This window comes from Vanessa tameamea, chromosome 16, assembly GCF_037043105.1.
Source record: "Vanessa tameamea isolate UH-Manoa-2023 chromosome 16, ilVanTame1 primary haplotype, whole genome shotgun sequence".
In the NCBI taxonomy this organism is placed as follows: Eukaryota; Metazoa; Arthropoda; class Insecta; order Lepidoptera; family Nymphalidae; genus Vanessa; species Vanessa tameamea.
In genome coordinates, this window is record NC_087324.1 from 10,392,511 (window position 1) to 11,502,160 (window position 1,109,650).

The following is a 1,109,650-nucleotide window of genomic DNA, read 5'->3' on the forward strand; positions in this document are numbered from 1 at the left end:
ATTAGTCCTATTAAAAAAATATGTGGGCTCTCCTTGATGTTTTTTCCTTAGATTAGGCAGCATTTTTAATTACATTTAGGTTTTTTTATTCATTTATACTTATAAATAATATTGGATCGTGGTACGCCTAAAGAATGTCGTACTTATATAAAAAAATGTACAATGAAAAGTAAGCTATGCAAAAATATAAAATATGTAAAATTATTGTAAGTTAATTACATGAAAACAATTTTAGTTTTTGAAACTCCTGCCATAATTTATCATTTTTGTTGTGCAATCAAATTTTTGCTTTTAAATAATAACAGGTTTTACCGTTTTACCTCTAAATTAGCTTCAGAAACTTAATAAATTATAACATACCTTAAGTATATGCAATAACTTAAATATACTACTTATTAATAAATATATATTACGTACAAAATATGTCAAAAGATGCGCTCGAAAATAATTCACTTTACTAGTTTAATTTTATCTGTATTCATCTAACATAGTCTGCGCGTAATAACAAGTTTCTGAACGTTTTCCTCGACAGACTGATCGTAAATTAATTTCGTGGGGTTGTTCGCGAACAGTGTTTCGCAATACAAATAATTACAGTAAAACAATAATCATGTTATCCAGCCTCAGGTCTGGAGTTCAAGGTTTGGTATGTGTTTTTGATAATTAGTGTTTTTAGAATGCCCCGTATTGTTAATAATTAAAATTACATAATATCAATGTGACAGTTCTAAAATCAAAAATATTTATCCACTATTTGTGGATTTTCAGTGGCGAGCATCGTCCAGAGCGCTCCAGACAACAGCAAACTTACAACATGATAGCTTATTTGTGCACCGAGACACTCCTGAAGATAATCCAAGTATTCCCTTTGAATTTACACCCGAAAATAAGAAGGTAAATTTGACAGTCTTTTGTTTAGAATATAATTTAAGTTTTCTTCTTAAATTACAAATTTAAATTAGGAACACAATAGAAATGTCTGAAATATTAAGTTTTACCATTCCTCAGACGAGAAAAATGCACATACTTTTAATAAATAAAAAAATTGCTAAATAACAAAAAACATTCTTTCAGCGTGCTGAGGCTCTCTTAGCTATATATCCTGAAGGTCACAAGCGAGGGGCTATGATCCCATTACTAGACTTGGCCCAGCGTCAAAATGGTGGCTGGCTCCCAATATCTGCTATGCATAAGGTAGCTGAACTATTAAACCTTCCTCGGATGAGGGTATATGAAGTGGCTACCTTCTATACCATGTTTATTAGGTGAGTTCTATTATTATCTAGATGACTTAAGGTAAAATTACAAATTGTTTTTAAGAGATATATTTCATGTCATATGCTACCTCTAACAAATTAGTGTATGTTGATATATATTTGATATCTTTCATACACTAGCTGTACCTGCGGCTTTACCTATGAAGATATTTATAAACCATTAATACTATATTAATTTAAAACTATAGCACACAAACCATTACCCTGAATATTGCCCCCGAGATATACTGATATTTCATGCTCGGAGAAGAATATCTGATGAGTGAGTACCTACCCAGATGGGCATGCACAGTCTTTCTCACCATATAAAGTTATAAACTATAAAATCTGCATTTATATCAATAAAATATTGCATTATGTATAGGCTAAAACCTTGGAAAATAGTTAACATTGAATTACTCAAAAAAAAAAAAGTTTCAAATAAAATTTAATTTTTTTTGTGTTTCCAGGAGACCCATTGGCAAGTACCATGTGCAAGTGTGCACAACAACACCTTGCTGGTTACGGGGTTCTGATGCAGTACTTAATGCTATCAAAGAAGCAACGGGCTGCGAAGTTGGGGGAAACAGCCCTTGTGGAAAATTCTCAGTCTCTGAGGTTAGTTAAAAGAAATATTTCATCAGGTCTGAGTATGAAGTTGAGGAGATAAATATCAATGCATACAAATTATTACCATTAGCTTATTTATTTTATTCAAAATATATATCTATATCTCTTATGTATGACAATGTAATACATATATATGTATGGTAAGCGTAAAATAAAAGTCAGATACTATGAATGGAATGATAATCTGACACATTCTTGGAGATTTTAGTGACAGGGTGAATTAAGTGTCTAGGGTATTACAGTGTAAATTCTTCCATATCAGAGTGACAACTGACATATTTTGTCAGTAGTCATTCTAATTCTTCTACACAGTCCTCTTGTTACTGTTAAAATGCTGCCTTGATCAAAATCGGTCTGACCATCATCAAAAGCACGAAATTAAATAAACTGATAATTGATTTTATGATTAACAATGGGCTCTATGTCTTCATCAAACAATGGTGCACCAAGAAAGCAAAGTGTATCTTTATTAGGGATTTTTATGCTAGGTGCAATTTCATTAAATTTTTACGTTACCAAACTAGTATCTTTTGGACATAAATTGTTTGAGAAAAAAAATTCACATTTTGAAAAATTCAATTTAAACCAATTTTATCAAATTTTTTTTTATTAATTTTAATCAAATCATCAATGACGTCATCTACTTTCCCTCCTATAATTCCATCATCTACATACCAAACTTTTAATTTTGATTATAAATTTGAAATGCAGTTATGGATACCCAAGCTAAAAAATGGAGGATCCAGTGGATCTCTTTGCTGAACGCCTACATTAGAATTAATTGTATCTTTGCCAAAATATAATTTCGAAGGTGAACTATAACATTGCCACATGTTAGGGTAAATTTCAGACAGATCAGAGAAGACTGTTCAGCAAGGTTGTGTAACCTGCTGAACAATCTTCTAGATAGTGTTATCTAAGCATTTTTTACATCAACTTTTAGAAGCACCTTGGCCTCATTACCTTTTAGAGGCACACACAAGATCTTTAATAATAAAAATAAAATAAAAAAAATATGATGATAAGATGTCGTGTTGTGATACCATCAATGCCACTAGCAGACCCGCTAGAGAATGACATAAGGGCAGCATAGGTGGTATCTTAGCCTGTAAAAAATAGTTTTGGATAGGCGGAACTGGAAGTACATATGCTGGATTTGGCAAAGGATGCCATGTCGAATTACTATTAGAAAGACATTTTTGAACTACAATGGATAAAGATCTAGCTAGAGATATTCTCACTCCCCTAGGAATTATTTTTATTAATGTAATTTTTTTGGTGTCATTTTGTTAATAGATTTTCAAAATTAATCGAATCTGTGCCACTGTTTGCATTAGTAGGTAAATTAGAAAAATTACCAATTGAATTTCCCAATCGAAGACTATGATAGTGGGTTTTATGAATATTGGCTTCTGAAAAGCCTTTCATTACACATAGGGGACATGTTAAGTGGTTCGACTGGGAAGTAATGATTGTCCTATCATGATTAGAATATAACGTTGTACTGTACAAACTAATAAACATATAACGTCACTGTAATGGCGTTGGAGTAGCACAACGTAACGGTATGCAGCTCGTCGTTGAGAACTGCTTTTTGGCTGGCCTCTGCCTTTGCTTAGCAACGTCTCACTCGCCACGATTATTGAGAACAAAAAGCGTAATCAGTAAATTACGAAATCTATACATTTAATAAAATTGGAGTGTAGGTTTGTAATTTTAAAAACTAACTGCCTTTTACTAAATGCATATGCATGTATACACGGTACATATACCAAAATAACATTTTTTTAAATTTTTGTCTGTCCGTCCGTCCGTCATTTTTGTTTATTCCGGCTAATCTCTGGAATGGCTGGACCGATTTTGACGGGACTATCACTGGCAGATAGCTGATGTAATAAGGAGTACCTTAGGCTACAACAATAACTTTTTTGTTAAATTCAAACGCGCACGAAGTCGCGGTTGAATTCGGTAGTTGCAAATATATTTTTTTTCCGAATAAATTGATAATTTTAATCAATTTGATGTCAATTTAAGAAAGAAAATGGATCCATAAATAATATTTTTTATTACAATAAAATTAAGACAGATTCTTTTTTTGACATTGACATGAAATTTTCTTTTTAATCATATTCTAATTATATTCTATTCAATGATAACTATTTACTCAAACGTTTTCAACAGTTAACTAATATTTAAAGATATATGTTGTTATTACAGGTGGAATGTTTAGGTGCATGTGTTAACGCACCCATGGTACAAGTTAATGACGATTATTATGTAAGTGTCATATTATTTATTTTATATCATTGTACATGTTATTGCAGCTCTGCTCTACCCCCTGTAAGAAGTTAACATACCTACATGTCTTATGTATTTATTATAATCCTTTTAAATTAAGAACGCAAGCAAACCATAAGATAATTTATAATAATTGTATTTGGTTTTAAGAAGAATGATATGCAAATAGTTTTCAATAATAATGATCCTGATATAAGTTATTTGGTATTTGACAGCGCATACAAAGTTGCTGATATAACTTTTTTCTAGTGTAGAATAACAACATATTATTACAGTATTAGAAATTTTCTCTTGTCACAGCCAACTTGCAAATATTATTTATTATTATTAGCTCATGTGTGCTGTTAGATTATTATAAAGAACTTCTTACAATCCTTAATAATTTAATATGGATTTATAAATAAGACATAGGTAATTAATATTTTCGCTATTTTAATTTTAAAATGTAATTTCATAGTAAATATAATTAGGTATGTAGGTATATACTATTGCATGATTGTTACTACAGAGAAAATATCAGTGTCAGTAATCAAAGTAGCATGAATCACTAGTTTCATCAATCAAAGGGTATTTCTCCTAGCTCAGTTATAAGACAGAGTACAAATTAACCTAGGTGTTAATTTTAATATCATTATAATAGGATAGAAATGTACTAACAATAAAACTAGAGTACAGATATATAATATTTTATTATTATATCAATATTGTGTTAAATTACTTAGTAAATAGCATTATATTGATCTTGGATCTTCATACTAATGAGAAAACTTTTTCCAGCAAATTAAGTTTTCATATTAAATTCCTCTAATGCTGTATGCATTATAAGGTTATTAATACATAACAGGTTATAATATATTTTTCTTTTTAGGAAGACTTAAGCGTTGAGGATACTAAAGAAATAATTGAGAAGCTAAAGAGGGATGAAAAGCCAAAACCTGGACCGAGGTAAAAAACACAATGTCTTTTTGTAAATTTGTAAAATCATCAAAAAATAAAGTCCTATAAATAAAATACTTCTCTGCTGAATAGATAACTTCAGTTAAACCTGAACACTTCATATATTTATACATATTTTTAGAATTTAATTGGATTTTGACTTTCTCGTAGTATTATTCTCCACTCAAGTGCAATATATTAGCTAAAATTTACTGTACAATTCTTTCTGAAATAGAAAAGATTGGCAAACTATATGACTCCAATGACAAAATCATACCGGGAAATATTGATATTAAATGTTTTTTCACTAAATTTTTATCTATATTCTTTTTTTATTTAGGAGTGGAAGATATGCAGCGGAACCTCTTGGTGGGCTAACATCATTAAATGAAGAACCAACAGGGCCTGGTTACGGCTTACAAGAAGGCCTGAAAGCTTAAACAACCTGTTGTGTAAAAATTAATTTAATAGGAATATTTAAATAAAATCATGTTAGATCTTTTGATTTTTTTTTTTGCCATTTATTTTTTCATATCCTAAATAATATTTATATATGAGAGCATTTTTCCATTGTATGATGATTAATATAATTATTAATGATTTTACTGATATATTTTTAATCCCTTTATCTTTTGTCGAAATCCAAATTATATCAGTAATGTAAAATAATGACAGTTCGTTAATCAGCTTATTGCGTAATTCGTGACGAGATAAGCGTATCGGCATGTCTCGATAAAGAATAACACGTTTCAGTCATGATTCCCATTTTAATGTAGATGTAAATATTGTATTTAGTCATTTTAAGTTAGTTGAGTATTAAACTGACTTACCTAGGCAGTTAAAATAATTTTATGTTAATTCGTGTCGCACAAAAGCCGTGACACATATACGTGGACTATTACAGAAAATGGTGATAAACAATTGAATGTCAGTTTCGCGGTAAAGCATACATTTACTTAATGCACGCAGATGTTTCGTCGTAATAAAAACGATGGAACTGAATACACAAAACTTCAATTATGGGATACAGATACAAGGCCTACAAAAGTAAGTTGTTTTTTATTGTTTTCGAATAATTAGTCAGTATCATAAATAGATTGCACTTTATATGTAAATAATAATGTGCTATGAGATTAGTAAAGTCTATAAGGAAAAAGAAAAATTATATTACATTGTAATATATAAGCGCCGCTCAATAATAACCTAAAAGGCACTTGACTCTCAAATCAAAGGCCATAGGCTCAACCAAAACAAAGTTTGTTATTGTTTCTGTGCCTGAGCAAAAAGGGTTCCTACTTCCTACTTTCTTTTAGCTGGTATTATTTTACTTTTTAGTAAAAAATGTCTCGTTTTTTAAATTTAGTTTTTTAAACTCATAATTATTTTTTATATATCATAAATAAATTTTAAGTACACAATATAATTTTAAGTCCTGTTAATTATTGCTGTCGCAGAAAGATCAGATTCACTACTGCATGATGCATATTTATCTTACAGATTTGAGATTAAAGACTACGATAAACCAGTGTATATTACCGAACGTTTTGACATTTCTCTTTCTTTCGTTGTCATATGGATACGTCATTTCACGTTTTGTAGTTGTTTCATGCTTGTCAAATTGTCATTAGTGTCTTCGCGATTGTACGAGCTTTGTGTTGTCTTTTTAAGTGAGACAATGTCTTTCGACGCTTAAAGCTCCTAGGCATTTTGTGAAAGATGAAAAGCAGTCCCACGCGTAAATATGAGAATTTCTCTGAACACCAGACTAAAGAAACTGACAAGTATTCACTAGACAGTCAGGATACCGCCAGCCTGGTTAGTGATATTTAGTTGTTAAAATTATTGATTTTGTTTGTGTACCATCCAGATGTTATTGATTCATTAATGCTTAGTATTAGTCACTGCTGGCATATATGAAGGAGCTGTAATTCCATGGTATATAGTAACGATACAATGTTTTATAAATGACTTTAATTCACCGGCCGTATATTGCGGATTAACGTCGTCTACTACGGTTATACCGACCTAGATTTTACTCAACTTAGTGCACTAAAATTTACATAGTACATTGTTACACACTGCATACAAAATACAATTTTTTTCGATGCCTGTTTTAAAATTTTTCATGACATCGTTCTATTCACTTTCACTGCACGTGAGTTACTTTAACGACGATTGCAATGAATAATACAATTTCTACAAGAAAGACAAGTTCATGAATTTCAAATTATTATTTTATTTATCTGTTGATAATTAAATGGTGATGGAATTTCTATAGAAACCTCCAGATATATAATAATTTAAACCAAACAATATACAATAACTGTTCTTAAAATCTGTTATGGATTATTTTACATCCAATACATATTCAGCTTTGTTTTTTTTTTAATGTAATTAATTCTTCCACATGGCAAAGACCCTCCATTTGTGGTAAGATAATAGAGTTAATTTTTTTAATCCATGTTTTAAATTAAACAAAATAGCATAACTGATTAATAAACCCATCATTAATAATTATTCAAATTCAATTTCAAATATCTTTATTCAACAAACAAGAATTAAACTTTCGTAATTATTGTTAAAATTCTACCACCAGTAGGGAAATAAACACCTCAGACCTGCGAAAGAAATTATGAGGTGTTTTTTTGGGAGAAATTTTACTTTGTTTATTACCTTTCATTATAATTTCAGAAATGTCAAATAAAATAAAAACAAAACATTTTGATTTAAAAAAAATGTTTAAGATGATATTTACTTATTATATTAAATAATTATCATATAAATATCAACGAAATTGCAGTACAGTCAAGATAAAAAAAAACTTTATTTCATTTAGGATGGGAAAATTAATAAAGTAAATAAATACAAATGTATAACTTATTTATATATTATCACAACTAAGAGGTCATATGAAGTACCTTCTGTTATTGAAATAGTTGTATTAGTCAGCTAATTATTTCATCTCTGTTCTTAATTTAGGACTCGTCATAGGTGTAAATGGGACACATATATTTAGATCTGTTAGTATCCTCGTTTATATTATAATTGCTTAAAAGTACTTGACAGTATTTTATTATTATAATGATTTCAAATAATGTCAATTTTGTACAGACTTGATTAGATTACTTTGCTTTGTATAATTTTTTTTTAGATTGATTACATTTATTAAAATATTATGCTTACTCTGTTATAACTGAAAAATACTTTTATATTTGATAATGATCAATGCAATTAAAATATATCTAAACCCTATTAAGTCCCTAGAAAAATGTTTTATTTAAACTTGACTTGCAAGATTTGAATTACTAATATGTCAGTTCAATATGGAGATTTTTCGTTATAACATAGATTTATATTTATTTTATAAAGCTGGGCTCAACAAGCTAATCACAAATGTTTAAACAATTTGGCACACTTTGCTGTTATTTTTTTTTATACAATGCACTTTGTCATCTACTCATAACTTGCACTAAAATACTAAATAGGATTATTCCTATTTATAATTTTTAAATATTGTACTAATATCAGAAACAATAGAGTACTTGATTACAAATGACTTGTTTCATAAGAACTTAATAATATTTTACATTTGCTCATCTCTTGTTATAAAACACATTTTAAAAATAAACAACTTGACAAGGCTCCTCGAGACTATACAACATGGAGGCAATTACTTTATGAAATTCATGCTAAAAATATTTGCTAAGGTTTTATGAAATTAGAAAACACATGTAAACATACATTTATTGAATGAAGAATTCCTAAATATTTGAACTGTGCCAAAGTATGATTAGAATAATCTATAAGGCATTTCAGCTAATTATAAATTATCTTTATATTTTCCTCACATTTAGTTTAACTGAATCTGGTGTTCCATATAAAATAACCTTGAGGCTAATAATACTTATTTTACTATGATCTGTGAATCGCGGACTGAAGCTCTAGGTAATTGATTTTAAGTGTAATTCAATGTAGTACAGGTGTAGACGTTTTTTGTTTGTTTTAGCATTCGAATACGGAAGAAGCCGGGCGGCGCGGCGCGGGGGACGTGAGCGCGGGCGCCGGCGATATGTGGATCAGTGCCGTCGAAAGTTCTATCCTAAGTTGGGAGGCGGTAAGTAATCATTTATTTTTCTTACTTCTCTGCGATTTGAAGACTGTTTTATTTCAAAAATAATTTAGCTTTTAGACTTCACTGTTTGCCCTCACTAAAAACAAAGAGCGGTTAATACGTTACCCTAGCGAACTAGCTAAGTAAGATAGCACTTACTATGGACCAATATGTGAGATGACGAAAACGTCATCATATCCTAGAGCTAGAAAACCGGCAGTAGCTCTGAGCAACAGATGAGTGATGCCTCCAATGGTAAGCCGCTCCGCATGACAGCAACACAGAACAGATTTGCTCATAGCTTTAGGGCTGATTGCAAATAAAAGCGGAAAAAAAAGTTGCCTCTCTGGAATGTCTTGGAATGTTGAGTGGTATGTATGTATATTCCACATTGCATATTACTGGTATAATGGAATACATCTAGAATGAAGACGTCAGATATGAAAACTATAGATTTGAAGGATATTGAACTTTTGAAGTTTCAGTATCGTTGAAACCTATCTCCGTTCCGAAACAGCTAAATTATTGTACAAAATTGTTGAGATTAACATTAGACGACGTGTACGTGTGTGATATCTAATGTGCGTAATTTATTTTTTGTAGTGCAATAAAAGGTGGAGCGACAAAGTCGTGTTTGACAAAGCTCTTTAAATAAAGATAAAAAAAACCATGTAAATTAGTGTGTTTGAATGGAGTCAATTTGATTACGTATTTATTTACGCGGGCGGTTGAGACCATTTATCTTTTCAGCTTGTAAATTCGACTGAAATTCCATTGGCTTTAGATCTATTATTTCATTAGGAAAACTAATTTGATGTTAATCGTACACGTTGTTACGTAGCGGGTACATTTATATCTTGCAGTCCTATGAAACGTGCGGGATTTGAAACGAAGCTTTCGTTCACTGTCGACCACGACATAACATAGTACTATTGGTTCAATACAAATCATAGTATTAGTATTACACGATAAAATATATCATAAAATAAACAATATTTGATATTTATTTGTTTTGCATACTTGACTTTCTACGATTAATCAGAACCAGTTCTCGTACATATTTAAATCAATAAATAAAAAATCTATTATATATAATATTTACAACTATAATACAATTACCGGTTTCGTACATATGTATGTACGTGTTTATATTGCCAGTATGTTGCATATTTGTCTATTTGAATTGCTAACTGGATCGTTTGTCTAGGAGCTGGGTTCACACGCTTGGTTGGCCCAGTAAACAGTTATTGAGTTTTCGGTAAAGAAATTCTCATTAACAGTCTCGAATCTGGAAGTTGGTAGTGTACTCTACTGTGTCCCGTAAAGCACTTGATTGACCATTTAACTTATGTGAGTGGTTATCTTGTATGGATTCTAACTCTAACACAAATGGTAGAATTTCATCTGAAACATACAAGTTTCACGATCTGTGCACGGATCTGAACCAGCGATGTAAAGAACTACCGAGAAGGTCAATACTCTTGATATTGTTTGAATTATACAATTTTTATTATAGTTTTCGTCGAATATATTATATTTATTTGGAACAAAATGCTTTAGTATTAATTTCTTATACAAAAACATATTTTATGACTGTTTGTTTTTTTTATAATTAAAATTTTGAAGCAACATCTCAAAAGATTCTGTCGTAAAAAATAAGATCATTGACCGTGACCTCGTCTCTGGAATCCAACGCATATCGGTATTATTGTATTACTATTCTGCAATAATTATACATTCCATTTTATTAACCATGCAAGCCGATACGCATTCGTTTCGCAAAACATAAATTATAAGGCATTAGTTAATTATTTACATTTTATCTATATCTATAATAAAATTGGAGTGTCTGTTTGTAATATTAAAATAACCGCGTTTTACTAAATGCATATGTATGTATACACGGTACATATACCTAAATAACATTTTTTACATTTTTTGTCTGTCTGTCTGTTTGTTCCGGCTAATCTCTGGAACGGCTGGACCGATTTTGACGGGACTTTCACTGGCAGATAGCTGATGTAATAAGGAGTAACTTAGGCTACAACAATAACCATTTTGTTCAATTCAAACGCGCACGAAGTCGCGGGCACCGCTTGTATTATATAAAAAAAACAGTGTGAATCTGACGGAGCTGAATACAGCCACACAGGTCGGGTGGCCCTCAAAGCATTCTCACGGAAGATTTTGGTCGGACAGATGGTTGGTTGTAAATGTCCGCTGAACTCAAATAGGGTTACCATGTTATAAAAATAGCCAGCACCAAATAAATAAGTATTAGAATCAGGATACTTAAGAAAATGGCCAACTGCGGTATGGATTAGTTTCGAAGCCAGCAGCAGTTATGGAGCTCATTGCAATAGTGAAAAATGCCTTAAACACCTTCCTTCATATTTTACCTTCTTACTTAATAAGATCGAAAATTTATTCTTGTTCCACAGTATTAACTTTAATAATAACAATAAAAAAAAAATCAATAAAGGATAATCAAATTCAATTACTACAATACAATGTGATAGAATGTTTTTGCAGGCGGTCCAATCGAGCTTTCGATTTAACAGTTCGACTAAAATCGACCAGTGAGAACGCGGTTTTACAGAAATTCCTCATGTGATTGTCAAGTTCAAACAATCTAGCGGTCGAAAACCTTTTTCAATTGAGGTCATTATTTATGCACTGTTAATTGATGTCAAGTCGTTTTGTTCTGTTATATTCGTGGTACATACACAGAAAACTATAAAGGTACGTCCTTGATTCTGGCTGGTCTTTAATTACGGGCAGAATCTGTTTTCTGGTACAAAAGCGCGTTGGTGTGTTCTTTCACATCGCGATGGATAGACGAGAATTGAATATATTTTATTAACCGGAGAGTGAATAACAGACTACAATTTATCTTAGAAAAATTCAAGGCAGCGAGCGCACATATTCAAAAGCATCTAACCGACACAGCGGTTGGGCTCTAGCTTTCGGGATGCAGTGTGTAAACAATATAAGAAATTGTTATTTTTTTGTAAGTTTTTGTTTAACTTGCAGTGTTGTTTATTAGTTTGTTTAGATCAAAACTTAAAATGGAATTAGTAAATTTTTTGCTCATTTCTTTTATAATTTAGTTTTACATGTTGGTTCAGATCCGATGAAAATTTGTTTCCATGACAAAATTGGCTCCAGACGAAAGAACTCCTTATCGGTCAACAGCAAATGCATGGAATTTTGAAAGAAACCAAGTTTTAATAGCGGACCTTGCAATACTACTTGGGGTGAAACGTCGTTTAACTTCTACTTAGTAAAATTTTCAAATGATTGACTGACATACAATGTACAGCCCAAACTGACTGGGTTTAACGGGATTAAATTTTTTACAGGAATTTCTTATAGAACGCAGGTTTCAATTCATCTCCCAAGAGGGTGAATAAACAATTTGAAAAATGGAAATCGGTGTTTAGGCGTCCGTTTATAAGTAAAAGACCAGACATTGTACACAGCTACTAAATATTAACGTAGTCGAACTAGTCTTAGTATAAAACAACACTCAGTAGCGGGACATAAACGGTCTGATACATACTGCAGTACTAATTGAAACATGTCTAAAGACTCCTGAAAATCGATGCAAACCGCGCATGCCAGATATTATTATTCAGGCAAAATTAATTGATTTTAATCATAAGATAATGTATGGTTATGGTTAATTAAACGAGATAATTTATGACATAATATATAGTTTTGTAATTTTATTTAACATTATCTTAAACTAAGAATTATACAAATGTACAGTTTGTTGTTTTACTATTTAGTACTACATATACACGCACCCATAAAAACAATTATTATAAAATGTCTTAAAAATATATTGTTATACTATTAAAGACTATTAAAATAATATAAACAAGAAACCAAATCCACAGATAACAAGTTCGATTGATTAATAGATCTAACTCATAAAAACAATTCTCTGTGTGAATTTCAATGAGCGACATAATTTATATGGGCACTAACAGGTTATATTGAATCGTTATTTATTTATATAATTTATGAGTGTCCAACAAAAGATACACACTAAATACATCTTCTTAAAATTAAATAATATGTGTGCTCCTTCAATTTTGTAGGAGACAACATCATGCACTCTTAAGCAAAAAATATTTAAATACAATTAAGATAAAAAGTGAAAAAATAATACATATTTATTTTACAATGTGTCTAATCGTAATGTCTAATTCCCGACCCCCTGATTCTGAAAATAATACGCAAGATACTCGTTGACCCGATGACTATATACAATATGCTTTTTCATTGAAATACTCTTCTGTAAAAATATTCCATTTAACAAAAACACGATACGGTTTGGCTTCCGTTACATTAATAAAACGTCTCGTTATTATGACTTGGATAGAAATAAAAGATTAAAATGAGATACTAAATAATTAAAATCTGTCTAAACGTAGAATTCAGATCGTACACAAGACTTTTTTAAACAATAGAAACTCTGACGTCGAGATCTCATTAAATCTTAAAGAAGTACTTTCATGTATATATCTGTTCGCTCACGAAGGTGTGAATGATCGCCGTGCTTTAACAAATATAATCTAATTTGTATTTTTTTTTGCTGTCCTTATTCATATATTAGTCGTCTTACGCACACTAAGAAATCTTGTACTTATTAGCGTTACTCATACTAATGCATGCTGACAAATTAACGTGAAGGCGCGTGCCTTCGTGACCGAACAGATAGATCTCCATGTTATGTATTAGCGTCGGGACTCCGCTAGACAATACCATAAGTCACTTATATTTATTTAATTTATAATTAAGAAAAATATTTCTTAATACATAAATTAAATGATAAAAATAAAATTGATGTCAAGGTTTTGAGTTTTGTATTATAAATAAAGATATGTTAATTACGATCTTTTTTAATTGTATATAATATAGTTGAGCCATAAGTAAATCGCGTGCAATATTTTAATCGTATATTCGTTTATCTTTACTCCTCCTCCGATTGGAATAGGCTCGTGGTGGCCATTCGATTTATATTCCTTTCAGAAATACCAAAAGCTGTAACCTTCGTAGTCTCAGTTATGACTAAGACGTCGGAGCATGATCCAGGACAGGAAAATGGAGAGATCTTAATTCGTTATGTTGTTTTTAGTGTTCAGATAAATTTAACGGAGTTAGGTTTTTATATAGCATGTTTTAAAAACTTGCTATTGGACTTTATATTTTATTATTATTTCCATGGTGTTCATGTGATATATGTAAAATTTGTAGGTTTGGTTAGTTTTTTAATTACTTTTTGGTGGGCTGATGTTGAAATGGGCCATCTGATGGTAAAGTCTATTTAGTGGTAGGTGTGCAAGCCCGTCTGGGAAGGTACCGCCCACTTATAACATATTCTACCGCCATACAGTGATAGTCAGTGTTGTTGTATCCCGGTTTGAAGGGTAGTTGAGCCAATATAACTACAGGTACATAACATCTTAGTTCCCATGGTTTGACATTGATATGTATGTACGAATTTTTGAATTTTTTATAACCGATTCTTCCAGAAATTTTGAAGTATATACTTTTAATACTAGGAACAAGCATAAACTTGTTACTTCAAATACCCGATTACACAGGTTTAGTTACCTACTCATTTGTGGGACAATGTATACTTATTATTATTGCAACATGATCTCAGAAAACGTTCAAATATATTCAATTATTTATTTATTATATTAATTATTTATTATGAAATTACTTAATTACATAATTATATATTATTTAATTATTAATTTAAATTTAAATATCGTTTGTGTGCTAATGGATATTACAAAACTAATGCATTCTTAGTCGATTGCATGACTTGGGAATGAGATGATCGCCTCCAGGCTGTTTCAAATAACGAAAGTATTTAATCTATGAAAACAAAATTTGTAAAAATTGATATTTAAAAAAAAACCCGTATTCTCGTCGGTTCTTCGATTCGAGTTTTTTTGTCTCCGAATGGGTGTTAGATTTTTGTCTATTAATAATCAAGTGTATCATTTCTGTATTTAATTTTGACTTTTTACTTTTGGTGACCACTTACCATCAGGTGGGCAATATCCCGTCCGCCTATCTGTATCATAAAAAAAAACCAATTTCTTTGGTACCTTGTAACTATCCTATATACGCTTTCCCCTTCATTCCGCGCATATTGCACATCTATTATATATGTATCTATCTATTATATATCTATCACTATCTATTATAATAATTACACCAGTTTCACCCTTTTAACTGGATCACAGCTGAGCAGAGATGGTAAATCTATCCCACTTAAATAGCTGGAAGGTTTCTAATAAAATTTAGCATCGAAGTTAATTACACCGTGAAATTCAAATTGCTTATAAAAAACTCTTTAGGTACTAAGATTTAATTTTCGCCTACAAATTCTTCTAGGTACCTATGGTTATCAGTATGATACATAGGTATGTATCATACTGATAACTAGTATTCATTTTATACTTTAGCCGAGTAGGCTCTTGCAAGCACTTTGAATCGTCAATTTACAATACTTTTTTTATTTATTTGCTACCGGTTCGGAATGTAGATTCTACCGAGAAGCACCTGCAACTTGTAACATAAGTATCATAGGTAGTTGTTAATTTAAATATGATTGTTAACATTTAGGTATCACGGTGCCCTTATCCGAGTGTTTTTGAGTGATGCATAAAAATACGTAGCTTTTAATTGGTACTAGGTATGAGTCATAATTTTAATAATTGAATTGTTTGAATTGTTATATACATATAGAAATATAAAAATGCTTATCTTTTAATCGGCCTTAAAGTAATTTTAATTATGGATAATGATTCTCATTTTAATCACGTATAATTATCTAAACTGTATTAAAAGTAAAAAAAAAAAAACCTTATTCAAGTCGATTACAAGCACTCGTGATTTTACATTTATTTAATATAAAGTTACCCACTGGTTACCGAGAAAAATCACCAAGCAGTCAATAGTTACTTTTACTTTAATTAAATTATAAAGGTAAGCTAATTATAATACTTCATGATTTAAGATGTTCCGTGTGAAGGTCCCATACTTATAGTAGTATAATAGACTACGAGATTTTCTTGTTAAGTGCATCTATAAATACTATCGAGCATTAAATCCACCACGCGTATGGTGTTGGGAAACCAACAAATAAAGTAAAAACCATTCAAAAAATCCATGTATTCCAAGTATTCAGTAAGTTAGTAACGTGTTCGTTTATTCTCAAAATCATATAATTCAAGGTTTAGTTTATCTTGTCTGTTGATAAAATATCACTTCGAGCAAGTTGAAGATGGAAGAGGTGATGAGTCCCTTATGATCCATATTTCACAAATCTTTTAGCTTTTACCTAGTATAGTCCTCAAAGGCCGACAACCTATAAGCCACTCAGTGTTGCAGATTTCCTTGGTAGTCATTTTCCGTCAAGTGAGCCTCCTGCTCGTTTGCCAACTATTCCATAAAATGCGGGTTCAAAACAAAGATCATTACTAATTTTCATAACTGTTTAAGCTATCTTTTTAAAGACTTTGCAAATTGGAAAATGTAGTGTAAAAGTTTAATCATGGTATAATATTCCAATAAGATATGCTTTTTGTGTATTGGAATGTTAGTAAAGTACAAAAATATACGAGAAGCGAAACTTGTAAGTGATGTTCTTAATACGACGCCTTGGAACATTCTACGTGTTTTTAACATGCCATTATTTAACTTCATCTGTTGGTGTGTGTCGATCAATTCTTGCAAATGTATTTAAAATTAATTTCACTCAACTGGTTAAGCTGAAAGCACGCCCTTTTTGAGTTGGACGAGAAAATAATCTAGCATACTAAATATATAGTATCGTTCAATATTCAAGTAAAAGTATGTTTTAAAAAAGACTTTTATTCTATTAATTATAAGCAAAGTGAAATTTATTTTCATGTCTGTACAGCAAAATGAAATGAAAAAATTCTACTACTAGAATTTATTTTAACAATAGTATTAAAACGATAATATATTTGCTTCTGATTTAGAATTTCATTCTTACAGTAGAATAGAATAAAATGGAACATTTAGTACACACCAGAATGACTAGCTTCATATCATGTCAAGGTTGTGCTGTGCCTCCAATAATATAAAGTATAGGAAAATATATATGTTCTACTCGTTTTGTTTCGATTTCAAGTCGACAATTTTTATACTTGCAAAGAAGTTATACAACATTGTAACCATTTTCGTAGACAAAAATATGTAATTTACAGAAAGTTTTCTCGTAAACGCACACACACAAAGTTGTGTTAGATTTTCTTTCGTCGACAGCAAATTTTGCCTATAAAGATTTGTTAGGTGACAATAATTATTTCTTAAAATAATATCAAAATTAACGTGTCGGATTGATATTTTGTATCACAAATTTGAATTGACCCAAAATATTTATGACTGGTGCCCGCGACTCCGTCCGCGTTTTAAGCCTCAAAAGTTGGAGTATTACATGGTTGACATATCTGTGTATCTTCGAGTCAGTCGTGGCATTGTAGTTCCCAATAAGTGTCTGTCTAACTGAATAGTGTTTATTATTTATGCTAATTGTATTTTTATCGTGTCAATAATGTCGGCTATGCTACAAAATGCACTCGATCCGAAGCTATCAACTATCTTATCTCACGTCGTAAAGTAGATGAAACTCCACCACGTCATATTGTATGCTTAATCGCTTAACGAGTAACTGGTTGAAAAGCCTTGGATATATCGATCGCGTTATAAATAGATTAAAAATATATATATGTTTTTCTTTGTCATCGATGTTGGAGTAACCAAGCCGTTTGATACATCACTTATCTAATGATACGATGAAAATTATGATTATTTTATAAGGATTCTGGTTTGGGAGACAGGCCACTTGATTGTCAGTGAACTCCATCTCCCAAAAGACATTTATTATTAGCACGTGCAATGCAGCATCGTCCCTTACAGCGTCAATGCGTCTCGGGAATTATGATTTATTTTATGTCATATACGTATAGTCTATTCCAATTGAAGAAGGAATAAAGGTAAACAACCTTTGATTTACGTATGCCACGTGATATGCTAATATCTCAGCTATAATGTGCACTATTAACATTTCTTGAATATTTCACTAAACTACTTATATCCACTTTAATTTTACCTCAATTTTTCAAAAGCTATGTTTTCGCAAATCCATAATTAATATTATAGATTATTCAAGCTCTCGACCAATTATGTCGTGTCTAATCAATGTCAAATGTTATTATTTGGTTTTTCTCCCCTTATGGTCGGTATAACCATAGGTAGGGTAGACTGGGTACGGTTGTGACAGGTTACGGTTGTGACAGTCGCAATATTAGCGAAACCATAAGGAATACGGGGGAGGTGTAAAGGGGAGAGAGGAACGTCGTGCGAGTCTGAACATGTTTCACATTGTTTTATCAGACGACGCGCGACGTTGACGTTAGCAGAGGCCCTCATTACTTTTTAACGGTCAAAAGTAAGTATTTTTATTCGATTTCTTTTAGTGATTGTTGTGATATGTGTACAGATACAGTAATGAATGTTCTTTCTCATTATTAGTTAAACATTAGTGGTTAAATAGCAGTTCTTACTTTATAAGTATGTTATTTAATATTATTATAACTAATCTTCTTTTGTCAAAGAGTACTTTGGGTACGGTTGTGACAATTTTTTAATTTGTTTTTTGCTTTTAGATGCCAAGAAAACGCGTAAGAAAGACGGAAAGAGGGCAATGTGAAATTGTAAAATATGAAGAAGCTTATACCGAAGTGAAACGAGGAACGTCATTACGGAGAGCTGCAGAAATGCACAAAGTTAATCGTATGTCTTTATTACGGTATATTCGAAAACGCGATGAACCCGGCAATGACCACAATAAAGACAGCATCAGCATGGGGTATGTTGCACATAATAAAGTTTTCTCTGAGGAACAAGAACAGCAGCTGTCAAAATATATAACACGTTGTGCTGAAATATATTTTGGTTTGTCTCCGAGAGAAGTACGGAAGTTAGCTTTTGAGCTTACTATTAAATATAATCTAAAGCAACCTGCTGCTTGGCTTCAGAATAAGATGGCTGGTGAGGAATGGTTTCGTTCATTCATGAACAGAAATCCATCACTATCTGTTCGTGTAGCTCAAGCTACTAGCCTCTCAAGAGCAACAAGTTTTAATAAAACAAACGTGGAAGCTTTTTACAACAATTTGCAAATTGTTTTGGACAGACACACTTATGAGTCACAGGATATATATAATGTAGACGAAACAGGCATAACTACCGTCCATAGACCAGATAAAGTTGTCGCAAGACGTGGCATACGCCAAGTGGGAGCTCTGACGTCAGCTGAACGAGGCACATTGGTCACAGTTACATTTGCAGTAAATGCTTTGGGCAATAGTATACCCCCTTTATTTATATTTCCTCGCGTTCGTTATCACGAACATTTTGTGAGAGACGGGCCTATAGGATCGATAGGAACTGCAAATCCTTCAGGCTGGATGCAAGACGTGTCATTCTTAGTTTTTCTTGAACATTTCAAGAAATTTGCAAATGCTTCTCTAACGCATAGAATCTTACTATTGCTAGATAACCATTCTTCTCACATCCATGTTAATACATTGGATTTTTGTAAAGAAAACGGAATCACTTTGCTTTCATTTCCTCCACACTGTTCGCACAAACTGCAGCCACTGGATAGATCCGTCTTCGGACCCTTAAAAAAAGCAATAAATACTGCTTGTGACGGTTGGATGCGAAGTCACCCTGGAAGAACCATGACCATTTACGACATTCCAAGTATTGTGAAAACTGCAATGCCTCTAGCTTTAACACAAGCGAATATTCAGGCTGGATTTTCTAAAACTGGTATTTACCCTTTTAATCGAAATTTATTCGATGAAATAGATTTTGCTCCCTCTTCAGTAACAGATCGACCAAATCCAGACAATCAACTAAACAATCCTGCAACATGCACTTCTGCAATTGATGATCAAACCCCGAACATACCAAACCCTGATATTAGAGAAAACAATCCAGTTCCTAGCAGTGATATGGCACCGGTGTCACCACTATTAGATTTTTCATTAGACGAAAACTATCTTGGCCCTAATGATGAAACACCACCACTTTCACCTTCCGTATTGGACGAATTCTCATTTCAATATTTAAATAGCAATGATCAGCCAACTGCGTCATCCTCAGCTACACCACTTATTTTTTCTCCTGATATTGTTCGACCTTTTCCAAAGGCTCCCCTAAGGAAATCAAGAGGTTCCAGAACCAAAAAGTCAACCATATATACAGACATCCCAGAAAAAGAGGCAGTTCGGCAGGAATATGAAGAAAGAGAAAAACGATTGAAGGCTAAACTGATAAAGAAAAACCTGAACAAAGTAAAAGGAAAAAACAAAGAGAGAAAACGGAAGACATCACCACCGTCATCAGGTGAAGACGAGTATTTTTGTTTAGTGTGCATTGGTGCATATTCCGATAGTAAGCCTGGTGAAAAATGGATAAAGTGCCAAGGAAAATGTGAGCTCTGGTCACATTTAGAGTGCACTGATGGTAGTCGCCATTACATATGTCATAACTGTGATGACTCTGACTGATGATTGATCTCCAATATATTATTTTTACTACAATATATTATTTTGATTAATAAAGAATATTAAATATTATTTTCGTTTGTTATGCTGTATGCTGATACAATATACAAATTGATTTTTTTTTTATTTAGTTAGTATTTTGACGTTTTGTATAATTATAATATTTTAGTTAGGATTTTGTACTGATTGTAATTTAAGACTGATTCATTATAAGCAATCAAATTGCTATATGAGGATTTGTTATAATAGCTATACCTAGATTCTAAAGTGCCTTATAAACACTAAAAGTACCTGTGTTACGTAATGGTAATTACTTAAAAAAAGTACATGTTGTGCAATAAAAGTGATTGATGACCATTCTGGTGTATTTTTGAACCTGTCACTACCGACCCCAAGTACTGTCACAACCGCCCCTGGGATGAGGACGGTTGTGACATTTTCTTTTTTTTTTCTAACTTGCTCATGTGAGTTAACCATAGTACTTAGAAATCCATTTTTTGTATTTATACGTAGGTAAAAGTACTCTTTATAAAAAAAAACCTATTTTGTATAGTTTACTACTACACTAGCAAAATTATTGGTTGTCGAATGAAAATTGTCACAACCGTACCCAGTCTACCCTATACATAAAAAATATTAATAATTCCTGACCATTACTACTGGAATTTTCTCGATTTCTTGGATTTCTACCGGAATCGGTTACCGCGAAGAGGTTCTATATTGGTCGTAATACTGGCAAATATATCTCACGTGTTCTCACTTCCTTCAATTGGAAATATCCAACAAATAATGATAGCAAATCTCAATTCCTGTTAGTGTTTATGTAATAAGACGTTAATATTATTTCGTTAACGTCAGCATCCGCAGCGATTGGTCTATTTAAATACATAGTATCGTTTTAATATTTTATTTTGCGTATTATATTATTTCTCAGGTGGCTGAGCGTTTGCAAGTGGACGTACGACGTGGCTTATCATGGCGGGAAGCGAACGATCGTATGAATTTCGTGGGGCCCAACGAGTTCCAAGTGAAGGAACAGGAGCCGCTGTGGAAGAAGTACATCGAGCAATTTCAGAATCCACTTATTCTGCTATTGCTTGGTAGGTATAGTAATTTTAAGTTCGCGGTTATACTTTACTAATATTGTAAGTGCGAAAATAACTCTGTCTCTTTCACGGCCACACCGCTGAACCGAATTTGAAGAAATTTGCTATGAAGCAAGCTTGAAATATAAGGAGAGACAGAGTTTTTAAGGCGTGACACTTGACGACCAACCCCTAAAACGAGAGCAAAGCCGCGTGCGATAACTATTTTCTTATATTTTTTTGAGCGATATTACTTTTGTAAACGTAACTCTTTTGTCTTAACGTCTTAAAAATATTAATCTTTATTGAACATCGCAATACTGAATCAAGATATGATTTGGTAAGAGGTAAATGGCTGATACGTTTTAGACTAGATTATATTTACTTGTATATTTCTATCGATAAGACTAAAATTATCAATGGTATAATATTTAATTAAATGTTAAATATAGTAAATATATTTTAATAATATTATATAAGCAAGTTGTTGCCAAAGTAGGTACACGAACAAACAGAAAATATTCATATTTCAGAAAACCATAAATTCCAAGTTATGCCAATTTGTTCGCTACCTGTCTATTTGATAAGAAAATAGAGTCGAATCATGTATTTATATATAACATCTGATCTGTGATTCAAATACAGATTACGATGATTGGTCGAATAAGAAACAAATGAAAGTAGATGTAGACAGATTGTTTACTATAAATAACACGTTGTGTAACAGGGAAACACATTAACCAATAATTTGGTTTTAATAAAGAAATATATTAATAGTACAAAATAAATTCCAAATAATGTTGGGCCTAAATTGTTGTACAAAAACGTTTGACGTTTTAAAATGTTGACCAATAAGCAAATATTGTTGGCCTCCAACATTGTAAATCATAATTGCCAACGCTGGTTTTCAGTGAGCGCCTTGAAAAAGAGCAAATCTGCGAACACCTGTAATACCTACTTAAAACTACGCAGTTATGCACATATGTAATATTACTATAAATTGATAACATTAAAGCCCAACATACAACATAAACAGCGTGTTAATTTCCCACTGCTGGACTAAAGCCTCCTCTCGCTGCTCCTATGCGGGTTGGTGGATACACATGTGGCAGAATTTCGTTGAAATTAGACATATGCAGGTTTCCTGTTCCGTACTGAACTGTTTTGTCTGTCGTATTAATATATCGATTAATGTGCAGTTAATTTTTTGTTGTTCTCGTAAAGGAAAGCCCACACACACACATACATGTATTTTAAATAATTTACAAGAAAAAACATTACCAAACTTAAAAATAGGTACATCGAATGCTGACAATTGAGCACTTGGTTGTCCACACTTAAGGGTCGTCCACACAAACGTAAAAAAAAACATATTAAATACGTTATCAAACTCGCTAATTTATAATTGGTGCAACTTAATATTAATAAAGCTATTATATAATATTAATAATGTTACCAACTTTTATGTTTTAAATATTTCTTTTTTGTGTTTTCTAAATGTAATGTTTTGTATTGTTCGATGTGATATAACTTTAAGTTGAACATTTAAAGAAACCAAACTACCAGGAAAAGCATGCCAAAAAAAGACTTGCGTGAAACAGACGTCCATTGCAGTGCTTAAAAAATACCCGATAAAAAACTCAAGTAAACGGGATTAACGAGCAAAACGAATAGTAATAAAGTAAAATAATTTAAATTACGCTCGAGTATTTGTCGTTCTGAATTGTAAAGAAAGATAATTAATGCATTTGGCGTGTCTCGAAATAAGATCGGACTCATGCGTCGAATGTGATAAGAATTTTTCGAGCATTTAATTTCACGCCGAATAGAACGCACAACGCATTATTCATCATTGTGAACGCAGCTTAAGATCTAAGATAGGTATGCCTCGAAACCTGTTCAGTGCGAAGTTTTTTATGTCAAGATACGGTCCAGCAACTGTTACTTGACGCCGATGTGTTTTATGTTCGCCAATTCTCTGAAATAATAAAAAAAAAGTCAAGTGCCAATACATAAGCGTGTACTGGGAGTCGTGTGAATGTAGTTATTTTGTTTTAAACTTTCGTTGAAAATGAACGTACCTTTATAATTGATCTCTTTTCCATGAAATTCAAGACTGGGCCGTTTTATATTGGGAACGGATTCATTTTCTCTCGCTAAAATTTTTCCGGTAAATAGAAATTGCAGGTACTACGAAACGACACCTCATTTTGTTAACGACGTTAAAAAAAGACGTCGAAAGTTTTGTCACTTTTATTATTCACTTATTACACTTTACTGTCGGGAATATGCTTTCTATTTTGATTTGTTTTAGCTTTTGTCGTTTTTCTTTAATATTCCCTCTATCTTACTTTTGTGTTATAATCTGAGTATAGCAAAACGAATTAATAAATTTTACTTATTATACATGCATATATATAAATTGGTCTTAAGCACCAAAAATGTGTGTGCGTAAATTGAACTCAATTGGTGTCCTTCGGTTCAATCGAAATATTTGATGATTCGATAGTTTTTTAAAACAAGGTGTTTAAATTGATATTGATGATAATAAAGAATACCACAAACAGGGGAGGTTACTTCGCTTTTATATAAGCGAAACTATGCACAGACGTTCACAAGAGTAAATTTGCGATAGTTGCTTTACACGACTTTAGCCCGTAGCGAGCTTACTGTCTCCAAATTTAAAAGAATGTTAAGCAGAAAATAAATTGAGTCGACAGTGAACTCAATAGAGCTTCTTTGTTCGTCCCCTTATTGAGGGCAAAGGCAAAGTTCTCGAAATATTTTTGTCTTTGTCTACTACATGCATTGAAGTTGGGGTACAGTGTATATCAAGTTAATTCATTTATGTAACGTATAAATTTATTTTTCAAAATTAAAAAAATGATACCGTTTTCGTTTTAATTAAAATCGGATTCTTGTCTCATTTGAGAATATCCAATCGGAGCTCACTTAAAAAAATCACCTATTTCTTTATAATTACCGATAATATTGACAATCCACGTCATGTAATAATGCTTTTTTTATCTGTGGACAATATTCATTTGTTAAAAGCGTAGTCAATTAATATAATGCATTTGCATTATTAAAGCTTTCATATATACACGCTCTTTGTATCGAGCATGTAACTATCTAATTTGAGAAATTAATCTGAATTATATATAACTTTGAACCAGTAGGTACCGCACATTTATCAGATTCTATCACCAAACGAGAATACTTTGCTAATTTATTGCCGTGTTTCGGTTTCAAGGATGAGGATACGATGACAGCAGAAGGGATGAAATATCGAAAACTGCTTTTTTTTTTAAATAAATTAAAAAAGGTTTTTCAAGTAACTTCAAATAGATTTAATAATTTCTTTCAAAAATTGTTTTTTTTATAAGATTTTTTTTTTCTTAAATATCTTCATTTCAGCAGACTATTAATGTATGTTCATCTGTTTTTGTTCTTAACTATCATAATTTGAGTAATGAGGTATCATTAGAAGCTTCTAGATCATTAGATCTATTCTATCATTAGATCGTTTGTCTCTTTCAATGGTTGTTGTTATATGACCATTATTTGTCTTAACTTTTGGCAGTACAAAGAAACTATCAGACGGGTGCTTCGTTTGCATAACTTTTAGTAGACATTATATTTGTTTATTATTGTTATATACAGAAATTTTACGGTCTCGACTCAATCGCATATTCTCCAATAACTATTAATTATATATATGTAATATGTTGTTTGTAATATGTTGTTTATTGAAACAAAAACTGTAGTTGTTGATCTGTAAAGAGAAATTTATTTTTGAAAGTTTGATACAATTAATATTATATTTGCAAATACAATTTACGACTACTTATATACCTAGTACAAATTAACATTATATTATTTACTAACCTGTAAAGAGAAACAACATTAAAAGCTATTGCTTCAATTTCTATTTTAAACAATCGTTATTCCTTTTCAAAAATCTTAACTTCTAACTTAAAATGTACAAAAAACCAGAGAACCTTTTTCCACAGATTAAATTATATAATGAATACAGAGTAAAAAGTGCTGCCACCATAGATAATAAATTATAGTAAGTAATGAGCAAGTGTAATTATCTATTAAATTAAATGAAGAGTAAAAGAGCTTCATTTACACATATATATATATATATTTATACGTAAATAAATATTGTTTTAAATGGTATTTATATAAATATGGGTGAATATACAAAAATTGGGTAACTCAATGTCATCAGCCAATTTATTCAAAGTCTTATTATATTTTATTAAAATTACAAATTATTTTAAAACAATGAAAACTTATTTATTTGGTCACCCAATTTCACTTCTTCATTTTAAATACAAGTTATTCAAAAAATAAAATTAATACTTAAAACGTCAGTCCTTTGGCATGTCACAATCCCGAAAACCAACAATCAAGTGACTATCCTTTAAATATTATCATTGTTTTAAGAAAACTTACTAATTCACTAGAAATTGTAGTGTACAAAGTATTATATAATACAACTTTCATAAGGTAATGTTCATCATTTAGTAAAAAAAAATAATAAGAAACTTTGTGTTTTATTTTATGTCTCAGTCCGTTGTGTGTTCTTTAAATTTGAAATTCGCGCCAAATATCACCGACGCAAGGTCAATACCGCGCTTGAGTTTTAATGTTGGTACTGAAGTTAGTTGCGGACCGCTCAATTTGACGGCTGCCATAACTGTACCAGTGCTTGGGGTGTGTTTGTCGTCTAAACACGTGCTGAGTCAGTCAAAATTTCAGTCCTGTGGTGAGTCGTTATTTTCTTGTAAATCTGAGATTTACTTTCATTTATACATTGTTAACTATGATTTATTAAAATGTAGTTTGTGGATATTCGAAATTACGAAAAAAAACATTAGTTCTGATTATAACCTCAAATTATGTCTTTTTCGTCAGTCCGTTGGCGTCAGTCCTTTGTCAGGTATCGCGCCAGAAGACTGACGTGTTTCCATAGTACAGATGTTTTTTTTTGTTTTAGGACCGATTTTTCAATGGCCAGATAAAGCTTATCGGAGGAATAAACTATAAGACGGCAAAATGATTAACACTGTATTTGTAAGAGCGAGTGTCAGTAGTAACGTGTCCTTATTTTTGCCGCTTTATTTTTATTACTCGAAAAAAAATTTTATTAGACATTGAAAATCGGTCCTTAGATCACCTTTATCTTAATAACTACCGTGTATAGGCATTTCTATTTTTTATTTCAGTGTAAAACATTATGCAGCACGCTAAAAGCAAATTTACGAGGGATGAAATATTTAAAAAAAGAGAGAAGCCGAAAAGGCTCGCTTGGCCAGAATTAAAAGTGACCCCATTAAATTAGCGGAATACAAAGAAAAACAAAAACTTCAGTACTTAAGGAAAAAAGAGAAAGGAAAAAGAAAAAATGTTGTTGACATGACACCACGAGAGCAACGAATAACTAGAAAAAAATGGAAAAAATAGATAATGTACCACTATCTACATACGTGAAAGATAATGACGATCGCTCTAAATTGGATTGCAATCCATCGGCACCAGGAACTAGCGGTCATACGCACCATCAAAGTCTTCATAGTAGTGGCGATTATGTTTTGGTCAAATATCTTACTAAGAAAACAGAATATCATTATGCAGCGGTCTGCTCTTCGGTTGATGATGAAGACGGTGAAGTAAGAGTAACTTTTTTTAAAATATGTAACCAGAATGGCACTCTGTTTAAATTGGATGAAAAAGATATATCAGATATTCCCGTGGATCAAATAATAAAAAAACTACCCGTACCGAACCTTATTACAAAAGGGAGGAGAGTTTTTTACAAATTCCAGGAAAGAATCGATGTTTTCGAAAAATAATTTTAATGTTTGCATTATTATCATCATTATTATTTTTGCAGAGAAAAAGATCTCATTTTATTTTAATTATTGATATTTCTTTAGATGCTTTTAAGGCATAGTTTATTATATGACTTGATTTATTGGATAAATACGTACTGTTAAGTAAAATTACCTCAAAATATATTAAATAGTTAACTAATACAACATAAAATAATAAAAATGACAAAAGGCTGTTATGAAGACTGAGATTGTTGAGTTTCAAAGTATTATTATATTGTTATTGATTTTAATTTCATTATAATTAGTACTTTTAAGATAAATATTGTTAGATTTTTGTTTCTATTGTTTGTTGATTACTTAGAAATATTAAATAAAACTAAGTCAAAGTAGTAAAAGCTAAGTGAATAACTTTACGTATGACAAAAGGCTGTATTGTAAACTGAAATAGTATTTTTTCCCAGTATTACGTATTAATAATAAATTATTTTTTTATTGTTACTAAGTGATTTTAATACTTAAACGACATCTGCCATTATTAAAACTAAGTCATTTGTACTATTTTAATTAAAATTCATTATAATTCTTTAAAAAATGTGTATTTTATCAGTACTATGTCACCCTAGTCAGTACCCTGGCAGTCAAATTCAGAAAATTTTAAATATCTTACAAACTACATAAAAAAGTGACTGGCCCAAATTGCAACAATATATTCATTAGATTTACCATCATATTCACCCGAATTTGTAATAATTTGATTAAATAACTATAGTAAACAAAATATTCTCAAGAGTTACCCAATTTTTGTATAATCACCCATATATATTTTTAAAATATATCAGCGTTTTACATGTGCCGTGACATCGACATGGTGAAGTAATTTCCAATATCGATTGACTGATTCAAGGGCATGTCCAATGTGTGGACAAGATGTCTCCTGATGTATTACGTTGCAGCCAACTGGTTAAATTAGGCATTCAATGAAACGACTAGCCAATTTTTTTAAACGGCTCCTTTGTTTTTTTTCTGTATTGGGTGAAAATAATGACTCTTTTTAACACTGATGTATTGTCTAACCCCTAGAGTGTTTTATTAGAAATCGGTTATAAACATCCTTATTATATATATTATATATAAGTGATTAAGAATAATCTATGAGTGGAAGATGAATTTGATTATGTCATTGAGTCCGCTGGTTATCCAGTAATTATCAAAATGTCGAAATCACAGTCGAGGTGATAAAATATTAAGTTAAACGTAACTAATCATCTGATCAAAGCCGGGGAAGAACCGCGGAGATTTTTCGTGCGAAATTTTCTTAGAGATAACACCGCAAAGCAAATTGCGTCTAAGATTATTCCTTAAACATTTTTTCTTGTATCTTATTTTTTGTTCTTTATAAAGAATCATCAAAATATCATATATTTTGATGATTCTTTATAAAGAACAAAATAATAATAAAAAATAATAATAAAAATGACTTACTGTACTAGTAATAGTAGGTGTACATTAAGGTAATTTAGTAGCTGAATGTGACCTTGAGATATCTGAATGTTATAGCCGTGACTATACGTAGTATGTACGCCGTAATGCAGGCCAATTAAGACCATATCTACAATATAATACTTAAGTCTTTAAAACGTTTTTTACGTGTTTTTCGAGAAGTGTTTATCATTGGAATGTAATTCAAGTTTTATTGTTTATTGTAAAGCTGCGTCTTTACAAAATAACGTTTGGATAATTTCGTCAACACGTTCGTAAAAAAGAAAGTTTTTTTTATTTACTAGACTCCACAATCAATATTGATAGGTACTTTATTTTTTAAATCCGTGGCGTGGTTTAAATGGCCATTATTAATAATCACTTTTGGTAATAGAAATGTATAACGTATATAGCTTTAGCGTATAGCTGCTTAGCGTTTGTTAATTATTTTTTTTTCAATTTATTTTTCTCATTTTTTTTCAATTGTTTATTTTAACTCAAAAATTAGTTTTGACACTTAAGGCCACAGAATTCTATAATTTAATTTTTGTGACTCCTAGTCGTGTACCTGATGAGATAACTTATCGTAAAGTTGTAAAGTAGGTCATTTATTTATAAACAGAAGCTTAAACACCGATTTTTCTATTTCTAACCTTAAAGTTTTCTTTTACTTTTACAGAAGCCTGAATAAAAAATCCCTAATTTCAAACATTGATGAAAAACAAACTTCGATACGAACTTTCCTTCTCAAATTTTCCTCTTAACTGATGAATTCTCAGAAACGCTTTAACAGATATATTTTACTCATAAATAGAAGCTGCAATACCGAAATCCATGTTTCTAAATGAAAATGATCCCCTTGCAGACTTTCATACTTGGTTTTGTTCTTTTAGGTTATGAATATTTTGCATTCTTCAACTGTTCAACAAAAGCCTAAACACCGATATCCATAATTGTACCATCAGTTGTTGCTAAATTTCCATACAAACTTCCCCCCATTTATGTGATGAATCTTGAAAAAATCTCTCCTAGTACCTACCTACTTTTCTGTGCAAAATTTCATTTTTTAAGCATTATCCCTAGTTAGTACGGTGCCCCAAATAAACCTTTTTCCATTCTTATAAAATGTATTTGTAGTCACATTTGGTGACTTCCTGAAAAATTTAAAGCACTGAAATTGTTCACTAACTTAACGTCATAATGTATTTTTAATAATAGGTATGCAATTTCTAAAATTTTCATAGACTACCCAAAAAATACTGATGATCGAAAACCGTTTATCAACATTGAATGACATTTAATTTTGTTCGAGTTATAAAAACTTTAATTGTAAAGTTATCTAATCTTATTTATTCACCTTGTTTTATTTTTCGTTTAATAAAATGACGTATTAGATAATACTTTAACCGAAACGCTTACGTTATCTTTCGAAATTGATATTTGGTTCATGTTGATAATTTACTAAGTGATTCTGTATGTTTTGATTTTATCAACGATAAATTGAACGATATGCTAATTTCAATTGTTAACATTATATTAATATGATATGCTTTATAGGTATGTCTGGGTAGGTACCACCCGCTCATTCTACCGCCAAACAGCAGTACTCAGTATTGTTGTGTTCCGGTTTCAATGGTGAGTCAGCCAGTGTAATTACAGGCACAAAGGACATAACATCTTAGTTCCCAAGGTTGGTGGCGCAAAGGCGATGTAAGGAATGGTCAATATATCTTATAGTGCCTTTTGTCTAAGGGTGGTGGTGACCGTCCCCCAAACTATGCTATAAAAAGCCCGCTTGGGTAGGAACCGACCACTCATCATATAATCTAATCTACCACCAAATAGTATTATTATTACTACTTGGTATTTTTGTGTTCAGGTTTGAAAAGTGAGAGCCAGTGTGACTACAGGTACAAGGAACATAACGTCTTAGTTCCCAAAGTTGTTAGCGCATTGGTAATGTAGGAAATAATTAAAATTTTACACAGCGCTGATATCTATAGACAGTGGTGGTCATTTATCAGCAGGTGGCCCATTTGACCGTTCGCTTATCGATATCTTTTGGCGTATTTTTCGCAATTTTCCAACATGCTAAACGAATCCGTTTGACATTCAAGATTCACATCAATTTAGTTTATAGTTTCAGTTCGGATATAGATATGTGCGGTACATTGTCACAGCACTGGTGAATTGAACGGTTGATGAATGCTCACATCTCATTGGTTGAAATAACACGGGGTATAATCCTTGTTTGACTCGTACGATGAGTGACAGGCAGCTACTAACTAGCTAGCTATATAAACCAATAGGAGGAGTCTCATTAAAAATATCTATAGTCTGTAGATTTAAAAAAGGAATAAAAAAGATACATTTGAATTTCCTATTTATATATGCAGTTAAGTGTACGACGCTTGTCTTGTTATTATAATAGTATCTCAGTAATTGTGTGCGTTTAACAAACGAAACTATCATTAATTCATTGTGTCCAATCAATGATGATCACAACAATATCTATGCTTTACCATAGTATAATAATATAAACATGCCTACACATTTTTTTTTATTATTTTAATCATTCGTAGTTTTTACTTTTCGTTAACAGACGTCAAATTACATTCAGAATAATAGTTTATTCAGTCTATGAACGTATCGTAAGGTCAGGCTTTTATATTATGTCCCACTGATGGGCTGAAGGCCTTCTCTTCTCTTTAAAGAAATGTTAAGGGCTTGTTCTTTGACTCTGCTTCAATACAGTTTGGTAGGTGTTTGATTTCATCCGCGAGCACAAGATGATTTATAAACAAATAAGGCATATGACCATAGTGCTTATCTGGATTTGAACTATCAATTCTTGCTCTTATAATTGTTCGGATATTTAATATAATCAAAAATAAATACATATTAAGATTTGAATAATAGCTCTGCAAAGGGATTTTTTTATCCGTATAAATCAATTACAGCTTAAAAATAAGTAATTGCCGATATTTACGAGAGATTGGAAATAATCTGATAACATGGTTTGATAAGAAAATCTAACTTGTTTCTCGACGAATCTAAAATCACTTCTAGTTTAAAAACATATCGTGTTAATACCATGCTTGAAATACACACGATAGCAGTAATAAAAACAAAATGTACATATGTACATTTGGTAATATATAGCGTAAGAACTTTGGCTGTGACCTTGGAATGTCACCAATGATCTGTAGAAATGAGGAACTATTTGCAAATTTGGTTATTCCATTTCATGTATAACATAATGAAATAAACATTCTTCAACATTAAAGATTTTTATCTCTTAGATAATGTATTTCCAGAAACGCCATAACAGATATCATATACTTCTAAACAGAAACCAAATCAAATCAAATGTATTTTATTCAAGTAAACTTAACAATAAAGCATTTTTGAATCGTCAATGTTTAAAGTGTAGAGTTTGTCGTTTCGGAAACCAGCCTCCGAAGAGAAGAAACGGCAAGAAACTCGCGTAACTGCTCTTTTCAAAAAAACTAATTTACATTGTTGATATTCACAATTATTGTTCAATCAGTCGTGTTATGGAAGTTGGTACCCGAGCCTAAATCCAAGTGCATTTTTCCAAAAAGTATTCCTAAAAGATTAAGATTTTTTGATTAATTTCGTTTAAATTTGTTATGTGCGTATACCATTATAGCTCAACGGGATACGTGATGCTGAGTGATTTTAATGTTTTGGAATCGATTCTGTAAATATGTACTTTTTGATTATTGTCTCACCTAATAATTGATGTATATTATACATAGATATGTTAACCATATTTCTAAATAGTCGGGTGAAAATCAAGTGCTTGTCAACAGGTTCAGCTGTCGTGAGTATTTGTATGCGACAGTTCGACGACGCGATCTCAATAACCGTGGCCATCATGATTGTGGTGACAGTCGCCTTTGTGCAGGAATATCGATCGGAGAAATCGCTCGAAGAGCTGAATAAACTGGTACCACCTTCCTGCAACTGGTAAGATAATTATTAAATTACTATTTTAGACGTAATCTCGTAACTAGTTTTGTATTTCATATGGGTCACAAAATCTTTCTTTAATTTTAAGAGATCTTTCTAAAAGTTATAAACCCTTCTATAAGTTATACGTGTACAGTATTAATAAGTACTAACCGCTTTTTATTAAATGCATATGTATGTTTACACGGTACATATACCAAAATAACATTTTTTTACAATTTTTGTCTGTCTGTTTGTTCCGCTCTGGAACGGCTAGACCGATTTTGACGGGACTTTCACTGGCAGATAGCTGATGTATTAAGGAGCAACTTATTCAATTCAACTCCGATACGTTCTACATATATTTAAACATTTTCAGTCTTCGAGAAGGCAGCGTTGAACATTTCCTCGCTCGAAACCTCGTGCCCGGCGACATAATACACCTGAATGTAGGCGATAGGGTGCCCGCCGATTTGAGGCTTTACGAATCTACAGATCTCGCGATAGATGAGTCCTCCTTCACGGGCGAGACAGAACCGGCTATTAAAAGCGTGTTGCCGAACAAAGCGACCGCGGGCAGAGTCAATAAGGACAATGTCGCGTTTATGGGTACTCTAGTCAGATGTGGAAATGCAAAGGTAAATTAGTATTAAGATTCTTTAGTATTTCGGAATAACTCATTCAGAATATCAAGTTGTCTTAATCTTTAGTGTTTTTTTTACAATTAAAATTCAACCCGTCTATAGGGTATAGTAGTGAGCACCGGCGAGCGTTCAGAATTCGGGGACATGTTCCGGATGATGCAAGCTGAAGAGTCGCCCAAGACCCCTCTACAGCGATCCATGGATACACTCGGGACTCAACTCTCTATGTACTCGTTCTGCATTATCGGTTTCATAATGGTAGCTGGCTGGCTGCAAGGGAAGGCGATCCAGGAGATGTTCACCATCGGCGTGAGTTTGGCTGTCGCTGCGATACCAGAAGGTGAGCGAGATGTAGATTACGAACTTTATACGTTTAAATTAGTTGATTTTTTGACATTATCATAAACATAACATAATCAGCCTGTAAATTTCCCACTGCTGGGCTAAGGCCTCCTCTCCCGTTGAGGAGAAGGTATGGAGCATATTCCACCACGCTGCTCCAATGCGGGTTGGTGGAATACAAATGTGGCAGAATTTCGTTAAAATTAGACACATGCAGGTTTCCTCACGATGTTTTCCTTCACCGCCGAGCACGAGATGAATTATAAACACAAATTAAGCACATGAAAATTCAGTGGTGGCTGCCTGGGTTTGAACCCGAAATCATCGGTTAAGATGCACGCGTTCTAACCACTGGGCATTGACAACTTTAAATTCATACTGGGCCAATTCTAGGAACAAATTATCTCTTAATCGCTATCGAATTAGTTATCGTTGTTGTTCAGACGTTATCATATCCTACTTAAAATCGAAATCAAAATATTCTTCACTCAAGAAGGCTCATAAGCACTTTTGAATCATCATGAGACAGTATTGAATTAAATATTAAGCTACCCCCGGTTTGCAAAGTATGTTCTACCGAGAAGAACCGGCAAGAAACTCAGTAGCTACTCTTTTCCACCGTTCCAATTTCAGAGTATGACAATAAAATAGAATTAATAGTAAATTTATATATATGTAGTTATATCCTGCTTCATCAACTGAATCAACAAACACCAAGTCCACGATTTTTTATCGTTAATTTAATCTTGTATTGACTAATATGCGTTATTTATAATTTTTTTTTGATATGAGCTTTAATTTTGTACTGACGATCCATGTTCGTCCATACTAGATCGTCAGTTTCGTCAAAGTTAGATCGGAATATAATCGGGATCGTATTGTAACTGAAATAAATAATTAGGAATCGGTCTTCACTATTAAGCTGAGTTTTATTTATTTATTTATTAAAGAACCACCAACAAAATTACATGTGAATATTTTACATAAAATTTATCTATCCTTAGGTTGCAATTATACATATAATTTCACTTAAAGGTAGTTACAGCTAGCATAAAAAATAAAACTATACGAAAACATATAAGGCTAAAATTAAAACTCAAACTGGGACTACCAGTATTTAAGTATATATGAATTTATAAAACATAAATAGGTTAATTTTCGTGAGGAATAGTCGAAGTTGGATCGGAATTGAATCTAAATGACAATGTCAATCGAATATGTTAGTAGAATTGTTCATGTTCATAAAAGTAAATGCTTTGCCAATGCTGTTCATCTTCACGTTAACGTATCTCAGATTGAAGACATAAATTGTTGTCTCTTCGTTATATAAATTACCACAAAATTATATTATAATACAAATTCAGAAATTGAAAAGTTTCTTGCTTCGCGTCTGGATTTGTACTCCGACTCTTTGTTAGCCTTGTATTGAGACCCATGTAATATCTTATATATATATATATATATATTTATTGAAAACGATTAATTATTTAACTTTATTAGTGTTTTAGTAATAATTAATCACTACATTTAGTTACATAAAAAAAATAATTGCTGCAAGTCTTGAAGCTACAAGTTGATTGAGTTCATATTTCTTGGTGTTACGTATATTCAGTGTTGTTCGGTGGTCGTTTAATTCTCTAAATTAATAATGTCGTGCAGGTCTACGATAGCCCCGATAGAACCCTATCCACAATTATAGATCGTTAAAAGATAATTATAGTTAGTCTACAATATATATCCGAAAATAATCGTAAATTCAATGACTTGAGAGTTCAACGGGCGGCCATGTTTGACATTTACGGGAGCGTTCAGAAAGCTGTGCATAAACGATTATTGTTAGTTTTTACCACCTACGTAGAAAATAAAGATAATTTATATTCACAACCTTTATAAAAAAATTTATGAAAAGTAAATGATAAACAGCATTGGTTCAGCTTCATTTATTTCACCCGAGCGAAGTCGGGTTTTCATCTAGTATTGATTAATATGGTCTAGTAACACCTACCCAATCCTCCGGGTAGTTTAAAATAACGTTTATATTCTGGCAGGCCTACCGATCGTCGTAACGGTGACGTTAGCCTTGGGCGTGATGCGTATGGCGAAGAGAAATGCCATAGTGAAGAAGCTACCCACTGTTGAGACGCTCGGCTGTGTCAACGTTATATGCAGTGATAAAACCGGTAAGCTCTTTAATATCATTTTTGTCACAGCGATGACGTCAGAATATGTGACGTAAGTTGCACGTGGCACAGATCGTAATATTAATCCATATTATTATAAATAAATAAATAAAACATAATCAGCCTGTAAATTTCCCACTGCTGGGCTAAGGCCTCCTCTCCCGTTGAGGAGAAGGTATGGAGCATATTCCACCACGCTGCTCCAATGCGGGTTGGTGGAATACACATGTGGCAGAATTTCGTTGAAATTAGACACATGCAGGTTTCCTCACGATGTTTTCCTTCACCGCCGAGCACGAGATGAATTATAAACACAAATTAAGCACATGAAAATTCAGTGGTGCCTGCCTGGGTTTGAACCCGAAATCATCGGTTAAGATGCACGCGTTCTAACCACTGGGCCGTCTCGGCTCATCCATATTATTAACTTATTGTAATTATTTTGCTTACAAATTATCCCTAAGATACAATAATAAATAATGTCATATTAATATAATACTTTGTAAATATTTTTATAATATAATGTTGCTTGAATTGTTTTTTTTTAGAATTAAATATTTACGATCAACGAAATATAAAATGGAGCGATTTTATAGAATGATTGAAAAATCACGTCTTTGTTTAAATAAAAATACTTACATATTGTTTAACTTTAGGCACGTTAACAAAGAACGAAATGACGGTCACAACACTATCGACATCGGGCGGACATATCGCGGAGGTGACGGGGGCGGGGTACGGCGCTAGAGGGGAGATACAGCTCAGAGCTTACAAGGGCAGGGACCTCGACGTGGCTAGGATGGGCGTTACCAGCATGCTTGAGGTAAGAGATTGAAATTGTGTGAGCGGCTGTTGATCTTAAACGACATTATTTATTTGTATGTATTGCATAGTATTGGAACTATCTCAAGCCTATAAGATTTGCTACGAGAAGTACCTAGATGGAATGATGTTGAATGGATTGGATCTCTCTGTATCTGATAGAGTTATTAATTTCCATCCTATTTGCCTAACTTTCAAACTCCCCAGGTTGGAGTTTTATGCAACAACGCGACTATCCGTGACGACGTACTGTACGGCCAACCGACAGAGGGCGCTCTACTGGCCTGCGCCATGAAGAACAACATGCACGACTTCAGGGAACAGTACACTAGACTCAATGAAATACCTTTTAGGTGAGGTTATATTCATTTTATATATTAGTAAATGACTTAGAGTACCACTGCTGGGCCCAAACCTCTCCGCTTGGAGATGGCGTTTGCAGCGTATTCCCGTTATTATGCTGCGGGTTTGTGGTCATAGGTATGTCTGTAATCAGATATACCTATTTCAAAAAAACTTAATTGATTTTTAACTTTGACAAGACGTGGTTTGTCATTGGCAAACTAACTATGAACAGTCTCGTGAACAAGACATTCGTAGATAATGTCGAAATATCGAGCTCCATCAAATAAAAATAAAAAACATGCTAAATATCCCGTTTTAAATACTGTTAGTAACTATGAACATATATATATGAATGTATTTTTTTATTAAATATGTATATGTGTGTGTATAAAATGTATGGGAGTGTGTTCATATAATACATTTGATTATTTATTTAAAAATATACAGTTTAATTTAACCATTAGGAGACGACTTCTTCCAAGATCACTCGTCCATATCAAAACTTCTTTTAAAACAGAAATAAAAAAATATTTATAATCTTAAGCTTTAAATCTAAAATGTTTGTAATATTTAAATAACATTGTAAAATCAAATAAATATATAATTAAAATTAGATATATTAAAAGTAGTATTATTTAACAGTTAGTACCTTTATAGAGGTAATAAATAATAATTTTATGCGTCATATAATTACAAATGTGAAACGTCATATAGAAATCTATTTCCTCAGGTTTTTATAGCATGATTCTTTATATATCTTAGCAGGGTATGCCTAACGTACATCAATTAATGAATTAAATTTCGTTCATTAGTTCAGAGACCAAGATGATGGTAGTGAAATGTGCGCCAAAGTACCACGACGGAAGGGTAGTCGAGGAAGTGTTCGTGAAAGGTGCCATAGAGAAGTTGCTGCCGCTCTGTACCAACTACATCGACAGCGCGGGCAACTGCGTTCCCATCACGAAGGAGAAGCAGGCTGACTTCCTGAACGAGGCCTACAACATCGGGAGGATGGGTGAGATTCATTAATTTGTCTACTGGGAATCTAAATATCTATGATATATTATATGTTTAATTTTACAGCATGTTCTCAAACATGCGCATTCAAATGTCATGCCTTGATTATCAAAATTTCCAACAAACATGGGAAGAAAAAAAAATCAATGAAAACTATAAGGCAAAAGTAAAAGTTTAAAAGAATTGGAATAGTAAAAATGAGAGTGCCAACAAATAGTGATACCTTTTATTAATTTGGTTTCGTTTGAGGGACGAGGGACATAATAACATCATTCCAATATTAGCAGTGCCCTAACGATTACTGGCCTGGTTTATATTTTTAACAGTGTCAACACCGTCAGGTGGCCGTTTTCCTTCCCTACGTATATAACAAAAAAAAAAGTTTTATATAAGACGTACGTATAACGGCCGACGTGCTTTCGTGTTGCCCCCCAGGGCTGCGCATAATCGCGCTGTGCCGCGGGCGCAGCCTGGACGCGCTGACGTACACGGGCGTGTGCGGCGTGTGCGACCCGCCGCGGGAGGCGGCGCGCGACGCCATCGCCGCGCTGCGCCGCGCGCAGGTGCACGTCAAGATGGTCACCGGCGACGCGCGCCCCACCGCGCTCGCCGTCGGTGAGTGGCGCCGACCTCGCGGCTCCCTATTCCTGGCCGATGCGGTTCGGTTGTACTTAAGCTTATCGCGTTCCGACACAAACAGAGCGACGGGAAACTTTACTTTGATGGGGAAAACATTCATAATGCTAAAGAATAAATAAACATTTATATTAAAAAAATTTCAGCTCAAATGGTTGGACTCGACGTGTTACATTCACAATCTCTATCTGGGGACCAGATGGACAGCATGTCTGACGACGAACTGGACGCTATCATTGATTCGGTTGGTAATTTTATCAAAGTAATTTCAATTTATTCATTTCAAGTGACCTAGGACTCATAGATATAGGATAAAATTTCACCAAAAGGAATTGTCTTCAAAAAATCCTTTTGTATTTTTTTAATAGTAAACGAGTACAAGGGAGATCTCCGTACTGTTCGGCTACTCATGCTGGAATGAATCGTGCAACTGTTTTTTTGTTTGCTTGTATTATGCCCTGGTATATATAACTGGCCCTTCTGGCCCTTTACATTGCCACAGGGCTTGGGGGCGAATTCTAGATTCTGCTTTGAAATTTGAGCCCTAAAAGATCGCCTTTGGATGTATTTGGTGGGGTGGAGAGCGCTTTAGTCGGAAGACATCACTAGTGGGGATCTTGTTTGTGCGATATGGTGTAGATGGGTCTGCAGTTTAGGTAGTACTCGAATTTATAGTAAAATCTAAAATCGCTATGTTTTAATGTGGTAAATGATGATGATTTGATTCGATTATTAACATACAGAATATTATATTTCAATTTACTGCGTTGATAATTGTTAGCTAGTATTAGTTATCAACATAGTAATGTTATTGAAAATATATGAAATTATCTTTCTTAAAATACTTTGGATACTGAGACTATGGGTTATCGTCGTCCTCACTCATTTTATTAATTTAATTGAAAGGGAAAATTGGAATATTTGTAACTTCTTAACATCATTTTTGCTCATATTTTTTTATCTATGTAATACTTAATCTAATTTATATTTCGTTTTATACACACAGGTTACAGTATTCTACAGGGTGTCGCCGAAACATAAACTGGCAATTGTCAAGTCGCTACAAAGACTTGGCAATATAGTTGGAATGACAGGTGAGTTGATTAACGTACACTTTCTGTACATTTCCTTCTGAATTGTAATTGGTCTATATCAACCGATGATGCAATAAGGGACCAATGAGCTTTCAGTATTTTGTTGGATTAGTAAATTTGTCTGATGAGAGTTTAAAAAGTTGCAGATTATATTGATACTTTTTTTTATTAAAAGGTGACGGTGTTAACGACGGCGTGGCGTTAAAGAGAGCGGATATCGGAATCGCTATGGGTCGGAACGGCACTGACGTGTGCAAGGAAGCGGCTGACATGATCCTTGTTGACGACGACTTCGCAACCATCATGTAAGTACTTTACTTGTCGGCAAAATTTCTAGACAAGTCACGCAAATGGCAATGGCAATTACAAAATGATATAATTATTTGATTTCATAGAGATACGTGATTAAAGTGGGGCGATGGAATTTGTTTAGAATCGGATTATAGCAGTAGGGGGGCTAATGCAATATGATAAGTGGTTTTCTTGGTCCGGAATTGGCATTTAAAGAAATATTAACCTTTACTCATATTGATATATCAGTCAAGATCGAAGATGCTTAATCACTCGTACCTCCAATTTAATGTAATTTGTAATTCAAATGTTCCCCACAGATCCGCCATCGAGGAGGGCAAGTGTATCTTCTACAACATCCGCAACTTCGTCCGCTTCCAGCTGTCGACGTCCATCGCGGCCCTGTCGCTGGTGGCCCTCGCCACTCTGCTGGGCGTGCCCAACCCGCTCAACGCCATGCAGATACTGTGGATCAATATCATCATGGACGGTCAGAACGCTGGCGATTCTTTGTTTATTTATAATATCATTCTACCAATATAACCATTAAGAAGCACTACGATTGCCTCCTCGATCTAGACGTTAGATCGTAAAGATCGTAAGGTCTAGTACCTAGTGAAGTTGGAAAGTGGCAAGATTATTACTAATCGTGCCTAGAAAAGTACGCAAGTCGGCGGTCTAGCGTTCGATTTCTCCAGTCGCGTACAATATAAACACAAAATGTATACGAAGCTACTCGGTTGGAGTGAATTCGTCAAAACATATTCTATCGCCATAAGGCAGCACCGTCGATATCTGTCAGTACCAACGTCGTTGAGTAGCGTTGACCATCTGCCCCGGAGGCCGGTCACCGGTTCTCGTCGATTGATTAATCGAAGGAAACCGTATGACCCGCAGGCCCGCCGGCGCAGTCGCTGGGCGTGGAGCCCGTGGACCGCTCGGTGCTGCGGCGCCGGCCGCGCGACACGGCGCGCCGCATCATCTCGCGCGCGCTGCTGCTGTCCGTGCTGCTGTCCGCCGCCGTCATCATCGCCGGCACGCTCTGGGTCTTCAACCGCGAGGTGACCGCCCGCCCGTGCCACACTGTGATCGGTGACGCCGACAAACGTCTCCTCCTAGCTTAGGGGGAGTCGACCTGTGCCCCTGCACAGACCGTGCATCTCATCTTGCTGGCTCTATCTTTTATGGGGTTCGTTTGTTTGGGGGGAAAATTTACAAAATAAAACTATAAAAGGCTAAAAATAACGTATAAAAGATAACGAGGAGGAAGAAAAAGAAAACCATGTATTAAAAAAAAAAAAAAATTCATCTCTTGCGAAAACATTGCGTTACATCGTGCAGAACAACCAGCTATTCTTTCTGATATACCATAACTTTAACATTCAACATAACTTAACAACATCAATGAAATTAGGTATAAAATATATTGGGTATAAAATACTTTAGGTATAAAAATAAAATTCTTTTAATTAAAAAAAAATTACCGTCAATTAGACACATGACACCAATTGTTTCTCGAATACGGTCTAACCGGGCATTAATTGTCAACTTTTCAGATGTCAGACAACAAGATAACGCCGCGTGACACGACGATGACCTTCACCTGCTTCGTCCTGTTCGACATGTTCAACGCGTTGTCGTGTCGCTCGCAAACCAAATCGATCTTTCAAATCGGTTTCTTTTCTAACAAGTCAGTATATTTTATTATTTATTGAAGTTAAACTTTGTTATGCTGTTCTAAGGTTCATTTTTTGCTTTAACAATTGATCCCCTAAAAATGAAATTAAAAATACCTATACTTCTTTTTTCAAATGTTTTTTTTTTTATTTAAATAGTCTTTTTACTAGATTTAGTGGAGTGCCTAGAGTGTCTAAATCATACAAACCTAGGACTTTTGTTATAGTGGATGAAAAAATAAATAAAAAAATGGAATATTTAGCTAATAACATAAATAAAAAAGTTTACCTATTGAAAATTTGTGAAATTTAACGAATGGAATAATATAAATATGCCTTATTTGTTATTAAATTTAACGTAAGCTTTAAATTTATTTAATGGTAGCAGAGCAAAGCTGTAATATAATATATTTATATACCAAAACAAGGACGTTTTACAATAAATGTACATTTAATATTTTTAATCAACTAATAAATATATATACGAATTATTTAAAATAATAATAGCTAAATAAAAGCAAATCGTCCGATAAAAATAATAATATAATCATAACCTAACATTTTTTTTCGTACCTTAAATAGATACTAAAAGGTTATATTTAAAAAAAGGTTTAATAATAATTAATTTTATTTATTTCAGTAATCTGCCATAGATTAGACACTTTGTGTTTAAAATATTTTAATATTTATTTCAGAATGTTCTTGATAGCAGTGACTCTAAGTCTAGTGGGACAAATGTTGGTAATCTACTTCCCACCATTACAGAGGGTGTTTCAAACTGAGGCGCTCACTGGACACGGTATGATATTGTTTTCAATTATTTAATAAGTTTTTTTTTTATTTAAACATTACTGTAATATAGTATGGCTAACTATGTTGGCTAAAGGTGGTTCCGAGACGTTCAAGTATGAACATGAAAAAGTGGTATCAGCTACGGGGAGAGGGGGGCTTCTGCTTTGTCGATAGAGATGTACAACTTTACGCTCGTAAAAATAGTTAAGGAAACATTCCATTTGTTGACATCGATTCAAATAATGGAATTACGCTTACATTCAAGGAATATAATTGTAATCACAGAATGATGTAATTCAATAATGAAGATGGCTTGCGTGTAGCGTTCCTAAATTTTTTATAAGATTTTTTTTTATATTATACGTCGTTACAAAACAGTATTATAACAATATGTATCAAATGTTTTTCTCTTTTCAGATCTCATATTCCTAGTCTGCCTAACATCGAGCGTTTTTATCGTAAGCGAAGTCAAGAAACTCATCGAGCGAACGTTGAAGAAGCGATCGTTCGGAAAGTTCTCGACGAAGCCACACGACGCCCTGGATTTTGTATGACACGAGTCCGAGAGGAAGACTCAGTAGGCGCCCGCGGCGGCCCGAGTCGCTGCGGCGCGCCGCCCGCCGGGCCGCCCGCCGGGCCGCGCGCGGGTGACGCCCCGTGCGCGCACGTGGACGCCGACGGTGCCAGTGACGAAGTGCGAGTGTGTTTCTGTGACAAAACGCGGCGCGGTGCGCCCGAAGCGAGTGCGGGCGCGGTCGGCCGGCCCTTCGCGATATCCGACGGCAAAATCGATATTCCTTTTTAACTCTATTAATCCGTGTCGCAGTATTTTTGTTTAGTAGCAAATTTTTTTTGATATACTTTTGTAGTGTAGACTAAGCGGAATCTTGGAATGTAACTTTATTTTTATTAGTTACGCTTACTGATATTGATGTTGTTAGATTAAAGTGGTTAGTTAGGTTACGATTTTGTGAATTATTTATTTCGATTGTGTTATTTCTTTTAGATCTAACAAGGATAGTTCGTAGAGATTAAAAACATTGTGTCTATTTTCATTCAAAGAATGTCTAAGATTTTGTAAGATTCAGTTGTATTGTCAATTTAATAATTAGTACAGATCTTAACGAATAGTGTAATTCAATATTTTTTCTATAACTTTACAACTTTACTTTTTTATTTTTTGTTTATTTATAAAGTACAAGAATTTTTAATTTCTTTTATTTTTTATTTCCAACCGTAGACACTTTTCAATAGTATTTATGTGTTTATTGTTTTTATGTCTGTGTATTTTCATTTTATTAGTTTTAGAAATATGTGGGGATCTTAGTTGTAGGTATTAAAGGTACTCGATCAACTCGTTTTCTACATTAAGGGTCTTTTTTAATAAATGTAAGATTAAATTCTTATTAAAATAAAATAGCCTAAAAGGTTGGAATTAAACTCCATAATTCAATAAAAAATAATCAATGATTGGAATAAATGTTTTTGGAATTTTCCATAGAAAAATTGCATGGAAATTCCATGGAAGTGGTAAACAATGATAAGATTTTAATGCTGTCTATTGAAATAAAAATAATAAAGTTAAATTATTCTAGAAAATATAGTGATTATAAATAAAATATTTTGAATATAAATTTAAATTTAGAATTCAAATTTTCCTAATTCAACGGATGATTAATAAAATCTATTCTGCTGCCTCTAAGAATATATCCGTGATTTATATTAACGTCTGAGGTGAGCTACATTTCCTTACCTATTATATATAGGATTATATAGGATTTCCAAAACTTAAATTAATTACCATTGATATTGTGTAGTGTAGGTATCTTGATACACAATTACACACATAGAAACCTCACGTGGTAATTTTAGTTTCGAAGAACAAGCGTTGGTTATCTTAAATAAAATTTTCTTCGTGAATGTCATATAATGTTTAAAAAATATTAGGAACTTTTTAGTAGGAAATTATTGTTTCTATGATCTAGCCTAACTAGGGTCTAAATTATAGTGAACTTATAAAAAATAAATGAGATCTCTTGATACTTGATGTTGAAAGAATGCAAGACGGAAAACCTAAACTAGGTTTTATACTGGCATTGTAAGGTTGTATCAAGTTGTACGGGCTGTGATAGTAATGTCTTTTGTTTTCAAATAGTTGTGGCGTTTTATTTTGATGAAACAAAACTGATTTAAATTTTCATATTATATTTCCGTCTCGTTAGTGATTTTAGAGATTACATTAAGATTAATTGTTGTATCTCTTCAGTTTGTGTGAATATAAATTTAGATTTATAATATGCAGTATTGTCGTTGCTTCTGGCATAATCTTAAAAAAAAAAAAAAGTTAGTATTTTTTTTGCAATTTCTATATATGTTGATGTCATAATATCATACAATAATTATCTCGTGCACATCAACGTCTGTGCTCTTATTTATCTAGAAAAAAAAAAAAGTATAATCTTTGGTTTTGGTGGCGATTGAAATGTATTATAGGATATGCTTTATTTACCGTTCTAAGTCATAGCGGTATTGTATACCATTAGATAAGTAATCGATATTCAAAAAAAAAAAAACTCCATTCCACGAGTCGAACTAATGGGGATTAAAATACTCGCATCTCATTGGTCAATGAAGGTCACGCGCATTGACCAATGAACGGAAGAGAAATTTCCTTTGTGAGATCGTTTCTTGCGATGGACTTTGAACATTCTGCTTTGTCATATTTGCTCTTGAAATTTATGTACATAAAATATTCAAAAAGGTTTTATTGTTTTGATGTTTTAGATACTTATAGTATTTGCGAGGAAACTAAAGGCGATAATGCATAATGAATTTTCCAACTAGACATGAAAAGTCAAGTTGAAAAATTACTATCCACTAATATATTCAGATTGAGAAATTAATTGTACTAAATATTATATTGTGATCATCCATTACAGTTTGTAAATATCTCACTGCTAGCAAATCTACCAATTCCTCTATTCAAAACAAGCTTTCCTTCTTACACTTACAGTATGGATCTTAATCGCGGGTGTATAGTGTATTATAACTAATATGTATTCGAATATCCCAATAGAAATATTTTCATTAAATATTATAAATATTACTTACTTATTATTTAATATATATCTATATGTTAAAATATAGTATTTATATATGTTACAATAGTAAATATTGTATAGTGGTGAAACTACTTTTGATTGGTAGCATGGTTAAAAGTATTTTTGATGGAGATGTAGATTTGATAATCTATGGTTTTGCACTGTGTTGCTGAATAATGCATTTATGCTTTGAGTGATTCCAAGCCATGCGATGGGAAAGGGTGTGTGGGAGTCTTGACTGAGTGCAATATTACCTGTACGCTCTATGTTACGTCACGCTTTTGCATCCAATAATCCTTACTCATTGCAAGTTAATCACAAATAAAAACCTATGTCTTCACTTAACTGTACTTTGACTAAATTTATCAGTAAACTATAGTTTTGATTAGGAAATACTTTTGACTGTGACATAGTCAATGTTTTAATCTGTATTCAATATGGAAGCATTACACCCGCTTATTGACTTTCAGTAATTAAGCATCAGTTCTGAAAGAAACACTGAGATGTCACTGTCTGAGATGTGATGATGATGATTGTGATGAATTCATATCGTAGAAATAATGAATCACACATCAATGGTATAGAACATGTATTTAATTATAAAGGTAAGGGTGCACCTCTTTGTAAACATGTGTTATGTCAACAGTACACAGTACCGTAGGCACAACTATATATGTATGTATAATGAATTCTTATTTAAGAAATGTTTAGAATTAATAAATGAAAAAATACCCTCAATTAAGTATTAACCACATCAAAACATTCCATAGAATTATTACATTTTTTTTTTTGATAATTCGTCTGCTAATGATGTAATATTTAAAAATAAAGTATTTGAAGATTCATTTCGTAATTCGATATTAAAAATATTGATGATTGACGAGGAAACATCTTTGTTGAAGAAATTTATATTTGATTATTTAAAAACGTCTAAATTATTTCAAAACATGATAAAAGTCTCATATTAAGTTTGGGCCGATTTAATTTGACATTAGCTTTGTTTGACACACGGGCACACCTAAATGAAAAAAAAAAAAAGTTTCATACAGTTATTTCTATAGTTTGTAAGTGTGTAATATAATTATTTATTATATCCACTTCAAAATAACTAAAACTCTTCATTGTTCAATCCTTTTTCGAATATAAAAAATAAGTTTAAAAATTATAGCCTTTACTAAAATACTTTCTGAACAATAACTTCTGAGAATTCTTAAGTATAATATATTTAAAAACTTATGGTACTATTGGTAAGATGTAGCGTTTGACTCTCTATACATTTATATATTATCTGTAATGTAGATTATATTTAACAAATAAAAAAAAAAATGTTCGTGAATTTTACACACGTACTTGGTACGTCTTTTATAATATTTACTAATCATGTAATCATTTCCATCAATTAATCTTGAGTGTAACAAAACGGGTATATTTTCGTGTATGTATAACATATATATATATATTTGTGTATGTATATATGTTTTCTTTCTCGGTGCTTGGGGTTTCTCTGACTTGTCTAACAGGAAGTACTGAGAAGCGCTCGCTGTACAATAAACTGTAATAATCTAAATACAATATTCCTAATATTGGATTATAAATCGTAAATTAATCTATTATAATCGTATAAATTGTAAATCTAATTTAAAAATAAACTTTATTTAAATTTGCTCTTACCAAATTTTTTACCGTGATATTAATTTTCTATTTCTCTTCTCATGCATGACAATTTTGACAGAATAATGTCGTATTATAAATAAGACGCAATGAATAAAGTAAATATCTGATTTGCGATCAATGCTTCTAAGCCCGCGCCACACCCACACACACACACAGCCACACAAACACACACATGCACACACACAGAAACAACAAAGTGATTGTACTACGTCATAAACCTGTACACACATTACATCGATACGAAGTGTCAACAACAGCTGGCTGAAGTATACGCGAACGCATAGAATACCAACAAATCAAGCGTTTGCTTTACATAAGATTTGCTATAAGCAGCGAGTTAGTTGTCTATTATCAATTTTTTTAAATAAAACAGTACGCTTTTTAATTCTACCCACATATTATTTTTCAGTATTAATAATTTTTTTAGAAAATAAAATGAATTAAGTGTTCGATGGAAATTGTTACACGGTACGTAACTCTTTTTAAATCTTCATACAATGTGTTTTCATATCTATTAATTAAGATTCAATAGGGAACACTGCGAGAAAATATACTTGTTAGCTATTTATATCGAAACTTGTTTTATTTAAAGTTTTATTACCCATCGACAACCCTTCTTACTAAGATCACAATTTCGAATATATAAGGTAGCTTGATCTTTTTGACAGATGTAAATTTTTCTGATCGACATAACTTTGCAATGACGAATATATTATTTTCTTAAAGGAATGATTTTAAAAATTGTAAAAATATTTAAAAAAATACATATAATACAAAAGTTCCTAAAGATTCAAGCGTTATCCGAAAATTTTAAGACTTTTTCTATTATATTTTATTGCTTCAAAGTAAAATTTAAATAGAAACACAGAAAATAATAGATGCTTGTACAATGTTACATCGGTCGGACGGTAGGGACGCGAATAACAGGCAGTAACTGCTACAAATATCGATTACAAAAATCCTTATTAAAGATCATTGTTAAGTTATTGTTACGAACGGGGGTCCTTTTGGTTGGGGTCTTTTAAGAAAAATAAGTAAAAAAAAAATTGCATTCTAATTTGAATTACGCATTCCATCGTTCCATCAAATCAAATCAAAATATACTTTATTCAAGTACGCTTTTACAAGCACTTTTGAATCGTCATTTAACAAACTATTTAAAGTAAAGTTACCCTCGGTTCGGAATGTAGATTCTACCGAGAAGAATCGGCAAGAATCTGAGTAGTTACTCTTTTTCAACATCTAAAAATACAGTCATGTTAGTTAATTACAATTATATATGTATGTTGTGTTTCCTGCCTAGAAGTCAACAAGCATTAACTCCGCGCTTTTTTATCATCAATATGATCTTGTATCGAATAATATGGCTTCTTTACCAATGTATTTTTTACAAATGATTTTAATCTATGAAACGGCAAAGTTAAAAATGTCTGCAGAATTTTATTATAGAAGCGGATACCTTGCCCCAAGATTTTCTGTTTCTCATCACTAGCCGCCTGTCAAAAAGATTATTAAATTTTATTTTAATCGGCTTATTGAACTTGGGTGCGACATAAATACCAGACAATCTGACACTCGCTGTCGAAAATATTGCATTTAATGTGACGTCCACCAGCTTTCAATGTCCGCATACCGGAAGCAATAATAATTATTGACTTAGATGTTAGAGGTATAGGTATACGAGATAAAATATTGTCATAATAGATGCGCCAGTGCCCAGAACTCGCTCGAGTCGTATTGCATTGCTATACCATGCTTGTTATGTACATGTAAAAATCAATTTTTTTCGTAGGGAAAAATCACGTAACTTAAAAAAATTCTGTAATATTTTTAAAATGTTTTTAAATAATAATTGAACCGACTTTCTGAGAAGTATGAACATTAATATTTTTGATTTATTGAAATTTGTATTTATATTATTATTTTATTAATTTTAAAAAAATATATCAATTCCAAACATTGTATATTAAAAATAACTGATTCTCTATAAAGCTCGTATACGTTTGATTAGGCGATACATATAAACACAGTGTTGTTATAAATAAGTATTGATATTTTATATCTATTCGCACAGCTATCAAAACAGGTTATTTAATTGCGTTTAATGCTTTATTTTTTATTTTACTGTGTTTAAAGTCGTTTCTTAATTTTATTTTAATTTATTCAATTAATATTTAAATTTTTCATACAATTCCTCTTTAAAGATTAGTAATGGGAACAGACATGGATCCCATTGAACTATGAAGGAAAACCTGCGTTTACGCACAAACTAGTCTACTAGAAAAATCCTGCATTAAGCCGCACCAGTCAGAAAAGAAACATAATAACATTAAATAGGTCAGTGGAGTATAGAGTATCTTTGTATCAATTGTAGTCGTTGAGAAAATGGTCCGTGGAAGTCATGATACAGCCATAAACATATATTATGAATGAATAGTTTGTAAAAGTTATCGATAGCTTTAGACTGATATCGTAATAATCCTTATAGGAATAGAATCACCATCACAAAATATTATAAAATAAAGTCCTCCCGCCGCGATAAACTCAAACACTACCAAAATATTTTTTTTACGGTTTTCACTAATTCGCGTTCATGAGGTCAGGTGTATAAGATGCTGATGTTGAAGTTGTCAGAAAAAATGTCAAGATATATGTGTATCCCCTGAGACTTATTACATACTGGTTACAATTAAGATTTTATATTTAAGATATTTTAGCATATGGTCTTAACTCTTGTACTCAGGCCAAGATAAAGCAAAGTTGAGTAGTGGGGGTAATTCAATGAACGAGTAGTATTTCTCATCTTACACGAGTCACAAGATGACCTCCAAGGTGATCGCGTTCCTGTTCGTCTTCATTCTCAGTGTCCAGGGCGGATTCGACGATTGGAAATATGAAACCCCTACAAGATCAATACAAGCTTTGAAACCTAAAGGTTTACGTGTATTCCTACCAGGTACGAAATTTTGTTCTTTAGATTGAATTTCGTTTATTCTGTAGATAGAGAAAAAAATAAAATATCATTGAATTTTAATACATACGTTCTGTCTGTATGCAGTCATGTATTAGTGTATAAATATTAATCAGTTGATCCGTCGAAGTAAATAAAATCTTTTATATATTATGATTTACAAATGCCAATGCTATTCATATTAAATATTTTAGATAAGCAGACGATTCGTGAGTTCGCTTGTACATGTTTTTGTTATAAACTCGTTTATAATAAATATAAGATTATATCGAGGTTTTCGTGTAATAAACAGGTGACCCGCGAATTAAATTGTTTTTATTTGAGGGATACATTCAAAATGATACACAAAATACATCTGTGTTCCTGAACAAAAGGGATTTTTGGGGTTTTGGGCAGAAACAAAAGAACCGAGACGGGTGGATATTTGAAGATCGCAATATTGCTTTGGAAGTTGGTCAAACCATTGTGCATCGATCCTTCGTCTCTATCGGAAACCCATTTATCAAAACGAATGGTACGAACAAAGACGCCTTGCTTCAACTTGCTGGATATTATTCGCCGATGGGAATTTTTACTGTTGAAGGTTTGTTAATTTCATTTTATTTGGACATTTTTGAGATCCGATGTGTATGCTTATAGTTTTTACAAACAAAACAGAAAATTTAATACGATTGAAGGTTATAGTTGATATTAAATTATCATGATAGAGTACTAGGCTGATTTTTTTTTGGCTGTTTCTGTCGAGGTCTCTTCGCTAAGCGATATTTCTTTTGACATACGCGTTACATATGTGCATACGTAAAAGTTAACCAAATGATGAAATCATATTTTACTTTTAAAATTTTAGTATTAGAAGACCCAGCTGCTCGCGGGGCTCATTGTCCGGAAACCGCCACCAAGGTCAGAGGTGGCTACGCCTGTGCCCAAGAAGTAATTTTCGAAGATAATTTCGACAACTTTCGTGAAGATCTTTGGCAGATTGAACAGTATATACCGTTTAACCATCCTGTTAGTATCCATAGCTTTATTTCTCTAATTTAACGGAGTTTATTTACTTAACGAAGGTCGTGGGTCAAAACTGAACACGCAAGTTCGATTAACATTGAAGGTTCAGAAAAAGACATCGCAAAATCTTCATATAACAAAAAATATTTAATACACTAACTATTCTGCATCCACTGTGGCATCCAGTGTGGCAATATAAAATTTAAATATTCATATTTCCAACACACCACGCTTCAGTTATATTTTCGCAAATAGGAATGTCCTGCGTTCCTTATTTAAAATGAATTTGTCCAAAATAAGATTAAAATTGTACTTCAGTTCAGTAAGGCAATAATAAAAAAATGTAATTGCTATAAATTCTGATTTGATTACGTATAATATATTTTTTGTCGTTATATCTTTTGTCTCGTTGGTCTAGTGGCAAGCCTATATGGCTTCAATAAAAGGTTATTAGGTTTTTTAAGAAATCTTCAGTCGCAGCCCGTTTGGCAGAGGCGGACGAGCACGTAAAGTCGTTGATACTGAACTATCCGGTCGTAATAGATTACTTTCTGTTAAGAATATTTCTAACGTTAAACTCAAAAAGGTTTCTTTAAGATAAAATAATTAATAAGTTTAACCAATTTGATTTAAATTTTAATTTTTGCTTTGTTTACTCTAAGTGATCCCACGCACACACAAGATGGCTTATCTTGTAAACGTCACTCACTGATAGTAATGCACGCCGATAATTTAATCCTTTAACGTGAAGAAAGCCTTATTGTGTGAATAACTCCAAAATTGTTTAAGGAATCATTTTAATGCTTTTGATGAGATGTCAGCGTATATTATACTTTAGGCTTACTGCCTAGTATATATGTATGTCAGTGTACCAGAAAACTACGCATGAGGGTCTATGATGGACAAACTTATAGTATAGTTCGTATATACGCCTGTCATAGTGTATATACACTCGTACACTAAAACATCACCAGCCCATTGGCCCAGTCTTCATTGAGAATGTTCGAGTGGGCGGAATCGGTTACTAAGACATTATAATTTTCTCACCCAATTCAAAGTACGCTATCAGTGTTAGGTACCTTTTCGTTTCCTGGTCACCTCAAAAATAGTTTAAATTTTGACTACAGTCGGCATAAAGTTGGCCATTTAAAACTTTCTTTTTAGTAAAAGCCTGACAAAATAATCTGTTCTATTGATGCTATATTTCTACGATACTTTAGTTTGTTACTGATATTTTAAATTATAATGTAAGAATATTTTTTTCTATCTAAATTTTCATTGCTTTCCCCGTTTATTAATTATTATTAATTATGAAGGCAATCATCTCAAAAGCACAAAATATTGAGCTTGAAATATATATATTACATTTTAATATACACAGGAACATCCGTTTGTGTCTTATCAAAGGCCGCTGTCTTCAGATTCAAATTCCAATATTTTCATTGAAAATGGTTTTTTGAACATTGTACCCAAACTTCAGCAGGACATATTAAAGCAAAAAAACGAGTCTATTCAGACTGGCGCCTTGGATCTGTTAAGCGGGTTCGTTATATTATTTATTAATAAAGAGACACATACATTTATAACATTTTACGTAATTTTAAAGAACATTAATTTCACCAAAACCTCGATGAACGAATTGGTCGAAATCTCTCGTATTTTTATACATTAGTTTTGTTTTTCTTCTCTTTTACTATTTGCTTGTTTTTGCCGACGGACAAACATACTACGTGATGGTAGGTGGTAACCACCGCCCATAGACAATGGCACTGTAAGAAATATTACATTGGCAATGGGCCGCCAACCTTGGGAGCTAAGAGGTTATGTCTATTGTGCCTGACTCACATTTCGAACTTGAAAGCAACAATACGATACTAGAATCAATCAAATACAAAAGTAGAATGTCTGATGATCAGGAGGTACCTGGGTTACTTGCAAGTATTTATTCGTTACTACAGTATTAGTCACTACTGTTACATAAGTTGTTGTTTGTAAGAAAGTTATATACATAAGCACATGTGCTTGTGTCATTTTTTTTCTTCAGATGTACCGGAGATACGTGCGTGATGAAAGCAACTGGTGTGAACGTTCTACCGCCTATAGTTAGTGGACGATTGACGAGTGCCCGGTTTGCTTTTACCTACGGAACTATTTATATTCGTGCCAAGCTGCCCAGGGGTGATTGGATTTATCCAGGTAAATGAAAATAGCACCGTCTTAAGCACAACAAGTGTACATGTATAGGCTTAGTTAGGCTAGCTTTTATGAGACCCCTTAGGTGACCTCAGGTGACCAACATTAGCAAGTCGCCCCTACAATGGCATCCAGCGTTTTGCACACCCTGCACCCTGAATTAAGACGGGCTTGCCACTTCGCTCTTCACCATAAACATTTGAGCTACATGAAATAACGTTGTAGTATGTACATTATATTTGAAACTCTGCAAAAACGTTTAATAAGTTAAAGTTCATGGAAAAATAAATAATGTACCGAGAAAAAATATCAAATGCCTTAGTTAAGTTCTTTGCAATAAACAACAATAGTATAATATAAATACACAATTTAGAGTAACATATTCGTACAATCCACGATACATTGTTGCTACACAAATTGATTCTTGTAATATTTATGATGCGAGGATCCTATTTGATATTATCCGGAAATATATTTATTTCCATTCCGGTATATAATTACTTTCTTATTTAGCTTTTCTTCTCGTGTTTTTGTTGATAATTTCGATCTAATAAGTATACTATAATGTGGTCAAACTTTTAGTTCTATTACGTATTTTGACACTACGATTGGTGTTGATTTTAATGTCACACGATATAAGTTCCCCAACGAGTTGTTCTTCCATATGACGTTTTTCATATTTTTCTCCTGGCATTCTACTATTCGTTCATCACCGATGACTTGTTATGTTACAACGAACATTGAATTTCCCTTGAAAAACTGTTTCAGAAATAATTTTTATTACTAACAATCAAACAATTTCAGAAATACTTCTGGAATCTTCGACGAAAAAATACGGCAGCTTAAACTACGCATCGGGTCTTCTAAAAGTTGTGCTGTCCCGTGGTAATGTAGACACGAACAGCCGACATCATAGTATCCATGTTAGTTATCTCAATTCATTTACTAATTATAATTTAATACATCAATATAAGTGGAATTGTGCACTTTGAATTGATTGACGTTATTCAAATCTCTTTTCAGGAAATTAGCGGAGGTCCGGTAATAAACGCTAAGTGTCGCGATTCCTTAGAGTTTTATTATAAAAAAATGTCTGAAGGATATTGGAGCGATGACTTTCACGAATACGCTCTTCAGTGGACACCAGGTATTCTTTATTTTGGGTCATCTGTTTGTAACCTTTAAACTTATTTTTAGTATGAATGGGTTAAATTTAGACTAGTTACCAACGCAAGATATGCATTTTTCTATGCAAAAGTGTTTGCGCAAACCCAGGTTCACTCTCTATTCCCAAATTGTCCTGAAGTCAAATGGGTAAAGCCATCTAATGGCATGTTGTTGCCACCACCCATAGACTTAGGAACTAAGAGATTATGTATCCAGTGATTATAATTACACTGGCACTCCCTTCAAACTTGAATATTTATTTAGCTCGGTGGGGGTAAATATGATGACATGACGAACGAACCCAGAACTTAAAATCAACCTTTCACTGTTTTCTTATCTCTTCTACATTACGAAGCAAAGATGTCGTCCAAAATTTTGAGTCTTTATTTCTTGTAGTTCAGTCAATATATTGGCTTTTATATTTATTTTACTTTTTACAAATTCCGTGACAATAAATACCCATAGATGTCATAATAATTACTTAACTTTTGTATCAATAGTCTATTCCAGTCGAAAAAGGATTGAATATATACAAACCTTAGATTTACGTATTTCATGCGATTTGTCAACACAGCTATATTGAACGCCACTAACAGTTCTTGATTGTTGATATGTCTTAAAACTATTCCGCTTATGGACATATATTTTGGAATTGGAATATACTATAGTGTACTACTGTCCCTAAAAGTGTTGTGTAATCAAACCACGTGTGTCTTAAGTATTTAAATGTTTCGTTATATTAATCTTAGAAAGGATATCCTTGGACGTGGACGGCGTTAATTTTGCCACGTACCTGCCAGGACCTGCGGGGCTGCGCGCATGGTTGCCTCAGTCCTGTCGTGGGGAGTGGTACCAGTTGTTCCGAAACGCGTCCGCCATGGCACCTTTTGATCATCACGTAAGTCCAAGATGAATTAGCATTTTTTTTTATTTTAAATAATTAGGTGAATTGGCAAATGGGTCACCTGATGGCAAGTAGTCAACTCCGCCCATAGACATTGCCACTAAAATATCCTTTATAGCATGATACCCACCTGAATTAAGATATTATGTCCCTTTAACCGATAGTTATACTGGCTCATTCAACCTTCAAAGTTTTGGAGTTGAATATATCATGAGTGGATGTTAAACCAGATGGGTTTGCACAAAGCCCTAACGTCAGTCATTGATTAAAATAGAATGCAATTAAATTCTTGTCTTTTGCTATGTATGAACTAGTTTTGAGTAAAAGTTTGATTAGTTAATGTACAATTTCATCAATAAAAATCATTTAATATTCAAGGCTTCTTTTCGTCTAACAAAAATATGTTTACTTTATCTAAAACACAGTCGTCCGGCATAGACTAAACTCTGACATGGACTTGTCGTCTAAACTTGGCGTATTGTCAAATATGATAAATAATAATTAAAGACAATAAGACTTAGACATAGACAATTTAACTACTTTTTACTAATTGTTATATTCCTCATAGCTAGCACAAAATTTCTAACTTTAGTATATTTCGTATTTATTATAATTATTTCGTATTTTTCTGACTAGTGCCGCGTGATTGAATATTCTTTTGCAGTTTCAGATAGCTTTAGGTGTCGCTGTTGGTGGCACTATGGAATTTCCGGATGGACTCAAATCAGGTGGTAAGCCGAAACCCTGGAATAATAGGGGACGCAAGGCCACCCTTAGTTTTTGGCAAGATAAAGAAAACTGGTTACCAACTTGGACCCAACCTGGATTGGTTGTCGACTATGTCAAAGTTGTGGCTTTGTAATCAATTCTAAAACTTCTATGACTGAAATATAACTAAATGTTTATCAAATAGTTCACAAATCAAATCAATTTTATTCAAGTAAACTTCACAACGAAGCGTTTTTGAATCGTCGATATTAAAAAAACTACCACCGTTTCGGAAAGCAGCCTCCAGCGAGAAGAAATGGCAAGAAACTCGCATAGTTGCTCTTTTCAAATAAACAGATTTACAATGCTGTTTTTTTTTTACAAAAATTAGTGTCCTGTGATGGAACCCGAGCCTAAATCCAGGCGTTTTTTTCTAAAAAGTACTCATTTAATGAATAATAAGACTTATTTATTATTGTAGTCTTAATAAACTTTTTAAATTTCGTAAATGGTAAATTGGTTACATTTCCCGGTATCTTATTATATATGCGTATACCATTGCCCAAAAACGTTCTCTGTACCGTATGCAAACGGAAAGTAGGGATTACAAGTTTATTCTTATTTCTTGTATTAATTGTATGTTTATCAGCTTTTATGGACTACTTTTGTATATTCTACTGTATAAACATTATATTATCATAAATATATTGTGAAGCAGCCGTTAAAACACCTATTTCTTTAAATTTTTCGCGTAATGATGTCCTAGAGCTAATATTATAAATAGTTCGGATAGCTCTTTTTTGCAGAATAAATACTATTTCAATATCTGCTGCATTACCCCATAACAACATTCCATATGACAAGACTGTGAAAATTACTAAAATAAACTAGTTTAGCAGTACTTATGTCCGTGAGTTTTCTTATTGTTTTTATTGCATAAATGGCACTACTTAGTTTCCCTGATAGGGCATACAAATGGGTGCCCCACTGAAGTTTGGAGTCAAGGGTTGTTCCTAGAAAGGCCGTCGACTCAATAAACTCAAGCCTTTCATTATTCAAAATGGCGGCAGAAGAATTTTATTTGACATTTGGCAGCGAAAACATAATACATTTAGTCTTTTTGGCATTTAGTACCAAATTATTTATGTCAAACCAACCAAGAACCCGCGACAGAGCACTGCTTACAACGTCATAATTGTTTATTTTTCTCTTGAGTTTCAAAATAAGGGATGTATTATCTGCAAACAGTACAATGTCGCAAGTCTTATTTACAAAATAAGGTAAATCATTTATATATATTAAGAACAGGAGAGGTCCTAAAATTTAACCCTGTGGTACACCCATTTGCGCCAGAGCGCCATTTGACTTTGCACCGTTAACAACAACCTTCAAAACTCTTTCATTAAGGTAGGAGGAAATGAATTTCAATGCAGGGCCCTTGATTCCAGAATCAAACTTATTACCTCATTTTATGTAATTTATATTTTAATAAATAAAATGAATTTACAAACTATTATTTTATTTATTCCTTAAGCAATTAAATTTAAACAAAAACACAAAATAATAATATTTTATTTTTCGCCCTATTATGGTATACTACATGCGTTGCCATATTTTCCATAATATTTTCCATAAGGCTAAAGAGAAGAAACGACGAAAGTCATATAAAACCACATTTACATAAATAAAACCTTCTTTAACAAATCGTTAATAAACAAATAAAATTAGTACTGTAAGTAATCCAAAATGAAAATGTTAGCTTTGCTTATAAAGAAAAAGATCACAACACATTTAGACGGATAAAATATTTGATGTTTTGTCTACTATAAGTGACTATTGTATATGTGAGGTAAAGGTCCACCCATTGCCCTAGTTTGAGTGGTGACAGTTAGTATACACTCGTCCATATGTCTTTGTCCGACCGCGTTATGTCCGAACTCTTTGAAAACCTTCAGCCTCCAAGGTTCAGAGTACGCGCCGTCTTCCTTTTGTTTGTAAGCTTGAATTCTTATCTCGTTCAAAACATCAGGTTTAATATAATCTATCTCCAAAGTTGTTGAATCTGGCTCAGCTCTAAATATCCGAGGTTTATTTTCTGGTATGCTTTCTCTGCTGAAATCCTGAAACAAAGGTGAAAAGGAAAGTAGGATGTTTTAAATAATCGCAGGTTGTGGAAGTCATTAATGCTTCAACTTCGAATTAGGCTAGCTTCTAATTATCCACTGGTTTTAACATAATTTTTGTAGATAATGTCGGCTCATCATCTCGATGTTATCCAAATTAAAATATATCTATACCTATTGGCTAATTTTCGACGAAGTTACTCTTTGGTCATTTTTCTGGGTTATTTTTTTTCTGAACTGTAATAGACCATTGCATATAGAGATATGAATTTGAAAATCAATAAATCACATTTAGTGTATCTTCTCTCAGCTTATCGTGTACTAATTATACCGCGCAGATTCACCAGCGTTAAAAGTTACTGCTCTACCCCTTTGAATCGCAGCGTGATGTTCTATAAACTTTCTTTCAAATTCTAAGGCAAAAAGATGTTATAAATCGGCTTAGTCCATCCTACGATATGTGTGTTCAAACAAAATTCAATGAAACTCTTCAGCTATATAATATAGGAGTAACTTTAAAACAAATCATTCCAACCTCACTGGACCGATCTTCTTTGACGAAACCTGGTACTTGATCAGCGTTAATCAGCTTAAACATTCTTTCCGTTTTTTCTTTCACCTCCCAAATTTTAATCTGCGAGAATTAATGTACTTAAGTATGAAGAATATGGATGAGACGATAATGTGAATAATAGGGAGAAGGAAGACTGAAAATAATAGGCTAGGAATGGTGAAGAGTTGTTCCAAAAAAATTACTACAAATAAAGATAAATGAAGAAAAATATACTCACAAAGTTGATCTTAAATGTATGGGATAAAGATAAGCAAATGATTATATGAATATTTATACAAAGAGAAATACTCATAATATTTGAAATGTCAAAAGCGCAATGGCCGCCTAGCCATGTAAAAAGTCGCAGGATCTTGACTCCTATTGTAGTCCCACTCTTGATACAAGCTTTAAAATTGTAGGCGTAAATATGAATATAAAGAATTCCTTATACTGGGGTATTGCTACAATACTTAAAAAAAAATAAAACAATTGTGTGTTGCTCACCATAACAAACGCTAAGTCAGCGTTTATTATACATGTAAAAATAATGTACTAGCAGTTCAGGTTAATTGGTGAAATATAACATTAATAATGTATGCTCTGTAACCTCAATCTTTAATTTACTATAATAACAATAAACATACCATCGTAGTAAACTATAAAGGTAAATTGTTATATTATTTTAATTAATAGCTTACTGTATAGTTTAGAGTAGAGGACAATTATCCAGTGGGGGGGGGTACCAGAATACCTACTAAAAACCAGCGGTACCCTCTCCGTCTTTTCGGTGGGCGCCCCGGGTTCGCTTACGCATGCTACCGAGACGCCCTGACGGTCGACCCGCCTATGCAGGCCTCCAACACTTAGAGGGGGGTTTTTGGGGTAGAGCACAATTATCCAAACTCAACCCTTAAATATCTAATGGATTTTTAATTAACAAATCTATTTAAAACATCGAATATCTGACTCAACTACATAGGTTTCTTTTGAGATATAAATGGCAAATGGTTCACCTGATGGCAAGCGGTCACCACCAGCCATAGACATGGAGTTGTTTTTTTTTTATGTCATTGATTGGCGGACGAGCATATGGGCCACCTGATGGTAAGTGGTCACCACCGCCCATAGACAAAGGCGCTGTAAGAAATATTAACCATTCCTTACATCACCTATGCGCCACCAACTTGAGATCTAAGATGTTATGTCCCTTGTGCCTGTGATTACACTGGCTCACTCACCCTTCTAACCGGAACACAACAATACAGAGTACTGCTGTTTGGCGGTAATATATCTGATGAGTGGGTGGTACCTACCCAGATGGGCTTATACAAAGCCCTACCACCAAGTAAAGTTATTTGATACTTGCCTTGTATCCCAGTATTGGATCAGATACATTATAGTCAATAGATTCCCACACAACATATAACCCTCCTTCTTTCGTCGCAGTGACATCCAAAAGTTTAGGTGCTTCAAGTTCTGGGTAAACACTTGACACTAATAAATAAGTTATTGTGAAAAAACAAATTAACTTATTATTTTTTACAAACATTGTATATTAAGAAATGTTTATTCCTTTAAAACTGAGCTTTGTCAAGACACAGCTATGTAATATTCGGAGTGATCTTAAAATATCTTCTGCTGCAAAGTAAACTGTTACTTAGACTAGCATAAATAAGGATCACAATGTTAAATGCTTAAAGTTATCTGTGTCCGGTTGTTATGTTATTATTTCACGATAACCCCACGTAAAACATCTAGTGTTTGCTAATAAAATGGAGTATATTCTTGTTCACATTACTGTTTAAATAAAAAAAACTACGCTTTTAAAATATGGCCTTCATCGTCAGCCAAACGTTATCCAGTGGAACTACGCCTCTTCTAAGGCAGAGGTAGAGGTCGTTTTGACATATACGTAATCTATACTAAAATTATAAATGCGGAAGTAACTCTGTCTGTCTGTCTGTCTGTCTGTCTGTTGCTCTTTCACGGCCAAACCACTGAACCGAACTTGATGAAATTTGATATGAAGCAAGCTTAGCATGTGACGACCAATCCCTAAAACGCGAAGCCGCTACAGATACTTTGATTTCTTAGTGACATAAAACAAGTAATTACAAAAAATTACAATTCCCCTTCCAACATGGATTTTACAAACAGTCCTCTGTCCAAAGGCATCTCATTCAGCTTTTATTAATCCAATCCATTTCTCTTGACTTCTTGTTACTTAGTTTGCGTCATTATATATAATTATAAAATATATACATATTTTATATTATCACGATAAGATAATTTTAACAGTAAATTCATTGGCAATGCTACTAAGTTTTTTTTGACGAAAACACTAATCACATTTTTTAATTGACCCGACCTGAACTCGGGATTTCCCGATCTGTAGCTTTAGAAGCCGACTTGACTAACGAGTCAAAATAATTTTATTAATAATTTTAACGACATGATGTCAGTGTTATATTAAGTCATGGTTATAAAACTAGAATATAGCTCGTTTCGTTTATTTTTGTAAAATTAAAAAGCAGTACAACTATTAACAATAAAAAAGGGAATCCCCCTTTATCAAGAAACGAGTTCGTTCCGTGTTGCTGACCTTTTGCACAAAGCGATGAGTCGTGTTCTTAAGAAAGAATGGAAGGGAGTTTACCTTTGCGTATCGGTGTTTTTCGTCGAGATGTAATGTAGGTATATTGCTTTGGAATGTTTATTGATTTTTATATGCAACGAAATTATCGCAAGTGATTATACATCGTCTTATGACGTGTCCGATATATTTGTGACGCCATTATAACGTAGCTACGATAAATTATTAATGAGATTGAAACATATTTGTTTCCTTAAAAATTAATTGATTGTTTTAGAATTAGTCAACTTAATATTTAAAAATTATAAATTTTAATAACAAATTGTAATCATGAATATAACGATTAAATATATTTTTTAAAAGCAAATATAAGTTTTCATTGCAAATTAATAAATAAAAAAAAATCCAAAAAAGAAATAAGTAGGTAATTATTTTAAATTTATTATATACATTTATTATTTTAAGAGATAATGTAGATCACCTTAAAAGCAACAGTTTAAAAATACATGAATATTATATGTAATTTATAAATTTAAATAAAGAAATCGAATTAGAGTATGCATCGCCTACAGACATCAAGTTGAACCCGTTATACCGCTTAGAGTAAGAAATAATGTCATGCCATTACTTTAATACTATCAGTAATAAAATGGAACTGTCCAGGTTCGGACGTGTCTTTGTGTATCTGTTGGTGTATATAAACTCAAGAACAGTATGTGGTCAGGAATATTCAATACCAGATGTAACGATACAAGCTTTACAACCAAAAGGAATCAGAATATCAATACCATGTAAGTTATATTTATGTATTTAATAAAAATAAACACAAGATAAAACTATAACGGAATTTCCGTGCGTGTTTTTTTTTTTAATTATCGTGTACATGATTACCAATTTAGAGTCTAAAAATATTTTTAATCAGTTATTGAAATTCCTTTTAGTAATTCTAGACTTGATAATAGGTTTTATAATATAAATTAAAAATACGGGTAAATCAATATTTTAGATAAAATTCGCCGAGATTATACTTTAGATATTTATAAACTAGCAAATTAACCCGATATCATATGTGCAAATTTAATTTTTACCGTCTGATATTTTATTAGTGACTTGAGATCTGAAACAAATATTGTCTATACTAATATACGAAGCTAAAAAGGTTGTTTGTTTAAACGCGCTAATACTAGAATCTAGCAATATTTTTGCATGAGATCCTCTACTTATTGAGGTTACTTGGTATTAATAACATAAAGGTTATTGATACTTATACATCATAAGTTGTAGAACTTAACACTCTCGGTATAGAAATATTGTAAACTTTTCATTCTGGAAAATTAAGAGTCACCGATTGATTTTTAAATGAGTGAATAATTAGATTAATAGGTACAATAAACAAATGGTTTGATTAGGACTGGTAGTGTTAAAAATTATACATTTAACTTTGACAATCTCGTAATCCTATTCACAAGGCTTAAAAATATATATATACATATATTGGCATATTTTTTTAAGTTATAATAAACAAAAACAGAAGACTTTTTATTCCGAATATATAACAATTTTTTCATGCAAATTAAACTTTCCTTTTTGATACCGTTTAAGAATCCAAAATATAAAGATAATAATCATTGTTAAGGGCTATTTCAAAATAATATAAATTGTAATACATTAAGAGCCTGTAAATTTCCCACTGCTGAGCTAAGGCCTCCTCTCCCTTTGGGGAGAAGGTTTGGAGCATATTCAACCACGCCGCTTCAGTGCGGGTTGATGGATACATGTGTATACATGTGGCAGAATTTCGTTGAAATTAGACACATGCAGGTTTCCTCACGATGTTTTCCTTCACCGCCGAGCACGAGATGAATTATAAAAACAAATTAAGCACATGAAAATTCAGTGGTTCTTGCCTGGGTTTGGCCCCGCGATCATCGGTTAAGATGCACGCGTTCTAACTACTGAGCCATCACGATGAATCGTAGACTGCTTTGCTCATAGACATTGATACCGTATGAAGTTTTTACCAATGCGCCACCGACCTTGGGAATTTAGATGTTATGTCTTTTGTGTATTTAGTTACACTGGCTCCCTCATTCTTCGAACCAGAACACAATAATTCCAAGTATGGTTATTTGACGGTAGAATATATGATAAGTGGGTTGTACAAACTCAGAGCTTGCACGAAGCCCTACCACCAAGTAAATCCTAAGATGCGCAAAATATATTATAAATTCTCATTAATTTATATGAATTGCAGCAAACACAAAACTTAGTTTGTTTGTATTCCAAGGGAATATAAATAACAAAATAGGTGAAAATGATGTCGGTACGATTTCTGCTGAAGTAACTAATCCTACTAATGGCAGATGGTCTTACGAAGACCTCAACAAACAGCTTAAAGTTGGAGACATCATTTATTACTACGTGTACGTCGTTTACAATAGAAAAGGCTATATTAAGGACAATTTGTCCTTCACCGTTAAGGGTAAGGGTCTAGTCACTTCAATATTTTATATACTATACTTGTGCGATTAATTTGTTAATTGTGTTAATAAACTGATATTTATATTGAAACCAAATGTCCTACAAAATAGCCTTGAACGAATTCTCATTTGCAGCATTAGAAAATCTTTCAAGTGATTCTGTAGCAGAATGCTCACCAACGTCGACTGTGGTAAAGAATGGAAAAGCGTGTGGTGGTCAGGTCCTGTTTGAAGACAATTTTGATACTCTTCGAGAAGACTTGTGGCAAGTTGAACAATATATACCAGATGAACCAGTAAGTGAGAAATATATAGTTTTATTTTACTAAGAGTTTTATTTCGTCGTAGTAATACGCATTTTGATAATAGGGACCAAAGTTAGCAAGGGATCATTTATTGTTCATGCCAATGTCACAGAAGTAATTAAATATACAATTTTAATAATAATAACAAAATAAAAGAATTTGAATCCGCAGAACACATCGGTGAAATGTCACAAAGCTATATACCGAATGATTCACGCATCAAAATACCGAATGGTTCACGTATCACCGTAGTCGGTTTTCGTCTATTCACGAGTAATATATGAAGTGATTTCTTATAGAAATACTTGTTTTAATGAAATAGTTAGGCGAACGGGCAAATGGGCTACCTGATGGTAGTCACCAACCTTGGAAACAAAGTAATTATGTAGCTTTGACCTTAGTTACACTGACTCACACTTCAAACCGGAACAATACAAGGTCTTGCTGGTTTTCAGTAGAATGTATTATAATGGATGGGTAAGTCCAGACGGGCTTGTACAAAGTCCCACCACCCATATAGCATTAGAAATTATTAGCATTGCCTTTGCTCATTCATTTAACTGACCAAATAGCTTGATGCCGACACCTCTATTATGCCTTACTTGTTAGAACCCTATTAACCAACATTTATCAAAATTGCAACACTGGCTGTTGAAATGAAGCTCCTATTGGCAAGGCTTACTTAAGAATACTTTGCTTCATTTCTTTTATACGTAGACTTTTCACAATTGACGTCATTTTTAATTTCAGGACTACCCCTTCGTTTCCTACCAGCGTCCACCAAATGCAGCGATAGTCTCAACAAATGGGGGGTATTTGTATATTCAGCCAAAGCTTCTACAAGATATGCCAGGGTTTTCTAATTCATCTTTGTTTACTGATACTCTGGATTTGTTTAGTGGGTATGTTTTTGTATATTTTTTATTTAATTTTATTGAGGATATGTGATATACATATATGTTTTCGTTACATTCTTTGCGATCTGTATATATGTCAACAACAGTAAGGCTACTTTAATATATATAAAAAAAAAAAAAAATTACCTTAAACCAGAATTGTTATTTAAAAAACAGAATCTTTGTTAAAATTGCTACAAAACAGTTAATAAAATTCGCCATTTAACAAAATATAAGTGAAGCTACCACCGGTTCAGAATGCAGATTCTATCGAAAAGAACCGGCAAGAAACTCAGTAGTATCATAACGTGTAGTTGATCTCACATACCTCAACTCGTCTACAAAATTGTTATAATGTTGTATTATTTGATTTGTTCCCAGGTGCACAACCACGTCGACAAAGTGTCTCGTTGAAGCTTGGGGTGCTAGTATTTTACCACCGATAGTTAGTGGTCGTCTTACTTCAAAATCATTTTCTTTCACATACGGCGTTGTGGAAGTGAGAGCCAAAGTACCTCAAGGGGATTGGCTTTATCCGGGTGATGATTATTTAATTTTCTTCTAAGTACCGATTCCAATGTTTGTTGTGAATGTGTCCTAAAGATTTAAGACAAGACCCATAATAATAGTGAAAGAGGACAAAATAAGAAAAAGTACAGACTCACATCGAGACAAAAAAATCCATTCATAAGTGTGACATAGTGCTAATTGAAATCGTTTCTTTGAATTATTTAATAAAAAAATCTTTGATACATACATTATTTACATTGTTTGTGTATTTTATAAATGGTTCAACAGTTATAAAAAACAATTTATGTCACATACTATTTTATTTAGTTAAATTTAATTCGTTAGCAGTCCGTAGGGAGTTTATCGTACTCTTCAAATAATTAAATAGGTACACAACAGCTACTGTTGGATATTTTCCATTCCATTTTTAAGATTTTGAATACTAATTTCTATATAATTGACAGACATCTTACTGGAATCGCTGATGAAAAAGTACGGTGTACCGAATTACGCGTCAGGAGTTCTTAGGATAGCTGGTGTACGAGGCAATCCGCAGCTGTCCTTAGTTAATAACGAAATCGGTAATAAGGTAAAAAATATTTAAAATTCTTGTATTTTGATCAACTATACTTGATAGGGCTTTGTGAGTTCCTAGTAGGGCTCTGTACAAGCCTGTCTGCGTAGGTACCACCCACTCATCATATATTCTACCACCGAACAGCAATACCTAGTATTAATATGTTCTGGTTTGAGGATTGAGTGAGCCAACAATGGACACAAGGGACGTAACAACTTAGGTCCCAAACTTGACGCATTGGCATGTAAGGGAAGATTAGTATTTCATACAATGGCTATGGGCCAAATACCATCATTTAGCCACGCCATCCGCCTACCTTATAAAAAGCATTCGTTGATGCGGCATACATAAATGTAATTGTAATTATTAGGTACATGTACATTTTTTTTGTAATTTATGAAATGGAGTAATGGAGGTTTTACTCGGTGAAACTAACATTCCAGACTGGTAGAAGCTTTATATTAAAATAAACCTTGTAAAACGACACTTCATAAGTGCTTGTAAGTGCTTTCTTACATAAAGTATATTTTGATGTTTTTTATTCTTTAGCCGCATACATTGAATCTTTATCTTATGAATGTGGATGTATGTACTTCTACTTGTTGCAGCTCCTCTATGGTGGACCGATGCTGGACACCCAATGTCGCAATAATTTGCTCAGTGAGAAATTTTCAAATAAACCCTGGGGTGATGACTTCCATGTTTATTCAGCGAGATGGGAACCAGGTAAAATAAAATGAAATAAAAAACAGATATGTTAATAAAGTAAAATAATTATTAATATATCGATGTCCATTGACAAAAACACAATAATAATTAATTAATTGTGTTTATTATGTCCATTATTGTTATAACTTATTATCAGTTGGCTCAATTGCTACTTATAAAATAAAATACAATATACATCAAATTATGCATGCTATAAGTAAGCCATACCTAATATTTAACCTTCTCTATGTTGCAGTTCCTGTTCAAGTCCCGAATATGACCAATTAATGTTATTGGGTATTTCTGTATAATATTCTCATTATTTTCCAGAAAGGATTATATTGTCTGTGGACGGCGAAGAGTGGGCAAGGATAGAACCAGCTGCTAGTGGACTTCAAGGCCGTTTCGCTCGTACCTGTGATCTACCACGGACTTTACTCTCAATGGGCACCAATATGGCGCCATTCGATGATCACGTACGTGCTTTCAAATTATAGAAAATTTATGTTAAGATATTTGATTTTCATAAAAAAAAAAAAAAATGTTCCAATTATTATATGAATAAGCTATACTAATATTATAAATGCGAAACTCTGTTACCTCGTGATACTTGAACCGCTGAACCAATTTAGATGAAATTTTGTATGGAGATAGTTTGAGTTCTGCTGAGAACATTGGCTTTTTTAAATTCGACTCTCGAGGGGCTAAAATGGGGGTGACGGTTTGTGTTCTATAGGTAAAGTATAACAAAGCGCGGGTAAAGCCTTAGGTTCAGCTAGTAATATATATATTTATTAGTAGAGATAGTACTGAGTGATCTGAGTTTTCTCAAATATTGAATCAACATTTATTTAGATAAACTGATTTATGATGATTTATTTCACGAAGTTTTTCTGAAGAAAAAGTTATAAGTCTGATTAATAGTCATATTCTAAGAAATTTCTTTTAACCTTTTAACATTTTTCGACAAATTGAATATTAAGGTTTTAATATTATAATGATGTTTCAAATTCTGAGGTATTTTAAATCTTTACAGTTCTTCATAACCCTGGGCGTTGCAGCTGGAGGTATCACTGAATTTAGGGACGATCTCACATCAGCGGGAAGACCAAAACCCTGGCGGAACAGTGGCCGGAAAGCCAGTCTTCGTTTCTGGCAGGATATGTCCTCCTGGTATTCCACGTGGAGACAACCTGCCTTAATCATCGACTACGTTAAAGTTCGAGCTATTTAATTTAGGTAACCCTAATTCTCATTAAAATATGCCAATATATACATATCTATTACAATGTTTTAGTCAGCACATATAACATTAATTTGAAAAGTTATTTTACATATTTGTCTGCAAAGACATTACAAGTCGATTTGTACAAAATGACTATTGTGCCAAAACAACGAACGAAGCCAAATTCTAAGATTAACTTGCTGCTAATGGTACTTAAAAACTTTTTGTTTATAAAACGTATAAAGACTTTCGAATGCTGTAAACATTATTATGAATCATTTGAACGTAGGTATCAATATCATCTAGTCGATCTATAAACTTGCTAATATCAATATCAGTAATAATTTATTAAGTATTAGTTATTAAGCTGTTGTTTAACGTGTTAAGAAATTAGTTTAATAAAGGAATATAAATCAAACTAACTTTTTTTTTTTATAAATGTATACTTTATGTATATAATTCTTCCGTACGTCACTGAACACTATCTAAACTGCTGGACCGATTTAGATTTTTTTGTGTGTGTTTAATTGGGTAGGTTTCGAATGGGGGAATGGTTTAGAATGAACCCGGTGGCACTGTGATTGGGTTCCTGGATATAATTTTTAACAAAAACAAAATCTTATTTCACCCATACGAAGTCGGGACGAACATTGTATATTTCTAAATCTTTACATAGTATTTATATCTCAATAATTCCAACAATACATATTGTAATAAATTACTATTTAAAAGTGAAAACTAAAATAGTTTTAGCAACTAAATTGACTAACAAATCATAACGCTTTGATTTTTACATAATCAATTAACAAAGGTTGGATCCAAGTTGGGTGCCAGTTAGATTCGTCCTTCCAGAAATTCAATGTTGCTTTTCGATGCAGATTAATCCACGGCTTGGGTCTGCCGTCACTTGTTTTCAATGAGTCCGGGAATTCTGTTCCACCGACGGATAAACCGAGACTCAAATAAAACTGCAACAAAATTATATAATTACTTTTCAATTCAAATATTTTAGAACATACGGAAAACATAACCTTTGGTAAAGAAGTAACCTTTGCTAATAATTGTCAAAACAATAAATCAGCTGCCTATGCCTATGCTGGATTAAATTAGTTTGTCATGATATTTACGGAGTCCTTTTTTTATTTTTACTTAAAATAAACTTTTAACATGGGAAAGACTAATATTCATTTCTCTACCTAATCTTGCAATCTTGAAGAATGTTTTCCTGACGTCTTTCCCACGGTCATGACTAGTCATATCGTCACATTATAAGAACACTATGGATTTAGCAATACATTGTTTTCTTAAATTAAACTAACCGTTGAATCTTCGCACGTCTAGAATAAGGGTCAATATAAAACGTATGTACTGAAGGCCAAATTACGTTAGTGTAGACTACTGAATAAAATTTCATCAAAAACACAAAAATGGATAGTAAAAAACTTACGAACATTCATTTTTATTTACATTAAAAAAAAAAATAGACCAAATTTAAGGAGGAATGACTGAAATCGTGATCTAAATAGGTGTAGGTACCATTCAGTTTGCAAAATGGGTTCCAAAACCAAACGCTGATTTTCTTTAATTTCTTTACCACTTTAAAGTAAAATGGTCCATTCGAGCACGGACCTGTTTTGTTTGACATTGTCATATACTTTATTAAAAATACCTTATTTAAGAGCGAGCTGACAGCCAGCAAAAATTCTAATTTCACATTTCTATAGCGTTACGACTAAGAAAAGTAAGATTAATAATGTAAGATTCGGTTATTTTTTACAACCAAGGAAATAATATAGGTACATAAAAATGAAACCCTATTTCCCTTGGTCGCGCCATAACTTTAGAACGACTTTACCGATTTCATTCATCTTTTATTTATTTTAAGTTTTCTAATACTTTGTAAAAGGTTTTTACGGAGAGAAGAGCGAGGAAAAATGCTAAGAAAATCAAAAAAATTCAGTAAATTTAAGAGCATGTATGCCGTATTAGCAGTTCACAGGGGTAAAAGTATTTTGAACCAAATATTTACTGATTCAATAATAATAAATACTTTTTAATATTTATTTCAATTCCAATTGAATATTCACAGTAAGGTAATTCTATTCATCTAAGTCAACGTATCGAATGAAGATATTATAGTTTTAAAAGTACCTACATAATGATCAAAGGGCGCCATCTTGCCACCGCCATTAAGTAGTTTGAGCCATTTATCCCGACAGTAAATTGGCATCCAAGACCGCAGTCCATATTTCCCTGGTCGGACACGACTCCATATTTGTCCATCAACAGATAGTTCTATTGAACCTGTAACATTTATTTCTTATTATAATTTTCTACTTTTATCAATATATCATGTAACCTGTTTATGAATATCTTCGTTGCTTTCTTAAGAATATTTTAGTAAGCACTTATCCATTGTTAATATTTGACGACCTCCGTGGTCGAGTAGTGTGTACACCGGTTTTCATGGGTACGCCACTCCGAGGTCTGGGGTTCGATTCCCGGCCGAGTCGATGTAGAAAAAGTTCATTAGTTTTCTATGTTGTCTTGGGTCTGGGTGTTTGTGGTACCGTCGTTACTTCTGATTTTCCATAACACAAGTGCTTTAGCTACTTACATCGGGGTCAGAGTAATGTATGTGATGTTGTCCAATATTTATTTATTTATAGCTTAAAATCGTTTATATCGTTTATTTCCTTTTTTCGTTTATTTATATGGACATCAAGTAGTTGTTTCATCAAATCTTACATATTAAAATATATACCATTCATTGTTCGAATATTAATCATCACCACTGCCCATAGAAAAAGATTCTGTAAGAAATATTAGCCATTCCTTACAACAAACCAATGCGGCACCAATCTTGGAAACTAAGATGTTATATCCCTTGTACCTGTTATTATACTGGCTCATTCAACCTTAAAAACGAAACACAACAATACTAAGTTTTGATTTTTGGCGGTACTATATGTGATGAGACAGTGGTATAACCAAGTATACGCCCAATTGTCTAGAAAATATGCATAGATATACGTGCCGAGTCTATTAGAGATCGTCAAATTATGTAAAATTTTATTCAAACACATATACACATATATATAAACACATATACCAACGTCCTCTATACATAAAATATATAACTATTGTCTCGTGACCAATTTCAGCAAAGAGGCAATTTCGAAAAGGAGCGCTTACCGTTAGGTGAACAATATAATCAAAAGATACTTACTCGGTGTCCACTTGACAGAGAAAACATGGAAATCATCACTCCAAGTACCGTTAATATATTCTTTGGTATCATCACGAACAGGCTTACAAACAGAATTAGTTAAAGCCATTCCTCTTAGAAACTGGGAAAGAAATAACATATAAATAAAATATTTCCCAATGAGGAGTATTTATATCGTGCTTATGGGCGAAGAAAAGCATGGTGAGCAAACCTGTGTCTGTCAGATAAAAATCTGACACAGTATCCAACAAGCTTCTCCTCAAAAGAAAATAAGGCTGGTCACCACCAATAGCCCAGCAGTGGGATATTTAGTGGATATTCTTTTCTTTTATTTTTGAAGTCATAACTTCTTATGGGAGGGTAAACTGTCGGGCGTCCAGAGAGGGACATTTATTATTTTATTTTTATGGCTTTGGCGTGCGGACAAGCAGTTGGGCCACCAGATGGTAAGTGGTCACCACTGCCCGTAGATATTAGCTCCGTATGAAATTTACACAAATTGTGTACCTAAACATTTTTTGTGAACCGATTTGACTATCAGTGAAAGAATAATGAATCATGTCTTCTCTTTTTAGAGACAGCTGGTTGTACGTATCGAAACAAATACCGACCTGGAAGCATTTTCGAAGTGAAACTCGTATAAAATCATAAAATAAATTATTTAAAATATTAACCAAACTTACTTTATTCGTGTAGAGAGGTTCATTTAGTTGCTTATTCCCAAAAACAGTAGCAATCTTCAAAACGCCAGAGGCATAATTCGTGCTGCCATATTTTTTCGTTAATGATTCCAGGAAGAGTTCTGGAAAATGTTCAACATCAATTAAGGCAAAAATTTATTGATAAACCCCTTACGTTAACTATCAAAAAATTTATCTAATTGAAAGTGGAAGATCAGCGGTCTTCATTGATAAAATTATGGGTGACCTTGATTAGTTTAAATGTCAAAAAGCTGATATTATATTATGGTACAATATGAGTGGCATAACGGTAGATATTATACCGGCAAACAGCAATTTAAAGGGTGAGTGAGCCAGTGTTACTACAGGCACAGGGGCCATAACATCTTAGTTTCCAAGGTTGGTGACGCGTTGGTGATGTAAGGAATTGTTTATATTTCTTGCAGCGGTATTGTCTATGGGCGGGGGTGAGCACTAACCATCATGTGGCCCTTATGCCCGTCCGTAGCATAAAAAATCGCAAAAAAACGATTACTATTGAAGCTACAACATTAATGATACTGCAGGGACAGCAGCAATCGGTATCGCACAATAGAGCATTGCTGACGCCTGACATGCAATGACTTTCCGTGAGGGTTTTGTATTTAATAATTTTAACTTTAATAAATACAGACAGAAATCTGGTTTTTGTTAAATTATCAATCGGTGTTATTATCTCAAGCCTTTAATTAATTATATTTTAAATGAATATAGGCTAGGTTGAGTTTTATTCTTTATACCAAATGTTAGTTTATCATACCTTTTATGGCCTATGCTTGAATAACCATACACTACTGATGCAATCGAGATGGCACGCGTTTGTATAAACAATACCTATTCACTCTTGCCTTAAAATACCCGGAAAAAATGCTCATTAATCGCAGATGTTCGAAAGATTTATAGCACCTTGGCTGTGCGCATCAGGAATGAGAAAGCAAAACGCTTTGTGTGAATGGCGCTTATGGCGGTTACGTAAGGGGCCATAGGCCAGGCAGTTCACTGTACACACTCTCCGAAGAAACGAACGAAAGTTTTACTTGGGGAAGTATTTTTGGTTTGTGATTGTAAGGTAAGTGAAGTGTAAGTAGAAAAAAAATCAACCATAACTAAAAGTAGAAAATTAACCATACTTAACCTACGCGGTAAAAATCTTGCTTACTATAAACCTGGGTAAAGCCAGTCTCCAATTGGCATCTTGGCACGTATTTCAACAATGCCGTAAATGAAGGAGAATTTCGAGCTTAGCCTACCGCTAACGACGGGTGGTAGAATCTCCAGGCCAGACCCTTTTGTAATGCAGACACTGCCGGTACATCTGAAAGTTGATATTATATTACATACATATATAAATATAATTTCGTCATACATTTATAAACTATTTTAAACGTTGTTTTTATCAAACACCACTTTGCCTTGATGGTTTTTTATTAACTAACTAATTCTACAATATCCCCTTGCCGCGCCGCGTCTGTCTCTCTGCTTGAACGTCATAAACTCAAAAACTACCAAACGGATTTTTGTATGGTTTTCACCAATGGACGGAGTGATTCACGAGGAAGGTGCAGGTGTATAATTCTTGAAGATTTATTGTAAATTTGCTGATATAACGTTAAATGGTAAAAAAAAAATAATCTCGAAAATAAGCTTTACTGGAGTACACCGCGAGAGTTACACAAGATGTTAATTAACATTTTACATAGATCTTTGTCCTACCCGTGATAAGCCGAAAAGTTAAATAATTTAAAAAAAATGTTTGACTTTGTTTCATAAATTATAAGGAAATAGTCGTTATAAATTATAAGGATATAGACGATTTTTATTAACAATTATTTACGTATTTTTGTTCATTTATTTACATTTTTAATATAAAATATACTTAATTTATAACTTACTCATCGTGTAGATCCAATACTTTAGAAAACAATGAATTATTTGTGAAACCGGGTAAATCTTGCTGAAGTATTGGTTGAATTTTAAGTGTTCCACTCTCAACTTTTAGTACGGAATCTGAGGGCAGCTTTTGATAAGATATAAATGGATGTTCCTGAAAATAATTCGATAATCTGATAATTACTGTTACAAATGCACTGCACTGCATCCAATATTCGGAAGTAAGATGTTATTTTTCCTTAAACCGGAACACAACAATACTAAGTACCTTTTGGCGGATAGAATAAAAGGTGATGATTTGGTGGTAGAGATGGCTCAGTGGTTAGAAAGCGTACATCTTAACCGATGATTTTAGGTGCAAGCCCTGGCAGGCACCACTAAATTTTCATGTGCTTAATTTGTGTTTATAATTCAGCTCGTGCTCGGCGGTGAAGGAAAACATCGTGAGGAAACCTACATGTGTCTAATTTCAACGAAATTCTACCACATGAGTATTCCAGGAGCAGCGTTGTGGAATATGCTTTAAACCTTCTCCTCAAAGGGAGAGGAGGCCTTAGCCCAGCAGCGGGAAATTTACAGGCTGCTAATGTAATGTAATGTAATGAGTTTGTGGTAACTACATGCACAAAGCCCTACCACCAAGCATATTGGGGCAATATTTCTAGCATCATTGCCTCTATTAACCACACTCATAATTTGTATAGTAATTACATTTATTGCTATATCTAAACATCGACTCTGTGAATATATATTCCATTGGTCCTTTTTTAGTATATGTAAATGTGAAAAAATAATTCTAAAATCTTATTCAAGTCAGAGTACTGGTGGATTTCCGTGTCAAATTGATTTAATATGATCGGTAAAATGGTCCATTTGTGCTGAATATTTTCAAATATGAAACATAAAAAACGACTGCTAACCGGATGGTCTTTTGGAATATATTGATCTATTTGCCACAGGTCTTCTCGAAGAACATCAAAGTCATCTTCAAATATCGTCTGGCCAGCGCAAGCTGCTCCACCATGGATACGAGTAATCGTTGGACGACACTCAATTTGTACGGTTGATGGGGCACTGTAGTCGTCCGGATCTTGTAACTCTACAAATACAGTAAACTAAAGGAAATACATTTAGAAAATTCTCAATAAGGTTCTATTGACATTTCTTCGAGCCAATGTTTTTTTTTTTTTTTAATTTACCTCCAATAAGGTGCAACTATCATAAAATTAACGTACCGGTAATTTTGTGCTGTTTTCCTCCAGTTGCATAGCCGTTAACGGCGTAAGCCAAAAACTGGTTAGAATAATCCGGTTCCCCCCTACGTAAAGCTACAAACACGTAGTACACCACGACGGTTCCGACTTTTAATTGTGACACACGATCTTCATACATCCATCTTCCATTTGTCTCTGTGGTCACAAATTCTCTAACACTACCAACGAATTGTAGAGAATCGTAAAAATTCGCTTCAATATGAAGTAAATTTATTCTTGGATCTGCTGCAAGATTTATTTGAAATAACATTATTTTTATATCAATAAAATTAATTTGGCTCAATTAACGCTTTAATTTTAAGACGGACATTAAGACAGACCTTGGGAGCTTCAGCAATATAAACAAGCCACAAGATGAATGCCACAGTACAGAAAAAAAAGTATACATACATAACCAGTCGAATAATTATTAAATAATTGTAGATAATAAATCCGACAAACACGAAAGACAAATGTTACCATATTAAATTTATGATGACGTCATTACGTCTCTTAGGAAATGTAATGGCAGATCATTTATAACAATTATTAGAGGTTGTTTCAATTTAAAAACAAAAGAATATAGAAAAAATAGATACAAAAAAAAAAACTATATTAATACCTACTTTATATCTTCTCAAATACTTAGATAATATTAAAGTTTATATGAAATAATTTACCTGGTATAAAAGCTCGAAAACCTTTAGGTTTCAATGCTTGTATAGTTATTTCTGGAATCACGTAGTCCGTTACGTTCTGTGTGTATATTTCTTGTAGAATTAAAACAATAAAAACTATTGCCGTACGCACGTTGTTCATTTTAAGTCTTTATTTGTTTATGAGGTTATGAGATGTGTGATAACGTTGATTTGCCTCAAGAGCATCGTGAGCTTATCAAATTATAATAAGATGTTTATGTGTGCGTGAATGTAGAATATATATTTTTGTCTTGTGTATATTTACAAGGAAACTGAGAATTTTATATGTAGTGTTTTTGCTAGGTGTTAGGTATATTAAATTGATTTTTGTTGTCTAAGGAAGTTTAATAATATAATGCTAACGAATTATAGTTTTGCTCGTTTAATTTCTATATGTATATATATATTTTTTTATTATTTAAATTAATATGATTATAATTAACATATTCATAGAGATTTTTCTAAATTGATTATCTCTCGACTTCAACATCAATAATAAAATTTTAAAGTTTAAAAAAGGAAAAAAAATTAAAATACTATTATACATATACGATGTACATTACATTTTTTGACATTACCGGACAAAAAGCCTTTAGGTAAAAAAGATCACATAATACAATTACATGAATATGATAGTAAACTATAAAGAAGTAAAAATGTCTCTAACTAACAAAACAAATGGTGGGTACACATATGTACTCTAAATATACAAACATAAAAAAAAATGAGAATTTAAACGATTAAAAGATAAAAACGTGCCAAATATGTGCATGTTTATATTGTATTTGGTGTCATGGCATTTTATAAGCGAACTGCTTATAAAGAGAAAGGTTCTGTATAAAAGAAAGACTTTGAGGATGTGGTAGAATCTTAGAATTTATTTTTCTTGGTAGTTACTCATCAGATATTCTGCCGCCAAATAGCAATAGTTAGAATTGTTGTGTTCTGATTTGAAAGGTGATTGAGGCAGCGTAACTACAGGAACAAGGGACATAACATCTTAGCTCCCAAGGAATGGTTATTATTTCTGACAGTGCTAATGTCTATGGGCGGTGGTGACCAATTACCATTAGACGGATTATTTGATACCTATTACATAAAAAAACAAAGTTTCAGGAAAAGTGTATTTCTGAAGATTTCATAACAATGCTTAGATTAAAAAATGTCTTGGAAATTATATATAAGAGTCCTGAACAAATGGATAGTCATCGCCATTGTGACGTAACACATTAGGTACTGAAAACAAACATCCAGTTGGAAGTTTCTGGATAACTGCGTGGTATCCGTCTCCTTTAACGATTTTGATCCTTCTGGGCTCAGACATAGGTCCTTCGATATTATCTTTAAACGCTAGAAGTCGAAGTTCATACATAACGTTATATTCTACGTCAGTGATAAGAACCTGCGATTGAAAATTTCCATTGACTATTATCTCTCTCGGGATGCTGCTCAGTGTAGTATTCACCTGGTATTTCTAAAATAAAAAAGGATATATTAATCATGGGGACTTAAAAATAACATTTTAACGGCTTTTGAGTCATCATCAAGCCTATGTGTATTAAAATATTAAAGGTTTGGCAAGCAAAAGCTTCAGACCAAATAAATCCATGTTAACCAGTATTTGACGCAGGTTTGGGTAATATCCTTTGATTAAAATCTCCTTAAAACACCTAAACTTAGTCATCAGATTGGTTCCAATACATATAATATAAGAATATAATATATGATATAAGAAATTTTGATTTGCTTAGCAGTATTTGAATTTGCACATGTAATTTAAATAATGCCACCTAGGATGAAGAAACACGAATTCAATAAGAATTATGCCAAATTTGTCTAAATTATTTTATACTATAGATAATAACCAATACTTTGTTCATTTTTTGTCATTTAAATTGATATTGTATGCGCTGTTAATTTCAGAAATTAAGGTATTGTTTTAGATTAAAAGTGATCTGTACAGTAACAAGGGTATCGAAAATCTCAGCTGCATAAGAGGGAATGACGAACTGGTTTAGGGAGAATTATTTGAAGAAAGCTACAAGACGTATATAAATTAAAATTCCCCTGACCAAGTTCACCCAATTGGGCACACCGCTGTACTTTGAGCACAGATGCCCTTGTGGAACAGAGGTGGACTCTTTTTGTTTACATGGTCTCTCTTGTCCAAGGAGGTCAGGTAGGCTTTTTCGGCACGGCTCTCTTAATGATACAATGAAAAGGGCTCTTGCCACAACCGACGTTCCTGCTCTTACTGAGCCTCGTGGAATTAGTTGTGATGATGGTAAGAGACCTAAGGGACTGACATTGTTTCCCCGAGAACGAGGACGGGCCCTTGTGTGGGACGCTACATGTGTTGACACGTTGGCCCCGTCTCACATCCGAGAAACAATATTAAAAGCCGGTGCCACTGCGGAAAAAGATGAAGCAAAAAAACGATCTAAATATTCGTCTTATGTCAAATTACTTTTTTTGTCCCATTTGCTGTCGAAACACTTGGCCCTTGGAGTAGTGGTGCAAAAATTTTCATTAAAAGTATAACACCTCGCCTTATTGCCTCCACTGATGACAGGAGGGCTGGTTTGTTTTTAGCCCAGAGGATCGGAATTGCGATTCAACGGAGAAATGCTAGCATTCTTGCCACCATTCCACGCGGTCAAGATTTATACAGTAACTATTTTTAATTCATATTTGTATATATTTAAGCACTTAATGTTAATAATTCTTATGTTTATACAAGAATACTTATTTGTCTAGCCAATCTTTACTTATGAGCACTCACTAAAATGTATAAAAGAGCAGAGTGGGACAAAGAGCGACTGAAATTTACTTGATAAGATCGTTTTGGTTGAGAGGCTATCGAATGCAGAAATAAAGAAAAAAAAAACAGAAGGGATGCCTATGTCCAGCATCACTACACTTCGCATTATTGTAGAATAAAAACGTTGATGAAAATGATCATGCCTTCTTTTTTAACTCGTCGAACCGAATATTTGTAATGTAAGAGTTCTGTTTAGATAAATAGATACTCATGGGTCACATGATTGTTTACCAAAATACACCATTATCATTAGAAATGGCACTGTAAGAAATATTAACTATTCCTTTCACTGTTAAAGCGCTAACAACCGTTCGAATCAAAATGTCATGCTTTCGTACCTGTAATTAACGTAAAACATCGTACATTTTTACAGTAGGTTTAAATTCAACATTTTCAGGTTTAAAAGCAGCCCGTGACGCTACGGACTATTTGCTACTGCAAACTCTATATGAAAGTTTATTCAGTTTGTTTGACAAGTTCGTTGAGTATTCGATAAACTGTGGGTTTAACTGTGTTCGTATTTTGCAGAACAAGCTACGTATGAACATTTCGATGTACAAAGTATGGAGGTTTTTTATTACGTATTACTCGATAAAACTTATAATGCTAAAAAAATATGCAGTGCAGTGTGAACCTTCTCTAGTTACTAGTATTAAACTTAGTATACAAAGTTGCACATGAACATAGTGCAATGATTAAATGCTTATTTGAGGAAAACATTTCCTTCAAAGGATCTCTTAATTGTTGTTTTTTGTGATGATATGTTAGAAGAAATCAGCTTACCTCAAGGGTAATATCGTCTTGAATCAAACCAGGGTATTGTTCAGCGTTAACCAAATCGTATTTCTTTTCAGTATTCATTTTGACTGTCCATAACTTGACCTAAATTATCAGAATCATTTCAATACCAGAGTCAGAATTTGGAAATAACTCAATGATTTTAAATAATGGCTAATATTTTGTGATTGATTAAATAGTATTTAGATAAATGTTTCAATACCTTATATCCAGTGACATCATGCTTTGATGAATAATGTATACTAAGCCAGGAAACAAAAATACCCAACGGATCCGTACCCCAAATGTTGGCTATGTTTATTATATCAATACTACCCACGAGCCCAAAACCACAAGATACGAATAAACTCAAAAAGATCATATCGAATAATTTCCAAAACTATTAATTTGTTATTAAATAACTTAGCACCAATAATTATTAGGTTCTGTTATTTTAAATATGGAATCCATTCTTGTTTAGGTACACAGATGACGTGATGATAACCTTAATGTCAAGGATTTTTTATTGTGATAACGATATAGTATTAAAGTTTGTTATATGTTGGTATAAATGTATTTAATATAAAGCGCTATATTTTAAATTAGTTCTTTATAATTCGAACAATATTTAACATATTATATCCTTTATTGCATTTTAGTTTACTAGATTGTCTGAAAGGGCAGAGTATGGAGACAAAATCTATCAGTAGACAAGTAATTACTTACATGTAACAAAATCAACTTCAATTTATATCTTATTTTATTTGTAACAGTATTTATTGTGTGTACTTAGTTTGATGATTTTTTAGTAATTATTTTGTGCAGTTTTCTTGAAAACTCTACGTAATTGCTAATATGGAAGCATACTTGACGACCTCCGTGGTCGAGTAGTGTGTACACCGGTTTTCATGGGTACGCCGCTCCGAGGTCTCGGGTCGATTCCCGGCCGAGTCGATGTAGAAAAAGTTCATTAGTTTTCTACGTTGTCTTGGGTCTGGATGTTTGTGGTGCCGTCGATACTTCTGATTCTCCATAACACAAGTGCTTCAGCTACTTACATTGGGATCAGAGTAATGTATGTGATGTTGTCCAATATTTATTATTATTATTATTATACTTGTCATAGTTTTATTTATCTAACGTAATCTATATAGCTTTTAATAGAAAGTTTTCAAAATAAGCTGTGTGGTCATGTATAGCATATATAGCACCATGATGTATTGTGTTTCATATTATTAATGCGACTTCGATCCCAAAAATTCTGAATTTTTAACTGAATTTTACAAAAGTTATTTCTCAACAGAGAAATAATACATTTATGCGTCTTACGCGCATAAATAAATAAAACGAATAAAATTAAAAATATTTTATTGATAAAATAATATTTTTATTTATCGGATATAAATATTATGATTATATTTATCTCATAATAATAATATGATTACAAATAAGTCGATATAACCTTTATAGCCGTTATTTAATACTTTATGAAACGTTATTACTAACAGAATTGAAAATCCATCAAATTAATTATAAAATTTGAATATGAAATTCGGGTGGCAGCTGTTAGAGCTCTTAGACTGTAGTGTTCGACCAAACTAATTTTAGAAGACCTTTCTGTAAACTTGCTATGGTTATGGGTCTTGGTTATTATCCAAGATATGTCGCTTTTTGAAGACTGAATATGTGTAATATTTAAAAACTATTGTTTTCAATATTATTTATAAGGCATAAACTCTAACGTAGTCGACTTTAAGTGCGATATCGTTTTCGACCCAGGTTGAAATCCACTGAAACCTCTCATTCCAGAAGTTAAGCATGGCTTTCGTAGACTTATTAGTCCAAGGCTTGTTTGATTCATCAGGGAATTCATTTATACCACCCACGGATAGTCCTAATGAAATATAAAACTGAAACAAAAATACAAATTTCGATTATTTCCATTCTTGAATTCTTGAAACAATATTATAATCTGCTCTGCCATCAATTTTTTTTTAAGTTATCTTTTACATCGACTTTCATATATTAGGACAGTTTGATTTCTTTATATTTGCAATTATATTTTTGAGAATAAGATAAGCCTGTTAATCAAATCTTATGAAGGAATTCATAGCAAAATAATATCACATTGGAATTAAGAAAATAATATTAGTGCAAAATTATGACTTTATCAGCTGTTATTCTTAGCTTCGATTTATGATGACTATCAGTAGCATTTTTATAATCAACTATAAATGTTAATCATTGACCAAGTTTATACAAACGATGGATAATAATATAACAAACCATTTCATCGAAAGGAGCCATGATCGTTCCTTTTACCCACTTTGAAGAACTGACTGTTCCGTTTTCTTTTGCATCAGGCGAAAAGCCTTCTTGTGGAGAAATTTCACCGTAGTTTTCTCCATCAACATAAAGAGAGATACCATCTAAAATAATAATAATAGTTATGTCTTTATCAGATGGGTTTTTCGAGGAAAGGTGTGTGTGTCTCATTTTCTGGCTGTTCTTTTAAGTATAATAATAATACGCCTCTGTGATGTTTCCTTGGCAAAGTACAATACAAAATTCAAAACAAATCTCGTAATACAATTATAGAGTGCTTGCCAAGATACCTACACAAATTCCTTACTTAAGTAAGGAGTTATACTGACATCATACGACAAAACGTCATACGTATTTACTGGATGTAGGGCTTTGTGCAAGCCCGTCTGGGTAGGTACCACCCACTCATCAGATATTCTACGACCAAATAACAGTACTCTCTGTTGCTGTATTCCGGTTAGAAGGGTGAGTGAGCCAGTGTAATCACAGGCACAAGGGCCATAACATCTTAGTTCCCAAGGTTGGTGGCGCATAGGTGATGTAAGGAATGGTTATTATTTCTTACAGTGCCTTTGTCTATCGGCGGTAGTGACCACTTACCATCAGGTGGCCCATATGCTCGTCCGCCAACCAATCCCATAAAAAAAAAAATTGCAGTGTTATGTGTCTTGAAAGCTTAATGGTTTACGGGCCGCCTAGCGATGTAAAAGTCACAGGATCGATCCTGACCCCTTGGGCTGTTGTCGTCCCCACTCCTAACACAAGTGATAAGCTTAAAAGGAACGGTAAATAGGAATATTGGTAATATCTTAATTAATTTGGGGCAACGGATATTTGAATATACATTTAAATAAGTTGTTAGTCTATTACATCTTACATGTTACATGTAATATTGTTATAATATACCATTTTAATTATTTACCTCTTCTCCACTCTAAGGTGTAATTATGAAAACTCTTGCTCCATTGTTGAAATCCGATTTTTTCCTTTAAATGCTTAGACCTTAAAAATAACATTGACTTATATAATATTAAATAATAATCGTAGCATTCAGAACATCTGATCCAGTTTTTTTTAATCAAACAAATCTTAAGATAATATATTTTTACGAGTTTCTCTATATATTTTATTATTTTAATTGAGTTTATTTCCAGACAGCATCATAATTCAAGTTTAGTCAATATTCTAAGATTAATTATATTATATGGAAATAAATACAGGGATATAGTACCTGTATGGTTCACTGCCATCTACGATGGGTCCACCGTATAGCTTCTTCGAATATTCAGGATTACCCTTGACGGCTGCAATACGGAGTAAGCCTGAAGCGTAATTATGGAGACCGTAAATATTCTCCTTAGGCTCCAACTGGATTTCTGTAATTTATAGATTATTTCTTTTTATGAACTGTTCCAATAAATCAGTAGTATGATCAATGTTGGTTGCAGTAATCGACCAATAAAAAACTCTAAATAGACATTATGGAAGGCTAAATTAAAATAGTTTATTAAATTGGAAATATATAGCACATAATACGCGATACGCCACAAGTACAAGTTTAATTCGATAAATAGGATAAGTAATAAAATGTTATTTAAAAAAAATATAAAAACCTGGTATAAGCCAGTTGCCCTGGGGCATTTTTGCTCTAACTTCAATGCGCCCGTATTTAAAATTAAAAGATTTCTTCGAAGTTATCTTCCCGGTTATAATAGGAGGAAGGATCTGTGGGCCAAATGCTTCACGTGCACATTCACTTGTCCCAATAATTCCTGTGCATCTGAAAATTGTAAGAGTAGGATGGTAAAAAAGTCGCTGGTAGAACTTTGCATGGTTTGCATCTAGATTGGTGGCACCAGCTCCACCCTCTCAGCAGTTAATGGCCGTACAGCGTATATTTTGCTAATCTCAGTTACGGTTCCTACCAAAAGCGCGATGTTTTCAACCTTTCTCAATAAATGGACTATCTAACACAAAAAGTTTATTCAAATGGGACTGGGAGCTTAAATTCAATCTCTTCAGCTTTATGATATTTGTTCAGATGGCAGAATATAATTATATATAGATAAAAAAATGTGTTTTCTATGTGTTCAAAACTATTGATCAGATTATCATGTAAATTTTTTGGGTTTATCTGTATTAGTTCACAAGGGTTTCTGGCCAAAGAAAATTAGTTTGTCCTCCAATATAGGCGTATTATATGGGTGATCATTCTATTCGTGCGAAGCCGGTACGAACAGTAAGTTTAATATAAATATACCACATGCAAATACGTGACAAACAAAAAAAATCTTCAAACTTAAGGCTTTCCTTTTCAAGGCCATGGAATATAATAAGTACAAGTGACGTTTGATTTTGCAAACATGTGTTACAATATGCATGTGTTACATAATAATAATTACGAAGCTGATTATGAGATGAATTCTCAGTAAAGATAATGAGGACAATAATAAATATCTTCTTAGAAAAATAAGTTTTGAAAATTATGCAAAAAAAATTTAGATAATTATTATTGTATTGTCTACGTCTATATGACCCAAGATTGTTAATGGTGCGATTTTGGTGCGTATGGCATATGACGAACAGAGTTTTCACAAAATATGTCGAACGATTTTTGATAAATTAATTAAATTAAAAAGGAAACAATTTTACAAGCTGGAACCGCAAAGCCATAAGAGCAAGAGCCGTAAAAACGACGCAAGTAGTCGTCATCAATAAATTGAAATTGGAACACTTGCAATATTAAAAGTGATTATAATTTATTATATATTATTACGTAAGTGATTAAAACTTCGATAATAGAGTGATAGTGTATAAAACTACAATAAAATAATTATTAGTATTAAAACATATAACAATTGGTCTTATTTGCACCATCTGGTCTAAAGACAAGGGAGCTAGTTCATTATTGGCACATAATCATAATACATAATCAGCCTGTAAATTTCCCACTGCTGGGCTAAGGCCTCCTCTCCCATTGAGGAGAAGGTATGGAGCATATTCCACCACGCTGCTCCAATGCGGGTTGGTGGAATACACATGTGGCAGAATTTCGTTGAAATTAGACACATGCAGGTTTCCTCACGATGTTTTCCTTCACCGCCGAGCACGAGATGAATTATAAACAAATTAAGCACATGTAAATTCAGTGGTGCCTGCCTGGGTTTGAACCCGAAATTATCGGTTAAGATGCACGCGTTCTAACCACTGGGCCATCTCGGCTTATTGGCACAGAGGATCGATATTTGATTCAACTGGGAGATGTAGCTAGCAATCTTGCCACCATTCTAAGTAGACGTAATTTGCACACATTTAAAAAAAATACTTTTATTTACTTGTTTCAGTTCTTAATCATATTTTTATTCGTATAAAGATAAACTAATAATAATGTTATGAACAGATAAAGATTTAAAAATATGTATATTAATATTTGTTAATATGTATATTAACATGCTAATTAGATATGAACAAGCTATGAATTCACTTTAATGTTTTGACAAATGACGTCAGGGTTTATGACATCACTAATATGTTTTGATTTGGTACGAATGATGAATTGATACATGTCATTGGCAAAATGACTTAGCGTAGAAACTCACTAAGCAAAGTATGGAAATAACAAATGTTTGATCTTGGGGACGAAAAAATTTAACGAGTTGTTAAAACGTAAAGTAACCACTGAAGATCACGTATCTATGTATTTGATTTTTGTTCGCTATAAAATATATTAGCAAGTCTAAATCAAATAATTGATGAATCTAATCAGAGTTACTCGAATAAGCGCAAGTCCGAGATAACGGCGTAATTGTGAAGTCCAAATCAAAGAAAACTCACGCCTAGCAACTTTTGTACTCGTAATAAATATAAATACATAATAATAAACATAATCAGCCTCTAAATTTCCCACTGCTGGGCTAAGGCCTCCTCTCCCGTTGAGGAGAAGGTATGGAGCATATTCCACCACGCTGCTCCAATGCGGGTTGGTGGAATACACATGTGGCAGAATTTCGTTGAAATTAGACACATGCAGGTTTCCTCACGATGTTTTCCTTCACCGCCGAGCACGAGATGAATTATAAACAAATTAAGCACATGTAAATTCAGTGGTGCCTGCCTGGGTTTGAACCCGAAATCATCGGTTAAGATGCACGCGTTCTAACCACTGGGCCATCTCGTAATAAATATGAGCTGTAATTGTTAATTAAATCTTAAATTGTAAAATATAAAGTTTGTACTAATTAGAAATCTTCGTAAGGTACAAAAGTCTCGAACATAATATAAAGGAGGAAGGAGGAAGGAAGGAACATATGATAAAGGAGCCCATACTAGATATCTGCCGAGGTAGACCACTGGTCATAAAATGTGTGCCAAGAAAAAGAATTTGTGTTTGTAATTCTTTTTTGGTGCGGAAGCTGTCTGTGTCGAATGAAAATATGCCAAACGTATCAAATTCCATAAATTTCCACCAAGGTGGGTGGAAACCAAACCTCCTCGAGAAGAACGCTTTAGCCCAGCAGTGAAACCTTTACCGGCTGTACTTTTAGATATATAAAAAAAAATAACATCTTACCCGTAAGTTAGGTCTAAAGACTGTCTCACATGTCCATCTCCAAATTTCGAATCAAGTGTTTTTGGTTTGATGCTCAATATACCTTCACTGACTTCAATATTTTTATCGTTTAAATAAACATTGAATGGATAATCCTATAAGAAAAAATGCATTTTAAAGTTCTATTGCGTATCCTAATTAATTTTACAGATAGACTTCAAAGATAGAATGTAGATAGAAAGCATATTTGTGCACGCTTATCTCTCAAACAGCAATACTTCGTATCTCTGGTTGGAATGGTTAGTGAAGAAGTTAACATACAGGGACAAGGGACTTAACCTCTTAGTTCCCAAATTTATTGAAACATTGGCGAATAGTTAATATTCTTTACATTGTTATTGTCTATGGTTTGTGTCGACCACTTACCATTAGGTTTAATTTCACTGAGGTATTTTAAAAAAAGATTATAAATGTAAACAATAAAGTTATAATTAATATATATATAATTGGTTCTACTTACTGGTTCTCCAGGGAATTTAACTTCAGGTGTCCATATTTTTCCTTTATGGATATCAGAATTGAAATTGTCTTCAAATAACAACTGTCCTTTGCAGACAAAGCCGGGTACAGACACTTTAGATTCTGACAATTCACATGGATATATAATTGAATCTGAAATTCTACCTGGTGTATATTTACCTCCTGAGGTTACAGGTTCGCCAGCTTCGTTGACGTAACCTATAATTTTATAATAATAGTTTTTACAAATATCACTTATAACAAATTATTTACATTCAGGGTCATAGTCATTGTACGTAACATATTCGATATTACGTTGAATATATTTAGTACTCCTATTTTAGTCTATATATTTATAATTCAAACCTGTAACAGTCCATTCGCCGTTGTCCTGTCTATATCCCTTGCCTTCCTTGATGACAAACGTCCAAAAGTAAATTTTATCACCAATTTTCAAGTGCACATCCCTGTCTCTGAAGGTCCATAATCCGTTTTTAGCTTTAGTTATATCTCTTGACCATTCTCCAGCCTCCAACCCCTCCATTTCTTCGTTGAGCTTTCCATGGAAAGCGAAGAGGGTGAATCCATCATCTTAAATGTTTTTACATTAATTAGATAATAAATTTAAAATTTAATTAATTATAAACTTATAATATGTGACTTTAAAGAAAAAAATACATCAATCGAGGGTTCATTTCATTACTTCTACAAAAGATGCAAAAAAAAAAATGGCACAATAACGAAACTAAACTAAAGGTGAACTGTTTTCGTTAAAACTATTTACAGTTTAATTATATGAATAAAATGTCTAGTATTTTTAAATACATAGAATGATTCGAAGTGTCGACAAACAAATAATTAATTAATGGTCTGCATTGTCTTAGTTTTATTAACGACTTTTTGAAGAATACACTCCCTTGATCTGATCTTGATTAATCAAATAGATAGACTATTTTAGAAGTGTATCGTGTGCATCCTAATTTGACAATGAAAAACTATACTGATAAGTATAGGTAAGGCAAGGAGTAAGTAAGGAGTTAGGAATGTGCAAATAAGAGGAAATTTTAAAGTGGCAACGGTAACCGAGAAGCTATGTGAAAGCCGACTGTCATGGTATGCGGATAAATGAGGACGATATTTTGAGGATGGTCTTGAGCATGGACGTGGATGGATATAGAGGTAGGAGGGACGACGAAAGAAACGATGGATGGATTGAGTGAAAGACGATATGGCTGGAAAGAATGTTACTTGTGAGATGACGTCAGACAGAGAAGTATGGAAGAAGAAGATATGACCCCAAATAAAATTTGGATAAGGCAGGAGGATGATTATGAGATATGTATAATGGATATAAAATAATCAATATTATTTGTTTTAATAGTCACTCGGTAATGGACTACGACATAGAATATTCAGCTGCCTTTTCAGTTCACTCTCGTTCCGACCTATCCGCCAGAGCAGACATAATGGAAACATACAGCATAGTACAATACACAAACATTTGATACCAAAATAAGTCTCAAATAAGCAAACGAAGTTTCCACTGTAACATTAAAACGTGGAGTGACTTTGATAAGAACAAGTAATTAACAGATAAAATCAAAGTATATAAAATTAGGTTAATTTTAATTTTAGGTTATGCGGGCTTACTCTGTAGGCATGCTAAAGCTGAATATCCATGGTATTCTAATGATATCACGTGAATTCGATGTCAAAGTTGTTTATTTGTCTTAACCCTTCCTGTGGTTTGAATTACGTTCTGCGGTCTGGGCGCTACACGTATACGTGCATAGCCGAACTTACCGGCTATTTTAGCAGACCGCATCTATTTTGATAGTACGCTGTTTGTTACATGACCAATACAAAAAATACCCAACAGGATAATTTTAACTTTTATTTTGTCTGACCTCGAACGAAACAATGGCCTATGTTCTGTCTTAATTCTAAATTTAAATCATTATGATAAATATTTTAATAAAATACATATTGGATTATTTAGATTTGTTTTTGAATTTTATTATAACCGAAGTCTGTCGTTCGTATAATTTATTTCTTTCAAGGATCAAATTACATAATTTTTTTCGAAAAATATATCTTAATAGAAAATAAATTATAAATAAAATTCCTGCCCATAAAAAATAATCTTCATGTGTATTTTCAAACTTTATATGAACAAAGCGGGCATACCATACCAAATTAAAAAGAATTTTCCAAAACGCTACATAAATGATAGAGTTCTGTTCAGTATCAAACATAAAAAAATAAATGTGCCAGTGCCGGGCAAAGGCCTCTTCTTTAGAGGAGAATGAGCTGAGCCGAACACACCACATGGAAATAGTTTTCAAATTTATATTTTCTACGATTATAAATTAATGTTTAACTTTAAGTATCGTGGGAAAATGCACCGTCTGATGATAAGTAGCCTTTTCATTTAGTAAAGAATCTTCATGTTTAAAAATAGAACGACTTTTTTATATAGTAGTCATAAATGTAGATGTATTACATCTTTATTTCGTAGGGTGCCATTTATTAATAAAGATAATGTTATGATATAAATATAATCTATAACCCCATAGCACTCATAAATAATTTAGCTTTCTACCAGTGAATAACACAATTCTAAAAAAAATATTTTAGAATCGTATTATTAGTTGCGGAGGTTACCTCCAACATACAAACAAAGAAATATTACCTCTTTATAATATTAGTATATATGTTTTTTATTGTTTAAATATTTTGTTTATTTATTTTTAACGACCTTTTTATAAGTAATATTTATTTCTTGGTTTCATTGACAAAATATCTCTTTAGAATATTTCATGAGACATTGTTTTTTTTAATTAGACAAGTGTTTTTTTTAATTAGCGTTTAAGGTACATAAATACCAATTCTATTAGATGGATTTTATCAGAAATACATTATCATACTGAATTATTCATAAAAAATGCTCGATAGTTCCGCATTTCGAGCACGTATAGGCGGATAATACTATATTCAAAATTCATAACATAACTGATATTAATATGACGTATATTTCATATTTTTATGAGTTCTCCATCGTTTAAATATAATACATACTTAATTAATCTATTAGTAATTAATACATTTTAACCGCATTCTATTCAATTAATAATTATCTTTTCTATGTGAAACGTTAAAAGCGCGTTAGGCTCTATCGATATATAATTGACGTAATGAACGTTTAAATAATATTATATTAATTAATGAGAGGAGGTTTCTTTTGTAATAAAATAGCCATTATTCCAATAGCTTTAAAACTTATATTATAAATAAATAAATATTGGACAACATCACATACATTACTCTGATCCCAATGTAAGTAGCTAAAGTACTTGTGTTATGGCAAATCAGAAGTAACGACGGTACCACATACACCCAGACCCAGGACAATATAGAAAATTAATGAACTTTTTCCACATCGACTCGGCCGGGAATCGAACCCGGGACCTCGGAGTGGCGTACCCATGAAAACCGGTGTACACCCTACTCAACTACGGAGGTCATCAAATTACATTTTCATTCAATCATATTACAGCATGCACTGCGTTTCGGAGACGTTTTAGTTCACTTCTTGTGTTTTGATGTTCTTATATGTAAAAATAATATGAATACACAAAATTTCGTCACAGAATTGAACCTTAAGAGGTCTGGGTGTGACTGTTTATTTTAACATATGTTTGTTTAAGAGTAAATTTGAGAGTCATTATTAGTCATTACAAGCAGGCAGCACAGGTCGAATCTACATTCCGAATCGTCGGAACAGGTTTTATTATAATTTTTAAGACAAATTTCAATTATTATTTATTACATTATTAAACTTCAATTTTATCTTTATGGACAGCTAAGTTATTAAACTATACTTGAATATTATCTCTCATGTAAATTGTTTGTTTATATTATAAAGTTTAAGACTTACTCCGGACATGTGTTGTTTAAATAAGTTCTTATAGAGTGTATTTGTATTTAATTGTTCAATTTATTTTGAAGGATTCATTCAGTCATTTCGAAACTTCATTTTTATGTTATTTAAATGAAAAAATGAAATTACTCCAATCCTTTTATTTTTTAAATATGTGAAAATAAGTAACTAGATGGTTATGGTTTTTCATGTGCCTACGAATATTCTTCCAAATCCGTAAAAAAAACTGTAAGTTTGGCCGAATAAAAAGTTAGTAAGTATTAAAAGTTTTGAAGCTCGAACTACCTATTGCAAATTTAGTCAACGTAATCAAATTATCAGCAGCCGAAAAAGTTTAATATACATAAGAAAAACAGACGAATATTATGTCGAATAACTATAATTTACAAGATGGCTAGGCTAATACTCGCTCGTATTGTGTGAGCCCACCGGGGTAGTGGGTAGGTACCATTCTCACTCCTACTCATCAGATATTCGCAAAAATAGCAATGCTATTTAATATAAAATATATAACTGTAAAACAGCAATATTATATTGTGACATAATATTGCTGTTTTGCAGTTGGAAGATCGAGTTTACATCTTAGTTTCATAGTGACAAAACTTGTGAAACATTGCCGATGAAAATAATGGTTAATATTTCTTACTGCGTCAATATCTATGTGTGGTGATCCATCAGTTACCTCAATAGCTTGTCCGCCTATCTGATTTTAAATACGAACCAAATATACCAAGTGAAAATTGCGCCAACTACCGTTTATGACAGATTAAATTTATAACACAATAATATTTTTTGACAAATACTATAATCTGAGTCCATTTCGTTAAGAATAAACCAAAAAAAATAAGTATTTTCATTTGACGTTTTAAATAAGGAAAGATTATGATGAATGCAAAACATAAACAATTACATAATCAAGATCAAGTATATTGAAACCGCTGCACTTTCATTTTATTTCACTTTTTTATAATTAAATAAAAAAAAAAAACGATATTATATTATTACCTGGAATGGATACTCGCAAGCCCTTAGGAAAAATTGCTTCCAATTTTGCCGGTGGCACTTCGTAACACTGCGTTAAATGTACACCGAAACATCCTAACAAACTGACCAAGAAAAATAAAGACATAATAAAAAAAAAACACTTTCTATCCCTGTTCTACACTAGGTTTTCATCGAAGCGTGAAAAGGTAAGACGATTCTTAAGCTAAGAACACTATTCGATGTCTGACGCGGACTCTTAACGATAATAGACTAAAATTCCGATTGCTATACCGCTGTTTATGTACGTTGTTTCTGTAGAACACGTAATTTATATTAAGATCTATTGTTTAATTATAGTTAGACAGGATATGTCAAATTATAGTGAAATATTTCATAGAATATATTTTTTTAATGTATTTCGGGCGTCAATTTAAATAAATCGTTCTGATCTACTATTTGACTTGGATTTATTATGAAACTTATAAATATGATTTAGTGTAAGTTTCACGAAATAATCGTTTACAAACTTGGTTTATGTTCATTATTTTTTTTTTGTTTTTGTCACGCGGTCACATTCTCTGAAATATGAAAGCGATAAAAGTACTGATGGGTGGCGATCTATTCCTAATATTTTATTTGGTATAAAGTTTTTTTACATGAGACATCAAAATAACAAGTTTACCCAATCACTACGGCAGAAAAAATAGCTAAAATAAAATAGAAAAACTGATAGATATTGTGTCGGCTTTTACTGACTTATACTAGCTGAACTTGAAAATTGAACAACAATTCTTATGATTAATTTTATCAATTGTTAGTAGACCTTTGTGCAAGCCCGTATGTCCCAAATAGTTCATTGAGTTCCGGTTTCAATGGTGAGAGAGCTAGTGTAATTACAGGTATAAGGGACATAGCAACTCAAATCCAAAAGTTGGTGGCGCATTGGCAACGTAAGGAATGTTTAAAGGGCCAATATCTATGGGAGATGGAAACAACTTTATTTAAACACCACTTAAAAGTCAAAATTCAATGTTTTTGGTCTTTACATTACATTACATTAACAGCCTGTAAATTTCTCACTGCTGGGCTAAGGCCTCCTCACCCTTTGAGGAGAAGGTTTGGACCATATTCCACCACGCTGCTCCAATGCGGTTTGGTGTATAAGACACAACTTAAGCACATTAAAATTCAGTGGTGCTTGCCTGGGTTTGAACCCCTAATCATTGGTTAAGATGCAGGATGCATTTTGGACTTAAGTTACATCATATTTAGTAACATAATAGTGAAAACATAAGCACCATATTAACTTGTGCTACCCCTGAGTAGCCTTACATTTCTTATCATTATTTAAAAATAATCTCATTGGTCAAGTCTATTATTATGTATTTTTTTTTTTTTTTTATTCTCATTTTAAGAGCTGAGTCACTTGGGTGACTATGTTGCTCTGGTAGGTTACACAAATATTCTTATATTTACATTATTTACGTTATCTATTCACGCTTATTTAAATTATGTTTACCTATATTATACATAATTTTGGCTAGTTCTGAAGTAGGATTAGCAAGATAAATATTACATATGCCCATAGATCTATCTATCAATTGTGATAGAAGAGGCTCGCTACGAACGCACTCCATTAAAATGTGGTATACATCCTCTACAGACCCGCAATCGGGACAATTAGGAGAAGAAACTTTCTTCATTAAATATCCAAACTTATTTAATGGAATGTGTCCGGAACGCAGTCTCAACGCCATTACAATATCTTCACGTTTCAAAACACATTTTTCTACCCAAGAATAATTGGAAGGTTGTGGTTGCATCGTTTTGTACCATATGCCTTTTTCTTTAGACCTCTTATCAAAATATTCTTTCCAAGTTCTTTGAAATCTATCTTTTATAATATAAAAACAATCTGAATAGAAAGGTAAAACATTAATTATTTCTCCGTCAGTGCAGGCCTGTTTGGCAAACTGATCGACCTTCTCGTTACCAATAATTCCAATATGAGAAGGAATCCAATGCAAAACAACAAATTTTTCGAAGGACTTCATTTTTAGAATTAGTTCAATAATGGTATTGGCTATCGGTGTTCCTCGAAAAGTCGAGGTGCAACGAGTCAAATGTTGTAATGAACTTTTTGAGTCCGTGAGGATAATAAATTTTTTAAAATTAATTGTCTCAATATAACTTAACACTTCAGCCAAAGCAATAAGTTCTGCGTACATTATCGAAATTTTGTAATTATTTTTAAATCTTATATTGGTTTCTGCTTGGGGATCATAAAAGGCAATTCCCGTTTCATTCTTATCTATAGATGCATCAGTAAATAATTTATAATGGTTAGGATATTGTAAATTTAAGTAATTTATACATTTTGTTTTAATATCAAAAAGGTTATATGAGCGTTTTGCTTTATTTATGTGAGGTATATCTATCTTAATATGTGGATCTAAGTCAATTTTTGAAGGCCAAATATTGAGATTAAACATTTCTAATTGAACGCTTCTATGAACTGGTATATTTTGAATTTTATTAAATAATATAATTAATAAAGGCTTTTTCCTTCTGTTCCAATATGATTTTTCGAATTGAGGTGCATAGTCATTAAGTAACGAAATGATACTATTGTGTTCTAAGGATTTTGCTTTTAACAAATATTTTCCACCTAGGTAACTTCTACGAATAGTTAAAGGTGATAAACCTAATTCGCTTTCCATCACGTGTATAGGGGTTGTTCTTATAAATCCACCGATCACTCTCATACATTGGTTTTGAATTTTATCTAATTTAGATAAATGTGAGCGGGGGGCGTCATCGAACAGAAAACTTGCATATTCAATTCTACTTCTTAATAAAGAAATATATAGCTTCCTTAAATACCGAGGATGGATTCCCCAACCAGAGCCTGCTAAAACTTTAAATAAATTTAATAACTTGGACACTTTATCTCTTACACTAATTACATGAGTTCCCCATGCTAATTTCCGATTCAACCTCAACCCTAGATACTTTATATTTTCTACAGTTTCTAAAGAAACATTATCTATTCGAAGGTTAATAGATTGGCTATTGTGAGCTCTACTAAACACGCATGTTTTACTTTTAGAAGCAGAAATTCTTAAACCCAATTCATCAAGCATTGCAGTAAAAATGTTCAAAGCTGATTGTAAATCATTGGCGGCGATAGTCAAGTTCTTATGTGATGTATACAAAACAAAATCATCCGCATATTGCGAGATAAAAACATTTTTGATAGATTGGCATATGTGAGTTGTCGCAATATTAAATAGTAAAGGCGATAAAGGATCTCCTTGAGCTAAGCCCTGACTACAACATCTAGTCATCGATACTGTATCTAAATTAATATTTAAAGATCTATAATTAAGGAAATTCCATAAATAATTACAAATCTTTGATCCAATCCCATAATTGTCCATTAAAGTCAAAAGTTTAGAAATATCTATGTTATTATATGCTCCATCAATGTCAATGAAACAACAAGAGGTAGACTTGCCTAGGCCAAATCCGTTTTGTATACATAGAACTAGTTTGCTTAAATTGTCTAGACAAGAGCGAGCTTTTCTGAAACCCGTCGTGTCCTCAGAGAAGATATTTGATCTTTCAAAGTACCATTCAAGTCTTTTGTTTAAGATTGAATGAAAAACCTTACATATACAGGACATTAAAGATATTGGTCTTAAAGATGATATTGAGTGTGGATCACGTCCAGGTTTCAGAAAAGGGATAATAGCAATTTCTCGCCATTGCCTTGGAACTATTCCATATTTGAGAATTACGTTGAAAAGAGTCAAAAGCCAATCTTTACCACATTCAGGTAAGTTTTTTATCATTGAAAATGAAATCATATCTATCCCCGGAGCCGTATCTTTAGATTTGATGGATACTTCTAATTCCTTTCTAGAAATTGATGATTCTAAAAGGTAGTTATTAGATCTAAAAGTAGGACAATTATTTACAACATAATCAGGAGCAAGAGTTTGAAGGAGATCCCTTGCGCTATAACCACCTATACAAGATTGTTTGGAATATCGTCCTCTTATCCATTTCATTTGAAACCACATTTCATTTACTGAAGACACTTCACATATACCATTACAAAACTTTTGCCATGATTTTGATTTCGACTGACGTAATGTTTTTTGAGCTTCACTTATTTTATTTTGTAAAATACCAAGGTTATTTGGCATTGGGTTATCTCTAAATGCTACAAGTGCTAATCGACGTTCAGCTATGGATTTCGAAACAATCATATTCCAAAATGGTTTAGGTTTAAAGGAATTACTAGGGTTTAAGCTAATTTTAATAAAAGGAATAGACTTATCCGCAACACGGTTTATACAATCAAGAAACATATCGTAACCTAATTGCGCAGTAACGGGAAAGGTCATATCACGTAGTGACGAATCAATTTCTGAACGATATGAATCCCATTTGGCTAATTTAAAGTTCCTCTTTTTTATAAAATGATTAGGAGATACGTTATAATTTAAAGTTATTTTAATTATTAGATGATCACTTCCTAGGGACTCGTTTGTAACCGACCATTCACAATTTAAGACAGTATCCGATGACACCAAAGATAGATCAGGAGAGGATTTTTGCAAACTATTATTAACAAATTTAACACGGGTTGATACGCTACTATTATTGAGGATTACATAACTACTATCTACAATTGAATTAAAAATCTGGATTCCTCTTCTATCTGTTCTATTAGACCAGCTATGATGATGACCATTAAAATCACCTAAAATTAACGATTTTTGCGTACTGCTTAAAAAAAGATCATCCCAATTATTTTGCAAGGTTCGTGCGGATGGTGGACAATATATAGCATAAATACTTTCAAGATTAATGCAATTATGAATTTTGACATGTAAAACTTCAATATTTGAGTTTGCTATATTAATTTGGCAAACCTCCGTTCTAACCGAATAATGAGTTATAATAGCGACACCTCCATAACCGTCAGATCTATCAAGACGATATATGTTATAACCAGATATCCTTATATCATCAGTCTCATTCAGCCAAGTTTCACTAATCACTGCAATATGAATTTTTTCATGAATTAATAAAATCTCAAAGTCTCTTAGTTTAGGTTTAAAACTTTGTGCATTCCACTGCATAATATTAAGTTTAATATAGTTTCTAGACGTTAAACTATCCATGTAAAGATTCAAATATATTTTTAAATATTGGTAACTCTAAAACTTTGGTCTTGCATAAAGAAATTAGCCACTCCCATATAATTGTTAAAGCCTCTATAATTTTCTCCTTTAGAGATATTCTTCGTATAAATATAATGTTTTTCAGTTTTTCTACGAGTTGTTTAAAAGGTATATGACTACTACTATTATTTTTCTTTTCCTTTGGACATTTTGGTGTTGCCTCTATATTAGTTTCCGAATCCGAATTTGTTGACATGTCCCAGTCCACAGTGATTTGTGACTGAATGTTCTTTTCTTGCATTATGTTTTTCTTATATATTTTTTTACTTTTCTTTTGACTATCTTCACAATTTAATTTTTTCGCTGACTTTACTATTTCTGAAAAGCTTTGTGTTTCACTCGGGACTATGATTGGCTCTTGATATTTACTAAGTGCAGGGAAGTTCTCATTTATGTCCAGATTATTTTCTTTATCTGGTTGAGGAGATGGGGGAACATACATCATCGTCGCTTTTCTGAAAGTACAGTTAAACTCTGCCATTAACTGTCTAATTCGTTTTTCTTTAAGGAATATCGGACATGTTCGTACTAACGACATATGTTGTCCACCACAGTTAATGCATTTAAATTGGTTTGTTTCGCAATTGCTGTGATTCTTTGTGCACTTGGGGCATATCATAATTTTTGAAGGGCAATATTTATGGGTGTGGCCGAATCTCCAACATTTGGAGCATTGAGTCACCGGAAACACGTATGGTTCAACCTTTACCTTTAAGCCATATATGAAAATATGTGATGGTAAGGAGGAGCCTTTAAAACAAAGGCGAATTGTCTCGCTTTCAGTCCAACCAGCAGTTTCATCATTTCTACGAAATAATCTTTTAACCGATGCTATCTCTAAATCCGCCGCAATGCTCGCGTGTACATCTTTTTCGGACAATTCTAAGTCAATATTTCTGATAATTCCAAAAGAAAATCCAACTTCACTTGTTTTGTAACATTTCCAACCTTTTTCCTGGAGCGCTGTAGAAGTCAACAATTTATCTGCATCGCTTTCTTCATCAAATAAAACAAAAATTTTATAAGGTGTTGCGTATTTAACTCTTGTTATATTTGATATATTTTGTTCTTTTAAGAACCTCGCTAGTTCTATCTGCTTAGGAATTTTTTCTTTACTAGTAATACAAACTTCTATTTTACCGTCTATTTCTTCTGTACTTTTTTCTGATTCAGTTCTACGATACCTTCTTTTGCTATTTCTAGACACTAACGTCCAAATTTCTCCATCATCCTCGTCACGATATCTTTTTTTTTTTGTATGTAGGTTAGTATTTTCTTCGGCCCCGTCCACTAGAAATAATTCTTCATTTTCATTATATTGTTCTACTTCACTCCTATTCTCCATGCCATCTTGCACGGGCGACGTGCTATTTACGATATTATTCATAATAAATATAAATCATAATATTCATTACGCGGTCTATTCACAAGAATGCACGATAGTGCAAAATGCACACGGCTAGCGATCAAACCGGTTTCTTATCTCAACGCTTAGTACAATAAATAATAACTTGCAAAAAACACGACCGTGCCGCAAAGGGTCTTCCTCGCAACTCCCTATTATGTATTTAATGTATCTGATAAATTAATTAATTGAGTGATTACTGAATTTCATTTAGAAAATCGTTGTATGTTATTTATACAATGTGCTATGTGAAGCTAATATGTATGGATATGTATGGTGTACCGCGGACGTAAAACTAGTTTACACGCGGTGACGACAAAATATTTCTTGAAAAATATTTGTAACGCCAGTGCCATTTTATTATTGTTGCCATTAATTATAATTAACAATAATATAGTTATATACTTCAATCGGTTTTTTGTTGGCAGGTCGGTTGAATTTTATGATCTGATACACTATAATTTAATTTTTTTTTCTGGCTTTTATTTGTGCCAAAAAGGCACAGATTATTTCGCCAATGTCACGTGCGATGGAGAGGACACGGTAGTGATTGATCGGTGCGGTCGAGATTACAGGCTCAATTTAATTTTGAAGGCATAATAGTAGTTGACGGAATTAAAAACCCACAACCTAAATAATTTAATTTAATAATATCTTTATATATTTTCCTACGTATGATCGTGACGGACAGTCTTCCTTGAGATAAACCGTCGCGGTCAAAATCGACATTCAGGACATTAACATCATCGTATCTTTGTCAGAAGCCTTGGAGTATTTGAAAATTATTTACATAACATTGCGAAGTAAAGAGAAAATACTTATATTGAAATTATATTTATAAAATGTTGATTCCCATTCGATGACCTTAAAGACTTAAAGCCTTGAGCTTAAACTGTTTTTTCGCACATCTTATAAGAACAATTATATACAGTCAAACAGTAATATTTGGGACTGTTCTGGTCTGAAAGGTGTCCTATGTCTCAATAGTTGGTGGTGACCACTTACCAACAGCCAGTTATTTCCTGGCAACCTGATCCAATTGCCAGTCTGCCTACCTATTTTTAATAAATAATCTAATTATATTATTATATATGAATAAGCATTACAGCTCATAACAGGATAACTTACAAAGCAGAGGAATATTTAGGACGTCACAGTTCAAGACGCAGCGAAGAATCAAAGGTCTTATATGCTTTCGGAGGTTCCGGAATTGAAATTCATTATTTATATAACCCCTAGTAATTCTACTTGATATATTAAGTTCTAAAAGGTATTTGTAACAGATAAATTATTGGACTAAGAAAGAAACCTTTCTATTTTGCCTTGTCCTCTAAAACCAGCAAAATATTAAACAAAATTTAACAGTGCGCTTATTATATCAAAGGCAGCTAATCGAGTTTACAAGAAAATTTTAATGATAAACACTTTTGACCTCTGTTAACTTATTCAACTCAGTAGTAGTTTTGTCTCCACTGTAGTAATTAGTCAAGGAAAATAAACAAAATAATTTTACACAATTTAAACACGTATAATTAAAATTCACAAAGAGTATACACGGACGTAGTCCACGACCAATTCTGGCGAAGTCCAGGTCGAGTGCCACAAGAGTGTAGATTGCCAAAATTTGTACATAGCTTTGCTGTTACTATTCTTCCAGGGCTTGAGTGGGCTATCTGCGAAGTCGTTGATTCCACCGACACGTACTCCGAGTGATATGTAGAACTGATAGAAAAGAAAGAGATTTTTTTCATTATTATATATAGAAACACAGACGGGTTATATGGTCACATAAGGGTATGTAGTATTGTAAGAAATGTTAACTGCTCCATACACCGCCGTTGCCAACTACGGGGACTAAGGTGTTATGTCCCTAGTTTCTATAATATCATTGGCTAACTCAACTTTCGATTTGGCAATAAAATATGTTAATAGGCTATTTGACTGGTTTTTAAAATCCATTTTATATTATTTAGTAGATGTTAAGGAGTACCCAGTAAAAGTTGTGTTTTTTAATTCTAGTACATATTTGCTGAAAAATATCAAATAAAAATTTAATATTTAAATAGCGCACGAAAACGCTACTTTGACAATATGGCGCTTCAATGGGGTCGGTGACGTCACTTGCCTGTATTGTAATCTGTGGCATATATAATCCACCTACAGTAGGTAAACGAGGTTAACAAGCAAGTGACGTCATCATAACTGGACCAATCAGGAGCGTTTTGTGTAACGTGACAAACGTTTAAAAAAATGCATTTTTATTTATGGATTTTTGAATAAATTAATTATTATTTTCAACTTTCGTTACTAAATAACCATTTTTAAACTCATAATATATACTGATTACAATAATTGACACTTAAATTTTTGCATTGTCAAATAGCCTATTGGTTGGTGCCTTCACACCACCTTCCAAGGAATCCTTAGCCCAGCCATGGTACATTTACAGGCAGTAACTTACTACACACGAAGTGTACTATTGAGCAAGCCACGACCAGGTTACCATTGCAGAACAATATATACCTTCTATTGTGTTGCAATTTTATTACACATATCTTATTGAACGGGATATAAAAGATATAGTTTTTTTACATAAAATTATAATATTATGTATTAAAAATATATTTCAACGAAGATTACAACGTAAGGTGAATGGAACATTTACGACGTTATTCGTTGAGTTAGAACGTGATTTGTAATTCAAGCAGCTGTATATTAAGAGCTTACCAATTGATCCAAAGGCGCTATAGGCGTTCCTCTTGCCCAGCTCTCTGATTGCGGCGGCAATTCAGAAATGAGGGATTCATCAAGATCAGTACTTTTAATAAGTGTGCCATAAGGTAAATTATCCACTAATAGTTGAAAACCATCTGTATGATAAATTAGGAAATAATTTATTTTCGATTAAATAACCATAACATATATAAAAACAATTTTGTTATTTAACTAAAGCAAGAGTCAGAACTAAGTAACGAGCATACTCATACGGGTGGTAGAAAATGTGAGGTGGTACCCAGACTGGCTTGGCTTAACACTAATTTAAGCATATATCTTACCAGGCATCCAAATTAATGAGTAAACATGAAAATCATTATTCCAATAACTGACAGAACTGTCGTGTTTTGTCAAAAATATCGATCTCAAAGGCTCCTTATCGAATACAGTTGGTCCCCCATATAGTTCTTTAGAGAATTCCTGGTTTCCTTTAACATAGGCAATTCGCAGTAGCCCTGACGCATAGTGATCTTTTCCGTACTCATGGTTTAATGGTTCCAGATTGATTTCTAAAAATGATTAAGGTAATCAAATCAAATCAAAATATATTTTATTCAAGTAGGCTATTCCAAGCTCTTTTGAATCGTTATTTAACAAACTATTTAAAGTAAAGCTACCACCGGTTCGGAATGTAGATTCTACCGAGAAGAACCGGCAAGAATCTGAGTAGTTACTCTTTTTCAACATCTAAAAATAGTCATGTTAGTTAAATACAATTACATATGTATGTTATGTCTCCTGCCTGGAAGTCAACAAGCATTAACTCCACGCTTTGTTATCATCAATATAATCTTGTATCGAATAATATAATATATATTCTTTACCAATGTATTTTTTACAATTGACTTGAATCTATGAAACGGCAAAGTTAAAAATGTCTGCGGAATTTTATTATAGAAGCGGATACCTTGCCCCAAGAATGACTTATTGACTTTGCGGAGTCGGAAACTTGGCGTTCTAAACTTATCCTTACTTCTTGTGCACATACAATGATTATCACTGATTTTATCAAAGTGATCAATGCTACTGTGAATATACATAATATTGTTGTAAATATATTGTGATGCAACAGTCAGTATTCCTACTTTGTTAAAAACACCCCGAAGAGAGTCTCTAGCTCCAAGATTATAAATAGACCGGACTGCTCTCATTTGTAAAATAAAAACAGATTCAATATCTGCAGCATTACCCCAAAGTAATATGCCATATGACATAATATTGTGAAAATACTAGACGAGCGGTATCAATATCAGTTAGTTGTCTAACTTTTCTAACCGCGTATGCTGCGGAGCTGAGTCTTCCTGTCAGGGACGATAAATGAGGACTCCACTGAAGTTTGGAATCCAATGCTATTCCCAAAAAAACCGTAGTATCGGCTACATCAAGACGGCCACCATTTAAAGATATATTATAATTTTGCTTTCCAAGATTGGGTAGGGTAAAAACTACACATTTTGTTTTTTGAGTATTCAAAACTAAATTATTCACTGTAAACCAATCGTGTATCTGTGATAATGCACCGTTCACATCGTCATAGTCCGTTTTTTTCCTGTCTACCTTAAAAATCAGTGAAGTATCGTCAGCAAACAACACTATATCACAAATACCTTTAATATAGAAAGGAAGATTATTTATATAATCTAGAAATAGAAAGGGACCCAAAATCGATTCTTGTGGAACACCCATTTTTAACGTTGATCCAGAAAACTTTAAACCATTAATGAAATTTAAAATTATAATATTTAATTGTAATAAATATCATTAATATTGTAGTCATTAAATTAGTTAATCTTAGACCTTCGTTGAAAAATATATATATATTGGCTAAATAGAAATAATAACTGGAGCAGTTATAAATAACTATTTATACATCAATCAAAATATTTTACCCGGTATCAACCAATCTCCAACTGGCAGCTTAGCGCGCACATCAATTCGGCCGAATTTAAAACTAAATAGACCTTTTGTGGATATTTTTCCACTTGTAATTGGTGGGAGGATTTGAGCGCCGGACGACGTTTGAATACACTCTCTAGTGCCAAGTTCACCTGTACATCTGAAAATATTTTAATAATATCAATACCATACTCGTGACCTCGTTGGAGAAGCTAGATATGGATGCGGATACGGAGTTCCTGGACTAAAACCCCAGGTCGGTACGATAAAAAGTTATTGGATTTCATTCTGTAGGTTCCCGCACCTCGGAAAACATATGAGGCTATTCCATCGGTTTATGAGAGTGAAGGATTTGATAGTGCACCTGTGTTTGGGCACACACTTATGTACACTATTTCCTGCGTATTTGGCTTGTCTTCCTTGAGATTGGGCGCCGAGGGCGAAATTGGCCACGACGACACCATCAACATCATCACCATACTCTACTCGGCTCTCTTAAATACCAGTGTTTTTCTATAAGAACTCTCTTGTTATTTATAGGTAAAATTTTGTAAACCGATTTACGATCATAAGCTATTTTGATACGCGTATCCTTTAAATGTTATCTACGTTCCGTGTGCCAACACCGCGACAACATTGTACTAATAAGTGGAACAAACAGGAAAGTTCTTAAATAAAAGGATATATACATATTCAATTCAAATTCGAATTTATATAAATAATATTATATTACTATTATTACTGCTGACACATAATCGCGCAAATGCCATTTTAAAGACGATTGCCCCACGCAATGGTAAACCCCACGTTGGCCTAATTCTTGTTTGGATATTTTTTTCATTTTACAAAAAAATAATTTTAAATTATTGTTTCAGCCTGAACAGAATAAACCCTGACCGACATTAACCTTCAAGTCACCGTAATTATGACTAAATCACCAGAGAACTACTAGACACAGTTTTACTGGTGATATGGGTTCTCATCGGTCAAAAACATGATCTAAACTTTGGTAAATAAACGAGCTGAATAGTTTAGTAGTATGGAATATGTCATCGCTTGTATCAATTTGGTGAACGGTTAACATTTGTTTCGATTGTAAAATTTGTTATTATTTTGATAAGGTTGTAAAAATGTTGAAAACTTTAGAGAAACTGAATTATAATAAACAATAAAGATTGTGTTTGCGTTAAGATTAGACAGTATCAGAAATATTTGATAGCTAAGAAAACAGCACTTATTAGAGACGTTAAACCCTGTTCAAGTTAGCTTGATCTTTTTGCTAGTGATGATAAACAGAAAATATAACTTATAGAACAGTCGATGGAACGATGGAATGCGTAATTTAAATTAGAATTTAATTTTATTTAACTTATTTTTCTAAAAAGAGTTATACCAGCTAAAAATACCCTAACCACTAGCCAAAACCCTGTTCGTAACAATAACTTAACAATGATCTTTAATCAGGATTTTTGTAATCGATATTTGTAGCAGTTACTGCCTGTTATTCGCTAAAAATATCAAGGACTAAGAGATAATAGTGAAAAGTGGCGTATCGATCCCGTGGGGCATTCATCACATGCACGATATTTAAAATTAGCTTTAAGACATTTGAAATCACTAGGACTAAATATATTTTAATTAAATAAGCTTGGTTCTCTATCAAACTTATTTTATTAATAAATATTTAATAAAAATGTATTGTTATGTGTACTTACAAACTACCCAGGTCCCATTTACTGTACACGTCATTTTCTGTTCTGCCGTATACAGAAATTTCTGGTTTTATAATTAGTGTTCCATTTTCAACACGTATCGCTTTAGTTTCGTAGGCGTTAAACGGATAGTCCTTTTAAATAAAGAAGTCAATAATTAGAATAATATAAAGATGCAGAAGTGATATAAAGTAGACATTCCACAGCTGGACGAAAGTCCTGAGAATCTTTGAAATCGAGGGACAAACGACTAGATAAACTATATCGTTCCACTTTCGTCATGACTAACAATCTATTCTGAAACTTGTAGGTTTCGCCGCGATGTATTCTTTGATCGTTGATGATGATTACAGTTGAAATAATAAATTAAATTTATAGAAAAACTGTGGCGATCGATTGAGTACAATCACAACTTCAACTCAAGTGTATATCTTTCAATTAATCATCATCAGGTATGAAAACTAAATTGATTTGTGTTACATTCATTGGTATAGGAGATAGTTTTTTGAATATTTTTGTATAAGAATAACAATATATGTATATTAAAGACGTATGGCAACTTAATATTATTATAGCTAAAAATATTATTTGTCACATGAGAAAATTGACAATCTATGTAGGTCATCTCATAGTAATTATAACACACACATTTATTGCACACACAAAATAAAAACGAGAAAAAAATAAGAATTTAAGACTAACAATATTGAGAGAGAAACGAGAGGCGTTCAAAGGGCCTTTATAGCTAGACTCTTGTTGACTTGCTAACATTTTAGATAATCTAAAATCTTGCTAATATTTTGGATAATCTAAATTACTTATCCTAGTGAGTAATAATATTTAGGTTCCGATTAATCTAGATATAGCATCTAATCAACTGGCTAGTAAAATAGATTTTCAAGTCATCACACAAATCAAAGGAAAAATGTCGATGAGGGAAGATTGGTAACAGTATTGATGAAGATAGAAAATAAAAGATCACAGAGAACACTACCCTAAGGAACATCACTACTGAGACTGTAACATGAGGAGAAACGGTCTAATTAAGTTTAATTAATAAGCTGTGCGTATAATAATTTTATTAATAATAAATATCTTATTCTGTAATTAAATATAGGACTTACAGGCTCCTGTGGAAACATGACCTCCTTTTTCCATGTCAACTTATCGTCATTGAATTCGTCGCTGTAGATCAAAGTGTTTTTACAAATTTGATTGGAACATGTCGTACGTGTTTCGGAGATTATACAATTTATATGTTCTGAATCCGGTACCAATTCTACACAAGAAGTTAATAATTAACAGTAATAAACAAGGAAAAATGTAATGGAGCTATTGATAACAGTAAATTAATAAGGAACGTAGTGAATGTTAAGGGAATACTTTACTGATTCTTCAAAGCTCATACAAAATCAGTTTACTGGGGCTTTGTGCAAGCCCGTCGTACATCGTGAGGAAACCATGAAGAGCATGTGTCTAATTTCAACGAAATTCTGCCACATGTGTATTCCACCGACCCGCATTGGAGCGTGGTGGAATATGCGCAACCTTTCTCCTTTAAGGGAGGGGAGGCCTTAGCCCAGCAGTGGGAAATTTACAGGCTGCTAATGTAAAATGTAATGTATGTCTGCGTAGGTGCGCCAAACAATACTTAGTATTGTTGCGATTTGAAGGATAAGTGCACCTGTGTAACTATAGACACAAAGGACATAATATCTTAGTGGCGCATTGGCGATGTAAGATGTGAATTGTTCCAACCCACCAGGGATTTTAAGGTGCAATTTTTTTATGGGCCGTGGTGACCAGTAATCATCAGGTGGTCCATTTGGCCATCATGTACTACCTATTTTATGTAAAAAAGTTGTAAAATCCTTTTTTGTTTCAGTTCAATTTGTAATTTTGATAAAAACTGATATTTTAATTTACAATTATTGGTGTATTATATTTATGACGTAAGAGATTGAGGAAAATTGTGTAAATTATATATACTATACCCTAGGATACTTGCCACGAACAGTCCATATTTTATTTTCTTGGAATTGTATATTTTTTTTGTAAGCTATTATATTGCAATATACAACGTCTCCTAAGTGTAAATCTATATTTCGATCTACAGAAGTCCAATATCCATTTTTCGCCGATGGTATTGTTATTTTCCACTGTGTCGTGTGAAGGCCCCGTCTGAGACTGGCAGTCATCGTAAATAATGAAAAACCATCATCTAAAATTTTAATTGGATTTTAATAAATTGTAACTACTTAACCTAAAAATTTACACATCAGTCGATGACTAAAGCAATTTCAAATATACCGACCTAGCTTATCTATTGGTGTTGTGAAGGCTATCTTTAAGATATTTGTTGAACACATACGATCTAGCATGTAGGTACTCCTAAGGCTTAAGTACAAACTTATGCACCTTATGAACTCGTAAGGCGATGATAACCAAATAAATAAAAGTCTTCGCAATGATCTTTTAATGTTTATATTCAGATGATAAGCCCATGTTAATTAACTCAAATTTATGAATAATGTTATTGAATTTTATTCAAAAAAATTTAGGTTGTTTATTTTCAAATATCTTACAATTGATATTTTTATAGTAAGAGCTTTAATTAAAAAAATATCTCAATTATACCTAATTATTGTAATAATACTAAATATATGTATCTAACTTCGCAATTTTACACGACGTATTTTGTTGATAAGCCGAATATTATTATTCTGTATTTATTTAAGAAAAATGTTAATTAAGTCACATAGATATTACGTACTTCTTTTACGTAGTTTTTCATGTCAAGAAGATTAAACAGGGAATCATTTTTCAATTACGAAAATGAAGACAAGTTTGACAAAAATGTTGCCTACCTGGCATTTTAATTTTTATCCCTCTTGGACTGATTGCTTCAATTGTTAATGGTGGTAGATTGCTCATCACAAATCCGAAGCACAGAGACGTGAAAATAATCAGCAAAAACATTTGCCATCCCATGATGCGTTACGTCTATCTCAAGAGACCCGTTTAGGAGGACTGAGGTTAGGATTGACTTGAGGATAGGATGACCGCCCTATTGTTTCATACTGATAGCAGTTATCATACATAACGAACCGGCAGTGTTTCATTTAATGAAATGAAACAGTCTGAGATCAACTAAATAAATATTCTGATTTTAGGGTTTCCAGTTTTTTTTGATCTGCAAACATGTTATAAAAAATAGATATATATTTATATGTAAGTTTCTTATTTATAGCATTTTTTTTATCTTATTAATAAATTTTGAAGTTTGGGTTATTATAGGATAAACAATTTTGTTATCTCGGCAGCTCTGATAATTATCCTTTGTTATTGTTTGATTTTTTTATAATACTGCTGATTCTGTGATCCTTAGTTCACAATGAAATCATGATAATTTGCATTTACTATTCAATTTACCAAGTTGGAGTTTAAGAGATGTTGGGTACCCTTGAAATAACAATAACTGCGACACAGATGTGCCATCACATTAGTGTGCAGACAGACACTCTAGAATACGCTGTATGTGAAACCTACAAGTATCGACAACTAAATCAACGAAACGTTCAATTTGAAGCCAGTGACCAGAATGTAAACGTTTCTGAGGAACTAAGGTTTTACTCAAGAAAGTATTTATTTAAAACCATTGGCAGCGAAAACAAATAATTTGAGCAGACATTGGCCATTTCCATTAATTGTGTCAGTTTCGTTTAGACGATTGGCCCAGGTTACTTAAACATCTTATTTCGACCGAGATACTAATATTATGTCCCTTATTGAAACGCCGATATCAATTTGAAGTAGATATAGAGAATCATAAATAATTAAACAGTGTATCATAATTAAAGTCTATTATATTTACAAATTACAAAGCAAAAACTTTGACGGAGTCCACCATCATTTCAGGCGAGAACCAAGTTGGGAACCAGGAATCTTTACTCTCCCAGAACTTAAAGAGTGCTTTGCTGTTACGATTCTTCCAGGGTTTGTCAGGACTGTCGGGGAAGTCGTGTATACCCCCAACACGCACGCCAAGTGATATGTAGAACTGAAAAAAATACATGGTATAAATAAACAGTAAGGCGAGTAAAATTCCATTGCAAAATCCTCCCCTCCCATTTGTGGAAATATATACACGTTGAATTATACAGGATTAGTGACACATGAAGGGTTCCACCTGACATTTAACTTCACCCCCTCTATACAGGAAATTAATAATTATTATAAAGACAAATTAAGCAACCACATCTCTAGGACATTGAATGTAGAGTAAAAGATTTGTATTCAACATAACTCATTTGCTTTACTAATCGTCTAGCATATTATCTTAACGGATACGATATTATCTAGAGTTAAGACGATTATATTTGGAATTGTATTTTTTATGTATGTTAATTATAACGCTTACTATTTTTAATAACAATATGTTTGCAGAAGAATAGACTGATTAATCGAATAAAATGATTAATGTGATAAATTTAGGCCATTGATTCTCAGTGTAAACTAAAACTAGACTAGCAGTAGAGTATATAATGTTGCAAAAGACGTGCACTCTTTTCTTATATACTTCACTCTCAAAATCAGAGGGAATTTCAAACCAATGGGTAGGAACTACGACTTCACGTACTTTTCGAGGACTGAGAATGTAATTACTACTAAATTTACGACTACTACGAACTTTGTGACAGAAAAACTCCGCAACATTTTATTGGCTCGATCTGGTATTTGAATCCTGTGCCTCACGGTCTGCAGTCAAAGATTAATTTTACATTTAACCATAAGCCAAAATAATTCAACGAAGTTTTTGGTAATATGCTTATAAACAATTCAGGTAAGCCTTTAGAATAAACAGTAGACATGGAATACGAACAAAGACAGCCTCAAATCGATTTGACTTTTTTTAACAATTAAAGTATACTTGTTGTTGATTTAGAAGTATATAAAATTTACCAATTGATCGAGAGGTGCCATTACGGTCCCTTTAAGCCAAATAGATGCATGTGGTACAGCATGGTCTCTACCACTAGAGTAGAAACCTTCCCCTGGATTCACTTCGCCATATTTTTTACCATCCACAAAAAGTTCGATACCATCTGGAAAATAAAGATACGATTAGCATTACTGGTTTTATTGTGAGGAATATTTGCCTATCGGCTTTTTAAAATTACTTTCAACCGGTCGAATCAATTTATTAATAACAGACAACCTTCAACGGGTTTGTTCAATTTGTTATTAGTTGTCAAATCGCGACGCTGAAATGTTGACGTTTATTTTCAACACCAGCCGGTGCCCGCGACTCCGTCCGCGTGACTTTAAGCCTCTAAAGTAGGGGTATTATATGGTTGACATATTTGTGTATCTTTGCGTTTGTCGTGGCATTGTAGTTCCCAAATGGATGGATTATGAGTTATGATGTATTTGTCTAACTTGTCAATGTATATTACACGATATTACACGCAGTGCCCTCGGGGATTAAAGCATAGATTTTTCGCAGTTGCGAACACGCGACATAGCCACGTAAGGCTAGCCGCGTGCAATGGAAACTGAAATCGCTTAAAAATAAACGCAAAGTTTTTTGGAATGAATGAACCGGGTTATAAACATAAAATCATTTGCCATACCTATTTATATTTATTTTCGAATGCAAAGGGGTGATGTTACATCACTGGAACTCTTTAAAAATGTTTTAGCGGCATCAGCCCTGGTTCCATAACATCCCGATTTTAATAAAACAAACGCTATATGTTATCCCAAGGTTACTACAGTGAAAACCGCATCCAAATCGGTTAAGCCCATTCCGAGATTATTATCTTAAATGTACAGATTTCGATCAATTACGATTTTATTATATGTATAGATAAGATATATATGATGTTGTTTCGTCAGCGTCGAAGAAATTGAAATTTTGAATTAATATATTGTATGTGCGTTAAAATATATGTACATATATCGAGCGGTTTTTTTTAATGTAACACTGACTTCATTGTAAAATTATGAATAAAATGTAATTTTTTTTTAAATAAAATAGTAGAATTGTTCGCAAATTATTTGGAAGTAGTAGTTTTGGTATTTTTCTACAGAAAACCAAACGAATATTTTTTTTATCAGTCCGTGAATGGGTTTGATCCCACGACCTGAATCTGCAGTCTTATCTTTAGCCTATTAATGTAAAATTTAGTATATATTACTTACTTGGTTTCCAGATTAAAGTATAAGTATGAAAGTCTTTGTTCCAGCTGTTAATACCAAGGGCTTCCTTTAAAAGAAACGTTCTGTAAGGCTCGGTGTCTGATAAAATTGGTCCAGCGCTTAACTTCTTGGCAAATGCTGGATTGCCCTTGGCATATGCGACTCTAATAAGACCAGATTCATAGCGTTGATTCCCATACACGTTATCACGTGGCTCCAGGTTCAGTTCTGAAAAGATAATCGCTACATTTGTAGTTACAAATTTGATGATATAACTGAACACCTGAAAACCAATTATCAGAAACGAATTAAAAAATTGAAAGATGATTTGTAAGTTAGAAATTAGTAGAGACGAAATTCAACTCTTGTGTAATTGAAGCGCTCTGACAGAGTACAAGCAGTACATGTTAATTAAAAGATAGATTAAGTGACCTGCATTCCAAACATCACGCAAAGACCAATAAAATGGATCTAATTAGAAAAACAATTAGTTTGTCTGTTTTATTAGGTAATTGTTTTTCTGACACTATAGTATTTTATTTTACTTATCACACGTCCAATGAAGAGGGTTTTGCTAACACTAAGCGACTCTCCTTTTTTCCGGACAAAATTATACTTGACTTAATAACTTTAATTTTAATTCATGTCATCAAAAATCTCTATCTATCAAGAGCCAGACATATGCTTCTGCCAAGGTTCAAAACAAGGTGAAAGGTTCTGGTTGTGCACCTTCCAGATGCAGTCAGGTCCCGGCCAATCTTCAGGTAATCGTTCCACCTGATTCGTGATATACAGAATAGAAGAATATTATTTTTAGCTAATTACCTGGTATTAACCAGCTACCGGCGGGTAATTTGGCGCGAATTTCGATTTTACCAAATTTGAAGTTGAAGTGGTTTCGAGTGTTGATCTTTCCAGTTATAACTGGGGGTAGAATTTGAGCCCCTGAAGCTGTTTGAGAGCATTCCTTTGTGCTTACTTTTCCCGTGCATCTGAAATTTTTTACTCTGCGTATTACGAATATGCCATGACAAGATACGGAAAATGTTGATACTAAGTTTTATAGTTAGGAGTTTTGGTAGAATATGGAATTTTATTAACACGCGTAGTTAAGCCGCTAAATCATAACAGTAACAAAAATATTGTTGTAGACCTAAGTCGATTAAATTTTAGTAACATGTATACAAACGCACACATATAAACACACGGCACACATATGAGAACTCCAAAATTTACAAATTTAAGACCTATTACGCTACATTTTAAATGGATAGTTAAAAGAGTATACTATATTCTGTTAGCCAAGATCTTCCTTGATGACAAGCCTGTAAACTTTTACGTGCATTATATACTTGAAAGCTTTTAAAATTAGTATGTGTAAGTACTTACGTGTTAGTCAAATCCCAGTTTTCGTTCAAGAATCCTTCATGAAACTGCGATTCGGTAAGTACGGGTTTAATATTTAAGCTTCCGTGCTCTAAACTTAAAGTATTGTCACTTACATAAGCGTTAAACGGATAGTCCTGAAATAAAAATAAATAAATATTATTTACAAAATTTTCTGTATCTAAACGTTAAAAGCCAAGGTGACCCAGTGGTTAGAACGCGTGCACAAAAGCCATAATTGCAGGATCAAACCCAAGCAAGCACTACACTCGTGCTCGACGGTGAAGGAAAACATCGTGAGGAAACCTACATGTGTCTAATGTCAATGAAACCATGCTACATATGAATCCGCCAACCGGCATTGGAGCAGGATGGTGGAATAATCTCCAAAACCTCTCCTCCAAGGGAGAAGAGGCCAGCCAAAAAAGTAAAGTAAGTATCAGCTTGGTAAGTCCCACTGACTTACAAAACTGATACTTACTTTTCTTTTTTTTTAAATCAGCAACTTTGTCCCACAAACAACACCACAAGCTTTAAAAAAACTATTTTATTTTTCAATACATTGTATGAAGATGTTCATTAGCAGGTAAACTTTTTAGATCTATTTAGAAAAAAAAACTAGTAATTATATTTTACCCCTATCCACAATGATTTCTAATCATATGGAATTTCACACAACAACCACAAGAGAATTTGAAATTATGACCCAAGGTCAACAAATGTAACGAATTCAATAACTTGTATGATCTTCTGTGTCGACCCTTTACTTATTAAGATAAGGCAAAAGTGATAAGTCAATCAGGAAAGCATTTGCAAGCGTACTTTCCTGATAACATAAGGAAAATAAACAACTCTAATGTTTAATTGCTATTGATATTATAAAAAAATATATATCCCGCTGAGTTTCTTTTGCCGGTTCGTCTCAGGTCCGAGGTGTTAAATTCCGAACCGGTGGTAGATTTTTGACTATCAATAAGCAAGTGTAAACACTTCTATATTGGATAAAGATTTTTGACTTTGACTTTGACTATTATAAAATAGCAATTATGTTTTAGATGTTTAAAAATAGAATAAATCTGTTGGTATATGTTTAAATAAATATACGGTTAAAGCATTTCACTGATTATAACAATACGCGTTGTTGACAACAAACAGTGTTGTTGAGTTCCGTTTTGAAGGGTGACTCGGTGTAACTAGGCAAAAGGGACATAAAATCTTAGTTTCCAAGGTTGTTGGCAAATTTGAGTTGTAGGAAATGGTTGATATTTCTTAAAGTACCAATGTCTCAGGGCCATGGTGACTACTAGCTACCTATTGTGCAAAAAATATTTTTGCTGAATTATTAGCACTGACTTTAGACTTTGTTCCATTTGTTTGCAAATACGTAATAGTGAGGCGATTTCATAGATATTTTCTTAAATATAGAAGTACGTATATGCATGGCACGGAAGATCCAGCACAAGATACGACTAAATCTTTAATGTAATATTGAAAACAGTGATGCGGCGAAGCTAGGGAAGCTGATGAAAAAGGACATAAACATAGCAAATCGATTTTGGACTTCTTATAATGGTGACTCATAACAGACGTGATCCCCAATACGGAGAGTCTGGCCTAATAAAACCCAGAGTACCCCAGGAATCCAGAATTCAACCTAGGATAAATTAAGAACAACACAAGAAAGGCAACTGATATACAGTAGACTAAAACGACCTGAAATTGTGATTGTGTCACTCTCACCCACTGTCTGGAAACAATAACATAACTGGCGTTCCAAACTACCAAAAACAAAATAATAGAAGTCTAAACGCACACGATTACATAACTATACATGTGTGACACAAACAGGCAAGTGTGCGCGTTCACAAAAAAGTTCCTTTTTTGAATATCGAGAATCTCCAGAGGATTTTTTGTACAAATATGTTTTGCCTTTATAATTTGGCAATAAAATAACAATTCTGAAATTCTTTCTAACATGGAAATTAGAAAGTATGTTTTTTCCGTTTTTATGAGTACGACAGAATAGCTGATTTATTATTGGTTATTAGAGATGGTAAAAGGTTACTCATACACGATAGTCACCACCAATATTATAGAATATTAACACTAAAAAAGTTAAACTTGTTTAAGTAGTCTCTTAAGTTTAAGCATTGCAAAACATGTTTTTACTAACCGGTTCTTGAGGGAACATGACCTCTGGATCCCAATTGATTAATTCTTTAATATTTTGTTGGTTAAAATCTTCGGAAAAGAGAAGTGCTCCTTGACAGACTTCTCTAAGGCCTTGCACAACAGTTTCAGAAATGTCACATTTCGGACGACTTGGCCCAGGGGTAGGAGCAGGAATAGGACCAGGACCAGGTCCAGGTCCAGGTCTTGGAGGTGGTGCTGGCGACGAACTCCCATCATCAGTGACAAATTCTGGAAATATTGTTTATATTGGTTAATATATATATATAAATAAATAAATACTACATTATTTAGGTACCAAGTGTATATTGCATACCACATATATTGTCATAACACTTGTGTGTGAAAGAATCATAAAATTCCCTCGTGTCCATAATTTAATACCTATTCGGAGATAATACCTTTAATTACTCAAGACGGATAGTTCAGTGTTCGTCCAAATAATCGGAACAACAGGTGAAATGCTCTCCTACTATTTTACTCCGTCATTATTTCTTATCATATTTATTATAATTTAATTTTATCTGTAGGTATATGTTATGACCCCTATGTTAATTATTTTTATGGTAGTAAATTATTACCAACATATCATATAAATTCAAATTGTATGTAATGATTTGTTTTGTTTTGTTTAACTCTGAATCTTGTATATATCGTTTCGTGAATTCTTATTTTGTTTACTATTTTTTTACTCTCATTAAAACACTGGGTCATACTTGAGTAATTATATAAGTTTCAAATTACATTAGCTTATCTTCAAAACGTTCCTCATGATGTAAACGGGACTTTTTGAGCGCGATAAATCGACATAAATTAAGAAACCACAAAACATTTTTTTATCAACAAAAATAACTGATTTTAATTAATAGCATATTTCATTTTATCATAAATTATAAGGAAATATTGTTTTAATTCTACAATTGCCTCTGTATCATTAAAAAAAACCGAATGTAACAAATGCAAAAGTGGCTCAGTCTGTCTATTTGTCTCCTCAACACGACAAAAGCACTAACGCAAAAGATCGTGATGGATATAGAGGTAACATTAGATCTTGATAAGAATTTAGTTCATACAAACGGAAAGAACAAAAAGTCTCAGATTATTTAAATTATGAATGTTTACTTGAGTTCAATTAATGTTGCCAAAATATTAATTAAGCAGATATATTTATATATCCTTTTTTGGGTCATTATGGGCGTGTACTGCCACAGATTCTGCCATTGAAACCTTTATATATAAGTTATATGTATTGGTCATTGTACAAGTGAACTGTAAGGTTCTTTATAAGTAAGAAAATTATTTAACTTGATTATTATTAAAAATGTACTTAAGCTGGCTACGTAATATTCTAGAGCCAGTGTTTATAATTTGCTAGATATGTACCACCAGCGACATGTGCAGCGTTTGGGAATAAATCCCAAAATTTCTTCAAAGAAGAGAAGAACTAACTCCAGCTGTGGGATTTTTACTAGCTGTTACTATTCACTTACCAGTCACAGTCCATTCTCCGTTATCCTGTCTGTAACCCAGGCCGTTTTTGATCACATAAGTCCAGAAGTAAATCTTGTCTCCGATTTTTAGTTCTGCATTACGATCTCTGAAGATCCATGTTCCATTCTTGGGCTTAGTGATATCACGTGCCCATTGGCCTGCTTCTAACCCTTCCATTTCTTGGTTCAGGTTCCCGTGGAAGGCGAACAGTGAAAAGCCATCATCTGTGAAATATTTTTAGTTGAGATTTAACAAGAATAGAATAGAATAATTCTTTATTTACAAGGAGTCACAACGTCGTGACTTGTTATTTGAATTCATTAAATAACCTAATAGAATTGTGGGTTCAAATCAGGGCAAGAATAACCGAACTTTGCATATTTAATTTTCAAATATAATTCATCAGAAACCTGTCTATATCGTGTGACCAGAAGTTACATCTACACTGCCTGATGGAAAAAAAACACTGGATTATTTGTTTAAACAGTGTGACATTGTAGCTACGGGCTTATGGAAATATACTTGGAGGAACTTATTATTTACTTGGTGGTAGGGCTTAGTTGATACCACCCACTCATCATATATTATAACGCCAAGCAGCAATACTTAGCATTACTATGTTATGGATAGTAAGGTGAGTGAGCCAGTGTAACTGCAGGCTCAAAGGAAATCTTACTCACCTTACATCTTAACTCTAAAGGTTGGTGGCGTAAGGTCTATGGACAGTGGTGACCAACTTCCCAACAGGTGGCCTATGTGCCCGTCCGCATACCAATATCATAAAAAAAAATATACTCAAATACTGAGATCCTGCTATTATTTGAAATATTAAATATATATATATTTTTAGTAACAAATAAGAACGACAAAACTCAAAGCAGCATCCTCATACCACGTCAGCAATCAAGCCAACCAGCCAGTTCATCGCTAATAGTATTCAAAATTGCAATATATCAAAAACAATTTTCAAACCGGGAATTATTCTAAATGATATCATATAATCCGACGATAAAATTAGATAAAATTAACATTTCCTTACAATAATAACTACAGTTCATTGTATATATGACTTAATTGGTTTTGAATAAATTAAATTATGTATCGTGAGGATTTTTTCTCTATATAACTATGTATATTTAGTTTTGTATCCAGCAATTACATATAATAATCATTTCCATGTTTTTATATAAGAACCAGTTTATAAGCAAAGGAACATTAACTCGCGGGTTAATGAACGTGACAGATGATAAAAAAGCTATGTCATCAACCTATGGTTGCTAAGTTACACTATTTCTTTTATAATCTGTGAAATTATAAACCTTTTCGGAGTTCCGTTCTATAGTATGGCAAAAACTCTTATGTGATCTTTTTTTTTTTCGGTCATTATTATTTCCAAAGATAATATTTTGTTTAAAATATATATTACGTAAAATTAATACAGATTTTTCTTGATTTGGGATATCGTTTTAAGTGTATGATTTTAACGAGTATAAATGATATGAATTATTTTATTAGAACAACGGAGATCTTGTCATCTGTACTTGTTTGTAAGTCTTCGTGTAAGCTCGTCTGGGTTACTTCGCATATTTTACAATTAATATTTGTTAATTTTGGGTAATGATGAATATAATTAATTTGTGAGTGAGCTACCGTGTACAGGCACGAAGGACATAATATCTTGGTTTTAAAAGTTGGTGGTGTATTGAAAGAATTGTTAATATGTCTTACAGTCCTTATCTACCTATTATAAATTGATTTTAAAAATTGTATTCCACGTTAATTTTATGAAATATTTACGTAAATTTTTTTTGTCATTCTGTCAAAACGTGTTCAGTAATTTCCATGTAGTGTACCCATTTAGTCACTGATACTCTTTTTAAAATTTACCACTGTACTTAGATCATAATTATCTCAAAAGCTTATTTATATTTTATCGCAAAGGGTTTACGATTATTAATACGTACTTGCTACTGACGTAGCTTAAAATATTACCTTTTTAATTCCTTCCGAAATTTTTATTTTATATGTTATGTTACGCCCTTTGCAACTCAATGTTCAACAATTATATCACGACTAACATCACAATCCTAGAGGTTTGTATTGTGGTGCTAGGAGGAAGCTAGAGCTTATAAAACTAGAACATTATGATTATATAACAAAAAAAAACGCTCAATTTAAGTAGGTTATTTCAGGCAAATTAGTTTCAATGAACAATACTAGATTAGATAATATGGTCCCAACGGTTCGTAACATGGATTTTATTGAAGCTTTTTATATTAACACACACACGGGTGAATTGACGGTCCTTTTTATTAAACAATGCGACTGTTTTTATTTTCTTAAATACAACTGTTGCTAATAAATACGTTTATTAAAAGAATATATATATATTTTAGGTTGCCAACTTCAGTACTAAAGACTATTTATATTCTTCTATAGAAATTGATATGTGTGAAAATATGGGTAAAATTCACCGATTAGTAGGCCAAAGCTTGTAAAATCTAAAACAAAAATCTTCATAGTAATTTCAAGTCTAATTATTTATTTTAAAAAAATCGTTTTCTCTTTAATTTAACCTAAGCTTATCGAGTGTATGAAATAATCAAAATATATTTTATTGAAGTAGACTCTTACAAGCACTGTTGAATCCTTATTTTACAAAGTTAATTTTAATATCAACGAATGATGGAGCAAAGTCAGCAGTTTGACATTGTTAAATACGATTAAATAATTGTATAAAACAAATTGGCAAGAATGCAATATTTCCTGGACATACTGCTTATAGAATGAAGCGCCAATTATATTGTTAAAATAATGTTACCAAAACCTACATGAATTTGCACAATTTTTAAACAAAATAAAAGACGATTTAATAAACTGCCATCCTGATATTAAAAATAGATTGTGTTTAATATGTAAGTTTGATTGAACAACAAAATTATTAAATGGAATTATCTTGATCTTGTTGCTTTAAATTGTCCAGGAACTCAACGAGTATTCGTTGAATACAAAAATGTACACTGCTGTAAAAAAATGGGAGTTCTACAGGGATAAACCCTAAGTCCTATTTTAATTGTGATATATATTTATGAATTACGTTTTATGTTAAAAGTATTTGTGATATTCTATTGTTTCATGTGATTACGTTTTAAAGTTGCCCAGACTTTGTCCATGCTTAAAACTAACAAATGTCATTTTGACTTTATATTTTTTAAATATTTATGTGATATTTAAAACCTATTATATAAATTTATGTATATTTTCTTATAATTCGAGCGATATTTGTTAGATTGTAATGATGCAAATTGTAATGGCAAAGTTCTGTGTTTTGAACAACCAAATGTTTTATAAAAATCTATATTTTAAATATGTCAATAGTCACGTGATTCAATTCATGATTTAATATGTATAGATGGTCAAATATAATCTAAAATACTCATAAAATTATTTTCCTTACTAATTACCATATCACGTGAATTAAACACTTATAAATTAACAATATATCATAGTAATAGCTCACAAATTATTTTAACCGAATAAGTGAAACAAAAACAAAATCATAGTAATAATATGAACATTTTTGGGGTTCACGTAAAACAAATATACATATTTTATCGTGAAGCTGGCAGTGCATTATGTATCTGTAACGGTGGTGATGGTGGTAGCTACCAACAACAGACCCATTTGGACGTTTACACAACCATATTTAATTTAAAAAAAAAAACACTCCAAACTCTACACCGGTTAGAACTACTTTTAACCGGTAACGCGGTTGAAAGTTCTCGTAATTTTGCTCGAGCATAAAATATTTTTTTTACACCCGTTTTACAAGAGCAGACATCTGCCTTAACTGAGAGTATATTATTATGAATCTATATAGTAGGGTTCATTAAAGCCTGTGTGATATAAAAGTCGCAAGTTCGATTTTGACCGTTGAGATGTGGAAAATGAGAATATTTATTTCAAGATATCCTGTTGAAACCAAGATGACCAATTAATGGAATGGCATCAATTATTGCGCGAAGTTGTGAATTCTTTTGAACAGTTGTTGATATATTGATCAGTTGGTTTTCCTCCGTACACGAAAAAACCAACGCACAAAATTATTTGTTTCGGTATAAAATATGATCGAGTCATCAAATGTCATTGATAATGAATTGACAAAATATTAAGCAAGTGTTAATGTATTTGAACACTGTATATAAGTGAAATATTATCCAAAGAGTAGCATATCGTCGTTACGCCTGCAAAAGTAGCTATGTGTTTTTTTTCTTATTTTTAGATTTTTATTTCGTTTTAATCGTAATTTCAATTTATGTCGCTTTCGATGTATGAACGTCACATAGCTAAATCTTAAAACTTTTAAATTATTATTGAAGTTATCACGAAACTGTTTTTACAGTACGTGCGTATTAAATAACGTTATTAAATAACGATTAAAACGGCATAACAATCTAAAAAAAAAAAAACACAGCTACTTTTGCAGGCGCAACGACGATATGTAAGATATATATTTAATAATGGCACCCACTTAGAATGCCAACATTATATAGGCGACTTGACATCAGGTGACACATTTGTCCTGCCTTCCTAATTTTATAAAAACGGGTCTCCCGTGCCTCTAAGAGCACTTTAAGTAGTTGTTTCTGCGCCTAAACTCAAATTTGCTGTTTGGACACGCACTTGTGTATTTAGAAATTTCCTGTGTAGTTGATTAGTTTCCTTTGGCTGTCGTGTGTGGAACTCATCATCATCATAATGAATATAAATGATGAATATTTCTTAGTTGTTATTTTTTTAAGAAAAAAAAATTATGATTGATGTTATCATGAATATATGTAACATATATATATTATATCTCTGTATCTAATATAAAATATTTAATAATGATTGTTGAAATTGTTTTTTTTTTAATTACTTTTTCTTATAAGATATTAAATTGTTTACAGCAATGACGTATAATGGTCATTTTTGCTTCTGGGAAGTTGCTTTAAGCGAAGTAAAAAAAACAGCGTAAGAAACATATTAGCACGTACTATGATATGCTAATATAATATATTTTTATTTGACTATACTTAATAGAAATCATTCTGAAGAAAAGTAGTTCTAACCGGTATAGCAACGTAACTACGTTATAGGATCCAGATGCATTATGGTTCTAATTAATTCAAAATAACCGTAAAGAAAACCAAATATATTAATAGTACTATTCTTTAAGGACTTCTTTCACAATCACAAACGTGAAATGTTGAAAACGTCAAAATATATGTCATTTTCGAATTCTTTTTTTGAATATATATATATTTTTTTATATAAATATTAGTGAAGCCGTTATAACATTATATAGGCAATGATTGCAGAAAATATATATGTATCAAATTCGTTCGTTTTTAATATCTAATTGTATAATACAAACACGTCGAAAAGAAACTAACAAAAAATAATATTTATCAAGACAAATACCGTCAAAACAAGTTTAACAAGAAGTAGTAAATAAAATATTTAAATAATGTGATTTTATTTTACTATAACTGAGTAATATGTATGAATAACATCTTGAAAATATTCATAAAAACAATTACGTAGGTACTCTAGCAATGTTATTGTTTTTAAATTTAAAATAAAATTATTGAATACATACCTGGGACTGAAACTTTGAGTCCTTTAGGATAAATTGCCTCTAGTTTAGCAGGTGGTACTGTATAAGCGCGAGCCTTTATAATGTATAACGCTGACAAAACTACGAATAAAGTAATCTTCGCCATCGCGACGTCCAATCTTCAACGCAGTCCGTCGCAGACTGTACACAATTGAATTGACTCGAGACGCTTGGCCGGCGCGTGGGCATCTGAGGAAAAACATGGCTGTTAATAGATTTAGAAGTGACATTGTATTTCTTTTTTTTTCGTACTTCAATTAATCTGTAATCGAACTTATATTTCAACGGGTTTTTTATTAGTTTTCACATTAGATTATTAATCCGTGCGATATAATTAACTAATTATTTTTTTTAAATAAAACATATTCACTTAACATTATAATGAGAATATGTAAATGTCTGTTCTTTCAATTCTGGTAAGTCGTTTGATTAATAATTGCACGGCTAATTATTATTATTTGAATTGTTTTTTTAATGATACTCTTAAGTCTATGGAAACTTCAGAATGATGTCCGCTGGTTTTACCGGTTGCTGTTTATGATATTATTTTCACACACACAAAGTTGATAGAATGACAAATGTTTTCCTCAACTTTATATGTTTTTTGTTTTTTAATAAAATACATTTAGGATATTAATTGATTTTTATTTTTTAAAATGTAAAGTGTATTGTTCACAAACTATTTATATTAATTCGTATATTAAAAATGGATACTCAAATAAATCTCAAATGAATATCTTATCCGAAGACGGTGAAATTAAACCCGAACAAGATCCTCTAAATTTTCATGTGATCAATTTGTGTTTACAATTCATCACATGCTCAATGACGAAGGAAAAGACAACATAATGAAACCTGCATATTTAAAAGTCACATGTATCCCAAACCCAAATTGGAGTAGTGTGGTGGAATAATCTCGAAACCTGCTGCTCAATAGAGAAAAAGGTAGGCAAGTAGTAGGGTATTAAAATTAAATTTCTTAGCTTATTCCACTGTTGGGTAGACTTCCTCTGACGTACACTATAACCATTGATATACCTGTGGTAGAATCCGGCTAATTTCTTCATGATGTTTTCCTTCACCAACAAGAACAAGATTAATATTTAACACATAAAGTGAACTGAAATCATCGAGTTTGCAACGTTGAAAGTTATGTATGTATGTATCCACTAGGCAATCTCAACAAATAATAATTATATATTTAGAAAATTCCAAAAAATCTACCACGGAACCTTATGTATTATTCGTTTAATTAATAGTGGTTTTATTAATTTGTGGTCCACAGACGGGTTTTGTTTTTAGAAATGATTATGCGTGTTATTTTTAAACGACCGAATCTTTTTACATAGAGGATAAAGTCTAGATCGACCGTGTCAATTATAAATGTTACATACCTAAAAGATATTTGTTAAAAACGATTTAATAGTCGGTGGCAGGTCTTTGTGTTTAGTATTGTTTTGTTTCGATTTAAAGGGTGAGTGAGCCTGTGTAACTACAGATGTTGAACTACAGAATATCGCAAGGATCTATAAGCGGTGACCACACACCGTCCGGTGAACTTTGCCCGTCTGCCTACCAATTTATTCATTATAAGAAAACAATAATAATATATATTGTATAATTAAACAAAAACGATTAACGTTAAAAACGAAAAAAATAATTTTCCTAAAGATCATAGAGATAGTAAATTTGAATTTGGAATAGATTTTAGCAATAGGCTTTGCAGCTGGATTACTGAGATCGAATGATTTGAAACGTCCAAAATGTTGGTTGCAATACAAATTACTGATTGGTGGAATCATAATTGGTGTTTTAGTTACACGCTCGGATACATAGACCGAGTATTACTAATGAATATATTATAAGTTCCTTACTTATGAAATCGCTGGTTTTAGAACTGACATTTGAAGTTTGTGAGTGAATTTTGTAAGCAAACAGTATAAGCAACATATTTACATAAAGTGAATATAATTATTTTGCATTCTTGTGACATTAAAATTCACGACTTTTAACATTATCAGTGGTTTTAATTTATCAAACTATCATCTTTACTCAATCGGGTTGACGAAAAACACTAGACACTTGACCGACGAAACTTTTATATGGTCGTGTCTGCGTTGTGTTTCGTACAAGCCCGCCTGGGTAGCACCCAATCATCCGACATTTTACCACAATACGGTAACAGCCTGTAAAGGTTGGAGCTTATTCCACCACGCTGCTTAGAATTTCGTTGAAATTAGACACGTCCATTCCTCACGATGTTTTTCTTCACCGCCGAGAACGAGATGAATTATAAACACAAATGAAGAACATGAAAATTCAGTGGTGCTTGCATGGGTTTGAACCCGCAATCATCGGTTAAGATGCACGCGTTCTAAGCACTGTACTCTAAGGCCATCTCGGCTCTAAGCTTATATCTAAACTATTCATGTTGAAAAAGAGTAACTACTGAGTTTCTTGCCGGTTGCTAAGCCTACTTGAATAAAATATATTTTGATTTGAGTTGATATCTCGCCGTAAAATAAGCTTATTTAAATATGGATTAAGTTCGTCCGCTATCTTCTTCTATCTATTGTTGAGCCATTCGTTCAAAAATTTGATTTATATAATTATAATAAGGTCTGCAGTATCGATGTGATTTTGAATCGAATATTTACATACTGTATTTATTTAGTGCTTGCCTGGGTTTGAAATCGAAATCATCGGTTAAGATGCACGCTTTCTAACCACTGGGCCATCTCGGCTCTACTGTGTATATTGTGGAATAAATCTGTCTTTGCGCGGGGTCAGATATCGTCTGCCAATTGAAGTATAAAGTTACTCCGCAACTCGATACGCATGCTTCAAATCAAACGAGTATCGAATAATAACAATTGATCCGATAACTCGATTATTATAAACATTCAACGATATATCGAAAAAGTGCAATTGCAATCGAATTGTTCGATTGATTTAGTAAAGAACGGACTTCAGGTGATTTGTTATCTTGAAGTTCCAGATAGTCAGGTGTTTTAACAAAATAGGAGTTGAAGACAGCGTGTCAATAAATTCATATGAATGTTACGTAAATGTAAATTGTAAATATAAACACCAAGTTCGACTCCGATAACTCAATTCATCCTTTATGTTGAGGATCGGGACATATTCGTTTTTATGATTCCGCAGATAAATGAATATTAATTAATTATTAAAAAAAATTGGATCATACTTATATATAATTATTAAAAGTTAATAGTTTAAAGTTTTTCATTACTTTTTATCGGTTCACACTAAAACTATTATTTCTATTATTGAAAATATAGTATTATTATAATACTTGTTTGTTTCAGGACGTCCACAGCCTATTTGATGTGTTTATGTTCAGAGCCGTCTCGAGCTATGCTGGGGCCCTTGGGCACTCATGAATTTGGGGCCCTTTTGGTAGATATTTACTACCATGTACAAATAATTTGCTTATAGCCAGGCTTATGTATAGTTTCAAATAAACGGTGCGGTAATTTTCGTAGTTTCGTGCGGTTTAATGCGTAGGAATCCAATTGGTTGTACAATGTTATGGCTATAGTATATCTTTTTCAATCATGAAGAGCACGTCTATTGCTTTCTACTTTTAATATCGACTATCGTCACTAGCCTTTGATATTTATAGCCTTTAGTTATGTCTTACAAATATGACAATTTTGAAAATATAATGTGTAGCAGTCAACGTGAGCATAAACGTATGAAACAAATTGTTGGTTCTTCGGGGCCCTCTCAAGATGGGGGCCCTGGGCACGTGCCCCGTATGCCCTATGGTAAAGACGGTAATGTTTATGTTAAGTTGAATGTTTTGCGATATACCTATATGTCAATGTAGTCTTAAATAAAACAGTCGACTATGATACTTTAGCTACTATAAGTTTTTTTTTTTATTTAGAGAATGAAAAGGAATTCTATCATACAGCCTTAGTAAATTTTTATATTTAATAATAAGCCCCAAACCTTTTATTGATACCTGTACAATTAAGGCTTTGAATTCAGTAGTAAATGGAATAATCACAAACTCCTTATGAGTCCTCCTAATGACAACCAGTCACCGCCATTCGATCTAACTAAAAAAAAAAATGTCGCAGGAATTTCTTTGAAGCGCTTAAAACGTAAATACGTCAAACGTATCAGAAGAGGCTACTTAAATTTATAAAAAAAAACCATAGCAAGCAAACTAATATCAAATAACCGTTTCTCTATGAATAAAGATAATGTTTTTATATAGTATAGACATTATTTTACGCTTGTAACACTAAATTACTCAAAATTAATCGATAGTGCATCGTTATAGTCATTGTGACTGTCATTGTCACGACTTCTCTGTCAAAATCTCCGGAAGCATCTGAACCTAAAGGGTTCTGAGGCACCAACCCACATCTGAATTGAAAGAAAGATTAAATAAAATCAAATCAAATCCAAATATACTTTATTCAAGTAGGCTTTTATAAGCACTTTTGAATCGTCATTTAACAAACTATATTAAGTGAAGCCACCACCGGAATATAGATTCTACCGAGAAGAACCGGCAAGAAACTCGGTAGTTACTCTTTTTCAACATCTAAAAATACAGTCATGTTAGTTAAATACAATGATATATGTCTGTTACACATCCTGCCTGGAAGTCAACAAGCATTAACTCCACGCTTTTTTATCATCTATATAATCTTGATCCGAATAATATGACTTCTTTACCAATGTATTTTTTACAAATGATTTGAATTTATGAAACGGCAAAGAAACATCTCGTTTTATAGTATAGATTGTACACTAAAAGTATCGCTTTGTAAAAACATATTCGTATTCGGATTTCAGCTGCGATTCGCGTGTCGTGTTTTCGTGATAATGACAGAAGTAACTTTGTCGAAACGTCGGGTTAAATAAAAAAGGAATGGTCGTGGTTATAGCCCCATATAATATTATGACGTATGATATGTTTTATTTTCTACATTAAAGTTAGTAGATATGTACGTATGTATGTATAACAGTTAATGTCCTGAGTATACTGAATTTATGTTAATTATTTTTTTTCTTAATCATATACAATTTTATAGATTAAGTTTTGTGAAATTATTAAATAAAGCAACAACCAAGTGAAAAATTTATATTTATTTTACTAAAAACTTTGGAAGTTTTACGCAAATAATAAAATTCGATTTTGTAAATTTACGACTCATTACAATACGAGTAGAATTACTGCATGAAGTTTGTAATATTACAAGTTACGCTTTTTTATCATCTATATAATCTGTATGTGATCTTCAAAGTCAATAGAAATCAATTAAAGAAGAAAGTCAACGATATCAATATCGTATAGAGGACGAATATACAAAGATGCCCTTCGCATGTATACATCGCAGAATAACTCACCAACGTATTATGAAAAGGAGATGGTTAAGGAACATACAGACAAACATAAAGACACTAATTTTTGTATATAACAAGATTAATATGATGAACTGTTTGTTTACCAGGAAGGATTTTTATTCAATGAATATATTACTAAGCGCCTGCGTATCACTAATAGCAATTGCAAAAAACGATTGACTGCTTATATACATCGTATCTCGATTCAACACCTGTGTTTATTTCCCGAAGAAAGAAAAAATATATGTTTGTTTACTGCCACGGTATAGAATTAAATAAAAAATGAAAATTTGTATTTTGGTTTTCAACGAGACTCTAGACCAGAACTCAACTAGACCTCGGAAATTGTGCAAAATTTAGACTATAGCAGTAGTCGCTCATTGGCCGAAATTTGACCGACATTCGTTAGTAACAAAAGTAAAAGATACATGAATACAAAATGTAGGCTTCAAAGCCTTGTCATTGTAACAATAAACCCCAAATGTCAAAAGAATCTTCATTGATTTTTATCTTTGAAATGACGTATGTCGCCATTAGCAGTGTGAATGTGAATTATTAATGTTTTATATTAAAGATGTATACTTACATGTATGAGTTATGTGAATCAAACGCATGGTAGGGTGTCAAAGTTTTTTGTCCAACTAATGCACGTTCTATAAACATATTGGATAAAGCAAGCATATTTGTAATACTTTTAAATAATAAAGAAAGAAAAACACGGAATTGGAGGAGGTAGGTAAGGGAAACCACTAACAAAAAAAGGAGTGGCGAAAAAAATAGTTTACTACTATAAAAAAAATTGAATATTTGATTTCGTGTGTGGTCACATTTCAAACCTAGCGTAACCTGAATGAATGAAAAAACTTGTAATAAAGTAACAACGTTTGAAACTCTGAAAATGTCGAGAACATTTTTTTTTTTTTTTTGGCTTTTATTTGTGCCGAGAGGGTACAGATTATTTCGCCAATGTCACGCGCGGTGTAGTAGACATTTGAAAACTACGCTGAAATGTTCACAGATGACAGATCATTCCATGGGTCAGACAATGGCGTTTTGTCAATAAAACTCTGTTGAATTGCTTTCTATATGTAGCTTCATATATTTTTAAGTCTAACAACTTTTTTAACACAAAGTTTTAATAAAACTATATTTCCAAAAGAATAATTATTTATATCAACATCATAATTTTAACGATAATTAATTATAGTATAAAATTTAATGCATATTCTGCCTAAATCAAGTCGTTAGAGCAGTGGCGGACTAACAGGGGAGGGGTGGCTCGCCCCGGGCCTCCAGTCTTGGATCATCCGCATTCCCCTGATCAAATCCTACACAAGACTTTAAAAATGTGCTTAGTACCCACATAATTTCATCAATATCAAAACACTACCCAACTGTTCCAGTATTCTTTTAACTTCGCTGAATGCGTCCAATACGCTGGGGGAATCTCCGTCTTTGTAACGGGTACTTCCCCAGGAATCCCATGTATGAATGAAGTGCAAATAATTCACTCTTGTACGCATGTACAATTTTATATACAATACATTGTATTTAGGTCGAAAAATAAACATTGACCTCATTTAAAATTTAATTTAAATTTAAATATCAACGTAATGAAATTTTATTTAAAAGTTTAAGTTTATTTGTATGTACTGATAGATTCGCGAACGTTCACGTGTTCTCGATGTTGTGGTACGAATTGTACATTCGTCGCGTAACTTTACAACCGTTGACCCTCGTATTAAAGCTATTTTTTTTACGCGCATGGAATCGATCTGACAATTAACTCTACCAAATTTTTGTTCGTAACGCTGATCACGAGATGAATTTTAAATACATGAAAACATCAGGCTTGATCTATTCATTTTTTTCTTAAATAGTCTTGTCCGTGTTTTTGTAATATCTTATTTATGTTATTTTAATATTATATGTGCATGTTTTTGGCATGGTTTTGCCTAAAATCACTTGTTCTAGTCACTAGGCCAACTTGGCTAAAACTGAACGTTAATATCATGCATCTACGAGTAAAAAGACTACATTATAAATATCACATGTGTTTAAAAAACATGTATATGTTTAATGGGTCAAATTTTTCAAGTCATCAGAGTCGGTAATTATAATGGCAGCTTCGGGTGAAATTATTTATGGCTGAGGACATCCTGGTGATCCATTAGAATTATAAAAATGAATCTAAAATTACATGAGAATATTTTGAATGATATATATCACACATCCTGTGTTACGATTAGAAATAAACCTAACGACATAATATGTTTAATATAAAATAATATAATAATTATTTATATTTAAGAAAAAATAAAACGATATTACATTTTTATTCTCAAAAAAAATTTAAAAGGTCTACAAAAAAGTGGGTAATTCCAAAAAAAAGTTTATATTATATAATATAAAAAAAACAACTGTAATGTATTAATTCATACCAAAACAAATATCATGTTCATTTTAAAGGTTTTATAAAAATAATATGAAATAAAATTGCAATTAAATAAAATGCATTTTACACTTTCCTATTCAATGTGATCGTTTTAGAAATATTACGAGATACATATATCAAATATATATCTCGTAATATTTCTAAAACGATCATTAACACTAACACGGGACTTGTTGTGAATTGTTGCGGAATTTTATATCAGCGGCGTGGCTTAAATTGCAAATGTTCTTGTATGTTGTATGTTTTGAAGAGAAATTACCTTGTGGGTGCAATCATCTCTCTGAGAGACTTGATGAGACTTCAAGGTCACTATTGAATGCAACGTTCGTTTATCACGTTTCTGACCATTATTTTCTCATTTTTAAGGGAAACTGCTTAAATTTGGTGAGTGTACTTCAAATTCAAATTTGATTACAACTTTTCTATGTAAATGTGAAAATTTTATTTCATCATGTGTCCCAAACTGTTAGTGTTAGAACGTGATTTCGAGGTCAGATTTGTGTGCAGCTTTCCAAGATATAACGTTTTAAAATGAAACGATTCTGAAACAAGGAGATCTCTGTCACGTGTACTGAGTTGCACGTTCTCTTTTTATTTGAAAAGTTTTATGTTACGAAATTTCCTGAAAATTGGTTTTTCTCGGATTCCATGATGAAGGCAAACAAATGAACGCAACTATTAAAAAACATTCATAGCATATTTGAAAAATATTTGGTTTCTTTTTTTCATTCCGGATACGAGTAAAATAAATATATGTAGATACATGTAGGTACAGAACCAATGCATGTGTCGAAAGGTACCCTAAAGTAAGACGGCATAAGAAATCCTTAAAGCTCTTTTGGCACGATATTCACGGATTGTTTGAGTTATATTCTGTCATCACTTGATATGATTGGCAATTTAAAAGACGTTGTAACACTTCGCTTTACATAATACAAGCTTCTTTAAAGAATTCATCATCAGGGCAACTGTTCAAAGTTTTAACTTCATCGGATAAACGAAGACGCAAAGAAAATGAAACGAAATGAAGCTCTTATATTTCTATATTACAGGATACAAAATATTATTGTTGGCGAATGTTTATATCTCATTGGCTAAAAAAAATAATATCCTTTATTTCAACATAGTCGGGCAGCTAGTCTATACGAATGTTATAAATGCGAAAATAACTACTAGTCTTACTCTAGGTTAGTTACTATTACAGGGACAAACCACTGTAACGAATGTGATAAAATTTTGTATGAAGCAGGCTTGAATCCCCATGAGGGCATAGGCTTTGACATAGGCTACTTTATCAAGCCACAAAATGACGACGAGCGACGCTCACGCGTTCATCAGCTCATGTAACTTTAACGTTTGGTAATTCGGTTTATTACTGCGAGAAATACATGTAATTCAGCACTCTATGCTGAATTGGTATATCATAATCAACTTGTAAATTTCCCACTGCTGGGCTAAAGCCTCCTCTCCCGTTGAGGAGAAGGTATGGAGCATATTCCACCACGCTGCTCCAATGCGGGTTGGTGGAATACACATGTGGCAGAATTTCGTTGAAATTAGACACATGCAGGTTTCCTCACGATGTTTTCCTTCACCGCCGAGCACGAGATGAATTATAAACACAAATTAAGCACATGAAAATTCAGTGGTGCCTGCCTGGGTTTGAACCCGAAATCATCGGTTAAGATGCACGCGTTCTAACCACTGGGCCATCTCGGCTCTTTTTTTTGGTATATCATTCAGTTTTATTATAAACTCCACGCGCAATATACGATCCAGTATCTACGAAGAATGTCGAGTATGATCATATGAATTTTCTCAGAACACTTTGCTTTTTAAACCTTTTAGAAAATTTAATCTTGTTTATTTTGTAAATTTATAAATAAATAAAATTTTTAACTGTGTCAACTATCGATCTTTATACTTTCTAATACATGTACCTAAGTACGTCTTTGCATAGTTAAAAGACATTTTATTAAAAAAAAAAACTTAACGCATTTGTCACTGACAGACATAAAAGTTACGATCTGATTGAAACTCATTATCGTACAAATATATTACAATCTTGTCTCGTAACTGCTAATAATTATACATATTCTACAATAGTTCGTTTAGAAATTTGTAGTATATAAACTATTTCAACAACAATGTCGTATAAAATGATGTACGATCGTACAAAAAAAATGATGTACCGATGTATCAACTATATACGCCGAAAGTATAATATATATGTATTTTAGCCACAAAACTTTTTCATTTAATATATTATATTTTGTCGTCAAATAGACTATAAGTATGCTTGAAATTCAAAGTATGTTTGTTTTAGTAATGGCATTAAATGGTTATTTCACAAATAGTTCGGAAGGAATGGTGATTTTCAAACTTTGAAATAGTTCAAAGTACACTCTCGAATCGCCTACCCTGGAATATTAATCAGAGAACGAAATTCTCTGATTCATTCTGATACGAATACAAAGTTTCGTCTTTAGGAACTTACAAAGATTTATTAAAACTATCAATTAATCCTACGGGTATAGCAGAAGTTCCAATAAGTTTCAATAGAAGAAGGTGCTAATTATGTTACAAACAAAAGCAAAAAAAAACTTTTACTAATAAATAAACAACTCAAATATTTCGCAATATGACCACAGACTTCAAATATATAAGATTATTAGTGTCTTAAATAATAATCACGGTCAGGATATAATATTTCACCTAAACGAATTAGGACGTACGTATTGAGTTTAATATAGTATATTAAAGGAACTGCCACAAAAATATACTCATCTCAAATTACACGTATTATAATTTTTAAACTATGTATGAAATCTTATGAAACTCTTAATAAAAAATAACTGAAAACACTTTAAATTGTGTAAATATAATAAATTATTTCATGCAAATAAACGGACGATATAATGTAAGCAATTGTATGAGTTAAACTTCCGCCCGCCCAAAACAAAAGCTAGTTGGAATTAGTGACATTTAAAAGTGCTCTAATCTTATAATCCCGATGCAACAAGTACCGCCCAAGCGGGAGGGGGCCGTGAGCAGTCAGTATCGTCGCGACCATGGCTACGGACGGACGTACGAAGCGTTCGCAATCGATATGCGCGCCCGCCTCCGCGAGTATGGAAGCCCTCGCCGCGCCGATGGAGACGACTCCGGCGCCTCGGCGCAGGCCGGCCACGCGTTCCCAATCTGCCAGGATTACGGGTGGTCGATCTGTGAGACACAGACGGCAACAACAACAGCAACAGTTGGATCGGGAAACGCGAGCTAGATATAGTTCCGAGCCGCGTTTAGCCGAAGCGGAAACTCCTCCTCAAGTCAGAAGGCAGGCGTCCGCTCGTCGACGTCCTCCCGCTGGGCAGCACAGCCAGCCTCGACGCTCGAATGCCTTCCTCGACGTGCCGCGGACCACACATCAGCAGCCCGAAGAGGAGCCCGACGAAGACTCTTATAGACTACGTACCTTCAACATCACACAGAAAGGAGGTCAGTGCTACGACGTTCATTAACCTCTCCTATATTTAAACGTGAGAGTTTTTCAATTCGAAATACAAAACTTGGCAGTCGTCCGCCTCTGATTTAATGTATTCAGTGCTGCCTTCTTGTTTTCATGAAAGAATATTCTGTTATGAAAGAGAATAAAGCAGACGTCTGTATTACCATTCGTGCTAAAAATGATCATTAAAAGTCTTGCTGTCGTGAATCACGCTGGAGCAGCGTTTACGAGGCCACTATAAATCAAGCAATACATGAACACACGTGTTTACTTTTGAGGTAAAAATAACTGGTATATTGGAAACGTAAAACTTTATGATGATGCCTTTAATGCCAGATTCTAAATGCAATTATATAAATGTTTTATCTGCAATTAAATTAACTTTTATATGTAATTGGCGCACATAGTTTCATTAAACATCCAATCTCTATAAATACTTTTCGATTTAAGGGTAACAACTCGTTTATAAGTATATACATATAAACGTATGTGATACATTTAGAAACTAAACAAAACGTTTAAAAGTAGTTCGACGTGTGCAAAACTTTTATCGATAAGGTAATATTTAAAGAATAAAATATGTTCAGATTGAATTCAAATCAAATTATTTTTTATTCAAGTAGACTCATTAAAGCAGTTAAAGATTTTGAAACGACTTGTATAGTATTTAATTAAATGTAACAATACTGGTTCAAAAAGTAGTTTCTACTAAGAAAAACCGGCAACAAACTTAGGAGTACTTTTCCACCACTTTAATTACGGAGTATATGTCTTTCGAAATACACAATCAAGTAAATAAATACCACAAAAACAAGAAATCTTCCGAAGAATCACTGATTATTGGTATAGTGTTTTATGATCAAATTATTTATGCTCAATGTATAAAATGCAATGCTTAAAGTACGATAATGAGGGTAGGTAGGGGAAAGTACTTATTAAAATAACAATTTAAACCGCTCTTTCGTATACAAATAATCTTTAAAGAAGCAAAAATAAATTAAAACAAATCTTCGGGAAAATTGATACAGTAAATATTAATTTGATATTAAAATTTATCGCAATATAATTTCAGTCGTCAATATTTGATGGCCATTCACCTATTCTCCGATTTCGTCGAAATTAAAAATAACATTCTGTTTGTTCAAACAAAAGCAGTACATACAATAGATAAACATATTAAATTTAATTGCGATATATTTTGATTTATAGCTGTTGCTAATTAACTTTTCAATGAATCGAATCTAAATATACTTTATTGAACGCGGCGCTTACGAGTATTTATGAATCGTTTTTGTTTAAGATTATTGTTATATCAGGGCTTTAGAAATATCAAATACGATTTGACATACTTTATCAGTGTCTTAGTTCATAAAGACTTATGTCGTATACAAATTATTCTGTAGTTTGTCATTTTATAAATATCATCAAACGCTTGTCTCTTCCTTGAGAGTCGGCAGAGTTTGTAAACATCATTAAAAATATTAGACAGTATTATAAAACTTGTGTAATGGCAATAATTATGTAAATTAATTAATTTGTAGGCTCTTGTAGATGAGGTAAGTCTTATCTACTCTACCTTAATCGAACATCTTAATTATGAACATTGATATGCTTTTTTTTTATTAAATATCGTATAACACACCATACTTGATCTAGTTATTAAATATTATTATTATTAATAAACATCGTATAGCACAAACAGACTTCCAGAAGGCTACCAGATAGTAAGTATAAACACCTATATAATAAACTATTTATCTACTTATTAAATAGATATTCTCATTTCGTTCTCCACTAATGCACCAACGAATATGTTATGTCCCTTGTGCCTGTAGTTTTACAAGCTAACGAACCCTTCAAACAAGAACGCCAAACAGCAATGCAAGGACCTTTTAGTCAACAATAATTGATTTAGGAGTGCCGATTCATGAATTCCAATAATTTGTAAAAAATGCATTAATAAATAAAGGATATTATTCAATACAAAATTAAATAAATTATAAAACAGCGTGGAGCGTATACTTGTTAACTTTTAGGCTTTTTAAATATATCTCAAGATAGAGAAGAAAAGAGAAAATGAGTTTTATGCCGGTTCTTCTCGGCAGAGTCTACATTTCGAACAGCTTCACTTAAAATAGTTTTGTAAAATGAAGATTCAAAAGTGCTTGTAAAAGCCTATTTAAATAAAGTATATTTTGATTTGATATGATACTTAACTAGATCAGCTTGGACTAAAATCACAGCATAATTAAATAAGCATTTCACAGGTATTCAAATTTAATATCTGTATAAATTTGTCGTGTATAATAAATACCACAAATATTGATATTCAAAAATATTGCCTCACAAAAAATATGGTATTCATTTCAACTTGTCTTTGATCCAAACATTTATCCATAGCAGTAATCAAACATTCAATGAACGCAATCACGAGGGAAAAATAGTTGCCATAAAAAAAAAACAGTTATAAATAAATTCACAATAGCCAAAACGTTTTCCTAGAACCGGTAATAGCGTTTTGTTAAAAAAAGAATCGCCGCTCGTGGAATGAAAAGCCATTTTATCTTTCAGAGTAATGAAAAAGAACGATAAGGCATCCCTGCGGATATTTAAATATTTGAATCGTTTGCTTTATAAATGGTTAAGTAGATAAATAAAGATAAAATACGTTTGACTAGAAAATATATTGACAATTTAAAATATCATTACACGCTACTTACTGGGCCATATTTGATAAATAATAAGGCTGACGGTACTCTTTCATTTGTCCATTGATAAGCATGGTTATTTAAAAAAAAAAAAAATATATTATTGCCAATAATTAGGTCACGTGATACTTGACCGATGATTGCAAGTTCAAACTCAGGAAAGAACGACTGATTATGATTTTCTTGATGGTCTAAGAAATATCAGAGAACTTACATGGGTCGGATAAAAATCACCAGCCCGCTTTAGAGCAGCGTCCACCACGCTTAGCCAATTTAATAATTGAAATTGTCCAATTGGTATTTGTTGCTCATGTAGGATAATCAAATTTTAATTAAAAACTATTTATTCTAGTTAAATCCAAAAATCTCGACGATGCTGCATTAAAATTTCTATTCCGAAACGATTACGAATACTAAAATAAAAAAAATATTCAGTAGGTTTATAATGTAGTACAAAACCGAAGATTTTTCAATATCAAAAATTACAAATATAAATAACGAAATATAATAAAAATGAGTTATTAATGAATAATAAGATTACCAAATAAATGAACGAACCTGGTATATAATGGTGCATAAAAAAGTTCAAACTTCAGGTCGAAGCCGCGACGGTTAGTGCTCAATATTATCACAAATCTTAAGAAAAACTTAGCTAGAGTTAATCTTTTACGACTTCTAAGATCTTAACACTGAAGTTATCGTAAGCTATAACTAATAACTGATCAAATCTTAGTCCCTTGTGTTTTAAATTGAAATATTTACAATAATTTACTCAAAAATAAAATAAAGACCCAGACCAGAGTAAGAAACAAGATAAGCATTTTCTAATTTATTTCCAAAAGTTGATCCAGCCTTACTTTTGTAAGAAAGAGTATTTATATCAAATGAGTAGACGGTTTAGAAAATAGCTCACCTGATGGTATGTGGTCACCATTGCCCATTAACATTGGTACTGTAAGAAATATTACTAATTCCTCATATCACCAATGCGCCACCAACCTTGGAAAATAATATGTTATGTCCCTTGTGACTGTAGTTTCACTGGATCATTCACCTTTCAAATCAGAACACAAGGATTTATACTAAGTATTGCTCAGCAGTAAAATTCGTGATTAGAGGGAGGTATCTACCTAGACGTTGCACAAAGCCCTACCAACATGTGAGACTTAAGCGAAGATTTCAGATTCAAGCCCGGTTAAGTATCGCTCGGTTTTGAAGTGCTTAATTTGTATTAAATTAGTTTTGGTGAAGACAAAAATCGTGACGAAACCTGCATGTGTCAGATGAAGATATTTTTAGGTGTATCAATCCGCATTGGACTAGCGTGTCAGGATAAGCTCCAAGCGTTATTGTTTTATTACTCATCTCCTATGTAAATGTAGTTTTAGCCACAATTTATCTTCTATATATATATATATATATTAGTCGATTTTTGTCCCAGTGATTATAGGACTATAGCTGCACATTTTTTTTTTTTTTTTTTAATGTTAGAGGTTGCAAACGAGCAGGAGGCTCATCTGATGGAAAGTGACTACCACCGCCCATGGACATCTGCAACACCGGGGGGCTTGCAGGTGCGTTGCCGGCCTTTCATAACATAAAAAATTTAAGATCTCCAGCCGTAGATGTGAAAATTAAAGAGGGTTCTTGATTGCAGTTTACTAAATTGGCACAATTTAACAAGTAATTAATTTTAGAGAGCGGAATTAAGTTACTGAGCGGTTAGAGAGCGGTGCAACGGCTGTATAAAAAAAATTAAAAACGTAAACCAAATTAAAATATTTTTTTATCGACAAACTCCAATAACCAATTGTAACTGAAGTAATGTATATTATTTGTCATTAAAAAGATTCATTTAAATAAGGTTACAAATAGAGATGATTGTCAGTTTACAATGAAATAAAATCAAAACAAAATCTGTGATCCAAAAATTCCTATAAAAACTTTTGGATGAATGCGAAGTATCACGGGCGACTCACTAGTTTAATTAAACTATAGTGCCTCTTCAGATGAACGATTAAAGCCTACATTGATATGAAAAAGGTTTTATTGTTATATCTGTTAAAAACATTCCATATTCATAGTTTTAAATGTACAATAAAAACAAAACTGTCGGTTCAGACTACCACTTGATTTTCAATGAACAACAAAATTTGTGTTCGAGTATTTAATTTCGAGAGACTGTTTATTAAACGTTTGAACCTCTTTGTATAAGCCGATTTATTGAGAGTCTAGAAAGAAAAATTTCAAAATCGTGTTATACAGTTATCACGATTTCAAATTGCAAACAGAAAATCGGGGATATAATATGTAATTTTGATTCATTTCACTTGGGTCAAATAAAAAAAAATATCATCCGCGGTTTCGTTCACGTTTTAAAGGCTATTCTTCTTGTGTTAGGCATAAAAAGTACCCTATATTTACCCCCTAGATTTTTCCCTGAAAGAGCAATAGACAGACAAACATATTATTATTAGTATACTATAAATAAACATACAGTCAAATTAATAAAAACGTAGTTTGTTAATGAAATACATATGTTAAATTTATTCTCTTATCTTATTACAATAGCAAATAGCAACGAAGTGATATACACACCCACACACGCTCAAACGCGCACACACACACACGCAAGTGTAGCGTGTGTGTACACACGCATACACACACTGGAGATGAGAGCGTCATGCCGTTTGCTCTCTTCTATTTTCTGTAACCCTTTCCTTATCTATTAGTTTCGGTGTTTCTCATCTTCTATTGGCCCCGCGATTGCAACGTTTTTTTTTTTTTTTATTAGATTAGTTAGCATGTTTAATGGTAGACATAAACATCAACCACACCTTCACCAAGTGAAACGGAAACGGCCGAGATGCGGGATGCTCTGTAAAGTTACAGCCGCACCTGTGCTACTTAGTCACTGTGAAATATCTTATGTAATATATTTGTTACAGTTGTCATTATTAGCAGTCGCTTGGTTAAACATTAATTACCGTAGATTTAAGTATATATGACGACTATCAGATGTTCATTGCAGACCTAATCAATTTCTATATCTATATAATATATTAATTTAATGTATTGGCTTGGTAGTTTTTTTTTAACTAGACAAAAAAGTTTTTTCGTTAATTAATGTAGATTATAAAAAAAAATAATATACTTGTTGATAAAGTATTTTTTTTCCATCATCTAATGAAATAGATTGATCTATTTTTAATCATGATATAATTTATTTTATGGAAATTGTTCTTTGAATTACAACCTTTTTTTAGAGGCAAGGAACAGATGTGGACACTTTTTTTATGATAATGGTAATATGTTAATCAGCCTAAGTAGGCCAAAAAGCTATGAAAATTCTAATTATATATAAAATTTTGTTCAAAAACCGGAATGAGTGGTATAAAATTTTAGATTATTATTTATGAAATTGTCATAGTTTATCTGTTACTTAATTTTTATTCACTCGCTTTATAAATTCTCTTAAATGCCGTTCAGTTGTTTCGATATCTAAAAAAAAATCGTTCAAAAAGTTTTATTTAGGTTTGCGTTTTTTTTTTTACATTAGCAGCCTGTAAATTTCCCACTGCTGGGCTAAGGCCTCCTCTCGCTTTGAGGAGAAGGTTTTGGAGCATATTCCACCACGCTGCTCCAATGCGGGTTGGTGGAATACACATGTGGCAGAATTTCGTTAAAATTAGACACATGCAGGTCTCCTTCACCGCCGAGCACGAGATGAATTATAAACACAAATTAAGCACATGAAAATTCAGTGGTGCCTGCCTGGGTTTGAACCCGAAATCATCGGTTAAGATGCACGTGTTCCAACCAATGGGCCATCTCGGCTTAGATTTGCGTAAGTAATTTAAATAATCTTCTTAATTTATCTATTACAATTAATGTCCCGGTAAATAATTTAATCGGTCTGATTATACTAATATTATGTAAATAGCCAGCGATCGGAACAACACTAATTGTTAAAGCGATAAGGATTAAACTTAAAACTCCTTAATGAGAAAACAAATTCTGTTAATTGTTTGTTTCGTAATATCAAGTGTTTATACGAGTGACGATAGAATTGCTGCGGTTTTGATAGCTCAGAGCCGTAAATTTAATGACCTACTTCTAATAGAAACTTCGTCCCATAAACTTAAGATTTAAATGGATAAATTCTTTTGAAAACTACGATTATAGGATTTTCGTGGAAATTTCGTATAAAATAAACTTCGATGAAATACAAAGAGTTTAATCACCGTCTCAATAAATTTATATTCCCTTGAACTTGGATTTCAAGAGCCACTATGTTCGGCGGTCTAGGATTTAGAATTACAGCAGCTTTTGCAGAAATTCTAAAAGTGAGCGGCTTGGACGGTTTCTCAAAGCCAATACCTAAGCCACCACTGGATAGGATTAATTAAACGTAGCATAAACCCGCATTCGCTGTAGTAAAATACTTACATTCTTTTGACATCTGACAACTTATTTATTTGAGAATCCAATGATCGATTCGTGTTCCTGCAATTTTTTATATTATTTATAAATCCGTAATGGAACAGTTTTATGGAATAAATTCATCACCTTCTTACACAGTTAGATAAACATTTTGATTCTGTATCATTGTACGTCCTTTTATTTTTATATTGTGTATCTGATTTATTTGTCTAAAATATTTTTACCTTGTTATTTGTTGAAAGAGATCATCCCTTTTATTTTTAAGATCGCTTGTTATACGGAGTGGTTTGTACTTTTTCGGAGTACTATATCTATGCGCAATCTTTAATCTCCACAGACTAAACTCCCGTGCCTTTGTATAATTTAATTGCTATAGCTATTTCTTGATCATGATGAAAAAAAAAAGATAAAGTGGCAATCTTCAAATGACACGCTGCTGTCAAATGCGTATTGGTAGATTCACATCCGATAAATGCCGATTTCCTCACGATGTTTCCCTCACCGTCGAGCACGAGATGAATTAATAAATACAAATTAATCACATCAAAAATCAATGATGATTTCCCGAGCTTGAAGTTACTTATATATATATATATATTATATATTATATATTATATATTATAGTTGAATCACCAGTTAAAATTCACGCTATAACCACTTGGCCATCTCGGCTCTTTAACCATTATCTGTAATAAAAAGTATAAACAACGTATGTTGTTCGAAGATCACCTGTGTCGATGCAGTGCCCTTACTCGGGTCTTAACTAGCTTTAAACAATGAAACATATTTGAGGACACTTAGTGGTATTTACGGGTTACAACAAAACGTTCGATCATTCTAAATATATCTATTATTTTTTTTATATAAAAGCATTAAATAATTAAAATCAAAATAAAAAAATACTTTATTCAAGTAGGTTTTTACAAGCACTTTTGAATCGTCATTTAACAAACTATTTAAAGTAAAGCCACCACTGGTTCGGAATGTAGATTCTACCGAGAAGAACCGTCAAGAAACTCAGTGGTTACTCTTTTTCGACGTCTAAAAATACAGTCATGTTAGTTAAATACAATTATATATGTATGTTGTCTCCTGCCTGGAAGGCAATAATATAGGAAATAAACCGGTATTGCAGATTCAACACCGTTTCGCAGCGATTACCTTCAATCTATTTTACGTAAATTCAGTTAACCTTATAAATTTCAATAAGCTAATTGTTTAGATAAAAACCTAAAAATAAGATCAAAAGAATTTTATAAGCGAAATGTTCTGCTAAACGCTCGTTAATGATAACATGATTCATAGATCTTTATAAAAATCGTTTACTTATACCGAAGCATGATCGCTAAATATGGTGGGGCGGTGGAGCGGAATACCGTTCATCCGGGTTCGGATCAGAATCTAATATCTAAGATTGAAGGGAAACGAAATTTGTTAAAGGTCTTACGAAATTTATGGAGACCGATGTGAGCTGATGCGATTTGATGAGTTTGTGACGTAAAAAAAGGGATGAGAAAGATAATCAATGGGATCAAGTCTAATTTACGTTGTTCAGTCGGATACGTCAATTAATTCAGACTCTGTATAAATCTAATTTGTCTCGCGCCAAGTATTTTACTTACTATTTAATATCTTCCACTTAGATACATTAGCTTTTAGCATTCATTTTGTTTCTACTAATCGTACTAAATTAACTGCACTTGATTATAAAAGCGAAAGAGGATAATTCGTACATACGTAAGTATAAATAATTTACAATGACTTTTTACTTATTTTCAAAGATCTGTTTAAACATGAGTGCAATTCGTATCCGTGATGGTAAATTGCTGTCTGAACGATCTAGGTCACAGTGGCCACTCTCGTGGGAGAATAGGCAACTGCCCAGTCCCACTAAACGAACTGTGCACTATAATTCATACTGTCAAAGACGTTCTTACTCTTTATTCTCTCATAATCACCAATAACCAATGGTTTCCGAGGCATAGGAAGGTAATCATAACTAACTTTTACTCTTCGGGCTGCTGCTGAGAATTTGTTAACAGAAAAGCTTTTGTTAATTAACCAACACGGGATTTAAATCCAGAATCTTCCAGAATTTGTCTTATATGTCAGCCAGGTCATCTATATATACAAGTTATCTGTGGCCAGGTCAGGTATCACGGTAGCATGCTCAAGCGATCCCGTGATGCGTGATAAGACAATGTGTACCAATGTTTTTGTAATGGGTTCCGGTGTGCTGGGGCACTTCAGGTGTTCTAGGCACCGGCGAGTACCATCCCCCCATCCCCTTACTTGATGGGGAAAAACGGGTAAGACTTTGATTTATGAGATTTATCCAGCGAGAAAAAAATTATAGTAGCATAGATGAGGGTTGAAAAAAATAAACAGGATACCAAGTTTTGACTTATAGAAATTAAAGAATAGAAATATATTTTTTTAACAACATAGCTTTAGATTTAATAAAGTTTGAAAGGTATCATCATCAGACATTATAATATCTTCAAGTGTAAACAAATGAATGTCGTCTAGTCTCAATCAATGAGACCGAGCTCCGAAACAGCTCAAGCAATTATAAATTTGAACCATTTCAGAGAACAGAATCAAAGGATATTACGGAGTCGTTGATTGAAAACAAGGTTGTGTTATTTATACGAAAACGTAAAACGTGTAAAAGCCATTTGTAAATTCGCGAATATATTTCTGATAAAGAACACCTGACGTTTCCCATTTATAAAGCAATTTGCTTCTTCCGTCTCTTTTGTATTTAATAACGACATATGGGGATCAAACGCACTCGAGACGAAGTCTGCGGTATGTTAGTTAAATATGTTTTTGAAAGAACACAATCAAAATACGTCAATATAATAACATTTTATTATTCTTAACCGCCTTCAAAAAAGGAAGTTCTCAATTGTTTTTTTTTTTGTTATTTCGAAATTCAATTAATGAATTTTGATGATTAATTTTCTTTCTTGTTTGTTGTTGTTGTTGTTGTTGTTGATTCTTGAAAGTTTGTTTTTTTTTTAATTTGATTATATTTTTTAATTTGTTTTGAGCGATTTTGAGTATTGATTCGATATAAAACTAATATAATCAACTATTAACATAACAACTTAGTTCCCAAGGTTCTTGGCGTATTGGCGTATGTTCCTTACATGGTTCATATATTTTACAGCGCCATTGGGTGATGTTGACCACTTACTATCAGGTGGTCCATATGCTCGTCCACCAACCTATATCATAAAAAAAATAGTTATTAACATATATATAAACATCAAATCCAATATTGTACAATTTTTCTGACAGTAACATTTTTAACTTAACACTCTTAGAATAACTAGCATTTTTTTTTTTTTTTTTTGTGAAAATTCAAATCACTACTTTGTAAATACAATATATAATTCAATTCGAGTAATTTACAAAACGCGTAACTTGTAATATTACAAACTTCGTGCAGTAATTCTACTCGTATTCTAATGAGTCGTAAATTTACAAAATCGAATTTTATTATTTGCGTAAAATTTCCAAAGTTTTTAGTAAAATAAATATAAATTTTTCACTTGGTTGTTGCTTTATTTAATAATTTCACAAAACTTAATCTATAAAATTGTATATGATTAAGAAAAAAAATAATGAACATAAATTCAGTATACTCATGACATTAACTGTTATACATACATACGTACATATCTACTAACTTTAATGTAGAAAATTAAAACATCTCATACGTCATAATATTATATGGGGCTATAACCACGACCATACCTTTTTTATTTAACCTGACGTTTCGACAAAGTTACTTCTATCATTATCACGAAAACACGACACGCGAATCGCAGCTGAAATCCGAATACGAATATGTTTTTACAAAGCGATACTTTTTGTGTACAATATATACTATAAAACGAGATGTTTCTTTCCCGTTTCATAAATACAAATCATTTGTAAAAAATACATTGGTAAAGAAGTCATATTATTCGGATCAAGATTATATAGATGATAAAAAAGCGTGGAGTTAATGCTTGTTGACTTCCAGGCAGGAGACATAACATACATATATCATTGTATTTAACTAACATGACTGTATTTTTAGATGTTGAAAAAGAGTAACTACCGAGTTTCTTGCCGGCTCTTCTCGATATAATCTACATTCCGAACCGGTGGTAGCTTTACTTAATATAGTTTGTTAAATGACGATCCAAAAGTGCTTGTAAAAGCCTACTTGAATAAAGTATATTTTGATTTTGATTTTATAATGCCTAATTTAAAGAACTACTAAACCATTAAACTATACATAAAAGTTATATCAAAAGATATTTGAGTACTGGTGAAGGTTTTATTATATAATACTAATAAATAATTAGATGCGCTTCGCAGTATCACTCCCTTTAAATTTAGACTTTTGAAGTGTCAAGCTTGAATTTCATATTCTTGTGTGTCGTACTAGTCGCTCGACCTTTGCTTGCGATTTAGGGGTTGGTCGTCAGGTTTAAGGTATAAGAAATGGCCTATACCTTCCTTGGAGTTCAACCTTGCGTCATACCAAATTTCATCATTCGGCTCAGTGGTTTGGCCCTGAAAGAGGAACAGACAGAGTTACTTTCGCATTATTAAAATTAGTATAGATTCATATACATGTCATAAAATTTAATGGCGTTCAAAATTGGTCTAAATATTTTAATTGAGACTGAATGCATCAGTTATGTTTTTTGAAATAAAAAATTACAAACAGCATTCCTTTACCTGAAAATGCTGAAAGAAACGAAAAAGCCGAATTGAAAATGAAACATCATGAAATTGTACGAGGAAATATTCTCTCAAGTAGCACACGGGAATGGAGAATGGAAAAGTTTCACTTTTAATGTCATAATAAATTCCGGAAATTATTTTACTGAGACTTGGGTTCGAATTTCGGCCAGCATAATATTAAATTAATTTACTTCGGAGCCGATATGGCCCAGCGGTTCAAACGCGTAAGATGCACGTGTCCTAACCGATCATTGCGGGTTCAAATTCAAGCAAGTAGCACAGAGTTTTAATACGCCTAATTCGTGTCTATAATTCATTTCGTGCTCGGTGGAGAAGATAAACATCAAGAGGGAATCGACATGTGTCTAATTTCAATGAAATTCTGCCACATGTGTATCCACAACCTGAATTGGAGCCGCGTAGTGGAATAAGCTCCAAACCTTCTCCTCAAAGGGAGAAGAGGCATTAGCCTCGCTGTGGGTATTTACAGGCTGTAACTAATATTAAAAAAAAAAGCTCTGCTCGAATCTTTATATTTAGCATCTACAATCATTTCAAATGGAAGTATAGTTATGAACAAGAATGGTTGAACTCATTGAATCCATAGTTATAAGAAATGACGCGACGTCCTAACGAGACTTGCTGGAATTGCATTCCTATGCAGACTGTCTGTGTACAGCCAAAGCGAATAATTATATTGGCGAGATATAAAGTTGAGTTTGTATATTAGTACTCTGTGACTGTCTATGTTTGCTCACGTACTTGTTTTAATAGTTCGAAACTTGCTTAAATTTATGCATGTAATAAAATTGATAACGCATTTTTGTCTTTATATGAAATACTAGCAATATGGTATACATACATATTAATATTTATAATAGTATTTATTGTTTCAAGCTTCTCTTTAAACAATACAATCTGTATAACAACACCAATTCCAAAAAGCCCCGAAGGTCTAAATACAAAATGTAAGATATCATACTTAGGGCCGAAAAGTCAGTCAGTAAACTTTAACTTCAAGTGCTAGCTTTTGCCCGCGACTGTATTCTCGTAAAACTTGAAATAATGAAAGTTAATGTCCTATATGCTATAGGAAGACTGTTGTTCAGCCGTTGCAAAATAAAATAGAAAATAAAAAGATTAAAACATGTTTACACTAACAAATATTCACAATTATAAAATAAATACATTATAAGGTTTGCTATATGTATAATATATGCCTATATATATATATATATATAATGCTTACATAGATTGTCTGAAATATGACGAGGATTGTTGAAGACGTCGGGAAAAATCGTGTTGACTGGAAGCTTTATCGGCGTGCTCCTCGTAAACCAATATGAATTACGATACAAAGTGTTGAATGTATACCAGTGATTTCTTTTTTATCGTCTTCAGTTTGAGAGTCACTAACAAATTCATAGATTTTAATTGCTGAAATACTCGTAGGGTTACTAAGGATAGAATTAAAAAGACCAATATAAAACAAATTTAAATTTAGTTCATATTTTAGTGTTTCTCTCAAACTGTGGTTACGGACACATGCCAATAGGTGGTCCACGAGAAAAATAAGTTTGGGAACTACTGATGTAGACTATAGACCATTATTTTATGCGTGCGAAACTGGGTCAGGTTGCCAGCTATATATATAAATAAAAAAAATTGCAACTGTGATCATGAGGATGATATTTCCTGTCTTGTTTGTCTGGGTCTTCAATTTATTACATATCATACCTAAACATATATTTTTATAAATATATTGGACAACATCACATACATTACTCTGATCCCAATGTAAGTAGCTAAAGCACTTTTGTTATGGAAAATCAGAAGTAACGACGGTACCACAAACACCCAGACCCAAGACAACATAGAAAACTAATGAACTTTTTCTACATCGACTCGGCTAGGAATCGAACCTGGGATCTCGGAGCGGCGTACCCATGAAAACCGGTGTACACACTCGTCAAACTACACTATAATACAACTGAATTGATCCTTATTTTTATAAAGAAACGCTCGAGTTCAACTTCGTATAAATATTCACAGAGCTGAAACTTATTGAGTCGTTGCTGTACATAGAATTATTTTTACTAACGGAATTTATAGATTTAAGTGCATTTTCACAACTTAGTGAGCCGTGAATAACTGTTAGTATTTACTAACACTTTTATTCAAATCTCGGCTCGCGTTCTAACCACTGAGCCGAGATGGCCCAGTGGTTAGAACGCGTGCATCTTAACCGATGATTTCGGGTTCAAACCCAGGCAGGCACCACTGAATTTACATGTGCTTAATTTGTTTATAATTCATCTCGTGCTCGGCGGTGAAGAAAAACATCGTGAGGAAACCTGCAAGTGTCTAATTTCAACGAAATTCTGCCACATGTGTATTCCACCAACCCGCATTGGAGCAGCGTGGTGGAATATGCTCCATACCTTCTCCTCAACGGGAGAGAAGGCCTTAGCCCAGCAGTGGGAAACTTACAGGTTGATTATGTTATTCAAATAGTTGAGTTTTAGATTGTTTGGTAATTTTAAAGGATTTTTTTTAAATATATGACATCGGTAGGCGGACGAGCTAAACTTACCTGATGGTAAGTGGTCACCACCACAGACATTGGCGTTGTAAGAAATATTAACCATTCCTTACATCACTAATGCGCCACCAACCTTGGGACCTAAGGTGTTACGTCCCTTGTGCATGCATGTGTGAGTTGGATTTTTTGGCATTCAAGCAGTGTTTACTCTTTTGTATTGTTTACGGATTGTATTAACGCTATATTGTGTGTGTAAGTAAAATGTGTGTGTTTATTATCAATATAGGAAAACACACTTTAAAACTTTTTGACATTTCTTGACAAAATAATTCATCTGATATTTATTAATAGTAAAGTAAGTGACAGCCTATATATGTGCCATTTCTGGACAAAACGACCTCTCCCTTTGAAGAGATGGTTTAGAACTGAGGCCGTAATTCATCGAAATAAGACACGCAAGTTTCCTCACGATGTTTTCTTACATCGCCGAGCATAAAATGAAAGAAAATCACAAATTTGACGACCTCCGTGGTCGAGTAGTGTTTACACCGGTTTTCATGGGTACGCCACTCCCAGGTCCCGAGTTCGATTCCCGGCCGAGTCGATGTCGAAAAAGTTCATTAGTTTTCTATGTTGTCTTGGGTCTGGGTATTTGTGGTACTGCCGTTACTTATGATTTTCCATAACACAAGTGCTTTAGCTACTTACATTGGGATCAGAGTTATGTATGTGATGTTGTCCAATATTTATTTATTTACAAATTAGGCACATATAAATTGTGGTCTTTGCCTGGGTTTGAACTCACAATGTTCTCTAGTTAAACATAATTATTAAACTGTTTTATATATAGTCGCTATTATATTTCTGATGTTCCCAAACTAATAAGTATACGAGCACACAATGCTGTTTGTTTTATAACAAAAGCTTCAACATTCGTTACAAGTAATCACCATAAGTCCGCAAGTAATATTCGAAACATCTGTGCCATAAATTGTGATGCTTTCCATTATGTTCCGAATAAAGATCGGGTAAAATAACAGTTCATATTATATTATGTAATTAACTGTAACATATCCCCAAAATATCTCACTGGTAGGCGAAGTTGTTTCTGATTAGGAGAAGGTTAATTAAAACGTACTCCACCACGCTGCGCCAGTGCAATTAGGTACACATTTGGCAGATTTTCATCCAATTCGTGGAATTTTGTGGTTTGCGTAATCATCACGAAAATCTAATGAAAATATATACGTATATATTTTCAATATTATATTTCTTACTAAACTAGTACTTGTAGTTATATACGTATATAATGTTTGTTTTTTTTTAATGTGAAGCATCTATTAGCGCGCCTTGGGGTAAGATTGACTTGTTTGCGTAACGGGGAGTACTTACCTATGTTACTGTAATTCCTTTTAAATTTCAAGACTAAATTCTAAGATGGAGTCAGTGGAATACTAGAGGAACAGAACAAAATAACGGTTCTAAATACTATGCATACTTTTATTCTTCTTTGCCACTAAAATTTAAAATAAGTTTAGAAAAAAAAACAAATGTCCATTTAAATATGCAAGCAATCATTTTATAAACTATTCTTCGAAGTAATTGAAAATCTCTTACTCTAATTGTATGTTCACGTATTTTGAGTTCGAATTTATTTTGTATTTCGAATTCTTTATTTTGTTCGAATATCAAGTGTTGCCATAGCGGAAACTTTACCGACGTTTTCGATTTCTTGACGATTCCGGGAAGTGACCGAGTGTACGGATGTTGAGCAAAGTGGCAGTTCTACATTAAAATGCTGTTTGTAGATCGAACTAGATATCAAGTGTTGGTGATGTATGTATCCGTTAATATATATATTTATAACATTGGCAAGCAACACGGGCAAAGGTGCCACCTGATAGTTTTTGGTCACCAACGCCCATAGACATTGGCGTTTTAAAAACATTAACCATTCTTAACATCGCCAATGAACAACCTACCTTGGGAACTAAAACGTTTTTTTCCATTGATATAGATAATAGTAATGGTTTTGAGCCAAGATTGGAACTATTGGAACACGTGAACCTTATGTGTTAAAAGCTGTTAAGTATCGCTGACTTTTTATGAAAAAAAAGTTGTGGTTATAATTAGGTCTGTTGATGAAAACATTGTGAGTATCTCGACGATGGATGAAATTTTACCAGCTGTGTAACCAGTAAATCATTAAGGTTTGTTTAGTTTTTTCCAGATTTATTATTTCTACGTCTTAAATATTTAAAACAAAAATCTTTACTTCAAAATATAAGAACGCTGATGAGCTATAAATGGACATAATCTTATAAACCACTCGATCCACTATAATTTAGTATAAAACTTACCATTAGGAAAAAATCGCAACTCGTCTACGAATTCAAAGTCGAAATGTTATAAAATGACAATACATTCAACCAGCATTCTTTACCTGTAACGGACGCTTCATATGTCACGTCCACAAATTCCAATTCGAAATTCGAATTTATTGCAGCATCCTGTCGTTCGAATTTCGTATCGAATAAAAATCGACTGACGTAGCGTTTATCGATAGTTTATTAATAATGATTACGATTAAAATTTTAAATTACAGTTCGTTGTCATAGCTCATACCTATTGACAGTTCTAAATTGTTAATATTACACTATCGAACGTATACTTTCAAGCTTATCAGATAGGGAAGTGAGTGAGAAGGTCGAAGCATGGCTCATTGATTACTGATTTATTACGCTTGACAAAACAAAACTATATTGCGTCTGAACATTATCGACAACTTTAATCTGAAATGCTTTTAGTTGAAAGTAATTGGAAGCGAATATCGAGGGAGTTAACCATTGAACAGAAGTTAATCGATTCTAATAATAACATCGATTAAATGGAATGAATTGGCCAAAATTAATACGAAGTGTGTAACTGTAATCACAATACTGTAAAACTATAGAATTGGGAATAAGGAAAAAAAAAATACAATATATGTATTTTTAAATTGTTTTTTTTTTTTTAATTTCATAGACAATGGTTTTATATCGTTTTTAAAGGTAATTTCGTAAGGGCTGTTAAACATAAATGTATTTAAAAAACTTGCTTTTTTTTATTACTTTAGTGGATCATTGCAATTGCACCACGTTAGACTATCAAAAACTAATAAAAATTGTATAATCGGGGCTCAAACTTAAAGAAGTATGAACTGCATAGAATACATCGAAAAAGTTTAAAGTGTACAAGATATAACTTGAACACTGGAGACAATAAAACAGACATACGTGTGACGAATCTTTGTATGTAATTTATTGTTGTCTCAAAAATTTCTTTAAAAAAGTTTATAACACTGCCTTTAAAATATTATTTGTAACAGTACACAGATCAACACAATAACAATTTTAATAAAAAAATATATATATATTAAATTTCAATAAAGCAAACCCAAGATATGGCAAAATTCCTTAATGGTAGATTACCATCCATTATATAACACCAATATTAAGGATTCTTGAGTTCTGATATGAAGTAATATATAAGTAATGAGTTACCCAGTAATAAGGGATATAACATATTATGTCCCAAGCTTGGTGTTAGATTGACAATATAAGGAATAGTTATTCTATACTAATATTATAAATGCATAATTAACTCTGTCTGTCTAAACTGAATTGATGAAATTTGTTTTGAAACAAACTCGAGCTCCAAAGAAGGATATTGGCTTCTTATGACTAACACCTGACGACTAACCCCTAAAATGCGAGCGAAGCCGCATGCGACCCTATCATATCATACAAAGGCAAAGCAAATGTCTGTGGTATACCTACATAAAACATTATAAAAAATCTATTTTTTTTTTTCGTTGATGTTACGTTATGACTAAGGCTTAGGAAGTGTGGCCAGCATCACTACCAAAAATACCTTAAATTAAATAGGAATTATATCCACATTTAAATCAAAGGAATAATTATGTAATAATTATTTTTATTTAATAAAAGCCAATAATAAGGCAAAATAAAACTGTCATAACAAATTTCCGACATTTTTCAGCAAATACTAACCTGCATATTGGATGACGGCTAATAAATTAAACTGAAACGATGCGAAATGACTTCCAAACAAATACAACAAACGAATTAGATAATAAAATCTAATTGTAACAATTATTTCACTGCACGGATAAAATAAATGTAATTTATTTTATTATTTAAATTCAAAGAAAATGCCAAAATGATGTATTGGGCTAGCAATACCGGTATATGGGAAGTGGGAAATGGGTTAACGGCACGGATTTTAGTGAATTGACACTTTTGTGGCGTTTTATATAGTTTAAAAAAAAGTTAAAATTATAAAAATAATTTTTAATGTGACACATTATAAACATAAACTATAAATGTTTAACTGTATTTGTAACGCATATTATTATAAATAGTAATGGGGTACAGAACTACAGCAACGAATGACGTCACAATATTAAATGACTATTAAAAAGGTGTCTTTCAAAAATAATTATTTTAACCTCAAATTGTAATATTATATTCCCGTTGTGCATGCAGGTTTTTTAAACGTTTCTTAATTAAATTCAAATAGTTTAATTTCAAATATTCTCGCAATAAGTTAACCTATTTCAATATTGGCCGGGCACCAAGTTTTCGTAACGACTGTAGGCTAGATTCTGGCCAAGCTTTTATACCTATTGTTTCTCAATTGTATAAATTTGCGGCTTAGGTATCGGTTACTTCTTACACGTTAAATCATTGAATTGTTTTAATTTGTTGTTATTACTGCATAGAGAAACATTGTATTAACAAAGGCAGAAAAGGCAGAGTTAAAGGGCGGCAACGCACCTGCAACCCCCCTGGTTTTGCAGATGTCCATGGGCGGTGGTAATCACTTTCCATCAGGTGAGCCTCCTGCTTGTTTGCCCCCTATAACATAAAAAAAAATCTTAGTTCCTAGTTTTCTACTCTGCTAAGTCAATACATCCTGCTTGGAGCCTTTCTAGGGATTCCGCAGATATTTTTAACTTTGCCTATTGACGGGTTCCCTATCCAAAAAGCCGACATAAGATAATATACGTAGAGGATAATACATATAAACTTCCAGGAAGGATATATTATATAGATTTAATTATATTTAATTGACTAAACTATGTATTTCAAAATATTTTCTTACAATAATAGGATGAGTTTTAATAAACACGAAGAAACACATATTGATCACTAGTGCTTGTTTGGATTTGAATTGAACCTACAATGTTCGGTTAAGATTAACGTATTCTAACTCTTAGGCCGTTTCAGCTTTTACCTTTGCCTAATTGATAGTATTTAATAAATAAAAAAAAAAGTATGTCATCAGAAAAAGTTTTATCAAGTTATTTGAAATAATTATCAGACAACAACTGTTATTACTGTAAATAAGACGAACCAAAATCGGAAACATAAGTTTTGTTTGACCTACATCTTACATTCAAAGATTGTCGCAAACTTCAGACAATATTACCATACAAAATTATTATTTAGGTAAGACTGGGACTGTCAAACAAAACTATAGATTGATAGGCACGTTTCGGACCCTCGTACAACCTACCCTCTACGTGTCCAATACGTGCTTAGAATATACCACAACCCTGTTCTCTTAAACTGTTGTAGCTTTCGGCTATAGACGAATAAAATGTTGTTCGACGACCCTAATGAACTTGCCTACCTAATATAATTTACTGAAATACTCTTATTACTTAGTTATTCGGAATCCGCAAAATTATAATCCGACTAAAATTAATATTCATATTTCAATACCTTCGTTTGTAGTTGAGCTTTAAGTCTTAGGCACTTTTTAAATACGTAAGATGATGATTTATTTTAACATTGTATTTTATAAATTAATTTAAATATAAATAAAGAGTATATTTGTTCACCAATGTTGGTACACGTTGTGTACAATTTTTAAGCCAACTTGTAATCACCTGTATGATGTAAGTATCTAATAAATGATATTGACTGATTGATTGTTGTTTATTTGGCTACCAGTAATTTATAGGTATTTATAGGATGGCTATTTTAGATAGTCTCCATACGTTTAACTTGTTTTTATAATTTGTCTCGTTCTCGGCGGTGAGGCTACACAACTTTGGATTACCTGTAAATATTGGATAAAATTCTGCCACACCAATCCATCACCAACATTGGAGCAGAATTGAATTGGCTCCAAAGCATCTCCTCGAGAGAAGAGACCTTTATCCAACTCGATGTTTACAGATTGTAAATTATGTTGCACCTGTACTGATAGTAGTCACGATAACTATGATGACGATTCCAGGAGACCGAAGGTTTTATTGGATGAGATAAATTAATATGATATTATATGCTCTATATGGGTAGTTTAAAGTAAATCAATTAAATTGTGAATGATTAACACCTAAATGAATTGTATCAACAGACACAAGGGACATAACATCTTCGCTCCCAAGGTTGGTGGCGCCTTAGTGTAATCTCTATGGGCGGTGGTGACCACTTACCATAAGGTGGTCCATTTACCCGTCCGCAAAAAAAAAGTTAAATCAAAAGATCTGATGAAGCGATTAACACATCTCTGAATAACTCTTGACACCGTTTCTAATTCAAATAAAAACAATGAATTCTTGAATGAGATTATTACTATACGAGAATGTGAAATTCACGCTTGTCAAGTCAATAGTGTATGTTGGACAAAAGTTGATGACTTGTAAAAATTATATTATACACTTAAATATCTCAAACACGCAGCATATTTTGGTATACGTTTTATGTATATTTATTTATAATTTTTGTTTATATTTTAAGATAAACTTAAAAAAACCTTTATTTATTAGGATAGAGTTTAATAATTATGCTTTCGTAGATATAATGATTACAAAAAATCTAAATCGAAATGACGCGATGACTTCCAAAGCTAAATAGTAAATCTACTAAAATTTACTAAAATACACGTCTGCCAGAACCAGCTTAACGCTCAGAATGTTTTTTTTCATTCAGAAAGCCAACAACAACAACAAACACCTTGCGCTCAATATTTGAAATTACGTACTAAACTGAAATCAAAATAAATTGGAATATCTTCATCAGGTAATTTTGATCAAGCAATGACTTAATACACCAGTCATCACCATCATTTGCTTGCGCTTGTCCTATTTAGCGTGTTCAGCTCAGTATAAAATTGCTTAGAAATAATTGTGTAGACATTATGGCCACCTGCCTATACGATAAACGCCCAATCACCCCTGGCCAGGTAGTTATGGCGCTCAGGTGATAATTTACTGCTTATTTGTGTCGGAAAAGATCAATATCGTCTGTTCACTATTTTATTTAAAACGACATTTGTGTATTATGTATGTACATATTAATTACTAAATTATAATTTGGGTTAAACCTCAGATACAATTTAACATAACAATCGAATTAATCGTTAATTAAATAATCGTTACAAAAACCACTCATTAGCTTGCATTTGAACAAATATTAATATCTTTATTAATATAATTCTTGTACATGTAACCGAACGCTTCCTAAATGACTGAAACAATGCTGACAATTTTTTCCGGTGTACTTAAATAAGAGATAAAGTTTAAAGAATTTAAAAAATACGTGTGATTTAAACTAATCGCGGCCGTATGCGTCACTATATCACGGCGTCACTTTGAGTGTTTTTAAGCAATATGATGCTGATATTTGCCCTGGGATAGATATTTCAGACGTATTTATTGTCAAGTTGATTATTCATTTTGTAAATTAGGTAAACGATCTTATATACATCACCGTAGAATTGAAAATATTTTTAGATTGTAATTTATCTCGCGAGATTGTAAACTGCCGATATATTGCTATATAATTATAACTGCTGCCTGAAGAAAAAGAAAGCCTATGGCTTTATCCACGCGAACTTAAAACTATTTTTCCATTTCCCCCCTCGAGGCATTAATTTAAAAAAAGTAGCCCATTTACGTCCCCGGGACTATAGCCAAATCAAATTTCAGATATATCGGTTCAGCGGTTTCAGTGTGAAGATTTTTGCATTTATTAATTTAGTATATAAGTATAATATACGTTTTAATAATTCAAATATAAAATACACGCACACACAACATATATGCAGTCAGGACATAAAAATTCATGTAATGATTAATATTATTTTCTTAGTAATAGTAAGTAGTCACCTTTTGTAATAGATCATAGGAATGGTGGGTATTTGGCACGTCTCTGGAATTGTCAAGTCTGCCAAATTTGCGAGTTCAGATCATAAAACTTGAGGCAAGTGCGATTGGAACTCACATGCCTAACATTTCATACCTATTTCCGACTGTTAAAATATTTTTCTATTATTGTTTGAATATAAAGTTGAAATATAAAATTTAAATAAATATTATATTTTATGATAATCACTGAAAAGTAGCTTTTGCTTTTGCTAATTGATCGAAAATGATATAAAATCAAAATTATTTAAATTTATTCCGGTTTATGTTTTCGTACTTCAAAAAATTTTATTCACATTAAATTTTACTATGGGATTGATAAATGTATTCAAAATTATTAAGTCAATATTCCAAATTAAAAATATGCACAAATTATACATATACGAATACGTATAATTTGTGCATAATCTCCATTTTATTTATGTGAATATATATGTAGTTTTATCGGTTATATAATATAGTTTTAATTAAAAATATAAAAAACTCAAACACCTTTGGTGGCCCAACTCAGGAATCAAACCTGAGGATTAGAAGCATTACAGTCAAGCTACTAGATAAATAAGTATAAGGAATAATTTATATCGCAAATAAAACTAACAGATACAGACAGTGGTACCAGACGGACAAAGGCCCCAGTGCGGCATTGCATTCGGAAAAAAATTGGACAGCTGTTTTACTGCGCATAAAAAAAAAGTTTTTTACGCGTCAGCTATTGAAGATTTTTTACTTTTAAAGTCTAGTTTTTAGTCATTCTTTTGGTACTATTGGTGTTATCTAATGCCGACCTGTTCCGGCTTCATACCGTGTAGTTTATTAATAATGAAAATTTTATGATATAAATATAATTTATACCTTATAGCACTCAGGAATAATGTAGCTTTCTCCCTTTAAAAATATATTTTTAATACGATCATTAGTTCCCGAAATCCCTTACATACAAACAAACATATTTTACTTGTTTGTAATATTAGTATAGATATTCATAGCTTTTACTTTTTGGCTACCTTACCTTAGGAGGCTGGAAGCACTGGAGCATTGGATTACCTTTTTTTTTTTTTTTTTCTCGCTCGAAAAACGCGTTACGCGCTTCCCCCATGTGATGGAAGGTGGGGGGGACTCCCCGGAGCCCTGGACGCCGAGTGCGCCCAGGTACGCCGGGTTTACCCACTAAAAAACCAGCGGTACCCTCTCCGTCTGTCGGCGGTCGCCACGGGATCGCTTGCGCATGCTATCGTGACGACCTGTGCATTGGACTGCCTAGCCAAGTGTAGCTTATCATAGTTACGTTACTAGATAGATAAGGTAAATATGACTATACTTGAGCTCCATCTTCACAGATAAGGCATAATTTATTGTTTAAAAAAAAATGTTACTTGACTGTAAACGCTGTCATTCGCAGCTAAGTGAAGACTAATAGAGACAGGCGCTTGTAATTACATCTAACGAAGCTGTAATTACTATCGCCGTGTCTATTAACTCTTGTTAGTCTGCTTTTAATTAGTTTTAAGATTTCATACCTAATTGAATTCTGAAATCTAAAATCATATCCAAATAGTTTTGCTTGTGTTTGCTTACAGTAAAACCGCATTCTATGAATGTCTCCCTGATGGTTAAAGTCTCTCTTATTTTCTCTTAAGGAAAAGGATTGTAGCTTATTCCACCACGCTTTTACTTAGTGGCAGGACTTTGTTCAAACCTAATGGTAAGTTATCAATACCGCCCATAGACATTAGTGCTGTAAGAAAAATTAAACATACCTTACATCGCTAATGCGACATTAACCTTGGGAACTAAGATGTTATGTCCCTTGTGCTTGGGACATAACATTTTAGTTCCACTGTTTTTCTAACCCTTCAAACCGGAACACAACAATAATAATGATTGCTGTTTGACGATAGAATATTTGTTTAGTGGATGGTACTTACCCAGGCGCAGTTTTAATCCCTACTACCAAGTAAAGTCTTCAAATTGTCTCATTTCACTGACTGACGTCAATATTGTCAAACTTCACTTAAACTTTAATAAACAGCGATCCATATTACATAGGAAACATTCAATACAAACAAACAGACAGCCGACTAGTTGTGTTGTCGATATTCGCATCTCAATAACCGAATACGCGTCAGTTCCAAACGTTGGAGAATGCAAATAGAAACAGAGTCAATTTTTATCAGCGCTTGCCTTAGATGAAACATAAAAAAACTATCTTGATTTTATTTTACTAGGACAATCAACAGTAGACATTAGAATTAAAAAACGAAATTATATTTCGAAATTATCATGGCATATGCTCTACAAATTACATGAATATAGAAATATTTAAAAAAAAAATTACTTCTGGTCATTATTGATCTAGATCAACGGATACTACGCAAGAGATATTTGAAAGCACGAATGTTCGCAAATAGTTGATCACCCATAATCCGATACCCGGAAGGAGTTCAAGTGCGGGAACTCCAGTTTTACTTGAACTTCGGTAAGCGAGAGTGTTAACTTCCAAGTTCGAAACTCCGAGGTACTTTAGAGAATACTTAACAGAGAAACCCAATAACCTTATAGGTTCGATCGCAAGCCTGTAAATTTTTATTCTTGCCATTAAACGAACGAGGCAATTAATCCAATATAAGTAACATTCTCCAAAACTTCGATTCTTACGCAAAAGCCTCGAATCCCATTAACGAGTAATTATGAAGTTTATTCCTATACACCGCTAGTGTGAGATGAGTCATTGAACAGAATTTTCTCTAATTTTTAAGGGTTCACAATATATTACATAAACACTGAGCACAAAACAAAAACATGGCCCATCTCCACAATAGATGTAGTAATATGCATGTATACTCAAGACTATATTTTTGTACATTTTTAAATATAAACTAAACTCATAAATGTAATTTACTCAATAAAAATCTACATAATATTAGTATATCACGGGTATAAAAAGTTGATAAAAGTTCAATCGCTGTTCTTGACGTTTATAATTAAAAAAAAACAAATAAAATGAACAAAATCGAGATGAAAATTGTATGTAAAATTGCAACTCACCTGTCACTTTCTTATACACGATAAATTAACACGCTAAAAAGAGACAGCAGTTTTAAATAAGACACTCTTTCAATTTTTAGCATTACTCAAATAAGATTTTCGTAAATATCTCCAAAAGCGATTGACCTCTGTGCTAATGTTATTGCCACCACAATCAGCACTTCCTGATTCAATCTTGAATTCGTTGTTCCTAAATATAAATCAGAGAATTTATTTTGGAATAGGGTCAAGTATCTTGTGCGATCAAGATGTGTATCCTCAAGTTCTTAGCATACATCGATATATGATTTGAAATATTTTTCTTGGGTTTTTATTAATTTGGATAACAAACTGGAAGGCAGACTAGCGAATAGGCCACTGATTTAAAATGACCTTTTCGTATAGACATTGTCCTAAAATGAAAATTAATTAAAAACACTTGAATATCATTAAATTATGTCATATGATTTTCTAGATCATAGAACATTTAAGGCAAGAATGAATAGACATATACTCGTAGTGCCCAAGAGTAAGTGGGCTCCTTGGTATGGTTATGCATCTTAGGTATAGATATTTAAGCGTTCGTGTACATAAAAAATATCCCTTTATTATTCGTTCGTACATCGTAATAACCAAATGTTTTCTAATGGGATATTCAAATCACACCAATATCCGGAAAAAAACGTATTTTCAGCATTTATGAAGATGACAAATAACTGAAGCATAAAATCGCCTATTCGTTGCAGGCTATGTGATCGTAGCAAGAAGTATGAGCTATCATCCGCAGCTATCCGTGTACACGCTGCATACAAACGTCATCTGTTTTATTTATGACTTACAAATGTAAGGGTAGTAGTAAGTAGAATCCCATCAAAAACATAAATGTAAAAATGAGAGCCAAGTCCAATATATACCTATATATACCTTGGTTGTTGACTTCAACGACAAAAGAAGTGAGATCTAAATGGGTGCCAAGTTCAATGGTCCTTCCTGAAATTCCTGAAATTTATAACTACATAAAATATCATTTCTTCTTATAACTTAGGATAATATATTGTTGCCTAAGGTCTGTCTTGGTTTAAAATTTGACACGTTTATGTCAAATAGTTTTTGAGTTATGAGGAGGTCAAAAGTGGCTCCAAGTGGTTCGTATAATATTACACACGGTGCTGCTCGCCAGTTCTGTTACTTGAACTTGGCTGACACGCTACCGCGTCTCTAGATATATTTTGTGTCTGAGCGGACCTGGGTTTAGATAAGTGGCATAAAATCGGAAGTACTTTAAAGAGGATTATTCCTTTTTAAAATACGTTAATAATTAAGATAGTACTTAATTTATATTTGAATATTTAATCATTCCTTTTTCGATAAATGCGTGACTAGATTTTTATATTATAATAAAAACCAACATTCTTGAACCTTATGCAATATTTAAATATTGCATAAGGTTCAAGATGGCGGTTAACTATTTTGACTCAATATTATAAGCGTATGTCATTTGTTTTTAGTATTAGGATTTTGTGCACGCCTCTTTAGATCATAATATATTCCAAACCGCAATACTTGAGTATCGCTGTGTTCTGGTTTGAAAGGTAAGTGAGCCAATCTAACTACAGGCACAAGGGACATAGCTTTTAGTTCCCAACATTGGTTGCACGTTGGTGATATAAGCGATCGTTAAATTTCTCATAGTGCCAATATATATGTGCAAGTATCAATTGCAAATGCTATACCAATTACCATCAGCTCATTTGCAAGTCAACCATAACTTTGAATAAAATAAAAATGTATTTTTGCGAAATTACTATTCTGTAATATTTTTCGTTTGTTTTCTTTAATGCATAATTCATTTTGCTTTGTCACGTTTACTCAATATACTTAGATAAGGGTACGTACACACAAACGGTTATGAGAGTAATAACCCTTTAGGATGTTCTAGCAACACCCTATTATTCTTTAGAAAAAAAAAATCTCTATTGACAGTTCATTTTATGTAGTGCATATAAATTACCACATCATTATTGATTGCATTCTTATTTATTGCGGATAGACTATTTAAAAATGGAACTATGTTCTTGTTGAATGTGTTTGCGTAATTTGATATATTAAACCAATTCGTTTTTGATTATATTATAAAATATCCTCACTTCGCCTGCATGGAATTCAGTTTCTGACTGTAAAGCCACATACATACGTATGTACTCGTATGTGAGCTCACTTAGATTTATCAGTTCGGTAGTATTTTTTCTTATTTTAAATAACGTACTTTCACATTGAAATCTTATTATAACTGATAAGGCCCATGTTACTCCTTATTAGTAAAATATTAAAATAAAATTGTTAAAATCGATTTAGTTGACAGAGTTTATCGATTACGAACATTTTTTTTTTATAGTATAAACTATATATAGTATGAAAAAAAAATACGCGTCTGTCATATAATCGATCGTAAAAATACTACAATACAAATATTGATTATATTGCAAAGTAATCAATCACCTCCCCAGCTCGTGTAATCATCATTCTTCCAAATAAAGCGATGTGTAATATACGATTAAATATTTTATCTGTAACGCGATCGACATTTTGTGTCTGTGACAGCTATCGGATTGCTGCGTTACCGCCAATAAAGGCTATTACTACGAATGAATGCCGCCATTTTGGGCAGCTGCTTTGTGTATTAAATGCATTTATTAAATGATAGTTTTTTTTTTTTTATTTAGATTTACACCATTCAAATCAGACCAAATGAAAATATTCTTCATTTCAGTATTTTATACAATCGTTTTTGAATCGTCATGATACATCATTAAATTAAATGTATCTCAATTTAAGTGAGAATGTTTTAGTTAAATATAGCATAATCCATAATACGATTAGAAATAAACTATACGACACTTTTAATATAAAATACTATAAAAAATACTATAAAGGTTTGTTTTTAATATACACAATATCGTGAATAGTTCTACGAGTTCATTTTTAAACATTACTATAATAGCAAGCTAATATTTTACCTACCTACATTTGTATCGTAAAGCCACGCTTATTCTATTTTCAATACTGTTGAACTAGCTGCTTCGTGCAGTTTCCCTCGTGTTAAACGTTATTGCTCAGGTCCTGTGAGCCGTGTTGATGAATAGTCTAACTTTCCTTAAGATTTTTTCAAATCATTATATTAGCGCGTTCAAAAAAGAAAAAAAGGATAATCCTTCAACTTAATTTTAGTACGAGTAGGACGGATTTATACGAGAAACGTCAAATTCGGCTTAATCCTTAGACATCTTATGTTCTTACATATTTCAAATCTGACATTAATTTAAAATATTTATTAAAATATAATCTGTTTTTGACATCAAAAAGATGTTAATGTAAAGCCATGTTAAAATAATTATCTTTAAACGATCCTGAAAACAAAACATCATGAATAATGATATTAAATATATTGAATTCAACTATAATATTTATTTAAAAAAATACAGTAAAATAATACTTTATACAAGCATGACATATTTTGGATCCTTTGATCTACTGAATTACGTGAAATGCGATTGAAGGATCGAATTTCATTGAATGAAAGAGAGTTTTATTTCTGTTCGTCTAATTGTTTTACCTCACTGGCCTTTACAGCGTCACCGAGCGGCGAGTGCAGGACTCCACCTTGAAATGTGAGCCGGCTCGGGGTACGAATGACGTCATTTTTAAAATCGCACATAGAACATAGACATAGAACGTAAAACAGATACAATCGCTGTATCTTACATCATATAAATTTAAATATTTAACGGCTCAAGTAGTATAGTTGATATGTGTGTATGTGTAATGTAATTTAATGATAAAAACTAAATATAATTGTAGTATGGCCATATAACTTTTCGTATGATATATTAGTTTCATAGCTTTTGTTTCGTTGATACTTAGCATAGACGTACAACCCTAGGGATTATTTTTAACCTTGACAATTCACTTCACATCTCACTCGTGAAATTATGTGAAGCGACTTACGATGATACGCCATTTTGATACGTGTATTCTATCATTTGTTTTATTATAATATTTAATGTATATATCACGTCCTGAAATTTCACGCTCGTGTTCTTCGGTGAGTTTCGAGTTCCTTATATAATAGATCTACTGTATTCGAATGTATCGTTTCAATTCTCAAAATGATAACCGATTTGAGAGATTTTTTTTGTGTTGGTTAAAAGAACTACATTTTAGATACAATACGTGAAGGAAAAATTAAAAAAAAAACTTTTTAATCTTTAATACAATCTTGCATTGAGTAAAATTCCTCATTAATCAATGTATTTTTGACATGAGTTTTAAATTATTTAATGGGCCCAGTTTAAAATAACCGTGAAATCTTATTATAGAAACGAATACTGTGGCTCAGGAAGCATGTATTAACTTTGTGAAGTCGAAAACGAGGTGTTTCTAGTTTACCTTTCCTCCTCGTGTCTATAAAATGACGTATATTATTATGAATATACAAAATATTGTTGAAAATATATTGTGTTACAACTGTAAGTATACACACTCTATTAGAAAGATCCCGACGACAACGAACGGAAAATGCCTTAAAATATTTACTCTCTTCTGAAACACTACTAAAAGGTACTGATAAAATGTTTATGATATTTAAAAACATCGTCAAACGGTTCCGTGATATAAATAACCTCCAACTTTAGCCAAGTACATTTTGTATACAACATTATTTTACGTTTTTTTAACTCAAATGTTATAATAATTAAAAATAAAATATTTATGACTTTGGATCTGAAGTTTGACAAGCACTTCAAAGTTTATTCAAGCAATGAATGAACTCGTTCTCTGTGGAAAGGGAATCTTGGGATATAAGTTATATTGTATATAAGTTTAGATAAACTTAGATAGATTTATCTAAACTTATATACAATATAACTTTTCATTTTTGAAAAATCAAAAGTCTGATTTCAACGACATTCTGCCACATGTGTATCCAACAACCTGCATTGGAGCAGCGTGGTGGAATATGCTCCAAAACCTTCTCCTTATAGGCAGAGAAGGCCCAGCAGTGGTAAATTTACAGGCTGTTAATGTGTGCTGTTTTGCAATAGAATATCTGATGACTGTGTGGTTGTTACCCAGCTGGGTTTAAAAAGCGAATATATACAATTGAATAGTTAATAATTATGAAAGATAGCAATAATAATAATTATTATTCTTTATGAAAAACACATTATTTAATTGTATTAAGCACTTGTTAAACACAATAATGAGATTAATATTAAAACGATCCAAATTAAAATGTCTAACTACGAACAAAGTTCCAAGTTTTTATGATCGCATGGAGCATCTATTTAAATGAAATACTTGGTGGTAGATCCTCGTCCCTTATTCTACTGCCCCCCAATTACAGCTTCTTTGAGACAACATTTTGTGTGCCAATTTAATTTACCTACGTAACATTCCAGTCCCACAGTTTGAATTGACATTGACTGCCTTAATTTCGCCTGCAACGTATTTTGTGAACAATCTGCGCCTGACATTTCATGTATTCGTATCATACGAGTATATCCGACTTGAATTCAATTGTGTGATTCCCTTCACGCAAATACCACCGACGAATCGAATCTCATCTTTTCTGAACTTTAATATTACAAAAGGTCTTTATCAAAATTGAATTCAAGTTACAAAGATATTTCATAGCTTACTTCAAACTATAATAACATCAGACACAATTCATATTTAAATATCATAAACGTGAAAGTACTTTGTCTGTCCTTTGCGATTTATCAGATGAACCGATGAACAGATTTAGGATGAATTTGATTTAAGCATCAATATCAAAGTATACTTTATTCAAAATTATGAGCCGAGATAACCCAGTGGTTAGAACGCAAGATTTTAATATCCTCGGCGTTGAAGGAAAAAATTGTGATGTAACTTTGTCTGATTTCAATAAAACTCCTAGAACACGTTTATCCACCAAACCGCTTTGAAACAGCATTTTGAAATGAACTTCAAACCTTCTCCTTAAAAGGAGACCTTAGCCCAGCAGTGGGCTTTTTTGTACGTACGATACCGCTTTTTAGTCTACCGATAATAACCGACTGGAAAATTTAAATACATATGATAATTAATTTTTCTTTATTTATATTCTGCCTGAATATCAAAAAATACGAACTCCATGTTATTCTAATGTTTAATATAACCTTATGTTGAGTAATTATTAAAATTTTCTCAATAAGCAAATACCAGTAGTATTATATTACTAACCGTGTGATTTTTACTTTACCGATATTTCCAATGTCAGAAGCTTCAATGGAATTATAAGCTTACATCCCCTATTTAACCCCCTTAGGAGATTTATTATGAAAAAGTCATTTCTGAGTGTTCATCTACGTTCACTTACGCATACCAGTCAGCCATTTTAATTTAAGTAAGTAGGAGTTAATTATAGAGAAATAATTACACGACCGAATGGAGTTCAGATGCAGGACCAACGTATTTTACGTGCTTACCGAGACACGGGAGTGTACATACTTCCAAAATGCAGACTATTAAGACTAAGGCCATTACTAACAATTATTAGATAGAAAAACCCAAAAAAAAATTCGGTCCGACTTGGGGACATCTCCAACACATCTTTACTGAATCCGATGACGCTGAAACGTAAACACTCGTACACGTCGTATATAAAGGAACCAGTCAGAGATCTGCATTTATATTCTGTAAAACGTCGTGAAATATTGAAAACAAACTCATAGTGATGCTCCATTTTGATGCGTGGTCCCATCGAATGTTATAACTATTATTATAGTAAATGTCATTAAATATCACTTTCTGACATTTCACAATCGTGTTCGTAAAGCTTCGAGTTTATTCTTTCCGAATAGCTTTGTTATTGTCTTGATTTTTTGTATAATTTTTAATATCATTATATGTAATGTGCTAAAATAAATGTTATACATAAGGTATTATACGTAACATGTATTTAATTACAGTCTACATTAATTTTGACATGAGAATAATTTAAAATTAGAATACAAACCAAAATTAAAAAAGCAGGTTTATTGTTTGCTAGTTTTCGATGACGTTTTTAACAGTATAGTTAAGGGGTTAATATGTTAAAAAAGTCATACTATACTATGTCATTCAGTGTCAGTCATTCTACATTATAACTGGTTATAATTGAAACATGCTACTTTTAAAAGCAAAAAGAACAAGATGTATGTTCTCTTAAACAAGCTATCCAGTTTTAAATTAATTTAAAAAAAAAATGATCACAAAGAGATCTATTGAATAAAAGTTCAAAGGGAATTTTATCTAAATACGCTCAAGATTAAAACGAAATACGCTTCGAATTCAAAGAACTGTCACAACTACATATAATTTTCACTAGAAATGATAATATTGATAAACAAAACGACGTAAAACGTTCCTGAAACTCTATTTTTACGCCTGTTTTTCAATTGATAACTAGTTCTTTAAACTAGTTCTTAGAAGATATTCTGTATTACTGACGGCGTATCTATTTTACTTTCATAATATTATGACTGAAACCTTCACTTACGTGCCAACAACTGTACAAAGTTTTGACTCCGATCGGACAAACGATCCATGAACACATCAAATACAAACAAACATATTCACGTCTTATATTTGTATGGAAAAAAATGTTTGCTCATTTGTTTGATTAATACACTGTTCCTGATAACACTTCCCAGTTCAAAATTACTAGTACTTGACTAGGTAAAACTCTATTTAAATTTATCATATTTTATAGCATCTATAGACGGATGGGAAAATGAACTACCTGATGGGAGGTAGTCACTACTTCAAGGCATTAGTGCCGTAATTCTTAATCATTCCTCACATCGCTAACGCACCACCAACTTTTGGAACTAAGATGTTAGGTCCCTTGTGCCTGTAGTTGGGTTTAACTACCTACTTATTTCTGAATGGTCAGTGAAAAATAAGACGAAGAAGATGAAACAATAAAACAATAAAATTAAAATGAGTTTAAAATTATTTTGAACATATTTCGTAGCAAAATACATTATATATAGTATATTTGTCATTTTATGAGGGAAATATATTAATTTATAATGAGTAGTTAGTAGCTTTTGATGTACGAAAATACTGCGAAAATTAATATGGAAATTGTAGAAGGTACGTCACCGGTGCCTAATTATTTTAATTAAGGTAGAGAATATGTCAACACGTTTCATGTTACCATTCGAAGAATATTGTCATATTTGTTAATTCCGTTGGTTCATGGTTTCTAATTCAGAAGACTATTTATTAATAACACAGATTTCAATTTAAAAAAAATATAAACATATTATTGTTTTTCGAGTTTTAAGTGTAGTGAGCACATCTCGAACGCAAAATTGCTTTTTTTTGTCTTGCTCGAAAAGTGGTCTCATTTCTCCCATAAAAAGCGGAGGACGTGTAGTACACACCAGTGCCTAGAAGGTCTAGCGCCTGGAATACGCATTAAAAAGCCAGCGACACAAACTCCGTCTCTTCAGAGAGCGTCACGGGTTCCCCTCGGGAGAACCGCCTAGTCTGACATTGTACAGTGGTACTTATACAGCTAAAAACAAAAATCGCTATTTTCTCGCAAAAAAAGAACCCAATCATAGAATATTAATGATGACACTAAACTCTACAAATCTACCGAATTTAAATTCTTCTCGTCCTTTTGTAATTCAGAACCTACCCAGCGCCTGGAAAATAAGCCTTAACTTTATAGAAGTTTATCAATTAGTATAAATGACCATATATTTTTATATTATGGATCTTACTATGTATTCACTTGGCGGTAGGGCTTTGTGCAAGCCCGTCTGGGTAGGTACCACTAATCATTTGTTCTTTCGCCGAGCAGCAATACTTCGTACTGTACTGTTCAAATTTAAAGGGTTTGTGAGCCTGTGTAACTACAGGTACATAATATATTAGCTCCCTAAGTTTGTGGCATATTGACGATATAAGGAATGGTTACATTTTTAAAGCGCCAATGTCAACTTACCTTACCTTACCTTACCTTACCTTCCTATGGCCTATTTTACCGGCCGCCTACGTATGTTTTAAATTAAGTATATATTATATCAGATAAGATATCGAGCCGAGATGGCCCAGTGGTTCGAACGCGTGCATCTTAACCGATGATTTCGGGTTCAAACCCAGGCAGGCACCACTGAATTTACATGTGCTTAATTTGTTTATAATTCATCTCGTGCTCGGCGGTGAAGGAAAACATCGTGAGGAAACCTGCATGTGTCTAATTTCAACGAAATTCTGCCACATGTGTATTCCACCAACCCGCATTGGAGCAGCGTGGTGGAATATGCTCCATACCTTCTCCTCAACGGGAGAGGAGGCCTTAGCCCAGCAGTGGGAAATTTACAGGCTGATTATGTTATGTTTATGTTATATCAGATGTATAACCGAGCTTTGCTTCGTACAGCTTTATTGTTTAAATAAAATTATTTTAATTACCATAAAATGTGCTGACTTGTACTAGACTTACTTAAGTTTATTTAAAATATAGCTGAATGGTTAATCTACTGACAATGCCTGATACTTAAAAAATGTAATACGATCTTAGAAATTCCAAGTTTTACAGAATAAATTATTTATATAAAATTTCATAATATTAAGTTACCTGAAAACCTTAGAGTAGCTATGTAATTAATATCATGACATTGGAATCAGATGTTATATACAGATAAAGAGCCGAGATCGCTCAGTGATTAAAACGCGTACAGTCGTACATCTTAACCGATGATTACTGATTCAGAACCAGGCAAGCACCGCTGAATTTTCATGTGCTTGTTGCATGTAGGATCAGATAATCTTAAAATTGTGCTTAAAAATAATATTCTTTAAAAACATTATTTAGGTAGTTGTAACCACTTGTCATCAGAAAAGCCGTTTGCTTGTCTGCCTTCTTAGAAACAATAAAACACTGCTAATATATTAGACTTTTTTTTTCAAAATTTTTAAGGAATTAAAAGAGAAGGCTTATCGTGGAGAAAGTGGGAATCAATCCACCACATTGCTACAAGGTGGTTTGGCGGAATTTCATCTGATATCTTAATCAATGTATGTATGTTATCTGATTATAACATATAGATATATATACTATACTTATAAGTCATATTATATATATATATATATATATATATTACATTACGTACCCTCAATGTCATAGCCGACAGGGTGGATTTGTTTTGTTTTCCAATTCTTACTAATCTAATGTATACTATTTGACATTAAAAAAATCATTTAAAAAAGGTTTCATCATTTTGACGCCAAATGTAGATGAGTGGCTTGCAGTTTACAATGAAATGAAATAAAAAAAAAAAAACCTGTCATAGATTTCTAAATTCCTAAATAATCTTTTGAATAAACGCGAAGTTTCGCGGGGACCCACTAGTTTCGAATAATGTACTCCAGTCATGTCGTTTTCCTCTCAGGTATGTAATGGTCAATTTTATTGCGGAACGGCAATAAAATAAAGTTGACCAACGTCGTTTACTTGAAAATATAAAATCTTCAAACATTGCTCGCCCTTGATATTATAATAGGATACTTTACAAGAGAACGGTTGGACGGTTTAAATCATATAAGCTTCTGATTCTATCGAAACAAAGATACGTTTTGGCTTATCAGATAATTGGGAAAATCTACATTCGTCTGATAATCTCTGCTTTCTGTTTTAAGAAATAAAAAAATAGCTACATTTGAAAATTTTTAATTAAAGTTTTCAAATGTACCTATACAATTGATTGTATTCGGTACCGAATTTCGAACTCCTTTGCGACAATTTTAATAGCATACGGCAAACGGGTTATCTGATAGTAAAAGGCCATCAGTGCCAATATACCTGAGCGCTCTAAGAAATATTAGCGATTCCAATGCGCCACCACTTGGGAACTGAGATGTTATGTCCCTTGTGGCTGTAGTTTCACTGGCTCACATACATAAACATAATAACATAATCAGCCTGTAAATTTCCCACTGCTGGGCTAAGGCCTCCTCTCCCGTTGAGGAGAAGGTATGGAGCATATTCCACCACGCTGCTCCATGCGGTTTGGTGGCAATACACATGTGGCAGAATTTCGTTGAAATTAGACACATGCAGGTTTCCTCACGATGTTTTCCTTCACCGCCGAGCACGAGATGAATTATAAACAAATTAAGCACATGTAAATTCAGTGGTGCCTGCCTGGGTTAGAACCCGAAATCATCGGTTAAGATGCACGCGTTCTAACCACTGGGCCATCTCGGCTGGCACTGGCTCACACATCCTTCAAAACAAAACACCACAATCTTATTGCTAATTTGGCGATAATACGAGTATATGATGAGTGGATGGTGCCTGCCAAGACAGGCTTGCACAAAGCCCTACCACCATAGTCCAGTGAATAAAGACATTGCACTTAGGAAAAATTAGGGATATTAAATTTTCTTGAAAACGGTTTGTTTCCCGAGAAAATGTGATATAATCTTTTTTATTGGAAATTTTATGAGCTTCAAATTTAATAACTACAATTTTTTTTGCATAATTATGACCGTTTAAGATATAATCGCGAAAAACTGTTTGTCGCGACCTTTGACTCTGGATAACTTTCTTTGCGGCACATGGATCAATGGGGACTTTTGGGATTTTGTTTAGAACCACAAAAGGAACGTTCATCCAAAACTCTAGCTTTCCCCTAATTTTGCCATAGTTCGGTCTTTATTTTGTCTTTATTCACTGGACTACAAGTATAATAATAAAAAACATAATTTGTAAGGAAAGTCCTTAATATTAATAAACTATGTATTTTGTACAATAATTAACGAAAAAATAAATGTACTAAACCAATGTACATAAGATATGCTGCGCAAATCGGAAGTTTTGAGAATATTGTTGATGTGACAAGCTTTAATTCCATGCTGCTATAATTATATTCGTTATTAGTAAATAAACATATTTACATCATGTAAAATATGCCTAACGCATATTTATGCTATGTGAAGCGTCAAACATTAATTAGGCTTGAAAAACTTTATATAATTTTTAGTGCATATAAAATCTTAATTTTTTTTATAAACATTGCCCGTCGTTCGTACTCTTTGTTTCCGGATCCACAACATCGCACTGGGAACCGTTAAGTTTGGCACGTATTTATTACAAATATTTGTATAGTCAGCTTGAACCGGGACAAATATTTGTTTAGACCACACGGAGGGTTGTGGTATTTTCATTTCTATTATATATCTCGGTATTTGTATCGTGAGTGTGTGGATAGTGTACCAGTGAAAATCTTTAAGTGTAACACGTATTTTTCAAGTACTAGTTTTCGACCGCGGTTCTACGCACGTGTTGGGAGAGAAAGGTTCCGTATAAGTTTTTCTGTACCCTTTATTGATGATAGGTTGAGTAGTTAAGCGTAACAAACAAACTCACTTTCATATTATATTATATTAGTTTATTGTATCACTTATCTGAACGTGAACTCGTCAATAGATTATATTGTTCAAATAAAGTCATTTGACATTCTGTTTAAATAAAAGACGATATACATAAACTACTATTAATTTGTTTTTTGAGTTTACTTCTCATTAGTACGGAAATATTGTTTAAGAATGATTGAGAATTTATTTATAATACACGTTTACTGTATTCACTCGAATATGACCGAAATTAGCTTAGTTCGTTTTTTTTTTTACAAAATTATCAAAATCGAAAATACTTTAGATTATTTACATATCGAAAGAAACGAGTTCACTTTATTATCTTGGCGCGCGTTTCAGCTACACTTGACATACATACGTCAAACGTCATATAACCTTACTAATCAAGGGTTTGTGTGTTGGTTCTTCCTGCTTGTCCTAGGCCAAGCGGGGTACGGGCCTCGAGGCATACCTCCTTGCCCGGACATGTCCTCAACGGTAGCGGTGTCAATGTATTTTGACCCGGACGGTCCCTATAGGCCTAGTGTAATCAAGGCTAACAGCTGGCCACTATTTTTTTTCGAAGCGTTCTCAGCTGTGACGTTTAAAGAATGACAGTAATTGTAATAAGTTTTTTTTTAATAATATTATGACGGTAAATGATTTGCGAAAGGCACGTGGGGTGTCACGAAAACTAATTATTTACAAATCAATCAAGATTTTATTATGTAAATTGTGTATTATATATTAAATAAATGCTTTTGTTAGTCAATAATTAAAATCAGCTATAATTTTTATTATATCCTTTTTTAAATCCACAAGGAAAATTGTATTCGCAATTTAAAATACCTAAGCTTTTATATTTCCTGATGTTATCAAAAAAGGTTTTCATTATTTGGAATAATTAAAACCTCTTTGAAAACATCTTCTCGTAAAATTCAATTTATCGATTAATGTTATCAGCAACTCTAACGGATCTGGATTTTGAAGGAGTAATAAGGATTTATTTGAAGGGTTTTAACAGATTCGGCTTTTGTTACCTGTCCGATTCAATATTTTGTTTCTATACTTTGTCGCATTTGTTTGATTTCATTTCAAACGAGGTCATTAACCTCAATACGGAGCTAATGTTAAAAACATCAATTTTCTTCGTTGATTTTAATTTTATGACGATCAAAAAAACCTTTTCATAGCGCTAATGAGTAATTATAAGTTTTCACCGAATGTATGAAAACTATAGAATAAGATTTTATTCAATGAAACTAAGTGATAACATGAACAAAATACACATGTGCTCCAATGCTGGTTGATGGAATACACATGTGACAGAATTTCGTTAAAATTAGACACATGCAGGTTTCCTCACGATGTTTTCCTTCACCGCCGATCACGAGTTGAATTATAAGCACAAATTAAGCACATGAAAATTCAGTGGTGCTTGTCTGGGTTTGAACCCGAAAACATCGGTTAAGATGCACGCGTTCTAACCACTGGGCCTTCTCGGCTCATAACGTGTAAATAAATTTAAAATAAAATTTTTATAATCAGTTATAATATATTAATAATAATCGTTATATTGATTAAATAGACAATTTAGAAAATGATATCTCCGCACGCATCTGTTATATTTTGTATTGATCTGATGCAGTTTGAGGGGTCAGTGAACTAGTGTAATTACGGGCACGAGAAAGCCAGTAGGTATATCATATTTTAGATAATATGGTACCCATACAACGCACCAACGGTATAGAGTGGTGTATTAAGGAACAGGAGTTAATTAAAAATTAAATTTAAGATGAAGTAGCCGATTTGCTCGTTTTATTTCCTAATATTACATAAATCTATCCATATAATAATATTAAAGTAAAACTATAACAAAAATAGAGTGACGTTACGGTATCTGAAGGATCAAAGGACATAACACCTTAACACCCAAGATTGGTGGCATTAATAATAATAATAAATAAATATTGGACAACATCACATACATTACTCTGATCCCAATGTAAGTAGCTAAAGCACTTGTGTTATGGAAAATCAGAAGTAACGACGGTACCACAAATACCCAGACCCAAGACAACATAGAAAACTAATAAACTTTTTCTACATCGACCCGGCTGGGAATCGAACCCGAGACCTCGGTGTGGCGTACCCATGAAAACCGGTGTACACACTACTCGACCACGGTGGTAGTCGGCAGTAGTTTGATGTAAGAAATTATTAATATTTCTTGCAGCGGATTGTCCATGGACCATTACTTATGGACAGTGTTTTCACTGAATACATTATTGCATTTATTAATGCCTCATCCCTATTGATATAATAGGTTAACTTTTATCACGAAAAACTTATCTTATAAAATGGGGTGTCAAGATTATATATATAAAAAAAATTATATTTATATATTATTTTTAATGAGTAATTTTCACTTCTGCCCCGTATGAATATACTCGTATATACAGCAAGGTTGGCATAGCTATTTTGTTATGTTCTTTAGTGCAGTATAATAAGTTTGGACGTGTTATAAATCTCTTTATTGCGGTAAATATCCGGTCACTAGCACTCTCGTCGAATACCTATATAACACTTTACTTGCAGTAATTAATTTGTCGCATGCAGCTAATTGTTTCATGTAACTCGAACGCCAACACGAAATTGCCTTTCGAAGGGTATTTGTAACTGTCAAAATTAAAAATGGTGATCATCTTTCATTAATGTATAGGTATCAATGAATGATTGATTCTATGAAAACCAAATTAATAAATACTTGATTTATTTTAACATGCACAAAGATAAAATTAAATTAAGTTCAGCGAGGTATTAGTATTCAAATAATAAAATATATGTGTGGCTGAAATTAAGTTTCGGTTACGTACATATATAGATACTATTATTTAATATCTGTACCAAATATTATGACATAATTCGGTTGTCGGTTTCGGAAGTTTATCCAAACTTGTTGCTAGGTAAGTATCATGGTTATCGATCTAACTTCTAACAGTTAGAAGTCTATTAATTTTTTTGGATGATTTTATTTTTTTACACTACTGACTAAAACGGTGTAATGTTTTCAAGGTTCATATATGTATGCGAGTTTCTTTTTTCCATCGTAACTTTTAATTGCACAAATTTAAATGTACGGTATCGGTAGAATCCTTACATCATTCCGAGTGACACTGGTCGTAAATTAAATCATTCTTTTTTTCAGGGAATTCATGTATTTCATTTAGATATACCTATATTAGTGAAAAAAAGAAAAACATATCCACGATCTAATTACAGGTTTACTTTATAACGAACATTTAATATAAAAAAGACATTAATTTATTAATTTCTTCGTTCAACATTATAAAATGACACACACATTGAAATATTTACGGGAAGTGTACGTTGAACTCACTAAGTGATGCAAGCTTCTTCCTTGGCTGCAATCACGCTAATTTAACCCTTCGATTTATATTATAAAGACTATTTTAGCATAACTTAATAGGAATGCTTGATCGATATTCCATTCAAGAGCCATCTTCATACATTAAGTCACGTCAGTGTCAGGTTGACCCGGATCACAAATAAATGATTGGCAAATCGATTCCTTTGTGCTAGTATCTACACAAATCCTCAATTTGATTATTTTATCTCCCAAGTTAAGCATCGCCATAACATTTTCGATTTTTAAAATTTCAATTGTGTTTTTTTTTTTTTTTAATTATTTTGCACACATTTATTATAATGACTGAAGTTGGTGATTTTAGAGCTACAACTTTAAATAGCTGTGTCTAATATTATAATATGATTATCTGTATTTATTAAATTGTCCGTCACGATACGTCTGGCAGATATAGCATAAAATTGACGTAAAGAAAACCAATAAATAAGCGTAGAGTAACATAAATAAATACAAAGACGATAGTCCATTACGAAATATATTTTGCAATATGTCAACAATATTAAAACACAGTATCTTTTTATGTACAAAATTGAAATTTGACTAATTTTATCTAACATTATGTACCCCTCTCTCTCTATCCCTCTCTCTCTCTCTATCTCTCCCTCTCTATATCTCTATCTCTCTCTCTCTCTCTCTCTCTCTATCTCTCTCTATCTCTCCCTATCAATCTATAAGCAATTTTATAAAATTGTCTATAAGTAATTTCGGTGTTTATCATATATATCGGTATTACATGACAAATATAGTACTAATTCTTTAATTAATTTTACATTCTTATTATATATTTGTCATTATCAATGTATCGTTTGAATAAATAAAAACGTTGTATTTCACACAAAACAATAATTTATTTGTCAAAAATATCTCAGCACCTCAAAGAGAATTTAGAGATAACTAAAACTTAACGCATTTTATGTTTCATGAAATAATCTTTCGTTCTCATAAAGTAAGTATTCACGGCGGAGGGGAATGAATATTTCCCGAGAAATATAGCAATTTCCATTTGCCTTTAAACAATACGCTTCTTAAATTGTAATTGTACGGCCAAAAAACGTCTGTTCATACTTGGCCTTGGACTTTTTAATAAAAGCTTCAAGTTCTTTTAAGGAATTTATACCGATATGATACGAATTGATATTTATATCTGTATACCTAGGACTTTCACTATTGTTTTTAAAACATTATTTATAGAGAATTAAAGTATGTACACAATTTATTTAATTAGTTATTGAACTTAACGCGGGATTCGCACGGATACAAATTCTAAATTAAAAACATACGAATTGCGCTTCGCAAGAAAATATTAAAGAAAACAACATAAAAATAGTTTTGACAGTAAAATAATATTGTAATTATTTACACAATGAAATTAAGACATTTTTTCCGAAAAATACATTAATTAAAAATTATCCTTAAAATTATTCATCTAATATTTCCTCTTTACAATATTAATGTAGATACATTGTTATACGCCACACAATATAATTATAAAATAATTTCCACGACACAATGCAGCGTTCTCCAAATTTTTTTTACAAGAAATCATTACCACACATAACTTGACAAATGAATCAAAAGTATATTGAAAACTTTGACAGTGACTCTAGAAATTATCTCTCCTGAAAACGTAGCTTTGTAGTTTCGCAGAATGCATGTGTGAAGTGAAATTTATCGCAAGAATTATTTTAATAAATAAATGTAAATTAAATCTGTGACAATTGACTCAGATTTGTATGATGAGCTATTGTATGATATTTGATGATATATATAATTATTATAAATACAACAATGAAATCACATGTTTTATTTGAAGTTTGTCATAAATATTTACAATATCAAATCAAAAAGAAGGCTTTTATTTTTGAATTTTTATTTAACACGACTGTATTAAAAGTAAATCTACCTAGCGAGAAGAACCGACAAGAAACTCAAATAGAAACAATAATATTTTTTGAGATAAATGTTTATTTTTGTATTTGTATAATTATTTAAATACCATATAATAGGTATATATATCTCTGTATAATTGTTGTATCTATAAACAGTAATAGCTTCATTGATAGATCAGAATTCTAAAGACATTGAAATTTTAAGGAGATTGTCTGTTTCCATGCTATGCGGAAAGGATGAATTTAGCGAATATTTGAATTTTTTGGGACGCTGCATTCTTTCAATCTTCAACTTCATTCAAACGACGCATTTATTATTATTTTTAGCACGTACGGTAATTTATATATATGTGATTCTTCAAAAAAACAACGCATGTTATATCTGTAACATATATTAAACGAAAGCGTCGACTTATACTAAAACATGAAAAGTATCGACCTTGAAATAATGGCGTTGTGTAAACTTCATTTTAGCGCAATTTGGCTTCAAACCAAGCGCAAACGCATCGGAAATATCGTTCTATTTATAAACGGACACGCCTCCCGAACTGATTATTATACACTGCGAGGTGGAAATAAAATTTACGAAATGAGATTTTACTATAGGCAGTAATGTTTTTATGTGAAACATTCATCGACGCGAATTGGTACGGGACTGACCGACTCGTATGACGTGACGGCAGACGGCGTGACACTCTTATGCCGTCGTGTCTCGCCGACACAGCCATGTGCACTCTTATGTGTGCGTGATCTTATACCATTCATTTGTTGTAACTCGCTCAATACCGATCAAGCACTCGCCAAGACTATTGACTATTATTGACTATTATACACAGACAGGACGTCTGCTGCGTCTGTAGTCACATATACGTATATACTTCTGTTCTTTTGTTTGTGTGTGGGTAATGTATTAGTTTTATAAAAATATTATTTCAAACGTTCTTTCCAGCAATTCTTAAGGCTGATAAAGAATTTTTAAAGCGTTAAGCATATATTTGTTGTAAAATAGGGTATGATTTAAATAAACAATTCTTGCGTTATTTATAAAAATAAAAACACTTTCTAGGTACATGTTCTGTTGTGTATTAAATAAACACATACTTCACGTAGGAAATTATTCCAACCGTGAATTCTTCTCATCGTCGTTAAACGTTTTATTATAAGAAACATTTTCTTCTCCGACCAATCCTTGATCTATAATCATCATATTATGATGGCCATGACTGAGAAGTGTGAATCTCGTACTTACAAAAATATGTAAATTATTTATCTAGAAAATAAGAATAGTTTTTTTTTTATTAAACAATTTAAATATATTTTTAATTTGTGTTCAAAACACAGACATTCTGTTACGCTTCATTATTTATACAGACATGACAGGCATGATACCCCCTTTGACTTAACATTTGAATTATATGTCTGAATGTTTATAACGTATGTTAAATAGCCGTGTATTGCCTTTGATGATACTGTGAAATACGTTAGGAAATTCAACGTGAAACTTTGAGAAATTATTGAATAATCTATTTAATAATAATATAACTATATTTGATTGTATGCAAAATTACACTCAGAGATAACCTTACAACCACGTAACCTTGAGGTACGAAAAAAGAGGAAGGTAGTAACTATAACATATGATATTCATGATCGATACACGCACTGCTGTACAATAGTGAATACATTACAAAATAGCATATCCAGGATTTTAGTTTGGGAGGGACTTGAGGCCGGTAAGGGTAAGTTTGAGCAAAATGAACGTAACATTTTAATATATTTAAGAGAATTTAATGGCTTGTAAAAGTATAATTACATTTTTAAATATCAAGTACACTTTAAAATTTTGCCATGAAAGAACTCAAAGCTTTTGGTCAGCCTTAAACACACACTCCCACACTGATTATACGTGTATAAATATATTTATATAATGCTTATATAAAAATTAAATAGTATCATACGTTGTAATCTTATTTTAATTGGGTTTAGCTATAGTTATATATATTATATAGCTTTTAGTTCAATTTGATGCAAATGATATATTAAAAGGCTTCATGAGTTTTAAGATAAATTTTTAAGCTTAATAGAATAGCCATCACGTATGTACTTAAAAAACTTGCCGTGTCCACGGGACTTTGTAATCGACCTCATTCATGTGGCTGATGGAATTCTAAATAGCTATAGACGTATGCTCGAACATGTATATAGAGCAAGTCGAGATGGCCCCTTGGTAAAGATGATTAACTTAACCTTAGATTGAGGGTTGAAACCAGGGCATGCAGTACTGAATTTTCATGTATTTAATTTATGTTAAAATACACCTGATTGTTGACTGAAGAAACCTTATGTGCCAGATGAACTTATTTTAAATAGAAAGGCAGACTCTCAATTTGTCCATCTGATGGTAAATGGTCACCACAAGCCATTAACATCGGTACTGTAAGAAATATTAACCATAATATATTTGTGTGTGCATATGTGAATATGTGAGTGCATGGTGCCTAATCAAACGGGCTTGAACAAAGCTCTACCACCAATCTGCCGCATGCGTACCTACCGACCACGTGGTGGGACTAGTTCCAATTCTATTAAGGACGAGCAATATGTAAATTGAGTGAAATATACAAGCTAACAGCCTATATAATGCATATTAGTTATAATCACAACTTGTGAACTTAAACTACCTAACCGACCCAACTTCGTACGGGTTAATACCATAGAACTGTAGTACTCCAATTTTCTCCCTTAAAGTTTAAATATGTATACAATAAAGGTTCACAAAACCCTCTTCTAGTAGACGTCTACGTCACAAAAGGAGTAAATTTCAATTTCAAAATTTCAAACTTTCAGTTCGGAAATCTCGTGATGAGTCCGTTTTTTATCTTACATATATGGAGATAGAACATTCCATTGTGTTTAATTTAGTAGACAATGTTATTTTAACAAAGCAGGAATACTTGCGGTGACGTCATAATATTATCTATGTCCACAATATTGTTAATTATGTTTTGATAGAAATAGTGAATATCGTTGGATAAACACAAGTATTAATATTCTGGTAGACAACCAGTGATCGCACTTTGCCATCGCCAACTGGGTTCGTACTATTGTTGTATTCTGGGTAAGCAATACACGAACGTTGATTGTTTAATTCAATCACAAGTTAATAAAATCTTAGTAACTGTTTATTGTGATGATTTATACGGCAGCTTCTACTTATCGTATTTTATATACTCATTGAAGTTCGTGAGGTACATTTCCTTACGTAAATATATATCGAAGCGGCAATAGTCATTAAAATTTATTAAATGTAATTAAAAATAGGTCGAGCTTGTTCAGTATTACAAACAATATTATATTGATTTTCGACTCAGTCTTAATAAATTGCGCACGGGTTACTTATATTTTGTACAAAAAAATCGTGATGATACATTCTAACAATTTCACATATTTCCAACTGTCAACCGTGTGAAAACTTTTTATTTTGATAAAGGTTTAAGGACCGGGTGTACTTAAACCTTTATCAAAATAAAAAACAGTTCAACAGTTCGGACTTTTTTTCGTGTAACCGTCAGTTTCAGTGTGTTAGAAAAATATGAGATACATACAACACCCTTTTAACGTGTTATGTTAATGTCAAGTGGTTTGCTTAGAATATGACGTTGTCTTATAATCAAAATTTATAATCAGTATAAGCAAGCAAAGTTATAAATGTAATTATGAATTTAAAAAAAAAATAGATTTTCAAAAATAGAATGAGAGAAAGTTGACCGCAACGTTTCGAATTCGTAATATCCGATTTGCCATTAATTGATGAATAATTAAAATATCTTACCGTATTCATTTTTAAGACAAAACCCAGTGATATGTCTACTGATGGTCAGTACAGTCACCACTACCCTCAATTATTGGCGCTGTATGAAGTTATAATTATGACAAAAAATAAGCTGGTGTATGCTGTGTGTGTCCGTAGTATTACTTTTCAAACGGAAACACAACCATACTAAATATTGCTGTTTGACGGTAAAATATGTGGTACTACCATGCAAATAAATGTCATTTTATCATATTCCTCATAATATAGATCTGTTTATATTCCTATGATAAATTAAAATATATTTTAAAACGTTTATTCTCCTAACCTATGGCATGTTATACGTTGAACCTCGTAATCAACACTGGCTACCCGCGTAATTACATAGTGCCTAAACACACCACAGATTATTAAACCAAATACGCATACATAATTAAACCAAATATCATTACTGGGCTAATAACATAGCATAATTAAGGCTAGATACTAATTAGTATACAAAAGGAGATAATCGATTCGTTAAATCCACTTTTATATTTTAATATCGACTTTGATTGAGGAAAATGTTAAATTAAAAACGCAATTTTTTTATATATTTCCATAAAATTGATTTTTTTTTAATGATAATTTTTTATTGGAGCGTCTTAGGGTGGCAAGCGGCTACGGCATGACGCTCTTTTATGCCGCCATGACACTTCTCCAATTACGCTTTTCGTCCTGGGGATAATATACAATATACTATGTAATCTTCGATCGACAATTTTCAATTAACTGCCTAATGAAATATTGAACAGATTTACATACAAAATGCCTTACTAATAATTATTGTCGTATATCGCTTGTAAAGACAGGGTTAACAGAAAACTTCTTTCGAATATCACATTACTGAGATGAAAATAAAAAGATAAAACGATCGCCATATATCTGATAAAAATTGTTTCTTAAACATATTATAATTCTGGGTTCCTTTCGAGTGTAGGTAGAATTTTATAAACAAATATATTTTTACCGCCTAATTCATTAATACCTTGTAGCGGAATACATTAAAAAAAAGAAGAGCGCGCGATCGCCTGTCACAACGGCTTGGGATTACTTTTTGGCGCGAAGTTTGGATGCTTTGGACACACAATTTCAGAGTCATGGATTTTTTTTTCGTTTTAATTGGTTTTTGTTTTTAGTTATTATTCATTTAAAGTAATAAATGTAGTTATTATAAATAGTTATTTGTCTATTATTTTTAAAAAGTAGTTTTCACTTATGTAAGAATCGGTATGGATATACAAAATGATTATAGTATGTTATTAATAAATATCTATTTACATATAATTGGCAAAGGTAAACCACTTTACACGAAAATTACCAACAATATGTATTTTTTATAGAGAAGTTTTTACACTCATATACCAACTTTATTGTTGGTTTAAATTCAAACAATTCATGTTAAGAACCATTGATAAATAAGATATATTACTCAATACAAGATTATATTCATGATAAAAAGCGTGAACTTAGTATTTGTTGATTTCTAGGCAGGATATTTAAATTTAATTGTACTTTATTTACATGCCCTTTATTTAAAACGGTGGAAAGGAACTACTGAGTTTCTTGCCGGTTCTTCTCGGTAGAATCTACTTTCCGAATCGGTGGTAGCATTACATTAAATTCAATACTGTTACATGATGATCTAAAAGTGCTTTTATAGATAAATATGAAATATAAAAATAAAGAATATTTTAATTATATTATTGTCAGCTATAGTTTTCACGACAAAACATTCAGGACAACGTGTGCTTAATTTTAAATATTTAAGATTTGATTTTGACTAATTCTTAATTTATTTATTTTTAATTTCAAATATATTAAAAGATTAATAATTGTTTTTATTGTATATTAAAATATTAATATAATTTATCATGAATTGTTATTCTAACTCGATTCTTTATTGTAATTCAACTTCATATTTAATATTATTCAAAATAACGAATAACTTCCAATTTCTTTATTTATTAATAATACTTTTTTAAACTTAACTTTTAGTCAGTTTGATTAAAGGCGTAGTTTCAATATATCTTAACTATAGCAAATTTTTTTTTTTTGGTGACTTTTTAATTGAACTAGGATAGCTCAGTGTTTAGAAGACGAATACTAAAGACGATACTGAGTTAAAAAGAAAATTAATAAATTAATTTCACGTAGATATTTTCATTAATTCATAAACTGACAAATCTTTAAATGCTTTTGGCTGTTCACTATTTGAACTTTATTAAGTTTTAGTCGTCACGTAGTCACTTCGCCATCGGCTATACTTTACAAATTTCTTCGATAACAGGAAACCCGTACAAAGGAGGTCTAACAAAAAGTTTGTACACATTTTTAATAGAAAATAAAAACTTTTCAAAAGAACCTTTCGAAATATCGGGATCTTTGTCTGTTTACATTCTCGTTGGTTAAATATTTTTTCTTGATTTCAGACAAGAATTACTGAACTAAATTGAAGATGATTTATCGTAAAGAAAAAAAGTTATTATAACGATTGAAAATATGACTATGAATGATAAAATATTGTATGTATGCAATAAAGATTATTATTAATGTAGGTAAACGTATTCATAAGATATATTTAATAATTTGCAATAGAATATTCTAAGTTTATAAGCACCAAATTATATTTTTGCTATTAAATTGTTGAATTGAATAGCGGTTTCTAACGAAGTGCATAGTACAAAAAAACATGTATCTGTGTGCTAACTTTAATTGCAACCGAATAGTTGTTGTTGCTGACAATTATTTGCAAATGTATGAACATGTATTTTTATATATAGAGATGTGCAAATCGTTTATCATGTAACCCTGGTTTTAAGTTTATATCTAAAATTAATGTTTGTATGTATGTCCTCTGTGTGTTTCTAAACCATTCATTGTATTGTGATGAAACTTTATTGGTAAAGTCTGAGACAATCGGTGAGGCGAATGTCTTTTTGGGAGGAAAAACATTTTTTGGGAGGAAAATAATACTACTCGCGCTTGCAAAACGAAGCTGATAGAAAAACAGACATAATCAATTTACACTGTTGAATTAAATTTAAAGCTACCACCGGTTCGGAAAGTAAATACTACAGAGTATAACCGGCAAGAAACTCAGTGGTTTTACCTTTTTAAAATGTTTGTCCTTCATATAAAAATTCTACATAAACCTTTATTCTACCCGTGCGAAACCGGAACGATTATCTAGTAAAAATATTATATAATCTTTGTAAAAGTTCAACAAGTTCAACAATTCTTGTAATGAATTATTCAGTAATTCAACTTGTTTCGGTGACACTAATCAATTTGGTTCTGACGTCGATTAAACTGTTTCAAACAGTTTATATTTTGTTTAAGGTAATTAGAAGATACAAAATTGTTTTGACTAATTGATTAAAATTTATTGACTTATATTTCGGTCAAATTAAACCGAAAAATAGGAGTAAAGTTATATAAATTTACAACAAGCTGAAAATGCTTTCACTTATTAAAAACATAATTAAAAATAATATTCAGAAGTTCCGAATCATTACGGTACCGGGAGGTCAAAGGTCGATAATTCCGAAAAAAATGTTTTTACGCGATTTTCAAGAAAACTGTAAGTTTTACCGCAAAATTACCTCAGACAAAAATTGAATCTTATAAGATTCTATATAAAAAACATTTATACTTTTTTTTCTTAAAGCAACAGTTTCTGAGATATAGCGCGTTAAAAATTGTAAGTAAGGGCTATATAACTAGAAGTAGAAAATTGAAACGTCAAAAATATAAAGTTAAATTATTACAACCTATAAATGTTCTAGAGTTGGACCTGTCTCTCCTGTTTAATAGAAAGTTAGTAGCATAATTCACCATGATCCAATGCGGGTTGGTGGACATACATGTGGGAGCATTTAATTAAACACATTCAAGTCTCCGCGTGATTTATATAAGTGATGTTTTTCACCTTGAAATATAATCGTCGATTAAGATACACGTGCCATAACTCCTTTGTATCGACTCCAGTTTTTTTTTATATATGACAATTCAAACCTTAGATGTCATAAAAATTGAAAAAAGAACGATTTCATGGCATATGTCACCCTAAAATTATAAATACCGTTAGTTAATCTCACTCGATTGTCAGCAGTCGAAAGATTGTGAACGGTGATTCAACTACAATAAAATGTATGTAAATGTTCATAGTTTATAACATTTTCGGTTAAGTTTAGAGGTATATAATTTAACTTGGTGGTAGGGCTTTGTGCAAGCCCGTCTGTGTAGGTACCACCCACTCATCAGATATTCTACTGCCAAATAACAGTACTCTGTATTGTTGTGTTCCGGTTAGAAGGGTGAGTGAGCCAGTTTAATCACAGGCACAAGGGACATAACATATTAGTTCCCAAGGTTGGTGGCACATAGGTGATGTAAGCAATGGTTAATATGGGCGGTGGTGACCACTTATCATCAGGTGGCCTATATGCTCGTCCGCCAACCAATGCCATAAAAATAAAAACTTCACTTCGATAAATTATTATCTACCGAAAAATTACGCGATGCGCGTAACCGTGTCTTCCGGTTCACCTTTCAACAATTTACAATCTCGATGATAAATAATTTAACGACATTCACAATTTTTCGATAACACATACAAGAAGTCGGAAACTCGGAGTCGAAAGAACCGAAACTCGACATTGTAAAATGAGGCTCAACGTCAAGTTAATAAAAGTCATTACCAAAGAGTATCACTTAGGCGTTTTAGCGTTTCTTCCTTTTAAATAACAATGTATTTTGCAATCCTAACTTTATATTATAAATGCTAAAGTGAGTTTGTTTGTTACGCTTTAACCTCGCAACTTCTCAACCGATCGTGAAATTTTGCATACATATCATAATTACCTACGGAAAAGGTCTTAATCTAACACCTTCCCCTGCTACAAGTGGACGAGCCCGTCGCTGAAAAATAGTCAAGCAAAAGCAAATATCTACGTTCATTTTTAAATATTTATATAAAATTTTATTAAAAATACAAAGCGCGTGCCCTCTGGTTTAAATTACGCTGTTCGTATGCCTAGGGGCTACATGATTCTACTTCAAGCGCACAAAAAATATTATTGGTAATTTTGTTTATATTGTTGCCTTTAATTTTATTAACTCCTAGTTCGTACGTAGTGTAATGCTATATAGTTTATATCGCTACAGTGCAAATGTGCTATTTAAATTGCTAGATGTTATTCAGTATATAGCTGACCAAAATTCCAGTCAAAGAATTCGTTTTTGTGTGGTATATTATCAATCATTTATTCATTCATTTGAACTACATCTATCAGGCTTCCTGTGATGGCCTCATTATTTTTTTTAAATCGAACTGAAATTTTCGATGGAAATAATTATATTTAATAAAAACTTATTAATAATCTTCACTGAAGTTATCTTTAGAAATGAAGACGATTTTCATTTTAGTCACAGGTGTTCTCTATGCCGCATGGTTTATTACCCATTTCAGTTTACTTCTCATTCCCATTCCTCTAAAAGCCATTACACCGATCTAATGGATGATTTGACGCACACTAAATTAAGCTTTATGTGTATAGAAGTAAATAATATTCTCCTATAGTTATGATTCGTATACAAATCAGATTCTCCGTACAATAGCGAGTTTCATTGTTCAATGGACCGACAATGCTCTGTTCTGAGTGGACTGAAAAATGTATTTTACGTAGTACGAAACAGTTTTATATACAGCGTTCTTTTTTCAAATAGTATCTGGTCTAATAGGTAAAAGTCCCTTTCAATTATTCTCCAATCAATTTATGATCGCCTGGTACATAAAACTGTGAAATTTGACTTGTATGGTAACGCTATTACGTCATTGTATATTCATTTAACTTTCGATAGTGGTTAATTTTAAATACTGTGATGTATTATGTTCGTTATTATTAAATTAAGTTAAAGATGTATTTTTTCTCAATGTATTACTTTAGGTTTTTTCTTTGTGCCTGTCCGTTCGGGTACCACCTACACGTTACATATTCTACAAACCAAACAACAATACTTTATATTGTTGTGTTCCGATTTGATTGAGCCAGTCTTAAGACAGGCACAGACACAAACAATTAATTTCATAAATTTCCAATATCAATGAGCAGTTGCACCGTTCACCATCAGTTGACTTGTTTTAAATAATAATAATCAATATTGATATTTCATTATATTAAGTTTAATTAATATTTTTTGTATATTTGAATTTAACAAAATAGCTGTTGTTGTAGCCTAAGTTACTCCTTATTACATTAGCTATGCCAGTGAAAGTCTCGTCAAAATCGGTCCAGCCGTTCCAGATATTAGCCGGAACAAACAGATAGACAGACAAAAATCGTAAAAAAAATAATGTTATTTTGGTATAGGTACCATATTTACATACATATGCATTTAGAAAAAAGCGGGTTTTTTAATATTGCAAACAGACAATCCAATTTTATTATATGTATAGATTTCTGTGAAATTGCTTACCTTTGCTTCAATTAGTAATAAAGCTATTCAAAGTGCAACATCCCTTGAAAGCCGTCATCTACAGTGCAAATCTCTCGTTTCGCGTCGAGTGACGTGGCGTTTGATCGTAAACAACAAATACGTTTCGAATGTACCGCGTTGCAGTTGTAGTTCGAATTTGTCATAGAATAATTATATGTATATGTTTTCGTAAAATATGTGAAAACAGAGCCTACATTATAAAAATATGCAAATAAACTTTTAGTAGTGCATCGGAGCGTTAACTTAACTAATTATTTTATTTTAACACACAATGAACTAATAAGGAATTTATTTCATAAATGTTTTGTGAGTCTTTCATTAAACATTTATTAATGCTTTAATTTGCGTTATTTGATCTTTAATTAATTTAATGTATTCATAATTGAAAAAGAGTATATAAAAAGTATAGAATAATTAAATTTGAGGTTATAAATAACACTCTCCTATATTGTTATAAGTATTTAACAGCTTACCGTTAAACCAGAACCCTGCTCCGTTTGTTGGTTAAGTACCACCCACTCACAAATTCTCCCGTCGAATATCAGCACTGTGTGATGTTTATTGGAGAAGGCTAGCACATATCTAAAATGGTGGCCCGTCGTTTACCAGTGTTATTAAAGATAACAAACAACCAACAAACCTGTAAATTTCATAGATATTTTTGGCTATGAAGAGTTTTGTGTTTTTTTCTTTTATTTTTAATAAATCTAGGCGGAAGGCAAATTAAACCACCTGCCACCTTAGGTAAGCAGTCATCACTGTCCATAGACATTGGCGCTGTAATGAATATTAAACTTTCCTTACAAGGTCCAACTTAGATGCTATGTCACTTGGGCCTGAAGTTAACCCAAGTGACACTGGCAAACCAATATATATATATATGTATGTTATACCAGTAGATGTTGCTCGTGTTCAAAAATGTTGTAATATATTACATTATTATAAGCTGTTACGCTTTCTCTCGCTTTAAATTAAGATTCGCTTTATATTAACGTCACAAGTGTAAATTTAATTTTCTTGTATAATATGTACATAAATATATGTATATATTTATGGGTTGCGTGTTCCTATTATTTCTCAACAAAATTAACAAGCGTATAATATGACCTTAGATCGTCCATGCGAACTTTAAACGTCACTTCCATCAAATAACATTAATTAACAACGTATTTAGTTAAAACTCGTTACGAACTTGCAATAACTAAATTCAGAAACAATTAAATTTCATTTTAGTATTTCAGTTCAGCAATTTTGTACAACAAAACCATTATATTCTGATTTATGCAAACTTAATTAATATTGACGTTTAACCGAAGCTGTTTTATATTACGTAGAGCCCTTTAGGCAAAGCGATTCTCGGGAATGCCCCGAGTTCTTAGGTAAGTACATAAGTAGTATAAAAATCGTGTATAAAATTCTACTACTTTCTCTTAAATAAATTAACCAATGTAACTTCAGTTTTATAAAATTACTTATATTTTATAGGAAAAAATGAAAATACCTGGATGTTGCCTACATCTAAACTAATTACATAAACAGGAAAATTTTGTTTGTTCGTATGTATGGAATAATATCGGGAACTAAGAATCCAATCCAAAGTTTTTTTCACTGGTGGAAAGCAACATCATTTCTGAGTTCTATAGGGTATAAAATAAATTATATTTACATCATATCATTTTCTTTGTAATATAGACAGACGGACGGGCAAATTACCACCTTATGGTAAGTGATCACCACCGCCAATAAATATTGGCGCTGTACGAAATATGCTGTACCTGTGACCAACCTTGGAAACTAAGATATTACTTGTGTCTATAGTAACACTGGCTCAATCACCCTTCATACCGGAATACAGTAATACTAAGTACTGCTGCTTAGTGGTAGAATAAAACCAAATAACAAACACACCACCAAGTAATATTACAACAAGCTGTATAGCATACTTACAAATATATACTTACCGTCTTCAATAAAGAATGAATTATTACTTTAAACATTAGTTTAACCCAATTTATCTATAACCCGAATTAATATAATTGATTTAAACTTTAACGACATCGTTCCAAGACCGGAGAGCGAGTTGGGATCCAGACAAGCACAACTAAATTCATCTCGTGCTAAACGGTGAAGAAAGTCAGCGCGAAGAAATCTAAATTTTGTAATGATGTATCGATTTGCATTTGAGTATTGTGTCTGTTTGTAAAAGAATCAATATCGATGAGTATTCAATTCTATATAGTTAGGGAGCTCGCGATCAATATTTCTGTTTGATTTTATGTAATAAATAATAAATAAATATTGGACAACATCACATACATTACTCTGATCCCAATGTAAGTAGCTAAAGCACTTGTGTTATGGAAAATCAGATGTAACGACGGTACCACAAATACCCAGACCCAAGACAACATAGAAAACTAATGAACTTTTTCTACATCGAACCCGGGACCTCGGAGTGGCATACCCATGAGAACCGGTTTACACACTACTCGACCACGGATGTGGTAGACATTTAATAATATAATTTTGCCATAGCAAATATTAAAGCCTATGTCTGGCACAATAGCAGTGCTGCCTTGATCGTTGCCAGAGCTTGAAAAATATTTAATCTGTTTGTCTGCTATATTCTTGACCTTTTCTAGTTATTATTGAAATTGAAAATATAATAGTTTAAAGTTTATAAGCTCAATTTAAAGAGTGAACAAAATACAGTTGTAAATCAGTAAGCAAATATATCAAAAAAATATCGTTATACGGGAAGTCAACATGAATATTAATGACTTCCTGAATACGTATCCACTTGACTAAACCGATTCGTTTTAATCCGAATTTTATGCTATCGATATAAAACATGACCAAATCATGTACTGAAATGTTCGCCAACATCCTATCGATTATGACAAGTCTTTCAAGGGATTAAAAGGGATGAAAAAGTTACATATAGTATATTTTTATGATATATTCTGTATAGCGTACCAAATCTTAAACTTAATATATGAATTATACATGAATACTATTATACATGATAAGGTTTTATCACGGATAAAACAGTGACCTCGTTCAGGCAACCATTGAGCACAGGACTAATTATAAAATAAGTAGAGATTATACAATATTTTAAAATAAACAAATTATATGTTTAACCTACTCGATAAACACATGTAAAAAATAAATAAATACATGCATAACTAGATACATAAAAGTATGTAACACTAGCTGAACCTGCGGCTTTACCTGCGCGAAATTTGTAAAACTACCTATAGCACACAAACCGTCAAACCCCGTTTTACAGAATTAAAAACAGTATCCTATAGCCATTCTCAGGTGTCAAACGATTTATTTTTCTATTATCATCTAAATAGGTTAAGCGGTTTGAGCGTGAAGAGGTAACAGATAGTTATTTTCGAATTTATAATATTAGTATAGATAGATAGATAGATAGATAGATAGATAGATAGATAGATAGATAGATAGATAGATAGGTAGATAGATAGATAGGTAGATAGATAGATAGATAGATAGATAGATATAGATAGATAGATAAAGAATAGATACAAGATAAATATAGGTTATCGAAAAATAAAGTGTTATATAATATGTACCGTTCGTAAGACTCTTTATATTTTATGAAGCAATTACAAAACGATAATTTTAAATTAAGGCTAGCGTTCATTTCTGCTTAAATTCCTGCTTAACCTACCTTCAGATACCTACAAACATCAAACACTAACCATTTTAATATTAGGCTATACATTATAGAACCTCTTAAATTATAGTTAAAACCATAAACCGCTTCACTATAATACTAATAAACTAAAATGGCCTGCATTAAGAGTACTCATTTCGTACGCACTTTGACATTAATTATTATCCATTAGTGTCCCAAATTGGATTAATTAATATCAAATGCTTTTAGTAATAGTCCGAATTTTGGCGATAAAATGTGCATCATCCGAAAGGGAATTCCTTTCAAGTCACATTACAATGTAGGAAGTTAAAAGGCAAGCGGAGGAGTTTCAAAAGGTCAACCAACTCTAGATGACCTAAAAGATATTAGCATTTCACTTATATCGCAGGTCTATGTTCGACACACCTTTTTTTATAATTAAAACAGTAAGTGATCGCGATCACTACTTGTGACGTAAATGTGTTTTTTTTTTAAATTATTATTCTAAAAAACAATACTTCAATATCAAGTTTTATTAGAAGAAACCAACTTCAAAATACCAAAGATTTCGCATATAACCGTACGACTACAATTAAATTGGCGTTTGGTTGTTACATTTTAACTATCAAGTACCTTTGCAGAAGTCGATCAAACAAGCAAGTATTAAAGTATGTCAAAAGTTTTCACGCTCTGCGTATTTATAATACATATAATAAATAAAAAAACATTTACGCGGTTGTATTAATGAAACGGACTTGTACCAAATTAAAAAAATGCTAGATTGTTATTAAGTATTTATTATATTATTAATATCGTATGTTTTCATCATATTTAGTTAAAATATAAATGACAATTTACTTTATATGTTTTGCGTTCACGAAAATGCTACAAGAAATCATGATCAGAATTCTCGCGAACGGTAGCTAGGTGCTAGTGTTGAATGAAGAGATAAATTTACGTCACAAAATAGCTAACATGCATGATATTACGTTAAAGGAACAATATTCCACAGTGGCACAATAACGTGTCATGTCCAATGACATTAAGCCTTTAAAGGTTATTCAGCGTGATAGTTCGTAGCATCGTAGCGCTGGCGTAGTCGCTACGTCTCTCGTAGGCGATAACTTTGTAAGCTACGTCATGTTGAGCGTCAGACAGTCGCTTTTAAATGATAAAATTAGCAACAACACTTCTTTAGTATATTAAATTTTTTTTTATATATAATTAAATATTAAATAAAACTTATTTTTAGTTAGTGTTTATATTTTATAATGCAGTTTATTACATTAGATTAATATAATTAATTATTTGTTATTCTATTCATAACATATATATAATTTAATTATACACATACAACTTCAAATTGACAAAATATGATAAAATAATAACATGGTCCTTTAACTGTAGGCGTTAATATTTCATTAAAATTCCGAGAACAGATCTTCATAATCAACTTAAACAATTTCTAAGCTTTTAAACGCCGACGTAAATTTTATAGTCCCTTAATTAATTTGTTGAGTGTCTTAATGCGGAGGCCATTAAAGTTTTATTTACTTCGATAACTTTGTAGAGAAAAACTTTTAATGTGAGTATCTTATTGAACTTGGTATCTTACAATATTTATCCATAATTAAACATTACACACAACAAAACTTTGCGTGATCTTATTCTTGTTAAATCTTACCTCTATCTATTATATTTTTAAAATTAAATTCGCCAAACTTACTCTTAACATAGAAAGTTTTGCCTCGAAAGTCTACATGTTAAATAAACATAGTCGACAGTTCGTCAACTGTTTTCAGTATTCTATTTTGGCTCAACGTAGTTCTTTTGTCATAATTTTATCTATATAAATCTAGATCTTTTCAAATATAGAATATTCAAATCTGCTTATTGATTGTCAAAGTTTAAATAACCACCAGGTCGAAAAAATACATGAATATCATTTTATCGAATTATTACACTGAACTATATACTTTAAAGCCTTAATTATATACAAATAATATACAAGTAACAATTAAAAAATAGTTACTGTTGAAATCACGACCGCGTGGATTGATGGCAAGAATTCCACCAGCGTTTTCCTGTTGGTGCTATTCGTATTCTGTCGGCAAAACTGTCACCAGTGGAGACAATGAGGCGAGGTGAGGTGAGTTTTAATAAAAGGATTCGGACTATTAAGACAGGCATATTTGCATTGTTAGTAAACGCTTAATAATTATTTTACATTAATTCTTGATTTATTATGTAATAGGTTGGGAACTAAGATGGTATGTATGTAGTATGTTCTTTGTGCGTGTAATTACACACACTCACACTTCAAACTCAAACGCAACAATACTTAGTATTATCCAAAATCAAAATATACTTTATTCGAGTAGGCTTTTACAAGCACTTTTGAATCGTCATTTAACAAACTATTTAAAGTAAAGCTACCACCGGTTCGGAATGTAGATACTACCGAGAAGAATCGGCAAGAAACTCAGTAGTTAGTCTTTTTCAACATCTAATGATACAGTCATGTTAGTTAAATACAATTATATATGTATGTTATGTCTCCTGCCTGGAAGTCAACAAGCATTAACTCCACGCTTTTTTTATCATCAATATAATCTTGTATCGAATAATATGCCTTCTTTACCAATTTCTTTACAATTGACTTGAATCTATGAAACGGCAAAGTTAAAAATGTCTGCGGAATTTTTTGTTTGACCCAAACAGGCTTTGTGGAATCCCAAATTCCTAGTATAATCATTTTTACTTCAAGATTGATAGGTGTTAGTATCTTAATCGTGGCATCGAATTTTTATCACGCTAATCCGTCGCGATTATGCCTCCTTAGCTAAATTTTCCTGATAATAATCTCACGAAATACCCTCATATATAATATTATGAGAATTTCTTAAAGGAGTATAACTTGAGTGATCAACAAGTGTTTGTTCATTTCACTTAGGGCTGCTTTCTACTAAAAACGAAATACATAAAAAGTACACCGGTTTTAGCAGAAATAAACCTTCAAATTCCCTTACCTAATAATCTACGTACTTTTTTTACTACGTACGTTTTGGAACGTTTTTTTTTTCAGTTTTTATCTTAATTTTATTTAAATGATTATTTAGGGCATGCTGTGGTCTTCTATAATTGAAGAAACACACAACTTGTAACCCTTATATTGTTTAATTTTAAGAATATGTATTTAATGTGTATCTTTTGTTGGAGACTTGAGAAATAAATAAATAAAATAAACTTACGAATTAAGCACGTTAATTAATTAATCCATTAAGTTAATCAGAATTGTTTTGATTGGAATAAATATGTTTAAATTTTATTTTATATCAATAATGAATACTAGAATGGTACTGCGTCCTAGTGCAATGTGTTTTATTTATTCTTTGATATTTTTTCGAAAATTAAAACATAAAAGCCTGTTCGAAATTAAGAGCAATTCAAAGAAAATTTGGTTGAATGGCAACCCTCGCTGCTCTTCACTGAATACGTTGGTGACAGGCTTCACGTTACTAAAATCGATTCATTGAACCGAACACAAAGTGCGGGCTTAATGTCACGAACTCTTTAAATTAGTAAAACCTCTTAAAGTGATAAATTCTATGTAACATCTTTTAGCTTGAACTTAAATTTAAATAAACGTTTTGCGTAGTATTTTTTAAAGATTATTATTAATTATTTTTTATATGAACTAGTCTCAATGATCTTACGCCGTGCAATAAAAAAATTACTAAAAATGCGACAGAGCCGTGTGTGAGCATCACGAAGCAATATGGCTAAGTTTTTATAATTTTTCGTGTACTGATAAGTAGAACATATACGGGAAATACAAACAAACATGAAGGTACATTAAACAAACAAATACACCAAAGGCACTGGCAATATTTAAAAACAGAAGATTTTGCTTTCATTTTATCTCTAGTTAAAGGACAATGGCTCAGGAGAGACTATCCATACACACAGCATTCATTTTGTAGCTAAAATTTGTGCGCAAACAAAATTGTGTTCTCTTTTCCCTCTCTCAAAATCAGATGGATTATCATATCCACGACCAGAATCTTTAGGCGCATGACCAACTTTTTTACCTACTTCCCGAGACACGGGATTGTAAGCATTGCCATCTTCGACTCTGGTCAATTACTGAGATTTTTTGTGACAATAGGAATAAAACTGTCACATATCCTGTGTCCACCCACATTGGGTAAGAATGGTGGAATATGCTACAAACTATCCAAAAGCAGAGCAGGCTGTTATAGATATTTATATATACTAATATTATAAATTCGAAAGCAAATCTGTCTGTCTATTGCTCTTTCATGGCTAAACCACAAAAAACAAATTTGGTATGAAACAAGAGTCAACTCCAAATAAGGATACAAGCTACTCTTAACGATCAACCCATAAAACGCAAGCGAAGCCGCAGGTAACAACTACTTAATAAAATAATACTAAACTTAAAAATACAACTAAACAAATCTAACCCTTCAGTGCCACTGTATCTTTATAAACATTTGACAAAACCTAAACTTCTATGAATCTATGAAATTCATCATTAAACATAAAAACCCTTTTCTATACTCTATGGTCGTTGGATATGAATGTTCCGAACACGTAAGCGGCACCTTGCTCGTTAATTATTCGGCCTAATGAGCCTCGCTCGATTCTGTCGGGAACTGACATCTGTCTACTTTCATCTCGCCGCTCAACGACCGATCTGTATTCAGACTATCACTTGTAGAGCTTTATAGTTATAAAGACCTATTTCAAAGGTTAATCAAAAATGAATAGTTTCATCGTACTGATCTGTTAGAACCGTGTTAAATTATAAAAGTTTTATAGGGGTGTGTCTACATATAAAGTATAGATATTTGCTATAAGCAAACTATAGACTTATACATTTCATACAATTTGCTAATGCCTCTGCTGTATCTTAAAAATACAACACTAGATTTCCAAAGTTTCACTTTTCACTTTCAAAGTTCCGATAACAACACCTTCGACGTTAATAATGCCATTATTTCGCAAATTCTTATCAAAATGATTTTTGAATAGCATATTTAATTATTAATAGGAATGTAACGGAGCAAATATTAATAAATAATTCAAAAGTTAAATTTAAAATTCTGTGTAATTAGAATGTATTTATAATTAATTTTGTAACAAAAAGTTATTTCAAAGGTCAGATCGTTATTTGTTCTTATATAAGCGTCAATAGTGCGGTTTTAGGCCGCTTAGCGATGTAAAAAGTTGCAAGTTCGACCCTGACCCATAGGCTAAGCTTAAGCTTTAAGCTTAATTGGAGGGTAAATAGGAATATCTAACTCCATAAGTTGGGCCATTTCCTTTAAAAAATACTAGTTTAACATACATAATGTTTACACATGGGCAGATGAGAGGCCACGGTCACAGGTTCAATCCTGGCCCATGGGTATGATATAGCATCCACTCTTTAAAAACTTTACCCTCTATTAAAATGAAAAAATAGGTGTATATCTTTAAAAATATTGCTAATTTTATCTGAAAGTTTCCAATTAAATTGGACGACATTTTAAATTTGATATTAATCTTCAATCGTAGACTATTTATATACATATATACATAACATATTATTCAGGTCAATCTTCTTGAAATATCGTAATGAAAAAATCTTGATTCGGCAGTTGAAGCCACATGATCGAGAGGCGGACGGTTAATTAAAACAAGAGTTAATTTACTTGAAGCTCAAGCGTAACAGAAAAAAAAATGACGTACAATACGTTTTTAATGTCGAAGGATTTTATTATAGTTATTTATAGGAGAAAAAAATTCAAGATTCAATTTAAAAGTCGTATTATTGTGCCCGTATGAGGCAGATACGGGAAGCTAGTTTATTATAAACTAATCACGAATATACACGTTTCAATAACCGAACAAAAATATCATCGCTGTAAAAGATAATTATTATACTTCGAAATGATAAGCCATCCTTCTGGTTTGATGTTAACAGAATTTCCTCTGTGTTTCAGAATTACTTAACATTGATGCTTATTCTAAATTATTTTTTAAATTATATAATCAGCATCACTATTCTGTGAGAACTCACTTCATTTCTTAATCGTGAAATGTTGAAATACGACTTACGGTGAAACGCTACTTTGGTTTCTGTATCATTTATGACATTCGCCAATCGTCTTCTGCGGTGAATTTCGAGTTTGTTCTTACGGAATAATTAGACTGATCTTCTGGCGATTGAGATAAAAGGCTGTTAAAGATGTGACGTTCCCAAATATGAGATGAATATGTAAAAAGTTTTGATTCATGATGTTAAATCTACTATATAGATCACTTGTCAATCGCGGTTTCACTCCCGTTTCAGGGATTGGTCGCATATATCCTTCCAGGGAGTTCAAAATTGCTTCATAACAAATTTCATCGAATTCGGTTGAGTAGTTTGGTATACGGTAGAGTTACTTTCGCATTTAAAATATTTGTATAGATAAATTTATATTGAGTAAGTATTCGTTGATCTTAATACAGGTTAACCTATAAAATATTATATAATTTTATTTATTTAACATAACTCTTTGTCGGTATTTCTCGGTAGAATCGACTTCATTCAAAACGAATGGTAATTTATATATACTATAACAATGACGATTCGAAAGTGTTTTATGAACCCACTCGAATAAAGATGACTTCGACTTTATTTTGACAGTTTTATCTTTTTGATTTTGTCAACAATTTGTTTTAAATACATAATATAAAAAGAGTACAGTCTACTGCTGGACTCAGACCATCAACCATTGCGATGTCTAATACGGTAAAGCAGACACGTATGTGCCGGATCTTCTTCCAACGCATGTGTATTGTGTAGTAGAATACACATTTGGTACAATATATCGAATGCATGCAGCCCGCTTACTAAGCACTGGACCGTCGTGGTCATAAATAATATTTTTTGTGTATTCGCACATTTATTTATTAAAAATATCCTGAGAACACAATTAATAAGTCTACGTAAGCTATAAATTGTTATCGGTGTCGAAATATTAAATTTCATATTCATGATCGAACATGCTATGCCGATATAACTCATTTTTCGTTCTACTAATTAACAACACAAGGATATAAGATCTTCTAATAATTAATATCATTCCAAAGTATTGCAAATATTATTACTTAAGTGCTTTCATTTGATCAGCTTTTAACATTGTTCTCGTGTATATATTTAAAATCGATGGCGTGGCTGATTAATTCATCGACGCGATATAAACGTTCACTATTCGAAAAGATAAGCACATTAATTCGATTCACTTCGCACCTCAGAGCTCACGTGTATGAAAACCGCTGTAATCGCGTTATTTTTCCCATCCATTGTTACTGAATCATATATTATGTGATCATGTTGTGGTTTTAATCATTCGAGTTGATAAAAAAAGAGTTTGTTATGGAACACTCGGTTGGAAAAAGATGCTTTCGTTATACAATATCTATTAAATAATAAATAAATATTGGACAACATCACATGCATTACTCTGATCCCAATGTAAGTAGCTAAAGCACTTGTGTTACTTTTCGATGCCATATAAACTATATATATATTTATAACCCTCACCAATTTAGGAAGTCATATATCGCACACAGACCGCTTACATTCCGTTTTGTGACTGATAACGCTCTTAACTGTCGCCTGTGTATCCCCAGTTCATCAGTATAATACATTCTATTAGAGTGATAGGAGTTGAATGTGTGTGAATGAGATAGACATACAAACGCAACAGATTGCTAAGCTTCTGTGGTTGACAGTGTCAATATGCGGAAGTGAAAACTATCATATGGCCTATTTGCGTGTGTTTTCATGTTATAAATATACGAATAAAATCTTATATTATAATATGTTAATTCAAATTATAAATTAATTACAACAAATATGATAAGTTAAATTTTAGTTACTCACACACTTACTTTAAAAAACGTTTAGTGTGATTATTAATTTCTTTGCCAAATTCTTATATACGTGGATCGGTTCCATAATGAATTTATGTATCAATTTTGTCTCATTTTAAGGATTCCGTACATATAAAAGATATATGAACCCTTATAAGATCTCTTCGTCGTTTAACTGTCCGTCCATCAAAATTATTTTTCTCAAGCAGGTATGATGGTATCAAATTCACATTGATATCAAATACTCAATTCTGCAGTCCCTTGGATTAGTGAACGGATGAAATCTTTAAGTCGACGCAATCAAACGATACGGCTATTTGGCGATGTCACCATATCTCTCTCAAAGGCAAGGGAATCAAAATCTATATGGAACTCCCGAATAGGTTCCGGATGGGTGACCTACAATAGTGAATCGTAAATGTCTTATAACATAAGTAAAGTTTTAGTTACATCACAAAAGACTTTGTCTGAGTGAAAATAAATTAAAAATATAACTTTTTTCAACTAATTAATTAAAATTCTAAATTTCACCCGCATCACCTAGATGTCCGAAAATCCACAACAGCGCGATTTTTAAGAAAATTTCTGCCTCGCACAACCACTCTGTGGAACCAGCTTTCGCCGGCGGTTTTTCCGAACTGATACGACTTGGGAACCGTCAAGGTGAGCCTCCTGCTCGTTTGCCCCCTATAACATAAATAAAAAAAAAGCTTAAAATAACCTGGTAAATATCTCAGTATTGTGTGGTGGTACGATACCCTCATTGTACTAGTCTAACTAAAACTTGTCCGGTTTTGTTTTTGTTTAAACATGTTACTTTGAGTTATAAATTACGTCTTGCGAGGGTTGCGATCATAATGTAAACAATATACTGTGACTGTAACAGAAATTACACAATCGAAACACTTTTTTTATTGAATACAATATTAATACATTTACACAAAAAATCACTGACGACATCGGCACTACATAAAAATTAAGTTAGAGGCTAATATTTGCTTCGAGCAGCTTAACGTGCTAGCCTCAAATTTCGTTCATGGACCTTTTTAGGCAACTTTATTTTAACTGTAAAACTGTGAGCACATCGTATTTTCTTACAGACTGAAATAACAAAATGAATGATAAAAGAACGTCTGATTCCACATTTATCGAATGTCCATTCTCGATGGACACTTGCAATTGTGCAGGAAATGTTTTATTCTACGAGAGTTTGTCTTTCACAGTAATGGGTGCGTTAGTGTGAAATTGTCGAATTCCTAACTTTGCTGAGAATTTCTTGGTAAAACTCAAATTACTTGTATTATACTAATTATATAATCGTTTGTTTCAGGTAAGCTGAACTGAATGGTTCGAAGACTGAAGGTAACAGAAGATTATTTAATATATAAAGTGTTATGAATAAAATTTGTTCACTAAAATTGAAGTGCACTACTCTTGTATTAAAAGTTTCAAATACACACATGCAATCGTAAGGATGAAAAAAAAATTGGTACATGCCCAACATCTTGCTGTAGACCAGAATGGTGATAAATCTTGGTGGCGCATTGGCGATGTAAAGAATAATTAATATTTGCCATTGTCTATAGGCAGTAGTGACCACATACCATCAGGTGGAACATTTGCCCATCCACCTACATCCTACAAAAAAACTATTCTTATAGCATTCAATATCCATACTAATCTAACTGCATCTACTTAACCAACTTTTTGACTATTGAAATAACAAGCTTGAATTTAATATCCAAGCAAATTTGACGACAACCCATCGCGAAGCACGAAGAAATTGTAAACACAAGAAACCTTATTGAACTCGAGTTTGAACTTCGATTGATTAAGATTCACGTGTTCCATATATTAAATATTTGGACATTTTATTCATCCAATTACATCATTATATTTAACCTATTTTATTTGCTCTTGAGTAATATGTACAGTGACTCAATATGTATTGTACGATCAGGTTAATTTGTTTGTGTCTCCATTTGTATAGTAGCGACTATTAGATTGTTTAAACAGCTTTGCGGCGGTGAAATGGACAGCCACTGTAATTGGTTCAAAATCCAAATCTAACCAGTAAAAATACAAAAGTAAGTTTGTTTATTTATTACGATTTCACGTCTTAACTACTCAACCGATTTTCATGAAATTTAGCATACATGTTGGTAGGTATACTTACTATTACCTCTAGAAGCTGTAGTATAAGCATTTTTGAAACTCGGTGGTGGGGTTTTGGGAAAGCCCACCTGCGTACCATCTATTTGTAAGATATTATACCAAAAACAGAAATACTTGGTATTGTTGTTAAAGGCTGAATGAGTTAGTTGTACTATAAGCACAAAGGACATAACATCTTAATTCCAGAGATCGGTGGCGTTTGCGATGTAAGGAGTTATTAATATTTCTTACAGCTCCAAAGGTTATGGATGCCACCTTACCATCAGGTAGCCCATTTTCCCGCACCCCTACATCTGTCATAAAAATATTATTTCACAAGATTAAACTTAAATTTACTATTGTTGCGGAATGTAGATTACGTCAAGAAAAATTGAGAAGAATCTCGGTCGTTTGTCATTTCATAAGGAACCGAGATGGCTTAGCGGTTCGAACACGTGAATCTTACGAATGATTGCGAGTTCAAGCTCGGACAAACACCAATGAATTTCCTGCCTAATCAGTGCTTATAACTCGTCTCGAATACAGCGGTATGGCAAAACGTTGCGAAAAATTGCAATTGCAAATTGCAGATACTTATTTAAGCGTTTCTGGATATTCTACCCTAACGTGAAATACCAATATAGTTTACAAAGAGGTCTTAAATTAACGTAATATTTTAAGTTAATCTATAAATATATTCAAGCCACGCGAGCAAAGCCGCGGGCAACTGCAAGTCAATTATATATCGAGAGTAATATTTAATCAATATCACAAATCAGGAAAAGTTAATAAATGTAAGTATTGAACACGATTGTTTACTTTGGAAAAATAAGGACAGAATAAAACAGGCTACGAACGAAACCCGTTGAAAGGAAACGGAAGTTTGTTTTACAAGCACTCTAAGAATTGTATCTATCTATGCAATATACCTATCTGTTAATAACGTTCGCGTGACAGTCCAACCCTACAAAGCCAATGAAACCCATCAATTTTAAGGTTCAACAAACTTGCGCGACCTAATGTTTGTGGTGTTCGTTCGTAAAGATAAGTACAATTTTAAAATGAAATGAAGTTACTATTGAAAATACACATAGCAATTGCATTGCTGCCGCTCTCTTTTTGAGTACGTGGCTTGGAGCATATTCCACCACGCTACTCTAATGCGAATTGGAGAGTTGGATACACGTGTGGTAGATTTTGTGTCATGCAGGTCACCTCACCTCATGATGTTTTCTTTCACCGCCGAGCACGAAATTCATTACAAACATAAATCAAGCTCGTGAAAATTCAGAGGTGCTTGCCCGACTTTGAATTTAAAATGCGCGTGTTCTAACTCCTGGACTTCACGGCTATTTGGCCCTTCTTATATGCAGTCATTATTAAATCTTCAGATCGATACAAGATTATATAGATGATGAAAAAGCGTGGAGTTAATACTTGTTGACTTCCAGGCAGGAGACATAACATACATATTGTTTCTTGCCGGTTCTTCTCGGTAGAATCTACATTCCGAACCGGTGATAGCTTCACTTAAAATAGTTTGTTAAATGACGATTCAAAAGTGCATGTAGAAGCCTACTTGAATAAAGTATATTTTGATTTATTTTTTTTGTTTGAATAGGAATTTATATTTTTACTTACAAGTGCAAGGCCGTATTAAGCGTATCTTACAATTGGTCAGACGTGTCACATTGTCTTTAACCGTAGTAAAAAACAGTTCACCACCACCATTTTTGTGTGTGTGTTGCCACTTTTTAACGAAATATATATATGTATGTGAAAAAAAACATTCATTCAGTTCAAAATCGATCCATATTAAACACATTAACTCTATTAATTTTTTTTGCAAATAGGTTTACGTAGTAAACTTTTACTAATGAACTGAAAAAAAAAGAGAATTAGATGTAGTAGAATTCTTTATATCTTAGAAAAACGAAATTTATTATTTCGCCCAACCACTCTTTGGAAACAGCTTTTGCCGACAGTTTTCCCGGACCGACTTGGGAACATTTAAGAAGAGCCTACACATACCTGAAAGACCTGCAATACAAATGCAAGCCCCCTGGTGTTGGGTCGCATGGCCGTTTGTAGTTACTTACTGATGAGCCTCCAGCTCGTTGCCAACTATTCTAAAATTTATCTTATCTATATAAATAATATTTGATTGATTTTTGACGAAATTAAAATTGGTCTATTTCGAATATCCTTGTCTTAAACGATGTTTCAATAAATTTTTAGATACATCACCATTCCATAAAGTGTGATAACATTATTTTACAATATGACAATAGGAACTGTAACTTTATTGTTGCTAATTTTAACATATTTCGCACGTGACATTGGCAAAATAATCTGTGCCATTTCGGCACAAAGAAAAGCCTTATAAGCCTTAAAAGCGAGTCGTTACATTTATTTAGATTTTATTCTTGAATTTAAGACACCCTATATTTTTAAAATGTATGGTTAAATATATTTATAACTCAAAAGAGAATTTATATTTCACTCATTTGAGCACTGACATAATATAAGATTTTTTTCATAACTTCCAACATTCAACATAACTAATTTACGGCTTTTAAATATTTTTTTCTGACTATTAAAAGAGAGTTGTTACACAGTTCAATTTCAATATAAAGAATCTAGCCTCAAATTAGCGACAATTTATATTGAACTCAAATCAAATTTTATCTTAATAATATTCTATTATTTTATTTTTTTATTAGAAAAAAAAACGTTGTATGACTTTCCATTATTTATTTCATTATCATAGATATGAAAAGATTTAATGCACATTTTTGGTATTTTATTGTTATTGTATACGTAGGCGTTCGTCCAAATGTTACCTGATACTACCCAAATACATTAGATCTGTAAGAAATATTAAGTATTCCTTATACTGCCAAAGCGCCACCAAGCTTGGGAACTAAAATGTTATGTCCCTTGTGCCTGTAGTTACACTGGCTCACTCACTCTTCAAACCGGAACACAACAATACCAAGTATTACAGTTTAGCGGTAGAGTATCCGATGAGTAGGTCTTGCAGAAAATCATCAAGGTTTTGATGCGTTTCCTTCAAATCATTTAATAATTATGTATAATTATTAAGCGTCAATACCGCGATGGTTTTCGAGCCGACTAGCGATGTAAAAAGTCGCAGAATCGATCCTGACTTCTTGAGCTATTGTCGTTCCCACTCCTAACACAAGTGATAGGCTTAAAAAGAGGGGTAAATAGCAATATTAGTAATTCCTTAATTCATTTGGGGCATTGTTAGTATTCTTTGTTAAAATATATATAAATGTCGCTATCTGTGTCTGCCATTTGACGATCAAATTCTTCGATAAGTTTCAAGATTGTTCTTACAGTTTAGCAATACAGTACAGATAGTTCGCTAATCGATTCAAGTGAACCCGCAATCTATCACATCTCTTTCAACTGCCGTATATTATTCAAAATTAAATAAATGGTCATTAGAGGTAACAAGCCGGAAGAAAGAGACCACAAGTGAACCGATAATCTAAATACGGTTGCGGAACCTAATTAAATACGGAAGGCGGAGAACCAGAAGCTTTAAGCCACCCTCAAAGAGCCACATTCATGGGACATAACCTCTTAGTTACCAAAGTTGGTGGTGCATTGGCTGTATAAGGAATACTTAATATTTCTTATAGATCTAATGTATGTTTAGTAGTTGACAGTGATTGCCCAAAGTGTGAAATAAAAATAAAATATAGATATTGAACATACATATGTAAAAACATATTCAAAACATAATTTAACATTCTAACAAATATCGAAATAGTTCAAATATTTGCAAGTTTCATATTTCTAGTTCGTTGGTCAGATCGTAGCCAAATGAAGTGTGAACCCAGTCGTGGATCACACTTGACTGATCACGTGACATGGTTGGGAAGTTCATAAAGAGTCCAAAGGTTTGGCTTAAGCTTTAACCCTTTTTCTACAAATCGATCTTCAATATTATTGATTTCAAATCAGTTTAAATTCGTCGATATATAAATAGTTTCAACGATTTAAAAGTTACGATATATTTATTGATTAATAAGTTTAAATGTTACAAGTTCATACAGCCTTAATAGCAAGTCTAACATCAATTTTGTGGAAAAACTGTTCGTTTCATTTCTATATATATAATTTATTACATATATAAATTGCTAAAGTTACACTTATTTTTTTATTTTTAAATTGTTTAGCAATTAGTTGGTAATTTGTAATTGTCTTGTGTTTTGTAATTTTCATTTTGATATTGTATTATAACAGTAGAAAAAAAGTTATGTAAGGTTAATAGATAAAACTGTCCTTTTCCATGCCGTGATAACTTTTAATTGAAACAACACTCAGCTAAAAATATAATTACCTTTATTTTAAAACCTATAAATGGTGTATGTTTTGTAAATTATCCCTAATGTCCCTAATTATCAAATGCTAGTACATTTTAACAATAACAAGTTGCTACACGAGAAACAATTTGGATTTACAAGGAGTCGCTCGACAACTGCCGCTGGTGTTGAGCTCGTTAAAAATATTTACAAGGGCTGTGAGGAGGCACAGGATGCCTTAGGGATATTTTGTGATTTATCTAAGGCCTTTGATACTGTGCAACACGAAACTTTGGTCAGGAAGCTACGTCATTATGGAATTAGGAAGACTGCACTCAGTCTTCTGATTTCGTATTACTAAGCAATCGGATTCAGAGGGTTGATGTAAATGGAAAGAGATCTCCCGGGTCTCCAGTTACTGTGGGGGTCCCTCAAGGATCAATTCTTGGACCATTTCTCTTCCTTGTTTATATAATTTACCTGCCACATCTCCTAAGTGATAAACTCGAGATAGTATTGTTTTCTGATGATACTTCTTTAATTTTTAAAATAAAAAGACGTCTTTCAATATATGACGATGTGAACAATGCTCTCTTTGAAATAGTAAATTGGTTTAGTGTTAATAATTTAATGTTAAATAGTAAAAAGACAAAATGTATTAAATTCACTACTCCCAATCTAAGATGTGTCAAAACGAGTGTACTTTTAAACGGGGAAGCATTAGATGTTTTAGAATCAACAGAGTTTCTTGGTATGACAATAGACTCTAAGCTCCAATAGGGCCCCCATATAAATAAATTGGCGAATAGACTCAGCTCTGCAGCCTATGCGGTAAAAAAAATTAGACTTTTGACTGATGTGGATACGGCTCGACTTGTGTACTTCAGTTATTTCCACAATAATACACAATAATAATATAATTCCACAATATAATGTCGTATGACATTAATACCCTTTTTTGTACTGCAGAAGAGGGCTATTCGTTCAATTTATAACCTGGGTTCAAAAGATTCGTTAAGAGGTAAATTTAAAGAAATTAAAAAATGACTGTCGCTTCTCAATTTGTTTTTGATAATGTTATGTATGTACGCAAAAACATAAATGATTTTCCCAGAAATTGTGACGTCATTCTATTAACACTAGGAACAAGAATAAACTTGTTACTCCGAGTACCCGATTACACAGGGTTAGTAACTCTTTTTTGGGGCAATGTATACGTTCTTACAACAGGATCCCAGAAAACGTTCAAAATTATTCAATTATAAAATTCAAAAGAATCGTTAAAGAGCGTTTGTGTGCTAAAGGATATTACAAAACTAATAACTTTTTAGTTGGCTGCACACCTTGGGAATGAAATGATCGCCTCCAGGCTGTTTCAAATAGCTAAAATATAATTATTATTGTACATGCAAAATGGAAAAAAAAAATATCCCGCTGAGTTTCTTTCGCCGGTTCTTCCGAGGTGTTAAATTCCGAACCGGTGGTAGATATTTGATTATCAATAAAATAAAATATAAAAATTATATATAGCATATATAATATTTTCTAAATGTTAGATTTCATCACACATAAAGGCGATGCCATTTCTGACTCTATTATGAGATGTAACGTCATTACGTACAACATTTGTTTCACATCAAAGGCGAAACTAAGTGTTTTCCAATTTTAAACCGACCAACCCGAACTGGAGACGCGTCCGAAAATAGCCGAACTGAACCGAAAGGTTCCGAAAATAAACGAACGCACGCTACCGCACCGCCGACGTAATTCTTGACCCTATTTCAAAAATGTCTTAATATCTGTAGTTAGAAAGTGTTGACCACGAATTAATTATATTACAGTTCAAAACATATTTTATTAATTACAGTTTAATGAATCTATATATCGAATAGTATTAAATCAATTATTTATTGCCTGGTCATTTATAGTGATTACGGTTCAATTATTTGCAAAAATTCAAAATTGAATTAATTAAAATAAAAAATTTATTATGAATTTACTGGGAACACTTTGCCCTACAGTTGCGTTGAATTTAAGAAAAATATACAAAATGTTGTGTGGCATAATATTTTTTCCATTTTCAAAAGGAAGGAAAAAAATGCACAACATTTTTTTCTCCGTTTCGCACGTACATCTTGCTAGATGAGCGCAATATAGAATAAATGCGCCAGTGTGACTTGTAAAAGAGATGAGATCCGAGATTAATCAGATTCAAATTAGAAGTGTACCTACATATCGTCTTAACATTTGACAAATGTGTCATGTAATACAAACTTGAGCTGACGTAAATGTTTAAATGTGTATAACGAAAACCAACGCTAATTTAATTTCCAAGCAATATTTGCCGTTTGTTCTTGAGGAAACGAAGTCTGCCATTCGTACTGCCTGTTACCCTCTCATTAATATTAATGATTCGGTTTCGTAACGAGAGAGGTTTTCTGAGGCAATAACTATATGTTATACAAAATGGAACATAATTGCTTGTTAATTATTCAAAAATGTTAGCTTTTATTTTAAATTTATTTCCGGTATATTAAATTAGTAAAATTTTTAAGGTTTTTCGAAGACGTAGCAGCCCCTTAATAAAGCAAAGCAAAATCCTCGCGCCTTTTAAAAAAGTAGCGGCTTGTTCAGCCACGCTGCTTCAGTGGGACTCAGATTATAAAACTTATAATTTATGCACTGGACTTTGTTAGCATACGGTGTCAGGAATGGTTTATTTATCTAAGAGAGCTAATATTTATGGACGAAAGTAACTACTTATTAAAATATGGAAAATAATTTTTAGTCTCTTATTTCAAATGATATATTTGTCCCATTTGCAGTAGAAACACTTGGACCTTGAAGGAATAGTTCAAAAACCTTTATTAAAAGTATAAACTCGTTCTTTTGCCCCCACTGACGACAGAAGCGCTGGTTCAATTGTTGCTCATAGAATTGGAATTGCAATTCAAAGGCATATAAATTATTTTTTCAGTATTTTTTTTCTTGTATACAATTAAGGCCTCTAACTGTACAATTCACGTTAATAATACTGATGTAAATAAATGCTTAAATTATGTCCCTTTCTAAAATTAAAAATAAATAAATAAAAACACGATATTTTTAAATAAAATCCTAAATATAAAAGAAATAATTGTTATCCTACACCATTGGTAAGAGTGACGCGTGTGTGCGCGTGCGCCGCGAAAACGCACAAATATTTCAAAGTAACACCGTGTAGACACACGTCTTATCAAAATAAATCGTTCTAATTTACTGCTGTTTATATGCAATGATTGTAATGACCATTTCGTCTCGAACTATTAAATATATCTTTAAAACTTTACACTTTTTATTTCAACACAATCAACAGTCATTTCCGTTTGGTTCTTGTAATAGTTTATTTTAAAATTTTATTCGTATTAACAATTTAGCATTATCCGCGATGAATGAATACTAATAATATACACATCGTTATATCGATTCGCCTGGCTTGAGACGAAATAACTTTGCTTACAAATAAAGTTTCTTATAGACTTTTCTTTTTTAAATGTATGTAAACAGTATGCGTGCCAACTCTTGCAGTTTTTTTTTAACAACGTCGTCTAAGCTGTAATTTTGCACACACTTTTGTTTCCGAAATACATGGTGTACTTAATTTCATTCGTTTAAATAAAACTTCCTCTATATAAATGTTCCATTTTAACTTATTATTAAAGTATAATTTTAAAGGAACGATAGTTGACAATACATTTAGTGATTCATTAGGTGTTAACATATACTGTAACGGGAACTCACATCGCGTTCTCTATTTTTTTATTTTTTTTTATTTACTTTACAACATCCACGGGCTCACTGTTGCCCGTGCCTTTTTTTACATTTTATTTTTTATAAATTGTGGCGTTATTTTATATTTTCACTGAACATCAGCAGATCTTCGCTGGACTTCGACCTTGTCGTCTTCTTGGAAGACGTGGCCCACACTGACATTTTTTTTTTCTTTTTTCAATTTAAAATAATATATAAATAGTCCATAATAAATAATATATGATAATATATAATATATAAAAATACTGTATATGATGTTTTTTTTTTTAATTTTATTTTTTAATCCTAATTACTGCAATCCAGCGGGCCCTGCTCCGTGCTCGATCAGAGAGAGCGCGTTCTCTATTATTATTTAATTGTAACAATAAATTTAATGTATCATGATTAAAATCGATTCGAGCACTAATCGTCTTATCCATTTCGTACGGGTAAAATTCACACAATGTTCCCACTTTCCCCCCTTGAAACCCTTTCTTAATGAGCGCCTATGTCTCGAAAGTATTAACTATGCTCAAGTCAATCGTACCTATATATATACATATATTTGTATATGTGTTGTGCATACATTACACTGCTTAACAAAACCACTACAGAGATTACCAAAGAGTTTGTATATTTGGACTAAAATTAAATTGCAACGAGCAACGTTACTTTAAAGTCACTAACATATATTCTATGACAGAAATATTAAAAACATATAAAATATTTAATAAACATCTACGTCTGAATCTGTTCAAAACGAGCTATTTTTCTAATTAATATGCAAATTGTTCGCTCCGTCTGTGTTTTCTTTCGCATACATTAACACGACGAGCGAGGATAATCGAGTTTCTCTCGAAGTAAGTTTAATTTATATTGTAATAGATTAAATCCATGTAAAAACGTTATGAATTTTATTTTAAATTCAAGGATTACATTTATCTTCTTCCGCCAAGCGTTCGGTATCGTTTGAGAGTTTTTTTTATGTCTAAGTGCGACCATTTAAATGCTTCGTCGAGCTAGAGACAAGCTTCTAGGCGTGTAGATTCCGAATTCGAATTTCAAATTTGCATGTCTGATTTTGTTTTATATACATATTTTAATTATTATCATACAATGAATACTATTAAAAATTTGTATTACGTAAATATACCTATATATTTTTTGTATTTTAACGTTGATTAATTTTTAATTTTAACTTTATAAACTATAAACTGGTTAATCTATTTTATTAAAATTAAATGAATAATTATGTTACTTTCAATAAGTTAAAATGCAATATTGTTACAATTTTTTTTTTTTAAATATTTTATGATGTAACCTTTGTAAAAAAACTATATTTCATGGAAATAAATGATGATGGGCGATGGTCGCTTCCCATCAGGTGGCCCATTTACAAAGTACAAAGAAATATGAATTAATGGTCTTTACTAACCGACAAAATGTACAATAACATATTATAAATCAATCAAACTAACGTCCGATGTTACAAGACTCACGACAAACATCCGAACGTTCCAATTCCGTTAACACAGTAAATGTAACATTTGTGATTTAATTTATGTCTCTCATTTATTTCCAATGATTAAATTCTGAACAATTCGATTTATCTCAGTGTCCCATGCCGACACATCTGGGTTGGTTAAACTCGTATATCATTCTATAGCCATACGACAGTGCTCAATAGTCTTGTATTATTGAGATAAGAAGTTATATCATACGATTACAGTTGTAAAGGATATCGTAGTCTAGGGATGGACACGCATTATTAAAATTATAATACAGATCATATTATACAATATATATAAATTCAAACCAAACAGTTTTAGGTATTCATACTTAAAATGACTCTTATTTTTATTTAAATTAAGAATTATTAACATTAAGTTATAACTCTGTACCCTTTCTTATGATAACCATTTAAGTATATTTATCAATGTTAATTTGATTAAAACAACCTTCTAATATTTTTTAATAGATTAATCAGTTTATAATAATGTATCCATAATAGTTCATTTGTTAGGTAAACAAATCATTTAAATAATTATATATATCATAATAAAATACAACAAGTAATAATTACATGAACCAAAACTTTCTTTTTATTAATTTTTTTTTTATGAAATAGATAGGGGCAGTAAATGGACCCCACCTGGCTGTAAGAGGTCACCACCGCCAATCATTACTTACATCTCTAACGCGCCACCAACCTTGGCAACTAAGTTATTTCCCTTGTTAGTTATTATGTCCCTTGTGCCTTATACACTGGCTCACAACTACAAAGTATTGCTGCTTGGCAGTAGAACATATGATGAGTGGGTGGTACCTACCCACGCCCAAAACCCTACCACCAAGTAAGTTTCAGCAGAAATATTGTACTGACTAATTAAATCGAATACAAAATAAAAACAAAAAACAGCTACGAAAACAATAATGAAAAATTGAAATTTTAAAACAAAAATTACTTAAATATTTTAATTTGATTTTAAAAATTCTGTAGCGAGTATGAATTATTTTATCAAACCAAAATAACATATTTTAAAATATATATTTACGCTTGTCTATTTTAAATAAGATGTTACATTTTTCACGAAATTTCCTTATTTCTCATGTAAAATTTTTGCCTTAAATATGAAATGAAACTTTTGACTGCAAAGCGACGACATTTTATATTGTCATATACGATGAAAGCCAGTCTAATTTCGTCGAGTTTCCGTGTGAAGAATGAGTCATAAGAGACATTACACCTTTTCTCTTGTTATATATTTCCACTTTGAGAAATTTACCTTGGGATCAGAATTCATTCATGTAACTTCAATTACATACAAGTATGAAATTTCTCGTGTACTATGGAACAATGGACGGAAGGACTGGTTCATTTTTGCCCAGATGAACGGAACTGCGATTCCACAGTCATGATTTCTAATTCTTATGTAAATAAAAAAATTAAGAGACCTTAGGATCAAATTATGTATACGATAGCCGTTTGTTCGAATTTCAAATCTGTTCTGCGCTCTCCTCGAAACTTTTTCTTAAGGTTTGAATACAAGTGAAATGGCTTCATTTGAGTAACATTGATTCCTTTTTTCTCAGTAATCGTTACTAGTAAATATTTTTAAATATGAACATAATAATCTTCATCAAATACATTTTCAAAACGCAAAAAAAAAAAAAAAATTATTTAGCTTAGCTTAGCTTTTATGTCCTAAGCTATTTATCATAAGTTTTATTTTTATACACTGGAATATTAAGTAACACAGTACTAAGGGAACCTTCGGCTTATTTTTTGAGGATATATATTTAATGACTTGTTTTAATGTAATCGATACGCGCTTATCGTAATGCTACTCCTCTGTTGCCTAATAAATATCAAATCTATATTTAAAGAGCTCTTAATTAAGAAGGTAGTTAACCTTCACCGAAACGCTGAATCTTCTAGTATATTGTTATTTATTAATTTAAATTGGTTTAATCGTTTTCTTATTGGTAATAATATTAAATCAACAATTAAACTTTTTTTTTTGTTACACAATTTATTTAATAAGATAAAAAAGGAAATGGAGAATAATCTTTAATTTGTTACTAAAATTATTGTCAAAAAATCTTATAGTGTAATGAACATTGATAATTTAAACTCGACGTGATACGTGATCGATGCGCTTCATCGGGAGATTGATTAATTTAAAATATTCTTATATTCTTTTAAGTTAAAATATAAATCATGAAGATTATATTAATAAACTCGTAAAGGCAGAGAAAAAATTTCACTTTTAAAACAAAAGTTTGTAGAACAAACAAAATTACTTATACGCGTGTTGAGGACACACTTTTTTATCTGAATATTTAATATATAATCTGAATAAGTAGTGGCTTTGTCGTCGCCGCCATGTTGATAACAAAAGTGTTTTACAGCCAGGCTTTCTTCTCGACGTCTACTAAACATAAGGTTGATAGACATAATCCTTTCAAGCTTATAATAAAGACAATATTTACTAGATTTAGCTGAGGAAGTACCTCACTTGTTTCTTTTTTATTTTAAAATTAGTAGACTGTCAAATGGTGTCATACCGAATGGTCAGTGATCATTATCGCCTATAGACGTTATGATAAGTATCAACCACTCCTTATATTTCCAATTCCAATGAGCCAACATACTTAAGAACTAATATATTATTAATGTCCCTTGTACAAGAAGCTACAAGGACACGCCGTGATATGTTCTAATTTATAATATTATTTTATAAAAGTTGTAAAATTAGACAGGAAATAAAAGATGTCACATAAATGTCCACCTAGATGTCCGAAAATCCACAACAGCGCGATTTTTAAGACATTCTCTGCCTCGCACAACTACTCTGTGGAACCAGCTTTCGCCGGCGGTTTTTCCGAACCGATACGACTTGGGAACTTTCAAGAAAAGAGCGTACTCTTTCCTGAAAGGCAGGCAACGCATCTGCAAGCCCCCCGGTGTTGCAGATGTCCATGGGTGGTGGTAGTCACTTTCCATCAGGTGAGCCTCCTGCTCGTTTGCCAACTATAACATAAAAAAAAAAGATGTAAAAAAATATAACGACATATAGTGTCTACTAATTTACATTAATTAGTCAGGAGTTAAATCTATACAGCATATCACATTTCTCTTGACGTCATATAGCACATTATATTAGGAAATTTCTACTACTGTTATTATACCTAATCTCCGGTATTTATAGTAATTGGTTAATGTTTACGTTTTTCAAAATTAAACCTCGTTTCAAATTTAGATGCTGTCATATATTTTATGATACTCAGGACATTTATTATATTCCATAAATCGTTTACCATAAATACGAACATACGCAAATAGTTAAGGAGTTTAAATGTTAAGTGTCCAGCATATTAAATTTCTGTTAATGTCATATAAGTAATATATTATTTGTCGTAATCCGTTGAGATGTTTATATGTGCTCTGTGACGGCCATTTATAATGACGTTTATATGGTTATAATATGTTAGAACTCTAGAAACTCAGGTAATAAATGGATCACAATTTCTTTTTATTATTATTATTCGGTGTGAACATTACGTAAGCCCAGTTTAATTTAGAGAATACTTGCAGTTTTGCATGAAATTCAGAGTTAGAGTTGGAGTGCGGCCAAAGCTATGAATTTGTGTCTAAGCTTCATTTCAAGAACATTATTTAAAACCTACTTGATATATACTTAAGACGATGTCGTAAATATGTTATTAAATGAATACAGTAAGCAATCTATTCGCCATTAAATCAATGACTTTAATATCAAATGGTACATTAATTGCAAAAGCTAAAAACATAATTATTTTGATATCTGCGACTTTTCTCTTACGACAAAAAGGGGATGGGGGTTTTAAGTTGTGTGTTAAGTAAAAAAAAACAAACTCACTTTCACATCTATACTAATATTTTTTATGCGAAAGTAACTCTGTCTGTCCGTCTGTCATTAACGCGTTTATAGCTGAACCAACTAAGCCGATTTTACCCCAAGAATGGACGTAGGTAACTTTTTCACCCTCTGAGGGGGTTTATACTAAGTATAAAGAGTTGTATACAAGTTCTTGAAGCATTTTCATCACAAACTGAATTTGAAGCAGCCGGAAGCAAAGCCACGGATTTGGAAAATATTGATTTGGTTTTGTTTTGCTCCTTTTCTATGCTTTATTGTATCGTTCATCCGATTGAGTTAAAACTTTGAACAGTTGTTGTTGGCGTGCAAATTTATGGTATAGTTCCATCAACGTACAATGAGTCGCATATGAATTGTATTGTCAAATGTTTAAAGAAGCTAGTATTATATAAAACGAAGTTTTACAGTGTATTTTAAATTGCAAATCATATCGAGTGATGACAGAATATGGCTCAAACAATCCGTGGTTATCGTGCCAAAAGTGGTTTAACGAATTCTTATGTCGTTGCTATAATGTTTACGCTCTCTTTCGTCACATGTATTGTGTCTGTATGTATACGTATCTATAAAGATTTCTTTAATTAGTATCCGGAATGAAGAAATGAAACCGAATTTGTTAGGGATGCTTGAATAATTGATAAGTGGATGAGAATTCAAAGTAAAATTTTAAGGACGCGCATTTTTCATTAGTTACCCAGTTTTGTAAACAAAATCGTTGTATTTTGAAAAATATGAAAATCCCGCGAAGGCAATTTCAAAGAAATTCCGTATAACACAAAACTCAACGCAACGTACGCAACTCGGTACACGTGGCAGAAATCTCTTTGCTTCGGAATTGTTTCATTTTAAAATGTTATGTGTTGAAAAGTTGCACTCAAATCTGACTTTGAAATTTTAGTCTCATCACGCACAAAAACGTCTTCCTTCAAAAATGAGATCTTACAATTTAGAATACGTGATGAAATAAAATTATTAGAAACACTTCCGAAATCTGATTTCACCAAGTTGACGTAACGTGGGTTTTGTGTAAGACTATCTGGGTAACCTACCCATACATCCTCATCGTATATTCTACCGCCAAACAGCAATACTTCGTATTATTGTGATACAGTTTAAAGAGTAAGGTGAACGCCAGTGTAACTTCAGGCATATGGAACAAAACGTCTTTGTACCCAAGGCTGTTGACACATTTGCGATTTAAGGGATGGTTAATATTTCTTACAGTGCCACTGTCTATAGTCTATTATAGACTGCGGTGACCACTTACCATCAGATGATGATGATGATGATGATGGCTGGAGATGGATACAAAAGTAGTTAAAAATGAATCATTTCAAACAACAACACGTAACAGATATAAGTCTCAAAAACGTTTCATTTAAATTGGAACTAAATATTTTGCTATCGTCGCACAGAAACAAGTTTTACTTCTGACTTATAAATTATATTACAGTATTGATATTCAAACATCATTAGGTACTCGTATCACAATTGACATCGGTTCGTCAAAATGTCTGTCCGTCGCTCGTATTGTGTTTATACTTTATATACCTTAGCGACAACATGATAACTAATACTTTGACGTGTTGAATCGATGTTGAACTATCTAGGTTTTGATGTCAGAAAAATCAGTGGCAGTTTTGTAAGCAATTGTATCATATTGTGAATATTATAAAATGTCTATTATTCCAAGTATAAACACATTGCTCTATCATTATTATTAATTAAATTTCTTGGATATTAATATTTTCTATTTTCTTTAATGTACTATTGTAATACAGAGTCTTGACATGAAGATTAATTGACAACTAGACGACTAGGCCTCTAACTACGACGCCAGCGAGCTATCCCAACAGGGTGGAAGTATCCAACGGAAATCGTACTTAGAAGAGTGATATTCCTTGGTAGCTTTCAAAATAATGTCCCAAAAAGGTGGAAGCAGTATTTAAGCCACTATCAAGGTCCCTAGGGCTCGACGCAATGCAATTTTATTCTCGGATATTTATGCAATTTACATTGTTACAACGTTAGCGTGATTTAAAATACAACTAACGCCATCTATTGGCATATATAGTGAACTAATGTAAAATGTGATGTGAAATGTTTGGAGTAGGAACATGTTGCTGTTACACTATAGTTTTTTTTTTAGTTTTTTTACCAATGATTCGCTTTTCTACCTATAAATTTACATAACAATATTTGTTTTTATCAAATAACTAACTTCCATAAAAAATAATAAAATTTCAACCGCAGACCAGGATAACCCTTGACTGAAATGGGTCCCTTGTGTCTGTTTATACACACTGGTTCACTCACTCTTCAAACCCACAACAAGAATAAGCATTGCTGTTTGGTGATCGAATATCTAATGACTCGGGAAGTATCTGACCAGACCAGCTTACATAAAACTCTAGCACGAAGTACTTTCTATAACGCAATCAAATGACTAAAAAACTTATTCGGTGGCAAAATCGGGACCGATTACTGGTCTATAATAAATTAATATCTCTATACTTCCTGTTAATAAGGCTTTTATCAGTAATGAAAAAAAGGTAGGCATCATTTGTGATTTCAAGTGTTGATAATTACGTACAGAATATTGAATCACATACTACTATATATACAGGGTTATTGGTAATTCGACGTATTCCCGTTAGGAGATGATAGGGGTGATTATTTGCGATAATTTTAACCCCCATATGCATAGTGCAAAAGTGAACTATTTTTGAGTTATCACGTTTTTTAGATTTTTTCAATCTAAGTCAAAATTGCAACTTCAAAAATTTATTAAAAAAAAGTATCAATTAAAATCTATTTTTTTCTTCTGATTTATAAAAACGATTAAACATTGGATATTTTTCAATATTTAAACAATAATTGTCGGTCCAAATTTAAAAATGCGAGACTTTTCTGTCTCGCCTTTTTATTTCAATATATTTTTTATTTTTTTCCCTCAAATATGCCTGAAAAACAAAAAAAATCATTAAGAAACTTATTCTGCAGATTATTTTAAAAACATAATCGTTTACTTAGCTTTTCGGAAATGTATAAAAACTAGGAATTTATTTCAAAGCAACCGAAATAAAATGATCAGAAAGGACGCTGGTGGAGATTCGTATTCGAACATGACCGAATTCGTACTAACGGTCGCTTTTTAAAATTCCCACAAAATTGATTTAAAATAATATCCAATGTAAAAAACTTACTTATTTACTTAACTTACTTACTTAATACAAATTTAAAATAAAATTTAGATACATAAACAGTTCAGTAGCTAAGTTACAATTAAGATATTTTTTTATCATACGATAATCAAGCTATCGATTTGTTGTATTATTTGTGAATATGTATGACGAAGACCCCGAACCAAACAATACTGCCGGCTCACCGTCATATATATATCCATATTTATTCTAGTGTTTTCATCCTTATTAAGTTTGGAGTATTTATATATATAACAGACCGATATAGCTTTCATGAAATAGACTGATATGGCTATTCATTCACTGCGTAGGGTCGTAGCGTGAATCTTTGTAACATACTAGCTACCCTTCAATATTTTAATCCGTGCATTTTTTTATAAACAGTCTTACGACGTACAATATTTTTTGATTCACGCGTTCATTCAAATATCTCGAATTTCTTATAAAATTATAGCAAACAGTAAAATTTTTATTTAATTCAACACTACTAATTTTATGCTTAAGACTAAGTAGAATTAATATTATCTTTGATGAGATTTGATAATCAACATGATTAAACTATAGAATAGTTCTTATGTCCATTTTTATATGATATACTGTTGCGGAAATTTCTGATTCCATTTTAAACTGACACAAACCTCTGATACAATGTTTTTGTGTATCGGTTACGGTTTTGGCGTTTTAAGCGAACCCTTCGAAAGTGTTTGAACCGAGAACTTCCTTTTCAACTACATCCGTATACAGCTAGTATTATAAAAAATATGCAACTTGCTACATATACAGCCTAGGTCCCATCTCAAACTACAATCTTATACAGTATGACATTTTTATGTATATGAGATTTGTAGTTTTAGGCAAAAAACAAATAAACAATACTTACTTCTTTATTATACGAGTATGACGAGCTTCAAATGGACAATCTAATATAAAAACAAAATCAAATCAGCATAGTCGCTTAGAATAGATTCTCCGTGTAATATACAAACTCCTTAAGAATTTTAATATAAATTATTTTTAATTCTATCAACTCCTTTAAGCGCTAACATTAAAAAATAACGTTCTGCTTTCAAAATTGGATAGATAACACTAAAACTCTTCAATAACTACCAAACAAAAAAGAAAATAGTTGGACAAACAAAGAAACTTTTTGAAGAGAAAAAGGTTCTGAACTGTTTAACCTTTGCCTATATATTTACATAGATATTACAACGAAACTTTTTAATGTTATAGCAACGTATATAAATATAATTCTAAAACAGTGGCAGTGTATCTTATCACGTGCAAACCGCTCACGATGTTTTCCTTCACAGCTCAACACGAATTATAACCACAGAATAAATGCAAAAAACTCACATTTCGCAGATTAATTCGGTTCAGACGACGAGTTTATCCACTAGGGTATTAGGATTGAGAAGAGGTTTATGTAAAACGTCAATAATAAATTCTTATGAAGTGATATTCAAGATTGCTACTCAATAAAATTCGGGTCCTGGCTTAAGGGCGGTCCCTCACCGGGAGCATTTGTATACGACAGGTCAGACTCGAGCATTACATAAGTTAGTCCGCATTACGGGTGCAACCCGTAATGACACACAATAATAATAATACTTTATTAATGTCAGAGCGATTGAAAATTGTTAAGGTTACAAAAGTAGTTTTGTACAATTTTATTTGAATTAGTTGAGTGAATTGCTGAACTATTTAACTATTCCTGTCTAGTTTTAAAAAATCTGTATTAAGGAGTAGCAGTCATGTTCCGCTTTTTACATGCTATAAAAATATGTATATTATAATCGACCATTCACTTAAACATTTAAAATAAATATCGACGGACTCTGATTATCAAAGTTTCAGTTAAATATCAACAAAATATTATGAAATTCATCAAGAATGCAACTGACAGTTAGAAACTTGTAACCACTATGACAACCCAAGATGGATGCCCGTTTCTCTTAGTACGCCTCAAAGGTGACGTCACTTGCTTGACCACGTCATTCGGTTTTCGTTCTACAATAATATATATATTCTAAATAAAAAAATTAAACTGTATACGAATGCTCGTCTAAACTCTTTCGCGGTCTGAGGGGAAGGTAAAACGAATCTTAGATTGTGTGATGACCAGTGCTAGTAAGGATACCACACTAAGACTAAATATTTTATTGTCTTTATTTAAAGTTATTTTCAATATTGTAATAACGTTTACGAATGATTAATAATTAAACTAAACGAATAATTAAACAAAAGCACTCACACATATAAATGCACACCAATAATAATATAACGTAAAGGAGGCGCGCCTTCGTGAGAATATATATACAAATTGTTTTGTAAATTGTTCTTAAACAGGACAATCAAAATCGTAATAAAATGTACTTGATTCTAAATAAGTTACATTTCATTCGCGAAATGGAAAAATAAGTCTTTTACAATACGTAACTTGTCAACGTTTACCGAACGAACCCTGACCCGAGCTCTTATTAAGTTAGTACATTTATTATACCCTTCGTTCTCCTTCCGACAGTAGGCTGATGTTTTGTTATCGCTATTTTGGGAGACTATTTTGTTACCGGACTAATATCGTATATTATACTTTTGAAAGTAAAAAAAGGAAGCTGTTATAAATTTTCCAACTGTTTTGGTGTTTTTTTTTTAGGGATTTCATTAGCTTCCATTAATTCATGCAACTATTTTACTGCCAAGTATAATTTGTTAGTTTATCAGATAGATTACAATGAAATTTAACCAACGGAAAGAACGGTTTGCGGGAAGCCTGAGGAACCACTGAGTTTTCAAGTGCTTAATTACTGTTTATAAATTCGTAATTGAAAATCTCGGGCTTGGTGATAAAGAAAATCATCGTAAGGAAATATTCATTGGAGCATCGTGGTGGAGGTGAATCTTAATCAATGACTCTAAGTTCAAACCCGGGCAAAGATCACTGAATTTTCATATGCTTGATTTGTATTTGCAACGTGGTGGAGTATGTCTAAAATGTTCTCCTCAAAAGGGAGAGGAGGCTTTTGCCCAGCAGTGGGGCATTTGCAGGCTATTACTTTACTTGACAGCCCGCATTGGAGCAGCGTGTTGGAATATGCTTCAAACCTCAAAGGAAGAGGAGGCCTTAGCCCAGCAGTGGAAAATTTACAGGCTGCTAATGTAAAAAATGTACTTGACTCATATGTTGGGATCAGCTCCAACTCTTCCCCGCGAAGGAAGAAAACGGCTGTTGCCTCTTATAAATTTTAATTACCCTAAAATTATTATTCAGATTATATAACTAAATTATTTCAATGCCTGCTGCTGAACTTCGCCAATTTTATATCTTCAAGTCCGTTTTATTTTTCATGAACTTTTACGAAACTTTCCAGTCAACTCGTAGGATAGCTAGTTAAGTGGAGCTCTCTGGGAACAGAGCGCTACAGCGAAACAACCGCCTTTGTTTGATGAAACTTGTTTTGTTTATTCAATGTTTTAATATGACAAGTCTTATATGAAATTTCTCTTAATTTTATCGCACTTGAATTTTAGTTTTCTAGTATTTATACGTATTTATATGTAGTTAAAAAACAAACGAACAATACTTACTTCTTTATTATATTAGTATGATAAGGTTTTAACGGACCGTCTGATATAAAAAAAATATTCAAATCAGCCTGGTAGTTATAGTGTAGCACGTTTTACGTGTGTTATATAAACTCTTTAGCATTTTAATGTGAATTAGTTTTACTATTATATTTATTTTTTATGTAATAGGTGGACTGGCAAATGGGTCACGTGATGGTAAGTCGTCACCACTGCCACCAGACTATGGCAATGTAAGTTATATTAACCATTCCTCACATCACACCGATGCGCCACCTACCTAAGATGTTATCTCCCTTGTGCCTACATTTACACTGGTTCACTCACCCTTCAAACTGGAACACAACATTATTATGTTTGGCGATAGAATATATTATGACGAGTAGGACTACCTACATAAAGCAATACTAGTTACAACCAAGTAAATCATTATATCTATCAAATTTAAGATGTATAATAATTGATATAACCGTATCACGACAGAGATAAACTATGCTATAATATGACAAAATTTATATGTAGCGTCAACAAATTAAAAAAACAAAAACAGTCGTCAATTTTGCAAATGTATTTTGTTATATGACATTACAAATTATTACGTTTGCGTAAAGATCATTTTCGCATAAGGAATAAATAAAGATTGTTGATTTTGAAGCCACTTAATTCGGATGTGATCGGTTTTACGAATTTTGACGACGCTACATCTGAGTTGTGTCGTACTATACCAAATTAAAAACACACTTAACTCTTTAAATACTAGCAAATGAATATCATGGAATACATGAAGTCATAATTAGGTACCACCCACTCATCAGATATTCTACCGCCAAACAGCAGTACTCAGTATTGTTGTGTTCCGGTTTGAAGGGTGAGTCAGTGTAACTACAGGCACAAGGGACGTAACATCTTAGTTCCTCAGGTTGGTGGCGAATAGGTGATGTAAAGAATAGTTAATATTTCTTACAGCGCCTTTGTCTATGGGCGGTAGTGACCACTTATCATCAGGTGGCCTATATGCTCGTCCACCAACCATTGCCATACATTTTTTTTTTTTTTAAATCGTATTTGTGAATACATTGAGATCTTTTAAGTACAAATATTATACGAGCTAATTGTAACTATTGGCTAGTCTCACCTGTCCTAGTGTATGTAATCAATAATAGTAAGATAAATTTCAAGTAGTTCCGGACGCCACGAAATTGCGATTAATTATTTCCATAGTATCGCCTTATCGATATATGGATATCAAATTAAAAAGTTTAATGAACAGAGTGCGATAAGAACAAAGTCGAGTGTCTTCATATTAACACACATAAACGTTATTTATATATAAACTAGTTTTATTGTACTAAAAATAATTACAGAATTAACAATACATTAATTTTGATTAGAATGAGCGTATTACATTTGAAACTTTTCTTCGATGTTTTATTTTTCATTTATAGGTTTCTTTAAGTTAGGTAGATACACAGCAACCCGCTGTGGATGAGTGTGTTGACCATTCACTCTACACAACAAATACCAATAAATATCTTATCGGTTGCAGGGGTTAGACATATTTTTGCGAGTTTATAAGTAACCTGTTCGCTACTCGTATTCCAGACAATGTATCTCTTTGCCAATTTTCATTCAAATTCATTCAGTCATTCGTTCTGACTGAGTGACAAATTACTAACAGTATTTAAAACGGGATATTTACCATGTTTTTTATTTTTATTTGGTGGAGCTCGATATTTCGACATGGTAAATATCCCGTTTTAAATACTGTTAGTAATAAAAATAACCATGTTAATTTAAAATCTTATATGAGTGACAAATATTTATCCACCCATAGAAACTTTCTTATCACAGTTTCTTTTTTTGTTTTTAGTATTGTTTATACAAAAAACTTTAAAATTACTCGCGTCGAGTTACTTTACATCCGAGATAAGGACGCTTAGTAAATGGAACGAGGCGGGAAACGTCAATCGCTATCGGAAGTAGATCAAAGGTGTTGAGCGTAGGACTGCAGGCTTTGTTTTCATCGGGAACAGACATTATCTATAAATCGAAATGGCAGTAAGAAAATTCGTTATACTGTTATTATTATAAATATATAATTAGTTTTAGAATTTAGTGGAATTATCGATATGTCGACAAGAGTTTAAAAATATATATATTGTGAAATGGATTTGACCAAACGTTTGAAACTACTATATATATCAAGCAATTATTTTCCATATAGCAGTATTTTTAACCGACTTCAAGTAACTTGTACCGCTTCTTCTTCATTCTCACGACAGAACACACAACTTACTTTTTCTACTCATCAATAAGTAGGTACGATCTATGAGTTTACAACGCGAGAAGATAGGTTACCTATCAACTTTAAATCTAACTCAACACATACCTCTGAATAACAAACAATGATCAAAATATTTTTTAGAGTTCTCCTAAGTAAAATTAAATGAAAAATATTAGAATACTTAAAAGTCGACTTACGATAATATAATGTAGTTACAATTATTGTTAGATTGATAACCTCCGTCTTTTTGAAGTCGGTTAAAAATATAATATAATGAAAAAAAAGAAACATAACAAATACCTACCTAAAAATATTCCCGATAATATGACAATAAAAATGTCGTAAATGGTCAGAATAAGGGTTAAATAGGTCACTCGTATCCTTAGAATTTAATAATCCATATACGGGATACGTTAACGAATTTTTACGTTACCGTTACCCTCTATAATTTCTCCTACATCGCTTAACGCTAACTTGAGCGTTTACGTTATTCATTCAAGCACTCTAGGGATCACTAAGGCAGGTTACAATATTGCCTTAAACGTTTCACTAAAGCATGTTAACAACTATACATTCTTGCTAGCTTAAGATGTAACTTACGAGCACAAGGTACATTTCCCTGAGGGATGTTGACTAGTTTTAAGCGTCAAGTATTTAGATAAATGAGCGGAAATTTCGAGTGTAGTCTTTGAAATTTTTGTTCCCAACCAACGCTAACAATTTAATCTTGTTTATTTTTTGTACGATGTACTTTTACGCGGTGCACAGTAGAGTGAACTGGCAGAAATAGTCGCGTAAGAAAAAGCTATATATAAATATATAGGTATATTAAGATTTTTTTTTTATATTGTGTCAATAAACAAGGCGTTTTAATAAGAGTTTTATTTATTTATTGTTATTTAATTATTCTCAATTTATTTAGTCGTCGAGTCGAGTTATGCAGTCGTGAGTTGTATTTAAAAAAAAAAAGACTCTTTGTAATTTATTATTATTATTTTTATGAACACCATAACATAAAGGAATAAGTATTATATTAGTAAAAAAAAAATGCTATGTTATGCTTTGCAATGTTTTACAATATTTTGCAAGTGCAAAATAATACTAACCTCACCTAGTAAAACATCAAAGTGCCACCAATTATTAATACTAAGACATTATACCCGCTGTGCTCGTAATTACCAGTCTCACCTCTAGTCCGAACCACTGATCAAAGTCAAACTAATTCGATTTAAACCTGAATGATCAATGTATAGATGACCAATGAGCGTTCAGATTTAAGCCAAATTGGTTAATTAAACTAAAGTTTTAGAATATGGAAGTCAATTGCTATTCATTTGAAATACTGTTTACCAAATGATTGATTATTTCTTGTTTAGAAATGAAATGACTGATAAGTAGGAGGTACTAACACACACAGGGTTTTTATTTATATATTTTATTAAATAAAGTAAAACTGCAGAAAGTTGACTGCATTTTCTACTAGTTAACTTGGTAACCAAAACGTACACAAAAGGTTGTAAAATATAAAAATACACAAATTAAAAAATAAACATATATATACATATATGTTTATTTGTATATATATGTCTTGATCCAGGGTGCAAGCATTGCAAAAAACCACGATGTTGGTCCGATGCTCTATTTTTTTCGGAAGGGGGAGGAAATATCACCTGAACACTGCATGCCCGGGAGCTCGTTGTGCTTCTTAAGACAAGACTACACACATAGAGACTTTTTTTTCAAAAGAAGGTTTTCATATAACATCCACTTATTAGTAACTCTTCACTGGTTTTCGTGCAGGATAAATACTAAATTTAATGAGTTTACCTATTTTAATAGGTGGAAAAAAGAAACTACGGAGTTTCTTGCTGATAGTTCTCGGTAGAATCTAGATACCGAACCGGTAGTGGCTGTACAATGAATTCCATGCTGTAACATGATGAATATCTTAAGTGCATTGTTTGAGCATGATTTAAATTAAGATTGTTTTGATTTTGATGATGTAGCACATAAACTTCTATACCATTGAAATCAACATGACAATTGGGATATGTACGTCTGTTGTGTCTTGCAATAGAAATAAATAAGCAAGTTTTAAGGTCATTTGGATATTAGAGACAATACATGACCTACCGCAATCGTTAACAATGGGAAATGGTCTGGACTATTGGAAGTTACCCAAGATTTAAACGACCAAATTCAAGAGGCGTGACGATACCATTGCATAGAAGGAAAATAATCGTACTTTTTATTAACGCCTATGTTCTTTGTCGAATATAATGATCACTTTAAATAGTGGTGTATATTAAAACTTAGTGGACCAAACACAAAAATCATCAGACCTTAAAAGGAAAAAGATTTATTATATGGTTAATTATTTATTGTTAATCAAGAGTAGATAGGTAACTAGTAATGAGTTTTAGAGTACTTGTAAGTAGTTGAAAAGGTTCTTCAAGTGCCTTTGGAAAAACAAAATCTAAAAGTATCTAACAAAAAATGTGTAACAATTATCAGAAGCGCTTTACCGTGGCCCAGGTCATAGACTAAATCCGATTGCTGGCTTTAAAGTAACAAAAATGAAAAACATTTTTTTTTAACATCTGTTTAAATTTGACATCTTATCCAGAGTGGTAGGTTAATCAAAGTAAGTCTAGTAAAATTATAAAAAACTCCATTTAAAATATTAATATTTGAACATCACGGAACATGCGTTCGTGACTCGTAATCAATTTCCTCATTTTCTTTACCCGTCGCTTGCCAAAACATTATACCTGAATTTAAATTTAATTTTAAGGGGATAAATTTAAAAATCCACAAACGATCGAGACCAGACGAACAATTTTATTGGTAGTTGTACAACGTTCCAGCATCCTTAACGTAGTCTTAATTATTGAGGCATTTAATGTTATACCTGATGTCAGTACAGAGTCTGTACCAAATACTAATGGTACTTAATAATATATAAGCACACGTTGATAGGATATTTGATTAATTTTTAATTGAAGTATATTCGCTTGCCTATATTGTCACCAGTATCGTAGATAATCGTAATATCTTAATACTCCTTAATCAAGTAGAATTAGTTGCTTTTAATATAACACTACGATCAATTCCAAATGAAGTTTCTTATGAGAAGAAGTTATTGATCTGTTCACTTATGAAGGCGGACCCTTCACGTCAAATTACTGGCGTTGATTAACAAATATAATCTAATTAGTTTTCTGCTGTCTTTTTTTTACATCAGTCATCTCACGCATCCTAAGACATCCTGTAATCACGTGTGTCATTCATACCAATGCATGTCAATAATTTGGAATGAAGGGCGAACTTTAGTGAATGAATAAATCCATGATCAGTAGTTTCTCCGTTTTATAAATCATATTCATATAATATGATCATATTATATGTCAGCATATCTGTAGCAGTTGGGTTAAGATCTTCTCTCCTCTAATTGAAAGCTTCAAGCTTTTTCCACCAAGCTACACCAATAAGGGTCAGTAGATACACACGTGGGAGTAATGATATGTATCTCGTGGCTGTCATTAAATTGCCTCACTCATTCTGAAATATAAACTGCAATACAAAACTGCTATTTCGCAATCAAATAGCTGATAAATCGATGGTATCTCTCTAAAACGAACTTGCACGAAATCCAATCAGAAATATGAATATTGTAAAATACTAACTAAACTCGGCGGACGTTGAAACAAAACTATCATGGTGATCAGTTGAACAGAACAGAAGTTGATTGGCTACTGCGGCACTTAATTACACACAATAGTTTAGTGGTAAGTATAAAAAACCGTCTCCATAAAATATATACAATATGTTCCAATTTTCATGATTATCTGTCAAATTATGTCGTACATAATATCGTGTCGTAATCTTATATATATATCCGATAGAGAACACATACCAAATATCCATTTTTATATACATACGTATTAGATAAAGTCAAAGTTAAGTCAAATATTCTTTAAGAAAATTTGCTATAATTAATTATAAGCATTAATATGGACATTTTCACAACCACAAAACGACCAGTATATAATACCACCAATTCAGAGAGTCATTTGTTGTTTGAAGTAATTAAACATTTAACCTAAATCAAACGTGATACTGAAATTACTGAAGCGATAACATTTTGTTCGCATTGAAATACGAATGTGTTCTGTAACCGATTATTTAGACGAAAATACAGTAGCCAGCTTGATTTATTAGTAATATTTTTATGTGATTTATATTATTCTGCGTCTTAACCATCAGATATATCGCTCATGGCCGCTACGTCAGAGTAATAAAACACTCGCGTAACGTATACGTTTTAAATTTATTTATACATTACCTGTGCGAAGTTGTGACGTTATCTAGGAAAAATTTTACTATAATAATTTCTATCAAAACTAATATCACTGTTAGGTGAAATAAATATTATTTTATCGCTGGTACTTTTTTAAACTAGTCCTAAAAAGGGTTTCTATGAAGTTATCTCAAAATTTGTGAAGTTATCAAACTGATCTGCTGCCAAGAAATAAAATATATAACAAAAACCGTCGTCCTAACCGATTTCGTCGGCCAATCTTAAAGAAGACCAACACACACAAGTTGCACAAGTGTGTGTGCAAAGACACAGGTCCTCCCACATAATAAAATGAGAGGGCAAATCTCTCTGGAAAGAGTCCAGGCGCAAGTCCAACGGTTTTACGTGCTTGCGTTAAAAAAAATCTCTAGAAAAACCTAATACATAACTTTGAAATCGGCAATCTTCTAGCCGCTAGACCAACGGGGCCATCAAAAATATTGCAAATCCAAATAATGAAAAAAATACACCAAACACGAAAACGGTGAAGACGAGGACAACACGTTTAATTCCTTGGGAATAAGATAATTTTGTATTCGAAATAATTGACAAGCTATTCAAGATAATTTTACATTAACTTAAAAATACATATCTGTTCAAGATTAATTTAACGATAAAAATATTGATGTTTATATCCGTTTATTTTCGTAAAAAATATATTTAATAAAAAAGTTTATGATTATTACATTACATTATATTATATTATGATTTATAAAAAAGTGTAAGTGCGAAATTTTCTTGTCGGTTCTTCTAATCAGAATCTATGATAGAGACCGACTTGAATCTAATTTATCTTGAATTTATTATGATGATTTGAAACTGCTGTTACTTACTTACTTGAATAGAGTATAAAATGTTTGATTTTGGTTTTGAACCTATTTTGATTGCCTGTCCATTTCACTGCCGCAGAGCTAATATTGTTTCAACAATCTAATATTCACTGCTACACAAATGGAGACACAAACACGCAATGTTGTACGTGTAACGGCCAAACGCACAACAGACAAACAAACCTGATTGCACATTAGATTCATGTTTATTCACTGTACATATTGCTCAATTTAAACGGTTGAAAAAACTGTTAAACAAGAATATGAATACAATGATGAAACTGGATGAAACAAAATGTCCAAATATTTATTATTTTATTCAAGGTTGGGACACGTGATTCTAACTCATTACACGTTCAAACATGGAGTTATTTTGTGCATAATTTGTATATAAGATGCAGTAGCAAAGGAAAACATCATGAAGGAAATGTACAGATATTAGTTGAATAATCTGCAAGATTCTAAAATGAATATGCAAAGATCTGCAGGAGAACGTATGGAGTCCATACGTTCTCCTGCAGATGAAAGGAGGCCTAAGCCCAGCATTAAGGGGGTTTTCAAAGGCTGTCACTTTAATTTATTCTAGTTACTTATAAATAGTCCAGGAAGATCTTGTTCATCCATATAATTCTTTCGAATAAGCAAACTCTAAGATCTGAAAAGAGCCATCTAACAAAATTCTGAATTTTGTCAACTTTGATAACTTTTTACAACTTTTAATATAAGAATTTGCCTCGAGACAGATATTTTATTTCCAAGGAAACATATCTTCATTTATAATCTAATTAAACATTTGCAAACAAACATCTCTTTATTTTATTTTTTTCATTTTATCCAATAAGTCGTGCTTTCAGAGAAAATCTTGAATTTTCTTGGTATGTTATTACTTCCATTAAAAAAAGAATCACCGCTTAAAAATCTTTCAATGTTCACCCGCATTGCAGGTGTTTGGTACGTGTCTAGAATATGCCAACACATCAAGTTCATTTTACATTATATATCAGAAAAAGTTTAAATTTGCCAAGAAACTTCTCCCGCCACTTTGCGACGGTACCTGAAACGGTGACGGTTTGGTTTCAACCAAACTGTCAGTATTTTGTCTACATTATATTTTAACGTAATTAATAATTACGTTACATAAGGATCTTGTAATATTTACAGATATAAAGTTAACATAGCATATATATTTGAATATAATATTACTTACATGGATGTAATGAAAAAATAAAAAATGTTATGACTTTGATTCATACAGATTACTTAAAGTAAAAACAATACTCTCTACCTTATGCTGAGCTTATAGTCCGGTCTTTCCGTTAAAATACTTATAAGCTGTATATTTTAATTAATTAGAAAATGAAGAATATATTTTATTTATATAATACCTTATTTTTTATACATTTATTTTAGAAAGGCGTATGAACAATTGGCTTCCTGAAGTGTGTGGTGATCTCTGCTCTTATACAGTGGAAACATAAGGATAAACTTTCTCTTCCACTGCCAATGTGCCACTAACCATAAGATCTAAGATCTTATGTCCTAAGGCTGTATGAAATATATTACTGCTCGGCAGTAAAAGAACTAGTGAAGTGCCATTAATGCGAAAATAAATTTCCTTTGTTGGTGGATCAAATTCTTTTTCTTGGATAATAGTTTCGAATTTATTTTACTACGACAATCCACTGATCCAGTGATCCATATCAAGTATGCTTTGGTTAATTTTAACACTGCGGGTTTGTCTTGGCTGGTTTTCTTCCAATGGTTCCATTAAAAATTCAGTGATGGTTGCCTGATTTCGACGTGGTGGCCTTCTAAAACCTTCTGATCCAAACTGTCTTTCTACTAGGTAATAATCTCGTTAAAAATTGCAAATACGAAATTGAAAAACAAGATTTAAATTTTCTTACAGGAATTAGTCGATCTAGCCAATTTAACTCGATTAATTAAGGCGGAAAGTTTAATCCAATGTTTAAAGCCACAGTAAACTTAATTGAATAAATATTTGTCTATTGTCCCTTTTTAATTTACCCGAAAGCTTGCGATAGAGCGATAGTAAAACGTTTACAAAGCAATTTATTTTTAACAAAGCAATTAAATTCTAATTTAATTTAATAATCATTAAAAGAGGAAAAAAATGTCAACAATAATAAAAGTATGACGTCATAAGAATACTATTAACGATTTTAGTCACGGCTACTGCATTGGACATATTGTTCTCAAATGCGTGTGCAAGTAAAACCTGTACCTGTAGGTACAGGTTTTACTTGGTAGTAGGTTTGAGCAATCTCCTCTAGGTACCTCCAACTGATCGCATATTCTACCACCAAGCGCAATACTCAGTATTTATGTATTCCAGTTTAAATGGTGAGTGAGCCAGTATAAGTTCAGCCACAAAGAACATAACATTTTAGTTTCTAAGGTGGGTCTCATATTGGCGATGCAAGGTATGGTTAATTTGTGTTACAGCGCTTGTGTCCATGGCCAGTGTTGACCATTTACCATCATGGGACTAGAATCTAATACCGCCGTAGAGATTTCTGGTGTAGGACCATCTATTTAACGTGTTTTCAGATAAGAGTGTTAATGCTCTTGCACAGTTCAAGTCACTATGGAGAATTTCTGAACAAAAAAATCCATAAACCTTTTATTGGTTCGACCCCGGGCATAAATCTACAGTGTTTTCTGTTAACCACTAGATCAACAAAGCAGAGAGAAGTATATTTAAATCCAAAGGCATCAGACACACCTCTGAAATCGCACTTGCTCGTGAAACACTTGTAAATCTCCATTAAAAGTATGACGTCAATTCCTCGGACTTGCTTGTTTTAGCCTTTGGTTTGTGTTTGTGCTATATTCGATCCCATCAGGCCAAACAGTCTGCTACACATTTGTGTGTAAGCAAACGGTTTGCAATTATAATTGTTACATTATTGTTCAGTGTTTTGTTAAGCCTACATTGTAAGAAACACAATTAGGTTGTAAGTCATTTTGTAGTTAATTCCTTCGTAACCAATGTTCGAGGAATAGCAATGGAATATTGTGAATAATTATTTCCTCTTGAACTTGAAGAATAATTCATTACACATGTTTTGTTTTGAATGAAATTTATTTGCAATAAAATTATTGTGAACCTTTGTAGTTTTGTTGATGTAGAATTTTCGGTTCAAATTAACAATTTTTTTTTAAAATAATATTATATGAAACCGCGTACTGTTGATATATGAAATACCCCTTTCTATGAAAGACACAAAGAGAATAGGAATGATACGGAATGGTCGCCTGGACGCATAACGCTTTACTTACGTGACTATTTCTGCCACATCTCTCTAATATAAACCGTGTAAAAGAACCTCGTTCCAAAAAATGATATTAATCCATCGTTTGTATATTTCCCCTAATCTCAGCAATATCTATCTGGATTATCGTTCCATTTTCGCAAATAGATAGGCTGATTCATGAGTATTAAAGGTACATAGTTCATGAATGCTTTGAGCAAATTAACTAATGGTATGATTTATAGATTAAGTCGAAAAAATAACGTGATTCCTGAGAGCATTCATGGCGTTCGTTATGTAAATCGATGTTCTCTCAATTTATTGCTACAACTGGTATAATGATATGATTGAAATCAGTTTAATTATAACTCAACCTTATAACCTTCACTCCAATCTGACTTCATCTAAAAATATAGGCACATTTTAAATATTTCATTCGTAAAATACAATTCTGGAAATGACTTTGTAAAACATAATCACGCTGTTATTATGTTTCATAACGCTTAGCTTTGTATTTTTTTATACATACGTATTTTTATATTTATAATTGTAAATTTGGTAAATATCTCAATACGGAATCCATTCGTGCGTTACGTCAATCGATTCTCATGATATCCTCTCGCGTCTGTTTCTTTAAATAGTTAAATGATGGAGTGTCTGGAGAATTCGTATTCGTATTGCTTTCTGTGTAAGATTGCTTTGCTTTGTGCCATACAAAGCAAAGCAATGTTATATTTTTTTTTATTTAGAGGATCTGTTAAGAGTGTCTGGGAACTGCAATGGTACCAAAACACTGGTTAACCTACCACAACAATACAAATTAATGCTGTTTTGCGGTAGGATATATGATGAGTGGGTGATACCCAGACGGGCTTGTACAACGCCCTACCACCAAGTACTAATAATCTTATTTGTCTGATGTATTTTTTTTACATGCGGGTGGTAGACTATCGTCAATCAATAAACGATATATATATTGAATATTGATAAGATAATCAAAATACTGTAATGTAAAAGTAATTTTAAGTAAAACTTTAAGTAAGTTAAGTCAGCCCGTAAATATCCTACGATTAACTAAACATTTACTTTAGAATTTCATTCGACACATGTAGGTTTTCATACGATGTTTTTCTCCCAAAACTTTAGTAAATGTAGGATATTTCAGTGGGACATTAAAATGCTGTTTCTTTACTTTACTTTATAATCCAAAATACAAAAGATCTTTTTAAAATCTTGGAACTAGACTCCTTTCGGGATGTTTTGATCAAAATAGGAATAATTACAGTTGCGTCACAATAAATTGTTATACATACATAATAATAAACATAATCAGCCTGTAAATTTCCCACTGCTGGGCTAAGGCCTCCTCTCCCGTTGAGGAGAAGGTATGGAGCATATTCCACCACGCTGCTCCAATGCGGGTTGGTGGAATACACATGTGGCAGAATTTCGTTGAAATTAGACACATGCAGGTTTCCTCACGATGTTTTCCTTCACCGCTGAGCACGAGATGAATTATAAACAAATTAAGCACATGTAAATTCAGTGGTGCCTGCCTGGGTTTGAACCCGAAATCATCGGTTAAGATGCACGCGTTCTAACCACTCGGCCATCTCGGCTCAAATTTTTATGCATGTATGTATATTCACAATAATATGGGACACACTACTGATTTTCTTACCATCCGGTAGAATCTACATTCCGAACCGATGGTGTGATACGCAGGTAAAAAGTATATTTTGATTAAGTAGTAGTAGTTTTAGTGCCTTAATTGAGCCCTTATCAAAACAAGTATCTACCAATAGAATCTATTCATTAGTACATACTTATATAAATTTATTTTTGATACAGACTCATAGTATGGCGTCTCATGTATGACGTCATATGTAACTCAGTATGCGGAAACTATTATTTACTCATCGAGACAAATTTATAATGTGCGCAAATCACAGAAAATCTCTTACGAATATAAATATTAAAATGCGTGTTATTTGTAACTTGTTTTAGTCAATTTTATTTTAAATTTTCGTAAAGCAAAGTCCCTGGAATTAAGGTAACATTATCCCATAATGATCGAAGATGTCACTTCGACACCGATAGACAATCGAATATATTCCCGTGCCTCGGAAAGTACGTAACGCTATTGGTTATGTACCTGACTTCTTTCGTGGTGTGTTGCCGGATTGTAATTATAAATCGGTCTCCAAAATCACATATATTTAATTTAACTCACTTGGCCAGTATGAAAATACCAATACAATATTTACCATCGGCATTTTCTTTGAACATTATCTTTAAACGTAGCTCACATTAAAATCTTGCTATTACGTAGTAGGTATACTGTACACTAAAACTAATTATAATTAAAATATTTTATGTTTAAAATTCGAATGCAACGAATATAAACATGAGTAACGGACGCGTGAAAGTTTGTATACTCAAACTGCGCGTGCGCAATCGTTTGGGATTGACGTCATCAACATTTCACAACAATGAATCTGACATCACATGTCGAAACTGTTCGTTTCAGATACTGTGGTTACATTAAAATATAGTACTGATTTGTGACTTCTATTTGAATTTTTAAACTAATAAATATTACAATTTACTCTGAAATTTTTTTTTTTTTTAGAAATATATATAAGCTATAAATAAATTATAAGCTCGTCTGGGTACATCCCGCTCATCAGGTATTCTGCCGCCAACAATAATAATAATTATTGTTGTGTTACGGCTTAAGACTTGTGTCCTAGTATCAAGGTTGGTAGCGCATTGGCGATACAAGGAATGGTTAATATTTCTGACAGCGCTATCTATGAGCGGAGGTGACCACTTAACATCAGGTGGCCATCTTGCCGGTCCACGTACCTATTACATAAATATATATAATATATATTTATTTTATGGTTCTCATATACTATTGATACCTGTTCTACAAATGTGTTAAATCAACTAACATATAAATATTTGACGCTGAATATTTATATTTTATATAAGTAATCTCCCTGATTACTCGTTTCACTTTTTACACAAGTGGAGCCTTGGACACTTGCATCACATGAATAGCATAATTAGCGACATAATCCCCGTCGTAAGGCGTAATATGACTTGAAAGATATAAGCGACTAGATAAAGAGTTTAAGCTTCAGTTTCTGAAACGCTGATCACTATAAAATTCGCTTATACGGATTCAATATGAACGCTAATTGATTGCAGTCCGCAGATTTTTTTAACATTGCCGATTCATAATATAAAATCAATTTAAAAAAATACATTGGTAAAGAAGGCATATTGTTCATATATTATCAATACAAGATCATAAAGATGATAAAAAGCGTGGGGTTTATACTTTTTGACTTCCAGGCAGGGTATATTATATACATATATGATTGTATTTAACAAACATAACTTTGTATTTTAAATGTTGAAAAAGAGTAACTACTGAGTTTCTTGTCGGTACTTCTCATTAGAATTTGCATTCCGAACCGGTGGTAGCTTCACTTAATATAGTTTGTTAAATGCCGATTCAAAAGTGCTTGTAAAAGCCTACTTGAATAAAGTATATTTTGATTTTGATAGGCGACCCGTGAGCGTTCACATAAAATCCAAATCAGTTAATCTAACTATGAGTTTTATCAAGAGCTATGTCCAACTTAAATCAATAAAGTTGAGCAATTATATTTGAATAAATTTAAGGATCCTTTTACAAGCACTTTTTAGTGAATTAACAAGATATAATTAATGTAAAGTTACCACCGGTTTTGGTATGTAGATTTAAGCGAGAAAATTCTACGAGAATCTCAATTGTTGCGCTTTATTACAACATACAAATTTATATTTATACGTAGGTATACATAATATGTATGTGTACATTATATATATTTTTAATAACTTAATACTGTTTTTTATTTAATAAAACCTATAGATTAAGTGAAAATAATATCTAAAAGAAATCAAAAAAATCAATAATTGCCATACCAGAATTTCTCATAACTGCATATAAAATATTAAAACTTGTATCGTTTTTCCATCAGGCATAGTGAACCGAGGTGATTCGTTCCGACGACGCCGATCACGCTCCGGCAGCCTTGCACCATCATCACCCGCGCAATCCGCACCAGAGTCCCAAGAACGCCGTCCAGTGGCATGCCATCGTGTTGCGATGGTCGGCGCTCCTGGAGTTGGCAAAACTGCGCTCATCAGCCAGTTTCAGACGAGCGAATGTATAAACGCTTACGACAGGCAAAGAGGTAATATATCACTTTAATTATTCCGCTTAATATAAGAAAAAAGTTTATTTATATAATAACATATCTACTTTTGATAATACGTAATAATTTACGGGACAGACATACTAGACAAAACATATAATGGTTATTAATTAGTTTTCCTGAATATGTTTATTATGTTGAATAAATATATTTAATTTAAAAAAAAAGATTTATTCAGAATGGACAAACGTGCTTTCGGAGACGAGGGAAACATTGTCACTTTCCAAAGCGGACTGCTACTTAAAATTACTTATCAAGTAATTTTACTCAGGGTCTTCGTATTCACAGCCTCAAAAACTAGCCACTAGTCCAAACGGCAGTTAACTTATAACACTGTCATGAGTTTAGTTAGTAATTAACGTTTCTCGATATTAATCCACAAAGCGTAAACACCTTGTTTCCGAGTGATGCATTATGTCTCGTATTCCATCACTTAAGAAATTATAATCTACCGTAATGGTGTGTGATCACATTATAAAATGGAAGTGAGTTAGTGACGTCAGAAAAAGTGTTATTTCTTATGATTATTTAACCTTCCTATCGACATTTAAAATCAACTTCTCGTCCATTTCGGTACAAATACTATTTTTCATAGTGAGCAATTCGGTTTTACAAGAGGTCGCTCGACAGCTGATGTGGGAATAGCACTTCTTAAACATATTTACGATGCTTGGGAAAAAACACCGAATGCTATTGGAGTATTCTGTGATTTATCTAAAGCATTCGATTGTGTTAAACACGAGAGGCTTCTGTATAAGCTCAAATACTACGGTATTAAATCTCTTTGCTTCATATTTAAGTCAAAGAGTCCAGCAAGTTTTCATCAATGGCATAAAATCTGCAAATATCAATATACAAAGTTAGTATTACATATACAAAGTTAGTATAATTGTATTTAACTAAAATGACTGTATTTTTAGATATTGAAAAAGAGTAACTAATGAGTTTCTTGCCGGTTCTTCTCGGTAGAATCTACATTCCGAACCGGTGGTAGCTTTACTTTAAATAGTTTATTAAATGACGATTCAAAAGTGCTTGTAAAAGTCTACTTGAATAAAGTATATTTTGATTTGATTGGATTTACAAAAATGCACTAACAAAAACTAAAACTCTTTATTCAATATAGAACCATATTGACTGTCAAAAATCTACCACCAGTTCGGAAATAAGCACCCCATCCAAGAAAAACCAACGAAAGAAACACATACATATATTTTTTATATCTAATATAACATTTATGTATTTTACATACATATAAATTTTTTTAACGGCCATTACAAAGTAGTCACTTGAACAAAGTGAAATAAATTAACGCAATAGTAATTTATAAGTACGTTAGAAAATATTTTCTCAATTAAAAAACTTAAAGGTAAAGCAGAAATAATGTAACATACGATCTAAATATTCTCTAATTACAATAATCACAGAGGAAAAAGAGCAAGGCATTTTATATCACCTTATTGGATAACTTTTATATTGAAACGTACTTCTATTAAACATGGACATCTAAAGCGAACATTCAAATATTTCTTACTTTTGAATAAAGGATATATTTGAATGAAAAAGCTTATACTGGGTAACATCTTCTATCTCGCTTTCTTGCAATCCATGGGTGATTTCGTGAAAAGAGACGGAAATAATAATAATAAATAAATATTGGACAACATCACATGCATTACTCTGATCCTAATGTAAGCAGCCAAAGCACTTGTGTTATGGAAATCAGAAGTAACGACGGTACCACAAACACCCAGACCACAGACAACATAGAAAACTAATGAACTTTTTCCGGGATCTCGGAATGGCGTACCCATGAAAACCGGTGCACACACCACTCGACCACGGAGGTCGTCAATGAGTAACAGGAAGACGGGAAAGCGCGCGCTGTTTGATTTGACCAATGAGCGATTCTAGAGTTAGTCGATGACGTTGCTTATTACTAAGGTGAGATTTCAAATGTCTGATCATATGCGACTACTGTAGGACTCAAAATATTTTTAGATTATTTGTATCATAAAACGCTTTATTCAGAAAGTGTTGTACTATTGTGTGGGAGTAAGTCAAGGAATATGAAAAAATCTAACCAATATAGGTATGTTAAGTTCTTCAAAGTACATTCGCATTATAATTTAAAAAAAAAAAATAATTGTAAATCTAATGTAATCATTGAAATGTAGATTCCACAGAAAATGAGCTACAAACTCAGATAAATTCTACAAAATTATTCTTTTTCCTTAATTATATTCCAGTTCGCTTCGCTGGCCATTAAATACAAAGGGGTAATGATCAAAGGAATTCAAAAAATTAACAGCCAATTTACTCACAAAGTCGCGCCTCTTCACGTTAAATTATTGAAAAAATAGATCTAGAACCATCTACGGACGATTCAAAATCGATTGACCATAGTCTCATAGGTTTATATACGATATTTCTCATTATATATATAAAATATATATAATAAAAACGTTTGTATAAGCATATATAACTAGATACGCTTATAAAAGAACTTTGATATATTTTTTGGCACTATACGATACGACCAATGCATTCTGTAATTGTCAAGGAATACATTTAAAAAAAAAAACAAATGTCAATAAAGAACTTTTAAAAATCAACACGTCATTGCGAATAACAGAGATTACCAGGACAAGAACGTATGTAACGCAACCAACCATAATAACGCTAGTTTTAAGATAAAGAAATACCTCGAAGCAATCACAAAGCGTAATCAATGTCGAATTGGACACTATCCATAAATCAGTGTTTAAATAAATCTTTACAATAAAAATGTTATTTGAAAATTTACTTGAAATCGTTTATCGCAGACGATCGTGAATTAAATTAATAAAATAGAATATATATATTTTAATTTCTATATCACAAATAATAAATTAAAATCACACGTTAAGAGATAGAACATTATAGAGATAATAAAAAAGATAATAAAAAGTGTAGAAATTAATATTTATTAAATTTCATGCAGGATAAATATTAATTGAATTGTATTTAATTACATATGTAACTTGATTTTCGTAATGAATAAATACTGATTCTTTTGTAGGTTATTCTTGGTAGTATCTTTCTACTTGAAAATAGTATATATTTTAAACAATTAAAATATAAATCATTATTTAACAAATTCAAATAAGACTTCTATGTCTGAACTAGATACACAAATATGTGTATGTTAATTTTTTTTTTCTTTAAATGAATTATGTCATCTAAACAAACAATCAAAATAAGATAAAATTACAATAATTAAATAATTAAGCCTCAAATTTATAAATAACCATAAATACGGATGAAATTTGCAATCAATCAAAATGAAACATATTTAAGATCAAAGATCGAAAACTTAATCCGGATAAGCAATTAAGGCCAAAATCAATCGATGGATTTACGCAACATTTTTATACAAAAATATGTTTACACGTCGGTTCTTAGCCTAATCTCTAAAGATTACTTACTGTATCTAAATCTATATCTAAACAGCTTCTAATACGTGTCAACAACCAATCTGTCAAGTTTGACGTTTCTTCTTTAATCCTAAAAAAAAAACAATATTTAAGGGTTAATACTTATTTACCAATTTCTTATTAGTTATATTATATAACTGTAATATTTCAATAAGGTCAAAAAAGGTTATATATCATAAAAAAATATATACTCGAATGATTCATATTAACAAGCACTAAAACAAACCTTCGATATTAGATCGATCAACCAATCAATCATACAGGATAAGTGGCCATTGAATCGCCTGAGATGCGGCTCATCCACTTTTAATTACTCTTGATAACAAAGGGCAACTAATTAATATCGCAGATTGAGTTCTCGAATTCTTCGAAAGCTCTCCGACTCGACTACGATTCTTATTTGAAACACACCTTCAAATTTATTGCTAATTAATTTAAAGAATACAAAAAATGGGCTTAATACCTTCAATTTTAAACATTTAGTAAACTGCTTTCTGCCTACGGCTTCACTCGCTTGTATGGCCGTTGTGTACCCCTGACAACTAGCGTTAAGGCAGAAAAACGTAATGAACTAATTAATAATCAAAGTCACATTCGTATTTATAATAGTTTTTGTTAATCAACAGCATTTAAAATTATATGTTCAGAATTATGATTAACTAGCGACCCGCCCCGGCTTCGCACGGATGCAATGCTAATACTAAATATAGTACAGAATATCTTTATATCACAGCTTTTTGTCATTAGACAATACAAACCGCTATGTCCCTGTGTTTTAAATCTGTAATATCTTCGAAAATATTCATTTAAATTACAGGCTGTAAAGGGCCATATTGATCTATATTAAATGCACAATCTATTTAAGGGACTTTATTGAATAAGGATTAATCCTTTATTGCTTATAATCGCTTTGTAGATATGCCATTATTTCTCGTAAAAAGTAAATGATAAAAAATGGTTATTATGGGTTGTATAAGAAGATAGACCAAACCCTAAGAGATAGACATATAACATCTATGACATTTTTGTAGACCTTGTTAAGGTGTACAATGCTGTAGTACATTATTTTGATCTATCTCGTAGGCTTCACAGGAAGTATTTCCAACGTAAGCGAAAAAAAATGTGTTTATTTACGACATTGCATTAGAAACCTCGAAAATAATAGAGAGCGTTTAAGGGTTACAAGACATTTTTATTACGATGCATGTTTATTTGTTTTTTTTTTAATAAGGTTCAGATTCGCATAGTATTCGTTATAAGCTCGTAAGGATAGTGAAAAATTAACCTGAAATAATATTTATCAAAACTGTACAAAAATTTACTGTATTTTATAAGTTTCAAAAAAACTTCCAAACGGAAATACATTTTAGTATTCGAATCGAGTCGCTTTTTTTATGTTTATTTATGACTAGCGAGCTGGGTTATGCTAGACGTCCTCCTGTCTGTATAATAAATATTTAAATACACCTTTTAATGACATTATTTCAATTTAATATTGGACTGTAATATATAGAAATATATACGTCGTTTTTCGATTTAGCTATATAACTTTTCTAAAGAATTAATCATTCATAATATATATTTTAGTGTTCAGGCAGCGTTAATTAGAAACGAAATTGTTCGACGATTTTTTCATCGACTTACGTTCCAAAATTGGCTCTTACGACAAACCCTTTAATTTTAATTGAAACCTTTAATATTGAGTCTATATCCATCATAATAGTGATTCTAAAATTGATGCAATCGTTTTGGAAATCATCTTAGGAACTTCGACGATAACCTCCTTAATTTAAACTCACAAACATCATACATTTATAATACAGACGAAGATACGATCATACGATAAAAATATATACAAAATCGATTTTCGTCCTTTTGCGTCCTTTAAATGGTTAAATCTGGATAAAACTTCGACCACGTACCCCACTCTGTTTGCATTAACATGTAGAGAACAACCAGGCGTGTTTAAGTAAAATATTAAGCAGTGTTGCGAGTGCTATGGCAAATAAAACACAAACATAAATAAATAAAAATCTCTTGAACAACTAGTAACCTCATGCCAAAGTGAACTCTAAAGTAGTTCGATATTTCAAAAATGGAACCGTAATTTTTTTAAATGATTTTTTTTCTTATTTTTATGACTCATGTCGAATGAAATTTTGGAAGTGTTCCACAATAGTGTTTTGCCTTTTCCTACCATGTATAGCTAAAAATTAAGTTTAAAATATCAAAAGGTTGTATATAACTGCATATTTGTATATATAAATACATTTATTTAGACATGAAGTTAATACTTATTAATAAAAACATCAAGAAATTGTTAACTTTATTCTTTAGTAATGTTCACATACGGTATTTACATAAACACAATAGGAGCTGATAATACTAACCAATGAAATAATTTCGAAATTGTTTTGACAGAACTTCAATTATTGCTATCTCATTCTCACGCATGGGATAAACAAGGAAAGGAATACTTCTAGTATTGTTGAATGAATTTAGTTTGGGTGTTAAACAAAAGCGCTTTTAATGTAACGGTAAGGTTTGTATATTACTAGCAACCCGCCCGGCTTCGTACGGGTGCACTACTTATTGTAAATATACTACGAAATGTAATTATATACAAAGTTCATAGCTCTTTGTCATTAGACAATACAAACCGCTGTGTCCCTGCATTTTAAATATCTATTATCTTCGAAAATATTCATTGAAATTACATGCTGTAAAGGGCCATATTGATTTATATGAAATGCACAATGTATTTAAGTTACTATATTTCAATAAGGATTAAAGCTGTTTTACTTAACATTGCTTCGTAAAAAGTAAAAGATAAAAAATGGTTATTGGAGGCTGTCCCTAAGAGACAGGCATATACTTTTTTTTTTTTAAATTTAATTTACAACATCCACGGGCTCACAGTCGCCCGTGCTTTTTTTTACATTTTATTTTTATAAATTTTGGCGTTATTTTATATTTTTACTGCAGATCAGATAGACAGCAGATCTTCGCTGGACTTCAAGCTTGTCGTCTTCTTGGAAGACGTTCCACACTGACACTTTTTTTTTCCAATATAAAATAATATATAAATAATCCATAATAAATAATATATAATATATAAAAATACTGTATATAGTAGTTGTTTTTTTTTTTATCCTAATTAGTGCAATCCAGCGGGCCCTGCTCCGTCGATCAGAGAGAGCACAGCCTCGGCGACTCTGATGTCGCGTTTATGTATAGATGCCTTGAGGCTGTGCTCTAGGATGGTCTTTTCTGAAACACCCGCCGCTCGGCCGATGAATCTGCCGATAGCGTCGCTGCCATCGTCCGTGTAATACACACAGGCACATACCATCACATACATTTTATAGACTTTTTAAGGTGTACAATATTGTAGTACATTATTTTGATGTATCTCGTTGGGTTTAGCCAGCGTTTGCAATGTAAGTTTAATAAATGTGTTTATTTGCATCACTTTAGAAACCTCTAAAATGTTCCGTGTTTCTCTACTATATTGTGCATGTACTATATATATATAAACATACCTCTTGAACCACTCTATCTATTAAACAAAACCGCATCAAAATCCGACGTATAATTTTAAAGATCTAGGCATACACAGGGACAGACAGATAGCGGTAAGCGACTTTGTTTTATACTATATAATGACGTCTTATTTTTCCAATAAAATAATAATAATAAAACCATATTATTTCAAAACGTTGCTTTATTTTTTTTATCTCTGTATTATTTACTAGATAATATTTGTTAATGTGGTGGATTCTCGAAAATAAAGGACTAACCACATACAGCCGAGATATTCTACGGTCAAACCACAATGGTATGTTTTGTTCAGATCAGTAATGGATAACATAGCTGATGTCTTCATAGGCAATATTATAGAGCAAAATAATATTCATTTATGTAAATATTTTTATAAATATAAATAATCTTACGAGATTTTCAATTAACATGGTTATTTTTCTCTCTCAACAAGAAGAAGTTAGAAGTCTCGTGAACAAGACATTCGTAGATAATGTCGAAATATCGAGCTCCACCAAATAAAAATAAAAAACATGGTAAATATCCCGTTTTAAATACTGTTAGTAATCTTACGAGATATTTTAATTTGTTACAATTTATCACAGTATACCTAATAATAATCATTACCAGATTTATATATATATTTGTATCAGTAGCTGTATTTATTGATTGATTTATAATATCACGCTACGACCCACGGGAACAGAACAGTTTAACGTACACAGAACGTAACGTAACAGCTGTTCCGTCAGTTCTGCTTTAAGTCAACTGTTATCGCTTTAATATATAGCTATATAAAGCCGGTATCAAATAAATTTAAAAGATGAAATCTTACAAGACATACATCGAAACTTCGAAAAGGTCACCATAGATTATTTTCATGTTTTAAAAAAAAAACATTATACTTCTTAAAAAAATTGAATTCGAATTAAATATAAAAACTTATTCAGCAAAGTCGCGGAATAAGGTTAGTTGTAATAGAAAGTGACTTCGTTACAATAATTAACTTTCATCAAAGTAAACTGCATTTTCACGGTAGAGTTTATAAGTCTTTGGTAAACACGGGTATCATTTCACAAGAAAACAAATTAGATTGATAAAGGTTACATGCGAAGCGGAAATAAAATAACCGCAAAAGATTTTCCAACCCTATTATTAGTCTTATTTATTTCCACTAAGGTAAAAGTAATTTGTATTATTTCGCTTTATACATCGAATTTATGTTAAACTAGCGACCCGCCCTGGCTTCGCACGGGTAATAAAAATAAAAACGTTTATGCGCACAACATTTGTGTTTTCACTAAGGAATAATGTAGATTTTTTTTAGTATTGGATTATTAGTTCCTGAGATTACAGTATAATAATAACACATTTTTTTTTTCATTCTTGATTTATTAAAAGATACTAACTTTTATGTACTAGTATTATTCGCACGCGGCTTTGCTCTCGTTTTAAGAGCATATTGTCAAGTGGTATAAATGTATACTATGTCCTCCTTAGAGTTCAAGTTTTCATCATACTAAATTTGATTAAATTCGGTTTAGCCGTTTGATCATAAAAGAGCAACAGACAGACGGACGGACAGACAAAGTTATAATATTAGTATTGATAAATGTAACGTAGCTTTCTACTACTGATTTTTTTTTTAGAATTGTATATGTGGAATTCATTTCTTCTGGAGATTATCTCGTAGATACAAACAAACAAATTTTTCTTCTTTATGATATTATAGTTAAAGGGATCTTAGGTCGTTGAACTTTTGACTTTTGATTGAGTTCGTCAGTTGAATTAAACACCGTAATTACTTTCACTAATTGTAATATATTAATACACTTTGGAGCTGTGTACTCAATGGTCGCTCAAGCCAGAGTGCACTGGGTTAGAACGCGTGCATCTTAACCGATAGTTGCGGGTTCAAACCCAGGCAAGCACCACTGAATTTTCATGTGCTTAATTTGTGTTTATAATTCAACAAACATCGTGAGGAAACCTGCATGTGTCTAATTTCAAAGAAATTCTGCCACGTGTGTATCCACCAACCCGCATTGGAGCAGCGTGGTGGAATATGCTCCAAACCTTCTCCTCAAAAAAGGAGAGGAGGCCCAGCAGTTGGAAATTTACAGGCTGTTAATGCAAAATCGAAACATTAGTTGATCGGGTAAAAATCAACTTAATTTATTAATAAACATTTTAAAACAACTTAAATAATCCGCAACGTTTTACATGTTATGCGGAACACTAAGCAATTTTAACAAATACATCTATTAAAACCTTACAAGAAAACTTACATCTTGATTTATTAAAAGATACAATTATGTAAAACTAGCTGTCGGTCGCGGATTCACTCGCCTTTTATTTAGTCATCAGGTGTAATGATAAACAGGTATTACGTATGGCCCCATCTTAGAGTTCAATCTTGCTTCATACCAAATTTCATCAAATTCTGTTCAGTAGTTCGGCCGTGAAAAAGTACCAGACAGGGCTACTATTGCATTCATAATATTTGTATAGAAGTCTAGTTTATCCACAATATTTAGGGTGTAAATGTGCCCAGATATTCTGTATGAAACATATTTGACACACTAATACATTAACAGTCTATTCCAAACACAGGCGGAGTTACGACAAATAAACAATTCTTGGTAAGGGCATGTTATGCGGAGGAATGAGGACCATGTTGTGAGAAAGGTTTTGAAAATGGATGTGGATGGATATAGAGGCAGGGGACGACCAAAGAAACGATGGATGGATTGTGTGAAAGACGATATGGTTAGAAAGAATGTTACTAGTGAGATGACGTCCGACAGAGAGGTATAGACATGCTGCGCCGACCCCAAGTAAAATTGGGATAAGGACTGGAGGATGATGATTAAATTGTTGAGATATCTGTCAAGATCTTGATTAATTAGTAATTATTTGTGAAAATATGGTGTTTTGAATATCGGCGATTTTTTTAATCGATACTTTTGAAGTTTCATTAGAATAAAAATATATAAGATAAACAAACCTTTCTAAAGTTTGTTTATCTATAGCACTTTGATTGAAAAGGCTGCATTATTGGCTTAGTTTGATAACGGCTATCTAACCCAAAATCAGCCGTGAGGTCGTCAATATCATGAGTAGGATTTTTAAGCATAACACAAATGTAACAAGTCTTATAAATTAATTTAAGTAAACCGAATAAATTTTTGTCTAAATCATACATCATAATAGCCACTGACTTACAAATGACACAAATATACTTGCTTGTATCACTAACAATTCAAAAAGTTTTATCAATGACAGTATATAAAAGACCACGATACAAGTATAATAAACTCGATTAGACCTCATCATAAGGCTGTCTCGGGAGATTTAGATCGTCGGGAAAATGTCACTGAACGTAAAAGAAGTTGATCCAATTTTGGCAACCTCTATAAACGAGTATCAATCCTTATTGTGTTACCGTTAAGGTTTATAATAGGTTGTGTTTAGTTCTATTGAAAAGAGTCAATTTTGTCTATTCATTTCTGTAGTTTAAGGCTCGAATTATATAGATAATTCTGTGGCTTCATATTTCATAGAAAGAACAAATTTCTTTTTTGAAAATTTTTGGTTCTATTGAAATTTGTATTTAACTGCTACGAACTGTCTTTGAATTTTAAAAATTCTTGCTTAATTTATAAAAACGGAATTAAAATTTCGAAGAGAATTTAGAATTTGATATATTAGGTACTTAAAAATAAATTCCACTTCGGGGATTAATTTTGGTATAAATATTCTAAGCGATAAATTTCAATATTTCCGTTGCTGCGGGGATGGTCATGAGCTTCATTTATTTATAATTTATTTTAATAACACTAAGTCTGTAATTTTGATTATGATATATGAGGGTCTTTTGATGTATGTACATCAAAAGACCCTTTTTGGCAAAGGTCAGTATGTCATATATTTAAATACTAAAAGCATCAAAAACAACACCGCGATAAATACTGGCAGTGTTTATGAACTATTTTAATGTTTAAAATTGCAACGCTTTGGGAGACCTTCACAAGGAGAATAAGACTATTTAAAAAAAAATAGCAACATCTAAATTATTATTAAATATTTCAAAAAAAGAACGTAGAATTTCAATTGAGTATAAAAAAAACATGAAAGTCAATGTCTTTCTTTACTAGAAATGATTTGAAGCAAGAAAAGATAAATCATTAATCTATTTTACTAAAGTCGTCCAAGGCAATTTACCAGACAGGACAGTTCCCAAGGGACGGAACCGACTTATTAATTAAGGCAAGATTTTCTCTATATTTTTATTATTCTATTAAATTTGTAACGAAAACTGAGCGTGCTTACATGTCATTCAATAAAATAATGCTAATGTATAAATATATCCATCCATTTTATTTATTATTTTTATATAATATCACCATGATATCGTTAAGTACTGTAGAAAATACTATAGAAACAATATCAATTGTAAATATTGATTATTTTGTGTTTGAAAAATAAAGTTGCCAGTTAGAAAAAAACGTATTCTATAACTAAACTTCTTTTGACGTTATTTGTTTGACTTTCTCTTTAAAAAGTTAAAGCGTTTACTGTTATTATCTTTAACAATACATGCATATGTTTATTTTATAAAATTTTAAGACTTTCAAATCTGTCACATAAAAAAATATCTGTCTGTCTGTAGTTTTCAGCGCGATCGGTTCTAATGAACTTGGATCGCCAGTTCTTTCCTACTAAGTACTATGTCCAACCAGAAACTACAAACGAATCATATCAGAATTGCACATCAATAAGAAAAATATTCTTTGGGTGAAATCCGACTAAACAAATAAACAAAACTTTGTAATATATGTTTTAGTATATATTAAGTCAATTGTATAGGTAAGGACATAGCCAGTGTAACAGTCAAGGTGTCAGTGTGTGTGTTTTCTTTACTGTATATATTTATTAACTTCTTAATGTTATAGCATTATATTTTGTAGCATTCCTCTCCAAACAATATTGATAATAGCCCATTTATTTAATATTTCTTCATCAAAACAATCAACTGACACTCACTTATCAGTTTGAATGCCTTTTAAATTGACGTCTCATCACTGTTATACATAAAAGGTGATAAAACATCGATGAAGTAATATACTTATTTTTACATATAAAATTCCGACGTGTGTGTAAGTATGGTTTGTGTATTAATAATTCATTTATATATCATCGCGCCGTCGTCTATGTCTATTTTTTTTTTTAAATATTCATTTAATCCTGAGCCAGCTTCCCAGCACCATTCGATATTTAAAAATTATTTTATTTATTCATGGCTGGCATGGAGATAAAAACTTTATAATTTTACTCGTAAGAACTCGGAACGGACAGCTGAAATATAAAAACGCAATCACAATATTCATTCAAGAATTGACACGAACCAAATATTCTTATTTAAAAAAGGAATACGGAATATTCGGCCAAGAAATTTTTAGGCGCGGTATTCTGTCCCATGATTGGAAAATCTTTAAACCAGTTTTTTCATTATTTTGTAACACAATTCTTTAATTATTTGCAACTAATATTGCTACGATAATTATTTTGTCAATTAAGATAGCATTCAATATTATTACGATTACAATTCTAAATTACTTTCACAGTATAAAAAAATCATTTTAAAATTATTGATGATAGAAAACTTTTTTAAAAGTATAACAAATGCCTTTACACGAATTGAACACAATTTCTTGATTATTAATAAAGGATTCAACTACTCTAACATATCGGTTCTAAAATATCTTGAACCAAATAGTCGATGCAAAGATTTCAAAGCACAAGTTTATGTTAATCCTCTTTATAAACACGATAAAAAAATTATCACCATAATCGAGAAATCGTAGTAGGAGTTTACTTGTGGGCTTCGTGCAAGCCCGTCTGGGTAGGTACCACCCACTCATCAGATATTCTAACGCCAAGCAACAGTACTCAGTATTGTTGTGTTGCGGTTTGAAGGGTGAGTGAGCCAGTGTAACTACAGGCACAAGGGACATAATATCTTAGTTCCCAATATTGGTGGCGCATTGGCGATGTAAGAAATGGTCAATATTTCTTATAGCGCCATTGTCTATGGGCGTTGGTGACCACATACCACCAGGTGGCCCATATGCTCGTCCGCCAACCTATACCATAAAAAAGTAGTGCTTACAACTTAACTATTACTAAGTCTAGTAGTACTTAGTGTTTATTTTACTTAATCTGTAATTGCCTTTGCGTATCTCAACAACGAAAATATGAAAATTGATCAATACAATATTCTTTAAATGCATCTTTCTTCTATCCCCATTAAACAATTAATAGTATGTACATCAAACTCTTTGCTTCAATAGATAAAATGTCTATAAAAATCTAGATATATATGTATATAATTATACCCGTGAAATTGTAAATACCGTCAAATCTATCTCGCAAGATTGTTAGTTCTCGTAAGATTGAGAACAGTAAATCAACCAACAATAAAACGTACAAAATTTCGATAGTTGGTAATCTGTTGTTAGGTTAGTGCTTGTAATATAACTGAAATTCACTTCGATAGAATCTACGTAGTAATTTACCCAAAAATAAAGCGTTAAATTTTAAGGAGTATGTTTACAATTTTACGATGTCATATATACACAGGCGTATCTACATATAGATACATATGTCATAGGGATTAATATTAATATTCAAAGGGACAAATTGAATTAACCCAATCAGAAGAGGTTGGGGAAATTACATGAGTATTCGTTACCCAACACACGTGCTCATTACGACGTATTCAAATAGAATTTAATAAGGGCAACATTATAATTCGTAAGTTAAACTTCTGTGAATATCTTTCGACTTTTGAATAAAGTCAAATACGAATATACAAAGTGCTTTAAGTTAATTTTTTTTTTATTAATGTCATGTCGTGTCATGTAATGAAAAAGTTTCTTTGAATTTTAATTGGTAGATGTCAAATCAAGTGAAATCAAATGTTAATAAAGTTGGCTCTTACGAGCATTTTTGAATCGTCATCAAATAATAATTACCTGTAGAACTGCCACCGGTTTGGAATGTAAATAATCAGTGTATCTGTTTTATTCCTAGCCATTCTTTATCTTTCTTCCTTATCGTTCTACTTCATAATTGTATCGTATTTGCTTCTAGTGAAACTCAGCACTTAGTAACTAACAATCTCGACGACCTCCGTGGTCGAGTAGTGTGTACACCGGTTTTCATGGGTACGCCACTCCGAGGTCCCGGATTCGATTCCCGGCCGAGTCGATGTAGAAAAAGTTCATTGGTTTTCTATGTTGCCTTGGGTCTGGGTGTTTGTGGTACCGTCGTTACTTCTGATTTACCATAACACAAGTGCTTTAGCTACTTACATTGGGATTAGAGTAATGTATGTGATGTTGCCCAATATTTATTTATTATTATTATATGGATAGATTTATAAATTTATTCAATAGGGTGGCTAGTGATCACTACCGAACATAGACAGTCGCTCTGTAAGAAATATTAACATTCCCTATTTCGCAAATGGGCCGCTAACTTTAGGTGCTAAAATGTTATGTCCCTCTCACTCGGCTTCAAACTGGAACACAACACTAACCATAGAAGTCATACGAGCTTATGTTGTGATGAACTGATTTAATTTCAAATATCATTATATATACATACTCGTATATGTTGAAGTCGGCGAAGATGGCGCAGTAGAGTGTGTGCTCAATAAAAAAAAGGAAACACGATGTGTTGAATAAACGAGGAGCAGCGTGGTGGAATCAGCCCCAAAACTCTTCTAAAGCAGACCTTAGCCCCAAAACATTTACAGTCTTTACTGGGTATCTTACTGAGAGGTCACGAAGTCACTAAGATCACGTTGTTCAATTAGAAACATTCCTTTTATCTTTTTCTTGTACGTAAAGAAATGAGTAAATAATATTTTGAATTTAGAAGTCGGTAGATTGCCTTTGTAGGCAGCCTTATAAGTTATATTGCGTACATATATTCTTGTTTGTTTTATATCGTCTTTTTTCCATACAAATGTATTGGATTATTATCAGATTTATAAGTTTGTTACCAAATATGTACAAAAAGAAACAAAGTAAAAAAATCCTGCATAAATACAAATTATGATCGAGGGGAATTTTGGCAAAAATGCTAATAACATTTCCTCGTTAAATCGCAATTCCGATAGTCTAGTCGAAAATTGTCCCTGATATCAGTGGATGAATAAAACACAGAACATTTGTTTTAAAAAAAAAAGTGCTATTACAATGTCCAAGAGTTTTAACTGTGTACGGCACAATTTATAATTTCAAATATTATTGATAATACTAAACTTGTTTTTGAATTTGGAAGATAATTTTGTTTTTTTTAAGTCGCACTTGACAGCGTAACTTCTTTTGGTAAGAACAATATCATTAAATTATTTAAGAAGGCGTAAAAGGTAAATTGCTTTTCGTTGTACGGTTTGAATGTTTAAGATTTAAGGTAATCATTTTCATGTACGTACCGACGTTTTATTTGTTACAAATCTCAATAGCTCTTGATAAAATTCGCCCAAGAGTTATTTCACGAATAATACGTGGTCAGTGTGTAAATAATTGTTAATATTTTATACATATTCGTTTTCGATATTAATAATCCAAGTCATAATCAAATGTTTATTTTTAATATAGTATATAATATAGCGCAACATCTACCTAACAACCTCAAACTTCATGTCTTGGTTGCGTAACCACACCAGCAAAATCAGTACCCAGTGATTTGTATCAAAAAAATTACATAATGAAACTTCATCAAAAAAATTTAAAATAATTAGTAAAATTATAGCACTAGTGGACATAATTACATTTACTTTAAACCTTAGTGTTGATTAATTAGAAGTCACGCCAACATTTTGATTAATCGCTGATCGATATACGAGTGACTAATTGAGGGAAAACCTGTTATTAGGTATGAAGATTAACGGACGGTTTTTTTCATCAAATACTATCGATATATAATGGTTAATTTACATTTTGTCATATATGGGTTTTATTAGTTAATCGTAATCGTATTTGTAGGTGTAATTTTAATATAAACCAAATGAGAAATAATTCAGAAACTGGACCACTCGGTTGTTCGTGAGCTCGAATGACTTTATGAACGACATAAAGTATAATATAATTAGGTATATATCTTGCAGCAAAATACCTACTTTATCTCACCCTGTGGGTGTCATAAATACAGATTATTTATTTTTGATAAGCGCATCGTAAACCCTTATGGGGAATCATTAGCAAAATATTTTCAAGGAGTTTTGTTTTGGAGACCGGCCGCAGAAGGATGTTTTTTTTTTTAAATAAAAGCGGTAGCGAAATAGGTCAAAGGACCGACGGATATCCGTGCTTTCCGAGTCACGGGAGTGTTAACACTAAAAAACCCCAATAACTTTGTCCTAGCCACTAGAAAAACGATACTGAAATAACTTCTTTTTGTAAAGACTCTTGGTTGGTTCGAAATAATATTTAGAATTATATCACATTTCCATTTGCATATGTAAATTAATGATTTTATTCAACTACTGGTATAAATCCTAGAACCAAAAAATAGGTAGGGTTTTGTGCTAGTCTTTCTGGGTAGGTACGCGTCGAATAATTTTACCATCAAACAGCAGTTCCCAGCACTGTTGTGTACCAGTTTCAAGGGTGTGTGAGTCACTGTAACTACAGGCACAAGGGGCATAACATCTTAGATCCCAAGGTTGATGGCGCATAGGCCATATAAAGAATGTTTAATATTTCTTACAGCGCCAGGGAGGTGGTTACCACTTACCACCAGGTGGCCCGTTTGCTCATCCGCCCACCTATATAAAAAAAATATTATTTATGCTCTAATGAATTCCTAGTATATTTTTAGAGATATTTTATTCGTAGTTTATTATTATAGATATCTTTTTTTTGTTTTAATAATTCATAACAACCGCACGTCCGCAGCTCGGTATCTTCTTCCAAGCGGAAATAAAAAACGCCGCGCCACTCGCCCCTCGCCGCGTCACGCGTCTTGTAATGCATAATATAAAAATAAATAAGAAGGATTTCTAGACCGAAATATTATCAAAAAGTTATATAACAATATATAATTATTAATAAAATAATTGATATAATTATATAATATATAATTGATAATATTTCGATACCAATAACATTTCGTTAATTCACTGTCTGGTTTTCTTTTGTTATCTCGTGGTTGGAATAGACTACATGCTACTTTCTTGCTAATTATTTTCGGTGGAAGCTGCTTTCCGGAATGGAGGTGAAACAATTAATAGTATTAACAATTCTGAAAATGCTTTATTGTAAATTTTACACACACTGCCAGCACCAGATACATTGGCGGCGTTCGAAATATTAATTATACTGTATTCCAACCATAACAGGAAAAAAACGTTTTGAACTTCGACGAAACTATTATCGGAATTTCGAAAGTAAAATTAAATTGGAAATAAGTAGTTAGGTGTAATAATGTTGTTTTATAAATAAAGATATATTAATCATAAACTTTTAGTAATGCACAATACAGCTGAGTTGTTAGCAAATCGCATGAAATATATAAATCTAAGGCTATATGTTTATCTTTTTTCCTTTCATTGGAATATTTTGTGTACACTATATCAAACTGAAGCACAAACATATTAAGTGTATAGGTAGACTAACTATAACCTACCAATAAGTATACTTCATATGTCTAAACAATAAATAAGTTCGTTGTTCATCCATTCTTATTTAAAGACCGACAAAATCAATTATTACAACTCCACGGGTAATCAAAAGTCCCATTTGATGCTGTCAAACTTCTTGCCGCCTTTTCCAACCTAAGAAACTAAACTACTAACGCCATCTATCGGTGACAAGCACCACTTGAAGTTATTTATAACGATTATCTACGATAAGTCGCTTGTTTATGACAATGTATGTAATACCTTTCCTTCTTATTCCTTAATGAAATAATTTGTTCGTTTTAATATATGTACATCAAACAAAATTAAATAGTTTACATGATTCCCTCCAAGAATTCAAACTTGTGTCTTGTATTAATACAACTTTATTTTTTACAGATATCGACAGTTCAGAACAGAAAGTATCAATAATGCTGAATGGTGAAGAATCAGAACTCTACTTCGTGAATTGCACGAGCACTAAGGTAACCAAAATGAATATAATATTATAATATTTAAAAAAAAAAACCTCCTACTGCGTCTGTATGCCATAAACTCAGAAACTACCAAATTGAAACTGAATACTCACTAATGGACGGAGTAATTCACGAGGAAGATTTAGGTGTATTTTTTTAAATTAGCTGGATTTATACCGGCCCCCAGACATGTATTTTATATAAACCGCAACGCTACTTCAAAGTTGTTATAAATGTCGTAAAATTTCACCCTGGACATGTTAAGTTCATCAAGTTGTTCTCTTCACCGCCGAGCTCAAGTTGAATTATAATCAAAAGTAAAATAAGATGAAAACACAGTGTTACTTGCCGAGTTTGAACTGAAATCTTCAATTAAGATTGATAATTATAGCCAGCAACTTAACTGATAGCAATACTTTTATATCACTACAAAGTATAAAACAAAGTCGCTTCCCGCTGTCTGTCTGTCCCTATTGTTTATTGTTTATTGTTTCATTTGGCAATCCAACAGTGTTACAATATCTTATAAAATTGAACAATATAATGCAAAAATTATGACCAAAAAGGATTACACTATTATAACATGAATTCGAAAAGCAGTTACAATATGAAGATTTTATACTAGTTATTTATAAAAGTTAAACAATTTGTGATAGGTAAAGGTACTGTTCATAAACTGTATGTTTGTGAAATTGTGTGTGTGTGTGTTGTGTGTGTGTGTCATTATTGAGTAAGCTAGCCTAACATTTGCTTTTTATTGCTTTTTTAAACGCTCCTTTAGGTAAATTAAATAAATCTATGTCAGCATAAAATTTATTGTATGTTTTAACCAAACGATTTAAAACTGAGTGTTGTGCATAGTTCGTATTAACTTTAGGGGTTTCAAATAGATCTGTATGTCTTGTCCGCCGTTGTGGTGCTCGAAGAAATAAGTGATTTAAGAGTTCACAGCAATCGATATGTCCGTTCCAAATGGCGTGCAAGAGCATAACATCGTATTGACGACGCCTGACTTCTAGATTTTCTATGTGGTAGAATTTGGATGCATCTGTGTATGAGTTAAAATGTCTATGATCTTTAAAACTTAGGAATTTTAAGAATTGCTTTTGTATAGACTCTATGCTGTTCACGTATGTCACGTATCCCGGACACCATATGCTGCAAGCATATTCGACTAAACTACGTACATAGGAAAAGTAAAGCATTTTGATACAATCTATATTGGTGAAATCTTTACAAACACGCTTAATGTAGCCCAGCTGTTTATAAGCTGCATTTTTAACATGTTCTATTTGATCTGTCATTAACAATTTAGAGTCTAAATAAACACCTAGATCTTTAACTTTATTGACTTTTTGTAAAGGTATATTATTGAAATTATACGAGTAGTTTATAGTTTTTGTCTTACGTGTAAATGTTATTTGTCGGCATTTTGATATATTTAAGGTTATTTTATTAAGTTTATAATATTTAACTAGGTTATCTAAATCACTTTGTAGTTTATTACAATCATCAATATTTGTAATAGATAAAAATATTTTTTTATCATCTGCAAACATGAGAAATTTCGCGGATTTGAAACAGTATGAAATGTCATATAGGTAGGCGTTATATAGTAGTGGTCCTAAAATAGAACCTTGAGGTACGCCAGATGTGATTTCTATGTAATTACTTCTCGCACCACCTAACACGACAGCTTGCATTCTTTTAGTTATATACGAATAAAACCATCTATGTAAGTCTCCTCTAATACCCAGTGCTTGTAGTTTTTGCAATAGGATAATGTGATCTACTCGGTCAAATGCCTTTTCAAAATCTGTGTATACCACGTCAACCTGTTGTTTTTGATCCATAGACATACTTACGTAATTGGTGAATGTTGATAAATTACTTATAGTTGATCTGTTATTAACAAACCCATGTTGCTGTGGGGGTATTGACTTGTAAATTAGTGGCGCAATATTTTTATGAATAACTTTTTCAAATACTTTGCTGATTGTATTAATTATTGATATTGGCCGGTAATGTTCTATTTTATTTCTGGGACCGGTTTTGTGTAAAGGTATTATTAATGCTTCTTTCCATTTAGCTGGATAAGTAGCAAAGCCATTTAACGATTTGTTAAATATTATGGAGAGGGGCTTAGAAAGATTTTTCGCACATTTATTATAAAATATTGCAGGAATATTATCACTACCAGCTCCCTTGCTTATATCTAATTTATTTAGTATATCATATACGTCTTTTTCACTAATGATTAATTTGTTTATGTTTTCATCTGATTCTGGTAGATTTAAACTGACATTATTATTAATATTATTTTGTTTCATAAAAACGCTTTCAAAAAATGTGCTGAATCCAGAACAAATTTCGTCAATTGTATTGAAACTTTGGTCACCTAATGTTAGACTACTGGGATATCTAGTGTTCTTACTACGCAATGATTTTTGGTACCACCATAGCAGTTTAGGGAATTTTTTGAGTAATATTTGGATATTAAGTTTAAATCGAGTATAGCATTTTTCCTGAATATTTTTTTGTCTTTTCCGTAATAATGAAAATTCATCATAATCTCTTGGGTTTTTGTATATTTTCCAACGTGAATGTGCTTTTATTTTATCCTTAATTATGTGTATTAATGACTTACTGTACCATATTGGATATTGTGATGAATTTTTGTTATTTGTAGTAAAACGTGGGACATTTCTTTCAATAATTTCATTTATAATACTATAAAATCTATCAACTATACAGTCTATTGTATTCCCTTGTAGCACAGCGGTCCAATCGATTAGCGTTAGGTTCATATTTATAATATCATAGTCGGCTCTATTAAATTTTAACTTAGCAACAGGTGGGACTTTAAGATCTTTTAATAAAATATCTGACGCATCTATTTCAAGTGTAGGGTGATATTTGTCTTCGGAAACAAGGCATTCTTTTGATTTATGTACATTCAATAATATATTACTAAAAATTAAATCTAAGATGTTTCCATTTGAATTCGGGATTAAATTGTATTGTGTTAAATGTAATGAACTAGTTGCGTAGATTAGATTTGCAGATGTGCTCTGCGCTATCAATGTCCCACAGCTATAACTCTGCGAGTTAGTATCAGACCAATCAATATTTGGTAAATTGAAGTCACCTGAAATTATGAAATAATCATTAGATTTGTTTGTAAGTGTGGTAGAAAAGAAATAACACATATCTTCTAATCGCTTGGCTTGAGCGTTATCAGGCGGGATATATATAACTCCAATGTGGAGGTCACGATCGTTGTAGTGTGAATGAGCTGGTATGGTAATCCAGATATTTTCAACTCCTGGGCAGCTCCAATCCGTTCTTTCTTGCGGATGGAGACTATGTTTACAACAGATCATAACTCCACCCCCAATACTTTTATTAGATGTAGTTCTATTCCCATCATAACGAAAAATTTCATACCTGTTATCGCACAGTTCTCCAGAGTAAAATCCGTCAGCTAGCCATGTTTCACTAATAAGAACTATGTCATAGTCGTTCGATAGTACATTAAGTCTTAGTTGTTCAGTTTTTGTTCGCAGTCCACGGACATTTTGATAAATTATTTTTAATGATCTAGTCATGACGCAGATTTATGCAATGTACCAAAATGTATTTTAATTATTATTTTATATGAATATTTAATAAATAGTATTGAACGAATTATATTAGCAGTATATTTGACTATAATAAGTTTATTTTTATTTTTATATGTAATTTTTTTATTTACTGTATGTTTTTTTATATTTTTTAGCGGTAGGTGTGTTATTGTGTTAAATGTGGTTAGTGTGATTATGAAGTTGTCATGTTTTAGTGAACAGTATCCTATATACAATTTTGAATTAAAATTATAATAAACTGTAGTATCAAAAAGCGGTAGAAATATGTTATTTACTATCGTATAGTTATAAAATGTTATTTTATTTTGTTCAAGTCGTTTTCGGAACTTATTGTTAAGGCCGGTGATTCTTCGTTTCTTCTTAAAAAAATTGAACAATTTCTGACCCAGATGAACTTGTAAGATTTATCAGAAGCGATAGATTTTGCCTTATTAAACAACTGCTTGTTCTTTGGGGTTAAATGTTCGTTGACGTAGAATCTGCGACGATCCCCTCCTATCCCTATATCTGTTGTACTAATGCCTCTAACTTTTCTTAAGCCGGATAAAATTACATCCTTAAGCTCACGATTTTTTAATTTTGCAACAAGTGTTTTCGGTCTACCTGGCTTACTTTGCATTGGCTGTACTCGTGAGGCAAATTCAATCTGTTCATGTTTGAGGGTGACCCCTGCATGCTTTGCTATTTCGATGACTAAATTAATTGGTGATTCTTTGGGTAATTCAGGCAATCCTACTATTTCTAAGTTCGACATTCTTGCCCATTGTTGTTGGTTATTAATTTGTTTTTGTAGTTCTGAAACTTCTGTATCTGTATGTGTTATTCTTGCTTCTAACTTCTTACATTTTTCATCCAAGTTCTCATATTCAATACGTAACTGTGCATTTTCTTCCTCCAGTCTTTTAATTTCTTTGGCCATTTCCTTCCTTATTTCCGCGATAAGAGATACCTTTAGTTCATTAAATATGGATTCCACCATAGGCTTTACTTTGTTATCAAAGATGGATTCAAATTGCTCTAAAATTTCCGGAGAATTAAATAAAGTACCCTCCAAGTTTTCATTTTTATGTTTCGTTATTAGATCTTGGTTTAAGTTCGGCGTGCTAGTAGTTGAAGAAGAAGTAGAATATTTATCAGATTCACTTTCTGTTGGGGTTTGTGATTTGTGTGCTTTCTTCTTCTTGTCTACCTCCGAAGTGGCCAATTTACTGTTTTTAATTTTGCAATTATGACATTTCCACTGGGCTCTTATACCAACTGAATCTTTACCGATTTTAACACATTCGGTATGGTAGTATAAAAGGCAGTGACTGCACTTAATTCGCTTCTGTGTTACTGCAATATTATCAGTACAAATTTTGCAAGTAAAGACCATATTGTTTTACTTTTCACAGTAATTTCTCCACGGTAGAATGTGTAACAAATAAGCAAAAATAATTCACAGGAATAAAAAAGGAACAAAAAAAAAACAAAAAATTAAAGTTCGGGATCGATCGTTGATTCTTCGATGAATTGCGAGTTCTCGCACCAATACACCACAACACTGTTAACGGGCGCGTCGAATGTTCTTTACAGTTGCATCGCGAAGTGCTGATCGTAATTTATTTTATTAATGTTAGGTAGGAAGACAAAACGATTTGCACTGTTTATTATAATATGTGTATTTCAATCACTTCAATTTTAATTATTGCGGTAATTTACTTGTATTTACAATGTTCGTTCTATAAAAAACTTTTAGTTCTTTAGATTACTAACAAAAGCACAGTCAAGTTTACACTTTTATAACTGTTTTCGAATTTTTTATACGGAGCACAGTAAAGACAACTAGCACTCTCAGTTGTTGATGTAAGGATTCTATGCTTAGATCTTTAAAACTACGCATCGGATTTTGTTACGTTTTTTTCTTTAACAGAGAGATTCAAGAGAAAAGTTTATATATATATTTGTATATTACATGCATAATATAGTAGAGAAACACTTTCGAAGATATTACAGATTTAAAATGCAGGGATATAGTATCATTGTCATGGAAAACATTCTGTAGTATTAGTATCAGTATTTAGTATCAGTATTGCACCCGTGCAAAGACGGAGCGGGTCGCTAGTTGTCAATATAATTTAAACAAAATATTCCTATATCATTTAAAACTATTTTAATTCATATATCGAAGTCATTTAACAGAATATGCAAATCAGTACATCTACATTTTTAGATATATTTTTTATGTTCACTTTATATACATATTTTGTACTATAAAGTTCAACAAATATGCTTGTTATTTAAATTGTTATAAACTCCAGTAACGCCGAGATTTGTTAAGCCACACTCCTTTGTCTTATATGAGATACTTCTTTGAAACTCACATCCTACAACTTTTAACACATCTTGTTACTTACTTTCAACACATAGCTATTATCTTTATTTTATTTATTTCGTCATTATTTTAAAAGTTTATTTTGGTTGTATCCAAAGTGTATTTTGTAATCAAACAAAATAAATTGAGCTGTTTCCAGTAAGTGACGAAAATATTTGATCAGCAAGTAACGTAATATTGGGTCGCCTTAATAAAATAATATTTTTTGCAGTATTAAATTATAAAAATGTTTAAATCGAATAGGTACTATGTACTCTAATTAAATATCGGATACAGATCCCCCCCCCCCGCAAAATATACCTCAATTGTTTCTAACTTATTTTTCTAATAAGAGTTATACCAGCTAAAGAGACCCCAACCAAAAGAACCGATAATAGGAAATTTTAAAATTTTCGGATAACGCTTGAATCTTTAGGAACTTTTGTATTATATGTATTTTTTTTAATATTTTTACAATTGTTAAAATCATTAAATTAAGAAAATAATATGTTCGTCATTGCAAAGTTATGTCGATCAGAAAAATTTACATCTGTCAAAAAGATTAAGCTATTTTGTCCAGGGTATATATTATATTTGTTAATCAAAGCTAAATCGTTAAATTTTAACGTGAAGGGCCCGCCAAAATAGTGAACAGATCTGTAACATATTCTTCTCAGAAGAAACTACATGTGGAATTGGTGGAAGCTTAACAATGAAAACCTTGTAAAATGACGATGTATAAATGCTTGTACAATCTACTTGATGAAGAAGTATCTTGATATTATGATTTTATCTATGATACTGGTGACAACATTGGCAAGCGAATATACTTTATGCTATCAATGTATATTGACTTGCATATTATTAAGTACCATTGGTATTTGGTATAGACTCTGTACTGACATCAGGTATAACATGAAATTCCTCAATAATGAAGACTACGTTAACGATGCTGGAACGTTGTACAACTACCAATAAAATTGTTCGTCTGGTCTCGATCGTTTGATGAATTTTAAATTTATTTGTTTTAAAATTAAATTTTGATTCAGGTCTCATTTTTTTGGCAAGCGGGAAAAGAAAATGATTACGAGTCACGTACGCATGTTCCGTGATGTTGAAATATTAATATTTTAAATTGCGCTTTTTATAATCTGACTAGACTTACTTTCGCAAATTTCCGCCCACGTATAAAAAACTGGGTACCTATCACTATTAGATATATCATTAAAATAACTGTGTGGTAAAAAAACGAAGTGCTTTTCAAAATCGATATCCATTTTTACTCATCATCAAAATCAATTTTGATTTGACTTTTCCAAACTTGAAGAACCTTTTTCCGCAAATTTTAGAGAAGGATATTTTGTGCCCGGGACGCTAAGTTTTAACATACACCACTATTTAAAGTGATTATTATATTCGACAAAAAAACATAGTGGTTAATAAAATGTACGATTATTTTCCTTCTATGCAATGGTATCGTCACGCCTCTTGAATTTGGTCGTTTAAATCTTGGGTAACTTCCAATAGTCCAGACCATTTCCCATTGGTAACGATTGCGGTAGGTCATGTATTGTCTCATATTAATATCCAAATGACCTTAAAACTTGCTTATTTATTTCTATTGCAAGACAAGGCGGACGTACCTATCCCAATTGTCATGGTGTTTTCAACGGTAAAGAAGTTTATGTGCTACATTGTCATCAAAATCAAAACAAAACAATTTAAATCGATTTTTTTCGCATAAATGCACTTTAGATATTCCTCGTGTTACAGTATTGAATTAAATGGAAATGATTCTACCTAAGTGAGAACAAAGACAGCAAAAAAAATACAAATTAGATTTTATTTGTTACTGCACGCCCTTAACGAACAGGGGTGCGCCTTCATTAGTGAACAGATTTATAACCTATAAGTGATAAATGAATCGTTAAACAATACTATCTTCTTCTTTCGAATGTCAAATCAACTACGTCGGAAAGAGAGATCAGAGTTAACTAAGCACCTGCTAAACACCTATTATAAAGAAGTCCGTATACGTATATTCACATTAGCAAACGTTTTGAGACTATCAGTTTAAATAAGTACATTAACACACAAACGACCATACACTCACTTCAGTACATAAATGAATTATTTTGTATTATTCTACGTTTCCTTTCCGAATGTACTTGCACTTCAAAACTGTGGAAAATAATCAAAGCAATACAAAGCATCGTCGATTCAATCAAAACAGCTGAGGAATGACCAATAAAAACAAAGCTATTTGAAATGATATTGAAACGTCTGTATTTAATTCATTTCCAGTTGTGTGGGTCAAAATGACAATAGGATGAAGATTTATTTATTTATAAATTGTATATCAACAGTAAATACATTATTTAAGTAATCGTAATATGGTATTATTGTGTAAGAGCGCGACGGGTGAGCGCCATATATGCTTGCCTGTTCTCGCGCGATATACACGAAATGCAGTGTATAGTTTGACTTACTCGGAGCGCGTCTCTGAACGTCGACGGTCGTGTGTAATTATAATGCAAATCTTAAACATCCATCCTCACAACTCTCACACTTGTATTGCAAAAAAATTAAATGTATCCACAAAATTAGCGATTATTGTTAACACAAAATAATAGCAACTTATTTAAACTGATATGTTAAATAGTACAAAAAACTAATTTAACTTATACTCAAAATAATAATAAAACAGGCGGACCAGCAAATGGGCCACTTGGTGGTAAGAGGTGGTGACTACCACCCGTAGACATTGGCAATGTAAGAAACGTTAACCATTCCTAACACGTAATGAACTAATATGTTATCTTCCTTGTGCATATAGTTACACTGGCTAAGTATTGCTGTTTGGTAGTAATATATGTGATTACTTGTGTGTGTGTACCGGCTTGATGCGGGCTTACACACAAACCTACCCTCTAGTAAATACTCTTAATATAAAATGTTGAAAAAAAATATTTAAAACAGGATTATCTTAATAACATTATAAGAGCTAACGTGTATATTTCAATGTTTGTTAACCAATCTTATAATAATATAAAAAAGCGTGGAGCTAATACTTGTTGATTTCCAGGCAGGATATATTACATATAACATATACATATACCTAACACGGCTTTGTATTTTTAAATGTCGAAGAAGAGTAACTACTGATTTTCTTGCCGGTTCTTCTCGGTGGATTCTGTATTCCGAACTGGTGGTATCTTCACTTAATATAGTTTGTTAAATGATTGAAAAGTGCTTGTAAAAGCCAACTTGATAAAGATATTTTGATTTTGATTTTGTGCGGAGCTGATTGTAATACATTTTACCAGACATGCCGATTATGACCCGGCAATCCTACTAAATTATAAGGGTACATTTCAAATTCTATTCCGTACTAATTTCGATCGAACCGCAACTGGATCCTTGTGTTAGTAGAATTGGATAACAGCTAAACACCGATTTACGTTTTGAGGGTCGATTAAACGACAAAGTGACAACTTTTTGGTAGAATCATCCCACTGGAATATGCAATAAGCTATTATTTTTCAATATTTTTTTGACTGATTAATACAGTATTTATGAGAAGCGAAGTGGTCAACGTCTAGTTAATAAATATTGGTACACGGACAAATACGAATTATAATTACAATTTTCCAATCGGTCGTTTCAAATAGTCGAATTGTGCGTTTGTTAAAATTGTATAGAGTATTTTATTATAATAGTATCTGCGCCTAGCAATTTCATCCGCGTTAATATCTGGATTATACGAATAGCCTTTTTTATGTGGTTGGCGATATTTGTATACGTTTACGGTTAATGCTCCTGAATATGTAAAGTTATAAATCATATATGTGATAAAATAAATAGTGAATCCAATTTATAATTAAACATAATGTTTTTTTTTAAATAATAGCAATTAATTACATTTATTTCTTAAACACTTATCATAATTAAATCGATATAAAATTATGTACATAAATTAGAATATTTTATATAATATATATTTATGTACCAATAAGCGTTGTAACAATTTTGTCACTAGTTTTTTTTCCTAATGTTAAATAAGGATTGAAAATTTGTATTGAAGTCCGTTATATTTTAAGTTAGAAACACGAAACTGTATTTTTAGAATAACGTATTTAAGCATTTCTGCATATTCTACCACTAGGGGTGGTTATTTCTTATGTAGGTTAGTCTGGAAATCCGTCATTTTTGAAATTATAAGCATTAATCTTTATTTTTGGGCTACTGATAAGAAATGAGTAGATATGTATTTTAGCGTTTCTGGATATTCTGCACCTAATGGTTGATGATGATTTCGGGTTCAAACCCAGGCAGGCACCACTGAATTTTCATGTGCTTAATTTGTGTTTATAATTCATCTCGTGCTCGGCGGTGAAGGAAAACATCGTGAGGAAACCTGCATGTGTCTAATTTCAACGAAATTCTGCCACATGTGTATTCCACCAACCCGCATTGGAGCAGCGTGGTGGAATATGCTCCATACCTTCTCCTCAAACGGGAGAGGAGGCCTTAGCCCAGCAGTGGGAAATTTACAGGCTGATTATGTTATTTTATTATGTTATTGGTAGTTTGCTATTCAACACTGAAACTCTTCCGATCTCTTGTCATATATCAGAGCCTTGTTATTTGAGCACTATATAACTATGTCATAACATCAGAATTTAGTATTAAAATATTATTAAATATTATCTCCCTCGTATAACCTGCTTAAAAAAATAAACTAGCTCACGCAGAAGCTAGAACAGAATGAAGACATCCACGGAATGTTTGTTCGATCAAATTGTTTATCCACAGACAAATGTCAATTAATATTTATTTATATTTAATAGAGTTGGGATTGTTGTAGAACTTACTTTTTTAATTGTATTTAAATGGAAAAGACTTAACTTTTGACACTAGTTAGAGATTAGAATAAAAAACTTTTGTTACTATTTTTAATTTTAACGGGACACTATAAAAGTAAGGCAGGAATTTCTTCTTTTATAAATCTCATACCTAAATTTTCCTTGGGAATCAGTTCATCTATTAGTGAAAACGTTCAATCCGAACCTTAAAGACAGGCGCACATACGCTCTTTTTTTTAATGTATTTATTTTTTTACTAGATTCAATTTCAGATAAAGCAGCCGCTGGTTCCGGGAGAACCTGTAAAATTTAGTTATTATTATATAGTTATACTTTTTCATCATAAACACGAAATAATTCATATACAATTAAATTTATGTAACTTGTATGAAAATCAACAAATACGATCTCCAATTATCGACATTATATAGAACCAATCTCTTACAGTATAAAATCCCTTTTTATTAATCGTTTATTTAACAAAATATTATATAAAAATTCTCTTTTATATAAATTAAACCTAAAGCCTTGTGTTAAAGAAGTGCATAATTGTTTGTGTCAATTTCCACAGCAGAGAAACCTTTAAATATCTAAAGACTGCATTTTCCAGAAGGGTCAAGGTAAATTGGTTTTCATTAGCACAGTATTTCATGCGGATACGCGAGCGAAGGATAGTAATTAACGAAGCAAATTTTCACTCGAGTGAAAATGAGAACTCTAAGTGAGTAAAGAAAATTAAAAGAACATTAGAGTAAAAAAATCAAAACGAACCGTTACTGTTTTTAATTTCTTTTAAACGGTAAGGTTTCCTAATTAAATAAACTTAGGAAACAAATCTTTCGTTGCGTCGATATTGCGTATCAAATTCTGACATTTGACGATCGTGTTCTTTGAAGTCGTTTCGTCTTCTTTTTATTCATACAAAAGTTTCAAACATAGTCCTCTATCGTATTCATTTCATTTCAAAATACAATTTAAATGTTTACAGAACAGTTATATTCTATGGGATTTTCGGTATAAATATTTCTTTACATTTAGTTAAATTCGGCGCACGACTTTAGAGAAGTTCGTTACACTACACTGAATTTATAAGATTAATTTATTTTCAAAGCGAACTACGAGTTGGACGAGCGAAGCGAACAGAAAACCAATTAGTTTTATATATATAAGATCGGACTCTATTATATTAGATAAAAGTATATAAAAAAATATTATGTCAATAAAAATGAGTTATTCGTTTAAAATCCTTGCAACTTATCGAGAGCAATAATAAGATATCACTAGAAAAATCGGAGAGAGATGAGTCTCGTTTTGAACTAAATTATTTACAATACTGGATGAAAACCCAGCTTCGCTCGGGTGAAATGAATAAAGCTAAAGAAATACGGCTCATCATTTACTTTACTTATAAATTTTTTAAAACTTTATGATTATAAAACTTCTATTTTTTCTATTTCGGTAGTGAAAACTAACAATAATCATTCATTACACAGCTTTCTGAACGTACCTGTAAACGTCAAACATGGCCGCCCGTTGAACTGTCATTTCATTGAATTCCATGTATATTAGCTAAGAACAATTATATTTTAACGATCTATAATTGTAGATAGGTTTCGATCGGGTCTATCGGAGACATTAAACGTGCATGAAAATCAACTGATCCTTAACTTTTTATCAAATAGCATGCCTCATTTATTAATGTTTTAATATGTTACGAGTCTTAATTATTATGTAGTAAATTTAACAATGTTTAGTCAGGCCCAAAAGTAAACACACGCACGTACCGTACAAATTATCAATATTCCCTGAATAAATATTTCCGTGACCCTAATAAACATCATTTTCACATCAACATACGGTTTATACGTCACTTTTTTGTTATTTGTAAAAGTCTAAATCATTTTCCACTTTAAGCCCACGCACTTGCTTACTGGTCATATGAGTCATTGCTTTTACAGCATGTCAGAGTAAATTTCCACAGCAGTCGCATTCTGTAAGAGCTCAGGTCATATCTCACTTGTGATATGCTGTAAATCGACTTACGGTAATACGCTATAATCGTTGCGTCGATATTGCGTATCAAATTCTGACATTTGACGATCGTATTCTTAAATTAGTTTCTAATTTAATCTTGGATGGCGAAAAATTGTCTTAAGATGTAAATTTTTTTCCTCCTTTTTTGTAGGAAGAAATCGATCGTTCAGAGCCACCAGATGCATTCGTGGTTATCTACTCAGTGGTGGACAAGGCATCGTTCCAGAAAGCAGAACAGGAACTGGCGCGACTTATTGATTTTGACATGCTGAGAGCCCGACCGGCGCTTCTCGTTGGCAACAAAATTGACCTGGCGAGGAGTAGAGCTGTTTCCACTCAAGGTATTATTCAGAACTATTATTTTCTTTTTTTTTATTGATGTGTGCATGTTTAATGTTGAAGTATGAAGTAAACTATAGGTAATGGAGACAACTTCACAGGAGATATTATAGTGCACAAGTATGATCACAACTATATACAGATGCACTGGAGTGCATCTCTCACTTTCATAATCCGAAGAGACAGCAGTCTAGACTATCACCTAGAACTTCTTAGTAGAAAATTTTTACTAGCCTGACTTGGAACTAAAACCCAATACGCCAGAGTTCCGCAGCCTTATAAGCTCACTCATTTATTAAACCACCAAGACAATAAGGAATAGAGTGATTGAGACATCAAAATATCTTACTAGAAGAAAGAATTTCTTTGGCGCACCTTGCGCCAAAGAGTTGAGCAAACTTTTTAATTTTACGCTAAATGAAATTGTATGTATCCTATTATGAGAAACGATAAAGATCTTAAAAAATATATTTTAAATGCTTGCAAAAAAGAACTCTTCAATATAGTAAATAGTGAATTAAATAAGGAAGCCGTCAATGGGCGTGATGTTTCTTAAAATAACATTACAAATCCACTCTCTACGAAAACTGTAATTGACAATCTTGCCCAAAAATATTTCCAACTTTATATAACATATAAAAAAAGCCCTTAAGGAATTCTCTAGATCGAATCGGAACTTTGTTATCCCTATTATTATGTCAATTGATTTGACGACATCTTGACCTCGAAATCGTTCCCAATCTCCTAACAACGTTACTTTAGAAAACTGCCTTTTTTAGTTGACGTCGTAACGCGTCTAATGTTTATTTAATATGTTTTATTTATTAATATCAGACTTATCTACACTTTATAGCTAAAATAAGTTTATATAATTCTATGTCCTCCACCAATTGAGAAAAAGCCAAAATACCGTTATATTTTTCTATCTCATCTAAATCGATTCCTTTTTCAAATTTCACCAGCGACCTTCATTACGGATACACTGCACTATGACGTGATAAGCATCTTGGACTTACAATCAAATCAAATCAAAACAAAAATCAAAGACAGAGTACAATCGGCGTCAGTTTTGCCCATAAAAAATTATGTAATAAAATATGTTTGGTTTGAAGTCTCAAAGAAAGAACAAATAATTAAAAAAAAAAAAACCGATCAATCATTAATTATTTTCGGTATAAAAAAAATCTATTTATAGTATTTATTCCTTTTATATTCTATATCACACTGACTTTATCGATAATTTTCACGTAATTCATGCTTAAATCCGAACATCAGTAACAGTGATATAATACAGAACATCAATCGTTAACGTCATATTTGACAGTTCGCCAATTATTGTGAAAAAGTTTATAATGGGCCTTGTAAAAGATTTCTTTTCTACGTAATATAAGTGAAAAAAAAATGTTTAATTTGGCATAGTACATACAGATAAGACTGTTTTCTGAAGGTTTTTGTAAAATTAGTTTGATTGTTGTACATACAACTTGGATCTTTAGTTAAGTACCTACATAGGTAGTCTCCGTAACTAAAGATCCAATTCTAAAACTGATAAAAAGGTACATTATTCCTGAGTGCTATATGATATAAATTATATTTATATCAAATTATCATCTTTATTAATCGCACCAGAGCGAAGTCAGGTCTACTACAGGGTTAATAGCGAGTAATCAATAAAAACTTCGAAGTTTAGAACCGAGAAATCTCCAACAGGACGGTTCCTCCATAAATTGTTTCATTGGCAGAAGAGTCTGTGCTCTTTTTATACTCACGAAAAAAAATCACTTAAAGTATTTGCTTATTCTTTATAATTATTTTTCTATATTTAAATGTTTTAAAATCTTGCCATGGATACTTACGTCACGTTATTTTTACCTTTTTAAATATTACATTTATGTTGCTTACTTATAATGATTCCACAAAAAAAAAGATACTAGTTTATTTTTAGAAAATCTTGTGTACCTTAATGACGAAGCTCACATTCCGATTTCACTGAACTTTAAGGTTCAACAATTAAAGTTTTAGCTAATACGTTATTCTTTACTTTAAAAAAAATAAGATTTCATCGTTGTAATAGAGTAATATTTATCAAACTAAAAATGTATTTAATTAAAACTTCTAAAAATATATGCACTGAAAATTTATAGAATTTAATTTAATACAAACTAGTTTTCTATGAAAATAACTTCTAAAAGTTAATAATGGTCGTATAACATGCAGAAATTTACTATTTAACGTTGACAACATTTATTCCCAGTGGTTCGAAGTATTTTCGATGGCATTTTTGTTCATTTGATTTATTTGTTCACAGACGGCAAGTGTCTCGCGTGCACGTATAAAGCGAAGTTTATAGAAGTGTCTGTTGGGATTAACCACAACGTCGACGAGTTACTCGTGGGTATTCTAAATCAAATACGACTGAAGAGGCAGCAATACTCGGCTGACGGAGGCAGGGAGTCATCCCCTGCACACTGGTACAAATCGAGGGGTGTCGTACGAGCGAGTATGAAAGCCAGGCAGATGTTAACATGGATTTTCGGTAAAGAAGATTCGAAATTCAAAAACTGTGAGAATTTACACGTCCTGTGAGTGGAAAGTGAAGGGCCCGTGTTTGTGTAACGGACAATTGACCGCGGGCTTACATGTAATTGATTATTATGTAATCTTAGGTTAGTTTTGGTGCTGTGTTGTTTAATATGTATAAGATCAGATAGCAGAGACAACGTTTTATTAGATCCAAAACAAAATACAGCTCATAATCTGTTACCCACAGCGAGTTTACAAAAAACAACAGTTGTTACGTAAATAAAACGACATGGCGCCCGATTTATATCGTATTTTAATGCCAAATAATACTTTTTAATATTAGATGTATGTGCCAAGTTTTTGGAGGAAATTTAATCGTATTCGTCTTATATAAGATATATATATATATATGTAAGTGAAAATAGTATTTTCCCCAACTGTCTGTAATTAAATATATATGTTTGAAATCGTTTTACAACAATCAGCAATACTATGTAACATATATTAATCATTTGAGTAACTATATAATGGTATATATTTTACAAAAAACATGTAAAAATATTATTGGACCATTAATATGTATTTATTTAAGATTATAATCTGTAATTAACAAGAAAACCAAAAGTGTATAACTTCAAAGCAACTTTAATTTATTTCTTAAAAAGTTATTAATGAGATTAAAGAATGTTACCTTGTACACTTATCTTTAAAAAAAAAACCATTAGTCCCCTTTACATCGTCCAATATAAATAAAGAATTATAATAAATAACAACAATGAATCTTTCGATATCGTAAGTAGTGTCTTAAGTCTTGACGATTTAAAAGAACTACTCTTTCAAGCATATTGAATACAGTTACAATATTTATTCAATTTCGACACGACATCGTGTCGGACGTTGTAAAAACAGTTTGATCTTTCATTGAAATTATATAACCTAATAAAAATTAAGAATTCATAAAACCACCACAGATACAAAATAAAAATGTAAAAATAATTCGATCGTAATAATATAAATTCGATAATATATTCTTTAATAAATTATATTAAGTAAGAAAATTATTTAATTTAGTATTATAAATTAAAGTGATATCAACTATTTGATATTAATATAAATATATGTAATTATACGATGCATACGCACTTAAGGATTTGATTAAATAACTCTAATTACGTAATCGATGTGTAGTAGTCATGTCCTGATAGTTAATTGTAATATATTTAATTATAATCCATTTACAATCGTTTCGCAGTGAAAACATTGTAATTGCATAGAATAATCTCTCAAATTATAGGACATAAGCTCTTTCGGATGAACAATATAAGGATTTACAGAGTTATTTTAATGAAAGACTATAAAGGTATAAAGTCGAGTTGCTGTAACAAAGGCTTGATTGTTCGAGAAGGTTAGGTGCTGATTCTACAAGCCGCATGAAATCGGGTTAGTACATACTTATAGAATTTAATACCAACGCGTGCAGGTTTCCTCGGGATGTTCACCGAACTAGATATGTATTATAAACAGAAATTAAGCATACAAAAATTCGAAGAATGTTGAACGCAATCTTTGATTAAAATATCATATCTTTATTCAAGTAGGCTTTTACAAGCACTTTTGAATCGTTACTTTACAAAAATATATTAAGTGAAACTATCAACGATTCGGAATGTAGATTCTACCGAGGAGAACCGGCAAGAAACTCAGTAGTTACTCTTTTTCAACATTTAAAATACATTGTTACGTATATAATTGGTTGAGGTATAGTCTAATAGTTGCTAAACCATCTTGGCTCTGATCTCCAAGATCCTTTTAATATTAAATGAACATCAGTAACGTTGTACAAAGTTCTCATTACTATTAATAGCATTAAACATATATCTTCCGTTTCATTTGTCCAATAATTCAATATAAAAAGCAATTATTTTTCGCTTTACGGAGTTTTCACTGCAACGATATAATTTACTTGTTACTTATACGTAGCTAAACTCGATTAAATCGAATTAATTGAAACACCAATTCCGTGATAGTTTTCAGTGTGAAAATTCCGAAAAAAATTGAACCAGTCAGCGCAGACGTTTAATATTAAGAATATTATATAATAATCCAATTTTTTTTATATACTTGTCTATTCTATATATTGTAACCTTTTTACTCGTATATTTATTTAAATTAAATTTTAATAAACGAAAAAAAATTAACGGAAATCATTACAGTTTGATCTCTTGTGTCATTATTAAATAACACCAGTAATATATATCCAATTGGAACATTATCAGTCTGTCTGTCTGCGCTAGCTTAATTATAATAATTATTCAGAACTCCAGTAATAATCATTGTAATTAAATTTTTAAAAACAGTGCCTTTTATTGTTAAAATTAATATATTATAAACCTACACGAATGCTTCGATATATTCACTTGTGTAATATATTTAAGCTTAAGGGTTCCCACAGACTAAAGACTTTTGGGAGATTGGATTTATTTTTGTAGTTAATTACAACAAATTCATATTACGGTTGCGTATAAACTATATTTGTAAAACTATATCATCTCGTGCACATATGACTGCCTTATTAGATTCCTTCACACTTTTTGATGCTCTTAAATTTCCATACGTCGCGTGGTTATTTGTGTGCAAATCTAAAGCGGAGAGCAGTACGTATATTCTCCATTGTTAACGCAGTTTTAGTAACGCGGAACATATTTGGTGAGCAAATTAAGCCGTGATACACCTTAATGTAACAAGCCCAATGATTTCAAGTCGGTTGGTCTGTTTATTATGTCAAATGAGAATTAAATCGACATATATTCAAGTATTTAGTCTGTGGAAGTTCTAAATGTGTTCTTGTTTAAGTAAATTAAATGAATTAATGACCATATAAATATAACCTTGATACTTTTGTTATAGAACCTTTACCTTTATACATTTTCTTTAGAATATATTATAGATTTAAGAGTCATATAACTAAATTAATTTAAGAGTATATATTACTTATAATCATTGATTTAAAATACATTTAAATTTTTATATACACTATTGTGTATCAAAGTGAATTATGGTATCGTGTAAAATACGCTACGGTCTACGAGTCTACGAATTTACGCGTAGATAGAGCTACGCGTTTTACACAGTGGACATTATAATTTACAAATATATTATTTTTTCGATCCTGTATGCTATTTTTAGTAGAAACTTATTTCCTGATCTAGAATATAGGTAACATTTTAATTAAAAACTATTATTACTGAAAATTATAATTTAAAGAGATTACGAAGAGAATTATTATTAGGCTTTGTTACAACTTGGTCTCAAGCAAGGATTGAATTAACGTAGATCAAACGTTACCTATTATTAAAGTAGGGATCCAAAAAGTTTGTCATAGTAAAAATGTTTTAAATTAATTTAAATTTACACATTTTGTGGTTTAGTCTTTATATTTTCATCAAATATAATTTAACTAGTTTTTGCCCGCGGTATCGCTCGCGTTTAAGAGCTTGGTTTTTCAAGTATTACTTACATAATATATTTATAAATTATAGCATATATGTTATTATGATGTACAAGCTACATTATTGTTAAGTTTCATTAAAATTCATTGAATAGTTTTTGCGTGAAATAGTAACAAACATCCATACATACAAACTTTCGCCTTTATAATATTAGTAAGAATTTAGCTATGGATTTAATAATTGTAAATAGTATTTATAATCAATGATTATACAGCTTTTCATTGTATAATAATATGTATCGCTTTGTAGATATAATTTGTATAACATAAATATACATATATATAGAAATATACATACATACTTGTATAAGTAAACATTTACGCATTTACACTATATATTAAAGTGTAAACAAAATCATATCTTAAATATTTTGGTAAATAATGAAGACCAAATAATACATACATAGCTAATAAATAAATGTGTATAGGTAGTACACGTTAAATAAAAGTCCACGTCACGATAGAAAGTTCAAATATAAAAAAAAAAAAAAATCTAATTGAAATCGTTTTATTAATAAATCGAATTAAAGGGAAATTAATGTTATTTGATTTGTCGCAATTTTTTTTTCTATATTATATCTATATATCTAGAAAATGTGTCGCGTTACAAAAGGACTAGAACAACCGAATCAACTTTATTATCTTGGTTTGCGTTACAGTTACATTTGACACAGCTATGCGTTTGTGTGGGTAACTGTCATTTCTTTCGACGCATTCTCAGTTTTGAAAATCTATCTAGTTATATATGAGTAACTATAAATAAATCGATATATTTTAATTGTATGCGTCTTTAAAATAATAAAGGATAATTTGTAAGTTTTTTAACAATTGAATTTAATAAATAAACTAGTTTATGAACATTGTATGTAACTCTAAAATAATAGCATTGTATAGCTTCGTCGATAGAATACGACAAAACGTGATATAATGAAGGATCACGAGGGATTACAAATTGTGAATATTTTAATTTACTTTACACTCCTCGCTAACTTTAACATCCTACTCTTGTTACCGTTGAAATACGCTGTCATTGATACATGTAGCTAGTGTTTATTGTAAATAAACAGATTGACAATAAAATTTGATTACTGTATATGAGTTGTGGTTATTACTATACCAGACTGCAGAGAGTATATTATTTACCCGTAAGTATATTCATCTGTTACCGCATAACTTGTAAACTACTTATTATATTCGAATAAGGTATTCCTAGTAGTTTCTTGTTTATGTATACACGAAGAAACAGGTAATTAAATTATATGTCCATTTTTTGTAAAAAAAATAACCAAGAACTTTAGCACAACATCCAACTAGGATGTTATGACCTCGTGCCAAAGTTACACTGACCGACAACCGAAACTCAATAATACTACGTATTGCTGTTTGACGGTAGAAAAAGTAAAATGTGGGTAGTACCTACCCAGAGTGGTTGCACAAAGACCACCAAATAAGCGTCGCCGCTGCTGAAATATAATTATCAATGTTCTGGTAATCTTTCAATGAGAATCTAAAATATCCCTTTTGCCTAAAATCACGTTTGCTCACTAACCCGTAAAATGTGCAGACGGTATTACACAATTAGTGAGTTCTTATTTACAGCACATCTTTGGAATAAAACGAATGCCATCTGACTAGTTCTTGATTATATTAGAAATTATATATTATTATAATATTTGATAAGTACGCCGCGCCGATGTGTTTCTTTCGCCAGGTCATCTTAGGTCGTTCATTGCCTCGCAAATTGAAGAAACTAATTCGAATTTGAAATACAGTATCAGTATGTTTTTTATATGATATATGTATTATTATTTTTAAATATAATTTGTTAAATTGACGACCATTCTCGTGATCATTGTTTATTTTTTGGCTCTAGAAAACAATACTAAGCTTAAAATAAATTTAGTCTGTCTGTGTCAAAAACGCCATTTATAATTGTGTTTTTATTCGACAATATAAAGCTGGAAGTGTTGTTGCACACTTACTGGTACAAACCAGTTTAAACAGTGAAAAGCTATTATAATACGTGATGTATTTAAATTACAAAGCAACTCGGTGTACACAAGAAATACTTAGTAGTAGAAAACTAAGTATTTTTTTATGGTAGAGTTAGGTGGACGAGCAAATAGGCCACTTAACGATAAGTGATCACATCGCCCTTAGTCATTGGCGCTGCAAGAAATATTAACTATTTCTTGCAGCGCCAATGCGCCAATGAACGGAATGATTAATATCTCTTAAAGTACCCAAATGGCAGTGGGGACAAATCTCTTAGGCGGTCCATTTCTCAGTCTATCTACCTATATTACATAATAAAAACTAATAGAAGTGAATAGTTTTTTACGTAGATCATAGTATCGTATGTACGATGGTCAGTACTAATAAACATAAACATAATAAATAAACAGTACTAATGCATCTTGAGAAAACGGCCCTGCTTAGTTGTTAACCGGCTTATAATCCTTACGAAAACATAAGTGTAAATAAAGAGTCGAGATTTCTCTCAGGAGTTATTTTTTACATTAGTGAACAGTACGAAGAAACCTACGTAACTGTTATACCATAATCTATTTTCCTTCGTTTTTCATACATAATTTAATAAAAAATTATTAAGCTTCTTGCCGATTCTTCCCAGCAGAGCCTACGCTTCGATAAAGGTAAAAAATAAAAGTCGAAAATAATAGCTCATAAATATCCCACTGCTGGGCTAAGGCCTCTCTCTTTGACGAGAAGGTTTGGAATTTTTCTCTAATGCGAGTTGGTACAGTCAGAGTAAGAAAACCTTCGTCAGTTTTCAAATTTATTCCTTTATCAAGTCGTAAACTCTTAGTACCTTTTGAATCTAAAGCACTAAACAGACAACTGCATATAAAATTAAACTAACATAGTATGATAACTTGGTTCAAAATAATGTAACATCTTTGGTCTACGTCTAGTGTCATATCAACATAAAAACTTTTTTATGGCCTAATTAGTCATTACAAGATTTAAATTAGATATGATATCTTCTACTGAATTGTCAAAGTCTGTCATTGTTATATATTTTCTTGCAATATCTGTAATCTTAGAATAAAAACGCTTGTAATAATATTCGGCCGTTATTTTAAGTGACGTTTAATGTAATGACGTGACGTGTGATGAGTGGTTCCATTGGCACTAGGAAGTGGTGGTGATTACGTGGCCTGCAAATGCGGCGGATATACCCTATCGAAAATCTATGGGGTTTGATGGTGCAGCGGTGGATAAATAATAACGATAGAACCAAAACAGCTGTCGTAGAACATTACCGAAGTGTCTGGGAGGGCTTCAGAGGAACCGACATATGCTCTCGCCTTGTTGGATCAATGCGACAACGACTACAGTCTACAAACTGTGATTGATACGAATGGCGGATATACTATCTTTTTAATAAAATAAATAAGATTTGTTTGATTGAATAAATTTTACCATAATTACTATTGATTTTTACTATTTTATTTACTACTTTCGTCCTGCGGTTTACCCGGCATTAAAAGTATCCAATATGTTGTTCCAGTAAATATTCTATCTGTGTGCAAAATTTTATCCAAATCCGTTTAGTAAATTTTATATGAAAGAGTAACAAACATCCATTCGTACCTCAGAGAAATCAGCCAGATCCATACACACAAACTTTCGCGTTTATAATATTAGTAGGAAGTAGGATTACTACTATGCCCTCTTTTTTTATAAGAGACAAGACAATGTCCTAATCTCCGATGTCACACGAGCATTCACGAAGAAGTATGAGGTTTCGTGAAAAGTTGTTAATGATCATACCGATTGACGGCTTCTTCTTATTATTATTATGACTTTTAAACGCTAATATACTCTTCGCTAGATGCGACTTATAATGACATTGCGACGCAATATGTCATACTCCATCGGTAAAGCAGGTTATCGCTCATACTGAGCACACGAAAATAGATCTTAAGGTGACGAACCTTTTTTTACCCCGACTGTACATATAAAAGTGGCAGGTTTCCTCGTGATGTTTTCCTTCACCGGCGAGCACGAGATGATTTATTAATAAAAAATAAGGTTAGTTACTAATAGTCTGTAGATATTTAATTTGCTGGACTTAGACCTCCCCTCCTTCTGAGAAGATTTAGACTTTGTTCTACCACGTTGTCTCAGTGTTGTTTAGGAGAAATACATTTAACAGATTATTATTCCGACACATGAAACTACATGAGTCGAATAGTAAAGTACTATTTACGATGTTTTCCATCATCTCCACGGACGAGATGAATTATAAACATAAATTAAGCACATGAAAATTGTACGATGCTTGTCTGAACTGGTGGTAGCTTTACTTAATATAGTTCTGTAAAACGACGAAAAGTGCTTGTAAAAGCCTACTGAATAAAGAATACTTTGAATTTGTCTGTATAATCCGGATAAAATAGCTGATTATTTCGAACAACATTTTCAATCTGTCTCATATAAAAACATTTAATTAAATTCGTGTTTGTCAATGTTGAAAATTCATTTCACCGAAATGTTTAAATCACTAAATATTTCACACTAATTCTAACGACGACTTATTCAAACACATTCCATGCAATTCTCGGCGGGCACATAACGTTAAAAAACTTTAAGGATTTAGAAAATTTGATAGAGCTCGGCTCGGTTGTAATACTTCTGTAGTAGTGTTGTATTTGTTTTAAACTAACATAAAAAAGTACAAATGCATAAATTAAATGATTTAAAACTGAAAATCGGAATCCCCCGCGCCAATCGCCAATACGCTACCAACCTGGGGAACTAAGATGTTACATTCCTAGTGCCTTTACACTGTCTCCTTTACCTTTTAAAACGGAAAACATCTATTCAAAATATTGCTATTACCTGATGAGTAAGTAGTACCTAGACGGGCTTGCACTAAGAAGTTCATTGATCGCGTAAATTCAGATTGGTTTTTGCAGTCATTTCATTTTTTTACAACCGACTTAAAAGAACATATAAACATAAAAATAAGGTAAAATTAAAAAATGAACTTATAAAATAATGAATACATCGAAGTTAAATAAGTATTATTCTAGTGTCAAAAGTAACGAGTTTTCACGCTCACCACGTCGCACGTAACTACATAATTAAAAATCCACTCGTGTAGTTGTTTACAAATTCAACAAAACCTCGCGAATGAGTCATCAAAACCTCTATTACCTGAAACCTCGGTACAACGATACGGGTTGTTTACTCCATTTTAATTAGAACACCCTCGTGACTTCAAATTAAACGATATTCCTAAATTATAACGTATACGCTTTAAGTAACTAAGATATCTTAAATTAATTTGCGGTACTAAAATTGTATCGCTTTTAGTCGAAATTTGATATTTATTTATATGAGATTCCACTGGGTCGTTTGATCATAGGCCTTAGATCAGAATAAATGATCAGATAGCCGGTGCTACTTGTGAGCAATTTACGCTGGTAATGGGGGAAATCCCGAAGCTTACATCCTAAGGCTAATAAGAAAGAGCTCGTTAGACATTTTTCCTTCAAATCCGAGCAAGCACTACGGATTTGGTCTTCCCAATTGTGACGTGTTACAATGTTGAAGCCAAGATAGCGCAGTAGTTAAAACACGTGTGTCTCCGATGATTGCTGGTTTAAGCCCAAGTAACCACCACTCAGTTTTGATGTAAAACATCTATTGCCGCGCTTTGAAGGTAGTACCGCCTCGTATGACGTGACGTGATGCTCTCTAATGCCCCATCTCAAATGTGTGTACGTGACGCGTATTCACTATGCTTCGTTGGTTTATATTAGTTTTTTAATAAGGAAAATATAATTACTTTACAAAAAAAATCTATGTACTACTTTCTATGACCATCAATTTCACAAATACGTGTTAGAGACTAGCCCTAGCCTCCATACGGTGCTACGTCATAGGATATCATAATTAATAATATCACATTATTATTATTATTACATATTATAAATATATACAATTATTATTGTAATTAATTGATCAATAATTTGTACAACTTTAGTTAATATTATTTTATATGAAATAACATTTAATACTGGCATGAAACACTATTTCTTATTTTAAAAATGATTGAACTGTCATAAGGAAAACAATTGGATGATTGTGAGGGATTGTAAAGATATATAGAGAGATTGGAGCATCATTGTAAAACATAATTTTATTTTGCCATCCCGAACTACTGAAATTACATACGCGTGTGACAGATTTTTTTTTTTTAGCTTAAACTATATTCAACAGTATCTAAATACATAATTTTAATTTAAATAAAGAAATGCTTGACAGCATAAAACTTTTTTTATAGACTGATATTTTTTTATCTCGATATTTCACTGTAGCCCATCGAGGAAAATTAGGGGCGCTAGTAACATTAATAAATGTCTCGAAGCACAGTGAAAGGAATGCCATTTATTAAGCGCTAAAAAGGATTGAAAAAGTAACTTGAATAATTGTAGGCGTATTGTATATGATGCAGATTTCGGAAGCCGACATCGTAGGTCATATTATAATGTACGAGTGTGAACAGAAACTCAAATAAACTCGTATTCCTTCACTCTCATTAACATTAAGATGGCAATATCAACACGTTTAGAAGAAGTTCAGACGCTGGACTGGCTTTTCATGTTTTTTGAGGCAAGACACAATGTCAATTACCAAACTCCTTGCTGCTATTGAGAATTTTACACCAATACGCTAAAATTTCAATTGCCTGGCTCTTGAACCTAGAACATCGGGATCCGAAGCGTTATTTGTGCCAGTAGTACAATGCGGCCGTTACAATGGTATACTTGCTTAATCAAAAAACGCATAAAGATTTAGAAAAAGGTATGAAAATTAAAACTATATTAAAATTGTAACAATGTTGAATTCTAAGGATATATTTTTTTTTAATTATTATTTATTTCATTTTAATATCCTCATGCAAATGCCTGCTAAAGGCCGCTTTAACGCCATATAGGAATACACTTCAGTCAACATTAACGCTAAACAATATCGCGCCAAACTAACTCACTAATTTCACCACGTCAACTGAGCAATAAATAAATCTTACTAAAATGTTTAATACTTTCGATGCTCCTCAAAATTACACATTCGAAAAATCAATCTTATAAACGAAATGGACTAACAAACTGTCAAGCTGTTGACAGAATAATTTCATAATCGAAGTTAAATTAAATAAGTTTTTATGGTATATTTTGAGTATTACTCTAATTGTGCTATATACATAAAATAGAAATATTAAAAAAAAATACGAACAACTAAATCATATTACATTAAATATTTTACAAATGACATTAATTAAAAAAATTGACTGTTTTTTTTTTCATATTTTCGTTACAAAAAAAATATATTCTTACTTTATACTTCTAATTTCAAATTCTATCCTCCTTTAATTTTCATCTAGCTTGAGATACTATAGTGAAAAAATGTTTGCAACTCTATTCTCTAATCAGAAAGTAATCCAACGAAAGATATTGATCCCAAGACCAATGGTTTTACGAGATCATTGCTAACTTCTTAAATCCAAACTGCTACTGAGGATTACGGAAAACCTCGATGCTTTTTCTATTAACCCAACTGAATTTCAAAAATCGAATCTTGGATTTCAAAACGTAAACCATTATAAGCTTGCTGCTAGACGAGATAATAAATAATAATAAAAAACCTTTAATAATCCAAGACATAGGTTACAGTTAAAAAAAAAAGTACATTAAGCTAAATATATACTACAAGCTAAATATGTAATGGCCCCTTTCGGGTAGCCTCCTCCAGTTGCCTCCATTTTTTCCTATCGGAAGCTGTTTTCACCCAGTCTCTTTCTGCTACTTCTGGTATGTCGTCGACCCAGCGGGCTGTTGGTCTGCCCTTTTTCCTTTTTGCTCCAGGACCTCCAGGACCCTTCCAATTGGTTGCTCGCTTGACCCATCTGGCTGCAGAGGAGCGGGCGATGTGTCCTGCCCATTTCCATTTTAAACGTAGTGCGTGTTTCAGTGCGTCTATCACTTGGGTCTTTCGTCTTTTTTTCGCTATTTTGTTTATCTAAAATTTTTATACCGAGGATGCTCCTCTCCATAGCCCGTTGACACGCGCGTAGTTTCGACATATTTTTTTTGTTAAAGAATCAGGTTTGGGCACCGTATGTTAAGCAGGCTCGAATCCATCACTTTGTTCTTTAGTTTTTTTGGGAGTTTTGATTTTAATATTTCTTTGTGACTCCAGTATTTTTTCCATGTCATATTAATACCCCTTTCTATTTCGTCTAGGTGTCTTGTGTTTTGGAATGAAATTTATTTTCCGAGATATATATAGCTCTCTACGTATTCCAGTGTTGTTCGGTTTATTATTATGGTATCTTTAGTGCCGTTAGTAGCTCTTTGGCTTTGAGGTGTTTAGTTGTAGCCCATTTATTTTCGTTAGCATCGCTTAGTTCTATCAGCATTTCCTGTTGTTTTGTTGACTTAGCAAAAAGTACTATATCGTCGGCGAATCTCAAGTTACTGAGGTTATTCCCATATATATCCCTTTTGATCCCAGTCTATCCTATCCTTTTTGATCCCAGTCTAGGTCTTTCATTATATTTTGTAGGACAGCAATGAAAATTCTGGGCCTAGTCTGTCCAATTTAACCCGACTTGTGCTTTTTCTATATATATCCTTGATATTAATGCATGTAGATTGAAGGTTCTGATGCTCCAATGCGTCCCACATACTCTTATGCGAGATAGAGTCGAGCGCTTTCGCGTAGTCAACGTATGCTATATAGAGTTTTTTCTGGTATTCTATATATTTTTCAATTATTTGATCTAAGGTATTTATATGGTCGATTGTTGAGTACCCTTGGCAAAAGCCAGCCTGTTCTACCGGTTGGTTCTTTTCTATAGTTGGCTCTATTCTTTTCTCCAGGCACATTGCAAACAACTTATATATAGTAGGCAGTAGACTAATGGGTCGGTAGTTATTTATGTCCTCTGGATCTCCCTTTTTGTATAAAAGAATTATCTGTGATCTTGCCCATTTGTTCGGCATTTATTGTTTTTCAAGTATTTTATTAAAGAGAGTAGTGAGCGGACCTAACAATAGGTGCCTTCCAAGAATTAAAGCTTCATTTGGGATATTATCGGCCCCAGGACTTTTATCTTTTTTCAATTTTTCGATTCTTTTTATTATTTCGGCGCCGCGAAATGGTTGAATTGTCTGATTTCTATCTCCTGTTTTTGAAGATTTTTCGTAGCTTCTATTATCGGCAGATTTGCCATCGTACAGTTCTTCGTAGAAGTTGGAGGCGATTTTTACAAGGTAGTTTGTTGTTCTTTTGTCTTATTTTTTGTCTTCAATGTTAGAATCCATTTTTTCCCTGTATTTAATTGTTTATATGCTTTCTTTTGGCTTCCAGTGGCGCGTAAATGTTTTTCAAATATTTCCATCCGGTGCTTATCGTATTCTTTTTTAAGTAGTTTGTTTGTAATTTTGTATAGTTCAGAAAGTTCTTTTTTCTCTTCTTTTGATTTAGAGGATTTATATTGTCTTTTTATTAGGTTTTTAGTTTCTTCTGATATTATTTCTTTCTTTGTTTTAATAGGATCATTGTACTTTAAACTTTCTTGTATGGATGACTCTATCTTGAAATAATATGACTCTATTTCATCATTGTCTTCCCAGCTGAATCGTTCGACTTTTGTTCTTAGGACATGAAGGAATATTTCTTGTGATTTCTCCTCAGATAAGTTGATTACTGGGATTGAATTAAAGGTAGTTCGGCTATTCTTTTGTGTATTTAGAGTTATTGTTCCTCTCAAGTCTATGATCAGTTGGGAAGGAGAATTTGTTTAGGACTTCTATGTTGGTAAAGAGTTTTGAGTGATTACTCAAAATAAAGTGTATTTGGTTTTTGTTTTGTTTCGTTGTTACAAAGTTCAAGTTCAGCAGACATATTCTTTCGAATATGCCTATGTAATTTTCAATGTTATTTTTGTATTTTTTCTTAATTAAGAATCCGACTCCATGGAGTCCTTTGGACTCCCCAGTGTGACAGAATATATGCTCATCGTCCTCAATGATATTGTTACCATTTCTTCTGATTACTGCTAGTCCAATAATATCATATTTAATGTTCTCTAAAAAAGTATTGTAGCAGTGTCATTCTTTGCGGTGATAATAGGGATTTTACATTGTATGCACAAATGTAAAGGTTTTGTTTGTAAAGATCTGCTTGTTGGCATGTTGGAGGGTTATAGTCTAGAGCTCCCGCGGTGACAAGCCGTGTTGGGAGTTCGAGAGAAGGCGGCGTTAGTTGCTATTTTGAATTTTTGTTAGGAGAGCTTTCTTGGGACTTGCCTGGTAATGTGAGCGTAGGTTCCTTTATGATATAATTGTTTATGTTATTAGTCTTGTTTAACTTAGCAGGTTGTTTTTGATTTTGTTTTTCTATGTTCATGAAGTTTGTTGTGTTTGTTGCCATCTCTGGAGATCCTGATAGGTTCCTTTTTTTATTTTGAGTTTTTTGCCATTCCGGATACTGTTTTTTATTGTTTTTAAGTAAATTTATTTTATCGTATTTTATTATAGCTTTTTTTCCCTTGTTCTTTCAGCATCTCTACTTCTCCATGGAGTTCTTTTCGTTTTTTGAGCACCTCTAATGGGAAGTCTTCTTTTATATAGTAGAAAGTTGTTTCCAAATTCTTTTTGTTTTTAAGTAATTCTATTTTCATCCCCATAGTAAGCAGAGTAATTACAGTAGGCCTGATTTTATTGCTTTTTTTTTCAAATCTTCTCACGGATTCTATGTAGTGTTTTTCACATTTGATGTTCAAAATGTTATTTATGATATCTAAAACTCCGTAAGATGGCGCTTTATGAATTCTTGATCGATGGATGATTTGCGTTTTTGCATTGACAATGAATCATCAACAACCTCTTTTGAGGTTATAATATTAATGTTTCACTAAAAAAAAACATAGTTCTCAAGATATATACAGTTCTTGTAGACACCATATACGCGGAGACCGGTTTTATAACTTTTTTATTTTTTTTATTTATCGTAAATTTGTCACTTTCCACTAGAGTAGTCTGATAGACCGACACTGGCACTTTGTCTTCAAAATCACTGGAATTGTCATTTCTTCACCATATTTTTAATATTGTCCGGGTGAATTAACTCGTAATAAATAAGATTTATCGCTTTTCTACTGTTTTTATGCACTGTTTTATTTTTAAAGTTTATTTCAACACGGATACGAAGTAAACGGTAGCACGGTGGCGCCTCCTCTCGACGAGATCGAGACGAGATAGTAATCGAAAATACAAATGATTCTGGTTTTAAATGAACGAAATGTTTTAGGCACGCGTACGGAATCTTTAATAGTCTAATTAAACTTATTGTTGGAAATGCTTATTTTATAAAATTAAAAGGAAAGAAACGTTTCTTTGTTAAAGGTCGGTATATAATTACGAACTTTATACAAAATAGGAAATGAAAGCATTGCCTCTGGGCTTTTTCATTTCGAAACAAAAACCGTAAAAAACATTTCGCCTAAAAATATGCTTCGTTGTATTTTGTCAGTTTATTTTTATCGCCGTTTTATACTGAAAAATAAAAACTAAAATAAAAATCAAAGTCCAATATTGATAATCACAATCCAGATATATTCGTATTTATACATATAATGAATATCACCGCTAGCACGGTGCTCCATAAAGATATGAAGTGTACAAAAATATAAATCATAAATTATAATTATTTTCATTATATGTGTCCTAATAAATGAGCCATTTTTAACTACGCAATAAACTACGTAAAACTTATAACAGAATCCAGAATCCTTGTTTAAGTTTTACGTGTATTGCTGTATTCGTTTTTTTCAGTCAGGCATTACAAAAACCCAGAATCCCACGAATACTGTATATTATAATAAAACCAGGGGAATTTCCCTCTCTACAAAGACGAAATCCGAGTCAATGAAAAAGTCGTCGTTGTCGAATTCAATGCAAGCTATTAATCAATTTGGAATTCAAAATTTTGATAGTATATGCTGCCTGGCAATAAAATGAAGGCACATTAAATAAACATAATTAAAGTAATATAATATAACAACGGCATGAACAGAACGTCTGTTGAAAAATTATAATAACATATAAAAAAAAAAATACCAGGAGATACAGAACGTTTCGGAGGTTTTCATATACTCGTATAATGTTATTAAAAATTAAACTGCGCTTCGTAGTTTCATCCGCTTTAAACTATTCACGTGACAGCGTGAATCTTATATCATTTTACATTATGTCTTTGCAAAGATTTGTATGTGTGACGTTACGCCACGGATCACCGCAAGCTCATTTGTATTTTGTTAAATTAATAATTTTGTACTCAAACGAGATCTTAACAACCTCCTTATCTGCATCAGAGAACAATATGAGATTGTATGCTCGCGTAAATGTCAATACATTGTATCCGTAAATATATAATTAATTTTGTCGTGCTCCGATTAAAAAGCCATAAATATATGAATATTAAACACAGGTAGTACAATATTGTGGAATAGATTTTAGTAGATTAAATTGAATAATAAAAAAAATATATTTTATAAAAAATAGAAGTTAGTAAAAGAAATAATCTTAAACAGCATTATCACTAAACTCTTTTTTATAATATACCTTAAACGAACCTACTTAGATTTTTTTTTATAAAATATATTTGATAAAAGTCTATGGTTTGAAGTTAGTGATAGTAACGTGAATAAAAATTCACTGAAATGAGGCTGGTGTGGGCAACCCGACGAGATTGTGAAATAAATATAAAGATTACTTCTAATAAAACGTGTAGAAAATAAAGGCAAGTCGAGACGCGTAGTAATCATAAAAAATACAGCACACGACTAAATACACTTGAAGCGAATCGTCGAAAGCGTTTCATTTTAAAACATTACGTTACATATATAAGTATACATAAGTACTAGCTGAACCCGCGGCTTTACCCGCGCACTCCGGCACTCAAACTGTCCCGGTACGAAATTTTATCGAAATTTGTTCAGCATTTTATGAGTGAAGAGATAACAGTCAGAGTTACTTTCGCTTAATGTACGGATTGTTTAAATAATATTCCAGTTGTAACCAGATTTATAGAATAATACGTCATTATGGTTTTAAGAGCGAAGAACATTAGTCTATCTAGATATTGTTTTGTAACGCATAACTATAAAACTACTAGACCGATATAGACAAAACTTGTTTCATTAGCATTCTGTTATTATTATTTTTTTCATTTTCGTTTTTTTATTATGTTTTAGTTAGGCGGGCGGGCAAATTGACCATCTGATGGTAAGTGGTCACCAGCGCCCATAAACATTTTCGCTGTTTAAAATGATAAAATTCCTCACAACACACCAATGCACCACCAACCTTGGGAACTAAAATGCTATGTCCCTTGTGCGTGTTACACTGGCTCAATCAATAATTACTCACGGATATTATTTTAATTGTGACTATATAAGATACTTGAATCTATATTAATATTATAAATGCATAGTGACTAGCTGGGTATTTCGTCATTACGGCTTAACCACTAAACCGAATTTAATGAAATATGGTATGGAGTATGCTTGAACCCCAAGGATATGCTACTTTTCAATTCACCCCTCGAAGGGGTGAATTAGGGGGTGAGGATTAGAGTGCAAGTTCTTCAATTTTTTTTTTTATTTTAAATGTTTAAATGGCTGTGTGGGCGTTTGAGAAATTTTTATTAAATATTAAGATTATAAAGGGTTTTCTGAAATTCCATTTATAGTAGTTGTAGTAATATGGGATTCTATACAATAATGTCTCATACGGTGTTGCCATAGTGTGTCAATATGTGAACACAAATATTTAGATTTGCGGTAAAACAACAAACTGTGATTTCATAGTTTTGCTAACAACATCCCAATGAGAGGGTGATCTATATGTCATTGTTATTATAAAAATTGCTGAACAAGGTTTTTGTCATGAACCGAAATTGGAAATTTAAATGTCCGTTAGACTAACATTAAACGTAGTCCATTTCCAGCACAATGTCAGTGATCACAAAAAAAGACCCACCTGTTCGTCTGTTGCCTGTCATATTAAAAAAAGTAAAGACCCGCTCTCTGAACGGGAACAAAAATTATAGGATTATTATTTTACATAGGAATGCCACGGTTTTTTAATTACTATCGGTGGATTATATTACTTTATTTGTTATTGATAAATAAAAATAAAAAAATAATAATTTAAATTTCGAACGTATTCTAAAAAATATTGCATAAACTAACGTCATGAATATTTCATTACTTCCAATTAATCAACAATAGCCCTGACATCTATGGAAATTACCTAACGTCAATTTGCTGGCAAACAACTGTGAAGCCATATAGCCCGATTGATTTCCGAAATCAGCGCGACGTCACCCCGCCTCCCTGAATAGGGTTGATGACGGCATCTTTTATGTTATAATATACTTATATGAATTGGTATTTGTGCATCATAATAGCCATCATGACATATTACTTATATATTTATAAGTAATATGTCATGATATATTCAGTGATTACGGGATATATTGGGATAGCTTCACGTAGAAAGTTATGGTCTTATTTTGAAGAGCTCCAGTCGTAGATGTGCAGAAAATTAAAGAGGATTTTTGATTATAATTTACTAAATTGTTACGATTTAACAAATAATTATTTTAGAGAGCGGAAACAAGTTACTGGCCGGGTACAGAGTGGCGTTATGCTGTATAAAAAAAAAAAAAAAAACTATTGTAAAACGTGCGGCTAGACGTCGTCAGTTTACAATGAATTAAATCACAACAAAACCTGTCATAGGTTTCGAAATTCCTAAAAATCTGTTTAATAAACGCATAATTCGCGGACGTTTCACTAGTATACGTAAAAGATAATACGATCAAAATGTACTTGTATTATATTGGTATATCTTTTATGCTGTCTTTATTCGTAAAGTAATCTTCTTACACACACTAAGATCTCTTTTCAGATGTTATAAGCACGAGCGTCTCTCTAATGCAGGCCAATAATTTTAAGTGTATAATGGCGCGCCTTCGTGGGTGAATAGATTTAAATCTGTTGTTCTGCAATTTTAAATTGTATAACATTTTTTAAACGAATACCTTTTAGAAATGAAAATATATAAACTATATATTCAAACGGGCTTAGCGGAATATAGAAAGGATAATACAGATAACAAAATTTAAATTGACAAATTAATAATAATACTTTAAAAAAATAACAGGTATTTTAATATAGTCAATTTAGCAATTAGATTACACTGGTTTTTTTTTAACATTTATTTATTAGTAAATATTATATACATTAAACATGAGCTAAATGCCCAGAACGCATTGCAATGTTTCTTTAATCTTTTTTTTTGTAAACAATTATTCGATACAATTCGCGCGTTATCAACAACAGCTGTATAAAGTTTGAACTAAACTCAATATTAACAAAAACAAACATTATTTTTTATCTATATATAGAAATGTAATTTTATCTATGTATATATAAATTGTGTACACGTGTACGTATCTGAACTCCTCCTAAACGGTTAGACCGATTTTGATATTTTAGTTGTGTGTATGTGAATGGGCGACTTAGATTGAACCTTTTTGTTTGTTTAACGAGGAGGAAATGCATTTACGCATGCCGCCCGGTCGGGGGACCGGGACGGGTATGAGGGACTCAACCGGGATCTAATACCCCGTGCCAGGGCACGCTAATGCAAATGCCCTGTCCTACCCAATAAAACAATCCTCGGGTTTCCACCATGCCGCCGAGTGGTGAGGCCACGGGATCGCCAAGGGCATGCAACCGCGACCCCACCAGCGGCAGCTGCCGTAAGGCGGCTGAATATTCATTACATATTGGTAGATATTTTAAACTTAATAAATAATAATGGTATTGTATTTTATTTCCATTTATGTATATTTTGTGGTAAAATATACAAGCCGAGCAAATAGGCAGCCTGATAAAAAGGGGACCCCACCGCCAACAGATTGGCGCTGTAATAAATCTTACCCTCGTTAATTTTATAAAAAATAATTACAGAATATTTTTATTCAAAATAAAAATGTATATTTTGTAATTTGTAATTGTATGAATTATTGGCTGTAACTGCCAGCAAAAGAGTTTGACTATAAATCAACCTCTTTAAAAGATTTACTGCATGCATTTTAACAATTTTGTTAATGCATTTTATCGACAACCCTAATTTATTCCCAATATCACATACTATGTTCTAAGGGTAGGGTAGGGTGTGTGAAACGAACGTAATTAATAAGTACACTAAATATGAATAATCTGACCGCGCCTCGTTGGGGATTTATTACGGGTTTCATTATAAACTTCAGTGCTTTAATATTTTATTATTTTGTAAAACTTTGGGTGTTATCGCACTGGTCAGTGAGCTAGTGTTCGAAATTTAAATTCTAATTTGTTTATTTGCGAAAATTTAGAATATTTTTGTTGTTATAGATCTTAACTCACAAAGGCGCTCCACAACATTATGCATTGACAAATAAAACTTTATTGGTATTATTTTTCTGCAGTCTTGCTTTTTGCATTAGTTATGTCACGCACACTAAGATATCATGTAAGCACGTCACTTATACTAATGCACGCCGATAATTTACCTTAGAGGGACGCACTTCTTGAGTGAACAGATCTTTACAATAATTGTAACTTCTACCAAAATAATCAGAAGATCTTATGCAAATATATTAATTCCATTATTAAAAAAGGCAGTGTATTAATTAATTCTTAAGCTTATATTTAAAACAATTTAATTTCATGTAATTTTAACTCATTAAAAGATTCAGTCTTAAAATAAAAGTTCGAACCAACTAATTTGGGTAAAAAGATAACATACCTTAGATTCAGAGGTTGGGTGAGAATTTAAATAGTTAGAATTGTTTTTATTAGTGAGAAAGAATCTACAGACGATCACTCAGTCTGCGCCATTTCGTGAAGCACAAATGCCAAATATAAGCTAGATTTATCACCATCAACAACAACACAGCGGACCATTTTATTATATTTAATTTTATAATCTCGACGAAATTCCTCTCAAACAATGAAGTAAAGGAACCTAACGTACGGTATTGTTAATTTTTTCAAAAGATGACGCACAGAGCAATTTGCGTTTGAAGGGTTAGTCCGATAACCAAATTGGCTCTCCAGTAAACTACATTCGGACAGAGGCTTGAGACATTTCGAGTTCTGGCAAGGTCTTCCCAGAACTGATAACAATGACATTCCAGTACGACTATGACACGTTCTCATATATCATAAAGAGAGTTTTAGAGCTTGTCTCGTGATAAGTTTTGGATGCGTAATAATTATTGTTTGTTTAATTATTTTGATGTTGACATATATGTATGACAATGTTTTAATATCAAACTATGGCTTTTATCATAAATACTAATTAATCACATAGACAATTACAATTTTTATTAATTAATTGGGCATATCCCTAAGTAATAACGGTTTAATTTTAAATATACATAAATGAAATGCCGCTTAAAACTTATTGTATAATTGATCTGGATGGAAAAACATGAGCCGAATGTTGAACCGTCATTTAAATTAAATATTAGACAAAAGTGCAAAACCCTCCTTATTGAGCCATCCATTGATCCTCCATGAGCCGAATGTTGAACCGTTATTTCAATTAAATATTAGACCAAAGTGCAAAACCCTTCTTATTGAAGACGCTACAGGGTATAAGTCCTTAAATATTTTCAACGTTAAAATAATTTAAATCTCGAATATTTAAAATCAAAGATTTAAATCAAATCTTTCCACCGTCTGCTTGCTTTTGCGTCATTTGCATCATTTCCGAATAGTCTACTTGAACTCCTTGCTTAAAAAAAACTCAGTAATCCATTAGGGATGTATTAATAATCATATATCTTCTTTTGATTTTGATTTTTAAACACAAGTATCTATATTTCTTACTGTATGTCTGTAGGTATGTATGTAATATTAATCTATACTAATATTATAAATACGAAACTAGCTCCGTCTATCTGTTGCTCTCTCACGACTCTACCACTAAAAACAAATTTGATGGAATTTTGCATGAAACAAACTTGAACCCTTTAGAAGGACTAGACTACTTTTTTATACCTAACCCCTGACGACCGACCCCTAAAACGAGAACGATTTTGGGAGATTTCACTAAAGAAACATTTGATGTATGCAAATATGTTTATGTATTTACTGATATCATAAAGGCATAAAATTTATTTATTTGTATATAGGGAACACCGGAACGAATGAATGTGTAAGCTACATAATTCCTGAGTGCTAAGGAGTATAGATTATATTGATATCATGTCATCTTCTTTTTTAATAAATTGCACCAGAGGGGATCGCTAGTCTACACTAAAATTATACAACTAAAGAGTTTGTTAGTGTGTTCAAACGCGCTTATACCAGGATGTGCTAGGCCGATTTGAAAAATATGTTTTCATTAGATAACCACTTTATTGAGAAATTGTTTTGAGCAAATTCTGTAATATGGACGTAACTAAACACTACGACTAACCCGATTGAATTCTCGCAGACAAAGTGTTCATACAGGTAGCGTTTCAATTTAACGAAATTATAAGGGTTAAGTTATACTAAGGAACCTCGAAATTATGCCAGTATAATGAGAGCAGAATATCTAAACATAATTCAATAATTTTTAACGTTTCATGTGCCAAATTTATGTGAATACTCAAAACTTCAATACGTTATAAACAACATTTTGGCACGTATCCGTCGTCACAATGAGCCTCATTAAAGTATGCCTGCGTGCAGCCATCTTGCCTCTGCCAACTGTCGTATCCGCTTCCGTTCCAATTTTAAATTCCAAACAAGTCGCCTGAAAATGGTAGCCATTACTGAAATCTTCATCAGTCAAACGACTGATGTTTTAAATTACTGTGAATTAAATATCGCGTCTTTAATTTTAATGGCGCTTTCAATACAAAGGGGGTCTTGGAAATTGTAGAACGTATCCAAAGTCGTTATCAAGATATATTCAGTTTAATAGAAGAGTATTGAAATTAAGCTATCTTGGCGTACATTTTTGTAAGTGACGTCATTAATGTTCACCATGTGAATGTGTGCGTATATTTTACAAAGTGTGTGTGACTTGCAAATTTATATAATATTTTTTATTTTAATATGGTAATTTAGTTATAACATAAGTTTATATTAAAAATAATGATAATGAGCTCGGCTCATTATAAATAATTGTAATAGATATATTAGCTATACTTCGTCTCGGTATTTTTAGTCTGAATATGAGAACTTAATAAACAAAAAATACATTGTTATCGGAAATGAACTAACACGTAAAAAATTTAATACATAGAATTAGAACTGGTTCTAACACAGCTTCCGAGAGAACTTTACTATTGCAATTTAAATAAAAGTGATCCCAGTGTCAATTTCCATTTAATAGTTCAATACTTTTTGGACAAAGACGCCTGTATTTTCGACTGACGGCTCGGCTTCCAACATAGAACTTAAAAACAATAATAGTGAATCGCATTATAAATCTGGTTATTTATAAGAGCAACTATGCGAGTTACTTGCCGTTTCTTCTCGTTGGAGGCTGCTTTCCGAAGGTACAGTTGAAATATTGACGATACAAAAATGTTTTATAGCATTTGATTTAAGTCAGTTATCAGAGTGAAGAAGTTTTTACATTAATAAAATTTATAATACTTTATACTCTTAAGCTCAATGAGCTAGCGTTTTATAAAACGCAGACACGATTCTGGCCAGAAATGTATTCACATACCTACTTGTATCAGAAGGCTTCAGCGGAGAAAAATATAATAGTAGTAAATTAAAACAGCCTTTGCTGTAGCTTTTAAGAGGAAATAATTTTTATTATCGTATCATAGCGGTCACTATCTAAGACCGTAACAAAAAAGCGTCTCCTTGAATTTTCCCATCAATAAATTAAAACATATCGGCTGTTTCCTGAAAGAGGGAACTGTTGCCTGTTAAAGGGAGATGTAGCTAAATAAACGGTACGCTAAAAAGAGACAGCGTTATTTAATCATTCTTTATATAATACGGTATACTTACCATTAAAACGAATTTTGCTTTATTTTCATTATCGGAGGCACCGAAAGTTTCTTAAATATTTATAATCACTTAACGTGAAAGGTGATTTAGTAAAAATGGTTTATTTTTTAATTAACGCCTAGAATTTAACAGCTCATCTCAGAAGCGATTGTTTTAAGCGAGTCTTCTTTAATGATCCCTTTCCTTTATTATTTGCTATGCAATCTCTGCTGGAGTACGAACACAAACGTCTTGAAAACGTCTAATGCCCAAATTCTATACGAGCATACTCTTACAATATTTGTCACGAACATGGATCGACTTTTCGACTGAAGTGCAGCACTCAGTTGTAACCACTGCTGCTAAGTACCGACATTATGTCATTTTTGATAAAACAGGGAACGATTATGAAATTAACTAAACATATACGAATATTATAATCGTTATGTTTAAAAATTAGTTGCCGGCCACGGCTTCGCTCGCGTTTTGGGATCGGTCGTCTGATTTTTGGCATAAAAAGTATGCTTACATCCTTCTTTAGGATTCAAGTTACTTCGTATTTGAAAGAATAACAAACATACAGACAGACAGAGTTACTTTCGAATTTATAATATGACATTAAATTAGCAGCCTGTAAATTTCCGACTGCTAGGCTAAGAGCCGAGATGGCCCAATGGTTACAACGCGTGCATCTTAAGCGATGATTTCGGGTTCAAATCCAGGCAGGCACCACTGAATTTTCATGTGCTTAATTTGTGTTTATAATTCATCACGTACTCGGCGGTGAAGAAGAACGTCGTTAGGAAACCTACATGTGTCTAATTTCAACGAAACTCTGCCACATGTGTATTCCACCAACCCGCACTGGAGCAGCGTGGTGGAATATGCTCCAACCCTTCTCGTCAAAGGGAGAGGGGGTGTTAGCCTAATATGAGATTACCAAGGAATAATTACAAACGGGTACTGAATTAGTACAGTACGTTTATCGTCCACCCTGTCGTACGTTGACTTTATTGTACTAATACTGGATATAATATGAATATTATATACACTGGGTGTGTCCTTGGTTGTTTGTGTCCGCCTAGGTAGGTAGTGTAGTAGGATACAAACAATATATTATACTATATATTCAATCGCTATACAACAATAATCAGTATTGTTGTGATCTGATATAAAGGATGATTGAGCCAGTATAACTACAGGCAAACAATATAACATCTTAGTTTCCAAAGTGGATGACGTATTTGTATTAAAAATAATACTTAATATTCATTCCAGTGCAATGGAATTATTTTCTATGGTGAATGGTATATGATGGTTTCGCTTTGCGCGCCTGACTACCTATTTAAAATTAAAATAGCATTTAAGCAATAAATAATACTAAATGTGTTATTTATTTTACAATTTAAGACTGCTATTGGCAACCCCCTTTAGACTTAAACTTGTCTAACTGTCAAGCTCATTTGTTAACCTTTACCAACAGAAGGGTAGGTTCATTTTCGCCTCAATAATTTATCGGAAATGCAATTCTGTGGGGAAATACTGTTAGCATTGTTGCCATTGTATAAATAAAAAATTTAATTGTTTATTTAAAAAAATTGTACTTGACTTATTAAACATATTATAATCATTTATATCATGTGTAAACTTACTTAGAGCATATAGATATTCATTTATCGTGTTAAATATATAATACAAGGTCATACAATTCACGCTTGTCACGTTTCCTCCTCCTCTGTCCTTATCCCAATCCTTGTCCTCCTTCTGCCCTTATCCCAATTTTATTTGAGGTCGGCGCAGAATGTCCTCTTATTCCATACTTCTCTGTTTGACGTGATCTCACAAGTAACATTCTTTCTGGCCATGTCGTCTTTCACACAATCCATCCATCGTTTCTCTGGTCGTTGCCTTCCTCTATATCCATCTACGTCCATGCTCAAGACCTTCCTCACCACATGGTCCTCATTCCTCCGCATAACATGCCCATACCGTGGCAGACGGTTTCCAAATAGCTTTTCAGTTACCGGTGCCACTTATAAAATTCCTCTTATGTACTCATTCCTCACTTTCTCATCTTCTCTACATGCAGTTGTCTTTCATTCTTCCGTCACGCCAACGCTTGTCACGTCATTAATCTAGATTAAAGACTAACTCTCCTCTCTCCGAAACTCCAAAACGCAGTTTCCCATAATGTTCATTATGTTATAAGAAGCGACACTATTCATCTTTAGGTTAAAGTTTTAAGATAAATTTATCTTCCTATAAATTTACTTACAAAAAAACATTAATTTTAAAGTGATCGTTTGTGTGCGATACGGCCTCTATTAACACATCACACTTAAGTGAAATCGTAGAACACATCACTAGACGTCTAACCACAGAATATATCTTAAATCTCACTTGAAAATAAACCTTATCTTTATTGTTATAAAGTTTATATTCTTATCACGTATTCGCATTGGGTTTATTCTCTATTTTACTTTAAGGGATAAACGCTGTGGCAATTTAAACTTTAAGATAGATGGTTACAGTTGTTTTTGGACTGGCAAATTAATTATGTTGGATATGGAAAGAAAGTAGTAGTGAATTGTGGAACCATCTCTTCTTTTAGGGTTGTCAATATTTGTTTCATCCAAACTCTTAAGAGAAAACATTGAGTTATTTTTAATTCTATTGAACTTTTACTGAATAGTAAATTTATAAAACAATTATAACAATAAGTCTTAAAATAACCTCGTTAAATATTATTATTATTAATCTGCACTAATATTATAAATGCGAAAATAAGTCTGTCTGTATGTCTTTTAAGCTTTCACAGCTAAGCCACAGAAATGATTCTGATGAAATTCGGTACGGAACACACTTAAGCCCTAAGGATAACCATAAACCTTTTAAAGGGATAATGTCGGGGATGAAATGTTGTTTACAACATCTTTAAGCATTTTTATCACGAACTGAATTCTAAGCAGACGATGCTTCAGCTGGTTAAATATCAATTTAAATTACAATATACAATTTTTAGTATTATTTTTACAAATACAACCAAAATTTCTTACGTTTTCTTCAGATTCCATCTCAAAAGTATAAGGATACTTGAATAAAGAATATCAAGATTTTGATAAGAAATATGCCGATAGAAATCAGCATTGCTGTTGAACGTTTGCTTCTTGGCATTAAAAAATAATATAAAGAATCCAAAAATGGTTTTCGCTGACTAGAAAATACGCTTTAATTTTTCATGATCAAACATATCGTTCATTTTACGCGCGTTCACGCCTCATTTACTAATTTATATAGCCCCACCCTTCGACAAAGTTGCATTGATGTGTAATTTCTGTTAAAATACGAATATAATCGAATATTTTTTATCCCTCTGTCACCGGATCTTCTTACAACTGATGTATTTATTATGAAAGGGTGGTCAGTTGTAGACGAACAATAAGTAAGTATAACGCGTCTATATGAATTAAATATTTTCAATAATAATCAAACAATTATATTTATACACACAAGTGATATATCATAAAAAATACTTAAAATAAGTGACCGTAGACTTCACTACCCAAAATCAAATTATACTCTATTTAAATACGGTCTTACAAGTTTTTTTTAATTGTCATTGAACAGAATTAAACATAATACTGTTACCGGGTTGAATTGTAAAACCAATTCAAACCAAGAACTGTCAATAAATTCAGTAACTACTTATTTTCAGGGATTATACGTGAATTGATTATTCACGAGAATATTTTGTACAAAAATCGTACAAAAAAAAAACATAATATTATATGATTATTCGACACCGTTATTAATAGAAATTGTCAACCCTGACGCAGAATCGTAGTAAATTAGAACATAACGTCTTGTAGTTCTTTGATAGTGAATGCAGTCCATATAGAACCTAACAGTTATACGCTGGATCTTCTAATTTATTATTGGGTTGTCGTATGGAAACACACGATATTACCAAAAGTTACTATCCGACGTGGCCAAATAACAAAATGAACAGGTTCTCGAAGGTTCACTTCATATTGTACTTATGGTATACTAGTTCTAACACTTCGTTTCCGTTTTAGGGGTTGGTCGTCAAGTGCTAGGCATAAAAAAATTGCCTTTGTCCTTTCTCGGGGTCCAAACTTACTCCGTGCCACATTTTCTTTAAATTTGTTTCTGTTGTTTGTCCGTGAAAGAGCAGAAAGACAGACAGAGCTACTTTCACATTTATAATATACGTATATATATGGCAATGTAAGGCATTTTACATACGGTACATCGTTAAATACAAGACAGTGATGTTGATGAAGATGATGCTTTAGATTTCTGGTAGTAGCAAAACTGACATAGTTTAGAACAGAATCTCTTGCATGCCAAAGGTGAAGGACAGCGGAGCCCGAATCAAAATTTTAATCCGAGTGATTAAACACGTTATAACCAGTTGAAACCAGTTTTTTTATTAACTAATGAAAGCTATAAAACGTGTAGTAATGTTCCAAACGCTTTGAGAACTTCAACTCTATGTCCAATTAGAATGCCGCAATTGCAATATGTTACGAAAAAAGGTGTTATCCAAATGAAATACATTTGCCATTAACATCATGTAAATTTTCTGCTATCTCACGCGTCCGTGATAAGACGAGGCAGGGTTGAAAATATATTTAATAATCGCAGCTTTCCGATTTTTTACCTTATTCTGCTTGCGTATAAGATTCATTTTTCAGTGTCGTTTCGTGGTCAGTTATATCACTTGGTAAGTGGTAGAGTTGCACTCAATTCTCCAACCGCGTGTTCGGTTCATGACATCGATCTTTGTTGTAGAAATAAATATGTCGACAATATTACCTTTGTTTCTGACCGATGTTGAATATTAGGGATAAATTGCTAAATTGGCCTATTGGTATTCAATTTGTACCAAATCTAACCGCATTTTCATGAAAAAATCCTTTGACTCTATAAAGTAGCATTTAATCATGCAATTTTTTTTTAATTTGTTTCTATCCTAAATACACAAGATACCAATAATTTGAAAGTGATCGTACCATTGATATGTATATTTTATATTTTAATATGTATAATTTATATTTCAATGAGCCGTGATGTCCCAATGGGTAGAACACATAAATATTAACCGTTGATTGTGGGTTCAAACCCAGGCAAGCACCGTGCTTGTGGTGAAAGAAAACATCGTTAGTGCATTCACTATTAGTTAGCGTGGTGGATTAAGCTCCAAACCTTCTCCTCAACTGGAGAGCAGCCCAACAATGGAAGATTTACAGGCAGTTTCTTTACTTTTTTATCATAGTACGTAGTATACGTACGTACGTACGTATTTTAAAAATGAAATAAACATTTTCATATTACAAAAGAACGCTTGGTTCCATTTAAATTTTATAAAGTATACGAGATGAAGGACTTCAAAAAAGCACGCTATTTTCATTGAACTAAAATTCCTCGTATAAAATTAAAAAATCGTCCTAGAAAGTTTGCTACAAATAAATACCTCTTTAATGGCGTGTAGTAATATTTTTAAAAAGAAAAACATGATAATTATCTTCCTAATATATTTGAATTACATCTTGAATATTATTTCGGACATAGCGTCCATCGAATGAAACCCAAAGTAACATTATTCGTATAATATAATTACTAGTTGTCGACTGCGGCTACGTTCACATTTTAGGGTGTCAGGTTTTGGTTGTCAGTTGTTACATATAAAAATGCCTATGTCCTTGGAGTTCAAGCTTGCTTTATACCAAATTTAACTTAGCCATGAATAAGCAACATACAGATAGAGTTACTTTCGTAAATATAATATTAGTATACAGTAGCTCTGCCCGCGACTTCGTGCGCGTTTGAATTTAAGTTATTTGGACATATTTTTATTTTATATATGATTCTAAAGTAAAAGTAGCCTAATTTACTCCTTATTACATCAGCTATCTGCTAGTGATAGTCCCGTCAAAATCAATCTAGCCGTTCCATAGATTAGCCGGAACAAACAGACAGACAGACAAAAATAGTAAAAATGTTATTTTGGTATATGTACCGTGTATACATACATATGCATTTAGTAAAAAGCGGTTATTTTAATATAACAAACAGACACTCCAATTTTATTATAAATATTCATAGATAAATAATATCCAAATATACCTTATATGTTAAAACAAAATTAAAGTAAATTTATTGGTGTAAACAATTTCTACCCATACATCATCGAGATCAAATTCAGTATCGACGCAGCCATGAATACACGCTCCAATTGTTCCAAGCTACTTCCAGCCTTTGATGTTATTCCAATGGGTATGCTTTAGATTGGAGCATATTTCCGGGATTATTTATATATCGCATTATATCGCACCTTTAGAATAACATATGTGCATTTCATTTACATATATATATGTATATATATTTCTATTTTTTAGTAATTGTATTATATAAATCATTTTTTAATTAATTTAAAATGTCAAATGAGCTAATAGGTAATCTTGGGGAAAGTTATTACTACCAAGGTATATGGATTTTTTACGGTAGAGTATGGTACTCTAAGTAATACAACTTCCTTGCCCTAGCAACGTGCCACCATTACTCGCCCGCTCTCTTTATACACATTAACAGTCTGTGAATTTCCCACTGCTGGGCTAAGGCCTCCTCTCCCTTTGAGGAGAAGGTTTGAAACATATTCCACCACGCTACTCCAATGCGGGTTGGTGGAATACACATGTGGCCGAATTTCATTGAAATTTAGACACGTGAATGTTACGACGTTTCTTTACGATGCTATCCTTCGAAACGAATTATTATAAACACAAGTTAAGCACGTGGAAGTTCAGCGATCCTTGCCTGGTTTTGCATAGGTCGTCATCGGTTTTGATGATGAAGCACGCGTTCCAACCGCGGGCCGTTACGGCTCTGTATCGAATATAAATTCCAAAATAATAATTAGCTATTTTAAAATAAAACCCATATCTAACGATAGTAAGACAAGTCGATATATAGAGTTAAAACGGTCAAGAAATATAGGAAATATCTCCAGAACAATGGCTTATTCAAGTGAAACCCTTATCTAAGGCTTAAGTAAAAAACAAATACACATTTCAATCGTCATACATCAGAGGATCAAACAAAAGCGCCCGCTTCGTATTAAGTCTGAAATTCTCGAGACTGGTATTTCTTAATAAAATAAAACATAGATTTTATACTATATATTATACAAGCTGCCATTCCCGAATATTGCACGTCTAGAATAAGGGTCTATATCTCTATTGGTTGGCATATTTTTTTTCTAAAAACATCAACAATCATCATAATACTCAAGCCAATTAATACAAAACCTTCCTCGTGTTATACTCCGTTCATTAGTGAAAACCGTATGATCCGTTTGGTAGTTTTTGATTTTATCGCATACAGACGCGGCGTGAGAACTTTATTTTATAATATGTAGTGATATTGTTTTTTTTTCTTTTTTAATAAAATCCGTCAAAGAAATCACATAAGATAAAATAAAATAAAATTGACAAATGGTTTTACCTAGGGTTCGTACCAATTAAAAGTCATAAAATATTATAAATAATAAATGATTATAATTTCCTTAAAACAAATATTAAAATACGTATTTTAAAGAAAGCTATTTTTTCTTCAACAGTAAACTGACAAGGGCATATCTCAAACTTCAATAATAATCGAAAAAATTTAATGGTGTTAATTAAAAGTCACATTGCCTTGTAACTTTAAACCGTAATTTTGTATGCATTAGAGTTGTTTATTCTTGTTCATAAAATCTTTATTTGTGGCGTTTCACAAATAAATACGAGTATCGTCAGATTACAAAACGAAACGCAGGTGGAGCGCACGGAACATTACAGGGAAGCAACAAAACAAAATACAAAATCAATGCGTAACGACGCTACTTTTTGTTAAAACGACAAAAATACTGTCAGTTTAATTATAAATTACTAGCTGAATTTATAATTAATAAACCCTCGCGAAATTTCTAATTAATACGAATCTTTACCTCTATAGGTAAAGATTCATTCACACAAACCTTCCCCCATCTTACCTCCTCGAGGGGCTCTTCCCTGTGACTTAAACTATCTCCATAACAAATTTCATCTAAATCGGTTCAGCGGCTTAAGCACGAGGAGGTAACAGACAGAGTTATTTTCGCATTTATAATAAACTCTTTCTGATTAAAAATCTTTTTGAAATTTGTGTTTCAGATTGTAGAAATCTCGAAATCACCTACACCGTCCGGGTCTGATTTTTCGAGAGGATCATATTCAGCGGCATTTTTATAATAAAAAATAATGTTTTTAAAAAAAAAAATTAAAAAAATTGTATGCTCAGTTAACGTAACAGGTAATAGGCTAACGTAATAGGCCCAAAAAGCTGAAACATCATTTTTTAAATTTTTAATGGTCAAAAAAAACGTGAAAATAGGTAAAATTTTCGAGCTCTATACAATAAGCTAAGGGGACAACTATTAACTAATTGTTAATTGCTACACACACTACCAGCAATTGTATAAATTTTTTGCTTCTCTATTATGTACCGGCGTTCCATCCGGCTTTTGAATCTGGGCGAGTACCTATTCAATCAATTCATTTAAAAAAGTTGAGCATGGTATATTACAATGTATCGAACTCTTCATTTTAAATTTAGAATTTGATAATCTTTCTTGCTAAGATCAAGAGTAGACTCAGTTAGAGTTTTCCTTTGACAAGATCCATTTTATTGTTAACTACTGGCAACAGTAGTTAAAGTTAGAAATTTCGTATAAATGAATTAGAAAGTCTTGTTACTACTATTATAAAATTTAAGTCTGAAAATATAATATTATCTTTACATTTTAAGAAAGTGATGACGTCATATGTATAAAGACATCTGATATATAGGATACATATATGGTATACAATGAAGTCTGATAAGATAAGATAATATTGTATTATGACAGTCGTGCAGACGTCTTCATACTTTAAGTGGGTGATGACGTCATAGGTATGAGGATATAGGATGAAAAGGTTGTTAATGTTTTTCTTAAAGCAATATAAATTTTGAATTAAAAACTATTGAATACGCGCAATAAGGCGGTCTAAGCAGTAAATATAGATCAGTTCCAGAAAACCTTATGAATTTGAAACAGTATTATTATCATTGTATATATATCTTGTATACATAAATCTATAACTTCTTTCAAAGTAAAAACTAAATTTATTTATAAATATTCCAAATTCCAAATTCAATTATAAAAATTATTATAATTTCAGGGACAATGTAAAGTAAGACTAAAAAAACGTATTAATTGCCTAGTCGATGCTTATCTGATTAACAAGGCATTCGCATCTGTAATTGAATCGCCATTACAGTGTAAGTACTTATATAAAATACTGCCCACTTTCATTAAATAGCCGAGAGGGGAGAAAACTAAATATTTACTTTATATATCATTATAATTAAAGGGAAATATAGTAAATAAAATACAAAATACAATACCACGTACCCCCAATGCGTTAGACCAGAGTGGCGACATAAGCTCCTGCCTTCTCCTCAAAAAGGTTTTAACCCAGCAGTAAAACATTTATAGGCTGTTACCTTTTGTCCTTTACCTTCGAGGAATACTTCTACTAATAAAAAAATAGGGCCGTCTAAAAATTGAAGTGAACCTCTTTAGTCAATTAATACATGACTATTTAGTAACACCAGTTACATTCAACTTTGTTTATTTTTTGTCAATGTTTCTTATACTCTATTTGTTAAATTTTTATAGTCAAGTTTGTGTCTCAATGGTTGCCAGAAAGAGATCGCTATAGTAACGCCACCTTAGACCGCTTTAAATAATATCGAAAGTGTTAAAGTGATTTTGTTTCTTCATTTACATTTTATTATGATTAACACGACCGCTGATCATGAAATTTTTGATACACGTCAGGGGTCAAAAAAGGACATATGGCACCTTACACCTGCTACACCCCGTGATACGTGGGCGAAACTGCAAGCGGAAAGTAGTAAATAAATAATATTGTCCATATAAGTCCGAGTACATAGATAGGGTAAAAATACAACACAATTTTACAATAGTAGAAACATCAGATCAGTGAGTGTCTTTAGGCTGAGTGCTCGTAGCGCACAACAAAGACAATATCGTTGTATAACAATCGCTGGGAAGCTAACCCGTGATTAAATTCCGCTATCAACTGAACCACGGTCAGTCTGAGCTTTGGAATATGTTTCAAGTGATAAACTTCTCTCTTATAATAAATATAATCGAATTGGATTCGTATTTTTTGGCTTGGATTCTTATCGAGTGTATTTTTTGGTCTTATGGCTGTTTTACGACTTTAAATTCATCACATATTCTATCACAAAACAGCAATATTGTTCCGAGTTCCAATTTGAAATATAATTGAGCCAATGACCCAAAGTTGGTGGCGCGTTGGCGATTGAAGTTATGGTTTATAGTTCTTACTGTACCAATGTGTTTGCTACTTACTGTTGGGTGGTCAATTTGCGCCTCAACCTGTCAACTGTTGAAGGAATAAGAAATATAAATGATCGGTGTCCAGAATTTGAAACCCGATTAGGGTCATCAGTCATGTGTACTAAATATATTTTACATGTATTTATTGATAGTCAAAATTAGGTTAAGTTCATTAAATTGGTGTCAAATCAAAGGTTTAAGCGTCAATAAGGCAGTGGTTTACGAGCCACGTAGCGATGTAGAAGTGCAGGTTCGATCCTGAACCCTAGGACTATTGTCTCCACTTTCAGCCAAGCTATAGGCTTAATTGGGGTTAATAGGTATATTAGTAATTTCTCAAAATGGGGCATTCTTTTTGGTAACTTTATTTCGGTTGGTTTGAAATAAGTTCCTAGTTGTTATACATTTTTGGAGAGCTAAGAAAACGGTAATGTTCTTAAAATAAGGGTAAATTTACTTGGATAGATCCACTTTTAAATTGACTCCACTCAACTCCAGCATGCACTTTCATCATTGTCAAGAGCCTGTCACGTACTGCAATTTCGATCGTGCAATGTCTTATCTCACTTACGGCTGAATTCACTATTTTGACAAACAGCGGTTTTCCATAACCTGTCTTAGTAGTCTATATTTTTGATACAAGTTTGACGCATTGCCGATTTAAATTGTGGTTTATACTTCTTGTATTGCCAGTGTTTATGGATAAAGGTTCTTAGCATCTTGACTTGGCATCGAGAAACCAAATAACCAAGATAGAAGACCATGAATAAGAATAACTCCATGTACCATAATTTCCTCACTTACACCACACACAAACAATCAGGACTAAGCGTAACCACTTCTGCGAGTCACTCTCGCTTGCAGTTTAAATTACGTGACTGACGAACGGACCGACCATTATCAATATTGGCTACTGAGTTTTGTTCTTTCTTGAAAAGCACTTAAAGGTATTTGGAAAAAAAAGCTGAGTAAAATTATTATACTGTTTATTATTAATCAATATTTGTTTAGAGTCAACCAAGATTTACGAGCTTTTAGAAAAGCGGTACGAGGTTTGATCCACACACGGAAGACAAGAGAGAAGGCTGTAGCCCAATATTGGTATTTAATTACCCATTCTGTTCTGCAAAATATCTTCTTAAATATATTTCTCTATCTCTTTCTCGTGCGTGAAGTTCAGAGGGATAGCAAGTCAGATAGCTTAAAAATTGTATATAAAGAATCAAATTATTTATGAACCATTTCATAAAAAGTACACAGACTGACAAAGTTACTTTCATATCAATGATATTAGTATAGATTGCAAATTCAATACAATTCAAATTGTCTATGTTTTAAAATGTATTACTTTTATAAATAAAAAATAAATATATTGAAAAATAAATATCAACTTCACGTGATGTAACTTCGAATCACTCACAGCTGTTTCTGAGTATTACAAATGTTGGGGCAAAGTTGAATTTATTATTTTCATTTTACGTACGTACGCAAACAAAATATGTAACGCACATAAAATTCTCTTTTGACTACCCCACAGTGAACCGTGCCAGTGATATGTATAACCGATACCCTAACAACGAAGAGTTTAAACTGTACGCTTTGTACTTCTTTTTAATTAAAAAAAAATAAAATGGTAATTCCATTTTTAAAATCGAAATGACATAAATCGTAAATTGCAGTTTTAATAAAGAACATGCTATCACAGAACATGTCGTCCAGATCAAAGTCGGTCTCGATAGTATAATTCAAGACCAACGCAGGACATATTATTGTCCATAAGTGTATGTGCAAACACAGGTGCACAGTCTATTCCTTCATATTTCGATGGTACGACAAATCTGCCACGACCGGAAAGAGTTCAGCCGCAGGATCGACGGCTCTACGTTCTTTCCGGGTCACGGTGTACACAATCAACTCCAAAACTCCGAACTGTTCCTGAGAATTTTTCGATAGAAATACCCAATAACTTCTACTAAGCCAACGAGGCAGTCAAATAAAGAATATACAAATACTTCAAAGTAGATGGCTATCATTTTTACCACAGTTGGGCTTTTCGTCCTTTGAGTAAAGTAACTATGTTTATAAGTAGATTTATTATTATAAAATAATGTATAATTATTAAACGTATTTGTTTAGTTTTATTTATTTTGCCCGAGCTAAGCCGGGTCTTCATCTAGTATATAATAAATTTAGTAGCTTTATACAGAGTCCGTCTGGGTTGGTAACACCGATACATCTTATATTCCATCGCCAAACAGCAATATTTAGTATGAGTATACCCGTGGGGTACGCCCAGGCCTATCACGCACTCAATTCTTACTATTAGTCATGCTGCAAAAGGATTTGGCAATTTGTTTACGGCCGACCGCCTGTTTGACGTGTTGATTTACCCGCCATCGCACTAGGGCGTAGGCGCGCTGATTTGCAGAGGTCCCCAAAATCCCTTATTCTTAATCCTTGGTGGTTTCTTGCAAGTGCGTCTTGGTAGGGACCACCCACACATTAACAGCCTGTAAATTTTCCACTGCTGGGCTAAGGGTCCTCTTTTTTTGAGAAGGTTTGGAGCATATATTCACCACGCTGCTCTAATGCGGGTTGGTGTATACATATGTGGTAGAATTTCGTTGAAATTAGACACATGCAGGTTTCTTCACGATGTTTTCCTTCACCACCGAGCACGAGATGAATTATAAACACAAATTAAGTACATGAAAATTCAGTGGTGCTTGCCTGGGTTTGAACCCGCAATCATCGGTTAAGATGCACGCGTTCTAACCACTAGGCCATCTCGGCTCAACCACCCACTCATGTCGTTTTGTAACTACCCAGTGTCAATCTTGAAACCATAACACGATAATACTCAGTATTGGTGACTGGCGGTAGAATATCTGATGAGTAGGTGGTAACTACCCAGACGGGCCTGCACAAAACCTCACACCAAATAAAACAACCTTTCGATTATTCTTTCGTATGATAGATGGCGCTTCATTTTTAACTACAAACCACTGTTTATTTCATACAATATATTATCATATTATATTACGAAATTGATACGATTTCTGTTTACTATTGTTTCCCGAATTTGTTTTTTTTTTTCATTTAAATCTTAATACTCTAGAGTTCTTGAGACATATCTCATAATCATAACATAATCAGCCTGTAAATTTCCCACTGCTGGGCTAAGGCCTCTTCTCCCGTTGAGGAGAAGGTATGAAGCATATTCCACCACGCTGCTCCAATGCGGGTTGGTGGAATACACATGTGGCAGAATTTCATTGAAATTAGACACATGCAGGTTTCCTCACGATGTTTTCCTTCACCGCCGAGCACGAGATGAATTATAAACAAATTAAGCACATGTAAATTCAGTGGTGCCTGCCTGGGTTTGAACCCGAAATCATCGGTTAAGATGCACGCGTTCTAACCACTGGGCCATCTCGGCTCTTTACTCGTTGATATTCATATATGATATATGAATGATATATGATAGACATATCTCGTTGCATAAATTTTAATTTTAGAAACTGGCGGTAGTTGCTGACACTGTAAGCTTTTGCAAATAAGAAACAGATTTAACAATAGTCTATTAATGACAATGTCTTCGAATGTGTTAAATGTAAACATTCGAACGTCAATTGTATTTGTTTGTACCGTTTTTATGATCGAATGAATGGTGTGTCACGTACGAAAGAGAGTACCTGTCGAATTTACGTGAAAAACACTTACAGCCAATATTCAGACAGATGATAGACACATATCCACTGTTACAGTTATTTGGCTGGCGTTTTACGTAGGAAGCCCATTTATAAAGATTTATCATTACATTGTCTATGTGAGAATATATGTTGTTTACTCTGATATTTTTTAACAAATGGGCCACCTAATGGTAAGTGGTCACCACTGCTCATAGACATTAACGCTGTAAAAAAATTATGTGCGTCACCAATCTCGGGAGCAAAGATTTTATGTCCCTTGTGCCTGTAGTTACACTGGCTCACTCGCCCTTTAAACCGAAACACAACAATATTAAATATTGCTGCTTGGTGGCAGAGTATGTAATCAGTAGGTGGTGCCTACCTATCCTATCCTTCTACCTATCTATCGGCAGTCCTATCATTCAATCGTTAATTATGTTAAACTCAAACGAACAGGCAGGTATACCTGTTCATTTGTTTATTAATTTCGTATTTGTTGAAACTACTCATCGTTGGGATAAAATGGTTTTTCCTGAAAAAAATCCTTAAAACCTACAAATTACTAAACTTTCTTGCTTTATATTATTAAAAATAAACAAACATTTTTATTTTAATAAATGTCTCCTTGTTTTACTTTATTTTATTCCAGATTTATTTACTGATTTCCTTTAATTCCCTTAACTCTTCCAATAACTATCTATGATTTAAATCTACCGAACATTTCTGAAATGCCTTATTTTAATACCATTTTAATTATACTAGCTTATTTACTTTTCAAACTAAAAATTACACTCAACAATACAAATGATTGCGTTTAAATAATTATTACGCAGATCGAAATAGACATTAAATTATATCTACCTAGACGAAAAACGTTATAATCTGATTTAAAATAAGTTATAATCTGATTTAAATATAACTTAAGGACGCTTCTGAAATCAATGCTCGATTTCAAGACGGGTCGGTTTTACGTTAACATTGGAACAGAGATGATTTAATTACATGCAGACAAAGCCACAAGAACCGACTATGATAATATCTCTACGAATCTATATTCGCTAAATCCCACTGAAATAACAGAGTATTAATGTCAAAACCCTTTTAGGAATGACCCTTAAAATATAATCTTAATAAACTGTTATTAAATAATACTACTATTACTATATACTATATAAAAAAAACATATTTTTTTAATACCCGCAAGAGACTTAAAACATACCAACAGTAGATACAACATCACATGAAAAAACAAAATTACATTTCAATATTATCTTGGCAAATGCTCTAATATTTAAAGGTAATCTTACGTGTCATTTTACACAATAAATAATAAACTTAAATTAATAACATAATATATTTAAATCTGATCACATTAAAAGTTGACAGAAATATATTTGCTAATAGCATTAAGTATTCAAAATATAAGTTATACTTAAAGAGAGACTTAATTTTTTTTAAACTGTTGTATAATAATTGAAATCAATACACCATTTTTCGTGATCCGCATACTTTTCGGATTCGGAAAAGTCAATAAATCCATGTACGAATCGGTGAATTCAAACGAAGCGAAGTTCTTCGAAGTTCTGCGATGAAATGACTTCATTTAAAATTCTTCTATAAACAAATGCCAGTATAACACATTATGAATACGTAAACTAAATATATCCCATAACTAAACTATTACAAAAATATTTGAAAGTTTTCCAGTTCAAATAATACATTTTCAATAGTCAGTTTCGGATTCCTTGGAATTCAATGAACATTCTTAAAATACTTAAATATCCTAACTATAAAGTTTGGCGACGTTTTATTGTTTAAAGTTAAAGCTAACGAGAATTTTGTGTAGGGTTACCAGCAGTACATTTCTGTAAGAATTCACTACGTATCTCACACTTGAAACGTTGACAATCGACTTAAAGTGATATGCCATTTTGATACTTGTATCCTATAAATAACATTCTGATATTGCATGCTCATTTTCTGCGGTTAGATCCGAGTTTCTTGTAACAGTATAGCCCTACAATTGTCTGATTGTCACTTGAGATCGGTTTTTAATGATTTGACTGGATAAACAATAACTATTAAATAATGAGTCCAGATTTGTCATAAGCCCGAATGAAAATTAAATATACACTAGAAAATGGTTAATCTGTTCGATAATTATTTATTTTTAAGTATTATTAAATTAACAACTACTTCTATCTAATCTTTTAGAACTATAAAAACAGACTGCATACTCAAACTTTATTTCATAAAAAAGGAATCTATACTTCGTTAAATAAACAAAGGTTTTGTAAGCTTGACTTAAAACAATTTTTAATTAATTCGAAAGACTCAGAATGATGTATAGGTTTATACAATCATATGATTACTTAATACAATTTTGGAAGCTCTCATTTAATGTTTATATATATATATATTCAAAACAACCCTTTCATTCCCTTTTGTTATATTTAATAATTTAATATTTAATCTATTTTTCTATAACTAGTGTCCATACACAAACGTACTTTTCTAGCTAGGTAACCCTAGTTTTCACGGCAAATTAATTCCTAAACGATATGAATTTATATTACTCTGCCCTTCGTGTTAAATAATTTAGTCAAAATGTGGCAACATTATGATTACAATCCACAACCAAACATTCTTATTAAATCAAATCAAATCAATTTTATTCAAGTAAACTGCGAAGTTTACTTGAATATTTGAGAAATTGAATTATATATTTGAATGAAATATTTGAGAATTTAAGAAATTGAAACGAAGCGTTTTTGTATCGTATTTATAAACGTGTTAATTATCATTTATTATTATATTATGTATTAATTATTTAACAAAGAAACGTTAACAAATATTTTATCTAATTCATATACCTACATAATATTTTAAAACGAATGTACAACGATGATAATAATCTTATCAATATAAGTTAATGCAATTAAAATACAATATAGGAACAATAATAAGATTACAATCTTTACTATCAATACATAATGATGTATAGTGTAGGTACTCTACATACAGCCTAAATAAATGTATTTAGGCTGTATGTATAGTACCTACACTATAGTTTTATACGATCTTATTTTCTTTTTTTAAATTAGTATACATGTTAAAATTTGTTAATGTCGCGTACATTTATAATTTGATAAAGGACCACATCAGTTTATGTTATGAAGATTTTCTTTTTTAATATTAAATATTTATATTGTTAATGTAATTTTCAATTATTAAATAAATAAATAAGAAATTAGTTTCGTTTGTTGTTATGTGTTTAAATACGTCTAGTCACTAACGTTGGTTCGCCCTTCACGTTAAATTGTTATCCTCGTGCATTACTGTGAGTGTCGCTCGTGCATACAAGATGTATTAGTGTGCGTGAGCTGAATAAGAGTAGAGACAGCAAAAAAATGTATAAATTCATTAAGTTTATTTTATTAAAAAACGCCGATAGTTATACATGGCTTATTCTTTAAGATATTGCTTAATATGCTGCTGCTGTTTAAATGAAAATATAATGGCGACGACAAAAATATATTTAAAAAAAAAACTGTTTTAAAATGTTACTATAATTTTAAAATCACTTAAATTAATATGTACATATTTTTAATAAATAAAACATTTAAAAAAATAAGTGACCATTATTATACACAATCACAATGGGACGTATCTATTTAATTTATAATATGAACATACATTTTAAAATGCAAATTGTTTAATTTTTTTTATATATACAATAGATACAAAGTACATAAGAATCAAAGGCCTTATCAATCCAATACCTTATAAATCATTCAATTGACCGCTGCCCTCAACAGTGAAAGCCATGACGTGTTAAGAAGGGTTCCTTAGCTTAAGCACCTTAGGCCGTGCCGTTACTTCAAAGATTACAAAGACCAGATTTAAGTATATTTTTATATCGTACAGGGTCACCTCTCTCCCATAAGTTTTATTTTCTTTATCAAAACTGAAAATATACTTTATTCAAATACTACAATAAGGGTCTGTATATAACTTTCAAATTTGGAAAATAACATATTTTTTTTTGTTAATTTCCGACTAGGAATGTTGATATTCACGACTTTTTCTTTATATATACATATATTCTGTTTATTGTTGGAAACCGAATTAATTAAAAACAATTTGATTATTTTTTGTTAAGACAATTTATAATACATTTAAAATGTGTTAGATAAAACGTAGGTTTTATTAGTATTTCATTTTCGAATAATATTACACAACTCAACAATTCCAAGATATGTATTTATACGTATTGGAATTATTAATACGCAGGTACATAATTGATATCGATAAGGAACACATTATCGTCATCAGCCTCTTTAGCTCAGTGGCAGAGCACTGGTCTTGTAAACCAGGGGTCGTGAGTTCAATCCTCACAGGAGGCAACGAGATGTGTACTTTATTTTTATTGTTATTCATCGTCGGCCTGACCCATAAAGTAAAAAAACACTATTGTATATATTAATAATAGTAAAATTAAAGTAACAGCTTGTAAATGTTTTAAAAGATGGCTATGATAAGGTGGGTAGTCTCTATTCCACGCGACTCGAATGCAAATGGTAGTTACACACTAGCCAGGATATCATTTGTATACATAAAAGTTTACTTACGACATTTAGATTTCCTGAAAGCACCTGAAAACGATGCTGGATTTCAACTCGTAATCTATGGGTAAATATATTGTTTCCACTGAACCCTTTCGAACACTTTTCGAACCTAATTTATTTTATATTTTGAAAACATACTATATAATTTAATATTAATTTTATAGTAAATTTATGCAAAATGTATGTATGTTCAATATTTTAAACAAAAGTCACTACAATTGACTTACAGAATTTATTTTGTCTAAAAGTGATTTGTTAAATATTTTGAGAAAATAAATGTATGCTAAATGCTATTTGTATTTTGGAAATGGAAAACGATCAGCTTAAGAATAATTTTGCTTGCATCATGAAATTTCATCATAAATATTTTTCCTGTAAATCGATTGCGTTATTTGTCAAACATAGACAGAGTGTCACAGCCCGTCATAGGTACCATAGAAAAAATAGCGTTCGGTTTTGGAACCTAACTTAGAAGCTGAGTAGTACACCTATTTAGGACAAGATCGCTGTCATTGCTTGTCAATTCTCTTTTTTTAATTTTTTTTAAATTTCTGTTGTGTTTTTGGTATACTAAGTAGTATATACGTACTTGGTTGATTTTTTTTTTGTCAGTAGTTTTTGTCCGAAATATTTTTTTCTTTACAAGAATTATAAACAATAATTCAGTTATATTCGATTAACGTACCGATGTAATTTTATTAAAAGAAAAGAGTAAAAATGATTTGCCATTTATTTTTCCGTTAAAATCTACGGAATGTCATCATCGACCGATAAAACTAAATTAGTAGTTCTTGTAAAGAAATAAAGAAAAACTTAATTTGATCTTGTATTACAAGCAACGATTGAAAACCTCTTGTACGAGCCTACTTGAAAAATGTATATTTTGATTTTGAAAAGCTTTAAATATTATGTTACGTTTAGTATTACGATCATGGAAACGAATAATTGAAATACTTGTATCATTTTTTCATGATGGGCAATCGTAACATTTTATTCTGTAATTCGTTCGATACACAAGCTTAACTTAAGTCACAACGTCACAGCCTCTTTAGCTCAGTGGTAGAGCACTGGTCTCGTAAACCAGGGGTCGTGAGTTCAAACCTCACAGGAGGCATATGTGAATATATTTTTTATTAGATTTTCTAATGTATTTCATATATTATATTTAGTTACTTACATGGAAACTATTTTGATTGGTTTTATTTTTACTTTAATTTTTCATGGTGCCATTTGTTGTATGTAATAGAAATAATCTAAAAGCTGAAAGAATAATCATTTTGTCAAGGTCAAGAAGCATTGACCTTCTAAATTATTAGAAACATAACGCTTATCCAAATTTTATCTAAGTGTGAACAATAATCGAGAAGGTCAAAAGTCACTGTGTTTAAATAAAATAACTAAAGAATAAATTCGTTGCCTCGTATTCAAACAATAATTAAAAAATCAAATTAATACCCCGATTCTTTTTTCAAATAAAATATTGGATATGTCGAACGTAAAAAACTAAAGAGCTTACCTTTAGGATCGTAACGTATTCAGTGACTCATAATTAGTATAAATACGAGATTACATTGTTATTAGACAATTATTCTTTGAGCTATCGTGAACCAAGCAACATAATCGGGAGTAAAAAGTGAAATATTTTATATATTTATTTTTATATATATATTATATATATATATATATATATATATATATATAATATATATATATATTATAATTATCCAATATCATGCCATTATAAAGTTCCTTACCAAACAAGGAAATCAGCAATATAATTATACTGCATAAGGTGGGCTTCGACATTTTGAATCACCTACTCTATAGTCCAGACCTGGCTTCGAGTAATTACTACCAATTTCCAAAAATGAAAAAAAGGGCTACGGGATAAAAAATTTACCACCGATGATGAAGTCAATTCAAGAAGCAGTTTCGGCATATTTTGAAGACAAAGACAAAACATTTTTTTTATGAGGGTATGAATATGCTAATTGAAAAAAAGTTTTTTTTATTTCCACCCTATATGCCCCATTCTGCAAACATAAAACGCTCCCTCGTATCTGACATAATACTGTGTTATTCAACTTATGGTAAATGTCAGAAGTGATTCATAAAAGAAAATATGAACAAATTTTCAAGACAGACTATCAAAAATATTAGTTAAATGTTAATCAAAGGATTACTTACGATTTATTAAAACAATCTTAAACAAACGAAACATTCTATATCAAAATATTTTCCTACAAAAAATAACTATAACACACTTGGTTTATTTATAGCATTAACGTTGATATCACGACGATAATTCTCAAGGTAGGCTAGCCAACTGCATAAAATAGTGCACAAGACTCCGAGAGTCCATATTTTTTACGGCTTTTATTTTTGCCAAAGGGGCAAAGATTTTTTTCGCTTATGTATCGTGCGACGGAGATTGAACAGTACGGTCGAGATAACAGACTCAATTTAATTTTGAAAGTATAATTGTAACAATGTTTGCGTACAAAAATGTTCTCTCCCATTGTCAAATAGGACAGGAAAACCAAGACCGGAAACAGCTCAGGCGTAGTACCAACGGATTTGAGTGCTTTAAATTTTTAGCTACATATCATTAATAGAGACTTTGTAGAAGCCCGTCTAGGTACCCACTCATCGTATATTCTACGACCAAACACCAATGTTGGGTATGATTGTGTTTCGTTTTGAAGGGGTTTGAGTCATTGCTACTACTCGCGCAAAGGACATATTTTTTGGGAACAAACATTTTTCTTAGCTCCAACGTTGGAGGTGCATTGGCGATGAGAGGAATGATTAGTATTTATTTCAGCGCCAATTCGACCATTTACCTTCAGAAGGCCCATTCGCCTGTCTTCCAAAAAAGAATAAAAATAAATATATAAAATCGTTTAGTTACCATTTAGTTGAATTGATATTGGTATCCATAGTTATGCGGTGCTTTGAAAGCGGAAATGGTAGTGACTCCTTAACATTATGTAGGCAAATGATACTATTAAAAATATACACTATAGTTCAAATATTGTTGTTTTAAATATTTTTAACATGATTTACAATATTTATCGTAACGTCGTAAGCCTCTTTAGCTCAGTGGCAGAGCACTGGTCTTGTAAACCAGGGGTCGTGAGTTCAATCCTCACAGGAGGCACTAGCGGTATGTTTTGTAAGAACATATTTTTAATATTATCAAGGATAATTTTAAAACAGTAAAAACTTTTCTTACAAAAACATTAATTTTACGTTCAAAGTTCCCATGTCATCACGCATCATAAAAAATTACTCTAATTGTTTCGTAACGCGCCAAAAGAAGTGTAACTTCAAACAAAATCATTTATACTAAAAATATAAATGCGACATTATCTCTGTCTGCCTGTCTGTTTCTCTTGCACGGCCGAACTGAACCGAATTCAATGAAACTTGGTATTAAGCGAGCTTCAAATCCAAGGAAGGATATAGACATTTACGCGTAAAACTTAACGAACAACCCCAAAAAGCGAGTGTAGCATTGGAAGACAACTAATAATATATACATAAAGGCAGATCTCCATCTCTATCAGGATACGCCATTTGTTTATTCTTGTCTTAAGACATTACTATAACACAATATAACAATGAGGAACAAAGGCGAATTCGTCGTAGACGTTGCGCTTGCAGTTGACTACCCCACAATAATGGCGGCGTTCAACATTCCTGCCAACCATCGATACGACGCTTCACCAGACCGACTACCTGTCAAACCTTTTCCTCGTAATTTAAAAGATGTGCGTTAGTGATGCGCTCTCACATATGTATGTATATATATATATATATATATAGAAGATTACTGAGGTTATTTAATAAATAAGTAGATACTGAATAAAGATTTAGACGTAAAATGTGCAACTCAAAAAAAAAACATAAAAGACACGATTTCCGCAACAAAATAAACATATAAATAGAATTAGCTCCTTGAAAAAATATACTATTTGCTCCGAACCCTGACCCGCGACCCTTGTCGAACAAGAATTCCAACACAACACTGTCCTATAATCGTATATTCCTATATATCGGCCCTTCTCCTTTAAAAATTCAAGCTGACTCCATTATAACGCAAAGTCAATATCAGCCTCTTTAGCTCAGTGGTAGAGCACTGGTCTCGTAAACCAGGGGTCGTGAGTTCAAACCTCACAGGAGGCATACATGGAATATTAACTTTCCTCATTTACGTTTTGCCCCTTGAACAATGAACGAGTAAAATAAATAATCTGACGGTTTCTTCGTTTAAAAAAAAGGTTTTCAATAATATACTTTCGTTTATTATATATTAAAATATTAATATAGTTCAATTATGGTGTCCATAACATTGGTACTTAGAAATAAATAACATTTTTATTTGTTTTAAAATATCCACAATTGGTAAACTAATTTGGTAATTATACTTGTGACCAATAAATTAAATAAATTGCAATTTCAAAGAATTTAATAATGCTGGTGATATATATTTTAATACTGAAAAAATACGAAGGAAACAAGGAAAATAAGCAATATAATCATTACGAAGCTTTAAGCAGTCCATTAAATCAGTTATATTCAAGTAAACTTCACAATGAAGCGTTTTTGAATGGTCAATATTTAAATAATACCACCGTTTCGGAAAGCAGCCTCCAGCGAGACGAAACGGCAAGAAATTCGCATATTTATTTTAATCTCTTTTTTGAAATAAACAGATTTACAGAGCTGTTTTTTACAATAATTAGTGTCCTGTGATGGAACCCGAGCCTAGATCCAGGCGTATTTTTCTAAAAAGTATTCTTTTAATAAATAATAAGAAGCTTTGAAGCTTTATCATTATTTTGTTCACTTTCCTTCACGAGGTAAATTTAGCACATAAAATATTATTGGTACAGAGAAATGTTGATCCCGGAGTTTGGAACTGCAAGCGTGTACACTCCCGTGACTCGGAAAGCACGTGAAGACGTTGGTCCTGCGCCTGAACTCTTTCCGGCGGTGTCGGATTTGCCGTCGCATCGAATTATTCGAATGACAATAGAGAGTGCACATGTGTTGGCGCACACACTTGGGCACTATAATATCTCCCGCGTAGTTGGCTGAGTTTGTCCGCTGGTGCCGAAATCGGAAAATACGACAAATTATAACAATACATATAAATCTTATATATTATCTTTAATATTCTACCGCCAAATAACAGTACTCCGTATTGTTGTGTTTCGGTTAGAATGGTGAGTGAGCCAGTGTAATCACAGGCACAAGGGACATAACATCTTTGTTCCCAAGGTTGGTGTGCGTGACAACTGCGCTTGATACTCGACAAACTTTGTACTTACTTTTGTGTGCGTGTGCTTTACTTTTCGTTCTTAGCTTTGACAGACTATCTAGACATATAAATTATAAAAGATATTAATATAATGCTGCTATTCTATAAAGTTAAAAAAAAAAATTAAAAACTGGCTACTTAACGTGACGATTGTTTATTGTCATGGATCGTAATTATAGATACAATGGACATGAATTAAATATAGATACACTATAAGTATTTATAGTACCAGATATCTTGATTTATTAATTTTAAGAAAACTAACGCATAATATTTTACTAAGTTTAACTTAGTTAAATAGAATTAGACGTCAATAAATTTGTAAGTTAGACATTGGCTGTAAGAAATATTAACCATTATTTACAGGGCCGGATCTACCGTATGGCCTTTTGGGCTTTAGCCCAGGGCCCTGTGGATTCAAAGGGCTAGCTAAGTCAAGTCAAAGTCAAATATAGACGATAATGCGAAAGAATCCATAACTTTATTAAATTAGATAAACAGATCGTATGGTTAGCAGCCATTCGAATCCTGCAATTTATCAAACCCATTCAGTTAATTTAATTCAAGTCTACGTTCAGGTGTGTCTCAAGTGGGGCCCCCAAGTAGTATTAGCCCAGGGCCCTCTAAACTCTAGGTCCGGCCCTGATTCTTTACATCACACCAATGCGCCACCAACCTTGGGGACTAAGATGTTATGTCCCTTGTGCCGTAGTTACACCGAATCACTTACCCTTAAAACCGGAACACTGAGATTAAATATTGCTGTTTGGCGGTAGAATATCTGATGAGTGGGTGATACCTTACCAGACGGGCTTGCACAAAGCCCTACTACCAATTAGATATAATAGCATAATGATTATTATAAAGAATATTTACTAGAAAAACTGCAATCCACAAAAGTTCACATTGCATATGGTTTAACGGCACCCCATAATCTTGACAGCAGACAAGCAAAGTAAGTTTAGTGTAACACCACGGTGAGCCATACAGTAACAGTCGCCGCTGCAGACAAACTTCCACTAAACACACGTATTCACCAGTCATTAATGCTCCCATGGACGTCTTCAATGGTTTCACTTATTGTGATAATGATGTGGCATTACAACCTATTAAATATTTCCTCTTTATTGCTCACAATATGCAATATATATATATATATTTGTTTTTTTTATATTAGAGGTGGCAAACGAGCAGGAGGCTCACCTGATGGAAAGTGACTACCACCTCCCATGGACATCTGCAACACCGGGGGGCTTGCAGGTGCGTTGTCGGCCTTTCAGGAAAGAGTACGCTCTTTTCTTGAAGGTTCCCAAGTCGTATCGGTTCGGAAAAACCGCCGGCGAAAACTGGTTCCACAGAGTGGTTGTGCGAAAAGAAAGTTGTGATAAAGCAAACAAGGACTTAATTACTTACATTGATCTATTAATAGAGGTTTCCACATTAAGCCGGAACAAAATCGGACATAGGATGCACTCACAATTAACTTCAATAATACATAACTCAACATAATTATAATTTACTGGGCAAACAGAACCCTGTTTTCAAAACTCAAATGAACCAGCCAAATGAATTTATAAATTTGAATTTGGAATTCTTAAACAAAGAAGAAATATTTCAGATCAAAGTGAAAAAAAAAACGAAAAACCGTTAATTTCATATGTAAAGAATATTATTGCCTAGCAAGAAACATGCGCATGTTAAAAACACTTCCTGTATAACTTCGACTTTAGTATGAGTTCCTCTTGAAATATATATTAGTAAAAATATGAAATGAAACAATGTATTATAGTTTAATACATTGACCAAGAAAATGTGAGAAGGGAGTTCTTACAAATCAGTTAAATCATCGTAAATTTAAAATATTTCTAGGAAAAAAAACGAATTTCTAATGAAAACATATTATAAGGATCATGTATCGACATGACGTACATTTATAGTCTTCTTTGCTTAACTTAATATAATATGACTTAAAATATATAATGTAACGTCGTAGGCCTCTTTAGCTCAGTGGCAGAGCACTGGTCTTGTAAACCAGGGGTCGTGAGTTCAATCCTCACAGGAGGCATCGATTATTTTTGATTAAAAATTTTTAACTATTTGTGTATTTATTTGACTTATATGATTAAACTTACTAGGAAATCTATCTATCTATAATATACCATTGTAATACATATAATTACTTTTGCGTGCGGCTTCCTGCGTTCGATGAAGAGATAAGCGTAGTTATAACTACATATATGTATGTATATGTTACTATGACATCATTATAATTAACGATGCGACTGTAATTGGAGAGAAAATAACCGTTCCAGGCGCTTTAATATTAATGGCAACACTATATGAATATATATTTTTTAGTTTTATATTTTTTAGTTACTTGTTTTGAATTTCTTGGGGTATCTTATTACGATCACTGCAATCCTCGTGCCCAAATTGCCTGTAAATAGAATCATTTTTTTATATTTTTGTATATTAAATTAAATCTTAATTTACTAATTCTTCACAACGGTAAGTGTTATGGATGGAATGTTATTCTAGTAAACATAAAAATATCAAAATACTTAATAAATTTAAAACGTTGTAAACAGACTATTACTGTTTTGGATCTTAAAATATTTATTATTTATACAACAGTAATACGTATCTTTATTTACATACAATAATAATATGTGTATATAAATATATATATTTATTTAAATATTTATATATCTCGTATTGTTAAGTTTTGTTTTACCATTTTACTGAAAAGTTACTATCGTCAGCTATCTATCTATAAGCTAGCTGTTACCTGAACGCTGGGCATAAAATAGAAAACCGGCCAAGTGCGAGTCGGACTAGAGCACGAAGGGTTCCTTGATCTATAAAAACGACAAAAAAAATCATGTCTGGTGTATGGGAGCCCCCTTAAACATTTATTTTATTCTATTATTTTTTTTGTTGTCATAGCGGCAATAGAATTACATCATCTGTGAAAATTGCCTGCCTCTGTGAAAAAGCTTGGTGACAGAAGGACAGACAGACGAACGGACAGCGGAGTCTTAGTAACAAGGTCCCATTTTACCCTTTGGTTACGGAGCCCTAAAAAGTTACTAGTAGAACTTAAATCTATGGACGACTTAGTCGATTAGTTCAATTCGATACGTGCAAACTACTGCACGCGATTGACGCACAAGGAAAAAAAAACATTGTATACGAATATAATAGATAGATTTAGGATCTCTAAAGTTTGTATTGTCAATAGGCGAATGATATATATATATATATATATAATACGATGAATGTTACAATAACCCAATAATATCAGTACAGTACAAGTATGGATATTTTGTTATGTAAACTAGGGTAGTCAAGAAAAATAGATTCAATGACAGAGGTTGTTATGGATATGGTGGATGGTTATCCCAAGAATTTACAACTAAGGAAAGTAAATAAATATACGTACAAAGAGTTAGTAATAATATTTTTTTACGAAGAAACACTAACATACGAGGAAGAAAGAAGGGGGGATGAGTCTTACCCTTACAAATATTAACATCATAATCGCTCCCACAACATGTACAGCCTGTAAATTTTCCACTGCTGGGCTAAGGCCTCCTTTCCTTTTGAAGAGAAGGTAAGAGTATATTTCACCACGCTGCTCCAATGCGGGTTGGTGGATTCACTTGTGGCACAATTTCGTTGAAATTAGACACATGCAGGTTTCCTTACGATGTTCTCCTTCACCGCCAAGCACGAGATGAATTATAAACAAAAATTAGGTACATGAAAATTCAGTGGTGCATTCCTGGGTTTGAATCCGCAATCATCTAACGTACGTGTTCTAACCACTAGGCCATCTCGGCACCCACACTACACTGATAACTAAAAGATGTTGAACTATAATGGTGAATAAAATCCATATCGGGAACTAACTGGTAAAATATAAAAATTAAAAAATGAACCTTTAATTTTAAGGTTATTTAAAGACGAACACATACATTTCGACACGCACATTTATTTGCGTGCGTGAGCATGTTTGAATGAATGGATCAAATAAAAGTAATCTCTTATCGAGTTTGGAGAGGGTTCTCTTCTCACAATGCTCATCCTTACATTACCTTATTTCAGCTTAAGTAATTGTATTTTTATATTCACTTTATTACGAGTTTTTTTAAACGTTTAATTTTTATTTACCTCTTACATAATTTAGAGATTGCTGTTTCAAAATAAAATTAAATAAAAATACGTCATGTGTTAAAAGATGTGCAGCAGAGGCGTTAGTACTTGACTACGACACAGAGATCGCTTGAAGGAATTGATTATATTATGACGTCTTCCTCGCCGATCTTAACTAACTGCGTCGAAAATATTATCGTGCATAGCTTACTGTCATAGCTCTCATATTCTGATGGAGCGGCAAATTGACAAGACTAAAGAAAATTTTGGTGTCCAGACCAACGGTTACAGTCAGTTATACTTCGGGCTGCTGCTGAAAATGTCTTGAAATAAAAACCCAGTTACATTATCCAAGCTCCAATCGAATTTAGTCATGAGCTTACAACTTACATACATAGCGACTTACTACCTATTTGATTATAGGGCTTAGAGCAAGCCCGTCTGGGTAGGTGCCACTTACTCATCAGTTATTCTACCGTCAAACAGCAATACTTAGCATTGTTGTAAAAGTGAATGAGCCAGTGTAACTAGAGCCACGAGGTTCATAACAGGTTAACTACTAAGGTTGGTTGCGCATTGGCGATGTAAGGAATTGATGTTAACCATTCCTATTCATTCTTACTGCGCCAATGTCATTGGTCGCTGGTGACGACTTTCCATGGCCCAAGTGCTCGTCCGTTACTTACTTTACATAAAAACCCGTACGTAGCCGATCGAAGTCATGGCGGGTACTTAATGCAGTGTTAATGCTTTATTACAAAGCCATGAAGAGTCTCGACCGTGACATCATCAGCCTCTTTAGCTCAGTGGTAGAGCACTGGTCTCGTAAACCAGGGGTCGTGAGTTCAAACCTCACAGGAGGCAAAGCTTTGATTACATAAGCAAGATTTTTTAGTATAGGTTTTCAAATTATCCATTTTTTTCATATTTTTTATTTATTTTTATTTGACTTAGATATTATATAAATGGTTAAAATAGATTAATACAGAATCAAATAATTCTATAATATATCTAAATCTATTATGAAGATGTAAAGATTTTTTTTCCCAATATTTTGAACAGGGTTCGCGGATAAATATCAATTGATTTTTATCTTGATATATATCAATAGATTTTTTCCTATCTTCTGAACAACACTCATAGATCTATGCTTAAGGCCTGACTCTGATTACTTTTATGATTAGTCGATTACAAATTAATATTAAAATAAAATTAGTTGATTTATCTCACAAACAAATGAAGATATAATAATAAAAGGTACTCGTTTTTTAAGTGTTCATTAAAAATTTCTTTCTCAAATAGATAGACACTAATTCCTTTGTTACTTTTTTTTAATAAAAAAATGTGGTATTTCGACACTTGTATTATTTTACGAATTCCTTTCACATTTTTAAGTGTTTACAGAATGAAATTCGCTTCGTTTTCTTAGCCTGGATATATATCAGATATGTATCGGATATATAACAAAAATCGAATTTTTGATATTTATTATAAAAATCGGAATTTTTCGAACCCTGATTTTGAAGTTATAAAGTGGTTTAATATACTTAATATAAAAAAATCAACCGTATTAGGTAGTAGTTTATGCGTTACTACAATACATACAACACACAAAAACTTACCTCCATATAATATTAGAATGACTTATCTTTAATATTAAATTCAAATCCTTTCAAATGTTCTATCAAAATAAATTGATTATTATTTAACACGACATTTTAATGCAAGCAAAACAATGGCGGTGGCTCGCACCGCTGGTTACTTACAGCCCATTAGAGCTTCGCCACGCGGAAGCTATGGAGGGCCCAATGTATTATGAATTTTATATAGACCATAATAGAACTTGTGTGAAACAACGAAATTTCTAAGCTAATGTGTTCTCTACTATAATAAACGTTATAAATAATTAATATTTTTTGCCAATAAAGTTCGTTTGTTTCTATTATCACTATTAAAGTTATTGTTTCATTTAAAAATTAATAACAGTATATAGATACTAATTTTATTATTACAGAGTACCCTCGGTTTCAATTTTATACCCTTTTCTTTTCGCAGTGAAACCTTTAGAAAGGTACCCGGACCCCTTGAACCAGGTTGTGTAGGATTCCTAACCACTAAAACAACTACAACGACCGGTCTTCAACGCGGGTCGGAAAGGCTGCGGGGTCGTGTTGATATAACGCATCCACAGTATCACCTGTGCTGTGCTCCGCACGTCGCTCGGTGGAGCTTTCCTCCAGAAACCCATTCCGATTGCCACCTGGAAATAAGACACGCAAGACCCCTACCTCACGCGTCCACGACCCGAGGCCCGATTGCCGTCCCCCTTTACCGTTTCCATCTATACTATAACGGTCTCACAAAAGGAGGCGACCGCTCACTACCTCCACTTCCCTGCGGAGCATCGCAGTGAGAGGTATGGGACCTTATGAACCTAGATTTGCACGTTCCACACAGGGCATGCCTCCATCGCATACCGAGCGGTATCCTGGTCAGACAGCCCTATACCCTACTATACATAGCCTTCTGGCGTACCGTCAAATATTATAGATAAAAACAATGAGATGTAGACATAGAAAAATTTACTACTTTTTAGTAATTGACTACACTAGCGACTCGACTTAGATCCGGTTCCTCTCCGCTAAGTCAATGTGGCGACACAGATTTTATTTCAGTGAATCCGATATTATTTTCCTATAACTTTTTCCACTTACGCAGCTCATAAGCGCTATACCCTTGAGCTTTAGCTAATTTAATCTAACCTCTAACCTTAACTTTGGCCAACAAATTGAGTCTATGGCACAAGCAGCGTCCAAGAAATTATCAATTCTTTCAAAGGTTCATTAACAACGAAAATCTCTTAAATAGCGGACTACACACCCTTGAGCATCGTCGTCGAGTTGCCAGTTTTTTATAGGATACACTTCGGAGAGTGCTCGAAGGCTCTTTTAGAACTGATTGAGCCATCTCCATTCCTTTATCGGACTACTAGGCGCAGGCAAAAATTTCATCCATACGTTGTTGACTTAACCAAAAGTCGAACTAAACGGTTTGACAGATCGTTTTTGGTGAGAGTCGCCAAGATTTGGAACGACCTGCCTGGGTCTATTCTTCCTGAAAAGTTGAACTCTGCAGCCTTTAAGAGTAGAGTGAACAGGTTTCTTTTGGATGGGCGTATACCACCTTCGTCTTCATCTACACTTTCCATCAGGTGAGATGGAAGAGAAACGCCTATTCCATTACAACTATAAAAAAGGTATTAAAAAAAATTTACAAAATATTTATAATTTTTTTACCAAAGCCTCCTTTTAAATCAATCTGTCTATTAGTGAAAATGGAATAAAACTCCACCCACTATTTCCTGACATTAACGCGAACATTACAGACAAACGTGAAGAGGTATTCCATTTATAAAACCCTAATAATAAATTGATCTATAGAATTGAACTACACCCACATAGCCAGCACGATTTTGAGATAATCCTATTGTTAGCGATTGTTTCAGTTCCATGCACCCTCTAAACAATCCGCACTGCATAATACTCGTGTGGTATCGAGACTCCCGATAACGCAAGGGTGTAATGCAGTACGGATTTGATATTGATATACCTATCACTACTGTTAACGCCAGGATCATATTGAAAAAATAAGTTCAGAATAAAAGTATAACAGAATGTACATTAGTTGATAATGACAAAGATTATATGTTAGACAAGCTGGTGCCCGCGACTCCGATCGCATGATTTTAAGCCTCAAAATTGGGAGTATTATATGGTTGACTATCTATATATAATCTTTGTCATTATCGATAGGAAATGAGAGTATAGTCTTCATAAAAAATTAATAATAATAATAATAATAAATAAATATTGGACAACATCACATACATTACTCTGATCCCAATGTAAGTAGCTAAAGCACTTGTGTTATGGAAATCAGAAGTAACGACGGTACCACAAACACCCAGACCCAAGACAACATAGAAAACTAATGAAGTTTTGCTACATCGACTCGGCCGGGAATCGAACCCGGGACCTCGGAGTGGCGTACCCATGAAAACCGGTGTACACACTACTCGACCACGGAGGTCGTCATTTACAATTGTAGTTATAGTTTGATTACAAATTGGAGTTATAGTTTGATATACCGCTTTAAGTAATACATAAATATATGTAAGGTTTTCTGCGGTAAATGCATCTATAGAGGCAATTGCGTCGTTTGATGATACTGTAGAAAAACAACAATTTATAACTACCACCTCTCTTTTTTTATATTAACAGTGTCAGGTCAAAGGCCTCATCTCGGAGGCCAGCAATGGGATATTAAAGGCTATTACTTTTTTATATACTTCCACTAGCTGATACCCGCGGCTTTGCCCGCGTAGAATATGAATATATTTACAAATTAAGTTAAAATGTTACGTTAATGTAATACCTCTTAGTATACCACATTGGTGTGTATTTCAGCCCTTAGGGTAGAATATCCAGAAACGCTTAAATGCGAATCAACTCATTTTTAATCGGTAGCCCAAAAATAAAATTTCGAGCTTCTAACTTCAAAATGATAGACTTCCAGACTAACCTGAATACGAAATGTTAACACCTATTTTTCCCTTTAGGCCTGAAATATCAAGAAACGCTTAAATACGTATCTACTCATTTTTAATCAGTAGCTCAAAAATAAAGTTTCATGCTTCTAACTTCAAAAATGACGGTCTTCCAAACTATCCTATATACGAAATGTCAAACTCTATTTCTCCTCTTTGGCGTAAAATATCCAGAAGCGCTTAAATACGTATCAAATCATTTTTAATCGGTAGCCCAAAAATAAAATTTCATGCTTCTACCTTCAAAATGACGGACTTCCAGACTAACCTGTATACGAAATGTCAAACTCTATTTCTCCCCTTAGGGGTAGAATATCCAAAATTGCCTCCTGAGTGGGTCATGATATGTTAGTTCATAAGTGTACAGCCTAAAATATAAGTTTTATGCTTCTAGTTCTAAAAATTCTAAACATGACAATACTTTCAACAACTTACAACCTTTCATCCCCCTTTTCAACCCTTTACAACCTATGTCCTTTCTCAGACTATTTGTGTACCAAATTTCATTTTAATCGGTTCAGTAGTTTTGGCGTGAAAGCGAGACAGACAGACAGACAGACAGAGTTACTTTCGCATTTATAATATAATAGTATGGAAGTATGATTGTTATTTCCCTCGCTAGAGAGCTCCGATAATAACCGCGTCCGATCGCTGCTAAATTCAAAGTGCTACAGGGAGAACCGCAGCCTCCGATGCGCCTATAGCACGCTCCCGCCGCCCCGGCCGGCCGGTACCACCGCAAACGTTACGTTCCGCAATTTTTAAATCTGTAATATCTTCGAAAATATTAATTTAAATCATATGCTGTAAAGGGCCATATAGATCAATATTAAATCAACAATGTATTTAAGGTATTTCATTGGATAAGGATTAATGCTACATTGCTTAAAATTGCTTCGAAAATAAGCCACTATTTCTCGTAAAAAGTAAACGATAAAAAAATGTTTATTGTGGGTTATCTTTAAGAGATAGACATATACCATTGCGGACTTTTTTGTAGACATTTTTGAGGTGTACAATTCTGTAGTACATTATGTTGATCTATCTAGTAGGGTTCAGCCAGCGTTTACAATGTAAGCGCAAAAAATGTATAAATTTCTGGCATCACATTAGAAACTTTTAAAATTATCAGTGTTACCTAACTATATTGTCTATGTATTATATACAAAAACCTTCCTCTCGAATCACTATCTATTAAAAAAAACCGCATCAAAATGCGTTGCGTAATTTTAATGATTTAAGCATACAAAGGGACATAGGGACAGAGAAAGCGACTTTGTTTTATACTATGTAAAGATATGCAATTTAAATTTTGTTCAACCAAATTTCAATAAAGTGAGTCTCTAGTAAATTCAGGATTCATCTGAAATACCTTTACAACTCTATTCTAGTATAGCAGAGTAGAGGCAACTTATCCATAGTGAGTGACAACACTTGCAGTGTAAAAAAGAATGGATATGGTCTATGCCTCATGATTTCAAGAAAAGAAAAGATATGTACAAACTAAGTTATTTAATTACTAACAAACAACCTATTATAAAATTAAGAAATTAAATTATTATTATTTAAAATTATTTCTTCCATAAAGCCTTTCCTTTTGGCTTAAGCCTGTTGCTAATAATTGCTTCTCGCTCTTCTTCCTTCGCTCTTATTGAATTCTGATGTCTCTGTTTCGCAAAATCAACTTCTGAGCACATTGAGACAATTTGATTTGCATATTCCTGATGTTTGAGCATGCGTTTCTTCTGTTTTTGCTGAAAAATTAAAAAAAAATACATTGAAAATAATTTTAATGATACAATTCAAAATATACTATTTATTTTTCTTTTTTAATTAAGCATACTAGCTTTCCTAATTCTTAAAAGTTATATTATATACAGATGATATTAGAATTTTTTGTATATCTTCTGTCTTTAAATCCCCTTTGTATAGTAAGTGTGATAACAGATACACAAATAAAATAATATCACAAATATTGCAGCACAAGACTGGTGATTATACTTAAAAACTTATTTAATAAGAAAATGAGCTACATTTTAAAAGGTCAAATCAACAGTCAGTCTACAAAATATATGAAACTTAAGTGCAATGTATATTGTAAACTTAAAATATCATTCAACATCATGAGTTTCAAAATACTTAATTTGTTTATAATTTGGCTTGTACTTGGGAGTAGAGACATTGTGACCGAACCGGCCTGAAGAGATGAAATACTATCACTTGAATATCAACCCATCCTTATGGGCTTCTTCTTAACATCTTTTCCCAGCGACAGCTCTCTTACAGACTGTTCTTGACTTTATATAATAACAGTAATGCTTTGTAATTCTCATATATTTAAAAAATTAACCTGATGGCAGATACGAATGCATCTATAACAATGGGTATAAGCTTATTTAATTACCAGTAATGGTGTCGGTCTTCCATCTAAAAAGGTATAATCCTGTCCATCAGTGAGAATACCTTCAGCCGTCCGATTGACCGACAAACCTCGGTTGACTCGCCACTGCTTGATATACAGCGCTGATGTACAACTCAATGAACGAGTGATGGTGTTTACTGAAAATTAATGAAAGTTAACTTTTGCAACTACCAACACAAGCAATTTAATACTTTAAAATATTTACGTTTATTGTATGTTAAGCAACTTATCCCTTTTGTTAATGTATTCATATTTTATAGCTATTCTATAAGTTTTTCAAATAAATCCGTATGTACTCAATTTATTATTTTTAATTATAAATTTAAGGTTACAATTTTTTTTGACATTTGACAACAGATACCACAGAGTATACTTAATACTTATATAATCTTCCAAAAGGTAAGTATTTTTAAATCAATAACTGAAACATTTATTATAAGGTGTTCTATCTCTTTCTACCGACATTTAGACAGAGATAAGAGACAGACCATCTCATTATCCAACAGTATTATCATCTTTGTAAAATCAAAAGTGGTAGAAGATACACTCTTCTTGACGTTTGAGCAAAGTTATATTGAAAGAAAACATCAAGCATTGAGGTTATCCAAGTATATGGGTGGCCAAAAAATGTAGTGAACGTCCATAATTATGTTATAATCCAACAGGTGGTTTTCAAGTGTAGTAATGTAGTAAAATTATTAATAAGTGTTGTATTTATGTATTAAAAAATGCTATTGACTCACTATATTTATAAAACACAGTAGCGCAAATCAGTGGCGTAGAAGAGTTTCACTCTAAACGGCCCTTTCCAGTAAACGCGTATGTAAATGTTACCAGCTTCGTTTTTTTTTATTATTTTTTATTTAAATTAGAACGGTTTTTATATTACAATTTTAACAAAACAATTTTTTTTATACGTTGCATTAAAAGAAAAAGTAAGTTGACATCTTTAGTCGTTGACACAAGTAGACTTTTGAAGTAGGTTAGAAAATATATTTTAAAAATGTTTTTAAAATTATATTTTTATCAACAAATATGTAATACAGTAAAACTTATATTAATATAGTCTATGAAATAAATTGATTGTAGTACTAGCAACACCATTATTATTTGTTGTCATTTTTGTGTGAAAAACGGGGTGATATCATACGCGTAGTCGTTTTCCAAAATTTATATACTATTTATATTTTTGGAAGTGATTGTTTGTAATTCACACTGCTTATACCTCTCCGGATTTTGAGACGAGTAAAAAAGGTTAGTGAAAGTATAATATTAATTAATAGCGACGCTTACAAGGATCGATGAAAAGTTGCGCCATTCATTCGGCAGTCTAGTACTTTCCAGATACATGTTGATAGAAGACTATAATTAAAACAATAATTATTTAAATTTAACACATTATTCAAACTTTTAAAGCTGATGAAGTTGCTTTTATTACTTGTCGATAAAAATTGTCATTGTTTTACTATTAAATTGTGAAAACATTTCATTTTTGCATTATGATAATTTCAGTTATTACGAACCTAAAATTTTAACCTAATTATTGATGTAGGCTTTGAAAATATTGTGTAATTTATACATAATATTCCTCAAATTGGTGTAATAGTAATATAGTTTATTTAAATTGAATTGTTTGTTGCCAAACATGAAATTCTTTCACATTTTAATGATTTACATTACATTTTACAACTTAAATTCCTAGGTAATTAATCATAATCTCTAAATAATGACTTTCTATTATAGTATTGTAAGGACTATTGCATATAGGTAGTCACCTAAAAGACATGCAAATAAAAAAAAATAATGACTCAAAACTGGTAACTTGACTCATTAAGAAATGTTAGGTAAAAAAAAAAATTCCTGTAAATGCCCCATTACTGGGCTAATGACTCCCCTCCCCTGTCATTTAGATAAAACGGATAATAGCTTTTTGACGACACTGCTCATTGTATCCACTGTTAGTGGATACAAGTCTCAATAATAACATTCATAAGTTAGTATTTTAATGATAAATAAGTGTTACGATTTTACATTAAGTATGGATTGGCTCTTCTAAATGCAAGGCTCCAATGAGATAGCATTGTTTTGAAAAACATCTGATGAGTCCCCTATATTCGCAACCTGTAATATCATTATGAACTCGTAGATACACTTTTCATAACATTACGTTAAGTTACTTTTTATAGTGCTTACATAAGCTGAGTTGAGGATAATAAAATTATTAATTAAAAAAAAAAACTAAGTGTGAAACAAATAAAAATCTAACGACCTTGTATTTTTGTTTATTAGATATAGAAATCATTCAACATAAATGAGTAATGAGTGTTTATAATAGGGAAGTACCTTTGACTCAATATACAATAGGTAAATATTTAACTGGAAATGAAATTAAATAATGACAACTCAGTCTCGGTTGTACAAACCCTAACATATGATCGGTAAAGATAGGTAACAGAAGCTTGTTTTTTGAATTTAGAATATGTTATCAAAAACTGGTAAAAATACAATTATTTAAATATATTTTGGATTGTCATTTCATAGAATAATATTAGGAAGAATAATGCAATTAATGTAGGGGTTACTCTAAAATCTCAGTGAGACTTGCCCAATCTCTAACCAATGATCAGCTATTTCTAACCACTATGCTAGCTTGGCTCACAAAGAAACTTCATATTAACTATGTGACAATTTGAGCACAGATATTTGTTCATTATAATTTTCCATGGACCTGATTTATGACAATCATATCATAATCATAGTGATCTGATGATTGCTTGTTCAATTAATTTATATATATTAAAATGTTCTAAATAAGGTTTTATAGTATTATGAAAGTCATAGATTCGAACTTCAATACCAAATACATTACTAATATGATGTTAAATCTTTTTCAGTTTATCAATATCTAAGAGCGTAAGTGCTGCGAAGTTTTATTAAAAATGGCTTCCGAAAAGATAAATACATCTGATCATCTAAATTACAACACTGTGTGTATGTATAAAATTTTATTATAATTATTATTTTTCTTCTTACAGTATATATCTTTGGACAATGTGGCAGAGTCCAGGAGTTTATCCCGGAGGTTTTTAATTTCATTTGTTTTATCTATGTTGTGCACCTGTGCCATTGTCCAAATCATTTATTACTTACATCCTTCAAACGAATAAATCATTTCATTATATAAAAATAAATTTATGTTAATGCTAAGTTCATAGTCGTTGAATTCCTGCATGTTACACTTAGCTTACTGCCTGATAACATACTTGAATGTGATTATGCCATTTTAAATAAGATTTGAAAAGTTTTTATATATAATCTAAAATGATCAAAGTTTAAATTCTATATGTTCGAAAACAATTTAGTATACTGTATGCTAGTACCAAACAAAAAAGCACTTTCGAAACATTATCTACAAGTTATCTAGAAGTAAAACCAGCAACAGTAGTATTTAGTTGTGCAAAACTTTTCATTTAGTTTAATTTAGGCTATATACTGCTCATATGCTCATATGAAGGATTTTTGTGATAAATGATTTATTTTGTTCGTTTACTTTAACATTCATTTACATTTTCTTAGTGATATTTGGCATATCACTAAGGAGATGTTTAATTAATACTAACTATATTCATATATTAATATAGTTTCATATTAATCAATTATAGAAATATAGTTGTGTGAGGTTACTATTGGTTGTGCATGTGGGATGATACAAATCTTATTGAGATGAATTAGTCTCCATTATTAAAGCATGTAACGTTAAAATAGGGTGTGGTGTATTGACGAGTAAAGTGTCAATAAAAAAAATAATTAAATTTCTTTGAAGCAAAAAATTAAAAAAAATCGGTAGACTTGGAAAAGTTTTTAAACTAAACAAATCCTCAAGAGAAAGTGCTCCGGAAGTCAGATAAATTATTTTAACATTACAAATAGATTTACAAAAACAGCAAATCTATGTTCAAAAATATTTTATTCAAAAAAAATGAACAAGTAATTTTCTTATAATATTCTAAATTTAATTGTTAACATAATCGGGCGCCAGGATGTTTACATCCGTTTAAATTAAGCTTAAAAATTTAAAGTTCAACAAAAATATTTGAATACATGTCAAGATTCAACTTCAGGTAAAGTTATTCAAAATTGACAACTAAGTTACTTAAAATAAAGTTACAAACAAGTCAAGTTTATCAACTTGATTAAACCAAATTTCTAAATAATTATAAATTAATTTAAACAGTAAATTCAAATAGTGCAAAAAAAAATTATGTTTGAATAAAGTTTGAAAGTCAAATTTTTCATAAATTTAAATAAATTTCTAATTAAATCTCGCGCGGTTAAATTTCGGCGAAAATATATATGTAAAAATTACATACCAAGATCCAGTAATATAAATTAGTGTGATAAAGTTTTACTTCCTTAAAAGTTTCCAAAAATCCATCTTCACCAAGTAAACTACAAATTATAAGTTTCCCAGAAGTAAACTTCTATTTAAATATTCAAAATATCCAACGAAATGAAGTTGAAATGTTCCTCGAAAAGCGTTGAAAATATCCAATCGAAGATAATGCCAAAGAAAATAATTCCCGAAAATTATTAAAGAATATCATCCCAGTAAATAACTGAAGAGATTAATCCATGAAATAATTGAAGAAAATAAATGACGAAAAATACCGTAAAAAAATAGCTTTGAAAAATTTGTCAAAAATAACTATGAAAAATAATGTTGAAAAATAACTGTAAAAGGAGAAATAATTCTGATTAGAATCTATTACAAATTTCGAAATCCTATACTTTTAACTTTAATATTCCAAACGACTTACCCGGTCAACCCCGGTTATTTTTCACAAATAACAAAATGCATACTGGGAAAAATTCTAAAAATTCCCTGTAAAGAACCACAATCGTTGTTACTACACAGTACAATTCGAATAAATTCAAATTTCGAAGAAAGATTCAAAACTTACCACGAGGCGACAAATATCGGAATTAATTTCGATATACCGACATGGATTTACTTCGAAATCTTCAAAATAGAACTCACTGTCCATTAAAACAAGTATTTTCAACAATATTCAAAGTTTAAAACAAAATAAAAGTTTTAAAAACTTCGAAAATAAATCAGTGTCACATTTCGACTCAAAAAGCGGAAGGAAAGTGAAGCTTTAGAAGCTTTTTAAATATAAAGATAATAAATTACAATTAGTTCGGAAATGCATAATGCATAAAAAGTGCATTTTTATTTTAAATGTCAAAATTAGCGGTAATTTCAAATTATGCGTAAACATAACCTTAAAAATTGTTGTCAAAGTCAATTGATAGATGACATCCAAAATTTTAAGTTAGAAATTCAATACTTTTGTTGAATTTACTTTAAAAGAATGTAAACATGTAACGTGCGCCAAAATTACGTTACAAGCACATGGTTTTTATTGCAATAAAATATCAATTTATTAAACTCAAATTTACCTCGTATATAAATAATATATTTTCTATTTAACATTGCTATAAAAATAGATCAGTTGTTACAGACAATGTATATACATATATTTATAGTACATATACTAAAATATTAATTTCTGCACGAAGCTTCAGTTTCCAAACGTTGATCAAAGTGAGATTTACTTATTTCATTCTGAACGGTCATTGGTCGGTAGCAGCCGGTGACGACCAATGAGCGACCAATAGGCGACCAATGAGCGTTCTGTATTGAGCCAGATTATATGCAACGTTTTGCATGATAGCTTTCTGTTTATAGTATTTGTGTGATTTAGTGTTATTAAATGTGAAGGTCGGTTTACATTGATCTAGCACAGCAATCCAGTGACCCTGAATATGTGACCAATTTAAAAACTTTTGAAACCATCATAAACTCATAACGTATACTTATACATTACTGTCGGATCTGAACGGCGTGGACCCACTGCTGCTGTGAACCAATTTAAACTGACCTTTATGTGCCTATAAGTGTACGTTCTGCTGATATTTTTATGACGTCACAGAAATTTAAATTTATTTATTATGATAAAGTATTCAAATAAATGTAGTTGACATACTCCACAATACCCACAATATTTTGTTGTTAAGTTTACATACACCAGCCTGAGGCACCGACGATATCAATTTGTCGTCTGTTGAATATAGATATTAGATATAAAACGCAATTACTTGCCTGACTATCATAACACTAGAAATTTATTTACACTTGAAATTTGAAGGAGTATTTTGCATAAAATTTTTCCAATGAACAAATTTCAAAGATTATTAATGCCAATGGTCATATAGTGTAGGTAGAGATTATTTGAAGCCATTTTGCGTTGATATTATAAATTTCGTTTTACTACCTTTGAACAGGAATATTTTGATTTGTATTGTAAATATATACAAAGGTTATATATAATTCTTAATAAGACATTAGTGTTCTGTAAGACCTGTATCCACCAACCTGCATTAGAGCAGCGTGGTGGAATATGCTCTAAACCTTCTCCTCAAAGGGAGTAGAGGCCTTAGTCCAGCAGTGGGAAATTTACAGGCCGTTAATGTGTTCTGTAAGAAAGAAATCTTGTATCACCGCAATACACGAATGTAAAATGGCAGAAAGTGATAAGCCATCGCCGTCTGTACGCTCCTTTTTTTTTCAAAATGTTATCCTGATATAAAATAAAAACCTTAGATCTACATCCTATCCGACAGAGCTATACAAACAGTTCTTTAATACATCTCTATTTATAATAAAACACTTAACTACTTATATCCACTTTAATTTTACTTCCAAAGTTTCGATAACAAGTTCGACATTCGAATGGCAATTTTTTTGCGAATCCATATTACATAAACATATGTTATATTACATTACATAAATATATGTTGAATCCATATTGAATATCATATATTATAATTCAAGATTTGTACCAATGATATCGCGTCTATTCAAAGTCGAGGTTGTTTATTTGTTTCTACTATTATTTCTATATGTTTCTGTACAGCATGATAATAAGGTTTATTTAAGATTACTCACGCTTCAATAGTCATAATTAAAGCTAACCACTTAATCGTATTACGATACAGGCGAATATTACTTAGTGACTAAATCGTGATAGCTACTATCACATATGGTAGATACGTTATAATTAAATATATACTAATTACATTGTACTGATAAGAAATCCCTCGAGAAGAACACATGATGTTTCTTCAACTGAGAAGGTTCGGACTGCCTCGTCGGTCTTTTGGTTAGATATAAGGCCGCGGATCTCGAGGTCCTGTATTCAAACCATAGGTCGCATCAATAGGTTTTCTATCGAAAGATTCTCAATAACTGCCGAGAGTCTTGATGTTGGAAGTGTGTAAACAACCGTGCCTCGGTAAGCACGCTGGTCCTGCGTATACTGTCCTGATAATGAGAGTAAGGGAACAGAGAGTGCACCTAAGTTTGCGTAGTTAGCTGGTTTCTCTTGGGATTGGCCGCAATCCCAGGATGCCAATTGAACGTGATTGTCCTATAAGAGTAACTAATGTGATTTTTACTAGTTCTTCTCGGTAGTATCAACATACCTAACTGGTTAATAACATTAATGTAAAAATGCACGCAGATATACTACTGACGAAGTTTCCCCTTCGATATAGGCACCGTTTGCCTAACAATATCATTAAAAAAACAAGTTTAAGTTATTTTTAAATTTATCACTGGGTTGTGTTTGTTGTACAAATATAGCTGTTACCGACTGGCGTAAATGTATACTATTATCTAAAGTGGGCGACTTTGTTTGTTTGATTGGAGGCGCTTATCTCAGAAATCAGTATTTCTAAGTCCGATATGATCGATTTGTCTTAAAATATTTTTGCGTTCAATAGTTTATTTATTTCTTTATATTTAATTCATATAGCTTCATCATAAGATCCATGGGGGCGGTGCAATAACATTTAAACCGCACAGAACTAGTCTAAAAAATAACATGTTTTTTTTAAATATTCTTTATAAATAAACAAACTAAACCATGTTTTAAGCCCCTTTTACTTGATATAAAGAATACCATTTAAATTTAATTTTCATAATCGATAATATATTTAATTTCGCATAACTAAAATTATACCAAATTTCAATGAAATCCGTCGTCAATTCGAGCGTGATTAATTAGCAATTATGTAAACACGTAGTTCCGGTTGACACTTATTACCACTGCGTAATAATTGCAATTAAACACATAGGTCACATAGCAAACATTATATTTTTATCGTCGAGACCCTATATATAATAGAGCGAACCAAACGCTAGCGCGATTCAGACGCCAGCCCTTTTATACAATTACTCAGTACAAACATTTGATACTTCTAAGGTTTAACAGTAACACTAACCATCAGTACATTCCGCGTCAATTTTTTACTAGAAATGTAAAGATGTCATCCCATCCAATTGACATAAAATTTGCCTCATTAAGTGCCTGTGTAATGTTAAACGCTTTATTTAAAATGTTCTACAAAGGCATGTATTATAATGACACGCATTTAAAATTATGTTTTTCTATTAAAATTCAAGTTTTCTTTTTTAGAACGTTTCTCACGATGTTAGAAACCTGTTTAAATTTACATTAGTCTATTTTCAATTCATTAATGACATTCTTATTCAAGTCGATGATCACGGATTAGGCGTTTTATAACGCCTTGTGGATTTTCTGTGGTTTATTAAATTTAAAGGGTTTTTATTAATCTTGTTTATAATAACATACTAACTTAGTAGGTTTGGTTAATTTATTTTCACAAAATATAAACCTTTATGAGAATGTAATTTTAATGGTATACCTTTTTTTTTAAAGATAAATACTAATGACAGAGAAACATTTGTAATATTGAACTGAAAAAACTACTAAACCAATTTCATCTGAGTTCTAAGATGCGTTTCGCATTTTCACCGGCTTCAAGTTACGTATATTGATGAGAAAAGCGTGTTTGATATTCTTATTTAAAATGTATAGATAAGGATTAATTACGTATGGCTTAAAATCCCTTCGTCAATAAACCCATTATATCTCGTCAAAAGTCAAGGATAAAAAATGATTATTGTCGGTTATTCCCAAGAGATAGACATATACCATCGCGGACTTTTTTGTAGACCTTTTCATGGTGGACAATACTGTAGTGCATTATTTTGATCTATCTCGTAAGGTTCAGCCAGCGTTTGCAATGTAAGCGCATAAAAATGTGTTTATTAACATCACATTAGAATCTTCTAAAATTATCAGTGTTTTTCTCCTATATTATGCGTGTATTATGCATATGAATCTTCCTCTTGAATTACTCTATCTATTAAAAAAAACCGCATCAAAATCCGTTGCGTAGTTTTAAAGATCTAAGCAAACATAGACACAGACAAATAGCGGGAACCAGCTTTATTTATGTAGTGATTACAAATTGTTGCTCGGAAACATTGACGAACATTTACTCTTCGTAATCAGTTACCGACATATTCTATGTATGACGAGTTTTTTCTGTCAAGTCATGCTCATTTCCCAGTAGTTAAAATATTAAGTCTGTTTCCCGTGATCTTGCGCCTGAACTGTTAACGGTTGTTTTAGATTCGCCATTATAATAATAGACTGGGGAAACAAAGAGTTTAGTTTAAAACATTGTTTTCGCACATAATTGTGCACTATTATATGTTTTGCGCAGTTGACTAGTCATTAAAATTAGCCACAGCAGTCAAAAATGGGGTCAGGAGTCAGGGTTACTTCAGGCATGAGTCGTTTATCGTATTGTATCTTAATGTGTGATTATATTTTTAAATACCTATTATATTATGTCTGAGAAATGGGGAAGTCCGATGCATAAAAGCGCGGAGGCGTTGAAACTGTGACACATTTATCGTCTGTGACGTCACGTCATATAATGTAAAATCGATATGAACAGTTCATACAACGAATGTAAATAAAGCTAGAACAGTATTAAGTATTGTTCGTATCACGAATATACCTAAGAAGTCACAAGGGTGACTTTGATACCGAAATTAATCTTTGCGTGAAATGCAACATCAGATAAAAAAATAACGTTCTTTATTCAAATAGTCAAATCGAAGCATTTTAGAATATTCGAGATTAAATTTAAGTTACCATCGGTTCGCATTCGAAATCTAAAATTCTACTGAGAAGAACTGACAAGAATCACGTTACATGAGGGTTTTGTTTTTGTTGTATTGTTTATGGTGAGGATATATTTCAATTCTTAGCTTAATGGCTTTTAGTTGTACCAGGCACGGATTATTATTAGTCCAATGTCACGTGTGATGGAGAAGACACGTTGATCGATCGATAGATATTACGGAATAGATTGCATTTTGTAAACATGCTTGATAGTAGAAGTTTATTTATTACACGATTATTTATTAATTCTTCACCTGAAATAATGCAGGCATAAACTAAAACTGTTGTTAGAAACGATTGTTATATATCTCACCATAGTTACTGTAAGAATATGAGTTGATAATAAATGTAGGCAAATTGTTGACTACTTAAAATCACTTTGGATCTCACTCGTGAAATGTTGACAGTCGACTTGGTTGATTCGGGTCCTATAAATTTAAATTTATAATTATTATCATAGACAATGTAGCATATCACATTTGAAATTTCACGCTCGCGTGCGATGAGTTTTGATTTTTTTAAGTACAGAACGGGTATAGTTTTTCTCTTTGTCATCATTGATTTGACATTTCAAAATTAGAAGACACGACGTCACTCTTTAACCCTTCATAATATTTATGATTTAATCCGAATATATTTATTCATAAAAACTAATACGTATTTGCATATAAAAATAATATTAAAATTTATATTTAGCTTGGCAGCTCGTCAAGGATGCAAGTATCGATTTGAGAAACTCGTTTCATGTTTTTAATAAATAATGCGCTGAGTTCATGTCGTTTGACTCTATACAAAGCTATATGATTTTTGAACAAATACAATTACTGTTATATTATATACTGTAATTTGAAATGTTATTGTATTTACTCGGTCGTAGGGCCGACCACTCATATACTTTATCGCTGTATTGTGTTCCGATTTGAAGAGATAGTAAGTCAGTGTAATTACGGGCACAAGTGTAATATCATCTTAATTCCCAAGGTTAATGATGCATTGTCGATATGAAAAAAATATTAATCTTTATTTCATTGCAAACGTATATAGGCAGTGGTTACCACTTACATTAGGTGACCCATTTTCCAGTAACAATACGTCAATACAATATGACTAATCATTTCGATATGTTAATAATATCAGCCTTTATTTAAATCACCTTATTACGAAACCTAGTGAAATAAGTACAGTAATATATAAAAATATAATTCGATTTCAATGTATATGTCGCAGGCAACTAGAATAATTAGCCATCCAATGAAATGCCTAGCCACTTTGCTAAACGGCGCTGTTCAACCAGCGGCCTCGGGGTCAGACCGAGAAGACCAAATAGAGTTAGAGAGACGGGCTTTTATAATTATTTACTCTATTCGCTGGTTTAACGTCGCCTTTGAGGAAAGTGTCTAGACTGGTAATTAAAAGGCTAATTTAACCAGTTAGCTGTGACATAAATATATGTTTGCAGCTGACTTTTAAGTGTCGTCGGACAATATATCTACGTCATATAAATGCATGATACACTTGTTTTTCATTTTAAACCGTCTGACGAGTCATTTTCAACATTATCTAATATTTATCATGTAAACAGATATGCCTAGAAAATGTTGACTTTCATACAAAGGTTTCTCTAGAAAGTTCGAAAGTACCTACTTTGATGTTTACCTAAACATCAAATCGAACAATCAACATAGTCTTTAAACTTGTACAAAAATCGATACGTTTATGTTCTCAACAATTATTTTTACTTTCGTGTTTTTAATATTGCTCTTTTTATAATTTCGTTATGTATATATGATGAAAAAAACTGTGATGTTATCGGGTTTGGTTTTGTGTATATATATTGTATAGTCTATTCCAATCGGAAAAGGAATTAAGATAAACAAACCTTAGATTTACGTTTCGCTAATAGCGCCGCGGTATTGTGCAATATTAACAGTTGAATAATATATCTTTATTTATAATACAAAAGTGTACCACTAAATACTTAAATTTTAGCTCCCAAGGTTCCGACAACAGTTTCATCGACGTTTAATTTTTTCACAAATCCGTAATCATTACCATAGATTTTTCAAGTTGTCGGCCAATGATATCGCGTTAATTCGATGTCAAATTTTGTTTATTTGCCTTTTGTTCTCTTGTGGTTGGAATAGACTATATATAATTATATATGAGTTATTCCACTGTAACTTTTATGTGTCTGAACAGATTAAGGTGTATGAGGTAACCAAATTCTAATTACATAATATGTTCAAAATTTACGATCAGTCACAACCAATTTTGCCCGTAAACCGTTTTTTTTTTTTTACTTAATTTTCAACTTGATGCTTTTGACTGACATGGCGCACTTTTTCGACAATCAAAACGCAAGTCTGACGCTTCTATTTTTAATATAGATTTTACTTAGACTTGACACAGATAACAAATGGCGTGTTTATTGATTTAACACAACCTTATTGTATTATGTCAAAAGTACTAAGATTTTACGCGTCAAAAAAAGTTTTGTGCGGAAGCGAGTACCAGTCGAAACATAGGTATTTCGTTTTTACTGGTTTCTAAGATCAAATATTTAAAATTCGAACTATTGACATCAAAGTTAAATCACGATAATTAAACCCCGTTACAGAATGTTTTATATTTTGTTAGGAGTTTGGACTTCATATTAGAATTATCAAGGTTATCGGAACCATCTTGTATCGCTAAATAAAATAAAGCTCTTTTTAATGGCGTTGGACATCAGGTAGTGCAATTTACGTATCATTCAATGTGACTTATCGAATTAATGATAATAATATAAACGGTATGAAGTCATAATGTCAAAACGTTATGACACTGGTCCTTACTGTATGTCCAGTAAGTGTTTTACAAAATGAATCGTATAACTTCAACAACGCTTTAACGTAAATCGTCAGAGTTAAGAAACAACCAATCAAAATTAACGTTCTCACTTTCGAATGCGAACCGGTGTATTTTTTTATGAAGTGGAATTATTGAATGTGTAGGTCATAGGTATTAATAGGCAAAATATATTAAAGTATGAAATTAAATTATATTTCGTTTATTTCAATCAAAATCTATACGTATTAAGAAAGAACAACTTCATTTTCCTGTATGCATAAAATCTGTAATTTTAGTTTGTTTGGAACACTTCTGTCTTATATACACATTTTGTAATTCACGTTGGAGTTTAATCATTAGCATTAGCAGCCTGTAAATTTCCCACTGCTGGGCTAAAGGCCTCCTCTCCCTTTGAGGAGAAGGGTTTGGAGCATATTTCACCACGCTGCTCCAATGCGGGTTGGCGGAATACACATGTGGCAGAATTTCGTTGAAATCATGGTATCGTTATGATTTCCCTGCATGTGAAACTGTTTATTAAAAAGAACAATCTTGCGTAATACACTAACAGCATTGAGACCATCGTTCAAAGTTGCCACTGTAAATTGTTCATCAGTTCGTCATTTTCTCATCATCAAATCATCTTACGTAGCCGGTGCACAAATCGCAATAGACTTATCTACATCAATGCACTCGTCTGCTTCGGTAGTAATTGTTTACAATACGACTCAGCTGGTTGTTCTACAGATATAATTCTCCAAAAACATTAGCCAAATGTGGTCGTTTAATGCGGTATTTCGTAGTGGCCAATGTCGTACAAAGCAATATTTTTGATACGACAGTTATATAGCATTCAGCCGGGACCTTTGATTTTGGTCAATATAACCGATATGTTGTTCTAAACGATGTCGCCATAAACGATTTTAACTGTATTTACAAAACGGAACGCTTCCAGAAAACTATTTATGTATTTTGAGAACTTTTATCAATATTGTTTTATTTAGATTTGTAACATCTGCCTTCGTTCAGTAAAAAATACTATTTCAGTAAGTATATTCCGTTCTTTATCTAAAACATCAACAAGTCGTTCCGAATTTACGGCTAAGTGTGCATCCTCAGCGATGACGCACCGCGCACGTAACAAATACTCGAAATGCTTGAAACCATTTAGACTGCTAGCGGGCGCGCACACGCTGTCGGATACGCGTGCGCGGTCCGCATTCACTCAGGACGCACACTAGTTTAAATTTAAAGCGGGTGAAACTGTAACGGAAAAATTATACTAAACATGCTGCATCCTCTTATATAAGATTTAATAATATTCGTTTAGTAGTTTTATCAGTTAGACATTACAATAAATTGACCTTGTTTATTTGATTCAATTCGGTGTCATCTGCAGCCTCGGCCCATGTTAGGGGCGGTCGTACCTTTTAGGTATAAAAAAATATATTCTTTCTTTGGCTTCAAGCTTACTTCATACCAAAATTCATCTAATTCGATTCAGTTGTTTAGCCGTGTAAGAGTAACAGACGAACAGATAGACAGAGCAAATTCCGTATTTATAATATTAATTTCGATTTGTCAAAATAAAGCGTAACTTTTTCTACAACAATAATTGTGTAAATTTAAACCAAACCTAACGTAACTTAATAATACACCAAAGACTTAAGCAAAAACCATTATCTCTCACATTGCTAACGTACAATTTAGCACCTAAAGCTATTCAACACAAGGTCCTAATTACCGTGACGGAATAACCTTCACGGTTCGCAAAACTCGGTCATGAAGCTCAGCAATGAGAATTCTTAGTACGCATGTCTTGTTTAGCAGTTTTCATACTAGTATTTGATTTTAGATCTTATTGCGAGAGTCATTAGGACTGTTATATCATAAAGTGAGGTTCTTCAAGATTCATATTCAAGAATTTGCCATTATATGAAGGATTGCGTTGCAGTGTAGTCCTTGTTTTTCCAATTGTAAAGAATATATACATTAAAAATATTATATTAGTTTTTTTATACAAAAAAGTAATTTATACAACAATTATATAATAAGTAGTAATTACTGTTGTTATGTAATCGGTATTGTGTTTTTACATATTAAACATAAATAGTGTGCGTTCAATTTATATATAATGTCAGAAGCTAAAGGTAAATAAGTAATTATTTTTAGTAAAAAAGTATACGATTTAAATAAATTCATTGATAGTAATTAGTCGAAATAATTGACTTTAAAGAAGGTTTTTTACATCAAATATTGAGTTGTTTTTTGATGTTATTAAAATTATTTGAATTCCTATAATTGAATTTTATTGCAATAGATATACGTATATGTATTTTAATAAATATATTATTAATAAATTGATGTAGACAATAATATTGACTGTAAAATATTAAGAGAAAGTTACTATAAATGTTAATACAGTTAAAAATTAAGATTTAACTTGAAAACGGGAAATTAATCTAGATCATATTTCTTTTCTCTTAGTATGTTGTGATCTCCAGCATATAGAATGTAAATATTTATGGCTCGGATACTTTAGTTACAAATTTATCATCATTGGATTTTTGGATAGGAAATTGAAATATTTTTTCGTACTGTAATTTTTCGTACTGTAATTTTCGTAATATGAATATTCTAGAATTCTTAAGAGAAATATATAGTACATAAAAAATTATGTTCTTCATAATATGTATTGAAACAAATTTGTTTTGGGAATGAATTATACAATTAATTAGTCAATATTTAAAATATGTCAGACATTTTGACTTACCTTTTTTTATGGCATAGAATAAAACCTTGAAAATGTATATGAATATATGAACATTTTATATTTAATATAACGTTGATAAAATATTTGACAATCATTATTAGAATAAGACTATTCTAGATGCATTTATACAATTCACTTAAAATGAGTTTAAAAGTAAAAAAAAAAAATTAAACAAAAGTAAGTAGTCGTATGTCGGAGGCATGCATCTCCAGTTACAAAAAAATAGATTGTTATAATATCTCCGCGGTTAATAATCTGTTGCAGTATATTCCTTTCTTTAAATATGACTTCCGGCAATTTATAAATTTAAATCTTACATTAAAAAACCTAATTTTATAAGTATATAATATAAAGTAATAACATTACTTAATCCAAGATTATATAGACGATGAAAACACTGGATTTAGTATTTAGTTACTTTAGCGTATAAATTGAATTTTATTACTATAACTATTTAGGTGGTAGAATAGAGTGACCACTAATAATAATCTGCATTCCTAACCAGTGGTAAACTTACATTTAATATAATGTTAAAAGTGACGCTTCATAAGTGCCTGTGAACATACTTAAACAAAGTATATATTCCATTTTATAATCTAAAGAGAAGAAGGACCAATTTAAATGGACAAAGATCAAGAAAATAATATACAAAGTATATAATAATTATTAATATTTATTTACCTGTTAATTTCAGATCAGTCACAAGGCGGGTACCCCCAGGGTGGTTACCCACAAGGCGCTTATCCTCAGGCAGGCTATCCGCAAGGTGGTTATCCACAAGGCGGCTACCCGCAAGCTGGTTACCCTTCGGGCGGCTATCCTCCACCTCCCCAACCAGGATTCCAGCCAGCCGGATATGGGGCTCAAGGCTATGGTGATGTGAGTCGATATATATATATATATATATCTTCTATATATATAAAATAACAAGTCCTGACTGATTCATCATCGCCGAGCCTAAACTATTAAAGTTAGGGCCTTGAAATTTGATGAGTAGGATCTTTTTATTGAGTAGACACCCACTAAGAAAGGAATTTCGAAAATTCAACCCCTAAGGGGGTGAAATAGGGGTTGAACGTTTGTATGGAAGTCCGTCATTTTTTAAGTTAGGAAAATAAAACTTCATTTTTGAGATACTGATTAAAAATGAGTAGATACATATTTAAGCGTTTCTGGATATTCTACCCCTAAACCCCTTTCAAATAATAATAATCATCATAAATAAATCAGTAATTTTTTAAGTTATAAGCATTAATCTTTATTTTTGGGCTACTGATGAGAAATGAGTAGATATGTATTTAAGAGTTTCTGGATATTCTACCCATAAGGGTTGAAATAGGAGTTGAAAATTCGTATGTAGGTTAGTCTGCAAGTCCGTCATTTTTGAAGTTATAAGCATTAATCTTTATTTTTGGCCTACTGATGAGAAATGAGTAGATATGTACATAAGCGTTTCTGGATATTCTACCCCTAAGGATTGAAATAGGGGTTGAAATTTCATATATAGTCGTATATGGTAGTCTTGAAGCCCGTCATTTTTTAACATAAAAAATTACGCGAGGAGATTGGCGCGCCAATAATGTTACTGATGAATTTAAGACCTCAAAAATTATGTAACGCCACCAGAATAATAGTAAGGGTTCTCTATCGTAATGTCATAGGTTACAGTTATCACCGGATGTACTAAAGGAGAAATAGTGTATATTCCACGAATGTCTTTGATACCATCAGAATACCCCTTTAATTTCAAGAGAGTACAGTTCGTGCTTAAAGTATGCTTAACCATGACAATCCTAAAATGGCCGGAGGAGATATAAGAGAAGACTGTTTCTCGCATAGACAGTTCTAAATAGCCTGTTCGAGAGTGAGCTCTGTAAGCAGTCTGGTGTATCTAGCCCACGAATGTCGAACCACAAATGAGGTCTTAAATTAATGTAATATTTTAAATTATTCTGTAATATAATCAATTTTCACGCGAGCAAAACCGCGGGCAACAGCTAGTATATATATTATTTTTCACTTTGAAGATTAAAAATCTAGTAGGTTTTGTTTAACGTCACATAACATTACTAATATATATTTATTTTGTTTTTATATAAATAAATGTCGAGTTTAGTATGTTATACTTTAAATATAATATGTGCTTCGTGTAATGGATGGAGATTTTATGGCACAAGTGAGTTGACTAAATTAAAACAACCCTTTACTTTTTTTTTTGAACATAATGAGTTCATATCCATAATACTTTTTACTTGAACGAAAATTGTTAATTTTTGAAAGGATCAAGCAGTAAATTAATTAGTGCCAATTATAATATACGAGTCTATTATGTAATTAATAAAAATCCGCTTCAATTATATGTATAACGGTTTAGTAAACTTCAGTCGTCAATACAATAAAATCTCTTGTTCATTCGTGTATATTATTTTTATATCTGTTTAGGCTTTTTTTGAAAAAAACTTCATATGTTAGAAATTGTTAGTCAGGGATACAAAAACGATTTTAACTATGAATATTAAGGGCGACCAAATATGCAAGATGTATTGTTTTGCACAAGTGTGTCGTGCGAACACAGGTGCACTCTCATCCGATGGGACGGCATATCCGACTCAACCGGAAAGAGTTCAGGCTAAGGACCAACGGTTTTACGTGTTATTCGGCCTCCGAACATTTTAATTATAACAATTTAATTTATCAACAGTATAACTCAGTAGCTTTTTATCGACCCGAATTGGAGTGGAGGAACCCAAGACCACGCGATTTGCCACAATATATCTAGCCACTAGGTCACGCAATATACATATATAATGTTAAGTTTGAGTGTTTTTAACAGAACAATAAAACATACCAGCAGTTTTATTAAATGATAACATTTTTATATTGCGAACTTAAAAATTCTAAATGATAGTTTTAATTCTTGTATATGTTACTGTAAAAGCTCCGAACTACGGTAAATCCTAAGATATCCCAATTCTTAATGGTAAATGCTCAAAACGGTTTGCGATTCGAACTTTTGCCACCGTTCACTTAGTAAATCTTAGGGTTTTATATTTAAGGCACGGTAAACGTTGAAAAAAATAATGTCGTAACGTGTTATAAAATAATTTCCGAAATGAAAATAATTTAAATACGTTAGGTTAAGTTAGGTTAGTTATTTATAAAAGTCCGAAAAAGTCGTCCCTCTATAATAAATACTTATATTTACCAAGTCATGTCGGTAAATCTTAGGTTTTACTGAAAAATCTTAAGATTTACCTTAGTTCGAGCTTTTACAGTAACATATATATAAACATAAGTTATATAATGAAATATAGTCGTTAATTTTGCAAAGTATAATCTTATGAATGTTCATAAAATTGTTGTAATATATTTTTTTAGTTATTTTCATAACTTATCAAGTCTCATGATGGTAAGTGGTCAACTCTCATAGACACGGGCAATGTGAGAAGAATAAATCTTCTGTTATATCAATAATATACTGTCAACCACAGGAGGTCATATTGAGTCTCTCGTACCTTTAATTACACTGGATCAATCATCATTTTTACCGGAACGTAGTTTTTTTTTATGGCATTGGTTGGCGGACGAGCATATGGGCCACCTGAAGGTAAGTGGTCACCACCGCTCATAGACAAAGGCGCTGTAAGGAATATTAACCATACCTTACATCACCAATGCGCCACCGACCTTGTGAATTAAAATGTCATCTCCCTTGTGCCTTTCGTTACACTGGCTCACTCACCGTTCAAACAGGAACACAACTATACCAAGTATTGTTCTTTGGTGATAGAATATCTTATGAGTGGACTTGTATAAAGACCTACCACCAAGTAATGACCAAGTAATAATATAAAATAAAAAAATAATAATAACACTTGGCTTTTGAACTGGCCGTTCAGAATCTATAGTTGTGGTTCTTTGTAAATTTTTTTTTATTATATTTAAAAAATATATTAAACGAAATAACTATGTTACAGCCGGCCGGTTACGCGGGCCAAGGCAGCAACTTCGGCGAGGATGCCGACGTCAAAGGCTTTGACTTCAATGAACAGAGCATCCGCAAATCTTTCATTCGAAAGGTAAGAAATGTTTATGTTAATTAAGTATATATCTTAATATTCATGCAAGAAAATAATGCTTTATAAAGAGGATGGCCTGCATCAGAAAAAATATCCATATACTTTATTAACTCATGTTTTTTGAAGGAAACATTTTTAGGCAATTACGACGACATTTAAATTTATGACTAAAGGACAACTCGTCAAGTTGTTTAATGTAACGTTCAACGTCTTGACTGAACGTCATTTAGCATTGTCGAATAGGATATAGCTGACTTTATAATGTTTGGTTAGGTTAGGTTAAAAAATGAACATGAACAATAGGGAAGAAATTAACTATTTTACAATAACCTGACTGTTTTACGTCCGCTCTGTTCAAGGGGGTATGTTACAATCCGCTAGCTAGTTGGACGTTTAGTGACGCTTGTTCAATCGACGTTCGGCCCTAGTCGTTCAATTAAATGTCATTCAATGGACGCGCTAGTCATACAATCAAATAGCGGATTCAACCAGATGGCTGCGACATATATATGTTGACATATTTCTCTCTCGTGAACAAGACATTCGTAGATAATGTCGAAATATCGAGCTCCACCAAATAAAAATAAAAAACATGGTAAATATGCCGTTTTAAATACTGTTAGTAATAAAAATAACCATGTTAATTTAAAATCTTATATTTCTCTATATGTCTAAACGTGATATGACGTATGTATATGTAAGGGTGGCCGCATACGAGCCACCGGCATACATCTTCAACTATTATTATCATCAATCATGAACTGTACATTGTATAATCAACACGTTCGATACCTTACCAGAAGGTTCGTAACTCGGATACGTTAGCGCGGGACGTCAGTGGTGTTTGCAAACATTAATCATATTTGATGGCTAATTAAGAAGCCATTAGTTTTCACATTAATCTTTGTTAAAGCACCACGTTAACGGATACTTGGCATTGCATAAATTGTATATAAAAGTCTATCTCCATAGTGAAGATTCGAAAGCAATTATACGCTCATACAGAAACTTAAATAATGCTCTTGATACTGATATTACAGAGACGCTCCTGTCATTTATATTGGAATATTTATGCAAAACTATGCGTTGGTAAAACGTAATTTTGATGCGACAATTCTATTGGATAAGACCGATTCGATGCCGTGACGTCATCATGTTTTCTTCCCCCTCTCCTCCACCGCTTCTCTGTCTCCCCCGCTCTGATAATTCGAGAATAAAAATAAGAAAATTATATTCATTTTAATAACAAGAACCTGTTATTATTTATCTTGGTTCATATTTATTTATTAGTTCTTTCATTATTAAATTTCCATCCATCGTCCGGTGGACGACACATTTTTTTATTATTCAATCCCCACAGGCTGAACGCCCGTGACCTTTTTTTTTTTTTTATTATCTCTTAAAAATCATAACTCATAAAGATACATGCCATCAATAAACACACTAATTTGTGACTGTGTAGTAAGTAACTATTTATTAGTTTAGTTATCCGTACATTTGGGTGATACGTGACCAGCCTCCCCGCAGTTATACTTACGTTACAGCCATATTTACTGCTCAAAACCCGGGCGTCGTAGCGTGATGTCATAGTCTATGCCAGTCTTATGTATTAAATTGATTATGGGACGATATCCGCACATGAAAAGTCGGTTATGGTCTTGTAGTATCGATACTATAGATAGCTCTGCAACGCTGGCGCACGCTGTAGATCCGCTCAAGTTTTTTGATACGCGACAAGACCCAATATGAAAGAACAATAATCCCGCTCATGCCGCGCTAATAGTTTATGGCGCAAAGGCGAAAATATTTATAGAAATCAGACCGGTAGATATTGAAAATAGCGTGTTCAAAGTTTTCACCTATATAATATAAATGTCCAATATTGTTGTAATTTTTTTTGTGTACTTATTTATAAAGTTATGTAAATTATTTGACGACCTCCGTGGTCGAGTGTGTACGCCGGTTTTAATGGGTAAGCCACTCCGAGGTCCCGGGTTCGATCCCCGGAGTCGATGTAGAAAAAGTTCATTAATTTTCTATGTTGTCTTGGGTCTGGGTGTATGTGGTACCGTCGTTACTTCTGTTTTCCATAACACAAGTGCTTTAGCTACTTACATTGGGATCAGAGTAATGCATGCGATGTTGTCCAATATTTATATTTGAAATGCACTTCGTCATATGTGTGGACAAATTATAACAATTAATTGAATTTCGTGATAAATGTAATTAATTAATAAGTTTGTAGTTTGTTTTAATAAGAATGTTAATATATTTTAAGAGTTATTTCATTTCCTCAGGTTTACGGGATCTTGATGTGTCAGCTGCTCGTGACGTTGTCCTTTATAACGCTCTTCCTGTACCACACGCCGACTAAGCTATGGGTGCAGAGGAATACGTTCATGTTGTAAGTATATCTGTGTGCAGTTCCTCCCCACGGGGCCCGTAGGCCGCGCCATTTTTTTTTATAAATATGGCAAATATGGTATTTGGTGGTGAGTGGTCACCACCGTCTATGGACTTTGGTGCCTTAAAAATTATTAAACATTCTTACTCTTTTCCACCATTTTATGTACAGAGTATTTTTCTCTTAAATATATTCTTGTATAATATGCCTTATTTTTCAATGCTTTTTGACATGAGCTTTAAATTCACAAGGCCAAGTTACATTAGTGTATGTCATTATTTATATCACCCCCCCCCCCCCCTCCCGCAGCTGGATCGCGTTCGCGGTGGTGCTGGTGACGCTGATCGCGATGGCGTGCTGCCACAGCGTGCGGCGCACGGCGCCCATGAACTTCATCTTCCTCGGGATCTTCACGGTGGCCGAGAGCTTCCTGCTCGGCGTCACCAGCAGCATGTACGCCAGCGACGCGGTGGGTGAACCTCTAATACTGATTCGTCTCCGACGTTGCTTTTATGACAAATGAAAGATGTAACAGATGGAGAATACGTTAAAGTGAAGCAACAAAAGCGAATACAAATTCAAAAATAAATATAAATTCAAATAATAAAATACAAATTAACGATTTGTTACTACGTCTCTAATATATAATTAATGCGACATCAATTTCGATGTATTGACAAAAAGATGTCGTCAAAAGATGATCGACGTCGTTTCGTACTGGCAGGAATTTGTGTTTCACGACAGCTGCGTTCCATCTGCCTTTTGTTTTATAATCTGAGGTTCTTGCCTACATAACCTGAAGACTACTAAATCGGAAATTATTATAAAATAAATCGCAGTAAATTATTTCACTGCAAATAATGTGCATGTGGAGTAAATGGCGAGACTGATTGACCGCAGGTGATGATAGCGGTGGGGCTGACGGCGGCGGTGTGCCTGGCGCTCACGCTGTTCGCCTTCCAGACCAAGTGGGACTTCACCGTCATGGGCGGGGCTCTGCTCTGCGCTACCGTCGTGTTGCTGATCTTTGGTGACTACATACACACTTACTTCGAATATTAACCAAACCAAAATTAAGACAGGGCAGTCTGTTTCGACACATACGTCAAACTGATATACAATTTAAAATAATATCGAATATTCAGCCAACTATAGTCGGTCTACCAGTGAGCTCGCAATGCAATAACAATAAGTAAATTTAATTATATATACAGTAACAGCCTGTAAATTAGCCCACTGCTGGGCTAAGACCTCTCCCTCTGAGGAGAAGGTTTGGAGCATACACCACAACGCTGCTCCAATGCGGGTTGGTGGATACACATGTGACAGAATTTCGATGAAATTAGACACATGCAGGTTTCCTCGCGATTTCCTTCACCGCCGAGCACGAGATGAATTATAAACACAAATTAAGCACATGAAAATTCAGGTGCTTGTCTGGGTTCGAACCCGCAATCATCGGTTAAGAAGCACGTGTTCTACCCACTGGGCCATCTCGGCTCTCCATTATATATACATCACTGTAAACTTAACTAAACATTCTCATTAATTAGTTCATATGAAATAAAAAGGATATAGAAATATTTTGTTATAAAGCAAAACTTTTACGTGACCAGGTATCGTCGCCATATTCGTCCCCGGCAAGACGATGACTCTGATATACGCTTCGCTCGGCGCACTGATCTTCTCCCTCTACCTCATCTACGACACTCAGCTGATGATGGGGGGCAAACACAAGTTCACCATCTCCCCGGAGGAGTATGTCTTCGCTGCTTTGAACCTTTACTTAGACATCATAAATATCTTCATTTACATTTTGACGATCATTGGCGCCGTAAGAGATTAGAGCACTTAGACAATTTTGCTTTCTTTGTAAAGTTAAGCGTCTGCCAGACTTGACGTGATGTTGTAACATTTAACAGATCCAAGCTTATATAATATCATATTGTTATATATGGTAGGTAATACGTTTGACATTGTGTGATTATGTGATATTAAAAAATGCGTCCACATCTCATATTTCTTATCATTTCTTATTTATTTTTAATTTATAAGAAATTTCTTCGGTCGTAGATAATGTATTTTAAAATATCAATTAAAATATAATTCTTAAATTCACAGTATTAATATTGAAAACTTTTGAAAAATGGGAGGAACTATTTTAAAAAAAAAGTCACATTCCGTTTTATAGTAAAAATTATAATTAAATAGTAATATGATAAAATTAATTGCACACGTCGAGTGTGGTCGTCGCTTGACACCACAGACAATAAAGTCATTTAATTTAACAGTTTCCAATCTATTGATATTTAATATTTTAAAAAATAACTCTTAATGTTTATAGCCTATTTACATTATTCCGACATCAATTGCAGCTTTGCTTTAAAATTAATGATTAAAAGGCCGGAACGCTATAAACGGATAGGATGTCAAAAAATTATGAATCTAATATATTATACTCTATATGAAACTATTCGAATATTTGAAACGTAAGCGCTTTGAATAAACTTTAAGTAACCGAAGAATTATAATTATATTTATAATGACTAAATGGTTAGACAGAAGTTGGCCCGTATACTGTGTCTACTTAAGTTGGTCATATTAGTCATCTTTTTATAAACAAATGCCGTTATGTCTATCCCTCTCTCTTGTAGAGCATTGTCCCTTTCAAACCAATATTTAATTGTGTGTAATATAAAATGTGATGTTAAAGTCATTCATTACTTTATTTCGTAGGTGTTAGAGTTGCATTTATGTGCAGTTTGGTGTTTAATAATATATTCCAATTAAAGTATATCAGCACTATTAAATGTATTGCTATCGATTATAATCTGTTCCACTTTTTGCCGCTAGATGGAGCTCTAAAATATAAAATTATAAGATATTTTGTGACCAAAACTTCAGCGGACACTCACAAAATAAATGTTTATGTATATTATATTTTTTAATTGTAATCTCAATAATGGTCTTTTTTTATAAAGATATTAAGTTCAAATTTGTTTAAAGTATCCCATATCTGTAAATACATGCATATTTTTACTGATAACTTTCAGACTGTTGTTCGATTCTTTTGTGTCGGAAACAATTATTTTAAAGATCTTTGCAAATTGACATAAACATTACCAAATTAGATTACAACTTAAAATACACTATAACAAGTTTTGAAAGTTAACAGTATTTGTGTGTCTCTATATGATTCTTAGGTATTATTTAATATTGTGTTAATATTTGTTACGTTGAAATTGTAATTTTTAATAAAATTATCGTAACATTAAAGTGTGTTTTTATTTATTAACCTTGAATAGGAACCTGTTTATACAATAGTAGTTATTAACATTCAAGAATAATAATAATAATTTTTCTATTAATTATCTCAAATCCATGTATATGTTTCACTGTCAAAATGTAAGTTTGTATAAATACCTTAAGCTCATGATTTTTGAACTGACAACAAGCTGTCGAGTTGACTTACTGTTATTATTTTGGTGTCGGTAGAGCTTTATGTAAACCAATATGGGTAGGTACCCACAGTAAGTGTAAATGGCAAAGTAGCCACAATACTCAGTACTGTAGTATTCCGGTTTGAAGGGTAAGTAAGCCAAAGTAACTATAAGTGCAAAACAATTTCTGCCAACCTTTGCTGCCACCACTCAAGAATCACGATGCCGGTATAAGGTCTGCCAGCTCAGCTGTGCACCTGGATTGCCAGTTTCCTATACAAGCGTAGCCTTCGCATTTTTGTTGATGTTTGGACTTCAAAATTCTATGTCGTGAACGCTGAGGTCCCCCAGGGTTCTGTGTTCCCACTCTTTCATATATTGATACATGATTCAACGTATATTGCTTTTTCCCACATTTATTTTCAAACCATTCGTCTAGTCCTCATTAACTTTATAAATCGCTAATCAAAGTTAACTCATTTTAATCCGACTTATCATTGGTGTATAGCCGCCAGTGACGTAATAGACGACCAATGAGCTTTCAGAATATAATCAGATTAATAAATCTAATGTTGATCAGGGTTTCGGAAACTGACAATTAGTGACGTTGGTACTGAAAATCCGGTATGAGAATTGACAATGGAAAAAAAAAGGAAAAAACTTTTTCAGATTATCAAGAAGTTATTTAATGTCAATGCGGTCTATTCTATTGTTATTGTGATACCTAACGCTTAACCAACATAAACTTGTATACATACATTTCAAATCTAAATTATTTAATGGACGTAATTTCAATTTGGTCTAACTATGTTTAAATTGGTTTCAAATAACTACTTAAATAATTATACTGCATATGTTATAAAAAATGTTCAAAGTTCATTCAACTTCGCGTTCTCTATAGTATCGTGTTCTGGAAACTACAACAAAATTCTTCTGACTAATTTTATCGACTTTTTTGTTATCCAAATGTTACCTACTTTTTATTGGAATATGTTATCAGTGTACGCGGAGCTCGTATCAGTGATAGTGCGATATACAAGCAAACGCCTTCACCATGGCACAGGTGAGATCTTTGTATTCACATTTTAACCACAAAACCTTTAAACAAAACAAGTTTAGTGTAAGTACATTTTATAATATATGTGACATAGACTGGGTACATTACTTGTATAAAGTCACAATTTTTACAGCAGTAATTTTGTCCAGTTATTAAGTTCAATTAATTTATTTTCAACTTTTGATGTTCAATTAGTTTTTTGGATTTCGATATATATTTAAGTTCAAATTTATGAAATAACCTATCAAAATTATATTTAAAACATATCTGTGTAAAATAAATAATTAAAATATAGCACCATACCACACCCAATTCAATTCATTTTAATTTTATTGTTCTTTTATAATACATACAATATATTTTATCTTATATATATTATATAATAATTTTTATCAATTCGTACGTATATAATAAATCAAAATGATTTTAATTTTATTTTATTTTGTTAAGGAAACAAACAGTACAAAGCAACACATTTAGACAAAATACAAAGACAAAACATTGACAAAATACAGTTTCCAAAAAGAAAGAATATATAATAATGCAAGCAAATGAAAAAATAGTGTAAATTAGAATTCAACTAAAAATTAACAAAATTAGTGTCATATAAGCTACAGTATCAAAGGCGACTAGGAGAATTCATAAAAAAAAAATTAGAGGAAGGACTCTTTAATCTACATTTTATAATACATATTAAATGAAATGTACAACTTCCAGTTCCGAATGTAAGATTGTAGACTGCCGAGAACTACCGATCGCCTAATCCAATAGAAGAAGGAATTAATATTAACGAACCTTAGATTTACGTATTCCGTCCGATTTTCTAATAGCACAGTTAAATTATGTGCTACTAACAGTACTTGATTAATATTTCTTATGTATTCTTATATTTTACTTCCAAAGTTACGATACCAGCTTCGTTGACTCAATTTTTTGGAAATCCATAGTGAATATCATTGATTATCCAAGTTCTCGACCAATGATATCGCAGCAAGTCTATGTCAAATGTTGTTTATTTGACATTTGTCCTCTTGTTGATGGAATAGAACACACTGTTTTCTGCAAACAGATATACATTTATAATAATTAATGAGGCGAAATTGTTAATAATGTACCATATTTCGTTCTTTTAAACTGTTTTCAGCCAGGTTACATGGGTCCAAACAGCTTTGGCGAAGATGCTTACCCAGGCACCTTCGACTTTACTGAACAGAGCATACGAAGAGGTTTTATTAGAAAAGTGAGCACTCTTTGATTTTAATACTTACATATACCTACTAGGTATATTCCAATAGCAGTAAGAGCAAAGACACCTAGATAAGTAGATATATAAGAACATTAGATATACGAATAACAAGTTTTACTTTGGTTTACAAATAGCTCTGCTCTTATAATACAACATTGTTCCGTTTAACAAATGATATCCACTTTAATTTTACATTATAAGTTCCGATAAAAACTTCGACATTCAAAACACTTATATAAATAATTACATTATTATTAACATTTATGATTTTAGATAAATCTAGTAAAATTTGACCAATTCGTGGTCCAAGTTGTTTTTCTATCTTAACTCCTGCTATTGACTGTACCCTATGGGTACACTCATAAGATTAAAATTTACAAATCGGATTTGTAAGTTGTTTATTATTTTCTCTATATTTTACCAGGTATATTCGATTCTGATGTGTCAACTTTTGGTAACGATGGGGGTCATTGCACTTTTCATCTTCCACGAACCCACAAAAGTCTTCGTCAGAAATAATTCGTACCTATTGTAAGAATACCTTTTATATTATTTGGTTAACGTAATTTTATATTTATATCGAGTTCAAGTAACCCTAAAGAATAAGGATGTTTATTTTGTTTTTTTATTTAAATTATTATATTGTTTTTTATAAGTTCTAAGTATTTAAAAAAAAAATAAACAGAAAGAATTAATCGATACAAATCATGACGTCTTGCGTCTTTTTATAAGTTTGATTGTTATTGTTATAAGAAATTTCAAATTTTTATTTTGTGTCCTTATATTGTCATAGTAATTTCTAATGTACCCTTCTGTTAGTATGCTATTCTGCTGCTGTTATAGTATTCAGACGATAATAAGTCTATGCGAGACCAACGAAAATACTTACATTTTCAAATATTTTAAAATCAAACAAAAACATTAAAACAGCGAAATAGCCCAGAAAATGTTAATAACATATTAAATCCATTTTTCTTCTCAGTTGGATAGCGTTCGTCGTTTTATTCGTATGTCTGATTGCCATGGCATGTTGCACGGAGCTGCGGCGGCAGACGCCGGTGAATTTTATATTCTTAGCCATATTTACATGCGCACAAAGCTTCCTACTAGGAGTCACTGCTAGTGTCTACGATGCTTCTGAAGTAAGTTTACCTGCCAAATAAATTAATCATTTATATCGATTCAAATTTATTACTCAATTGAAAAAATGCCCTTCATACATATATAAGTTACCGTAAGAACATAACCTGAACGAATTTTGTCAATACATAACATGTCTAGTCCCAATTTATGTTACTTATAAATTAATTTTGGGAAGACTGGCGAGTGGTCTATATAATGCTTGAACCTTCGCCCATAGACACTGGTAATTTAAACAGCATAAAATACGTTTCACGTCGTGGATACGTTACCATTAATGGATCTAAGATGTTATGTCTCTCGTGCTTGTAATCACACAGACATTCAAACAGGAGTATCAGCAATTAGTAAATACTTGCACGAAGCCGTACAAAACACCAGTAACAAAAACGATAAACAGTCTCTCGTGTTTCGGAAAGCCTCCGAACTCTATTCGCGATTGTCGTCCCGTCAGGCCATGGAATTAAACTATAATATCTCTGAGACTGTTCTCTTATCCAAAATCAGTCAAAAATTTACACACACTGTGCTAAGGCTTTGGTATTTAAAGCCAACTATAATTATTTATATTTCCAACAGGTAATGATAGCAGTTGGAATAACAGCTGCAGTATGTCTCGGATTGACGCTCTTCGCTTTCCAAACCAAATTCGACTTCACGGTAATGGGCGGAGCTCTAGTCGCGGCATCAATGATCCTACTTGTATTTGGTAAGTATTGACTAGAAAACCAGCCCAGATTTAAAAGGGGGCAACCCGGAAAGATTCCGGACTTCAATAAGAAAAGAGTGGCTGCACAATTTTGAAGTATTAAACGACAAAATATATCAGCGACGTATTTACAATTCGATATATTCCGGATTTGCGAGGATATTTCCATAAACTAATCAAGTATTTTAGGTGTAATAAATTAATTAATTTGTCTAAATATTTAAATACTGACTCCGAACTTTATTTTATAAACAACTAGCGACCCGCCCCGGCTTCGCACGGGTGCAATACTGATACAAAAAATACTACAGAATGTCATTATATACAAATTTCATAGCTTTTTGTCATGAGACAATACAAACCGCTATGTCCCTACGTTTTTTGTCGCAAAAAAATGTGTTTATTTACGACATCACATTATAAATGTCTAAAATAATTACTGTTTCTCTACTAAATTATGCACGTATTATACACATAAACCTTCCTCTTGAATCACTCTATCTATTTAAAAAAACCGTATCAAAATCCGACAGACAGCGGTATTGTTTATTGTTATTGACTGTTTATTGTTATTTGTAATCGGCTAATGTTTATTGTCATTGACTGTATCTATTTTTATACACTCCTCTTGGAGATATAATTATCTCTGAGTAAATACTGTCAACATATTGTATTTATCTGGTGAGTCAGCTGCCTTACGAAATGTTTTATTGCATATAATCATAAAATTAATCCAGTAGATTTTGGAGCCAACGAGCCAACTTTTAAACGAACTGTTAATGGCCATATCGCTTATTGTCATCCTTTATAGATTTGTGTATCGAAATTTGGCCATATTGTTGATATAGAATGTTCAATTTCCCATTAAAATATATAATAACTAGACACTTTTTAGACATTTTTTATAAATTTTCTATATTTGTTGTTTGAGGGTTGACTAGTTACGAAATGCATTTTCTTCTTTTGTATTTGTCAGAAAGATATTAATCAGTATTTAACGTGACACTGCTGAACAATGTTAATGAGTGTGCGTCGATAGAGTTAAAGGTTTTTAATTCTAAATATAAATAAAACTGTTACGGATAACCTTCTCCAATAATGAAAAGAATAATGATTTCCGTATTCCATGCATACAATATAGCTGAACAATTAAGCTCAGCTATATTACACAGTGTAACAGTTCTGAATTTAGTTTAGTTTCTGAATTCATCTTTATTTACAATACAACACTATTCACTACTTATATCCTTATTATATAATATATATATTATATACATATAATATATTATATACTGGAACTTAAATGAGTGGATATAAGTTGCGATAGAAGCTTCGTCGACGTTCAACGCACAATTTTTTCACAAATACACAATTAATATAATAGATTATTCCACCTCTCGAACAATAATATCGCTACAATTCCCAGTCAAATATTGTTTATTTGATGTAGTAATTGTCTATGGGATTATCTTAATGCATTTGATTAGATAGAAGATATTAAAGACTTTATAATAATAATACAAAAACATCTATTCATTTGATGAGATATCTTTAAGAATCTGTTTCATCTTGTTATCGTACTAATCAAATAACGGTAAAATCTAAACAAATTATCGTAATTTTTCTAATTTATATTAATTATCTTAAATGGTTTAAGACACTATATTGAACTCGATTCTTAATTAATCAAAAGTAAGTTTCATATGAGCCAATATCCTGCCTCCCGAATTTGTTTTGCTGACCGTATTACTGAATGTAGATGTTTTAAAATCTCTTGTTGATAGACATTGACGATAACATTGACAGAACAATTAAATTTTATAGATATCTTATTTATGAGTAAATAATTAATGCTTAAATCATCCAACATCAAATATAGTGATAATTAAACACGAAGAGACAAATATACGAGATGAATTATAGACACAAATTAAGCACATGAAATTTCAGTGGTTTTCGCCTGGGTTTAACTCGCAATCATCGGTTAAGATGTACGCGTTCTAACGACTGGAACATCTCGGCTCTCTTCCATACCTACCAAATATAAATTCAACAATATTTAAATATTGACAGTTACAATAATATATTTGCAGGTATTTTGGCAATCATATTCAGAAGCAACATAATAAATATGTTATACGCCGCTGCGGGTGCGTTGATCTTCTCTCTCTATCTCGTGTACGACACGCAACTGATGATGGGAGGCAAGCACAAGTACAGCATCTCTCCAGAGGAATACATCTTCGCAGCTCTGAACCTCTACTTGGACATTGTCAACATTTTCCTCTTCATCCTCACAATTATCGGAATGTCGAAATAGAATCTAGTCTTATACGTTAAACTGACTTTATATGTATATCATGATATAAAGAATTTATTTATCAAATAAGTTTTATGTTTAGTCAATTAGGCTTACGCAATAAATATACTCTTAACAATAAATTTATTTTATTAGTTTTATGTTTAGTCAATTACACTTACGCAATAAATATACTCTTAACACTAGATTTATTTTATTTTATCTTTAATAATCATATTTTAAAGAAAAATAATCTATATCTAAAATGAAACTAGGTTTAGTGTTATTTTCGAAGAACTCGCTTGGTATAATAAACGTCAAATGTACCCATTATTTTCGTACGGATAAGAATCCTTTAAATATCATCATTATTAATGTTGTTTACACCTTTAAAGACGTATCACTTTGTATGTTACCCAAGTCAGATATTAATTTTAAGTGCTTAGTGTTAAGTTGATGGTGTAACTTTTCCAATAAATAAAAAATAAATAAAATAAATAAATTATTATAGTAGGGTCGATGTCACACATTACTTTGACATTTCACGATTACGTTCTGAAGGAACTCGAAACACATCGCAAAACAGGAGCGTGAAATATGACTATATCTTCTTATAAGTATATTAATAGCGTAAGGTGATTTGTTTCCCAGTGATTATGTGACGATAGCTACATATAAAAAATCGGAAATGACGTAGATGTGCAGAAAAATAAAGAACATTCTTGATTGCAGTTTAGTAAATTGTTACGATTTAATAAATAATTAATTTCAGAGAGCGAAAATCGTTACTGATCGGTTAAAGAGCGGCACTTAAGCTGTATAAGAAAAAAAAATTTAAAACGTAAACAAAATTAAAGTAAATTGTTTTCGACAAACTCCCATTCTAACTAAACTAATAAAATACCATTAAAAAAAAAAAAAATTTAAAAGAGTGACTTGCAGTTTATATAGTGCCTATAAAGTGACTATAGGTTTCGAAATTCTTAAAAATATTTTGAATAAACGCGAAGTTTCGCGGGAGACCTACTAGTAATAATTAAAGGATTCATTTATAGAATACACGTATCAAAATCAAAAAAGGTGTACGCGCCTTAAAATATACGTTTCGTTATAAATTTATGTTCGTAGTTCCAATTTGATAATGTTTTTTTCTCACTTTTAAGTTGTTGTCTTGTTTAACTACTAATACCTAGAGGCCTCTGGTATAGCCTTCGGACGTACTGTCAAATATATGTACTAATCAAAGACAATGAGAAGAAACACTGAAACGCTAAAAAGTTAAATTTTGGGTGAAGAGGTTAATTGATAAGTTAAAAAAACTTATTTTCCAAAAGTATAATTTTGGCGCTTAAGCTTCGCTTCCAAGTTCGTTTATGGCGCTTTAGCTTTTATTCCATTGTTCTGATGATGCGATGCAAATTACATCAAATATTTTAAGAAAATTTCGAACATATGCAGATGTTATAAGGATACAGTTTGATCTTAAAAGTATTACTCAATCGTTTTACGAAAAGTAAATTCATGCATGTGTGTTCGGCAAAAATTGACCAAGGTGACTCGTAAATAAATATTATAGTATAGGACAGGTAGAGTCGTGCTTGGATAACGATTAAAAAAAACACGATGTACAGTTAAATATGCAAACAAATATTATATAAAGCTGACCATAGAATATAATTTGACATAGAAATGTCATGGCGATGATGTTTATAAATATTTTTTTAGGTTATAATCGTTTCTCTACAGATATGCCGAAAGTGTCATTGTTTATTTCCAGACAACATCAGCATCTAAATCGAATGGCAAATTAATGACAGTTTGCATTGGCATTTTGCATGGAACTCTACTATGAGAGCTTTTTCGTTGACCTGGAATTTGTCTTTGTAGAGTAGTCACCTTTGATGATATTCGTCTTGGTAGGATTTTGGATTTCTCAGCTGGTCTTGATGGTATTTGGTTCGTAATAGATTAAGTGTGCTTAGTAAATTTCTTTAGCATATTTGATCTAAAAGTGTTTGATTAGATCTATAGAAATAAACAATACGCCTTAAGGCTATGCGGGGAAGGGTATATTTCTTACAGTAATAAATACTCATGTTAACAATTCTTTTTAAAATAAAACAAAACGTACATATCACACAGTACATTATTTTTTTTACAAATCACATTTTTACATAAAACAATGAATAATAAAAACAGTACACAGAGCCGGATCTACCATATGGCTTTTTGGGCTTCAGCCCAGCGCCCCGTGAATTCAAAGGGGGCCCAGCTAAGTCAAGTCAAAGACAAAAAAGACGTATGGTTTGCAGCCCTGCGATTCCTACAATTAATCAAACCCATTCAATTAATTAAATTCAAGTCTACGTTCAAATATGTCTTAGGTGGGCCCCTAAATAGTGTTAGCCCAGGGCCCCCTAAACTTACAGTCCGGCCCTGACAGTGCAATAATCTTACTTTTAATCGATTTCGCTGTCAAAGAACCAAACGAACTGAGAAGTGATCTTTTCACTCAGCTAACTACCCACTTTGTTTATTTTCTTGCAATTTAATTAATATAGTCAAATAAAAACCATATTTATGTATAATAGATCTTTCTTATTTTCACAAAGCTTACATAAATACATATGTATATGCGAGATTCGAGGCTTAATACAATTTACATTTTCTTATCTTTTATTTATAAGTCAGTATTTTTTTACCAGGGACCTACCCCGACGTCGAACGGGTGGAATTTGTTAATAAAGAAAACGGTATGATTTCAATATAATTTACACCTTTTAGCGCTCAGGAATAACGAAGCTTTCTACCAGTGAGACAATATTTAGAATTGGATCAATAATTCCATAGATTACACCCTACATATAAACAAACAAATTATACCTCCTTAGCAGCAACGTAGTTGCATATTAAAAATAATATTAATTCAAACGAATTCGTCCGTATCGAACGCCTAACAAAATAATTCGTTGATAAGAAATAACTATAAATCTGACCAAGTATGAATAACGTCAATAAATTCCTTTTATCATTGGGCACAGCGTCACGCACTTATCAGCCGGTGCCTCCTCACTTACTCGTAAAATTAACAATTGCATTACGTTCAACTTAACAAAATGACATGTTGTTTAGTAACTACATTAATCTTTATTGTTCTATTAGTGTTTTTCTTGAGGAAGAAAGATCCTGATGCAATATTAGGTATATACTCTGTGCCCGGCAAATGGTATTATTTAAAATATATAGTGTTTTCATGTCTTTATTACTATAGAAAGGTAAGCTTATGTGACCAATTGCTTTTGTAATGTTTTTTTTTTTATATTTAACCAACCGGCTTTATTAAGAATAATTTAATGACTTTATGCATTTCCGTCTGGGTATCACCCATTTATCAAATATTCTCCCGCCAAACAGCAATACTTGGTATTGTTGTGTACCGGTTTGAGTGAGCCAGTGTAACTACAGGCACAAAGAACATAACATCTTAGTGTCCAAGATTGTTGGTGGTTGCGGATTATTTGGCGGTGACCACTTAGCATCAGATGGGCTGCCAGACCAGACCTATATAATTTTTCATAGCATCTTTATTGACATATAATTCAAGTCCATATTATATTATAGACTACTATTATTTTGTAATTTGAAAGAATTAAGTTTTTTTTTTAATTCCATATCATGGCCCTCTTCAAATTGGAGCCCAACGAATCTGTTTACTAAGACGGTGTTGAAAAAGTTCCTAATTCATTATCAATTAAGTGTTCTCTAAACATGATAAATATAAACTTGTATGATATAGTTCATATGAGTAGTAATATAGTAAATTAAAATATTATAAATTAACTAAGAGTGAATGTTCGTGTTAAGGATTACGTAGTTATCGTAAGTGAACAATTTAACGAAATTCTCAGACATAAAAAACACAAGTAATTTAATTATATGTACTTACTTATTAAGAATTAAATTATATTTTAAAAGCGATTTTAATTCTTCTATAATGACTCCTCTGCATAATGTTAAAATGATGGAGTTATTCTATCACATGTGATATCAATCAACCCACAACGTGGTGGAATTTATCTCAATGCATTCCCAGTAGAACATCTGGTCTGGTAATTTACTAGTTTACACCGGCTTTTCTTTGCGTGAAACAAAAGTATCAGTTTTTCTCCACTTCATATCTATTTTCAAAATATCTTGTCTATTGCATGAATGAAAACCGAGTTAACAATGTATCCTCGCATTGACGTAGAATTGATTAAACCCTACTTAATAACCCTATTCGTTATCTTTCGTTGATTTTAGCTCGGATAACTATGGCGATAACTATTACAAGATAAACACCTGGACGATATGGAGCGGCTATTACGCAAATAGCAAAGTTTTCAATCATTTTATCTCAATATAATCTTATTTAAATTCTATTAAAAAAATTTGTACTTAATACAGGATTACACTGTTATCTATAACAAAAATCGAGAAACAGATGCAATTAATTTTTGTTGCTAATTGTTATATGGAGACGCTACTATATGCGCTGGAACGTATTCTGAGGCTTATAATATATTCAATAGTTTATAAGTACTTTCCTTTTTTATGACATAGATAGGCGGTCAAATGAGCCATCTGACGGTGAGTAGCCACCTCGACCTGTAAGACATTGGCGCCGTATGATATTACAACCTTTTCCTACATAACCTATGCGCCACCAACATTTGGAACTGAGATTTTATGACGATTATCCTTGCAGTTAGAATGGCCCACTCACCCTTCAAATGGAAACACATTATATTGTAGTATTGCTGCTTGATGGTAGAATATATGAGCAGAGCCATCTAAAGCTATGCTGGGGCCCTTGAGCACACATGAATTTGGGGCCCCTTAGCTAGATATTTACTAAAATTAAATATCTATAACAATAAAACAATTTATTTTTAATTAGAAAAATTCGACTACCGTGTAGAAATAATTTGCTTATATGGCATTAAGTTCAGTTTCAAATTAACGGTGCAGTAATTTTCGTAAATTCTTAGGAATCTAATTGGTGGTACAATCTTATGGCACATCTGTAGCTTTCATCTTTTAATATCGAGTATCGGCATTTTGATCAATATGTTAGCAATTTCTTACAAATATGGCAATTTTGAAAATGACTGCTATGTGCTTCAGGATGGCCCTGGGTACGAGCCCCGTGTGTTATGTTAAAGATGGTAAAGTATATGAGGAGTAGATTGTATCTACCTAGACGGGCAAAGCCCTACCACCAAGTAAAGCTTACTAGGTACTTACCAAAAATTCTAATTATACAATCAAAAATCTAAAACATACAAGCCTTACACATTCTTATTGAGTGGCAAAAACCACCGATCGCAAAGAAATGAACCTATATTGTATTTATTTATTTTAATTTATTCTACTCTTCTAGTATTCGAAGAAAAACAATGGAGCTGGTACGGATGGGCAAGCGGGGCAGGGAATGAGAGCCATAGCAAATCCGTCGGAAATGGATAGAGCGCAACCTCTGAGTGAGCACGCTAAGGTAATTACACTTATTTCATGTTCCAGCATACCCAACATAACTGATAGACAACAACCATTAAAAACAGATAGTTTAAACTCAGCATAATTAAAGTATAATTTTATTAAAAATATAACATTAACATAATACATTTGGAAAATAGTAAAAATTTTTAAGAATCAGTAATATGACAACTATAGGCTTTCGTGAGCTATCTTGGTATGTTTTTTTTTTAATGTCATTAAGGTAGGCGGACTAGCAACTGGTCCACCTGAAGACAAGTGATCACCACAGAAATATTAATCATTGGAGATGGAAACATCACCATTGCGCCACCGGTTTTGGGACAAAAATGTTATGTTCCTTGTGCCTGTAGTTATACTAACTCATTCATACTGGAACACAACAATATTAAGTACTGCTATTTGGCAGTAGAATATTGATGAGTGGGTGGTACTTACCCAGAGGACACAAAGCCGCACCACTAAGTAAAAGTAACTTAGTCTGGAATTTAAACTGACGAATTTATCAATTTCATTAGAATTTGTAATACATACAAACAACACAATGTTAAAATAAAGACATTTATCGATCGTTGTGTCGAATCGATGTATCAACTTATAATATCAACTTGCCTGTATAAAACTTTATTCTTAGGCTTTCGACGCAGTATTCTTCATATCGGCGATGAAAGATGAAAAAGAAGATAAGGGCGTGTACATAATATCAGGATGCGAGCGACGACCAATGGGCATGTGCAATGGGCTCTTTTACATCGGGGTAATTATCGATAATATTTATTAAATCCTCACCGATCTCGGTCACAGATCTTTAAGGCGACCGTAAAAAAGGTGCACTCTCTTTTCCCTCATTCTAATTATTCGTTGGGACGGCAAATCCGACACGACCGAAAAAAGTCAGGTGCAGGTCCAACGGCTTACAACTTCCTGTCTCCGAGATGTTACTGAGAATATTTGTTAGAAAAAGCCAATAAGTTTTTATTGGCCCGACCTGGATTTTGAACCCTAGACCAACAAGGCTACTAATAACTAATTCACGGCATTTAAACTAATTGCTTTTTTCCGATACGAATAGCGGACTGGCTGTATTTAATTACTGGCTACAGACAACACTACGTCAACAATGACTGCAAATATTCAACTGAAAAGTAAAAACAAAAACAAGAATACATTTTCAAACAAAAAATATTAATTATAATGAATGAACATTTACGAAGTTACAGATAAAACTTAATTGAAACTCCCTTTTAAAAATAATTAATATATTATCGCTTCCTGTCACGGCGCGGTGCCGCGATCACTCCCAAAGTGTGTGCGCTAACACAGATGCACTCACTAATCTTCTAACTTTTATGGGATGCTTTAACACCATCATTCCAAACCTACTGAAAATGTATTAATAGAAAAACTCGACTTAGAGTCGGGACCTCAGGATATGACATTTGAGCAAACCGACGAGGCAGTTAAAATACATAGTGTTATGAATAGGTCTAATAGGTTAAACAATACGTAAAAACTATATGGGATCATCTTAATATATTTGATAAAAATGTATGACTTGATGAACCTGCGGCTTTACCCGCGCCATATTTATAAAACTTTACCGAGGTGTGAACTAAAAGGAAGCCTGCCTATCCTGTATCCTTCCTATTATCCACGGGACACAAACTATATCCATACCAAATAACATCATAATCGGTTCAACGGCTTAACCATGAAGAGATAACAGACAGTTACTTTTGCATATATTAGTATAGATTTGACTTCTCATATAACGCCATATGAGCTAGGTGTTATATGAGAAGGATATCTACTAATAAAGTTTAAATAATATTATTTAAGAGACGGAGAGAAGGAGAAAGAGACGAGAAGGTCACCTGGAAGGACATAACCATTTTTTCTTACGTGACGATTTCTGCTAATTCTATATACTTTAAGCCGCTTGACAGTAGGTACTTAGTTTAAAAAAATACTTGTACTAGCGTGTGCATCGTAGACGATATCTAGCGTTGGATTACTGTGATTGTTTGACATATTTATGAATTAACGACATTACAATACTTAACACGTGCTTATCAGAGATTGTTAAGCATACCGATTACTAATTATAGTTGTTATGTACTTTTCGTCAATTTTATTGACTGAATAATTTGGACTTAAGCTGTATTCTGAAATCCATCTGCCAGCGTATATACATGTATATATTATACTTTGAATTAGGATTGCTGAGGATTCCTCTTCCGCTTCCTCATAATGCGGAAGTTCCGCAATATTTTGGGTTCCTCAACCGTTAAGCATCCTCATAAATAAAATTTAAAAATCCTCTTCCGCTATCGCTTCCTCAAAATTTAAGAGCAATATATGAAGAATTTTACTGTCAAACGGGCGAGCGAGACCTTCTATGGTGGAAAAGTAATCCGAAATATTCGGAGGTGTACGGCAATACCTTTCTTCTCCTCCATCAAGTATGCCCAGCGAACGACTTTTTAGCAATTCTGGATTAGTATATGATGAGCTAAGAAACCAGTTGTCAGAGGAAACAGCATCCAAATTATATTTTATAAAAATTAACCTCCCTATAATTAATTTTGATTATTAGTATTCAATTCCTTTATTTTGATTAATAACATTCGACTTAAGTAATTAATATAAAATTAAGACTGCATTCTTATTATATACTATATATCATTTCAATTCCTAAAATAAATTGTATCATTCACTCATATTTTTTTGTGTGCTTGTGTTGTGTATGTTACTGAACTCCTCCATAACTGCTGAAACCGTTTTTGATGATTCTTTATTGTGTGTGTTTGAGAAAAGTTTAATTATTTTTTGGGTATGTATGTACCTAGTTACAGGACAACGGCTTTTCAGTTAGGTCCACATTTATAATTTCCTATCATCCTCTTCCTAATCCACTTTCTCTACCGCTTCCTCTTTCTCGAAAAATATCCTCATCCTCATCCCCATCCTCTAAATTTGCGCTTGACAATTTCTCTTCCTCCTCCTCTTCCTCATAATTACTTCCTCAACAACCCTACTTTGAATTAATATAACTATTAATCACCTATTATTTGATGCCTTCAGAACCTTTTCTTATTTTTATTTCAAACACATATTCGCTAAGGTACTTGGTAGGATTATATGAACTCAATAAAAAGTATTATAATTATATACGATAAAATTTCATTATCTTTATATGTATAATAATAGGTTACTATGTCAGTTACGTCTGTAATAATAATTACGTACATAATTAATTAGTAATCAAACAAGACTAAAGACTTCATGGTGATAGTGATCGCTCACCAACTGCTATATATAAATATTTTGTGGTTGTAACCATGTTTTATAGAATACAATTTCCAATTTTTCGATGCACCGATATAATGTAGTTGAAATGATACCTATATTTTAGTTGCCGGGTAAAGGTCTTCTGTGCAGCAAGAAGATACCGGATACAGTGCTATTCGGTGCTCAGATTGGTGAATTTGGAGCGGAAGGTATAATGATTAAACCCGTTGAACCAATGAAGAAGTGGGCCGTGTCTTATAAAGGCCCAATGTGGTAAGTCAAGAGAGTAAAACAAAATGCCTATACTTACTATTTTTTTAGAATATGATATGAAAAAGCTAAGGAAGAAAAAAAACAGCTAAGCAAGAAAGATACTATATTCGGATTAGAATTAACTCTAAAAAGGTTAGAGATTAACACCATTACATAATTTTTAGATCGTCCTTAATGTTTGTGAACGATCTAATGAACCCACTTTTCTGATTTAAACGTAAAAAAAATCCCATAGAAAATAAAATGATAGAAAAAAACGGAATTAATTAAGTAGATTTCATGAAATTATAATTTAGATTCACCTACTTCTACTACTACACGTAAATACACGCACGTTGACCTTAAGAAATTTAGGAGGAATAATCGTGTAAAAATATTTCATCCACAAAGTTCATTATTTTATAATTTTGGGAACGGCAAAAGTATTGCACTATATAGCCTTGATACTTTTTATTGAACTATGAATTCCATATCAATTTAGGTATCAAAATGAGCCAAGCAAGGTGGTAGACGTCGAATTCAATGGCGAATGGAATGCAACGAGCGACTACTTCGATTACGACTGTGATCTACATCCACCCGCTGTCATCCGATCCATCGCTAGAGAAAAATGGAGCAGGAAATACTTTGAGTCACTTAAAACGTAAATATAAATACTCTTTATTAAAAGTAAAGAATCCCTATTCTTTACGTACGCATCAGTACCTGCTCTTTACTTTTTTAATTTTTTTCCTTCAGTGTAATTTAACAAAAAAAAATTACAAAAAAAGTCACTACACACTCTCTCATTTGCTCTCAGACATTCTTCCATTTCTTGGTCTTCTACTCGTCTTCTTTATTCCATCTTTTATTTATTCCCTTCTCTCCCTATGCCATCAGTATCGGTCTGGCGTAAGTTTAATCCGATATTCGAGGTCACTAGATTATGATAGCCAAATACCGTAAGAATCATACAACTTTAAATAAAAGCCTAACTTTACTAAAGCATTGTTTAAATTTCAGTGCTCACCAATCTCACTATGAACAATTCGGCGAGATGAAATGCAAGTTCAAGATTGACAAGGAGACGTTTGAATATACACTGCCGTCATTCAGAGATCACAGTTTTGGTTAGATTTTAATTAATGATTTGATAAAAATCAAAGGAAATTTTAATATTTAATTTTCCAACTTCTCGTGTTGTTGACGCCCTATGGGATATTCAATGGAGTTCATATTCAATAGAATTCATAAACAACAGCCTAAGCACTACCATATTTCAAGCTAAAAATTTTGTGTATTTCAAAGAAAAATAAAGATAACTTCAGAGTTAACCCAGATCTGTTGCCTGTTATAGGGTTTAAAATAAATTACATGTTATGACAACTGTATCAATATCCGTGCCATAAGAAACGTTCTAGGCACATTTGTTACTACAAAGCACAAAGGTATTTTAGTTTTAAATATGGAATCGTAGTTATTATGTTCCTTATGCACTTAATTAATTACAGGCATAAGGAACGTAATAACTACGATTCCATAATTGTGAGCGCATTATCTCTAGTAATCAATTGTTAAGGGCAAAGGGCAAAGGCTGGCTGGCCGACCTCCATCAGGTGACGAAGTAACTTCTGCCTTCTTACGAATAATTAAAAATTGACCTGTTATCTTCATAAAAGTTACATTTATTTTCAATTTATTATTAGAATTATAAGAGCCAGGTCGGTACCACGTGATTCTTGACCGATTATTGCGGGTTCAAATTCGAGAAAAAAATAATTCATCATCGTCATCCATAGCTTTTCTTATCCCACTTTTGGGTATAGACTACTCTCTCTGTAATTCGTCTCCAATGGGTTCACTGCAAATCTAGACTAGTTTCGACTCGTGGTTTTCACAATGACGCACGTCAGACGCCCCGCTCTCTTGACTTGGCCACTACTCCGCCATCGCGTTTCTTCGCCCTTTCTCATTTCGCCAAGAGTCATGGTCGCAAAGATCTTTGGTCCTCCGTCGGATTAGCAGTAATATTTTTTTATTGCTGATTGGAACATGGGTTTGATGCCATGGTTGATGTGCTTATATGTGCTTAATTTGTGTTAATAATTCATCTCATGCTGGGCGGCGAATGGATACAGTTCAAATTGAAAAGTAACTACTGTAAAAATATCGATCATGTGATACGGATTCTTGCATCTTTCAATAATTATAACATTTCACCGTGGAGAAATTCCGTTTCCTAATGTTATCTTTTGTTTAAGGTCAGAGACGAGATTGGACTCTAATGCATAGGTACGCCTTCCATCATATCTTTCTGGAAGATGGTACTAATATCAGCGTGGGAGTTATTTGTCAACCCTCCACAGCCACCAGGTAAAGCTGAGTCCGAGTTTACTAAATGTTCTTTTATCGAATCTTAATCTTTATATATTACTAAATACTCGCCCTACATTCTCACGGTTAGAATAAAATTCTCCATTTAAAACTAAAGACAAATACAAAAAAAAACGTCTGGAACGAAATTGCTTTTGCTGTATATAATGTATTAACTGAAAGACAATGAAACAAATTAACAACATTTGAGAATAATTTAATGATAAGAATATTTGTAAAAAAAATCTCGTGCGAATTAAAACAGTAACAAAACATATGTATAAATAATATTATATAAAACCGTGTATAATAGAAAGAGATAAAGGTCGGCTGGAGTGGTCGCATAACGCTTTTTCCTTACGTGAAGATTTGTACCAATTAACTCTACTGTAAGCAGCATAAAAAAGTTATTTTCACCGTGCCAGGGCCCTCACTGACATAGACAAAACACTTCACCAGATTTCCAACAAGTATTACAATTTGCTTAATTGTGTATTTACGTACTTTTAGTATGGAAGCAGGAACGGTGGGTCTGCCCAATGGTGAGGTTTTACCTATAAAGTGGGTAGACCTGAAACTGTACCAGCACGGGGAGGGCGGCACAGCACCCCGGGATTACGCATTCAGAATACAAGCTGGAGATGAGGAGTACACTATCCAGGTATTATGAATATATCGTAATATGACCCTGATTTTTAATATGTACAACTTTAAAAAGCAGTTAGTTCAATTTTGTTTTTATTTTATTTAGTTTCAATTTACTTTCAAACGTTGTTTGTTTGGCTTTTCTCTTATGGGTGGAATAGAATATTATTTTACGTATTTACTGCATTGTTGAATAATAAAGCTTGTTTTTCATGGAAACATTTTAATTTCCCAGGTTTTGGTGGAGTACGAATCAACCCACTACGTGTCTCAAGAGTGGGACGCGCGAATGGTGGAGCGCTTTTGTAAATTCATCGTCAACGGTGTTCCTGGAAGAGGGGTCTCAGAGTTTCACTACCGTCATAAAGATGGCCGACCAGAGAGCGTGGCTAAAAACGACCCTGATTGGTTTAGGAAAATGTGTCATAAAATATAAATATATTAAAATAAATGTTTGTCTAATAGTTTTATTAAAATTGTAGATTTAAATAGGAAAAATATCGCTATTTTGGTCAATAAGAGAGCGTCGACAACCTTATTAGAATTATATACCATTTTACACCATTGTTTGTAAAAAAGCTAAAAAAATACAAGCGATATTTGGCGAGTAAGAAAGTTACGAGACGCTTAGGGGATATATAGGTTTAACCAATACAAGAGTGGATTGGAGGTTAAGTTAGGGATATACCCACATTTAATTTCGATTAATGATAATTTTTTTACTTCTTTCTTTAAAGATATACATATGTACATACCTACTTAGTAGCATTATGATAAAAAAATCTAAATATTTATGATTCAACTAAGTTCCTAAGCACTTTTGAATTGTCATGCTACAGAATGAAATCAAATGCTAACACAATTATTTATAGCCTTGTATAAAATAAATAAACATTAAATTTTTTGGTAATTCTTCCTTTGTAATGTTATTATTATTGAACAGTCTCCTATTCCAAGTAGTTGGTCAAAAAAAATCGACCGTATTATGTTGATACGATATGAAAGATACGATTATTTAAATAATGTCAATAAATAAAAACGCTGAAAACGACCATGACAAAAGCCTTGGTAACATTTTACATTTGATTCTTCCCGTTTCACAATGATTCCACTGCGCTTTTACAGTGTAAACATTATAAACGGTTCTTGCAACATCGTCGATGGACATTGGTCACTATTTCATCAACTGTGACCTTGATTGGTCGGTCAGGAGCTGTCCTTTCGCTGCTCCAATTATACCGCTAATCGAATTGACTGACTGCGGTCTACGAATGAGATAATTGCACACGCGCATCCCATAATGTACAATGGGTGATGACAATATTCTGTAGAAAATATTAAATATTACTTAATAATATTTATTAATATATAATATTCTATGTTTTATTTTATTGTTAAAAATAAATAGTTCGTTAATTTATAAGTAGGTATGTATTACCTGTGTCAAAATTTTTACGATATATTTTTTTTTAAATATTCTGGACATTAATAATTATATTGTGAAAATAAATTTAAGGTTTTAGTTACAAACGTATAAATTTAAATTATCTTTATTAATTTAGGATCAATGGACGAATTAAAACTAAAACATTGACAGACATTTAATAGAGTGGAGGAATATATTGCCCCTTCGCCGGAAAAACTATGAAAAATACGAACATGTGTTTCCCTAAGCTTGCTTACAATTTCGGGAGGACTTAAATTATCTATACCTTAAGTTCTAATGCTTTGGGGTAATTTTATAGGATTTAACAACATTTTTTTATTAGTGACAGGCTAAGGACAAAACCAACTTGGAAATATGCTTTATACAATCTCTTCGGTGAGCTGATTACAATTTTTAAATTATTTTGGCAAAGGAAAATACTGTCCTTGAAATCAATAAATACAAAATAGGTTTTATATAAGATAAAAAGATACTGAATAATTCAATATAAAACAATAGAAATAATTGTTTTTCATCCGACTGTAGATATAACCGGTAGCCCATTAGGGTCCCAAGTATAGTACGCAGGTTGCTCGTACGTTGTAACAGTCGAACGGCCCATGCAGTGCAATGAAGACCACGTGATTATCAAAAAAGTCAACGAAAAAAAGTTTAAATTATAATAGCACAGATAGAACCATTGGAGAATCGGTAAGCTGTAATACGAGACAGATATTTTTTTCAGAAACAACCTACTTATATACCTAAGTACATTATTTTAAAAAATATATCTAGTTTTATAAATTTAAAATATACCTAAATAAGAAAAAATAAAGATTAATTTTTTTAATCTGTATTGGCAAGACATTATCTTTAAAGAAAATGTTTATACACATATTATTATTTAATAAAAATAATTTAAAACATTTTTAGTGTTTAAATCATGGATTTCGACGCTATTCTTGAAGATGTTGGCACCTTCGGGAAGTATCAAAAACTTGTCATCTATTTCATCCTGTTGCCTGCGGTAATACCGTGTGGCTTCCATGCGTACGCGCAGCTCTTTATGGCAGCTGACGTAAAGCACTGGTGTAGAGTGCCGGAATTGGAACCTCTCGCTGATTTAGAGCTTAGTAAGAACTTAAGGTATAAAGTAAGAACTTAAGGTATAAATTTAAAAAATCAAACTGAAATTTGTTAAATATTTTATTTACCGTTTGAATCGCAGGTATATCTATGTGCCTTGTGCGCGCATGCGCTTATTTGATGCCATTCCATTGGAGACAAAATGATCGATATCTAAACTTCTATTATAAGCGTGATCTGATTTTTCTATTGCTCCCAAAATAATATAGAACTAATTATTTCTGTTCTTTTTGGGGATGATTGATACAATCATGTAAGCGTAGGTATATGCTCGCAGCACACCTTAAAGGGAAACGTAAATTTGTCATCAATGTTGATGCGACAAAGTTATATAGTTAGTTCAACATACTTACGTTTACAAAAGCATACTTCGCTCGCCTCTTCTTCGGGAATTGAGATAATTTTACAACTAAATTTCTTATTCGTCAATATATTTTAAAGTAGAAATATATAAAGTTACTAAAAAAAACTCTATTCCCGAAAGCTGAGCTTCGTGCAATGATATCAAACCGGCTCTATCAATTAACGGTTTTGATAAATAAACTAAGCACTTCTTTCCAGCATACCCCTAGAGCTTAAAAACGGCCAATTAGAGTACTCTCAATGCAGTATGTACAATTTAAACTACAGCGATATTATGATACAGTATCCCGATATAGATGAATCCCGTCATTTAACAGATGTTATACCCTGCAATAATGGATGGAATTTTGAACTCAACACTTACAAGGACACAGTTGTTACTGAGGTATGTAAACCGAAATTGAAACAAAGATAATTTTCAATTATTATAAAATTTATGTATTTCGTCGATTTCATAAATATACATGATTATTATATCTACGAGTATATATATGAGTGTATTTAATTTCAATATTTATTATAATTTATGGAGAAAATTTTGATATCGGCAGTGCGTGCGTATGTAAATAATTTCTTAACGTATATAAACAAAAATTGAGGTACACCTCAATGTATAATATCTATATATAAATACATCGCTTCTATTGATATGTGATACATTAAACACTTGACTACCTCGTTGGTGTAGTGATTAAATACAAGGCTGCAGATCACGAGGTTCAAGGTTCGAACCCCAGCTCGGGCCGATAAAAAAATATTTGGGTTTTCAGTTTTCAGAAAAATAGAATACTATAACTATAATATCCTATCGATATCCTGCGTAGTTGAGATCGGACACCGTGACCTTAACCGGTCAGCACGACATCATCATTAGCATCATCATATCAAATATACAGGATTATTATCATGTCTTTTTTAAGTTCTTTTAAAATTTATTATTTTTTCTTATAAACAATTATTACAAAAAACTAAATTGGTAGTACTGAAACCGAAGATTATATTTTAAATATTTTATCAATTGTATTTAAAAAAAAAGGAAAAATCAATAATATATCTACTATTAACATATTAGCTAACCGCTCCAATGCGAAATGAGTATTTTCCATGCATGATACAACCACAATAAATTTCGACGGTATACCTTCAAGACTAGAGTTATTTTAAAAAAAGATTCATATACTGATCCATGTTCTACTGTTAACAGTAGAACATGGATCAGTATGGGTTGAGACAAACATAAATTAGCTATTTTTAATCATTTAAGTTATTGATTAAAACAAAATGATTTTGTCGTATATTCTATAGTTCCAAAATATTCAATTTTTTCATTTAAGTTCACTAGAATTGGTAACTGCATATATTACAGACGTAATTGATGAAATGATTCCTGCAAAGGAGCATAATAATTATACATCACGAACCACTTGAACTAAGATCAAAATGGAGTTCATTGACCTTAGCGCAAACCAAATATGAACCGGAAATCGTCGTTTTATAGTGATTATAATTCATTAAGTCTTATTGCAGTGGAATCTAGTGTGCAGCAAAGATTTCTATCCAACACTCGGCTTGGTGCTTTTGGCTGTAGGAGGAATAATTGGAAATTATATTTTTGGCTATCTTCAAGATACTATCGGAAGGAAACCTTCCTTCTTTATATACCTGACTATTGAGTGTATATTTGGAGTGGCAACGGCGTTCGCACAAAATTACTATGTCTGGATCGTCTATAGATTTGGCGTTGGCTTCACAGTGCCTGCTATAATGGCTACGCCATACGTTTTGGGTTTGTATATTTATATGAAAGCTAATTGGTTGTCGATCTATTATCTCAAATAGGCATATAATAGAGTATCTCGAGAGCTGATAATTTGCGGGATTTTGAAAAGCTATGTCCGTGATCGTCAAATATTCAAAAACACTTATATTAAATACATAATGGCTTGTCTGCAAATATTAGAGTACAGTTCTGGTTATCCACGAGTTGGCACTTACCTAGCTCAAAGACTGAGTAGTAACAGCGTCAGCATCAATAACCATCATCAAGATACAATGCCACAAGACGTACCAAGACGGGCGGGGTGTATTTATTATAATATACATTTTTTTAATTTTTCTTAATATTTTTTGAAATTGTGCGTAATTAGAAATGTATTAGATGTATTTATTATAAACCTCTCATAATGTATTGTTTGCAGCAATTGAACTTGTAGGACCTAAATGCCGAACGCTCTGCACCATTCTGTCAAATATTGCATATTCCATGGGACTGATTATGTTGGCTGGTGTGGTCTACTTAGTTCGTGATTGGCGCCATTTAGCATTGGCGACCACACTCCCTTTCATCACCTTTTTTCTTTACTTTTGGCCGATGCCTGAAAGTCCCAGATGGCTCTTAGCTAGGGGTCAGTTTGAAAAAGCAGAAATTATTCTAAAACAAATGGCCAGGTTGGTAGTACAAACTTTATTAAAATCTAGATTTTGATCTTTATTCAAAACTATTCTAAAAAAAATGTATTTTATTTCTTACGCGGATTTTTCACAGAATGAACGGAAAATCTTTACCAGCAAATTACATGGTGCATTTAAGAAGAAAATATGAATCGGACAAACTAAAACAGGATTTGGAGAAAGAAAAGTCACGAAAATATGGAATTTTAGACCTATTCAGAACGCCTAATTTACGGAAAAAAACAATCATTATAACTTTTATTTGGTTCACCAACACTAGCGTTTACGTTGGTCTTTCTTATTATGCGCCAGTTTTAGGTGGAGATGAATTTTTGAACTTTTTCTTAGCTGGCGTTGTTGAACTACCCACTTACATGTTTCTGTGGCCTTCGATGGAAAGGTTAGGAAGACGATGGACCCTTTGCATGAGCATGGTAGTCGGAGGAATCGCGTGCTTAACTACCTTTTTAGTCCAACATGGTAAATACATTTTAATGAACTCTAGGTACATGCTATTATCTAGCAATCCGCATTCAGAAGTACAGGAAGCTTTGGCACAGCAGTAAGACATTTACAGGCTGTAATTTTATTTTTTTGGAAATCTTTTGTTGTAGAGATGCCTTTCTTCTTCTGTTGTTATTATTATTTATCTTTCTTACAGAAACCAATGTAACTCTAGCGCTTTACTGTGTTGGTAAAATGGGGATATCTTCAGCGTTTGTCGTACTTCCTTTAATGGCATCGGAATTATATCCAACAGTCGTCAGAGGTCTCGGCATGAGCCTGAGTTCAGTCTTGGGGATGCTTGGCCCTATATTCATACCAATAGTTAACTATTTGGTAAGTCGATGACAAATATAGGACTCATGAACATTTATTCAATGTAGAAAAAATAAAACTAATTACTTAGATAGTCAATTAATAATAGTTTTAACCATACACATTTTGTAGGGTTCAGACATAATGGTTCTTCCGTTAATAATAATGGGCGCATTACTGGTTGCTGGTGGAATAGCAAGCTTACTTTTACCAGAAACTCTTAACCAGCATTTACCTCAGACTCTAGAGGACGGAGAAAGAATGGGTTTAGACACTGAATTCTGTTGCAGTCCTCCAGTAAAGGAGACCAAGCGTCCCACGGAAATAGAAATCCAAGAAAGTCATAATCAAATTAACTGTAAGGATTGTAATGCTTTATGTACTTGCCAAATGGTAAACGTATCTTTGAACGAAGGTGTGACTACTATTATTGACAAAAATAATGATAAAGTTGAATATGTGGTAATAAAATAAAATTTAGAAATTATTTGTTTTATTTTGTTTTCTTTTTTTAAAGCCATTATAAATAGAAACAAATGGTTAATTAACCATTTCAATTATGTATATATTTTCGATACTTAGACACTTCTAGCGCAAAAATATGACATGTGTCAGATCAAATATCACATTCGTTTTAACCTGTAACCTTAAAATGCCAACATGTGGGTGGTTTACTGTAACTCACTAATGACGGTTTTAATTTTTGCCGAAGTAAGAAAAAAATATTAACTTAGTATATTACAACTGACAATCAGTTAACTAACTAAAGTTATCTGTAAAACGTAGTCGTTTACTCATTGTTTATCTGTGGTAAAATTGCAGTTGTCAACATCATATGTTCTTGCGGCGAATACATTGATATTATGAAATAATATATTATATTAATAAATCATCTTTAAATCTAATATGGCTTCATCTTTTTTACGTACTAATGTGATAATCAGAAATTTTAAAAAGCCTTTTTATCAAAATAAACGCAACTCTGGATATGTCGTCCTGTAAGTTATTTTATTTTAATGTCTTTTATTACCGACGCCCTCTATTATCTTTAATCTGTATATATTTCAATATATTCAAAGGTATCAAACACTTTTTATAAACATGTAACATATTATTAAATAAAATATGAGGATATTATGTTTTTGTGTAGGAAAATATTATGTAGGGACAAAAATATACCTATACAATAATTATTCAGGATCATATTACGCTATAACAAAGCACATTGATATTAATGGCATATACACTCAACATTATCGATTTTACCAAATAATGTGTAACTGTATAATAGATATAGAAAATTATGTCTAATTGTACATTAGACAAGACTAGTACAGTATAGCATTTGCTTTATTTTAAACCGAAAATGTAAAAATAAAAATACATATATTATTCGTTATGGGATCATAAAATAATATATTTTCAGAAATAGGTTTATTGAATTTAAAAATCCAATTAAATTGATGCAACTTATACAGAGGTGCGAGGATGGTGAGTTAAATTAGATAGTGCGGAGCAACACTTAATAATGGTAGTACCCATGTCATATTGCGTTTGAATATATGTAAATATAAAAAAAATCAAAAATAATAAAACCCGCTGATTTTCTTTCACCGGTTCTTCTCAGGTCAGGGTATTTTCTTTTCCAAACCGGTGGTAGTGATAATTTGACTATTAATAAGTAAGTGTAATGCTTCTATATTGAATAAAGAAATTTGAGTTTGAGTTTTAATATCAGACAGAATAAAGGACTAATTGATATATATGTTTTAAACAAAGTATTTATTTAAATTTTAATTAATTCATGGTATAAAAAAAACTGTCATTATTTTGTTTACAAAATAGTAGCTCATGTTATTGGTAAATTTTATTCTATTAACAACTTTGTACTACTAGTATTATTTTAAAGAACTTTAATTTAAAATATACATATGTGTTGTGAGAGAAGAAACTAATTGAATTTTATGTCATTTTAATTTTTCATAAAAAAATTATATTAAAGAGCACATTGGCCACAAAGATGCCATGAGCAAATAGTAATACTATGCCTATGTCATGTCATGTCATTTATGTCTATATATGTATGTATTTTTATGGAGTTAAAGTCTTATGACTTTTACATTTAAATATACAAGATGGTTGCATTGTAAAATTTCAAGCAATTTATAACATGCTTACACCATAGGAAACATAATGGTTTATATAATATTCTTTCCATTTGATTTTTAATATTCTATCTCTTTTTACAGAATCCCAGAAATAGGCGAAGATGGAGATAAGAGCACTCTTCTATCAGATAATGGATTGCCAGAATTTAATGATATTACCATTGAGAAATGTATCGCAACTATCAGCAAACAGAGTTTGGAATATGAAAATGGAGTAAGACAAATAGAAGAATCAAGCTTGAATTGCAAAAATGCATTTGTTGAGATTTTTCATCCACTCGAAAAGTTAGATAACGAATTGGAACTAACATGGGGTATGGCGAAAACTTTGTATCTAGGAAATAGTTCTTTAATGCCCACCAAATCATACATTCAAATTCATGAAAGAGCACATAAAGCCAGGTCCTCAAAATTCAATAGCATACCAATTTTTCATGCTGCCGTTAATGAGAAAAATCGACTGAAGAAAATAACTGATGAAGAACAAAGGCTTTTAGATAAGTATATTCTAGAAGGAAAACTAAATGGTCTTGACATTAAAGGTGTGAAACGTGAGAGGCTCAACAATATTCTAACTGATATACAAAAACAGAGAGGCATAGTCAGGGATAAAGTTAATATTGCCACAAAAATTTTTAGTAGTATAATTAATAATGAACAAGTGGCAAAGGAATTTCCAGAAAGCCTTGCTAAATCGATGTCAGTTAATAATGATGCTAACAAAGGCCCATGGAAGCTTACACTACAACCTCACATCTTTGAACCTTTCATGCAATATTGCCCTGATAGAGAGCTAAGGTGGAATGCTTGGCAGGCGCATGTACAACGTTGTTCAGGTTATGGAAACAAAGATTTAGAAACAAGTACCGTTATAGAAAAGTTACGTAGCTTACGGTTGGAGCAAGCAACAATATTAGGATATGATACTTTTGTAGATATGAGCATGGAAACTAAAATGGCAGGTTCAATTGATAATGTGTTAAATGTACTTGATAATCTGCTTGAAAGTGCACGACCAATGCAAGATCTTGAACTTCAATCACTTCAAAATTTCGCAAACGAGAGAGGATTTGACAAAAACCTTGAACTCTGGGACATTCCATACTGGCAAAGGAAACAGAAATGGTCACTTTATAATTTCGATGAAAATAAAATACGAGAGTATTTTCCGCTTCCCAAAGTTGTTAATAGCCTATTCAATTTATGTTGCACATTGTTTAAAATTCAAATCGTTGAAAGGTCAGATGTTCATACATGGCATAAAGATGTTAAATTTTACGATATTTATGATGAAACAAGCAATAGACCGATAGCTGGTTTTTATTTAGACCCGTATGCTAGGGAGGATGAAAAAATTCGAGTTTATGATGATGCTGGATGGCATGTATCGATACGCAACAAAAGTTCCATATCCTCTACCCAGCCTCTTTCTGCCCTAATTTTTAACTTCCAAGCTCCAGTTAATGGCCAACAGTCATTGCTTTCTTTTAAGGAGGTAAATGTTTTGTTCAAACGATTTGGCCACTCACTACGGCATTTACTAACTAAAGCAAATTATTCTGAAGTTGCTGGATTATCAAATGTGGAATGGGACGCGGCAGAAGTTTGCGGCCAAGTAATGACACATTGGCTTTACGACCCGAATACCATTCAAGGAATTAGTGGTCATTACAGAACAGATGAACCATTACCCGATGACATAATCAAAAATATTCAAAATATAAGAAGACATATGTCTGGTTATGATTTATGTAAGGAGCTATATCTCTCTCGTCTCGATTTGGAATTGCACTCAAAGAAGACCTTTTGGAGAGATCTAGTGCAGCAACTGTGGCCGAAGTATAATGCTCTGCCGTTCGATAAATACGATTCTCATCCACTTTCATTCACGAAAATATTCTCTGAAGAGTGGGGTGCAGCGTATTACTGCCATTTATGGTCGAAAATGATCGCAGCTGACATTTACAGTGCTTTTGATGAAGCCAGGACAGGAGACCAAAACATTATAGCCATCGGAAAAAGATATAAAGATACGTTCCTAGCCACTGGTGGCAGTTGTCATCCCAGTGAAGTATTTAGAAGGTTCCGGGGTAGAGATCCGTCGCCGCACGCATTGCTGAACAATCTTGGTCTTACAAAAAATACTGTAGAAGAATAGAATGAACGTTGTTCATATCTGTAGATATATAGTTTTATTTCTACAATTATAATGTTCGTGTTTGACTATTTTTTGCATTAATGTGACATTAATCTCAAACTTTCGGGCCTTTTAATTCAACAGCAGTAAATTATTATGATAAAGCGTTAAAATATCAATAAAAATATAATACATTATTGACAGAGTTTAAATTAAAAATAATCATTCTAATCTTATAATTATTAAACTAATTTTCAATTTTATTGGATCTATGATATGACTTTTATTTAAAATTATTTAATAGTAGCAATCTGTATATTGCCACTATTGGGCTAAAGCCTCCTTCTGTTCGTATGGTTAAAAGCTTATTTCACTAAACTTCTCCATTTTCATTCAACACAAAACAGATTTCCTCATTTTTTTAGATGAAACATGATTTACGCGCGATATCAGCGGCGTTCGGGTTTAAATCCGCAGTCTTCGTTTAAGATTCATGTGTTTTATCCACTGGGCAATCTCGGCTTATCAATTTAAAAATAGAATATAGTGATTGAAATATTTTATCCTGAACCCACGTTTATAAAAAACGTTAAAGCTTACAAAAATTGCGCACTTTTATATACAACTTTTCTAGAATGTAACCCTCCCATTTCCCAATAAAAAAAAATACGCTCAATACCAATAGTAAATTTACGTACAAAGATATTTTACCCTGTTCAAGTTAGCTTGATCTTTTTGACAGACAGGCTAGTGATGAGAAACAGAAAATATAATATATAACAGTCGATTGAACGAAGGAATACGTAATTCAAATTAGAATTCAATTTTTTTTTACCTTATTTTTCTAAAAAGAGTTATACCAGCTAAAGAGACACCACTAGCCAAAAAAAAAACTCCAACCAAACCCGTTCGTAACAATAACTCAACAATGATCTTTAATAATGATTTTTTTGTTATCGATATTTGTAACAGTTACTGTCTGTTATTCGTGTCATTAGAAAGTTATGTCGATCAGAAAAATTTACATCTGTCAAAAAGATCAATCTATCTTGTACAGGGTAAAAGACATTACTTGGAAATATGCTAAATTAGCAGCACTGGATGAAAACTTATTCGAAAAATAAGTATTCTATATAACTTGGACTTAAATAAATATTGGGTGATTGCAAAACTAAAAAAGACAATCCATGAATATTCAGTATTTCGTAAAATTAAAAAAAACTGACCATAAATAAAATTTTAAATGAAAAACAATTAATTGTGATTTTTTTATTCGCAAATAATTCACTAAAAATCTTCATAGTTAAAGGTGTCGTATTTCTTATTTTGACGCTTATGACTCTTTATCACCTTAATAGAATCTAATACATTGCTTGTCTAGATATCTGTTGAGACCACTAAATATCTAAATATTATTAAACTAGTACAAATTATTCAGAATCTGGATCCTGTTCCCAAGCTCGCTCCATATCATAAATGTCTTTTTTAAGATTTTCGTCATCGGGTAACAATTTTGCTGCTGCTCTCATTTCATCGATGGCTTTATTTAGATATCCTAAGCGAGCAAGTGCAGCAGCTCGACGAGCTATACACTTCCCGCGGCTTCGGCGATTTCTTTCGCAAGCTGGTTTCATCAAATCTAGAGCAGTTGAGCAATCATTCGCCTGCAAATCAAAATATGATTACAACAACATATCAAATAATTCTATATTTAACATAATGCTAACTGCTTCAAGTAGAACACATACAATTGCTTAACACTAAAGACAAGTTACTTACCAACGTAACGTTACATGGAATTTGGTGATAAAGTTTCCGATTGGACACACTCGAAACAATACTATTCTTGTAAGGCCATCATTACATCATCATCATCATCATCATAGATACATACCAAAAATGTAACACTTCCTAATTAAGTATATACTTACACATTTATTAAAATTCCCTAAAGAAAAATGTGCAGCAGCTCTATTGGCAAAAAGGCTGGGCAACTTATCAGAAAGGGTAATGCCATGAGTGTAGGCACTTATTGCACCCAAAAAGTTTCCACTGCGAAAAAAATCGTCGCCCTTTTCCTTGCACCATTGCGGGTCTTGTTCTTCTGGACGCAAATCTTCCGAAACAAAACCTAGAAATTGATCACTATTATAATATTACATGTTCAATTTGCCAAATTACCAAAATATTCGAATAACACAGTTTCATTATACGTTAGATGCGATGTACAAGTTAAAATAATGTTAACCTATTATGGCACGTTCTTTATATAACTAAGTATAGTATAGTATAGGCAAACTTAAGTCAAGTTTTAAAAATGTGAAGATTAAAAAAATGTATTTACCCACAATTTAAGTCTGTCACAAAAACTTTCATAAACAATTCTGTGCAATAATGTTATAGTATTATATACATTACCTACTATATATAAAAATATAATTACCAGTTGCTCTTCGAGCTAGTGTAATGTTTTTTAGCCATATATCTTCTTCTCGAGCAGTTGATTCTCTGCTAGGTGTTGGAAAGGACCGAGGCGTATGTGTTATTTCTACTTGTGCCATTTCTCTGAGTTTTGGCAAAACCCTTTTTGCAGTTTCTTCTTTTTTCTTTTCGATATATTCTGATCTGACCTTTAGTTGCATCGGAATTTGTTTAGCACTAGCTATACAAACTTTATTTTGACTATGCTCATCTTCCGAAGATGGTAGTTCGGTTATCTTAACACCAGAACTTTTATTGGTATTATTTTTCCACATTTCCAATTCACCCATTGCCTTTTTGCACTCTTCATCTCTTCTAGAGTCCATTATGATATGTTGTTTATTATCAATGTCCATTGCTTGTTGAACAGTAAACCTAGCCAAATTGCTTTTCATTATTGCTTTATTTTCAGCTTCGTTCTTAGCCTTTTCTTGACATTTTTCAAGGACTTTTTGCCTTATTTCCTTTTTATCTTCTTTGGATAATATTTTTTCTAAATCACTCCAAATGCGGTCTTCTTTCTTAACTAAATCTATAAGAAGACAATTATCGTGTACTATTGTACATTTACTTTTTGTCATATCAACATCATGCATTAAAAATAATTCAAAGAAAAAAGGGTTGAAATTCGCTTTGATATAGCAGTCAGATGAAAATAGATCTACTTTTTCTTTATAAACAGAGGGTATGGGAACCCTCAATTGTATATTTGAGGAGTTTTGATTCCATGTGTAATCTTTTATTACAATAGGCATATTTTGAACGATAAGAAAACTTTTTGCTAAGAACAATATTTCTACAACTTTATTTACTTGTTGTCATGGAAATTTCTTGTACTTAGTCATAATTTATTCTGACAAATATGTACTTATTCTGATAAAATTAAAGGAGGATTTTAAGGGAAGCGCTCATTTATCGGTATAGTGTCACAACGATTATTAAAGTATGTTATATTTTAGGTATATGTGTAAATAGGTTTCATGATATAAATAATGTTAAAATTATAAGAATTAATGCTTTTAAATCAATTGTAATTTATCTTCCTAAAACTACCACTCTATTGACATAATATACAATGCAACAAATATTCATTTAGTGAGGTACTATTGCATAAAACGTTAACCCTAATAACTAATATTGAAATACCTACAACATAATTATTCTCGGGGAATGTCTGGGTGGATTTTAAATTTTATGTTTATCAGTGTTACCAATTTTTGGAAAATTTCTAAAGCTGCGTTAAAGTTCAATTCAATTTAGACGCATTAGGACTATGTACGGATTATAGCATTTTAACATTAATAAATTTATATATAGCTGTAATATCAATGTCTCAAGAGAAACTAGCTATTTATGGGGGACATATCATAGAGCAAAAATGGACGCGCAAACACTGTTCGCTTAGTGTGCACACTTCCCTAAATATCTGATAGGATGGCCGATTCTCACGCTAATAATAATTCTGCTAAGTAAAGATAAACAAATACAAAGAGGGAATAAAATACGTGTGCGTCTTGGGAAGCCTGACAGCAGTGATAACTTGATCCGAAATAAGGCTAGCGCTGTGAGTTAGAGTTAGAGTGGAGGAGCTATCCTACCGCTGCCATATGAGAATAAGAGAAAAGCCGAAGAAGCCAGACAGACTGGCGCCGTAACGCGTTACGTAACGAAGCGGCTTACCCTCCCATAAGTAGCTACCACTTCAAAAACATTTTTCTTACAATTATCTTGTAAAATTAGCACATGGTACCATTTAAGAAAAATATATTTTATAGTTATTAAAATCTATGACGATTTACTGTCATTTTTTCTGAGACGAATTTGATTTGAGTCTGTATAATCCAAAATTTCTGGAATATGAAATTGAAAATTTGTCTTTGGCAACGTTAATTGGGATTCCCCTATTGACTTATTATACTAGTCTTACTTACTCCTACTAGGTATATATAAACCGATGTTTTTATACTCTATTCCAATGGGAATAGGGAAGAACCAAAACAAACCTTACTTTTCAATACCACGAGTGTTTTGTTGATAAGTCCGCTTTATGATTTACTACAGACAGTTCTTTATTAATATATCTTCACTTTTAATATAACAATATTTCACTATTATTATTAACATTCAATAATTCTGGTTTTTTGTCAGATTATTCTACAAGCAATATACTACTTTACCTCTGCGTCACTTTTTTAGTAAAATCAATCGATTTTTTTTAAATCAGATATTCTTATTTTCGAACAAAATGCGTACGCATTGCGTATATAAGTATAGTTATTATTTGTTAAAAGATTTTTTTAGAGGTAACTTTGCGATTTTTTACTATCGTACCAAATTAATTACATCATGTTTTCAAAATAACAAATAACTAGCATGTATCCTCAAGATTATCATATATTTTTTTCATTTGGTTTACTGCATTGGATCATATACTTTTTTGCATTATAAAACTTGCATTTAGCTCATGTAGTCCCCTTAACTACAGTCCACTTTTCTCTCGCGCGTACAGACCTATTAATAAATGTATTATTGTGGTGAGTTGAACTGTAATGAGATATAAAAAACACACCACAATGATATATTCCTTGTGGTATTCTGCTTATCTCTGCCTTTCAGATAACAATTTTATAATTATTGTATTCAGTGCCAACTAATACGACTCAATAATCTCACATACATTTCAATTTATTTTGCCAGAATTTGCCTGAATAATTACAAATCTACACTGCATTTAAAGAAATATGACTTACAAAATACAGACAGGTAAGCAGAGATAGCATAATTTTTTTGTAAATAACAGATTCAGATAAGAACAATTACTTTAATTGATTAATGGTGATGTAGTGTTTTCAAGTCAAGTTAATAAATGTCTTAAGCTTTTTTAAATCTGTTTCTATTTTAAAAATAAAATAATTTCAGACCAATCCCTTATCTAAATTATTGAAATAATGCAACTATCGTATTGTAATTTATTCATAAGTTTACTATGAACTAATAATTATTAATAATTTTCAGTTTTAGGAGATGTGACTCCTGAAAAGTTAGGCATAACTCTCCCTCATGAACACTTGGCTATGAACTTTTCACATTTTTATCGGAAACCTCCTAAGATTCTAGCCAATATATTTGACTTAAATATGACTTTAGAAACTATTGGTTATATAAGACAGTATCCATATAGTTCTCAACACAATTTGTTTCTGAATGATAGAAATGCAAATGATGCTGTTTTGCAAGATGTAGAATTATATAGAAAGTGTGGCGGTGGTAAGATTTTTAACATATACTTACAATATTTAATACTCTCACTATAAACAATCCATGATGATCACATGAATGGAAGTTAATTTTTTTTTAAAGCAATAATCTTAGGGTTTCCCTTCAACATACTATTGTTAACAGTATGTTCTCAATCAATTTAAATTGGTAGCAAACTTCATGATAATTTTATGCCATGTCATAATTTTTTTAAATAGTTCTTTAACCCTTGATCAGCATTTTGTTCACTTTGCATTTTATCGATAGAAATCACAACTGTATAGGTCCATAATGCTAATTTATCCTCTGCAACATTTATCGGTACACAACAAATATTTGATAGCAATAGTTGCTATTACACTGGTAATTATCAAATTTTAATATATAAAACCATTTTATTTTACAAATAATGAAAACTCAAAAAATAAGAAATAGGATTTTATAAAAAAAAAATATTAAGCTAAAATAAAACTGTTTTATTCATAATTTAGGATGCATAGTCGAAAACACCACAGAAGGCTTGGAAAGGGATGTTGAGTTTTATAAAAGGATTTCAAAGAAAACAGGTGTTAAAATTGTAGCTGGAACTGGTTACTATATAGCGGACATGCAAAGTTGTGATTCCCTGCATGCTACTAAAGAAAATTTGTATGACCATATGTTGAAAGAACTAACTGAAGGCTACGAAGACTACCATACTGTAAAGGCGGGTTTTATTGGAGAAATTGCAAGTGTTTGGCCATTGAGAGGTACATATTCTTTTAGTATGAATAATATCATCACTTTACCACTTACTCTTAGATATTAGTATGATGAATAGAAAGAGATAAAACCAATGTCATCAAACTGACATATCCAAGTGCTGTGCACTTCATTTAGTCACGTTGCAGTGAATGTAAGAGTACATCAAATTCCAAAATATTTAAAATATCAAATTGTTTTGATGTTATTTGTACAAAAGGGACAATTACTATAAAAATAAATGTCTTTTCATGTTAATAAGCAATTAAATTACTGTATGTTATTTTTACTTTTGCCGTTTAACTCTCTGATTCACTAATGTCTGCAGAATGTTGATCTAAACTAAGTTTTACGAAATTGAGTTTGTTTGTGTCAATAAAAAGTTATTAGTTTTTTGAGAGTTAAGAAAAGTGTTTCAATATTGGTGTTGTGCTCGATCATTCTCCAGATGTATTATTAAAATTTGGTCAAAAACAATAATAATATTTATGTGATATATTGATAACATTCGTTTTTTACATATAGATTTTGAGCGTAAAGCAATACTGGCAGCAGGTGAAGTTCAGGCTCAGGTTGGTTGCGGAGTTAGTTTTCATCCACATCGGGTACCCGAAGCACCATTTGAGATAATCAGACTTTACCTTGAGGCTGGGGGCAAAGTTCATAAGGCTGTCATGTCACATTTGGATAGTAAATTGTTTTCATTTGTTATTAATAATAACATTTCAATATTTTATTGGATATTTAACCATTTCAAGGATTATAAATTTAAATCCAATATGAATTTTGAAAACTACTTTAAGTAATACATAATTTTCATTGTTCATGAAGTTCTAATATAAATTTATTTATTATTGGGTGCAATATGCTTTTAAAAAATATATTGTTTTGGGGATAGTTAATTAATATTTAATTATTGAAATATTTGTTTAATAAATATAAATATTTTTTTATAATTTAGAACAATTGTAACCAAAGATAGTTTATTTGAAGGTTCATTGTGATAGCAAATTCATTATTACATTAACTTATCTTTTCAGGAACCTTACTAGATTCTGAAAAACTATTGGAGTTTTCTGAATTAGGAACATACTGCCAGTTTGATTTGTTTGGCACTGAAGTCTCTTTCTATCAATTGAATATTGATACAGATATGCCGTCTGATAGTCAGAGATTGGATATGATATGTAAGTTATTGAATGAAGGCAAGGCAGAAAGAATTCTTATGTCCCATGATATTCACACGAAACACAGACTAGTAAGTATCAATCAATATGTTGCAGTTGTTTCACACAATGTTTATCTAAAGAGAGACATAAATAAGAATTTTTAAACTCGCACATGAGACAAAGATGCAATATTTCTAATCCTCATGAATATGTTAATGTATTGTGTAACAGTAAGCACTAATGTCAAACTGTAATCATTTAATTTAACCTTTATTATTGCAGACGTCATATGGTGGTCATGGATACAGTCACATACTGACAAACATTATTCCGAGGATGAAATCTAAGGGAATGTCACAAGAAGTTATAGATAACATAACAATACATAATCCTGCAAAGTGGTTAGAAATGTAGCATAAGTATAATTAATGATAACAACAAAAAAAAAATTTAGATTAAGAACTAAGCAAGGGTCTATTCTGGTATATTAAAAGTAATATAATCTCCTGTGAATTATGAGTTCTGAAGTCCAGATTTTTGTTTATAATATATAAGAGAGATTTATTAACTGTCTTACTAATATTTTATAATGAAGTACAACTCATTTATATGTTTTATTAACCTGATTATGATATTGCTGAGCATAATGAAATATTTTCTAATAACATGTTAAAAAATTATTAATCAATCATTATATGAATAAAATATTCCATTTATATTTAAAAGATTATTACTATAACTTTTGATATTTCGTTGGCAGGATTAATAAAATTATACAAACCTTACTTATTTCACACTATTTATGCTATAAGCTATAGTGTTTAATTCAAACAGCTTTTGATAAATATATGTAGATTTTTTACAATCAACGCTATTTCACTTATTTATACTTTAATTCCATTTTTTTTAAGGTCGTGATTGATGATGTCCTTCAATTCAAAGTCAAAACTGTTTGTTTATCTTTATCTCTTCCTGCCTTTGGAATCAACCGGACATTTATGTTCCATTTAAATGATAAAAGTATCTGCTATATTTACTCTTTATTGTTTAATATGATGCAATGTTAGGTGTACATTATATGCCGAACCATCGATGAAAAATACGCTTCATATTTTAAAATGACCTTAGATGAATCTGTCAATGTTTAAAGATTGACCATTATTTAGAACTAGTCTTCCAAATCCAAATTCTGAAGTTCTTCATCTAAATCTTCATCAAGGAACAGGTTCTCATTGATTGGTACCGCACCAGAGTCGGGAGATGTCTCGTCAGTGTTGCTTTCAGTTGCCTCACCGTTTTCAAGACCCTTTTTGTTTTGATGTAATCTATCCTCTGTGGCTTTCGTTCCTGAATCGTCCACCTGAAAAGAAACATGAAACTCATTATTGCGCCCATATTAAGTTTAAATTGCTATCGCGTATAAATTTAAGTCAACGTAGCTTTCGCTTTCTCAACGTGCTTTGATGAAAAAAATGACTGTTTAATATACATTATGTAGTAGCATATATAACCTATTCTAGTTAGAATACTAATCGAAAGACTAGAAAGTCAATTATTAACCTCAGATATATATATTCCATGCTATTTGCAAATAGCTCTGCAATTATGCACTACAAACAGTCTATCATGTATACTTAACTATTTATATACCTACACATTCATTTTACTTCGAAAACTCCGATTGAATAACTTCACCGACGTTTAAAAATGCAACTTTTTTTAACATCATAGGTTATTTATTCAAGATGTCGAGTAGAGCTTTGCAGAACTATCGATAGTTGACCTCGAAAACTATTAAGGATATCGATAATACTATCGATGGTATCGTTTTGATCAATACTATCGATAGTATCGCTAGCTCTCTGTAAGCAATACTATTAGTAGCAGCGATACTGTGATACTATCGATAGTTTCGGTTAAAAGTAATACTATCGATAGTATTGCTTATGGGGAGCTATCGATACTATCTCTAACACCTTAACTATCGATAGTCTCTCGATAGTGGACTATATATAGGTAAGCAACACTAGTCGAGTATGATAACGCGTCAATTCAATTCCAAGAATCAGGTGGATGTGTGGTATCCACTCAGATGGGCCGTTATAAAGCTCACCACCGGGTAAAGGCTCTATGTGTCGGGCTCCTGGTTACTATGGTAACTATGTTTAAATTGTATGATTGTGAGCATACTTTACGTTTAAACTGTAAGTCAGCTAGCAATGTCAACAAGTCAAAAGTCCATGAAACGATTATTTCAAATTTCTACAGTACTATATGATTTTCATAATATATCTCATGCTGGGATCTGAATAAAAACATAGTGTAAGGAAATCTGCATGTGTGAATGAAAATCAGCCATGTGTGTTTACATCAACTTGAACTAAAATAAGCTCCAAACCTTCTCAAAAGGACAACTTAGTCCACTACATTTAGGCACTTATTTTCTTACTATTCACTTATTAAATGAGTGCATTGGCGATATGACCCGGTGTTTGTAGCATACTATTATTTAAGCACCACTTACTTCGGAGGCCTCCATGTTAATGAGATCCAGCTGAATGTCTCGGTACTCGGTGACATCTTGTTCATCGTCATCTTGATCGTAGTTGCGCAGATCGAAGGTCTCATCATCGTCATCCGCATCGGCTGCCAACGCAGGATCGAACGAGAACATCTCTCGGCCAGACAGCCCAACAGCTCGGCCAGCCTTGAAATCGTTTCTCTTTTGCTCCTCTGCTTTGGTAAGTGCTTCCTGTAATAGTTAATTATTTATAACATTTTAATCCTATACTTATAATATAAAGCTGAATAGTTTGTCATCGCAACTACCAGATTGAAAAAAAAATGCTTTCGATAAGCTTTTCGTTGAGAAAGAGTATAGATTTTGTGATATCACACTGTGAATCACGGGACTACAATAAGATTTAAAGCGGAACATTTATTGTTAATAAGACGTATAGTGGAAGGCAGGAGCCAAGATGGCCCAATGGTTAGAAAGCGTGTATCTTAACCGATGACTGCGTGTTCAAACCCAGGCAGGCACCACTGAATTTTCATGTGCTTAATTTGTGTTTATAATTCATCTCGTGCTCGGCGGTGGAGGAAAACATCGTGAGGAAACTTGCATGTGTGAATTTCAGCGAAATTCTGCCACATGTGTATTCCAGTCAAAATATTGTGACATATAAAATACTGTAAATAGACATTCAAAAAATATATAAATAACTGAGATCTTTATGACGTAAAGTAAATATGAACAATATCTTAAATAACTTCTATCTCTGCCATTCCTCTAATAATATTTGTCATCAAGGCATTATTTATAATTCCTTACAGATGATTTAAATTATCTTATTTATTCACTATCTTAAAAGTAGCTGCCAATTTTTAAAATAGCTGTCCGAACTGCATTATTGAACAAAATTATTAATGCTGTCTAATTATTATATTAGTTGCCTTATTTATAGTAATTGTAAAATAATAAGCCCTTTAAAAATATGTTTAAATACCTGTTTCTCTTTGATCTTCTTCTTCTTCCAGGCAAGGAAGGTTTCTAGAGTAATCTTAGTTTGATTCGGGCCTAAGGCAGCCCTTTCCTTTTCTATTAAATCAACAAGAGATATCTCATTCTTTTTCTCTTCCATTTTCTTTTTATCTCGTTTCAAAACGAAGCCAGCTGGCAGTGCATGCCTGTATATACATTTCGAACCCGAGGGGCACTCCCAGAACCAACCATATTTAGATTTTTCGACAGCTTCCAAGAAATGTTTGCAGATCTGTAAACATGAATTTCAAGATATTTTAGAATAATTTAATTAGATAGAATGTTAATTTCAAGTTTCCATGTACAGCTATGTCCTTGTATGGACACATATTAGTTATCGTGCGTCTTATTTCATACCCCTGATATGGTATGCAATGTCACAAGTAGTTAAAATGTTAAAGTGTAACAAATAAATTCATTTTCACATTGAAAATATTAATTAGGATGGTATGTATAATCTTGATAAGATCGAACAATCTTATATTATCCGTCTAATAATTATAAGGGACAACTTCTTTGGAATTCATTATAATATTGTTGTTTTATTATACTGTTTGTTTTCAGAATAAGAGTATAAAAAATTAAAGTACATGGCATGTTTACATGTAGACTTTTTTAATATATAGTTTTTTACGTCAACATTGTCAGATAGAAACTGTCCATCTGGGCTCTTGCTCGAATCTAATGCACACCGGACAATAACCAATATACAGAAAAACAGCAATCACTGTCGCTTATACTGCATTTATAGATAATTTCCCATCAAATTGCCACATTTAAATTAAGTTTTATTATGCAAGTGTGACTCACAATGTCAGTCGTTGGGCGTTGTTTGTCTTCCGCATGTTTCTTTTCAACAACCTCTTTGAGCTTTTCTTCATCCCAATTGTCCATATTGTCATCATCATCATCATCCCTCATGTCCACATACAAGGACCTCTTCTCAGCCTGTTAGTATTTAATTATAGTTATTTATATGTAACATTCATCTATATTATTTAAAAAAAATGTATTTTGGAAAAGTGTATAAGTAAAGATATTATTTTATTTACTCTGCAGAGTGGTTTTCATCAAGATAAGAGAGCTGTGAAAATCGTTAGAGATGTGAAGCAAATTATGCATCAAGTAATTAAAATCAATTGCCTTATAAATAAAAAAAATGACCATAGAGGACTTACTGTGTTATGTATGTTACAGCACACACAAAAGTTGGATGGTTGGGCATTAAAGTTTACCAAATCTTTATTATGAATTGTTAAAATTATTCTTTAGTGTTTGATACATAAAATATAACTAGTGATCATTTTACAAAATGTCTCAGAAAATATTCAGATGACAAAAATCCTATTCTACAGATATATCATAATTTTATTTTGCAAATCTGCTGTATATTATAGTTTACTTTATAAAAAAAAATATGTTTTAACCAACCAACATGATAAGTGTTAATCAACAAAAGTATGCAGTAATTCTAATTCAAATACAATATCTTATTACATACCTTTCTTTCGATAGTCAGGTCATGGGAAAATTTGCACCTATCACCCTTAGTACATTGCCCTTGCTTGAAGAAAGCACATACCACTGATTTGGGATCAATACCTGTAAAATATAAAAGGATTATTGTATTTCAATATTATTTATTGAATTTCTCCAAAACACTCATCTCTATAAATTAGTAGGGACTGTCCAGTGGTAAGAACGGGTAAATCTCAATAAATGATTACAAGTTTAAACCTTAAGCAATTAAAAGCATCACTGAGCTCTTGTGTATTTAATTTGTGTTTATAGTTATACTCAGTAAAGGAAGAATTGTAATTATGTGTCATATGAAATTCTGCCACATGTAAATTAGCTGTCTGTTTTCCAGAGGAGAACTTCTGAGACAGACTAGCTGTTACTTTACTGGAAAACTGTTTGATTATTTTTAAATTTACTGTTTACCTTTTTCAACCTTCTGTGTTTGCACTGGCTTGAACAACAAAGCTAATTCCTTCTGTTCCTTAAGTTTAGTTTCCTTATCCTTTTTCTTATCTTCCATAGGCTTGGCAGGGTGTATGCCACCACTCTTGACTTGTTTTTCCACTTGCTGAATAAACTTTTGCTGTTTGGCTCCCTTTTTGTTTTTTAATCCAAATGTTTTGTCCTGTGATTATAAATAAGTAAAGTAAAAAACATTGAAAACACTCAAAATTATGTTAAACAAGTCAGGAAATCTAAATTAAATGCACATAAATTACGGGGTAGTGTCCTTCGGGGGAGCATATGAACTGTGCTTGGTACAAGTAACTGGGATGGATAGACTAGCACATGAAGTAGGATATTTCTAAGAAAAAACTATTTCTATTCAACCAATTTGTTTCCCAATCAGTTAGTGGTAAAACTAATATGTGTGATGGAATTACCTCAATGACTTTTTCCTTTTTCTTCTGCTCAGTCTTTTTACTGGCAGAATTGCCAGCTTTTTTCGGAGGCATGGTTATGTTACGCTATGTCCTTATATCAACAGTAACTAAGTTATATCTGTAATTTTATGTCTTAAATAATAAATTTACTTTCGCAGGAGAAGCTGCGGCTTTAAAGGGATGTTTACATCCGATTATAAAGTAAAAATTATCCACTGTGAAAATCGTCGTGGAAGAGTCAAGAAACACGAGTTGACTTAACTTTGACATTGACAAGTCGGACAGAACGGAACTAGGTTGGCGATGAAAATTAAAATTATTGCTTATCGATTTTCAACATTTCACAATTTGTGAATATTTATTAATGAATAGCGAGAAATATAATCGTAAAAAATATTCTGGCAATAAAAAAATCTTTTAACAGTTAATAATAATAATTAAAAACAAAACAGTATTTAAATAAATTAATTGTATAAAAATAATAATAAATAATGTCTTTGTAACGATATAAAAAAGGATTATCTATTTACTTTCTGAACTAAATACTGAACACCAGGATAATGTTTAATTAAAAGGTATGAATTATAATTGTAAATAAAATAAATTATTTGTTACAAAGAACTTGATATCGTAAAATATTTTATATATTAACAGTGTAGTGTATTTTTTCGAATGTGTCAATATAACATATTATCGCTTTATAATCTGTATTGAATGAGAATAGAGTAAAAATATTTGTTAGTAGCATAAAAGTCAGCGACTCAGTAGTTGGAATCGGAAAAAATCAGATTTTAGTTGATATTTTACGTCACAATTGTCACACACGGTCAATCTTAAATTTTATCCCGTGTCGAAATAAACAGTAGCGGAAAGTAGGCCATGGCGAATGTTAGTCTATTTTATTCGTTATTATTTGGTGCAACGTTAAAAAAGTCGTGTTTAAGTCATCAATAAATTAAAATAATGGAAATTGTGGACATAGAGGACGGCCAAGCCGATCCTTCGGCGGTAACAAGAAAGAAAAGTTTATGGGCTAAAATAAACAACAGGACCACATATAGTTATTTATTTAATATTGTTATTTCAATATTATTACTTACGTGTCTAGTTTTAGTGTTATATTTCTTCAAAGAATATCTGAAGAATATTTTATACTGGGTGGACGCGCAGGATCCCAAGATTATATTTTTGTTATTTATGGGACTATTTTTAATTGTAAGTTTCCCAGTGACGATTGGATATTTAGTGCTTATAATAACCAGTGGATATTTATTCGGTATTGTGAAAGGCTTAGGAACTGTAGTGGTAAGTGCGAACTTTGGTGTAGCAGTGGCACATTTTACGTTGAAATTGTTGAGAGGATACTTGCCTCTCGACCGACTGCTGAAGAACGAGACGGCGAGAGCTCTTCTCAAAGTGATATCAGGGCCTCAAGCGTTTAAGATAGTATTTTTTGCCAGACTGACGCCGATACCTTTTGGTCTTCAGAACACAATTTTCGCAGTAAGTTTTATTTTTAAAATTATATTAACATAAGTTAAGTAAAAAGTTTTTAAACTCAATTTTTAAAATTTGTTTATTTATTCAATATTTAATGGTTATTTTTGAACCTCATGTTTTTTTTATTATAAAATTCCTAATTCCTTAAATAATACATCAACAACATACAAATATAGTAAAAATTGTTATATTTCAGATATTTTAATTTTGTTGATAGCCAAATACTCTTTCTCTATTCTATTAGATGAATCTATTTCTGTTCATTTTATTAATTAGTTCCAGAAAGTATTTGTTACTATAATTTAGTCAGAAATATTATTATTTAATTTATATATTTTTGTGTATAAGTACCCAATCTGATAAAGTTCTTAAAATAAAAACAGTTGTAAATAATTGATTATAGTCATTGTTATAATGGTGTCAAAGTAATATTTTATTATTTTAACAAGAAGATAAATGGAATAAAATGATTAATGTTATGAAGTGTGTTAAGCAAAAATAGACCTTAAACACAAAAACTAAAATTAATTTGATTATGAATTCTCCTTGGTGTAGAAATACATTATAAAAGAAAAAAAAAAAAACAATCTTAGATAAAAATGAATCTTTACTAAGTTAAATTATTACATGAAACTAGAATTTATCCATTGAATAAGCTTTTATATAGTGTTCTTCAAAAATCTATTTGAATGGCTTAAAAAATACATTTTTTTGGCACTATTTTTAGCATGGTCTTTGGAATTCACAATCAAGGAACTTACTGGTAACTAACCAAAGAGGCTTTTTTTGTTATGAAAAAATCCCACTGACATAATAATTTGTAAATCATATTTGATTTATTGTTATGGGGCTTCTTATGAAAATGGAAAAAGTTTAGGTCAATTAAATTTGTATTTTTTTCCTAACTAAAACTTTAAATATAAAAAGTGACCCTTCTAAATATCAGATAAAAATTAACCTCTGAGAAAATATTTATTCATATGCCTATTAAATAAAAAACAGAAACTACTTCAATTTGTCAGTAAACAATCAATTCATTCTTGAGTTCCTTATAACTAAGCCAAGCCTTTCTATTTGTATTTACATCAAATCATTGTTCTTGATAGATGTATGTGGCAGGGTTGCTAACTCTGTAAAGTAATAAATCAAAGCAAACCTTATTACTAAATCATTGTATGTGGAGGCTGTATAGTGTAATACTTTTTTAAAAGAATAATACATATCTAGAAAAAATTGTTAAGGATATTATTAAGTAACAACTTTTTTGTTTTACAGTCTCATGATATATTGTCTGTTGGTGACCAATAAAACACTTACTGGGAATATTTAAATATTTATGGTACTAAAATCAAGGTTGAAGATGCACCATTTCAAACATTTTTAATCTTTAACAACATACATCACCGGCAACCCTAAATATAACACATTATATATTCCATGCAACAACCCTTATAAGTGTACAGAAGTAGAAGGTCATAGTAAATACCACATTTACCTTTCTTCATTATTAAACACACATTTCAAGGAAAATTTATGGTTAGTGTTGTTCAATTATTCACTCAAACCTTAACGTGTGAATAGGTCAAAATATATTTTTTTAAATGTTACATGTATTCATTGTACATCTTCAAAGTTATGCAGTTTGCTACTAAAGATGTTGAATATTATATTAGTTTTAGTTATCTATGTTCTTGTATTAGCCCAAAAATGTAAAAACCCTTGACAGTTGCCAAGAAGGATATGTATGTTAATTTGCCACGTGGCAAGTAGGTCATTTTTTTTTTTTTGCATGCTTTAGAATCCCGTCCCACACCGCTAAGCAAGTGACTAGAAGTGTGTGAATCTGATTACTTAAATTCTTGCATTATCCAAAACGAGTACGACATGTTGCTTAGCACTGGGAACAAATTGCCTCACTTTGATCCTTTGATTTTCCACCTTCGTGTCAAAGCTCATTTAGCGTGAGCTCTGATCTCTACCTCCTTAGCTACGAGTCGAGTTGTCCATCCGCATTTCGATACAGAAACAATCGGTACTCTTCGAGTACCTTCACACTAAAGACGAGATCATATTCTGTAAACACAAATTTAATTTGATGCTCGTATCGGTCATATTTTGTACGTATAATATTTCGCTAAAATTTTCAGAGGTAATTTTTATTACTTGATAGGTAATAGCTATACTTATAGAAATCATTTTCGAACGTATATTATTTGCCTAACAATTATTATTAACTTATGATCGAAGTTGCAATAACAAATGCCACTGACGGCTTTATGTCTCAGTAGCAAATATGCAGACCGAAATAAATGTGTTTTCGTTTCAAAATACTTCAGATTGAATTTAGAATTGATACGTCATTAATTTTGTTATGAAAATTTCGAAACCGTGTTCTGTTTTGCATCCGGACGTAGTTATAAAGCGGCGAGATGACTACGCGCCCCCTCTTACTAAAAAGTGCTGTGCCCTAAATACTACAGACGTCTCTTGAGGTGGAAGTAAAAAATTAAAAACTGCAACATACTAAACTTTAAAAGTCATCTGTGTTCCATTTTTAAACCCCCATAAAAATGACTGCCTGACTATATAAATTTATTCCACCGTGTTACGCTTAAAATAAATTATGCACATACGTTATTCACTGTAAAATTTATTTTTCGCTTGTTTTTGTAACATAGCGTAGTTTAAAAGAATACATTGATGATATTTTAATAATAATGTTTCTTTCCTTTTATCAAACTAAGTCTCTAGTTTTGTATATTTATTAACTTTATATATGTGTTTATTACTGACATAGACCCTTACCACACATAACCATCTAGGGTACATATGTATTAAGATGATCGCATAGACAATTACTACTTTTATTATTTAATTATATATATTCCTAACATATTGTACCTTCGTCAAATACTAAATATATAGAGCAACTTGGTTACCATCGCAACAGAATAAATTTTAAACAATCCAAATCGGTCTAACCGTTACCTAGTTATACGTGAACATACATACTCGATGAATGTGTAACCACCTTTTTTTTTTATGTTGTCAAAAAAGTTGACCTTAAACCCAATATCGTACAAACACCAAGCGCAAATGTTTAAAAAAAAAATTTACTTCATAAAATCGACGTAACATTTGTTAGTTTATTGAGATACTTTCTGTATTTTTCCAGCCAGTATCTCAATAGACTAACAAACCAGATTTTTTTATGCTATCAACTAAATAATACGTTTAAGGTATGTCTGGTTAATCACCACAAATCGTTAGTCTTTTTTTATAGTGTGTTAGCGGATGTATCGATGATATGTCGATGAGCAAATGGGCCACCTGATGGTTAGTGTACACCACTGCACATAGATATTGGCGACGTAAGAAATGTTAAACTTCCATCGCCAATCCGCCACCCACCTTGGGAACTAAGATGTTATCTTCTTGTGCCTGTGCACTAGCTCAACCTATCAATCGGATCACAATAATACCAATTAGTTATTGCCGTTTGGTGGTAGAATAGCAGATAAGCCGTTGGCACCTCCAGCCCAAGCTGGTGTAAGTCCCTATTATCAATAACGAACCGCAATGTTTAGAAGATAAAATCGGATGCCTCACAAACAATTCGAAATATTTCAATTAGAAAAAAAAACGAAATCGAGTAAGATCTAATAAAATGAAAATAGGGCAATAATTAATGAGAATTTGACGAAACTAAAGCCAGCTAATGAAAAAAATCGCTAGTTTAGTCAATTAATCCATTACGTGCGTCTATTAGAGGGACAAAAATCGAAACCAGAGTAGCGTATATTTCATGTAATTAAAATTTAACCTCCGTAACAATGGTTATAAAACAATAAAGCGAATCAGCAACACGAGAACGTGACAAATTGTACGTATATGTACGAACAGTAAAACAATCTAAAAATTATCATATTGAAGGAATCCAATACGATGATTTTATCTTTTGGTTATGAAGACCATAATATAAGATACAATGACATATATTTTTTGTTCATTCGTTAAAAACTATATCAGCTACTAACTCTGTCTGGACTGTGGACTTAGGGATAAGGACATAAGATACCTTAAAAAGTATTCTATTACTCGTATCTGAAATAGAAATGACCAGGTCTAGGATCTGATCTTGAATGTATATAACATTCAATTGTATGCCTTAATGTGATAGCTTTAAAGATTAAATTCAGTAATTGTCAAAGTACACATAGCTAAATGTCATATTATAACAGCAGACTAAGGAAAGGGAAGTTCTTGTAATATCTGGTTGTTACCAAAATTTACTTACCATATTATGACGGCAGTGACTAGCAAATGGGAAAATGGTCGTTGTTCAATCTTCACGTGGATGTTTTATAAAATTAAGTGAATCGTTAAATACATAGTAATTCTGACAATTAAACTGTTCATTGAATATAATAGTACCTAACGAAGTTATGATTACTACAGGAGATATTACAAAGCACGAAGTAGGACAGCGTTACCTGGTTTCTGAGGCACGGGAGCATCACCATACCCAACTCTTAGCCCTAGGGCTATTACCGATACTTTCTAGATCTACGAAGGCGTTGAACCAAGGACCTTGCAATCTATATATATTAAATGCTAGCCAACTAGTTCAATGAAGCAGTTAATAAAACTATATTACTGCCAAATGCCGTAAAAATGCCATGAAGGGTATTAAAAATGGCGTCTAATCGTCGCCATATTAAATGTCTGCCGTAATTATAATATTTTTAACACTTACGGATCCTAGATAACAATGGCATGATTATGAAATGTTGAGTATAATAATCTCTTAATAGTGTGAAATATATCGCTTAAATCGCTGATAAGCATCGTTTAAGTGATTGTAGACCACTGATGGAATTAATTAAAATATTACATGTTCCTAATCCATTGATCCAACTTTGATGAAAATTTAGTGGGACCTGTGTGCAAGAGTTTCTAGCCCAATTTTTTTTTTATGTTTGTCCTTTTATATATTATATTTGTTTTATATATATAGCCTTATTCTACCCGTGTAAAACCGGCGTCCTGGTCAGTATGACGCATAATTCAAAAGATATTAAAAAAATATATATGAAAATGAGGCGCTCTAAAAGTTTTTAATGCTCAAATAAGCAAAGAGAGGATTGTGAAACTTGAGACTATTAAATACTGGACATTAATTATTTTCTAATTTTTTTTTGTCAAAATAATATGCGAGGTTCTTGGGACATCCCCGTCTACCACGACCTGAAATAATATATAACATATTTCTATATATGTAGGTAATTATAATGAATACCATAAAGGTATGGTATTTGCTTGGTGGTAGGACTTTGTGCAAGGCCCTATAGACGGGTACCACCCACTGATCAGATATTCTACCGCCAATACTTAGTATTATTTTGTTCCGGCGACTAACTTGGTAACAGGCACAAAGAATATAACATCTTAGATCTTAGAATGGTTAATATTTCTTAGAGTGCTGATGTCTATTCGTGGGGGTGACCACTTACTATTAGGTAGCCCGTTTGCCCGTTCGCCTACCTATTTAAAAAAAGACGTCGATTAATGAATGTATGAAAAAATGAATGAAAATTGTGCTCGCGTGTGGTCGAGTAAAAATAATCTTATGTCATATAGTATTTATATAAAAAATAAGATCATTCTAGCAATAGGTTAAATTAAATAAGATGCCCAATAGTGCGCGTTTATTTAAAAAACTAATATAACATGTCTGCCTATAAAAAAAGTGTTTTCTTTAAATAATTTGCACCAAATATATTATAAACTAGACTAGATGTGCCCGCGACTTTGTTGAGTTTGGATATAACAAAAAAGTTATTGTTGTAACCAAAGTTACTCCTTATTACATCAGCTATCTGCCAGTGAATGTCCCGTCAAAATCGGTCCAGCCGTTCCAGAGATTAGCTGGACCAAACAGACAGACACAAAAATTAGAAAAAAAAAATATTTTGGTATATGTACAGTATATACATATGTATGTACATATCCATTTAGTAAAAAGCGGTTATTTTAATATTACAAACAGACACTTCAATATTATTATATGTATAGGTTTCGATTTTTAAAAAATCTTTTAAGAGAAGTGACGTTACGATAAGATAAATAATAATTAATTAGTTCTGAATACGAGGGTAGGATCACTTGGCATAACGTCATTATATGAATATGATATTATAATTCGATTGATATGTTACTTTCACAGTTTATGTATGTATTTATTCTGTATATAATCATATTATTAATTTCTTGAGATTTTTAATCTTCAATCACCCACGGGATGATTAAAGATTGTTGTAGTAAAATCTGCAACGGCATTAGGCACATCTTTAATAGATAATAAACTGTTATTGTACTGTTTATAAAAAGACGGAAAGTATATGGTGAATTGAGATAGATTTTTAATTTCAACCATTGCAATTTGGACCAATAGATTTATTAAAAGGTATTTGAATAACCGCAAAATGATGTATTCGCTCAGTAGTATAAAATATATTGGCTCAATACTAAGAAAAATGTTTTTAAAATTCTATGTAATTTTCAAAAAATAAATGTTTTATTAAAAAAAATATTTTTTATCCGAACGAAGTCGATTTCGCTCATTGTAGGTGCCTATAACTTACACTGAAAGTTTAAAGTGTGCAATTACAGTGGAACTATCCTATGTGAACAAATTCGAAACTCACCGCGAAACACGATCGTGAAATGTCAGATAGTGATATTATGCGGCATTGACTATAATAATAAAATCATAACATTTAAAGGTAAACGCATACAACACCGTAAGACGGTTTTCAACGTTTCACGAGTGAGTTCTCACAGAACAGCACTGCTGTATTTGTAGTATTATTAAAATGTGACTTGAGAAGTATTTAATGCATAGACATGATTTTGTTAAAATTGTCGTATGTATGACTAACGTGTTTAGTGTTTTCTCTCTTTCTGTCATATTTTTTTTTGACTTTAAAAGAAGGAGACCGCACTATTTAATTAGTGAACACTTAATCGAGATTTATTCGCGAGACCAATTAATTTCAATCGAATATCAACTATGTTACAATATGTTTGTTTATCAAACTCGAAGTGGTCTTTTGTGTTTTTGTTATTGTCAACCCTGATCTATTTTACAATGCGCTTGTGTATTTTTAGCATGTTATAACGTGCAATAAAAACACGTTGCGTCTATGCGATCTATTTATAGATTATCGATCTGTATTCGTGATGAGAGGAAAACTCTGGTTCTGAGAAAATGTCACCGTGTGAGTGTGGTGCGATTCAGTCTGCAATACAGTGTGCCTGTGATGAATTCTTAATTGCTATGGGTCACGGCGTCCTTATTGTGCATATTTCAAAGATGATTTTAATCAACTACAAAGTTATCAAGTAATGTGTTTGTCTCGTTTGTTTTTTGTTTTGCGGACGGTAGTTGTTTTATTATTGTATTGTAATAGAATGTTTTTTGTATTTACTGTTATTAAAGGGTCGTTAGTAATTTTGTTTACTTTAATAATTCAATACTTAAATAGTTAATACATTATTTTTTTGTTGTAAATAATTAAAATTAAAGTTTGAATATATTGTTCTTAAATAAATAGTCAGTGTTAATACTCTTCATCCAAAGTGGACAATTTTATCTTACGACACTGATTCATGATACCTGAGGAAATCATCAAACTCTTGCACGTATAACTAATTTTGTTTTGGAAAAGAGGAGACTTCGGGGTTCATTTCATATTTCATATTACCGGGTAGATACCACACGGTCTTTACGTATTTACGACTAGACAGCAATTCTTTGTATTGTTCTATTCCGGTCTGAACGATGAGTAAGGCAATTTTAATATAGGAACTATACAACATAACATCTTTGTTCCCAAGGTAGGTGATGCATTGGCGATGTACTTCTTACAGCGCCAATGCCCATAGACGATGGTGACGTTTTACCGTCAAGTGACTCTTTTGCCCGTCCAACTATAATATACTAGCTACCCGTCCAGAGTTAGTCCGGGATATTTCTTTCCTTGTGAACCTTCTACAAAGTACTAGAAATCTTAAAAAAACTATGAATGAAATCGGTGAAGTTTTCTCAAGTTGTGGCGTGATCAGAGAAAATAGGTATTCAATTTTATATACCGCAGATCACGAGGTTCCGAATTCATAGGTCCCGGATTTAAAAAAAAACGAAAATTTCTCAATAGCAGCCCGGAGTCTTGAAATTTATATTGTTTACACTTCCTTAAAACGAAATAGACGTTGGGCCTGCTCTTGAATTCGTTTTTGCCATCCAATCGGATTAGGAGAATGAGATAGAGCTGTCTCTAGCTTGCGCACTTGTGCACTATAAAATCTTACGCAGTTGGTTAATCTCTCTATAGAAATCAGGAGAACATCATCATCTTCAACTACGTAAATATTAATTATGAAATTGACTTTAGCAATTAATCATTAATCACATTTAACCATACGCAAGTAGACGCATTACTCTAGATCAGTGATTCCCAAAGTGGTCCAGGTGGACCCCCATGGGTCCACGGGAGACTTGCTGGGGGTCTACGAAGGCGTGAATAAAAAATGGGGGTCCATAAGATGTTAATGGGGGTCCACGAAAATTTATCTGCTTTTGATAGTAAAGAGCAAAAATGTAAGCATAGTTTTTATAAGGGCCTACCTACATTGTTTTAAGTACCTAACTAAGCAGATAATATTTTAATAAGGCAAGCGACTGTTATTTGTCCAAACTTGCGTATTCGATATTACGTACAATTTCGTGTACAGACTTGCAAAGCGCTATCCGCCAGACAATGCTTAATGCTTGTTCAGACATGAACTTGATCACCACTTTAAATACTTGATGCCAAAGGCAAACTCATTTTTTTGTTTCCGGAATTTCGAAAAAAAGGTGTGAGAAAATTAATATATCAGTGTTTGCTAGTGCCGGAGAAAAGTAAGTACCTACCTTTTTTTTGTTATAGTACTTAAGTATTTTGTTTACGTGTACTAGTCGGTTGATCACAACTGCTTGTATACATAGGTACCTTAGTAACTTACAGATATTTTAATTGTCCCCTTTCAATTTGAAGACTTATATTCAATTGTTTTTTCACGAGAGAAGCACTACCTCTCTAAAAAGGCCGAATAAGCAATATTGCAGAACAATTAATTTTGTAATTTCTCTTACAAATTTTTGCCAGAACTTCGGAGACTGACACTAAATGCGAATCAATATTTAATGTCCTGAGTATTTTTTTTTACGGAAAAATCTATTTCTTTTGCAAACATTATTTCAGTGGCAACAGACGGAGCTCCTGCAATGGTCGGGCGATATCGTGGGTTTATAAGTCATCTCAAAAGAATTATACCAGGATTTACAACTATTCATTGCGTAATCCACCGACAACATCTTGTGGAAAAACATTTAAGTGACAGGTTGAACCAATCTCTTCATTTTGTAATAAAAGCTGTCAACAAAATCAGAAGCAATGCATTGAATACGCGTTTATTTGCTCAATTGTGCGACGAAAATGATGAAGACTTCCAACGACTGCTCTTACATACTGAAGTACGCTGGTTGTCGAAAGGTGCATGCTTAACGAGATTTTACTCTGTTTTCGATTCCGTATTAGAGTTCCTAGAAAGTAGATATCCAGATTTAAAAGAAAATTGATCAAATTCAAAGCAGACATTGCGTATTTGACAGATTTGTTTAAAAAATTTAATGATATTAACTTGCAGTTACAAGGTGACAACCTGAATTTAATCAAAACAAAGGGGATAATTTCGGCTTTTCTTGGGAAATTGAAATTTATGACGCAAAACATTAGTCGGCGCGAATTCTCTCAATTTCCAAACTTGTCGCAGGTAGAATGTATTGATGAAGATATCCATACCTACAGTCAACATTTAAGTACCCTGCACGATGACTTCAAAACCAGGTTTGAAGATATGCAGACGATGGATATACCACCATGGATCATAAATCCATTTGATGAAACGGAATGTTGTATTACAAGAGGAGCTGCTCGAGCTAAGCACCAATGAGGAGCTGAAGGTGAAATTTAGAAAAGGCTACCAAACATTTTGGCTGCAAGCAGAAATACCCGAAAAATATTCATTTTTATCTTACCTATCGGAATATAGGGACAGAACTCAGAAGTGACACAATTTTTATTTTTTGGCGACTTTAAGAATGTGGTAAAAATGTAGCAGCAGGGGGTCCACCGAAACCAGTAAAATTTTGAAAGAGGTCCACGAGAAAAATAAGTTTGGGAACTACTGCTCTAGATTATCGTTAGACGTTAGCCAAGAACAATGCTATCGTATTATCATATTTACGAGAGTGCGCAATTCGAGATTATTATTTTAGTTGGCATATATACAAAGATATTAACCTCACGTCAATCGATTCGTATTACTTGGTGTCGTATGAAACTTTACGCTTCGACGGTTTTGTAATACTGTTGTTTTAAAATGTATGTATGTATTAACCTATATGTAGTTGATTTTTAAAACGAACAACGACGTAAAATTGCCTTTTTATGTATATTCCAAGTCGACGGAAAAATATTAGGAAAGTTTAAATAATTTTGTATTGTCGTTTTCGCTCAGTGAAAATTAAAGAATATGTTTTTTTTTTTATTGGAGTCTTATTTTTATTTCTTATTCCTTTAGTATAAGTAAGACAAAAACAATAATAACGAACCTTACTCGCATATGATGTGTAACACCTGACTTCTTATTAATAATAATTAATATTAACATTCTCAACCAATCTCATCAATATCCTCCTCCCCAATATTATACGAAAATGGGTCACTAGGGAAATGTGATAGTTAATTCAAGCACTGCGCGCGCTCATTGGTCAAATCAAATTGTGTGCGTTTCTCCGGTTGTCTGTTACACACTTCCGTCCCTTTCCATGAAATCCTCTAACGCAGATTGCAGGAAAGCTAAAGGAAAGATCACATCAATAATATAAATGAACATAAGATTAAAAAACTAATTTACTCGTATTATAAACAGAGTTATTATTGCAATTCAAAGTGGCTAATTACAAAAAAAAATGCCAAACTTAATCAGCTCTTAGGAGAGTAAGATATGCTTCATTGCAAGTTGTAATTGAGAACCAAGTAATAGTGCTTATTCTAATACATACGTCTTAATTAAGATCGTACGCGACTACTTCTCAAAGGTTGATTAAAATATTTTGTAATATCACCGAAAGTACTGATGTATATACATATTTATAAGTATACGTATATTTGTATAGTCAGATAGGATTATTTTTAGTATGTTTTTTAATAATCAGCGTCAACCTAACAACCAATTCCATCTTGTCGTATTTAGTACATATAGGTACCTACACTTAGTTTTTTTTTATATCTATTATTTTTCATTGATTTATCCTCGAAAACGATTACATAGACTTATTTGACTTATACTTTGTTCTATTGAATTAACATTTTTGTTTAATTCCTACCAATTTAACTCCAAAACGTGATGATAGTTTAAGGCGATTTGAAATCCATGCGTCGCATACCTTTCTGATAGACTAATAGTTTCGAAAAAGAGAGACTAATTAACTCAGACATTAATATTTATAACATTGTTTACTAATGGTCTCTTTACAACCATATTCATGAATAGTTATTGGAATAAGTACAGCAGCAGCGTGCTTATCTTATTTTGTAGTGAAGATCCCAAATGATTTCCTAAGGATAAGTTGTCACGATAAAAATTTGAAGGTTAACTTGTTTCCAGTGAGCAGTAGGCTAATGCTGTCGCCCGGATATAGTTCATATTTCCTCATATTTTTGATCACTACAAACGATGATATATTTAACAGGGACGGCGATGAAGAAAAAATATTTAGAGATGTTTATCATGAAACATCCGTTAGTGTCGTATAGAATATTTAAAGACCGGCATCAGTTTACTAACAAAATGTTTGCTTAACATAAAGAATGTGTTTACATTCCGTCACTGTTTTAGATGCGAAAAATCTAAATGGTTTTCAGCCAAGGTTACACGATTTTATGCTAGATATTCATGTAAGATTTAAGAGGCAACGGACGTGCGATACTATTTGTGTTCTACGTAAATCAATAAATATATAAAATTAGCCCAGAGTTATTGTTGTTTAACTTATATCTAGAATTTTCTCAGAGAGAAACATGTTTCATAAATTTACCTAAGTTGGGTTACCATAGTTTTTGCAGACATTCCATCTATAATAAATTTATCAATAAATCTGAAGAGATTGTTTTTTTATTTTTTCTTTGAATGCGATAATTTCAGAATCCGTCAGCCCGCTTTGGAAAAATCTGCTCTAGGTTTAATATTTCATTTATTATGAAAGGCTATAGACTATATAACATCTATGAGCTACGGACATTAACGTTTAATGCAGGCATTTTTTTTATTTATTTTAATTTGTATACTAATATTTGACGACCTCCGTGGTCGAGTAGTGTGTACACCGGTTTTCATGGGTACGCCACTCCGAGGTCCTGGGTTCGATTCCCGGCCGAGTCGATGTAGAAAAAGTTCATTAGTTTTCTATGTTGTCTTGGGTCTGGGTGTATGTGGTACCGTCGTTACTTCTGATTTTCCATAACACAAGTGCTTTAGCTACTTACATTGGGATCAGAGTAATGTATGTGATGTTGTCCAATATTTATATTTATTTATTTATTTATATTTATTCTAAATGCAATAGCAACCCTGTCTGTAACCTCTTCACGCCTAAACCGCTGCGCCGCTGCTTTAGATGAAATTTTGTCTAAAGATAGTTTGAATCCCGAGGAAGGACATAGGATGTTTTTTTTAATTCTCCCCTCGAGGAGGTAGAATGGGGGTGACGGATTGTGTGCTATAGGTAAAGTTTTTAAATTTCGCACTGTCAAAGCCGCATGTTCAGATAGAGTTTTATATATATTAGTGTTTCGCTAAACTTGTCTGTTCCTTTTTTTCTTATGGTCGTATTATTGGTCATGGCTCTCATACATTAGTATTCTAAATTTATATAAAAAACTACATGATCAATAAATACTAATTAAGTAATGTAAATTGATTACGAAATAACAAATAATTCATTAAATTCACTACTAATACTCGCTTAGATCTTGATTGATTGAATGTCACGTCAAGGAAGATTAATTTATCATAACGCTATTACTCGGTTTTAAGGTTATGACGCGTGCGTTAAGATCTTTACACGTTCTGTACAATATATACGTTTTTCTCTACTCTTTCGACATGATTATGCAACGTTTTCAGGATTATCTTGAAGCTGCAGTTACGTTGTGCACGTCCTTTGCATGGTTTTGGCAGCGTCCATTTAAACTTTGCATATTTTACGTGGAACAATATAATGAGACTGCTGCATCAGTATATATTAGCCATATTACTTATTAGATCTATGCACCATATTGTTTTCAGGAAATAAATTTTCAAAATTTTCAAATTACTTATTCGCTGAATATAGCAGAAAAATAACTCCAGGTAAACCGTAAGAACAATCTAGATTACTGTTTTTTTTATGTTGGTTTAATTAGCTAAAACCTAACAAATTAAACGTGCGATAACTTTAACTATTAGTAGGGTTGCCATAGGTCCAGGCTAGTGGTGGGTTTATCGATGATAGGAGTACACCTGAAGAAAATCTTAGCTATCCATTTTATTGTTGTTGTTAAAAATAGCAAAAGGTAATAATGTCAGCTATAATAAAGCATAAAGAAATGTCTATAGGACGTTTTGATAAGACGTCTACCGTTCGCAATATCACAATCTGTATGACGTAAGTTTTATAATATCTAGGGCTCCAACAACTTACTTACGTAAATATTTGCTGGTCTAGATAGTTATATGACAAAAGCCTAACTCTAAAGTGGTCCAATTTTATATCGTAAAAATAACGAATTATAATGTAAAATTTTTATAAGTGGTAACCCTAAATATATGTCACGTTATGAGTTGCATGTAGAGTCCCTAATGGAACCCTTGCTCTATTCTATACGAACAGTAAACGTGACTTTGCTCACGTATTTTAAACACGCAGTTATCCTTTCAGTATCCGTCGAAAGTAATCTTTTTCCTTCCTTTAAAATGTAATTTACCGTTTCGATAGGTTTTATAACTATTTTACCTCTAAATTAACACAATGTCCATTGTATTATTATTGTTACACATGTTTCACTTCAGGTTGTTTATCAGAGAATGCGACGTCATGGCGCCGACTGATTCGAGTGATTCCGTCGTCGATCCAGGTTAATAGGAACTCTTGTCTTCCCGAAATATGAATATTTTTCGAGATCGTATGATTATATACACAATTTTTTTAATCTAAATCTTTGTTCAAAATTGGGCTTATTGATCGTCAAAAATCTGAACTCGTGCATGTCAACCGATGATTTCGGGTTCAACCCCAGGCAGGCACTGAATTTTCATGTACTTAATTTGTGTTTAAAAATCTCGTGCTCGGCGGTGAAGGAAAACATCGTGAGGAAACCATGCATGCATGTGTCTAATTTCAACGAAATTCTGCCTCATGTGTATTCAACCAACCCGCATTGGAGCAGCGTAGTGGAATATGCTGCAAACCTTCTCCTCAAAGGTAGAGGAAGCCTTTAGCCCAGCAGTGGGAAATTTACAGGCTGCTAATGATTTATGTAATGTAAAAAATCTACTAGAGGTTGGATGGTAATACCCAGACCTTAGCAGAAGCGACTAATGTGAAACTATGATGGTATATATATCGAAAAAATTGCAATATAAAATTGTACATTATGGAATATGTATCCAGCTTTTGAATATATATTTCACAGAATCATGACGTTATTATTTACTGTACGTTATCCTTGAATTGTTTACGAGTTTTTTATGTTATTCCATTCGGTGTTTTAAATTTCTTTTGCTAATTATGGACGTTAAATGTAAATTAGCTCGCGTGTTTTGTATGGGTGCGATTATCTTAATTACTTCTAGACCTAAGTGGTAATTTTACCCTACCTTATTAAAAATAGTTGATAAGCTATATTGAAATAAAATACTATAATATTATAAAATGTTTTACTACCAATAGCGGTGTAATGGCACTATAAGGCTACATTCACACAGCGGTTCGGTTCGGTTTCGTTTTATTATAATTTGTTATGTATTTGCTTAAACGCGTTCACAAATACCGATACGACAAAATATACATTGCTCTGTTTTACAGCTCAATCAGTCAGGTTTACAAACGGTCCTCTAAATAAGGCGTGAACACAAGATCCAGTAACGACGGATCCGTTAAAAATTATATTGTAAATAAGTAACAGTCTGTGGGAAGTTCCTAAAGCACTACTCACTATAAAGTGGTCCATTTATGAATTATTGAAAAGACCAATAAAAAACGATAAGACAGTATCTAGTTACATGTGTCTTAATAGTAAGCCATTATCCTTAACCCTTGGCGAATTGTAATAAAATACTTCGAGTACATTACATGAAAGCGCCATGGGGCTGTCTTCGTATAACTGTACATTATCATAACGATCTATTCGTAATTGCTCTACATTACTTTTGAAAGTCAAGCCCGTCAAACCTACTATTGATGCTTTTGACTTATGACATTGGTTAGGTTTGCTTAGGTTAGTTTTATTTCATTTTTTATGACATGCAGGGCAGGCAAATCTGCCACCTGGTGGTAAAAACATTAAAACATGCAACATTGGCACCGTATAAAAAATAACCGTTCCTTACATCGCCAATGTACCACCAAATTTGAGAACTGAGATATTATGTCCCTTGTGCCTGTAGATACACTATATAATTATTGGATATATATTAATTAATTAATTATACAATAGATAATTATTTTTTATTTAGGCAAATTTGACAATCTGATCTTCAGTTTTTTAACATGTACAATTTCTTGCTTAACCAGACTGATGTACATATAATAACTAAATGAATGAAATGAATTGCTTAAAAAAAATTCTTAAAGCTTACTATTTTTATTGACAGGGTGAGTATTGAAACTAATTCTCGGGGTTTTACTCGGAGTTTCAATTTAAATTATTGGGGATTTTTGACGAGAAATTCTTAGTTAATTTTGCCTCTGATCTCTGTGGGGTCTCTGTGAGTGTGAGGAAATCGAGTGTCTAACAATGTTGTATACCATAATAACTTCTATGGCTAATCTTTGGTAGTGAATGCCGTGACTAGGTTCGGTCCGGATAATTTAATATTATCTATGGTTTACATAAATATTTATAAGGTAACGAATGATGTTATGAAATAAACTCAGTCATCGTGCTGGAACCCATTTCTCTTACTTTATTTATAAACCTCATGTTAATATAACACTATAAGTTTTAATCGTTGAAATATTGTATAAAAATATAGTTAATTGTGACTCGAATCACGCTCACGCCATTTCAACACGTCAACAAGAACGTTGAAACAAAATATAAAATAAAGTGGTCAAACGATGTGGCCATAGAAGATAGAAAAATAAAAAATACATATCATAATTATATATCTCAAAATAAAAATCCACTGACTCTGAATGGACTGGTGTGATAGAAGCTCTGAAATATCTTCATAAGAAGATTAATGGGCTTTGTCCGTAACTAAGAGTTTTACTTTACGGATAAAAATGTGTGCAAAAATGCATCCGGCCAAATGTAACATGGAAATTTGTAGTTATATATATAATCAAAGTAAACGAAAATATATATGTGGAGTAAAATAGATATTAATATAGAGTTTTTTTAATAAAATGATATGATTTGGTCGCATGTGTGCGTGTACTGACATGTGCAGTACACACACTCACGCGACGTAGCTATGGAGTTTGCCGTCACTGCATAGGAGTGCTGCTGCACTGCAATTTTTTGTTCATAAAGTGATATGCATAAACTCCTCGACCTTCTATAAATTGCCTCTAATATTGCTTAAGTAAGTTTTCGCCAATGATGCTATGTCGATTTTCTTCAACAGGTAAGTGATGTTCGAGGTTGTGGTTATCATTTGGCAACTCTGCTGGGGCTCCTCCCAGCGCAGGTGATCAACGTGTATCTCGGGTCAACGCTGCGGTCCATGCACGACGTTCTGCACGAATCGCACTTGACTGGATACATTGTATTTGCATTCCAGGTAAGTTTATTATTTCTTCAACATGTGCTTGGTCTGCGTCATTTCTTTATTTTTTTAATAGTCAGATGTATAATATTGTACGCTGATATTAATGTGCTGGTATTCTTCAATATCTATGCGATGTTTATATATTGGAAAATTAACTACTTTGTTTATATATTCGAAAATTAATTACTAATTTCTTTCTTAAAATTTGAGAGCCGGCCAATCTTGAACATTGCGTTTTCCTAACATAGCATCTTTTTAACATTGTTTTGAAATTCGAATAGGTTATTTATATTGTGATTAGATCTACTTCTATTGGTAAATATGTAACCTTGATAGACGTTTACATCGTCATTGTCAATGTCTAGAAAGAAAAGACATTAAGCAACCCTTGTTCTAGATCCTTTTTCCTACGCTTGCGTGCAACTTGTGTTTCAATTTGGATAAGAAATAATATCTTTGTAATATGTATGTGAGAAATAATTTTATCGAATTGTTAATACCGTTTAAACAAAGGAAGTTCTTGTTGAATAGCATTTCATACATTCGACTTTGGACTTGCTGTTTTTTTTTTAGTAAGAAGGCAGTCTCAACTATAAATAGTTGTTTGAAACTGGTATTAAACGACGCATGAGCCTTGCAGGTACAAACGTCACGATTCTTGATTGTTTATGATTTCATTTGTTTTGTTTAAGTCGATTTATTAAACATAAAATTATAAATGGAAATAGTGCTCGCGTGTGTGGTTGAGAAAAATATTTTTTTTTTCTTCTGGGTTCAAATGAAAATTAAGATTCTTATGACAATAATTGACTATACAGCACGCTTACTAAGTATTCCTAAAGTTCCACTTTTGGTGTATCTCTAACAGACCAACTGAAAACGCATCGTGTGCCATCTTTATTGTTGTCATGACTCAATGCTATGCGCTCGTATTCTAATTTAATAATATAATTAATTTTGTATCGAACAATCTGATAAGAAAGGAGCGAGTGATGCTACAGATTCACGTGAAGGCAGCCATTTATCATCTTAGTTCCCAATGTTGGTGGCGCATAGGTGATCTAAGGAATGGTTAATATTTCTTACAGCGCCTTTGTCTATGGGCGGTGGTGATCACTTACCATCAGGTGGCCGATATGCTCGTCCGCCAACCAATGCCATAAAAAAAAAAAAAATTTGAAACCCTTTGATGTTTTTTTTAAAAACCCTGACCACAACTGAACAAATTTTCACGATTATTAGTTGAGATAGTTTTAGTTAGTTGAACGCATTTATTATATTACTTATCGTCGAACTCCGTGGTCGAGTAGTGTGTACACCGGTATTCATGGGTACGCCACTCGGGTCCGGCCGAGTCGATGTAGAAAATGTTCATTAGTTTTCTATGTTGTCTAGGGTCTGGGTGTATGTGGTACCGTCGTTACTTCTGATTTTCCATAACACAAGTGCTTTAGCTACTTACATTTGGATCAGAGTAATGTATGTGATGTTGTCCATGTATTTGTTTATTGATTACTTATGGTTATATACCCCAACTAACAAAATAAATGCTTAATGGCCTCGCAAACAAAATTGTGCGCAGCCTGGCTCAAAAATATATCTACCATACATACAGCAAAGAGGGCTCGATTTATTACAGGATGTCAATTGACAACGCAATTTAGATCGGTGTCGTTACATGTATAAAAGCATTCAGACTAATCTCCGTTCCCTCTTCTCTTCTTTCGTTGGTCTAGTTGCTAGCTTAAAAAAACAGAGCTGGAGGTCCTGAGTTCGAACACTGGGTGGCGCCAATAAAAAATAGTCTTCATATTTATAATACATTGGTACATTGCATGAATTATCTGTGCATACAGGAGTATTATATATTTTTATTAGCCCCACTCAGTTTTTAAACTTAAGACTCTGCTCTTAATAAGCTAGCTATTAAACCAACGAAAGAAGAGAAGAAGAAACGGATTAGTCTGAATCAAAGTCAAAGTCAAAGTCAAAAATCTACCACCGGTTCGGAATTTAGCCCCTCGGACCTGAGAAGAACCTGCGAAAGAAACTCAGCGGGATATATATATTTATATATATATATATATATATATATATATATTTTATACTAATTTTCCTATAAGTTATTAAATATTTTCTGTCAAATTTACAAATATACATTTGTCGGTATGCCGTAACATAACATAAAAACAGAAACAATCAAGTACAGCAGTAGTATTCTGTAAGAAGATACTCGAACGCCGCAGAACACGAGCGTGAAATGTCAAAATGTGATATGCGATATTGCCTATAACAATTACATATAAAATACAATTCAAGATGGCGTATCGCCATAGGTAGCTTGTTAGCGTCTCAAGAGTGAGATGCAAAGTGAATTCTTAAAGATTCGCGCTGAAGTATATTGTTCTCTTCTTGTTTTAAACCGTTGTTTTAGTCAAAGAACTGTGAAACATCCAAATTCATATATGTTTTCTTCAAATATTGATAATGATTGCGTCTCTAGTTCAATTAACGTGGCAAATATACCTAAGTCTATAAGTAATCTTGTATAGACCAATGTATATTATGTATGATATATTTGTAATGACAGCATATAGTAACCATTCGAACGAAAACCAGTTGCGGTAAGCGATGCACCAATCAATCTGACTCCACCACAAAATGATTATTAGCTACGTGTTTTTTTTTGGAACGGATATTTCGTATTCGATGGATTTAAAATTCAAACTTTCAGAATTTATTAAACTCAACTGTCAAACGTCTAATGTATATGAATCTACGCGTGTGTGTGTTGTGTGTTTTGTCTAGTTCTGTTTGTTTGCATGTGGCTGATCATGTGTGTTATATAAATATATGTGTGTTTATTAGTGTGTGTAGTATCAACACGATCAGAACGTGATTACCCTCAGAACTCAGGACGTATATGTATGTCCTTTTCGAAATAAGAAAGAGTAACACTGTAGGTTTCCTAAATCAAGCTGCTATTGAGAATTTCTTGACAGAAAAATAAGCTTCAATGAACCGATAAAGCTTATTATTCGTGGAAATATTTAAATTTAAAAATCAAGAAACATAGTATATATAACATTACATAAGTATTATTTATTATATTATTATTTACATAAGCATTATATATAGGCGTCTATTCGTATTCTCTTCAATCCATCGTGAATATTATCATAATATTTCTGAATACATATTGCAATTGTAATAGAATTTTAGCTTATAGCTTATAGACTTTATTATCAAAGCATTACAATCGCATATAGAAGTACGCAAATAATAATAAATATGGAAATACGGTTGAGATTCTTTGATCGGTGCTTCTAAGATCTGAGGTAGTTCTCTTCGATGGTAAATATTTCACAATCATCCATTCAAAATATTCTTTATTCACGTAGGCTAAAAGCAACCTTGAATCATTATGTTACATTAAAGGTAAAGCTGGAAAGTAAGAAAGTAAATTTATCGAGAAGAACAGATGAGAAACTCAGTAGTTACTCTTTTTTACCATATTAATTACAGAGTCTTCTTCCTCGAGCCTGTACAATGAAGTCACCGTTTTATTCGAAAAGATCTATATTGTTGTGAACATATTTTGATTTCAAATTTAAAAAAACTGGACAATTCTCTTTTGTATGATGAAAATACTTTCAATATATGTAGCATTACCCCAAAGCAAAATTCCGTACTATGAAAGTAATCAGATAGTTACTAACCGAGCTGTATCAACATCAATATTTGTCTTTTTCTAATCGTGTCTCGTCGTTTTGCGGAGCTGAATCTCCATATCAGGGACGATGAATGAGGATTCCACTGTGTGTATTTGCCCAAATATGGAAATATGGGCGCAATTTCTATTCACTCTCAATCCGATGGGATGGCAATCTTACGCGACCGAAGAGAGTTCCAACGCTGGAACAATTTTTATGTGCCTTCCAAGAAACGGGAATGTAAACATTACCAACTTTCAAACTTCCAGCTGCTATTGAGAAATTCATTCAGCCGGTAGGGCTGCTATTGAGAAATTCTTGTCAGAGAAATCCAACAACTTTTTCGATTCGACTTCTTTTTTTTTGTTTGTTATTCAAATCTTCGAAATTTACGAACTCCGATTTCAATTTTTGTTTTGTTTGGTAGGTATTTTATTTTGAATTCGGTTTCTTTTATTAAAATTATATATTATTAATGGCTCGTCTGACATAAGTCTGACATCTTAAGTCAAAGAGGCAGTCAATATAATCATGATGTATATATATGCCTTTATCGATATAAATATACTAGAGCATACTTCATGCCACTTCATTTTTTTTTTTTTGCATAATTACCGTCTATTTTGTCGATAGAGCAACATAATACAATGGTCGCTCGTTAGCTCGGCGAAGTCGAAGTGTCACTTCATATCGAGTGCTCGAGACATTGACACCATTTTCGTTTTATTGTCCGACGTGATATTTTTATAAACAGCCAGCTTATGGTCTGAATAAATACTGGCTGATAATTTTTTAGTAGTTTCGTTGATTAGTTCGTATTTATTAAATTAGGTATGTTTTTTAATTTGACTGATGATTTATGTGACTAAACTTATAGTCCTAGAATCGGCTATTTGCAATTTAATTCTTGAATGTTTTTTAAAGATTGACATTTTCATTACGTGATCGTGACTTCCCCTTTTTAGCATTATTATACAAGATAAAATAAACGAATTCATAAGTGTGATAGTACTTTCTATGACATAATTTAGGCTAAGTAACTAGAGTCTTATCCAAAATCAACTTTCCAGTCATTTTAGTCCAGAAACACAGTTTTGTTATCTATTACGGACTTTTGTTCTTTATCAAAATAGACGAAGGAGTAACTCTATTGAGCCATTCAATACTTAATATTATGTATACAATATAAAGAGAACATTGCGAGTAACTGATAAAGTAATTTATGATAATTATTCTCGCTTTCACCATTATATGAATATTATTCTAGATATCAATGTTTCTCAATCTACAGGCTCGGAATTAAATGTGAAACGTAAGGGACGTTTGACATTTAATTCAGTGGGATAAATATTTTATTATTAAAATAAAATAATTTGAAAAACATAAATCAAAGCGTTCTAAGAAATAAAACCTAGTCATCGTAATAAATCACTGATTAATTATAACGTGATGATCAACTTTGATATACGTTTGGAGTTTGTTTTTCCATTCATAATCATAGGAGATTTTTAGTTGTAGTATGTCCTAAGAAGTTTGAGAAACGATGCACTATATACTGGAAACTTGACAGTAAATGAGAACTAGTTAAACTAGTAGTGAGATAAGAATTAGCGTACGTAAACGCCTGAGTCATGTGGTTATGTGGCATTCGTTTTATAGCTAAGTTTTCGACTCGCGTTAATACCTTATACGATGAGAAATAAAACTCTTTCAGTTTATAGTATCTATACCTACGTATATATATTATGGCATTCTTAAACTCAATTGTTTATTTAACAGACTTCTAAAACGGAGGTTATTAATTCGCTTTTTTTTTTTTCTACCTTTGCTATTTTTGCCTTGAATTTGAAAGATTCTATTTTATTTTGGATGGTAAAAGATAAAGTCGTTTATTTTGTTGATTATGTTTTGTGATCAAAAAAACCAAAGAGTATTTTTTTTTCTTTTATAATAAAACCTGGGAGTTTAGTCATCAGGTTGATAGAGTCATTTAATTACATTTATATTTTTATGTAAGAAAAAACCCGCTTAGGAAGCCTTTGCGATCTGGACTAGTTGAATAAATTAAATTACAAATTAATATCACTTATTTAACTGAATGTGCTTTGTTTTAATGTTATATGTATATTAAATTAAGATGAGATGTTTTTTTTTATTTAATGTTCTTCCTGTTTACGTTCTTTTGTTAAATATTTATTATCTCTTTCTTTATCGTGGATTTGCACTTCGAAAGAAAAAGACAGCATTATATAACCAGTTACCCCCCTTATAACATTTATATTTATACATAAATATCATGATTATATCTTTGCCTATGAACATTATCATTGTAAGAAGATTAGCCACACTTTGCATTACTAATATCATTTCGATGACGATGATGTGACACGATGTTGTTTTTTACTTCTGTAATTACAAGTCATCGGAATAAGTGCTGCTAATTGACCTTTATAGTTAAATTAGCCGAGTATATATAGAGTTGTTAACACTTCGTAAGACGAACGCGAGGTTGTAACAGCTCTGTGTTATATCCATTAATTAAAATTAATAGGGACTACCTATTTCAATGAATATTGATTAGATTAAAAATACAAATCATTGTCGATAGTAAGGATACGAGACTTCGTTATGTTTCATAGATAGTTTAAATGCCAGCTAGACAAATTACTCCTATCCTAATAAAAGGATTGAGCTAACCACCATGCTTAACCGGAACTGATGGGTGCAATATCCATCACGATATCTAACTTTACGGTCGCAGTAGGTAAATTATAAATATATATTAAGCACAATTATTAACGGTGCAATGGTGTATTTAAAAATTTAGTTTCGGTTTAGAGATCGACTGATTCAGATTTGTCGGCTCATAGCCTTGTCTCAGTCGATAGACAATAATTGTTCTAGAATGTTCTAGTGTGAAGATCAGCAATAAATTGTATTAATCTAATCACAACCGATTTTGTAATTACGTTACAATTTGTCCTCGTCTGAACGTCAATTGCCCTTCGCTATCAGTCATTAGTTTCAAGATAAACCGCTGTATTTATATTCGCGGCTGCCATTTGAAAATAAATATTTTTATTGACTGACAACTGACAATATTTATTATTTATATGTGTATGTATTAAATATATTTGCTTAGGAATAATACTTTATGTGATATGAAATGAAATTTCAACTTTGCATATAGATTAATTTCTGATTTATTTTATATTTATAAATTTATAATATCAACTATGACAAGTTTTAAATGGTTTCAGATTCTAATCGGCATAACGCTCATGGTGTGGGTGGTGCAGAAAGCACGCAAGGAGTTGACGATCGCCATAATGGCGGCCGAGTTGGGACGCGATACGTTGTCGACGAGCAGCTCGTCCAGCTAGCCCACCGCCCGCACCTCCGACGTCGACAGCGGCAGCGACAGCTAGGGGCGGGCCACCGGGTGTTGCACCCAGCAGTGTGAGACTTATGTCTAACATAAAAGGACTAAAATTCTACGTCGTTTCGACTGATTTACTAAAATCTCAAGTAACCGTAGCTTTCGCTTTAGTCGTTGCCGTTGACGTCGCTCTGGTGATGCATAAGTAAGGTACTGTTTTAAGTTCGGCAGTGACGACCTTTACCGTAATGTAAGACGTAACTTTAAGGTATAAGGTTCACAATTCCGTAGCAATGGGTCGAGCGAAATGTCGAATCTTAGCTAAAATAGCTAGTCACATCAGACTTGAATAACAGTGGCAGCGAATAAGCACGAACGTGCTCCAATGTGTGACCTAATTATAAATGAATAAGGTCCACAATCCTGTGATATTAACGTTACGTTCGTAGAGGATATAGTTGGGAATAGATATTGTGAAGATTTTATTTTGTAAGTAGAACTTTTTGAAATCTCTCAGAACGATACGCACGCAATAATATGATTACATTTCTCCTCGATAGAATATTTTCTTGACCTATTATTATTATTATAGTCCTAGGTACAGATATGAGTATTGTAACAACAATATTAATTGGCGAGCCTGTAACGAAATGGAAAATGTATATAAAAATGCGTCAAGTGCTTATCATTCTGACAGAATTATATTTATTCAATATAAATTGTATTACAATTTACAAGTTTATTTTCGCTGATAACGTGCTCTGATGCGGAAATCTCAATTTTCATTTAACGAAGATATATAAATACATATAATATATAGGTACTTTCTCTTTGTCAAATCCTGCCAAATGTGTATGTTAAAAATGAAAATATAAATTTATTCCTCTTCATCGTTATTTTTAAATCGATTTTAGTCATTAAATGTTCCATTTCGTTAAGATTTTTGACAACAAACAATATTTTATTTAAAAAAAAAACTGTTTTTCAAAAATAGAACACAATAAAACGTATAAAAAAATGCGTATATTTTGCTTAAATTGTGTTTCTGAATTGTACGGTTTCATGGATTTCGTTAAGTACATTCGAATGCTGTCTCGTCACGCATACTTTTGGTTAAAACGTAAATCCGTTTTATCGGAATGAAAATCTTTCGTGTGGTATAAATTTTGACTATTACGCTGCGACCTTTGATATCTTGATATTATGCTTTATAGTACTGCACGAAAGCAAAATTACAAACGGAAATTATTCAGGGAAACGTTTTTATTTATTTTTTTTATAAATATATTAACAGTTATACGTTCTTTGATTTTTAATAGTAATACGATTTATTTTTATTAAAAACTAAAAATTTTGCTGGTAATCCGTGATTGAATAGCAATCGATGAGGTCCTGTGAAATAACACTTTCGACTTTAAATAAACATGCGTCGCAACGTTCCAAGGTTAATATTTTGTTTGACTTTATCCATTGGAATCAGTCCAAAATATTTCTTTGTTGTCGTTTTAATGGAAACAATCATAAAAACACATTGTTATTGCTCTATAAAATTTAAAAAAAAGAAAGTGTATACTTTGACAGGCTGCTGTCTAATTCACTGCATTTAAAAAAAGCTTTGATATTCGTTATGAATGTTGTTGAAATCGATTCTATTTTTAAACGAATTCGTTAAATATTCTGTTCTTTATCTGAAGTGGTGATGATCAATCAAACGATAAAACCGTATTTGGCGTTTTATGATGCACGTGGGGTTACGTATTTATTGTAATTTATCATTCACGTTATCAGCTCGACGAAGATAATCGCTAGATAAAATTACAATAGCTGGAAGGTCAGATGACGCCGTACTTTAAGTGTGTTAATTGACGTTTTAACATTAGCACGCCGATATTGTGTCTTGTTAATCGTTGTAAGCCAATAATAATAAATAACTTTAGCAAAAAAAAATTGTTTACATTTTTAATAAATTCAATATAATCCGTGAACATCAATTATATTGTATACCGACACGTTATGCACTTTTAAAAACTGTTTGCTCTGTAACAAGTCTCTATTTCATTTGCATTTTTTTTAAATACAACATAATTTTCTTTCTTAATTATTATTGAAAGGCAAAGGAGCAAATTTTCCACTTAATAGTAATGCCACCTCCGCTGCAAAAAGTTTATATCACCTTAAACCGGCACCGTCAAGCATTTGTTCATCCATTATTATAAATGATTGCAAGATTTTAAATTTAATAAGGATATAACGTTTCTCAAGGTATAATATCATTGGTATTAAGTATTTAAGGCGATACAAAATATTTATTCTATTGAGTAATGGCTTATTCTGGTGTTTCATCATTCTTTCTTCCGTCTCTTATCGTTAGAATTTGTAAATAAATGTACTATTAAACTTGCCCTGTTCAACCTTTATGTAACATTTACGCTGTTCCCTAACCGTCTGTTCTAGTCCTTAAAAAAAAATATATGTTTTTCTATCAATTACCGTTGATAATGTCGTTAAGAGATCATTTAAGTGATTTTTCATAATACTGCATTATTTTCGTGTATTTTTAATGCCTTTAATGTAAATCAATTGTAAGTAATTACAACTAATATAATTAATGTAGTACCTCAAAGCTAGATAGAATATCTTGTTGTCTGTCATTATATATAATGCTAACGTATCGTAATATGTGTATTGATGCAATAAAGAAAAAAATATAAGCAAATATTTTTCAAAAATTTATCCACAAATAATATTAATTTTCGGGAAATGTATGTAGTTACAAAATAGTATTAATATTGTTGCCAAATTATAAAATGGATCGTGGTCACAAGAGCTGACTCTGAAGACTGTAAAAAAAAAAGATTCGTAATAGTTGATAACGTGTGTAGTTCTTTTTTATAATTTACAGAATCAATACAGATAATAAAATCAAAATATAGAACAGATTATCCGTGAGTATTTAAAATTGGGACCATTCTCTTTTAAGAGAAATAATTATTTTGCGCATTATTTAATAGAATAAAAATACCAGCCACCTAATTAAGTAAATTTACTTAACATTCGTTGTTAATAGATAATTATTTTATTATATTGAATATTTTTGCTAGATTAAAATTAAAAAGCTAAGCTCTTCTGACCACGATTGCACTATGGAAGTAATACCTTGTGTATAATTGATAAAATATACAAATTAAAATTATAAATGATATAAAGTTGTTCGGTAAATATGCCTATGATATATAAGATCTAGGAGTTTTTTTTTTCTAATTTGAATTTATTTCTAGTTACTGCATTTATTCATTATGGGAGGTTTACAGTAAAAACTCTGTAGTAGAAATTTAGTTTAATATATTGTTTTATTATATGAGAAATTGTCTTTTAAAAACTTAAAAACTCAGTCACAACAAGCTTTTGCTAAGAAGTTTCAATAGAATACATCTAGTTTTATATTTATTATTTTGTAAATCTTTTACTTTTCTTCCAGATCTTATGTAATAATGGGATATTAAAATAAATATGTAGGAGAAAAATATGGTTTACAATGTTTTTTATTGTTATAATTTAATTAAATATATTTAATTTATTTTGTAAAGTATTAACCCCATTAACCCAATTACTGAGCTGTAGCTCATCTATGTTCAAAGCTATTTTTATTGGTAAAGAGTTTTTAAGGAAACAGGTTTTATTAAACAGGAGTATCACAACGAATTTGTTAATTTAATACAATGAAACCGGTCATAGTTTTTAAATCAGAGTGCAATAATTTGTGAGAAATTAAATATCGAAAAAAAAAAATCCTTTAAAAAAATATATATTTTATGTAATTTGATCTTCCTTTAGACATCTTGAAGACTGATTTTGTATAACATGTAAAAATTAAATTAATATTTTTTCATTATTTTTCTACTACTTCACCGATATTTATAAAATCTTAAATCACCTATTATGAGTAATTAATACTTTTATTGTTTCCTTTGTTTGTCAGAATATATTTTATTTGTGCCATGTGTAGTTTAAAAACACAGTGTTATATTTAAAAAAAGAAATTGACATCAGTGCCAAATTATCTCTTAATCTTTATATGATTTGGCGATTCTCTACAATATTGTAAATATATGGTACAGGACATCCCAACCAGTGTAAAAAGGTATCAAGAGGTAACGTTCGGCCTTACTAAAAAAGCCGTTGAATTGAGCAACTACAGAGTGAGAAAACTTATTTTTCTTTAACATAGCACTGTAAATTACTTAAAAAAGTTGTTCTATGGCCTGGGAAGGCGTTACAAATAGGTTGGGTATCCATGTCAGTGATTTTACCAAATACAAAATAAAAATGAAATCATGTTAACACTAGAATTATGTAAAATGAATGCAACTATATTTTTTTTTTACATATGTTAATCAATAATATTGAATAATTATTGGTTTTGAATCACTGGGTATTGAACAGTCTACAATTAAGCAGGCGTTAGGTATATAAAGTTTAATTCAATAGATTTTTTTCAGTACATTTATTAAAATTGTAAATCATCGAAAATGATATTCAATCGATAATTGCTTGTCGATATTTTACATATAATGAGAATAAAATATAGATAGGTGTCACAGATTATATAACATTAAATCAATAACTTTTTTGTTAAAAAAAAATTACGCTTTTTTCTTGTGTTGTATAAATTTTATTGAAAAGAACTTTGAATACCTGTGACTTAGGACTTTGCAACCACGAGTGACGCCTAATGAAGACATGTTTATCAGAGGTGTTCATCATAATTTTGTTTTAGAATAAGAAAATGTATAATGTGTAAGATCATATTTATTTGTAATTGTTAAATTAATTAATAAAAATGTTATAATGTATAATCGTCAATATCGATTTACTGATATTTAAACAACACTAATTATAATATTTTAATCCCTTTTACAAGTCCAAACATTAAATGTAATTATGTACTGCAAGATCACGATCATTTCTAGAAGTCTGCTTGGTGTATTTATTTAATACAATTAAAAAAAAGTCATAAACTAAACAATAATTTTGGATTTTTTCTATGTGTGATGCTTTAAAAGCTAAATTATGCTCAGACTCCTAATGTACCTATTTAAATATTTTTATATTATAAAACTTAACCTAGTGTCTATTATTATTGTGCATTTATTGGAAACGAATTTATTTTGTGTTGTTTTAAATAATATCCTATTATATTTATGACTCACAATCTGTCATTTATGAAAAAATAAACAAGCCTTATGGAATACATTTGTTTTTTTTAAATAAAATTTTAACTACGTAACCTGTCCATTTTTTAAATAAATATACTTAGTAAATCTATTTAATATTAATAACTAAGTAAAATGAATTTCGACATCGCTCCTCGAGGACGCTGAAGATATTTTCTATCGTAACTACCTAACAGACATTATTTCTTATGTGCAAATTACACTACAGAAATAATGAAACTATAGCTTTAGACTATATATGAATTTAGTAGGTACTTTTAAAATATTTACGTATTTATGTACAGTTATAAAAAATGCACGCATAGAAATTCATGCTGATGTATTTTAATTTAAAATTGCTTTATTTCATTTACTATTTTATTATTAATAGTAAAATGAAATTATGGTAGTGGCTTATGATAAAAGTAACATAGTAGTAAATGTCCTAATGCTGAGCTAAGGTTTCCTCTTTCTTTGAGAAGTTTCGGAGCTTATTTCACCATGTTTCAATGCGAAATTAGACACATGCAGGTTTCCTCTCTTTTCATTGACCGCTAAGCAGAGGTGAATTTTAAATTCGGTATATAGTATATAAGATTTATTAGACACAAATTTCAAGCATATGTCAAATCAGTGGTCTTGTCTGAGTTTGAACCCGCAGCATTCAATTAAGATTCACGCGTTCTAACCTATTATGTATATATTATAATATTCAAATCCTAAAACTTACAAATAAGTATAGGTATATAAAATGGTGTACTATAAAAAAACTGTTATATAATATCTTCAAGTTTCTTACACTTAGTACTGATTTAGTAAAAATTTTATTAAAATTAATAAAATCAATGTCATCTTGAAAGTATAAATTAAAAACTACTATTATAATATTTGGATATTTATATTATAAAATCTGAGATTGAATAATATCTGTTTCGTTTTGTTTTTCCAAAATGTTGCCATGTTTTTTAAGTTAATGCCAATTCTTGAACTGGTTTACAAACTGTCATATTCATTATCATGGCGGAGGACGAAGACGGTGTTTCGGATAAAAAAGCAACTGAAAGTTCAAATAATGGAGAATCTTCGCAAGATAATCAACAAAATGCCATTAAACCCGACTTAGGAATAGAAGAAGCTAAGTATGATGTTAAAGAAAATGGAGATGCGGAGCCTGTTGAACCTATATGTTCATCGTCTAGTATGTATTTTGCGAAGTTGTTTTTTGTTCTCTAAATAAAAGGCATTCCTTTAGTTAATTTCTCCTTTTTACAGAATCGACTGGTGCAGTGCGCAAAGAAGAGAATCCTTTTTCTTTCCGGCACTTTTTGAAGCGAGACCTGTCTCTGCCAGGGAATTCAACATATGAAAACACGGGAGCCAGGCCGAAAGTTTACGCGAATACAGTGCAGCATTCTCCAACAAAAATAGATATTCACGCTGATTCGAGGCGTGACAAAATACGTTCAAGTGAAATTCAAGCCAAAGATAAACAAAGTGATGGCATAAGCCTTCGTAACTGTGACAATACGTCTTCGAGTAGTTCCGTAGAAATACCTTTTAGTGTAGTTGATAATACCGATTCTAAGCATAATCTATACGCGGATAGTTCCGACGGGCCTTTTTTTCACAGGCCTAACTTAGCTTCGGAGCCTTTAGGCATGCCGTCATTACCTGATTTTGTGCAAGACCACATATTAGTGGAGCAAGCCTATTTGAACTCTAATGGCCCTATATCTGTCGATTTGGACAATTTACCTGATTTCACATTTAATACTAATTTTAATGCTGGATCATCGGCTTCCTTGGGAAGAAGGAATAAAAGTGGATATGGTAGTAATAGGGGTTATGACTTTGAATCTTACATGGGAGCGGCCTCCACATCTGCAGACTCTGGTCCATCCACTCGTAACATTCCTTTGGACTTGCCCACTGGTGCAGAGGCGGCTGGGCCGGTGCCTCTTGACCTGCCTGTGCACCTCAGCTTGGATTTAACTGAGTCAGTTAACTCAGCTGATCGCAGGAATGTGTCTCCTAGAAATAGTTTTCCATTGGACTTGCCTCCTAATGTAGGTTAGTGGTTAATTATTTGATAACAGTTTATTTAATCAATTTAGTTCTTATCTTAAGTATTCAGTGAATACATAGCTAGCTTAACAATTAATTTTCATGACTGATATTCCAAGTTTTTCAAGATTTTGTACCAATGTTTAATATTTAATACACTGTCTTATTAATTCCTAAATTTATATATATATATTTACTTAACTTTAAGATGTAGTGACTACAATTTAATATACTACTAAAAACTACAAAGAAACTATAAATATTGTTTCTTTAGTACAGAAGCTATTGTACCAAATTAGTCTATGACAATGACTCGCTTTATTGCTAATTCATATAAATGTGCTTCATACCATTTCATACACCTTATTTTGTACAATCTACATTCAATTTTATACACACTTATAGTATTTTTACATCTTTATTTATTTGATAATATTCTAACCATAATCTATATGCGGATAGTTCAGATGGGCCATTTTTGCACAGGCCTAACTTCAGCCAAAGACATGTAAACAAATAAATCTTTAAAAACAAAACAATGTACACAATATCTTTATGTGCCAGTTGTCATGGTGCTCGGTTTAATTCTGTAAATGCCAAATTGTGTATCAAAATATTTATTATAGTCAATCTCATATAAAATAATTATACATGATTTTATTTTCTACATGAAATACCTATACTTTATTTTTATTTCATTAAAATTTCTCTAGAGTTGTGTGCTTTGGGTTACATTAGTGTCTTAGTAGTACTTATAATAATACCTAATTCATAATTTTGAAAACTAAATAGTAAACATACTCTAGTACATTGGCCCTTAATATGATTAAATAAGTTAATATGCTACTCTTGATATGTTTACTCCAGATATTACGATTATAATTTACATAACATAACACACTTTATTCCTTGACTTCTACACAATTTTCTACATTATAAAGTTTTCATTATCAATATGCTAATTGCTTTGTCCATAGGGTTTCTGTGTGTGGGTAACCTTATTAGTGACTTACAGATGTCATGTACAAGAATATTTATATTTCTTTATGTTAAAGACTATTTTTTATCAAATTTAAGGTGCAGAGTCCATGAGGCTACCAGACTTCCTACCGGTGCATCCTGGCAGAACTTCACCAGAACCAGAGCATCAAGACGAGCAGTTGCAGCAAATTATCTCTGAATTAGAGCGCACTAGGTAAGGATATCATTCTTTTAAAAAGCACATATTTAATTTAGTATACAAACACTTCTCTAGGCGTTACAGCTATAGATGGATGCCCATGTTCCAAAGATAATGTTAATTTATAATATGGCCCATAAGCTCGAACGAGTACAGTCTAGACATGAAATAAAAACCAATGATACACAGGGCCGAGCTGTTCGCGGAGCGCAGTCGTCGCTCGCGCGCGGAGGAGGACGCTCGTGCGGCGCGCGAGGTGGCGACGCAGCTGCGCGCCGAGGCGGCGGCCGCGCGCGCCCGCCTGGGGGAGGCGCGGCGCGCCGACCGCGACTACGCCGGCCAGCTCGACGCCGTGTCGCAGCGCGCGCACTCCAACCTGCTCGACACCGCCGTGAGTGTCCCTCGGCCGCATTGCAATTCGCGTTTATTCGGAGAGGCGAGTGCGTCTAGTGGTGTCCTCCGAACGGTCGTCGAGAGTACAGTATCAGACCGTTTTAGAATCATTAATCGATCGGTTCTCTTTCCTTATTTCAGGCCCGAGCATCCGAGGCGGAAACGACGGTCTCCAAATTGAAAAATGAAATAAAAAGACTAAAGGTACCCGAGTCCCTATTAGTATGCAAAGGGTAGAGATGTAAACTATCGACCTCGAAAACTATTCAAGATAGTGCTGTCAATTTTAATGTTTTTTCTGTAATCGAGGATAAAAAAATTGACAGCAGTAACAATGGTGCTAATATTGGTTCACTTAATCAGTATCACATATTTAAACTTTGTTGCTTGCACGAAATGTATTAATTCCTTTACTCTCTCTTGTCAAATGCTTCATTAAATGTATTTAAATATCTTTAGAAAGTAATACTATCGAAGTATCACCGATGTATAGATAGTATAAAACCATCGAAACTATCGATAGACTATAGATACCGTTGCTTACACCTCGCCTACCGATAGACAATGGATTGTCTCTCAACGATGGGTTATCGACGAGCACCACGAGTGCGTGCGAGTGCGTGCGAGTGCGTGCGAGTGCGTGCGAACGCGTGTGTACAGGCCTTGTGTCCGCAGGAGGAGCTGTCGGCGAGTCGCGCGGAGGCGCGCGGGCTGCGCGCGGCGCAGTGCGGCGTGGCGGCCGACCTGCGCCGCGCCAGCCACCGCGCCGAGACCTCGCTCAGGTACTCCAGTCGTGCGCCACTCACGGCTGCTCCTAACATTCATAAATTCAAATCATTTGTAAAAAATACATTTGTAGAAAATATATTATTCAATACATAGATGATAAAAAACTTGGAGCAAATACGTGTTGACTTCCAGACAGGATATGTATACATACATAATTGTAATTAACAAACACTTTGTATTTTAAATGATGGAAAAGTAAGAAAGAGTAACTACTGAGTTTCTTGCCGATTCTTCTCGGTAGAATCTACATACCGAATCGGTGGTAGCGTCACTTAATATCGTTTTGTAAAATGACGATTCAATAGTGCTTGTAAAAGCTTCCTTGAATAAAATATATTTTGATTTCATTAAGTCTCCAACCATGGAATTATATGGGGATCTAATATGCATTACCGAAAAAAAACCAAGACATATATTATGCCACCGCTACCCGTGTCGAGAATAAATTATTACGAAACCCGTAAAACTTTTTTTGCAACTGAAACTACTAGTCAACATTTCAAATTCATGGACGTAAACGTAACAATTTCTGTATGAATCTAAATGTCCTGCTTCCTTTTAAGTTAATGACCTGTAGTGGATATCAAACTCATTCAAGGACCAGTTGCAAGATGTGTGCGTGAGATTATGCCATTAATTTTTCTATAATATGAATCACAGGGAGCTCCTGTCGGGCTTGGAGCGGTTACGGACCCTGAGTTCGACGCTGGACCCGACATGATGCTAGCTCCCATGTTCCTGTCGACGACACCTCAACTTTTGTATTCATTTATTTCTCTAAACGCTGCTATTTATAAGATAATTTATTAAATATAATTATTTAACCTATACTGAGTTGATTATACTCTCTGTAACTCAGTTGTAAAAATATGCAATGTCTTTTTTTGGATTTGCACTTCGAATCTCTTTAATAATATAGAAAATTAAATCTTTTTTAAATATTTTTTGTATAGAAACGATAAAATAATCGATGTTTTTACAACTGGGAGAAATTACGCTTCTATTCCGCGAGATAATGTTAATTGTCCACGTCTATGTTAGTATTTGGTTAAAACCAGAAACGCAGTACAATTAAGTTTATGTACAATCGAAAACATTTTAAACATATTTAGAATTAAATTAACTTAAAATTGTATCTAGTTGTGTATGGGAAATCGTTGAAATCGTCCTTGCGATAAGTTACTAAAGTCAAAGCGGCTGGGATCGGATCAGACTGATCTGCATTGGCCAGATCTATATAAAAAAATGAAAAAATAAAAAACTTTCAACTTTAAAAAACACGACTGCCCTGAGTGAATGAACGAAGATATAACCAATGTCATAGACAAACATATGTATATCCAAATCAGTTCAGGTATTTAAAAGTTATGGTTGGATAGAGTAACTCACATATAGTATATTCCAGTTGAAGACACGAACCTTAGATTTACGTATACCATGCGAGTTGCTAATAGCTAATAGCGTTTTTGATTAATATATTCCTATATAAAGTGTGTACTATTACACTTAACTACTTATAACCACTTTAATTTTACTTCCAAAAAGTTCCGATAACAGATTGATGTTCAAAACGCCATTTTTTCGAAAATCCATTCATCATAGATTAATCAAGCTCTCGACCAATAATATCGCGTTAATTTGCTGTCAGATGTAGTTTTCTGTCCTCTTGTCGTTGGAATAGACTATATAGACATGTCACATGGACAGTCGTGTTATAAAGGATTCTACTCATTTAACTCAAACATATATGAACGCTACACATCTTATGTCTAGAAGAGTGATTTTTTCAAGCGTTCAATCTTTAGGAATGGGCCTGACTAATGTAATCGTTTAGAATTATCGATATTTATTTTTGTAATCGAAAATAATATAAGGTTATTATATATTTGGGCCATTTCTTAATCGTATTCGCAGTAACCTTTAAGATGTGAATGCTGAGTAAGTTGTGATGCAAAATTTTATTTAATGAACATAAATGAGACTAATTTTAGACTTTTTAAATTGGTATAGGTTGGTATTAGGGTGCAATTATGACGTCATTGAAAAAAGGTTATGTATGAAACTAAATAAATGATGTGTCCTTTGTGACATCACTAATTGTTGTTTGAAGTCATATTGAATAAACGTCTTGTGACGTCATTCAATGCAAAGTCATTCGTCTTAACGGTTTTTATATTTGACTAATCGACTATGTAACTATTTATTATATATAATACATATTATTCATTATATAAACGTTACAATTGTATTAATACAACGGAAGGTAACTCAGAAGTTGATTTTAGAATAGAAACTAAACATGCTCTTTGTAAAGATGGGGTTACATTTTTTCGAAAGATTGTCGCATTTGTCGCAAGTTATTTTGGCGTATCTTTATTTATTTATAGCGCAGCTAAAGATTCTCAGACGTCCACGCTACATTTTTACAATGAAATGATGTTACATATGTATTTCTTCTGATTGACGTAGGTTATAATTTATGACGTCAAACGCAATCGAAAATGGCGGAGGGTCGCAATAGTGTAAGAGCTTTTATAACTGTGTATATGCATCTACGAAATCTTAGTCATTTATAGTTACTTCTGAGACCACACTAAGGTAATATTTAAAGCTTTTTAATACAATAATATATACAATATTTTGACAAATATGTTACAGTCGAAGCAGTTTATTATTATTTTTTATTAAAGAGGTAGGCAGGTGGACCATCTTATGGTAAGTGATCAACATCGCATTAATCAATGCGAGCATAGGCATATATATTTTTTTTCTATGTATCTGTACCCTAAGTCGTGGCTACACCAATGTTTCTTATCCAGTAACTCGATTATTAACATCATTCATCCTTAGTCTGATCCAAACTTAAGAGTTTTGAAAACGGTTGTTATTCAATGAAACGATAACGATTCTATATAGTTAGTGATGTCCTAGCGGTAAAAGGTTCTAGGCATAAAAAAGGCGCGAAAATCCCATCGAAAAAAATGGCGCCTTTTGTCAAATATGGATTTTCTTGTTTATTGTTGCTAAATTGAACTAAATAAACTGGATTCAGTATATTCATGAGCTCGGAACGACTGTATTGAATATACTTATTCCTTGACTATTAATTTAAATAATAATAATGAATATTAATTAAAATTGTATTTTCAAATAAAATATTGTTCATTTTTAATTTTCTTACTAAACTTACCATATGCAATATTTTCTATATTTTAGAGTCTTGAAGTACTATAATCGTTTTAAAAATAAGCTTTGTATAGTATGACTGAGAGCAGGTTGTGTACAATTGTACAGATTAATTTATTTTGTATGTGAATGTACGTAAAGTAAATTGTAACGTGTGAAATGAACAATCGGATTTGGCAACGATTTAATTATCGATATTACTGACAATCAAATGTATCATATATTTCGTCTACAAAATGTGTAGTAACCATAGACTTAAGAACCATAGAAAGGACTGAGAACTTCGCTGAAGTTGGTTGTTGGTTGAAGGAAGTTGAGAACCCAGACGCCTGGTCTGGTTAATCAGCGTGGAAAGAGTGAGAGGTGTAATCATTGTGCGACCGATAATATTATTCGCATACGTCATGTCGTTTATGACGAACTAGAAAAAAGAGAAAAGTTAGAATCTCTAGACCAGTGGCTCTAAACCATCGGTCCATAGACAATATTTTTTAATGGTAACTTTAGTCAAAAATGTTACGATAACGCTTTTATTGACGTTCGCTGGACGATTTGTGTTTTGTTTTTAATTTTTCAGCAACTAAAGAGTGGTGTATTTGCGAGGATAATGTTCAGTCTATTCTTCAATTGTGTCTATGGTTCTAGCACATCTGATATAAATCATTAATACATCTATGTAAGTTTAGATAACTAAAAATGAGAATTTCTAAAATATTAGCATGTGGCTTTTGTTTCAAATGTGAAATAATTAGGAAAAGTAAACCCTAAATTGATAGAATCGTATTACCGTCGGTACTGTGTTTAATCGGGTTACCATTAACCATTAATCGTTCATTAAAGAGAGCAAGGACAAATTGTTCGAAATTATACTTAATATTGTATTATAAATCAAAACTTGTAAATAAAATCATACATTTTAATGTAAATTCGTATGAAATAATGATTCACAATTATTTTTAATTGATAACTTGGAGCAGCATTTGACTGCGGCGCATATCTTAAACCTAACTTGTAAAGGAGGCTATCGAATAATATTTAAGAGCCACATGCATAAACACTATTGTAATATTTACCGTTTAATTAAAATGATTCATTTTTTAATTTAGTACGTTTTTTTTTTGTATTTTACTCCAATCGTGAGCTATATTTAAAATTTCAAGGTTAACTCACCGTCGAATAAGAAAAAAATCTATTGTATAATTTCACCGTCATGAACATTGCCCCAAGAGATTTAATTAAAACGTGGTAGACACAATTGTATTGATTGTCTTTAGAGAAATAATATAGCAGTCTGAGATCATCCTCTGTTAGAAACACTAGTGGCAATACTGTCTAAAATAATTTTGACTAATTCTCTAAGAGTCTCCGTTTTCTGTGAGATTTGTATTATACGAGCATTGTGATCCCTTGTACTGAGACAGACTTGATACGCATACGTAAATAAAACTAACCTAAACAATATCTTTAGTCAAGAGTGCTTTTAACTAAATGGTAATAATTGTGATCAATACAATTATTACCATTTAGTTAAAACTTAACTTAACTTGTTTTGTTCTGTTGACAAATTTGACAACACCAAAAGAACTTTCCTTTTTAATCTCACACATGAAAAAGTGTAGTATGTTTTAGTCTTCTCAAAAAAATTTTGAAAATTTATACATAAATTTATTAGCACCAGTATCTTCAATCAACATTTTTTAATAATTAATATTTTGTTATAACATAAAACCGGTACCCGATCAAATATCCAGTTCATCTGTAGTTTAAATCGATTGCAACTAATTGGTATTTTTTTTATTTTATTATGTTTAATACGTATTACGTCATATCAGTTCGTGATCATCGTCAGTCTCTTGTGAAAAAAATTATACAAGCGTATTTGTTATGTGGAATGGTAAATTTTGTAAATATATTATGATTGTTTTATTTAAGTTCCTTAAATATTTATAAAATTTGACGAATGTAAAATAATATAAAACTTCAAACCAGACTTCATAAAGTTAAGTATTCATTTTGATTTTTAACCATTAGAGGTAGATTTCACCACGATACCCAATACAGCCAGCGATTTCCAGCTAGCCAGACTTTCTTTAGAATAACAGATAATTAATAACATTTTTTCACATTACATATTAAGTTCCTTAAATTGGTATTGAATACATTAGTCCCATTGACAAATTTCAGATTCCTCGATGCAATTTATGTTTATATTCAAATGAAATATTGGTAATTGACGTTTAAGATAAATTATCTGTTGTCGATAAAAGTTACGTACTTTGTATGCTGGTTCCATAAAATATCGGTTGATTGAAAAAATATTATTGTTTTATGAGACATAAAGTATAACTTATGTGAGCGTGATGGAAACAAATAAAATTAATTTTAAATTGTGGTGTTTTATTCAAAATAAATATTTAATTATCAATCCTTGGTAACGTGTTAAGTATTTTCGTAAATTTAGAAAAAAAAAAGAATTAAAATATATATTACAAAAAAAATGTCACGTAAGTTACTGCTGATTTTTCAATACATTAAAAATAATCTTATCAAGGTAATTTTGTGACATACCTAACTGAGGAGTTTGATCTTATTTTGGGATACAACATAAGAATGTTGTATGCCAAAATTCTAGCTAAAATATTCAAAATATTAGCCCACGGAGGCGCGTTAAATTATTATCTACATGCATTGTATAGTCTAAGAGCCAGTGATCGGCAGACTTTCGGTATAGTAGCAAACTCCATATTACTGCCAAGTATACTGCTTCACCTGCTGTTGGGGAAATGGAGGTTCACTATTCCCATCGAGGGTTCCTTTGAGCGCGACATGCTGCGATCACGTTTTGAAAGTCACATGTTTATGTTTTTCGACTCCTTGGCGCGCTAAAAGGAACCCTCGATGGGAATATTGAACCTCCATTTCCCCAACAGCAGGTGACTCAAACTCAAAATTCCTTTATTCAACATTGTAGTCACTTACTTATTGATGGTCAAATTAAACACTACCACCGGTTCGGAAAAAGGAACACCCTGACCTGAGAAGAATCGGCGAAAGAAACTCAACGGGTCTTTTTTTTTTTGAAGGTGAAGCAGTATACCTGGCAGTAATATGGAGCATGCTACTATACCGTAAGTCTGCCGATCACTGGCTCTCAGTCTAGTATGATTAGGAGACGCTCGTTTACAAAATGTCTCAGTGAGCCTGAGACGACTATAAGACTGCAGAAAATACAAATTAGATATCTGTAAAGGTTATTTTATTAAAAATTAATTAATTTATCGTTGACGGTCGCCCCTCCATGAGTGAATTTTTTGTTGTTATTTTCACAGGCTCCCAAAAGAGTTTAAAATATATAAATTATATATGTAACCAACCTAGAGTATTTTTACATGATTAAAAATTTAGAAACTAATTACAAGGTAAATAAAACAATAAAAATTCAAGCAAATAATAATTTATTGAATTTTTCTATCACATTAAATAATACTTTATAAATTCGAATAACGTTACTTAAAACGAAATATCGAGAAGGAATGTAAATCATTGATTACCTAATTTAATGAGTAGAAAATAAGCTTGCAACATGCAATCGATGAAAATAAATTCGAAAATCATAAAATAATAAATTATTATTATCATAAACCTACTTTTTATGACTGTATACTTAAGTATGATTTCGTGAAATGGTAAACATATATATAAAAAATTAAAACCAGTTTAATTTTATGGTGTGGTACTTACAAAAAAAAAGACAGCATTTTCTTTATATTTGATGTGTTTTTTCTTTTGTTTGCTTTGTCTATTGACGAGACCCACAGTATTTTACGGAATTGCTATAGTCTTGTTATGTATATTTATATTTAAAGGTTTTGTCATGTTGTATTCAATTTTGTTGTTATATAAAAGGGCACCAAATTGACCCTTGAGAAAAAAAAACACTTATTTCTCTAAACCATGCCACTGGAGGTCTCTTAATCTTTTTCTTCTTTTAAATTGACTTTGGTGATTTAATAAGGATTTTTTTTTATGTATTAATAAATAATATTAAATTTATTTTAAAAATGAATTATGCTATTATTTCTTATGTTGGGACCACTGTGAAGTCATAGTAGTAACATAAGCGTTACCCCACACTAAGGTAAATTTCTAATCATGCACGCGCGTCTTGATCACTGTGACCACTTAAGTAATTAAATTACGAATAATTACTTCTGATTACATTACAAAAGTAGCACGTTAAGTTTCTACACTAATAAAGGGATAACTAACGGTAACTCAATAATTAAACTTTAGTGTGGTCCCAGCATTACAGAACGACGATTATGAAATATTGAAATCCAAATATCGGCCTTCCGATTAAATAGAGATTTCAATAAATCTAACGAAATTTACGATATAATTATATTCTCTTTTAGTTGAACATAAGTAGATCTAGCTGATCGAAGTGACGGCAGTCTCCTAGATGCGGTCGGGCGCATAGAGCGGCTCCCAGTGCGCCGGACAGTGCAGGAAGTACTTGCGACACGCTGTGCAGAACCGGCGCCGATACTGCTCTGGCGAGACTACGGTAGGCTGACCGGATCCCAGGTTCTTCTTCACGAGATGTTCCAGTTTCTTATCCCACGTGAACGTGCGGATGTAATCTATCGGTCGGTGTGTGAGTGATAACGATTGACAAATCTTATTACAGGCCGTTGTGTAAGATTTTTTTTGAGCATGTTTGAGAGTTAATGGTCTGTGCAACTATGGCCTTATAATTAAACACTATTTATTATTTATTTACTATTTCGGTTTCGCTCCGTGACAGTGGGAATCGTTGTCTTTAAGAAACATGTCGGTCACTCTTTTGTGAAAAAAAGTGATTTATTTTAAATGTATGATTCTGATCAAGTGTTAAATCGTTTCATTAGAATCATACTTGATGAACTGGATGGTGGATGGGGATTTAATAGAATACTCGCTTTTTTCAAAATGACGGGAATTTGGGAAGTAGAAATCAGTGTGAAAAAAATATATTTGGCGAAGAAATTTTGGTGTGAATAAATTTTACCAAATTGTCAGCGCGTAACGTAACGGTAAAGTGACAACGAGTGTAAATGAACGAAACGTGCAACTCTTTTCCAATAGCTTGGCTTGTCAAGACAAAGGGCTCCGTGTTTGTAAACATGGAGTTGAACACGATTGAACGATTTTAAAGGAAACCGTACTGACGATCAGGCAGAAAATTGATGGTTTCTAGATGCGCTAAGAGCTTACGTGACTGCGATGGGTCTAGAATAGTCGACCGGGTCTATATCTTTTCAGTTTTGAGAGCAAAGGGTACCCCGGAAGTTCGCTAATGGAAGCGAAACCGAGACAGTGCGACGACAAGAGCAGCGGCTCACCGATGACGCCCAGCACCAGCGTGCGCCCGTGCAGGCCCAGCAGCAGCGAGTAGTCCATGACGCCGTGGGCCGCCAGGAAGCGCGTGTCGCGCTCCACGCCCGCCCACAGCGCACGCGCGCCCAGCCCGCCCACGAACAGCTGCTGGTCCCAGCGCACTGCCGGAGCGGCCGGAGCGGTCAGAGCGGTCGGAGCGGTCGGAGCGGACGGAGCGGGACGCACGGGGGGGGGCACTTACTGCGCAGCAGGTGGTCGTCCAGCAGCACGGCGGTGGCGGCGGGCTGGTGCGCGGCGGGCATGCGCGGGCGGGCGGCGCCCTTGAGGTCGAAGCGCTGCGCCACGGGGTGCCCGTACCACACGTGCTCCGTCACCAGCACGCCGCTGCCGGCGCCGCCCACGCTGAACACGCCCAGGATGCGCGCTGCGGGCACCAGGGGAGTCACTTCCGGCCGAGTGTCGGCAGCTAGCGACGTGCGCCGTGTAGTGTTGATACAATATTCCCTCACCGAGTAAGCTTGGCAACTTTTTCTGGCGACAGTTGGTCACGTAGTTGAAGTAGTGCGGCGCGAATTCGAGAAACTGCTGCCACTCCGGCTTGGTCATCTCCTTCAGGACGTATCGGTCATCTGCAAAGAATGTACTCATTATTAAACAAGACCCCTGGTGACTGTTTAGATTAGAGACGCAAAAATTGCTTTCGTTTCATCAAAAATATGTCAATAAAACAAACTTAACAAATATAATCTAATTTGTACTTTTTTTGCTGTCATTACTTTTAATCGTGTATTGCACACAGACATCTTGTAAACACGAGCGTCGCTCACACATACTAATGCACGCCGATAGTAATTTAAAGAGGGACGCGCCTTCGTGAGTGATTCTATAGGAATTAGGTTTACGTTACCCTTATAGGTTTCCAATGTGAAGAGCATATACCAGATTTCAGAGGGCATATGTTCATAGAGTAAACTTCTTAAGCACCAGTGGTGGAATATGATCCGATCAGAGAACTATTAAATTCTATACTATGATATTATAATGGAATTCTGAGTCATTACAGAAATTTATCGTTACGTTCGTTGGTCCGTGGAAAACGCATCTACCATCAAGATAATATTATATAAAATAAATATCCTATAAAATTGTTCTAAAATAAGATTCAAACCTTTAGTTTTGTTAAACGTAGACCCCGATTTGCCGCCTCTGGCCGCCCACGGCACGCAGTGTGCGAGCGACCTTATGAACCCTTCTTCGATTTCACATAATCCTTTATCTGAAACAAATTGATATATTAATGACAAGACGTGTCCCGCGATTTTACCTGTACTATAGTAAGAAAAAGTCCCTAAACTTAAAAATATTAACGGATATTTCAGTACTTTTATGTAACGCATTTTGTCTAATCACAGAATATGTTTGAAAATTAGAATTAGTTTTAAGTTAAGTAACTTATTTATAAACATAAAAAAACCAGCAGGATATATACATCCAATATTTTAATACGCGCAACTGATTTTGTGAGAGACAGACTAGGTAGGATTTGTACAAACCGTCTGGGTAGGTACCATTCTACCGCCAAGCAATAGAATACTTGGTATTGTTATGATCCAGTGTGAAGGGTGAGTGAGTTAGTGTAACTACAGGCAGAAGGGACATAACGTCTCAGTTCCCAAGTTAATGTCGCATTGACGAAAGAAATTGTTAGAATTTCTTAAGGCGCCAGGGCCAGGGCCCCCGTTCTGAAAGGGCCCCGAAGTACCAACAAAAAAAGCTATTAACGATATTAAAAGTAGAAAGACGTGCTCTTCATTATAGATATCCTATAAAATAGCCATAAGATTGTACAAACATTTAGATTCCTACGAATTTAAAATTTAAAAATTCGAAAATTACCGCACCGTCTATTTGAAACTATACTTAAGGCCTCGCCATAAGCAAATTATTTGAACATGGTAGTAAACATCTACCAAATGGGCCCCAAATTCATGGGTGCCCAAAAGCCCCAGCATAGCCTGGGACGGTTCTGTATACATGTGAGTTGGGATGATTGCACTAACTGTCCTTGTCTTTGAGGTCCTCACAGCACTTCCCCTCCTCCCAGTACTGTTTATTCTCCTCGTTGTAATCGAGGGGCGCCAGCAACATGTGCCTCAACTTATGGAACTGGGACGCGTAGTACACCCGACAGAGAAGACCATCCTGCAATGAAAGTATAATTAATGAATTAAACAAAATATTTGAATAAGATTAAAATATCAATCATGAAAATTAATGATGTATATATTCAGCCTTGTGTCTTCAGTCAAAATGTTTAATTCTTAAAATTCATTCGTCCTTTATTCCTTGGTCGAGTTGCATATAAAAATGGGATTGTTTTTTGTCAGTTTCAGAACAAATAGAGACTGAGCGATTTATCGAATATTTGGCAGAGAATTTGAACAGTTATTTGAAATTGTATTTTTATAATATATATATGTCGAAGATGGTCATGAATATGGTAGCAAAACGAAGCGCGGCGCGATTCCCGCGAGGTGGCAGCTCCATCGAGAGTACGTCAGAACGCGGCTGACATCGTGCAGCGCCGGAGCCGACCCGCAGGAGGCGCACAGAGACGACAGGCCGTTAATATTCTGCCTTCGTAGAGATCAGCACCTCATTCGCTTCGTTTGCCAAGTGATACGCCCCTATGATGTCTGACTATATATCTGACCTCATTTATTAGAATGATAATGGTGTATCTGTCAGTGTGTGTTCTTTTGTTGAGTGAGGAACGACCTTCATTTTAGAAATAATCAAATATCACCAAGGAATACCTTCAGTAAGACTTCGATGTGCTCGTTCGCTTTCGCTTTAGTCTTGTCTGCTTCGCCTTTCTCTTTGCCAGTTGAGTTCTCACCATCGTCGCAGTCGCTTTGACTTCTACAATTAATAGAATATTTTTTGTCATTTTTGGATTAGGCTGTTCGATATTTGCTTAAAGAAGAGATACATCATTGAGACAGTTTTATTCGTTTTATTTATAATATAATATTCTCAAAACAATTTTGAGAGGACTGAAAATAGAGTCATCTCTTTCCAACATGTGGAGTTGAAAAGTATTTTATTCCTCAACAGTTATTCGTTTCAATCAGTTCCAATATAATATGTAATTATTATATTTTAAATAGTTAAGATTTTGTATAGCATTGTCATAACGCTCGTAAAGTGTGCACTGTGCACTGAGCGTCATAAGCCAGCCCCATCCCGATTTATTTAGGGCGATGTGCAAGCTGAATCGCTAGCCAGCTTGATTACTTTTCTTAGAATTAGCCTGGAGCACCTGTGCTGCAGCGAGCGCTGGTAGGTGGGCGAGGCGAGCGCGGCGGCGATGACGGAGCCCACGTCGCCCGCGCGCACCGACACCACCACCAGCCCGCTCGACACGATGATGCCCTCCTGCACACGCACACGACTCACCACCACTGGTACACCACCCGGTACTCGGGGCCGGGCTCGCCGCTCGGCATTGGAGGTCGGCAAAGCTTTGACCGCTCTTAATTAGAGGTGAATATCACCTCGAAACTTGGGCGCCATAAAAGTAATAAATAAATAATTTGAAGTTCAAATTTCAAACGTTTCAATATCTGAGAGATATTGCATCATTAAGTATTACTACGAGTCCAAGGGTATTCCAGCATAATTAACTACAAATTAAAACAAATATTAACTTTCTCGAATAGAACGCATACATAAATTGGTCGAAGCTATCTCTTGTAGCAATGCGCCTGTACATTCATTCAGTCATTCAACGCAGTGTTAAATCGCCCGCAAAAAAACAGTTTAAAAACATTTTAGTTTATTTGCTTGTTAATCGGTGACAGAAAAGGACATTTGTATGAATATGAGTCCGATTTTTACTAATAACATCGAAACGATTCGGCATTTTATTGGATCGTTAGGCGACACACGCCGTGCCCTCAAGGCGTATCCCCCAATATCCACGCATGCAAGAATTACTCCGCGAAAAGTATCCACTATTCTTAAATACACGGATTTACTTGTTTCCGATGAAAGAGATGACCTGTTTGTGCAGCGGGACATTGGCATACTGTTAAGTTAATAAATACATTGATTAGTACGTAAGTATTCGTTACCTGATTGGATGGATGATTGTTGGAGAGAAGCTGCGACAGTATTTGTTTGACGGTCTTTTTATCTCCCCGTTCTTCGTCTTCCTCGGTACCTGCATCACGTTGTATGTCGATTAAAAGAGTCTTAAACACACACACATATAATTCTTTACTCACCGGCATGTTCCTTATCCGAATCTTTTAGTAGATTTTCTGCAAATATAACTAATATATTAATTTTAATTGTTATAAAGCGAATTCAGATGAAATTACACATATAATTATTTTCAGGACAATGTAATCGAATTTATTTTTAAGTACTGACGGCAGAAAATTAGACAAAATATTTTAACATCACTATTAGTGAATTGGAGTATGTTGGAATAAGTTCCAAGCTTTCTATTGTGGAAGAGAGAAAAAAGTTACATATATATGAGAGATATTTATGGGTTATTTTTGTTGTATTTTTGTTTAATTTTTTTCCTAACAGTACACGATGTATGATAGAACTTAAATTGTATAAAAATAAGTTCGTACATATATTTTTTTGCAAATCTTTATTAATTTAATATTATAAGCTCTCCTTACCTGCAACATCGTTGCTAGAAGTTTCTGTCGTTTCCTCTAAATCCGGTTTCTCTTCCACTGTATTTGGAATACACAAAATTATGTTATCATACTAAATTTATAAATGATATATTTTTTGGCAGAGAAGAATAGAGATTTCAACGTCTCACGGGCGTCACGTTATGAACCGACTGCGGGAAAATGTCGTGTTTAGCGCTTCCATCAAAACTATCAGCAGTGATACAGATTCTGAAACGAATGGGTAGAAGAGCAGCGTACCTCTAAGTCTTCTCTATGAGAGGAGAAATAGTATTACTCAGCAATGAAACATTTACGGATACATTACATTAAAAAGCAGTCGTACTGCACTTGGTGGAAGGGATTTGTGTAATCACAAGCACAGGGGACATAACATCTCCGTTCCCAAGCCGGTACATCGATGCAAGGAATGGTGAATATTCGTATGGGCCCCACTCACCACCAGGGGCCCTCCTCACCTAGGTCGGCGGCCCGCGGGCGGTGCGCGTCCCGCAGCATCTTCTCGGCCGACACCACGCAGTCCTGCACGCCCCACAGCTTGCGCACGCGCTCTGCGCACGCACACACACACATTTCCTTTTACGTGATGACAGTCGAATTTAGATGAATTTCATTGCAACGTTTTTATGCAACGCAACATTGTACCAGCGACTAAATATTATTGTACCTTAAAATGTATTAAGTTATTTTTACTTAAAGCGCTTACGAGCTAAAGTCACATCATTTACAAATTATTAAAAAATAACAATTCATAAGTAATCACGGCCCTTGGGTTACCTGCCAGCGAGGTGTGCTCGTGTGTGGTGAGTGCGAGATGTACTTGCTCCATGTGCAGCTTGAACGATGCGTACGCTTTCTCGCTCTCGGGGTCCGTCGCGTTGCTGAACGTCTCGTGACCTGCTCGACAGCACCATATGAAATATAATGGCTTCTACTTGCTGGTAGAGCTTTATACAAGCCCGTCTGGGTAGATACCACCCACTCGTCAGATATTGTACCGCTAAACAGCAGTACTCATTATTATTGTGATCCGATTTGAAAGGTTGAGCCAGTGTAATTACAGGCACAAGGATAATAATATCTTAGTTACCAAGGTTGTGTGCGTGTGTGTGTGTGTGTAAGGAATGGTTAATATTTCTAACAGCGCCATTGTCTATGGGCGGTGGTGACCACTTACCATCAGATAGCCGATTTGCTCTTCGGTAATCCTATACAATAAAAAAGTGTCTAATAAAACACACTTAGTATTTTCTGATCTGTAGTATTTTTTTTAAACTACGACTTCTTGAACAACATTGTTGGACATAAACTTCCTCTTCTTTTGAGAACATTTCGAGCTCATTCCATAACGTTGCTCCAATATTGATGGATAACGCAGAATATTATTTAACACATGCAGGTTCCCTCGCGATGTTTTCTTTAGCCACCGAGCGCGAGTGATATGTTACTTATATAATTATTATAATTCATAAATGACTCATTAATGTAATAAAATATAATTTCGAGTACAAGCGGCTACGTATGGCACCTCGGAGCATGAGATCGTTGAGCTGGGCGATGAGCGCTTCCCGCATCTGCCTCGTGTCGTAGTTGATGGCGATCACTTCCGGCGGCAGCTGCACCTCGTACGTCGAGATCTTGTCGTACCTGCGGCGGGCGAACCGCTTTACTATACGAACGTATGTATGATACGTGATCTTTGCTGTGATTTCGCCGTGCCGTTTCGGCGTTCGAGGGCGAAACGGGGCGAGAGCGGCGGAAGGCGGCACCGACCGGAAGCAGGCGGTGGTGAGGCGGCTGACGAAGGCGTGCGAGTGCGCGCGCAGCGGGTGCGCGCACAGCGAGCGCGCGTACCGCGGCGCGGCCAGGCGCGTGCGCACGTACTGCGCCAGCGACACGCGCAGCGCCGCGCGCGACAGCCGCGCGCCGCGCGACGCGCCGCCGCAGCGCGAGCAGCGCGACCAGAACGTCACCTGCGACGTCACCTCGCGACAGTGTTAAAAGGTTCCGAAAGGAGATTCTGCCGACAGGAACCGGCAGGAAACTCGGTTTAATTATAGCCTATGTCGTTTTATATATAAATATTATATCCACGCTTTTTTGTCTTTAATGTAATCTTGTATTGAGTAATATGCCTTATTTGAAAATGGTTTTATCATATTAGCTGTAATAGGCCAAGTTAAAATATAATGTTTAATAATCAACTCACGTGCTTACTCTGTTCCTCCTTAGCTTTATCTACGTTGCTGTGTCCGATCGTGTTACAAGTTATCGTTATACAGACGTCCTCGTGCACAAATCTGTCACAACATTACAAATCCGCTGTAAGAATATTGATAAAGGAAGTTCCTGGTCATTAACTTATCGAAGGAGATCGGAGGTCTATGAAATTGTCTACTGCCGTACAGTTTGAAACGTAGGTAAGTCACTATAATTAAAATTTTAAACGTAAATTTAATATATAAATGAAATAAATTTAATAAATGGAGAGGGGCGTCGGTGTTTCTATTCTCTTATACAGGATGTCCCAGAAATCCGGCAATGGGCGATACGCCAATTGATGGGGGTTATCAGAAAAATAAGAAGAAAAAAAATAATTAGCATTTTTAAAAAATTCGAAAAATTGACAAAGAACCGAATTGTGAAAGACAACTGAGAAATTTTTGTATCGATTTTAGATTACAATTTATAAAACGGTTATTCAGGGACCCGTTACATAAATGAAATCAAAACATGGTCAAGATTCGTGGTCACAAAGCTTGAAAGACTGGCACAGAAATCCGAAGATAGTTTTATGAATATTATTATACTATTATATTAAATCAATAGAGTTTAAAATACAAATATAATAAATTCCACTAACTTCCTGACGTGCTGGTTCATCGGTATGTGACAATTAGCCGAAGGGCACTTGTGGTCACCGTTGAAGCAGTACTTCTCCAAGAAAGCGCCCAGCGATATGTCATTCCGGCCGTACATTTCCATCGTCACAATCCTTTAACAAGTAAACAAAAATAAATATAACTCATATAACTTAGAACACTGAACAAAAATTTTAGCTCAAAATTACATCAATTCGACCTTGAAATGATATTCTCAGTGCAACTTAAAAAATTTTACTTAGTGTACAACTATATTTTTTTTAAAAATCACTTACAATTCCCTTTGTCACTTGTTAACACTTCACCTTCACTTCACCACCTTCATACACATTTTCAATCTCAAGGGTGACCACCAACTATGCAGAACATATTATAGTACACAAATGTGCACAACAGTTCAGGCACAAATTCCTGACTCCGGCTTGTTACTTGGAATTTTTCGATGGAACTAACCAATAACTTCTTATCAGCCCCAACCCAGGACCTTCAGGGTTCAAACTCTAGGTTGATCTAGTGGCTAACTAGCACCAGATCAACGAGGCAGTCAGTTTCCTTATACATATTTATATAATTTCTAGATCGAAGGACTAAAAAATTGTTAAAATGTTCTTAAAAAGGTTTGATATGACATTAACCAGGGATTAACGCAGAAGTCGGGCACGTTGGGCGACTTGCTACTGTAACTGTACAGCAGCAGGCTCAGGCGCTGGTGGTTCTCAGGGGACAGCGGATCCAGTGGCTCTGGCTCGGTAGGCTTGCTCGACTCTACCGCTTCTATCTTCTTCACCACGGACGGATTGTATCTGGGGCATCCCGCTGCAGAGAAAAATGTTTGAGTTACTTACAGATAACTAGCGAGCCGGTCCGGCTTCGCGCGGGTGCAATTTGTTAATAAACAAAATTATATGATATAAATTTTTTTTTACCATCCAGGAATAACTTTGCTATAAATATTTTTTGGAATTTGATCATTAGGTCCCTATACATAAAGATTTTTAATATATGCTGTATGGTCCGTACAATTTAGGTTATAGGGTGAGAATAGGGCCGTTAATATCCTAAAAGTATTTGTTTTTATAATTGCACAAATTATATGACCACGTAAGTTTTAAACCATCTGCCTAGTATTAAGCCTCTAGCGAAACTATTCTTCATGATGTTTGGCGTCAGGCAAGTATCCTCATATACCAAATCCTCTTTACGCAATACATACCATCTAACTAAATCACAGACAAATTATGACATACATGTAGAAACCATATTAATATATTAAACATAATAAAAAATTGCTAAATTAAACCTTGGAAATTATTTGAACAAAAAAATTACAGAAAATTTGCAAATAGTGATCTATGCCCGCGTTTACATACGTTTATGGGTATCGGCCGCCACCCGACAGCCCGTGGCCCGGAAGTGCGCGAGGGATGCTCTCAGCGCGGGGTCGTCTGCAGGCGCTGTTATTGGTCGGTCGATGAAGGGATGGTTCGCCTGTACAAAATTATCACAAATTGCTGTTAATTATACAGCACCAGCCACTAGTCCTGACTTCGCCGCTGACACTATTGGCCGCATATTTTCTGTCAACTTTAACAATCATCATCGTATTTCCAATATCCATAAACAATAGTGAACTAAACCTACCCCATGAATCACCCCATCGATTAATGAAAACCGAATCAAAATCCTTTTGGTAGTTTTTGAGTTTATCGCGGACAGACGCGGCGGGAGGACTTTGATATATGTAGAGGCGGCATCGGGGTGTGCCCGGCAAGCGAGAGGGCCGACGGGGAAAATGCCAGCCGTATATTTAAAATGAAGCAAAGTTACGTCCGCTAAAGATGTCATAAATAGAATAGCGGCCGTCTGTCGGAGGTAGCGCTAGCGGCGCACCGGCGGGGCGCGGGGGCGGGCGCGCGGGGCGGGCGCGGGCGCGCGGGGCGCGGGCGCGGCGGGCGGCGCGCGCGCGGGCAGCAGGCGCAGCGTGGGCGCCGGGATCACGATGTTGGGGGACATGGACAGCACCACGTCGTCCGTGCACCATCTGCGGGGACACCACCCTGAGGGTTACTGTGCGCGTGAGCGTTTACGTCGAACTCGTTTTACTTCTCCTCGGTGGTATGGCTTTGTGCAAGCCCGGCTGGGTAGGTCCTACCCACTCAGCATATATTTTACCGCTAAATAGTACTCAGTATTGTTGTGTTCCGGCTTGAAGGGTGAGGGAGCCAGTGTAACTACAGGCACGAGGGATACAACATCTTAGTTCTTAAGGTTGACGGCCCATGGGCGATGTAAATAGTGTTGACCGCTTACCGCCAGGTGGCCCATTTGCCCGGCCTGCCGATATCTGCGGCCACCTAAATTATTCTTATTATACTTATTTGTTTATATATAACTGTAATTACATAAAATTTGTCTACTATGTCCTTAGCGTTATTTTCCTTTTATAAGGTCTTGCGGTTCTTATAATAATTTAATGCTATAAATTTAGAATAATATTTTTTTGTACTTTCAATTACAATTCATTACAATATTGATCTAAACTCGGCTCGATTTTGATGACTTAAATACAGAATATGCTTTATACATAAAATATTAAAGTCACTAACGAGATACGGAACCCGTACTTCGAAAAACAATAACAATTTAAGAGCACGAAAACAAAATCGGCAACCGTACAGTTTAAATTTGACTTACCTTTCGCTATGCGTGTCCGCTTTCAACTTTGCCTCTTCCTTCGGCAGAAAAACATCATCATCTATAGACATCCTAGACTGAAGGGGATCGCTGAAATCTCTGATCGGAACACCGCAGCTTAGATTCTTATCGCTATCCGTTTTACGCGCGAACTGTTTAGATCTTTGCAACGGGTCATCTATTTCCGATTCTTTATTCGATTCGTCATCATTTGGTTCGTTTTCGTAATTCGTTTCTGTTACATTATCAGACTTTTCATGAGATTCAGTTTCGTTATTGGACGATTCAGTTACATTTTCATTAGTTTTTACTTCAGTGAGGGATTCAGCTTGAGTATTTCCGAAGATATTATCGTCCGTCTCCGATGTATCGTTACTCGACTTGCTGTCATCCTTATCGTCTTTAGGGATCAAGTCTTTTTTTAAAGTTTCGTCTGCGTCATCCGTGAGCTCGTTGGGCGTTTCGTCGTCGATAAAAGTTCCCGGCTCGGGCAACACGGCCTCTATGTCACCCCAAAACGCCTTTTCCAATTTCCAGTTGTAACAAGCCAGCAACATGAATTTGACGATTCTCTTTACGCGAATTAACTCCTGCAAGGATCCGCCTCTGAGTAGGATGCAGCATCCTAGCTGAGGTTCCGCGCAGCCCTCGAGAACCATGAGCGTCTTGCTGGAAACTGAGGAAACCGAGTCCCAGTATTATTTCAGTGACATGGCAAAATTTTTATGGAATTTAGGATTGCAATCTTTTCGGAAACAAGTGCCCGGGACATGACATAAATTTTATATTATAATGTTACTTGAAAAGGTTCGAAGGCAAATTTTTCGATTTCATACAATTTATTATAAAAAAATAAATAATAAATAAATATTGGACAACATCACATACATTACTCTGATCCCAATGTAAGTAGCTAAAGCACTTGTGTTATGGAAATCAGAAGTAACGACGGTACCACAAACACCCAGACCCGAGACGACATAGAAAACTAATAAACTTTTTCTACATCGACTCGGCCGGGAATCGAAATCAAAACCGGTGTACACACTTCTCGACCACGGAGGTCATCAAATTATTATTTAAGTTACTATTTTAGAGATACGGAGTATCAAAAATTTAACGGGTTAATTTTAAGGACCGATACATCTAATCGAAAAGGACTCGACGTCTACGTCGGACGGCCTCTCGAGGCTGTCTCGAATGCGGCGAGCGGTCATCAGGCGGCGCACTCACAGTTGCGCACGTAGAAGTTGCGGCAGGAGCCGAGGCGCGGCGCGCCGATGCGCGCGTCGATGGAGGCGACGCGGTCGGCGCGGGCGCAGCGCGCGGCGCGGGCCAGCGCGCGCTCGCGCACGGCCGTGGCCAGCGCCACGCCGCGCGCGCGCAGCGCGTCCTGCACCGCGCGCGCCGCGCCGCCGCGCACCAGCACCACGTCGGGCCGCAGCGCCGCCACGCGCGCCGCGCAGCGCGACAGGTACTCGTGCTCCTGCCGCCACGCTTTTCGTGTCCGTTACGTGTACATTTTCGACTCGAAACTCATTTGGGCTCGCTTTTTATCTAGTCAGTGCTGTTTCTATGTGAAATGTTGGGGGGCGACAAAAGTATCGACCGGTAATAAAGTTTCAGGTGAGAAATATTATTAATATATTTTTTTCGTTTGTAAGGTATTTGCAAAGAGGCATCATTTAGTGTGACAGTTAACGCTACATGGTTTCACACTTAAAGCAATGTTTCTTGGACCGTTAGTCAACCTGCATTAGAAGTGGTTCCAGGGAGGTGAGCTTTCCTTCCACTCTCTGGTACGCTATGGAACAATCTAGAAGCAGCACTGTCGGATTCGAAATCTGCTTAGGCATCCCCCTGTAATTAGTAAAACTCTTTTGACATCTAGTCTCAACACAAAACTGTATTGAACTGAATGTGTTCCAAATAAAAATTTAAAATGTATACAAATTGATGTGAAGAACTTTTACATCGACATTTTACAAGCGATTATTATCAGTTATTTCAAAGCTTTGAACGTCAGTTCAAAATAGAACTTAGTACTTAATTGTACACGTGAAATAGTCTTATACAATTAACAATATTGAAAACTAACTTCAGCATTTTATTATATATATATATATATGTCTGAATAGAAACCCCCCATTCATGAGATATTCTACCGCTGTTAATGTTGTATTTCGGTTTGAAGGGTTAGTGAGCCAGTGTTATTACAGACACAAAGGACGTAGCATCTTAGTTCCCAAGGTCAGCGGCGTATAGGCGATGTAACGGATCTAATTCATATACATATATTTCACAGCGACAATTTCTATAACAGGTGGTAACCACGTACCATCAGATGGTCCATCTGCCCGTTCGCCTACCACACTACATTATATATAAAAAAATACTTTATTTTCTCGTTTATAAATGTAAAACAATCAAAATTTGTTCTAAAAATCAACAATTAGTGATTTACTAATATATTTTTTTATTAACATAGAACAAAATCCAAAGATAAAAAAGGTTTCAACGAACCTATGGGCAACGTTCTTGGTCATGACGACTCCGGGTATGACGCAGCTATCCGTCATGTTACCGCCGGGGACTTTCTTTACTTGCACGTAGTTTCGTACGTCGATGTCATTGCTCATCATATCTACAGAGATCGGAGAAGATATATTATTAATACTCGAAACATATTGTTATATGGCGATAATGCCGTTCTGAATGATTTGGGGCATGGCGGTCATTCTTAATGGACACTAGCCAACTGCACCGGAGATTTTAGTGCACAGTTTCAGTGCATGTGCACTAAAGTTGCTGAGTGCAGCTTTGTAAGCTAGCAATGTTCTTATACAGTTATATAAAATTATTTTTGGCAGTCGATTTAACGCTCCGACGTTCATAATATAGTGATGCAAATGGAATGTATCGAAATTTCATCGATAATTTTTTTACTATTTTTTTTAATTCTAATATAATATTCTATTATTATTATAAATATAATATTTTCTAATATAATATGATTTTATATATAGTATTATTATTTATTAAAACTAAATAAGTATTTTATTGTTTCCTGCAGTTTTCATTGTATCGACACTATTCCATTAATAACCATCAATTATTTTATTAAATATTTATATTCTATTTGTTATTGTACAATTTTATTTTTTACACAAAGACAAAAAATAAAATACAAAATCTCGATAATAGTATGTAAAAATTTCTAATTTCTCCAATTTCACCTGTGTGCGTTGAATACATGTAGTCTAAAGGAAACTGCTCTACTAGTTCTGTGCACGGTGTAACACGTACCGGGCACGGTGAGGTCGGCGGCCTGCACGCACAGCGGGTACAGCGCGCCCAGCCACGCCGCCGGCAGCGCGTCGCGCGCCAGCCACTGGCGCATCAGCAGCCGCAGGTGCTCCTCGCCCGACTCCGCGATGGCGCGGCACGGCGCCTTGCCGCCTTCTCCCGCCGCTGTGGGTTTGCACGGGCGGGCTTACTTACTTACTTAAGGGGCTGAATAATTAGGTAATATGTCTTCTTCTCTCGAGTGTCAATCCAATCGTAGCAGTAAGAGAATATTCGCTGTTGAGGTCCGAGTATCTTACGAAATTGAATACGAACGAGACAACGATATGAAGCGAGACTGGGAAGCCAAGTCTTTCTCCTCGGGTTAACGCAAACGGTATACGGCATATACGGCGTATACGGCATTCTCGTTGAAGTCATATTTGTGACTGATGACTTCAATGAATCTAATTCCTAAGAAATATTTTTTACCAATAACCCTTGATTTTTATAAAATATGCTATTAACATTTAAAAAACAAATGTTACATGCTTCTAAATTATCTATCTATAATTGATAACTAACAGATTTCATTGTTAGGTATCATTCATAATTATTATAAATTATAATTATTAATTTAATTTCTGTAACGATATATCGATACAAGAGTGGAGCGTCACTATAAGATGTCATGATAGTAAATTGACATCGACCGTACATATATTATACATATTTATGTGTACTAGACGCGCTGTCCGGTACTGAGATATTCTTATTTTTAATAAATTCGGTAATTTTTGTTCAGTGGGATATTATCATTTACGTGTGCGCTCTATTTACATTATATAATTATGATTTGTCGTATATAACTAATTTATTGTTACTATTATTAAAATACATTTGTTAATAATGTATTTTCTTGTAAACAAGTTATTTGTTGATATGCCATTTCGCTTATTCTTTATTAGATATATCTAAGAGGGAGCAGCACAACTGACATGTCGACATAGATAGCAGAATATACTTAAAATAGGTATGCCCAAAGCGGAACAGATAAAAAATAAATTTAATTTAACTAATAATATTAAAAACTACTTTTACAAAAATACCGAATTGCATTGATCAATATTGTAAAACAAAACAAAACATATATATTTTATGGAAATTGTAATACATTATATAATCATAAAAAATATTCGAATTTTAAACTCACTTTCAGTATGGTCCAGCATGGGTTGTTCATCATCGCTAGATGGCGTTGATTTTTGTTCTATTGAAAAAAAAAAAAACAAAATCAAATACATTTTTATAATATAGACACCGACCACACGTCATACATTCTAGTGGCAATACTGTTAATTGTTACCTGTTTTCGTGGCCTTGATCAGCCTCGCTGAACTGTTGCCAAGATTTAGATCGAGACAATACGAAGACACGCTTTCAACGAGCCTGCTGCTGCAGTCCTCGGCATCGGCTTTAGAAAAAATGTTAAGATAAATAAACATTTTTCTACTGTCAATTACTAAGCGGTTAATCTATTTTAATAATTAAAAAAAACCTCTTGTTAGAATTTTTTTGTATTTTAAATTAATTGTAGCAATTTAAAAGTTACCGGTGAGTAAGAAGCCATCTCCATATAAAAATTAACCTTGACAAATATAATCTTAACTGTATAATAAGCATCACAAATTATATGATCTAGCGGAAAGAACTATAATGATAGGACTTATAAGACTGAAGATTTTTAAATGCTTAGATAGTACTGAATTTTAATTAATATGCTAACTTAAATTATAATTAAGGAACATGGACATGTTTTTTTTTTTATCAAATAGGTGGCAATTGAGGATATGGCACTCGGTGGAAAGTGACTACCCACATGGACATCGGCAACGCCGGGGGACTTGCAGGTGCGTTGCCGACCCTTAAGAAATGTGTTGTCTCTTTACTTGACGGTTTCCATGTCGTAACGGTTCGGAAAAACCGCCGGCGAGAGATGTTCCACAGAGTGGTGTGTGCAAGGCAGAAAATGCCATCTAGGCGGTGCGGATGAAACTTCAAATTTTAACGCAATGTACGAAGGTCAAATTCAGCAGCCGGAATTAAACCAACCAATTCCTTCAAATATTCGCCGTAAAACAGGCTGCGAAACAAGATACAGAGTGATCCAACATCTCTACGCAAAGCCAAAGGATCTAAAAAGTAGGAAAGGGATTGATGGCCGATAATTCGAGCCGCTCTACGTTGACGGTCAAATGGAACACTGGTATTGGGCTGCTTCCGCCCAGAGATAGAAACAGTACTCCATGTGAGGCCAAATTTGCGTCTTGAATCTGTAGCTGGTTGGAGGTGCTCAACCAGACGGTCGGTTTCGGCATTAACCCCAAGGTATGCAGTGTGGTACCACTAATAAATCTTATTATCAATGATCTATTCAAAGAGCTTATAATTCAATTTTTGACATCGATTCATGATAATAATTGGGTAGACGATATAAGTATAGTCAAGTGCAATGGCAGACGATGAGATAAATCAAAACAACTTTGACCTTGAATTTACATGACATCTTAATAATCTGTGGTATGCAATATAGATTCGCGAAAAATTGGCGTTTTAAATTATGGCTGTGTTGCTGTTGGAACTTTGGATGTAAAATTAAAGCGGATATAAATGGAAATTGGAATATAATATATAGCTACCCGGTGGCGGATCATTGGCTTCGCTTTCTTGTGCTAGCTGTATGGGACGATAGAGGCCGTAGTCTGCAAACTGCGCTGGTTCCGTCATGCGCTCCATGTAGCCATTGTTTAGAAGGCTCTGACATAAAACTGTCGCTTGGGCTCTGTTGAACACATCAATTTTCTTAATAAAAAAATGGCAAATAGGCCATGCTAAGTGGTCACCGCATTCCATTAAAAAGAACGAAGTATAAGAAATGTTAACCATTCATATTTACATATTCAAAGCGTCACTAAACTTGGGAACCAAGATATTGTGTCGTGTGCCTATAGTTACACATACATTTACATTAGCAGCCTGTAAATTTCCCACTGCTGGGCTCCCTTTGAGGAGAAGGTTTGGACCATATTCCACCATGCTGCTCTAATGCGGGTTGGTGGAATACACATGTGGCAGAATTTCGTTGAAATTAGACACATGCAGGTTTCCTCACGATGTTTTCCTTCACCCCCGATAGCAAGATGAACACAAATTAAGCACATGAAAATTCAGTGGTGCCTGCCTGGGTTTGAACCCCAAATCATCGGTTAAGATGCACGCATTGTAACCACTGGGCCATCTCGGCTCAATTATACAGAAAAATTAAACAAGTTAAAATCTCAATGGGTCCCAATATTAAATCTAAGGTTATCTCTCTTTCTATTAAATCTTGGTTTTTGGTTAATGGTAAAATAAATTTAAAAAAATAATTAACGAGTTAAATACAATAAATAACACAAAAAAAATTGTTACTAATCACCTGGTTTTGTGCGAAGTATTGTCAATTACCCACTGCAGGATGTCACAGCCACACCAGACATTATTGTATCGTACGAGACGAAATCTTAACATAAACAAACTTATTACTACAAAAGTAAAAAAATAAATTGTGTATTTTTTATGAAATCTGTAGGTGCAAAAGTGCCACCTGATGGTAAGTGGTCGAAACCGCCCAAAGAAAGCACTGTGAGAAATATTAGCCATCCCATATGTCACTATTGCACCACCAACCTTGGAAACTAACAAACCCTTATGCCTGTCATTACACTGGCTCACTTACTCTTCAAACTGGAACACAAGAATACTAAATATTCTTGTTTGACAGTAAAATATCTGATGAATGAGTTTCAGGTACTGAGTTGGAAAAGCTCTCCCACACAGCAAATTAAGTCCAATAATATATTGTATAGTAAAATAAAACAAATGAGTTACTTTATTTTTATTCTAAGCAATATGCAGGTAGGCTTTTGATTAATTGTACTAAATTCAATACATTACTATTTTTATAATATACCTGTGCTGTTGGGTCGGCACTGCAAAGTACAGTTGCCTGAATACATCATGTACAGATTCTCTAGTGGAGCTGCGCACTTCACAGGGCTCCTGTTCTCGGGCGAAAATGAAATCACGATTCTTGTGTTGGGCCTTGCTGTCTGGGAATTTAACCTGGAAAATGTTAAAAAAAATTAAAGAACCAAAGACAATAAAAATACACTATGCATTACCATTCATGGTAAAGATACCATTAATTTGTTTTTGTAATGTAACTGGTAAAGTGGTGCATATTGATATTGGGGGCTTGTGAGGTAAGGGTAACAAAAATGCCAGGGATACAAAAAAAACATAGGGTACCTCAACCTCACAGTCAGGCAAAGCCACGAGTCGAAACTAGTTTTCCATTAAAATAAATAATGTTTGGTTTACTTGTTGTTAGATCAAAAAATCTTGCATAATATTTATTCTTTGAATTGTTTAGTACCTGTAAACTCTCTTGTAAAGTACGAAGGTCTGGTGAAATATCTCCAGTCATGTCGTTTTCTCTCAGATATGTAAGCACCACCTTACAGCAGTATGTGCATACCCTTAAACCTCCAGCACAACCAAATATTTGACCTAGAAATATTTTTAAAGCAATGATGAATAAAATTGACCTATATTTTATTTCCTACATACAATTTTTAATGAACTTATATAAGAAGTATGATTCTTAACTTTATTATACAATAAAGTTACTACTACACATGATGTTTATATTATGCATTAATTCTTACAATGGTGATACACAAATACATAAAATAAAAGAAAATTATTGTGGGCAAAAACCACTACAGAAAAAGCCATACAATTATGCAATCATATAACATAATATATATGTGTTTATATATGGTATTTAATGATTCAAAAGTACTTATTTGATTTTTTTGTTCGAGTGGTATAACTTAGTTATAAAAAAAGTAAATTAATATTACTCACCTGGCACTCTTTGGCTGCAACAGCGTGAACAGAAGATCTGTCCACACACACGGCAATGGTGTCTTCTTCTCAAAGCACTAAATCGTGCCGCACATTCGTAGCATTCGCGCGAGATATCGTCCGGCATCCAGTAGCGAGCTAATTCTGTGTCTTCATATTTGGTGCCACCCTATAAACAATTTAAAGTTTAAGTTGGATAACATTTTAATTTAATTCTTTAAATATAATTCTTCGGAAACAAGATACAGATTGATAATTAATTAATAATTAAACGATAATTACCCCTGATCCTAAAGCAGCAAGGCCGCTGATTCGTTTCAAAATATTTGGTAAGCTCCTGCCTTCATATTCAACAACATCATTCCCGGTTTCCGTTTTAATATCTTCATATTCCTTATCGTCATTGACTTTGCCAGGTTCACTGTGTTTATCGTCACTGGGAGTTTTATTATCTTGACCATCCGCAGTTTCACTGGGTGTAAATATAGGGAATTTCCATAATTTATTTAAAAACGTTGTCACGCCACTTTGATTCGACTCAGACTCGAAACGAGGAAACTCTGTGAGCTGGGAAGTATCATACTTCTCCATATTTTAGTGCAAAATATTGCGTTAAAACTTCGCTGATTTACACTAAACAAAACATTAGTGCGATTTGCAATTGCAAATAACATTGACATTAGCAACTAGACGTTGACAGTGATTTGTTATGACGTAGGATGTTATCTATTAAATAATATAATGATAACTTTAGGTGCAAATTTAGTATGAGTACATTACTATATAAGTTTAATACTTATGTCGTGTATAAAAAATATACGTTTTAATACAAGTATACATATATTAAAAATATTTATTTGTTATAATTTGTTACATTATTACAATTACAACGTTTGTCAAGTGTAATTTTTACTCTACATATGTATGTAATGACATGAAAATTTGACATTTGTTAGTGACAACTGACATTAATATTACTCTGCTATTGCTGAATCCTGATTCTGCATATAATTACCAATTATTTATAATTAACTTTATTTCACATTCCATACAACTATTATCAATTAAAAAGTGATTAAAAATGGGCGAGGTATCGTTAGAAACATCCGCCTATGCAAAACTAATACTACATGCGGCGAAATATCCGCACTGTGCTGTGAATGGAGTACTACTTGCTGATGGTACTAAAATCAGATCGGGAGCCAAAAACCAAGACTTAGATATTGTGGATACGGTGCCATTGTTCCATCATAGTCATTATTTATCTCCAATGGCAGAAATTGCCCTCACACAGGTAACATTTTAAATGCTTATTACCATAGCCTGACAAACAAACTGTAATTATAGTTTAATCCATATTTATTATTAATTTAGTCTTATTTCTGAGCAATTGAGTAACATTTTATTCTTATTAATTGTAGATAGAGACAATAGCCCAGGCTGATAACAGAGTTATAGCTGGTTATTATGCTGCCTGTGAGAATTTCCGAGATAATACAGTTGAAAAGTGTCCAGGACAAAAGATCGCTGAAAAGATTGTTGAACATTTTCCATCAGCTGTCTTCATAGTTGTAAGTCTACCATAATAAAATATTATAAATAATAACAAACGATTATGTGTTTTAAAGAAACAATTACTATTTTTCTAATTAAATATTTTATTTAGATTGACAATAAAAAGTTTGTGCAACATTTGGAAACTCCAGCTATAAAGCTACACAAGTACACTGAAGGAAAATGGAAGCCAAAGGATGCCAACAAAGTGCTGTTCCGTGAGTATATCTTCCTTTATCTGTATCTCAAATAAAATTCAATGTAATATTAATTTATGTAAATTGTTATTAACAAATTAATGTTGGTTTTATTTAGTTACATCTTTGGCACATAACAAATTTAAAAAAAACAATGATATAAGACATTTTGTGACATATTTAATATTCTTAAAATTAAAATTTTTAATAAATAATTTGGTTTACTATTTTGGTCAATTTAATTTTAATTTAATTGTTTCAACTGTTATGTCATTCAGCCATTTAGGAAAATTATAATAATAATAAAATAAAAAGTTCTTATATGTTTTTAGAAACGCCATATGTATTGGAAACTGTTTCGCACTTACTACAGCGCGGTGTACAGAAGGACCTTATAGATTTCGACAACTACTTGGATGATCTCTCACAGGATTGGACTAATCTAGGCATTGAAAAACTTATTGCCAGTATAAATGCATCAAACTCCATTGATTGTAAGGAAAAGGCATATTAACATATGGTACATTGTGTTAGTTAATAATCAACCTTTTATATATATTTTGGGTTAGGCAATCAATATTACCTATAACTGGATAAAGCTTTAAACAATAAAAATATGAATATACATAATTTATACTTTTATTCTTTTTCAAATCAAATGAATTATTTTTTCTTATAGTGTATGCCTAGAAATGGTCACTAGGTTTATAAAAGGTTTATATATTATATTATAAGGTTTATACAATGGTACTAATTTTTTTGTATGCAATCTATAATCAACTAATTTTACAGTATTGCTATCTCTTTCTTAGGTATGGGATGTGGAGAGGATACCGAGTCACTTCCAGTACCTTAAATACTGATTAAAGTCAGAATAGCTTGTATATCTGTAATCCGAATGATCATTGACTGATGGCAGCCAATCATGCAAGAGCGACGCATGAGTCACCCTGTAAACTAAATTTTATCTAAATATATTATCTAGATTCATTGAAAGCTACAGATTATAAAAGCCAAATATTACCTAGACTCATTGAATACAACAGATTATATCCAAATAAGTTAATCCTGGTTTAACCAATAATCAAAAACTGGAGTATAATTAAGAGATTGTTACAAAAGAGTCAGTACCACTGTATGTTGTATAACCTTAAAAAAAAAATGTAAAATGGTATAGGTAAAAAATATTGTTTTATTTCCAGGAGAATTGTTATATTAATTGACTTATATTATGTCGATGAGACACGTTTAGTATATTTATTTTAGTTATTATTGATTGTTTTCTTAAAGGACTGTTCTTCACTGAGAATAATGGAATTACATATTGGCATTTTTTTTGATAATATAGAAAATTATTCTATAACATTCTAGAATGTATTATGAAAATTAACGATGAAATCATTGCCAGTTTCCATGAATTGGTGTCAAAATATTATAAAGCTAAAGTAATTTCAATAGGGTACAATGGAAATTACTTTACATAATATGAATGTATAATTATAATAGCTGAATGTTTAAATAGTGTATTTATAAAGCATTTATATGTCAAAATTAAACAACATTTATTATTTTTAGTATAATTATTTATATCACACAACATTATTAAAGTAATCTTCTATCAACATCTTACATTTATTAATACCTCCCAAGTCTCCGGCTTTCCCTTGAAATTTACCATTCTTAAAGGCTCCTTTACATTTAAGTAAATCAGTTATTCTGAAAATAATAACAATAAAACTGTTATGTTATTGTTCAAACTGGAACACATCAGTACTATGTATTGTTGCTTGGTACGGCACTAATTAATAACTAAGTTTTTGCCTTTATCAGTTCTTATGTATGAATTTCAAAATCAAAATATACTTTATTCAAGTAGGCTTTTACAAGCACTTTTGAATCGTCATTTAACAGACTATTTAAAGTAAAACTACCACCGGTTCGGAATGTAGATTCTACCGAAAAGAACCGGCAAGAAACTCAGTAGTTACTCTTTTTCAACATTTAAAAATACAGTCATGTTAGTTAAATACAATCATATATGTATGTTATCTCTCCTGCCTGGAAGTCAACAAGCATTAACTCCACGCTTTTATATCAATATAATCTTGTATCGAATAATATGCCTTCTATACCAATGTATTTTTTACAATTTACTTGAATCTATGAAACGGCAAAGTTAAAAATGTCTGTGGAATTTTATTATAGAAGCGGATACCTTGCCCCAAGAATGATTTATTGACTTTGCGGAGTCGGAAACTTGGCGTTCTAAGCTTATCCTAAAAAATATCTTATCCTTGCTAAGGCAAAAAATCAAATGTTTTTTTGTGTGTAATATCGGCCCTTATTGAATGAAAGGTAATTATATAAAATGAGAAAGTATTAACGATCCAAATTGCACGCAAAACTATTATAGTGAAAACAACTGTCAAAATTATTTATTAATGGACTAGGTAGCCATTTAATTTAAAGATACTTACTGTTGTCCTAAGGCTTTAAAGTCACTTTCAGCACCCTGTATAATAATTTGACCTTCTTTTGGCTTATCCTGGTCTTCGGACGCGACAAAAACAAATATGTCTTCATTTTCCAAACCTTTACAAATAGCTCGGTTGAAGTCAGAGTTAGCCTCCTTTTTAAACATAAATAAATATTTTGGTGTTGGTTGAGTATTTCTTATTTTGTCAATTTCATATTGAGCTAACTCTGACAGGACATTTTGTAAATTCTTATTTGTTATTTTCAAGTTTCTCTGTAGTTTAGACACTAATTCCTCATGTTTCACTGGTTCATTTCTGTAAAGCAATTTTTTTTTTACACAGTTTTATATTTTTAGTTTATAGAATTTGTTTGAGGGAGGGTATATATAGTTAATTTTTTTTTAATGAATTTTATCCAAGAGTTTCGCGGAGAAGCGACAAGAGAAGAGAGCTTTATCATCCTATATACCTATTACAAAATTGTGATAGTGAAAACCACCCTTAATATTGTCTATGATAAATGGTCTATACTCAATCAAAAAAGTATTACTTAATATTAAATGCCATGTTTTCACTAATCCATAATGAATACCATAGATTATTCTAGAGCTTGATATCGCTGCAATTTATCATTTTATAAGTTTGTCTTTGCTCCTCCTGTGCTTGGAATATGTTATCATTCTGTATAAAATTTAATATATTTTAATTTTTTCTGTTGTGGCTCGTGTTTCTATTTCTTTTCACTTATGTAAATTAAATTAGTTGTACCTCTTCTTATATAATAATAACGGTATACTCGTTCTTAAAAGTGTTTTGCACAGAATAGGATTTTATGTTTTAATTTTTATTTGATTTTAAATTGTATAATTACATTGGTACTTACTTCAATAATCCTATTAGAGCCTTCTCCCTGTCCAACATCCTTTGGAAAGATTTCGTAACACGATTACCTACAAGGAACCTGAGATTTGTCTTGCCTTTCTTCCCCGGTTCGACGCCTAATAGTTTTATCATTTGCAACTGACTGAAAAAAATGTATTAGTGACGTAATTTTATATTGTTTTTACTAAAAGCTGCGCCCGCGACTTCGGACGCATTTGAATTTAACAAAAACTTAATTGTCGTAGCCTAAGTTACTCCCTATTACATCAGCTATCTGCCAGTGAAAGTCCCGTCAAAAGCGGTCTAGCCGTTCCATGATTAGCCGGAACAGACAGACAAAAATTGAAAAAGATGCTATTTTGATAAATATGTACCGTGTAAGTGTATACATACATATGCATACACATGCATTTAGTAGGTATATTTTGACTTTTATCTAACTAACCATGTCTTTTCCTCAAGTAAAGTATACCTTAAATTAGTAACATGTGTTCCACAGCACAAATTCTCGTCAATATCACCGATGCATATAACGCGTATTGTATCCATGCAGTCCTTAGGCAGCCCTCTTGTGTGTGCCTGAAAATATATTTAAAAAAAAAAGTCCAAACATTAGGGCATGTCACAGCGATAACCCTGTGGGCACACGACAAAATTGCACGACGATCTTAACCGAGAATATATCCAGTGGTTTAAATCCGTAGCGAAATTACATGTATTTAATTTGAACTTCTACTTCGTCTGATGCTCAACGAGAAAAACAAGTATTCAAAACTTCTCTTCAAAGGAGTCTGGTACTGTTTCTACTGTTATATATACTGGGTTATTGGTAATTCGACGTATTCCCGTGAGGAGGTGATAGGGTTGACTATTTACAATAATTTTAACCCCCATATGCATTATGCAAAAGTAAGTCATTTTTGAGTTATCACGTTTTTTTAGATATTTTCAAATTTATTTAAAAACGTATCAATTGAAATATTTTTTTTTCTTCTGATTTAAAAAAAAAGATTAAACAATGGTTATTTGCTAATATTAAAACAATAATTATCGGTCCAAATTTAAAAATGCGAGGCGGTAAACGATTTTATTATATTTTTTTTCCACAAAAATGCCTTAAACACAAAAAAAAACCTTATGAAACTTGACTTGCAGATTATTTTAAAAACATAACCGTCTTCTTAGCTCTCCAAAAATGTATAACAACTAGGAACTTATTTCAAAAGAAACGAAATAAAATGACCACAAAGGACGCTGGTGGAAATTCGTATTCGAACACGAAAAAATTCGGATTAAAGTTCGCTTTTTAAAATTCCTACAAAGTTTATTTTGTTAAATTACCAATAACCCTGTATACTGGAAGATTTCCGGCAAGGTATCTAGCTAAATCGAAATGACTCTGTGGTGGAACAAGCTCTAAAGCTCCTGCATGTGATAAGAGGCATTTGCCTAGCAGTGGGACTTTTACAGGCTGTTTTTTTATAAATATACAAATTACAAATATACGTAGAGTTTATGTATCGCTTATTATATTTAAAGAGAGATGAAGATGAGTTATGTGACGGTTCTTCTCGAATCTAATTTCTGAACCGGTGATAGCTTTACATTTATAATTTATACTTTAACTGTACTGTATCATTACCATTCAAAAGAACGAATATGAATAAGGATTTATGAAGTGCTCCTTGTTTAAAAAAAATATTTTGACATTCGAAGATTTCATGCAAATATTTGTGCTGGAAAATTAAAAAAATAAACCATTCCAAAATGCCACAAAAGGCCGATTTCACTCAGCCTAATATGAAACTTGATAATAAATAAAATTTTAAAAATATATATAATTACTTCATTTAAATCAGGATCATTTGCTTTTAAAAATTTGACTGTGACAGGTGTGGCCGAACGTATGTGTTTGTTGCACTGTTCTTCAGCAACCTGTACCGTTTCATCACTGACGGATGTTGAATCAAGCTCAACGAAACATTCATCGCCACCCAACCACCAGCTGGTCGTGGGTAAACTGTGATCTCTTTCCAATATTGCAGATAATAAATGTTGACCTGTAACCGTGGTATATTAAACAGTGATATAAGTTTTCAACTCCGTATTACGGGCGACAAGCAGCTAGATGGAGCTAATCTGGAGATCTACTCTCCAAAAAATACTTTTAAGACACTTTTTGAGGCACCTCACCAATGGTCCAAGATTTGACCATAATTGATGAGATGCCCTTGTTTTTTTGACCAGTGTTTTGAGACGGACCTGTATGTTTTATATGTATAATAAAATAACCGCTTAAGCACTGGAGCAGTTAAACATTACTGCTTTATTTTTCTCATCCCCTGAACCCCCAAAAAGGCTTTCTTAAATCAAACTAGTAGTTCCTGAGATTAACGCATTCAAGTTTTTCAGCTTTATATATTAAAATAGCTTTGAATGATATGATATGGATATCTTAAGTGGATAATAGTCAGTCAGTAAGAATTAAGTCCTCCTGCCAACATCTAATGATGTGTAAAATTTTCAAATGGATAGTAGGAATAACATCCCTTAAACCTATAACCGGGTGGTATGTCCTCAGAGATTCTCAGTTTTCCCTTTGACACACTATAGACTCGACACCCACACAGTGAATCCATGGAATGCATCTCTTATTATATAAATGGCTGAGCTTCGCAGTTTAAATTTAGACTATTTACATGAAAAGCGAGAATTTTATATTCATGTAAGTATAATATAACAGTTGTGAACAAACCTGAGTGTTGCTGCATATGGTCAAACCGTCTCGACCAATCAATTTTCTGTACTACATCCGTACCAATTTCAATTGGTTGCTGAGTAAAATGAATAGCTTGATCTCCTTTCCGAAGCACTTGCAATACTTCTACATCATTTAACCAGCCTAAATCAAAAGGCTGCAAAAATTATATTTTTATATTATGTAATGATGTATTTATATTTTGTAATCTGTTTAAAACATATATATACCTGGCCTCCGCCTGCTGGGAAGAGTATTGTATTCTCTAAGGTTATTTGGAAACCTTCAAATTTGGACACCTTTCCATATTCAACTATTGGCTCCTTAGTTTCTTCACATTTAATTACTTTGGAAGTGAACTATTGGAATATACATATATTTAATTATATGATATAACAATATAATATACATAGAAGAGCTAATATTTCATGTGTATTTAAGAAATAGGAAATTACGAAATTACATCATTCAAGTTTAAATTAAATAAACTGTAAAATTATCTAATTGATTTAAAGCTAATTCTTTTGATATGGGGCAAGCGAAATCATACTTCAATTACAATAACAGGCAATTATTGCAACAATTACAATATATTTTTAATATATTTATTACCCGAAGCTTTCAATTATTGGTTTTGGTAATGAATCTGGCAAATAATGAAAACCTTTATCTTTTTTATGTATACATAATCTCCTTTTTATATACTTTATAGCTCAGGTTATAAAATAAAAGGGATATTGGGCACTCAGAATACAATAAAGCAACAAATGTCCAAAGTGTGATGACTTTAATTATTGTTTTTGTTAATTCATTGTTATCATATTTTAATTTATCTTGCTTTTATTAAATCATATAAATATATATCTACGCTCCATCTACTTCCTAATTCTATTATCTTAGCTTTATATGATGTTTTATGAATAAACATAAATAGTACATTCTTAATAATATAATTTAATTGTAAAATTACACTTCAGTAATCAATGATAAGTCAATTTAAAGTTTAATTATTATTATATTATATTATTATTATAATTCATATTTGTATATATTTAAGCACTTAATATTATCAATTCTTAGGTTAATAAATTTATTTAAAGTTTTAGCTATTATTTTATAAGTTTCATTGGTCATAAAATATATTTTTTATTTATCGACATTTACCTGCTTTTATTTATTCTTTGGAAGTGTTATCATGAAATACAATATAATGAAAAATATTATACATATTTCTTTTTTAGATTAATTTTAAGAAATTAAGATTATTAATTATAAGAATTGAAAAGACAGGCTTAAGGTTACCTCTGTAAGAAAACTATCTTCTTGACACTTAAATACCATTTTTTATATTACTTTTACACCTTTATTTAAAAAAAAAATTATATTTAGATTTTTTTAAAGTATATATTTATAGCAGGTACAGGACCTGCAGTCTGTATTGGCCACAAATCTATAAAGGCCTCGCTGTGTAACAAAATTAAAAAAAATACATTATTTTTATTACAGAAACTGAAAGAACCAGCGACGAAAAAAAATCTCAAATGATTATTTGACATAACAATTTTAACATTCAAATTTCATACTGACATTGACCGCTATTAATGCGTCTAGAAATGTTACACACACGAATAAAAAAAGGTACATAATAATAAAATATTTCTAATTCATATAAATTAAGCTAAGATTATAAAATTTCTGTTAGTTTTCATCAATTAGTATAAATTTAGAAAGTTCACATTTGAGCTTTAAGTATAAATGACCGCTTAAGTAAAGGTTTGGACTTATTTTTGGGCTTTGCTCAGGGAAATCAGATAGATATTTCTCTTAATGATATAATAAGAAAGTGTGCTTGTGCATCTTTAAAGTATGTGTTTATTGGTGTAAAATAAAAAGTATTTTGATTTGATTTAAGAAAGGCTTTATATGTAAAAGTCTAACCAGGAGCAGATATCATTACAGGTCTGTTACATTATAATTATATTAAACGAAAATACATAGTAAGAAAAGAATTATTATTTAATATATATTAAATAAAAGTAAATATTGAATGTACTATATATTTTTTTATTTAACTTATAGCTATTTATTTTTCTTATAATTATTAAATACTTGATCCAAAACTGCTATGGCGAAATCGACATCTTTTTTGTTGATGCACATGGGCGGTTTTATTCTCAGTACCTGAAAATTTAAGGACAGTAAGTAACATTAAATATTAATTCACATTAAGTTATTTTAGAGTTTTTAAAACTTACATTACGCCATCGTCCGCCAGTTCCAATTAGGATACCCAAATCTTTGATCGATTCCAGGATTTCACTCGCGTCACCCGAATTTAATGGCTGCTTCGTGCCCGGTTCTACTAACTCTAGTCCTATCATTAAACCTTTACCGCGAACATCACCGATCACAGGATGGGAGTTTTGTAACTCCATTAATTGTTCTAGAAAATATCGCCCAGTTTCTTTGCAGTTTTGTTGAAGTCCTTCCTCTTCAATAACCTGAATGTATCAAAGTCAAAATCTTTATTCATGTAGCGCTGAGGAGAACCGGTGAAAAAGATCAGCCAGATTTTTTTGTTACAAAATTATTTTCATAGTAAGTATCAATAAAAGTTTTCTTTTTTTATTATTAAAGAACACCATTATTTAAACAGTATTATTAAATAGTTAGTTCTCATTTATATACATTTACCTCCAAAACAGCTTTCCCAACAGCAGCGGCCATTGGATTACCTCCAAAAGTATTAAAATAAGAACTTTTGGTATGAGCTTCGGCTATTGCCTTTGTTGTGACAACTGCACCGAGTGGAAATCCATTACCGATTCCCTTAGCCAAGGTGACTATATCTGGTTGGACACCATGGTTCTGGAATCCCCAAAATGCGTCGCCTGTGCGACCAAAGCCGGTTTGCACCTGATAACAAAGAATATTTTAAAATGTAATAATCGACGTGTAAACCAATATTGTTTGATTAATTAATTTTGATATATATATCAGGTCTTTAAAAGTATCAACGTCTATCACCTCATCAGCAACAAAAAGACCTCCATGTTTCCTTATCAATTCAACTGCTTTCTTAATATATCCCTTTGGAAACTGAACTGCGCCATTTACTCCCTGGATAGATTCCGCGAAAAATGCTGCAACTCTGCCAGCAGGCACTGAATTTTCTAAAAGCTGATAATGTCAAATTATAAATTATAAAAAACCTTAGTCTTATTTCAACTCAAAGGCTAAATATATTGCGTAGTTGGATCTTTGTTATGTACATGTACTGTTGTAGTATACAAACCTCTGAGAGTTGATGAACGTATTTATCAGAAGTCACGCAGTCACCTGCGCAGGCGCACGAATTTTTCACCTGAGAAATGGAGTCTCGGCAACCACCCCAAATGCCTCTATAGGGATCTGGTAGCATTGCCTGCATACGTTTAATAATTAAAACTAAAACACGGTTTAATTCTCAGTGAAAGTGTATTGTAAAAATATGTCATTCCCATTAAAATTCCATTATCGGAATCGAAAAGATAATTCGAAATCAACGGAAAAGTGTTTTTTAGAATCATATTAAAGCATGATACTTTGAAACTAATGTGTAAAGCAGAAAAGAAAGGTCTGATTATAACAAATATATTTTTTTTTTAGGTATTTTAAGACTGTATTAATAATTAAAAAAAAAAACATATACGCACATGATGCATACCAGAGGGTACCGGAATGGGCATTCGGTAAGACTGCGTGGCTGTTAAACCCATTACAGTACTGGAATATCCATGGTAACAACTTTGTAACGATATGACGTCATTGCTGCCCGTGTAAGCCTTGGCAAGGAGTAATGCGAGATCGTTTGCTTCTGTACCGCTGTTTACTAGATATACTACCTGAGTTATATAAGAGTTATAGTGAAACATCATTATATATAATATAATAGGTATGATAAAAGTGAAACGATATTTTGCGTTTTCGCTCTTTTTTCAATATTAAAATTGTATTTTAAACATTATCAACATAATCTGACTTTTGACGCACGTAAATGAGTTTTACTTACATCTTTAACGTAATCTTAATTAGATACCTTTAAATCCCCAGGAAACTTAGCAATAAGTTTTTCAACGTATTCATAGATTTTCGGGTGTCTATAAATGTTTGTTACGTGCCAGAGACTGTCTATCTGTTCGTGCAGCGCAGCTGATACTTTACTAAAATCAGAAAAAATGTATTTAAGAATTATACATTTAATTTAATACATTTTACTTACATAATCATCCAACAAAATTAACGTTGCAACAAAGTCCTATGAAATATAACGAAGGAATTATAACAAATGTTTCAAACTCACGGGTGGCAATGGCCTACCGATACTGTTACGATTCCTCCAAAGAGGTCGAGGTATCGTCTTCCATCGTGGTCGAAAAGCCATTGCATGTGTCCCTGATGAAGTACCAATGGTCGCTTGTAGATATTACATATAGCTGGTGCTATGTGGTCAGCTTTTATTTTGTTCGTCTTTTGGAAAGATGGACCCTACGAACAAAATAATTGAAAAACTATCAATGACCTTGACGTATTATACTGCATTTATATATCTGAGTTAGAACATATCCTTAAGAAATGTTGCACGCGTGTCCTGTGGAAACTAAGTAAATCTGCTGGTTTTGCACCTGACTATTTGATTCTTATTGTTTGGTGTCCAATCGGACTATAAGAGTAAAGAAATATTGTCTGCATTTATTAGTATTTACAGCCCTTGCGTTAGTCTCCGTTGATTTTGGCCGATATGCCCAAAATCGGTTTGGATAATGTCATCATCGTATTTAAGTGTTGATAGCTTGTACAAGAATGCCATTTTATCACATAGCCTATAACTATACTTATAATGTCCTAAATCCCAAGATTGGTGGGGCATTGACGATGGGTGGATGATATTTCTTGCAGTGCTTATGTGTATTGGCAGTGGGAACCATTTACCAGGTAGCTAATTTGTCCGTCTGCCTACCTATTCTAAATAACTGTAAAATATTGAATACTTACTGAATAGGTGTTTGGCTTAAAGTCACATTTTGGAAAGGCTGTTGAAAGCTGCCTTGTTAATATTTTGTAGGAATTTCTTGTTACTGTAACATAGAAAAATAAAATAACAAATTAAGAAGATAAAAGATTTTTTACAATTTTTTTAAAAGTAATCCACATGAAACAAAAACATTGCTTTCTATTGATACCTCTGTTCGCCATTACTGTTTATTGGCACTGTGACCGTAAGACTACAATAGAATTAAATTAAATTTGAATTACTACCCGTGACCTTTGACTCCCGAATATATTATCGCAATACAATATCTATTATTGAGGCGCATTTGGCATAGTCACTTAATATATATATTTTGATTTTTATTACTTATTAACAAATATTGTTTTACTATTTTGAGTGAAATTCTTCGATCATTATGAGAATAACTATTCTTATTTATTAATTGAATATTAAAAACAATTTTACTTTATTGTGGCACGGTGAATGTCCTTCTATTCTTTTAATTTTAAACTAAAGTCCAGCCATTGATTAGCACTAAAATATACTAAAATATTCAGTAAACCTTATGAACGACAAAGCTATAAATACAATTATCGTGCAAAAGTAAACACAGTGTTTTTTTATGATTTTTCCACAGTATGTCAAAGTTTTACTTATGCGATAATATGAGTTTTAATCAAAACAGCGTAATAAGAATCTTTGTTTATAAGCATTGAACCGAAGACAGATGACCTCACGGTAGATTCATACTAAATATAAATTTGATATTTACTACAGGTTGAAATTATATTAAAATTATAAAAAGTTTGTGACGACGTAAGCAGTAAAGTGATTATAATAAGCTATTATTGAGATTGAGGTTAGGGGTCATCTGAAAGTACGTGGTATTCACCATCCATGGTGTTGATGGTTGTCGATGTATGCAGTAGCTTTTAGAGGATACAGTTAAGACAGTTCGTATTTTTCTACTACGGAATATCCACTAAAACCGGAAATCAGGATAGCTTCTTACCCCCATTTGCTTATGGCTGGTCCTAAAGGAACCTTCCCTTAGAACCAGCCACTATCCAAGATTACGTCGCTGGGGTCTCAACAAGAGAAAAGCCCCCACAATAGGGTATAGTAAGTAAGCTTAATATAGATATACATAGTTAAATACAAATATAATTCTTTATAATACTAGATCTTCATATTGCTGTTTTTATGCTGTTAAGATAATTTAATTTGAACTACAAAAAATTTGATGTACTCGATTGCAAATTGGAATTAAAAATAATTAGGCACCTCCACTACTTTGTTACCCCTGGGCCTAGAAATCTCAAAATCCGCCTCTGACTACGCTTGATCGATTCCATAGACCCTGTTTGTGTTGAGGATAGCAATCACAAGGGTTTTAGAAGGTCCCACAATCCTCATGCCGCTTACATGGTTACCTATCGGAGATTTCCATAGCTCTTTCTAATATCTAACGTACGAAGCTTAGGCTGGATACGCAAGTAAAAGAATAAAGCACTATTACAATGAACAATAATATTAACAATTTATCATAGAAAGCTTTCGTTTTACGTTTTGTTATTTACTATATATAAAGCGCACATTTGTAGTCTGACATTATATAACTCTATAATTATTTTTATAATAACTATTTTATTTTGATTACAATTGTAGTTTATGTTATAAAGATACAACATATATAACTTAAACATATATAACATAAACAATAAACACTACATACAATAGGTAGATATGATGCTGAAAAACACTCATATCTCTTACTATAACAAAACCGATAATATGTAAAATACGATTTTGTTGTATTGGTATAATTTTTTTTGGGCAACATAATATTAAACTTTAATACTAATTATAAATCTATTTTAAAACCCATTTAAACAGTATTATGGACATTATGCGAATACGCATTAAAAACGGTAAAATGTACGATTTATTATTTAGAGCACTGTCGCACTAGTGACAAGTGTTCCTTCCACGTCAATCGAGTTGGATATAAAATTGGCATTGGTGAGATTAAGTTTACGCGGTGGTGGCCGTATTGTGTCGAGTGAAGTGAATGGTCCTTAGTCACCTCTAGATATTGACTTGTTTTCTTAAAAAATCTTAAAATAAAAACTTATAAAAAATGAAACTAATTTATCTCATGTTATTGGTTTTACCAGCGGCCTTGCTTTGCTTCCAAAGTGGTAAGTATTATGCTACATTTTAATAGAAAGTATTTGCGGAATTACGTGGCATTGCATTCGTTTTATTTTAGAAAGAAAGTTCCTATAAATACATTGACATTTGATATTTTAATAGTAATTATTACTTGAATGAAATTATTAGGTAAATTATGAATATATTTATAATATAATATGGTAAATATGTAAAGTTACTTTTTATACTTTAAATACATATTATGCTTAAATGATAAGTTAAGCTATATTAAATCATCATTACCCGTAAAATACAATATATAATTTGAACATTTGATTTCATTTTGGTGTCATATAATTGAATGTACATCCAAATTGATCAATGAACTACATCCCTATATGTTTCCCTAATACACTGTGTGATTTATTTTATTTACAATAAGGCAGATGATAGGTATACATCTGTTTTATTGTATAATATATATTAACATGAATTAATTAGTAAAATTCTGATATAACATATGTTAATACAAAATACATAATCAAATGAGGTTTTATATTAGATAATATTTTATTCCAGCCAATACAATCCTTGTTAGGGCAGATGAAGATGAATTAGATGATGTAGTTGACATTGAAGGTGAAGATAACCAGGTTGTTGGTGAAGATGCACTAGGAGATGATGATGACTCAGTAATAAAGTCTTCACAGGATGTAGATACAAACATTCTATTCATTAAACCAATCTCCAGTTATGGGGATGTGGCATTCGGTAAGTGTTGAATGAAAGTAGTTTTATTCATAAAAAGATTTTAAATTAAGCTCAACATATTCATTACACTCATATTTCTTTAGATGAGTTTAGATATGTTTTAAGCTGTAATAAGTTAGAAAGAGGGCAATTAATGTGTTGTCAAGATAAGTTATTACAATTTTGTCTAATTAAATAAATTTTCAAATCACATGTGACTTTCTAAATAATTGCAAACAGTTTCAAACCAAATGAGTACCTAATTTCAGTAAATAAAAATGTAACAGTAGATTAACCTTCAACTTTAAATTGTAATTTCAGATCTTCAAGCAGGATTTCCTGTAGAGTTCCTCGTTGGTTTCGTCAACAAAGGCTCAGAGGATTACATTGTTGAAACAATGGAAGCATCCTTCAGATACCCCATGGACTACACATACTACATTCAGAACTTCACAGCACTGCCTTATTACAGAGATGTGAAGCCAAAACAAGAGGCCACATTCGCTTATTCTTTCATCCCTAGCGAGTCTTTTGCTGGCAGACCTTTTGGACTTAATATCCAGCTTAACTACAGGGATTCCAGTGGAAACTTCTACCAGGTATTTAATATGTATAAAATTGATATGTCTATGAAAGTAAACATTAAAATGATTTTATAATATAACACATTATTTTTTTGGATTGGAGTTACCTTAAAAAAAAAACTTAATACTACATCTAATAGTAATTACTTATAATTTATGTTATGTTATCAATAGGAGGCCGTATACAACCAGACTGTGAATATTGTCGAAGTATCTGAAGGCTTGGATGGAGAAACCTTCTTCCTCTATGTATTCCTTGGAGCAGCATGTGTGCTAGCTCTGGTACTCGGCCAGCAAGCTCTTTCATCCCTCGCCCGCCGTCGCTCTCCTCGTGCTGCTCCTAAGCCCCTAGAGACTGGTACAGCTAATGATGTTGACTATGACTGGCTGCCCAAAGAAGTTGTAAACCAGCTTAGTAAGTACAGAAAAATAAAACGTTGAAAATAACAAAAAACACGAAGAAGTGTTTTTTTTTGTTTCTTATTAACTCATAAATATGATATAATTTAATTATTTTTTTTGTTACAGAAAAGTCACCTAAGACACCCAAACAGTCACCACGCTTGAGGAAAGCGAAAAGATCTGCTGGTGATGATTAATTTCTAGCTCTTAGTTATTAACTTAGGAACACCAACATTTGCCTAAAAGTAGGCTAAGATGTGTATGCGTTATAACAAATAAAATAGGACTAGACAATATTAATTTCTTTGTCTATGAAAAAAATCTCTAGTGTTGTCCCTTTGTGGTCTATTCCTATTTTGTATTGTTAAGTGAAGAGACTGTGTGGATTTTAGTTGCTAAAAGTGTCGAGTAAATTAAGGAACAAATAGTGTGGACAGCTTTGTAATAACGATTGCGATTATGAGAAGACATTATTTAATAAAAAACGTTAATTTTTTACAATGTTTTATTTATAAAAAATATATTTTCATACAAGAAACAGTAACAAATGTTGCAACAATTTCACAAACATGAAATTTTAAAATTATTGATATTATACTATACATCTAAGTATACATTTATAAGAATAATGGTGATATTTAATTATTTACAATACCCCAGTAAAATATAACTCAGAATATTAAATATGCCCAAAAATTATAGTCCTATAATCCATAATATTTGATTAGTCTTACATAAATATATATACATATTTTAATATGAGATCATACTAACTATCCATCCTGATGCATGGCTACAATTCAGATTTTACCTTAAGATAAAATATATGAGACAAATTTTTCCAAGGGATTCATACAAATTATTTAAAATAAAATTGCACTTTTTAGTGTAAACATCAGGGCATATTTCGGAATTTACTAGTCAAATAACAGTTTTCCAAAATAAATTTTATATTTTGAGTCAATACATATTACAATTAAAATTTCTTAAAAATAATATCGTCGAACGGTAAAATTTCCAATTATGCTTAGGCAGGTAGATTCCGTGATGGCTGCTATTTAGCAGCGAATATTTTATTTCAAATGCGTCAGAGAAGTCGGTTTATTGTTATATACTTTCAATTTTAGATAACCCTACAGAAAAAAGTGTAGGAATTAAACCAGAATTGCGTGGAGGCCAGTTTATGCCAGGGGAAATTTCACGAAGTCTTGGCAAAGACGTAATGGACGTGTGTGAGGTTGCTCCGACCTGCAGTAACCATGTTCTTTAGTTATAGCCAGAGAAGTTTTGGCACCAAGATCTATTTGGTAGATTATGACCCAGGAGTACAATCAACCGCTGTGACTTTTGTGGTCTACGAGAAAACCTTAGAATTTTCTGGGAAGTAAATAGTGATACGCACAATGACCTAGTAGCATCTAGCATGAGGCGAAATAGATTTTTCGAAATTCAGCAATATCTTTATCTTTCAGACAGTACATCCTTACCCCCCAACGATAAATTCGGTAAAGTTTGAGAATATTTCACAAAACTAAACAAAAATTTCGTTGCAAATTTTGAAAGAGCTGGTTCTTCACATATTTCAATAGACGAAACTATAGTACCATACTTTGGGAGACACGGCACAAAATAAAATATACACGGAAAACCTATAAGGTTTGGCTACAAACTCTGGTCAGCAGCTACTCGCCATGGTTATCTAGTGAATTGTGAGCTTTATCAAGGCCCGTCTGGCCCTGTCCTTAGCATGCAGCCTGAGTTTGGCCTAGGGGCTGCTGTTATTTTGGAGCTCCATGCAAGATTGCCACAGAAGCTAAGGCCATATAATTTGTGCTTCGACAATTTTTTTACTGGACTGTCTTTACTGAAGTACTTGCGAGAGAAGAATGTTGGTGCCACAGGTACCATAAGAGAAAACCGTCTGCAGAATTGCAATTTGCCAAATGCCAAGGACACGAAAAAAGAGCCAAGAGGCAAGTTAAGTTAAAAGACTTCTGAAGAAGTAATTGTTGCAAAATGGCATGACAATAGCATCTTTACTATTGCATCCAACTGCCACGGATTAGACCCTATTACAAAAGTAGATCGAATTGGATTTGTAGACAAAAAACGAGCAAAAATTCAAGTTGATTGTCCTGCCGTCATCAAGATGTACAATAAGTATATGGGTGGAGTTGACCGTTTTGCCGAAAACGTTGACGCCATCGGAATTTCTCTTCGTGGTAAAAAGTGATGGTTCCCTCTCTTTGCTTTAGATGCAGCTTGCCAAAATGCATGGCTAATAAAAAGACAGTCTGAAAACAACTGGACATACTGCGATTTTCGACGTAATGTAGTTACTATATACCTGCAAAAATATGGTATATCTCCGAGCCGCAATTCAGCTTGTAGTGTCCCTCTACACCTTCCGAGATGAGGAGTGCAGGAAGTGCAGATGATCACTCAGAAGTTGACTGCTCCCAACGAAGATGCGGTTTTTGTCACCAACGCACTAGGAAAATGTGTGCCAAGTGTAATATTGGTTTACATCTAAAGTGTTGGTATAGTTTTCACAATAAGTAAGTTTTATATTTATATTTTAAATTTTGTTATAAAAACACAAATGTTTTATTTCTACCGTAATAAAAAAGATTCTTTGTTCTTCTGAATTTTCATTTTAAAACGCCCAGTGTCACCTGTAGGTGACTCCCCCTGAAAAATAAAGGGTGGGAATATTTTTTTTTTTTTTGAGTTTTTCAAGCATTATGTTAATTAAATTACTTTAATAATGTTATAGAAAAAAAAATTTTTTTTTTACTTATTTGGACATGGGAATTGAAGAGTTAATATTGTGTAATTCACGTAATAAGTCTGAACTCCCAAAAACCAGGCTTCCAATTGGCATACCTCACGCGCCCCTCAGTTTCGATACGTCTACGAGATAAACTATATTAATGTATATTATATAAACAAATGTAATCATGTCTATATAATTTCTTTGAGGTCCTCGTATTACGCCAATTTATAATATCGGAAAATTACTATTTCTGACACTTATTTTTACATAGAATAATTATCGAATTTGAATTTGTGATTTTGAAGATAGATATAATTTATTTTTAGACATAACTAATATTTAATAACTGTGTAATAAATATAAAAACACTGTGTATTTATCGATTGGTATTCAGTTAACCGGTGAAACTTAGATCATTATGCTAATTGGTATAGGTGCAATTTATAGCTGCTAATAAATATTTTCGATCATTAAGATCATATTTTAGATCAAATCAAAGACAGCTGAAAATAAAAAATTTAAATAAATTTATCTTATCCGATTTTGCACATTTAGTTGACATTTTTTATTAAGTTCGAATAAGGCACAACACTAAATCGATAAATTTATTGTCGAAATTTTTAATCTGTATTTTAAGTCCTTTTTCGTATACGCTCGTTGCGTTGCACGTGTATTTTCCTTTATTCGCTCGATATCTAGATACTAGAAAAAATGGACAAACCCAACGTTCTCGCCCGCGTTGTTAAAGTTCTGGGTCGTACTGGATCCCAAGGTCAATGTACTCAAGTAAAAGTAGAGTTCATCGGAGAAACCAGTCGTCAAATCATCAGAAACGTGAAGGGACCGGTCCGTGATGGAGACATCCTGACACTCCTCGAGTCTGAGCGTGAAGCTAGAAGACTAAGATAAACGGTAATTGAGTGTTACTTAATTCGTATGCCTTAGAATAGCCAAACGTGAAGATAACCTCTCATCAGTTTTGATATTTTTTTCCTTCCATAAAAATTTACTTCCTTCCATTAATCTAACCATTAATGTAAGCCTTGTTTAAAAGGCTAACTTGAATGGTGTCATAACAATAACAAAACATCTAAAAGCTTTCTAACTAAATTTTGAAAACGTTTTTCTGAACCAACTTCATTAATTGAAATTATTTAAATAATTACTCAGAGTAGAGTCAGAAAGTACTTAAAGATCGTTTTAAATTCTTATATAAACACTAAATAATAACTTGAACCAGTTAGCATAGTTTTGATTTTGTCATGTTTAAATAATATCTTCGACAAGCAGTGTTTGCAACCTAAATCTTTCAATTTATGTTTGTGATATAACTAGTAATCTATGCCTTTCTTGTTTCAGGGTCAGGAGAATCTTCATTAGGTTAAGTGCTATATGTATCAATCCAATTTATAATGTAAACATCAAAACCATCAAAGATACCATCTTGTAACCAGCTAATATATAATTACTTAACAAATTTACGTTGTCTCATTTATAAAAACTATCCTAAAGTTTATAAATTAATTATATCTTTAGTTTTCAGAAATATTATAACAAAACAAATTACTTAAAAATTCATCTTTAATCGAAATAGATTTTAATTTAATTATATTTAGCATTAAATTTTACCGATAATGCCATGTCTGGTGAATTCAATAGTATTGTTGCAATACCTATTTAAATATTGGAATGTGTTTTAAATACGCAACTGCAAGCTCAGTATATCTTAAAATTATAAGGTGGTTGAATGTCACAACGGAAGCTACAATAAAATCTTAACTAGAACATATTACGAGTCATGTATTAAAATACATTGGTGGTATATATAATAGCACATTCATCTGTGCTATACCTCATGTTATAATAATGTTTTTTTATGTTTGCAGTACAAATCTTGATTATGTCATTTACATAATATGACGATGTACCTACCAATATATAGTCTACTGTTATTTTGTTTGTTTATGAATATTGATAAATTGTAAAATCTTGCTTTATTATACATAACTATTTAGCATTGCATAGGTACCATCAATTGAAACATTGATATTAAGTTATTATATTTGTTCTACAAAAATAATATTATATCTTTTTACATTACTACAACAAAACGACAAAATAATGATTGAGAAAATGTTGATTTAACAGAAAATATAAATAAATAGAACTCAATCAAAGCATAAATCAATTATATTTTTTTGTGTGTTCATTAAAAAACAAGTACAGTGTTTTTTAGTTTGTTTATAGTGTTCCATTGACTAAAGTTTAATTATTATGTATTTAAATTCAAATTTATAGTTCTAATATGTCATGATGTTTACAAGAGATTAGTGCCAAATGTCAATATTTATAGATCAAGATAAGCTAGTGCAAATTGTCATGGTTCTATGTAATTAATATTATCTGTATATATGATAATATGGTATACAATATATTCTTGGGCCTTTCAACATATATATATAGTTATGTGTATTTAAGTTATAACTAAGTGATAGCATACACAAATTTTATACAGGGTTATAGGTAATTCGACGTATTCCCGTTAGGAGGTGATAGGGGTGACTATTTGCGATAATTTTAACCCCCATATGCATGATACAATAGTGAACCATTTTTGAGTTATCACGTTTTTTCAAAATAAGTCATAATTGCAACTTCAAAAATTTATTAAAAAAAAGTTTCGATTAAAATCTACTTTTTTTTCTGTTAAAATATTGAAATAACGATGTTATTTCAATATTTTTTTTCCTCAAATATGCCTGAAAAACAAAAAAAAATATTATGAAACTTGTTCAGCAGATTATTTTAAAAACATAAACGTTTAATTAGCTTTCCGAAAATGTATAAAAACTAGGAATTTATTTCAAAGCAACCGAAATAAAATGATCAGAAAGGACGCTGGTGGAAATTCGTATTCGAACATGACCGAATTCGTACTAAAGGTCGCTCTTTAAAATTCTCACAAAATTGATTTAAAATAATAACCAATGTAAAAAAACTTACTTAATACAAATTTAAAATTAAATTTAGATTCATAAACAGTTCAGTAGCTAAGTTACAATTAAGATATTTTGTATTATCATTTTAATCCTGTGCACGTTATTTACGAAGAGGATGCTGAAAGAAGAGTTGCTTTCTGTAGATTCATGCTTAATGAGGATTTAGAAGATGCATCTTTTTTTAAAAAATAATCTGGACCGATAAATTCAAATTTGATCAAGATGGTATTACTAACTACCACAATAAACATTATTGGAGTGAAAAAAGCAATCTAAAAACTGCAGCTTACGAAGATTTTTTGGCAAAAAAAATGTTTGGCCTCCTCGAAGACGTACCTTTGGCTACTAGAGGAAAAAAAATAAAAAAAATATTGAAATAATATCGTTTTCCGTCTCGCATTTTTAAATTTGGACCGATAAATTTTGTTTAAATGTTGAAAAATATCCAGTGTTTAATCGTTTTTATAAATCAGAAGAAAAAAGTAGATTTTAATCGAAACTTTTTTTTAAATAAATTTTTGAAGTTGAAATTTTGACTTATTTTGAAAAAATCTAAAAAACGTGATAACTCAAAAATGGTTCACTTTTGCATTATGCATATGGGGGTTAAAATTATTCCAAATAGTCACCCCTATCACCTCCTAACGGGAATACGTTGAATTACCAATAACCCTGTATATACTTCAGTGATATTCCTTTTATCTTATCTTGATAAAATATAATTATATTTACAAGTTAGATAGTGAATTATATCATAATTTACTGTTTTTAAAACCACATTGGTAATATTCTTTATCAACTATTTTTGAGTTAATATATTAAGACCTACAATGCATTTGTAATATATATTTTTACAATCTGTAAAGGTTTATGAATGGGTTTGGGTAAATGAACAAATAATAGTTAATAAACTTTAAATTTCGACATTTTTATTCACAATATGATAACAGATATCTTTAACAATAACCATATAATCATTGCGATCACATAATTAATAAAAATAACAAATGAAATACATAAGTACATGTCAGTATCAGACTCCCTTATTCATACACCACAAATTGTAAATAAAATTCATTTTATTTACAAAAATATCTTATTTCGTATCGTTTTTTTATGGATTTTAAGAAGGGGCAAAGATTAAAATCCAATGGATTTTTACATTGACACTCGTTTTTCGGTTTCAGGAACACTTGTTTGCACTTTGAGCACGTTGGAGCTTACTCTTTACGGGAAGCGCTAAGTGTCATACTTCTCACCTTCACATTGGCTCGCCCAAAACAGGCAATTGCCGATACCACTATAACAGAACAGAATGATGGCCGCTAGGAAGACAACACTGCAAACTGTACACGGCTTTCTCTCTAAGAAAAATCCGATTAGATATAACACCATAAACATGACGTGTGTATTTACTAACGCCGGGTTTATTGGTTTCGGAATCAGAAGCACAGGAATCAACCATTGTAAACAATACATATTGAAGGTATAGGCGCAAAATTTAATAGATTAACTTTTCTGCGTCTTAATAACACAAACTTTGACTTTCAGTGTAGAAATCGACATGTTTTGAGTGATATCATAGTCGATCAGCTAAATAATGTCAAGGTATTAATTTAATATTCCGAATGTCGACATTTATTTTGACAGTGACAACATATCTAGCCATATTCCAAGCTAGTAGCTACTAGCCTACGATTACGACTTACGAGTCAAATAGTTAAGTAATGTTACCATAATACTAAATAATATGTCTCGAGCACAAAGAAGAGCTGTACTTGTTATTTCTAAAATCTCATACTATAATTTTACTCATATTTAAGTGCTACTACAACTCCCTTTGAAACATTAATATAGATAAGATAAAATAAATAACGAAAAGTATTAAAAAATAGTAATCCTACATTATACAGCTTCTATATATTTTTTGCTCATATTATTTTCATTTATATTACAGTACTTATCTAATCAACGTACTCAAAATTAGCAATAAAAAAAATAAAAACATAATATAGTATGTATATGTAAAATGTTTACTGAAATAAAACTTTTAATTTTATTAAGCGTTATCTATTATATATATAGATAATAGTTGTAATTTATAGTAAGGTTTCATCACTTAAAAATGTATATCTCAAGTCTGGCAGCGCATTAATCTTTTATAAACTGTTACAATTTCATCACATAAAATTAAAGATCACAAGTCTAGCAGTGCATTAATCTTTTATTATAAAAATTACTCTTTATTATTAGTTTCTACTAATAGAAAACATTTATATACTTCATTTTTAGGGGGAATATTTGTAATTGAAATACTTGGTATTCATTAGAAAGGTGACTCCGGCTTATATTTATTTTTTTTAATAAAATACGGCTTATTGAATTTACGGTACCTTTATATATAAAAAATGGTGATGTCTAACGTATTCTAGAAGGTAATTTAACATAACCAACGTAATTTACTGGTACTGTAAACGTGTATCTACATCCATAATTATATTAACTTAGGTATCTATTTATTGTTATTTATGTTGCTATATGATTCCTTTAATAAAGTTCTTTGTTCTACTCTATGAGTTAATACAACAACAAATGTTTGAATCATATGTTGTATATATAATATTTTAAAAGAAATGTAGGCACTGATATTCATTTAAAAATGTTTGATCTTTAACAAAAATAAATCATCTTGATTTCGTTAAAACAATCGAAAGTAAAACTATATTATAATCTATGGATATCTATGGATAGGTATTATAAACCCAATTCCCCATCTTCATTTCAACCTTATTTCAGATTTTCAATACAAGCTCTTTGGAAGAGCGCCAGATTAAGAGAGGTAAAATGAATATCGGTACATTTACTTCTAAAAACTGCTGCCGTCGAACTTTTTATTGCATAAAGGTGCATTTACATAGTACGTTTCAAGTGTATGTAATTAGTTAAAGCCTCTTTATAATTAGAGTCGTTATGATAACGCTGTGATGCCTATGAACAACAAAATATTAAAAACATGTGTTTTATTTCCATATGCACTCTTTATTTAGTTAATGTTTATTTAAAAACATTATACAATAGAAAAATGATATTAAACAGCTATTCATTCAGCATGTACTTTTTAAGCTTTCTTTGTAGTTTTATAATATCGATGATTCGAAAACGCTTCGTTGTGAAGTTTACTTGAATAAAATTGATTTGATTTGATTTTGATTTCAAAAATAATAAAAATTGTTGCTTCCATTTTTTTCCTGCCGAACCTGCCAGCCAGCATTGCCACGGGGCCTCCAGTGTCGTTCATATTTATTTAAAAGTTATGTTAGAATAAAGAAACCGACGCATTAACCCTGAAAACATTACACTCCTTTTTTGGATATCCGATTAAAAATTACCGGATCTCAAAGTTTTCTATCTATTTTCTAACTGTAGGTGCGGAATTTATTCATGAAAATTTTATCGAATTACATTCCAAATACAAAAAAAATTGGCCAGTTGTTCATTTTTAAAGCGGACATGACTATGGATCCGTCTAGCTTTTATAACTGTTATGATTAATGTCTTAATATCCTAATTATTCTCCTATTATCTCGTATTAGTGAACTTAGTATTAGATCATAAATAGCGCATTTATACAACGACAGTCTACTGGGTAACTTATAAGGTCACAAATCATGTTAAAAAGCTCGGGTCGAGCCACCCGTAATTGGATTTTGCTGTCCAAAAATTTTCAGTAACAGCCAAATGTGGGAGTGAGCGAAAATCGAATCAGTGATCGGTCAGAAGGTCATCGTCGTTAATGTTGCTGTAGTATAATGATACTAAAAAATAATTTTAATCAATTTAGAAGCATTACACTTATCAATAGTCACACTTATCAATAGTCACACTTATCAATAGTCACTTAAATTAAACGTTTAAATTTTATTTTCATAAAATATAAAACACGCAATATATATTAGGTTTTTTAGCCCTAAGATTTTTCTTATATTATGTTTATGGTGTGCAATAATAATAGTAATAATTAATAATTAGAAAACTCTTAAATGATATCCTTCTTGACCATCTTTATTATATTGAAAGGGAGCTTACGAACGTACGCTGCTGAAGATTAATGGTCAAAGGGATACAAAAAGCATTCATATATAGCCAGGCTATCTTTTTTATAAAGCTCGTTTTTATCACGCATGCGCTGGGAGGAGTGAGGAGTTCCCTCACCCTTTATCCCACAGTTTCCCGCCAGTGACGTTCGACACCCTCATCGGCCGGCATTCGTACAAATTTTGTGAAATTATAAAAATCTTTAATATTCCTCTAGTTGTGATTCGATTTAATCGTCCATAAGCGTGTACAAAAAGATCTAAGCCGGAACTTTTTAAATATGGCCCAAATTCAATTAGAATCAATATGTGAACAATTACGACATGTAATAAAGGGGTCCGTATTAATCATATGCCATTTACTGGTCCCTATTATGTGCCATGACAACGAGCACGAAGCTTATTGAAGTTTAGATATGGTATGACATTATTACGACAATAAATAATTATAATATAAATATAATTACGTACGTACGTACTGTTCAAAATAAATATTAGAATCGGTATTGAAAGCAATCGAAAATGGCGAACACGGCTCATTTGATGAGACGGCAGAGTTCCCGGGATTTGTATGCTCAGCGTTCATTGGACCGAATGGAAATGAAGGAGTTGAGGGGTCGTCTGGTGACAATGGAGAATGGTCACCCGATACATCGAACTCATGTAATGTACGGTGCAACAAATCAGGCCTTTGAAGATACAAGTCCTAACAGACGCTCCTCTGAAACTCCCACAAGTAAGGCCAGTTCCGGAGACGATAGAGGTGGATTTAAGCCAGAGGGTGTTGAAATAGAACGTGAATCTTGGGACAGCAAGTTGACATTCCTCCTCGCAACTGTTGGATACGCAGTCGGGTTAGGTAACGTGTGGAGATTCCCATATTTGGCACAAAAAAATGGAGGTGGAGCATTTTTGATCCCTTACTTTGTGATGTTAGCTATTGAGGGAATACCGATTTTTTATCTGGAACTGGCCATTGGTCAACGTTTGAGAAAGGGTGCAATTGGTGTCTGGCACCAAGTATCTCCATATTTGGGCGGAATCGGCATCAGTTCAGCGGTGGTGTCATTCAACGTGGCGTTGTACTACAATTCGATAATCGCATGGTGTTTGTTCTACTTCGCGCAGAGTTTCCAGGCCGAGTTGCCGTGGTCTGAATGCCCTAAAAAGTATTTTAGCAACGGATCCTACACCACTGAACCGGAATGCGCTGTAAGTTTATTTTCATCATTATTTAATTAACTGATTTCTTTATTAATCGAAACAATAGATTAAGTAAAAGGACAAACTGGTAAATTGAATGGCTGCACATTGACTCATGCTAATTACGATACTATTATCTATAATTAAGCGAATTCACTTAACCATGCTTGCTTAAGTTTAATATAAAAATGAATGAGTAGTGAATAAAATGCGTTGGGCTTATGAAATATTTTTTCGTAGGCGAAGGTGAGTTAACAATATCGTTATATATATTAGTGTTGTATCATTTAATTTTAATAATTATATTTATTTATTATTATTTTAGGTTTCATTCTTAAAATGGCTGTTTTTTTTCTTTCTTAAATGTTATATTACCGTTCGTTTGTGTACATACTAAATACTGATACGTCGTTAAAATTAAAACTTACGGTCATTTGCATTCTTTGGTAAATCTTTTGTTGGAGGGTTGAACAGGACAGGGTTAAAAACTAAATGTTGATTATACAACCAAATACAATTAATGAAGTATACTATACCAAAAAAAAAACCCAATGGAAATTGACCGTAATTGTATGAGCTCTGAGATATTAAACATTAAAATATGATTTACTATTTCAAGTAAAACTTTTGAATAAAAGAACAAATTGCATAAAAACGTTCATAAATAGCCTAACTCTATAACAATCTTAATTAGAAGTCATAGCTTTCTTAGATAAGGTACTGAGTTTAATGTCGGAAGATTTTATTAGGATTCTTAAATAAAAGTATTTTAACTTTCCACTTTAAGTAAAACTGTTAGTCTTAAAGTTTTCCTTTAAATAATTGTATCTTGGATTTATAGGAGGTACATAACTTTAATATAGTAATAAAAAACTGTGTAGTAGACTGATTACTGACTATTTATGCCACGTATAAGTACCACTAAAGTGTTTATTTTAAAGTGGTGGTCTAGTTTTAATAAAGCTGTAGGGACATACTCGTACATATCTTGTTAGATTCCGTGGTTCGCAGCGTATTGACGGTGTATGAACTGGTTTATACGACATACAGTGACAATTTTTGTGTGTGAAACTTAGCTTCTAGTGGACAATTTGGCTATCTTTTAAAAAGAACTAGATGTCACCTAAGTTTTTCTTATCCGATTTTAAAAATAATTAAAATCAATTGAAGTAAATTTCAAGGGCATCTGTCCTCGCGAGACGAGGGACAAGGAGGCAATCTGCATGTGGCAATGAGAATCTGCCATCTGTACCAACCCGTATTGGAGCAGCGATTACGGATTTACCATAGGGTTAAATCCGCAATCTTTAGTCAAGATTCAGGTATTCTAAACATTGGGTCATCTCTGTCAAATAAAAACATTACTGTAGTAATTATTAAAATGATTTACGAACAAAATATTATCAATTGAAGTATTAAATACTAGGATTTTAACATCATCAGTTTTCAATGATATAAAGTCACTTAATTGCTTAAACTGGTGGTCGTTTATTGGTCAAAATTCGATTTTTCGATAGGAAAAATGACGCTTAACTGGATATCTTGTTATTATTATAATAAAAGTAAAAAGTAACCAGTGTTAAAAAAATATTGATTGTGTTTTTGATTGTTATAGTTGACATGGCGTGTCGTGTGTTCATTGGCAGAATGAACGTAAAATTTCATTTAAAATTCACAATAAATAAAAATAAAAAGAACTTTTTATATAATATGCTACAGGGATATACTTCAACTGGAATATATTACAAAGTTCTGATATATTCCAGTTGAAGTGAGCCATTGTTTATAAAGCGAAGTATTGATACAAGGATTGGTTTAACAGCTTAAATAACTTATTTCCTTGACTGCTAAGAGGTTTCTTCTTTGCTCAATATTCTATCATACAAATCTTTTAAAATTATTTTCTTATAATATTATTTTAAATTTCTAAATAGACTGTTACCCTCTAATATCAAACCACCCACCAAAGTAAGCATCTCTTTCATCGAACGGAATTGATCTCTATAAATCCGATTTTAGTAATTACTTGAGATAAGCAACTTACCAGGCAAACTCAAATCACTTGCTACCGAATGAATAATCAATATAATCTGAAATCTCGAGTTCCTTGTCGCAAATTCAATTCAGGTATGTGATAAGGTGAGCCAATAATCAATCGAAGGGTCGAATAGACATCTTTTGATGTCGACTTCATTATATGTCCCCAACCTTTCGGTATATTTGTGGCATTTTCTTATCGTTCCAAGCGATTCAAAAATTTCCTCGTAATTTAAGTTTTAGTTCTGATGATTTGATAATATCATAAAATATAAAGATGAAAAAAAATGTTGATCACTCGTGATAGTGTAAAAATCTAAATTTGAATATAGAAGCATAGTCGTTGCTTATTGGTTTTAAAAATATAAGGTACATATTTAGATAGCGTCGATTCAAATAACCGTTTAATAAGATCAAGTCTGTGTAGTATATAGTTAGTCAGTTAATTCGCTTGCAGGCTTATCTTGAGCAATGGAACCCCTTGCCTGTATTATCTTACTATAGCATTTGACATAACTCTTCATAGTGGCGCATGGCGGATTTGAGGTATGGTTAATATTTCTTACAGCGCTATTGTCTATGGGCGGTGGTGATCACTTGCTATCAGATGGGTCTTTTACCCGCTTACATATTTTATTAAAAAAATTGATGATTATGAAACGAAACTGAAGCTGGCACTTTTTATAGATATTTTTTATTGTAGTAAAATATTTTCGTAATTAACCTTTAATTTAGATGTCTATATTATGAGAAAAAAAATCGTATTTCGTCGTTTTTATTGTTATTAAATTCCGCACCAGTAGAAGCTGTAACCTTAACCAATTTGTTAAACGTATTACGTATTCGAGATTATTCGGACACGTATTCAAAAGTACTTGTGTGTGCGTACAATAATAAAGCATATTATCAAGCCTCACTTCATTTGTTACTACGTGTTTAAATTTGTAACAGAATTTTAATTCAATTTAACCGAATTGATTAAACTGATATACTTCATATTGGCAGAGCCGAATTATCCATTAGGCAATGTAGGTAACTGCCCAAGGCCCCACATTAACTAGGGGCCCATAGGCAGACTGAACATTAGGTAATAAGGTTAATTAATTTGTTGAAGTTAAATATTGTTCTTATTTGAATGGTGATATTTTCGTAAAAACTCATAATAAATTAATAGTTATAAATTAAATTAGGTGATGGTATTGAAATATATTGTAGGGAACTAGAAACGGGTAAAAGGGCCCCGATATGTTTAATCCGGCCCTGGGAGTCGGAGACATAATTCAATATATTAAAAATTGTAATGTAACTTGGCAAAGTAAAATCTCATTTGAATCTATAATGAAAACCTATATAGAAATAGACAAAGAAAAAAAATATAGAATCATTTTTTTTTATTTGACAACGGATTCTTTTTTCATTCGGTTAATTGACGAAGAAAAGAAAGTTCCTAATGTGGTAATTTAATTATACTTTTCTCAAATTTCTAATAACGATTATTGTAAAACAAACATCAACTGTAACACTAGATATTTTCTAAAATTAACTTTATTCATTAGAATTGTTGTGGGTAACATATCTGAATACGTAAAAGTCCCACCGGCCTCTCTTCCTTTTGAAGCGGAGATTTGGAGATTATTGGACCACGTTGATCGAATGCTTGAAACACATTTAGCAGAAATTCTCCTGACATATGGATGTGTCACGATGATTCGCCGTCAAACATGAAAATAATTATAAACCAAAAACTGCGTGAGGTGTTCTACTTATTCGGCGTAATTAAAAATAGTTGCTTATTGCATTGAAGTAAACTAAAAGTAAAATAATATAAATCTGTAATAATGATTTGGAAATGATTTTGATTATGATAAATGTAATTTATTAATTATTTCGTAACGCACCAGAAGAAGTATTTAACTTTGTATGTAACTTTACAAATACGTGTGGCTCTAAGCATTTTCAAATGATTACACTCTGTAAACAATGAATTCGCTTCCAGTGATATCTAGAGCGATGGATGGCTGACTAGTTACTCTTGTATTGTCATTCTGTATACATTGATTTGCTTTTATTTGAATTTTTATTCAAACGTACATGTTCAGTGAAATGGTGTCAGAAAAAACAAAACATTTGCAGTATTTTTAAATTCGGCTCATATGTTATATATGTATTATGTATTATATATATATAGTTGGTATGCAATAAGTCCTATTGCGAAGTTCTAGTTTGAAATTTGAGTGAGTACATGAGAACTAATCTCTAGTTTCCACCATTGGTGGGTATTGGTAGTGTATGGTGCGTACACTATCTGTGGACATGGGCTTTGGTTACCTTAGGTCGCTGGACTTTGTTTTAAATTGAATAAAAAATGATTTTGATGAAATTTCATAGTTTGTATTAAATTTGAAGGCTGTATATATTTCTGGGTTTGCTACCAAAGCTAAACAAGCTAACCTACGTAGCGAGAAACAATGTTATTTAAGGGAAACGCTACGCCGTAGCACTTAAAGATACGAAGATTAATGTCGTAACCGTGTAGTTATTTTCTAATATAATTTTCACTATTTAATATATCTATCATTGCTCGGATTATTTTACTTATTTCATTGAATATATTATTACCTTTGATTACTGTAATTAAAAGCAAAGTGGATTTCATATATTATATATTTAATATATATATATTAGCGCTGTAAGAAATATTAATCATGCCTTACATTGCCAATGCGTCACCAACCTTGGCAACTAAAATGTTATGTCCCCCGTGCCTTTAGTTACACTTGCCACTCATCCTTCAAATCGGAACACCAATACTAAGTATTGCTGTTTGGCGGTAGAATATATTATCAATGGGTGGTACCTACCCAGATGGGTTTGCACAAAGCCTCACCACCAAGTAAGATATTTGATATTGGCATAGTATTGACGTAATGTCTACGGGTGGGGGGATCGCTGGTGACGTAATTTGTTCACGGACATTGGGACTTGAATCCTGTAAAATAGTAAGAGCATGATTCGTCTTCATACTAAAATAACACACATACACACACATCAAAACATAATCGACTGTATAAAACTTTAAATATAACTCAATACTCAAAAAAACAGCGTGGTGGAATATGCGCCATACCTTCTCCTCAACGGGAGAGGAGGCCTTAGCCCAGCAGTGGGAAATTTACAGGCTGATTATGTTATGTTTATGTTATGTACTCAAAAAAAAAATATTCAAGGAATATTTTCTTAAATTTATTTCTAAGCACTGTTAACAAATATAGAGTAAACGCTTAACGGCTCAAATAACTGATCAATAATGTATTGAGTAACGATTTACAAACGAATAAATTGTAATAAAACTGAACGAAGCAATGAACAAATGTACATTAAAAGGTAATGTGAAATAAAATGTCATTAAGTCGGGGCTTGCTTACCGGTATTTCAACAGACGAGCATTCAATTAATAACTGTAAAGCTACCTTGTCTGAAAAAAATAACTTATTAAGTTGACGTTACCGTCCTTGTGTCAAAAATGACGCGAAGCTGTCCTGATACCTGAAGCACTGAAATTCAATTTCCTTTAGTCAATATAGAAACATTTAACTTATTTACTGATAGTCAAATTACAAGTCTATCCAAATGTGTCAGCTTGCAGTTTCATTGGATGTTTGTTTTGCACTGTTTTGCACTTTTGCTTAGATTTAGATAGAGAACGCTACTTTGAATGAAATATCAATACTGCAAGAAAATATACACAAATTATCATATCGATGGAATCGAAATTAAAACTTTATATAATTCATTTATTAGTTCTTATGTAAGAGAATTGTGTCATTATACAATGAAAAAGTATAAAAATAACAATAAATGTAACAAAATTAAACAGACATATGATTATTGTCGTTGTATCTGATTCTTTCTAATTATTCTAATAGCTTAATAGAATACCCTCATTTATACTAAACAAATAAAAAAAAGATTATCCTTAAAGTATTATTAAATTCGCATTGCCTCGAATTTTAAATAACGAATACTATTTCCGCTGGTAACATTCTTTATTTACGGCCTTTGTGAAGTTTTATATTATTTGCAATTTATGTACCCGAAACGGAATTAAGTGAAATGTAACTCTCAAAAGAACAAACTTTATATGTATATATTATTAGTATGTTTTATATAAGCTCTTTACAAATAGCATAAAGTAGTTAAATAAGAACACGACACAGAGGGATAGTAATAAGCTGCAAAATCAAAATGTCAAGTGGGATCTTAGTAGCGCTTTAAATTGTCATATTAAAGCTATGACCCGTTAAGAATGTCGATTCTATTGAGAAAACCCGACTCGGCAGACTTGGTAGTTACTTTCTTTTTAAATTGGAATAAGTGTATTGTTTGCCTTTATTTATATTTAACTATCAAAATATCATAAAGACAAATAACGTATAGTTCAATTTACATAATACTCTATGAAAATCGATGAATTAAGCCATACTATCATCTATGTGTTTTTTAAATGCCTTGACTATTTATATTTTTAATATAAGATTAAAATTAATAAAAAGAAAAGTTAAAAGAATTTGCGGATTTTTAATAAAGAACGAGTATCTCCGCTCAGACCGTTTTTTTTTGTAGAGCCGCGAACTTGGAATTGTAAGCTTCACTATACTTAATCATGTTTACATAATAATCGAGTTAATTCTAGCGAGATTGTCTACATTATTGTGAATGTACATAATATTTTTTACATATTATGAAGCAACTGTAGATATTCCTATTTTGTTAAAATCCCAACAGAGATTCAGGTTGGTTAATAATAGACCAGACGGCAAATATAAATGTAAAATTTAAGATTCGATCGTATTGAAAGTGGATAGCTACGAAAAAAAGAAAAACCGTTAATCAATATCGATTGGCTAACTCGACTTTAATCTGGATGGTCATTTGACGGTAGCCGCCGATGACGCAATAGGCGACCAATGAACTGTTTATATATAATTAAAGATACATTCGTTCATTTGGGGTAATAATAAACCAAGCAATGAAAATGTAAAAAAGGTAAATCTCAAATAATCTAGAGACTTATATTTTATGATAATGTTGGACCAAAGCCTTATCTGAAATACTCTACGTGTAATGGTACAATTTTAATATATTCAGTGATTTTTGCAAGATATAATCATAAAATCTATTTATATCCGTGAAACAGCGATCTTTTCATGGATATAAATAGCTTTGAGTTTTGATCCAAAAAATGATCTCCAATCAGCAAAAGCCGAATCTAAAGCCAATATAAAAATATATTTGGACGTCGCCTAATATAAAAATAAGATATCAAAAATATTTTGGTGTACCAAAAATACCACTACGTTGATATTATATAAAATAATAAATACAGTATGTTATATATATAACAAAATTAACATACTTTGATCAACTTTAGATACACGGGACGATAGTCAAACAAGTTTCGATATTCAAATGGAGGTGGTCAGCCATATATACAAAATATACCTCCTAATCTAAGGTTCAAAGTTTCAATAAGTTTCGTGCTTGGCGCTAGGGCTTTCTACAAGCCCGCCTGGGTAGGTCCCACCCACTCATCGGAGTGAGTGAGCCAGTGTAACTCCATACACAAGGGACTTAATATCTTAGTTCTCCAGGTCAATGGCGCATGGCGATGAATGGTTAATTTTTTATGATGCCAATTTCTATATGTTATATTATATAAATAAATTATAAAAAAATATTTTATTTTAAGTTAATTTGTAAATATATTAATATTCTACGCGAGCAAAGCCGTGGGTTAAATAATGTTTGTTTTTTTTTTCATAACGATAGCTTGCCAATTAACGCGCTAAAATAGATATCCATATGAAACGTATTTTTTTTATCTCTCCTCGCTTGTTTTTCTACTTTTTAACAGCTTTTTGTTTGGCATGAATAAAGAGTTACACGTATGTGTTAGTTATTATATATTTCCTGATAAATAATTATATTCCAGAGCCAAGTACTAAAATATATTTGCACTTAAAGTTTGTTGAGGAAAGGTGCGATGGACGCAAGATCTTCACAATCGGGAATCAGCTTCCCTTTGAACTGGATACAGGATTTGGCGCATAGAGGTCCTTCGAACCACGATCCGAACATCTTCTTGCATTGGGCGCAATTTTCCAAACAGATTTCCAAAGGATCCCATCCAGTAGCAATGGCGGGGGTGGCGTTTATGTGATCCATGCAGAAGAAGATGATAGCCATACAGAAGAGAGCGTAGAAGGTGAGTTTTCCTGCCATTTTGATGTGTTCGTAAGTTACTCGTAATCGAAGAAGCTGATGACTGTGATATCCGAATGGATCGCAGGCATTTTATACAAGAATCTGGTAGTTTTCTTAAACGAACCGTGTGTACACGACGGGTGGTTGCGTATCGTCCATTATCTAAATTGATTACGGTCTAATTAGATTGTGCAAATTATAGATACACTAGCCGTGTACACGATGGTACACCTAATCGGGAAACACTGTAATATTTGTCTTCGTTGTTATTCATAAACAGAAGACTTAATGTCGATTTCTATGCTTTTAATTAAAACAACGAAACGTCTATACAAACTTTCATGCCCAATTTCACCCTCTTGAGTAATTAATTTTCAGAAACGCTGTACGAACGAAAGACAACCTTACAGACAAACTTTTATCATTTCTCATTTAAAAACAATCGAAAATCTTCGTTTAGAGCTCATTTTCGATCCGTAAATTTTACACTGGTATATATGTCAGTCAGTAATATTAAAATTTTAATTACGTCAGATTTTCTTCCGACATACGCCAATTCCCTAACGAAATTTGTTTAAGCTTGATACTCATGATCGAAGAGTCTTTCGAAAGTTATAAATATAAAAATTGGTATTAAAACTTCTGCTTATAATAAAAATACAACTGTAAAAGTGTTTTCGAAAATGTATTACCCAAAGGGTGAAATTGGGCATGACAGTTTGTTTAGACGTTCCTTTTTTATTAAAATCGTGGAAATCGACGATAAGTCTTCTGTTTATGAATAACAAACAACGTAGATAAACATTTCTGATGAAGTGTACCATCGTGTACACGGCTAGTGTATCTATAATTTCCACAATCTAATTAGAGAAAATCAATTTGGATAATGGACGATACGCAACTACCCGTGGTTTAAAGACACGGTTCGTTTAAGAAAACTGGCAGATTCTTGTATAAAATGCCTGCGATCTATTCGGATATCACAGTCATCAGCTTCTTCGATTACGAGTAACTTACGAACACATCAAAATGGCAGGAAAACTCACCTTCTACGCTCTCTTCTGTGTGGCTATCTTCTTCTTCTGCATGGATCACATAAACGCCACCCCCGCCATTGCTACTGGATGGGATCCTTTGGAAATTTGTTTGGAAAATTGCGCCCAATGTAAGAAGATGTTCGGATCGTGGTTCGAAGGGCCTCTATGCGCCAAATCTTGTATCCAGTTCCAAGGGAAGCTGATCCCCGACTGTGAAGATATTGCGTCCATCGCACCTTTCCTTAACAAACTTTAAGTGCAACTGTATTTTAATACTTGGCTTTGGAAAATAATTATTTAATTAGGTAAATATATAATAACTAACACATACGTGTAACTTTTTATTCATGCCCAAAAAAGCTATTAAAAAGTAAATAAACAACCGAGGAGAGATAAAAAAAAAAATACGTTTCATATGGATATCTTATCATGGCGTTAATTTGCAAGCATTAATAATAAAAAAAAAATTACATAGCTATTGAATTTATATTTAGTGGTGGGATGAGCTCAAAAATAATATTCTTTATCAGGAAAGTAGGCATTCAGTAGTGAAATATAAATATATTATTTGTACTAAATGCATATTTGCTTTTATAGATAAACTAATGCTTCAATTCTTTTTTACAAAATCAAGTTAATCTCGGAATGCAATAGCCAGAATTGTAAATAAAAATGTTTACTTTCTATTTCCATCTTTTCCATCACTCAGCTGTCACATAAACTCATTAAATGTTACTAATTAGCCAAATATTACTTGCGGCATTAGCGATAAATATTGTTTAGGTGGTTATGAGCTGAACGATACCTTGTTCTTGCTTTGTATTCTTCTTTCGAATGTTAAATCAACGATGTCAGAGAGAAACCACTGACCACCCACTAAAGAACGTTTATAAGTAAGGCTGTTGATGATAGGTAAGTTTACTTGGTGGAAGGGCTTTATGCAAGCATGTCTAGTGGATTCCTGTCACTAGCCGGATATTCTTTATATGATATTCTACCGCCAAACAGCAGTACATTGCTGTGTTCCGGTTTGGAGGGTGAGAGAGCCAGTGTAACTGCAGGGAGATAACGTCTTAGCTTTTAAGGTTAATGGGGCATTGGTTTGTTTTAAGGAATTATTAATAAAACTTACAGAGCCAGAGTCTATGGGCAGTGATGGTTATTTATCATCAGGTAGCCCATTGACCCGTCTGCGTACATAAAATATAAATAAATACTATCTTTAACTGTCTATTGTATTAAAAGGTTCAGTCCAGAAATGAAACATATACTTTCTCTGCTTTTTATGTGTCTCTTACTACATTTTGCGTTTTCTACAAATCTTGACAACGTTTACATGGCGTACATAAAGTATCAATATTGGTCTTCGGTGTGCCCTCTGTATTTTTCTAATATATATGTATGTATGACTATCATATATAAAAGTGCAGTATAATCTTCAAACTTCGTGACTGGTTCGGCTTCGTGATTACTATCAATCAATTTCTGAACATTTATTTAAACCAAACAAAAGCCTCGTAAAATTTCAGGCATCCGCAAGACTGGTGACCGAAAATGACGTTCAAAAGTAAAGTAAACTTAATTTTTTTTCACGATGATACAATAACGTTAATTTTAATTTAAATGTAGTGCATTACAAATTATATAAAAGTAAAAAGTAAAGTAAAAGTAAAAAGTAAAGAAACGTAAGTGTGAATACAAGAAGTAGTTCTCGAGTCGTGTTCAGTCGACCCCGTAATCTGCCTGAGGGCCCTGCACTGAAGAAGATGCTGCCTTTGTTTTCCTTTTATACGTATTTTATCTTCTATGTTCGAGTGAGATCTGAGAGGCATTAACGTAGCTTTGAAATTAACTGCGCTATCTCTGAGCTCCGAGATAATTAATTATTTGTCTGTTACTGTCTGACAGTTTTTATATTTACGTGTTTATAATTCAGGAAGAGTATTTTTTTAAATATTTCAAATATTGACGTGATAAGTATTTTCAATTCACAATGCGAGAAATGGAATTGTCCCCTCTTTGTCTTTAAGACATTGGCACCGTCACATTTCTTGTTGTCCTCATTAAAAATAATATGTTTTGAATGCGGTAGAAAATTTTATTTGGAGATTTATTGAACAACTACAACGGCTCTTCTCGAAAAAATTCTATGAAATAGAATAACTGTTCATGGCTTTCAGGGACCTTGATTCAGGTAGATTAGTATAGCTACACCCATTGTTTTTAAAGGAGAAAGTATCCAACCAGTTACAAAAAAAAAACGAAATCATTTTTCTTCATTCGTAAAAGACAAAGTAAATTTTAAGATGTTGATTGCAATCTATAGAACCAACTGCAGAGTATATTTAGTTCAACAATAATTTGAAACTTATACAAACTTTACAAAGGAACTGGTTATTCTTGGAATAAACTTGCGTTATCCCAAGTACGGAAAAACTTTGGAAGTATACATTGAATCAAAAACTGGAAATGAAAACATTTCTACAGTTTATTCCACAGTTCAGTGTTACGTGATGCGACAATTCCTTGATTTTAAATATTTAATACAAGAATATAAATCACACTCGTCACGGTACGTCAATAAATTGAAAGTGGGTGGAGCTGCAACAAACGAACATGTCTTCCTATATAATAATATTATACGCTAAAGCCTTCTCCGGAGCCCACTGTATCTAATATAACTTGTATAATTTTACGAATGTTTAGTACGAGTAGTATTTTCAATTTAAATTTCGAAAAACTTCTACACATTTAATAGTATGTACATATTTAATATTAAAAAAATTTATATGTATATATATGTACAGAATAAATAGGTCATAATGTCGTCCATAGACATTTGAGCTGTAAGAAACATTAACCATTCCTTACATCGCCAATGCGCTACTAACCTTGGGAGCCAAGATGTCATGTCCTTTGTGCCTGTAGTTACACTGGCTAACCATACAAACCAGTCAGGAGTGATACTAATATAACACACATTATTTTTTTTTAATTATAAGCCTAAATAAAATAAATTATGTTTATTTCCATAAGAATTATTAAAAATAAGACCACATTATAGACGAATAAAAATAAAAAATAGTTACTGTACAAATCACGAATGTGTGGCAAGAATGCTAGCAACATTTCCCCGTTGAATCGCAATTCCGATCCTCTGGGCAGAAAAAATGAATCAGCCCTATTATATATGTTATAAATGTTCAACGGAATCTCCTTTTTCCATTACTGAACTGTTTTGTCGTGCTGATAAAAAATTGAAAGTAGAGTGCTATTTTTATTTTCTGGCGATAAAAGGGACTTCAATACCGCTTCGCGTTCGAAGCGTGCAATGCTATAAAGCCTGTCACACAGAGACAACTGCCTGGATGGTCTAGTTTAAAAGGCTGCTGTTTCGCAGTCAGGGTTTCATTCCAAAACAACCCAACAAGTTGGATTTCCTATCTCATCGGTATTTCAATAAAAATAATATATGTGTAATTAATTTTTTTTTTTCTATAAGATTTTGAAAGTGGAAGAATAGGAAGTTCGCTTGTGTTTGCTTACACACTCGTACACAACAATAGTCCCGCACAGATTGCTAAGCCTCTCTTAAGTCGGTCCTCTCTAAAGTAATAAATCAACACAATCACCATAATTGCCGAGCATAAGAGAATAAGAGCCGAGATGGCCCAGTAGTTAGAACGCGTGCATCTTAAGCGATGATTGCGGGTTCAAACCCAGGCAAGCACCACTGAATTTTCATGTGCTTAATTTGTGTTTATAATTTTTCTCGTACTCGGCGGTGAAGGAAAACATCATGAGGAAACCTGCATGTGTCTAATATTCAACGAAATTCTGCCATATGTGTATCCACCAACCCGCATTGGAGCAGCGTGGTGGAATATGCTCCAAACTTTCTCCTCAAAAAGGACTGGAGACCTGAGTCTAGCAGTGGGAAATTTACAGGCGGTTAATGTTGATGTTATGTTGATCACCATAATTTAAATCATAACAAAAACGCTAGTGATAAAAATTCACTATGAACATGGCCTTATGAAAAGTAATTACATATTGTAACGGTTCCAGATTTCATTTTTCTTTCCCTCGCTTCGATAAATGGGGATTAAATTTATCGTTTTCTCAATAACAAAAGGTAAAAAATATAACGTGAATTTGTGACTGTTATAAATCCTTATAAATATTGTGTCTAATAAAACGCTACGGGATGGCGAAAGATACGAAACTTCGTAATAGTTCTTTATTGAAATAATTTATAATTAAAGAAAATCAAAAAATAAATATTTATTACAATTAATGAAACTAATCCTAAGAATTTTATCTCCTTCTTGATCGCACATACACACACTCGCACACAAACAATTTATTCAAAATCGGTTCAACCGTTTAGGAGTTACATAACGTTTTATATATAAAGTTACGCTTTACGCACACATAAAGGGATGAAGAAGGGCGGTGGAGACGCGTCATGACTATCATGCCGTTTGCCGTCACGGCATACGAGTCGGTTTTACCTCAAGGTGTGCCAATAAATGTTTTACACCAAAACCTAGACAAAGTCCAAATAAAATTTATACTATTTACTTTGATGTTAAACGATGGAGTATATATGTGATTATCTATTTAAATAAAACACTACTGGCTCCTAAGAGAGAATACTCTACTAATGTATTACTAATCTAATATGATTTACTTTGACAAAGAATAGCGTGATTCAGAAAAACGAATAAAGTGAACCACGACATCTATTGATTTGTATTAAAACGAAATACATGTTTAAAAATTATATACTATTTAAAAAAAGTATGTTGCTATACATTTCGTTTTATGATTCAATATTGGTGATAGAGCGTTTTGCTTTTAAATTGTACGATTGATTAAACAGGGGCAAGGGACGTAACATCTTAGACATCCTAAGACAATACAACAGTTAATATTTCATACTACTGTGCTTAAAGGCTGCCATCTACCATCAGATAGGTTCCTTGCTCCTTTTGTTGCTTATAATTTTACTAAAGTTGAAGACGTGTGACGTCATATAATAATCATCCTCCTGCCCTTATCGCAATTTTACTTGGGGTCGGCGCAGCATGTCTTCTTCTTCCATACTTCTCTGTCGGACGTCATCTCACAAGTAACATTCTTTCTAACCATATCGTCTTTCACACAATCCATCCATCGTTTCTTTGGTCGTCCCCTACCTCTATATCCATCCACATCAATTCTCAAAACTTTTGTGTGACGTCATATAATACAATACAAATATACTTAATTCCATACAAAATAAAAAAGGAAAAACAAGAATACAGAAACATTCTGATAAAAATGAGGTCTTATTGCTTTTTCATATATCTTGGTTAGATGTCATCATACAATCAAAAGCGGCTAAGCTAAGATTTATAAAAAGAAAAAGATATCCTTCAACGCCAAGCACTAGATGAATTATAAACACATAATAAGCACAGGAAAGTTCAGTGTTGGTCTACTCGGGTCGGCCACAGAGCCAATTAATACAGTAAACATAAAATACGTGTGAGTCTCGGTACGCCTGACGGAAGTGATAACTTGAAACTAATCTAAGTTGAAGTTATACCAAGCGTCATAGATAATAATGAAACAGAGTGCTAGTCGTCCGTTAATATCGCTGACTTAACAGATAATTCATCTTAGCCGCGCTGTCTCAATTCATCTTAAGATTATTTGAGGATAAGCCATTAAATAACGAAAAAGGTCAAGGTCACAACTCTTCATTGAAACGACGTTTTATTCACATTAAGAAACGTCTGCATGGACACACAACTAACATGTAAGCATTTACATGTTTATTGTGTTATCCAATCGAATCGTTTTATTACGACTTTGTTTTTTGTCGTAGAACAAGTATGTATATTTTTAAACTCGGTTATGTAACGAATCCTCTTCATTTACCTTACGAAACTTACGATGAGTGTATTTTTTAAGGAAAAAAATTTTAGGAGAGCTATTGTCAATTTTACGCTTGGCTGAAATTTACGATCTGTTCTTTTCGGTACGATTCATAAAAAAGTTCGTTCAAATTTGGAATTTCAAAGTTTTTTTTTAATTAACGAACTACGTAAACCTGCGTCAACGTTTACTAATTACTGATACTGTACAAAATAATAAGACTATAAATTAACAAGTTAAGTTAGTATGAGCAACGCCATGACGTATTCGGCCTAAGTAAATACTTTTTAATAAAAATGACGTCATATATTTTATAAAATAATTAACTGCCATTAATAAAGGAAGTAACGATTTATTTAAATCAGCTCATATTACGGACAATAAATTGCAATAAAATAACAATGGAACAGATTTAAATAATTGACATAAGCAATAGTTACTCTTCTTAAAGCAAAGAAAGAAAAATCAAGTTACCTAAAACAATTTTTTTTTATGAAATATTGGTGTGTTCTAAATAGGTAAACTACTCAGTATTTTAATAAATACTAGAATTAGAGAAAACGTAAAGATGTATAAACTTCTAGAATAAAGTACTTTGTTAAATTAAAATCATCTATTACAAATTTACATGCAAGTATATTTACTACAATTTTATGGAACTAATATTAGTTTCATATATTCTGGCATCTAGCCAAAATGCACCGATAGATGCTATACTACGATATAAAGCTTACAATTCTAGAGCTCGCCTACGCGATTATATCCGAGCTACGAACTCGGAATCGTAGTCGCGTAGGCGAATCATTTCGCTTTACTGTAACGACGTGGGCGTCGTATTATATAGCAGAAATCTTGTGATGAATTATTTATACAATGTTAAAAATATGACTTTTATTAATAAAAGGAAATACCATGGCGGTTTATTTATTTCGTATAGGTGGACTGGCAGATTGCCCACCTGATGGTAAGTGGTCATACATATTGGCCAGACAAATTGGTACTGTAAGAAATATTAATGATTTCTTGTATAAAGATCTCGGTTGCAGCTAGACTGTTAGCTAATCATTTCGATAGAATCTACATTTCCAACTTAATTAATTTAATTTTTTAAAACGACTATATTTATTATTCGTTAACTTTAACTTACTTAATTAAATAACAAAATAAAGTGTTGACCTGATTTTGGATATGCTTTTTTTAATAAGGGTATATTTAATTTAGCCTGTTAATACGTGGGTGGTACGTGTAGATCTTTTGAAATAAATTTTAAATCACTCTCGCCCATGATATGATCAGTTGAGCTGAAATGTTGCCCAACTGTGTACTATTTTTATATGTTGTACATATTATAAGACGTTCATATACGTTCTATTGCATATTCAGTTAATTACTCATATATATCAAATTAATATAAATCAAACAAGGCAAGTGTGCCAACATCTGTCACGCTGACCCTTCCCGTCGCGCATATTGATTGCGCCTCTCAAAAGCGCCATAATTTTTTTTTTATCGCTGGAAATTGTTTTTTACCTAACGCTTACAGCTCTACCCCAGTGCCATAAACAATGTCCGAGATTTATTTTAATCCCCATATCATTAAATAGTAGTTACGTGTGTTTCTGGTCACTGGTCGTTCGAAGATCTAGTACCTTTATGTATAGTATGCTTTCGACGATAATTTAAAAGCGTGGCATCAACATAATTTCAAGATCAAAAATGAAATAAAAAAAGATGATATGTTGGGGCTCTACCATATAATTTTAAGAATTTTGTGTTATCAAACGTTCATTTATTTTATGCGGTAAAACTATTTAACGAGTACGATGATCACACTACATAGATTTTCATCGTATCATTACATAGTATAAAACTAAGTCGCTTACCGCTGTCTGTCCCTATGTATGATTAGATCTTTAAAATTACACAACGGATTTTGATGCGGTTTTTATAAATAGATAGATTGATTCAAGAGGAAGGTTTATATGTATAATACATGCACAATATAGTAGACAAACACTGATCATTTTAGAGGTTTCTGAAGTGATGTCGTAAATAAACACATTTTTTACGCTTACATTGCAAACGCTGGCTGAACCCTACGAGATAGATCCAAATAACGAAGTACAGTATTGTACATCTTAAAATGGTCTTCAAAAAATTCCGCTGTGGTATATGTCTATCTTTTAGGGATAACCAACAATAACAATTTTTTACCCTTTACTTTTTACGAGAAATAATGGCTTATTTTCGAATCAATTTTAAGCAATACAGCATTAATCCTTATTGAATAAAATACCTTAAATATACTGTAAATTGAATATAGGTCAATATGGCCATTACAGCATGTAATTCAAATGAATATTTTCGAAGATATTACAGATTTAAAACGCAGGGACATAGCGGTTTTTATTGTATAATGACTGAACAACTGTGAACGTTGTAAGTCATTCTGTAGTATATAAGATTTTAAAATAACATGGTTATTTTTATTACTATCAGTATTTAAAACGGGATATTTACCATGTTTTTTATTTTTATTTGGAGGAGCTCGATATTTCGACATTATCTACGAATGTCTTGATAATGTCCGTTTGAAATACTGATTCTGTAGTATATTTAGTATCAGTATTGCACCCATGCGAAGCCGGAGCGGGTCGCTAGTGATAAATAAACCCCGTTGACATGAAAGTATTATAAATATTTAGTATTAGAAAAGAGTAGAAGAGGCAAGTTGTTTCCACTTATATATTTATGTGACGGTTGACTTTTTATATTAAATATAATTTTATATATTTTTATATTATACATTTTATAATATAAATAAAAAAACAGGTGTCGCAATGTGCATATAAAAAGTCAGAGGCAATATAAAAATATGTAACAAATTGCTTTGCTTTGAATATCTAACAAAATATATCTCGAAGCGTAGCAACGTTTAGATTGCTACGATATTTCATAATAAACGTTCTACGTACGGTCGCAGTATGTCTTTATATACAACGTTCACAGTCTGTAATCTCCGAAAATATTCATTTAAATTACATGCTGTAAAGGGCCATATTGATCTATATTAAATGTTTAATGTATTTAAGGTACTTGATTGAATTGCTTAAAATCGCTTCGAAAATAAGCCATTATTTCTCGTAAAAAGTAAAGGATAAAAAATGGTTGTGGGCTATCCCAAAGAGATAGACATATAACATCGTGGACTTTTTTGCAGGCCTTTTTAAGGTGTACAATAGTGTAGTACATTATTTTGATCTATCTTGTAGGGTTCAGACAGCGTTAGCAATGTAAGATCAAAATAATGTGTTTATTTACGACATATCATTCGAAAACTCTAAAAATATCATTGTTTCTCTACTATATTGTGTAATTTGAAAGTTTAAGCATACGCAGGGACACACAGATGATAACGTAAAAATTTTATCTGTTAACATTAAAATCAACAACAATAGCAAATAATATAGATATAATAGATCTAAGATCCAAGACAGAGTTAAGTTGAAGGAATAATTCTTCAATTCAGAATAACGTTTCCCATAATATATAATGTTGGATAACACAAAACCTAAAGTAACTATTACGTAATCCCTCGCTTTATTAATTAGATAGCAAAATTAGACTTGTAATAACCAATTAAAAATATTAAATATGAGTTCAAGTGGTATTATCCAAAGCATAGGTATATATTTTATGTTGATCCGGAGATGAAAATAGGTAAACTTTATAATAATCTCACAATCGTTGGTCAAGTCTAGTTTAACTCTGTTGTAAGTCATATATAAATAAAGAAATAAACAATAGACCTAGTTATTATTCAATTTATGATAGAGATTAGTTCGATTTTCCTATTTAATAATTCGTAAAAGATATAAAGTAAAAGCGAAGAAATAAATGTCCTATTGCTTGCCAAAAATTTTTTCTATCGAGTTGTTCTAAAGTGAGGTATGTAATTATCTACAAGCAGTTTGTCTTCTCCGGTGAGAACGGGACTTAAATCTCGTAACTTCTGCATGCTAATGGCGGTTTATCGTTGTACAAATTCTCGTTCACTGATGCATTCATATTAACAGTTTGCAAAATAATAGCGTTGGACGGGTCTGGAATATAATCTGTATTTAAGTATTTTTTCGCAACAAAATGATACCGTATTAGTAATCCAATAAGATATAATTTTGTAGTTTACTTTATAACCTAATTAACTCCTAAAGTTTTGGTAGTGATTAGTTGAACAATGTTGTGTCTTCTTTTGAATATCAAATGAATGATGGTGGCCATCTGTAACCGGAATTTTATCATTAGACATTGGGCAATGCGCCACCAACTTTAGGAACTAAGATGTTATGTCCCTTGTGTCTGTAGCTACACTAACTCGCTCAACCTTCAAACCGGAACACAAAAAGACAAGTATTTATGTGAAATTAAGAATTCATATATTCTCATGTGAAAATTTACATTATATTGGTATGCTTATGTGCTAATAGAGCTTGCATATTTTGTATTATAAACATGAAAATATAATGTTTCATTTTATGAACTGCTTTGTCCCTAAATCTGACGATTAGAAGTTAAATGTTCCTCGGTGACTTGTAAAATGGATTATGGGTTTTTTAATTAAAGTTTAAGGTGATTTTTATTTTATTGATGTTAATATAAAACGACTATCTAGATCATTAAAGCAATATGAATCTATAAATATCTGTTATATAAACATCATGAGTATATATATTGTTTTAGGAATTTAAGAACGGCGCAGCAGCAGACCGGATTAAAGTATTATTCTAAAAGATACGACATAATTATATCTTTTAAAGCTTAATAATTATTATAATATATAAATTCACTGTCCGTGTGTATGCCACTGCACTTTTGTGCGTGATGAGTGATTCTTGGATGGTATCGATTGGATACGGTAGATGACAGTGCGGTCGGAATGCAGGATTTTCTAAAAAAATCTTATTTTAACCGTACGAACTCGGTATGGGAGGCTAGTTTTTTATCATCATCCTCCTGCCCTTATCCCAACTCTACTTGGGGTCGGCGCAGCATGTCTTCTTCTTCCATACTTCTCTGTCGGACGTCATCTCACTAGTAACATTCTTTCTAACCATATCGTCTTTCACACAATCCATCCATCGTTTCTTGGGTCTTCCCCTACCTCTATATCCATCCACATCCATTTTCAAAACCTTTCTCACAACATGGTCCTCATTCCTCCGCATAACATGCCCATACCAAGACAGCCGGTTTCCAGATAGCTTCTCGGTTACCGGTGCCACTTTCAAACTTCCTCTTATGTACTCATTCCTTACTCTATCCATTCGCGTAACACCACACATTCCTCTCAGCATTCTAGTAGGAGGCTAGTTTTTTATATAGTTGTTTAACATAAAAAAAACTTTTTACTTGGTGGTTGGTGGTGACAGCCAAACAGGAATACTTAGTCAAAGTCAAAATATACTTTATTCATATTGGCTTTTACAAGCACTTTTGAATCGTCATTTAACAAACTATATTAAGTGAAGCTACCACCGTATTGTGTTCCGGTTTCCAGCGTGAGTGAGTTATTGTAACTACAGGTACAATGGACATAATATCTTAGCACTCAAGGTTGGTGACATAATCGCTATATCAGGAACGGTTATTAATTCTTATAGTGCCAATATCGGTGGTAGGTGGTGACTACTAACCATCGAGTGGCCCATTTGCTCGACCTACACAATAAAAAAAATGAAATTGGAGGTAAATTATCGAATTATTGTTACAGGTTAGCAGTCCGACCCAGTACTTTTGGTATAGAACCACGCTTCAGATATCCGAAGACATCAACTACCCCGAGACCTTCAATTACAAAATCGCACTGGCACTGATCATCGCCTGGATATTGGTCTATATGTGCATGATCAAGGGCATAGCTTCTTCCGGAAAGGTGGTATACGTCACCGCTACATTCCCTTACATCGTGCTTGTAATATTTTTCTTCAGAGGAATCACTTTAAAGGGTATGGGTGATGGACTAATTCATCTGTTCACACCGAAATGGCATAAGATATTGGATCCAGTAGTTTGGCTCGAGGCTGGTACACAAATCTTTTTTTCACTCGGCTTGGCATTCGGCGGACTCATTGCTTTCAGTTCTTATAATCCAGTCGACAATAATTGCTACAGAGATGCAATTATGGTATCCATGACGAACTGTCTAACGTCCATGTTCGCTGGGATTGTGGTATTTTCAATAATTGGATTTAAAGCCACAATGGTTTATGAGAATTGCTTGCGTTTAAGAAATGACACATTACTAGAGGTCTTCGGACCTGCTTACAAATCGATGATATTTCCTGAATCTGGTCAAAGTTTTTCTGTGGATTTAAATGGAAATTTAACAAATTTAGTCATGCCAAATTTACCGGAATGTGATTTACAAAAGGAACTAGATAATGTAAGTATAACAAATAAACATAAACAACAATTTACAAAATAAGAAAATATAAAATTGTGAGTAATCGAATGCGTGGCAGAGTTAATATTACTAAATGTATCGTTAATTAATGAACCGCGAATGGTACTAGAAGTTTCACATCACTAGATTTAATTAACCCATTTTTAACCGCTACATCACAGAATATAAGGAATAAATAGAACCCTTAATCAAACGAAAACCTAATAATTAAACTTGTTATTATGTATTATAATAATATATAAAGGCTGAAATACGACTAAGAGCATTTTAAAATTATGGCAAGAACCAAATTAGCTTTCAAAAGACAACTGTGAAACTAGCAGGACATGAGACTGATTGACAAGGCTGAATTATGTTTCACCTCATAGTTTCTTAAGAACGGAAGATTCGAATTTCTCTGTTATAATAAATAATTTCTTGTTTACAGACAGCTTCAGGTACGGGACTCGCATTCATCATATTCACCGAAGCAATAAATCAATTTCCAGGCGCTCAGTTTTGGTCTGTTCTTTTCTTCCTGATGCTCTTTACTCTCGGTATTGATTCACAATTCGGAACTTTGGAAGGCGTTGTCACTTCCATCGTAGACATGAAGCTATTCCCAAATCTTCGAAAGGAGTACCTCACAGGAGGAATATGTCTCGTCTGCTGTTTATTATCAATGGCATTTGCTCATGGCGCCGGAAGCTACATCTTCCTTCTTTTCGACATGTATAGTGGTAACATTCCACTGTTGATTATCGCTTTTTGCGAATGTGTGGGCATAGCGTATGTATATGGAGTTAAAAGGTGAGTTTATTGAATTACTGTACACTTAAAAAAATATTCATAATCATTAATAAAAAATATAGTCCACATCGAAACATAGTAATGAAACATTAAATGTCTCCAAGTAAACTTAAGTAAAACAAGTAAACTCCAGAGTAAACTTTTTATTTCACAACGGATTTAGTTTATATGACCTTTATGACTATTTAGGACTGGTTTTATATTCGGGCATTTATTAGATTTAAGGACATTTCAATAGGATATCGATAAGTATAAATTCTTTTAGAATTGGTTTTAATACAGACTAAATTGGGAAAAGAGACTTCTAAATAAGATCGTTAAAAGTTAATTTTTACTTTTATATATCTATTATATATCGTGATAGTAAATGAGCTGTAAGTTTTCATAATATTGTTGTTAGTATTTGTTGAAGAATATTTTTCGTATTTAGTGACTTTGAAGCTACGTTTTACATCATAATGGAATCTTTTCCATTATGTTGTAAAACGGTCTTCCTTCCGGTCCAGAGGTCTTCCTGTGTATTTAATTCCTACTATTCATTACAGATTTGCTGATGATATCGAATTGATGACCGGCCAGCGTCCAGGGATATATTGGTTAATTTGCTGGAAGTATTTATCACCTTTGGCTATGCTCTCTATACTTATATCCTCATTCGTTGAGCTGGCTATGGAAGGCTCGGGGTATGATGCCTGGATAAGCTCTGAAGGAGACACAGTTCGAAAACCTTGGCCAATTTGGGCAATTCTGTTGGTGCTGGTCCTTATATTGGCTTCAGTGCTTTGGATTCCTGGATTGGCAATCTGCAGGTAAGTTTGTCCGTTTTCATATGAATAATGTGATTTTCGAAAAAAATTTAAGCGGCTCGCTATTTTTTAAGTATATCTGTATATACGTCTTACTATAACTGTAATTGTCATGGATATCTGCTGAATAATATAGAAATAAATGTCTTGCATCCACATTTAGTGCGAATTACAACAAAATTTATAAAAATCTTCTAAAAGAAAGCCGATATCAATTCACTGAAATTCCATGTGCTTAATTTGTGTTTATAATTTTTGCTCAGCGATTAAGGTAAATATCGTGAGAAATTCTGCAAATGTGTATCTGTAATATAGATCCATCACCCCGGTTTGGATGAGTTTGACGGAGTAAGTTCTAAATCTTCTCCATTTTTATCTATAAGAATAAAATTAAATACTGGCAAATATCCACTTACGAAAATTTTTATTTATTAAATTTGTGGTTAATAACTTAATCGAACAAAATGTAATAACGTATCATCACCATTAAATATAAAAATCCTGTCATTATATCTATTTAAACAATTTCTCCTCATGTTGATCATATAATTTAATAATTATACAATTCCAGATATTTCGGTATACCAATAATAGATGATGAGGAACGTGCTTGGTTCCCGGCTGAAGATCTGCGTGATTTTCACGGGATAGAACCTAGACCAGTTTCCACCATCGAGACTTTGCTGTTTTGTACCAGAGCTGATGGTACCGAAGGTTGCTGCTGGCCAGGATGCTGTGAGACAGATGATGAAGAGTAAATCATAAAATGATCAGTTGAGTAGATCTGTTAATACCAACATATCGAAATGGAATATCATTTTTTCGACAGCTAGTATTTCTGATTTTATATTTAAGTAAAATATTTATAATATAAACATCTTAAATTTGATAAAAACTAACGGCTAAACCAATCAATGTTGTTTGGGGGTAATTAGTTAAACAATGTACTTAACTTTTTCTATTAAATGTGGCTTTGTTTTGTGCCGTGAAGACACAGATTATTACGCCAATGTCACGTGCGGACGAATGATTAAACAATGTTCTATCTTCTTATTTCAAATGTAAAATCACTGACAATAAAAAGAGAAAAATAAGTGTTAAAAGTACCCGCTAAACAATATTTATAAGTAAGGCGTTAGTATTTGTATTGTTGTATTGTAAATTTTACTGATTTACTAAAACTTTATTTCGTTAATATCATACAATATCACTTATATAAAGCGTCCATATCAAATTTCATTGCATATGTGCATTAATTAGATATCTTATATTTTTAGTGAAAATTTTAAAATATCTATTGAAATAAAGTTATTATTATCCTAGCTTTATACACTCGCCAAGAGATCTATGTATAAGGCGATATTTAAATATCTCTACAAATATCAGCGAGAGTGTACGCAAGCAAGCATAAAATAAAAATATGAACTAATTGTAATGAGGTAGAATAAAATTCGGAACGCACACGACATGACTTTGAAATTTATAATCGGAGAACTGCTTTGTCAATGTCTTTATCTTTAATAGTTTAATAAGATATCTACTGTATGTTTACCATTTACCAATACATATAAATGTTAGATTGTAATGTCAAAATTTTGTCATCACTAAAGGTAGCTTAGAAAAAAAAACCATATCAAATTGTCATATCCTACAGTTTTTAAATGATTTATAATCTGTTTAAAAATATCATACATTTATATAAAATATATACACTGGTCCAGTAGAGGTGTCGGGGATATAAAAATTCTTTAATTCTGCAAGTTAATTTAAATACGACCAGATTTGCAAAGTCTATGGAATTCAAATCAAAAAGGATTTATATAAATATTGATGTATTTATAAACACGTTTATATTTTTACTTTTTACTTTGAATACTCTGTTAACTATATTTAAAAAAAACATTTTACTATTGTTACAAATAATTAAGGTGATACCTTTAAAGCGACAATAACTGATTTATTAAATCATTAAATATTAATCTATGACAATAACATTATACGATTTTTAATCGGATTTATAAACATCTCTATATATCAATATTTTAAAGATGATTTACTTTTGTTAAGCTAGTTTGAGAAATATGATAAATAAAGACAATACGAAATCTAGATTAAATAAAAATATATTGTTAAGTATCTACATAGCATTTTTAGACTTTGATGTGATATTTGTTGTTGACTTTTTAGAAATATACTATAATATAATTAGCTTATGTTGCGTATTTAATCACTATATTATTACAAGTACGAACTACGGCTTTGAGTATTTATACTTCTAGATAGACTATCAAAGCTGAGAATGATCACTAAAATCGCGCAATTAGTAAAGCAGTATGTCGTTTGGCAAGTGTCAAGCGTAGCTGTCACATCAAGACAATAAATTTGTTTCTTTTGTATTGCGACACTCTATCTGCGTGTATTAATAATCTAAGTATAAATATAATGTTCTGATTTGAGCGGGTTCAACATCGATATCACTCAATATTTAGGTTTAAAAAATATCACTCTCATCTATCCATTTTTAAAATTAGAATGAAATAAAAGCACTCAGGGTGTCTTTTATATAAACATAATGATTATAAAATAATTTATTGTATACCAAATTAAAAGTATTTACAAAGCATGCAGTTTTAAGACCTGCACTCATAGGCGGTCTTTTTGCTACAAAGCAACGTCTACCCGTCAGGGTAGAAAAGATCCTATATAATCAAATAAACAGATACGTGGCATAAAACTATCTGTACCATAAAATATCCATATATATATACATAACAAGTGATTACTTGGCATTTATGTATACTTATGTTGTTATGTAAGTAGTTTCTTATATTTATTTACTTTAGGACAATAATATTTTTAATTTGATTCTGCCTATGTATTGTTATAATAGCTATGAATATATCTATTACCCTTGCGTTAAAGTAACCTAAAAAAGGGGGAAAGGTTAACTGAACTCAAAAAAATAATAGCCGTAACCATCTGCAAAAAATTCTACATCGATTGGTGATACATAGTCTCACTCCGCAATTCACTAGTTTTCACGATGCTCAATACCATTATAGAAAATGTCTCCTTTAACATAAAGTTAAAGTAATTTCTAATTGGATAGCAATGTATTGAAGGAATTGTAATGTTGTTAATTATATTATTAAAGTTAGATTTATATATATGAGACGGAAAGTAATCGTATAGAAAAAGTTTATAACACATTAAGTCAATGCCTGATATCTTGAAGAGAAAAAAGTTACAAGAGCGTTTTTAGATACTGAGATCAGTTTAGCTCAGTATGGACATCTTCTTTAATAGATACAACTAGAAATATTTATATGCAGGGACAGTTTTATTTTATGTCCTATATTATATTATGTGTATAGGTAATCATTATAGAGTACCTTAGCCTTCAATATATAAGATAAAAAATATCATATAAAAACTCCTTAGGTTTGCGGTCTAGGTGATTATCCTCTATTTTTCTTGGTACTGGTATCCCCAATGATGTTACTCACACTTGCCCCACCAAAAAAATCCTCGACCTCTGCCTTATACCCTCTTATATTTCTCTCCCTCTTTCATTTCCCATACCTACAAGGAAGTACTATTAGTAAAAAGAAAAAAAAAATAACAATTTCTGAATATGTATTTTTGATAGTTTATTCGCTCGATAATTTTATTAAAAATGTATCTTATGATATTATAAGGTAGCTATAAGCTAATATTGTTTTATCAATAGGCTATGTATCGGCCATATTTGCCATTATATAGCGTCCTGATTGTCTTCAATACAATCTTGTTAAATAGTTATAGCTTTATTGCTAGTAGATTTAAAATTATAAAACAGTTGACATACACCGCTTCTACTTTTAGTTGCATTTTTTAAGTCAATTAACTCGCTACTAAATCAAAAATATATACGATAATAGCAATTTCGAATATAAATAATGACTTCTTAATTTACAACGATTTATTTGATCGAAATGTAATTGTAATGTTTATTTTCGATTATACTTATCTCAGCAACGACAGACAAAAGCGACTAACGACTCGAAAATCTTTAATTTCTATGCAATTGGTGTCTGTTTGAAGTAAAAATAAAATAAGGGATCTTCTTATACACGGGTTTTAATCTGATCTGATTATAATAATTATGTTTGAGATCACGGCAGATATACACTCTATGAAAATATGAGAAGAATTATATTTGCTAAGTTTATTTGTACAAAAATAATTAAATAAAGTGTCTAGACAAAAAAGTCTAGTTCTAAACAAAAAAAGTCTTGGTCCAACAGATGGACATTATGTGTCGTTACGATAAATACGTTTACTCAAAACAAGTTTATTTAAAATCATATATATTTACAATATATCAACTTGTTAAAAGACAATATTACAATTGAAACTTGACAATAATAAGTACTGTTTGTGTAGAAAATGTATAGTTTTAAATATAAGCACGACAATACATACATTGTTCCATTAGATTCATCTAAATGTTTATAATACTTAATAGTAACTTACCGACTGCCTCATGAATTAGTTTTAAACTTCAGCGTCGTAACTAGGGTAGCTGTCAAGAATCGAATGAACGCCTTTGGCAAGATTTGAATTTTGCGCCCACATGAGTGTACGATTTTGACACATTTATTTTATGTTTCAGCACAGAATATCTATTAAATTAAGTTCGCTGTTTGTAATCTTTGGAAACGTCTGTCTTAATTACGTGCAAGTTCATTTTATTTGTGTTAGCAAATTGTTTAAATTGTATGCGCCCGCGCCCCAGCGGCTAAAAGCTGTGGGTCTAAAAAGGACGCGTTTTGAAGGTTGCGTACTGGTCAGCTCCTAGTTACAACGCTGATTAGCTTAAGTATGATTCACATGAAAGGCCACACAGCGCATTACACAAGAAATTTTATAGTGTCTTCACAGAATTTAAAGTAATAAAAGTATTTGTATGAAGCACGTATACCAATATATCATACCATCTTTTGAATCATATTTCTTAGGTATTATGTTTCAATCCATCCAGTCGTTAAGGGTACAGCCTGCCAAAAAATATTCATCTCATATAACTCACTTTCTGAGGCAGTCGAATAAAAGTATGTATGTTTTTCGATGACACCGAATAATAGAACATTATTATTTTTGTCTAATTTTTTTTTCTCTGCTTTCACTACCATCCATTATCTATATGTTATTATAAGCTAAATATAAGTAGACTCCATGAGAGTTATAGACAATAAATTCAAATAACCCCTATATTAATCCCTTAAATATAATGTTATGGTTATCTACTTGTTGTTTTGTGTACCTATTGTAAATTTTGTCTATCTATTGCGTGTTGATGGTAAATAAACGTTTCAAAAAATTATTAGTTCTTATTTATAATTAAAAATATTCACAACTTTAAAATAGATTAAAAATATGGACCCATAATAATAAATAATTTTAAAATATATTAAATTAAATTGATAAATGTTGCAGTCGATAAATCAGTGTTATGGACTGCAAAGGTCCATAATACTGACTGAATAATTCATTTAAATAATAAATGTTCTTGAGACCAGAACTCTTCGGAACTTTGCCTTAAAACCTATTCTTAATATGCTTTGGGGTAACGCAGCCGCTATCCATACTATATTTGTGCTGCAGAAAAGGGTTATTCGCGCAATCTATAACCTAGGAGCCAAAGAATCATTATGGTATAAATTTAAAGATATCAAGATATTAACTGTTGCTTCTCAATATATATTCTGTAATGTTTTGTATGTACGGAAAAAATATTAATGATTTTATGAAAAAATTAGATTCATAGCATTGGTACAAGCACCAAACACAAACTTGTTGCTCCTTTTACTCGACTGTATAGAGACAGTAACTCTTTTGTGGGGCAATGTATACGGTTTTACAACAGGATCCCAGAAAGTGTTCAAAATGCTTCTGTTGCCAAATTTAAAAAAAATATTAAGGAACGCTTGTGTGCGAAAGGGTACTAAACACTTAGTGAGTTTATGATTGATAGCACACCTTGGGAATGAAACGATCGCCTCCTGGCTATTTCTATTCATATTCAGTATATGTACTTAATTAGATTGACAAAAAAAAAGACCCGCTGAGTTTCTTTCGCCGGTTCTTCTCAGGTCAGGGTGTTTCCTTTTCCGACGGTGGTAGTGTTTAATTTGACTATCAATAAGTAAGTATAATGCTTCTATATTGAATAAAGGAATTTGAGTTTGTGTTTGAGTTTCTTCAGAAAATACAAATAGATTTTGAAATCTTGTTTCGTCAAATTCTCGAAATTCTCTATCTATGATTTATTTGTGAAGTTAGCATCTAATTTTTTTCAAAGTACGATTTTTGTTGTTTAAGCGAAGGAAATGATTGTTAAAATTAATCAAGAATTATATTTCCACAAAGTTTAGGATATTAGTGACGAACAGGGTAAGAAATTCCAACGGGACATCCTTAATATGGAACGTTTCCAAGGTGGATGGGACCCAGGGATTTGAACGCAGGACTTCGGAATCTGCGGCTTTATATCTTGGCTATACCAGCGAGATAGTCCAATATGTATGAACTCCAGTTAGACTGATTTCGATGACATCGATTCTTTTGTTTGTATTTGAATGAATCCCTGAATGGATTTGAATAGACTAGGAAGGTGGCGCTGCAATCGGAAATTAAAAATCCTTATTTCACCCGGACAACGTCGGAATGGGTGTATCAATCTGCCAGTTCTGTGGTCTATGTGATATTTTTTTTTAGAATTGTAATCTGTAATTTTTTCTTTCATTTTGCTTAATAAGTGTCAAGTAAAATCATTGTCATATTAGGATATTATTTATTTTAATATTTTTTACATCCCGAAGTTAAATTACTTACATTTGAACTTAACATCAGGTACACAAAATAGTTTTTGTTGTTACAATCGAAAATAATCTGTACTACAATGTTACAGAAAAAAAACCTAAACTAAAATGTTTAAAAAAACATTTAACTTCACCTATATCACATTGGCATTATAATCGGTGTCCATTGGCACAATTAAAAAAAAAAACAATAATTTTAAGTTTTATTAAACCTGTAATCATAGCTCACATGACAATTTTTTAATTTGATAGTCTGTATTTTTATATTTAAAAAACATCTCATGGAAAATTACTATAAAATTAAAAGATCACATGGTCTTGCTCCTTTTCTTACATAATATTCCCTAAAAAGTTAAGTATTATTGCTTCAATGGTTCTGTCTATGTATGTATGTCTATGGTTCATTGTAGAAAAATAATTATTTTTATCTATTATTCTATTAAGCCTTTAGCATTCAATTCAACTTCATACAAACAACAAACAACATGCTATTTCATCAAAAGGATTTAATTCTAATTTCTTAGAATGTTAGTGTTCTAACTCTAAATGTAAAGTGCTATTAATATTATATTATATTTTTGCACTAAAACTGGACGCCATTGCGTCAAGGGTTTCGGAAACAACCACAACACTTTTAAACCATAATATGTATAGTCTATTTCAATGGCAGATCTTCCTCCTTTAAGCAATCCAAACTGTTCTTGATTCATCTCTATATAAAAAAACACTATTCATCTACATCAATATTCTAAACGTTTTTTCACAAATCCCCCTTGATTTACCACAGATTATTAAGATGTAATTTTGATTCAAGGTCAAACTTGTTTTGATTTATCTTAACACCTCTGCCATCACAATTGACTATACTTACATCTTCTATTCAATTATCACGATTCGATGTCACAAAAGGAATTATATACTTGACTGTTGGACCAATTATTCTATGTTCCTTAATTATAATCAAAGGCAGCAAATTAATTGATATTTAGTATATATTTCTAAGCATTTAAAATTTAACCTATACTATAGAACTTTGATACAGTCTTATTGTTTAAATGGATCATTATTATTGCTTAGTTTACTACCACGAGTCTGCATGAGTAGCAGAAAAATGTTACACAATTGTATTTCTGTAAACAATACAGCACCACACATTTCACTATCAACATCATGTAATTGCATGAATTCTATCTTGACTTCGTAATTCATAGGTGATAACAAAATATTAGCATTGTAAATTGAATTTGTAAGACTAAAAAATTTGGATTTTAGTACAATAAAAGGTGTTTGAACCTTAAACTTAACATAATTGGAAGAGTCTAAGTTTATTGCTAAGTAAAGCTATTCCACTAGAATTAAATTAAAATCAAACGCTACCTTCTCTGTCCATCTGTTTCTCAATTTCTGCTTTTTTAACTTTCTTTGCTTTAATATCTGCCATAGTTTGCTCAATAGAACGTAAATCTTTTTTATTCTCACTTGGTACTTCTCCATAACTTTTATTCATATTCGTTTTCTGGGCTGCATCTATAGCTGCTTCCTGGCCTATTAAATGTGCATATTTCTGCTTATAGAAAGTACCACTTAACTCCTCTTTACCATGCTTTCGTTTTCTGCTCTTCTCTTCTTCATTATCTAAAGCTGCTTGTTTTTCCATATCCAAGCGTCTTTGTGCCATTTCTGCTGCTTTGTCATCATCCCATATACCCCCTGCCCTGCGAACCGTGAGTTCATCCTCCGATGGCCCTTTCTCTTTTAAGTAAACAACACAATATCTGTCAATGCCCTCTTGTCCAAAGGAGTACACTTGGCCTCCAGCTGTTGTGGCAACATCTCTAATAACTGATCTATACATTTGATCCATGGGATCAAATTGTAAATATGGCTTTGTACCATCCATTATAAAGTTACTTATTTTCTCCTCTACTCGTCTACAAAATTTATTAAGAATATTTTTTTCTTCTTTCTGCTTCTGTTCCAATGCTTCCTTATGCTTCTTAATTGCTTTTTTTTGTGCCTCACTCGTAGATGGGGGCTTTTGCATAGAATTCAAGATGGAACCAAGCAGATCCATTGTTAAATAATATTTTCTGAGCAAAACGATGTATAAGCTATGATTTCTGGTATTTTATTCTGCCAGTCAGGTGGTATTTTAAAGTTATCGGCAAAGGAAATTGTGTTAAGAGCTTTGAATGATAAAACACTTAATGAGGTCTCAATTTGAGCACAAATTTGACTACCAAATGTAATAGTTTCTCCTGCAAATTCTAGTAACTGTTCCAAAGGGGGTTGGAGAGGAGTGCCTTTTGTAAGCAATGTTTGGTGAGATAAGTCAATCTCTTTGCAACTTTCTAACAAACATCTGTGTTTACTGCAGAGTATTTCAAAGGATTCTTCAAGTTCCGATCTATAATTAAAAAAATAATATTGTTAATAAATAAAATAAATAGATGGATAAGTTTAAAAAAAAAAACTATGGGTAAAATAAAAAATAAGTTTTATTTCGTAGCAAATAGCGTTATTTGTAATTGTATTGTCATAGTCAATAATCTTCCACCATTGATAAGACGTTACACCGCAAAGTTGTTTGTATAATCATTACTTTTTTTCTAACTCAAAAGAAATTTAGTGATCTTGATTCATTTATGTTTAAATGATCACATTTACTCACCGTTGATTTTGAATTTCTCGAACTTCTTCAGATATTAGGTTATGTAAAACCGATATCAATTTTCTTTGCAATCCGTCAAATTCTTCGAGAGGGGTTCCTGACAAGCTAGCCCTGTAAAATGACGCCCGTGGTAATTACTAATAATATTATTATACAAATCAAAATATTTGTATTTATTCTTACTCTTTTATATTTTTGCAACGATGTATCAATTTATTAATAGATATTGCGCAGTTTTGGCAAATTTTCAAACACGTTTTGGACTTATTGAAGAATTCTTCGAAAAAAGAAAAGTAATCAATGATATGCTTTTGTACTTTAGCTTCCATTATATATATTAAACTTCATGTTTATTTATTTTCGTACGAGACAAGAGTTTAAACATAAATAAAATTAAATATTTTATTTATATGGTAAATGTCAATTTCGTCCACAGATAATTTTGGTCGTTGGTCGACGGTTGTTGAAATTATTCAAGTTAAGCTGCAGTGCTGACAGTGCTGCCAGTGAAAATGTTATGAAACACTTATAAAAAAATTAAATAAAAATGTTATAATAATAAATATATTATATAATATTATGTATAGAGGACAGAATAAAAAAAAATGGATCTTACTTCAATCACTTTCATTTAGATATATTTGTAGATTCACTTTTTGTCATCAATTTAAATTTGTAAACATTGATAAGTAAAAATATGTTTACAATTGGATAAGAAACCTTTAACGTGTTTAATTAATCTAACCATGTGGCATGATTAAAATTAATTTGTTTAACGATTTTGTTCTCCAGAGTCATATAATTATTCGTAGAACTTAAGAATAATTGTATAATTCGTTAAATCCAGTCTTGAAATAGAACAACCGATGTTATGAGCGGGTTTAAATATAAGAGTTACGCAATCGTGAAATGCACCGTTTTGGGGATTCAATTTATGTTTCCAAAAATTCATTATGAAATATGAAAACTACCGAACGTGCACCAAACTCCGCCGTTGAACGACCGAACCGTGAACGTCTTATTTATTTGATGTCAACGTTATTAACGTCAACGTCAAATGTACGAAAGTGATCAGTTTGCTTTTACTGTTGATTGTAGTGTCACGTCAATTTATCACGCAATAATTTCGATTTATATTCCGCTGTGAAACATATTAATTCCGCGTTGCTCTAATAAGTTTTTTTTTAAAAGTGAGGAAAAATGAGTGTAACCAGTGTAGTTTGAATATTATTTGAGACGCAAGAATAAATTGTGATATTGTGAAAATGAATGGTAAAAAGCACAGTGAAACGGGCACTTTCTCGCCCGATGGTATGCGAGCCGAAATATTAAATCCATTTGTACATAAATTGGAATTAGACAATACGTATGATAAAATTCGGGTAAGTAATATATTTAAATAAATTAATAATAGTATAATATAATGTTATAACGGCGAAAAATATAAGTATCGTTTGCGCAGGCTCGAAATGGCAAAACAAGGGGAATCTGAGATTGTGTCGTAATACTTTTAAAATTAGATTATATTTTATTCAATTTATTTGTTTTAATCTATTAACTTTTTTAAATAGCTTTTTTCTTTTGTATAATAAAAAAAATCTGTTCATCGTTTCTTCTCAACTTTTCGGTGTTATTACCTCTCACCTTTGTTTTTAAAAATGTTATTCTTAAAATCAAATATTTTAATTTTCTTTTGTACAATATTATAAACAAATAAATCTTTACATACATAACATAGTATGTATAAAATATACATAATTAGGAAACATACGTTAAACTAGGAAAACAGTTAGTTTGTCTTAGCCAGAGAAATTGTATCTTTTATCCATCAGCTATTCTTTCATAGTAAACAAAACAAAAATGTTAATAAGAAAAAATACTTTCTGGTCTACTTCTTTTAGGCCTTTCATTTTAAAAATAAAACATTTTGGGTAATTCGACACATAGGTACATAGCCGAAAAAAAAAAAATCAACGATGATAGATGCTCTAGAGTCTAGAGCATCTATCATCGTTGATTTTTTTTTTATTTTTTTTTTGATTTTTTTTTATTTCATTTTTTTTTTTGATTCTAGACTCTAGACTCTTGTCGTGGTCTTCGTCGCGTCTTTTAAGTATTGAAACCTTTTTTGTTTCGTATCTCCATCTCAATATATCAATAAAATTATTTAGATTGGACCCGGTAGGTGACGCAGCGATCGGGAAGTAAATACAATTCTTATTTCACCAGGACGAAGTCAGGTCGGGCAGTTGTTTATATATAAGTCGTTATTCAATAATAAAAATACAAACTCTAATTTTAACATCACAGCTATTGATTCGAGGTCTAGCTAACAAGAACCCCAGTAGCTAGTAATAAAAATTGCAATATATTTTGTAAAACATTGATTACATACAGATAAATATATCTTAAATTCGATCAAGGAAGCCGTATGGTTCCTTCAGAGTAGATTATATAGGCACCATATTTAATCAATGAGTGAGGAAAGTTTTGTTAAGGCTCTACCTTTACCAATTCAAACGGAGTGCCTCGACGTACGTTATTGTCTCGAGAAACAATATAATTCCAACGAGAATTGGCATTAAGATAATCCATAAAAGTCTGGGAAATTATTTCCAACATCATATAAATGGGTTAAGGGCAATAAAATGATTAAGATTGAAATTAAAATCAAGTACTAGGAATTCTAGGCCGATTTAATGTCGACATGATATTACAACTTGTAGTTATAAAATATTGGAAGTGTCTCTGCCTCGTTGGTAGCTAGTTTATAAGGCTTTAGAACTTGGTAATTAAGATTTTCTTTTAAGAAATTCTCAGAGATTAATCCATCAGCAGTCTTTTTCGGCCCGGTACTAATTGGAAGTTAAGAAGTATTATTATTATCAAAATAGTATCTACCACCAAAGGTAGATGCTACCAAATCATCAAATAATCAACCGCTAAACAGTAATACTTAGCATTGTTGTATTCCAGTTGGATAAGTGAGCGAGTCAGTATAACTAAAGGTACAAGGGACGTAACACCTTATGCTTAAATATCTTCCCAAGGTTGGTGGCGTATTGGCAATGTAACAAATGGTTAATCTAACCGCACAAATTTATAATATATAGGGTTTTAATGGGCACCTGGTGGTATGTGAGCACCACTTTAGCCTACAACGTTTACGACTACACTTGTACTATAATATAGGTTATATTACATGATTAATTCATAAGGTCGTAACTCGACCTTATGAATTAATCATTTAATATAAATTAAATGATTATGAAATTAATTCAAGACCGCCGTTACCGAAACTCGATCAGGTCAAATTAAGCATAAAAAGCAATTTATTTATAATATAATACTTTTTATTTATTTTCTATGATAAAAATAATGATCAGTATATTATTGGGCTGAATAAGCAAGAGTTACTATGCTATAAAAAAAAAATAGCCACCGTAAATTCACTTGTGAAATATAATAAAAAATAAAGAAATAATGCCTTGTTATTCTTTATTTGAATTTCCTGTGTCCATAAAATATTTAAAAGATGCATTGCATCCTTGTATATAAAATATTTTATAACAAAAGCTCATAAATTTTATTATTAAGTGATGAATATAAACATTTTATATCTGTGAGAATATTATACCAATGTAATTTACAACGGTCTCGCTAGTCAGTACAGTTTTATGTAGATATAGATAATAAAGAAAGTTGAAAATGCTCACTTAGATCGCCATTGACCGAGGGAAAGTTTCGTACACCATAACACGCACACACTTAAACCTACTAAAGGTGACCACATTACGTTCATTCGTCATTGTGTAATCGTGGCATAATGTAAAGAAATCTGATAATTGATTTCCTAAATGATGGTCAATTTGTATCGTTACTTATTTCTTTCTTTTAATGAAAATCGAAAATAATTATAAAATGGATTAATATAAGAGATGATGTCGTCATGAGTGATTTCGGTCCCGGTGGCAAAATTCAAGGGACATCAACCAACTGAGCAGGATATATCCTAAATCATTAATCTTGTGCACTATAAAATATTGTAGTCCATAAGTTTTTGCACAAACACAGCTAAACTCTCTATTCCCTCTTGTAATCCGATCGAATGGATGGAATGGGAATCACTACACGACCTGTAAGAGTTGATCGCAGGACCAATGTGCTTTCCGAGGTACGTTAGTGTACAACCTTTAACTTCCAGACCATGGTCTGTTATGAGATTTTTTCGGCAGAAAAAGCAATAACTTTTTATTGGCTCGACCTGGAGCACCTCTGGATCTGTGGCTTCTTATATCTAGTCACTAGAGCAACGTGCCAGTCAATATTGATAAGCAAGCGTAATGCTTCTAGAGCTAGAGCGTTAAATTAGCTTCGCTTCAAGAGTGCCCGTCCAGTCTCTCAGTACTGAAACTGTCATTTGTATGAATTATATTTTTAAGTCAGATTTGTAGATAATGACACTACCTTGTTTAAACATGCACTAGTGGGTCGCCAGCGAAACTTCGCGTTTTTTCAAAATATTTTTTAGGAATTTCAAAACCTATGACCGGTTTTTTATTGATTTCATTTCAATGTAAACTACAAGTCACTGATTTACATTTGGCACAAAAATGATGAAACTTTATTAAAATATTTTTTAATGTCAAATAGTATAAATGAGCTAAGTTGGAATTGGAGTCTGGCGATAACAATTTACTTTAAATTTTTTTAAGTTGTTCATTTTTTATACTCCAACCGGTCAGTAACTTTTCCGCTCTCTAAAATTAAGTCTTTTTTAAATTGTAACAATTTAGTAAATTGCAATCCTCTTTATTTTTCCGCACATCTATGGCTGGAGCTCTTCAAAATGAGATCACAACTGTTTTTTTATGTGCGACTATCGTCCCTTATTAACTGGGACAAAAATCGGTTTATGCTATTAATATATAAGTTACTCGCATACTCTAGGTTTATAATAATATTAAAGACTACCTATGTTCTTAAATTATTTATAAGTAGACTATAAAAATTAATTCGTTTTATTTATGTAGCTGGATTTATTAGATAGTGTATTTATTAGATATGTATTTATTAGATAAAAATGTTACAAAATTCAATTATCGATCTATTTTCTACGGAGGCCGCGCCCGTTCTATTAATATTTAATAAAATAAACTTAAATATATATTTTTTTTTTGTTTTTTTTTTGCTGACATTACTGTTATTCGTCTCACGCATACTAATACATCTTATAAGTACAAGTATCACTCACTAATTTTGTCCGATAATACGCCATCGTGAGTGAATTCGATTTGTCTTAAGTTTTTGTTTTTTCGATTGTTAAATAGATTTATTCGAAAATACCGCGCATGGAAACACATGCGACATTAGAGCGAATATATTTAATATATAGGTACATATTTAACGTACGAATTTTAAGTGAATACAATAATTGATGTAATACAATTAAACATAATGAATAATTATAAAAACATTAACAAGGTCGCACCTATTAATGTATAGGTAAATCATTTATCATTCACAATATATATTGGATTTTCGAATTTACTAAAGAGTTTCTCCCGCGAAGTTCTTATATATAATTTATTTTTAATTTATATTTAAATGATTCTTATTATTTTCTTGAAATTAAAATTTGGTGTCATGTGTATTATGTACATTGTAGGAAAAAGAATGAAAAAAACCTATAATTGATATGTCCGAAACTCTAAAAATATTTTTAGTGAAACTCCATTTTTTTTATAATTTGTTAATAACTAGCAGAACCCGCTAGACGTTGTCCTGTCTGTGTATATATAACAATTGACATCGATCGGTTGGACGGTATAAATTTGATGTGCCTTAGCGCCATCTTGTTATGAGTTACAATAAAGTGGAGAGTACAATAACCTTTTCCTTGTTAAAATACATGTATGTATCAAATTTCATGGTTGTCGGTGCCGGTACCAAATTCCATATATATATATATATATATTATATAAATGTTATATTAAGAAATTAATCCATACCAATATTTTAGACGCGAAAGTAACTCTGTCTGTCTGTTACTCCTTCACGGCTAAGCAAATGAACTACATTTTGTGTATTGCAAGTTTGAACCCCATTTAAGGAAATAGGCTTTTTATGTCTTGGACCTGACGACCGACCCATGAAATGTGAACAAAACCGCACAACTAGTTACGAATATTTCTGTACATTTTACAAATAAATTGTAGTGGTACTAATACTGGTAATCACAGTAAATTTAAACAGATTAAGTGAACAAGCATGGTGCAAAAATAGAATCTAATTTAAGTAAATCAAGGCTGTCTGTTAAACGTTTCCTGTTATGTTACGAAGTTTATCGTGGATGAGATATCGATTGATATTTTCTACAAATCTATCACATATAAACGCATACACTCGAAAACGCACATACTTGGGGGATATGATATCTTCGAGTAGTTTGTTGAGGCTGTTCCTCCAGACGGGTTGACATGTTCTGTTATCTGAACCTAATAGGCGTAATCCTTATGTGCTAGTACATCTCACATTTTCGTTTTGATGCATTTGATTAAAACTCTCTTAAACTATGGTCCTACTTGCAAAGCGTAAATATATATTTGAATATTAAGGTATTATGTTATTTTAATTGGTAAGATATGATTAATTAAAATTAACTGAAATTTATTTTGTAACTTGTAAGTATACAGATTGTAATTTGTCTATAAAATATAGATATTTAGGTTTTCATATAAACTTTTCTGTAGATATTTTGGTTATGTATATAACACATTTCTCACAGTTTCCTTGTATATGATATAGTGTTGGCAATGTTCGCTTGAAATGTGACCTGTCGGACAATTTATTCTTCTTATGCTTTAATGTAATCGTTTTTAGGTTTTCGTAGCCAAACGGCAAAAAACGGAACCCTTATAGATTCGTCATGTCTGTCTGACTGTCTGTCCGTCCGTATGTCACAGCCACTTTTTTCCGAAGCTATAAGAACTGTACTGTTGAAACTTGTTAAGTGGATTTATTCTGTGAACCGCATTAAGATTTTCACACAAAAATAGAAAAAACAAAACAATAAATTTTGTTGGTTCCCCATACTTAGAACTGAAACGCAAAAATTTTTTTTTTATCAATCCCATACGTGTGGGGTATCTATGGATAGGTCTTCAAAAATGGTATGGAGGTTCCGTATATTATTTTTTCTTAACTGAATAGTTTGCGAGACACTTCCAAAGTGGTAAAATGTGTCCCCCGCTGTAACTTCGAAAATAAGAGAATGATAACACTAAAAAAAGTAAATGTTGTACATTACCATGCAAACTTCCACCGAAAATTGGTTTGAACGAAATCTAGTAAGGAGTTTTTTTTTAATACGTCATAAATAGTAAACCGTAATTTACCTTTCATTCAATCAACTCAAATATAAAAATAAAAACTGAATTTCATAAACATAAACCTTGTTACTTGCTGCTACGGAACCCTTCATGGGCGAGTCCGACTTGCACTCGGCCACTTTTTTATTTAATAAATTAGCAACATTTTTAATGGCCTTTACTCATGAGAACTGGGCACAGATTATTTTGTCAAATTCTTGTGCGATGGAGTATATAAAAACTTCCCTTATTTTACTCTACCAAATTGTGGACTGACAGCTGCCCCTTTTTATAAGAAGGATAGATTATGAAATTGCATTGTTTGGAATAATGTAAAGACTAATTTAGATAAGATTAAACATTGTTAAATATAAACGTAATGATTATGACATTATTATTATATAATGCAGATGTTTTCAGTAAACAAATTAGTGAATTGACGCAAGCATTCGACAAAATACGCATTCTGCAATTTTTACTATCCGGGTTTATCTTTGAAAGCTATTTCAAAAGTAACGTCAACGAAATATTTACTGAGATCATCGAGATGTTTGTGGTTGAATTGGATCGATTCCAAGTTGTTTTTTTTTACAGACGGCGATCTTCACTGTCATCCTCCTTCCGTTCCGTGTGATCGTCATCTGTTACCTGATCGTGACGGCTTGGTTCCTCGCTTGCATCGGCCTTTATGGCTTGAGCGAGGAAGACTTGCGGAAAAAACCCATGACTGGATGGAGAAGGTAAATTATCTTACTTAATTTATTATCTATGATTATATCGATTATCGAAGCCTAATTATATATCTACTTAATCTAATAAACACTAAAGGTATTTATTACGCAGTAATCGAATAATATAAATAAACTTATACATAGTGACTCTGAGCGATTCCATAATGTAAATTAAGTTTATGAAGAAACCGCAACTGCTTATGAAGATATATAAAACTTACAAGGTTATTGTTGTGGACGTACTTATTATTTGGTAATCATTGCAATATTATTTAAGTATAACAAGTTTCAAAATACATTCGCACATACATCGTCAACGCTAATACTATAGTAGAAATGAATACATCGCTTTTAATATATACTTTTTGTTTATTATATGGCTAATAAACTTCAAACTTTCGCCCAGGACTTATAAAGGAATTCCATTTTATTTTTATATATGAACTAACTTAGCACGGATGTAGTTTATTAATTGAGAATATTTGATATAAATACAATTGATACACTATAGGACTCTGAATAGTGTAACTATCTATCAGTGAAAACATTTTTAGAATTGGATCATTATGTCCGGAGTTTATCCCCTACATACAAATAAACTAATTTTATAATATCAATATAGATATATGATTCCTTGAAATATATCTGTAACCTACTGTCATCTCTTTCTCTCTTCCGTCTATGTCATCTACATATATTTGCTTGGATATTAATGATCACTTCGTCAAGATTTTACAATCCGTTGTTATTTTTGTAAATTTAATGTTTTGTTAACAATTACCAGCAAATATCGCTTCACAGCGCTAACAATGGTACTGAGGCATTGTTGAAAATAAATAGGAGCCTTGAAATGTTGAATAGTAAAATGAGCGAGCGGCCGCGGGAAAAAGAAAGAAATATAACTATTGTGCAGTATTAAAGATCTGTTTATAGGTAATTGAGATAATTTTTAAAGTTGAATGTGTAAGAAATTTGTTATTTTACTTGCAAGTATGTCGATTTTTTTGTATTTTTTCTTGTCCTCCTGACCGATTTCGGCCGTGGCGCCCAAACTCAAACGAAACCAGACTATGCAGGACATATTATTGTGCACGAGTGTCTGCACAAACATAGGGGTACTCTCATAATCCGATGAGATGGCAAATCCAACACGACCGGAACGAGCTCAGGCGCAGGACCAGCGGCTTTACGTGGCACATTGGAGATGCAACGAGGTGCACGAGATGCAACGATGCACTGTGAGCGGTGGTGACTACTTACCATCAAGTGCCCCATTTTGTTGTCAGGCTACCTATATCATAAAAAATATTAATTTGCACAAACATATAATTTTTTATACGGTCAATGACCTTTATTTTATTCTATATCTAGAAAGTAATTACCTTCGATAAAGCAATGTTAAAAGCTTTCGTTATATCAGAACTAAGATTTAATTTTAATTAAATTTCTAATGTAACTTTGATTAAAAGTAATTGATTAATATGCTTTACATTAGTATTTAATATGGTATTTACTCCAATATAAACGAAGAGAGCTTTATTCAAATAAAATACACAGTAATTATAAATTGATTGATTATTCGTTTATGTACATACCACTTTTTTATATATTATTTCTATACTCGTACACGTAAAGAACTATCTACTAATACTTTTTTAGTTGTCTTGTTTTTAGATGTCTGTTGTAAATGCTAAGTAACTTGTAGTATCACTTAATCTGTACTCCAACAAATCCTATGACGACATTACTGGAGTTCGGAGATACACAAAATGTCAAAGATACACATAGACAACTTATATATAGAAAATAGTTTATAGAATTCCGTACCCCAAGGGTAAAACGGGACCCTGATACTAAGACTCCGCTGTCCGTTCGTTTGTCTGTCAGTCTGTCACCAGTTTGTATCACATGAACCGTGATAGTTAGACGGTTAAAATTTTGACAGGTGATGTATTTTTGTTGCCGGTATAATGTCAAATACAAAAAACAAAAAACCCAAAATAAAATAAATATTTACGGGCTCCCATACAACAAACGTGTTTTTTATTTTGCTGTTTTTAATTTTTAATAGATAATGATACGGAACCCTTCGTGCGCGCACATGGCCGGGTTTTTTTAGTTAATTACAAAAATTAAATACATCATCAATTCGGCTGAGTATATTTTTGGTAAGAAGTACTGTATATGCATTTACCTGTTTTCGTTCTAAGCTTCTATCACCAAAGGATGTCTGTGAAGACCGCCTTTGCGCACCGTTTGTCAAATATTTTCGATTTCTCTTACGTACTCATGTGTTGTGCAATAAAGTTTTTAAATAAAAATAAATAATATTGTATTTGATAACGTCAAAATATACTAAAAACAAAGCATCATGTATGTTTAGTGATTTCGAACTCTATCGTAACAAAAAAGTCGACATACTTGCTGTAGAAGTAAATTAAATTATCTAATTATATCCACAATTTTGTTATTTATAATATATATAATAAATATTTACGCGTTGGCAAAGTTATATGCGTATATGTTTATAACACGCTTTTACTAACTTGATCTGTTAGTAGTGGAAATGATGGAACCTTGTAATTCAAATTCACGGAACAAACTGTGAAGGTTTTGCTCTATTTCTTATATACTTCCGGTCGATTAGTTTAGAATTTTGTAATTTTGTTTAGACTCTTGTCTTGTCAATTATTCACGGAAGAATCTTTTACTACACTATTGAAGAATCGTTTTTAAAAATATTACTAATTTCACAAATAAAATACAATAGAAAATGAAAAGTATTTTAACATTAAGAAAACATACATTAAAAAATATCTTCATTTGCTTTATAAAACTTTAATTATTTTTAAATGACAATATTTTGTAACTTCTGCAATTCTGTATTGGTGTATTAATTATATTTATACAAATTATATCGTTATCTGTTGAAGGTATAATATAAGAATAATTAAAATGTTTCGGCCAATCAGGTATCAAAATTCCTTTGAACTTTTCCCAATTCAACAGCTAAGAACTCTTACTAAGAGAAACCGCCGGGAAAAACAGACAACAATCATAAATAAATAAAATTGCTGTGTACTTATTTAAGTATTTTTTAATGTCCTAAACTATTTTTGGTAAATCTGCTAAGTTAATAATAATAATAATAATTTATTCTCTCCCACAGACATTAGTTTAAATGCGTCTTAATAAATGCAATTGTATATGGGAAATAGGAGACTAAACTAGGTTGCCTTGTTCTAAAGGTCTCCTGGCCTCTCTAGATTAGCAACTATTTGTTTATTTAATATTAAATAGATTTAGTTTATTTTAAAATATATTTAGTATTTTCATAAATTTGGTAAAATATGGTTAAGGATAAACAGAATTAGACATTTTGGGATATTACTTATCCTATAGTTTAAGGCCCTCGATGAAAGAAAAAGTTCGTTAAGACGTTTCATTGTATTGCTTAACTTTTAAAGAACTCATTCGCGCGAACGCGAAATTCAATCAATTAAAAGAAAATTGAGTTAGACTGTTAGTTTAAAGGTTTGCTATAACTAATAAAATCTTCCATCAATATATTGTTAGTTCTATAATCGAAGGCATCAATTAATATAAATTCTGAATTTCTGAATTCAGACTTTCGACAGTTTCGGTAAAACATTGTGCAAACCCGTCTCGGTAGGTACCACCTACTCATCAGATATTCTACCGCCAAACAGCAGTACTCAGTTTTGTTGTGTTCCGGTTTGAAGAGTGGGTGAGCCAGTGTAAAAACAGGCACAAGGGACATAATATCTTAGTTCCCAAGGTTGGTGGCGCATTGGTGATGTAAGGAATGGTTAATATTTCTTACAGTGCCATTGTCTATGGGCGGTGGTAACCACCATCAGGTGGCCCATTTGCTCGTCCGCCAACCAACAACATAAAAAAAAACAAATTAAACGATTGTATATTTGCTTTATGGATTGATCAATGTCAATCTAGTTTACAAAGTGACGTTTCAAGTTGGCCTTCGCGTCGCAGTTGAAGTGGAACCATTACAAGCACCCGAGACACGCTAAGACACTCATTTGTATTTAGAACTGGCTGTTACCTGCTCGATTTTCGGTATAATCAAGATGTTAATTTTCATTATTAAAAAAAAACTGTTATTATTCTATGACGTAAACCACTTCCTAATTAATGGTATTAGAATACGACCAGTTCTTTGCGTGATAAAGTAACAAATAACCAATTTCATGTACTTATGTTAATATTATACTAGTTGCCGCTTGCGGTTTCATTAGGGACTGGTCGTCAGGTGTTAGGTATAAAAAGCCCATGACCTTGCTCGCAGTTCAATCTTGCGTCATACTAAATTTCATCAAGCTCGTTACGGTGGTTTGGCCGTGAAAGAGCGAACGACAGACAAACCGACAGAGTTTCGCAAATATAATATTAGTAAAGATAATGAGAGCTAAAGCATGCGTTGCATTGTAATTTAATAAATTTATCGTTGTGTTATTATTATTATATTGTAGGTAAATCCATCATTCAACATATCACTTAAATATTAACCGTGCTCAAATGTACACCGATAGTATTTGTACAATATTCGTGTATTTTGTTTCTATGTTTCCATGGCAATGCATGTGACCTTTTGTACGTAATGTACTAGTAAAGCTGAAACGTCTAAATCCTTTCGCCGATAAATGAGCTAAATTTAACTATAATAATGTTAAATTATTTTATTAGTCTCGTGTAAAAGGATAGTAGTTTTCAATTATGTTTTCAATAGCATGTAAAGCGAGCGTAGCCAACTTTCATCTTCTTCTTTCCCTTGGGGTGGGCGCAGCGTGTCTTTTCCTTCCATTCTCCTCTATTTTTCGTCATCTGATCTTTCACATACATTTCTATCATATCCCTCCTCACACACTCCATCCATGTCTTCTTAGGTCGTCCTCTTCCCCGTAACAAATTTTAGTTACATACCCAACTTTAACTCAAAGATATATGTTTATTTAAAAATCCACTGAGTGTTTATTTTGCAACAAAAGTATATTCGAATGCAAGTAACGCATGTAATGAGAACAATTATTGATAAGATATTGTATTGGGAATGTAAAAACAAATGCTTCTCTTATGCGGATACGAATCGTTCATCTATTGTGTCGATACTTTGAACGTTTGTTGGCACTTGCATGAATATTTCTGGCATACTAACATGATGCGGGAGACATATCAGACAATGTTTAACAGAAAAAATTAAAGTGGCCTTGCTATGCGTGCCAGACATTTTAAAGGGCTTATAAATAGTAAAAAAAAGAAGTCCAATGAGGTTCAATTAGAAAAAGGCATTATATGTGAACTGCTAAATAATAATTTAATAATTTATTTATTTCACACAGAAAATATCTATAAAACTATTACATGATTGCACTATGAGTAAAGACTTAATGTGTAATATAATATGGTCATCAAAAGAAAAACAGGTCAAGTACTGGCTATCCTAGCTAGGCTAAAATTAAATAGCCTGTGTTTTGTAATTGAAGATTATTAAGAGGAAATTTTATTGAAATAACAATCATTTGAATCCGCGGACTTTTGGACCTTCCCTCGTACATAAGGTTTTTCTGGGTCGGGAAGAGACTTGCCGCTTCGTGACCTACTAAGTACACTTGCTCAATAAATGCAAAAGTTAAGTATCTGTCTGTTACCACGTTACGACTAGCAGACTGTACCGATAGCAGTGTAATTTGATATTGAGGTATCCTAGGGCTTGGATAACGACGTATGCATATAAGTTAAAAATAATTTCGACGCGGTTACTTGCGTTGAATAACCAGAAAATTGCATATTTACAGGTTGTGCGTCTCTATATTTCGTCCTACAAGGTTGGCTTTGTAGACCGTGGCGTATCGAATTGAGACAATGCTGACTGTTGCAATATTGCGACGAATGAATTATAATTGATCTTTCAAGGATTCGAACATCTTAATAGATAAAATAGTCAAATTCAAACTAAATATACATTAGGTGTAAATAAGTTTATTAATGTATTTTAATATGTATATGTGATAAAGGTATGTTCATGTTTTTTTTTTATTTTCACACCTACCTTAAAAAATTATTTTATAAAGACTAAGTATATATTTGTGTATAATCATTATTAATATTATACATAAATTGAACGGTAACGTAAAATAGATTAATGCTTTTTATAAGTGTAAGTCCTAAAGTCTGGTTGTGTTTTGTAGAAAATATTCTAGATGGTACCACCTACTAATCAGCTTATCTGTAATCAGCATTGTATGTCTATATTACGACTTGATGAGTGAGTCTTTGCAATTACAGCCACCAGATCCAAAATGGTACGTCCCAATTTTAGTTCCATATTATTCCATTGGGTCGAGCCAATCAACAATTCAGTACAATTGAAATTTGTATAGTTATCAGTCATAGAAAAATTTTGATGGCATATTATGTGCATTAAGATTTGATTATTTCAGAAAAAAAAAGATTCCGTGGTTGTGTATGATAGTGTAAATATTCGCTTCGATTTATGAAAATGATTTTAAATTTCGAAACCGGTGGTAGCATTTAGCAAAAGTAAAAAGTTAGTAGAAATTATGTGACAGGCTTGCGAAATTAATTATTAAAGTGCTCCTCGGTCTACTTCAATGAAGTACACTCGAATTTGCATTAAATACACAACAAGTTTTAATTAAAATTAAGTACAAGTGAAAATGAATGTGTTACGAACAATTTCGCTTAAACGACTAAATAATACACTTAATTGTAATCTACCATAAATTTTGACATAAGTATATTTTTTAACTGTATTTTATTTAGAAAAAAAAAACGAGAGATTAGAAAAACTGTTTTTCAATTTAAATGGTAAGTCCGGAAATAGACTGTTGGTCAAACGCCTTCACCCATCTTAAGGCGTATTAGAGCTCATTCCACCACACTGCTCCAATGCGGCAAAATTACCCTCGTTAAACTCAGATTATAAAAACAAAAGGCGGATATTACGAAAGTGCGTAACGACGCGTCTTTTTATTTATATCATTATTGACGTATTATAAGATTTTTTATTACTACAGATAACATTCGAATTTGCATTCGCTTTAGTTTATTCATTATAATGTTCCTTGCGCTCTATCTGCATTTTATTTTAAAAATCCGAGCCGACACACGCGTGTAGATTTCCTCACTATGTTTTCCATTGCCACCGAACAATTAATTAAAAACATAAATTGAACATATGACCAATCAGTTTTGATAGCCTGGTATTGAACTTGCTATCTCGAGTTCTGTTCTAAGCCACACGAAAGCCATCATTATAATTTTTTTTACTGAAAATGAGAATCGTATTTCTGGATAGGAAATAGTCGTGTTAAACTAATCTAGCCTGACCCGGTCCGAGTAACGAGTTCTGCTACCAGAGGTGTGTTGCTCGATTTTATGACGCATATACAATGTGAATGGTATTTTACTATTATTTTAGCGCTTTTAACTGTGCACGAAGATTTTATTGTATTTTATAACTGTAAATACATTGCGTGCTTTAAAATAAATCCCCTGACATAGTTATCCAATTATCTAGGTAAAATTGCAAAACGATTACTTGGCATAACCTTTCGGTGTAGACCAATCTAATATAGGATTTTTGGTGACTGGCAATACTTTTCTGTCAATCCTATTTTCATATGTTTATGATCATTTTAGTTTGTGAAAATGTATTTTTGTTGCTTTTCTTCTTCTTTTTTTCTTTCTTCAATCTGTTCTATTCATAACGGTCGTCACACACGAGACATCGGCCACATCCACAAAACGCCCCCAACGGCATATTACCTGTAGTTTTCATACATTTTATGGACTCGCCGGCGTCAACCGTGTGCGGTGGCTGCGTCTTATGGTTGTGGCTCGTGTGTGGCGACCCTAAGTGTAAAGACAAATAAATAACTTTGACCTTAAATTAACGTGCTATCATTGGTCGAAATCTTAAATAATCTGTAGTAATAATTGTAGATTCGCGAAAAAAATTTGTTTAATTTTTTAGAAGTTTATCAAATTGTATTTATAATTGTTACGTAGTCTGAAATTATCACTGTAAAAGTATTTAATTTTATAAAATTATTTTGTTATTTACTCTTGATACTTGAACTTCTGATGTCGGCGTAAAGTGCAAAACACTGAAAATTTCTGCGTATCCGACGGTACAATGTTCAAAATCGATTGAGGCGTAAACGTATACAGGCATTATTGTGGCTTCTTACTGTTGAAAGCAACCTCATTGCATCCTTTATGTGCTTAGTATTCGAATTGACGACTTGTTAGATTTCATTTCGTTTCGGTTCACAGGTTTATATTGTTTGTAAAGGAATGAACTGTGTATGAGAACTATGTTAAATTGGTTTTCGTCGCCTAGTTCGTACATATTACATACATTATTATAGCAATATAATAATTCATTATTATTAAAGAAATCGACTTTTAATACATACATATATAGCCAATAATGTTGGTTTGTGTAGGCATCACAAAGTAATAGTCGGAATTTTAATGAATACTTTTTTATTCCGTGAAACGAAGAGTTGATGTCTATTCAGTCCAAAACTATACCCATTGCTCATAATCCAACTTGTATCAAGTTGTATAATTAACAACTTTAACTTGGAAAACGGAAATGATGGCGTAACACAATGTTGCCCGAATTAAAAAAATAAACTGATGAGTTATTTTTATACTTGATATTTATTACATTTCCATAAATATTTACAAAATGAAATAGTAAACTTCGATAAAATTTAATGTACAAACAATTATGTTGGTTTTTTTTGTTATTTTATATATTAATTATTGCAATAAAATGGAATGTGAATTTTTTTTTTTAAAGATTAACACAATTTTTTTTTACATCCGCTCCATATTTGTCTAATATTTTTATAGATTCTGTTAATTATTTTTATGCAGATATCATTAAGTATACAGCTATAAAAACAAAATCAAAATATTAATTATTCAAGTGGGTTTATGAGACCACATTTGAGTAGTCATGTTACAGTGTTGAATTAAATTTAAAGGTACCACCGGTTCGGAAAGTAGATTCTATCGAGAAGAACCTGCAAGAAAATCAGTAGTTACTCTTTCCACCATACACAACAACACAATTTTTTTTTATCTCCTGCCTATACTATGTCTACGATGCTTTGTATTGCTGTATTTACACGTATGTTGACCTAACTCAGATGTCAGGGTTGACCTGAACGATGTCTAATTATTGTATTGGTTATTGCTACACAGTATGGACAGGCGTTATTAATTCGGTCGATTTGCCTACATGATATTTTGCACTTTCCTACTAATAATCATATCATCCTCATCCTCCTGCCCTTATCCCAATTTTACTTGGGGTCGGCGCAGCATGTCTTCTTCTTCCATACTTCTCTGTCGGACGTCATCTCACTAGTAACATTCTTTCTAACCATATCGTCTTTCACACAATCCTACTAATTCCTACTAATAATCATTATAATAAATATATTAAGATTTTGTATCTGATACTCTCAGTATTATAAACACCGCATTGGCTGGTTTTGTGTTAGATCCCAAAAACCTTGGTTAAATTCTCTTCAAGTCGATAAAGGTTATTGACTTGGCACAATTGTTAAGATATCTCAGTGGCATAACAACTCAAAGTTGGGAATTAGCAGGCCGTTGCAAGTGACGGATACCTTATGTTCTTCTATAAATTCCTGATAACTTGAATACACAGGTATAATTGATTTGTACAGCATTTAGTTTCGTTTGTAATTCAAAGGGGTGAGAAATAAGAGGAGCAAAAATATGGTTACCGAAAGATAAATTAATAATAATATTTTTTATGGGTTTCATTTTATATTATATACTATATATTTTATTATGATCGGTTAAGCGGTTAAGGCGGGTAAGAATAACAAACAAAGTCACTTTCGTATTTGTAACATTAGGGTACTGGGAACACAAGAAAAGTGCAGCTTCCGTACTTAACTTGCTCTACCTGTTCCGATGTAACAGTTTGACGATCTGTAGTAGAGAGAAAGTATCGTCTTATTAAGATTACGTTTAGTTGAACGTAGTTTTAACATTTTCCGTTACCGAGCGTGACGTTCCACGGTATGTTTTCATTGTCATTTGACTACCGTTAAACAAATAAAATAATAAGCGTGTGATGTATACGTGTCTTGGTCTATTGCGGATTTGGATTTCTTATCAAATGTAGTTGCTTATATTTTTTTGGCATTTTTATGAAGTACTCAGACGAACTATGTTTTTTTTTTTTCTTTTCGCTGGAATAACGCCTTTGTGTATTTCAACCGTATGATGTGGGAAGTATGTGAGGGTTGCCGGCGCTGAAGACATCGGAATACCTATTAAAAACCAGCGGTACCCAATCCAGCTTTTCGTGTGACGTCACGGGATCGCTTACGCACATTACCGTCAAGACGAACTGTCTAGTATAGAATATTAGATAATATTATCTGATGGTAAATGGTCATAACCGTATACATTACAGTCAGTTATATTCACTATTACTTCTGCTCACCACCAATGCGCCACCAACCTTGATAAATAAGATTGTATGTCCCATGTACCTGTAGTACAACAACACATCAAACATCAATACTAAGTATTTACGTTTAGCAGTAGTATATAGGATGAGTGACTGGTACCTACTAAAACGGGCTTCAACAAAACTCTGGAACAAATTTAACAATAACTGCCAAATAATGTTGTGTATATCAAGTCAAAGCTGACAGAAGAAAGTCAGTCAGTGTTTAACTAAATGGCCGCTTCGTATCGTTAATAAATGACGTCTTATCAGATAAAAGATTAAACGATTGATTATGATTTGTAATAGTTCTAATTACATCATTCATTATTTATGATTAACAGTATCGGAATAGAAGAACCGTGATGGCTCTGTGCTTAGAATACTTGAATTTTAATTGAAGTTTATGAGTTCAAATCTAGATAATCACCAATAAATTTTAATCTGCCTATTTGTTCTGATAAAATCTTGTGCTCGATTGTTAAGGAAAATTTTATGTGAATCCATAAACCCGAATTGTAGCCCGTGTTGGTGTAATCTCCAAATCTTCTCCTCAAGAAAAGAACAATTACATTTCCTTTAAAGAAATAATATCTGTGAACAAATAATGTAATGAAATGTAAAAGTAGGTAAATGATAAAGGTTTTCTTGCAGGGCTTCTCGTTTGCAACGGAATAGGTAAAATTAAGTTAAACTTTGACGCGTCTACACACGCGTCAATGTTTAATTTTAACTTGTTTGTTAGATTAATTTAATTTTCTTACGATTACGTTTATTATTATTTTTTTATTCAACATATTCGGTGAATGTATATTTTTTACAAGTTATATCCACTTGAATTGAATATAACTTAATGTACGAACGTACGTTTTGAACGAGCTATCATAATCGGACACGTATGTACCTACTCAAAGATTAAGTTGTTCGAATTCAGCTCGCAATTTAATAATATTTATCGTAGGTGTTTCAGAAACGAGAGTTTAATAATCTTTAAAAAAAGTATCAAAACCGGCCGGTCACAGTTCTTTTATACGTTTAAATTTAGTTATCGAGTTCCATGTTTAATTCAAATTACATTTTAACGGTAACCCTTAGAAACTACATATCTTTATATATCGCAGCCTTATGTACAGTTTCAAGTTCACTGTCCTATGACTCTGTGTGGGTCATTTAAGTCAAGGTTATTTCCACATAAGCGTAAGCGCAGACACGACATTCGTAACGGTAAAAATCTTAATTCTTATTAGTTTGAGTTTGAATTTGTCTGAGAGTTTACTTAGCCTCTATTCGAGCTTTCTAGTTTTGTCAAGCAAAGTCGGAAACATAATTGAATTCGAAAGAGGTTTTAGTTATATTTTTCTTTTTTTTTATATTTGAAACTTGGTACGAAGTTATTTTACACGGCATACATTAGAATGAACTGAGATAAATCGACAGGTAAGGAAAAACTTTTCTGTCTCCAACAGACGACCTTTTCCTCTCTTTCTTTTTATCTCTGTCTCTTTCTATTATATATACGGTTTTGTATAATATTATTTAAATTAATTTTTGTTCCAACCGGGTGTCCCATAAAATATCTTTTACGTTTTTTATTTTTAATAAATAGTATATTTGAAAATAATAGTTCATGTGACTCAGTATAAAGAACACTTGGATCTTAACTAGCAATAATTAAATGGTTCTTGTAGTTCTAATTTATTTATCTCGTGGTCGGTTCAGTAAAATATCGCATGTAAGTCTGTATGTGTCTGATGAAATTCTGACATAAATATTATGTCAAAACTAAGTCACAATTGAAGAAGCGTAGTGATATAAGGAGGCAGGAGGATTTTGTCCAGTATTGGGACTGCAACGTTAATATAATTTTTTGACGTTGAGTTACTTAAAACTGTCGAAAACATTTGTCGGATAAATATGAACCATTTTACTTGTAACGTTATCTGTGTGTACAAATCAAATCAAATCGTTTTTAATTTTCTTTTTCAATATTTTACTATAAATATAAGTAATATGTTTAGTCTTATAATAGCTTTATTATAGGCAGTCATTTTATTCTAACTATAGCGGCATATCTTTACTAATATTGTTAATGCGAAAGTAACTTTGTCTGTCTGTTTGTTGCTCTTTCACGGCCAAACCATTGAACCGAATTTGGTGGGATTTGTTATGAAGTAAGCTTAAACCCCAAGGACGGTGAGACTTTTTAAAAACGCCAAGTTTCCGGCTCCGCAAAGTCAATAAATCATTCTTGGGGCAAGGTATCCGTTTCTATAATAAAATTCCGCAGTCATTTTAAACTTTGCCGTTTCATAGATTCAAGTCAATTGTAAAAAATACGTTGGTAAAGAAGGCATATTATTCGATACAAGAGTATATTGATGAAAAAAAAAGCGTGGAGTTAATATTTGTTGACATTGATGATGTATGTTATGTCTCCTACCTGGAGCAGGAGACATAACATGCATATATAATTGTATTGTATTTTTAGATATTGAAAAAGAGTAACTACTGAGTTTCTTGCGGGTTCTTCTCGGTAGAATCTACATTCCGAACCGGTGGTACTTTAAATAGTTTGTTAAATGACGATTCAAAAGTGCTTTCAAAAGAAATAGAATATGTAAATATCTATCAATTAATTGAAGTCAAGTAATGCAGTAAATGTCTAATAGCTGGGCTAAGGTTTAAGGTCTCCTTGTTAGGAGGTTTGGAGCTTATTCCACCACGCTGCTCCAATCCGCCCCATATACATGTACACAGATTCCATTGAAATTGGACACATGCAGGTTTCCTCACGATGTTGTCCTTCAACGAGCACGAGTTTATTTATAAACAAAAATTGAGTGTATGAAAATTTAGCTGTGCTTGCCTCGCTTTGAATTCGCAATCATCGGTTAATATGCACACGTTTCAACAACTGGGACGTCTCGGTTCATGTAAATGCTTTTAATGGAAATTTTTAGTTTAACAAAGTAACTAAATTCTTACTAGTTGTTGCATTTATTACTTTCTAAGGTTGACGTTGTAAGTATTATAGAAGAAAATAACACAGCTATACTTTATGTCTTCGAATCTTCTTAATAAGTTTTAAAGGACATAGGTCAGTCTCGGTTGGGTTAAGATAAAATATGGGTCACATTGGTTTGCGGGTTGGAATATATCTATTATTAATGGCTTCACGCGATCGTCCAGTCTCAGTGGGGTCTATTCTACTAATTTAAAACGGGTCACGATACGTACCTGATTCTACATGTACAGTCTGTAAATTTCCCACTGCTGGGCTAAGGCCTCCTCTCGATTTGAAAAGAAGGTGAGAGTAGTTCGTTGGAATCAGACACATGCAGGTTTTCTCACAATGTTTTTCTTCACCCCCGATCACGAGATGAATTATAAACACAAATTAAGCACATGAAAATTCAGTGGTGCTTGCCTGAGTTTGAAACCTCTTGGTCACTTGGTGTTCTAACCACTGGGCCACCTCGGTTCTACCTGATTCTATTTCGATACAATATCGACTATTCCTTACAAAAATAAACATCAGCTGAGTCGTAGCTTCAGACTATATTACTCATTTATAATGGTTACGATTTTATACCGATAGAACGTCGACTAAACTGCGGCTAGATTTTTGTATCAGTTGAATAGGAAATGGCTGAACAGGAACGATAACGTTTCGATTGAATCGCGATAAATTGACAAATAGTTTGTAGAATTCGTCCCGTGATCGGCAAACATTCGAACTCCAAATGTATGAGCGAGATTGAGCGTTCTGAATCGATTTCCGATTCGGTTCATCACAACTTTAGTTTGGGTTCAGATAGATGCGCTGCGCCTAGAACATTATTATCGTATTACTTCATGATTTATTCAAGTATTCATCTGCATGTGTATTATTTTGAAGAGTTCAATGAACTTTTGACAAAAAATCTTGTTGGATAACAAAATAAATAGAATTCGTTGGTAATAACAGTCAATATTAGGTTTTATGATCAAATGTTTACGTAAATTTCGTGGTATAGCCGCTTGTACATTATATTTATGAAATATTTAAGTTAAAACATACGGCCTTACTTAATATCTTTGTTTAAATACTAAATTATTCCTTTCTAACATCATTGATTTGACGTTCGAAAGAAAAAGACACAACATTGTTTAATAATACAGCCACTGATCGACATGTATAAAGTAAAGCTTTAATTATTATAAGGAAGTAAGTCATTTGTGTAATATAAAATTTCGTCAGTTTATATTTGAAATATAGATTTTTGGGTTATGGTATCTGTTTACTCGAAGACACTTAAACTAAACATTTTATTTAATACTTTTTTTTATGATATCGGTAGGCAGACGAGCAAATGGGCCACTTGATGGTAAGTGTTTACCACCGCCCATAGACAAAGGCGTTGTAAGAAATATGAACCATTTCTTACATCACCAATGCGCCACCAACCTTGGGAACTAAGATGGTACGTCCCATGTCAAATCAAATCAAATCAAAATATACTTTATTAAAAAAAAAAACACTTTTGAATCGTCATTTAACAAACTATTTAAAGTAAAGCTACCACCGGTTCGGAATGTAGATTCTACCGAGAAGAACCGGCAAGAAACTCAGTAGTTACTCTTTTTCAATGTGCCTGTAGTTACACTGGCTCACTCACCCTTCAAACCGGAACACAACAATACTGAGTACTGCTGTTTGGCGGTAGAATATCTGATGAGTGGGTGATACCTACCCAGACGGACTTGCACAAAGCCCTACCACCAAGTAAATCATAATAGCACTGTTTATGTTGACAAAATAACGTTTAAAATAACAATTGAAATTTGTGACAATTGAATTAATAGTTACATTAGCGTGTAATGATGCGGCCGACATATTGGCTGTCTATAAGAGCCCCTTAAAAATACTAGAATAAAAAAAAAAAATATATATATATTTACATGTAAATCTAACGCCGTGTAGTGCTTAATGGCTTCTGGTAGTTTCGAGAGTAACTACATCTGAACCCGTGCGTGTCGTAAACATCTTTATTCTTGTTCTTTTTTTTTTGGGACGTCACCGTCACTATTATTATCACTTACCGTCTAAACAGCCCCTATCGTGACTAACTAACCCAGTGTCAAAAGTACTTTCAGGAAAGACTGGCGGACGTTAATATCTGATAAACCATTTTTCTAGCAATGTTTCTTGAACACATTGCGTTGATCTTAAATAAATGTGATAAAGGCAAGGGATTCAATTTACAATTATTAGTAATAGTAAGTACAGCTTTACACTGATGGATGACCCAGTGGTTCGAAAATGTCAATCGAGACCCAAAGATTGCGGGCACAAATCTAGGCAAACATCATTGAAATTTAACGTGATTACTTTAATGCAATTCATTCCGTTTGCTGCGGTTAACTAAACGTCGCGGGGAAACCTGCATGCTAGAATCAGCTCCACACTCGAGAAGAGGTCTTAACCGAGCTTTGGTATATTTAGCTTTTACTTTAAGTATATTTAAAGTAAAATATATCTATCGAAACGTAGAGGTAGAATTGACTTTAAACACGTGAATTGTTAGTTCGAGCAACTCCGAGTTTTTCAAGAATCTGCGTTTTTAATGTAATGTAATGTTGTATCATGTCAGATGCAATATATGTCTACTAGTTAAATTAGTCTTTTAATTACCAGCCTAGACACCTTACTAAAGGCCGCCGTCTTCCTGAATGACACCGGCCAATACATCTTCCATTCATAAAATAGGGACTCTCGTGTAAATAAAAATATTTATATTGATAGTTTAGGTTGGAACATAACTATTTGATTAAATGCTAAATTTTTATAATAACGCGCGTATATTGAGACAGATTTTTTAAGGGTTTTGACATAATAACTACTCTCTAACTACCTCAATAATTACTTATTTATTAACGCCTTCGCAGTAAAAAAGGGAAACAAAGTTTTGTCTTTTTCTTAATAGTGAAATATTTAAGAACTGTGATAATGTTGATCAATATCAATTAGCTTTAATTATGATACACCGTTCTGTAGTATATTTTATCATTACAATTAACACATGTACAATTTATGACACATAATATGATGATGTATAAAAATAACATAATATAATTATTTGTGTGCGTTAGTGAATTGTATTAGTCGATTGAACGAATGGATCAAATAAAAATAATCTCTCACAATACCTAAAGGAGGTTTTATTTACATAACGTTTAAATAATTACTTATTAGTTATGGTATTTAAATAAAAGAATTTATATTTTGTTAATATCAAAGATTCAATTATATTATATATTTTAAGTCCTCTCGTTGAAATCATAGAAACACTATTAAAAAAAAAAGAACTAATCTTCCCATTTATATAATTATACTAACACTGCTGTCTCGTTCTAGCAAACTGCGCTTCTCAATTCTATCTCTCGTTCGATTGGTGGTGGTGGCTGCTGGGTTTCATCGCGTCCGGGTGGTGGGTCGTGAACATCTTCCAAAGAGTCCACGTGACGCGCCCGTACTGGTCATCGCGCCACACTCGTCGTTCTTCGACGCAATTGCTATAGTCTGCCTGGGAGCTCCCAGCGTGGTCGCGAAGGCTGACACCGCAAGGCTGCCCTTTATAGGACGTAGGTGGCGTGTATGTTTGGCATGTTCTGTGTGTAGTTTTGTTATCTTTGATTTGTTGGAACGAAGTTCTCTTACGCAGCTCATAGTAGTTTGAACTGGTAGAAATCATTGCATAAGGAAAATGCGTTATGCCTTTCCAGGCGATATTTCTCTCTCTCTCTCCCTCTTTCTCCCTGTCTCTTTCTATTTTTTTATTGTTTTAATTCCCACGGGATTTTTTAATAACGCTTTTATCATTGTTATTTATTTCATTGTCCGTTAATTAATATATATAAAGTGAAAGGAACTTCGTTCCAACCGGGTGTCCCACGACAACTCTCGTTTTTTTAACGCTAGTGTCTTTTTTGTTTTTAGAATTTTGGCTTTAACGTTTCAGGAAATCAGTACTTCGCACGAAATCGCAGTAGATTTTTTTGTTTATTTTTTTTATTAAAGCTTTTTGGTGAAAAAACACTTTATAGATATCTGCTTGAAATTTTTGAGAATGCATTTAATATTGCCAAAGAGATTTCTTTAGTGTTTGGCTAAAGTAGTTTGTTTTAACCGCTGCGGCGCGGCGGTGCCAAAAAACTTTCTTTTAATATTAACCACCTTGAACCCGATCAATTGTATAACGTACGGTAAAAGCATTTGATATTCACAAGCCTAAAATATTCATCAAACATGCCTTTTCACATAATTTCTCATTGACTGACAAAAGGTCGTATCTGCTACTGCTAAGGTACATTATCAAATTGGAGAACTCTAGGTTAATGCACGGGACGCGAAGAATAATGAAACATTTTTTAATGTAAAATCTGGTGCAATTTTCTTTGAATGTCTGCCTATTATTGTTATAAAAAATAAGCAGTATTGCAGTTGGGGAATTAATCGAAATATAAATCTGTCGCCACACATTCGAGCAAACATTCTGGTAAATAATTGGAAATATTATCCTTACTGTAAATCTCTCAATGTGAAATGTCAATAAATATGCGCGATATTTCACACATGCCGCACGTGTGACTTTAGTAGCCGAAGTTATATGTACACGTATGTGTAGCCGCGGTAACGGCAACGTACCACAGTATATCTCGCAGTTCACCGCTTTAACGGCGCCTCTCGATTCATGAGCATGATATGATTAAATATTCTTGAAATTTATAAATCAAATTACTAAGGACTAGAGTTTTGAATATTAACGTAATAATATAAAATAATTAAAGAAAATGTCTGTTTTTGTTTTTATGAAAGCTGTATGAATTTAAGATCTTTATTTCTCATAAGAATTTTACAATTCACTTAAAATCATATTAAAAAACATACAAAAAAAGTAATTAAACAAAAGTACTCGTATGTCGTTGGCATACATTGATTCGGTTGGATTTGTTTCAAATTAACAAGAACGATTCTCAATAGAATGCGTTAAATTAAAATTTATATCAAACCTTATTGTATTTGATAACTTATATCAATAGTTAAAATTGAAAGAGAATAAGTGATATACAAATAAAAATAAATCTAAGTATGATTAATTTAATCTCTTACGTGATCCATTAATTTTTGAATTATTAGACAACATGCGAACAAAAAATCTGACAGATAGACTGAAACCGTAATCGGTTTTGTCTATTTATACGAATTTTATTATTGCATAAACGGTCTGCTGCGTTGGTCCAGTGGATGACTCGAGGTCGCTGATATTAAGGTGCAAATCCAAGGGGCCATTCATTTATTACGTAAGACGACTTAGGGGGGGAGTTCGTTCGATCATGTCTTATATTTTCTTACAAGGGGGTGGGAAGGAGTCTCGATAGTTCTTACGTAAGATAAAAAAAATTGGCAAAGTTAAAATTATTTGAAAATGGTACAATTGTCGAGCTTCATTTTTTCCATTAGATTCTTACGTAAAAATATTAAACAGGGCAGAGGGCCTCGGCCTATTCTTATTTTTTCTTATTTTAGGGGGGTGATGGCGTCAAAAACAAGCGAAAATAGTCTTACGTAATAAATGAATGGCCCCCAAGGTCGGGCCATTAAAACAAAAATTTGATTTTCTGTCGAATAATTCTCACTAGCAACTCGGATTTTGGAGTACGTATAATTGTATAGTATTTGTGGTTCCATTGGAGTATGGGTAAGGGAATATGTTGAGCTTGTGCGTGTGCACATACTTGTGCAATTAGTATGTCACACTAGAATTCTTTAAGAATGATTGTCCTAAATCTGCCAAGAGGATAATGCTATGCGATAAACTGACAACATTAATTCTCATTATAATAATGGTTAAAGTTTTACAGATTATATATAAACAGTCATGAATTTTATTTGAATACCGTTCAACAACCGGTTTCTTGCGAAAATTTTAAGTTTGTTAACATGATTGTGAGCTACCATTAAATTAATGAGGGGCTTTGTATTGTAAAACATATGTGTAATAACGTAATAATATAATTGTCAATGTGATGCTTTGAAGAATATCAACGATGCATTTTATGCTCATTACACCTTTAAGCGTTCAATGTGAAGACGACTTAATGAGTTATTTGGCACAAGATTCCAATTTAATTTGACATATCACGACGATGAACAGTTAAGCTGTTGAGACCAAAGTACATTATGAAAATGTATGTATTGAATTAAGTTATCGAATCTTAAATGTTTTGGATTGTTTTGTATCAAAGATACAGATTGCTATATTAGTTTGTCGATAGCGCTTTGTGCAAGCCCCTCTGGGTATGTACCACCCGCTCATGATATATTCTGCCGTAAAACAGTAATAGATAACCAGTGTGTTCCGGTTTGATTGGTGAGCGAGCCAGTGTAACTATAGGCACAAAGAACTCAACGTCCTAGTTTCCAAGTTTGGTGGCGCTTTGGCTATGTAAGGCATGGTTAATTTTTCTTATAGCACCATAGTCTTTGGGTAATGGGGACCCCTTATCATCAGGTGGCCCAGTTGCCCCAGTTTGTCTGTCCACAGAGTTCATAAGAAAAAATAGTTACTCTATCGATGTTAAATGACCTATGATGACTTTTAGGTTAGGTCTGACGAATTTATACATAAACATTTCTTTCGTAGTGTTTGCTCTTGGTTACGTACATCTGAATTCTTATAATTTGTTTACTTTCTTGATGTTTACGAGAGTTACCCATGTACTCGACGATTATCATGCGAATTAATAAAACATATACGATAAATAACATTACCTTTAAGTAAATTTATGTAATTTTTCATCTATAAAAATCATCATCCTCCTGCCCTTATCCCAATTTTACTTGGGGTCGGCGCAGCATGTCTTCTTCTTCCATACTTCTCTGTCGGACTTCATCTCACTAGTAACATTCTTTCTAACCATATCGTCTTTCACACAATCCATTTTTCATCTATAAACATTAAATAATTATATCATACTAGCCGAACCGTCTCGGCTTCGCATGTGTACAGCAAGAGCTACAAACTACATAAAACGTTAATACGGTAATGCATATAACTGTATTGTTTAACGCGACGCACACCAGTAAAGCAAGAGCTCTGACTAAGAAGTCAGAATGATTTCTTTCGAAATTTTCAACAATAATTTCTACTCCAGCCAATGTGCACTACATCATAATTAATTATATTCCTAGACGTCATGAATCATTCCGTCCATTGATTTAAACCGTATCAAAAACCGTTCGGTAGTATTTGAGTTTATTGCGGTTAGTTCGACAAACAGACGGACACGGTGGGGCCACTTTTATTTGAAATATGTAGTGCATTAAATTGCTTTCGTAATTGTAAGTTATAATATAAAAACCAGACTACGGATTACACGTCTATTTAAATGCAAAAAAAAACAAGAAATGGTGAACTGGTTTTATTGTGAACAGCACTAGCCGCCATATTTAATTTTTGGTAATGTCACTTAACATCTCATTTGTCAGAATTAATTGAGACATTAAGACCGCAGTCGGATAAATAGGTAATTAAATTTAATCGTATTAGTTAAAATTAATACTAAAATAAATATTTACAATTCAACGTGTCGTATCGCATCGTACGAAATTAACTAAACAGCGAACTAAAAAGGTTTTATATATTTTTAGTTTAAGCTGGAGATTTATGACTTTCGATGTACATCAAAGTAAATCGCGCAAAGTTTAACTATGCAGAATAGATAATATCTTTGTTTATATTTCTTTATCCAATTATATATCTTTTTACTAGGATGGATATTTATGACTGGGCTGAATATGGTCGGACGTTTGCTTACATTTGTGTTTTCTCAACATACTTTTTATATGTTATATTTGATAAGTAGTATTAAAAAACTCAAAAACGTTCTTATCAATTTTGTGAGTGTATTTATAATTTATAAAACAATCCAAATGAGCTCAAACTCTAGGGATTTACAAGTAACCATAGAAGATTTACCTACTGGCTCTGATATCAGATTAACTAGATGTAAACTATAGGATTCTTACAGATAACATATAAGATAAAGTCGAACTACAAAATATCTACAATACAATATAAACTGCACTTTGGATTATTCCTTCATAATAAAATGAACGCAAATAAGGGCAATGTTCCTTTACAGAGTATATAATAAATACTTTACTTTATACTTTATTGTACAATAAAATAAATAATTATGTCACTAAATAAAAATACCAAATTTAAATTTTTAAATAAAATTTAATTTATATTACATTTTATAGACTTTTAAAAAATTTCTGCAACAATTTAAATATTAAAAACAAAAAACTCTTTAAAAAACGATCGATAATATTTCTTTAGATTTATTTTAAAGCGGCTTACACATTTTTAATGCTGATTCATTTCATTTTAAAACACAAGAAGCGTTTTATATAACCAATGGCGAAGTTACAGTTATCTGTATGTCTGTTAACCTCACGACTATATTACTAAAACGAACGCAATAAAAGGAAGGAAGACCTGGAACTTAGACAAGAACGGGTACGGACTTATAAATTCTGTAATAATATGTAATTAATAATAAATTTAGTAGATGTTTTACGATAAAACTAAATTATAGTTTTACGTTTTACTTCCCAGCTTGTATAGTCCGTTAATCGTCTTAGCTTGTTTTTGTCTTTTAATTGTGATATTAATGTTGTTTTAAGGTCGCTCAAGTAGAAGTCAGATATCGTTTTAACTGTAAAATCGTGTTTCACACATAGCGACATTCGCTCTCAGATTTGTCACGACATAATTCTCTTGGTTTTTTATTTGAATGATAATGTTTTTGTAACAGAAACGCGCGTGTTAGTCAGTACACTTGGGACTTTGTTTACGTTGCATTCAAATTCGATTAGAAAATGTTACTCCTTTCTCTACCAAAGTAAGTTTCACTTTAAAAACAAAGGCTACTTGAAGTCTAGAGCTTGTTTCTATAAGGAAATAGTAAATGACTAATTACATGATGCTTTCATATTTTGCCGATTATGGAACTACACTGGTATTAACGTAAAGTTTATTGACCTTTATAGTATTTTTTTTCCTGTATTGTTGGTTTGTATCTTCACAGACATGTTGCCCTTGCTTTTGGTGTATCTAATTTTATTAATTTGTTTTTTTTCTATTATTATTTTAATGAATCTGCATGTTTTTGTTACCAGACATTTTTTTTTAATTTTTACAACATATAAATGATCAATCGACGATATAAGTGTTTATAGTTTTTGATATATTATTTAAAAACAAATAAAAACTTCTTTCTTAAATTTTATAACTAACGCCATCTAGAGACAAAACTTCGTATTTCCTTCTTCCTTCCTCACCTTCGCGCGGTGATGTGAAGTTATTACAGACGGTGCAATTAGTGCATTGTTCAACATATTTCTTCTCTGTTCTTTCTACCGGTTCTTCTCGGTAGAATCTACTTTCCGAACCGGTGGTTTGTATTTATTTCAAGACTGTAACAGAATGATTCGAAAGTGCTTTTATGAATAAAGAATATTCGAATTTAGATTTTTTGATTATACACGTAGGTAGTTTGTTGTTTTTTTTTCTAACGTTTGTCAACAGATTAAAATAAAATTGTTAATTATATTGATAAAATAATTTTATAAATTTTATATTTTTATCTTGGAAGACTATTCTGGTAGTATAAATAATTTTCAGTGCGGTTATGATTATTGAGATGGATTTGTTTACTGTAAAATTATGTTACAATGAATTGTGAGTAAATTTATCTATCACCTTATAATAAGCTTTGCTAGATAAAAATACACTTCATACAAATCTTACAAGCACTTTAGAAACGTCAATTTACAATAAATACATTGAAAACTACCATTTCGAAGTGTCGATTCTACCGAGAAGTTAAAAAAAACTCAGCTATACTCTTCAATCGACAATCATATACATATGTACATAAGTTGCAGGCAAGCCTTTCAACGGCGTTGCTCAACTAGCAGCCTGAATTATATATCAATCTAAGGCTGTCAATAGTTGACTATATATTGACTATATATCGATGGCTAGGCTGTCAATTAAAAGGCTAATTAAATTATTTGGCTACGACACGTTAACGTAATCGTACATAACACGTAATCGATCCCATGATGACTCCCGAAAGGCGGGGTTCCGCTTGTTTTTTTAGTGTGTATTCCGACGAGTCTCACATATCGTTCATGTGGAAACAAGTAATTGCGTTTTTCCAGCGAGTAAATTTTTTCCCTGTTTTACGTCACGAGACTGGTTCACATTTTCAATGTATTTAACTAATTGGCATAAAATGACACAACACAATATACATCCAACAGCACATATGACATTACTTTCTCTTAAAACGAACGTGAGTATTTACTATTTTTTTTACTTTCGAATTTGCAGTGATTTTAAAGAGCAACTTAAAGTGATAGTTTTTTTTAAGTTGAGTACCTTTAAATGTAATCAAAATTGTAATAGACTTTATTTAAGTAGGCTGTAATAAGCAATTTTCATTTTAATATCATGCTGTCACCGTTTTGGAATTTTAATTCTACTGATAAGAACTGGTGAGAAACACAGGACGTTTTCGTTAAAAAAAGGACTTATTATGTCAGTACAAATTTCAAGCTAAAACCTTTATTTAAAAAAAAAAAACATTATTTTTAATTTTAGTAGCCTTAAATTTGTTCTTATATAATAGATTTAAAAAAAGCATTATAATAAAATAACGCTGTAAGTCAGTTTCAATAATTGATGAGTTCAATACGAAGTGATTTAAATAACTAAAAAGGCCATAAAAAAATAAAAAGAGTTTAATTAGTAAGGTAATCAATACATTTTATTAGATCGTAAAATAGATTTAAATTGCTGTATATGTCGCAGTAAATTAGGTGAATTAGCCAGACAATGAAACGCCTAGTCATTTTACTGAACGGCACCGTTCAACTATCGGCCTGAATGACAACAGCCAATCTGAAACAAAAAATGTTCCGTTCGTAAAATAAGGACGCTCCGGAAAACGAGTTTGTTTATTTACAACTTCGAAACTTAGTGGCCTTAGAACTCTTGGGGTAAGACCGACAAGAACATGTTTAGTTAGAAAATTAAGAGAGTTGTTTTTTGACTCTATTCTTTTGGAATTGTCAACGCTCGTACTTGATTTTCGAAGAAAAGTTGCATCTCATTATTTCAGTCTATTCGACGTTTGATTTCTTTCTAATCAACTTGGATGTCAAAAAAAATAGGCCGCCATTTTATTTTAGTGTCATTCAATTCCAAATTGTTAATAGACTGTTTAAAAATTAATGAGATTTAATCTTAATATGCTATGATGCTGACGATGTTTGAATCGATAAAAGTAAGAGACGCAATGCAAAATATATTTTTAAGCATTTTCACATTTATTTTGTATTTCCTATTGACAAGATTTATCGATGAAGAATTAAGATTAATGTGGTACTTAGTCAAAGTCTCGTAACAGTAAATCATTAATTATCTTAAGGTTGGCGATTATGATGGATTGTGTAAATATTTATAATCATAAATATTTACACAATCCATCATAACTAAGTAACGAACGAACTAAGTAACCAAGGTTTTGAATAAATTAACTAATAGTTAATTTTATCTTAATCAGGCATTCGTAGTTGTTTATTCAACGAATCGAATCGATATTCGAATTCGAATAATAAAATCGCAAGAATGCTTCAATGGTTGTAAAAAAATATGACTGATTTTATGTGTCGATATAACTACCGATGGGGCATGGTACGGCATGGTACGGCATGGTTTCTGGTGTGTAATGACGTATGTGGATACGTCACTACATGCCATAAACAAAATAGGCCAAACAATTATTAAAGATAGAAACTATAGATCCAAAAAAGGCTAAATCGTGAAATTTCCCGCCCAATACTTATTACTTACTGAGTTCCGGTTTGAACGATGACCGAGCCAGTGTAATTACAGGCACAAGGGACATAACATATTATTGACGTTGCAAGGAATGGTAAATACATCTTACAGTGCTAATATCTATGGGCGGTGGTGACCACTTACCATCAGATCACCCATTTACAATTTCCTTGAACTAGAAAGATAAAACACAGAATGTACATACTTCTTGGAATCAGAAAACTATGTCTAAAAAACTAACTTCGAAAACTTTTTAATTGCTAGGTCAAGTGCTTATCAATCTGCCATCTTATAAAAATAATAATTAATTCCTCATTCCGTATCCGCATTCAGAGTAATTGGACATAAAACTGGTATATATCATATATGGTATACATACATATGCATATAGTAAATATGGGTTATTTTAATATTACAAACAGACACTCCAATTTTATTATATGTATAGATTATATAAACATAATTTAATATTTTAAATAAAATAGAGTGATCTGTGACACTGATTTTAAAACAGTAGTTCTATTTTCAATGTTTTACGAATTGTTTTTTTTTTAATGTTAAAGAAGTCTAATGTTACGTTGCCTTTTGCTATATTACTCAGCTTATTATTATTAGGGATTAATTTTCAATTTTTGTTCTAATCTCCTCTACGTCACATAAGTAGCACTCCTGTGTTTCAGAAGCCATCCGCGTAGCCATAATGTTTGATATCTATGTTTAGTGAATATTGTTATTGTAACATCGGTTACCAATAATAGTATCTGAGTTACGAGTACATACATACATGGAACTTCTAAACTTACGTAATATTTTATAGAGCTCCTTTTCAATTACGCCTCGTAGGCAATTCCATTACCCACAAGCAAAATGTATCTTAGCATTAGTAGTGAAATCAAGCATATACTCATTGTAGTATTAATTTAAAACAAAATGTCTGTCGCGCAAAATATGCATATTTATAATACATTCATATTTTCAGATTTGCACACATTATTCGCGCAGTTTTGCATAAGCGAATAAATGAACCGTGACTCTAGTTGCACGTTACGTCTGTTACGTAACAGTGCGGTTGTAGTCGAGTAAACGGTAAAGTACTCTTGAGACGCTCTTGCAGTGCGTTCACTTCACGTAATGCATGCATTTGCGTCGTACTTATGTACGACTATGTTTAGAGTACTTTCTGTACGTACTGGTTTTTGTATATTAATGAAAAGTTGAACCTCATAAATGGTGTGTTATGTAAACGTAGACGACGATATTTTTGTTTATTATTATTATGAAAGTTGTCTTTCTACACTTCCAGAATCTATTATGCCTTTCTGTTAATTGTGAATCTCATATTTCCACGTATTTTTGCGTCGGTCACAGTTATTTGGAACTATTCATATTTTTAATGTACTGTTTTTGTTATAATTAACTAGTGTGCTATTTTACATGCTGGGGTTTCTTCAAATATTTGCTCGTAGGTATTTATTTTTATTATATGAATACTTAATTTTTTTCTAAAATGTTTTTCATTAGAATTTTATATTCCAGGCAATAGTAAAATAAATGTCTGCCCATTATATTGTACCTACCTGGTCATTATAATTCAATCAATAAATGAATGACACACTGTCACCTCTAAAAATTATAAACTCTGTGATCTCTCAGAAGAAAAGCAAACTAATTGTCAGTAGAGATTTAAATGAAAGTTCTCGAAGCTTAAAGAGTTGCAATAGTGTCATCAAGGTTATGGACATTTCATAAAATTTATGATTCACAAATTTTCTCTAAAATTTCCTAACTTGTGCTGTTTTATTTTATATATATAATACTAGCTGTTATTTGCTCGTTTTGCTGGGCATTCAATAAGCCTAAAAGAGAGGGGGAACGATGGACGAAATTTAAAAAATTAAAAACTTAACCACCTACGAACGATTCGCCGTCGATTGTTGATACCGATACGTTCAGTAGTCTCGTGATAGATGTACAAAGAAAAAAGACATTCATGTATCATATTTATTGTGTGCACGGTACACGGTCTATCTGTCACCAACGAGATCTTGATATAAATTCAAAAAGCAGTTGGACTGGTTTCTGGATTGTAGAGTATTTAATTATTTTTTTTTGTGTATTGTCAAACAATGTTACATTTTTAATTCTTCTGTTAAAACCTTCTTTCATTTGTTAAAACCTTCTTACCCGAGCGCCTTTTTGTAAGCTATTATTTGCATGTGCTACAGATCTTTTATTTTAGGTGTTTAATCTTAACAAGCAAATGTTTGAAAACGGTTTTTTTTAAACATTAGTTCTAGGTCACCGACCTCTTTGTTCACTAGCTTAAAACTGATATAATGTAGCAATAAATTTGAAGAATTGTTTTATAAATTAGATATAGTTTTAAAAAGCTTAACAAAAACTTATATGTGCAAGAAAAGTATTTAGTATGCAGACATGATTTTAAATATACATACATTCTATGGACGTGTTACGGTTTGAAGATTGATGGAGACTTTCAAATTATAAAAAGATGCGTCATGTCGAAAGAAGTCTGTAAAAATCATTTTGAATCAATTTAAAATATTCTTTATTTTTGAAGACTTAAAAAAAAACTTTTAAGTGTCACGTTACAGTATTGAATTATTTGTAAATTTAAAGTTAGTTAGTATTTAACAAATACTTGAGTAAGTGCCACCAATTAGGACTTAAATATATATTTACAAGAGAGATAAAATTATGTATCTGGCTAATTATTTTAATTATTAATTGGCTAGATACATAATTTTGTCTCAGTTTTCAGTGACTGCACTTCTCTACATAGTACAAAACAAAGTCGCTTTTCGCCGTCTGTACGCTTAGATCTTACAAAAACGCAACCGATTTTAATGCCGTTTTCATCAATGAACAGATGTTCAGTGATAATAGTGATTTAAGAGGAATGTTTATTATGTTTACGTGAGTATTATAAAAGAGAAAATTCATGTATTTATTTATTATATTGAATTACTAGCCTGGGTAAAAAATGATATGTTTGTTCTTCGATCTAAATTTAAATATATACTCCTAACGTATCCGTGTGAAATCCGACCTGTACATAAGTATATTTAAAAAGATCATCTATCATCTCGATACAAATCTACTAGTACTCACGTCCACGGAATCGTAATAATCAATTTTTGATTTAAAACAATCAAAAATCAAAAATAAATGACAGTAATTGAATATAATGCACTTAACACAAAACAATTTTGGCGACGATTCTCAAAGCGTGGCTGCTGCTTTGGAACATGATATTAGTACTCGCTGTATACTTGTACTAACAAGTATCATAAAGGCTGAGTTGAATGATATTTTGAGATAATAATAAGTTATAAATTAATAATATAATTAGGTTTGAGTCACGTAATTCAATTCACGCGGTCCGTACCTCTTTTTCTCATGATGTTATTTAAATCAGAGTTAAAATTATAAAATGATCAGACTGCAGAGTATATAAGCTTTTTTATAACCGACTTAAAAAAAAAACGAGGATGTTCTCAATCCGTCGGAATCTTTATTATTTAGATAATCGCTAAAATTAACATAGTACTTATTTGTATGTAAGTATATACTTTATGATAAATAGATTTAACTGAAATCATCATTTTTCTCATTTTTAGAATTATCTGCGAAATGTAATCTTATGCCGTTGTATACTATTCTCTAAATATTTTGATGTTCAAAGAATATTAAATACATAATTTTCTTAAATTAGTTTTAGTATTGTTCACTTGAAAATAATTATGTATGTTGACATTAGAGTCATACATAGATGACGTACAGCATACATATATACATTATATAGCCATTTTGAAATATATTAGTAAGGTAAGAACTCGTAACTCACCGCGTAAAATATCAGAACGGGATATATGACACTGACAATGATAATTATAAAATTTGTAGGACACTTATCAAAATAGCGTCACTGTAAGTTGGTTGTTAACATTTCACGAGCGAGATACGAAGTGAATTCTTTCAGAATAACACTGCACTATATGAATTTTTGTATCATTAGTACTTCTTAACTTGATTCTCAAAAACAAACTTAAGCATAGATTTAAAAAATAGTTTTTACATTTTAAACATTGTATGCATTAAGATAAACAAATCACGTTGCTAAATTTAGATGCTTCATCTTATAAATAATCTTGACCATTGATTAATTATGTACCAAAATCAACAGGTCCAGGTCAAGTAATCGATTGAGAAAACATAATATAAACATCAAAAAGATCGCAAAGGTCAAAGTAACGGTTGAACCACTGTTACCTTCACACACACACACACACACGAATTTATTTTAAGCATAATAAAAACATAAAGGAACAAGATAAAGTGTAGGTGACGTCATATTACATAAAAATATAAAGTGTGTTAAAAATAATATAAAGAATAAAGCCTTTACCTATAAACGTTTAGGGGCTGATTTGTTAAACAATGTTTGTCTTCTTCTTTCGAAAGTCAAATTAATAACGATAGAAGGAGATGTTCAATGTTTAACTAAACATCCGCTGAGTAAAGTTTATAAGTAAAGCTATAAAGTTAATAAATTTCTTGTAACAAATGTTTTTCATATTCCATTGTAGGTCATTGAAACCGCTCATATGTTTCATTGGGAAGATGTCGTATCTCGCTGGAGGAATGGCGATATCGATACGAGGTCGTCAAGCCAGTCGGAAGGAGGCTCCGATACTAGTGATTGCACCACACTCCTCTTTCTTGGACAGCTGCATCGTGTATGCTACCAGGATGTCCTCTGTTATTGTTAGGAAGGAGAGCATGGACAATTATGTCGGAAGTAGGTGAATCGATTTTCTTATGGTGGTGGTGTATTTACTATTGGTGGTGACGATGATGATATGAATTTAAATTAACTTCTCACATAGTAACTAGAATATTAATGGGGTATGTAAAGCTTTTGTGAGATGTAATTTAATTGGTGTTGGTTTATATTTTGCTTTGAATAGAAAATTGGTTTTATCTGGAGCATGTATGAATTTCTAATCATGGTTGTCTCAGAGGAACAACTCTGGGTCCAAAAAGTTTCAATATATATCACAGTGGTCGATTAATCTTAGATACCTGTTTCATTATCTTTAATGTAGTTATCAATAAAACTGAAACGATTTTAATTCAATTACGTATATGAAAATATATACATATATATATATATATATGTGAGAAAATGAGCAGAGTGACAAAACAATCATGACTCGAGAAATTCCAAGGCAAATATGACTATTAACAGCTGCACCTCAATGGTTCAAATTTTGTATTCTTATCATTACCATTAAAAGACAACTTTGGCAGTTATGGAACTACTAAAAGTAACTAGAAATGTCTTGGTCTCATGACAGACGGAGGAACGTCATGACCATCTTTTCTAAGATAATAAATAGCCTGTCGACCGTTTTCAACGGATACCCAATCCAATTTTACTTTATTTTGTACAATTATTTTAAAACTTTTTCTACTTCGTTAGAAGGGAAAGGTAATCTATCATAGCCTTCTAATACATTTTCCCTCGTTTTGGATGCCAGTTTTGCGGTCGACATCCGCTTTTTTTGTCTACAAAATTTTGTTATAACTGCCACTTTTACAAAGTATATTTGTATTATGAAGCGATAAGTCTAATCTTGCATAGTTGGTTGGAAAGCTAGCCTTTTTTTAGGAGAAGATTTTGATTGATAATAAAAAAATATGGGACTGTTTTACTAACGATTAAATACTAATAAAGGCATTTCACAGTATCTTTAAATTGTAGCATCTAAGCTGTATGTGACTAAGTTATAATCATCGAATCGAAAAAGCGTGTAATAACTACGCAACACTGATTCAAAATTGCAGCCTACTGAGTGATTCAGTGCGCTTTTGCTATTGATTTTACGTGCAACTTACACCGCACTATCCGACCGAGGTGCCAAGCCCTGTGTACATACATTATAATATGATACATTATAATTTGCTCTATGTGTTTGTGTTATACTATATAGGCATAAATTAACAAACTCATCTTCTATTCTTCTTATAAATTATCATAAAATTAAGATGTTTTTATTAGTATGCAAATATATATATATATATCTACCAAAAGATTTTTTCATCAAATAAAGGATTATAAAGTTGCAGCATAAGCGAGTTATACAAATGCCCTTTTTAAAATAATAACGTGTTATTAAAATTTTTTTGTTTATATATTTCTTTTACTGACATTTTTATAAAAAAATTACAAATAAAATATGGGTACTCTATCGCTATATCGCTAGAAATGTCAATTTAATTACAAAAAAAATACAAAATTCGATTAAAATTTCGTCGTTGTCTGGTGTTAGGCATAAAAATGTAGATAGTTATATAAAGTTCAAGATAGCTTCATACATAATTTCATCAAATTCGCTTCAGTGGTTTGGGCGTGAAAGAGCAACAGACGGACAGACAGATAGAGTTACCTTCGCATTTACGTTGTTAGTATGGATGTCTTTGTTTGTTTATTTTGATCTCCTATGTTAACATTTTTTTCGACATGTCACGTTTTAAAAATTTGAATAGGATCGATTCGACAAGCATCACAAACAGTACCAGTTACAAAGTACCGGACTTAATAAAGAAGGTTTTTGAATGGTTTTTTTCTCTTCGCTATTTGTTTTTTATTCATATGAACTGAATACCCCTTTTGTTGAGCTGACGTTTGAATGAGCTTCGTGACGGATATGGGTTAACAAGTATTAATCTAGGAACACGTAAACCTACACGCGAGTAGTAAATTAAGTCTGCTTTGATATAACCGATCTTTTATGCAAAGATTTAGTTCAGAGCATCGAATTAGAATGGCTTATTGGGCAGTTCACGACTAATTTTTGTGAATTTTTGTTTTCGGCTCATGTTCTCAATTAACCAAACGTACTGGTACGTTTTCGGTACGCGAACGAGCGAATAAGATTTTCGAATTGTTTGAATTTTACTTATCGTTTGTTATAAAATCTAACTCTTTTTTTAGAACAAGTAGTGTTTTCGATAAAAAAACATTGTCAATTTGCCTTCTATGAAGGTTCTCTCTAGTCCTCTTGTTCCGAGTTTAAAATAAATTATTCCGGTTTAAGATTAATTTACGTCTGGTTTGGTCACACCGCTGACTTTCTTGGCTCTTTCAAATCAATTTTTCTGAATGACTTTTATCACAGTTTTAGACATGAAATGGCTGAGCGATTGGAAAGGAGGATAAAGACTGCATTAAATTATACATCCTCATAAGCCTTGCCAATGCAAGACGGGTTCGTTTATAATCAAAACCATTCTAGAACTTTCTACAGACAGGTTTTATATGATGACATAATATAACTATTTATGCATGAAGTTGGAATTATTCGAAGCTTGTATTTATTTAACAAATCACCGGTTCAATGTGTGTTTTTTTTTAATTTTATGTATTTTTGACAATACAATATATGCTGAGGAGCCCTGATGGCCCAGTGGTTGCCCGTTGATTTTCTTGTGCATGTGATTTATTAACACAAATGAATTGTGTTCATATTTCATCACAGCGGTGAAGGAAAATATCGTAAGGGAAATCGATGTGGCAGATGAAAAATGCCACCAAATATGAGCTTGTATTTTTTATGTATTTATTTATTAGATAGATAGCTTGATTGATAGACAACATGTCGATGTGTAAATCTACTTTCAAAACCACAGTCGAGGACATTAACATTTCGTTCAATCAAATCAAATCATCAAATGTTTTATGTGAAATGTTTTAAAGCCTATGACTTATATTTACTGAGACGATAATATTTTTATAATATATTTTTTTATAAGCTGTGGTTTTACTCGCGTTAAATTTGTATCTACTAATAGAAGTTTTTTTTATTCTATCCTGGGTTAATTTAGTATATAGTAATACCTACTTATAAAATATCAACAACTACAAATATGTACGTACATTTTATGTTGTCGTAGTTTAATAGATATTTTGGTAAAATATGAAACTGAAAACTAGATTTTTAATTACTAACCATTTGAATATTATACCACACAAACAGACAGACACACAATAGAAACAGATTGTTTTCTTTTATTAACTTAATAATTCATATTAAGTCATATTTTACTTTGCGGTACTTTGCGGTTTGTGATATCCCGTTTTAGATATCAGATATTCTACCGCCAAAGAGCAGTACTTAGTATTGTTGCGTTCCGCTTTGAAGTTAAGTGAGCCAGTGGAACTGCATAACATCTTTGTATCCAAGATTGGTTCCACATAGGTGTGATGTAAGGAATGGTTGATATTACCTACAGCGCCATTAAGTTGCCCATTTGCAAATCCTACCTACCTCCTATCTACCTATTACATAAAAAAAATTAGTTACTTTTTAATCACAGACAGACGCTTCAATTTTATGTATTTGTATAGATTGGATGTTACAAAACAGAATCACTTTAAAAGTAAGACGTCGAAATAAATATTTCAAATAATTGTTTTCACTTCAAATTGCTTCCCTGGTCGTTCGCTTTTGCTCCGTAACACATTACGAGTGATGCAATTATTTTCTCTTTGAATAATTCCCGTTGATTTTAACCGCAAGTTGCTCTGTCCATTAATAAAATGAATGTCAGTTCTTTATACATAAATTAGCCGTGTGCCCGATGGGAAATATTGAATGCTAATCATTTGGGAACGATCTGTGACAATTTGGGAAGCATCTGCGATGTTTTTATTTTTATTATATTAGAAGCATTTTTTTCTGGTCTTTTTTAAATACGATAAATAAAGTTCAGTAATCTTTTCTCCTCTTTTTGTCGACCGATTGCTTATAGCTCTTGGGCTTTAGAGTTATTAGTAAATAATGTTTAAAACGAGCAATTTTTTTAATAACGATTGGGGTTAAATTTCGACCAATGGGTGGCTACTTATCACAATTGTTATTCACAATATAATAAATTTATTATATATGTATCGGTATAATTATCAAGAAAAACAATCGTTTTGAAGTCTTGAAGAACCATAATAATTCTAATGCCGCAATATACATTTGGTAATAAATAAACATTATACTGCCGTTTCAATGTATTTTTTATTTAAAAATAAAGCATTTAACAAAAATACACTGAGCGGTTCCAAGATATTGTGTATAAACAAGTTTGGGTATTATTTCAAATGTTACAAAATCTATGGTGTTTTTTTTCAAAGAGTAATTCGATATAGTACCTAGTAAGATTCAAAAGTCGTAAACGAAATTTGATTTTTTAATACCCACAGTTTCTCATGTTTGACAATCAATGGAATAATTTTAAAATATCCATATCTATAGTAACTTTGTTCTATTTACACAAACTCAGATACTATAATATGTTCTATGCATTTGGAAAGTCTCTCTTGGAAATGCCTCCGTGGTTGTGGTCCGAAGTCGTTCAGGTCGTCATCATCATTTACGGACCAAACCTTGTACATGTATATTATTTCTTTAATACCCATAACGTTTTTCGATGATATAATGGATTTTAGATTAGTTGTAATTTATTTTTGCTTTTTAATTTATATTACCAATCTTATAACACGCATCTTTAAATTAAAAGTCGAGTCAGTCGATGAACATAGAGGTTGGTAATTATAATGTATTAAATTGTGAATCATAGCCTTGTATTTTAGTAAAACCATCGTGTGACTCTTTTGTATGTATTATTGTAATATTAATTACGTTGAATAGGGTAATCACAGGCACAAGGGACATAACATCTCAGTTCCCAAGGTTGGTGGCGCATAGGTGATGTAAGGAATGGTTAATATTTCGTACAGCGCCTTTGTCTATGGGCTGTGGTGACCACTTACCATCAGGTGGCCCATATGCTCGTCCGCCAACCAATGCCATAAAAAAACGAGAGAATGCGCCTGTATTTTATGTTTTGGCGATTTCCTTCACCGGTCTGTGGTATTTAAGTGGTTTTTTACGCCTAGATATAATGGTCGTACCATTAGTCGGTTGCCAGAGCTTTGTTTGTTAATCTGCAGGAACAACTACGTGCAGGTCGCCTATGAGCACTAAGATTTAGTTGTTTCCTGCGATCACCAACTCACTTACCCAGCGTGGTGATGACGGGCAAAATTTCGATGGCACTCATCTGTACCCAAAGGCCCCTAGTTCCCAGCTTCCCTGTTGTTTCTTACCAAAGTGGTGTTGATGGTAGGACTGCAGTGGAGACTGCGACTTAGCAAGCGTAGTGTAAGACCCGTCTAGATGAAGTGACTAGTGCCGAAGTGCCAGCAGCGGATGGAAATTGAGAGTTTAAGTTGAAGCTTAAAATTATGTTACACTAAAAATATATTTTTTATATGGCCCAGTAAAAACTTCGGGGCTCAAATTCGGACAAGCACTACTTAACTTCCTGAGAAAAACTGACAAAAACAATCTGAATAAAAATAATTCAAACCTTCTTAAAGAATAGGAACCCCTGCAGTGAAACGTTAACAAACGAACTTGTGTATTGAATTGGCTTCTTAATATAAATAATAGTAAAAATAAATTTCCATAGTTATTGAAGAGAATAATGCAAATATATGTTTATGACGTTGTTTCGATTCAATTCTATTTTCGCGCGCGTAATAGTTCCCACGTGATAATGATTTTAGATTCGCATGTGTGCTTGGTGTGATACGGTTGGCTAACTTCAACCGTAAAAGTAGCTTAGATCGAATTGAAAATCGATACTATTGTATAAAAATTGAAAGTGTTAGTTTCATTCAAAGATCAATTTTGATGTAGTACTCCATTTTTTAATTTGTTAAGTAGATAATTTGCTATGGTAAAAAGTTTTTTGATAACCTCCAATAATATGTAATTGAACTAATTTATACTATTTGATATTAAAAAATCATTTAAAAGAGGTTTCATCATTTTGGCGCCAAATTTAGATGAGTGACTTGCAGTTGACAATGAAATGAAATGAAAAAACTTGTCATAGGTTTCGAAATTCTTAAAAAATCTTTTGAATAAACGCGAAGTTTTACGGAGGTGTATTAAGAGTGTTCTAGCCGAATTTAATAAATGAGAATATTAACAATTTTGTTTTTTTTTTTGGTTATATATTCGTTATGATTCACGAATAACGGAAATAAGTAGTATTTGAATTAGACGCGTATCTCACAACAATTTAAATTATATGAAATCAAAATAATAGTGCGCAGAGAAAAGCTCCTTGAGGGACACCTGCGTAACGATCATCACGTATCGGAAACTACGAAAATTGAAAAAATAAATTAATGTTCTTTTTGACATTTATGTTACTATTTTATCTGTGGTTTACTATATTATATTATGTCTTAATGGATTGTTTCACTTTGTAAGAAAATTTTATATCGAACGTGACTTGGCAAGTCGGCTTTCTGAATTTTCCAGAAGACATTAATATCAAAATTCAAGGTTATACCTAAAGCTTATTACCCAGGGGATTTGCGTGTTTGGTTTTGAACTAAAATATAATTATAATAGATGTAATTATTACGATTATAAAAAGTACCATTTGCCGCAATGCAGGGATAATAAGTTACCATTTACAACGGTAGATTAGTTTATAAATTATTGTTTTGTTCGGTTATTCTCTTTGCGCCTGAATCGTCTTACAGTTGACGTTAAAAATATGTGTATAATCCGAGATATTGATTTTAGATGTACTATCAATATGCAGAAGCAATAAATCATCATGAGCCTGTAAACTCCGTCCGAATAACGTAATTCAATACGCAAATCATACAATTAACTACCGAAATTGTTGACCCTTTTACCGTCATACGTTAATAACAACGGTTAGAATATATTCAATTAACAGTTTTATTATTCAAATTGTATATTAGTAATTTTTTACATATAGTCGTACTGTTAAATATCAAAAACAGTGTAATTGATTTCCTTTATTATTTACTATTTTAATTTCTATGTTTCTGACTTAAAACATGACGTATATCATATTGATATACAGCCCAATGAAAACTTTTAAAATAACGCTTCAAAATTTCATGTGAAAATCTATCAAGCGTGCCCGAATAGAGTGAACTTCGAGGTTGATTTAAAATTAAACATTGTAAAGGAAATTGAAATATTGTGCTTTAATGAGAATATTAAATATGCAATCTCCTGTAGTGACGGAGAATGTCACCAACGAGTGAGACGTTAATGCTGTTTACCCGTCGTTTACTTTATATAATACTAGTCTCAGACCGCGGTTTCATCCTCGTGTAAGATGATCGTAGGTTTTAGATATATATATAATTTGATTTATTTTTTAAACATCTTAAAAAAGGGGATTCTTTATAATTTAGGTATATGTTTATAAATTCCGCAATGTACATACGTCATGTTTATAGCGTGTAAAATCTGCCCAGTTTTATCGCTAATAAGTTGTATGTTGAATGTGTGCAGGCTTGCATGTGTGTGTACGTCTGCATGTTTACACTTATGTATACATGTGTGTGTATGAAATAACAAAATGTGTAAATGTTAGATATTAAACCGCACAAGTAAAGTAGAAACCATAAAACTTTCTCTTTTATGTTTGTTATTATTCAAACCTCGTCTAATCTATTAAAATAATAATAATAATAATTTATTGGTGCAAAAGTAAATATTACAAAAGAAGCTTATGTATATGAGTTTACAAAATAAGTATGACTATTGTTGAATGTTACTATTAGCTAAGTACTCTATTTACATGTGGCTTGGCACTTTAAAAAGAGTAAAACTTATTATCCTTTATGGGCTATTTACATAATCTGTGTTAAGGATAATTAGCCCAACCCCTAATGGAAAATTAAAAGTAACATTAAATACATGCACAGCAGAGGCATTTGAAGAGGTAAAAAAAAATATTTAAGAAATAAATAACAAAACAAAATCATAATATAATTTTAATAACTGCAACAGGACTGCCTGTGGCTGCGCTGCATTTAAATAATTTATTTAGATGCTGCAGGCGTGTTAGTTCAAAAACAGGTCAGTCGGAACCAAATCGGTTACCATACATATACACATATTATTATCTAGGTAATCACTAATTCTGATCAACTGGCTTTGTTTTGCTTGTAAAATTTTACCATCTGCGGTGCAGAAACGTAAGGCGACCTGCGAGTCTCTGAGGTGTATAATCGTCTCGTGAATTCGTCATTGCACAAGAAGAAATCGCAAGATTTTACTTTTCTTAAATCCAAAAAAAATATCGTATTTATCTCAACAGGGATAATCTGTGACTCGAAGCTCAATCCACAAAGTCATATGCGACATTGATTTTAATAGTTTAATAATTTCAGCGATTGACGCGTCAACCCGAATAAGAAACCCGAAACTCACCGTATGACACGTGAGTGAAATGTTAGAGTGTAATGTGCGACACTGACAATAAGAATTATAAAATTTATAAGATGACATGATAAGATGACTTATCATCTATGTCGGTTATCAACATTTCACGATTGAGATTCGAAGTGAGTTTTATCAGAATAGCACGCAGCTTAGAAATGAAACTGTGATATATAATGTGGATACATTGTTAGTTGATGGAAGTATTAGCGATCTCCAAATGAAATCTTTTAGATTGTTAGTACTATAATTTTAGTCAATTAAAGAAATATAACAGCAACACTACCTAGACTAGTACTAAATCTTGTAGAAATATCGTGACTATGATGTATATAATTTATTCTTTTATTAAAATATTGCTGATAATAACAGTTCGTTACTGTATTTGAGTGGATTTGAATTGATTAATTTACCATTTCGTGGGTTCAATATTATAAAAGTGTTCTTGTACCGAATCTAAATTGCGTAACGCGACTGACATATCACTGGTTGTCTGAAACGCGTTTGACGAGTATGTTTCTTATGCAAGAAGTGCCAATATATATAAAGATGTAATAATCTTCTTCTTCCATACTTCTCTGTCTGACGTCAGCCCACAAGTAAAATTCTTTTTAGACTTTCACACAATTCATCCATCGTTTCTTTGGTCGTCCACATCCATGCTCAAGACCTTTCTCACGCCATGGTCCTCATTCCTCTGCATAACATGGCCATACCATGACAGTTTCCACATAGCTGAATAATATAAATAAATGGAACGGGTTATAATTATGAATATCAATGTCGTTACGAAAATAAGTATTGCTATCATGTTTGAAGTAAAAAGCAGATTTAGTAGGAGACATTATTCGTGTGGTACGACAGCAGAAGAGTGACTCTAAAAGTCTGCTAAATAGTTTATTTAAAAGAATTTATGATGGTTATGTAACATGAAACTGCAGGTTACGGGTTGTAAGACATATTAAACTATCGCGATGTATACTATACGTTTTATATCTAACCAAAATGGTCCATATAAGATTTTAAATTAACATGATTATTTTTATTGCAATATTATATGTATTATCGACATTATTTACGAATGTCTCGTGAACATTCGTAGATAATGTCGGAATATTGAGCTCAACCAAATAAAAATAAAAAACATGGTAAATATTCCGTTTCAAATACTTATAGTAACAAAATGGTCCAGTGGTTAGAACACGTGAATCGTTATAATTGACTGCAGATTCCAACCCAATCACAACTGTTTTCGTGTGTTTAATCTGCATTTGTAATGCATCTCGTGGTCAGAAAAGGAAAACATCAATAATATATGACTGATGAATAATATATTTTTTTATGAAATAGGCAGGGACGGGCGGACGGGTAAACGAGCTGGATGTTAAGTGGTCATCACCGCCCATAGACATTGGCGCTGTCAGAAATATTGATCATTATTTACTAAGTTATTATATACCTTGTATAAGAAACTGTACAGCTATTTGAGTATAATTCTGTTAAATTGGAATACATGTTTTTATATTTGTTTAACAGAATAATTTTGATTTATATTCCAGAACTCATCAACTACACTCAGCCTGTTTATGTGTGGCGAGATGACCCTAACTCTCGGCAGAACACTATCAAGGAGATTATCGAGAGGGCCACCTCTAAAGAAGACTGGCCTCAGGTATATTGGTTTTTCCATTATTTATTTGAAATGTGCAATAATTTGATATCCTTATCAATAAATCTTTAATATATATATATATAATAGTCTGTTACCTCTTCACCACTGAATTTGTTATGGAGATAGTTCGAGACCCCGGAAAGGACATAGGAAACTTTTTTTAAATTATACCTCGAGGGAGTAAAATTTGTGGTGACGGTTTGCGTGTTATAGGTAAAGTTTTATAAATTTCTCGCGGGTAAAGCCGCAGTTTCAGCCAGTGATGTATCAATTAATTACGTTTTTAGTAATTGCTATGTTATAAAAATATAATTTTAATAAAATACCTTGGCTCCGTTTTGATTAATAAACAAATATTACCCGCTTTGATATACGAAAAGTTGCAAATTAATTTAAAAAAATGTATAAATGTTTTACTGCTGGGCTAAGGCTAAAGGCATCATTTCCCTTTTAAGGAGAAGGTTTGAAGATTATTCCATCACATTGCTCCAATGCGAGTTGGTGGAAACACATGTGAGAGAATTTCATTGATATTAGACATTGAATGTTTCATCACGAAGTTTTCCTTCAATGCCAAGCATGAGATGGATTATAAACACATAAAAAAATTGGTGGTGTTTGCCTGGGTTTGAACCCGGTTTGGTTAAGATTTACGCGTTCTAACCAATTGGCCATCTCAGCTCTCGGTAAAAAAAACGTATGCCATTTTCTAACTTACGATACAGCCGACCTTAATACCCCATTTGATAAAAATCTGTACGGCTATTTGAGTGTTATTTAAGGATTAATATATTATTTATGATATTAATAATATCATATTTATGGTATATATTTTTAAATGTCATAGTATTTTAATGAATGAAGGAATATCGGTTTCGCATAGATCTTATCCACAATGTAATAGATGGAATTAGTTTAAAGGTTGTATTGTTGTTTATTTTAATTTATTTCAACGAACTACTCGTCTCATCTAAGGTGATGATAATTACTTTCTATCTTCAAAGTCGCCGCGTCAAGAATCATTACAATGAAATTGTAATGATATAAATTTCGATAAAAAAAAAACGGGCAAGTGCGAGTCGGACTTGTGGTTTGAGGGTTCCGTACCTCTAGACATATAGGTACATACAGACACTGATGTAACAATAAATTTACAGCTTTTGGATTTTTCCCTACACTACTGATACAAGGGTTAGATCAACGCGAAGTACCCAACAGCTTTTGATCATCTTTGTGAATATAAATGGGACATAAACGGCCATATTTTTTGATTGCGAAAACTTAGAATTTTAATATTATTTGATATTTCGTTACGCGTTTCAGAGAAAAACGATCTTGATGGACGAACAGACAGAAGGACACTTTGTTAGTGTTCTTATAAGGGTTATTTTTATCCTTTATAGGTACGGAACCCTAAAACCTATTCAAATGTTATTATAAGATCTCGGTCGGATACGAGCGATTCACGCCTACTACGATTTAATAAAATAAACAACGGTAAGCTATATAGGTTACAAGTCCAAGTGTATTAACTTACGACGTTCGTACGTGTCTCGAAGTAATATTTGTATGTATTATATAAAATTCATTGGAACGAAGTTCTTACAATAGAGTGAACTGGCAGAAATCCAGGCGACCTTCCTCTTTCTTATTATATCTCTCCGTCTCTTTCTTTTGTATACGGTTTTATATATTTATAACATTTTAACTATAGCACACCCAATTTTACGCCCGCGAGAGAATGAAATCAGTAAGCTAAACATCATCAAAATGGGTTCAGCGGTCTAAGCGTGGAGAGGTAACACGCCGTACCTTCGCATTTATAATATTAGTAAAGATTATTAATAATTATGTTTCGTTATTGTTTTTTTAATTCACACGGAGTTTTTATTATCATTTTATATTTGGAGTTTTAATATTTTTTTTATATTGACAACGTTTGAGAATAACTGAATGTAAATTTTGTCGTCGTCGTTTATTCGTTCTCATTCGTTGTTAATTTATTTAATTGTGTCCGTTATTTTTATTACGTTATTATTATAACACTTGTCGTTTTTTATTAGTTATTTATTGCGCAACATGTAAAAAACGGATTACGTGAGGGTATGACAAAGTTTAGCGATCTATCACAGACGACCTATAAATGAAGTTTTATAAGAGAACAGAGGCATTTAAATAAAGATAGAATAAAGACAAGCGTAAACTATTTTTTTTTTTTAATATTTATCTATCATTTAAAAAGGAGACAGTTCTCTTGTATTGCGTAACTGAAAAAACTAAAAAACCAAAATCAATATACTTAAGATTTATACTAGAAGATGTAGTGCGTTTCGGAGAGGGCTGTATTGTTACATATTGTGTATTACAAGTATTAAATTTATAACATTAACGTGACAAGGGTGAATTAATGGATCTCGTTAACAATAAATTACACGCACAGATTAATAATAAAAAAAACGATGCAAGTTATCGGTAGTGTGTGCAGTAATTAATAATTTGTCAATACGTCAATAATTAGTAAATTAAATGTGGCAACACTTTTGTCATATTAACAAATGGTCGTGTCGTTTATCGGGAATATGCTTTTGTTATTGATTTTGTATTCGCTTTTGTTGCTTCAATATAATGTTCCGCGCGCTCCGTTTGCCCTTTGTTTTATAATCTGAGACTATACGTATCAGTTCCGCCTAAAATAAATCTTATATAAACCAATGAGGAATAAAGAGTTTTATCGGTGTAACTTTTTGTAAAATGCAAAGCTTGCAGCGGGTTTAATTAAAAAACTCGATTGTCTGAAGAGAACTACAAAACAACAAAACAACTCCAACCTCCATGTTATATTTTAAAAAAAACTTTTGCTCTTTCCAGCGGGTGAATTCTACCAACACATAACTGTTATGATACGTTCCCTTTTCTATTTCGAACTTCGACTATTCCTTACAAAATTTAAACTGAGCTAGAAAATAAAAAGCTATAAAAACCACCTAGAAAATTTAAAATCAAGCACTTTTGAATTGTCATTTTACATAATTGCACTTTCCGAACTGGTGATATCATTACATTTAGATCATAAAACATGACGATTCAAAAGTGCTTTTATGGGTCTACTTGAATAAAGAATATTTAGATTTTGAGTCAAGTATTAGCTCCACGCTTGTTTATCTTCTATTTAATCTTGTGTTGAATAATATGCCTTGCTTATTATTATCTTACAAACGATTTGAAATTATAAATCGGCAGAGCTGAAAATATCTATTTGTATTTTATTTTAGAAACGAAAACTTGAACCGCAACGAAAACGTTTCGTTTCGATAACGATAGAGTGACGATTTACGATTTATTAGTAGAATTGGCGCCCGGTGTGTTTAATTTAAAAAAATAAATAAAAGTTTATTTAGGACACGGCACAATTATAAACAGTATAAAAAATATTAAAAAAATCCTTACAAATAAAAATTAAAATCTACAAAAACACAAAAAAAAATTGGAAAGAAAATATATAAACAAGAGATTTGGTAAACAATGTACTATCGTGTCCTAAATAGGTGGAACATTCAGCCTCCAAGTTGGGTTCCAAAAACCCAACTCTGATTTTCAATGGTACCCTATGTAGCTATGACGTGCCGTTAAAAAAAAGGTACCGTTGTATTTCTTTCAGAAGTATCGTGGCTTATTAAACTCTAGCAAATAACAATAGAAATCGATTTATTAAGAAAAAAACAATAGTTTATATCGATAAGAGTAATTACGTTTGAGTTTTACTTTTAAGTGTTGTCTTGATGTTCGCTTGCTTGATATCATCTCAATAGGTAATTATTGAAGTACCCAATTAAAAAAAAAACTAGCCATCATGGAACTAATTTAAAAGTATATATTACGAGCCGAGATGGCCCAGTGGTTAGAACGCGTGCATCTTAACCGATGATTTCGGGTTCAAACCCAGGCAGGCACCACTGAAATTTCATGTGCTTAATTTGTGTTTATAATTCATCTCGTGCTCGGCGGTGAAGGGAAACATCGTGAGGAAACCTGCATGTGTCTAATTTCAACGAAATTCTGCCACATGTGTATTCCACCAACCCGCATTGGAGCAGCGCGGTGGAATATGCTCCATACCTTCTCCTCAACGGGAGAGGAGGCCTTAGCCCGGCAGTGGGAAATTTACAGGCTGATTATGTTTATGTTATATTACTAGCTGCACCTACGGCTTTACTCGCGCTAAATTTATAAAACATCACCAATAGCACACAGTTTTACCCCCTCGAGTCATATACGCATCGCACATAAACAACTGTAGCCTAATCAAATGGAAGCAGGAAAAATGATAAACAAACCTTATATTTACGTATTTCATGCGATTTGTTAATAACTCAGCTATATTTTGCACTGCTAAGAGTTTGTGATTATGTTATTTATTTATATATATTTATATTTATAATACAAAACTATTAAACTTAAGTACTTATTTTCATTTTTATTTTACTCCCAAAGTTCCGATAAAGGTTTCGTCGACGTTCAAAACGCCATTTTTCTTTCATTCGTCGTTTTAGATCCATAGTGAATATCATAGATTAATCAAGCTCTCGACCAATGGTATCGCGTCAATTTGCTGTCAAATGTTGTTTATTTGGGTTTTCCCCTCTTATGCTTGGAATAGAGTATATATTTACGTCTGGGGCGTCTCGTCTACGGAGCATAAATCTACCAAGAGCTAAAAATGAATTGCTGTATATTAAACGAATGGCGAACAGAATAATAAACGTATAAAGATGACGGATTTTTTCAACACTTTGTGCGTGATGCATGCCAATGTGCATCGTCTTTGGATATAATCGATCATTAGGTGAATATTTTTTGCGAAAGAGGAAAGATAATTTATAATTTAAGAATATAGTCAAATCAGAGTATCACCTCTCTAATAAAATAATATCTACATATTATATATTATAAACTAGTTAACCGACAACACGTCACACGGGTCACGTGGTCACGTCACACGGGTGAAATAAGGCTCCATAAACAAATTTTACGTTAAAGAAGAAACATAAAAAGAAAAATTCTTGTTTTATCCCGGCTAGGAACTTTCCTACTTAGAAATTGTCGACGTTTCTCAACTTTAACATATAAACGTTCCTCTTGAATCACGTTATTTATTAATGGAAACCGCATTAAAATCTGTTTCGTAGTTTAAAATATTTAAGCGTACAAATGGCGGGAAGCGACTTTGTTTTTTACTATGTCTACATATAACTTTTAGATTTGAATACAAAACAATTCCAAATTTTTATCTTTCCTAACTGTTAACTGATGTCCTTTTTTTTTCTTAGTTAGCTATTGACCAGTTTTAGAGTTATCGAATGGTATATTAAAATGGTAGTGTATGGTCGAATTCCGACCAATGGGTGAATATTACTTTTTTATTACGTATTCCCAGAACGTATTTCCAGTATAACTCTTTCAACTTTAACACTAGCTGAATAAGTCGTATCGTATTGTTTGACAGCCATTTTAATTGGATACAATTTTCTACCCGTGACTTTGTCCGCGTCTGAGCGTAGGAGGGCAGGTTTAAGGTAGGTCTAAGTTAAACGGGTAACAGCCTTATAATTATTTCCAGGTTCTGATCTTCCCGGAAGGTACGTGCACAAATCGGTCATGCTTGATCACGTTCAAGCCAGGGGGCTTCTATCCCGGCGTGCCAGTGCAGCCCGTCACAATCCGCTATCCCAACGCACGGGATACTGTCACGTGGACGTGGGAGGGACCTGGCGCGTAAGTTCAGTAACATCTATTCCTGATATATATTTTTTTAAGTAATAGGGATGGTAATATTCGACCATGTAAGTCTACTTACTACACATACAATGGAGACTGGTTAGTCTTGCAGAAAATGCTACTGGTTGGTTTTGCAAGCATATATACAAAATGACCGTCTATTCCTATATTCTTGGAGTGCGATGATATGACCGAGATCCCCGCCGATTATTCTCAGTAAAATCAACTTATAAAAACAAATTGTATCTAAAGTCAAAACCGATGGTAGCTTTACGTCTATACTAGCTGAACCTGTGGTTTTACCCACGCGAAATTTATTAAACTTTACCAATAGCAAACGAACCGTGATCCAGTTCATCCTCGAGGGGCGAATTAAAAAAGTAACAAATATGCTATGTAAGGGACATAAATATCTCTATATCAAATTTCATCTAAACCGGTTCAGCGGCTTAAGCGTGCACTAACTAACAGATAGAGTTACTTTTGTATTCATAGTATTATTGTAGTTATATAAAAATGTATCGATCTTTTTCTTGGTCACGCCATAGCTTGAATACGATTTCACCGATTTCGTTCATCTGTTTTTTTTTTCTAATACTTTGTAGAAGGTTCTTACGTTAATAGATATTAAGAAAAATGCGCAATAAATTCATGTCGTAATCGCAGTTTGCACGAGCTTTCTATTAAGGCAAAATATAGGCAGAGTCAGGACAACGGTCGTCGGCTCAGCTAGCTTAATGTATTTTCATAATATGATAATTCAGAAGTTTTCTAAAAACCTATTTGAATAAAGTATACTTTCACTTTGACAACATTTTCAGACTAAAACTCTTGTGGCTGACTCTAACACAAGTGCACAGTTCGTGCGAAATCGAGTTCCTGCCGGTGTACTACCCGAGCGAAGACGAGAAACGAGATCCCAAGTTGTACGCAAGGAACGTCAGGGACGTCATGGCTAAGTAAGCATTTCCATGGGCCTTAACTTCGATCGCTCCATAGTAAATTATATGTTGTTATAAAATAATGAAGATATTTATAACTTTGCCGGTGCATAAATTCAAAACATTTGTAAATATGACATGTTATTCAATACAAGAATATATAGGTGATAAAAAAGTGGCTGTGATATACGGACGGACAGACAGACATGACGAATCTATAAGGGTTCAGTTTTTTGCCGTTTGACTACGGAACCCTAAAAAGGTTGGAGCTACTACTTGTTGACTTTCACGCAGGAGATATTATATATAATTGTATTTAAATAACATGATGTATCATAAATGTTAGAAAACCAACAATAACTAGTGAGTTTCTTGTCGGTTCTTGGTGAATCTAAATTCCGAACCGGTGTTAGCTTTACTTTTAATATAGTTCCGTAAAATATTTTTTGACACACGGTCAATCCAAGGAAGAATAAGCAAAGTAAGTATAAATTTAGGAACAAACTCATAACATACATAACATTAATAGTCTGTAAATCTACCACTCCTCGGTTAAGGACTCCCTTTGAGGAGAAGGTTTGAAACATATTCCACCACGCTGCTCCAATGCGGGTTGGTGGATACACATGTGGCAGAATTTCGTTGGAATTATACACTAGCAGGTTTTCCTGCACCGCGGAGCAAGAGATGAGTTATAAACATAAGCACATGAAAATTCAGTGGTGCTTGCTTGGGCGTGGACCTGCAATCATTGGTTAAGATGCGTTCTGACCACTAAGCCATCTCGGCTCTGAAAACTCATAGCAAATGTATGTAATTGTATTACAGGGCTCTTGGCGTGCCAGTACTCGACTACACGTATGACGACTGCCGTCTAATAGCAAGGGCTAAGCAGTTAGGAATTCCATGTGCATCCGCCATCAGAGAGATCAGCGAATTGAGGGCGCAACTGGGGTAGGATGAACGATGTGTTTAGTTTGTTATATAATATGTATGTGTGTATATAACGTTCTTCATGTAAAGTACATATAGCAAAACAGTAAAGTCTGTATGTAATTGTTTGTCCATTTAAAGAGATCGTTTGAAGCTTATTCCACATCGATGATTCGATGCCGTTGGATACACGTGTGGCATTTTTCTTTGGACATATACCTGTGCCGAGTGAATTATAAATTCAGATTAAAATAATGAAAATTTAATACTGCTCACATGGGTTTAAATCAGAATCTTAGCTGAGCTCCCTTGGTTACATATTTTTTTTATTTATATCTCTCAATTTCAAACCTCTATGAGATAATTATCTTTATCCTTGATTTATTCAGCTTGGATCGTTCACACCTCGAGGTTCACTTGGCATCTGAAGGTCTTAAAGGAAAGAAAAAATGGCTTAACAAAGAAGAGTTCGCCCAAAGACTAGGAGTGCCGTACGATATCAATTCTCAGAGGCTCTTCGATATATTTGTTCAAGTAAGTTACTTTAATGGAGCCATTTACATTTAATATATTCAAAAAAGGGATGTCTCGTAATACCCGGTGTATTAAATAAAACTCACACTAAAATCAATTAATTAACAAAAACTAATTAAAGACAATCAATCACTTCAATCACAAATCAAGACACTCGAACTCTCGTGAACAAGGCATTCGTAGATAATGTCGAAATATCGAGCTCCGCCGAATAAAAATAAAAGACATTGTAAATATCCCGTTTTAAATACTTGTAGTAATTATATACATAAATACTTTTATTTATATGAAACCGTATACAAAAAAAAAAAAGAAATAAACGAAATGTCGTCTGGACATAACTTTTTTTTCCTTACGTGACGATTTCTGCCAGTTCGTTACAAAAACCTATTTGTAACGAACCTCTTTTGTGATATTTTCATTCAATGTGAGACGTTAATGTTTCAGAATTCGAGTGGTTTGGTGAATTTCGCAGACTACATCCTGTGCGCCATGTTCCTGTCGCTGCCGCACGCGCCTCTCTCCCACATACTCTCGTGTACTTTCAGGGTACAGGCGATATATTATTATTATAATAAACTTTTACTTAATAACATTGAAGAAAAATTAAAAATCATATCATATATAAGAATTTAAACAGTTTCAAAGGTGCTTTCACAATGCTAGTAGTCGTACTAATGTTAAAGTAATCATTATAATAAATTTACTAAACAAGGTGTCAACAAAAATGGAGGTCTGAAGCTGTTAAAACTTTAGGGACCATCAAACTCAAATTAGTAATGGAACTTGAAAGAAACTCTTAAATAGTTGCATAAAAATTACTATTAATGTTAAAATGACCTCTACATACAAAATTGCTAAGTTATTTAATATTTCTCCCAATAGGATCTCGTAATTTATTTTAATTTTAATATTTTCCTCACGTGACGATTTCTGCCAGTACGTTATAAAAACCTTCTTGTAATCAACCTTTTTTGTGATATTTGTAATGTTAAATCATTGAATGCTTGCGGTTCGGCGCCCAGTAATCCAGGGGTCCGGTTGTTTAGTCCACGGGAATAAACGATATTAAATAATTTAATTTCATTTCCCAGCTATACGATGAAACACACACGGGTTTTATAAAATGCGACACATTTGAAGAAATAGCGATTCGGGTTCTCGGACTTTGTCGAGAAGACGCGCAGAACACGTTCAGACAGGTAGACCTTGACGAAAAGGGATACATTACTTACGGTGAGAATTTATTAATTTTTCTATTATTGTGAAGTTATAAAAATATATTATATAGACCTTTAATTTTCTTTATATTTATAATATTGTAAATATTAACTTCCCTTAAACTTGAGTGACTCGTTAATCTATACAAAGTAATGTATATAAGTATATAAGTAATGTATATAGAGACGCAGATCTCGAGATCCTGGGTTCAAACCCGAGATCGGGCCGGTAAAAAGTTATTATTTTTATCTGTAGAAAAATATATATACGGATATACATAATATGTTTGTGAATATATAGAGTTGATATTACATTATGTTACGAATTTATTTAAAAATATATATATTTTGTAATTACAGAGGAATTTATAAAATTCGCAAAGGAGAAAAATGAATATGCATTCTTATTCGTCAGCGATAACTCTTTCAAGCCGAAAACGAAACCGAAGGTCCAGTGAGATTCGGACCACATACCGACTGTCTGCAGGCAAGTACCATAGATATTATTTTAATTCAATAAATCTGTGGTACATTGTTTTAATTTATTAAATTTAATTTCGTAATTTTATTTATTTTTAGCATATGTTTTTAATGTAGCAACACTCAGTTTTATCTGTAGCAACACTGATTAAAATGATTGAAGTTACTAATATATTGCAACTTATTTCAAATCGATATAATTCATTTTAAAAAAAATTGTCTATAAAATAGAGTCTGTGAAATATTGCAATGTTAAAAAATAATTACATAACTCGTTAAAATTAGAATAAAATAAATTCTGTAGAAGAAATCTTAAAACATCTCAACTTAGAATGTAGATAAACAGTAGAAAAATAATATAAATAGAAAAAAAAAAATCATCAAATTAAGAAACACTTGAATAAATCTAGAATTGACAACTCATAGTGCTTTTGTGTAAAGACGAACACAGATTATACAATTTAATAGTTGAATCGTATTTGCTTAAATAGACGTCATATATTTAATTTTGTAAATCGTATCAATAATTGTAGATACAATAATTTGAACCCTCGGAAATAACGCGGACAGTCCTGGGATGTTCTTTATTCAAATTTCGCGCCAAAACCGTTTTAATCGGCACGTTTATTAACAGCCTAACACTCTCATATTGTTTTCCAAAAATCTACTACATGTTCGAAAATACTTCAGATGTGAAAGAGAGAATCTCAGAGGAGTTATTGTTTTTATTTTCAATAATTTCCGGTCACAATTATGTTTTCTATATGAAACATCCGGAAATTAACAATCTTTTTGAAGTGTTATCTGTGAAGTTAGTAAAGGATAGTTTTGAATATCGAGTTTAATAATTGGAAGAATTCAATCAATCAAATCAAGTCACTCTTTGTCATAGCCGCTTATCACAATTCTTGAAATGATTTAAAAATTAAATATCGATTTAAATATGCTTAGTAGATTTTTCGTAGAACTTCTGAATTAATTTAAGATTCGTTCAATTTAGTTGTTCAGCTGATCTGCAGTCAGGTGGTGTGTGTAGAATTAATGTTATTATTGTGAATATTTTCGTACTCTTAGAATTATAGGATATTTAAAAAAAAGTCGTTCGTAGTAGTTTAAAATAACGCTTTATTACGATTAGTACAAATGGTTAATATTCTCTAAACAAACAGCTTCCGATATTTGTTGAATTGTTTGGTTAAAATGTAATTCTTTTTTTAAAAGTAAAATAACTTGTACATTTTGTACAGTTTGTAATAAAAATGTACGATACAAATTTAATCATAAACTTGTATAATTAATTATTACGCTTGATTACGTTTCATTATTTACTTGCATTATTCAGATTTACTAAAAAGTAATTGTTTTGGAATTTCTTCTAAACTAAATGAATGAATATGATATTATATACATATTAATAAAAAAAGGAGTAAAAACTTTACCCCTCAATTAAGCATAATCGCTTTTAATGTATAAAAAAAAACAGGAAAATTAAATATTCTGTCATTTTGCAAAAAGCAGTTACAACTATTAGTTAAATACAATTAATAGTGTGCAAATGTGCATCTTACTAATGCAGAGTATATTAATATAATAAGCGAATGGGCCAAATGGCAAGTGGTTATTGTCCATAGAATATTATTCATTAGTATTGTAGGATGTAACAATCATTCCTTACACCGGTAATGAGCTGCCAATCGAAATGTTTCTTCGTCGTCTTTTGAATGTTAATATTATTTTCAAGATTATAGTTTTTGACATTTGTCCAAATAAAAATCCTAAACAAAATAATTTGATAGAACCAAATGTATTGTTGTCTCATTTTCATTTGTATGTTTAAAAAGGATGGCAACACTATGAGTCCTGTCAAATTTGACTTAGCTAGATTGTTTATTGAATAATCGGCATCAATACCTCATATATCTCTAGAGCTTAATGTTTACTACAAGATAAATAAACGGTAGATACGTCCCGGCATTTTAATGTGCGGCCGCTGAGAAAATGTGTTTCTGACATCTGTCAGTTGCGTATTAATGACACTTTACTTAACTAAACAGTTGACATAAACTTGTAACAACGCATTATCGATTTAAAACAAAAAAAAAACTTCTTTATTTAAAAATTCTCTCTATAGGACAAATAAACGATATGAACATATTAGTAATATGATAAGTTAAGTTGCGAATTCGTACAAGGACGTGTCAGAATTGCATTCTCTCAGCGTGTTAAATGTTTAACTAATGGCATATTTATTGTAAATATTTCTCTTTGACACTTGACGTAGTGCGTCACCTTCAAGCTTGATACGCCATTTAAATTGTGATAATTGTAAGCAAATTGTTAATTATAAGATTAAGCATTGAATTATATTCGTTTAATAATAGTATTATACAATAAGTGGTTATATTGAGATTTGGTAAAAAATAATTATTGTTAATTGTTTTTGTTATCAATTAAATGTTATCAATTAGTTTAGTCTATTAATATCTGGCATACATGGTTGTTCAAAACATGGCCGACCTTATGATATATTTGAAAAAAGAATACGTGCTGACATTTGTGGGAAAATATTATTTAAATTAGCGGGAATAATTTTTTACAAAGGTGGAAATTACAAAGATACGTGAAATGTGTTGAAGTAGTTAGTTAGTTTGATATCTTAAATGTCAAATTAAAACATTGGCTCTAAAAAAAACATATAACAATAAGAAATAAATTATTTATAATAAGCATACCCAATCGCTGTTTCTTATTTTATTTCCAAAACAATATGTTTTTACAGTAACCTGTTCTTATTTAAGCCGACAAATGTTATATTGCTTATGTCAGATGTCAATAGACAAATAAATTAGAATTAAAAACGTGGACTCGACCAAGAAACTAATTATTTCTAATTAGTTCTTGCTGTGAAAGAAAATTGAAGATCGAATTAGGAGTTTATAATGTAAGGTTTATTGCGATAGATAACTAAACTAACTGTATGTTTTGTCAACCATTTTGACAGTTCATCTTATTTTTTTTTATATAGTCTATATTTTAACATTTTTTCATAATACTAGAAGACAACAATAATTCTTAATTTTTTCATTATTTACATTTTTTAAAAATAATTATACTATTTTATCTGTCGTGTAATTTTGACCTTTATATGCTGGCAACATATTATATTTTTTTTATTCTATAACAGCTCACTGATTCTCATTGTTTTGTTAGTAGGAGATATATGTATTAAATGCACTTCTTTCTAAAATACTCTCTTTAGTAGAAATTAAAAAAAAAAAAGGTAATTATAATGTAATGGATTGATTTCATATTTTATATGATTGCATGAAAAATCAGGAATACAAATGTTTTGTATAAAAATACTAACGTTTGTGTATATTATTTAAATAAATTTTTAATCTGTATATAGCTTAAAACTAGGAACTCGAATAATGATAACCAAACGGTACTTATCTTTATAAATAGATTATTAAGGCATTTTTTTTTTAAATAGTTTTATTTCTGATACTTTGAACTTTACTTTCTTAAAATTATTTACTTAAATATGTACAGATAATTTACTATTAAAGTATATGTTCATTTAGTTTTGTACTCTTAGTTTACTTTGAACATTTATTCAAATAATTTAAATGATATGAATGCTTTTTATTGAATTTAATGTTTTAACCGACACGATAATCGTATCTCACGTACAAGTCAATACTCAGTTAGAAGAAAAATAAGCTATTAACATGGAAACAAATAATTATTCAAATATTTAAACTGTATGTAATCTATTAATACGTTGTTGAAGTCCACTCATGCCCGATTCCCATTCGAGAAACGATTCGTTTGCTTATAATTGGTTAAATTAAATAGTCCCTAGAAATAAAGTTTTATAAGCCTGTCTTATAAGTTGTTCAATACAGCAACTGGGATTATTTTGTGAGCTGCATCAGCAGACAAATGATAGTTAACCATTTCTCTGTTTTGCATATATGACCCATGCTTACTGTATCGGCTATTTTGACAGGTAACCTGCCTATAATATAAAGTACACCACAAAACCTGCCGCTTTGTTTGTGGTACCTTATGTAAACCATAAGATTGGAATAATTTAACATTTAATTTCAACTAGAGCTGTTTCATGTCGCGTGTAACATGTCCCTTGGAATCGATGGCATCACAATATTAGAATATTGTTAAGTGTTAATAAAGTTTCAAGTTCTAAGTTATTATTTAGTCATTACATCACATTTCCACAGATTATATATTAAAACAATTTTAAATTAAATCAATACGGAGCATATTATTTTATGCATATGGTAACATCGATTTCATTGTTAAGTATTTTTCAATGTTTTGAGTACTTTATTTAATATCACATGTACCTAGATTTTATTAATTATTTAGTTCTTATTTAAGCGAATATTGAGTTTTAAATGAGATTTAATCATGTATAATATAGCATTCCTTCGTTATGTTTTTAATTTTATTGATGCTATTCTATACGTATTAATTTTTTAATAAATGTTTTAAAAATATTTTTGTTTCATTTTTAGCTTTTGATTAAAAACCTCTTTATATATAGTCATACATCATAGATTACTCGTCATCCAATTTATGAGGTGTTCATCGAATCTGGGAGACAAAATCGCTAGGCGACCTCTGTGCCGATGTGATTCAAGCTTTCAATGACGTTGAAATTCTAAACCAAATAGAATTGAATATTTATATATCAATATATGAATCTGCAGGAGATATTATTTAAAGAGAGAGGGAAATATTTCCCTTCTCTCTTTAAATTGTACTATAATTCTAATTGTCTGATCGGATCAATCCGACACGATTTTAGAGACATTTTACATGATGATAGGGCTTTGTGCAAGCCCGTCTGTGTAGGTACCACCCTCGCATCATATGTTCTACCGCCAAGCAGCCATAGTTAGCATGGCTATTTTCCAGTTTGAAAGATGAGTCAGCTAGTGTAACTACAGGCACAAGGAACATAACATCTTAATTCTGTTGTGACTACTAATCATACGGTCCATTTGCTTGTCTACCAACCGAATCTATAAATACTTCTGTCGGCTTTACGGGCTTTTCAAGGCCCCGTGCCTTGGTAAAGGTTTAGATGTACTGTAACACATTGTACATCTAAACCTTTAAGGGCCATTGAGAATTATTCACAAAAAACAAATGGGTCCTAACCGTGATATGAGCAGGACCAACAAGGAATAAGTAAAGTATTTAAAACTTCCCAAGAAAACATTCCCTTTCATGATGGCGTTAATGTGATCATGACATGACATCGTTTAAAAATTTCAATTCTGAAAGTATTGCAAAACAATTATATTGCAAGGGTATATGTTTATGAGGTACAAAAGAAGGCAGAGCGAGAGGACGAATGAAGATACATTTTACGATCAAAAAAGCAAGAAGATTAAGAAAATATTAATTCGTTTTAAAATAATTTCATTTTTATGACGGTACGTGTCTACCTGTACATTATTTTTCTATGTTAGTATTACTTTGTTTTTCGGTGTGCTGGAAGAAATCTCTTCAAGAGATAAGATTGTCTTTCATACTTAGTACTCTTTGACATATTTTGTATAATTATGTAATTTTATATTTCTGATATATTTCTTTCATAATAAAGTATTAAACGAATAAATAATTTTAATTTAATAACATACTGAGTTCGTAACACGTAGTTTTTTATACTACATGTAATCATATTTTAACTTTTAAATAATGCTGTTTTTGATTTGCTCTGTACATAAACTAAATATGACCAAAATAATTTCATCCATCGTCCGTGTAATATGTACAATAAAACATTTAATACTATTTGATATTTTCATGTTCCCTTTTAAGTTTTATAAAAGTAACCTATTTATGAATTTCTAAATCAATTGATGTTAATTCGTTTCGTGTATTTATTATTTTTAATCACTGTTATTAATTGGATTTTGATTTTGTAATGAATTGTTTAAATTCTTATATTTACTATTCTTGTCTCCCGTATTACTTCCTGCCTCATATCTGTGTTAGATATTGGTAGAAACTTGATTGGTTTATGTGTTACTTTATCGTTAGTTAATATTTCTGTTCTATTGTACTATTTACTTAAATCAATAAATAGCATAAGAAATAAATTATTTAATGTATCTTAGGATATTTCCGACAGTAAGAGACCCTTTATTTTAAACATTCGTTCTACTATGAATGTCACATCGACGTTTATCGCCAAGCAGCGCTCATACAGTTTCAGGAACCATAAAAATTTTACATTGTAATCTAACTTCATCAAACTGTTATATACATTGTCCAATTTTATTCTCAATTGCATCAAAGAACCGTAATAAATTGCTAAGTTATAACAAGGATCGCGTGAATATTTTTTTCTCAGACTTCTCGTCTCTTGAAGACGGATTCTTGTTGCATATATGGACTGTTTCATGAGATCTAAAGATTTGGTCATGAAGTAAGGACCGTCTTGATTAGCCTCATCCGAAGGCTTCCGGCCCCTTTCAATATTTTTAACTGATCCCGTTTCATTAACGAGGCCGCCATTGCGTGCGTTTGCGAATAACTTTTTAACAGTATCAATGTCCATCATGCTAAAGTCTAAATTATCTTCGTTGGTATCTGATTGGTTGCCATATAAATAATCTAGGATAATATTCTCGTCAATACTGGTAGTATTAACAGAATTAGCAATTGGAACGTCCGTACTTTCAGAAATATTTCCTGATATTGTCGTAGATAGGGTGTATCCAAAACCTGATTAAAAATAAAAAAAATAATACTTAATTTACTAATCCTATTTTTCTTAATCTATACAGATAATAAATTTGTTGGGAAATACAACTAACTAAAGTGTAACTCTTTCAATGGAAAATGGTAAACTAATGTAATGAACCTGAAGTGTTTGTGTTTTTTTGTTTGAACGCGCTAGTCTTTGGTCATAGTAGTTACTATTCAGATTCGAAATAATCTTGTTGCATCTGATATTCCAAATCTCGACGAAGGCGAAAAGCGAAGGATATTAAATATTAGGCTATTGCCAACGGAGGCGGAACAGGAATAGACGTCTTCGACTGAGATAAGATTTTACGCTTTGATGAATTAAAATTGTCGTTTCAAACTCGCTTGTAAACTGATTTTCGTTGTCTCTGAGGTGTAACTTCTGGACTTTTTGCTTTGGACATGGACACTTGTTTTTGTTTAAGTATTGAGTTGTCGTCCGACGCCTAAGTTGGTCTAAAACTCCGACCTGACACGGAGAGAGCGGAGACGGGAGCCTGACGTGAACGGCTGTGAAGAGCAAGCCTACTATTTGCGGCTAAACTGCGAAAGGACGTGGTTGTAGCCTTGCTCGGGCTAAGGTTGACCAATAAGGTCAGTGAGGAGGCTTTTGAGGGATTCGTAGCCGAGTGTTTGGAAAGGACGCTCCTCAGATTGTTTTAGACTCCGAGGAGTCCTCTTCCTCGTTCGTTCACAATGAGTATCCCACGAAGATGACTTGCTTGAGCGCAGCCTTCATTTTGGAGGTCGCGAAAAAAATCCTTTTATTTAAAAGGAAGATTTGTAAAGAAACTGAAGGAATCGGCGGCTTTGGTAAAGGGCATTTTAAATGTCTTAGCGTCTCGGACTGCTTCTTTTAATTTGGTAGTTTATTAATTCATAACTATCACCTTTGTCGAACCTCGGTTTATTTGTTAATAACGAAACAAAAACAAAAGTTCACGTTACAGCAATTTTACTTTCGGTAATTGGTAGATGGATGGCATGTGGGGCACCTGAACACCCACAGACATTGGCACTGTAAGAAATAATAACTATTCCTTATATCACCAATCCGTCAACCAACCAACCAACCTTAGAATCCAAGCTTTAAAACCCAAGGCGTTTAGGTTTAGTTAGGCATTATAATAATCACAAAACATGTTTATTTTAAAAGTGTTAAGTACAATTGACCGAACAAGAACTTATAGTGTATTTAGATTATTTAAGTTAAATATATTTGTAACTTAAAAAAGCTATAATTTAAAAAAAAAACACTGTTCTTGTGACCAACTCTGTAAGACTCGGTGACAAACCCGAATAAGTAAATAAATTAACCATGAAACTTACATAACATAAAGATCCATTTGGTTAAGCACATTGTTCAGGTAGGACTTAATTAATTTGTAATCATATAAATATGTGATTATTAGTTTTTGTAGATGGTTCGTAAAAAAGAAATAAATTTTCTGATGAATTTCAAATTAATTTGTTAAATAATTAAACAAAGCAAGGTGCGTGTACTTATGTACGCGCGTTAGAAATCTTTCTTCTTCGGGTGTTACATAATAGTTTTGAATTCCATGCAAATAATTAATTGCAATAAAATAATTATTATTATTTTCATAAATGTCGCAAATTTAAATATTCACAATTTAAATTTGTATAATTTTAACAATTTTTTTTTTGTGATCAAATCAAATAAAATTAACTTTGCAACATAAAGTGCAAAGTTGTCTGTATCATGCGACTTGTTGCCTAATTGTCGATTTAGCGAGTAGAATTCACATCACCCTGTGCGTTTGAATCATAAAATATCACTTTCGTACTTTTTTATAACACGCCTTAAGAAGTATGACTTTAAAAAAACAATTTAAAGATTATTTGTTAATAGCTTCCGTATATACCAACAATATGATTTATATGACAAAAGACTTATTTACAAATATTGATATCGCATTGAATGTCTCTTACTCATTGCCAATATTGTGGCAATCATTTCACACGACATGCTTAATCCGCCACCATGGAATCTAAAATGTGATGTCATATGATCGCTATGCAAAATGTCATATGGAAAGGAGCATATATAAGCTTATAATTTATTTATATTTAAATTATATACACTTATATATGTAATACAAGTTAATTAATAAATAAATATACATTGACTTTATTGTGAAACACTTTTGATCTTTTAATTTAAAAGGGTAGATAATGAGAATAGACGGTTTTAATCGGAACAAAAAAAAATCTTTTATTCGGTAACTACGAGGAAGTTAAAGTTAAACGGAGGTTTTAATTAACAGGTTGAACACGACCTTTGAATCGTGATTAAATTAGCTATTTCAATATCCATAGTAGTAACAAGGCTCTCACTCAAGATTTAATTTAAATCACAAACTCAACGTGTAATTTAAATCAAATCATACGGTGAAAAAAGATGATATACAAAACAGAAAGACCACTTTGTCCGACTTATATTCTACGGCATCCTACCCAGGACACTGGCGCTATTGCTCCTCTGAATTGCTATCTGAATAGTTCAGTCTTTCAGCTAAGTAAGTGTCAGTTCATTGGTCATAAGTTTGGATCAGTTTTCTAGCAAGGCCTTATTATTATTTTATAAACTACGCTCCGTAAATTCATCCTCGTTAAATAAAATATGATGACATTGTAAAGTTTAATAAAAAACAGTAAGATAAAAATATATTCGTATTATCAGAATCAATCAATCGGTGTCGTATTAGGTATCCCATGTCGGTAATCATATTTCTCGTGTAGTTTAATTAGCAGCCACCAAAGGTAGAGAAAGTCCACGTGTAGTTTCGCAGCTTTGTGATGAAGGATAAGGAAGGGATTCACTCTATCGAATACCTTCTTTTTATTGTGTCTGAAACGACAAAAGGTATTTTAGTATTAATAACGAACTGCAGATTTTTTGGCTGTATCATCATAGTTCTTCCGAATCGATTTGAATTATTTTTGTAATAAGGTGTGTTTTTTTTACATGGTTATAAACACATTGTAGATTTAAAAAAAAATGTTAATTATTCAGTATTTCATAAATTGTATTATTTTTTAAATAATTTACAAGTTCGTCTTTGTTGTCAATATAAATTAACACGTGCTTCCACAAGTTAACGCGCTTTCTCTGTTCCCTCCCTCTAATCATCAGATGGTCGGCACCACGAAATGAATACATCGAAAGAAGGGAAATAGAACGCAAGATCAAGGTTTTCATTTTTATTCCAAGGTCAGAACTTTGAACAAAACTGTCAACTGCCGCTGTACTTAAAATGTCCTGAAAAAAAATTCACAACACTTTTGTCGCAATGTGAACCAGGAACCTTGTGATTATAAGATAGCCTCTAAACTTAATATATAAAAAGTTTTTTGCCTCATAATTTTGAAGTAAAAGAATAAAAAATAACATGAATCAGTAGTTTACTACTTGGCCATTAGGTATAATGAGCAGGATCAGTCCGATCGATAAGGTAGGATCCTAAATACTTACTAGAAATGACATTCTTAATGAATTAAAAAAAAAAACATTCTTGAAATATTTGATTTTAAGATCATAATTTATTATTCAATTAAAAATGTTTTAAATGATCTCCTTTATGTGTGCGTTTACTTGGTGCGTTTTGTGTGTCTGGGTGGATAATGCTCAGTATTGTCATGTTCCGGTCTGAACGATGAGCTGAACGATAATATGACGTATCACTGACTCATTCAACCTTCAAACTTACTTAACAATTGTGTCCTGTATATCTAATTTGATTGTACATAAAACCGTTTTTATTGATCACTGAAAAGTTTTAATTGTGTGACTTATGAGGTTTTTAAAATGACCGACTCAATTAGACGGCTGTTTAAAATATTTTACCATTAATTTCGAAGGAGTGTAAGAGTTTGCACATTTACTGACCTGTTCCTGGTCATAGTTGTAAAAACATCCAGCAACCTCTTCCAAAGACGTCTTAGCCGCCTATACAGAAACGCTATTCGGTATGATGTATCTGATGGGTTGTAGTACGGTTCGTTTTCTAATTGTTTTATTTTATGTCTCGCCATATATATTAGTTGTAACATCAAGTCGAACAGTTTATTTTTTACGAGAACTGTCGACGCCCTATACCATTGATAAAGTCTTCCGACGTATGCCAATCGTCTTGCCTTATTGTCCTTTAGTAAGACGTCTTCTCCGGTGTTGTTCTCAAAGGTCCTAGCAAAAGATTTCAGTTTTGCAATAATTGTGGTTATGTTTATCTTCTCAACGTCAATGGTTAAGTTTTTAATAATAACATTAGGTGGATTCGCTATTCTTCTGCTTAGTAGTTTATCTTCAGTAAGCGACTTGAACATGTCGTTGATGTTTGGAACATACGGATCAGAATTGGAAACAGATATGACACCTGAAATATATAAGAATTAAGTTGATTAGGTTACGAAAAATTCCAAAATTTTCCTCTGGTCTTAACATAGTAATATATCTCCTTCGCTGGTCTAATCAGCAGCCATATGTCATATGGTTACTTGGTTATGGAGTCAAACCCCGAGTCAGACCGGGTTAACGTCCTCAAATTGTTTCTGTCAAGAAATTTAAGAAATACCCCCATATTTATAACAGTAGTTATATTTACAACATTCCGTTATATTTACTTTGCTAAGCCATTGGCTCTTATTACGTCAGATAGCCGAACGATTGCATTATGAGATTGAAATAATAGATTTTGTGTGTGTGTGTGTGCATAAGCGTTTCGGCACACATTGTGCAAAATTGGTTTATCTCCGTTGTAAAATATAGTGACTCCCCGACCGAAATCAGTCATCATTAACGTTAAGCATACCTATATTTGACATAAGAATGTAACGGAGCCATAAAAGATCAATATATTTAATATGAAAAAAAAACCCCAAAAAATCACGGAAAAGCAAAAGTCTTAGAAGAAATAAATAAATACGTATCTGTTGGGATCGTTCTAATGGCTTTGTTGATTGTTCCAGTTTTTGCGAGTGATTAATTGATCTAGATAGATGTAATCTTACGGCAAATATTGCTACGATATCATTTGCCTTTTTGTAACTAAGTTATTTCATGCGGCTTTGAGTGAGGCAGAAATCGTCACTAAAAGATAAAGCGTTACGCTTCCTCCAGGCGACCTTTCCCTCTTTTTATCTTTCTCTGTTTCTATTTTATACGGTTTTAAATATTATTATTTAAACTTAATTTTTGTCAGTGTTTAAATTCACACATGATGTAAATGATTTTGCTGTTATTTAATTATTCTTAAACGTTAATTTATTTCATTGTGTCTTTTATTAAATAATTATCGTTATATAGTATAAAACAAAGTCGCTTACCGCTATCTGTCCCTATGTAAGCTTAGATCTTTAAAATTACACAACGGATTTTGATGCAGTTTTTTTAATAGATAAATTGATTTAAGAGGAAGGTTTATATGTATAATACATTGACAATTATGAACTAGAGAAACACTGATAATTGTAGAGGTTTCTGAAGTGATGTCGTAAATAAACACATTTTTCTGTTTACATTGCAAACCCTGGCTGAACCCTACGAGATAGATCAAAATAATGTACAGACCTTCTTAAGGTGTACAGTATTGTACACCTTAAAAAGGTCTTAAAAAAACCCGCGATGGTATATGTCTATCTCTTACGGATAACCTACAATAACCATTTTTATCCTTAACTTTTTACGAGAAATAATGGCTTATTTTCGAAGCGATTTTAAACAATACAGCATTAATCCTTATCCAATTAAGTTAGCTTGAATACATTGTCAATTTAATATAGATTAATATGACCCTTTACAGTACGCATATTTTCGAAAATATTACAGATTTAAAGCGCAGGGACATAGCGGTTTGTATTGTGTAATGACCGAAAAATTGTGAGCGTTGTAAGACATTCTGTAGTATATTTAGTATCAGCATTGCACCCGTGCGAAGCCGGGGCCTGTCGCTAGTACATTATAAATAGCGAAAAAAACATCGTTCCAAAAGTGTGTCCCACGTCATCTCAATGTTTTTATATCATTTTACTAAAATTTACCCTATTAATGTAGCCCTGTATCAATCGCTATTCGACATAACATTCATTGAAACTTATTTTTGTAAAACTATTATTATTTTTAATGAACGTCTTTATGTGTTATAACAATAAATGTTATATTCGTTTTATTTTATAATAAGATTTAATTTTACATTAATTTGAACAGCGATTCATTGTCATTTGATCTCCACCACTCCAAGATCAGATCGCTTCTCCAACGTAACGCTGAACTAAATTAGTTCCGTTTCACTAATTGATCGCTTGATCATTAGTAGATCTATTAATGATGATGTCTTCTATATGTCATGTTTTTGTGGATAATTATTGTTTAATTTTCGTTTCTTTTCATAAAAAAAATATTAATTTGCCATCGAACGATACGAGAATATATTATGTATATGTTATACACAAATTCGATAGTTTTTCCGATTTACTCAATCACAGAGTTCCTTGCCGGTTCTTCTCGGTAGAATCTGCATTCCGAACCGGCGGTAGCTTCACTTAATATAGTTTGTGCCTATTTGAATGAATTTAAATTTGGTTTTGATTTAATTAGATCGATAATCCGAAATTATGTAGTTTCTTAACTTATTTGATCGAGTGTCGCCATTAATAATTGATTCTATGGGAATTAGAGTTTCTTAATCAAATTGTATGTTGTTTTGTACGATAATTAAAAAAAGGAGGAACGGCGGGGGATTTGAGAAATAGGCGGGATTTGAGAATCGATTCATTGTAAAATTATTAGAATTTATAAAAGGTACTTAATGAATGTCGAAAGTAAGTTATAGTGAGAAATAAATTGTTTATATTGCTGACTTGTTGTTAAAAACTAACACTTCTCATAGAATCAATGTTTAGGTGAACACAACACATACTACCACATACACCAATAGTACATACATAGTAAACCATCATACACTACAGTATACTTTCTAAAATAAATAATTAGAAACGAAAAAAAAATTACTTACTTAAAAGCAATAAAGCCCGCTTCATTGCCACTTTTGTAATACAATGTTTTTATGTTTATTGATTTTAAATAATGGTAATTTAATTTCATGCTTTTTAACATGTTTTCTTTTCAGCAATATTAAACGGCATATTAAGAACTGATTTAAATGAAGGGCAAATCAGGTATTTTTTGAGTCGATGACTCTGAGGAGAACTAATAATCTCTAAATTAATATATATCTATCACCGTAGAATTGTAAATATCGTTAAATTGTAATCTATCTCGCGAGATAGTAAGCTGCCGAATTACTGTGAACGATGATTTGACTCAAAATAAAATGTCGATATTTCTATAGTTTATGATATTTCGGCTAGGATATGTTAGAGTTTTTATAATTTAACTTTAATTCGCTCCTAATTCGATGCTTAGATTATAATCTACCGAAAAGTAATGCGTTAAATTGTAAGCAGTATGTTACGGTTCAAAATCTTTCAATAGTTCACAATCTCGCGAGATAGATTATAATCTAAATGTATTTACAATTTTACGGTGACATATCCATAAGATATTTAATTCTTATACTCGCTCCAATCGTCTTCACGACGTTTCTAGAAACTTCAAATCCCAGACGGCAATTTATACCAGACTTCGTGAAAAAGATAGCGACATAATATGCTTGTATTTGAATCGCGTAATCGCTAACCTACGAGACATTTGTAAAATAACTAGCATCCGCCCCTGCTTCACACGTTTGCAATGTTACATACTATAAAACTAAGCCGATTTCCGAAATCTGTACGCTTGGATCTTTTCAACTTCGCAACAGATTTTAATGCGATTTTCATCAATAAACCGAGAGATTCAAGGGGAAGGTTTATATCATAGTCAGTAACTCCTTTGTGGGGCAATGTATACGGTTCTACAACAGGATCCCAGAAAGCGTTCTAAACGGCTCTGTTGCCAAATTAAAAAAAATGTTAAGGAACGCTTGTGTGCGAAAGGCCATTATACAATTAGTGAATTTACGATTGATTCCACACCTTGGGAATGAAACGATCGCCTCCTGGCTATTTCTATTCATATTGGATTGTGTAAATAATAAAATAGACAAAAGACTCGCTGCGTTTCTTTCGCCGGTTCTTCTCAGGACAGGGTGTTTTCTTTTCGGAACCAGTGGTAGTGTTTCATTTGACTATCAATAAGTAAGTGTAATGCTTCCATATTGAATAAAGGAATTTGAGTTTGAGTTTTATGTATAATTCTAATATTTAATAAATATAATTATATAAAAATTTCAAACAAATAAATTTCAACGTTTCTAGGCGGTTAAATATTTTTTCTTTTTATCTCAGTTCTTCAATCTAAAACTTTTATATAGACCCTTTTTGTACCAATGTGAAGCATAATATAATAATAATGATAATGAGAAGAGTGCTTAGCAAGAAAATATTAAGTACGTATGTATATTAAAACGTTAATTTTATAAATTTATTGATTATTTTGTATAAGTATGTCATAATACGAATAAGTAATCATTTGATAGTGAAAATTAAATCCAGTCATCCGACCAGCCCGATGTAATTTGAATGCTACGATAAGTTGAAAAAGAGTAACTACTGAGTTTCTTGCCGGTTCTTCTCGGTAGAATCTACATTCCAACATACAAATACTACCACCAGCTTCACTTAATATATTTTGTTAAATGTCGATTCAAAAGTGCTTGTAAAAGCCTACTTGAATAAAGTATATTTTGATTTGATATGATTTTCTCTATGATACTACGATATGATGATCTTCTCTAAATATATAAGAGAAAATGTGATACTCATAACATTGGTACAAGGAAGAAACGTAGACGTACAGTAGGACGTTATAAAAAAAAAAAGATTTCATTTCTTACTAAAAAATTACCAATGATTTTATTCTATAGATTGATAAGTCATCACTCCTTATTTAGCATAAAATCTAATTAAACATGTAAAATTTATACCATATATGGCTTAAATAACTGTTTGTGTGTGAGAAAAAAAGAAGTAGAGACAATATTTTCAATTTCTATAGTTTTATTTACCATCTACGGCTTTCCCAGGCGGAGGAAGGCGTTAGGTTAACTCCAAGGTTTTTTTCTGTACCACCGACTACATATTTTCAGTATTTCACGATGATCGGTTGAATAGTTAGAACGTGAAAGCGTAACAAATAAATAAATAAACTACCATTAGTTCATTTAAACGCGATCTAGTGGTCGAAATTTCAACCCTAATTAATGCTCATGAAAATGAGACATTACTAGCATATTTCAACATTCAGTTTATTTTTTTTGTAAAATTATTTGTATTATTTTTCGAATGATATTCAAAGGTCAACATTGCAATAAAAAAATCAAAATGACATAATTAAATTTTAAGTTTAGCAAAAGTATATTATGAAATTCATGTTAAAATTGGAGTAAAACATTATATGAAATTATTTTTATTTATGCTATAGGTTTACGAGCAGGATGCTCATCTGATGGAAAGTGACTACCACCGCCCATGGACATCTGCAACACCGGGCTGGAGCACCGGCTTGGAGGTGCGTTGCCGGCCATTAAGGAATGAGTACGCTCTTTTCTTGAAGGTTCCCATGTCGTATCGGTTCGGAAAAACCGCCGAGGAAAGCTGGTTCCACAGAGTGGTTGTGCGAGGCAGAAAATGTCTTAAAAATCGCGTTGTTGTGGATTTTCGGACAGCTAGGTGTTACTTGGAAATTTGACGAGATGTTCGAAGTTGAAATTCAGCAGCTGGGATTAATCCAAACAATTCCTCAGAACACTTCCCGTGAAAAATACGGTAGCAGATGCGAAGATGAAGATGATTGAATGTATGTTCAAACTTTTTTTTTAATATATTTTAATTGATATCACCAAATCTTCTAATACTAAGAACAAAATTACAAATTTAAAAATTAATAACACAACTTATGGAATTTTTCGGATGATAAACAAGACACGACAACCTTATGCAGCAATCCAATGGAATATTGTTTAGTCTGATTAAGGGGTTCGATTGATGAAAATTTTTTAGTTTTATTAGAACTGTTCTGATAAACATGGACTGATAAATCCAATAAAAGAGCAATAATTTAATTTTCGTGGAATCTCCAAAAAATATTCAACATCTAACGTTTTTAAACTGGTAGGTATAATCTGAACTTGATTGTTTGTGAATACTTTAATTGATATATTCTAAGATTCTGGTTTTATAGGTATGAATTCATTTCCCTCGTCATCAATCTCTTTAATAAACTTAATGGTATCCGTTATATCTACATCATAACGAACCATTTTCTCATAAAGTCTTATTTGTGATTTTAAATTTCGAAATGCCGACTTTGTCTGTTGGCTTGCGTAATTTACTATTTTCTGCTGCTCATATTTTAGCCTCCTCAATCTATTAAAGAGATAACCCAGTCTGTATCTTTTGTCTGCTCTTATTGGATGTTTTTGTAATAACACTTTTTTTACCTGATACCTCGTATGTATCAAGAATTGTATGTTAAGATTGATAAATCTTTCTTTTTTTAAATCCTCTGTCTCCTCTAAGTAATACCAGAAAAATACTAGATAGGTATAATATCTTGAATTTTGTGGATCATTCCAACCATGATACGAGCCCTGGTACCTTCTAGTTGCGTTATTAATAAGTTTTGTTATTTCATTGAATTCTTGTATATCATGTTGTTGATTTGTTGCTTCTAAATATTCCAAATTAAAATCGCCAGGTTTCTCTGTTGTGGTTGTATTTTCTTCTTCGCTTTCGGTATCACTTACTTCATCCGGAGCTGGTAGAAACATTTCTTTTATATTAGTCAAGTCACCGTAAAAAAGTCGATCATTATCATAAGTATTATCATATATTTCAATAAATTTATATTCCGCGTCTTCGCCTAGGCCTGAAAAAAAACTTTTAACTAAAAAATGAGATAAAAAGACACATTACAATGTATATTGTAATATAAAACTTACAACGTTGATGTAAAAAAATTAAAAGAAAAAATGCCGATTTTGTTATCATCTTTTAGTATTTAATTAAAATGAATGTATTCAACATTTTCAAGTTTATGATTAAGATCGATCGATAAATTATTCGATTTCCTGTTTATTACTTAGATAACGATTATGTCGCGTATAAATTTAGGCATTAAATTAATAATACAATATAAATTGAAGATTTAATTTATTATTTTTATTTAATGTATACTAATATGTAATATTATTAATCGATAAACTTCCAAGCATGCTTTCTATTGGTCAGAACTTGATTTAGCATTCGCTTGCAGTTTTCGTGATTAACGTTTATCAAATCAACTAGTAGGTCTATATCAAACCACAGATCTAACAGTCTTTCGTTCGCTTCCAACATATCGATCAAAGGATGGGTGGAGATAGCATTTTGTCTTGTCATAGTGCAAGCCTTAAACGCCTTATACGCAAATCTTGAAAAAGTTTTGCACGCGGTATCCGTTTTGCTAATCAAAAAACCCATTTTATATACGGATATCCTATTGTATTTCTCTCTTAAGACCTGCATTATGACCATTTTATTTCTCGCTTGGTATATAGTCTGTTTCATCAATTCGAAGATCCTGGGTCTCACGCTGAAAGGATCGTTATTATTCGACACAACGTTTCCGGGGGGCTTCCATCGCCTACCATCTCTTCGTAATATTATTTTTGGATCACCATTTTTAACTTTCAAATTTAAAAGCTCGTCAGATATGTCGATACGTTTGTAAATATTGTCGAATTCATCTTTTAATGTGCTGTTTATGCCGTTAAATTTGTTGTTTTCTTCGATTTCTCTCCAAATAAGACTCGGTTTAAATTTTTGTAGATAATCTTTGAATGTGAAATTATTAAATTCATTGCGAGGATCAATGTCTGTTTTGACTATATGGGTTAGGCTAAGGATAAGATTTAGATATTCTGAAATAAATATAAAAATGTTTAAAAATTAATTTGACAAATAAGGGGGCTACAGATTCTGACGGCCTCCGTTGTCAAGTAGTGTGTACACCGGTTTTCATGGGTACGCCACTCCGAGGTCCCGGGTTCGATTCTCGGCCGAGTCGATGTAGGAAAAGTTAATTAGTTTTCTATGTTGTCTGGGCCTGGGTGTTTGTGGTACCATCGTTACTTCTGATTTTCCATAACACAACAAGTGCTTTAGCTACTTACATTGGGGTCAGAGTAATGTATGTGATGTGGTCCAATATTTTATTTTATATTTTTACCAATTCAGTCTTATTATTTATAGTGCTTAACACATTCGATGCATTGATTTTGAAACGATTTTGATGATTCTTTAGATATAATTACTTCATACATATCGACGGCACATCACAATCTACTCTTGATGGTGGGCAACTAATCACTTAATGTATTAACGCTTCAGTTGAACAGGGCTTGTCGAAGTTTCTTCCGAAATTTTACATATTGGAAAAGAGTAACTACTGAGTTTTTTGGAGGTTTCTTCTCGGTAAAATCTAAATTTCGAACCGGTGGTAGCTCTACCTTTAATATAGTTCTGCGAAATGACGATTCAAATGTGCTTGTAAAAGCCTACTCGAATAAAGCATATTTTGATTTTGAATGAAATAAAAAAAATATATATTTTTAGACTATATGTAATTATTTAATAACGTTTAATCAAAAATATTGACTGAATACAAATTACATAGTAACGATTCACTGTCATCGTTTCAGTAATTATAATTTAAATAACTCACTGAATAATCGAGCGCTCATTTCACCGACGTCCGTGAGGTTTACAGAGAAAATCGTAAAACGCAACAATTTCCATCAATTATGGACCATTAACAACATCGCAGTTAACGCTTAACGTACTTATAATTTAATATTTCTTAGTGAAATTCTGTAAATGTTAAACAGCCGGGCAAAAGGCTCCTCGAGGAAAAGGCTCGAAGCATTTCTTGCGGGTTCGTGGGTAGGGGTCAAATTTGACACATTACGATTACACACGAAGTTTTTCTTCGAGGTAAGTGTATCATGTAAACCTCTTTTAATTACATTAGAGATATTCTGTAAGAAGAAACTCGAAACTCAACGCAGAACACGAGCGTCAAATTTCAGACTGTGATATGGGACATTCATTATAATAATTATAAAATGTACAGGTTACACGTATCAAAATGGTGTATCATCTTAAGTCGGTTGCCAATATTTCGAGGGTGAGATAATTCAATTTCAGGTAATTACGATATGCATCATATATAACATATTATATATACATATTTCTGAAAGTTAAAGTTCCAATTGATATAATATGTAACAATATAAAAATTAAAATGTTATCAAAATCAAAATATTCTTTATTCAAGTAGGCTCATAAAAGCTGCCACCGGTTCGGAAAGATTCTACTGAGAAGGACCGACAAGAAATACAGTTACTCTTTTTCAACATTTTAATTACAGGGTATTTTAGTAAAGAATAATAAACATCATTAATAAAAAATAAAAATTATTACAAAAATAAAATAATAATGATAAGTTCAAGCTTCGAAATCGATTAACAACATACTTACAAATTAATATAATATTTATATCTAAATAAATAAAAGTGAAAACTTAGTGATATTTGGAGTGAGAACTTATTGCTTTCCTTCATACTCCACACTTGGCTGGAAATTCAAAATCGAAGTTTTAACCAAATTCTTGAAAGCTTATTTATGAAAAATAATGTTAATTTATCAGTATTAGATTAATAGACTCCGACATGTTTGATCGTTTACCAACAAAGTTGTCACCAAAATCTATACTAATTTTATAAATACGAAATTAACTATCTGTCTGTCTGTCTGTTCCTCTTTCACAGCCAAACCATTGAACCAAATTTGTTAAAAATCAAGCTGGAAGTCCAATGATATATTTTTTATTCTTAACACATTTTATAACTATTACAAAATATACGTATTTTTTAATTTTATATTTTTATGCTAGAACGTACGTCACCGATCGCCATAAATAACGTTATATACAATATACGGTCACGTCTGACGGAGTTTGCTATTTAAATATAAGGCTTGGAAATATAAGCTTGGAATTTCGATTCTATCAAAATTTTAAGCAAGAACTTATATTCTCTTTAATAAAAATCATATGTTACTTGTAAACAATTCATTTTATATATCATGTATTAAAATAATTTTGAATCTTCACTATTTTTTATTATCCATATAATGTGTCACTGAATAAATATACCGTTTTTATAGCATTGGTGGTTATCGAGCAGGAGCCTCACCTGACGGAACGTGACTACCAACTGCATAACCGCAAGGCTTGAAGGTGCGTTGCTGGCTTTTAAGAAAAATATAGGGTCTTTTCTTGAAGGTTCCCAAGTCGTAATGGTTTGGAATCTCATAAGAAAACTCCAACGGTTCTAGAGTGGTTGTGCGAGGCAGAAAAATCCTTAAAAATAACGCTGTTGTGGATTTCCGGACAAAGGTGTTATGGATGGAATTTGAAATTCTCAAGTGATGTCCGGCGGCGAAATTTAGCGGCCGGGATTAATCCAAGCAATTCCTCAGTGCAGGTTGATCCAGCGCATTTTTTTATATTTTTATACATATATGTTTATATAAATAAATAAGCAAAGACAAAATAGTAGTATATGGGCAAGTTAAAATCTTACTAGTGCCCACTAGTAAGATTTAAATTCAGTAATTGGATATAAGCTATTATTTTATAATGAACGAGAATAAACTAAAGCCCTATGGGTGTCTCTTGTAAATTTCTTGGCTTACGACGTTACGGTCTCGATACTTGCGTGTCCTGTTATATAAATATCAATCGCTATTGAACTAGCTGTCAACGTTACCAAACAGGTCCTCGAAAAGACAGACAGTTAACTGGCCACTTAGAAGGAATAAGCTCTGTTCCTATATTTTTTTAGGATAGCCCACAATCAAAAATGAAGGTCCCTTGTGTGGATGGATAATCTTTATCGTTAGATACTGGCACTCCAAGAAGAAATATAACAACGAACACATTACAGATATCTTAATAAGTTTAAATGGAATATGTTTGGAGTTGGTCCCTAAGTGGAAATCCTAATTTTTGTCACTGAAAGACCATCAGCCACCATATTTTAAGATACGTTTTTATAAGTCAAAGTTTTTTCTATATTTTATTCGAGATTTTTTCTAAAATTATTATTTTGCCTTCTTAGCATGAAAATCAAAATATTTTTTAGTGATTTTCACATGTATTTCTGAATAGTTATTTTGCAATATTCAATTAAATATAAAGCAACCACGATACGCCTTCAACGATACAAATTTTATACCATATGAATACTATTGGTCGTATTACTTGGTGGCTGGTGGCTCTGTGGAAACTCCTCTAAGACCCACTCATAAAATATTGTATCGCGAAATAGCAATACTTAGAATTGTTATGTTTTGGTTTGTAAATTGAATGAGCCAGTGTAAATACAAGCACAAGTGATACAACATATTAGTTTCCAAGGTTGGTGGCGCATTGACAATGTTGGGAATGGTTAATAAGTATTTCTTACAGCGCCAATGTTTATAGGCGGTGTATCAGGTGCCCCATGTGCCCCGCTTTCCTACATAATAAAAATATATATTATACGTGAATAAATTACTAATTATTTATATTTTGAGCTCTTCGCTAGTCGTTAATGATGATGTCTTGGTTGACCAAACGAAAAACGACTTATGTTAAAACATGTGATCGACAATAACTATGAAATCCTCTGCCTATGAAAGTCCTTTTTGTATTGTATTATTATTATTATAAAATAAGAAAAAATTACATACTTGTATAAAATATTCATTACCGATTAATTTACAATTCTATTAATGATTCTTGTAATTTAATAATTAATACGAGTAACTGTTTAAATAAAATCAAATTACAAATCTTTCCGAATTACGAATGTGTTCTATTTTTAAAACGCTAATATCAGTAATTTATCAATCAACCAGATACGAAAATTATTTTCCATCGATATAAGGTAAAAGTGATCACTTTATGCTTAATGGTGGGTGGTCCCTGAATTATTTAAATCGTACAAGTCGACTAAGCCTTCTCAGAACTCATGTTTTATTTGAGCAGAAAGAAAGGCTGGTCAAATACGTTGTACATTCGTCAATATGTCTCGTCTCTTTCCTCTAACTATATTCCTCATAAGTTGTCCCGTTTTCGCACTCGGCCAAATTGGTCAAAGATTATTTGTACCACATTCGTTATCGCTTATTTTGTTCTGAAAATCAGACGTGTAATATTTAATAACGATTTTATCCCACATCAATAATAATTTTATTCCTGATTTTATTTTTTTAAGTAAAACATGAGTAATATTTATGTAGCTATTTATAAATATTTTAGCTTCATATTGTATTTAAAAAAATATATGAACACTCACAATTTCACAAAAAAAAAAATAAGATTTTTTATATTTAATTATTTTGAAGACTTCCAGTTATTACCTAATTTTCAGTCTGCGATATTTTTATTCTATGATCCCGTAGTATCGAAATAGGGGTTTCCTACCCCTCAGTTCCAGTGTAAAAAGGTGCGTTCCACCGTCGACACGTGCCTGAATTTGTTCGTGAAAAAAATAAAAACACGAAAAAAATGTAGTTTAGATTTCTACGCGACGGGAGCACGCGACTCGAAATCGAATGCAAGCGAAGTTCGAAATTTGAAAATAAGTATGATGATAATTTATTCCACTGACAAAAAATTTCTTTTGACAGTTTAAGTTCTTTTTAGTGCCGTGACCTGTGTGATGTAGTTTGAAATAGAATTCCAGCCGCTGGGCGTGTTTTGTGTTTAACCGAAAAGTGTAATTACAGGTAAGTCGCAGACGAGGTCATTTTTTGATTAACACTGTTTCAATCTTGTCCTGCCTATTATAAATTTTACGTTTCGTTCCGTTCCATTGTTATGTTTCTTTTATTTACTACACATTAAATATTAATGTGTAATCCCGGATTAGCTCGCGGGGATTATAAAGAACCTTTTCTTTGTTTTCAGAATGTTTCCGTTCATTTGTTTACGTAATTAAAAATTTATTTATATTTGAACAATGAATGTTTTTAATTTTTAAACTTTATTTTATGTTTGTTATTAAAATATTTATTTTTTCATTATTGTCACACTGTTATAAATTTACTAAATTCAAAGAGACTATTTTTTTTAAATGATTATATAATTTAAGAATGAATAAATATATGCTGTCTCTTAATAAAATTTATAGTGTTCAGCATATTTAGACAAAGGTAGTATCAACGTATCTATATTAATATAAATAGTAAAATAACCGTTCCGGCTCGCGGTTTTCAACATATGTATTTCTCTCTAACAAATACTACGTAAATAATGTTTACGTAGTACTATAAAATACTACGTACAAAGCTCTTTTTTTTTTAAATTGTTTATGACATAACGTTGTAAATATTTATTATTTCTTTTTGCGTTCTGTTATTTGTTTTGCTGTTATTTTTTTGTGATAATAATTTTCAGGATTCTTTATCGTTACTGTATAAGTCACAGGTTCTATATTATGCATTTGTATTCTATAAAAATCAACTGATTAGCTAAAATTGTTCTGAATAATAACATTTTCATAGAATAAGCGGCGGTCATTGTATAAACACGAGAAGTACAGGTTAGCACATTAAGTTTCCGGCTCCGCAAAGTCAATAGATCGTTTCTGGGGCAAGGTATCCGTTTCAATAATAAGATTCCGCAAATACTACTAGTATGCCATACAATAGTTACTGTTTTTCTTAAATGAAATGCATTTGACTATTTGTTATAATACATATATACAATTAATATTGTTATAATAATAAAAAAATATCTTCGTTTTTTTTATAGTCGTATATATTTTTTATAATCTATATTGTATTGAGTACTATACTGGTTGATTATACGTTCTTCAAAGAGCTTATAAGGCCGGAAAATTAATCACCTGATGGTAAGTGGTCACCATCAACCATAGACGTTGACATTGTAAGAAATCTTAATCATATCTTACGTCGTCTTTACACCATCGATGTGTATTTACTTTGTGAATTACTATGTTATGTCCCTTGTGCTTTTTATTATAGATCATTTCACACTCGCTCAATCACCTTCCAAACCGGAACACAACAATAGTATCAGTATTACCGGTTGGTGGGAGAACATGTGACGAGTCGGTGGTACCACTTTTTTCTCGAATTATAAACGCATTACGTGTATCCTCTACGTGGGGGGGGGGGTCTATTTATGTGGATCTCGACGGTGCCCAGGACGCCTATTGCGCCCAAGTACATCGGATTACCCACTAAAAAACCAATGGTAACCTCTCTTTGGCGGGTGCCACAGGATCGTTTTCACATGCTACTGTGATGGAGTGGTACCTACCCAGACGTATTCGCATGCTTAGCCCAATTTACCGTTATTACCATTTCCGCGACTGGTGACTAATTTCAAACCGGCCATCTTGGATGGCGCGTACATAAAATAGATTTATGAATAACTAGTTACAGAATAATAGTAATTAATATGAATATACAAATACGTCAAATTGATACTTGTCACACGTCAGTAGTATCAATTTAAAACAAATAATATTATATATGTAAAGAAAAAATGTATTATTCTTTAATTTGAATTCCGCGCATCAACCGTCATCGAACGCGCAGTGACATGACAACTAAATTATAAAAAATATAATTATGAAAAATATTATCAATCTCGTAATTGTATAAAGTAAAGTATAAAGTATCTTGTGATTTAGGAACAGACATTGTTAATAAATAAACATTAAATGTCGTTTCTCTTTTTACAGGTATGTAAATATTATTTTTGTAAAAATTCGTAGGTAAATACAAAATTTTATTTTATTCTTTCTTATTGTTAAATTAAACAAATAAATCTCTTTTTACAGAGAAACTCAATTGTGTTTCATTAACTGTGTCGTCCTAATAAAAAGAATACAAGAAAAAATCTTATAAAACGACATTTATTGTAAAAAAATGGAGTCGTTGAAGTTTACATTTGAAATTAAACCATCAATAGACGGAAAGTCAAACTATATCGCCATAACCGCAATTGCCACAAAAGATGGAAAAGTTTTCGTTATGCCTGAAGAATATCAAGCAGTATCACTTCACAAACATATCCAAACCTCGAAAACCTTCTTTACCGTGAAAAATACATTAAAGAAAAGATATCAAACTAGAAGTGTTTGGATAAAAACAACACAGGATATACTACAAACATATTTTGATGAGGATGGAAACATGATGTTTCAGGATCAATTTTTAGAGGAAACTACCCAAGAACAAATGACTATTGGTAGTAAAAGGTGTTCAGAAGATCCCATAGTGAAAATTTTGGAAACATTTGTTAAAAGTCAACAAGACAAAGAAAAACAAAGTATTAAAAATTTAGCTGACAAGTTTGTGATTGGAAAATTTGATGGTAAAAGTTCGAATGCACACCAGTGGATGGAAGTATTTGAAAAAGAATGTACAAGGTTTAGTATCGTAAAAGAAGAAGAAATAATTGAAATCTTCAGATTATTTCTTGAAAAATCATGCACTGATTGGTATTCTTCCATGATGATGAAACTTAGCTTACATTCCGAGTGGTCAAAATGGAAATCATGTTTTTTGGAAACATATGCTAATAGAGGTTGGACTGCTAGTAAGTATGCTTTATCTTACAAGTACCAATCAGGATCTTTACTAGAATATGCAGTAAAGAAAGAAAAACTTTTACTAGAGGTAAGAAAAACAATAGATGAAGGGACTCTTATTGATATCATTGCTGCCGGCTTACCAGATTTTATAACAGACAAAATCAACAAAGACCAAATCGTAGAAACAAAAAATTTGTTTAGTGAACTTGGAAAATTAGAACATTTAGTTTCAAGAAGAAAATTTATCAAGAAGAAAGAAGATACTAAGCCAGAGAAAAAAAAATGTAGCATTTGTGAAAAATTAAATAAAGGCGTACGCTATCATTCAGAAGATTCTTGCTGGTTTAAAACAAATTCAAATACTGAAAAAGATAAAAAGCAAGTAAAGCTCGTTAATAATTCAGAATTGGAATGTGAATTGCAGTGTGAAGATCCAAAAAACTAATAGTACCGCCATTGATCAAAGTGAAATTAGTACTGAATAAAAATGTTGAAGTGTCTGGAATCTATGACTCTGGGTCTAACGTTTCGTTAATAAATTCTAAATTGTTAAAAATAAAAAATAAGGAAACCAGTCATTGCAACAATACTAATTTAAAAACGATTAATGGCGTTAAAAAGGCAAATGGAGTAATAACACTTGATATAGCCATCTTTGATGTGGAAAAAAAAATGAATGTTTTCGTAATAGACAAGGAAAATTTCGATTATGATTTTTTAGTGGGTCTTGATTGTATAAAAGAATTTTACCTAGTTCAAAACGAAAACTTAAAAATTACGCAGAAATTACCTATAAAAAGAAGTGAAATAGTTTCCAAGGAAACAGACAAAATAGATATAGTCTCTAAAGAGATTAAATATGATAATTTAATAAACTTCAATGAAGACATACTTGAAGAAAAGTTCAAAATTTGCATAAATCATTTAGACTTTCAAAAACAGGCCATGATTGATAAATTAATTTCGAAATATAAGTCTGTGTTTGCAAAGGACAAATATGACATAGGACAGGTAACAGGTTATGAAGCACACATTGATCTACTTATAGAAAAATATTGCTCCAAAAGACCATATCGTTGCACAATAGAAGATAAGAAGGAGATTGAAGATCAAATTGCAAAATTATTGGAAAGAAATATAATAGAAGAATCATATAGCCCATTCGCAGCACCAGTCACATTAGCTTATAAAAGAGATGAAAACAAAAGATCAAGATTGTGCATCGACTTTCGAGACTTAAATAAAATTGTTGTGCCTCAATCACAACCATTCCCTCTTATTGACGACCTAATACTAAAGACGAGAGATTGCAAGTTTTTCTCAACGCTGGACCTAAACTCAGCGTTTTGGTCAATTCCTTTACGTATCACAGATAGACACAAAACTGCGTTTGTGACGCAGGAGGGACACTATCAATGGACCTGTTTGCCATTTGGTTTGAAAACCTCCCCAGCTATATTTCAGAGAATAATGTGTAATATAATACGGAAACACAAGCTTGGAGATTTCGCAGTATGTTTCATAGATGATATTTTAGTTTTCTCAGAAACTTTCTCGGATCATATCAGATATTTGGAAAAACTCTTTGAAGCAATAAAATGCGAAGGCTTAAAACTAAAATTCTCTAAATGCACATTTGCAGCTGATACAGTTAAATACTTGGGTCACATAATACAAAATAATTCAGTCAGACCACTGAAAGATAACTTAATATCAATAAAAAACTTCCCGACTCCTAAAACTCAAAAGAATGTGAGGCAATTTTTGGGAAAAATAAATTTTTATCATAAATATGTGCCAAATATAGCCATTAAATTGGAACCATTGCATAACCTTTTGAGAAAAGGACAAACCTTTGACTGGACTGATGCATGTCAGGAGTCATTTAATGAAATGAAACAAATATTATGTTCTCAACCGATATTAACAATCTTTGACCCAAACCTACCTATTCATATATACACAGATGCTAGTATATTAGGAGTAGGAGCAGTACTAAAACAACCACAAAATAACAATGAAGAAAAACCAGTAGCGTACTTTTCGAAAAAATTGACTGAAGTACAGAAAAGGAAGAAAGCCATCTATCTGGAATGTCTGGCAATTAAGGAATGTGTAAAGTATTGGCAACATCTATTGATAGGTCGGAAATTCACTGTATTTTCTGATCACAAACCATTGGAAAATATGAACATAAGATCTAGAACAGACGAAGAATTAGGAGATCTAACATACTACTTATCACAATATGATTTCGAAATTAAATATTCGCCAGGAAGATACAACATTGAAGCTGATTGTCTAAGCAGAAACCCGGTACTTGGGCCAAATGAAAACTCAGAGGAACAGTTAAAAGTAGTTAATATAATAACACTAGAAGATATTCTAAAAGACCAGGTTAATAATGAATATATACAATGCAGAAAAAACAAGTTAATGAAAAAACAAAATGTTTACTACAAAAAAGTAAGGAAGAAAGAAAAAATTATTATATCAGAGGAATTTAGCATAGATTTCATGAAAAGTGTACATACAGATCTGGGGCATATAGGAATTAAACAAATGCAGAGAATGATTAGCTCAGTGTATACAGCAGAAAATATGACTAAAAACATAAAAAAAATCTGTGAAAGTTGTACAGTATGCTTAAAGAATAAATCAAGAGGACAAATTAAATATGGGTTGATGTCCCACTTGGGTCCCGCCACAAAACCTTTTCAGATATGCTCTATTGATACCATTGGAGGTTTCGGAGGTTCCAGATCAACAAAGAAATATTTACATCTTTTATTAGATCATTTCACCAGGTACGCGTATATTCTAACATCAAGTACTCAAAATGCTAATGACTTCATTAAATTAATAAGAAACTGTACAGAAAGTGATGGTATTGAATTAATACTATCAGACCAATACCCAGGTATCAATTCTAAGGAATTTAAAAGATTTTTGGATGAAAAAAATATTCCCATAATTTTTACAGCAGTGAATTCTCCTTTTTCAAATGGCTTAAATGAGAGATTAAACCAGACATTGGTTAATAAAATCCGGTGCAAGATAAACGAACATGACACTAAAATGGCATGGACGACTATAGCCCACAACTGTGTGCAAAAATACAATGAAACGGAGCATACTATTACTGGATATGCTCCTAAATACCTACTTTATGGTACAGATGTTACGATTTTGCCAAATGAGCTGAAACAGAAGAAGACTGACCATGATTTAATCCAGGCTAGGGAAAAAGCTTTAGAAAATACAATCAAATCACATAATTATAACAAGAAAATTTACGATAAAAATAGAAAACATATAGAGTTCAAAGTCGGTGATATTGTTTTTATAGAAAATGGAAATAAACTGAATCGAAAGAAGCTTGATGAATTGAAACTTGGACCGTACAAAATTTTACAAAAAATTTCAAACTCAATTTACAAAATAAATATTGAACATAAGAGATCAGAGTCCACTTTTTTCCACATTTCAAAGCTAACACCAGCTCCTATCTACGATTAAAGACCGTGCATGAAAAAACATCTTCACCTGACTTTCTTTACGGAGGGGGGGAGATGTAAAGAAAAAATGTATTATTCTTTAATTTGAATTCCGCGCATCAACCGTCATCGAACGCGCAGTGACATGACAACTAAATTATAAAAAATATAATTATGAAAAATATTATCAATCTCGTAATTGTATAAAGTAAAGTATAAAGTATCTTGTGATTTAGGAACAGACATTGTTAATAAATAAACATTAAATGTCGTTTCTCTTTTTACAGGTATGTAAATATTATTTTTGTAAAAATTCGTAGGTAAATACAAAATTTTATTTTATTCTTTCTTATTGTTAAATTAAACAAATAAATCTCTTTTTACAGAGAAACTCAATTGTGTTTCATTAACTGTGTCGTCCTAATAAAAAGAATACAAGAAAAAATCTTATATATATATTAAATCTTTTGTTCTTATGGCATTTGTAAGGTCTTACGTACACATTGGTTTAGCAATCCATTTTGGTAGACATCAAAAAAGTCTTTATCCATATTGTACAAATGAATAACATCTTTGTTCCAAAATTAAAATAAAAAAATCTTGTATTAAAACTTTGAGCGTGACCTTTAATATAGACTCACTGATCGTGTGATCATGTTACAAATGTGTAATTATTCCGTATGAAGGATAAGCCAAGCTAATTGCAAACGGAAAGGGCTATAATAACTTAATACCCTCGGTTGGCAAAGCATTGTCAATACAAATGTTCTGTATATGATAATGTATAATTGTTAACACCGTTCGTTTATAATAAATCTAGTTTGTAAACAGTCGACAAATATTGTAAGCCAAGTGCTCTTTAAATGTGTAATAATAATTATTATATTTAATTTAGTGCATTTTAAATCTAATTAATTATTACAGTATTGATTAAAAAATACAATAAATAGTGTAAACCTTTTTTGTAACCATTTAATAATTTCTTACTTAATCTGTCACGCGTTTCGACGAGTTTGACATTTGGCATCGTTGAAGTTTATGAGGAAGAAGTTCAGAAATGTTGATCCACTTATCACTAAGCACTTAAAATTAATATCTGATGTGGGTAACATTCTAAGTGATACGTCTTTAAATGTGTAAACAACATTATATTAAATAAAAATAAAACATTCATTATTAAAAAATATGCATATATCTATATAAGATTTTAAATTAACATGGTTACTTTTATTACTATCAGTATTTAAAACGGGATATTTACCATGTTTTTTATTTTTATTTGGTGGAGCTCGATATTTCGACATTATTTACGAATGTTTTGTTCACGAGACTGAAGTTTTGCGGTTGATGAATGTTGAATCGAGCTCCAAATAAAAATAAAAAACATGGTAAATATCCCGTTTTAAATATTGACAGTAATGCATATATCTTCCAAATGATGGAGTAACAGTGCAAAAACATTTATTAAAACTATTACTCGTCTTATTAATTCCACCGGTGACAGGAGGGCTGGTTCAGTTTTTTCCCCGAGGATCGGAATCGCGATTCAACGGGTAAATGCTGTTAGCATTCTTCAATGCCACAATTCCAAGCGGTCATTATTAATTGTACAGCAATTATTTTTAATTAATTTTCATTTATATATAATTAACGTAAATATATATAATATATATGTTAATAAATGAAACATTTTTAAGAATTAGTAGACGGATTTTGTCTGTGTATTTTTTATAAAATGGCTGTCTCGTAAGCCGAGACGACAAATGGTTTTACATTCTTATGCAGTCCAGTCACCTGTCCAGCATCACACTCTAGTCCGTTATATATGGCACATATACTTTGGCGCTATATATATTATTATTATAATAAGAAAAATAATATTATAATTAGCTTGGTGGTAGGGCTTTGTGTAAGCCCGTCTGGGTAGGTACCACCCACTCATCAGATATTCTACCGCCAAATAACAGTACTCTGTATTGTTGTGTTCCGGTTAGAAGGGTGAGTGAGCCAGTGTAATCACAGGCACAAGGTACATCTTAGTTCCCAAGGTTGGTGGCGCATAGGTGTTGTAAGTAATGGTTAATATTTCTTACAGCGCCTTTGTCTACGGGCGGTGGTGACCACTTACCATCAGGTGGCCCATATGCTCGTCCGCCAACAAATGCCATAAAAAAGAACTATTGTATTTTATAAGCGAAATTTCTTTTTAGTATTACTCCATATTTATTTGTTAGTTTTCTTTAATTAACAATTCTTTCAATAGCCGATCTCGATGTTTCATAGTTGTCGGATGTCCTGCGTCGGCGATATTTTTTTTTATCGCCATTTCGACCGGATATCGCTCACCTGGGCTGCATTTTTCTTGACATTCGTATTATTTAAAAAGTTAATATTTTTTACGTCAGTTCACTCTACTGTAGTAGAGAACTGGCAGACATTGTGACATAAGGAAAGAGCGTTATGTGGGGGGGCTAAAGGTGACTTTTCCTTTTCTTTCTCTTAGCTTTGTTATATACATATATATATATATATATATATTTACATATATATATATCTCGAATTAAATGCGTATTTAGAAGGATATCTCTTTGAGACTGAGTTCATGTAAATAACTTTTTATATTGATTATGACTTCATGACCGATTATGGCCACAGATAATATAGATATATTATCTGAATAGAAGCCGAACAGTAATAAAAAAAAAATCTTACTAATTACGAACACAGATAACAAATGATTAAATTTATCCCGTAAATATGATAATATGACATTTTTTAAACGATCCACCGTATTGATATTTTTCAATTTTAAAAGGTGAGCGCCTAATGGTTTATATGTCAGGAGAATTTATCAGCAAGCGGTTGATTGACTGTTTCATTACGTTGACTGGATGGACAATATTTTTTGTTAAAAGCACCTTGAACTGCGCAGATAATCACCCTGTATATACATACTGACTATACTAGCTACCTAATCCGATATTACATGGGTTTAATGAAGTATTATTCTTTGATGGAAAACATTTTTAAACATTATTGGTGCGCTTTCGGTATGTGGGTGTTGAGGGGGGGGGGGATTTGTTGTAAAACTGACTCGTATGCCATTGTTGTCTGATCTCCGGTGCCTATTTCTTCTCTCATATGTGCTATATATATTCGATATAATAATGATATATTTATTTTATAATAAATATTTCTTTTATTAATATTAGTAGCTTTAAATAAAACCTGTGAATACTATGCACGATTGTCGATAAAATAACCTTATAATTCATGATTTTATAGAAATATAAATGATAAATTTTCCGGTTAATTTCGGTGTTAGCTTTACATTCAGTTTAATTATGGAATGTATACCGCCAAACTTCAAAATTTCTTATGTGCCTGGAGCTATTTTTCCACTCGTACTGGGGTACTCGTCTATCTTACTTCTGGGCCCAAGTTATTTTCCTTGTATATTCAAATGTCTTCTAAAATTATTTACCCGGGCAAGTACCACATATATAAAATTTTCATTTGTTTTATTTTTATTTGTAAATCGTCTAGTGTTCGACGCTGAAGGAAATAATAATTAATAAACTTTCATGTACCGGATAAAAATGCACCACGAGTGAGTATACACTCGTACTGGAAGAAGCATCTTTCTTAGTTCAGCAGTGGGATTATAAATTATAAGGCGTTATTACCATTACCAATATTAATAACGTTGTAGACGAATTGTAACGATACAACAATAACGATTATTTAGTCTAAATAACGTTTTAAATAACGTTTTATGTTATGTTTATTATGTAACGTTTTAAATAATGATATGTCATATACATTGAGCTAACGTTATCACGTAACGTACCGTAGTCTCTGTGGGAAGCAAAAGAAAATATAAATCGGTCCTCAGTCCTGCCAATTAATTTCCGTAAGCACAGACACGGTATTGTTACAATTTCGTTAAAGATGTGCTTAATAGCCTTCGTTAGTGACTGTACAAAGAATCGAATTTGCGATTCAGCGTGAGAGCCTGATTAAATAGGTACTTCTTAAACGTACTTTAAAGATATAAAGTTTTGTAGGAACATCGTAATATTATGGTCGCGATCTTTATGGTAACTGTTTCTCATCAGTATTCAAGTCGAGTCCAAACCAAAATGTACCAACCCACGTTATAGCAGTTTTTAGAAAAATAAAGTTTTTAGTTTGAAATGAAACTGCTATTATATTTTAACAATGATTTTTGTATTTTATACGTCCTAATCAATTTTTTTTTATGTCACTTATGATCCGTGACGACAAATCAGACACAATCGGAAGGACTTACGGCGCAGGACCAACGGTTTTATATGTTTTCCGAGGCAGTGTATTTGCTTCCAACTTCTTGACTTCGGGCTGCTACTGAGAATTTTTCGACAGAAACATTTTTCGACAAAAATAACTTTTTATTGGCCTGACCTGGGGTTTGTACCCAGAACCTCGGGATCGGTAGCCTTATAACAAGCGACAAGACAAACAATACACAATAAATATATAAATCTTGAAATAATGCTGTTTGGCATAAGAATATACGACAATAGTTTGGAACTAACCGAGACGAGCTTGCCAAAGCCATACAACCAAAATTGTAATGAGTATATTTATTTTGATGAAGTGATCCGATGCCCTATACAAAGCCCTACCATTGAATTAATATATCATTTGTTATTTCTATCACGATGCACAGAGAATCAGAAATTTAAATATAGAAACATTCAATGCATCAATAATCTTATTTTTTCATAAGAGTACTCGATTCCAATAAGCCGCTGTTCTAGATCTCATAATATCATGCCAAAGCTGAGGATGCAACTCTGTCGAAGTAACGGATAAAATGAAATAGGTATGATCGCGTTTATAGCCGGAATAAAATATATAAAATGGTTTATGTGCATCAAGCACGGCTAAAGTTTACAGCTAACAGTGCAAGTTTCTTAGCTTTGACTTCGACACACACATACGTAATTCTCTACAGTATTTTTGACGTGTGTTGTAACTTGATTTATTATGAAAGTAAGTTTAAATTTATACACGTACTAATAAATACACGCATGAAAACACGCTCACACACACATATATATAAAAAAATCGTGATATTGAATCTATTTTATAAATTACTAGCAGCCCGTAACGCCTTCCTACGGGTAAAATTCATAAAATTCAAACAGATAACATTTAACTAACCAACCTCTTCTTAGTGAAAAACGACTACTACTACTGCTAAGTGAATCAGACCAATAGTTTGGAGATTTCGTGACCCTAAGGGTTATATCACATACATAAATATATTTTATAGACCGTGTTAGCCAATATTACAGTTCAATTATTTGACGTTTCGACAGAGCTATACCGTGGTCACAAATTGACTAATCTCACGCTCACATACATCTAGTCGTTGTGAAAAAAAAATGTGTGTGAAAAAATATATGGTCTTGCCATACCGTCAGAAAAGTTATTGAACGTTGTTAATTAACTCTGTGCTATAAATTGTAGGAAACGTTATCAGATATTTTCATATAACGTCACATTGTTTAATATTTTATGTTATTAAACAAATTATCCAGCTCACAAAGTTGATCCAAAATGGTACTTACAACATTTTAAACAATAACGATACGTTCTGTTCAAATCCATTCTCATTAAAAAATAAAATTTAACAAAATAACCGTTTTAAAATTCTAATTGTGTTCAAAAGTTTCTGTGAAAAATCTTTAAGCTAGACGTAATGAGCGATGAATTCCCTTTAAATTTAGAAGTGCAAGTCAGGATGCTTGGTATGTATGAAAAACTCTTGTAGACTACCGTTTAGAAAGAAATTTCAATTTGTTACTGGGATCATCTTAAAAAGGGGCGCAAAGGTCAGCTAGCAAATTCAACGTGCAAAAACTGCTAACCTGTGAAATCTGGACAGAATAATAAATTAACCCTTGTAAGAGAGCGGGGAAATAATTCACAGAAATGAACATTGATTTTTGTATATTTATGATGTAAATAACGTTTATTTTCGCTTAAATGTTTTTCATCTATTCCAGTTCATACCAGCAAATCTGGTAATCGCTAACATGTTAAATCTGGATTTAATATATTATATATAATAATTAGTTAATAGACCGATGAAAAGCGGGAAATAACCGAAATAAATGAACATTGATTTTTCCTTGACTATAGTAGAAACATTTATATCAATAAAGTTGTCAGGCTTCGATCCCGAGACTATAGATTTCAAAGGTGACCGGTCTGTCATGGGGCTACCACTCGTTTTCGTTGAATGGGAATTATTCTAGTACATAAATTACCTTTAACTTGGACTCTTAATATCTTTTTAACGAGGTCCCAGCTGATTCTAATTCTGGTGGTTATTAGACCCTTGGGTCCTTCTTCCACCCCGCCAAAAAACATGAAATCTTCGACTGATGATCTATTTGTTAGTAAAAAAATGGGGACATATTTTGAACGGACGAACTAAAACTTCAATATTTTTATAGTGGTTGTAGATCTATTTGTACTTTAAAGTACATTATAAAGTTGTGTCGTACATACTGTATATGATTGTATGTATCGTCCCTCTTTTTCTTTATTGTGCCGCAGAGGATTTTCAGATTAATCAGAGATTTCTTACGAGTATGATTAGTTTTTTTCTAAATCTTATTTATTTTTATAATCCTTCCAGTAAAGTGTTATTAAAGCATCATTTATATATATTGATGTGTGATTCTGATAGTCAGATACCAAATTAGAATAAATTATTAGTGAGGGTTTAAATGTACGTAAATAAATTAAAAAAAACAGAATTATCAAATTAAGTCACATTTTTAAGTGAAAAATCTGATCAAAATTCCTTATTCCAAGTAGAAGCATTACACTTTCGTTTTATTGTCAAATTTATAACTACTACCGGTTTGGAAAAGAAAATTGCTTAACCAGAGAAGAACCGGCGAGATGAAACTAAGCTGGTTCTTTTTTCAACTTACTTTCTTAAATTATTTAATATAACTAATAATTTAATTAGCCAAGAGGCGTTTTGTTCCAAAGGTTTATCACCTTTGACCTTTACCGTTTGTATAATAATATTCGCGTTCAAGCATTCTTTAACATGTTTTTTTAATTTGGCAACGGAAGAATTTTTAACGCTTTCGGCGCTCCCGTTGTAAAACCGTTTACATTGCCCCACACAAGAGTTACTAATATAAGTTTATTAACATTAAACTACTGTTCTTTTAATTTAAAAAACTAAGATAGATAGAGATATAATCAGCAAATAATACTACATCATGTTTGTTTCTTGCAAGAGTACTTTATATATATGTGGAATAGAAGAGGTCCGACAGTTGATCCTTGAGGGACTCCCCATACTAACTAAGAAAAAAGAAAAAAGGTTTTTAACCTTTTTTCTTTAACGTCAACCCTCTGAATTATATTGTTAAGATACAAAATTCGAAAGGAATCATGTTGGACACAATCAAAAGTTTTGGAAAAGTCACAGAAAATCTTTAAAGTATACTGTGACGTAGTGATTTACGTGAGTTAGGCAGCGTATCCACGAACCCTCACGCGTTACAGATGTATAACGAGTATGGGTAGAAAACTGCTATTTTAGTCACGTTTGGATATTTAGAAATTGGAATGGCGATTAAAATGTATACGTTGCTTATCCGATATGTGCTCTATAATATTTTACGACTGTATATAAATTGTCATGAAGCTTGGTCAAACGGGATAGAAGTTGATGCGACCGGCCCTTAAGGACAAAGTGGAAAGCATAAAAATTCTCCAACGTGCCAAAATCCACGATGATAGATCCAACATTGTCGAAGTTTATTAACAAGCAGCTCAGTTTGCTTAATTCAAACGAATAAAAGTACACAACAAAATGCAAGCAAGAATTTAGGTAATTACAGTCGTACAATTTAATTACAGTAAAAACATCTATACTAATATTATAAATGCGGAAGTCACTCTGTCGGGTAACGACCTTTTCATCCGCTGAACCGAATTAGTATAGAGATGGTGGGAGCCCTGGGAAAGGACATGGGCTACTTTATCCATTCACCTCTCGAGAGAGTAAAATGGGGTGACTTTTGTGTGTTTTAGGTAAAATTTGATCAATTTTGCGCTGGTAAGCCGCAGGTGCAGCGAGTATTATATTTTTATATTTAATTCAATAGAATGAATCAATGTCCACTTTTGAACATATCATTTTTTTTTTCCAAAAAGAGTTACATTCCTGTCTTTTTGCCTTTATCGTGAACATCAAAGCGGCCGATAAAAAATCCGTACAACGGAATATTTTCATTGAAACAACGTGTGCTTATTACGTCTAGTTCTATAGTCTTGCCTCAATTTTCGTATGTTATTTTTCGCGGAATAAGAGACTTTGGTTAAGCCGTTATTTGAGTTTTGCTTATTTTTAATTAAAATGTGATTGAACGGCGGCTTACGGGCCGTGACGCTTGAGGCAAACTTACACAAAAGTTTGACGAATCGAAATTGTTTTTGGAATCCTGATATTTTAATTATACTTCGTTTGTAATATAATTATGAAAATGTAACTTGAATGTAATGCTGTCAGTAAAAGTAACATGTTTTTACTACCCCAGTACACAAAATGATTAATTCGTTATAAAAAAACAATGTTCCAGTCTTTGCAATTTTTGCTATGCTATGCTTGCTATGCTTTGACATATCGCTAGGTCAGTCGGTAATCGGTCTAGTCTACGAAATAGTTGATATATCATACCGATTGGGAGTTTACAGCTGTCCGGTCTTCGCAATGGTCGCTGGTATCTTCCCATAAATCGATTCGATTCAGAGTAGATGCGTCTTCTCATTTCGTATCGTGAATATTGTACAAATTTGTCTAAATAATTTCATGGAACCCGACATCCTAGTTCCAAGCTTGGAAATACCAAATAGCAGACTGGTTCTGTGCCTGAGCTCTTCTCTCCTCTTCTCTTTACGGTCTTGTTAGATTTGCCGTCCCATTAGATAATGGAATTAAGGGAAAATATACTGTAACTGTGCTTACTCCCAAGCTCTTGGGCAATCATTTGTGGTGGTTAGTCTCTTATGTAAGACACATTGGCGAAGTCAATTAGGACATAATTAATTCTGTTGTTCAATCGATTTAATCCAAATAAGGCATGTAAGAAATCGCGCTTGGGCGACTTTTAATTTTCGAATTTTGAGTTTTACATATTCTTGCTTATGGGCTTACAATGTTGTCTTTTTTGATTATTAATTAATAAGTCCTTTGTTTTATTTTTACTGATACATACTCGCTGTACACTAACTTTATCTTTTTTTCTAAGTTCGATTGTTGCTAACGTTTGTTGTTAATTGTTAAGTTGCTTTATTGGAATAAATCCTTGTATCGTAATAATGACAATGTTATAGAGCTCGGTAATTGGGTCATTAAAAATAATTAGTCTGCATATAACTACTGCAACTGCAAATAACAGTATTTTTTTATTTTAAACTTTTTTTTTAACCTAGTGTTCTATCCACTCGAAATATGAACGATAACTTTTTAATTATTTTTCATAATAATGCAATTCTATAACTTCACAGACGATCGACAAGTAAGAACTTCATTGTAAACATTTATCTTTGTAAGAAACTTTACAATTTTCGACAATTGATATTTGAAGTACTTCTAATATTTGTTCGAAGTCAAAATTTAAAACGATATGAACATTTTGAGGACGTATATAAGGTTAGGCAAAAGTCATTGCCTTAAAAAGTATTACGTACTATCTGGTTTCCATATATGTTGGCGTTGCAAGCAATATTAACCACGCCTCCCATCGCCAATGCGCCATCAACTTCGGGAGCTAAGATGTCATATGTCCCTTGCGGTTGTAGTAACATCCAAATCGGAATACAGTAATAATATTACCAGTTTAGGTATGTTATACATCCACCCGGGGTAGAGATATGTACCTAGACGGATTTATATGAAATCTTACTACTAATCAACTTACTTAACAACCTACAAGTAATCTTAGGTTATCTTTACGTCACGTTACATCCACGCTTAGTATTTAATCAAGAAACTATCTGTGTCCGTGACTTCATGCGCGTTTGAATTTAACAAAAAAGTTATTGTTGTAGCCTAAGTTACTCCTTATTACATCAGCTATCTGACAGTGAAAGTCACATCAAAATCGGTCCAGCCGTTCGAAAAATTGTAAAAAATATTATTTTGGTATATGTATCGAGTATACATATATATGCGTTAAGTACATTACAAACAGACACTCCAATTTTATTATATGTATAGATAATGTTTGGAACTTTATAATATAAATTAAAAATCATGTTTATTTTGATGAAGCTAGATAGTAGCAATTATCATTATTAAATTAGATGGCATGAGTTTGAGTGAGAAGTGTTTACTGGTATAAATTTTATTAGACGTTGACTTTAATCTTTGATTATTTAGGGATGAGGAAAACAGATTTTTCGCTATTTTCAATAAAATATTTTCGTTTACAAATGGTAACAGGTAATGACTTGTAAACCACTGCTGGTAAGAGTATCCTCTTGTTAGGGAAAATGATTCGAATTAATTCCACCACACTGCTTCAAAATATGTTGGATACTTGGATATAATATTAAATTTTTTTTCTATTGTACAATTTTATTCCACAGCCGTACAACTGAAATCTATAAATAAAATTAAAAGAAAAAAAATTAACAGTACCATTACCTAAATTTAAATTTATATGCCGTGGAGTAATTTTGGTAATAAACCTAATTTAAAATATTTTCTTGCTTACCGCTCTCATTTTCTTTATTAATAAACCCCACCCATGCGAAGCCGGGGCAGGTCACTAATAAGACATAATAGACCCAGAAAATTTAAGACGTTCGTTATAATTTTAAAAACTATTCTTTTTGATTTGAAACAATTATTGGTGCGACTTTGGAGTAAGACTGTCTATTGTCTCAAATGCCGTGACGATAGACTGACGGAGATTTGGTATTGTGTGTGGTTGGTGTGGTGTGTCTATTTATATGGACATTTTTTGTTCGAATCGTAACAATTGTCAAGAAGTTTCTAATAGCATTTATTATTCTGTTCTTATTTTGTGTAAATGTTTTCATTAATTCGTATGTCGATGTCATTAAATGTGCATGCATCAGTGGGTGTTAATGACATGACATTAGAGCAGACGAGTCCCAGAGGGAAGATCGAGCAGCAGCAAACTCTGATTAGTCGCCTAAAAGCTAGATGAAGTGTTGACTTGTAAAAGGTCGAGGAACGCAAAACTGTACACGTAAGGTTCAGACCAAATTTTAGGAAGGGCCTATGTCAATGAGGACGATGAAAACTCCTATGCCGATAGGAGATTGTCATCTCTTATGTCACCTCTCTGCGCGGTTCTCCACTACCTTGTGTGACCATTGTAAATAGTACGTGTTAGTATTTATACTGCACACTTTTATTTATATTTGTTATTTACTTGGTGGTAGCGTTTTCAAACCCGTCTGAGTAGGTTCCACTCACCTAATCATCATATATTCTACCGCCAAGCAGGACATCTGGTATGTCTCGGTTTGAAAGGTGAGTGAGTCAGTGTAACTACAGACACAAGGTACATTATAACTTAGTTCCCAAGGCTGATGGAGATATAAGGAATGATTAAAATTAAATTATGGCGCTGATGTCTATTGGCGATGGTGACCACTTACCACCAGGCGGTCCTTTTGTCTGTTCGCTACCTATTTCAGAAAAAAATCGCATAGCAAAACAATTTTTATTCTACTTCATGTTTATATATTGGTGTCTCTAATTATAAGTTCTGTCATTCGGGCGTCCCGTGACGGACTAATTTTTGTCATCTATAACAAAAAAAATTAATGATTTTCATAATGAAGAGTAATATCGAGTCATTGTCGAGGTTCATAATATTTTTATATTAATTAATCACGCCGTATAAATAGCGCTCGTAACTTTTGCGTGCAGACATTGAGTAGAAGATATTTTTTTAATTATTCTTAGGAATATTTCAGATTTTTCCACGGAATTTCTTTAAAATGTATCCAGATAACACAATAACGGACGATTTTTGTAAAAAGATTCGACCGCGTCACGGTTAAGTACATAGACAATGCAGTGTTTATCTTCTTTAATGTTGGGGCGATGTCTCTATTATGGTTCTAGTGCCCCCAAGGAGCATTACATAACAAACCACTCTGTCCTTAGCCAGTATTTTTTGGACAGTAGCCAATGAGATAAAACGAGAACGTTCTAACGAAATATTACCCACGTCCCCTTTTCGTCATGACTGTACTTATGAGAAAGCTCTGAATATATTTGTTATTTATAGCGCCATTATACTGAAATATTATTGCATATAATTATACTTAGTTCTATGATTATGTCACCTATGAAGGCAATGCAGTTAACCTGTCTGTTTTTTCTTGTATGCTCACGCATGGGTGTATCAGCTTGAGAGTATATGCTTGTGTGCGTGTGTTAGATTTTTTATAGACTTAAAACATTATTTCAGGATATTTTATTTTTATTTATTATTTATTTTTATTTCAAACAGAAAACTATAAAACTATTACATGATTGCACTATGAGTAAAGACTTAATGTGTAATATAATATGGTCATTAAAAGAAAAACAGGTCAAGTACTGGCTATCCTAGCTAGGCTAAAATTAAATAGCCTGTGTTAAGGATAATCAGTCCTCTCCCCGAAAGTTGAGATAATTAAAATACATTAGAGATCTATCGCCTGGGTATTACAAAACGTATCTTATGTGAAATGTTTATAGGAACGTAATTAATTAAATTAAAATAGGTAATAATTAAGAGGTGTGATTTTTTTTTTTATTGTTTTTGTGGGTGCGGGAGATTTCGTGCGTGTTACTGTATATGCGTGTGCGTGCGTGTGTGTGCGTGCGTGTGCGTGCGTGTAAGTGTGTGTGGGTCAGTAGAAATTAGGTTATAGAAGTAATATATTTTTCTGTTTCATCGTACATCTTGTTAAGCAGGAACGCAAATAACATTTTTTTACACTGAGCTAGTGACAATTTGTATATAAACAGTTCTGCATTCAGCTTATTATACAAGTAAGGACCAAGATAATAACCGAATCGTTTAGTGAAAACAAATTTTGGAGTGTGTAAGCAACAAATGTTATTTTTGCGTCGTTTGTCAATAGCAGTGTACGGAATCCTCTTATGTTGGTATATAATTAAATTTAATACGAATAATTTTCTTACGCTAAGAACCCCACAGTTTCAGTATAACAGATTGGTTGGATAGAGATGTGGCCGAAAAATTGCCACCTTTAAGATAGCACGTTGAGCAATTTCGAAGGGTTTCATAGTAGTTTTTGGTACACCACCCCAACATGAGATGCAGTATACCATGAGAGATTGGCATAATGCATAATAAATTTTTTTAATCACTGAAAAATTAGCAACATGTCTTAGTGTTTTAAAAATATAAATTAATTTGCGCACTCTGCCTGTTAGTAACTCTATATGATCTTTAAAATTTAAATGCTTGTCAAGAACAATGCCAAGATATTTAATTTTTTCAGAAGAGGTTATAGATGGACATTCACAGCTTGCGTTGTTTTTATTGGAACAAGAGTGAAGTTTGAGGAATACTGGAGTTTTTGGTTGAGAGTTTGAACGAATGGAAAAAGTTACGAAATTAGTTTTTGAAGCGTTGATTGTAAGGTGCAGAGAGAGAAGTGTTGACTTGTCAAAGGTCGAGGAACGCAAAACTGTACACGTAAGGTCAGACCAAATTTTAGGAAGGGCCTATGTCAATGAGGACGGTGATGATGAAAACTAGTACCGTAATATTGATAGCAGTCTTTTGTATTTTGAAGAATCAATACCTTGACTGAAAAATCTTCGTTGCAAGTTCGCAGTACCTTTAATTTTACTCTTGTAATATGATTGTATTTTAGGGACTTGTCAAATAAATTATATATATAATTATAAATTATATATATATACATCAAGATAATTAAATAAGAGTCTATTTGACTAAGGAAGATTTTTGGAACGAAGTTCTTTTATACAACTTACAGTAGGGTGAACTGGCATCACGTAAGGAAAAAGCTTTAGTCCCCTCCAGGCGATCTTTCTCTGTCGTGTTTCTATATCGTTTTGGAAAACATTATTGAGACTATTTTTTTGTTATTGTATATTTTGAAATTCGCACGAGATTATTAAAAACAAATTATTTATTTTTATTTAATTATTCATAAAATTTCGGTTCTACTTTGTAGGAATACATTCCGCACCGATGGCTATTTATTTTATTAATTGACACTGATGACTTGACTGATGATTTATGCAAAACCAAAACACAATAAAGCCTTGAACGTGAATATCCATCTGATTAGCCCAAACGTTGACTGTCAGAGAATCCCTAAGTGGCTTTAAGTTCGGCATTTGCATCATACAATTGCTTTTTATCAATCAAATAAAGAAAAGCATATAAACATTTTTTAGTTCTAAATATTTAAGAATTAATGACGGCAAAGAATTAACTGGTCGTTTGTCAGTTGTGTTCGATCACCCCCAATAGGGTTGACAATTTGTTGAACAGATTGAGATTTTGCAGAAATATTTGGACGCTTTGAATTATTAGAAAATTTTTATAGATATAAATTTTATTTAATTCTGCCATATGTGTATTCCACCAACCCGCATTGGAGCAGCATGGTGGAACATGCTTCAAACCTTCTACTCGAAGGGAGAGGAGGCCTTAGCCCAGCAGTGAGAAATTTACAGGCTGCTAATATAGGGTAAAAAAAATCATAGATAGTACTTGTGCAGGCGAAAAGATCTCTCAACTCAGCAACGACAATGGTTTATTTGGTTATATCTCGTTATAGTAAACAGGAATGGATATTAAGTTTAAGATGTGATGGATGTATAAGATATGATAAATTAATTCAAATATTCAGTCATGTATTTTAATTTTTAAGGCAAAAACATTATTTTGTTTTTGTCTTGTAACATTATGAATAATATTATACAGAATAGCAGATATATATCCAGTCTGTACTGATTACAGTTAATGTAAAACTAGAAATGAAATAAACAAATTTAGCTTTTCTTCAAAAACATATAGTATCATGAGCAAGTTTAACTACAGGCGCAAGGGATAGTATCTCTGCTCCCAAGGTTGGTGGCGCATTAGGGATGTTAGTAAATTTTAATATTTCTTACAACGCCAATGTCCTTGGTCAATGGTGACCACTTACCATCAATTAGCTCGTTCATTTGACCGTCTATCAATATTATTAAAAAAACACTTGGTTATCGGCGGGGAAGAAAAACGTGAGGAAACCTGCATGTGGAAGAAAATCTTCCATTTATGCATCTACCAACGCATTAAATCAGGAGAGGAGGTCTTAGCCCGGTGGAATTTATACACGCATTTACGTTCTCGTATATGTATAATTCTTATCTTTGCATCCTAGTTAAAGTATGCATAAACTCCTTGTCATAGTTCCCAGCGACCTTAAACTTTTTCCGAATTGCATGCGACTAAACGTCAAATTTCCTTTCATCGCAATTTCTCATATCGATTTTACATTTTATAGTGAATGTAAAACCGTTGCTTTTGAGATGAAAATAAATAACATTTTTGTACGAAAAGGCAAAAATTACACCAATCTCGCCTTATTACGTCTTAAAAGGGTGAAGTGAATAGTCTCAGCGAAACTTTTTAATGAAATCTTCAAGATTATTTTGTTTTCTTTGTTTTTTAGTCATGTTTAATTTTACTGACTCTGTTTTGTTATTATGTATGTTGGATGTCATATGGTAAATATAAATTGATCCATTTACAATTAAAACAAAGTTAATTATTGCCATATTTTTTTTACTAATATGATATATAATTTATAATATTATCCGCAACATATAACTACAGCAAGTTCTTTAATTGTGTAATAGCATATATAATTGTATGTTTATGTGTGTGTGTGTGTGTGTGTGTGTGTGTGTGTGTGTGTGTGTCTGTGACAGCCTTTTAACAGTCAGGCAGTCACTATGTATTAAGATTTATTATAGTAGACATAAATAAATAACAGTTTATTTTAAGCATTAAAAAGCAAAAAAAATAAGACACAGAGTTTAACAATTGATTTAACGTATACTTAAGAAATATTCAAAATAAATCAAAATAAAAAAAAGTTTAATTGTTAATAAGCACGACTTAAAACGAAAATATAATTAATTAAATTAATTTATTGTCTAAAAATATATTGTAATCCTTCTATTAATTAACTTAAAATTAAATTGGATAATTTAAGTGACTGATATCCTAAATCCTAAATATGGAGAGAGTGCTGAGACTATTAGATATGAGAACAAGGGCGTAACGTAGGGCTGGTCACAACCCTACATAAACAAAATGAACTAAAATGATTAAATCCAAATGAATCAGCTGTTCTTGATTTTTTCCTTTGTAAAACAAATATTGGATTTTATTGTGAATAAAAATTTTCTTTCAAATATTTTCTTTATTTTCAAAGCCGTCTTCAGAATGAAAACTTGGTTACGTCAATACCTACCTAGGAGATGTGCTGTAGATATTTTAGGAACATTGAAGAGCGTTTCGTATCGTTAGGCACAAATATGAGTCAAAAATTATTTGGTGGTTTGACTTTGTTCACGCCGTGTAATTGGGTATATATTTTCTGCCGCTTAGTATTGTTGTGTTCCGGTTTGAAGGGTGAGTGAACTAGTGTAACTACAGGCACAAGATCTTAGTTCTCAAGGTTGATGGCGCAGTCGCGATGTAAGGATTGTTTGAATACATATGCAGAATACTATGCGACAACAAACGTAGCAGATGTTTACTCGACTAGGTTCCTACGCGATGTTTACCTTAACTGAGGAGTTCCACGTGAATTATTAACACAGATTAAGTTTGAAACTGCAATCTTTTGTTAAGATTCACGTATACTAATCATTCGGACATCTCGGTAGTTTTACATTAAACATAATTTTGTAAGAAAACTATTCAAAAGCGCTTGTAAAGGCTTACGTGAATAAAGATTTTTTACATATTTAATAACTGAAACGTTTGTCAAAAAAGCATTATTAAATATATTTAATATAAATGATTCAACATCTTTTAACTAACGTAAGTTCAATGCCATATCCAAAACACTCAGTTCTAAGGCTGGACGAGTTTTGCGCCCAAAAAACCTTTTTACATGATGAAGGAGCTTTCAGCGCTCAGTCTACAATACTGTTACATTAATGCAATATATAATGTACCCACATTATATGTCGGGGGTGAAAAATGTCAAACACTAACGAATCATGCTGTATCATCGGGCAAATATAGGGTGTTCTGAAAGGCGTCCATTAGCTTTTTGTGGACTCCATTATGTTCGTTCGGAATGTTTTGCGTCTTGTATAATTATTATTCATTTCCTATAATGTAATATTTGTAATTAACTTTTTATTTACTTGTTATATTAAGATTTGTTAATGGATGTCTGTAAATGCATTGTATTTGTTTGTGATTCAATTGTATAAGAATTTTTACGTGATTTGAACAGTGTTAATTAACATTTTAAGTTACAGTTCTCAAGTAAATGACCAAATTCTCATTAAAATGGATCTTATACTAAAATACAGTTTCGGTTCTGATAAAAAGCATTTATTTATTTTTTAAGTCTAACCATAGACATTACAAAACTTGATTCTTGGATTGATAGCACAATTTTTTTATAACATATATTATGTTGACTGGTAAATAGAGCACCTAAAGTAGTCACCACTGCACATAGACATAAGCACCGTAAAAAATTAAACAATTACCTACTGACTTCACCAAAACGACACTTATTTTTGGAAGCTAAGATGTTATAATAATACCTTATACCTTTATAAAACATACAATATCCCATCGCATTGCTTCCGAAGAACTGGATGGCTGGTCGGAACAATTTGGTCAGATTTGGTCAGATTTGCGATTCAACGGGTATATAATAAAAACAAATTCGCAGCTTGCGTTTTTGATTTACACGATATTTATTTCTAATTTTGATTATAACGCTTATTTTAGTCTTGAATATTACAAGTGTAAAAGCATCAGCAAAATCAGTTTAATATAAGTATATATAACATATATACATATGCATATATACTAAGTTAAATAGACTGTAACAAGAAATACGTTGGAGTTATACTTATATTACGAATGTTATTAATTAACTTCATCCATTATACTTGAGTAAGAGAGTCCGTCAACCAACGTTGGTCTATTCATCAATATAATAAATGATTCGACCTCATACTCCGAGAAGGGCTTTTACACACGTAGATAAATAAATGATAAGTGGAGGATGCAGAATACATATCAAATAAATTCCCTCTTTTTTCGGAAAAAGTTTTGGAACTTATTCCACCACGCTGTTTCAATGCAGGGTGGATACACATTTAGAAGAATTTCAATGAAATTAGACACGTGCATGTTTCTTCGCGATGTTTTCCTTCAACGCTGAGCACGAGATGAATTACAAACACAAATTAAGCACATGAAAATTCAGTGATGCTTTCTTGGGTTTGAGTCTCGGTTAGAATGCACGCGTTCTAACTACTGGGCCATCCCGGCTTCACTTCAAATAAATACACTTATTATTACAGTGGTTTGACTGATTGAAAGCCAAGAATCTACAATCGGTTCGGAAATAAACACTTCGGAACTGAGATCGTCGACAGAAACACAGCGATATTATTTTATATTGTCATATGTTCTTGACTCATATGCAACCATTGTAAAGCTCAGTCGTTTTTAGTTTTTTGTTTTTTATGGGCAACTGATGTTAGGTGGGCTTGCACAAAGTTATATCAAGTTGTAATAATGTATCTGTGGCGTTTGTAGTCCAAGCGCTTGTACATTGAACAATGGAGTATTGGAAAAACGAAAACCTAAGAAACCAGATATGATGTAAGAAATTCTAGCACGTGCCTGAAGACAACTGCGACAAAACGAGAAGAGACTTTTGTTCGACAGTTAAAGATGAACAGTTTACTTTTTTATCTAAATCAAAATATTCTTTATTTAGGTAGGCCAAAAGCACTCTTAAATCGTCCTGTTACAGTGTTGAATTTAATGTAATTGTATGATTACATTGCAAATTGCGTGTGTTCCTGATCTCTCTCTTTCTCAAGCCCAAGGTCTATTAAGAACCGTGCTCGATAAAAACGCACTGTCTGTTCATATATTAAAAGTAAAAGTGACCTGTAAATGTTCTTGTGTCCGAAATATGCCCACTTAAAGTTGATTGGCAGATGTTTGGTAGAAATTCATTTGGCACGAGTAGATTTTATCATGTAATTAATCCACTCGTTCATCAATGTCCATTATCGGCCTAGCAGACGTGAAGCATTACATTTCTGCGCTTTATTTACTTTGTAATATATCACTCGATAAGGTAAGAAGCGAATATATTGACAAAAATACACGTTACATTTGAAAATGCCTATCCGAGTTATTTATGGCGTGGCGACGTTCGTTATAATCAACTGTACAATGCTCGCTCCATTGTCGGAACGTACACTATTTTTCAAACAAACCACCGACCATCAATCATTTTCGGTCGATCGGTGGACTACAGATACAAGGAAAGCAAGATTGAAAATAAATGAGGCAACGTTTTCGTAAAATATAGAGCTATGATATCATTTCTGATATTATTTTTTTCTATAGGCTTTTGTTAGATCCGATCTTCGTATTTGTCGCCTGAAGAATATCACGAGATGGAAGAGGAATAATTTATTAGTGTTTTTTTTTAATGCAATCTGTTTCATAAATCTTTTTTCTGCTTTGAATGATTTATTCAAAGCGAGTATGACCTTGGAGGAAAATATCGGAAGATCTCGTATTCCTTCAAAGTTTTCCAATGATGTAATTAGATTATATATATATTTTTGAATATTATAGAGACCCATGAATGGTATCAACGGTTTTTTTTTATTATTTTGTTATTTTTTTTAATAATAATGAAGAGCTGAGATGACCCAGTGGTTAGAACGCGTGCAAATTAACCGATGATTACGGGTTCAAACCCAGGCAAGCATTACTGAATTTTTATGTGCTTAATTTGTGTTTATAATTGTCTCGTGCTCAGCGGTGAATACAGCATGTGGCAGAATTTCAAACGATTTTTCCAAATTTTTATGCACCAAACAACATTGGAGCAGCGTGGTGGAATATGCTCCAAACCTACTAATCAAAGGGAGAGGAAGCCTTAGCCCAACAGTGGGAAATTTACAGGCTGTTAATGTTGTATTAATAATAAATAATCTTATTCCTTAATACAATCAAGTATTTTTTAATTGACAAAGGTTTAAGAAATTTGTGATACTAGCAAAGATATACAAAGAGAGATAAATAATTAAAAAAAAAAATGTTATAAAATTCGTCAATGCCGAAAATCAGCATAACATAACATATTAAATATTATATAAAAATCTGGATATGAACTGCTATATAAAAGTTTAACCAGCGCATAGCTGTGATTTCCTCGCGTTCCTCCACGTTAAATCATGGCCGTTTTATATAATATATAATCTAATTAGTAATTGAAGGCACAAAAGACAAAGTCTTAATAATTATTACGCTTTAAGGTTTAAACTTCTCGACCATCATTAAATTATGCATACTCGTGATCACGGGCAACAAGCAGGCAAAGACGCGGAAAGAAATTAGTCCACGATATCGAACCCCCCCCTTCGTGTTTACCAATGAATTAAATTATTTTTAAATATTTTAGCTTACTTTACTTTTATAAAATGTATTATTACAAAAACATTTCCTCGAGGAAATGGTTCACTTTTTACAATATTACTCTTAAAATTGTTATAAATAATGAATGAAGTACTGCCTTCGAACTTCGCACGAAATATTAGGCAATAATGTTGATATACCGCGCCGATATACATTTAGTAAATGGCGGAACAGTTTCGGAACTGATAAATATTGAAAAATGAGATTTAGAAATCATTGATTTTAATGTATATGACGAAGTCTTCCTTCATGGTTTGTAGTTGTGTAATAGATATCTGCCGTAATCATTTGGCCAGATTTTAGAAAGCTGTAGTGGACGACACCGGCGCTAGTCCACCAAACACTCATAAGTAACTTTTTCTGAGTTTATTTTCGTTTAGGGCAGGATTTGCACCATGGGTCTCCTGGGTTCAGCCAAAATATAAATATATATAAAAAAAATAACGAGGAAAAATCAATTGAATGACTGTTTCCAAAACTCAAATGTACCAGTTAAATGAATTTACAAATTTGAATTTGGAATTCTTAACCAAAGAGGAGATATTTCAGATCAAAATGGTCAGTACGACAAAACCCTAATTTCATATGTAAGGACCTAATATTATCTTTATATGAATCAAATTTAATACGTATTTTATTTAACTTTACAAAATTGCAAACCAATCGGTCGTTATTTTTATTTTAATCATGTAAAAATAACACAATCATATTAATGAATTACGTAATGACGTCATAAGTAAACTACTGATTACAAATTAACATCCCTATTATGTGAGATGTGTTCTTTTAGGTGAATTTAATCGTATCATTCAAAATAGTTTAATAGGCGCTTGATTCTAATTAATTTGGTGTTCAATTTTCGAAGCGAGTCAAACATTAATTAGGTATGCGTTCAGATATATAGGTTAATACACTTAATCGTTTTAAGCTGATACAACCCAGTGGTTAGATCACGTATCTTAAACGATTGCGATTCAAACCAAGCATTACAGAAATTTCATGTGCTTAATTTTTGTTTATAATGCAACTCGTGCTTGGTAGAAAAACGAAAAGGGGTAACCAGCAAAGGTTGTATGAAAATTTATCACATATTGTGTAATTTAATATTACATTAATTCCTGTATATATTGTTTTTAATAAATTACATGTAGTTTAATAGGTTTTGTATTTAAGAAATGGGACGAATAATAATTAATGCCAATTATTAATAATAAAAATCTACGTAAATAAATCAATTGTGCTTCAAAATAATATTTTGATATCGATTCGTATGTTGAACAAATACATATATCGGCGGCAGCGATGGCTGAGCGATAGAATTGTCATTTTCTCTGTTCGGTGGTACGGGGTCCATCACGATGAATTAAAATAACACATATAGCGACAGAAGTTTTATTACGGATTTACAACTTGGTTTCGCCTTGGAGGTGTGGGCTGATCAGTTACTCAAACGTAAGTGTCGTTATCCAGTCCGCATAATCTCCAACACGACTCTGTCCACGTGACTTTAACATTCCATGACGTCACGGCGTTTACCCACTACTATAATAATCAAATAAGCTTCTTTTAATCAAAATGATTGGCTTTCCACGACACATATATACTAAAATCGCTACTTTTTTTTAAAAGGAAGAGAGAGATAGCATTATATATTTATATTGGACGAACATATGGAATGTATTTTATCTTACTTAATGGCTCCCAAGACAGAGTTGAAATCTGTATCCGTTTAACCATGAACATTCATGCAAAATAAACTTTGACCTTTTATATTTAAAAAAAAAGATTCAAAAAGAGAACGTTTAATTTAATTTTTAATTTAAGAATGTTTGAATATATTACCATTAACAGAGCCTGCGTTTTTTCCTTTACAGTTAGGGAAGGCCCTAACTCATCATAAATGTACACCGTGTATGTACATTGTACAGTAAGGTTAACATCTGCATGTTACTTTTAATAAATAGCATATTATAATCTTTTGGTTTTGGTTGCTATTTCGTTATTAATTAATATATATAAATTACATTACATATTATATAAAAGGTTAAGCTAACATAAATAACATTAAAGTACCTTTTGATGATGAATGAAACGAACCAATAAACTCAATATTAATTTTGAACGACGATATACTTAAAATAATAACTTTAGACAATTATAGTGCGATTTAAAGACCTACTAACGCCATCTATTAGCGACAAAACAAAGTAACTGTTTTATTAACATAAATGTGAATAGTTAACTTATCTTGTTGACGTCTAAATTAGTGGATGGATAAAATTATGAATGATACAATTGGAGTTAATATCTAACGTTTACAATTAATTATTATTTGATAGTTTGCTTTTTTTTTAAACTGTTTTGAAAGTGTCAAGTCCGACTCAGCCGAGATAATAAGCCCACGTGAGAGCTCAGTAATATTATCGTCTTAAGGGTATCTCCTGAGATAGCGAATAGCTTAGGACGTCGGAAAGGAAGATACGGTAAGCCGGAGACCTCGTTTCCGCCAGCGGAGACGTTGTAAGTGAGGTGTACGTATCAGTCTCGCCCCTGTTAAGTGAGCGTGTGTGAGTGAGGCTACTGTAAGAGTGACACATTGTTCTGAACTATATAATATATCCAGAACATCTTGCTTGGGCGATTTAGAAATTCAGAAACGCGTTTTGATCAATTAGCGTTACGTACTGGTACTGAAAATATACAATACTGTTTTGAAAAAGAGTAACTGCTGAGTTTTTTGCCAGTACTTCTCGGTAGAATCTGTTTTCCGAACCGGTGGTAGCTTCACTTATACTCATATAGTTTGTTATATGACGATTCAAAAGTGCTTGTAAAAGTCTACTTGAATAAAGTATATTTTGATTTTGATTTTTGATTTCGTAATGATAAACTTGGTATGTTAAATATTGGTTAAATTTCTAGTAATAGTTAATGAATCAGAAAGTATTCTTTCCGTTAAGTAATAAAACAACGTTTTTTATGTTTTCTTGCCAATTTCGGTCACGGTACCCAATCTAAAGGAAGACCAGCCAACTACGCAGGGATTATTGTAGTGCGCAAGTGTGTGCACAAACACAGGTGCACTCTCTATTCCGTCACTCGTAATCCAGAGACGGACGGGTCCGCCTCAACCGGAAAGAGTACAGGATCATGACAAACGATTTTACGTGTCCGAGGCATGGCAGAGTATACACTTCCTACTTTCAGACCTTAGGATTCTACTGAAAATTTTTGACAGAAGGTTTTTTTTAGGCCAACCTGGGTTTTGAACTCAGTATCTTGGGATCTGTGGCCTTATATCAAGCCGCTAGACCAACGAGGCAGCCATCAATGAAACAATATACTCATCATATATATAGTTACAATGACAGTTATATTGTGCAGTAAAACTCCACGTAGTTATATTATCCTATTTCTCTAGCACTTGTGATTTAAGGTTACGGCTGCAATGCGAATTAAACCGCACGATTTTTCTTTTCACGCCTCCGAACTGCGTCCAGTTTGTAGCAAACCACAGCTTTTTTGGCGGGAGGAATGAAAACGTGAGTGGCTGACCTTAACCCTATTGTGTAACAATGCTTTTGGATAGTAATCGCCACGTATGAATTTATAAATAATAAAACGAATAACTACACCCAAACATATGTTTATTTAGTCCTTATTAATGTGTTTTGTTGCACAACCCTGTCTGGGTAGGTAGCACTCACTCATCAGATATTCTTCCGCCAAGCAGAAATACTTGGTATTGTTGTGTTCTGGTTTGAAGGGTGAGTGAGCCAGTGTAACTACAGACACAAGGGACATAACATCTTAGTTCCCAAGGTTGGTGGCGCATTGGCGATGTACGGAATGGTTAATATTTCTAACAGTGTACAGGCAATGGTGACCACTTAAGATCAGTTGGTCCATTTGCCATAATATTACATAAAAAAACAAACAAATGAAAATGCACAAAAGCTGGGCACTATTGCAATCTTTATTAACCTCAAGACATACATGAAAAGTTATTTGTGCAAAATTTAAGTAAATTATTAAATTTAAGCACAATTATATTTAGTATAATTCCTAAAAAACTTTTTGGGGTTCCGTACCTCAAAAAGAAAAACGGGAACCCTTATAGGATCATTTCGATATCCACCTACCATATGATATAATATCAAATTCTCAAGTCTGAAATTTCTTGTATTAGTGTAAAACTCAATCTTCTAAGTCAACGCAATCAATAAATATGTTTGTTGATCCCTCGTTGTTTAAGCCGTATTTTTGACCTTGAATCAAAAGGGTACTTTACGGTACCGTTGATATACAATCATGAGTACTAAGCATGTAGCAGTAATAAAGGGAATAATCTAAAAACCGTAAATTTGTGTTAAGAATAATAATTAAAAAAAAAACTCGATTCCCGTGATGGATGAGTTAATTACATCCCTACAAGTTTTGATCGGAAACCTTGGTCCGCGGAAACGGTCCGGAAATGCCCAACGTGAGTCTCGCGTTTTGCGTGTAAAATGTTGAGGAAAACCCGACTAAAATAAATTTTGGTCGGAAAAAAAATACAAAGGTATATATATATATAGAATATTTGGATTAAATAAATTCATCTGATTAATTAAAAAATGTGTTAAATAAAAAACAGAAATAGTAGTCTACTGATTACTACAAGCTAATTTAGTACAACACTCACTTGCTGCTTATTATACGGCTGTTTCTTAATCGTATCAACTAAGCGGGAACGTATTATATGCGAAGACGAGCAAGCGCTATTTTGTTTTAGATTATATATAACTAGTTTTGAGGAGTCGAGATGGCCCGGTGCTAAGAAAGCGTGCATCATAACCGATGATTACGGGTTCAAACACAGGCAAGCATCACTAAATTTTCATGTACTTAATTTATGTTTATAATTCGTCTCGTGCTCGGCGGTGAAGGAAAACATCGTGATGAAATCTGCATGTGTCTAATTCCAACGAAATTCTGCCACATGTGTATCCGCATTGATGCAGCGTGGTCGATTAAGTTCCAAGCCTTCTCTTTCAAGAGCGAGGAACCCTTAGCTCAGCAGTGAGAAATTTACAGGATGTTACTTTTTCCGGGGGCACGGGAGATTTATCTGTCCTTTTCTGTAGTCCTGATAATGAAAACACAAAATTTAACGACGATCGTTTGAGTAGTTAAGACGTGCAAGTGAAACAAATAAATGAATAAACTCGCTTCGATTTATAATATTTAGTTATGGTTATTTATTTGAAAGAGCAAATACTAAACGCTTCTATTGTTACCATACTAGTTATCTCTTAAACGGTGTCATGCAACTCATGCATTGAGAAGGTCACACTATGCCTAAGTCAGCCTCGCTTAGTGAGAAAGACGTAGGGCAGAATGAAATTATATTAAGATCTGTTCACATTGAAGTGTTCCATAATGCGATTATACATACGATACGGTATAATATTTTATTAGGTCAAAAACTGAAGTTTAAAAGAGATATATTATTTTATTGATTATATAATTAATGTTTGAAAATTAGGTTTGATAAAAAAGTGTTACGGCCTTATTATTTTAGTCTCTCGAACTGCCCATCACTTTATTTTTCATTATTACACTTTATTTTAGGGACGTTAGGTTTTTAATAATAAGTAGAGATACTCACTAATATAATTATTTTTTTGACAGCACACCTTTCTTGCTCGGTATCTAGCAAAACGAATGGGTGGTTGTCCGACATTTATTATAGGCTTAATATCGAGTCAAAATAAAAACCATATAATTAGTCAAAATAAATATTTTAATCTAAACGGAAAGAATCAATTGAGATACAAAAATAATTGTAGGATATAGTTTGTGATTTTTAAAATATTGTATATTTCCCTTTTATTAAAACAATGTATTGTAACTTATGTATAAAATTTAAACTTTGAACTCCCAAAAATAATAGGAATTATTAGTCTATAAATCGTCTTAAAAAAATGGCGGCATGCGTTTATACGCCGATATGTAAATAATATACGGATGTAACTCACTGACGATTTATTAATCGTATCTGATATAATATACACGTATAATTACGAATAAAGATAAATATAATTAATGCTTATCGCATGAAGAGATAACTGTATGTAAAAAAAAAAGTTCTCCCAAATTATAACTATGCTAGAATTATATAATGCAACTAAATACAGTAAGTATTATTATGCATACAATAATTATATTTTTAAAATTGGAGCAGTGGCGCATGAGACATTAAAAAATGAAATGTAAATATTTTAATAAACAAAGACAGATTTTTGCCGCGCATAAAGAATTTGTTAGGTCTGTGTACGATGGTCATGCTGAATGCAAAACACGGCTATAAGTACGAGTGCATTCTAAAAGTTATTTGTCTGCGCAACGATTTAGTGTGGTTAGTTTAATCCTGCAATGACTCGTAACGACTGAATTCGGTTTCGATAATATCAATATCGCTGCACGAAATAGTGAATACCGCATTCCTGAACGAGATAAATATTTCACATTCGTCCGAATATCTCGTACGGTAACGAGCATAAATTCAATGTGAATACACCTTTAGAATAGCATGTGAATATTTTGTCGCGAACGACGATCGCTATGCTGTATCTTAAGGTCATATCGATTTGGAATGTATTTATGACTGATTCTGACCTCAATGTTCTAAATTGTTGGATTGTTTTATGTTATTTTAATATCGATGTATTTACTTTTGATATAAACGTAACACGTATTGCAATAAGATTAGTTTTAGTTGGCATTGATGAATAAATAGAAACGGCATTGCGGTACGTAATTGTTGAAAATATTATAATGGTGGGCTTGTACGGTTTTCAAAATGCACGGGTATACTTGGAAATATGTGTAGCAAAATCTGAAATAATAATAATTAAATGAATAAAAAAAAACAGATCGCGAGATATATTTTTTTTAATATTAAATACATAATTTTTACTTAGAATTATAACTTAACTTTTGACAAATTTGTGTATAAATTAAAAACCTTTATATCATATAAATTGTATAATGTACTAAAGCTATAGGTTTCATTTACTTTTTAAAATGTTTTAAAGTACAAATTTTTTAAACATTAAATAAAAGTTAATTTATGATAACGTTTTATTTTAATAATGTCTTACGCAAAAGAGCACATTGAAAACGCACCTTTATTACGGTTTTATGACGAACTGATGTATATATTAAGGTGACACCTGGGATTTCTAAAAGAACAATAATTTTAAAGCGGAGAAGAGATGTGGAGCTTTAATAATCGCCCTTACAAAGGTGTTGAGAGCCTTTTTGAGGACTAGATGCCATTTTTATTTCCGACGTGCACGAAATGAAACTGTCTGAGTTTTATATACTCGTCTTCTTTTATATTTTTCTCGTTCTTTTTTATAATTGCCACACACAACCGACTTTCATATTTTAAACCATGCTTTTATATATTTCTTAATTTATTGTATCAAGTTTTTGTTGGGATTTTGGGTTTCGTACATATAACGAAATAACGAATCAATGAGGGGTCACTCTTGAGTCTGTTTGTCTCTAAATATACTGGAACTACACTTATAGTTTGTAATTCACCATTTGTCACCAAGTTCCATTTGTCACGTATTGTACACTGCTAAACACTAATAAAATAGAGCCGAGATGGCCCAGTGGTTAGAACGCGTGCATCTTAACCGATGATTTCGGGTTCAAACCCAGGCAGGCACCACTGAATTTTCATGTGCTTAATTTGTGTTTATAATTCATCTCGTGCTCGGCGGTGAAGGAAAACATCGTGAGGAAACCTGCATGTGTCTAATTTCAACGAAATTCTGCCACATGTGTATTCCACCAAACCGCATTGGAGCAGCGTGGTGGAATATGCTCCATACCTTCTCCTCAACGGGAGAGGAGGCCTTAGCCCAGCAGTGGGAAATTTACAGGCTGATTATGTAAACACTAATACTAGATTAGTATTGTTGTGTTCTGACTTGAAGAGTGAGCCTGTATTCAAGTACAAGAGACATAAAATGTTGGTGACCAAGGTTGGTGGCGCATTGGTGAATTAGAGAATGAGGAAATGCTTGATATTTCTTATAGGGCCAATGTCGATTAGCGGTAGTGCCCGCTTACCTAATATATATATTATTTGCAATTAAATATTTAATTAAATATTCGTTCTCTCTCATTACGTTGGTACTTAGTTTGTGTTGCTTGCTAACCTCAAGACGATCTCGGCTCTGATAAAGATGGTATTTTACTTAAATATCTTAAATATTTTATTAGAATTTCACAAGAATCTTAACAACAGCAACTGATATAAGCTGCTGCGAGGTTTATTTGTAACAATACTGTGTCTTTTACGAACTAAAGCGACTATTTCACATTTTATAGCTTAGAGCACATTGCCGCCTGTTTACAGTTTACACAGCTTCGTATCGGCATTTGATTTAAAATAATCATATTATTGATCTGTTGCAAGCGGTAACTCGATGAAAACCAGAGGTCAGCAACGGTTAAGGACTGAATACATAGTCTTGGCACAGCGAAGCGATAGCTTTGCATACAGCAACACCTTAAAAAAATTTATAATTCGTAAAAATTAAGTGAAATTTTGTACTTAGGAATAAATTACTTCCGTATTTAAAATTGACGTTATAAATTCAAGCTTCTCTCTTTCATTTTCGGTATAAATTTGACGATTTGACGACCTCCGTGGTTGAGTAGTGTGTACACCGGTGTTCATTTGTACGCCATTCCGAGGTCCCGGGTTCATTTTTCTACATCGAAAAAGTTCATTAGTTTTCTATGTTGTATTTGGTCTGGATGTTTGTAGCACCGTCGTTACTTCTGATTTTCCTTTTTTGGGATCAGAGTGATGTATATGATGTTGTCCAATATTTATTTATTTATAAATAAAAAGTAATGGCATAACAAAAATAATTGTATTAATTTATATAGTAACGTATTGTTAATGCTATGCTTGGTCACAAGTATGTCAGACTATTCAACTAGGCGGGCTAATAACTGTGCACAGTGTGTGTGCAAACTCAAGTGCATTCTCTACTACGTCACTCTCGTAACCCGATGGGACGACAAATGTTACACGACCGGAGAGTCCAGGCGAAAGATAAACGGCTTTACGTGCTATACGAGGCACAGGAAAACCCCAATACTTTTTATAAGTCCGACCAGGTATTTGAACCTGGAACTTCGTGTAAGGTTAATTAGCGAAGATATTATGTTATGATGTATTTATTAAATACTATGTAATATATACACTAATAAGTTTAAAATTCATAAGTTATAACTGGCCATAGTCACATAATTACTTTAATTATGTAACTATGGCAACGCGGGAGTAAACTAGAAGGCACTTGACATTATTGTTGAATATAATTGTTAACAATAAAATATTTAAATAAGAAAATAATCGACTTTAATTGGAGAAATAAACTTAGATCCTTTTATCCGGGATCTGTGACTTAACTAGCCACTAGAGCAGCGATACAGTCAATTGAATAGAAAGGTGTCTTCAATATAAACTACGTAACGTGTATTATGTATTAAATTATTTTGATTATGATATCAATCATTCAAAAAAACCTATTTATATAAACTATATATGTTTCGATTATTGTATGTGGATGCGATGTTATTTGGAGAAATTCAAATCTGCTCCTCCCAGTTCTCTTGAGCTTCGCTTTGTCGCTTAAGTGTGTGCGAACTTTAATAGATTTCCGTAGTCTGTCGCTACGATCTTTCGATCTATAAGACTTATAGATTAGAAATATAAAACCTTTTTACAAATTACTTTTTGCTTTTATGGAAAACAAGATAAACAGATATGTCTAGCGTTGTATTTAGTAAAAACATTTCTTTTCAATAATAATGTAAATGTATTTATGTCTTCGGATATTTAGAAGACGAATGTGAAAAAAGTTTTCCTTTGAGTTTTATTTATCCGTAATGCATTCGTTTTTGGCAACCAATTTTTAAATGGCACTTCAAAAATAACCACAAATTATTTAATAGTCACTTTATTGTTACTAAGTAGTAAAAGTATAACTCAAGAACAATCTATTAGGTTTCGTAGGAAAGATCTGGTCTAATGTAAATGTACACATACGAATATTTGGTATTTCTTTGGTTGGTCGACCGGCAAGTGGGCCGCCATTCCCTTTGACACTGGCATCGTAAGAAATTTCTACCATTCTTCACATCGGCAACGTGCCACCGACCTAGGGGTCTGAAATAATGTGTCCCTTGTGCCTATAATTACAATCATCCTTCAAACTGGTACAAAACAATAATAAGTATTACTGTTTGCCGGTTGAATATCCGATGAGACGTAGACCGACGTAGACGGGCTTGCATAACGCATTACCATCAAGTAAGGCGCGGTAGGATAAACTCCAAAACTTCTCCTTAAGAAGAAGAGAAGGTCATAGCCCAGTAGCGGTATCTACAGGTTGATACTTTTTACTTTACAGTATCTAAAGGCGCAAGTGACCACTTATCGTTAGATGGCCTATCTACTTTCATAAAATGCATAAATACCAAGTCCTTATATGAGAATACTAAAACTCAAAATTCCGGAATTTAAATTATTATTCATTCGATTATACATTAAAATGCTGCACCAGCTCATTCCCCATAAACCAGTCCATAAACCATAATTATCTTGGACCATTGTTATCGTGTTTTTGCGATTAAAACCATCTTATGGGAATAGCGGGTGCTTTAAGCGAGTATTTGGGAAAGACCTCTGAACAGAACATTTTTTGGAAATGACATGCATTTCAGTAATTTATTTATAATTTACTTGCTAAACCTGCGACTTTACCCGTGACAAATTTATAAAACTTTAGCATACATAAAAAACATAATCAGCCTGTAAATTTCCCACTGCTGGGCTAAGGCCTCCTCTCCCGTTGAGGAGAAGGTATTGAGCATATTCCACCACGCTGCTCCAATGCGGGTTGGTGGAATACACACGTGGCAGAATTTCGTTGAAATTAGACACATGCAGGTTTCCTCACGATGTTTTCCTTCACCGCCGAGCACGAGATGAATTATAAACACAAATTAAGCACATGAAAATTCAGTGGTGCCTGCCTGGGTTTGAACCCGAAATCATCGGTTAAGATGCACGCGTTCTAACCACTGGGCCATCTCGGCTCGGGCATAAAACTTTACCGATAGTCTACAATCCGCCACCCGCTATTTTACTCACATCGGGGGTGAATTCCAAAAAGTATATGTATAAGCCTATGTCCTTTCCCAGGACTCAACTATCACCACACCATGCAATTCCATCGAATTTGATTCAGCGGTTTAAGTGTAAAGAAGTAACCAACAGTTGCTTTCGCATTTATAATCTATTCATATATTTAAAAGCGAAATACCGCTCACTGATTAATCACGAAATCTAAGAAACTATAACACCGAAAATCTTGAAATTTGGCAGGCAGGTTCCTTATAGGGTGTAGACATCCGGATTTTACGAAACTCCACCCCTAAGAGGGTAAAACAGGGTGTGGAAATTTATGTTTTATGAATTTCGTACGGGTAAAGCCGCAAGTTCAGCTAGTATTAGTATACATTCTATATTTTAATGTATTTTCGAGTAGAAGATTTTTGATCCGAAATATCTATTCTCGTGCTCGGGAGGTAAGACCGATTCCTGCATGCCGTTTGCTTTCATACGACTCGGTCCCTCGTGTCGTCAAGCTATGTACTATGCTAACCTTTTTAATATAAAATAAAATACATATTTATTAACTATAAATTATTTCAACAACGATTCAGATCAACCATTTCCAAAACAATTTTGGTTCTGAGTTAAAAACGTGCTACGCACCATAGCGTTGGTGATTCTGGCTTAACGACCTCAATTACGGTGCCCAGTAATGTTTTACGTAATGTGTTCGTGTTTTCTAAAATTCGACTGTATTTATATCTACGTGGAATATTTACATCCCTTTCATACTTTGTGTTATTAGATATTTTTGTCTCACTTTCAAGCCTTCTTTTAAATGCATATAAACTGAAGCTGTTACTTGAACTGTTTATAAGTAAATTTTAATCATTTGTCTCTTCAAATTATTCATTACAAGAGTAAGCTTTTTTTTGGGAATATATATTTTTTTCGCAAGTAAATTACATAATATATAATTTGACGACCTCCGTGGTCGAGTAGTGTGTACACCGGTTTCATGGGTACGCCACTCCGGGTTCGATTCCCGGCCTATTCGATGTAGAAAAAGTTCATTAGTTTTCTATGTTGTCTTGGGTCTGGGTGTTTGTGGTACCGTCGTTACTTCTGATTTTCCATAACACAAGTGCTTTAGCTACTTACATTGGGATCAGAGTAATGTATGTGATGTTGTCCAATATTTATTTATTTATTTATAACTAGCTGTTACCCGCGGTCTTGCCCGCGTAGAATATGAATATATTTACAAATTAACTTAAAATGTTACGTTAATGTAATACCTCTTTGTATACCACATTGGTGTGTATTTCAGCCCTTAGGGTAGAATATCCAGAAACGCTTAAATGCGAATCAACTCATTTTTAATCGGTACCCCAAAAATAAAATTTCGAGCTTCTAACTTCAAAATGACAAACTTCCAGACTAACCTGAATACGAAATGTCAAACTCAATTTCTCCCCTTAGGCGTAAAATATCCAGAAACGCTTAAATACGTATCTACTCATTTTTATAGCAGTAAAAAACAAATATAAATTAGTAACTTAAAAATTAAGAATAGCTTATTAATTAAACATTTTTTTGTATTAGGTTAAAAGTTTAGTTAAACACACTCTGAATTTAGACAAACTGTAACGATGAATATCGACGTCATTATTATTTCTAGAAAATATGTAATATTGTCTACGGAGCCTTGGAACAGCAGCGTTATGGCCTAAGTTTGATTGAAATGTAGGAATATTAAATAAGTTATATGCTTTTATACGGGGCATACGAGAAGGAGCATTAACTTGAATCTTTTGCAACAGATTACTACAATCTATGACTCCATGTATTATTTTGTGCAGAAATATAAGATCTGTGACATGTCTACGGTTTATAAAAGAGGTCATGTGATAATATTTAAGTCTGTCGTTATAGCTCGTGATGTTTTTAGCCTGTGAATCGCTGTAGGAGAGATGGTAAAGAAAGAGTGTTTGAACTTTTTCTAATCTATTGATGTGGACATCATACTGTGGATTCCATATAATGCTACTGTATTCCAGTATGGGAAGAACTAGAGTCATGAATATTTTAATTTTGGTAGAAATCTCGTAGAGCCGAGATGGCCCAGTGGTTAGAACGCGTGCATCTTAACCGATGATTTCGGGTTCAAACCCAGGCAGGCACCACTGAATTTTCATGTGCTTAATTTGTGTTTATAATTCATCTCGTGCTCGGCGGTGAAGGAAAACATCGTGAGGAAACCTGCATGTGTCTAATTTCAACGAAATTCTGCCACATGTGTATTCCACCAACCCGCATTGGAGCAGCGTGGTGGAATATGCTCCATACCTTCTCCTCAACGGGAGAGGAGGCCTTAGCCCAGCAGTGGGAAATTTACAGGCTGATTATGTTTATTTATATTTATTTATTATGTAGAAATATTCTTGAAGTCCTTCATATTACGGAGTAATTTTTAATGAAAAATTAGTTGATTCGCATTTAAGCGTTTTTGGATATTTTACGCCTAAGGGAAGAAATAGGGGTTGACATTTCGTATACAGGTTAGTCTGGAAGTCCGTCATTTTTTAAGTTAGAAGCATGAAACTTTATTTTTGGACTACCGATTAAAAATGAGTTGATTCGCATTTAAGCGTTTCTGGATATTCTACCCTAAGGGCTGAAATACACACCAATGTGGTATACAAAGAGGTTTTAAATTTACGTAATATTTTAAGTTAATTTGTAAATATATTCATATTCTACGCGAGCGAAGCCGCTGGTAACAGCTAGTAACAAATAGGTACAACGTACACAGTTTTCACTCATTAGGAAATACAAACCGCTATGTCCCTGCGTTTTAAAACTGTAATATCTTCGAAAATATTCATTTAAATTACATGCTGTAAAGGGTCATTTTGATCAATATTGAATGCACAATTTATTTAAGGTACCTAATTGGATAATGATTAATGCTATATTGCTTAAAATCGCTTCGAAAATAAGCCATTATTTCTCGTAAAAAGTAAACGATAAAAAAATGTTTATTGTGGGTTATCTTTAAGAGATAGACATATACCATTGCGGACTTTTTTGTAGACATTTTTGAGGTGTACAATTCTGTAGTACATTACCTTGATCTATATAGTAGGGTTTCGCCAGCGTTTACAATGTAAACGCAAAAAATGTATAAATTTACAACATCACATTAGAAACTTTTAAAATTATATGTGTTACTTAACTATATTGTCTATGTATTATATACAAAAACCTTCCTCTCTAATCACTCTATCTATTAAAAAAAACTGCATCAAAATCCGTTGCGTAGTTTTAAAGATTTAAGCATACAAAGGGACATAGGGACATAGAAAGCGACTTTGTTTTATACTATGTGAAGATCAACAAATACTAAATTACTTACTTAGTAAATTGAACTAACTACTTATGGCTCGAAACAACAATGTTCGGTTATGTTTTACATTGCCGAGCCAGCAAACATTGTTTTAGACATATTTGTTACAAAAACATCTGAAATCTTGTTTTTAAATTAATATTAAATTTATTATTCAAATGCTTACAAGTCTTTGATGAAATTACGCTCATCGAATATTTATTTTCGGTTAAATCCCTTACGTTAAAGAATAAATCAATTCGTTCAATTGATGGATTTGAAGATTAAAGATAATTCTCCAAGAATTCCAGTTTATTTATGATTCTTTTCTATAAAGCGTATTTACGTTCTAAGACTGTTAAATACATATATATCAAGATACAAATATGAATTGTTTGAAGATTTTTATTATATATTATTATGTCATAGGTATTTTAACTATGTTTTATTTGCAAGATGGTGCTGTGGTACATCAACTTCTATAACGTTAAACTGATTAACATGACAATTAGAATTACATAAGAGTTTCTTGTCGGTTTTCTCCTCAGAATGAATATTCCGAACCAATGAAATCACCTTGTAACGTGATATCAAATGTGTTTACAAAAGCCTACTTGGAATAGAGAATATTTTGATAACGACTTGTAAGAGCCAAATTGAATAAAGTGTATTTTATGCAATATCCGAGCGTAAGGATCAAAACGATTTATGTCCCAAAGTCAACAAACCATTATGCATGCAAGGTGTGATTGAGTGGGAAACGATGCTAAGAGTTATGAATACAAGTCACGTATCAATAATTGGCTCATTCAATCGTTCATTCATTTACAGTGTATTGTCCGTCACGATCAAAGAAGATTAAATATTAAATCCCTAAATGTTCTAATGTGTCTATGTTTGTGTGACAAAGGCCATCTCTCTTGGAGCTTATTCCGTCCCACTGCTCGAACGAGGTTCGATGGATAAAGACATAATATATCTTCATTAGTTTTCGTTCATATGTTTTGTTCTGGAACTCCCTGTCATATTCAAGATTACTTTTTTTTTAATTTTGATAGCTTAATACTTGAGGCAAGTTAATATTTAATATTATGCTACGACTTACAAGGACAGGAGCGGAAACGTTTTATCGGGTGAAAACAGACGAGGCAGCTAGTAAATTTATGTCCACTAAATCGGTTCGGCCATGGCATGTCCGTGCACACACACAGGTGCACTCTCTTTTCCCTCTTTCTCATTATGCGCCAGGACAGCAAATCTGACCCATCCGGAATTACTTTAAACGTATGACCAATGGCTTTCAAATTCTGGACTGTACCGAGATTTTTTTGGACAGGAATACCCAATAACTTTTTATCGGTCCAACTAGGTGTATAAACTCAGGACCTAGAGATTTGCAGCCTTATATCTAGACACAAGACCAACGAGGCAATTAGTATTTTACTGAAACGCAACGCAAATTAAACACATGAAAATTCAGTGGTGCTTGCCTGGATTATCAACCCATTATTGGTGAAGGTTCACGTATCCAACCCACTTTTCAATGCTTATTTAAAATTAAAATTTTTGAACGTATTCAATATTCAGTGAAAGGCACAGTGGAAAATTGTATTTTTGATTTCCTCGCTTGAAGTACTACTTGAACAAATTTGGGAGTAAATTTTGTTATTGCTTTTTTTTGCTTTAAATAATAAATAGGTTCTTTAAACCAAGTTATCTTAAGTAAGTAAGTTTTTATCTGGGAATACCATAACCGGATTTTAGGATAACAATTTTAATTGTCGTCTGTGGTTTTTTTTACTTTGTCAATTCAGATGCTGTCTGTTCCGTCCTTAATCTCGCGAGATAGATTAAGGACAAATTTGCGATGATCCTTACTTTCCAAACTGCTTGGAAAAAACTTTTTCTTTATTAGTAAATTTCAGGTCCAAATTGAATTAAACTATTTTTACGTGATCGTCAAAACTTACCCCGATACCTACACCCTGGATTATGAAAGTAATATATTTTTTCCAGGAACTAATTACCAATTTTCGCAGTAGATAATTCAAGCGAATGCTGTAATTCAAATTTGATGGATAATTTTAATAATACAATCGTGTAAGTTATATCACTTTGACAAAATAATCACAGAATTTAATAATGTCCAGAATTCTCATTGGAAATATATTCGGAATAATTGACGTGACAGACATGACGATACAAAAGGGCTTGTAAAAGTCAGCTTAAGTTAAGCTTGTCACCCGATTATGGCGCAGCGAAAAAAGTATGACGTATTAACTTCATACATACAAATCGAATATTTGAGTCCATTGAACTGTGCCGGTTAAATCGGCATTCCGTTAACGAGAATAATTGATGATCAGTTTGTAAATGGTCTTCCATTTCCCTTACTCATTGGTAAAAGGACAAAAGTATGTATCAAAAACTCCTTATCATAATGACAATTAAAATTGTACATTAACAAAATTCTTCCTTAACGAATTTCGGCCAATGTCACGAGATTTATTTTATTCACTCATCAGATATTCTATCGCCAGTCAGCGATACTTAGTTTTGCTATGTTTCATGAAGTGGTGTAAGCTAGCTTAACTTCAGATACAAGGGACATAACACCTTGGCGCCCAAGGTTGTGCATTGGTGATGTAAGGAATAGTTAGTATTTCTTATAGCGTCAATGACTGTAGGCGGTGTTGACCACTTACCATTAGGTGGTCCATATATCTATCTATTACATAAAAAAAAAAAATGCGCTAACAGATGTATAATTTCTAATATTTGACGTTCATGGTCTGATGGAATCCGACAGAAACGGAGAGATCAAATGCTTAACCGAAGGTTTTTTTTTTTACTTTTTATTTAAACGACTGGCTCTGCACCAAAATTTTATATTAAACATGTCTATGAAACATTTTACTCCAAGATCAATGTTCCAAATTAATTTTCCAAGTTTGACCTTGAATATGAAATTTGTGATGTGTACACACACAGTGCTCAGTTAGTCAAAATACATGAGTATATGATATTTCAAGGAACAAAGTGGTATGGGCTTATCGGAACTTTATTCCCTTTAACAAAATTAATTGAATATTAATATGATATCGTTCATAAGAACTGCTAGAGTTAATACTGTAACGTTGTATATCTTCTGCTTCCAATCAACTGCTTAGCAACACGGAGTTGTAAGGCGCCGTGGTTTTATCGATTTCCTGACGAGTACGTGAACTCAAGCCGCAAGTGTCAAACTTAAATGAGTTTGACTTCAATATGCAAGAGATGATAGCAGAGGGAACGCCACAACTTAACGAGGGCCAAGTTACTTTTAGTTAAGTATAATGTTTTTAATTTTAAAAACATTACGCAATATATTTATATCGTAATTGTTTATGGTTGAAGTTTTATTTGTGTTATAGATTATAGAAATGCAGGTTTCCTAACGATGTACCTTTAACGACTACAAATATTATATTGACAAATACATTGTAAAAATTATATGGTTTTTGTACAACATTCGGTATTGAACACCCCTCCCCCCTCATTTTCAATTCGGTAACATAGCTTCATAGACACGAATATTACATTATGTGTTTAAATAGAGTTTAGATTGTGTAGAAATATAAAAAGAAGTTTCTATTAATTTAATTTTATTTATAATTATCACAAATTGTTCTATATTAGAAGAATAACATCATTATTTGCTGGTCATCGATTGCTCTCCTCGAATACTCTAGGTAGATAAGTATTTCAGCTCCTTTTTTCTATCACATATGCCTTACACCCATTCCATCTAGTCTGAGGAGATCCTCTCTTATGTTTGAGGTTACATAACACTCAAAAAGAAAAAGAAAAGAACACTCAAAAAGGAACTAGTCTATCATATTGATTACAGGTTCTACCTAGATGGGACCAGCTGCCACTTCAGCTAGCTATATAGGTCACTTTAGCTGACTGCTATATACTCGCATTTCTGATGCTTGAACGAAACTTAAATTACATGTTATACCCGTAAATAAAAGCCCCCTTTAATTTTCAATAATTTAAGATCACGTTTTACTTTGTATTTTTTTATATGAAACACGTAGGCAGACAGGGAAAGAACTTCCTGGCGGTAGATGGTTACCACCGTTCAAATCCATAAACAACCAACGCCCAACATTGGCGCTGTAAGACTTAACAACTCCTTACACAGCCAATGCGCCACCACAACCTTGATAAATACGATATTAATATGTTCCTTGTCCCTTTGCACTGGTTCAGTCGTCCTTCGAACTGAAACACAAAAATATTAAGTACAAACTAAGTATTACTGCTTGGCAGAAGAATATGTGACTCAAAGAGAATATCAGACGGGCATGCAAACAGTCCCCCCACTATCATTTAACTGTAAAAAATTCAACATCGAAAAACTCATTAAAACGGTTTTTTAAAGCGACCGAGACGTTTCGTAACAAGTTTATTATAACGAGTAAAAATAATATAGTCTGTACGTTCACTGGAAATCAGACTTTAATATCAGACGCTGTGCAAGAGCAACATTTAAATGGCTGTTTTGCATGTGCAAGACGGTTTATGAGCTGCAATCACGAATACCAATATTATTTGCTTCTAAGAAATAGCTACGGTAAGTTTCCTTTGCCACGTTTGTATATGCATTGGGTATTGGTCGTATAATGACGTATCTGATGACGGTACATAAAAGCCACGTGTTTTTTATGGATAATTCCCTGAATTATTAGCCTTTATTTCTCAATATGGTGCCGTGTTATATTGTATTTGATGTTATTTTGTAGCCCAATAAATAATTATATTTTATGTATTTACTAAAATCTGTTGCAAATATTAGTATAAATAAAAAATCAATTTTGTATCTCTACTAATATTATAAATTTAGATACGCTTTCACGGACAATATACTGAACTGAATTTATTGAAATTGGTATGAAAAAATCTTGAACTCCAAGGTAGGACTTAGGTTTTTTCACACCTGACAACCGCCTTCCAAGCGAATAAAGCCGCTGGCGACAGCTAGTCCATATTTAAATGCAAAGACACAACAATTCAGTGCCTTTTACCTCCTGTATATAAGTCACCTTTTTTAATCGACTTCAAAGAGGTTATCAGTTCGACATGGGTGTATGTAACATTGTTAGAATTCAATTATACATTTTTTATTTGGTTGCTATAACATACAAAGACTTGTATAAATAAATTGTTAATTACACCGTTAAAACTATTCGACTTACAATTAAGATAAATTAACTTGACCATTGCCACCGTAACATATCTCGTTGGAATTGTACTCTTTTATTAGGGCGGTCCTCAGCGTCAGCCCTCGCCTCTAATGTTCCAGTCCAAGATCCGATTTTAAGGATTACTTTACAGCGCTGCCTCACTTACTGACGGCCTGTAATGTAACAATCTTAGGTTCGATATTGAGTATTCACCAGCATTCGAGTCAGTTGATTTTACACTGTAATGCTCAGTTCTTGTAATGTTACAAACTGTATCATTACATTACGCATAAGTTATGCTCGAATCTGAACTGTTATAATAATAAAGCCGAATGTTCCCAATAAAGGACTGCTTAAAGGTTTGAAGTCAGATATGGTCTCAGGGATTGCTGGAAATCGTGACGTTAGACGAAAATGAAATACATAAAAATAAAATCAATAGGTATTTTCCGTTATTAATTACAAACATTTAAATGTTATATTACGTTAAAAATAAATTAATTAATTTAGTGTATATTGGGTCTTTAATATTGGTTTAAAAGTAACGAATTATATGATAAGTTAATCCTAGACCAAATCTCAAGTGCACAGCTTAAGCAAACGTGCAACTACATCGAAGATCAAGTTCTCATACTCGAGCAAGGAAAACCGAATTTCCATGTGCTTCATTTTTGTTTATAATTCATGGTAAATGATCACCACCAATCATAACCTCTAACGCTGTAAGAAATATTAACAATTCCTTACATCGCCAATACGCCACCAACCTTGGGAGCCAACTTGTTATGTCCCTTATGCCTGTAGTTACACTGGTTCACTTACTCTTCAAACCGGAACACAACAATACTAATTATTGTTGTCCACCAACTTATAATATAAACCTTTATTCCACTTGTTCATATCGTCAGAAAAAAAAAAACCCGCTGAGTTTCTTTCGCCGGTTCTTCTCAGGTCAGGGTTTTCCTTTTTCCGAACCGGTGGTAGTGTTTAATTTGACCATCAATAAGAAAGTGTAATGCTTCTATGTTGAATAAAGGAATTTGAGTTTGAGTTTGAGTTTCGTGTAAAACTGTTACGGATAGCTAGTAACGGATAGGTATATATTATGTTGTATGATTATGCCCTAGCCTAATATATGTTTTATGACACAATTGTCCTTGAGCTCCCATCATTAGGGCGTAGAACTTTCAATGTTAAATTGCCCTTCGTTTCTGTAGAAAATGTGAACATCGAATAATACTTTTTTGGAGGATAATTATAATAATGTGCCTTTGTATTGCATCTGATTAAGTTTTTCTTTACAATAATGTCATGGATATTATTCGCTTGGACACAAAAAGGTATTATTATATACGTTCTGTGCGACGAAATTTCATGAAATAACCAGATCATTTGATTGGTTTATTAATATTTTTGTAACAGTTTAATTATGAAAAACGATTATTTTTTTTAAAAATAAAATATGTACGAAGCATTTTTGTATTTGTGTTAAAATATACTTCATAAATTTAAATATAGCAATAGAGACAATCTCAATGTAAAATTTAATCACGGCCTGTTTTGTGGTATATGTATTATGAGAATCAAACAGACAGGCTTTCATATTGTATTGGTATCGAAGAATGCTCGACGTATTTCCAGAAGACGTTTCTACGAGACGTCATTCCTATAAAACCGTTGTCTTGCTACTTAGTAGCACGTAATAACGAATATTAGGGAACATAATACTTATGTTACAATAAATATTTGTAAACGTCAATTAAACAACTATCCGTAAGCGAAACGAATCGTTTTTAAAATATCGTTACCGAGCTAAAATAAATAAAACGAACCCGTACAATGAAAGTTACGAATTTTTTAAAAGTATTTCGTATCTCTCGTAAGCATCGGGCGGAAATGATTAAATGAGCTTTAATGAAACTTGATAAAGTAATAAATTATACTCTAAGTCAGTTATCGCAATTTTTTCCAGGAATTGCAAGGTGTTTAATTTATTTATGATATAGGTAGGCGGACGACCAAATGGGCCACCTGATGGTAAGTGGTTACCAACACCAGACAATTTGAGACATTGGTGCTTTAAGAAATATTAACAATTCCTTACATGGCCAATGCGCCACCAACCTTGAGAACCTCAATAATCCTTCCAATCGAAATACAACAATACTATAAGTATTGCTGTTTGGCTGCTGAATGTCTGATGTGGTACCTACCTAGATGGGCTTGCACTAACCCTTACCACTAAGTAGAAGTTTCTAGTGGACAGTATTTTTTTTGTTTGCAGAAAAACGCAAATGTGATACTAATTCATAACAATCTCATGTATGCTCATAAAAATGCACGTTATAAATATTGAATCATGAGTCCCTCATTAGGTATTTAAAGTATGTTGTTATCTGTAGGTATGCTTATAAAAAACACTTGCATGCTTAGTCTGAGATCTCATAATAAATAAAAAAGATCAAAAAAGAATAATCTATACTAATACTAGCGGCTCAGGCTTCGCACGGGTGCAATGCTGATTCTAAATATATCGTTGTGTAATGTTAAAGATCTAGCATACATAGGGGCAGACGGCGGTAAGTCACTTTGTTTTATATTTATAAGGAAGGTCTTGCAGATGGACGTGGATGGATATAGAGGGAGGGGACCATCAAAGAAACGATGGATGAATTGTGTGAAAGATGATATAGCTGGAAAGAACGTTACAAAGAAGTCTGAGGAAGAAGACAAAAGAAGACAAGACCCCAAACAAAATTGGGATAAGAGCAGGAGGATGATGATTTTAAGGATGTAAAATTTGTTTGTATGTAGGACGGAATTTGCGGAACTGAAGATCTTTTAAAAAAAAAACAATTATAATTATTTTGTTATATAATTTTCTGTATAAATAAATTACATCTGCGTAAAGTCGGCTGGGTTGCTAGTTTCATATATTGTGCAAAACATGCATTAAAGGACGTCATTGTGTTTTTATTACACGACCCTTGTGTCTGTAATTACATTGGCCCACTCACCATTCAAACTAACAAACAACATTACAGCGAATTATTATTTTACGGTACAATCATAGTTTTGTGCATATGAAAACTTAAAATATCGAAAAAAAAACGAGTAATATTTTACTAGTTAGAACATTTTCTAATTATAATTTTTTTGAATATTTGTTTTAAAGACAGATTTGGTTAGAGCTCGGAGTCAGCGGTACCCAAACATAAGCTTTTGCAAAGACCAACCAGCAATCACTTTATTTTAAAAACAATTCGTGTCACTCTACAAACATTTATTCGTGTGGACTGTACTAAAACGGAAACTAGAGAAATACAAATCATTTTGGTTCGAACCGAAGTATCGATAATTCCGCGAAAAATTGGTCAAATCTTTTAATCTCCGCTGGACAGAAATACGACTACGAACAAAGAAATATTTAAATTCGGAACGACGATAAATTTCAACCGTTATTTGCTTTTAACTTTACCAATTTATCAATTTTAATGTAACATTAGTATTGAGTCAGTATTTGGCAATTGTCAGACAGGATATAAAAATATATATAATTGTTTTATTAAAACCTGTGTAATTGGTAAAAAAAACATAGTTTCTGTTCAGTTTCCCACGATAGAATCTACATTTCACATTTAATACGATCTTGTAATATTATTCAAAGCGCTTGAAGAGCCAATTTAAATAAAATACACTTACATTTTGTTATAAATACCGCTTATAACGCAATAATGGTGTCGCTTTAAAGGGTATTGTTTTCAAATATAAATTGGCTTTGTGCAAGAACGTCTGGGTAGGTACCATCCGCTCATCATTTATTCTACCGTCAAATAATTTTTATTGTTCTGTTTCACTTTCAAGAGTGAGTGAGCCAGTGTAACTAGTATGGCTATATATGTGTCTATGGTCACTTGACATCAAGCGAAAAATTTTCCCGCCCGAGTACATAAAAAAAAAAAAAAATTGGTCTGTTTAATCTTACTTTTAGTAATACTTAATATTTGGTACCGGTATAATATATGGATTGTACCAAAAATAAATGCATGAAGGCAAGTGCGGTTATTAAAATTAACTTAAATTTGTTGTATCTCACTTCAAATTGTTATATCAAAACAAATCAATTTTATTCAAGTAAACTTCACAATTCCCACAAATCGTCGATATTAAAATACTACCACCGTTTCGGAAAGCAGCCTCCAGCGAGAAGAAACGGCAAGAAACTCGCGTAGTTGCTCTTATCAAATAAACAGATTTACAATGCTGTTTTTTTTTTACAATAATTAGTGTCCTGTGACGGAACCCGAGCCTAAATCCAGACGTTTTTTTCTAAAAAGTACTCTTTTAATGAATAATAAGACTTATTTATTAATTTAGTCTTAATTATAAATAAATCTTATTATTGTCAAATTATTTATTTTTATCAAAGGCAATATAGAATTTATTAAATAAAAAATTTATATGGTATTTGTATAAACTTTTAATTATATAATTAATAACAATTACTGCACAGCCTTGTATCAAAATGATTAGTCGAAGGTCTTTTTTATGATATTGGTAGGCAGGTGGGCAAATGGGCCATCTAATAAACACCAACCTTGGGAATAAAATGTTATGTTCATTGTGCCTGTAGTTACACTGGCTAAGTCACCCTTCGAATAATATAAAGTGTTGCTACTTGGTGGTAGAATATATGGTGAGTGGGTGGTACCTACCCAGAATTAAGACTAGTAGGCCAGACGTAAGTAATCACTAAGGTTACTTACGTTATTTTGCAAGTAACATGTACTTAGCCCTTTTCATTGTTTGATATTTTTACAATAATTACTTTTCAATTATTACATGAAGAATAATTACTTAGTTGTTTTGTGGTTCTGACGGATTCTACAGTCGTTCACAAACAATCTTGTAAAACGAAGATTCAAAACTACATGTAACCTTAAAAGGCTAAAATCGTAAAGCCATAAAATAGTTAGTACAACGATCGGCTGTATACAAACAACCTTTTAGTTTATTTATCGAAAAAAAAAAAAAACAATCGTAAGTAAGTAATTTATTATAAACACAATCATTAGCTTACAGAACTCCCAAATCAATAAAGTCATCTACGATGCCTTGCATTCTATCGTAAAATCTGTCATCGACCTGAATTTTCATCTCCAACAATTCATCCTTGCTTATATCTGGTATATCATCAGTAACGAAAAACATTTGCAACATATACAGCGTATACATTAAGGCATAGTCTAAGCTATGCTTAAAGCATTCCTCGAATTCATCTCTCGGGCACACTGTAGAGACATCAATAGCGAAGTAGTTAAGGAACCTCGTTAAAGTCTCGTAGTATAGATCTTTAAGATAATATAAGTGTTGTTTTCTGAAGTCCCGATCGCTGGCCGCATATATAAAGTATATGAGGTCAATGACCGGACAACCAAAGTATATTTGCTGGAAGTCGATCGGTATTGCTTCTGTTATTTTTCCATCCTGTAAAGTAGAATTGTTTTATTAATATTGACTTGGTATCATATGTGACCAGGTTATGTTAGTTTTGGTACAGGATTGCAATCAGTGGGGAAATATTCGATCGTCTACTTTAAAACACGTACGTCATCAAAATATTTTCAATAATTTTTATTTACATTAATTAGATAAATGTGTAACCTTGTTTTTACTTGGTGGAAGTTATTTTTGTCCAGCTGGGGAGGTACCACTCTCTCATCAGATAATCTGCCGCTAAACAGCAGTAGTCTGTTTTGTTGCGTTCCGGTTTGAAAGATCATACTCACAAGGGACATAACGTATTACCCAAGGCATGTGGTGCATTGGCGATGTAAGGAATGGATAATATTTCTTAAAGCACCGTTGTCTATGGGCTGTGGTCACCACTTACCATGAGGTGGTCCATTTGCCCTACCAATATCATAAAATAAATTCTAATATACATTGAACATTTGTCATATATTTAAAGCTTTACTGATGAGAGAAAAACCGAGACGTGAATCAAATATAAATTCGTAAGATTGAAATATTCCCGCGGTAATTAAATTCGTAATTAAGTTTTAATCATAAAAATTTCCACTTCAAAGATTAACTACGAAAGTTAAATTTACGAGGAGTAAAAGTGTTAAGTAAAACTGTCGACATTAGTGTTAGAATTCTATAAAAAAATACAGCATGATCTCAGATAAGGTAGATTTTTTTTAAAGTCGTTACATATAAAAAAAAATCACTAAAAAACCAATATGTTATGAAAACATTCTTATTCATTGATGATAAATGTACAAAATTTAACCGATGATTGCGGGTTCAAAACCAGGCTAGCATCACTGAATTTTCGTGTGCTTAATATGTATACGTAATTAATCTAATCCAATGAAGGAAAACATCGTCAGAAAACCTGCATGTGTCTAATTTCAATGACATTCTGCCACATGTATATCTAACGACCTGCATTTGAGCTGTGTGATGGAATAATCTGCAAAACCTTTTCAAAAGTGAGTGGAGGCCTAAGTCCAGCAGTGGGATATTTACAGGCTTGTTACTTTACTACATTTAAAAAAAAATACTTTTGTATATATCTGATCAATATTTCCTGATTTGACCTATCAGTAGAAACTTAGGGATAAGATTGTATTGAATTAAGTTAAATATAATTATAACTATCTTTAAATCTTGTAAATAGCTCACTGCTGGGCTAAGGGCATCTTCTCTTTTTAAGCAAATGTTTAAGAGCTATTTACCACGATAATCTTGGTGGAGTGCTTTGTCATATACTCTACCGTCAAACGGGTATAGCTAATTAGTATTTTTGTAATCCGATTTGAAAGGTAACTGATTCAGTGAAACTACAAACACAAGGGACGGAAAAATTTAGTTTCCAAAGTTTCTTAGCATATTCACGATGTAAGGCATGACTAATATATCTTACAGTCCCAATGTCTATGTGCGATAATGACCACATACCATTAGGTAGCCCATTCGCCAGTCAGTCTACCTACTTGAAATAAAAAAAAATCCATTGCGGCTTAATAGAACAAACATGATATAATAAAAAATTGAATCCGACACATGGATGATTCATTACGATATTTTCCTAAACTTAAACACATACATAAAAACTCATTTCCGCCCTATTAGTGAGACATCTCGTCTGTACTCATATAAACACGAGTTTATATTCCAAAACAACTTGAATAGACTCATGTTGTCAATGTACTAATTATTGATTTATATAACTGGGTGCCAATTAGGTAAATTGCTTGTGAAATGTATTGCATTGTACTTATATATTGTAAATTGACTGTGTATAATATATGAGTATAATCAGCCTGTAAATTTCCTACTGCTGGGCTAAGGCCTCCTCTCCCGTTGAGGAGAAGGTATGGAGCATATTCCACCACGCTGCTCCAATGCGCGTTGGTGGAATACACATGTGGCAGAATTTCGTTGAAATTAGACACATGTAGGTTTCCTCACGATGTTTTCCTTCACCGCCGAGCACGAGATGAATTATAAACACAAATTAAGCACATGAAATCTCAGTGGTGCCTGCCTGGGTTTGAACTCGAAATCATCGGTTAAGATGCACGCGTTCTAACCACTGGGCCATCTCGGCTCATAATATATGAGTGTTTACTAAGTAAAGAGAAAGGGTAACGATTAACGGTCCTAACTATTTTGGTTTAAGGGGTGATTAGTTAACAATGTCTTGTCTTCTTCTTTCAAATGGTGATGATGATGATGAGACAGAGATAAATCAGGATCAGAGAGTTCGTCTTTTGTTCGTCCTTATTGGTGGAATTAATATATTTAGTAATCGTTTTAAGATTAATACATATTATTAAATTTATAAAAAATAGATTATATTGTAAATAAAATTTAAGCATCGAAATGGATTAATTTATACATCCATAAAAATAAAATTAACTTGAATTTTTATACGAATACAAAACTAGCTGTTTGGTATGCAACCTTTGCTTTCATTAGAGGAGAATTAAATAAAAAGAAAAACAATAAATTAGACGTAAATAATTCTGACGATTTTTATTACTGACATCGTAAAACTCACTATCTTAAAACAGTTGTTCAGCTTAAACGAGCTATGTCGTTCTGGCGACATCGAAGTTTGTACTGATCGACTATCAATCAGGAGACGAGAACGTAAAGGTAGAAAATTGGAGGGAAAATTGATATCATTTTTATCTTTCATTCGTTATCGTTTAAGTTACACGAGTGTATGATATGGAGGAGTAAAATAATCTTGTTACATATATCGCGATCACAAGTGAAGGCACGATGGATGCATGACGTTTTTGGCTGAAGAATTTGTAGTTGAGGCCCACCATAACCATAGAAATTTCGCGTGTATTTATGTTGTGCCTTACTTAGAAGGTAAATATAACAAGGAGACTCCGAAATAATTCAAAATCACCTTAATATTATAAAATGTAAGTAATGAAAGGAAGAATGAATGTTTTTAATATCTGCTCCAAATAATGCGTGTCTTATTTCTTGAAAATAGAGGAGTTAATTGCTTACTGTGTGACATGATACTTTAGTATTATTGTCATCATATGAAATGTACCTATATAGAATTAATCATTTTAAGACTTTGTCGTATTAAATTTTTTTCTTCTAAAAGTTCCGGTTCGGTTATGTTCTTACTTCTTAGTGCCTGTCATTATTTCAATATTTTAACAGACTGCCGCGCTAGTATAGTGGTTAGTGAAAAAAACTGCAAACACTGAGGTCCTAGATTCAAATGGGCTGGACCAATAAAAATGAGTTTTTTTTGTCGTAGCTCAATGTGAATGTTGAGATTGCATGCACTCCAAAGAACGGATTCAAACAAATCGTGATGGATTGACTTCCCTTCGGATTATTTTATATAGGAAATAGAACATTACTTTATTTATGACACAATAAAGAGTACAACCAGTTTGCGCACACATTTGAGCACGATAAAACACAGCGATAGTCGATAGGAAAAAATACTAAAGCGTCAACTTGGTACTTTGGAAAATGAGATATAAAGTAAAAACATTAAACCTCATTTCCCAAAGGTACTATTATGGCGCTTAAGCTTTTCTTCCTTTCCACTGACAATATATCCTATTGATTAGTCTCTAATGATCGGTATGACCGATAACGGATCACTCAATAGGATAACGATAAACATTTAATAATTAAACATTTACTTACTTCTTCTTTAAATAATATATTGTTCATTTTATAATCTCCATGACAGAGGCATTTGATTTGCGAATGCAGTCCATTCATATATTTGGGATATTTGTCTAAAGAATACTCGAAAAATTTTGATATTTTTTCTTTCGTGACATCATTAAATTTAGAAACGGAAAGTTCACACGTTTTAGTAACAAATTCGTTCCAATAGTCATCATATACCATCGATTGTTTTATCGTTTTAATCTTCGTTTCAAAATATTCTGGTCTCTTTTTTTGTAAAACGAACGATAATCCGTGCAACTTGGCCAATTGTTCTATAGATAACTTTGCAAATTCAATGGACATTACATCCATTCTGAACATTGTTTTAAAGTTCTTTTTAGTTAAGTTTTCAAGTATTATAACTTCATTGTTTGTTTCTTCATAACTTTTGACCATTTTGAATCTATCCTCGGCCGGAATGTTTACGTTTTCTTGTAATACGTCGAATACTTTACCGAGTTCTTTGTAAAAAAATGCTTCCTTCTTGTAAACTTCTGGTATGGAATATATTCTGAAGTCATCGTTTTGAATAATGCGTTTTAGAAATATATTATTTTCATTTTTTTTTTCACTCGTTTCGCCGTCGATATCTATTTCGTATAGTTCACCTAAGAAATTGTTACCACCGGTAGTTATTTTACGAACAGTTACATTGTAATGTACGTATTTTACTCTGGTTATAATTTCTTGTATCGTTTTTTTTAGGGCTTCGGAAAACTCTTCATTCAATAAGATCTTATCGCACTTGTAATTATCTTTATTCATATCTGTATTATTATCCATGATATAAAATTCGATCACTTTATAATTATGGCGAAAATGGTATCTATATTTTAGTTAAATAGATTACAATTGTGCACTTCAACATAAACAAAAATAACACACCAATTTTGAGCAAAATGTTTAATAAATCAAAAATAAGTTTTATATATAAAACGCTTTATACGATATTATTAATAATTTCGCTTAGTGACAAGTTTAAGAACTATAAACAACACAATCGAAATGAATCACTGATAAAAATACCGATATCAACACGCCACAGACAAAATCGACGAACTGACTGTCAGCTATCTTCAAGTTTCCCGATGCTCGTTTATTGCACAACTATTCTCAATATAGAGGTACACAAACGAAGCCTTTTTATGTTGAAGGAGTAGAGTTCAAAATTGCCTGTTAACAGATTTGTTTTTACTCTGTGTTAAAATGATTTATACCGTTATATTTAGTTGGACGTTTCACGTGTATGTTATCGGTGTGAAAGAGATGGAAGTATTCGATTGTCATTATGATTTTATTTTGTTAGATGTTTTTAGTAAATTTGTTTGAACATACGTTACAAATTATTGTGTAACTTATTATGGTTACGATTTTTGAAATCTGAAATATACTTAATTATAATTTGATTATAATACTGATAAACTCTATCAATGAAAAATAAATGCGCATATATTGACTAATGATTATCAAATTATAATTGTTGTTATTTACGAGGCAAAGTAATAACAAATGACCGCGTTGAATTTCACGTTATTTATATGAAATAAGTTCCCACCATTTATCCCCCCCATTTATTCTTAATTTATATAAATCCTTTCAATGCCGATGCTTCTACAATTTATAAAATCTATAAATATTATAATACAAGGTAGCAATCTGCTTCTGTCTGTCCACTAACTTCTAAACCACTCAACGGATTTTGGTGCGGTTTTCACTAGTAAGAAGAGCGATAAACTAGAATAAAGGAGTTTTTAATAGTAACGAAGATAAAGGTTTTAATGTATATTTTGTACTAAATGACTAAACTGGGACTGTGTTTTATCTAAAAAAACTGTTTTTGTACGTTTACACGGCTAAAGCGTGTCAAATGTATGTATATCTTAAAATTGATTTGTAACGATGTACTAGTAAATTTTAACTATTAAAATGGCCTACAGAAAAGTCAGATAGCGTTTGTCTATATTTTAAGGTACACTTTTAGTTGGTTAAATTATATGGTAACATCTAACACCTTGCTCATTAAATTTGGTTCTACTAGCGGACAAATTTTGATCCATGTTTCACTGTAAAATTACGATTCAATGTTTTTTTTATTTTTACTTATATTTCTCATTTATGACATGCACATAAACTAATAAATAAACAGACTTTGTAAAATAAATAACTTGTAACCTTAATATTTTCGCGCTATGGGCGATTTTCATTTGTTTTAAATTTGATTTGATTCAGTAGAGCCGAGATGGCCCAGTGGGTAGAACGCGTGCATCTTAACCGATGATTTCGGGTTCAAACCCAGGCAGGCACCACTGAATTTTCATGTGCCTAATTTGTGTTTATAATTCATCTCGTGCTCGGCGGTGAAGGAAAACATCGTGAGGAAACCTGCATGTGTCTAATTTCAACGAAATTCTGCCACATGTGTATTCCGCCAACCCGCATTGGAGCAGCGTGGTGGAATAGGCTCCAAAACCTTCTCCTCAAAGGGAGAGGAGGCCTTTAGCCCAGCAGTGGGAAATTTACAGGCTGCTAATGCTAATGCAGTAGTTTGCCTGTAATCAGGTTGTACTACTGCCTGATCTATTATTAGGGACTATTTAACATTAGCGTATTTTGTCAGTAAACACTAATAATAAATTCATTAAATATACTTAGATGTTATGGTACAATGTTATAAAATTTTTAATTGACTACCAGAGGTTTTAAAAGTTGTTATATATTTATCATCGAAGGTGTTGAATTCAGTGAAATAAAAGTCGTACTGGTAATGCTTTAGAAATATTACGAAATATTTAAAAACACGCGTAAATTTTTGACTGTATTGCAGATTGTTTTGGCACGATCAAGTCGAGTACCGGCGAATATATTCAGTTGGACAATGTTTATAGATTACGTCGGTTAAATGAAAATAATTGATAAAATCCTGTACGTATCAAAATACGTCCATTTAACCAAAATGTTCAGTTACTTACCCGCTTCTGATTCCGGATTGTTACTGAGAATTTTCCAAAAGAAAAACCCAAGAGTTTTTTATCAGCCTGATCTGGAATCTGTAGCCTGATAACTAGCTACTCGACCAGCAATATTGTCAACTAGCCAAGTCAAGCTAAATTATATCCATATATATACTACAGAATGTCTTACAACGTTCAAAGTTTTTCAGTCGTTAGCCAATACAAACCGCTATGTCCATGCATTTTAAATCTGTAATATCTTCGAAAATATTCATTTGAATTACATGCTGTAAGGGGTCATATTGATCAATATTACATGCACAATGTATTTAATCGTAATATATAATATAATAACGCCTTGAAAATAAGCCATTATGTCTCGTAAAAAGTAAAGGATAAAAAATGGTTATTGTGGGTTATCCCTAAGAGATAGACATACCAGCGCGGACTTTTTTAAGGTGTACAATACTGTTGTACATTATTTTGATCTATCTCGTAGGGTTGAGCCAGCATTTGCAATGTATCACTTTGGAAACCTCGAAATTATCACTGTTTCTCTACTATATTGTGCATGTATTATACATATAAACGTTTCTCTTGAATCAATCTATCCATTAAAAAAACCGCATCAAAATCCGTTGTGTAATTTAAAGATCTAAGCATACATAGGAACAGACAGAGGTAAGCGACTTTGTTTTATACTAGGTAATAATATGTAACAGTGACGGTAGGGTCATTGCGCGAAACAGTAGTCAATAAAATAAACGATAAACTATATATATGTGACTTTTAAAACGTGATATTCTCAATAACATTTCTCTTCACTAAAGCCTTTCTAAAATGAACAAGAGTTACAAATATCAAGCGGCTCAGCGGTCTAGGTTCTGAACAAATCTTATCCCTTGAAATTTATCTAAGAAGGATACCTTAGGATTGATATACAGATTGTATTATTGTACGATTTTTTGTAGTGTATCGTCGTGTTGAGCCCTTAAGAAGATTTTTATTTATTGAACGAAATTAAAGCAAAATATATTTTATATAACTAAATTCTTCCAAGCGCTCTTGAATCGTCATTATAAAAATTAAATTAAATTTAAACTTATTATATTTATTTTTTAGTGATAATTTTATTAACATCACAGAAGAGTACTTTATACATACGTATATGTATAATGTATGTACTATTTTGTGAATTATTGAACATTTTTTTATACGGTATTCACACGGTAAGTGACCAGCGCCACCCAAAGACATCGGTGCTGTAAGAATCATTGTTAACATCATGTGCCATCAACTTTGAGAACTAAGAAATTATTTGACCTGATCTTATAAGTACACTGGCTCACTTACTCTTCGAACCAGAAGAGAAGACTTCTAATTTTATGTTTGACAGTAGAATATATATGGTCGGTATCTATACAGACGTGATTGTAGGACCTACCACCGAATATACTATACATCTAGTTGCTTCTCCACATGAATGTATATATTATCATAATGTACCACTTGGTGGTAGGGCTTTGTGCGAGCCGGTCTGGGTAGGTACCACCCACTCATCAGATACTCTACCGCCAAATAACAGTACTCTGTATTGTTGTGTTCCGGTAAGAAGGGTGAGTGAGTCAGTGTAATCACAGGCACAAGGGACATAACATCTTAGTTCCCAAGGTTGGTGGCACATAGGTGATGTAAGGAATGGTTAATATTAAGCCCTCTCCGATCTGCTTGATCCTTTGGCTTTGCGTAGAGATGTTGGATCGCTCTGCATCTTCTACAGAATTTATCACGGGGAATGTTCCGAGGAATTGTTCGGATTAATCCCGGCTGCTGAATTTCACCTTCGGACATCTCGTCAATATTCCAAATATCACCCGCACCACCTAGATGTCCGAAAATCCACAACAGCGCGATTTTTAAGACACTTTCTGCCTCGCACAACCACTCTGTGGAACCAGCTTTCGCCGGCGGTTTTTCCGAACCGATACGACTTAGGAACCTTCAAGAAAAGAGCGTACTCTTTCCTGAAAGGCCGGCAACGCACCTGCAAGCCCCCCGGTGTTGCAGATGTCCATGGGCGGTGGTAGTCACTTTCCATTAGGTGAGCCTCCTGCTCGTTTGCCACATCTAACATAAAAAAAAAAAAAAATTCTTACAGCGCCTTTGTCTATGGGCGGTGGTGACCAATTACCATCAGGTGGCCCATATGCTCGTCCGCCAATCAAGGCCATGAAAAAAAAAATGTATTGCAATCGCTCAAAAATATATTTATTTCATTAACAAAATTCTATGTTTTTAATTATTTTACTCGTTATTAATCTATTAGTTTCCTTTAATCATAAATTCGTCCAATAATCATCAATTTCCGTCGTCCCGTGACGTATTTACGCTTAAATCCGAGATAGTAACACTGAGTATTCACGTCCCCAATTTGTGTTTAATATTGATTTCGCGTTTAGGGGTAAAATAAACTATTACAAAGAAACATGCATGTGCAATTTATATATTAACTAACCCGCAACAGAGCTGTGAAATTAGTATTATAGTATAGTTGTTATAGTATAGAGACCTGTCTAGACTGAGAACACTTACGTAATATTACTGGTAGCATTGTTGAATTATATGTGTATCTTATCATCATCTTATATACTTATTTATGATTATATGCCTTTATGAAACCTTGTTCGGGTAGGTACCACCTGATCTTCATAATAACTACCGCCAAAGAGCAATAGTTTTATGTACTCCTGTGTGATGGGTGAGTAGTAAGTGAGCCACTGCAATTACAGGCACAAGGGCATAACATCTTAGATGTAAAAGAATGATTAACATTTCCACAACGGTGACGTCTATGAGCGGTGGTGAACATTTATCATCAGGTGGCACCTACGTATATGACATAAAATAAACAAAAAAGAATGAAATATAATTATATAAAAACTGTGATTTATACACTGAAAAAGTGAACTCTTCGAAAAAAATGTTACCAGAAGGAAAATACTATAAAAAGAAAAATATTTTTTAATTAAACGTCTTTAATGATAAACCAAGGCTTCACTGAGTACACGTTTCTGAGTGGCTGGCTGATTTAGGAGACTTCTGTCATTGCTGTTTACACAAAACAAATGAAAATGCCCGTGACAAAGGCGCACTTTGAGCCGTAGCAACGTTAATATCGTGACTTGGACCATTTACTTGTAGGAATATTATCCTCTGGCCTTTCTTTGAATATCGCCTCGCCCATTAAATTATATTCCGCTATGTTTTACACGCTAATTTTCCTGTTTCTTACGCATTCTATTTTTATATGTTGTTGTCAATGTTTCAATAAATATTTTCAATCTCACTATTTCAATAATCAGTTTGACTAATACTCCATACCATTTGCTGTTCTTAATCTTGTCACTTTTCCGCCATCACTTCTATAACATAAATAAAACTTTAACTTAACTTTTCCAATTTGATTACTTAAATATTTGATCTAAATTTAACAATAGCATAACATAAACATAACATAATCAGCCTGTAAATTTCCCACTGCTGGGCTAAGGCCTCCTCTCCCGTTGAGGAGAAGGTATGGAGCATATTCCACCACGTTGCTCCAATGCGGGTTGGTGGAATACACATGTGGCAGAATTTCGTTGAAATTAGACATACGCAGGTTTCCTCACGATGTTTTCCTTCACCGCCGAGCACGAGATGAATTATAAACACAAATTAAGCACATGAAAATTCAGTGGTGCCTGCCTGGGTTTGAACCCGAAATCATCGGTTAAGATGCACGCGTTCTAACCACTGGGCCATCTCGGCTCTTAACAATAGCAACAATAGCAACACTCTAAAAAAAAATCTAGTGAAATGTTTCATACAACCAAAAAGTATATATCTTTGGTGAACTTGTGCTGGATTTCGAAAATAAAACCTGAGATTCATTTCATGGTTCTCCTCTAGTCCAAGCTCAAATAGATATACCTTTTGTTTGAGAATAGTGACTATATATTTATATTTATTTACACGATTACAGCCACGAAACAATAGACTTGCCCCATTTGTAAAGTGGCTGATACTCACACCGAATCGTAACAATTATTAGGGCTAATTAATACAATTAAAATTCTACATTTAATTTTGATCGCTACAAAATTAAACTTATCATAAGACGAGGATTTAAATCTAGTATATAGGATCTTAGGCGTTTACAATATTGTCGTTATGAGAATAAGATAATAAAATAAACATTAGGATTTTAACAATCTAATAACTGATTTTTTTAACTACAGTTGAACGCTACACAGTGATCTCACTTAGAATATTAGTTGTCGAAACATCGAACCGAGTTATCGGGATATAGTTTGAATTTTATAATCAGTTTTGCGCTTCACTTTAGAGCCGAGATGGCCCAGTGGTTAGAACGCGTGCATCTTAACCGATGATTTCGGGTTCAAACCCAGGCAAGCACCGCTGAATTTTCATGTGAATTTTCAATTCTCTCAAAGGGAGAGCAGTTCGCGTACGTATAATAATAATGTACTAAAATCTTCAAAACTACATTTTATAATATAAGTTTTATATTTGTTTAATACTTTTTCTATTCACTTATTGTTATAGAAGTCACTAAATTGGACGCCAGACACAATGTCATTAGTCATCGAACAAACCATCGTGAGTTCGTCTCATGCAAAATTCGGGTTACGGTGTGACACTAGGACTGATGTATTCGCACCGGTCCAACCTTGGTCGAATCGACCCGTTTCACGAGCATTACGACATCACTTTACCGTTTTATTCAATACTGTCTTTCGATTCGCCCTTTTAACACCGATCGAACCTATTACAATGGATTTTCAAAGAGCGCGATCGAAATTCTTAAAGGTCAAACTTTTTAATATAATGCTACAATTTGATAATGTTCGCTTTAATTTTTATTTTTTATTTTGTGGACTATTATGATTCTGAACTTAGTTACGCAAGGAGTCGAGTTGAAACCTGGGTCGATGCAAAAAGGTTATTAGGGCAATTTGTCGTGAAAATTATTCCAAATTAGGTAGCGGCTATTGTTGCACTCTGTGATTCAGAAAACATGTAAAAACCATAGTTCCTTTGCCATATGATTGACATCCTCCAGTTTTGTTTTACTGGTTTATCGTATGACAGTTCCATAGTGTAACATATCTCGCAATAGAAGTATTTAAAATTAGACGCGTGACGTGCCTAATATTCAGTTAGTAGGACAATTATTACTTACGATGTTTTATATGTTCTTACTTTTATTTCTATACACGCAAACATAAACTAACATAATAATTTGATACTAATTAGTAAGTCACAAACAAGATTATACGTATATACTTTTGTACATAGAGGCATGCAACGCATACGAGTTAAAATATCCGCATTGTATAAACGAACCTACAGGCGACATCTATCGTTATATATTTCCGGAAAACGTTAAATAAATTACTCAGTGGACCTAATTGCACTAATTATTTTGTATTTAACGACGCTTCGAGGTTCAAACGATCCGTAATTCATCAAACTTGCAACCAACAGAACGCGGTCGTTTTAAATGGTAGTCATTAATTATTATGGAATCGTGTACTCAGGGTTACCGCGATTTTAGTAGATTTAATAATTATCTAAACTAAAGCAATTAATATTTCGACCGTAAATATTATTATTATATTTTTTAATATACTTTCCGGTGTTTTTTTACGATATTAATCATATTTTTCACTTTAGTTTCGTGAGTTTTGTTATTTCCTAGTTGTCGAGGTAGACGTAACGGTAGCATGTGAAGCGACAGAAAAGGTACCAATGTTTTGGCATTCCAGAGTACGAGGGCGCGTAAATACTTAAAATTAATAACTGATATAGGTAATATTTGAAGTGATTCTTAATCTTGAAAGTTGTAAACAACATTGTGCACTGATTTATGGACGTTCATATTCACGATTCAAATGAAGTTTGCCTGATTATAAAATAGTTGCAAAATATTTTATGTCTAGTTACTTACATTCTGTACGGAACACTCGTACCTATCCTCAAACATTTTTCCAATTCCGGTATTCTCAGTCTTCTCATACGTAAGTTGAAAATCAAAGGCGATTTCTGAAATATATAATAGACAATTCTATTAAAGGTAAGCAAAACTTAACCTTCTTTTGAATATAGTAATGGTTTCTATTTAGTGTGAGCAAATAAATATTTTCAAAATATCACAACCCTACGTTTGGAATAGCTGTCATTATGGCGGAAGATTTATTTATTTTATTCAGGGACAAGGTCATTGTTGACGGACCGTACGATTCCCTTCTGCGTGTTGTTCTTTTCAATTTATCCACATTATCATAATTTTCTTGAGCTTTCGATGCGGTTTCAATACTGCTCTTCAATTCTAGTGAATATAAAGTAACGCGGATTGAAGTAAAATTATATAATGTAATAAAATTGAAGAATTGGATTGAATTTTATAATTAAATAATCTGTTTTTTGTCTTCCATTAAGATGATGAATACATATTTTTTGTTACCAATCTCTATCCACGTCTTCAACCGCGTTTTAGTTTCTCATTCTCCCCACGCTAGCAACAGCCCCACTGCTAGGGCTGTTAAACTTTTAAATAACTTCCTACTTTGTTGTCGAGATGTAGACATATTTTGTGATCCCTTTTATAATATATTCAAACAATTCTATATATTCCAGAATTTTAAAGATGTTTTGTAGTTCCTAAATAGATTTAAGCTTATTTTTGTTTACTTTTTTTTATAAATTTTATTTTTACTAAATTTTTTCTCTTTTGTTAAGTAATTAGTGTACATAAAAGCAACTTGGTGTAATTACTGTAATGCTTTTATTTTTCAAATAAAGATTATTATTATTATTATTATTAGAGGGGGGGGGGGTTAGGTTTAGCTATCATGTAATTCATGACCCCATTCATGATTATTGGTTTAAATAGTTATCATTTTTGGCAACGTGATTTATAAATGCGGTTTTCCATTCATTTTTTTTATCATACAAAACTAGACGAGATATTTGCCCTACTAATCGTAGGTGGACATTTTCACTCGGAGACATTGGAACTGTATGTCTTTTGTGCTCTAAATTAAACTAGTTTAAATACAAATGATTGCTATTTGGAGATGCAATCATTTGTGAGAAGGTTACCCTGACATGGGAGTACGCGAAGTCATTTGATTTCAATGTTTGTATCATTGAAAACTGCAATTATTATATTTAGAAAAGCGTATACAGTAAAAAAAATCATCAAAGCAGCGTACAGAGTAACTGTAAGATAGATTGGAAATTTTACGATCCGGTTGACTCTATCGAATGTTTTTTGTTTTTTTACAGAACTATTCAGATAACCAATTTTTCTCCCCTTCACCTATAAAACAAGATACGATTATAGACATTCGAATTTCGACTTTGGTAATAAATAAATTAATAAAAATTAAGAGTTATTCTGTGATTCTTTTTTGATTTAAAGCCTCTCAGTGTTGGAAACTTCACGACCTGTTAATGTTCCGTCATAATGGAATTAGCGAAGATTTTACTTAACTACTTGGACATAATGTCTCAATAGATAACACTTAGCAAACTTGATTGATTGAACTATTTTAACTACAATCGATATTTTTATGTTTTGGTTAAATTGCTAAAGTTTTATCTCGATCAGATAATAAGTTTTGACATCAACAAACAAACTTACTTATTATATAAATTGTAGATCCGAGATAGCCGTGAAGATGCAACAATTGGATCTTCATCGATGATAGGGGGTTGAAATTGAAGGTCAGTCAGGCAGGGTTTTGAAGATAAAAATATCATAAATAATCAGCCTGTAAATTTCCCACTGCTGGGCTAAGGCCTCCTCTCCCGTTGAGGAGAAGGTATGGAGCATATTCCACCACGCTGCTCCAATGCGGGTTGGTGGAATACACATGTGGCAGAATTTCGTTGAAATTAGACACATGCAGGTTTCCTCACGATGTTTTCCTTCACCGCCGAGCACGAGATGAATTATAAACACAAATTAAGCACATGAAAATTCAGTGGTGCCTGCCTGGGTTTGAACCCGAAATCATCGGTTAAGATGCACGCGTTCTAACCACTGGGCCATCTCGGCTCTTAAATATTAAATCGCTGAGATGGCCCAGCGGTTAGAATGCGTACATCTTAACCGATGATTTCGGGTTCATACCCAGGCATGCGCCACTGAATTTTCATGGGCTTAATTTGTATTTTTATTTGTAATTTTAATTTCAACGAAATTCTACCACATGTGTAATCCACCAACTCGCATTGGTGCAGCGTGGAGGAATATGCTCCAAACATTCTCCTCAAAGGGAGAGGAGTCTTTAGCCCAGCAGTGGGAAATTTACAGGCTGTTAATGGAAAAAATGTAACACTGATGAACCTGAGGCTCATCCTCCGTCATGTTATTATTATTATTATTTATTTATTATTATTAATTTTGTTCATTCCAAAGACCATACTACCTAAAATATGAATTGAGTTTTTAGATAGATTTTCACATTTGTTCACTAGATCAAAAGTGTGTTTTAGCTTTAAATAATACAAATTGATTAAAAAATGAAACTGCAAATAATATTGTAACGGAGAATTATTTTATCCATACGTCAATAGAACGACCATTTTTAAAATAGCGGAAGATCACAAATGTAGATCTAAGTGATTCTCTTTAGCGGAGGAATCCGAAGAATTTTCAAATAATAGACACAATAGTTACAGCCGGAACGACGGGCATCTACGAGCACGGAGTTTAACGACTATATAAGTGAAATTAAATTTATGAAAGAAATAAGAGATAAAGGCAAGAGTTCATAAATAAATAACATGTCCTGCATTCGCTTCGATTTTTATAATAATAATAATAATACACTAGTATTATTTTTAAACAATTCTCTTGAGATAGAATACACATTAGCGGATCCTCTCACTCACAAGCATACAGACACACAACACACACACACACACACATCACGCACGTTCATCGTACATAAATAATATTGTGATATGGAAAAGCGCAGCCCGACGAGGTAATTTTTAGATTAGAATTGTTAGAATGACTGGCCAGTAGCTGTTATTAAAATATTACCAATTGAACAACGTAAAATCTAATCCTTTATTCCTATAATCGTTCTGTACACGTGTTGTACTGCGATTCGTGTTATATTTTTTCTATAATTTTGATTAGCGTTATTTTATGTTGTGTATTTTTAATATTACATATTGGCCTTAAAAGCGTTAACAGAGCTATTCTTTGTCGAATGCTGCCAACGGATACACAAAATTTTATGGGCCAGCACTAGGAAATGCCAAAAGAATTTCCATGTTATTGGTCACGAAAATTCGCAATTTCGTTTAATAATTATTCTTGCATAAGTTTTTCTATCATGAATCGATATTGCAAACAAAAAATATAAAAGCAAAACTTCTGTTAATTAAAAGTTCATGATCCCGATTTTATGACGAATAAAATATTTCGAGCTAAAATGGATTTTACTTTGGCGTAATAAAAAAAAAAAATCAGCTGCACGCTGTGAAATAGCATTTATTGAATACATTTTATTTACGTTATCGAATTTTCGAGTATAAATTTTCTAGATTTCCAATAATCAGGACATAAAACTGTAGCCAGATATCAGCTGTCATAAATGAACTCTATATTATATATTATTTATTATTGTAATGGCTATGTTTGTATATTTGTTGAATTTAGCTGTAATCTAGGTATAACCCGCATGCGATATCCTTTTGGAACTGATACGTGTGCGTTCCTCCCGGTAATTGTAGAGTCGGCAAATTCGTGATTGGATGATAATGATGTCGTCCTAGCTGGTTTCAGCCACTGTGGCCAATTTCAAGACCAGCCAACTACACATGATATATTATGGGGCACAAGTATGTGCAAACAGAGGTCCATTAGTCTCATAATCAGATGAAATGGCAAATCAGACACGATTGGAAAGAGTTCAGACGCAGGATTAATGACTTTACGTGTTTTCCGATGCATGGGAGTGTAGACACTTCTAGCTCCCAAACTCCGGGCTGTTACTAAGAATTTTTCTATAGAAAAACTAATTAACCTTTGATCAACTCCTTGAACCTCGGGATTTGTGGCCTTATATCTAGCAACTAGAGCTGAATAAGAAGCAGTGGAGAGAGACGTAATATTTTGGAAGGTCAATTTTGGCAGTTAGAAATACTTTTACTTGGCGGTATAGCTTTGTGTAAGCTTGTTTGGGTAGGTATCACTCATTATATATTCTACCGTCATGCATCAATACCTAATATTGTTGTGTTCCAGTTTGAAATGTGAGTAAGCCAGTGTAACTGCAGGTACAAGGGACATGACAGCTCAATTCACAAGGTTGGTTTCAAAATATTCTAATGTCTGTCTTTGCTAAACAAAAAATCCTTATATACAAATCCTCTAACATACATACGTACATAAAAATAATCCGCTGAAACCGTATCCCCGTTATTCACAATCAGCTATTGTTCAGATTTTTTTACTAATGCCCCTTCGTTCGGGAACTGTCATTTTCGATATACTTTGACAAAGTCCATTCCATTCTCGAAGCGTGCGGATTATATTTCATAAAAACTTTGCAAATACATTTCTAAATTCTATTCTATATTATTCTCAATTGGTATTCCCAGAAGTTCTTAAACATTATATTTTTCTACCAAAATAGTCAGATGTTGTATTGTCAAATCAAAACAATAATAAACAGTTGAAATAAAATGTCTGATATAAAAAAGTGCGAAAAATATGTTCTTATTTACATTATTAATATTGTGTTGATTAGATGTCCTAACAACTACCAACCTTTGTCATTATAAAAAAAAAAACTTGAAATTCATAAAAAAAGGAAAAAGCATTTTATATGCATACACATTATATAATAAATGTTTCAGAACTTTGTTTACGTGGTACCTAATTTACTTCGAGTCAAATTAAAACCAGTCCCACCTGATTCTCTTTACTTATAGAATATATAAACTAAAATTCTATATCTTACCTAGAAAGGCTCGTCCTAAAACGAAGGTAAACCACTTAGGGTCCAAGGTCAAATTCGTAAGTAATGGATACTCGATAAAAGTTCGTCGATTTATATATCGATCTTAGAAACGTAAGTGCTATAAAGCATTTATTATGTTTTACTATTCAGCTTTTGTCCAAGCTTTCAGGAAATATTACAAAAAAACATCCAAGCTGTTGCGTCAGAAATATTCAAATCTTGAACACCTTGTGCCTTTAATAACATCGGTTTCCTTACCTACCGCTACTACTTATGTCAGGATTCGGAACAACTAATCTAGATAGAACATTTATTTTTATTTATAGAACTGATTCGTATATTTGTCAATAGTTAATTGTCAAAGATATTTGTTGTGAACACAACAAATAAAGTCCCTTACACGTTGAAGCTAAACTATGCGGTCAGATAATCACGGTAAAATTATGAGGGTCCTGTATTTGAATTTGGAATCCTAAAATAATAGACAGATAATGGCTTTGGGTAATACTATCACAACATCTTCAAATATTCAAAAATAGCCTCACTAAAAATATGTCACTTCATATTTCTCATAAAAACAATCTTCCGAGTGAACAGGTCAGCTGTGTGGTCGCGTGAAATAGTAATAATACATCATAACCCCAATAAAAACTCATTCACGTGAGGTTCGCATGTCTGCTGTTACGTCATCGAGCAGTAGACCGAACAAGGGGTGTCTCGATTCGATACTTGTACTAGACGTTCACAAAAAGGCACCTGATTTTTTTCCTTGACCTTTTAGAAAGTTTATGACGCACTGGGAGAAGTCTATTGAGAGCAAAGTAAGGGTAATTCCGCGCTGGTGAAGTAGAAATAGAAAACTGTTGTTTAGAATCTTGGTGATATTAAACTTATATTTGACTTTGTGGATTGCGAGCTAGAAGGGAATTAGACCCTATTCTTTAAGGGTTTTTTTAGCCAACGGGAATCTAGGGGTTCTAAATAATTTGGGGTTCATTCGTCTGTCTGATCGATAAGAGAGTTCCCATAAATGATAATGAGCCTTTTAGAAAACTTTTGGGCATTACTGAAATGTATAATAAACTCACTTTTATCTTTCATAATATTATTTGTTAATAATAATTGCAAATGAAATGTTGTTGCTAGAACTTTCGACACAATCCCTTCGGTCTCGATATTGACTTTCAAAGTCGTTCATCAAAGCGACGCTCAAATTTCTAGGCTCAATAGTTTTTTAATTACGGTTCATATTGATACAAAATGTAAATTTCAAAAATAGGCAGATATTTTTGAATTATTTTTATTTCTTTGACATTAGAGTTATTTAAATTCATTTTGCATTATTATAAGAGGTGGTTACTAAGTAAGTAAATAATATTATTTAGATTTAACTATAAGAAACTGGTAATTCCGAGCCGGCTCAGAAGCTAGAACACGTGATTCATAACCGGAGATTAAGGGTTGAATTGGTACTAAATTTAATTCTTCATTGTAGATTCAGACAGAACAGGTTTATTCATATAATATAGATAAGCGGATCATAAAAACCACCAGATGTGGTCACCATCAAATATTGTTTTGATATACGAAATACAGAAAGAAATGACAGTGATTCTGTAGGGATATTTTATTTTTATTTAACTTTACGGAACCCTAAAAGATGTCGGAGTATGATTTAGGTGGCTCATACTTACAACCTGCTATTGTAGTTGCTGTACCACAAAACTAAGAGCCGTTTTTATTACAAACAATGCTGCTGATTTGAATCGAAAGCTATGAAAACTTAAGGTCGTATTCTTAGTTGTTCCAATATATTCATATGCACAGCAATTGATAATAATGCCTTAAAAGTGCTGCAGCAGCACATAAGCGTGCGTCATGTTATGGTTGTGGTTAACAATTGGATTTAATGGTGTTATAAATAACTGTCTCTGTCTTTCTCTTTCTCTCTCTTTCGCTCGAAAAATAAAATACGAAGTTTCATTGGTCGATTACACCCGACGTGATAATCAGCCAATGATCGTTCAGATTTAAGTCGGATGACCTGTACCGATGTTTCGGAAATTGTAGATTTCACTTTCACACTAAAAGTTAATGTGCGACAATATACGAAAGGATAGATTCGCCATACAAATACATACATAACTTATACATATTTTATTTTGTACCGTAAATATATTTTTCAATCTTTTAAAAATCGTATAAATAGTATTACTCATGGAATTATGCAAAACTTTTTTCAGCTTAACGTCGTTAGGATGATGTATAGGGACATTCATCACAGGAAGGGAGAATTCGTAAGATAAATCTTGTGATATGTTTTGGTTACTTTCGCCAGATAAATTACAATAGAGTAATTTTCGATTTTATTATACGGGAAAAACAATTTTCTTTTCTCTAAGAAACGAGTTTTTTTTTATAAATCAAACTAGACTTACGTTTAATAGGACCCTTTTATTGAATAAAAGAATCGTGTCTTTTAATCAATAAAAGCGTTAAATTAAGGAATAACGCTTGAAGTGTTTATCGTCTAAATTTTGTTACGGCCTTCTGTTGTTATCTTAGTCACACAAACTGCACAACACTTTATTTTTCGCTATTGCAGTTTACTTTGAGGACTTTAGGTTTTGAATTATATTGAAATACATTTACTTGTTTTTATATTATATTTATTTATTCGCCAGCACATTTTTCTTGCTCGGTATCTAGCAAACGAATGGCTGGTTTTTCGACTTTTATTAAAAGTTTAATTTCGAATCAAAATAAAAACCGTATTATTAATAAATATAAATATTTTAATTCAAACGGAAAAAATCAATTGAGATACTTAAATACTTGTGGGATATAGGTTTGTGATTTATTAAAATATTTTATATTTTCGCTTTATTGAAACAATGAATGTCGCTAACAATTTCAAGTGGGTACACTGTGAAACATAGTTAATTATCTATATTATATGCTTATATTTTCATATAAGTTGTATGTATATTAGTTTAGTAGTTTCATCCAGTATTACAAAAAACGTCGCCTCATTTATTGGTATTCTTTTCACCTAACCGAAGTCTGACATGGGTGAGTCTGTGTGTTGTAAATCTGCCAACTTATGTTTAAAATACAAAACTGCTTAATTCGAGTATTTAAAATAAAAATGTACAGGAAAATTCAAACTGCAAATTCAAATCCCACGGGAGTTAAGCCGAAACCTTCTAGCTTTAAACAACTATAGCTCTCAGTTTAAATACTTTAATGTAATGATAATATACAAAAACAATGGAAAAACAGTCTTTCTATTATAACTTATTTCGAAGTAAAACTTATCTAAGGAGTCTGCATAGTTTTGGCGTATACAAATAATTATAGGTTATACAAAATTTATATCTACGAATAGTCTTGATACCATTTGACCAATGACTGCATCGGATCACGCTTAATGGCTGCAGATCCCAACGACTTGAAATCAAAATTTGGAACGGTTTAATAAAATGCTATTTGTCCAGAAGTGCTCGGTAGCGACTCGAAGTGAGGATATTAGCCGAGTTATCGCTTCTATGCCTCGGAAAGTTGGGTGTTCTCATTCAAATTGGGTCACCTGCATAGTCGATAATGTCAACTGTGATCAAAATCGGTCAGTAGGACGTAATCTACAAAAAAAACTATATACAGGATGTATAAAATCCTGCCAAGTGTCGTACAATCTTTTAATAACTCGTGCCAAAAAACATTTTTTCGAATCGAGAAAAACATGTTTGCGACAACAGCCTGAACGCTGTTATTGCCTAAAGATTAAAGTGGGTCCGCACGAATAATTAATAACTCCATTTACGTTATTACGATTGTCGTATCTTCAGTCAAAGTTTAACAACATTTAAAGAAATTACTTTCGTGATATATTAGCAAACGAACAATATTTTCGAGTGCGTGACTAAATACGTTACTTGGTGGTCGAGGTTTGTACAAGCTCGCCTTGTACGTCGCCCCCATTAGTGATCTACTGCTTTAAGTATCTCGGATAGTGCATAAATCATTGTTAACAGTAGAAGTAGTGAATATACCACCAAGTTGGTAAGAGGAACCGATCAACAATCCTTTCAATTAGAAGGCGAACTGGCCCAACTCTCCCCTATTTTGACGTATACCCATTTATCTATTAAAACAGTTACAAATTTAATATACATAGAAAATCGATTCATACATCAAATTAAATTAGACAGCGACATTCAAATCTTTTATTTATAAATTATCGGTATAAGTATGATTTCAAAGAAATAATCCTTTTTCAGCTGTGACAACTCCAGTGTTCTGTCTGTAAAATATAATTTGACCGCAGAAAAACACGTGCTTTATATTAAAATGTAAATATGTTAATATTATGCAAATGACAAACGTTAGCGGTCTTTTTGAGTCTTGCAGTGTTGATAAAAATTTACATTTCGTTTGGCGAATGCATTTCGCTTGCGTATTTTGTACATTTTATATTTAATGCTTAATCATTTTAAATTGAAAATTAATGTTCAAATGTTTTATATTATCACGTTGTAATGAATGCAATTACGAAATCAGGAAACATAATCAATTTGATCGTAATTTTGTTGATATTATGTTATTATTACTTCATTATCGAAAGAAAACACTGATATATTTTTTGGTAAAATACAGTCACAATCATTGGTTCAATATATAACATTACATTACATTAACAGCCTGTAAATATCCCACTGCTGGGCTAAGGCCTCCTCTCCCTTTTGAGAAAAAGGTTTGGAACATTATTTACAACGCTGCTCCAATGCGGGTTGGTGGAATACACGTTTTGCAGAATTTCGTTGAAATTAGACACATGCAGGTTTCCTCACGGTGTTTTCCTTCACCGCCGAGCACGAGATGAATTATAAACACAAATTAAGCACATGAAAATTCAGTGGTGCTTGCATGGGTTTGAACCCGAAATCATCGGTTAAGATGCACGCGTTCGAACCACTGGGCCATCTCGGCTAAATATATAATATAAAATCAAAACCAAATTAACGACCTGTTATCGGCCCATCGCTGAGATAGAACCTCTTGAGCAGAAAGTATTGCTTATGACACCACGCTGCTTCAGTGTCGATTGGTGGATATAAAAGACTTATTTCAATCAACAGATGCAGAGTTTTCAAGCTAAATTATAAACACGATAACCATCAACATGAAAAGATATTATGTATATTGTTGTTTTCCATCGTTATTGTCGTTTTCGTGTATTTCTGTTTCGACCAAAGCTTAACTGGTAAATAATGGTAGGTATTGTTTCCCCCTTTTGTCACAACCGTACAATTTTGGTCATTATAGTGTCATCAAATAGATGGTTAGTTAGTATACATATATCCTATGTGATATTATCATATATTATGCCATGTTCATTTCTATTTAAGTAATCTTTCTAAAAATATTTGGTTAAGCTGCTCACACAAACAAGAAATGTGACCGCTTAAAAACTTTAGGGCTCGTGCCAAAAAAATTTCATAATTAAGGCAAATTGTTCAATACAAGATTATATTAATGATAAAAAGTATGGACTTAGTATCTGTTGATTTCCAGGCAGGATATATGTATATAAAATGATGGAAAAGAGTAACTACTGAGATTTTTTGCCGGTTCTTCTCGGTTGAATCTACTTTCGGAACCGGTGGTAGTTTAACGTTTAATTTAACACTGTAATATGACGATTTAAAAGTTATTTTATTGTTAATATACTCCATAACACGCTGCTGCATTATCAGGTTACTTGAATACAAATAATTTGATTTTGATTTTGAAGCTTAAAATAAATATGACAATTTTTCAGATATTATTATTTTTTAAATTTTGGTCAGAAAATATGAAAACTGTAGTTAGACAAGATTTGTCAGTTCATGAAAAATACAATAAGCACTAAGAATATCTACGTCTAATTTAGCAAATATCTTTCACAGGTAACAAACATGAACGAACGCGGGGACTGTATCGAACGTTTAAGTAAATAGAATGACTGTAAAGAATGCAATGCCCACTCAAAAGCAATGCCAAGCCGTCATCACCAAACGCTTCAAGAATCCGACCAAATTCAAGATGAACAGATATCGAACAAACATTATCGTTATAGTGATCATTCTCGCGTCGCTGCCTTATAGCTCAACCCTTAACCTACCCAGCGGAGATCCTGCTCCGGGTCGATCACCAGGACCACCTCTAGAAACGTTCAAAGAGAATCTAGACCCAAAAGGTAAACCAGAGACTAATATAGAAGTGCCGGTTGACGAAACGATTTATGACGAAGTTACGACGATCGATGAAATTACGACGACAGTGAGTGAGTCGAGTGTGAGTGAACGAACAGTGGACGACGCTTGTGGATACGCGAGGATTCCGAGTGACAGTGATGACATTGTGACATTGAGTGAACGAAACAGTGACCTCAATTTGACGATAAGTCATTCAATCTTTGAAACGGCCGAGCTGGTGAAAGGGGTGTTATATGACGGTAAGTGAATATTCGTAGTTGATTTATAAATTAGTTTTTAATTACCGAATAAAATTCACTTATTTCATATCCTATACAACCAATGGTTACACATAAAGATTTATTAGTTTATACGGATTTTCTACTGCTATAAATAGGCGCTTACAGTTCTATTTAGGATTTTTTAAACTACTAACCGATTACTTAACTACGAATCTTAACCGATGATTTTGAGTTTAAGCCCAGGACAAGTACGCATGAATTCATGTGCTTCATTTGTATTTCAAATTCATTTCGGGTTTGGTAGTGAAGGAAAACATTGTGAGGAAACTTGCAAGTGGTGGTTAGGAATCTGCCACATGTAGCAGGTGGAATGGAAGAGCTCGTATTCTTCTCCTTAAAAGCGATGAAATGCTTTTTATTATACTTTTTTAATATATAACAAGATTACGCAACTCATATAATACAAAAAGTTAATCAAATAGCATATACAATTTGCTTAAATAAACCTAACAATGATAAAATTTATTTCTTTAAAGCGTTATGCTTTAATTAAATAATTTTTTTAAATGTTTTTTTAATAATATATAAAACAAAATATAAAATTTTGTTAAATAATGTGTATAAAAATTATACAGGTGAATAATTACATCAAGTCCCACTATAGAATAGAAAAAATAATACGCTGAACGATATTAAAATAATATGATAGTTATTTCATTGAATTTTCAATTATGTAAATTAAATTATTTCACGAGGGATTTTACTTGAAAGAAATGAAGTGCAGAATATAATATAAAATATGGAATCTGTCTATTAAAGTATAACTCGGTGTTGATTCATTTCCGAGAAAACCTATGGGTTATTCTGTGAGAACGGACTGGAATGTACAATATAAATAAACTATAGGCACAACAATTGATAGGAAAGAATCCAGATACCGATACGATTATGACTAAACTAATGAGAATATTTAAACGATATATAATTTCCAAAACGTTACGACGAAACAACAAAACGTGTTACGGTAAGTATGTTTTCAACTTTTCTATTTTTTTAATACAATGCGATTCTGTAAGAATTCACTTCGTACCTCACTCGTGAAATGTTTTTTTTAACCTATTTTGATACGTATTTGGTACTAATATTATAAATTCTAAAGTAATTCTGTCTGTGTGTTAGGCTTTAAACTCCAATAAAGGACATAGACTATTTACGTCTGACACACTTCATAATGACATGATAAATAATGATTTATCTATTCCCTCCACTGGGATAGCGCTGGGACGGTCTCGACCAAATAGAGTTGTGGATATCTTGATATGTAGTTTATTTATTAGCCACTAAACCAAACTGACAGACAGACAGATATAACAACAACTATGAATATATAAACTACTGATATTATAAATGCTAGAGTAGTCAGTTACTCTTTAACGGCTAAGTCACCAAATCGGATTTCACCGGAAAAAAATGGGATGAAGTAAGTTTGAACCTCAAGTCCCCCTTGATATATACATAGGTTACTTTTCGTTACAAAATAAAAATCTACGAATACCGCCCCCCCCCCTTCGCCTTTCGACACACAGGCGAAGCCTCGGGCAAAAATTAGTTCATTATATTTGCTTCACATAATATAGTATATCACGTAATATTTAAATACAAACAAATAGTAAGATACAACAATTTCCTCGCGCCAAGTTGCTTGTAACGCGGTATTGCCAAGAAGTTTTGAAGAAGCAAAGTCATTAATTCCCGAATAAATATTAAAACAACGCTCTAGTAGAGCCCACAGATTTATGGTATCAGTTTTTATTTATTTTATATTTCATTCGAAAATATTTAATGCCAGCATTGAATTGTTTTCACAAAGAATATTTATCTTTCGTGTTCAATAAGAATGTATGAATATCTCAGAAGATAGAAATGTAAAATTTGAGTTTAACGTTCTAAAATTAAAAGTTCGTTACGCAAAAAGAAGTTTCTTCATTTCGATCAATTATCAAGATCAATTTATGTAATTGATCTTACCGTAATTTTCACTCCAGACCATTACCGTCTTTACCATAAGGGTAGACGGGGCACGTGCCCAGGGCCCCCATCTTAAGGGGGCCCCAGCCCCAAAGATCCAACAATTTCTCTCACACGTTGACTGCTATGAATATTTTTTGTAGCACCAATCAGATTCCTATGAACGGTTGGTAGACGATTTTTTAAAATTAAAAATAAATTGTTAAATATTTTGCAGTACACTGTATTGTTGTGTTCCGGTTAGAAGGGTGAGTGAGCCAGTGTAATCACAGGCACAAGGGACATAACATCTTAGTTCCCAAGGTTGGTGGCGCATAGGTGATGTAGGGATTGGTTAATATTTCTTACAGCGCCTTTGTCTATGGGCGGTGGTGACCACTTACCATCAGGTGGCCCATATGCTCGTCCGACAACCAATGCAATAAAATATATATATATATATATATATGTTCTCTATTCCTGACACTTGATGAAGTGGTAGGTTGAAAAAAATATAGTCGGACGGGACAATTTTCCACCTAATTGTAAATGGTAATCGCCGATTATAGATTTAATTATTTATATTAATTTAGCTATTTTAATAAAAAATACTTGAGTTTATTAAAACAGCTTAATGTAGTGATTAATATAATTAAACAAATCATGGATACAATACTAATTAACTATTATATTGGTAAAGTTATACCAGTATTTGTAAGCAGATGATATGTCAGTCTCAATTTGAACTGTTGGTCTCAAAATCCGAAACTGCTTCGCCAATTATGGATGCGTAATTGTGTCGTCGAAATCACGATACGATTTTCAATTATACTGATTGCATTTTTACAGCGCCTTTCCTGTTTACATGTACGGTTCACGACATAGAACATTAACGCCTAATCAGATTTCAATTTAATTTTAAAATATCCAATATTTTATTCTTTGTGGCTTTCTACGAGCTTGTCGCCGTAATCTCTCTCTTCGGTTGTTTTTAACAAAGTAGGAATACTCACAGTTCCGTCACAATATATTTACAACAATGTTATGTATATTAAAAGTAATATTGATCACTGTGATAGAATCAGTGATAATCATTGTATGTGCACGAAAGGTAAGGATAAGCTTATAACGCCAAGATTCCGACTCCGCAGTCATTAAATCCTTTCGCAGATATTTTTAGACATTTGTAAAAAATGCGTTGGTAAAGAACGCATCTTATTCAATATATATGTAATTATATTTAACTAACATGTCTTTGTATTTTTAAATGTCGAAGAAGAGTAACTACTCAGTTTCTTGTCGGTTCATCTCGGTATTATCTGTATTCTGAACCGGTGGTAGCTTCACTTAATATAGTTTGTCAAATGTCGATTCAAAAGTGCTTGTAAAAGCCTACTTGAATAAAGTATATTTTGATTTTTAACATACAAGGGTGATAACATTTCAGCTCCCAAATTTTGTGGCTCTGTAAATAATGTTTCTTACAGCACCAAAATCTATGTGCGGTCTTGACCAATTGCCAGCACATTTGCACGTATATACAAAAGTATCTTACATTGCTAAGCAGTGTAGAGAAAGATATATATCTGACGTTAAACAACATTGTACAAGAAACCTCAAAGCTAGTTTTCTCTGACAAAGAATCCTTTGTTGTTTTCTATTTATTTATAATATGATCTTAATCTCATACGCGTAACCTTCGCTGCTCTTAAATCTGTAGTAAGCCAAGCTTGTGAGCGACTATTTTACTGGACCTCATACAATTACTCTGTCTATGCTTTGAGGTTACCTTTAATCAGAGCCTGCTTGATATTAACTGGTTGTCAACGTCAACGTCGCATTCCAAAGGGAATTATTAACCAAGCTCAAATCTCAGCGAGTTGGTAATTTGACTATTGTACTAATGTAATATTCATAGCTCGCTATATAATAATTAGTGTTCATTGATGTATCGTTCGAGTTGGTTAGTCTATAATTGCCGAGATTAAGGGTGGATGAAATAGAACCCTGGAAGAGAACCCGTCCATACATCCGAAAGGTAGTCGTCTTGATAGTATAGATGCCAAAGGTCTAGGTATTTAGCTCTCAAAATCCTAATCAAAATATACTTTATTCAAGTAGGCTTTTACAATCACTTTCAAATCGTCATTTTTCAGAACTATATCAAACACAAAGCTGCTACTGGTTCGGAATGTAAATCCTAAGGAGAAAGCCTGGCGAGAAGTTCAACAGTTACTCTTTTCCAAACATTAAAATAAAAAGTGATGTCAATACAATGATATATCCTGTCTGAAAGTCAACAAGTGTTAGCTCCACGTTTTTTTATCATCTATATAATCTTGTGTTGTATTTTCAGCATTCCTCGCATATTTGGTTTAGGCGACGGTTGGTAAAATCCTGAATTGTATAAATCAAATATGTCAGATATGTGTTTTTTTTTTCAAAGAGACGCGATCGTGTAGAAAACTTAGGATTCTTCTCCTACATTTTCAGTCTGTTCAACTCCACAATTGAAACTAATAATTATCGTACTTAAATAAGCTTATTGATTACAGTATAATCAAAACCAATTTTCATTCCTACAAGTACTTTAATAGTACACTACGGTGTGATATATGCTCAGGATTAAAACAGAAAAAACAATTTTATTTCAGTTAAAAGTAAATTAAAACATTACAATTACTCAAACAAAACAAATTGTAATAGATACCCTAATGATATATTTTTTTTTAATAATATAATTAGGGTATCTATTACATAAAAATAAATACTTCTAGTGGTCGCTCACGTTTTGAGGATTGGTCACCAGGTACTAAGTATAAACAGTAGCCCATATCTTTCCTGGTGTTCAAGCTTGCTACATACAAAATTTTATCAAATTCGATTCAGTGGTTTGACCGTGAGGGGGCAACAGATCGACAAACAGACAGATGGATAGAGTTACTTAACTTATAAATACAAAAAAAAAATCATACTGCTCGAAAAAAGGCTTATTTTGTACAAATAGTGTTTAATATTCATACATATTTCAGTAAAATAGTCCACGGTGTAACCGCACATTGCGAATTTATAGCATCGCGACACCATTTCACCAATATTAATAATTCGTTTCATTTAATATTCAAGACAATATTAATATTTATATCAATACCAAATTATCTTTAAATCATTTTATATTTGATTGATTATTATCGATTGTTGTCGAGCTCTTCAATTATCAATCTATCATTCATGTCAATAGTCTAATAGTCATGAATTTAGCCGTCGCAATGGTTTCAGTGGTTAAAAATTCCGCATAGTTTGGTCCACCCGAGACTCGAATGTCTTAAGTAAATTTCCTGAGATTGCCAAAAAATCAAAATTAAATATTTGACTGCCTCATTGGCTTGATATAATACAACAGATTTCGAGATTTTAGATTCAAACCTCACGTCGGGCTGGTAAAGTTTATTTGAGAGTTTCTTCCATTCTCAGCAACAGCCCGAAGTCTCCAGACTTAGTCGGAAGAGTGTTCACTTCCATACCTTGAAAAACACGTAAAGTCATTGGTCCTGAACTCTTTCAAATCAGTAAACATAAAGTTGAACTCTTTCTTGTCGAATCGGATTTGCCGTCCCATTGGATAATGAGAGTGACGGAATAAATAGTGCACCTGTGTTTGCTTGTGTACACTTATGCACAATAATATGTCCTGCGTAGTTGCTTGGTATCCCATAAGATTAGCCACCGTGACCGAAATCGGCCAGACGCCATCAACAATAAAGTCGCAACAATATACGGAATCAGAAACTAATTATTCTAACCAAACCTTTTAAACATACAATGTTTACGCTGAGGATAATTACTATGAAACTATTCACATAGTATCGAATAACTCTCGGTTTCAAAGCATTTGGTAATATTGAGCTGATCCAATCAATTCAAACTTCATTGCCTCTATCCTTATTCAGTAATCCTGGTCTATCTTATAATCGTCGGTCGGCCATTAATTTAAGGGCTTAATTTTAGATCTTCAAAGCCTTTCAAATGCATCCATACGCGTAATGAGAGAAATTGGTAAATTAATGTTGTTATTTCGTATGTAAATGATTAATAAAATTAATTTCGTTAGTGAAATTATTCTTTATATTTGTTTAATTGATGTAGTTTCAAAATGTATAAGATTTATTACATATAACCGTAGTTTTTGTAGTAGTATTTAATTAATGTATTAAAAAATGGGGGTGATGTTTGTATCCACGTTGAGATTTTATCGTTTTTATTCACTTAAATTCAATATTCTACGTTAAAAGTGCTTTTCTAGCAACTCCTAAATTTTATTTAATCAAATCATAATGACATTTTTTTTTAAATATGTTTTTGTACGTTAAATCGTCGTTCACAATTTTTCAACGGTTGAATATCTCGTGAGATAGATTTTTTAAGAATTTTGAATACCGTGAGATATATAATTTTACGGTCTTATATACATTCTAGCTGTTAACCGCGGTTTTGCTCGCGTGAACGTTGAATATATTTACATATTACGTTAATTTAAGACTTCTTTGTAAACCACATTGGCCGCATTTCTGGATATTCTACCCAAGAGGTGAAATACCTCATGGGTAGAATATCCAGAAATGCCTAAATACGGATCTACTCATTTTTAATCAGTATCCCAAAAATAAAGTGTCATGTTTCTAACCTAATAAATGTCGGACTTCCATACAAACTTTCAACCCCTATTTCATCCCCTTAGGGGTAGATTTTCTAAAATCGCTTCCTTACGGGGTGTTTACTCAATAAAATGATCCTACTCACCAAATTTCATGGCCCTAACTTTATTAGTTTACGTTCGCGACGTTGAATGAGTCAGTTAGTCAGGAGATGTTATTTTATAAGTATAGATTATATTAAAACACTCACTAAATAACCCCTAAAACAACGAAGTTTTTTTATCGATTTTTTCTTAATCTTTCACCAGAATAACAAAACTTCAAATCGGCCAAAAGTAGTTTTCCGTGTATTTACGAATTTAAAACTTTTCTCCAATCATGCGATTATCGTCACGAATCAGTTAATTCTATTCGCCTCCACCTTGCACAGTTAAACTATTATATACCAATATACAATATATTAATGATTTAAGGAAATATTAAAACGTATGTTATAAAACATTACACTTTTTATAACAAAATATTACTTTTTTTACTATATAGCTAGGCGGACGAGGCAATGGATTACCTGATGGTAAGTGGTCACAACCAACCATAGACAAAGGCACTGTCAGAAATATTAACCATTTCTTACATCGCCAATGAGCCACCATCTTTGGAAAACCATAAAATTGTAAATACCGTTAGATTATAATCTATCTCGCGAGATTGTAAACTGTGGCAAGATTTTGAGCCGTAACATACTGATTACAATTTAACGCATTACTTTTAATTAAGCTAATCAAAGAGAAATTATAAAACTCTAACCTAACCGAAATATCATAAAATATCGAAATTTTTGACGTTTTATTTTGAGTTAAATCACCATCCACCATATTTCGGCAGTTTACAATTTCGCGAGATAGATTACAATCTAACGGTATTTACAATTCTACGGTAATATATGTATTATAAATAAACCAATAAAAGAAAAAAATATCATTACAGTTGAAGTCAGAATTATATCATCCTGATAGATATCGGACACGGTCGCTAATCTCAATACAGAAAAGCTCATAATCCGATGGGACAGCGATTCAATACGACTGAAGAGAGACAAATTCAGGTGCAGGACAAACGTAATATCCGGAGTCGTGTTAATCCAACAATATCCTTAACATGGCACGATGTCGTTTCAGAGAGAGACAGAAAGAATTTTTCATTTATTCTTATAATAATCTCTTAAAAAGCAATTGATCCTTTTTGTTATCTCTCTTAGCTGTCCACTTTAAGATGTAATTACGCGCCGGGGTCTGTATTTAGCTTGATATCAGGTTTCACGTCAACGTTCAATCGATGATTTTTTGTTAATTATTTATATATAAAGTACAAATATTATATTATATAACCGTCAAATTGTCATCCCTAGATTCTATGCGTATATCAGGGTGAACTTTCAGTTATAAATTTTGATTCGGTGTAGAAAGTAATAATATATAAAGTTATATATTCATTTTTTTTTAAATGTAAACTGCTTTTCTCTTCACCCTTGAACACCTAAAATCGGTCTCTTAGACCACAACGTATTTTTGAATCAAAGTATTTATGGAGAAAAACGATAAATTTTGCCGAACTTTTACAGAAAAGAACATTAATTGGTTTGTTAGTTCAGGGAAACAATGAAACGGAATTCACCCCTCCAATATTACCTGTCTTACCAAAACTTTGCCTTAAGGTGAGGTACAATAAATTAACGTTTATTCTAGCGACAAAGTTTATTTGAGTTCGCTGGATTAGTCTATTATGAACGGATTGACGCTTACCAAAGTATTTTTTCAAGCGAAAGTTTGATTCACGCACGACTTCACCGGAAACTTCGATCGCACCGTGTAATCGATTACCTTAGGTCATTTCAATATAAGTTTTCTATATTGAAAATCGCAATCCGAGATGAGATACAATAAATCTCAACTTTTTTTCGGTATGTTTAGTATTTGATAAATATAACAACGATACAATTAATAATATAACGCTTTATTGGCAGGATATGAGGATTTGGTTTGGAATTTTTCTGCCAAGGAGGTTTCAACAAACGGAACGGAATTAGTTATCAGACTTCGTCTTGCACCTGAACTCTTATTTTTCAAACAAAATAGAGAATTCATATAAATAAATTAATCTATACTATTATATAAATGCAAAAGTAACTTTATCTGTCTGTCTGTTAATCTTTTACAGACAAACCACTGAAGCGAATTTGACGAACTTTGGTATGAAACAAATTTGAATCCCAAGGAAAACCAGACCATAGAAGATACTTTTTGATACCTAAAACCAGATGACAAATCCCTGAAACGCGAGCACATCCGCCGGCGACAACTAGTTTTAAATGTAACACAATAAATTATAGGTACTTAATACCTACTTACTTATTACAATAAAGATAAAATAATTACAAAATAATCAACAGTATTATATAATTCTCAAATATTATAAGTCAATCTTATTCAAAGCTTAAACCTAGTTACGTACTAACTCACTATAATACTTACTGCACATACTTTATCGTTGAGATTAACTGCCGTAAATTGGATCAGTAAAGCTATTATGTAAGAACAAAGTTGAAACTCACTGAACACGATCGTGGAACGTCAGAGAGTGATATGTGACATTAATATGTTATGTGAGATTGATTGTACCAATGATTACATTTAAAGGAAATACGTATCAAAACCACGTAGCACCGTAAGTCTATTCAACATTTCAATTCTTAATAAGAAGTCTGTTCTTTTTGAATAACATTGCAAACAAACAATTATTTTTTTTTATACTGATAAAAGCATGGAATTGTTTTTTATTGATTAAATAGCGAATACATGTATTTGTTACATTTAAGTACAAGTTACTGAGTATATTGAAAGTTTAATTGGAAAGAATCTACATTATAAATTTGGAGTGGCTTGTGTTTTAATATAATCCTGTAAAGTAAAACGATTCAAGTACCTCTAAAAGCCTAAATTAATAAAGCATACTTTAGTGTTGATTTGTAATCTCATTAATTTTTATTTTCTGTGCGATGTTCATTTGATTTAAATGTCGAATTTGGACGCCACGATCCTTACGTAAGGATACTGCATTTTACTCGAATACTTAGTTGCTAACACGTTTTTTACTAATTCAATCGAGTTTGAAAAATGTATAATAAAAACAACTACCCAACATATTTTTATACGGTTTTTACTAATGGACATAGTTATTCATGAACAAGGTTTAAGTGTATAATTAATTAAAATTAAGTGTAAATTGGCTGAAATATGATGATATTTTTTGACCTTAGAAAAATACTTGTATACTATGATATATTTTTTATGTAGATTATTATTCTGCCTGTATGAATCCGGGTCTGGTAGTTAGCACTTAAATAAATCAAATTTAATAGATCGTCTCTAATATAAAAAGTTTTTAATCAATATTATTTTTTTCTCATACCGAATGAAAGAGCACTTTAAGCTGCCAGTCACAATCATGAAACTTGTGATGATTAACGCTTGATAATTAATTAATCCTATCTTCTTTAATGAACCTCATTTAATATACTTACTGTATATTTTCTGAACTTAAACATTGACTTTGAAGGCTTTCAAGTTTTATTAATTTTACGTAGATATTGTATTTTGAAGAGCCGAGATGGCCCAGTGGTTAGAACGCGTGCATCTTAACCGATGATTTCGGGTTCAAACCCAGGCAGGCACCACTGAATTTTCATGTGCTTAATTTGTGTTTATAATTCATCTCGTGCTCGGCGGTGAAGGAAAACATCGTGAGGAAACCTGCATGTGTCTAATTTCAACGAAATTCTGCCACATGTGTTTTCCACCAACCCGCATTGGAGCAGCGTGGTGGAATATGCTCCATACCTTCTCCTCAAAGGGAGAGGAGGCCTTAGCCCAGCAGTGGGAAATTTACAGGCTGTTTATGTTATGTTTATGTTGTATTTTGATCACATATGTACCTATGTAATATATAAGAGCTCATTGGTGAACTTAATTAACTTAAACATAAAATTATGTAATATTCAATTTATAGTTGGCGGAACAGAGTAACTTTTTAACTTCATGCTGGTTGATCTCGATAGGTTCAAAATTGATAACAGTCGGTGACTACAAATTTAATTTAATCTTGTAAATTAAACAATTGATTAAAGATTCACGTGTTCTAAAGATATATATATCTTAGTCTATGGACAGAGGAAATCATTCGATTTATTAGGTTATTAATATCGTCTATTAATAATAATAAAATACTTATCGAAGGTCTAAAAGACAAACGTGCTACGTAACACATTTACAATTATGACATTTTAATGCCAAATGTACTTAATTATCATGCTCTTTCGTTTGAAATCATCGGAATTTAAATTTTCTATCTCTTTCTTTCTTATTTTAAAATGTACGTTTATCTTAACCGACATATGGCAGATGTTACCGATCGCATAAATAACAAATCATGATAAACGCATATGGCATTTTTCTTCTGTATTTCGCCAGTACTCGCTATTTGCAACGGATCTAAGCGTTTTTAATAATTTTCACTCACACACAACATGGGGTTCTAGAACATATTATGTACAAGCTGACTTCGGGGCAATTGAGACAGGGATCACTAAAGGCCTCTGTTTTAATAGATTCACAAACATTTTAAGTGGTTATAATATCTCAGTGTACATAATATAAAATGTTAACAAAAAATAAAATTTTAATTTATGTCAAATTTAAGCGGGACCTTTGCCAAAATTTTTTCAAATATTAAAAAGAAAATACAATCGAATTTATAACCTTAATTTTTTTAAGTCAGTTGAACAGTAGTAAAAGAAACAAAATTTATTAAAATGTTTTTTTTTTTTTTTATTAATTCTGAATGTAGTCATTTCTGTTTAAATTACGATGTTTAACAGCTAAATACTTAACTAAATATAGGCATTGCATATTCCCTGTCCGAGATGCTGAATTTCAGAGCTTAAGGCGAGGTTCGTCTTGAACTAGGCGACACAGCCGGTATATGGGACCTCTGGAACAACTCATTTTGAGTGCATATTATACTTTACTTAAACCACTTCATTTAATATATATTGAGCACGATGTGATATTTTTCAATATAAATATTATAAAACAATAAAAAAACGTGTTTTTAAGTGGTCAAAATCTGAAAATTTATGATTTTTAAAAAATTTGTCATTTCTTTCTATCATACGTAGTTCCTTCAATCGTTCTATAATTTTTATGAAATTAAAAGAAATATTTTTCAGATCACCTTAAACTTAAATTCACAAAAACTTCTCTGCTGAATAATCACAAAATCCGCATTTAGCGTGTTGGTCTCCTAGACCATCGATATAATTTTATTATGATCCCATCTAATACCGTTTATACACAATCCATAGTATTTGAGATATGGTATTGTGTTTGAATTTATAACGTCTCATAAACCATTGAAATCAGTACGTAGTAACAATTTATTCATGTTTGCTAGTAGAATAACAAGAGAGCGGTCTCTTCCCAGACGGGATTGCACAAAGCCACAATAAAAATGCAATACATATGCAAATAAATTCCTAAAAATACAAATGCAAGCTCAGTTTTGCGCAATCGTCGCAGTGTTCGTGTAAACAAAACGGTTGAATTTTGCTAATGTTTGCGATACGCTAATAGTCGACAAGATTTGGAACGATCTGGCTGGGTCTATTTTTCCTGATAAGTTGAACTCTGGAGCCTTTAAGAGTAGTAAAAAAAATAAAACAGTACAGCTAGTACAGCTAGTACCATAAGACATAGGTTAATGTCGTAATAGTCACTTTCAAGTACTTTGAATCGTTATTTTATGATGGTGAAGTAATTATTGTTGTTGTTTGTTTGAGTCGGTTAATAAGTATCCTTAGAAACCAAGCTCTTATTTAATTCTAAGCTGTTAGTATGCGATCAAATGTTGCGTATTTATTATATATCAATTCTATTCAAATTATTCTTCAAATATTTTTGCTACTGGCTAACATATTAGCTAATAGAAATTCTTGTAAAATAATGTCCAATTGCTGGGCAAAAAATCTTCTTGAGAAAGTGTTTTGGCGCTTATTCCACCACGCTGCTTCAATGCGAGTTGGTAATATATTGTGAGGAAATCTGAGAAAAGAGAAAAATCTCTTCACCACTGATAACGTAATAATATAGTTATAAATACAAATTATGAACATCGAAATTCATTCGGGCTTTGCCGGGACAAGAAAAACGTGATCGTGCTGTGGACGTATTAAGGTTCATCATTGTAATCTTCTTAGTACAAAAAAAAAAAAATTAAAAAAAATTATAAAACTTATTCGTATATAAGATCACACAATAAAATACCGATGGATATTAAATAACTATACACCAAATTTTTTAAATAATAACATGTGAAAATTTACCTTCAATAAATTTAACACAGAAATATGAAAAATTGCATTTTTTTGTAATGTTCGTGCAGTTGTGGCGTATAATTATAGTTAAAATTAATTTGTGCTCTCAGCGAAGTGAAATCAGTTGTTTCACACGTTCATAAGCAATGGAGTACAGAACATTTTGTTGCGCAAAAAAGTTACTGCGCAAAAAAATTTATACTGTAGTTTAATTTCGTCTGTAAATATTTTCCACAATTTATTAATATGATATTTTATTAATACAGAAATTGATTTCTTAAATATATATTTTTTATGAAACCGTGTTCAATAAAGTAGGCTGGTATTTGTTTTTTTTAATTTGTTTCGTCTTGTAGCTGTAACAATATCAATTCAACTGTCACTGTCTTATTTATCAAAGTTATTTATAATCTGTATCTGCAGTACTATTCTGTAAGAATTCACTACGTATGTCATTTTTGACATGTTGACAACCGACTTACAATGATACGTCATTTTGAAACGTGTATCCTTTTTTTTTTTTTATTCTGGCTTTTATTTGAGAACGTGTATCCTATAATTATTATTGTCAATGTAACATATCACATTCTTACTGCGGTGATTAGAGTTTCTTGTTACATGCCTACTGTTAATAGGCCTACTATTTGGTATATTTTTAATAAAATAAAAAAAAAAAAAAGAATAGAGCGTACTCCTTCCTTAAAGCCCGGCAACGCACCTGCAAGCCCCCCGGTGTTGCAGATGTCTATGGGCGGAGGTAGTCACTTCCCATCAGGTGTGCCTCTAGCTCGTTTGCCACAAATAACATATAAAAAAAAAAGTACAGGCCAGGACGGGCAAATGATCCAATCGATGGTAGTTGGTGGCAGGACGGGCAATGAGCACGTCTTACACAGTGATTGTAAAAAAAATTAAATAGAAATATAAAAACACTACTGTATATATAAATTAAATAACGAATAATCTTAATAATTATGTCCCGTACTTATATTTACACTGATATTATTGCAACCGGATGAGCAATCATCTCATCTCTCAGGCGAAGGACGTCCACTACTGGACAAAGGCCTCCCCCAAAGATCGCCACAACGACCGGTCTTGTGCAGCCCGCAACCAGCGGCTTCCCGCGACCTTTACCAGGTCGTCGGACCACCTTGTGGGGGGCCTACCCACGCTGCATTTGTGTCCGTCAATTCCGGTCCATGGTCGCAACTCGAGAACTCGTCGGCCCCATCGGCCGATAATGGGCCTCATAAGAAGGCTCAAGGTCACCCAAGCGGCTATGGAGAGGGCTATGCTCGGATGAGCAATACTAAGTACTAATTATTTGGCGGTAACGAATTCTGTGATTGGCTGGTACCCGCCCAGACCAAAAATTTGCACTTAGCTAATTTATTAATTATACTTGCAAATGTGCAACTGTTTTAATTCGGTAAATCGTAAAACTCGAAATTGAAGTTTTTATATGCTACTTTCCAAACTTTTGTACGTATAACTTAGTACAACAATATCCATTAAAAAATCATAATTATATTTCCATAACTTTCCGAGCAAAATACATCTTAAATTAAATAATTTAAAGTTGTTCTAAGATGAACTATAAACTTGTCAGTACTGCAAAAATGTCAATTATAATTAATATAAAACTATGCAAGCAAACTCTTCTTTAATTTAAAGTTTATACATATATATACTAGCTATTACTAATCTACTAGCTGAACCTGCGGCTTTCTCCGCGCGAAATTCGTTTTACCCCCTTCAGCACAGTTTCGTAAAATCTGTATGCCAGATTTCAAGTTTGTAGGTGTTAAATGTAGTTTCTTAGATTTCGTGATTAATCAGTGAGTGGTATTTCGGTATATGATGGCGCATGCGTAGCGCCGTATGTTGAAATACGTCGAAAATAGATTTAACAATCTCGTCACTGTAAAAATCTAGCTAAGCGTCGTGTGGATGGTTAGCGCAGACATAATGGCGGCATTCAACTGGGAAGAGAGACCGTCATTGTAAACGCACCACAAATACGACGAATCGCTATTGTTCCGTGTAATCTACGATAGTTTTTTGTTAATTTCGATTCATTAGTGATATAAAGTGATTATTGAGACTATTAATTTGATTTTTGGACAAAACACTGATTTTAATTATATTTGAAGAAGTAAATTGATTATACAATTGATTTTGACGTTTTATCTTGTTATCCGATTGCATCCACGTCATAAATCATGGCTGATCCTGACAAAGGTGATTTCTCGCCTTATATATATGACGGCGTATGGTCCGCTATCTTGTTTATTCATACTGGTTGGAAAAGAGTGTCAATGGGAGTTGAACGGCGCTCTAGTGAAGCGTCGCGTCGATGGTAGCGTGGCAGCCATCTTGAATTGACAGTTACATTCAAGATTTCCCGCGCACCACGTTTGCGACGAATCGCTAATTTCCAACATTATCTTTATTCTTTTGTAATAGATTCAGTGATTTATGTGTGTTTTTGTAAATGATTTATTAACGAATCGATATTGATGACTATTGTGAATATATCTGTGTAATTTATTTGTTTAATTAAAAACTAACTAAATTTGTGGATCGTTCATATAAAATCGTTTGAATATACGCCCACTTATCTCGAATAATCCTTATATTGCCAATAAAATGTCTATATATATATATTATTAATTATGTCTACAGTTGGGCAAAGATAGACTGTAAAATTTATATGACTATCTCTATATAAAATATATTAAATCTAAAGAAAATGGCTTAATGGAATCAACGTTTCTTCTATTTTAGTGTTAACTCACGAAACCTTTGGCTTATCTGATAAATTAATCAGACCTTTCTTATGTAAGTTCTGACCCACTTCGCTTCAGTTGTTTGCACAATTTTGTTAAATTTTATTCAGCGCCGCTACACTGCTTTGTCTTATTATAATAATAATAATAGCCTTTATTTAACAATCTTACATAATACGTTTCTTTCTTAAATACTGAATTTTAATATTTGACACCAGTTTCGCCAAGATTGTCTTGCTTCCCAGCATAGGCCTCCCCTAAAGCTTGCCACAAAGTACGATCTTGTGTCTTTCTTCTCCATGTAAAACCTGCTATTCTTTTTATGTCGTCTTCCCACCTGCGACGTTGTCTTCCTTTTTTTCTTTCGTATTGTCTTGGATACCATTCAGTTATATCCTTGGTACATTTATCTTTTTTGTTTCTCATCATGTGACCTGTCCGCCTCCATTTTAGTTTTTTGATGTTTTTAGTTTTATTTTGTTTTTTAATTTAACATTGAGCATACTTTTTTCCATACCATGCTGACAAATCTCTAGTTTGCGTATGTTGTGTTCCGTTAAACTCCATGTTTGGCATCCATATGTCATAACGGGTAGAATACACGAGTCAAATATTTTTTTCTTATATTTCAGAGGTACATCGGGATTTTTTACTACTTCTTTTAAGGACCAGTATCTTTTCCAGGACAGATTAATTCTGTTAGTTATTTCTTTAGTTGTTAGGTCTTTTGGAGATATTATTTGACCAAGATATGTGTATTCCTCCACGTATTTAATATTTGAACCATTAACTACAATTGGAATTTGTTCAACGTTAGTCATCAGTTTCGTTTTTGAGGTGTTCATGGAGAGTTCAACATTTTCGCTTTCGAATACAAGTTGTTCTAGCATTTCTTGAAAGCCTATCGCATCGCCTGAAATAAGTATCAGATCGTCGGCAAATCTTAGATGGTTGAGTTGTGCTCCGTTAATATTCAGTCCATAGTTGTTCCATTCGAGACTTCTAAATACATATTCCAGAGTTGCGGAGAATAGTTTGGGTGACAACGGGTCTCCTTGTCTAACTCCTCTTTTTATAGGAAAACTTTCACCTATTCTTTCTGTCTTTATTTTAGCTCTCATATTCTTGTAGATATTGCTAATGAGGTATATATTTTTTGTCGACTCCCTGTGTATCCAGTGCTTCCCATATTTTAGAGTGTTTAAGTGAGTCGAATGCTTTATTGTAGTCAACAAATGCCAGATAATACTTATTACCATATTCGTTACTTTTTTGGATGACCTGTTGTATGGTATGTATATGATCAAGTGTTGATAAATCGCTACGAAATCCTGCTTGTTCCCTTGGTTGGTTTTCATCTAAAATCTTTGTAAGGCGGCCTAGTACGATCTTAGAAAATATTTTATAAATGTTGGACATCAGGCTGATAGGTCTGTAATTTGTTATATCGTTTTTATTTCCTCTCTTGTGTATGAGTATTATGGTTGACATTGTCCATTGGTGAGGTATATATTCGGTTTCGGTTTAAAGACATTTATTTCTCATAAAGAACACAAAAGTTCACTTATAATAAGAAATTACAATAATTTTGCTTGAGGGGGTACATTTAAAAGTCTACCTTATGAATTATATACAGTAAAATAAAATAAATAAAATGTTGCGGGTAGTTATGTTACACAGACATGTTTAGGTAGGGGTTACATTAACTTATAAATTATTTTGCACATATTCCATTACACGTTTTTTGAATATAGGAAAACTCTTGCTATTGATGATTAAGTCTGATAATTTATTATAAATTTGAACTCCTTCAAATAAAATGTTTTTCTTTCCATAGTTGGTTTATATTCTGTATATAAAATGTCATTGAATAGATCTGTGATAATGTTGATTGTTTTAGTAGATGTCCCTGTTAATAGTTCGTTAGATATAGCGTCTTCACCTGTTGTTTTCCATTTCTTCTGTGTTTCGATTGCTTTTTTGACTTCTTCAGGTATTATATTTTAGGTTCTCTTCCTCTTTTTCACACTCGTAGATAGTTAGTTGTTTTGCTTTGTCATTTTCAAAATTAAATCCAATATTTTTTTCGTCTAAATTATGTGAGAAAAGCTGGATTAGTATACAGTAGTGACATACTATTTGAAATGAAAATTACTGAATACTATTTGACATGAAAATATCCTATGCAGTTGCAAATCATAGGTTTATTAGTACTTTAAGGTTGTAATGTATCTACATTTTTTTTTATTTTTTGTTACCCACATATGTATATCCAAAAGAAATATTAACAGCCAGTTAATGTTCCACTCCTTGGCAAAGGCATGTCCTCTCGAGAAAAAGGCTCGGAACTTGTTCGAAACTCGTTCTAAATTTAAATTCCTTTATTGAATAATGAAGCATTACTTATTTATTGATTGTTAAATGAAAAACTACCAGAGGTTCGGAAAAAAAATTACCTTGGTCTGAAAGTAACTGGCACAGTACATGCGAATGCTTGGCAGAATTTCATTTAAAAATAAATCGATTGAAAAAAACTAAACACGCTCGCTACGTGTTCTATCCTTTAAAACCACTTTATAATGGTTGGTCTCGACCAGTCCCGATCAGTTTTAGGTCTTCAAATATTATATAATAATACAATTAAATAATATGTCTATCTGTATAACAAACACTCAAATATATATTATTGGATATATAACAGGAAAATCTAAACTTACAGCAAGATAATATATATATTATGCTTAAGTGAATTCATCTGATATTCGTTGAATATGATAATTTTTTTCACATCAATAATAAGAACGGAGTCAACACGGAAAGTCGATTAGGCGGGACATGAGATTTTTCGTCATAATAGAATTATTCAAGATCAATCTTTTGAATATTTCCATTTTCATTTTTCTCGAAGGGTGACAAGGGTTTCGATGTAGGAAAAACACTGGAATACTAGTGAAGTTCAACTTTATTTCTATATAATAAATTTTAGGAAAACCGAATTGGCGTAGTGGTTCAAACATATGCTTGCTACAGTGGGTCGGGTTCTAACCCAAGGAACATAGTGACGTTTCCTTGGTTTATTCGTGTTCATTTATTACATGGATCTCAACTCAACTCCACTGAGTTGAATATGACAAATGTAAAATTTAATGTGTTTATAATTTATCTTGTACTCGGTGGCCAATATAAATATCGTGAACAAAACAAAGATGCATGGATCCCATTGTTCAAAACGTAAAATTAGAAAGTTCCATCCAATCTCATGCAATTGTCTCGTCGGGCACAGGTACAGAAAACTCTGCTTCTAGTTTCTACTAAAAACGAAATGCATCGGAGCCTGAGAAAATTGTACGCTTAACGAATGTTTTAAGACGTTTAATAAAATTTAGTTTTAATAATAAAATTATAAATATTTTAGATAAACGAGGACAATCAACTTTAGTTGACAGATGTTACTGTTCATAAACCCTGCGTGGGAGTGGGCGGTTAAAATTGATGGCAGGGTGGAGAGTACTCAGGCAGGTAAGCCTGGCAACCTAGTGACGTACGTAAGCAATATGAATTTATTTGCATAAACAGAAGGCTTTAAAAGTTATACCCATGAGAAAAAGTTTTAATATAAAAGTTTATAGGCTTAAGAGAGGCACGCCATGTATCGGGAAAGATCTTTGGATTAAAACTTTATAACGAGTTGTTACCAAGTTTCAATTCTATATTCTCGTCAATTGTGTAATCTTGAAGTAGATGTTACATTTGGTAAATTAAGTTTCATATATTCTTTAGCAGGGTTCGCGGATATATATCAGCGGATCAATTGATTTTATCTTGATATATATCAATTGATTATTTCCTACCTTCTGAACAACACTCATAGATCTATGCTTAAGGCCTGACTCTGAATGATTACTTTTTATGATTAGTCGATTACAAATTAATATTAAAATAAAATTAGTTGATTTATCTCAAAAACAAATGAAGATATAATAATAAAAGGTACTTGTTTTTTAAGTGTTCATTAAAAATTTCTTTCTCAAATACATAGACACTAATTCCTTTGTTACTTTTTTTTAAATAAAAAAATGTGGTATTTCGACACTTGTATTATTTTACAAATTCCTTTCACATTTTTAAGTGTTTACAGAATCAAATTCGCTTCGTTTTCTTAGCCTGGATATATATCAGATATATATCGGTTATATATAAAAAAATCGAATTTTTGATATTTATTATAAAACTCGCATTTTTTCGAACCCTGTTCTTTAGGTAATATCCGTTATATTTTAACTTTAAATCCGATATGGAAAATTATTTATCATTAGAAATTACTTACTTCCAAATTCTTTTAACATTCATTTCTGATAACAGGATCGATGAGGAATTGAGCGAACTTCTCGAATATTATAGGCGAACATTTGCATTCAGATAGTATCATTAGGTGATGTGTGAACTTACGAAGAAGACCACAGATAATAAAGTGGAAAGCCATCGGGGTCAGTTCTTTTGTTAACATTGTACTCTATAATTTGTAGGTTTAAATTAATACAACTTAGCTATTCAATGTAGAATAAATTCGTTTTCAAGGCAAGCTCTATCAGTTTTCACGTGCTTAATTTGAGATAATTCATCTCTTCTCCGCAATAGTCAAAATTTAAATCAGATGGAACTGAGAATCGTAGCTATTTATAAAAGAATATTATTTTTAAAATTTATCTTTTGAAATTCTGAAATGCATTGCATTCTGATATAAATGTATATTAATTTTAAAGATTTTAACAGTTAGGCAGTACAAAAAGAGACTCCTTATTAGCGTCTTCAAAGGGCAAGTTCTGTCTTTCACGCTATTGTCAACTGCATACTTATAGTTACGTAAAGAATTAATAAATTAATTAATAATTGAATACAAGTATTATCTCCTTCTTATTCTACACTAGCCACTAATCCTGGCTTTGCACGGGCACAATAAGGGTCTACATAAAACGTCTATATACAAATATATTGGTGGCCATTTTTTATCTGGCAACTTCAACAATAATCATCAAACATCAGCCGATTTACAAAACTATTATTAATTATACACGTAAAAGTTCCTCATGAATCACTTCGTCCATAAATAAATCGTATAAAAATCCGCTTGGTAATTGAGTTTATCACGTACAGACGCGTCGTGAGGCGTATATTATAATATGTAAAGATACTATACACCATACGAGAATGAAAATAATAATGAACGAGTATATAAGAGGAAAACTGAAGGTACCAATAAAAGAAAAAGTTAAAGGGAACCGTTGAGTTCGTATGGTATGGACATATTACGCGTAGAGAGGAGACACGTAACTAAAAGAGGGATGAGTTTGAACATAAGTGATAGAGGGAAGGGGACGAGCTAAAAAGCTATAGGATAGGATATGGAGTGTATGAGGAGGAATATGTCAGAGATGGATTTGAGCGATCAGATGACGAATAACGGAATACAGTGGGGACAAGGGGAGGGAAAAGTAAAGCAGAAGTGATTATGTATAATTTTATTTCTCAGTGAGTCAATCGCGTGAAAACTACTGAACGTGTACGTAGCCTACTTATGGCCATAGCCGGAATCGTCCGTAGATATAGGCTATTAATTTTTTTGAATTCTTTCGATCCGTTGTAATAAATAAATATGATTTTTGTATGTTTGCCCTCTATGCCTTCGTAAGCGAGATTTTTTTTACCCTGTTCTAGTTAGCTTGATCTTTTTACAGACGGGCTAGTGATGAGAAACAAAATATATAACATACATAACAGTCGATGGAACGATGGAATGCGTAATTCAAATTAGAATTTAAAAAAAAATTAACTTATATTTCTAAAAACAGTTATACCAGCTAAAGAGACCCCAACCACTAGCCAAACAGACCCCAACCAAAAGGATCCCCGTTCGTAACAATAACTTAACAATGATCTTTAATAAGGATTTTTGTAATCGATATTTGTAGCAGGTACTACCTGTTATTCGCGTCCCTACCATCCGACCGATGTAACATTGTACAAGCGTCTATTATTTTCAGTGTTTCTATTTAAATTTTTTCTTTGAAGCAATAATATATAATAGAAAAAATCTTAAAATTTTCAGATAACGCTTGAACCTTTAGGAACTTTTGTATTATATGTATTTTTTTTAAATATTTTTACAATTTTTAAAATCATTAAATTAAGAAAATAATATTTTCGTCATTGCAAAGTTATGTCGATCAGAAAAATTTACATCTGTCAAAAAGATCAAGCTATCTTGTACAGGGTATTATCTTGTACAGGGCATCGTGTTTACGTCATTTGTCTTTCAATGTAAACATTTTATGTACAGTATTATTCTACTAGTGCGATGCCAGGACTGATAGCTTGTTATAAATAAAATGAACACATTTTATTACATATATAATATATTCATGTCAAGATAATTTATAGAAGCATTGACATATCGAAAGTTTTGTTGTTGATTGATGTACCATTACAAAGGATACTGTTGTTTGACGAAGTAGTTGTGGAACTTTGGTAAACATCTTTGTACTAACGATATGGACATCAAAGGATGACAAACGACTTAGGTCAAGTTATCTTTGAATTGGAAGTCAACTATCATGAATGGACCCTGAAGTTTTATAAATTGCCAATTATTCTTTGTTAGAAAAAATACTATTCGTACCTTTTTGTAACAAAACGATGCCCTGACAATACGAATGTTTGAAAAACATTGGATACTAGGCTTTGACGTAGCCATTTTGGTTTCTGTAAAACATTACGTAATATTAGAAATCCGTCTCAAAGTAAATAAATCAAAAGTGATTCCTTCGATAATTGCTGTGACTTATCAGAACTTATTGTTGTTTTTTGTTCATACATAGAGCAGATATTTTTCAGAACATTACATTACACTACATTAACAGCCTGTAAATTTCCCACTGCTGGGCTAAGGCCTCCTCTCCCTTCGAGGAGAAGGTTTTGGAGCATATTCCACAATACTGCTGCAATGCGGGTTGGTGGAATACGCATGTGGCAGAATTTCGTTGCAATTAGGCTCATGCAGCATCACGATGTTTCCCTTCACCACCAATCACGAGATTATCGGTTAAGATGCATGTGTTCTAACCACTGGGCCATATCGGCTTTTTAGAACATAATATATTTTTTATCTGTACCAGTAAAAAATCAAGTGATTAGAGTGGCTACCAATATAAAAAAAAAAAAATATTTTTTTTTAATTGTAGTATGATAAGGCTGGTAAACTTAAGCTATGGTTTACTCTTTAATATTGTTAAATTTAATTTAGCCGTAACTTTGAAAACCACTGAAACAATTTTACGCTCACCGCTCGCCAGTTTATTGTTTCATAGAAACAATGGCGGTGTAACGAGGACTTTCTATACATACAAAGATATAACTCGTCCTACTTTTCTATCTATTACATTGTATGTTCATATAATTTGCAAACTTTTTCATTTCAAATAAATTTAACGTGACAACTTTATCATTTAGTAAATACACGTATACTTATATCGGAACGAAGTTCTTCAACACGGCTCACAGTAGAGTGAACTGGCGGAAACCGTCACGTAAGGAAAGAAGCGTTTTACCGCTCCAAGCGTTCTTTCTCTCTCTTTTTCTTCTCCTCTGTCTCTTTCTATTGTAAACGGCTTTATATATATTTTTTTGTTATGGTTATAATACACACGGGAGGAAATTAAATGGAAATTAATGAGAAAAACAAATTGTCATCTCTAACTTTAACATTTAATCGTCTTTGTTATTAAATACACATTATATAGGGAAATAAACTTCATACCATCCGGGTGCCCCGCGACAAATACCTTTTTATGTATGTGAAAAACTAATTGTCGCCCGCGGCTTTGCTCGCGTTTTAGGGGTTGGTTGTCATATGTTAGGCAAAAAAGTAGCTTATGTCCTTCCTTGGAGTTCCAGAGTTGCTTCATACCAAATTTCGTCATATTCGGTTCGTTGGTTTGGCCGTGAAAGAGCGACAGACAGACAGAGTTACTTTCACATTTATAATATTAGTATGGATTAGTTTATTTGTAACGAACAAACTTTGAAACTAGTCCATCGTTTTTAACAATTCTTTCACTATTAAAACTTTAGCCAGACGTGAAATAAATATGTACACTAAAACCTAGGACCGAATAGGTTCCCCCAAGGGAAGTCCTTTGTATGTTTGTTCTTCACTTTAGCTGTTCTATGTACACCCTAATTATACTCGTACGAAGCCGGGTAGTAGTAATATATACATAATCGTATCCGTATTTTCTAGTTACATATATATATATATATATATATATACATGTTATTAACGCAGTGGCAAAAGAGCCTTTGTAAAACAACTGTGACTAAAAATTTCGTATAAAATAAATAATGTACGAGTACATAAATTTATTTATATATTACCTAGGCCCGTGCGATCCGTAACCTTATATGCTAGTATCTGGTCCTAGGCAAATGTAGAAACAGGAAATGAAACAGATTATGTTTGAAAGTGGAGTCCATCGTATGTTGGACATGTTCTGAAAACACTTGAATCGCTCGTAACTAAAATAGTGTTGAACGTGAGTATCGATGGGAGAAAGAGAAAGGAGAGCCAAAGAAAAGATCGATAGGCTATTTAAAAGAAGATTTATAAAAAAGTAGAAGTTCGAAGCTGATTATTCATTCATCTTTTAAGAAGTTAATGTACAGTGGTAGTGTTTAATTGGAAAATCAATAGGTTAGTGTAGTACTTCTATATTGAATAAAGGAATTTGAGTTAGAGTTTTCATGTTCATGGATGAAAACCGCTTTAAAATTGCGTAGCTTAGAAGATCTAAGCGTACAGAGGGCGGGAAGCGAATTTATTTTATAGCATATACAGTTATTGGTAGACGCTAACGTTGATACTTTATTGAAATCCATCAGAGATTTATAGTAATAAAATAAACGTACTTTATCGTTATTTAAAAGCTAACCTTTAAAAAAGGACGACGTTGGCGCGTGTGATATTCTCGAGTTCGTATGTTTTATTATTTATGTAGCAAGTATGTATGTTTTTATAATCATGAGTTTATTTTGAGTGCTCTCCGTTCGGTGTTGAAATACGAAATGGTGACATTAATGTACTACAGCATACATAATCGTTGTAAAGGTTATGGATTTAACAACATAAGCCCTAGATTTGGTTGGCTAATTCATTTAAAAGCAAAATCTAAATGTCAATTAGCAGAGCTGATAAACGATTGCGTGGACGCGTTTGTAAATTACTTTTATGCCCTTAATAAACGGAATACTCTTTAAGAGGAGACGCTTTGCCCGGCGGTTATATATTTTCTTAAAGTTTACACTTTGATAATTATATCAAGTCAAAGGCCACTACTAGCAGTTTCCGATGGTTCCGTATCTAAAGATATAATCGATGAGATGTAATCTTCTTTTTTAAATTAAGGTTATGTATTATAACGTAGTAAGGATATACAATTTTATAGCATGGTAAAGTTACTTAGATTATGTTTAATATATTCGACATGATTCCAAGCTGTTTCCAAAAATAAACCACAACAACCTATTTTCTGTTTTTGTCATTAAACTGAAGTGTATTTCTTATTTTTACGACTAGCTTATACTTTATACTATAAAATGTCTTGGGTATTAAACAGACGCCTTTTAAGCTTTTCGATATTTAATACTAGAATTGAAATGCTATTTGCCATGAATAGGGTTTCTTATATTGATCGACTTTCTAGTGCTTTTTTCCGCTGGAAGAACGCCTTTGCGCGTTTGGGTATGTGGGGCACGCCGGTGCACCGGAATACACACTAAAAAACTAGCGGTACCCATTTCGTTTTTTTGGGACGTCACGGGATCGCTTGCCGTGCCGTGAAACTTTCTACTGCTGTTCTGTGTTCAAATAATATGATGAATGTCATGAATAAAAACTATAACTATAACTCTAGCCCGAAAAGAGCGCTATCATGCAATTGCTGCTGCTTATATTAAATATATTTAACGTTAAATATTTATAAATAAACAAATAATTTGGAATATTGATTGGCTATTATTAAAAAATAATAATAGTGAAATTTTAAATTAACATGGTTATTTTTATTACTACAAGTATTTAAAACGAAATATTTACCAAATAAAAATAAAAAAACATGGTACATATCCCGTTTTAAATACTTGTAGTAATAATAGTGAAGTACCAATTCATTACATTCATTACATTCTGAATGTTATATTTTGGTTTAAAGGGCGATTGAAGTGTACAAGGGACTACAGGAACAAGGGACCTAATTTCTTAGTACCCAAGATTGGTTGAGCTTAAAATGCCAATTTCTACGAGCGACCATTTTCGATCAGGTGACCTATTTGTCAGTCTACCTGTCAAAATAAATTAATAAAATAAAATAAATGAACTGCATTCTATTCTATAAGTATGTCAATAATTGACAGTTCTAGTGACATTTCAAAATGGCGTCGATGGTTCTAATTTCGTCGATCAGACTCATAGTTCTATTTAATGTTTGAATGTCAAATCGGTTCAGCAATTATATTTAAGTATATACATTTCTCTACAAAAATTGTTTATTCTGCTTCTATTATTTAAATAACTGATAAAATAAGTAGATTTATGTATTTTTAAAGCGTTAAATAGTAAAAAAAAATTACGGTATTTGCAAATTCTCGACAATTACTGCAAACATGATCGTTATAAAAATAGCGCTAGAATTGACTTCTGTGAATGCGGAATAAACCAATTGCTTTGATTCTCCCTATTTATATTATAAAGCTTATGACATACACAATAAAGTATGTAGAACCTGTAATTATATAAAAAAATAAAACATTTCTTCGTGAAATTATATTATTTATGACATTTTCGTAATCTATTTTATATATATAAATCAATTGCCCAGAAGATATACAGCAGAATTCTCACTGAACCCTCTACCCTTCTCATAATTAGATTCGCTCAGAGTTCAGCGAATGTCTGTACTGATACCTTCCAAACTTATAGCTACTGATATCAACTTGTTTAGAATGATAAAGGATATATATGTATATATATATATAGATATGTACAACATTATTATAGCTATAAGTAAAAATAATTTACCATACCAAAATACACTCACAAAACCAGTATAATTACAGTTAATATTCTCGTTTCTAATAGAAGTTTTTCATTATAAACTCTTTAAGCAATGGAACCTAAAGAGGTCGGGACTGAAATACTAAGTTGATTTTCAGTGGATCGTTACGACACTATATCGTTAGCGAGAGACTTATTCTATACGAACTCACTTCGCATCTCATTGTGAAATATTGGAAACCGATTTATGTTTATACGCTATTGTGTTGCGTGTATCTTTTGAAAATAATTAGACTATAAAAGCTTTAGGTAGTTCCAACTCGGTTTTTACTTATTGGAACGATTTTCATTCCAGAGACGGATCCAATACTGTTGTTCGGGAAGGAGTTTTTAGCAAAGTAAATATGCGTCCTTCCATAAACCTTCATACAATGTTTTGACACTCACCTGATGGAAAGTGACTACCACCGCCCATGGACATTTGTAACACCGGAGAGCATGAAGGTGCGTTACCGGCCATAAGAAATGTGAACGCTCTTTTCTTGAAGGATCCTAAATCGTATCGGTTCGGAAAAAACAACAGCGAAAGTTGGTTCCACAGAGTGGTTGTGCGAGACAACTTAAAAATCGCGCTGTTGTGGATTTTCGTACATCTAGTTGGTGCGAGTGAAACTTGGAATTTTGACGCGGTGTCCGAAGTTGACCTGGGATTATTCCAAACAATTCTTCGGAACATTCAACGTGATAAATTAGTAGCGATCATTTGTCGTAACGACATTATTTAAACCAGCCGTAATAGTAGTGCGCTAGTTAAAAACTTAACTCTTAAGAGGCTTGTTTGCTTCAAAATAAAGTAAGAAAATTAATTCAATGAAACAGTCCCGAGAAACACGTTCAAGAGCATAAAACTTTTATTTGATTTTCTGCTCATAAAATATATTTATTCTGAATAAAATTCATATCATCTTTGAATTGAGATTAATTTTCTATTTACTGTTTATTATAATAACCAAATTTATGAGTTTATTTATTTATTTTTTATTTGTAATTTTTGTTTCAATGTTGCGAAGTCATATTAATTCGGAGAACCACACAATTATTAATACGAATGTCGTTGTCGAATATTCAATGTCGTTGAATTATTAAGGCGGCGCGGTCAACGGCCTGACAAATGGGACCTCTGGTTGATCCATTATACTTTTTAATTTGTGTGTAATCAAGTAAAAATGATTCCTAAAACAATTGCATTATTATATTGAGCTCGATGTTTTTTTCAATGGATTATTCTTGTTCCAAAGCAATAGATTCCCTCTAAAAGTAAGTAGTCAAAGTTTTAAATTCTGATGATTTTTATAAAACTTTGGTATGTTTTTCTATCGTATAAAGTTTGTTCAATCGTGTATCGATATACTATAAAATCTAATATCAAAATCTCAAGAATCCATATTAAAAAATTCCCGTGCATTTAAACAATTTACATATATACAATAACCTTATAAAATTAAGACTAAGAGGGCAGACGCGATCGCAATGTTCTTAGACCATTTAATGAACCTGGAGTGTTATCTAGCTGATTTTATAATTCATATATAGAAATAAAAACTCAATGTCATTGCACTGCCAGCCGTGTTTCATTCCTTGTGTCTTTAATTACACTGACTCACTCACTGTTCATACTACAACGCAGCAGTACAAGTTGATCTTTAGTGGACCAGTAATTGAGGAATGGACTAAACGCCAATTTCCATTTACCGAAACGTCCACTATACTGTTCTGTGCGTTATCATCCTCGTTAAACGTTACTTCTTCGCTTCAGTCAATTGTAAGATAATTTTATATGGTCTAATAGCTGTGTCCTGACTTTGTACGGATAAAATTTATTCATAAAGTTACTCGCCCGTTGTCTATGGGGAGGAAATTACACCCCTTAAAGTTGAAATTTTCAAAAATGTTTTCTTAGTGATAGTCTAAGTCGCGAAAGGAATTATTATGCCATATTTCGAGCCAGTCGTATAGTTTTAAATTGAAATAGCATACATACATACATTAACAGCCTGTAAATTTCCCACTGCTGGGCTAAGGCCTCCTCTCCCTTTGAGGAGGAGGTTTGGAGCATTTTCCACCGCGCTGCTCCAATGCGGGTTAGTGGATAATTATTGATTGTTAAAAAAAACTCAACTTTATAATATTGGTATAGATGATTTATAGGCAGTAATAAGTTTACATATTGTATAAAAGAAAATAAACAAACTATAAACAAATATGTTCTCGTGGTTGGAAAAGACTCTGTATAATGTCTAATCTATGTCCGTTGCTGAAATACAACCTGTCAAATGTGAAAGTCATTTGCCGTCCTACATTTTTATATTAAAGAACACCGTACCACATTTAATAAATGCATGAAAACAAGATATGAGCCGTCGTAGCGCAGTAGGGATGGAAAGATCGCTCGGTTATATACAATATCCGCTATATAGTATTAGTTTACAGTATTTGTATATATGTGCGGATATGTTATTTATATTATGTGTAACGATCAACTAAAATTTTGATGTGTAACATTTTTCCTCTCGCTTTCCGAGTGATTTCGAAAAGGGACGGAAGTGTGTAACAGAAATATGAAGAAGCACCCTATGTGATTTGACCAATGAGCGCGCTCTAGTCGAGTTGGCTGTCAAATGGTCCCAACTCATTTTAATGTTAACGTTGTTTATTACCAACGTGACGAACGCAATCAGATGTTACATATTTTACACAAAATTATTTGTTTTTGGTTAGTCGGGTGGTTTGCAATTTAATTTACCTATGTAGTATAGTAAAAGCAAATATATAATAGCAAGTTTTTATATATTCATTAAATATAATTGCATAAGAATTATTTACATACAAAATATTATATAAAACTATTTGCTAATATTTTAAAATTCTAAGTATATATGTCAATATTTTATTATTAACTTCCCGATTGCAGCGCCACCTACCAGGTCTAATCGAAACTATCCATTGAAACGCAGATAGAAGAATCATTGAAATCGTTTGAATTAAAAGGAATTCCGTTACATATACATGTATAAAAATCATGTAATATCAGGACTGGTAACTTTTCAAGTCGTTTTAAGAAAACACGATACTGCCATTTTCAAAAACTGTTACTACGTGCCTACCATATTTATGAGATATTATATATATGACTGCATGTTCCAACGATTTCCTAGTAAGGTTGCATGTGAAGTATTTATTTATTACTATATATAACCAAGTCTTAGTTGCAAAGACGGTGGAAAATGATTAATACAAGTTCTTTTCAATTTTATCTTGACTTAGTATATTGATATCTTGGGATACTTGGAGATATGTATGTATATGATTACAATTCCAACGAGATATATCGCGATAATTCGTGCAGACGCAGAAAATATGTTCAATAATACATACTATTCAACCACTTAGTCAAGTCTCGAGGCGCCTTGATTGCCGATGGAGCCGACACGTGATTGAGACCACGCTTCAGCAAACGGACAGTCAGGCGTCTCCCTATGGCGAGCTGGACGGACGATTTAAAAAAGTGGCACCAGTGAGAGGTATGGGATAGATGCCGAAGATCGGAGCGGTTGGCGTTCTACGGGAGATTCCGTCCAGCAGTGGATTGAAAATAAAAATATTACTCAAAATAAAAGTTTTATCCTTAAACACGATAACATCAGGAAGTTTCGTATTTTATTAATTTGGATCTCAAACAGATGTACATAACATAAAATGTATCCAACACATCTTACGTTAACCTTAAGTAATGTATACTACCAATTATAGAACACATTCCTGACTATAGTAACAGTGTCTAAAATTTGTTATAAAGTGCTTTAACAATGCGAATAAGTTAAATGTTAACAGTGGACAGTGATGTCTAGCGACTTCTATATTTTTTTTAAACGGAAGTAACTAATTAAATATTAATTAAAAAATAAATAAAATTAGTTTAATTATTTATTCAACACGCCAGCACTGCTGAACTAATTCGTGTGAAACTTTTTATAAAAATAGTTTAAATAAGCCGAGATGGCCCAGTGGTTAGAACGCGTGCATCTTAACCGATGATTTCGGGTTCAAACCCAGGCAGGCACCACTGAATTTTCATGTGCTTAGTTTGTGTTTATAATTCATCTCGTGCTCAGCGGTGAAGGAAAACATCGTGAGGAAACCTGCATGTGTCTAATTTCAACGAAATTCTGCCACATGTGTATTCCACCAACCCGCATCGGAGCAGCGTGGTGGAATATGCTCCATACCTTCTCCTCAACGGGAGAGGAGGCATTAGCCCAGCATTGGGAAATTTACAGGCTGATTATGTTTATGTATATGTTTATGTAAATAAATATTAATAAGTAAGTGCCTTGTTACTTGTATAGAATAGATTTAGCTTTCAAAGAGTATTTATGTCTGTTTCAGAATAAGTCTGTAAATAATACATCTTTTTCCATTTATTCTTGATAAATTGGCGCTATTCCAGCTTATATCGATCGTGATGTTACTGTTAATGTTATTTCATAAGAAATATTTCGTAGAATACGGATTTGTTACACGCGTTATTTATGATGGATATCTCGTTTCCTGGATATGGTTTCAGTAAAGTCGGAGTAACTTTATGTCATATTAACTGTCAATATAACCAAAAATATTCCTTCAATACATTCTATAATTAGTTTAGTTTAGCGACGTGTTATTTACAAGAATTATATTATGGATGCAACAGTCTGTTCCGTTTTCCCCTTAAGAGGCTTGGAGCATCTACCACACCTCCAACGCAACTGGTAGACGATGATGTGACATGATTTCTTCTGACTAAACTGAAATTAAACAAAGTTAAGCGCGAGCGAATCTCCAATGCAGCTTTCACAGCTCTATCAATTTCGGCTGATTCATTTAAGGTTAATGTATAGATAACTTAATATATTCGCAATTTATAAAGTTTTGAAAAATATTTTGCGACCATACGTTACGACGAAATAATCGCTTTAAACGCTCCAACAATACCGGTACGAAACTTCCTCTACCAAGGTACAAAGAACGTCCAGATCGATCAAGCTCTTTCTTGTTATTTCGCTCGGTCGCATTAGTGTGGCCATAGCTTTCCGGATGACTTTGTGTGGCTTCCGCTTTATTTGGTTAGGTATTTGCAACCTTTTGTATCTGGATGGTGGTTTTATTTGTAACGATACAAAATAACGAATCGAGGTTTTAATCGTTAATTTAACAAGTTTTCATACGATAAATTAGTTTGTAGTGATCTCACGAGAGCATCATATTTATTGGAGGCTTTAAGTTTGCTTTAAATCGGAATCCAAAATTTACACTACACATCCAACTCATACCACCAATTAATGTATGAAATGGAATGGAATTAGAGAACGGTGCAGTACACCTTTTAAAGGGGGTAAGGGCTCCAATTTAATGGAACCTGTGATATAGAAATATTAGTACGAAACATTCCATTCCCAGGAATGGCATTTTGGCTTAGGTGACAACTTAATATTTTCAAAAAAAGCATTAGCATAAACAGTGATGCCTTTCATTGCCTGATTTGAAGCAAAACAAATATCTCAAAAGTTTACTTATAATTGACTTCTAAACCGTATGCATGTGTATATTTATCTATGTATGTGTGATGAATCAGATAGGACTTTTTTATTTATTAAAAGGATTCTCATGAGTAATATACTTTATATAAAAACGTTAACAAAGGGATATGCTCTTCAACACAAGTGCTATAAGGCAGGCATTCAACTTTAGCACTCCAATGGATTAGAGGGCTTCAAGTTCAAGTTTATAGTTGAATTTAGTTTCAAGATTTTTGTGAGTATTTTATTGAATGTTTGAATAAGGGTTTAGGAATTAATTTGCGAGACCAATTTTTCGCCACAAATTGGGAAAACTCGGTTTCTTATATGGAGGAGTAATTAACGAGGATATTTATTCTGGCAGCGTCAAGTGCGACACCAGAGCCTTTAATGTCAATATTGTAGCGGATGATTGGAATAAAATAAAATATAAATGATTTAATATACTATTCAGTGAATTCGTTACCATAGCAACATATATAAGAGTTTATAGATCTTTACAAATGTCTTCTTCAAATCCAACGTCTAATATAAGTAAAAAAAAAAACTAATAATATTAAGTATTGAGAGATTTTACTTACACAGAATAACAAGTAAAGTTAAATAAACTGAAAATAGGGCAAGGCAATTGTCGGAAAAATCTACATACAAGTTAACAACAATAATTTCTCACACAGGAAGAAATTTGAAACACGTAAGTGTGGAAGCTACATAAAAGTGTTAATACCCTGCCAGGTGGGGTGAACGTACTGCAGTCGATACGGGTGCAACGAACTAGCACTGGGTGACTGGGTCTTCAACATATATATATATATGAACACATTTATATATTACAATAATGACGGAGCAAATATTACTGCGGACTAAATAAATTAGACGATCGGCATAATTATGCGAATTATATACATTTGTTATCTAAATATTTTATTACATACTAGCTATCCGCCCTGGCTTTGCACTACCGCAGTTTATTTATAAAGAAATTATAGTATATAAAAATAATTTATGCACTACGTCACCCAGGTGTAATGTAGCTTTCTACCAGTAAATGAATTTTAGAATCGGATCATTTGTTCCAGAGTTTAAGCCGTACATACATTTGAGTATACTTTTGTATTTTTATTTTCTGATTCGTCGTTTAATATTCGAAATGGATAAGTTATTGAATAATATCCTAGATTTAAGTCACACACAAACAATTATATCCAACATTTTTAACATTTCAGAATTAAGATATTTTTTACATACGAAAAAGTTTACGATATATTAGTATTTTAAAAAATTACTTAAGTCAGTCAGTCAGTAAGTCAGTTACAATATTTTATATATTCTAGTGAGTCTTCCGCGAAACTTTACGTTTATTCAAAAGATTTTTTAAGAATTTCGAAACCTATGACAGGTTTTGTTTTGATTTCATTTCATTGTAAACTGCAAGTCACTCATCTACATTTGACGCAAAAATGATGAAACCTATTTTCAATGAAATTTTTAATATCAAACAGTTCATTTAGATTTGGAGTTTGTCGAAAACAATTTCCTGTAATTTTTCATTTTTTTCTTATATATCCCTAGCGCCGCTCTCAAGCTGGCCAGTAACATTTTTCAAAATTAATTATTTGTTAATTCTTAATAATTTAGTAAAATGCCATCAAGAATCATTTTTAATTTTCTGCACGTTTACGGCTAGAGCTCTTCAAAATGAGATAGCCGATTTTTTTACGTGCAGCTTTCGCCCCATAATCACTGGGAGAATAATCGGCTTACGCTATTAATATATAAGATGTGTTATTATATTATATATAATTATATATACATGTAGGCGGACTTACAAATGCAACCTTATGGTAAGTGGTCACCACTGGCATAGCCATTGGCTCTGTAAGTAATATTAATCATTCCCTACTAACCTTGGGAATTATGATGCCTCACTAGACACTCTCATCTTTCAAACTGTAACACAACCATATTAAGAATTGCTTTTTAGTAATACCTACCCAGACGGGCTTGCACAAAACCCGTACCGTAAGCACAGAGTAAATATATCTTACAATATTTAGTTTTAGCTATAAGTGTGTGTCTGTCAAATCTAGCTGACGTCAAACTCAGCTGAATTAAAAAAAATCTTTATTATTTTTTTGATGTAGAAAAAATTTCGGAATCGTACTAACCAAAAAGTTTGGTTTGCTGAAACGCAGCTAGAATGTCGACATTTAAAACATAGAGTTGGCACTTTTAGAATGATTCAGTGTTTGAATTACTACGTAGTAACAAGTGTCAACCGGAAGCATTTTCGGATCGCGAATGTGCCGTGTAGATGTGTAAACCACTCAGTTGATTGTGTTGAAAAACATACATTTCGTGCTAGAGACACAATAGGAGAAATTAGAGGATGGATTTATATTTTATATGTTTTATTGTATACGGATAGTTTTAATCTGACTCTATCTTAATGTACCTTTTATAAAATTAGTAATACACAATGACATTAGCATTTAATACAAAAGTCACTGGTAGGTTTCCTCTCGGTAGAATATATATTTCAAAGTTAGGGTAGCTTTACATACAATTATAAAATCAAATTATGTTTGAAATAAAAAAAATTAACACCCCCAATTTATTTCACGAGATAGTTCATTTAAAAAGTTATATCTTTTGCCAGTTCTGCTCTTGTCCGATATTTCTTTTTCGAATCATTTGTTTTTACTTTGACTAATTAAAAAATTTAAATTCGATCGAAGTTTTATTGAAAATTTGACATACATATGAACATATATGTTTCGAACATAATTTTCTTCTGCTATTTATTTTCAAGCCCATTAATAGTAAAAAGAATATCAATTATCATTCAGAAAAAAGGTACTGAACTGTTTTGTCTTGTTTCACTGTTTCACGCCAAATTTAATTCGGTTCATTGGTTCTGCTGCGAAAGCCATAGACAAACAGAATCAGAGGGAGACAGAACAGAGACAACCTTCATATTTATAATATTGATATGGATTTTAAATGTTTCAATATTCCAAGACATCTAATTAAAACGTATTTTGCAGCCCAACCACAAAAACAAACTTCGATAAATATGCACCCTTCAACAAATTCATGAATTAATTTGATGACTTATCGTCTGATGGCGATATTGACATCCTTCATAATAACAAAAATAATTTTGTTAATCTTTTCAAAGATCTCGTTGGATCGAACTCTTAGCGCATGAGTTAGATTTTTAAATAAATTAAATCTATTATATTTTTCCTTGTTACGTTTACACTTAATCTAAAATTAGATTTTTATATTTGGGTTATATTTTTTAAGGTTGTTTACATATTTAAAGACGTATCAATTCTTTATATTAGCTTATAATTTTAAATGTTCATTAATAAGTTGATATATATATAAAATTGAAAAAAAAATAATTCAAAGAAAGAGTTTCCACACGACGTTTTCAGCAAAGTATGACAATTTATTTGATAAGTGTTTATTTTGAAAACTGTTCTATAGAGGATTTCTTAAAATTAAGGTCAATATGAAATTTCGTAGATCTCAAATAATAAAAAGTGACTTAGCCGAGCACCGTCTTGGCGTCGTCCCAACATTTTTAAAATGAATTTTTATGTGAAAATAATAAAGATTAAATACACTTCGAGACTCGGATAAGGTTTGAAGGGTTCTTGCTAATGGTATCATCTAGTAAATTAATCTTAAAAATTAAAATATATACTCGTATAAGGCGTTATTCTTTTATTATAAGAAATAAGAGCCGAGATGGCCCAGTGGTTAGAACGCGTGCATCTTAACCGATGATTTCGGCTTCAAACCCAGGCAAGTACCACTGAATTTTCATGTGCTTAATTTGTGCTTATAATTCATCTCGTGCTAGCTGAAGGAAAACATCGTGAAGAAACCTGCATGTGTCTAATTTCAACAAAATTCTGCCACGTGTGTATTCCACCAACCCGCATTGGAGCAGCGTCTTGGAATATGCTCCAAACCTTCTCAAAGGAAGAGGAGGCATTAGTCCAGCAGTGGGAAATTAACAGATTGTTAATGTAGTGTAAAAAAAATAATATTAATATATAACATATATTATTAGAATAATAAGGATATACCTATATGTCGCCCGCAGCTTTGCTCGCGTTTTACGGGTTGGTAGTCAGGTGTTAGAAATTAAAGAGTGACTGATGTCCTTCTTTGAAGTTAAATTTTGCTTCATACTCAATTTCATCAAATTCGGTTCAGTGATTCGACAGTGAAAGAACAACAGACAGGCAGACAGACGGAGCTATTTTTCCATTTATATTAGTATAGATATATAAAGAATACCTAAAATAAAATAGTAATCCTTTAAAATATTACCTCTCTGCGTTGGTTTTTATTTGAAACAAAATGGAAGACATGGATCTGGTAACAATTGGTTACCTCTCGCCGTAAATAAAAACACTATAAGAAAATTAATATGGATCTGAAATATTACTCGATTGTCCGTTATTACGTTTTTCTGTTAAAATTAACTTCGTTTATCATTCGTGAAATGCTACTAAAAATGCATTAATCCTTTAAAAGCTATAATTGTTAAACTTAATATGGATACTGTATATGACATTCGGATATATTTAAAAAATCATACCTATTTACCCCTCCTTTTAAGCTTATCACTTGTGTTAGGAGTGGGGACTGTAATAGGCCAAGGGGCTGACCCCTTGGCCTATTACAGTTAACAGGCCCGTAAACCATTGCGGTATTGACGCTTACATTTTAATAAATTACATTTTAAATTATTTTTATTTAATTGTATGTAATTGACTTTGTATTTCAGTTTAAAAAAGTGTTTCTAACTTTTTTATCTATTTCTTTTCTGTAGGGTTTTGTGAAATTCTCTCTGGGTTGGTACCATTCACTCATCAGAGTTATTAGGTTTTTGTGTCGTGTCGAAAAACTCTCAGTAGCAGCCCGAGGTCTGTACGTTGAAAGTGTATACAAACACTCCCGTGACTTTGAACTCTTTCCGGCCATGTCGAATATTCCATCCCATCGAGTTATGAAAAAGACAAAAAGGAGAGTACTATCTGTGCTAGTGAACACATTATGTGCACGATATGCGCAGTTGACTGGTCTCCTTTGATGTTGGCCGCCATTGCCGACATCATTCAGGACTACATAATTATCATCATAAGATCTACATTGATTGAAAACATTTGATTTAAATATGGAATACTTTTGTATTTGCTGCTTCATAAATTCAAAGCAATTGTTAAAAAAAAATCATTAACAAAAAAGGCACATTCTTCAACACGAGACTATATAAAGCATTGAGCTAATACTTGTTGACTTTCAGGCTGGATTCGTTATATAAAAATTATTTTATTGAGCTGATTTACTGTGTATCTTAAATGTTGGAAAAGATTTCAATAAAATCTATACTGCGAACTCGTATAATCATGATTCAAAAGTGCTTGTAAAAGTCTAATTAAATTAAGTTTATTTTGATTTTGACTAATTTTAAATATGAACAAGGCTATTCTAAAGGTAATTAAAAACTATATAATGTCCATCCCACACAAATAACGCTATAGGGACAAGATTTAGGCAACATTGAACCATTTCATTCTAGACTTTGTATAAATTCCGAACAGAGCCAATGGATTTATTCAAGTGAATATTTAATCCTATTTGCACTGGTTTTGGTTTGCTCTAGTCTAATACAGATTACAATATTGTATTTCAAATTTACATTCATATAAATGATAAAATATGAATCTCTGTCCTCGGCTTTAAAATGTAACAAAACCTACGGATATCGAATGAATTGTTATTGAAGCATTCAGAATAAACATAATTTATTTATGTATTATTATTTATTAAACATAAATTGTATTAGTCAAATTCATAATATTTTTACTCTAATTGACTTTCACAATATTTGAGCCGAGATTACCTAAGTATAATACGTGAATTTTAAGCTTTTTTAAATGACTAAGTTACAACTCGTAGGCGATAGATGGCGTGGATTCAATGTGTCAAATTTATGAATCGCGCTGTCTAGATATTCGAGACTGTGTGTAAGTAGTTTAAAACGACTTCATACACCCACCCCTCCTAACCTATTCTCTCTGTATACTTCGGATAGCCCTATTCGCGGACGAAACAGCTGTGTATTCAACGTCCCGCTATACCGTCTTTGTCAAGGCACGTCTCCAACCCGCGATCAACGCGCTAGACGAGTGGTTTCGGAAATGGAACATAGAAGTAAATCCCGATAGAAGAGCAGCAATGTACTTTTCTCACTCAACCCGTCGACATCCGGAGTCAATAACCCTATATGACTAGGTAATCCCTTGGCAGCCTAAGGTCAAATACCTAGGCGTTATTCTAGAGCGACGACTATCGTTTAGGCTTCACATAAAATATATAAGGAACAAAGCTGCCTTTGTTCTAAGTAGTTTGTACCCGATGTTATGTAAGCGAAGTAAGTTGTCCCTTAGAAATAAGGTCAAAATTTATAAAAATTGCATACGACCCATCCTCTCTTACGCCAGCGTGGTGTTCGGTCACTCGAGTCCTCACAACATAGCTAGGCTGCAAGCAATCCAAAACATATTTACTATATACACTCCTCATTTTCAATTTTTTATTTCAGTTTTTGTTTTAGATTTAGTATCTTTTAAATTATTGACATTAAGATAACTTGGTACCGTTTCCAGTACCAAGAATATTGAATTTTAATATTGGAAAAAATATTTTAGAACATTTTTCTTTTTACTAATCGAAGCGTACCCCCAACAATGTATACAGCCAGAACTCCCGCAAAAAAGACGGGTAATGTTGAAACCCCTCCAAAAAACGGAAACTCCAACGTCATAAGGAGCATTGGTCAGCAATCAGCAAGCACGGTCTCTACCTTCACCCTCCTAGAACCATCGACGCGAGCAGGTCCTGCTAAAGGCTCACAAAAATCACCTCTGACTCAGGATGCTGATGTAGTGATACATAGCGTGAGTGCAGAGGTTCACAGCTCGCCAACGAAACGATATAAAAATCGAATCTTCGAGGCAAGAGCCTGTCTAAATAAAGCAAAACTCCATCTTAACAACTCTAGACCCAGCCGGCGGGGTCGAGGTCCCTCTTATTTACCGACTCGTCGACGCTTAGCGATACGACGTTGAATGCACACTTCATTCCTCTCTCCCGTCGATGACGGTGTCCTAAGCCGAGGTCCGGCCTCATAGGAGGCACCCTTAGGACGTGCGTATTTGGAGCCCTTAAGTGGGTTCTCAACATCCAGGTTTTAATATTTTAATTCGCCTAGCCCACGCGGTGACGCTGTAGAGGCATTAGAGCCAACAGCATACACATTTTGAAAAAAAAACACCCTAAGAGGGAAACGTCCTATTTAGATGTCCAGTCTCACATGAGGCAAACTAAAGACGTGCGTAGTCTGAGCCCATAAGTGAACTACTAATGGCTGGCTTGAGTCTTGATTATTTTAACTCAACTCCCCCCGCCCAGTGACGTTATTAGGACCAATAGAATTACACAGTCCGAAAAAAAATATCTGTGCCTTTAATATATGGGCTCCTAACATCGGGCTTGAGTATTTTAACTCACCTTCTCGTCTGATGATGCTGTTAAGGCCATTAGGTTAAATAAAGTAGCTTAAACAGTAGAAGTCTCTTCCTTGATTCACCAATTTAGATATTCACGAATACTTAGGCGTAAACAACCACTGAATTTTTTCTTATAATATGTGCTACTATGCAACATCTGCGTTTAATAAGTTGTCTCTAGGTCATGAACCATCTCTTGGTCCAGTGGTTAGAACGCATGCAACTTTACCTATGATTGCAGAAAAGAACCACTGAAGTTCATGTGCTAATTTGTGTTTATTCATCTCGTGCTTTGAGGTGAAGAAAAATAACGTAAGGATGAACGTGAGGATACATGTGACTAATTTCAATGAAATCCTGTCACATGTGTATCCACCAACCCGTATTGGAGGAGAAATAAGCACAAATCATCTCCTCAAAGGGAAAGGGCCTTAGCCCAGAAGTAGGATATTTACAGGCAGTTACTATTACTACTCACCCAGATTATTGAAGGAAAACGTGAGGAAACCTGCAAGTTTCAGATGTAACTCTAGTGAATTTATTTATCTAACTCGCTGTCCATCAACGTGGTAGAGTAAGCTACAAGGTTGTTCTTTATAGTAGAGCATATTTTTAACAGTAAAACATTTACCAGCTGTTATATAACATTTAATTCCTGAACAGTTCTGTTCTATCTGTCTGTTCGGAATGTCTATTTAATTCTTCTTATTAACGTCTACACGGAATCCAGTAATCGCTAATTTCAAGTATCGCTATCCGATCTTGTATTCGAAATTCCGTTTTCAATTTGCAAGCATTACAGTTTGTAATTGGTAGATAAAATAAAACTAGAAGCTGGCTAGCGGTAAAAATATGCACGTAGTAAAATAACGTAAATCCAAATTATAGACGTTACAAAAACACTTCTGTGCATCAACGTCTGTGGAGACACTATATAATAATATTATAAAGATTGACTTGACGTGAATTTCGTGACTTGTCTATGCGGAAACTAAACTCAAGAACCAAAGCGACTATAATAACATAACAACATACATAATCAGCCTGTAAATTTCCCACTGCTGGGCTAAGGCCTCCTCTCCCGTTGAGGAGAAGGTAAGGAGCATATTCCACCACGCTGCTCCAATGCGGGTTGGTGGAATCGACATGTGGCAGAATTTCGTTGAAATTAGACACATGCAGGTTTCCTCACGATGTTTTCCTTCACCGCCGAGCACGAGATGAATTATAAACAAATTAAGCACATGAAAATTCAGTGGTGCCTGCCTGGGTTTGAACCCGAAATCATCGGCTAAGATGCACGCGTTCTAACCACTGGGCCATCTCGGCTCAAGCGCCTATGTGAAATAATATTTCAGATGGTCATATGATTAATATTGTACGTACGTACTGACCGTATTCGGCCACGGCGCCTAATCTTAAGGAAGACTAGCCAAATACGCAGGGAATATTATAATGTACAAGCGTATGTGATGGAACCGCACATTCGAAGCGAAAAGATTTTAGGCATAGGACCAACGCTTTATAAGCTAACCGAGCCACGAAAGTGTACACATTTTTTATTTCCAGACTCCGGACTATTACTGAGAATTTTTCGATAGAAAAAATATTTTATCGGCGCGACCTGGAATTTGGTTAGCTATCAGTCATGTTTAAGTTTTGAAATATATATAACATAAACATAACATAATCAGCCTGTAAATTTCCCACTGCTGGACTAAGGCCTCCTCTCCCGTTGAGGAGAAGGTATGGAGCATATTCCACCACGCTGCTCCAAAGCGGGTTGGTGGAATACACATGTGGCAGAATTTCGTTGAAATTAGACACACGCAGTTTTCCTCACGATGTTTTCCTTCACCGCCGAGCACGAGATGAATTATAAACACAAATTAAGCACATGAAAATTCAGTGGTGCCTGCCTGGGTTTGAACCCGAAATCATCGGTTAAGATGCACGCGTTCTAACCACTGGGCCATCTCGGCTCTGAAATATATATACATATATATATTTTTTTAAGACTGCACATTGCAATGCAACCTTTATATAAATTTAATTTAGACAGGCTATAAAGTTTTTTTATATAGATAGATATATTTTAAATCGGTTGGTGTACTTCATTGATCAATAATACAAAGGTGTAGAATCCTTATTTTACTTATAAGAAGTCAGGACGGGCGGCTAGTAAGAAATTTAAAAAAAAAGACTAAAACCTACCGAGAAAAGAAAACATAGTCTGAGAAAAACAGTAAGTACTATTTTACTAAGTAAAAAAACCTTACTCATAAAAATAATACATAAATATTAGACAACATCAGATACATTACTCTGATCCCAATGTAAGTAGCTAAAGAACTTGTGTTATGGAAAATCAGAAGTAACGACGGTACCACAAACACCCAGACCCAAGACAACATAGAAAACTAATCAACTTTTTCTACATCGACTCAGCCGGGAATCGAACCCGGGACCTCGGAGTGGCGTACCCATGAAAACCGGTGTACACACCACTCGATTACGGATATACATAGATACGGAATAAGTAGGTTTCTAATTATTTGTTAGGTTATTTGTAAATATGTAACTTCAAAGTACCCGTTATAATATCTCTAGCTTTGAGTGAAATAAATTGCTAAAGATTTTAACAATAATCTCGACCCGAAGGCAGGGGTCTGAATAATTTTATCATAAGGTTTAATTTCCAGAGGTCGATAAAGACATTTTGCCCTTTCTGCTCACGGTAAATTAGGATCTTCATCAGATATTAGATAAAATACGTTTAATATGATTTCAATGTAACAAAGTTTAATCTGAATGATACTTTTGTGAATTTTATTTTACTTAAATTTAGAGATGCTGTTGTTTAAGATGCACTGCAAAAATCCCTAAGAGGTATTTTGATATTTAATTCTTAATATTTATATTACTGGCTTACTTATTGATGTTAGGGCTTTGTACTAGCTCACCTTGTAGGTGTTGTTGTGTTCCCTGTTTGAAAGGTGAGTAAGCCAATATAACAGCGAACATAAAACCTTAGTTCCCAAGGTTGATAGTGCGTTGGCGATGTAAGGACTGGTTAATATTTCATACAGCGCCATTGTCTATGGGCGGTGATAACCACTTAGTATCAGGTGGTTCAGAAAAATATATATTTATTTTCGAGTTGAGATTTTTCAAAGGGCAAATTGTCGATGAGGGCTTGTTTGTTCGTTCTTAAAGGAATTTCGTCACAAATTGAATTCCTCGCGGGCGATGCTATAGGTTCGGCTAGTTAACCATATGTGGTAGTAGCTTTATATTCGATGTTGTTTACTTTTGCTCGCAAGTAATGGTGCCACTTTCAAAGTATAAAATAAAAACAGGTAACATAAAAATTACGTACTTCCTCTTTTTGAAACGATGATTAAAGACGAATTAACTATCTTTGCCTTTAATCTGAACGGTCATTAGTTAACAGCAGCCAATGAGCGTTCAGATTAAGCTCACAACATTGAATCCGATTTTGGTCAACGTTTCAAAAAATCAAGAGGAATTCAAGAACTCGTCCAATCACGAGAGACATCAATTTGAAGCGATATCATTGGTCGAGAAATTGAATAATAATTATATATCATACTAATTATAGATTTGCAAAAAATACTCTATGGGTATCGGAGAAGCTATTATTGGGAATTTCGTAATAAAATTAAGATATAGTATTTAAGTAGACTAGTGTTGTATTATAAATACATTTATATTAATCAAGAACTGTCAGTGGAGCATAATATAGCTGAGCTATTAGTAATTCGCATGATATATTTAAATCCAAGATTTCTTTGCTTTTATTTCTTCTTCGATTGGAATATATTTTAAACATGTACGAGTATTTACACGTGTCATGAAAAGAGAGCCGAGTTCGTATTTCCACGCGACATAATGACATCGTTATGCGGTGGACTATCGTAGGTATGCTGTGACCTCGTGTGGCATCTAATTGCTTTTGCTATTCTATATGAAGATAGAGTTTTGAATTCGTACGGTTAATACTTAGCGTCGATTTGTTTATATTTCGAATATATTTTAATGAAAAAGTTATAATTTGTGTTTAATAGTATTCGAGTCTGGTTTCAATATTTACTTGTTAAAGATTTTTTTTTAATATCGTAAGTAAATGGTGTTTTAATGTGGCATTTCGCTTATTAATAATTTATCTTAGCTTAACATGTCTTAGTTTAATGCTACTGTATTCTATGTTGACTCATCTTAAGACAAAATGTGTATAAGTACGATGTGTTAAGATTCGAAGGTATGCAAATTAAAAATTATAAATTTAATTGTTTTTTAAATAATAACTTTTTGGATCTTTGTCTAAAATTGGATTAAAAAAAAATAATGTCACTTTCATTTTTATATATGTCAACTTTATTAATTTCGTCAAAATAGATTATTGTTAATATCCATCGTAAAATCTAGTAATTACTCAAAAAATACATGACAACTTTGATATTAATTAAACCGTTTGCCTGGCAATGACTTCCGTGCACGTCACTAACATGTTTTAATGAGCTGTACCCGCTTCGATCGCGTGATAATTAAAAAAAGCAAGATATAAATTATACACTATATTATAACACGGTATAAAAATATTCAAATAAAGTTTTCAAATGTCTTTCGCATATACAAGTATTGTGATTTTTATGCATACCTAACTAGTGGTAGATCTTAGGACAAATCCGGCTACTCGAATGAGTAATTAGTCCGTTCTTTTAACGTAAAGAAGAAGTGTTTGTTTGGATTAGTCCCGGCTGCTGAATTTCACCTTCGGACATCTCGTCAAAATTCTAAGTTTCACCCGCACCACCTAGATGTCCGAAAATCCACTACAGCGCGATTCTTAAGAAATTTTCTGCCTCGCACAACCACTCTGTGGAACCAGCTTTCGCCGGCGGTTTTTCCGAACCGATACGACTTGGGAACCTTCTAGAAAAGAGCGTACTCCTTCCTTAAAGGCCGGCAACGCATCTGCAAGCCCCCCGGTGTTGCAGATGTCCATGGGCGGTGGTAGTCACTTTCCATCAGGTGAGCCTCCTGCTCGTTTGCTACCTATAACATAAAAAAAAAAACGTCCGTCCACTACACATGACATGTTCCTAGGACGGTCACGCGTTTCAACACAGTTGAACTTAATATTCTTAAAGGACATACCATTCGTTACTTGTTAAATATAATAATAACTATAATAACACGCGATCAACTATACTTCGTAATTCCAGAACGTTAAGACGTGTACGTTGATACGAACTAATTAGATGTGTTATACTGACAACGAACATAGTACGTTGTGTTCGTTAAACATGTTCGTAGCAATCCAATATAAAGTATGTTACTGTAAAAGCTCGAACTAAGGTAAATCTTAAGATTTTCCAGTAAAACCTAAGATTCGCCGACATGATTCGGTAAATGTAAGTATTTATTATAAAGGAACGACTTTTTCGAACTTTTACCATTCCAACCTAACCTAACCTAACGTGTAAATCCTAAGATTTACCAACTGAATGATGGTAAAAGTTCGAATCTCAAAATTTTATGGACATTTACCATTCATAATCGGTAAATCTTAGGTTTTACTGGAAAATCTTAAGATTTACCGTAGTTCCAGCTTTTACAGTAAGATATATACTTTGTACATACTGTGTTCAGAAGCCTTGGCTAGAAAAAGAGCAAAACTTTTTCGGTGAATCCAGGTCGAACTTTTCCTTTTCAACATCATTATCATACCATATCAGTCTACTGATGGGCACACGTTTCTCCCTTAGCCCTTACTGAGTTCCATCTTCAGATCTCCTCCAATCTCTGTGCTGCACACGTTTGCCGATACACGATCTCCACTCAAGAACTAGTCTCATTTAACGGCCATCGATCCTACTGTTCCTTTAGATCGTTAATTGGCTGCGCTACACGTCGGTAAACTTTGCTATCTGCATTAGTCTTAACTTTGCTAATTAACTTCCATAAGTATAAAATATACGTGTATAATAATACTATAAAGAGATAAAAATTTGTTTCTCTGGATGCCAGGAACGAATCTCTAGAATTGATGAACTAAGTCTAAAAAAAGGTTTAATGGTGGAAAATTATATTGTACCGTATACATCTAATCCGCACGAAGCCAGGGTCGTTAGTGTTTGATATTCGTCTTCGTATGTGCGTACCTGCGTACCTGACAACAATTGTCGTTACACAGCGTGCGAAATAACTATCAATATCACGTGATATACACCCTTAGAGCATAGTTATTTAAGTTACTTATAGTTTAACAATTAACTTGTTACAGTTTTAGTCACCGTAACATTTAAAAGTAAAGTTATTTATCCTACGTATTATGTTATATAACATTTAAATGATTTATTCCTACGTTGGAAATTATATGAATGTACATACATACGTACATCGGTCGAAATTATAGGGAATATTCATAAGGAAATGAAGAAAAGCCTTGCAAGAAATTTTGTCATACATGTGACATACAAATACAACCACTTTGAAGCAGGGTGGAGAAATAAGGTCCAAGTCTTTCACTCAATAGCAGAGGAAACTATTTTCCCGTAGTGTGGCATCTGCAGGCTTTATCGTATTACAAAACTGAAGCTGATTTAATCAAAAGACAGAAGAGCGTCAGTTTCATTACGAAGTAATATCTCTGAGGAATGCAATTGGAATCCCTTTGTGATTCTTTATATTTCATGAATTGTGAAATAAGCGTATATATAAGTTTTATTTACAGTCGATTTCTTAAAAAGTCTTTCTTATTTGTTAAGGTTAAAAAATAGTATACATTTAGTCTCGATTTAAAGCGGTGAAACTGCAAAGCATATCTATTTATAATAATATTTTATACTAAATCAATCAATATGGCGTGGACTGGGATCCCACCCAGCACACGCTGGAAGCAGACCTTGATCCTCGAGCACTCCCTGCGAATCGTGTCAGCAATCGGTGTGAAGGGCCGTCGCCTCCTTCCCTGAGACGGCCTAGCACTGCCGTACGAACTAGCGAGCAGAAAACAATCAAACCAGTGTTTTTAGTCTGAACTAAAAGAAAAAAAGAGGCAGCTTTAGATAGAAAATACTGACTCTGAAGATATCAGAAACAAATCCAGTTATTGGCCTGAGTTTTTATATATTTAATTTGTTTTTATTTATAAAAATCGCTTCGAATATCACAAACAGTGAAGTTTCTCATGCGCACAAACAAGATATGGAATGTCTTTCCGGCGTCTGTGTTTCCTGAGCATTACAATCCGGGTATCTTTGAGGCAAGCGTGTTCCATATTAGCCCGTATAAGTACTTAGCATCAGGTATGATTGTCAATAGTAAAAGCTCTAAATATTCTTATTATTATATTCTTGTAGAAGACCCTCTGGGTACTTGCCATCCACTTCCATCACTGTTCCATATTCTACCACCAAACAGCAAAATTTAGTACAATTATATTTTGGTTTGAAAGACGAGTGACCAGTGTTACTACAGAGACAAGGGACATAACATCTTAGTTCCTAAGGCTGGCGGTGCATTGACATTGATGTAAGAAATGGCTAATATGTTTTACAACGCCAACGTCTATGGTCGGTTAAATTTAGTTACCACCATGAGAGCTATTTGCCAGTCCGCTTATCACGCAAAATAAAAGATCTGAGGATATTTTAAGTATTAGAATATTTAAAGGAATAGTTACTTTATTTGATAAAAGTCAGATGATCTGATCACAAAGAAGGCTACCTGAGTTGACCGGAAAAATAAATAGTCACCTAAGAATTTCTTACAGTAAAGGAATTATTTATATAATATTTACGTTTGACATGAATTAATACATCGATCTCAGTATAGAGAATTATATAATATATACTAATATTATAAATGCGAAAGATACTCTGTCTGTTATTCTTTTAAGGCCAAACCACTGAACCGAATTTGATGAAATTTGTATGAAGCATTCCTGAAACCCGAGGAAAGCTTATCTTACTTTACATAGCCTACTTTTTTATTCTGATAACCTGTTGACCAATTCCTATAATGCGAGCGTAGCCGTAGGCGACAACTAGTAAATAACAAGATAGAGTTTTATCGTTATCGTCTAATTGTTGTAAGTCCAAAACTTTGTTGAGCGACCATTGTTTTCAAGTCCATTGATGTATTGTGCTCACTAGACTGGACAGATGTTTCTAGAACGTAGTAACTATTCATACACACTTTGAATAGCTTAGTTTCCGGTGCAATGTCTGAAGGTCACTTGTACTACTTTATTTTTTAATTCAATATTTCTGCCTTTGTACGCGCAATCTTAGATTGGGATTGCTTCCCAAATAAATAAGGAGTCACGTGTTCTCTTTGGGTTCGTTCCAGTATTTATACCACCCACATTTTATTTATTTATTTATTTATTCTTTATTGCCTACCAATACTAAAACTTAATTTAACACTTGGATTAACAATATTAGTTGCATGAGGTGCAACAGATGAACTTATCACTAAAGCGATCTCTTCCAGGTAGAAAACTGAATGTACAATACAAGAATATACAAAACACACACAACTATAAATATAAATAAATAAATACAAACACATATACTACGTATAATATATGTAAGCATATATCAATATATTTTCCCTGGTCGTGCCCCAATCTATTTGGGGGGCGCAGTGTGTCTTTTCCTTCCATCCTCCTCTATTATTCGTCACTTGATTGTAAAAATCAATCTCTATCATATCCCTCCTCACAATTCTTCTTCACATCACATCCATGTCTTCTTAGGTCATCCTCTTTCCCTCCCTCCCTACGCTCATGCTCATCACTCATCAAGCATATATACATAAATATATACCCATACATATTATAATAACATGACAAATTAAAAACAACGATAAAGATTGCTTAGTAATATTAAAGAGAAAAATAATAATTGTCCAACATATTTTAAAAAAAGTGCATCTTATAGCTAAAGGTGTATTCCATATTTTTTAGTATAAGTGGTTTTACGATTATCAGTTTAATTACAGGGTCGTGTAACATCTTGGACTCCGTAATTGGCAGCGTATTGGTAGAGTATAATATAATATGCTTTACAGCGTCAGTATCTTAGCGAGAATATCTTCACTTATTATCAGAAAGCATATTTGCTTTGCCTTTCTAAAATGATTAAAAAAAAAACTTTCACCAGAAAACTGCTATAGATATTATTGCTGATTAACCGTAAAATAAATGATTAGTTCATTGTTCACACCCAAACAGCCCTGTATAAAACTCTATCACCGGTGAAAGCTAATCTGTCATGTTAAAAACTAGCACAGTAACATTTTCGGCATATCGCCGAGCATGTTAAGTCGCCCGTCGTAGCTATCATCAATCACGAGAATTATGCGGTGCTACGCGAGCTTGCATCAAAATTGCACGTGTTTCTGTACACTGTTAAATGGGTGACAAACTGGCAGATGTTTTTAATTCATTTTTAATAATATATTATTAAATAATATATATACATTCAATTAAAATAATGCCCTGTAAATATCTCACTGCTGGGCTCATTGAGAAGTGTTGTAGCTTAACCGACCGAACTGCTCTAATGTGATTTGGTGGACACACATTATGCTGAATATCATCCGAGATACATTAGATATATATGATATGATATATGAATAGATGTTCAATCAAAATATGTTTTGCAACTAAGCTCATAAAGGCTATTATGAATCGTCATTACACTGTGTTGAATTAATTGTAAAGCTACCTACCATCGGTTCGGAAAGTTGATTTTAAGAAGAACCGGCATGAAACTCAGTAGTTACCTTTTTCCACCTTTTTAATTACAGTAAAGTACAATTAAATGTATATCCTGCCTAGAGATAAACAAATACTAAGTCCATGCTTATTTAGCTTTAATATAATCTTGTATTGAGTAATATGCTTTATTTATCAAGGCTTTTTTTTGACATGAGCTGTACATTTTTTGGTATAATAATTTTTAAAATATTTCAATATACCCCAATTTTTTTATAGTATATTTTATACTAAATTTAAAAATAACTCTACAAATTAAATTCTACAAGAAAAAGTTTTGTCTTCCATATACTTAAATATACGAAAACTAGAAGACTGTTTTCGTAGTGTGTTTGTTCAATCATCCTTCTTCAAGAGACACATTGGGTCAACATTTATTTTGAACCGAATTTAATTAAATTACGTGCCTTTGCCCATATTGTGCTAGATTTTGTTGTTTGGGAACATTATTACTTCTATGGAATTTTAGTTGGGGATTTTGAGAGGAAACATTTGTGTTTGTTTACTAGCACGAATGGACGGATGCTCGGGGTGCGGAATAGTACATTTGTCAAAATTAATCTGTGTTTATAGTTATTTATTTGAGAACAAAATTGGATTACAGGAAGTCTCAATCATTTTCAGTCTCATAAAGACATATAAGACATATTAAGTTTTTTTTATATTTACAACGACCAAACCAAAAATATTAACGTATAATATTATAACCAATAATTGGGTAAAAAGTGAGTCTATCTCATATAAAACATAATAATACTTATTACGTCTCTGAAAATAAATTGGTCTTTCGTCGTTTTTATATATATTACGTAATTTGTATCAGAGTATAATTTCCTTTTACTATCTTTATTGAAACTATGTTACTAAATTATTCTTTACCCAAACGGGCAGCAACGGAAACAATCAATCGAATAAATAGAAAATCATTAAAGGCATTTACTAATATTTATTTATATAACAACGGTTTGGTATTTATTATTAATTATTTTATTATTATTATCAAATAATAAATTAATAGAAAACGGTCAAAATATCAATGCTTAAATAATTAAAGAAATTATGCGACCCAAAAAATAAAATTTAGCCTTATAGGTCTAAATCATCTAAAACTATTCATATAAAATAAAGTTTTACTTGGCGTAAAACACTAAAATTTGGAATCTTGTAGCGTAGCATGTTGCTACGAGCCTCTACGAAAACTCGTAGTATAAGCGTTCCCGCAAGGGATAGCCATTAAAATTCAAAATGTATTACTATCTATTCTGTAGTATTTTTATGTTCAAAACCCAACCTACTTTTATACAACATAATTCTTTATTCTTCATATAATATTAAACAGAGTAATATGTTTTATAAGGTAATCTATTTAATAAATGAATTTACAAAGTATTGAAGTTTGCTATACGTTCCATAAAATATACATTGACTTTATAAGCTCAGTATCATAGTTTACCTTGTTTTAAAATAAGAAGTAGATTGTTGGATATTTTAGTTAAATTATAACATCGACCAGGCTTACAGGCAGGTTTACAGGCTTACTACATAAATGACTTACTATTTTTATTTGGTGGCAGGGCTGTGCGCAAGCTCGCCTGGTTAGGTACCATCCACTCATCATAAATTCTTCCACTAGGCAGTATTATTGTTGTGTTCCGGTTTGAATAGTGAGTGAACCAGTGAAGCAGTGGTTACAGGGGCCCAATTGTCCGTCCGCCTATCGATGTCATAACATATAGATAAATATTGGTGTAACTCTATTTAAATATAAATTATATATAAATTAAACTAATGTAGATAATAATTAACTTAGCGTTACCTACAAATAGAATATTTTTTTTATCAAAATCGTCTACTCTTACAATTATTTCACTAAGATAAAGTCGTGGTTAAAACCAAGCTGTTTTAATTTCACGTCTGTTATTTATAAAGGAATATCAAAAACAAATTTCGAAGGCTGCGATTCTCATCATAATGGAGCGGCCGCATCAAAATCACGTCACCGACAGCTTTTCATGCCACTTGATATTTACGCTAGCTGAAGTATGTGAACACGCGGTCGACTATACTGACTTGTCACTGCTAACTGCTCCTGTCAGTTCTGCTGTAAATTGCGTGCACTTGCTATATTTCGTTCCACTATTAATCAAGAATCAGCACCTAAGTGGCACTGCCCATCTTATCTCCTCGTTTATATTTGATTGCCAGACTATTTCGATTGCCTTTCGTACTGTCCGAGATACCCATAACTTTCGTAAGAATCCAGAAATCATATCGTTACTGATATAATTAATTGGCCTTTTGTGGTCAGAGTGATCTACCCCAGTATTCTATCATATTTGTCAGAGGAATGAAATAATAAAGCGTTCTATTTGACACTCAAAACTTGTGGTTTTTATTAACCATTTCATCTGATATTTCTGATTCTAATCGTATAGATTGTCTTATATGAACACACGCATTATTATTTACATATATATAGTATATTATACATATAGACACATTTAACAACAAACAATACTGCCAAACAGCTTTTGGTATTGTTGTGGTCCGGCACTAAACACATTTTAGTTCACATGGTTGGTGGCGTATTGAAGTTGTAAGAGATGTTGAATATTTCTTGCAGCATCAATTTCTATAGGTAGTGATTATCATTTACCATGTGGCCACCCATGTAACCGTTAAACTTTTTTTTAAAACCATGTACGTGTTCACGTACACAAAAAAATAAATATTCTAAAAGCACATTGTCATAAAATGTTTCAAGCAAAAATAATATGAATATTTTGGTAATTTCCAAAGGAATCCAAAACAGATTGTGAAAACTGGTAAAAAGTATACATATTTCTTTACAGATTAAACCTACAAGCCTTTGAAAACACATTTTTGTTTGTACACAATTTATTTTATAATAAGCTAAAATCTTCGAACTGATTCTGTTATGGAAGTGGTATATTTATTTCAACAATAAATTTAATTTTAAATATTACATAAAATATATTACACTAATAACGTATACTCGTATTTGAATTTATTTTTAAGAACGATCTGTGTTTGTAAAATAGTTAATATATCGAATAAGCTATTGCATTCTCAACAGTTCGGTTTTACTAAAGGTCGCTCGACTACTGATGCGGGTATAGCATTTGTTGAACACATTTATGATGCGTGGGAGCAGTCACAAAATGCTATTGGAGTTTTTTGTGACTTATTAAAAGCTTTCGATTGCGTTAGGCATGATATTCTTCTAAAAACTTAAATATTCTGGAATCAAGGGCCCTGCATTGAAATTCATTTCCTCCTACCATAATGAAAGAGTTTTGAAGGTTGTTGTTAACGGTGCAAAATCAAATGGCGCTCTGGCGCAAATTTGGGGTTCAATTTTAGGACCTCTCCTGTTCTTAATATATATAATTGATTTACCTTATTTTGTAAATAAGACTTGCGACATTGTACTGTTTGCAGATAATACATCCCTTATTTTTAAACTCGACAGAAAAATAAACAACTGTGACGTTGTAAGCAGTGCTCTGTCACGGGTTCTTGGTTGGTTTGACATAAATAATTTGATACTAAATGCAAAAAAGACTAAATGTATTTTATTTTCTCTGCCAAATGTCAAATCAAATTCTTCTGCCGTCATTTTGAATAATGAAAGGCTTGAGTTTGTTGAGTCGACGGCCTTTCTAGGAATAACCCTTGACTCCAAACTTCAGTGGGGTACCCATTTGTATGCCCTAGCAGGAAAGCTTAGTATAAAAACAATAAGAAAACTCACGGACATAAGTACTGCTAGACTAGTTTATTTTAGTAACTTTCACAGTCTAATGTCATGTGGGATTTTGTTATGGGGTAATGCAGCAGATATTGAAATAGTATTTATTCTGCAGAAAAGAGCTATCCGAACTATGTACAATATTAGCTCTAGGACATCATTACGCGAAAAATTTAAAGAAATAGTTGTATTAACGGCTGCTTCACAATATATTTATGATAATATAATGTTTATTCAGAAGAATATACAAAAGTATTCCATAAAAGCTGATATACATACTATTAATACAAGAAATAAGAATAAACTTGTAACCCCTACTTTCCGTTTGCATACGGCACAGAGAACGTTTTTGGGCAATGGTATACGCATATATTATAATAAGTTACCGGGAAAAGTAACCAATTTACCATTTACGAAATTTAAAAAGTTTATTAAGACTAAATTAATAATTATTCAATAAAAGAGTACTTTTTAGAAAAAAACGCCCGCTCTAGGCTCGGGTTCATCACAGGACACTAATTAAAAAAAAAACAACATTGTAAATCTGTTTATTTGAAAAGAGCAACTATGCGAGTTTCTTGCCGTTTCTTCTCGCTGTAGGCTGCTTTCCGGAACGGTGGTAGTATTTTAATATCGACGATTCAAGAACGCTTCGTTGTGAAGTTTACTTGAATAAAATTGATTTGATTTGATTAATAAAAGAAAACAATTGAGAAAAAAACAATATCCGTCTGGGTAGGTATCACCCTCCTATGCCATATTTTACCGCCAAACTGCAATACTTAGTATTATTGTGTTCCGGCTTGAAGAGTAAAGTGAGCTGTGGTAACTTCACAAGGAAAATAACATCTCCCATTTGGTTCCCAATGTTGGTGGCGCATTGGCGACATACGTATTGTAAGGAATTGTTAATATATCTTAAAGACCAATGTCAATGGGTGTTGTCACCATAAAATTGTAAAAACCGTTAGATTATAATCTATCTCGCGAGATTGTGAGCTATCGAAAGATTGTGAACCGTAACATACTGCTTACAATTTAAAGCATTATTTTTCGGAAGATTATAATATATCGAAGTAAATTTCAGTGAAATTATATAAACTCTAACCTAACCGAAAGATTAGTAACTACCGAAATTGCATATGTTTTATTGTAAGATGGATAACCGTTCACAATCTTTCGACAGTTTACAATTGCGCAACATACATTGCAATCTAACGGTATTTAGAATTTTACAGTGATGTATACACAAGAAATACCAACACAAAGAAATGTTTTCGTAATTGACGACATGAACTTAACATAAACCTGATGCCATTTCTGATTGTCTTACATGTTCACAAAAGTAATTCCCTCATACATCTCCAGGGTTTACAACCTTTTTACGATTAAAAAAAAACCTGACCCAATCTCGTGTCAGTTTACCGACTCCAGGGCAATCTGCGTTGTTCTGCTTTTACTATTGGCGAGAAAATTAAATAAATATTTAAAGAAGGGCCCATTTCTATGCAAAATGAATATCACACTTGACCCACTTCGGACTACACCTGTTGGCGCAGTGTTGCCACTTTATATTTTAACGTACTAAATATATAAAGAACTTTTTATTCGTTTCATTTTTTTTTTGTGTTTGTTTACATTCAGGAATGTATTTTTTTAATTAAACACTAGTATGAAAAAAATTAATATTCTGTTTATTTTTCATAAAAATTCAATAACAATTATAGATTACCCACGCAGAACATTAAAAGTCATTAAAATATTATCAATATATTTGACATATATGGAAATATCTTTGAACTCTATAATTTTGACGGTGCTTTTAGACATATTAAAAGATTTCGAAAAGAATGCATTGGAAAAATTCAGATCGCGGCACGATATTCCCTTTGGGTAACAGTCGGGGTAGGAATGGAGGGAAGGCTAGGCCCGAGATCACTACGATTGATTAAAATATTTGTGAACATTTCAACGAACCGAAAAACCCGTGTCGCTGTAAATGTGTGTGTTAAAAGTAATATCATTTAATTTATGGAAGGTTCGGAGTTTATTCTATCACTTATTGTTGAGAGATACATTTCTTCTATCTCCTATCTGTCAATGCGGTGCTAACCATTTGATCTACATACAAAAAAGGGTACTGAGACCAACAACCCTCCCCTCACCGAAACTAATTTCATTTAAATAAGTCTAGACTAGGATATTTTCCTAAATATTGGATATAATTCAAATTCTTATTCGTAAGTCCCTTTCCTAAACTGAAATTAATAAAAAATTTATTAAGAAAAATTAATATAAGCGAACTTTTCTTATATTTCGTTGATTGATCGAGTATCGCTAAATGAAACTCTTTTTAAACTTGTTGCCGTGTTTTCGTAATCAATCACTTGGCTTTTCAAGCGAGAAAATGTTTTAAGTGAAATATAAACAATTTCCGTTTTAATAAAATATTATAATATACAATATAAATAAAAAAATATTTGTTGAAGTAATATAATTATATATTATGCGATAGGTTTGTGAAGGCTGTTTCAGATAGGTGCCATCCACCAATTATTCTACCATCACACAGCGAGGCTTTCAAAATGATACAGTAATATTTCAAGGTTATAATAGTATATCCTTAGTTGACAGCTCATTAATAAAATATAAGGAAATTGATATACTTCTTACATAGGCCATTTTGGTGCTGAACCGTTATTTATTTAACAATATCTGGTATTTATATTCTCTACAATAACCTGCCATTTAAAAAAAACGTGTATGTACTCGGGATGCCCGACAGAAATGATAACTTAAGCTGTCTGAAATATGGCTAGCGCTGTAGGTTAGAGTGAGAGAGGAGGCTTGCCGCTGCCGTATGCGTAAAAGAAAGAGAAGCAAGACAGACTGACGCCGTAACGCGTTGCGTAACGAAGCGGTTTACCCTCCCATAAGAAGTTATCACTGCAATAAATCATATAGAATAATTAATAACAAATAAAAAAAGGGAAATCAATATAATAAGTTATTGAGTTGTTCTGTTCAGTAATTCTCAGTAGCAGCCTGGAGGGCAAAGATAGAGCAGGAAGGGAATAGAAAATTTATCGTCGAATATCCGCCATTAGGGACGAATTATCCATTAGGTGGGCAACTGCCTCTGGACTCCCCATAGACTAAGCCCCCAAGGCAGGACAAACATTGGGAAATAAGGTTTTAATTAATTTATAATGATTTTTTTTAAGGTATATTGTAGTAAGTATAGGCTATACTTCATAAAATAGTACAAAAAGTTATAATAAAAAATAACAGTGCATTCTGGTAGAAATTATATCTTTTATGGAAAATTACCCCGAGACGCGTAATCTCTTGAGGACCCGAAACAGTTAATTTGGCCTTGGTCGTCATACCCGATATTCGATCAAGATGACGTCATCGCTAAGTACGTGAGCCGGTGACGTTAAAGTGAATCTCAAGTAAAATACAAATGATTAGACTCGTTATATAAAAGTCACTCGCCAAAGCAAACCCTCAACTCGTTTCTCTGTATCCATTTCTCGACTAAACATCAGTTCCCGAGAGTGTTTATTTTTAATTACGGGATGGTCATCTTAACGCCTTATTTGTGTTTAAAATTTAACCGTTTTCTGTTTGATGTTTTCATTTCATTAGCGTGGCGTTGAAATGTCGCGGCTTTGAAACTCAATTTGGTTAATCAATTTTTTAAAAGGATTATTTTTCTAGTCTTTAAATATGTATTTAACAATGGTTAGCAAACTGGCAAATGGGACATCTGATGGTAAGAACTCATCACCGGCCACAGACATTGACATTGTAAGATATATTAACCATTTCTCAGATTTAGAAACGCCACTTACTAAACTTAGATGTTATGTTCCTGGTACGTATGTGGCTCACTCACACCTTCACACCGGAACACAACAATACTAAATATTACTATTTGGGGATAGAATGTTTTAGGTACGTACCCAGACGGACTTGCACAATGACATTCTGACAAGTATAGATTAAATTAAAATTATTTAATATACTTTTACTTTTGTAAAAAGTAAAAGTATAACCAAGTAAACTTGGGATAAGGGCAGGAGGATGATGATAATGATGTATACTTTTACTTTTGAATGCCGTATCTTTTCGATTTTAATGTCATGCGTTATAAAAATATTGATATTCTATGCCCAGCCCAGAAGTGGGAAATTTACAGGCTAGATATATTGTTACGGATATTTTATATTTATTATAATTTTGTACGTTATCAATATTATTGCGTATACCAACGAAATTGTAGATTAAATTACTCCCTAACTATAAGTGTCTTTTATTTTGGATGCATTCCAATATTTTATTGAAGTCGTGCCAATCTCAAGTCTCTTTAAACTGACGCCACTTTTAAATGTAAGTTGGACTGTTTTCGAGTCAAATGAAACATTCATTTTCTTAAATGAAATGAGGAATTGTAACAACAATACTTAGTATTATGTAACCGTTTCAAAGGTAAGTCAGCCAGTGTACAGGCTTATCTGACTTTCTAATGTATTTTTTACATTAGCAGCCTGTAAATTTCCCACTGCTGGGCTAAGGCCTCCTCTCCCTTTGAGGAGAAGGTTTGGAGCATATTCCACCATGCTGCTCCAATGCGGGTGGTGGAATACACATGTGGCAGAATAGACACATGCAGGTTTCCTCACGATGTTTTCCTTCACCGCCGAGCACGAGATAAACACAAATTAAGCACATGAATTTCAGTGGTGCTTGCCTGGGTTTGAACCCTAAATCATCGGTTAAGATGCACGCGTTCTAACCACTGGGCCATCTCGGCTCTTTTTCTAATGTATGGTTAGTATTTTTTACCAGTAGCGACCTGATGATGACTTCATCGAGTGGCTATTTGTTCGACTCAGAATGCCATATAGATAAAGTTTCAATCATACATACCTATTTTGTACAGTTCGTACAATTCAATCAGAAATATATACTTGCTGTTCCGGTCCTCACGATCGTAAAGTTATTTAACCAATAACCTAAGGAGGGTAAAAGATGTATCTAACGACAAATGTCTTTTGATTTTTTTTAGTTCCTAAGATTAGGACATGCAAACATATAAATTCGCCCGCTTATTTATATACATAAATATATAAATGTGTCTCATGTTTGAAAATGAAATTCTAATCTCGTCATAATGAAATTTCTCCATAAAATTGCGTCAAGAAATATTTTCACACTTTGAAATATTAATATAAATTTCTCTTATAAATTTCAGAACGAAAATCTGTTTATAAGCGTTTTAACGAACACAGTCTAATTAACATGACAAAGGCTTTAAGTGTTAAAAATTGATTAACTCGCACGAGTTTATTATCCCAGAATTACTTAATATCATTTCCCTTGATATTAATATATATGAAAGAAAATGTGCTTGATTTAATTAATCATGATGATCTTTATTATAAGTACAATTATTTGATAAATTCGTGGAAATTAAATTTTATAATTAATATATTTGATTCGTCGACGAAGTCGTACCTCGCAAGGCTTGAGTTACAAAGGTTAATGCTCTTTGAAATATATATATATATACAGATTGTCTTGAAAACGCAAGTTATTAAGAAGTGAAATTCTACGTCAAAAAATATTAATCTCTAAATTTTAATTTCCACGAAATTAGTTTTCGTGGAAAATAAAATTAAAAAAAATTGCTTGTTTTTACGTTTTTCTTATAGATACAAGACTAATATATAACTATACTTCTATACAACAGTACATGGTACCAATTAAATAATCATCAATATTCAAATGATCCGTAAAAATAATGAATTAATAATAATATTCTTATTTCAAATAATAACAAATATAGAACACAAACAATTCCGACGTCATGCAATATTCATATCTGACGTTTTAATTTAACAATTTGACATAGTTGATTACACTTGAGTAACTTATACAATGCATTTGATTACATTGATTCAACGCCTCAATCATCTACGCCGCTTTATTTGCCATAAACCAATCATCCAATTAATAATGTCGAGAATGCCACGCACGTCCATCATCGTTTTCGGCTATTGTATGCTTTTGTGTGAAGTTAAAACGATTTCAATACAAAATTTTAATTTTACATCCAACGCTAAACCGCTTCAAATAAAAATAGCCGATGAGAATTTTCTCGAACATTCTGATACATCAGATAATGTTATCGAAACAGAAAACGATTCAAACAATATAAATGAAAATTTAAAAGTTAAAGTCGAAGAAAAAAGCATTGCACGAGATTTAAAAAATATAGAAGACGAAATAGAAAGTGAAAAGTCTAATTCAAGCCAAACTAGTGTCAAGTTAAAATCAATAATACAAGATATAAAGACATTATTATCAACAAATGTAAAACAAAATGTTAAAGGTTTTGATAATTTTAATGCATATGTACCATTTAGTGAAGACATAAAAAATCCAGAACTAATATTGCAAGAGAGTGGTCGAAAGATTTTTAAGGACGGGTTAGACTTACTCCCGTTACTCTAAATAATTACGGATATCTACAAAAAATTATAAAGCAAGAATAATATGAGATATCCTCTGATATTTAAATAAAGTTTTTTGTTTCTCCATAACATAGCTATTTTACAAACACTTTAAAATATACACTTTGTTTTTTTGCGTAGTAATTTACAGTTGATAAATAGAATTCATTGTGAAGCTTGATAGCTCTGTCATTCTGATCGCAAATACCAAGTCGAAAATGGAAAAATATTGAAAGTCAACTACCAGTACAATTTTTCCATGTTCTGACGGAAAATATTCAGTTTTTTACGGTTATTGCAGAATTGTTCACTCTTTGTTATGTCAATCTGTGAATTTTTTCGTGATATTGTCCAAGTGAAAAAGAACTGACGGTGTTCGCTTTTTGGATGAATTCCAATCGCAGACGCCGGAATCGTATCGTTGTAAAATTGAGCCAATCCCTATAAAATCTCTTTAAACTGACGCTACTTGGGGAGTAGTTTTTCTTTTCTTTACTAAAGAAGTTTGCAAAGTCATTTCTTTTATCAAACTACAAAGAACAATACGGTAAGTTACTACAAGTGTTCAGATGTAATAAAAACTGACTGACTTTTATAACGTAGTATACTAGGTGGTAAGGCTTTGTGCAAGCCTGTCTGTGTAGGTATCATCTACTTATCAGATATTCTACCACCAAACAGAAATAATTAGAATTTAGTGTTCCAGTTCGAATGGTAAGTTATCCAGTGCAACTACAGACACAAGGGACATAGTGTCTTAGTTCCCTAGGCTGGTGGCGCATTGGTGTGATGTAAGGATTTTTTATTATTTCCTACGATATCGATGTCTATGAGTGGTAGTGACCACTTACCATCAGATGATACACTTGCCAGTTAGCCTACATATATTATTAAAAAAAATCAGAGCAATTATACAACATATAACTCCATGTCTGAAATGTTATATTACAATCATGTCTATCGAAGATAAGCTATATGGGGTGATTCTCGATACTTCATTTTCAGTGCACGGTTATGATCATTGACATTGGTAAGCCGAACTATTGCCAGTACATTGGAATGTCTATGACATTGGATTATACACGTCGAGTTTACGATATCAGAAGCTTATTCATGTCGAACGATGTTACAAATTATTTCAACAGTAAAGTTATGCGGTATTATATAAAAATAAAACATCAGTTCTGTTATCTATCCCAGTATTTTCCCATTCCGTAACCTTTTTGACAAGTTTAATTCGTTTTGACATTTTCACCAGTTTTCAGTAAACTTTATCTGAGGCAAAATATTCAAATGATCTTAAGAACTGAAATTAATTTCGACCAGTATTGGCATAATTAATACTTTCAACTCAACATCTTATCTCTTCAGAGTCTGATTGGAAAGTTACGGAGTTTAATTATTATAAAGTAATGCTTTTCAAATGTCCCTTTACTGATAAATTAAACTAAAATATCAGTGACAAGAATATCGTATAAAATTGAAAAAAATTAGAACACATTTATTTTTCTCTTTTTAAATTTTCCCTTACCGAAAGAAAAAGAAAATTCTTCTAGAATCACTCTAGTTCGTTTGTCCATCTGCCACGGGCTATTTTCTCGACGAAAACAGTTTAAATTTGGTACACATACATCACTAAGGTTGTTGATCCGAGATGGCCCAGTGATTATAAAGTGTAGATCTTAGCCGACGATTGCGTGTTCAAACCCAGGCAAGCACCGCTGAATTTTCACGTGCTTAATTTGTGTTTATAATTCATCTCGTGGTCGGCGGTGAAGGAAAACGTCGTGACGAAACCTGCTTGTGTTTAATTTCAACGAAATTTTGCCACATTCGAATCAACCCACCCGCATTGGAGCGGTGTGGTGGAATATGCTCATAGCCTTCTCCTCAAAGGGAGATGATGCCTTAGCTTAGAAGAATATATTGCGAAAATATATTAATTCTAATGGACTATAAGAATATTAAAGACAATATATATTATGCAATACGTTACGAAAAAAAAAAAATTGTTTTATTATGTTTTATTTAGTTATTCAACACTAGCGACCCGCCCGGCTACGCACGGGTGCATTGCTGATACTAAATATACTACAGAATATCTTAGAACATTCACAGCTTTTTTGTCATTAGATAATACAAATCGCTATGTCCCTGCATTTTAAATCTGTAATATCCTCGCTAAATTATCAGCGTATGAGTATGAATGGTGCTTGTGCTTACAAGACGTCTTAGTGTGCGTGAGATGTCTATGTAAATATAAAGAGAGAAAATAGAACACAAATTGGATTATATTTGTTAATGCACGCCAATAATCGCTCTTCGGGATGTTTCTATAAAGTGGATATACTTACAATTTCTGCACAATATGCTTACAACAAAATGACGTTTATTCACAATAATAAAGATCTTTTCGAAAGAAACGGTGACAATCATTGTATGGACACGAGGAGGAAGCTAATAACACCTAGTTTCCGACTTCGCGAAGTAAATACATCCTTCCTGGGTCACGGTATTCGTTTCTATAATAAGATTCCAATGTTATTTTTACCTTGGCCTATAAAAAATTTAAAGCTCATGTCAAAAACACATTGGTAAATAAGGCATATTACTCAATACAATATTATATTAAAGATAAAAAAGGCGTGGACTAAGTATTTATTGATTTCTAAGTATGATATTTAAAAAAATAATTGTACTTTACTAAAATAATGTAACTAAAATGATGGAAAAGAGTAACTACTGTTTCTTGCCGATACTTCTCGGTAGAATCTATATTCCGAAGAAGTGGTAGGTGGTATTCAAAAGATTTTTTATGACTTCACTTGGATAAATATTTTTTTGATTTTTTATTAATTAAAGATAGAATATCTATACAAAGAAGGCAATCGCTCTGGATTACCTAAGTGAGAATTAGTATATATACTTACTATTAACTAAGTAGCCAAGGTTACTTAGATACAACGATGTTTTGTGGCGTCCCCTGACTCACTCGCAATTCAAACCGTAAGATACCAAATGCTATTATAAGTATTGAAATTTTACGACTCATACTTTACAAGTTTCTATCATTTGAGACACTATAATATAATAATAATTTATTGAGAAAAAATGTAGGCTTAAAAATAAAAATAAATGAAAACCAAAAGAAGTATCTATTAACAATAAAATTAGTTTAACCTGTAACTTGGAAGTCAAATTTCACTTTATATGACCACATAGCCCATGTTCTTAATTTTAGGATATATACATATGTATGTATATATGTATGTATATTTATGGTACATTAAAAATTACATTAACAGCCTGTAAAATTCCCACTGCTGGGCTAAGGCCTCCTCTACCTTTGAGGAGAAAGTTTGGAGCATATTCAAAATATAAATCATTGGTTAAGATGCACGCGTTCTAACCACTGGGCCATCTCGGAATATTTATGGTAACGATATCAGTTTAGAAAATCTTTATTGCCTTTAATTATTCAAAGCCAATTTATTTCTTATCTAAATAGATCGGCTCATCAAAATATTTTAAGGAAACTGATGAAATATCAGATCTTGATATAATTAAAATAAAGTTAATTATTAGAAGTCTTACTATGCAAAACAAAGTTACATAAGAGCAACGTAAACTTTGATTACTGGTACTGTGTAAGTGGTATCAGTGAACAAAATCTGGTATTCATTACTAGACCTTAATACGAACACTTTAAGAGCCAATATCGTTTAAAGCGCTATCATGCAGCAGCCGCGCAAAGATTGAACTTTCAGTAGCCTTGAAATTTCATATTATATTGTATTGATTTACAAATTTCTAGTACGATAGAAATTATGATAGATTTTGTATGATGTTCTAATTTGAGTATTTGATTGTAATACCAGTATACCTATATCTATAGTTTGTAATAATTACATAATTGCTCGTGGAAATGTCGTTTAAAAACGGGAAGCCATTATGTTATCGGATCTAGAACAGAGTGTGGGTATATAATGTTACCAGTTAAAAAAAAGTTTATTGTCACAGGGTCAGTATATAAAACGCATTTTTTAATATTAAACTTAGTTTAGAAAAATCGTTTCGGTTCATGAATTGAATAATTTACGTACTTAACAAATATAATACAAACGAATATATTCTAACAAATCTCGACCAACTTTAACTTCTAAAATATTTTAATTTTCGAGCGTTAAAGCTTTATGAGCCTAGAAAAATTATTATACACTTATCTGTACGATTATTACAAATACGAAATTAACTTCGTCTGTTGCCTCTTCATAATTATACCGCTGAACCGATTTATATGATATTTGGAATGGAGATGGTTTGAATCTCGAGGAAGGACTTAATACGCCAAGTAGGTTAAATCATATCAAATCAAATTTCTTTATTGTATAATTAATTGTCAAATTAAACACTACCACCGGTTCGGAGAACAAAATACCCTGATCTGAGAAGAACCGGCGCAAGAATCTCAGCAGGTCTTTTATTTTGTCAATTTTATTATTTAATTAAAAAAAAAAAAATCACAGTTTCAGCTAGTTTTAAATAAAACAAAATCAATTCCCGGTGTCGATACGCTTAGATTTTTCAAACTATTTAAAGGATTTTAATCCGTTTTTCATTCAATAAAAAGAATGATTCTATGAAGGTATGTATAATTCTATATTGTAGAAGTTGAGAATTTCAACTTTCCTATTCGGCGAATGCAAGAATTTTTTTTTTTCTTCAATTTTTTTTTTTCATTATAAAATGTGTATATATATTCGCACTGTATACGTGTGAAGCCAGGACGGGCAGCTTTTAAATAAACTTTTAATATAAACATATGACGTCATTACGAGATTTAAGTACTCGTCTTGACTTTGAAAAATTAAATTCAATGAGATCAAATTATTTTATTTTATTGTTTATCTACACAGGCGTTGACGATAAATTATTATATCATATAAATTGTATAATGATGTTATAAGTTGATCGTATGTTATATACATTGCAAGTTAAATAACAGCCTTTAAAAACTATCAAACATAGAAATAAATATAATCTCATTCATATAATTTGAAGGAACTGAAATGAACAACTAAACCACTTGAGTGTACTTTGACATTAATTTGAAGCCTGTAGTTTACCCAACATTGAAGCATACTTACGCAATTTAGTTTCCAAACGCTTTCAATTTGAATACAATTTCAACGTAATTCGTGTTTACTCTAAGTATTTTATGCGCAAAATTCCAAAACCAAAAATTGAATTGTTTTTTAGGAATCACCTGAAGTTATTAAAGATGCAATGAACATAGCTTCTTGGTTACCAAGGTTGGTGGTGCATTGTCGATTTAGGCTGGCTGGTGATCACTTAGAGTGTCACGATTACATGCGAAAACTATCCCATGGCGCCCGCCGAAGAGACGGAGAGGGTATTTTGGAGAGGTGTACCTGGGCGCACTCGGCGTGTCCCACTTACCTTCTCCCACGTGTGGAAAACGCATTTTTCAGCAAGATCAAAAAAGGGGGGGGGGGGTATTCACTTACCATCAGGCGGCTATTTGCTAGTACGCTTACCTATTATGACTAAAAGTAACATCATACATGTGACCATAGATAGTAAATAAAGCATTATATAGCTTATTCCAGTAATGTTTTACAAGTAATATTGAATCGTCATTTTACAGAACCGTATTAAACTTAAAGACACCAAAATATATATTAATTAAAACTCAAATTCTATTAAGTATATACTATTGTAGATACGACCCTTAACTCCTACAGTCACGATATGGACAAAAAAGATGTTTCCAAGATATTAGTAAATAGGATGATATTTAATTTGATTAAAATCTTCGCTCCAATAATTTAACGCTTACTTGCTGACGTGTACATTTTACGATGTTAAATCCGCTAATGGTTTCGCAATCAACTTGTCGAATTATTGAATACCTCTTTGGTTGATATGTAGAATTTCGTTGCCTGAATAAATAGTATTTTCCAATATAACATTCTATTGGATTCTCGGGTCTGAGGTTGTTTTTTTTTTAATACTTTAAATAAAAAGAAAACGAATGATTTGATTTGTTGTATTCATTGAATTTATTTTAGAAATATATTTAAAATCAAATTCTTAGATAATACCGACGTCAGAATAATATGATAGGACTGTATTATAATAACAATGACATTTTCGTCCAATGGCTTTTTGTTTTTTTTTTAATGAAATGAAAATTTTTTAGGGTACCGTACCTCTAAAGGAACCCTTGTTAGATCATTTTGTTCAATTTGTGTCTATCTAGCCATTGAGATCCTTTTTTTACTAACGCATATAAGAATATACTTTTTTTAAGGGGGCTTTTACAAACTTTTGAATCGTAGAGGTATAAAATTATGACCAATTGTCATATATTTTGCTAAACATTCGCAAAGGGACTCAAAACCTTTATTATGCTATCCGTTGACCAAGACTCATGAAATAGAAACTATCATAAGTTCAACTAGGAATTTGAATATATTTACGTTTAACAGTGTTAATATAAATTACATTATTATTTTTATTACAAATATTATACTCGGTAACATTACGTATAAAATAATTATTAATATTGTAAGCACACAGTATTAATAACAAAATAAAGCAAATATAATCAAGCATAGATAAATAATAATAATATTTTCATAATCTCCACGAGCTCTTAAGTCTATGTCTTTTGTGTCTGCCGAAGTTCAATCTGGGTGTCAAATGGTGATTAAAATTATTAGAAAGGTGCTTTTCACTGTTCACATACATAATATTGTTTGATGATTGTTAGTAGTTGTATGATTATTAGTGGATTAAAAAACGTACTTTATTTTTCACTATCTAGTGTCTAGAAGCGAATGTCTAGACAGCGCGATTAAGGAAGGTGACATTTTCAATCAGCGCCATCTATTGCTAATGGGTAGCAACACACGCAATGATACACTTTTATTGTATCTCATCTATAATCTGTATTTAAGGTATTATTATTTGCCTGCACCCTTTTATTATGAGGCAACAACAAAATTTAAGTATGTAAGTTTCTAATTATAAAATTAATACGATAAAAAACATTCTAGTTAATTAAATTTGCTCTAACAATATAAGCATTGGAATTTTGCCAATGATTCCATTGCTGCCAAATTTCATATTTGAACACGTTAGACAAAAGACGTTTTCTAAAAACTTACAAACTTATTTAACGAGACAAACATTAAAAAGTAAACATTGAATGTTACAGTTTTAGAAAATTATGACTGACCACTGATCTGTGTGATCAGTGGTCAGCCACGTGAATAATACTTGTGCTGCTTTGTGTGCGTGTGTCTAATTTGTACTTATAACTCATCTCGTGCTTGTGTTAAGACTACAAGTATTATTGTACACTAGCTGCACCTGCGGTTTTACACGAAATTTATAAAACACACCGAAACCTATAGTACACAAACCGTCACTCCCCATCATACCTCCTCGAGGGATGAATTAAAAAAAATCCTTCGCCGGGTCTCAAACTAACCCCGTACCAAATTTAATCTAAGTCGGTTCAGCGGCTTAAACATTAAGATGTAACAAACAGAGTTACTTTCATTTATGATATACATATAGATAACTATATAATAATACTTCTAGACTCATAAATTTTTAACGCAAATCGAAAATTAAAGTATTTCAAGTTAAAGTTGGTCGATATTTGTCAGATTATTTTCGTTTCTATTATATTTGCTAAGTACGTAAATTATTCAATTCATAAACCAAAAGCATATTTCTAAACGTAGCTACGTTTAATATTAAAGAATGCGTTTAATACACTGACCCTGTGACATTAAACCCTTTTTTTAACTGGTAACATTATACACCCACACTCTGTTCTAGATCCGACAACATAATGGCTTCCCGTTTTTTAGACGACATTTCCACGAGCGTAATAATTACGTAATTATTACAAACGAAAAGGTTAAATTCTAAACATCCGACAATCCTGTGTTCAAGTTGAGTTCTTTCGTTTTAAACGGTAACAGGGTTTTATGCGTGTCGGTCTTTACGGGTAAAACTCTACTAGTTATACTGGACGAAAAATATTTCATACAGCTGCGTTACTGTTGAGCTATAGTGAACCAGTGTAATTATAGGAACATTTTTTTTAGTGGCCACTTGATGGTAAATGGTTACCACCAGCCTGATGGAATGGACACTGATACCGTAAGAAATGTAATGATTCCTAACATCTAAAATACGCCACTAATCTTGGGAATTGAGATGTGATGTTTACCCACAGTCTAACTACAGGCATGAAGTTAGACTGGTTAACTCATCCTTCAAACCGGAACAATATAATCCTAATTAATGCTACTTGACGGGGAATATGATGAGTGGGCGGTACATCCTCAGAAGGGCTTGCACAGAGCCCTACCATCTGTTAGTTCTTCAGACCGTCACGTCAATTTATCCGTAGATTATGGAGATTAAATTCATATAAGCGCTAAGTTTCATCATCATCATAATCAGCCTGTGTTACTCCACTGCTGGACACAGGCCTCCCCCAAGGCGCCACTGAGCCCGATCTTCTGCTCTTCTCATCCACTTCCTACCAGCCACCTTCCGTACATCACCACTCCACCGTGCCTAATCCACCAGCTGACTAATCCTCTGAGTTATGTTGACCACCTTCGTTCTCTGTCGGATCACCTCGTTTAGCGCTGAGTTTACTTATGTTTAATTAGTTTATAATTTTATTAATATCTTAAATATGTGTATCATATTTAAGCAGCATGGTACATTAGGTTCTAAAACGATATCCCCAACACGAGGGACAGGTTTTCGCCCAGAAGTCAGCAATTTACTTATTGTTGACAATGTACGATCAAATCGAATATTTATTCATTCAAATACCTAAAATAAATAATTAAAAAACAACGTAAAACATATCAAAACAATTTTATACCGAAATTGCTTACTATGTACACTGAATCTTTGTTGATTTTGTAATTTATTTAATTTGTTGATTTAAAAAGCCTTTTGAAATTGAATTCCGAAATAAATACGTCACTGATGCGTGTATAAATGACTTCGGGCCTCCATCCTCCGCACGTAATTCACTTTTTTCATTTGTAACCGTCTGTAATATAACAATAATGTAATTTGTAAGAATTGTTTTTATATTATTCGAAGCTTCTAGTTCTATAAATAATAAAAATTCTATTCCAAATAAATTACTATTTTAAAGTAACTCATTTAAAGAAGATTGTTTATATATTAATAATAACATTATTGTTTCATTACATACCTAGTTTAAAACAAAATAGCTTACCGCAGTCTGTCCCTATGTATGCTTAGATCTTTAAAATTTCACAACGGATTTTGATGCGTTTTTTTTAATAGGTAATTTGATTCAAGAGGAAGGTTTATATGTATAATACATGCACAATATATTAGAGAAACACTGATAATTTTAGAGGTTTCTGAATTTATGTCGTAAATAAACACATTTACATCAATATGGCCCTTTACAGCATGTAAGTTAAATGAATATTTTCGAAGATATTACAGATTTAAAACGCAGGGACATAGCGGCTTGTATTGTCTAATGACTCAAAAACTGGGAACGTTGTAAGACTTTCTAAGATTCTGTAGTATATTTAGTATTAGCATTGCATCAGAGCGAAGTCGAGGCGGGTCGTTAGTTAATAATAATTCAACAATAGAGGCGAATGGACTTGCAAGGTTTTAAATAAAGGAGGTAGGAGATCACTTTTTTTTAACACAAATAAGGCACATGAAAATTCAGTGATGTTTGCCTGCGCTTGAACCTGCCATCACCGACTAAGATGCACGCGTTGTAACGATTTTGTGTAAATTACCTGAAATATGTTGATGGCAGTAGAAGTTATCGGAAAAAACAAGGCAATCAATAGATATGTATACTGTAGACCCTTATTCTACACGTGCGAATTCTAGTAGTTAATAAATGTATAAGTTATTTCCTATACGAAAAACAAGAAATGATTTTTTAAATACAACATTTTTTTTTTTTATCCATCAATGTTTTTGACAAGCCTTAAGTTTATCATTTAAGTAACAAATGTATCTTGCTTAGCTTGCCGACCCATTTCATGTAGGCCTCCATCTTACATCAGTATTTATACCACGCAGATCTCATCCTCTATAATCCTACACACTTAATAATGTTGGCTGACTAGCTATCGAGCTTGTAATCTACTATTGACCTACAGCCCAGTCTAGGCGGCTACTCTGTAATTATTTAGAACAGTATCATTAATCTTTGACTTAAGTTCTTCGTCGAATTTCAAGGTTTGGTAAGTGTTTCGTAATTACTAACCTAACGTAAAAAAGATACAAGGGTACTTACTTAAAGTAAGTAAAAAGAGTAAAAGTAAATGTCCCACTGGTGTGCTAAGGCCTCCTCTTCCACGCTGTCCCAATTCGGATTGGTGAATACACATTCGGCATAATTACATAGAAAAAAATACCACATGCAGTTTTCCTTATGATGAAGCCGAGATGGCCCAGTGGTTAGAATGCGTGCACCTTATCCTATGATTTCGGGTTCAAACCCAGGTAAGCACCACTGAATTTTCATGTGCTTAATTTGTGTTTATAATTTTTACATCTCGTGCTCGGCGGTGAAGGAAAACATCGTGAGGAAACCTGCATGTGCCTAATTTCAACGAAATTCTGCCACATATGCCCCAAACCTTCTCCTCAAAGGGAGAGGAGGCCTTAGCCCAGCAGTGGAAAATTTACAGGCTGTTAATGTAAAAAAATGTAATGTAGTCTTTCACCACCGACCACGAGATTAATTCTAAACACATATTAAATACATGAAAATTCAATAGTACTTTTCTAGGTTTGAAGACGCATCGGTTAAGATGCATAAGGCATTTAAGTAAATAATTTGGTTACCAAAATAAAAGAATCACCCTCAAAGTGATTATAAAAAGATGAAATGAAAAGTGAATTATTTGCAACCATTTAGGTATAACAATTTACAAGTTATTCCATGACACTTGAAAATATAATTCTGTATCACTATAAAAGGAACTTCAATCTTATCTTACCTTTAAAGAGGCAAAATTATCTCGTGGTTAGAGCAAGTGCATTTTAATCGAATATAAATGCCACTGAAGATTTATTTGAGGATTTTGTTTTTATGTCTCTTTACGCACGACAGTGCCATAAAACTTTTGAAGAATCAGACGTATATTTCTGCCAAATATATCCAACCAACCCGCAGTGGAACAGGGCCGCATAATTAGCTTCAATTCTACTTAACGAAGCCTTTGCCAATCAGTGGAACAGTTACGAGTTGTTACTATAAATCTTGAATGCTGTGAACGGAAGTTCCGCTGTTGGCCATTAATTATGTGAAGCTATAAAAAATATATCGCAGAGTTTGCAATTAAAACAGTCCCATCGTAAACATTAAAGTTTGCTGAACATTTTGCAGTGTAAACCGTACGCCATTTAACCGGTGCATTTAACAATAAAGAAATGATCACCGGTAATGTGCTGGAAATAGTCGAACGTATGTTGATAGCATATAGGGCGGAAAATCAACTTCGAAACATTTGAAATTGATCAATTATTTTTACAAATGCATTGATATTAAAACATTGCGCAAACCCGTCTGGGCAAATACTGTGATGCGGCATGGAAGAGGAAAGTAGTGGTCCGGATGGCACTTAGTTAGATGTCCGAAAATCCACAACAGCACGATTTTCAAGTCATTTTCAGCGTCGCACAACCACACTGTGGAACCAGCTTTCGCCGGCTGTTTTTCCGAACCGATACAACTCGGGAACCTTCAAGAAAAAAGCGTACTCCTTCCTTAAAGGCCGGCAATGCACCTGCAGCCCCCCCGGTATTGCAGTGTCCATGGGTGGTGGTAGTCACATTCCATTAGGTGAGCCTCCTGCTTGTTTGCCACCACATAGAAAAAAACTTTGGCCGTGAGGCATTTTACGGGTGGTGGTTAAAAAAGTTGATTTCCATCGATGTTTTCATCACATTCTTTGTTGTTTTCCCATATATCGTGATAGAATATTCTACGCATGGGTGATACAAGGCTTTGCTTCGCCACAGGGTAGGTACCACTTACTCATCACATATTCTACCGCTAAAGAGTAATACACTGTATAACTGTAATCAGTAGCACAAGGGACATAACATCTCAGTTCCCAAGGTTGGTGGTGAATTAAAGATGTAAAAGATGTCAATAGGCGGTGATGACCACTTACTATCAGGTTCAGTTATCATTCTGCCTACCTATTGTAAATAAAAAAAATACTAAATTAATCACAATAGTCTAGCTGTCGCCTTACTTATCAATTAAAAAAAATGCTTAAAAGTGGTGTGTGAGAGTTCCTATCAGCTTTTAAGTTTAGAAAATCGTAGTAGCGACTCGGAGTTACAAAATTAGCAATGTTTACTTCCGCGCAACGTCATTAACCGGTTTCTTCTGGTTTTTAATTATTAAAATTGTGATTAATTTAATATGCAAAATAGATTGAGGTCATTAAGTATTCCACTATGAAAATACAGCGGCAATAGAATGTCCAAACTTTGAATATGATAATACAGTTTAAAAGTACAGCTAATCTAGGCAAATTGTATTAAATATTAATTTGATTATTCAGGAACATTTACATACATAAAAATATTATTGAATAATGAAAACCAAATGCTATGAAACTAAGTTATATTAAGAAAAGTTGCTAAATTTTCACAGTGAGATTTAAGCTCTTAAATTCTTTGGTCATTTCCAAATAAATCATAATATATGCACATATATTATAGTTTTGAATAATACTTAAAAACGCTGACTCAACTTCTTTTTTTTTTTTTTTAAATAACATAAGCAATGCTCCATATTAAGTAAGGAATTACTAATATACGTATTTACCCCACGTTTTAAGCTTATCACTTGTGTTAGGAGTGGGGACGACAAGGGGTTAGGATCGATCCTAGGACTTTTTACATCGCTAGGTAGCCCGACCATTGTGCTATTGGCTTTCTTGTGACAATTTTCGTTTGAATCTATCTCAGTATAAGTCGATATTTAGTATCATTATTTCTATTTAGAGTTAAACCGCAGTGCCAAAAAACACAAGTTTTCAATTACAATATTAATACGTTTATTCATAAGGCATGTAGTACTAATTTTAAAAATAAATATTCGACACGGTGCGGTGTGGTTTTTGGTGTGGTGATAGTAAGGCTTTGTGCTGTCCCATCTGATAGGCTACCGTCGAATAGCCATAATTAGTGTTTTTCTGTTCTGGTTCGGATGGCGAGTGAGCCAATTAAACTACAGGCACAAGAGACATAGCAACTTAGTTACCAAGATTGGTGGCGCATCAGCGATGTAAGGAATTTTAAAATTACTTACGCGCCAATGTCTGTGGGTATTGGTGACCACTTACCAACAGATGGCTTATTTGTCAACGAATATTATAAAAAAATAACTACTACGTCGAAATTGCATTAATAATTTAAAACAAAAATATTCAGTAATTAATATTAAAATTCGATCTAATTAACCACGCCTTAAGTACGGTGTCCTTGACAGCGGACAAGGCAGGCGCGGCGATGTTTTATCAAATGACAAGTAATTTATTGATTGTGAACAATTTCATATTATTTCTTCGTTATGTTGACTCTCACTGATTAGCCCTCAGTAGTATACAAATTATATCTAAATAAATATCTCACTAATGCAATAAAACCCGAGATATCTCTTGGATGTCGACCATATCCTGTTATGGGTTATAAATTTGTTTTTAAAACTCAGCAAATTTAAAATCTCACTTCAAAAGAACTGTTATGAAAGAGCCAACTTTATTATTACAGGTGCGTGACAGCAACGCTTGACACTCGCCAAACTATTTTACTAGTGCGCGTGTAAACTATTTTTCGAAGCGTTCTCCGATTTGACAGTCGATTTAAATAAATAAATAAGATAATAATATTACATACATTAATTATTATATAAGGATAGGACTGACCCAGATAGCTTGCATTAAGCAATACCCCCTTAAACATTAATATAACAGAATAATTAACATTATGTCTACACCCTTTAAAGCTATTTTGCAATGAAACAAAATGATCATAAAATAAAATCATATCGAGTTGCGTTTACCGATCATAATGGAACTGCATCGTTGTTGAGCGGTCAATTTACTTAGATCTTTAAAATGGTGCTTAGCCCAGCTCTAGGCAGGCTAGCCTGACCATCGCACTTATCAGATTACTAGCACTAAGCTCAAACGAGCGTAAACCCATTTTCTGAATTGAACGCGATCTGAACCAATGGTTATAGGACTATAGAATTTTTATTTGCCTTTCAACTATAAATGTGTACGTTTTAAACGTAGCTTTATAATCGGAGTTGAAACTATACGGCACATACAACCTTCTCTACTGTAGCTATGATTTATCCTTATATTATGAATGTTAAAATAACTCAGTCTGTTTGTCTGTTTCGCTGGTCATGACCAAACCATTACAACGAATTTGATAAATTTCGATATGAAGCAAGCTTGAGCCCCAAAAAGGACATAAGCTACTTTTTTTATACGTAACACCTGACGACTAACCCACAAAACGCCAGCGGAGCCTCGTGCGTCAACTAGTTATTGAAATACCATTGCTAGTAGCAATAAATTTGTCTTTAACTTATAAAGTAAATGTACGGCTATGATCAGTACATGCGAATCTTAAGCCAAGATAGCGGGCCAAACAAAAAAAAATTTTTTTTTTTTATTTTATTGTTTAATCAATATATAAAGTAATTTTATTATATTTATTTGTTTATAAATACTTCACCTTTTTGGTTAACATTTTTTTAAAGTAATGTACATAAGTGCACAACAAAAGATCTTTGTGTTTGTATAAGTTTCTTTGTTTGAAAAGCAATATATTTCCCATTTTTTTTTCCTGAAACTAAACACAATGGAATATTTTCCATTCGAGGCCAATATTTAAATAAGCGCTTTTACATTCCATGAGGCATGAAAACGTTTGCAGAGACTCATCCACAGATTGATGTTTGGTATACATTAATATGTACCGAATACCACTAGACTCATGATGAATTGCAGACCATTCACATATTGTAAGCTTATAAATTATTTTAAATATAATATAAAAAATCATTAAACTTCTAGCTTTTGAGTTATATTCAATCATAGAATTATATAAATGTAATGAATACTTTTTGGTTTGACATTTTTATAAATAAAAGCAGAAAAAGAATTATTTTGAATTTGACATGGGGATTGTTAATCTGGATTGAACAAATGAAGACAAAGGATGATTGCAACATAAACTGGAATATATAAATATTGTAAACTATATCAAATATTGTTAATTATAATTTTGAATATTATCCTTAAAAAAATAACCTTATATTTTAATGAAACAAACTATTTTTAAGTCACATGCGTAGATTATTCTGCCCAAGTGTTTTTAGCTAGTTATTTATTAAATTAGCGTAGTATTTAATATAATATTGAAGACCCAGCTTCAAGTAAACGGGAAAATAAAATAATTATTTGATGAAAACAATAATTAGTTAATTAAGTAATGTTCTTGTCAAATTTTTGGTTGAAAGACTTGGACGTTGGAGTAGTAGTACAAAAACCTTCTAAAAAAATATAGCACCCGGCCTTATCCAATGGTTTTAAGAGGGCTGGTTCGTTGGTAGAATATCCTTGTATCGAAGGAAATTCCTCCCTATATACCAACGTGAAAAATATTGGAACTGAATGGTGAAGTATGCTCCAAGTCGACTTGATTCAAGAAGAGTCGGAAGCTTAGGCGTGTTAAGTCACCAACATAATAAGCATCATGAAACTTGAATCACTTACACTTAACTTAAACATTCCTCTTATCTCGTAAACTTTGAAACATAAAACGGCAGTCATTATTATAATTAGGGCTGACAATTTTCCTGTTGTGTCTCGGAAGTTCTGGGGTTCCAAGTGCCCCAGACACTCCAGGTCTAAAAAAATACCAGGTCAGCTTGAGGTTATATTTAATGTATGAATGAGACTACTCATGCTGGGTGTTGAGGAAATAATTAAACCTACTTAAAAAATAACAGAAATTGAACTAAAGTTTTATTAAAATATTTTATTTGTAAGACAAAACTGTCTACGTTGGTACAAAGCATGTTACATATTTTTGTATAAAGTATTCTGGGTTATTTAGAACGAATACATTAAACGCCATTTTAACACCATATTCCGTCTCCACAATGTCTTATCTTTCATTGAATACAGGTAACACGAGGCGTCATACTCGATAAAGGATTTTATAAATAATATAATCATGGAGTGAGCAATTTAGCATTTATTTTTCGTGCAGAATAAATATTAATAATTTAATACTATTTAGTTAATATATCCATGCAATTTTTCGGTAACAATGAAACTGAGTTTAAAAGCCAGCTACGCACCCGCAAGCCCTCGTTTTTACAGATGTCTTTGAGCGCTGGTAGTCACTTTCCATGAGATGAGACCCTTGCTCTTAACTAAAAAAAAAATTCTTGCCGGTTCTCTTCGATAGTATCATAGAATATACATTTGGAACCAGTGGTATCTGTCAATTTCGATGCTGCTAGGCGTCCCGTGAAGCCTACTTTTTACCTATATAAAATGATTAGTTTATATAACAATGAATAAATTATTATTTAAATTTCCAGATCTTGAATTACAAAGTTACTTACTTTGATAAGGGTTAATACAATGTGTCAAATAATTTAAACCAAAATTATTAGGACGAGGTCGATCGTCAGTAAGTGAGCGTTAATCTAACTGAAACTGAACTGAACCAATTTTGATCATTAGATTAAATGTTGACTCAAAAGTGCTTGTAAGACTTCAAGTATCATTATCTGGAAAGACGTTGGAGCTCTTGCTATATTTGTTGCCATGAATTTACTTAAGGCGTCTTCTCAATAGGCCCTCAATTTGCTAGGACCTCGCACTTGAATTGTATAAGGTAGTATATTACATTTTTTTTACATTAGCAGCCTGGGAATTTCCCACTGCTAGGCTAAGGCCTCCTCTCCCTTTGAGGAGAAGGTTTCGGAACATATTCCACCACGCTGCTCCAATGCGGGTTGGAGCGGAACACAGTAATGGCAGAATTTCGTTGAAATTAGACACATGCAGGTTTCCTCACGATGTCTTCCTTCACCGCCGAGCACGATATGAATAAACACAAATTAAGCACATAAAAATTCAGTGGTGCTCGCCTGGGTTTGAACCCGAAATTATCGGTTAAGATACACGCGTTCTAACCACTTGGCCATCTCGGCTCAAGGTGGTATGTAATTATAATAAATATGGTAAACTACTAGTACTACAGAATATACATATATTATTAAACCTAGGTCTAGATGGTTTAAAAGTAAACTGAAATAAAATATTTTCTTTTCAGAAGACGGTAGCCCTAGTTTATATGGAAAATGCAATACTTTGCTTTCAGCGAGATCTGGTAAATTTGGTATATGACAAACTGAGACAGTTCTGAGATTTTACGTTGGAACCAAATTATATCTTGCGTGCAAGTTTCTTGTTTACGACTTTTAGAACGAATGTTTATTTATGCAAATTTGGTAGAATTTAGTTGGTTATTTAATTTGTAGAAATTTTTAACAATCTAAAATTGTTTTCTATTTTTTAAGAATATCATTTTAAAAGTTATAAATATCTCATTCAGTATATTTATGAAAAATATACTGTAAAAAAGAAATAAAACGTTTCAATACTGGTATCAAATATTTAAAAATTATTTTAATATAGCTATTAGGCTAAAAGCCGTTCGAGGTAAAATAGCAAATAGGCCCTATCGATCCAATTTGTGAAAATAGATTATTACAGATGAAGCAAACCTGAAATGGAAACATAACAGTATTTACGTGGATACATAATATCATTCATTCAATCATTCGTCATTTTATCATTACATTAAATTATTTAAGGACGATAAAATCAAAATCAAAATATACTTCAAGTAGGTTTTCACCAGCACTTTTGAATCGACATTCTACAGAAATATATTATGCAAAGCTACCACCGGTTGGGAAATTGACGACCTCCGTAGTCGAGTGTGTACACTGGTTTTCATGGGTACACCACTCCGAGGTCCCGGGTTCGATTCCCGGCCGAGTCGATGTAGAAAAATTTCATTAGTTTTCTATGTCGTCTTGGGTCTGGGTTTTTGTGGTACCGTCGTTACGTCTGATTTTCCATAACAAAAGTGCTTTAGCTACTTACATTGGGATCAGAGTAATGTATGTGATGTTGTCCAATATTTATTTATTATAATTATTATTTAGGTTCTACCGAGAACAACCGGCGAGAAAATCAGTAGTTACTCTTTTCCAACATTTGAGATACATTATATCAGTTAAATACAATGATAATTAATATATATCCTGCCTGAAAGTCAACAAGTATTAACTCCACTCTTTTTTGTTATGTATATAATCTTTTGTAGCATAATATTATTAATATTTATTAATGTTTATAGAAGGTATAGAATACTTTTAAAAATAAATATGACGATGATTTCCAATTTTAGCTAAGGTGGTCATTCACAAAAGATAATCTGTCAGGGGATGTAAGAATGTGTGCGCTGAAATGAAAATCAAAATGAAAATCAAATTATACTTTATTCAAGTAGGCTATTACAAGCAATTTTGAATCGTCATTTAACAAACTATATTAAGAAAAGCTAACACCGGTTCGGAATGTAGATTCTACCGAGAAGAACCGGCAACAAACTCTGTAGTTTTTTTTTTTCAACATCTAAACTAACACAGGTGTACTCTCTTTTTTCTCATTCTCAATGGATATCCACAACAATAGGATAGAGATTAAGAGCAGAGTCAAAACCGTTTACGTATAAACTCTGCCAGGTTTCGCCAATCAAATTCCTAAAAATTTTAAAATGGTTCTACTTGAAGTTGAAACTAGGGCTTCGAAATATACACATACATTATACAGCATCATAAGCTTATTTCTAGTAGTCTAGTTTATATGAAATAGTTTTAAAAAGAGTATTTAATATTAAAAGAACTGTCACGATGACACAGATCTATAAGGAAACTTAGATCTTAAATCATTGATTAAAACTCCTTGCTAGTATTACAGGATGTTTCAATAACAAAATTTGTTTCCATGGCTGTAATCCCCGTGAGGAAAACATCGTTGGTCTCGTGAGTCGGAAATTCTATTAGTATTACCAATCCGCAATACATCTTGTTGGATTGAACTTCGTATCATTCTACTTAACTTATCATAGACATAGTTACATTGGAATGCTTCGTTCGTATGGAGCCTGTGCTCTTTTCAACGTCTGCAATTTATATTAAAGATGTTGTGATACATATGTGATTACGTCTAGAATTGCAAATTCAACTTTATAAATCAAATACCGAAGCTCTGATTTTAGTATACATTTTATTCGACTTGTGTTTTACATGATGGGAGAACTATATGCAGACCCGACTACCTAGTCATTAAATAGGTACCTGCTTAAGTACCTATTTAATGTATAACATCCTACAGTCAAACTGCAATAATTATTATTAGTGTTGCGGTTTGAAGTGTGAGTGAGCTAATGTAACCACAGGTAAAGGAACATAACATCTTAGTTCCCAAGGTTGGGGGCGCATTGGCGATGTAAGGATGGTTAATATTTCTAACAATACCAATGTCTAACGTTGGTGATGACAAATTACCATCAGGTGGACTATCCGTTTAAATGATATTTACCCATTTAATTGTTATAATGAAAAAATATATATTTAAATACAAAAAGGTGAATCTATATTCGATGCTATTAAAGAAATCAAGGCAAGTGCTCTCTCGCACTAAAAGTTCCGTACCTACTTACCGTACCGTACCTTCTAATATTCTGAACGTTTATTATTAACTTAATATATATTTTATGATTTTAATAGATAAATAAAATTATACAATAGACGTAAGTAACACGTAACGATACATAAATATTAATTTAAATTAACTATCGTGCACTTGGGAGGGTATTGATCGTCTCTTTTAGATGATATTTCATATCATCTAAAAATCTACGGTCTAGCGGTTGGTTTATATGATTGGTTTTCACGCAATTCATAACATAGGAACTAAAAAATCATTGAGGCATAAATTTAAAGAAATCAAGGTGCTGATTGCAATATTCTGTAAAGTTATGTATGTACGGAAAAATATTAATGATATTGTGATAGTTGTGATACTCAAAACATCGGTACAATGAACAAACATAAACTTATTACTCCTGTTACTCGACTGCAGACAGTCAGTCTTTTGTGAGGCAAAGTATACACTTTATAACAGGATCGATATCAGGACGAATATTGTTGTGATAATAATATTAGGTAATTTAATTTTCTTAATTAACTATTTTGTTTTCTACGCGCAATTAAACGTCACTCACACAAGCACGAATGTATTCAAGCTTTAAACAGCTGATTACTTATATAAAGTAATTGAAATATTCTCACCGTTTTCAAGCGTATAATTACAAATATTATAATAATATTACATTGATGATTACATTTAATAAAACCTCTTCGGGTACAATGATAAAAATTGAAAGTCGTATTATGATACAACGTTTCTATGAAATGCTCGTATTAATATATAGATAACGTAATATTTTAACTAAAATGTGTACTGTCAAAAATACATAACTTTCTTTCTTTCAAATCTTTCAGTGTACAGATAGCAAAACCTTTTATTGTGATTGTATTTTTGTTTCAGTGCCGAAAATAATAATATTAATATGGTGATTTGTTCGTTGACAGCTCAGAGTAATGGCTCATATATTTTAAAACGCAGTGAAGCCGTGTAAATGTTTGGAATAATTTTATATCAAATTGTGCCTTATTTTGCGTTTTAAAATAATTATAAAAAAAAAATGATAGAGTCGTAAATGAAATTTTGTTCAAAAATATTTGAAATCCAATGTTTTGTGTTTTAAAATAAATTACAAAATAAAAATTTATAGTGTCGTGAGTGAAACTGGCCAGTTCTGAGTTCTAATTACAAATGAAGCCTGTACGCCAAAAAGCATTACCCTTGGCATACTCTCGTACAATTTAAATATTCTAAAACGAACGCCAAACAACTTGGCAATATTCCCCTCCTGATCCTTTTATTGCCGAGCGAATTGAGAAAGCATTGTATAAGTCATGAATATCTTTACTAAAAACATCTTTTACAAGATTATAGTATAATTATACAAATTTACTAATTATAATAACAATAGAATAAATCAATGTTCCAACGAAAATGATAATCGAGTAATAATAATACTATAACTATGTCTGTGAATGAACTTTGAGAGACATACTTATTTACATATAAAACCTCCTTTCATGATTTCATAACGCGATACAAATGTATCGAAGCAAACGAGAAAGCATTACCGTAATTCCTGCTTAACTCGGATCAAATAAACGCACGCACCATTTAGCGTCTTCGAAAACGTAAATAAATTGAATCTTACGTAGCTTTACCTTAACGAAACTACCCTATAACAACGCTTATATTTATTACCCGAAATTATATTTCTACCTTTCGTTATCACGAATCACGCTGGATATCATCTTATTCGCAGTACAACGTATAAAATGTAGCGGGGTTTAATAATGAATATTGTTTGGGTGTGAGGTTAATAAAATGCCAAGATTAAATGTACTGTTATTGTAGTAGTGCAAAAAGCTTCATTAAAAGTATAACACCTCGCCTTATTGCCTCCACTGGTGACAGGAGGGCTGATTAGTTTTTCGCCCAGAGGATCGGAATTGCGATTCAACAGGGAAATGCTGCTAGCACTCTTGCCCCCATATCTCGCGGTCAAGCCGAGTGAGTGACACTCGAGGTTACATATATCTTAGTGTGCGTAAAGTGCGTGGAGACTGAGAGTAGTGACAGCAAAAAAAATACAAAATTATTTTATATTTATTTAGTTTATTTTATTAAAACATCTATATGATTATTTTTAGCATGTATTTTGTATGGTTACAGAGATAGGCATGATATAAAATATGTTTTACTATATTTATGAACACGAAATAAATCAAAATCATATATTGAACGTTTGTTGAGCAACACAGGTACAAGCCACGGTTTAAGCCCATGAACTTCGTTTAAGAGTCGCGTGTGACATTCACAGTGCAATCTAGACTCAGCATTGATACTACCCACGGGATTGAAAAATAAACATTGACAATTATAAATATATTTGTAGTAAATATACGTTTTATTATTACTAAAAAACATCATTTATTACCTACAAGCTTCGCAAAGGTAGGGTAAGGATCTACATCCTTACTAATATTATTAAGGCGAAAATTTGTATGTATAGTTCCTATTTTACGCGAAAACTACCGATTGGTTTTTAATGAACCTTTACGATAATATTTTACATCAGAATAACACAAAAGCTATAATTTATAAACATATTGTAGGAATAATACCTGACAACCCCCAAAACGCGAACAAGGCCGCGGGCGATAACTAGTTAAATGTATATATTATAGTCAAATTCTAGTTTCTAAAATTCTATCACAATTGAATTAATATTTTAGTAACGCATAGATAACAAATATTCATGTTGATTTATATAATTAAAATAATAGCGTTTTTCTTTTTCCGCTAACCGCTTAATAACTAAGCCCATCGTCCTCTGTGCTAGTGGCCTATTTCCACTGGATGGTACAGAAAAAATTTGTGCCGTGGAAAAGTTAAGAAATTCGTAAGAAATGGGTTATTCTGTCGCTAATTGGCTGTTAAGAGAATATCGTTCAAAATTTCTTCGTATCATGCAATGTTTGAAACGCAATTAATTCCAATTAAAATATATAAATTATTAAAGTTCCTGCGTTCTGAATACAATGTCACAGAACAATATTTTGGACGTCGTGTTTTTTTTTCCTATAATTTGTTATAGTGTATGTAAAATCAGTATTATTATATTTAAAGTTATCGTTAAATTTCTTAGATAAATACTTTAAGATGTTTTCTGTTAGCCTTTATATAATACCGGCTTGATTGTATCGAGGTGGATAAGTGTAATTCAAACTATAATAAAGAACATGAAAATTTTTGATAGGACAATAACACAAAACTTTATATAACAGATACGTCGTTCTAAAACTCGCGTGACGGATGAAATTCTGCTAGACTTTTACATCAATCCATACAAGCAACACGGTTTCCGCCCTTCCAAGTCTTCCCCTTTAAAGAGACTCTGCAAAGCAGAAGAACATTATTGTTATTATTAGGAATTAACTTGTAAGCATTTATAATAAGAAAAATTTACGGTGCTATTGTTGGCAGATTTGTAGCTCGAATTGTGAACAAAGAAATAAGTTTAAAAACTAAAGTATGATAAGGGAAAATTGACGCTCTGAATAGTGCGAAACAAAAAAAAATACATAAAAAAGTTCATACTTTTATCGAAAAACTATTAAAAGTTTGGTAACACTAAATATATACTACACAGACATATTGATGTCCTACCCCTTTTCTACTCCTTTTCTTTCTGGAAGAGATCACTGTTATAGCTATGGTGCATCTATGTTTATTGGTGGTTTGGTACAATAAAGATGATTTAGTTATTTCACTTGGTGGTATAACGTAGTATACTTGGTGGTAAGGCTTTGTGCAGGCCCGTCTGGGTAGGTACCACCCACTCATCAGATATTCTACCGCCAAATAACAGTACACTGTATTGTTGTGTTCCGGTTAGAAGGGTGAGTGAGCCAGTGTAATCACAGGCACAAGGGACATAACATCTTAGTTCCCAAGGTTGGTGGCGCATAGGTGATGTAAGGAATGTTTAATATTTCTTACAGCGCCATTGTCTATGGGCGGTGGTGACCACTTACCATCAGGTGGCCCATATGCTCGTCCGCCAAACATATAAAAAAAAATAAAATTTAGATATCAGCTATTACAATATGCCATGCCCTGCGTACTTACTACTGTTATTGTGTGAACAAGCCTTAGGACATACATATATCTGAAGTAAGTTTCACTACACTATAAAAGTTATACAGCAACAAATTAACAAACACATTAAAGCTGAAATCACAACCACGTCAGACATAATAAATTTAAAATACCTAAAATTCTGTAAACGAACTTTAACTCATATCATCATGGTCATTAAATATTCAGAATCAACCGAAGTAACGCTAGTTAAATTTCAAATATTAGACCTTTCCCCGGTGTTGCCAGACCACTTGGAATGTTGCCAACTACCAACTAAATAAATGAACGGTGAAAAAACATTTGTTGCTGAGCTATTGTCTGTTGTTTTTTCCGGTTGCACACTGTCAATGGTTTTGCCAATAGCAGAATAGCTTTCAATCGTTCAATAGTAATAGACTCGGTTGTCAAAGTGTTTCTTTGCTTTTTTTAAATGGACTTTAAAAAATATCTTTGTAATAGTTGTATAATAAGTTTTAATATTATTATAAAAACTACAAAAACCGTTGTTACATATAAATAAACAAAAGCATGAGATTAATGACGGATTTTATTTTTTTCTAAACGTTCTTATTTATTTTTAAGTTAGTAAATAATGTTGCCAATGTACAAAATAATGTAATTAAAATGTACAATGTATGCTTGACTTTAAAACCAAATGTTTTTATAATCTATGTTGTCTGCACCACGTCATAAAACCAGATTAGTTTTGCGATCCTTCCTTTTAGCGGCTTGCAACAATGCGGCGCGATCTCTACCCTTTTCTTTGTTGGATTTTAGAGCGCTTACAATGTGCTGAAAGCGCTATAAAGTTGCGGATAAACAGTATTAAAATTGCGCCTTACTATCATACCTTTCGCACGAAGCTAAAATAATTAAACTTTAATGAAATGTTATCAACCAAATGATTTTTGTATCGTATGTCTGGGAACCACCGACTCAACAAACATTCAACAGCTTTTAATAATAATAATTTTTTTTTCATAAAGGTCTAGACTCTTGATTTAAATGGCATTAAATATTGATACTTACAATAAAAAAAATAACAACTACATAATATTTGGTACAAGGCTTAATAAAATTATACGGATATGGTTCTATTGACCCCCAAACCAGACAACAACTTTGAAATCAGTTGTATTTCTGGAATCCGGTATTAAGGATAACTCAACCAGTCTTATTACATGCACAAGGTTTGTATGGTTTCACCCCTAAATCTGATCCCTTTATCAAAAGACCATCAACAATACCATCCGTCCATTAAAGTAGTTAATATTTCAGCTCAATTCAATTATAAAATAAAATCCATAGTTACCAAATAAGTTCCCATAAGACGACTCTCTACGGTTTCAGTACGGGCTTGAAATTTAATATTTAGAATATATCATAAGATTGGTTTCATTTTTGATGTCACCTGTAAGTACACTACGGAATATGGATCCGGAGTTCTTTATGATAAATAACACCTCGCCATATTGCCACCACTGGTGATAAGAGAACTGTTTAATTTTTTTCCCAGAGGATGAGAATTGCGATTCAACAGGGAAATTCTGCTAGCATCCCAAACGGCTATGATTTATACAGTAACTATTTTTAATAAGTATATAGTTATGAACGTTTAAAAAAGTTAATAAATAAATAAGATCGATACATTGTAATATTTTAAACACTATTTAATGGAATAAAAAATTATTTAAAGCGATATTATTATTGTTTTGACAATCTAACGTTTCGGTGTTGCAGATGTCCATGGTTTATGGTAGATTCCTTCAACCTACAGTCCGTTTACACGCTATGAAATAAAAAAAAGAAAAAAAGTACAAAATAGTATAGTTATAAATTACAAGTACTCCTTTGTTTAACGCCCTTTAAACCAAAAATAATTACATTGCTTAAATTATTTACAATAAATTAATTTTCATAAAATATTGAATTTAATTTAAGCGCCATGATGAAATAAATTATTTCACTTTGTTTATTTTGTTTTACCTTTATCATAATATAAATATCAAAGCTTGTATGTTCAACACAATATCGTGCTTAAATAATTTGACAGTTGGAATGATTGAAACCACAGGATATGTGCAACCGGTCTATACAAACTCGATCTAGAATATATAAAAAGAAATACTATATGTGTAATGATTTCACATGAAAGGTCGATTTACCAATTAGATAAAATAAATATATTATATTTATTTATCAGCTCGCTGTGCACACAAACCGTCTTCACCGCGGGCCCATTTTATAAAAATACTCCTTTCCCGCGCTTTCGCGATGAGTCACTCGAGATGACAGAGGCATAAATACACAGATAATATATATTTTTATATAAAATATAAATCTAATATTAATTAATATGTTGTTATAGATCTGTGTACACTACAATATGTATATTAAGGTATAGTGTTCCTTTGTCCTGAGACAGAAAACAAAACATTTATACTTAAAAAGATCTTTATCATCATTGTTTAATTAATAAATCAACAAGGTGCGGATTAGGCAAAATTAATAGTCTAAGATGTGAAACGCCATGATAAATCGCAATGCATAGTTAGTCAGTAGGGTAAACAAACAAGAAATATCAGAAAGATCCGTTGGTATATTTTTTGAAAGATCACAAAGAAAATATTCATAATCCGATTCACAGTGACATATACATACGTGATTGACAAGCGTTTGTCATGTCAGACGTAAAAGCCCTGCTATTTTTTCATGAATGATGGTAAGATTGCCTGTTTCACTTGATTTATATAAATTAACTAGCTGGTCCTGCGGCTTTACCTACGCGAAATTTATAATTTATGATAGATATAGTTTCGTAAAATCCGTTCTTAGCGGATGTCTACATCCTATAAGGAACCTACCTCCAAAATTTCAAGTTTGTTATATACTATATATATATATATCCTTACATCAATCAGTGATTATTATTATTATTATGTTCATAAAAATATAGTTTTAAATATTATATATATTAATATACACTAAACATTACTAATAAAATCGCGCACTTATCGCTTTTAAGAATTACAAACGTAACAATTACCATCCTATTTCATCCTATTTATTTTCCGAATGGCAAAAATCGAGCATAAATGTTATGGTCGATGAATTAGATTTTTTATTTTATTGTCATACAAAATGTATAGTTTCATACGTATTTACTATTAAGTGAAATTACAAAACTCATATAAATAATAATAAAATCTTAATTTCAGATATTACTGTCTAAATTCGATTTATAAACGACTACTTTCCGTTCGCGACTTCGCCCTATGAGGAGAAAATGATGTTAGGTATATTTCTACAGAAGAAAGTCACTAAGGTTTTATTCCAGACAACAATCTATTTCTGTTCCAATTTAATTCGGATAGGATAATATTAGTAAGATATTTTTATGAACATATTCCAACCAATTGGAATATCTAATTCTTCAGCAGTGCGATTCTGTAAGAAAACACTTCTCATCAAGTATCTCACTCATGAAATGTTTACAACCGACATTATGCCACAAAAGTCACCTATTTCTGCTTCCGCAAACATCAAAGACGTACTACAGAGCCACAGCAAATCCAACGGCAATTTAACCGTTAATGTTTATTCAATGGCATCGTAAATGATTGAAATATGACGAATAGATGATAAATTTGTTTTAGAAATATGTGAGAAGGACATAACTCTATGTTAAATTGCTTTTTGCAATATAAGAAAAGCTAAGGTTTGTGGTAAAGATTTAGCAGATCAAAATCAAAATATACTTTACTCAAACACGTTTTATTCGTCATTGTACACAACTGTATTAAATGTAAAGGTAACACCGATTCATAATCTACTACTGTTTACTATCCCAACATTTCAAATACAAACCAAGGTCAGTCCTAGTCATATCCTGTCTGAAAGTGGATATGTACTCGTACCGCGCTTGTTTATCAACAAATATAATTATTGTATGAACCAATCGTTTATCCGCGATAATGCACTGTTTAAGTCGTCATCATTCTTTGTTTTTCCTGTCATTCTTAAAAATCTCCGAATTATCGTCAGCAATCAACACCAAATCACAAATTACTTTTAACATATAAAAGCTCATTTAGATATACTAGAAATAGAAAAGGATCTAAAATGTAACCTTGTGGAACCTTGTGTGTATTCAACACAAATAATTTATAGCAATTGAAATACCAAAGGAAAAGATGTTTATTTAAATATATTTATTATTCTTACAGCAACACGTAGAGGATTTTTTTTTGTAACAAAGTTTTCTTACGGCGGAGGTGTTGTAGTCAACAGTTCGCTTTCCCGAATCGTATTCAAGTGGTAAATGTGCTTAATTACATCTTTAATATCCACATTTAACTTTATAATCTTCTCATACCACTTAATGTGAGTGAACATAACCCACATTTTTATTCGATACTTCTTCATTGTTGAGTATATCACCATCTGTTGTTGCTTCAACGTCCTCAATAAGGCAAAGCAATACCCCATTCTGTATTTAACGTCTGTTATATACTTTTCTCTAAGTATTTGAGCGTATGGTAAACGGTAGTGTGTTTCGTATACGAATTGTGCCATAAGTGAGACTGTTCTATTCTTTTCTCCGTAAATAAATGTTCCATTCTCATAATCGAAATATATTTGTCTTAGATTAGTTTGTTTCTTTGCTGTCTCGTGTACTTTGTTGAATCTTCTCGTTTGTACGGCTATTTCGTCATCGGTAGCATCGAAGTTTGGTATCGGACTAACATTTGATTCCATTAAATTATCTATGTCTATTTGACGTTTTCTCATATTAAATTGCTCTATAGTCATGTTTTCAGCATATTGTTTGAGTCCTGAATGTCTTGTAGCACTCAATGCTCTAGTTGTCGTTTTCAATGATTCTGTAGTTGTATGTAATTTAGAAATTTCTTTAGTACTTTTGTAATTGGGATTGCTTGGTCGAAATTTCCCCATATAAACGTTACTAAGCATTGAATCCATAAGATCATCTACTTGCATTTCAAAAAACTCTTTAGTATAAACGAAGTTTGTACATGAAACTGTAACAAAAACTTGTATTACTGCATTTATAATTTTATGTTATGGGAATCAATCGGTTAAAGATAAAATGTATCCGAAGCTCGGCGCATATAACAGCACATAATATTTATAACCTACTAGATTTCCGATCGTACTATATCGCCTCACAAACACTTAAGATTACGGAGATAACGCAAGCTTGCTACGTAAGATGAACTTCTTTCGGAGTCTGAAATGGCTAAAATTTTAAAATGAAATCTAACTATTGGCAACAGGAATTACACATAATAAAGTAAAAAAAAAAGATTAGTACGTATTCAGCACAAAGACACTGCAATTGTAATTATATCCACAAAAGCTGCTACTAACATTTTTTTGATAATTTGCTTCGGGAGTACAACCCGTATGCCAAGGATGTGCGCTTACCACGTATACTTTTAATAAAACATATAATAATAAAGAAAAATATTTTCTTAACAAAACTGTAAATTTTAATATAGTTTACTTCATATCGGTATTGGTGTTCTTTAAATAAACTCTTCAGGCAACCGTCTGTTTTTTTTATAGTTTCATATTTAATTTGACATCATATACATAGTAAATCCAGACTGTAAGCTGGTGTAGATTCAATAATGTTTTCCATAAAATTATTTCAATACAAAATAGTAACGCAGAAATAATATTATTAAATTAAACAGTATTCTCTACAATTTGTCTATTAATTGTCACTTACATATTATTAAAACACAATGAAATAACATTATGCGACATATCGAGTATGTAATCGGTAATCGGTTTGAATGTCCACAAATTAAATTCGATAAATGCGAATGAAAATAATTGAAAAGTAATGAGAACTTTATTGCTTAATGTATTGTTGATAAAATTAAGAGTATTTCAATTAAATTAACTGTTTTATTTCGATATAAATTTTCTGTTATTGAATTATTTCCCTATTTATTTAATATGATGATGGTGTATATATTTTCATAGTTTTAATGCAAGGCTTTGTGTAATCCTTGGGATTCTAGGTAGGTTACCATCCTTTCGTCACATATTGTACCGCCAATCAGCAATATCTAGACTTGTTTCTGTTTGAAATAACTTAGTGTCCAAGATTAGTGGCGTATTGATAAGTAGTGATTCATACATGCAGAGCCAATATCTGATGACGACTTACCAGGTAGTTTTTGTTTTTTTAGGCTCACAAATGTGAGCCTAAAAAAACAAACAAAAAAAATTATATATATATATGTTACATCTGACTTGACGTAATATATTTTTGTATAACTTTATTTCTCTCTCCACTGAATTATCCGACCGCGCCTTTTTGAGTGTCATTTTATTATTATATGTAATATACTTTTATGGCCTCGTCTCAATCCTTTTAGCTATGAAACGTGTATTTTTTTTTATGAAATAGTCAGGCGGAAAGTCAATGATCAAATGCGACGATGGTGACTAATTACCATCAGGTTGGTTGGCCCGCCTACCTATTGTAAACGAAAAAAAAAATACTAGCCAACACACTTTTCAAAATGGAAAACAGCAATACGAAATAATAATATTTGATTGCAGAATATCTGCCAAGGGATAGACAGGTAGACATACAAATCCTAACCGAAACGGACGTTTTTTTAAATATTCGCTCATTTAATATTTCTCGTTTTTTTTTTTTTTAATATTTTGTCTGAAGTAACTAGGATTTTAAAGGATTGTAAACTAAGGTTTTTGTATAGTGGAATTTTAAGATTTTTTCACTTAACCTATATTAATATTATAAATGCGAAAGTAACTCTGTCTGTTTATCTGTCTGTCTGTTATGCTTTAACGACCAAAACCCTGAACAGTATTTGGTGAAATCTGGTATTAACCAAGCTTGAATACTAAGAAAGCGTAAAGGCTATATTTTATATCAAAAAATTAACGACCAACACTTATAACGCGATATCCGCGGACAACTAGTTAAAAAATTGTGTTACTGACGTATTTGATCGTACTGTTTACATTTGAATATTTAATAACATTTTTGTTAAATGTTGTCGTTTTTTAAATGTTTAATAATTTAAGTCATTAATAAAACCGAAAATCATATTAATTATTTGTGGATGTATTTATATATGTTGACCTTCGTTCTTGGTTTAATTTAAAAAAAAAAACAACAGACATTTTTTATTTTCGACAAATATTTTCTATTATCCCTTATAAGATTACTGTTGATTAAGTTTTCATCTTAAAGGTTCTCTAGAATTGATTTTTTTAGCTCTGAATTTATCTGTTTTATTATTTTAATCCCCTGAATAAACATTTGGGTGTTTATATCGCGTAAAGTCAACAAATAAACGTATAATACACATAGTTACACGTCGACAGATGTACACTCCTCGCTATTAAGCCCAGTACTCGTACACGTTACAAATTAGACTACATACGCAATTTGATTGCATAATCGTATTTTCCCTTTTATTTACCTAAAACGTGTTGAAAATGTTAAGGATTATTATAATTCGACCAACGTTATGAGCATATTTGAAATTACGAGCAAATAATATCAGCTAATTTGTTTGCATTTATTTTCAAATTAACTTTTATCTTATCTTATTATTGAGCCGAGATGCCCCAGTGGTTAGAACGTATATCTTAACCGATGATTGCGGGTTCGAACCCAGGGAAGGCACCACTGAATTTTGATGTTCTTAATTTGTGTTTATAATTCATCTCGTGCTCGGCGGTGAAGGAAAAAATCGTGAGGAAGCCTGCATGTGTCTAATTTACAACGAAATTCTGCCACATGTGAATCCACTAATCTGCATTGGAGCAGCGTGGTGGGATATGCTCCTAACGTTCTCCTCAAAGGGAGAGGAGGCCTTAGCCCAGCAGTGGGAAATTTACACGCTGTACATGTTAGTACCACACGCAATGACTTCCTCCTTATAAGTATTTTTTTCCGTGCAACGCATTAGTTTAGTCTTAAAATTATATGACTATATTTAGTTGTCTTTATGTGCTAAGAATGTCACTTTGAATGTGTCGATTGCATGAAGCTAAAATCCCTTAAATTATACAAAATAAAACATAAAAAATATTAAATCATACAAAATCGTTTTCCCCTTTTTTTATTCATTATAATATAAATAAATATTTTATAAAAGTTCTTAAAAACATTCAAATATTTTAAATCGCAGCAGTTTGCTTAAATATACTTACCCCAACTTTTCAAAAGAGATCTCATTTGTTGCACTGAAGAATGAAAAAAAATTGTTAAAACATAATGACTGATTTTCACGTATTTGCCATTTTTAACGTCAATTTTCTACTGGAAATGAAGCGCTGAGATGTTCCAGTAAATATTCATCCATCGTAACTAATGATTGCGTCCTTGAATGCAGCGAGCACCAACGTTTCAGTATTTAAAAATATTTTTATGATTGAATATATTGTGAGGATCCTGCGTGAGTCGTATAAAATTCAGCTCCATAAATAACAACCCGTAGTAGACCAACGTGGTCGAATAAATTCCATGCCTACTTCAAAAGAGGCTTTGTTTAAATAGAACGGTATATTAACAGGCTGTTACAACTACTTACGACAGCCCACTTCTAAGCGTGCTCTATGCATACGCTTACTGCGACCTTGACTTGATATACAGAAACTTCTATTTGGTTTTTATTTGCATAGATCTTAGTGGGGATGTTCTTCGGATCAATTTTGGTCGAGACGACTTTTCTCAAAGGAGACTAGATAACTACGCAGGATATATTTAATGGCACACTCAATTCCCTCATAATCTAATGGAACGGTAAATTTGACTCGACCGGAAAGAGTCGGAGTTTAGTCTCAGTACCATCAGCTTTATAGACTTTCCAAGGCACAAGTGCTCAAAGACTTCTAACTTCCAGACTCCCAACTGCAACTGAGATTTTTTCGATAAAAAAACCTGATTTTTTTTTCACGGCACGACTCATTGTTTGATTCTAGAGCCTCGATAATTGTAAAAAGATGATAAGGTCGGTAACTGATCGTATTTTACTGTCGCTTATCACGTTTACTATATTGAAGAAACGGTTCGTTTTGGATTGGTTAACTACTTACTAATCAAATTGACAGATACTATGTTATATGTTTTAATAATCAAAAATTGTAAACGTCTCTTTTACTATACGTAAATTTAACTAATCGTTGAACACAGTAACCGGCCTTAGGCGCTATAATTAAAGAAGATCACACCCCATTATTAATCCTAGTAAATTCAAAATGGCGCCGGAAACTGAAGCGGCCATTAATCAAGTTGTAAATAATGATCAATTAACAAGGACGATATTTCCAGTCTCACTAATACAATGAAACTCATTAACGCGCTTGGGTCATCTATCAACGCGAAAACTGTTTCACGTTTCACTTTTCTTTTAAATATTTATAAATTATTACCTACCCTAGACGGCCCAGCTTGACTTAACCAAAGAGTTTTCATATACTTAATTTATGTTAATAATTCATCTTGTGCTTGACGTAAAGAAAAACTTCGTGAGAAAATCTGTATTACCTAATAATGACGTAATTTGAGACTTAAATTAAAAAAAAATAAAGTGATAACTTAAACTATAGATTAGTCGTTGAACTATTTATAGATATTTTATAGATATATAAGAATGAAATATATTAGAAAATATATTTCATTCTTAGTTACAATTCTTTATCTTTGTACATATTAGTATCATTATTGCCTGCCTATCGCTGCCGTATGCTTAAGAGAAAGGGAAGCCAGACAGACTGGCGCCGTAACGCGTTACGTAACGAAGCGATATACCCTTCCATGAGAAGTTATACACTTCAATAACAAAAATAAACTGACTTCAAATAACACTCTGATATATAATACATTTTTGTACTTGAACTACTTCACTAACAAACAAGAATTTTACAAATTAGTTATATCTGGCGTAGTTTTGAGCCAACAAACATAAAAAGAAATGCAACCGACTTGAGAGCTCCCTTCTTTTTTGGAGTCGATTAAAAACACTTTGAACAAATATTGTTAAATGGGTGAGTATTTAAATAAGGCTGTCTTCTTTTTTCGATTGTAAAATTTATGATATCAGAAAGAGACGATTTAATATTTATCTAAACACGCGCTCAACAATGTTTATAAGTAAGGCCGTCAAATATAATTACTCCATATTTGAAATATTAATTTGTATTTATAGATATACAGATGGATCTCTGTCAAGATAGATATATTTCTCTTAAAATAAATTACAAACACACGATATATAAATTAAATATTATGAGAAATAAAGGCGTTTCGTTGCACACGTGATGCCGCTTGCAGTTGAATTCTTCACAATAATTCCGTTCAACATTCCTGCCAACCATCGATACCGCGCTTCACTAGACCAGCTGTCAAATCTTGTGTCGTCGTAATTTAAAAGATGGCGCCATAAAATATATTATATAATCTATGGCAATACTACGAGGATCCAGATTTGAGCAGCGTCTTTTGCCTCACTTGCCTGTGACTCTCAGTGACTAACAAAGTTATTTAGGAATAGTATATATTTAAATAACAATAAGTTTGTATACATATCTTTACATTTTAACTGCTCATATTAGGACAACTAAATACAAATAAAAATTAATATACTTTTACTTACTGTACAATTAGGTAACGACAATTAGGAATGATGGAAAATGATTTAATTAAATATCCTTATAAACATGTATTTTATTTAGAAGAAACGCTTATATAATAATTTGATTAATTTATAAATTTCTCGTTTTTAAAAATATTACAGTTTATTATGTAAATTAATCCCTCGTTTTTCCGCCTTATTCCACACCCTGAGATTATTTGAATATGAATAAGGTGTAGCTTAATCGGTTTTAATAATAACGAGGAACTTAATATACATAACATACATAATCAGCCTGTAAATTTCTCACTGCTGGGCTAAGGCCTCCTCTCCCGTTGAGGAGAAGGAATGGAGCATATTCCACCACGCTGCTCCAATGCGGGTTGGTGGAATACACATGTGGCAGAATTTCGTTGAAATTAGACACATGCAGGTTTCCTCACGATGTTTTCCTTCACCGCCGAGCACGAGATGAATTATAAACACAAATTAAGCACATGAAAATTCAGTGGTGCTTGCCTGGGTTTGAACCCGAAATCATCGGTTAAGATGCACGCGTTCTAACCACTGGGCCATCTCGGCTTGAACTTAATATAAAAAAACATATTCAACATATTCCTACTTCTTTGAAATCCAAATCAAATAAAAATCACTATAACAACACGATCTTCGCTCTGGTAAGATTAAGGTATCTATTCATCGGCAGCGATCCTATGCTATTATAATTCCGCTTATAATATAGCCTCTATAATACATGGATGATATTCTGACGGCACCTTCACGAAGGTTTACAAAACTAGACAAAGTCACCCGATCTGATTGAAGATGTGATAATGAATAGCAGACGAACAAAAAGTTCTTAAATTTTATATATTATTAACTGTTCTACACGTGCGAAGCCGTCTCGATTTCTTAGAACATTTTTTTTATGGACAAATATAAAAATAAAAAATGTTAGACCTCCGTCGTATACAAAGTAAGGTATCGAAGTATCATCACAATCACATGTTTGGTTGAGAAACGCAAAGACATTCAAATCAAATCAAAATACTGTCTACTGTACACCAATAAATATAGACATAAATAAATAACAAGCAAGAAAGATGTACAAGAGGCGGCCTTATCGCCAAAATAGGAATCTCTTCTAGGCAACCTTAAGGTAGAGGAAAGAATTAAATTAAAGAAATTAAATAAAAACATTCATTCTTATTTAATTCAATCTCTAATAAAGTAATGACCGGTAACCAATTAGGCTATTCTGTAACAAGAAACTCGAAACTCACCGGAGGACACTTTGAAATATAAGAATGTGATATACGACAGTGACTATAATAATTATAAAATTTATAGAATACACTTATCAAAATGACATAAGACAATTAGACAGTTGTCAATATTTCACGAGTGAGAAACGAAGTGATTGCTTACAGAATCGCACTGCAGATTGCGCAGTTCCAAATGCAAGTTCATAAAAACTTACTCATACCATTCTCATTTCTGTCCACATTTATCATCGTAACGATGACAATATCCGTATTTAAACTACCGTCTAAATTCGAAATATAGTACAAAAATTAAAACATACTCTCATAATTAATTATAGTCGTTTATTCACAGTGAAATGTTTGCTCCATCTTTTATATTTACTACACTCGGGCCGCAGCCCGGTATTCTTTTGAATGCCTAACCGCTTTTCATAAAATAATGGACATTTGAAATATGCTCTTCATCTACTTTTATACAACGATTTTAAAAGCAATGTTCGTCGTTGTGTATTTAATTGTGTCTCTTTTATACGATACTATCAACTTGCTCTGTCTTTGAATGAGTGAATGATATTATTTTATAATAAAAAAAGCTTTTGCACAGCAAACCGACATTCAACCAAAGAACGTCGTTACAACATTATTCGAATATATTTATGAAAAAGAACAAGTTCCAAGTTCAAATTTCTTTTATTTGAATACTTTCGATATGTATACAAATAAAACAAAAGTTCCTTTTTTATCGAACGTTAATTTATAGTCTTTTATTATATTTATTTATCAGTCGTCGAACTCAAATGCTCTCTATTGCATAACTCAAACGAGTTAGCTTACATCGATTTTAGGTCACCGACACTCGGTATGACGTCACGCAGATAGAAACTCGGTTACCGAATGAATAAATAAAAAGCTATGTCGCCTCGCCAGCGCTTTTAGAAAAAGAAGAATTCAAATTTAAACACATAAAAGTAGAAAGGCTTTATATTAAGGTCTTTTCGGCTTGATTTTATCTGTCAAAGGAAATATACACTTAGATAGACTTAAATTATGAAGCGGGATTTGTCCGAGGAAAATGTGTTGCTTCTTCAAGGGTCAGATTTTTAAGATCTAGATTTGAGTGCAATTTAAATTTTGATTATTCTTACACGTTTCTTTACTATTATATCTATACTAATATTATAAATGCTACAGTAACTGTGTCTGTCGATCTGTCACGCTGTCACTAAAGCACTAAACAGATTTTGATTAAATTTTGTACGAACTAAGCTTGAACCTTAAGGACGGACATGAGCTATTTTTACCCCTTCAAGGGGCTAAAGTTGGGATTGGGTTATGTAAATGTTCTTGAGTTTTTTTTGTCAGAAACAAAATTTCACGCTGGTTCTGCTAGTGTGCTATGAAATTTAAAAAAAATAGTTTTGTTGATTTCAGGAAGGATTGTTATTTAAGAAGATAAGTACCAAACCGGAAATACCGAGTTTCTTTCCACGCTTCTTTACGTGTCTTGGGTATTTATTCCAGAAATATATATTAATGTTGAAAAAAACGAAAATATCAACGTTCCGCAACAAATTTCGATTTCCGAATATGAATTCGTAGCTAGAAATCTAAAGGTATCTTTGTTTCTATGTTTACTGCAGCTACAATTCATTTATATGATTTTAAAGAGAAATGAAAGTATTTAAGTGAATTAACGTATGGTTTTTGTCATTTATTATTTTTCATTTCTTTTAATATTTAGTAAATTCATCTTATATAAAAAAACATACTATATATTTATTTATTTTTTATTTATACAGTCTTCATGAGTGACTAGTTGTAAATATTTACATGACAATTATTTATGTACAGTAATTTAAAAACCTATTTAAATGATAACTTGTAATCGATATGAATATGTTCCTCGGTAGTAGGGCTTTGTGCAAGCCTGCCTGATCACCACACACTCATAACTCTACCGCCAAACAGCAATAAGTATTGTTGCGTTCCGGTTGGAACGGTGGATAAGGCGATGTAAGGAATGCTTAATATATCTTACAGCGCCCGTATCTATGAGCGTGGGTGATCACCACCAGGTGGCCCATTTATCCGTCCGCCTATACTATATAAAAAGGAATGAATCAAATTTGGCACAGAGATAAGCTATAGCGTGGAATACCACATGCATATACCTTTTAGGGTTAACAAAGTCATTTACAACTATTAATATTGACGACCTTCGTGGTCGAGTAGTGTGTAAACCGGTTTTCACGGGTACGCCACTACGAGGTCCCGGGTTCGATTCACGGTCGATTCGATGTAGAAAAAGTTAATTAGTTTTCTATGTTGTCTTGTGTCTGGGTGTATGTGGTACCGTCGTTACTTCTGATTTTCCATAACACAAGTTAGCTTTGGCTTTAGCTACTTATGTGATGTTGTCCTATATTTATTTATTTATAATATATAAATATATTAATGTATGCACATGCGGTATTTAAAGCATGGTGGAAAGACCGAGAGAATAAAATTTAATCGAAACATGAAACAGAGCGGATAATAAAGATATCCGTTCCGAGCGGATATTAAAACCCACAGGCTCTACGGCAGACCGACGAGCTCTATCGCCTAACGACTTTTAGTTTTTTTTATTTTTATTTAAGGCTCTATAACAGGTAGCGAGCTATCGATGACTCTATATAAATTAGCTGAATTGCACTGAAATATTTCACTAGATGTAAATCCGACTTCACTCGGGTAAAATATATGAAACTGAACAAATATAAATATACTAACTACCTGCATGAAATTATTATTTGGAACAGACTATAATTAAATTCATAGTTTAATGGCTCTTAGTTGTGCCGACAGGGCATTATTTCGCCAATGTCACGTAGGATGGAAAAGACACGAATGAGATCGATCGGTGTAGTTGAGATAACAAACTCAATTAAATTTTGAAGACAAGTATTGTCGTAGCAATTTCCTTGTTAATCCTTAAACTAGAACAACGCAAACATTAAGAGTTAATATGGAACAAACATTCTGAACGCACCCGTAAACGTCAAACATGGCCGACCGTTGAACTGTCATGTCATTGAATTTCATCGATTTAATATCTTGATTAAACGAATTTTAACTTTAATTTTTTTTTATACGATCTGCACTAAATTGTTGATATAAATTCTTTAACAATGCGTCCCGAACTATTAAATTAGTAAGCTTATCGTTTTTCGTGATTGTGATTGGCTAAACTACTTTTATTGCACACAATAACATGGAATTAAGCCTGTTCACGTCAATACTAATAAATCGGAGGAACTGCGAAGTGCAGCTACGTATTTAATAATATAATATACTAAAATCTTTACCGAAACGTGCTGCATCTTCTAATACGGTTTTATTTATTTAAAATACTTTATTGCACAACACATCAATACATAAGAGAAGCAAGAAAAATAATTAGACCAATGGTGCGCAAAGGCGGTCTTAGAGCTTATAGATCTCTCACAGACAACCTTTGGTGATAGAACCTTAGAACGAAAACAGGTAAGTGCAGAAATAGAAGAGAAGAAATGAAAACTATAATATAAGAATATTTATACTAAATTATAAACTACACATAACTACATCCGAATAAGACACACATAAAAATATAATATATATCACAAATACATAATACATAATTTAGACGAACTCCGTGGTCGAGAAGTGCGTACACCGGTTTTCATGGGTACGCCGCTCCGAGGTCCCGGGTTCGATTCCCGGCCGAGTCGATGTAGAAAAATTTCATTATTAGTTTTCTATGTTGTCTTGGGTCTGGGTGTTTGTGGTACCGTCGTTACTTCTGATTTTCCATACCACAAGTGCTTTAGCTACTTACATTGGGATCAGAGTAATGTATGTGATGGTGTCCAATATTTATTTGTTTATATTTGTTTATAATTATATACGACATATTATTTCATACTTACATATATTATTGAGATATGTATAGATAATAGTTTTTTCAAACGATGCTTAAAGACGGAAGGATTTAGACTACCGTATATTAGTGGGTAGTGCATTCCAGAGCTTGACAGTTATCAAAAAGAGTTTCTGTTACTGTTTATTGTATATTGGTTTAATAGATTTTCAGAAACATACATACATACAAATATAAAATTATATCACTCGATAAAATATTATACAGATAATTAAAAGCATGGGGTTGTGATCATTGATTGTCATGTAACCACGTAACTAACATCATAACAAGTAACTACTTTTCTTGCCTATTCTCCTCGGTAGAATCTACATTACGATCTGTCACTTGACATTCAATTTAATCTTGGAAAATTACGATTTTCAAAATGTTCATATGAGCCTATTGAATAATTAATATTTTAATTTTATGATCGAGTAACAAACAGATTTAAAAAATAAATAATGTGTACAAAATTTTATATTTCACATCGGAATCAGAAAAATACTTTAGCATAAATCGCTACGGTTGTAAGAAACTAATTTTAACAAGTATTATGCGAGTCATAAATCACGAGGTCTTGAGTTAACGCATTTAATAATAAATAATAACAAAATAACGTCAGGCGGTTACGCCTAATGTTACTTTGAGTCGCTTATATAACTGTATAAGGTCATATATAAAAATTGTATTCTTTACAGAAGATATAAAAAAGTATTAGACAACCTTATATTTTCTTCTTCGTAATTTCTATTGAAATAAAAGAGTAACGTCGCGCTTTGAGCATTGAATTCATAAATATAAATGTGACATATGACGTTTTGTTTGAACTTAATTGCTTCATACGACCTTACGATACAGCGAAGTTATTTTTTTTACGATGTTGTTAGGCGTAGGGGTCAGTAAGATGATATATACCTTGTTTTTGTAGTTACACATGCTCACACACACTTCAAACCGGAAGACAATAATACTGAATTGCTGTTTGGCGGTAGAATATCCGATGAGTTCGTGGTACCTACCCAAACGGCTCACAGAAAGCCCCATCACCAAGTGAAATATAAATATAAATATAATAATCCTAAAGAACAAAATCACAGACACTGCATTGCGTATTGCGTTGCGTATTCATATCTTTGAATCGTTTTGCTATATTAATGCTTTCCATTATTCATAGCTAAGTGCAAAATAAATTATCCCTGAGTTTCGCTTATGTAATGATAAAAAATGAGGGAATTGGAAACAAAAACGGGACGCCGTTTTGTTCGGGTGACATTTCATTTCCCATCGTTGCGGTTATATCGCCGGCTTGTTTAGCTGTTTTTACCATTCAAAAGTTTCGACAGAGGTCAGTTGGTGACATTACTCATTCAGATTAAGGTTCGTTTAATATATTTATGTGTTATTTCTAAATAAATTTATCTTCCAGTATATACTATAAGCTAAACTCATTTTCATTTATCAGTTAATGTGTTTAAGTATTCTTAAATATATATATATATTAAGTGCTTGAGAACTTCTTAAAATAAAATATTGTTATATAAGATTTTTTTTTTTTATAAATATTGGACAACATCACATACATTACTCTGATCCCAATTTAAGTAGTTAAAGCACTTGTGTTATGGTAAATCAGAAGTAACGACGGTACCACAAACACCTAGACCCAAGACAACATAGAAAATTAATGAACTTTGTCTACATCGATTCGGTCGGGAATCGAACTCGGGACCTCAGAATAACGTACCCATGAAAACCAACACACACTACTCGACCACGGAGGTCGTCAATAAGGCAATAGGATAAGGTGTGTGGTTATCTATTTCGAGCAAATTTACACGTTATTGGTGATTTAGCCTAACTTCAATGTGTACTCTACGTTCCATAAATAAAAGTAATACTGTTCAACTTATTATTTGGTGCTAGGAGTATAAAATTTCAAGGCCCTAATCGACGCGTTTCTATAGGTAACATTTCATGATAAAACACTTCAACGACAAAAATGACGTAAGCTTTTTGACTTTTAATATTTTTTATAAAAGATTAATTGCCATGGGCTTGAGTGGTCACTATCGCCCATGAATATTGGTACTATTAGAGATATATAGACCGTCCCTATTATCTGCAATTTAGCGATATAATGAGTATTGATTGGGTGGTACCTACTCAGACGGACTTCTTATTTGGTGGTAGTACCATATTTACTAAACGTCTTATTTTTTTCTATTTAAACAATAATTCTTTACGTTCGAAACTTAAATAAACACAAATAAATGGAAATTTAACTTGGATATTCTTACCAAAGTTTAAACTGGTAATCTTTAGTTAGAAATTCACGTGTTTTAACAATGGACCATCTCGGAAATTTGTTATGAATTCGCTAATGTTTAGCTACTAATTGTGACATGTGAGTTCGACATATAATATATTTGAGCTGTATCAACATATTCATTTACAAACAACGTTCCACGAGTAAGTTTTTGCTAATTGCAAACTTTTGACATTCTGCTAAAACAACCAATACGTCCACGTAACCGTGTATTGTACAAGTGTAAGGGAAGAAAGGCTTAACCGCCAAAATGTTACGTTTGGGAATTTAGGTGTAAATATGAGTTAGTAAGCTTTTTTGATATCCCGTTGGAGGAACGCGTGCGCCTTGACCGATGATTGTGGGCTCAAACCATCACTGAATTTTCATACCTAATATTTGTTTATAATTTTTAATATTACCCTTATTCTCGTTTTTAATTATTATGTTAGGTGTATCTTGAAATATTGCCTACAGTTTGTATTATTACAAATCGTATATAAATAAATTCGAAAAGTAAATACAGTCGAAATTTTTTAAACATGCGATTTAGATGGCTAAGTGGCTTTTCTGACAGTTCTGAAAATAATCATATGTGAGGCACATACTGTTAAACGTGCGTAGAAGTTTATAGGATCAATTATTTTTATAAAAAAAATTCCATAACCTTGTTGACTCTAAGAGTCTTCTTAATAAAGTAAACATTAAATGTCGCCTCAACGCGAGAAATCAATCTCTGTTTCTTATATCTCTTTGTATGTATGATTATTCAAAGAATGTTTTCTTGTTACGTACATATAAAAATATAATATAGTATAGACTTAAATACAATTGGCGGTGAAAGAGAACATCGTTAGGAAACCAACATAAATATGTACATTCTATTTTCAAAGGAATTCTGCCCACCCACGCGAAACGAAACAAAACGTAATTTGATACCGAAAGAACATTATCTTTAAAATTAATATCAATATCATTTACCATCACCGAGAAGAGAACGAAAAAAAAAAATCAATTTTTCTTATATCTGTGACTCAAGGGACTGTACTTAATTATACCGGGATTAAAATAAAATGAAAAAAACCTTTATCACTGATTTGGGTTCCTGGAAAAAAATTACATTGATTTAGTAGCGCTATTCTGTAGGAGCAAACTCGAAATTTACCTTAATTAAATTGTCAGGCTGATTCGATGTTGACTATAATCATTTTAACATACGTGCATCGCAATATCATATCACAGTAACTCATCTTTCAACAAGAGAAGAAGTGAGTTTTTGCGCGTGGACGGGCCTGTTTTCAATTTAAATAAACACTCCATTTTTTTATTAGTTATACCATAACAGTCAGCTTGCAGCTTGCTTGATCAGTTGCTATAAAGTTTTCATATTTCAATAACTCGTTTGAAATATTTTATATTTCCGTATCTCACTTAAAACAATTAACAGCTCTGGACTCGGAAAACTATGAAATATGTATAATAAGAATATATTCATAATATATTTCATATTTTCGTATAGAAATAGTTATCAAATAAATAGTTTTATATATCATTTCATAATTCATTATAAAATGTTTTAAATTTAAGAGGAACACTTCAAAATATTAAAAAATGAATGCGATAATGAATATCCAATGAAGTTACCCAATACAGGTTAAATAGCACCAAGAAAAATGGGAGAATGGTTCCTATATACATACATATAGAGGCTAAAATTGACAAAAAAGCAGTTCACTCTCTTGTCAACTTTTAAAGTGACAAATGAACCATAAGAAGAAATACTTATAAATCAGACTGGGGAATTATTTATTTTTTATTTATTGGAAAAGTTACACCATCAACATATCACTAAGCACTTAAAATTAATATGTGACTTGGGTAACATACAAAGTGATACGTCTTTAAAGGTGTAAACAACATTGATAACAATTATCAGAATGTTTTTGTCACGTTTCTAAACGGTTCGGAAATCGGTCAATCTTCCTGTTCTGTGCGACCCCGTTCCCGCCACAGGATGTGTTTCTTTTTGATATAGGTGAAGAAGCTAGGGATGACCTAAATGCTGGATTTTCTGATACTTATTGACATATAAGTATTTATGCATTTTTAAATGTTACGAATTATTTTATTAATAACTACTATCAAACGTTCTCACCACGGTTTTAATAGAGTCGCTAAAAGTATCGATGCATTTAATAACATCAAAAAAATTCTTGCTACCATCAGAAGGCTTTGTGCAAAACCGTCTTCATAAGTTAAAAAAAATAATTAAATACTCTCCGTCTACAGTCCATATGTTGTCCTATATCATAATTTAAGTTTCAGATAATTATGGCTTATAAAATTGATGACAAATTTACTAAATAAATAAAATTATAGTATCGATAAATAAATTTCAGAACGAATAACAATAATTTGTATTAATCAAACCAATTAATTATACATTTAATTGTAATCTAAATAACTATCATGCGGTTAAATCATTTAAATTGCCGATACAATTGCAATTGGAATAGAGAACCAATAAAATTAATTTATTGTCATTATCCAATATACACACTCGACGTATAAATTTACTAACGAACGTACAACATTAAATTATAGAAGGTCAGATTTACTACACGATATCAATATTATTATTATTATATAAAGTGTACAAAAGGTATAAAATATTTTAATTTATTTGTGGGATGTATTTTCTACCCTACGAAGAGAAGTTTTGCAGCTTGTTCTACCATGTTGCTCCTGCGGATACGTGCCGGTTTTCTGATGATGATTTCCTTCAGCGGCACAATGAATTAAAAAATATGTAGGCTTGCTTGGGTTTGGACCTGCTATCGTTGATAATATTCTAGTGTTTTAATCATCGGATTGGCAGTCGCTGCCAGTGTCTAATCTTATTCCTTATCAAACTCAAACTCAAACTCAAATTCCTTTATTCAACATAGAAGCATTACACTTTCTTATTGATGGTCAAATTAAACACTACCACTGGTTCAGAAAAAGGAACACCCTGACCCGAGAAGAACCTTTAAAAAAAATAAAATTTAAAATTTTTTTTTTTAAATTTGGCAACAGAAGCATTTTGAACGCTTTCTGGGATCCTGTTGTAGAAGCGTATACATTGCCCCACAAAAGAGTTACTGACTCTATGCAGTCGAGTAACAGGAGTAACAAGATTGTGTTTGTTCCTGGTACCAATGGTATGAGAATCACATTTTCTCATAAAAACATTAATATTTTTACATTATTACAACATTAATATCGCCTTCTTAGACGTCTTAGTAATTCTTATGTATTTTATGTACACATGTGTACATAATTATATTAAATACGGATCATGTTCAATAGAGTTTGTCGTTGATTAATTTATTCTTAACATTCTTAGTATGAAGTCAATGGACAAAATTTTAAAACATCTAAGATTAGTTTACAGAAGTAATTATTATCCAGATTTATTTATATAAAATATTACTTCCATCGTTACGGAACGGAAACTTTGAAATCAATTCAACGACATCTCCCTGACGGATCGAGAATTCCTCGATAAATTACGTTATCGGAACCGGATTTTATAATTCATTAGTAAAGCAACATTTATAGAACTTTGAGAAGTTAAGGTATATTTATTACAGGGTTATATTAGTGGTGATATTTTGCACGACTTAGATGCATAACCATACATCATCATTGATGCAACTCTATCAAACTGTCCAGTTACCTTCTCGGTGTTTTTAGGTGTTAACTATCACTTCAATGTCTACTCCTTTGAAACCGTCCGTCATTTCTTTTTTTTATTTAAAATTAAAATATACTTCATCCAAGTAGACTTTGAAAAACCCTTTTGGATCGTCATTTTAAAGAACCTTATTGAAAAGAAAGCTACTATCATTTAGAATGTTGTTCCATAAAATGAAGGCTTAATAGATATTTGTATCGAATTAAAAATGTTACCATCAAATTTCAATATTATAAGAATCGTCGTTCCAAGATATTCATAGCGATTTAAGAGAATATAACACTTCATTTAAATACAATTACAAAATTCATTCGTATCAGATAATATACAGCAATAATATCATAAGAGATCTTGATGGATCTTGACATGAAGTACCATTGATCTTTTTCGTAAGAACCTAAACTTAATTTTAATCGTGAATATTCAACATCACTTACCTACTTTAAAAGCTTTTTTTTTCATTTCCATAAAAATGAGAGTTGTATATATTAAAAAGTATTATGTTGCCTTTGAAGTATATTTCCCTAATAATATTTATGAATTCTTCACATTTTATCCACCACATGAAGTAATTAAATTGTATAGTATAACAGCAGGTCGTATATGACCCATGGCTGGGCTAAGGGTTCCTCACCATAAACAAACTTATAGCTTTCTCCACCACGTCACTCCAATCCAGTTTAATTGACACTTATGTGACATAATTATGTCCAATTTAAACTGCTCATTCAAACCTTGAATAGTCGTCCGTTAAGATTTACGTGTTCTAACTTCTAGATCATCTCGATTATTATTTATTTCCGGACTATTTAGAACATCTGGGCCTTTGTAACGTATTCTCATTAGAATCAATTTATCATTATAAGTTTTTGCTTAAGGATATGGTTAAGAGGCATTTGTTCATGATGCGAGCTCCCTGAGTTTCTTCTGTCTCATACGTATTGTTCCTATACTGCTCATTTAATACCATAATAACTTGATACTTTCTTTTCAGTTCACCTTCAATTTGAAGATCCATCGCTACGGGACTACGTTCTCTACTCCATCGTTGGCAACTTCATCCGTGGCAACTTTACGCCAACCAGTTTCACCGAAAGACCTTGCAGAGATGAAGAACCTCTTCCCTACTTCGTGCCAAAACGCACAAGAGCTGTTCGGTCCAAACACGTTAAGACCAAGTGGCACAATGAAGATTATACTTATAGGACGAAGAGTGAAAGTGAATTCGATGGATATTACTTTAAGCCGAGGTTCCGTAGTTATTCGCGAGTGGAACGGTCAGTGTTCAAGATGAGATATAGATTCGTGCCTGCAACGATAGTGAGTGGACCGTTGGAAGGCAGGACCAGTGTAGTGCTGCAGTGGTCACTAATTGACATTTCGCGAATAGAAAGTGAAGAAACTAGTGTTGTTTTTAGGTGAGTACTATTAATCGAGTTTTTTTATATTTTCTATTTTATATAAAATGTTGATTAGTCTGTTTGGGTTTAATAGATTTCATCAACGTTCGATAGATTGCTGTGAAAGTTGGGACATTGATGTTTTTTTCAGAGAATAAGGTTTTTATAATATCCGCTTTTTATCTTGCGACTAGATGGCGTTTTAACACATCAACTTATATTCCGCTCACCCGTTTTTCATGAAATGTGATGGGTTTTGTTAGTATCACATGTAGTTATTATTCGGTATAACAAGAAACAAAAATATGGTATGTTTAGTTTTTCTCACTTTACTCTAATTATCGCTTTATCTTTCATTGATATTTTAATCAAGGGTTTAATTTCATTGAAATTTTTTATTTATTTTTCCGTTCTCAATGAAATCTGCTTAAACTTTTTGATATTTTTTTATAATAAATAATAAGTGGATACTCAATCTAATACTCATTTAAAACTAGTAAAATATTTAATTTTTTACCTACAAACATTTTGATATCTCCTTAACGTATATTTAAACATTTTTATGCATTATTTTTATTAATTAATATTTGAAAATGATTTTTATCTACCATTTGTTTTATATTTATATATATATTGGTTAACTGCCATACACATCCTAACCTCCAACCAAAGGTTACCTGGAAGAGATTGCCATTTCAAATCAACAATATCTTTGTTGATATTTATTTTGTTTATTGCTGTATTTTAAAATATACTTATATAGTCTTGCCTATGCATCAATACCTTGAAGCGTAAAAAATAAAAAAAAATTAACGCTCGATCGCCTGTCACGCGGTGGCGGGAAGTTTGCGCGCTTCACACAAACAATTTCTGGGTCATAGATAATACTTAATATTTTTTCGTTACAGTTTTTGTTATTAATTATTATTAAACATTTAATGTCCTTATTTATTGTTACTATACAATCAGATTGTAATTAGTCTATTATTTTAAAAAGTCATTTTCACTTGTAACCGAATTTCAAAATCATAATTTTAGTTTTTTTTTTTTTAATGATATTGAAATAAGTTATTCGTAAATAATAATAATAAGCATGTTCCAAATTTAAACGATGACTTTGACTTAAAAGAGTAAATCGTGCGTCACAAGCGATGTGAATGCGCCATTTACTCCATTCACCAGGGAAACATAGTTTGAGCCTGCTAAAGACAAACGAGGGGCTTAGTAGCCGGTATGACAAACGGTCTAGAAGTTTGATCAACATTTTAAATCGCTCTCTGTTAAAAATTATATGTTTACTTTTGCTGTAAAATGTATTCGTTTTACAGAGTGTTTTGGTATGTAAACAAGCATAGGCTTTTGGTATTGGCTCTTTAAGATAGATTATTCTATTCATTGATTACGTAATTATAAAATCTTAACTTTCAATTATTAAATAATTTTATAGATTCATTTATTTCGTTTATTTCCTGCGGGACATTAAAGGAAATATTATATGATATCATATTTGATTTTTTTTTATTGTGTAATAACATAGAAATTATATAGATGTTGTGCAGGTGACAGGGAGTTAAGGACAATAAATGTGTTATTCTAGATTGTATTCTATATCTGTGTCTATATTTTCTATCAAATTTCATTCGATTTAATTCAGTCGTTTTAGTGTGATTGAGTAACAAACATCCACTCAAACAATCGCATTTATAATATTAGTAAACTATTATACTTATATGTCACGTCTAGTTTTTATACATCTTTGGTGATATGACAGAGTTAATGGCTTAATTATTTTTTAGCTCGATGTCCACAAATAAATATTCGCTAGACGAGCCTCACGTCTGCGTGTCAGATTCCAGCCAACGTAGGCTTAATTATCAACCAACAATTGCATCGAACCGCGTCGTGTTTGTCCAATTTATCGTTCGTACTGTTTAGTCAAATGCGATTTATCCAACTGTGAATAAAGGCATTAATATACTATTGATTTGTAAACATTTTCAATTTACGATTCGTGTTTGAACCACGAACACAAAAGTGATGACGTCACCGCTGTAACGTCGTCATGTATGTACAGTTCGCTACGTGGAGACTTACATGATATAATATGACTAAGGTACGGGATTCGAACTTTCTAGAGATGTAGCGAAAATCAAAATTGTATTCGAATTTCAAATTAAATTAATAATCTTATACATATATTAATACCGTAGGCCGATTTTTTTCCCTGTGATTATGGGACGATAGCTGCACATAAAAAATCGGTTATGGTCTCATTTTGAAGAGCTCCAGCCGTAGATGTACAAAAAAAGAGGATTTTTGATTGCAATTTATTAAATTGTTAAGATATAACAAAGAATTAATTTTAGAGAGCAGAAAAAAGTTACCGGCCACGTTGAGAGCGGCGCAATGGCTGGCTAAAAAAAAATGTAAATCGTACCTACAGACATCGTAAGTCTACACTGAAATTAAATTAAAAAAAAACCTGTCATAGCCTATTGCAGCACATAGTCTGACGATCCCTTTATTCAGTGACAGTCGTGTTAATGATGTGTTTTGCTCATCGGTAGTTTATTAAGCAAGTTGGTATATCCACGCGACCCTAGTCACAACACAAAATATTTAACAATATACATAAGACACTCCAATTTTTTTTTTTTTCTATTTCTTTGACACTTAAAAGATTGACACTGACACTATTGTCTTTAGTACGCTTGTGTGAAGTGCACGAAGCGGTGGCAACTGGATTAGCGTCGGTCATAAGTTAAGAGCCGTAATTAGAAAAATATATAAACTATTAAAAAATATGAAAAGGGAATAAAATATTTTTAAAAAGTAATAATACATATGACATATAACATACCCGTATCACAGCCGACTCTATTAGGGTCATCCATCTCATTATGATTCTGATAATTAATCCTCAATTACTTCCGACATAGATATCTCTTTTTATTATAAAAGTTTTAAAAAAAAGATGCAAATGCAATTTCAAGAATTTATGTGTAATGCAGTATTTCATTTTTACTCGTAATTTCCAATCCGTTCTGAAGAACCAAGTCAGTTCGGTGAGAAGAAGAAGAGACAGCAGTCGTTCAACTGTTTTCATCACTCATTAATAATGTCCGCCGATTGATACCGGAAGTAAATTGTCTACTGTCTTATTTATTACGCAAAAACATTTGAAGTATCTTATACTCTTGATGAATGTCGAATAATAAACGTAACAGTACCAACGTAACATGAAATAGCGATAAATAAAATGAAATGCTTCAAGGAAATTAATATTCCAGCTGGGTCAAAGCGCTGGAGAGCGACCAGAATAAAACTAAGGTGAAATTGGCGTTCAAAAGAGTCTTCAGGAAAGTTGTACGGACGTTAATAAGCGGCATAAGTTGCGAACTTCGTTTACCAGAAATTCGAACTCCGAACTCACGAGATGTTAATCAACTATTTTACTTTTGGTCTTTATTAGAAAGATTTTACGATTCTTGTTGTATGAACTTGATACAATCGCTAGTCTCTTCATTAAAGCTAAACTTTTCAAACGGCTTATAAAATTTTAACACTTCAAATATAATCTTTGATACTTTGAAACGAATTTCAAAGGTTTGACACCTTTGAAATTTTATTTTATTGTTAAGACGAAAATAAAATGTATTTAAGAGTAGCAATGTTATTAACAGTCATAATACAGGTTAATGTAGATATATATATGTATATCCAACAGCTTACATAATAATAATAACAATTTTATTGGTTTAGTTATGTTAAATTTATCAAAGAGGCCTACCCTAAAATGACCCCGTCTAAGAGTCCAGTGAGTTCCCAATCAGTGCTTACATTTCTTAGACATATTATTAAGCTTAAATTTTATATTTAAATACATAACTTTTAATATCGTGTGTTATATTACTCGTCTACAAAACCAAAATAGGATAACGAAATAAGTTTTAATATATATTGTATTACAAAACTAGAATACGGTTGTCAGAGTAAAATTATATCAAGTATTCTGTTTAGAGTTGAGAATCTAAGAGGCATATGTGCGGTCGTTTGTTTAAGTGTTTAAATAATGTTTTGGAGACAAGAAATCAAGAAGGAAAGCAAAAAAACAAATACTCGAAAAATGTAACGGATACCGGAATTCAATGTACGGATACAATTAGAAATGAGAAAAAAGTAAATTTAACTATCGTTGCTGTTGCGGAATTTTAAAGTAATTTATCCTTAAGGCAGGTACTTAAAATATTTTTGTGATAAAATTATAACTATGGTCTTCGTAATATGCTTAAAATAAAACAAATATAAAACTAAGATTAACTTAAATTTGATTTATAAATCATATAACAAAACTACTACCTTTCAATTTACAAAGAATAATTAAAAAATATAAAAAATTTACGGCACTCTATACAGATAATTTTTACAGTACCAATATCTATGAGCGGTGGTTACCTCTTACCACCTTTACTTGATGGTGGGGCTTTGTGTCGTCTGGCTTGATACCACCCACTCATCAGACATTCTACCGCTAAACCACAGTACCCAGTATTGTTGTGTTCCGATTTGAAGAGTGAGTGAGCCAGTGTAGCTACAGGCACAAGGGACATAACATCTTAGTTCCCAAGGTTGGTGGCGCATTGGCGATGGTTAATATTTCTTACAATGCCATTGTCTATGGGCAGAGGTGACCACTTACCATCAGGTGTCCCATTAGTCAGTCTGCATACTGCAAAAACATTTTTTTAAATTATTCCTTGTAAAGTGTAATCATAATCATTTCTTAAAAATACGACCTAAATTGTTAATCAAAGATACGACAGACACATCCCAGATTTATTTATAAATAGGTTAATTAATACATTTAACATAATATGTTTTTGAACAGACATTAAAGTAATAAAGCAAATATTCTACGCTTAATGGAAAATAACATGGATTTCTTTGAAATATTAAAATACAATGGCGAATGTTACTTTCTCTTAAAATATGAAAGAAGGTAATTAAAATTTAAATAATTTGTATTTATCTTAAATTATAAATTATATTAAAGCTGAAGCGAACAAATAATTCAAATGTTTATTTTCTTATCCGATATTATGTCTAATTCACAGTTAACTTGGACCTGGGTGTAATAGTGCAAAAATCTTTATTAAAAATAAAACACCTCTTCTGCCTTCGATATAGTTGTGATGGTTCATTTTTGCACATCCATGATGTGGCCCGAGTCTCTCGACGATCACATTTTTTTAAACAATAACTTTATTTTTATAGGTTTGTTTAAAAATACGAATTTTAATACATTAAAATCGAAATTTAAAATTACTGTCTGAATTTCTTAAAATTACTATAAAAAAAACTCCAAAAAATATGGTTGAAGAATGACAAATACGTGTTTCAAAACGAATCGAAGATGCTAAAGCTAGAAAAAAGTTCAAAATCTAAATTGAATAAAATAAAACTTTACATAAAAATTGTATCTTAACAACTTTTGTTACAAAAGTGAGTTAGAGAGTTATGCTATATTTAAATTCAACGGAAAAATTTGAAAATTTCTATGCGCCTGGAATTGAAAATTAATTTTACGGTTACTTTACTTAAAGCTACTCAGACACAAACACGTCATGACGTCGTGACGAGGAAATCAACGGTGCACGTTGTAAAAATTCACGTCACGACACCGTAACGAGCCAAGTTGAACGGTACGATGAAATTAACTACGGCTATTCACGCAGCATGGTTTTATACCATGGTTTTATACACTGTAACGCGTATCCCTTATCCGTCCTGAAATTATTCATGACGTACGTTATTTAAAATTCAGAAATCCATTTGTACGTGTGACAGTACCGTCAAATAAATACGGATAAATGTCCAAATACGATAAACATTGGCATGTATTTTTAAAAGCTATTGTATTCTTTAAATATCTAACAATAAATATTTTTTTTTTAATAAAAAGTACCTAAAGAAATCACAAGCAGAGACAAGCAGATGGTAAGTGTAGGTACACGAGAAAAATAAAAAACGATGTAAACATATAGTATAAAAAATAGCATTATAATTTTAGTCGGACAAACAACTTATAGAGAGACTGCCTCAGTGCTCACGCATCAGATACTCACTGCCGTACTTTGTACGATATATGAACCATAATAATTACAGGTACTATTTAATTGACCTCATATTTTCGTTCCAATTTGATGACATATTCCGATTGTCTATGGGTAGGCTGATCAATTACGATCAGGTGTCTCATTTTATTGTACGCTTGTAAATTGTCGATTAAAAAAAAATTACGCAAAAAGGTTATTCACATCTTTTTCACATTGTCCTCAGATGAAAATTTTTATTTATTTTATTTAGAAACTAAGCTGTTGCCTTTAATAGTATCATTTCTTTCATAATTCACATCGGACATCTTTCACGTGTTTTATTACAGCCGTAAATCTTGTCTCGGTGAGAAATTGTGTAGAAAATAAAGTAAATAGACATACATTGAAATATCAATTTTAAAATAAGAATAAGCGTATACTGTTTTCCATATTTAAATGTTTTTTTTTTTTAATTTGCTTAAATTTATATTAACTTGATCCTATTTAATGCTTTGATTAATAAATTTCCAATTATTCTTATCACCAGTCGTAATCCATTGTACAGTCAGAGTAAGAAAACCTTCGTCAGTTTTCAAATTCATTCCTTTATCAAGTCGTAAACTCTTAGTACCTTTTGAATCTAAAGCACTAAACAGACAACTGAATATAAAATTAAACTAACATAGTATGATAACTTGGTTCAAAATAATGTAACATCTTTGGTCTACGTCTAGTGTCATATCAACATAAACACTTTTTTATGACCTAATTAGTCATTGCAAGATTTAAATTACCTAGATATGAATTGTCAGTCTGTCATTGTCATATATTTTCTTGCAATATCTTGCAATCTTAGAATAAAAACGCTTGTAATATTATTTGGCCGTTATTTTAAGTGACGGTTAATGTAATGACGTGACGTGTGATGAGTGGTTCCATCGGCACCGGGAATTGGTGGTGATTCCTTGGCCTGCAAAAGCGGCGGATATCGAAAATTTATGGGGTTTGATGGTGCAGCGGTGGATAAATAATAACGATAGAACCAAAGCAGCTGTCGTAGAACATTGCCGAAGTGTCTGGGAGGGCTTCAGAGGAACCGACATATGCTCTCGCCTTGTTGGATCAATGCGACAGCGACTACAAGCTGTGATTGATACGAATGGCGGATAAACTCGTTTTTAATAAAATAAATAAAATTTATTTAAATGAATAAATTTTACCATAATTACTATTTATTTTTACTATTTTATTTACTACTTCCGTCCTGCGGTTTCACCCGCGTTCCCGAAGATTTTGTTTTCCCGGCATTAAAAGTATCCAATATGTTATTCCAGTACATATTCTATCTGTGTGCAAAATTTTATCCAAACCGTTTTGTAAATTTTATGTGAAAGAGTAACAAACATCCATCCATACCTCTGAGAACTCAGCCAGATCCATACACACAAACTGTCGCGTTTATAATATTAGTAGGAAGTAGGATTACTACTATGCACTCTCTTTTATAAGAGACAAGGCAATGTCCTAATCTCCGATGTCACACGAGCATTCACAAAGGACTATGAGGTTTCGTGAAAAGTTGTTAATTATCATACCGATTGACAGCTTCTTCTTATTATTATTGTAGCTTTTAAACGCTATTATACTCTTCGCTAGATGCGACTTATAATGACATTGCGACGCAATATGTCATACTCCATCGGTAAAGCAGGTTATCGCTCATACTGAGCACACGAAAATAGACCTTAAGGTGACGAACCTTTTCTTACCCCGACTGTACATAGAAATCTGTCTGTTTAGACATCTATCTAAATAGATAAATAGTCAGAAAGATCATTTCATTTATTACAAAATATAACAATGCAATATATTAAAATAAAGACACAAAAAAACAACCGGCCCTGAAAGGCAACATTTAATCTACAGTCTAGACTAGGGATACGTATTTGTGTAAAGAAAATATCGTCTATATTATTATTTAACATTTCCCGTGATCCTCTTAAATTTTTTTCCTCGATGTGACATTAAGATTCTTAAATATGATAATTTGCTCCTAATAAATAAGGATTCCCGAAACGAATTATATCAAAACCCTAAAGAATAAACAAAAAACAATCTTATATCAGTGCAATAAAATATAATATTCCATGAAACGAAAATAAGGCCTCCAAAATTGTCATAACAAGCAATAATAGGTTTTATTACAAGGGAATAAAAATCATAGATTGGCTACTCGGGTCAGTAACGCCCGACAAGCGTTCGTGCTGATCGTAATTTGTTTCGTAATGCAATTGATCAAAGCCACGATCGCCTTGATCTATCCCCGATATTTCTTTATGGCAATACTCCTTTAAGTTTCTTAAGATGAAACTTCTCATCATTGCTGGAGTCCTGTTATCGGTAAAGTTAGATACCTATGCTGGAAAATTCCATTTGTTTATTTTATTGTCCAAAACGAAGCTACGCCATTATAAAAAAATATATTTTATTTATAACCTTTAAAGCGAAACTTTATTTTGATTTTTTTACTATTAGGTTTATAGATGCAATTTATATTTAATTAATTCTGCGAAGACGCGTCCATATCGAATCCAATTAACAAGTGGATCACGGGCGTGCTAGAAAGAAGTACGATCGTAATGTGTGTGCTTCTGAGATCCGTGCTCTTAATAGCAAATTTACTCGGATAACATGCAGTTTAATTAGCATTCCATCGAGTAACAAGCTCATGCACTTTTTTAATATCATTATTAAAAACAATACTAGGATCATTAAAAGGTATTTTTATATATAGTAGAGATCTGGCTCATAGACATCCGCACTGCAAGAAATATTAACCATTCCTTACATCGCCAATTTTTTCTGCCTCGCACAACCACTCTGTGGAACCAGCTTTTTCCGCGGTTTTTCCGAACCGATACGACTTGGGAACCTTCAAGAAAAGAGCGTACTCCTTCCTGAAAGGCAGGCAACGCGCCTGCAAGCCCCCCGGTGTTGCAGATGTCCATGGGCGGTGGTACTATCCATCAGGTGAGCCTCCTGCTCGTTTGCCACCTGTAACAAAAAAAACCTAGTGGGGTTTTTTTTTGTTACACCATGTTTTGTTTAATTGACGGCTCACGGTCCTACGCTATTAATAACGCCCAAAACTTTTACTTTTTACCTGGTCCGAACCACTTATTCTATATTTGATTTCCTGATAAAGTTCCGCTGCTGCTGCAAACCATCACAATCATGCTCATAATGATGATAAAGAAACAACTTTAATATATTAATTAATATCTTCTAATATAAGAAACATGCATACCTACACACACACACTCACACACTCACACACACACACACACTCACACAATACGTACCCATTTCATGCAAATATAAATTATAATTAGTGATAAGTACCTATGGTAAATTAAGTTTTGATACTTACCAAAACCTTTACATAGTGCAGAGAATTGTGAATGAACTGCAAGAGGAAGGCGCCTGTGTCTGTAACACAGTTTATACTAGCACGGACACAGACGTTCACTCTGACTCAATAATGTATAGCATTGTACCATCTACATATTATATTATATTATTATTATTAAAGGAATAGAACTATGTATTGAACCATGTAATGTCAGAGTATAAGGTGTCAAAAGATTATGAATAATAAATACTTTAAATACTTATTTAAACTGCTTAATCATCACTACGTACATGGTTCAACCGGAAATTAGGAATTTGAAAATGTTTATGACTCACAAAAAATTCTTTGATCTACCCCAAAAACACAAAAAAACTACGCATGTTCGGGGCCGAGCAGCGAATAGCTATGAGTATGTCATAGTTACTCGTATTTGAGCCTATTAGTATTAATTTTGATTTAATATAAACAATATGACAATCATTGTAGTGAGTACTTTAATTATAGATAGACTTCTGTCAATATTTTTATACTAGCCATCGAAATTTATTTCAATTAAAAAAAATAGTGAGAACAAATGAATACATTAGCAGACTTTAAATCTCCTCTCCCTTTGAGGAGAAGGTGTTGAAGCATATTACACCACGCGGCTCCAATGCGGTTTGTTGGAATACGCATGTGGCAGAATTTCGTCGAAATTAGACACATGCAGGTTTCCCTTACGATGTTTTCCTTCACCGCCGAGCACGAGATGAATTATAAACACAAGTTAAGCACATGAAATTCAGTGGTGCTTGCCTGGGTTTGAACCCGAAATCATCGGTTAAGATTTAACCACGCGTTTTAACCACTGGGCCATCTCGGCTCGGAGTATATTATTTTATATATAATAATAATAAATATTGGACAACATCACATACATTATATACTATGGGCACTAAAGGTTTGAGTATCTTGTAATATTATATGAAATATAACTCAAAAATCATACACTTCTATTAAAAATTTGTTCACGAGAGAAGTCTAGACACCATCAACATAACATAAATGCAGCCACGTTTTTTTTATTTAAAGAACTAATGTTATAAAACTGTTGAGGCTTGAGCTGTGTTATGAGATATCTTTATTGCTGTTGATAAAATCTGAGTTACACGTGTGGAAATCTGTAGCGGAGTTGGTAGTTGGTTTTATTTGTGTACTACACACCTCGGTATTTGTATTAACTTGTTCAGTTACAAAGAGTTAATATTTACTCATAAAATAACTTTTTTTTTTTGTTTTTTTCTAATAATTATAATATTTCTATATTTTACAGCAATCGCTCACACAGATATAGTGATAAGGTTTTTGCAATACTGGCAAAAACAAATCTTCTAATTTGGTTGTCTGTCAATAATTTCGAATCGCTAAGGGATGTGTAGTCACTACGAAGCTGTGACATAGGATCACGATGAATAGTCATTTTTGTGTCTATTTTCCACAATAAAATGTATATAATAAATCTAAGCCTTCTAGAAGTAGAATTGGACCCAAGATCTGCAAACTTATCCCAACAATTGTTATTAAATTTGCATTGTAAAAAAAAATACTGTAATTATCTGAGTGTACATGCCATCGGCGACACCAAATTGATTTTTCAGTATCACTATGATTAACTATTTTATGAAAATAATTATGAATTTGTCGTATGGTCGCCAGTAATAATGATGGTTCGGATGGTGGTGCCTTCCTGTCTAGATTAGATGCAACAAAACATCGGTGACCTAATGTTCTCTGAACATACCTCAAACGTAAGTTCCGCTCTTCCAAATTAAATCATTTTAAGGACCTGATGGAACGAAGGATCAAATAGGCCAACAGTTTCATCATCTCACTCATAGAATTTTTGTGAAGCCGTTTTTAATTTTGCCGTTACTCTCAACAAAGCTTGCAAGCGAGTGCCAATTTTGCGGATCACTTGAGCTAAGATTCACATTTCTGTCACCTCTTCGAAATATAACGATAATTTGTGTATCACGACGAGATTCTGACACATTTGAACAACATGATGTTGTTAATAAATTCCGGGATACAAGCAAAGGTCGAGTTGGCAAAAAGTTTGAAAATCCAATATATAATAACACTTGAGTTATCTCATAGGTAAACAAACGGAGTCCAGTAGCAAAGCAAAAGTCGTCGAATTAATTTAAGAAAAAAAGACGAAGCAAACGTTCACAACAAAATGAAATATGAACAATGACAGAAATCATTCGTGACAATTGACAGGTTCATTGAGGGTTATATACCAAATATGTGACAAGTGATCCTGTATGTTACATAAACAAAATTTTATGTGTCTCAGGTTGCTCTTACAGTGACATATCTGACATATTACAGCCTCTATAAGTTATTATAGATTTTCTTGTACTCTTTTAAGGCGGTAGATTTTTGCGTTACGAATGGTAACCGTGAAACTGTGCGACTGAATACTAAAGCTAGCCCAAAAACGTAAAACCATAAATATAAGAGCTAGCTTGAATCTATCCCATTCTATCTATATCATCAGACATTGAGAGTAAAGAAAGCCGTGATAGAGTGAATGAGAGTGAGTGTGAGAACTTGAGAACTATAATATTTACTACGCAAATGCTTTTCTTCGTTGAGAACGTTCGCCGATACCGAAATTATTCGAAAGGCAAAGAAGAAGAAGACATCCTTAGGAGATATCTTGCAACTATTTAAAACGAATACAAAATTGAATAATGAGATCTGATTACTGATTAGTAACAGTATTTGATCATTGATCGTCTTGTTAGTATATTTGCTTTCCCTTTGTTTAGTCAAGCAATTACGTCCCTTAGACGACGATTATTTATAATTAAACTAAAACGACCAGCCGTGTTCCCTTTGAATCGATAATTTTAATCAATTTGCATAAATATGCTTCGCTTGATGTTCGTGGAAATTATTTACGTACTCATTCTAAATCAAAACCACCAACAGCATAATTTCCAAGAAGGATTAGCCTGAGGCCGATGACGCAAAAGTTTTCCAAATAATATTCCAAGCAGTACAAGAAAAACACTGCTTTCACAGTAAGTAAATATGCCTAGGGCAAGGAAAATAATTGTACATTAGCTTATATAAAAAATAAAACATTGTGACAGTGTGAAGCAAATATTTGTTTCGCTGACATAACTTTTTATTTCAAATGTTGGAAATGAATAACTACTGAGTTTCTTGGCCGATCTTCTCGGTAGAATCTACATTCCGAACCGGTGTTAGCTTTACGTTTTTAATATGACAATTCAATTGTACTTGTAATAGCCTACTTTTATAAATTATATTTTTATTTTAAAGACATCTTTGAGTTACAAAACTTGACTCAATTAAATTAAACGCGTATATAGCCCTCGTCGACAAGTTTGTTGAAATAGATTAAGACGGGAGAGAGTGAGGATTGTTGTTAAGACTAAAGGCATCACTTCAGTTAGCTTTGCACGTTGGTACAGATCACTTTGTTGGTTCAAATATTTTGGAACGTTCGCAAATATATAGATATAGATGTTTTGATTGCAATATGAAATCTGCAAGTATGTCAAATAATCACAACATAAAAAGAAAAATTGATAGGTTTCGTATTTATATGTTTATTGACATAGCAAGTGTGATGTCAATGTCGCCCTGACCGGCCATGGCGACCACATTCAAGAGCGACTAGCGAACTAAGCGGGGCTTAATATTGAGCACAAGTGTATGCTGAAATACAGGTGCACACTCTATTCCCTAAATCTCACAAATCTGACACGTCCATAAAGAGTTCAGGGGCAGGGCCAATGGCTTCACGTGCTTATCGAGGCACGGGAGTGTTCATACAACTTCGCCACACCAGGCCGTTATTGAGAATCTTTTTATAGAAAAGCCCGTAACTTTTTATCGTTTAAAACGAGGACCTCGGGACAATATATCTAGCCAAAAGACCAATGAGACGGTCAATAGCAAGTGTAATAGGATAATAAATATAAAAAATAAAGTTAATAATACGTACGTAGTATCTAAAAGAGAAGAAAAATATCTAAATATTATACAAAAAAATTCGGCCACATGTGTATAAATTCTGCCACATGTGTATTCCACCAACCCGCATTGGAGCAGCGTGGTGGAATATGCTCCATACCTTCTCCTCAACGGGAGAAGAGGCCTTAGCCCAGCAGTGGGAAATTTACAGGCTGTTTATGTTTATATGTTATACAAAAAAAATATATTTTACATCTTTTAAAATTTTATCGTATTTTTTACATACGTAACTTAATCTCGTAACACAAATACTAAAAGTCGTATAAATTTAAAAATTTGCAAGTTTAATATGAGAATACAATATTATATAAAATCATTTTTATTCTACTATTGTCTTACAAAGAGGCAGTGAGGTTGAGAAAAACTCAAAACCAAAAGGTGTAAAACACGGTTCCACGAGTTGGTGGTTCATTTAACAGCTATTTTAAAACTTCAACAGCAATGAAACTCTTAAACCTATTAGTGTCACGTTTCGTCGAAAAAGCTGGTAATTGTCAAGAGTGCTGCGGCTCGCGGTGAACCTGGTCTGAACTAACCGACGCATTTGAGTTTCGATTGTGGACGTTTTATGGACTTTAATCGTGTTATATTTTATATTAATTTTCTACTGTTATTTGAAATAAAATTTGTATTTATATTTAAGCTGTATGTTATAAAGCAACAGTTTTAAAATTTGCAACTACTGAACTAAGGCTTCCTGTCATTTTGAAGAAAATATTTAGGCCTCATTTTATCGCTACTTCAACGCCAGCTAGATTATAATATAACATTTTTAACGTTGCAATGTCTCTTTATTTCAATTTTTATAGAATTACAAATATTATATTTGATAGGGCTATGTTTGAAACCCTTCACGCAAATACAAAAAGTAACCGCACAAAACTTTAATACCCTTAGATGAACGATACGTGAGCTTATGTAATAAATACAAAATAAATCACAAATTTAAATAGAACCATTCTAGCGATACAAGCTGACTGACTGAATAAATAGAGAATACTCAAAATTAGTTCAATAATGCGACGCTACACGGCACCTATCTCCTTTTAAATTCGAATTAAAACTTAATTCCATGACACATGAACCTCTACATCGATATTAAGAGGCAGCCCAATAGATAAAATGCTTGTCGTTTGTTAACCTGCATTTCAAATATAAGTATTAAAACCCTAAACTAACAAAGATATATCTTTTATAACTGACCAATGACCATTCTATACTTTTGGTTGACTATGACGGTGATGGTTAGTACTGCAATCTAAAACTATAATTGCCTAAAAGATGTAAGGCATAATATGCATAAGACATATTTAAACCCATGCCTTCCAGAAAATTTTAGGTAACACAGTTTTAGTATAAAGATACGTTTGCCTAAGCTAGTGGATGCCTTTCTTGTGTGACTCTAACAGGATCATCTTATAGCGGGTTGAAATAATAATAATATATAGTTGGGATATATGATTCCTATTGAAATGCTACCAATGCCAAAAAAAAGTGTTGCAAGGGCCAGGACGCGCAGTCCCACGGCGACGTTGTCGTACAGTGCACCAGCACGACGCGGCAACGTAACGTAGCACGTTACCTCACCGTTCCACGTTGACGAGGACGTGACGTGTAGATGTGGACAGGCCCTTAACTGTGATTTAACAATCATAGTAGTACATTTAAAACTTAGTGAAACTTAAATGAAAATTAGCGACTTCAAGCCCAGACAAGAACCGGTGAACTCTTCATTTGTATTTATCCCTCAACCCATGCAGGGTTGCGAAGGAAAATAGCGCGAGGAATCTGCATGTTCTGGATGAAACTCCAAACATACTCAATAGTAGATCACAGTAGGGGAACATTTACAGACTTGATAGTTTGGTTTTGTTCAAGCCTGTCTGGGCACTAGCCTACCACCCACTCGTCGTATATTCTACCGCCAACCAGTGTAACTACAGGCACAAGGGACATCTTAGGTCCCAATGTTGTTGAGACATTGGCGATGTAAGTAATGGTTAATATTTCTTACAGCGCTAATATTATATATTAAACTAATATTATATATAGGCAGTGTAGACCACTTACCATCGTATAGAAGTATATTTGTTTGTCTACCTATATATCATAAAAAAGGCTGTTTATTTTTATCCTGCTTAAAAATCAACGTATACGATATACTATATATCAAAGCTCTATCATGTACTCGTACGTATAAAATCTGAAACAGGATAATATGCCTTATTTACGAGCATGAATTTTTGCTGTAAAAATATATAATCCATGTAAGCTGAATCCTTCGGTTTATTTTATAGTTAAAGTTGCCACAGAGTGCAATATATATTTTTAATGCTACTATTGGGTTTTTGAAGCCATTGTGTTACAGTATTTACACGCGGAGATAAAACTTTATCTGTATGTCTATTTATACTAAAATTTTTTTATGGTATCGGTTGGCGGCAAATGGGCCACCTGATGGTAAGTGGTCACCACCATCCATAGACAATGGCGCTTTAAGAAATATTAACCATTCCTTACATCACCAATGCGCCACCAACCTTGGGAACTAAGATGTTATGTCCCTTGTGTCTGTAGTGCCTCACGCTTCAAACCGGAATACAACATTACTGAGTACTACTGTTTGGCGGTAGAATATCTGATGAGTGGGTAAAGTCCTACCACCAAGTATAATATTATAAGGCTAAAGAAATTGCTTGCTTGTTTGTTTTGATGAATTAGGTAGGCGGAAAAAATTGTCACAAGATGTTAACATACATCATTCCTTACATCCCCAACGCGCTCCCAACCTTGGGAACTAAAATGTAATGTCCGTTGTGTTTGTAGTTATCCTGACTGACTCACTTTTTAAACCAGAACGCATCAATAGCGAGTTTGTGTGGTGATAAGGTGTGGGTGACACCTGATGGGTTAGAATTCAGCCCTACCCAATTCCATGGATATATTAAGTATGCAAATATATTCCATAGTAAATCAATAAATCAATTCATGTGCATACATTTCAGTCAGCAATTTTGAAATGTTATTAAGTAGATATTAAATAAATATTCGGTAAAGTAAAGGTAGCCGTGATCGCGCTATGGTGGTGGGCCCGGGCAAGCACCAATGAATTTTCATGTGCTTTATTTGTTTATGGCTCATCTCGTGCTCGGCGGTGAGGAAACCTGCACGTGACTAGTTCCAATGAAATTCTGTCACATGTGAATCCTCGAAGTGAAATAAGCTACAAAACCTTCTCCTCGATGTGAAATTTAGAGTCTGTTACTTTTTATGATAAAGTAAACTTTTCTTCAAATAATCTTGAAGTCTCTCATGAGTACGACAAATGCAATTACATATAAATGTCGAGGAGAATAAAAACGTATGATCGATTCAAGCAATATTTTTATCTTTATATATAAAAATCTGTTTAAAGTAAAATGTATTTATCACGGAAAATTCGGTGAGATTATTATATGAAATGGTTAAGGGATGAAACCAAGGCGCTATTAACAGAAAAAATAACAACAAATCTTGCCCTTCGCTTTTAAAATTGGCATGTTTATACTTCATAATTATTAAAAAAAAAAAAAACCTATGTTTCCTCCGAATATTCACGATAGAGATTTATTAAAATTCGAAATTTTATTCAAAGCTCTACTGTATCCAGTTCTTGCGTGTTTTGGTTTTTAATTAGCTGCATTTGTTCCATACCACGAGTACATTTACAAGAGAGCTCATTAACCTATACAGGTTGGTGCGAAGGCTGACATTTTTAAGAATATATCTCGCATTACAAAATAAAATGTATTTTCTTTCGGAGTCTGACTTAATCAGAGAGTTGATGTAACTCATTTATATGTGTATGTTATTTATATTAATTTTCTATTTTATAAATGTCAAGATAAATAATTAAAATGCTCTATTGTGTATTATAAAATTGGAATATATAAATGACAAAAAAGTCACCCATACTATAAATACGACATGTGCATCGGGCCGTATGTAAACGATGTTAGATAAAAATACTATTGGCACTACATATATAAATTTTAGAACGGTGTTTTTCACGACATGGTAACCAACGGTGTTGTTAAATTAAAAAAAAAAGTAAGTGACGACAACCGCGCCGAGATGGTCGAGTGGTTCGAACACGTGTATCTTATTCGGTGATTAGGTATTTAACCCGTTGATTTATGAAGTATTTAATTTGTGCTCAAAATGTATCTCATGTATCTCAGAGCCGAGGTGGCCCAGTGGTTAGAACGCGTGCATCTTAACCGATGATTTCGGGTTCAAACCCAGGCAGGCACCACTGAATTTTCATGTGCTTAATTTGTGTTTATAATTCATCTCGTGCTCGGCGGTGAAGTAAACATCGTGAGGAAACCTGCATGTGTCTAATTTCAACGAAATTCTGCCTCATATGTATTCCACCAACCCGCATTGGAGCAGCGTGGTGGAATATGCTCCATACCTTCTCCTCAACGGGAGAGGAGGCCTTAGCCCAGCAGTGGGAAATTTACAGGCTGATTATGTTATGTTTTTTATGTTATGTATCTCATGCTCGGTGATAAAGAAAAACATTGTGAGAAAACCTATGAGTTGGATGTAAGTCTGCCACATATGTATTCAACCCGCATTACAGTAGCGAGGTAGAATAAACTATCAGATGACACGTTCACCTACTTACTTTTTAAAAAAAATGAATTCCCTCATTTGGTGGTGAAATGCACTCAAAATAGTAAACCTTGAAAATGAAGTCGATAAAGCTGTGCAAATTTCACATCGGTATATTTTTCATTTATTAACAAAACCAGATTTCAGAGAAGTGTATTTTTTTTTTTTTAAGATTATTTCAACATTAACAGCAAAAGTCTATCATGTGAGGGAAATGGCGCCCAACATTAAATCAAGATACATGGCCACTACATCAAACATTTGTCACAAGCATCGTCAGTTATCATATCAAACGCAGCATTGTCATAGCATTTGAACACAGCATAACATGCCTTTGATACAATCTATTTATCCTATTAGCTGTAAATCGCTCAAAACGGTTTTTGACCCTCGACGCAAAAAGAGAGGGTATATAAGTTTAACGTGTCCATGTATCTGAGTATCTGTCTGTGGTATCTCAGTTCCCAAACGGATGAACCGATTTTCGTTAAGTTTTTTTTTTTGTGTAGATAATATTATCCCGAGTGTTCTTAGCCATGTTTCATGAAAATCTGTTCAGCCGTTTGAAAATCAGCAGCTCTATAGTCGATGAGGGGATCTGACTACCTTCCATATGGCCTATCGATTCGAAATTTGTTTAGTTTATAATTACGAATATATTAAAGTCACCAATCAGAGAATACAATTACTGGTATAAGTACGTCGTTTCATGTGTGCTACGTGTATTTTGACATAAACATTATATAATGTTTAACATGCTAATTTTAGTTTGTTATTTACCGTAGATAGACAAGCAAATTAATAAATTGTATCCATCTAAACTGGTTAAAGGAATACCGCATTCTTTCTTGCTTATACATATTGGCATTCCGAGAAGTATAACACACTTCTAACATCATCAATACACTTGCCAACCACTCGATACACTGACTCACTCACGCTTCAGGCCAGCTCGAATTATTTGAATTTACGTTTGAAATAACAAACTATTACAATTCGTCGGTAAATCGGAGTAGCAGCCGACCAGACCCCAAACAAAGCTTCACAACGATGACACAAAGCCTTCCCACCGGGGACAGAAAATGCCTTAAATTATATTCGCAATTGAATATATGAATACCAAACGTATTTCAAAAATTCATGACTGGCGTATGTCTTGTTTCGGAAATCTACAAAAATCCACCACGTTAAATGAAATAATCGTGAGGAAATCCGCACGTGTCGAATGAAAATCTGACACATGTATATCCGACCCACCTGCATTGGAGCAGCTTGTTGTAAATAAACTTCAAACTTTCTCTTTGAAAATGGCAGGACGCCATAGTACATACGCCCATTGGTACGTTCAATCTTTAAATATACAGCATTAGAACTATACAGAAACCACGAGCAGGAGTACTCGTAATTACTACTAATTATCTGAAGAAATCTATAGCTTAATTGGAACAAAATTAGAATTTTAATTACGAAATTTTGCTATTATTTTTTTTTCTTACTAAAGGCAAAGTCATCGGTCTTAAATAAAGAAGAAAGCTGATCTCGTGGGCAAAAAGTTTAATAATCTACACAGAGATCGAAAGATAGTATTTTTCTTTTCTTTTATATAAGCTCTTAAGCAGTTTTTTTAGTTCCATTATATTGTATATATAATGAGTTTTTATGCTCGCAACTTGGTGCATTAGTAATTATATCTATTACGAAAACAGACAGACAGGTAGAGCAGCTGACCATTCAGTACAAACAAAATGATTTCTGTTGAAGCTGGACTTTGCGTCTAAACTCTGGGTTCTTAGATGTCCTATATTACGCTTCTTCATTCGTGCAAATGCTATGTTATTAAAAGTTAATAAAGTAATTGAAAGTTTTTAAATGTAATAACTACATACATTTATAGAATCTTTGGTAAAAAAATACCTTGTTACGTAAAAAGAACTTCTGTCACAGGAGATCTATCACAGGTTAGGAACTAAAATCTAGTGAGTTATTAGAAATGACTGATACTTTGTGTAAACTGAAAGAAATATTTCATTCCATTTACAGTCACGTCATTCCAATCATCAGAATTTTGAACCAGTTATGGGACTGGTTCAAAATAAAAATTTTAAAATTTGCACAAACTTGGGTGCTGAAGACTGTACGATGTCGAATGACATATTGTTCATTTTGAAACACGAGTTAAACGAGTGAAATCTGTTTGTTTATTTATCTTTTAATGTGTTTATCTCTTTGTTTCAGGTTACGTTATAGAAAAACGACTAGCGCCACCATTTACCAAGTGTTCTTTACTAAAACTTTAAGACTAGGTAAGTTCGAGATTTATTTATAACATATTTCGTTTCATTTAAGTATTGATAATGTAAAATTATTAATTTAAATTTTCTTCTGTGCGTGTACTTGTATGGAAGAAGAAGACATGCTGCGCCGACCCCAAGTAAAATTGGGATAAGGGCAGGAGGATGATTATGCGTGTACTTGAACTCCTCTTAACGGTCGGAACGATTTCGATGAAATTTTTTTTTGTGTTGGGCTCTGGGTAGCTTACATTGGATCGGTAGGTTACAAATCTGTCTTTGTTCTAAAATTTTTATTTCACCCAAATGAAGACGGGCAGGGCATAAATTTCACAAGGGCCTTCACAAAGCTCTAAAAAATAAAACTTTTTAGATGGTAAGTGAAGAATCTGAGATAAAGAACCTATTCCACAGAATGACATTACAAAAAAAAAATATAGTCATCAAAAATATTGATCACGATGGCTAACAACACGCTCAGGCGGAGCGCTTGTGGCAGACTTGTCAAGATACTTTTTTTATTTCGATTATACTTTAATTTTTTTTAACTTCTTGTCATTGGAATGCAAAAACTTAAATAAAGCAAAAATTGTAATATTTCAAGACTTATTGTACAATATTCCTTTTTTATAATAAAATAAAAACGTCATTCGCAATTATATTTTGAAAATTGATATAATTATTCGCCGTAAAAAATGATTACCCTTATTTAACGTGACAGCTGTCATAACTCAGAAATTTAAACGAAAAAAACATAACAACAGTATTTCTAAGTATTCCATTTATTTTAAGAGACATCTTTGTTTTATTTGTTTTCATAAAAGTTTCACAATATATAAGATCTGACGTTGATAGATGCACTGTGTAAGATACGTTCACACAAACGAAACGTTCCCTTTGCGTCGTCCAAGACACTATGATTAATATGGGAACACCTACTGCACTTTAACTATCCTCAAGACCCGCAAATCCCGAGGTCCTGGGTTCTAACCCCAAATCAGGCGATTTACACTTCCTTACATCTGAAGTCTTTTTGGTTGTGTCTGATATGATATGCCGTCCTAGCGGATTATTTGACTGAGGGAATAAGCCACATGTGTTTGCGCAATTGGACACTTTTCTATGTCTCGCGCTGTTGGCAAGTCTGAAGTCGAAGTCGGGACGATATCACCATCCTCCATAATCAAATAATACGATATTATAAGTTAAGTAACCCTCTTAACGAAAATATTTGAAGTGTATTCCACGTTGCTGCTGCGAATTGGTGGATTCACAAGTGGCAGGATTTCAATTGACGAGTGCTGATTTTTCAAGTTTTCCTTTACAATCGAAAACGGAAAGAAACAATCACAAGAAAAGGCCGTAAAAATTTAAGTGATGCTCTTCAGGACCTGAACTAGCGATTTCGAATAAAGATTGATGTATTTAATCGAATCTTTTCAGATTTTTTTTTTTTTATTTTTAAATATTATGCAATACTTCTTTATATATTCCTATCTGAAGTTTTTAATAATTTTTTGTTATATACGCTTTCTTGTATTTTTATCTAACTCTCAAACATATTTATTTGTTCAAAGAAGAAAAAGTACAACTATATTTTAAACTTGGTTTACAGGTCATTATATACTGGGCATGTTGATTGTCTGGTTTTTTTTTAAACGAATACTTCTGAAATTTACACTTAGATACTTATTATTATTTTCATTTTAAAATGTCAATGTACGAAAATGGAAAACGACACCGAAAAATAAAACAAGTGAGAACTTGGCGTAATGTTGTTTCTTGTTCAAGTTTAATATGATATTCAAATTTTCCTCGCTATTTCAGCAGCACGAGAAAATTGACACAGATTATTACACGTTACATAATAAAGTTTATTTTCTAAAATATTATAAAGCTTAAACGAGAATGTTTTACTGTTTAATTTTTACCATCAATTTATGTAATATTTAAATTTTGAGTGTTAATGCGTTATGTTATAATGTTAATTCCGTTTATCGACAATAGTTTTTTCACAATTTACTGGAGTTTTTGGTGTACATTTTTTGTCCTAGGACAAAAAAGACCTAGGTCTATTCATAAAATACCTACTATAAGTTTGAAGGCACAATAAACATAACATCTTAGTTCATATATTTTGGCAAATGTGCCAACGTGGTGATAAGTGGTCACCGAGACCCATAGACATCACCAATGTGCCTGTAGTAACACTGGCTCACTCCGTCAAACCGGAACACAATGATACTAAGCATTACTTAGTAAACTTGGCGGTTCAATATATGATGGTATCTACAGAGACGGGCTTGCACTAAGATCTACCAAGCAAATATAATCTTGTAAAATGACGATTCAAAAGTTTTTGTCAGAGTCTACTTGTGCCTATAAATATATCTTGAATTTGTATTGTATGACTTCAAGTATTGTTCGTTCAAATATAACTTTGTGCAGTCGGTGTTGGCCGCGACCCGTGAACGTTTCTGGAATTGACATAGAATAGACAGTGCACGAGCGAGCATCACTTCACGAGTAACGCATAATTATTAATATATGTAGATTATTATCATTTTAAAAGAAAACTCCTAAAAAGAATAATTACTTTTTTGTATGGATTTTTTTTACACTATTGATTTATTTTATTATTTTCAATTTCTTAGTGCAAATATGTGTTATAATTTTTATATGACAAAATAAGAAAACCATAGGCTTGAAAACTCAACATTGTGCAAATTATATGGTCAAAGATACTTTATTTCTCAAAAAGAAATTACATTTCACTTACTTGAGAAAATTATGACTATAAACATATTTTAAATGAAAACTTCGACAATCATAATAAATGTATCACTTTTAACATATTTTCAAGTTTAACATATTCTTACAGTAAATTTTGCTTTAAACAAGAAATTTAAAACATACCCTGTACGCAACAATAATTGCGTACAAAACAGCGATAAGAAATGCAAACTCATAGACACAGAGTAACAAAAACAGTTTGATCATCAGTTATTTATTAGTTATTTATTTTATTAGTTAGTTTCTTTTTTTTTTTATTTGTGCATTATAATTATTAGAAATCGTTTCATGCACTAAAAAAAACTAATCTCGAAACACCAACTTACTTTTACGGGAAGTCGAATAAATAAAAGTAAAAAAGTATTACAACGAGCCGAACATAACCTAGTCAAATTAAAAAATATGAAAAAATAAAACATCGCGTCATGGTATCGTAAAAATTAACAAACGCCCCTATTATCTGTGAAAGCAACGAAACTATAATACTTGAAAAATATATACAATATACTCCGAGGTTCGAATGTTTCATTTGCTAGCGACAGACATTTCTAAATATTAGTATTATATTTCTTTATAATAAATACTGTACTTATTATTTCTCATTGTTTAACGTTTCTGTTTACGTATAATTTTATACGAGATTACAATCGATTCTAAAAACTTAAAGGGACGGCTTTTTAATCGTACCTCACTCACAGGTTAATGATATTAATAATTCGTCAAAAATATGAACCGGGAGGGAATTAGTAAGTTTCACTTGGCGAAAGCGCCTGGGTGCCATTCTTAATAACAAATTGTCACCTAATCGAATCGGAACGTAATCCGATACCATCCAGTTGCGGTGCAGTCGAAGTTGAATCGGGATCGTATCGTCTCGTCTCGTATCGTATAACGAAATACCACTCCCTGTTAAATACGAAATAACAGAAATTATAACACCTACAAACTTGAAATTTGTCCAGTAGGATCCCTAAAGAGGCATTATACACTCGTACTCGTACATACGTAGGCATTATACACTCCACCCCTAAGGGGGTAAAACGGAAGTTAAAGTTAAAGTTCGGAATAAGATCGGGATCGTATCATACCGTTATAAGTTAGTAGAATTGACCCCTTGATCACATATTGTACCGCCAAGCAGCAATATTTTTATTTATTTATGTATCTCTTACTTAGTATTATTGTGTTCCGGTTTGAAGGGTGATTGAACAAACGTAACTACAAACACAAAGGGTGGTTAATATTTCTTACAGTGCAAAAGTCCATTGGTGGTAGTGACCATTTACCATCAGGTGGCCCGTTTAAAAAAGTAAGCAAATTATTCGAGTTTACTATCAACATATAAATAAATATATCAGTAGCAAGACTTAAATTTTCCAATTTGCAAATTGTTTGGTTGAAGAGACACTCGACTCCGGGAAACGATGCCAAAGCCTCGGTTTTGTAGTTTGTCAAGTAATTGAATCTATTTGTCGGAGGTGCCATAGCCTATAAATAGAGATCAAAGCTACATCACTTAAGATAATCAATTCAATTATGTATGCAATTAAGAGCCATGATAGCTTAGCGGCTAGAACACATGAATCAGAAAATATAAATAGTTAGAGATGTTAGTTAGAGAGTTAACTTCTTAAGATTGGAATCAAAATATTAATATGATATAAAATTAAATGAGCAATTCTTTCGTTCGTGTGTCTCAGACATGGCGCTAACGATTCGGCAAAAAGTTTTTATTTAAAATAAGTGTTGCTATTTTTTAAGAATAATTATTAGACCAGAGCCAGTTTTCAACCAGTCGTTCAACTGTTTCGGTTGTCGTGTTAATTGCTTATTGTAAATATCCTTTCTCGGATGCCCGGCATTGGTGGAATTGATGTTTACTGAAATTATATTTGGTTAGAGAAAACCAATAAATACATATACAGGAAAATAAATATAATAATAATTTTGTAATTAAACAATTATTACTTATATTATTTTATAACGAATTAAGACAAGGGATAGCGGCAGAGGAGATTAGGCTTGAAGGTATTAGATACAGTCATGTCATTTGCCGTCACGGTATACAAATCAATCTTTTAGCCTTAGAAGCGCATTAGGGATGTAAAGGACTGATTCAAATTTCTTACGGCGTTAATGTCTATGGGCAGTGGTGACCACTTACCATGACCCATTTGCTTAGCCTACCTGAGCTACAATAAAACAGCCAAGAATTTCATAGCCGTATATTAAATAAATAAAGTCATCAACAACATCGTTAAATCGAATGTTGTTGATGACGTTATTTTATTCGAAACATAGTATCTAAAACACTACGAGAAATAGCGTTCGTATCATGTCCTTACATAGTTACCAATTTAATTAACTACTACCTGAACCTGCGGCTTTGTTGTTCGTGTTCATTAAAATTAATATAATTTACTAGCTGTGCCCGCGACTTCGTGCGCGTTTGTATTTAATAAAAAAGCGTGACTTTATTATTATTTTACATATAATTCTAAAATAAAAGTAGCCTGAGTTGCTCCTTATTACATCAGCTATCTACCAGTGAAAGTCCCGTCAAAATCTATCCAGCCATTCCAGAGATTAGCCAAAACAAACAGACAGACAGACAGACAGACAGACAAAAATTGTAAAAAATGTTATTTAGATATATGTACCGTGTATACATACATATGCATTTTATTAAAATTTCTAAGCCCAAATCAGGACAAGTGAGCTCATTGAGACTTGCTCACGTCTGAACATGCAGTCTTCAGTAAAGACTCATGACCGCTAGACCATCTCGGCTCCATCGTCACAGACGTTTATGATTCAATGATTCATAACCCTCAGTAGTTAATTTTTTATACTACCACTTCATTATTTATTCAACCAGAATTATAGAGTTACCTTCTATGAGCAACGTTATTGACCTAATTACTAAAATAGAAAACTCTACGACGCTCAATGTAGAAATAAAAAATAAACAACTCAAATTAGGATTTTTTTTTCCTCCAGCCAACTAAAACGTATTACACAAATTATAATCCAAAATCACTAACTAGTTAGTTGCTAGTGTTGATTATGTTTTTGAGCCGCTTGAGCTTCAAAGATTAAAGATTTGATTCATTTGTTTTACTTTGACCTTATTATTATTACGAGCCGAGATGGCCCAGTGGTTAGAACGCGTGCATATTAACCGATAATTTCGGGTTCAAACCCAGGCAGGCACCACTGAATTTTCATGTGCTTAATTTGTGTTTATAATTCATCTCGTGCTCGGCGGTGAAGGAAAACATCGTGTAATTTCAACGAAATTCTGCCACATGTGTATTCCACCAAGCCGCATAGGAGCAGCGTGGTGGAATATGCTCCATACCTTCTCCTCAACGGGAGAGGAGGCCTTAGCCCAGCAGTGGGAAATTTACAGGCTGATTATGTCTATGTTATGTTTATTGACCTTATTGTAATAGCGGCAATATTTAATGGCTCATTCTATTGTCTTTTCCAAAAGCAATGACAAAAAGGATGACGGATCTTTCCTTACTTGGTGGTAGAGCTTCGTGATTAATCTCATCAGATACGTTCTGGTTCACAGGTTGATTGAGACAGTGTAAATACAGGCACAAGGTACATAACATCTCAGTGCCCAAGGTTGGTAGTCATGTAAAATTGGTCACTGGTTAAGTAAGAAATGATTAAAATTTCTTACAGTACCTTTATCGGTGACCACTGTCTATCAGGTGGCCCATTTATCTAGCTATTTAGATAGCTAGGCCATCGATGTATATGACAATACAAAAAAAAAAACAAAATCTTAACACTTTCAGGTACAGTAAACGTCTAAAGTCGGTATAACAATTACTAGGACTTGTGACCAATCCCTAAAAGTGTTAAGTGTGCAGTACCAAAAAACCCAAATTGTTTTTGGGATTCGATGAGTTTTATAACAATAAATCGCAAATGTACTAGATTATAAAATTTTATTATCAAATTTATACTCAGCATTGGATACCCCGTAACATTTCGTTCGACAGATTTATTTCGGGAACCCATCTTACATACGGTTCCAGAAACATTTTATTCAGTGTAACTGCCATGTGATTTTATATATTTCTAACACTTCATTTTGTACGTTTTCTCTGCTAAAAAAAACTTATAAAAATATAAATGTTAAGATGTATGACATGTAGCACTACCTCATCCTATCAAAAAAAAATTAACACAATAAAAAGTAATTTTATCAAACGTTTTTTTTTTTACATTTAAATCAGATTGTAAAATAACGAAATATCTAAGAAAGCTCTCGGCTTATTTTTGCAGATTTTTTTTTTAATTTTATTCTATCGATGCGCGTAAACCACGATGCAACACCTCTGTAATATTACCAATTAGTGCGAGGCGAGACATTGTGCTGATTTGTGACACTTTTCGCCACAATTACAGGGCACAGGTGTGTGAGGTTTACGCGCAGCATATTTATCGATAACGCTTAATCGAGCAAAGTCAACAATGTGTATCCACTATTATTGCGTTTGCCTTCAAACTTTAATTATAAATAATAAATAAATAAATATTGAAAAAGTTCATTAGTTTTCTATGTTGTCTTGGGTCTGGGTGTTTGTGGTACCGTCGTTTCTTCTGATTTTCCATAACACAAGTGCTTTAGCTACTTACATTGGGATCAGAGTAATGTATGTGATGTTGTCCAATATATTTATTATTTATATTTAACTCTTCTGAAAGTAAGAGTAAAAATATACGAAACAATTTTTTCGTCTTATGGTGAATAATGATTATGGTCGAATTTCGATCCCAAAGAGAATACTAGTAAAATTTAAACGACCAATAAAACTACTCCTAAAACCACAATGAGCACTGTCCCTAACATTAGTTAAGTAATTTATGTTAGGCTAATGGAACTTGCTCATAAAACTAATTTAATTTTATGAAACAATTATAAAATTATCTGGCTTTCAGAGACGACTTAGCCTAGAGGCCTAGAGAACAATAGCTTGAAATCCTTAGTAGAATATTTTTTTTAAACTTCGTCATTGTTGCAATGAAACCGAGGTCATATTCGATAATTTAATTTTTGTATAAATAAATATACTTTATATACTCGTAGATACTAGCAAAGGGGGTTATTGCCCGATATATATAAATATAAATACAAACTTCGGTTGGTGGACCGGTATTGAAGTTTATATACATCGACTTATAGCGATGGGTGGGACGGGCAAATATGCCACCTTAAGGTGAGAGGTCACCACCGCTTATAGACATTGGCTGCTTCAAATAACTAAAATATAATTATCATTGTACATAATAATGGTTAAAAAAAAAAAAAAATATATATATATCCCTGACTACTAACTGACGACCTCCGTGGTCGAGTAGTGTGTACACCGGTTTTCATGGGTACGCCACTCCGAGGTCCTGGGTTCGATTCCCGGCCAAGTCGATGTAGAAAAAGTTCATTAGTTTTCTATGTTGTCTTGGGTCTGGGTGTTTGTGGTACCGTCGTTACTTCTGATTTTCCATAACACAAGTGCTTTAGCTACTTACATTGGGGCCAGAGTAATGTATGTGATGTTGTACAATATTTATTTATATTTATATCCCGCTGAGTTTCTTTCGCCGGTTCTTCTCAGGTCCGAGGTGCTAAATTCCGAACCGGTGGTAGATTTTTGACAATCAATAAGCAAGTGTAAACACTTCTATATTGAATAAAGATTTTTGACTTTGACTTTGACTTTGGCACCATTAGAAATATTAACAATTGACTACATCGTCAATGTGCGACCAACTTTCGAACTAAGATTTTATGTCCCTTGTGCCTGTAGTTACACTAACTGACTGATTCTATAAAACCAGAGCACAACGATACTAGGTAGCTATTTGGCGGTAGAATATATAATATGCTACCACCCATCATGAACTATATATCTCTGTATAGTATATCAAATAGTCTTATATTGAAGTTTGATATCAATCGAATGTGCATTTGTTGCATCAATCTTGTCAATATATAAATTAAAATATATATTATTAATAAATACAAATTCCCATATTTATTTATAACTTGTATTCCTCGCCGCTACAGTTACGTCATTTTTTATTTTAAAAGTTCCGGCTTTATAATTGGTGGTAGGGCTTTGTGCAAGCTCATCTGGGTAGGTACCACCCACTTATCAGATATTTTACCGCCAAACAAGAGTACTGGTTTGAAGGGTGAGTGAGCCAGTGTAACTACAGGCACAAGGGACGTAACATTTTAATTCCCAAGGTTGGTGGCGCATTGTAAGGAATGGCTTAAATTTCTTACAGTGTCATTGTCTATGAGCGGTGGTGACCACTTACCATAGGGTGGCCCATATTCTCATATATATGACATAAAAACAAAAACGAAAAAAACATTTCTAAATATCAAATTTTATTACGATCTGTTCAATACTCATGAATAATGATACCATAACAAACATACAAACATAAGTAGTTTGTTAGTGTAGTTTTATATATCACTCAGTCATTCGCTGCTGTGCGTAACCTCCCACATTTGAAAGGGCCCACAAATGTGGGAGGTTAAGTATAACATTAGTAAGGAAATATCCATGAAATTTCAGTAAATATAAACAAAGATCAACTAATAAACAACTACATGTAATACCATAAACTAACCCGGATGTGGTCCGTGGAGGATTAACTTGGGACAAGATTCAATACCCAAGTTTAGTGTGTTGACAACCTAATATAATATAAACAGTTTGTCCTTAACACACACAATATAATACATAAAATCTACGTATTATATCTAATGCTTATTAATAAAAATAATACAAAGATTGGTGTGTTCGACGACCTCCGTGTTCGAGTAGTGTGTACACCGGTTTTCATGGGTACGCCACTCCGAGGTCCCGATTTCGATTCCCGGCTGACTAGATGTAGAAAAAGTTCATTAGTTTTCTGTGATGTCTTGGGTCTGGGTGTTTGTGGTACCGTCGTTACTTCTGATTTTCGTTTTAGATCAATTTTAGATCATAGTATATGATGTCCAATATTTATTTATTTATAAAAAAAAAAGTGTTTCAATACTAAAAAAAATGGTAAAATATTATATTTGTTTAATTTCACAAACAAATGATCCAAGTGGAACAAAAATTTTATTGTTAGAAAGCTACATTATTCCTAGGTTCTCTAAGATACATGAAGACATATGTATATGAACCGTGTAATCTACATTTTGTGTTTTATAAAACTTCGTAAAGTATAACCCTGATAAATAATATTGAACCTCGAATTTAAAACCATTCGATTCGATTTGAATTGCTAAAATTAAAATTTGTCGACAATTACTGTATTAACGTATAGTTTGTGTTTTTAATTAACTTTAAATTAACTGACTATGAAGGGACACATGAGAAAAACTGTAAAAGACGGATGAACATCTCCTAAGTATCAAACCGAATTGAAGCAGTGTGGTTGAATAACCCCAAAACCTCCTTAAAAGGAGGGAAGTCCAGCAACGGGGGGTCAATAGGCCCTTGCTTATTTTAAATGTTACTATGATACTCAGATGTAAAACGGAAAAATAATAAAAGCAAAAATGTTATATAGAAAAGGAAATCATATCATAAATGTATATTGTCTCACACATGACTGTAAAAAAAGGTATTTTAAGAATTCACTATACGTTCGGGATCAGCTTAAAGAACCATAAAGTAGCAAGAAGCCCTTTAGTGATTCCCGTTATACAAAGTTCCCTACAAATTAAATTGTTCAAGTTTCGAGCACATTTTCTCATATATTTAAAACTACAGTCTTATGTATGGTATGATATAATATATAGTTGTAATATATAATGACTAGTAAAATCTGCCCTAAAAATTAAGACGATCATGATCAGAGTGGTCAAAAGTGAAACTTCCAAGAAGAATTGAAGTTTAGGTAAAAATTTCTAAGTCCTTCCTTGAGATTTGACCTTGCTTCATACCAAATTTCATCAAATTCCGTCAAAAGATTCCGGAATAAAATATATATACAGACAGAGTTACTTTTTTTACGTTTTGTCATACATACATTACGCAGTTAAGCATGTCGTGTGCAATGTGTACTTAATTTAAAAAATAACTTTATTTTGTAAAATTTTACAACGAAATAGTTTAATTAATTTTATTTTAATCTAATCTCTACCTAGCTCTATTTTGTAAATTAAATTAAATGAAAGCACATTAACCTGACCTTGTACTTTGTGGACTACCACACTATTTAATAATTTGAATATAATCATAAGTTACCATAAACACGGGAATAATAACAATATATGACGGCTTCCCAGGTACCATATTATTTTTTAAAATAATGACGTAAGCATTGATGACGTCATTCTCGTAATATTATCAAAACTTTCCATATTAACAGTAAGTAAAACTCAATTCTTTAAAATAATTGCTTTATTTTGGTAAAAACCCGTAGAACTGACAATAGACAGATCTGTCCTGTTCGCCTACTTGTGAAAGCCCCAATGCGATATTCTACCGCCAAACAGCAGTACCCAGTATTGTTGTCTTCCGGTTTGAAGGGTGAGTGCGCCAGTATAACTACAGGCACAAGGGACACAACATCTTAGTTCCCAAGGTTGGTGGCACATTGGCGATGTAAGGAATGATTAATATTTCTTACAGTGGTGACCACTTACCAGGTGGCATTTGCTCGTCCGCCAACGTATATCATAAAAAAGACGCATATAATTAAAACCTTGTATCTAACGTTCACGATATCCTGAAATTGCGATTAGAAATTCTATGGTTGTTTATTCTAACACAAAATTTAATTTAACTAATTTGATGTTGTATACGATACAAATTACGATAGTTAAGGAATAATTAATTTTTGTTCACAAACTCTACTTCAATAGGGCTTATATATAAACCGTTCATTACGCTAAAATGTATCCGGATCGTTAGTGTAGTTCAAAGCGATACAAAAGAAACAACGACAGACTGACGGAATACAAATTAGCGTCATCGAATTTCCAGGCCGGCACTCTGGGAATGTCATTATGGTTGTGGCCGTAGATAAAGACGGAAAGTGCTTTGTGCTTTGTGGAGCGTTTCACAAAGGTATATCAGACGAAACCACTATCTAACGGTCCAAGCTGAAACCTTTACTTATAAGTACTTCGATTACTATTGGTATAAATAGTTTTTATCGCTTGGATAATATTAAGATTTTGATAAAGTTAATTTGTTTCAGATTGTGCAATACACATACGACCAATGAGATCTGGACGCGTCCATTCCGGGCATCTTCCGAAAACCCACGGGTGCCGCTTGCTCTTCTCTCCGCCTTCACCAAAAAACGCGCTTCTCATTGACTTACACAAATTAAACGTTCCTTGCTCCAGTGGATTTGTGAAGTTCACGCCAACATCGCCAATTATTTGTGGAAAGCTGGAACAAATACCAGTTCCGAATAGAAGATATCTGTACCAGTCTTCATTAAGCAATCCAGAATTAGAGCTCCACGGTCGACCCACGTTCGCCGCGATTTATCGTCTAGTGGATCATTGTCACGATGTTCTTCTGACGGAAAGAAACGGCTCGTTCGAAGTTGGCCCAACAACAAAATTATTCTGCTCGTATAAAATTCACCTTCCGTATGGAAACCGAGTCGCTTTACGTCTACAAATGGGCACTGGACCGATAAACAGAAGGGATTCTGAGAATTCCAATATAATTCATGAGGACTTACATACATTTTGTAAAGGAATGGAGCTGAACTTAATAGATGGCGATTCGAGATGGAAGCATTGCTCGCAACCAGGAGATCCTTTGCGGAGTGTTCAAATTATTTCTGAGAGAAATTTTGTCAGACTTAATATAAGTATTTTGGCTAAGAAAAACTCTTCAGCGATGTGGTTGAAAGTTTGGTGGATGGACAAGCCAGTAGAAGAAATTATCGGGCATTGTGAATACGGATGGGTGGTTTCTGGAGATTTCTGTATAATGGCTGTAAGAGAAACTAAAAAGGCATGGAGACAAGCTGAGAACGAGTGCGTTAAAATTGGCGGCCATCTTGCTAGCATACTGAATGAGCGTCAGCAACAAATAATGGACCAACTCCTTATACATGCGTAAGTTATTATAAATATTACAGTTTTTTTTTTAATATTTATATTGTAACAGCTTTGATGAACATTAATGAGTCACTGTCAATCTGTCTGCTTCAATGAGGCAAATTTTTAGTGTTTTAAAATATTTTGATTAAAAGGCTTTTTAAATGTTTATAACTTTAACTGTCTAGTCAAAGTCTTATCCTCAAAAATATATGAACTAGATTTTGAAAGATCAAAATAAAAAAATGGAAACCGTAAATATTTATTCAAATTATAAAGACTGACGAGAACATATGTATGTTAACCTAACATTATGAATATATTTTTTTATCGCAGACCTGGCGCCGGAACTGACGATGTTTACTGGATCGGGGCTACGGATGCCGTCCACGAGGGCGAGTTCCGGTGGTCAGATGGCCTACCTTTTTCGTACGCACGTGAGTATTGCAATACGTTTCATTATTTATATTACAAAATCTGTGTTCTCTCAAGGTTCTATTAAAAATATATTCTAATTATTATTATTGTCCTTTTAGAAAAATTGCTATAATATTTTGAGTCGATATAAATATGTATATATTGTTGAAGTCGATTAAAGTTTCATCATACTTAGAAATAGAAACGCACATAAATATACAGGTTACATTAAAAAAAACTAATCTTTACAAATATTCACCTAGTACAGTGCCACATAATATAGTCACATTTCTGTTTGAATCTCAATGTTTGAAATGTCGACGAAGCTGTTTTCGTAAGTCAATATGTTTAGTAAAGTTTTTCTTGGCGGTAGTGCTTTGTGCAACTTCGTGACCGTCTGGTTAGGTACCATAGCACTTTTTAGATGCTCTACCACCAAACAGCATTACGCAGTATTGGTGTGATCCGCTTTGATCCAATGTAACTACAAGACCAAGGAACACATCGCCTTATCTCCCAAGGTTGGTAGCGCGTTGGTGTGATGTAAGGAATGGTTATTATTTCTAACAGCGCCAATATCCATGGGCAGTGGTGACAACTTACCGACGTGTCCTTGCACCTCCGTATAATTAAAAAAAAAAATTAAGCAAGAGCTGTTAGTAGTCTACAATATTAGCAAATCACATGGAACACGTCAAGTTTGTTTATCTTTAATGTTCGATTATAATAAGATTAGCACGAAAATAGCACAAAGGCTCTTACAAGTACTTTTAAATCGTCTTTTAACAAGATAAACGTAACGTAAACGTAATGGTTCGAGATATAATTTTTTCCCCTGATCTACCCACAGATACGTAACGCTGTGAGTGTGAATTTGATGTTTGATGTATAGATGGAGCGTTTTGGAGTAAGATCGACTGCAAACGGCATGACGCTCACTTATGCTACCATATTCCCTCTATACATACACACAAACACACGGCGGGTCTGTGTGTAAGTGTAGCTCTTGAACTGTATACTTCGATTCTAAATATTATTCAGAATTTCACTCATGATATATTGCATAAATTTAGTATTTGACTGACATACACTTTGTATTTTAAATGTCGGATAAGAGTAACTACTAAGTTTCCTACCGGTTCTTCTCGGTAGAGTCTACATTCCGAAACGGCGGTAGCTGTGACGATTAGTGTTTGTAAGCCTACTTGAATAAAGTATATTTTGGTTTTAATTTTTAATAATAAAAAAAATATATATATTATAATAATTTCTGTTACAAAATAATTTATTAAGTCATTATAATCTAATTATTATAATAACTACTATCAATGTCGATGTTTCACATACAAGGCGTCTTATTAAAAGTTGGAGATACTTTAATACTACTCAAAAAAATTATTCAACTTGAACAAACGCAATTAGGCAAATTGATCATAGCTGATTACATAAATGCCAAGTCTAGACCAAATAGCGGCTGACAATTTATAGTGAGTAGCTACAATCAATATAATACCAGCGTTTGCGTTCAATCCTTTTCTAAACATAAAAGGTCTTTAATACTGTTTGTAAATGTACAAGGTTAGTAATATCATTGTGTCCATTCTCTTATCATGAAAATGGGATACAGGGCCACCTAAGTTACGTTACGGAAAACTATTAATCTGATAATTATGGAAATTTAAGATACTCTTAGGTTTTAAATTGTACACGGAGACTTATCGTAAATTTTTGAAACTTTGATGAAATTAAAACTCACCGATTTGGATTTCAAGCAGGAATACTTAGAATATTCGTGTTCCGGTTTGAAGGGCGAGTGAGCCAGTGTAACTACGGACACGAGGGACATAACATCTCAGTTCCCAAGGTTGGTGACGTATTGGTTATGTAAGAAATAGCTTAAATTTGATACGGCAACATCGATGGCCAACGACCCAAGCGACCAGATGTAATACTGGTAAAAAAATTAGTTCACTAATGAATAGGATAGGGACGAATGATAATGATAGAGGTATGTTGCATAAAACTTCTTACTTATATATATATATATATATATATATATATATATATACATACATATATATATATATATATAATATCAATATAATCAATAATACAAATCTGTTCACCAATGAATCTTACAGTCAGAATAAATTCCAGAAAGAGTAATTACAAGAGGCAGATATCTTGGTGTTCTTTTATATGATTATTATATATGTATAGATTGCTAACGAGTCAATCTGTCTGGTAATCTAATCTCTCTCTAAGATCTCGAGGCTCTGGTTACAAACTCCAGGTCGGATCGATAAAGAAACATTGAGTTTCACAGTCGAAAACTTGTCAGCAGCCCGGAGTCTGGGAAATGGACGCGTGTACTCTCCTGTACCACAGAGGGCACACAGAGCAGTTGTCCCTGCACTTGAACTTTTTTCCGGTCGTTTCGGTTTTTCCGTGCGCCTGAGTTTGCGCACACTTGTGCGCTATAAAAGCTGGTCCCTTTAGATTCTCCGCCGTGACTGAAATCGGGTAGGGTGAAATTACTATTATTATATACAGACACTTATTCTAATAAATTAATATATATATCAATGAAAATATAATTGAATTCAATTCTAGTCGAGCAAACAAAATTCGATATAGTTTTGTTTAATAATATTCTCTTACGTCATTAATAGTATCCGAAATAACAAAGAGATTTCCGACCTTTTTTTATTGCGTGTCTACAAAAACAGCAAACGTTTCATTAAAAAAAAAAACATAAAAGTATTTAAATTTATATTACGTAGGCAACCAGTTCACGCCGACGTCTCAGAGCGGAGTTAACGTGAATTTACATATCAAATATAGCATTTAATATTCACAGTGTATGTATGTTATGCAAATTGTTTTAATGAACTAATTTCTTGCATTTTTAATTTAATTTAATTTCACTAAAAATTCAATTGTGATCAGAACATCTTTATTAGCCGAAGATCGCTGGTTCAAATTCGGGTAAACACCACAAGCGCAACAAAATATAGTGCCTGCATAGAAGCTGCCAATATATATCCACCAACCCATATTGAAGCAGCATTGTGGAATAAACTGCATTTAGTCTCCACAGAGGAAGAGGAGACATTAGGGTAGCTTTTTTATAGGGAAGCAAGGTTGACCAGCTAATGAGTCATCTGATCGTAGATCAGTGATTACCACTGCTCATAGACAATGACGCTGTAAAAGATATTCAACCATACCTTACTTCGCCAAAGCGTCCCTCACCCTGCAGACTGGAACACAACAACAACAATGTATTGTTGCTTGGTGGTAGAATATATGATGAGTGTGTGGTACCTAACGGGACAGGCTTGCACAAAACCCTACTGTGGGTAAAGGTCATTTATACTTTCAGATTTTATAACGTGTTATTCATATTGAAATAAAATTAAATGCAATCCATCTTCGGCCACCTTTCATCAATTTATTTTTAAAATAAAGAATAGACGAGTAACTCAAGACAATACCCCTCTAGTATTTAAGTCTATATTTTACTGACGTGAGCTGTATGTATCTTTCAGTGAATATTATTAAAATTTGTGTGTTTTTTAGTAACAGGCTATTTGACTGGTTTTTAAAATCCATTTTATATTATTTAGTAGAGTTTAAGGAACCCAGTAAAAGTAGTTTTTTTAATTCTAGTAACTTTACTTTATTTTTTTATTTTATTTTTTACTTTATTAGGGAAACAAACAGTAGAAGTCATTCTTAAAGCTAAAGCATAAAAATTAGCACATATACCAGTAAAGTTTCCACGTATAACTAAAAACATAATAAGAGCAGAACAAAATTAATTATAATATCTAATATAATAATAATAAGAAAAAACAAACCCATGAAAAAAGGGCAAATTTGAGAAAAAACAAATAAAAGATCTAGGCTTTATGGTTCTAGCACAAATTTCCTGAAGTTAGCAACTGATTCTGTAAATATATCAATACTGGAAAATTTAGTGTTATATTCATTACAGACTCTATATATAAAAGACTTTTTAAGTTACTTTTCTGTATTGTAATCTGTGGGACATATAATCCACATACAGTAGGCAAACGAGGTTAACAATCAAGTGACGTCATCATAATCCCGACCAATCAGGAGCGTTTTGTGTCACGTGACAAACGTTTAAAAAAATGCATTTTTATTTATGGATTTTTGAATAAATTAATTATTACTTTCAACTTTCGTTAATAAATAACCATTTTTAAACTAATAATATATACTGATTACAATAATTGACACTTTATTTTTCGGATTGTCAAATAGCCTATTAATTAACAAATTAATTAAGCCCATTAATTAATTCACTTTAAAACAAAAACTGGCGCTTTTGTAGATGTTACCGAAATATATAAAGTAACTTCTAATATTTATATTGAATTACACTCGCAGTGGTTAAAATAAACGTCGGAAACGAAATTGCATGTCAGTTGTATCCAAGACATATACAATTATACAACCCGTGAACCGTGTGGGAAATTCAGTTGGAATCCTTTCTTTTCCTTGAGGGTGTATCTATTTATTTAAAGTAAAAAAGACCTCATCTCTTTTTGCTGAGATCTTATTCCGCCACGCTCTCGTGTGCTCGTATGTGGCAAAATTATATCCGCAATATGCACGCTTCCTCACGATATTTTCTGTTCCTCATACACAAGTAGGCGGCTAAGTGATATTGAAACCACAATTTTCGGATAAGATTCACATGTTCTAATCCCTGCGTTACTGCTTTTACTTTGCTCACCAACCCGTCGAAACGTGTATTGTTAAAATATTACATAGGACCAATATACGCACACCCGTATTCTTTCTGAAAACTACAGCTCATTAGAAATTTAGCTATAAGGTTCATTCGGAAATATAAAATCATTCGACAGATAGTGTGTTGTGGGCACTTTCGTGAAGGCTACTGGCATAATATCATTTATCAATGGTGCGCGTGGCGTTTCTATCGTATCTGACAAAAACAAGACATTGCTTCGAAAACCACGCGTTTTATAATTTCTAATTACATCATGTAGTAAATGTTTTACCATATTTATTTTGTTATTACATAAATTATGAGTGAAATTCTCCGGAGATTTTATCAGCATATTCAACATGCATTCGTAAATAGAATAAAAATATACAATGCTGGCATTCGTTACACAGGCTAGCAACACAGCCACACAACTTTGTCAATTATTGTATTCAAACAGGGTAAGGTAAAACATAGGCATATTACTCAATACGAGCTTATAAAGATTTTGAAAATGATGGAGTTAGTATTTGTTAATTTTCCGGGAGGATATTACTTGGTCATTGCACTTTGTGCTCCGTCTGGGTAGGTGCCACCCATCATCATATCTTCTACCATCAATCAGCAATACTTAGTAAATATGATGTCAAGGTCGATGGCTCATAGATGATATGAGGTATGATGAACATTTCAAATAGTTGTCTATGGGCTGTGGGTCACCTACCATCAGATGACACATTTGCCCGACTATCTATGACAAAAAAAAATTATATACGAGTATATATATAAATTTAATTTGTAGAAAAGAATAACGCTGAGGTTCTTACTGTTTCTTTTCTAAGGGAACTACATCCAAACCGATAGTAAGTTCATATTTACGTAACTATTGTTCCCCCCAATATGATATGATGATGATATAATGGTCAACATTTATTATTGTTAAAACATTGTGGAAAATTATATGGTAAATAATAATAGCTTTTTTCTAACTTCCTAAAATGTTTGTCACACTGTAGCACTTCAATATCTAGCAAATACAACAAAATAAAATCAGTTGACAAAAAGGAAACCAAGTTAACTAGATTTTTTTTTTTTGAATATTGAAGATAATTTAAAATTGAATACATTTAAAATAACGTAATGACTATTTGAAATTTGATCTTTAAATAGTCTTCTCAGCATATTATATCGTATATTTAAAAACACAGCTGGTCTTCTGTGAAAACAGAATATATACGGAACTAACGGTGCCTACTAAAAAATACAGTTGTGTGGAAGTCTACAGCCTTTATTCAAGCAAAAGTTGAAAAATTCTTTGCAAACTTCGCCCAACAATTTCAAATATTTAATTTGAATTTGAAATTATATATATTTTTTTAGACTGTTATATATTGTATACTGATAAGGCTATTAGGTAAAGCATCGTAACATCGTGATATGCCATTGTATCCAGCAACTAACAAAAGAGCTGTGTGATGGAATATCCCTTAAAATAAATGATTTTACTTCAAGTCTTTTCTGTCTATAGAAATGAGTAAAAATATATACAAAGCCGATATTTTGTCCTTGCCTTTTGCAAGTGCCATTTATCTAAAATTCATCTGAAAACGTCCACTAACCAGTCAAGCCAAACAAGTTGTTTACAACGAAGCGATTCGAATATGGGTATATTGACATTCAGGCGACACCTGATCGGCAAAACAATTTTACATAGAAGCTCTTTGTAAAATCATACTTTTGTTTGTTTTAACAATATTTTGAGAAATGACACTGTAAACAAAGGATATAGGATTATCTTTTATATATAAATAACTGAATCAAGCAGACATTTATTTTAAAGGTAAAATAACATTTTATAAACGTGCCGCTGCTGCGCCATCTCACAATCGAGCTCATTCAATTCATTGGTATATAAGGTATATCAGACAGAGTTTTACTCGGCGCATGTTTCTACATGGGTGGGTGAATGAGTCAGAAGTACACGCAGAAGGGAGATAACATCTTAGTTCCCAAGGTTGATGGCGCATTGGCGATGTAAGGAATAGTTAATATTTCTTAAAGCACTAATGTATATGACTGGTGGTGACCACTTACCATACCAGGTGGCAAATTTTGCCGTCTGAATATCGATATCATGTAAAAAAAGATTTCCTAACGATATTATCCTTGACCGCCGAACACGAAATAAATGATTCCCAGACCAGATTCATATGTTTTAACCACTGGACCTCTTGAACATATCAGGTAATTACTCAAACAATATTATGTTAATGCATGTATAATGCTTAAGATGTGTGGTCTATATAAACCGCTAGTATATCGCAAGTTCACGACATTCCAAGTGGTGGAATTCAGGGTTGTCAATTGTGTTGCAACATGATTTGCATATTGCAAATTTGATTGAAGCGTTTTTATTCTGCTCGTATAACTGTTCTTTGCGCTACTTGCCTTTAAAGCGTCATCATAGAGACTAGTTCTAAACCCATCCCTAAAATTTGAAGCATCTCCGTCTCGCGAAGTGAAGCAGTGTATAGGCATATAAGGTCTAACACGTGGTCTATGTTTCTTAAAGCGCCAATTTTATGGACGATGACGACGACTTTCTACCAAAAAGCAAATTGGTTTGTCTGGGCAATTTTATTTGGTTGTAGCGTTTTGTTCAAGCCCATCTGCGCATGAATCATCATCTATACTAATATATAAAGCGGAAGAGTTTGTTTGTTTGTTTGTTTAAACGCGCTAATCTCAGGAACTACTGGTCCGATTTGAAAAATTCTTTTTTTGTTGAATAGTCCATTTGTAGAGGAAGGCTTTAGGCTATATAACATTACGCTGCGACCAATAGGAGCGCAGCGACAGTGAGAAATGTTGCAAAAACGGGGAAAATTATTCACATTTATGGACTTTCGATGCGTGCGCAGCATAAACGTTTTAAGTTACTCAAAAAATGTGTATGAAAGATATATTCCTCTTTTAATAATAAAAAAAAAGTCCGTGACACTATATGTCTATTTGTTAAGAGTGTGCTAGCAGGCGGGGCGCGGCGGCGGCTGAGGGGGAGGCGGGTCAAACCGCCGCCGCGCTCGCCACTCTCACCCGCGGGTGTAGTTCTGCGAAGTAGCAATGCACATAACGACTTAAAAAAATTAACATTCTTAATAGTTAAATTATTTATCAAAATTAGGTTTTGTTATCAGCTTATATGCTCATTATTTTTTATCGTTTAAAATCGTTTACATTTAAATCATAATCTGCTGTAGTTTTAACTTACGATATAAGATAAAATATCAATGAACATTCCTTCGTACTTTGCAAGTAAACAATTCAAACGTTTCACGGTATAAATAAGGTATAAAAATTACATTACACACGTAAAAAAGTTCAAAATGGCGAGCGATACTTTCACCGATGCAGATTAATCATCACTGAGAAAATAAATTATGCAAATAAGCAAATAGGTGAATATCGTTTAAAATGACTACACAAATAAATTAGTAGTTCAATATTTCAAGTAATTTCTATTACGTTCAAGCATATTCAACACGGTTGTACTATAATCACCTTATGAAATAATAACACCAAAGGAGAAACAATCTAAACTTCTTATTGTTCGGTTTGTTTATCTTATTACGTTTAAGTTAATATTGTTTGTTTTCAACCAACTTCAAAAAGGAGGAGGCTATCAATTCGTCTGTATTTTTTTTTTTTATGTTTGTTACCTCATAACTTTTCACTGGATTTTGATATTTTTTTTTTGTTTGAAAGGTAGTGCTTCCCGTGGTGCCCCATTTTAATTTTATCCTGTTACGATGATGGTATCCGTATGAAAACGATATAAGTCTTAAATGTGCATTATGTATGTGCGCGATAAATAGGTGAATAACTCAAAATTGTGCCAACCAATTTTAATGATTCTTTTTTTATTATAAAGGATATACTTCAAGGGTATTATGGTGAAAGTTTGGTAAGGTTCTGAGCATATGATCCATGACAAAGTAACGGTACGCAAGGGAACGGAACAATTCTAAGGAGCACGTTAGCGATACTCGGCCGAATCTTTTAGAAACAAAAATTTTGACAAAAAAAAACCGACTTCAAAAGAGAAAAAAAATAATATGCTCTAAAAAGTAAAAAATAATTGCTTATTATTCTACAACTTAATAATCAAGTAACTTATTCTACTTACCAATATGTAGGTAGGTTCTGTGTTTCCACGCAAGGAGATAAGTATGTACCTACCCACTTTAAATCTAACTTAACACAAACCTATGAATAACAAACAATGATCACAATATTTTTTAGATTTATACTATGTAAAATGAAATTAAAAATATTTAGACTATTTAAATGTCAGCAAAGTTATTACGATAATATATTATAGTTAAAATTATTGTTATTTTTGGAGGCGGTGTCAGCCAAGGTAGGTTTGTAAATATATGATATACTCCAAATTTGTAAATCTGGTCTATCGATAAATACACTTCTTCTTGATGTTTTTTTAAACCCTATACGTACATAGTGGTCCTATTTAATGACAGAAAATTGGAATCAAAATTGAGTGTTTAAGCAAACATGTCTATCGTCAGGTATTACAATTCATGAACTTTTCTCCTAATCCAAGACAAAGAAAAGTCATTCAGATTTACTATTACATTCCCTGTTGAACGTTTTGTTTGTTTTGGCAGAGTATGAATTTTGTTTGTGATTTATTTATTTACAATTGAATTTTTCTTTTGTCTTACATCCAGATGTCCGATACACCTGCATCGAATTGTTAACAAAAAAAATATTCGCAATCGTACACTATTGTACAATATTTCTTTTATGTTTAAGAAAAAGGTTGTCATAATTGACCGTATAACAATAAGCAATAAAAACACAGATGTTGGTAATTTATTTAGACAAACTTTACCGGTAATTTTAAGAGGAACTAGAGCAGACATTGTAAGGTCTTGCCTTAAAAGTTCACCGTTATGGAAATTTGTCCATACCTTAAAACTATCTACGAATATGAGAGCAGATTTGGGGGGCGGAATTACAAATTTTCCTTCAAAGTTACTTTTAATAGGAGATGGAAAAGTACCTCATTCTGAAAATAAAATTGAAATTGATCGCGACTTAGGAGAAAAAGTGACTAGCATAGAGGATTTAATATCAAAAGTTTACCCTAATATCGTCGAAATAGAAAATAAAGATTACCAATGGATGTGTCAAAGGGCAATATTGGCGGCGAGAAATAGTAGCGTTGACGAAATTAACGACCTAATTTTAACCAAACTTCCAGGCGATATAACTACCTACACATCTATTGATAATGTAATGGATCAAGAAGATGCTGTCCATTACCCACAAGAGTTTCTCAATTCTTTAAACCCGAGCGGCCTTCCACCACATTCCCTGAAGTTAAAAATAGGTGCTGCGATAATTTTACTCAGAAATCTTAAACCACCAAATTTATGTAACGGGACCCGCCATCAAGTAAAATTCCTTCGCAATAACGTGATCGTTGCAACAGTTTTGACTGGTCCGGCAGTTGGTCAAACAGTGCTTATACCTCGCATCCCAATGATTCCAAATGATTTACCTTTTAATTTTAAAAGAATTCAATTTCCCATTAAGTTATCTTTTGCCGTAACCATTAATAAATCACAGGGCCAAACATTTAAACACGTAAGAATCAATTTACGTCAAGACTGCTTTTCACACGGCCAACTATATGTCGCGTTGTCAAGATCGGGTTGCGGGCAAAATCAGTATGTTCTTCTACCACAAGAAAATAAAACTAAAAATATAATCTACGCTGAAGTACTGTAAAACATATTATTAAATCTTATTGACGATTATAATAACAAAAATCAACGTGAGCAATCAAACGATAATCATGATAGTGTTTCCGACAACTACGCGAACGAAGTCGCGGGCACAGCTAGTGTATTTATAATATCCCAAACAGCAATACTATTATAACAATAGTATTGTTTTATTCCGGCTTGAAATGTGAGTGAGTCAGTGTAGTTACAAGCGCAAGATCGATGTAAGGGTGGTTTACGTTTCTTGCATTGACAATGTATATCCCGCCCGTGTCCACTTCGATTAAGTCGCCCAACTACCAGTCCTCATACATATTTGAAAAAAAACTTGATTAATTAATCAGATCACTTCCCCAATTCGCGTGGAAGTCGTAGGTTTTTAGAAAGGACTTTTGTACGGACCGTTTATTTTGTTGTCTAGCTTGTCTAGCTGGAGGCATAATCTATACATATATCTATACATATAATAAAATTGGAGTGTCTGTTTGTAATATTAAAATAACCGCTTTTTACTAAATGCTTTTGTATGTATACACGGTACATATACCAAAATATTTTTTTTTACAATTTTTGTGTGTCTGTCTGAAGGAGTAATGATGTAATAAGGGAGTAACTTAGGTACAACAATAACTTATTTTCTAATTTCAAACGCGTACGAAGTCGCGGGCACAGCTAGTAAATTATATAACAGTAACTTGCAAATCTTAACATACTTTCATTCGACTGTATTAAATATTTTCAATTATATATCTCTGCACAAAAATCCAATATAAACAGTAGCATAGTATAATCATATGTCACCGAAAACATTGTAAGTAGTGATAGTTTATAACATAACTTTTGAAGCAGTCCATTTAGAATGAAAAGTATATTACTTGGTGGTAGGGCGGGCAAGCCCGTGTAGGTACCACCCACTCATCAGATATTCTATCGCCAAACAGCAGTAATCAGTATCGTTGTGTTCAGGTTTGAAGGATAAGTAAGTCAGTGTAACTAAGGCCACAAGGGACATAATATCTTAGTTCCCAAGGTTGGCGGCGCTTTGGCGATGTAAGAAATTGTTAATATCTCTTACAGCGCCATTGTCTATGGACGATGGTGACCACTTACCATCATCATCAGGTGGCCTATTCGCTCGTCCGCCAACCTATAACAAAAATAAAAGAAAAAAAATATATCGATAGTTTATAACATTCAATAGTAGGTAAAATATTCATTATTCAACTCAAACTAATCCATAGCTTACAATATACGCCTTTTATATTTTTTCAAGAATATATTTTCTACAAACTCTTATAATACTAGATTTATTGCAAACTCACCATATTACTCATCAGATGATTCTTATAATTTTTCAGTTAAATATTTAAGCAAATAATGCTATTTCTATATAAAACATCTCAAAATATGAAATAAATCGTTGTTAACCCTGAACCGGTCTTTGCGGTCACGAACTTGCCAAGCTCAAACCTTCGCTAATTTCCTAACTACGCCAGCATGTCGTGCGAAGTTGACTTGCGGCTATATCCATTATTTCAGATTTCAAACACATTTTCAAAGCCATTTTCGAACTAGACTGGATTTTATTTTAAACGAGCTGACGTGACTTCAACATCGTTAACGTTTAGCGTAATTATAGTTACTAAATATCCTTTGGGAAGAAATATCCAGTCATTACATGATAAAAAATTACCCTCTTATTTAAACCAGCTAGACTACGTTAGGCGTCTATTAAAATATAACTCTCTCTTTAATTTTATGTTTAAATGCAACTATGTTAAAACATTTTATTATATGTATAAACTAGTATCAATGTTGTTTACACCTTTAAAGACGTATCACTTTGTATGTTACCCAAGTCAGATATTAATTTTAATTGCTTAGTGACAAGTTGTTGATGTAACTTTTCCAATAAATAAATAAATAAATAAATAAATAAATAAATAAATAAATAAATAAATAAATAAATAAATAAATAAATAAATAAATAAATAAATAAATAAATAAATAAATAAATAAATAAATAAATAAATAAATAAATAAATAAATAAATAAATAAATAAATAAATAAATAAATAAACTAGCGACCCGCCCCGGCTTCGCACGATTGCTGATACTAAATATACTACAGAACGTCTACATACAACGCTATGTCATTCCATTTTAAATCTGTAATATCTTCGAAAATATTCATTTAAATTACATGCTTTATTCAAGGTTCTTAATTGGATAAGGATTAATGATATATTGCTTGAAATCGTTTCGTAACTAAGCCATTCTTTCTAATAAAATGTAAAAGATAAAAAATGATTATTGTGGGTTGTCCCTAAGAGACGAAAATATACCATCCTGGATATTTTTGATGAACTTTATAAGGTGTACAATACTGTAGTACATTATTTTGTTCTATCTTGTAGCGTTCACTCAGCGTTTGCAATGTAACCGCAAAAAAGTTTTTATTTACGACATCATAATAGAAACTTCTAAAATCGTTAGTATTTCATTATTATATTATGCATATATTATACACAAAAACCTTCACTTGAATCACTCTTTCTTTTAAAAAAACCCGTATCAAAATCCGTTGCGTAGTTTTAAAGATCTAAGCATACACAGGGACAGACAGACAGCGGGAAGTGACTTTGTTTTATACTATGTAGCATAGGACAAAATGGAATTTAAGAACCTTGAACTCTTTTGCTAAATTGTCAACCAATTTATTTATTAAAAGATCTTAAGATAGCAAATGTTTCTTATACTCGTATGATACAGCTTTACTTAACTGTTTCGAGTCAGTTGACCGGTCAAACCTGTTGAGTCTTGACCTCACTGGGCTAACAAGTGCAATCTAAATATATACCTAAATTATTGTTGTCACCTAAAATAATAAATGTGTGTGATTTAAGAGTATCTCGTTGGTGTATTTGGCTTGCTTGTAAGTCCGTAGATCCCGAAGTCTTAGGTTCAATTGACTGGATAATCATGAAATTCCTATAAATGAAACATTTCCTATTATTAATAGGTATTGAAATGAAGAGCCGAGATGGCCCAGTGGTTAAAACGCGTGCATCTTAACCGGTGATTGCGGTTTCAACCCAGGCACCACTGAATTTTCATGTGCTTAATTCGTGTTTATTATTCATCTCGTGCTCGGCGGTGAAGGAAAACATCGTGAGGAAACCTGCATGTGTCTAATTTCAACGAAATTCTGCCACATGTGTATACACCAACCCACATTGGAGCAGCGTGGTGGAATATGTTCCAAAACCTTCTCCTCAAAAAGGAGAGGAGACCTTAGCCCAGCAGTGGGAAATTAACAGGCTGTTGATGTGATTGAAATAAATTATTCTAAAATTAGCAACATGTACTTAATTCATATAATTCTCACGAAATTGAATAGATGTTTATAGTAATTACCTTTGTTCAATAGACTGGTTCCCTGGTTGGCGCAAACATGCTGGTCAGCCCAACGACGATGGAACCTCAGGGCAAGACTGCGTAGAAGCTCGTAGAGAACTCCCTCCCCGACCGGCACACCCAACTTTCATGTGGAACGACAGAAGTTGCAGAGAACACAACTACTTCGTCTGCGAGAGACCTGGAATTGAAGGTATTATCAATTTTGTTTTTCACAAGATTTAAAAAGAGAACATACTTTATCTATTGCTGTAGATGTTATCTTAGGATTTAGTGATTGTTTGATTTTGATGTTTTTAATTAGGAATGGAAATCGTAATTGTGAGTTTATTTTTTATCTACTTAAATTTAATTTAATGATTGGACGTTGGCTAACATTGTCTAACCATAAGCCATAATGCATATAATATGCTAAATCTCTATTGCCTAAAATTCTTAAACTATTGTGGTGTATTATTGATGTTATGTTTAACCATTTAACCATAAAAATATCCACATAAGAGTCAATTAATTTTAGAACCTAAAAAATAGGTGCAAAGCGCAATATAAACATAGCAATAATTTAATTTTATATCACACGTGTAAAGGTGCCATTACAAATTTTTTGTTTGATGTCTCCTTAGAGATATCGTCATCCGAACTTTATTAAATTTCATGTTTTTGAACAGTCTGTAGTACATGTGAATGGGACGAATTAGATGTAAAATGATTGTGAACGAGGGCCCGTTATGCTATGTAGCGAAGCGAAAAGGAATTTCGGCCTTTCTCGCAGCCGGGCAACACTTCAAATTTTTCTCACGCCAATGCCCGGTGGCACTGAATGGTAAGAGTAGCTTGAATTCAGAAATATTCATCAAGAGAATTTTTTTTGTATTTTAAGTGCCTCAAGAATATTTTGACTAGCATTAATTTTACTGATAACGATGAAAATATCAAATTGAGATCGCGTGTTAATGGTACTTAAAGTATATTTATTTTAAAAAACGCGTATAGTTCACGTGATTTTAAGATACCCCAATTCGTCAATATTATCCAAAAATATTATTATTTCATAATTCAACAATGGAATATATACCTTCTTTAAAAGAAGACAGAGTACTTTTATGATTAAATGAATTATTAATAAATATATTATTAACTAATTTGATGCCAATTTTAGCATCCTATTCATTAATTTTGTCTTCAATAATATTATCGACTTAAGCTTCTTCATGTGACTTTTTACTGTTTAAGTTATATTCCAAAGCTGAATGCTGAAGATAATTAATAATTAATTACAGTTAAACACGTTATAAAAAAACCTAACTATTGACATTTTGGATCATTACACACACACGCACACACACATATACACACACACAGATAATAATGCTCCAAATGTTTTGTATGAGAAATTTTAATGAACGCGAAATTGTTCAAAAAATTCCGTTCAAATGAAAGGTAAATTGTCATCATTAAACATAATAGAATTTGATATAACGATAACACAATATTTTGACATTTATACAAAACCATAACCTCAATTACACAGATAAAGATAAACACATACAGTCATACATACGTCGTGTCCATGTTAATGCGAAAATAATAACAGAAACCTATCTAGCTGATCAAATAATGGATGTAATTATTCGAACGACGTTTTGTTTTTACATTCATTTGAAACCAATTTTTAGTACTGGTGCTTCGTTTGATCCACGTTCTGAAATAAATTACGTTTTATATACTTTTATGTTCACTAGAAACATATTTGAGCTCAATAAATTAATAAATATTGGACAACATCACATACATTACTCTGATCCCAATGTAAGCAGCGAAAGCACTTGTGTTATGGAAAATCAGAAGTAACGACGGTACCACATACACCCAGACCCAAGACAACATAGAAAATTAATGAATTTTTTCTACATCGACTCGGCCGGGATTCGAACCCGGGACCTCGGAGTGGCGTACCCATGAAAATCGGAGTACACACTACTCGACCACGGAGGTCGTCAATTGATTGATTGAAGCTAGTTTGAAATGAATATAGAAGATTTGCCCCGAAATTGCTGAAATAAATTGAAAAAAAAAGCTCGCTAAAAAAGTTTTGTTACTATCTATCTTATTGGGAAAGCAATTAAACTTCAATGACATCTAGAATGTGGAATGAAAAATAGCAGGCTTCGAACGGAAGTAGGCGTAAGCGGAGTTAAGTAATTTCAAGTCGGCCTTTGAAGTCATTACTGTAAATGGATCTTAATGCATGATCTCGCGAATTTTTACTAAAAATATTTACTGGGTCTAAATAACGACACGATCAGATTTTAGGATTAAAGTAAATTAGTTATCAAACCAAAAGAATAAATTGTATACCATTGAGGCCACGCCACACTAACAATATTCGATGACGAGTCAAGATTTTGAAGTGATAACTTCTTATGGTAGGGTAAACAGCTTCGTTAAATAACGCGTTACAGCGCCAGTCTGTCTGGCTTCCCTATCCGTTATATACTGTTACAATTATTGAATATGTACATTAGAAATTAGTGTATGTATATACACAAATTAATATACATAAAATTTATGTAATAACCTAAACTTATCTCAAGTAAAACAATTTCAATATTAAATTGAATAAATATAAATTAAGTTTTATTTTTAGCGTACAAGTTTTGTCGTACAGCTTCTGTAGATAAATTTAAAATAAACAGAAGAATTTATTTCTGACTGCATGCAAAATAAAACATTTTAAAAGGTCAGCATGATCCATAAATGACCCATCGCCACAGTTAAAGGCCTGACCACTTACATGGACTCCACGTACGCCCCTAGCGTCGAAATACGTGAGCTGTATACCATTCGACCGTCCAATATAATTCCCACCTTCCGTATTGGAATTAAGATTAAATTTCCTTTGTACATTCCCTTTCCGAGTAAAATGATATAAACCGTGATATTAACGCATAAGCGATTCTATTTACTTACAATAAGGTTCGAAATTGTTTTTTCATGGGACCTATTGACCCTTGGCTTCACTGAGCTGGTAGGTACTTAACATACCTTACGTCAACAAGCGACTCGTTATACAAAATCGACTTAACCAAATCGTTCTATCAATTTATTTATACTGGTGATCTCTCATTGGTCGAAATTCGACTCTCATTCATTGCTAACAAAAATTTCAGAAACACATATATTCGACAAATAGCAGAAATGAGGCTTAGCTGGACGATGTCTTGTCATTTTTGCAATAAAAAAATCCAAATTTAAAAAAACATTCATTGATTTCTATTTATTTATGTGTGTGTACGACGTGTGTTCGCAGTATGGACGTAAACAATAATGTTTCATATCAAATATGTATATATGTGTGTATCAAAAGCATGGTAGTGTGTGTAATTTTTTTATGTAAAAATTAATTTAAGGTATTTCCAAAGTATATTACTTAAAAGATATAGCTGTCCGCACTCCTCAATATAAACTGTGTCCTAAAAGAGTACCTAGTATGTTTTTGGTTCACGTTTTAATATATAGCAGTAAAGATTTTTAAATATTTGAATACTCCCTGGAAGATATAAATAACAAAAGTCCTCAACGATAGCAGTCAAAATAGAATGACTACTGTGTCACCGTCTTTAACAATACGAAGCCGACCTTGCTCTAAGATCTGCCAATTATTTCCGTGTAAATTACACACACATACCGAATAATAACCAACAAATATATTACAGTATAACGAACCTATTAATAACAGATACTACTAACATTTATTTAAAAAAAACTCTTTTATGAAAGTGACGTGTACTTGAGGTCAGATACAACTGCCACATTGAATGTGAAATTTAAAATAGTTTTTTGGGCAAAGCTCATGCAATAAAATAGCTAGGTTTTTGATAAGGATTATCGGCTTTGTCTTGTATATTAGTTTTATATCTGGTATATCTCATTTATAGGTAGCTGCTATTTTTAATTGTTGACGACTCGGATTCGCAGAGCTGACCTAGATGCCCTAAGTAAATGTAGAGATAAAACAACCACTTACCGTTACATGATATCTTACTTTACCAACACACGAACACTTACTTGACCTAAAAATTTTTTTATAGAATTTGTTATGATTATTTATAAAAGTAATATGATAAACAGTATTTAAAACGGGATATTTACCATGTTCACGAGAGTCTCGTGAACAAGACATTCGTAGATAATGTCGAAATATCGAGCTACACCAAATAAAAATAAAAAACATGGTAAATATCCCGTTTTAAATACTGTTAGTAATAAAAATAACCATGTTAATTTAAAATCTAATATGATAAAATCACAGATTATGAGTCCTGTACTATACGGCTAAGTCCCAGAAAAAAACATCATATGTGATGACACGTTAAGGTCGCAACAATACATCTTAAATTATAACGCATTTGTGGATTTTTTTTTATTTTCAAATTTAAACTAAAATTCAATTCGAAATATAATTCATTATATCGTTATTTTAATAGTCAAATTATATTCTTAAAATAATGTTTTTTTTTTTTATAATATTGGTAGGCGGACGAGCAAATGGACCACCTGATGGCAAGGGGTCGCCACCGCCCATAGACCATGGCGTTTTAAGAAATATTAAACATTTCTTACATCGTCAAAGCGCCACCAACCTTGGGCACTAAGATGCCATGTCCCGTATACCCGTAGTAACATTGGCTCACTCACCTTTCTAACGGGGACACAACAATACTGAGTACTGCTGGTTGGCGGTAGAATATCCGATGAGTTGGTGGTAACTACCCAGACGGGCTTACACAAAGCCCTACCACCAATTAGAAATGAATGATGAATGAATGAAAGGGCACTTAAAATAATATTGAATATAGACAAATAGTCGCAATAGGCCTTTAGTTTCTAATACTTCAATTGTTTTGTTCCACTAAAAATTTTACATCAGGATGTAGTACAAGTATGTTTGCCCTAAATCCGTACTCGTATTAACGCTATAAAGCTGTAGAGAGTGTATGAATAAATTCTTATTAAGGCCCGATTATTGCGGAAGCTATAGAATTGTACGCTAAAACTCTAAAAATCAATTTATTTATCATGAACCTTTACACGGGTAAAATAAATAAATAAATAAATATTGGACAACATCACATACATTACTCTGATCCCAATGTAAGTAGCTAAAACACTTGTGTTATGGAAATCAGAAGTAACGACGGTACCACAAACACCCAGACCCAAGACAACATAGAAAACTAATGAACTTTTTCTACATCGACTCGGCGGGGGACCGAACCCGGGACCTCGGAGTGACGTAGCCATGAAAACCGGTGTACACACTACTCGACCACGGAGGTCGTCGATGAGAAATGAGAGTCTATATACAACTTTCAGATCGAAAAACAAACATAAATAGAATAATTCTCGTCTTTCCAATTCTTGTCTTTCTTCGACTGTTATATCTTCAATCACTATCTATCTTGAATCGCTCTGTTAATTGATAAAAAACCGCATTAAAATTCGTTGCGCAGCTTAAAACATCGGTAATAAGTTTAGAAGATTACAAAGATCATACGTTAGGTAGCGACGTGATATCACATGCACGTAGAACTACGAAAAAGGCACGTGCCAAAAACGAACCAGATAAAACCGCAGGACAATAAAATATGTAAACATTAACTACTTAGAGGTAGCACATACGCTCTTGTTGGTTTAAAGTGTTATAATAATAAATGTCAGCGATAAAATAACTTTAAAGCTGTTCAAAAAGTACGGTCTGCATAAAAAGTCAACGGTCAAATTTGTTCATTTTACCCTTCACGTGTATTTTTCTCACGGTGAATTGAGCACTGTTTGTATTTGCTCGGGAAATGGAGATGGATAAACATACCGTTATTTGTTATTTCAATCGCAAGAGTTAGCGTTATTTGTTTAAGGAAAAAATACATTATTTTTCCTATATCAATGTGAGTTTGAAAAAACAAGTGTGACGCGATTTTAAAAGATTACAAAACATAAATAATGATAAAGAACCATTGATCTATATGATATTTTAGTATGAGTGATCTTAAATTTGCCACTCGTCCATTGTGAATTTGAAACAGTATATCGACCAGAGTTTAAAGTTAAAATATGTTATGAGGCTCTTACAATTACAAACAATTTTGAATCTTCACGTGTAACAATTTTTGACGACCTCCATGGTCGAGTAGTGTGTACACCGGTTTTCATGGGAACGCCACTCCGAGGTCCCGGGTTCGATCCCCGGCCGAGTCGATGTAGAAAAAGTTCATTAGTTTTCTATGTCGTCTTGGGTCTGGGTGTTTGTGGTACCGTCGTTACTTCTGATTTCCATAACACAAGTGCTTTAGCTACTTACATTGGGATCAGAGTAATGTATGTGATGTTGTCCAATATTTATTATTTATTTATTAACAATATTTACTAAACGTAAAGCTCCTTCCAGCTTTGTATTCGTTATCATCGGCATTTTATGTTTAGTATATATATATATATATATAACTCATTTATTATTATTTTCAAACTAAGATTTTTAATATAAATTATGATTTATAAATTGGCAATGTTATAAATATCAACGGAATCGATTACAGAAATGAATACATATCCCAGGAAGAATTTATTGACGTGATGCAATTGGAACTATGGTGCAGTAAATTTACTTTAACGTCTCGTTTGTTTATACAATTTATTTTGCTACTGGATTTAAACAGAATTATGTTTTAAATATATTGTGGTGCAACTGTGGGTAATGCTATATTGTTGCAGATGCAATAAAGGTAATCTCGACTTCCGCGATTAAAAATAGCTTGAATGTGAATAGTTGTTATAATTTTCTTACAATGAAAACAGTTTCAATATCTGTACCAATATCTGCACCAATATTTGCACCAATATTTGCACCAATATTTGCACCAATATTTGCACCAATGTCTGCACCATTATCTTATACCATAAATAGAAAACTAAAAAAATTACATTGTCTAACTCTTCTAACTACCAATATTGCAGAGATGAGTCTTCCTATTAAGGATGATATTTGAGGGTACAAAGTTTCGTTGCTAAAATGTTTCCTAAAAACAAATCAGTAACGATTACATGAATGTTAGAATATTATATTTAATATTATTATATTCGGTACACATACATATATGATACAATATTATTATACGGAAATTTCGGGCATAATAGACGTCCACGGACGGAGACTACTCAACAGTGCACTCTCTGTTTCTCCCTCTCAAAATCCAATGGGAGAATTTAAAACGCTGTGCCACTGTGATTTTAAGCACTGCTAATTTCCAAGCACCGAGATGTGACTGAGAACTTCCTGATATAAGAAACTTTTAACTTTTTAGTAAATTTGAATCTGCAGCTTTGAGCTAGTGAGGCAACCAAGGCGAATAATGTACCTCTGTTTTTTTTTCGTTTTAATTTGTCTTTAATTCACTGCTCTACTTGAATTATACTCATAAATATTTGTACATAAATAAGCCAAATCAAAACAGTTCAGTGCATTTTTATTCTCTGTTACTCAACTGATTCGCCTTTTTGTGTTTTTTTAGCTATTGCCAAGTTTTATTGACGATTTTATTTATTAAATTAGTACTGAGCTTTGAAGTAATTAATAAAAAATTGGAAATAAGATCAGAAAAGGAATGTTTGAAAAATGTAAAGTTTGTGTTTTCCCAATTTTTTATAAGAATTATTCTTCAATTTCAACCTCTGGACCAACACTAGCATATAATAAATATCCAAATATAGAGACAAATGTTGGAAATTATGCTTAAACCAACCATTATTTTGCTCAAATACCAGTAAATTTTATTTTAGTATATTTAGAATAAACAAAATTCTATCCATTCATTTAGCAAATTTCTAATTTAAAAGATAAACATTCAGTGACCAAATAACTAAACCTTTGTGGATTTTTGAAAGCCTTCTCAATACCCTACATCACTATACGCCAAGGGAAGAGGGTAGTTCAAATTATACTGGCCACCGGGGGCATTCATAGTGTAGGGTGTCCATCGACAATTCGGAATTCCCTTAATTTTTTTGTAGTTCGTTAAATTTATAATCATGTTTATTCCTGTTTTTTACTCGATATTTTGACAAAATAACACTTATAACTTTGTTTTAATTATATAATCATAGTGGTTAGAAGGAAACTTTAAAGTACAAACGACTGCGACGCTGTGATGTTACTAATTAAAAAATCTCATTTTTAAGCGAGATCACACCAATAAAATTCATTGAAACGTCACTTGAACTCGATAGCTATCAAAATGTTTTCAATGCCTAGAATAAAAAACTTGTTTTTTTTTTGCATTTCTACGAAAAATGCCTTTAAAATAACATGTAGTTTTTTTCAAATCTCGAAACACATTAAATCACAATTACAGTGCTACAATATACGAAATGTTAAGCCTAGTTTAAGCTCACATTACATTTTTAGAACAGAGCGCCCCAATATTTATGGTATAGTTTGGTAGTCTGCCAAATAATCGTTAAAAGGTAAATCGGGCAAGAAAATACAGAGATAACGGACCGCTTCTCGTTGATTGCGGCAGTATGTGGCAAAGTTTTTTGGCATCAATAGCCAATCGCATCACATGTTAAAAAACTGCACTAAATCGAATAAAATAAAATTACGTATTGCTGCGCTTAACAGATACACCCGCTTTAATGTAATTTGAATCAACGTCATAAAAAACATGTTCTTGTACACTGGTTGGTGGCACATTGGCGATGTAAGGAATGGTTAATATTTCTAACAGCGCTAATATCTATGGGCGGTGGTTACTGTCTACCATCAGGTGGGCCATTTGTCCTACTAAAAATGAAAAAGGCATGGACTACCTGATACTTATTTCGACATGGAAACTTAATTGATATAAAATAGACGTATACCCACAATCAACAAAGTTATAATATCATGTTAAGAGATTTATAAACATATATTTATATTAACTACGACCTACTGACCCTGGTCAACAATCCTTTTAAATTCTTGGACTCACCCAGATATTGATGCCAAATCTTTATACTTATCCGATTCATAAATCAATGGTAGAATTTCTAAAATATTAAAAAACGTGCCTCCATGTCGCCTTGTATCAGATTTGTAGAAAATTTTAATTGATTTTGCATTTGCCAAGATCGTTAATTACGACGATACAACTTGAACTTAATAAGTGTTTTTTCGCGAAAATAAAACGTGCTATCCGCAATTTTATCTAGAATTGTTTCTCCAGACTTGGCAACGTTTCGTTGACTCGTAAACCTATTTCCCATTATCTAGATATAATGTAGGCTTACAAACAGAACTAAACGATTTCGATACTGATCTTTAGCGCTTGTATTATTTAAAAATAATTCAACGTAAACAAAATAACATTACAGTAAAATGTAAATTTATTTCACCATTGAAATTATAATTTATATTTTTATAAAGTTGGATGTTTCGTATTTCTGTTAAAGATTAACATACTTTAACACCGTTTACTTATTACAAGGAATTTTAATGGGCTGATCCGGATTATTCTTTTAATGGCAAAGGTTTTATTCTACGTGTATTTTGAAAGAATAGTAGCAATGATCCATTTTAAGGAATAAATGATATCCCTAGTTGAAGGTGTACTTCCAATTAAGATTAAAGCTTGGGCTAGGAGTGGGAACGACAATAATCCCAGGGTCAGGACTGAACCTGCGGTGGTGACCACTTACCATCAGGTAACCCATATGCTCGTCCGCCAACCAAAGCCATAAAAAAAAGAACAAAAAATACAAATGATGCTCGAGATAAATTAACAATTATTTTACAAAAACGAAATTAAATATAAACTATTTGGAAAATTGTCTTATTAAATAAGTCTTAATAATAATATAGATTTTTGGTTAAAAACTCAGATTGTCCCGAAGTTAACATAATATCATGGTCAACAAAACTGAACGCGATATTATTGAAAGCTTTACTAATTTCAATTGTGTGGTCACCATACCTGACCTAGTTCGAGGCACAAAACGGAACGCACTTAGCACAGCACGTGTATTGTCATCCACAAAATGCTTAATGAACCTTATTCAATTGATATTAATGGTAAATATCAATCACTATACTAAAAAAATATGAGAAATTTGCTTACATTTATTATTACCTTATTGAACGGACATGGCTCAGCGGGCAGAATTCGTGTACCTTAACCTAAGATTCCAAGTTCAAATCTGAAGTAACTTTATTGGGTTTTCATGTACTCAAAGTAAAGAGGAAAGTGGGCCTTTGTCCAACTGTGAGCAGTTACTTATTAGCTTCAATTAATGTATAATTATTTTATATATAAAATCGGCTATTTTATTGAACGTTACTTCAATATTTTATAAATTAGTAAAAAGAAAAATAGTTAGACATTTACGATCATACGTATAATTTAAGAATAGTTTTATTTTACAATTTAATATCACGTATGGTCACCTGCTATATTAAAATTATGAATAAGTAAATACATTAAAAACAGCCACGATATCACCCACTTGGAAACTAGAACAAATTTTATTTTTGTGCGCACGAAGCTTGGAGACGTACGCAAGAAGAACTGCCAACCCGTGAAAGTTGATTCAACTTTTTCCGTAATAGATATAAGCAGATTGATAAGATATTTAAAACTAATCATTTATCTTTTTGTATAAAATTGTGAATTCCGATTTCGCACAAGTGCCATTTATAAATTTAAAAAAAAAATGATACAAATATAATTAAAATTTAAAAAAAAAATATTGGACAACATCACATACATTACTCTGATCCCAATGTAAGTAGCTAAAGCACTTGTGTTATGGAAAATCAGAAGTAACGACGGTACCACATACACCCAGATCCAAGTCAACATAGAAAACTAATGAACTTTTGGGACTGGTAATGGGAATCGAACCCGGGACCTTGGAGTGGCGTACCCATGAAAATCGGTGTACACACTACTCGACCACGGAGGTCGTCAAAATATTTAATTATATTAACATTTAAAAATTTAGGATTAGATCATTAGTTCTAGAGGTGAACCCCGATCTTCAAAAAAAACAAATTTTACCTTTTATATAATTAGTTCAAATTAGAGCATATCTTTATATAAAACGACGTAATTTCGATATTTTGAATAATACATCATTTAAAAAATAAAATGATATCAAAGAACCTCCGGAATTTCAAGTGAAAACAATAATAAATGTTAGAAAGCTTGTCAAATTACCGAGAAACAATAGGGTAAATTGCACCGAAAACTTAACAGATTCGAGCGCTTTCAGACGGCACTAAAACAATTCAGTACCTCAGAAATTCAACCGAAGCAAATAAAATTCCTTTTCCGCGTAATGTATTTTTGAAGTGAAATTTCTTTGAGCTTTGAGCGTATATTTGGAAGGCCGAACTATTACATTTTTATATTTAGAATTTATACGAAATATTTATATCCAAAGAGGTTTATCTTAAAAACGCAAACCGATTTATCATATCACGTATCAAATCGGGCTCGTTTATAAATCGCACCATAAATAGTGTCGTTAATGTGTTTAATAAAGAAAATAGTATCAACTATAGAAAAAAGGGCTTTGAATATTTATTTTAATTAAGGTTTTAAAACAGAGCATTATTCAAGACAGAACAAACATTTTATGAAGTAAAGTGGTCCGTAATAAACGTAACAAACTAGTTACCCTTAACACAGCTGGGATAAGGCTCCCTCATCTTGAGGAGATGGTTTGAATTATATTCAATCTCGCTGCTTCATAGATATACGTATGGCTGAATTTCATCCCATACATTCAGGTTTTATCGCTAAGGTTTCCTGTACCATTGCATACAATAAACACATATTAGGTTCGAGGCAACTCAGTAGTGCTCGCCCTGATTTGTATCCACAATCTTCAGTTTAAAGTTTTGGATTTCAATAATATAAATATAAGAATATATATTAATGCAGTGTGAACAACCTTAATACCCCTTTGTTTCGTTTCTTTACCCATCGCAATATTACTTTGAAACTTTGGTTTATAGTTTTAATTTAATATAAGTAAACTTTTTGACGTTTTGTCCAAAATGTCTGTTTGTTTTAAATAATTATAGTATATAATCCACGGATATTGAAAATAACGAAGGAATAAAAGATTATTTATAAGACCTACAGGCTCAATAATGAAGATCTTTCTTACTAATTTCGTCAAGGTCAAGGGAATGTTACGATGATGATGTTGTCCTGACCGATTTCAGTCACGTCGGCCAAACTCATGAGAAACCAGTCAATTACGCGCGCCAGACATTAATTATCGCATCGCATTGCATCGCATCGTATCGCATAGCACTCTGTTGCCTCACTCTCATCATCCAATCGGACGGCTAATCCAAATCAACCGGAAATAATTCATGTGCAGGACCAATATTACGTGCTTTCCGATTCCCGGAAGTGTACAAGTTTCCAAATTCCAGACTCTGAGGCAGTTACTGAGAATTTTTCGATATACACCCAATAAATTGTTATCGGTCTGACCTAGGGCTTGAACCCAGGACCTCAAGATCTAGGGCCATTTATCTAGCCACCAGACCGTCGATTCAGTCACAAGTTCATTTGACCTCTCCCCCAATCTCATAAACCAGTGGGACGGAAATCTGACACGACCGGAAGAGTTAAGGCGTAGGAACAACGTCTTTACTTGCTGTCAAGCGTGGCAGGGTTATCAATTTTAACTTCCAAACTTCGGACTGCTATTGAGAACTTCTCATCAGAAAAATCATCAAGCCTAATAATTAATAATTTGACATTGATCGACGTATTTACTAAAGGTTAATAATCTTTATATGGTCATAATTTTCGTCATCATAATTTAAATCTTTAATTATTTATTCGGCAAATGGTTCACCTTATGTTAAGTGGACAACACCGCCCATAGACATTGGTGCTGTTAGAAATATTAACCATCCCTTACTTCACCAACGCGCCACCAACCTTGGCAACTAAGATGTTATGTCCCCTGTGCCTATAATTACAATGGGTCACTCACCCTTAGCACCGGAATACAACAATCCCAAGTAACGCTGCTTGACGGCAGAATATACGATAAGTGGGTGGTACCTATCCAGTCTGGCTTGCACAAAGCCCTACCACCAAGTAAGCTAAACTACCAAAGCTAAAAAAAGAATATAATGGCCCACATTGGGCTCCTAAGTATGTACATGCACAAGAGTTAAGTAGTATGATTTTTTTTTTTATTTTGGCTCGTAAGTTTCACTCACACCTAGATGATAAAGTTGGCTCGTTCGATTCAGTTCTTTTGTAGTACGACACTTTATACCAAGTATATAAATAATCTAAAATTTATATTTGCAACAATTCACTTAAAAGATTAACTAAGATGAAATCTCATATTAACGACCGCTATAGAAAAGATTTACTAAACTCAATTAGTAAAGCGCTTTTTTATTTAAAACTTGTGTATGTTTATCATATATATAAATCAAGGATAAAAAACCCGCTTTAATAATTCTATTTGAGCTGGATTTTAACTTCAAAAGATTACTGTTTATGAATAACCATTATCCACACGAACAGATACGTAAACACAAACAAATCTTATATATTATAGAAAAGATTAACTCGCCTAAGACCACTTCATGATTAAAAACAAATTACATTTTAAAAATTTCCAGCGCAGGTTAAAAAAAGCGCTTAAATGGAACAAGCTGGAATGTTTCAAAGCATACTGCGCTCTTGAGAAATATATATTTTTTTCTGTATTATAACTTTCAGGCAATTGCTATCTGACCGTTGCGATCCATTAAGTACAGACTTGTTTTATGATTTGAAGATACTACATTTAAGAATAAACATATATATACTAATATTATAAAGAATATCTTTGTATGTACGAGTTAATATCCAGAACTAATGATTAAAAAAATACTGGTAGACTTTAGCAGCGTGGTGGAATATGCTCCAAACTTTCTCCTCAAAGGGAGAGGAGGCCTTAGCCCAGCAGTGGGAAATTTACAGGCTGCTAATGTAATGTTTATTCACGTACGTTTTAAATGCCTCGTTCTTCTAGTTATCTTATAAGGCAGATCACAAAGCCTCGGGTTCGTAGATGTAGTTCGGTGGACATTGTCGTGCCTCGTACTTACGCAATCAGTGTCTGAAATATTTGAAGTCTTTTTTGTATAATAGACAACATCTTCGTTATTGAACACACTCAGGGAAACCTTTTTTCATATAAACATTTCGTTTAAATGCTACATATAAAAATGTAATCGTTTGTCCTCACATATGTAAGCTCAAAGCCCAAAGGGATTTCACTTCAAAAATACATTACGCGGAAAATGAATTTTATTTGCTTCGGTTGAATTTCTGACGTACTGAATTGTTTTAGTGCCGTCTGAAAGCGCTCGAATCTGTTAAGTTTTCGGTGCAATTTACCCTATTGTTTCTTGGTAATTTGACAAGCTTTCTAACATTTATTATTGTTTTCACTTGAAATGCCGGAGGTTCTTTGATATAATTTTTAAATCATTCACTTGAAATAGCTAACGTGACATTTTATTATTTAAGATTTATCTTATCCTAAATAATCAACGCAGCTGCACCAACTTTAACGTAACTTTCGCAGGCTGGCAGTTCATCTTGCAAAGATCTATAAGATTTCAGTTATCTAAACTACGTATTATCGTAAATGTTAAAAACCACCCGCTTGTCAGGTGAGGAGGGAGGCGGTCTTTCGTAGGCTTTATTATAAAAAAGTCGGACTTTCTTTGATTTCAAGCTTACTTCATAACAAAATTTCATCACATTCAGTTCAGTGAGTTACTTTTTCATTTATAATATTAGTATAGATTCGAAAAAACTGCTCAAAATATTTGACTCAGTTGTAAACTATTTTAAAAAGATTCAAATAATAAAATAAATTATTTCTTTGATACTAAAATATACCGAATTAAATCAAAATACACTTAAATTAAGCCCTTAGCTTAATAAAAGCTAATAAAGCTTTTGATAAGATATATTTATTTTTAATTACTGAATCGAAATGTACGAATAGATTATTCTAGACTCAATAGTCACTCCTTTATAACCTCTTCACGTGAACATTGCTATATATGAAGCTATAAAATACTTTATAGAACAAAAGTTGTTACTAATATCTTCATGCAAGGCTGTTAATGTTTTATAAATAACCCTGTATATAGCTGTTGCCTCATTATGTATTATGAAACTTTATCTATTTTCATGGTATATAGAGCGTTTATTCTACACACATGAAAGGTTAAATGTCAACCGATTTTATTAGGTCATAACAAAAGACATAGCCATTAGTTAATTGTACGTGTAACTTGTATAATTATCACTATTAAGTTAATTGCCTTATTTATCTACTAATAACACTTATCAAATAAATATAATTAGTTTTAGGCATAGACAATTGTATTATTTTTTAATGATTTAATATATTCCTCACAGTAGATATTGTTGTTGGTAACCGAAAGATAAAATAGTTTAATAGCTATTTTCTATTTTAACGATAAGATGATATTAAATAAATTAATTTTAGAGACGTTTTTGTATTGTCTTAAAAATAAACAAATAAAAGATTGCTTGTATTGTCACCAATATATGACGCAAACTAATAAACACCTATGTTGAAACCTGCCGAGATGGCCCAGTGGTTAGAACGCGTGCATCTTAACCGATGATTGCAGGTTCAAACCCAGGCAAGCACCACCGAATTTTCATGTGCTTAGTTTGTGTTTATAATTTATCTCGTGCTCGGCGGCGAAGGAAAACATCGTGTGGAAACCTGCATGTGTCTAATTTCAACGAAATTCTGCCACATGTGTATTCCACCAACCTGCATTGGAGGTGGTGTGGTGGAATATACTCCAAACCTTCTCCTCAAAGGGAGAGGAGGCCTTAGAACAGCAGTGGGGAATTTACAGGCTGTTAATGTAAAAAAAAATAATATTGAAATCCAAAATTATAAAAGACTAGCTGAACCTGCGGCTTTGTCCACGCGTATAAAACTTTACACACGAACATCATCATCAACCGACAGTTTACGCCTCGATGGCTTAATTAATAAATATCTATGTCTTCCCCGGGAATCAAACTATCTCCATACAAAGTTTCATGTAAATCGGTTCGGCGATTTAAACGTGAAGAGATAACAGATAGAATTATTTTCGCATTTATAATATCAGTTTAAAATTATATATATATATATATATATATATATAACAATATATATATATATATATATATATATATATATATATGTATGTATATGCAATAATTGTAGTTTACGTACATGTGAACAATAAAAACAATGGCTCAAAATTTAAACAATATTTTCGAATATTCGAAGTAACTAAAAAAAATAGATGACGCATTGAAAAATAAAAAATTGAAACTTCAGAACGCTGGGCGCATCAAAAAACTGGTATTGTTAACCTGAAAAGTGGAGCGAGACATAGGCCGTCTGTCTACCTAGCACGTTGCGCAACGGAACGCAATGAACGATCCGTACCTATACGAATTCGTATATTACAGAAGTAGACTCGAAAACTATTATTATATAACCTAAAACTTCTTCTTACAAAAAATACGAATAAAAATAAACAGTTAATTTTTGTATCTATTTTTATGTAAGCCGTGCTGGAAAACTACATGACATTCTTTTTGCTGTCTCTTGTGTGCACGTCATGTAAATACTTCCTTTCTTCTCAAAATCTGTGTGTGTTTGTGTGTGTGTGTGTAGTCCACTCGTAGCAAAAACAGAAGGAAATATGTCACATGGTGTCCCGTAAGGAAAGGATTTTTGTTTTTTACTTTCGCTTGTAGTTTCTATCTCTTTTAAAAAACATAAGCCATTCATTGAAGCGTTAATGAGGACTGATAACGAGACATCTTCTTCTATTTCCTGTACCTTTATTTACACTGGCTCACTCTCAAAATAAACCAAAACACAGTTATATGCTCTTTATAATATTGGAAACCTAATTTTTATCTAATATTAAAGCAGTACATAAAGTTAGTCACTTCCAAATAAAATCAGATGTAAAGGATGCATTGTTGGTACGGCCCATAAAAATAATGATTTATATATAGAGCCTTCAGTGGATTAATGGTAAAATAATAAATAATTTTTGAGTTCTCAATAATAATTTATTGTGATTCAATTAATTCAAATAATATATCTAAACAATTTTGTATTCATATCGGTCACAGGATGGAAATAAGTACTTTTTCAAAATAAAAGCCATTAGTACAGCAAATATATGAGATAGACTATAAAAACGCCGTGACGCCAACAGCATCCTAAGTCCATTAGTATATTGAATACGCATTACATCGGGAAATCTGTGTACCAGTGTATCGCATCCCACAACTAGAACTTTAGGTTCTCGTTTAATATATTTATGATGTTTTGTGAATAAACTGGAACGTTCATGGTTTGATGTTCAGTGATTTGGTGTAACTAAAAATTCTCATAATTCACTCACTAGCCAATATAATTACATGCTCAAAGGATATTATAATTTTGATTTAATACCTAATTAATAAAACATTGTGAGAAATGTTTGTGCAAGCCCGTCTGGGTGTAGATACCACCCACTCATCAGATATTCTACCGCCAAACAGCAATACTTAGTATTATTGTGTTCCGGTTTGAAGGGTGAGTGATCCAGTGTAACTACAGGCACAAGGGACATACCAAGGCTAAGGTTGGTGACGCAATTTTGTAATGTAAGGAATGGTTATTATTGCTTACACCGTCAATGTCTAAGGGCGGTGGTAACCACCATCAGGTGGCCCATTTGTCCGTCCGCCAAACTATTGCATAAAAAAGTATATGTTAGGAGATATTGCGTAATAAAGATGAATGCCTTGCCTTCATCATAAAACGGAAAGGAACGTGTAGTTAGGAGAATCGGTGTTTAGTTAAATAAAAGGGTGTACTTGTGATAGGACATAACCGAATTTACAGTTGAAATCATTTACAGCCATATCGGCTTCTATATAATACTAGTTTTCGCAGGCATGATGATCTATTGAGTTTCGTTAACACGTGAAAACGATAGTTACAAACTTTCTATACAAATTATAATATTAGTTAGGAAGTTTTCTCCGCGAAGGATTTTTGGCACATTTGAATATACTTCGAAAGATATTTGTTAATAATTTCCTTAAGACGTGATTTTACTAGATATATAATTGTATTGAGGCCGATACTTTTTAACAATCAGATCAATCTAGTTGATTACATGATTGTTCTTTGAACAAAAGGAGGCAATTTTAAAAACAATTGAACTATGTATTGACTGTAATATTCTATGTTTCTAAAATTTATGGGTAATATTTAACAATATCCCTTTTCTCGTCATCAACGCTCATTTACGCATGACAAAATATTTAATTAAATTTAATAAATTGTTTAATTAATTTAATTTTATTAAATCAAAATCGCTTGGCAGCGGGCACATTGCCTGTAGTGAATAATCGTTGTTGGAGGGTTGAGAAGAAGTGACATTTATAGATGTATAATATTGTAAACAAATTGTAAATAGCAAAGATTTCGGTCGGTGTAGTCGTGTTTTTTATAAATTACGACATCAGAATAAAGCAATTCCTGGTCCAAATTTAACAAAATCTTCTGCCATCAATGTATGCCTACATTTAAGGCATATCAACGTTGAATCATCATTTTAACTCAACGGCATCATAACTAAAGTTTGAATAATTAAAGTGGTCGAGCTAGAGGCACGCATATAAATGATTCAAGATTTACTTGAAGCTGGATAGATGAAAATGAACGAATGAACGGATGAACGAATGAACGAATGTAAGCTTTGGTGAATACTAAATATTCGGTTGCAATATTGTACAACGTTGAGGGATCCAGCACACCACTGGTTTCAGATATTTATTTGTTGAAATGTTAAAAATATGTTTGATTTTTTTTTATTGTATAACTATAAATATGAAATTATATAAAGAACGACGACCGAAGATTGCTATTCAAAACAGCGCAAGTAAAAATGAGTTGATCTCAGCGTAGGAAAATATTGTGAGAAAATATTGCACGTCTTACAACCTCAGCAGTATCAATAGTAGAATAAAACAGCAACTATCAAATAAAAAAAAAACAGAAGGTATAACGTACCCAGTAGGTCAATTATAGCCTATTTACTTTTCAACAGATTTAACATAGATACTAAAATTCTTTGAAAAACCAGCCTTGCCATTCGAGTGAATTGAGTCAATTTTTGTCCATTTCGTATTCAATTGCTTGTTTGAACTGCCTGCTCGTTACAATGACAATCAATATTGTACCTTCATATCAAAACTCGTTACGCTGTGGAAATATGTGACAGAGCTTGGCAATTTAGTGACGTCATTACTATTTGAAATGCACATTCTTTTATATTTGGCGATGAACAAAATGAAGTGTAATCAATATATGAATTTTTTAATCAAAATCAAAATGTACTTTATTCGAGTAGACTTTTACAAGCACTTTTGAATCGTCATTTTACAAAACTATATTAAGTAAAGCTACCACCCATTAGGAATGTAGATTCTACTGAAAAGATACAGCAAGAAACTCAATAGTTATTTATTTCCAAAATTTTAAATACAAAGTTATGTTAATTAAATACAATTATATATATTTAAAATATTCTGAAATTAACTTTCAGAATATTTTAAATATATATAATTGTAATAAAATTAATTTACCATAAAATAAAATTTAATAGTACCTTAAAGTATTAGCACCACGCTTTTTTATGATCTATATAATCTTGTATTTATAATATGCTTTATTTATTCAGGATTTTTTAAACAAATGTTTTAAATTTATAAATCGGCAAAGTTAAAAATATCTGCGGTATTCTATTATAAAATAATTTAAATTGTTTCTAATGAAGATGAAAGAAAGATAACTTACTTATAGGCCAGTCAATAAAGCCCGTGAAGGTCAAATAATTAGTATCATTATGATTTTTTGATATGTGGTTTCGGACGTTAAAATAATAACAAATTAAAATTTCCAACCCTCTGGGGTAAACGCTAGGGGGTTGAGAGGGTGAAAAGCGTTTTTGTTTATAACTTTATGAAAAAAATTGTTAGATGGTTGAAAATTGGACAGAAGGTAAAAATAATTACAACTTACCTTGTATTAAAATTTCATCCTTTTTTGTTTAGTGCAAAATTAGTTATTAACAAAAAAGAATGTTTTTTGAATAACAGTGGTAAAAACTTGTTTAACGGGTTAAAATGTTTGTAGAAAGTTGTTAATTAGTAATTTATTGAAGTGTCACACTCAATGTTACTTGTTTTATTGTTTGTTCATAAACAAATTCAAATTTAACAATAATAAATGTGAAAAAAGGGGAATATAGGGCAAAATGATAGATAACTTAGAAAATTGTCTTTAATATTCGTATAACAGGTACGATTTTTGCAAACAATATTTTATTGTTATTTGTAAATTAACAATTACATGAAAATCATTGTTTTTAGTTTTAACAGCTCAAAAAAATTAAAGCAACATTTAAAACAAAAATTGGAAAGACACTTCTTACACAATCCTACGTTGCCTCTCCGTAAAAGTCATCTGAAAGTCGTAAAATTATTACTTTAATTATCTATTGAAAATGAAAACATTTTTTATTGCTTCAATTAAAAAATCCTTTACGATATATTTGTTCGACTTAAATAAACTCGACGTCACACGAAGTCATCAGCGTTATAAAGCAGCGGTGCTTTCAACTGTGCTTTTTTATTTTACACCTATTAAATAGACGTTGAATAGTTCCTTTTATGCTTTATCGGGCAGTTGAACGAGAATGAACGAATGAACGAACGGACCTTTTGTATTCCAAAGACTTCATCGATTCAAGGATCATTTGTCAAAGGATTTCCATAATTACCAAACTCACTTAAGATCAAGGTGCACTTATACAAGACGATTACCATCAGACAAATGTGCTTTGATTAGAAACAAGACAATTTTAAACCTTAATATCACTTTCCTAACACAAAACCGAAAGGAAGTTATGATACTCAACAAAATAGTATGAAGCAATACAATGTTACTAAAAGTTGGTTCCGAGGTTTTAAAACCCTTTTTGAAACTACAATCAGGATCGAATGGATTCAAATTCTCAATTCAAAACCAAGTTAACCTATTTGAAATACTTCTAATACTATAAACGCAAAAGTTTGTGAAACTGATAATGGATTTATGTATGTTTCATGCAAAAGCAATTGTAGGGCAATTCTGTAACAAGAAACTCGAATCTCACCGCAGAAAATCGTGTGAAATTATAAAATGTTTAGGATACACGTATCAAAATGGCGTATAATTGTGAGTCAGTTGTCAATATTTCACGAGTGAGATACGAAGTGAATTCTTACAGAATCGCACTTCTGGACGAATTTGCATGAAAGTTGAAACAAAGGTAGCCCTTAACATATAAGATACCGAAAATCTGCTCTCCTCCTCTCTCACGCTAGCGAAGCCTTATCATAAAATAATAAGACTTAATTCTAACAATTATATACTTACCATAATTGTTACTCTTAGCTTTTACGATAATCTCCTTAAAAGATGTTTAGCAATAAGTTTTGGTATAACATTATACATCGTAATATCTTAAAGAGCTTAGTGTCATCCCTAACTTTAGGAATTTTACGATGGGTTTATGAACTCATCTTTATAACACTTTTATGAGAATTACGCCCTTAACGACTTCCGAAGGAGCGTTATGTGGTCATAACTGCATGTATTTCGAGGTTTGAACTTTGTAATGTTATGAATACTTTGACATTTTATCACGAATACCACTGAAGTTAGAAGTCTTGCGTTGAGTCGTATTTTTACAACCTATATACTTGGATTTTACGCAATAAAATACTACAAAACCCTCATTTTTAACCTATATGGTTATAACTCGAAATCATTATCATAAAAGCACGTTTGAATCGTCATTGAATTAAATTTAAAGCTACCACTGGTTCGGAAAGTAGATTCTACCGAGAACAACCGGCAAGAAACTCGGTAGTTACTCTTTTCATTACAAAGTATATCAGTAAACAACAATTATGACACGCTGACGCCATATATCAATGCTTATTATTGTTTTGTTTCGGTTTAGGAATAACGGAGGGAACTTACATTCTCGGACTGGAGGCACATTTATCCTCTGTCAATCCTCCTGTTATTTATATACATGAGGAAACATGAGCACTCACGATCAGGAGATATATTTGGTCACATGCCTTCCCAAAAATAAATTAAAACAAGAATGAATTCTCTTAACGTAAATTTTCCTAAGATCGTACGAAGAAAATCCAAAGTCTAAACCAACACGCTTCTTCATTACGAATTGACAGATACGTGCCTCAGATCTTCAAATATGTGCATTTTCGTACACCCAACGAAAATTTCGTTTAACACAAAGCATAAAATGGATGTCGAATACAAATCAAGCAGTTGAACTCGTGACGTTAGTTAAGATCCGAGTGTTTATCGCGGGACTATCTCGACTTTTTATATCTTTAGATAAAAGTTAAATGATAGCGTGCTAATGTTCTGCTCGGGTAATTCCTCCTCTCTTTTGAGAAAAAGTTTATGAGTTTTCACAACGCCGCTTCAATGAGATTTGGTCGTCAAATGGTTAAGATTTTCATCCGTTACATGCGAGTTTCATCAAGTTGTTTTCCTTGACCGCTGTGCAGGGGAGTTATTAAAAACAATTTATACAAATAAAAATGCAGCAGTTCTAGCTTTTATCCACAATCTTCGGATATAATTCACCTGTTTTAACATTAGGCCATTTGGAGAAGACACGACCAATATTAATATCTTAGAAGTAAAGTAGGTACAATAGTTTTCTTTTTGGGTATTACATACATTACATTAACAGCCTGTAAATTTCCCACTGCTGGGCTAAGGCCTCCTCTCCCTTTGAGGAAAAGGTTTGGAGCATATCCCATCACGCTGCTCCAATGCGGGTTAGAATACACATGTGGCAGAATTTCGTTGAAATTAGACACATGCAGGTTTCTTCAAGATGTTTTCTTTCATCGACGAGCACGAGATGAATTATAAACACAAATTAAGCACATGATAATTCAGTGGAGCTTGTCTGGGTTTGAACCCGAAATCATCGGTTAAGATGCACGCGTTCTAACCACCGGGCCATCTTAGCTCTTGTTTTGTATCGATTTGTGCAAATTAATTTCTCCACCGGCCATAGTCATTGCTGTAAGAAACATTAACCACTCTAATGTACCACTGACCTTGAGAACTAAGATGTTATGTCCCTAGTGTCTGTAGTTACATTGGCGTTTTACGTCAATTGTTTAAATATGATTTTTAGAGAGTGCAAAAGTTATGTATCTACATTATTAAAATTATTTGCATCGTACACTGCATTGCATCCATATTATTTTAACTTTGACAATTCATAAACTTAAACCGTATGAAAATAAAACCAAAACTTATTACTCAATAAACAAAAGAGTAAATCAACCAATTAGGATATTTTTTTTTTATGATATCGGTAGGCGGACGAGCAAATGGGCCACCTGATGGTAACTGGTCACCACCTCCCAAAAACAATGGTGTTGTAAGAAATATTGACCATTCCTTACATCACCAACGCGCCACCAACCTTGGGAACTAAGATGTTACGTCCCTTGTGCCTGTAGTTACACTGGCTCACTCACCCTTCAAACCGGAACATAACAATACAGAGCACTGCTGTTTGGTGGTAGATAATCTGATGACGGTGTTACCTACCCAGACGGACTTGCACAAAGCCCTGCCACCAACTATTCTTAGGTATACATACATTTAATTGTATTTTATTAACACATATTTGTTATTTATAAAGATCACTGTCACTCGTTATTTTACAAAGATATGTTGTTGATTCAAAAGTACTCGAATGATTAAAAGAAAGTTAAACATCTGCTCAACTAAGATTAATGATATCAGTTTTACGTAAACTCGTATATCGCCATCAAAACTAAAGACGGTGAGCTCATTTCTCCGAGGCACGGTTCATTATAGAAGTTTCATGTTCATTAATTAATTATTCGGTTCGCGCAGTTTACGTCCTAATATGTTACTATCTCGAGTCCCGTGGAGTGACGCCTGCATGTACTTGAACTGTATACGGTCGTTCATGTAAATGATAATAGTATTCGAACAGCCTGTATAGCTAATGTATGATCTCTTTTCAAATGGAATTTTTGCTCCGTTTGTACTTTAAATGATTAAATTATTGATATACTTTTATTTTTTAAAAACAATCAAATTTAGCAAGCTTTTTAACACAAGATAGAGGATTGATATCCAGACAGGAATTACTAAGCTTACAAGAACTTACTTCGGTGATGAACATGCTACGGATGAAATCCTACCATATATGTATCTACCAAACTCCACTAGATAAGCGCCATGGAGGCTCCCATCTTGTCCTTAAGTCATTTCCTTTTTCTCTAAAAATATATATGACAAATAGTATTTATTCGGAGTTTAAAAAAAAGTATATGTAATAGAAAAAAATATTTAAAGTGCCCTCGGATTTCGTTGTTATTCTTTTTTTAAACTAAACGATATTAAGCCTTTGGCTTATCCTTGCAGAATACCTTTTGAAATATTTTTATCTTAAACGATTTTTATCGATACGCGTAAATCGCCATGCAACTGTCGCCTATTAAATCAAGTCGGGATGGGACATTAAACGGACCTCTTACACTTTTCCCCGCAATTAAAGGGCACAGGGGGTGTGGGGGGGATTCCGAGCGGCATATACATATACCAGTAACGCCCAATGGAGCAAAGTCAACGACGTATATGTAGGACAGCTACATACTGTTATATAAAGAGTATCCGCGACGTAAAATAAACATTTCAATAACCGTTCTGCTATGAATACGTGAAAAGCACCGTTAACTTCAAATACGCCACGCACGCAGCTGCGGGCAATTGAACAGTGAAAGATGGAATCGTTCAAAGCGAAGCTTACGCAATATGTAGAGGACAAACGCCTATGTGTTTCTTTGAAAATATTTTCTACTTATATTTGGGAAATACCTTCAAAGTAACTATATCACGTTTGTGTTCGCGAATACGAATGAAATCATTTTCAGATGAGGTCGGAAGTCGGTGTCAATAATTGAATATTAACATATCTTTTGACTCAACAACTGTTGATACTGTCAATACTCTCGAATAATAAACATACATCTTCAAATCTCAGGGGCGAAATAAGAGGTCATACAAAGAACGAATATCATTTTCGTTATATTCAAGGAAAAATATTTATGTTATATCGTTTAAAAACACCAGGTTCACTTCTTACCTTGGAAAATAGATTTTACTTTCTATAAAAATCAATTCCGAATCCTCCGCTAATTTGACACATTTTGTATGACACATAAAGACTATAATATTGCACGTCTCACAAAGCGTGAGCTTGTGGGAGTGCTCTACTCTCAATAGATATATGTATGTAACAATTTTAAAATATAAAATCATTCTGATATCACAAATAAGATACTAAATCAATGAAGAAAGGATGATGAGGGAAGGGATTTGAAAACAAGACATATTAAATTATAAAGATAATATATTTATTTTTTTGTACAATATATAACAAATAATCTAGTTAAAAAAATATTAGTAAGGCTGTCCGTTGGCCTGTGCTTTAATAATCTATTAATCCTATAATAATCCTTTGGATAATTTTCCATTTATCGTAAGAATGTATTCTATTTCTTATCATGATTGAACTGATAAATGGAGTTCAATCCATTTACTAGGTTTTTTTTTTTATTACAGATGGATCTTAATGGCTATCTATATTTATTCTCGTCAGACAGATTAAGTATAATACTTTTAAGAGTTCCTTAGATAAAGGATTTATTCATTAAAAAAAAAACTTTTTGGAAAAAATAAAAGAAAAATCATTATAATTAATCATTGAATAGTATTTGTGGTTACTACCAAAAATACTACAGGTGTAGCAGAGCAACTTGCTGTTAAATGCACCTTGTTTATTTTATACAGCCAGAATAAGAATTACCCAAAAATTTAAAACGAAAAGTGGAAACGGAAATATTTGTTAATATTCGTTTTCAAAAATATAGTTTTAAAATAAGTTGATTAAGTTATCTTGGAGAAATCTTTGTGTGATTGTAGTTCTATTTTCATGTATACGATAAGATTAATATACAAGCGTGAGTAGTAACATGTTTTACTCGTGTTACGTTATTTCGGGAATAACGTGGGCTCACGTACGTCGTTGCGGATTATACTTTTGGGTATTTTTCGAATCTTTCTTGTTATTGTTTCAGATCCGTATAAAGCGTCTAAAGTACAATGCAACGAATCAATATTTCTGTCTCATTTGCACCCACACGCTACCGTCTCGAGCCCTGGGTTCCCTCGTCCGTATCCTGATGACGTTCACTGCGTCACCGTAATACAAGCACCGCCAGCTCACACCATCCGACTGCATTTTGAGGAGCTACTCACTGAACATGAACCACAGTAAGTACAATACTTTTATTATTTTTTGTCAAAATAAACTAAATTTCAGACTTGAGGCAAATAAAAATGAACGGTGACATTTGCGCAGTAATCTTAAGCGAAGCAAGTGATTATTGTTTGGGTGGTTCCTTTTAAATAAAACAAGAAAATCTATTATTATTATCAGGAATACAAAAAATAAATGATTGATAAATCATTAAAAATATACAAATATTAAAATCAAAAACGCCTCGAACACATACTTGTTCTTTTTTTATACACAAAACAATGTCAATTTTCAAAAATAAATCAATTATAAACCGGATAAATTACGATGTCCCTAAAACGACAGTGCTATTTTGACAATCAAAATGGTGGTTAGTTTACAAGAGCATCTTAGCTTAGATCTGTTCCATTACAAACATTGAAATTTACAATGAAAGGTAGGTTTAATATTTTATAACATTGGCAGGGGGTAAATGGCCCACTTGACGGTCAGTGGTCACTACTACCTATAGACATTGGGCATTGATGCCAAAACGCCACCAATCCTGGGAGCTAAGATGTTAAGCACTTGTGCCTGTGGTTACACTGGCTTACTGACACTTCAAACCGGATCACACCAGTACTGAGTGTTACGTTGTTCGCAGTAGAGTATATGTATGTGTAAATAATTAATTATCAAAAAGCCAACATATAATTCATGATATTTTGTTTAATTTCATCGTCTCCTTTCGTGTCATGTTGACACAATTTAACCAAAACTCATATGTAAAAATTTGCATAATATATTTATGGCACCACAAAGCGAAGACTTATGTCATTTTGGTTTATGATATATTTAATTAACATTCATTAATATAATTTCAATGAAATCATTTATTAGTTTCAGTTTATCGCGTTAAATCATGGTTATGTTTAGGGTAATGGATTATTAGTTTAATAATGGAGCTTTAAACAATGGCCTTAATATCTGAATTCCCGTGGTTGGCGATACATGAGAAGTGACTTGTTCTATTTACTGTGCGAGAGTATTCGCGTTAACCATTCTGAATTCAGTTTAAAAAGATTAATAACACTATCAAGTATTTATATATAAAAATGAGTCTCTTTTTCCCTTTGTCACGTCGCAACTTGAGAAAACTATTTTATTCATATTTTTTAAAGTTTTCTAATTATCTGTAGAAGATTTTCAAGGTAAGAAAAATTAATATATAATATTTATGCCGTATTAGCAGTGTACAGAGATTTTTTTTTTTTTTAATATTTATTCTAGTGCGAATTGTTTATTCGTAGCCAAGACAAGACGTTTGTCGGGTCAGCTGGCGTGAAATATATAAGAACATAGACTTTATTTTATAAAATAAATATAATTTTCTTATAATAATTATTTAAAGCAACGAAGTAACTTGTGAGGGCGGAGAGGGGCATTCACGATAATTAACCGTCATACCGTTTACCTTTAAAGCACACGAGTCGCTCCTACTCCCAAAGCGCGCTAATAAATGTTTCCCAACAAAAAGTAAATTTAGAACATAAGTCATCCATAGAACTGAAATAATATTTCAATTTTAAGCAAAATATACAAAACAATTCACATCACAAAACCTTGAATGTTTTACAGAAAGCCTTTACGACATTAAATCAAATTTGATGTCCTACTGTGTAACAATTTGAAATAAATTGTATTCAAATTTTCAAATTGATTTGCATGGTATTCTTGTATAACTGTATTTTAATTTTAAGCGACTCTTATTAAGGGTTGGTCGTCTGATGATGGCAGAATTTCATTCTATAAGAGATGAATTTTAACCATTAAGTTCATTAAAAGTTATGCCAAGGTTTGAACCCACAATCGTTGCTTTAAATGTGTTTTATACACTGGATCATTGACTATCAAGTAACCAAGTCCAATTTTTCTCCTTTAAATTCGAAATTTCCAAAAACCGTTTCGTAATTATTCTACATCGCGAAAGGATTACCAACGCTCAGTTTCCAGTCAATCAGACGTTTCGTATTGGAGAACTCGTGATGAGTCAGTCAGTGTTATTTCGCCTATATTTATATAGATTGAGACTCAAATAATACAATTAATTTGTATAAGACCATTAAGCTGTTTCGTCGTAAGCGAAATTTCATTTTACAATTTAAATGAGCCATTATATAAAAACAGATTTAAATTTGGAACAACGTTATAAATTACTTTATTCAAAACATTTTGGAGGGAAAAATGTTGTAATTATTTTTTTGAAGTGAAACTCGATGAAATGAAAATTAATCATGACAAAGAGACAAAAAAAAATTTAATTATTTTCTAATATACCTCGTGTGAATAGCACGCAAATGATTTTGATTCCTTATTAATTCATTAATTTAATCTTTTATTGCCAGGCGAAAGATTTTTAATTAATTTTAAATCGAGTTTTTTTACGGCATTTTGCATATTTTACATGCACTAAATATATAGAGTTAATAATGTTATTATTTTAACAAAATACGACCTGGTTCTTGCGCCATATTGGTCTTAATTCATGCTACTAATCTCAGGAACCACTATGGATTTTCAGTTCGGTTTGACCATTATATAATGAATTGGTTTCCTAGAGAGGTTCAGATATATCATTTAAGAATATTCGATGCGGATTATTGTGATTAAATAATAAATAACAATTAAATTATTGTAATTAATAATCTATGTAACTAAATTATCGGAAGGAGTAACTACAAAGTTATTTGCCGGTTCTTTTCGATAGAATCTACAGTGTTCTTCCGGTAAGTGCTTTGAGGAATTATTCTCTCTAATTCCTTATGCCCTTTTCCTAGAGCCAAGAGCCTTTCCAAGAAGCCTTTTCCAAGAGCGACTAGTGCAGTTCATCCTCCCTAACTATACTGGCCGTCTTCGTGTTTGGACTTTACTATTATTAATACCAGGTGGAGTCATATGCCTACCCGGATAATATAAAAAATATATATCATTCGGTAGCTTTAAATGACGATTCAAAAATCCTCGCAAAAACCTACTCGAATCAAGAGAATATAAAAATAATATATTTAGTTTTCTTTTGATTTGATTACTATAACATTAGTCTCATAACAGTCTCTAACCTCTGAAGACTACGTGACATGAAATACACAAAACATCGCAAATATATAACTACATTATTAATATTTCTAAGTGATGTTGCCATCTGCGGGAACGTTTATTAGACAATAAACGTAATAATTGTAGTGGAGACTGCCTCGTTGGTTTAGTAGCTATATATAATGGCTATAAAACCCTAGGTCGTGTGTTCAAGCTCAAGGTCGGGATATGATTTAAAATTCAAATAATGGTAGCTTAGTCCTATATACAATCTGGTTAATTTTTAATAGGCCCCATTTTATTTTATTTTTTCACGGTAAAACATGCGAGACGAATTGATTATAAGGCGTCGAACTCATTCTATGTGAAAGAGGTTATATCTTTACCAGGGCCGGATTTAGAGGAGGACAACCGGGGCAACTGCTTTGGGGCCTTCACAAGAGAGGTTCTGAGGAGTTAAGAATTTTAATGAAATATATGATTAGATATCTAGATAAAGTCAAAATATAGTAATAGTAATATTTTAGTATTCCTGTTTTAAAATTTACTGATAGAAAGAGTTAATAAATTATAAAGGAACGTTACTGAGAGAAATGAATTTCTTAAAATGAATATATAAAAAAATAACTAGGCGCCTTACTATATAATATATAAACACGATTTTATATATAATAGTAGTAAAACTACGTCTTCAATCCATGTGTTTGTGCCTGTTAGTTCAATAATATACTCACTCGTCAACACGCAGTGTTGAAATTTGGCGATGGAATGAACGTTACCCACCCAGATAGAAATATCCATACACGTAAAGATTTATAAAACTCATAAAGGTTTTATCTCCTGAATAATATAATGATATCGTCCTGACTAATTTCAGTCGTGGTGGCAATTTGAAAAGCGACCAACGAAATACGCAGGACGTATTTTAATGCAGAAGTGTGGTCGCGTACATAGTTCCACTGTTTATTCGGTCACTTTCATAATCCGATGCGACGGCAATTCTTACTCGACTGGCAAGAGTTAAGGCTTAATGTGATATATATTATACGTGTTGCTATGGTTGACGCTCGTATTTATTGTTATTCGGGTTGCTATGGGAAACATCCTTAACAATAAACTAACAAGCAATTGAACGTGTTTTTCTATTATCCACAAACATCTCTCTTAAGACCAACGGTTTCAAGTGTTATTCGAAGCAAGGGAGTTTACATACGTCCACACTCGGGATTGATACTGAGAATTTTCCGACAGAAAATCCCAGTAATTCCCCCGATAACTCTTAGTCGGTCTGACCTGGGTTGAACACAGAACTATTAGAACAGTGAAATAAAATAATATGCTCTTGCTTCTTTGATTTACATTTATGTTGAATAATATATTAAAAAGTCTCTTAACAGCTTCATTTTGTTTCGTTTCTTAATTCATAAACTAGTTTTTCTTTAAAACGTTTGTAAATTCATTTTAAATGCTAATTAGATTAAGATAAAGTTGTTCATTGAACTGACGAGAAAGTGTATTTTTAAATCACATCTCAAAAAATTACAAACAGTCTCAAAGTATTTTAATCTCAAACGCATATACGACCTTCCATTTTTATATATAAACGGTTATTTTGTTTGTTTCTACATTTTTTGTGACATCGTATAGTAATTTTTGCTGGCGGTTGACACGCGTGAGAGATTATAACTCAGTACCATTACCGCAAATACGTCTCGCGCGATTCGTATTTTTTTACACTGACTAGTCTATAAATTACACAATTTTTATCAACACTAGCCAATTGATGTGTCTTATATAATAGGCGATGACCTAGCCACAATCAAAATATTTTTTGTTAATATAGAAGTTGATTTAATTCTTCTATATTTAACATCTTAACAGGATATAGATAGAGAGGTTAACTCAACTTAAATTTAATATAAAACGTTTAATAAACGACTCTCTTTGTTTTATTTATTACTACACATTGCGTCCCTTAAAAATGTTTCATATTTCTCAAGGATTTTTAAATAAATTTGAAATTGTATTAAATAACAATTCAAATATTCTTTATTCATGTTGGCGCATATAAGCACTTTTGAATCGTCACGTTACAGTGTAGAAATAAACGTAAAACTACCCGTTCGGAAAGTAGACTCTACGTACAAGGAGCAAGAAACTCTAGAACTCTGTTCGACCATTTTAATTACAAAGAATGTTAGCAAAGTATAATAAAATTTATATATACACCCGCCTAGAAATCAACAAATACGAATTTTACGATTATCGATCATTAATATAATTTTGTATTGAGTATTACGCCTTATTTATCAAAGTTTTTTTGTCAAGAACTTAAAATTTTCTAATAAAAATAAATATCAAAACAATTGACAGCAGTAATAAGTACAAAAAATTGCATTAAATTTTTCTGGTTATACGCAAATATATGAAATATATAAAGGTTTTTGAGCTGGCAACCCTTAGCAGCACACGGCTGCAATATAACAGAGTCGGTAAACAAAAATAAATTACGAGTGTTAATCGTTTAAGGCAAAGCGTACGTACGTGACCGTATGTGACTCTGTGTAGGCTCACATTTATTAAATATTTTTGCTTACGATTTTTGTATAGAAGTTACAATCTTATAGAATATTAGCAGCCTGTCCGGACTTCGTATGAGTAAAATTCATACAAAACTTTCCCCCATACAAAGAAGCATCTTTGCGAAAGCTTATTCTAAAAAATGAACCTTTACTCCAACTTTTACATTTCTAGACTCAGTAGTTTTTGCTGTGCGTTAATAGTCAGTCAGAACAAACGATTTTATCAGTAAATAAATTAGATAAAAATTATTCCAATGAATAACAGATTAAAAATGTATTCATAAATATTTTTTATAATTTAAATAACTTAATATTAAGACTACTATCCTACTGTTTAAAACGTGTAGAAGTCGCGTAGCGCTACGGCACACTGTCGTAGCAATGCTACGACTTGCAACGATGCATTTAATTACATTTTCAAACATTTGCTCTTTGATAATGCGATTACGTTCCTCTGAATTTTAATTAAAATTACTCTTGCGTGTTTTGTTAAGCATTAATTACCTCTAACACGCGTGTTTCATGGTGAAATGTCTCATTGTGCAGCATTTTTCCAAATGAATTTCAAAATCCGCTCTTTATATTAAGATATTAGATAGCGTATTATCATGGACTGTAGCGTCACGTTAAATAGCCCATAAACTTCCACAATAATTGGGCTATCAAAAACAGTTTTATTTTTAGAATATATTTAAAGTTTTAAAGATGTTGCAGAAGAATGCGCAAATAATCAAACAAAATTTTGTTTTATATATAAGTATTCCTAGTGGATTCGTCTGGATAGATAAGGTCACAATTTCCATGGCGGAGAGTAAAATGCAAGAAATGATTGTCGTTATACATTTAATTTGTATTTCATCTCATGTACGGAGAAAGCAAACCAAGCGTTCATCAAAATAAGCTCTATCCCTGCAGTGGAATGTTTGCAGGCTGCTACTCAAGACAAAGGCAAAATCTTTAACCAACTATGAAGCGTTACATTCACTGATTCATTTCCAAGAATCAACCACCGGTTCGGAAATCAATATCTCGGACCTGTAAGGAACCAGAGGAAGAGACTCAGTGGGTATTTTATCTCAAATTTCATACAATTACAAATATATTTATTTTGAATGTAAGTGATCCTTTAATTACTTGACAATATCATTACCCCCAATATGATGTGAATTACATGTAACCTTCTATTAAATATAAGACCTATGCCCGAAGGCTTCGATCTAGAGTTATTTGTCTACATCTATAGGATAAAATAACTGAAGAAAACAGTAACTAGGTATAATGATAATTGTGTGAAATAGTTCCTTAAATTAGTACATTTCAATTAATACAGTCTAATTACTAAGTTGATTGAAAACACAATAGGTATGACACCCATAGTCATATATGTTACCGCATAATTACATTTCATTAATATTTCCAAATAACACCTAATGCCACGTCATAGGTTAATTGATAAATATGAACAAAGCCTGCATAAATGTCGGTCATACTAAATCCGTGATGATAATATTTAATTCAGCCTAGAAAAGGATTATGTTATTTACATACATACATTAGCAGCCTGTAAATTTCCCATTGCTGGACTAAGGCCTCCTCTCCCTTTGAGGAGAAGGTTTGGAGCATATTCCACCACGCTGCTCCAATGCGGGTTGGTGGAATACACGTGTGGCAGAATTTCGTTGATATTCGACACATCCAGGTTTCCTTACGATGTTTTCCATCACTGCCGAGCACGAGATGAATTATAAACACAAATTAAGCACATGAAAATTCAGTGGTGCCTACCTGGGTTTGAACCCGAAATCATCGGTTAAAATGCACGTGTTCTAACCACTGGGCCATCTTGGCTCTTGATTATATTATGATATTATAAAATTAACGTCAAAGAAAATCTAGCTACGTTGCGCAGTACACAGTTTATGCCAACCAAGGAATCTCTGGGAACCAGACCTTCCGTGAGTTTCCAGTAAACTTGCTGATTCCTTCAAAATTAATATTGTATAACTACAACTTAATGACTGATTACCTGATTGGCATCCAATCCTGCCACATGTCTTCATTTTAGAATTAAATTTTGATTTTAGTATTAAAAAAAACTGTTAATTTTTAAAAAGTCTATTTTAAGCTCCCGAAACTTAACTATCTTGGTCATGAGGACATTTGTTATTCACATAAAGTTTACACTAACGATTTAAATAAGTATAATAAATAAAATTTAAAAATTGCTACGGTATGTATTATTAATTGAAGCAGAAGAAGTTTGATAACGCTACATAAAGATTTATATCATAATACAATAACTCACATAAGAAAAAGAAATAGAGCTCCTAGATTTTTTTCCGACATCTTCAAAAATCAGTGTCAAATTTCAACCAACCTAAACTAAATTTTAATAAGTCATACGCCTAAACCTTCCTCGTACATGAATCGATCTATCTATCATGAAAGCCGTTTGAAAATGCTTCTGGTAGTATTTGAGTGTATCGCGTTAAGCTAGATAGACAGACTGACGATAGGTAACATTAAAAAACAAATGGTAACATTAAAAATATCAACGTATAGATTTTTTACAACATTGCTATCAATATTTGTGAAGTTCTGTCGTCAGTTTTCGAAGTGATTAAATCAGAACATTGTCCGGGATGGTATGACGGGTAATAAATATCCAAGCGGAATGAATCCGGAACTGGGAATCAGTTTATCAGAACTTTCTTACGACATTATTCTGACATATTTATTTCAGTTTCAAACAATGTCGGAACTCCGTGGCTGTTGCTATCGAGATTTGAACTTTAGTTCTGATTTTTAAATGTATACATAATACAATTTTCTTTTTTGAATGTGTAACTCTATAATCCTCCCAGGCTTCGCGCGGATTCAACTTCTAAATTAAGACAATTAGAAATGTCCTTATCAAGAAAATATTAAGTTTATTAATTAGTTTATATATCATAAATGAGAAATATGAATATAAAAGTATAAACATTGGTTTGAGTCATAATTTTATAGGCGTTAAAGGGATTAAATTTGGATAATTTTAATTGCTTAGTTTCTCATCGAACATACTTTTTACGTTACGCATTATTTAGACAAGATGATATCATCTAAAGTATTCATTTATATGTTATAGTATAAAAGACAATTGCATCATCTGATGCTTTACGATGAAGACAATTTTTGCGCCTCTTTTCCGCACCTGTTTACTCAGTTTCGTTTAATTTATAACGTCTCACTTTTGAAGAAGGGATTTCTTGGAAAGTATATTTCTTTTACATATATTGTGGAGTCAATTGAAATATTATATAGGTGCTTGCATAGGCTTAAACAAGTCCACTTTAGCCACGTGTAACATAAAAGTGTGTATGTGTGTGTGATTGTTGATAACACACAGATTAACGATGACAATAATGATTAAACTTCGAGTTTTGTCGCTTCTTTGTTATTTATATTATAATTTACAGAGCCGAGATATCACGGTGGACTAAACATGTGGATTTTAACCGAAGGCTAAATCCAGGAAAATAGCACTAACTTTAATGTACAATATATACTTATAAGTAATATTTATTTAAAAATTATGCCTCTCCTGCGCCTGTACTCTGTTCAGTAATGTCATATCGCTGTCTCATCTACTACGGGAAGAGAGAAAAAGAGACAGAGAGAGATAGCCCGTATAGGAACTCAATTAAAAATACAGAATTAACTTAATTTGCTGTATTTCTTTAAGAAATATTATCAAACGAATACAATATAACCTTGTTGAGTGTTCATTCATATTCTCATTTTCTATTGTAATCTTTATTATTATTACAATTATAATCAGAAGCAATTTTGATTCGTATCCCGATTTCTAAAGAAGCTTTGGATATCGGCCAGGTAACTGAGTCAGGTCTACGTTGCCAATAACTATTTGGCAGGACACTGGCCGACTTTGTTCGTCGGCAAATAAGAGGTATAATACAATCAATACTTGCATCAGCGACTTTGGCGAAACGAGACGAATTTATCTTAAACAACAAGGAATTTTATTTACTCTTCGAATTAAGTTCTTACATATTATACAGATAAAAAAATATATTTTATACAATATATGAGTATGGTAAATTAAATAAATCTAGTTCTTTAATTCATGATTTAATTGAATCAATTTAATTTGTACTGTGCCTTATTTTTCAAAACAAATTGTAGACTCGTTTAATTAGTTTTCAAGTTATTTATATTTTCAACGGATTTTTCAAATACTTTTACTTTTAATGTTACCAAAAACATAAATATATAAATGAAATTGGGAATAAATATAATGTGTCAAAGGATTAAGTTATTGTTCAATTTAATTCTTAATAAAATGATTTATAGTTTCCATTGGTCGTTGGTCGCCTGCTTGTCATTGGGCGCCTTAGTCTGTAGACTGTCTGAAGGATACATTTGAAGGGCGAGTAAACCAATGTAACTACAGGGTCAGAGGACATATTGCCGATGTTAAGGATGATTAATATTTCTTAATATGCTAATTTCTATTAGTACCCTTACCAAAAGTTGACCCATTTCACAGCCTGTCTACACATTTTCAATTAAAAAAAAAAACACTTCGTAAACCGTCAATTGACAATTTCAATATTTTTATTTTTAACCGACGAAGCAATATGAATAGTTTTACTTCAAAATGGAGGCAAAATAAATTACGTCTAAACACATTTCAAAACTCGTATATATCTTAACAGTGTAACGTGCTAAGTAACCCGACATTGGAAGGCCCTCCACTGGAGATAGTTGGCACAAACTATGCTCAGCAGGCGGGTTAGATTTATGGTTTGTAATATTTTAAGAATATGCTACACGCTAGTTCCGTAGACTGTGGCAATATATTTAGTATCGTTTTAATATCTGCGAAGAAAAATTGCGTTTACTTATTATTTAGCTAGAAGTTGTTTTATGGCATAAGTAGGCGGACAAGCATGGGCCACCTGATGGTAAGTGGTCACCACAGTCCGTAGTATTATTGCGCTGAAATAAAATTTACTACTCCTTACATTACCAACTGAACTTGGGATCTGAGATGTCATGTGCCTTGTGCCTGTAGTTTGGAATGTAGATTGTGTTGAGTAGAATAAGCAAAAAATATGGCAGTACGAATTTATACAAGCATTGTTATTTGGTGGTTGAATATGACAAAGAATAAAACAATATACATATGTTCTGGTTTGGAGAGTTTCACTGAGCCAGTGTTACTGATAATTACGCGTTATCAAATAAAAAACACAGTTTTCTAAGGAATTTTTCATTCAACACCGAAGGGCTGGTAAATTATAAATACAAGTTAAGCCAATAATCTGATGATAGTTAGATCTAGGCCCGGGTTCGAACCTGCAATCTTCGGTCATGTTCTAATCAATGGGCCATCCCAACTCTTGCATAATATTATCGTCAGTGCAGAGGAAGCGAAAGCGCCAATTTAGCAAATGAGATTTAAAGTTTAGATTAAATATCTAACTTCATTTTCAAAATGAACCGTAATCTTTCTTTTAAAAAACAAAAACATTCCAAAATCAATACATACTTTATTCAAGTAGGCTCATAAAAGCAGATTTGAATCATGGAAATGTAAAGCTACCGCCGGTTCCGAAAGTAGAATCATCTGGTAAGAACCGGCAAGCATCGAGTACCGGTCGTATGTCGAAGTTATTGATTTAACATACATATATTTTACTTGTGACAAAACACTACTGATGGATCACTTATAAATTGTACATTTATAAAGTGTTGTATCAAACAGACTTGACTTACTTGGCAGAAATGTAACATGTCGATGAGTCAGCTTTCCCGAAACGTCAGTTGATACGTGTCATGGGAAATACGTCTCGATAAAATACTCGTATTTTAAACCTGCAGTGCGATTCTGTGAGAAATCACTTCGTTAGTCACTCGTGAAATATTTAAAACCTGTTTAGAATTATACGTGTCTTTATTATACGTGTTATTATTTTAGTCAATGTTACAACCCGTATCGGAATAATCTCAAAACAATATCTAATCCTAAGAAATAAATAATGAGGTCATTTTGTTTTTGTGTTAAAATTTTATAAAACCTCAAATAATTTCATTTCTCATTTAAATGGTAATACGTTTCACGATGACTTGTTTGAATTCTCGTATGATATTCAAGATGCTGCGAGTGTGTAGGAATATGATAGAATGCATGAATATTTCATAACTCGGGAATTCGAATTGTTATTTCCTATAAGCTATGTATCTGCTTTTCAATCAGCTGACGGAATTGTAAACGAATCGTTCTATTTTTATAAACATACGTCATATAAGATTCTAATTTGCTCATATTAATATAAATATATGTGCGCAAATTATAAAAAAACAGAATTTAATCACTTTTGAACTTTATTCTAACATCAATATCAAGCTAACAAACCCTGTTTTTAAATATACATTGAACTTTTGCGCTCATTAATCTTCTAATACGTATAATTTATCGATCTGGGGCTTAAACCCAGGTCCCCGGGGTCTCCGACCTAATATGTAACCACTAGACCAACGAGACAATATATAATTTATAAATAATTGTATTTAACTAACATGACTGTATTTTTAAACGTTGATAAAGAGCAAATACTGAGTTTCTTGCGGTTCTTCTCGGTAGAATCTACATTCCGAATCGTAAAAGCCTACTTGAATAAAGTATATTTTGATTTTGATTGAATTCACGCGAAAACAAACGTTCAAAGTCAGTTTACCCATTTATCGTATAAATACATTTATCGCAAACTAAATGCACCTTCATAAAATAAATAGAATATACTCTATCGAAGCAAAACCATGATAAATTGTTCAACTTTCGTACATTATAAATCACAGTAACATTTCACTTTGTTTCAGAACGAAAATTCATGGCATAGTTTTGTACAACGTAAATATTAGTTTATATTTTTAGCTAACACTCATGTTTTGCATAAGCCAACGAAACATAACGACTGCAATGAATAAAAGATTTTTCAATTTGACGAATTGCCGTACATTCGTTTTTATTAAAGCTGTCACTGTTTAAACATTCAATATTTGCCTTTGTTTAATATAAAAAACAGTACGAACAATGCACGTTTTCCAACTAATTACCAACATTAAACGTCAAACAGGTGTAAGGGGAATGAGGAAGGCAATGTCAAGGGGACGGGATCGCACCTGTGGCATTTATATCCATAACTATTCGCTCAACGTTCTATCAACCCAGTAGTAACTATACATTGTATATGTATAAGTGTGTGTCTTGTTGTGTGTGTGTGTTGCTCGCCTTGTGTATATATTCCGTATACACTTTGAACTTGCTAAATAATTAAATAAAGAAAATCTATTCTAAAGTGTATAAATCTTTCATGATAGCATACATATAACAGTTACTCAATCATTCCAACTTGCTTGATTTCTCAAATACTAAAATTTATATCATAATCGATATGACCGTCTTTGGATACTTTCAAATCATTGTTGATCCTTTAATAATAATTTCATATAAAACCAAATCTTAAACCATTTGTACAAAAGGGAAACAGGTAATGCTGAAACTATTAGTAGACTTTACTTGGTGGTAGGGGTATCTTCCACCAAACAGCAGTACTCAATATTACTGTAACTAGAGGTACAAGGGACATAACGTGTTAGTACGCAAGGGTAATGGCGCATTGGCGGTGTAAGAAACGGATAATATTTCTCAAAGCACCATTATCTATTTCACCCCCGTACATCATAAAATATACCATGCAATTAAATGTGAAAATACGAAAGCGAGAAGCGATGGAAACGTCAGTCTGACGTCATACTGTCTCCGAATGTTGAATTTAAAAGAAAACGCTCACCAAAACGATAGTGAAATTGACTACATAATCAATTTTCTTATAAATTATTTATAAACTAGCACTCATTGTTGATTCTGAATTCCGATTCCATGTTTATTCAAACGTAACTTGAAATTAATTTATATTTAAGTCACCAGATGTTTTCATAGTTATGACTGCAACTGGCTTCTACGTTAGCATATAAATATATATACTCTGTTCCAATCATAAGAGGAGAAAGCCAAATAAATAAATAATAAAATAAATATGGATTTGCGAAAAAATGGCGAATTGAACGTCGACGGAAAGGAATTTTGGAAGTAAAATTAAAGTAAATATAATTAGTTAAGTATAATGTGTTGTATTATAAATAAATATATATTAATCATAAAGTTTTAGAAATGCACCATATAGCCGAGCTATGAGCAAATCGTATGAAATATGTACGTAAATTTAAGGTTTGTCTATCTTTATTCCTATTTCGAATGGAATAGGCTATAAGTCGCTGTTTCTAAAATATTTATTTAAATTACATGGGGCCATATTGATCTATATTAAGTGCTCAATGTATTTAAAGTACTTAATTTGTTAAGGATTAACGCTGTATTGCTTTAAATCGCATCGAAAATAAGCCATTATTTCTCGTAAAACATATAAGATAAAAAATGGTTACTGAAGGCTATCCCTAAGAGATAGACATATACCATCAAAGACTTTTTTATAGACCGTTTTAAGGTATACAAAACTGTAGTACATTATTTTTATCTGTCTCATAGCTACCTCTAAAATGATCGGTATTTCTCTACTATATTATGCATGCGTTATACATACGTATAAACCTTTCTCTTGAATAACGCTATCTATTAAAAGAAACCGCATCGAAATTCGTTATGTAGTTTTAAAGATCTAAGCATACATACGCATAGATAGATAAAGGGAGGCGCCTTTTATATACTATGTAATGATTCTCTCTCAAGCATGTTTTTCAGAGTCAATGCAAACTTTATCCAAGCATAAAATCGAGTCTTTTAATTGGACCGTTGCTGTGAGGAAGATGAAAAAGCCAATAAACTACGTTTTCCCTTTATTAAATTAAGCAGGGTTTTTATTGTTTCCGAACTAAAATTATACCATACTAACTATTTACTTTTGATTGCAGTTGCAGCTATGATTTCCTGGAGATTATCGAGTCAAGTATGGATAATGCTACGGATTTGGGACCCGAGGAGTGGATTTCGCATGAACACGGCTTCGGTTCTGAAAATGAGGTACAGTTTGTCAACTTTGTTTCGAATGCCTTTGAAACACAGCAAATTGCTACTACTTAGATGATATAATTGGTATTTTGAATACCCATATCAGGTATAGGTAGCTATATAGGTAGTAAGTTCATGGAATTCACGATTGCATCTTATTTCTTTGTTATATTGCAATTTTATAACATAAAATGGCCTGTGTTTCTTTCGCCGGTACTTCTCGGGTTAGGGTATTTTCTTTTTCAAACAGCTGTCTAGCTTAGTATATTGAGTTAAATTTTGAAAAGAAATATCAGACACAGACACGGTAAAGTGAGAAGTCACGAACGTGTGCAAAACAGCATAATGACGTCATGCATTTTCACACGTCCTCTTTAGTAAGACAAGACATAGTCGAGTTACTGAGCAAAATGTATAAAATACAGAATTTGATTTTAAAAGTGTTGAGCTAGTAATATGTTTCGTCGATAATAAGTACCTTATATTCACTTTGGAATAGCTTAATTGTTGTACACCTTACGAACTAGGCACACAAACACTTATTTTATTGGTTATTACAAGTAAATCGTTACTTAAAGTAAAATTGTATCGCATATACGTTATTAAAAGTGTTTATAGTTAAACTCTGATATGTCCTGTTTCATTTTGATGCCAATCGAAAGAAGAATTCAATATATTATTTAAGCACAATAATAACCCAAAAAATTAGTAGGTGTCTAATTTCAACGAAATTCTATCACATGTGTATCCACCGTCCGGCATTGGAGCAGCGTGGTGGAATATGCTCCAAACCTTTTCCTCCAATAGAGAGAAGGCCCGGCTGTGGAAAATTTATAGGATGTTACTATATATATATAAATCCTAAAGTTTGATATTCTTTTAAAGATTGTTATTATAATATCAATAGGTATGGGAAGAGTTGGAAACACTTTTGTCCGAGTCGGAAGCGGTGAGCGCGGGGTGGTCGCGCGATACACATACGGCCCGAACTCGTCGTCTTTGCGGCGACTGGAGTGGAAAATTGAAGCTCTTGCGGTATCAATCACGCGGGAACTCGCTGCGTTTGCGGTTCCGTTCCGATCACTCCCGACACTACGCTGGATACCGCGTTAAACTAACTCTAACGGATAGTAAGTATTCATATTTATGTAAACCTGAACTCTTTATAATTTACACACATGTATTTGATAAATAATTATTTTGAGTTCAGATTTTTAAGTATAAAATCTAAATTACACAGATTACGCATATATCTTAATTTTTTGTTATACTTATAAGCAATAATCATAAAACAAAATGCCTTTATATTTATAACAATTACGTTCTTTATTCATGATATCATTGCTTCGAAGGAGACTTAGTAATAAGAGTTGGAGCAACTCAGTCCAAGACAAAATTGGGACGTTTCCATTTGAAACGTGTAATATAAACGTTACGCTAGAATTAAGCTTTCAAATTTGTATCGCCTCGCCTTTAAGAAGTTTCACAAGCTATTCGTGTAAGAAAAGACACAGGAAATGTTCTAAGATATTTAAATATATTTTTTGTTATTTTGTATATATTTAATGTTATCTGCATATTTATACATGAGCTTAAAATAATATATGGTCGTTTACCTATATGTTGATAAATAAAAATATTGTCGGCGGCGTAAAATATTTAGCGTGGACATAGTTCTGTCTATAAAAACCGATTTTCCTGTCCCAATGCGTATAAAACCAGTATCCCGGGGTAATAGAATGTTTGATAATACGTCAAAAATAATTTAAAACCTTTCAAAATTCTCACAAACAATCAGAGCAAAGCTCAGTGGATGGTACAGATGGATCATAATCGAAGATTAAGAATTTAATTTCAAACAAAATCGGGTGCTAATAATATGCTTATATTCATATAAAGGAATATTGTATAAAAATATGTATGTGTCGAAATAAATTCAGACACATATACGCAAACTTAGAGTTGCGTGCTCAACTTACACTAAGCAAATATTATAAATGAAATTTGTTCAACGTTACAACGAAAATACTTTTATTTTTCTATTATTATTTTCTAACCCATAAATTCCTGAATTAGGCTTCATAAACAATACGTAAGAAGCATTACTTTAAGTCCATTCACAACCCCACAACACATTGATTCCGATATATATTTGGTGAGTTTATTTTAACTTGTGCAAAGTCACCCCATATAACTATTCCACTTGGGTCTTATAAGACATCTGTTGCTTGCTATAATATTTTACCGACATCATATTCCATATAAAATGATCGCGTGAAGAACAATGTTTTTCAATTCAAACTTCGACTTCGGTTCCGACGGAACGAGTTCCGAATGAAACTTCGCTGTACGGAACAAGTACGGAAGTCGCCGCGTCCACTGCAGCGTGAACTAAAACCAACTCTCTATACAATTAACAATAGAATTCTAATTCGCTTGTCTCGACGCAAGCAAATAACTTTGTTTTACACGTGGAACTTTTCAACGACTAACTACCCTAGTTCGAATAGAGCTCAAATTCGCTGGTTTTGGCGTTTCTAATTGCAGAATTTGAGTCTTGAATCGAGGATCGTAGTGCATTGGAATAAGGCATTATATCGCTTAGCAAATAAGTTGATTAAGTTAGCGATGCGATGCTTTTAATTAACTGCACGCGCTTATTTCTCATAATTTTTAATGACGCAATGAGGATTCTTGTTCCCGCTCGATTAGTTTTGTGTGCACTTTTTATTTAAAGCAACGAGATCAGAACGATAATTAGCGCCAATAGTTCAACATACAGGCTGCTAGGAGCTATGGATCGCAGGTTATATCAAGACACCTAAGGTTTTAGGTGCATTTATGTATTAGCTCCGATATTCCTATCAAAAACAAGGACAGAAATACAAAAAATGTATTCCGGACTGAATTGTTCGATATAACTTACAAAAAAAACGCGAACATACGTTACCTAAAAAATAATTAGTATGTGGTATTTATGTGTTTTTAATTATTTATATGTAATTCTGTATGTAAATAAATTATATACAGGGCTAATTATAGTATCTTATTTTATTAACAAAATTTTGTTTATAAAATGAACTTCGATTTGTGTAACTAATGAAAAATGTTTTAAATCTGACCTACGAAAACAGCTGCTTTCATTCGACGAGGACAAGTAAAAAACTTCACTACCTCGTTAACTCGTTCATTCATCCATTCATTCGCAAGCTTCAAGCGAAAGAATTTTTATCACGAAAATTTCAACCTGTACTCCAATTTAGCGCTTAAAGCGCTGCGTCCGTTATTAAATAACTCAAGAAGCGCTGAATGAATGGTTGTAGTTCATCGCTGTAATAGATGCTTGACATTGGACCTCTCAATGCAGCTTTAAATTGCTGCTGTGTACTATGATTTTGATGTATCAGTTAATACATTATATACAATTGTACATATTATAATAGAACCTAAAATGTTAGATTTAAAAAAAGTTCTTATGTCCTTTTTAAATTGAATTTAATGGACTAATTAGGACAAATATGTGTTTTACATTCTCGTAATCAAATGGAATACAATTCTAAATGACCGAAATATATTTAGGTGCATGTAGTAGTCCCAGAGGTACGAAACTTTAACCAGTAATCGCTTTATTGTAAAGAATTCAAAGTATACAATTATTAGTGTAATAATGAGAACCCGCACCTCATGAGTAATTTTCATGTATATTTTGTTAATAATTATTTTTCTTAATTAATGAATAGGTTCAGATCTTTCAATATAAATTGTAAAGAAACTAAAAACGGTACGAATAACAATATTTCTCTCTAAAAGTGTCACGACGATGTGACAAACGAAGGGTTTTTCCAGTAATATCTCTCAATGACCCTCAGTGCAAAACTTAAGTGGTGCTTACCAGACTCTTGGAAGTCATGACCAATTTCATTTCATAAACTTTATAAGAAAAGTTTAAGGTAAAGTGTTATAAATGGTTCTAAAGATAAAACGCCAATTTGATAATCTTCGTATTATTAAATTAATACTTAGGAATAGCTAACGCTTAAATCCTTAAGAGAATTCCGCCCAAGGAACTCTCATTTTTGCTGGTAGGAACCCATCTAGTGCGTTAGAATTTAAATTAGAAAACCACGTCACATATTTTCGGGAATGGAAACTACCATCAGACTCCTCCTGATAATTTATTGACAGAAAAAGCCAATAAATATTACCCCATTAACTCCACCAAGGATTCAAAACATCATCATCTGCAGCAATACAACCTTCCCAATGAGACAGTTGTCACAGACCAAATTGTGATAAAGTTCCTACTCTTATGGGAACATCTCAAACAACAAAAAACGTTTGACTTAAACATGATAGAAGGATCTATAGAGTTTGAACAATAAACTCTTATCCAAATATTTTGATATTATTCTTCATTCAGCATCCGTAGATTGTAATCCAGAGCCCCGACACGAGATATGCGTATAAATGTATTTACATTTCTGTTATTATGGTAATGTAGAAGACGTCGGATTGTTGTTCTCAAAGTATTTGCTTTGATAACATATCGGTTCTTGGTTCCTTTATCACTGAAATGTTTTTTAGATTTCTTGTCCACCTTTTACTTTTTTTGTGAATCCGCTTTGCCTTTCAATGTTTATTAAAAATCTTTCGTGATATTTGTTGTGTTACTTGATATTAAATACACATACGTATTTATGGGACTGACGTAGCTGCAGCAAAAGTGGACAAAAGTCCTAAAATTAAACAAGAAAAAAAATATATACGTTTGCGGTAAGATTAATGCCTACAAACACTAATCATATCAGTCTAATTTTGTTTATAATTCGTAATACAATTTTCTCTAAAAATATTACGATTATATATACAAAGAATATCATGTATTTAATTCTGCCAAATGATCAGCGTTGTGAAATGAAATGGAAGCTCTAAAAATTCCGTTTGACGGTCGAAATTAAAATCATATCCACAATCTGATTGAAATCCAGCTTATCTAACTGTACCATAGTTACTGCTAATATATTCGTCAAGACCTTTCGACTCAACCTTTTTATTAATGTAATGTAACAATATTTCACGAATAAGGTTCTTTATTTACATTCAAAATGTATTTAATTATTCACTAGATTCAAAAGCACTTTCGAACTGTCATTTGTTCAAATAAAATACAGGCACTTAAATAGATATGCTTTGCATGTAAAACAAAGACACGAAATTGATGCCTCTACACCATCCACAAATATATTATGGTAATAAGTGTAATTGTTTTTTAACATGAGATTTATTAGAACGGTTCAATAAAAAGTTAGAATATAAAATGACAAATTTTGATTTGTTACAATAAAATTGCTAACATTTCACTGATCGATTTGGCAACTGTTCGAAGTAAAATTATCTAAAGTGAACGAAAACTATCTACGTATCATGCTCGTATCTCCAGTTACATCAAGGCACCATTAGGCATGTCAGGACTTCCATTAAGTATCTCCCATATCTAAACGACTGAAAGACTGCCAGATACGACGTCATAACGTAACCTAAATTCGAATATCGCTGTGCTATAGTGACTTTTGACCTCTTTTTCGGTTTACAAATAAAGTGCAACTTAATCATGACTAATAGGAAAACTGATAGTGTTACTGCAGCCGCAAGAGACATAATATTTATGTCTCATTTATAATGTTTTATGGAAATGGAATGGAGTTATACTAGCTGTGCCCGCGACTTCGTGCGCGTTGTTTGAATTTAAGTTATTTGGATATTGTAGCGTGATTTTATTTTTATTCTATATATAATTCTAAAATAAAAGTTACTCCCATCGAATTCGGTTCAGCCGTTCCAGAGATTAGCCGGAACAAACAGACAGACAGACAGACAAAAATTGTAAATGTTATTTTGGTATATGTACCGAGTATACATACATATGCATTTAGTAAAAATGGGTTATTTTAATATTACAAACAGACATTCCAATTTTAATATATGTATAGATAGCAATTTTTCTACCACCTGCTTTTATGTAATATATGTCCATATATTGGTTGGGCTTTATGCTAGCCGGTATGGGTAGGCTACCCACTCATCAGATATTCTGTAAACAGCAATATTTAATATTCTTATGTTCCGGTTTGAAAAGAGTGTAAGCCCGTGCAATTACAGGCACAAGGTTGTCGTGGATATCTTTTACAAAGGGCCCTTTTTCATCTATGTTGTACTTCAGACAAAAATCAATAAGGTAAAATTTCAGAAATTGCCCCTTTTAAGTAGAGCAGATGTTTGAAAATAACAGTAATCTAAAAATTGTTGGTGAATGATATGCTCAACAATATATTTTATTTAGAATATATACATCTCTCGGTCAAGAGAATTTATTAGTTTGCTTGAGAGAAAAAAATGTCTAAGCGTTAGACAATTTGTCATTTATTTTCTTATTTGCGATTGTCTGTAAAATTCCATTGCCAGAATTTCAGAATAAAAATAAATTCCAGTTATGAAATGTAATAAAGCTTCAGATTACGATAGGTTTTATAGTGGTTGACATTTTGATATGAAGTAATAAAATAAAATCTGAGCGTCATACGAGGAAATAAAAACATCCAAATATTAAATACATTTAAAACTGTTTTTATACCATTTCATTTTAATTTTATTAATATATCATTAGTATTGAGAAATCATTTAATTTATAATTTTTTTTGACTATTTTTTTTTTTTCTTATATCATAACAAAGCCACGAACTTGCTAAATGAAATTTTTCATTAACAGTCTGTAAATTTCCCACTGCTGGGCTTAGGCCTCCTCTCCCTTTGACGAGATGGTTTGGAGCATTTTCCACCACGCTGCTCCAATGCGGGTTGGTGGATAATGAAAATGAAACATACTAGGAATAATAATTTAAGGGTCATTTTTCCCATGTGGTATAAAATACAATCACAAAAAAATCATGATATCATTTTTTATTCAAATCAATCCGATAATATCAATACATTTCCTCATCTGTAGTAATGGAAAAACTTGGCTTCTCATTTTCATATTTACTCGTATTTACATTGTATAAGAGTCAGCCATTTTCTGTTTATCTTTCCTGCCAATATGAATGCAATATCGAATACGTAATAACTTCCACGACTTGCATGTAAAGAACCCAATAACATTATAAATATCGAAGCATTTATTCTGCTATTTAATATCTGAATTTGGTTTCGGTTAAATTGGTTTTTTTTTCAATTAATTACGTACTTAAAAATATCTCACGCGAGGGTATAATATTTTACAGCAGAACTCTTAGGGGTCGGTTACACCTTTGGTAATTAGTTACATTAATGTGTCCGACCCTTTAATAGTCAAATTTTCTGGTATTAATCATATGTTAAATAACTAAACGTATCTTCAAGCTGGTTCTCCTCTATTATCATTATAATAACAAAATATATCTTAGTTGGGGTAACTAAGATATAAAAAAAAAAACAAAAAATTAAATTTCTGTGGAAAATAGAGAATACGTGTGAAATTCTGCACTTAATACAATACCGATTTCTTACAGGCAACCTCATAGTGAGATTAGACCTAACAAAGGCTCACTGATTGTCACAAAGACGCTTGCAGGGCGTGTAGGGCTTTGTGCAAGCCCGGCTGGGTATGCTATGTTCTAGTGTGAAATTGACTGAGCTAGTTCAATTACGAGGCCTATAGCATCATTGAAGTCATGATTGAAAGTGGCGATGTATCAACGGTGTTAACGGTACCATATATCTAGCAGGGCGATGATGAACACATGCAATAAGATTGCACATTTGGTCGTCTGCTTTCCATTTAAAAAAAGCATATTTAAAAGAAAAATATTAAGTAATTGATATATATGTATATGAATGTTTAGTTAAAAGTTAAAATAGAATGAGATTATGATGTATTAATAAGTTTTCATTTTGAACTATGATAAAATATTACCAGGTCACATACCTCGAGTCTTAGTTGCACTTTTTTATCTTCTATATCAATGTGTAGGATACTGATATAGAATAAAAGAGCTGGTTTTCTATGGCCTTCGATTTCACAAGATGTCAGATCGCGCCAACGTGCCGATGGTAATATGCTGTTCGGATTCGGTGGCAACAGCCCATCGGTGGACCAAATGGCAGTATGGGCTGTTGGTGGAGAACAGTGTCACATTGCTATTCATCACGGATTTAGGTGGTGTTTCCTTGGTGTTATATAATTTAATATAGCGATGTTATTAAAAATCTAGTGGCGTTTATATTCAAATCACTTGGAATGACAAATTTCTAACTGACTAGGTCAGTGTTTAATTATTTTTTTCTTTCTTTTATGGCATAGTTTTTCGGTCGAGTATATGGGCCACCTGATGGTAAGTGGTCTCCACCGCTCATAGATAATGGCGCTGTAAGAAATATTAACCATTTCTTTCATCACCAATGCGCCACGGGAACTAATGTTATGTCCCTTGTGCCTGTAGTTACACTGGCTCAATCACCCTTCAAACCGGAACACAACGATACTGAGTACTGTTGTTTGGCGGTAGAATGTCTGATGAGTGGGTGGTACCTACCCTACCTAACTTCCTACCTACCCAGACGGGCTTGCAAAAAGTCCTACAACCAAGTAAATAAGGATATATCCTAAAAAATATGCAAGATATTAGTTTATTCATCTTGAATGATATATGAAAGAATAATAATTTGAAAGTTCTGCGTTAATCGCATTATTAGTTTTTTCGTGAAACCGAAATAATAAAACAAAATATACCATTATGTAATATTATTAGGGTCACTTTCTTTGAATTTACATTTTTAGCTGTCTGAATTTTACTCAAACGATATCCTTTTGAAACTGAACTTTTTGAAATATTTTCCAAACGCGTCGAATATTGTATAAGCTTATTCAATACTTGGTCATAGTTACTTTTGAAAACATCTTGAGGCGGCTGTCGCGGGGCGAGTTATTCATGAGAAAACGTTTTAGCGATCGGATCCAAGCATTTGAAATTTAACATATCGTCTGTTTTTTTATTTTTTGTTTTGTTTATACAATTTTGTTTATAATGTTGTTGTTGTCGTTTAAATAATATGTTGCACATTAATCTGTCAAAAAATGTCTTATTCGAGACTACCAAAATGTATAAATAAACATTCACTTCTATAAAATAGTTTGAAATATGGAACAAAGATTAATAAATTATTTAATATCGATTATATTTTGTTTTTTTTTTTAAATTAAAATTATTTCTCTTAAATTCGCAAATAAATAAACTTTCCATTGTTCATGAATCCTTATTCGATTGTCATATTTAGTGACAAAAAAATATTTATGTTACTAATTAAATATTTGTGTGAATTTTTCTTTGAAACTTATTTAATACTATTAAAAAATAGTCGATTTTGTCTTTTTAAAAAAAATGACAATTTAATATAAATAGCACAGAAAGTTATTTTACTACTAAATTTACAAAGTGACGAAGGAATCCCTTGATAAAACCTCGCTTGTTATTTTATCCTCCTCTAAATAATAAAAGCTAATTTAACAATTGGAGGACGTTTTCATTTATAAAATTTAAGTTGAAAATTTATAGTTTGTACTAATAATAAGTTACTTGGTGTGTGCAAATCCTGGGTACCACTCACTCATCAGCAACAATACTTTAATTTTAATTGTTGTCCAAGGTACAAGCGATATCACATTCTAGCATCCAAGGTTGGTGGCGCATTGGCGAAGTAAGGACTGGTTGATAGCCTTAAAGATAAGTCATGAAGACAGCGATACCCTTAAAGATAAAGTTTAATGGTTATTTCACTACGCTTCAGATTGGAGGTGTATATAAATGTCATAGAAATTCATGAAACGCAGAGGTTTACTCGCACCGTATTCCTTAACGGGCACGAAAAAATAAGTAAACACAAACAATCGTTGGTACCATTGAAGTAAATAACAATTAAGTCCTGATCTACATTTGAATTCGCAATGTGTGGTTTAGATCTACGCTATTACTAGTGGACCTAATCTTAGCTGTGTTTGTTAAGTCAACAACTTCGCTAAATTAATCATGTACTAGGGGGTACGACACTTGCACCAGTACTCAGAATCAAATATTGACTTTGTATTTCATTGAAGAATAAGACTAATTACAGACATTCTTGCTGGGTGGCTACGAATGGATGGTAGCTTTACAATTTTATTGTGTTTGATGAAGATACAAACGTTCTTATAAGAATTTAATTATAAATCGACCGCTTACCATCAGGTAGCCCATTTTCCTGTCTGTATAATAAATTACAACCATTATACAATTTTTTTCCTATTGCGTGTTGTTTTTTTTATTAATTTAAAACACTTAAGTCATTTTATTTTAATTGTGCTTTGTAAATTATATGTACACCTGTAACCTGTTAACTGTGTCATATTAAAAAATAAAATACATAGGAATAATTAAAATAAAATTATCTATTAATGAGATATTTATTTATTAAAAAAAATTAAATCGAAACTTTATCCACTGATAGTGGGGGGGGGGGTATTTTTTACCCAGAGGTCGTTAAGGTTGAATCCAATACTTTTTCAACTGGCTACTTTCATACATGCATCGTGTTTTAAGATAATCTATAACAATTATTTTTGTTTCAACAGCGCAGTCATGTATGGACGTGAAGCAGATCCTTTTCAACGGCTATTGTTATCTCTTCTCCGGCTACCCCCAGGCATCCTGGACTACAGCAAAGCAGGTATGAACAATGAACAATGAACATTCTCTTGTGTTTTTCTCTGAAATTGATTTCTATAGTCATTCTCTCAGTTGTTACCCTTCTTGCAAATGTTATCCGTAGAAAAGAATTTTCCAAGTTATAATCTGTTTCCTTTTAATGTTTCTATCTGTGTACTTTTCAAACTTATTTTTAGGTCCTAGTCTTTTCTTAATACGTAAATTAATTATCGGGCGAGTTTCTTTGGTGGGTTAAAAGCATTTTCAATGATCAGGACCACAATTAACGAATTAACTAGAAAAGTGATACTCACAAAATTGGTACAGAATTGTTACTCGACTGCATTCAGTCTGCTGCATTTGGAGGTTACTCACAGTTCCACGCTTCAAACTACTAAGCGTCCAAACTACCTCTGTTGCTAACTTAAAAAATCTTCTATCATTGTAAAAGGTTATTATACTATGGAAGGAAATTAGCGAATTCATAGACATTGGGAATAAAACAATTTAAGTATTATTTATTTTTTATTAGCCGAGATGGCCTAGTGGTTAGAACGCGTGCATCTTAACCGATGATTGCAGGTTCAAACCCTGGCAAGCACTACTGAATTTTCATGTGCTTCATTTGTGTTTATAATTCATCTCGTGCTCAGCGCTGAAGGAAAACATCATGAGGAAACCTGCGTGTGTCTAATTTCAACGAAAATCTGCCACATGTGTATTCCACTAACCCGCATAGGAGCAGCGTGGTGGAATATGCTCCAAACCTTCTCCTCAAAGGGAGAGGAGTCCTTAGCCCAGCTGTGGGAAATTTACAGACTGTTAATTTTAATGTATTTTATCAGGTGGACCCTTTCATTTTATAGAGACACTAATATGGACAATTTAACTATAAAATAATTTGGCTTACTGACACATAAACAATTTACCGTATTAATAATGTTAGAATGTATACATACATAAAGATCCCCAATTAGCCAACGTCCAAATTACACCGAGCAGGGACCCAAGTTAACGATAAGTCCCAAAAGATCCAAGTTAATATTTAATTTTATATCCCTCTTGGCAATTGAGCAGAAATTCTCAAGGTTTGATGACTCCCTTACGGAGTCAACAAGAATGGTGAGCCATTTGTTTGTACAGGGTTATTTCGATACCTCGCAGGATTATATTATTATATTTTCAAAACCAGACACAACAAGTTTTCAAGAGTATGATATTCAACCGGAAGCCTGTTCTTAGCATATTACGATGCTTGCCCAAAATATCTATTATGTCGCCAAAAATATTAAATTGCTAACAGTATTTCTATATTGTAATCCAACATAATTTCAAAATATTCTGTTAAAATTCAAGGTTAGTTCTTCACAAAATATATTGGATTTTTCTTTCAAGAGGTTTTTAGTAATATCCTGGAACAGCTGGACAGTTTGCCTTTATGAATCTGAAGATAATTTCGACTCTCACTTCAACTCTTACTGGTGTTACAGTTCTTTCGGATTAAAAAAAGTGAAAAAATAGACAGAGATTGTTTTTGTGAACAATCTTATGCACTATAATACGTTCGGTGCATTTGGATAGTCTCCCTTGAGAACAGCAAATGTTGTCATAAACGTATAAATGGACTCTACCATTATAATATCTTAAACATAAATAGATTTAAAATAATTATAATTTTGCCTTGAAAAATATAAATCTGTACAAAGTACATTAATCAACATCATTAGAAAATCATTTAACCGAATTATATCCAATTATGAGGTAAAATTTCTCACTCTATAACCGTAACGAGCTATATTCGTTTATTCTGGATCTTATTCTAGAAATTTCTTAGTTTAAATGGTGAAAATTTTCCTCTACGGAATACATTTAACGGCTCATATCGATTGTCTAAGTTTTAAGTACCTAAGACGGGAAATATTATGAAAATCTTCGCTACCCAAAAGTAACGTAAAAGTAGCCAAAGCGAATCCTTAATTACTAATTGGAAAAGTTTATTATTACAGAAAATAAACTACTTAAAAATATACAGCAGTTTAAAATTACAATTCGATTTAATTAAATATTTATTTGAATAGATATTTATCAGAATATGAATTCTATTTAGAATTTCCGGTAGATAAAATAAATGGAACAGTAACCAAAACACGTGATTTTTCCGAAAATTACGCGTTCAAAACCGGATATAGCCCCTCTGAGATTTTGTGTACTTAATTGCTGATTATGATAAATACCTTGCTCCGTCGTGAAAAAAAAAATATTAGTAAATTTTGCAACGTAAGTACTATGCGAAGAAGCGTGGTGAAACAAAATTCACACCTAAATTAACATTAAACAGGCTCTTTTTTTATGGCACCGGTAGTTGGACAGGCAAATGGGCTACCTGATAAGTGGTCACCGCTGTTCAGATTTACATGGATTACAGTTGCGCCGTTTGAAATTTAAATATTTTCTTAGATAACCAAACGCGCTACCAAATTTGAGAAATGAGATGTTATGGCCCTTGTGACTTTAATTGCCCTGGCTCACTCACCCTTTAAACCGGAACACAACAATACTGAGTATTACTGATTTGCAGTAGATTATATGATGAGGTGGTACCCAGACGGGCTTACACAACGCCCTACCACCAAGTAAACTTCTTTGCTATTTATATTTAAATGTATATAAATTTACAAAAGTGTTAATTTAAAAAAATCTTCAAATGAAATAAATAAACCAACATTAAACGACTTTAAAATAGTTTATTGCGAACAAAAATTTTCCATAGATAAAACATCCCCAGTTTGGAAACGAGTTGAAAGCTGAGGCGAGTTTATTTCACTAATGTATTGTAAGAGACTCTTTTTGTTATTTCAACGATAAAACGTAGTTGAATGTATCTTTTGTATGAGGATGCTGCCTCAGGGGAATCTTCTAAGTACCGTATTTTTTCAAGGAACGTGATGTAACTGCTTTGCTTAAATTCGCTTAACGTTTTTAAATTCTGTTTACACAAATATGTATTTTTGTACATCGATGCTTAGAATATATGTATATGATTGCTAATGTCCTTAAAAATTTAAACATAAGATTAAAAAAAATAAATCTACGTAAAATATTCCATGATTGCCAAGATTTGATCCTAATTCAAATATAATTCCAACGGATTACTTGTTTAAATAAGGATTAATTTGACCTTCGAAATTTCTGGAAATACTAACAGTTAATTTGAATAATTCTCATGCCCTGATTTAACGATTAGCGTTGAGATAACAACTGGGGTGAACGCGTGAATAGTTAAGCCTGATTAAAACAAATGACCACTTCACCTTTTACAATGACCGACAAAGTTATGGAAATGAATTAAATATATATCGTTCTCTTAAAGCATTATATCGATATAGTCATTCTCATCGAAGCCACTAGCCAACTGTGCAGTAGATATTATATTGCACAAATATGTGCGCAAACAAGGGCATAGTTAATTATCTCGTAAAATAATTCTCTTGCTCTCATAATATAATGGGATGAAAACCTGATACAACCGCAAAGAGCTCAGATCTTTGGGTTTTCCTAGGCATCTGTTACCACAAATTAAAAACAACTTATCAATAAGCAATGAGGTTAACATTTTCTTATAATCATTCTTGCTAGAAGCGATATAAGTGTAGCTGCACATGGCGAAAACTTCCCTAATAAACATAATTCGATATGAATTAGTCGATCCGCTCTGTAACCGCTCGTCAAGATATATACAAATTTTGTATAGGATATTTAAAGATCATCGAGACCCGTGCAGAAAAATCAGTAAGAGCACAATCTTTAAAAGATAAATCAGTTACAAAGCTAGCCAAGATATTTGTGTATGAGAAAAAATACTTGAACTTACAGTGAAATGTCTCTGAATACACGAGTACAACTCTGGGCATTGGTCTCCTCTCCTTTTGACCAGCTTATTCCACTTCGCTATTTGAATAAGCCACGTGAATAGTAAGGCTATAACCGATTAGTCTATTTAAAAAAAATGCCAACACCCAGCACAGGTCACTGGCAAATGTGAAACATCGAAATTGATGGATATTGAAAGAATTTATACGTAATATAAAACGTTGATTAAATTTGTAAAATAATTAATAAAATTTATTTTTTATAATCACAATAATACAAAGCAACAAAGTATATTCGACCTCCGTGGTCGAGTAGTGTGTACACCGGTTCGATTCCCGGCCGAGTCTATGTAGAAAAAGTTCATTTGTTTTCTATGTTGTCTAGTCTGGGTGTTTGTGGTACCGTCGGTACTTCTAATTTTCCATAACACAAGTGCTATAGCTACTTACATTGGGATCAGAGTAATGTATGTGATGTTATCCAATATTTATTATTATGTATATTATTATATAGTATACGCGGCACGCATACAAATAGAACTAATAACTTGCGGCGGAAAGGGGCACGACGACATAAAAGAGCACTATGCCGTTCGCCTCCACGGCCTATGATTCAGGCTTACCCCCAAGGCGCGCCAAAATTTACGCACATCTAACGTATCATATAGTTGTTAACTATGAAGTCAAGTATTAATTATATGGCTCTACGTTTATGAATAAAACATCATTTAAGTCTAAATCTCAAATAGTATTTGAATATAGAATGTCCCTCAAGCTCGCGTTCAACACTTTCATATTGTGCGTTATGATATATCCCAAAGGGCGTATTGTATTTATTCACAAATGCCTTATGTAGCTCATATTGCCTATATTCGCAATAATTGAGAATTTATTTAAAGAATCATGAGCGTTCGAGACAATATTGCCTTTTGAAATGAATAAATTCTCTTTGTGGTGTTTATTTTTATTGGAAAAAATACTTTCACTTTTATAGGAAAAATATTTCTGCAGACGGTACAGTTTCGCTATGTTCACATGGTCTGAAGAAAAATATTCTTTCCTATTTACATTTAGTATGTTAAAATTGTATTTTCACAAGATAACGCACAAAATATAATGGTAAATAACTTAATTATTGAGGAAATACATAATATGATATAAATCGTAGCCTCAAGACACATGTATACATATGAGGGGACGTTAAAAAAATAATTTAGAACATCTGAGTCTGAGACTTTGACGATGGTTTTTTTTTTTTTAATCTCTTCTAATAGCAATTATAATTGATATAATAATACAAAAGTAGAAACAAGTAATCCCAATCAACTGCCTCGTGATACTTTATAGGCAGCTGATTCTTAGATCATGATTTCAGTTCAGGTCGCCATAGTTTCCATTAGATATGGTTGCTTTGGCTAAAATTGGTCAGTTGAATGTTTAAATATAGCTGATTTTGTCAAAGTCGAAGAAGAAATAGTTGGTTTTGGGAGCCTTCCAATTGAACGCTGTCAAATTTGGAACAGAATTGTGAAAACTTTGTATGTGGTATTTGTAGATCTCCATAATCTATTGATTGGATAACTCACAGTAACTATTCGGCGGAATTGTCCTCGAGGGAGGGGAAAGAATGATCTCAATCACGTCCTCCGCGCATTACCCTGGCGAGAAGCAAAACCCTAATAAAACTTTACGCTGCAGTATATATTCTATTAATATATATTATTTTACTTTAGGTTTGTGATGGATTAAACATGAAGCTGTCATCCGTTCACACAGCAGAAGAGGAACGATTCGTAGTAACAGGCATCAGACAAAGCAGCGATTACAGTGCTGGATCCGTATACTGGCTCGGTGCTCGTGTAGACAACAGCGCTGAACTCAGCTGGATTGATGGATCGACTTTGGATTACCATGCTTGGCCACCGTATAACGATACAGAAGAAATCGACGAAGCGTGTTTAGGTGTACAAGTAAGATACATTAATACCTGATTGGAAAATGTACTAGCGTGACGGTTTTTGTAACCAAAAATTAAGTTAATCCGAGTTCAAATAGCGAATACATTTTTTTTATAACAAATCTATCTAACAAAACTTAGAACTAGCATTTCATAAGTTTTTGGTAATATTTTCTTAAATATTAAATGACATAACGTACCTTGAATGACAATAATTAATATCACTTATTCATGCAATATGCTCCAAACCTTCTCCTCAAAGTGAGAGGAGGCCTTCGCACAGCTGTGGGAAATTTACAGGCTGCTGATGATAAAATGAAATTAATGAATTCGTGCAATGCTTTGAGTAATACGTATAATCATACTTTGACACTAATTGCAGTGGAAGACATCACCGGTACCATCCCAACCCAGTGGCTTGTATTGGACGATGCATAAATGTGCAGCTACTGGTGGATACGTATGCAAACGTCGCCTCTACTCGGAACATATTCTGACGAACACAACTGTTGAAGGAACATCAGGTAAAATATATACTTCAATGAGACTACTCACCATCAGGTAGCCCATTTGCTAACTGAAGCAATAAAAAAATCTCTTCTAAGATATTTTCTCTTACAAGAAAATTTAACTAAAATTTAGATTATTAAGAAAAATTAATGTAAAATCATAAATATAAATATAAAACCTACTTGGTGGTAAAACTTTGTGCAAGCCCGTCGGAGTCTGACCTACCTACAGAACGTCGGTACGGGCTTGCAAGTACCACCCACTCATCACCTATTCACACAATACAAAATACTTAGTATTGTGTTCCGGTTTGAAGGGTGAGTTAGCCAGTGTATCTACAGGCACAAGGGACATAACACCTTACTTCTGAAGATCCGTGATGCCTTGGTGATGTAAGGATTTGTTTAATATTTCTTACGGTGCCAATTGCTATGGGCGGTGGTGACCACTTACTGTCAGGTGGCATAGCTGCTGGTCCGTTTACCATCCATTTTGTAAAAAAATCAAAATTAAGGTACATACAATTACGTACATAACATGTGTATTAAATGAATAGTTTCGGTTAAGCGAATACAGCATCAGTACATTATATATTTAAGTTATACATATATTTAAAACCTTATTACTTAATTTTAAATTACATTAGTTAGGCTTTACTAAGCCCTAAAATACTTTCCGCGTCATTTCGTTCACCTTATCTAAAGTTTTTTTATTAATTTTGTCGCACTTTTTTCTAGGTGTACTAACCAGCCCAAATCACCCAAGTATTTATGACAACGATCTAGACTATTGGGTGCACGTTAGAGGACCTGCCAATACGCGACTCGTGTTCGTCTTCCAGACCATCGACTTAGAGTACCAGAACGATTGCCTTTATGATTTTATTGAGGTATTGTATTGTTATGTATGCCTTTATTATTTTTAATTCATGAAAAAATACGTTCGGTGCTGATTCTTTGCGACAGAATATTATAAAATAACGATTCAATTTTTCTCGTAAGTCTTGAATAAAGAATATTTTGATTTCGTTCGATTTCTTTAAATGTTCTTGAATGTTTTATTCAGCATATTTGAGTTGTATTTTTTGTTTACAAAACCTCTGAAACAATAATTGTCTTAATTTAACAAATAATCTCAGCCTAAAGAATCTTATTCTTTAGTGTCATTTTCTTATCGTCAATTTATACTTATTTTTTCCATTTTTTTATTATACGACGTTTTAGAAATGTTAAAATTATGTTCATAGCTACGAGATCGAAAAGTTCATTCGAAATCGTCAAGGTATTGTGGTTCGGTCGGTGAAACCAGATGGGTGGCAACGACCAACGAAGCTGTTCTTCATTTTCACTCGGATTACAAGTGAGAATAAACATTATGTTATTCATCTGTATGATATCTTTATTAATATACTTCGCCTCTTATATTGCGGGTTCAAGAATAATTATGTTTTACTACATTTAATAAATATCACATAATTTGTTGCTTCAAAATCAACAACAGTTGGACAATTGATTATCTTACTAAGTATAATTACAATAAATCTTTCATTCATATAAGATTTTAAATTAACATGGTTATTTTTATTACTAACAGTATTTAAAACGGGATATTTACCAAGTTTTTTAATTTTTATTTGGTGGAGCTCGATATTTTGACATTATCTACGAATGTCTTGTTCACTTGTGAACATAAAAAACATGGTAAATATCCCGTTTTAAATACTGTTTCATTCATATAGTATAAAATTAAAACGATTATTAAAATTCTGGGCTCTTATAAATAAAACGAAATTTAAAAGAGTCTTACGTTATGACTTTACTTCTTGTATTTATTTAATGTGTTGTTATTTATACTTGTGGTTGCAACGGAATTTTAAACTAGATCCTCCTAAACGGTTGAGCTGAAATTTCCGCACACTTAATGCTGATGCCAATACAATAATACACAATTTGGTCTACTGTCATTAACGTGTGATTTTTCTTTTATTTTAGCACACCAGGTTCAGGGTTCTCTGTAAATTGGCGAGCAGTAGAATTAGCAGGTTGTCCGTCCCAAACATTCACGTCCAAAGAAGGAGTCTTACACAGCCCGAACTACCCACATTTTCTTTTACCTGATTTGGATTGTACCATTGATATTTTTGCACCCACAGGTATGTTATTAAATTTCAATAAAGAGAGTAAAAATATTAAATATTTAAGCATATTTTATGACTTACCTTCAATTTTACTACTAAATGAATATATTTACACAGAGAAAATAATAGCCTTCGTTTAATCGACTACCTTGTTAATGTATCTAATGAGGCTATAGTATCTCGTCTAAACTACGTCTTAAGCACAAATCCAAGATCAGGCTTAAAATAAAATTGAATGATCTGGTCCTGGTCTAAACTCTCCTGGTCGTATTGGATTGCCGTTCCTTTGAATATGAATGAAGGAGTAAAGGGTGTAAATATATTTGCCCTTGCACACTATAAAAACTTCTGCGCACTTGACCAGCGTCCGTAGACCAATTATCATCTTTACCATTCTTTGTCTTATTAAATGATATTTTAAAACGAGTGTGTATAATTATTTTTTTGAACTGAAGTCCTTTTCGTTCAAGACCGCTATTACGAGACTTTCTTATTAATTATTTCAGGTAAAAGAATATTCCTTAACATCAGCTTCTTTGATTTTGGCTACGGGATTTTCCAAAATGGTGTCCCGATCAACGTAACTGAAGTTATACCTGAAGACAATTACGTAGAAGTTCAAGTAGATACACAGAGTGCTCCTATTAGACCATTCCTGAATTCGGAGATACTAAATAATGGAATTTTTGTATCACAAGCCGAAGTCATGAGATTGAGGTTGAGAACTGGTGAAAATGCTACGGGAGTAGGATTTTTTGCGCATTTCAAAACTGGTAACTTTTTAATATATTTATTTAGTATTTAAAATTTACTTATAATAATTTTGTTTTTAAAGTTTTTTAAGTAACTTACTTCTATTAGTAATCAAAAAAATATCAAAGAAATACACACTTGAAACAAATTAGTATCTAAAATATTACGAGGGAATTTTTAATAACCGTTTGGCATTTGGAGTATGTGACGTGTTTTGTCATCCATTAATATAAATTGTGTATTTTTTTTGCGCTTCAATAACATGAAAACTACTGAACATATCGGTACTATACCATGACCAATCGACGGAACCGTCCGTAGATGGTTATCATGTTTTTGGATTGCGTTTATCCTTCAAAAAAATTTTTTATTATTTTAAATAAAAATATAGGGATGAAATAAAATCATTTCCTCATTTAATTAATATTATAAACGATAAATCATAAGACGGAAATTTCGGAGACGAATATTTTTGTTACCGATGTGAAAAAAGACAATATCTCCAGAGTGGTTCGTGAACGTGTCGCACGTGGTGCAGCTCCGCGAGAGCACGCGCGGCGCGCTGGCGGCGCCCAACTGGCCGGGCGCGGCGCCGGCGCGCGTCGCGCTCAGCACGCGCGTGTTGGCGCCGCACGGACACACGCTGTCCGCCTCGTTCGCGCGCACTGCCCTCGTGCCCAACCACGCGCACTGGCCGTGCGGACAGGGGAACGGATGGATTGAGGTGATACGAACTGTTGATGGCTATTCTAAAAGGATTCTAATAATAAATTACTTACTAGAGACTCAGAAATATTACAAGGACGCCACATATTGTAGTAATAGTGGTTATCACTAACCTAAAGCTACACCATTAAGAGTGACTACGTGTATTCTTAAATAGTAAAAATAATTACAATTCCTACATTGTTTGAGTTTTTCCTCCGCTGTCGCGCACTAGATTTATAGTAAAATACGGAATTAAATATAATATATACCTACATATAATATATATACATATATTGAATTGGCTAATGATTGATATGCTAATGATGATTACTGTTCCTTTAAACTATAGACATAGTTAACCTTTTATAATGAGATTGAACTTACCCACATACATGTAAAGAGATTATTTTTTTGTTAATTAAAAAGGTATTATTTATAGTATTTTTATCTAATTTGTATCTAAGAACGTCATCGCAGGTTAGAGACAGCTACACAGACAACAACGGCACGCAATGGACGCTCTGCGGCATTACCAGGAGCAAAAGGAAAACTGAGTCGAATGCGCCTCTTGTTATCAACTCCTATCTTCACTCACTGATCGTGTCGCACCACGCTGGCGACGCTGGACTGAACATGGAAGTCTCTCTTATGGTCAATATAGGCTAGTATTGACACTTATATAGAAAACCCAAACGTGTAACATTTCAATGTAAATATTGTATATGGAACGACGTTTACTTTTACAACTGTAGGTTTTCACTCCAAGAGCTGCGACGATTGTGGTAGTTATTAAATAAGGTACTCAACTAGTAATAGTGCTTTAGGTACTTTACGTATGTACCACCTGTTTACTTTATTACTGTTTTCCGGTGGGAAGAATGAGTTTATTTTATGAGATAGGTAAACGGACGGACAGTTGATAAGTTGTCGCCATCGCCCAAAGACCGTAAGTAATTTTAATTATTCCTCCAATGCGCTCCAACGCGCCACTTTAAGAACTAAGTTATTATGTCCGTCGTGCCTGTAGTTAGACTCACCCTTCAAACCGGAACACAACAATACTGAGTACTGCTGTTTAGCGGTGGAATATCTCATTAGTGGGTAGTGCCTACCTAAACGGGCTTGCACAAAACTCTACCACCTGCTAAAACGATCCATTTTACATCGAATTATATAATGGTCGTTATATAATTTGCAACAGATTTGCACAAGATACATAAAATTGTTTCACAGACGACACCAGTTTTAAAAATGATAAACTATAATTACAAAGTATTACCACTTAGGGCGTTGTGCAAGCTCATCTAGGTACCACCAAATATTCCAACGCCATGCAGTAATACGCGTATATTTAACAATACGCACAAGGAACATAACATCTCAGTTCCCAAGGTTGGTGGTGCAAGTACTGCTGTTTGGCGATAGCCTACATGAGTATCAAATTTTATATTATTTTAAGATGGAAAACTAATTGTCAAACAGTTTTTTATAGATGTAATAGACTCGACTGTGTTCATTGTTAATATATTTTAGATGCGGAATATCACAACAAAATGCTCATTCTTCCCGACGAGACCAACTTAGAGTCGTGCTATCCCAATCCTTGCTCGCATGGTGGTCGATGTGCTGCAGATGATTCGAGAAATTTCTGTCAGTGCTCGGGCTATTACACTGGTAAATACTCGTAAAGTTAACAAAACTGTATGAAATTTAACATTGAAAATTTAATTAACCTTTTACATTTAATTTGTTGCTTCTTTTTTTAAATAAATGTATAAGCTTCTGCTAAAATAAGTTTCTGAGATCAACGTGTATAACATACATCATAAAAAATAACTTTACAATGTGAATTATAGATTACTTCACTGAAGGTTGCGTCTGTAATTAAAATTCTATCTATTTATTACTGGTGCTTTATTGCAGGAGCATTCTGCTTGCTCACAGCTTGTGAGCGATCACCTTGTATTTTTGGCAACTGTTCCCTCGTAATCGGAAGCAGTGACGAAGGGTTCAGTTGCTCTTGTAGTCGAGGTTGGAAAGGCAAGCGCTGCGCGGAACGAGTGCGTCCATGTGCTTCAAAGCCGTGCAACAACAGAGGGGCATGCGTGGAAAGAGATGGGGCATTTCTATGTCAATGTAATCCATCGTGGAAGGGAAAGAGGTGAGAAAAATATTTATTTTGTACACGGTCAAGTGAAGGATAAATCTTATAAGGTTTCTAAGATTCAGTGTATTGCGAAATATTTGAAGTTACCATTGTGAGGTTTCGTGATATAATATTTTTCTTTAAATTTAGTACCATATTATACCGCCACTACGTGTATTCAATATTACAATAAATCAAAATATTGAGTAATATTTTCGTTAACAAGAAGTATGCAATATTATTTGTGAGTTATTAGTTTATGCGTCATAAGCCTTAAGGCGTCAAATTCGGTGGACACGTTCCAGGTGTGAAGTTCCAAACCCAACACCAAACATCGTCGGCCTTGGTACACGAATGATGCAAGAACCATTTTGGCTCGGCCTATTCGCCGTATTTGTAGTCCTCGGCATGATCGGTCTAGTGTGGTGCGCCAAGAGACACTTCCCAGAGAAGATAGAAAAACTCCTCGCCGAGGAAGCCGACAGATGCGCAAGACGTAAGTTGAATTATTATATTAGGATCACGTTTGGAGGACAAATCTTTAGGCTTCAATGAAACACGGAAAGAAATTAGCAAAAAAAAAAAAAACATTTAAATAATACGAATAGCACACTACCAATATGACAGCTTTTCACAATTTTTATAAAACACAAATTTAAAACAAATTAATTATCAATAGATTCGTCACCGTACATTAATGCTTTGATGTATGTTTTATCAGATCTTTCCGCATTATGTATTTTCTAACGCACTGTCTCTGGGATGGTAAGACACCTTTTCAGTAATTTGTTCCTTATATGTCTCAATGTCTTCTTTCTATGTTATAAAGCGATATCAAAAACTGATCATTACTATTAGAGAGAACAGCTAAAAGATGAAATTAAGTTATAAAAACGAATTAAGTTACGTATTTGTAAAGTTTTTGATATTTACAATGAACACAATTATTTTAGCTTGTTTTAGAGCAATCCTGATTATTTACGGTTTTCAAAAGATTTCAGATAATTTATTGAATTGTCTTAAAGTTTAGAATTACATATATGTATATTTAAATAATGAAATAATAACGAATATATTACATACTAAATTAATGATATAATAAGAAAATGCCCTAGATCGAATCTCTTTATTTTAAAACATATTAATCATATTTTATATTTATAATAATTATTATAGTTTCTGACAAATGAGTACATTTAGTAAATATTTTCAAGATAAAACAATTGTGTCAAGATTGGCTTGAATAAGGCTTTATTTAATAGCCGGGATATAAAGATATGTGTATACCCGAATATTAGATGTATGGCGAAAACTCCACCTTGTGATGAAATAATGCTCCTAATGTGGTAGCTATTATTAACATAATCACATACGATTACGACGGATTAATGTGTAGCCTCGATGAATATGTTACTCCTAAGTAAATGAGTGTCCCCTTTCCAAGCTAATTGTTCTCCTATTAATGTGTCCATAAAATCACTCGGTTATATATCCCGGCTTGATGTGGTGGCGCTAGCGTCGCGGGGCGGCGCGCGGGGGCTCGGGCGCGGTCCGGGTCGGTACGCCGCGGTGCCGCAGGCGGAGCCCTGCGGCGCTAGTGACTGCGCGTTTGTCCACAGCGAGGGGCGCGGGCGAGGCGCCGCACCGCACGCTGCTCACGCGGCTGGGTATCCGCAAGCCGTCCGTGTCGGGGCTCGCGCACCCGCGGGCCGCGCGCACCTTTAGTTTGGACGATCTCTTAAAGCCGCCGCCCGGACGTAAGGAGTGGAGCGCGCTCCTACCCGTGCACTCCGCGATCGGACTCACATGTTTTCGTTCTTCATAATAAATAAAATCATTCATTGTCGTTTGTCATTATTCTATCGCTTCATTTCTCGATCTTTATTTTTATTCGGTTTTGAATATTTCGCTGTTGATATTTATATGTCCAAATCTTTGCTAAATTTTTTTTCTACTTTGATCTCAACCTTTTTTCCTCAGGTGTGTTTCCTTCGTGTATCAATTTCTTTATACGTTGCCAGTCCGTTTCTATTTCGTTCTACTAGTTCTTTTAACGCTTCGTCAGTCATTATAACTCTCATATTGTCTTCGATATTTCATATCGTTCATAGCGCTCATTCATTCAGTGTTGATCACGTCATGTTCGCAAACATCTGTCAAGCATAGCGGAGCGCGCGGTGTATCTGAGCTAAATGTCTTGAATGTTCCCTTGCTGTCTTGATACTTGGTGTGGAATGCTATCCCTTTAACGGTCTCGCTATAGACCAGTGATACATAAACGTATGCACCCTTAACTATGCATTTACATCTTATAAGCAATTACTGTGTAGACGCTCCTTCCTTCGTTAGCACCTTTTTAGATCGTCCAAATTTTTACCAAATTTTTTATTGTCAATATATTAAAAGAAAATTTTTAAAAATAAGTTATTATTTCTATCTAAAATTATTGACAATATAATATTTGGATTTTACAACTGAATTGAATGTTGCTTTAGCATGCTCTGGACATTGTTCTGCGCTATCTATGTTTATCATTGTTATCGAGATATTTACTTCCTACTAATAAATACTCTTCAACTATACTATCAAATTCTTACGAATTATAATTTTTAGAATAGTGTCTATTAGAATCACGCCGTATAACTTTGTCCTTATACGATTGTATAGATATCACAAATATATATTTTTTAATAATAAATATTTAATTAATTTCATACTAAGCAAACACGATAACTATACAATCATTAGATTTTCATATCCATTCGTTTTAAAAATTTGATTGATAAAACTACTTAACACAGTACAAGTCATAACACGATTAAAATTGGCACGTTTAAATCTACACTTTCTTTAATAGCACCTTACCCTAAAGAATTGGCTTCCATTAGATGCACTTATTTCTTGGTAATATTAAAGGCATGATAGTGTTTACTTGATAAAGCCTTTCAAATTAACGTTCTTTTTAAAATAAATTTTGTGAATAATCATTCTAAATGGTATAGTATTTGTCATGAACATCTGTGTCGTAGCTTTTGTAGATTTTTATGTGTAGTAATTTATATTACATTGATAATATGTTATACAGGGTCACCGTCACCTCGTAAGAAACGTAATAATTCAACCCCAACGAAGAAGAATGCTGCAGAAAAAAAGCAAATTTTACAACAACTCATAAGCCCAGCACCAGCTAATGATCATTCAAAGAAAATAACGATGGGGGAATTAATACAAATGTCTGAAAAAAGAACATTAAGTACAGTAGAAAGTGCACCAGCTTTTGTAGAATATGGAGTAGATAACAAAGATACGTCATTTGCCAGCGAAGCGTCGTCACCATCTACATCTCCTTCGATGCGACAAATATCTGACCCGAAATTAGAGAAAAAAGTAACTTTTGCGAGGTTACTTAACAAAGTATCTGCAGAAATGAGTTCTAGCTCTGACGTAGATATGGTTAATACAATTGCAATACCGATGGCAGTTATAGCAGATAGAACTATTAAAGCTAAAGCTTCTAGCACACCGCCTTCGCCTGGGGTAGAAGTTAGATCACCTCACAGTACATCGAGCAATCAGGGTAGTGATTCAATGTCGAGTCTTGATTTAACGCTAGCGCAATCTGCCCTTAAGAAGTATTCCAGGTAACATTAGGTATACATTATGGATTTGTATAAATTGTTAGCTAAATGCTTATAATCTTTTTTCGTTGCATATTATAGAACACCAAAAATTTCAAGCGCAGATTCAATATTGGCTATGTTCCGAAATTTCGCATCATCATCAGCGATGGTTTCTCGGACGTCATCTGGTGCTATATCAGCGTCTAGTACTCCAACGGCGTCTTCTCCTCAAGATGATACGGTGGATGCAGACGATATATCTATCGCTTCTTCACACATCCCATCACTTGCACCGGATTCACCCATTGCAAGACCACATAATACTATAGAAATACAGGTAAATAATCAATATTCAAAAATATATATTCGTAAATTTACAATATCTTATGGATAATACGATATGTATAATAATTTCAGGTTGTAGATCCTCTCAGTTCACACAAGCAGTCATCGTCTGGTAACTTACTCCATCCACCTTCCATCCTTCTCGAAGTGCCTAGTAGTATAAATAAGTGTCTATCTCCAATACGTGAACTTCCAACTCCACTCCCTACACCTCTTCCCACTCCTTTACCTACACCACTACCTTCGCCTCGTATGCCCCGAGCAAAAATGGAGTCAGATTTAAAAAGTGATTCAACAATTACATGTATATCACCGAGTGAAGATGAATTAGATGATAAAGCTGAACGACCGAAATCTGGATTAAGATTGAAGGTATAATTTACACTCCAAAAAATAAATCTGAATGTAATTTATACGTCTACATATAAATTTTGTTTACAGCTACGTCAGCCGGTTTTGAGTACAGACACGCCGACACCGTCCACTCAAGTGACTGATTCACCCAGCCCTAGCGTCACACATAGTCAAGATTCCGAAAGGGAACTATCGTCTCCTTCACCTGCTCCACCATCTCTTAGAGTTCCTGTCCTCACTATTGAGCGTCCGTCTCCTGGATCACCACCTCCAAGAAGAACACCGCCGCATTTAGACTTTCAACCGCCTCCTCTGATAACGGTCACATATAACGCAAGCGAGGAATCAGATGAACCTTTGTCACCGAGGCCACCGCCACCGACAGCAAACATGTGCTACTTAAGCCCATTCTCAATGTCAGCTAGAGGTGAAAGAGCTCCCTCCGAATCCAACTTATCATCATCTGGCTACAGCTCTATGGCAAGTCCAGGTCCTTCGAGATGTGGTTCCAGCAATCCTTTGTGTCCGTCTGAAATGGAAGATCCAGGTTCAGGTGGTGGTCCTTCTTGTTTTCAATCTCGAAGAAGACCTCTAATGAAAACGAATTCAAGTCCAGCTACATCTAATGATGGGGGAAACGAAAAGAGACGAGGTCGTTCAGATTCAGAAACCTTATCCGATGATCCATTGTTAGAATCGAATGATGAAGGAATCGGCACAGACGAAAGAGTAGATGATATACCTTCCAGTGCAAAGGAATTAGCAAATTTATCTGTTTTAAAAGAAACTTTAGAGATACCACAAGCAGCAATGTGTTCACCAAGTGGTGTTACAAAATGTACAATAGTTAAATGCATAAGTGTTGAAAGAGGTCTCGATGAAAAGGTTAGCTTAAAACCACCAATCCTCTTTTCTGATTGCAGTCGTCCATTGAGTCCTGTGAGTTCGAGAAGTGAAAGCCCTTTAAGTGATAAAACCGGTCTCGGTTTATTCTCCCCACAATTTTACGGGCGTCAGTTACCTTTCACAGACTCCGATGGGCTTTACGATTTTCCGAGTTCAGAATGTGTAAAAGGTGGTAGCTGTAAAAACGGAAACAGTCCTCACAGAAAAGCTGGTAGAAGAAGAGACAGAAGAACATCAAGAACAACATCTCACGAAGCAACTGGAACAGCTAAATCAACTTTACCTCATATGCCGCATTCCATGCACAATTTATTAGAAGTAAGAATTTATATATATATCAGCATCTATATAATATAATCTCTTCAATTCGCCAATTTGAAAATTAATAATGTTCAACTTGACAATCAACACGGTCGTTTTAAAAATATATTTGCAGGCAACCGTGAGCGAGTGCCGATATTTTATATTGAGATCGTTATTGAAGTGAATGATGACGCCTTGCCAATTTCACATGCTTCTTAAAAACATTTACAGCGACGCCGCCTTATATATTTTTTTTTATTTTCTTGTAATTTACAGGTGCCTTGTTGCAATCGAGGTCGAAAATCAGGAAGACGCAGGTCTAGATCACAAGCGCCAGCACTGGCTACTTCATCGTCTTCTGAAGAATCAATTTCCAACGCTTCCGTTGCATCTGTTGCATCAGCTAGAGAATTCAGATTACCAGATATGGATATGCAGGTTATATAAAATAAGATAACCTCCCTGACCGAATATACAAGGTTGATCTAATATATTTGATAAAATGTTTATTTTTTACGATTAAAACACAAAATAAAGTAATGTCGCTTATAATTGTTTCAAAAATAATAAAAGGCACTAAATATGAAAATTCATGATCGTGACCGTCAAAAGCAATATTACAAATTACTTATGTAATGTCGGATACAATGGATGTTCATATTTATAAAATAAATAATGGCACAAGCTTCCGCGTAACTAATTATTTTATTTAAATAAAATATCAAGATTACATAAAAATATTATTAAACGCATAATATCACATATTAATTGTTGTTTGATTGTAGCTTTCAATGTTTTATTTACAAAATCATAAATGGTACGTTATCACTTCTCTTTTCAGAGAATTTAAATTAATAAATTCACTGTTGGCCTAATGCCTAGTTTGTAAGGCGTGGCAACTCACGTAAGACCTGAACTCTTTGCGGTCGTGTCGGATTTTCCATTTCATATTCTTTTTCAGTGAAGAAATAGAAGTTGTACTTGTGTTTTTGAAAAACTTGTACACTATAACGTCTGGCGCAATTGGCTAAAATACAATGTCTGAAATTTAAATCAAATTATTTCGTACACTTAACACTGATTTTTAAACTAATATATTTGATCAATAATCCGACAAATAACTGGTTATTCCATAAATTCAAGCACTAATGTTAATTTAATACAAAACAGTCATAGTTAAACTTTGTTATATCCCATTGCTGGAGAAATAATTCAGGTTTAAGTACACTTCAAGGGTTCATCCACTGCATAATCTCGCCTCATATCAACAAATGATTTATTCGCTTGGCCATATGTATTTTTCAATGTGATATGTTCCGCTTATTATATTCAGTTTTCGCAACGTATAGTATATTTGCAGCCAGAGACGATGAGAATCAAGAAACCTCTGCGGCGACAAAAATGCAGGAGCTCTGAGGTGATTCTGAGTAGACCTGTATACCGACTGTCATTGTAAAGACTATATCTATCTACTTGAAAGATTCGTAATACGTCTGATTAACCAGTTTACGTAACGAAACTTTTAATTTGATTAAATAAAATGAGGTTTTATATGCATTAAGCATTAGCATTTACTAGCTTTGTTTTTACAATAATAAAGTCTTATATAATAACAGTCAGTATAAGTTTTTGGGGATATATTTATATTATCTGATAACATTTTTGTTTTGTGTAATTGCTATTGCGTCTCAACGTCGATTTATTTAACTATATATATTTTTTTTATTGATTCCATTTAACGATATAATCCTTTTACTAAGATTTGTAGGTACTTTATATTTTTATTTTAAGATTTTTAGTTATAATACAATATAAATAAATTATTGTGTAAAATATAAAATTATTGAATACGTGTAGTTGTTCCTAAATAATTATAGAGATAATTTACAGGACACGACATCAAAGATTTCATCGAATCTAGACTTGACGGAAGACTCACGGAAGCCTGTCAAAGTGAGCAAGCTACGGACCATCGGTCACCAAATAAGGTTTAGTATATACTTTCAAGATTTTATCAAACCTATATAGAAAACACACTTAGGTACTATTATTTAAGAACGCAAGTCTTTACGTTAAGTTTACATAAATATATACACTTCTTACAGTGTATTGTCTATGGCCAGTAGTGGCCACTTACCATCAGGTGGCCATATGCTCATCCGCCAACCTAGGCCATAAAGAGCCCACGTTGCGACTTCACCGTCAAAAATATAAAAAAGACTCTTGACCGGATTTCGATCACAGTATTTAATAGAGACTAGGCATCTGAACAAAATATCTCATAATAATAAATAAATAAATATTGGACAAAATCACATACATTACTCTGATACCAATCTAAGTAGCTCAAGTACTTGTGTTATGGAAAATCAGAAGTAACGACGTTACCCCAAACACCCAGACCCAAGACAACAGAGAAAACTAATGAACTTTTTCTACATCGACTCGGCCGGGAATCGAACCCGGGACCTCGAAGTGTGTGAATCTGTTATGGAGGCCCTTCTTTTGTGGAGGCCCCAGGGCAGTTGCCCCGGTTGCCCTTCCCTAAATCCGGGCCTGAGTGTGTCTGCACAAAATGATTTCAAAGGTCGTATTTACGATATAACGATAAAAAGTGATTACATAAAACTTGTATAAAATGATTGATTCACACTCTTATATATTTTGTAATTTATTTATGTATGTAAAAAAATTAAGTTATTTCTTCATTCAGTCAGAAATATAACACTTTCCAGGTTTCTTCGTCGTATAGAAACAAATCTAAAATTGAAAGAAACCTACCCCGCGATATCAGACGACGAAGGAGACGAGTCCTCGAGTGTCACGTCACCCCTGCTTCAAGGGAGGAAGGATCTTAGTGGCATGCCCGCCCACGCAATATCCGCTCCTCTACTGGGAGCGGCAAGGCCTAAAATCACGAGACAGAGGCGCTATGATAAGTCGCTTTTGAACGATGAAACAAGAACGTTTAGTGCTGCACCGGGTCACGATAATTCGGATTGATTTTGAAGTTTCGTTGGTGAGTGAATGTATGGTTTAATGAATTCTCTATCATTACTTCAGTCTTATAATTTATTTAACTGTTAATCGATCGATGACGTACGTTAATATGTTACCAATAATGCTAGCGTCTAAAAATGGCGACGAATTCAAAGTTATACAAGATTCTAATCTAATGTGATAAAATGTAATATAAACACGCGTAATAGTAGGAATGTTGTTATTACGTAGAATTAAAAGTAATTTTTAATAACTTACAAAATATAATTTCCCTTTCGTTACGTTTTGATGTCTTAAATTTTTCTATGTAACTTAAAATTTTGTAAATATATTTCGAATAGCAATAATTCATTTTATAAGTCGTATATGTTTTATTATGATTAGATATTACTATTAGGGTTCAATGAAATAAACTATCTTATGAATAAAAGTAATATTTTATTGAGTTGGCGAATCTTACTCATACTTACGAATATAAAGTGCGTTAGGGTAAGTTGGGTTGTCAGAATTTAAAAAAAACATTAATCTCATATATTATCTATATTGCAAGACATGCTTTTTAATCTACATTTCTTATTTTGTACGATACAGACATTAAAAAAAAACGGTCCTTTTTTGTTTATGATTTTCATAAATCATAGAACGTTTCTGCGTTTTCTTATTATTTTAACATTAGTTTTTGTTCTTTTATTTTGTCGTCAACGAATTACTAGTATGTATATTTATGTATTTTGTCATGCATTTTTATTCAATCTTACAAATCTCCACAGTCGTGTTGTCCGAGTCTTTCTTGTATCTGTGATGTGCGGCCATCTTTTTATTTCTAGACAGCATCACAATCAGTTTATCACAACCTATGTGCATTTATCGTGACATGATTTAATAGTCGAATTGTCAATTTTGTAACAGTTATCACGTAAGCAGGTTCTAATTACCCTACCTCTATAAATATAATGGGAGTTTATTATTAGGGCACTCATTTAGTTCTTTGAATTTCCAAATCAACCTGCCTCAAGAAAGAACAAAATTAACAAATGCCTTTTATACTAATAATTATTTTAAACGAGTCAAATAAAATCGTTCTCATCTGTACCCGAGCATACTCAAACGCACTTTTCCTGTTATTTTCTATCTGTAATCATAAAGCACCTCGCTTTGTTTTCTCATTAATAATAAAATGTATTGTACGATAATGTTTATTTGTAAATATTTTCAAAGGTATTGCTCAAATGCATATTTTGTGAGTTGTCTTTTGTGCACTATATGCTACTTTGTAAATACATAAATTATTGTTTTATAATGTAAATACCGGGATACGAGAGAACTTTTCTTTCTTTCTTTGTAAGTATATTTGCTAAAAGACTTACTTGTAAATCGTTAGTTTCTAAGAAAAAAAAAAAACAAATCGAAAGGCCCAAAAAAAATGGTATACCAAAAAGCACAATTACTATTACTCTTATATACAATATGTTGTATGAATGTAGTTAAACATATACATTATTCACATATATATGTATGTATAATGCTAGTAGATGAATTAGACCACAATGATATCCGTGTGCACCTCATAACTATCGTATGGCCATTGCAACAAAATGTATATTTAAAATTAAAACTCTGAAAAGGGTAAAAAAAAATCGTTTTCGTTTATGGTTTTTGTTGTTGATATTAAATATGTATATATATTTTTTTTAATAACTAATAGAAAATATTAAAAATGTTATATTATACTTAGTACAAATCAGTTAAAATTATAAATTTCGAAAATTGTAATTACTTATACTTTAAAAATTTATATAGTTATAGTTTACATAAAAACGGTAATTCCACTCAAATGTGTGTATTGATGATAAATTTGCAAGTAAAAATAGCATGAACTTAACTTTAATTTGTACAAGGTTTACACGAGTGCATGTCACACTTGCACTCTACCGAGTGCAACGCATTTTCCCCAGCGGATAAAACTTGGAAATAAGTGAAATGGACTAAAAGATAGACAAGACAAGAACGGAAAAATGATAAATAAAATAAAGGTGGTTAAAAAAAAGTTGGTGACATCTGGCCAGCTACTTACGCACATCACATGTCATTTAAGAGTAGCTGGCATGCACATAACGTGTGTTCCCGGCTTTATTATTATAGTTTTCATTTGAAGAAATGTCATAGCCTAGAAAAAACGCTCTATAGAATTAATGAAACATCGAAAAAATCGATACAAATTGAAAACTTGTAGAGTAGCCTTAAAATAAAATTTCCAAAGGAAAATAAAGATGATGATACGTTGCTATTACCATATTTCATTTAATATGAAACCGAGTTATGCATTTACAAAATGAAATAATAAAAAAATATATTTAATTCCAGCAATAATTATGTGATTTAAATGGCGTAAAGACTGAAATTTGTGTGTGTATCAGTTACATAAATGTTTCAATGTCTACATTTAGTCATTCTCTGCTGGATCGTAAGTGACATTGGCAGAATGATTTGCGCGTTCGTCGTGTAAGAAGACGCCATAATAAAAGAAAATAAATAATGACAATTAATTAATCATGCATTTTTTAATTTCTTCTAATAAGTAGACATTAACATAGATGTAGATCTTAATCATAAACTATAACTATAGCTAAATCATATGCAGCACATATATTTATTTATCTTTAGGAAAACATATTCTAGATTGCTCTTTAATCTTATTATTTTTTAATATAAATAAATTGCTATGGCTTAATATTTGTCTTATTAGTTTTACTATAAAAAAAAAAAATAATGGCCTGTTTGTGGAGACTGATTTTCTAAAACTTATTCTTAATTTTTTCTTTAAATTCTCTTGCACTATATTTCTTACTACTGTAAATTTAAAAAATAATATTAAACGTCACATTTTTCATCTTAAACCTTCATTAAAACTCCCACTCTTTTAATCTTTCTTGTAATTTCACAAGACTTTGTTCTATTGCTGGTTTTTTATTTTGTTTGTTAGCTATACGTACTATTGGGAAGAGATTTTGGCGATGTAAAAATATAGAATACCGTAAAATTTTAGCGCACCTAGTACAATGCTTTTTTCTTAATGCAATTCGTTGGAAAACATTAAAATCCTAACTACAATCACTCTACTATCTCAACGTGAAATATTTAATTCCACTGCCATCAAACAACATTGTATGTGATTGTATCTTCATTTATGATAATCGATTGATTTCACGTTCAAATTAATTCAACGGATGCGATCGCAATGACATTTTAAATATTACGTAGTTTTAGAAGTAGGATGATATTATTTATTACCTGTAGATTAACCCTCACGTCACGATATCAAAAATACTATTAAAATAAAAAAAATCAGAGGCACCTTATGACCTTATTCTTATAAGCAATACCTTAAATTAAGTAATATGTTAAGACTTAAGATGCCCATATAATCATATGATATACTTATTAAAAGCTGTGATGGGAAGCGTGTAGCGACATTCTACTTGAAAAAAGCTAATTTATTTGTTTTTATAAAATGTATTCGATGTCCAAGACAGGGGTCTCCAAACTTTAGCATAAGACTCGACTTTACTCCACTTTATCCAAGAGGAAAGACCTTTCATAATACTAAAGACAGATACATAATATGTCATTGTAGTATTAATACGGACACAAAAAGCGCGCACAGAAAGATCAAAAATCTTAACTATAACTGACATTTTATATATACATAAATATCACGTTACCAAATTAATTGTACTTTGAAATAATATTACCTGAGTGCTCAAACGCCAGGCTTGTTACTAACAGTAAAGATAGGCGTTCATCTTAAAGCGGCCCCTCACTAGCAGCGCAACCTAATGTTAATCTAAGATCGATTTTGAGCATTCGCCTGCAGTCAATTGTTTTTACAGAGTCAGACAAATTGTATTCTCACAAATTGTACACTATAATGCTTACATACGTAATACTGGAATCTGAAAAGTTACAATACAGGCAAACAGTGCAGGTGAGATACCTCCCTTATACTTTCAAAAGTGCGCTGAAAAACGCACAAACATTATTTTCGTTACCGAGCGAGATCAACTCGCTGTCCCCCATATAATAGTGCCTACGAAAAGAAGTTTGAAGACCCCTGTCAAAAAAACTGTCAATTTTATATAGTGCAGTTGAAGTTATGTTGTCTTTTGTTTATTTTATTATTAAAATCGCTATCGGCTCGAATTTATGAATTCAAATTAAAGTAATAGTCATGTTGTAGGACCATTGATGTAATTTAAGAATAGTTCACTTATTATTAAGGATAAAGTGCACCTTTTTAGGTTAAGACTCGCTATTTATTAAAAAAAAAATTTTCATTATTAACCTTAATAATTTGAAAATTATCTTTAATTTTATAAATTATTTATTCACGTGTATTTAATTAAATCGTGTGTACTATAATTTAATATAAAAAGGGTTTCTAAATTTGAATTATTTTTGGGAATATATAGTGTAAGTTTCAAAACTGGATGCATTTTATTTGTCATTAAAAAAAAAATAGAAATTTAGTTCAATGACCTCCGTACATCATTTCCTTTCATTGTTTCCTATGAATGATTGTCTATTGTAAATAAATAAAAAAGTTTTACACTATACGCATATATTTGTTAAGATATATAATCACTATAATTACCATCTTATTCACAATGTAAAAATGAAGTAAAATAAATTTTGCTTGTTATTAAAATATGTTTATTATTTATTCAATCCAATACACTAAATTATATATATCTGGAATGGGATCGACGTGAATGGTGTTGGTCCTTGTAAACTGACATAAGTACATAGACTCGTAAATATAAATGAACAAATTTAACCACGAATTGTCATGACACCATTGCCCGAGAAACGGGATCTAGAATATACTTTATGAATTCTTCAAAAACGTTTCGACTCTCGGCGAAGTTCTAGTCGAATCTTTTGGACAAAATTTAACTTTGATAATGTAGGTAAAGTGTTGTCGCCCTGACGTTAACAGATATTGTCCTGACCAATTACGGCCACGGCGGCTAAACTCAAGGGAGACCAGCCAACTACGCAGGACACATTATAGTGCACAAACACAGGTGCACTCTCTATTCCTTTATTCTCGTAATCTGACGGAACAGCAAATCCGACATGACCGGGACGAGTTCAGACGCGGGACCAACGGCTTTACGTGGTTTCAGAGGCACGGGATTATGCACCAGCCTCCGGATTGCTAATGAAATTTTTTCGTTAAAAAACCTAATATTTTTATATCGGCCTGGAGGCCCAGGACCTCAGGATCTGTAGCCTTATCACCAACAAGGCAGTCTACATTACAAATAAAGATATAATAACCAAGAACTGTTTGTAGTGCATTATTAACAATTCACCTATATTTTGTTTATCTTTACTCGTCATACCGTAATAGTAAAAAAACATCCAAAGATTACACACCTACTTACAGAAATAATAGATACCATCCTAAATTGTCTTTAACGGAAAAACTTACGACTAGGAAAGAGGATGTGATGTGACATAAATCACTTTATTCAACTTCTCAAATTTATAACTGTATATATTAATAAAATAAACAAAAACAAAGGTAAATAAAAATCACAGTAATTGTATTATTAGTATATTACACGTTTTTATTGTAAATACAATAATAAATTATAAAAGGTAAAGAAAATTTTGATCACAGTGTTTTACTATGACAAGGTTAAAGGTTCTGTCTATTGGCATCGCTCATAGACGACGTGATTTAAATTTTAGGTTAACGTAGTTATTACTCATTTTCCTTCTTAGCAATCCATCATAAGACATAAGAACAGACCTGCAACACTTTTCTCCGCAAACACAGAGCACAGAGTTTGTGGGATGAAGGTACACAGGGTATATTTATCGATAAAGCCTAATCAAGCAAAGTCAACGACATTAATAATTTTGATTATTTAATTGTATAACATTTCGATGTTAACAATAAACATAAATACTGAATATTAGTATTATTACCTCTTTGCATTTTAAAAGTAGATTATATTATACTAAATACAAATCGACAATCGCTTTAGTATAATAAAAAAGGACTGCATTAACAATATTTATCTGAACCGAAAACTGATATCAAAATCAAGGCAACTATTATCGTATACCCTTTTTTAAAAAAAATGCTTTTTTATTCATAACCAATATTTTTTTCGAAACTTTTAATTTTACGTCGCGTCAATCTTAATATTGAAAGCACTTGAAACGTCTTAAAATTCGAGTTGTATAAAATCAAAGGCGAAAAATGTACCAGATATAGTAAAACTAAATTACATATGTAGATTGTACGACATAAATTGCGAATAAACGATAACATTTATGTTATTTATCAAAAACGGCTACTTAACCAGGCAAGTTATATCCAAACGTTCCGATATACGAACAAATCAATTAAATCTTATAAATGTCAGAAATGCCACTTTAAAAAAAATTACCCTAATATTTGTTCCTACCATAAAATTTAAGCCTTTGATTTTACACAACCCAATTTGCAGGTGAAACTAATATAAAATCACAACATAAAGCCTTACATGTAACCTCTTTAAAAAGTGCATCAAATGATCAAATAATCAGGATGCAGAATCAGTTATTAAGCTACTACCATATATCTGCATTCAAGCGAGGTAGGAAGTTGCGTAGGTGTCGCTACGGCTTCATAAAGATGAATTTAAACCGCTATATATTTATTTCAGTAATTGCATTAATTGCAATAACAAAGTTATTTACAATTATTATGTATTAACTAATTAAATAATTAATTAATATGCAAATAATGTAAATAATAATGGTAACAGAAACATTATTTACACAAATTATTTCCCATTTTAAATACCAGATTTTATTAAATTTTAACTGAAGTCCACATTAAACGTCTGTTGTACGATATACAGTTAATAAAGTTAATAATTGTTTCTAGTGATTTTTTTAATTCAAATAAGGAATAGGACGTATGTTATGTTATTTTATATTTAATGTCTACTCCAAACTCTGTGATACTAATTAAATACTTTTTATATACAGACCTTATTCTAGATATCACATATATTATGCACATGGTCTTTATTTGAAATTATTCTTAATTGAATTGATGCTAATTGAACAATAATAAAATAAAATGGAATATGAACCAAACATTACCCACATTAAGTAAAGAATGACTTTGCTAGTGCAAAAGGTCGTATGTGAAATGTGCAAGCAATATTTTACATGGCAATCAAACTTTGTTTTTCTTTGCTGTTTCTATGGCATACATACGAATTTATAATGTAATTATATAGCTATCCTATTAAATTGAATACTAAAGATAAAAAAGATTACATATGATCTTATTAAGTTTGCAGCTATAAAAGATTATTCACTTACAACATTTTGCACTAACAGTGACGATAATCCAAATTATTCAATATAATATTGTTACATAATTTTAATAGTGACAGTTTAAACTGTTTTCTGTGTACTAATCTTTTCATTGTGCTACTTCCAAACATTTGCGTCAAGGTGAATAAGTGTTAATTAAAATTATATTATCAATCAAGTGGCACTTATACAATGATAAATATACTTTTTTCCATTATGCTAGCGCCGCACATTATAAATTATTCCAAACTTTACAGATTAATTTACTAATTTAGCATACATTTACAAACATAAAAGGATGAACCAATATTAAAGTTCATCCGCAAAGAAAATGCGTTCATGACGTCAGTCAGTTGGTTATGACTATTGATACATTACAAACATAAACAGTCGACGTAACCTTGTCAAAGCGGAGTATACATAAAAAATATTGTTTCCTTAATATCGCAAAATATAAACATTTATTAATTTCAAATAATTATATCGATTTTAAAAAAACTATTCGCCGCTACAAATTTACATCGTCCATACGATATTTTAAGAACGCATTCTCTTAGCGACCGGACATAAGCCTAGTCGATATTGAATCATTTGTACATCAGAAATAATTCACACGTACCTCGAATGTTATATAGGTAATTTAGTTAAATACATGTGGTCGTTTTTAAATTTATTATGCAAGTATAATTGTTAAACAATACGTATTTTTCAAATAATTCACATATGCAATATGACTATCTTGTAAACGAAAATAAAATTAAAATTTAGTTATGTTTATAGCTAGTACCACTGCAACGTACAATTTAACCAAAATATTCAGAAATTGTAACTATCACAAGTAGACCAATGACAATTGTAACAAAATATTCGTTCGCAGCCATGAAATGTTTGTAAACATTTCTATTCACACACGCATATACAGTATACAAAAAAAACACACACACACATCAAACAACGATTGCGATAACTTATCTGTACTTATTTCAAGATTAGGACGATATGTAAACTAAAATAAAAATTTATACCGACACGAGTTACACACAAATATGATTATCAAGTAAAGTTGTAAGTGTACCGAAGCTGGGCGAGGGTCTTCTCTCACATAAGAAGATTTTGAAAGTCTTAATCTCTAACACGATGCTCTAATGTGCGTTGGAAACTCACGTCACAGACACGACAGGTCACCGTTAACCGTCAAGTACGAATTGAACGATAACATATTCAAACACACGAAAGCTCGGTGTTGTTTAATTTTAATAATGAAAATAAATTAATTAATTAAAACTTATTAATGTAAAAAACCAAATTAAAAATTTCACTGATCTTATAAACTAAATTTTGTTGACATTTATCACGTATTTAAATAAACATTATATATACGTATTACCAGAGAAGCCTAGTATTTAATTAAATTATTATATAAATATTATGACTGGCAGAAAACATATTCTAAAAAAAAAACAACTACATATATACAGACAAATTAAACCGACTCTATAATAACAATTTTAATAATAAATATGTAGGTGTTAAAATTTGATACTAGACACGCTTGCTTCAACTTAATGTTTAACTATTTTAAGTACAATCAGCCTCGCAAGGAAGACACACTTGTCCATTGTCATACTTCACTTAATCTTCATTACAAACATTAAAATGCTTTGCTTCTATCCTCACTTACCGCATAATAGGCTATTTGACAATGCAAAAAAATAAAGTGTCAATAATTGTAATCAGTATATATTATGAGTTTAAAAATGGTTATTTATTAACGAAAGTTGAAAGTAATAATTGATTTATTCAAAAATCCATAAATAAAAATGCATTTTTTTAAACGTTTGTCACGTGACACAAATCGCCCCTGATAGGTCGGGTATATGATGACACACTTGCTTGTTAACCTCGTTTGTCTACTGTATGTGGATTATATGTGCCACAGATTACAACACAGGCAAGTGACGTCACCGACCCCATTCCAGCGCCATATTGTCAAAGTAGCGTTTTCGCGCGCTATTTAAACATGGAATTTTTCAGCAATATGTAATAGAATTATAAAAACAACTTTTACTGGGTTCCTTAACCAGTGGATTTTAAAACCAGTCAAATAGCCTATTATGAATAAAAACGTTTTAAAATAAATACAACAGCACATTTTTTAGTAGAAAAAAATATTAATCATATTAGAAAGTATATTGCACTGTGTAAAACGCAAGCTGATTTTTTTTTTTTATTTTGTTAGCCCGAAATTCGTACGCAATGACGTATATTTTTGATGTTGACTGTACTAAAATTTTTGCAATTAAAATAAGAATAATTGTTACTGTCGATTATTATAGAGTTATAATAAAAATCATTTAAATTGCACTTTTAATTTATATTAATTTTTTACCAACTTATAATTATATTTTTATTAGATCGACATGCCTAACGCCATGCATTACTTAAAAATAAATTATTTATTTTATGAGCAAATTTAACGATTAACGACTTTTGAAATTGAATATTTATAATTTCTGTGAAATTTTACTGAAAACATAAAATTTCGTAAGAAAAAAATGATTCACTTATCATACCGTGAGACCGTGTATAACTACGATACGACATTTTCGATTATCACTTCACGAACCATATCATCGAATCATACCTCAGTATAACTTAATTGCCGCGCCGCGACTTTCATACCGCACAGACTTCGTAAACGTCAGTGAACCTTTCCGAAGTTCAACTCTCAAAACATGCCATCGTGTATACCGATCGGCACCAGGATCGCCAGGAAGATCGCAAAGTTCCTCAGCACCAACCTCCAGTCGTCCGGCACCGCGTACGGCAGGATGACGCCGGTCAGCTTGCGGATCTCGTGCGCGGCGAACACGAACACGTAGGACGTAAGCATGAGGTTGAGCACGGGCGCGCCCGGCACGAGCACCAGCACGCCGTGCGTGTCGGCCGCCAGCCAGATGTGCGACTGCGACGCGAACAGCTCCAGCGTGACGGAGCCGAACCAGCGGAACAGGCCCGAGCTGCGCGCGCGCAGGCCGGCCGACGCGTTGCGCAGCGCCACGTAGCCCACCACGGGCAGGAACGACACGTAGCTGTGGATCTCGTCGCACGCCGAGCTGTCGGCGCACAGCAGCGTGAGCGCGGCGTAGGCGGCCAGCGCGCCCGCCGCGCCCGCCGCCCGCAGCGCCGCGCCCGCCGCGCCCGCCGCGCCCAGCGCCGCGCCCGCCACGCCCGCCGCGCCCCCCGCGCCCTGCCGCTGCGCCGCCAGGTACGCCGCCGCGAACATTATGCCGTACGTCATCGAGTACCTGCGGTTCGTTCGTACGTACGTAATATATCGGCCTATCTGCGAATATCATCTGAGATAGATAATTCGCTTTTGGCGGAAGTTTTTAGGGCAAGTTCGCGCTCACACTCTCCATTATACGTTTTCGGCCGAATTACAGCAGCCGAGTGACAAGTGCGAATTCAATAAATTCAAAGAGTCCAGCAAGTTTTCATTAATGCCATAAATTCTTCTGGATCTACGTTCTAGTATTTATAAATGATCTTCCTTTTTATGTTAAAGGTATTTGTGATATAGTGTTGTTTGCTGACGATACTTCACTGATTTTTAAGGTAGACGGGAAAAAACTGTGTGTGTGCATTATCACAGATACACGATTGGTTTACAGTGAATAATTTAGTTTTGAATACTCAAAAAACAAAATGTGTAGTTTTTACCCTACCCAATGTTAGAAAGCAAAATTATAATATATCTTTAAATGATGGCCGTCTTGATGTAGCCGACACCTCGGTTTTTTTTGGGAATAGCATTGGATTCCAAACTTCAGTGGAGTCTTCATTTATCATCCCTGACAGGAAGACTCAGCTCCGCAGCATACGCGGTTAGAAAAGTTAGACAACTAACTGATATTGATACCGCTCGTCTATACTAGACTAGATAGATTTTGGTTATTTTCACAGTATTATGTCATATGGCATATTACTTTGGGGTAATGCTGCAGATATTGAATCTGTTTTTATTTTACAAAAGGGAGCAATCCGGTCTATTTATAATCTTGGAGCTAGAGACTCTCTTCGGGGTGTTTTTAACAAAGTAGGAATACTCACTGTTGCGTCACAGTATATTTACAACAATATTATGTACATTCACAGTAGCATTGATCACTTTGATAAAATCAGTGATAATCATTGTATGTGCACAATAAGTAAGGATAAGCTTAGAACGCCAAGTTTCCGACTCCGCAAAGTCAAGAAATCATTCTTGGGGCAAGGTAACCGCTTCTATAATAAAATTCCGCAGACATTTTTAACTTTGCCGTTTCATACATTCAAGTAAATTGTAAAAAATACATTGGTAAAGAAGGCACATTATTCGATACAAGATTATATTGATGATAAAAAAGCGTGGAGTTGATACTTGTTGACTTCCAGACAGGAGAGATAACATACATATATAATTGTATTTAACTAACATGACTATATTTTTATATGTTGAAAAAGAGTAACTACTGAGTTTCTTGCCGATTCTTCTCGGTAGAATCTACATTCCAAACCGTTTAAATAGTTTGTTAAATGACTATTCAAAAGTGCTTTTAAAAGCCTACTTGAATAAAGTATATTTTGATTTGATTTGATTTGAATAGACGACAAACATGGACTGACGGACCAATCGCGTGCGGGCTCGGAGCCCCGGGCCCCCTCTTCCCTCCAAAGACATCTATAAATGTGCGCGGGTGAAGGTTGTGCTCACCATTCATGTCGCGTACTGTATCAACTTGTTATAACTTACCGATCTTGTTTCCAATCGAGCCACCATTGATGTATATCATCGTCTGCGTTGACGAATAAAGCTTTCCAGGGCCTCGTCACGAATATCTTCTGGAAGAACACCTCGCTCATGTACAGAACCGTCACTATGGTGAGGAGACCGATCACTTTGATTGCTATGTAGAGATACTGGTACGGCTTCGTTTCCATAGTGTGACTTGAAGATGGGGTTATGTGTGGTGGGAGAGCGAAGATCACGAACATCTGAAAAGAATTTATACATCAGCACTGAATACGCATGCATTAATATGTACGCATGGCATTAATATGGCGTTCAAAACTGCCATAATGACATAGTTTCCAAGGTCTGTTTTAAACTTAGCTTAGATTAAACTGTTATTCTTCTAACTAACCATAGCTAACCATAGCAAATTATTTTAACCATATACCATAACTTATTTTTTTATCTTTTCAAGTGTTTCATACCGCATAACTATTGTTACTTCTGTTGGATGTTCTGAATAAATAAATAAATGTTACAGTTAAAGAAAACATCCTCAGAAAAGCTTCCATGTATCGAAGAAAAAATCTTTTCATATTTATCCACCAACTCCACTAAAACAAAAAATCTCCAAAGCTTATCTTTAGCACGAGATTAGACTTTAGCCCAGTATTTACTTAATTAATTTCTTAATTTACTCACCAATGTATACCAAAAGGAGACCAGAGGTATAAAACTATAGAACTGGTAAGGTCTATTCATCGTCAGACACAACACGACTGTTAGGAAATTCAATCTGAATATCACTCTGAAGTAGCGAACCAGGCCAGTATCCCCCGTCTTCCAAGTGTAATAGAAGTGTCCATAACCAGTGAGAAAGAGGTAGGAGGACACGAGTGCCCTCACTAGCATGTAAATAGGGAGGACTTTACTAGCGCCCGTGACTTGGTATACCAGGATCACTAACTGCATCCAACCCTTCCATTCATTGGTTTGGTCCCGATTTAGTACTCTCGAATGACTGAAAACAAAAATTTATATATTCATTTCAATGAAATGATTAAAAGTTTGAATCGTGAAATTCAATGTCATTGACGTTCTCAAGAGATAGATCTTGTAAATTGCAAGGCGAAATCCTTTTATTGAGCAGCACGATTCAACCGTGTATATTTCAATCCAAAAAGGAATAAAGATTAACAAACTTTAGATTTACGCATTCCATGCAGTTTGCTGATAGCTCAGCTATATTGTACACTACTAACATAATATCTTTATTTATTTTATATATTTCTCATTATATAATTTTACTTCCAAATTTCCGATGATACACTGATGGACATTAACTACATCAATGTTCAAGACGCCTTTGAAATAAGCATTTTAATCAAGCATTCAAACTTTTTATACAAAATTAACTGAAACCTATAGTTTGGTTCGTTAACTTCATAACAGCGTAGCATCATATCCCTAAATGTATGTTTGTACACTGGAAAAGTCCATTCGATTTCAATGTATGGAAAAATAGTATTTACAAATTAAAAAAAGTTGAAGCACAGGTTCTTTTTTTCTTTAAATAAGATGTTTTTCCATCAAGTTATTACAGATTCTAATCGGTTCTTCATATATCTGATTAGGGTTACAGCAATATTGTTCCATTCTTGTGAAATAGCTGTTCTTAACCAACTGCCCCTCTGGCCGTACAGGATTTCTCGCGTTAAAAAGCATTTTTTAAACTATCCCAAAAATGATCAATGGGATGAAAATCCAGGCTGCATGCGGGCCATTTCATGTTACGTATCTCAACATCTTCACAATATTCACATTCGAAATTATGCAGTGGGGTGGGGTCGGGCATTATCTTTCATAACAGTAAAATTTTCGCCTATTAATCCCATGTAAGGTACCACGTGAGCTTCTAAAACCTCTGATGTATAGCGTTGTGCCATCAAACCTCTTCCAATGTTTTGTCACAACACAAGTTCCGTTCGCCCGATCATCGAAATGCCACTCCACCCCTCGTGTATGGTACACTAGCCGCCTTCAAAAGGAACACGCTCCTCAATGCAAATTTGACTATATCTCTCCCTACATCACCGATAGATTCTTCTGCGAAACTCATGTGCTACACTCATCGGCGAACAATATGGAGGCCACTGCTCTGCAAGAGCAAATACTAAACGAGCTTGGAGGTGCGCTGCAGACATCTTTGAACCATTTCCTGTTCTAAAAGGGGTGATTGCCGGTTTCTTAAGACATCTTACTATTCGTGCACTAACGTGTACCCCACGCACTTCATTCAGCTTTGCTTTGATGTTTACTGGAAACGATTTCGTTGGGAAGAGAAACAATAAATCGATCGTCACGACGGGTCGATTTGAGCGGCTGGTTCGGACGAAGTATCCATATTTAGGGTTGGAATAAGTTTGCATACTTATCAAAAATATTAATTCGAAAGTAAACCTGAACTTTGATGCAGTTTATGAATCCGTCAGTGTAGTTTCGTTGACGTTAAAAACGCAATTTCTTCGGCATATGTCCTCTTATAATTACAACATACTATATTTTTGTTTTTGATAATTATGGCATGTAAAACATTCATCATCAAAAGGATGCAGTATGTTCGAATTATTATATATATATATGGTTAAAAAAAAATATGTATACTTTAACGACATTTGTAATATAAATAATCACGATTGCATTATCCTAGAATATTGACACTTAACCACTGAGCATCGTCTACCTACGCGGTAGTACGTTTTGATGAGTACTCGGCTAGTTGACATTTAGACATGTGGTTAAAGCGAGCTGCTTAATGAAAAGGCTAGCCGCGCTATTAAATGGCTATTTCAAACTATTGAGTATATAATTTTGTCTCTAATTCTCCTAATTACTCGTTCACATGAGCCACAATATATCCAACCAATGCAGTCGCAACGCCCTTTTTTATGTCAAAGGTAGGCGGACGAGCAAAGACAATGGAAATATTAACCATTCCTTCCATCGCCAATGCGCCACCAACCATGGGAACTAAGATGTTCCTAAGATGTCCCTTGAGCACAACATCACCAGGTACTGCTGCTCGGCGGTAAAATATCCGATGAGTGGGTGGTACCTACCCAGGCGGGCTAGCACAAATCACCAAGTAAAAAAAGTTTTGTGCTAGCGCTCCCAAACGTGAATTAAATTTCTATACTAAAGTAGAATTCAAGATCACTCACCTACTAGACCTCGACTCGTCTGTAAAAAATAACCCAAGTGCGAACACGTAGCCGACTGGCAACCAAAAACTCCACTCTGAGTAATATTTATTCTCTTTCATAAAGAAATTAGTTCTATCGCATAGATAGAAGTACGCCATAATCATGCCAAGCTTGGCGAGGGCTGCCATTGCTGAGGGTGTTTCGACCGCGTTCTGATTGACCAATGAGTATCCCTCTATTCTCTGTTTGATGTTCTGCGACCAGCGCCATATGTACTGTATGCTGGTTAGCACTGCACTAGAAAAATAACATATTTGTCACGAGATGATAATTTTTATTCGCAAATAGCCAACCGTCCGATTACCGATCGAAGGATTTTGTGGACAAACGACCTTCGCAAGCCTACGCTGATCAACTCACTAGTTTCATTACAATCCGTTGCATGTTTCAACGGATAGAGGACAAACATACATGCATACATTTTTATGATTGGATGTTGTTGGATGAAATTCTGCGACATATCCACCAACTCCCATTAGAGCAAGAGTTGGAATAAGTTCCAAAGCGATTCCTAGAGAGGAAGTATTTTAATAGCCATGGGACATTTACAAGCTCCTTCCATACATACATATTTTTTTATTACGATGTGTTTTTGAACTCAAAGGAGGCTATCCAACTGTGCAGGATATTATAGTGCACTAGTGTAAAACGCAAATGCACTCTATGTCTCTACACTCGGATAAATTACAAAATAAAAACTTATAGAACACTCTGTATATACTAGCGTTTTTACCATATGGCCATATGAGGCACGTACCCAGGGCCGCCATTTATTTGCTTATACGATAGTTTATTTTCTTAATAATACTGGATGTACAGTACACTACCACGTGAATCAAGGAGAAAAGTCCCTCAACGGGCTATACAAATTAAATTGTTAAAAAATATTTACTAAACCATTTTTGATACGATAAATACAAGGATTCACCCCCATATTCTCGTGTGCCCTAGGGGGCCCGGAGTGGGCTAAGTCGGCCCTGCCTGTACACATACATCTTATAATTGAGAGAATAACTCACCAGAGCAGGAAGAGAGCAAACGTCAACAGCTGTAACTGCGTGCAGGGCTCCGGTTGAGCGCAACACGTGCCGTCGTTGAAGTTCATGTGGTCGTTACAGAACATGTTCAAGAGGATCTGCGCGGAGTGCCGCAACGCCGTGGGGCTTATGGAGAGGCCGTCTGATGATGAAGCGGCAGCGGCTGCTAAGCGAGGAGAGTTCCAAAGTTTTGTGGCACTGTGCTGTAAGATCTGGAAAAGTCAAAAAGTATTTGAGCGTACGTGGCATTTGGGACGCTTGATAGCAAGTAACCACCGCCCATAGACAATCGCGCTGAAAGTAACAATTCCTAACATTGCCAACGCGTCACCAACCGTGGCAGTTAAAATATTGTCACTTGTGTTTGACCCTTACTCTGGCTCCGACACCCTTCAAACCGGAACTCAACAATGTTATGTACTGCTTTTTGGTACTAGGTTAGCAGTTATAAAGCAAGTTCGAACACCAAGAAAGGACATAAATAAATATAAATATTGGACAACATCACATACATTACTCTGATCCCAATGTAAACAGCTAAAGCACTTATGGAAAATCAGAAGTAACGACGGTACCACATAAACCCAGACCCAAGACAACATAGAAAACTAATGAACTTTTTCTACATCGACTCGGCCGGGAATCGAACCCGGGACCTCGGAGTGGCGTACCCATGAAAACCGGTGTACACCCTACTCAACTACGGAGGTCACCTACAGGAGGACATAGGCTACATTTTTATACCTGACACCTGACAATCGACCCCAAAAACGAGAGATTATTATCAGTCACTACATATATGCACAGGACATTATAATTACCTCCACAGCCGCTCTGTTGTACGCATCAATATCACTATTCGTAATCTTCACGTCATTTTTTATCTTCGTCGTGTCGACTGACTCCGATAGCTTCCATAGGACCCGAGTCTTTCGAGCTGCGAGGGCATCTATCGGTTGAACTAGCTGCGTGAGGTTCCTCCTGTATTCTTCTAACGCTTGTTCTGTTGTGTTACGATTCTTTATCAACTGTAACCCCGTGCTGGCTACTATCACCGATGGAGGACTATCCGAATATTGCCTGCAATTCAAAATGAACTTTAATACTTGAGTCAATGAGTACAAATTATAATTACAAATAAATTGTTATTATCAAATTAAAAGGATAGAATGCCAATTTCTATTAGAATATACATAAATAATATTGTATTTTTTATTATTATTATTAGGAAACATTTACGTATAACACCAGTGCAACATATTAGCCAAGGATTATATAATTCGACACAATTTGACTTGCCACGTGTTACCTTGGACATGATAAAGAAAATTGCGTTTAAAACAAATTACCATGTCCTAAACTGCTCAACCATTGTCCTAGAAACATCGTCGCTCCATATAAACGTAACGGATAACCTCAGTTTGTTATCTATGTATGTGTAGTTCGGCATGTGGTGGTCTTTGGTCGAGTAGGACGAATCGATATCCACTCGAGTTTTAAGTACGCCTAAAATAAAGAAATACTAATCAACTAATAATACACGTCAATCAACTAATTTATTACGCAAGTTTACTAAGATTAGACTTAGAATAAATTGACAGTAACGGATTATGAATCCTTGATTTAATTTCTTGGTGGTAGTGCTTTGTGCAAACCCGTCTGGGCAGCAAAACCTGCTATTGTTGTGTTTCCGTTTGAAGGAGCCAGTGTAACTACAGGCACAAGGGACATACACATCTTAGTTCCCAAGGTTGGTGGTGCATTGGCGAAATAGGGGATGGTTAATATTTCTAACAGCGCCTATGTCTATGGGCTGTGGTGACCGCTTAATATCCGGTGGCCCATTTGCCGGCCCACGTATCTATAACATAAAAAAAAACATAAAATATTTTATATATATATAAGATGAGTAGATTGAACCAATAGATGAAAGATTGGATGGTTGGCAAAAAATAAGCGCCAAATGTTTTTTAGATACTTTTAAAAACTAAGACGACATATGTAAATCAAAAGATAGTTCAAAATCTTTTTAGTGATATTTTTCTTCTTCAAAGGTAGGTTTGCTTCAAAAACTTCATTTTAATTGGACCAAATTATTTCGAAATGTTAATCGAATGATATTATCGTTTTATTTAAATATTTATATAAAAAAACACATAGATAATCTTCAAATTAAGCTATATATAGCTGATGAAGGTGAATATTCGTACGTGCGGGTGTAAGGGCAGTTAAAATTAAACAGCCTATACTTGGAAAATATGTAAATCCGCCGCTGACTAAGCCACTTCAATAGTCATACTATCCACCTGACCGAATTACCGCAATGGCGGCTAATCTCAAAGACTAACCATCTGTACAGACCATAGTAAAATACACAAATATAATCTCAGAGAAAAATTCAAAGACCTTGCTGTATATTTAAATTTGGAATTACAAAGTGTAAAATGTATAAAATTGTTATTTATTGTGTTATTAATATTTATTAATAAATTCGTGAAACCTAAAGTGGAGAAACTAAGAATAAAAAAAAAAATGACTATCAGAATGGCATGTTATATACATGGAACTTTATATGTATTTATTACATATTTTATTAATGTGTGTTTAAATTTACATGTGTTTTTATATTTTCCTTAACTTTTTAATTTTTTTTATTTTAATATGGTAACAAAATTATGTAATGTTCAATAATTTGCTATTTATTTACATAATAATATGTTATTCATACTAGTTATTTATTTTCTCACATTTCAAAGACTCAAATACTTCAAGAAATGCATGCAATCACTATTAATACCAACCAAATCAAAACTGATCAGTAAAGTATTGTAAGTTTTACTTACCAATAAAGTATTCATATAATTGTTCTAATCTCGAGTCTCCTATAAACGCAAAACTGTTGTATTTCCCCCAAAATGCTAAATATCGCAAACATCGTCGTGCATCTCTGAAAAAATTGTCATATCAAACTAAGTTACTTTTAGGTCAAATCAATTCTGGACAGATAGGGTAATATCATGTCAGTCTCAATGATCACTGATGTAAAAGTACAAACAAGATCTGAGGGTGGAGGTGATTTGAAATAACAATTATCATTGGGTATATGGGTATCATAAATATGCAGTATGGTAGATATTTAGGCAACACCAAGCTCTGGAGGGGTTGGTTACTAGTCTTCTCTTTGTAGAGTAAGGTAAATAGCATACTCAATATTGAGTGTAAATTTTGCTGGTTTTTATGTATTAATTTTTTTTTTTTATTTATATTAATATTGTACTGCTTTTTTCCCAAATAAAAAAAAAATAGTAAGTGTTTTCACCAATTTTCTCCCCCAAAGACAAGCAGATAGATGAAGACAACAATATGCACCTTTTCCCATCACCATAAATGAGGCAGGTCAGAGTTAAGAGTGTTCTCAGTATGGGTGGCACACAAGTCATAGTTGACAACAGAAAATCTTTTATAAAAAAATATCTATTATTGTAACATTTATGTGAATGTAGAATTTTATAAAATGCTTACGTCTTTGAGTATTTATGCAACATACAGCCGTATGGTTGCCATTCATGATCTCCTTTATAACGACCAGATGACAACAACCAATTGCAAGAATCTGGACCTTAAAAGAGCAATTTGTTAAAAATAAAAAAAAAACTCATTATTAACTAATAATACCTATGTACATTTTAAGATAAATAATTAAAATGTTAATAGCACATGCAAAAGATTTTTAAAAAATCTTTAAAAACTGAATTTAAGCATTTCATATAAAACAGATTAAAAACATATTTGTGTATCATAATTAGAATCTGTCTTTAAGTTACACATTTTATTAAATAAAAAAAAGGCAACAATTTTCTTATTTGAAAAATTTACAATAAGAATTTACAAGAAGAAGCCAACTGTTTGGTGTGTCTTTTATAAATTATAAAGAAATATATACATACAATACCTAAATAAGATAATTATAATATTTAAAGAATATTAATATATAGCTAAGTGTATTAAAATAGTTAACTCTTACATTATTTTAAATTGCAAGAACTTAAAATAATTTAAGAGTAACAGAAGGATATTTATTTATTTATATACATACCATATCGTAAGTGCAGTATTCCATGGTATCCAATGAACCCAAGAACAAGGACGAAAGCCATGAGTTTTGCATTCTCTACATTTATCTGGTCGATAAACCATTCAGCTGAACTTTTCTTTGAATAGGAGCCCATGACAATTGTTATAATTACCACTTAAAAACAAAACCTTAGAGGGTGCTACAGAACATTATGTGCTATATAATATATAAAGTAAAAAAAGTAATTATGTTGCGCTTTTAAGTTATTCGCAATTTAGTATAATTTAAATATATTAATTTCATCACAAACATTGCTCTCGCAATTCGCTAAACTTATATTTCTTAAAACATTGATATTTGCTTGACCATTGACAGCTATTTTGACTTTGACATATGTAAAACGCCGGTTTATAAAAAGCAAGAATTAATGTATCTATTAAAAGTAGTCCGAGAAAATTAAAAAACACATGGGACATATAATTTTTACGTTTCGTTAGAGTTACATTTTTATAGAAAGTATTTTTTTATTGTTTACTATTGTATGTACTCAAAAATTGCAAATTAATTGCAAACGTCATTTTCATAAATTGTTAATATTTAATTTAATGTGTTACCTGGCAACATTAGTCGTCTAAATTTGTACAATGGCGGCTATGTCCCCGTCGGAGGTTTGTAAAGTTAATTAAAAAATACTACGATGAATTTTGTATTTCTAAAATATTTTGCATTTCAAATATGTGTAGCATTTTATTGCGAATTGTCTTTAAGTGACATTTACAACACCTAAGTAATGTAAAAAAATATACGTAACTGTTGTGACAGTTTTCTTCGTAGATTTCTTGTCAGGATTTCTATTGTTGTGTTGTTGAAATAAATGTTTATTTTTAAAAAGTTTGTAATCTCAGCATTAGGTAAGTTTTTTATTTATTGTTGCAGCGACGTTTGCAAAAAGAACTCATGTCGTTAATGAAAGAACCTCCACCGGGTGTTACTGTGGACGGAGACCAGGCCAGCCAAAATCTGACATTGTAAGTGACCCATTTTATTACCGTTGGTCCGTTATTCCAGAAATATCCTTTAGTAGAAGGAGTATTCAAGTTGTCTAGACAATTAATATGCTACTAACACCCCCCAACGGATATCTGGATACCTGGGTAAATAAATACGATTACCGCCTTAAAAAACAGCAACCTGGATTGACTGTTCTTTTTTTAAAAAAAGGCAAAGATCATTTTTTAATAAATTTACTCCCAAGTAGTCTTATAGGAAATAATCGGAGTAATCTAATAGTAATCTTATTAAATACAATATCAATATGAAGTATATTCTAAGAAAGTTCCCTTAATATCATATGTCATTACGTTTGAGTGGTCATTATTAAATGATTAATTTTCATTGAAATATCATTAAAATTAATTAAATCTGGTCTTGATGACAAACATTTCTTTTATGAACCAGTGATAGCTTTTAATTTGGCTATCAATAAGTAAGCGTAATGCTTCTATATTGAATAAAGGAATTTGAGTTCGACATATCCTGAATAAAAAGGACATAAATTAATAAACATTTATTGCAATTACTTATCTACAGTATAAAACAAAAAATATATATAAAAATGAGGGTACATGATTTTTTTTTAATAAATTCTACGAGTGTTGTGTAAGTACTAAACTTTAAACAGCATTTTTTAACATTATCTCTGTTAAATTTTGTTCAAATAGGTCTACTATTATAATAGTTAAAAGAATCAATAGTCCTTTACAAACTGCATCATAAAAACCTTCAAATGTAATTACATTTGTCCAAAATGTATTGTTCTTTTAAAATATTTATATGTATCAATAATGAATAATAATTTAATAAGAAAAAGTCAATCACATTAATTATCCCACCAGAATCTTTATCGTGATAGACATTAGAAATAGAAAATAATAGAATTTAAATATATATTGCATGTTTATGCATGTATTAGTATTTAATAACTAAAATTTATAAAATATATATAATATTTTTATCTAAAACACTACAACACTATGTTCAGTATAAAAAATGCCTGAATTCAATAAACAAAATAATCAACCTAATAGGTATTATTAGAGCATACAAAATCATTACTATCCATTAAACTAGACATTTTAAAATAGCTACTGGCACTAGATTTTAAACAACTTCCCACAGTTGGCTGCACATTGGCAATCTATAAGTTCTACAGTGACAATGTGGTCATGTTAATCATATCGTTCAAATGATGTTCACCTGGTAGCAAAACATTGAATAAAATCATTATAATAAGAAAAAGATATATTTAATCTTATTTTCAAATTGTTTTTAATGATAAACTTAAGCACTTAAAGTTTCAGTTTAAAAAAAGGAATTCCATTGACAAACAAAGGAAAAAAGGTAATGAACATTAAAAAAAAATCGTTTAATATGTAAAAAATGTAATCGGCTATGACTGAAGTCTTTAACAATTATGTTTGTATTTAATTTGTTGTAAAAACTTGTGGCATCTGGTTTACACAATTATCTATATGAATAGATAAATAATTATGTGTTCTAAATGATTCATTAACACCCAAAACAAATCACTTAACCTAAAAAGATTATTTTGAATCATATTTCTGTAGTAGTCTGAAGCATCAAAATAGTGCAATGGCCTAAGGACCGTCTAGTATTGTAAAAAAGTTGCTCGATCAATCTGGGCCCCTTGGTTATTGTCTACACACTCAAGCTTAAATAGTAATAATTCATTAATTAAATTGCTGCAAGGTTTTTGTTTTTAATATTATTTCTCTAAATGGTTAAAGTTCGCATGGTAATAACTTTTGAGATTAGAGTTCTGGATGTTACTATTTGGGGTATACTTCAAAAATAGGAAAAATGTATTTCATTATTTTTCAAAATATGGGATTTTTTAAAGGTGTAATATGTGGTTTAAGAGTTTGTAGTAGAGTAAAGTTAGTTTTAATGTAATTATTTATATTTTTTTAAATGAAAATCGGTGTTTTGGATTTCTGCTTCAAACTAAAAATTGTGGTTAACATTTTTTGTACATTTCTAACTGTAAACATACTTCTTGATGGATTTGTATATTCTATTATCATCTATAGAGAACTGCTAATAGAGTCGGTAAGGTAGTATGTATAAACTTATTTCGTTAACATGTAATTTGTTATAAATATATACTAATATTAGAAAAAAGTAATGTTTATTTGTATATAGGGGGTAATCTCCGGAACTAATAATCCAATTCTATATTTTTTTACTGTTTAGAATGGCATTTAATTTATTTGTGATTAATAAACTCCATCCGAGCGAAGCCTGACTTGTTTCATGTATTTAATAAAACTATTTCTTGAAAATAGAGTAAGGAAATAGCTCAAACAGTCCGAAGCCTATTATATTCAAACTTTGTGTCTAAACAAAATAGACCCCTACAATCATTGAGATATGATTAAATGGGACTTGTGGAGTCATTGTTTTCCCTTTTTTTATTTAATGTGTTCTCGCGCAATCTTTCTATTTAGTTTGTGTAGCGGGATCGTTATGGCTTTAAATAATTAAGCTAAAAAGTATTTATAATAATACTTCTTTTTTTAAACATTTTACCATTAACTATATGGTAGGAATTTATGTGCAAGCTCACCTGGGTCATCTGCTCACCATATAATGTACCACCGAAGAGTAATGCTTAATATTGATATGCTCGGGATTTAAGTGTGAGTGAGCTAGTGTAACTACAGGCACAAGGAACATAACATCTTAGTTCCCAAGGTTAGTGGTGCATATGTTTTATGAGGAATGGTAAATATCTCTTTCAGTACTAATGTTTATGGCCAGTCTTGACCACTTACCATCATTTGGCTCTTTTGCAAGTCAGCTTACTTATATGATGTAAAAAAAATCAATTATATTTCATTAATGTTATAAAAACGAAATTCCCTAATCTTCCTAACTAGGCTTTAATTTCTGGCCTCAGATTTATAGAAAGAAGTCTTTATTCTATATTTATCGGCAGTTTCAGTTTCGACCAAAAATTGGTTAACCACAATCGGATATGTCCGAAACGGATCCACTCGCTTTTATCGCTTACTGAGCTTAACTTCAGTATACTGTCGTTAATTCGTTCCAATAATGTAGTTATTTCCTAATATATTGAATTATTTTCGTTATTCATTTGATTAAAAATAATCTATTACCAGCTTAAGGAAAAACATAATGTAATATCCACTTTTATCATAATATCTATCCACTTTTTGTCTATAGTCACAAATCGTGACAAATGAAATTCCCACTCAGCCTTTAGAATGGCTCTTTAAAATATTAACTCGCCTTTTCTATTGTTCCTCGCTGTCAGTTTCAACGGGCAGTAAGCTTTTTCATAAACAGTTCCGTCTGACCTTATATCTGACGATCATGCTTATATTTTCTAAGACATTTTGATACTTTTGCATCTCGTCTAAATATTTGAAGGTCATACTTATGTTTTCCAGGACATTTTTATACTTTTGCACCTCGTCTAAAGATCTGACGGTCATTCTTAAATTTTCAGTGAAGGATGTCGATGGAAATTGACGATATTCATCTTTAGTTCTTGAAAGTCTTTCCTGACGCTTTTAATCTTTAGCAAAATAAATAATATACTAATTTCATTCGTTTTCTGTTGATAAATAAATAAATAAAAAATATTAACATTTTACTGTACTTTTGGAAATCAAAGTATTTGAATCACAAAAATGAATGAAGGTAAAATGTGGTAGTTATGGGTGTATAGTAATTATCGTGGGAAAAACCCTGCGAAATCTAAAGTTCAGGTCGGATAACTATTTATAATTAGACATGCATATCCATTTTGTTTGTCAGAATAATAAGGACTGTAAACATGATTTCCCCAAATTCTTTCTTAAATATATTATAGCTTTGATAATTAATCCGGCAATCATTGTACACAAGATGGAGCATATGAAGATCTCTTGGCAAATTTTATTTTATAATATACAGAGGTTTCCACTACAGATATAGTATATTATGTATGAATATTATCAGATTAAAATTAATTTCATGTACGGTCTGTTTACATTAGTTGTGTTATGAAGATTAGAAGATTTAAAATAGTTCAATGTTTACTACGGACGCTGTATACGAATCAACTGTTTGTGCAAGCTAATATTGGCGCAATATAAATAACAAGTTATATTTGGATACTTCGCTCGTGGACGTAAAAATAAGGACGTTTTCCCGCCTAATCGTAGGAGTAGGATTTAAATGGTTGCCTTTTATATACATATGTGTGGCTTGGGATTTGCCAGAATAAAAACATCAATGTTGCTTGTATTTAAGTATTTATGTTTTTTTTTTAATAAAATGCTGTAAGAAATAATATAAAATATGGCACAATCATGTCTTTATGCTATGTCAACATGCCGTTTTCTACTGATGGTGAAATACTTCTCATTTTCAAGCAAGTAAAGATCTATTCCAGTGCAACTCGGACCCGCAAAACTGTACATCTGAATGTATTGTTTTAAAATCCAATGTTAATAATTTTCAATGTAAAAAATATTCGAGAATTGTCGTGGCATACCCGTTTAGAACGAGGTTATTTTCGCTATATGTTATGTATTACATAACTGTCACAATAAAATAAATTAAGAATGTTTATGAATTAAAACAATACCTACTAAAAAATAAGTTAAATGATTTTATATAAATCCGTATATAATCGAATGAGAGGGAAATGTCGTCTGATCGATATCTTACGTGGCGATTTCTGCCAGTTCATCCGACTGTAACCCAAGAAAAAGCATATCGATCCAAAAAAAAAAATGTATTCGGCTAATTGAGTTTCTCGGTGTTTATTGACGAAAACGACATTAAAATCCGTTGCGTAATTTAAAAGACCTATGAGCGGAAAATTGATTTCAGTAACATCATTTTGGACTACGCTTACATGAGACGCATAATTAGTGTACGACAACGGTGTGCGTGTATCACTAATCACGCACACTACTATGCATATGATGCTTCACTTGTGTGCGTAATTGAACGCCTTTAATGAAGCGTCCGTCTTTATTTTTCTATTGGTCTGAGATCGCCTATGACAAGTAATATTATTAGAACTGTGCTTCAGCATACATTTTATATTAGTCCATTGAAATGTTACAATTTTAGAGTCAAACTGAACATTTTCTAGAGGACGCAATTTTATTTGTGGGACATGTAGGGGGTGTCAATACAACCTTAACGCCAAGTTTGTGTGGTTGCCGCCCTTGTCCCCCGCCCGCCATCTTGAAAAAAGGGGTGGAAACATATTTTTAACTATATCTCCGAAAATATTAATTGTACGGAAAATTTGTGAAGACATAATTTGTAGCAAATCGTTGTGGCTACAATTATGTTTATATGACTTTTTACCATAAACTTAAAATTTAAAAAGTTATAAGCATAAAAGTTAGAAAATTTGCTCAAAAATTTTCTTTTTTGTTAATTTTATTATTATAGTATTGAGCCCCCGCCCCCTACATGTCACACAAATAAAATTGCGTCCTCTAGAAAATGTTCAGTCAATGTAACATTTCAATTGACTATATGCTGTTATTGAGATCGTATTTTTTTGGCCCTTGATAACGTATTTATATTTCGATACTCCGTTATAAGCTGTGTATTATCTCGTATCGTAATATGTACCTAAGGATTTTGATGATAAAAGGTATTTATTAAAGTATCTACATATGTATATGTAGGGGTTATTGGTTGATTTATTGGGCCTAAAGTCATTTAACGCGTAATGATATATTTTGTATATACATATATATAACAATAATATTTATGTTATATACATATATGTATATATCTTCTGTTATGTTTTATGTATTGTATTGTTGGCTTAGTAGATTTTTCAGTTAGGCGTTTAAAAAACGATCTCCGTATAAATTTGTATATATTTTGTATCCTTAATTTTGACATCTAGCAACATTTATTTTTTGTCTTTTTGTCGCCTTGGTTATTTTTTAAGTAATGGCTTTAATGTTATACTGAGGTGAATTCAAAATTTGTTGTATATATTATTTTTGTTCGCGTTTCAATGTTTATGTGAGAAGAAGTCGAGCGTTATAAATAATCGAGGTTTTGGTGGTAAAATTTTGCGTCTTGACGTAAGAGTTGTAACATGTGCCCTGAGTCGCAGACTTTACTTTTTTTTCTAACGACGTTTTTCTTTTGTTTCAGATGGACAGTTCACATGGAAGGAGTGCCCGGCACGTTGTATGAGGGTGAAAAATTCGTACTTCAGTTCAAATTCACAAATAAATATCCATTTGATTCTCCAGAGGTAATATTGAAATTTCTTATCTTCGTACATTCATCACACGTATCTTAATTCAGCGCCGGCGTGATCGTATCTCAACGTTTTAACGTTCGATCCATTAATCTAATAAGCGATAGGTATTAGTCCATTAACGGCACTTTCACACCGACGCTTTCGCTCGCCTTATTTAAACTGATAAAGACAAGTATATACAAAACGTGTAAGGAAGAAAGAGACGACCTTTCGCTACCGCTAATAAAAACATATAAAATTTCTTCAAATATCAGAACCTATATGTTAATATTTGAACGTCGAAAATTATCGTAATTATCAATATTTGTTATACATGAAGGGCATATCATTTTGTATCGAAGGTTACCAGATATTAGGATTTCAACGGTCGTATACAGCAAAATATATACGTGTTCAGACTGTCTGACTTTTATATCTCTCTCTCTCTCTCTCTCTCAGCCGAAGGATGTCTTTTATCAGTACATAATAATGCAGTGCTCTTACACTTCACTTTGTATCTCACTCGTGAAATGTTCACAAGTGGTGTTAAGCCATTTTGTTACTTGCATCCTATAAATAATATAATATTTATCGTCAATATCGCATAAAACATTCGGACGGTTTTTTTCATACATAATACAAACCTAAGCATTACGCTGTCGAATGCAGTATATGCAGCAAGAGTGAGGAATATCAATAATTAAACACTCGTGGCACTATTATTCATTCCTGACTCTTAAACTGCAGATTTCCTGATAAATAAGCCATTGAAAAGTTCGTGGTTTCAAAAATAATACGTCCCTTTTTCGAGCTAAATGTCCAGCCTCGATCAATGCTGATCCTGGTTTTCATTAACTTACTAATTTATTTATAGAGAACATCCAACAAACGTTACAATAGTAATAATTATATATAAAACACTTGAATAAATTAAGTTTGATTGCATTTCTAATTATACAACATTACGCCATAGTCAGAAGAACAATAGTTTAGTCAGAGTTAAGGTTTTAAGGTATTTATATTTTAAGGTCTGGCAACCCTAACGTGAGCAAAAAATCTTTCGATTACAACTTGCAAGCAAAAGCCAACAAATAAAAAAATGTTCGTGAACCAACAAATAAATTTATGCCAACAATTATTAATCTGTAATTTGTAAATGTATAATGTTAATTTAATGTTACGACAAAACAAACACGGTTAATTTTAATTCGGTCAAATCTTATTCGGTTAAGGTCCGTTTTACTCAACAATACTACCTATTATTAGGTGCTATAGCGAAACGTGTTTAGTTATATTGATGGTAATGTTGCGTTGTACTCAGTTAATCAGAATAAATTTCTTGAAAACCGTTTGTAGTGTGTTCCACGTTTCATACTTGGAAGGCACATTGCCCATCCCGATCGAATTTAGATATAAAACGTGGCTTTGTATCAAGAGATTACCATGACTAATACATTAATATAAACCTGAATCATGTATTAAAACGAACTGAAATAAACAGATTGACCTCTATCAATGCAAAGCGTTTACGAAAGTATCGACTTTTGAAATACTTATATACACATCTGAAATGAATATAAAGGAGCTGACTTAATTTTAAAATAGATCGATGCCTTCCCGCCCTATCCACCCTAAGTTAGCTTCATGATTAATAAATCGTATCTATCATATCAAATGATGCAAATAGTGACTTGAATCACACAATACTGAATAGCTTTTTAAACTTTCTGAAATATTTATTTTTACCTCAAGATCAGCACCCTTCGAGAGACCGCTAGGGCCTTAGGATAATGGATGCCATTCATCCAGTTTACTTAGGCTGATCCTTATTCACAAGATATTAGTGACATAAATTGAACCAAGTCGGAAGTCAAAAAATGAATTTGATTGATCATTACAAAAATATATAAAGCTAAATAGCTAATGTATGTAAAATACACTTATTCAATTCGATAAAGATTCTTCGCTCCTTCTATAAATGCTGGACTCGACAGGGTCCATAACGAAAATACGTCCACGTTCAATTAATATTATCGGTGTGCATTAGTTTTACTGAGTGACGCTCGAGCTTGCAAGTTGTAATAGTGTGCGTGGGAAAATGCAACGACAACAAAAAAATACAAATTGTTTTGTATTTATAAGGAGTAATTGTTCTATGTTTTTTATTTAAAAAAATTACTGAACGAATGACTTTTTTGTTTGAATACATCCATCCCGACATATATTGACACCATACATTTTGGAATGCAATCAATAATTTAAATTTGAAATCAAAATTCTAATTGTTAACCTATTATGTATATAAAAGTTTTATTGTAATGTACGTTCTCGTCCAAAAGACACGTCACGAAAGAGATTCGCTCAGCAGTGTATTTTTTTCATTGAAAATCACAAACAGAATATCTAGTTTTTTCTATTATATTATTGCGTATACATTAGACCCGTTTATATTGTAATAACATTTATAATATTTAACTTACTTAATTATACTCTGGATGGTCATTGGTGGATGGCACCCGATGGCGCAATAGGCGACCAATGAGCACTCATTATTTAGTTAGACTAGTTAAACTTTGATCAACTTTTCAGAAACTGGGCGACTGTCGACGCTCTATAAACTGTACCTATTTGGCTCGAAATATTTTTATTTCTTAATTACATTATTTTCAAGGGCGGTGAATTGAATAAGGGAACATTAATAAAAAAAAAAAAAAAAATAGCCTTTAAAAAAAATCGTAAATGTTATAAAAATATAATGAACATTAGTGTATTGTTATCTTATAAAATACGTATAATTAAGGTCGAACCTTGGATTTTTTAAATCAATTAAGATAACATACACACAATTACAATGGTAGAATATTATATCAACGGCAAGATTTATTCGGACGTCCCTGATTAACTTGTGCCGGTCTAATCCACTTTGGACAAAAACGAAACTGTCTCAGTAAATCTTTATTTTTATGCTCCTGTTCTGATTATATTCGTATTAACGTACAGTGTACTATATGTAATTTATGTTAATACATAAAATCTATACATCTATACTAATATATATTATAAATGTGAAAGTAACCCTGTCTGTCTGTCGCTCTTTCACTGCCAAACCAATGAACCGAATTTGGTATGAAGCAAACTTGCAACTCCAAGGAAGTACATAGACCACCAAACCCTGAAACGTGAGCGAAGACGCAGGTGACAGCTAGTATATACATATGACACTAACCTTCGTAATAGACTCTAAATGTACTCTTGAACAAAGACTCAATTTGATGCAGTTTTGGAGAATATTTCTTCTTATTTAGTCGTAGTTATTTTGTCGTCTCGTGATTAGCGTAAAAAAGTAGTCCAAGTCTTTCCTTGGGCTTCAAGCGTGCTTTAAATCAAACTTCATTCCATTCGGTTAAGTAGTTTGGCCGTGAAAGCGTAACAGACAGACTGAGTTACTTTCGCATTTATAATATTAGTATAAATATGAGTTCATATAAAGTCACAGTGTTTACAACGCAACCTGAATTAAAAAAATGTCCGTGTAAGTTAAACGCACACATGTTGTGTGACGTAATCCGATTATAACAATGAAATTAGATGATGACCGCCTATCCTAACAAATAAATACACGTGTAATGTTTATACGTCAACAATTGTACATGTATAGCCTATTCCAATGGATGAGGGAAAAAAGATAAACAAACCTTAGGTTCACGTATTGCATGCGATTTGCTAATAACTCAGCTATATTGTGCACTACTAAGATATAATGATTAATATATCTTTATTTATAATACAACACTATTGCTCTTAACTACTTATTTCCACTTTAATTTTACTACCAAAATTCCGATAACAGTTTCGTCGACGTTCAAAACGCCCTTTTTTTTCGCAAATCCAAAGTGAATATCATAGATTAATCAAGCTCTCGGCCAATGTTATCGCGTCAATTTGGTGTCAAATGTTGTTTATTTGGCTTTTCTCCTTTTATGGTTGGAATAGAGTATATGCATGTTTACTTTTTTTTAAATCAATCCCTTTAATTATATAAAGAGGTACTTGTTTTGTAATAAATGTAAGCATTATGATTGGTGATCTACGTAAAATTTATTAAAAAAAAAAAAGTGACGGTTGTGTTGTTTGATTGTTGTATGAAGATGAAATAATGTTGCGGAGTTTTTTCTTTGACATTTAGTAATTATTTAAAAAAAAAAAAATCTTACTCAATGCTCTTCGAAAGACTTTTAAATAGTCAAATAACAAGATTGAATTAAATATAAACGAATATAAATTACATATTGCGAATGACCGTAATTATAATTTGTTTTTTTTACACTTAAACATATATTAATTGCATACTTACAAATGTATCCCTACAAAGTATTTGTAATAGTGTTACATATTCCTTCTGAGTAGTTACAATACGGTCAGTATTTACTTTAAATAAATTAGAGCTCTATTTTTATACTCCATTAACAGTAAGATTGTATTGTATTGTGTCTTCCTTATTGATTGCGTTGTTACATCTGGCATTCAAAGCGTGCTTCATTATGTTGTCAATTCTTGATTACAGACTTCTAACGTCAGAGAAATGTCGCTAGTATACACAGACCAATGAATGCATGAGAAATGGCATGTACGACCTAAATAATATTATAGCGTGTATTATATTTTTATTTGTCAGGTTTATATTACTTTATATTATAATGTGAAAATGGCGGAATTATGATTATAGAATATTATTTAAATACAATCTAAATTGAATTGAATTCATTATAATTTTAGATTTAATTAAAAATGTCGCGATCATTATTATTAATTGCTAAATTAATACTATGTACATGGAAATTTCATGGTTCCCATAGAACACGAAATCTTGTGAAATTAAATTTCATAAGAAACGTTGAATAATGGTATATGTAGTCTATCTATTATCCGTAAATTATTGCTCTGAAAGAGACCAGTAACACAGTCCACACTAGACTACAGTTTTTTTTTTTTTTTTTACTTAACGATTATAACATCCTTTGGATTATTTGCTTGGCGCCTTTATATTTTTTAAATAATTTAATTTGTGGGGCTGTCTTTCTAAAACTGATCAGGAATAAAATTGCCCTAGTTGCCATTTCTAAGTTATAAATTATTCTGTGTTGAAAATGACTAACAAACTTAATTAAGTAGTAAGGTATCGTTATAACCTTCATTGTTCTATCACATTTCAGTGCATTTGTATAAATCATAATTAAAAAGAAAACGTAAACATGAAAATGTACTTTTAAGTAATAGTAGTACAGTATAGTACAGCCTGTAAATTTCCCACTGCTGGGCTAAGGCCTCCTCTCCCTTTGAGGAGAAGGCTTGGAGCATATTCCACCACGCTGCTCCAATGCTGGTTGGTGGATACACATGTGACTGAATTTCGTTGAAATTAGACACATGCAGTTTTCCTCACGATGTTTTCCTTCACCACCGAGCATGAGATGAGTTATAAAGCCGTTCTGGCGTGATCTATTTACAAACGTTCGTCCATCCAAATTTTCAAAGATACAATTTTAAACTAGATATCACAACACTTTACAAAGTAGTTCTCAGTTTAACGAAAGATATTGTGGAAATAAATAATAAATAAACAGCACACAATCAATAGCGTTCACCCAGGAAACCCCGTGACAACAAACATATGTATACACGTAACCACATACACGTAGTAGGTAATTTAGATCACGACAAAGAGCAAAGAACGACAATGGTTTAACTTGTGAAATAATTGCTCTTAAATTGTTTTTTTTTTTTTTTTTAATAATTCGTTAAATCTTTTTGGCACCATGATCTTTGGAACTGTGCCCAAATTTGCAAGAAGTATCTGAGCGTATATTTTATACCTTGTAATAATTCTTCAATGATTGCAATCGTCAACAATTGGTGTGACATTACAATTAGCAGTTGTATGTGAATTGATTTCATGGCTTCGATGAATATACGATATATGAAATAAGTATGTTGTTAAATTATTATTTATTGCGAACGTGTTGGCGCCCGAGGCTTTAAACGCGTTTACTGGGTTCGGTCGTCAGGTTTTCGTCGATGAAACGAGATGACGCTGCGATCGGAAAGTAAATAAAATTATCAATTTATCCGGATCAACTCGGACGGTTAGTTTCATGTATATGAATGAAGTTCCGCTTATTCAAAACTCCGTCCGTTGTGTTTATTATCTGATCATGGATGTACAATGTCAGATTTACAACTTCTGATGTATACAGAGTTGTTCTAATTTATAACAATGTAGTTAATTACAACAGCAGATACATTATACTAAACTATTTGTTGCCTGCTCGCATTTTAGGGTTTTACACGGTAAATTAATACAATTAGTGACGTGAAAATTGTTACAATATTTAAAAAAAAGAAACATTTTAATGTGCCAATACTAGGCTAAGACGTCCACTATATTTGAAAGTTTGAATCCTATTGTAGCAAGCCATTCGCAATTTTTACTATACCGCTGAACATAAGATGAATTGCCAATCTTCTTCAGATCTATACTAATATTATAAATGTAAAAGTAACTCTTTCTGTCTGTCACTCTTTCACGGCCAAACCAATGAACCGAATTTGACGAAATTTGGTATGATGCAAACTTGCCTAACACATGACAAGCACCCCTAAACCGCGAGCGAAACCGCGGGCGACAACTAGTGTGTAATATTTAAAAAAGGAACATTTTAATATGCCGTTACTACGCTAAGGCCTTATCTACATTTGAAGTTTGAATCTTATACTACGCCATTCGCAATGTCTTCCTTTACAGCTGATAATAAGATGATGCATAAACACTGCTTGTCCGGGTTTGATACCGCAAAAATATCAAAAGATTTGGATTCTCGGTCACGACTTTATTTATTATTAAAATGTTTCACCTTTAAACTCGACTAGACTAATAAGCAATGATTTCTTCGCTCGATAGTTTTTATATTGTAACACTGATAAATGTACGATAAGAATCTTAATTTTACTCCATCAATTCAAGGCTCAGATCGTTGAGTGAACGAGCGAATGGGACTAAACGTACTTCGTACACCGCTTATGGTGTATTCACACCGCGGTTACTTTTTGTGGGGCAACATAATGCAACGCAGTAACATTTATTCTTCCACTTCTATTTGTTAAATGTTGACCCTCGCATCTATAGTACCAATTTCATTTGATGGTAGATCTTTGTGTAAGCCAATCTGGGTAGGTACGACTACCACACATGACCACTCCACCATCAAAAGGCAATACTGACTATAGTTTTGTTCTGGATTGAAGGGTGAGTGAGCTAGTGTAACTTCAGGTACAAGGGACATAACTTCTCAGTCCTTAAGTTGGCGACGCATTTGTAAGGAACGATTTATATTGGGTACAGGTCCTATCCATATGGTCGGTGTGACCACATACCATCAGGTCGCCCGTTTTCCAAACCGCTTACCTATTATAGAACAAAATAAAACAAAGAGTGACTTAATCTACAAGCTAAATGTGGTCACAAAATTTTAGTTTTTAATTTGACAGTCAATAAGTATGCTCCTATTTTGAATAGTGAGGATTTGATTTGCTGCAGGCAACGTACGATAACCTTAAATTACGCATAGATTACATGGCAGTTGAAGAAATTATTGTTGCGACGGTTATTATCAATGGTTACAAGTTGACTGTTTTCAAAAGTTAGGCAACGTTACTTAACACGTCTAAATATTCTAACAACGAATAACAATTTGATATCGGATGTTGCCTACTTGGAAACGCAGCATCACAAACTAACTGCGGCGTGGATGCAACTTAATCAATCAAATACATTAGAAGAGATACGAAAAGTAGACTGGTATTCGTTTGGCGCAGTGCCCTTCAATTCACTTAATGGGTTCGATTTCAACTTAGTTCAAATAAAAAAATATAGATCAGATATTTACAAATATCTCGTTTGCGTTCTAATCGAACAATTTACTAACAGGTGTAAATTTTGTCTTAAAGTAAACTCTCTCTCCCTCTCTTCCCCCCCCCCCCTTCATCTTTCTCTCGTTTTTGTTGTGGTTTTAATTCACGCGGAATTTTAATAACAAATAGTTGTCTGTAAGCAAACATTATTTTTTTCACATATGTGCAATTGAACAATGACAAATGTCAAAATTTAAAGGCACAGATTTAACCAAATAGCCTTAAACATTCACGAAACGGTGCAAAATAGAAATAAACACACATACATTAAAACATAACAAAGACTATGTATACTATGTATAAATAATGTACAATTTCCGACGACTTTTCGTAATACAACATATTCTTTTGTAAGTTGTTTCTGGCTGACTGTATCGATGAAATTAAAAATGTTATAAAATAAATAACGTATATATTTATACAGCATCATCATCACGATTTTAATTGGTCACCAGGTAACATTCATTGGTAACAACATCCCGGTCCATCCGCATGTGTATTCAAACGGCCACATCTGCCTCTCGATACTTACGGACGACTGGTCTCCGGCGCTCTCCGTGCAATCCGTCTGCCTATCTATAGTATCCATGCTTAGTAGCTGTAAAGAGAAGGTTAGTACAAACATTGGATATTGTTTTTTTATTCTTTCATTGTTAATAAAAACAGAAACACACAAGTGTTTACACGGCCGGATTTAGAGATACGGCGCATTCCACAATAGTGATTTCTAAAGAAAACATTCCAATTTCGTCGTGTTTTAATTTAATATGGTATACATATATATCTAGATGTAGTCAATGTAAGTATAAATCTTGTATTTTACTAAGTCAAATATGTTTTAAATAATTGAATTTATTCAGAATATAATAGGGCAGCAAACGCTCCTAGCGTTTTAGCCCCAAAGCGTTCACTTCTAAATCCATTACGCCCTCAGTGGTGTAAAAGTTTAACTCATTAGCTTCAACGCTATCATCGTATAGGACGAAAAAATGTGATTTAAAAAAAAAAATGTTGTACATGCAAGTAACGTTGCCTGGTTGTGTCGTCATATGTATTTTATATGACCAGAGTATCTTGATAGAGTCTGTTCCAATGGCAGTAGGAGTAAAGACAACAAACCTTAGATTTACATATTCCATGCGATTTGCTAATAGTTCCTGTGATATTAAAAACGGCAATGTTTGACGTATCGGTTAAGACTAGATTATTTAAAATCCCGAACAATGATATCGTGTTAATTCAATGTCAATATTGTTTGTTTGTCTTTACTCCTCCTCCCATTAGAATATATATAAGATAAAGTAAATTATATACATTTAATTTATATATTTTGCAACAATTTCTAACTTTTCGAACCGAATGTATATATTGAATTGTATAAGTTATTTTTTGAATATGTTGTCATCGAATGATGTCTCCCATTCCTTCCAGAAACGGCCACCGGATAATTCTTTTTACGTGAAAACATGCAACAAAAATCCTAAGAAAACGAAATGGTGGTATCACGGTATGTAATTTTTTTATTTTCTATGTGTTTTGTGTATTCATATTTATGTATTTCATATCGATAACTTCATCTAACCTAACCTTTTGCTAAGTGTTATTCTAAGAGTTCAGGCAAAAAAATGTAGTACGCATTTAAGGATATTAGAGTATTTTAAATATAATATGACGAAAATTATTTACAGTCATAGATAGTTAACACGTCATATATATATGTAATAAAAAGTAGTAGACTGCAACTCATTATTAAAACATTATTATCAATAAAGCAATTTTCATTTTCATATAACTACTTGATGGTAGGACTTGCCCGTTGTCTTCGCTAGCCCTCCTGGCTAGGTGCCACCCACTCATCAGATATTCTACCGCCAACCAGCAGTACTCTGTACTGTTGGAGTAAGTGAGTCAATGTAACATCTGTCAAGTTCATGTAAGAAATGGTTAAATTTCTTACTGCGCCATGGGCATGCGCTGTATGGGCAGTGGTGACCACGTACCATCGGGTGGTCCATTTGCCCGTCCACCTAGCTTTCTCGTAAAAAAATACTTTATTTATTTTTCATTATTGACCATCAACAATTGTATCGTACAAAAGCCAGACATGGTTAATATGTGTAGACATTACGGATCGCTGTACGAAAGCCGAAATATATATGTCGATGTAAAGTTCCCTGACCCGCCATATCTTATCAAAACGGTAAAGATATACAGATATTTTATTGTATGGTTAAGATAAAACATCTAAAAACCTTGTGTGTTATATTAAATCTTATTATTCAAGAAGTAGTTCGATGTATGTTCGCTGATTCAATGCGGGATGGCGGATATATGTATGTATGTGTCTGATTATCATCCGCCACAATACACATGCAGGTTACCTCACGATGTTTTACTTCACTGATGAGCACGAGATGAATTATAAGTATAAATTTGACCATGTTGTGCAAAAAAATGCAACCCACATAGGTACTGATAAAAGTAATTATGTAATATCTCTTAGAGATAGAATCTCTTATCTCTTTGTAGGTTGGGACAGATCAGTACAACACTATCCGATTAAGCATTTGAAGAAGGCTTTAGTTTAGTTCTAACTTAACATATATAGCTTATATTCCATCATTCTAACTTGAACTGCAGTGTTTATAAATTTCTAATGAAACTTAACCCGTAACCTTTACTAAAGGTCAAGTTAAAAATGTACGACTCAACATAGCCTTAGTTATTAAACAGTATCGCAACATAAAGAAACCTAGGATAAAATTGAAGTATCTGTAATTTAAACATAAATGCCTTTTTAAAAAAAAAATTCAAGCTACTAAAACCATTTTTTTTTTTTGCCTGTGATTATCTTTTATACGGTTCAAAATTACAAATGTAAATAATAGGTTCCTTACGGAGTATTTCAAGGTATCGTTAAGTGTTTACTTCATCAAAAACGATTGAGTCCCTCAAAATTTACATCAGTAAAGATTACATATTCGTTTACCTGTAATTTAGAGATATGAATAGCAAATTATAATCACATTAAACTATCTTCCAATTTCCCTTGGGATTTAAAAATAATTGTTTTAATTTTTTTTTAAATAAAGCCGTGGGTATGAATTGCCCGAATTTCCATATTACAAACATTGACCAGGCGAACTTCTTCACAAACTTTCACCTCTAATTTCAACCTTCGGGGTGATGAGTTCTCTGGCTGTATTTTACTTATAAACATAAGCCATATATATAGTCGTTATTTTTAAAGTTAGAAATATCTTATTAAGATATTTCTAACTTTAAAAATAACGACTTCCATACATGATTTGCTCTCACCATCTTAGGTGATGAATTATCAAAAAAGCTTTGACACTTAGCACTTTAAGTTATCCTGCGTAGTTGGCAAGTCTCTTGAGATTCGCCACCGTGACCGAAATCATAATCACGATCTTCAAAATCTACATTCGATACCGATGGTATCTTTAAATAAACTTGAAAAATGACCAATTCAAAAGGCCTATATGAATGTTTTTTGTTCTTTCAGATGACTCAGTTTAACACCGCATCGCGGCTATATCGAGCACGGACGATAAATCCTAATAATGTGATAAGTGTTATATCGATACAGTATGATAACATATGTATATACGAGTGAGTGCCGCGGCTTAGACAATGGTGCGAAATTGAATCAGCTGTGTGATGTTTATTGTGCTAGTGTGCTGCCCTCTATCGATTTATTATCTGTGTTTATATCATCTGTGCAAGGTTCTGTCATAGACAAAACGTTTATTTCATCGTTTCACGTTAAACACTTGTATTGGTACGACGTTAGAAATCTGGGAAGTTGAAGGTAAATATATCTGTCCTTTTCCTTCATCTGTTTCCTGTTTCAATGTGTACGAGTAGGACATGTATATGTTTATTGCAAAACAATTAGTTATAAAATGTCATTCAATAGACTGCAAGGTTTTTACCATAGGTTCGAAAAACTAAATGTTAGCTTTTAAAGACTTACTGTTAAGAGTCATTCATACCATGTTTAAATTAAAAAAATACATTATTTAAATATTTGATGTATAATACTGTTAGTCACTGATATTTCTTATCTGTATATTTTCAATTGGCCAAAACGTACATACCTAATAAGACTAGAGAGAGGATACTAAGATGATATTTAAGAACCCATTCCAATTCCGAATTAAATGAAAATATTGAATGAGATAAAATTACCTTAAAGTCGGTAAAAATGTCTCACGGTTAAAAGCGAGTCTTGTTTGAATCTTATCCGGTATTAAAATCGGTGCAACGAATACACTACTGAGTTACCAAAGAACAATGGGTGTAATAAATTATAAAATAAACAAGTATTAAATATTCATTCATAGATCAAACAATTCAAATGATTCTGAATATAACTTTTTCTATCGTCAACATTTCGAGGTATTGTATATTAGTGGCCAATTTAACACAAACCATAAACAATCCTAAAACATTTACACACTGGACTTTTTTTTATATTATCACTCAAAATCAAATTGATTGATTATATATTGATTAATCTGTATTGTAAAAGACAAAAATGTTATATAATATTGAGATAAAATAAATTGACTATATAATTTCGGTATTAAATAAAAACTATTATAAAATATTTATGCTATATTATAATTATCGATTTCGCTAAATAGCGGAGCCAAGCCTCGTAGTTATAAAGTAGATTGATGGAATAACAAATTATTGAAGCATGTGAATAAATTATTAGCCCGAATACTATTCTTGTTTTATTATTTTGATAATCAAAGCCCTTTTTACACTGACATGAAAAGCGTATTTTTTGTAATACATGCGTTTTGAGTGACCTGACCATATAGGATTTTTTGCATCTATGGAATTGTTTATGATCAATTTTGTACACGTTTGGGGGTTTCATTTATTTGTTGGCTGTTGGAACATTTTAAGACTTCAAGACATTGGGGCATGTTTTGAAAGCGAAGCTATCCCACAAAAATCGGGAAGTATGGTCACGTTAGTCATAAATATATAGCAAATATGACGCGTAAAGATACCAGTATAATAAGAGGCTAAGGTTTTGTTTCGAGATTTAGAATGTAAATCCTATGATAAGGCAGTATTTATTCCTACAATGTTGCTCGCACGCAAATAACATTTGAAAATATAAAATGAAATCTGGTCTATTCATGTCTGAAGTTTATTTTTAGGCGGCAAATTAAGTTATTACTCTGTACATTGTCAAAACTTATTTTAAATTTGAATACAATGTACCTAGTTTTTATCATTGTTTCCATAAATTGATTATAATTTTATTTTTGTATTCTAGATTTTTCCTAACGGTTTTTTTTTTTTAATTTTAAATGTACTGCAATAATTATTATTTATTATAAACTAATAATTGTAAAGACATGTTCACACTGATGTTCTAAAATAGATAAAATTAAATTGAAAAGAATGTTTTATTGAATAATTAAATTTTTCATGCAATAAATTAAAAAAAAAAATTATTCACGTAACATAAGCGTAAGCATGTCTGATGTAATCCAGAAATGCGATATCATTAAATTTAAATTAATTTATTTCATTATTTCTTTTCTGAACCAAATCTTATCCTTCTTGAACAGTTGTAATAACATGTATTATATTATCTATAATATAAAATGCTATATTTTTAAAATGTATAACAAAAATTGTCAATGCCTGTTCTGAGATAATTTTTTAAATAATTTTAATGTCTGTAGTTATTCAATTTCGTATTAAATTTCATATGTATGTGATATAATAATAAACACTGCAATAATCTGGGAAGGTGTGTCAATTAATCAATAAATGTAATAATGCTTACGAAAATTATATGAAATGCAAATATACTTATGCTTTTGAATCACCTAAGTAAATTATTTTATTTAAAAAAAAAAAGACGTATGTTATCAACCAATTTTTTTTTTTTTTGGAATGGCAATTATTAGCTTTACGGTACATTGTTAAAGATTTAAAAAATAATTTGAAATTCTAAAAAGAAACAAAACATTTATAATTCATGAATATAGTCATAATAAGAATGGCAGTACCATAATATATTTACATTAACAGGTTAAAAACAAAACTTAAATTTTGCAGTCAGTCTTATTCATACAAAACCACAAATTTCTTCAACTTTTATTTTCATTGGTAATATTGTTTTAGCTTCCTGATGGTAGAATTTGCTTTTTATAACAATAATTTAATAAGTTGAATTTTATTCCTGATTCTTACAATAATTGAAGAGGTTAAGTATATATCAATCGAGATGACAAATATTAAATATCAGATATATGAAACTGTATTGAGAAGTTATGAATTGAACCCTTGACAGTGGCAGTACTCTTTACCGCGTTTAAATAAATTGATTCAAGTTTATTACAAATTGCAATAAGGATTGAATGATTATATTTGATACCTGCATATGTTACAAGCTATGAATAATATTCATCTATGGCTAAGAGCATGTAAGCTTCAAAAGTTTAATCAATCAGTGACTTCAAATGCAGTAAAAGCTCTAAAAATTATGACGTGGTAACTGATAACTTTAGATATATTGACAGAACCTAGAAAGTTGTAAAGAAAGAACTAATATTAATAACTTAATTATTTAAAATCCATATGCAATAAATTATTAAATTTTATTTACAACCCATAATTTATAATATTATATTTAAAATTATATAAATTCACTATACAAAAGTGTCTCCAAAGTGATCGAATTATTTACAATTTAACATATTATAACATTAAAACTAATTATGTACATTTAAGAAACATTAACACAATCTACAGTTTCAATATTAAATATTGTCACACATATAAATGACTATTCTTTGAAAGAAATAATTCTTTATAAAATAATACATTATAAATATAATAATGGTATAGAAACCAGCGAAATATTTGAAAATTTCACTAATTTGATAGATGCCTACTTAATTGTTTTTTTTTTTAAATAAACCTATTATATCTTTAAAAAATATTCAAAATACATTAAACCACAAAAATAAATTAACTACAGGAATTATATATGTTAAAATATTTTTTTATGAGTTACAACAGATAATTAATAATTATATTACGTTATACAGTAGAACCTCGATTATCCGAACCCTTAATAATCTGAACGTTGACGCGTTGCAGCCGTCGTCAATTAAAAATTGACGATTTAAAAATAATATTAAAATAGCATTTTCCTTTTTTTAGTTATCTAATATTACAACGTTAAATATTTTAATATGTATGTCAAATTTTAATAGACTACAGATTTTATGTGAAAAGGTGTTGTTTTTGTTTGATCTTGTACCAAGTACCTACATTCCGATTATCCGAACTAGGCTCGGTCCCAAATAGTTCGGATAATCGAGGTTCTACTGTACAGCCAAAATTGCACAAAACATAAAAGATTTAATGTTATAAATAAAAAAAGACGAAAAATAATTTTAGTTCTTAGAACACAAACAAAGATTTAAAAAAAAAAACAGATCTGATTTAAAATACAGGGTTTTGAATAGCTGACATGTGTATTGTGTTGTCCAAAAATAGTCAACAGCCTTAGATGAACATTAACCTATAATTATTAAATAAAGCTGCTGTTTATTAAAATATTTTTTTTTTGTCAAATAAATAAATATTCATTTTATCTGAAAAGCAATAAAAATGCTACTTTAAAAATATAAATGAAAACCAGTTACATCCATTACAAATCTTACACAGTATCTGCTATGCAATATGCTAAATTCGATTATTTATTCTAATAACTAATTAACCATTTACGTTTGACCAGTCAAAGATTTCGGTAACTTACTCAAGTAATAATCATGATCATATCTCGTTACTAAGATACCATCAGTTACTTTAACACCACTGTCAGGAGAGTAGTCAATCTCTGCACCTTTGATTGTGGTCATTTTACCATCAACAGCCTTAATTATGGCATTACCCGCACATAAATCCCACTTTTTGATAGCAGTTGCATGGAGATAAACATCAAAGTTACCATTTACGACTCCCATCACTTTGTCACCTGCTCCTGCAGCTTGTGTTACAACTGTTTTAAGTCCAAACGATTCTTTGGCAATATTAGCAACTGTACCTGGATGAGACCTAGATATTACAACCCTGGGTTTTTCTTTATTTTCGTCTTTCTGAAAATGAATTTTTTAACAATATATGGAACCATGGAGAGTAGGAAGTATATTGCAAAGATACATTTGTAAAAAATAATAATAGCTTTTATAACTTATAACTTACATGTTGTATGTTTGGAATGTTGCTGGATGTCTTCTTAGTATACCAACCCCAGTATGTGCGTGTTGGGAAAGGGTAATGTATGACACCTACAATCGGTACACCATTGATTGCCACACATACCATTGTTGTAACATATTGATATAAACCCTCTGTAAAGTATAACATTCATTATGATCTTTTAAAAAAAAACACCTCATAAATAACAATCATATTATAGAAAGACCTTTATAATTTTATTATAATTATTGATATAATATTAATACATATAAGGTAAGTCAGTGTGGGAAAAATAGTAGTCAGCAAAAAATCCCTCATTTTCAAAATAGCCATTTTGATAACAATGTATTTCTTTATTTAAGATAGAGGATTGGATAGAAGATACTGGAAGTTGTTAGCTCTTAAAAACTTGGTTTATACTTAGTTACAATAAACATATTTATTTGTTGATGTTGTTGTTTATGGTCTATTTAGACCTCATGTGTTGGTAAGTGTTACTAGATCGCACCAAGTTAATAAAAATATTATATGGAATTTTATCCATTCTAATTGTTTATTCTTATCATTTGTCACCAAACTGGTACAGATCTCAAGCTTGTTTATATTGCTTATACAAAAAATAAAAGAAAAGATTTTGTCCATCAATAGAATAGAATAACAATACTTTTAGAATTTGTTACCTGTATATTCTTGTGTCGCGTCCAGAGGATCAATCCAAACCGTAACATCCTTAACGTATACATGTTCGTCATTCATGTAATCTATTGTTCTGTGATCTGTGGGAGTTGCTTCGATATCAATTACATCTTGATTTTGACAACTCGAATCGTCTTTAGAGTGCTCCTCGGATATTACGTTTAACTTTGGAAATGTGTTTTTAAGACCATAGTACATAGCACAATGCGATGCGTAATCAGCATCGGTAACCGGGTCGTTTGCTCCCTCCAACGTCTTGCCTTTACTTTTTATATTCAATTCATGGTTTTTACCCTCAATAACTTTCTTTCCACCTCGCTCGGCGGCATGTATAGCCGCTTTTAAAAGTGATTTTATATTTATTAAGTCGTTTTTGTCAGTAGGATAACCAGCACCTCCAGAACGCCAATAAATTATAAGGAATAATATAAAAACTAATGTGAAACATGCGAATTTGTTAACTCTTAATGTGCCACCGAAATTCATTGTAGATTTATTGTAGCTTGCAATTTTTTAAACCTTTTTAGGCGGTTATAACAATATTCTCATTTCAAATAAGATTTGCTGAATTTTAAGTCACTCGACAAGTCGACCAAAACTGTCATTCGTTACCTATATAAAAATGACAAATATCACTTGACATTTGACATTAACAATGGTCTGCCAGCTAAGAAAAAAATATTCATTTTTCAAATATAAGGGATATTTTGATTTAAAATAAGATTATACTTTCCATATGTTCGATATTGGAAGCGGCGATAATAACTTAATTAACCACAAAATTAAATATTAAAATATTTATTATTCAAGAAGGCTCATAAAAGCACTTTTGTTAAGAAGGCAGTCCTTGCGGAACGCTAAAATAGCGCTTACTTTTTTCAAAGTTTCTTACAACTCGGAGCATTGATTATGGATAAAAAAAATACATTTAGTATCTAAATAAATATGCTTAAAGTTTCACCACATGATATTTATGAAGTATTTATCAATTACCCAGCAAATTAATCGTCAACATTACTCCAAACACTGAAATCGCAATTTTCTATTAGCATTTTCTAAGCTATTTAGTTAGCAATTTATATATGTATTTTTGGTAAAATCATTATGTACCGATTAAAAAACATCACTTGTGAAAATGTTAACTGTCAAGTTTCTCATGTGACCGACAGACCTACGGATAGACATAGGGACGGATAGCGGAGTCTTAGTAATACAGTCCCGTTTTTACCCATTGGATACGGAACCCTAGAAACACTACTTACCTTTTTTTCGTATTTATCTCGTACGTTCCGACTTATCTGATGACCTATGCTACTCATCTTTTCAGTCACTGGTGCTTTTTTCACGATGCATTCGCATCTTCCTGTACATTTCAACATTCATTAACTCAACCTAACATATAAATTGATTTTTTTACGTAGTAATACCTGCTTTAATTATTATGTGACTATGATTATATTTTAGGCATCATTGGAAGCGGAACGAAATACTCCAGAACTTGTCATTGAAGAAACACTAGAAAAAGAAGATTTTACAGTAAATGGACGTAGGACAATTGAGTTCATGTACTTTTACGAGCAATTACAAAAAATTGCAAATCACGATTCGGCATTTGGATGTTTTGCGAAAATGCTTGAATTTTCTCTTTATAAAAGAAAAAAGAAGAGTTTGCATTCTGAATTTACCTTCCTGTGCAAAATGTGTAATGTCGAATTAAAAGTACAAAATTGGTTTCATATCGATTGGTGCTGGTTATGGATTATAACATGTTTCAGCTTCCCTTGCAATACCTTTTATGTCTAAAGAACCTGTACGCTAAATGTCATAGGCAAAGGTATTATTTGTATTTTTCTTCGGAGAATTGTAATTAAATGAAATATCTTATAAGTATTATTTATGATAGGTATTTTTTATATTTGCTGTTATCATAATATGTAATTGTTAATTTGTAATAATTTTGTATTTATTTAACAGTAAATAGCTGTTTTAAGTGAATTAAAAATTTTCATTTGATTAATATGTACTACCGTTATTCTTATTTATAAATTTTAAGTAATTGATTATTGAGTGTGTCTTTATTTTCTAATTCGATATACCTACCTACCTTATAATATCCGAAAAATAAATATTATTTAGTTAGACGAAAGCAGTTGAAACAATAAGAAATATAAGGTATATAAGTATCCTAATGCACTCTGACCGTACGTAGCCTTTGCTAACAAACAATCTAAAATTGGGTTCGCGAGCACATTATAGCAAATACATTACTCGTTTTTAAATGTATTCTTTATAAATCCTACGATATGAACGTGCAATCATAATATAATTTATTCGTTGCACCAACAACATCCAACTGTGCTAGAATTTTGTCTGTGTACTATCACATTACACTACGCAATGCAACTAGCAAACTGTATTAGTTAAAAGTATATATGTGTGTGTTTTAAAAAAAATTCCCACGCTTACTATCTACGCTCTTAAATTTAATGTAAAGCTACCACCTGTTCGGAAAGTAGATTCTACCAAGAACAGCCTGCAAGAAACTCAGTAGTTACTCTTTGCCACTATTTGAATTACGGAGTATGTTAGTAAAGTATAATTAATTTTTTATATGTACTGCCAAATCAATAAAAAATAAGTCCATGTTATTTTATCTTTAATTTAATTATGTATTGAGTAATAATAACTGTGTTATCTTATTATAGAAACGAATTCTGTGCTCCAAGAAGGATGTTTTAACTTTGCAAAGTTGGAAACTAGGTGTTAATAACACCTTTCCTCCTCTTGTGTATAAGTAACTGTCACCGTTTCTTTCAAAAAGATATATGTTATTGTAAATGTACATAATATTTGTGTAAGCGTATTGTGAAGCAACTGTTAGTATACTTTATTAAAAACATCCCGAACGGATAAGGCTCACAATTGATAACTACAAGTCAGTGATGTCGATAGCAAATCAAGAAATAAACACTAAAGTTTGTATTTGACTTTTAAGAGGAAAAAGTGACGAACTGGCAACATTTGTCTGTCTGACAGTTGACTGATCTTATTTGACATAAGTTATGTTCAGTTCAACTTCAGAATTATATTTTTTTTATTAACTTTTAGAAACCATTCAAGTGATATCACACTACAATCATTCTCAATTGTGTATTGCATTGTGAAGTGGTTAAACGTTTTTTACCACAATGATTTTAATGGACATATATGACACTGTAAGAGTATTAATATTTAAAGTTTAAATTAAAGGTGGATTTTCAATTCGGTAACTTTAAATAATATTATCTTTCAGGTCAGCTGGTGGACTTTAGTGATAGCTGTTCAAGTCGTTATCGGATCTGTATATTTTTTATGGCAGAAAAAACCTAAAGAACCAGAGGACAAACTAACGAACCAGAAATTACGGGAATGGAAACCGTTACCTTTAGTTGAGCGTACATTTGAAGTTGAAGAGCCGATATTAATAGACAATATAGGCGACAATGTGCTCAATGTAGGCGCAACTAGTTTCTTATGTCTGGACAAGGAGCCTTCAATTGTGGAAAATTCTATTAAATCTTTGCACAAGTATGGTGTGGGATCCTGTGGTCCTAGAGGATTCTATGGTACAATAGATGTTCATTTAGAACTAGAAGAGAGACTGGCGAAGTTCCTGCAAGTTGAAGAGACTTGTGTTTACTCATATGGTTTCTCAACCGTTGCCAGTGCAATACCTGCGTATGCTAAAAAGGGGGATATCATATTTGCGTGAGTTGCCTTTGAAATTAATTAATGATGCATATCTGTTTTGAGATAAAATTATGTAGGGTAAGTTGATTAAATTTTCCCATAGAATAAATCATTTATACATTTAATATTTTTTAACATTGTTATATTTTAAAAGTGTTTAATTATCACTATTTTTAGTATTGTTACTTTACTATTTATACTACATACTACAAAGATTACTGAATAATACTTCAAATTCACCTTGTATAGGCTCTACTCTAATGTAGCCTACTGGCATAGTGTTAAATATCATATGTAATACTCTACAAAGACTGAGATTTAGATCTGTCAATTTTATAACTTTTTACAAATATGTTAAATTTCTAACAATAAGTAAGATTTAAATTTTCATAAGCCCTGTTTATTTTTTAAACATTAAGTAACGAGATCACATTTTTTCCTTGCTTTCGTTACTTGAATTGGTTTTCCTTGCAAAACAGGAAAATTATGTATGGGATAAGTTATTTATTTATAGGTATATATTATATAGGATTTTCCAAAGTAAATAACATCTTTATCCTCTAAACAAAGCCCAAGGACAACTAACCTTATGATAAAATGACCCACTTCCTGCCTGCTTGTAATGCAGTTTTAATGTGATTAATGGACAAAGAAATAAAAGTTTGCATTATAAATATATATCCCATTAGAGAATAAGAAAATATTAGGCAGATCTATAAAAAATACTACAGTTTTGAAAAACTGACATATTATAATTTTCTCGGCTCAATATATTATGGACCCCTGTTGTAACACTAATGTTGTTTCACAAGATACACAATTTACTTGTGGTACTTATTTAATCATGAGATTTAAACATTCACCTACACTGCTAAACACTCGTATAATTGGCCTGCATATTTTTTGAGACATATGACCAGTCTAGTGCCACTTCTGTCGGCTAATTTTGCAAGATCTTAAATTGGTGGAGCAGTCCCTTGGTTAGTGTCCATGTTTCAGTAACATCGGTCATGCAACGTAAGAACTCCACAAAGATGCTGTCCATCCATAAATAATTTTCGATCAGATCTTTTTTAGAAATTGATCCCAGTCACCTTGTTTCTACTTGTCTTGATTTCTTTCTCAAATAGATAAGTAAACAGTTATTGTAGCAATCTTAAAGAAACATCTCAGCACTTGAACAACAACCTCTGTCTGTGGTTCTGTAGCCTGATTGAAACTGTTGTGAAAATCGTCTAGTCGTCTGGATAATACATTACGTAATACGGCCAGAAAAAACGACGAACGTACAGAGAAATCTGTCTTTTTTTAAGTCCCAAAGTTCTTCAAATTCAATTCTCTAGCTCAAAATTCACAGTTTAAGCAAAATGCACTTTCTTGACAGTGATGAAAAAGTATGGTTCGCGATCCAGAAAGGTATAGACGCTGCACGGAGTACCGTCAGATATTTCAAACATAATGACATGAATGACCTTGAAAGATTGCTTGAAGAGGCAGCTGCGAAGAAGGAATTAAATCCTAAGAGGAGGGCATTTTTAATAGCCGAAGCCATTTATTTCAATTCAGGCAAGATGTGCCCACTGCGAAAACTTGTTGAACTGGCCCGGAGATTCAAATTAAGAATCATATTGGACGAAAGTTTAACTATCGGGGTAAGTAATGCGCTTTTAAGTTTTTATATACAATATATATAAACAATGAATTATTCTGTCTTTAACGATTGTTTAAGTCACAAGAGCTGTATTCGATAAAACATACAGGCAAAGCATAAACCATTGGCTCTTATAGGGTGAAATCTTACTCAGGAATTGCCAATGAAACGTAAGTGAGCACAAAATGTGTAAAAGTTTGTATGGAACTTAAAATTTAAGTTCGAATACGTAAATTAAATATTTCAAAATATTATTACGAAAGTTTCTATATCAACTATATATAGGAGTATAACGAATAACGTCCCATACATTATTCGGATACTTGTATAAGCAAACAACTAACACATCATAGCTGTTTTATTACAGGTAATTGGTAAACATGGACGAGGTTTGACGGAACACCTTAACGTGCCCCGAGATGAAATCGATCTCATCGTCGGCTCTCTGGAACATTCCTTCGCGACTATTGGCGGTTTCTGTGCTGGGACGCATTTCATTGTAGAGCATCAAAGACTTTCAGGTTTAGGTATGTATCTATAATGTCATCAATATTAATTTATGAAACATACTTATGTGGTTTTGTATATCTATATATTATTAGCGCTGAATGTGTCAATACCATGTAACGTAATACATTTTTAAAAAAGCGCGTATTCCCCTGTCACGGACATTTACTTTTTGGCGCGAAGATTAGATGCTTCGGACATATAGATTTCTTAGTCATTTAATTTAAAATATGTCGTTTTAGTTGGTCTTCATTATTAATTATTATTTTTCAATTAAACTAATAAATGTTATTTTTATTTCTTATTTTAAAGTCAGACTATTATTAGTCTATTCTAAAAAAAAAACACGTTTCAGGTTATAAAGAATATATATATACTGTCAATTAGGGCTGTGTGCAATAAAAAAAAATTGCGAAAATTGATCGATTGAAAAGTTTTTTTTACTGTAAATTTATATAGGCAAAGGTGACACGTCCCTTTGCGTACAAATCAAAGAATTAAACATTATGTTAATATTACAAAGCCCTACGTTGAAACGTTGTTATTATTATTTATGTCGCAACATATACCGATATCGAAGTTTCCTCAAAGCGTCAGTGGGTTTTAAATTAATGACTTCGATATCATTATATCATTATTCACATGCTTTTGTTGTCAGAACATGGGAAAAATGTAAGGAAAATATTGTTGTTTTTTATAAATTTTGTCATTTTGTTTAAATATTATAACCAGTTCGCTTCACTTAACTTGTCTAGAATTTGCAAAATTGACTGATGTTTATGTTGATAGCTTTTATACTGAATAGGTAGTCGGGCGGGCCAATAGGCCACCTGATGGTAAGTCGTCACCACTTCCACACACCATACATCCAATACGCCGCCAACCTTGGAAACTATGATGCTACATATGTCCCGTGTGCAGGCTACATTCTAACATAACAAGCCCTCGAATCATATATAATCATAGACTGTTAGTCTTTGAGATTAGCGCGTTAAGCCATCCAAGTAAACATCAACTTTTGAATACGAATATAGGTATATATACATTTTAAATTTATACTTTGAATATTAGTTACTGTAAGGCTACGTAACAGACCCTATTCATACATCGCTTTCTAGCGTACTGTCCATGTAGCTAGTATAAGTGTATTATTTATGGTACTGTCATCTAAGCAAAGACAATAAGATAATCCCATAGACAATTAGTAATTTTTAACTAGTTAAACGTATTGCTGCCAGTATTTATATTTGTTAATTTTCGTCGCCACAGGATACTGCTTCAGCGCGTCTTTGCCACCGATGTTGACTCAAGCGGCAATTTCTGCACTTGATATCATTGAAGAAAAACCAGCTATTATCAGTGAGCTGGATGAAAACTCGAAGAAATTGAACAAGTACGTATATTAAAGAGTATATATGAACGATAGTTACATTTTTCATACGTGAATTAACATATACAGTGACTAAAAATAATATCGGATGTTTAAAAACTTGCGTTGTGTGATTATGTAATGTAAATAGTATTATTATTATATCATATACCGATATACATATATCGGTATGACCGTTTGAATCTAGAACCTTCCAATCTGCAGCCACTAGATCACCAGGGCGTGTAAGTGTGTGTGTTTACATATTATGTCTTTATGTCCACAGAGCCCTCGTGAACTTGAAGCATTACACATTCAGCGGCGATGAACTGTCACCAGTCAAACACATATACCTCAAAAACTCCGAACTTCCTGACCGTCTCAAGAACTCGTACTTGAGAAACATCACCAACTATTGCCTTGAGAATGGTGTCGCGATGGCGGTCGCGACTTACTTGAGGGACACGGAAGTGAATTGTCCAGAACCTTCTATAAGGCTAGCGTCCACTAGAAAGTTGAACGATACTAACATCGCTCAGATTTGCACGTTATTGGATGAGGCCTATGAAAAAGTCGGACCTAAGTAAGATGTAGAAGTCGTTTTAAAATGATTATTAAAATTTTACATAAAACTAAATCGGTTGATTTTTATGTTATATATTAATACAAAATAGCCGATATTTTATGTTAAATAGTTTTACATTATTGTCAGTTTTTTATTTATTTTACAGCATTTTAATATTTAATGTATAGCCTATTTAATTTTACTAGACATTCCTATTTGTAAGTAATTTTACGATGTATTGCTTTAAAGCCGATAATTATTAATTTTATATTTTTATATGTGTAAGGGTAAAGTTTTATTTTTTTATATGCAACCCTCTTAATAGTACCGCACATGCAGTAGGTTTTCGGTATTAAAAACTCTTTAAAATTATGCACAAAATGATTGAATAATCTATAGTCTATTCCAATCGAAGAAGTAATATAAACGATCCTTCGATTTACGTATTCCATGCGATAAACTAATAGCTCTAAATAATGCAATATATCATTTAATAAAAAGTAAAAGTTCCGATAACAACTTCGCTGACAATAATCAAAACCCCATTTTTATTTTCGCGAATCAATTCATATTTCATTGAAGGTCAACTTGCCAATGTTTTTTTATGGGTCTTAACCTTAAGTCCTCTTGTGATTGGAACAGGCTATATAAAATACACCAATGACAATTAAATAAAAAAAATAAAATTATGTTTTTGTAATGATACTTCCATTAAAAGGTTCAATAGTGTTATAGTGTATAAGCAATGAATACAAATATGTATTAATTTTCATTTATTGCATATTAATTCATATTTTCACCACACCGTAATAATGATGTTAATCATTTAAATAAACGAGTTTTCCATTATGATTTTTTATTTATTACAATAAGTGAACACATTTTGTACTTAAATGTAATGAACACATTCATTTGTAATCTACGTAGGAAATTGAAATTATAATTTCTATAATATAATTATTTTTAGGCAAATTTTACTGCATAGTGCGTTTTTTCCTAAGTTGTAGACTTTGTTTACAATTCGTTTTCCTTTCATATTAAGTTATATTGGAACTTTTAAATATAATTCGAGTTTATTTTATATTAACTACATACATTTTATTTTAAATCGAAGTTTTTAAGAGAATTTTAACACCTTAATTTTGAGAAAAATTTTGTGTATTTAAATAGAACTTCACACACTTCAACGTAATAGAACCAATAGTTGCGAAAATCCTTGTATATAAAATTGATATTGTTTCACTCACTTGTAGAGTTTTATATAATTAAGAAGAAACTACAACAATATTGTCACAGGAGGCTGTATGGTGCAATACCATTGTAAAAAAAAACCAAATAAACTATATCGGTACGGTACTAAGTCTAATTAAACTAATATATCTATGCTAATATCATAAATGCGAAAGTAACTTTTTCCGTCTATAGGTGTTAACGGACAAACTGAATTTGATGAAATTCAGTATGAAGGAAATTTGAGCCCCAACGACGAAAATAGTTTACTTATTTATGCTTTACACCTGGCGACCAATCCCTAAAATGCGAGGGACAACTAGACGACGATAAGTGTATTTTTAATCTGTAACAAGTTCCGCCGGCATATGACAATATCCAACATTCCTCTTAAAATCAGAATCATCATCTCTATGTAAAGGTTTCCTTATTTCGATCAGACGCCGATCTGTTTCTAGGGCTTGATTCTTGTACTCAAGATCCTTTGTCACGCGCTGGTGGTGATTGTATAGACCATGGTAGGTTGAGCTATTTTAAAAAAAGTCAATAAATTAGTATATTATTCCAAACATAACACTAATAGGCAAACTTACTAAAATATTATATTACAATACTGCATAATCTCTTTTTGGATAAATTTCCGAAAATCACTGATTAATTTGGAAATTTGTACATGTAGTACGACTCGCTAAACACGAAAGTTGTACTGCAGATACTCGCTAAATATTTTTTTTATAACAACAATACGTAAGTAAGTACTTACGTATTGTTGTTATGTAACCTATTGTATTACTAGACCCTTCTAACGTTTTTTCTCAAAATATAATGTTATAGAATATTAGACCGGGAGACGATAACACAAAAATGCTTGTATTTTCAGATAGTCGAAAAAAAATACTTCTTTTTTTGGGGTAGCGTAGGTAATGCCATACTTCTCGGGTGTGACTTACAGCCCGCCATATCAACGCGATTACATTAATTTAAATAAAACAATTCAGCCATTTGTAACGGGCTAATTTTTGCATAGCTAATCATCGTCGAGTAGCCATTCACGAAACCTTGCCATACTTTTCCGACAGCTCCCAATGGCCGCCATACCACTGCAAAGGAATAATTTTTTTTTTTTCGACAATCATTTTTGTGGAACAAATCGTTCGACACTCGTTATTTATCCGACGCGTTCGATTAACGCCCACGCGATTGGGCTGCCGGTGCGATCGCTATGACCATCATTTTCCTTTTTGCCTTTACGTAATTAGACCCCTGAAGAACCGCCATACTGGTACAAATGACCTAGTATTTTGTGTCATCATCTCCCGGTCTATATATAAAGCAACATATTTTTTAAAGGCAACCCCACTTTTAAATCTTTAAGTCAAATCACCAATTTTTGTGAGTTTTATTACCGTAACAATCAAAACGATAATATTCACTGTTTCAGACATTCAAAATTAATCAATAATACTTCGGAACTGTACACAAATATACTACACAAACATTTTTTACAAAAATCCTAATTAGAATTTCTATGCTAATTGTTATGAGCTCAACTCGATATGAAAAAATACTTACAGTGCTTCTTCTAGTTTCTTTTCTAACATACTGGAGCTCATGTGAACTCTTTCGTATTCTTCTATTAGACCACGCATTGGTTTATCCTGACAGCAGTAATGTACAGTAAAAAAATAAAATATAATAATAATGTAATAATATTTTCTGTTTTCATATCTGTTTTTTCAGTTAAAATTATCGCTTTCCCACCAAATTTTAGTTTTTCTAGGTAAATCTATTTTAAAGAACACCGCGCGCAACTCCGGACACAAGTTTAGCACTACGAAGTACCAACACAAAAATTGATATTAGGCTGATAATTCTTAAAGTTATCTGTGGCACAGACAACGACGCAATTACGTATATTAAATGAATGACTTAACAAAAATGTGATACTCTTTTATAAGTATAAGTGTTGTTTGTAAAGTAAAAAAATCAAATCATGTATAATTTTTTTGACTTCTTTTTGATTAGATAATGAAATACCTGAACTCTTTCCAAGACTGGTCGTCGCATCCGCGTTTCTAGTCGAGTTTCTACAAGTTTAGTTGGATTTATTTTGTCAGCTACTGCTGCACGAAGTGTTTCTATTTCTCGATCAACTTTTTGCAAATTTCCTTCTAACTGAAAACAAACACGTAATCAAAAACCTTAAATAATATACTATATTTATCGAATAAATAATATATATATTGCATTAGATTGAATACCTTATACTTCTGCCACTCCATTTCATTTCTTGCTCTCTGGATATCGTAAATACGCCTTCTCATTATCATTTCAACTTGCTGGCTTTGAGCATACATTTGATTCCGGGCTTGTTCCCTACTTTTAAACATTATCTCGCGTAAATCTTTTGATTCCTTCATTAGCTGTTCAGCTATTTTAACAGTATTTTCTATGCAATGTACGTAGCTTTCTTCTGACATTGAACTAAAATTTAAGAATTAAAATAATCGTATCAATATGTGTACACACTTCCGCATATATTGTACCATCAGTCATGTTCCTGTGGATAAGAACCAAAATTTACTTACTCTGGTGGTATTCTCGTCGGGTCTAACTTATAAGATATGTCAGAACTATTTCGATTCAAATCCTTTACGTGGTATTCTAATACTAATGCATCATCTTTGTTCTGTATCTCCCTTTCGAGTCTGCATAAGACATTCGTCAACTCCTTGATCTTCTCCCAACCCATGTGACACACGTCGGTCAGAACACGTTTACTATTTTCAATTGTATGTTCCTCCTGAAAAAAAAATACACCACAATCAATGATTTTGTGAATTTGTTATTAAATTATCATATCTTGATTCTTGACATACATTAATTTTATCCTTAATGTTATCGCATCCTTAGTCAACCTTTACTGCAGTAATTAGCAGTAAGAAATTACCTATTCAATTATAACACTATTGTATCAATCAACACGAATACAGATTCCAAATTTGCGTGCGACTTATGCTACGTTAGTTTTATCCTGATACAAAAAAATTGAACTGAGATGTTTAGAGAATTAGTATCATAATGTTAAACTGCTGGTAGTGCTTAATATAGATACCGAAAACATTGGTATAATAAATAGTATAACTTCATAAATATATTAATAAAAAAATTATGTATGTACTTTTCTTAATTCTTCTCCTAGCTGATCACGTGTCAGTTCTGGTGGGACCCTCTGATCTCTATTGGACAAACATTGGGATACTACCATAAAAGGTAACTGCAAAGATTCAAGGTGTAACTCAGTAGCGTTCTTCTCTTCTTTTAAAGCTCTTATTTCATCTCTCACTTGTTCCCTGGTAAATCTTTGTTTTTCCCGCCAAGAATCAACTTCAAATATTCTAAAAAGAGATTTGACATGTTTAAATTAAACTATATTATAAAATAATGGATATGGAAGAATAAATAAATAGCATTCATAAATGTATTGTGTCCAGTTTTGTCCTGAAAAATATTAGTACGTCTCGAGGTAAGACCTATTCGCATGGCGTGATAGAAAACGGAATAACGCTAACAAAACTCTGTTTTTATTTATTTTACAACATATTCGTTTATTGATTTTCTTTAATAAATAAATTATTTCAATAACCATCGCCTTCGATATTTCACATATGATGTTACCATTGTTTTTGTCCAACAATTCTTAGAATCAGCCTAAATGTAAAAAATGGTCGCTCCTGCTTCCTGTACCTCAGAGTACGAAGATTCAGTTGGTTTTGTATTTAAGAGCGCTTATTCCAATTGCCGCTTCTCAGTTATTTTTAAACTTGTGTGCGTGTCACTGCATATGCGTGTATAAGCTATTGTAGTAGTTATATTATGTATAACTATTATAGTCAATACAATCGATATAAAGCACCGTGACGCTATTACATTATTTATTCCGTATATATTTTATATTCGTTTTATTTTCAATAGTATACAAAATAAAATGACAAATGAAATCATAATAAATTACTGAAATAATTATAATATGTTGGATATACATACATTAACATATAAAAAAACAAAAACTTTGATAAAATATTAAAATCCATTGTCACTCATAGTACGTTACCATAAATTTTGCGATAATTACAATTTCTTGAGAAATTTTAGTATAAGCTTTTGCCGTTAAAAATTATGAGTTCATAAATTAATACAATAAATTAAAGATATTAAGGCTTTTTTCTGATTGTGTTGAAATATTGTCTAAACAGATTATTAGAATAAACTGAGGAAATGCACATGTATTTGTTTTATGCCTGCAGTCCTACAATATAGTCATTAAAATATCTCCAGTACAGATAACTAGATTTAAAGTCGTTGTACTCTCAATTTAATGATTCCTATTTCCTACCTGTCTCTCATTAACTCATTGTTAACGTAATTATCCCATCGAGTTGTTACCGATGTCTCGTTACGAAGTTGGTTTGCTCTTTGTCTTAATTCGTAGGACTCAAAACGACGCAATCTTGCTTCGTTTTGTAATCTTTGAATGTTTCTAGTCCAGTCTAGTACAGTCAGTCGAGGATGAGGTTTTTCAAAAACTGGGATTGATGAATACATATTAAGTATAAAATTTTCGTATCTCTGATATTATTTCCTAATGAAACTATATAAAAGGTTTAATCAATATTTTTCAGCCTCAATATCCAAACATATCGATTAAACAGAAATGAAATCCAAGATAAAATATAAATATATACATATACAACAAACTTACAATATTGTGCATTTCTATTTATAAAAATGTAATTACTAAGAAAAAAAAGGACGATATAATTAAATTGAACATTGATTAAGTTTTCTCTGACATCATTTATATCTTTAAAATAAACTTGGGGTATATAATAACTATATAACCTTGGATTAAAATAAATTTGTGATCAATAAGTACGATATTTATTTTATTTTTATCGAACCGATTAAATTAATTAAGTCGTAGACACCACCGCCAACATTTGTTGTAATTTTTTTTATAAAAAATTAGTTGCTTGACACGTAGTATTGAACGTAATGCCAACATTAAAATTATAAGTTAAAACAAAACATGGCGGCTTTCCAACGCTTTGTGATTGTATATTAAAGAAAAAGAAAGCCTTGCCGAAAACCATATATTTACAGCTTCAAATCCTGTATAAGTGGAAGATATTAGGTAAAGATTAGAAAATAAGTGAAAGAGCAACAAAATAGTTGTGCGTTAGCAAAGTATTAATTTATATTTATCAAACAGTAAACATGTAAGTCCTCAACAGATTATGCTTACTTTATTTTTAAGCTGACGTTTTTAACATTTGCTATTCTGGGAATAGGTACGACGATAGACGTGGTGGTCGTGGTGGACGCGGAGGATCTCGAGGTCGCGGTATGAGTCGAGGAGGCGTAAGTTCCCGGGGCGGGAGGTCTAGTGATAGATCCCAGGAGAGGGTGACTCGTTTCAGTGGAGGCAGCCGAGGGCGTGATCTCGGAAGGGGTGGTGGTAGAGGAGGGAGCCGTGGTGGACGCGATAGTCGTGATGATTTTCGTGGAAAATTCAAAAATGATCAACCGGGAGGCGGTCTTCGTAAAATTCGCTGGGACAATGTCCAACTCACTCCCTTCCAAAAGAACTTTTATGTGCCTCATGCGAATGTTCAAAGACGCTCATTGGCTGATGTGGAAGCGTATCGCAGTCAGCATCAGATAACAGTTAAAGGGCGTGATGTCCCTGCGCCTAGCATATTTTTCGAAGAAGGAGGTTTTCCTGACTATGCTATGAAAGAAATTCTCAAACAAGGATTTCCTAACCCAACACCGATTCAAGCTCAAGGTTGGCCAATTGCTTTATCTGGTCGAGATATGGTCGGAATTGCTCAAACAGGTTCTGGAAAGACACTAGCTTATATTTTACCAGCAATTGTGCACATAATCAATCAACCAAGACTGCTAAGAGATGAAGGTCCAATAGTTCTTGTATTGGCTCCAACAAGAGAATTGGCACAGCAGATTCAACAGGTAAACATTAATTATATCTAATATTTTAAAAAAGAATGTTTATCAATCGACTCCTAATATAGTTTCAAAACTAACAAAGTTTGCATGAGTTAATTCATAAAGCTATTTCAGCTGTGCTCATTAAATGATAAATTTCAGAAACCTTTAATGTAATAAATCCATCAGTTGATTAAATTAATTTTTTATATTCAAACACTAGTAGGAGTAAATAATTTATTTGTTTCCATTGCGCAACCAAGGCTCTGCTTTCAATGAACGGGATAACTGCAGATGTAGAAGGAAATCCAAACAACATGGAAATAGTAAATTGTTTCTATATTAATGTTACACCGTAGAATTTAGTGTATTACCATCAGGCTATGTTCGAAAACCTATTGTTAAATTGTTTATTTGCCATAGGGAATGTAGACATAGACAAATCTTTATGATGCAAGTGTTGACATTCTTGGTTCAAGGTTTCTGAACGTAACCTTTACTTTTATGAGCACTTATTTCTGTTTCATTTAAAGTATGTGTATTTAGCCTTTTATCAATGTCGAAGTTATAAAAATATTACTGTAGAAGTAAGCTTATCAATTTATTTAACCATTAGTTTAATTTATCTTTTTATTGCTGAATATATATTAATGTAATTATAAAAAATAAACTTGCAGTTGCACTCTGTAATTTGATTTAATGTGCTTTCATTAATATTATTTTAATTGATTATTTCGCAATGAGTAGATGGTAGATCAAAAATGAGTATAGACATTTATCAAGTAATTTAATTATGTAAAAAAATCCTTAAACTTATATTTATGCCACTTAGTTAACACAAACTTAGTTGGTGAAAATGACATATACACCACACACCAAAGTAAAAATTAGTACCACAAGTAAAACATTATACATACTACACTTATCTTTCGATATTGCTTCCATATCACACTAAATAATTTATATTTTATGTAATAACTACTTTTTATCGGTGGCTCGCTTCTATGCTTTATTCCAACACTAAAAGCTTATATCACTACCGGGTTAATAAACCAATCCTATGCAAAATAACACATTGATCCATCCAATAAAGATACTTGTGTCTGTGACGACATTAGGGATGTACTATTTTCTTACTCAACTATAGAAAAATTAGTTGTAAATGAACACTATATAATTTATGTCACTAGTAATGTTTAACATTGTTGATCTACTTCTACATAAAAAAAAAAAAATTATCTCAAGTTATTATTCTCCATTTAACTTTACCAGGTAGCTCAAGAGTTTGGTCAGAGTGTACAAGTTCGTAACACATGTATCTTTGGAGGGGCACCAAAAGGACCGCAGGGCAGGACTTTGGAGAGGGGCGTAGAGATAGTTATCGCTACACCTGGGAGATTGATTGATTTCTTGGAGAAAGGTATAACTTAATGCGCAATTATGGTATTTTGATACAGTATTCTGTTTGATACACTAGTAAAATAAGTAAAGTTAAAGCCTGTTAAGCCTTTTAAGGAGGCTTGGAGAATATTTCACTACACTACTCTAATGTGGGTTTCGAATTAGTATGCTCGGATTATTATTAAACTGCAAGTCTGCAGTGATCAAATTTTGTTATCGTCAATTTTGAATTGTTATACATATATATAAATCTTCTGTGTGTAACTGAATTCCTAAACAGTTGGACTGATTTCGATTGAACCCATTGACACTGCGATCGGGAAGTAAATACAATTCTTCGTTTTCCCGAAACACATTTGAAGCGTGCAGCTAGTGTTAATAAATATATATAATTTGATCCAAAGTAACCATAGAATTATTTGTTGTGGATTTTCAATCAGAAGTGAGAAGAACTGAGATTACTGTGCAGGGGAATGGTCGAAATTGAATGTGAGATTGTTACCTTATATGCAATGCTCAAACTCAAATTTTAGGTAGTTATGTTAGAGGCGAGTTCTACCCGTGAGGGGAACCCCTTGTATCTGTAATAACCAAAGTTTAAATATATTTGTTAAAGACAATATTAGTAGTTTTGTAATTTTTTTTATTAATTCATTTATTTTCACTACAGATACAACGAATCTTCGTCGCTGTACATATTTAGTATTGGATGAAGCAGACAGAATGTTGGACATGGGCTTTGAGCCACAGATCAGGAAGATTATTGAACAGATCAGACCTGATCGACAGGTATGTTACATTTTATTTTATAACTGCTCCATTAAAATTAAAAGATCAAAGAGTCACTACAAATGCATGAGCAAAACCACTAAGTTTTTGTGCTTAATTTGAACAAAACAAAATATTGAGAGGAAATTTTTTTCTGATAAAATTCTAGCACAGATGCTACCACCAGCCTTTATGGGAGCAGTATATATTAGAATGATGTCTAAAACTGAACCTCAATTGCACAGACTGAGTGAGAAATCAAAAGGCAGTAACTATTGTTTGTGCACACTAAGCCTAACACCTTTAACTTGTCAATACCGTTACCAACATTAAGTCATGGTTGCTAGGTCGAAATTAGATCTGTAGAAAGTAAAATAATGGACAATTTAATAAAATAAAGTAGTGGTACGATTTTCATAATTAATCTTAACTCTCCAGGTGCTGATGTGGTCTGCAACTTGGCCGAAGGAGGTTCAGAATTTGGCTGAAGAGTTCCTTCATGACTACATTCAGATTAACATTGGTTCGTTATCGTTGTCGGCGAATCACAATATCCTGCAGATTGTGGATGTCTGTGAGGAGTGGGAGAAGAATGAAAAACTCTTGACTTTACTTACGGAGATATCTTCGGAAGAAGAAACTAAGACAATTATCTTTGCAGAGACTAAGAGAAAGGTAAGAGATTGTGGAATTGCTACAGTTGGGTTTTTAAATGAAAATTGTTAAACAATGCTGTGTCGAATTCTTTGATAAATCAGTCTATTACTAAACGCATGTTAAACAATGTTTGTATGTAAATGTAATTTGTTAAACATTGTATGTATGTATAAAAAAAAACATATTTTTGTAAAAGCATCCGCTCACCATGTTCTTCCGCCAACCAGCAATGTTTGGTATTTTTGCGTTCCCGTTTGAAGGGTGAGTGAGCCAATGTAACCTCGGGCCCGAGACGGCACCTCGGCCCCCGGTGTCGGCGCTGGCGATGCGAGGCGCGGCTAGTCTCGCTGCCGCCGTCTACTTACGGTCGGCCCACTAACCTCAGCAAGCTCCGCCGCCGCAGGTGGACGAGATCACGAAGACCATCAACCGCTCGGGCTGGCGCGCGCTGGCCATCCACGGCGACAAGAACCAGCAGGACCGCGACTACGTGCTGCAGCAGTTCCGCCACGCGCGCTCCTCCATCCTCGTCGCCACCGACGTCGCCGCGCGCGGACTGGGTAACGCCGCCCCCACCTGCCCCCTCACCCCCCACCGCAGCACGACTCGATACTCCTCGATAGTCTCAAACTATTAAGTATTACGAAACAGATGTAGAGGAGCCTCTGGGAGGTTACCAGTAGAGAGGAATTGATATCATTGAATGACATGTATCACTGTAAATGCCCAAAACCTATCCGATGTTTGTGCCACCGCAGATGTATAAAACGTTCAAAGACAAGGTGGTGATTATTCCCGCCGAGTTAGAATTGAAAATATTGAAATATGCGCAAATTGTTATGTATACCTTGAATTGATCATAAATATGGGCTTGAATAACCGTTAGGTGTCGATAGTTGGAATTATAAACATAGGTAGAAGGCATTCAATATTATAAATAATATTTGTTATAAGCTATTTCAATTCTGTAAGCGGAAACCGTTGTAAAAGCCAAAAACGCAAAAAAAAAAAAAAATTTAACAGCAAATTTGCGAATATTTCAAATATAGATCGAAGGCATCAAACTGAAGATTAAAAATGAAACAGAAGCGAGGCTTTTTAACTGCAATCGCACAAAAGCTAAACATCCTCGCTCTGGTGCCGGGGTGTTCGAGAGGTCTAGGAGATGTCAGGAGCGTAGCTAAGGCCTTTGATACCATTGCTAAGTGATTTGTGAAATATATACTTGGGCTACACATCAGAGCCCTATTAGGGATTGTGTGCAGACCAATCGTCGTTAAGATGCCAATGAAGAAAATATTTTTCTGTGGATTGAGTATTAGAGCATGTATTTAAAAAAAAAAATAAGGCTATCTCTTATATGTAATATATACTCAACCTAAAAGCATAGAGGCCAAGGTGGTAAATAGTTAATTAATTTCCTGGTTGCATGTGTGTGGATGGAGCATTATTTCTGTTGTTTAGGTGTTGGTTGATTGGCGCGTAGGTGTATTAGAGTATTGAATTATTGTGTGCATATTCAAAAGTTATAAGAAAAGATTATTGTTTTGATTCGATAAAATATTAAATCAGCCAACTAAACGGTAATGTCACCTTTGTCTATATAAAAAATTACCAGATACCCTATAACTAGAATGTCTCTTCTCTTGAGAAAGTTTGGAACTTTTTACATCACACTGCTCCAATATTGATTTGTCAGATGTGTCTGAATTTTATCCGATACATACAGGTTTCCTCGCAATGTTTTTTCTGCAGCTATGGGCAGAGGATTAATTGTAAACAAATTAAGCTCAATGATCCAACCGCTATGGGTATAACAAAAGTGAGCTGGATCAATCCTTTCAAGCACATAAACAGCAGATTTATTTGGCTAAAAAAAGTTTAAATGGGTCCAAAAAAAACTGAAACACAACTGGGACCTACTTAAAGTAATGATAGAGAAAATTGTGTCACTTTTAAATAAAACTACGATTATTCCTGTTTTGAGCAAATATGTAGTATTTAAAAATGTCAAAAGCTATACAAGAATTAAGTTCCACAGAAAAAGTTAAATATTTTTCATTCGTTGACATAAGAAGTAAAACAAGAATGTTTTAAGTTCCAGTATTCACGATGATTTTTTTTTTTTATTATTTATATTTAATTTATGCAATTAGTATATGAAAAAATTACATGAAGTAATTAGTGAATACTGGCACGTGTATACACGAAAATGACACAGCAATGGTCCCATAATGCCATTTAGAGATGTTCTCGGGCCATGGCTATAAGTACCCTATGCCAGTTAAAGATATAAGATATAATATTAAAGTTTTTACTCGTATGTGCGCAGATTTAATATGTAAATATATATATATATATATATCATAGGGTACAACAATGTCCAGGCCTATTTAATATGAAAATTTCCATGACTGACTCGGCATTATTCTCGACTGTTTTCATTTCAGAGGCGCATGCGTGCAGAGATAAGGGCTAACTTTTCGGTGTGTTGCTGACTCCGATAGTTGATACACAATGTATAGATTGCGACAAATCACGTAATATCGATACTAAAGAGTTGACAACTCGACGACAGCCAGTTGACTGTCAGCGCACACTGTTTAGACGAGCATGCTGCCTCTATAAATGGAATTCGGGGGGGATTGTTTGATGATCTCGCTGATTTTGATGTCAAATGTTTCGGCTTTGGGGGTTGGGGTCGTCTATAAAATACGTTGACAATTAGTTAAACACCAGTGGTCCATGACTAAATTTAGTTCAGTCTGGGCATTTGGAACTTTTCAATTAATTTAAAAAAAGTTCTTGAAATTGACTATTATTAGTATGTGTATATTTCTGTTCTTTGATTCTATAAGAAAAATCTTATCTGTTCTTTTAGTAAGTACATATAGTAGAACTAGCTGTGCTATGTTGTAGCCTAAGTTACTCCTTATTACATCAGCTATCTGCCAGTGAAATAGCCGACAGACAGACAAAAATGGAAAAATATGTTAATTTGGTATATTATATGAATATTATTAATTTTAGGAAGTAGGAATGTTAAAAATGATTAATATCCTAAAAAAATCAACAAACTTATTACTTGTTTTGACTTTTCCTCTATTCCAAATTATTCAAGAATAACAGCTGAAAAGAAAGCCCATAAATAAAATTAAGATTAATTTTATCAAACTACAATTATCACAAGTTAGTTACCACATCATAGGAGATTTACCCCATTAGGAATTAAACGTATTTTATAGACTACCCAGTAAATAACTAAACATGAAACTAAAAAAAAAACCTAAGCGAGATGAAACTAGGAGCAATATTTGCTTGGTTAACTGTCATGAGAGATTTGCGAACAAAACTAAAGTGCTACGCAACCTGACAAAATGTTAGACGTAACGGATATAACGTTGAGGGATACGATATTGAAGTCAGCACACTGCTCTCGGCCTACAACACTCCGGACATATGGGCATAATACAGTTGATTTCCAGCCGTCGACGGTCCTGCGTGACGTCTAAGGTAATTATAACACTCGGTTTGGGGGAATATACCTACCTTTGTTACTATTTTATAACGCCGTCGTCGTACAGTTTGGTTCGTTAGGTTTTAATTTTACGGTCTTGCCTATAAATGTTGTCTGTCTCCTTCTTTCAAATGTCAAATCAATAGTGAGAGAAAGAGAGAGGAGAAGAGTGTTTCACTAATAACACACTTCACGACTGTTATAAGCAAGGCCGTTAAAGCGAATAACTTATTAAATATTTCCCAAATCAACGATTTTTTTAAAATGTGAAACTTTATAAAAGGCCTCTTCCCTCAAACTAGCAATAGTTTGCTTACTAGCGTGGGTATTGTGGTGAATGTTTTACATGCAAATGAAACCGTATCGTATATAAAACAAAGTGCATATTCGCGTGTAGACGTGGAGGACGTGAAGTTCGTAATAAACTACGACTACCCGAACAATTCGGAGGACTACGTGCATCGCATCGGTCGGACGGGACGCTCGCACAACACCGGCACGGCGTATACGCTGTTCACGCCGAACAACTCCGCAAAGGTGATGAAAATAATGATTTGATATAGGAATGAGTAGAAATAAACCCTACAAACCCTAAATTTACACATACCATGAGATTGGCTATATTATGCATTACAAACAGTTAATTATTAAGGTACTTTTATTTATAATACAACACTATTGTATCTACTCTCATTTTACTTTCCCGATAACAATCCAAACAAACTTTCACGAATCCATAACTACCATGGATTATAGTCAAGACCTCGACTAATAATTGTATGTAAATTCATTGTTCAAAGTGGTTTGTATTTGTCTTTATTCCTCCTGTGATTGGAATAGACTATACATAAGGTAATATGTACATCCACAATTTTGGCACAACATACATGACATTAGCACACATGACATTGACATCAATTTCTATTTCCTACAGGCAAAGGACTTGCTGTCAGTATTGCAAGAAGCTAACCAAGTGGTCAATCCCAAGTTGCTGGAGCTGGCGCAATGTGGAATGGGATTCAAGGGAAAGTATGGTAAGCCGATTTAAGTGTAGAAGTATACTTTTTGTATTTTTATCAACATCAGTCCTTTAATCTTGTTATCATCGTAATTACTGTGGAGATATCCGGATATCCGGTATAGGCTCTACCCCGGCTGTGTATAACATTATATACAATTGTGACGTCACGCGCAGGGCGCGGGCGGTTCCGCGAGCGCGACGACAGCAGCGCGCGCGGGGAGCGCGGGCGGGGGCGCGGGCGCGGCCGGTACTCGGGCGACCGAGGTGAGCCTCGGGTTGGGCCTTGTTACTCCGTAGCGAACCGATTAGTCGTATCGCCGCCCGTAACCGCCGGTAACCACCGGCAACCGCCGGCCCGAGCGCCTCGCCAGCAGCTGGCTAGCTAGTAACACGTGATGGCTCAATCACGCACGATTGGCACTGGCTAATACGATGGCCGAACAAATTGACCACTTTGTACTCAGTTTTAATTTAGTATAATCAAGTTTAATGAAAAAACCAATATTCCATGCGATTTACTACTAACTTTGCAATATAGTGCTCTACAAACAGTTATTGATTAATATATCTTTATTTATTTCCAAAAGTTCAGATAACCACTTCGCCGACATTCAAATCGACACATTTTCGAGAATCCATAATAAATACCATAGATTTCGACACACAGTATCGCGTCATTTCGATGTAAAATGATTTGTATTTGTCTTTATTCCCCTCTAGAAATAAAAACAAATAAAATTTTATTCTTTGGTATAAGTTCATTGGCTTGTGGTTTATAATTTATTTGACAAGCTATTAAAAAAATGTGACATTAAACCATTAAGTATAGTAAAGGAGTATTACTAATAAATTTTTATGATCAAACAGGGTCAAGATGGGACAGCAACTCTAACGGACAGAGTGGCTTCCAGAGTTCCGGCGGTTCGGGTTTTAGCCGAGACTACAACAGCCGACCAAATTTCGGTAGCAGGGATGGTGGTAGCTTCAATAGAGACAGAGAGGGGGGTGGTAGTTTCAGAGGCCGAGGTGGAAGAGGTGGGAGAGGAAGTAGAGGTGGACAATATGGTTCAGGATATGGACAAAATCAATCATCAGGGTTTAATCAATCTAACCAAGGGTTCAATTCAGCTCCGAACAGCTATTATAATATGTACTCACAACCACCGCCCTCTACCTAAAATATATTTAAATATAAAAATAATATTATTCACTTTATTTAGTAGAATCAAGACCTATGGGGGAATGTTTCGGTTACTATATTTTCCTGCCTCATTTTTGCGTACTTGACATGCAATAGTTTGAAATGTCAGTTTTTATTCAAATTGTTTATATTTTATTTATGTAGTTAAAATGATAAGATAGTTTTGTCCAGTAAGAATTCTAATGACGAATTAAACGTAGTTATAAATATAAACAAAAACTGTTAGATAATTGTGTGATTATGTATGAAACTGTTCAGAACCTGAATGTTGCTACAATGACATGTTAATAATGCTGGATTATTAAGTTCATTTCGATATATTTTTATCATATTTTCATGGGCTCATTAAAGTAACTTTATATTATGATGTCGTTGACTGAAATAGTTATTAGAATATATAATAATATTCATTAATATTTAGTCCAAAGAGATACATAAATATGTAACCCTGAATAGAGAACATTGTGAATTGTTATTACTTAGAAAATATATAACACGATTAAACAAGATTGTTTTTTTACATTAAGTGACATTTTAATCAAATTTGTTCAAAATATAAAATTAATTCTTATACAATATTTTTAAATGTCAAATTATATACAGCAATAATTGTCAGTTCTTTTCAAAAAACTATAAGTGTGTGATTATTAATTTCATAAAATATTTAAAAATACTAGATGCAATTCCAAGTAAATGACTTACGCCTTTCCACGACTTTAGACCAATTCGTATATATAAATACTATTATTTAAATCATTGGAACAATATACATATTTCAAGTATGGTTCTCCTGTGTTAAAGCTTAAAAGGAATCGGCTGTGCTTGGTACGAGAGTGAGACAATATATTGAAGTAATCATTTGAATGTGTTTTGATTTCATTCACTCTAATTAGGTATAATGTAATGAATGATTGGATAGAAAAGTTAGTAACATGATCACGGTAGTTTTTTTGTTTTATATATCCAAAATCTGAAATGAAAAAATATATAAGAATAAAAGTTGGTTAATTTTCTTTATAAGAATAACATGCAATAATAGTTTTCAATAATTTACACTCATTGATGCATTTATACTTGTCACTGAATAAACCATTTATGGCCTTACTATTGGACGTTGTATTATAGTGGATAAATTTCCTGTCTGTTATCAGTAATGTGATGTTTGAAAGAAGACAAAGCAATGTTTAACTATACAACCGCTGTGCAACGTTTGTTATTAAGGGGGTTCGAAGTAAAGTTTATTTTACGTTATGTACAACTTCAGGCAGGGATATTTCATAGCGATTTATAGACATAACTTAGCTCCATTGGTTTAAAATGTACTTTCAACTCCATTTCTATGTTTGCATTATGATTATACAATACATTAAAATGTACTAGACAAGAAGACTATCTATAAATTATACTGTACACAAAACGTTCTAAGAACACAGAAATATTTAAAAGATGTATTTTATTCATAAAGTGAACAGGGAAAAAAGTGTTGGGTGTAACATTCCCTTTGAACTGCAATATTACATGTGCAACTCACCAAATAAATAATGTCTTAAATATCTTGCTTTATTTAAAAATCCCTTTTGTTACTCTCGATCGTTTTTAAAAAAGATAAAAATTAAATAAATTCCCACATATACAACTAAGCACAATGTAATCCTTGTTTAACATGATCCTTATAAGTCTAAGCTAATCTATTTTATTTTAATATGAATAGAGGTAAGCAGAGTGGAAAGAAGTGTTGAGGGGGAGTTTTGAGATTAAATGAAATTTGAATTGATTAGTTACTTTAAAAAATGTGCAAAATCATGTAATTATATTTCAAGTTGTATTTGGTTTATTCAATTGCTGCCGAAAATATTTCCTCAATGCAGTTATTAGACAGTTTTAATAATGTTGTGATGTCATTCTACTTAAGATTTACTGATAGAAAATTATGTTAACTAAAATTTTTTTCGGCAACTACAAGTAGGTATATACTAAGTCTAAGTAATATTAGAAAAAGAAGATTTTTCCATCATTATAACTTGCTAAGATATAGAATGCGGTGAGAATAGCATAAAAAATTATACTTCATCTAAAAACTATTTTACATGAATAAAATCTTATATACATTGTGACAGATTGTACAGAATACAATACCATGTAATATGACACATTTTATTTGCTGATTTATCATTATTTTAGATATCTATCTAGGTGAGCTGGGAATTGGACCACCTGGTTATAAGTGTCATCACTGCCAAGGCGAGATATTGTCCCTGTTACACTGGCTCTAACATGTGTGTCTGTTCCTACCTAGCAGGGTTGCACAAAGCCTACCACCATAGTAAACAAAAGAATCATTTTTGATATTTTAAAATAAAAATAAGAGTGGAAACATATTACTTTATTCCTACATAAATTATACAGAACAATATATTATTCACTTCAGCTTAAGATGGTATACTTCACAAATAATGTTCTACATTGATCATTTTTTAATAGAACTTATTGTAAGCCCTTGATGTGTGTAGTAGCTTTATCTAGTGACCGGAATGAGCTTGTTTTTCTGGGTTAACATAGTCCAGTTGCTCTTCGGCATCATGAGGCCAGAATGTAGGCTTGTCGAGAGGAGCAATGGCAATATCAGGGTGGGCCTCTTTGAAGTCTTCCATGGTCATCTGTTCATAAGGTAAGATCGCCTTGGTCTCTTGGATCTGCTTTTCGAACCTAAACAAAATATAATTTCAATGAATACTTTAATGTTTATTTTAAATTACAAATGACATTTCATACCCCAACATAATACACTTTAATAAGCTTTTACTAAAGATATTTCTGAATTAAATACTAATCAATAGGTGTTATAACTAAAATTGCAATAATTTAATTTAAATGTGACCTGAACATTTATATAATTTTTAACATAAAAAAAACATATTTAACATTATTTTAAGCAAATATAGTTTTTAACTTACGACGCAATGTTTGCATTCGATGATTGGACAAATGCATCGATTGCTTTCTTCACATCCACCCATTGAGCGTCAACTTTAGCGGTCATGGTGTCAGCAGGGTATGGGATCTTGAGGGCTTCGTATTGCTTTTGGAAAGTGTCCACCATACCGGGAATGGGAATGGTCTGCTTGTAAAGTGCCCAGTTGATCTTAGGTAACTCAGGAGGGTTAGCCAACACCCTGGAAATATGTAATTAAAGTAATTATTAAAAACAATATTATATACATTATAAGATATAATAACCGCTATTAATAATTAAAGAATACTCAGTTATTATTAATTTTAAAGTATATATTCATGTTTTTTTTATTATTACAAAAATTGATTTTTAAATTATGTAACATTCATGTGAAAACTAACCTTCGTAGATAGCCATCGGACTTGACTTTGAAAGCAGCAAGGCTAGCTTTCTGTTCCGCTGGAACCCTTTCGGCCAGGGCGGCCCAATTTACAGAGCTCTGAGCGATCCTTTTCGACATATTTTGGCTGATTTATTCTATAAAATTGCGGACCTCGTCACTGACAACTTCAAGTAACCAAAGACAGTTTTAAATTTTGTGGTGTTGCCATGAATATCATGCTGTTAACAGTAAAGCTATGTACACATAATAAACAAAGTTAAAAGATATATGTCTTATACATATATCTATATATATGCTAAGTATAAAAAAGAGTGTAGATAATTGCAATTGGCATATAATTTTATAATACTAACCTGTATTATTTGAGAGGTGTATTTTTTACATATTTTTATTTTTAAATATGTTTGATTTCACAACTTAGATATGAATATGTATTTCCATCTGGCGAGTGGTGTGTTATTTTTACCTACTTAAATAAATATCTTTTTTAATAGTTATTCAGAAGTAAATTGTACATTTATATATCGTTTAATGATTTAACGTTAGAATCCTTGCAAGACAAGCATCCTTTGCCAAATACAACAACTGTGCTTCCAGATCCGCCTACTCAGAACATTTTTTTACAGATTAAGGATGAGGATACCTATGCCGCCATTATGTTATCCTCTAACGGGTCTGCTGGTGGCATTGATGGTATCACTCCACAACATCTTAAAGATCTTGTGAGTGTCTCGGCCGGTGACGCTGGCAGAGCCCTATTGAGTGATATAACTAATCTTTGCAATTTTATGCTATCTGGTAAGGTGATTTCATCCTTTTTACCACTTCTTTATGGTTCAAGACTTTGTGCCTTTAATAAAAAAGACGGGAGTATCCGTCCAATAGCAATCGGGACCATTTTTCGCCGTTTGGCATCTAAATTAGCATGTAGGCACATAGTTTCAACCCTAAAAACCAAATTTCAACCAATTCAACTCGGTTTTGGAAGCAGAGATGGTTGTGAAGCAGCAGTACACTCTACCCGTACCTTTCTAAAAGGAAACGAGGCTGAGGTGGTTCTGAAAGTTGATGTAAAGAATACTTTTAACTCCTTAGATAGGGCACCCTTGCTTAACGAAGTCTTCTCTAATTTACCTGAAATTTACCCTTACGTTTGGCAATGTTATAGTTCACCTTCAAAATTATTTTTTGGCGAAAATATAATTCATTCTAATGTAGGCGTTCAGCAAGGAGATCCATTGGGTCCTGCTCTTTTTAGCTTAGGTATCCATAACTGCATTTCAAATTTAAAATCTAAATTAAATATTTGGTACCTAGATGATGGAACTATAGGAGGTAAAGTTTGAAGATGTTATTGAAGATTTAGTTAAAATTAAAGAACAATTTGATAAAGTCGGTCTTAAATTGAATTTTTCAAAATGTGAATTTTTTTTACGGACAATTAAGTCCCAAAAATATTAGTTCGGCAACGGATATATTTAATAAAATTGCACCTAACATAAAAATTCCTCATAAAGATACACTTTGCCTCCTTGGTGCACCACTATTTGATGAAGGCATAGAGCCTATTCTTAATGATAAAACTAAAATTTTTTCGGACAATGTTGACAGATTGGGCATTTTAAATTCCCATATAGCTTATACCATCTTAAAACATTGCCTTTTTGTTCCAAAATTAATGTACATTCTACGCGCGAGCCCAATCTGGAAATATCCTAGTCTTACCAATCAAATGGATGCCATCCTTATTAAAACTTTAGAAAAAAATCTAAATTTATCTCTTGATGAGTATTCTTGGACTCAAGCTACACTTCCCATTCTCTTCCTCTTCCCAACAAAATAAAAATTAACTCTTTTATTTTAGGTCTATTCTCTTCTTTTATTAGGGTTCAGTTTAAGACATTCGATTTTATTATTAGAAATAAAACAACTGAACTTACCGAAATACATTTATTTAAACTTTGGTATGAATTAATCTAAATTTTATAAGTAGATAAATTACCAAAACAAATTTTAAATGCTCGCATATAATATAAATATATAAAACTATCTTATATTCAATACACAAAATAATTGCTGCCATTATTCTAATTGACTTTTAATATCAGTCTTGATGAAAAATTAAACAATATTTTTTTAATAAAAAAAAAATATAAAATTGTTTATTATTTAAAACTATACGTTACATTTTTGGTATTACTACATATAAATATGTCCCTTAATAGTAAAGTATTTATTTACGTAAATTCACTACCGGGAATGTTTCGAGGGATAAGAAATTGTAAGCGGATTTATAATGCAGCTGTAGATCATTCCACGAGTCGAGCTCCTATGAAACAATATACCCGCACCTCATTGGTCGATGACGAATGGCTTCAAACAAACGAGACCAATCCAGCATATAAATGAAATGATTTAGACAATAGTGTACCGCGCATTAACCAATGAGTGCATACGGTCAATTACCTTTGGGAGCTCGTCTCGTGGAATGGAGTTTCAAGTATTTAGCAGTACTAAAACTGACTCATTTTTGGTTGTATTTTTTTTATTTATTGCCACTAGGGGGCAAACGGCTGTCAACTTAAGGGGGTTTGTTTTTTACTTTACTCGGTAGGCCTGTTTAGTTTATTAATCTATTGGTTCGAATCAACTTGAATTAATTAATTAAATTACTTTCCAAATATTTTAAACACAACCCAAGGTTTAATTAAACTCAACCCATTAATGAGATAAAGGAAAATGCAAACTGGTAATCACAAATCAAATGCAATTATTAATTTCAATTAAATGTTATTTAAATGTTTTTGGTGACTTTTTGGTAACTCAAAGCATATAAAAAGAAATTATTTTTAGGGTTTTCTGCCTGGTTTTGATTTTTTTTACATAAGGTATATATATATTTTTTTATACAATATTAGCTTCAGAAAAAGAAGGTTCTATCTCTGCATCTCGGACACATTTTATATAATTATGAACTGGTAACATTTCAAACCTCAATATTTAGAATTGGTTGATTTTTCTTTTTATTTGTAGCTTGCTTTAGACAAAAGTACAACTAATGGTAGAGTATAAATCGGTATTAATTTAACACTTAAGAATATTATATTTTTTCACCTTAGCGTCTAAATAAATTACTTTGGTCATGTAAGTATGCTACTTTCATTTGTATTTACAATTATTAACATTTATTTACAGATAGTTAATAGATCTAAGTAAGGCTAGCGCTACACATCCGTGCAAATCTTTACAGACAGACAATTGTTCTTCTCTACTATTCGCAAGCACCTTGCAACAAAACTAGCAGCTTTGTTGAACTTTGTCAAATGTGTGACGCTTGATTAATAATTTGGTTCCTATTAAATGTGTATTTATAAAAATATTTTGTTTAATATTTTACTTTATGTAATGACAGCTGACAGTAGTAAGCTATTTGTCTATGGTGCTTATATAATATACAATTATTCTTGATTATTCAGTTCTAAGTACCATCAGACAAACAATAACCAATCAATGGTCCCATTCAATCAAATCGCAACCAGTGCGATGTAAGACAATTTATAATTTAGTCGGTTTTTCTTTTAACGGATTACGTTTATCGAGGTAATGAGGAGAATTCGAGGACTGACCGACAGTCCTGCTCCCCCATGTAGTCCTTCGTGCTACGGGATTGTTTTTGCAGAATTTTAAAAGGTTTCCATACGCAGCTCTATATTGTCTATTGGTCGCTGCGTATATAAGTGGGTTCATTACACTGGAGGCCCAAGCCAAGATAGAGGCTATGATGTGTAGCCAGGGGTAAGATATACCGTCGTCTGCTACGTTCATGATCATGAGGGGAAGGAAACAGGCGAGGAAACAAAGGAATATCGTCAACATTAGCGTTGTAAGGCGTGAGTCTTCCTCTTTCTCTTTGGCTGTTTGGCCGCTTAGTTTGCTGTAAATAAAAAAATAAAAAAGTTTTATATACGAACACTATTAAAACATCTTCAATAAATTCATGAGAAGTCTAGCTCGTCGAAATACTTTCCTCAAAAACAAATACAAGTTTCAAAGAATTTACATTAATAATAATTTATAAATGTTTCCAAATAGGATTTTAATACTAAAAGTACAGTCTGTCATTTCTCAGTCATGACTGAAATACGTGTCAATACTTTGACGTATAGGAAAAATCTCAATAGCAAAAAATTTTGAAATCAAAATTTAATTTGCTTATTATTCCCACTTTCACTTTAAAGCAGAAGTAATCTTAGACACCCCGCAAAAACATCCATAAAGAATGTGCCACACATGTGACTTCATTAAAATTTATTTAGTTGTATTTTCCTAAGAAAATTGACAATTTTAACGCACACATAAAGAACATGCATAGATATCTCACCCACATACACACCTGCGTCCTTCCAGCTTTCTCTTGCTCTCTCTTACTCTCCAGTATATGCAAGAGTAGGACACAATGATCACAACGCAGGGCAGCGCGAAACCGAACACGAAGAGGTATTTCTTTGGACTCTTCCCGTCTTTGGGTAGAATCGTACAAGAGAACGTGTTTGGATCTAAACCAAGTTGGCCCCAAATTCCAAGGAGTGGTGGTATCTGAAATAATATAATTACTTTTAAATATAGAACACAATTGTTTATCTATACTAATATATTTAAATGCGAAAGTAAGTCTGTCTGTTTGTTATTTTTTCACGGTCATACCGCTGAACCAAATTTATATATTTAATTTGGTACTTTTGTGCCTAACAGCGGACGACCTATCAAACGCAAGCAAAGCCGTGCACGACAAGTGGTTTATAAGTAAAGGAGAATTAACTTCTAGACGACTTAAAGAAACTTAAATCATAATATGATTGTTATAACTAAAAAGTAAATAGTATTAAATTTTAATAAAATAAATCGACTTTATATAAAACACCGTTAATATAGTAATAAATTTTAAATAAAATTCCATAAATAAATTCATCCCGAGTTGCTTCACGGGTTATATTTAAAAGACAAAAAAATAATTTTGCAACTGGTTGAAAATTGTAATTAAGAAACAAAACCGAATTTATTTTCGTCACCTGGGTCCATAGTGATGGTACGCCACTTGTTTAATTATGGGTTAGGAAGTATATTCCCCATATTAACCATTTAATATTATATGTACAGTTTTCTATTTGTTTGTTTTACTTATATACTTATATATTTACTACCGTAACATTTTATTGTTAAATAAAAGGATATGTGTTATGATCGTGTCAAATTGAACACGTAAAATGAGTACCTCCAAAAATAAACTCAATATTCATACGGTATAAGTTCGGTATCAACGCGTTTACTTATTCCGCCACGACCTCACCCGTTGAATGCACAATCACATTCTTGATTAGGGTTGCCAACAGACAAAACGAAAAAATAAATAATCTTAACAGAATCATATTTCTCGATGCCCGTCTTGGCATACCACAAAAACATCATATATTCTACCGCCAATAGCAGTAATTAGTATTGTCGCCTTCTGGTTAGAAGGATGAGTGAGCCAGTGTAACTACAGGCGCAAGGCGCATTGGCGTTATAACGAATGGTGAACACTTAGTATCAGGTGGCCTATTAGCCCGTCTGCCTACAGATAGCAATATTTAGAGCCCTGTATATAAAGTATTCAGATGCTAAAATGGCGCGTTCTCTCAACCAATCATGATTTATATAATTCTGAAGAATATTCGGAAAACACATTCAATCAATTCATCTATCGATTGCACAATAGTACAAAAACTGTTCGGTATAGCGATCAATCCATTGGTCCTGTTGATTTGTATTTTGCCATCACAAATTTCTAACAATTGTTTTGATAACTCATGGGCAGCTGGATCATTTTGTAGGTTAATACACATATTAATGTTTAGTGTAAATTTATGTACATATCTCCAAAGAACTGATGACTTCAAACAGGCATTTATTTCATCAGCAGGAGTTGATCGAGGAATGACAGTCAATGTTTGACGAAAATCCCCTCACAGTAATATCAAAGCGCCACCAAAAAGCTTTTGATTACCACGTAAATCTTGCATTGTTCGATTAAATGAATCGATGTTCTAACTGATTTTTGTATTATTTCAAATGTCGGCTCACATTTTTAAAATAAGAAATTGTGTTACATGCCATTATTTAATGCTATGCCATGGGTTATTTGGAAATAATAAATTGAATTAAGACGTATTAGCTATTGAAACTGGTGGATGAGTGTACACATTTTTAATTGATACTTACTTTTAATTTGACAGACAATTCCCCGTCTAAAAAATCTCCATTAACAAAATGACCCGCCATTTATTGAAATCATTTGTTACAAAAAATGTGATAAATAGAGAACCACTCGACCGATTTTGTGCAAACTTCACATAAACCATCTACTAAATAGTCCGAACAAACCCTGAAAATTTGGTTTGGATAGATGAGCCCGTTCTTGAGTTATAAAGTGACAACGAAAAATGCCACTTATTTTTATATATAAGATAATCATCTATCATGGTATGGTCATGTTATGAGGAGGAATGAGGAACATATTGTGAGGAAGGTCTTGAGCATGAACGTGGATGGATATAGAGGAAGGGGACGACCAATGAAAAGATGGATGGATTGTGTGAAAGATGATGTAGCTGGAGAGAATGTTACTTGTGAGATGACGTCAGATAGGGAAGTATGGAAGAAGAAGACATGCTGCGCCGACTCTAAGTAAATTGGGATAAGGGCAGGAGGATGATGATATATATATATATATACATATATATATACATATATACTACTGCATTTTTCGGTATAAATGTAATGTATATTGGTTTCGTAGATTTTTTCTATAGTCGTAATCATTTTACGATCGGATTTTACGTCGAGTTCCCAACAACAATAACAGTATTGACAGCCCTATTCTTAAGCCATTAAAATGCATTTACACCAGAAACAATTGGTCGAAATTGTTTCGAACGGTTATCAACTGTTATTAACTTGGATTACGGAAATGGCGCTGAATGAGTGATGTTTAACAATTAACGTTTAACATATATGTATAATTTATAAGTTTAAACGAGTTTTAGTATCTTAAGGACAGGCTAAAAACGTATTACAATGAACGTAAATAGTACGAGTTTACATTTTGAATATAATCAATTCATTTTAATGTCTATTATTTGCCCACTGTTATATGACTTAGAGCAGTGCTATTCTTTAAGAATTCACTTCGTATCTCACTCGTGAAATATTTACAATCGACTTACTTAGTGATACATCATTTCGAAACGCGTATTGTACTTATTACTAACAATCAGTGTCGCACTATCTGACATTTCACGTTAATGTTTTACGGTGAGTTTCGAGTTTCTAGTTACAGAATTCGTCCTGAATCACTATCCACTCAACCGTTTATGTCAACTGAAAATTTACTGGAAGCAAAATGTTTTAGTTCCATAATAAGACATTCAAAATGCCATTTTTGAAAGCGGATTTGAGTTGAATATCGTAGATTACTCAGGCTATCGTCTACGATGTCGCGTGAATTCGTTGCCGGTATTTTTTATTTGTTTTCATTCATCATTCACCCTCCTTAGAATAAGCTATAGACTACCTCGCGATGTTCTCCTTTACTTTTAATATAAATAATTATATCTAGCGATAAGCGCATAATATGTTTACTTGGTGGTAGGGCTTTGTGCAAACCCGTCTGGGTAGGAACCACCCACTCATCAGATATTCTACCGCCAAACAGCAATACTCAGTACTGTTGTGTTCCGGTTTGAAGGGTGAGTGAGCCCGTGTAACTACAGGCACAAGGGACGTAACATCTTAGTTCCCAAGGTTGGTGGCGCATTGATGAATTTTTAATATTTCTTACAACACCATTGTCTATGGGCGGTGGTGATCATTTACCATCAGGTGGCCCATTTGCTCGTCCGCCTACCGATATCATAAAAAAAAAAATGTAACACAATTAATTAATAATATGATTAAATACCCGAACACTATCCATAGTTTTTTTTTATAAAATATATAAATATAACAACTACATATTTATAACAACTGAACTAACGTCAATTAATGTGTCCCGGTCTTAATTTAAAGCGGGACCCACACGGATGGCCCTAATTCGGCGCAATTAAACACGTATCATACGTGGAAGTGCAATGAACTAATTCAACTTCCTTCATACTCCTAGTTTGTTTGTTTATCTGTGCACACGTCGAATACGCAACGTTTATTGTCATAAGGCTGTTTGCAAACTAGGAAAATTATTAGAAATAAGTGAAACGAATGTACATATGAAGTATTATATATGTAATATGTTATTTATATGACAGTATTTCCTATCCTTATACTTTATATATCTTTTATATAAATAGCTTTTGTATATCTCCGAATATCGGTGACTACTAATTAGCCTAAACTATCTACTATTGTATTTTATTAATAATTGTATACATAATGTATAACTTTAATTTTAATAAATACACTTAGTAGACGCCTGTCAAGACAATAGACTACATTAGATACTTATATAATAATACTAGCCGAACCTGTGGCTTTACCGCGATGTTACTCCCTCGAGAGGTGAATTAAAAAAAGGTAGCCTATGCCCTTCTCCGGGAGACAAATTATTTCCAAACCAAATTTCATCTAAATCGGTTCAGCGTTTTAAGCGTGAAGAGGTAACAGACATTTACTTTCGCATTTATCAAATTAGTATGCATGTAATAGTATATAATATTAGTACATTATATATTAAAACCGGTGAAGCGTGCTGTATATTCTAGTATATGTTTTATGTATTATTGGTTTAAAAGATTTTCAATTAGACATTACAAAAAAATATGTCCTGATATATGAGAATAGCAGATAATTATTTCTGCCCACAGATACAGAAAGTTTATCATTATAAGGCTGATACACACGAGAAGAAGTATTTATTTAATCCTACGCAAAATTGTTGTATTACTTAAATTACTTTAGAATTTTATAGCGCTATAATTTTGAACAGTTTTCGATATGAATTATTGTTTATTTGACATTAAGATTTTTGATTGATTTTTTTTTTTAATAAAAGATATCTTTTTCATTTTTAAAGGCATATTCATTATTAATACATGTGAACCAAAATATACTATATTCAAGTAGACTTTCGAATTATATTAAAAGTAAAGCTAGCCTTATGGTTTCAACTTTTTGTTCAAGTCAAATTGTCATTCAACGCGCAAATCATTCACAATTCACAAGCTTGATGTATCGTATTGATATAAAAGGTATTGACGTGTGTTACATAAATATATATAACAGTATAAAAAAATAGGGTCTAACTTACAAATTATCAATTATCTTAAACTTAAAATATTAAATACAAAGATTTAGAGTAGGCTAGATACCACCGGCCGATTAAGCGTGCCCGATGTTTGTACTAGTCAAAAACTTAACGCGCCAATTTAGTTTGCGTTCGTGTAACTGTGCCTTTGTAAACTGTAAAAAATCTTCTAGGGTAAAAAATTGAGTCAATGTAGCTATAAACAACCACCGGTAAGTATTATTTTTATTCAAACAGCTGAATTAATTTTAAAATCAAATTATGATTTTTAAGTGTGACTGTTGTGTATGTAAAAGTTGACGTGCTGAGTTTTTTTACTGCTTATAAATGAACATGAGCCGTCCACCCTACTCTAAATCTCTGATGTAATACTAAACATACACGCATAATACTATTAAACTCAATTTAAATATTATTAAGATACAAAAAATTCACGGAACACAGGACGGTGGAGAACTGTTATTTTAAAAGGAAATATCTATGTTATAAAACATTGGGCCCAAATTCTACTAAAATATTGTCAGTTTAACGCAATCGAATCGAAACATAATCGTTGCCGATCAGTTGTTTTCTTATTTTACAAAGGCAACGATCCACTTGCGGTTCGGTCGCAGCTGGATCGGAATATCATCGGGATCGTATCGTAATCAATATAAAACAGAGATGATTAAGGTGAGGTTAATTTGAGTGAGGAATAGTCGAAGTTGGATCAAAATTAAATCGGGAACATGTTGCCGCTTTTGGTAGAATTGGCCCCTTGATTTGTACCCTGACGGACTAGCATTACTCCTATCTAAAGATTACACAGGGAAAAGAGGTTTTAAAAAGGAGGTTTATAATGTACTTACCATTAAACCAAACGATACGAGCCATATTAGAAGCAGTTGTATCCAGATCTTGGTCGTCGTGTAGATCTGTGAGTACATGTCATAGTAGGCTATCAATGTGTATCTGTGGAAGAAGAAACTTTATGAGTGGTTTGAAATATTGTTTTAAATTTCGAGTTTCATATATCTGTAAATAATTGTTATTTATAGTCGAGCTCATGTCGTAGTATGTGTAGGTGAAATAAAAAAAAAAAAACAATAATGTAAACATAACTTATGACTTACTGGTTCTTTTGTGTCTTATTCTTTGAGTTTTACAAAAATATATTTATTCAAAAAATACTTTAGTTCAGTTATGTATATATAATTACACTAATTTTATAAGTTTTTTTAACTTTAATGTATATACTCCAATCAAAACGTGTTATTTTTACTTTTGTAAAATAACTTTGAGGTAGGTATTAAGAACACATTTATTTCTAAAAAAAGTGGAAAAAGAGTAACTTCTGAGTTTCTTGCCGGTTCTTCTCGGTAGTATCTACATTCCGAACCGGTGGTAGCTTTAATTTAAATAGTTTGTTAAATGACGATTCAAAAGTGCTTGTAAAAGCCTATTTGAATAAAATATATTTTGATTTCAATTTGAAGATAGACTCCATAATTTAAAAATACGGTGTGTTGCTCACAACGCAATTGGCGTAATTTTTTTTTAATAAATCAGTCTTTTTTGATATTACATGTCCCAAATAATCTTATTTTAAATACGATGACGTGATATAAAAATAGATTTGGCATTAATAAGAAACGAGATATATTCTGGGAGTTCCTATATTAATCCAGATCTCAGGGTCTCACTATAACAATATTCAGTTATCATTAACTCTGTTATCGTTAGTAATAAAAAATCAAGCTCATAAAGTAACCGTTAAAGCACGTCGAGTTAATGTTGTAATGAAGGAGAACGAATTTTTGAAGTTTTGAACCACTCGAACGACACCCGCCTTCACGGTCGATTAGAAGTGTATACGTTATTGAACGAAACGAATCTGCTAAGGGATCCGATGCTTATGATATTTTTATCTTAATTCTATATTGTATTGTATGTGAGATATCACATCTTATTCTGTCATTTATCTGTAAAACCAAAGAGTTATAAACAAATTAAAAAACCCTTTCGTTTAGTTTGGCGTTGGATAAATGCATTGTAATGATTTGATAATCGGAGCTGTGTGAATTTATTGGGCCCTATTTTTTTTTCTGAATTCTATATTCAAATATGAGCTGATGTCGCTGCTATAATATTTTAATAACTATTTAATAGGATTATCATCTGGTCCCACAGGCCTCGCGTTTGGGTGCGCCTCGCCTCGAGGTACCATAGGTTTTATTAATTTTTTTTTTTTTGGGTGGAGCGGTAATCGCCAAATCACTGCTTGCATTGGTCGCTTCTTGTGCTTAAGACGCTGCTGTCTACAAATCTTTCTACCAAAACCACAAAAAATAGACAAATTTATCCAAATTGTTCTTATATTGTAGTGATGGTTAATTCATAATTCGTGACTTTTTTCGATTTCAAATCAACAAGTATTCATTTTCAAAAAAGAATCAACATTTTTACTAATTTATTTGTACAGATTTAACCCAATAAGTTCTCTAAGTGTTATCGGCATTTAAAAAGCACTCGGCTAACCGTGAGAAACAGCCGTTTGCTTTTGATTAGATAAGAAATGTATGCTGCAAGTTTGTCTCGATCGTTTTAAATGGGGCTACGAACTGTTGGCTTGACTCGCTATTGTGTAAAAGTTGCATAGAAGTATCTCTTAAAACGATATAATTTCCTTTTAAAAATAAATTGATGAAGGTTTTAAGACCTCCTTGTGTGGGTTGGAGGTCCATCACGCGATTGCAATGCGATAAGACTGATTAAATGTTCTGTTTATGGCAAATGTCTTTAAGTATTCCTATATAGCAAAACATGTGATGATTTATAAACTATACTAGATGAAAATCCGGCTTCGCTCGGGTAAAATATATAAGACTAAACAAATACCGTATATAATGTATTAATAATGTATTGTGGATAAGTTTCCATTGAGTTACCGTTCCCCTGCACGAAATTATTAAACACACCTATTGATCGCACTCTTAAACGTCAAAAATGGCCGCCCGTTTATTTATTTATTTATTAAGGACTGTCAGCAGTCACAACACTTAACATGTTATACATAAAAACATATTTATACTTAATATAAAGTGAGCGACTCTTTAAGACGGCCACAACATGCATTTTTAAGTACAATACACAAGTATATTTTTTTACTAAAATAATTTTATAATACTAAAATACTAGAGATTAACTACATTTCATTTAAAAAATAAAGCAATGTTATAATTAACAAGTTCAGTAATATAATTGGTCACGCTAATAACATACAACAACAACCCGTTGAACTTTATCGCATTGTATTTTATGGATTTAATATCGAAATGTCTCGATTATGTATACGAATTTTGCGGATATATGTTGTCGACTAAAAATGGTTATTTTTTAAGATATATTATTGTGGATAGGTTTCGATCGGGTCTATCGTAGACCTGCACGAAATTCTTTCTATAGGTATTAAACACATGAGTGGGTACTACTTCAGTGGTAGTGGTCCGTAATAAAACTTAGTAAAAAAACTAATAATAAAATTTTAGGTTATAAAATTGAAAACTAAATATAACCGGCTTTATTCTGATGTGCCATATCGTTCATTTACAAGATTTATTAAAAGTCAGCTGTTATTTATTTATTATTTGTTAACTGTTTTCATTTATCAGAGCGGCTTCTTTCAAAGTTCCTCTTAGAGAGTCTCTCGATCTGATTGGTTTAAATTATTAAAATGATTCCAATTATAATTGCAATAGTGTCATTTTTCCTTGAACATAAGGCCATTCCACGAATAAAACATAGTATCATAAAAGGACCTTCTGTGGTTATAGTACGATGATATCATTGGCACTTAGCACGTCTTCTCGGAGTAGATGAAAGCGAATCCGCGCACAAAATAAAATAACACGTTGATGCAACTCGTAAGGGCTCCAGCACAGAGATCCCTTTATACAGCGGCTATTGACCCGCACTCATGAATGGATTTATTTTTATGGTAAACGCCACGAGTGTTAAGGATAAGTTGAACGCGATTATGGAATTAAATTCATGATGATATGAGTTTTTGAGCACGATCAGAGAATAGTTTCAGATGAAGCGTGCCGTTTTATATGGTACACTTCCGACGTAGTTACTGTCTTGGAACTAATGCACGAACGAAATCATTCCCAACGGGTGGCGGCGTCAAGCAGGCGGCCAGTCTTAAAAATCGTATTTTATTTAATATTTTAATAAATTCTATCAACAGTAAATATCTGAAACCATAAGAGAATACTCATGTTTTAATAAATTATACATAATACACAATACAAGAATATAAAGACGACTGGCAGAAACCGCGGCTTCACTCGCTTTTAATTCAGTTTGTGATGAAAATCCTTCAAGGACTTTCATACCGCCGTTTATCCCCAACATTACTCCCTGAAAGGCCGAAAAAAGTAGCCTACATCTGCCCTTAGTGTTCAAACTTGCTTCGTGCTATATTTCATCAAAATCGTTTCAGCATTTTAGACTTGAAAGAGTAACAAACGGACAGACAGTTAATTTCGCATTGATAACACAGATAAAAAGTGTATTCGTATCCGTTGATTACAATAAAATGCATATAAATTTATTTGTACATTTATACCTATATATTTGACTATGTATTTGAGAAAAATAGTAGGTGTTAATATCTAAATTAATAACCAGTTGTAGCTTTCCTTTAGAGTAACGATTTAAAAGTGCTTATCTCTACTTCTCTCTTTCTTTTATTAACTCTATCTCTACTTTGATAAATAATATTCAGAACAAGTTTATTTTAGTACAACATTAGGCGACCCAATTATCTATCGTTTTTAGTATGTATTTAAAAATGTATCATTAAGAACTCTTTAATCGCAAAATCTCGTGTCTCGGGAGTAGAGTATCGATCTTATGAATTCAGTTTAGAAATTTTATTGCAATGTAAACAGTTATGTTGTGGAAGTATCCTGTAATGCAGATATAACATCACAATAAGTGTTGCATCTCATGACGTTTGATTTCATGCAATTGTACACAATGGTGACTTTGTGCGAGTGACTTTTTATGTTATATAGCCGGAGAGACATGGCGCACATGGACCACCACCTATGTACATACATAGGCGTAAGAAATATAAACCAACCCTTGCCTCGAAAAGAACTCAAGAAACAAAAAGTTCTTTATACGTCATTTTACAGTTAAATGTAAGGCTACCACTGGTTCGGAATATAGATTCTACCTAGAAGAACCGGCGTGAAACTCAGTAATTACCACCACCGGTCAGGCGCCTGTGCCTGTAGTTCCGCTGTCTCGCTCACCCTTCAAACCGGAACACAATAATACTAAGCATTGCTGGTTAATGGTAAAACATCTCGTGAGTGGTTCCTATCCAAAGGGACATAAACTGCACTGCATTTAAATGAGTCTCAACTTTCACCTTTTATTTCATAATACGTGAAATCTGTTACGTATGTTATTAGTATTAATAGCAAAGAATACCAAAAGTCTCACGTTACTAAAAATATTAATACCGAAATGTACATATATATGGTTAGAACGCGTGCATCTTAACCGATGATTTCGGGTTCAAACCCAGGCAGGCACCACTGAATTTACATATGCTTAATTTGTGTTTATAATTCATCTCGTGCTCGGCGGTGAAGGAAAACATCGTGAGGAAACCTGCATGTGTCTAATTTCAACGAAATTCTGCCACATGTGTATTCCACCAACCCGCATTGGAGCAGCGTGGTGGTATATGCTCCATACCTTCTCCTCAACGGGAGAGGAGGCCTTAGCCCAGCAGTGGGAAATTTACAGGCTGATTATGTTATGTTAAGTTATGTAATTAAAAATCATTCTGCAAAAACTCAATTCGTATCTCATTCTTCTATTTTGATGGAGCCTTTAATTATTATTGTCAATGTCGCATACCACTTTCTGGTATTGCACGGTGTCCTGACGTGAGTTTAAATATCAATCTCCGATTCTAAGAGGTCACTTTTAGTAAGTAAAGTCCTTAGACTTTGAAGGTAAAATTTTATATATTTATCTATGACTGTGTAGATGGATAGATGGTTAATTATCTTTCTACGTTCGTTGTTTTTTCTTAACGAATGCATATTTATGCGATGGAACACGCATCATAGGTCATTATAATTATTTCTTCTGAGAATCTTCACGTAACTGATTTTCATGCGCTATAAATCTTGAAAACTGTGTCAATCAGCCTATTGTGCGTTCATCGCTCGGTTCGCATGTATAATATCTACATTTATGTTGGAATCTTGAGAGGTATGGGTAACCTGACTCAATAATTTATTTCACAAGAGCTCGACGTCTTCAAATAATATACTTAAAATTTGGACTTTTTGTCCCATTTTCTATCGAACACTTGGCCCTTACGAGTAGTAGTGCAAAAAGCTTTTAAAAGTATAACACCTCGCCTTATTGTCTCCACTGGTGACAGGAGGGTTGGTTCGTTTTTTCCCCAGAGAACCGGAATTGCGATTCAACGGGGAAATGCTGCTAGCATTCTTGCCACCATTCCACACGGTCAAGATTCATACAGTAATTAACAGACTTAATGTTAATAATTAATTAATATATAATATCTATTATAATATATTTACAGACAGAGGAATTTAACTGTCTAGTCTAGGCGGCATATACAGCTGCAGTTTATGAGGTCCAAGTTCAAGCCCAAGGTTAGGCCAGTAAAGAGTTTTTCTGTAGTTTAACAGATATCCATTTCATCACGTTAAGAGGGCGGTGGACTATAAAGTGTAGCGTTTGCGCATACACTTGAGAATTATAATATCCTTGCGCAGCTCACTACTCCGAAATCAGTCAGGACATTAATTCAGCGCTGACGCTCTCGGGGCTAGTCGCCATGGCAAATTTACAGGAAAAATCAAAAGATTAAAAAATAATACAATGGAATCTTATCTTCCAAAATTAAAAAAAAAAAAAATATCTTTTTTTAAAGTTGTAACTTTGCTACTGTTAGAAAAGAATTCGTACCTAAACTGTTTCTCAAGAAAGTTTTGTTTGGAGACGTTACATATGTACAATTGCACATATTATCGTCACATTTAAATTATTTAATATTTATAGAGGTAAAATTAATTCTTTTTTCATAAGTAAACCTTGTTTTATCAGCTATCAAAGTATATGCCTAGTTGAACCTGCCGCTTTACCCGCGCGAAATTTATAAAACTCTACTTAAAGCATTTAACTCCCACGAGGGATGAATAAAGAAAAGCCTGTGTCTTCCCCGGAACTCAAACTATCTCTATATCAAACTTCATCTAAATCGGTTGAGCGGTTTAAGCGTAAATAGATAACAAACAGAGTTACTTTCGCATTTATAATATTAGTGTGGATTTATAGATTGTATGGCCAAACCGTGAAGTTGTCCGTGAAAATAAAACAATTATATCTGTTGAAAAAAAAACGAACAGACTTTCCGACCGGCCTATTAAAAAAAAAATTAAATAGAGACAAATGATTAGAAAACAAGTACGTTGGCGTGCAATTATTTGTAATAACATTTAGAAAGTTAAAGATCTCTTTGTTCAGCGTGAAACTTACATTACACACAAGTTACTGAATTACGAGTTATTTCGATACTACGTTTGCGTGATTTCTAGACATATTTTTGACAGTGCTCATTGCTTTTTTTTACAAATACGAATTGATATTTCATTTCAGAGAGAGACTCTGATTTGATTCCGCTTCTTCTCGCTAGAATCTACATTCTGAATCGGTGGTAGCTTTTCAATTGAATGCTGTAACACGATGATACGAATGTGCTTATGGCTGTTTGGTTTAAGAATATTTTAATGTTATAATCTTATAGCAAGTAGGCAAGTTTGAAGGCCCGTCCTTATCCAGGGTGTAGGGGATGCTAAAAATCAGGCGCCTTAGAAGGTCTCTTTAAAATATTTTTTTGGGGGGAATAGAACCTGCTCACACTTGGGCGCTTGTTTTGCTTAAGACGGGACTGCAAGTTTGTACAAAAAAAATATTATATTCCAAGAAGTATTTTGTTCTATTAATTTCAGTAAGTAAGACGTCTCGTACTTGCTGTCTTTTCTAGTTATTAATATTGGAAATGTAACATGACATAATTTTTCCAATTACCTACACTTGAGAAAAAAAACATATTTGAAATATAAAACGATGCAGCGTAAAATTAAAAACTGTTTTTATAACAAAACTAAGATAATTGAGTAAAGTCAGAGGTTATATAAATGTATTTGGAATAATAATAATTCTTAAAATTAAGCAATTATTATTGAAACTAGATTAGTAACTTCAAACAACAAAAAAACAGGGTAAATTCTTATTGGGCAGAATAATAATTATCGGCCAATTAAGTTGTTGGATGCCACAAACTCTGTTAAGTACATCACTAGATATAAGTGCATGTCTGTCTGTATTGTATTAACACAGAAAGCGTCCCTTGCCTAGCAGTGAATTTACGAACTGTTAATTTAGATTTTTATGTTACCTTCTATTAAAAACATTAAGGAATAATATATTTTATGTTTCTAGTAACTTTTTTTAAATAATTTTATTAGTCATTCCCTTCACAACTTAAATGTAACTTAAAATGCTTATATCACTCCACACAATGCACTTAACACGTCCAGGAACGAGTCATATTAACCATAGAACAGAGAGCTGCATGGAAATGGCTCAATTCTAACAGCCAATATTGCACGGCGATACTACTAATTATACGAAAACTTATTTTATATTACTAAGGTGAGTTTTTTTTTGTTTTTTACGCTTTAACGTCTTAACTACTTCACTGATAATTATGAAGTTTTGTATACGAGCTGTCAGGAGTACCGAAATGTAAATAAAACAGGGTACCTCTCGACCGAACGATCACATGCGGACGAAGCCGAATGCGGACACTAGTAGCAGATAAACAGTTTTTTATTTTATTATAAAACTGTTTATTACAGAATTCCTTATTCTTCAGCTAGTGTGAAACTATATTTATATAATAATAAAAAGAATAAATACAATTTACTGAAAATTGTGTTCATATTAGTTTATTTCTATTAGTAGTCTACCTTCATGCCTTTGCAGATTTAACTGGCGGATATAACTAGTTTAAACTAGATTAAAAAGTCCAAGTAAAAACCGAAACAGATAAATTAGTCTTTATATATAATTTGAATATTGAATACCATGTATCACTTTCAACTCATGCCACTTCCAATTGATCTGTTCTGTGACATTAACAATAGAAGCACTTAAATTGAAACGCATCGCCTACAAATGACGCGTTGGGATGTGGGTCTTTTAATGGTCTGTTTAATAATTTACATTTTAACAACTATTGATTACATATATTTTATATTCAAAACGGTTGTACAAATTTGATTTTTTATCTGTTCGGGTTTCAAAATAGAAAAAAAAATAGCAATGTCAAGCATACTTCTCTACGCAGCTCTATACTCTGGATTGGTATATCGACATCCACATTTCCAAATATAAAAAATGAAATGGAGATCAATTTTAATTTCATTAATATATAGTATAATTATTATTTTTTAAGTAGTTTCTTTTATTAAAAATGAATTGTACGAATACAAACCTATTTCGTAAAATTACTGTGTTCTAAATAAAAATTATTTTATTTTTCATTTTAATATACTATATCGATGATCCTATGGTATTCTGCCTAATTATAAGGAAGAGAAATAAAAAAATTAATTACAACATAAACGGATCAGTGAAAAATAATTAATGTACTATTTAAAAAAAGAATTCTTTGTGTAAAGTCACAGGACTTCAACCGTAAAGTATATGTATATAATTTTAAATCCGATCTTTTACACTAACAGAGAACATATTTAAAAAGATAATGTATTTTATGTGTTACGGTTAGCTCAGCATGTTTTAATTTTAAACAAGTGTTTAATATTTATCTTATTTATAAAATGTTTTACACGTACTGATCTTGTTAATAACAACGGAAATCGAATCTTAACAAAAGAGATTGCGTGACCATTGCGTGCTGGCAATCACCATATTTTACCGTTACATATACAATTAATAACGAAAAAAAAAATGGTTTGTTAATAGAACGGCCAATCAATAAATCTAAATGAAATAAGTTCTTCGTTTTTATATCAACAATTGTTTACTAATTTTATATCAGTATAAAGTTTTTTTTTTTTTGTAAATACCAGTATTATTTAAAATTTAAATATCGAAAGTTCCATTATCGATTATTATTATTAGAATTAATGAACAAATTATAATTAATTTAGACTTATTGATTGATTGATTAAAAAAACTAAATAAAAGCTTCATCTTAATTTACTTATTGGATTCGGAGTTCATTTTAGAAAACTTATTAAACCACTGAATCAATTGTAAAAAAAATGACGTTAAGGGGACTTGTGATCTAGAAAAGGATTATTTATGAATAGGCCTATATAGATTACGAGAAATAGAAGAATATATCGATGTGAACGAAGTCGCAGGAGAGAGCTGGAATAACAGAACATTTTTTTTTTTACAAAAAAATGTCGATTATCACTTCAAATTTAAATGAAATAGAAAATTTCAAAACAGTTCATAAATGTTTTTCCTATTATGAAGTCGGTTAAAAATGGATTTACGCTGCCTCTTGCCCTGCTTAATAAGGTTTAATTTATTGAATTTAATTTAAAACTTTAATGCTCAGTAAAAAATATATAATTAAATTACATTATAGTGCACATACCGAGAAATCAATGTTTGAAGTGAGTTAAATTATTTCATAAAAAAAAAATATATTGTTTGGTTATAAAAATAAAAAAAACTTGTAGAACTATTAAAATTATATTTTTTTGAAAAAAGAACGATAGTTTTGCGTAAATGAAATATGTATCAATAAATATAACGCTGACATTTACGCAGTGGCTGAGTGTTCCCACGTATTATTTTTACGATACACTCAAATGTACGGAGATGAATCTCGTCTGCGTTGCGTGTATTGCTTTTATCTTTTTATATCTTCCGGGTTGAGGGGAACGTTTTTCGGAACTGACATCTTTATGGCGCTTATTTTGTGAAGTTGTGGGTTAATGGTTACACGATACGCGATGTTCGTAATGTTTTTATTAACCCTATACTTAAAACAGTGGATTATTTGTTACATTTAAATATATTTTTATAAATATATTTTTTTACTAGAAAATTTTAATGGAAAATAAATAAAACTAAACAAATACTTTTCATTTAATTTATATTTTTTTTCTTGTGTTCTGTTCTTGTTCTTGCGAAACTATTATTTGGAACACACTTTCTGAATGCACCCGTAAACGTCAAATATGGCCGCCCGTTGAACTTCATGTCAATGAATTTTACGGATTGAATACCTATCGAAATATCTTAATTATACGAATTTTGCAGATATATGTTGTCGACTAAAAATCATTATTTTTAACGATAAATAATTGTAGACAGGTTTCGAACGGGTCTAGCAACATAGATGTGAAATATGCATTGGCGCGCCGTGGGGGTAAGACTTATAGTCTGACTCGTACGCCGTGACGGCAAACGTCATGACGTTTTGTTATGACGTCATTGATTCACTACCCGGTATTGTGTGCAGTAATACCTCAATAATAAATAATTAAAGTGAGAGCTCTTTCGACGTATTAACAAAAGGACGGATCGTTTCGAACTACCGGGAATCTGTATTCGCTTTTGATTTTGTATTAGTTTTTTTTGCTTCACTATAATATTCCGAACGTTCCATCTAACTTTTGCTTTATAATCTGAGTTGGTGTTATTTGTTTTGGCTGAGATGCTTGGTAATCACCATAACCGGTAGCGGATCTTTGATCAATAAGATGATTTATCGCTGCATGATTTAAAAGGTAATCATATTTAAGAAACTGAGTTCGTTTATCGATCATTTATTATTGAACGGAATCAAAAGCTACATAAATTGTACATTAATAAGTAATTCCGTTTGAATAACAATTTGGATGTATGATACGAATATAAAGAGTTAATATTTCGGTATAATCTCCGGAACAAATGATCGAATTCTAACAATATTTCACTAGTAGAAAGTTACATTGTCCTTGAGTGATATAGGGTATGAAATATACCTATATCATGGATATTAGTCGAACTTCCACAACGTTTTTCTAACAAGAATGTAATACGTCCTATAACAGAATGTCTCTAAAATATATCGCCGAGCAATATAAAAATCGTATGCTGCGAATGAGTCAGAAAACTGATCGTATCAATAAAAAAATTGACCATTATTTATTAATAAATTGAACGTTCGGGCGGTTCGATAGTATTATATATATTTAAATGGTAAACAATATTTAACGACCGTGTGATGGAGGAACGTCCTCCTGACCGATTTTGGCCACGGCGCCCATTCTCAAGGGAGATGTTCTGCGTAGGATGTATTTTAGAGCGCGTCTTTGCACACAAGTCCCCTCTCGATACCCTAAGTTTCATTATACAACGAGACTTCAAGTCAAATGGAAAGATTTCCAGCCAAAACGACGACATTAATTGTCCTTTGAAGCACGGCCTTATAATCTAGACATTAGATCAACGAAGCAGTTAACGACTATATTAACTAAGACTAATAACTTTTAATGCATGTAGACCCTAACTAGTTGAGGCCCGCGGCTATGCTCGCGTTTTAAGGTTTGGCCGTCAGGTGTTAAGTATAAAAAGTAGCCGATATGAATGCTGAATACAAATATAAGAATAATTAATATAAAGGAGTCCTTCCTCAGGAATTTCTAGTATTTTTGTCGTGGAAGCGTTACAGACAGACGGACAAAGTTACGTATTGATATTTAAAAATGGATGAATAGCCATGAAAGATGCATATGCATTTTCAACATATATGCATTTTTGCATGGAGAAGGTTTTGTTACCATTGAATTTGTTGTCAGCAATCATTAGCATACAAACGACCGATTTGAAGTACATAGGTTAGATACCCCAAGCTGTCCAACCGAGCAAGCCTAGAGTTTGTGATATGCAAAAACTTGTAATTCATTTAACTGAGCCATGGCCTTATTAATATATATTATTAAATATAAATAAATATTAGACATCACATACATTACTCTGATCCCAATGTAAGAAACTAAAGTACTTGTTTTATGGAAATCAGAAGTAACGACGGTACCACAAACACCCAGACCCAAGACAACACAGAAAACTAATGAACTTTTTCTACATCGACTCGGCCGCGGATCGAACCCGGGACCTCGGAGTGGCGTGACCCATGAAAACCGGTCTATACACTGCTCGAAAACGGAGGTCGTCAAAAATTTAGTAAATGGAGTCAATGGAAGCATTACTTACCATCAGTAAATTATTTTATTGCTCATGTAGCTATACTAATTTTAATATATTTATTACGATGTTCAATTATGGCTAGGGTGACGTCATCGTAGGTATAAAAATATAACACGCTTGGTTTTCATACTAACATACTATCTAATGAACAAGCGGCATCTAGGAAACTCTAAATCTGTGTTATAAACTGTTAAACCGATCATCCTGTACAAAGAGCCTGCTTCTAGAAGAGGCTGTACGTTATCTGTACTAATATTATAAATTCGGAAGTAACTCTGTCTAAGATGAAATTTGTTATGAACAAAGCTTGAACTCCAAGGAAGGACATAGGCTAATAAAACGCGAACGAAATCGCAGGCGACAACCAGTTAAGCATATAGTCTAAGGATGACTATATATTCTTACCTGTTAATAGTGATAGCGACCATGGAAAGGAGAGACACAGCCTCATTCCCGTAGAACACGAAGGCGAACATCTGACAGAGTCTTGGACCCAGCACCCATTGCTGTTTAATATATCTGCATAACGAAATGTTATTATAAAGTTTTAGAGCTTATTCCATCGCGCTGCTCCGAATTGGAGTCACACGCGTGTCAGAATTTCATCCGGCACATTTAGCTTTACTAACGATGTTTTCTACAATTTATACAAGTTAAGCTTATAAAAACTTAATGCTGCATGCCCTGATTAGAAAACACAATTTTCTTGATGACATCGGCTCTTAAATGAAAAAAGAGTAACTACTGAGTGAGGATAATTCAATTTAAATGCGTTGAGGTGACCATTCACAATCAGATGTCATTGTTGTTAAATATATATATATATATATATTTATTAGGAAGGCATACATATATTAAATATGGCACTATGAAGTCAGTGAAATAATTGTATGTGAATTGCGTACCTGCTCGCAGTTAATGGTAAATTGATGCTGCAGAACAGGAGATCAGAGACGCAGAGCGACAGCACGAACATCGTGGTGACGTGGCCGCGCAGTTTCGGATGCATCAGCAATGCAACTGTTGTTATTAGATTACCTGGAAAATTTAAGTGTAAGGTCCCGTATTACAGAATTTCGTAGTTATTTATATCATACCAAAACCCCCAGTTTCGTGTGATGTCATCTACGTTAAATGTTACTTATCATATCCCGAGGTGCTATGCATTGTACCTCTCTCAATTAAAAAGCTATCAAACGTGAACTGTTTTTGTTAAATTTCTTTACATTTATAATATTAGTATCTATGATGTTATATACTCTATAGCCTTTCTCAATAAATGGGCTATGTCATTTTTTAATTTTGAAAATCGAACTTTTCGATAGTAGGATTAGCACAATCAAACAGATTCTTAATTTTTATATATAGTATAGCTAACAAAGTCAGTATGTAAACAAGTCCAGAGTAGGAAGTCGATTTTAAATACTTTTTTTAGTTCGCATGTACAAGTAATTCGAATGACCGTACAATCATTTGGTAGTATAATCTTGGATTGAGTTGTCAGAAAAAGTGGAACTCTTCAATGGCTTCTAGAAACCTTGATCTCGTTTGGTTTGTTAGGACGAGTTAAGTACCTACATTACATTACTTAAATCATTCATATACAACGAATCGTTAAAAAAATAAATACTATTTGTTTGTATAAAAAAACTACCAATACGACCTTTGTGGAGGTGCTTTTTATTAATAATATAATTTATACCTTATGTCATTGAGGATAAATGGAACCTTCTAATGGTGTTATTAGTGTTGGGTCTTGCGGAGATGACCCCCTACATATAAAACAAACAAATATTACCTCTTTACAGTATTACTATAGATGTGTTTAGTTAGATTAAATTTAGCGAAAACCACGATATGCCTGTCATTATGGTCCATTATCAATCGGCGATATTTCATATCCTGTTAAACATTTTGAACCATGAGTCACGGAAACAGTTCGTTGAATGAATTGGCGTCCGCAATTAAAGCTAACATCGCGACTATTGGCTAAAACTCATATCGATTCAATATCTCTAAGTGTTCAGTCTGTCTAATGTAAGCACGACTACCGACAGTATGAACGGCGCCAATGAAAATTTAAACACCGTAACTACTTATGAGAGGCCCCGGGACAGGAGCCTGCAATGTTACAAGTCGTATTTATTTATTATTTCAATGTATACATATCTGTTTAATTCAAATCAAATTCATTTATTCAATACTACCGAACTGCCCCGGCTTCGCACGGGTGCAATTCTGATACTAAATATGCTACAGAATGTCTTAAATTACATGCTGTAAAGGGCCATATTGATCTATATTAAATGTACAATATATTTAAGGATACCTACTTAATTGAATAAGGATTAATGCTGTATTGCTTAATACCGCTTCGAAAATAAGCCATTATTTTCTCGTAAAAAGTAAAGGATAAACAATGGATATTGTGGGTTATCCCTAATACATATACCATCGCGAACTTTTTTAAGACCTTTTTAAGGTGTACAATACTGTAGTACATTATTTTAATCTATCTCGTAGGGTTCAGCCAGCGTTTGCAATGTAAGCGCAAAAAAATTGTTTATTTACGACATCACTTCAGAAAACTCTAAAATTATCAGTGTTTCTCTACTATATTGTGCGTGTATTATACATATAAACCGTCCTCTTGAATCAATATATCTATTAAAAAAAACCGCATCATAATCCGTTGTGTAATTTTAAAGATCTAAGCATACATAGAAACAGACAGCGGATAGCGACTTTGTTTTATACTATGTAATAATAGAAGCATTACACTTGCTTATTGATTATTAAATTAAACACTATCATCGGTTCGGGAAAGAATATACCCTAACCTGAGAAGAGCCTAAATTACTTTTAATTGTGTTTTAGTTTCGTAGTTCGAATAATTTTTATCATGACACCTCGTCGTATTGGCGTTTATAACCAGGATTGCTGGATCAATTTTGGCCAAGATATCGGAAATGCGATTCAACGGGGAAACGCCGCTAGCAATCTTGCGCCCATTTCACGCGGCCATGATATCAACATTTTTAATTTCGATTTGTATATATCGAATTTATTATATATATATATATTAATTTATTATCGAAGTCCTCGGTGTAAATAATTCTTTTAAATTTATTGTATATTATAATACAGTCATTTTAATAATTATGAAAAAAAATACAAATGAATTCTTAAAATCAAAGAATCGAATTCCAAATATACTTTATTCAAGTCGGCTACAAGTATTTTGAATTTTCATTTTATAAGATTCATTTCAATTTTAATATTCAGCTATTAGTCTGTACTAATATTAAAAATACGAAATTGTATTTTTCTTGTTGTTGCTTTCACGATTGAACTACTGAAGCGATTTTGATGAAATTTATTACGAAAAAAGCTTGAAAAACATAGGGTACTCTTTTTACCTAATATCTGACGACGAACCTCTAAAACGCGAGCGAAGCCGCGGCGACAACCAGTTTCATACAAAAGTTAAACTGCGATTGAAAACGAACAATGAAGTGTATGTCAAACTCTAGTGTCGTAAAATAAGGAATTACATTTTGTTAGTTATTTCCTCGGGTGTAACAGGATTTTTGTGGGACTTTCTATGTAGTTCACCAAGAAATCATTCGGTGATTAAAGGAGTGATCACACTAATTCGACGGTTCGTCATCATATGAGTTTCATAAAAGTTTTAGGAAAATACAAATTTTGAGTTAGAATAACATAACAACAATAAAGGTGGACCTTAAAACAATTTAACGTTTATTTTATAACATATACGTTATATTATTTTATTATTAAATGTCGCACGGGCTTAAAATGTAGATTATGTCGAAAGGAACCGCCAAAAAATCACCCGATACAATCAATTAATATAATCATTCAAATCATCTACCTTTATGTCAATTTCAAACAGTCAGTATGAGGTAACAAACAGACAGATCACCTATTTTCGCATTTATAGTTTTAGTCCACAGTCTTAGTGGTAGGTGGTACCAAAATGACGTGACGCTTGAGTGGAACGGTGAATGATAACAATTATACGTTTAATGATTTTTTTATTTATTTTGTGTATGACTGCACTCCACATGATGGTAGGTGGTGGTAGAGGACAAACGCGAAGACGGCAAGTATAGAAGAAGTCACAGAGTCAAGAGGAATGAACTGCATTAGTCGCCCTCGCCGTTGCAAATTGCAATTTTTGCTGGTAGTCACTTCAAAAAAAAAAACAAGTATTTCGTTTGGCTGTAAAATATCTGATGAGTGGGTGGTACCTACACAGACGGGCTTGCACGAAGCCCTGTCACAGTATTCGTATCTATCCGTATCTGTGCCTAAGGGTACTTGTACACTATCGTCGTTTGGTCACCGAAGCTGTCGGACGGAATGTCATCTCATTCTCATTCTCATTATGTAAGAGTATTACATAACTAAATGTTCCTGTGATTAAGATGACATATCGTTTTTAATTATCATCTTATAATGGTTATTATTTATTTTTTCCGCGAAATATGAACTGCCCGATGGCCGACGCTATGATTAATTGCTTCCGGGCTGTTGAACTAAAGAAATACACGCGATAAAAATATTGTAAGATAATTAATTTAATAAATATATACTTTTTTATAATATAAATAAAAACTCTTTAGCTTGAAACCTATCCGGTTGCCGTTACATCTTGAATAATTTAACATTGAGCATTTCGTAAAAATATAATATAAGTTATATGATTCATATTTTTGAAATGGTCTTTCAAATATTTTGATTTTGATACTCGATAAGTGTTCGCAATTTTTTGTTACAATGGTTATTCAATATATATCTTTTTTCTGTAAGTGTACCTTATGTAATTATAACAATTCATACAAAATTCGTGGAGCCACTAAGACATAGCATGTACCAAAGAAATAGACACACATATATTAACAAAACATTACGATATTTTTGAGACAGTCAGGTATATATTATCCATCATAGTTAGATTATTACCTAATTATTTATACGATACCAACTCAACTATATTTTTTTCCTTACAAAACAATAAAGAAGAACTTCGTAAGGAATATATATGCACTTAAATGTACAAGTTTTAAAAATATTTTGCTACATGTGTATCCACCAACCCATAATATATAAGTGCGATGGAATAAGCCTCAAACCTCAAGAGGAAAGGAGGACTTTTCTCAGCGGGACATTTACAGTTACTTTAATATTACCTGAACTTAATCAATATTCGCTATCTTTGATTTAATAAAAAAAGACATTAAATCATTATAGCAAGCCGCGCTATAAAATCAATATTCGTAAATAAACAGCTTCCAGCTCACCGATCGATAGTGTTTACTGATCGGAGGGGTCATTTGTCCCCGCTGCTCGGGGGCGAATTGATAAATTGTCAGCTTGATTGATATACCACATGGCTAAGCATGTCCTTGATAATTCGTAACGTGATGAATGTGGGATTTTATGGGAAATTATAAATACATACAATATATATCTTACAGCGCTAATATCTGACAATTTACCTCCAGATCCATATGCAACCACCTTATTTTATACATAAAAAAGGACTCAACGCATACCTAAATAATCATCAAAATCGGTTCCTATACAAATATATATAATATATAGTATATGTACAGACGAATTGTTAGTCTCTCCTCTTTGCAAGTCATTTAACATGACAAGGCAGACAACTTAGCTAAGTAGTACTCAGTTATGTATAGATGCATTCAATGCTATACACGAGTAAACTTGCAAGGACTATGGGTAAGTTAATTGCATCGATAACAGGTCACGTGACAAGCGCCACACTCGTCATTGCGCCCCACTGTATCTTGTTTAGGTTATTAGCATTTTACAAAAGATTGTATTGTGTTTGGAATATTGTTAAAAGTTACAAAATCCCAAAGGTAATAACTACATACCTAATATATTTTTATTACTTCAAACTAAGCGTGATAATATAATTAGTCTTAAATCATGATGAAGAATTTTTTTTTCTTTCTGTCATTATTAATTAGACATTTGAAAAAAAGAGACGGCATCATTGTTTAACTATTAACAACCTTTATGGATTAAGCCGCTAGTGTTTATATCCCAGTATTGTCGGGTGGATCAAATGTTGAATGATAAATGGAATTTGTTCAGATTTAAAACTGTCATTCTTAGTTATATTTATTTATTTTATTATTATAAATGCGAAAATAACTCTGTCTGTTACTTCCTCACGCTTAAGCCGCTGAACCGATTCAGATGAAATTTGGTATGGAGATAGTTTGATTTCCGGGGAAAGACGTTAGCAATTTTTTTATTATTGACCCCTTGAGGAGTAAATTGGGGTTGAAGGATTGTGTGTGAAAGGTAAAGTTCTAGAAATGTCGTGCGGGTAAAACCGCAGGTTCAGGTAGTCATAGATAAATCGGAATTGCTTCCGCCATATTTTTTTTTATATGATAAGTGATAAACGAGCAGGAGGCTCACCTGATGGAAAGTGACTTCCACCGTCCATGGACATCTACAACACCGGGGGGCTTGCAGATGCGTTGCCGGCCTTTAAACTATGCCTCCCAGATTCCCTCACGATATTTCCCTTAACACTTAAAAACCCTTGTTTCGTATTCTAACTTGGACCCCCAATTCCCATGTTTAGACTCAACATATACATAAAGTTACTGATCATAATAGTCTGTCCATTTTTTCTAAATACGATATTGTCGTGAGTATTGTCTCTATACGTTTGTTTAAAAGAACAGTTATCAATTCTATTACTATGAATGTTCCACATCTGGTGTGCCTTATTTTAGACAGGATAATTTTGAAACAATTATATATATATTTATATATATATATATATATAATTCTTTCTAATTTTATATTAACCTAAAAGCAAAAGGTAAATTGGAAAACGAAAATGTCAAAACTTACGTCATTTGGACAATCGCTTGAAGTTTTAAATTAAATTTAAATTTCCGGACCGATTGATAAAAAAGAAGTCACCTACATATTAGCTTCATCAGACTAATATATGCAAAAGTATCTACCCGTATGATTGACATCTCATTATGACTGAACGACTGAATCGATCGAAAATTATTTAACTTAGAAGTAGATTGGGACCTGGTTAGAACCATAGACGACCTCCGTGTTCGAGTGGTGTGTACACCAGTTTTCAAGGGTATGCCACTCCGAGGTTCCGAGTTCGGTTCGGTTATCAATTTTCTATGTTGTCTTGGATCTGGGTGTTTGTGGTACAGTCGTTATTTCTGATTTTCCATAACACAAGTGCTTTAGCTACTTACATTGGGATCAGAGTAATGTATGTGATGTTGTCCAATATTTATTTATTTATAGAGTTATAAATTGCAGAATTTAATGGCAAATAAATGACGAAGACAACAGTTTGTCGCTAATGTATAGGCTTTTTGTATGATTTTGAAGCAATGTACTGAATAGGTAGGACAGATTATAGCAGGCGAGTGACCTTGAAAATAAATGATACCAAAATGAACGGATAACGAATATAGGCTAATTTGTCGATTTACGATGTATTCAAAGAATGGCCGCACGTCAACCGTCTCAATACTTTACGGACTCAAAAATCGGTAACAGCTACTACTAATATTATGAATCAGAAAGAAACTCTGTCTGTCTGCCTGTCCTGTTACTCATTCAAACCTACCCCAAACCACCAACCCCTGAACCGATATTTATGAAATTTCGTATAAAGCAAGCTTGAATTCCAAGGAATAGACATAAGATATTTTTTTTTTTAAGAAAAAAAGTCAATTTGGCCACGTCTTCCAAGAAGACGACAAGCTTGAAGTCCAGCGAACATCTGCTGATGTTCAGTAAAAATGTAAAGTTAAAAACGCCCAAATATATAAAAGTAGAATGTAAGAAAAGGCACGGGTATGAACCCGTGGATGTTTGAATTAAAAAAAAAAAATCATAAGCTATTTAAGCCAACCCTGTAAACGCGAGCAAAGCCGCGGGCGACAACTATTCTTATATACTCGTCACATTTAGATTTAGAACTTTAAACGACAGGTGGGACGCGAACGCTATTAAAAATGCATCTTAATATTAATCTACTTGATATTGACACAAAATAGATTTTTTAAAAAACACTGATTGTATTAATATCTAATATAGTACTAGTAAAATTACTAGCAATTGAGACGCACTTAACGGGGTATTTTTATATGTAGAAAAAGAGTAACTACTGATTGTCTTGATGGTTCTTCTCGGTAGAGTCTGCATTCCGATCCGGTGGTAGCTTCACTGAATATAGTTTGTTAAATGACGATTAAAAATTGCATGTCTACTTGAATAAAGTATATTTTTATTTTGATTGAACAAGATTAAATTTGTTACGTGTTGGCCCATTTGCACGTCCACCACCAATATTACTTCATAAAAAAAAACTGATGAGACAGCATTGCGACAAGACCCGAGAGAATTCAGCTAGAGTATCAGGCTGTTGAGAATTTTAGTAAAACTTTAAAAGTAAATCACTAACGGACGTAATTAATACCAAAAATCTGTCTGTAAAACTGAGTCATGTTTCGTTCTTTTACTTCCCAATGTCTATGTATTGAACGTTGACGTCAATTTTAATGAGTGTATTTAAGCAGTCTGTGTCATGTGTGTGCACGTGATTGCTCGGAATGAGGTTAGGAAAGATTGAACTCGAGTAATTTGATATAATATAGACAGTATTTTTTTTTATAATGTATACGAGTTTAATATAAATTAATAAAAATATATTTTGATAAAATATACAAAACAAAAAAATAGATGTTACTTGAAAACATTCTGGCAAAGCCTCGTATAAACTTTGCGCGCCAAAACCTCAAATCACGGCGAAGCGAAGTTTCAGCCGCGCAATAATCGCCTTCGATTTTCGATATTTGAAATAATCTTCTACGATACGAAACGGCAGTGCGATACTTTAAGAAATCACTACGTATCTCACTCGTGAAAAATTCACAACCGATTTACAGTGATACGTGTATCCTTTATATTTTATAATTATTTTAGTCATTATCACATATCATGTTTTTTTATTATCTGACGTTTCAAGCTCGTGTTCTGCGGTGAGTTTCGAGTTTCTTGTTACATAATAGCCCAACAGTTTAACAACTACAAAGTCATTGCTAAACAAAGGTCTTTCCTATTGCGGACGAGAAATATTTATTTCATATTTGTTTATTTGCTTGTATCACACATCATGGATCCGTTGAAAGATTTAGTAACACGAACGCGCTGTTATGACATATTGTCTCATATCAATGTGCGCCCGCTCAGTAAACATGCGTCGGCTTCCACGAACCGGTAGTGATGGGACGATGATCCTTATCGATGAGCAAACAAATATTCACGTTTCCAACGACTATTATGATACTATAAAACGTCAACTTTTATCGATAAAGTGGTATTTGATATCAATAAGTTTTTATGTAATTTTAGATTTTATCACTTTAAATAGATTTCAAGTTGTATCAAGTCATCGTCGTTATTGGCTTGAGTTTTTTTTAATGCTTCTACGTTTTGTTAACTTTTCGTTAACTTTGTAATTGATTTCATATTAATTATAATTTATTATATTCTCTTTCTATGTCAAAATTTACTATTCATGGAACATATTTATTATTAGCTTAAGACCACATTGACATTATAAACACAATAAACAGTAAAAAATATGATTCTGGTTAAAACATAAACGGGAAATGTATACAAATCAATTTTAATATATTACTGTACGAACTCATGACTACCTGGAATGATCATTGACAGCAGAATTTCCCTATTACATTCTTACCTTCTTGGACAGTTCTAAATAAAACCTATTTTAAATATTTTCAGCACATATACAATTAGGTACTCCAAAGTAAGCCCAAGTCGGCTAGTCGTCAACTACTGCAGTATTTAGCCATTTATTTACGTGAATTTATTTTAAAACAGCAATAATATCGCAGATAAAAAAGGTTCCAAATGCTCATAAGGATTTTTTGTAATAACAAAAGGATAACAAAAAATTATAACAATTAAATTGAATGATACTTTCATAAAAAAGCTAGATGATCTACTTTAAACGAGTTTTAAAGGAAAAGCGAGAACATGTTGGTTCCATGTGCCCTAATATTGTATATGAATAAAGCAACAAAACAATTGTTTGCTACTCTAAAAACTGCAACAAAAAGCCGAGATGGCCCAGTGGATAGAAAGTGTGCATTTTAACCGATGTTTGCGGGAAGGGTTCAAACCCAGGCAAGCGCCACTGAATTTTTAAGTGCTTAATTTTAGTTTATAATTCATCTCGTATTCGACGGTGAAGGCAAACATCGTGAGGAAACCTGCATGTGTCTTATTTCAATAAAATTCTGCCACACACGTAACGCCATCCATATTGAAAAAAGCTCCACCTTCTCATCAAAGGCAGAGGAGGCCTCTTAGTTTAACTTTAACTTATTCTGTTCGAAGTCGCAGTCTAAGCCAGTTAATAATCAATTTATTTACTCTATTAGGTCACGAACAGGGTAAATAAGGATTCTTATCAGTCAACGTTGTAATAATATTTTACGTTTGAGGCAAGTGCACTTTATCAAATTGTAATCAATGTCGTTTACCGTTAATTTACGTAATGATACGCATATACTATAATTTCATTCTATATTTGAATTTAAATTTGGAACAAGGGAGATTCTAGAATTATTTAATTTATTCGTATATTATAAATCTGAAGTTTGTTTGTTTTTTATTTGAACGCGCTAATCTCTGGATTTTCTAGTCGGATTTGAGAAATTATTTTTGCATTTGATAGCCCAATTATTGAGGATGTTATAGGCTATTTCGCTTCAAGCTACCACCCACGGGACCAGAGCAATGACGTATAATGCAGGTAGAATCGCGCTGAGCATCTTATAAATAAATAAAAACGTATACGTACAAGAAAATTATTTCATTTTATATAATCGTTAAGTATTTCTGAATTAGAAAAATAATAACGAAAGTATGATAATATTTGATACGAAATTTTGAAATTGTAAGAAAGTTGTTAAGTGTTAATAAACACACAACATAAAAAAATATAAAAATGAAATTAATGTATTATTTTGATAGCTTGTTATCAAAAGCTTATATAAGGCTAGACATCACGTTCAGGGGGTGGTAAGTTAAGAGCGTTTATTCTAATTGCCGATTGTCACGTGTTTTTAAGCTTGTGTGCGTAACTGCGTATGTGTGTATAATCACAACTATAGTCAAGCCAATCGAAATAAAGCATCTCGATACTATTACAATAATCATTTCGTATATATTTTTATGGTTTTTATTTTAAATTGTATAGAAAATGAAATAACTAAATAATAACAAAATATAACAAAAAGAGAAAATCAGTGCGAAATGAAACACCCCTTAAAATAAATTTACAAGACAGTTAATCTTTTACAAAATAAATATCAAAGTCAACGTTTCACTTACCTAGAACACCTACTATGCTAAATATACAAGCACACGCGGCCGCCATTATAGTCGCCTCCCGCGGATAAATCGTATCCAACGTTGAATTATGCATTTCTGTATCCATTTTTGCTTATCGATATAACTTCAACACATCACTAGTGTTACACTAAACACGCATGTCATTGTTTTTCATTAAAAACAATTTTGTATGTCCTTTTATGATCCATTTGGATGATTGATAAATCTGAAAAAAAAGGAAACTGTGTTTTATTATTTATTTACACCAAAATTACTTTGAGATATGTGAAGGGTATAAATTTCAAACATTTAGTGACATTATGCAAGATATTAAATAGGGGAAACGTTTGACAGTGGAGCAACGCCTAGGAATAGGAAGTTGGTGGTAGGGCCTTGTGCAAGCCCGTCTCCGTCCGTCAAGTTACAACCCACTCATCAAATATTCTACCGCCAAACAGCAATACTTTGTATTATTGTATTCCGGTTTGAAGGGTGAGTGAGCCAGTGTAACTTTCCTAAGAAAAAAGTTTTATGTAATTTATCTTGACGGACCGACGTTTGACGTTTAAAGATTAAGTTAAGAAAAATGTAAATATTTTAAAAATAATATCAGCTATTTTATTAATAATACGTTTATTTATATCCTACATTCAAACTGGAACACATTTATACTAAGTATTACTGTGTGGCGGTAGAATATTTAAGGGGACTACATGAGCTAAATGCAAGTTTCATAATCCAAAAAGTATATGATCCAATGCAGTAAACCAAATGAAAAAAATATGATAATCTCAGGATATAATCGTGCATTGTCATCGAGACTAAATATGTGTGCCAACTTTCAGCTTCAGTGGAAGTGCGTGTAATATTGATTGCAAGATTCCAGGACATATATACATACAAGTGAAATTAAATAAAAGATTTTAATAAAAAAATTAACACTAATGTTTTTTTTTTGTAGTACGAAATATAAATGAAGTTTTATTTTTTAATCATTTTCGAATAACAGTCAAAAGCAATACAAATAATTCTAATATCCTATCTATTTTTATGAGATTTATGATTAAACCTAGTTAACCAATGATTCAACCAAATTGACTTGACGACATTTTTTTCTAGTAAATATTTAGATGTTTTTTTTTTAAATTGAATATATATTTTTCTTTGTGAACCGATATTAATAAAACGAACAAACACTACGCTATATGTTACCCCACGATTACTACACTACAGATTTCGAACACTTTTTATTATATAAATAGATTATCAAACTTTTATAAAATGTTAAAAATTGGTATGTTTTAATATTTAGTATAAGAACTAATTGTGGTATAATAATATAAATAAAAGAAAAAAAAGGTTAAAACTGTCCATTTTATTGTATACAAAATATAAATAAGAATATTGTAAGTTTAATGGAATCAGTTTTATTTTATAATCATTTGTTAACTAACATCGAAAGAAATAAAAACAATTATGTTGTCCTATCTATTTTTTATGAGATTTATGATTGATCTTACTTCGCTCGGTTTGGCGCCATCTATTAGAATATTTGGGCGTAACCTCGTTACCTCGCTTAACCATTAGTTCACGGGCTTGCCGTTTTTGTGGATTTTGTAAGTGTGTGCGTGCGATTCTCAAGGGCACTTAGCTCTTGTAGTCGTCTTCATCTGTGGTTGGAACTTTGCCATACGAACTTGCACAAAGCTCAGCACCAAGTTACTCAAGTTTTACACAGTTTATCGTCTTAATAGTATTTCTAGACCGTTCAGCCGACGATAAAATATTCCGTTCTTGTATAGCGGACAGACTTAAATGCATTTAAATACATATCGGTAACTCCCGCATGGACAGGCAAGGAGATCGTTGTGGCTCGACCGCCTGTCCATTGACACAGATACCTATCATATGTATGGACGTTTCGACATTGTTCTCTACCGACTTTGAAATTCAAATTCTAATTCGTTTATTCAATATTGTTTACATATTGTTGTAGTCTCAGTTGATACGGAAAAGATTCACTGCCCTGACGAGAGGTGGTGAAAAAAACTTAGCCTGTTCTTTTTTATTTTAAGTATTTCAATATAATAAAGAAATACCTTAACTTGGTAACAAGTTTTTTTTTTTTATTTCCATACTAGTAAATAAATATTGTATATTTAGCCGTGAGTGACTATTTTTTATTGTATTTATTTTGGTTATTTAGCGATTTTATTGTTTAGATTACACAGAGTACCCAAGTACAGAGTAATGCAAAGATATTACACAAAACACAACTTACTTATTGTAAATAATGTTAAGAGGCGATTCAAATCTATACTAATATTATAGAGTTAATATTTGTTTCTTTATATGTAGGGGTAATCTTCGAAACTAATGATCCGATTCTAAAAAGTTTTTCACGGGTACAACATTATTTTATACCTCTATATAAATATAAACTAGCGACCCGCTCCGGCTTCGCACGGGTGTAATGCTGATACAAAATATACTTCAGAATGTCTTACATCGTTCACAATTTTTCAGTCATTAGACACCACAAACCGCTATGTCCCTACGTTTTAAATCTATAATATCTTCGAATATATTCGTTTAAATTTCATGCCGCAAAGGGCTATATTGATCTATATTAAATGTTCAATGTATTAAAGGTACTTAATTGGCCCCTTATCCAATTAAATACCTTTAATACATTGAACGTCTCGCTAGTTAGTTAGAAAAAGAAAACAGCTGTTAACATCCGAAACAACGTAACACCTTATAAACTGAATAATAAGCGGATCTGTATAATTTATTTAATATGAAAAAATAAAGCTTTAAACATCTCACACAATTTGAGACCTCATACATAATTTAGTAAGGTAATGTACAGATTTGCTGAATAATAAAAAAAAAATGTTTAATAAAGAACTCAAAATATGAGAGTTTAAAAAATTGTAAATGATTCGTCTTAAAGAAGAAGGCACGGCACATTCAAAGTGAAAATGTCACAACTCCAATCAAGCGAAGACTATGAAAAAAAACGTTAAACATATTTTACTACGACTAGATCATATAATCATAAACTTTAAGGCAATAAAATTTTGCTACTTTGATGTTTTGGTTATGGTAAGAGTGTTCGAAATTTGAATGAAGTGGTCTATGTCCCATGACTTACGACGACTTGGTATCGATCGTTCACTCATGAAGGCGCGCCTCTTCCCGTTAAATTATCTTATAATTATTACTAATATAATGTAATTTGTTCTGCTTACGTCGTCTTACGCCCACTAAGAAATCTCGTAAGCACAAGCGTCACTCATACTAATGTAAACCAACAATTTAATGCGGGGGGGGGGTCAAAGTGACTGCAGCACAATAACTTTGATACTGTTCAACCTTTAGTATTGTTATATTCAGGAATTTTAAGGGTGAGTGAGCCAGTATAAATGCTTAAAGAACATAACATCTTAGTTCCCTTTTTTTTGGCGCATCGGCGATTTAAGGAATGGTTGATATTTCTTACAATATTGGTGTCTATGCGTTTGGTGACCACGTATAATCTGATGTCCTATTCGCCCGTCCGCCTACCTTTTAAAAAGGAAGTCTTTTCGACTTAGATACTTTTGTACACTTCTCTGAAGTGAATACGATGACAATTTACGATCATCTTGAAGTCATCAAGTCAAGGGCAATCGTTTATCGAGGGCACGAAACAATAGCAGAATACAAATAGCGTTTAACGAGTCCATAATGAGCGTCAATATATAGCCTTAGCCCGGTCATAATACCCACACCGAACCGTAGGTATATTTCAAAGGAACTGGGCGTTGTGACATCGCTCGCGTTAACTTTGGAATTGGAAATAGTTTAAGAACATTATATACGAACTTTTTTGTTTCTAATTTAAATTATAACCAATCAACTTTTTGTTTTTAATTTAATTCCATCCAATAGAGATTGCGCTATTTGTGTATACATATGTGACGTACACAAATTGAAAAATAATCCAAATATTGTAATCACAGTCTTCATTTTGAAGAGCAACATCGGAGCATGGACATCAGAATAGCCAAAGATACTATGTAATATTTGGAATATTATATAAGGTGGTCAAATAAATTAATTTTGGAAATTTTAACTTTAAGAAGTGGGGAGGTCTACTCATAAAATGTTGGGATGAGCAGCAAGTACATACAATCATACAGCCTTGTTTTCTCAGACATATAGAAAGAGAATAGAACCTGTTTCCGACCTTATTTCAAGGTGTTCTTCATACTAATAGCTGCGAAAACCTAATGCTGTGACAACTATTCCATTATTAATGTTAAGGTATGGCATTTTGCTGTGGAATTATTGGGACCTTGAAGATTAAGTATATTAAATAATACATATTATATAAGTAGTTTGAGATACAAAGTAACTATGGAATTTTGAGCTGGTTCTTAGGTGGTAGAAGATACTTTTCGAATCTCTGGTAATTTTGCGTTTAATCCTGTGACATGATGTGTCACGTAAGTCTACTTAAATATATTTTTTAATGTCATATAGGTATGTGGACTGGTCTTTGGTTATAATGATTAGGTAAGGTAAATGATGTTTAGTGATCATCACTGCCCATAGAAATTGGTAGGTACTATAAAAAATATAAATAATTATTCATATTACCAATGCGACACCAATCTTGGTAATTAAGATGTTATGTCCCTTGTAGTAGTATAGTAGTAGATGTAGTAACAATACTCGTCCGTCTACCCATTAAGAACGTCACGTTGAAACAATATCGTAATCATTTTACTTTTTTATTTTCTGGGAAGACCTTTACCCCAGCATTGTGCTGTGAGCTCTTATTAGTATAAATAGACGTGACATTAGATTATGAAGAATTCTAATATCTTGATAAATCAGCAACTAATATTCGTGTTTTATAATGACAATCTAAATTACTTACTTTTTATTGTAAAATGGCGAAATGAAAACGCTTGGATTAGTCTACTTGAGTAAATTGTTTGGTTTTGATGTTTTAGTGTTGTTTTATTTAATATTCTCTTCCAATTTCTTATACTTTAATCTATCTATGTTTTATTGTTATTAACTTAAGTATTTGAATTTGCTGGTTCGTTTGTAAATGTGTTTTTAATTAGTAAAATAAAATTATACAGTATAAAAAAATATTTAAGATAACGAACGACTGCATCATCATTCGTATTTAAGTTATGTACCAATTTATGTCTTGAAGTCTTTATATTTGGTGAGTTGATGATCCATAATATTTATGTTAATTTTCTATTATCATAAAATAACCGGTAGTACCTATTAACTCAAAACTTAACACGCTGGTACAGAAAAAAAAATGGATATCATTTATAAAGCCGCAAAATATGAATGAAGTCTTATTTATTACGTAATGTTTATTTACGTTTGAACTGTTCCATAAATAATAAATACTGTAAAGGGGCTGTCAATAAATTTTTTTACTGTGAAATTGAACTTGCAATGACCGCAGCCGGCCTGGACGGTATTTAATACGCGCATGTTTAAGCTGTATAATATTAAAAGCGCTTGCCTTAAGGTCAGAATATGACTATTATCTATTGCCGTAAAGTCAAAGGACGTGCAGTTATTGATTTGTTTGAATTGTTTATATCACTTATGTACGTTAAAGAAAAAAATCTCACTCAGAATTACTATTTTAGATACCCTTGCCATAGATATCCGATCCGGAAGAGTATCTTACGTTTAGTCAAATCATATAAGGAATTTTGAGACCCCAAAATCTTTTTAAGGTTAATAATCATATCGATGACGTCATTAATCTTTTTTTTAAGTGGCTTATTGTGACATAGTGTTTTATATGAACGTGTCTCTTCGTAAAAACGCACACTAAAACGCGTGTAAATATCTCCACAGACCTTAACATACAACGCAAATATTTGTCTTATGCAGTGATCGAATCCATGACCCATAACATAGCAACCACTTGCAATGATCACTGTGCCTCAGTAAATAGAACAATATTATTCCAAGATACAGTCGCATTTCCAGAAAATAGACAAAAAGTTTGGACTATTGAAACATTCGCCCACGAAGTCTCGATCTAAGTAACTTGTAACGAAAGAGTTGAAACGATTAGCGTAACCAGCCTACAGGCGGTATTATCAATTTGATTGCTTGAATAATAATTAATTTATCACCAGCATAAATTAGCCGGGTTATTGTCATTACAAATATGGATAGCGTCGTCGACAATTGTGTATTTGTGTTACAATTACATTTGTAATTATCTTGGTTATAATCTAATTCAAATATTTACAGTCTATCCATTGGATTGAAGTTTATAATTAATGGTCAAGTGGGTTTGGTATTCGAATGCGACTGAGATGTGGAGAGGGTTAGGTTGAGATATAATGTCGTGAATGAAACGTTTTTAGTAAAAGATCGAGTTATTTATTGTGCTCAGGATATTAAGATTGAAATGTTGTAGTGGATTTATCGAAAGTGAATTCAAACATTCTTAGTTACTTTACAAACGTTTTTAAGTTACCAATAACGAGCCGAAGTTACGTCACATTCATGTCAGTTCGGACTGTATGAAAATATTTTTTGGGCTTTTTTGAGTAGCGCCTCATAAATAATTTAACCGTCCTTATCAAAACAAATAGTTTTTCGTATGTAATACTGGACTGATGTACTATTTGTATTAAGAACGTTTTTCTGAAATATAACCTTTCATACGGAACACGACATGTGACTTATTTAGGACGTACTTTATTTATATTTAAAAAAAAAAACATCCTTTTTTGTAAACAAAAAACCATTAATATAGAACATAACGAACCCGTGTTAGGGACGTCTCGTCGTTTCCGTTACACGATACCTGATCCGCGATAACGTTAATGACAGATGTCAATTCAATTTCATCGAGTGTTTGCGGACATCACTAATTTGCTAAGAGCCCTGGTCAATAATCTATGTTTTTTTGCAACGTCACTATTGATAGTTGATTAATATTACCGGCTGCTAGAACTTTATGCTAATTTCAATCGGTTTCATAGGAAATTCAAACAAAAGTTACGTAACGTAGTTAGGTAAGTAATTTTAATTTAATTTTATGGTTATGTAAATAGATTATAAAGTCAAGTTTGGAGCGATAAATAATTTTTTTTAAACCGACAATATATGATGTATTAATATGCAATTTTGGCATCAATCCAAATACCTGGTAAAAATGCAGGCTATAGAAAATAGTGACGCAGTTAAATGACGTTATGTAAGACGCAAGTTCAACGTTATATATGTAGAATACAAAATTGCGAAATTTGATTAATAAACACTCTCGTATAGGATATTTTTAATTAGTTAAGTTATTTTATCCTCCTCGTTTCCTGACCAATTTCAATCGCGATGGCCATAAGATAGATACTTTAATTGAAAGCAGGTGCATTTTTCGCTCCTATGGCACGGCAAATCCGACAAGATCAGAGAGTTCGGGCGCAGCACTAAAGGCTTTTTGTGCTTTCTGACACTAGAAACATTGATAATTTCCATACATCAGCTGGCAAATTTCTTGAGAGGAAATGCAATGGTTATTATAAAAAGGCCCGATTGCAATGCCACATGCAACATATTACATTTGACTTAACTTTCAGTGATACGTGCTTTCTGCAAGCACTCGTACATCAGTTATTCTACAATCAAATAACAACATATACTTTGATTTTTGAGGTGGGCTATTTAGTGTCCTGTCAGTATCGTCCCATCGGACTATGTGTGAGGGAAAAGAGAAGTATAGCCGCACTTACTCGTGCAATTTGGAAGTCTTTGAAATTGGATGAAATTTGGTTTCGAGAAAATTTATATAAATCGTATTGTACTAATTTAATCATTACACTTTGAGATTGGTTGAGCCACTATTCTTAATAAAATTGGTTGAAATCAAGGGTGCAGTAGCGTAGCTGTACCATTGCGGTCGCATTGATTGATTTTCCTGGCAATCACAAGTGATTGTTTTATATCAAATCTATTTTACAGGGAGAGTTTCATAGACCCACCAAACACGACGTAAGAAAAAGTGTCCTGAATTATCGCACACGCTGTCGAAACCATATTATTTATTAACGATGAATGGTTAGAGGATTTACCTCCAATAACACAGGCCCTATTTTTTGTTGTAATGCGTAAAAACTATAAACTAAGATTAAAAAAATACTGTCAGTATTAATTTACTTTTAATAAAACTCAGCTTTCACGTGCCGACTAGACGGCTACTCGTTCGTCCGTAGGTCATATATACTTTTTTGTATCGGGGGCCATGAAGGCTAGTTACGCTAGTGCAAGGGAATATCGACTAGGACATATAGGCTAATCTACTTAATCAATTCAAAAAACTGACGCGGCTTTAACTATTTTTATAATACAACATGATAAACATAATTAGCATGTAATTTTCTATTTAAAATCTTTCTAACCTAATTTCAATATGAAATAAACATTTTTCTGTCGACGTGCGATACATTTCAAGACTACTGTATAAATCTTCATGGAATCGTTGTAGGTAAAAATATACTCAAAATAAATTGAAAACTCAGTACATCTGTGTTGAACACTGTTAATTTTCTTAAAGCAAACATTGTCTTGAAACAATTCTTTGTGCTTCAAGGTCGCAATAAACAATCTCTCGGTTCATAGACGATCGGAAGTTTATAATAATTTTTCCTAATAGATTTATGCTTTCATATCTGAATTAAATATTTTGTTGTTTCAAAATTCAATTGATGTAACGAATGGTTGATTTTTAAGCAATTTGTATATACCAATGGCTTTCTCAGAAAACATATATCTATATGTATGTCTAAATAAAATATAATCAAACGTATACAGAAGTGCGATTCTGTATGCGAAGAATTCATTTTGTATCGCACTCGTGAAATATTGACAACCGCCTTAAGTTGATATGCTATTTTGATATGTATCATATAACTTTATAATTATTATATATTATTTCTGATATTTCACAATCGGGTTCTTGCAGTGAGTTTCGAATTATATACGTATGTATTATGTCAAAATGATTACCCAATAATATAGGATTTTATCATTAAGCGAATCGTTTAATATTGTAACATTAAATACTTCGTTGAATTTATTTCAGATGTGGCACTAAATATTTAAAATACATATTAGGAGCGTAACATTTTCTATATGCTATTAAACGAACCACATGAAGATGAAAGCTAAATCAATGTAAATATTTGACATCGAATTCATTCTTCATTGGTCTAAAGCTTAAACAATCTATGGATATTCATAATGGATTTGCAAAAAAATGTCGCCGAAGCAGTTTTGAGAACTTTAGAAGAAAAATTACAGTTAAATGGAATACTTAAATATTGGATATTTCAAATAACGAAAATATTTTTTTGACATTTAAAAAAAGAAAAAGAAATCGTCGAGTCACTGAGTTCTTTCGCCGATTCTTCTCAAATCCGTGTTTTTCCAAGCCGGTGTTTGATTTTTGACTATGAATAAGCAAGTGTAACTCTTCTATACTGCATAAATATATTTGACTTTGAAAAAAAATTTAGAACTGTTAGTAGTGTACAATATATTCTATATAATTTTCTAATATTTCAATATTAGAAAGTGACATTGAATATATAAGTCTGAGGTTTGTTAATCTTTATTCTTTCTTCGATTGGAATAAGCTATAAGGTATCTGTCGTGATCTTTCATTATATTTTATAAAAAAAAAAAGTTGAAATGACGATAGCGGGTTGGAGGGGAATTGTATTTGTGTTATAGTTCAAAACGTCATCTCGCAAATGATGCATTCTCGTTAAGTCGTAAAAAGTAAATTATACTCGATATTTTTCTCGGAAACGATAGTAAAAATAAATCACGCGTCTCACGGTTGTAGTGAAATAAAATTTTGTTTACGAAACGCCAAACCGATGTGTTACTGTTCGATTGAAGAGATCAATTCATCTTCTGTACTAAAATACGAGCACTTGTCGAGCGTCCAGCTGTCTGAGCTATTACGTCAGACTGTCAGCCATTTTGTTTTATTGACCGCCATTTTAATAATATATTTTTATTATTGATTATTTTAATAAGTAAAAGAAAAAAAAATCGCAGTGTTCATAAACCGTTATTCGAATAATTTATATTGACATCTGTACTACTTAATAGTTATCCTTTTCAGTTCCATGTTTTTTATTAACTTTTTAAAAACTATGGATATGATCAAGACAACCTTTATTACTGCCAAAAAACTTATTATATTATAGAAATAAAGACACAAAAAGCAAACTTAACATGGTGCCTTATAATTGGATACAACATCTAGTTAGTTAACGTCCTTGTGATGTCCAATAACTAGTGAAACCGGAAATAAACTATCGATTGGCAAAACTCTCCCTTAAGAATTTCCATCCCCGTTTCCCTTGTGACTTAACGTGACCCTACAATAGTCTATTTGATGTGTAGTTTGCCATCGCCTTGAGTAAACACTACGCTAGTGTGCACGTATTCAGCGTTGGTTTGTAAGTAAAGAACATTATTTTAGAGAGATGTATCTTTTGGGATTTGCGTTTTTGTAAATAGGTAGGCGGATGGGATAGTGGTTCCCCTGAAGGTGAGTCAAAACTACTTGAAGACATCAGTGCTGTAAGAAATATGGACGATTCCTTACATCCTCATTGCCAACCTTCAGAACTAAGATGTTATGTCCCTTGTGCCTGTAATCACACTGGCTCACTCAACTTTCGATCCGAAACACATTAATAAAAAGTTTTTCTGTTTGTCGGTAGAATACCGACGGTACCCAGACTGGCTCGTACAAAGTCCTACCACCTAGTAAAGTTCATATCTAAGTTGAATATGAATACTCAATGAACAAAAACAAAAAGTAAAGTCTAGAAATCTGAGAGAAATATTATTACAGTTTCATATACGAGTAGGTTTATGTCATTGATTATAGTAAAAAAATTACATGCTAACATTTCTGAGAAACTTAACTTCAGATCGGCCAAGATAGATGAAGATAGTTAGATGTATATTGTAGTTTGTACGTTTAAGGGATATATTAAGTATAACGAAATAATCAACGAGTATTTTTTTTACAATGACAACTATAAAAAATTAAAACATAATTTTTGTGTGTTGGACTGATTTCTAACACATTGTTCAGAATGAGCTGTATTAATAAGATTTACTATTATTTATATTGACGACCTCCGTGGTCGGGTAGTCTGTACACCGGTTTTCATGGGTACGCCACTCCGAGGTCCCGGGTTCGATTCCCGGCCGAGTCGATGTAGAAAAAATTCATTAGTTTTCTATGTTGTCTTGGGTCTGGGTGTATGTGGTACCGTCGTTACTTCTGATTTTCCATAACACAAGTGCTTTAGCTACTTACATTGGGATCAGAGTAATGTATGTGATGTTGTCCAATATTTATTATTTATTATATTAAAAAAAGTTTACAATACCGCGCTTATTATAGATAACCAAAATTAATTATTACTTCTTATTTTTTCCAAATATACAAATTGTCGACCTTTAAAATAAAAAATAATAAAAACACATCAATGGTAATTTTTAAGTTTCGTTTCAGGAAGCTTCGTTGTCAATGTCAATTATAAAGCTATTTTAAAATATCATACAAGCAATTAACGTAAACATAGTTATTTGAAAACATCTAGGTCACTTATCGTCACTGTAATTAGTGTTATAGTGTCACGTAACGCGTTAACACACATAGAGTGCAATCGTCTTAATACTAGTTAATTGTTTTATGTAACTGGATACAAAGTTTGCTGGCAACACTCGTATATACATCGCCATTGTGAAAAAAAAATCGTTTGTTTGGAATTTTGTAGTTCAGGTCGTATCTCACTCGTCAAGTATTGAAAAACGACATACGGTTATATGCCGTTTTCTGTCGATCTGATAGACTGGACAAACAAATTATAATTAATGTAAAATCGACGCCAATATGAATTTCAAGTAATTCTCAATAATAGACTGAAGTTGAGAATTCGTTGGTGTTTACTAGTCTTATGCGTCGAAACCTGGGAATGAAGAAATAGAGCATCTGTGCATTTATTGCATTTCTACTACTACTACTAGTTACTAGAGAATCCGTATCCGTATACGAAATCAGTCAGGACAACATCATCACCAACTTTACGCAGCATAAAACAACGCCGCTTAGCGTCGTCTGTACGAAACTATGCGGCGGATTTTCATGTCCTTTTCGTCAATAAACATAGTTATTCATAACGTTGGTTTTTAAGTATAATAAACGCATATCATAGGAGTGAAATGCCGGACAAAACAATAATTTTTCTTGTTTTTGTTTGTGCTTAAACCCAAAAGTTGTATAGAGACCCTTACTGTACCCGTGTTAACTTGATAGCAGAGCTATTATGTCGGAGCTTATTTCATATATGACTATGTATGTTAGAGTAATATCCTTTCGATTAATTTTATTACATATTTTATTCGAGCGGAGATCCCACAGCAGTTTTAAAATTCATAACAGAAAATGAATTCAAATACAAGCAACAATTACTGAGTTATTATCTATACTAATTAACTAACTGAATTTAATGAAATTGGGTACGAAGCAAGGTTTTACGAACTCCAAGGACATAAGGTCCTTTTTATATCTAACGCCTGACCACGTACCCAAAAAACGCGGGCGAAGCTGTGGACGACAATGATTTGAAAAAAAGCTATTAAAGTTCTAGCGATAAAAGACCACGACGACAACGCTTAGCCGAGTTCGAAGGACCTATGTAAAATTAAATCAGTGATCTAACTAAATTGCCTCCTTATACCTCACTCATAAAATGTTTTAAGTCAATTTACTGAGATTTTAACGTATTTTGATAAGTGTATCCTTTAAATTCATTTTCTGATAATTAACGACCTTGTTCTGAGGGGTTTTTTGAGTTTGTTCCCATGTAATATTTACAGACTTAGCGTCGTCAAATATACTGGAATGAATTATCACATATATCGTCATGGGTTTGAGATATGATAGGCATTATTAAAATAAAAATTTAGAATTTATTTAGCGAAACAACTCAAGACTAAATCCGGGCTAGATTGGAGCGGACCCCCATCATACCACCGACGGTTCTTTATTTTACAGGAAATTCTGTGGCGTAAAATACTAAATGGATATACTCTCTTATTCATTACTTCTCGAATAAATGTATTTAATAAATACTTTATTATGTTTACCTAAACCTCTTTTAATTTCACTTTAAAAGTTTTATAATACCTTTGACTTGTATAAATATATTAAATATTAAAAAAATAAATGTACCGAGTGTTAACTATGCTAATAATAATATTAAACTCATCATAAACAACAGTGTAAGGAATTAAATTAATGTATTCGATAAACTTTAGACACGGTTTCGCGCATCATCTTATTTAGGTCGTTTGATTGTGATAACTTTCGACCTATGATACTATTTCGTCTGAAAACCATGCCAAAAATACTGTAGTATTTTAATTCAAATACGCACAGACTATAAAACAAAACACGTATAGTAAAATATTTTTAATGGAACTTTCCTTACTAATGATGGTACATGACATATTCTAGCACAAAACAACAGTACTTAGTATCGTTGTGTTCCGGTATCCGGTATGAAGGTAGTGAGCCACTGTATCTAAAGATAACCAATATAACATCTTAGGTTCCAAGATTTGTAAAAGTTGTAAGCGTTGGTCATTATTTCTTTGTCTATGAATGGTGGTTACCACTTACTAGTCTAGGCCTGTTTAAAAGTCTGCTGATATTTTAAATAAATTAAAAAATGTGGATCTTAACAAAATACTGTTGAAAGGCATCAAATCAAACTAACCATATGATTAACAACAAAAAACGCTGGAGAAGCGTGAATTTAGCTTTTAAGCTCCCTTGTCTTTAAAAGCAGAGGATTTATTTGCCAGTATTACGTTTAAGACTGCCATTGAAGTACAGAACTATATTATATTATATATTGTCAGATTAATTTAAAGACTTTCCTCACACAAATTAACTGCTTAAATCTTTACTCTATGTAGTATTGGGTACTGATGATGTTTTTAAAACATTATTATTTATTATTTAAAACAAAGAACATTTATAAATTGCACAGTGAGTATATTCGCTAGGAGTAATGTCGGCTTTAAGTATTGCCCTCTTCCAAAATATTATTTTCTTGAAATATAATATATTTTTTATAAACCTAGTTATTTTTTACAAACTTATTTGACAATAACATATGATAACATGTTACTTGTATGAAAATTATCATATTATTATTTATACTTACAGGTAAAAGTAGGTAGGTTTAAAAACATATACTTCTATTCCGTACGTCAAGAGTTTATTAATAATCGACATGACTTTATTACTGTTATCATGTTGTGTAATATTTGGAAGTGCAGCGTTCGAAATAGACAATAATGGCGGCAGGTGGTCAAAACTCAAAGTGGCGCGTGCGCATGCGCGGGCCATGGTTTGTTTTTTTAAGAAACATACGAAGGGAGCAAAGATCCACCATTCTTTGATCCGAACCCTTGTCCCTGACATACGGTAGTAAGTTGAGCGTAACGGCATTGGTTAAAAAACATATCGTAATATGTAGTCGTATTATAATTTATAATATGATTGTGTGATAAGAAAATTAAATCATAGATTGCTGAGGAACTATTTATTTAAAACAATAAATATTTAGTGAAATATTTTTTCGATATTAGTATAACTATAATAAAATTTATTATTTTTCTCTATTTTCAGGTAAATATTAATACTAACAAAAGTTGTTACTCGAAACAAAAAAAATACATACATATGTATTTTTGATTTACTTTACAAAAAACCGGGTTGTCAAATATTTAAAAATTAGGCTTAAATTTTTTGTACGTAGCACAGGTCACATATAAAACGAAATTTCATCAAGATTGTTGCTCTTAGCAGTGTAATAAAATATTTACATTACAAGCACGTCTTTTGCATTTTCGGAAGTTGCAAACAATAAGTTCAAAGATTTAAAAAAAAATGTTAATATATTCAAAAGATTCATATAAAACTGTATTTCATTGCATACTACTCACCGCTGTGTCGTAAGTAAAAAAAAAAACTAAACAAATCACATAAGTTTTTACGACATCTCACTCAATATTCATTGACACAAAATCATCACATAACCTACTCTCACGAAGTCTTGCGCGCCACTGAGCTGTACAGTGTACACCGGTAGTACGGAGTTACAATGTTGACTGTTGAGCTTGAGTGTATTGCTGTAGTTAAACTTTAAAAAGAAGTTTGCCGTTTTGCCGGGAATTATGACATTACGGGCGCCAGAAATCGGATGTAAAATTACTAGATGTATTGTAAAGAAATACCCTATTAAAAATGTGTGTAATAAGTATTATTTATGTTACATGTAATAAAATAGATTTATATATTTTCGTAACAATTCATATATACATGTAAAGTACCTATGTAATAACATGAATAACTGAGTATCTATATAATATACCAAGTATGACCTAGTAAATAATAATGCACGGTATTTCAATACCTTAAAAAACATTTAATTACGTCAATGTAAATAAATAATGTTTTATTTTATTCATTTCTATGGCCTAAAAATATATTTGATCGTAACAATCATTGACATATTATTAGTACATATATATCGATTTTTGATCGTTTATTGATATTTAATATAATCGTGATCATTACAATAACCTTTAATTTAAAGATCTAAAACAATTACCAGTACATGAAAGAGTACCTATTTTTATTTAATTGTATTTCTAATAATAACTCAACTTTGCATCTAGAGAACTAGAATATTAAGTACTGTATTGTAAATAAATAATATTCATTCATTCAGCGATCGAATAGACAGGATAAAAGGCGCCAAAGTTGATCAGTAAGGCCAAGGGTATCGTTCCAAAGCAGCTGTACGACCCATTGTCACGTTGTAAAACACCTATTGTAAAATTTCATACAATAATAAACTTTGTTCCGTTGGTATACAGCTTATAATTGCAATTCTTTGCTATTCATCTTGAATACATTTACGTTATTATTAATGGGAAGCCACGATTTCATTGGGGTTATATTCTATTGTAATTTTTTGATACGTATCCCTTTTTTATTTTTATAGCTGAGTTTTATCCCAACAAAATTTAGATATTAATCTTAATATGAACATAGATTTAAACTTAACATTTTTTATTATTAATAGTGTGGTTCGATGTAACCACAATATCTTTTCCCTGAATAATTTACCAATATAATATGGCAAAACTTTCAGTGATTGGGTAATCTTGTGTATAAATAACATGATATAGAGTATATCATATTTCAAAATAATTATTGTATAAATTGTGTAATATCCCATATAAAGTATAAATAAAATGTTTAGCACCCAAGAGCTTATTATCCAGGAAGAATATTGGAATTAGCGTATTACCGAATACATAGAAGAATAATATATGTATATAAATATGCGTATGTTAAGACACAAATATTACTATAATATATTCACAGTACCCAGTCTTTTTTCATACAAGTATAAATCATTAAAGATGTAATTAACGGTGGGTTAAGATATCGCAAGTGATAACTTTCTCACTTTTCTACCCTCTTGGGCAGATACTATTTAATAAAAGGAATCACTTTTATTCGATAGGAAATATATTATTATATACAAAGATTACTTAAAATCGGTTTAAAATCAGCGAAGATATAAAAAAAAAAAACAAATTAAACTTTAATTTTTTGGATTCTGCTCAAAAATAAACGAAAGCTTATATTTTAATACTATTTAAATACTAGAAACTATAACTGTCAATTAATCATTTTACTAGAGGTTTACTCAACATCTGTAAAATATTATATGTAATTAAAGATTTTCTACAGTACAACTAGTATTTTTTTATTTTTAGTCATATTACGAGCATTCAAGATTCATACTAGCGTGTAACGGAAAGTCAAGGTAAGACTGAAAAAACACTGAAAGAAATTCATGTTTAAATTAAAAAATATATGTAATACTAAAGTTAAAAGGTAAGTAGACTTTTTCTCAAAAAATGTTAATGTTCGAAATATTGCTAAAATTTTCAACGAAGTTACGTAGTCAGCTCCACTTGCAATAATTAATCTTTATTGTAAGTTATCTGTAACGTAATGATTATATTTGCTTTGTTATCTGTTATAGTCAATGTTTTTATTTTGGACGTTGAGTGTAATTGTCAAATTCATACAATTTCTTAAAAATGCCAGGTGCAGTTTCGGAATTTATAGACGATATTGAAGATTTAATATCTTCACAGGACATAACACCTAAAGAAAGGTATGCGAGTAGAAAAAATGTAAGCGTAAGATCAAAGAAACGGGAAAATAAGGAAGTAGAATCCGTTGAGAAGATTATTTTGGAAAGTGTTGTGCCAGGTATAACCTAAAATTACTTGATATATTATAATGTGAAACAGATATACTGGTGAACATAAATATAATTTAATCTTTCGATTAAAATGGTTAATACGATTTCAAATGTTGCATGTTTTTATTATTTACTTTAATAATAACTGTTCATTCACAAATATAATTCACAAATCAGAACACTTGTGTGGACTGTACACACACTTTAAAGCACAAATTAAAATGTAATATTTTCTGTATAACTAATATTGTAAAACATTACCATAAAATATTATAACTATGTTAATTATGTAGGTACCCAAACAATATATGTTAAAACATGGGGCTGTGCACACAACAACTCAGATTCAGAGTACATGGCTGGCTTGTTAGCAGCTCAGGGCTACAAGCTCACAGAAGATAAGTGGCAAGCACAATTGTGGTTGCTAAATTCTTGCACTGTTAAAAGTCCTGCCGAAGATCATTTCAAGTAAGTTGTATCTATCAAAGCTTCTATATTAGTATTAATGCCTTTAAGTATAACATAAATTTTCAAATATGCGTAGATTAATGAACTTTGAACTGATTATCTTATTATAGAAATGAAATAGAGCTGGGTCAAAGTCGTGGTATACATGTGGTTGTCGCTGGCTGTGTGCCGCAGGGGGCGCCACGCGCTACATACTTGCAAGGACTGAGTGTAGTCGGAGTTCAACAAATTGATAGAATTGTTGAAATTGTAGAGGAAACATTAAAAGGTATGTTCAATTGAAGATTTTTTAATTGCCTTAATAGTAAAAAATATATATATATATAAAAATATATACTTAGTTTGTAATGAATAAACTCATAAACTAAGTATACAGTTAAGGTAATATAGATGATATACACCACAATTATTGATTTGTGGTGAGATTTTGTTTCTTTATTTATCACCAATAGTAATATTGTTTTTTTTCTTCTGATGTATTGTTAATACATCATAAGAAAAAAAACAATATTTTCGAAATATACAGAATTCTTTAGGTGACAATAGAACTTATAACTCTCAAATCTGTTTTAACATTAAAAACTGTAGAAATATAATTTAAAATATAATATGTCTGTATAAGTTATCATAATATGCAATGTAAATTAATGAATATTATATAATTTCAGGGCACACAGTCCGTCTCTTTGGTCAGAAGAAAACTGGAGAAGGTCGAAAAGCTGGAGGCGCCTCTCTTCTCTTACCAAAAGTTAGAAAAAATCCTCTTATAGAGATTATATCCATCAACACAGGATGCTTAAATCAATGCACGTATTGCAAAACAAAGCATGCAAGGGGTGAACTCGGTAGTTACCCTCCAGAGGAAATAGTTGAGAGGGCAAGACAATCTTTCAAAGAGGGTGTTTGTGAAATATGGCTCACTAGCGAAGATACTGGTGAGATAATTTATTTATTTTATGAGTTATGTTGAAAGTCAACTTATTATGGTGTAACTTTGTGTCCCTTCAACAGATTTTTAGGAATATCAAAAGCTATGATAGGTTTTGTTTTGATCTTTTTAAACTGACAATGTCTGTTCGTACTTTTTACATTCGTTTTCTTTTAACCATAGCACCTCTGTGGTACAAACCTGGCCAGTAACTATTTTCTGTCTCTAAAATTAATAACATGTAAAAAATAAATCATAACAATTTAGTAAATTGCAATCAAGAATCCACTGATCATAGAGCTTCAAAATAAGACCATAACTGATCTGCTATGTGCAGCTATCCCCCTTAATCACTGGAACAAAAATCGGCTAATGCTATTAATACTCAAGATTTGGAATGTAAATGCTACAGATAAAAATTAACAAATTCTAACTAGTTGCTTTTTTAACTGTCTTATAAAATAAAATTGGTTAACATTCAAATTAAGGATTATTAAATTTTTTTTATCTTGTTTTGTTCAACTATAAGTTAATGTTATTTTCTATAGTAAATTTTTTTAAACAGAAATTATTCAAACTGGCAGGAACATATGGACGCGACATTGGCACAACACTCCCCGAGTTACTTTGGAAACTGGTAGAGGTTATCCCAGAAGGTTGCAGGCTGCGTCTGGGTATGACTAATCCACCATACATCTTGGAACATCTTGCAGAAGTTGCCGAGATCATGCACCATCCAAGAGTATACAAGTGAGTGAGAATTGCAGATATAACTGATAGAAAGAAAAAAACATATGTAATGTTATGTCTTCCTGGGTGGTTTTGCTTAAGGTGGTGATTCTCAAGAGAAGAGTTGCCAAAATATGTGACATATTATATTGCGCAAGAGTGTGCATAATTACATGTCCACTCACTTTACCAACACAACCTGAATGAGTGCAGGGACAGGACCGATGGCTTTAGGTGCTTTCGTAGTTATGGAAGAGTAAACTTAAAAGTTTAAAAAAAGGGCCCAATAACATTGGTGATGAACTTATTAAATGAAGAATTAGTAAATGAATCAGCTAAAAATATGTAGATTTATTTAGTTTCGTATGTATCTAGTTGAAATAACAACAGAATTTTAAGATTAATGCAAACTTCAGACCAAAATGGTCTTAATAGGAGATGTAAGTCAGTATTGTTCCTTTGTATTTGTAATTTGTACCATTATAAGCACCTTAATCCGGATTACATGGCCGACACGGCAATGCGACGAGTTCCGCTACTGTGCTATGTAACATATTGTTAAAATTTTAAATAACCACTACAAAATATATTATAAAATTTTCAATCACAGACCCTTACTGCTCCACTGCTGTAAAAACCATTTTGAATCCAGGTGTTTGCGGGATCCAGCAATTAGATCTCGGAATTCAATAGCTTACTGCTATTGAATTCCGACCAAAAAGACCTCTTTTTCGTGGTTTTAATTTTAACAAGCTGCATCTTAAGTGGTTTATTAATATTTTTAGATAAAGATTAAGACCATGAAAACATCCCGTTACTTTATTTATTTTTTCCTTTTTTAAATATTAATTCTATTACTTTTTGATCTGTAAGCTTTGGAAACTTAATATAATTTAATCTCTATCAAGTCATAAACTCTGCGCTTTACCGCTCTTTACTCATAACCAGTTTATGGTTAAATGGCGGGCGTAGAACAAAAATATAATTACTATAATTCGACCCATAACGCTATTTTGAACCAAGTAAATCTTTTTATATAATTATATCAATATTCCTCATATTGATAATTTAGCAAAAGGGCAATGCTTTTAATCCACGCTTCTCTGTAATCGCGGGATCTCGCAAATTTTTCCCGGTATACCGGGATTGCATTCCCTTGTAGCGACTTTGTGCGTTGGCGGTCGTGACGACATACTGCCAGCCTATTTATTTTATAAAAAAAAAAACAGAAGTTTTTTGGCGGTTGGAATTGGATGACAAGTATGACGTGTCCTTTTACCTGTGACGACCACAGATAAATGCTAATATAATTATTATGACATGATAATGACGATTAATGTTGTTTGCTTATTTTTTTAGTTCTGTAATATATAACTATAATTATATGAAGCTAAGATATTATTATTTAATGTGTTTCCAGGTTCCTCCACGTTCCAGTTCAGTCTGGAAGCGACCAAGTACTATCAGACATGAAGCGAGAGTACACGAGGGCGGATTTCGAGAGGGTCGTCAATTTCCTCAGAAATAAGTTAGTATGTCGTATTATATCGATTAAAAAAATTCACAAGAGGCCTGGAAGTAAAACGTTCAGTAAAAGTAAACTTTACGTTTAACACAATTCTGTAATATCATAAAATTAGATTATTAATATAGATTGAAAAGTGCTTGTGAATTACTAATTGAAGTATATTTTGATTTTTAATATTAAACTACCTAACAATCAAAATAATATATATATATATATATACGAAAAGCACGCATAACACGTCTGTGGATACTTGATAGCTTATTTTTTTTACCAATGGTTTAAAAATTTTAGAATATATATTTTTTTTTATTTTCGTACTAATTTTTAGAAACATGTGTTTGAACTATTTAAGAAAATTAAATTGAAATACAATTTATATATTAACACAATAATAAAATCTATATATGTAGTTTATTATATATGACCAACCTATTTGATATTAAATAATATCAAAGTGTCAATAAATGATCCTGTTACCCGATATTCATTTATTTTTTATTTTGTCCAGGGTACCAGGGATGACAATTGCTACAGATATTATCTGTGGATTCCCGACGGAAACGGAAGAGGATTTCAATGATACTATGACTCTATGCAAGAAATACCGATTCCCTTCGCTGTTCATAAACCAATTCTTCCCTAGACCGGGGACACCGGCCGCTAAGATGCAGAGGGTAAGTTAACATTGACGACTTTATCAAGAAAATTTGGGGGCTATTTACTCAATACTACTACTGTAATTATTCAAATCTTAAAACTTTTTTTAAAGATATTTTATACTTTATTGTACACCACAAAGAGAAAAAAGGAAACATAGATGCATAAAATTAAAAGAAGCATATGATTTAGACGACGTGATTCCTTTATTATTTAGTTTTTATTTACAATAATTAGGCCTTCTGTTGGTAAGTGGTAACCCCCCACAGACAATGGTATAGGCGCCGTAAGAAATATTAAACATTGCCTACATCGCAATGTGTCTCCAACCCTGGTAACTCAGTTTTTTTTTTGTGTCTGTAATTAACTGACCCACTCACACTTCAAGCCGAATATTTCGTAATACAAATAAATAAAATATTCTAATGTAACAATTTCAATTAATTTATGCAATAAATCGTTTCAACCAACTATTTCCAATTGTCAGGTACCAGGACAAGAAGTGAAAAAACGTACAAAGGAACTCTCCGAATTTTTCCGATCGTACGAACCGTACGGTCACAAAGTAGGCCAGGTGCAGGAAGTACTGGTCACAGATATATCTCACGATAAAAACTACTACGTTGCCCACAATGAGTTCTATGAACAGGTTTTAGTACCCAAAGAAGATAAATACATGGGCAAAATGGTCACCGTCAAAATCACAAGCGCGACCAAATTCTCTATGATGGGACAGCCAATAGACAAACCAAAGATGCCGGGTTTGACGCAACCCTTAAAAAAAGGTGAAGTGTCAGGATTAAGGCGGGAAAACAAGATGGCGGTGCCGATACCGATTGTAATGCTCTTGTTCGCGGTTATAGTGCGATTGATCTGGATTTTCTTATAATGTTATTGTAAATATACTGTTAAATAGATTTTATTTAGTAATAAAATATTTTTCTAAGTTACTTTCTGTTTGATTTCGACTAAACTTCTATTTACAATTTGCTCCAATTAATAAATATTGTGAGATGTTAAATTGAAAGGAATATTTAATTGACTATTAGTTCAATTATTTTATTTTATTATCTGAATTAAACACATTGCGAAAGCTAAATATAAAATTTACTAATCTATTTTTGAAAATTAAGAATTTCTGAATAAAATTTAAAAAACAAAAACAATTTATTTATTAAAATGAATGCAATATTAATTTACAATACACATTGTTTATCATTACATAGTATAAAACAAAGTCGCTTATCGCTGTCTGTCTCTGTATGCTTAGATCTTTTAAATTACACGATGGATTTTGATGCGATTTTTTATTTAATAGATAGAATGATTCTAGAGGAAACAATAAATACTTAATGCAAGTACAAAATAGAAGAGAAACACTGACAATTTTAGAGGTTTCTGAAGTGATGTCGTAAATAAACACATTTTTTGAGCTTACATTGCATACGCTGGCTGAACCCTACGAGATAGTTCAAAATAATGTACTACAGTATTGTACACCTTATAAAGGGCTTCAAAAAAGTCCCTGATGGTATATGTCTATCTCTTAGGGACAACTCACAATAACCATTTTGTAACTTTTATTTTTTACGAGAAATAATGCCTTATTTTCGAAGCAATTTTAAGCAACACAGCATTAATCTTCATCCAATTACGTACCTTAAATACATTGTGAATTTAATATAGATCAATATGGCCCCGTACAGCATGTAATTTAAATGAATATTTTCGAAGATACATATTTAAAACTCAGGGATAGCGGTTTGTATTGTCTAATGACTGAAAAACTGTGAACGTTTTAAGACATTACGTAGTATATTAAGTATCAGCATTGCAACCGTGCGAAGCCGGGGCGAGTCGCTAGTATTCTATAATTTATATATTTAATATGTCAATAAATTTCTTTTTTTTCAACGCAACGCCCGGGACATCCTACTGCCACTGGGCCTCGAGTACAAATACTGAGTCAGAACAAATTAAATGTAATTGATTTTGTCTATTGCGAAATGATTTTGTTACCTATTTTTATAATATTTTGCAATGTTAGCAGTTAATCCTTTAATTGGGCCGCCGTGACAGGAATTTGTTGGTAAATCTTAATATTTAATAATACATAATAATATATCATAGTGAGCACCGCGAAGAAAATAAAAAAAAAAAGTTGGTATGGATAACTTAAGCTTGGGCTAATTATATACTATGATGACTCAGTGTTAGAACAGATTGCGGTTTCAAATCCCGCCAAGCAAGGAAGTTTTGACGTGGTTAATAAGTGTTTATATTCAATAACGCCGTCGAACACAACGGTGGTGAAGGAGTTTTGTTTTCTTTTATTTATCGAGAGGAAAACTGCACGTGTGAGGATGAAATTTTGCCCTATGTGGTATCAACTCGCATTGGAGCTGTGTAATCGAATGAGCCAAAGCTCAAAATGAGTCTCGAGACTAAAGGACCTGAAGAAACCCTGTTAATTTACTACTTTTACCAAAACTATCTGTGTTGCTTTTTTTTAAACACTATAAAAGGCGATCTCTGACGATTAAATGATTTTTCGAGTCTCTTTTGGGCATTTTCGGATAATCATCAAAGTTTTAGATGTTGATGTTATGTTTACACTTGAAAAATGTATCCTATAAAGATATCAGACTGTATTCCGATATTTTTCGTTATTAAACAATTATATAAACACATGAACAGCAAAAATTATGGATTTGAACTCAGGACTTTTCGTTAATACCATGTATTCAATTCATTGAACTGTCTCAGATATTAAACTTCTATAATTATTGAATGATCTATTTTTGTTTAAAATATTCTCTCAATTAGCTTACTCGTTTCTAGCGGGCGTTGTGTAATGGGTTAAGTAATTTTTATTATATAATATAATTGATTAATTATATATAATAATTAATATATATATAATTGACTTTAAGTACTCAACGGTCCAATAAACGTGAATAAAAGATTGAAATAGATAAACTATTGTCTGTTTTATTTAAAATAAAAATATTTGAATCTAAAACGGTTAAGATCTATTAAAATTGTGTCTAGGGCGCAAATGTTTTTTAAAAAAAACTCTCTCAAATCTCGAATAGTTAAAAAAATATAACCTGGTAATATTAAAGTACGTTCCAAATTCAAATTAATAAAAATTTAAAGGCAACAGTCGCACACTTAACATCTTCTTTATAATGTTGAAACGTGTGTTCAATAAAATAAAATAATTTTCATAATAAATATTAGTATTCGTTTGTTTTCAATTACGATTTACAATTTTAATGTATGTTGAATCCTTGTGAAATTATACTGAGTTTCTTGCCTGTCGATATAATCAGCATTGCAACATTGAATTTTTCTCGTAATACGATTCCCAAATATCTAAATTCTTCAATCGGCTTGAAATGAAATCTCTGGTCCCTTGGACCCCAAACATGAACGTAGGTTACGCTTGTCGCTTGGACGATAAAACCGAAAATAAGGACAAACTATAATCCTTTGTACTAAAAAATAACTATAAGCTTACAATTCGTTTGTTTAGCAACTCGTATTTCGTACTAAATATGTACAGGTTTGAAACAAAGAGCAATCCGACACAATTCCGCTCTGCTGCCTCTATTCACTCGATATTATATAAGATTACGTCGCATCCGTCCCTCACTCAGTTGTAGGATATATTTATTAGAGAATTCGTTCTAAAGGGAAATTTTTTAGTATTGAAACATGTCGTACGCTCAGCCTGGGGGTAAGAGACAGAAGGTTCGGGAAGTGAGAGGATCTGATAACGTTGATTATTTTCAAGGTAAGAATTACGAGCTATAATATTAGTATTAATGCTGAACAATACTTTGTATTGCTGTTTTCGGCTCGAGGATGGGTGAGACGGGCCCGACAGGCATATTAATAATGATGATACGGCTGTTGCCCCATTGATAGTGTAAGGGGTGACTTATTCCACCAGTGCCATTGGCTTATCAATCTTTTTAAGTAAGTGCATATACATAAATATATTCTCTGTAATATTTGAGTGGAAAGCAAATAGAGAAACAAGATTTTTTTTAACATTGCCTAATTTACGAGAGATTGAAAGAATTCGCTTAATTTAATTTTTGGTCCTTAAAATAATCCTTTAAAATAAAAATTGTAATTTTATTTTTTGGTTAAAAACATATATTTTTTTAGTATATTATACTGTATTATATTATGTGTTTTTTACTGTGTTTTTTAGTATATATGGTATATAAATCTTATGATTGAAAGCAATAATTGTAAATATTTTAACTAAGTCAGTGATTTAAGTTTATTATTTGTTACTGTACCAAAATTAATTACAAAAAAAATATACACTTAACAAGTCAATGTAATTGTAATTCCGTATATATTTTAGGCATAGAGAAAGTAGAGTATAATAACATGGCAACATCCACGGATACAAATAGTTACCGTTACTACAACAGTAGTGAGAGGGTCCACTCTAGAAGCATGGAGGACTGGCTCAAATATAGCGTTTCGTTGACAGAGTTTAGATATAATGGTATGAGAAACACATTAAAATACTATATAGCAATTTTATAAAGGGATGCTATTTTATAAATGTAATTATACATTTTCATTTAGGTTCAGACACACAAGGCAGACCAACGTTCTGTCGATCTTGGGATGACAGCTCCAACACCATAGACAATTACAAACGTTGCATCAAAGCGTTCTACGACTTCTGTACTAAACTTGGCATCAAATACTGGACCGCTTTCGATACAGATTTAGTTCCGCAGACAGATAACTGGGAGGAGAATAAATCCAATTGGGATGAAATTGTTGAATACATAAGTGAATTGTCGCAAAGAAGCCAAATTAAATTGATGTGGTTAGCGCCTGATTTACATTCGCATCCGAAGTGAGTATTTACGAAAAAAATAAACAATAACCTACGTTTACATTTTGCCGGTTTTTTGAATTTGAATTCTCATTTTAATATTAGCATCTGGTAGCCTTTATAAAAACGAAATCCAGGTAACAGGTTTGAGAGAAAATAATAATAGTGAATATTAACAATATTTATTATCTATGAGAATTAGTCTTTATTTAGTTATTGCAATTCGGAAAAACGAAAATGTTCAAATAAAATTTATAATAATTAAGTTCTTTATAAAAGAGTTAATAATTGATTAATATAAATAACAATTTATAGATATATATCTGGTGCTTTTACGAGTAACGAGGCTTCAACGTTCGTGCAAGCGGCGACGCAGATAAAAAAATGCTTAGAAGTGTCACAACGTTTGAACGTGGAATGCTTTCTCTTATGGCCATACAGAGAAGGCTACAACGCCATCTTCCAGACAGATGTTGCCAAAGAAATAAAATTATTCTCCAAACTTTTAAAAATAACAGCAGAGTACAAAGACAGGCTTAATTATAAGTGTCAATTGCTTATAATGCCGTATTATAGTAGCTTCGGGAGGAATTATGGCGGTTATGGTAATTTAACATGGCAGCCCCAGAACACTTGGGACGGGGATGTCCTGAACCGATATATGTGGGATATAACGAGTTGCTTGTACTTTTTGAAATTCCATAACTTGGATCGTTATTATAAAGTCTGCACTCCACCTGGACATCATATGTATATGGCCGGCGTGTGAGTATCCGAATTTATAAGCTTTATTAAATATGTGTGATATAAACGAAAAAATTAATTTAATTAAAATATGTGCTGTTTAAATTAATGTTAATGTATATTATGAGATAAAAAATATATATTATGATCTTATAATGGTGCTATTATGTACTAATCGTAATAATAAGTCTGATATTTGTTATTATAAGAAACTAATATATAAGGTAACTTTATTTATTATATTATTACTCATTTTAAGTTTTTACATAATGCGGCATTTTTAAGATTCTAAAAGTAAGAAACCATTGTAATAAAAATATAAAAAGATCTGCTGTCTATAAAATATTATCTTCTTCAACAGATACAACATGTTTGGCGGTGTTGCCATAACGAATCAGTTCGACCAATCCGACATCAAAACCATTACATTGATGATGAAATGTATTATAGATCAAGTAAGTGAGCCCGTCTCATAACAAACACAAGGGATATAACATCTTAGTTCTGATTCCCATCGACGATGAATGATGAATTTTTTCTTAGGGTGCAATCTGCAGTCACCAGAACGCTCATTTGCCAGTCTATTGAACAAAATTAAATAAAAAAAAAATAAAGCAAACCTGCTTTAATCTCTAGCAAATTATTTTAAAAAATCAAAGATTAAGGATGGTCGTTTAGTCAGTAGGAGTCTGTCGTTAAACCCCAATTGATTCGATGTATCAATTTAATTATTAAAAGATTTCCACTTGAAATGGTACAGATATGAACCTTGATCCAATGTCTTTCTTAACTTTCAGTACGCCGTGGTATTCGCAATTGTAGCCTAAATGTGGGATAAAGGCTCACTCAGTGTATCGTGTATCGACTTCCATATGCGAATATTTTAATACTAATTGTTGCTAATTTAATCAGCCTCTAATATTTATAGCGATTTCTGGAATGTTCCAATTATAAAATAATGCATTGCTCAAAGACAATGAAACCCCTTAAATGTACTACTCTGGGCAATGACCATCTCTTATGTTAAGGCGAAGTATGCATGTGTTAGAATTTTATCGTTGCATGCATACATGCAAGATCTCTTTTGATGGGTTTTGAAGTCCCTAACTTTGGTAACGATCCACCGTCAACAAACGTCCATGTGTGTACGGTAAAAATCTAGTAAGCAATAATAGTTGTTAATGTTATGAATACATTCTATAATTTCCATAGAGTTCAGCTCCCTCTGGTGGGATCAATCTAAGGATAGTACCGAAACGCGATTGTGACCTCCGTGATCTGATGACGTCACAGGTCAAATACATCGATGCTCTTGCAAAAGGTCTGAGGGTCGCATGTAACGTGATTTCTGAACAAGTCTTCGTTAAGCATTTACAGGTAAGGGTTTGTCTAAAGGTTTTAACATGAGTTTCATAAGAGCCATTAGTTGATAACAGGAGAGAAAGAAAGGTATGTTTATTTTGAGCCTATTAAAGTTTCTACGCCTTTTTAAATTAAAATAACCTGTTAAAATTCCTGTTAAAATAGCCCCAATATCAACTGAAAAAAAATTAAACTGTGCGTCCGTGGTTGCATCACCACGACAAGGACAAACACTAGACTGATCTGTATTTCTGACATTATTATATATTTTCCTAGGATCCGTTACGTTTTTCTCCATACAGGATATTCAATATTGTCAGCATTTTTATTTCTTATTCTCAAAAAACTTCATAACGTTCGTGGTTCTCTTTCAGCAACGTTACGCTTCGTATTATAGCGGTATCGGCTCTCGCTTAATGTCTGGTGATGTTTCTATCGAAGAGTGCGAAGAATTTTACAAGTAAGTCTTGCTTAAGCAGATTATAGAAAAAAAAAAATTTAGATACATTACATATTCAATGCAGATCAATTGATACGTAGTTAACAAAGTTTATACGAGGCTTAGACCTTATTATTAGACAGAGTTTTATTCAGCAAATGTAGGTTTCTTTAGGATGTTTCTAATGTTTCTTTACCAACAAGTAGATTGATAAAAAAAATATCATCTTTATTCTATTTAATTCTCATTTCACAGTAAATTTGTATTGGATAGGTTTAAAAAAATAATCAACTTTTTCTTGAATAATTTTTTTGGTACAAAAAACACTACACTGAATAAATAATTTTTAAGAAAAATAAACTAAAGAGGTTATATTTTAAATAACAATTATATTTTTTAATTTCAGAAAAAATCAAGCTACCAGTGAAATAATTTGTACGAAATCCGAACATTACAACATAGTATTTCAACGCTATTTAGATACATGCGATCATGTATAATATATTATATTAACCGTCATGGTCGTCTGGTAAAAAAATAACAACTTACTTTTAACGGGTTAATTAGATGTTTTTAAAGGATTCTTACATACCTACTATAGAAACAATTATATTTCAGGAATTTGAAATGGTTAGCACAGAGTATACGTAAACTAGACCATGAATACTTACATTATATTTCTAAATACAATACCTAAAATAATTTAATAGCAACTTACTAAAAATTGTTTTAAGTTGAATTATTTTTAAGCAAAATTTCGAATATATTACCTCGTAGGAATACAATTATTGTTAGAGAGCAAAGAAAACTTTTATCGACAAATAAAACAAAAAGGACATTCTTTCTAAAATTCTATAGTAATCAATTGAAAATATTACATACGTTTTTCGTACACACGGAACAATACGACGGTAAATTGAAGGCGTTACCCACCGATAATATTATTCAATTTTTATTTATAATATCTATGATTTTTTTGTACTTGTTGGTTTATTATAATTTTGCACAAAACTGGCAACACTAATAATGTTTGATGATTGTTCATTTAATACCTACATGGGAAAAGGATTATTATAGATAGTTATTATTTAGTATTTACGTGTTAGATGAAATAAATCATTTTTATTTTGTATAACGATTTTCACAGGATATAACAATTATATACATATTTGTATATACATAGCTAACTTAATGCGATTGCTTTTTACCTATACGATGGAAACATCATCAAAACTACCCATTAATTTACATTGTAAGATATATAAAAAACAAGCGATTTACGTTTATTATGTAAGTTTAATTTTTATTTTATTGAGATAAAGTAGTTTTTAATCAAATAATATTATGCTTAATTAATATTTTAGTCTAACTAAATTTAAGGTATTTAGTAAATAATAGCTTACGAAGATCAATAAAAAAATTAATGTTAAAAAATAATATATCTATACTTTACTGTTAAAACAATTTTAATTATATAAAAGGAAGGAAGGTAAATATAGTTCGATAGATATATTGTTACGCTTTGAAGCTTTAATTTTTATCATCCTTTACCTTTGTCATTTGATAAAAAAAAGTAAAATGTTATCTTCACTCAAATCATTAAAACACTATTAGTTCTGGTGATAGAAGTTTGTTACAAAAAGTTGTTCGCTGTAATATTCGATTTATCGGTTCATTTGACTTTTTTCCTTAACGTCTATTCTGCAAGTTAAATAATATTATCACATTTTGTTACTCGCACTTATAATCTGTGATACTACCGACATGTGTTCGATAGACTAAATGTTAATTCAATAATAGATAATCTACACTCAAAACAGGTTTTCCTCTTTTAATTCAAAATTAATTTAGAATATTTTATAACGTTTTTTTCAAGTCTAAAACTTGGAAATGAAACTAACAATGAATATAGGGTATAACTATTACTAATAAGATTAAATTTCATAAAATACATTGAACGTTTAAATGCGCAAACTTGTTTGCACAAATAAGCGTATTGTTATATAGATCTATTCACTCACGAACGCGTCCCTCCACGCTGACTATCGACGCGCGTCACTATTATTTACGCTCGCGCTTGCGAGATGTCTTAGCGTGCGTGAACAGAAACAAGAAAGCAAAACTACAAATTAGTTTTTATTTATTCATGCGCGCCAATAACAATGAAGCGCGGCGGCGCGCGTCATCGTGATGAATTCAGATCTATACTTGAGTATTGCATGTAGCCAAAAACAATTGAATCACTAATCTAGAAAATATAAATTAGTTAGTGTATTGGAACGGAGTTCTTACTAGTGAACTGGTAGAATCGCCACGTAAGGAAAACCGTTATGCCCCCTCCAGGGACGTTATGACCGTTTCATTTTTTTCTATTATATATCGATTTGAATAATATTATTATTGAAGCTTATTTTTCGTTATTGTTTTAATTATGAATATTTATTCAGTCATCTAATTATTCTCAAACTTTGTTGATTTATTTCGTTGTCCGTTACTTTGTAAACAGAATATAGTGAGAGCAACTTCGTTCCAACTTTTTTACATACTTAAATTTTTACTAATTTGTATTGTTTTAAATAATATAATTCACTGTTAATTTTATTTATTAGACATAGGTTATAATTTAGGAAAATTATAGGTAATCTTATTGTTTTTAAAAATTATAATTAACATAGGGTTTGGAAATAAAAATAAAAGATCAACATGTTATTATTTATTTTATTTCGTATTTTCTTTTTGTTTTTTCGTTTTTTTATATATTCACAGCAAATTATTATGTTCATATAAACACAATTCTTGTGCTCGAAAAGTAGATACACTAAGTTACACGTCACTAGGAAAAGATAGTGGAAATAAAACTAACATTCCAACAGCGACACGTCAGTCGGTATAAGTTTTGCCACAGATATACTATAAAAAAAAAAAACTTTTTTTTTTTCATATCGACAGACGAAAGTTTTATTTTTAAATGCGTCATAAATAATAATTTATTTAAATAGATTTAATTAAAATCGGCTTTTTTAATCTGATATATGTCTATTTCATTTGTATAGATTTAAGTCACGAGCATTTAAATAATAATAATCGTTCATTTGATTATTTCGAATTAAAAAATGCTATCTGTGGCGACGTTTAAGTAAATATCAATAAGCTTGACGACACATTTGTATACATTGCGACATTTAAGTCACTCTTATAATATCTAATATAGTTTACATATACAACATTTCCTCCTTAGCTTTCTATTTTAAATTAGCAATAAATTAAAAAAAAAAATGACACTAACTTAAGTATTGAGAAATTATTATTCTTAAATATTAAAAACTAAATGTTCTAATAAATTAAAGGAAGTACAAAATAATAATCCTAAAATTTAAAATAAATTTGTAAACTTAAAACGAAGTTTTTTTTTTTTAAAACTATTACATCCATATTATTATTATTAAACGAACACCCATATATATATAAATATATACACAGAGTAGATCATATATTAATCAGTTTGAATTTATTTATTAATACTGCAATAAATAAAAAATTGAACTAAAATGGCAGTACTTGTCGGAATGAGCGAAGACACATGATTGGCTAATTTATAATCTGTGGCCTGGTGCCAGAAGGACCGATATCAATGATGCTTACTTATGATAATCGGAACAGAAACAATGAATCGACGATGGTTGTTTTATTTAACATATGACATATATGATTAGATTGTATATTAAATATATACATATAAGCACTATATTACTTACAATGACTGTAATGCGTTAATATATTAATTTGTTTTGTGCTATTATAATTATCCGGACGTCATTAAGTAATATAGATTTTAATGAAGCGTATTTTAAACATTTTCTGGGACAGTTAACGCCTATTATTTCTAGTGTACTGTCCTCAAATTGTCAATTAGTTCACACTCGAAGTATTGTGCAATATATTGTGTACATTTGACGAATCAATATTTGTGTTCTATAAGCGCCATGTTTGTTTTAAGTTTATATAACATACCATGTTTTTTAATGTTGGGCCTCACTTAGCGGCTGGTAGACATTAACATTATAAAATAAAACGCAAGTATTCATGAATTTTAACCTAATTTGGTACTTATTCTTTTGCACACAATCTTATAAAATTTGACAGCATTCAAAGTATTGCCATTCCTCTCTCTCGTGTGGAGTTGAAACGAGATAGCAAGAGTGACAGCCTTGGACAATTAAAGAGAATGCCTTCCTGACAGGCCCTGTTTGAATGGACGATTTGACAATAAAATATTAGTATTACTATTTGCCCCAGTAACGAACAACTTGCAATAAATGTAATCATTTTGTGCTAAATTAAATTTTGTTTCTAAATTCCTTACCGCGGTCTACAATGTCAATTCAACGGTTTGTGTTTAGTGCAAAGTCACACTCACGATCGTACCCACACGTCTTGCGACACTGAGACGTTGTGCGACAAAGATGACAGTCGCGCATGCGCAGTGAGTAATAATCTAGACCGCCATTAATTTAAAACGCCACCGATTTTCTTTCAACAGTGCAGTCACTTCCTACTATTGGAATTCTGTCGAGTTGCAAAACTTGCACCTAGGACCGTAGTCACACTAGTCATGAGCAACTGTCAAACGTCAGAAAACGAAAAGCATCCTCTAATCGGCAGACTTTAGTTAAGTTTGAAGATTATGTAGTTAAAAATAATTACCTAATGCTGTATGTTTTAAATACATTTTCAATCATTACGATTGAATGAGTTAATTAGATTTGCTATGGATGTGTCAATATTGCTTGATTATTTTTATAAGCTTTTGTTTAAAACGAAGTACTTACTATACGTATAGTATAGTCTTGATACTTGACTACAACGAAGTATATATAACGAGACGAACAAAAATATTTTTTTTGATACAATATTTACTAAATGTAACCAAAAATTTCGTCACAGTAACATAATTTTACAAGCTCATAATTTTTCTACCACAAAATGTAAAACATTAGATTTACAGTTAATTTTTTTACACTTGTAAAAATTATACTCATTTTTTTAAAACATACTTAAATAATAAGATTTTAAATTAACATGGTTATTTTTATTACTAACATTATCTAAAACGGGATATTTACCATGTTTTTTATTTTTATTTGGTGGAGCTCGATATTTCGACATTATCTACGAGTCTCGTGAACAAGACATTCGTAGATAATGTCGAAATATCGAGCTCCACCAAATAAAAATAAAAAACATGGTAAATATCCCGTTTTAGATAATGTTAATACTTAAATAATATTTACAAAAATTTTCTCAAATGTCAAAATTTAGAAATTAATTATTAAATATATACTAAACAACACAATTTTATTTATATAAATATATAGTTATGATGGTGTATCTAATGTGAAACTAACGCTGTAGAAGTTGCAAGTAAGAAAAAACAAAATCTTATTTTTTTTCAATAATATATTTTTTTTAATTTCGTATATAGTAACATTAATTTCAAATTCAAATTATCGTTAAAGGAACGATTATATTCTTTGGTACAACGTTTATGTGACCTTAAATTTTAGTAATTGAATAATTATAATTTATATGACTAAACTTGCACCAAGATTGCACGAAATGGCTAAATTATTTATGTTTAATAATATAATTTCGTATACAAATCATTAATAATTTCTTAATAATTTTACAAAATAACTAAATACAGTCAATTGTTTATTATTTTGTTTGTTTGTTGTATTATGATTTCTTTATTTTGTTTTTAATATATGTACAATTGTACATAAATAATTTTTCAATAGATCAGACAATGTTTTTAGAGTATCTCCAAAGTACAGTTACCGTACACAGATCGGCCGCGTTTTAAGTTCTTATCAAGTTCAGTAAGCATTAAGTACACTAATTATTTTCTATTTTATAAGAGATCACATCATTGCGACTAGAATTTATCTAAGTAATTTAATCATATTTTTTATAAAGTCAGTTAGATGAAAGTTGTTAAATAGAAACACTAATATTTCAGAATAATTTCGAATTAATAATATTAAATAAAATAATTTAATATAAACATTTTATATGATTACCTTAAACGATTTTTTTTAGATTAAACTTAAGCCTAGTTGAAAAAGTAGTCATCTTTTTACTAGTGATATTGACGCAGCCATAGCAAAATGTTCGCAATATTATGATACACATCTTTGAAGCATTTTAATCCTTATTAGAATATACCGTAAATACTAAAATCCTTTACATTCAAGCGTCGTATTAAATGTATTAAAATATTAGGATTGTACGTAGTCCTACGTAGTCATAAATACAACAGGCAATTTTCGCACATAATTTAAGGAAATTCAGTCTATTTTTGGTTGTATGAAATAGTAATTTCTTGAGGGACATTGGCAACACTGTAAAGTTTAATTATTTTTTATAAATCAACAATAGTATGTATTTTTATACTTTATAATTCGTATCTCGAAGTTTTTTTATGATGTCAAAGTAAATAAAAAAGGAAGAAATATACTTAATACTCTTATAATTAACAATATTACGCTTAAAAGGAACTAGACTTCTTAGTTTTCAATATCAACATTCACAATATTGCCAACACCCGTCGTGTTATATCTGTCTCGCTCACTCTATATACAGTGCATACTTCCGTCTCGCTCACTCGTCCTCAGCGGGTTCCGTGCCGAAGTATCGGTCGCCGAAGTTCCCGATGCCGGGCAGCACGTAGAACTTTTCGTTGATTTCCGGATCCAAGGCCGACGTTACGATCTTCACCTGAAGATGAAATAACTTATGAGGCGGACGGCAGGAAAAAATGTAAACAAAAACATTAATGTTGGCCTTAATTTCCTCAGTCACGTCCTCACAAGAGCGACTCCCCAACTTCTCAGGATATACTTTAATGCACAAGCACAGGCGCACTCGCTCTCCCATCACTCGCATAATCCCCAGCGGGACGACGATTAGACACGATCGGGGAGAGTTCGGGCATTGGATAAAGTTCATGTGCTTTGTGCTTAATACGTGCTGCTTAGTCTCTCGACTGAGCAGCGGCTCGGCCAACATTGGGCTAAAATGAGAGACCGACGTAGGCGTCGGGCCGCCACGAACGGAGGTGAAGGGAAACAGGCGCGAGGCCGACCTCGGGGAAGGCGTAGGCGATGGAGTGCACGCCGATCTCGGCCATGAGCAGCGACACGAGGCTGATGGCGCGCTCGGGCACGTCGTGGTCCAGCAGCACGCGGATGGCCATGATGGCGGCCGCGCCCGTCGCCACCGTCGCGTCCATCAGCACCACGCGGTAGTCCTTGATGTCCTTGGGCAGCCGCAGGTAGTACAGCTGCCGCGCGCCACATACGATTAATGTTCATACTTTTTACATAAGTTACACAGTAAGTTACACACTCAGTCTTCAAACCGAAACACCACAGTATGAAGCATTGCTCCTTGGTGGTAGAATTTGTCATGAGTCAGTGGGACCTACCCAGACTGGCCCTACCGTCATGTAAAGAGATTACGATTTTATTTTTGATCCGAATGTGAAAAGATATTTAATTTGAACCCCGCGTATCTCACCTCCGGCTCGTCGGTCTGCTGGTTGGTCTGTATGAGGATCTTCCCGATGCGGATGTCCTTGCACACGTCGCACACCGCCTGCTCCATGGTCTCCCCGGCGCGCAGGATCGACACCCCGCACACCTTCTCCACGTCACACTTGCGACCTGCGACCGACACGGCCCGTCAGTGCGCACTCAATGTGGACCCGCACGCACGCACACGCATTGAGGACAATATTTAAAAATGCGACTGCAATTTATCTCCAGGTTCCATCAGATATTCCAAGTAACATTTTAATGGTTACATGAGAGAACCTCACCGAGTGACCACGGGGTCAGCTGGACTGGTTTATGCACGGTTAAGTCGGTGTTTCCTTCCACGACGACCCCTTACCCCGCCATTTCGCCGGAATAATTCCAGGATTTCTATAACCTAATGTTATTTGAAGTTTGATGTGTTAACAAAAGAAAGCATTAGGTTTTTTTTTAACTTTTAATTTTGCGCTTTACAAGTTCCAAATTTGGCAATGTTGATGCGGTTACTGGAGCCGTAGGTTAGTTTTTAGGAATCAAGAAAAGGTTTTTTGCGATAAAGGATCAAGAAGTTAGAATTTTATTTTTTAATTACAGACGCCTAATGGCTAATGGCTAAAAGCAATAAAAATAATAATCCACAACCTCTTCCATTTTCCTTCTTAAAATTTAAACCCGATGGGCAGAGTAGTGTCTACGGGCGAGTGACTATACAGCGGTCTGCGGGTTCCTTCCCAACTCACCGGTGTACGAGAACCCCTGCGGGGTGTCGACGGAGTGCTCGGAGTAGGGCATGAGGGAGAGCGCGAACTCTATGACGAGGCGCATCAGACGCTTCGAGTAGAAGATGAACTCGTCCCGGGGAGTGTCCTTGTTGCGGATGAACGTGTGGAGACCTTGCACCTGATGGGAATGGGGGAACCATTGCTTACTTATATCTTAATTTATATCATACTTAATAATCTTGCAAGATTGCTGGCTTTTACAAAATAATTTTAATATTATGTCTGATCATTTCGCTAAATAAAATGTTTATATATTTCTTAAAACAAATATAAGTTGTACAGAACTTACAGGAATCTTCACGTAAGGAAGACGCATTACGCCCCCTCCAGGTGACTTTTCCCTCTCTTTTCTATGTCTATCACTGTGCGATATAGATATAAACATGTCGTCCGGAGGGAGCATAACGGCATGTACATTCTAACGAGAAGAACTATTCGAATACATTTTCTCAAAGCCTGACGGTAATACTACCAGTATAGGAAACATCCCGAGGATGTGTTTATGTATTCAAAGACCATGTGACTCAATGTTATCTGTGCTATCCGCTTTGATAATCTGTTCGAATCTAATTCATAGACAATATGTATCTATGGATAAATATATCTAAAACAACACGAGAAAACTAGTACATTTGTCAGATGGAATCGGAGCAGCGTGCAAAGGCGTGTTAACCTTCCAAAGAAGAGACGAGAGAGATCGAGCCTTTGCCGACCTGTGGGACGTTAATTGTTATTCAATTATCGTAATTAAAAACTCACTTGCGGTGTGTCCTTAAGGACGTACAACGAGTCCGGTAGAGGTTGTCCGATATGGGCGACCGCTAACTTTTCCCGCACTTTGAATCCGCGCTGGAAATATAAGCAATTATTTATTATGCAATCGAAATTTAAACTAGTGATGCTTAAGAAGGTTTTTTAGTCTACTTCGAAAAATGAAAACGGCACCATGGGATTGCACAAAAACGGTAAGGATCACGTAGTTACTTTAAAAAATTAAATATATTATTTTTTTCACGTGTAGACATCCGGTCTACATATATTTTCCAGAGTACATACGAGCTGCAGCTGCTTGTGCACGTGCTGCACGATGAGCGAGATGGCGACGAGGTTCTCCCCCCCCCGCGGCACGATGATGTCGGCGTGCGCCATGCTGGGCGCGATGTAGCTCTGGTAGGCCGGCTTCACGTGCGTCATGTACTGCTTCAGCACGCCCTCCAGGTCGCGGCCGCGCTGCACGATGTCCCTGCGCAGCCGACGGACTCAAGGGACTGCAGTCACAGGGACATAGCTACCTACTTATATATCTTGCAGCGCCGGTGTCTGTGTGCGACTTACCATCATACCGACTTACCATCGGGTGACCCAATTGCGAATCCGACTATTTTATATAAAAAAAGAAAATAATAACATTTTTCTTCTTATTACATAGTTATTCAGACGTGCAAATGGGCCTCCTAATGGTAAGTGGTCACCACTGCCCATAAACAAGGGCGCTGTAAGAATTGCCTTATGTCCCTTGTGCCTGTTGTTACACTGAGTCACTCAACCTTGAAACGGGTCATGACAATATTCTACCGCCAAACAGCAGTACCCAGGTACTGCTGTTTGGCGGTAGAATATCTGATGAGTGGGTGGTACCCACCCAGACGGGCTTGTACAAAGCCCTACGATCAAACTATTTAAATAATTTTATTTGCAAATACCACGTGGCATAAGCTGAGCATCATTCGGAGCCCGAAATGGCTCAAATTTCAAGACGGAGTCGAGTACCCAACGAGTAGTCAACAATTACACCATCAGAAAATAAATAAAAACATTACGTCATACCATTCAATACAACCATCGTCTTGGGTTGGTCACGGTATTGAAAATTTTAAATAATCAAGGTTAATAATTGTATTGTTGATTACACAAGTATTTTCTGCAATAACAGAAATCTGAACTCAAAATACTCATTTATAATAAAAAAGATGTTACGATAAAATTTGAACCATTTTTTTACAAAAAAATTATTAAATGGTTCGTTGGTAGCTGTTTAAAGTATAAAGCTGTTCCCCGACTTCCTACTTCCAAATGGTGACGTGGGACGTGTTTTAATAGCATCTTGGATTAATTAAGTTGACGCTGTTTATGGTTCTTTGCTTCGGAAATAACGAAAAACCGTCTGTGACCGATTTGTTTTCGTTCGGGGCGCACTTCCATTGCAACGGGTTTTGAAATTGGAGCAATAGAGTGCTCAGTGCATTTCTCCACACACTTGAGCACTTTAATATATCCAGTAAGACCTAGTAAGCTCATTTAAGAATGGCACATCATATTTGAGATAAAGACCAACAATACACGAACTGTTACGGCAACGGTCACAAGACGTGAATCCTAACTGATGATTCTGAGTTCAAATCCGCGGTTCGAACCGCTGAATGAATGTGCTTAATTATTATAAGGAAAACATCTTGAGGAAATCTGCACGTGGTGGATTAAGCTCCAAACTTTTTCCTCGAAAGGGTTTGTGAGTGTTTAAGCTCGGCGTACCTCCTGAGCCGGCGCGCCAGGCGGATGTCAGCGTCGGTGTCCACGAACACCTTCATGTCCAACATTTTGAGGACGTCCGCGTTGTAAAATGCGAGGATTCCCTCGAAGATTATCACGTTCGCACCGTACATCGTTTTCTGTTCGTAAAATACGATTATTTACTAACATAAGTATAATTCGAACACTAATATATGATCTACCAGGTATCGTTTGCGGGTTCGAGCTTGCTTCATACTAAAGTTCATCAGACTCGATTCAGTGTTTTTGCCGTGAAAGAGGAACAGACAGACAGAGTTACTTTAGCATATTAGTATAGAATATATAAATTGACAATAACAAAACTATTCAGTGATATTTTTTCCTGTGTTTGTTGACAGATTTTCTTTTTTTTAGGTTGGTAAATAACGAGCTTTATTTATAAAAAAAAAAAAATGTAAAAAAGAATAGAACATAAAAATATTTTTTTGCTAACGCTACTTTAAGTGTCAGTTATTTTTAATTTATATATTGGAGATAAAACAGACTATTGCTATGAATTTAAACAGCAATTAAAACTGTTACTTAATTTTCAGAAATTTTCAAAATTGATATAAATGTTAATTAGGGAAGAATTCCATATTGATGATACGATGTGCAATAAATCACAATAAAAAAAATCTATTTTATAAATACTACAATTTTTTTTTTATATTGTCTATATCTAGTAACTAGATTACTTCTTCCATCCCTTTCTAACACACGTACATACATAACGTTGATTTGAGAGCGAGACAAAGCAACTCACCGTCCTGTTCTCCCTGGAGTGCGTGACGTAGTTGTAGATGGGCACTTCCACCTTCTTCCCCTCTTTGAGTCTCTGCAGCACCGTGATCAGCAGCTCGATGTCGAACGCGTCCGGGTGGTCGAAGTTGTATTCATTACGCATCGCCGCCTGGTGCTGTTTCTCGTTCAGAACCTAGGAGACAAATGGTATGTTACTGGTAGGTTCCAGAATATACATCAGTCGATTTTTGACACCAAAACCATAACTCACTTGTTGCTGGGAGCTTCGCCAAACAAGTCACTAAGAAAGGAAATTTAAACCCCCCTAAGCCTAGTTGAAGTTGAAATTTACAACTGTCAGGAGTAGGTAAGTTTATGAATTTTACCCATACGAACGGACGGACAGCTAATTTATTATATTTAGTATGTATTAACTGAATTTAATTGTACTTTAATGTATTAATATATTTAGCATAAGAAATATTTCGCAGGTCATTATATGATGAACAAATACGTTAAAAAAAAAAAATAACACCCTTACCTTATAAAACGAGTCCATACTAACAATAGTAACCCAGGGTATGTTAAGAGATTCTATTATTTTTGTCGCCACCGTCGTCTTACCAGAGGCGCTCGCTCCACCGATACCTTCAAAATGAACACTTGTAAATTATTTGATAATTTAGGACCTTCGAAAGACAAGCAGTATACTAAATCCTCTTTTTCTCGATTGGACTTTTGCTGTTGGCCCTAATAGCTCTACAGTATTACCAGGTATACTAGTTAGCAGGGCCCCGTGGATTCAAGGGGCCCCCAGCTAAATCAAGTCAAAGTCAAAAATAGACGAGAATGCGAGATAATCCATCATTTTTTTAAATTAAACAGATCGTATGGTTTGCGGCCCTGCGAGTCCTGCAATTAATCAAACCCATTCAATTAATTTAATTCAAGTCTACGTTTAGGTCTGTCTTAAGTGGGGCCCCTGAGTAGTATTAGCCCAGCCCTAAACTCACGATCCGGCCCTGCTAGTTAGGCTAGTTAAGATACTCAATCCTACTAAATCTTAAGGAATATATACTATTAAAAAAAACCTTTTGTTAATTTAAATAAAAACTCTTTTAATTTATTGTTTCTGATGCCTAAATAACAAAAAAATATATGTATATACTATTATCATATCTTATCTCTTAAACATGAATGACCGGAAAATAACAGATATCCATCCCATTTCACGTAATCGAATTTTAAAAATATTTAAACATAAACTTCCGACCAGAGTGGCCGTCAGACCAAGATTTTTTTATATTATCAGAGGAAACGAAGTCAAACGCTGCCAACACCTTAACTTCGAACCTCAAACCATACATAACAATTCGACCAACGAAACTATCAGTTCAATATAAGAAAAACATCCAAACGAGATGTTAATTATAAAACCCATTAGAAAGTCTCTTACGACCATTTATTTTATCGATATGATTATGTCTACCTATAATAGCTAATTAGTAAAACGAATAAAATTAAAATTATCAAAAGATTAAAATCCTTAGTGCCACGAATACAAGGCCAAAAGTTACAACCGATACTCGTGTAACCGTTTCGAAAGCTCATCACTACAAATCAAAATATTCCTTATTTATACAAGCAGGCTCGTAAAAGCACTTTTGAATCGTCATGTTACAGTATTGAATTAAATATAAAGATACCACCGGTTCGGAAAATAGATTCTACAGAGAAGAACCGGCAAGAAACTCAGTAGTTATACTTTTCCACAATTCTAATTACAGAGTTGATGTCAAAAAAAGTACAATTACATTTTATATATCCTGCTTGGAAATCAACTAATACTAAGTCTTAATTTTTTTATCATGAATATAATCCTTGTATTGAGCAATATGCTTTATCTATTTATTTTTGGAACTAGCTGTGCCCGCGACTTCGTGCGCGTTTGAATTTAACAATAGTTATTATTGTAGCCAAAGTTGTACTCCTTATTACACCAGCTATCTGCCAGTACCAGTCAAAATCGGTCCAGCCGTTCGAGTATTAGTCGGAACAAACAGATAGGAAGACAGACAGACAAAAATTCAAAATAAAAAGTTATTTTGGTATTTGTATCGTGTATACAAATACATGCATTTTTACAAACAGACATTTTATTATATGTATAGATGGGATATAAATTTACTATAAAACACAAGTTTCCCAAGTCTGCGATTAACTCAAAAACTACCGAATAGATTTTCATATGGTTTTAACTAATGGACGAAGTGATTTAGTAGGTTTTATGCAATGATGTCCTAGTAAACAGATATGTTATAAACGCGCAAAAGGTGAAGACTAGAGAACGTCCTAATTGGGACGTATTGTCTTTAGTCTGTGTCGCGCACGGCGACGAATAATATCTATGTTTCGCGCTCCTCGTAATAACTGTCCAAATGCCATCGTGTGTATTTAGAAAGTGTACCAATTACGATACCAAAGTTAATAAAACACAAGGGATCTCATACCACATGTGAGTAAGCAATAAATGATATATTAATATATTTCATTTATTTTTCTAAAATTCTGATATTTGGAGGTTAGAAAAAAGAAAGAGATGGAAAATACATTTTTTGTCGTAAGAACGACGAGGATGCGTGCGTTCCGGACATAGAATAAAATTACAGATGCGAATATTAGGCAGTAAAGTCATCTTTAGTTCAGAGTTCTCTTTTTCTTTTAATAATCTTTTTATAATTTTGTTTGATACACCTAATTATAAATTAAACCTGTCGAATATAAGAAAAGAAAATATAAATAGTTTATCATCAACATAATATGTTAAAATAAAGCTACCACTGAAATCAGCCTTCAAGAGTGGATCGCAATTGTTCGTAAACAAAGTGATTGCAGTTGGACGCCTTCAAAAAGTAGAAGAATTTGTAGCAATCATTTCAAAGCTACCGATAAATATTCTTCAAATAAAGGTCGTACACTTATATATATTTATATGTTTCTAGCCTACCTCAATAGTGACGAGATATATTTTACTTATATTGTTTTATTTCCCAGGAACACATCAATATAAATATTGAAAACTCCCCGACAAGTCTCGACAATGTCAGCATACTGGATATGTATTAGAATACTGGATAGATATTTTTGAAACACCCAGAAGAGCAGCACTTAAAAAACGCGTACGTGAATTAACATGCAAGAAAAAACTGTTGCAGAAAAAAAACAAAGTACTAGTTCAACAAAATAAAAGACTGAAGAAACGTGTTGCCAACGTAGCCGTGGTATCGAAAGATTTAAAGAAAAAAGATTCCATTTCGAAAGAACAGCTTACTCAACTAAATTTATTCCGCTCATAAAAATAATCCCGAAATTAAAATGCTCTGTAAGAGACAGAAAAGAAATAAATTGAATCTTTTCGAAGGTGTATGATTGTTTTTATAATATGTGTATTTCTTTCTTTTTAAAACGTCTTAAAATTTTCACCTACTTTTTATACTATTTATTTGTTATATAGACATAAATCCCGGCTACAAATTCTGTACACGTGGTTTGTACCTTCTGCCTAATGAATTTGTTAGTCTATGGTGGCAACGTGCGGTGATTGGTGGCCCGAATAATATTTGTTTAAATTCACACGCAATTAAAACATCTTGTTGTCTCTTTTATTCCTATTGTTTTTATCAAGCTTTCCTTTTTACTTGTAGCGAAATGTAAAATAAACGGGCCCCGGCGCGGAACGCTTCTTTCTGTTGTTTAGTAAGTGTATAACATATCTATTTATTGGAATATCATTGGTTTTATGTAAATTACTTGAAAAATAGAATGAGTTTTAAAGATTTCGGATCAAAATACATAACGACTCGGAGTTATCGGCTAACTTTGGCCGTGCAGGACCGGCCTTAGCCATCAGCGCCCTTTTATATGACTGGGATCAGACTGAGAAGGTCCAAGGCGGCCCTTAGAAAACACGAGACTACCCTTTTTTGTACGTAGCGAGCAAGTCGAGGACCGACTCTAAAGATATGCATAGAGTATTGAGTGTATGTAGGACGGGAGGCAGGAGACTTCAGATCTCGGCGCCCCCCAAATTTAGGCCGTCGCCCCATCGCACCCCTCCCTAACACCGGCACTGTCACCACCACGGGTAGGTTACATATAGAAACTTTGCATTCAATTTTGACACTAGAATTATACTCTTATCGCGCCTAAATAACATTCGCTTCAAGTTGTACGAAATGAAGTTCTAATTATAACATAAATTAAAATCTTATCTTACAATTACATCAATTAAAATCATATTATTCAATACAAGATTATATGATAAAAATGCTTGGAGTTCGTTTACGTTGATTTCCATTTAAGATATATTATAAAGTTAATTGTACACACTTGACAAAAATAATTAATATTGATATCCTTTGACAGTTCCGACATGGATTCTATCCATGTTTAAAAACGGAAGTGCCTGTTGGAGAGTACATAACTATACTTTATATAGTATATATAATTTTGGTTTTTATTTTAAATAGTAGTCTGCTAAAAACATGTTTTTTTTTTTAATTTAACCACCTCATGGTTATCATCGGTGGTGGTGATGATCACCGCTCATAGACATAGAAACTGTAAGAAATATAAACCATTCTTTAAATCTCTTCTCTTATGCCTGTGGGTACTGGGGCTCGCTCATCCTTCGAACCGGAACACAACAATGCTAAGTACTGCTGATTGTCGGAAAGACATCAAATAAGTGGGCGGTACCTAGCCAGGCTTCTAAATATACTCATATCAATTAAAATAGTGTGTGACATTTTTAATTGTAATTGTAATTACACGCGTGAAGAGGCCAACCGAACGACAGCGCGACCACTATAACAAGACGAGAACGTAGTCTGTAAACTAGCGAACGGCGACAAGCAATAATTGATCCACCAAATTAACTATATTTCAAAATTTTAAACAGAAGTCGCCGAGATGGCCCACTGGTTAGAACGCGTTCAAACCCAGGCAGGCACCACTGAATTTTCATGTGCTCAATTTGTGTTTATAATTCATCTCGTACTCGGCACTGAAGGAAAACATCGTGAGAAAACCTGCATGTGTCTAATTTCAACGAAATTCTGCCACATGTGTATTCGATCAACCCGCATTGGAGCAGCGTGGTGGAATATGCTCCAAACCTCCTCAAAGGGAGAGGCCTTAGCCCAGCTTTGGGAAATTTACGGGCTACTAATGTAAAAAAAAAAATGTAAACATAAGTCATTATCGTAATAAGAACAAATTGATCTCATCAAAGATGTGGGAAATAAAACATCTGTTATAACACTTCCCATACATTGTGCGTCGGTCAATGTTTAATGTTGTTATAATAATTGACGTTACATTTTTAGTTACCTCAAAACATACCAGTAGTTCTAAGTAATGTGCAGTTTTAATAAGCGTCAATAGCACACAGGCCGCCAGGCGCTGTAAAAAGTCGCATGATCGATCCTGACCCCTTGGATTATTATCGTCCCCACTCCTAACACAAGTGATACGCTTAAAAGGAGGGGTAAATAGGTACATTCGTACTTAATTCATTAATTGGGCCATTGCATGACTAGTCTTTAACAAAAACCACAGTTTTAATTGCCGTATTAATTAATGACTATCTATTTTTAGTATAGGCTATAGAAATCGAAGGAGTACAGATATTTGTTTGTAAATAGCTCAGCTATATTATACACTAGAAACAGTTCTTTATTAATATATCTTTATTTTGTAATACAACAATATACCACATAACTACTTATATCTACTTAAATTTTATTTCCATAGTTACGATTACTACTTTGCCGACATTCTTATGATAGAAATAGGCTATAGGTCGATGTAGTGGTTTGATATATATCCGCATATCCTGAGCTCCTGGTTTCAAATCTTAGTACGGGCCCATAAATAGGTATTGAGTTTTTCCGTCGAAAATAAAATCTTAGTAGCACATTCCCATGCCTCGTAAAGCATGTAATTAGGTTGGTCATGCGACTGAATTACATTCGATCGTGTCGGATTGATAAACATGGTGGCCATAAGGATCTTTATTCCCATAAAGAGTTAAGTGGTCACTATAATGTATGAACAATAATAAGTGCTGCATAGTTGGCCGTTCTCCCACTAGATTTGCCGCGGGGACCGTAATCGGTCAGGATGACATCATCATCAGTAATTAACAAGTACCGCAATAATATAAAGCTGCAGATTCCGAGGTCCGAGGTTCATCTGACCAATCAGGAATTTCTGAAAGGAATCTGATATTTCTTTCCAGAATTGCTCAAGCCTGTGCCTCAGTAAATTCGTCAAGCCGTTGACATTGAGCCAATAGTTAATAGTTTCCAATCTGGTCGAGATAGCTTCATTAATAAAACTTCACACACACAAGCCGTCACCCCCTCCCCAATTTAACCCCTCGGGGTGATTAAAAAATATATATGACTTTCGCATTAATAATATTAGCATAGTATTACTCACCAATAAGAAACGGTTCCACTTCCTGACCACCGGTACAATTGTACCACGGTGGTCTACCAGCTGTGTAGATCGTGCGTCTATCTGCATGAAGAATGCTCTCAGCTGTTGTGCGTTTATTTGACTGCGACATAGAAGCGGTGCGGACGCGGCGAGCCCGCGGCGACTTCAAGATATTTGAACCTAAAAAAATATTATATAATGGATATATCACATAACGGATGATGAATTCGACTGTCTCGGGGATCGTAATGACAAGAAATGTTACTTTCGACGCGGAAACTCAACGTTACGCGGTTAATGTTTATTATGAGTTAACAAAAATATGTTTAATCAGAATCGATTTTGAATCGCAAATGATGATACTAATAAAGATAAGATAATTGGCTGATACGTTGTAATGTAAACCGAATCGAATTTTATTAGAAGTAAAAAAAAAAATCTATTCTCGTTAATGTAAACGAAAATTAAAAAGAAATAATGTTTATTTAATCTATGCACCAAAATTAAACTATACTGCCAGCATCGAGTGTTCGAAATTTGAGCTTAAACCGTTGATTAGTTCTGATATAAAAATGACTTGCAATATTTGGTCTGTAATTGGTAAAACTAAGGCTTGTAGATGGCTGAGGCAGCTCAGTGCATAAAAAGCCAAGACAAGCTTCTGTTTTCTTCAAATACTTTCATTATAAATTGGTAGCAATTCTAAACCATCGACACTCTACTCTTTAGTCCAGTCAATAAAGCCCAAAATCCCTAACAAATTCGTAACTCGGCGAAATTTTGTGGGTTTGTTTAGTAACGTAAAATAACTTACCCGGTGATTTTGCACGATGTTGTGAAAAGTAACTTTTTTACCCCTGCAACTTTAACTTTGCAGCTTTTTGTAACATACAGAACATTTTTATTATAAATTAAAATATTGTATTTCATCATCAGTTTTACTGATGCAAGAAAAGCTAGTTCAGCTCTTATATTTGTAATTAAACTTTTTCAAACCGTTTTGTTGTCCCACAAATTACTCATCATAAAAGTCGCCTTTTTTTCGTGGTCGTTGGTCCAGATGGGCTGCCGTCCTCGAGTATATCGACCTCACCTGCATTTTCCTCAGGTAAGTTTTCTGCCTCATCGGGTTCGTCATCAAGATATGGATCTTGCGGCTCTCCAAAATTGATATTTTGGAGATCCGCAAGCAAATTTGCAGCGTGTTACTTTTTTTTCCCTGTTATTCACAAATATCAATGTTTTTTAATAATAAACAATGTTCCGTATGTTGCAAAACGCTGCAAATTTAATAGATGTTACAAAATGCTATAAACATGATAATTGCTAATTTGCAGCGTATTACTAATTTTTTTAACAATGGTATTAACAAAAACGCTTTTCACCCCTTTTCAACCCTTTCCCTTTAACCCAACGCTGCAAAATCACACGGTAAGTTATTTTACGTTACTAAACAAACCCACAAAATTTCGCCGAGTTACGAATTTGTTAGGGATTTTGGGCTTTATTGACTGGACTATCTTATAGAAATGAGAAAAAAATATTGGGGGTTTTAACTTCAACACAAAAGTCGATGTGAAAATTTAATTGAAATAATTATTATTATTATTCGAAATTTAAAAAAGTTATAAAAAAAAGCGTATCAACATTCGGGCCAGAACCACACGTGTATTGATGTGCCAATTTATGTTTATAATTCTGAATAAAAACACTGAACAAACTGTTGCGTATCCCCCAAAGGCAATAGAGCAGCATGTTTTAAAATTCTCCAATCCTCAATTGTGGTCTGTTATTAGAAGAATAAGATATTAAAATATAACATTTATTTTACCTGTAGATGGTGGCCGGTAGGGCCTAACATTAGGCACGGTGGTGGGGGACGCCGGCGCCCGGGAGTAGTCGTCATCATCAACAAATACTTGCTCGCTCAAATCCAACGCAAGTTCTGTGTCACTGTCAACATATCACAACCTTAAAATATCTGTTATTAGGTCATCGTTAATCAAATGTAATTGGACCGTATTGGGCAGAACCGTACCAACCCACAAAAGCACCAATGCAATATAAAAAAAAGTGATATATCTTTAAATATATGCACAAGATTATAGTTTTAAGCATATAAGTACTTATAATTAAAAAGGGTTCCTACTTTCTATCACTAGTAGGTAATTGTTTTTGATCTTAAATCTTAACAAATTTTATTAGTGCTTCTGTGGGTTGTTTCATTTTTGGTCAACACGGTCCAATTAAAACCAGTACAAACCAGTTTGTACAAGAAATAACCAATATGTTTTAGTATGTATTAGTTAAATTTAATTAGAATTCAACAGTTGTGGAAAAATTTAAAATCTACGTAAATAACATAGTATGCTTATTTATTGTACAAATTGGAAAGTGAAGGCGTAACATTCAACAACATTTAACATTTAAAGGTGAAGGTGCAGTCAGCTGTGAAGTTGATGATCATGTTAGTAACTTTGATAGAAATAAAATAATAACACTAATAAATATTAGGGTTTATTTTATTTAACTTGTGTCTATTATTTTAAAATTCGGATTAAGGATTGCTTAAAAAAAAACGAATTAATTAAACATATTTTTTTTTACTGAATCTGTGTACCTTTTTATTTTTGCATTAAACTCAAACCTCAAATATATTTGTAATACAAAAATAAATTATGTGAGATTAGTGATCAGTCAAAAATCTAAATATATTATAGAATAAGGTCCATATAAGTATTTTTGATTTGTCCTTTTAATTAATATAAAATATAAAACCACATGAAGTTTGAAATGTAGAATCTGCCGACAAGAGCTGACAGTAAACACAGTAATTAATTTTATTCAAACATTAAAAATAGAAAGCTTTATTTATTTTTTATTTATTACACATTTGACCTTAATTTAAAAACGATTATTCACGACAATTTATAAAAACATTGTATTGACCTTATAAGTTACCTTCTATATATTGCTGTTATTGTATATTCAAGGTTTTTTTTTCTCTGTGTACTAAAATCTTTCATGGTCATTTTCTTATCAATTATAGGTGAATTCTTTTATAATTTGTATTTAATATTTATTTTATTTTAGAGAGAGATAAAATTGCTCTCTTTTAAATGTGTGGACTTTGGTTAAAAAATGGCACTGCGAGAATTATAAATCACTCCTTGCATTGGTAATGGCATGCCAACCACTTTAAGATCCTTGTAACCAGCACAGAATTACAGAGTATCACTGTATTAGAAGCATCATTTATGAGTGTCTTACGAATGGATGTAAAATTTGTATATCATGCATTATAAGTCTAAACAACATTTAAGAATATACATATAAACACACACATAAACAAAATATCCTTATTGTATTTAGAATTTAACACAGGTAACTTAAAAACATAGAGTTAAGGGCTTTCAACTGGAAGTCAATAACATAATTGTGTAATTTGATTATCAAATTTGTGCTGAATTTTTTGTTTCATTATATTGACAATCAACCTTACTAAAGTATAAGGTCAATGTTATTGTAGAAAGACTTATATATGTTATGAACAAATATATTGTTTGTTCATAACATATATTTTATTAATTAAACAGGTTATTTTTATGTTATGTAATTTAAAAAAAAAGTACTTTATGCTTACAATATTGTTATATATTAACAATAGTTTTCCTAATATTGTATTAAATTAATTATTATATTTTTTGTGTGCAATATAACTTTAGAAGGAGTGCTTTTCCATAAACATGGATAGAGGATGTATTATTGGTTAATATAATTAAAAAAATGTCTTAATATATAATACTATTTGTTCTGAAGATTGTGAACAAAAGTCACTGTCATAACTATAATATACAAGCAACTGTTGGGTTTGTAATTTGATCCAAACTGCATAAGTAGCATGCAATTCAACTTCAAAAAATTCAACTTCTTTTTTTAAAAATCTTGTGGCAGACTGAGCCACCACACAAAATGAGTCACCTATTCGTATATGTCCACCCATTGAGGGTGGTTTTGACCATATACTGTGAGAATTACATGCATAATGCAAAACCACCCTTGGAAGCTAAGGTCTGTCTCTTGTGTCTATAGTTACATTGGCTGACTCAACTTTCAACCCAAAACAGACTTGCACAAAGCCTCACCACCAAGTAAAATTTACCCATTTGATTTATTCAATAAAAATGTAGAAAGATTGAGGGGTATGTTTATAAAAGGTTATATTAGGGCCCAGTAAACATTGCATATGTGTACATAGAAACATTCCTCACACACACAGTTTGTGTGTGAGGAATTATGATCACAAACTATACAAGACAAGTCCATAATTAAGATACTTTTAAAAAGATGATTTTTGACATTTTAATTGGAAAATTATGAATAAGTGGTTATTATTATTTTATATGTGTAAGTAACATTTATATCTCGATTGGAACACTAAATACACTGAAGTTTTTTCCAAATGTAATGACTCAGGGTCATCTCAAAATATTTTTTTTTCTTAAAAACTAAAGCATACTTATTTATATCCAGGACAAAGGGGATTCAAATTTTTGTGTAGTCTTATCCTAATATTCAATATTTGTGCGTACAACACCACATGCAAAGCTGTTTATTTAAAATTATGAAATCGGTGTTTGATAAGTGTAATGTTTTATTTATCGTTTAGAATTTTAAATTCTAATTTAGTGTTAAATGATAATACTTATTCTGCATTATATTTAATGAGATAATATCATGTTTATGTTCATGTTCATCTTTTGTAGTTATCATATCATGAGTTTCTTTCAATTTGTATATTTGAAATCTTATCATTTTAATTCAGATTTATTAATTTGTTCATGTTTTGTTTACAACTTTTCTTTACAATGACTCATATTTTGTTGAAGGTTATGTTTGTGTTAGAGTACAGAAAATTTTGCCAAATGAAAATATATTTAAAAAAAAAATTGCATTTATTGGACAGCACATAAGCCAGAGGAAAGCTGTTGGCTAATCACGATGACAGGCTAAAATTAATAACATCCAAATATCTTACGCATTCGCGAAGATTACGGAACTTTGTTCCATATCTTGGAAGATTTTGTTCATTTTCTCAATTAGAGACAAGCCCTCCGATATCAATCTTATCCGAGCACGTGTCTATTTCACGACGCGATTGTATAGCGTAAAGCAAGCTGCCAATGTATTTAATGAACGTCTAAAAATAAATCACAATGTGTGTACGCTGAGGTTATAATTCCAGGTAGCGGATTGGTATTACGGTACACCGATCCTGTTTCCGTTTCACACTGAAACACTGCACGTGAAAACTACGATTAATCGTGCCCGCGGCGAAGCTAGCACTAAATAAGAGCCTTCTCAAGTGAAAATTTTGTTGACACGAGACAGCTGTACAAACAAACAATATATAAGGTTAGCACACACGATTTACCTATCCGAGCTAGCCGAACTGGGAGTTTCGAATTTGTTCAGCTTCCCAGCCATCACTGGTCGTCACAAAAACGTTTAATTTATTTTAAAAAAATTAGTAAGTTTCATAAAATTCACGCTAAGCACACGCAATTAGTGATTTTGACGACTGACATTAACCGTTTTGAAACTACGTCACACGTACGCATAGTGCTGCATCATAGACGTAATTTTTAGTCGAAAAAACAAGCTTATGTAATTTTGTAAGAAACACTTATAAAAATAACTTTAATTGCGAAATAATCTACTCCTCATTATGTATTTATTTGCACTCGTCAAATTACATGTATTTATTGATGTTTAATGAATACGCTATTATTTCTGAACGTTCTTCTTGTTACGTTCCGTTATACAAAGGAAAATTAAAATCAATAACAGAATTCCATCTATCTATTTAAAATATCCTTACCAAAATAATGTTCGGTTGTTGTTTTTCTTCTTTTCATTTTTTTAATGTGTTTTTATGTTAACAACTACGAAAAAACATAGTAGTTAAAAATAAAAAAAAGCATCTTTAACAAATTTTTTTTTATAAGCGTTATAATATTCGCTTTAATAATAATCATAATTTTAATTTTTCTCTATTGCTTGAACTGAAAGAGACACATTTTTGTTGCTTCCGGCTGTACAAACTAGTAAAATTTTTTTTTTTTTTATGGATTAGGCGGAAAACGCACTGGAGGGTCACCTGAAAAAAGTGACGACCACCACCCATGGACATCTGCAACTCTAGAGAGCTTTCAGGTGTGTTGCCGTCCTTCAAGAAATATGTAGTCTCTTTTCTTGAAAGTTCCCAAGTCGTTCGGAAAAACTGCCGCCAAAGTGTACACTATTTTTTTTTCATTTTGTTATCTAAATATTTAGTAATATTTTAATAGCTTATACTCAACGATGGGAAGGAACTAAGATAGCTCAGTGGCTAGAAAACGTGAATCTTATCCGAAGATTGTAGGTTCAAACCAAGCAAGAACATTTGAATTTTTATGTTTTTAATTGAGTATATATTGACTGATTACTTACGGCTTTAATCTGCAATGAAATTTAAATTTTTATTATTCTTAATTTTGACCTAAATTATTTGTACTGTTATTAAAATTTAGAATTGATTGTACACACATAATATTATACACAAATACTAGTTCTTACTAGTAACTTACTAGGGATTTGTTCCTATAACTGTTATGGGTTAAGTTCTATATAGGTATATAACATAATAATTAATCTCGTACTCGGCGGTCACGGGTCGTGACGCGGGTGTAAACCCACATGTTTCGGATAAAAGTTTGTCACACGTGTAACCAGCCGCATTGGCACTGCTTGTTGGAATAATATGCTGCAAAACATTTGCTGACAAGGAGAGTTTTAACCCAGCAGTGGGACATTTACAGGCGGTGAATTAAACACTGTGAGGACATTGGGAAGTATCAAATATTTTGCCACATATATAACTGTATATCTACCAACCCACTGTTGAGCAAGCTCAACTGCTTTTTTGATTTGCCCGAAGTGACGTTTCCACAGAGTAGTAAAGACTCGAGTAATAACTTTTATTTTGAAATAAGGATATTAATAAGAAAAATACATAATTTTACATAAATACAATTTAAATTCAAAGACAATCGACAACGTAGATGATGATTTGGTCACGGTGAATTGTCTTTAAGATATGTCTAGTTAGTCGTGACTGTTCAGTGCTGTTTCTCAAAAATGTTTTCAGCCTTCTCAACGAGGTAAAGTACGCTCTGCTGTTGTCGGCGCTACATGTTAACGAGAAGCTTGTGAATCATAGGGAACATTACTACGTTATTGTTGTCCAGAGTTTAGTGGTAGTAGTTTAGTGGACCTACACACACACTATAAACTCCACTTCAAAATTTAGGGCTGTAGAAGTAGACTGGGCTAGGTAGGTCACAAGTGCTGGCTCTAAACTTTTGTGGCATTTACAAAAATTGGTTATTATTGAAAAAAAAAAAAACATCAATCAAATTGTTGGCTATGTTTGGATTGTTGAGAAAATCTTAACATTGAATCGTGACCAGCAGTTAAAGCTTTTCAAAGCATGCGTATATTATATATTGTAGGAAAAAAAATCATCAAAACGCATCACACCGTTGTGTATTTCGACCCATCGAGTTTCGCACATTGCTATTAATATCTTGTGTCAAGAACTTGCATTTAAATTTTGATTGATTCTGTCAGCACAGACGAATAATACGAACGACCGAGTGCAAATGCGTAAAAAAAAAGAGACACCAGTTTTAGTACCTAAATCTTTAAATAGGCTCCATAGCATTACAATGCAAGTGAAGTGCTCGTCAAAACGTTTCTTCTTATTACAGTTTAAGACCCGCTTAAACTTCCACTAATCGCTGTAGCACTATCATAGCCTTTACCGACACAACTTGTAGTATCTATTCCATTGATTTCCAAACGGTTAATTATGCATGTTGTGATGCCTTGTAGAAATATGGCCATGAATTGTAGAATGTTCTAATGTAAATCTACAATATTCAGCTCTAGAAATGTCTATTGTTTCGTCAATCAGTACAACAAAAACTCCTCACGACGATGATATTCTCGCAGATTTTTAAAATTTCATTATGCGCAGAGGCGCTGGTGTATTGAGCATTTTTGCTGCCACTTTTCAAATGCGACTTCAATGTTTCATGTCCTGCGTTGAGTCAAAATCCCAAGAGGAACGAAATGTAATAATATTCACCTGATTCTTTGTCCAAATTATTTCCAAAATAAATATGGCGTAACAATGGATGGGATGAAAAGAATTTAATACTCATTTTATTTATAAACAATCTTATCAACACTTCGATTTCACTGTTACCAAAAAATGGGGAATCCAATTATCGTATCATAAATCCGAAAATTGGTAACTTCAAGTGTAAAAAATTGATACCAGAAGATACAGCGCTTCAAGCAGAATTACGTACAGTATTTGCTTATAGAAGATAATTAATAAAAGTGAATATATGTATGTACGTTTGTTCTTTTTGTGATCTAAACCATTAATCCGATTGTGATTTACTTTGTTGACTTGTTCTGCGTACGCTTACGAAGTTACCTGGCCTAAAACAATCAAAAAAAGTAGATCCTTATTCTACCTGTGCAAAGGCGGGACGGGTAGCTAGAAATATATAAATAAAACTGTCTCGTTAGTCTTTAGCTTAATATAAAAAAAAAAAACAATAGTATATTTGACGTTTCTCTCAGGAAATTTGCCGTAGATTTACAAAATTTCTTCAAAAAAATATGCAACAGTAGGGTACACATGGTCTTTGATATTCCTCTGGCCTTTTAGTCATCTAAATCCATAGTATAATCGTAATCCAAATGATAATCTAAAATAGATATTATAAACCATCAAAATGAATTTAATCAACTCCTTTCGGACAAGTTGCCGAGACGCGACAGTGTTGCAGGCAATTAGTCGAAACTTTTCCCATTTGCATGTTATGGAGAAAGTTAGCAACCCCAACTGCTAAGAATTTCAAATTTGAATTTATTATTTTTTTAATTTCACACCAACGACCTTTCGAAGCCTGTGCGTGGTTTGATTATGAAATTACTTTTAAATAGGTTTGAAACTTGACGAATTTTTAATAGCGGAATTAATTGCAACTATAAACAATATAAATATTTAAAAATATGTCAACTAAAATAGTTGTATTATCTGTTTCAAAGGCTGTTAGCGTAGGACTTTTTGTGAATTGCTTCTCGTAGAAGTGAAATAGAAAAAACAACCAAATTAAATAATTTAAGAATATTTTTATTTCGCGGGTTTTTTTTCTTATCTTGTAGTGATCTAATTTAGCTGCTATTAGTGTTTCTTAGCCGTATTGATTCGCCAACGTGAATCCGTACTGTATATGAAGGAAACGAGGGAGGATTTTATAGTTTTCTGTATTATTATTACTTGTACGTTTAAAAGACTTGCTTAACTATTATACACTAAATATGTAATTTTATAATAGTTATTCGTCATAGACTCTTTTCTTATACATCTTTACTATACTACTTTCAAATATAATAATAATAGTTTACTAAGCCTTTATTTACATAAGAATTATTGTCATTAGTTCATCAATCAATCAATCATTTAGTTCTTAAGTATATACAAATATGAATTAAAAATAGTTACTGTACATACATGACCGCGTGGAATAGTGACTAGAATCTTAGCAGCATTTTCCTGTTGAATCGCAATTCCGATCCTCTGGGCAAAAAACGAGCCAGACCTCCTGGCACCAGTGGAGGCAATAAGCCGAGGTGTTATACTTTTAATGAAGCTACTACTCCAAGGTTCAAGTGTTTCAAAAACAAATGATTTATTAAATATGTATATAATAATATTAGATTATTTAATATACAATAATATTAGAAGTAATAAGAGAGATAGATAATTTTACTACTGTTTTCTTAATGTTTTTTTTTTTTAATGTTATAGGTGGCAAACGGGTAGGAGGCTCATCTGATGGAAAGTGACTACCACCGTCCATGGACTTCTGCAACACCGGTGCGTTGCCGACCTTTCAAGTCGTATCGGGTCGAAGGTGAAATTCAGCAGCCGGGATTAATCCGAACAATTCCTCGGAACATTCCCCGTGGAAAATTCTGTAGAAGATGCAGAGCGATCCATCATCTCTACGCAAAGTCAAAGGATCAAGCATATCGGAAAGGGCTTGATCGTCGATAATTCGAGCCGCTCTACGTTGGATACGGTCAAATGGAAGGTGCTGGTACTGGGGAGCACCCGCCCAGAGGTGAGAGCAGTACTCTACGTGGGGCCGAATTTGCGCCTTGTATAGTCTTAGACGATGGGCCAACGTGAAATACTGTCTTGCCTTGCTGTGCACACCGAGCTTTTTTGATGCCAATTTGGCTTTGGCTTCCAATTGACCGCGGAACTGAACGAGGCTCGAAATATCGACGCCAAGTATTAAAAAGTACCTTCAGTAATGAAGCATACGAAAAAGAAGAGAAGAGAGATATTAAAATTGGAGTGTCTTTTTGTAATATTAAAACTAATTGCCATATGCATATGTATACTCGGTACAAATACCAAAATATATTTTTTTTCAATTTTTGTCTGTCTGGCTGTCTGTTTTTTCTGTTTGGACCGATTTTGACGGGACTTTCACTGGCAGATAGCTTATGTAATAGGGAGAAACTTAGGCTACAACAATAACTTTTGTTAAATTCAAACGCGCACGAAGTCGCAAGCACAGCTTGTTTATTAATACAATGCCTAATTGAATAGAATGACACCTAAAGGGGTCCACTGATTACAAACGGAATCCCATTCTAAAAGGTCCTATCCTAACACAATTTGAAATGGTTAATACATCCTATATTCAATGGTGTATAGCCGTAAAACTTAAAAAGAATAAAATCACATAATATGTAAAATTTCATAAAATTTGTCTATGCTAAATTTGAAATACTGAATTTTATTTAAAAACCCGCAGACATGAAAAAAATGAGTATAATCTATTCAACCAGCTCGGGTGTCGGGTCTTTTACGTGACACGGTTGGGCAGCCTTCAATTTGGCGCCGACTTTTAGGTTATTTTACGTCGCAACTTTGATTGGGACCGACTTCCGAATAGAAGTGAACGCATCTTGAATGTTAAATAAAACCTCTTTGTTAGCAAACTCCAACATTCTATGGGAGATTGAACGACTGTTTTATTGGTATCGATTCGAGTTTATATTCAAAGTTTGCGTTCGGTGTGACACTGAATGGTGAATAAATGTTGATCGAGCAATTTTTTTTTATAGTTTTTATCGAAGAGAAATTATTTTTATTAGTGTTCTAAAACCTTCTTGCGAAAACTTGGTATGGATATTAGGGTATTTCTACATAGTTAATTATTTATATTTAGAGAATATTCGAATTGGAAGTGTGGAATCGGACGAGCATTTTTTTAATAAACTTTGATAATGTAGCATTCATTATTCATAGCGTATATATAATATAACAAACATTAAAGAACGCTTTGGCAATCGTGTTAGTATTGCGTTGTCAATTGCAGAGTATGTATACTTGTAAATACACTCATGGCAATGTAATTCGACACATGCAGGTATGCTCACGGTGTTTACCTTCAGCGTCGAGCACGAGATGAATTATAAACACAAATTAACCAGAAAATGGAAAATTCATGAATGGTATTCATCGGTTTACCATTGTTAATTGTATTGTTGTGAATGCCTGTAATGGTGTTTCACATTGTATTGGACTATTGTCCTGAAATGAATGTATATATAATGCCCATATGACCAATCCAAAGCCTAGGTATCGTATTAAGTTAAATTAGCAACAGAAATAAATAACTATGAAGCCGTGAAACGGAACGCAATTAACAACAATTCTTTTCTTCCGAATCGGAATCTGTAAAAACTCTTAACTAATTGCTGGATTCACTCGCTTTAATGAAATCACCATCTGCTCTTGTTCTGCGTTTTCTGTCTGTCCGTTAAACGATCCATGGGGATTATTAAGTGACTCGTTAGAAAAGGAATTTGTTTTAGCTTTCAAAGTTGAATTTTCGAATGCTTTTTATTTTTACAAAGTTATATTAGCTTGACTTGTTTGTAACGAACAAAGGCGAATATAAATAAATCGAACTATAGGTCAAATAAAAAATAATGGTTGTACTGGTTTTTATAATAGAAATTTTAGAAACTATCTCGGTAACACCGGTTTTTTTTTGGATATCTTAGTACTGATTTTATCCTTCGATGATATTTTGAGCATAGTTCGTTCCATAGCACGCTGAAGTACAATTTGTGGACTAGTCCCGCAGTAGTCCATGTATGGAACGCTTTTGTTTTGAGGATCTACGCCATTGAGTTTGCTTGATTTAAATGACTAAAATAATTCACGAATCCTCTGTTCTTATACCCATTATTTGCGGAAAAACTCTCACTGTCAGTAGGTATTATGATGGTTTGCGTAGCGGTTTTGGTATATAGTACAGTATATATATATAGGAGATACTTAAAAATAAACTGTAGCTTCTCTTGGTATTATCTAATATGCTAAAAGAAAACTTTGTTATAGATAGTTCAGAAGAAAATAAGGTGTTATACGTTATTTAACGTCACCATGGTATTGCATATATTCTTTTGAAACAAAGAGGCAGTGTTATATATTAAGTTATTGCCTATAACGATTATCAAGAAAAAAGGTTTTAATGTAACTCAAATGAAGTCCACTTCACATATACCACATACACCTTAAAAAGATAATATATAAGAAGACACGATCACCACAACACCCATTTTTAATGCAACATTAGTTAAGTTTCTATCAGTAATATTAGTCAAACGGGTAACTACCCCCATCGGCTCCTACGTGATATGAAATCTCAATGAATTTAATTTGCTATCGACTCAAATGGCTTAGCTTAATTGTCGAGTGAGATTTATTCGTCTGGACTTCGAAATTCAGTCGGTAAATAACTTAGAGAAACAACAGAGTACCTATTATTTCAATATACGCTGATAATTTTAGAAATATTCAGTTTCGGAATCATTTTTTTGAATGTTTCAGTATGCGAACAATAGACATTTTTAAACGCAGTAAAATCTCATGAGCAAAATAATGTTCAATAAATAATAAAAAAAATATATATAAAGAATACTTAAATCATATTTTTTATTAAATTAAAAGGCTTATCTAATCGCTCTTCATATTTTTATATAATGATAATGATAATGTCGTCCTGACCGACTTTGGCTACAGCGGTCAATCTCAAGGGAGACTAACCAACTTGCGTAGTTGGTTAGTGGATAGCACATGCTATCGTGTACAAGAACGTTCATAAACATAACTGCCCTGTCTATTTCCTAATTCTAATAATAACCAGATGGGACGGCAAAGCCGACGCGGCCGGAAAGAGTTAAGGTTCAGGACCAACTGGCACGGCACGGCAATGTAACTTACTTCCAGTAATCAGACACCGGGCTGCTACTGAGAAATTTTTCGAGCCCAATATTTTTTTATCGGCCAGACTTGGGGTTTGGACCTTTAACTAGGGGTCTGCAGCCTTATATCTAGCCACTAGACCAACCGATGCAGGCATATTTTCATATAGTTGACTTTTTAAGTGTTGGTCATCAGGTGTTAGGCATAGATAGTTCAAGCTTGCTTGATATCAGATTTCATCAAAATTGGTTCAGTGATTTGGCCGTTAAAGAGCAACAGACAGACAGAGTTTTCGCATTTATTATATATATAGAAAGAGGATATTTAAATCATTTAATTGAAATAAAGTAAATCCATGTCCACTACTTTGTTTAAAGTCTAGAAGTGTCGACAGTGTATTTATGTTTCGTTTTTGGGTCATTGTTCAGCGGATTTGCTTACTAGTTGTTTGCGATTTCATCTCGAACTCAATATTGACGTCTATCATTACTTCTTCGCAGCAAGGAGGTGTTCATTCTCCTCCTGGTGCAAATTTTAATTAATCTATTTTTAATGCAGATTATATTTTAAAATAATTCCATGAAAATAAGAGGAATACAGCACTTTTGACAGGCATATCCATATCTAATATAAAAATTATAACACACATTTACCAATAAATGTTCAATAATAAAAGAGTTTTTAATGAAATCTATTTAAAAGTTTTGGTGTTGTTTTGATTTCTTACCTAAAGTGATACGATTTCATTCTGACATATAAAACAAATGTCTTAATATTAAAATATAAATTAGGTAATGGATTCAATCGTGAATCGTTTGCATTAATATACTTTGTGTTTAGTAGTAATGGTTATAAATAAGACAGGATTGCAGACAGACGAATATCCGCGACGCGAAAAGCGGATACTGGTGCCCGTTGGGCCACTGTAATAGCGACTTAGTTAAGAATAAAATATTTATTTAAGTTGGCTCATAAAATCACTTTTGAATCGTTATATTACAGTATTTCAATAAATGTAAAGTTACTATTGGATCGGAATGTAGATTTATACGCAAAGAAACGGCAAAAATACTATCGCTTATCATTTCATAGGAATGTATTAAGCAATCGCTTATTAATAATGATAATTAATAAATATATTTTATAGTAAACTTTTCAAAGGTCATATATATTTGAAAAGTCATACCGAACAAACACCCAAGCTATGATTTTTCGACTTATAGTACAGGAGAATATGTAGTCAGCTCTAATGAAACAGCCAATGAGAGCACGTTTTCGACTTGGGCCCATAACGTTTGTTTTCTGTCTCATTCAATTCTGATATCGCTATCACTTAACGTAAAAATGTCATAGTCTTCCTAGTTTACTTTTAATTTCGTGCCTTACAAAAAACCTTTTAAGTTTTTTAGCCGATATTTATTGTGAAACCAACTGCTAATCCTTCTCCTTAAGAGAAGAGGAAGCTTCTGTAAAGCAATGGAAAGGCAATCTGAATTTACTTACATAGAGAGTGTATATCATGACGCTTTTATCGCTCAGTTTATACATACAGATAAAATAAAAAAATAAATAAACTTATATTTTGTTTTTGCAGTAAAAAAAAATACTTCCCTGACAATTACATTCAATTATAAAATACTTTTTGTAATTCCGAAGGAGTCAAGCGTGTTGAAAATAATTAAATACAAACTGAAACACAACCATTTTCGTGGCTTTAAATAAATCGGGAAATTCATTGCTATCGAAAAGGATGAATCCTTTTGATTCGTCTTCGTTTCCAAACGGTGTTTCGTGAGGCGGAAATAAGTACGGGGATTTAAGTTTATTCTACTTTCAAATTAATCTTGTTTACACTTATCTGTATCGGTACTTTTTTAAATTGCATCGCTGATGGTAAATGCTTTTCGTTGTACCGTTTAAAGTCTTGACTATAACTAACAGAGTAAGACTCCTCCAGATAGCATTTTTTTAAAAAAGGAATTTAATTGAGTTGAATCAAGAAAATAAAAAAAGATTATAATTTAATTACAATTTATTCGTATATTTTTTTATATAACATTTTATTTATTAATGTGGCAACATCTTATAAAATGTACGTAGCACGTCTTTAATAAAAAGTACGGTTCTGATTGTGATTATATATGTATGTATAAGCACATCATAATTATTTTATTTATTTATTTAATTGTTTTTTTTTTATTTTGGTATTTGAAAATAGAACAAGAACATTATATGATGGCCGATTTGTACCTATACAAAAGTACTTGCACATACAACTATAAATTAAGCATTTTATATATTCTATCATACTTTCATACAATTACAAATATTAAAAAATATCATTAACCAATATAAAACAAGAAAAAATTAAATTAACTTGCTTAATAAACATAGGAGGTATTTTAAAAAAATATGAAAAAAGAAATGACAGAGACATTTCGTCCAGATTTTGTACCACATGAGATATCTATTATACGCTCGCCGAGTTGTTCGAGTGATGATCGATCAAAACCTTTTGACATATTGCTCCACTTCCCGCCATTGAAAGGCGTGATTCGATTTTCCACTCGTTTCCTTCACAGAGTTGGTACCCAAATCAAGTGTAGACAGTGATCCTGCAGAATTCATTCAAATAGGGTTACCAGTTATAAAAACGTTTATTTAAAAGTCTCATAAACATAAATAATTTTAATGATTTGCTGTTCTTACGAACATTTAACAAAAACTGGGATGTTCTCGGTTTTTCCTTTGCTTTGAAATATTTCCTTTTACGATTAAATAATGTATTATGCCAACAATTTTGAATACAGATTATAAATTTATATTTCGATCTTTATATATAAAATATGTATTTATACAAATTTGAGTGCAGCTAAGATAAAAGCAAATGTTTAATTTATTGTAAAAGTATCCTGAAGTAAGTAATGGGAGCCCTATTTTCATTATCCTTACTATTATCCGAACCAGTGGTTTGTGAATTCGAATTCTTATGTAAAACGTTTTTGAACGGGTGGGCGCGCAGACAGCGCGTAATCGCGGCACGCGCGCCAATTTCGCGGGTATAGAATTAAATGTTTCAGCCGCCATTTTTAATCAAATGTCGTATTGAAAACCTTTGCTATACAATCTTCATTTCATTTTCTATCATTTTTTTATGTTCATAATGTCATTATTAACACGCAAAAGCGTAACAAACACCCAAATAAACTGACTTTTTCATACACGTTTGCATACAGTGATTTCGTTTGAATTCATTGATTTATGAGAATATTGATTCGAAAATTATTTTGACCACTAAAACAAAATGGAAAATTTGAAGAAGCGCAATACTTTTTCTTATTCTTTTTACGTTCGTTTGTCGTATTGAAATTGACATAAAAATAAAAAGTTATAATCGAACTTTTCTCCCCTGTGATCTCACACCCTTACTTTTACACGTTGACCTTAAACAAGTTTTGAATTTAAACTGTATAGGTAATTTGAATTTATTATCGAACTAGCGACCCTTTTTTTTCTCAGGGGAAATTTTCGAAAGAAGTCCCGGCTCCCGGGGATTGAACTGGGTTTTTTGGCTATATGAGCTTTTTATCCACTAAAATCCACGCGATGTCCGTCTTTGACGATTTAAGGAGAAAGAGGCAGATTCCCTCTGCACGTGTAACATCCTTGTTCACGGTCACCTGCTTAGTTGTATGAAAACAATTGCACTGTTTAGCTGCAATATATGAGTGCAATATATTCCATTCAATAAAATTTAGGGGTCCTTCCGTATTGACACCTCCGTAGCAAAAAATCTGCGAATGCGCCATTATAGGTTAGGTTAGGTTTTATTTTATTTATAAAAATTAGTATCATTTTAGGTTTAAGTAATCTTAAACATTGATAAATTATTTAATAAGGATAAGTTTTTTTTTCTATTTTATAAAATATATTACCTCTTTAATTCTTTAATAAAAATTGTAACAAAATACTAAATTAGAAAGAACTACAATTAAAAATTAGATCCATAAATTGAGAGCAGCTGGTTTATAATTCGTTGATGATATAATAGATGAAGCCTAATAATTGCTTGTTTATTTATTTATTCTTAGGATCACCAACTAAAATTAAAATAGTATACAGTTTACTTGGTGGTAGGGCTTTGTGCAAGCCCGTCTGGGTAGGTACCACCCACTCATCAGATATTCTATCGCCAAACAGCAGTACTCAGTATTGTTGTGTTCCGGTCTGAAGGGTGAGTGAGCCAGTGTAACTACAGGCACAAGGGACGTTACATCTTAGTTCCCAATGTTGGTGGCGCATTGGTGATGTAAGGAATGGTTAATATTTCTTACAACGCACTTTGTCTATGGGCGGTGGTGACCACTTACCATCAGGTGGCCCATATGCTCGTCCGCCTACCTATATCATAAAAAAAAAGTTACAATAGTAACAGTTGCTACAGTACAATATAGTTGTTGCATTACAAATCTGCTTTTTTTTGGTGAAATAATTGGCAAGTAAAACTCGACGCATGGCGTGCTTTGTTGTAGAATTATCTGTTTGTTTTCTGTGTGTGCACGCTGAGTAAGCCAGAGTAAGTATATATACGCAAGAAGGAGTCCTTTAGATTTTGTAATGTAAGGTAACAATACAAATGTGAGCAGATATATTTATGAACAATAGTAAAAATTGCGTAGAAAATAACAAATATATAGCTATATTATGGATGACTGATCTTTTACGAGCTGAGAGGTAATGTATTAATAAAAACTTGTAATACTAAGTATCCGTCTCCGCAATGAAAAACAATACTTCCTTGAGCAAGATTTTCGCTTGTGTAATATAATCCCTAAAACACGTAAACTTTTTGTCGATTAATAAAATTGAAATCTCTTGTTAAAGTAAGCGTTGAATGTGTAATCTTGATAAAAGATTATGTACATGCTAAAACCCGTGGAGTTAACTTATGTTGATATTTCATTTCATTTATGTTCCATTGATAAATTGTATTCTATGCCTTTAATTACTTATGTAATTTAATTGTCAAAAAAGACTAGCAACTTAATTTCTTAGCATTTATTTTCGATAGAATCTGCATATCGAAATCGATGGAAGCTTTGCATTTAATTTAATTACAAGTTCTCGAATAAATTATATCTTGATTTGATTTATCGTATCACAAAGAGTAAATATAGTTTTATATAGTCGGTAGAGGTTACCATAGATACACAATAAGGTCAAACCGCCTGAAGCGAAGCGTTGAATGTTGTCTGGTCTCTGCCCGGGGGCGGATTGACAAAGAACGCAAAATTTAATGGATTTTCGTTTCTGTTTTATACGACATGAAATTATTTATGAACAGTTTGAGCATGGTGCTTTTGTTCTTTTTTTAAATTAAGAATTCATTTAAATTGTATTCTTATTTTAACTTAAATGTTATTTCAAATATGGTAACATTATTTATTTAAATGGTAATAAGATCGTCTTTCTTCATTTGTTTACTTGGTAGGTCTTTGTGCAAACCTGGGATGATACCACCCACACATCAGATATTCTTCCGCCAAACAGTAAAACTTAGTATCGTTGTGGTTTGAAGGTTGGGTGAGCCAGAGTAACTACAGACACGAGGGACTCCATCTTACGCCTATGTCATACAAAATCTGTAATAGCTAAGCTAAATTTTGGTTTGTCATAAGAAAATGTACTTACTATCTTTTTAATTTTATACCAGTCACAAAAATTCAAAAATAAAAGGTTCTAAAATATGAGCTTTGCAATAATCACGAAACATATATTTCACATAAAATAATGTATTATACATACTTTTATTTATATGTAGAAGTATTCTGTAAGGAGAAAGTCGAAAGTCACAATGGAACTAAATATATTACCAAAATAAATAACAACATTTATACTTATATTAACATAACTATTACTCTTTCGGACAAGAAAATGCAATTATTTTAACTAGTCAAACATCGCCCGAGGATTACGAGGGTGCCTGGTCAGCCCAATCAATTGCTACTATTGTTTTGAGGTGAAATAAAATCGAGTTGATTTCGAGTTTAGATTTTGAGAGGGAGTTTCCGAGTAAACTGCTCAATTCAATTGCTCGATAGTCTCGTTGAAGTACTTACCTAATATGGCTCTAGATCCCAGGATTCCCAATTAAGCCTATAAAAAGTTGTTGAAGATTTTTGTTTAAAAATTCGGCGTAGAAGTTTGAGTACAGAATATGGCGGCATTACACTCCCGCATGTTAGATAGCCATAAAACCTATTTTACAGCTTGTATATGGATGGGATGATGATCTTAAGTTTTATGAGAGTGAAAAAGCTGAGAGCACCGTAATATTTTCCGAGCAGTTTGCTCGTGTAGATTGGCCACCTTACCTGAAAAGACGATAAACTTTACTAAGTATCAACTGTATTCGATTTTGGTAATCAAAATTCTCAATAAACATCTGATGGATATAATTAAATTGGGTACTCTGAGTTTTTTATTATACAGAAAAATATAAAAGCATTTTTGAATCGTCAGGTTAGTGTTGAATGAATGTAAAGCTACCACCGTTTCGGAAAGTATTATCTAGTGAGAAGAACCGGCAAGAAATTCAGAAGTAATTCTTTTTCATCATTTTAATTACAGAGCAAATGAGTTTTATAGTCATGGAAGACATCATAGAGTATAATAATAAATAAATAATAAATATTGGACAACATCACATACATTACTCTGATCCCAATGTAAGTAGCTAAAGTACTTGTGTTATGGAATCAGACGTAAGACGGTACCACAAACACCCAGACCCAAGACAACAGAGAAAACTAATGAACTTTTTCTACATCGACTCGGCCCGGGATTGAACCCGGGACCTCGGAGTGGCGTACCCATGAAAACAGGTGTACAGACTACTCGACCACGGAGGTATATATTAACGTTATTGATTATTAAATAAAAAAAAACAATATCTGATGAATCAATAGACGACCTTGATCGTTTATGTAGTCAGATTAATAAATTTCGTCATAGTCAGATTAATAAATTGAGTGAATCGTCGAGAGATAGCAGCGCTGAGCGTTTTCTAACGTCTATCACGGTGAGTGCTCTGGGGAATTATTCACTCTAATTCCTGCTTCCCCTTTCCTTCACAAGTAGGCGCGTAGGCTCTCGATGTCTAACCTAAATGAACTAACCTAACGTGAACAAATTTGGCAACTCTTTTCTTTGTCGCACCGCCAAATAATGGAATTCTCTACCAGCACACGTGTTCTCCTCCTCATAAAGCCTGGGTTCCTTTAAATGAAGCCTGAAGAGGTATCTTGCGAGCCAGCGTGATAGTGCAGTTCATTCCTGACTGTACTTTTAGTCTTCGCGTTTATACTCCAGTACCACTTATCATCAGGTAGATTGGAGTCACTTGCCTACCCGGAACATACATAAAAAATTTACTTTGCAAAAGAATTCGAACAGTAAAGGTATTTTTGTTCCTTATTTTAATTATAATATATTTTGTTTGTGTTAATTTCGATGCGAGTATAGAGCGAGTTCTTGAAACAATGGTAGTAGTTTCGTAGAGGGCGTGCGTAGCGTCAACGTAGCGTTACGTGAACCAAATGACTATTGGACATGAGTTACACGTGCCGTTGAAATTGTCGTGATCATACAAATCATTAATTAATGTCAGCCCACATATAACATGAGATAGTTGTTACAAAGCGCTTATCGTAAGCCTTACATAAGAGGTTTGACATTTGTCTAATTCGATGTATATCTAACTATATGTTGAAAAAAAATTATGATTGTAACTTGTAAATAAAAAAGTTTAATTTTATTAAGATAACGTACGACAAGGAACGACGTTTAAAATCTTGATATTTGTAATATTTATAACAAGCTTTAGTAAGTTAATATCTTAAGTGATTAGATACTTATTGAGAATACATGTCATTTTATACATACATATGTATTTAGTAAATGAATTTCCACAACTGCTAGAGCGATTTCGATGAAATTTTTCGTGTGTATTTGAGTGGATAGGTTGTATGGTTTAGGTTGGTTCCGGTAGGTGTCGCTGCGATCGGGAAGTAATAAAATTCTTATTTCACCCGGACGAAATCGGGACGGACAGCTAATCTTTAGATAAATAAATTTTCTTTATAACGGAAAAATTATAAAATATTTATTTCACCCGTACGAAGTCGAGACGAGCAGTTAGTATGTGTATATCATTTCTTCGTCTAGAAAAACATTTGCAACAGTTTGTATAAAGTACACAATTCTTGTATGTACTATTTGGTTAAGCGGCTTCATATTAAGAGGGTGTGATTTTCTTTATCAGATGTAGCGAGTGTCCTTTACGGCAGCCTTAAAACCACGTGGCAAATGTTATTAACAAACTTGTTTATTGTAGTTCGTTATGAAAAGAAAGGGAATACTGGGAATTATATAGTACGCGGATTTTTTGTTGCACCCTTAACTTTTTTATATACTTTGTTAGGCCTTTCTAAAATTAGGGAATGCAAAAAAACACGGACGCTGCGCATTGGGAGGTGCAATAATCGGTGAGGCGCTCCAGACGGTCTCTTAAGAAACTTTTTGGGGGAATTCCCCCAAAAAGCTTTACGGGGAGAGATGGGTAGCCATTTATTGTGCTCAAGACGGGGCTATACTTGATGGTCTAATTTTGTGCAAGTCCATCTGTGTAGGTACCAAGCACTGATCATATATTCTACCGCCAAATAGCGATACGTAGTATGCGTTTTTCCGGTTTAAAGGATGAGTAACCCAATGTTACAGGCACAACGGACATAATCTTATTTCCCAAGGTTGGTGGCACATTGCTGATATGAGGAATGATTAATAGTTCTTAGAGCACTAACGTCAATCGGCAGTACTGACGAATTACTATCAAGTCTTTTCCCAGTCTACGTAAAAAAAAAACTATCTAAATATATGCGTGCTGCACAGAAGTCGCATTCGGAAATAATTAAAAAAAAACATGACATATGAGCAAATAGAAAATGTAAGTCTCGAATCAAGCAATCTCTTAGCTCGTATTCCGCTAATCTTACAATTTTCCGTGCGCGCTCGCCCTACATCTTATTTCCTCTTGTGCTCGTTAAAATGTCTTTAAGAAAAACGTGTCCAAATTGCAAATTGAAAATGTTTTTTTTTTATTATCTGTTCACGTTTTTTTTTACAACAGGACAGGCATTTCGGAGTTCCATAAATATTCGTGGCTTGCTTTACTGTTACGTTTTAACAGTAAAGCAAGCGTCCGCGCTGATACTAAAATAAAGTTATATCGATGTGCAATTTTCATCAGTTCTTTTTGCCACTATCTACTTAATTTACTAAATTATTGTAATTTTAGTATGATTTTAAGGATTCTCTAGTCTGTAAGCATTAATAATACACAAAAAAAATTGCCCGATTATGGTGTTCTGTCAACACCTTTTATCAAAGATTATATATTTTGGTAACAGCCTCACACTATATATGTTACCGGAAATGCATGACACCTAGGTATTCTACGCACTTCCTAGGAAATATATTCTGCAATTCCGAGCAAACTCCGTGGATATTTCCACACATTTCCTGTGAAATGTATTCATTGTAGGTATTATATGTAATTCTGAGATGGTATTAAGTAATATATAAAAACTAAGCACATTAACGCGTACTTAACGCTAGTGTAGTTTCAGCCATAATAAAACGACGCGTCATATTTGACTCGGGCATCATTTCGTAGAATGTAATACTTATCCGATTGCTATTTAGAAATTTGTAGATGTCCTAGGAAAAGTGTATATTACAAAATAGATCATAGATTTCATATCTATTTTAGGAATTGTACACTTTTGCTAGGATTTGTATACATTAACGATTATGTACATTTTAGTTAACTACACACTAACCGATAACCGTTGGGGAAAACGTGTTCTAGAGTGGAGATCGCGTCTCGGCAAACGTAGTGTAGGACGTCCTCAGGCACGGTGGAGTGATGATTTGCGCAAGACGACTGGCAGGAGCTGGATGCGAGTTGCCGAAAATAGATCACAGTGGCGTGCTATTGGAGAAGCCTATGTCCAGCAGTGGACGAATATGGGCTGCTGATGATGATGCTGACACACTAATTACTCCTTGGACTTGATATTAAATTTCGTAAGACAAATGTTATATAAAACATTGTTTTGCGTTTGGTAGCTCTCACTTGAAAAAATCTGTTAGTCAACCCAGGCAAATTGTTCTCAAATGAAAATCTAATCTAATTCCATATTTATTTTTTTGAAACGGAACAACTTTCTAAAAGATCATAAAATTATATAAAACGCCAAAAGCTCAATTGTTTACAGATTGATAGCGATGTAAAGTTCTTACTCTAGTAAACAAAATAAATTAATCACATAGTTTACCCATATAAACAAAAATGATTATTTGTTCTCAATGCTTTCCTTTCCGTAACCATTCATCTGCTTGTGATGAAACTTTGATGAAATGTTTTCCAAAAAATACTATCCTTATTTTAACCGTGTGTAGCCGGGTCGGGTAGCTAGTATCCTATAAAATAACCTCCTTCATATTTGAACATGAATTATTAATAGGTTTAATGAAACATATTCGGCGTTATGACTACTTGCACGCGACACTGCAATCATGCTCAATGAATTAACTAATATTAATGAATTAATGTAAACATCTACAATAATGTTGTTGATTTAATAAAGGACTTTATTTTGGGTTGGTGGATTCGATTTTTTTTTTATTTCAATGAAGCGAAGACACATCAAATGCTTACAACTGATCCTATGGTACTATGTATTGTATAACTAAGTAAATGACTATGATATTTATTAAGAACAAAATGTAACATTAGTGACTTAGGTATATACAATTCAATAATGACAATAATTACTGTACAAATCTGTGTATCCTAAGTAGTAAAGTATTAGTATTTTTTTTTTATATTGGCTGATTTGGGAACTAAGATGTATGCCCCTTGTGCCTTTAGTTTTTTTATTAAATAAATAATTGAATTGTACAGTATGTATTGTTAATATTATTTATTTAGCTATTTACTACTATAATGATTGACATATTTCTAACACGTTAATTGTTTTTGGGATATCCTGTGGTTTATTCTATAAAGTTTTATTTACATATTAATTTTCATAGATTGGTATTCGTTGATTTTCGTTCGGGATATATAATAATTTCATTGTATTTAATCATCACATTGTGATATCCGTTATTTAATTGGTGGAAAAAAGTAAATATTGAGGTTCATGTCGGTAGAATCGACATTCCGACCCAGAGGTAACTACGATTTAATTTTGTAAATTATCAATTTGAGTGTTTGTGTGACCCTGTATCAAACACAGTATATTTCAATTTTGTTTTAAAATATTCATAATAAAATAGTACAAAATATTTTTTCATATTGCAGATATCATAAAAAACATGTCACGAGAAAAGAATTTTAATTTTAAAAAGCGTCAGCACAAAATGTAACAAGTTTAATAATCCAAGTATTTCATATTAAAATGTATTAGAGACATGGCATTTATCGGAAACATCTCAAATATTCTCCATAGCTCTCCTTTACAAACGTGCACTTCGCTCAGAGGGCGCTCGAGTGATGTATAACTTGACCAACATAAATGAGCTCAGCGTCCGTTTTTTCGATCGCAGTATGTGCATAGTCAAATTATGAGAATCGCTTAGAAAGCTGAAGGATGTTTTTATCTTAAAAGGAGTTTTTAATTTTTTACACATATTTGAAAATAGAATGCAATGTGGAAATTTAATCTGTTGATCTTAATCTGATTATATTAAGAAAAAAACAAGCGGAGAAAAGTGGTTGTACAGTTTCTTACATTTTTTTATTTCTTATTGGCAGATGATACAGAAGAAATATTTGTCTAATGTCTGAACATATACTCGGGCATTTTTGTAACCGGGTTATGTGGTAATCTTAGTCAGTAAAGCCTCCATGATGGCCGTACTCAGCAGCGATTAGACGCTATGTTCGGATCGACGGTTCGTGTCGATATAACTCGGCCATTTCCGTGTGCGCTAGTGGCGCGCAGTTTTCTTCAAAATTTGATTTTGTCTACACGAGCGTATTACTCTCACCTACAGGAACTTCTGTCTCTAAAATTGTTTACCTTCTATCTTTTGTCAACATACCTTATTAGATTACATTTGAATTATACAAACATTACAACGAATTTGTCAAAATTAAATTTTTAACACTATAAACAGAGCCAGAGGCTTCATATAGTCGCATGTAAATGTTCTAAAAAGGGTTAGACGAGTGAAGAGAGGTCACCTCAAGCTGGACGTGTGACAAAAGACTACGGAAACAATGGCCGACGTATAGTAGATAGGTGCTCTTTGAAAATTTATCCCGCTTGTTTACTGGGCGCGTGATGTAGAGTAATGATGGTAGTTGTTTCAATTTTATAATGAGGATAATTATGATCTACGTGTCGTTTTTCGTTGATCTAGCAAAAAATTAGCTCTAGTCATTTCATTGAAATTTTACAAGCGTTAAACGTAATGGCGTCTCAGGTGAATATTACTTTAAAAAACATTATATTTGCGTTCTTATATGCAGGTTAATTATTATTTGTTATTTCAAATACGAGTACAATTAAAGTTGATGATTTTGATTTTAGAAGGACACTTCCTTTGATGTTTTTATGCGCAACGTTATTAGCACCTCTTCATTTTTAGTACATATTGTATCTTCCATATTAATAATTTCGTGCACGTCTACGACACATCCGATTGAAATCTATCCACAATAATAGATCGTTAAAAATAATGTTATTTCGTCGATAACATATATCCGCAAAAATCGTTTTCAATAGAGATATTTTGACATTAGTCGAGATGCCCCAGTGGTTAGAAGGCGTGCATCTTAACCGATGATTTCGGGTTCAAACCCAGGCAGGCGCCACTGAATTTTCATGTGCTTTATTTGTGTTTATAATTCATCTCGTGCTCGGCGGTGAAGAAAAACATCGTGAGGAAACCTGCATGTGTCTAATTTCAACGAAACTCTGTCACATGTGTATTCCACCAACCCGCAATCGAGCAGCGTGGTGGAATATGCTCCAAACCTTCTCCTCAAAGGGAGAGGGGGCCTTAGCCCAGCAGTGGGAAATTTACAGGCTGCTAATGTAATGTAAATCCATGAAACTCAATGACATGACAGTTCAACGACCGCCCATGTTTAAAGTTTACGGGTGCGTTCAGAACGTGTTCGAAATAATCATTTCGTGCAGGGTACGGTAGTTAGTATATTTATATTTGTTTAGTTCTATTTATTTTATCCGAGCGAAGTCGGGGTTTCACCCAGTTAAATCCCGCTTTAAATTATTGGACTTTTGACGTCACGTGATTTTCTGGTTCCTATTTCTGTCTTGTTCAAATGTTGTCTACTATTTTTTTGTACATCTGCGAAATTCGATTTATCTTTTAGTAAAAGTTTTATGCATATTGGTTTAGTAGCGTTACCAGTCAGGGAACACTAAAATCTTCTCCATTTATTATATTCATATTACAAGTGTGTCATGAATATTATTATTATTATGTATTAAAAAAAATAGTAAATAATTTATATTTTAATGAATAACTTATATTTAACCGTCCAATTAAGCTTAAAGTTGAGTGGGGACGATAATATTCCAAGGGGTCAGGATCGAACCTGCGACTTTTTACATTAGCCTATTGACGCTTGCTATTTATAATATACTATTGTAGAACGAAAACTGAGTTGTTTTCAGATGTAGTAAAAGAAAGGGGCATCCATCTTGGGTTGTCATGGTGGTAACAAGTTTGTAACTGTTACTGTTGCCGTCCTGTTATTTTTGCAATCCATTATAAAAAAAATTGTAAATAAATAATAGTTATTGAGAAAGCTTGCGCTTGCATCACCCATGCATAGAACCTGCGTAGGTACCAGGGTATTTGGTATTTGGTAAAAACAAAAAAAATTACGAAAAAAACACTGAAAGAAATTAACTTTTTTTTCTTTAACTGCCACCTCCGTAGCGCCGCCCGGTGCGGACCGCATCCTCCGCCCCCCCCCCCCCATGCTACGCCACTGGTTAGTTGCATTCTTAATGAATTTCATAATATTTGAAGTTGCAAAGAAAAGCATTAACCCTGTAAATGTACCAATGGCAAAGACTTGAGAAGCTCTCCCTTAAGGTACAAAGTTTTTTTTAAAACAACTGTACATATTATATTTACATTATTGTACTTGTATAATTGTCTGGTCATTAGTAACAGATACAAAGGTCGTTACTGATATACTTTGTAATATTTCCAAAGTACGTATATCATAATGCAATGAGAAGGATATTAGCGTTGATCAATCAAGCGGCACGTGCTATTGACTGTGATACATGTAAATTAAATTCAATGAATAGACATGATCATCCTAACGAATATAAATGTAAGGGAGTCTGTATGTTGTAATTGTATAATTAGGTTGCTTTTTAAAAGAGTTCATTTTACTATTTTTAGGCGAAGTTGGTGCGTATGATGTAGAAATGATAGGTTTTGATGGATTTTTTAGTCAGTAATTAGTTACGGTATTTACTCGAGTGTTTTGATTGTCTCGTTGGTGGAGATTCTAGCTTTTAAGGGAACAGAGCCTAAAAAAACCTAGTAGAACTTTTCTAGGCTTACTTAATTAGGCTTTTTTAAATTCTCCTGCCTGTTGCTTATTTTATGGGCCCAATCTAGGGCTTAGTCCTAGATCTAGCCCTATATCGGACCCATAAAAGGCTTTTTTATTGGGGTTTTTCGAAATAAAACTTTTACCCGAAATTCTTCAGAGTCTGAAAGTTGACGGGCACGGGACGCTGTTCTGCGCCTGAACTCTTGTCCGCCCTGCCGGAATACTTTTGTATTAATAGTTTTTTTTAACAATAGCGTATTTAGTATGTGTGGAATATAATCTTGCAAATAAAATGTAAATTATAATAATTAATTCATTTATTAAAGCACTCAATTACGAAAGTGACTCAATGTGACTCAATTACGAAACATAATTATGTTAGATAAAAACTTTTAAATTGAATGAATGGCTTAAAAAATATCTACTATAGTCCGGTCGCGGAGTAAAATGATTTCTATTAAAGCATATGTAATTATGTTTTTTTTTGCAAATTAACTTCTAAAGCATTAAACTGAACTCATGACAATTATAATACACTGGTCGTGTCAGTGACTTGTGGAAGAGCAACAGACAGAGCAGGTTTTTATTTGGTAGGCAGTCTGGTAAATGAACCAATTCATGGTAAGTGGTACCACTAGCCAAAGACATTAGCACTCTAAGAAACATTAACCATCCCTTAGATCGCCAATGTTCCGCTAATCTCGGGAACTAAGACGTTATGCCACCTGTGTTATTTAAGTCATCAATTATAATAATACAAATTCAAATCCAGGCAAACGAAGACAAGGATATCGATATGTTTAAGAAAACAAATTGTATTCTTAATCGAATTTAAACTAGTTCATGAGTGGACATTTCTATTTGTAAAGAACATAGGTATTCAATGATGCGTCGGACGCTGTTGAGATATCCCTACTGTTATTTCAAAAGGTCGTTGGTAATTCAACCCACGGGAACATGAGAACTGTTTATATCCTATGTAATATTATAACAATAAACGCGGCTGTGAGTTTGTTTATTCAATTTTTTGTTACGCTTTACGTTTTAGTTATGAAATTTCCGATATACATTATCAGAGTTTCAGAAAAGGACAAAGAGTATATTATAATTATAATGATTTACAGTTGAATTCGTGCGGCGAAGTAGGATATCGTAGGTAGCCCATCGTGTTTCGGATGAGAATCTACCACGTGTCTATTTCGTTAACGGGCACGATCAATCCGAGAATGGATTGGCGTCGTGAAATATGCAAATCAGAATATTAAAGGTTCTCCTGTTTCGTTGTTATTATAAAAAAGGAGAAACACATATTTTTTTATAAGAATATAAACCAATAATAACAAATTAATTGCTAGTTTTTAAATTATAAAATAGATTTGGTATTCATTAAAATATAAATAATGTATGTACATATTCTTATTAAAGTAATTTAAGCTGAGTACATATATATTAATAATATAGGAATGTGTTTTTGATTGCTGTTATAATATCACTAAAAGCAACCCAAGGAAAATATAGAACCTGCGATTCTTACATGAAATCTAAATTTATATCAGATTACAAAATGTTTGTTTCTTAATTCGCGATGAAAAGGATTTTATATATAATATAAAATAATGTTTAATACAAAAACATTCAAACCTTTCAAGACATTCAAAAGCTCAGCAGACTGAATTAATAGAAAGAATTTGTAATGATGATTGAAATTCACAGAACTCGTGGGGCTACTTCCATTCAGTGAATTTTCCCGAGTCTGTACCGTGTTCTAATAAACGCACCTTTCATATTTATTTGATAAAGTCTTGTGGTGATTGCGACGAGTTATGTCGGCATTTTGGGGAGAACGTTGATGGTATACGGAGCGATATTCGGAACGGAAACGATCTTTATAATTTCACTGTGAATAATTAATTTAAAATAATCTTACATATATTTTTTCTTGTGCAATATCGAGCAGTTATATCGGCGCACCGGAAAATACGCCATTTAAATGGTAAGTGGTAACCACAACCCGTAAATATTGGCGCTGTAAGAAATCGTAACCTCTCCTTACACGTACATTACATACATTAGCAGCCTGTAAATTTCCCACTGCTGGGCTAAGGCCTCCTCTGCCTTTGAGGAGAAGGTTTGGAGCATATCCCAACACGTTGCTCCAATGTGGGTTGGTGGAATACACATGTGGTAGAATTTCGTTGAAATTAGACACATGCAGGTTTCCTCACGATGTTTTCCTTCACCGCCGAGTATGAGATGAATTATAAACACAAATTAAGCACATGAAAATGCAGTGGTGCTTCCCTGGGTTTGAACCCGAAATCATCGGATGAGATGCACGCGTTCTAACCACTGGGCTATCTCGGCTCAACCTCTCCATACTCTGGCTCAATTACCCTTCGAACTGGAACCCAACAATACTGAGTGACTATATGAGCCGGTGGTTCCTATCTAGACGGGCCTATGTACAAGGCCCTACGATCAAATAAATTTCAATCTTTCTCTTTATTCAGAACTGAGAGATTTAAGCACATACTATTTCCCATCCTATGATACTCAAGCTATTTACATGGATAGGCCTGTATTTGTTGCTGATGAGGATAATATTTAAACTAAACGTTGGAAGTACAATGAAAACTTGTATAATATCGCTTTTTTATTATTTAATATTGGTGTCATGGACTTCCTAATCGTATACTCTACACTAAATATACTTACGACGAATAAGCTAATATAAATACCATACATATCGTCTATCTCCTATTCCTTTACCTACCACACTTGGTGATTGAGATTTGTGTAAGCCTATCTGGGTACTATCCACGTAACATTTATCCTACTGTACTGTAGCGTTACTTAGTATCGTAGTATTCCGCTTTGATGACAGATGTTATACCCGGTGTAACTGGTATCAAGGGACGTAAATTCTTAGTTCTCAAGGTTCGGTATCGCATTGGTGATGTAAGGAATTATTATATGACATGACATGACACGGCCAATTTCTATGATCGGTGATGGTCACTTAGCATCAGATGGCACTTTTGGCAGCTGTACTACCTGTTTTATTAAAATGTAATTTAATTGTAAGGATAATATAAGAAAGAGGTAAAATTTTCTGTCTAATTATGCAATTCTGAAATATTTGTCTCTGATAGAAAGCTACGTCATTCCTTAGTGCTATAGGGTATATAATTATATTTGTGTCGGACCAGTTGTCGCCCTCGACTTCACTTGCGTTTTAGGAGTAGCTTGTCAGGAATTAGTCATAAAAAGGCTTGCTTCAAACCAAACTTCATCAAATTCGGTATAGTTTGGTCGTAAGCAATAGACAGAGATACTTTCACATTATCATATTAGTATAGATCATTTTCTATTAAAATAAATTGCACCGGTCCAAAACCGAGGTGGATTTTTAGTTTAAAATTATCATGCTATTTAAATTTAAGAGCGAATGAAAATGAAAAAACCGCGGCGAGAAATGTAGTGATCTGATCCCGTATATTGTATAAATGTTGTACATCCACCCTAAAGGTAATACGGAAGGGAATAAAAGTGCGCCTTGTTATTTTGGATGTGGCGGGGCCGACTGAACGGTCCGGTGGTTACGAGGAAACAGTCTTTTTTATTTCTTCTAACTTTTACGATATAATTGGGGAATTATTATCCATCTCTGGTTAATGTAGTAACCAATTCTTAATAGCTCACCTGTTTACTGAGATGTCAGAGTACTAATGCTCAGTAAACTACGTATATAATTGGTGATTATGACTTTTTTTTATGATATAGGTTGGTGGACGAGCAAATGGGCCGCCTGGTGATGTAAGTGGTCACCTTCGCCTATAGACAATGGTGCTGTAAGAAATATCAAACATTCCTTTCATCGCCAAAGCACCACCAACCTTTGGAACTAAGATGTTATGTCCCTTGTACCTGTAGTTACACTGGCTCACTCACACTTAAAACCGGAACACAACAATACTGAGGACTGCTGTTTGGCGTTAGAATATCTAATGAGTGGGTGGTTCTTACCCAGACGGGCTCGCACAAAGCCCTACCACCAAGTAACGTCCTGACCGATTTCGGTCACGCTGGTGAATCTTAAGAGAGACCAGCCTACGACGCAGGACATATTATAGTGTACAAGTGAGTACTAACACCCAGGTGCACTCTTTATTCCTTAAATCTTCTAAATTCGGAAAGAGTTCAGGGGCAGGACCAACGTCTTTAAATACTTTCCGGGTCACGGGACGAACACACTTACAACTTCCAGAAACCGGGCTGTTGCTGGGAATCTTTTATCAGAAAATAACAATAACCCTTTATCAGCCCGACTTGGGGTTGGAACTCGTGACTGACGTCTGTCGAGTATATGTATTATGAAGCTGCAGATTTTGAGGTTGTCATGATGTTGAGGCTTAAATACTTGGGCGAGCAAGAAAAACCAATTGGACTTTTTATCAAAATAATCTCATATCAGTGTAAGTATTGATTAAGTTTAATTTTTACGTAAACTTTATATATTTTCATTACATAATTTGGCATCGGCGCTGTAAAGAATAGCAATGTTTATATCTATAAGCATAGTCTATTTGCTACAAAAAAGAAGACAAAAGTATTGTATGGTTTTCGGCTCGAATTCGAACGGACTCGGCTAAATCGTTCCAAAGTTTGGTATATTGGCTTCGGTATTGACGATCTGAAACCTTCCATGTTGACAAAGTCTAAGGTTATTGCGGACGGTTTTGGGTTTTTGTTTAGTTCACTACGTCTAATATGTTCCAACCCTACGAACCTTCTGCTTCTCAAAGCGGTCAGTAAAAGATGAAAAGCTTTTTTGTTAAATATTATTCTCATTATTTTTCTGGGATTAGACATTTCTTTTTGGTTCATTTTGAATTATAAATAGTTTCAGTTTTCTCCAATTGGGTATTTTTTTTTTACACAACTCAAATGATCCTTCCATATTTTCGGTAGATGTCTGAGCTAGCAGTCGAAAATAAGCAAACGAGGAATTTAAGTACCTATTCAAAAAAACATATTTACATTATTAATATAAATTTTTGCTGTACAAGCCATGATCGGAATTTTGATCCTCTGGGCTCCTGTCACCAGCGGAGGCAATAAATAGAGGTTATACTTTAGACAAAGCTTTTTACACTTTTCAATATTTATTAATTTAATTATATATAGTGTATCATATTATAATATGTATTTAAATATTACAATAGTAAATAATTTCGTAAGGATAAATGTAATTATTTCGTCCGATATCGGTATACTATACAGCAAACTAGAGTGCCCAATTGTATAATACCAATTGTTCAAAATAATGTTAAATGTATTAATTTCAGTCATTATTTATATGTATTGCTATTTTATATAATTATAGTTTTTAAATTCAAACGCATACCTAAAGCTGTTTGGTTATTAGAATCTTGAAATATATTAAGTGCGGAATAGTTGTGGTATTTCATTTGAATTAAAAAAAAGTCTTACGCCAAATTGATAATTAAATTAAGAAGACAATCATTATTTAGTTTCAGTTATTTTTTTTATTTATTCATTCATCCAATCATTCATTCATTTAATTATTAAGTTACACCATCAACGTATCACTAAGCACTTAAAATTAATATTTGATGTGGGTAACATTCAAAGTGATACGTCTTTAAAGGTGTAAACAACATGTGATATTATTATCCGATATTTCATTTTTGTTATAATAATAATTAATAAATGCACACAAAAAATAAGACAAGAATAAAAATTATGTAACTACTGAAATTATTCCTTTTAATTTTTAATAAACAGCGAATGAGTAATTATTTTATTCATATTTTTATGCTCAAAAGTTATTTCATAGACTAATTAAATTACAACTACCTTCAATGTGAGTGAGTAATATGTATTTGGTAAAGCGCATATTAATAGTTTCAATGCTTATATGTATGTAATAACGATATAGTTGTTTTGATTTTATGTGTTTATTTACGTGTGTCACTTGTGTGTCACGTGGAGTGAGTATCATGATGATTTGTATTTTAACCCTTTTTTATGAGGAAGGAGTACGCTCTTTTCTTTCTTTTGAAGGTAAAATATATAATTAGTTTAATATAGTTTATTTATATATGTCACCGTAAGATTACAAACATCGTTAGATTGCAATCTATCTCATCAGATTGTAAACTGTCGAAATATTGTGAACCGTGAAATATTGTGAAATATGATTGCAATTTAACGCATTATTTTTCGCTATATTTTTTCCCGGTCAAAACTACTTCACCGAATTTGATGAAATTTTGAGTGAAGCAAGTTGTAATCCCAAGGAACGACATAGGCTACTTTTTTGGCCAATCCCTAAAACGCGAGTGAAACTGCGCGCGACGAATCGTTTCCTATCATTTCAAAGTGATCGACGATTCGATTCGACGACTGTTTCACGGTGAGTCTCATCGACTCGAACGTTATACGATCTTACAGAATAGCTGTACTGATTCGATCTTTCTTTATCATCTATATAATGTTATCTCATCTGGTATATGTTTGTTCGTTGAAAGGACAATGCTGTGATGTCGCTGCGTCGACTCGCGTAGTAAATAAATCTACACGTCGGCTATTGTCCATTCAATGGCCTTATTTATACTTAAACTACCTCATATTTGATGGCGTCGGTGCCATTGTTTTGAAGTTATGAATAATAAAGACGTTGTAATTAAATCTGTATTTTTAATTTTAAAATTGGTTTGTTTTTTATGGTTAAGTCGGATGGGAACCTTTTCAAAAAATACATTTAATGAAATTAAAATACAGACCATCGCTTCTCAATATATATTTGACTAGCGACCCGCCCCGGCTTCGCACGGGTGCAATGCTGATACTAAAATATACTACAGAATGTCTTACAACGTTCACAGTTTTTCATTCATTAGACAATACAAACCGCTATGTCCTTGCGCTTAAAATCTGTAATATCTTCGAAAATATTCATTTAAATTACATGCTGTCATTTAAGGTACTCAATTTGATAAGGATTAATGCTGTATTGTTTAAAATCGCTTCGAAAATAAGCCATTATTTCTCGTAAAAAGTAAAGGAAAAAAAAGGGTTATTGTGGGTTATACTTAGGAAATAGACATAAACCATCGCGAACTTTTTTGAAGATCTTTTTAAGGTGTACAATACTGGGTTCAGCCAGAGTTTGCAATTGCAATGTAAACGCAAAAAATGTGTTTATTTACGACATCACTTATGAAACCTCTGAAAATATCAGTGTTTCTCTACTATATTGTGCACGTATTATACATATAAACCTTCCTCTTGAATCAATCTATCTATTGAAAAACCGCAACAAAATCCGTTCTGTAATTTTAAAAATCTAAGCATACATAGAGACAGACAGCGGTAAGCGACTTTGTTTTATACTATGTAATGATAATGTATTTTTGTAAAACTACATGTTTTCTAGTTTATACAGGGCTAAAATTCCAGAAAACGTTAAAAATATTTTATTACAGAAGTGAAATAAAAACTACTGACTTTTTAGATGATATCACACCTTGGGAATTAAACGATCGCCCACGGTATTTTCCGAATGAATATAAATACGAATAATTGTTTTTTAAATAACAATCGTTAAAAACAGGAAACTCGTATTGGATTTTTTTCACCGGTCTCCTCAGGTCTGAGGTGTTTCTTTCCGAAACTGTGGTAGAGTTTTTGCCAATCAATAAGTAAGTGTAATGCTTCTCTGTTGAATGAAGATTTTATATTTGAATTAGCCAGATTGTTGGACAATTCCATACAAATAAGTAATATATATTTCTTCAGCACCATATACGAGTTGTATTATATATATCAATATTATAATGAAGTAAAATTTGTTTGTTTGTATGTAAGGGGTAATGAATTAATTCTATTTCTTTTTTAACAGCTAGATACCTACATTATTTCCGAATAATATAGGGTAGACAAATGCCATATAAAATATAGCCGGTATAGTTAGTATAAATATTAAGCATATTTAAAAATTTAACACACGAACTAAGTGCTGCTGCCTGGATTTAAACCCACGATACGGTAAAGTGCCCCATCTTCTCCATTGGTCAATAAATAATTTGTACTTAGTAGTAAAACACGTAGAATATTAAAGTTAAACTCACTTATATATTTTGATACAAAATACTTAAACGGTTTTGGTATCGAATGAATCCCCGAGGAGCGTTTGAGCTGCGTAATCCCGCATCGCTAATACCGTGGTAGATTGCCGGCCGATATAAATCACGGCGAGTGTTGGAGTGGCGATAATGTCCCACCGGGACGCACAGGGTTGCCAAAATAAAATAAAATATTTTTCGTTATATTTATCCCTGAATTTCCCTCTTAAATTTTATTTTTAAAATCTCTCAATTTTCTACTATTATTCTTGAGTAATAAAAAGCCTGTTTCTTTTTTTTTCTTTTTTTGACATAAAAATTATTTTTTTTGTGTATCAAAATTATAACATATTATTATAATATCATTACATTCATACGTTCTACATTTAAAATAATTTAAATGTGGAACGTAATTTAATTTAAAGTTTTATTTAAATCTTTATCACATAATGCAGATTGTAATCTTGGTCTACGTGCTAATGTTTTTTGTGTGAGTTTAAGGTAGTCGAACTTTAAATATATTTTGGAAAATAAACATATACCTAAATCTAAAAATAAAGTATTAAAAGAAAAAAATGCTATACGTACTAAACATGAAATTTAGCTTAATATATTACGTAGAGTGAACAAATTTTACGCTAAAAAAAATCGATCCTATCCCAATTTATTTTTAGTTTAATATGTAATTGTTACTATTAAAAAAACTAATTCATTTTAATATATACATACATATATACCGATACTAAATTATTGAGTGTATTTTATTTTGATTCAATATTATGTCTGCTATGTGTTATATATTAAAAACTTCTGCGGAACGCGTTGAATATTCTTGTGCAGGTTCTTTTTATCTAAAATAAATTTAGTAAATTTTGAGATCGTGAGAGATGAACACTTATTTAGGGATGTGGTATAATAGTGTAAAAGAAGGTACAAGAGACATAAAATCTTAATTTCCAAGGCTGATAAATTGGCAATCAAAATCAAAATATACTTTATTCAAGTAAACTTTTACAAGCACTTTTGAATCGTCATTTTACAAACTATATTCAGTGAACTTACCATCGGTTCGGAATGTAGATTCTGTAGAAGAACCGGCAAGAAACTCAGTAGTTACTCTTTATCAACATTTTAAATACAAAGTTGTGTTAGTTAAATACAATTATATGATCGTACTGGGCAGGAAAAATAATGTTTAAGTTGATACATACTTGTATTTTTATTACATAGTTTTTTTTTTTTTTACTTTTTTTTCCTTTTAATAATATAGTTATTTAAATTTTATTTAAATAGTTTTCAAATTACGTTAAGATGTTGATCGTTTTCTTTTTGTGCATGCTGTGTTCTTCTTTAAGTAATTGTGACAGTTAGAATATAATTTTACTTTGTTATATTATATTATTATAATCAGTGTACACATTGTTGAAGAACCAAATAAAATAAAATAAATAAATAAAAATAAATATATCCTGCCTAGAAGTCAACAAGTATTAATTAGCTCTACGCTTTTTTATCATCTTATGTCTTATAAGATATATAGTTATGAGATACATAGTCTTGTATTGAATAATATGCTTTTTTTATTAATGTAAGGAGTGGAATGTAAAAGCAATTTTACAAATGTAATTCAACACCATTTCCCCAATGAACTGCAATTCCGATTATCTGGATGTAAAATTAAACTCTATTCTAACCAGTGGAGTTCAATACAATATCAGTGTAGTAATAACAGCGTCAGATATTTGTTTCCGATGATGATGGAGTCGAGATGGTGTAGCAAGAACACGTGGATCTTAATCAGAGATTACAAGTTTAAACCAGGTACGGCTACATTATCATTTGCTTAATTTGAGTTAACCTTCATGACGTGTTAGAAGAAATTTTGCTACATGTGATCTCCCAACTCACATGGTGCGACGTGGTGGCTCCAAACCCTCTCATTAAATCAGAGAGAATACCTCACTCCAGTAGTGGTACATTTTCAATACATTTTCAAGACTTAATCATCAAAGCTAATAGTAAATAATTATATTTTATGATATAATTCTCCACTTCAGTACCCGCTACGGACTTTTTTTTTCTATGATGCAGGTTTTTAATTAATTGTATTTTTTTATTTTGTATAATAATAATTAACACGAAAAACATTACTTTATCAGGAGATCTCATGAGCAGTATTAATTTTTAATTATTTATAATGTATCAACTGTTAAAAGTAAAATTAAAATACATTAGACACAATATACAAATAATGACCACTTGGATTGGTGCCGAGAAACCTAGGAGCGTTTTCGCGTCGAATCGCAATTCCAAACCTCTGGGCGGAAAATGAACCAGACCTCTATCACCAGTGGAGGCAGTAAAATTAATTGTTATCTCTTTTAGGAATGTCTTTGCACTATTAATTTATGGTATCTCTCTCAGATGGTTGCTCACTCACTGACTCCAGGTCGAGATCCAAATATTCCCTGGAGAGTTCCCGTCATCCCTAGAAGCGGGAGTGCACGCATAGAAATACCCGAACTCAAGGAGTAACTGATAAAACTTTAAGCGTCAATAGCGCAATGGTTTACGGGTCCCCCAAGGGGCTATTGTCGTCCCCACTCCTAACACAAGTCATATACTAAAAGGGAGGAGTAAATAGGAGTATTAGTTAATCCTTAATTCATTTTGGGCGTTGCTTCTTCTGCTTAAATATCCGGGGACAAGTCAGAACTTGACTAGGAAATGGCTGAACGGTGAGACCATCGAGCCACACCGCTTGGCGCTTATTCAATATGAAGCGTCTTATAAAATTTAATTGCAACGTCAGTATTAAACTAATTAATTATTCAAGCACTCATTAGCGCTATGCATTGTTTATACGTGATATTTAAATAATCTTGTGATATTATGATAATATAATTATTTATATAATAAATTTAAGTATAGTGTTAAATTGATTTGAAGGTTGATGTGTAATTAAACTGGTGAAAATAGTAACTACTGAGTTTCGTTCCGGTTCTTCTCGGTAGAATCTCTTTTCCGAAACGGTGGTAGCTTTACATTTAATCCCACACTGTAACAAGACGATTCAAAAGTGCTTTTACGAGCCTACTTGAATAAATTAATTTTGATTTTGATTTTGTAGAAGAATTGCTGGTAAAAATTTAAGGACGTGTCACGATTTGGCACCAACAATTCTTCAACCTATCGATTGCCCAATCGTCACATACGAAGTTTCACTGCGAATGTAGCTTATTAAACTTGTGAGTGAAAGTAAGGCAACCCTATTTAAGAAAAACATTTCGGAAAAACAGTCGAATCTAACCCAGCGCTAATGACGTATTAGCCGGTTCCGTACGTTTTGTTCGCGCCATTTATTTTATGGACTCCACAGAGATTAACGACTTTTCCTTGTACATGCTCCGTTCATTGCGTTTAATGAAATATCATCACTTTAAATGCGAATTTAAACTTATCTAGTGAGTTTTATTTATTATTCATATAAATTAGTACTTTTCAAAGAATTAAGAAAAGTTTACGTAGTTTAGGTTATATTAAAAAAAACAATATTGCATTTAAAAAAATAAATGTTTCAATTCTAAATTGTCATCTCGATACAATATGCAATTGTTTTTTGGAACGAAGTTCTTCTACGCGGTATACAATATATATATTGATCTACATAAGTATGTATATAGAACTAGCAGAAATCGTCAGGTAAAGAAAAAGTTTGTATACGGTTTTATAGAACATTTTATATACATTTATATTTTGTTATTGTTTTAATTCAAACGGGATTTTTAATAACAATTTTGTAAATTGTTTTTTTATGTTGTTAATAGCTAAGGGAATTTATTTTCAATCAACACTGGTTTATTTATTGTTATATATATTGTTTATTGATAGTATTGTTATAATGTTTATTACAATATAAATTAGTTTCAAGGAAATAATTACAGTATACAATAAAAAACTTACACAAGAAATGTAATACGTAAATATTGTAAGCGTAATCTTAGTTATAATTACTATGATTATTGCATGTACACACATGTTTGTTGAAAAAAGAGTGAACATGAATGTTTTGTTGAATAAAAACGAATGAATGAATGATAATAGATACGAAGTATACATACAATAAAACAAATGTTAAACTAATATTTGACGATGACAAACAATGAAAGACCGATCTCTTTTAATAATTAGATTAATAATTAATTTATTAATCGAAACTATAATTAAAGTACAAAAATCCATGACTTCAATTAACTCATACAATAAAATCAAATTACTTTATACTGACGCACACCTGCAGTCTTACGGTCAAACTTTATGTTTCTGTAATAATGTTATAAACTGATTTACTTATGAAGGATGACTTATGTAGATACAATGATCTTTGATATATTTGTAGGTCTGTAGGTAGTCATAGAAGTAATACGAGACATTTAAAAAAACGCGAGATGAGTATTATACGTGGGACCAGTGTTACGACTTATTGATTAAAATATAATTTTATCCACAAATAGTCAGGATGGGCAGTTGGCTTACTTATTATAAAAAAACTTATGTTAACAGTAACAGTGAAGTAAATTAAATTAGCATAATTTTAAGGTTACGTTTCGATATCGCGTGATAATTGTACTTAAAATCCTTTTTTTTATATTGTAGTTATTTAAACAAACATATTAATATAAAATAAAAAATCAAGGCTTTGAATACGATTTACAAGCAAAATACTTTTTTGTTATTTAACTGAAGTAATTGATCATTGAACTTAATTCGTAATATATTTTGTATTTATAAAACCATATATATTTAATTAGCGTTTTAAACATTGGTAATCCATGTAGGTCTTATTTACTGATATACAATAGATCAGTATATTGGAGTAAATTATAAATCACCATACGACCTGACCTGGCCTGCCAGCAGTGGCAGATTAACGAACTGTTTTTCTGACGTACTGCCTACTATGTTAATATCATAATCAGGTTTATCAGGCGATAAAGAGGTTACAATATAAGTAATTTTGTCGAATATTGGAGATGGGCTTTCGGACAATAAATTAGCTTTGGTTTTCAAAGAGATAATGTTGCAATTATCTTCTGCTCTTTACCTATAATCAATATTTTTTTTTATCATTCATGTTATTTTTTTTCATTGTTGCTTTAATCTAATTGAAAAAAATACTCTGTATATTTATACTACACTGGGATTCTTAGTAAATAAACCTTTATACATTTTCATCAATATATTATATTTCAAATTATGAAATATAATTTTAACTTTATCTAATCTCTAAAAGGTAATATAGATGTCAAAAGAAAAAGTTAAACTTAATAATTATAAATCATGACGTTTATTATTTATAAAAGAAATACTCACGATCACACGAAACATAACATAATTTTTTTTATAGTCGCCATGACACAAAGCACATTTAGTTGTTTTATCATTATGATATTTTGGAACCTTTTTTAACCAAATCGGCACTAAGCGTTCTATTTTCTTTTTCGTTTTATCGTCCAATAAATTAGCTATATATTCGAAAACTTTTCGCATCAGTTCATTCCAGTCATCGTCGAAATGGTACGAGGCATAGAGTGCTGCAATTATCTCTTTAAAATATTTCGGCATTTTCTTTTCAATAACGAAAGAAATTCCGTGCAACTTAGCCAGCTCTTGTACACCTAATTCGACGAATTTTAATGATATTGATTCATTTTTATCAAATCTCTTATAATCTCTTTTACATAAATTCTCAAGTAGAATTGCCTCATTGTTTGTTTCCTCGTAATCCTTTGCTATTTTGAATTTGTCTTCTACTGGAATATTTGTTTGATCTTGTAGCGACGTCATTACTTTTGATAATTCTTTGTAAACTCTTCATTAGCAAATAGCTCCTTTGAGTTTAAGAGTTTAATTTTGGTCAGATTAATTTTCTCTTTTATAAATATATTAATTTCTTTGTCACTTTCAGGCGTTAAGTCCTTTATATCGATTTTGGTATAGTTCAATAGTAGCAATTCCCAATAGTTTAAGGTATTACTAATATATTTAAACTTCCAATCAAGCTTAAAGCTTTTGCTCCCAGTGGATACAACAAGCCACCCAAGGATTCAGAATCATAGGCCCATAAATCATTGCGCGAGGGACCATAATGGATCCTAGAAGAACTCCTGAATACAGTTCTCTCATGCATTGGTTTATTTGAGATGTAGTCAGTGTAGTTAGATAATAATAATAGGTTCTATTATATAGACTGGAGGAAGGTCCAGTAAGGAATGTCCCCGAGATTAGCAATAATCACCAGTGACCAGGAGTAATTAAAAGTAATTAAAGTCCAGTACAAATAAGTAATTTGACATAAGACATGAATATTTAGATCTTTTTTTTGCTTCAGCTTTTTCCGCAGCGGCACCGGCTCTTAACATTGTTTCTCGTTTATGAGACGGGGCCAACGTGTCAACGCATGTAGCGTCCCACACAAGGGCCCGTCCTCATTCCCAGGGAACCAATGTCAATCTATCAGGTCTCTTACCATCATCACGACTAATTCCACGAGGCTCTGTAATAGCAGGAATGTCGATGGTGGCAAGAGCCCTTTTTATTGTATTATTAAGAGAACCGTAGTGGAAAAACCTGCCTGAACTCCCTGGGCAAGAGAGACCATGTAAACCGAAAGAGTCCACCTCCTTTCCACAGCATCTGTGCTCAGAGCACAGCGGTGTTCCCAGTCGGAGACCAATTGATTTGCTCAATTGAATAATTGCCTTATAATTATGAACAGGCGTTTCTATAAATACTATTGATCGTTTAAATGTATTTATAATTCATACATAATTCAAATATATACATATACACATATATATAAATAGATATACAGACATGTAGAAACAATATATAAAAGTACAAAATAAACATGTAAGATGAATCATAACGAACAAAGGAAACTAGAAGTTAATTAAAATAAATTAGCACTAACTAGTAATTGTCAATTAAATAAAATTGAATATAATCAAATTATATGATATTCATAGAGCTAAGTAATTAGGGTTAGCTGGATTTTTAAAGACGTATTTATGTATTATTAAATACATCTGTAATTGAGAATGTTAATTGGTATTAGATGTAATTGGAAGCGAAGTTCCATTGAACTACTTTCGGCCACAGCGATTAATCTCAAGAACTGACCAAATGACACAGATCATAATATAATGGCCAAATGTTAATGTTTTACTTTAGTCATCCAATGTGAAAGCATTTTTTATTTAAAGAGGGTCTCGAAAGTTCTAGAGAGATATCATATTAGCGGCTTGAATGATGAATTGAGTCGGCTTTACCCGATATTTATAAAAATGTACCTATAGCAATGAAACCGTCAACTGTATTTTACTGTACTGGTGTACTAAAAAAAGCCTATGTCTTTCCTCGGGACTGAAACTACCTCCATACCATAATTTCATCTAAAACGGTTCTGCAGCTTAAGCGTGACGAGATAACAGATAGAGTTACTTTCGCATTTATGATATTAGTATAGATTATCTTTATTTGTTTTCCACGTCAGTTTTCCACCTTTAAGATCTGAGCATGAGTGTAGGTATAGGAAGTAAGGAGTAAGGAGTGTAGGAATCTGGATAAGTACCACCCACTCATTATATGTTCTACCGCCAAGTAACAATACTTTGTATTATTGTGTTCCGGTTTGAAGGGTGAGTGAGCCAGTGTAACTAGAGTCACAAGGGACGTAATAACTTAGTTCCCAAGGTTGGTGTCGTATTGGAGATATAAGGAATGTATATTTTTTTTAATTTTTTAAGCGCAATATAATAATATTTCTTTGCTATTCTTTAAACTCAAAAGAATATTTTTCCTTTCGTGAATTTTTTATAACGTATTAGTTTTTAATTAACTCGGCCTCGGACGAAACGCAATCTTTTTTTAAAAGAGAATTTGCTGCATAGCGATGTGAAATTATGTTTTGAAATTTTTATTACTCAGTAACTCTATAAAGTTTTTTAAAGAAAATATAAAAATATATATATATCATAAACTTTAAAAAGACTAAAAATTTAAATTATTGAAACATGGTCAGACCAAAATATTTTGTTTTAATTATTGAAATTAACTATTTTTTTTTTAATTATATTAAAAAATATATTTGATGGGACGGCAATTGAACAGTATGGATAGTGAAGAACGAAGAGTGACATCACGTTCAGGACAAACGCTTTACGTTCTTTCCAAGAATTTACGAGAATTTTAGTTAAAATATTTACCCACTGAATTCCTTTTCAGGGTATGAACCGGTGGTTATGTTAAATTTGACAATGAATAAGTAAGCGTAATTCTTTTACATTGAATAAAGGAATTTGATTTGTTTTCGCACTTCTAAATATTTAAGGTATGGAGATCTTTACACCTGCCGTCATGCCTGCCTTCATGCCACCTTCATGCCTGCAGTGTTACTGGCTAGATAATATACGTAAGGCTGTGTTTGTTTGTGCTGTAGTTATATACAACTTCACGATATAAAATTTTGAGTCTGAGGTTAGTATGTTTATAAAATCGTAATAAAACTGAGAAGTTACGACTATATTAGGGATATATGCGCAATTTATTAATTTTTGAACAGTTTTCACTCCGGCTTAATTTATTGTTAAGAACAATTATGTACATACGTGTATACGTTTAGGGTCTTATGTTATTCAGTTACATATATTATATCTAATGTATTGTTCCTTTAAATCGATACGTGTGTGGGCGGTCATGTCTAGAATTTGTATATTTTCGTTAAATACAGAACGAATAATATGTAATAAACATTAAATGAAAACTTGTTACGTGTTACGTCTGTTATATTTTAGTATGTAAACAAATGTAATGTTTGCGCATGCGCAATATAAACACCCTTATCAAGCGGAAGCTGAGAAATGTAAATATATTGTAAATAATGATTATTATAACACTAAGTTTGTTAAACATTCAATCAACGGCAAATGTAATTCAATACTTTACTATGAATAACGTCTTATTTCAAGTTTACGGTCGGTTGACTGTATAAATACGCCTACATATTAAAACTGGTAACTAAACGTATATTTACATATTACAAGATGCTCGTCCCGACTTTGTATGCGTAAAATTGGATATATTTTTTAATAAATGTGAGTTCGCCCACTAATCTCGTCGCCAGTACTCTGCTAATGCCACAAAGAACGACCTAGTTCCGTGTGTTACCACAAACGTTCTTATTATTACAAAAATGCATATGAAATGTATAATTTATCTTGGTGTGCAAACAACTATGTCAATTCGAACAGGTCGATTTGATGAGGTTCAAGATTGATCGAGTCCAGCGACATTAATCCCTTTGTAATTCGCTTTTCGAATAGTACTTATATTTTAAGGGTTAAAAATATTACAAAATTTCGTTGATGGAATTTAGTTTTTTTTTCATAAATCAGTCAAATAACTATCCTTATATTAGAGAAGACTGAAAGTAGTCGTAGATTTTTCGGAATACTATAAAATTAAATTAACACGTCACCCACATTTACCCCATCGAGGGGTGAATTAAAGTAGCCTATGTCCTTCCCTGGGACTCAAAGAAGCTGCACACCAAATCTCATCTGAAACAGTTCAGCGTTTTAAACGTAAAGAGGTAACAGACGGAGCTGTTTTCGCATTTATAATATTAGTATAGGTGTAATTTCTGCAAAATGAATTTAAAGATTCGCATTACATCATTCTTTTCGAGCATAACAGAACAGAACTTAGTGCAATATTTTAATGTAACGATCGATTAAAACGTTACTGATGCAATACGTTTTTTTTTAAAACAATTTTAAGATGTTATTTTATATTGATAATGATATAAGCAAAATATAATATCGTATGTCAAATTGAATTTGAATGAAATGTAACTGTGCTGACATTGCAATACTAAACAATGCATTATTAAATGTATGTACATTGTACAGCTTATATTTCAATAGAGAAACTTATTAGGGACTATTGTGCCAGTTTGAACTGTACTTCAAGTTTACATAAGGCCGACTATCTCTCACGACTTGTACATTTTTTTTTTATGATATAGGTGGCAAACTTGTGGAGTTCGTGCGGTTCTCGTGATAGAAAGTGTCTACCTACCCATGGACATCTGCAACACCGGAGCGCTTGCAGGCCCTGCCGGCCTTTAAGAAACGTGTAGACTCCTTTCTTAAAGGTTTCCAAATTATTTTCTAAGCAATTTTTTATTTTAGTAATTCAATTGTGTTAGGACTTTGTGTTAACTTACCTGGGTAGATGTCTTCATTGAGTGGTTCCTACACTCACAGTGGTCAGTGTAATTAAAGGTATACGGAATATTTGATTTATCGCGACACATCTGTGGTGAAAATAATTAAAGTATGCTTTATTTAGATAGGATCCTTTAAGCAACTACCACCGGCTTCGAATATAGAATATTCTACCGATTATAAGCATTAATTATAAAATACTAATTAATGGATTTTTGAAGTGATATCTTCATACGAGAGGGTCAACCGCTTCGTTACGGCGTCAGCCTATCTGGCTTTCCTTTATTTTACGCATACTGCAGCGATAGTCAGGCTCCCACAGCGCTAGCCGTATTTCGGACAGTGTAAGTTATCAATTCTGTCAGGCGTCCCGAGGCGTATTTATTTAGATAGGTTCTTAGTTAGCTTCTTTAGGCAGTTACCACCGGCTAGGAAAGAAAATTTTACCGGGAATAACTGTTAAAAAAGCAATAGTTCCTCATTTCCACCAATATAATTTCTGAATTTCAATTTCAGTGATGAAATTTATAAGAGCCTCGGAGACCACTTTATATGAGAATCTCGTTGAAATAAACAAGTTAGCAAAGACATCATAAATGACTAATTTAGTTGCTTTTTAAATGTCGTAAGTGTATCAGCTGCCTTATTTTATCCTTCGTGATCTAGCGCGTCTCGAGAAATGCTCGTTGCTATAGATTCGGATCCTAAGTGGAATGTGGATCTTATTATGTATTGTAAAGTTATTTCTAGAAACTATAGCATGTTTTATGATAATTAATGCATGCGGAACCCGATAGAGTGAATTATAATGGGCTTTAAAGGTAAAACTCGAGGATAATACGATATTTCGTTCCACTCTTGTCGTCACCCGGTGCTCCGCCCACGGTGAATTAGTTAGTAGTTTGTATGACTTTGACATATTATAGGGTCATACTAATATTAAATAAGGAGGTTTGTAAATTATTGTCCGTTTGTTTATTATGGATTCGGATATATTTTAGGACGCCCAGGAATAGTATGTAGTATTTTTTATTTGAGAAAATTTAGTTTATTATGTTGAACATTAAGGTGTTTTTTGTTTTGGTCTTGTAAAAAGTTTCCAAATCCATAACGAATATAAACAAAATCACAAAATACAGTAGAGTGTAACTAAGCTGAGACCGTTCCCTCCTCCCAATGTGAATCTGCGGGCGGACAATAGTATAACATACTTATAGGATAATTTGTAAGATATTTTATAGGAGTATATTATTTGGTTGCTGCGGATTCATAAACCTTAACCGAAGATAGCGGGTTCAAGCCGGAATAAAGAACTACCGAGTATATATGTGATTAATTTGTGTGTATATATATAATGTATTTCATACTCTGTGATATAGGGAATTGCGATGATATTCCGCGACATTTGTGTCAACCGACCTTCAATAAGAGAGGATGAATTAGCCCAGCGGTGGGAAGCAACATCACATTTACAAACCGGCTGGTATTAATGGGTGTCAGTAGGTTTCTGTATATGTGTACTTCATTTATATATATAATATTATTCCTTTATAATATAAATAATAAAAATCTCTTAAATATATTTCTCAGAAAGCTCATTGTATATGAGGAAATCATATAACACTGTTTTAATTCCACTTTTTTTATACCCAATTAAAAAAAGTCTCACACGATGGTAG

General features: G+C 32.5%; 44 protein-coding genes, 2 long non-coding RNA genes and 6 other non-coding genes across 63 annotated transcripts; 30 read left to right on the top strand and 22 right to left on the bottom strand.

Moving 5' to 3' along the window:
* Positions 1–463: 463 nt before the first annotated feature.
* LOC113399259 (NADH dehydrogenase [ubiquinone] flavoprotein 2, mitochondrial) lies at positions 464–5,618 on the top strand. The gene is made up of 7 exons (XM_026638352.2): positions 464–646; positions 769–894; positions 1,075–1,265; positions 1,727–1,874; positions 4,104–4,163; positions 5,053–5,129; positions 5,461–5,618. The coding sequence occupies exons 1-7, from the start codon at positions 611–613 to the stop codon at positions 5,558–5,560; spliced, it is 738 nt and encodes a 245-aa protein (XP_026494137.1). The 5' UTR covers positions 464–610; the 3' UTR covers positions 5,561–5,618.
* Positions 5,619–5,836: 218 nt separating this feature from the next.
* LOC113399257 (calcium-transporting ATPase type 2C member 1) lies at positions 5,837–44,097 on the top strand. 2 transcript variants are annotated; one of them, XM_026638348.2, is made up of 19 exons: positions 5,837–6,167; positions 9,127–9,234; positions 21,799–21,964; positions 33,111–33,267; positions 33,629–33,887; positions 33,996–34,233; positions 36,284–36,415; positions 37,072–37,238; positions 37,445–37,590; positions 38,395–38,597; positions 39,035–39,214; positions 39,382–39,479; positions 40,242–40,329; positions 40,505–40,634; positions 40,941–41,110; positions 41,518–41,681; positions 42,177–42,310; positions 42,992–43,095; positions 43,506–44,097. In XM_026638348.2, exons 1-19 carry the CDS (start codon positions 6,090–6,092, stop codon positions 43,640–43,642), a joined length of 2,859 nt encoding a protein of 952 aa, XP_026494133.1. In that variant the 5' UTR covers positions 5,837–6,089; the 3' UTR covers positions 43,643–44,097. The 2 variants fall into 2 exon arrangements, with proteins under 2 accessions (XP_026494133.1, XP_026494132.1); XM_026638347.2 differs by lacking the exon at positions 5,837–6,167 and adding an exon at positions 6,730–6,935.
* Positions 44,098–50,659: 6,562 nt separating this feature from the next.
* LOC113399258 (beta-1,3-glucan-binding protein-like) lies at positions 50,660–58,185 on the top strand. The gene is made up of 9 exons (XM_026638351.2): positions 50,660–50,819; positions 51,127–51,417; positions 51,682–51,842; positions 53,221–53,381; positions 53,884–54,035; positions 54,837–54,955; positions 55,056–55,179; positions 55,949–56,097; positions 56,768–58,185. The coding sequence occupies exons 1-9, from the start codon at positions 50,684–50,686 to the stop codon at positions 56,963–56,965; spliced, it is 1,491 nt and encodes a 496-aa protein (XP_026494136.2). The 5' UTR covers positions 50,660–50,683; the 3' UTR covers positions 56,966–58,185.
* An 89-nt stretch (positions 58,186–58,274) lies between these two features.
* Positions 58,275–59,745, bottom strand: LOC113399260 (uncharacterized). Its single transcript, XR_010309385.1, has 2 exons — positions 59,470–59,745; positions 58,275–58,931 (listed from the first exon to the last, which is right to left on the bottom strand). It is a non-coding gene; the product is annotated as an uncharacterized LOC113399260 (long non-coding RNA).
* Positions 59,746–62,707: 2,962 nt separating this feature from the next.
* On the top strand, positions 62,708–69,082 carry LOC113399261 (beta-1,3-glucan-binding protein-like). Its single transcript, XM_026638354.2, has 9 exons — positions 62,708–62,871; positions 64,335–64,562; positions 64,696–64,856; positions 65,616–65,767; positions 66,143–66,300; positions 66,736–66,860; positions 67,457–67,574; positions 67,887–68,032; positions 68,593–69,082. Exons 1-9 carry the CDS (start codon positions 62,730–62,732, stop codon positions 68,788–68,790), a joined length of 1,428 nt encoding a protein of 475 aa, XP_026494139.2. The 5' UTR covers positions 62,708–62,729; the 3' UTR covers positions 68,791–69,082.
* A 318-nt stretch (positions 69,083–69,400) lies between these two features.
* LOC113399267 (beta-1,3-glucan-binding protein-like) lies at positions 69,401–76,855 on the bottom strand. Of its 2 annotated transcripts, none has more exons than XM_026638360.2 (9): positions 76,553–76,855; positions 75,855–76,118; positions 75,540–75,718; positions 74,622–74,773; positions 73,896–74,044; positions 72,694–72,812; positions 72,011–72,131; positions 70,937–71,085; positions 69,401–69,749 (listed from the first exon to the last, which is right to left on the bottom strand). In XM_026638360.2, the coding sequence occupies exons 1-9, from the start codon at positions 76,689–76,691 to the stop codon at positions 69,555–69,557; spliced, it is 1,467 nt and encodes a 488-aa protein (XP_026494145.2). In that variant the 5' UTR covers positions 76,692–76,855; the 3' UTR covers positions 69,401–69,554. The 2 variants fall into 2 exon arrangements, with proteins under 2 accessions (XP_026494145.2, XP_064073327.1); XM_064217257.1 differs by lacking the exon at positions 76,553–76,855 and adding an exon at positions 76,353–76,409.
* A 497-nt stretch (positions 76,856–77,352) lies between these two features.
* On the bottom strand, positions 77,353–80,621 carry LOC135193690 (uncharacterized). Its single transcript, XR_010309375.1, has 3 exons — positions 80,392–80,621; positions 80,175–80,273; positions 77,353–78,044 (listed from the first exon to the last, which is right to left on the bottom strand). It is a non-coding gene; the product is annotated as an uncharacterized LOC135193690 (long non-coding RNA).
* Positions 80,622–81,582: 961 nt separating this feature from the next.
* LOC135193689 (beta-1,3-glucan-binding protein 1-like) lies at positions 81,583–92,767 on the bottom strand. Its single transcript, XM_064217258.1, has 9 exons — positions 92,507–92,767; positions 87,928–88,152; positions 87,563–87,780; positions 87,064–87,197; positions 84,107–84,273; positions 83,725–83,869; positions 83,416–83,495; positions 82,455–82,597; positions 81,583–82,078 (listed from the first exon to the last, which is right to left on the bottom strand). Exons 1-9 carry the CDS (start codon positions 92,628–92,630, stop codon positions 81,890–81,892), a joined length of 1,425 nt encoding a protein of 474 aa, XP_064073328.1. The 5' UTR covers positions 92,631–92,767; the 3' UTR covers positions 81,583–81,889.
* A 7,885-nt stretch (positions 92,768–100,652) lies between these two features.
* LOC113399265 (beta-1,3-glucan-binding protein 2-like) lies at positions 100,653–106,826 on the bottom strand. The gene is made up of 6 exons (XM_026638358.2): positions 106,653–106,826; positions 105,532–105,662; positions 103,810–103,976; positions 102,202–102,429; positions 101,873–102,015; positions 100,653–100,867 (listed from the first exon to the last, which is right to left on the bottom strand). The coding sequence occupies exons 1-6, from the start codon at positions 106,668–106,670 to the stop codon at positions 100,685–100,687; spliced, it is 870 nt and encodes a 289-aa protein (XP_026494143.2). The 5' UTR covers positions 106,671–106,826; the 3' UTR covers positions 100,653–100,684.
* A 2,552-nt stretch (positions 106,827–109,378) lies between these two features.
* On the bottom strand, positions 109,379–122,639 carry LOC113399264 (beta-1,3-glucan-binding protein-like). Its single transcript, XM_026638356.2, has 8 exons — positions 122,438–122,639; positions 116,796–117,020; positions 115,289–115,536; positions 113,119–113,252; positions 112,555–112,721; positions 111,733–111,957; positions 110,491–110,633; positions 109,379–109,588 (listed from the first exon to the last, which is right to left on the bottom strand). The coding sequence occupies exons 1-8, from the start codon at positions 122,559–122,561 to the stop codon at positions 109,406–109,408; spliced, it is 1,449 nt and encodes a 482-aa protein (XP_026494141.2). The 5' UTR covers positions 122,562–122,639; the 3' UTR covers positions 109,379–109,405.
* A 10,728-nt stretch (positions 122,640–133,367) lies between these two features.
* LOC113399262 (GTP-binding protein REM 1) lies at positions 133,368–271,175 on the top strand. The gene is made up of 5 exons (XM_026638355.2): positions 133,368–133,796; positions 236,484–236,699; positions 254,829–254,914; positions 267,953–268,142; positions 270,449–271,175. Exons 1-5 carry the CDS (start codon positions 133,370–133,372, stop codon positions 270,724–270,726), a joined length of 1,197 nt encoding a protein of 398 aa, XP_026494140.2. The 5' UTR covers positions 133,368–133,369; the 3' UTR covers positions 270,727–271,175.
* Positions 271,176–312,775: 41,600 nt separating this feature from the next.
* On the top strand, positions 312,776–312,847 carry Trnat-ugu (transfer RNA threonine (anticodon UGU)). The gene has a single exon. It is a non-coding gene; the product is annotated as a tRNA-Thr (tRNA).
* A 1,264-nt stretch (positions 312,848–314,111) lies between these two features.
* Trnat-cgu (transfer RNA threonine (anticodon CGU)) lies at positions 314,112–314,183 on the top strand. The gene has a single exon. It is a non-coding gene; the product is annotated as a tRNA-Thr (tRNA).
* Positions 314,184–316,157: 1,974 nt separating this feature from the next.
* Trnat-ugu (transfer RNA threonine (anticodon UGU)) lies at positions 316,158–316,229 on the top strand. The gene has a single exon. It is a non-coding gene; the product is annotated as a tRNA-Thr (tRNA).
* Positions 316,230–317,185: 956 nt separating this feature from the next.
* Positions 317,186–317,257, top strand: Trnat-cgu (transfer RNA threonine (anticodon CGU)). Its single transcript has one exon. It is a non-coding gene; the product is annotated as a tRNA-Thr (tRNA).
* A 3,131-nt stretch (positions 317,258–320,388) lies between these two features.
* Trnat-ugu (transfer RNA threonine (anticodon UGU)) lies at positions 320,389–320,460 on the top strand. The gene has a single exon. It is a non-coding gene; the product is annotated as a tRNA-Thr (tRNA).
* A 2,882-nt stretch (positions 320,461–323,342) lies between these two features.
* On the top strand, positions 323,343–323,414 carry Trnat-cgu (transfer RNA threonine (anticodon CGU)). The gene has a single exon. It is a non-coding gene; the product is annotated as a tRNA-Thr (tRNA).
* A 5,241-nt stretch (positions 323,415–328,655) lies between these two features.
* On the bottom strand, positions 328,656–329,948 carry LOC113394213 (large ribosomal subunit protein mL52). Its single transcript, XM_026631442.2, has 3 exons — positions 329,784–329,948; positions 329,561–329,715; positions 328,656–328,910 (listed from the first exon to the last, which is right to left on the bottom strand). The coding sequence occupies exons 1-3, from the start codon at positions 329,827–329,829 to the stop codon at positions 328,728–328,730; spliced, it is 384 nt and encodes a 127-aa protein (XP_026487227.1). The 5' UTR covers positions 329,830–329,948; the 3' UTR covers positions 328,656–328,727.
* Positions 329,949–330,676: 728 nt separating this feature from the next.
* Positions 330,677–355,066, top strand: LOC113394211 (protein lifeguard 1-like). Of its 3 annotated transcripts, none has more exons than XM_026631437.2 (8): positions 330,677–330,832; positions 332,473–332,569; positions 346,002–346,186; positions 349,285–349,386; positions 351,684–351,790; positions 352,100–352,259; positions 352,691–352,820; positions 353,407–355,066. In XM_026631437.2, exons 2-8 carry the CDS (start codon positions 332,518–332,520, stop codon positions 353,634–353,636), a joined length of 966 nt encoding a protein of 321 aa, XP_026487222.1. In that variant the 5' UTR covers positions 330,677–330,832; positions 332,473–332,517; the 3' UTR covers positions 353,637–355,066. The 3 variants fall into 3 exon arrangements, with proteins under 3 accessions (XP_026487222.1, XP_026487224.1, XP_026487225.1); XM_026631439.2 differs by lacking the exon at positions 332,473–332,569 and adding an exon at positions 332,614–332,660 and having other exon boundaries at positions 330,680–330,832; XM_026631440.2 differs by lacking the exons at positions 330,677–330,832; positions 332,473–332,569 and adding an exon at positions 344,654–344,684.
* A 1,129-nt stretch (positions 355,067–356,195) lies between these two features.
* On the top strand, positions 356,196–361,773 carry LOC113394212 (protein lifeguard 1). The gene is made up of 6 exons (XM_026631441.2): positions 356,196–356,293; positions 357,432–357,527; positions 357,958–358,064; positions 358,516–358,675; positions 359,253–359,382; positions 361,476–361,773. Exons 1-6 carry the CDS (start codon positions 356,285–356,287, stop codon positions 361,700–361,702), a joined length of 729 nt encoding a protein of 242 aa, XP_026487226.1. The 5' UTR covers positions 356,196–356,284; the 3' UTR covers positions 361,703–361,773.
* A 2,973-nt stretch (positions 361,774–364,746) lies between these two features.
* Positions 364,747–374,246, top strand: LOC113394210 (uncharacterized). The gene is made up of 9 exons (XM_026631436.2): positions 364,747–364,956; positions 367,104–367,217; positions 367,854–367,976; positions 370,635–370,783; positions 371,265–371,426; positions 371,786–371,892; positions 373,024–373,135; positions 373,646–373,796; positions 374,016–374,246. The coding sequence occupies exons 1-9, from the start codon at positions 364,798–364,800 to the stop codon at positions 374,214–374,216; spliced, it is 1,278 nt and encodes a 425-aa protein (XP_026487221.2). The 5' UTR covers positions 364,747–364,797; the 3' UTR covers positions 374,217–374,246.
* A 1,892-nt stretch (positions 374,247–376,138) lies between these two features.
* LOC113394269 (beta-alanine transporter) lies at positions 376,139–380,469 on the top strand. The gene is made up of 7 exons (XM_026631511.2): positions 376,139–376,352; positions 376,914–377,100; positions 378,243–378,501; positions 378,914–379,163; positions 379,261–379,646; positions 379,828–380,006; positions 380,118–380,469. The coding sequence occupies exons 1-7, from the start codon at positions 376,150–376,152 to the stop codon at positions 380,457–380,459; spliced, it is 1,806 nt and encodes a 601-aa protein (XP_026487296.1). The 5' UTR covers positions 376,139–376,149; the 3' UTR covers positions 380,460–380,469.
* A 314-nt stretch (positions 380,470–380,783) lies between these two features.
* Positions 380,784–384,376, top strand: LOC113394229 (uncharacterized). Its single transcript, XM_026631465.2, has 2 exons — positions 380,784–380,983; positions 382,235–384,376. The coding sequence occupies exons 1-2, from the start codon at positions 380,892–380,894 to the stop codon at positions 384,309–384,311; spliced, it is 2,169 nt and encodes a 722-aa protein (XP_026487250.2). The 5' UTR covers positions 380,784–380,891; the 3' UTR covers positions 384,312–384,376.
* A 1,322-nt stretch (positions 384,377–385,698) lies between these two features.
* On the bottom strand, positions 385,699–387,599 carry LOC113394231 (dynein axonemal assembly factor 4-like). The gene is made up of 3 exons (XM_026631469.2): positions 386,734–387,599; positions 386,222–386,421; positions 385,699–385,954 (listed from the first exon to the last, which is right to left on the bottom strand). Exons 1-3 carry the CDS (start codon positions 387,524–387,526, stop codon positions 385,721–385,723), a joined length of 1,227 nt encoding a protein of 408 aa, XP_026487254.2. The 5' UTR covers positions 387,527–387,599; the 3' UTR covers positions 385,699–385,720.
* Positions 387,600–389,382: 1,783 nt separating this feature from the next.
* Positions 389,383–582,721, top strand: LOC113394226 (phosphotriesterase-related protein). Its single transcript, XM_026631460.2, has 7 exons — positions 389,383–389,534; positions 389,787–390,038; positions 390,521–390,778; positions 391,296–391,460; positions 391,811–392,028; positions 392,222–392,349; positions 582,706–582,721. The coding sequence occupies exons 1-7, from the start codon at positions 389,513–389,515 to the stop codon at positions 582,713–582,715; spliced, it is 1,053 nt and encodes a 350-aa protein (XP_026487245.2). The 5' UTR covers positions 389,383–389,512; the 3' UTR covers positions 582,716–582,721.
* Positions 392,963–398,186, bottom strand: LOC113394225 (zinc finger CCCH domain-containing protein 15 homolog). Its single transcript, XM_026631459.2, has 7 exons — positions 397,889–398,186; positions 397,428–397,629; positions 396,985–397,085; positions 396,294–396,431; positions 395,449–395,715; positions 394,464–394,691; positions 392,963–393,299 (listed from the first exon to the last, which is right to left on the bottom strand). Exons 1-7 carry the CDS (start codon positions 397,958–397,960, stop codon positions 393,108–393,110), a joined length of 1,200 nt encoding a protein of 399 aa, XP_026487244.1. The 5' UTR covers positions 397,961–398,186; the 3' UTR covers positions 392,963–393,107.
* On the top strand, positions 398,622–426,927 carry LOC113394235 (uncharacterized protein). The gene is made up of 3 exons (XM_026631474.2): positions 398,622–399,391; positions 416,390–416,545; positions 423,507–426,927. Exons 1-3 carry the CDS (start codon positions 398,852–398,854, stop codon positions 423,627–423,629), a joined length of 819 nt encoding a protein of 272 aa, XP_026487259.1. The 5' UTR covers positions 398,622–398,851; the 3' UTR covers positions 423,630–426,927.
* On the top strand, positions 429,829–434,135 carry LOC113394272 (uncharacterized). The gene is made up of 7 exons (XM_064217336.1): positions 429,829–430,036; positions 430,111–430,908; positions 431,980–432,093; positions 432,268–432,473; positions 432,617–432,679; positions 433,151–433,257; positions 433,925–434,135. Exons 1-7 carry the CDS (start codon positions 429,856–429,858, stop codon positions 433,983–433,985), a joined length of 1,530 nt encoding a protein of 509 aa, XP_064073406.1. The 5' UTR covers positions 429,829–429,855; the 3' UTR covers positions 433,986–434,135.
* Positions 440,506–461,086, bottom strand: LOC113394271 (1-phosphatidylinositol 3-phosphate 5-kinase). Of its 2 annotated transcripts, XM_064217273.1 has the most exons (33): positions 460,662–461,086; positions 460,380–460,548; positions 459,886–460,019; positions 459,421–459,572; positions 458,887–458,970; positions 458,108–458,250; positions 456,775–456,882; positions 456,622–456,678; positions 455,430–455,594; positions 454,647–454,767; positions 453,875–453,983; positions 453,357–453,609; positions 452,124–452,799; positions 451,320–451,470; positions 450,800–450,917; positions 450,065–450,245; positions 449,411–449,542; positions 448,757–448,847; positions 448,321–448,520; positions 448,076–448,194; positions 447,325–447,444; positions 447,006–447,098; positions 446,530–446,586; positions 446,119–446,154; positions 445,966–446,054; positions 445,152–445,267; positions 444,646–444,751; positions 443,890–444,031; positions 442,998–443,105; positions 442,339–442,458; positions 442,071–442,253; positions 441,835–441,990; positions 440,506–441,093 (listed from the first exon to the last, which is right to left on the bottom strand). In XM_064217273.1, the coding sequence occupies exons 1-33, from the start codon at positions 460,968–460,970 to the stop codon at positions 440,909–440,911; spliced, it is 4,983 nt and encodes a 1,660-aa protein (XP_064073343.1). In that variant the 5' UTR covers positions 460,971–461,086; the 3' UTR covers positions 440,506–440,908. The 2 variants fall into 2 exon arrangements, with proteins under 2 accessions (XP_064073343.1, XP_064073344.1); XM_064217274.1 differs by lacking the exon at positions 455,430–455,594 and having other exon boundaries at positions 460,662–461,085.
* Positions 461,372–462,755, top strand: LOC113394273 (ER membrane protein complex subunit 8/9 homolog). Its single transcript, XM_026631516.2, has 4 exons — positions 461,372–461,673; positions 461,801–461,950; positions 462,046–462,151; positions 462,463–462,755. Exons 1-4 carry the CDS (start codon positions 461,461–461,463, stop codon positions 462,642–462,644), a joined length of 651 nt encoding a protein of 216 aa, XP_026487301.1. The 5' UTR covers positions 461,372–461,460; the 3' UTR covers positions 462,645–462,755.
* Positions 463,692–473,546, bottom strand: LOC113394274 (alanine--glyoxylate aminotransferase 2, mitochondrial). The gene is made up of 17 exons (XM_026631517.2): positions 473,470–473,546; positions 473,282–473,364; positions 472,590–472,774; positions 472,326–472,449; positions 471,943–472,131; positions 471,543–471,671; positions 471,275–471,427; positions 470,942–471,163; positions 470,503–470,748; positions 470,387–470,428; positions 468,478–468,606; positions 468,245–468,404; positions 467,335–467,549; positions 465,962–466,068; positions 465,491–465,631; positions 464,608–464,922; positions 463,692–463,846 (listed from the first exon to the last, which is right to left on the bottom strand). Exons 1-17 carry the CDS (start codon positions 473,480–473,482, stop codon positions 463,720–463,722), a joined length of 2,580 nt encoding a protein of 859 aa, XP_026487302.2. The 5' UTR covers positions 473,483–473,546; the 3' UTR covers positions 463,692–463,719.
* Positions 475,261–477,670, top strand: L(1)g0320 (lethal (1) G0320). The gene is made up of 5 exons (XM_026631480.2): positions 475,261–475,480; positions 476,013–476,204; positions 476,505–476,782; positions 476,942–477,182; positions 477,296–477,670. The coding sequence occupies exons 1-5, from the start codon at positions 475,420–475,422 to the stop codon at positions 477,364–477,366; spliced, it is 843 nt and encodes a 280-aa protein (XP_026487265.1). The 5' UTR covers positions 475,261–475,419; the 3' UTR covers positions 477,367–477,670.
* LOC113394264 (small ribosomal subunit protein eS28) lies at positions 480,570–481,422 on the top strand. Its single transcript, XM_026631506.2, has 2 exons — positions 480,570–480,857; positions 481,305–481,422. The coding sequence occupies exon 1, from the start codon at positions 480,657–480,659 to the stop codon at positions 480,852–480,854; it is 198 nt and encodes a 65-aa protein (XP_026487291.1). The 5' UTR covers positions 480,570–480,656; the 3' UTR covers positions 480,855–480,857; positions 481,305–481,422.
* Positions 483,852–484,639, bottom strand: LOC113394259 (bladder cancer-associated protein). Its single transcript, XM_026631499.2, has one exon. It carries the CDS (start codon positions 484,421–484,423, stop codon positions 484,184–484,186), a length of 240 nt encoding a protein of 79 aa, XP_026487284.1. The 5' UTR covers positions 484,424–484,639; the 3' UTR covers positions 483,852–484,183.
* Positions 487,176–512,411, top strand: LOC113394258 (sodium-dependent neutral amino acid transporter B(0)AT3). Its single transcript, XM_026631498.2, has 5 exons — positions 487,176–488,250; positions 509,275–509,946; positions 510,395–510,756; positions 511,302–511,565; positions 512,134–512,411. Exons 1-5 carry the CDS (start codon positions 487,561–487,563, stop codon positions 512,318–512,320), a joined length of 2,175 nt encoding a protein of 724 aa, XP_026487283.1. The 5' UTR covers positions 487,176–487,560; the 3' UTR covers positions 512,321–512,411.
* Positions 518,378–521,576, bottom strand: LOC113394242 (sperm-associated antigen 7 homolog). The gene is made up of 3 exons (XM_026631481.2): positions 521,280–521,576; positions 521,097–521,207; positions 518,378–520,832 (listed from the first exon to the last, which is right to left on the bottom strand). The coding sequence occupies exon 3, from the start codon at positions 520,497–520,499 to the stop codon at positions 519,792–519,794; it is 708 nt and encodes a 235-aa protein (XP_026487266.2). The 5' UTR covers positions 520,500–520,832; positions 521,097–521,207; positions 521,280–521,576; the 3' UTR covers positions 518,378–519,791.
* Positions 522,153–579,797, top strand: LOC113394266 (lysophosphatidylcholine acyltransferase). Of its 2 annotated transcripts, none has more exons than XM_026631509.2 (11): positions 522,153–522,478; positions 529,061–529,206; positions 559,335–559,546; positions 569,651–569,763; positions 575,381–575,535; positions 576,360–576,497; positions 577,308–577,433; positions 577,802–577,946; positions 578,394–578,495; positions 579,041–579,182; positions 579,527–579,797. In XM_026631509.2, exons 1-11 carry the CDS (start codon positions 522,362–522,364, stop codon positions 579,622–579,624), a joined length of 1,494 nt encoding a protein of 497 aa, XP_026487294.1. In that variant the 5' UTR covers positions 522,153–522,361; the 3' UTR covers positions 579,625–579,797. The 2 variants fall into 2 exon arrangements, with proteins under 2 accessions (XP_026487294.1, XP_026487293.1); XM_026631508.2 differs by lacking the exon at positions 559,335–559,546 and adding an exon at positions 546,162–546,388 and having other exon boundaries at positions 579,527–579,796.
* Positions 582,722–589,106: 6,385 nt separating the features above from the next.
* On the bottom strand, positions 589,107–597,285 carry LOC135193706 (uncharacterized). Its single transcript, XM_064217387.1, has 3 exons — positions 597,093–597,285; positions 590,342–590,832; positions 589,107–589,291 (listed from the first exon to the last, which is right to left on the bottom strand). The coding sequence occupies exons 1-3, from the start codon at positions 597,283–597,285 to the stop codon at positions 589,142–589,144; spliced, it is 834 nt and encodes a 277-aa protein (XP_064073457.1). The 3' UTR covers positions 589,107–589,141.
* A 421-nt stretch (positions 597,286–597,706) lies between these two features.
* Positions 597,707–604,967, bottom strand: LOC135193707 (uncharacterized). Its single transcript, XM_064217388.1, has 2 exons — positions 604,922–604,967; positions 597,707–598,416 (listed from the first exon to the last, which is right to left on the bottom strand). The coding sequence occupies exons 1-2, from the start codon at positions 604,965–604,967 to the stop codon at positions 597,707–597,709; spliced, it is 756 nt and encodes a 251-aa protein (XP_064073458.1).
* LOC113394249 (uncharacterized) lies at positions 603,055–908,279 on the top strand. Its single transcript, XM_064217365.1, has 31 exons — positions 603,055–603,331; positions 679,491–680,038; positions 787,280–787,703; positions 808,140–808,207; positions 820,226–821,105; positions 821,424–821,524; positions 835,507–835,686; positions 861,905–862,100; positions 876,744–876,852; positions 877,748–877,970; positions 887,480–887,574; positions 893,155–893,391; positions 893,761–893,902; positions 894,626–894,777; positions 895,135–895,247; positions 895,880–896,040; positions 896,532–896,798; positions 897,285–897,502; positions 897,964–898,147; positions 899,020–899,160; positions 899,410–899,647; positions 899,938–900,128; positions 901,252–901,389; positions 902,718–903,273; positions 903,352–903,589; positions 903,670–903,969; positions 904,039–905,175; positions 905,437–905,598; positions 906,521–906,577; positions 907,051–907,148; positions 907,896–908,279. Exons 2-31 carry the CDS (start codon positions 679,543–679,545, stop codon positions 908,161–908,163), a joined length of 7,770 nt encoding a protein of 2,589 aa, XP_064073435.1. The 5' UTR covers positions 603,055–603,331; positions 679,491–679,542; the 3' UTR covers positions 908,164–908,279.
* On the bottom strand, positions 655,349–660,352 carry LOC113394256 (uncharacterized). Its single transcript, XM_026631496.2, has 2 exons — positions 659,511–660,352; positions 655,349–655,793 (listed from the first exon to the last, which is right to left on the bottom strand). Exons 1-2 carry the CDS (start codon positions 660,321–660,323, stop codon positions 655,383–655,385), a joined length of 1,224 nt encoding a protein of 407 aa, XP_026487281.2. The 5' UTR covers positions 660,324–660,352; the 3' UTR covers positions 655,349–655,382.
* A 9,868-nt stretch (positions 908,280–918,147) lies between the features above and the next one.
* On the bottom strand, positions 918,148–929,062 carry LOC113394248 (N-acetylneuraminate 9-O-acetyltransferase). The gene is made up of 10 exons (XM_064217344.1): positions 928,717–929,062; positions 928,143–928,239; positions 927,464–927,567; positions 925,970–926,126; positions 925,442–925,700; positions 924,603–924,832; positions 923,542–923,820; positions 921,023–921,341; positions 920,342–920,583; positions 918,148–918,854 (listed from the first exon to the last, which is right to left on the bottom strand). Exons 1-10 carry the CDS (start codon positions 928,847–928,849, stop codon positions 918,275–918,277), a joined length of 2,400 nt encoding a protein of 799 aa, XP_064073414.1. The 5' UTR covers positions 928,850–929,062; the 3' UTR covers positions 918,148–918,274.
* Positions 929,063–929,296: 234 nt separating this feature from the next.
* LOC113394223 (ubiquitin-conjugating enzyme E2 W) lies at positions 929,297–949,845 on the top strand. Of its 2 annotated transcripts, none has more exons than XM_026631456.2 (6): positions 929,297–929,363; positions 929,632–929,723; positions 935,923–936,025; positions 944,437–944,592; positions 945,413–945,488; positions 947,508–949,845. In XM_026631456.2, the coding sequence occupies exons 1-6, from the start codon at positions 929,340–929,342 to the stop codon at positions 947,519–947,521; spliced, it is 465 nt and encodes a 154-aa protein (XP_026487241.1). In that variant the 5' UTR covers positions 929,297–929,339; the 3' UTR covers positions 947,522–949,845. The 2 variants fall into 2 exon arrangements, with proteins under 2 accessions (XP_026487241.1, XP_026487242.1); XM_026631457.2 differs by lacking the exon at positions 929,297–929,363 and adding an exon at positions 929,460–929,482.
* Positions 949,846–951,223: 1,378 nt separating this feature from the next.
* Positions 951,224–953,513, bottom strand: LOC113394221 (putative inositol monophosphatase 3). The gene is made up of 3 exons (XM_026631454.2): positions 952,930–953,513; positions 952,253–952,401; positions 951,224–952,146 (listed from the first exon to the last, which is right to left on the bottom strand). The coding sequence occupies exons 1-3, from the start codon at positions 953,429–953,431 to the stop codon at positions 951,772–951,774; spliced, it is 1,026 nt and encodes a 341-aa protein (XP_026487239.2). The 5' UTR covers positions 953,432–953,513; the 3' UTR covers positions 951,224–951,771.
* A 2,525-nt stretch (positions 953,514–956,038) lies between these two features.
* Positions 956,039–961,615, top strand: Spt-i (Serine palmitoyltransferase subunit I). The gene is made up of 6 exons (XM_026631448.2): positions 956,039–956,160; positions 956,238–956,692; positions 958,059–958,326; positions 958,693–958,852; positions 960,102–960,225; positions 960,488–961,615. The coding sequence occupies exons 1-6, from the start codon at positions 956,134–956,136 to the stop codon at positions 960,786–960,788; spliced, it is 1,335 nt and encodes a 444-aa protein (XP_026487233.2). The 5' UTR covers positions 956,039–956,133; the 3' UTR covers positions 960,789–961,615.
* Positions 961,616–962,337: 722 nt separating this feature from the next.
* On the bottom strand, positions 962,338–964,974 carry LOC113394219 (tektin-B1-like). Its single transcript, XM_064217347.1, has 5 exons — positions 964,585–964,974; positions 964,258–964,480; positions 964,034–964,171; positions 963,569–963,654; positions 962,338–962,524 (listed from the first exon to the last, which is right to left on the bottom strand). Exons 1-5 carry the CDS (start codon positions 964,746–964,748, stop codon positions 962,338–962,340), a joined length of 798 nt encoding a protein of 265 aa, XP_064073417.1. The 5' UTR covers positions 964,749–964,974.
* Positions 964,975–967,036: 2,062 nt separating this feature from the next.
* On the top strand, positions 967,037–978,123 carry LOC113394214 (uncharacterized). Of its 3 annotated transcripts, none has more exons than XM_064217361.1 (11): positions 967,037–967,190; positions 967,348–968,029; positions 968,269–968,331; positions 969,278–969,425; positions 970,077–970,195; positions 970,613–970,849; positions 971,235–971,391; positions 974,746–974,885; positions 975,283–975,382; positions 975,544–975,633; positions 976,237–978,123. In XM_064217361.1, the coding sequence occupies exons 2-11, from the start codon at positions 967,403–967,405 to the stop codon at positions 976,545–976,547; spliced, it is 1,992 nt and encodes a 663-aa protein (XP_064073431.1). In that variant the 5' UTR covers positions 967,037–967,190; positions 967,348–967,402; the 3' UTR covers positions 976,548–978,123. The 3 variants fall into 3 exon arrangements, with proteins under 3 accessions (XP_064073431.1, XP_064073430.1, XP_026487229.2); XM_064217360.1 differs by having other exon boundaries at positions 967,046–967,275; XM_026631444.2 differs by lacking the exon at positions 968,269–968,331 and having other exon boundaries at positions 967,048–967,275.
* An 815-nt stretch (positions 978,124–978,938) lies between these two features.
* On the bottom strand, positions 978,939–980,155 carry LOC113394222 (ATP synthase subunit d, mitochondrial). The gene is made up of 3 exons (XM_026631455.2): positions 979,925–980,155; positions 979,525–979,743; positions 978,939–979,276 (listed from the first exon to the last, which is right to left on the bottom strand). Exons 1-3 carry the CDS (start codon positions 980,041–980,043, stop codon positions 979,090–979,092), a joined length of 525 nt encoding a protein of 174 aa, XP_026487240.2. The 5' UTR covers positions 980,044–980,155; the 3' UTR covers positions 978,939–979,089.
* A 2,746-nt stretch (positions 980,156–982,901) lies between these two features.
* LOC113394220 (protein trapped in endoderm-1) lies at positions 982,902–1,029,330 on the bottom strand. 2 transcript variants are annotated; one of them, XM_026631453.2, is made up of 7 exons: positions 1,029,188–1,029,330; positions 1,014,089–1,014,314; positions 1,003,510–1,003,642; positions 1,003,010–1,003,123; positions 990,109–990,211; positions 984,320–984,522; positions 982,902–983,860 (listed from the first exon to the last, which is right to left on the bottom strand). In XM_026631453.2, exons 2-7 carry the CDS (start codon positions 1,014,192–1,014,194, stop codon positions 983,482–983,484), a joined length of 1,038 nt encoding a protein of 345 aa, XP_026487238.2. In that variant the 5' UTR covers positions 1,014,195–1,014,314; positions 1,029,188–1,029,330; the 3' UTR covers positions 982,902–983,481. The 2 variants fall into 2 exon arrangements, with proteins under 2 accessions (XP_026487238.2, XP_026487236.2); XM_026631451.2 differs by having other exon boundaries at positions 984,308–984,522.
* A 1,992-nt stretch (positions 1,029,331–1,031,322) lies between these two features.
* Positions 1,031,323–1,036,792, top strand: LOC113394215 (threonylcarbamoyladenosine tRNA methylthiotransferase). The gene is made up of 8 exons (XM_026631446.2): positions 1,031,323–1,031,540; positions 1,031,826–1,032,000; positions 1,032,111–1,032,268; positions 1,032,669–1,032,935; positions 1,033,513–1,033,678; positions 1,035,078–1,035,185; positions 1,035,694–1,035,859; positions 1,036,330–1,036,792. Exons 1-8 carry the CDS (start codon positions 1,031,366–1,031,368, stop codon positions 1,036,729–1,036,731), a joined length of 1,617 nt encoding a protein of 538 aa, XP_026487231.2. The 5' UTR covers positions 1,031,323–1,031,365; the 3' UTR covers positions 1,036,732–1,036,792.
* A 2,741-nt stretch (positions 1,036,793–1,039,533) lies between these two features.
* LOC113394217 (xylose isomerase-like) lies at positions 1,039,534–1,043,796 on the top strand. The gene is made up of 8 exons (XM_026631447.2): positions 1,039,534–1,039,641; positions 1,040,227–1,040,373; positions 1,040,457–1,040,736; positions 1,041,031–1,041,480; positions 1,041,821–1,041,914; positions 1,042,672–1,042,836; positions 1,043,196–1,043,281; positions 1,043,667–1,043,796. Exons 1-8 carry the CDS (start codon positions 1,039,563–1,039,565, stop codon positions 1,043,758–1,043,760), a joined length of 1,395 nt encoding a protein of 464 aa, XP_026487232.2. The 5' UTR covers positions 1,039,534–1,039,562; the 3' UTR covers positions 1,043,761–1,043,796.
* Positions 1,043,797–1,049,055: 5,259 nt separating this feature from the next.
* On the bottom strand, positions 1,049,056–1,067,037 carry LOC113394247 (uridine-cytidine kinase-like 1). Of its 2 annotated transcripts, none has more exons than XM_064217338.1 (12): positions 1,066,474–1,066,863; positions 1,063,267–1,063,388; positions 1,061,436–1,061,615; positions 1,055,473–1,055,579; positions 1,054,954–1,055,124; positions 1,054,170–1,054,306; positions 1,052,694–1,052,880; positions 1,052,397–1,052,486; positions 1,051,596–1,051,755; positions 1,050,839–1,050,984; positions 1,050,405–1,050,602; positions 1,049,056–1,050,037 (listed from the first exon to the last, which is right to left on the bottom strand). In XM_064217338.1, the coding sequence occupies exons 1-12, from the start codon at positions 1,066,524–1,066,526 to the stop codon at positions 1,049,921–1,049,923; spliced, it is 1,668 nt and encodes a 555-aa protein (XP_064073408.1). In that variant the 5' UTR covers positions 1,066,527–1,066,863; the 3' UTR covers positions 1,049,056–1,049,920. The 2 variants fall into 2 exon arrangements, with proteins under 2 accessions (XP_064073408.1, XP_064073407.1); XM_064217337.1 differs by lacking the exon at positions 1,066,474–1,066,863 and adding an exon at positions 1,066,870–1,067,037 and having other exon boundaries at positions 1,049,057–1,050,037.
* Positions 1,067,038–1,109,650: the final 42,613 nt, after the last annotated feature.

What these genes read in the sequence shown, in the direction of transcription:
- LOC113394226 (XM_026631460.2), top strand. Translation starts at nt 389,513, where the DNA reads ATGACTTACAAAATACAGACAG. An exon ending in ATATAGAAAGTGTGGCGGTG is followed by an intron (nt 390,039 to 390,520) that starts GTAAGATTTTTA and finishes TTCATAATTTAG; the next exon opens with GATGCATAGTCGAAAACACC. An exon ending in AAGTGTTTGGCCATTGAGAG is followed by an intron (nt 390,779 to 391,295) that starts GTACATATTCTT and finishes TTTTACATATAG; the next exon opens with ATTTTGAGCGTAAAGCAATA.
- LOC113394223 (XM_026631456.2), top strand. Translation starts at nt 929,340, where the DNA reads ATGGCGGCTATGTCCCCGTCGGAG. An exon ending in ATCCATTTGATTCTCCAGAG is followed by an intron (nt 936,026 to 944,436) that starts GTAATATTGAAA and finishes ATTGGTCACCAG; the next exon opens with GTAACATTCATTGGTAACAA. An exon ending in TTAGTAGCTGTAAAGAGAAG is followed by an intron (nt 944,593 to 945,412) that starts GTTAGTACAAAC and finishes CATTCCTTCCAG; the next exon opens with AAACGGCCACCGGATAATTC.
- LOC113394273 (XM_026631516.2), top strand. Translation starts at nt 461,461, where the DNA reads ATGGGCGAGGTATCGTTAGAAACATCCGCCTATGCAAAACTAATACTA. An exon ending in CAGAAATTGCCCTCACACAG is followed by an intron (nt 461,674 to 461,800) that starts GTAACATTTTAA and finishes TATTAATTGTAG; the next exon opens with ATAGAGACAATAGCCCAGGC. An exon ending in TGCCAACAAAGTGCTGTTCC is followed by an intron (nt 462,152 to 462,462) that starts GTGAGTATATCT and finishes ATATGTTTTTAG; the next exon opens with AAACGCCATATGTATTGGAA.
- LOC113394222 (XM_026631455.2), bottom strand. Translation starts at nt 980,043, where the DNA reads ATGTCGAAAAGGATCGCTCAGAGCTCTGTAAATTGGGCCGCCCTGGCC. An exon ending in TCCGATGGCTATCTACGAAG is followed by an intron (nt 979,744 to 979,924) that starts GTTAGTTTTCAC and finishes ACATATTTCCAG; the next exon opens with GGTGTTGGCTAACCCTCCTG. An exon ending in TCGAATGCAAACATTGCGTC is followed by an intron (nt 979,277 to 979,524) that starts GTAAGTTAAAAA and finishes TATTTTGTTTAG; the next exon opens with GTTCGAAAAGCAGATCCAAG.
- LOC113399259 (XM_026638352.2), top strand. Translation starts at nt 611, where the DNA reads ATGTTATCCAGCCTCAGGTCTGGAGTTCAAGGTTTG. An exon ending in GAAAATTCTCAGTCTCTGAG is followed by an intron (nt 1,875 to 4,103) that starts GTTAGTTAAAAG and finishes TTGTTATTACAG; the next exon opens with GTGGAATGTTTAGGTGCATG. An exon ending in AAGCCAAAACCTGGACCGAG is followed by an intron (nt 5,130 to 5,460) that starts GTAAAAAACACA and finishes TTTTTTATTTAG; the next exon opens with GAGTGGAAGATATGCAGCGG.
- LOC113394242 (XM_026631481.2), bottom strand. Translation starts at nt 520,499, where the DNA reads ATGGATCTGCTTGGTTCCATCTTGAATTCTATGCAAAAGCCCCCATCT.
- LOC113394266 (XM_026631508.2), top strand. Translation starts at nt 522,362, where the DNA reads ATGAATGGTAAAAAGCACAGTGAAACGGGCACTTTCTCGCCCGATGGT. An exon ending in ACGTGGGAGGGACCTGGCGC is followed by an intron (nt 575,536 to 576,359) that starts GTAAGTTCAGTA and finishes CAACATTTTCAG; the next exon opens with ACTAAAACTCTTGTGGCTGA. An exon ending in AAAGGGATACATTACTTACG is followed by an intron (nt 579,183 to 579,526) that starts GTGAGAATTTAT and finishes TTGTAATTACAG; the next exon opens with AGGAATTTATAAAATTCGCA.
- LOC113394229 (XM_026631465.2), top strand. Translation starts at nt 380,892, where the DNA reads ATGGCTTCATCTTTTTTACGTACTAATGTGATAATCAGAAATTTTAAA. An exon ending in AACTCTGGATATGTCGTCCT is followed by an intron (nt 380,984 to 382,234) that starts GTAAGTTATTTT and finishes CTCTTTTTACAG; the next exon opens with AATCCCAGAAATAGGCGAAG.
- LOC113394217 (XM_026631447.2), top strand. Translation starts at nt 1,039,563, where the DNA reads ATGTCGTACGCTCAGCCTGGGGGTAAGAGACAGAAGGTTCGGGAAGTG. An exon ending in TAACGTTGATTATTTTCAAG is followed by an intron (nt 1,039,642 to 1,040,226) that starts GTAAGAATTACG and finishes TATATATTTTAG; the next exon opens with GCATAGAGAAAGTAGAGTAT. An exon ending in TGAAATGTATTATAGATCAA is followed by an intron (nt 1,041,915 to 1,042,671) that starts GTAAGTGAGCCC and finishes TAATTTCCATAG; the next exon opens with AGTTCAGCTCCCTCTGGTGG.
- LOC113394247 (XM_064217338.1), bottom strand. Translation starts at nt 1,066,526, where the DNA reads ATGAACAAAATCTTCCAAGATATGGAACAAAGTTCCGTAATCTTCGCG. An exon ending in GTATGGACTCGTTTTATAAG is followed by an intron (nt 1,055,125 to 1,055,472) that starts GTAAGGGTGTTA and finishes TTTGTCTCCTAG; the next exon opens with GTTCTGAACGAGAAACAGCA. An exon ending in ACTCCAGGGAGAACAGGACG is followed by an intron (nt 1,054,307 to 1,054,953) that starts GTGAGTTGCTTT and finishes TTTTACGAACAG; the next exon opens with AAAACGATGTACGGTGCGAA.
- LOC113399257 (XM_026638347.2), top strand. Translation starts at nt 6,837, where the DNA reads ATGAAAAGCAGTCCCACGCGTAAATATGAGAATTTCTCTGAACACCAG. An exon ending in TGTCGCTGCGATACCAGAAG is followed by an intron (nt 34,234 to 36,283) that starts GTGAGCGAGATG and finishes ATATTCTGGCAG; the next exon opens with GCCTACCGATCGTCGTAACG. An exon ending in GATCAATATCATCATGGACG is followed by an intron (nt 41,111 to 41,517) that starts GTCAGAACGCTG and finishes TATGACCCGCAG; the next exon opens with GCCCGCCGGCGCAGTCGCTG.
- LOC113394221 (XM_026631454.2), bottom strand. Translation starts at nt 953,431, where the DNA reads ATGAATTTCGGTGGCACATTAAGAGTTAACAAATTCGCATGTTTCACA. An exon ending in CGCGACACAAGAATATACAG is followed by an intron (nt 952,402 to 952,929) that starts GTAACAAATTCT and finishes TATACTTTACAG; the next exon opens with AGGGTTTATATCAATATGTT. An exon ending in ACATTCCAAACATACAACAT is followed by an intron (nt 952,147 to 952,252) that starts GTAAGTTATAAG and finishes ATTCATTTTCAG; the next exon opens with AAAGACGAAAATAAAGAAAA.
- LOC113394256 (XM_026631496.2), bottom strand. Translation starts at nt 660,323, where the DNA reads ATGGATAATAATACAGATATGAATAAAGATAATTACAAGTGCGATAAG. An exon ending in ATATATTATTTAAAGAAGAA is followed by an intron (nt 655,794 to 659,510) that starts GTAAGTAAATGT and finishes TCTACTTTACAG; the next exon opens with GATGGAAAAATAACAGAAGC.
- LOC113394219 (XM_064217347.1), bottom strand. Translation starts at nt 964,748, where the DNA reads ATGGGTTGGGAGAAGATCAAGGAGTTGACGAATGTCTTATGCAGACTC. An exon ending in CCGACGAGAATACCACCAGA is followed by an intron (nt 964,481 to 964,584) that starts GTAAGTAAATTT and finishes CTTAAATTTTAG; the next exon opens with TTCAATGTCAGAAGAAAGCT. An exon ending in CAGTCTTGGAAAGAGTTCAG is followed by an intron (nt 963,655 to 964,033) that starts GTATTTCATTAT and finishes TACTGCTGTCAG; the next exon opens with GATAAACCAATGCGTGGTCT.
- LOC113394271 (XM_064217273.1), bottom strand. Translation starts at nt 460,970, where the DNA reads ATGGAGAAGTATGATACTTCCCAGCTCACAGAGTTTCCTCGTTTCGAG. An exon ending in ACATCGAAGTCTTACTGAAG is followed by an intron (nt 444,032 to 444,645) that starts GTATTCCTTGGT and finishes CTTTCATTGCAG; the next exon opens with GATGGTCTTCTCTGTCGGGT. An exon ending in GGACCTCAAAGACAAGGACA is followed by an intron (nt 443,106 to 443,889) that starts GTTAGTGCAATC and finishes AATTTGTTTCAG; the next exon opens with ATAAAGGATTATGTGAAATC.
- LOC113394215 (XM_026631446.2), top strand. Translation starts at nt 1,031,366, where the DNA reads ATGCCAGGTGCAGTTTCGGAATTTATAGACGATATTGAAGATTTAATA. An exon ending in CACCATCCAAGAGTATACAA is followed by an intron (nt 1,033,679 to 1,035,077) that starts GTGAGTGAGAAT and finishes ATGTGTTTCCAG; the next exon opens with GTTCCTCCACGTTCCAGTTC. An exon ending in CGGCCGCTAAGATGCAGAGG is followed by an intron (nt 1,035,860 to 1,036,329) that starts GTAAGTTAACAT and finishes TCCAATTGTCAG; the next exon opens with GTACCAGGACAAGAAGTGAA.
- LOC113394274 (XM_026631517.2), bottom strand. An exon ending in GTCTTTTTGTTGCTGATGAG is followed by an intron (nt 471,164 to 471,274) that starts GTGATAGACGTT and finishes CTTTGTTATCAG; the next exon opens with GTGCAAACCGGCTTTGGTCG. An exon ending in CTGGCGGACGATGGCGTAAT is followed by an intron (nt 470,429 to 470,502) that starts GTAAGTTTTAAA and finishes TTAAATTTTCAG; the next exon opens with GTACTGAGAATAAAACCGCC.
- LOC113394211 (XM_026631437.2), top strand. Translation starts at nt 332,518, where the DNA reads ATGGCTTCCGAAAAGATAAATACATCTGATCATCTAAATTACAACACT. An exon ending in TCTAAATTACAACACTGTGT is followed by an intron (nt 332,570 to 346,001) that starts GTATGTATAAAA and finishes TGTTAATTTCAG; the next exon opens with ATCAGTCACAAGGCGGGTAC. An exon ending in GCATGTACGCCAGCGACGCG is followed by an intron (nt 352,260 to 352,690) that starts GTGGGTGAACCT and finishes GATTGACCGCAG; the next exon opens with GTGATGATAGCGGTGGGGCT.
- LOC113394212 (XM_026631441.2), top strand. An exon ending in GTGTCTACGATGCTTCTGAA is followed by an intron (nt 358,676 to 359,252) that starts GTAAGTTTACCT and finishes TATTTCCAACAG; the next exon opens with GTAATGATAGCAGTTGGAAT. An exon ending in AATGATCCTACTTGTATTTG is followed by an intron (nt 359,383 to 361,475) that starts GTAAGTATTGAC and finishes ATATATTTGCAG; the next exon opens with GTATTTTGGCAATCATATTC.
- LOC135193707 (XM_064217388.1), bottom strand. Translation starts at nt 604,967, where the DNA reads ATGGCCGGTTTGAAATTAGTCACCAGTCGCGGAAATGGTAATAACG. An exon ending in TCGCGGAAATGGTAATAACG is followed by an intron (nt 598,417 to 604,921) that starts GTAAATTGGGCT and finishes TATTTATTTCAG; the next exon opens with AATATCTAAATCTTATCCTT.
- LOC113394272 (XM_064217336.1), top strand. Translation starts at nt 429,856, where the DNA reads ATGGCGGAGGACGAAGACGGTGTTTCGGATAAAAAAGCAACTGAAAGT. An exon ending in CCAACCTGCTCGACACCGCC is followed by an intron (nt 432,474 to 432,616) that starts GTGAGTGTCCCT and finishes TCCTTATTTCAG; the next exon opens with GCCCGAGCATCCGAGGCGGA. An exon ending in ATGAAATAAAAAGACTAAAG is followed by an intron (nt 432,680 to 433,150) that starts GTACCCGAGTCC and finishes TTGTGTCCGCAG; the next exon opens with GAGGAGCTGTCGGCGAGTCG.
- Spt-i (XM_026631448.2), top strand. Translation starts at nt 956,134, where the DNA reads ATGATTTTAATGGACATATATGACACT. An exon ending in TAATGGACATATATGACACT is followed by an intron (nt 956,161 to 956,237) that starts GTAAGAGTATTA and finishes ATTATCTTTCAG; the next exon opens with GTCAGCTGGTGGACTTTAGT. An exon ending in AAGGGGGATATCATATTTGC is followed by an intron (nt 956,693 to 958,058) that starts GTGAGTTGCCTT and finishes CTTTCTTGACAG; the next exon opens with TGATGAAAAAGTATGGTTCG.
- LOC113394235 (XM_026631474.2), top strand. Translation starts at nt 398,852, where the DNA reads ATGGAAATTGTGGACATAGAGGACGGCCAAGCCGATCCTTCGGCGGTA. An exon ending in TTCAGAACACAATTTTCGCA is followed by an intron (nt 399,392 to 416,389) that starts GTAAGTTTTATT and finishes TTTCTTCAACAG; the next exon opens with GTAAGTGATGTTCGAGGTTG. An exon ending in ACATTGTATTTGCATTCCAG is followed by an intron (nt 416,546 to 423,506) that starts GTAAGTTTATTA and finishes AAATGGTTTCAG; the next exon opens with ATTCTAATCGGCATAACGCT.
- LOC113399261 (XM_026638354.2), top strand. Translation starts at nt 62,730, where the DNA reads ATGGAACTGTCCAGGTTCGGACGTGTCTTTGTGTATCTGTTGGTGTAT. An exon ending in TTTGTCCTTCACCGTTAAGG is followed by an intron (nt 64,563 to 64,695) that starts GTAAGGGTCTAG and finishes TCTCATTTGCAG; the next exon opens with CATTAGAAAATCTTTCAAGT. An exon ending in ACTCTGGATTTGTTTAGTGG is followed by an intron (nt 65,768 to 66,142) that starts GTATGTTTTTGT and finishes ATTTGTTCCCAG; the next exon opens with GTGCACAACCACGTCGACAA.
- LOC113394220 (XM_026631451.2), bottom strand. Translation starts at nt 1,014,194, where the DNA reads ATGGATACAGAAATGCATAATTCAACGTTGGATACGATTTATCCGCGG. An exon ending in TTACCATTAACTGCGAGCAG is followed by an intron (nt 1,003,124 to 1,003,509) that starts GTACGCAATTCA and finishes TTCGTTATGCAG; the next exon opens with ATATATTAAACAGCAATGGG. An exon ending in TCGTATCGTTTGGTTTAATG is followed by an intron (nt 984,523 to 990,108) that starts GTAAGTACATTA and finishes ATATTATTTCAG; the next exon opens with ATACCACCACTCCTTGGAAT.
- LOC113394248 (XM_064217344.1), bottom strand. Translation starts at nt 928,849, where the DNA reads ATGGGCTCCTATTCAAAGAAAAGTTCAGCTGAATGGTTTATCGACCAG. An exon ending in AATACTGCACTTACGATATG is followed by an intron (nt 928,240 to 928,716) that starts GTATGTATATAA and finishes TGCTCTTTTAAG; the next exon opens with GTCCAGATTCTTGCAATTGG. An exon ending in TTTGCTCTCTTCCTGCTCTG is followed by an intron (nt 923,821 to 924,602) that starts GTGAGTTATTCT and finishes TTATTTTTCTAG; the next exon opens with TGCAGTGCTAACCAGCATAC.
- LOC113399258 (XM_026638351.2), top strand. Translation starts at nt 50,684, where the DNA reads ATGACCTCCAAGGTGATCGCGTTCCTGTTCGTCTTCATTCTCAGTGTC. An exon ending in ATATACCGTTTAACCATCCT is followed by an intron (nt 51,843 to 53,220) that starts GTTAGTATCCAT and finishes TAATATACACAG; the next exon opens with GAACATCCGTTTGTGTCTTA. An exon ending in GGGTGATTGGATTTATCCAG is followed by an intron (nt 54,036 to 54,836) that starts GTAAATGAAAAT and finishes AAACAATTTCAG; the next exon opens with AAATACTTCTGGAATCTTCG.
- LOC113394269 (XM_026631511.2), top strand. Translation starts at nt 376,150, where the DNA reads ATGGATTTCGACGCTATTCTTGAAGATGTTGGCACCTTCGGGAAGTAT. An exon ending in AGGACACAGTTGTTACTGAG is followed by an intron (nt 377,101 to 378,242) that starts GTATGTAAACCG and finishes GTCTTATTGCAG; the next exon opens with TGGAATCTAGTGTGCAGCAA. An exon ending in ATTCTAAAACAAATGGCCAG is followed by an intron (nt 379,164 to 379,260) that starts GTTGGTAGTACA and finishes GATTTTTCACAG; the next exon opens with AATGAACGGAAAATCTTTAC.
- LOC113394231 (XM_026631469.2), bottom strand. Translation starts at nt 387,526, where the DNA reads ATGCCTATTGTAATAAAAGATTACACATGGAATCAAAACTCCTCAAAT. An exon ending in ACTAGCTCGAAGAGCAACTG is followed by an intron (nt 386,422 to 386,733) that starts GTAATTATATTT and finishes ATCAATTTCTAG; the next exon opens with GTTTTGTTTCGGAAGATTTG. An exon ending in TAGGGAATTTTAATAAATGT is followed by an intron (nt 385,955 to 386,221) that starts GTAAGTATATAC and finishes TTTGATTTGCAG; the next exon opens with GCGAATGATTGCTCAACTGC.
- LOC113394264 (XM_026631506.2), top strand. Translation starts at nt 480,657, where the DNA reads ATGGACAAACCCAACGTTCTCGCCCGCGTTGTTAAAGTTCTGGGTCGT.
- LOC113394213 (XM_026631442.2), bottom strand. Translation starts at nt 329,829, where the DNA reads ATGAATACATTAACAAAAGGGATAAGTTGCTTAACATACAATAAAC. An exon ending in TTGCTTAACATACAATAAAC is followed by an intron (nt 329,716 to 329,783) that starts GTAAATATTTTA and finishes ATTAATTTTCAG; the next exon opens with TAAACACCATCACTCGTTCA. An exon ending in GAAGACCGACACCATTACTG is followed by an intron (nt 328,911 to 329,560) that starts GTAATTAAATAA and finishes TTAATTTTTCAG; the next exon opens with CAAAAACAGAAGAAACGCAT.
- LOC113394259 (XM_026631499.2), bottom strand. Translation starts at nt 484,423, where the DNA reads ATGTATTGTTTACAATGGTTGATTCCTGTGCTTCTGATTCCGAAACCA.
- LOC113394258 (XM_026631498.2), top strand. Translation starts at nt 487,561, where the DNA reads ATGGCGAACACGGCTCATTTGATGAGACGGCAGAGTTCCCGGGATTTG. An exon ending in CCACTGAACCGGAATGCGCT is followed by an intron (nt 488,251 to 509,274) that starts GTAAGTTTATTT and finishes TTATTGTTACAG; the next exon opens with GTTAGCAGTCCGACCCAGTA. An exon ending in TATGTATATGGAGTTAAAAG is followed by an intron (nt 510,757 to 511,301) that starts GTGAGTTTATTG and finishes TATTCATTACAG; the next exon opens with ATTTGCTGATGATATCGAAT.
- LOC135193706 (XM_064217387.1), bottom strand. Translation starts at nt 597,285, where the DNA reads ATGTTTCTACCAGCTCCGGATGAAGTAAGTGATACCGAAAGCGAAGAA. An exon ending in GTACCAGGGCTCGTATCATG is followed by an intron (nt 590,833 to 597,092) that starts GTTGGAATGATC and finishes TATATATTTCAG; the next exon opens with GTGTCATATCTGTTTCCAAT. An exon ending in CTATGACCAGGAACAGGTCA is followed by an intron (nt 589,292 to 590,341) that starts GTAAATGTGCAA and finishes AATAAAAAGAAG; the next exon opens with GTATTCGATAGAGTGAATCC.
- LOC113399264 (XM_026638356.2), bottom strand. Translation starts at nt 122,561, where the DNA reads ATGGCGAAGATTACTTTATTCGTAGTTTTGTCAGCGTTATACATTATA. An exon ending in TCATGTTCCCTCAAGAACCG is followed by an intron (nt 113,253 to 115,288) that starts GTTAGTAAAAAC and finishes TTTTTATTTCAG; the next exon opens with GACTATCCGTTTAACGCTTA. An exon ending in TGGCACCTCTCGATCAATTG is followed by an intron (nt 109,589 to 110,490) that starts GTAAATTTTATA and finishes TATTTTTTTCAG; the next exon opens with TTCTACATATCACTTGGCGT.
- LOC113399265 (XM_026638358.2), bottom strand. An exon ending in AAATGGGACCTGGGTAGTTT is followed by an intron (nt 103,977 to 105,531) that starts GTAAGTACACAT and finishes AAATATTTTCAG; the next exon opens with ATGTACAGGTGAACTTGGCA. An exon ending in TAGCGCCTTTGGATCAATTG is followed by an intron (nt 100,868 to 101,872) that starts GTAAGCTCTTAA and finishes CTTTTCTATCAG; the next exon opens with TTCTACATATCACTCGGAGT.
- LOC113394225 (XM_026631459.2), bottom strand. Translation starts at nt 397,960, where the DNA reads ATGCCTCCGAAAAAAGCTGGCAATTCTGCCAGTAAAAAGACTGAGCAG. An exon ending in ACCTGACTATCGAAAGAAAG is followed by an intron (nt 396,432 to 396,984) that starts GTATGTAATAAG and finishes AAATACTAACAG; the next exon opens with GCTGAGAAGAGGTCCTTGTA. An exon ending in AACGCCCAACGACTGACATT is followed by an intron (nt 395,716 to 396,293) that starts GTGAGTCACACT and finishes TCATGTTTACAG; the next exon opens with ATCTGCAAACATTTCTTGGA.
- LOC113394214 (XM_064217360.1), top strand. An exon ending in ATCCAAACAACATGGAAATA is followed by an intron (nt 968,332 to 969,277) that starts GTAAATTGTTTC and finishes TAACTTTACCAG; the next exon opens with GTAGCTCAAGAGTTTGGTCA. An exon ending in GATTGATTTCTTGGAGAAAG is followed by an intron (nt 969,426 to 970,076) that starts GTATAACTTAAT and finishes TTTTCACTACAG; the next exon opens with ATACAACGAATCTTCGTCGC.
- LOC135193689 (XM_064217258.1), bottom strand. Translation starts at nt 92,630, where the DNA reads ATGTCTTTATTTTTCTTGGTCAGTTTGTTAGGATGTTTCGGTGTACAT. An exon ending in TTAAATTCCCTGGAGAACCA is followed by an intron (nt 87,198 to 87,562) that starts GTAAGTAGAACC and finishes TTTTTCTTATAG; the next exon opens with GATTATCCATTCAATGTTTA. An exon ending in CACCTTAGAGTGGAGAAGAG is followed by an intron (nt 82,598 to 83,415) that starts GTAAATAATTAA and finishes TTATTATTTTAG; the next exon opens with ATGGTATCTCTCTTTATGTT.
- LOC113394249 (XM_064217365.1), top strand. Translation starts at nt 679,543, where the DNA reads ATGACTGTAAAGAATGCAATGCCCACTCAAAAGCAATGCCAAGCCGTC. An exon ending in TAAACTAACTCTAACGGATA is followed by an intron (nt 877,971 to 887,479) that starts GTAAGTATTCAT and finishes TTGTTTCAACAG; the next exon opens with CGCAGTCATGTATGGACGTG. An exon ending in GCCCTTAAGAAGTATTCCAG is followed by an intron (nt 903,274 to 903,351) that starts GTAACATTAGGT and finishes TGCATATTATAG; the next exon opens with AACACCAAAAATTTCAAGCG.
- LOC113394210 (XM_026631436.2), top strand. Translation starts at nt 364,798, where the DNA reads ATGACATGTTGTTTAGTAACTACATTAATCTTTATTGTTCTATTAGTG. An exon ending in ATGGGCTCTTTTACATCGGG is followed by an intron (nt 367,977 to 370,634) that starts GTAATTATCGAT and finishes CCTATATTTTAG; the next exon opens with TTGCCGGGTAAAGGTCTTCT. An exon ending in ATTCAGAGATCACAGTTTTG is followed by an intron (nt 371,893 to 373,023) that starts GTTAGATTTTAA and finishes CTTTTGTTTAAG; the next exon opens with GTCAGAGACGAGATTGGACT.
- LOC113399267 (XM_026638360.2), bottom strand. Translation starts at nt 76,691, where the DNA reads ATGAACAACGTGCGTACGGCAATAGTTTTTATTGTTTTAATTCTACAA. An exon ending in ATATTCCAAAAGACCATCCG is followed by an intron (nt 74,774 to 75,539) that starts GTTAGCAGTCGT and finishes AATTATTTTCAG; the next exon opens with GAACATCCATTTATATCTTA. An exon ending in TGGCGCCCTTTGATCATTAT is followed by an intron (nt 69,750 to 70,936) that starts GTAGGTACTTTT and finishes ATTTTGTTGCAG; the next exon opens with TTTTATTTGAGTCTCGGTTT.
- LOC113399262 (XM_026638355.2), top strand. Translation starts at nt 133,370, where the DNA reads ATGGCTACGGACGGACGTACGAAGCGTTCGCAATCGATATGCGCGCCC. An exon ending in CAACATCACACAGAAAGGAG is followed by an intron (nt 133,797 to 236,483) that starts GTCAGTGCTACG and finishes TTTTTCCATCAG; the next exon opens with GCATAGTGAACCGAGGTGAT. An exon ending in TAGAGCTGTTTCCACTCAAG is followed by an intron (nt 268,143 to 270,448) that starts GTATTATTCAGA and finishes ATTTGTTCACAG; the next exon opens with ACGGCAAGTGTCTCGCGTGC.